Raw genomic sequence first — 1,071,908 nt, forward strand, 5'->3', positions numbered from 1 at the left:
CGCTCCAGCTTGAATTATCCTGCTAGTAGCTACGCTACTCTCGACCTCATCAAAGCACTCAAACTCTTCTGCCCGGCACTGAAGGTACCTACTATAAGGCAGTGTCCCCTGGGAGGGCCTGGAATGTTCATCCACTGTAAACCTGTACAATAAACTGCTGTAAACCTGTACAATAAACCACTACAAACTATGGGTTCTAATATGTTACTTGTGGAAAACTTAAATTGAATATCCAGATAAAATATACACACATCAAAAAAAGTTTTGCATCACCTTGGTTCCCAGAATTCCTGAAGATAGACATTGACTGTAGATATTGTATCACAGGCACAGTCCCTTTGACTGTTCAGAGATGTCACTAAACCCTCCAGAAGATGTAAACAGCCAAGTATAAACAGCACCTATTAGACAGAGAAGGTCCAACAGCCTATCAGTTCCAGTCATTCTACCAGGAAGGAGGTACACAGCTTGTGTTGTCTGTAGTTAAACCGTGCCTAGACAGTCAATACCACGGTTCGATCACTTCCACATTGTTACTTTGTGCCAGGAAGGGCTCTCAACAAGAGAAGTGTCCAGGCATCTTGGAGTGACCCAAAGCGATGTTGTTCAGACATGGAGGAGATACAGAGAGACAGGAACTGTTGATGACATGCCTCACTAAGGCCACTTAAGGGCTATTATTGCAGTGGATGACTGCTACCTACGGATTACAGAGAGACAGGAACTGTTGATGACATGCCTCACTAAGGCTGCTTAAGCGCTACTATTGCAGTGGATGACTGCTACCTACGGATTATGATTTGGAGGAACCCTGATAGTAACGCCACCATGTTGAATAATGCCTTTCGTGCCACCACAGGACATCATGTTACGACTCAATCTGTGCGCAATAGGCTGCATGATGCACAACTTCACTCCTGACCTGCATGGTGAGACCCATTGTTGAAACCAGAACACCATGCACCGAGGTGCAGATGGGCCCAACAACATGCCGAATGGACCACTCAGGATTGGCATCACATTCTCTTTACCGATGAGTGTCACATGTGCCTTCAACCAGACAATTGTCGGAGACGTGTTTGGAGGCAACCCAGTCAGGCTGAACGCCTTAGACACACTGTCCAGTGAATGCAGCAAGGTGGAGGTTCCCTGCTGATTTGGGGTGGCATTGTACAGGGCCGATGTATGCTGCTAGTGGTCATGGAAGGCTCGGTAATGGTTGTATGATACGTGGATGCGATCCTCTGACCGATAATGCAACCATATCAGTAGCATATTGGCGAGGCATTCATCTTCATGGATGACAATTCATGCCCCCATCATACACATTTTGTGAATGACTTCCGAATCGCTGTTGAGGAGTGTAACAATCTGGACCAACAGTGCCTAGATGAACTTGTGGATAGTATGCCACAACGAATACAGGCATGCATCAATGCAAGAGGATGTGCTACTGAGTATTAGAGGTACCAGTGTGTACAGCAATCTGGACCACCAGCTCTGAAGGTTTTGCTGTATGGTGGTACAACATGCTATGTGTGGTTTTCATGAGCAATAAAAAGGGAGGAAATGATGTTTATGTTGATCTCTATTCCAATTTTCTGTACAGGCTCCAGAACTCTCAGAACCGAGGTGATGCAAATCTTTTTTTGATGTGTGTAGAAGCATTAAATTAAGTATAATGTGGTACTGCATAAAAATGCTTGCTGGATATATAATAAAGTAAACTTTTTTAAAAATACCACACATGGACAGCACCTTAACCGTGATATGGTGTAACTCTTTGGGATAGCTCACAGAAAATAAAAGTTGTTTTGGAGCCCAAGTTGTGGAAAACTCATGCAAACCATTATTTGAAAAATTTTGTATTGTGTTATTACCATGTTTTTATATCCTCTAGTTAAAAAAAACAAAGAGAATCACAAAAATGTAAACCAGTGTAGTATCTCCAAACCAGTTTTCATTCATTCATATGATAGCAGACAAAATTGACAATCTACACACTGACTACACGCAAACAACATTCAAATGAAATAGACACCTACAAATATAGAAAAAACTAGTAAATTCCCCAGCCATATAGAAGCAATAATGGAAATAACACAACTTTATTCAAACTGTTTTTGAAACCAACTTTTTACATGTATTATAGTGTAACTGAACATTTTATAACATAAACATATGAAGTCTAATTCACTTGGACAGATAAAAAAGCCTACTCACCAAACAGCAGCAGGAAAACACATGCGTAATGGTATTGAAATTTGCAAGCCTTCAGAGCCAATGACTTCTTCTTCTGGCAGAAGGCTTAAAGGGAAAGGAAGAACGGTGAAGGAAAAGGATCGATGAGGTTTAGGAAATCGGAGAGTTCGGAAAAGTTGCCCAGAACCCCATGTTCAGGGGAGATTTATTGGACAGGATCAGAAGGAAAGACTGATTGCTGGGGACTGTGCTGGTTGAGATTTGAATACCAGAGAGCTTAAAGGTGGAAAATAGGGTGATACGTAAGACAGAGATTGCTGACAAAACATTGTGCACAAGTTAGGAAGAGTGGAAAACTAGGTATACTGTATATGGCAAAAGTGGAAGAGAGAAAAACAGACAGGACAGAAAATAAAAGATATCAAAAAGTAAAAGGGGGTGAAGGAAGGAATAATTATTGAAAATAAATGCTGAGATTGTAGAAAGTATTGTTAATTAAGGCCAATATGCTCTGCAACAGTATATTGTGTGTCCTTTGTCTATGCCCATGCATGCTAATTGATAACATAGTGGTAGTCATGCCAATATAAAATGCCAAACAGTGCTTACATGACATCTCGTTCATGATGTATCGTTTCACAGGTGGCTCTTCCTTTGATAGCGTAAGTTTTGCCAGTTTCCAGGCTGGTATAGGTGGTGGTACGAGGATGCATAGGGCAAGTCTTACTGCAGGGATGGTCACAGGGTTAGGAGCCAAAGGGAAGGGAGATGGTTGCAGAAGGAGCATAGAGTCTGACAAGGACATTGAGGAGATTAGGAGGGGAACGAAAAGTGTGGTGGGCAAAACTTTGGACAGAATAGACCTCATTTCTGGCCATGATTTTAAAACCCATAGCCTTTTTAAAGAAACTGATTAATACATTCAAGACCAGGATAATACTAAGTGGCAAGAGGTGTACTCCTAAGTTGTTTCCTGGAGGATTCAGCAGTTCCAGGACTGGATGTGATGGCGCTCTTGATCCCTCCAAAAAACATTGTTGGAGTACACCTCTTGTCAGTTAGTATTATCCTGGTCTTATGTGTATTAATCAGGTACTTAGACAAGGTTGTGGCCTCCTAAAATAATACACTGAAATGAGGTCCATTCTGTATGACATTTTGTCCACCACAGCTAGAATAGCTTTTGTTGCTCTCCTAATTTCCGCAATTTCCTTGTCAGACTCTATGGTCCTTGTGCACCCATTTACCTACCCTGTGGCTCGTGCTTCTGGGACTGCCCCTGCTGTAAGACTTGCCCTACACACCCTTCGACCACCACTTATACCAGCCCTGTAACTGGCAAAAGAAATACTATCAAAGGGAAAACATATTTTGTGAAACAACATATGCCATGTACCAGCTGTTATGTAAATGCTGTTTGGCTTTTTATATTGGCTTGACTATCACCAAGTTATCAGTTAGGGTGAATGGGTAAAGGTTGGCAACATACAATATCCTGTTTCAGAGTATGCTCTACAACATGATAGTCATGATCTCAGTACCTGTTTCATGGCACATGGCATCTGTATTCTTGCCACAGATACTGGTTTGTCATAACTGGTGTTACAACATGTTGTTTGTTCTTTCCACCCACCTGGTCTTAATTTACATTAATATCTTCAGTCTCAGCATTTCTTCTCAGTAACTATTCTTTCAATTGCTCATTTTTTATTTCTTGTATCTTTTATTTTCTGACCTGTCTATTTTTCTCTGCACCCCACCTCTACCATTTACAATGAATTTAGCTTTCTGCTATCATTAACTGAAGCAAAATGTTTTGTCAGTAATCTCTATCTTGCATATTACCCAATCTTCCACCTTTATGCTCTCAGGTGTCCACATCTTGTCTGATCCAGTCCATAGCAATCAATCTTTCCGTCATATCTTGTCAAGTAAGTCTCCTTTGACCTGATCTTCTGGGTGACTTTTCTGAACACCAGTCCTTTGCCTTCATCCCTCATCCTTTCCCTTCAACTCTTCTGCAATAAGAAGGGTCCACTGGCTCTGAAAGCTTGCAAATTTCAATACCTTTATATATGTTTTCTCTTGCCGCTGCTTGGTGAGTAAATTTTTTATTTATCGAATTACATTATATTTTCAAAAATTGATTATTTTCATTGATGTAAGGTCCAGTTTATGTAAGACAAAGGAATGGCAACCAACCACGTATAGGTGACTGACATGTGGTGCAGAGAAACATGCAACAGAAAATGGTATTCACTCTAGCTGCCGAGCTCTAGAAGTACAAGGGCCAGCCAGAAGTAGACTATGTTTTGGTATTAAGTAGCACTTGTTTACTACTTTTCAACATAGTCATCACACAAATTTAGGCACTTCTCATAGTGGCAACCAAGCTTTCAAATTCTGTTGTCACAAAATTCTGTCACCTAAGACTAATCAGTTAGTCACGTCCTCCCATAAATCTATGTTGTCATCAAAGCACTGCATTTTGAGACAGGTCTTCATCATTAGAAACAAATGGTAGTCACTGGGTGCATGATCAGGACTGTAAAGTGTATGCAGAAATGCCTCCCATTCGAAAGCATAGAGTACTGTTTGAATGCAATTTGCTGTGTGTGGTCTGGTGTTGTCATAAAACAAAAAAAAAAAAAAATTATCTCAACCTTCCTAAACACTTATTCTGAATTGTTCTTCTCAAGTTTTACAAAGCTTAATAATACCTCACAGAGTTTATTCTTGTGCCACAGACAAAAAAATTTACAAGAAGCACATCTTTCCTGCCCCAAAAAACAGTCAGAATGGTTGGTCATCCACCTTCCTCTTCACCGTGAACATTAGTTCAGCCACTTTTAAACATAATGCACCAATGGTGCGTTCCACCTTGAGTGATTATGTTGATTCCATAAACTTCACAAAGCTGTTGATAAATTTCAATCTGTCTATTTTTTTGCTGACAAAAACCTTGTTACTGACTGCACTTCACAACTCACAAAGATTTTCACTTTGAACACACATTTCAAAATTTTATTGTGAAATATTGGGAAATGATGCGACCCTTGCACTGGTATGGCTGGATGTCAACTGAACAGACAAACACTTGGACAGCGATATGGTCATGCTATACCTGCCTGTTGTTGCTGCAGGAAAAAAAATGTAATGTACATTCTGGATAGCCTTTGTACACACACACACACACACACCAAACTGTACACATGTGTGGTCATAACATGACTGACAGTTGACTGTCAACAGCAGTTGCCTGGGCAGATGGAGACTGGGACAGGCTCTCGAGTTGAGGAGGAGCTGGTGTGATAGTGTGAGGTTAGTCTCTCAAACAGATGACTCAGTCACTCCACAACAAGATGAATGGAGTCCAGAACATGAGCATATAAGAGGTGGAGAGAGGAGGGGGAGGGGGCAATGGAGAACTGGAGGGGAGAAAAGGGAGTAACAAGGTTGGAACAGGGGAGAGAGGGGAGTTTGTGAGAGTGCAAGATGTGCTGGAGAGACAATTCTCAACTGTGTAGTCCAGAGAGACTAGGGCTGTAAGCAATACAAATGGCTCCCATAGTGAAGCAGCTGTTGATGTCATTTGTGTTGTGTTGTGCAGCATGTTTGGAAACTGGATGGTCAAATTTGTAGTTTACCGCAGTTAAGTGTTGGCCACTCATGTCAGTAGGCAGTTGGTTACTTCTCATGCCCACATCAAGGAGTCCTAAAGGACTCTGTATCTCAGAATGAACAAAAATGGACTTGTACCACTATTGAAATAAGCCCTTCATATAAATCTTTGGTTTCATCTAAGAGGACTCCTGAAAGCATTGATCTATTCAGGTTAAATGAGTAAATAAAAAATTAAACATAATAAACATGTTGTCTCAGGATAAATGATCAATATTCAGGGATATGACAGGAATGATCATTCGAAGCAGGAAACTTTGTGTGGACATATGTACTGTTCTGAATGGTTTCCAAGATATAACATATTTAATGTACATTGTTTGTTACTTATTTCTTTATTGTTCAGTATATTCTCATTTTTTACAATGTACCATAGCAGTGTAGATGAAGTCATTTAATATTGGACACATGGTCTATCAAGTCAGGAAACTAGTTCAAATGGTTCAAATGGCTCTGAGCACTATGGGATTCAACTGCTGTGATCATTAGTCCCCTAGAACTTAGAACTACTTAAACCTAACTAACCTAAGCACATCACACACATCCATGCCCGAGGCAGGATTCGAACCTGCGACCGTAGCAGTCGCACGGTTCCGGACTGTGTGCCTAGAACTGCAAGACCACTGCGGCCGGCAGGAAACTAGTGTAAACTGGCTTACCCCCCCCACATCAACACATGCACGTTGCACAATATTTTCCATATTCTCTTGTTCTCATCATGCAAACTGTAGGCTTGTGAGAAAAAATGAATTAATTTCGTACTGTGACAAGTTTTCGCTAGAGGCCGTGGATTTCGTGTTATTCAAGAAAAATGTACAAAACTAACTTAAAATATTTTCCAGCTCAGAAACCATATGTAGTAGGGCATATGTCCATATTTAGTTCTTTGCTTCAAATGATCATTCCTGTCACATCTCTGAATATTGACCACTTCTCTTGAGACAACATTTATACATGGACTATCATGTATGTTAAAGTAATTATTTGTTATACATACCATTATATTTAGTATCCTGTCCACCCAAAGTAATTAAAACCTACATAAAGTCTACCAACAAACCAACAACCGCAACTATAAATGAAACAGGCATAGAAGAAGACATAATAGTACACTTAGCAAGAACACTCGCTCAACAAGGAAACAGAACAGCAACAACACAAGATGACGATGACTAGAACAAATCAAGTAAGGATATAAAGAATAGAGAGCTCAACTTGGATGGAGAGCAAGTTTCAAACTGTATCAGTGTGCCAAAAGTTCAGAAACAGAGTGACACATCAACTCGCTGGGTGGTCTGCTCCGTGTGATTTCGTCTGCGAGGGCAGCAGGGAGCAGTGCAATCCGATCCATAAGAGTGGTGGGGACTAGTGAGCTACTTTTCAATCTGATCCCTGAGGGTGGTGGGGAGCAGTGAGCTAGGGAGATGGCCTATGGTCCAATTGTTGAGAGTTGTGGGGAGCCTGAGTTGTTGGGAGAGGGGTGATGCTTGGATCGCTTGGTGATACACTACGACCACACAGTGGCTGCAGACCACACCTTTTATGATCAGAGGCAACACTTTCCGAGTGTGATACTAAGACAAAGGATAAGAAGTAAAAAAAATCACTCAAAAGTATGCAAACATTTATTGATTTTCTGAAATCAGAGTTAATCTTTTAAAATCCAGTGCAGAAACATGATGATGGAAGTGTTTTCTGCCTTGATGTATCGTACTGAAGCACTTGTGCCTCATTTGCCATGGTAGCTGCACAGTCAAAGCAGTGGATTGTGAAGCAGAGGTTCCCAGGTTTGATTCCCAGTTGGTCATATCATCATAATTAGTATTGCCCAACAGCCAATAAACTGAAAAATATATATGGAGCTACGTTTTGGGATGGACCTAAGGCCATGAGGAGCTGCTAGTCTTATGGGCTGGGATCATGCAAAGATGTTGGAAAGTTGGTGGAGAATCTCAGCCACATAGTTGCTACTGTTCATTATCATTGTTGTGGAGCCTTTATCTGTGGGAAGGATCATAAAATGTGGCTTGGATTTCAGATTACAAATAACTGTGTGTTACAAGGAGCCTTATCCCCTTCCACCAGCATCCACTGGCTTACGAAATGGAGTTCTTTATGGGATTTAATTGGCTGTTGTCTGAGGAGCATGTGGCAAGAAATGTTGCCACTGCAGACAATGAGTAAAGGAAAGATGGTTCTCTTATAAGTCCTGGATGGTTTAACTTAGGTTTAGGGCTGAAGGAGAAACCAGTAGAAACTATTGAGACTTCTGCAGAGTTCAGAGTTTTGGCACAAAGATTAGCAATAGTGTTACAGTACAGGCTTTCAGGAAGAGTGTGTTTCATGGAGAGTGGAATGAGTTTTCAGGGATATGGAAGGTATATAGAAGAAGTCAGCAAGGTATGGTTGGGAAGCTATGAGGGGTCAGTGCGGGAGGAGGGGTGGGGTGTGGGGGGAGGGCAGAATCAGAGTGGTAAGCTACAGGTAATCCCATGGAGGCAGAGGACAGGAGTAGCTGGGGAAACATCCCCAGATGATTCTGTGAATGCTGTTCCATTGTTGAAGGGCAAGAGTTTCTATTACAGAAAATGCATTATGGAAGTTGTGAATGTCCATGCACAGGGGGTGTGAGGCTCACATCATGGTGCAACACAACACACCTGTCATACTGGGCAGCCTACATATCGGGGCCTGGAAAACTCTTTCTTGCCACTGACATGCAGACTGCCTAAAAAATAGGTTGATTTGACACAACAGTTCTGTTTCCATACAATATGCTTGGTATGCAGGGTAGCCCACTATTGGAGTTAGATTTAGAAGGCTGTAAAGCCCACAGTTCTGATACCCGTGAAGCCTGCTACTTCTGTGTGAAGTCAATCTGATGAATCCCAGACACATGCATATACTCATTCTCTCTCCCCTTCTCTCTGTCTCCAGGTACACCTTTGATCTAGAATCTCATTGAACACAGTAGAATTGTCTTCACTAATGAGTGCTGCTTCAAATTAAGCCCTGATGACAAACAGAGTCATGTCTGGAGATGGCCCAGACAGCAGAGGGATAGCAGCCTGACTGTCACCTGCCATGAGACCTAACAGTGAGGTGTGACGGACTGGGGTGCCATCTCTTTTCTTAGAAGGACCTCTTTGGTCATCATCTGCAGCACCTTTACAGTGTATCAGTTAGCAGTATGTCAACAATATTCTACACCCCATTTTAATGCCCATCATGACAAGCCATCCTGAGCTTACACTCTCACTCTCTGTCTCTCTCTCTCTCATGGCTTGCCATGAAGAGCATTAAAATGGTGTTTCGAATATTGTCGACATACTGTTGACTGCTTTTCTGTAAGGGTGCTGTGGATGACAACCAAAGGGTTTTCTAAGAAGAGAAATCTCCCTCCTGTTCATCACTCCTTGTTGTTGGATCATATGGCAGACTACAGCCAGGTTTCTATCCCACTGCTATCCTGGGCATATCTTGACACACCTCTGTTGGTCATTGGAGCTTAGTTTGAAGTGGGAATCATCAGTGAAAACAATTCTACTCCAGTCAATGAAATTTCAGGTCAAAGATGTGTCTGGAGATGCCCGGAAAGCACTTGGATATCACCCTGACTGTACCTGCCATATGGCCCAACAACCAGGAATGATGGTTGGGAGATTTCTTTTCATAGCAGGGCCCCTATGGTTGTCAGCAGCACTCTTACAGCACAGCAGTATATCAATGATATTCTGTGCCTTATTTTGATGCCCTTCACGGCAAGCCATCCAGGGCTTACATCCCAGCACACAGAGTTTCTACTGCTTGTTTTTATACTTGCCAAACCTTACCTCAGACAGCAAGCTCGCCACATCTCTCCTGAATTAAAACTATTTGCATAATTATGGGCAGGACCCTTGAACCAGCTCAGGAATTTGAAAATAAAATGCACCAATTGGACATAATCTGACATGATCTCCCTCAGGAGAATCTCCAACAACTCCATCAATCAATGTCAAGCTGAATAACTGCTTGCATAAGGTCCGGAAATGGACCAATGCATTTCTGGCTTGTTCAATTTGTGAAGCTCTTTCTTTTGAGTAAATTATTGAGTTCTTCTAAAAAAGTAATCATTTGTTTGTCAGTACATGTACTTACATCTACTAAAAACAAAGATTCCAAGACTTACCAAGCGGGAAAGCGCCGGCAGACAGGCACATGAACAAAACACACAAACACACACACAGAATTACTAGCTTTCGCAACCGATGGTTGCTTCTTCAGGAAGGAGAGGGAAAGACGAAAGGATGTGGGTTTTAAGGGAGAGGGTAAGGAGTCATTCCAATCCCGGGAGCGGAAAGACTTCCCTTAGGGGAAAAAAAGGACAGGTGTACACTCGCACACACACACATATCCATCCGTATGTGTGTGCGAGTGTACACCTGTCCTTTTTTTCCCCTAAGGGAAGTCTTTCTGCTCCCGGGATTGGGATGACTCCTTACCCTCTCCCTTAAAACCCACATCCTTTCGTCTTTCCCTCTCCTTCCTGAAGAAGCAACCATCGGTTGCGAAAGCTAGTAATTCTGTGTGTGTGTTTGTGTGTTTTGTTCATGTGCCTGTCTGCCGGCGCTTTCCCGCTTGGTAAGTCTTGGAATCTTTGTTTTTAATATATTTTTCCCATGTGGAAGTTTCTTTCTATTTTATTTACTTACATCTACTGATTTACATCCCATTCAGATAATTACTTTGAGGTGTATTGCTCTTTTTGTGTGTTAGAATTTGTGTCTGTGTGCTGTATTCTATGCAACCATGATTACCTACATGTTCTCTGCCCACACGGAAAACCACCACCAAACTGTGGCCACCAGCCAACTATACCACCTACTCACTGAACTTGCCACTCAACATGATGTGCTTCACTTTAATGACTGTTTCACAGTTGTGCCATCTGGGTTATTCCCACCAATAACAACATAACTGAACTGTGCACGTGGGAACTCTCCCTGCAACACATCCTTAATTCCTGTAACCCTCCTGGCCTCAACCTTAGTCCATCATCCATTTCTCTATGATTCCCACTATGGTACACACATGCCTTCTGTACTAGAATAACTCCTCCCCCCACCCCTCCCCCATGCCCTGCTATCTGTCCCCCTCTCCTGTCCATTGCACATCATTGCCACCACCACCCATGCCAGCAGATTGCTGCTCAGGTCAGACAAAATCACACGTAGGTTCTGGCAGCTGGAGAAAATCACCATGTATATTTGAGAGTTGTATAAAATGAAAAGAAAAATGTATAGAAACCACTTACAGGTCTTTATTTCAATGAAAATCTGCACAAATATATTACAACATAAATTCAGAGCATAAATTCTTAAAAAGTAACAACTGCTATTATGATATAGCATTTAGCAATTCAACCAGTCACAATATATCAGCTTTATCAAATCCATTCAAATCAAATCAAAAGCACTGCCCATTTTACTCTCTACTTTCTGGAAGAATTATTTTCAGACAGATTACTGTGTTTCAAGTTGTTAAATGGGGAAATACCATAAACACAGTTTTAAAATTTACTGTCTCATACTCTCAACGAATAAGTATAAAACACACTACAACCTATTCTGAAACAAATATTATCTGCCTTAGACACCGACTTAATACCACAGGAATGATTATGGACTGAACAAATTTCAATGCATATTGTGTTCAATAAAATAACAATGCTCTTTTTTTTGTAAAAGCTGCTCTGGAACATTTGATCATTATAAAACTCTTCCTCTCAGTATCACAGAATACTGACTTTTTACAAAATGCACCTAGTGTTAAAAATAGCAACAATTTTATATTAATGGCACAATACAGGAATTATAGTGTCAATAGCACCAAGAACATCTCATTATTAATGTTACATTCACTTACATTCTGTCAAACAATTGTTGACAGCCCTTCCATATTTACAGAAAATTACAGTACATGTCACACCTAAACAGCAGTACTCAGATAGTCTGCATATGTGTTTTTATGGGGCAAAAATTTTCAGTGGAGTGTTTTTTTTTTTTTTCTTTTTGTGGAGAGAATAATTTGTACTGAATAAACAAACAGTTTCAAGAATCAGACCTGTCACACATATCTGCATCTACATCTGCTTGGAAGTTTCAAACTGTAGATGACATAATTTCAAAAAAAAAATTCAAAAGGTGTTTAATTTCTTTGTCACTCTACTGATATAAAATTTACTTAGTATGACTAACTGGCAAGGCAAAACAGACATTTGTTGATACAAAATGAGGCTTTCATATTGCTCTTTGAATATAATATGAGACATTTTGTGTGATCTCATTACAGCTGTCTGGTTCCTGTTGAAAAAAAATAATATGTATGTATGTGATGCTTGCAATGTGGAAAATATTCTCACAATTAGTTAATATTTCAGATATTCCTAGGGAATATAAGAAAACAGTATTAAAATATGAGCTACAAAGCACTGTTAAATGTTTAATATATACATTCTTTTAACATATTTCATTTCTACATTGATGAAGCTGCCATAGTTAAAGCAGCTGTATCTATAAAATTCTGAAGAAATAACACAACAATAAATTATTACATACAACACAATTGTATTAACAGTATGAATAATATTCATGCTAACAGTAACATTTCTCCTAAAAATATATATTTATCTATTTATTTATCAATAACAATTTTATGTGCAGTTGCCTTCCAGTTCAGTAAGTGCAAAACACTTGGTTCATAGTTCACTGTCACTACCATCTTTACTATGGTTAACAGCACTATCTGGAAGACATAGCTGGATTAATTCACCAAATAAATTTTACCATTCCTTCGTACAAAGTTACAGGATTTAGTAGTATGATACTCAGATACTGTAGTTAAAATAAACATACACTATGTTGATGCATACATCACATTGCACACATTCCCCTATGAAATGTAAGTTTCTTTCAATGTCCACATTTTACAGTGACAGTTAACTGTCCCTTATATTACATACAACACGTACAGTGCAACTTTAGCAAACCACTGAATCATCTGACATTGATACACATTCATGAAGCATTTTTTTCAACCTGCTGCTCGTTGAACTTTGTGAAGCAGCAGATGATACCTTATGTGATCATTTCCAGAGTCTTATTTTAGGAATCCCAATTTCACACTTTTGGCACAACGTACATTCTAATTAGTGTCACACTGCAGCTTTTGGCCTGATAGAAATAGTAACAGGACCACTTGGCAGCTTCTTCATGAGTGTCCAGGCTTCAATCCTTGTCATGTTGGTGACATCAGAGCCAGCCACTGCCAGAAGTTCATCTCCTGCCTTTAGCTGCCCCTGCTTTTCAGCTGCTCCACCTGTAGCATTACAGACAAAAATTTGAAGTCAAAACATCTACTTTTTTTAAAAAGCCTATCCAACACTGAAAGCACCTCTATGTGACTCTATATAGTTGTTGCAACATTCTCTGTGTTTCATCAATATACAAGACTTGAGAGAACAGACATTAATAGTTGGAGGACAAAAACCCTGAAAGACTATTGCAAATGGAGCTCAAGTTGACCTCACAAACAATTTGTTATCTGAACCTCTCCAATTATGCTATTGTGTTTCTACCTGAGCATAATATGTAAATCAAGAGCACATAATATATATTTATGTAATGGGAAGTCCTTGTTGAATATAAATAATGGAGGTACTTAAGGTAACAACTGACCATATAGTTGAGGCGTTTTGTCATCAACAGATACATAAACAAGACAAATATTGATAACTTCTGAATTATGTCCTCCTTTTGAGCTAACTAAAGAATACACATACACAACTACATCTGTATGGCTACAGTGTTGGGTCAGTACAATGAAAGGCATGAAGGACACTACTGCCAATGTACTGCTGACTGCTGTGCTGTAAGAGTGCTGCAGATGACAACCAAAGGGGTCATATGAAAAGAAATGGCACCTCACACCATCACTCCTCCTGTACAATTTCATTTTTGTTTAGTAACATATAGTTAATTTCATTTTTACTTATAATTCTTCTTTGTTAAGTCTGTTTACTATTATAATTAAAAGAATGAGTCAAAAGTAAACATGTCCTTCCTATTGATAAACTGAAATAATATTTGATGTCTGTTTTTTCTATTATCATACTGAGAGTTTCCAACTGAAGTTGGAATTACAAAAATGCACCACAATTCAGATGCGCATGAGGCAACAATAGCAAAACGAAGTTCAACATGTCCCCAAATGATTTGTTAGGGTCCATATTAGTGCAAAATACTATTCTGCCTTATATATACAGCATGTCCCACATAAACTTTTCACCACTGATATCTCTGCAACAGCAATATATACTGACAAACAGCTTTCATGGGTATGAGTGTATGGCAGGGGCTCACAAAAGTAAATACTATGAGACAATGTACAAACATACGCCTTCTCCGTAGTATACAAAATGTATAACGTAGTGCAATCACAAGTCTCACAGCCAAAATGCTACAACATATCAGAATGATATTTTCACTCTGCAGTGGAGTGTGGGCTGATGTGAAACATCCTAGCAGATTAAAACTGTGTGCCAGTCCGAGACTCGAACTTGGGACCTTTGCCTTTCGTGGGAAAGTGTTCTACCATCTGAGCTACCCAAGAATGACTCACGACCTGTCCTCGCAGGTTTACTTCCACCAGTACCTCGTCTCCTACCTTTGAAACTTCACAGAAGCTCTCCTCCGAACCTGGAGCCACTCGGTAGCAATTCTGGACATGTGGCATGTCACCTTGTCCCGCTGGAATTGCCCAAGTCCATCGGAATCACAATGGACATGAGTGGATGCAAGTAATCAGACAGGATGATTACGTACGTGTCATTTGTCAGAATCGTATCTAGACATATCATGGGTCCCCTATCACTTCAACTGCACAAGCCCACGTCATTACAAAGCCTCCACCAGCTTGAACAGTCCTCTGCTGACATCCAGGGTCCACAGATTCATGCGGCTGTCTCCATACCCTTAAACATCCATCCTCTTGATACAATCTGAAATTAGACTCATCCGAATAGGCAACATGTTTCCAGTCATCAACAGTCCAATGTCAGTGTTGACAGGCCCAGCCAAGGCGTAAAGTTTGTGTCATGCTGTCATCAAGGGTACATGAGTCGGCCTTCAGCTGAAAGCCCATATTGACCATGTTTTGTTGATGGCCCCGCATTGAAATCTGCAGCAATTTGCAGAAGGATTGCACTTCTGTCACACTGAAGAATTCTCTTCAGTCATCATTGGTCCTGTTCTTGCAGGATCTTTTTCTAGCCACAGCGATGTCTAATATTTGATGTTTTACTGTATTTCTGATATACACAGTATACTCACAAAATGATCATATAGGAAACTCCCCACTCCATCGCTACCTCGGAGATGCTGTGTCCCATCGCTCATATGCTGTCTATAACATCACATTCAGACTAACTTAAATCTTGATAACTTGCAATTGTAGCAGCAGTAACCAATCTAACAACTGCGCCAGACTCTTTTTGTCTTATGTCTGCAGCACCATACTGCAGCACAGACTGCAGCACCATATTCTGCCTGTTTACATATCTCTGTATTTGAATACACATGCCTATACCAGTTTCTTCAGCAATTCAGTGTATATGAGACACATACCAAATGGTACTAACAGATAATATTGAATGTATACACAGAAGAGCAGTGCAAATGGTCAAAGGTTTGTTTGACTGACTCATTGGAGACTGATATACATATTAACTGAACACTGCTTACACACACACACACACACACAACACACACACACACACACACACACACACACACACACTTACTTACTTTTTGGTGCTTAAAAGTATATAAAAAAGTTGAAAATATATATGGCAATATAATTTTAAAATATTATTTTTGAAGTTACTATAGTGGGACCACAGTTACTGTCCTATAAAATATCCGCCCATTAGAAGCCATATTGCCCATATGGCAATATAATTTTAAAATATTATTTTTGAAGTTACTATAGTGGGACCACAGTTACTGTCCTATAAAATATCCGCCCATTAGAAGCATCAAAAGACATCTATCATATCATTTCTCATAGACTTGTCCCATGTGGTGTACAAAAAAATAATGAAATAGGACCAATACAGTACTATAATTCTCATTAGGCCCATAGGAAGGATTTCTTCAGTCTAAAAACCTACAGGTTGATGCCACATGTACTCTGTAAAGCATGTTCAAACTGTTCAACAGGATGTCACAGTGCTCTGCCCAATACGAGCCTAGCAGAAAATCTCATTCGGACGTCACCACAAAAATGGTAAAGTCTCTGGTCCAAGTCCTTCACTGAACTTGAAACTGGAAGGTCATATCAGATTTTAGGATATATACAAAAAATGTAATTAATGATTCCACTCTGGAAATGATTTCAGTCAGCTGACATCTTTACAGCCACAAGCTGCAATCATCTGCACCCTTAACTCATGTAACACGTGGCATACTTACGGAGTGTGAACTTTCTAACCAGACTGCATATTCTTAGCCAGAGAAATCCATATCCCTTATCTACAAATATGACCTATAACAGTTGACTGGAACCAATTATTAAACAATATAAGGACTTATACCTGTCAGAAGTAGAAAATATAGAATGCATTAGATTTAGTCAGGCTGAAAGACAACAGTTTCCAAAATACAACATGTAAAGATACTACAAAAATTACTGTACCACTCAAGTATTTCTCTGGCTACAAAAATATATATAGCAAAGTGCCCACAAGGTGTAGTGCTGTCACCCATTAGCACTCTGACCAATGAGTGACAAACTCAAATGGAAATATCATACATGCATAGCAAATGTTATAATTAACTATAGCAAATCTGACTCAGTCATTTACAACTGATACCTTCATAGCCACATCTAATGTTATTGTCCTCTAAACTAACAAAACAGCATGGCCAATCAGATGAACATTTTTTGAACTAAATCTCACCTGAATAATACATGTTACTTCCTCCTTCTTTATTTCAACAACTGTGTACTTGTAAATATAGAAGTTAGGAGACAGATATGTATAGGAACAGTAGAAATGATTATCGTGCAAAATGAGCCATGGAACTAACTGATCTTCACAACCTACACTATTATTTCCAAACTGTCTTATCCATATTCCTCTGCTTCTTCTACTTCCACTACTACTACTACTACTACTACTAGTTTTCATCTTTCATTTCCTTTCAACTTCTTAAGACTTCACAATTGGATGCTCTTCATGCTGCTCTGCTGTACATCTGACCTGGGGTTCTGAACAACTTTTATTTAAACCCATTTCCACTTCAACTTTTTTTTTTTCATCCTGCTAGTTGAAGGAAACTTTGGTCTGAAAAACAGGTGTTCCTCTCATTTTTCATTTCTGAATACCTCTGCTGTTAGTTCCTAAAAATATATTTTTTATTCTCCTCAAATAATTGTGGCGGTCTTGTGTGTGTGTGTGTGTGTGTGTGTGTGTGTGTGTGTGTGTGTGTGTGTGGTTTGCTTTTTCCATCAAAGACTGTGCCTGAAAGCATATGTGTAAGTTTCTTTCAGTTGTGCCTGTCTGTAACTTAGCTTGTTATCTTTATGGTAAGTAGCAAACTATCTTTTCCTACTTACTGACATTTCTACCTGGAGTTTCCATTGTTTAATTTTATTCTGGGCAGGACAAGTCCATGTTACTTTACATGTGCTAGAAGCTGATAGAAACATGAATATCTTTCTTTTCCATTCATGACAAGCAAGATTATTATGCAGCTAGAGACTACTATAGTTCATGCCTGCAGCAATTACATTCACTCTCACTCAATTTATTTATCGAAGCATAATCTTAATTTGAGTACAGGCCATGATGATCATGTAATTCACACTGGACTGCGTCATTAATAGCCACAGTCTGTCTCCAGGAAATCATGTTAAGTTAGGGGATCCCATTTTTCTTTCAATGCATATTCTAGTAGCACTTTAAGTGGAAACAAGTTTATCTGGTTTTAAAACTGATTTTTCAGTGTGTTATATTAGCTCCACAGCTAATTTGGTTGAATTATGGGAAGACAAAATTATACAATCATTTTCATGTATAACCTTCTTAGAAATATTTTTTGACGACATCTGTAAGACACGTAAATTTTGCAATGAGTTCTACTATGTATTTCAAAATACTTTACAACTGAAGGAGCTTACATCTCAAAATCAGTATTTTTCAACCACACTTGATTATTCCTTATCCTCTAAAATCTTGGGACTTAGGGTATGATTTTGTGGAGACATGCGCAGAAAGAATGTTTACCTGTGAATATTTTCTTCACAGTTAATGGTCTGTCTCCAAGTGGTGAGTCTCTGCCACCATCCAAACTGAAGCCTAGTCCTGCTCCATCTTTGCACAGCACCAGATTCACAGGGGGACCACCTTCATTACCATCCAGCAATACTGCAATGGCAAATAAATTGTACTTCAACACAAATTTTTACATGTAATATTAACAATAGACAAATTATTACTCTGAAAAAGTTAAAAAAATAAAGCAAGGGAAAGAAAAAGTGAAAAATATAGGCAGGGATAAAGTTTTGTGTTTGAGGGCTGACTGCCACTCATTAAGCTCCTCACACCATTTCCATGGCCCCAGCAGCCCCTCCTCCCCCAGTATTCCTACTCACTTCAGTTAATAAAGCAATGAGAATTTACATACATTAGTATAATTAATACCAGCATCTACAGGAGAATGCATTTAATGCCCACTGTTTCACCAGCTCATCACAATATTTGAATAACTCAACAAATTCCAAGACCGAAAAACTTGAGTTGTGTGTTAACTGCAATGAGAGGTGGTTGAACTCAAATTTGTTTATGAAAATCAAATGCATGTACATTGGTTTCTTAGATTTTGCTTGTTCATTAAAGGGAATAGGATATATTGTGATGAAATAGTTGTGGCGGGTACACACACTTATAAGTGACACTTCCAATTTCCACATAATTAACCACAAAAAGTTTTGACACAGTAGCCGCAGTAGAGATGGAAAACTTTGAATGAGGAAACTCAAATATAAATTACATTGTTAATCATTAGCTGTGTTCAGATGGCTGATGGCTGATGTGAGCTGTTTGATGTCACAGGTATTATAAGCCTACATGATGTCAACACAACACAATGCTGCATGTCTGGCCCATAATGTTAAAATTATTTACAAAAGTACACCAAAGATCTACCTGCTAGTATACCAAAGGCTGTGTCAATTATATTTCCAACACAAGAAACGTCTATAAGTAAGTAAATAAAACTGAAATAATTACATTTTCATGTTTTGTTCAGTACATGATGCATTTTGGACCCTGTGGGTCCATCTTCAGGTGTAATTCGTCTTTAAACATGCTTTTTTTTTCTCTCTTGAATGAGATTAAAAGCATGTTCCTCTCACAAAAAGGTTTAATGTTAGGTTACAAATTTCGTTAGTCAAAGGCGGAAAACATGTGCAAAATAGTGGTAAAGATGAAAATTGCAAACAAACCAAGTAATCCAGGAACAGCATTTTTAATGATTTACTAACAGCATACATTTTTTTCTCCATATCACTTCATTCAAGAGGCACATTCATAACCACGTTTGTTAACACTTCACAAATGTTTTTGTACATGGTGTGACATATGCAGGAAACAACTGACATATACAATAAAGAGCATTGGCATAAGCAATGGCTACACAGCAAAAAAAAAAAAAAAATGACAATTTATACAGACAAATACACAAAAGCAAGACAACAAATGGAAACATTATGAAAGAAGAGAAAATATTCGCCAGTATCCCATACCTGGGCCCCATATCACAAAAAATAGCTAACCTTTAAAAAAAAAAAAAAAAATGTAACAGTTTCACTCTCAACTAATTATAAGTTAGGAAACTTACTCATCCATAACGTAAAATCAAATATGCAGACATACAACAGCAGTGGAGTGTACAGAGTATCATGCTCCAGTTGTCCTGCCTAAAATATACAGAAAACAGGCAGAAACTTCAAAACCCATTTTTTCAGGGTCAACCACTTTAAAAAATCAGTCATTGTACAACATATGTTGAAAATGAAACATGCCATCAACAATGTAGAAAACAATTTGGTAGTATTATATAATGAAGCCAATGGTAAGATCCTAAATATGTTAGAACAACTGAAGATATACCTCCACAAAACCAAAAAAACCAAAATTGATGGTAAATGAACAAACAGATTTTGCAAACCACAGCTATTTCAGTAATTTTAAAGACCTATGCTAAAGTTATTTCCACATATGTCAAGTGTTTCCTGTATATGTCAATTGTTTAATAATTATATCTTAAGCACTACAAAAAATTCTTCTTTGAACACACCGTGCACAAAAACATCTGTGAGTGTTAACAAACATGTGTTTGTGAATGTGCTTCTTGAAGAAATGATATGTTTGAAAACTATGGAGAAAAAAAAAACATTTGCTGTTAACTAAATCGTTAAAAATGCTTTTCTTGGATTACTTGGTTAGTTTACACTGTTCATCGTTTCCACTATTTTACACATATTGTCCTCATTTCACTTACAAAATTTGTAACCTAACATCAAACCTTTTCGTGACAGGAATTTGCATTTCGTCTCATTCCAGAGAAGAAATAAAGCATGTATTAAGACGAATTACACCTGAAGGTGGACCCACAGGGTCCGAAATGCATTGTGTACGGAATAAAACACGAAAAGTTGTGACTGAAGGCATTTTTTAATTTATACCTTGAGTGTATTGAGTACAGTTAGGTTTGAAGCTGCAAAATACGGATAAAATTAAATTACATTTTCAGCAACTGTGTACAGATAAGAGAACTGAGCTGAAGTATGAAAGACTGTGTACAACATTTTAAACAAGATGGTTAATTGACAGTGGAGGGAAGATAGCTTAATTAAAAAGAAACTGTAGTGTTCATCTCTCAAGTACAGAAAGGAAAATGGCATTTGTAAGCTTAGAATTGCTGGAAATGCGTGATGAATGCTTCAACTTTTCATTTACTGCATCATGTGTGCTAATACAAGTAACTTTTGTAGCCTTGTTTTCAAGCTGACATTCCAAATCATATATTCATAACTGTGCTAATATCATCAGTATGAAAGATCACTTACCACCACTTGTAACTACTGTTTCAACACTATTCTCTTTCAACTGTTCAAGTACTCTAAATGGAGCCATTTTACGGCCAAATGAGGGTTCCTCATATGATGGACTTGATACGCCCTCTGATCCCTTCTTCATCACAACTAGCACAACTTCTGCTGAGGGAGACTGCAAAACAGAAACAAGAAAATTGTTCATTACATAATAGCAGTTGTGGGACAACTGATGCATAACATGAATGCTTTAATATATAGTAATAATTTTAACAGATTCAAGTGAAGATTCTACACGAAAGACTGTGTATTGTATAAACTAAACACTTCTTTCCTTGTTTCACAGTGTACTGGAAAAGAGACGTACAGCCTGAAAACTTGGCCATACGAAAACAGAGGCTTACCAACAATCATTCTTTCCACGCACTATTCATGAGTGCAACAGGGTTGGAGGGATTAGATTGTGGTACCGAAAGTACCCTGCACCACACACCATTAGGGGGCTTGCAGAATGTGATGTAGATGTAGATGAAGATGAAGAAACTTCCTTTATTTTAAATCATAGTGTTCACATTTTGTCATCATAGAATATAACTAAGGAAACAAACTTAACCCTTTACTACTATCGACCGTCTCTCAGACAGCTACAAATTTTTGTGTAGAGATATTTCTCACACCCCTGCAAAACCAAATAGACTCTTCCAGGTACCTTCCTACTGGCTGTCACGCTACATGTCCCAGCATTCTTGCATTGTTGCTGCTCTTTGTTTCGTAATTATTAGCCTTGAGAGGTCTCACAGACGTATCATAGTGTTTCCGTGCCGTGTTTTTGTTGCATGCTACTGTTTCTCCATGGTGGGGAAAGCTGGGCCTTCTATGCAACGTGTGTTATGTGAGGCAGATGTGGTCGTTCAAGATCGTGTGGACGTTCAAGATCGCCCCGTTGAATCTTCGGATGAAGACTTCGATGACAGCGATAATGACCCAGATTTTCAGATATTTAGTGATCACGACACTAATTCAGAGCAGGAAACTGAAAGTGATGAAGATGTGACAACTGATGACGATAGAGTTTACTTCTTCGGTAAGAACAGATGTTTTCGATGGAGAAAAAAGCAGCCACCAGCAAACGTAAGAACAAGGCAACACAACATCGTCTTGCAGCATCCTGGACTGAGACCGATGGCGAAAAGTCTTGGAGAAAACCCTGCTGTTTTGGAGGTATGGAAACTGTTCTTTACACCAGGAATTCTAGACGAAATCATTTGATGGACGAATCTGAAAATATCTAAGCTTAAAGCACAGTACGCTAACGATTGCTTATCCTATCAAGAAGATGTTGATGTTATTGAATTGAAGGCTCTAATTGGTCTATTAGTGTATTCAGCCATTTTCAAGTTGGAGAATGAGTCTGTTTACAGCTTGTTTGCAACCGATGGAACCGGCAGAGATGTTTTCAGATGCACTGTTAGAAAAGCAATATTTCTGTTTTTATTGTCTGCATTACGATTTGACAATCCAGATGATTGGGTGGAAAGAAAGAAAATAGAAAAATCAGCACCAATTTCACAAATCTTTTTGCGTTTTATTGAAAACAGTCAACTTTGCTACTCTGTAGGTGCAACAGTGTGTGTCAATGGAATGCTTGTTTCTTTTCGTGGAAGGTGTGGGTTTAGAAGGTACATGCCAAACAAATCGGCAAAGTATGTTCAGTGTTTGACTGACGCTCATACAAATTACTTGTACAATGCATATATTTATTCTGGAAAAGGCAGCAGCAGTCACACCGTTCCCACACAGGCTGTCCTTCGATTGGTGAAACCCATTGAAAACACGAGGCGAAATGTTACAGGTGACAACTGGTACTCATCAGTAGAACTAGTCAATGAACTTTCAAAAACAAGGTCTCACATACGTTGGTACGCTGAAAAAGAACAAAAAGGAGATCCCACAGACCTTACCTAACAAGAAACGTGGAGTGAAGACATGTGTCTATGGTTTTACAGAAGAAATGACTCTAGTTTCCTTCATGCCCAAGAAGTCCAAAGCTGCAATACTGATCTCTTCTATGCACCATTCAGTAAACAATGATCCTGAATCAGGAAAACCTGAGATCATCCTGTTTTATAACACAACAAAAGGTGGTGTGGACTGTCTCGACCAAAGGTGTGCAGCTTATTCGTCAAGTCGCCGGACAAGAAGATGGCCTTTGGCCATTTTCTTCACATTAGTGGATGTTGCTTGTGGTGTAAATTGTTACGTAGTACATCAAGCTTTTCCAAAGGCAGAGGTAATGACGAGATTGAGCTTCATGAAAACTCTAGCAAGAGACCTAGTTGAACCTCATATGAAGCGTAGAATTTCTATTGGACACTTGCCGCGAGGGTTGAGTGGCACCATCAGAATAATACTTCACCTACAAGATGAACCTCAGACACCGAAAAAAGAATTCGAAAATCGAAAAACGTGTGCCTTTTGCCCTCCTCGTCTGAAGAGGAAAACAAGGCATCCTTGTCAACAGTGTGGTGTTCCGATTTGTTTCAGGTGGAAATTGACTAAAGTATGATTCAGTGATACATTAGAAAAAGCATTTAGTTTTTACTTGAAATTTTAGAAGTAAAATGTGACAAAGTTTCTCCATTCATAGACTTATGGACTGAAATATTCACTCTACATTGCAAAGATGAGTAGTAAACTGAAAGCAGAGTTTGCACACAATTTATCATATGTCAAGTTGGATTTTTCCACCTAGTTATATTGCCAGTTTGTAATATGATCCCTCTGATGGAAATCTGTGTGTGAGTGGAGAGCTAACTACTTGCTGTTATTTTCGTAACTCATAAAATAAAAATATACTCCAGATTTCACTTTGTTTTAATTGTTAAAGTGTCTAAAATACTGCACTGTTTAAAAAAAAATCCATTTTCTACAAATGCACCTCTAAGAAGTGTAATGAATGACAGGAAGTCAAACTGTATATATTTTGCAAAATTCTCGTTTAATATATAAAATATAAAAATGCGGTCTGTGAGACCTCTCCATAGTAATTGTGTTCCTGTGAATGACCATAGTAGTTAAGGGTTAACAGAGAAAGCCATCTGTTGGTATTTACTTACCAGTCCATGGGCAAGATTGTTTGGCAGAATCTATTGTCAAGAGATATAACACAAAGGTAAGCTTTAAAAACCAATGGCCAAGTGAAGTGATGCAGTGATTAGCACACTGGACTTGCATTTGAGAGAAGGACGGATCATATCCCCATCCGGCCATAAACAATAAGGTTTACTATGATTTTCATAAACAGCTTACAGTGAATGAAGGGTTGCTTTTTTTTTAAAAAAAAAAAATCTAGGGACCGATTTCCTTTCTCATCCTTCCATAATATGAGCTTGTGCTCCATCTCTAAGAAAAACCGCTGTCAACTGGATGTTAAAACAAACTCTAATCTTCGACCTTTCCTTTAGAAAACAATGATGATGTGATAGTTGTAAATACTGAACGAATGTGTAAAACTGTCTTGAGATTCAAGTCAGTTTGTCAGAAATCATTGTTTGACTAACCTTCTGATTTTTTAGCTCTACGTGTTGAATATCTCTGTTATAAACCAACTGTATTAGCTGCTGCTTTTCAGGAAGGGACCAGTTTAAGAGGAACGCAGTATCGATAATCTGTAGCAGATATTAGGTGCCAACCAGGAAAGATCAATATTTAATCAAACAGTGGAAAATCCAGAGTGGGATGTAGCAATATTCTGAGAAGGAAAGTTGCTACTCACCTTGTAGCGGAGATGCTGAGTCGCAGATACGCACAACAAAAAGATTTTCACACTTAAAGCACGCAAACTTAACTTACACACACGACTGCAGTCTCAGGCAACTGAAACCCCCACCGTAGTAGTGTGGTTTCAGTTGCCTGAGACTACAGTCATGTGTGTGAGTTGCATTTGCGTGAATATGTGTGTGTGTGTGTGTGTGTGTGTGTGTGTGTGTGGGTCTATTGTTGACAAAGGCCATTGGCTGTGAAAAATCTTTTTGTTGAGCCTATCTGCAACTCAGCACCTCTGCTATATGGTGTGTAGCAACTTTCCTTCTCAGAATAAAGATTAATATTTGTTTTAGCATTATACATAAAATATATTGCAAGAATGTTGTCAATGTTATAAATGCTGTCACAACAAAATAATGAAATCTAACTCTATAAACATAACAGAACTGAGGTGCACATCATAATCATGTCCAATAACCCTAAGATTTCTGTAATATTATATACATCTCACGAGACCTATCCATTTGAGACACTAACAGGAACATAGCTCAATGTGATCATCAAACACACTTCAAATAGGACGAGTCTGAATACATGGATGCTTTGGCTATGGACAAAGACCAAAAAATATACTGTGTGTGTGTGTGTGTGTGTGTGTGTGTGTGTGTGTAAGTCAATCATCCACACAGTTTGAAAACTAGCCAAGTATGAAGTGATGTAATATAAATGGGACTTAAGTTTTACTTGCCACTCTAATCTTTTTTTCCAATAAATGACTCAAAAACTATCTTCTAAACGAAGAATAAATAAGTAATAAACTGTCTCTTGTAGTAATTATCAAAAAGAAATATGTTGTGCACTTTCTGTTTCTTTTCTCATTAAATCCTACCCTTTGTTGTCTATAGCAGAGGAACAGCATTTTACACTGATTTTATTCAACAGAATTTTGCATCCATGAAAGAGTTTGAGTCAGCAATAAATTTTTAAGTTTCAATGCAAATGTATTTGTAGTATACTGTGTAGTGTTAACATTCTTTTGTTAGCACTACACAAGTTTCAAGGATAAACAGCGCATGTACATAATAGCAACAACCATAAACTGCTATTCCATAATAAAAGCAAAGACTGGCACATGATTGATCCTACATCATCCCACATAAATACTGGAAATATCCATATGTCAAGGTACCCGAGTGCCTGTCAAATGTCTGCTGCTTGACGTACACTTTGTACGTGCTTAATATGTAATTTAACTTCCAAAACTACTATTCATACAAAGCGGAAATAAATATTGATATGCTTTAAACGTTTCTGAAACTCACTATTCCCCATCAGCCAGATTATGCTTGCATTGTCCAGTCATAGAATGGATACAACTTTCGAAAGTGCAACTTGACTAATGAGATAAGCCAGCCATATAACTTCCTTTGCTACGCCACTGGCAGCTATGAACTCAGTTTCAGTTGTTGATACGGACACATGCACTTCATGAGAAGCGAAGTCCACTTATATTATAGCAAGTGATTGGCTCACTGGCATAATCACCAGCTCAACTGACATTTCAGCCTCTCTATACCCAAGTCCCAGTTCCCCTTTGACATATTTTAAAATATATAAACAATGTCACTACATTAGCATTTGATGTTTTAACAATGATCTCTTACACCAAGTTATTAGTTGTATCTTATGCTTTCAGTTTCGGGTTATAAGGTGCAGCTTGTTTGGCAGTTGTGGCATTTTGAAATAACTCCAGTTTTAGAATGTTATTTATGTAAACTTCTTAAACTACTTCAGAACCATGAGGTAAATTTTGAACCACGGACTTCAATGCATTTTAGTTCTGTCACCTCACAATTTCTCCATTGCAAAAATTCCAGCAAGTAATCAATTAAAAGAATGAACTTTTAAAATGCTTCAATTAGTATTAGACAAAGTTATAGGATACATGAAAGAAGATGTATATGCAACAGCAGCAACCAAAACCTTGTACTCAATGATAAAACAAAGAACTCACACAAATACACAGAGCAATGTTTATGGACTTAACATCTCTTGGCAACATATATGAATAGTTTTTTACTGGAAATATTGGAATTTTCTCCCAAGGGTAAATACCAGCCATTCTGTTTTCTTATATTTTTATATTAAAAAAATAAAATTGTTACCTTCAATATACGCAATGACTCTTGATGAGTGACACCTTTCATGCTGTGCCCATTAATTGAAAGAATGCGGTCTCCTTTCTGTAGACGCCCATCTCTATCTGCAGGACTGCCTGCCAAAACTTTATGTACCTGTAAAGCAAAGTTAAATTGCTTATAAATATTCCTGTAGTCTTTTTCTACACTTTTTACAATTTATAATACTTCTGTTCAAGCACACATATGTAAATACAAGAATCAGTCATCCTTCACATTATATGGTGACAAAACACACACACACACACACACACACACACACACACACACACACACACAATGTGTCACTTACAGTTATTTCCTTGGCTTCATAGTCTGCTCCACCAGCCAGTGTAATGCCGACACCCCCGCCAGCTGGATCCCTATGCAAAACTATTACTTCTAATGTGACTGGACTGCATAAGCCACTTTCATCAAGACTCTGATTTGCCTCATTCATCAGCTGCTGCAGTTCCTAGAAAATTGTACAAAAATATGATTAATTCCCTCTGAAATAAACTCAATTAACAAAAATGTATTTTTTCATAATGGTGAATAAAATTTGTTGCAGTTATAATTTACAAGTTGCTTTGTTTGGATAAAGGCATGTACACTAAATAGGCTTCAGGACACTACCCCTCTTCAGGTGCTTCTTAACTGCATATGACAAAACATACAAGTCACATAAACATTGGCAAATTTATCCAGTAGTATGAGAGAGCCTGTGCGGATAAGGCATGAAAAATATGGTTTCAGCCAGTTAGATTCAAAACAAACAGGGCCATATATGTGCTCCGGCAGCTGCATGTAGTATATCTGATATGCTTCATGTTCGGTGGTGGGCTTAAAAATGAAATATTGTTATGTACGTAGCACTGATAAAGAATGTAACCAACAAAATAAAACTCCAGTTAAATTCAGGCAGGAAACATTTCCCCTTATTTGCTAGCAACACAGAAAACATACATTTAGATAATCATAAAGAAATACTAAGCTTTGGACATGTCAAAGGAGAAGAAAAGTTTGGAAGGAATGTGATTAATCAGTGCTCAAATGTCATTAAGAAACATGGGTCAGTGAGACACATTAGGATAGTGTGAGTGGAAAATCAACTGATGAAATTATGACAACAAACAAATCATGGATCCCGAAAAGCATGGTCTGGTAGAAATGGTACTTGACAGGTCAGAGACAGGAGGAGGGTAGACTGAAAAAATAAACTTGGGATGAAAGCAATAATGGAGAAAATAAAAGGATGCAAACAGTGGAGCAGAAGCAGGCATTAGATGAGAGGCCACAAAACAGAGAGACAAAAATGGGAAAAATAATCAAATATCTAGATGTGGGGCTAACTCCACAGTAGCTCCTTGTGTTCCCCCTGTGCTTCAACTGCCATTTTATCTCTCACATTGTAAGTAGAAGTGGTTTCTATCTAAATTTGATTATCTAAACAACAGCTGCATTTGCAAAAGTTTTAAAACTTTAAAACACCTGCACAGATAAAGAAATCATTCTTATCTTCAAGTAAGCTAAGCAATGTGAAAACCTGATATAAAACTATACTTGGGCCACCTTAATAGAACGATACAGCAACACTACCGTATACAACGGAAAAGCCATAAGTTGGCTTATATATGTAAATAAACATGTGAAATGAACTGACTTCACATTTTGCTGGTTTAATGACACCTTCTACATTAGCAAGCCAAAGATGGACACTGCTGCATCAGTTTATTCAACTCAGAACACTGAAAGTTGTGGAAACTCAGAAATAACAAATTTTACTTAAGATGGCTAATAATGCTTTTATTTATTACAGAGCTGCTGTTATGACCCAAAATTTAGCTTCCATTAAAAAAAAAATTGGAGCCCAGATAGCTTCCTTTCATATGTGCACAGAAAAAATGTTACTAATTTGATGCACTTACTGTCCAAAAATGATCTGCATCTGAATATTTCTAGAAAATGACTACTTCACAGCTAGTTTCCAGAAGATGTAATGTAAAATATGTGCAGAAACACTTGTATTTGCACCATCTGTAACTATGTAAATTGTATGCTCTACTTTAAGCGTGTGCGTGTGCGCGTGCGTGTGTGTGTGTGTGTGAGTTTTGTAAATTTTCATCACATCATTACATGTCATCAAATGATCACACCTTAGTGTGAATTGTCCAATATCAAATGTATGTTTTGTGCATCACCATGTGCATGTCTTGCACAAGATTGATTCAGAGGACAAATAAATAAATAAAGAGATAAAAGAAATACCCAACATCTTCCCTTCAATGTACATTTTTTCCTTCTGTTTCTGATCTTTACACTATTTGTGAGAAAGGAATTCCTAATATTTTCAAAGTGAGATATTCAATTAACGTTTTTAATTTTTGAGTTAGTCAAACCACCTCCTCAGTTACTCCCGTTCAGGTAGCTGGTAATTACACATTTCTCTTCTGTTTCAAATATTGTTAAATTATTTAAATAAAGTAAACTAGGCAAATTGTAGTAGGAACAGTTGCTACACACAGCCAGAATACAAATTGTTGCCTTGAATATAAGTAAAAAATTATCCAGTGTCATACATTAAACAGGAACCGTTCTTACATCAACAGCTTTGCTCATCTGGTACATATCACACAACTCAATGTAAATGCCAATAGAGATCCTACAGTATACAGACCTTACAATGTCTCAAGAGATTAGCACAGATGTGAAAGAAGAGTGACATATAATTTAAAACCACAAAATTAACCCCCTTAATCAGATACAATATCACTTTTGTCTATTGTTACCTGTGGTGTTATGAGGCTCGAAGCTGAAGAAAGTGAGGAGACACTGCCGTAGAGCACACTATCTCGCAAAGTGTTGTCATCGCTGGCTGTAGAGTCCAGAGAGGAACCTCTGAAGTGCTTTACGAGTGTAGGACCTGAGTCTTGCCTCGTGATGCTTCCATTACTTCCATTTGACAATTTGGAGGTGGGTTTAGGAGGAACTGAAGGAGGTACAGGCGATAATGGGCTCTCTAATGGTGGCGTGTTGCTTGGGGAAGAAGCCTCCCACTGAGTCACGTAGCGGCGTGGAGCTGCCACGGGGGGAGACTTGCTGTCTCTGTAATAAAATACAGTCTTTATGATGCCACTGCAATATGGGTCACACAATTTTCGTGTTTGATATATTTTCCTATTGGATAATAATATTGTGTTTGTGTTGTATCAATATAAAAGTAATGATAATATCAACAGTGGTCATAGTAATATACCCAGCCCCAAGTATTTAAGGAAAATACTGTCAAACTGAAATACAGTACAAAATACATACAGCAGGTCCAAATCAACAGCCATTGGAAGAACTGTTAATAAATATTACAAACATAAATAGCTGTAATTTCTTTGTAAATCTAGCATTAAGAAATTGAAAAGAATATTTCTATAAAGTTCATTACAAGTAACTCCAGCAATCACAGTGAAAACTGTGGATGACAGCTAGGTTTTGAATACCACACTTTAGAAGAGAGAGAAAAAATTCCTATAAATCTGGGAACAATCTATATGACCCAACTGGAGGTATAATGCAAGTGGTACTACAAACACATACCTTGCATAATTGAAGGACTGAATGCAGCTTCTTGTTTTAATAAAATAAAATATACACACACTTTAATCTGGGTTCTGGGAGTGTAAATTCCTATTAGTACTGTAATAAATGATATTCACTCTAAAATAAATATGTGCTTTCACAATTTTGTGGATACTTATTCTTCTTTCATAAGTATTAGTATGGTAACATAAAACATTAATTGCAATTGACAAGTATGTAGCTGCTGAAAATTGTAACCTGAAAATAAGCAGTTTTCTTTCTCACATTAGAAGGTGTTCACAAGCACTATATTTGTGGTACAAATTTTATGCCCTTTATTAGAAGCATAAATAGGGTCACATTAATAAGCTTTTTGAGTTTCTTGTCAGTACTTTATGGTGTTTTAATGTATGTGCTACTAAATATATCATGCACATACAGACACTACCAGATGCAGATTTTTCTTTTGGAATTAAAAGTATCATAAATCAATGGCAATTCTATAAAATTTTGCAGTGAAGTAAACCACTCAACAAACAGCTCAAGCATTGAGCCACTGAGAGGCACACAGAAAAAAGAAAGAAAACATGACTAATTTCCAGCAGCATGCTCCCCCCCCCCTTCACCACACACACAGGCACCTATGCATGTGCACACACATACATTGTGTGTGTGTGTGTGTGTGTGTGTGTGTGTGTGTGTGTGTGTGTGTGTGTGTGTGTGTGTGTGTACTTCGTTAAAGGATTTCTGCCGAAAGCTAGCAAAGTTTTTATTCTCTTTTGTGTGTGTGCCTCTCAACAATTCAACTGTTCTGCTGTTCAGTGAGTGGTCTCCTTAACTCCTATATTATTTGCATTCTTCCAGAATTTTCCCCACTATATTTACAAGTGAAAAAATTGTGTGTTTTTGGGAAGAGCTATAAATTTATGTGAAGCAATTCACAAATAGGATTCCTTGGTTTAAGCATTTATAATACCTTGCCATCACCAATAACAGTTTTCTAATGTTCTTGATTTTGTCCTAACACAAAGGTTGGTTTGAACACCGCCATTATTTACTAGACATGGTCTTATTTGTAATTTATGTGCCTTCTTCTGATCTTTGAACTGACTCACTTAACCAGTTTTAGGGAAGCAAATAATTTCAAATGGAATGGTGAAACTTTTCATTTTTCACACACACAAATCATTGTCACGGGTGAAAGCAGTGATAAAAGGAAGAATAAATCTTGGTACCAGTTGAGAATTGAAGTCGATTTTGATTTGAAGTCTGTCATGCACTCAAATTTCATCTCCCCCCCTCCTTCCCCAGAGGCATATTTATGAGCCAGTACGACAAAGATATGAATACTTGGATACAAATACCAGTACATTCATTCAACAAAACACACAAACTGCATAAGCATTTCTTCTCATATTATAAATTAACTTACATGACGGGGTCATTTCCATTCAACTCCAGTATGTTGTCTTCAATGGCATTCTGACGCCGAAGGACTGCACTATTTTCATCACTTTTCCTTTGCCTTGGAAATACTTTGCTCTCCTCAGATTTCTGGTATGTTGGCCTTCCACCAGTTGAGCTGTCTTCAAACTTGCTTCGAGCAGTTGCAAATTGGTGTTTACTAGTTTCATCACCTTCAAACTTATTATTATTGATTGACAATCTATTATTTTTCTCCTTAGTATCAAATCTGTCAGTAGGAGCTTCCAGATTGCTTCTTACTTCATCATTTTTTCCCTCTTTTTGACCTGCAAAAGAGCTGTTATCATCCCCAACAGAACCAGTATGTCGCTCTCTGGAGGTGCTCCAGTGTGGAGCTTGTTTGTCACCAGTTGATTTACTTGGTCCGACTGAAGTGACGATCTCCATGCTTCTCCGAATGACGGTAGTAGAACTATTGTCTGTTCTGTGATGCACCATTGCAATCCTATCATCAATTTTTCCTTGCAATGTGCTGTTCATCTGGTCAAAATTGGAATATGGTGCTCTGAATAACCTTTCTTCAGTCTTATAATGGCTAACTGGTGTACTATTAATGTTTCTTCTGTTAGCTTCAACAACTTCCTGTTTTACAACATGTCGATGCTCAATGGTAGAATCATCATCTGGTCTGTCGTACAAATTGGCATTATTATTTTCACCCTGGAAACAAGAATATCAGAATGAAGCACAATAATTAAATTTTACAATTATCTTTAAAATGTCATATCTCGAGAGTAAATTTCACTTGAGAAAACCATAAAATTATAGAGACACAGCATATGTGGCCCAGTACTTTATTCTAGAAAGCAAAATTCCTGCACTATTGATAGATTTAAAGTGAAAATACTATTCCTAGTTTTCAGAACTACTAGTGCCTCGCTCAGGGAGGAAACAGAGGTACTTTGTGAATAGCTTGAAAGCAGGAGTTGGTCAAGCAGACCCCAATATGAGAGGACAACCCATCTGTGAGGACAAGAGAAAATAAAGATCAAATATCAAAGGAATTAATAGTCCCAAAAGCTAGGAATAGCTTTTCATTTCGAAATGTGTTTATAGGCAGTGCTGGAATTTTGTCTCCTACAGCTAAGAATTGCTCAGCCACTCTGCCTCTTTGTAATTTTATATTACACAACATATTAGTCATTTATGAGTGGAATGTATTACAGTAATAGAAATTTTACGGCAGAAACAATTTATGAAAATGAGAATAGGCCACTTCTCATCTACGAAGTGCATTCAAGTTCTAAGGCCTCCGATTTTTTTTGTAATTAACTACGCACCCAAAATCAATGAAACTGGCGTTACTTCTCGACGTAATCACCCTGCAGCCGTACACATTTTTCACAATGCTGTCACCATGATACCATGGAAGCGGCGAAGGCTTCTTTAGGAGTCAGTTTTGAGCACTGGAAAATAGCTGAGGCAATAGCAGTACGGCTGGTGACTGTGTGGCCACGGAGAGTCTCTTTCATTGTTGGAAAAAGCCAAAAGTCACTAGGAGTGAGGTCGGGTGAGTAGGGAGCATGAGGATTCACTTCAAAGTTGTTATCACGAAGAAACTGTTGTGTAACGTTAGCTCGATGTGTGGGTGCGTTGTCTTGGTGAAACAGCACACACACAGCCCTTCCCGGACGTTTTTGTTGCAGTGCAGGAAGGAATTTGTTCTTCAAAACATTTTCGCAGGATGCACCTGTTACCGTAGTGCCCTTTGGAACGCAATGGGTAAGGATTACGCCCTCACTGTCCCAGAACATGGACACCATCATTTTTTCAGCACTGGCGGTTGCCCGAAATTTTTTCGGTGGCGGTGAATCTGTGTGCTTCCATTGTTTCTGGATTGAAAAATGGCATCCATGTCTCATCCATTGTCACAACTGATGAAAAGAAAGTCCCATTCATTCTGTCGTTGCGCGTCAACATTGCTTGGTAACATGCCACACAGGCAGCCATGTGGTCGTCCGTCAGCATTCGTAGCACCCACCTGGATGACACTTTTTGCATTTTCAGGTCGTCATGCAGGATTGTGTGCACAGAACCCACAGAAATCCCAACTCTGGAGGCGATCTGTTCAACAGTCATTCAGCAATCCCCCAAAACAATTCTCTCCACTTTATCGATCATGTCTTCAGACTGGCTTGTGCAAGCCCGAGGTGGTTTCGGTTTGTTGTCACACGATGTTCTGACTTCATTAAACTGTCGCACCCACGAACGCACTTTCGACACATCCATAACTCCATCACCACATCTCCTTCAACTGTCGATGAATTTCAATTGGTTTCACACCACACAAATTCAGAAAACGAATGATTGTACGCTGTTCAAGTAAGGAAAACGTCGCCATTTTAAGTATTTGAAACAGTTCTCATTCTCGCCGCTGGTGGTAAAATTCCATCTGCCGTACGGTGCTGCCACCTCTGTACGGTGCTGCCACCTCTGGGACATATTGACAATGAACGCAGCCTCATTTTAAAACAATGCACATGTTTCTATCTTTTTCCAGTCCGGAGAAAAAAAATCGGAGGCCTTAGAACTTGATTTGTGTTGTGCATAAATACATGTAACAGTGCACAGCATTTCACCAACTTTTGAGCTACCACTCTTATTCCATTTTAAGAACACACACACACACACACACACACACACACACACACACACACACACACACACACACACACAGACAAGCATGGCCACCAGCAGACAGGAAAGCTCAAAAGCTAATGATACTCTCGGTTGCGTTACACGTCACTATGCACCATGCAATCAGTAGTTGCTAACCCTTGTTGTTGGACAGAATCTAGTTTGATTAGGTTTCCAACTAAAATTATGTCAGCAACAGTTAAGTGATATATTTTGTTTGCACAAATGTGGATCTGTTAACTTTGTTGATTGCCTATACGTAAACTAACTATTTAGATCTGAAAATAATATTTTGGTGTTCATGCACAGTTATATATCAAATATTAGATAGACACAATAAAAAACATACAAACACACACACAAATTTCAAGCTTTTGCAACCCACAGTTGCTTTATCAGGAAAGAGGGAAGGAGAGGGAAAGACAAAAGGTTGTGGGTTTTCAGGGAGAGGGTAAGGAGTCATTCCAATCCTGGGAGCGGAAAGGTGAAAAAGGGACAGGTATACACACACACACACACACACACACACACACACACACACACACACACACACACACATATTCCTCCGCACATATACAGACACAAGCAGACATATGTAAAGGCAAAGAGTTTGGGCAGAGATGTCAGTCGAGGCTGAAGTACAGAGGCAAAGATTTTATTGAGTGACAAGTGATGTACGAGGAGCGGCAACTTGAAATTAGCGGAGGTTGAGGCCTGGTGGGTAACGGGAAGTGAGGATATATTGAAGGGCAAGTTCCCAACCCTGGAGTTCTGATAGGTTGGTGTCTGTGGGAAGTATCCAGGTAACCCGGGCGGTGCAACATTGTGTCAAGATGTGCTAGCCGTGCACCAAAGCATGTTTAGCCACAGGGTGATCCTCATTACCAACAAACACTGTCTGCCTGTGTCCATTCATGGGAATGGACAGTTTGTTGCTGGTCATTCCCACATAGAAGGCTTGACAGTGTAGGTAGGTCGGTTGGTAAATCACGTGGGTGCTTTCACACGTGGCTCTCCCTTTGATCGTGTACACCTTCCGGGTTACAGGACTGGAGTAGGTGGTGGTGGGAGGGTGCATGGGACAGGTTTTACACTGGGGGCAGTTACAAGGGTAGGAGCCAGAGGGTAGGGAAGGTGGTTTGGGGATTTCATAGGGATGAACCAAGAGGTTACGAAGGTTAGGTGGACGGCAGAAAGACACTCTTGGTGGGGTGGGGAGGATTTCATGAAGGATGGATCTCATTTCAGGGCAGTGTCTGTACATGTGCAGATGGATGTGTGTGTGTGTGTGTGTGTGTGTGTGTGTGTGTGTGTGTGTGTGAGAGACTCCTTACCCTCTCCCCTAAAACCCACATCCTTTCGTCTTTCCCTCTCCTTCCCTCTTTCCTGATGAAGCAACCGTGGGTTGCAAAAGCTTGAAATTTGTGTGTGTGTTTTTTTATTGTGTCTATCTAACAGCACTATCTAGTATGGTAAGTCACAGCATTTTTCAAATATATTTTTTCCCATGTGGAATGTTTCTTTCTATTATATATATCAAATATGTTATACAAGTATTTTTCCAAACAGACAAAACTACTCTACATTTTATTTCTGTGGTATGCAACAGAAATGTGCCAAAATTAATTTAAAACTTAAAATCCAAATTGTGTAACAGCAAGGGAAAATATCCACACAGAAAATGAATCATTTGTGCATTCATGCTTAAAAACTACATGGTTTGAGAACAGTTTGGAGGACATCTAATCCAAAACACATCATCTTCCCTTAACTGCCTGTTGACATTCATGAACAGGCTGTGGCCTGTGGCTTGAAATGTTTTATGTCACAGGATGGTAGTCCTGAGAGAAGCAGGAGGCTAGCAGGTTGTGCAGCAGTTTCAGGTAGTGTGATGAGTGCAGTATCAGTTGATAGAGGGGAAAGGTTTCCTTCTGGGAAATGGTACGCAGATATTTGAGATTACAGTGTATAAAAATGCAGTGTACGGAATATAGGTGCTCTTGCTGGAATGATGTATTCCTGTGAAAGAACACTGTTGAGGATCAGGGAATGACAGAACTGCAATAACTTTTCTGAACCAGTAGTTGAAACTTGGTATGATATATTTTTACAGTCAAACAGGAGAGAAAATTTCACGAACAGTGTGTGAAACTGTGTTCTGGCTAGGAAGAGGATATTATTTTTTGGGGGGAAGATATAAGGAGGGCGTTTGGCTAATACCATTTCATTACCTGAGAGAATTAATACTGATAAGAGATGAGTATCTACATAAATAAAGAAGAAAGAGAGACGATGAAATAGCAAAAATAGTTCTCCGAAAACAGCTTTACTGAGACACTCAAAGTGAGGTATAACAAATTCTCTGGCATAATTACCTTATTTACTAGATTTTCTGCCCCAGCCTTCTCGCTTACATTTTCCGTGTTCTGACTATGCTGATGCATTTTCTCCTCTTGCGTGTGTATGGCACTATTATCTTCAATAGGTGTAACAATAGCACTGTTTACTTCTGTGGCAATGTCTTCAGGCATCTTTCGCTGTATCAGGGGTGAGCCTGCCTTGAGGTCTCTTCCACTGCTGTGCCTAGCTGACGACAAGACATTTTTTCGATTTATGGCTTCCACACTCTTCGGCTTCAGCACACGCCCAGTGTGGCTCAACTGGTCAGTGCCAGAAGCGAGTGTTCTACGTAGTGGCGATGACGGTGGGGAGTACTGGCTCGAGCGACTCGAACTGACTGCCGAGTCATCAGAATCATCTCCTCCACCACCTGTTACAAACAGACCATAAAAAACTCTTTATAGAACTGAAAAACGGACCATAAAACTTCTCTCAGAAACTGCATGTAGTACTGCTTACAGTGCCAAGAAAACCTATGATATACTAATTAAGTTCTCCAACTTGAAAAAGTAAATGTATTTTTTCATTTATGGTACTCTAGTCTGTTACAGAAATTTTTTCGTAGGATTCACAGCCACGAACAGTGATCTTGTGCTAACTATTTACTGAAATATATCACAAACATGTCATTCCTATTATAACATTCACATAACAACTCCTCTGGTGTTTTTTTCTGTTGACAGGATCGTTAGTTAAGGTATGTCTACATTCACACTTCTGCGTTGTTATTCACACTAATATCTTAGCATCTGATCTACTGTTCTGTGGTATTTAAATGCTCCTCCACCAATGTTAAACAGTGTAACCCCAAAGCAAACATTATTATTATATATGCAAACATTTACTTTCGGTCCTGGAAAAACAAATGTCAGCCCCAAACATCAGAACCAAAAACAAATTTTACTTCATATTAATGTGAATAAATTCAACTGTCGTCTGCATTGCAATAATAAAAATGCCACGAGGAATGCAGTTCTACAAAATGAGGAAAATGCTACCAATTTCCAGCCGAGTGCTTGGCTATCCTCATATTAATAAATTGTCATGTGCACTTAATCTGATAAAAACACATTATACCTCTAACAACACAAACCCTCTACCCATAAAACCATATTAAAGCCTACCTCTGCTGTGAGGGGTAAGCACATCTGTCTCTGGTGCAGCAGAAGGGCTCCGGACTGCGCCGACTTTAAAGTCGAAGCTGATGTCCGAGCGTGTGGGGGATGAAGCGATGCTTTCTAATGACTTGGGTTCCGCAGGTGGCTGAAGTGGTGGCGGCCTGGAGGACGGTAGCGGCGGTGGCCGGGTGTTAGGAGTCGCCTCAAACAGTGGCCGCAGCTCCTCGCGACTCGAGGACAGAGACGAGCTGAGTGAAGAGCTTACAGAGAGGCTCTTTCGCTTGAAGGCAGGTGAATACTTCGGAACAGATGCTGATGAAGACCAGGATGGACGAGAATTCTCTCTGTGGATGAAAACACTGGATGTGATATTACAGTGACAAACTTCCACCCTGTCATCAACCTTAAAATTAACTTATTTATTTATGTGTGTGTGTGTGTGTGTGTGTGTGTGTGTGTGTGTGTGTGTGTTTTATGTCCTAAATTAAGTAGATTTCTGCTGTATTTAAATTAACAGAGATAGAGAAAAACATGTTGTGGCTTCTTGTCAGTTACTTCATAAGATTTCCTCAATTTTCAGATTTGTGCCACTAGGGAAATGGACACTGCTTATTCCATCCTCAAAGGAATCACTTTCAGTACTAACTTTTTGGAAAAACTATACACCTTGGACAAATTATAGCACATTCATCACTCTGGAAATTCTGAAAGAGTCTCAGAACATTATTTGACTGGCCAAAAGGCAAGTGTTCTCATATATTGCCAGAGTGTGCCACACTAGAAAATCTACAACTTACCTGTTACATTCAATGTGAGCATGGCACTCTGTTAATAAATTAGTGTGCCCAAAGATTTAGCTCCTGCTTGTTCTCACTTTCCTCTACTGTTCTTTCTCTTTTGTCTTCATAATTCTTCCCTCATCCTGTTGTTTGAGTGACCTGACCTTGGGGAGCACACCACAGAACTGCACAAATGCCTTAACAAATCTGTATTTGCAATTCTAGTGTTAGCAGACATAGGCGACATAAAAATGAAAAAGCTTGCATACTTTGACTACTTTCATTCTATAATGTCATATGGTATATATTTTGGGGTAACTCTTCAAGTCAAACAAAAGTTTTCAGAGTCCAAAAGCGTGTAATATGTATTATTTGAAGAGTAAATTCAAGGACATCCTGGAGAAACCTCTTCAAAGAACTGGGTATACTAACTACTGCCTCTCAGTATATTTACTCCTTAATGAAATTTGTCCTAAATAATATATCTCTTTTTTCAACAAACAGCTCAGTTCATACATCCAATACCAGGAACAAAAATGATCTGCACAAGGACTTAAAAGCACTTACTTTAGTTCAAAAAGGGGTCCACTACTCAGGAATGCTCATCTTCAATCATTTGGCAGAAAACATAAAAAATTTAATTACAAATAAAGATCAGTTTAAAAGGAGCCTGAAAGACTTACTAGTGGCCAACTCCTCCTACTCCATTGATGAATTTCTTAATAGAAACAAATGATGTATTGTATATATAGTTATACTATTAGTATTATTATTTCAGCTTTTTTTTTTTAAAAAAAAAAAAAAAGAAAGAAAGAAAGAAGACACGTTCCACATCCAAGAGGATCTCCTCAGCACAGATCTATGGAACGAAAAACTAATCTAATCTAACCTTCCATTTTAACCTTCCCTAATCAAAGTTTCTCTCCTTCCTGAAGCAGAACTCTTTAGCTCTGAAAGCTAGGATAGTGCACATACTGTTATATGTATCTATCACCACTGAAATTTTGCCTCCTGAAGGTAATCCTGGGCAATCCAGTAATTAAATTTAAGAAACAACATAGGATAAGTGGCAACATTTGATGAACTGGAGAGACTTCTCTTCAGAAAGAGTTGCTCTCTTCTATCACCGAGGACATACACGACTGCCGACATTACAGATGTTTTTGTCATTGTTTTGAACACAATTTTCACTTTAGGCAGTGCTCTGTGCACGCAAATAATGCCATGCTGCACAGTGTTCAGATGACACTGAATACTGTAGATTCCCTATGGATTTGCTGGATCTCAGATCAAAGGAAAGCAAGAACATGTCACACCTCACAAGACTACACCTAGTAAAGCATCAAAATGTTCTGAACCATCCATCATGTTGGCAACTGTTCTATATCTTATTACTGAAACAAGTTAACTCCCCAACAATGAAAATTTGAGAAACAACTACACTGCTGAAAAACTACAACAGCACATAAACATGCATCACCAGAAAGTAGCATTCTAAACATACACCCACACTCTGCAACCCACCATATGGTGCATGGTGGAGGATACCTTTTGCCATTGCTAGTCATCCCTTTCCTGTTCCACTCACAAATTACGCAAGAAAAATATAACTGTCTTTATGGTTTTGTATGTACCCCGATTTCTATCACATCATTTTCATGGTCCCTATGTGACATGTATATTGGGGGAAGTAGGATCATTCTGCAGTCTGTTGCCAATGACAGCCCTCTAAACTTTCAAAGCAGTGTCTCACAAAAATAATATATTCTTCCCTCCAAGGAATCCTCTATTGACTTCACAGAACATTTCCATAATGCTTGTGTGATGATTGATCCTAATGTTAACAAATCTAATAGCACACATCTGAATTGTTTCGAAGATTTCCTTTAATCCGACCTGGCGGAGATCCCAAGCAGTCAAGTCGTACTCAAGGATGGGTCGTACCAGTGTTCTATGTGTGGTCTACTTTAAGGATAAACTACAGTCTCCTAGAATTATTCCAGTAAATGGAAGTCAACCATTTGTCTTACCTAAAACCAACCGTATGTGAGCGATCCATTTCATGTCACTTTGCAACATTATGCCAGGTACTTAATTAACTTCACTGTGTGAAGCAGTACACCACTAATACTGTATTCAAAAACTTCAGGATTGATTTCTCTACTTATCTGAATTAACTTACATTTTGCTGCATTTAGATTAAGCTGCCACACATCAAACCAAATGGAAATTCTATCCAAGCCATCCTGTATCCTCTTTCAGTTACTTCAAGAAGACATTTTCAGATACACTACAGTGTCATCAGCAAACAGTCAGATTGCTGCCCACCCTGTCCGTAAGATGATTTATGTAAATAGAGTACAAAAGCGATCCTCTCCCGGCAATACCTTTGTCTCCGAGAACCTGTAGATATGTACATGAAAAACATAACAGTTTTTGTGGAGATGTGTATGTAAGTTCCTCTGGTAGTTTCACTGCAGTGCTCTAGCTTCTCTCCAAAATGTACACAAGAGTCAACGCTGTCAGAAAATGCCAGAGACACTGCACTTTTCACTCACCGTGTGGCCGCAGTTGACGAGTTCCAGCTTGTTACTGGAGATGCAGCTGTAGCAATTAATGGTTTTGAAGCACTGAAATGGTTCTGTGATAAAGGTGCCACATTTTCTGACTGCCAGCTGGCTGGCCTGTTCAGAGGTGCCGTGGACAGACCTGACCGGGTCCAATTTGGTGCTGTTGTTCTCTTGGTTGGAGTTGAGGAAGAAGGAGTCCATGAGCTCCTTGTAGAGACAGGTGGTGGAGGTACAGACCTGCAGGGAAGAAGGAGAATAGAACAGTATTTACAATCTGCCACAGAAAAATTTAAGTATAAGAAACAATGTCGCTTTTTTTGCATGTTTTCACTCCGTGTTGTATTCTGGCACTATCTTCTGGAAATGAACCTACAGGAAAAAAAAGTATGTGTTCAGTAGAAACAAGTAGTAAGAATATTATGTTCAGCTTGTAACTGCATGTCCTGCAGTGCCTCTCAAACGCTCTTCAAATTCTGACACTTACTTCTTAGAACATTTACTCCCTAATGGTATTTTTTCTTTTACTGATGATAAAAAACAGTTTCAGCTCTTCAAATTCTGACACTTACTTCTTAGAACATTTACTCCCTAATGGTATTTTTTTACTGATGATAAAAAACAGCTTCAGCTGAACTTTGATTTGACAATCATAATGAAAGACACAAAAATAATTTTAATGTAGGCTCTTCCTGCTTGTTTAGAGTTGAGAATGGCGTAATGTACCATGATACAAAAATTGTCAGCAGTTTCCCATCTAACATAATATAAAAAAACTGGAAATTCCATCCAGATCAAAATAAAATTTTAAAAAATACCTCACTAACAAATTCTCCTACAATTTATTGGACTACCTCTAATTAAGAAGTGAAATCTCATGTAAGATACAGGAAAGAAGCAGCATTTATTATAAAGATATTCGACAAGAGTGACAGATAGTAGACAGACCTTCATTATTATGGATGAAGGTAATTACTTTCTAAGAAAAATATAAATGTAAATATCAAGCTACCAGTAGGAGATAAACAACAGTTATTTAATACAAATAAAAAATCAGCAACTGGTTTCAATGACCAGCTCTCCTGCTAATTTCTTTTCTGGAGGGTGAGGGGGTGTGTGTGTGTGCGTGGGTCAGCTTCATGACTCCCGTAACACCCCTCCATTTTTATCAACCCGCTGCGCCTCCACCCACAGAAACTAAAGGCAGCATGCTCTTGTTTGTTTTAAACTCGTGCTCTCCAACTTTTAACTCCAGCTCTTCTGTGAGACTCACTTGATCTCCGGCAGGTCTGGCAGCAGCACCGGCAGCTCAGGCACGCGCTCTGGGATGACGAGCCCCCGCAGCTTGGACAGGCCGCGCTGCCGCCGCTCCATCATCTGGCCGACGCGGGGATCCCCTGCGATGCTGTTGCGGTGCGCGCGCACGTCCAGCAGGCTCTGCGACCGAGAGTGCAGCAGGCCTGCCAACACACCGCACCAGCGCCACCTCTTACCAAACTATCTATATCCATCCGCTGTTGTTAAATACGTTAAAATAGTAGGTTTCATTGCACTGGCTCAAACAGGCTTCTGATTACACGTGGATAAATGTAAGATAATACCTACAACAAAGGAAAAAAGCGATAGTATCTGATTACAAAATGATGAACGTCTTGAGCACATCACAATGCATCAGTACTAAGTAATAATATTAACAACTGATATGAAATGGAACGTCAATGTGAAATCAGTATGAAGTATTAGAGAAGGTGAACTGAGGCATTAGATTTTTTGTAAGTGTTGTGAAAAAATGCTGTGCATCTGTAAATCCCATACAAAACGCTAGTGCGACCAATTCTAGAGTATTGTTCCAATGTTTGAAGTGCTTATCGAGCAGACAAGATGACAGGCATCGAATGAATTGCCAGGCACACTGCCAGGATGGTAACAAATCGGTATAGCCCACACCGTATTGTAACATAAATTATCACGGAGCTTAACTAGGAATCCTTTGGAAAACCTGTATGTATATTGAGAACCTGTATAGAGATGTCCTGGGTTCAATTCCCGGCGGGGTCAGGGATTTTCTCTGTCTCGTGATGACTGAGTGTTGTGTGATGTCCTTAGGTTAGTTAGGTTTAACTAGTTCTAAGTTCTAGGGGACTGATGACCGTAGATGTTAAGTCTCATAGTGCTCAGAGCCATTTGTATAGAGATGGTTCGATCATTTCTCATGCACAGCGCCTTCAGGCCACAAGTAGCCCAACGGGACCATCCGACCGCCGTGTCATCCTCAGTTGAGGATGCAGATAGGAGGGGCATGTGGTCAGCACACCGCTCTCCCGGTCGTTATGATGGTTTTCTTTGACCCAAACCGCTACTATTCAGTCGAGTAGCTCCTAAATTGGCATCACGAGGATGAGTGCACCCCTAAAAATGGCAACAGTGCATGGCGGCCCGGATGGTCACCCATCCAAGTGCCAACCACGCCCGACTGCGCTTAACTTTGGTGACCTGACGGGAACCAGTGTATCCACTGCGGCAAGGCCGTTGCCCGATCATTTCTCATCGTTTATGGTAATTCTGTTATGAGTAAAAACTCGGTATTCCAGATTTGGGGATATCGGCTGTGGATAGAACAGTTATCATTTACAGGTACCCATGGACGTCTGGAGATATTTATCGGGGCACGGGGCAAGACCAAAATTTTCGATTGTTATATACCTCACAGCACTAGTTGCTCTGTAGCGGCCAAACCTACAGTAACTTAGAACAGATTTTCCCCTTTACACTGTAACATCTGAATAGGTGCACCGCACAATAGTGCATCAATGCCCGAAGTGCTCCAAGGGAATCCGGACATCACGCATTCGTTCAGCATTTGTTTATGTATGAGCGTAAGAAAGGCAAGGTTTCTAAGAGTTTCAATTTATGGCGTGACGAATATTCCTCTCCGTCGTGAGAAAGGGTAAAACACTGAAGTCGATTGTGTAGCGCAGCTTTCGTTCCTTTGTGAATTTTTCTCTTTGATTTTTGAGTTTGCTGCTGTACGACGCAACAAAGAGAGGCGTGAAAAAGCCGCTCCTTTCTCGCGTGCCGACGTGCTGTTCTCAAGCTGACTACGAGGCTTAGATCGGCTGTCCTGGTAATCAAATTCCCCGTACCGTACATCGCTATATCATACTGCGGGATACAGTGTAGGCGAAGAAGATTCCCGGCGAGCCGCCTGAGGGGACTGTTGAATCGATAGCAACTGACGTCGACCGGTATTACAGCTGCTGACTTACAAGCCGGCCGCAGTGGCCGAGCGGTTCTGGGTGCTTCAGTATGGAACCGCGCGATTGCTACGGTCGCAGTTTCGAATCCTGCCTGATGACTTCAGATGTTAAGTCCCAAAGCGCTCAGAATCATTTGAACCATTTGAACTACTTCACACTTTCTAGGGGCAGTTTCCATCATTTCTGCTGAAAATTCGCAGTCCAGTGCAGCATAGTGAGTGCGACTAATCGAATTTTCGTTGAGTCATTCATATAACCGTGATTATATACCTATTTTGGTATTTGGTTGTCAATGTAGAAGAGTCAAATGTCTTTAGCAAATCCAGGAATACGGAATTTGCCTGTTCTCTACCACTTGTTCCCTCTCCCTTCTTTCGTCAACATACAATTCAAACTGTGACACCACACACCCATTAGTCACCTACACTCAAGAGATACACTTAGGAAACAATTCTCAGCACCTTGGATCTCCCAGCTGACAATACCACACCATTATTCTTTTCATTTCCACTTGGTGCATTGGGTGACAAATCTCTTTGAAAGTGGATGAAGGCAGGACGATGCCCGTAACAAAGAGGAAGAAACGTGTAGTACCCGTAGAACTAAAACCAGTCCAAGTTACAAATATTTTATTTTTCATTCGATGCCTAGTTTCGGGCCGAGAGCCATTTTCAAATCAACTTCGTTATGATGATTTGAAAACGGGTCTCGGCCCGAAATTAGTCATCAAATGAAAAAAAAAATTATAATTTGGACTGGTTTTCTGTTCTGTTGATTAAAGGAAGTTGCTGACCCAAGTTACTCCAGCATGCTAAAAGTTCGCAATAGTATTCAATTACAACATAAGTGATGAACTGGGGGACGTTCCAACGTTTAAAAAATCAAGTCTTCCGATTACCTGTTTGCGCCGTCAAACGTCAGATTTCCAACAGCGAGACTGTTGATTGTTCTTCGTATTATGTTCCGGAGCAGAAGCGCTCAGGTACGTGGATAGAAGTTTAAGGGCATGTTGTTATACGCGAGCGACTCAACGTTCAGGAGTGGTGCACGCATGAGTGTGCGCGTAAACGGTAAGTCGCACGAATATGTGGCGTGTGGGGTTCGGTCAGTTCTAAAATCTAGCGTGACGTGTGGAGCTCCGTCAGTTCTAAAATCACGCCTGGTGTGTGGGCAGTGCGTTACTTGCAACCATACTGTGCGCGAAACGCACCCGACACTTTGTTTTATCGTTACTACAGCAACAGATATTAAAGTTACCAACATTAACATAAATCCAACGAAAAGGAGTACAGGTACCGTCATAACCATTGTCCTTAGATCAAAGAGCAGAGAAATGCCTGTTGTTGTTGTGGTCTTCAGTCCTGAGACTGGTTTGATGCAGCTCTCCATGCTACTCTATCTTGTGCAAGCTTCTTCATCTCCCAGTACCTACTGCAACCTACATCCTTCTGAATCTGCTTAGTGCAGTCATCTCTTGGTCTCCCTCTACGATTTTTACCCTCCACGCTGCCCTCTAATACTAAATTGGTGATCCCTTGATGCCTCAGAACATATCCTACCAACAGATCCCTTCTTCTGGTCAAGTTGTGCCACAAACTTCTCTTCTCTCCAACCCTATTCAATACTTCCTCACTAGTTACGTGATCTACCCATCTAATCTTCAGCATTCTTCTGTAGCACCACATTTCGAAAGCTTCTATTCTCTTCTTGTCCAAACTATTTATCGTCCACGTTTCACTTCCATACATGGCTACGCTCCATACAAATACTTTCAGAAATGACTTCCTCACACTTAAATCTATACTCGATGTTAACAATTTTCTCTTCTTCAGAAACGCTTTCCTTGCCATTGCCAGTCTGCATTTTATATCCTCTCTACTTCGACCATCATCAGTTATTTTGCTCCCCAAATAGCAAAACTCCTTTACTACTTTAATTGTCTCATTTCCTAATCTAATTCCCTCAGCATCACCCGACTTTATTCGACTACATTCCATTATCCTCGTTTTCCTTTTGTTGATGTTCATCTTATATCCTCCTTTCAAGACACTATCCATTCCGTTCAACTGCTCTTCCAAGTCCTTTGCTGTCTCTGACAGAATTACGATGTCATCGGCAAACCTCAACAAATGCCTATTGAAACTATTCAAGAATGGAGAGTGAAACGTTTCACACATCATTAGTTACCGGCGCCCATTTAGACGGTGTGTTCCTTGCCTTTCGTGAGGAAGTTAATGCAGCTTCGCACTGCCGCCTAACGAACAAAATACGGACGCACAGAATATCAGACCAACTATGTGGCTCGATTGAGGAGTTTCTAGCAACTAGAACACGGCATGCCATTCTGAACGGAGATGTCTTCAATTGTATATGTAACTTCGGGTGTACTCCAAGGGAGCGTTAAAGGCCCATTACTTTTCACAGTGCATATAAACGACACAGCAAATAATGTCGGCTGTTCCATGAGGCACTTCGCGGATGACACTCTTGTGCACAGAGAAGTCACAACGCGTCAAAATTGTAGCGGAATGCAGGTGGATCGACGCTTTATGGAGGGAATGGTACCTGACTCTCAACATAAACAAAAGTAACGTTTGCTTATATATAAAGACACGTTACAGTATGATTACACGATTGCACAACAATCTCTGGAGCCAGCTACTTCCCAAAAATACCTGGAAGTATGTATACGGACGATTTGAAGTGGAAGGACCACCTAAAACTAATAGCAGGAATTCACCGGAAGAATCCTCAGAAAACGTAGTCCGTCAGCAAAGGAAGCAGCGTATTAAACCCTTTAATACTACTCGTCAGTATGGGATTCGTACCATACGGAATCGATATAGCAAACATAGAAGATTCAAAGAAGAGCAGGGCGTTTCGTTACATGTTCATTTAGTAAGCACGAAAACGCCACGAAAGTGATCAACCAACTCCCGTGGCAAATGCTTCACGGGATGCGTTCTTCATGCTACATCACGGGGTGGTTTACTGTTCAGTTTCCGAAAGCGTACCTTCCTACAAGGGTCAACAATGGTATTGCTTCCTCGTACGTAAATTTCGAGAAAACACCATGAACACAAAATTAGAGAGATCCATGTTCAGGGATCCTTACCAGCAAGCATTCTTCCCGCGAACCGTTCGCCACCGGTGCAGGAAAGGGGGTAAATGACAGCAGTACACACCAGACGTAGACTATTAGACAGCATCAAAAACTACCGCCATAACTTGTATCCTCGTTGTAGCGCTGTGATCATTCTCACGGCAAGCGACGGCTTTTTCCCCACCCACAGTAAAACCCATGATAGAAAAACTCGCAGTTGACAGGTGGTGATCGTGCAGAATAAAAGCAAACCGTTGTACCACCAAGTTGGTACACAAATATCCTGCCATTACGCGGTCACAAACTTTCTTGCGTTCCTTTCTAAATGGGCACCCTGCACGTTTCGAGCCGCCGTTCACCTCGATGACTGTCTTTGTGGACACGACCATCGACCTAGTGTGCTAAATATGTCGTTCACCCGAAGAGCCGACACGTTTCCATCGATCAACGGTCGAATCCCGATGGTGCCGTCCCCAATGCAATCGTCATTGACGATGTCGTTGGGTCAATATAAGAGTACGCGGGGTTGATGTGTTGCGGAGCTCCATGTTCAACAACGTACGATGAAAGGTGTCCTCCAAAACACTTGTGATTGCAGCAGCATTGCTGTCTTTCGGCAGAGATGCGACAGATCACCATCTATCCTGCTTTACGGAGCAGACAAGCCTCCATACCCCACGTTCTGTGAAGAGTTGTGGACGTCCGTGCATTTAGCGCCTACTGGTAGTTTCACTGTTCTTCTACCTCTTTCCATAGATACTCACGACAGTAGCAAGTGGACATTCCACCAGCTTCGCCGTTTCCGAGTTACTCGTTCACAGATCCTGCGTAATAATAGCCTGGCCTGTGTCAGTCTCTTATCTCAGAGGATTTCCCCATTTTCAGCTCACAACTTCGCTACGGTGATCTCTGTCCGTGTCTGCTCCACTTACGAGGATCGTCTGAAAAGTTCGTGCAAAAATAAAAACTACTTACATGTTTGGGGTAAACCTTTTTTATTTTTCGACATAGTCTCCTTTTAGACTTCGTCCAATGTTGTTCTAATTTGTTGATCCCTTGCGAATAATAGGAATTGTCCAAGTCTGCAAAATAGCTGTTAGTTGCTGCAATGACCTCCTCGTTTGAATAAAATCTTTGTCCCACCAGCCATATTTCTTCAAATTGGGGAACAAATTGTAGTCCGAGGGAGCCAAGTCTGGAGAACTGGGGGAATGTGAAACGAGTTGGAATCCTATTTCCATTAATTTTGCGCCCACAATTGCTGAGATGTGTGCTGGTGCATTTTCGTGATGGAAAAGGACTTTTTTTGTCTTCCAATAGCCGGCGTTTTTCTTGCAGCTCGGTTTTCAAATGGTCCAATAACTATGAATAATATGTACTTGCAATAGTTTTACCCTTTTCCATATAGTCGATGAGGACTACCCCTTGCGAATCCCAAAAGACAGTCGCTATAACCTTTCTGGCCAAATGACTGGTCTTCGCCTTTTTTGGTGCAGGTTCTCCCTTGGTAACCCACTGTTTAGATTGTTGTTTGGTCTCAGGAGTATAGTAATGTATCCACGTTTCATCCACAGTGACGAAACGGCGCTTGAAGTCCTGCGGATTCTTTCTGAACAGCTGCACACAATCCTTGCAACACTTCACACGATTCCATTTTTGGTCAAGTGTGAGCAATCGCGGAACCCATCTTACCGATAGCTTTCCATATCCAAATGTTTATGCAAACAGTAGAGATGCCCACAACACTAGCAATCACACGCACCTTAAATCTTCTGTCATTCATCACCATATCATGGATTTTATCAAGGATTTCTGGAGTCGTAACCTCCACAAGGCGTCCAGAACGTTCAGCATCAATTGTGCCCATATGGATGGCCACTCCGAAACTTTTGAAACCACTTGTAAACTGTTCTAATCGAAGGAGCAGAGTCACTATAATGTTTATCAAGCTTCTCTTTAGTCTCCTGAGGGGTTTTGCCTTCCATAAAGTAATGTTTAATCACCACACGAAATTCTTTTTCGTCCATTTTTTGACAATCACTCGACTTCCTCGATTCAGACGAATGCCAAACACAATGAAATAGACTAATATGGCTGAAACTTGGTGTGCGTTCATTCCAAAGAAGCTACTAACTAAAACATGACCTCGACACGCGCCGGTGGTGCCATCTCTCGGACTTCGCACGGAGTTTTCAAACGCCACTCGTACATGCTTTTGCTACCGCGTCACGTGCCCGCAACGCCACCACGCGTTTTCTTAGCATTCTATATCAACTTTCGTGCGAGAATATTAGAACGTCTGTACAGAATAAACAACACAGCGTTCGCATTGTGTTATTACGAATTAATACTGGACATTTTAAGAACAAAATGTCAGTCTGAAAATTACTGAATGAGGAAAATTTTATAACATTAACTGAATTTCCTGTCGGTGGTTAGCGTAACATGATAACAATATTAAATGGGAAACATTTTCTAAGGATCCGCAAAATTATATTTATTTGGTCACAAAACTGCTCTCAACTTCCTAGGGCATAGTCAGAAGACAACCGAATGTCACAAACATAGATAAAATGACGCGCGACTCACACAGATGTTATTTTTACAGGAGATACGAAGATGTTGACATGCAGAGTGTTTACAAAAGAAAGTATTACATTTTTGTGTCATGCAGAAGCAGTTACATGAATTTTTTGTGGACATTACACGATTCATAAAGGATGTACAAAATTAGGTGGAATGATAAGAAACATATCGTAAACAGCGACAAAAAGCAGGGTAGGAGATGTGTTAAGACGTTAAGGAAGAGATTCCACAGTAGTTAAGGGGTCTGTAGAGGGTAGAAACTGTAAGCCAAGACAGGTAGAGGAATATAGCCAACAAACAATAATTCAGGGCTTAGGATGCAAGTGATATTCTGCGATGATGTTGGCACAGGAGAGGAAATCATGGTGAGCAGTATCAGACCAGTCAAAAGACTGATGACAAAAAACATTGCAGTTAAGGACACATGAAAAATAAAGTTAAATTTACAACTGTAACCCAAACAGAAACTTTATTTAACAGATGGGGAAAAGGAAAGTGACTGCTCTTCTTAAAAGAACGTAAAACTTCACAATCTACATAACAAGGGTGGTTTTCCATTGAAAGATGATCGTCAAAGGTTGAGTCTGCTTTCTTAATCTCCAGCTTCTCTCACGTTGAGGTCCATTTTTAGTTCAATGTAAATATTTTTGAGTGACATAAAAATTAATACTTTCTTTTGGAAATACTCTACACGTAATCATTTTTGCATCTTTCGTATCTTCGTGTAAATAATATCTCTGCAAGTCAGACGTCATTTTATCTGTGTTTGTGTTCAGCTGGCAACGGATAATGGCCTAAGAAGCTGAAAGCCAGTATGAAAGCAAATAATTTTGCGGAAAGAGTTTCGCATTAATATTTTAAGCTCCTGGAAACCAGAGCGCAAGGCCGTTTTGTTGGACCACTCTTTGTCATTGTTACTTGCCTGTGCCGCTGAAGGACGTCCTCCGCGGAAGCGAGGCCGTGGCCTGCTGCGCGTCGGCAGAGCGCTCCCTCGCGGGCGCGGTGGCGGCGGCGGGAGCTGCGACGGCTGCGGGGGTGGCGGACAGGTCGAGGAAGCTCTGCGAGCGGTTCAGCGGCGACGCGCGCACATCCAGCTGGCTGCCGCCCACGCGCGAGTACAGGCCGGCCGGCGGGCTGGCGAGGGGGGCGGCGGGCGCCGACAGGTCCGCCGCGGAGCTGAAGCGCCGCCGCAGCGGCGACGCCGCAGCTGGCTGCTGCGCATGCGCGGGAGCCTGCCAACATGGCCGCCGCAAATCAGATAACGGCGACTCTCTCGTCACTGTCGTCAATTTAACACAAAGCGAACACGCGAGTAAGCGTTAAACAATCCGTAGCTGCAGATATTTAATTAGTTCCTGGTTTACTTTATACACCGCATGCTGGTGGAAACCTTAAGACTTCGAGAGCAATGTAATAATTTCAATTCCAAAGATGGCAGGGGCTGACAGGTGTATTACCGAGCTATCAGTTAAAAACGTAATGACTGCAAAATACTGACAGAAATCATTTACAGAAGAGTGGAAAGAAACAAAATTAGAAGCCAATACTGACCCTAGGATTTATCCTAGTAGATGGGCTGAAGAAAGGCAAACCTAAGTTCATAGCATTTGCAAATTAAGAGAAAGCTTTTATCACTGCTGGCTAAAAACCTGTTTTGAAAATCTGAATATAGTGGGGTTAAAATACAGGGAACAAAATTTTAGCGACAAGTTTTACAGAAACGAGACTGTATGTGTATGAGTAGGGTCATGAAAGGGAAGCAACGGATGAGGAGGCAGTGGCACAATGGCGGCAGCTCCCTTTCTTAAAAATGAGGATTTAATTTAATTCATTGTCGTTTGAAACTGGCCTCCAATCCCAAGCGCTACTGTTGCGCCTGAGTGGACGTTCGTTTCGTAATTTAGCTCGGGTTAACCATCGTAATAAGGGGTCAAAACAAAAATTCCCCGGAAAAATTACGTTACCCGTACAAGAATCATAACTAGGACCAAAGATTTAGCATCTGACTGCATTTAAAAAAAATTGTGTCACCACGGGTGTATCTCCTAAAACAACTGAACACAGAATGCAGCAACAAATGGTAATTGTTTGTCTCAGCTTCACGCAGCGATTTAAAAACTGAACGCTAAGCAAAAACAACCAAAAATAAATACGCACGTTTTTATACAAACTCGCTACATAAATTTAACCATTGTTCACTGAATTAAAAACGCAATATATTCTTCAAAAACTATTAGAGGTACTGCGTCTCGTGAAATAACTGACTAACAATTTTTAAAAACATTAACAGTAACTGCAATAGTCCTAACGAAATTATACATGGTGTCCCAGGAGGAATGACCAGAGGATGGCCGGACGATACGCGGCCGAAATATCAGTGGAAGACATGCCAGAAATTTAATGGACAGATAATAATATGTACCGAACTAGTGTCAAACTCTAAAACATTTGCCCTTATTTACACTGATACGTCAAAGAAACTGGTATAGGCATGCATATTCAAGTACTGAGGTACGTAAACAGGTAGAATACGGCGCTACTTAGAGATATGACAGAAACACTCATTTGAAGCAGCAAAACACTTCATATGTCCATATGCCCTGTTCCGAATGGTTCCCGGTATAGAACACGCTTAATGTAACTTTTGTACGTTTTTCTTGAATAAATCAAAAACTATTTCTCTAGAGAAAACGCACCGTCGTACAAAATTAAACTACACTGAATTTCTTTCAGCAAAAGTTCAAATCATTTTTTCTCTAGTTTGCACCAAGGGAACGAAACATTGTTGAAAATCTTGCGCGACGCACATTCGCTGTTTATTAAGTAGTTTTTGTAGGCATGTCCCGACTTAACATATCACAAATATCAAACTATTCGTCTCCATTTCCTCTACACTACTGTGGTACACTATAAACAATGACAAAGTATCGAATATTACAGAAAATGAAGAACAATATAGGGCCCTATACTAAAAGTGTTCTACAGCGGAAACCATTCGGAATAGGGCATCTGTCGATACGAAGTTTTTTGCTTCAAAAGACTGTCATATCCCTGAATAAACCATTCCCCTGGGGGAGCCAATATATCGGTCAGTCCACAATGCATACAATGCTTGACTTTTACAGTCATATTTTTCTTGAAAACCTACTTTTATAGCTTTTGAAGATGTAGAGAAAGTTACTGACAATGTTGACTGAAATGCACCCTTTGCAGTTCTGAAGGTAACAGGCTACAGGGAGCGAACGATAAATAATACAGAAATCAAAACTGGAGACATATAAGTCGAAAGACACAAAGAGAGGTAGTAGATAGGAACGGTTGGAGTATATCCACCTTGTTATTAAATTTGTACATTGAGCAAACACTAAAGTAAAACAAGGAGAAACAATTTTAAAACAAGGTTGATTGAGCGTATTACAATTAAATAGGGTGATGCTAAGGTAATTAGTTTAGGAATTGAGACACTAAAGCTTGTTAATGAGTTTTGGCATTACAGTAACTGGCAACGACAAAAGCAAAGAAAAATACAATGCACACTATAAATAGGACGAAAAGCTTTTTTATCAGAGATAAAACGTGTTGGCATCTAAAGTACATTTATATTTTAGGGAGCTTTTTTGGTAAGTATTTGTTTATGGTGTAGTTCAAATGGTTCAAATGGCTCTGAGCACTATGGGACTTAACATCTGAGGTCATCAGTCTCCTAGAACTTAGAACTACTTAAACCTGACTAACTTGAGGACATCACACACATCCATGCCCGAGGCAGGGTTCGCACCTGCGACCGTCGCGGTCGCGCGGTTCCGGACTGAAGGGCCTAGAACTGCTTGGCCACCGCGGCCGGCTTATGGTGTAGTCTTGAATGGAAGTGAAGAGTGAATGATAACGAGTACGGCCAAGACGAGATGGACGACTTTAAAACGTTGTGACATAGAAGAATGCTGAAGATTAGACGGGTAGGTTGATTGACTAATGAACAACCACTGAATCAGATCAGTTGGAAATAGCACGACTGTTTATCATTTTGCTGTTCATCCAATCGTCGCCTTGAGTTGCCCTAAATAGAAAAACGCATCTACTGCTCCTATGACATCATTGTTAATTAATTTTTTGGATGTGATAATTTTCATTATTTTAGTCTTCTTGCAATGAATTTTCAGGCATATTTGCATACTTCTGTATTGAGTTGAGTTTTATTTGACTAGGGGCATCAGTACCATGTCAAAGAGATTGAGTTACGTTTCATTAACACGTACTCTTTATTCCTTTTCCTTTCTCTTGGTACATATAAGTGTGGCTCCACTGTCATCGCTGGAGCTAGTAGTATAAATTTATAGCCGAAAATTCATATTTAATGTAGTTGATCTCCAAAAGTTATTCTGCAACTATGCTCTCTCTGTCTCATATATCTGACAATTACAAGAACGGAGAAAAACACCATTCTGCAAGTAGACGAGAATGGAAACGTCCACATAAATGATTTCTTTCGGTGCGTCAGGGCAGACGCTGACAACCAACGGCCAAATTAGAAAACGCCTCACTTGACGATAGAGAAAAGCATTCCGCTATCGTTCAATCCCGCATATCGAGACGACCTCGTCAAGTCAGATAAGCCTTACAGCGGTGACATGAGAATGCTGTTAGGTCACTCGTGCTACCTAGCTCGTATCTACACATTTAAAGTTAGTTTGCACACTGTCGAGATGACATGAAAAAGCAAGCAGGCCCCCAACCATACTACAACGATCAGTTTTGTCCATTGAGCAGCGAACTTCGGGCAGCCGAAGATTATCGAGCTAAGGACTGATCGCCGCGCGGGATTAGCCGAGCGGTGTAAGGCGCTGCAGTCATGGACTGTGCGGCTGATCCCGGCGTAGATTCGAGTCCTCCCTCGGACATGTGTGTGTGTGTGTGTGTGTGTGTGTGTGTGTGTGTGTGTGTGTGTGTGTGTGTGTCCTTAGGATAATTTAGGTCAAGTAGTTGGTAGGCTTAGGGACTGATGACCTTAGCAGTTAAGCCCCATAAGATTTCACAAACATGTGAACATTTTTAAGTCTGATCCTTCGTCTAAAAGTGTACGTTTGGAGATTCGGACACTGACTCGATACAGGGGAACTGAATAGCGTATGGTACGTGAATATTGCCTTAGAATAAATGAAATGAAATTTGAAGATGTTCCGCGCTTGGCGCAAAGTCTGACAGTTGGTACTAAAAGCAAACAGACGGACGAAAAAACTCCGTAGAATTTGATTACAGGATAGTCGACCAGCCAACGGGATCAGTCGGAACCGTTAAGTATCTGGTGGGAAAGCCAATAAGCCACTTGCTTACTGAACGCGAGGCGAAATTACAGAAATTAGGCCGTTTATAGAGGTACAAACAGTCTTGCTGTCGGCCAATGGAACAGAAACAGGAGAAGTGAGAGCAGGGTGGAGAGCTGTTTTGATGCACGGAGTACCCTTCGCTACACACCGTAGCTGGCTTACAGAGAGCAGATATTTATACAGAAACTCGCGTCGATAAGCGGAAAAGACTTTTGATAATTCAGAGGGAGAACTCGCGCCTCTCCGTTGTACGGAGAAACGCGAGGTGAGAAGTTCTGCCAGGTTAAATCGTTACAGAACAACCGGGCCCAAAAACGATGGTGCGACAGTTTGTCAAAGCGCGACTGCAGTCGCCGTCTCTCGCCAATTTAGACCGCCAGTAAGGCGGAGAAATATTACCACCAGTGAAGCGGAGAAGCATTAAATCGTGCAGCATGAGACAGTAGTGGATAGCGCGAGAAGAAATGGAGTTATAACGGAGCCGTTAGCTGACGCCGGAGAGGTTGCTCACAGAACACAGAGACAGAGATCCTACTTACCTGCCAGCGAACCTCCATGGATGTGCGCGCGGCCTACACCACGTCCAGGCCATCAGCCGCACAGGCGATTAGATTAGATAAGATTATGAGGCTTCACGTCAGCCCATGCTAAGCAGATGCAGCGCTCGCCCACTTCTGCTAATTCATTACCGAACTGTGCAACTTTTTTCGATGTTATATGGTGTTTACCTTTTCCTACCTGGACATAAAGGACACGGCACTCTAAATATACTAAACATTAAACGGAGAAAATTTAAGCCGAAGTCTTCATTTTGTTCGATATTGTTCCTCGCGTTTCGTCTGAGCGGACGTCACATGGCATTCATTCAAGTCGATCGTTGGTTCCTTTACTCATTATTTTATTACAGAAGGCAACCAGCCCTCTGACCGAACACGCTGAGCTACCGTGCCTGCGCCCCTAGAGCACGGTTGCAACTAATATGTTATGAGCCTTCAATTGATTAGCTATTCTATCGCTTGAGCCTTGTCTCGCAGTTACGCAGGGTCAGCCATCGTTAGTCGGATTTGGCATGTTAATGGTTAAGGGGTGCCACCACCCCGTACCCCGCCGCAACGGAATTTGTGTACCCCCAACTGTCTGCGTCGAGTGTAATCCATGGAAGATTGGAAATGTGTTCAGATGTCTGCGAGCTGTGTAACTGAAGCGGAACATGGGGACCAGCCCAGTATTCACCTAGCGGGATGTGGAAAACCGCCTAAAAACCACATCCAGGCTGGCCGGCACATCGGCCCTCGTCGTTAATCCGCCAGGCGGATTCGATCCGGTGCCGGCGCACCTACCCGAGACCAGAAGGCAGCGCGTTAGCGCTCTCGGCTACCCTGGCAGGTTTTCAATTGACTAGATATATAAGGTCGCAATAAGTTGCCCCCACCCCACGTAACGATAGAAGGAAATAGGCGTCATTCGGAACACTTCGTGTTGACTGTGATCTGTCTCTGACTGCTGCCAACCTCTGCTAACAGCTGTCACTATAGCTTCGTGGTGAAGTGTTGTTGGTCTTACTACAAGTGTGAATGACTTTAATTAACAATAGTATTCGTACTTATATTCAAGTGCACTACTCAAGTCTGACACAATCACAAAAGTTTGATAAACTACACTCCTGGAAATGGAAAAAAGAACACATTGACACCGGTGTGTCAGACCCACCATACTTGCTCCGGACACTGCGACAGGGCTGTACAAGCAATGATCACACGCACGGCACAGCGGACATACCAGGAACCGCGGTGTAGGCCGTCGAATGGCGCTAGCTGCGCAGCATTTGTGCACCGCCGCCGTCAGTGTCAGCCAGTTTGCCGTGGCATACGGAGCTCCATCGCAGTCTTTAACACTGGTAGAAATCCGCGACAGCGTGGACGTGAACCGTATGTGCAGTTGACGGACTTTGAGCGAGGGCGTATAGTGGGCATGCGGGAGGCCGGGTGGACGTACCGCCGAATTGCTCAACACGTGGGACGTGAGGTCTCCACAGTACATCGACGTTGTCGCCAGTGGTCGGCGGAAGGTGCACGTGCCCGTCGACCTGGGACCGGACCGCAGCGACGCACGGATGTACGCCAAGACCGTAGGATCCTACGCAGTGCCGTAGGGAACCGCACTGCCACTTCCCAGCAAATTAGGGACACTGTTGCTCCTGGGGTATCGGCGAGGACCATTCGCAGCCGTCTCCATGAAGCTGGGCTACGGTCCCGCACACCGTTAGCCCGTCTTCCGCTCACGCCCCAACATCGTGCAGCCCGCCTCCAGTGGTGTCGTGACAGGCGTGAATGGAGGGACGAATGGAGACGTGTCGTCTTCAGCGATGAGAGTCGCTTCTGCCTTGGTGCCAATGATGGTCGTATGCGTGTTTGGCGCCGTGCAGGTGAGCGCCACAACCAGGACTGCATACGACCGAGGCACACAGGGCCAACACCCGGCATCATGGTGTGGGGAGCGATCTCCTACACTGGCCGTACACCTCTGGTGATCGTCGAGGGGACACTGAATAGTGCACGGTACATCCAAACCGTCATCGAACCCATCGTTCTACCATTCCTAGACCGGCAAGGGAACTTGCTGTTCCAACAGGACAATGCACGTCCGCATGTATCCCGTGCCACCCAACGTGCTCTAGAAGGTGTAAGTCAACTACCCTGGCCAGCAAGATCTCCGGATCTGTCCCCCATTGAGCATGTTTGGGACTGGATGAAGCGTCGTCTCACGCGGTCTGCACGTCCAGCACGAACGCTGGTCCAACTGAGGCGCCAGGTGGAAATGGCATGGCAAGCCGTTCCACAGGACTACATCCAGCATCTCTACGATCGTCTCCATGGGAGAATAGCAGCGTGCATTGCTGCGAAAGGTGGATATACACTGTACTAGTGCCGACATTGTGCATGCTCTGTTGCCTGTGTCTATGTGCCTGTGGTTCTGTCAGTGTGATCACGTGATGTATCTGACCCCAGGAATGTGTCAATAAAGTTTCCCCTTCCTGGGACAATGAATTCACGGTGTTCTTATTTCAATTTCCAGGAGTGTATACAAATGCCTGTTTTGTTCTACTCACTGCATCCTACAGGGTGCCTATAATTAAAGTTTCGCTACTTGAGAGGACGCCCATGAAAAACAACGAGTCACCGTGGGACAATGGAAACATTTTTAAGAAACACGCGGAAGGGAAATAACGAATAAACCACTGAAAGAAATACATTTTAATTTCATTATGAGAGGGTGTGTGTTTGTGAACTGCATACCACGTTTACGTTTCAGGTTATAAATGATGTTCAGTGTGACGATCACCTGCTAACACGACAGCCTGGAACCGCGCTAGAGATTGCTGTTCTGTTGCCCGGACCATCTGAGGTGAGGTGTTGGCTACCTCCCTCGCTACGCTGATCTTCAGCCAGCAACTTGTATCAGTGTCCCGCGTCTCAATCATGCCAACAGTAATTTCTTCAACTATTTGTGTCGCAATTGGCCGTTGTTCTCTCCCTGGATCAATTCTCAAACAGCCAGTTCATCGAACTTCCAAATCACGTTCTTCAACAACAGTGCGGAAAGAGGACCTCTCCACATTCCTTTAATGCAATGATACTCGCCCAGCAGCACTATTGCTGTTGTTTCGATACAACAGTTTTATGAGGCAAAGCCCTGCTCACCTTGTCTAGACCGACGTTGACTGTCTGCAGCTGTAATGCACACTAATGCTTGTGTTTCAGCCTTACACCACTGTACCAGTAGCGCCTCTTAGCGGCGTGTCACGACACTAACTCTACTAACAACGGAAATCTTACATTGCATAGTCTGAACATCATTCCTATAAAGTTTCGTATCCATATGGGAAATAATTTTCCGTCTTCACTGGCTCAAGTAGCGAAAGTTCATTTATAGTCATCCTGTATGCCAACAGTCTTAATTAACTTAATGTCCTTGCAACACATCAGTACTGCATTTGAAGATGACCATCCTTATCAAAGTTTATACCACAACGGTAGATACGTACGAGTCGCGCACTCCGGTGAGTTGGCAATAATGGAAGCCGAACAATAGAACATTCTCTCATCTCACATCCTGTAACCCCGCAGTGGCCTCGCTACTTAACCCTCTGATCCTAAGTTAAGCGAACAGCTTTATTTATCCCACGGCCTCATTCTGCAACATCAATTAGAATTAAGTTCACCTTAAAAGGTTACTGTCTCTGTAAGGACTGAACAGAACTACTGCACTCGTAAGAAGTTTTTAACGTTAGTTGACGTTTTTGGATTCAGATGGCCGCAGTTTGACGACCATTGCATTAAAGAATAGAGAGCCCCCATGTTAAAAAAGATGTCAAGTGCATGATTACTTCACGAATGAGTCAATGTGTCAAATATTTTATGTCAAGCACGTAAAACCTTTATGGCTGAAGACTCAAAACTCTAATTATGTTGGTTTTATGGACCACATACACGGATTAACAGAACTGGAAATCGTAAGTAACACCGAACGATAACTTCACATCAAGAAATTTGTACTACAAAAGTTGAGTCTAAACTGACAAAAAAGAGAAAAACATCACAAAATGTAACATAATAATATATTGTAACTACTGCATAACACATTTATAAAAAGGAATATGTATTACCGGCCACTGGAGGTGCTTCACAAGCAAAAAAAGCAAAATGCGTATGGCAATAAACAAACTGGCCTCAATTAGTTGCACAGACAGAATATACTCCCATGAATTTTGAAGCAACTGAGGAACGACGGACAACAGAAAATAATGACGAATTCACTAGCAACTGCAGCAGTAGTGTGAATTAATCAAACATTTTCCTTCACATTAAAATTGCGTTTCTGTCGCACTTACAGGACATGACACATTCAAAATTTATTGTGAACACAGTATGGTAACTAATAAAATGGTCCGATGCAATTTGCTGAGCAAGTTATTTTCCATTCAGGCTTCGCTGTACCCAACACAACTAATGTGCAAAACAATGGAATGAAAAGAAGGAGAAATATAGGGACCGGGAAGATGAAGTAAAAACCACATGGCAACAGAAGTCTGTGCACATTATCGCAGTGGTAATGTGGGACACTGGCGATATACATAAGCTAACTCTGAAAGGCCTACACAACCTAAAACTGTGTTCTTCGTTCTGTTGACAACAGCAGAAGGCACATATGCTACACGCCCAAAGCGCTTTCAACTGGCAATGTCTTGTTGACGTGGAACGATGCAAAGGTAAACCCTAGCGTTCAAGTGGGGTGGGTTGGTTCTAAGTTGGAAGAAGGCAACACGACCATGCCTAGTAAAGCAACGTGATGTTCCAACCTCCTTCAGGACAAAGTAAGTTTAATTTCTGTAATTAAAAATGAGCATCGCATGGGTAGCAGTTGCTATAAAACGCGAATAACCAAAAATACCCTGTATGGAAATGATGAATATTAACACTGAAGAGACAAAGAAACTGGTACAGAGGCCCAATATCGTGTAATGTCCCCGAGAGCACGCAGAAGTGCCGCAACACGTTGTATAGACTCGACTAACGTCTGAAGTTGTGCTGGAGGGAATTATCACCATGAATCCTGCAGGGCTGTCCATAAATCCGTAAGAGTACGAGGGGGTGGAGATCTCTTCTGAATAGCACGTTGCAAGGCATCCCAGATATGCTCAATAATGTTCATGTCAGGGGGGTTTGGTGGCCAGCGGAGGTGTTTAAGCTCAGAAGAGTGTTGCTGAAGCCATTCTGTAGCAATTCTGGACGCGTAGGGTGTCGCATTGTCCTGCTGCAATTGCCCAAGTCCGTTGGAATGCAGAATGGACTTGAATGGATGCAGGTGACCAGACAGGATGGTTACGTACGTGTCACCTGTCAGAGTCGTATCTAGACGTATCAGTGGTCCCATATCACTCCAACTGCACACGCCCTATACCATTCCACAGCCTCCATCAGCTTGAACAGCCCCCTGCTGACTTGCAGGGTCACTGAATTCATCAGGTAGTCTCCATACCCGTACACGTCCATCCTCTTGATACAATTTGAAACGAGACTCATCCGACCAGGCAACATGTTTCTGCCGGCCGGAGTGGCCGTGCGGTTCTAGGCGCTACAGTCTGGCACCGAGTGACCGCTACGGTCTCAGGTTCGAATCCTGCCTCGGGCATGGATGTGTGTGATGTCCTTAGGTTAGTTAGGTTTAATTAGTTTTAAGTTCTAGGCGACTGATGACCTCAGAAGTTAAGTCGCATAGTGCCCAGAGCCATTTGAACCAACATGTTTCTAGTCATCAACAGCCCAATGTCGATGTTAACGGGCCTAGACAAGACGTAAAGCTCTGTGACGTGCAGTCATCAAGGGTACAGGACTGGGCCTTCGGCTCCGAAAGCCACACCGATGATGTTTCGTCAAATGGTTCGCTTGCTGACACCTGTTGATGGCCCTGCATTGAAATCTGCAGCAATTTGCGGAAGGGCTGCACATCAACCACGATGAATGATTCTTTTCAGTCGACGTTGGTCCCGTCCTTGCAGGATCTCTTTCCGGCCGCAGCGATGTCGAAGATTCGACGTTTTACCATATTCCTGATATTCACGGTACATTCGTGAAACGGTCGTACGGAAAATCCCCACTTCATCGCTACCTCGGAGATGCTGTGTCCCATCGCTCGTGCGCCGACTATAACACCACATTCAAACTCACTTAAATCTTGATAACCTGCCATTGTCTGCGCTAGACATTTGTTGTCTTATAATAGGCGTTGTCGATGGCAGCACCGTATTCTGCCTGTTTGGATATTTCTGTATTTGAATACGCATGCCTATATCACGTTCTACGGCGCTTCGGTGTATGAATACAACGAAAAACCCGTCCAAAGTTCCATATTTTACTTCCTTCTTTCATTCGATGATTAATTTTGGGCCGAGACCCATTTTCACATCATCGTAATGTACTCAAATATAGTATTTCCGAAGATGTGAAAACCATATCAAAAAGGTGCAACTGGATGTTAAAGCATACCTTAAATTCCGTAGCGAACTTCAGACCCGACCATTTCCTTACAACAGTTTCATCATAGAAAACAAAATCTAGCTATATTTTACTAGACATAAAGCCAGTTTTCACTAATATGAATTTGGGCGATTTCTTGCTATGATTTCTAAAGATAGCAATAGGTCATAACGCACACAAATACGGTAACAGCGGACAATTTTGGTATCCAAACGTACTGGAAATATCTGGCGAGGACAGAAGGCAGTCAGCTCGATGCGCCTGTTTGAGCTTCCCGCGCTTGCTGTCGAGTTATGTGAGCAGTGTTAATGTTGGCTCACCTGAATATAGGAACGTTAGGAACTTCACGCGACGGCGTTTCCTGTTGTGCTTATGACAACACAAAGAAGGCACAAGCATGTCTTACTGGGAACGGAAGCAGTGGTAGATGTCTATAAAACTTAAGACCCTCACAGCTTTAGAGCGATTCCCAGCAGCTAATACCGTAATTAGCATTGTCTTATTATGGAAACATTATCATCTCCGAACCCCTCCCCTCTTTTACACGGTAAGTACAAAATAACACTTTCGCAACATAAAAACGTAACAGAATAAAACTAACTTTCACATAATATATTTTATGCATGTTACTGCTTCTGGAACAACCACTCATTTCTTACACACTAGCAATAAATAGCTGAAACTCACGCATGACTAAGAGGTCGTTAGGTAAGCGTAACGTTGTTGGCATACTTATCGCTGCAGAAATTGCATGACTCATACCCGTATCGGAGATACACGTACCCACGTTTCTCAGCAGAAAAGCAAATCTTCCCAGTAATTGAGTAGACATTAGCAAACAAACCCCAGCATCACTTTCTATCGCGCAGCATCACACATTTAGGATTTTTCCTTCCGTACTTTTTATCTGGTAATCAACTAACTGTCTTTCCATGCTGCAAACAAGCGGATCCATAGAAACAGAAAAAAAAAAATCACAAACGAAAGCTCTCATTTCTAGAGCGCACCGGTTTCCGGTCAGTTTTTATATGGATGTGTGATGCCCTCTTGCACAGAACTGAAGCGTTACACTGTGTTTCGAACCTTAGCTGCACGTCGACCTTGTCAACGACATTTTTACAACTGGGTGCGGAAATAAAGAAAACTGCCATGTGGTACAAATATACTTCAGAACGCCGCGCGTAAAAACTGGATTCTTCTGGGGCTCACACCTCGGATTCTATTGGTGATAGGTAGGGTCAAGCGTTTCGCATAGCCTTTGCGCTGGGGACCATTTGTAAACGCGACAGAAGGATCATCTTAGTGTAACTATCCTACAGTAAGGCGTCAAAGTTATAATATTACATACTTCACCCAGCTCAGGCAAATGGACCGAATCGGTTGGTTCTTTCTGCATGAGAATTGGTCTATGATCCGCCTTAAGTGGCTTGTGGAGAGACTAATTAGTTCCTGAGACAACCCGAGAAAAGCGTTTCTTACAATTGTTTCTCTGTCAGCAGCGGGTATCTAAGTAACTAAAAGTAGAAAATTGGTCAAACTATAGCCGCACGATTCTAGAAGTGCCATCTTCCCGTTTTCAAAACTCTTGATTCGTTATGGTGAAACACGCCAAAAACATGATGTTCGGACACGAAAACCGAGTCGCAGATCCCAAGTCAGCTATGCAAGGCAAACGGTTGTAATTTTTATTATCTATTTCTAAGATCTCAATCTCGAACAACCTTGAAAATTACCTTGATATCTTTTCCTGTATTAGAGATACAGATGTTCAAGGTAACTATACTTGTACGCGTAAGATCCGATGGCAGGTGAAACGCAATTTATAAAGTGACGTAGCATGGAAGAATGTGCTGTAAATTGTCTCTGTTCTAATTAGAAGGGTTCCGGGAACCCCATGTTGCAGCACATGCAAACCAGTCATGCACGTAAAATCTGGTCTGAGGTGTAAAATTAGTTTTGAATTATTTCAATTCCCATAAGTAAACCATCAAAATTTTACTGACTCTTAAAATACTTTTCATATGAAAATGGTACAAATGGCTCTGAGCACAATGGGCCTTAACATCTGAGGTCATCAGTGCCCTAGAACTTAGAACTACTGAAACCTAACTAACCTAAGGAAATCACACACATCCATGCCCGAGGCAGGATTCGAACCTGCGACCGTAGCGATCGCGCGGCTCCCGACTCAAGTACCTAGAACCGCTTGGCCACGCCGACCGGCTTTTCATATGAGCCACATGCACTGCTGTAGCAGGGAAAAGAAGGGAAGCAGCGGAAAAGTGCTCGTATCGCAGCTTAAAAAATGGCGAATATTTCTCCTGTTTAAAAGGTCATGAGTGAAAAGTGGGGTACCGGCTCCTCTCTACCTTCGTCAGCACCTTTAAATTTTTTTCAAAAGTTTTGGCATGCGAACATATTCGCGCTTTTTTATTGTGAGAGAGAACATTGGTTGTGGCATAGTAATAGCGAAGGAGACAATTGTAGTGTGAGAGAAAGAGAGGGAGACAGTTGCAGTGGGATACAGTTGACAGTGACAGAACAGTGCTAGGAAAAAAGTGAAGGAGGCAGTACCGGTGAGGAGAAATAAAGAGAAGGTTGGTTGGTTGATTTGAGAGAGGGGACTGAATAGCAAGGTCATAGGTCGCATCAGATTAGGTACGAATAAGGAAGGAAGTCGGGCGTGCCCTTGTCAAAGGAACCATCCCGGTGAAGTGATGTAGGGAAATCACGGAAAACCTAACTCAGGGTGGCCAGACGCGGGTTTGAAGAGTCGTTCTTCCGAGTGCGAATCCTGTGTACTAACCACTGCGCCACCTCACTCGGTAAAGGGAAGGAGAAAATGGAACTTGGCGAGAGGCTGTGTCTGTGACAATAAGAGGAAGAGGGAGGTAGTAAGAAGAGACAGCAGCAGTGGGAAGGTATGAATGAGATAGTAGCAGTAAGAGCAAGAGCGAAACACATACAGTGGTAGGACACGGTAGTAGTAGGACAGAACGAAGGAGTCTGTTGCTGTAACACAGTAAACACTGACAAAGAGACACAGAAAGAAAATGGCAATGAGTTGAGCTGAACGTGTGGGTGAGAAAGAGCAACTGGGAAGGGACAGGTATGAGCGACTTAGAGCGACGGACTAGTGATTTGAGCGAGTTACAGGTAGGAGAGTTTGTGGTAGTGGCAGATGAGTTAACATGTTAAAGACAGTGCGAATATGTTCGCATGCCAAAATGTTTGCAAAAAATTCTAAAGTGCTTAGAAACGTAGAATGAGGCAGCTGAGCCAGTCTGGGTGGCCGAGCGGTTCTAGGCGCTACAGTCTGGAACCGCGCGACCGCTACGGTCGCAGGTTCGAATCCTGCCTCAGGCACGGATGTGTGCGACGTCCTTAGGTTAGTTAGGTTTAAATAGTTCTAAGTTCTAGGGGACTGATGACCTCAGCAGTCAAGTCCCATAGTGCTCAGAGGCATTTGAACCATTTTTGAGGCAGCTGATATCCACTTTACAGTCAGAGTTTTCTAAACAGTGACATTTTAACATTTTTTATGCTCCGATGGGAGCATTTCTCCGCTAGTGACGTGCTATACAGGGTGTTACAAAAAGGTACGGCCAAACTTTCAGGAAACATTCCTCACAAACAAAGAAATAAAATAAACGCTTACTTTCCATGTTAGAGCTCATTTTATTACTTCTCTTCAAATCACATTAATCATGGAATGGAAACACACAGCAACAGAACGTACCAGCGTGACTTCACACACTTTGTTACAGAAAATGTTCAAAATGTCCTCCGTTAGCGAGGATACACGCATCCACCCTCCGTCGCATGGAATACCTGATGCGCTGATGCAGCCCTGGAGAATGGCGTATTGTATCACAGATGTCCACAATGCGAGCACGAAGAGTCTATGCATTTGGTACCGGGGTTGCGTAGACAAGAGCTTTCAAATGCCCCATAAATGAAAGTCAAGAGGGTTGAGGTCAGGAGAGCGTGGAGGCCAGGGAATTGGTCCGCCTCTACCAATCCATCGGTCACCGAATCTGTTGTTGAAAAGCGTACGAACACTTCGACTGAAATGTGCAGGAGCTCCATCGTGCATAAACCACATGTTGTGTCGTACTTGTAAAGGCACATGTTCTAGCAGCACAGGTAGAGTATCCCTTATGAAATCATGGCGGTGAATCGAGGAAGTACAGTACATACTGACGAAACTAAAATGAGCTCTAACATGGAAATTAAGCGTTTCCGGACACATGTCCACATAACATCTTTTCTTTATTTGTGTGTGAGGAATGTTTCCTGAAAGTTTGGCAGTACCTTTTTGTAACAACCTGTATATGAACTGACGCACTTGTCTTGAGGTACGAGAGGTTCAAAAAAATGGTTCAAATAGCTCTGAGCACTATGGGACTTAACAAATGAAGTCATCAGTCCCCTTGAACTTAGAACTACTAAAACCCAAGTAACCTAAGGACATCACAGATATCCATGCCCGAGGCAGGATTCGAATCTGTGACCGAGGCAGTCGCGCGGTTCCAGACGTACGAGAGGTATATTTTTTAAAATAATACTTTTGTTTTCATAAAATATTTTGTGAATATAATATATTTTAATGTGGTCATTAAGCAATTTATGTTGTTACGTCTGTCACTTCAAAACGGCATCAATTTGTACAGGGTTTTCAAAATGTCGTGCACAGGCTGAAGAAGCTGATTGAGTAACAATACAAAAGCTTTGGATATCACGGTCTTGCATGTAATCCTGAGCCATGAATTCGCCAGAGATTATGTTCTGTTTGGGCATTACAGAAGGGGTTTAGAATGGCGACCATATCGCTGAATACTGGTAAAACATCTCCGTAAAAAATTCTGGCGCACTCAACCAAGAACACCGGGCATCGCACGGACCTTATCAGACGCTGCAAGACTGTTGGCGAAAAGTGTTTCTTCGCCGGCAGTTGACGTCACGTACAGAAGAGTTCTGATGTGGCCCCACATACACACAATATGTATACAATGAGGTGACGAAAGTCATGGGTTAGCGATATGCATATATACAGATAGCGGTAGTACCGCGCACACAGCGTACAAAAGGGCAGTTATTTGGCGGAGCTGCCATCTGTAATCCGGTGAGTCATCTGAAAAGGTTTCCTACGTGATTATACAGACACGACGAGAATTAACAGACTTTGAACGCGAAATGGTAGTTGTAGATAGACGCTTGGGACATTCCATTTCGTAAATCGTTAAGGAAGTTGAATTGCGAAATGCACAGTGGCAAGAGCATGTCGTGTAACGACATTTCGGATATTACCTCTTACAGTGGACAACGCAGTGCCCTTCACATAACGACCGAGCGCAGCTGCGTCTGCGTAGAGTTGTCAGTGTCAGACAAGCAATAGTGTGTGAGATAACAGCAAAAATCAAAACGTACCCATTAGGACAGTCGGCGGAATATGGCGTTAATGGGCTATGGCAGCAGACGACAGACGCGAGTGCCTTTGCTAACAGCACGACATGGCCTGCAGCGCCTCTCCTGGTCTCTTGACCGTATCTGTTGGACCCTAGAGGACTGCAAAAAAGTGGCCTGGTCAGATGATACAGGGGTGACAAAAGTCACTCCCCTGACCTGATTGCTCCATTGATCGTGACCATCTCGCGAAATCACCATCAAACGAAAAAACTACAAACTTGTCTAGCTTGAAGGGGGAAAACCAGATGGCGCTATGGTTGGCCCGCTAGATGGCGCTGCCATAGGTCAAACGGATATCAACTGCGTTTTTTTTTTTAAATAGAAACACCCATTTTTATTTCATATTCGTGTAATACGTAAAGAAATATGAATGTTTCAGTTGGACGACTTTTTTCGCTTTGTGATAGATGGCGCTGTAATAGTCACCAACGTCTACGTACGTGGTATAGCGTAACATTCCGCCAGTGCGGGCGGTATTTGCTTCGTGATACATTACCCGTGTTAAAATGGACGGTTTACCAATTGCGGCAAAGGTCGATGTCGTGTTGATGAATGGCTACTGTGATCAAAATGCCCAACGGGTGTGTGCTATGCATGCTGCTCGGTATCCTGGAAGACATCATCTAAGTGTCCGGACCGTTCGCAGGATAGTTACGTTATTTGAGGAAAAGGGAAGTGTTCAACCTCATGTGAAACGTCAACCACGACTTGCAAAAAATGATGATGCCCAAGTGGGTGTTTTAACTGCTGTCGCCCGAGAACTACTCACTGGTAGGAGGAAAGTCGTTACACGTACTGCCAAATGCATTGAGGTGACACACATTATTTTGAGCATTTATGGCATTAATGTGGTATTTACAGGTAAACACTCTGTAACAGCACTCTCAGAAATGATAAGTTCACAAAGCTACATGTATCACATTGGAACAACCGAAATAAAATGTTCAAAAGTACCTGCGTTCTGTATTTTAATTTTAAAAAACCTACATGTTACCAACTGTTCGTCTAAAATTGTGAGCCATACGTTTGTGACTATTGCAGCGCTATCTATCACAAAGCGAAAAAGTGGTCCAACTAAAACATTCATATTTATTTACGTACTGCACGAATATGTATTAAAAATGGGGGTTCCTATTTAAATAAACGCAGTTGATATCCGTTTGACCTATGGCAGTGCCATCGAGAGGGCCAACCATAGCGCCATCTGGTTTCCCCCTCAAAGCTAGACGAGTTTCGTTCTTTTTTTGTTTGATACTTGTTTCGTGAGATATTTGGCCCGGTCACGATGAAAGGACCACCCTATATATATATACCTCTTTAGATGCAATGCCTGAAATATGTGCCGTTGAGTACATCACGTACTTGCACAGAAAAGCGTGCACGTGCTCTATCTACTTGCATTTGTTGAGTAAATAAGTATGTTATCTTTGCTAAACTCAAGGCCCATGTGGACTGATTACCTTGTTGTTCCTGATATTCCAAAGCTTTCACTGGCTCAAGGTTTAAAGATCAGGAGTTCGTATTCCAATGTTGTGGTACTCGCGCTTGGACTCCTCTACCACCTCTTTCAGTTTGCCTGCAAGCTTATGAATCACCCTGTGTAGAACTTTATGAGTAATGTGTGACGGTCATCAGAGAGCTGTGTAAACACACGTCAGCCGCTGCTGTGTCTGCGAACCAGGCGAGACAGACAGAGGGGGCAGTGACCAAACTGCTGGCACTCACCGGTGCGGGGGCGGCGCCGGGCTGCGAGAACATGGCGATCTTGTCGCGCACGCTGCGCTCGCTGGCGTCGTCTCGCGGCCGCCGGCCGGCGGGGGCGGCGTCCCGTGCGGGGGTGGGGGCGGCGTCCCGCGCGGGGGCGGCAGGCGCGGCCCACGGCTTGCTGGGCACCGGCGGCGGCGGCTGCGGTTGTTTGCTGCAACAGACGTGAAACGGACGCGCTCAGTCCAGAGAGTTCTTCACGACAAAATGCCAATTTTTTGCTTTATTTCGCGTGAACTTTACAAAATTTCATTGAAGGCACTGCCTCCATGAGATGCCGTTCGACACGGAGTTAAGAGGCACGATCAGAAAGTAAGCGTATTGTGATCATAACGCGCTGTCATCTTTTTTTTTTAGAGTTGGCAACACTGTGTGGTGCAGGGGATCCCCTGGCCAAAAGGGGCACTGCAGATACTTGGTAGTACGTAAACTCGCGTTGTAGTGTCCACTTGCGTGAAAGATGTCGGTAAGTGGCAGCAATGTGCTGTGATCTGCTTCATACAACTACCGGAATTTGAAGCCATTTTGACTATTTTTCGACCGTGACTGTCTCAAGAAATATGTAAAGGTTTCATTTTTTACTTTACCGCAATCAGTCACAAACTTCGATAACTATTGTATGACTTATTTATTTAGTGACATGTTTCGAGGTAAATCTCATCTTCAGGCTAAATGGTACTGCAAAAACAAGTTTAAAATAAGGCCATACAGATGTTATATAGTCTTTTTGTGAATGCTAGGGTCATCCTGTGGAAGAAGAGAAAACTTGGTTAGGGCTGATGTCACTTTGGAAGCTAGACGGATGTCTTCTCTCCTTCCATAGGATGACCCCAGCAGTCACGAAAAGACTATGTAACATATGCATGGCCTTATTTTAAAGTTGTTTTTGTAGTGCCGTTTAGCCTGAAACTGAGGTTTACCTCGAAACATTTCGCTAAATAAATAAGTACTACAATAGTTGTCGAAGTTTGTGACTGGTAGCGGTAATTTAATAAAATCTTTGCATAAGACCTATCGGAACGCCGCGCGGGGTAGCCGATCGGTCTAAGGCGTCTTGTCACGGTCGGAGACGCTTAACCCGTCGCAGGTTCGAGTCCTCCCTCGGGCATGTGTGTGTGTGCGTGTGTGTGTGTGTGTGTGTGTGTGTGTGTCATCCTTAGCGTAAGTTAGATTAAGTAGTGTGTAAGCTTGGTTGGTCCCATAAGACCTTACCACAAATTTCCAATTTTGTGTGGAGCTATGAAAAAAATAAGCAAAATATACAAACTGAGTAGTCCATGCGCAAGATAGGCAACATCAAGGATACTCTGATCTCAGGAGCGCCGTGGTCCCGTGGTTAGCGTGAGCAGCTGCGGAACGAGAGGTTCTTGGTTCAAGTGTTCCCTCGACTGAAAAGTTTAATTTATTTTCAGGCAATTATGATCTGTCCGTCCGTCCGATGCGAGGTAACTGCGCCCGAGTATGTGGACGCTACACCTAAACAAACATCGAAACACACGACGTCAGTCGACTACAGCGCACGGAAGAGAGTATTCATGCTAACGAGGCTCCCTGGCTGGCAGTTGACTACTCGCTACTTTGGACGAGAGTGCATTAAGTACGTGAGATGTATTCCGTGGGAAATATGAATCCAGCAAAAATAGATCGCGACTTCAATAAGAAGGCACGTCCTTTCGTCTACTAAACGCACGGTTTTGCGGTGCGGTCGCAAAACACAGACACTAAACTTATTACAGTGAACAGAGACGTCAATGAACGAACGGACAGATCACAACTTTGCGAAAATAAAGAAAGTAAACTTTTCACTCGAGGGAAGACTTGAACCACGGACCTCTCTTTCCGCAGCTGCTCACGCTAACCACGGGACCACGGCGTTCCTGAGCTCGCACTATCCATGATGTTGCCTATATTGCGCATGGACTACTCAGTTTGTATAAAAAAATGGCTCCGAGCACTATGGGACTTGACTGCTAAGGTCATCAGTCCCCTAGAACTTAGAACTACTTAAACCTAACTAACCTAAGGACATTACACACATCCATGCCCGAGGCAGGATTCGAACCTGCGACCGTAGCGGTCGCGCGGTTCCAGACTGTAGCGCCTAGAACCGCTCGGCCACTCCGGCCGGCTCAGTTTGTATATTTTGCTAATTTTTTCATAGTTTCACACAACTTCTTCCTGTTTTCTCGATTGATCTGTGTTCATTTTTTCAAGGCCTATCCACTGTGCCAACTTATAACTAAATCTGAGGGGGATGCGATGGGGAGGTTCCCTTGCAAGAAACAAATCCATAAAGGACACTTCAGCTCTTATGAAGATGAGATTATTAAACGCGAATGAACAACCTCAGCTAAACTAAGATCAGACAGACCTCTTCTACTGAGTGGCAGGGACCGTCGAGCATTGCAGAGGGTGGTCGTAAGGGATCGCATGAAATCAGCGGATGGAGTCAATCGTGAGTTACAGAGTGCTATCAGCAGCCCAGGTGGTACAATTAATGTGCGTAGGGAGCTAGAGATAAAGTACAGTGGGCGGGGGCAGCTCCACATTGCTGTCAACAGCGGTACGCGGCGCTTGAGATGGTGTAAAGAGCGACACCACTGGAAAATGGGTAACTGGAAACGAATGATTTGGAGTGGTAAACCGTGCTATAGTTGAAACTTCCTGGACGATTAAAACTGTGTGCCGCACCGAGACTCGAACTCGGGACCTTTCCTTTCGCGGGCAAGTGCTCTACCATTTTTTTTAAAAATTCATTATTTTCTTATTTTTATTTATTTTTCTTTTCTTTTCTTTTTTTTTGCATTTTGTTCGTTATTGATCGTTGTGTTCGGTCGTTGCGGACGTCGCAAGACATCCTGTTCAAGCTCGATGGTTGATCCTTCGACTCAGTTATTTATTACAGAGGCCAACCTGCTCTCTGACCGAACACGCTGAGCTACCGTGCCGGCGAAAAAATTTTCCACGCGAGGGAAGACTGGATCCATCTGAACTACCCAAGCACGACTCTCGCCCCGTCCTCATAGCTTTACTTCCGCCAGTACCTCGTCTCCTACCTTCCAAACTTTACAGAAGCTCTCCTGCGAACCTTGCAGGACTAGCACTCCTAAAGAAAGGATATTGCGGAGACATGGTTTAGCCACAGCCTAGGGGATGTTTCCAGAATGAGTTTTTCACTTTGCAGCGGAGTGTGCGCTGGTATGAAACTTCCTGGCAGATTAAAACTGTGTGCTTCTGCGAAGTTTGGAAGGAAGGAGACGAGATACTGGCAGAATTAAAGCTGTGAAGACGGGGCATGATTCGTGCTTGGGTAGCTCAGACGGTAGAGCGCTTGCCCGCGAAATATAAAAGGTCCCGAGTTCGAGTCTCGGTCTGGCACACAGTTTTAATCTGCCAGGAAATTTCATATCAGTGCGCACTCACCTGCAGAATGAAAATCTCATTCACTGCATTGTTGTCACTGCTATGGTGTCGGATTCGTGTTTCGGCTTGCAAGGTGGCATACACTTTCAAGCATCAATACCAAACTTCTTGTGGTACCAACATAGGTTCTATGTAGAGGCGATCGATTACAATCTTGACTGTCGGCAGCGTGGCTGTAGACAGTTGTGTATTGTTTCTAATGCAGCTATCTGTGTGGTCAGTTCTGCCAACTGCAATTGCAAGGAGCGGCACGATAGCTCAGCGTGGCCAGAGGGTTAGCTGCCCTCTGTAATAAAAAAAAGAAAAACTGAGTTAATCGATCAACGAGGAACTTAAACGAGTGTCTTACGACGCCCGCCCCGACCAGATGCAACAAACGAAAGCGAACAAAATAAGATTTTTTTTTTTAAAGGATGGTGGAGCACTTGCCCCGAGTCTCGGTCCAGCACACAGTTTTAATCTGCCAGGAAGTTTCATACCAGCGCACACTCAGCTGCAGAGTGAAAATCTCATTCCATGCTATATTTGGTGGCAATCCGATGACACTATTTGAGTTCCTCGAATGGCTGGAGACCGTTACCTGCCCTCATATGTAGTGCCAGTTGTGAAGTACAATGAAGGTATTGTTGCGGTATGGGGGTGCTTTTCGTGGTTATGTTGTGATCCTCTTATTGCACTTGAGAAAACGCTAAACGCGGAAGGATATGAACACAATTTACAGCATTGTGTACTCCGTACAGTAGAGGAAGAGGCCGGAGACGATGTGTCTCAGTATCAGCACGGACAACGCACTTTGTCATAAAGGCAATGGTTCGTGAACAATAAAATTTATGACATGGACTGGCCTGCTGCCCTGAGTTCCTACTTGACGGAACATCCTAGGGATGAGTTAGAACGTCGACCTCATTCCAGCCCCCAGCGTCCAACATGAGAACCTTCTCTGGTTTCGACTCTTGACGAAGACACCTCACTGAAACTGGCACCAGCAGAATTCAAGCGGTCGTTTAGAAGATGGGTGGACGCTTCCGACATTAATGTCCACCAGTAGGTGTCTGGATGCTTCTGACCAGATCGTGTATACACATAACAAGCATGTATTACAAGTGAAGATGCTTCGTAGATAAAAGGAAGCCAAACGCGTATTGCATAAAAAACAGACTTCTATATAAATGCCTTGACGGACTACATCTCTAAGAACATAATAATAATAATAATAATAATAATAATAATAGACAAAGAAGCTAACCTAGTAAGGGCAAGGAAGATGGAGTTGGCTTTTCAACTAACAAAAAACCTGCATAACAAGAAATCTACTTCCATGTCATTGTTTAACTGTGTTTTGGAAACAATAATTACAGAATGGCGAGACCAATACAGTTCAATCAATCAACTTAGGTAGAAGTAATGCTAGAGTAGATTGCCTTTGCAGATGATCCGGCAATTTTGACTAGGGATATTACTACAGGTCAAAAACAAACTGAATTTGTGGAAAAAGTAGAACTACAAATATCTTTCGAAAAAACGGAATATATGACAAGTAACAAACAAGCACCAAAGTTTTTGGACGCGAAATATGGAAAAATAAAAGGGTTTCCCCAATTTAAATACTCGGGGGAAATCATACAAGAAAACCGTCTGGAAAAAGTTGCAAACGAAGTTCGCTGTCAAAAAATGGCACCTCCATTCAGATTAACACAAAATATTTATAATAAAAAATCACTTTCTAAATTCAGTAAACTTAGGCATCACAACACTGTAATCAAACCTGAATGTCTGTATGGAGCAGAAATTTTAATTTTAGCCGGCCGCGGTGGTCTAGCGGTTCTAGGCGCTCAGTCCGGAACCGCGCGACTGCTACGGTCGCAGGTTCGAATCCTGCCTCGAGCATGGGTGTGTGTGATGTCCTTAGGTTAGTTAGATTTAAGTAGTTCTAAGTTCTAGGGGACTGATGACCACAGATGTTAAGTCCCATAGTGCTCACAGCCAATTTTTTTAATTTTAAACAGAAACAGGGATATTGAACAAATTTCAAACAAAGAAAGAAAGATTGTTAGAAAAATATTAGGCCCCAAAATTACTGAAGGTGGAACTTATAGCCTGACAAGTAATAAGGAAGTAGAAGAACACACAGACATATGTGGTGACATGAGAAAACGAAGACGTATGGGCACATTAAATGAATGGCGCCCGCTAGGTTGGGAAAACAAACAGCAATATTCTACGAACACAGAAGTGAGGCCAATTAAATGGATCGCTGCGATTGAGGAAGATCTTAAAGTAGCCGGTATAGCTCAGGGGGACTTTACAGGTAGAGAAACATTGAGACAAAAGATATTTGATTGGAAAGTTGGTCAGAGGCAAATTAGAAAACGGACTGGAACACCGTGGTCTGATGAAAGAGAGGGCCTTCATTCTGATAGGATGAAACAAATTTGGATACAAAGGAAGGCCAACCATCAAATACGATAGTGATTGATTGTACGTCGCGTGGTCCTATCAGGACGAAACATTAATAATAATAATAATAATAATAATAATAATAATAATAATGACGTAATATACAAGGAGATAAGAAACGACAGAAAAGGTAAAAACGATGACATTACTAATGTCTTCAGAATGTTACTAATGTCTTCAGAATGTCAGAAGATAGGTGTGGTACGGTAATAAAATAGACGGTCGCCACTGATCCGCTACCTAAGCCCTTATCTCGTGAGCCAGCGTTGCCTGTGAGCAGCGTCAGACAAGAGGATTTCCCTTGTACAGTGATAAGGGCGACAGCCTCGCTGATAAGTCACTGTATCGCCATCATGTTTTCTCTCATCTCTGTCTCCATTATCAAGTATCGTTTGTTAACGAAATTTCATGTATGGCCTTCTTCGAGCGCCAACCATTAAACAGGACCGAGGTACTTTAACCCTACGAAGATAATCACCTTGGGTAGACCTCCCATACAACAATGTGCACGACATATTTTATCAGTTGCAAGTTCAATGCTATTTACCTTGTAGATAAGATAATTTCACTTGATTTTTGCTACTGGTCAATGTATAAATTATAGCTCATCATCGAAAGACGACTAAACATATTTTTATCTTCAGTGTAAGGCGCTAGTCACTCAGTCTTTCCTGCAAGTGCATAGTGACAGAAATGTGAAAAAAAATTAATGAACTTCAAAAAAAGGTAAGCATATTTTGAATGGAATTTAGTTTATGAAGAATAGGTTGCATCTTTTATATTTCATTGCTCTTGTTGTAAGGAATCAGTCTTGCGACAGGTTTCCTGTCTGTCTCTTTCCCTCTAGAGGTAATATAATCATTTCTATATCACTACATGTACACGGGTACTCCGCAAATCACACCTAAGTGTCTGGAAAAGGGTTCGTCGAACAATTATTAAATAAATCATCCATCATGTGTTTTGGGGATTCTACTCTTTGCCTGTCTCTACAATTTTCTACCCTCTGCTCTCTCCAACACCAAGTTACTTTGTCTTTTCTTCTCACGAAATTTATCGCAACCTTCTTTCCTTTCGTATTCCTTTTCCAATATCTTTATTCAATAGCTTATCTGTGCATTTTTCTGTAGCACCACACGTAAGAGCTTCGCAGGTTCTTTTTTTTCAGGTTTCCCGTTGTTCACGCCTCAATTCCAGACACATCTCTGCTCCACATGTGCACCTGGACTATCTTCCTCATCCCGCTAACAATATTCACCGGTGAGCCAACACATTGCGACCACTGCCACCGCACCTCAGTCACCTGAGTTCTTGACGATGACAATTTTCACTAAGAATTAACGCAAACAAGGAGAAAACGATATGTACCAAACAACTTTTCTGTCTTGGTTTTTATAAAATCTGAGAATGAAGCCGGCGTATTAACGAAACAAACAAAAGTTTTGTGTTTTTCAACATAGAATGAACAGTTCACTTTTGATTGGAAATACAGTCCTGGCCAAAAGTCTTGCACACCTTAGAAATTTTCCACGTTTGCGACATACTTAACAGTAAATAAACCCTTTGATTTAAAAATTAGTTCGTCGGCATCGAAAAAGTCCAAAAACATAGAGCCACCTCAAAGCTACCAATAAAACATCGGGCGTAGTAAAATTTGTCATTAAAATATTTTTCTGTGTAGCAATCGGTACGCTACATTCGCTCGTTGTGGACAGATATCGCTAATCTAGTGCTCTTTTTCTGTTTGGATTTATGAGATCGGTGCTACTGCTGCGTTTTGCCTAAAAGAAACGAACTTATTTTAGAAAAATGAGTGCAGATATAGCTTTTGCATGAGCAAGGGAAACTGCAGCTGGAGATTTCGAAAACTGTGAAATGTTCACGCCGATCTGTACAACGTGCTACTGAGTGATTTTCCATGACCGAGTCGCACTTAATAACCCCAGAACTGGGCGTAAGCAGATCACAACAGACTGTGAAGAGCGAATGGTAATAAGAGAGTCGTTAAAAAGAAGAAAGAAACCTCTTTAGACATCGCTGCTGAGTTGTCTGAAAGTTTTAACAAAACACCACTCGTAGACGACTCCAAGAAGGAGGTCTAAAAGGTTGTAAAGTCAGGAAGGAGCCACGGCTCTCTGACAAGAATAGAAAGGCACAGTATGAGTGGGTTCTAAAACACCAAACGTTCACCGAACAAGACTGGTCAAATATTGTGTGGTCTGACGAAGCAAATATTCAGGGTAGGTTTGTCAACTTGATGCTCTAACAACCAATACCTATTTGGGTAGGAAACAAAATGTATTAATTTAAAAGCCCATGAGCGAATTCTCTACAATATTTATTCAAATTTTAGATTTTTAAGTCACCAGGAGTGACGTACTTCGGTCGCCGAATGGGAGAGGAATGTAACCCAGAGTGTGTGGCATCTACCGTAAAACACGGCGGATCGTCATGACCTGGAACTGCACGAGCGCTGCAGGAATGGGACAAATTGCCGTATGTGAAGTCCACATGGATACCACAAAGTACATAGATGTCCTAGAATCTACTTTACTGTCCTCTTTTACAATCCTTTTGGCGATAGAAACATGGACGACGTTAAAATCCAGCACAATGCAGCCTGCCATAAATCTATCCACACAGTGATCTGGTATCGGGAAAATAATATTGACCTTCTGTACTGGTGTACTCAATCACCAAATCTGAAACCCATAGAGTGCTTACGGAGTTTATTGAAGCGTTAAGTTAGGCGGCACACAATCAAGTCAAAAAAAGAATTAAAAAACGGCATGCGCCTTGAGTAAAGCGCCATACGTGCCGAAGATTGTACAAAGCTAGTTTACTCTCTACCAAAAAGAATTTGGGCTGTAATAAGGGCAAAAGGTGGGCCCACGAAATATTGTCTTTGTGTTACTAATAAACATTATAAACTCAAACAAATTGTTTCTGTTTATTTATTTTTCTTTTTCTTCAAGGACACTCAAAGTTACCTAGGGTGCTCAACACTTTTGGCCAAGGGTCTAGGTTAGTGAGTTAAGAGGGGGTGATACAATTTCATAATCGATCATCCATTATCAAAGCAAAGTCGATTGCGACGTCTACCAACTAACTCTTTTAATCTAATAAAAATTTCTTTTACGTGAACTCAATTTTTTTATTACAGAGTGTATCATCTGATTTTGAAAAATCATAGGTATTATATTAGTTGAGATGTGTGCGTGAACAACTTACTGTTGCAAGGAGCAAACTCTCGCGTTTTACATGGTTCCACCAAGATGTGCGCCCACTTCAGTTATAGTAAAAATGGGGTTGGGCTAACAGAAAGCGTTTCGTGCTCTACGTCTTGCGCAGTGGGGGTGAGTAATAACTGTTCAGCGTGATTTTCGTATTAGGAATGGTGTGGATCTTCCTACAGCACAGACGACGGATTAAACAATTCCGAGGAACGGCTTGTCTGTGCAAAGGCAAATCGCTGGGTCGTCCCCGAGTGTCTGACACAGACGTCGAACGCAACCGCCATAGTTTCACTAGCAGTCCGCAGAAATCCCTTCGCCGTGCAGCTCGACAGCTTAACATGCCCCCGATGTCCGTCGGCGTGTATTGCGTCGACATTTACACATGAAACGATACAAAACTCAGCGACTGCACGCTCTTCGTGAAGGTGACAAACAACAGCGTGTGGAGTTCTGTGGAAGACGACAGTTTTCTTCCACGCTTAGTGGAAGGTAAGATGAACCGTGATAATGTGTGAATATGGGGTACGGAACAACCAATGAAGTTGTACAACATGAGAGAGACTCTCCAAAATTTAATGTTTTTTCTGCAGTATCCCGGGAACAGGTGTATGGTCAATTTTTCTTTCCCGAGAACTCTATTACAAGAAGCATATATCCCGATATGCTTGAGAACTTTCCCACAGTTGGAGACTGATTCGAACAACTTCATTTACCAACAGGATGGGGCACAGTCTCTCTGGCATCTAGAAATGCGGGAATTTTTAAATCAAAGGATTACTGAACGATGGATCGGTTGCACTGGACCAAATGATTTAGCCTTACATTACTGGCCTCCAAGGTTACAGGACCTGACTGTATGTGATTATTTGTTGTGGGGGTTTATAAAATACTTTGTTTATGTGCATCCGTTACCAACAACAATGAATGAACTGATACATCACATAAGAGCAGCTGCAGAGATGTGTACGGGCGATTAGACGTGCAAGAGTGCTGGAAGCTGTAACTCAAGACACGCTCGCTGCAGTGTGGGAATTCTGCACTGACATATGCCGTGCATCTCAAGGGGGGCATATTGAAGACCTATGAAAAGGTATGAAAAAACACGTTTTGAGTTTCCGTTAATCAAAAAACAAAATTCATTGTAAATGTTTATTAGTTTCAGAAATACAGACGTGCCAAATCGGATGATTCTCTTTGATATCCCCAGGTAGATATAAATAATTCTTTAAATGGTTCAAATGGCTCTGAGCACTATGCGACTTAACTTCTGAGGACATCAGTCGCCTAGAACTTAGAACTAATTAAACCTAACTAATCTAAGGACATCACACGCATCCATGCCCGAGGCAGGATTCGAACCTGCGACCGTAGCGGCCGCTCGGCTCCAGACTGTAGCGCCTAGAACCACACGGCCACTCTGGCCGGCAATAATTATAGCAAGTATACAGCGTTGTGTCGCTTACCATAGTTACGTGAATTTATTTCATAGTGTGATGGTAGAAATGTTAAGGACCATCGTTAACTAGGCCGCCATGACCGGCGGAAAGGGGGGGGGGGGGGGAGGCTCAGCCGCCGCCGTCCCCCCGCCCACCTCTAAGGGAAAGGAAAAAAGCGTAGTTAGGTGTTCTTTTTTCCGGAAAATGATTTACAAGTCGGCATTAGCGTATATTTTTAAAAAGGGTCGGAACAGGAAAATTTTTATGGCTACTTAGACGTCGCGATTCGTCTTCCAAAATATTGAAAATATAGCATAACCACCCCCCCCCCTCCCCCACCGGCAAAGTATCGTAAGGGCGCCCTTGTTTACGTGCTGTAGCAAGGTTTCCATAAAATTAATTTTATATTGCTGTGAGTCATTAATTTTTGAGGTTACTTAATTTATTATTGCAAAAGTTGGTAATGCAAAACCTAGCGTCATAGACTGAAACATTTCATACATTTTAAGTTCGTATTCTTGACAGGTTCCACTGTAGTGTTTCGTTAATTCACCCCCAGCAAGCAACTAACTGTGGTAAGTCGATGCTGACTGATGTTAAGTGCACTCAGTTTGCAAGTAAACAATTTTAAGAACACATTGAAATATTTTTAACACTTAAAATTTGGATAGAATTTAAGAATTTAAAAACATGTCGTCACTTAAGAAAATTTTGAAAAGAATGACGTATGCGAATAAACAACATCACAGTGTACGTACTTGACATGTTTTATTGAAATTTAACTGCGTAGTTTGTAACTACAACTAACTTGTCCCTTACAACTGTTTGGGTCAGAGGTCTTGAACTGATGCCGTGGCAGGTCGTACAGAGCAACTATATTTTTAACTTCAGTGAATATTCTTCACATCTTTATTGGCAACAGAGCAAAAACACGGCCGATGTCAGTTTCTACTGTGAAATTTTGTGAGTTGTTTTCGTAATAAATATTGTGCTATGAAAAAATGTTTGGACTTATCGGCATTTACGTAACATGCAGTTAGAAAAAAAAACTGACAGCAGAACACTGGGGTCATAAATCTGCAGCCATTAAAATTCGTCACAGAACATTGATGAAATCTATGAGTTTGATTTATGGCACGGCTGAATGGGCCTTGGTCGAGCACACGAAGGGTCGAGCACGCGAAGCGCGCCGAGAGCTGGCAAGTACTGACCTGTCCATCTTGTGGTCGAGCAGAGCCGGAGGCGTCGGCGGCGAGTGCTGGTGTGGGTGGGGGTCTGTGTAGGAGGCGGGGAACTCGTCGCCGTCCGGGGGCAGTCGCGACGCGCTGGGGGGCGGCACGGGAGACGCTGGGGGCGGCCGGGTCGCGTCCGGCGCCGCCTCCATCGCGTGCCCGCCTGCAACACACACCACGACGCCTTGTAGCGTTCCTCACTGCTGGAAGCGTTACTTTGTTCTTACAGATTACACAAGAGTTTAGCGAAGCTGTAGGCTGTCGTGGGATGTTCCACCAACAGCAACCACTTGCGCTGTGATTTGGTTGCTGTAGTCAAAGCTAGAAAGGTTATCATATTGGTTGGTTGGTTTGTGGGATGAAAGGGACCAGACTGCTACGGTCATCGGCCCCTCCAAAACTTAAAAACACCCACACAGAACAAAAGCGAACCAGGAAAAGATGACAGACGACACAGGACAAGAGAAACTTAGACAAAGATCAGACAAAACGAATTAAAATCACACAGAGTGTGACGGTGGTTGGCCGACCAGAGAGAAAAGAAAGGAAAAGCTAACCACCGAGAAACACATTAAAAATTCAGCCTAAAACCGTAGGCTAAATGCCAGACTCAACACAAAAAAGGACGAACACTTGGATTAAGTTATAAAAACCCCCTGCCCGAATAAAACGCTATACTAAGCCTATCATGGCAGTGTCATCTGTTAAAAGGGCAGAGAGCGTATCAGGCAGCGCAAATGTCTGCCTGACCACAGCTAAAAGGGGACAGGTCAACAAAATGTGGGCCACTGTCAACGCCGCCCCGCAGCGACATAGAGGAGGGTCCTCCCGACGCAGTAAATAGGGTGTGGCCAATGCAGAGCCGACAAAGGACAACTGAGTCTCTGCGATTGGCTCGCATCGATGACCGCCACACAGTAGTCGTCTCCTTGATATCATGGAGTTTATTGGGTGTGGTCAGATTGCGCCATTCAGCGTCCCATAGCGCAAAAACTTTGCGGCGTAAGGAAGCTCGCAAATCAGTCTCCGGGAGGCCAACGTCCAGAGATGGTTTACTGGTGGCCTCTTTCGCCAGGCGGTCAACATTTTCATCGCCGGGTATCCCAACATGGCCTGGGGTCCACACAAAGACCACAGAGCGGCCGCAGGGGGCAAGAGCATGGAGGGACTCCTGGACAGCCATCACCAGACGAGAGCGAGGGAAACACTGATCGAGAGCTCGCAAACAGCTCAAGGCGTCGGTACAGATAACGGAGGACTCACCTGAGCAGAAGCGGATATACTCTACGGGACGGAAGATGGCGAGCAGCTCAGCAGTGAAAACACTGCAGCCAGTCGGCAAGGATCGTTGTTCGTAATGGTCCCCTAGAGTTAGAGCGTAACCGAGACGACAAGCAACCGTCAGTGTAAAACACGCCGGAACCCTGATACATGGCTAGGATGGAATAAAAGCGGCGGCGGAAGGCCTCCGGAAAGACTGAGTCCTTCGGGCCCTGCGACAATTCGAGCCGAAGGCAAGGGCGACGCACACACCACGGGGGTGGGTTATCATATCAATTTATTGAGGTCCCATACTCCGAGGAGCGTACTAGGCCACTGCCTTCCTGCGACCGTAATGGGGATGAATGATAATGATGAAGACGACACAACAATACCCAGTCATCTCGAGGCAGGGAAAATCGATGACCCCGCCGGTAATCGAACCCGGGACCACGTGCGCGGGAAGCAAGAACGCTACCGCAAGAGGTGCGGATTATCATTTACGAAGAGTAACTAAATTAATAACCACATACATTCCATTATAGCATGGGAGGCCCTCTAAGTACTGTACTACACCGTTCTAGAATATAATTTTACACTTAATATTACATAGAGAACTGAGAAGCAGGCGGTGCTAAGTATGATGATACGCCGTTAAGACGTGTGAGTTTCAGCTCGCTCCTCAGCGAGCAAAGCAAGTTATACACGACTGACCATTAAATTTCTACACCAGGAAGAAATGCAGATGATAAACCGGTACTCGTTGGACAAATATATTATACTAGAACTGACATGTGATTACATTTTCACACAATTTGGGTGCATAGATCCTGAGAAATCAGTACCCAGAACAACCATCTCTGGCCGTAATAACGGCCTGGATACGCCTGGGCATTGAGTCAAACAGAGCTTGAATAGCGTGTACAGGTACAGCTGCCCATGCAGCTTCAACACGATACCACAATTAATCAAGGGTAGTGACTGGCGTATTGTGACGAGCCAGTTCCTCAGCCACCAATGACCAGAGGTTTTCAATTGGTGACAGATCTGGAGAATGTGCTGGCCAGGGCAGCAGTCGAAAATTTTCTGTACCCAGAAAGGACCGTACAGGATCTGCAACATGCGGTCGTGCCTTCTCCTGCTGAAATGTAGGGTTTTTTAGGGATCGAATGAAGGGTTGAGCCACGGGTCGTAACACATCTGACATGTAACGTCCACTCTTCAAAGTGCCGTCAATACGAACAAGAGGTGACCGAGACGTGTAACCAATGGCACCCCGTACCATCACGCCGGGTTATACGCCAGTATGGCGATGACGAATACACGCTTCCAATGTGCGTTCACCGCGATGTCACCAAACACGGATGCGACCATCATGATACAGTAAACAGAACCTTGGTTCAACCGAAAAAACGTTTTGCCATTCGAGGCACCCAGGTTCGTCGTTGACTAACACCATCGCAGGCGCTTCTGTCTGTGATGCTGCGTCAAGGGTAACCGCAGCCACGGTCTCCGAGCTGATAGTCCATGCTGCTGCAAACGTCGTCGAACTGTTCGTGCAGATGGTTGTTGTCTTGCAAACGTCCCCATCTGTTGACTCAGGTATCGAGACGTGGCTGCACGATCCGTTACAGCCACGCGAATAAGAAGCCTGTCATTTAGACTGCTAGTGATACGAGGCCGTTTGGATTCAGCACGGCGTTCCGTATTACCCTCCTGAACCCACCGATTCCATATTCTCCTAACAGTCATTGGATCTCGACCAACGCGAGCAGCAATGTCGCGATACGATAAACCGCAATCGCGATAGGCTACAATCCAACATTTATCAAAGTCGGAAACGTGATGGTACGCATTTCTCCTCCTCACACCAGGCATCACAACAACGTTTCACCAGGCAACGCCGGTCAACTGCTATTTGTGTATGAGTAATCGATTGGAAACTTTCCTCATGTCAGCACGTTGTAGGCTTCACCACCGGCGCCAACCTTGTGTGAATGTTCTGAAAAGCTAATCATTTTCATGTCACAGCATCTTCTCCCTCTCGGTTAAATTACGAGTCTGTAGCACGTCATCTTCGTGGTGTAGCAATTTTAATGGCGAGTAGTGTATTACGAATTTAGGAGTGTAATTTGCTTGTAATATGTTGACAACACGTTCTGTGCATTAGAAAATGGTAAAGGACTGAATTTGGACTAATGACATTGAGAGATGATTTCGTCTGTGAACTTGTCCGCGTACTGATCATCATGCAACACTGTAGAAACCAGTTCCAAAAAATGGTTTAAATGGCTCTTAGCACTATGGGAGTTAACTTCTGAGGTCATCAGTCCCCTAGACTTCGAACTACTTAAATCTAACTAACCTAAGGACATCACACACATCCATGCCCGAGACAGTATTCGAACCTGCGACCGTAGCAGCAGCGCGGTTTCGGACTGAGCCCCTAGAACCGCTCGTGTGTCTCTTGTGTTTACTGGTATTACATAAGAACGCTACGGACTTACGCACCTACCTTACACAACTAGCAGATTCAAATGGACGTATGTTTCAGTAGTTATGCACAGCTGAAGAGGCTTGCACAGGAAATATTAGCGTGGAGAGTTGCATCAAACCAGTTTCCGGACTGAAGAATAGAACAGGTGAGACGGTACGGAGCGGGTAGCCGAAGGGCAGCGTGCAGAGGGCGCTGCCCTCCCCTCCCCTCCCCACCTCCCCCACCCCCTGTCGGCAGGTGCTGAGCTGCAACCAGGAGTCGGCGTGCGACGGTCGTAACCCTCTGGCGATATATCAGCGGCATGCCTGCCGTGAGTGAGTTTTGTCTACGCAGCCTGGGGTAGTTATGTCTCCTGCGGAGATTAAAAAGCGCGGACACGCCGCTGCCAGCACCGCGCAGGTAACGAACGCAAGAGTCCTGTCTTCTTCGCAGTCGTTGTGCTACTGTGCGTCTAGACCGCTAGGCGTTTCCTACCAAATTCCTACATCTCTAATTGTTTTAAAATAGTCGGTATTGACCTTATTAGAGCCAAGACGTTCCTTTAGGCCGGCGACCTTACCGTTAACAAATGTTCCTTATCCGTACGTTGAAGTGGATAACAAAACACTTACGTACGGACGAGTGTCTACATCTCCATCTCCCCCTGCTCCACATTTTCATGAAATAAAAACACTTCTTACCGAAGTGCGCGGTAACCGACTGAAATTATTAAGTTTGTTTTCCACATTCATGCCCCTCGTGGGAAAAAATATGAAAAAATAAATTCCTTTTTACTTCACGTCTACGGTCACAAACTTGCAGGTCCTCAGATTACCGTTTTCGGTCAGCAATTTATACCAGAATTTTTTAAATCCTTTTTTATAAAACAGGTACTCCTTGTCATACTTAAAGCGCACAGTTTTCACTAATACTTTTCATTATGGTCTATTTGATTGTTTTAACCTGTGGACTATCTGCTAGTTGTATTTTGTTTTACCCATATTTTGCTGCAGATCTGAAGATGGTCATTGCTGAACGAAACAGGCAGTCTGAGGACCTACAAGTTTGTGACAATAGACGTGAAATAAAAGAAATGTATCCTATATTTTCGGGTCACTCTTCAAATGGTTCAAAAGGCTCTGAGTAGGAAGCGACTTACGTCCGCAGCTCGTGGTCGTGCGGTAGCGTTCTCGCTCCCCACGCCCGGGTTCCCGGGTTCGATTCCCGGCGGGGTCACGGATTTTCTCTGCCTCGTGATGACTGGGTGTTGTGTGATGTCCTTAGGTTAGTTAGGTTTAAGTAGTTCTAAGTTCTAGGGGACTGATGACCATGGATGTTAAGTCCCATAGTGCTCAGAGCCATTTTTACTATGTCACTTAACATCTGAGATCATCAGTCCCCTAGAACTTAGAATTACTCAAACCTAACTAACCTAAGGACATCACACACATCCATGCCCTAGGCAGGATTCGAACATGCGACCGAAGCGGCCGCGCGGTTCCAGACTGACTGAAGCGCCTAGAAACACTTTGGCCGGAGGTCACTCTTCCATTCACGATCATGTCTCTGCTTGTGAATATGAAAAAATATCAACAAACAGCGCCCGTCATCCTAGCACGTGCCCCGTACCCCTGTAACATCTGTTTAATATCAAATGTTACTATTCAGGTCGGCAGCTATGTTACTTCTTATAAATTGCTGCAGTTTGTGTTTACATGTCTTCGTAGTTACAGTCGAGTTTTAATTTGAGCCGTGGCAGATGTGAGCGGTCACACTTACACTGTTTAGGAGCGCTTAAAGTGAGTGGATGCTCGAATGATAGCATACAATGCAAGAGAAATATCATGGGAGCATTCCGGGAAAGATTTAACAAGGCTCCACGGCGAAAGGCAAAACTTCTGAATTGGGGAAGTCATACCGGGTCATCAAAAAGAAAGTATAAGTTTGAAAACTTAATAAACCACAGAATAATGTAGACAGATAGGTAAAAATTGACACACATGCTTGGAATTACATGGGGTTTTATTAAAACCACCCCATATTGTAGACGCGTGAAAGATCTCTTGAGCGCGTCGTTTGGTGATGATCGTGTGCTCAGCCGCCACTTTCGTCATGCTTGGCCTCCCAGGTCCCCAGACCTCAGTCCGTGCGATTATTGACTTTGGGGTTACCTGAAGTCACAAGTGTATCGTGATCGACCGACATCACTAGGTATGCTGAAAGACAACATCCGACGCCAATGCCTCACCATAACTCCGGACATGCTTTACAATACTGTTCACAACATTATTCCTCGACTACAGCTATTGTTGAGGAATGATGGTGGACATATTGAGTATTTCCTGTAAAGAACATCATCTTTGCTTTGTCTTACTTTGTTATGCTAATTATTGCTATTCTGATCAGATGAAGCGCCATCTGTCGGATATTTTATGAACTTTTCTATTTTTTCGGTTCTAATAAAACCCCATGTCATTTCAAGCATGTGTGTCTATTTGTACCTATCTATCTACATTATTCCGTGATTTATTCAGTTTTCAAATTTATACTGACTTTTTCACCACCCACTGCTTTTGCTTTTGACAGTGGTAAAGACAGGCCACGCAGTGGAAGGAAGAAGACACGAAAAGAAACGTGTGCCGGAGCCGACTGAACAATCTCCTTATGGAGTTGACACGTAAACGTGCTTCTAAACTCAGTATGCTGAGGACAACAACGCGACAGCACATGAGAAAAGACCTGAGCGTCAAACATTTTCGATCGCTGTTCGTAAACGGGTTTCCGGATACAGACCAAAATGAAAGCGTTTAAGCATCCCATGCTTTGTTAACTCAATTTCCAAATGCAGTGAGCCGTGCCTAGTTTATGTTTCCATATGAATTTACCATTTATTATTACAGGTCACGTGCTAGAGATATTATCGTTTAGGCCAAAGAGAATCATCATTACACAATCGAGTTAGAAGAGAACGCCATGGGCAGCGATGACATGACAACATCTTGGACCGTACTTTTTGGAACTCAGATTGAGGAGAGGAGCCTTCCAGAACGCAAACGGTTGCAGCTACGCTCTCGCAGTGCGCGAATTGCTAGATAGACACGAGCCAGTACGGTAGGTAGGTCGTCGTTGATTAGCAACAACAGCTCCCTTGAAACGACCACCGAGAAGTCTGACCTCACCACACCTGACAAGTCGTTACGGGGCTTCATTAAGGCTCATGTATCTGCACGTCGTTATGCTACAAACAAAGAGACGCACAAAGCTGCTAAGTGTGCATTCCGCACTATAAGACCAGACACACTCAAAAACATGTCAAGAAAAAATGGAAGCGTTTGGAAATACGTTTACAGCATGATGAGAAACATACCGATATACTGGACACTTAATACGTAAGAAAGTACCTGCGCCGAAATAAATCAAAATAGCTGTGGTGTCACCGCCAGACACCACACTTGCGAGGTGGTAGCCTTTAAATCGGCCGCGGTCCGGTAGTATACGTCGGGCCCGCGTGTCGCCACTATCAGTGATTGCAGACCGAGCGCCGCCACACGGCAGGTCTAGTCTAGAGAGACTCCCTAACACTCGCCCCAGTTGTACAACCGACTTTGCTAGTGATGGTTCACTGACTTCTACGCTCTCATTTGCCGAAACGATAGTTAGCATAGCCTTCAGCTACGTCATTTGCTACGACCTAGCAAGGCGCCAGTATCCGTACTTTTGATATTGTGAATCATGTACCATAAAGAGCGACGTTCGTCATTAATGGATTAAAGTTAAGTATTCCACCAGCTACGTCCCTTTTTCTCAATTCTAATTCCCTTGCCATGTTCCAGACCTCACGCCAGCCTGCGTGAGCTAAAACGCGTGCATTTCGGCCTCCTTTACTAACACGGTTGGCTCTCCTGCCAACCACAACAATAGCATTCGACAGGAAGTGCAAAATGGCTAAGCAGGGATGGCTAGAGGACAAATGTAAGGATGTAGAGGCTTATTTCACTAGGGGTAAGATAGATACTGCCTACAGGAAAATTAAGGAGACCTTTGGAGATAAGAGAACCACTTGTATGAACATCAAGAGCTCAGATGGAAACCCAGTTCTAAGCACAGAAGGGAAAGCAGAGAGGTGGAAGGAGTATATAGAGGGTCTATACAAGGGCGATGTACTTGAGGACAATATTATGGAAATGGGAGAGGATGTAGATGAAGATGAAATGGGAAATATGATACTGCGTGAAGAGTTTGACAGAGCACTGAAAGACCTGAGTCGAAACAAGGCCCCCGGAGTAGACAACATTCCATTGGAACTACTGACGGCCTTGGGAGAGCCAGTCATGACAAAACTCTACCATCTGATGAGCAAGATGTATAAAAGAGGCGAAATACCCTCAGACTTCAAGAAGAATATAATAATTCCAATCCCAAAGAAAGCAGGTGCTGACAGATGTGAAAATTACCGAACAATCAGTTTAATAAGGCACAGCTGCAAAATACTAATACGAATTCTTTACAGACGAATGGAAAAACTAGTAGAAGCTGACCTCAGGGAAGACCAGTTTGGATTCCGTAGAAATACTGGAACACGTGTGGCAATACTGACCTTAAGACTTATCTTAGAAGAAAGATTAAGGAAAGGCAAACCTACGTTTCTAGCATTTGTAGACTTAGAGAAAGCTTTTGACAATGTTGACTGGAATACTCTCTTTCACAGTCTAAAGGTGGCAGGGGTAAAATACAGGGAGCGAAAGGCTATTTACAATTTGTACAGGAACCAAATGGCAGTTATTAGAGTCGAGGGGCATGAAAGGGAAACAGTGGTTGGGAAAGGAGTGAGACAGGGTTGTAGCCTCTCCCCGAAGTGTATTCAATCTGTATATTGAGAAAGCAGTAAAGGAAACAAAAGAAAATTTTGGAGTAGGTATTAAAATTCATGGAGAAGAAGTAAAAACTTGAGAGACGGCAAAGGACTTGGAAGAGCAGTTGAACGGAATGGACAGTGTCTTGAAAGGAGGATATAAGATGAACATCAACAAAAGCAAAACGAGGATAATGGAATGTAGTCGAATAAAGTCGGGTGATGCTGAGGGAATTAGATTAGGAAATGAGACAATTAAAGCAGTAAAGGAGTTTTGCTATTTGGGGATCAAAATAACTGATGATGGTCGAAGTAGAGAGGTTATAAAATGTAGACTGCCAATGGCAAGGAAAGTGTTTCTGAAGAAGAGAAATTTGTTAACAGCGAGTATAGATTTAAGTGTCAGAAGTCGTTTCTGAAAGTATTTTTATGGAGTGTAGCCATGTATGGAAGTGAAACATGGACAATAAATAGTTTGGACAAGAAGAGAATAGAAGCTTTCTAAATGTGGTGCTACAGAAGAATGCTGAAGATTAGATGGGTAGATCACATAACTAATGAGGAAGTATTGAATAGGACTGGGGAGAAGAGACGTTTGTGGCACAACTTGACCAGAAGAAGGGATCGGTTGGTGGGACTTGTTCTGAGGCATCAAGGGATCACGAATTTAGTATTCGAGGGCAGCGTGGAAGGTAAAATTCATAGAGGGAGACCAAGAGATGAATACACTAAGCAGATTCAGAAGGATGTAGGTTGCAGTAGGTACTGGGAGATGAAGAGGCTTGCACAGGATAGAGTAGCATGGAGAGCTGCATCAAACCAGTCTCAGGACTGAAGACCACCTCAACAGTACGAGATACGCGGACTATATTCGCCAGGGAAGCCGAGAGCGATATCGCGCTGCTTCCTGGACTCAGGTAGGCGCGCCGGCCCCGTATCGAATCCGACGACGTCGACCGGTGTTCCGGATGTGGTTTTAGGCGGTTTTCCACATACTACTAGGTGAATACCGGGCTGGTCCCCACGTCCCGCCTCAGTTACGCGAGTCGCAGACATTTGAAACACATTCACACTATTTCACGATTTACACTTGACGCGGACAGCTGGGGTACAATAATTCCGACCCTGGGGGTATGGGGTGGCGACAGGAAAGGCATCCGGCCACCCCATCCTATTAACCATGCCAAGTCCGTACTTAACCCTGCCGACCCTGCACACAATGCGGGATAGAGACGGTAGCGAAAGAAAGAACAACGAGGTACGCGGACTTCTCGTCCAACCGGTCAATCTATACTCCGCAAGCCACCTTATATGCGTTGCGGAAGGTATTTCTAGTTGCCACCATCTTTCCCGCCCTTTTCTATCCAAGAAATGAAATGATGATATGGTATTATTGGCCGAGGGACCCCGTCTGGGGTTGTTCGAACGCCTGGTGGAACTCTTTCTGTGCCGTGCCACTTGTACGACTTGCGCGTCAAGTGACGAAAATGAGGACAACGCAAACACCAAGTTCTGGAGCAGAGAAAATCTCTGGCGCAGCCTGGAACTGAACGCGAGACCCCGCGGTCTGGAGGTAGCGACGCTAAGCACCAGACTACGAACTCGGGACTTTTCGTTGACGAAATGGGCGTGGAACGAATGACTGAGGCCTAGAAAAGCCTTCGCGCAGCAGGTGCGGCCAGATTGTGAATGAGCGCCTTTACCTGGCTGGAAAGCGCTCTGAAGTCGGTCGGGCCGCAAACCCATTAAATATCTTGTGAGTTGTCGGCTCCGACAAGTTCGTCTTCAGACTTCAATTCTCGATGTTCGGACTCCTCTGCGGAAACCTCCATTCGGCCATACCGGGAACCAGAGCAATTCTAAGGCTCTTCCCAGCGGATTGGTCGAAACGCCGAGAACTGAAGACTTTGACGGAGCCTAAGGGCGCAACCTAACCGTGCAGCCAAACAATTCATTTTACCATCAGTGACAATTTGCCACCAAAGCCTGAAAGCTTGCACTGAAACCTCCAGATGTCAGATCTGTACCGAAAGTTGTATGCCGGTAGAGTATCAACCGAAACTCCTATTTACTTCACACTATGTGGTGTCGTCCACCAGTACCGGAATAAACGGTAATTAACAATAACACCAAAACTACAGGTTACAGAAAAAGCATAACTTTGAGTGACTATTAACAATAGCTTCCGTGGGGAAGTTAGTAGAGCGTTAGATCGTCGTACCAGGAGTACTGGGTTCTAACACTTACACGTAGAAGTGTGATGTGGGACAACATGTTTATGACATCTAAAAGAGCTGTTCGGAATTTACAGCAATGTTCCACTGGCAGTCTGCTTTCACTTCGTTTCTTTGAAAGTAGTAAACATATAGAGTACTTTTCTAGTTTCACAGAATATACCATCAGAACAGAAAAATAAAGAAACAATTCCATCACGGGTACAGAAGTAATGGTGATGACGATGATGGTGATGATAATAATAATAATAATAATAATAATAATAATAATAATAATCGTAGTAGTAGTAGTAGTAGTAGTAGTCAAATACACGTAATAAAAGTAATAGTAGTAATAATAAACAAAATAATATGATCAACAATAAGTACATAACGTTCAAAAATCAATGTAAACACTACACCCCGCTCCCACACACACACAGTGTCATTCATTCGGGAACAAACGCTTCACAACAATGGTTGCATACGGAAAAGTATGAGGAGCGAATAAAATATAACAGTTTCACGCGTAAACAGTTTTAAAAAACTGCGATCAGTGGGATTTGGTACGACGACTTCACGCGAAATATGCGAACAGTCACTCAGAGATACGCTTTTCCTTTGCTTCGTAGTTATGGTGTTACTTTTAATGGCCTTTTATGAATGTTCTACTGGACGATACCACATAGCACGAACTAAATCTGTGTTTTTGTCGATGCCACATCGTCATACAACGTTTGGTAGTGATCCGAGTGTCTGACATCTGGAGGTTTTGGTGTAAGGATTACGTCTGTCCTTATAGGCTAATCGTTTACCGCTTACATCATCCACAATTCAACATCTGACCTGCTGCCCATGGGGAAGTAAGTGTCTGGCTTATTTTTGCCACTCAGGACTGATTTATAATTTCTACAATTATTAGTCTGTAAATGATGTGAACACAGATGTAATGTTATTCAGTACACCATCCTCAGTCACAAATTGAAATATCTGCACTTACACTCTTTACACCACCGAGAGATGTGGCGCAGTGGTTAGCACACTGGCCTTGCATTCGGGAGGACGACGGTTGAATCCCGCGTCCGGCCATCCTGATTTAGGTTTTCCGTGATTACCCAAAATCGCTCCAGGCAAATGCCGGGATGGTTCCTTTGACAGGGCACGGCCAACTTCCTTCCCCGTCCTTCCCTAATTCGATGAGACCGATGACCTCGCTGTCTGTTCTCCTCCCCCACAGCAACCCAACCCTTTACACCCTGTATATAAATGACCTAGAGGGTAACATCAGAAGTTTCGTGAGGGTTTTCGCAGATATTAACGTTGTAGTTAGACAACTAGCAATGCTACAAAACTGTAGCGAAATGTAGGAAGAGCCATAGAGGATTGGCAGTTGACATTCGTCATAAACAAGTATAACGTATAGCACACAAACAGGCAGATAATCCCTTTTTTCTACGGTTACACTATTTTAGAAACACCACTAGAAGCAGCCATATCCAGAAAATATGTAGGAGAAGGCGCACACGATTTAATGTGGAATGACAAAATTAAGTTAACCGCTGGTTCAAAAATGGTTGAAATGGCTCTGAGCACTATGCGACTTAACTTCTGAGGTCATCAGTCGCCTAGAACTTAGAACTAATCAAACCTAACCAACCTAAGGACATCACACACATCCATGCCCGAGGCAGGATTCAAACCTGCGACCGTAGCGGTCGCTCTGTTCCAGACTATAGCGCCTAGAACCGCATGGCCACTCCGGCCGGCCGATATTCACTGGAAGAATCGTCAGGAAGTGTAATTAATCCAGGAAAGGGATAGCTTACGAAACGCTCGTTCTACAAATACATTGTCGTAAATGGCTCTGAGCACTATGGGACTTAACATCTGAGGTCATCAGTCCCCTAGAACGAAGAACTACTTAAACCTAACTAACCTAAGGGCATCACACACATCCACGTCCGAGGCGGGATTCGAACCTGCGACTGTAGCGGTCAGGCGGTTCCAGACTGAAGCGCTTAGAACCGCTCGGCCACACCGGCCGGCTCAACAGTTCTTCAGTGTGGGATGTGTACCAGATAGAATTGACAGAGAAGATCCAAAGAGGAGCAGTGCATTTCGTCACATGCGGCTTTAGTCAACGCGCGAACGACATACCGAGTTGCTCACTCAAACTGCACTGACGGGCACTACAAGCAAGGTGTTCTGCATCACGATGTGGTTTTCTGTTAAAATTCGGAGAGCGTACTTTCCTAGAAGTGCCAAACAGTATATTTCTCCCCCCCCCCCCCCCCTCCCCCTCCCAAGCATACATCCCGCCGCGAGAAGGTCACGAATCGGGCAATCGTTCTTTCCGCGAACGTTTCGCGACTGGGAGAGGAAACGGAGCGAGCGACAGTGAAGCAAAAAGTACCCTCCGCCGCACACGGTAAGGTGTTCCGCGGAATACAGATGTAGGTGTGGAGGCGAGCGCCACGGCCGCGGCAGCTGGCAGCGTCCCGCGCGCTGGCCGAGGCGAGTGGCGCGGCTTTGGCTGTCCTTTTGGTGCGCGGTCAGCCGGCGCGGCGGGTTCGTTGCCTCCTGCACGCCGGCCCAGCTCACGCCCAGATCACCTCAGCGCTCCCGCTCGCCGCGTTTCTGCATCCACACCACTAGCCTAAGAATTTGGCAGGGGCTTCACGGGAGCCCCCCCCCCCCCCCCCCCCCTCACCTGTTGACATGCTACCTGTTGGCTACGTCTTGCGCTCTTCTGTTGACTTTCTTTAAAGGTATTTTTACACGGGCAACGGATATCACATGTTGCTGACAGTATGGAAATGAAGTCCCATGCTTCTTTACAGATCGTAGGGGAACGTTGCGGGGGACCCGCACCGCCCTACTACGCAAGGTCTGAATGGAGGTGGATTGTCGTTGCAGGTGAAAATCCCTGACCCCGTCGGGAATCGAACCCGGGACCCCGTGCTCGGGAAGTGACAACTCTACCACGAGCTGCGGTCGCTGACAGTATAGCCAGGCTATATTTCCCGGCAACATTAGCAGCAACAAGACTCGCAGCCACATATCGACAACATTGTCGGCCACTGTTTTATTATTATTACTATTATTATTATTATTATTATTATTATTACTGGCTTTCGAAACGTGCACATTCACCCATCTCACAAGGAAAACTTCCCATCCCATCGCACCTCCCCCCCCTTCCCTTGAGATTTAGTGGTAAGATGGCCCACTCGATAGCGTGTCGAAAACTGAACACAGATCAAGCAGAAAGACAGGAAGAAGGTATACAGAATTGTGAAAAAAGAATTAAAATAGAAACCGTCCAAGTTTAACAAGTGCAACATTGAGCGAAGTAGAGGAGCCTCAGCGTCGTGGTCAAGCAGTCACGCTGTTGAAATGCAAAGTGGGCGAGCCGTGTTCAAAACTCCCTCGTGCCATTTACCTTCCTTTTTGACAAAATTATGAACTGTCCATCCGTCCACTGGAATGTCTGTTCTCTTATTGTAGTCTTTGCAGTTGTCGCCGGCCGGAGTGGCCGTGCGGTTGTGGGCGCTACAGTCTGGAACCGAGCGACCGCTACGGTCGCAGGTTCGAATCCTGCCTCGGGCATGGATGTGTGTGATGTCCTTAGGTTAGTTAGGTTTAATTAGTTCTAAGTTCTAGGCGACTGATGACCTCAGAAGTTAAGTCGCATAGTACTCAGAGCCATTTGAACTTTTTTTTCAGTTGTCATATCATACAATGGTTATAGAATATCAGACGTGTGGTAGGAATACATAACCGGGACAAGTAAACGTGATAAATAGTGAGAGACGAGTAAACATGATAAACAGTGACAGATGCCGCATAGAGCTGCCACAGAAATGAAAAACAACAAATAAACGGGTGTGAACTAACTTACAACAAAGGAATTCAAAACTTCCAAAACGGAACACAGCTTCAAAAACGTTGTTCAAAAAAATGTTCAAATGTATGTGAAATCTTATGGGACTTAACTGCTAAGGTCATCAGTCCCTAAGCTTACACACTACTTAACCTAAATCATCTTAAGGACAAACACACACACACACACACACACACACACACACACACACACACACACACACACACACACACACACACGCCATAGACCGCTCGGCTAATCCCGCGCGGCCAAAAACGTTGCAAACATATGTTTTAACAGAGCACAGGGAAACTGTGTGATTGTGAAACTGTTGCATTCATTTGTTGCAGTTTATGTGACAAACTACCATGTTTTCATCATTTCCTTGGGAGTGATCACATTTGTAGTCATACGAGCACCCAAATCGGGCAAGGGGACATGTCTGTCTCACTCACCTGACGTACAAGTTAGGTGCGCCGATAAGACATTCCTATCATATGAAACACGTACTGTCAGTTATGCCGTGTGTGACACACCAGACGTCCTTTCCGGTGAAGGATTCACTTCACTTGCCACCCATTCAACAGTCACTTCTTTCCGGCTGCTAATAGACTAATTGTGCACAATCAACTATTATTATAGGTCCTTTCCTTACACCTCGCTGTTGCAAACGGATGTTCACCACGACAATGACCCAAATGTGAATACACTGAACAGCGAAGAATAATTCTGGCACGAGGCAGCTTTGAATACGGCCCGCTGGCTTTGCTCACCATCAGTGTGACCGGTTGACCACGACGCCGATGCTCTACCACATTCCTCTATGTTGCACTTCTAGCGCTTCCAACGTCCACTGTTTCTATTTTGCTGTTTCAAATGGAAATGGCTCTGATCACTATGGGACTTAACATCTGTGGTCATCAGTCCCCTAGAACTTAGAACTACTTAAACCTAACTAACCTAAGGACATCACACACATCCATGCCCGAGGCAGGATTCGAACCTGCGACCGTAGCAGTCGTGCGGTTCCGGAATGAGCGCCTAGAACCGCTAGACCACCGCGGCCGGCTTCATAGTCGAGTACACCTTCTTCCTGTTATCATGCTTGATCTGTGATCAATTTTTGAGGGGCTGTATACTGAGCTCTTTTACCACTAAATCTGAGGGGGGTGCGATGGGGAGTTTTCGCTGTTGTGATAGCATATTGGAGACGATTTTCTTGTCAGTTACGAACGTAAGGACGACAAACACATAGTCTCCGAGAGGAGAAAGTCTCCAATCAGGGCCGGAATAGAAACTAGACCCCTTCAGTGAGGATTCCGCGACGCTAACCGTTTAGCTATCCTGGCGGACATCCGGCAATCTACTTCGCAATACATTTCCGGGGGATAGCCGCGCGGTATAAGGGCGCCTTGCCACGGTTAGCGTGGCTGCCCCTGTCGGAGGTTCGAGTCCCCCCTCGGGCACGGGTGTGTGTGTGTTGCGCTTAGCGTAAGTTAGATTAAGTAGTGTGTAAGCCTAGGGACCGATGACCTCTGGAGTTTGGTCCCATAGGAACTTACCACCACTGCATTTCCGGGTCGGAAGTGTTTACACGGACCATAGTATTGCCGCGAAATAGGCGACAGCGAGCCCGACTCTCTTGTTTCTGCATTCGACAACGAAAAGAGGTAGCAACAAGTAGCTTTGAGGATGCGTTCTTTTTTTTTTTTTTAGTAAGCGAATTGCTTTCGAAACTCTCGACTTCTGCACTGATGTTGCGGCCGCGCGGGAGTAGCCGAGCGGTCTAGGGCGCTGCAGTCCTGGACTGAGCGGCTGGTCCCGGCGGAGGTTCGAGTCCTCCCTCGGGCGTGTGTGTGTGTGTGTGTGTGTGTGTGTGTGTGTGTGTGTGTGTGTGTGTGTGTGTGTGCGTGTGTGTGTGTCCTTAGCGTAATTTAGGTTAAGTAGTGTGTAAGCTTAGGGACTGATGACCTTAGCAGTAAAGTCCCATAAGATTTCACACACTTTTTGAACACTGATGTTGGGTAAACACCTCTTCCAGGATACTGAAACACGATTTGGTTCAAATGGCTCTGAGCACTGTGCAACTTAACGTCTGAGGTCATCAGTCCCATAGAACTCAGAACTACTTAAACCTAAATAACCTAAGGACATCACACCCATCCATGCCCGAGGCGGGATTCGAACCTGCGACCGTAGCGTTCACGCGGTTCCAAACTGAAGTGCCTAGAGCCGCACGGCCACACCGGCCGGCCACGATTCGGAATTTATCACAAAAGCACTTTTTCCGAGAACATGGAACACTGCATACAGGTTCACAAGTGGACTTGCGATCATCCCTCCAATTTTGGCTGCTACTGGTTCATACATAAGTTTGAAGTACTTCCTCAACGTGCACTTTTCATTGGGACGCCTCTTGGTACTAGAAGTTCGCTACGCTTTGGTGGAAAAATTCAATGACTTCATCGAATTTGAAACAAACCTAAACGTTGATGTTAATATTTTACCGTGGTTACCCTGCTGTACAATGACAGAAATATAGATCTCTCAAATCCGATACATCTGCGAACAAAGTTACCGGGCGTGAAAAGAAACGTACACGAAGACAGTAAAAAAGCTGGGAAGCTGTTGCCATGAACACCGCAGCAAACGTAATCCATCTTAAAAAAAGAAAGAAGTCTTAACCTGTGTAAAGTAGCACTGCCTCACTGCTGCGGATCTTCTATTAGGACGGTGGCTGCTGCAATGTCCTTTTTGAGACTGCTGACTTTTTACGAATTACTTTTTTTGTTCCATAGCTCTGCCCGTAATTGTACGTATCAAATTTACTTTCCCACTCCCGTATTCTTGCAGACAGCGATGAAATCGAGTGCCTGTACGTTCGCGCGTCAACTTCCGAACTGAAACTAGATAGTATTGTTTCAGCGCTCCGATTACGTGACTTGGCACTGCTGCGCTCTCTGTGTGAGAAAGAGGAAGCGAGGCTGAGACTGACAGGGAACTATCTACAGAAAAGGAGGCAAATATCGCCCAGCCACACGAAATACTCCTCACCTCTGGTGGACAAAACGTTTGCCTTACCTTGAATATACTGCTGTGTAAAGCACTCTCATTGCAGCAATGTTGAGGCGATACTCTAGCAGCCACCCATTGCCACAAAATATGGGCCAAGTAAATGTACCTTAATTATATTTGTGGCGTTTCGCCAGCACTAGTGGCTGGCATGGCCAAATATTGCCATTGCCTGTGGCGGACTGGAATCGGAGGTCGTGTCTACACGTACTTTCCGCGCTAACATTTGACGGTCTTTCTCCCGTCATTACCGCTGGAATGCTTTCTGAGGAACAATGGGTACTCCACCAGTCTTATAACAAGTGTCATGAAACCTAATACGCGACGAAGTAACATGTCAGAAGAAGAAGTGTTGCCTAAGGCCTTTCTGTCGTAGGACAGAACATAATCAGCCCTACGTGAAGGTTAGTTAGTATGCGACAGCGGATTCTGTCGGATAAGAGGTGTTTCTAGCGCTAGTGGCAGGAGCTATAGCGCCACTGTAGAATCAGCTAAGGAGGAACAAGGCCGCTCACGCGATTTTGAACCAAAACAGCAGTGCGTTTCGGAGAGCAACAAGTTCTCCGTTTCTAGCGACGCTTCGGTGCACCTGTTTCCCATTGGAGTGTACTGTCTTTAAGCTGTCAAGTAACTATACATTTTCATTGTCTGTTCAGATACAAATGATACCATTTTTTATACTGTAGGATGTGAAAATGTCTAACCCAAGTAATAACGGCGGGAATGTTAAAACTACTACGGCCGTGAGTTCAACTTGTACCGGATAAAGGAATTTGGGTTATTCCAGACCCAACATGTTTCATATAAAAATCTAATATTTTAACATTTTTTTCTATAACAGGCAAAATGGAGAGGTAACGTTATAAATTGGATGAAAATAACATGAAAGAAGAGAAAGTCACACTACTCGACATGACAATCAGCAAAGTGAATGAGAAATACTCACTTCCAATAAGTAAATTAAACGAAGACTTAAAGCTTTACAGAAAAACAATGAGGTGGCCATAAATCCTTTTTTCAAACAACATGCTGTTTCCAGAACACTCCGTAATGAACAGGACACAGTATTGTACGAGCGGTGAAACCTTCGAGGAAGACTGGATTCAGCGCCATACTTGTGAGAGGATTGAGCCCCTAAACATTGTGCCCGTATAGAGCTTAACAGTCGTTGCTAGACGTGTCACAAATATTTCACTGAAGGTTAAACTAATATTGTGATTTAGGCTCCTTGTGTCCAAATCCGTAAAATACTAACTTTATCAAGATTTCTTTCTTCTCTGAGTCATTTTTTCTCAACACAGAAACTAAGTACTGAGATGAATAGTTTGTACTTACTTTAGTTTAATGTTTGTAACCGTTTAACGCTCAATCAAAACTTTTATAACGAAAATGACTCTTTCACACGTACAGTTTTATGTTCGATACAACCTCCAAGAACTGAAACGACCAAAATGGAAACGGTGGAAAGATATAAAAAAAGCAACAAATCTAAATTTTTATGACATTAAACAACGTATCACAGTATTGTTTAGCGTGAATAACGTTCCGATACAACCGTCAGAACAAATTGTTGTTGTTGTGGTCTACAGTCCTGAGACTGGTTTGATGCAGCTCTCCATGCTACCCTATCCTGTGCAAGCTTCTTCACCTCCCAGTACCTACTGCAACCTACATCCTTCTCAATCTGCTTAGTGTATTCATCTCTTGTTCTCCCTCTACGATTTTTACCCTCCACGCTGCCCTCCAATACCAAATTGGTGATCCATTGATGCCTCAGAACATGTCCTACCAACCGATCCCTTCTTCTGGTCAAGTTGTGCCACAAACTTCTCTTCTCCCCAATCCTATTCAATACTTCCTTATTAGTTATGTGATCTACCCATCTGATCTTCAGCATTCTTCTGTAGCATCACATTTCGAAAACTTCTATTCTCTTCTTGTCCAAACTATTTATCGTCCATGTTTCACTTCCATACATGGCTACACTCCATACAAATACTTTCAGAAATGACTTCCTGACACTTAAATCTATACTCGATGTTAACAGATTTCTCTTCTTCAGAAACTCTTTCCTTGCCATTGCCAGTCTGCATTTTATATCCTCTTTACTTCGACCATCATCAGTTATTTTGCTCCCCAAATAGCAAAACTCCTTTACTACTTTAAGTTTCTCATTTCCTAATCTAATTCCCTCAGCATCACCCGACTTAATTCGACTACATTCCATTATCCTCGTTTTCCTTTTGTTGATGTTCATCTTATATCCTCCTCTCAAGACACTATCCATTCCGTTCAACTGCTGTTCCAAGTCCTTTGCTGTCTCTGACAGAATTACGATGTCGTCGGCGAACCTCCAAGTTTTTATTTCTTCTCCATGGATTTTAATACCTACTCCAAATTTTTCTTTTGTTTCCCTTACTGCTTGCTCAATATACAGATTGAATAACATCAGGGAGAGACTACAACCCTGTCTCATTCCCTTCCCAACCAGTGCTTCTTTTTCATGTCCCTCGACTCTTATAACTGCCATCTGGTTTCTGTGCGAATTGTAAATAGCCTTTCGCACCCTGTATTTTACTCCTGCCACCTTCAGAATTTGAAAGGGAGTATTCCAGTCAAGATTGTCAAACGCTTTCTCTAAGTCTACAAATGCTAGAAACGGAGGTTTGCCCTTCCTTAATCTAGCTTCTAAGGTAAGTCGTAGGGTCAGTATTGCCTCACGTGTCCCAACATTTCTACGAAATCCAAACTGATCTTCCCCGAGGTCGGCTTCTACTAGCTTTTCCATTCGTCTGTAAAGAATTCGCGTTAGTATTTTGCAACTGTGAGTTATTAAACTGATAGTTCGGTAATTTTCAATTATAATTTCTGAAAGGCTGACGTGTCCGACACTACCCGAAAAAGGAGATCAGGGAGTCTTAGATCCGCAAAGATTAAAAGGATCCCATTTACCATGACGTGAGTATACGGCATATGGTGTACGTGTGGAAAAGTCTAAGTTGGAATGACCAACGATCCATCAATATCAGGATCATCACAGTACAAACGGTACTGCAGCCTGCGGCAGGTGGAGAAATCGCCCGTGGCGAAATACACGCTGCGAGAGAACGACCACGGAATAAAATTCGCCGACACGGGGGATCCATTGTGCAGAGGAGCTAACAAACTCGTATGTTCAGGAAAGCCATTGACGTTCATAAGCATGACAGTAATTTTAACAAGAAAGAAGGATGCTTCAAGATAAACGGATCCTGCGGTCCCCTGCTGGAGCTAAAGACCGTTGGAAGGCAACAAAAAGAGAACCGTACCGGTGATCACCGGGCAAAAGTCATCTGAGGCCGGCGCAACAACCAGTGCACAGTTAATGGTGTGCTTCCATGTGGTTTACTGACTTTTTGCTTCCATTTTATGCACAAGTTTTATGCATGAAATCGAAATAACAACTCAGCAGAGCACCCTGAAACACACAATGAATTAATCAAGCCGAGAAATTATAACTTCTGGTCGCGGGTTCCGCCAGCGGTGAATCTTTGACGATGTCGGCCGCTCCTGCTGACGATATGTCAGAAAAAAAATTAAACAAACGTCAGTCGAAGATTCCGATACTGAGGCCAAACACGTTCAGATTAATTTCCCTACCGTTCCGCTAACGAATAGCATATGGAAAAAATAAACAACTACGTCTTTATGTGTGAGGTCCGATTGCTTTTAGTTTATTACGAGAAATCCCTATGTAATTGCGAGTCATCAAAATATTTTAGCTTTCGCAAGAGAAGGTCGGTGATTGAAATTTCTTGAAAGGATCTCGCCAGAACAAAAATGTGCTTTCTTTTACAGACTTCCGCCCCAATTCGACTATAATGTCCGTGACACTATCTCCTCTATTTCGTGATAATAAAAAACGAGTTTAAATTCATCAATGTCCTCCATCAACTCTATCTCGTAAGACTCCCATAAAGCGCAGTAGTACTCCAGAAGAGAACTGACAAGTGTAGACCACCTCTTCAGGACATTTGCTGCAACTTCTAAGTGTTCAACGAATGAGTTCGTCTTACCCACATTTCGTAAGTGATAGCTCTAATTTAAATCCTTCGAAATACCTATTTAGTGGACCTGACTACTTTTAAATTTATGTGGCGCATGCGCGTACACACACACACACACACACACACACACACACACACACACACACACACACACACACGCGCGCGGTGCTACATAAAGGTACGGCCAAACTTTCAGGAAACATTCCTCATACACAAAGAAAGAAAATATGTTATGTGGACACGTGTTCGGAATCGCGTACTTTCCATGTGAGAGCTCATTTTATTACTTCTCTTCAAATCACATTAATCATGGAATGGAAACACACAGCAACATAACGTACCAGCGTGACTTCAAACACTTTGTTACAGCAAATGTTCAAAATGTCCTCCGTTAGCGAGGATACATGCAACCACCCTCCGTCGCATGGAATCACTGATGCGCTGATGCAGCCCTGGAGAATGGCGTATTGTATCACAGCCGTCCACAATACGAGCACGAAGAGTCTCTACATTTGGTACCGGGGTTGCGTAGACAAGAGCTTTCAAATGCCCCATAAATGAAAGTCAAGAGGTTTGAGGTCAGGAGAGCGTGGAGGCCAGGGAATTGGTCCGCCTCTACCAATCCATCGGTCACCGAATCTGTTGTTGAGAAGCGTACGAACACTTCGACTGAAATGAGCAGGAGCTCCATCGTGTATGAACCACATGATATTTCGTACTTGTAAAGGCACATGTTCTAGCAGCACAGGTAGAGTATCCAGTATGAAATCATGATAAAGTGCTCCATTGAGCGTAGGTGGAAGAACATGGGGCCTTATCAAGACATCACCAACAATGCCTGCCCAAACGTTCACAGAAAATCTGTGTTGATGACGTGATTGCACAATTGCGTGCGGATTCTCGTCAACCCACACACGTTGATTGTGAAAATTTACAATTTGATCACGTTGGAATGAAGCCTCATCCGTAAAGAGAACATTTGCACTGAAATGAGGGTTGACAAATTGTTGGATGAACCATTCGCAGAAGTGTACCCGTGGAGGCCAATCAGCTGCTGATAGTGCCTTCACACGCTGTACATGGTACGGAAACAACTGGGTCTCCCGTAGCACTCTCCATACAATGACGTGGTCAACGTTACCTTGTACAGCATCAATTTCTCTGACGCTGACATTAGGGTTATCGTCAACTGCACGAAGAATTGCCTCGTCCGTTGCAGGTGTCCTCGTCGTTCTAGGTCTTCCCCAGTCGGGAATCATAGGCTGGAATTTTACCGTGCTCGCTAAGACGCCGATCAATTGCTTCGAACGTCTTCTTTCTGGAAATCTGTCTCGATACAAACGTACCTCGCCACGGCTATTGGCCCGTGCTAATCCATACATCAAATGGGCGTCTGCCAACTCCGCATTTGTAAACATTGCACTGACTGCAAAACCACGTTCGTGATGGACACTAACCTGTTGATGCTACGTACTGATGTGCTTGATGCTAGTACTGTAGAGCAATGAGTCGCATGTCAACACAAGCACTGAAGGCAACATTACCTTCCTTCAATTGGGCCAACTGGCGGTGAATCGAGGAAGTATAGTACATACTGCCGAAACTAAAATGAGCTCTAACATGGAAATTAAGCGTTTCCCGACACATGTCCACAGAACATCTTTTCTTTATTTGTGTGTGAGGAATGTTTCCTGAAAGTTTGGCCGTACCTTTTTGTAACACTCTGTATAGTTAAAATATGCTTCCCGGCCATTGACCATCTTGTGCGAACCCACACTCTATGCCCGAACTCGTACGGGACTTGGTAGATTAATTTGTAGTGGTGTGGACATGTTGGGAATGTGGGTCTCACGGGGAGCGTGCAAGAGATAAGCCCCAGCAGGCGCTCTGTCCTCTGTGCCCTCGGTGGCTCAGATGAATAGAGCATTTGCCATGTAAGCAGATGATCCCGGGTTCGAGTCCCGGTCGGGGCACACATTTTCAACATGTCCCCAATGAAGTATATCAACGCCTCTTTGCAGATAGGGTGTCCATTTAATTATCATTTCAGCCCAAAATAATATCTCCGAAGCATAATTATGCCTACACCTGCTTGCGTCCTAGTGCGGTGCACGTTTCGGGCAACCGTTCGCCTGGATGAGCCGTATCTGAACACGACCATAGAACTGGAGTAACACGAACTGTGATTCGTTCCACTTCTGGTTGACAGTCCGAACTCGACGATCGCCTGTCCACTGCAATCGTAATTTACGTAGTCGTCGGGTCGACATGGGGACATGTGGAGGCCGTCTACTGCGGAACTCCCATGTCGAACAGTGTGCGCTGGTCGGTGTGCTCCAGAACACTTGGGCCTGCACGAGTACTGTGCTTGTTGTCAGATCTGCCACAGATCACACCGGCTGTCTTGCAACGCTCCGACCTACGCGTTCTGTGGCGAGGCGCGGAAGGCCGACAACCCGGCACCTGCTCTTGCTTCAGACGCTTTCCACGCATGCCGCCGACAATGGCGCGCCTCGCCGTCTATGAGGTGCTAGTTCGCTAGACGCCGCAGCATACCTCGCTGACCCTTTGTCAGAGTTGCATGTGTCAGTGGAGTTCGCCATTTGTGACTCGTCTCGCCGACAAAATGATTAAACATTCGTCTCAGCTCCACTCCCCTTGCCGCGTCACGCGCTCGCAACGCCACCAGGTGGCATCTAACCTCACCGCGGGCTATGCTCTTAATGTTTTGGATCATCAGCATAGGTACCCAGGAGGGAAGCAGTCCCATCTGTGAGTCCGACCACGCAGTGTCAAGAAGCCCGCAGCACGCCCCAGTGATGACCAGAATTGAGTACTCGAGAAGTCGAAGACTGTTCTCGAGAACCATACGGAATCGATTATACACTCCTGGAAATGGAAAAAAGAACACATTGATACCGGTGTGTCAGACCCACCATACTTGCTCCGGACACTGCGAGAGGGCTGTACAAGCAATAATCACACGCACGGCACGGCGGACACACCAGGAAGCGCGGTGTTGGCCGTCGAATGGCGCTAGCTGCGCAGCATTTGTGCACCGCCGCCGTCAGTGTCAGCCAGTTTGCCGTGGCATACAGAGCTCCATCGCAGTCTTTAACACTGGTAGCATGCCGCGACAGCGTGGACGTGAACCGTATGTGCAGTTGACGGACTTTGAGCGAGGGCGTATAGTGGGCATGCGGGAGGCCGGGTGGACGTACCGCCGAATTGCTCAACACGTGGGGCGTGAGGTCTCCACAGTACATCGATGTTGTCGCCAGTGGTCGGCGGAAGGTGCACGTGCCCGTCGACCTGGGACCGGACCGCAGCGACGCACGGATGCACGCCAAGACCGTAGGATCCTACGCAGTGCCGTAGGGGACCGCACCGCTACTTCCCAGCAAATTAGGGACACTGTTGCTCCTGGGGTATCGGCGAGGACCATTCGCAACCGTCTCCATGAAGCTGGGCTACGGTCCCGCACACCGTTAGGCCGTCTTCCGCTCACGCCCCAACATCGTGCAGCCCGCCTCCAGTGGTGTCGCGACAGGCGTGAATGGAGGGACGAATGGAGACGTGTCGTCTTCAGCGATGAGAGTCGCTTCTGCCTTGGTGCCAATGATGGTCGTATGCGTGTTTGGCGCCGTGCAGGTGAGCGCCACAATCAGGACTGCATACGACCGAGGCACACAGGGCCAACACCCGGCATCATGGTGTGGGGAGCGATCTCCTACACTGGCCGTACACCTCTGGTGATCGTCGAGGGGACACTGAATAGTGCACGGTACATCCAAACCGTCATCGAACCCATCGTTCTACCATTCCTAGACCGGCAAGGGAACTTGCTGTTCCAACAGGACAATGCACGTCCGCATGTATCCCGTGCCACCCAACGTGCTCTAGAAGGTGTAAGTCAACTACCCTGGCCAGCAAGATCTCCGGATCTGTCCCCCATTGAGCATGTTTGGGACTGGATGAAGCGTCGTCTCACGCGGTCTGCACGTCCAGCACGAACGCTGGTCCAACTGAGGCGCCAGGTGGAAATGGCATGGCAAGCCGTTCCACAGGACTACATCCAGCATCTCTACGATCGTCTCCATGGGAGAATAGCAGCCTGCATTGCTGCGAAAGGTGGATATACACTGTGGTTCTGTCAGTGTGATCATGTGATGTATCTGACCCCAGGAATGTGTCAATAAAGTTTCCCCTTCCTGGGACAATGAATTCACGGTGTTCTTATTTCAATTTCCAGGAGTGTACATTCGAGAGCTGTGCTGATACGGCACTGATTCTTTCAAACAGCCAATTAAATCGGTAGCTTTGTCTTAACCAAACATTCATATGAGGTTCTTGACAACAATCTCCTATATCAGTACCTTGGAGAGACGAACTGAATTGTCCTGATGGGCGCATCACAATATTAAAAACCGAGGATTTGTTCCCATCTTCAAACTCATGATGAATTAGGCATGTTCTACGATGTGCGTTACGCGTACGTCGTCTCTGCGACGATACGGGGCAACAGCTTCAGATCAATTCTACTGGGTTCAGAAAGTAGTGGTCCGGTGGCAACTGTTGAAATGCAGCGGTTTACAGCGTGCTCGACGCCGCGAAAGTTGTTTTTTGTGCTTCAACGACGCTTATCGCTCTGGCTCGTGTGAGACCACATCTGTCCTATAAAACAGTGGGCATATTCAAATAAAGAGTAGTTGGTTTTTCATTTTTCTTCTAAAAATTTAATTGCTTAGTGTTTTCTTAATTTCGGCAATCTTTAACGGTCTGTTGTAAAATATCGATGTTTAAGAATTTATATTTACAATGAAAACCAGAATTCTGCGTGCGATATTAATTAGAAATTAGGAGACGTGGATTTTTCTTGAAATAAATGATGGTTAAGTGTGCGTTAATTCGATGAATTTCATATTTAAATGATTTACGTGTTGAAAACGAACAAAAAAATGGACGACAACGTCTTTTGAACAGCCACCCACCACCGTACACGACTGTCATTCTACGACGCTACCGCTGACGCCCCACATATATTTTAATGTTTTTCATTATATTTATTATGTACATTATCTTAAAAAACGTCAAAGCTGGTTTTTCTCTGTAATCTTGAGAAAAACATTAAGAACAACTTGTTTCTCACCATTAACGGTGTTCCGCAACGTGTTTCACTACGAAACAGGAAACAATGTTATTCATTTTCACGATACATATGAACAGCGATACACAATCAGAGCACAAGCACCGTTTACAGAGACTGTGTCTGTAACGATTTTTGAAATAGAAATTACGTAGCTAAAGTACGATTAACAAAAACTTTGATGGCTGTTAATACATCAGAAAGTCTTAAAGGTTCCTTTACAGTGTGTGGCGTCGCAACTAGTGCGAGCGCACAGTTTTCTATCAAATATTTACTGTGAAATGTAGACAGACTGTAAAGTAGCCATCAGATTAGCATATGTGCTGTAGCGGGCAGATTACCGGTGTCCGTTCGTCTGACGTCACGACCATATGGCATGTCTGTACCGTGAGAATGTAAGACCTGTGCGCTAACTAGCCGCGTGTATAACGTGGAACTTTCATCTTTAATAACTTCTAACTGAGGAACCTGAGGAAATTAAAAGTTAATATACTAGTTTCTGTTATGAATAAAAATAAGTCATCCAAATTTGAGCTTTGAAACCTGCATATTTTGGAAATTAGAAAAATCTTACAGAAAACGCAAATTTCTACAATTTTCGAGTCTAAATAAATACCATTATGTATAGATCACCTTCAGTGACCATCCAACTATGAAACAAAATCACCTTCCGTGCTTTTGTATTTATTTTGAGAATTTTACTTTTAGAAATTCACCTATAACTTTGTTAAAACCATAAATGTTTTGAATTTTTGTGAACAGTTATTTTATATGAGTAGGTGAGAGTGAATGAGTGTGCCTGAGTGAATGAAAGAGGGACATTCGCCATTCTTTGCAAGTGTATAAAATCTAGGTTGGAACTCGCAAGTGTTCAGACGATGTAACCGTGGGAACAGAGTCGCCAGTGGTTCCCCATCTTAGTGAATGTCGGATGTCCAAGAGTGTATGGTATTGTACAAGCAGCCAGAACGTTCGCGAGTATTTAAATAATTTCTGGAAATAAAGTAAAGTCTAGTTTTCCTTTCGGTTTGTTAAATTATACAGTAAATTTTGTGTAACAAGAAATCATGACGTAAATGATTCAGAAGTCATGACTGGTGCGTGCTAGATTTTGGCGCGAGGCGCACCCAAAGAGTTAATTCTGATTGGCTGTGTGATGTGTGAGCCAATGAGATGCGAGGACGGTTAGCGGACTAGGAGAGTGAGTCGCGAGTGGAGGAGGAGTCGCGAAGGAACTGTGATCGAGAAGAGACATGCTTGATGTGTCCTCGCGAATAATGTGTAAAATGAAGTCATAAAACGGCTTCATCGGTTCGGTACTGTGCGATTTGAGACTGGAAGAGTCCAGTAACGCGTAGTGTGAGTTTGAGCGAGTTGTGACTTTTCGTTCCGCGAAAGACGCGAGTAACTTTAATAATTAAAAGCGTGGCGGTACTTCGTAAACTTTTACTAAGTGCTTAAGGCGAGCATTAACGTTAAAAAACGAACTATTATTGAACATCGACTGCAAACGTGTATGTTAGAAAATCGTCTGTGTTGCAGTTAAGTAAATTCCGTAACTTTGAAAGCTAATTCTGGCGGGGTTTGAGTGTGGATAGAATTGTGAACTGAACTTTCTTCAAACGTAGATTAGCGGGCTGATGATCAGGCTTAAAGACAATAAAGAGCTTAAATAGAATTACCAACTTCGCGTTCTCGTTTGAGTAAACAATTACTACCATTCCAATAACTCAATTTATTTAGGAAGATTGCTCATAGATTGTATTTCAGCAAACATGTATCGCGGCCTCCGGTGAGCGGCTATTAAATTGCAGTTTCTTCAACACTGCTTTTCTGCAATTTTTCCAGTAGCTGCTATCAGGAGAGGCGAGTGCAGCAACTACCTAAGAAACGAGGTAGGTGGATTTTCTTTCAGGGAAAGGAAACTGCGCGGAAAGAGCCTGACCCGTCGCAAGTGACATAGTAGTAAGATATCTAATACGTAAGCTGGACCTACAATACTTCCAATAGCTACGGCTGCTGACCAATCATCAAGTTTGTTTTTGTTTACATCAGGTTTATTCTTAAGATGAACGAAGTGCAGTATACAGGAAAATGTCTTTTCATTGAGTGGCTGTAGATACAGGATGGCTTGGAATATCTGTGTGGTTTGATGAATGATCGCGATCAATGCGAAAAAATGTAAGTAAACACAGATCAGTAGGAATAAAATTTATTTAATGTTCGAATAAGAGTACGTTATAAGCTGCTTGAGACACGCACGTCGACTTAATATCCAGCCGTAACTCTGCAAAGCGACATAAATGGAATGGCCAACCTTTGTGGCCGAGCTGTTCTAGGCGCTATAGTCTGGAAACGCGCGACCGCTACGGTCGCAGGTTCGAATCCTGCCTCGGGCATGCATGTGTGTGATATCCTTAGGTAACTTTTAAGTAGTTCTAGGGGACTGATGACCTCAGATATTTAGTCCCATAGTGCTCAGAGCCATTTGAATAAATGAAATGAACACGAAACGTGGGTTGTAGGGAAGGCTATTGCTCAACTTCGATTTATTGAGAAAATTCCAGGAATGTGTAACCTTTTACGAAAGACATCGCATACAGAACACTTGTGCGACCTATTATTAAATACCGCTCGAATGTTTGGGATCTCCATGACATTGGATTAATTGAACAGATCGAAGCAGTTCAAAGGTGGGCTGCTAGTTTTGTTACCGGAAGGTTCGATCAAAGCGCAAAGATTGCGGAAAAACTCTAATTGGGAATCCGTGGAGGGAAGAAAACGTTCCTTTCGCGAAGCACTGTTGAGAAAGTTTTATAAAACCGGCATTGACGGCTGACTGCAGAAGGATTCTACAGGCAGCAACATTCATCTCGCACATGGGCCGCGAAGACAAGGTAGGTAAAACTTGGGCTCGTGCGAAAGCATATAGGGAAGCGTTTTGCCCTCCCTCCATTTGCGAGTGGAACAGGAAAGAGAGTGACTAGCTGTGGTACCCCCAGAGGTGCACCGTGTGGTGCCTTGCATAGTGAGTATGTAAATGTAGATTATTGCTCGAGAACAGACAGCTCGCGATTCTTGGGTTGCACAACACCAGTACAGCCGGTCCATACGTTTGGGCAGTGAACTGTCAGCGTCTCTCCTCCTTAAACTTGATACCACAGGAGCAGCTTCGACCACACAGGACGGCCTGTGTCCGGTGCTCTACTGGAACAGAGGGGGAGCTGCGAACCTCCCGGGCCTCCTTCACTGGATACCACAAATAGCTCGCGACCGTTAACCGGTCGGTGCCAGCCCCTTGCGACTACAAAGGACTTACTTTACATGCATGTGGGCCGCAAGTGTCGCCGTCAACAATGCTGCAATGTGGCTGCAGTGCACGGCAATATCGCGGTATGACCCGACAGCTCTGCTAATGGGGCAAACCGTTACAGACAGCTGGCGCGGTATCGCTGAGGTGTTGTCTACCGAGAGTAGAGCATATTTCTTATGGCCGGGTCGAATCCAGACCTGTCCTTGTCTGTCAATGCTTCGCTGCCACTCCCACAATTAGCCGTGCTCCCTCCTTCTCACGCCGACAGCGCTGCCGTGCCAAGTCCCGTACTTTTAGCGGCGAAACAATATCATTCCTCCTTAGTTCGAAAGATGGCGCACGTATGTGGGACCACTCGATTTGTTTGTTGTTTACAGTAGAGGTTCCCACACGTTTCCTCTAACGGAACACTGTGCGAATCCAGGTACTCTGATGGAACACCTTATTTATTTTGAAGGTTCATAAAATTTTAAAACATTCGAAAAACTTGTTTTGTTCACCGATTAATTTTAAACCATAACTAATACATAGAAATCGCAATTAAATTAAAAATTAATAGTATCGTCAAAATGTCGAAAAAACGCGTTGTTAGTAACAGTTTTTCGTAAAGCACTTATTCTCTTCCGCAGTACACTGTCTGGGAAATCACGGTCTTTGTATACATCGTTTTTCACGAACCACAACACAGGTCATGGACGTATCGCATTTATGAAATTCATAGTTCCCTCACTGTAGTGGTGATCAGCAGTACAATAAAGGGTGTATCACAATCAATCATCCGATTTGGCATGTGTATTTCTGAAACTAATGAACATATACAAAGTATTTCGTTTTTTTGATGAACAGGGAACTCAGAAAGCTCTTCTTCACACGTTTTCATAGGTGTTCAACGCGCCCCCCTTGAGAAGCACGGCATTCTAATTGTTTCCACACCGCAGCGAGCATGCCTTGAGTTACAGTTTTTTTTCTCTCTCTTTATTGTACTTCAATTCCCAATCCGGGGCGGGCTGGCAGCAGCATATGCGTTGCTCTTCAGCCGAAAGACAATAATTATACAATAGAAGACATTTAAAATTAAAAGGAAAAGGGGCAACATAATGGAAGAGAACAGACAAAAAGGGGGAGACTATGAAATGGAGATAAAAACCTTAAAAAAGTATTGCGCACAAAAAACCTCACATTGGGACAATTAAAAGAACACAAGGCGAAGTATGGCTGGAGCATAAAAGCAGCGACGTACGGCGTAGCACAAAATGATCACTGACAGTAACACAATGTACAAGTCCATCACTGGAGAACAGCACCAAACATCACTGACGTAGCACGCTGAAGACGATGAGCAAACATATGATCTGCCAGGGGCATGGAGATGATGGAGGAGGGAGGGAGGGAGGGAGGGGTGGAGATGGGGGGGAAGACGGATGGAGGGGTGGGGGTTATAGTTTCCGCAGCTGCTCATGTGATGTCTCAATTCATTCGCTGTTGTTGGTAACGGAGGCACATAAACAGAGTCTTTTATAAATCCGCACAAGAAATAATGACATGCTGTCAGGTCCGGTGACCTTGGAGGCCAGTAAAGTAAGGCTGAAATATTTGGTCCAAAGCAACCGATCCATCGTTCAGTAATCCTTCGATTTAAAATTACCGCACTTCCAACGCGCAGTGCTGCTACCTAGTGGGAACATTGTGAAACGCTAAGAGTTTGTTCTCTCCAACAGTACGTTGTTCACACACATATCTCAAATAACGTCATAGTTATGATATTTTCAAATCGGATGATTCTTTTTGATATACTCCGTTTAAAATACATATTTAATTTATTGAGTCCTTCCATCCAAAACCCTTGCAGTACCAAAAGGAACATCGATGAGAAGTGTACTCGAAAAGAGGTACATCAAACATCAGCAGAAAGCATTAGTAGCCTAAGGCGGAAGCCCCCCCCCCCCACTTCGTTTTTCTTCTCCCCCCCCCCTTTTTCCCCCTCACCTGTCCAGGTCTCCCCATCTGCCCTTGACTGTGGCGTGTCATTTTCGTGCCAACTTTTTAGTGCAGTATTTCGAGTGAATTTTAAGTGTTGTGCGTCTTAAGTGTTGCGAACGGAAATCATACTGTCGCTGGGTCTGATTTTTATATCTCTTGCGAACAGAAACCAGACTGTCGCCGTGTTTTTTTAATTGTCTGTCTGCTATTTTACCTGTGTGCTGCCTGTGTATTTTATTAGCATCGCCAACCCTTTGTTTTATGTTTTAACTTCCACAGTTTTCCGCCATTTTACATTTTAAGTCACCGTTTTTATCGCCTGCTTTTATTATCTTCTTCTTATGTTTTAAAAATTCTGTAGGCTGAAGAATGGTGTAATAAAGAAAAAAAGTGTTTTAAAAATTCTGTAGGCTGAAGAATGGTGTAATAAAGAAAAAAAGCTGAAGGGTAATAACCAATCTGGTTGTAACTAGAATACAATCTTCCATACTGCTGTTAGTCTTAACAATTGTCGGGCAAACTGCTTTTGAACAATATATTTCAAATCGTCTTTCAACATTCTGCAAAAGACCACGATTTAAAGTCTCGAGAGCCTTTTACTTAAAAAGGAACGCATCCACAAAGCCAGGTTTCCCTTTTTCTTGCCAACTTTTCATCCGTAGAAATCCAACTACTTCAGAGCGGCCTTCACTTTCGGTATCTCGCTTCCGTCCCTTTCGTGGCCAAGCTGTGGCCCGCGGCCCGTGTAAACACCACTGCCGCGGAAATATACTGCAGCTGACACTGCCGGACAACACTGTCTGGCAATGTTGCCGTATACGTTGCTACGATTCGTTGTGGCCGGCGGTGTTGGCGGACAACAATGCTGGCTATATTCTCACGAAGATTGCGTGTCTATAATAAACGTAAACGTATCGCACGAATGAAGAACATTGATTATAGGAATTTGTATTTACATGACACCGCATCCTGGTCGAGTCACCGCCGATGTTCAGGAAAACTGTGACAACGGTCCCATAGAATAGGCGATTCTCTAAATAATCACTAATTAAAAGTTCAATGTGACATGAAGCTGGTATGGAACTTCTTACTGATTTACGCGTCGGGCCTTAATACTGCAACGAATAACGGTAACACGCATTGCTCGGTTAACTGTTGCGAAGCTATTGTGCAAGACTATGACAAATAACAAGTGAGTATATTACGCATTATGATGTGCTAAATAAATCACATATCTTCGACAGTTGATGCGTAATACTTTCCGTATGACACACAGCTAGACCTGTCTTTCCCGCCCACATACACACACATACATGACTAACCGTGATCCCTTCTGGGCAATGACTCATAGTCCAGTTCGGTTCGCAGTTTTGCAGTTGACACGAGTGTTACAATTAATCTGTTTAAATAATAATAACGTTTTGCAAAGAATTAATAAATACTTCTCTGCATATGGACTCTACTGTTACTTTTGGAAAAATTAATGCAATCTATTCCGTGTTGTACAACAAACAGAATAACGAAAACAATTAATGTAGCTGATGGTTGTAGCATAGAATTTTTCACTGTACATACTAATGAAAATCTGAACGGGAAGAAACATGTTATTCAGCGTCTCAAACGGCTAAGGTCAGCATATATTGCTCGCTGCATAATTCTAGTTTTCGAGGAAAGCAAATCTATGTCCTAACATACTTTGCCCATTTTCGCATAATTTTTTGGGTCAAAGCGTCAATAACGAAGGAAGTATTTCTTTATGAAAATCGAATAGCAACAATAATACGTTGTGTTCATTCCTGCTGCCAGAGAATGTGATAGCAGACGAAAAGCACGAGTGCTCGATGCAAGAACACGTGGGAAATGTGTAAGCGGACGACACTTCCAGTTGTATACGCCAAATGAGAAAGAAATGCTGTGAATAAAAGTCACAGGTAATATATATTTTGCCGGCCAGTGCGGCCGAGCGGTTCTAGGCGCTTCAGTCTGGAATCGCGCGACCGCTGCGGTGTCAGCTTCGAATCCTGCCTCGGGCATGGATGTGTGTGATGTCCTTAGGTTACTTAGGTTTAAGTAGTTCTAAGTTCTAGGGGACTGATGACCTCAGATGTTAAGTTCCATAGTGCTCAGAGCCATTTGAACCATTTTTCTGTCCCGTCGACATCAAGGTCATTAGAGACGGAGCTTGGATTCTATCAAGGACTGGGAAGGAAGCCCGGCCGTGCCCTTTGAAAGGCACCATCCCATCAGTTGCCTGGAGTCATGTAGGGAAATAACAGAAAACATAAATCTGGATCTTATAAGTCTGTACCGCAATTAGACTGTTTCTTATTTGAAGTGTTACATTTACACGATCATGATTACGGTTTCAAAGTGCAATTATCAAGTGTTTTAAGCGTTATACAGTGCCTAAGATGGCATACTGTCGTATTAAAATACACTATTAGACACATTCTCTAAGGGTCGATATTTCTGGAAAAGCCTACTGCTTCGTTTTATCCTGTCATTCAGTCAAGATGGTATACTCAATGATAAAACAAAGCAGTAGGCTTTACCAGAAATATCGACCGTTAGACAATGTGTATAATAGTGTATTTTAAATACGACAATATGCCATCTCAGGCACTCTGTAACACTTAAAAGACTTGATAATAGCGCTATGAAGACGAAATCATGATCGTGTAAATGTAACACTGCAGGAGAGACGCTCAGTAGCTTGGTACGGGCTTTTGTTGAAGTTTCGAGAACATACCTTCACCGCGGAGTCAAGCAGTATATTGCTCCCTCCTACGTATATCTCGCGAAGAGACCATGAGTATAAAATCAGAGAGATTAGAGCCCACACAGCGGCATACCGACAATCTTTCTTTCCACGAACAGTACGAGACTGTAATAGAAGGGAGAACCGATAGAGGTATTCAAAGTACACTCCGCTACACACCATCAGGTGGCTTGCGGAGTATGGATGAGGAGAAGAGGAGTTTGTGGCACAACTTGACTAGAAGAAGGGATCGGTTGGTAGGACATGCTCTGAAGCATCAAGGGATCACCAATTTAGTACTGGAGGGCAGCGTGGGGGGGGGGGGGGGGGGGGGTAAAAATTGTAGAGGGCGACCAAGAGATGAATACACTAAGCAGATTCAGAGGGATGTAGGTTGCAGTAGATACTGGGAGATGAAGAATCTTGCACAGAATAGAGTAGCGTGGAGGGCTGCATCAGACCAGTCTCAGGACTGAAGACCACAACAACAACAACAACAACAACAACATAAAAGCACTCTAATGCCGATACTGACTGTAAAGATCCCGATTAATGTTTTCCGTGATTTCCCTTGAGGAGTCCAGGCAACTGATGGGATGGTGCCTTTGAAAGGGCACGGCCGGTTTCCTTCCCTGTCCTTGGCACAATCCAAGCTACGTCTCTAATGACCTTGATATCGACGGGACGTAAAGTCGAGTGTTCCTTCCTCCTTCCTTCCTTCCGTGTGTGTGTGTGTGTGTGTGTGTGTGTGTGTGTGTGTGTGTGTGTGTGTCGGACTGTGAAGGAACTCGATGATGAAAGATCATATTAATCATCTCAAAAATTCAAACTCGCGTGTCTCACCGAGCAGAACACGCTACGAAACAAGTGAACGCCACACAGCCACAACAACACGTAATGGCAGCGAAAACTCCGCCTATGTTTTGAGTAATCGGAAAAACTGCATTGCCACTCGTAAAAGTAAGCCTATTTACTTCGCCAACAACACAGAAACGTACCACAGCTTTCAAAACTGTAAGTTACAGAAAGAAAACGTAATACAGTCTTATTTTCGTTCGTAAATGCATAAGAAACGGAAAATAAATTACGTTTTGCAGCTTGCAGATGACAAGTTGTATATTGTGTAGCAGAACAGCTACCAAGACAAGTGGACAATAACATCATCTAAAGTATGTTACTTACGATTACACCCACTTTTCGCCGATTAAGTTATAAATGCAACTTTTACACAATGTTGTAAACGACACAAATGTTGATATGTTAACAACAAATTTACACTTAAAAATAAAATAGAACCCACTGTCGATAGCACAAAAGTGCTGAAACATGTATGGGTGAAACAAAAGAAAAAATGTGTCTTGCATAAGGCGGAACTTCTCATCCCAAAGATCATATTGTAGCACGTGAGAGATTGACGAAACGAATCTAAAGTGGAGCCAGTGAAGAGTGCGTCGCAAAAGCGGCGCAGAGAGAGACGGGCCAGCTAGATGTGGACCGCGCCCCGCCTCTCGCTGACCCCAGGCGGCTCCCGTTGGTGATAGCGGCACACAAGCTCGCTGGCAGCAAGCTGATAAAGCAGCGAAGGCGCAGCCGCCTCTTGCAGGGGGGCCGCGCGGGCACTGTCACCTTCCTTCTACGGAGCGAGCTGACGTCACCTCTGCCGAAGACGCAGGAGTCGGCGCGGAGGCAGTCTCTACAGCTGCCGGAGGTAACGCGAGAATCGGCGGCCGCGAGTACGATGGGGGCGCTCGCGGACAACACACGCAGCATTACGTCGGGAAACGCGCCTCACTTTTCTCGTCGAAGTCGACCAGACTGCAGCGTACATTCTCCGCGTGATTCGGCGCAAGAGCCGGGTAAAGAAAGATACGAAGCGTACCGACAGCGGGGGAGAGCACACACTGTACCTGGAAGCGGCCGGAGCGGGCGATTAGACGTCAGGCCGGCGTCGCGGCAGCAGGCAGACTTGCGGCGCGCGTGTGCGGCACTGTAGCAGAGTGGCGACCCGCTGGAGTCCGCGCTAGCACTGAGGCCGTGTCTGCGCTGTGCTGGGCTGCGCCGGCCGTGACTCACTGCGGCCGCGCGCTTCAGGGCCGACCGCCTGTCCGCGCTCGCCCAGAGCTGCACTACTTGCTCCCACCACCCGACCGCCTCACTGTACCTACTCCACAACCCACCGAACGGTGCACGGAGGCGGGTATCGCGCGCCACTGCCAAATGACGGGGGTGGCGGGACGAGAGGTGGCACTTGCCCCAAATACTCTGGAATCTCGACTCGTCACGTAACACATACAGTAAACTCCCGTCTATCCGAATCGCGTTTATACGAAATCCGCTTTATCCAAACAAATTTTTCCCATTTTCGGCGCCGGCGGCTGTGGTCGAGCGGTTCTAGGCGCTTCAGTCTGGAACCGCGCAGCCGCTACGGTCGCAGGTTCGAATCCTGCCTCTGGCATGGCTGTGTGTGATGTCCTTAGGTTAGTTAGGTTTCAAATGAAACTTCCTGGCAGATTAAGACTGTGTGCCGGACCGAGACTCGACCTCGGGACCTTTGCCTTTCGCGGGCATGTGCTCTACCATCAGAGCTACCCAAGCACCACTCACGGCCAGTCCTCACAGCTTTACATCTGCCAGTAGCTCGTCTCCTACCTTCCAAATTTTACAGAAGCTCTCGGTCCGGCACACAGTTTTTATCTGCCAGGAAGTTTCATATCAGTGCACACTCCGCTGCAGAGTGAAAATGTCATTCTGGAAAAACCCCCCAGGCTGTGGCTAAGCCATGTCTCCGCAATATTCTTTCTTTCGGGAGTGCTAGTTCTGCAAGTTTCGCAGGAGAGCTTCTGTAAAGTTTGAAAGGTAGGAGACAAGGTACTGGCAGAAGTAAAGCTGTGAGGAAGGGGCGTGAGTCGTGCATGGGTAGCTCATATGATAGAGCACGTGCCCGCGAAAGGCAAAGGTCCCGAGTTCGAGTCTCGGTTCGGCACACAGTTTTAATCTGCCAGGAAGTTTCTTATCAGCGCACACTCCGCTGCAGAGTGAAAATCTCATTCTAGGTTTCAAATGTTCAAATGTGTGAAGCTTTATGGGACTTAACTGCTAAGGTCATCAGTTTCTAAGCTTACACACTACTTAACCTAAATTATCCTAAGAACAAACCCCCCCCCCCCCTCTCCCCATGCCCGAGGGAGGACTCGAACCTCCGCCGGGACCAGCCGCACAGTCCATGACTGCAGCGCCTTAGACCGCTCGGGTAATACCGCGCGGCAGTTAGATTTAAGTAGTTCTAAGTTCTAGGGGACTGATGACCTAAGATGTTAAGTCCCATAGTGCTCAGAGCCATTTGAACCCATTTTCGGGGCTCACATTGGCGCTGTCTGACGCATCGCGCAGCTATGCTTTAGGCCAGCTAGTTGGCAACTATCAGCTTGTCTGCACCTGGAACCATTCATTCGCTGGTGTTTTTCAGCAGTATACCGCTAATCAATGCACTGGCGCGTGTCACAACTCCAGGGGTCGTCAACTCGTGCGTTGTTGGGTGAACTTTTAGCGCGTTTATTGTTCGTATTGCGTGGTTTCATGCCACTGCCATCTATTGAAACTCCTTGGAAGTACAGTACGTACAGTACTGCTCTATGCAGCCCGACGTAGCCCTATCGAAACCTACAATGAGAGTGCGGCGCCAAAAACTTTCCGCCTGTTGTCGGTCCATCACACGAAGCCGATGGTTCAACAATTTAACAGTGAACTTACAACGCACTCCAGAGTGCGATTTTCACTCTGCAGTGGAGTGTGCGCTGATATTGAACTTCCTGGCAGATTAAAACTGTGTGCCCGACCCGAGTTCGAGTCTCTGTCCGGCACACAGTTTTAATCTGCCAGGAAGTTTTGCAACGCACTGTTCTGCTGCCGCTTGGGCGTGGGTAGAACAGGGGAGAGCGGATAGATGTATCGAATCTTTTCATTCGATGGCTGCCACAGCCTGGTTTCAAAAGTCAAGAACTTCGTCTAGTGCGTCTCGAGTGTTGTAAAGTGGTGCGCCCGTGTGTTTTCGATTTAACATTTCGTGCTCGCGTCACATGCTTTAAAATGTCCAGAGATAAAAGTGGCCAAAAACCAAAAAAGAATCAGTCGAGTGTCGGTAGAAAAAAAAAAGTGATCTCGTTGAAACAAAAGCTTCGCCCTTTGCAGAGATTCGATGCTGGTGAGCCACCCGTGAAAGTTGCTGCGTATTTGAACGCCGGTAGGAGTACGACAACTGATTCGAACACAAATCGATCAGAAATTGAAAAATTTTGTTCCATCCAAGCGTCAGGCAGCGCAGTGAAATCTCGAAAAATTATGAGAAAAGGTGCACACCCTCAGTTTGAAGAGGCCTTATTTTTGTGTCACGAACAAATAACAGCCAAAGTTGTGCCAGTTTCAGGTCTATACTTCGTCAAAAAGCGATGGCTTTTTATGAGCTGACAGAAGGAAAGGATCAAAAATTTCTCGGAAGTGATGGCTGGCTGGATCGGTTCACGCAACAGCATGCCATTCGTGAAATTTCCATCAGCAGCGAATAATTATCCGGGTTGAAGCCGCTATCACTGATTTTAAGAAGAAACTGCACACAGTCATCCACAAAGGAGGTTATACTGACGATCAACTTTACAGCTCTGATGAAACCTGGTAGAATTACAAAATGTTGCCAACAAAAAATCTTTCCTCTAAACAAGAAAAAACGAAAATAAAAAGTTACTATCCTCGCTTGCAGTAATGCCACGGGCAATCATAAACTGCGCCATACTTTAATTGGCAAATCCAAAAAACCAAGAGCATTTAGACGACAACCAGCTGATAACAACCTTCGCCACTGTGGTACACGAATCAGTCGAAGGCATGGATGAACGGTGTCATCTTCAGTGGTTCCAGTCAGAGTTTGTTCCAGCTGCAGAAAAATACATGGAGGGAAATGGACTTCCCCGAAAAGCGCTGCTTCTTGTGGGCAACGCTCCTTCTCACCGAGATGATATACAAGATGGCGATATCAAAGATGTGTTTCTCCCACCAAACGTCGCGTCTCTATGTCAATCAATGGACCAAGGTGTTCTTGAAGCGATGAAAAAACGTTGCAGACGAAAGCTACTAGAATACTTAACCGGTGTGATTGATTCTCAAGAAGATTTGCGCAAGCTCTTTAAAAAAATCGATGTTTTAAGTGTTATTCACTGGATTGCTGAAGCTTGGAATCTAATTCCTCCAATTTCACTCGTTAGGTCTTGGAAAAATCTCTTAGATCATAATGCAGCTCATCAGTGGTGGGAAGAAGAAAGCAACACCGAAACTCAAGTTGGCGTGCCAGAAACAGATGGAAATGACGTAATTTTGGGGGATTTACTGGAGAAGCTATTGGGTTGTGAAGACGCGAAATTTCGAAGACCTTGAAGAATGGACGGAAAACGTTGTCCAAATTGCGACCAATCGGAAAGCGTCAGAAGAATATGTCTCTGATGACGAAGCAGAGAAAAAGATTCCGCACACAGTCGGCTAGGAAGCGATCCAAACCTCCGTGGAGTACATCAGCCAACAGGAGGAAGCGACTTATTGCGAAATCGTTTGTTTCCAATGTTGGAGATATTTTGCCGCAACAACAGTTTCTCAAGCCAAAAATCAAAAGACCGTTACAGACTTTTTTACCAAAAAATAAATTCTATGAAGCGTCCTAGAACTTCAACGTCCATAAGTTAAAAGTTTTTTTTTTCTTTTACTTTAAAGTTCATCTAGACAAACTGTTCGTTCCTTTGAAAAGTCTCTAGATTTGTTTCATAATTTTGTACAGTAATTTATTTTTTATTCAAAAGAGTAGATAATAAACGAAACTTGTTTTTTCCCTGCTGCCAGATAAGGTGGATTTTTACTGTAAGAACGCAAAATAAACGAGCTTTGTTATTCAGCATTTAAAAACTCTGAGTTTTCAATCATACTTTGGCGCCTTTTTAACACGTCAACACAATTTTTCAGTCAAAAACATGCAAGCTTATTCACAACCGTATAACATTCTACGTACCTCAGGCACGTTCTCCGATCATGTTTCTCAGTGTTGACGCAATTCGGGGTGTTTCACGCTTGAAAACAGGTGTTACTTCGGTTTATCTGAAATTTTCGTTATCCTAACCGGCCGCAATCCCCATAATTTCGGATAAACGGAAGTTTACTGTATACCTAATTTTTTATGTTTATTCGGGGCGATCCATTGCAGTCGTGGACCCGACCATCCTCGGGTCACTTTACACCGGTGGTTCCCAACCTCCCTTGGACCATTACCCTGAATGCAATCAGACATCAGCTGGCAGCTTGGTACCGCCCCCCTGGGCCCCCCTTCCATTTGCTCCCCCTCCTTTCCCCATATTATCACCAACTTTAGCACCTAACTGAACTGTAGAATAAAAGACTTTTCACGGAACACACTTATTTTTAGAACGATGAAAGATGAGTGATACTTAGTTTCTACTGCTTGTTTTCGTGTTTGTCAAACCCTGTCTTGGCTCTGTGGCTCTGATGTCGTCCCCATGAACTTAGAGCTACTTAAACCTAACTAACCTAAGGACATCACACACATCCTTGCCAGAGGCAGGATTCGAACCTGCGACCGTAGCAGCAGCGTGGTTCCGGACTGAAGCGCCTAGAACCGCTCGGCCACAGCGGCCGGCCCCTGTCTTGGCCAGCAGGATTGCCAGATCTCTCATCAATTGAGAACATTTGGAGCATAACCGGCAGGCCCTCCAACAAGCTCGGGATTCTGACCATCTAACGCACCACTTGGACAGAACTTGGGAACGATATCTCTAAGGATAGTCAACAATTCTATCAACCAAAGCCAAGTTGAATAATAACTGCTTATATATGGGCGAGAGGACGAACGCTTTACTGATTTGCTCAATTTGTGAAGCTTTGTCTCTTGAATAAATCATGCATCTTTTTCTGAAATTGTAATCATTCGTTTGTTCATACATGTACACATCTACTGATCTAAAGATCTACGTCCTATTCGGATAATTTTTTTGTGTTTCTTTTTTCACGTGAGCTGTGATTCCTCTCGTCTTCGCACGATCGTTACGTCGGTGGCAGTAGAATCATTCTGCAATCCAACCTAAGCACCGGTTCTCTAAACAATCGGAACACTGTTTCGAGAAACGAACGTTTTCTTCCCTCCAGGGATCCCCATTCTAGTTCGCTGAAAATATCCCAGGTGCGTAGCGATCGAACCTACCGTTAACGCATCTAGCGGACACACCACTGTATTGTTTCCATGTCTTCGATTAATACGAACTGATGCGAATCCCAAGTTCTCCAGCAGTGGTCGAGAATGGGTGACATGCCTTCTGCACGCGGTCTCCCAACAAAAGCAAGTGACCACTCGCCCCTCCTGATCGTTGCATTTTGTACCCCTTCGCAACTTCGATATGTAATACACAGACGTGATTGTCTGGAAAAGCAGACCACTAGTACTGTATTCAAACATTACAGGACTGTTTTGCTACACATCAGCGTTAACTTCCATTTTTCCACATTTAGAACAAGCTGTAATTCATTACAGACTACAGAAATCCTGTGCGAGTCATCCTGCATACTCCTTCGGTGACTCAACAACGAAACTTTGCACAGCTTGGCGGAAGTTGTCGACGATGATGGACTCTCGCTCGCCCAATGACACACCCGAGCGACTGCTGTCCACAGCCAAGTCAAAGTCACGCGCTCGCGCTCACTTGCACGGACTGCCAATTAGAAGTGCGCGCATGCGCGATGCTTTTCCCTTGCCACTTCCTTCCGTTTTACGATCAGTGCAGGTAACTTATCAACTGCAACACCCCCTGTTCGTTCATTTGTGCGATTTATACACGGAAGCATACCGCATAGCTGAACTGAATTTTTTTTTGTTAACTATAAGCAAAGTTGACAGTTAAAATCAGTTGTCACATTTCTCAACGTAAATCTTTTCCATGTGTTTTCTCTAAAATACGTCTCGCTGTCTGTACAATTTTAGCTGCAAACTGAATGTGAACATTATTTCGTCTGCTATTCATTCACCCCAATTTACAGCTCCACATCTAAACCAATGATCTTCAGAAACATTCAGTATTCCAGTATAACTTTACTTTTCGTTACACATTATCATACTCGGACGCTGTGTTAATACTTGGTGAATCTCAGATATACAGCATACACTTTCTCCGAAGACATCATGTAAAACCTACAGCTAAGAGAAGTTCTAATTCTAAACGTATTCCACCACTTGCCGGGTCCGTTAGTGTAGCCATGTAGTGATAAGGCTGTATGAAGTCGATGGCGGGCTACTCGCCTATCGCCCCGCCAGCGGCAAGTGAAAAAACTGCCGGCCGCGTGCAAAGCGAGTGCTGGGGTATGCGGATGCCCTGCTCTAAACTGCTACCGTCGAGTACAGAACAAGGTCGGATCCGATTCGCGCAGACGGTAATTTGGACAACAGGCGTTACATTTGTGTCGTGTTAAGCCTGGTAGCCGCGCCCTGTCTTCGACATCTCCGCGCTTTATCATTCAACGAGGCGACGCAAGACCGTATGTTGTCCGTGCTGTCCTTACCTACGTCGATGCACAGGGTGTTCGAAGACTGACGGGGCAGCACGTTCTCCAGATCGCTCACCATCTGTAAACAACTGCTCACTGGTTGCCAAGACACTGGCATGCCACCTCCCGATAACTTCGACTATTGATAAACTCCAGCACGGGATGACGTAGCCGTATCTACACACAAGCTCAGTTTGACCAAATGCCACACGTGCCCGCTCTGTGTAGTAAATTTTGTACCCTGTATACTCCCGAATCATGTACGGTACAAAATTAATAATGTATTGTACCTACCGATAGCGCCCAGGGTGATTTTTACCACGGTATACAAACTCTAGGGATTGATCGATGCGAGGATACGGAACAAAAATGATCTTATGGTCTTACGACCGGAAATGCACTGTTTCCATGCCGAAAACCATTTATTGAATCACACCCCGTCACTAGACTGCGGTCTGATACGCGCTGTACCATGCAGCCCCAGTTACAGTATGCATGGTTTCCTCCTAGACTAGAGGGTGGCAGTGTTCCTCATACGTCAATCCCTAGAGCCTTGTTCTACCATGTTGTTGTTATAGTCTTCAATCCAGAGACTGGTTTGATGCATCTCTCCATGCTGCCCTATCCTGTGCAAGCTGCTTCTTCTCTGACTAACTACTGCAACCTACATCCTTCTGAATCAGCTTAGTATATTCAAATATCTTCAAGATTTCGCGGCCCTGTTAGCAACTGTATAAATATTAGTTTTAATTTTAATAATGAACAGCCTCAGTTGCTAAAACTACAATCTGACGATAATTTATGGATTTGTAGATTTAGCTTGACGATGTCCACTATGGACAAACAGTGGATACTGTTATTCTGAAGAAGGCTGGGTTATCCCGACTGAAAACTAGGTAAATTCTAGGTAGATGGTGTATTCATTCCATAGTCTCCATTTATGATTTTCACCCTCCACGCTTCCCTCCAATACTAAACTGGTGATCCCATGATGCCTCAGAATGTGTCCTGCCAACCGATCCCTTCTTCTAGTCAAGTTGTGCCACAAATTCCTCTTCTTGCCAATTCTATTCAGTACCTCCTCATTAGTTACGTGTTTTGCCATAATGATTGGTTATATTATGTCCGTTTCACTTCTCTCAAGTTGTAGTGGAGGTGATACAGCGTAGTACCCAATGGTTACGTATTCGAATCGATAGCTTGCCAACATGGTGTTTACTTACGGAAAGCTAAATGGCAACGGGAGGCGGGCAGCAATATTATATCAGGAGATCTATCTCCGCCGACAACAACCACAACATTCAATGTTTGCAACAATGTTTCGCCGTTCGTCTGAGACTGGATCGTTTCAGGAAGCAGGAAATCATGAAGGACGTACCCGAAATGTTCGGACACCAGACTTGGAGAAAAATGTGATTAACACTGTGGAAGGCGACTGCCATGTCAGTACCAGCCAGTTGGCCCGCCAGTACAGGGTAAGCCAGACATCGGTGTGGAACATTCTCCATCACAACTGTTACTACCCTAATCACTTACAGCGTGTGCAGGACTTACTAGCGACTGACTTTCGACATTTGGAGCAGTTTTGTCACTGTTTCTTCGCCAGGTAGCCACGGTTCCGGGATCTGTGTCATCCGTCCTATTCACACATGAGGCTGCCTTTACGCGGAGTAGTATCTTCATGTTTGATATTAGTCACCTGTGCGATAATATGCAGAACCCGTATGGTTTAGTGACAGCTAATCATGAGCATCGGTGCAGCCGAAATGTGAGGGCCGGGATAATTCACGACCGTATTTTAAGATCATCCTTCCTTCCACGTCACGTAACAGGCTAGAAATATCGGCGTCTCTTGCGGGTGCCTTTGCGTGCTGGAAGAAGTGCCATTGACAGTTCGAAGGGTTATGTGGCTGCTACATGATGGTGCTCCAGCCCATTTCACCGTTAACGTGAAGACGCATCTCGGTCGTGTCTTCGCTGGTCGATGGATCGGACGAGGGGGTCCATTTGCACGGCCTGCCCGTTCACCGGATCTCAAACCGTGCGAAATCTGGTTATGAGACCATCTCAAAAGTATCGTGTATGCAGAGCCCATTCCAGATGTGGAGACACTGGAGCTGCGTAATCTGCTGCCTCTGTTCGGATGCAGCCTGGCCGATGTGAACACGTGAGACAGACTGTGCTACGACGCGTAAGCGCATGCGTAGAGGCACACGGAAACCGTTTCCAACCCGTACTGTAATGTGACTGCATGGTACAGGTCGTGTTAGACCGCAGTCTCTGTAACAATGTATGAGTGAACCAAGGTGTCAAGCGTGGAAACCAAGCATTTCCGGACGTAAGTCCATTACATGTTTTTTGTTCCGTATTCTCTCATCGATGCCTAGAGAGTTCCACACGGTGGAAAAAATCACTCTGTACAGGCGCGGTAAGTTACCAACCACATCAATGAAAATGTTTTAAAATCTTCAGAAATTGTAGAGAAGATGTATTATGCCGTCAGGGGATAGGCAACCTTATACATCGAAGAGCCAAAGAAACTAGTACCCCAGCCTAATATCGTGTACCCCCCCCCCCCCTCCCGAGCACGCAGAAGTGCCGGAACACGACGTGGCTCTTCTGCCAACACAACAAACTGCATCCTACCTTACGTTGAAGTTTTAGCGGATGGCTGTGATAGTATATCGAAAAGTTCGTCTTCATCGTGCCTACAGCAACGTAAACTAAACGTGCACCGCCCTGCCTAGTTATGTGGACGAGGTGCCGTGTAACCGGTCGTGTGCAGTCCTGTAGAGCTCACTGCCAGCAGCCGGTGCTCGCGACCTAAACACGCCCCACCCCGAGGCGGGCCGCACTTCCGGCCCGGCATTCCTCCGCAAAGATCAAGGCGCTGCGCTCAGCTGGGCCGGCGTGACGTCACCCGCGGCCTCACTTACGTGCAGCCACTCCCAGCACGTCCCCTGACGGAGCACTAAGGTATCCCAATTTAAACATCTATACAAGCTCTCAGTACTTACGTACATTCCTAAATCCACAACGCGCATGGATATACTTTTCTGGCAGTCGTCTTTTGTCCAGCGTTACAAGTAGGACTATTAACATTTTTGAAAACATCGTATATCCCATATATCGGTTTTAAAAAATATCAACATCGGCCCTCGATATATCGAAAATCGTCGATGTATCGGTATATCGACGCAAGAACATCGACGTTCCGGCCTATAAAAACATCGGCTGCACATTGCAAATACACTACCGGTTCCAGAGCTGTATATTTAATTTAATATTTAGATATTCGGTACATCAACAAGCTAGCGGCCTGTCTATCCTCCTTAGAGAAAGAATTGCAAGAAGACCGATGCAGCTTCGGGCTTGGCGATAAACATTTGCTAACAATGGTAACTGCACGTCATAATAAAAGGTGTCCGATAGGTCTGTCGTTCGGTTTCGTCACATATCGGATTTTCCGGAACACTTCAAGTCGACTTCTCAGTTTTTTTCCTCATTTTGCAACGCCAGCGACCAAGCAGCTATAGTGTCAAAATTACGCGGCGAAGCTAAACGTTGCAGTGCCTGTTGGTAGCGCGGAACGCAGATTACGTTCAGCGCTTCCCCTCACACGTCTCCGCCCACCGCAATGACCAACATTGTCATTTAGATTTTTGTTCATCATTTTCAGCAACTGTTTTTGAAGAATGCTGGACATCATGTTATTCCATTCACACCGCCACCCCCAGTGCAATCGCACTACTTCTGTGTGACACCTACACTTGCTTCACACAGTCAAAGAGAACGATTGGACCTCATAAAAGCTCAAAAAGTAGTATGACTCCTTCACACAGTGAAAGTAAAATTAAGTTCTACAACAATTTCAAAAGAAGAACTTCACATGTATAACGGAAACAACATAAAGTTATAATATAAAATGAGAATATCGGCTCTGGATATTGCCATTACGACATTTATATATCAGGGAAATGCAAGCAGCTGTTGTTTATCGATATTTTTTGGAAAGTATATAGATATATCAATATTTGTGAACAGCCCTAGTTGCAGGCTCAAAGCATCATACATCGATTGAGATGCTTTTCAGCTTTAGAAATAACGAACAAAAACTTCGGATAAGGTTTGTTTTTATTGTTCTGTACAAAAACGTAACACGAGATTGATGCACTGAAACATCTCGCTGCCTCACGGAATCATTTTTTTGCCATGTTCAACCTACGTATTAAGTCTACAGCTTTGCTTCTGCCGTTTTATCTCGAAGTTACAGGCTGTATTGTGAAAAACTTAAAAAAACATTTACGAATCGAACCATATGGCCATCGCTGTCCACTACTTTCTCACATCTGCCGGGCAGCATACGAATCCCGCGCCGGAATAACTGGGCGCCTTTTGAGGATAACCGTGAATCGATCCAATTTTGCACTTATTCATATGACCGGAAGTGCTGGCCATCCAGACACTCATCGATAAAGGTGGTGGTCAGGGGGAGTAATGTCTGGAGAAAACGGCGGGTGGGTAGTACTTCTCAGTTCAAGGTTTTGCGACTAGGAGTCGAGCACTGTCTAGCTGCAAAATCACCTCTTCCTATCTACACTCCTGGAAATTGAAATAAGAACACCGTGAATTCTTTGTCCCAGGAAGGGGAAACTTTATTGACACATTCCTGGGGTCAGATACATCACATGATCACACTGACAGAACCACAGGCACATAGACACAGGCAACAGAGCATGCACAATGTCGGCACTAGTACAGTGTATATCCACCTTTCGCAGCAATGCAGGCTGCTATTCTCCCATGGAGACGATCGTAGAGATGCTGGATGTAGTCCTGTGGAACGGCTTGCCATGCCATTTCCACCTGGCGCCTCAGATGGACCAGCGTTCGTGCTGGACGTGCAGACCGCGTGAGACGACGCTTCATCCAGTCCCAAACATGCTCAATGGGGGACAGATCCGGAGATCTTGCTGGCCAGGGTAGTTGACTTACACCTTCTAGAGCACGTTGGGTGGCACGGGATACATGCGGACGTGCATTGTCCTGTTGGAACAGCAAGTTCCCTTGCCGGTCTAGGAATGGTAGAACGATGGGTTCGATGACGGTTTGGATGTACCGTGCACTATTCAGTGTCCCCTCGACGATCACCAGAGGTGTACGGCCAGTGTAGGAGATCGCTCCCCACACCATGAAGCCGGGTGTTGGCCCTGTGTGCCTCGGTCGCATGCACTCCTGATTGTGGCGCTCACCTGCACGGCGCCAAACACGCATACGACCATCATTGGCACCAAGGCAGAAGCGACTCTCATCGCTGAAGACGACACGTCTCCATTCGTCCCTCCATTCACGCCTGTCGCGACACCACTGGAGGCGGGCTGCACGATGTTGGGGCGTGAGCGGAAGACGGCCTAACGGTGTGCGGGACCGCAGCCCAGCTTCATGGAGACGGTTGCGAATGGTCCTCGCCGTTACCCCAGGAGCAACAGTGTCCCTAATTTGCTGGGAAGTGGCGGTGCGGTCCCCTACGGCAGTGCGTAGGATCCTACGGTCTTGGCGTGCATCCGTGCGTCGCTGCGGTCCGGTCCCAGGTCGACGGGCACGTGCACCTTCCGCCGACCACTGGCGACAACATCGATGTACTGTGGAGACCTCACGCCCCACGTGTTGAGCAATTCGGCGGTACGTCCACCCGGCCTCCCGCATGCCCACTATACGCCCTCGCTCCAAGTCCGTCAACTGCACATACGGTTCACGTCCACGCTGTCGCGGCATGCTACCAGACTGCGATGGAGCTCCGTATGCCACGGCAAACTGGCTGACACTGACGGCGGCGGTGCACAAATGCTGCGCAGCTAGCGCCATTCGACGGCCAACACCGCGGTTCCTGGTGTGTCCGCTGTGCCGTGCGTGTGATCATTGCTTGTACAGCCCTCTCGCAGTGTCCGGAGCAAGTATGGTGGGTCTGACACACCGGTGTCAATGTGTTCTTTTTTCCATTTCCAGGAGTGTATTTCTGTACTGTGGCCGGCCGTTTGTCTTTCCGTGTTCGCCTCAACTGCTTTGAAAACCTACTCTCTACCACCGCCATGCCGGGCATCGATGTCAAAATCACTGGTCTTGAAGCACTGAAATCACTCACTGCACTAATAAGTGCCTCATCATACGGCTTACCCAGCATTTTATGAGCCTTAGCCGAAGATTTAGAAAATTAAAACTTCCCGCAAATAACGAGAGTTGGGCTAGTAAACTGACGTATTCACTCGAGAATGACTACAAATGCCTAAGCTTATTGTATGACGCTTACGATTTACCACGTGCACCATCACTTGCTATCTGTCACAAAACGGCGGAAGCAGCGTTGTAGGCCTAATAAAAACAGTACAGCGCCGTGTTGGAGACATGCGCACACCTGTAGCTGACTGCTAATCCCGTCGATATTACTTTGCAAAGACTGTCACCCACCGTAGCTGCCCATGTGCCTCCCCCGCTCCCATTTCAGGTGAGGCTATTGCTTTTGTTCTAGAGGCTTTCCATCTCGTGGTCCTGCGGTAGCGTTCTCGCTTCCCACGCCCGGGTTCCCGGGTTCGATTCCCGGCGGGGTCAGGGATTTTCTCTGCCTCGTGATGGCTGGGTGTTCTGTGATGTCCTTAGGTTAGTTAGGTTTAAGTAGTTCTAAGTTCTAGGGGACTGATGACCTAAGATGTTAAGTCCCATAGTGCTCAGAGCCACTAGAGGCTTTCGACGTTATTCCCGTGCTGTCAAACAAGCCCTGCCGCAGAATTACGTCGTGTCTCATGACTCAAATTAAGTTTTGTGCAATTCCAAGCTGTACTGAGGGTCAATCAGATAATTCGGTGAATCCATATGACATTGCGAGATTCTCACAAACTGCCAGTTCTGATCGAAAATTGCGTTTATAATATACCGAGAGACTGAAAAAGAAAGAACAAATTACAGACAAACTATAAAAGATAGAAACATGTTGTGCACGTAACGGGATAGAGGAGGGTTCAAAGATCTGTCACAGCTGCGCTGTTGCTTGTTTTTAGCAATTTTCGCGAAGTGAATCCATTGTTCAAGTGCTACGTGCATTGCGCCGTCGATTCAGCAAATGGCTCTGAGCACTACGGGACTTAACATCTGTGGTCATCAGTCCCCTAGAACTTAGGACTACTTAAACCTAACTCACCTAAGGACATCACACACATACATGCCCGAGGCAGGATTCGAACCTGCGACCGTAGCAGTCGCGCGGTTCCGGACTGAAGCACCTAGAACCGCCCGGCCACCACGCCCAGCGCGATTCAGCACAAGGAGATTTATGACTAGCATAGAAAATTCTAAAAGAAAGTTTTCGATGGTGATGAGGCACAGTCATACAGTACTTTTTGAATTATTACACCGCCATTTGACTGTATGTTTCTATATATTTCCTGTTTACAATCTAGATTTCAGACTTGCACACCAGTTTCGAGTGCAGTGTTCCTAGATCATTAACGACATTTTGATGTGTACTGCGCAGGATGGCATATACACGGATCAGCACATTTCTTTAACATGGCGTAAATGGCACGTAATTAACGCCTTGCAGGAATGCAGCTCATTACCGTACAAGCACGTCACAGGTGGGAGAACCAGTCCAAAACAGGTGCCGGCCGCGGTGGTCTCGCGGTTCTAGGCGCGCAGTCCGGAACCGTGCGACTGCTACGGTCGCAGGTTCGAATCCTGCCTCGGGCATGGATGTGTGTGATGTCCTTAGGTTAGTTAGGTTTAAGTAGTTCTAAGTTCTAGGGGACTGATGACCACAGTTGAGTCCCATAGTGCTCAGAGCCATTTGAACCAAAACCGGACACGAGACTGTCTAGTTGTACGATAATGTGCATTCCCACAAGACGTCAATTTTGTTCCATTTACATCGTGTTAAGCAAATGTGATTAACTGTTTATATGTCGTCCCGCACAATGCACAGCAAAATGATGCTAATAGTCTAAGAACAATCAATCAAAATGACAGTCACAATCGCCTTATTTATTTTGTCACCAACCGGTTTCAACCCGCTATGGGGTCATCTTCAGGGCAATTTACACCAACTGTGCACAGGCAGGGTGACAACTCCAGCGAGCGACCAAATGGTGTAAATTGCCCTGAAGATGACCCCATCGCGGGTTGAAACCAGTTGGCGACAAAACAAATAACGCGATTGTGACTGTCATTTTGATTGATCGATTATAAGTAAACCAATCGCTGCTATCTCCACTCAACTATGTTGTCTAAAATTTACTCTAAGAACATTCGACTCGATAATAGCGTGAAAGCCGAAATCTAGACTGTACTCAGCAAATATACAGTCAAATTGTGGCGTATTCCTTCAAAAAATTCCTGGAGTTTGGTTGCATACGCAGACGGAAAAGCACTTGTCAACGATGCATGTCTGATGCAAATGTCGAGGGTATCCGAGATGCGTAGGTCAGAAACCTGACCTTCCTCAAACAACGGTGCGGCGTATTCTGAAACGATGCCTGCATATGAAGGCTTACAAGTTGCAGTTACTACAGCAATTTAGATCCACCGAATGTAACAAAATGGTTCAAATGGCTGTAAGTAGTATGGGACTTAACATCTGAAGACATCAGTCCCGTAGACTTAGAACTACTTAAACCTAACTAACCTAAGGATATCACACACATCCATGCCCGAGGCAGGATTCGAACCTGCGACCGTAGCAGCAGCGCGGTTCCGGACTGAAGGGCATAGAACCGAACGTAACAGAAGGTACGAATTTTGTGTTTCAGTTCTCCACGATATGGCAGAGAACACTTTTTTCGAACGACGTTTCATCTATCGGGTTATGTACGCCGCGATAAAAAAATAAGAATTTGGGGATCGCGAAATCCTGGCCTCTTCGTCGACCGTGGAAGAGACTCACCGGAACGGAATGTGTTTTGTGCCGTCCCCGCTCACAAAGTTAATGGACCTGTCTTTTAGGTGGCGGAAACTGTGAGAGAAATGTCATACCTGGACATCCTGCAAAAATTATTCGTTTCCTCAGCTTCACGAAGATTCCAATGATTTCATTTTTATGCATGACGGCGCTGCGGCTCACTTTCACCTTGAGGTGCGGCGTTACCTTAACAACGCAATCCCACAACGTTGGATTGCTAGAGGGTGACACCGAGATCTTGTTTATGGCTTTTGGCCTCCAAGGTCACCAGACCTCGCGATTTTCTTCTGTGGAGGTACATAGAAGACAGTCTTTGTCCCGCCTATGCCAGCTACTCTTCAAGAACTGAGAAATCGAATTGTTGAAGCTGGCGATTCAGTAAACAGGGACCTCGTTGATTCGTGCCTGGAATGAAATACTGTTTCCATGTTTCTCGAGCAACCCATGGTGTTCATGTTGAGTGTACGGTATAGTGTATGTGCGTATATAAAACTTTGAACCTTCCTCTATCCAGTGACATTGGCAATGTGGTCCTATGTTTCATAGTTTGCCTGTAACAATCAACTGAAATCTGCTCTTTCTGTTTCTATCACCCTCTACTGCTCGAACCGGGCTAAAAGGTCTTGGAAGGGGTAAAAACACACAAAAAAAGTTAAAATAAACATCAAAAACAATGTGTTAACGCATATCAAACGATTGCGTTTGATGAGACGATTACTAAACTGCAATCAGTGTTTATTCAAAAATTTATTTACTCAAAATATAACTTAAGTTGTCATTGTATCAGCAGCTTTAATTAGTAGCATTTGAAACATCGTCGTTAAAGGAAAACTATTTGCCAAGATGGAGACATTTTGACCTCCTGCTTCACCTGAAATCCCTCAATTGCTCAAAAAGGCTTCTCTAAAGAGAAGAGTCAAAAGTAAGACGAGCAGTGCTGTCTTACCAATCATGATTTGTAGGATTAGTTGATAGATCTGCACAAAATTATACCACAGAGAGTAAGCAGTGGTTTTGTGGTATATGTTAGTAAAACTAGGATTAAATTCTGAAAGACAAACCAGATACGAAAACTTTAAACACACGAAGGGATCTGGTAAAGTAAATACAAGTAAAGAGATCGATATGGAAAGAGACGGATAATTTGAAGCAAATCTTGCTTGAAATACGTCGACTGCTCGCGATCGGCCTGGAATTTCTGGAAAGAGTGGCGAGTTGACTAGCATTGTATCATACCACCATTGCCTGTTTCCCACTGTTAGTTCCAGCTCCAAGCAATATTGCCATTTACATCGTCCGAACAGAGCAGCCACAGATGGCGCTGTATGCTCCCGTGCATTGTCGTGCAAAAAAATGGGAGGGTTGCGCAGAAAGTATCGCCGCTTCTTTGGCAAAGCTGATCGCAAATAGTAATACTGTGCACTGACGGTCTGCCGTGGTGGAACGTAATGCGTTAGGATAACAAGCTGGGGTTATTCTGTTCGGCCGATGAGACTGGGAGGTACTGTACCATCCACCATACTCCCCGGACGTAAGTCCTTGTGACTGATTTTATTTTGATGATGAAGGAACCACTTCGTGGCATTCGCTTCAGAACTGTTCCAGAGATTCGACAGGCAGTAGGCCGCTTCATTCTACATCTACATGATTACTGTGCAATTCACATTTAAGTGCTTGGCAGAGGGTTCATCGAACCACAATCATACTATCTCTCTTCCATTCCTCTCCCGAACAGCGCCCAGTAAAAACGAACACCTAAACCTTTCTGTTCGAGCTCTGATTTCTCTTATTTTATTTTGATGATCATTCCTACCTATGTAGGCTGGGCTCAACAAAATATTTTCGCAGTCGGAAGAGAAAGTTGCTGACTGAAATTTCGTTAATAGATCTCTTGCTTTTTAATGACTTCCATCCCAACTCGCGTATCATGTCTGCCACATTCTCTCCCCTATTACGTGATAATACAAAACGAGCTGCCCTTTTTTGCACCCTTTCGATGTCCTCCGTCAATCCCACCTGGTAAGGATCCCACACCGCCCAGCAATATTCTAACAGAGGACGAACGAGTGTAGTGTAAGCTGTCTCTTTAGTGGACTTGTTGCATCTTCTAAGTGTCCTGCCAATGAAACGCAACCTTTGGCTCGCCTTCCCCACAATATTATCTATGTGGTCTTTCCAACTGAATTTGTTCGTAATTTTAACACCCAGGTACTTAGTTGAATTGACAGCCTTGAGAACTGTACTATTTATCGAGTAATCGAGTTCCAACGGATTTCTTTTGGAACTCATGTGGATTCGCACCATCAACAGAACAGGCTCCGCTAACGGTATTCTAGGCCTTTCACACAACGCTGGTGACTACTTTGGAGGAGAATAACAGGTGCAACCACGTAACTCTTTTGTATAGGTTGTGAATAAATAGTTGCCACTATTTAAGTTCCAACCCTCGAAGTTCAATAATTGTCACTCTGTAAGTTGAGTGACCAGAAAATTTCTGCGCCTAAGTTTAAGAAAATAGCTTCTAAATGTGTGCAACATGTATTTTATTCGCCACCACATGTATTTCAGAGCAAGTTGTCCATCTTCAGGGGTTGCAGTTCCTTGGAGGTTCCTTGCTATGATCTGGAGAAGCAGTCTGAGGAAGGTCCTACCGATAAAAATGTGAGAAATATGTATACAACTTGCTATAAATAAACCTCAAGACAACACGATAAGCGTTGTGGAATAGAAAAGACTACATAGCCTGTTTGTTCACGGCGCGTTTTCATGGCATAGTCTCATCGCATGGACACGGCAAAACAAACTACTGTGTGAAAACACTTGAACATTAACTTTACCTCTTGTTTCACCTCACCTTTTGTTTCGATGTGTGACCGAGCGGTTCTAGGCGCTTCAGTCTGCAACCGCGGGACCGCTACGGTTGCAGGTTCGAATCCCAACTCGGGCATGGATGTGTATGATGTTCTTAGGTTAGTTAGGTTTAAGTAGTCCTAAGTTCTGGGGGACTGATGACCTCAGATGTTAAGTCCCATAGTGCTCGGAGCTATTTGAACCATTTTTGTGACCAAGAAGTGAACTCGTGTACAGAAAATACCTTCTGGAGAAACAGGGCAACAGTCTTACCTACATTACTTCTACATCTACATCTACATCCATACTCCGCAAGCCACCTGACGGTGTGTGGCGGAGGGTACCCTGAGTACCTCTATCGGTTCTCCCTTCTATTCCAGTCTCGTATTGTACGTGGAAAGAAGGATTGTCGGTATGCTTCTGGGTGGGCTCTAATCTCTCTGATTTTATCCTCATGGTCTCTTCGCGAGATATACGTAGCAGGGAGCAATATACTGCTTGACTCTTCGGTGAACGTATGTTCTCGGAGCTTTAACAAAAGCCCGTACCGAGCTACTGAGCGTCTCTCCTGCAGAGTCTTCCACTGGAGTTTATCTATCATCTCCGTAAGGCTTTCGCGATTACTAAATGATCCTGTAACGAAGCGCGCTGCTCTCCGTTGGATCTTCTCTATCTCTTCTATGAACCCTATCTGGTGTGGATCCCACACTGCTGAACAGTATTCAAGCAGTGGGCGAACAAGCGTACTGTAACCTACTTCCTTTGTTGTCGGATTGCATTTCCTTAGGATTCTTCCAATGAATCTCAATCTGGCATCTGCTTTACCGACGATCAACTTTATATGATCATTCCATTTTAAATCACTCCTAATGCGTACTCCCAGATAATTTATGGAATTAACTGCTTCCAGTTGCTGACCTGCTATATTGTACCTAAATGACAAGGAATCTTTCTTTCTATGTATTCACATCACATTACACTTGTCTTCATTGAAATACAATTGCCATTCCGTGCAACATGCGTCAATTCGCTGCAGATCCTCCTGCATTTCAGTACAATTTTCCATTGTTGAAACCTCTCGATACACCACAGCATCATCTGCAAAAAGCCTCAGTGAACTTCCGATGTCATCCACCAGGTCATTTATGTATATTGTGAATAGCAAAGGTCCTATGACACTCCTCTGCGGCACACCTCAAATAACTCTTACTTCGGAAGACTTCTCTCCATTGAGAATAACATGCTGCGTTCATTAGAGTTAGGCTGCAGAGGAACGTGGTTTGTAAAGCACAGGTCAAGAAGAAGACACGGGTAACAACTATAAACTCGAGCAAGAAGGAGCACAAAAGATGACTGACCGACCAATTGGCCTGTGGTAGTAGCTTATACAGGCTCAAAGGCACAAACGCCTTTGTGAGAAGAATCTGCACTTTTTTCAACAGGTGTACAATCCGCAAGCGGTATAGCCTTTTGCAGAATTGTTTGTTCGCCGGTTTAGAACTCGGTGGATATACCTAGCTTCAGCAACCTCAACTGTAGGAGCGTTCCTAGAGACTTTACAGCGGAAGCCATTTGATAAAATTATAAGCCGCCTGCAACTCGAGGACTACACGTGAGGTCCAGCGCCGCAACAAAGAGCAGAGAGGTAGCTGAGACATTAACGATCCTTCCCAGAAGATGGCAAAAGACAGTAACAGCGCCGTACCAGCAAGAGTCGTTGAGAGGGTTTATACTGGCATTCCCAGCGCGCTTTGGCGCATTCGCGTGTAATTAACACTACTGCTAGCTTCGTGTTCTCCTGAATGCGTCTTGAATGACAATGACAGAAAGGCACTAGAAGCTGCCACTTGCTCAAAGTTGGCGGCTTATTTAGAACTTCTACTAGGGAATAAAATTTACTTCACACTTTTTTTTTTTTTTTTTTTTTTTTTTTTTAGTGTTTGGCGTCATTGGCCGGGAGGCCTCTTGCGGGGCAGGTCCGGCCGTCTTGGTGCAGGTCTTATAACACTCGACGCCACATTGGGTGACCTACGCGCCGGATGGGGATGGAATCATGGTGAAGACAGCACAACACCGAGTCCCGGAGTGGAGAAAATCGCCGACCCAGCCGGCAATTGAACCCAGGCCCGTAGGACGGCAATCAGTCACGCTGACCAGTCAGCTATTGGGGCGGACACTTCAAATGCTACTCGGTGGCTCAGAGTGAGAGTTACAGAATAAATACAGAAACTGTAACTGTGATTTACACAGCTTATCTGTGATTTCCGTGCCACTGTCTAATGGTAAAAATTTTTCCAAATTGTGCGAATGAGTGTCGCTCTAACTGTATAGATGTGTTTCATATTGGATGATAAGCATCGGCAGGGACAGGAAAGAAGATTGCGAAATGAAAAGTAAACAATGCTTCTTACACCATGTTAAAAGTATCCGTCCTCTTGATGGGTTCGAGTTTACAAGCCTTCACATAGACAACACCCTTAGAGGAGCGCCACGATCACAGTACCCTGGGCTGTTTCTAATTTTGTCACGCAATGGCCGTAATCTGAGTCATTGCCATCCAGCCATTCCAGATCCCACACGTTACATACATGTTATGGATAATGTTATTAATATGAAAGCTGTTGCTCAAAAGAAAGATGGTGTCTCTCTCCCTCTTTCTCCCTCCCCCTCCATCCCCGCCCACTTTTCACTTTCTTGATACCATCGCCCACGACGCCACTTTTAGTCACATTGTCATGTGAAAGTAATGGGAAATTCCAGATAGCCTACCTTGTCCTATTCTCCTATGGATAATACCTTGAAGGATGTGCCTCCTCTCCCACCTGGATGAAAGATCCTGTCCTTGGATAGATGGGGGGAGGGGAGAGGGGGGGGGGGATGGACGTCAAGAAGAGACGTCGAACAGATGTACAGAACTATTAGACCTATATCTCTAAAACCGATCAGATGTAGAATTTTGTAACACGTATTACAGGTATGTTCGAGTATAATGACTTTTCCGGAGATTAGAAATCTACTCTGCAGGAATCAGCATGGGTTTCGAAAAAGACGATCGTGTGAAACCCAGCTCGCACTATTCGTCCGCGAGACTCACAGGGCCATAGACACGGGTTCGCAGGTAGATGCCGTGTTTCTTGACTTCCGCAAGGCGTTTGATACAGTTCGCCACGGACGTTTAATGAACAAAGTAAGAGCATATGGACTATCAGACCAATTGTGTGATTGGATTGAAGAGTTCCTAGATAACAGAACGCAGCATGTCATTATCAATGGAGAGAAGTCTTACGAAGTAAGAGTGATTTCAGGTGTGCCGCAGGGGAGTGTTGTAGGACCGTTGCTATTCACAATATACATAAATGACCTTGTGGATGACATAGGAAGTTCACTGAGGTTTTTTGCGGGATGATGCTGTAGTATATCGAGAGGTTGTAACAATGGAAAATTGTACTGAAATGCAGGTGGATCTGCAACGAATTGGCGCATGGTGCAGGGAATGGCAATTGAATCTCAATGTAGACAAGTGTAATGTGCTGCGAATACATAGAAAGAAAGATCCTTTATCATTTAGCTACAATATAGCAGGTCAGCAACTCGAAGCAGTTAATTCCGTAAATTATCTGGGAGTAGGCATTATGAGTGGTCTAAAATGGAATGACCATATAAAATTAATCGTCGGTAAAGCAGATGCCAGACTGAGATTCATTGGAAGAACCCTAAGCAAATGCAATCCGAAAACAAAGGAAGTAGGTTACAGTACACTTGTTCGCCCACTGCTTGAATACTGTTCAGCAGTGTGAGATCCGTACCAGACAGGGTTGATAGAAGGATAGAGAAGATCCAACATAGAGCAGCGCGCTTCGTTACAGGATCATTTAGTAATCGCGAAAGCGTTACGGAGATGATAGATAAACTCCAGTGGAAGACTCTGCAGGAGAGACGCTCAGTAGCTCGGTACGGGCTTTTATTGAAGTTTTCAGAACATACCTTCACCGAGGAGTCAAGCAATATATTGCTCCCTCGTACGTATATCTGGCGATGAGACAATGAGGATAAAATCAGAGAGATTGGAGCCCATACAGAGGCATACCGACAATCTTTCTTTCCACGAACAATACGAGACTGGAATAGAAGGGAGAACCGATAGAGGTACTCAAAGTACCCTCCGCTACACACCGTCAGGTGGCTTGCGGAGTATGGATGCAGATGTAGATGTAGATGTAGAATTCCAAGCTTCTGACTACTACTCCTCTGATCTGTCCGTTTTAGCGTTCTAGGAGTTAGCGACAGAAACTTCGAAAAATACTGCAAATCTCAACATTTACCACTTTGTAAGTAAGCATTACACAACTACGTATAGACATAACACATTTCGCTTTCACTTCCAACACTGACTTTTTCCAATACTTTTATTTATGTCTTACCACAAACTTTATACTTTTAAGCGAATATTGCATAAGTTTCTCATCACTTCGGCGGTCCCAATTTTCGAGTCGCGAAAGCCGCTGTTACACAGTAATGGTTCAACCACTCTCAACACCATCGCCGCCATCCTCGTTACTCTGCAGTTTCAGGAGTGTTTTGTCTTCAGTTGATATCATCTTTATTGCGCGCCAGGCGCAGAGAGGAATTTTTCTGCTTCGTCACGCGATAATTTAACGTGTTGCGACACATTTGCCTGGGATGCCTTATTCGGCCGACAGATCTTTACTGCCGCTGCCCGTTCGACTGTCCGCAGGAAGGAGACAAATAAAGAATAATCCATGACAGAGGACTCTGGGTCACAGCGTTCTACGCAACACACGAACTCATTTGCTCGCCGTATTTGCTGCTATTACGGTACATTACGTTGTTAAGATAAATGGTGAGTGACGTTAAATACTAAAATATCTGAAGAGTTAAAAGTCTTAAACCTAGAACACTACGCTGTTTTTCACAGCTAATACTTTGAGTAACTAGCAAAATAACTATATCAAGGAATACCATCAGGGAAACTACAATAATTTTGTGGCAGAAGACAGGTCGTGACCGGTAATCTAAGGATGAAGCCTGAAAAATGTATATATGTATATAGAACAATCACATGTCAATACAAGTTGGCCATTAAGTTCAAATGGCTCTGAGCACTATGGGACTTAACATCCGATGTCACCAGTCCCCTAGAACTACTTAAACCTAACTGACCTAAGGACATCACACACATCCATGCCCGAGGCAGGATTCGAACCTGCGACCGTAGAAGCCGCGTGGTTCCGGACTGAAGCGCCTAGAACCGCTCGTCCACAGCGGCCGGCGACCATTAAGTGCCATGTCGTTGATGGATCCCAATTATTGCGCTATTTTTACGCAGCTTTTTCTGCTATCTTTGAACAAAAGTAGAAGGAACGAATACCAAAATCATACCAAAATGTGAGCCATCAACCACAAAGCCATGACCAGAAAATTCATTACAAACTTCTAAAATAATCCACACTGAAGGTTGCGCACTCTTCCGGACTGCAGATGTATGAATCCAGTATTTTTTTCATTTTCTCAATGTTGGATAGAATAAACTCAGTGCATTTCAACGTATTTTGTATTGATGGCGTTTCACCAGAAGCAGTATGCATTGTTGTTGAACCGCTTTCTTAGTTCGTAGCCTTTTCCGCAAGTTTAATAAACAACTTTAATAAACATATCAGAGCCTACGCGCTTCAGTCCGGAACCAAGCGGCTCCAACGGTCACAGGTTCGAATCCTGCCTCGGTCATATATGTGTGATGTCCTTAGGCTAGTTAGGTGTAAGTAGTTGTAAGTTCTAGCGGGGTGATGACCTCAGAGCCAATTGAAACATATCAGAGATTTTAGTCATTAATAATATATTTTCCTTCGCTAATTACAACAGTCTGGGGTAGCTTTTCCATTCGGCGACTGCAGGAATCATGTGGTTTTGAGGCGAAGAAGTCGTCGAGGCATGTTCGGGGAGCATTTTCATCCACAAAGGAAAAATCCACAAAGGAAGTTCCTTGAAGGTTGTTCTGGCGGTTCAAATGGTTCAAATGACTCTGAGCACTATGCGACTTAACTTCTGAGGTCATCAGTCGCCTAGAACGTAGAACTAATTAAAAATAACTAACCTGAGGACATCACACACATCCATGCCCGAGGCAGGATTCGAAGCTGCGACCGTAGCGGGCGCTCGGCTCCAGACTGTAGCGCCTAGAACCGCACGGCCTGTTCGGGCGCAAAACGTGAAAACCTGAGGGCGCAAGATCAGGTGAATAGGGCACGTGCGGAATGAGATCCCAACGCAACTCCTGTACGCTGTTTTTTATCAGTCCAGCCGAATGCGGCCTGCTTTTATCGTGGAGTAGCAGACTTCTTCATCGTTATTCTCGGACTGCGTCTGCAAGACGTCTCAGTTGTTGGCAATAAATGTCAGTTCTGATGGTTACGCCTCGGGGAAGCAATTCGTAATACACCACATTGTCGCTGTTCCATTACATGCATAACATTACCTTTTGTGGATGAGCGCAGGCCTTTATACGGGGAGTTGTTGCTTTGTTCGGACTCAAGCACTCCTTTCTTTCTCTTATTTTAGCGTAAAGGCATCAGTTCTCGTCACCAGTAACGATAGAGGATATTGTTCACGAGCCTATTCAAATGATCAAATGTCTGTTAATTCCTAAGGGACCAAACTGCTGAGGGAATCGGTCCCTACACTGACACCCTACTTAAACTAACTTATGCTAAGAACGACACACACATTCATTCCCTGAGGGAGGACTCGAACCTCCGGCAGGAGGGAACGCGCAGTCCGTGACATGAAGGCTCAAACCACGCGGCCTCTCTGAGCAGCCACTCCGCGCTGCCTCACGAACCAATTGATGACAAGCAGGCAGAGATGAACCATATGACGACCCGTTGATTTATGTGATTTTGGCTTACAGCACGTGGTACCCTTATACCTGACTTTTGAACCTTTCCCATTGCCTGCAAATGTCGCACGATGGTGGGATGAACACAGTTCGTCACATTTGCCAGTTCTCGCGTACACTGACGTGGATCATTGTGGGTTAACGTTTACCAACAATCTTCATCAAACCCGAAAGGCCTTCCTGAACGTGGAGAGCGATTAATGTTAATACGATACTCTTTACGACGATAAAACCATTTTCTTGCCGTGCTCTGTTCAACGGCGTTATCCCCAAACAGGTCACAAATGTTTCTGACTGCCTCCGCTGCTATCAACCCTCTACCGAACTCAAACAGAAGAATACGTCGGAAGAATTCCGAATTCTCCACTTGGCACTCAATTTTTTAGCGTCCACTGCTGAACTCACCGTCTCCAAATGACAAAATGTCGAAATGTAAACTCAAATAGCAACAGTGAATTACAAATAAAATAAAACAATCTATAAATGAATCCACGGCATCCGGAATACCACGCTACGAACTTACGCACAAACCTAATAATAGTTTCTTTGTCTTCCGTGCGGTCCGCGTATTTTAGTATTACTGCGCGTAGTATTAGATTTTTTATGTATTTTTAGATTTTTGTGGTTTGCGCGTGTCATAGGTTTAAAAGCAGCGTCGGTTTGTTCAGTCAGCATATTGAAACTGTAAAGATACGTAGCAGCTCACTGCGATCAACTAAATATTATCGAATTTACGAGAGGCATTGGGCAAGTTACATTGCTCAGTGCATTTTCGAGATGATGGGCATTTTGCGGTTCACCACGTTTTTGGAACAGATTTCCTTGGCAACAAACTTGTTATAGTGGGCATATTTTCGAATTGCCAGTCCGTACCAGTGGTAATTTTAGACAGCCCACGACAGACTCAGCATGTAAATGACATCATTTCTGTGTACGTTGCATCTTGTGTAATGTTGGTGTTATGAGATATGATACGCAATGGGAAGATTCCTGAGACAGTGAAAATTTACAACACTACGGATATACCAGAAGCTAAGTGCAATTGGCAGCAACCTAAGTTTAAGAACTTTATGTACACAAACTCCGATATTTACTGTGTGCTGTGTGGGCGAAGCGAGTGCAGCGTCGCGTAACACTGCATTTTTTTTTTACACTCTACTGACTGGGATATTTGTTTTTTGCTCTTGTATCAAAAAATTTTCTTTGAATTTTTTTTGCGTTAGTTCTGCTTTGGAAATCGTTCTTCTCATATGACCTGTTGTATACTGCTCGCTGTGTTGAATTTATTTCCGTTATCTATTTTGTTTCTTTCTCTGAGTTGATTCTTGTGTTCTCTAACATATATTATGTAATTCTTTTGGTGTGTGCGTAGAAACACAGACTCGTTTGTTATTTTATGATTTTTTAAAATTTTCTCTGACAATTTTTTGTTTACTGAAAAATTAAATTCTCGTTCTTAATTATTTCCCTTTAAAATTATCTTTCTTTCACCAGTTCTCCAGTCACTGCTTCTCCACTGAGGTGCATACAACAGCATACGGGTTACTTGCTACTTTATCACGGCGAGTTTTGCAGTGACTCAGTACCATATCGTACCACAGAAGTTTCGGCACAACCGGGAGGCTACTCCATCTTTTTTTTTTTTTTTTACAGTATCCTCTATTTTGCTATCCCTGGTAACTCTGTTGGTACTATGCATTTCCGAAGGCGTCTAATTTTGATACTTGTTAATTATTCCATACTTGATTTCTAAGGTCTATGCCACCTTTTGTTTCGCGTAATCAGCAGTATCTTCTCTTACAACATTTAGAATCTCGTCTTTCCTGTGACCCCACGGTAGTTAATTCCACATCTCCCTAGCTTTATCATATTTCTCACTTGCATTTCTACCAATTTCTTTCACCAGTCTCGATATAGAACTAACACTCCCCCCCCCCCCCTCCCCCTTGGCATGGTTGCGCACTTCCGCCAGATCTCCTGCCCGCTGAGCCAGCAACAACACTGACGACCCGACAGCAGCAGCAGCGCAGGCAGATAAGCAACCTTATCTCGAGCGATAGCGGTGTGGGCACGCAAGGTCGTCCGCCTCGCTGCCAACACCTGCACTTCTCTGCGCTGCGCCGTTGGCTGCTCGGGACAAACACTGCGGACAATCTCTCTCAGGGAACGAGGAAAATGGTTGTAAGCTTTTCTCGTCAACTGGGTTCGCCTGAAGGGCGAAAACCGAAAGATAACAAACGGGAAAAATAGAGACAGACTTTACACCTCACGTGCCGGTGATCCAGTAGTCAAAAAGCAATAGTTCGAAAATGGTCGCCTGTATCGCGTAGCGTTTGACATAAAAAAATAATAAAACTACACGAAGTTTTCTATGATAATGAAAGAAATTCTCTAATAGTACCATTTTGCAGTTGACATTATTGTCTACTGTTTTTCGAAGAAAATTTTTTGGCTACCGTATTTGGTGCTTTAAAATAAGGGGTCGAACCCGTGAACCTTTAAATCGGTAGTGTGGCTCTCAGCCGGCCCGAGTGACCGAGCGGTTCTAGGCGCTACGGTCTGGAACCGCGAGACCGCCATGGTCGCAGGTTCGAATCCTGCCTCGGGCATGGATGTCTGATGTCTTTAGATTAGTTAGGTTTAAGTAGTTTTAAGTTCAAGGGGATTCATGATCTCAGAAGTTGAATCCCATAGTGCTCAGAGCCATGTGAATCATTAGTGCCTTTCAGTGCTGCAACACCGAGCTACACCATTGCCACTTTCTAAATCTTGTACAGTCTGTGGCTCCAGTAAACTAATGAACTAGCCAGCTGCGAGAAGCGCAAATTTCTGCTGTCATGAATATTTGACACTTTCAGGATTTGATGTATTTCCAGTCTATGACACATACAGTTGAGACATTGCAATTCGTTTTCGTTAAGCTCAGTGACAGTAGCGCGCCAAGCGGACAGTAAACCACGCTGTTGAATACGATAACTGATAATGCGACGACATACAGCTACACAATAACAAAGTTATGTTCACAACACTTCGGTTCATATGGTTCAAATGGCTCTGAGCACTATGGGACAACATCTATGGCATTCAGTCCCCTAGAACTTAGAACTACTTAAACCTAACTAACCTAAGGACATCACACAACACCCAGTAATCACGAGGCAGAGCAAATCCCTGACCCCGCCGGGAATCGAATCCGGGAACCCGGGCGCGGTACACGAGAACGCTACCGCACGACCACGAGCTGCGGACTCAACACTTCGGAACAAACCAGTTTATAAATGCGCAAAATATGAAGCTACTACGAAACGCAGTTCCTACATTATTTAACCTGCCAGTAAAGCAGGCATAGATGTAGCTGAAGAGAAATGTACCACACAGGTGTGATGACAAAACGACAAAAACAATAAACAGATGTATACGGAACAAACAATTCCGAAATTGTTGCTACACCAGAGCCACAAATATGAGAATTGTTCAACACAGTCTTCTTTTTAAGAAGAAGTAATGGTTCAAATGACTCTGAGCACTATGGGACATAACATGTGAGGTCATCAGTCCCCTAGACTTAGAACTACTTACACCTAACTAACCTAAAGACATCACACACATCCATGCCGAGGCAGGATTCGAACCTGCGACCGTAGAAGCAGCGCGGTTCCGGACTAAAGGGCCTAGAATCGCTCGGCCACAAAGGCTGGCTGAAGAAGTAATGACAAACAAATTTTAGGGTTAGATAGAGCAGCAATCAGCCGTAGAATTAAGTTGCCTTAATATGACATTTATAGTCACAACGCAAATCAGATTTCGACCTGTGTCAGGTCATTATCAATGCAGTGCGGAATTGTAGCAGTTGTTCTTGCTCAAGTGAATGCTTACACAGTTCAACCATTACTCATGGGATTCACTTGAGCAAGAACAACTGCTACAATTCCGCACTGCATTGATAATGACCTGACACAGGTCGAAATCTGATCTCCGTTGTGACTATAAATTTCATATTAAAGCAACTTAATTCTACGACTGATTGCTGCTCTATCTAACCCAGTATAACTACAGTCGTTACGTGCACCCACCCTATGGAGGGCAACCAAACAAATATTAGTTGGTGAGAAAGTTTGGTGATATGCAACAACGAGCAAATCTTCAGACTTTGAGCAAAATTAATGCGTGTCAAGAAAGTGCTCATACGAACAGCAAGAGAAAAATATGCTTCTTCTGGATATATTCTCAGTGTTTATATTCCCTAGTCTTCAGTGAGCTATGTTGCAGTTATATGGAATGTCGAGAGTATTTATCCGTGGAGTGATTGTAAGTTATAGTAGGTTACATCATTTCACGCATGAACTTTGGCTCTAGAACTAGACGAGTTCGGAGCGGCTTTGGAAAGAAGCCCAAGAGAAACTGTTGCGCCATTTAGCACTTCGCAGGCTGATGTGTTAGTAGTATCTGGTCGCGGAGCTGTCGACAAACTGAAATTGAAATGTCACAGAGTAGAGGTGGTGCATAGTCTGACCAAATTAGATGTTGTATCCCGACGCCAGTAATGGAACTTTGCTATTACAGTCTGTACTTTTTGAAGCGGTTGATCGTGGAAGTATACTAATATAACAACTCTTACTACTGTCATAGACGGATTGGTCTTCGGTGATGCGTTGTCGTGCATTAAATAAAAGTAGGTATTTTCGATAATTGATCGCTGTGTGCAAACAACGTTGCACTATACTGTTCACGTATCTATCAGGAGTGGGATTAAATTAACAGTGAAAGTACATCAATTGTTAGATTCGCTGACCTCAGTGAAATACTCAGTCAAAGCGAGAAAGAATTATGGGACGTACTAAATGACGTAAACAGTCTGTTGAGCACAGAATGTAGGCTTAGAGTAAACCGAAGAAAGGGGAAAGTAATCAGGTGTAGCAGAAATGAAAAAAATGGCTCTGAGCACTATTGGACTCAACTGCTGTGGTCATCAGTCCCCTAGAACTTAGAACTACTAAAACCTAACTAACCTAAGGACATCACACACATCCATGCCCGAGGCAGGATTCGAACCTGCGACCGTAGCAGTCAAACGGTTCCGGACTGCGCGCCTAGAACCGCGAGACCACCGCGGCCGGCAGCAGAAATGAGATTAGTGATAAACTTACCATCAAAACTGGAGATCTCGAAACAGACGAAATGGAGGAATTCTGCTACACCTCTGAGAAGCAACTCCCTGTTTTTTTCGGTGTCAAATATGACGCTTCTTTTCCAGAGTCAATTCATTTTTTACATGTGGACTTTTTTACGTAGGTCACTGATCATTATTCAAATGTAGACTAAATATCGAACTGATTTTGGTAACTTCAAAGTAATATCTCTAGTTCCCTGTAATGATCACATCTATAAAATCGAAATTTAGTTTTCCTGTCTGCAGTAGCCCAAGTACTTTGATGAGAGAAGTTCTGCTGATTCTCTTAACGAAAACATTGCAATTGAATGTTTTTTCTGACCATGACTTTTTAACTTTTAAATACTGTTTTAGTGTTATAAAATTCCAAAAGTAACGTAAGCAACAACATTTGCGTGAATTAAGGTGTTTCTAAAATTCGGTTTCAGACGCAATTTGCTTAACTTATTTAATACCTGAATTATAACAGGCTCATCGGCGTTGACTAAATTGAAACTCCACTGCGTGTACTGTTTCGAATAAGCTTTTCATTGAGGTATGAGTTATCGAAGGGTAACAACATTTTATAAATGTGTAAATCTCGAAGCTAAGCGTTTCACCAGCGTTTTTCTTATTAATTTCATTGACTTCTCGGTTTCATATACGAGACGTGGTGATTGTCGAAGAGCAAAGTAAATAAAGTATTAACCACAATTAAATTCCTTCCGAAGATATATTTACACAAGTAGGTCATCGCAAACATGGTTGAAATTATTAAGCCTGAGCAAAATTTCTTTCTTTTATCAATAAGCAGGAACATAAAGGGCGTATAATGTAATTCTATGAGCAAAACTACCACGTATAATGACCTGACGCGTTTCTACTTATTTACTGGTTTTCTTTAACGACATTTGAGAGTACAACTCTTTACTGAAGCATTCGATACACGGCCTATTTCGTTACAGACTGTTGTATCCATACAAAATTCAACACTTGTAGATGCTGCAACCAATTGCTTTAGTGAGACGTTCAGAATCAACCGAAACCAATCGATTTAGTGAGACATCGGGAATCGGCAAAGAGAACTTTCTAAGAAGGCATTCAGACTGCGCGTCAGAAGTGCTATGGACAGACGATACCAACTTTTCAGTTATTTGGTATGTAAATAACACCCACAATGCGACAGAGAGCGGTGGCGAATGTATACTCCTTTGCAGTAGAAAACGGTGACAGTGGAGCGAATCAGTCAGCGTCTTTGCAGCCTCGTTTGAGGAAGTTAATGGCGGTACATTGCGAACTTTTTGCGTCACAGACTGCCATTACAAAGAGACACGACACAGCGCGGCAATCGCGTGGGAAGGAACGGCAGGCATCACACGATAACCGAGAACACAACGGCGTTTCCCCGCGTGAATGGCTGCCGACGTCTCCACACAGCACGCGTGTCGCCTTTTCGTATTTATTTACTTTTTTACCGGTCTCTGCATCCACCTATAAAGCAAGTCTAAACTTGCACTGAAGCGCCAAAGAAACTGGTATAGGCATGCATATGCAAATACAGATATGCGGTCGGCAGCACCTATATAAGACAAGTGTCTGGCGCAGTTGTTACATCGTTTACTGCTACTACAATGGGAGGTTATCAAGATTTAACTGACTGAATGTGGTGTTATAGTCGGCGCACAAGCGATGGGACACAACCTCTCCGAGATAGTGATGAAGAGGAATTTCCCCTTATCCGACCATTTCACGAGTGTACCGTGAATATCAGGAATCCGGTAAACTATCAAATCTCCGACACCGCTGTGGCCGGAAAAAGATCCTGCAAGAACGGGACCAACGACGACTGAAGAGAATCATTCAGCGTGACAGAAGGGCAACCTTTCCCCAAATTGCTGCAGATTTCAAAGCTGGGCCATCAACAAGTATCAGCGTGTGAACCGTTCAACGAAACATCATCGATATTGGTCTTTCGGCGCCAAAGGACCACTCCAGTATCCTCGATGACTGCACGACACAAAGCTTTACGCATCGCCTGGGTCCGTCAACACCGACAATGGACTGTTGATGACTGGAAACATGTTGCCTGGTCGGATGTCTCGTTTCGAATTGTATCGAAATTAAATTTTAACTGTTCAGTCTGCGTGTGTGTGTGTTAATTTCGCGTAATTAGAAACCTGTCTGTTAACCAAAGAGGCCGCAGTACTTAATTATGTGTTACCAACCACATCAATGAAAATGTTTTAAAATCTTCAGAAATTGTAGAGAAGATGTATTATGCTGTCAGGGGATAGGCAACCTTATACATTGAAGAGCCAAAGAAACTAGTACGCCAGCCTAATATCGTGTAGCCCCCCCCCCCCCCCCCCCCCCCGAGCACGCAGAAGTGCCGGAACACGACGTGGCACGGACTCGACTAATGTCTGAAGCAGTGCTGGAGGTAATAACACCATGAAATCCTGCGTCTAAACAGAACGTTGCAGAGCATCCCAGATATGCTTCATAATGTTCACGTCTGGGCCGGTTGTTGGCCAGTGTTTTAACTCAGAAGAGCGATCCTGGAGCCACTCTGTAGCAATTCAGTACGTGTGGGGTGTCGCATTGTCCTGCTGGAGTTACCCAAGTCCGTCGGAAAGCGCAATGGGCACGAAGGGTTGAAGGTGACTAGACAGGATGCTTACATACGTTTCACCTGTCACTGACGTATCTAGACGTATCAGGGATGCCACATCATTCCAACTGCACACGCCCCATAGAATTACAGAGTCTCAACCAGATTGTACAGTCCCCTGCTGATATGCAGGGTCCATGGATTGACGAGGTTGTCTTCATATCCGTACACTTCCATCCCTTCGACACAATTTGAAACGAGACTCGTTCGACTGAGCAACATGTTTCCAGTCATCAACAGTCCAATGCTGAAGTGCCGGACGAGGCGCAAAGTTTTGTCTCGTGCAGTCATCAAGGGTACGAGAGATGGCCTTCGGCTGAGAAAGCCCATATCGGTGATGTTTCCTTGAATGATTCACATGTGGTGTCACCGCCAGACACCACACTTGCTAGGTGGTAGCCTTTAAATCGGCCGCGGTCCTGTAGTATACGTCGGACCGGCGTGTCGCCACTATCAGCAGGTCTAGAGAGACTTCCTAGCACTCGCCCCAGTTGTACAGCCGACTTTGCTAGCGATGGTTCACTGACTAAATACGCTCTCATTTGCCGAGACGATAGTTAGCATAGCCTTCAGCTACGTTATTTGCTACGACCTAGCAAGGCACCATTATCAGTTACTATTGATATTGTGAACTATGTACCGTCAAAACCTACGTTCGTCATTAATGGATTAAAGTTAAGTATTCCACCAGCCACGTCCGTTTTTCTAAATTCTAATTTCCTTGCCCTGTTCCAGACCTCACGCCAGCCTGCGTGAGCTAAATCGCGTGCCTTTCGGCCTCCTCTTGTAACACGGTATTGGCTCTCCTGCCAACCACAACATCGCACACTAACACTTGTTGATGGCCCAGCGTTGAAATCTGCAGCAATTTGCTGAGGTTTCACTTCTGTCACGTTGAACGAACCTCTTCAGTCGTCGTTGGTCCCGTTCTTGCAGCATCTTTTTCCTGCCGCAGCGATTTCGGTGATCTGATGTTTCACCGGATTCCTGATATTGTAGGTACACTCGTGAAATGGTCGTACGGGAAAATCCACATTTCATTGCTAACTCGGAGATACTGTGTCCATCGCTTTTACGCCGACTATAACACGATGTTCAAGCTGACTTAAACCTTGATATCTTGCCGTTCAAGCAGCAGTACCCGATCTAACAACAGTGCCAGACACTTGTCTTACGTAGTCAAAAGCGCTCTGAGCACTATGGGACTTAATATCTGAGGTCATCAGTCCCCTAGAACTTAGAACTACTTAAACCTAGCTAACGTGAGGACATCACACACATCCATGCCCGACGCAGGATTCGAAACTGCGAGCATAGCGGTCGCGCGGTTCCAGACTGAAGCGCCTACAACCGCTCTGTCTCACCGGCCGGCCTTACATAGTCGTTGGCTACCACAGCGCCGTATATCTCTGTTTTTTAATACGCATGTCTATTCCAGTTTGTTTGGCGCTTCAGTGAACAATCAGTGCTATTGAGTTAGGAAATTGGCTTTGTATTTTCTTTCTCAGGCAAAATGAAACGTTGTATTGACAGAATAAAGTATGTACATACTACATAATGATAGGACCTGATATTACTCTACATCCAGCCAATCAGTAAAAAGATTTGCATCCATTTTTTATAGAAAACCACATTACGTAGCCGCGCGGGATTAGCCGAGCGGCCTCGGGCGGTGCAGTCGTGGACTGTGCGGCTGGTCCCTGCGGAGGTTCGAGTCCTCCCTCGGGCATGGTTGTGTGTGTTTGTCCTTAGGATAATTTAGGTTAAGTAGTGTGTAAGATTAGGGACTGATGACCTTAGCAATTAAGTCCCATAAGATTTCACACACATTTGAACATTACGTAGTTCTAAATTTTCTTATCTTCCACAAGTAAATCACATGAATTTCAACTGCTGTATTGACCTCTGATATTTAATTTGCAGTCGTTTCTCACGATTTGTCTTTAGCGTTCCCGTTGCTGTATTCCGGATGCTATAATCTTAAATAAATATTTCTGCGTAAACCAAGGAAATGTACAATGAACTCAGATACAGTCTCTCATTTTTCTGGGCACAGAGACGATAGCATAACCAAAGCAGAACTTTTGTGTGAGGGCCGGACGGAATATGCGCGTTACAAAACAGAAGCGTTAGTCTGGCGGTGACATGGCCCGCCATATGACTCAGTCACGTATCTGCAGTCCGCTAGGCGCAGCTCCATTAGACTGTGTGTGTGTGTGTGTGTGTGTGTGTGTGAGCGCGCGCGCGCTCCACGCTAGTTGCATGCCTTGTGCCACGTCACTCTTGTGGGCGCTCTGCCTTTTAACGGAATCCCTCGAACGAGGGAGGCACGCAACCAACAGGAAGCAACAGGAATGGCGGCCAGCGACTCTGCTGAGCCATACAGTACGTTTACGTGTGACTCACAGACGAGCTTCCCAGTCAGCTGACTTTGTCATTTCCGCTTCTGTCTGGTCCAGGAGACACTGTAATATTAGTTCTATAACAGCGGCTCCGGCTGCCGGCTTTTCGCTCTTAGATATACATTCTGGGTGTTCACAATTTTTTTAATTCAGATAAACAGGAGAGTGCGAAATTATAGCATCTGCTGTGTGCCGTTTATACCTATCAAGGTATATATAAAACTTCAGCTGCTGTCAATAATAATATACTAGTGGCCATTAAAACTGCTACGCCAAGAAGAAACGCAGATGATAAAACGGTATTCATTGGACAAATATATTATACTAGAACTGACATGTGATTACATTTTCACGCTGTTTGGGTGTATAGATCCTGAGAAATCAGTGCCCAGAACAACCACCTCTGGCCGTAATAACGGCCTTGATACGCCTGGGCATTGAGTCAAACAGAGCTTGGATGGCGTGTACAGGTACAGCTGCCCACGCAGACTCAACACGATACCACAGTTCTTCAAGAGTAGTGGGTGGCGTATTGTGACGAGCCAGTTGCTAGACCACCATTGACCAGACGTTTTCAGTTGGTGAGAGATCTAGAGAATGTGCTGGTCAGGGCAGCAGTCGAACATTTTCTGTATCCAGAAAGGCACGTACAGGACTTGCAATATGCGGTCGTGCATTATCCTGCTGAAATGTAGGGTTTCGCAGGGATCGAATGAAGGGTCGTAAGACATCTGAAATGTAACGTCCATTGTTCAAAGTGCCGTCACTGCGAACAAGAGATGACGGAGACCTGTAACCGATGGCAACCCATACCACCACGCCGGGTTATACGCCACTATGGCGATGACGAATACACCTTCTAATGTGCGTTCACTGCGATGTCGCCAAACACGGATGCGAACATCATGATGGTGTAAGCAGAACCTGGGTTCATCCGAAAAAATTACGTTTTGCCATTCGTGCACCCATGTTCGTCGTTGAGTACACCATCGCAGGCGCTCCTGTCTGTGTTGCAGCGTCAAGGGTAACCGCAGCCATGGTCTCCGAGCTGATAATCCATGCTGCTGTAAACGTCGTCGAACCGTGCAGATGGTTGTTGTCTTGCAAACGTCCCCATCTGTTGACCCAGGAATCGAGACGTGGCTGCACGATGCGTTACAGCCATGGTGATAAGATACCTGTCATTTCGACTGCTAGTGATACGAGGCCGTTGGGATCCAGCACGGCGTTCCGTATTACCCTCCTGAACCCACCGATTCCACATTCTGCTAACAGTCATTGGATCTCGACCAACGCGAGCAGCAATGTCGCGATACGATAAACTGCAATCGCGATAGGCTACAATCCAACCTTTATCAAAGTCGGAAACATGATGCTACGCATTTCTCCTCCTTACACGAGGCATCACAACAACGTTGCACTAGGCAACGCTGGTCAACTGCTGTTTGTGTATGACAAAACGGTTGGAAACTTTTCTAATGTCTGCACGTGTTAGGTGTCGCCACCGGCGCCAACCTTGTGTGAATGCTCTGAAAATCTCATTTCGCGTCTGCAGCACGTCATCTTCGTGGTGTAGCAATTTTAATGGCCAGTAGTGTAATAATAATAATAATAATAATAATAATAGTTTTTAAAAAAGGCATTTGACTTGGTTGATAGGGAAACACTAGATAAAGTGATCAGAGAATTTGACATCAAATCTAAATTAGCAAACTTTATTCGTGAACGCTCACAGACACCAAATCAAAAGTAAAGTTTCGGTGTGAAATATCAAAGGCATTCAACATAAAAACAGGTGTAAGGCAAAGTGATGGCCTGTCTGAGCTACCTACACAAGCTCTACTCACGCCCCGTCCTCACAGCTTCTGCCAGTACTTCGTCTCCTACCTTCGAAACTTGACAGAAGCTCTTCTGCGAGCACTTGCTCGGGAAAGGCAAAGGTGCTGATTGCGAGTCTCGGTCCGGCACACAGTTTTAATCTGCCAGGAAGTTTCATATCAGCGCACACTCCTCTGCAGAGTGAAAATTTCGTTCTCGAAACATCCCCCAGGCTGTGGCTAAGCCATGTCTACGCAGTATCTTTTCTTTCAGGAGGGCTAGTTCTACAAGGTTCGCAAAAGAGCTTCTGTCATGTTTGGAATGTAGGAGACCAGGTACTGGCAGAAGTAGAGCTGTGAGGAAGGGGCGTGAGTCGTGCTTGGGTAGCTCAGTTGGGAGAGCACTTGCCCGCGAAAGGCAAAGGTCCCGAGTTCGAGTCTCGGTCCGGCACACAGTTTTAATCTGCCAGGGAATTTCATTTACTGAACTGGCAGAATTGATGCCCTTTGTGTTCTGAACAGGAGTTCTGCGCAGCAGTTGAGAACTCCTCTGTAATGCGTTGCTTATAACTAAATTCTTTCACAATTTGTCGTGCTTTATCAGTTCTTTACTTCTTTGTATTATGAATTTTCCAGTCAGTATTCCGTAAACCATGTACTGATTCGTCCCCTGGCACTAAGTAGTTTTGGCTCGCTGTTCCCATAGAACCTGATAAATAAACAATTAAAAACAACAAACGGCCGTAATTCCAAGTCGCTAAAACGCTGGAGTCTGATCTGGAGTCTGATCTGCTGTTTTTCCGACGCTCGTGATGTAAGTGTGCATAATAAAAATCTCACGCGCATCAGTTGGCGAGAAAAAGAATTTTTACCGTCTCTTCACGGAATGAAGATCCCAGAGGGGAGAACGAAACGAAATCAAACTTCATGGAGTGAGAGGGTATGTGGTGTTATTTCAGTGATTACAAAATCGAGTCAACTGTATAGAAACTAGGCAGTATTTGCTTCTGTATCAGTATGGCGTTGCAAATACCCTGATCTGTGCGCATCCCCTGATTCGGCTGGAAATGGAATCATAAAGCCGTCGCATCCTCCCCTGCGGCAAACTGGCCCACGACTGACCTCGGTAGTACCGGCACTGGGACAGAACTGAGGTCCTAACTGGTCTCCCACACATGTTCAATGGGGGTGGGGGATCATGCTGGCCATGGGAGCACATCAAATCCAACAGGTCACAGAGACATGTGCCACATGTTGGCGAGCGCTGTTCTATCACCATAGCCCGTGAGGTTACACACGAGGACACCATATTTGCGTAACGTACTGTTGTGTCCTCAATCAGTACCAGCTGTGACCTGAAGCCATACCCAGTGGCTCACCACAACATGATGCCAGGAATAACAGGGTACTCACCTGTACTTCAGAGACAGCTTGCTGTCCTATTATTATTTCCCAGATAGGGCTATTGGCTGGACTGGTTGCAGCAACTCTCCAGTGCTAGAATAACAGCGAAAATATCCAATCCACATCCAGCAGTTATTGACGAAACTGGATGGAGCTAGAGTCTAGTACTCAAACAATTGCAGCTCAGATTGTTTAAATAAACAAGATGTTGTATGTTGCATGTTGACCGGGGACCTAGAAACGACGGAGAGGCTTCATCCCCGCCGCAGCCGCAGTGGACCGCAACCCCACGACGACTACCGCAGTCCACTTCGCCACTCTGCCGCTCCACACCGAACCCAGAACCCACGGTTATTGCGCGGTTCGGCCCCCAGTGGAATCCCCCCCCCCAGGGAACGTCTCACACAAGACGAGTGTAACCCCTATATTTGCGTGGTAGAGTAATGGTTGTGTACGAAAACTTGGAGAACTAGTTTGCGCAGCTATCGCCGACATAGTGTAGCTGAGGCGGCATAGGGGAACCAGCCCGCATTCGCCAAGGCAGATGGAAAACCGCCTAAAAACTATCGTCAGGCTGGCTGGCTCACTGGACCTCGACACAAGTCCGCCGGGCGGATTCGTGCCGGGGACCAGGCGCTCCTTCCCACTCCGGAAAGCCGTGCGTTAGACCACTCGTCCAATAAACAAGATACTGCACTGCATACAAAATAATAAAGATTTATGTCAGCCCCATCCAGCAGCGCAACACAGACTGAGTCCCTTTTCCGCCCATTTCCAGATAGGGGAGGGAGGGGGAGAGGGGGTGAGATTAGTGGAGGTAGCCTGTTGACCTAGTTCCCTCCAAAATTTGAACTACCCTCCATGAAGTCAGTGCGAAGTTGCCACATCTATGGCCGACATCTTGGAGCAGCCGTCTTGAATAAAATTAGTAACAATGCAGAGTGGCGTGATGCCCCTGTCGACATACTACTATACATAACACTGAAAAACAGGACCTCTTCCCAGGTGGCCGCCACACTCGCCAACGACAGTCATCTGGGGATAGTGCGAAATGGCGATACATCGCTGAACACAATTCGACGCCTGTCACCAGCAGTCCATGCTTCCCACTCATGAAACCAAACGCAGAAGTCCGTGTTGTGGCGTTACCGGCAGCACACGCATGCGGCAATAATTGCCTAACCCGGCTCCTGCCAGTGACCGAATGGCGCGGGATGACAATGTTGTGGCGAGCCCATTACTTGTTCTCGCGTGTGAAGGGTTTACGATGTGCTCGGTGAACAATACGACGGTCCTGCCTTGCTGTGGTCCGAAGTCGTCCACCGGAACCTCAACGTCGAGAGCTTGTCTCCACATTCCCATACTGTCCAATACCAGGACACTATCACATCCGAATACCGCACAAATTTGTATACTGCACGATTCAATCAGCCGGAGAAATGGCGACCCACAACGAGGCCCTTTTCAAGTTCTGGCACTGATAACTAGGGCTGCTGATATTTTGAAAAGATCCTGAATCCGATACAACGAAATTTAAAAAATATCATTAGTGGCCCTAGATATATAGAAAAAATATGTCAATATAGCCAAGGAAAAAGTATTGACGTACCTGCCTATAAAAATTATCATTTGTACATTGTAAATATACTGCCAGTATATTCTATTACTGATCTGTTATTTGATACTCTGTTTATCAACAAGCTAGCAGTCTGCCTATCCGCTTCATTCCGGAACCGCGCGATCTCTACGGTCGCAGGTTCGAATCCTGCCTCGGGCATGGATGTGTGTGATGTCCTTAGGTTTAAGTAGTTGTAAGTTCTAGGGGACTGATGACCACAGATGTTAAGTCCCATAGTGCTCAGAGCCATTTTTAAAGTCTGCCTCTCCCCTTCAAGCAAGAATTGAAAGGAAAACGATGCACATTCACGCTTGGCAATAACCACTTTGCCAACAGTGGTTAACTCCAAGTAAGTAGTGTCCCATAGTTCCGTCGTTCACTTTGGTCACATATCAGATTTGTACAGAACACTGCATGTCGACTTCCCTGTCTTATTATTTCTGCACAGTTGTGGTGTCAAAATTGCGTTATGAAGTTAAACGTTGAAATTACTTCTGGTGTGCGCAGATTCATTTACTCTCGCACGTCTCCGCCCACCGCAAGGACCAATCTTCTAATTTACATTTCTGCTCATCAGTATCAGTAACTGTTTTTGAGGAACGCCGGATTGAAGAAATAGCACACCAGTTGCGTTTGAAAATTATTTCTTAACGGAACTACTGTGCTATTTCTTCACATCGGTAACCATGTCATTCTATTCACAACGTCAGTCCCCAGTGCAATCGAACTACTTCTTTGTGCCACTTATACTTGCTTCAAATAGTTAAAGAGAAGGACTGCACGTGATGAAAGCTCAAAAAGTAGTAAGATTCCTTCACACAGTGAAAGTAAAGTTGTGTTCAACTACAATTTCAAAATAACAACTTCAAATATTTACCGTAATTGTGGAAAATATAAAATAAAAATATCGGCACTCGATATGCCATTTTGATATCAACATGTTGAAGGAAAGAGGATCGCCCAAAATACAACGAACTTTTTGGTAAAGATATCGATATTTAGTCAACAGCCCTACTGATACCGCTGTCTCACATGAGTACGGGGCACCTCCGTGTTCTTCAAAGTGATTACTCAACGTCTTCACGTCCCTTATATGTACTCCCAGACCTGGTAATAACACTAAACACGAACAACACTAAACCGGTTTGGTGGCTGTCATAGAGAACCGCAGTTCTGATAATTCGCATAGCAACCGATGGTGTGCACGTGTACATCCGACCACGTCTTTTGGGTGCTTCTCTTTTCGCCGGTTAGCCGTGCGTCTTAAACCGCCGTTTCCGGGTCGCGGGAAATGTGCCAGCCCTACACCGAATCCACCCGACAGGTTAACGACGAGAGTAGGTGTGCCGACCAGTCTGGATGTGGACTTTTTGGCGGTTTTCCACATCCCGCTAGGTGGAGGAGGAGCAGGAGGAGATTAGTGTTTAACGTCCCGTCGACTGCGACATCATTAGAGAAGGAGCACAAACTCGGATTAGGCAAGGAGGGAAGAAGAAATCGGCCGTGCCCTTCCTTTGAAAGGAAGCATTTGCCTGTAGCGATTTAGGAAAATCACGGAAAAACTATATCAGGATGGCCGGACGCGAGTTTGATTAAAAATTGTTCAAATGGCTCTGAGCACTATGGGACTTAACATCTGAGGTCATCAGTCCCCTAGAACTTAGAACTAGTAAAACCTAACTAAGCTAAGGACATCACACACATCCATGCCCGAGGCAGAATTCGAACCTGCGACCGTAGTGGTCGCGCGGTTCCGGACTGAAGCGCCTAGAACCGCTCGGCCACATTGGCCGGCGCGAGTTTGAAAGGTCGTCCTCGAGAATGCGAGTCCAGTGTGCTAACCACTCGCCATCTCGCTCAGTCACGCCAATAGGTGCATACCGAGCTGATGATAGCCAGGTTCCGCCTCAGTTACACGTTTCGAAGGAAACTTTCACATACTTTGACTTGAATAATACTACAGGCAGAGAGTTGTGATACAAATACTCCGTCCCGGGGGGGGAACGGAGTGGTTGTAGGGATGGCACCCAGCCAACCATTAAACTAACCGTGGCAAACCCATTAATAAACAAACCGAATCTGCGGCGTTAAGCCGGCCTCTGTGACCGAGCGGTTCTAGGCGCTTCAGTCCGGAACCGCGCTTCTGCTACGGTCGCATGTTAGAATCCTGCCTCGGGCATGGATGTATGTTATGTCCTTATGTTAGTCAGGTTTAACTACTTCTAAGTTCTAGAGTTCTAGGGGACTGATGACCTCAGATGTTAAGTCCCGTAGTGCTCAGAGCCATTTGAACCATTTATGTGGCGTGGGGAGGAGGGGGGGGGGGGGCAATGGCACAAGGAAAAAAGTGTGTTACGTGGGTATCGATAAACTCACTTCATCCGGTTTTGTACTGCCACAAATATCCCACTTCCTATTAATCTGTCATACCAACAAGGAATAATGATCTAGTTAGTTGTGCATACTGACGAAAACTTAAACTGGGAAAAGAATGTAGTAGACAAACTAAAACGTCCACGTTAGAGCTTTTTTTTTTTTTTTTTTGCGTTAAGACGAACTGTCAACTCTGTGGTTATAGGAGTCAGTAGGTTAACATATTTCGCGTATTTTCATTCACTGATGTCTTATGGAATAATATTCAGGGCTATGTCCTTAGGCAAAAAGTATTCATAACAGAATAGAAAGTAATTAGACTTATGTGTGGGGTACACATGCGTATAAATTGCAGGCATCTTTTTAAGCAGCTGGGGATACCAACAAAATCTACAGCATATTTATACACTTATGAAATTTTTTATGGAGAATCCGCCTGAGTGTGAGAATAATAGAGATATTTACGACTCCGTCAGTATACGATAAAATGATCTGCATTACCCTATAATGAATCTAACTTTGGCAAAAAAGCGGTGAAATATGCAGCTATAAAACTCTTTGTCAATCCACGCATGGAAATAAATTGTCTGCAAGAGAGCAGAACTGTTTTCAAATTTAGATTAAATAAGTTTCTCTTTGAACAGAAATTCTTAGTCATAAATACAGAAGTGTAAAACGTCAGCATAAATATTTTTTATCTACTGAAGTATAGGTTCTTTGTTTGTACTTTTGCGATGTTCCATATCGTGGTGTTATCGTGAGTCTGATAAATAGAACACATAAATAACTAACTCTTCACACCCGATATTGATTGAGGCAGCAAAATCAATCAAGGCTTAAAATTTCTGTAAGGTGGAACACAGTTTTGGAAGTTTTGATGTCGTCTGCTCGAAGTAATACCCGTGCTCTGCTCATGGCGTGGCACGCTTTTAACCTGTCGGCTGCCGACACAAAGTTTCATTACAGGTGAAGACAGCCTCCTCCCTACAGCGAGCTGCTATCACACATCATGTCACGACTGTCAAAGACACGCATCTAATTGCTAAAAACGGACTCTGTTTTGAAACTTAATCTCCCCCAGAAATGCCTCGGATTCTCGAGAGCTTCTGCGTCCGTCAATCACTCTGATAAAAGAAATTCTTGTTTTGACAAGCCGCCTTAGCAAAAAAGGAGATATACTGATTTATAGTAGGCCGAAGGACACACTAATCTAACCTGCGGAGTCCAAATTCAACTTGTGAACTCGGTTCTCCGTCACCTCCACACGTATAACGTCCAATTACTTCACTTAGGAACGAGACTTTAATTACTTTTCTTTTCTTTTCGAGGCACTAGCGTTTGGCTAAGACCCCCCGGAGTCATTAGTCATTCACGCTGACGCATCACAAACATTAAAAGTGTATTGCTCGATTACTTGTTACAGTGGATTTGCTTATCGTTCATTATCGCAGATCCCACAACTACACAACAACTGCGCATTTGTAATCCACACCAGTGTTCGAAGCGGTACTTGAAGTCTCCACCACCAGTTAGTGCAAGATGAACCAGCGACATCACAGTTAACGCAAAAAATGATAACAAAAAATGTTACTGTAGCCGCCGATCAGGTACAAGGTATGGTACGTTCTGCGGTTGTTTTGCTGGAAGCGATCTGAGGCAACTTTTGTTAGAGGCAAGGTGTTCACTTTTGTTAGAGGCAACTTTTGTTAGAGCAATGTGTTCACTTTTGTTAGAGGCAACTTTTGTTAGAGCAATGTGTTCATTTTTGTTTGAGGCAACTTTTGTTAGAGGCAAGGTGTTCACTTTTTTTAGAGGCAAGGTGTTCACTTTTGTTAGAGGCAAGGTGTTCACTTTTGTTAGAGGAAAGGTGTTCACTTTTGTTAGAGGCACCTTTTGTTAGAGGCAAGGTGTTCACTTTTGTTAGAAGCAACTTTTGTTAGAGGCAAAATGATCACTGGCGCATCCAGTGATTCCAGGTGTATTTCAACAACTTTTGTTACGGTGACTGTATGTCACGTGATGTAGAGTTCCACAGTTCACCATCTCAGATGACGTTCAAATTTTTCGTGCAGATCTGCTGAACGAATAAATGAAGATGTTCACATATTTCCACCAATTTTAGAACTCAGTGAGTAGAGTCCTAAGGACGATAAAATGTCGCTATGAGGCGTCAGAAAACTGAAGTGTTGTATTTCAGTGAGCAGATGTGCTAAAGTTTCAAAACTTGGGAATATGGTTGAATGGTTTGCATCGAGCACGTTCTGTAAATTTCACATCATTGGAATGTCTATATTTGCCTCAAGTGGCACTCTTAAGTAGTCAAAAAATTTCGTAACTACAGAATTTCTCTCGAGTTCCACTGGATTGTCCTCTTCACGTAGATGGTTAATGGAGCTGTCATTTTGTTACACTGACAAGTTTTATCACTTTGGTGTTTACAGTTGAGGGGACTGCAGGAGGTGTGGCTGATCAAAATGATGTGCTGGAATCGTGGAAATTTGGTATTTTTCGGAGAAAAGAATACTCTAGCAAATGATGATTAGCGCAAGCATTGATAAGGAGTCCTTCTGAGAGACGAGGATGTAATAATCCCTTATATGTCTGTATTTTTGGTCAACATCACTTCCGGATACACTGACGACCCAAAACATTATGAGCACCTTCGGAATAGCGTCCTGATTCACGTTTGGAACGGAATGCAGCAGCAGTTTCGCGTGCCAGTAATTCGACAAGTCCTTTGTAGGTTTCGGGAGGTATGTGTCATCAGTCATGGACACTTTGATCATTACCACAGACCCCATGGGAGCCCAGGTGAATGTCCCCCAACTCTATATATAAAAGAAAGTCGTGTTAGTTATGCTATTTATAATTCAAGAACTGCTGAACCGATTTGGCTGAAAATTGGTGGAGAGGTAGCTGAGAAACAGGAGACGGACATAGGATACTTTTTATCCCGTTCGACCGCTATAAAATGCAGAACGCAGCATGTCATTCTCAATGGAGAGAAGTCTTCCGAAGTAAGAGTGATTCCAGGTGTGCCGCAGGGGAGAGCCATAGGACCGTTGCTATTCACAATATACATAAATGATCTTGTGGATGACATCGGAAGTACACTGAGGCTTTTTGCGGATGATGCTGTGGTAAATCGAGAGGTTGTAACAATGGAAAATTGTACTGAAACGCAGGAGGATCTGTAGCGAATTGACGCATGGTGCAGGGAATGGCAATTGAATCTCAATGTAGACAAGTTTAATGTGCTGCGAATACATAGAAAGAAAGATCTCTTACATTTAGAAACAATATAGCAGGTCAGCAACTGGAAGCAGTTAATGCCATAAATTATCTGGGAGTACGCATTAGGAGTGATTTAAAATGGAATGATCATATAAAGTTGATCGTCGGTAAAGTAGATGCCAGACTGAGATTCATTGGAAGAATTCGAAGGAAATGCAATCCGAAAACAAAGGAAGTAGGTTACAGTACGCTTGTTCGCCCACTGCTTGAATACTGCTCAGCAGTGTGGGATCCGTACCAGATAGCGTTGATAGAAGAGATAGAGAAGATCCAACGGAGAGCAGCGCGCTTCGTTACGGGATCATTTAGTAATCGCGAAAGCGTTACCGAGATGATAGATAAACTCCAGTGGAAGACTCTGCAGGAGAGACGCTCAGTAGCTCGGTACGAGTTTTTGTTAAAGTTTCAAGAACATACCTTCACCGAGGAGTGTAGCAGTATATTGCTCCCTCCTACGTATATCTCGCGAAGAGACCATGAGAATAAAATCAGAGAGATTAGAGCCCACACAGAGGCATACCGACTATCCTTCTTTCCACGAACAATACGAGACTGGAATAGAAGGGAGAACCGATAGAGGTACTCAAGGTACCCTCCGCCACATACCGTCAGGTGGCTTGCGGAGTATGGATGTAGATGTAGATAAAAACGCATCTGGCATGTAATAACAAAACGCAAATGACAGCTAAACGTCTATGGTTAAGTATCAGTATATACCATTAATTAAAAATTTAAAGAAATAATTTGTATTTTCTTTGAATCATCACTAACAATGCCGCGACCAAGACGATCGAATATTTATCGACAAAGCCGTAATGCAAGGAGGATACAAAGCATTGCGAATGAAAGGACTGAAGAAGAACAACAAATTGCCCGTGAAGAGCGCCGCGTTAGTATGGCTCGACTTCGTGCTTCTCAATCACAAGAGCAAAGTGAGGCAGCCCTTGGTCCGGCTCGGTTGGCAAAGCGAAATCGTCGAGCGAACAACAGAGATCAACATGTAGATAATTTTCGACGCACAAGAAGAGGTTTATCATGCGATGATTTGAATCGAGTAGCGTTTAGATACGACTGCATTACTGATTACTGCTTGCATCCTTGCGTTTGCATTGGGCCGACGGACTTTGTTGCGAGTATTGTGGCGCATTGAAGTTTTCCGGAGAAACGCACGGATTGTGTTGCCTTAGTGGGAAAGTGAAATCGCCATTATTGACTCCGCCACCTGAGCCATTGCATTCATTGCTTTGAGGCGTAATACCTGAATCACGTCAATACACGTCAAACAACAATAGTTGTTTCCAAATGATCTCATTTGGGGCAGACAGTACGGAGAACGAGGATTTAATCGGGCATTCAAAGTATTTATTTATTTATACTAAAAAGAAAATTCGAAGGTGAGGAAGTTCTCATTCCGACGATCCCGATGAGCCAACCCGATATGCCGTTTGAGTTTAAAAGACTTCCATTTCCGATCCGTTTTGCATTCGCCAAGACCATTAACGAATCACAAGGCCAATGCTTGAAAGTCTGTGGTTTAAATCTGGAATAACCAGGTTTTTCACTTGGTCAATTATATGTAGCATATTCACGGGTCGAAAGACCATCTGCGTTGTTTGTTCTTGCGCCTGATAAAACAAAAACTGACGTGTATCACAAGGTACTTAATTGAAGAGTGGAAGATATGCACCAAAAAACAAAGAATAAAGAATCATTAAAATACTTAATTTTCTATTTGTTGTTGTTGTTGTTGTTGTTGTCTTCAGTATGTGACGAAACCGAACGACAGACCTATCGGACACCTTTTATTATGACGTGCAGTTACCATTGTTAGCAAATGTTTATCACCAAGCCCGAAGCTGCATCGGTCTTCTTGCAATTCTTTCTCTAAGGAGGATAGACAGGCCGCTAGTTTGTTGATGTACCGGATATGTGTTGTTGTCTTCAGTCCTGAGACTGGTTTGATGCAGCTCTCCATGCTACTCTATCCTGTGCAAGCTTCTTCATCTCCCAGTACCTACTGCAACCTATATCCTTCTGAATCTGCTTAGTGTACTCATCTCTCGGTCTCCCTGTACGATTTTTACCCTCCACGCTGCCCTCCAATGCTAAATTTGTGATCCCTTGATGCCTCAAATCATGTCCTACCAACCGATCCCTTCTTCTAGTCAAGTTGTGCCACAAACTTCTCTTCTCCCCAATCCTATTCAATACTTCCTCATTAGTTATGTGATCTACCCATCTAATCTTCAGCATTCTTCTGGAGCACCACATTTCGAAAGCTTCTATTCTCTTCTTGTCCAAACTAGTTATCGTCCATGTTTCACTTCCATACATGGCTACACTCCAAACAAATACTTTCAGAAACGACTTCCTGATACATAAATCTATATTCGATGTTAAAAAATTTCTCTTCTTCAGAAACGCTTTCCTTGCCATTGCCAGTCTACATTTTATATCCTCTCTACTTCGACCATCATCAGTTATTTTACTTCCTAAATAGTAAAACTCCTTTACTACTTTAAGTGTCTCATTTCCTAATCTAATTCCCTCAGCATCATCCGATTTAATTTGACTACATTTCATTATCCTCGTTTTGCTTTTGTTGGTGTTCATCTTATATCCTCCTTTCAAGACACTGTCCATTCCGTTCAACTGCTCTTCCAAGTCCTTTGCCGTCTCTCAAGTTTTTACTTCTTCTCCACGAATTTTAATACCTACTCCAAATTTTTCTTTTGTTTCCTTTACTGCTTGCTCAATATACAGATGAATAACATCGGGGAGAGGCTACAACCCTGTCTCACTCCTTTCCCGACCACTGCTTCCCTTTCATGCCCCTCGACTCTTATGACCGCCATCTGGTTTCTGTACAAATTGTAAATAGCCTTTCGCTCCCTGTATTTTACTCCTGCCACCTTTAGAATTTGAAAAAGAGTATTCCAGTCAACATTGTCAAAAGCTTTCTCTAAGTCTACAAATGCTAGAAACGTAGGTTTGCCTTTCCTTAATCTTTCTTCTAAGATAAGTCGTAAGGTCAGTATTGCCTCACGTGTTCCAACATTTCTATGGAATCCAAACTGATCTTCCCCGAGGTGGGCTTCTAGTAGTTTTTCCATTCGTCTGTAAAGAATTCGCGTTAGTATTTTGCAGCTGCGGCTTATTAAACTGATAGTTCGGTAATTTTCACATCTGTCAGCACCTGCTTTCTTTGGGATTGGAATTATTATATTCTTCTTGAAGTCTGAGGGTATTTCGCCTGTCTCATACATCTTGCTCACCAGCTGGTAGAGTTTCTATTTGTATTTCCTAATAAAAAAAATGAGTTTAACATCCAAAATCTGATTATTTATTAGCTTTAAAGCGGAACAGGTCAGCTAGTAACATATACTCCCCCTATCGGCCTGCATCAAATGCGGCATGTTCAGGGCAGCCGTTCACCTGGATGACGACGTATCCGTACTAGGACTACTGATATTTTTAAAAATATCGGGAATACGATACATCGGTATTTAAAAAAATATCATTATCAACTCGCATAGAAAAATATTACAGATATATCGATATATAGACGAATAAAGTATCGACATATCAGCCTGTAAAAATAAGGGCTACACATTATAAATATTTAAAAAATCTAAGTTTTAGATCCGTAAATTGAAGTACTGATTTATTATTAGATATTCTGTACATCAACAAGCTAGCAGCCTGCTAGAGGAATAGGAAGAACTGAAACGAAAACGATGCACGTTCACGCTTGGCGATAACCACTTTATTGACAATGGTAACTACATGTAAGTGGCGGGATCTGCCTGGAACAGTTCATGTCTAGTTCCCTGTTTTTTTTTCATTTCTGCAAACGCCAGCGAAGCAGCAGTCGCAGTGTGAAAATTGCGGGGTGAAGTTAAACGTGGCAGTTTAAACGTAGCGCCTAGTGCCGATAACGTCAGCATTTCGCCACACACATCTCGGCCCGCCACAAAGACCAATCTTCTCATTTAGATTTTTGTTCATCTAGTTTTTTAACGCTACTGTTGTGCTATTTCTTAACTTAGGAAATTTTGTTACTCCATTCACACCGCCACAGGTCAGTGCCATCATACTTCTCCTTTGTGCCACCTATACTTGTTTCACACAGTCAAAGAGCAAGACTGGAGTGATGAAAGCTCAAAAAGGTAGTAAGGCTCCATCACACAGCAAAAGTAAATTTATGTTCTAGTAGAATTTCAAAAGAACAATTTCAAATATTTACCAAAAATAGCAAGAAAAATAACGTAAAATAAAAATATCTGCACTCGATATTGCCGTTTTGGCATCAATATATCGATGGTGCAAGTATCGCGTATATCAATAATACGTGGAATAGATATCGATATATCGATTTTTGTCCACAGATATAATCCGGACACGGCCATCGACCTGGTGTTACAGGTAAAGTGATTCATCCGACTGGGCGACCCTCTTTCACTGATCCAAGGTCCAACATCGATGACTGCCATCGTAACTGACAATCTCCTTGGTCAGGTCACCACAGATGATCTACTTTGAGGCACTCGGTCAACGAAGTGCGCCGAATAGTGTGCTCCGAAACACTTGTCGCTGTACATTGTACCGTGTGTTCAAAACTGCTCCAGATCGCCGCGTATCCTTCCTTTACACGGTGGGCAGCCTCCTATACGCGGCGTGGACGTCCACACCTATACGTGGTTTCATCGTCCTTCAACCAATTTGGATGCTGACGAATACAGTAAGCGACACAGCGGGCCAGCTTCCCCGTTTCCGCGACGATCGTTCCCATGTTCCGAGCCACAAGACTCCGTCTTTTATCAAAGTCGCTTACGTCAATGGACTTCCCCCATTTGCGGGTCCCCATCGCCGCTAGAACGAGTTCTCCCATCCCATCCTTATCCCGCCACGCGCTTGCAGCACCTCCGGGCAGCACTCTGTCTCAAGATGGACAATGGTCATAACGTTTTGTCTCTATAGCTTATGCTCGTTTCTCGGCTGAGGCATGACGCGCGGCCCGTGTAAGCCACCCACGCACGCACGCACGCACGCACGCACACAGGCAGGCAGCCGGGCGGTGCCGGCGAGATAGCGCTGAGCCGGACTCACCTGCGCGGCTGCGGGGGGCGTCGGTGGCGGCGGGGGCGGCGGTCACGTGGCCCTCCCACTGCTGGGCCAGCCGCCACTCGTCTGAAACACACAGAGAGAACACGTCAGCGAGCGGCTCCTCTGCTCCCGTCACTGCTTGAGCCCCACCACTGTGGGAGATGCGGCAGTGCCCAGGCAAAGTGTTGCAAGCCAGAAACACGTCACCAGGTATACAGCGTAAGCAAAATAAAAGTGGCCTGCAAAATACACTCCTGGAAATTGAAACAAGAACACCGTGAATTCATTGTCCCAGGAAGGGGAAACTTTATTGACACATTCCTGGGGTCAGATACATCACATGATCACACTGACAGAACCACAGGCACATAGACACAGGCAACAGAGCATGAACAATGTCGGCACTAGTACAGTGTATATCCACCTTTCGCAGCAATGCAGGCTGCTATTCTCCCATGGAGACGATCGTAGAGATGCTGGCTGTAGTCCTGTGGAACGGCTTGCCATGCCATTTCCACCTGGCGCCTCAGTTGGACCAGCGTTCGTGCTGGACGTGCAGACCGCGTGAGACGACGCTTCATCCAGTCCCAAACATGCTCAATGGGGGACAGATCCGGAGATCTTGCTGGCCAGGGTAGCTGACTTACACCTTCTAGAGCACGTTGGGTGGCACGGGATACATGCGGACGTGCATTGTCCTGTTCGAACAGCAAGTTCCCTTGCCGGTCTAGGAATGGTAGAACGATGGGTTCGATGACGGTTTGGATGTACCGTGCACTATTCAGTGTCCCCTCGACGATCACCAGAGGTGTACGGCCAGTGTAGGAGATCGCTCCCCACACCATGATGCCGGGTGTTGGCCCTGTGTGCCTCGGTCGTATGCAGTCCTGATTGTGGCGCTCACCTGCACGGCGCCAAACACGCATACGACCATCATTGGCACCAAGGCAGAAGCGACTCTCATCGCTGAAGACGACACGTCTGCATTCGTCCGTCCATTCAGGCCTGTCGCGACACCACTGGAGGCGGGCTGCACGATGTTGGGGCGTGAGCGGAAGACGGCCTAACGGTGTGCGGGACCGTAGCCCAGCTTCATGGAGACGGTTGCGAATGGTCGTCGCCGATACCCCAGGAGCAACAGTGTCCCTAATTTGCTGGGAAGTGGCGGTGCGGTCCCCTACAGCACTGCGTAGGATCCTACGGTCTTGGCGTGCATCCGTGCGTCGCTGCGGTCCGGTCCCAGGTCGACGGGCACGTGCACCTTCCGCCGACCACTGGCGACAACATCGATGTACTGTGGAGACCTCACGCCCCACGTGTTGAGCAATTTGGCGGTACGTCCACCTGGCCTCCCGCATGCCCACTATACGCCCTCGCTCAAAGTCCGTCAACTGCACATACGGTTCACGTTCACGCTGTCGTGGCATGCTACCAGTGTTAAAGACTGCGATGGAGCTCCGTATGCCATGGCAAACTGGCTGACACTGACGGCGGCGGTGCACAAATGCTGCGCAGCTAGCGCCATTCGACGGCCAACCCCGCGGTTCCTGGTGTCTCCACTGTGCCGTGCGTGTGATCATTGCTTGTACAGCCCTCTCGCAGTGTCCGGAGCAAGTATGGTGGGTCTAACACACCGGTGTCAATGTGTTCTTTTTTCCATTTCCAGGAGTGTATTTCACGCACCTTCAAGATAGGCAACCCATCTTACATATCCCAGCCCCCCAAGTTGCCTACCTTAAGGGGCGTAATTTTTTTTCCGAGCAAATTTTACACGTAGTTCACACTGAGACGATACAATATGCAATGCAGCACACTTTGATGAAGGTTCCGCGATGCGACGCTTAACAGTGCGACACTTGTGTTTCCACTAGAATGACACGATGCGACCCACCATACGAAAAGCAATGAGATGGCACGAACCATGTTTCTGTCTCGTTCCAAATGCAATCGTGAATTCTTCCGGAGAGGATTTTATTTTCGTTTGTCATTGCTTAAAGCTCAAAGAACTGAAAAAGAAAATATGGGTCCACCCAGATACCGCTATTAATATCAAACATAGTTTGGCTGTGGTATCTCGTCAGCTTCCCCAGCACGAACACAAATTCCGTGGATTCTACAGAATGAGTCCAGACAGGTTCACTTTTTGGAGCAAATAGTGTCGGCTACTCTGACAAAACAGGACACAAATTTTAGACCTGGTGCTGCTTCTGCTGAGAAGCTACTGCTTACAATAAGTTTAGTTGGTGCAAGTGTTTAGCGGCGTATTTTTTATTTCCTTCAATGTAGTACATATACATGTGAAACATGGTTACAAATTTAAAAAGCTAGGATAGTATTTCTACAACTGTTCAGTTTCGCAAAGTAGTCTATGATTCAGCTTGAGGAGCACTGAGAAGAAACGTTGCTAGATTTGAAGAGCAGTCACCATCGACGGTATAGCAGTGGGTGATGAACTCTGTGTAGGGGTCAACATTGTAACTGAAGAAATGGATGCAGCCCATGATGACCAGGAAAATCTTTTCATTTTTGTAAGTTTTTCATCTCCAGCTTCAGCTTACGAAAAAGAGAAACACAAAGGCGTTCCATGTACCGTACAACAGGTCGTAACAAGCAGCAAAAACTTTGCGCGTGGTGGGTAGTTGCCAACTTTGTCGCAGACAACCAACAATACATCTCGCGTATTTTCTCGAGAATGGAATCAAGTATCGCGATCCTTCAACCATTAAAAATTCTTTCATATGTTAGCCATATTTCGTGCACAGCATCTAACATAAACTGGCCAGCGAGTACATTCTTCACTGCAAACTTCATTTTTTTTATCCATAAATGAAATAGGATGCGAAACCAAGCTTCAAAACTGCGGTACTAGCCATTACAAATGGCCGGCAAAACTAAATAGTTTCGACTTGTTCCGATTGTAAAGTGGTCACGTCATTTGGTTTTTGTATGTCATCGATGTGCACAGCAAAGAGAGAGAGAGAGAGAGAGAGAGAGAGAGAGAGAGAGAGAGAGAGAGAGAGAGAGAGAGAGCATGTTACGTTACTGTTAAACAATTTTTCGTCTCGTCGTGGCACAGTCTTTGCCTCTGCGCAATCTAATACATTCTTTGTTGAAGTGTGGCAGGTGATGGCCGTATTCTGTAGTGCTGTCTGGACTTGTGATTGTATCTGTTAGATGAAGAAAGATTGATTGTAAAGGACAGCAAGCATGAATACAATATACATATATTAGAAAGCGAAGAAAATATATATTTTGACTAGCTGACGCGGCGAACTCTGTTCCGCCTTAAAGCCAATAAATAATCAGATTTTGGATGTTAAGTTCAATTTTTTTATTAGGAGATACAAATAAAAAATTAAGTATTTTAATGATTCTTTATTCTTTATGTTTTCTGGTGCACTCTTCAATTAAGTACCTTGGGATACACGACATTTTTTGTTTTATTATCAGGCTCAAGAACAAACAACGTAGATGGTCTTCCGACCTATGAACATGCCACATATAACTGACCATGTGAAAAACATGGATATTCGAGATTTAAACCACAAACTCTCAAGGATTGGCCATGTGATTTGTTAACGGTCATGGTGAATGCAAGACGGATCGGAAATTGAAGTCTTTTAAACTCAAACGGCATATCGGTAGGGATCACCGGGATCCTCGGAATGAGAACTTCCTCACCTTCGAATTTTCCTTTGAGTATCGTCGCTTAAATAACATTGTCCATCAATTTACTTACCACCAAACGCGTACCGTCGCAGAGTTTTGGTTGGTTTATGTTTCGAAGCATTACGGCTTTGTCGAGAAATATTCGATCGTCTTGGTCCCGGCATTGTTAATGATTATTCAAAGAAAATACAAATTATTTCTTTAAATTTTTAATTAATGATATATACTGACATTTAACCATAGACGTTTAGCTGTCATTTGCGTTTTGTTATTCCATGTTAGATAAGTTTTGTTATACTACGTTTTATAGTGACGTTTAGCTGACATTTCCGTTTTGTTATTCCATGCCAGTTGCGTTTTTGTTATACCACATTTTATAGCGGTATCCTATGCCCGTCTCCTGGTTCTAAGCTACCTCTCCACTAATTTTCAGCCAAATCGGTCTAGCTCTTTTCAGTCTTTTATATATATAGATTAATGTTAATACTTTTGAAGAGAAGTAGCTTGAGGTAAGACTGCAGCACTGCGCACCTAAGAATGATTATTGTCAGCTAGTTAACTTGCTCAGAGCTGAGAGAATGAACACCCCACTTTCCTCTGTGATGCATTAACATATTAACTGATTAAACTGTTTGGTTTTTACATAAATTCTCTGTTAACATTGTACTCTCTTTAAATCATTTTTCACTTTGTTAAGCATAGTATTGTTCAGACCTATGTTACGTGTAAAGATCAAGCGAAATATTACACTGTCTTTTTGAAAACACACTTCTTTCTAAAACCGTTGTCTTGTCATCTCTCCCCACCCCACTGTTTATCATTATGCGTTACCACAAGCAACAGCTTGAATATGTATTTAGAAACAGAAATCTAGCTTAGCCACTGCCTGCTTGCTGTTCGCTGTTGGGCTTTCGATAAATCTGTAACAGAGTTGTCAAGACGTGAGGTAAGTGGAGAATTTTGATTAGTACCAGATAACTGTTTTACTTCCGCAATGACCGAAGCACATAAAATGCTAACCGTTGCAGGAGGCTTGACCATTGTGCTGTGGTAGTGTATTGCTTAGCATTTCTGCCTAGCTAGCAAGAAGTCCAGGGTTCGAGTCCCGGCCGCAACAAAAATTTTAGTTGATTGCTTCGATGATTATCGTAGATAATAAAAAGAGACTTAAATGTCTCAGGGAAACATTTTATTATAAAATGTTTTACTTCCGTTGTGCATTTAATATAAAAACAAGCTGCATTTGAATGAGGCACAGTTCAGTTCAAATTAGGTTCTGTTTAGTTAAAGGTTAGCACACGAGTTTGAGGAGGATAACTGTTTGTGAGGACATAGTTTTGGTAATACGTAGACTTTTATAGAGTCGGAGGTAAAATCAGGGCTAAATTTGAGACAGAAACAAATATAATGGGGAGGTTACACAACTTTGAGGACACGAAACTAACACTACGAGTGGTTTGAGCTAGGGTTTCGTGTCGGTAGGATGTCGACAAAATTAAATACGACACGGAACATTTCGTTCCTTTGTTGGACATCTGTGCTATGCGTAGCTATTTGTGGGATTTCAGTCACGCTGGCTACAGAAAGAAGCAGAGCACTTGAGGTCGTCCGACACGAACTCGATACAAATGGTCTGACGACATCTGAGCCTAACCCAAACGTCATTCCATTAGGAACACATCGAGAAATCAATCACTAGAAACACATACGAAAATGAATTATGAAAACTGCTAGCAAATAAAAGACCTGGCAGACATCCACTGTAGACACAAATATGAATACCCCTAAAAAAAAAATTAGGTGATGTGATCCGCAGACATCTGGCGACTAGCATTCACGCACCGTAGTGTCTTTCTTTCATGAATTAACTTTATTAAAAAGAAACGTGAACGGTTCTGGTGACATCCTCAGGTGGTTGAAATAACTTCCCGGGTCGCCTGCAACAGTTTGTTGCAACGAGGTCGCTGAGCAACCCAGCAGCTGACGCCCTTTTTTATCCAGTCAGGAACCCAAACACGCTTCTAGTTTCTTATGCAGCGATTTCATGCCTAGAAATATTCACTCTACCAGTACTCGCGTTGCTGCCAAGACTTTCACGGGGCATACAAAACGACCAAGGTGAAGCGGAGACCTGTGTCGCTGTGTCTACAATCATAGAGGCTATCAGTTTCGTAAAAGCTGGCTTCAACCCAATGGCGCCGGCTACATTCGTCTTCAAGCATATATTTTTACAAATTATCCCATTTTAGGCAACAGTTTTTCTTCAGAGAAACGTTTATCGGGAGAAACGTTTATCTGGTGAGTACGGCGACTGTTCCAATAATTTTGTTTCAAATACTGCAATTTTCCCATTCCAGAATGAATTTCTTCGCTCTGCACAGGAATGTTCGTTCTTTTGTGACTTTCTGGCCGATTAAAACTGTGTATCTGACTGGGCGCGAACCCGGAACCTTGCCTATGGTTGGTAATGCTCTTACCGACTAAGCTATGCAGACTCGCCTTCGCAATTTCCCTTCTGCTAGTGACTCTCCCTCGTACTTCTCAAACTTGCTGGACTAGCCACTCCAACGAGAAAGGGTACTGAGGAGAAATGGCTAAGTCACAGCTTTCGGAATTGCTTCCAGGACGAGCCCTCGCACCCTGTAGCGAGGAGTGCGCTCTTTTGCAGCTGTCGGAAGCGAAGCTGTGAGACTGGATTAACAGTGGTGCCTGGACAGCTCTGACTCTGAGATCGCTTCCCACGTTGGGCAAGGTCCCGGATTCGAGTCCCTATCCAGCGTACATCTCTAGTCTGTCAAGAACTTCTGTTTTCCTGTAGCTAAAAGACCTAAGTGAAAAAAAAATGCAGTGATTTCGTAGAAAACCATTTTTCCATCTTCTGCAGTCCACAACACTTCTCACTTTCTTTTTCGTTCTGTCGGACCACAAAACTTTAATAGTCATAGACAGTTATTGTTTCACACCTTTGAAAGATAATAAGTATTAAACATAGGCACGTACAATCATTCGTATTCTTTTGAGAACGATGGAAACATTGGTCATAAAGTAATTTTAGCCTTTGAATTTGGTCAGCAATCAACAAAAAAAAAATGAGGTTAGAACAAAATTTCTCAATTAGTCACACAAAATGTACTGTACTTTTTCTGGAGGTGTGTCTGTGGCGTTAGCTATTTCATCTATGTAATCGACAATGTTTCGGAAGCTACAACGTGGACAATTAGCAGTCCAAAAAGAAGGGAACAGAAGCTTTTGAAACGTAGCACAAAATGTTGAAGATGACATGGAGATATTGTATTAACTAGTGAAGAGATGAAGAGCTACGGCATGTAATACCCGAGACAACAGAAATTCCGCTTACCGGAAAGATCCTGAGGCATGAAGGAATCATCAATGTGTTTATGGAGGGAAGTATATACCCGCGACATCAGCTAAAAGACCTACTTGGGCATCATAATTTGTTGCACGTCGTGGTTGACGTTTCACATGTGGCTGAACACTTCCTGTTTCCGGACACTTGGATGATGTAGTCCAGGATACCGAGAAGAGTTCAAAAAAAAAAAAAAATGGTTCAAATGGCTCTGAGCACTATGGGACTCAACGTCTTAGGTCATAAGTCCCCTAGAACTTAGAACTACTTAAACCTAACTAACCTAAGGACATCACACACACCTATGCCGAAGGCAGGATTCGAACCTGCGACCGTAGCAGTCCCGCGGTTCGGGACTGCAGCGCCACAACCGCACGGCCACCGCGGCCGGCACCGAGAAGAGTACATAGCACACATCCGTTGGGCATTTTGATCACAATAGCCATAGATCAACACGATATCGACCTTTTCCCCAACTGGTAAACAGTACATTTTAACATGGGTTATGCATCACGAAGCAAATATCGTCCGCACTGGCGGAATGTTACGTGATACCACGTACTTATACGTTTGTGACTATTATAGCGGCGTCTATCACGAAGCGAAAAAAGTGGTCCAACTAAAACATTCATATTTCTTTACGTACTACACGCATATGTAATAAAAATGGGGGTTACTATTTTAAAAAACGCAGTTGATATCCGTTTGACCTATGGCAGCGCCTTCTAGCGGGCTAACCATAGCGCCATCTGGTCTCCCCCTTCAAGCTAGACGAGTTTCTCTCTCTCTCTCTCTCTCCCCCCCCCTCTCTCTCTCTCTCTCCCTCTCTCTCTCTCTGTGTGTGTGTGTGTGTGTGTGTGTGTGTGTGTGTGTGTGTGTGTGTCAGGGACTGACTAGTGCAAGCAAGTACAAATGGACGTGGGTTGTGGCCTAGTTATGCAGAGATGAAGGGGCTTGCTCAGGAACAGCTACGTCGAACAAGTCTTGTTACTGAAGACCGCAGCAACAAGAAAGAAAAGTGAAATACCTAAACCACTGACTGGTTGTGTCACAAAAGCATCGAAATATGTTTGCGCAAGGAAATTAAAAAGAATCTGCAGTTTCGCCAAGGCAGGCGAGCACCTATTGTTAATCTAACACGGAACAGTTCAGGTGGAGTGACGTCAGCGGGGCTGGATAGCGCAATAGATTCGGCATGGATGTCGATAATCTAGAGTCAGCAATCAGCAGCCGCCGCGATGTTATCGCTGACGGCATTATCTGCGAACCGAGCCACGGCCGCCAACTGTTGGCAGATTTCGCTGGACAGTGGGGCTCCCATTATCCCCTCATTCACAAACAAAAGCTGCCGTTTTTGTCCCGTGCTCGCACCTTTCTTTGATCGGCCAAGTTTCCCTCTGCTATCCGAGGTGGATACCTACATAATTTCTCGGTTGAAGTAGATTAAATGTCCCAATTTAAGAAAAGTGCTGTGGCCCTTGTAACAGTCCAGTAATGTACGTTTTTTTAATTGGTTCAAACGGCTCTGAGCACTATGGGACTTACCAAAAAAAAATGGTTCAAATGGCTCTGAGCACTATGGGACTTAACATCTGTGGTCATCAGTCCCATAGAACTTAGAACTACTTAAACCTAACTAACCCACGGACATCACACACATCCATGCCTGAGGCAGGATTCGAACCTGTGACCGTAGCGGTTTTTTTATTTCTCAGTTAAGTATTAATTTCAAACATAAACGAGGAAATATATTGATTCCAAATTCTTGTTGAGTGATGGGAGGATGGCCGGCCGCTGTGACCGAGCGGTTCTAGGCGCTTCAGTCTGGAACCGCGCGACCGCTACGGTCGCAGGTTCGAATCCTGCGTCGGGCATGGATGTGTGTGATGTCCTTGGGTTAGTTAGGTTTAAGTAGTTCTAAGTTCTAGGGGACTGATGACCACAGACGTTAAGTCCCATAGTGCTCAGAGCCATTTGAACCGTTTTTGATACGTAATTCCACGTGTCACTTGTTCCTCACTTTCACAAACACAACTTTCATTGATGTAAGTTCACAAGGTTGATGACGGAACAACAAACGAAAGGTAACAATAACGATGCCAGTAAAAGTCTCTTAATTGAGGCAAACAAAAGTTCAGTTCTAATTTTCCACAAAGGTTTGTGGTAGCACACACACACACACACACACACACACACACACACACACACACACACAGTAGTAAGAGTCCAATTCAGAGATGAAATCGTAATTTTTCAGTCGTCGAAGAACACGAGGTACGCATCCAGAGTGAACCCAACTTTGGGGCGAGTTCTAGGGGGCGAGTTCTAGCCCCTAAATAGCTGTCAATCAGGTTTTGGCGTAGTGATACTTCCTGCAGGCCGTGGCTCGAGCTACCCCTGCAGGAAGTAGTGCTAGGAATGTCTGTTTCCATTATGTTGTATGTAAATAGCCAGTGTTTACCTTGGTGCTTTTGGTACGCCTTGGACATAGACAACCTCGTCCTCTGTGATGTAATATGGGTTGCCGGCCCTCAGGGGCTATCTTGGCTCCGGCATAACATCATGGGAAACCTCCTATTATTATTTTGGACCTCATTTTACCCGGCTTACTGTGGCTGGTCGAGGTCGCATAGACTCAACAAGTCGTTGGAGGTCTCCTGTACTAATAATCAGCCATGAATGCCTCCATAATTTCGATAGTGTTCATAGTGTAACATCTTTATCATGCACTGTCCTCTCGATTCTATCCCATAAATGTTTGATGGGATTCATATAGGGCGATCCGGGTGGCTCCGTCATTCGATCGAACTGTCCAGAATGTTCTTCAAACGAATCGGGAACAATTGTGACCCGTTGACTTGGCGCATTGTCATCCATAAAAATTCCATCGAAGTTTAATTCTTACAATTTTAAAAATGGGTGCTACTCAACGAGCGTATACCAGTTAAGATAAGATTACACAGGCAACTGATTGCAAATTACTGTTTGGTACATTGATCTAGGTTTCGACAACTACTAAGGGTCTAACATGAGAATGAACCGTAATTTACGGTTTATCAAAATTTAATTCTGATGAAGACACCCATAGTAGGTGTCTACACCTTGAGCAATGTAGAAAGCAGCAATTTGCAACCAGTTGGCTGTATAATGCTATGTTGAAACATTAAGTCAGTGAATAACTGCAAATGCTCTCCAGGTAGCCAGACATAACCATTTCTAGCCAGTGATCCATGCAAGCACAGCGTACACTATTAAGAAACTACCATCAGCTTGTACAGTGCCTTGTTGACAAGTTCGGTCCATGGTTTCGAGACGTCTGCGCCACACTCAAACTGTACCATCAGCTCTTACCAACTGAAATTGTGACTCATCTGACCAGGCCACGGTTTTCCACTCGTCTAGGATCCAACCGATATGGCTACGGGACCAGGAGATGCCCTTCGCGCAATGCTGGTTCTTGGATAGCACCGACAATTCTACGCAAATGACGCTGCTCTCGGACGTTAAGTGAAGGCCGACGGCCACTGCGTTGTCCGTGGCGAGAGGTAATGCCTGAAATGTGCTACTCTCCGTACACTCTTGGCAATGCGGAGCCCTGGATATTGAATTCCCTACCGATTTCCGAAGTGATATGTCCCATGCGTCTACCTCCAAGTATCATTCCGCGTTCAGTGTCTGTTAATTGCCCTCGTGCGGACATAATCACGTCAGACACCTTTTCAAACTAATCACCTGAGTACAAATGACAACTCCGCCAATGCACTGACTTTTTATACAGCACTGGCCATTAAGATTGCTACACCACGAAGCTGACGTGCTTCAGACGCGAAATTTAACCGATAGGAAGAAGATGCTTTGATATGCAAATGATTAGCTTTTCAGAGCGTTCACACAAGGTTGGCGACACCTACAACATGCTGACATGAGGAAAGTGTCCAACCTATTTCGCATACACAAACACCAATTAACCGGCGTTGCCTGGTGAAACATTGTTGTGATGCCTCGTGTAAGGAGAAGAAATGCGTTCCATCACTTTTCCGACTTTGATGAAGGTCGGTTTGTAGCCTATCGCGATTGCGGTTCATCAAAAATGGCTCTGAGCACTATGAGACTTAACTTCTGAAGTCATCAGTTCCCTAGAACTTAGAACTACTGAAACCTAACTAATCTAAGGACATCACACACATACATGCCCGAGGGAGGATTCGAACCTGCGACCGTAGCGGTCGCGCCGTTCCAGACTGAAGCGCCTAGAGCCGCTCAGCCAGTCCAGCCGGTTGCGGTTTATCGTATCGCTACATTGCTGCTCGCGTTGGTCGAGATCCAATAACTGTTAGCAGAATATGGAATGGTGGGTTCAGGAGGGTAATATGGAACGCCGTGCTGAATCCCAACGGCCTCGTATCACTAGCAGTCGAGATGACAGGCATCTTATCCGCATGGCTGTAACGGATCGGGCAGTCACGTCTCGATCCCTGAGTCAACAGATGGGGACGTTTGCAAGACAACAACCATCTGCACGAACAGTTCGACGACGTTTGCAGCAGCATGGACTATCAGCTCGGAGACCATGGCTGCGGTTATCCTTGACGCTGCATCATAGACAAGAGCGCCTGCGATGGTGTACTCAACGACGAACCTGGGTGCACGAATAGCAAAACGTCATTATTTCGCATGAATCCAGGTCCTGTTTACAACATCTTGATAGTCGCATCCGTGTTTGGCGACATCGCGGTGAACACACATTGGAAGCGTGTATTCGTCATCGCCATACTGGCGTATCACACGGCGTCATGGTACGGGGTGCTATTGGTGACACGTCTCGGTCACCTGTTGTACGCACTGGCGTCACTTTGAACACTGGACGTTACCTTTCAGATGTGTTATGTCCCGTGGCTTTACCCTTCATTCGATCCCTGCGAGACGCTACATTTCATCAGGATAATGCACGACCTCATGTTGCAGGTCCTGTACGGGCCTTTCTGCATACAGAAAATGTTCGGCTGCTGCCCTGGCCAGCACATTCTCCAGATCTCTCACCAACTGAAAACGTCTGGTCAATCGTGGCCGAGCAACTGGTTCGTCGCAATACGCCATTTACTACTCTAGATGAACTGTGGTATCGATGCTGCATGGGCAGCTGTACATGTACACGCCATGCAAGTTCTGTTTGAATCGATGCCCAGGCGATTCAAGAACAGTGGTGGTGGTTCTGGGTACTGATTTCTCAGGATCTATGCACCCAAATTGCGTGAAAATGTAATCACATCAATTTCAATGGTCAGTAGTGTACTGTGTGTACGCGATACTACCATAAATATGTACACGTACACACAGCTGTCCCATGACTTGTCACCTCAGTGTGATTTCTGCGCGTCAGGCGGACCCTAGTTACGATCGGAACGTCACATTAAGAAGCGCGGACTGCCTGCGTCTCTGCACGGGCTGTGTTGTGCCGCGCCGTTGTGGCCCCGCTCCGTGACCCGTGAGCAATGCGCCGCCGCCGCTGACATTTACGCCGCCGCCGCCGCCGCCGCCGCCGCTCTCCTGCCGGGATTCCCTGACACCCGTGCCGCCGCCGAGTTATCGTCGTTCCCTGGTCGACGCTGCCAGTTCTGCAGAAAACCGGCGGGCTCCTGCTCCTCCCCATTGTCTTTTATGTTGTCGCGTAACGGTACCTGCATCGCACCAGACACGGACGAACGTGCAGTTTTCACTGCAGCTGGATAGGGCACTCCACGTACGGTGGGCGTGGCCCACGTCACGAGGCCACTAAAAGCCGCTGTCGCCTCACGAGCTCCTCGTGAAGCTGGAAGCCTGAGCACTCCCGTTTACCCGCAGCTGCTTTATAGCATCCACCCTCCACCAGCGTCCAGGTCACCATCAACAGTGCCTCCTCCCACATCTTGTATTTCATCCTTCTGCTGACGTGTTTCTTTTCCTTCATCTTTCACTCTCACTCCTGAAGAGAGACACTGCGCTGACGAGGGAACTAGGTTTTTTTCAACATAAGTATTGATTTTTTCAAATGGTTCAAATGGCTTTGAGCACTATGGGACTTAACATCTGAGGTCATCAGTTCCCTAGAACTTAGAGCTACATAAACCTAACTAACCTAAGGACATCACACACATCTATGCCCGAGGCAGGATTCGAACCTGCGACCGTAGCGGTCGCGCGCTTCCAGACTGTAGCGCCTTTAACCGCTCGGCCACTCTGGCCGGCTATGGGTTTTTTCCTCCATTTATTTTCAAATACGAAAAAGAGTATCAAATCTAGTGTTTTATATCTCATTTCATCTGAACCGCTTATCGTTTTGCACAGTGCGAAACGTCCCCTTACGAAATTTGATGAATTACTGTACTGGTTAACCCCGTACATTATTTGATTTTCAAACAGCTGAGCAAAACTGAACGTACTCTGAAATTACTCTCTTTACTTATTCTGATCATCACTAAACTGTCACACAATATTTTTAGTGCAACGCAATCTGACAATCTCTACAAAAGAATGGCTTTGCTAACAATAACCTATACCTAACATGAATCAATTACCTCACAAAAATCTTCGTTACTCGAACTACTGCAATACAGCGAGCGCCAATACGGCAAGCTAAATAAAAGATTCTAACTACTGAAAGCACTAACTATTGATAGGTTTACTTAGCAAATGAAAGATTTTGATAGAGAACGAAGAATGTATTTACCTTAATAATGTTCAAAAGTCATCATGTTACAAATAGGCACGGCCAAACTTTCAGGAAATATTCTTGACACACAAATAAAGAAAAGATGTTATGTGGACATGTCTCCGGAAACGCTTAGTTTCCATGTTAGAGCTCATTCTAGTTTGGGCCCCATGTTCTTCCACCTACGCTCAATGGAGCACGTTATCATGATTTCATACGGGATACTCTAACTGTGCTGCTAGAACATGTGCCTTTACAAGTACGACACAACATGCGGTTCATGCACGATGTAGCTCCTTCCCATTTCAGTCGAAGTGTTCGTACGCTTCTCAACAACAGATTCGGTGACCGATGGATTGGTAGAGGCGGACCAATTCCCTGGCCTCCACGCTCTCCTGACCTCAACCCTCTTGACTTTCATTTATGGGGGCATTTGAAAGCTCTTGTCTACGCAACCCCGCTACCAAATGTCGAGACTCTTCGTGCTCGTATTCTGGTCATCTGTGATACAATACGCCATTCTCCAGGGCTGCATCAGCGATTTCATGCGACGGAGGGTGGATGCATGTATCCTTGCTAACGGAGGAAATTTTGAACATTTCCTGTAACAAAGTGTTTGAAGTCACGCTGGTACGTTCTGTTGCTGTGTGTTTCCATTCTATGATTAATGTGATTTGAAGAGAAGTAATAAAAGTAGCTCTAACATGGAAAGTAAGAGTTTCCGTGTTTCAGTGATTTTCATACAGTGCGTCATTTGGCGATGCCAACATAGAAACCTAAACAGCCTACTTACATAGTCACTGATTATCATACAGAGCGCTACTTGGCGTTACCAACATAAAAACCTAAACAGCCTACTTATAAGTGCAACACGCGCAATATGACTGCCAAGTTCTACGTGCAGAGGGACGTGGGCAGGAGCGCGTGTATACACTATGTGATAAAAAGTATCCGGACACCTGGCTGAAAATGACTTACAAGTTCGTGGCGCCCTCCGTTGGTAATGCTGGAATTCAATATGGTGTTGGCCCACCCTTAACCTCGATGACAGCTTCCACTCTCGCACGCATACGTTCAATCAGGTGCTGGAAGGTTTCTTGGGGAGTGGCAGGCCATTCTTCACTGAGTGCTGCACTGAGGAGAGGTATCGATGTCGGTCGGTGAGACCTGGCACGAAATCGGCTTTCCAAAACATCTCAGAGGTGTTCTGTAGGATTCAGGTTAGGACTCTGGGCAGGCCAGTGCATTACAGGGATGTTACAGTCGTGTAATCACTCCGCCACAGGCCGTGCTTTGCTCGACCATGTTACGCCTTAACACCACCGGCTCCGAATTTTACTGTTGGCACTACACACGCTGGCAGATGATTTTCACCGGATATTCGCCATACCCACATCCTGCCATCGGATCACTACATTGTGTACCGTGATTCATCACTCCACACAACGTTTTTCCACTGTTCAATCGTGCAATGTTAACGTTCCTTACACCAAGCGAGGCGTCGTTTGGCATTTACCGGCGTGATGTGTGGCTTATGAGCAGCCGCTAGACCATGATATCTAAGTTTTCTCACCTACCGCCTAACCGTCATAGAACTTGCAGTGGATCCTGATGCAGTTCGGGATTCCTGTGTGTTAGTCTGGATAAGTGTATCGCTATTACACATTACGACCCTCTTCAACTATCGGTGGTCTCTGTCAGTCAACAAACGAGGTCGGCCTGTACGCTTTTGTGTTGTACCTGTCCCTTCACGTTTCCACTTCACTATCACATCGGAAACAATGGACCTAGGGATGTTTAGGAGTGTGGAAATCTAGCGTACAGACATATGACACAAGTGACTCCCGATCACATTCGAAGTCCGTGAGTTCCACGGAGCGTCCCATTCTGCTCTCTCACGATGTCTAATGACTACTGAGGTCTCTGATATTCAGTACCGGGCAGCAGGAAGCAGCACAATGCACCTAATATGAAAAACGTATATTATTGGGGGTGTCTGGATACTTTTGATCACATAGTGTATAATGAGGTATCTTGAATAGAGTGCCCAACTAATCAAGGCATTTTCACAAATATGATGAAGTTCAAAAGTAAAAGACTTTAAAACAGTAAATACTTTCCCTAATTCGTGTTATATTCTTCACATTAATAAATATATTGTACTACAAAGTTTCTAAAGCACCCCAGTTTCTTCCTCGGCGTTCACGCTATCTCCATACCAAATTTCATCAAAATCGGTTCAGCAGTTTAGTAACAGACAAACACAATGTTCTATTTATGTTGTTGTTGATGTTTGATGTTTTTAGCTAATCCTGTTTGCGGTTCTATTTCGCTGTGTTCTTCGTCTGTTCTTTTAATGCATTGGGCTATTATATGCCCGAGTAATTGTACTGAAATCTCGGAAAACTGAAAATAATGATTTTGTCCTCAAGTAGATCCGTCGTCTGTATATTGCTACTTAGTCTATTCAGTCCGATTTTACTAGCACGTGCACTGAGTCGGCATTTTGAAGGTTTTGTATTCGCAATTACGTACATGGCATTGATTGGTGTATGTGTTATTAGGATTCTTCTTTCTCTGCTGAATAATCTTTTTGTTTGGTTTCTGTTGGCCGTCCAGACGGATCTGCGTATTCGAAAATTGGTCTGATAAAGGTTTCGTATGTACGAACTGATCTTTCGTTTGAAGCACCGTTTATGCGTTTTTCAATCATCTATAAATCGTCGCTATGCTTTTGATAATGTAGCATCTATAACAAGTCTGCGTCAAGTTTTTGCTGTCATTTATTGTCCGCATTATTTCAATTTCAAGTCTTCGGGTGTTTCCTTTAATCCTTGTATATTTTTTGTGCCAGGGGACTTGACTTTTATGGGCATCAGGTTTTCTGAGGCACGTTTCCTCTCCTGTACGAACCTGTACGCATTCCCAAACATCCACGCCTCCCCTCATTGCCTCATGCAATGTGCTGACGACAGCGACAACCTGACTACCCTCTATACCCTCTTTCCATGTCTTTTGAATCTTCTGGTCGAGTGTTGTAATACCTAGAAACTTCAGGTAAATTCATAGAAAACAGGAGGCACCGCCATTAACCGCACCAACTAGCAAATCCTCCATTCAGTTTTCACGTCACCATCTTCAGCCAATCGACATCTCACACCAGCAAAATATTTAGATCTAACTTCCGACAGACAAATAATAGCCGGCCGTCGTGGCCGAGCGGTTCTAGGCGCTTCAGTCCGGAACCGCGCTGCTGCTACTGTCGCAGGTTCGAATCCTGCCTCGGCCAAGGATGTGTGTGATGTCCTTAGGTTAGTTAGGTTTCAGTGGGTCTAAGTCTAGGGGACTGAAGGTCTCGCTGTATGGTGGTACAATGTGTTGTTTTAATGAGCAAAAAAAGTGCTGAAATGATGTTTATGTTGATCTCTATTCCAATTTGCTGTACAGGTTTCGGAAATCTCGGAACAGAGGTGATGCAAAACTTTTTTCGGTGTGTGTAATGTAAAATAAAACTATCGGCTTTCGATATTGCCATCCCTTATCGATATATAGCTACATCATTATATTATGTTCCGCCTATGGTTATCGATATCTGTTGAAAAGGATATCGATGTATTGTTACATTATCTACAGGCTATAACGTGTATATAATATACAGGATGTTTCACAATTACAGCCTGGTAGGGACAAAGTTTTGATAAAGAACGCATGTCTGGAAATGTAACGTCTGGATGTAAACCAACTTCGAAGATTCAATCAGTTTCAAATTTCTCGCTTCACGGTACGCACACAGAGAAGAGTGACTGTGTTGTTTACGATTTCATTTAACGATTTTCATCCGCTTACGGGAACGGCTGCGAGAAACTTACTTTCATAACCGCCATTCGTCATGTAGAAGAGAGGCCGACGACGAGTTCGGAAAGAATGCCCACGCTATAGTGTTCTGTAGGGAGCATAAGTCAGACTTCATTGTGTCCGCTTGAAGCGGGAGATTTGAAAGTGACCCGATATCCAAACTTATCTTACATCCAAACAGTATAGTTCACGATTACTCAGTCCCCTCCATGATTGCTAGAAGTCTGCAATAGGAATTGCGGAACGCCCTGTATATTTTAAGATATCTAGTTAAAAAATGTGCGGCTATAGGCTCCATTAAAACACAGTATTAAATTATTTGCTCATTTTTTTGAAAAATACGTACTCGCACTTAAACATATTTCCATTCTGAAAACACAAATTTATTATTTGTTCTGCTGTTTTATGGAAGCCTAGGGATCCTTCTGTATCGAATATGAGAAATGTTTGTGCAAGTTCTCCTAAAATAGTATCAATTGAACAGCGCAGATTAAACACAAACGACACAGTGTTAGCATAACAAAGTAACATTTGTGAGAATTCATACCACGTGCGAGTTTGTTTAGACGGCGTATAACAGGATACAGGTTTTCGCCTTTTTGCAAAAACATTGCTTTTCCTCTGTGCTGTGATATGTAGGTTTTTGTTTCTTGAAATTGATTTTTTATATATGTCTTTTTACTTCGCAAAACGTGGCGAACACTATGTTGTTAAGTTTCCTAATCCCGCCGGTTTTCATTTGTTACCGAGAGAGTTTGGTACCGAATTTGAATTTTGTTCACTTTTTCTCCCTCTTTCTATGTGTGTGTGTGTGTGTGTGTGTGTGGGTGTGTGTGTAAGCTCCTTTGGTTCAAATAGCTCTGAGCACAATGGGTCTTAAAATCTGAGGTCATGAGTCCCCTAGAACTTAGAACAACTTAAACGTAACTAACCTAAGGACATGACACACATCCATTGCCGAGGCAGGATTCGAACCTGCGACCGTAGCGATCACGCGGTTCCAGACTGAAGCGCCTAGAACCGCTCGGGACAATGGCCGGCGTAAGCTCCTTTAACCGCTTGTGTTTCCTTTGCTGTAAAGTTCCTTTAAAAAACAAAGCTAGACAAAATACGTTAATATGTGTGTGAAGTGTCCTGAGAACGAAAAAAGGATGAGTCACAACAAAACGCGAGAAGTAACACATATGTTCGCAAAACATTCTGACACGCTAAAATCACGTTTTGTAAAACTCAAGGGATGTGTTAACTGTCTGGAACCGCGTGACCGCTACGGTCGCAGGTTCGAATCCTGCCTCGGACATGGATATGTGTGATGTCCTTAGGTTAGTTAGGTTTAGGTAGTTCTAAGTTCTAGGGGACTGATGACCTCCGATGTTAAGTCCCATAGTGCTTAGAGCCATTTGAACCATTTGAGGTGTTAACTCGCTGATGAAATTCACATTTACTACATTTTGTTTGCAGATGACAAGCTATCAGTGCATGGCACCATACAGTTAGTCCTGCAAAACCATATAATGTAAAATCACGGTAAGAGGAAAACGTAACAAAAACTTTCTGTAGTCCTCACTTTGTAAGAACAGTAAGAACCTGAAGTATGTTCTCTTTTCACAGTTTTCAAGAAATAAAAACGCACTGATGATGGCTCAGAGGTGCTGAAAAACATTTGGGCAAAAACGAAAAACACTGTGTTTGAAAAAGGCGGGAACTTATACAGTATAATTTTACTACAAACACGAATAAAACACAGACAAGAGCTGCAGATCCGAAAGATGAAAAAGGCGTTTAAGAAGTTCGCAACACGTGACAGGCAAACTGTTGCTGGAGGCGCCTTGCATGTGGTGCCGCTTGAAGTCCGTTTTCTGCTGTACACTTCAGTGGCTGGGACTCAAGACAGCTGGTACTGTAGACACGCGCAGGCGATAGGTATCTGCCACGGCGCCTGTTCAGCCTGCAACCAGCCACACACACAGCGGCACAGACGCCATGACGCAAGCGCGTCCTATGACCTCCTGTGTCCGGCGGCCGGCCCCTATCAGAACACGTTCCTCGCTAACAACAAAATGAACATGGAGAGCGATGTGTTGGACGCTCTGTTTACGCTCTCATCTCCATTCTCGACGGGCGATTCGTCACTCTCCTGACGTTTCGTCATCGTAAGAGTCTCGAATCGCAAGAGAATATCTCTCCACTGCTAGCAGCAAGCCGACCTGCAAACTCCCGGCTAAATTTTATACGCCCTATATCTTGTAAGTAGGCTGTTTCGGTTTTTTTTACTGGTAACGCCACGTAGCGCTCTGAAAATCACTGGCTGTGCTGTGTGCAGTCTGTGGCTGGTTTGCATTGTTGTCTGCCATTGTAGTGTTGGGCAGCGGCAGTTGGCTGTTAGCGGCGGGTGGCGTTGCGCAGTTGGAGGTGAGCCGCCAGCAGTGGTGGATGTGGGGAGAGAGATGGCGGAGTTTTGAAATTTGTAAGAATGGATGTCATGAACTGATATATATATATATTATGACTATTAAGGTAAATACATTGTTTGTTCTCTATTAAAATCTTTCATTCGCTAAATATGCCTATCAGTAGTTAGTGCCTTCCGTAGTTTGAATGTTTTATTTAGCTGGCAGTAGTTGCGCTCGCTGTATTGCAGTAGTTCGAGTAACGAAGATTTTTGGTGAGGTAAGTGATTTGGGAAAGGTATAGGTTAATGTTAGTCAGGGCCATTCTTTTGTAGGGATTTTTGAAAGTCAGATTGCGCTGCACTAAAAATATTGTGAGTCAGTTTAAGCACAGTCTTGTACAATTGTTCGAAGGGGACCTTTCAATCTGATCTCAGTGCTGGGCAAGACGCATCAGGCAGAGAGACTGTAAATGTTTCTCTAGTGTAGAAGATGTTCCGAATGATTGCTGTTTACAGGATGAAGATCTCTTCTATGAACAGAAACACAGATTCGGCAAAGTGATATCGTCCGGAACTCCAATCGCTCTATTCGTAACGGCGTCCAGGCTATAGCCATTTCCGCCGACTTCCGGAAATCGTCGCGCTGTCGTTTAGAGAACAAAACGTGAACTTACCGAGTGTAGTGCCAGATCTGTGGACAGATTCACGAATTTGTAAGAGGTAGAATTCAATACATTATTCTTTTCTGGACGAAGTCGTCAGATGTAACGGTCATTTCTGGTGTACACGATGTGAGTGAGCTTCATCGAGACGTTACTGCTTATAACATACTTGATTTCTAGTGTGAGGTTGTTCATGGACGATGCAGCTGTGTATAGGAAGGTTACGACGACAGATGACTGTAACGAAATGCAGGAAGACCTGCACGGACGTGTGACTGAACGTAAATGAATGTAACATACTGCGCATAAATAGGAGAAGACATACATTACTGTCGAATTAAATTACCGCTGCACTGTGCAACAAAATTAAGGAACACTTTTACGAAACCACCTAATTTCCTCCCACTGCGACAGATAAGTTTGAAATTTGGCTTCAAGCTGTATACAAGCTTCCACTGTAACGGTGAAAAAAGCGTGGCGCCCTGTGACGTCATCCTCAGGCTCGATGTCGTTTCAAATAGCAAAGCATCGACATATGCGAAAAAAAAAGCCCACTGTTCGGGAGCTCATGTGAGTTGTAAGGTACGTTGATAATGTCACATTGGCACCGAAATTAAACACAACACGGCCCGACACCACCGTGGAAGCGACACACGATGGGAAGGTCGTCAAATCTCCTCTTTACGCACATTCCACCCCTTCTATTGATGCCTCTACGATGGAGGACAGAACCGCGACATCCATGGCTGAAATTACGCAGTTTTCTAATGGGTGGCCGAGGAAAACATTTCAGACACACCGCCGCTCAGAATCGACAAAAGATATTGGGAGGGGAGGGGGGGGGGGGGGATTGGCATCAAGGACGTCAATGAAACCATCCTTCCCTTTGCGTGTTCATGTCGAAGACGACAGTTCACAATGCGATGAGCAACACGACAACTTGCTTGACAAAACTAGCCACTGCTGCCAACCCCTGACCGTTTCAACCCTACTGTGGACGTTGCGGCGCTGCAACGTCACTAAACGTGATCTCACCCCTTTGCAGTGTAGCGCGACAGCAACTTCTGCTGCACCATATAGGGATCGTCCATAACCATTCCACGAAATTTGAACGTGATCCGAAACAGGAAAGCCTATTTATGCTCTTTCAACCCTCCTTTACGGCGCCCTCTTGCAGTGTGATGACGGGAGGGTTCGACACCGACGCAGGTGCGAGTAAAATGATTAGTGTCCCTCTGAGACCAACCAGTTCGGCAACACTCTCGGCATCATCCTTGCACCTTTGCAGAGCAGTTGAACATGACCTGTCAGAAGCTTCGACACCAATTCAGCCTCCCAACCAGTCTAGCGCCTGAAGGTAGGCAAACTCCACTCACAGGTGTCGAAGGGGTTACAGATTCGTCTCCCGCCTCGGGCATGTATGTTTGTGATGTCCTTAGGTTACTTAGGTTTAAGTAGTTCTAGGGGACTGATGACGTCATATGTTGAGTCCCATACTGTTCAGAACTATTTGATAAGAGGTCACAGATGTGGATATGACTGTCGTGACATGGCGTTAAAGCCTGGCCTAGTCTTGGGCTGTGTCGGGGGCCGCGATGAGGTGTAGCCCGGGTGCGTTGGTGGCAAAGTGAGCAGGCCTCAGGCTGGGCCCCTTCTGAAGACGTGGACGAGGCGCGCCAGTGCCAGTAGCAGCGCCAGCGTGAGTGGAGGCTGCTATCGGCGACTTGCGCCAGCGCCGTGGCTGCCGGCCACGGGGCCAGAGGCCGACACCGCCGACGCCGCTATCAAAAGAGTTGCGCAGCGGCCGCGATAAGCAAGGCCACATCGGACTCGCAGTCTCTCCTGCGCAGGAACAGTAAATAACACATTTCATACAACCTATGTCCGCTACTTGTGGGTTACAGAGAGAGATTTTCATTTCGGGAGTTGTTACTATCTGTTTATTCCTCAGCGGTGTATTACGCTACTGGCCATTAAAATTGCTACGCAAAGAAGAAATGCAGGTGATAAACGGGTGGGTCTTCATTGGACAAATATATTATACTAGAACTGACATGTGATTACATTTTCACGCTATTTGTGTGCATAGATCCTGAGAAATCAGTACCCAGAACAACCACCTCTGGCCGTGATTGTGCCTGGGCATTGAGTGAAACAGAGCTTGGATGGCGTGTATAGGTACAGCTGCTCATGCAGCTTCAACACAATACCACGCTTCATCAAGAGTAGTGACTGGCGTATTGTGACGAGCCAGTTGCTCGGCCACGATTGACCAGACGTTTTCAACTGGGGAGAGATCTGGAGAATGTGCTAGCCACGGCAGCAGTCGAACATTTCCTGTATCCGGTAAGGCCCGTACAGAATCAGCGACATGCGGTCGTGCATTATCCTGCTTAAATGTAGTGTTTCCCAGGGATCGAATGAAGGGTAGAGCCACGGGACGTAACACATCTGAAATGTAATGTCCAGTGTTCAAAGTGCAGCCAATGCGAACAAGAGGTGACCGAGACCTGTAACCAATGGCACCCCATACCATCACGCCGGGTGATACGCCAGTATGGCGGTGATGAATGTACGCTTCCAATGTGCGTTCACCGTGATGTCGCCAAACACGAATGCGACCATCACGATGCTGTAAACAGAGCCTGGATTCATCCGAAAAATGACGTTTTGCCATTCGTGCACCCAGGTTCGTCGTCGAGTACTCCATCGCAGGCGCACCTGTCTGTGATGCAGCGTCAAGGGTAACGGCAGCCGTGGTCTCCAAGCTGATAGTCCATGCTGCTGCAAACTGTTCGTACAGATGGTTGTTGTGTTGCAAACGTCGCCATCTGTTGACTCAGGAATCGAGGCGTGGCTGCACGATCTGTTACAGCCATGCGGATAAGATGCCTGTCATCTCGACTGCTAGTGATACGAGGCCGTTGGGATCCAGCACGGCGTTCCGTCTTACTCTCCTGAACCCACCGAATCCATACTCTGCTAACAGTCATTGGATCTCAACCAACGCGAGTAGCAATGTCGCGATACGATAAACCGCAATGGCGATAGGCTACAATCCGACCTTTATCAAAGTCGGAAACGTGATGGTACGCATTTCTTCTCCTTACACGAAACATCACAACAACGTTTCACCATGCAACGCCGGCCAACTGCTGTTTGTGTATGAGAAACCGCTTGGAAACTTTCCTCGTGTCAGCACGTTGTAGGTGTCGCCACCGGCGCCAATCTTGTGTAAATGCTCTGAAACGCTAGTCATTTGCATATCACAGCATCTTCTTCCTGTCGGTTAAATTTCGCGTGTGTAGCACGTCATCTTCGTGGTGTAGCAGTTTTAATGGCGAGTAGTGTATTACGAATTTAGGAGTGTAATGTATTATCATTATTATTATTAGTGAATGTCCCCATTGGAGAACGATAAGCAGGAAACTGGACCGGAAACTGGTGCAGGAAACGTGTGACTTTGAACGTAAATGAATGTAGTGTACTGCGTGTAAATAGGCGAAGACATACATTACTGTTGAATTAAATTGAACGCCGTGCAGGGTAGCCGAGTATTGAAATCGCGAAATAGGGGAGATTGTGTCAGAGACATGATACGTGAATTGTAGAGGCAATCATTAAAACAAAGGCGTTTTTCGTTGCGACGGAATCTTCTCATGAAATTTCAGTCACCAGTTTTCTCCTCAGATTGCGAAAACATTCTGTTGGCACCCACCTACATATGGATAAATGATCAGCACGATAAAATAAGAGAAATAAGGACTCGCACGGAAAAATTTAAGTGCTCTTTTTTCCCGCGGGATATTCGAGAGTGGAATGGTAGAGAGACAGCTTGAAAGTGGTTCATTGAACCCTCTGCGAGGCACTTTATTGTGAATAGCAGAGTAATCACGTTAGATGTAGATATGCTTTCGAGTCCACTCAGCTCCGCATCGATGCCCTCCTGCTGCAATTCGCCGAGCATCGACGTGTTCAGATTCAACATTCGGCTCGAATGTTTTCGCCTGAGGCTGTGACTGAGTTCCCCTTCTCATCCACAGTATATCTAAGGACACTACGGGCAAGCTTTCGGACTGCCAGGTAACGAGGCGCACTGCTTTGACTGGAGTCTAGTTGTGGCTAGCCACGCGACCGATACAATTCCCACTGCTGCCGGATACACGCTCCGCTCTACCGAGCAGTGCTAGGGACGGCTCAGAAAGAGGCGCCAGCAACTGTTCGTGGAGCCCACCAGGAAGCGGCGTGGGCCGGTCTGCGGGCATTGCGTATTCGGCACGGAACGGGCGCAGCTGGCGGCTGCCAAGAGCGGCCGACCGCGCGAGTTCCTCCGCCAGGCGCTCCTCCAACGCACGGCCGGGAAACACCCGGCATCCGGGACGAGGCGGCGCACGCTCTGCCAGCGGCGCTCACACGTTTACCGGGAACGCTGCGGTCCCACGCGGCCGTACGTCAGCGGGTACGGTGTGTGACATACCGTTCGTGGGCTCCCCGGATGAGAGCGACAAGCCATCTGGTAGTAGCGGGTGCTGTGTTCTCCACAAGATACGGGACACGGCCTACACACAAGATGTCAGAGCTGCCTACCTCTAAGGGGCAACTAGTTACAAGCTGTAACTACACTACTGGCCAGTAAAACTGCCACACCACGACGATGACGTGCTACAGACGCAAAATTTAGCCGACAGGAAGAAGATGCTGTGATGTATAAATGATTAGCTTTTCAGAGCATTCACACAAGGTTGGCGCCGGTGGTGACACCTACAACCTGCTGACATGAGGAAACTTTACAACCGATTTCTCGTACACAAACAACAGTTGACCGGCGTTGCATCTACATCTACATCTACATGACTACTCTGTAATTCACATTTAAGTGCTTGGCAGACGGTTCATCGAACCACAATCATACTATCTCTCTACTATTCCACTCCCGAACAGCGAGCGGGAAAAACGAACACCTAAACCTTTCTGTTCGAGCTCTGATTTCTCTTATTTTATTTTGATGATCATTCCTACCTATGTAGGTTGGGCTCAACAAAATATTTTCGCATTCGGAAGAGAAAGTTGGTGACTGAAATTTCGTAAAAAGGTCTCGCCGCGACGAAAAACGTCTATGCTGTAATGACTTCCATCGCAACTCGTGTATCATATCTGCCACACTCTCTCCCCTATAACGCGATAATACAAAACGAGCTGCCCTTTTTTGCACCCTTTCGATGTCCTCCGTCAATCCCACCTGGTAAGGATCCCACACCGCGCAGCAATATTCTAACAGAGGACGAACGAGTGTAGTATAAGCTGTCTCTTTAGTGGACTTGTTGCATCTGCTAAGTGTCCTGCCAATGAAACGCAACCTTTGGCTCGCCTTCCCGACAATATTATCTATGTGGTCCTTCCAACTGAAGTTGTTCGTAATTTTAACACCCAGGTACTTAGTTGAATTGACAGCCTTGAGAATTGTACTATTTATCAAGTAATCGAATTCCAACGGATTTCTTTTGGAACTCATGTGGATCATCTCACACTTTTCGTTATTTAGCGTCAACTGCCACCTGACACACCATACAGCAATCTTTTCTAAATCGCTTTGCAGCTGATACTGGTCTTCGGATGACCTTACTAGACGGTAAATTACAGCATCATCTGCGAACAGTCTAAGAGAACTGCTCAGATTGTCACCCAGGTCATTTATATAGATCAGGAACAGTAGAGGTCCCAGGACGCTTCCCTGGGGAACACCTGATATCACTTCAATTTTACTCGATGATTTGCCGTCTATTACTACGAACTGCGACCTTCCTGACAGGAAATCACGAATCCAGTCGCACAACTGAGACGATACCCCATAGCTCCGCAGCTTGATTAGAAGTCGCTTGTGAGGAACGGTGTCAAAAGCTTTCCGGAAATCTAGAAATACGGAATCAACTTGAGATCCCCTGTCGATAGCGGCCATTACTTCGTGCGAATAAAGAGCTAGCTGCGTTGCACAAGAGCGATGTTTTCTGAAGCCATGCTGATTACGTGTCAATAGATCGTTCCCTTCGAGGTGATTCATAATGTTTGAATACAGTATATGCTCCTAAACCCTACTGCAAACCGACGTCAATGATATAGGTCTGTAGTTAAATGGATTACTCCTACTACCCTTCTTGAACACTGGTGCGACCTGCGCAATTTTCCAATCTGTAGGTACAGATCTATCGGTGAGCGAGCCGTTGTATATGAGTGCTAAGTAGGGAGCTATAGTATCAGCGTAATCTGAAAGGAACCTAATCGGTATACAATCTGGACCTGAAGACTTGCCCGTATCAAGCGATTTGAGTTGCTTCGCAACCCCTAAGGTATCTACTTCTAAGAAACTCATGCTAGCAGATGTTCGTGTTTCAAATTCTGGAATATTCCATTCGTCTTCCCTGCGTTCAATAACTCCACTTTAGCAGCACAGTCGTCGATAACAGTGCCATCGGCACTGCGCAGCGAAGGTATTGACTGCGTCTTGCCGCTTGTGTACTTTACATACGACCAGAATTTCTTCGGATTTTCTACCAAATTTCGAGACAATGTTTCGTTGTGGAACCTATTAAAGCCATCTCGCATCGAAGTACGTGCCAAATTTCGCGCGTCTGTAAATTTTAGCCCATCTGCAGGATTTCGCGTTCTTTTGAACTTCGCATGCTTTTTCCGTTGCCTGGTGAAACGTTGTTGTGATGCCTCGTGTAAGGAGGAGAAATGCGTACCATCACGTTTCCGACTTTGATAAAGGTCGCATTGTAGCATATTGGCATTGCGGTTTATCGTATCGCGACATTGCTGATCGCGTTGGTCGATATCCAATGACTGTTAGCAAAATATGAAATCGGTGGATTCAGGACGGTAAAACGGAATGCCGTGCTGGATCCCAATGGCCTCGTATCACTATAAGTCGAGATGACAGCCATCGTATCTGCATGGCTGTGCCGGCCGCGGTGGTCTAGCGGTTCTAGGCGCGCAGTCCGGAACCGCGGGACTGCTGCGGTCGCAGGTTCGAATCCTGCCTCGGGCATGGATGTGTGTGATGTCCTTAGGTTAGTTAGGTTTAAGTAGTTCTAAGTTCTAGGGGACTGATGACCACAGTAGTTAAGTCCCATAGTGCTCAGAGCCATTTTTTTTTTTTGCATGGCTGTAACGGATCGTGCAGCCACGTCTCGATCCCTGAGTCAACAGATGGTGACGTTTGCAAGACGACAACCATCTGCACGAACAGTTCGACGACGTTTGCAGCAGCACGGACTATCAGCTCGGAGAGCGTGGCTGCGGCTACCCTTGACGCTGCATCACAGACAGGAGCGCCTGTGATGGTGTACTCGACGACGAACGTGCGTGCACGAATGGCAAAACGTCATTTATTTCGCATTAATCCAGGCTCTGTTTACAGCATCATGATGGTCACGTCCGTGTTTGGCGACATCACGGTGAACGCACATTGGAAGCCATAATGGCGTATCACCCGGCGTGATGGTATGGGGTGCCATTGGTTACACGTCTCGGTCACCTCTTGTTCGCATTGAGGGCACTTTGAACAGATGGCTCTACCATTCATTCGATCCCTGCGAAACACTACATTTCAGCTGGATAATGCACGACCGAATGTTGCAGGTCCTGTACGGGCCTTTCTGGATACAGAAAATGTTCGACTGCTGCCCTGGGCAGCATATTCTCCAGATCTCTCACCAATTGAAAACGTCTGGTCAATGGTGGCCGAGCATCTGGCTCCTCACAATACGCCAGTCACTACCCTTGATGAACTGTGGTATCGTGATGAAGCTGCATGGGCAGCTGTACCTGTACACGTCATCCAAGCTCTGTTTGACTCAATGCCTACGTGTATCAAGGACGTTATTCCTGATTTCTCAGGATCTATGAACCCAAATTGCGTGAAAATGTAATCACATATCAGTTCTAGTATAATATATTTGTCCAATGAATACCCGTTTATCATCTGCATTTATTCTTGGTGTAGCAATTTTAATGGCCAGTATTTTATGTTGCGTTGATACTTAACAGAGGCGCGCACAACAGAGACTGCGTTACGCCGCACAGGTAGTTGCCGAGTGGTCGTCCATTCGCCAGACATGAATATAAGGGGACACACGAATCTGTTCACCGGGTCGCCAGATAGTATGTCAACAAAATCGACAGACGGTATCAGGTCAGTGTCTCAGGGAATGTCTCAGCACTAGAGTTGTAAAACGGTAGAGCATCATAACTAAGCGTATGTTACGGTACTTTTCCTATTATCTTTCGCCAGTTAAGGTAGTTCACGTATTACGTGCGCCTTAGGTGTGTTGCATACCCATTGGGCGTTACCTGATAACGATTGTTTTCTTCATATGTGCGACCCCTGGCTTACTACATTTCCCTAAAAACTGGAAGCGGTGAACTGTGAAGAAACTGGTGTTACATAAAAACAAACAGTATTAAAATTGAAATTGTCAATGTTTAATTGAGGTTTTATTCCAAAATTGTTGCTTTGTGACTTAAAATAGAGGCACATTGAGGTAAAAACAAAAAAAGTACAATTTTATCACATAGCAGTAAAAAAGCTATTTCCTATAAGAAGGGAGAAATAAATAAAAACTGGAAAACAAAAATATATCAAAAATCGCTTCAGTACTTCGTCGAACTTATCTAAAACATATTTCTGTTATTGATAAACAACGCTTTCATGTTCAGTAATAACACGGGACACTTGGGTTTGATCACGATGAACGTTCTATGGAGTGCAATATAACAACAATAGTTTATATACATGCGAGCAACTAGTTTTTATTACTAACAAAACGCAATTTATATTCTTAAGGGTATACAATATACAATGGACCGAGACTGAATGATGCGCGATTCTAATTATGTGCAAAACAAGCAAACAAAGGAACAGAAAGGAAAAAGAAGTCATTGATTCGCAGTTACCCTCTTACACGTTCATTTCCTTCCCTAAAAATGCTACCAATACTACCCGTAATCCCACAATTTACCACGTCATTTATGTACTGCACCAAGAGCACCGAAGCATAGTTTCGAAGAGTGCAACTCTGCTCATCTACAGTTTCGAAGAACAGCCAAAGTGGTTATTACGTAAGTGGTGTTAGTCATCGTTCACTGCATCTACGCCAACGTTTAAAGACCGATCAGTGCAAGTGAAAACTGAGCTACTTTGTTATAAAACTTCTATCAATAAATCATTGTAAATTGTTGCTAATCTGTGTTGCCATCTATTTTTGCATAACTGTTGCCTAATTCTATCTCGTGCTGTGACGTATGACACGGGGTCTTGTCCCGCTTGGAGCGGATGGGTTGGTTCTCTGTAATGCGTAAAGTGGTTCATGCTAGAAGTCTACCTGGGTGTCTTTAAGGGCTAGCGAGTTTGCCACGGGAGCAAGCATTCTCCACACGTATCCGAAAACAAACCTCGGAGGAGATCTGCCAGGAAGCAAAGTTTTCTGCTGATGGCAGCAAGAATGAGCCAATGAAATGGTCTGAATCTGCTCCTAAGCTTGACTGGGTGAAAGGCCTGAATGATAATGAGAGTAATTTTTCGGGCGAGTCGTTTGCCACACAGCAGACACTCTTGGTGCTTTCTTATACCAAGATCGTAAACTAACTATTGTCTAAAGAACTACGCACATTATTCAAACCGAGCGAGGTGGCGCAGTGGTTAGCACACTGGACTCGCATTCGGGAGAGCGACGATTCAAATCCGCGCCCGGCCATACTGATCTAGGTTTTCCATGATTTCCTCAAATCGCTACATACAAATGCCGCGATGGTTCATGTGAATGGACACGGCCGACGTCTTTCCCCGTCCTTCCGTAATCCGATGGAACCGATGACCTCACCGTTTGGTCTCCTCCCCCAAATCAATCAAGCAACCAATATTATTCAACGACATTACAGAGCTACTGAAAAGAACCATATGGCGTCGTCGGCTCTGTTAACATTTGCAGCATTAGGCACCACACGAAGAGACCACGAACATAATCATAATTGGGGTCAGAAACGCACAGACTGTGCAGTTTCAAATCTACTGTCACATAAATGTCTCATCGCAAGGTGCCAGCTACAGCCGTCATTTAGTACATTTTCTTCTTCTATTGCGAAGCGTTTCACTACACAGGTATCAATAAGTCCTTTAGAATCGCGTTACCATTTAAAATAGAGGTGGGCAGCGGCCTTGTCGCAGCGGTTGGTTACACCGGTTCCCGTGAGATCACCGAAGTTAAGAGCTGTCGGGCGTGGTCGGCACTTGGCTGGGTGACCATCCAACCCGCCATGCGCTGTTGCCATTTTTCGGGGTGCACTCAGCCTCGTGATGCCAATTGAGGAGCTACTCGACCGAATAGTAGCGGCTTGGGTCAAGAATACCATCATAACGACCGGGAGAGCGGTGTGCTGACCACACGCTCCTTCTATCCGCATCCTCCACTAAGGATGACACGGCGATCGGATGGTCCCGATGGGTCACATGTTGCCTGAATACGGAGTGCTTTTTATATTTAAAATAGACGTAGATTTGAATACATCACACTAATCATGAAGCATAGTCACTTTCCAAACAATCAGTATTGAAATCCTTACTCCGCTTCTTGCCTGTTTATGAAATAGCAAAGGCTGGTCGCTTCGGTAAAGAGGCGCTTTCGTTAAAATTGTTACATGAAAATTAAAAGGCATTTATTTATTTTCTACAGATGCGTGGATGTCTCGTGATCATATCAGGCTGTTGACTGTCGACGCCAAGTACAGTGAAACGGTTAAGTTCACATATTATGGAACAGTGGCGAGCAGTGTTTCACGAAAGCATATCGGACAGTATGAGGTTTCGCTATGAAATTCTCGGTGAGGGAGGCACGAGACGCGAGCCGTGTACGCGCATAAGGGCTGTGGATGTCGCCCTCGCTGCAGTAAGAGCGTACCGGCAGCTACACGTGCCGGTACGAGCTCTGCTTATTTTTGCGCAGCGTTGTGTCACAGAGAAAATTGCTCGTCTCGTCATCCTCTATACAGAAAGTGAACGCCTACGTGAAGAAGAATGTCGGAAACGTTTATTTGGCCGTTATGTAGGCACTCGCGAATCTGGTTTATGGTTCTTCGTATAGACGTCACGCTACTCAACAAGTCGCAGAAGCGCGACTTCCCCGTTACGACCCTGCAGTGGTGCTACGTCTGTATACAGCAGTTACGGCCGATGTACTAAGTCACGACCCATAAACGCGCCTTTCCATCTTCTAATATAGAAGCAACTGGCTATCTAAAATTGCGGGTCGGGCACGTGCTGATATAAAATTCGGTAATTTAGCGGATACTAAAATGATCTTATGTAGGTGTGTGTGTGTGTGTGTGTGTGTATGTGTGTGTGTGTGTGTGTGGTTGGGTGGGTATGTGTGTGTGTGTGCGAGTGCGTTTGTCCGTTAGATCAAAAGTAAAAAGACGTTTGTTGAACACGACGAATATGAGTGCAGTAGTATTCAGCTCAAGTTCCAAAGAAGGCTGAAAGATGTGCAAACTAGTTCAGTAAGTAATAGATGCGAAATACTGACACGAATTACATAAGAATGGAAGAAACGGTGGAGGCTCCCCCTGAGGAAAATCAGTTTGGACTGTAATTGTCAAATACAGTCACGTAGCAAGATTGCAAGCATACTGCAGATTAATATGGGTGCTGCAAAATTGCTGAATTGGTCGCTAAATGAAATGTCACTAGTTAAAAAAAAAACAATGACTTCATTGGACGCGTATCGCTAGATATCGACCATCAGATAGTGATGATCATCTAGATTCAAATGGCTCTGAGCATTATGCGACTTGACTTCTGAGGTCATCAGTAGCGTAGAACTTAGAACTAATTAAAACTAACTAACCTAAGGACATCACACACATCCATGCCAGAGGCAGGATTCGAACCTGCGACTGTAGCGGTCGCTCGGTTCGAGAGTGTAGCGCCTAGAACCGCACAGCCACTCCGGCCGGCGGATCATCTAGGTATCCAGAGTAATAAAGACACGTTGTAACTAATACAGCGGTCGTGGCAGACTATCAGCTGTATCAGTTAGACCGTGTCTTTATTAATCTGAATATCTACATGATCATGACTATCTGATGATCGGTATCTAGCGAAACGTCACAGATAAAGCCATTGGTTTTTTTAACTAGTGGAATTTCATTTAGAAACCAATTCTGAAATTTTGCAGCACTCATGTTAAGATCATTTTCGGTTCCGGAGGAATGTGGGAACACGTGGGGCAATACTGACTTTATAATTTACCTTAGAAGATGGGTTTAGAAAGAAACCTACATTAACAGCACATCAAGCTTTTGATCATGTTGACTCGCAAACAGTGTATGAAATTCAGAAGGTAACAGAGATAAATACAGGGAGCCAATGTTCTCTAGAACACGTACAGAAGTTACGAAGCGAGGGACATGGAAGGGAAGCAGCGGCTGCCCTTTTCACATGAATCACTTAAGTACATAAGACAGCTCCGGCAATGCATTGCTCTTTTATACATTGTGTACGCGATACTAACGCCATCTGTATATGTGCATATTGCTATCCCATGACTTTTGTCACCTCAATATACATTGCAGTAGTTATGCAGAGATGAAAGGTAGACTAGCTTAGGGGCCTGCATGAAACCAGTAATCGGACCGGAAACCACAACGATGACAACAGTACAGGTAGCTTTAAATGCGAACATTTCTAGGAAAGTGAAACGTGGGACGTAGGGAAAGCAGGAGAAGGTGCGAACGGGGCCTTATCAGTTACCGTTGGTTGCATAGTATACACATACACTTTATTTAAGGAAATATTTTTATAAAAACAATCATTTTTTTTAAAAAAAATGGACGTAACACAAGCTACAATGAGGTCTGAAGGCCTTATTTAGAAAGAATTCAAAATTATTTGTCGGGTGAAGGCCACGAGCAATACTTCAGAACAATTAGCGGCTGAAGGCCTGAATTACAAGTGAGAAAGACGACTACACGCTGAAAATACCAAAATAATTGTTAAAACCACCATTTAAAAAAATTACTGTAAAACAAGCTTCACCGATGGCAGAAGGGCACATTAAGAAAAAATTCAAATTATTGCCGACTGAAGGCCACAAGCAATAGGAATGATTTAAACAAAATATTAATTTTACACAATTGACAGCTGGCCGCTGTGGATGAGCGGTTCTAGGCGCTTCAGTCCGGAACCACGCAGGTGCAGTTAGGCTTAAGTAGTTCTAAATCTAGGGGACTGATGACATCAGATGTTAAGTCCTATAGTGCTTAGAGCCACTTGAACCATTTTAAACAATTGACACAATCAGACCAAATTAAGAAGGGAGTGATCCACAGACAGTGCTCCAAGTATCGACCTGAGAAAGGTCCCTGTAGCTCCATAAGCACTGAGAGACACAGGCAAGAGTTATGCTCTCCTAACAGGATGGCAACTCAAACTAGGGACAGTTTAAACGCCGATCAATGCTCTTACCAAATCCACCTAACGTGTGATACCCAGTACAACAACGGAATAATTCAAGCGAGGATGAAGTGACAGACAGCAATGCGTCTTCAGAATTCGGTATTGAATACATCGAAAGGCAGAAGGAACCACTACAACCAAGGTAGACAAAAAAAAGACAAAAAACAGAATCCACACAGCAATCAAGGAGGCTGTCGAACTACACGTGCCGGCCTCTGGTGGCCGAGCGGTTCCAGACGCTTCATTCTGGAGCCACGCGACCGCTACGGTCGCAGGTTCGAATCCTGCCTCCGGCATGGATGCGTGTGATGTCCTTAGGTTAGTTAGGTTTAACTAGTTCTAAGTTCTAGGGGACTGATGACCTGAGATGTTGGGTCCCATAGCGCGCAGAGCCATTGGAACCATTTTTTTGAACTACACGTCATACCGGACAGCATCGGCGAAAGAACACTGCCGCAAAAATACGCTAACCTCCAGTGTCACTTTACGGTGACTTATTCATATCGTAGAAACATCAAGTTTACTATCAGCAGCCGCGATTCATTTATTTCCACGAAGCGTTCTGAAGATTAAAACCTCCATCAGGTGGATTTATGTGGATTAACACTACATGTATCTGTTGCGTTACAACTTGGCACTGTAACTTGGCACTGTCTAAATTGACAACACTAGAGACAGTACCACAGGTTACCTGAAAGTTGTAAGACAACAGATACATGTAGTTTTAATCCACTAAATTCACCTGGTGGAGGTTTAAACCTCCGAAATGCGTCGTGGAAATCAGTAAACAGTGATTGCGGACACTAAACTTGCAGCCGGCCGCTGTGGCAGAGCGGTTCTAGGCACTTCAGTCTGGAACCGCGCGGCTGCTACGGTCGCAGGTTCGAATACTGTCTCGGGCATGAATGTGTGTGATGTCCTTAGTTTAGTTAGGTTTAAGTAGTTCTAAGTTCCAGGGGACTGATGGCCTCAGATGTTAAGTCCCATAGTGCTCGGAGCGATTTGAACCATTGTGAACCATTAAACTTGCAGTTTTATTTGAGACTCAATTATAAATAACAGAGATGAAGTATGGACGTGAGGAATGTGTTGACACACAGCCACAGTGAGCGCACATACAGAACGGATGTCAGCAGAGCTGGCCGGCAGTGTACACGAGCAGTGAAGGAGGACGAAGTAGGGAGCGCGTCGCTAGGAACATACCGTACGAGTAGGTCGCCGGTAATAGAGCGAGCGCAGTCAAGTGCAGCGCGAGCCGTTGGAGAGCGCAGGTATAGCCGGGGCGCCGTAGCAGCCCGCCGCTCTGGTTCATGTCGATACCCACTGGTCTTACGGGTTTACTGGCTCGCTTAGCAGGGGAATAGAACGGAAACCGGGAGCGCTTCAGTAGAACGCAGGCGGGCATTCGCTCGCGACCTTCACATAAACTGACGGAAGAAATCGCATCAAAAAGAAGTTGTTGGCGTGTTTCTACATCTGGAAGATGATGTCTATTCAAATTTCGGGCCAGCCGCATGAGACAAATCAAGTTTGTTGTAGCGGTCGTGAGTGTTATAGTTCAATTCTTATATCTTGGCGGTTCGCGCATGCCCGCCCAGACGCGGGAGATTGCTGCGTTGCCAGATGCAAACGACGCACGCGCCAAGAGAAGCAGCGTCATAGTATAGTTCGCAAAATTTACGTTTAGGGGTGAGCGCGCAATTTATGAAGTAAAGCTCCCAAGGCTGCATTAACCATTTCGCTGTTACAGAGACGTGCTTCCCCCATTCCGCGCTGTGCGCCATTTTATCATCACTGCACTGCTCGCCTGTGCAGACACGTGGTGTTTCGACTGCTTTGACACACTTTATCATTCGATTTCACACTGCTTTGACAAACTTTATCATTCGATTTCACAAAAAACTATTTGGCCAAAAAATTTGATTTTTACTCATTTTCTTGACTGTTTGTTACCTTCCCCCCACAAATCACTTAATTTTGTTTCGATGTTCAACGCAGTTATTGTGCAGCATTAGACGCAGTAGACCATTGCACGAAATTTTGAAGAGTTTGCAGAGGTAAAAGTCCATAGCGTATACTTTCCGTGTGGTCGATTTTAGTTGCCACTATAAATTTTAAAAAAAATACATACAAACGAATAAAACTCATGAAGTAAGACACTTCGATATTGGTTTTAAATAAAGAAAATATTAAGCACCGATCAAGGTTTGAACTTAGAACCTTTCGCTCATACGCCAAACACTTTTTTTTATATTATATTTGCTTTGTATTTTTTTGTTTTTGATTTTTTTCCGATTATGAATAAAAGACGCTACCCCCTTTTTTTCTTTTTCTTTTTTTTTTTACATTAGTTAACCCTTTTATAAAATGGAACTAAAAAAAAAGAACATAGTGCCACCGCCACTTTTCATCCTCAAAAAAAAAATCTGTTCCTCTTCAGGCGTTGGCTCCTGACTAAACCTACCCCAGAGAGCTGCCTATCTACCAGGGTAAATATAGGAAATCAAGGTTAGGGCTATCCTTACAAACAAAACAAAATCTTCTTTTTTCTTAATTTTATTTTTATTTTTATTATTGTTATGTTATTATTTTTTGTTTTTGTTTAGTTTTGTTGTGTCATTGATCAGAGGCCTTCTGCGCCCCGCTGGTAATATGTTGAGTCACGTCTTCTCGAAATTGATGCGTTCTGTTCAATTGTGAGAAAAATTGTCTGTATTTTGGGTGACGGACAACGATATAATGACGGTCATTGAGGTATGTCCAAAAATCGAGTACAGAGTCTACAGTTTGTCCAAATAGGTAGTGAATGGCATGTCCGCGAATCCAATTCACAGCATTGGTCTTTGTCCGAGGAAAATATTCACGATCCGGAAATAATAATGAAAGGGGAGTAATCCGATCCGGAATGTCTCGCGTTAGAAAAGCGACAATAAGACGAATCAAGTGCCAAACCTCCTCCGCCGGTCCGCAAACAAACCGATGTTCATCATTGTCTGGGACTCCACACGTGGAACAGAGAGGTGATTGGGCGAGGTGGATACGATGAAGGCGAGATTGGTTGATTTGCTTACCATTGACAGTTAGGTACCAGACAGAGTGAACATTCGTGTCAAGGTAACGGGCGAAAACCGCGCGCCATACATGACGCCAGTCTACCTGGGGGAACTTTTGTTCAATCGGGTTAGGTGGACGACCTAATTGGAGGACATTGTATACTGCCTTTGTCTTGAGTAAAAGCTGTCTTGGTAAGGTGAGGCGTAGATAACTGAGTTCAAGAAAGAAGTATCGTATATAATGTAACTGGACCGGAACGTCCGAGATCATCACTGGGGCTGACAGTGAGACCGGCGTATATGCCGTCAGGAGGAGACCAGTGAGGCTCGTTGGGCATCGTGTCCATACCGTCATCTGGGAGCTGACAAATAGGGCGCGAGCTCTATCCGGCACGTGAAACAGACCTATCCCACCTCGTTCACGGGGAAGAGTAAGGGTTGCATATTTAACTTTGAATAACAGCCCAGAGCTGACGAAAGATGCCATCGCTGCCAACATGCGACGTGCCACAGTAAGCGGGAAAGGTAGAACTTGTGCTACATGGGGAACTCGGGATGCGATATATATATTGACATATCGAGCTCGTTGGAGAATATCTAGGGATCGAAGGCGATGGTCCATAAGACCCGCTCTGATCATTAAAAGGAGGCGTCTGCAGTTGATGGCGGCTGAACGCCGGAGATCAGATGAAAAGTCTATTCCTAAACAGCGAATGGTATCAACGGTGGTGAGAGGTGTAATACACTCCACAGGGAGTCCCGTGCCAATGAACATAACTTGTGACTTACGTACGTTTAAAGAGCTACCCGACGCCTCACCATAAGTCGCTACCCACGTCAAAACAGCTCGAACCTCGTCGGCATTACGTAAACAGATGACTACATCGTCAGCATAGGCCGTGCAACAGAATCGGTATCGATCTATGGACAACCCTACCAAACGTTGTCTGAGCCCACATAGCAAGGATTCCAAGGAAAAGGCGCACAAAATCGCTGATAGAGGGCAACCTTGACGTACGGATAACACTTTAACCATTACGCTAACGCAACTCGTCATCCAATACAACTCCTAGGGGTTTCATAATGTCACCCAAAATACCGACGAACACTGTTGGTGTGACTATGAATTACTCACGTTTCGTCGAAGTACAGTAGGGAATAAACAATTATCGCTGTTCTTTATTGCGAAACAACGGTTAGTGAGAATGATACAAACACCTTTCCTTGCTATCGCCTGAATTAGGAGTCTTATTGCTTGTTTGGTTTAATTAATTAATAGAATATGAAGCAATTGGTATAAAGAATGCTTTTCCAAACTTTCTATAAAAAAAGTCTGCTATCAAGACATAGCTTTTGTTCAATTACTTTATTTATGACTGAACGTTTCTAAAACTGAAGACACTCGTCCATGATCTGCACTGCAGTCGAGCTCTGGCAACATCGTCCTCTGTCCATTGGCTGACTGTGTTTTGTGACGTCAGATGAGCAGAACGAACCTAAATTCGGCCGCCGTCGTAAATGACGCGCACTTTAGTTACCTTTGAGATCTGACGTGATGAGAATGCCTTTAAGGTGAGAAAGACGCTAGTATCAACAACAACAAAAAATGGCTCTGAGCACTATGGGACTTAACATCGCCAGTAGCAACAGTTCACTGAGTTTGAACGAGGTCGTGTAACAGGGCTACGAGCACCTGGGTGTCCGCTCTGCTATACTGCAGGAAGACTTGTCAGGAATGTAGACACTGTACATGATTGCTGACGGCTGTGGTCACGAGACTGTACGTTCGGAAGAAGACCAGTCTCCGTGCGGTCACATGGCAGTACCGAGAGGGAAGACCATGGTGTCCGGCGTTTGGCTCTGGCGCATCGTACTGCATCTGCACCAGCAGTTTGAGCAGCAGTTCGCACCACAGTGAAACGACAAACTGTTACATATCGGATACTTCAAGGACAGCTCCGAGCCAGGTGCCCTGCAGCGTGCATTCCACTGGCCCCAAACCACCGTCATTTGCGGCTTCAGTTGTGTCAAACGAGAGCTCCTTGGAGTGCAGGATGGAGGTCTGTCGTGTTTCCTGATGGAACCTGGTTCTACCTCGGTGGCAGTGATGGGCGGATGTTGGTTATAAGAAGGCCAGTTGAGGACCTGTAACCAACCTGAGTGCATGCTACACACACTGGGCCTACACCTAGAATCATAGAATGGGCTGCAGTTTCATATAACAGGAAAAGCCCCCTGACTGCAAATCTGTACGACATTCTGGTGATTCGAACTGTTGTGCTGCCATTCATGGACAGCTGCCATTCATGGGTAGCATTCCGAGTACATTTTTCAACAGGATAACGCTAGTCCACATACCGCTGTTGTAACCCAGCATGCTCTGTAGCAGTGGTTCCCAACAGGTGGTCCGCGGTCCCCCAGGGGACCGCGAGCTGTGCTAGAGGGACACCACAAAATGCTATTAGAATAAAAATATATATATATTTCGTATGATAACAGATTTTTTTGTTTTGGCGGCTTCCTGCATGAGCAGAGCTTTAGCGAACGCTAACTTCTGCGTCTAGCGTCTTCCTAGAGCATCCTAACACTAGCACACACTAGCGCAAAACTAGAATTAGATAGGATTTCAGAGTGAAAGTTTCAAGTTTGGTACCTAATATTTCAGAAATAATGGACTCCAAGGTCAGATTGAACTCATCTCACTAAGAACTGAAAATTAAAACTAACTGTATACTGATGGAGTATTCTGTTGTAACTGTATTTTTTTCAAATAAATAATACCTTGCATGAAATTACTGTTTTCTTATTTTTCACACTTGTCTACTCAATGTAATCTCAAGTGTAGTACACTCGAAAGACCAATACACCCAGTTTCAATTTTGTCCTGCCATTTTCAGTTCATACTCAATTTTTATTTTTTAAGGAGTTTGTTATACTAAACACCCACATTTGAAGACAAACATTTTGAGGAATAATCAAAAATTTAGCAGTAACAATGATGGCTAAATTGAAAAAGTTTTAAGGTCAACATTTTTTCAATAATGACTATGTCAATGTTTTTTCTTAGTACCAAAAATAGAAACCGTATAAAAAGACTCTTCATTTGGCTCTTTTAGGTACTTGATACTGTGACATGACAAGGTACCAATCATGCTCGATGGGAGGGGGGCAGGCCCTCGAGAAAATTTTGTTGGGAACCCCTGCTCTATAGAGTTTCGACATGTTGTCTTGGCTTGCCCGGTCACGAGATCTGTCTCCAATCGACCACATATGGGACATTATCAGTCGACAACTGTAGCGTCATCCACAACCAGCATCAATCGTCCCTGTATTGACCCACCAAGTGCAACAGGCATGAAACTCCAGCCCACACTAGACATCTGGCACCTGTGCAACAAAGTGCATGCCGGGTTGGATGCCTGAATTCAACATTCTGGCGGTTACATCGGTTATTAATGCACCAGCATTTCACATCTGTAATGGCTATCTCGCGCTTACATTAAGCTGTGACCTTTCAGTCTTAATCACTTAAATATGTTGCCTACACAAATGTATTCCCAGAAAGTCATTACTCTACATTAATTATCGTTTGTTGTTGCAATTTTTTTCCGGCATTATACGACAAAACACGAGTCTATTTGAGGATCGGCAAGCTTTTCTGTTGCGTGCCAGGTGACCAATCTCCACCACCGACCCGTACTGACATAACGCTCCTCCCGCTGAGATCCGCACACGGGTAAGCACGCATTCTTTGTACTCGAGATTAGACTAATTTCAGCATGCGACTTTTCAAACGAAATTTTTCGAAGAAATAACATGGCGTTGTGTGCTCTTGCACTGTTCTGCGTAAAATAAAGTATTTCATTTCATTAGTTGCTAGTGCTTCGAAAAAAGTTACATTTATCTATAGCTTGAATGAAAGAAAAAATCCGTGCGTTTGGACAGAGCACAGTGGCGGGAGACAGTGGCATCAGTATCGAGTCAGCCATACGTGAAAATGTTGTGCACGCTTTTAGAAAACGAGCATCAGGTGGCGAAGTCGTGGCGCTCAATAACTACGATTGCCTTACAGCTAAGCCCCCTCACTCGACTCGCTGAAACGTCAATCACAACGTTATTTTAACCAAAGTACAACTGACATTATGATTTGGTCATTCCAGCCACAACTAAATGGACCCACATACGTATTTTCATATCATAAAGGACCTTTCAAGGTAAATATTGAGAATTTTCAGGAATCAACGTAGACTGTTCTGCAAATTCGCGTGCTGCGTTTCGGTATCAACTTTTCCACCATGCACAGCGGCTGCAATAGCTAACTCACGTCCGGCAACAAGCGTCTGAAGTGGTCAGGCGACGCACTCCCGATCCTTTGCACGGTTTCAATACGGGTCTGAGCACAGCTCTGTGGTCAGATGCTACATGCTACTGACGTACTAAATGCTGCCACTATTTTCTCGCACTGCATAGCAAGTGCCACCCGCCCAGAGCCCGAACAGCGTGCTGGAGCGTTTGCGGCGAATGCAGCCCTCCTCTTCCTACCTGTAGGCTATTGCGCAACGCCGTTTTGTTAAACAGTCCGCGCAAAAGTACTGCGGACACATCTGTTGGGGATTAGAGAGGCGGTGCAGCGAGTGCGAGAAGGCGACGCATCTGTGATGGAGTGTAAGCTAGCGGGCAGACAGACGCCTGGCCACGCCGGCAGAAACAAACAGCCTGTGAGGTCGGGTCAGGTCGGGTCAGCGGACGCAGACATCTGGTTCGCGTTAGCGCCGACTGATTCACTGCTCGCCCACTGTGGCGCCGTTCTCTCCCGCCATTTCCTTCTTCCGTGAACAAATCGACTGCCTCGTCTTCCTCGGCGCTCTTCCAAAAACCGTTCCTGTCAGTTCAGGCGTGGATACGGTTTTTCTGCATTATCTGTCTGTCTCCACGGAACTGACGGAAGCTGCCAGGTTTTCGGAATTTCTGGAGTAGTTCAAATGGCTCTGAGCACTATGGGACTCAACTGCTGTGGTCATCAGTCACCTAGAACTTAGAACTACTTAAACCTAACTAACCTAAGGACATCACACACATACATGCCCGAGGCAGGATTCGAACCTGCGACCGTAGAAGTCGCACGGTTTCTGACTGCGCGCCTAGAACCGCGAGATTACCGCGGCCAGCTTTCTGGAGTGTACATCGTCTCCATTCACCTCTATACCGTGGGTTCGGGTGATCTGGTGGACAGGTTCTTGCATAGTAATAAGAAGAACTTGTGTTCGGCTCTCACCTGAGTCTAACATCTTACAGAGAGTTACCACGGACTGATGTTAATACACCCTTGTATACAGGACTACCAGCGCCATTTGCTTCAGCAACACTGGATACTGAAACGTCTATTTCGTAACAAATGGAATGTCACCTTTCAAAACCATCTGCGAAAAACGTTGGTAAATAAATGATAAAGACGGCACATTAAATATTTACTATTAAAAACAATCAAGATCACGATTTAATTATCAAGGTGGCCGGTTTCGACCACTGCTGTGGTTATCTTCAGACCAACAAGTTATATACAAAGCTATAATATTAAATATTTCACTCAGATTCTTTAATGTGTTGGGAGGGGATAAGACTCTCAAATACCCTTATTTTTCCATACTTCTGCATTCAGATACGTTATACAGGGTGGTCGGAAATTCCCGTTACAGACTTCTATGGTTTTTAGAGGGGAGCGAGTACATCGTATTTTGAATGGGAACCCATCTCCGGAAACGTAATCAACGAGACTACAGAGCGTCAAAGTTATAGTCGCGGGCGTCTATAAATGTACCTATACATGGGGTGATTCCGTGATGATGTTACAGACTTTCTACGATAATGGAGAACGATAAATGTATTAATTTGAAGTAAGGATACCTGTACCGGAAACGAACGAGTCGAAAGTTATAAACGAAACCGTTCTGATACCTCTGACAGTTTAATACATGTACCGGTTCTTGTGTTACGAAGAGTGTAGGGCTGGTAACCTTCAGTGGTGGTAGTGTGGGCAGAAAGGAGAAAAAATGTCCAATAAACGTGGGTCCTAAAGGGCGTACCTTAACAGTTATGAACACTTGCTCAGTAGAGGAGACGTGTTTCACATTAGCGAAGATGAACGAATGGTCATAGCTGTTAAGGTACGCCCTTTAGAGCCCACGTTTATTGGACATTTTTACTCGTTTTTATCCACACTACCATCACTGAAAGTTACCAGCCCTACACTCTACGCAACACAAGAACCGGCACATGTATTCAACTGTCAGAGGTATCAGAACGGTTTTCGTTTATAGCTTTAGATTCGTTCGTTTCCGGTACAGGTATCCTTACTTCAAATTAATGCATTTATCGTTCTCCATCATCCTACAAAGTCTGTAACATCATCATCGAATCGCCCCGTAAAAATACGTACATTTACAGACTCTCACGCCTATAACTCCGACGCTCTGTAGTCTCGTTGAATGACGTTTCCGGACACGAGTTCCTATTTAAAATACGATGTACTCACTGCACTCTACAAGCCCTAAGAAGTCTGTAACGGGAATTTCCGACCAACCTGTATGTCCCAATATTCATCCATACAGGAAAGAAGAAGAAGTTGTCGAGGAAAACGCGTCAGTTCGAATCCCGGTGGCGAAAGGAATTTTCATCGCTAGTATTTGGCACGCAAGGGGGAGAAAGGTCGTAGCGGATAAGCGCTCACGCGTAGCTTTCGTCGTCGACTCAGAATCAGTCTTCTCTTGAAATTTATCTCTTTTTTTTAACTGAATGAAATCGTGGTGCTCTCTTTCTCTAAGGCAGTACACGCAATGCCTACATTGTCCATCGCCACTGCAATTTACCAATCATAAAGTCACTTTATTCGTGCTATAGGTGACAGAAGAATCAATTCTAACTTTGTTTTCGGGCTCTAACACCTAAGCAAATATGAATACAGTTGTCATAATGATTAATCGGATTTCCGCCGGTTATTCGCGTCTTTCCTGCGCGCAACACCGGTTTCCAGCTATGCTCGGCCTGGATCCCAGCACTCGATCTTCTGAAGACGCAACGTAGGCAACATCCAGACCCCAAAGGAAACAAGTATATGGATGGATTAGAGATGACAGCCCAGTACATGTAACTAAGGACGTACGTGAAATGGCACCTCAGACAACAGACAAAGTATCTGAGAACGCTCTCCCGAGTTTCGAGCGACGATTTGAACACAATCGGCCTGAAAATGACGCTGCAGCCGCTCCTGGGGGCAAGAACTTCGGACGGAACGCCTAACACAACACAGCACGGTAACAGAATGTCCTAATTCACAAGAGGACACAAATGACGACAATCGGAAGATAAGACGTCTAGCACAGTTTCAACGGCATTCAGAACTTAATTCAGCTATATTGACAACGAATAATAACCACAAAGTAAGCGCACAGCGTTCGGAACAGCCGCGGCTAGAAGAAAACGCCACAGCCGTTGCTACTGGTTGGCGCACACCACGGACAGAGCGCCAGACCCGGCGCCAACCGCAGGGGGAACACCTACCACAACGTAGGCACAAATACCGGACTCGATCCGCACTGGAATCACTATCGGTCAGCAAAATGGTTCAAATGGCTCTGAGAACTATGGGACTTAACTTCTGAGGTCATCAGTCCACTAGAACTTAGAACTAGTTAAACCTAACTAACCTAAGAACATCACACACACCCATGGCCGAGGCAGGATTCGAACCTGCGACCGAGCGGTCGCGCGCTTCCAGACTGTAGCGCCTAGAACCGCTCTGCTATATTAGACAGCACCTGCAGCAGACTGCGAGTCACGCAGTTGAAATATCGTGCAAGATAGACGCGAATAACCGGCAGAAAACCGATTAATCATCATGACAACGCCTCGCCGGGAAACCTCGAAGAAATAAATTAGAAATACAGTTTTCAGCCTGCACTGTATGATAGAAATACAGTTATTTCACGCAGGACGATGTGAGCGCACACAGTACCAATGCGTCTATGACACCAGTATTTTTTATAATATCCCTGCAACAATGACAGCATCATTTGCGAACAAAACATCAGAAGAGGTCAACACTTCCTTCGTCAATCGCTAATATCACTTCGGTTTCACCAAATGACTTGCCTTCACTTGCAACGAATTGTGATCTCTGGCAAGACATCACGAATCCGGTCGCACAAGTGAGACGATATTCCGCAGGCGCGCTACTTGATTAGAAGTAATCAGTGAGGAACGACGCCAAAAGCCTTCTGGCAGTCTACAAATATGCACTGGACATGAGGTCCCCTGTTAACTAGTAGTTTCTTCTCAAAGATTTTTAAACGCGCTGTGTGCAAGAAGTGTCTGCTGCCCCACGATGAACGCACTTGGGCAGAAAGCCTGGACCCCTAAGCGCATGCGCCCACCGTGTGACGTCATCGCGTCCGCCCTGTTGGCTGCAGACAGCGGCCGCCTTGTCCAGCGGCCGGCACGCCGTCGGTAGCACCCGCCGCCACATACTGCCCCAACTAGGCTGGGCCATCTGCAGCTCACAGAGCTCTGCTTCATCTCCCGTGCTCTCCGCCAACCCATGCGGTTACACAGATTCATGTTTTACTGTTGCCTTCGTGCGTTCGTTCTCGGAATATTCTCCTCGGGTACAATTCTGTCGTGCTGAGCAGTAACGGCTCTGTATCTACATACATACACTTTGTGATCAAAAGTATCCGGACACCCCCAAAAACGTACGTTTTTCATATTAGGTGAATTGTACTGCCACCTACTCGCAGGTATTCCATATCAGCGAACTCGGTAGTCATTAGACATCGTGAGAGAGCAGAATGGGACGTTCCGCGGACCTCACGAAATTCGAACGTGGTCAGCTGATTGAGTGTCACTCGTGTCATACGTCTGTACGCGAGATTTCTACACTCCTAAACATCCCTAAGCCCACTGTTTCCGATGTGAGAATCAAGTGAAGGGACACACATGTACAGTACAAAAGCGTACAGGCCGACCTCATCTTTTCACTGACAGAGGCAGCCGACAGTTGAAGTGCGTCGTTCTGTCGTACTGTGTAATAGCGAGACACTTATCCAGACCAACACACAAGACTCCCAAACTGCAACAGGATCCACTGCAAGTACTATGACAGTAGGGGGGAGGGGGGGAGTTGAGAACACTGATTTCGTGGTTGAGCGGCTACTCATAAGCCACACATCATGCCGGTAAACGCCAAACGACTCCTGGCTTCGTGTAAGGAACATAAACAATGGACGATTGAACAGTGCGAAAACGTTGTGTGGAGTGACGAATAGCCGTACACAATGTGGCGATCCGACGGCACGGTATGGGTGTGGCGAATGCCCGGTGAACGTCATCTGCTAGCGTCTGTAGTGCCAATAGTAAAATTCGGAGGCGGTGGTGTTATGGTGGTAGTGTTTTTCGCGGAGGGGGCTTGCACTCCTTGCTGTTTTACGTGGCACTGTCACAACACAGGACTACAATGATGTTTTAAGCATCTTCGCACTGTTGAAGAGCAATTCGGGGATGGCGATTGCATATTTCAACACGATGGAGCACCTGTTCATAATGTATGATCTGTGGCGAAGTGGTTACACGACAATAACATTCCTGTGATGGACTGGCCTGCCCAGAGTCCTGACCCTGATCCTACAGAACACCTTTAAGTTGTTTTGGAACGCCGACTTCGTGCCAGGCCTCACCGATCGGCATCGATACCTCTCCTCAGTGCAGCACTCCGTGAAGAATGGGGTGCCATTCCCCAAGAAACCTTCCAGCACCTGATTGAACGTATGCTTTCGAGAGTGGAACCTAGCATGAAGGTCAAGGGTGGACCAGCACCGTATTGAATGCCAGATGGATGGCCCCACGGACTTGTAAGTCATTTCCAGTCAGGTGTCCGGATATTTTTGATCACATAGTGTACTTCGCTAGCGACAATGTGGTACATGGTAGGGGGTACCTTGTCCCACAACTAAGTCATTTCCTTCCCTGTCCCACTCGCAAATGGAGCGAGGGGAAACGACTGTCTGTACGCTACCCTACGAGCCATAATTTCTCTCTCCTTGTCCTCGCACTCTTGGGGTGAAACGTACCTTGGTGGCAGTATAATCGTTCTGCAGGTAGCTGCAAATGCCACTATTCTAAACTTTCTCAGTAGGGTTCCCCAAAAGAAAGTCGTCTGCCCTCCAGTGGAAAGAAATCACATAGAAACACACACGTAGAAGATGTAAGAATCACAGCAGCTGAACATGGATACACAAAGTCTGAAACGTAATAGCGCTAAAACTGTTCCTTGTACTTCGCTATTTTTTTTGTTTCTCCTTTATGTTTCCTTTTTGTTTTTTATTTTTAAATTTTTTTAAACATATGATTAGATGTTGGCGACGAGGGCATTAGGGACGGCGTACGATCACGGACTGGGCATGAATGGAGCAGGCATTTTCGAAGGAACCATCAAAGCATTCAATTTTAGGAGATCATGGAAAATCTAAATCTGGATGGTCGGACGAGATTCTGCCTCTTGTGCCCTAACTGGCGCGTCACTTCCTCTGTGACGTGCTGGCATTACAGGAAGTAGCTACTGTTCGAAGAGAACCTTGGCCGACCAGTTACTTCGTGGTCTGTTCTCTCTCTGATGCGAGCTCATCATGTCAGCGAGTAAATGACAAGAAACCTTTTGACTACGAAGAAGTCTAGATTTCTGCAACAGAATAGGTATTCACAGTTTCTTCCTAGAAGAGAATTCCAGACTTCCGCTGTGGGGCAGGAACGCAGATACCCGCGGAATGGAGCGCGCCTGCCTTATTAGGCAGGGCGTCCACTGATTGGCGCCGACGCAGGCCGGCCTTATAAAGACGACAGACACCAAGGCTACCACAGCCAGACACCGCGGACGCATCTGGGTCAGCCCAGCTCTCCAGCTGAGCTGGACGGGAACGCGGAAGGGACCGGTGGGGGAGCGGCGGGGGCGGTGCTTGCCGCCGGGCCTTCGGCTGCTTTGCAGAAACCTAACTGCGGAAGTCTCTCCAGACAGAACGACTACCAATAGAGGCGATTTTCAGATACGGAGATGTCTGTACTACTGCCCGTATTTTAAGCTCTGCACTTTTCACTCTAAATACAGGTCTGAAGAACGTGGCTGTGTGAGCATGTCAAGGAAGATCGTGGTGTTTCTTTCAGTCGTTTCCGCCTTCATCCGGAAGGTCACCCTTTCCCTTACTGTTTTCCGCACCGAGGTCTTTCCCTTTCTGTATTCCATTATTCAGCGTTCTGTCGTTTGTAGTCCGATTTGTTGCCGAGAGCAGGTACAGTCCAGCAATGTTTTAAAAATATCGGGAATCCGATATATCGAGAACGGTATCGAGGTATCGACGGGGAAAATATCGACGTACCGGCCTATAAAAATATCGGCTGCACATTGTAAATAATACTGCTGGTTTTAAAGCTGTATATTTAAGTACTGATTTGCGGTAGCGTTCTCGCTCCTCGCGCACGGGGTCCCGGGCTCGATTCCCGGCGGGATCAGGGATTCTTCCCTGCCTCGTGATTACTGGGTGTTGTTGTGTCGTCTTCAGCATCATCATTCATCCCCATTACGCTCGGAGGAAGGCAATGGCAAAATGGTTCTAATGTCTCTGAGCACTATGGGACTTAGTAGCTGTGGTCATCAGTCCCCTAGAACTTAGAACTACTTAAACCTAGCTAACCTAAGGACATCACACACATCCATGCCCGAGGCAGGATTCGAACCTGCGACCGTAGCAGCAGCAGCGCGGTTCCAGACTGAAGCGCCTAGAACCGCACGGCCACACCGGCCGGCGAAGGCAATGGCAAACCACCTCCGCTAAGAAGTTGCCTAGTACGGCGTATCGTCCCCTACGCTCCTCGGAGTATAGGACATCATCATCACTCTATACATTACCAAGCTAGCAACCTGCATCTCCTTTCACGTTTGGCTATAACCACTTTTCTAACAACCATAACTGCAGGTGCCCGATGGGTCCGTCCTTCGGATTCGTCACACAGCGCATTTCTCTGGAATACTTCATGTCGACTTCCCTGTTTTTTTTTTTTTTTCATTTTTGCACACGCCAGCGACCCAGCAGTAATGGTGTCAAAATTGCGTGCTGAAGTAAAACGCTGCAGTTTCTGTTTGGTAGCGCCGAGCGCCGATTACGTCAGCATTTCCCCTCACACGTCTCCACCCACCGCAAAGACCAATCTCTTGTCATTCAAATTTTTGTTCCTCATTTTCAGCAACTGTTTTTGAAGAAAGCCGATGTGAAGAAGTGGCACACCAGTTGCGTTAACAATTATTGTTATCCTATTCCCCACCCCCTCCAGTACAATCGAACTACTTCTTTGTGCTACCTATACTTGCTTCACGCAGTCAATGAGAAAGACTGGACTTGATAAAAGCTCAGCCAGTGAAAGTAAAATTATGTCCTACTACAATTTCAAAATAATAATTTCAACTATTTACCGATAATTGGGAAAAATACAATATAAAATAAAACTATCGGCTTTCGATATTGCGATTAATATATCGATATATCGGTGAAATAAATCGATATAGCCGTAAAGAAAATATCACCGATATTTATCGCTATTTTTTTGGGAAAAATAAGGATACATCAATGTTTTATCAGCAGCCTTAGTACAGTCATCGAGGGAAAGTACGGTTTTACGTAGCTAGAATGTAACCGGCCAACTTGTTAGCTCATCCCTCGTAGCAGGCCCTTACACAACAAACTGGAGAGTATCATCTCTCAAATGCAGTATTTTATAAAATTCATTGCCTTTTTCGAGACTCTTACTTTCGTAAATTTTTTTATTTATAGACGCAAACACATGTTTATGACAAAGTCATAACCTGTTTCGGCCATACAATGACCATCTCTGATTCTAAAACAACAGGACAGAAAATTTATTTTGCAACCTAAAAATAAGTGCAATATTTAACCAGGCTTATCAGTAATCTAACTGCATTTATGCGAAATACATATAGTTCATACCTAAAGGCGGCATACACTGAACACTGGTTCATGCGTTGTTTGACAGCGCGGTTTGACAACGAGGCGAGAGACGCATGCGCAGTGAGAGTCCCGCTGGCGCCAGCGGCCACAGAGACAGCGGTGCGGGGTGCGGGGTGCCTGGCACAGCAGAGGCTCGAGCCGCGGCCCGCAAAGATCACGGCCGCGCCATGCCACGCCCCTTCCGGGAACCCCGTTACAAGTCCTCGCGCTGCCGCCGCTTTAAAGTTCAACGCGCGCATACGAGCGGGGCTACTTTCTAGCACACACGAACCTGACCTACTCCCGGCCGTAAAGACTTTCTCTGTCTATCGAAAACCGTGTTGTACCGCCGTCAGCTGCTATTAGCGATTCTATTATTGCTGTCAGTTGCGATTTTTACTGTCCTGACCAGACAAGACGTATTTCAATCACAGCATTGGTGTGGGTACATATGTTACATCATGCTCCATCCCACTGCCCATTAAGGGGGAGTGGTGGTGGTGGTTAGTGTTTAACGTCCAGTCGACACACAGGTCATTAGAGACGGAGCACAAGCTCGAATTAGGGAAGCATGTGGAAGGAAATTGACCGTGCCCTTGGAGAGGAACCATTCCGGCATTTGCCTGAAGCGATTTAGGGAAATTACGGTCAACTTAAACCAGGATTGCCGTATGCGGGTTTGAACTGTCGTCTTCCCGAATGCGAGTCCAATGTGCTAACCGCTGTGCAACCTCGTTCGGTCCACTCTACATAATATCATATGCACTGAAGAGCCAAGGAAACTGACACACCTGCGTGTATCGTGTTTGGCTCCCGCGACCACACAGAAGTTCCGCAACACAACGTGGCATGGACTCGACTAATGTCTGAAGTAGTGCTCGAGGGAACTGACACCATGAATCCTGCAGGGCTTTCCATAAATCCGTAAGAGTACGAGGAGATGGAGATGTCAACTGAACAGCACGTTGCAAGGCAACGCTGATACGCTCAATAATGTTTATATCTGGTGGCCAGTGAATGTGTTTAAACTCAGAAGAGTGTTTCTGAAGTCACTCTGTAGCAATTCTGGACGTGTGGGGTTGCCGCATTGTCCTGCTGGAATTGCCCACGTCCGTCGGAATGCACAATGGACGTGAATGGATGCAGGTGATAATAGCATGCAGGGTCCATGGATTCATGAAGTTGTCTCCACTCTCGTACACGTTCATCCACTCGATACAATTTCAAACGAGACTCGTCCGACCAGGCAACATGTTTCCAGTCATCGAGAGGTCAATTCGGTGTTGACGAGCCAAGGGAGGCATCGCTGATACGCTCAATAATGTTTATATGTGGTGGCCAGTGAATGTGTTTAAACTCAGAAGTGTTTCTGAAGTCACTCTGTAGCAATTCTGGACGTGTGGGGTTGCCGCATTGTCCTGCTGGAATTGCCCAAGACCGTCGGAATGCACAATGGACGTGAATGGATGCAGGTGATAATAGCATGCAGGGTCCATGGATTCATGAAGTTGTCTCCACTCTCGTACACGTTCATCCACTCGATACAATTTCAAACGAGACTCATCCGACCAGGCAACATGTTTCCAGTCATCGAGAGGTCAATTCGGTGTTGACGAGCCAAGGGAGCGTTAAGCTTTCTTGTTGTGCAGTCATCAAGTGTACAATGGGGGGCCTTCAGCTCCAGAAGCCCATATCGATGATGTTTCGTTGAATAGTTCGGACGCTGACACTTGTTGATGGCCCAGCACTGAAATCTGCAACAATATGCGGAAGAGTTGCACTTCTGTCAGGCTGAACGATTCTCTTCAGTCGTCGTCGTTGGCCTCTTCCTTGCAGGATATTTTTCCGGTGCAGTGATGTCGGAGATTTGATGTTTTACCGGATTCCCGATATTCACGATACACTCGTGAAATGGTCGAACGGGAAAATCCCTACTTCATCGCTACCTCGGAAATGTGTCCCATCGCCCGTGCTCCGACTATAACTCCACGTACAGACTCAGTTAAATCTTCATAGCCTGCCGTTGAAGCAGCAGTAACCGATCTAACAACTGCGCCAGATACTTGTCTCACATAGGCGTTAGCCATCCGCAGTGCTGTATTATTCCTTTTTACATATCTCTGTATTTGAATACGGATCTTTATACCAGTTTCTTTAGCACTTCAGTCTATATGTATTGAGCAACAGAATTTAAGCATTGTTCAGAAGAGCCATTGTGTCAAAAATGTAATAAACCAGCGAATGTGACTTTTGGAGATTACACATATTCGTTTATTTATCCATGCATTTATATTACCTGGAAAGATTAAGACCTTTACGTGCTCTTCTACATCTAACCAAGCATCCTCAGGGGGTAAACATTACAATTAGTACAGTAAACGTCAATCTGTGATAATAACAGGCGGAATAAAAATGACAGTAATGACAATATAGTAAGTTTGCATTAATCTATATCCTCATTGCTTCCTTGTCGAATGTAAGTAATGACATGTGACAGTAACATATGGCAACAGAACAGAAACAGTCAGTGTGGAGAAGAAATCGACCGCTCGGAGGAAGAACGAGAAGTAATGAGGTAAGATTAGCAGACGAGATGGAAGGGAGAAAACAGAAATAGCAATGCATGAGAAAATGATAAGTAGTGTGACACAGATACAGGAGAGAAAAAAATCCGAGCTGGGATACGTCGAGGGAAAAACGACGCCGATATTAAGAGACAGAGCTGAATCTCCTTTCGTGTTATCTATATTTTTCTTCTTTCGAGATAAAAATTAACCGTTTGATTACAACAGCAATGAGGAGTACAGGATTAGTACCTAACTGAGTCAGATACTTGGTGCACACACTTCTCGAGAAACCTGCTGTACGATATTAAATGCGCGGCCGGTAGTATGGTGAAATTTACAAGTATTGAAGAGTATCTGGTTATCGATTCTAAAAACCTGGATCATTTTCATTTTAATATTTCGTAACTTTAAGTCTTTGAAGCTTACCCATCTGCGAGACATGCCTCTATGACCCGTCGAACATGACAAACATAATTTCATACGGCACAGGACTCGCATTCGGAAGGAAGACGGTTCAATCCGCGTCCGGCCATCCACATTTAGGTGTTCCGTGATTTTCCTAAATCGCTCCAGACAAATGAAGGTATGGTTCCTCTGTACAAGGCACTGTCAATTTCCTTCCCTGTCCTTCCCTCACTCAGGCTTGTGCTTCATCTCTAGTGACCTGGCTGTAAATGGAGCGTTAAACCGTAATCTTCCTTCCTCAGCATGCTACAAAGAGTGTTAATCACATCTCGCGGAAATCGAGCAGTTTCAGGACGATGTTGGTGTGACCATCGGTAAGCTGTTACTAGGAATATAAAACGTTTCACCCGTTTTAGTTGGTTGTCGATGTTTACGTACCACTGAAGTGGGTCAGCATAGAACTGTTGATATTTTCAAAGATATCGGGAATCCGATATATCGATATTTGAAAAACACCGCTGTCGCACCTCGATACCAACAAAAACGTTCTGTATACTGAAGTAAAAAATATCGACATACCGGCCTACTAAAATCTGTTGCACATTGTAAATAGAATAGTATATTTAGGTACTGATTTATTATTATATATTCTATACATCAGCAAGCCACCAGGCTGTCTATCCACCTTAGTGCAAGAATTGGAAGGAAACCCATCTGAAGATTTGTAAGTAAATAATGGGACTTTGTGCAGATGAGAAGCTTGTATTACAATACATTTTTGGTCGACGGTTGCGTTGTTAATCAACAACTGTGTACATGGTGCGCTGTTACGAAGTATTTCGTTCCAGTGAACCTGCCATGCGTTATTTTCTCTTCACGCTGATATAGGAAAGTTGCGTGGCGAAGCCAAAAATTGCAGTCTCGGCTAGCAGTGCCGAGCTCTGATTAAGTCAGCATTTCCTCTCACACGTCTGCACCCGACGCAAAGACTAAACTTGTCACTTAAATTTTTATTTATAATTTTCCGCAACTGTTTCTGAAGAATGCGAGAAAGCAGTGCACGTGTCGTTTCGCGTAAGTGAATGCTCAAAAACTTCGACCGAGGAAATACGATGATGATGATGATGAGCTAGGTGTAATCCGTACACAACACCTTAACAGGAGGCCAAACTTGGATACATTTCAACGAGTCTGAAACAAAGAAGCAACCAACAAGTGGTTTGTTCCAAGATGAACCGGAATCAAGAAACGTGGTTCGTTCGCGAAGCGCTTCGAAGAAAATGCTCGCTCATTTCTGTGGTACACCGGAGATATCGCGCAGGTGGTCAACTGGCTCACCCCGCTGGCCGGATCCGCCCTGCGATTGTTTCCTATGCGCACCGCGGGAGAAATTCGTGGGTGGAGGTTGGGGGGGAAGTCGCGAGTGGAAGGTGGGAGGTGCTCGTACCGTACTCCGCCCAGAAGGCGTTTTCGGATGTTTCCGCCGCTGCTCGTGGCGCAAACCAGTGCTTTTTCTTCACACACAGCGCCATTTCGCCGCCGCTGGATTTGAACAACAGAGACAAAGACGTATTCGATGTCCCTTGTTTCGGGCATGTCCGAAAGAACAGACACCGCGCATTCACATAGCTAATTCGCCTCCATGGGAAACGGATCCACTACGTTCATTACGAGGGACGTTACGTTCGACCCCCAGCGGATATCGAAAATTATCGAGCAGGGAAGACACGGATAAGGACTGCGCATAAGCGGCGCTGGGTAGGAATGTGACTCGGCCGAGAGGCGTACGGAGATGGTCCGCGCATTCGCGATAAACACTGTGTCCAGTCGACGGGGCGGTTAACGCAACTGCCTGTTTCGAGTCCAGGTCCGGGACGCATTTTCACTCGTAGCCGCTATTTCCGCATAAACCCCAAATGCAGCTTATACCGTCAGTTCCTCCCCTTCCATCCCCTTTCTTCTCCTCCACCTTCAAATTACATCATGTCTGTCACAGTCCCGCATTTCGCGTGTCTGAAAGAACAGACGCACCAAAGGCTAATACACTAACAGAACGTGTTGCGTGAGCTATTGTCAGTGACACCGTTCTGCATATTTCTTTTAGAACCTGCATTGTATCTCGACTTCCTTGTTCTCGTTATTGGCTTTCATTCAGTGTCTGCTCTCGACGGACTTCGTCTTAGGCGTTTACATCGGCACTGGCAGAAAACACACGAGAACTCAATACCTGACGAAGGAAACCTTGCCGGTATTCAACTGATTTATGGCCCGATGACTTATTCCTTATGCCAAACAAAAAATAGACAGGCCCTCGAATCAGCTCAAGTAGGTGTTCAGTCCTTCCCAAACTATGACTTCGGGGTGACAACATCAGAACCGAAAAAAAGAATGTTTCCAGTTTTGGTTCGAAAGTATGTACAAGTGCATAAATGTTTCGAGAGATAATAACGTTATTTGTAAAAACAAAAGTATTTTCTTGCGCAGTTGCGCAACATCTGGATCGGTCTGTCTTCTACTGAGCGTGAATGGCGGACAGGGCTGCTTTCGCGTACCTCTGGACAGGGCGAAAGTGGAAAATGGCCGCATGGCTCTCCTATTTTTCCTTAGCAACAGGCACGAGGAGCTCCCTCGTGATCGCAACACGTGTAAGCCAGCGCCGGACGCCTCGCTTGTTGGGACAGTGGGGAACTTTCAAGCCATGCCTGGGGAGGGGTGGAGAAGCTTATCGAATATCATACATCTGTGACTGCATTCGGGACTTCCTTACAGACACAACTCTGCAAGTCGCTATTAGTGGAACAAAATTGATGGATAATAAGGTAATTTCAGGAGTGCCCCGAGAAACTGTTATAGGACCGTTACTGTTTGCAATATATATAAATGACGTAATGGATAATGCCGTACGGTCTACGAGGCTGTTTGCAGATGTTTCGGATGTCTGTAAAAGGCAACAACGTCAGACGATCGTAGCAGACTGGAAGAAGGACCAGAGAGAATCGATGACAAGTGCAGTCTGGCAGTTGACCTTAAACGTACATAAATTGCGCATATATAGCCGAAGAAACCCACCACTGTAACGTCTACCGTAAACTATCTACAAGTAACCAGCCGGAGCGACCTATAGTGGAATGAAGACATAAAACACCCTGTATGAACAACAGATGCCCGGCTCACATCCACTGGGAGCAGCTCAAGGAAATGTAACTCTTCCACGAAGTAAGTGCCTTACAAAACACTTGCTCTACCGGTTCTTGAGTACTGTTCATCAGTAAGGGAACAATACCAAGCTGGGTTAATACGAGACAGATGCAACGAAGAGCGTTGCATTTCGTCGTGGGATCGTTTAGTCGTCGTGAGGGCGTTACAGAGATCCTCAACTAAGTCCAGTGGCAGACGCTAAAAGTCATGCGATGTACGTCACGGAGAGGTTTACTATTTAAATTTCGAGAGAGCGCGTTCCGGGAAGAGTGAGGCAAGATACTATATTTCCTCCGACATGCACCTGGCGAAACGACCACGAACGAGAAAACAGGAGAAATTTGAGCTAATACGCAGCGCGGGGTAGCCGTGCGGTCTCGGGCGTCTTGTCACGGTTCACGCGGCTCCCCGCCGTCGGAGGTTCGAGTTCTCTCTCTGGCATAGGTGTATGTGTTGTCCTTAGCGTAAGTTAAAGTTAGATTAAGTAGTATAAGCCTAGGGACCTATGATCTCAGCAGTTTGGTCCCATAGAACTTAACACAATTTTCCACCAGCCTTTTCAAGGAACAGGGGAGGTGGGTGTGGGGGGAGGGCAGTAGTACGAGAATAACCCCGAGCCAGACACCTTAAACTGGCTTGCAGAGTGCATAGGCGTATATAGATGTTCTATCCTGAAAATGTATGAGGCGGCCCTCGTATAAGTGGAACATCTGGAGTTTTGAATCTCAAATCAAAAACCTTTCAGCCGTCTAATTTCCAAACTGTTGTTTTATTAGCCTACCAGTTTCGACGATACATCACGCCATCTTCAGGGTCCCTAACCGACGTGTAGCAAGGTTCCAAGCTCGGTTCGGCCTCAATAGGGGCCTCCATTCAATACTGTAAATTTCACTTCAAACATCAAATGGTTCAAATGGCTCTGAGCACTATGGGACTTAACTTCTGAGGTCATCAGTCCCCTAGAGCTTAGAACTACTTAAACCTAAGGACATCACACACATCCATGCCCGAGGCAGGATTCGAACCTGCGACCGTAGCTGTCGCGCAGTTCCAGATTGTAGCGCCTAGAACCGCTCGGACACCCCGGCCGGCACTTCAAACATCGTCTGAGTCGGCAGATGGTGTTTGAAGTGATCACCGTATCAAACAGAAATCTACAGACACCATTCTTTGAATGCTGGCCTTTTTTTGGCCAGAACCGAGACTGGTATCTTCCTACACGTCGATGAAGGGGCCTGAAGATGGCGTAATATATCGCCGAAACTGGTAGCCCAATATAATAACAGCTTGGAAATTAGATGGGTGAAAGGTGTTTGATTTGACATTCTGTACTGAATAGCCGAATCCCGCAACCATCTCCGGAAAGATGGACATACAGAGACTGTTTTTTTTTTGTGTTTCTCAACATAAAGTGAACATTTCACTATCGATTCGAAACACACTTGTGAGTTACAGTGACTGAGCACAAAACTCGCGTTCCCCGCCTCACAGTTTAGATACGCTGTCAGACCAAGCTGTCGGGAGGACGACGGTTTAAACCCGCGTCCGGCCATCCTGTTTAGCTTTTCCGTGATTTCCCTAAATAGCTTCAGGGAAATGCCAGGGTGTATTAAAAAACTAAAAACCCGCCTCGATTGCGATAAAAGCACCTAGTGTTAATCTAGGTTTCGGCGTAGATAACTACACCTTCTTCAGAACAACAATAAAACCCACAAGTGCCTAAGAAGACGTTTGTCAATGATTAAAAGAACACCATAGCTCCACATTTATAAACGAAAAGGAAAAGGAAAACACAAACAGTACATATGTACAAAGTCAAAACCACTACTTAACTGAATGGTGTACTCTCCACCTCACACCGGCCTATGTTCGATAGGTCATGACCCGCCATAAACTGCAGCTACAAACGGTCGCTCACTTACAAGCCTGACTCGCTATCCATGCACATGCGCAAGACAGGGGAAGCTACTTCAGTGCGCATGCGCAAACAAATACGAGAAAGTTTATACATTGGTCGGGGCTAAATAGCCCATATATTCCCAACCGTGGATCAACGTATATCAAAAAATGAAATGGATAGAACAAGAGACGAGCTAAATAGGATATGAAACCTAAAAATAAGCGCACACGGTTGCCTACTAAAAATAACCGCACACGGTTACCTATGCTAGTAAAGAAACGTACATATGAAGCTACCTATGACAATAGAAGGACCTCTTAAAAACTATACCTAAAGCCAGTAGTTAGCCTGGGGGGGGGGGGGGGGGGGGGTGAGGGGACGCAATCTAAAGACGTCGTGGTAATAAAGATATAGGGATCAAACGTGAGGTGTTCAATGGGCTAAAAATAACCTTCATCGTAAAAGTAAACTGAGGATGAAAAGAACTACTGGCTTTAGATATAGTTTTTAAGAGTTTCTCCTGTTGGCATAGGTAGCTTCATATATAAGTTTCTTTACTAGCATAAGCAACCGTGTGCGGTTATTTTTAGGTTTCATCTCTTATTCAGCTCGTCTCTTGTTCTATCCATTTCATTTGTTGATATACGTTGATCCACGACCCAAGTATAAACTTTCTCGTATTTGTTTGCGCATGCGCATTCAAGTAACTTCCCCTGTCTTGCGCATGTGCATGGATAGCGAGTCAGGCTTGTAAGTGAGCGACCGTTTGTAGCTGCAGTTTATGGCGGGTCATGGCCCATCGGACAAAAGTCGGTATGAGGTGGAGCGTACACCATTAAGTAGTGGGTTTTACTTTGTACATATATACTGTTTATGTTTTCCTTTTCTTTTTCGTTTATAAATGTATAGCTATGGAGTTCTTTTAATCATTGACAAAGGTCTTCTTAGGCACTTGTGGGTTTTGTTGTTGTTCTGAAGAAGGTGTAGTTATCTACGCCGAAACCTAGATTAACACTAGGTGCTTTTATCGCAATCGAGGCGGATTTTTAGTTTTTTAATACACCCTGGCATTTCCCTGAAGCTATTTAGGGAAATCACGGAAAAGCTAAACAGGATGGCCGGACGCATGTGCATGGATAGCGAGTCAGGCTTGTAAGTGAGCGACCGTTTGTAGCTGCAGTTTATGGCGGGTCATGACCTATCGAACATAGGCCGGTGTGAGGTGGAGAGTACACCATTCAGTTAAGTAGTGGTTTTGACTTTGTACATATGTACTGTTTGTGTTTTCCTTTTCCTTTTCGTTTATAAATGTGGAGCTATGGTGTTCTTTTAATCATTGACAAACGTCTTCTTAGGCACTTGTGGGTTTTATTGTTGTTCTGAAGAAGGTGTAGTTATCTACACCGAAACCTAGGTTAACACTAGGTGCTTTTATCGCAATCGAGTTTTGTTATATATTAACCAATGATTGCTGGCGCGCTGCGATGTTGTAGGTTCTTAAATGGCAGGGTGCTTGCTTTGAAAGGGTTCGTCCGACTTCTACTTCTACATCTACATCTACATAGATACTCTGCAAATCACATTTAAGTGAGTGGCAGACGGTTCATCGAACTACCTTCGCAATTCTCTATTGTTCCAATCTCGTATAGTGTGCGGAAAGAACCAACATATCTTACCGTGCGAGCTCTGATTTCCCTTATTTCATCTTTGTCATCGTTCCTCCCTATGTAAGTCTGTGTCAACAAAATACTTTCGCATTCGGAGGAGAAAGTTGGTGATTGGAATTTCGTGAGAAGATTCCCTCGCAAGAAGAAAAGCATTAGAAACTTTCTCCATGTGTGGCCGCGAATTATCTTATTGAAATGTAAGCCCAGGATGGCTTGCCACGAAGGGCAACAAAATGGGGCATACTACAATATCGATGTAGCAGTGTGCTGTAAGGGTGCCGCGGATGACAACAAGAGGTATCTTCGTTGTCGGATCGTATGGCAGTGGACAGTCATGTTGGTGACCCAATGCTATCCAGGGCATCTCTATACATGTATTCCGCCTGGCATCTCATTGACTTGAGCAGAATATCCCATTTCAAATTGAGCCCCGATGACCGAGAATGACGTGTCTGGAGAAATCTACATAATAGCTTCCTCACCAGTTCCTATTCCAGCCATGGCATCATGTAGTTCCTTAGCATAATACTGAGGAAGCGGTGTCATCAGCCCAATGATAACATCCTCAAATTTGCCACTCAGTTCACTCTTCAATTCCTTTATCAAATCCTTCCCATAGAGAGTTTTGAAGGTTTCAGCAATTTCAAGCCGCTGCACAATTCCCCATATGTGCGAGAACATCTATTATGGCTTGTTCATCCGTACCAAACCCTTTCATTGCTTTTCTTAACACTTCTGCATCAGCTTTTGCATCAAACGGCTGAGCAGGAAAAACTGTAGGTTTGCACTGTGCAGGGTAATACTGGCTGCTCATTTTGACAATTTGCACAGTTGCAACACTAAATCTCTCAAACTGTCAACTTCCTTCCCGACTCTTTCCTAATCCGACGGGACCGCTGACCTCGCCGTTCGGTCCCTTCCGTCAGATCGACCAACCAGCCACGCTGGCGCCAGACGGGACCAGCAAGACCTCAGCAGCAAGACTGCCACAAGTGGCACGTGCCAGTAATCCCCACAGTGCGAACGAGGCCCTGGTCGGATGGCAGTCCAGGCAAGGTCAGAGCGGCCGGCGCGGCGCGGCGCTCCGTATTAAGGAGTGGCCTCGACGTCGGGGCCAGGAGTGCCAACCTTGCGGCCACGTCGCCGGCGCCCGCTTCTTCTGCCGCTGCGGTCCGGAAGCGGCGCCGCGGAGGTCCCAGTGGCCCCCTTCCCGGCTGCCGACGTCACAGGTCGCTTCCTTCCACTCTCTCTGGCTTCGCCTCCTTAACGGACCCTCGCCTCTCTCACAGCTCTGCGGAGGACGCATCCCGCAAGCGGGCGAAGCGGTGCTCCCGTCTCTTCCCAAGAGTACGCCACGGCAGCGCCTTTCAGTGGCTCACTGAATAGCCTTGTGTAGTCAGTACAGGCTAAACCGGAACTCACCGACGAAATTTCGGAGGTTTTCAGTGATTTCCTTTCTGAGTTCAGTAAACATTGAGAATAAGATAAAAAAAAGCCACTGTCAATCTATTACAAGAAATGGAAACAAGCAGTAAAGCTGCTCCCCACACCATCTCCTTACTGAGCAGACAGTGTTGGCTAATACTGCTACTCTGAAAAACTTCATGAATTTTTTTCCTGTTGGAAAAAGTAAACGACACATGGTCGACAAATTACGATGACATTAAAACACCGTCTACAGGCCACAAGTGGCCCGTGGGACCATCTGACCGCCGTGTCATCCTCAGAGGAGGATGCTCATAGGAGGGGCATGGGGACAGCACACCGCTCTCCCGGTCGTCATGATGGTATTCTTCACCGAAGCCGCTACCATTCGGTCGAGTAGCTCCTCAATTGGCATCACGAGGCTGAGTGCGGCCCGAAAAATTGCAACAGCGCATGGCGGCCTGGATGGTCACCCATCCATTTGCCGACCACGCCCGACAGCGCTTAACTTCGGTGATCTCACGAGAACCGGTGTATCCACTGTGGTGAGGCTGTTACCATCGATGATATTACTTTCACGGTATACGTCTGCTGAGCATCATCATCTACGAAAGTCCTATCTACCTACACCACGTCCTTTACTTCAAAAAAAGGAAAGAAGGGCAGTCCCATCATCGGAATATTATCGGACACTCCGAAGAAGACATCGAATCAAATAAAACCACAACCATGAATCGAATATGGACTAGAAGTTGACCGCTGGAACGACGACTTCCCTCTGCTAGACACTCTGATATACAGTGGCCGCGCGGGAATAGCCGAGCGGTCTCAGGCGCTGCAGTCATGGACTGTGCGGCTGGTCCCGGCGGAGGTTCGAGTCCTCCCTCGGGCATGGGTGTGTGTCTTTGTCCTTAGGATAATTTAGGTTAAGTAGTGTGTAAGCTTAGGGACTGATCACCATAGCAGTTAAGTCCCATAAGATTTCACACACATTTGAACATTTTTTTGACATACAGTGGTGTCCAAAATTATAGCAATAATTGGCAACTAATGCTGTACAATCGCAATAAAGTTATGAGACGTTCAATTGACTCTTTTATTAGAACTTGTTACGCGTTTCGGGATTACACCCATCTTCAGACATCACAAACTTCAACTGCTTCCTAATCAACCAGGCACACAGCTTTGACAACTCAAAGAAAGTGTCGAATAACATTGTACAGCAATGGTTGCCAATTATTAACATAAAAATGACCGCAGGCCTCAGACGGGATTTTATGTCCTGTATAGCAAAGTTAGAGCAACAAACCGCTATTTCCCCGTTCTGTGTCTAATTCACGATATAATCATACAAACTGCCAACTGATGTGTGTACGGTCGTGTTCTGCACGGAAGATAGCATTCCAGTCAACGGGCAATCAAGCCAGCGATGACGTCAGGGCACCTACCAAACAGGCTAGTGTTCGCCGGATAGGCTCACATCCACAATCGATGCGTGCACAGTCACAGTTGCTGCAGTATGGCACAGAGAAGACGCTTACAAGACTCTCTGTAGTGAAGGCCCGCAGGAAAACTGGAAGCAAACTGATGTGGCCCGGTAGCTTGATGTGAATCGTCCTGTTGTTTCTCGGACGTGGCGACTGTTTGTAGAGACCAGAACTGCGTCTCGAAGACCAGGGCAGGGCCAACTACGTGTGACGTCAGAAGAGAGGACTGTTATTTGGCTGTAAGGGCACGACGGTACCGTCTTAAAACTGCACTGCAACTCGAATCTGACCTCGCAGCATGCCCTGGATGTGTTGTATAGAGGCAAACGGCGTGGAAAAGGCTCCGGCAGAGTGTCCTTCGTTGTCGGAGATGTGATGTATGTGTATCCCTGACGTGTCTTCACAGAAGGGAATGTCTACAGTGGAGCCCTCAAAATGTCACCTTGACGGTCTAACAGTGGGCCATTAGTCTCCCGATTTGCTCTGAAGAGCGATCCTCAACGGATTTGCATCTGGAGGGAACGAGGAACACGATTTCGGGACCTAAACACTTTGAAAAGAGAACGATATCGAGGATGATCCCTAACGGTGGAGCTGGGGATTATACTGACCATTCATGAAATTGTACTGGTGAACCGGCAAGATTTAACTGCCATCAGATATCGTGACGAGATGTTGGAACCTCATGTGCGGTTGTTGCGAGGCGCTATGGGCCTGGACTTCGTACTAATGGACGATAATGCTCAACGTCGTAGAGAACGGGTGGTTGATGTTTTCTTGGAAACGGTAAATTTTGCACGCATGGCGCGACTTGCTCGTTTTCTCGATTTAAATTGCATAGAGCATGTCAGGGGTGCCTTTGGGAGACGGGGTGCATCACCTCAGCATCCACAGGACGGGACATCTTTTAACAAATGAGGGGATGCCTTACATGGTAGTAGAGGGAGCTGTAGATGGCAAAAACTGTTAAGGAAGACAGAGATTGGAATACAACCAGCAAATAACTGAAATGGTTCAAATGGGTCTAAGCACTATGGGACTTAACATCTGAGGTCATTAGTTCAAATGATTCAAATGGCTCTATGCGACTTAACTGCTGAGTCATAAGTCGCATAGAACTTAGAACTAATTAAACCTAACTGACCTAAGGACATCACACACATCCATGCCCGAGGCAGGATTCGAACCTGCGGCTGTAGCAGCCGCGTGTGCAAATAATTGAGGACGAAGGCTGGAAGCGCTACTCTGAGATGAAGAGGCTGGCACAGGAAAGGAAATCGTGGCGGATCGCATCAAACCAGTCAGAAGAGTGGTGACTCAAAAAAAGTAGTAAAACGCTACGTGTAGCAGGGTAGGAGTACAGCGCACGGCAGAGCAGAAGACGTCGCGCAGAGCCAGAAGTGTAACACAGGAGCAGAAGGCGCTTCTCCAGGCGAGGCAGGCAGGGGGCTGTGGAGTGCAGCGGAGCGTCATTTGGCGTGCGGTGCGCCACAGTGCAGTACGGCACACGCGGCGGCCTGGTCCCGTTACAAGGACGCCCACGTGACGCAGAGGGCCGCTCTCCGGACTGCCGGCCGGCACCGCACACAGAGAGGGGCGGCGCAGAACGGGGTCGCGTTTTCTCTCATCTGGCAGTCTCCGCGGGAAGCGCGCTGACCTCAAACGCTGACCAGCTGCTCGCCCTCGCTCTGACCGGCACGGCACGGCCCAGCTACCGGCAGATACGTCCTCGCCCATCTACCGAGCTACCAGGGTGGCGCAGTGGTTAGAACACTGGACTAGCATTCTTGAGGACGACGGTTCAGACCCGCGTACGATCATCCTGATTTGGGCTTTCGTTGATTTCCCTAAATCACCTGCTCACCTCAAGTTTCACATCTGTATTTCCGAAGAGCAGTTCCGGGATGGCGATTGTATCTCTCAACACGATCGAGCACCTGTTCATAAGGCACGGCCTGTGGCGGAGTGGTTATACGACAGTACTATCCCTATAATGGACTCGCGTGCCCAGAGTCCTGACATGAATCCTGTAGAATGCCTTACAAAATGAAACATTTTCTCCTTAACTGTGCATATACACTACGTGATCAGAAGTATTCGGAGACCTGGCTGAAAATGACCACCGGCCGGTGTGGCCGTCCGGTTCGAGGCGCTTCGGTCTGGAACCGCGTGACCGTTACGGTTGCAGGTTCGAATCCTGCCTCGGGCATGGATGTGTGTGATGTATTTAGGTTAGTTAGCTTTAAGTAGTTCTAAGTTCTAGGGGACTGATGACCTAAGATGTTAAGTCCCGTAGTGCTCAGAGCCATTTTGAAAATGACTTACAAGTTCATGGCGCCCTCGGGGTAATCTGGAATTCAGTATGGTGTTGGCCCACCCTTATCCTTGACGACGGCTTCCACTCTCGCAGGCATACGTTCAGTCAGGTGCTGGAAGGTTTTTTGGGGAATGGCAGCCCATTCTTCACGGAGTGCTGCACTGAGGAGAGGTATCGGTGTCGGTCACTGAGGACTGGCACGAAGTCGGCGTTCCAAAACACCCCCGAGGTGTTCTGTAGGATTCAGGTCAGGACTCTGGGCAGGCCAGTCCATTACAGGGATATTACTGTCGCGTAACCATTCCGCCACAGGTCGTGCATTATGAGGTGCTCGATCGTGTTGAGAGAGACAATCGCCATCCCCAAATTGCTCTTCATCACTGGGACGCAAGAAGGTGCTTAAACCATCAATGTACGCCCGTGCTGCTATAGCGTCACGCAAAACAACAACGGGTGCAAGTCCCCCTCCTTGAAAAACTAGACCACACCATCGCCTCGGAATTTTGCTGTTGGCATTACACTGGCAGATGATGTTCACCCACACCCTGCCATCGGGTCGGCACACTGTGTACGGTGATTCGTCACTTCACACACAGTTTTTTCCACTGTTCAATCGTCCAGTGTTTACATTTCTTGTACCAAGCGAGGCGTCGTTTGGCATTTACCGGCGTGATGTGTGGCTTAAGAGCAGCCGCTCGACCATGAAATCCAAGTTTTCTCACCTCCCACCTAACTCTCATAGTACTTGCAGTGGATCCTGATGCAGTCTGGAATTCCTGTATGATGGTCTGGAAAGATGTCTGCCTATTACACATTACGACCCTCTTCAACTGTCGGCGGTCTCTCTCAATCAACAGACGAGGTCAGCCTGTACGCTTTTGTTCTGTACGTGTCCCTTCACGTTTCCACTTCACTGTCACATCGGAAACAGTGGGCCTAGGGATGCTTAGGAGTGTGGAAGTCTCGCGTACACACGTCTGACAAAAGTGACACCCAGTAACCTGACCACGTTCGAAGTCCGTGAGTTCCGCAGACCGCCCCACTCTGCTCTCTCACCATGTCTAATGATTACTGAGGTTGCTGATATGGAGTACGTGGCTGTAGGTGGCAAAACAATGCAGCTAATACGAACAACGTGTGTTTTTGGGGGTGTCCAGATATTTTTTTATCACTTAGTGTATATATGTCCTTACATATCTCGATTTTTAAAATTATCTTAAATTGTTTCACAGTTTGTTTTTAATCATTATTGCGCTTCTCTTTGGGCTGGTGTAAGCTGTCACCAGCACACCGATCAGCAAAGAGGTGACGCGAAGATCAATAATAGGCGCTCGATCAAGCGCTCCTATCCCGAGAGGGGCCAGAGACAGGCTCGTAAGCAACTCGCCGCCAACGCCCTCTCGACCGGAAGTATTTAGGCCGCCGCCACTGACCGATGGGGACTCAGTCACTGACTCACTGACTCGTTCCAGTTTGTCGCCTGTCATTCATTCACAGAGTGGGCCTAGGCTGCGACAGCACACAGTGGGACCAGATTACTGCAATAGCAAGAGTACCACTACTGTCTGCAAGAGGACAATGATTGAAGAGCTTGTACCACAACACAATGACCCTATTCCAGTTAAGTAAAAACTTACAGTTCATGTAAATACAGAACTGTGTTAATCCACGTGTGCATTTGTGTTGCAGAAAGAAGATACTGGCTACCCATATCAACATGCTCTCTCTTGCTTCCATGGAAAAGATTCTACACTCTTTCACCAAATACTCCGACTGAAGTACTACGATAAGAAGCAACAAACTTAATGATTCTCCAATACACTAAAAAATACAAGTTTTTTAATACAACTACATCAAGATTCCACTATCAATAAACGAAAATAACATTGCATAACGTGAAGACTCTATACAACACAGTTGGAAAATTAAGCAAATAGGTGTCCTTTGTTGATCTCTTATAACAAAAAGACGTTTTAAGGAAGATGTACACAAAAATGAAATGACTGTCCTCGCCGTTTCGAAAATAAATGAAAAATCCATGTATACGTGCATGTAATTGTCGAAATCGTGCATAAACAGAAACTGCAAATGTCGGCACGGCCGCTATCCTTCCCCATCCTTCTCCCAGCCTGTGCTCCGGCTCTAACAACCTCGTTGTCGATGGACCGTTGAACACCAGCCTCCTCCTCCCGCCGCCTCCTGGCCCATCCTGCCCAACGTCCCACCGGCCACAGCACAGGATTGCCACAGGGTTGATTCCTGGGCCCTCTACTATTTTCCTTGTACGTTTATGATATCTGTTCGGTTGTGTCCTCCAGCAAGTATCACTTCCAATGCCAATGACTTCCTGCTCTACAGGACAGCCGGATCTGCGATTTTTCAACACTGAGATCGCCAAGATAATTGGTTGATCAAGGTTACTCGCGGAAGAGATAGGGCCATCTAAAAGTGGACGGATCCCTTCACAGGGGTCAATCTGTAAAACACACACAGCAGAAGACATAAAAGGGTAGCCCAAATCTAAAAACTGGAAAAGCAGAGGGATAAAAGGGCAGTCTTTGCAGGGGGGAGTGATCATGGGATCCAGACCGAGAAAACAACGAGCGGCCCCAATCAGAACCATCCTGCCCCTGCTTCAGGAGTAAAGCACAACATTATAATGAAATAAAAAACACTTTAACGGAGGAAACTGAGGACTCGTTCAACCATCAGTGAATCGCCTGCTAATGTTAAAGTTATGGGATCTGGAAGACTATACTTAGTACGAAGGGTTAAAAGAAAGGGACATTCCACCAATATAGGGGACACCATCAGTCTGGCTCCACAGTCACATTGTGGGGGTGGCTCGTTACGCATGAGAAAACAATGAGTGAGCCTCTTATGACCGATGCGTAGACGTCATAAGACAGTGGACTCATTACGAGGGGAGTGGAAGGAAGAGCGCAAAAAAAGTTCAAATGGCTCTGAGCACTATGGGACTTAACATCTATGGTCATCAGTCCCCTAGACTTCGAACTACTTAAACCTAACTAACCTAAGGCCACCACACACATCCATGCCGGAGGCAGGATTCGAACCTGCGGCCGTAGCAACAGCGCGGTTCCGGACTGAAGCGCCTGGAACCGCTCGGTCACAGCAGCCGGCGAAGAGCGCCAAACCGCGGTAGTCTTCTTGATTGTGTGTAGATTATTACTAAGAGCAGTTGCGCTCCAGATATCATTACACTTTTGCGCAAAGGGAGATTTGATGTAGAACCGCATATTTGCAGGTGGAACCTTGAAAGGGAATGGGGGATAACTATCTGCTTCTCTAGCCAAACTGTCAACCAGTTCATTCCCTGGGATGCCCGGTCGTCTGGGACTCAAAACTACATGTGAAAAAAAACTCAAAACTACATGTGAAAAAGTCCCGACTAACTTTAGTATCTCATCAGAAAGTAGTAAGTTCTGAATTCCGGGAATAAGTTTATTTCTCTATTGTGTACCAATATCTTATCAAAACATAATGAAGAAACTGGGCGTATGGATGAGCATGCATGAACACTTCCGCTTGCCTCTATTCCTTCAAAGAGTTTCTAACGCATTTTCATTATTGCGATGTAATCCAACACGGCACGACTGGTGAGAGAACACTAGACGGTTAGAAGTAACCGTGAACGCTAGTGCGCGTTACGTCCGTAACACGCATCTATTTCATTGGCTTATGCTCCAGTTAGGCCGATGGCGGCCAGACGAGTTAGGTTGTGTCCACTTCAGCGGCTGCTGAGTGCGCATGCACCTCAGTACCCTGCGTCAGAGATTAAATGCCTGACATCTCGTCCCAGTCCAAACACAAAGTCTCTCTTATCTTGTTCCCTACGTGTCTCCACCCATAAAACAAACACATTAGCAAATTCTTCCTCCGTTGCTGTCGTGTCTGCCTACACGCAACAGAGCACCGAATTCTGCACTCTGCGCACAATTCTATGCCCTGCTGCCTTTAAGAAGAAGCTGTCACTCCCATAAATTTTCCCTCAAAATTAACGCGTCTTGTCACGTTTAAATATGTCGAGGAGCAAAGTAAATGCTCCCATCACCTCTCAGTTACGCATCTTTCTCCACTGTTCTTCCATCAATTACGCCACTTTCTTTGCCCCTACCTTCATTAACTGTGTTTACCACGTTTCTCTTTCTCTCCCTCTTGCTGCCCTTCTCTCACGTCTACTGCTACCAGTGAAATGACATCTACCTTCTCGTAAGTTTCCTCGCTATGAACGAATGTAAGCTGTATTTCTCTTTTCAAATGGTTCAAATGGCTCTGAGCACTATGGGACTCAACTGCTGAGGTTATTAGTCCCCTAGAACTTAGAACTACTTAAACCTAACTAACCTAAGGACATCACACACATCCATGCCCGAGGCAGGATTCGAACCTGCGACCGTAGCAGTCGCACGGTTCCGGACTGCGCACCTAGAACCGCGAGACCACCGCGCCGGCTTTCTCTTTTCTTTCTGCCCTACAGTTATTTCTAAATGTTGTACAATGTTGCATATTAGATCTACACTCATGTTCATAAATTAAGGATAATGCTGATACATGGTGGAACAACGCTCTGGTGGGTGCTTTGCGGGTTTAAATCACCTCGAGGTATGACCATGCTGTGCATTTGACCTGCGGTCGTCGCACGGTGGCGCTGGCAGCAGTCCACATACGCAGAGGTGTGTTGGTGCATGTCAGAGTACGTACACCCCTGCAAGTGTTTGACAGAGGAACATCAGATGTATCGGGACGTCATTTAGCACCATCATGTCCACATTCTCAGGGGTGCAGTGGGCTCCACCTTCCTCTTGATGAATGATAACGCACGGCCCCAAGGAGCTACCACAGACGATATCAGGCGAATGGAGTGGCCGGCATGTTCTACAGACCCAAACCCCATCGAACAAGTATGGGATGCTCTCGGTCGACGTATTTCTGCACGTCTTCAAACCCCTAGGACACTTCAGGAGCCGGCCGCGGTGGTCTAGCGGTTCTAGGCGCGCAGTCCGGAACCGCGCGACTACTACGGTCGCAGTTTCGAATCCTACCTCGGGCATGGATGTGTGTGATGTCCTTAGGTTAGTTAGGTTTAAGTAGTTCTAAGTTCTAGGGGACTGATGACCACAGATGTTAAGTCCCATAGAGCTCAGAGCCATTTGAACATTTCAGGAGCTCCGTCAGGCACTGGTGCAAGAATGGGAGGCTATTCCCCAGCAGCTGCTCGACCGCCTAATCCAGAGTATGGCAACCCGTTGTGCGGCCTGTGTACGTGTGCATGGTGATCATATCCCATATTGACGTAGGGATACATGCGCAGGAAACAGTGGTGTTTTGTAACACATCTGTTTCGGGACGGTTTTCTCAACTTATCACCAATACCGTGGACTTACAAATCTGTGTCGTGTGCCCTATGTGGCTATGCTATTACCGCCAACTTTGCTTAGTCCCACGTTGTGTGGGACCACATTCTACAATTATCCTTAATTTATGACCATGAGTGTAACTTTCTGTAATAAAAATAATGTGTAGAACTTGTAGAACGCCTCGTTAGATGTAAGAGAGGGACTGGCGGAGTTATTCCTTTAAGCGTTAAATAAAGACCAAAAATAAGACAAGGCTGAAAGCGGAAGCCAGAAGTAAAGTTATTAGGAAGATAGCAGGTTGTACGTGGAGCTCTATAAGTCACGATCTCCGAGAACGATGGCCTTATTAGTACGCTACTCAGCAACAGAATACACGTGCCCTCTCTGGTACAAGTCTGCCCACGTCACAGTGGTCGGTAGTTATTACTGGATGTCTAAGGGATTACCCATACACGCGCCGTTAGGTTGCTTCAGAACAGAGTTGGTCACCAATACTTGTCCTCCATTACAGCATTATACAGTAACCGTACATACACTGAAATACAGAAAAAACTTTGAGAAAAGAAGCAACACACTGCAAATTACTCCTTCCAAAGCGAGGATGAAAACGTTGGAAGTACAAGCCTCCACGATCTCAACATGGAGGGCAGGGGAAGTGAATTCTGTTGCGTGCCCAGAATCGCGTACGCCCTACAATCGGCAGCTCCAGATGGAATATCCCAACACGCGGACTTGCAGTCGCCACTGTCAACGAACACTGCGGAGAACTGCGAACCCTGGACCTCCCTATGTGCTGCCAGATCTGCGCCGAGAACGATATGCTTCCGGCGGTTCCCAACTGATCTTCGGTTTCCCCCTTCTCGTCATTGGCGGAGAAGTCTTCCTCGCACTTACATACAAACATGTCTACCTTAACAGTATCAATACTACGGGGACGTATATCTACCACGATATTTTATTAGAGAACTTGTGGGAACTTGACGTGCTACAGACACGAAATTTAACAGACAGGAGGAAGATGCTGTGATATGCAAATGATTAGCTTTTCAGAGCATTCATACAAGGTTGGCGCCGGTGGCGACCCCTACAACGTGATGACACGAAGAAATTTTCCAAACCATTTCTCATACACAAACAACAGTCGACAGGCCTTGCCTGGTGAAACGTTGTTGTGATGAATCGTGTAAGGAGGAGAAATGCGTACCATCACGTTTCCGACTTTGATAAACGTCTTATTGCATCCTATCGCGATTGCGGTTTATCGTATGGCGACATCCAACATCTGTTAGCAGAATATGGAATGGTGGATTCAGGAGGGTAATATGGAACGCCGTGCTGGATCTCAACGGCCTCGTATCACTAGCAGTCGAGATGACAGGCATCTTATCCGCATGGCTGTAACGGATCGTGCAGCCACGTCTCGATCCTTGAGTCAACAGATGGGGACGTTTGCAAGACGACAACCATCTGCACGAACCGCTCGATGACGTTTGCAGCAGCACGGACTATCAGCTCGGAGACCATGACTGCGGTTACCCCTGACGCTGGATCACGGACAGGAGCGCCTGCAATGGTGTACTCAACGACGAACCTGGGTGCACGAATGGCAAAAGGTCATTTTTTCGGATGAATCCAGATTCTGTTTACAGCATCACGATGGTCGCATCCGTGTTTGGCGACATCGCGGTGAACGCACATTGGAAGCGTGCACTCGTCATCGCCATACTGGGCTATCACCCGGCGCGATGGCATGAGGTGTTATTGGTTACACGTCTCGGTCACCTCTTGTTCGTATTGACGGCACTTTGAACAGTGGATGTTACATTTCTGATGTGTCACGAGCCGTGGCTCTACCCTTCATTCGATCCCTGCGAAACCTTACATTTCAGCAGGATAATGCACGACTGCATGTTGCAGGTCCTGTACGGGCGTTTCTGGATACAGAAAATGTTCGACTGCTGCCCTAGCCAGCACATTCTCCAGTTCTCGCACCAAATGAAAACGTCTGGACAATGGTGGCCGAGCAACTGGCTCTTCACAATACGCCAGTCCCTACTCTTGATGAACTACGGTATCGGGTTGAAGGTGCATGGGCAGCTGTACCTGCACACGCCATCCAAGCTCTGTTTGACTCAATGCCCATGCGCATCAAGGCCGTTATTGCGGCCAGAGGTGGTTGTTCTGGGTACTGATTTCTCAGGGTCTATGCACCCAAACTGCGTGAAAATGTAATCACATGGCAGTTGTAGTATAATATATTTGTCCAATGACTACCCGTTTATCATGTGCATTTCTTCTTGGTGTAGCAATTTTAATGGCCAGCAGTGTATATACCAATGTCCCACTTGTAAAGGGAAACCTGTTAATGGGTTGCAAAATTATCGTCATTGCAGCTTCCATCCGTCGGTTGTGCTGTCCAAGGCTCATCGCTAACCCTCTGCTTTGTTCCGCACCGTTGTGTACTGTGTCATCGAATTACTTGGCGCCTGCAGATACACAACCCGACCAACAGATTTGCAAAGCGGGCTGCCGTAGCGCCTTCTCGGCCAATTCGTGCCAGTGCGCTGCACGCACGCATTAACATTCGGCTTGCCACACTCGTCGCCCATACTGAGACTCTCTGCCCACTGATGTGTGTCTCTTTTCTGTACGTCTTGTAGTTTCTGCGCAGTAAATAATGCTGCGTGGCCCACCCCTCACCGAGTTGGAAAACGAAACGGCGAGAAATACCTTTTCATATTGTTGCTTCTGAGTGCGACATCTTTATACATAAAATTCTCGTGTCAGGGTGTTAGTTGCCATACTGCTCCGACACGGCTCCATCGATTCTGATGAAATTTTACATGTATATTCGGTAGGTTTGAGAATGGGGCGTAATCTATTTTTCATACCCCTAAGTGATAAGGGTGGTCCACCCCAAACAACTTCTTCTTACTTTTTGGACATAACTTTTTATTTCTATTTTTTAATGATATGGCATTACAAAATATTCGCAATCCTAAACTTTCACCCTTCTACCACTAACCCCTATTTCTTAATAGCGATTTTAGTAGTTTAATAATTTTCAATCCCGGTCGATAACTGTTCAATTATCACTTGATCAGTTATCCCCGCAAGGTGTCTACCGGTGATAGCCTTTCACTATTCGATAGATAGGTAATTGAAGAAAACGCACCACAAGCAACGAGTCGAATATCCCTCTTTGAATCGACGTAACTAGACCGAGAGGTTTAACTTGGTAGCACGCGTCATTCGCCAAACCGACATTTAGGCCTAGCGCACACGCATCGATTTTTATCGTACGGAAATATATCGTGCCATCAAAATCTTTTAGTGGAATAAAGAAGTTCCTATGCTCTCCCTTGATCCTCTAAAAGAATTTAATCGAACAAAATTTTTACGTCGGGTTAAAATCGATGCGTGTGCGGTTGGCCTTATTCATAATGCTGGCAAACACGATTGGACACGAAATTGCCGCTTTTATGCTCATAGACGAGCCGTGTGTCGGCTGCAGTTGTTAAATCCGCACGATCTGCCGTACAAACGCTAGACGTAATAGTGGCCGATACTGCCGCATTTGACCCTAAGCCTTTTCTCACTCCCTACACAGTCTTCGGCCATTGTTATTGTTTGTGTCACGAGCTCCCGCCAACAACAGCTATTGTGTTAGACGTACACATTATTCTTATAGATTAGAGATAATTTATATGGCAAAACGTTTGCCGGGTCATCTATAACAGATAAAGATTCCCAGAGGCGGCACGAAGTTCGCCAGGTATGCGTTGTGTTACAAGTATACATTATTCTCATAGACTACAGACAATTTATATGGCAAAACAACGTTTGCCGGGGCAGCTATGACATATAAAGATATTCAGAGGCATAACGAAGTTCACCGGGTATAGCTAGTTATTTTAACTAACTTGACATTAATGTCTTTCTCTCCGAAATAAAATTGGTGCTGGAAGGGTTAAGTAACTGGTTTTTATGCATTCTGTAATTTCTTTTTTGTTTACCTTTGCATTAATGGTCCTGACACGAATAATAAAAAGCCAAACGCTTCACTCGTCATTTAACAAAGCGTTTCTGTGCCTTCACACAACAGGGTTACCTAGAAACGGCTAAACAAACGGGTATTTCGATCCAGGGAGTGAAGAAAAGTCGGCCTGACAGATGGTACGGAACATCAGCCATGCACAGCTCGGCAGCTTTTTCCGTGAGTTAGCGATGCGTCTGGGAGGAGTTTCCGGTGGCAAGCATCTGCTTCGGCAGCGTGCTATGTTTAGTTTCCAGTGGACTCGGCAGAGAGTTTCCGGGCTGCCACGTGACCTCATTGCGTGTCCCTCGATAACAGTAGGAACATTTCTGAACATTACCACGTAAGGAAAGGGACTGTAGAAAGGCGCAAGGAATCCAGCATAGCGACTATCGACTTGCGGTTACAGCACTGGTTGCCAGAAAATTCATAGTATAAGCCCGAAGGCTTTCTCCTTGCACATATCTTATGAGCGATTAAGACGCCACAGACTCCTCATCAAACTTCTAGCATCGACGTTCGACCTGCCTGCTGGCATCTACTTAAAGACCTTTTGGTGGCCATCGAACACTGTTGGAAACCAGTGCATTGTAAAGTGATGTTCTCCTGCGCTTTTCAAATGGCCCTGAGCACTATGGGACTTAAACTCTGAGGTCATCAGTCCCCTAGAACTTGGAACTACTTAAACCTAACTAACCTGAGGACATCACACACATCCATGCCCGAGGCAGGATTCGAACCTGCGACCGTAGCAGCAGCGCGGTTCAGGACTGAAGCGCCTAGAACCGCTCCGCCACAGCAGCCGGCTCCTGCGCTTTTCGGAACGAGTTTTTGAGTAAAATTTTTCAGGTTACCACTGGGAAGCCGACAATCACTGCATAAATGGTGACAGCAGGTGGTGAAAGGAAAATGAATTGCTATCAAAATATTACTGCTGTCGTGAGGCCCGGTTGACTTCCTAATCGTTGATGTTTCTCGTGAGCCGTCCCTCGGTAGATATTTCCTTGACAGAGGGAAACCGCGAAGCCGGAAGACTGTAGCCGTTATCTCTACTGAAATTGCATTCTTAGAAATTCCAGCCCACACCTCGTGGTCGTGCGGTACCGTTCTCGCTTCCCACGCCCGGGTTCCCGGGTTCGATTCCCGGCGGGGTCAGGGATTTTCTCTGCCTCGTGATGGCTGGGTGTTGTGTGATGTCCTTAGGTTAGTTAGGTTTAAGTAGTTCTAAGTTCTAGGGGACTGATGACCATAGATGTTAAGTCCCATAGTGCTCAGAGCCATTAGAAATTCCAAACTTCTTCCTGGTCTCGCTTTCTATAAATATTACTTCCTTTGTCTAGCACTCGCGTGTTGTTATAATCCATATCCTGGTGTTCCTCTCCTGCAGATTTCATAACGTTTCAAATATGCGCGGCGCTAGTTCTTTTTAATTTAAATTGCAGTTGTTTCAAAGAAACTGTCTTCTTTGCGTGCTGCACATCGAAATTTTTATTTATGCACCCAGTCGCTTTTTGCCTTTTTTACGAGGCATCTTCAGTGCGTGTCTTGAAATATTACATGATTTGTCCATTTTTACACATAGGTTAAGATTTCGCATCTAAGTTATACATTTAAAAATAGTTCCTTAAATTTTTATGAAATGGAAAGGTGCTTACACGTAACTTCTAATTCATTGCATCCAAGCAAACTGATTTTTCTCATCTGGCAACCAGGTGGACATCTTACAGTTCACTTTCAGGTCACTGTTTACGTTACACAACTCTGTAACTGCCATCTTTTTAATACAGAGTTTCATTTGTTTTTCTAAGTGTTACCAACATTCTCAGTTTTCTGCATTCAACTGTTTTGTGAATGTGTGTGTGTGTGTGTCTTTAATTGTACTTTCACGAACGAACTACATGGAACTGTTCTGGTGACATCCTCAGATGGTTGAAATGACTTCGCGCGTCTTCCACAATGATTTATTTTAGCAAGACCGAGCCGGCCGGGGTGGCAGAGCGGTTCTAGGCGCTACAGTCTGAAACCGCGAGACCCTTACGGTCGCAGGTTCGAATCCAGCCTCGGCCATGGATGTGTGTGATGTCCTTACGTTATTTAGTTTTAAGCAGTTCTAAGTTCTAGGGGACTGATGACCTCAGAAGTAAAGTCCCATAGTGCTCAGAGCCATTTGAGCCATTTTGAGCAAGACCGATCAGGAACGTACCTGACCTACTTTTTATCCAATCACGAACACATTCTGGTCTCTTATTCCTTTTCTTATGCAGCGATTTCAGGCAGACAAGCATTTATTGCGTCACGAGTCGTGCAGCTGCCAAAACTTTCATTTCAGACACGAAACGGCACTCACATTGTCTCCAGCCATATCCTAAACCAGTTTCACTAAATGAATTTAACCTAATATCACCGTGTAAACTAAAGTCAGAGGAGGGTCCGCAACAAATTAAAAAAAAAAAGAAACAAAAAAAATTGCATGATGATTTCAGTAACGAAAGTGAATAGTAACGAATGCTTGTAACGGGTATACGTCTGGACAATACCGGATACATTTGGTGCAATGTCGTGTTACAGTCCTATTAGGGAGGCACGTGGTGCGAGACAGTTGCTATTCGCATCTTGTCCACAGGCCAAGTGCTCGTAGTTTCGCACTCCGACTCGCAGACAGCAGACACCGGCCATCGACAGCTGGCGGGGATCCGTGATGCAGGCGTCGCCCGCCATCGCCTTGTCCAGCCCTGGGACAGTTAATTAGCGAGACGCCGACTTCCGGAGCGGCCGAGTAGCTGTCTGCAACCGTGCCTTGTCCTGTTGAGGGCGTACACGCGGGACATTTGTCCGCATGATCGCAACACAACGGACACGGACGGCAACAACACTAGCCGCTTGTTGAAGGCCAAAACCGCAGTTCCATCTAAGCTGTAACCTTTCAGTCAGAACTAAAAATCTATTCACGTACGCTTACAGGCCGGTCCTGCTTTTAAAGCACTGTCAGGTGGTACTGGCATACAGACGTGTGGACATGTGCGTCAAGAACTAGCACCGAGAGTTTCGTATTTCGTTCATTTAAACTCTACTATCATTCACGCTGGAAGCTGTCACCATGCGCTTCAAGGTCGCTCATTCCTCCTAGTCGCTCGAGCACAAGTGTTCACGAGCAAGGCGGCTCGGTCGTACCCAACGCGGAAAAGAAATCGACGTAGCGCGATAATAAATTACCAGCAACGAAAACTACTTCTATCACGAGAACACGTTTAATGTATCCATTCTTTCAGCATCATAACATTTTCATCTTAGTGTTTCCTCGTCAATTTTTTTACGAACATAATATTATCAGAAAAAAGCCACAGTATTCGTTCGTGAGCTTGTCCCCGGAAGGGAAATTAGTCTCTCCTATAATCAAATTCAATTTACGAACTCATTTCATGATTTTCGTGAGCATTCCTTGAGATGTGACACTCGAATAAGAATCCCTTTCAGTAACAATCTGAAATTAAAATGGGCAACAGCAAACATTTGTTCTTTCAATGAAACTACAAGTTTACTGTTACCAGTACCCGATTTATTTATTTCCACGACACGTTTCAAAGGTTTAGATCTCCATCATCGGGTGGGTTTACAGTAGTTAGTAACACATTTGTGTGTGTTGTGTTCCGATTTTTTGGAGTAATTTGTGGCACTGCCTAGTGGAGAAACAGGACACTATTTCGGAACATAGTTTTGGATTTCTTCTGACTGTTGTTAACAAGTATGAAGTTTAAGCCATTTTAACATTTCACCTGATTATATAAACGAGTACGACGGTTACGCTGTTTTAACTTGTCAAAATCGGATTTATATGCCACCTGAAGTACACACACCTATATTCGACACCTCCAAATCCTTTAAATAATTATTCTGTAATAATGTTGTTACGATGTATATTCTTTTTACTTTGCGATTATGTCTTCTCTTCTGCTATACGAACCTTGCACCCAGCAGATTCCAGACGCCATATTTGTTTTCAAATGTGACAGTATATATGTGATGTGTTACGACAGCGTAAGGAATCTGTGACCACTGGAGGTACTCTATTTTACTTATTTTATGTTAACCATTAGATACCAGTTTAATTTTTTGTCAGAAGATATCCAAAACCATGTACCGAAATAGTGTCTTGTCTCTCCAGTACGCAGTACCACAAGTTCCTCCAAAAAATCGCAACACAACAAACACACACTAATTAATGTAAACCCACCCGATGATGGTGGTTTAAACCTTTGAAACGAGTCGTGGAAATAAGTAAAACAGTGAACGGTAACAGTAAACTTGTTGTTTCATTTAATGTCAATAACAGTCACGGTAAAGCCTAACCTAAAATGTTCGCATTTACAAACATTTGTTCTGTCGAGTAAATGTCTAACCCCCTTCTCTTACCTCTTCATAAGAATGAAGCAATTGTTTTTTCGAGACTAGAGGACAAAGAAAAAATGAAACAGGAAAACATTATGATGATTATTCCCATAACAGTAACAAGCTGACGCTTGGAGGACGGTTGCTTTGCTAAATAAGATACATTTTACAGTTTTTGATGAAATCCAATATGGCACTTTAGTCCACTGTGGATCAGAGTCTACATGGATCTAGTAATGCTGTGTGTATACGAAACAACAGAGTTGCGCCGTGGATTGGATTCAGTGTAAAACTGTGCACTTTGCTGCAACAGCATCGTAAAAAACTTGACTATGCTGACGGGTAGCAGAGGGCAGGGTGGGAGGGGGGGGGGGATAAATCTTAAGTGTTCTCCTGCTCGCACGCGTCGTGCTTGACTTACCGCAACAAACCATAAGATCACTTGCTGAGCAGAAATCAAAAAGCGCGTGTAGGTGTGACGTAACTTGGACCACGCACGTAGCTCAGAGTTTCTGTTGTTTTAGTGAGGTGCCCACGTCCGTGCGGGCTTAGCTGGGAGGCAGGCACCGCCAGTGCCCTACTTGACCGGTGGCTGCTCGCAGCTGCGGCGGGAGGAAGCGGCCATTACGTTGTATTTACGCTCCAGAGGGCGTGAGGCGGCGACCCCGGCTGAAGTCGAGCAGTGATCAGTGAACGCCCAGGGCCCCGCCACGTCACAGGTCTGACGTCACGGCAGCCCAACGGCTGCGCCACTCTGACTCTTCAACTGCAGTAGCCCCCACCCCTTGTCTATTTCTGCCTGGGACTGATTAATAACCCGGGCCTGTGCCTCATTGAGATAAATGGATCATAGGCGGTCAAAGATCCCTCAGCGGCAGTAACCGCTCACATTAATCAAAATATTACCTACAGACGTACCATGCAACATGCAGGCATCGCTTACAAAAACGAGTTATTTCAGTGTACGGATTCGGAATATTACAGTTACGTGGTTGCTTTGATCCCACTGATCAGCGATACTAGAAAAACAAATACTTTTCAGTGGTCACCGTCTTCTTTCTTCAGTCATGTCTATATTACACACACTTGCTACAAACTAAGATAGAGATGGAGTATGAAGCATCCCCAACTCCCTTGTGGTTCCCGTTTTAGGTACTCCACGTCGACGTCTGCTCGTAGATACGTATCGTCGGTAGGTTTTCCGGCTTTACTTCCCGACGTGACAGCGACGGCTCTCCGATGAGGTGTCTGCGAGTCTTGTAAATATTCCTTTTATTTAGTAATTTGCCCGGCTGAAACTCGCCCCTTTTTATGATTGAGATAGCCTCCGCCACCTTTCGGAGGGAGTGGGGACGTCAAAGAGTCACAAAGTTCAAATTAATCATTCCGTAAAACACGTAAACGGTCACTTCAGTTAGCGTGTTAGTTAATGCCTACGCTTTCCGCTAGATGGTGCTGACTTACTGCTGAATACCTTGGGTCCCGTAAAACTTTCCCTGATTAGTACTAGGTAAATGAAATACGTACAACACTCTTGTCTTTCACTTTCACTCTATATTCAAGGGTTAAGATGGTTATGGATGATGGTCTATTTAAAAGGTCCCTAGCCTGGAGGAATCTAAATAGTCCGCAAATGCCGATATGCACGCGCTCTACGTCCATATTCGTAACTACCGGCACACGACACTTTCAAAAGTCCACACGTTAATATCTGAATACCGGTACCTCTGAATTGACTCGTATCAGCCGATAATTTGAGTTTCTGTCATCTATATGTCTGTAAAGTTCCAATCTAGCACTAAAGTCCTCAAATCCCCTTAATACTCCGTTGCTAACAACAGTCAGAGATCTTACACTACATTCCTTTTAACTTCCGTAATATTCTAACAGTTTATTGTGAATCTTAACACAATAAGTCTAATCTAATTATTGTCTCGCTTACTGACACTGGTTCCCCCCCCCCCTTTAACGAAACAATCAAGGAAAAAAAGGGGGCAATAATGACCATGAGGCCTTTTTTATAAGTTTTTAATCACAAGAGTTTAACGTCACTGCTTTCTCCATGACGGAGCTTCCGTGGCTTTGCTGTTCTTAGACGTTAAACTGCTTGCTGATATACTATAATTTTGATCTGCAATTACCGAACTCTGATTCTACACTATTTTCCCCTCTAAAATGGTTCAAATGGCTCTGGGCACTATGGGACTTAACATCTTAGGTCATTAGTCCCCTAGAACGTAGAACTACTTAAACCTAACTAACCTAAGGACATCATACAACACCCAGCCATCACGAGGCAGAGAAAATCCCTGACCCCGCCGGGAATCGAACCCGGGAACCCTGGCGTGGGAAGCGAGAACGCTACCGCACGACCATCCCCTCTAAAAATTCTATTTTTTTTAATCTTATGGGATTTAACCGCTAAGGTCATCAGTCCCTAAGCTTACAGACTACTTAACCTAAATCATCCTAAGGACAAACACACGCACCCATACCCGAGGGCGGACTCGAACCTCCGCCAGGACCAGCCGCACACTTCTATTTTTAATTTTAAATTATTCTTTCCATATCTTTTATCACTGTAAACTGAACCGAGGTGTTACAAGTACTAGCAACTATGCGTAAGCCGTGATAAGATCATATAATGTTGTCAACAGCACAAAACATTCATTTTTTACTTATTTCTTAGACTAATACAATACTCTCCCTTTCTCTCAGTCTCTAAAATAAATATATATTTACTAATTTATTTATTTACGGAGGTGTGAAGCGCGCGACTTGACAAACTTCATAGACCGGTAGGTTTAAGCGAGGGCACGAAGCTGTTTCATCTCTGCGTCTCTCCGATTCGCAAAAATCCGACTTTTTTCGATCAATACTACATGCCTGGTCGATAATACACAACATCAACAGCAAGGTTCCCAACACGCTTCCCTGTGGCACGACATGAAGTCGTCAAACACATCCATCGCTGACTCTCTAACCTATATGTTCAGTCTACCTGCTCTTATTTTCTTCTCATTTTTCTTTTACCCTTCATGTTAAGTTCACTGCTGAAATCAGTACTACTATTCTGTCTGTACTGTTACATTTCTGGAACACTTTTTAAAAACCTTATCTCCGCATTTACATACACACATTTCTCGATATTTGCCAACGGCCTTGGCGCAGTCGTGACACTGGTTCCCGTCAGGTCACCGAAGTTAAGCGCTGTCGGGCTGGGCTGGCACTTGGATGGGTGACCATCCGGTCAGCCGAGCAAGAGGGGTGCACTCAGACCTTGTGAGGCAAACTCAGGAGCTACTTGATAGAGAAGTAGCGGCTCCGGTCTCGGAGACTGACATACGGCCGGGAGAGCGGTGTGCTGACCAATTTCCCCTCCATATCAGCAGCCAGTGACGCCTATGAAATGAGGATGACACGGCGGCCGGTCGGTATCGTTGGGCCTTCGAAGGCCTGTTCGGACGGAGTTTTAGTTTTTTATTGTTTTTTATTTCTCGCTATTTGCCTAGCTCGGATGAATTACTCCTCTCTAAGTGTTGGTACAGAAACTGTCTTCAGAAAGTTTAATTGCGTTTAGCTGAGAGCATTAATTTTTTTCAGTATCTCGTGTGTTCGGCAAATATTACGAATCTTATTTGCTTCATTTTGTACATCTTTAACACGATACGTTATATCACAGCCAGGGTGTATGAAGTGTCTTACTTGTTCTGTAACAATTGTTTCGTTATCTGAGCTTGGTGTTTATCTATAAAAGATATTGTTTTAGCTTATTGCTTCGAAATTTTCAGACTAGACTCGTAGCATAGTTTATTCAGGAGTAGCAATCTGCAGAAATCAGAGTAAGGTAAGTAGCATAAGGAAGCTCTTTTAATGCTGTCTAAAGACCAACTGTAGCTTCTTGTTTAAAACTCCATCTGCAAAGAGTTTTCAACGCACAGCATGCAGAACGCAGGTAACACTGACGTGCAGGCAGAAAACAAGTTTGTGCAGCTCAGTTCCAACGGTGCTGGGGGGACGGTTATATTCGCTTTGTTTCGCCTCACCGCCCCAACTTGCTTGATTCCCTCACCCTGTTTAACAGGGTGACATGCTCCGTTAGGACTCGCTCGCCCATCCTGCTTTAGGTTTTCCGTGATTTCGTGAAATGGCTGGCGGCGAAAGCAGAAAGAGTTTTCGCACTCTATCTGATTGGATTAAGTCCGAGTCAGGAAGATTTTCCACCATTCTCGTTCACACAGTGTTAGCGTTGAAAAGGGATACCCGAGCGGTTCTAGCAGCTTCAGTCCTGAACCGCGCTGCTGCTACGGTCGCAGGTTCGAATCCTGCCTCGGGCATGGATGTGTGTGATGTCCTTAGGTTAGTTCGGTTTCAGTAGTTCTAAGTCTAGGGGACTGATGACCTCAGTTGTTAAGTCCCATAGTAGTTAGAGCCATTTAAACCATTTGAAAAGGGAAAGCCTTTGACTTCAGGTAACATTTTTCAGGTATGAAAGCTGTTCTCCGGCGATATGTGTAGTCCTACGGGGATCGTTTTTTCGTCGGGAAGTGTGTGCACGCTCGCCTAGATCGCACGCTCCGGCAAGCTGCCAGCGATGGAGTGAGGAAGTGGGTTTCCGCACCACCGAGAAGGATGCTTAGTGATGTATCTAGTAGCAGCCCACGTGTGGTTTTCCTGCTCTTGTTTGTTTACCAGTGAAATAACAGAATGTGTTACACCGGATAGGCGAGGCTGGACGCGCGCTGGTTTGAGAGTCCCGACACAGGCGGCCATAGACGATAACCAGATTCCTAAGTTTGAGAATGGTGGCTTCCTCGGCGAATCTGTACGATAAAATGTGCTGTTGTTGACAGACCAGTCAGTGCGTTGTTCTCCAGCAACGTTTCAGCAAGTTTCTCACTTGCCTTCCTCAGGCGAGGTACCCGCCACTTCGCTTGAAGATTGCAAGTAAGAAACTTGCTGAAACGTTGCCGGAGAACAACGCACTGACTCGGCTGTGAACCCGAGAACATTTTATCGTAGATTCCTAATTTGTAGTACTTGTAGATTAGAAGATTATATGTAGTACGCTTTTTTTCAAAGAATTTTCATTCTTCAAATCAGATACCTAGAACAACATCCTACAGTCTAGGACGGCGTTGTTTAATGAATTTACTATTCAGAGCGTAGTAATTTAAAAGTCTGAAGACTGCTATAGTTTTGGCATCTCTTCTCTATTTGGCCTGCTGTAATAGTGTGTAACTTCCTTTTTGTAGCCCACTTGTATGTACGAAAGGGGTTTTTAAACTTTCTTTCTCGTCTCGTTTCTCTGTTTCTCGTGGTGTCATTGCCTATTCTGTGTCTTTATTATGTATGTATTGCTATGGGGGGGGGGGGGGGGGGGGGGGGGGGGGGGGGTCGCATGAAATAATTTGCGATCTCTTCTGGAAATCCACTCGCAGTAACCCTTCAGCTAACCTGCTGAGTTTACAACAGCTGCTTACTTCGCGCCCTCGTTTTCCGTCAGTAGCAGAGGTAGAGGGATGAATCGTCTGCTGAGAAGGGAACCTCCCCATCGCAACCCACTCAGATTTAGTTATAAGTTGGCACAGTGGATAGGCGTTGAAAAACTGAACACACATCAATCGAGAAAACAGGAAGAAGCTGTGTGGAGCTATGATAAAAATAAGCTGTTGTAAATTCAGCAGGTTAGCTGAAGGGTTACTGCGAGTGGATTTCCAGAAGAGATCGCAAATTATTTCATGCGACGCCCCCCCCCCCCCCCCCCCCCATAGCAATACATACATATTAATAAAGATACAGAATAGGCAATGACACCACGAGAAACAGAGAAACGAGACGAGAAAGAAAGTTTAAAAACCCCTTTCGTACATACAAGTGGGCTACAAAAAGGAAGTTACACACTATTACAGCAGGCCAAATAGAGAAGAGATGCCAAAACTATAGCAGTCTTCAGACTTTTAAATTACTAAGCTCTAAACAGCAAGCTACAAAATTCGTTAAACAACGCCGTCCTAGACTGTAGGATGTTGTTCTAGGTATCTGATTTGAAGAATGAAAATTCTTTGAAAAAAAGCGTATTACATATAATCTTCTAAACATCTGCAAGTACTACAAATTAGGAATCTACGATAAAATGTTCTCGGGTTCACAGCCGAGTCAATGCGTTGTTCTCCGGCAACGTTTCAGCAAGTTTCTTACTTGCATTCTTCAAGCGAAGTGGCGGGTACTTCGCCTGAGGAAGGCAAGTGAGAAACTTGAAGAAACGTTGCCGGAGAACAACGCACTGACTCGGCTGTCAACAACAGCACATTTTATCGTACAGATTCGCCGAGGAAGCCACCATTCTCAAACTTAGGAATCTGGTTTTCTAGTTCGTATCAATGGGCTCACAAATTGGACCATATTTACAAGTTATGTCTCTGAACTTCCAGGTGTTACTAGTCCGAGTTTAAGCTTATGTTCCGTATTTTAGTTCTTACAACACTATTTGCATTACAACTTTATCCCTCCCTTTCGCAGCAATGCACATTACGAACGAATCAGAAAAAAATTGGAAAAGTTGTGGCAAATTCCTATGGGACCAAACTGCTGAGATCATCGGTCCCAAGGCTTTCAAACTACTCAATCTAACTTGAACTAACACAAGGGAACAACACACACACCCATGCCCGAGGGAGGACTCGAAGCTCCGACAAGCGGGGCTGCGCGAACCGGTTCAAGACGCCCTAGACCGCACGGCTACTCCCCGCGCCAACGAATCTGAATTTTGAATTTTACGCAGCTGACCATTTCTTCAATTCGATGTTCCTCCACAGCGCATGGTGGACGTCATACAAAATACATGTAAGTCACAAGCTGCGTGGAGCCTATGTTCTTCAATGACGCGTTTCGATTTATACAAGATCAGATTAATCAAGGTTAAGGAGAACACGTGATACATACAGAGGTGTGGAATCAAATATCCTGGCTATAAGACACTCATACTGTCTTATGGTTAAGATATTTGACTCCATACCTATGTATGACGTGTTCTTCTTAACTTCGATTAATCTGATGATGTACACACATCAAAAAAAGTTTTGAATCAACCTGGTTCCTAGAACTCCTGAAGATAGACGTTGACTGTGGATATTGTATCACAGTCACACCCCCTCTGACTTTCGGAGATGTCACTAAACCCTCCCAAAGATGTAAACAACCATGGATGAACAGCGCCTATTAGACGGAGGGGGTCTGACAGCCGATCAGTTCCAGTCATTCCTCCTGGAAGGATGTACATGGGTCGTGTTGTCTGTAGTTCAACCATGCCTAGACCGTGAATACCGCGGTTCGATCGCGTCAGCATTGTTACTTGGTGCTAGGAAGGGCTTTCAACAAGAGAAGTGTTCACGCGTCTCGGAGTGAAAGAAAGCGATGAAACTTCCTGGCAGATTAAAACCGATACTGGCAGAAGTAAAGCTGTGAGGACGGGGCGTGAGTCGTGTTTGGGTAGCTCAGATGGTATAGCACTTGCCCGCGAAAGGCAAAGGTCCGGAGTTCGAGTCTCGGCCCCGCACACTGTTCTAATCTGCCAGGAAGTTTCATATCAGCGCACACTACGCTGCAGAGTGAAAATCTCATTCTGAAACCAATGCGATGTTGTTCGGACACGGAGGAGATACAGAGAGACAGGAACAGCCGATGGCATGCCTCGCTCGGGCCGCCCAAGGGCTACTACTGCAGTGGATGACCGCTACCTACGGATTATGGCTCGGAGGAACCCTGACAGCAACGCCACCATGTTAAATAATGCTTTTCTTGCAGCACAGGACGTCGTGTTAAGACTCAAGGTGTGCGCAATAGGCTGCATGACTCGCAATTTCACTCCCGACGTCAACGGCGAGGTCTATCTTTGCAACCACGACACCATGCAGCGCGGTAGAGATGGGCCCAAGAACATGCCGAATGGATCGCTCAAGATTGGCATCACGTTCTCTTCACCGATGAGTGTCGCACATGCCTTCAAGCAGAAAATCGTCGGAGACGTGTTTGGAGGCAGCCGGGTCAGGCTGAACGCCTTAGACACACTGCCCATCGTGTGTAGCAAGGTGGAGGTTCCCTGCTGTTTTGGGGTGGCATTATGTGGGGCCGATGGACGCCGCTGGTGGTCATGGAAGGCGCCGTAACGGCTGAACGATACGTGAATGCCATCCTCCGACCGACAGTGCAACCTTATCGGCAGCATATAGACGAGGTATTCGTCTTCGTGGACGACAATGCGGGCCCGCATCGTGCACTTCTTGTGAATGACTTACTTCAGGATAACGACATCGCTCTACTAGAGTGGCCAGCATGTTCTCCAGACATGAACCCTAACGAACTTGGCTGAGATAGAGTGAAAAGGGCTGTTTATGGACGACGTGACCTACGAACCACTCTGATGCATCTACGCCGAATCGCCGTTGAGGGCAATTCGGACGAACAGTGCCTCGATGAACTTTTGAATAGTATGCCACGACGTATACTGGTATGCATCAATGAGAGAAGACGTGCTACTGGGTATTAGAGGTACCAGTGTGTACACCAATCTGGACCACCAACTCTGGAGGTCTCGCTGAATGGTGGTACGATATCCAATGCGTGGTTTACATGAGCAATAAAAAGGGCGGAAATGATGTTTATGTTTATCTCTATACCAATTTTCTGTACAGTTTCTGGAATTGTTGGAAAACTTTTTTTGATGTGTGTATAAATCGAAACGCGTTGTTAGAGAACGTAGTCACTCCGCAACCTGTGACTTACACGTATTTTTATAGCGTCCATCATAGCACTGACACAACCTTTGAACGACGTAAAACTGGGCTCATACCTCTTAAGAGACTCGACGTGAGACTGTTAGAACTGTTTGTATAAGAAAAAGGTTCAACGCAAAAACGTAAAAGGCGGCTGTTGTAGATGGTTTCATTGGTAGGTCAGAAAGCAAGCGGTATGCGTTTCGGACCGCCTCCGGCGAGGAACAAAGCGAAGGCGTGGACGCCTTTCCCACGGCCCAAGGACGCGGGAACGCGAGTCTCTGGCCGCATTGCTGGCAGCCGGTGGAGGGCTCGGTAGCGACAAGCCGCTCTCCAAAGCTCTGCCTCGCTTGCTTATACTCAACACTGGGTGTAAAAGACACTGGCTGACAGAAACTGCGAAGCTTCCACAGGCGGTGGAGGAAACGAAGTGAAAGTTTGCGGGTAGAGAATACAGGTGGTGTTCTATCGGAAATTACGAAACGGAGTTTAATTTACACTGGACTTGGCAGTATAATCACACTTGTTAGTGTGACGTTGCACCCCGTCTGCCCTGGATGGCTGTACTGATTCGGTTTGTATCGTCTCCTCAGGCAAGGTAGCCTACGACTATTGTAACTAACTCTCTATACTCTGGATTAGGGCTGTTGAATAAATACGTGTATATTGACATACCGATATGTTTTCCAGAAAGTATCGATACATTTTGGTGATACCTTTTACCGATATATCGACATCTCAAAATCAAAATAGTATTGTCGAGTGACGTTATATATTTTATATTACATTTTTTGACAATTTCCTATAAATATTTGAAGCTGTTCTTGAAATTTTATACATTTAATTAGCTGTGATCCAGCAATCGTACGCTATTTAATTACGGGAAGTATTACAGCCACTTCGGTTGCTCAAAATTCAGTACATTGACCACGGTTTCTATTGCACTAGGGTAATCTTCATCGGAACAAGTTATATGGAATACATGTAATCAGACCATGGTTTAAAACGTCTGAGCAAAAGTTGTTCTTTTGAAATTGTAATGGAATATAGTTTTAATTTTACTGTGTAGGGAAGTCTTACTATTTTTTGAGCTTTCATCACATCCACTCTTTCTCTTTCAATGTGTGAAGTAAGTACAAGTGGGACAAAACAAGTAGTCCGATTGTACTGGGGGAGGGGGTGGTGGTGGTGGTGGTGGCGTGAATGGAACCGATGTGAAGAAACATAACACCAGTTGCGTTAAAAAACAATTTTAACACAACTAGTATGCTATTTCTCAGCTTCGGCATTCTTCAAAACAGCTGCTGAAAATTATGAACATATGAATGACAAAATTGGTCTTTGCGGTGGGAGGTGCTGTCTTAATCGGCCCTCGGCGCTTCCAACAGAAACAACGTTTAGCTTCGCTGGCGTGCAACTGCTAGTTCCCTGGCGCCTGCAGAAGTGAAAAAACAGGGAAGTCGAAATGAAGTGTTCCGGACAAACGTTAACCCCTCCAAAGAAAAATCGAACCCTAAATGTACGCCTACTCGGATAAGATTCAAAAAAGTATCGCACTGCTCATCACACAGCTTCGTCGACTCAGCAAGATCGAGTCATGCAAATTCTCAAACAACTGGACTGGGAAACACTGCAAGGAAAACAGCGTGCATTTTGTAGACCCTTGTAAATCTCAAATTTCTGAAACATACAAGACGACGTAGATAAAATTTCCAGTTGGTGTGATGAATGACGGCTAGCTCTAAACGTGGAAAAATTTAAGGTAATGCGGATGCGTAGGAAGAACAAACATGTTCGGGTGCAGCATTAATAGAGTCCAGCTTAACACAGTGAAGCCGCTGAAATATCTGTGCGTAACGTTACAAAGCGATATGAGGTGGAACGAGCATGTGAGAACTTTGGCAGGGAAGGCGAATGCTCGACTTCGGTTTATTGGCAGCATTATAGGAAAGGAGACCGCATACAGGACGCTGGTGCGACCTGTTCTTGACTACTTCTCGAGTCAGGTCCGATTGCAAGAAGACATCGAGGCACTTCAGAAGCGGGCTGCTAGATTTGTTACCGGTAGGCGCGAACAACACCTAAGTTTACGGAGATGCTTCGAGAACTGAAATGGGAATCCCTGCAGGCAAGCTGCGATTGTTTTCGAGAAACACTATTGAGAAAATTTAAAGAACCGTCAATTGAAGCTGAGTGGCGAACGATTCTACTGCCGCTAACATACAGTGCGCGTAAGAACAATGAAGGTAAGATACGAGAAATTAGGGCTCTTATAGAGGCCTCACTCTTCGTGCGAGTGGAGCAGGAGGGGAAATGACAAGTAGCTATCCAGGTACACTCTGCCACGCACCATACCGTTATTTCAGCAGTATCGATGTAGATGAACCCACATTCCAGAGCGAATCAGGGGCATAGTCATTTCTCACGAGATGAGCAAGACATTAAGCGTGGGGAAGAAGGTGTTCACAGCGGCATCGAAAATCGTTTTTATCACGTGACATTCGAAAGTGGGATTCGAATGGGGTGAAATGACCCGTCATCCGTACGTATGCGAGATGATAATGTGAACGTACCTCGACAGACAGCAGGCCTGCTTGCCTTCTCGTGTTTGTGAGCCTTGCTGACGACATTACTCCACGCGCAACACCCACTGGCATTAGTACTGCTTTACACGAGCGACTTTATTGTACAGATGGCGGGCGTGCTGCACATATATGCCGACAACAATGGCGCGAATAGGTCGCTCACGTCAGTGATCCATCGATTGTGCCGAGAGCAGAGTTCTAAAACCCAGAGTGAGCTGAAGAATGTGCATGCACAGGAACGGGGGCGATGGTGTCGTCTCTTCATATCGCAAACTAAGCAACTCCCTTTTTTTACGACCAAAACCGTCTAGATCGCTTAATGAAATTTCTTTATTTATTACACTGGCATCATCCGTCAAAAAACTTAGAACTAGCAAAACAAGGGTTCACTGTCAGTATTAAAAAACCGTGCCTAATCGTGGCGTCAAATAACACACTGATAGCTGACACCACCAACTCCTCACCCTCTCATCTTCTGTTCATGAATTCTGTCCTGTTACTTCTACGTTTTCGTAACACACAACGAACGCTGCACGAGGGCTTGCCTATTTTGAGGGCTTGACTATTTTGCCTACGAGTGTTCTGACGCAGGTGAGACCTTACATCTGATATCGATAAAGTAATGTAGCTTTTGCACTACCTACAGGAAGAAGAAGTCTACAACGTGCATACACAGACGAAAACAGTTTTTTTTAATGCACATAGGTTACACAGTCAAAAAGTCAGCTCTGTTGATGGGGAAAAATGGTTTTTGATTTTTTTCCTTCTTGACACTGAGAAAGAAAGCAAAACATAGAGGTAGTGCTTTGTAAGTATTGCTATGTTTGCATGTATGTATTTTCTCGGGCAAAGTTTCTGAAATGTTTGGACGAGACCTTTTGCGGTACCTTTTCTATTGTTTCAGTTTTCAACAGTGTTCAACATTTCTCGTAAAACGACATGGACTACGAATTACGCTTTGGTCATTAATAAAGCCTACTATCATTGCTAGTTTCTTCATAAAAGTTGCTTTGTTCCGACCTTTTATTAGGAGAGTCCCTCACTGACTCCACTGTCATGGTTCAGGAGCCAAACTGCACAGCAAATACCTCTCACAGCACGACACAATAGGAGAAAAAAAAAAAAAAAGACTGCTCCTGACAGGCAAAACTCGGTAAAGGAATAATACGTCACGGTCGCTGCCTTAGACTCACTTGCTGTGAGCAGTTGATTGAAAAGTAAAGTAGTCAGTGCAAAGCAAAAGAGTTTGTTTACTCAGGCGACTACTGGCAACAGCGCTCCTGGCGTACTGCTCCTGTACTAAGACTCCCTTGCGAAGAGTGGTCGTTTTTGTTTGGACGCCAAAATTGCGTCCTGTCTTCTGTCGAAGTGAGGCTGTGAGCAGCCGTCCTGGTTATAAAAAGTTGAAAAGTTATCGACAAAGTTCTGTCGTAAGTCCTCCACACTGTTCAAAACTCAAAGAACAGGAATAATGTTATCCAAACTTGACGAACATTTTAATAAATGAAAAGCAGCAGTTTGCTTTTTTTCTACAATGTTACTTTTATTCTTAACCGGTTTTCGGCTTACAAGGCCATCTTCAGACATTTACTCTTATTATAATGTTCTACCAAGAACTGACGGAAGATTCTGTTAACATGACGAACATTTATTTTCTCGAGAAAATACATACAAACACACAAAACAATGTTCGGAAGGCAGTGGATAGCGCCTTTTTACTTTATCCTTTGTGTCTTGTTTTCTTTTTATATGCCATATAACATCCGAAACTATTTTTCTCCTTCAAAATAGCTGAACTTCTTCACTACTGTCACAATTTTTCTTCAATATGTTTACCTACATATGTCCTTATATACCCTCAGAGCAAGCTTTTTCTTATCAGCGATGTTTGAAACCAATTTTTTCAGATTTTTGTTTGTTTTGTAGGAAAAATGTCAAACCCTCGTGCAGCCTTCGCAAATTGTCACGAAAACAAAGTAAACAATAAGGAAAGGAAGAGAGAAACTCCATCAGTATCACACGAGAGAACTCGGAGATAGATTGTTAACTTGAGATGGTACCAGAGGACACCACCAGAACCGTTTTCGCGCATCCGCAGTCTTGACCATACTCAGGATTTTAGAAATCAACACTCGGCACAAGCGACAGATTACTGACGACACCGACCCAAGAGCGGCGTAGCGATTAATTGACAGGCATGGGGAGTAGTGGATTGTGACTAGAAAAACTTTCGCGCAAAATTGACTTTTTGGGGTTTAATGACGAAAAACACGGCGGCGTTAGCACACTCGATGGGACCGCGTCGGTGAAACCAGGGAGGCCCGCGTCAGCAGCGCGAGCGCGTGGCTCCCGGTCCCCGGCTGCCCACGTGGGGTCTGCAACAGCTGAGGCTCACCTGGCGCCCTCTTGCGCTGCAGGGAAACGACGCGCGGCTGCGGCTGCTGCTGCGGGTGGTGGTGGCGCGCCAGTGATCGCGGCAGAGGCAGCGGCAGCATGCTGGCGCCAGCGCTCGCATCGCAGGCAGCACTGACTGGCGGGCCGGCCGCCCGCCGCGCAGAGCCGCAGACGCACCCGGCCGCGCCGCTGCCCTCTGGCGGCCGAGGGCGCAACCAGCGGCCAGCTTTCCCTGGCCAGAAGCGGGCAGCCGGGCCCGCTCCGTGTTCCGCTTCGCAAGTAGACCGCCCGCGGAATGCCGTGCCAGCCTCACATTCCTTCTGGCGGCAGCCTTTTGCTGGTGTAGCGACAAAACCGCGCTGTAACTGGTCCCCGGTATCCTGGATACTGGAGTGTGACGTCCGAACTACCTCCCCCCGTCTCCCCCCACAAGGGGCGTAATTAAAGTCATCGGGGCTCAGGCAACGGGCAGGTCATGGGCCCAACCCGCACCTGCCAAAGAGCATCTCCGTAAAATCGCTGAAACGCTCCTTCGAAAGTGCCTCGGAGCTGCCGTGGCGTCGTGTGACGTCACACAGGCTAGAATCCACGCACCCGTGCAGACGTGACGTGTGCTGACACGACGCCGCCGATTTAATCGGAAACGTTTACTGCCGGATCCGGATTAATTCTTCCCGCTGATACACTATCAAAAGTCCAAATTAGGTCGCCAACCTCACTTTCCCAACGGCCTTGCGCAGTCGCAACTCCCGTTCCCATCAGGACAAAGAAGTTAAGCGCTGTCGGGCTTGGCTAGCACTTGGATCGGTGACCGTTCGGGTATTCAGTCAGCCCTGATGCGACCAATTGAGGAGCTAATTGGCTGACAAGTAGCGGCTCCTGTCACCATAACTGACGTACGGCGATGTGCTGAGCATATGCCCCACCATATCTGCATCCAGTTGAAGCCTGTCGGCTCAGGAAGACAAGGCGGTCGGTCGGTACCATTGGACCATCCGATGCCTATTCGGACGGATAACCTCTCCTTGATATACAAGTCAGGGTTAAACCTCTCAGTTCTCCAACGTCAATATTCAACAGCAATTTAGGCCGCAGTCCAAGGCGCCATGTCACGGATTGAGCGGCCCCTCCCGCCGGAGGTTCGAGTCCTCCCTTGGGCATGGGTGTGTGTGTTGTTCTTACCACACATTTGAACACACACACACAACAGCAATTTAGCTATGCAGTTACTTTCAGAAAGATTTCAACATCCGACCACTCGGCTGGAACACGTATACCGCTTGCAATTCCTATACCCACAGCTCATACCAATTGCCACCGATTAACTCCAAGTAATAAAACGGGCATGCAGTTATATGTCAATTAAACTAAAAACCTCACAAGCTGAGACTACTCTAATTTCCAAGGAAGCCAAATGAATTTGTTTGTTTCAATTTAACCTGGCCAAGTTCGTTCCGTTAAGTGGAACGCCAGCGTCGAGTTATTCGCGATGTAATGCAAGGACTCTACCTACCGGGCATTTAAAAACAACGCTCGTCTAAAAAATCGATAAATGCCTACGCAAAATTCCCCGGATCACGAAAATTCATTTTCGGTTCCAGTAGACGTCAGGTATGAGCTACTGTCTTCAAAAACTCGGTTTAGAACACTACCGCTGCTCCAGAGAACACACGGCACAACCTGCACCCTCGAGGGTTGTTAGCAGTCTCCGCCATTTCGGAGATCCCAAACCACTCCAGTGTATTAATTAACATTTATGCCTTCCAGTCAATCACGAACAGGGCCTGCGGTAGGTTTCGAAAAAGACCGACCGTCGTGGGAAACCACAAACCTGCAGGCTTGCCATGTCGGCTCCGGTCACAACCCATTTAGGAGGATTAAGGACAGACCGGTTGGTGACGCCTACCCTGCAAACACCACCTGCCCTCGGGTACTGGTTCAGGCGGACACGGGTGAATCCACGAAGTTATTCGTTACAAGCTATCCTCCGTGTGGTGCGGCACAGGGTTTTAAAACGGCCTGGCGAAACGCGTCGTTGAAAAATAAAAAACTAAAATTGCTACTGTAAAAATCGTCACTATACTCTACCTATGTATTTTTTACAAACTCATTTCTTATTGTCACCATTTCTAAATACAGTTTTTGTAAACTTTGGCTCATTTCTAACCTTTGGCTGAAGAGCAGTTTTTGTCTGCTGCCATATCGCCCCCGTTGTGGAGAACTGAAATAACAATTAAAAAAAAAAACAGTTTAGACAGTCAGTTGTTCCTGACGAGGATAATGGAGGTAATCGTCGAAAGCTCGAGGTTTCACCCTGAAATGACGTGGCACCAAGTCCGAGAATGTTTTATAAAACAGTGCCGTCGCGAACGATTTCATTCATGTTAAGTAATGAGGTTAAGAAAGCAGTAAAGAACGATTTTTTACTTTATCTTTTTCATTCTTAAGTCCCAAAATAATATCGAAAACTACGTTTTCGTTCAATAAATCTGACTGTTTTCTCTCTTCTGAAAACATGTCATCACGGTAAATGATGACAGCCAAAACAGTTGTAGTATAAAGATTTATTAAAATTCTTGACCACGGTTTCGGTATATATAAATATACCTTCATCAGAAGTACAATACCTAAAATTACACCATGCAATGGAGATTAATAAAACAATTGTGCCAAAGGCGTCGTAATTTTAGATATTTTACTTCTGATGAAGGTATACATACCGAAAGCGGGGTGAAGAATTTTAATAAATCTTTATCCTGCAACTGTTTTGGCTGTCATCATTTACCGTGAAGAATTTCAACAGTTGCTGTTTCAGCCATGTTTAAAATCTTGAAAACATTTCAATTACAAAACGTTTACCTATGTACATTATTGTTTACGTACAGTGTAGGCCTTTTCTTCGCCAAGGAATTACGCGCAGTTTGCAGTATACTCAGGATTTTAGAACTGCACACTCACTGGCGTCGCTGACCCAGCGTTACGTGCGCTCGCCTCCTGCTCTACATGCAAGCGCGTTACGGCCGCCCTCCATGCGTAATCGTCCGTGTAAAACGCGGCCCGCAATCGTAAAGAGCATGTTCTCCGGTGTTCCGGCACACACTTTCAGTTTCGCTTTCCTGATTGTGTAAACGGAGTCAGCCCGAAAAAAATTTAATGCGACACTAGAGAGAAGAACGAAAACCTGCTCTATAGAAATCAGTTTGGTAAGCAGAGAGCGCGCGAAACGCGGCTACGTCTCTTCGTCCGTGACGTCCAGGGCGCTGCAGTCAACGGCGCCCATGTTGACGGCGCGTCCCTTCACTTCCGAAAGCGATTCGACACCGTTTCGCACAGACGCTTTATCAACGTTTTACTAGCTTAACGTGCATCGGACTGGATTTGCGACTGCATTTACCACGCCCATGCAGATACAACTCAACACGTCGGAGAGGAAGAGGAAGTCCTTTCTGCCAGCCAGCTGGTTCACATGATCTGTCAGCACTCGGTTTCTTCTGACAAGGGATCCTCCCCCTCGCACCCCCCTCAGATTTAGTTACAAGTTGGCACAGTGGATAGGCCTTGAAAAACTGAACACAGATCAATCGAGAAAACAGGAAGAAGTTGTGTGGAACTATGAAAAAAATAAGTAAAATATACAAACTGAGTAGTCCATGCGAAAGATAAGCAACAACAAAGATAATCTGAACTTGGAGCGCCGTGGTCCCGTGGTTAGCGAGAGCAGCTGCGGAACGAGAAGTTCTTGCTTCAAGTCTTCCCTCTAGTGAAAAGTTTAATGCCGTCACCTGTGTCGTATAGAATGTATCAGACGTGTTTTCCTGTGGAGGAATCGGTTGACCGATGACCTTGCGATCAAATGTTTTCGGTTTCCATTGGAGAGGCACGTCCTTTCGGCTACTAATCGCACGGTTTTGCGATACTGTCGCAAAACACAGACACTAAACTTATTACAGTGAACAGAGACGTCAATCAACGAACGGACAGATCATAACTTTGAGAAAATAAAAAAAGTAAAAATTTCACGCGAAGGAAGACTTGAACCAAGGACCTCTTGTTCCGCGGCTGCTCGCGCTAACCACGGGACCACGGCGCTCCTGAGCTCACATTATCCTTCATGTTGCCTATATTGCGCATTGACTGCTCAGTTTGTATATTTTTCTTATTTTTTTCATACTTTCACACAACATCTTCCTGTTTTCTCGATTGATCGTGTTCAGTTTTTCAAGGCCTATCCACTGTGACAACTTATAACTAAATCTGAGGCGGGTGCGGTGGAGAGGTTCCCTTGTGAGGTGAAACATCACGTCGAGAGATCCCGTTGCCTGAGACATCGTATGAATAGCTCTGAGGTCATAATTTTGTGTTACGGTGTCACTTTTAAAGGGAGGTTTACTATATTTTGGTCCAAAAAATCGATTTCTTTAAAACTGCATTTTTGGATCCATAAAAGTGTTTAGAATCCACCCCTGAAACGGTTTTTACGAATACGGAACGGAAATGTTTGTTATTCGCGGTTGAACAGAAAAATGCACCTGCCTGAAATCGGCCTTTTTCAAGCACCAGCGTTTTTCTTTCGGAGGACGAGTTGCTCTACCGGCCAAGCATTTGCATTCTGTTGCGAAGACTGTGGAGATTGCGACTTTCCTGGCAGTGAGCATCTTCAACGAAGGTTATTCAGTAATTCTGAAGACCATGAGAACGATGAACGTCACCCTGGGACATTATTCAACGCAGTTCGCCAAGCATTCGGACGACCACCGGATTCAAGCAACCGAAAACCGTGTCACCGGCCGTACGAGAGGCTCTGGAGCAGCGCAGGATGGCCCAGATCGAGCAGAACGCCCTGTATGAGGAAGAGGAAGGACTAGTTTATGGACCCGGAATAGCAGATTGAACGTACATTGTATAATATTGCATTTATATGTAGTCATAATTTCAAACGCGTTTTTCTCGAAATGACGTTTTTATATCGCACGGTATGGTAATTTCACATCTAGTGAACCGATTGGCATGATTCTTTGTTTCCGACGATTCTAACTAAATTGTCTAGGAGTTGTACCACTTTTATTCCGATCCATCAACTATAAATATTTTTACTTGGCCGACGAAGTCGAAAAATCGATGCAAAAACCCTATTTTTCTCAAATGGCAGCCATTTTGTTTCCTAGAGTCCAAATAACTTAAGCGAGGTACAACTGCTAAAGAATACTTCGGTAACGTCATCTCAATTTTGATTTCAGACCAGCCGGCTGACCTGTGACATACCACGCGTGGAGGTCTACATCGAAATTTTGTTTCGTTCCGACGGCACTGCCGGCCGATGTGGCCGAGCGGTTCTAAGCGCTTCAGTCTGGAACATCGCGACCGCTACGGTTCGAATCCTGCCTCGAACATCGATGTGTGTGATGTCCTTGGGATAGTTAGGTTTAAATAGTTAAAAGTTCTAGGGGGCTGATGACCACAGAAGTTAAGTCCCATAGTGCTCAGAGCCATTTGAACCATTTTCGTCCGCAGTTGAGACTTCATTTTGATGCACGATCGCATCGAAAAAAATGGCTCTGAGCACTATGGGACTTAACTTCTGAGGTCATCAGTCCCCTAGAACTTAGAACTACTTAAACCTAACTAACCTAAGGACATCGCACACATCCATGCCCGAGGCAGGATTCGAACCTGCGACCGTAGCGGTCGCGCGGTTCCAGACTGTAGCTGCTAGAACCGCTCGGTCACTCTGGCCGGCGATCGCATCGAACAGCGCTGGTGGAGGAGATCTTGGAACAAGAGGATATTCGGCGAATGAACTGGCCTGCCCATTCAGCACCCCCCCCCCCCCCCCCCTTGAGGGGTATATTGCGGTACCTCCGATGGATCAACCGTGTAGGTGGACAAATGGAACGCCGAACCATCTCAACTCTTTGCCAACCTGGTGGTCAGCTTAGGAGCACGTTGGAGAGCATGCTTTGCCCTCTGTGGTATTCACACACCCTATCGAAAACCATGTCACGGCTTTGTAATGTCCAGGAAACAATCAGTAATAGCGCTGACTTCAGTGTATTTACTGTCTTTGAACACTTTGAACATAAGTATCAGTACTATACTGTAGCAGTTCTGTCTACGGATGGTCCGAGGTTGATCGTGTTAAGTTACTCACTGCTGACACATCATGTGAAAGTGTCGTAAGTTTTTCGCAGCAGTGTAAGTACTGCAATTTCGTGGCGGGAGGCAACTCGCGCACTCGCTGGAGCGGAGAGGATCGATCTGTGCACGCTTTCGCAGCACCTGCAGCTGCAGCTGTGAGTGGCAGCGGGCGGCCAAGAAAGCGAAACCGCGGCCCTGGAGGCTGCGGCGCAGCCCGGCCGCTGGCTCCGCCAGTGAGTGCCTGGAGACTGCTGAGCGCCGGCCGGCGCGCCCTTCACCCCGGGGCCGCCTCTGCCCTGCTCTCTCTGCCTTCGCCGGGCACTCTGAATCTCTTCTGCAGCGCTCCCAGGGAAGGATGGAGGAATGGCGGAGACACGAGAGTAGAGGACCAAGAGAAGGTGTGCTGATGTACGAAGACGTACGGGGATGTGTGAAGTCTTGTGCGGGAATATGAAGACTCACGGAGATATACGGCGACATGTAAGGATGCGTATAGACATTTGGAGATGTGTGGAGACGTGTGGTATCGTGTCGAGATGTGTGACGGTCTGTGTAGATGTGCGATGATGTGTGGAGATGTGTAGTGAAGTGAGGAAATGTGCGCAGACTTGCCGAGGCGTGTGAAGAAGCACGGAGGTGTGTGAAGATCTTCGCACATGTATGGGTACCTGTGGGGATGTGTGGAGAGTTGTGGAGAGTCGTGGTGATGTAAGGAGATGTCTATAGACTTTTGTAGGTGAGTGAAGACATGGGCAGATGGTCTGTGTATACGTGCGATGATGTGTGGAGACATTTTGTGCAGTGCAGAGATGTGTGCAGACTTGTCGAGGCGTGTGAAGAAGCACGGAGGTGTGTGAAGATCTTCGCACATGTATGGGTACCTGTGGGGATGTGTGGAGAGTTGTGGGGATATGTCGAGTGTTGTGGAAATGTGTGGAGGTGTGTGAAGCTGTGTGGGGGCATGTGAAGATGCATGGTAAATAGAGATGTGACGTGACACATGGAGATCTGTAATGGTGTATGTGGGTGTGTGGAATTGTGCAGAGATGTGCGGACAGTTGTGGAGAGTCGTGGTGATGTAAGGAGATGTCTATAGACTTTTGTAGGTGAGTGAAGACATGGGCAGATGGTCTGTGTATACGTGCGATGATGTGTGGAGACATTTTGTGCAGTGCGGAGATGTGTGCAGACTTATCGAGGCGTGTGAAGAAGCACGGCGGTGTGTGAAGATCTTCGCACATGTATGGGTACCTGTAGGGATGTGTGGAAAGTTGTGGGGATATGTCGAGTGTTGTGGAAATGTGTGGAGGTGTGTGAAGCTGTGTGGAGGCATGTGAAGATGCATGGTAAATAAAGATGTGACGTGACACATGGAGATCTGTAATGGTGTATGGGGGTGTGTGGAAGTGTGCAGAGATGTGTGGACAGTGGTGGAGAGTCGTGGTGATGTAAGGAGATGTCTATAGACTTTTGTAGGTGAGTGAAGATATGGGCAGATGGTCTGTGTATACGTGCGATGATGTGTGGAGACATTTTGTGCAGTGCAGAGATGTGTGCAGACTTGTCGAGGCGCGTGAAGAATCACGGCGGTGTGTGAAGATCTTTGCACATGTATGGGTGCCTGTGGGGATGTGTGGAGAGTTGTGGGGATATGTCGAGTGTTGTGGAAATGTGTGGAGGTGTGTGAAGCTGTGTGGAGGCATGTGAAGATGCATGGTAAATAGAGATGTGACGTGACACTTGGAGATCTGTAATGGTGTATGGGGGTGTGTGGAATTGTCCAGAGATGTGTGGACAGTAGTGGAGAGTCGTGGTGATGTAAGGAGATGTCTATAGACTTTTGTAGGTGAGTGAAGACATGGGCAGATGGTCTGTGTATACGTGCGATGATGTGTGGAGACATTTTGTGCAGTGCGGAGATGTGTGCAGACTTATCGAGGCGTGTGAAGAAGCACGGCGGTGTGTGAAGATCTTTGCACATGTATGGGTACCTGTAGGGATTTGTGGATAGTTGTGGGGATATGTCGAGTGTTGTGGAAATGTGTGGAGGTGTGTGAAGCTGTGTGGAGGCATGAGAAGATGCGTGGTAAATAGAGATGTGTGGTGGCACATGGAGATCTGTAATGGTGTATGGGGCTGTGTGGAGTTGTGCAGAGATGTGTGGACAGTCGTCAAGATGTGTATAGATTTGTGTAGGTGTGTGAAGATGTGTTCAGATGTGCCAGTCAGCAGCTAGTATCCCATGTCAATTAGTTCATTCATTCAGTCAGTCATGGTTGTCCTGTCTAGATGTACAGTCACTATCTTATTCACTCCAGTATTAGTCAGTTATCTGTGTTAGTACAAATTACCACTAGTGGACTCTTGTTAGGATGCTTACAGACTAGCTTTACTGAACTGTGTTTTAATTCCAAATACAAATAATTCATTGCAAGCAAGCAGATAATCTGGTGTGTTTACTAACAATACATCCGAATGAAAATTAAACTCTTATCTGTCATATGCAGTCATTTAACAACTGCTTAAATCATTCAATAATCATCAGAAACAAATTATACCGAAGAAGAAAATTTACGAGATTTGTGCAACAAGAAACAGATTGCTAATGTACACAATGTTGTTGGCAAAACGATTGAGGCTTGGATATGTTCCACTAAACGTATTGCTCCATTTTTCACCAGTTTAAGAGCGTAGTAAGTTCCTCTACCACTGCACTTTCTGTGCTGTGACATCTCCACAGCTGACCCCTTTTTCAATTGTTTATGTACGGTGATATTTACAAAGAGGGTCTTGGTATCATTTAAGTAAAGTAACTTTAATTCAAAACGTTATATCCTCGTAGTAGATTCCTCTGCGCTGGCTTTTCTTCTCTTGAAAACACTTAAACTTCTTAATTTTTAGTTCTTATGGTTTCTCTATTTCAGATATGTTATTTACCAATATTCATTTTTATAGGTATGTTTGAGTTTGCTGATCCATTCTTCCTTTTTTTGTTGTAGAAATATCGGAATATTCGTTTAGTTACTGTGTTTTTCTCCATCCTTTTTATACGTACAAAGATAGTGACATTTTTTTCTCAAATTGCAACTGAAAGTTGTATTTATTTCCCATAGTAATCTGTTTTCGTTTACAGAATTTTTCAAAGAATTTTCCTTTCCTTCTTTAGTATTCTCTTCGTTTATTATTCTCTGGTTAAAACAGAACATTCTGTTGGATATAGCGCTTGCAGTCTTTTTACAGTGGTGTATTGATGATATTTGCACTTATGTAGGTTGATTTTTTATAGCGTATGTCCTCCACGAGCTGTTCAGCAACCTCAATCGTTTGAGATCCCGTACGATTTGCTTCTTTATGTAATCCATTGATCTGGATAATTTACAAAAAATGGCTCTGAGAACTATGGGACTTAACTTCTGAGGTCAACAGTCCCGTAGAGCTTAGAACTACTTAAACCTAACGAACCTAAGTACATGACACACACGCATGCCCGAGGCAGAATTCGAACCTGCGACCTTAGCGGTCGCACAATTCCAGACTGTAGCGCCTAGAACCGCTCGGCCACTCCGGCCGGCGATAATTTAGAGATCGTGGCTTACGGAACAATATACAGAGCTATTCGTCGTACGAGGCACATAGCCAGTGAGCAGACGGACCACACGTCTTCTTATAAGGAATGATAAAGCAGTTCTTAAATGTCTGATAAGATTTATTTTAGTTAGCGATTTTAAAATACGACCGCAGACATATGAAGAATGTAAAATCCCCATTTTAGTGGGTAATTATGAGTTTGATGGTATCTCAAAGAGTAGTGATTTTACAAACTTGTTTGTAAACGTTTTTTTGTAGAAAATAATTATCAGTTCTTGTTTAGAAATGTAGAAGCTTTTCCTTTCTTCCTAATAGTGGAGAAATATTGTTCATATGCTTTAAAGTAACTTGCTCAGTAATGTCTGAAAAAATGCTTTTGTAATTTTTGGTGGGTAAATAGCCTAAGTGTTGAAGGCTATACAGTATAACTGTTGAAGACGAAATATTTTATTCACGATGAGGATCAGAAGAAAGGAAGAAAAAACTTTGTTTGCGTCTAGCAGTGTCGGAACAGAGGTGGAGCGCCGTAGCACAGCAAACGGCTCGCGATGTACAGGTGTCAAATACGGCGAGTTTTGTCTGGATTTTAACCGCAACATATGAATGAAACTCCGCAGCGTTAAAATCTGCACAGGGCCTCAACCTTGAAACGTTCGCTCTGCAGCCGAATTACGTAATCACGGCTGAAATCGCCCGCGCCTTATGCTACCCGCTGCACCCTCCACGGCCACTCCGGACAACAGCTGAACCCAACTTGAACGGCTGCACGACTGTGGAAATGTTTCCGCAGCACCTTGACGTGGAAAGTTGTGGGTCGGCAATTTCATCTCTCTGACAGCCTGACGTCATCATAACGCAAGCCTACTAACGCAGAGCGAAGGCAGTGATAGGGAGGGGGGCGAGGGGGGGGGGGGGGGCGAAGGAGGAGGTGTTCCGTGCTGACTCGCGATACAAACGGACCAGACTCCGTGCTATGTCCCCGGACGCCGTTATATCCGGCGCATTTTCCCATCTAATCTTGTAGGCGTTCTGCAAAAACATCCAACCAAATGGGAAAAAATCCCGTTCATTTCAATGAAGAAAATTACACGAACAGAAAGCTACTGGGAATACAGATCCGAATTTGGGCACGAACTTTTGATGACTAAATTTGCTAGATCATTTAATAGCAAGAAGAAAAACGCAAAATATTTTAGAACACGTTCTACATAAAGGTATGTACTCTGCAAGCAACCATACGCAGTATGGCTGTGAGCATTGTATACCAGTGTTGGCCGCTTCCTGGCACATTCCATACGCGCTGGGGCCCAGGGATAAATAGCTGCCTGTCCCACCCAGTTGGGTATCTTTAAATGCGAACTTTTAGGGCCGGCCGCGGTGGCCGAACGGTTCTAGGCGCTCCAGTCCGGAATCGCGCTGCTGCTACGCTCGCAGGTTCGAATCCTGCCTCGGGCATGGATGTGTGTGATGTCCTTAGGTTAGTTAGGTTTAAGTAGTTCTAAGTCTAGGGGACTGATGACCTCCGATGTTAAGTCTCATAGCGCTTGGAGCTATTTTAACAACTTTTGGAACTTTTAGGTTAGGCCTCACCGCGACTGTTATGAATAACGACTGATATTCACGAGTAACTGCAACAATTCAAATTTATTATGTTATACTTTCTACTACGTGTTTCCACTACCTAGATTTCTTTCAATCAGTAAGGCACAGAAAATTCGTATGTACGACAAGGGAACATCTAGAACCGGCGGCTCAAGGATGCAACAGTTTTGTCTACATAAGTTATGATTTGCGTAACAAGGCATCAATCTTCGTGGATTCGTGCAGCCGCAGTTGTAAAAGGCCATCAACACAACAATCAAATGTGCTGCATACAATCATATGTCCAGTGGAAGAATGTTTTTAATAATTAACTAATATAAATAAATAATAAAATACAAGAAAATGTGCCATAACCATGTCAGAATACATAAGTTACATATGTGTAGTCTAGCTCGTATTATGTGTGGTACGACAAATAGCTGCAGCAATATTAACGATAAAAAGCAGAAAAGAGTTTGTCTTAAAACACAGTTACATTCACGAATTGAACCAATTGGGTTTTAAGACAAACTCTTTACTACTTTTTATCGTTAATATTGCGGCTGCTATTTGTCGTACCACACATGATACGACCTAGGCTACACATACATAACTTATGTATTCTGACATGGTTATGGCACATTTTCTTATATTTAAATTTATTTTATTATTATTTATATTAGTTAATTATTAAAAAAATATTCTTCCACTGGACATACGATTGTATGCAGTACATTTGATGTGTTGCATGGCCTATTACAACTGTGTTGTACGGATTTATGAATAATAGCGTGTACATATGTTCGTCTATTGTGCTATATTCGAGTAAAACAGTGAAAACTATTAACAACAGCATGACATAGGCAGAAGCATATTTGCCTTAATGTTACATATAGTTTTAATGATATACAATATGTCTTTTTGAGCCCCTTACATAGTTCACTTGATACCTGTCAATTGTTAACGTATGTTCTATATTTTTATGATAGTACATTTGTTCTACTCATTGAACAGGAGCCTGAAGATGGCATCAATGTAATGCCGAAACTGGTAGCACATAAGAAGTTCATAAAATAAATTTCTACAATAGATACGGCAGTTGGTAAATTATTGCATCAAGAAAAATGAAAACAGGGCACTAGGGAGATTCGAGCAAGGATCTGCCGCTTTGCAGTCCAACACTGTGACCACACGACTACCAAGCCATGGTTCTCGAATTCGCTTGACTTTTCACTTCCATTCGAACCGTTCACTGTTCGAATTTTGCTTCATTTTTTCACAATTCAGTACGCCTTCTTCCTGTGTTCAGTTTTTCACTCAGCCTTTTTACCAGTAAATCTGAGGGGGGGGACACACTTTCTCAGCTCTGCTGATTTTCTACATTGTTACTCCAATTACAATCCTAGGCCCCAGAGGCACGTTTGCTTGTGGTGGGGGAGGTAGTAAGAAACTGCCTCAGCCTCCCCCAGGGACAACGGCCTTGCCACAGTGGATACACCGGTTCCCGTCAGATCACCGAATTTAAGCGCTGTCGGGCGTGACCAGCACTTGGATGGGTGACCATCCAGGCCGCAATGTGCTGTTGCCATTTTTCGGGGTGCACTCAGCCTCGTGATGCCAACTGAGGAGCTACTCGACCGAATAGTAGCGGCTTCGGTCACAGAAAACCATCGAAACGACCGGGAGTGCGGTGTGCTGACCACACACCCCTCCTATCCGCACCCTCTACTGACAAGGGAATCTTCCCATCGGTCGCCCCTCAGATTTAGCTGTGAGTTGGCACAGTGGATAGGCCTTGAAAAACTGAACACAGATCAATCGAGAAAACAGGAAGAAGTTGTGTGCAACTATGAAAAAAATAAGCAAAATATACAAACTGAGTAGTCAATGCGCAATATAGGCAACATGAAGGATAATGTGAGCTCAGGAGCGCCGTGGTCTCGTGGTTAGCGCGAGCAGCTGCGGAACTACAGGTCCTTGGTTCAAGTCGTTCCTCGCCTGAAATTTTTACTTTCTTTATTTTCGCAAAGTAATGATCTGTCCGTTCGTTCATTGACGTCTCTGTTCACTGTAATAAGTTTAGTGTCTGTGTTTTGCGACCGCACCGCAAAACCGCGCGATTAGTAGACGAAAGGACGAGCCTCTCCAATGGAAACCGAAACCATTTGATCGCAAGGTCATAGGTCAACCGATTTCTCCACAGGAAAACACGTCTGATATATTCTATACGACACTGGTGACGGCAAGTGCGTCACATGACAGGAATATGTTGTCGACCCACCTAACTTGTACACTTGGCGAATGGGTAAAAAGATTCTTCTACCTTGCCCGATTAAGGTGGATGTGATAATCACTCCCAAAAAAGTCATGAAAACTTTGAAAAGATAAGAGTTTGTCACATAAACCGAAAATAAAAAAATTAAACTTTTCACTCGAGGGAAGACTTGAACCAAGGACTTCTCGTACCGCAGCTGCTCACGCTAACCACGCGACCACGGTGCTCCTGAGCTCAGATTATCCATGATGCTGCCTATCTTGCGCATGGACTACTCAGTTTGTATATTTTGCTTATTTTTTTCATTGTTCCACACAACTTCTTCCTGTTTTCTCGATTGATCTGTGTTCCGTTTTTCAAGGCCTATCCACTGTGCCAACTTATAGCTAAATCTGAGGAGGGACCGATGGGGAGGTTCTCTTGTGAGGATGACACGGCGGTCGGATGGTCCCGATGGGCTACTTGTGGCCGGATGACAGAGTGTTTTTTTTTTTTCAGCCTCCCCCACTGAAGCGAACCCAGGAGCCGTCAGCGCGATACGTGCTGGGCGTTCGGCCCGGGTTGGCTGGCCGCTGCTGGCGCATGCAAGCCAGAGCTAGCGGCTGCCACTGCGGAAGAGGCGGCGAGCGTTCGCGAGTCCGCGCACGCCGGAGGTGCTCTGCCAGCGGCCTGCGGGCGGCGCACGGAGAACGGCAGCTACAGGTGGCGGACAGCCACAAACTGCGCACCTCCTGCTGACAGCGTGGCCAGGGGAGACACTGCTGCGACAGCGAGCGCCAGCTCCGCTGCAGTAACAAGTACTTCGTATACGCGGGCATCGTAGCAGACTGCTAATGGAAATTGGAGGAAACAACGAGGCACAAATGCGACAAGTACGCCGGTCGCGCAGTGAGCCAACTCGCTTCAACACCTGGCCAGAGTAGGACAAAAAAAGTGGCCAGGCGATTACTTCCATTTGCTGCAGAATCCTTGAACATATTCTCAGTTTGAAGAGAATTTTTCTGGAGACTGAGAAGCTTACGTCAACGAATCAGCATGGTTATACACTACTAGCCATTAAAATTGCTACACCAAGAAGAAATGCAGATGATAAACGGGTATTCATTGGACAAATATATTACACTAGAACTAACATGTGATTACATGTTAACGAAATTTGAGTGCATAGATCCTGAGAAATCAGTACCCAGAACAACCAACTCTGGCCGTAATAACGGCCTCGATACGCCTGGGCATTGAGTCAAACACAGCTTGGATGGCGTGTACAGTTACAGCTGCCCATGCAGCTTCAACACGATACCACAGTTCATCAAGAGTAGTGACTGGCGTATTGTGACGTGCCAGTTGCTCGGCCACCATTGACCGGACGTTTTCAATTGGTGAGAGATCTGAAGGATGTGCTGGCCAGGGAAGCAGTCAAAGATTTTCTGTATCCAGAAAGTCCCGTACACGACCTGCAACATGCGGTCGTGCATTATCCTGCTGAAATATAGCGTTTCGCGGGGATCAAATGAAGGGTAGAGCCACGGGTCGTAACACATCTGAAATGTAACGTCCACTGTTCAAAGTGCCGTCAATGCGAACAAGAGATGACCGAGACGTGTAACCAATGGCACCCCTTACCATCACACCGGGTCATACGCCAGTATGGCGATAACGAATACACGCTTCCAATGTGCGTTCACCGCGATGTCGCCAAACATGGATGCGACCGTCATGATGCTGTAAACAGAACCGGGATTCGTCCGAAAAAATGACGTTTTGCCATTCGTGCACCCAGGTACGTCGTTCAGTATACCATCCCAGGCGCTCCTGTCTGTGATGCAGCGTCAAAGGTAACCGCATCCGTGTTCTCCGAGCTGGTAGTCCGTGCTGCTGCAAACGTCGTCGAACTGTTGGAGCAGATGGTTGTTGTCTTGCAAACGTCCCCATCTGTTGACTCAGGGATCGAGACGTGGCTGCACGATCCGTTACACCCATGCGGATAAGATGCCTGTCATCTCGACTGCTAGTGATACGAGGCCGTTGGGATCCAGCACGGCGTTCCGTATTACCCTCCTGAACCCACCGATTCCTTATTCTGCTAACAGTCACTGGATCTTGACGAACGAGAGCAGTAATGTCGCGATACGATAAACCGCAATCGAGATAGTCTAGAATCCGACCCTTATCAAAGACGGAAACGTGATGGTACGCATGTCTCCTCCATATACATGAATCAAACAGAGCTTGATGGCGTGTACAGGTACAGCTGCCCATGTAGCTTCAAAACGATACCACCGTTCATCAAGAGTAGTGACTGGAGTATTGTGACGAGCCAGTTGCTTATTGCTAATGGAAATTGGAGGAAACAGCGAGGCACAAATGCGGCAAGTACGCATTCTTTCGCCCGTCGCGCAGTGAGCCAACTCGCTTCAAAACCTGGACAAAAAAAAAAAATGGCCAGGTGATTACTTCGATTTGCTGCAGAATCCTTGAACAAAATCTCAATTTGAAGAGAATTTTTCTGGAGACTGAGCAGCTTACGTCCACGAATCAGCCTGGTTATACACTACGTCGTGTGCTCTTCATGGTAGTGCCGAAGTACTGTCAAAGCCGAACCCATTCTTTCAGTTTCGTGCGCATCGGTTACCTATTTTGGTACCCACCACGCACAAACCTTATGGTAAACTAACCTCTCTGTGAGAATGTAAAAGAAGGTTGTTCTAAAAAAATCGAAGTACCTTTCCAAAGTTCGGAAACTGTGAACCGATGTCTCACACGACGACTTCGCCATGTTGCACATTTTCATCTTTCACATCTAAATGTCCTCCTCGACCATTTTCATCACGCGCACCTGTGCGACCAGCCTTCTATTTTCTGTAGCACTCCATCACGACACCGTGACTCATAACCCCATCCTCCCACACACACACACATGACACAATCGACGATGAATCTCGTCAGCACTGACTGCTGCTTGCAGGAACTGAATGACAAAACCCGTACTGCAACTGGCAGAGTACGCAGTAATAGCGCCCATTTGAATCGCTTGCCGCATACGCGCTGACGAATGTAATAGGCAGCTGACGGATGCAACATGACCGTCTCCTTTTCCAATCACGTAAGTGCCACGAAGCTACATGCATTTGTTTACTTCTAGCCCGTACCTGCGCATTCCGCGCAGATGGCCCTGGAATATGGGGAGTCGGGAGGGTTCCTCTGATAGCGGCCGCAGAGCACTAGCGGAGGTGCACTTCGCTAGCTAGAGCCTAGACACCAACACGTGTCTCTATATTTAAGTATAGATTTGTTATTACATACTCTGTACATCAACAAGCTAGCAGCCTGCTTAACCGCCTTACAGCAAGAACTGAAAGGAAAACGATGCACTTTCACGCTTGGTCATAATAACAATGGTCACTGCATGCAAGTGGCACAGTAACAGGTGTCTGATGGGTGCGTCGTTCGGTTGCGTCACATATCGGCTTTTTCTGCAGCACTTCCTGTCGACTTCTCTGCGGTTTTTCTTTTTCTCATTTCTGCAAACGCCAGCGACCTAACAGTTACAGTGTCAAAATTGCATTGTGAAGTTAAACAAATGGTTGAAATCGCTTTGAGCACTATGGGACTTAACATATGAGGTCATCAGGCCCCTAGAACAACTTAAACCTAAGTAACCTAAGGATATCACACACATCCATGCCCAAGGCAGGATTCGAACCTACGACCGTAGCGGTAGCGCAGTTCCAAACTGAAGCTCGGCCACGCAGGCTGGCGAAATGAAACGTTGCAGTTTCCGTTGGCAGTGCCGAGCGCCCATTACGTCAGGATTTTCCCTCACGCGTTTCCGCCCACGGCGAAGACGAATGTCGTCATTTAGATTTTTGTGCAGCAGTTTCAGAAACTGTTTTTGAAGAGCGCCCATATGAAGAAATAGCGCACAAGTTGCCTTGAAATTGTTTTTTAACGCAACGAGTGTGCTTTTTCTTCACATCGGATAAAATGGTTGAAATGGTTCTGAGCACTATGGGACTTAACAGCTGCCGGCCGGTGTGGCCATGCTTTACTCTGGAACCGCGCGACCGCTGCGATCGCAGGTTCGAATCCTGCCTCGGGCATGGATGTGTGTGATGTCCTTAGATTAGTTAGGTTTAAGCGGTTCTAGGGGACTCATGACCTCAGATGTTAAGTCCCATAGTGCTCAGAGCCATTTGAACTTAACAGCTAAGGTCATCAGTCCCCTAGAACTTAAACTACTTAAACCTAACTAACTTAAGGATATTACACACATCCACGCCCGAGGCAGGATTCGAACCTACGACCGTAGCGGTCACGTGGTTCCAGATTGAAGCGCCTAGAACCGCTCGGCCACCTCGGCCGGCTCATATCGGATATTTGTTATTGCATTCACACCGCCAACTCGCAGTGCAAATCGACATCTCTGTGGTATCTATACTTGCTTCACAGTCAAAGAGAAAGACTGAACGTCATGAATGGTCAAAAAGTAGCGAGGCTCCTTCATACAGTGGAGGTAAAATTATGTTCTAGTATTATTTCAAAAAGACAATTTCAATCATTTACCGGAAATTGCGAAAAAATATAATACAACACGAAAATATCAGTATCGATATTTCGATATCGAAATATCTGTGAAAACGTGTCACCGATATGTGTATAAACTTTTTAAAGAAGTATCGACGCATCGATAGTTTGTCAACAGCCCTATTGTATAGTATATGGTATCGTCTTAGTGACAACCTCACCAAAGCCTGCCGTGGGGGCACTAGTCACAATCGAAGGACAAGGATCTGGTAAATAATGGACCATCAGCTTTAGGCCGGAGAAAAACCCTTCTTTCCCCTGTGGCCGGATACTGGCAGCGGCAACAACTATTGCGAGCAGACCGGTGTCAAGGAAATTATAAATTACAAGGAGAAAAAAAAGAGTGAAGGGTTACAGGTCATAGTTTAGAAGTGCGGTAGAGCGGAGAAGCGACGTAACCGCGCTATCTGGGGGAGGCTCCGCGGAAAGTCGATTGCTTCTGCGAACTGGAGTGGCGGGGCGCTACGTGACCGGGACTGCTAGGCAGGAGCCGAGAAAGTGGGAGAGGGGAGGGGTGGGGAGGGGAAGGGAAGGGAGGGGAGGCCGCCCGCCCGTCCGGATTCGAACCCGTGACCTCGCGGAAGAATGCAGCTGGCAGCGGCAGCGGCAGCCGCGGGACCTTGAGAAAGTGAGCAGCACCGGCGACTCGGCGCGACGCCTCGCCGCGCGGCGCTGCTCGGCTGTCTCCGGCGCTGCCAGGGCTGCCAACCGCGCGGCGAGGTGGCGAGCGCCCCGCCCGCCAGTGCCGTCCCGCTATCCGCGGCAGTTTGCATGCAAAGCGCGCCACGGCGGCGGCGGCGGCGGCGGCGGGGCACGCCCTGCAGATCGCAGCCGCCATTACCATAACCACACGGCTGGCTGTTCCGCAACCTCAGCCCCGCGCCGGCAGACACCGCCTCTCCGTGGGTACAGCGCGTCTCGCGCATGCTGTTCGCTACCGATCCTCAACTGATTACCTCGTCTATTAATAACCGCTTCACATGTGTTTAGTCCTTTATTATTGGATCACTACCGGTTTCGTTGCTCATCTTCAGGTGAAGGTATGACTAAAACCCTAGAGCGCAAAAGCTCGGAACTTGATTACCTAACAGTCGTTGTTCGTCATAACGAAACACCGCCAAATGACAGCATTCCGCTTCTCCAGTCTACACGGATTCGCGGCCAAAGAACGAAACACCGCCAAATGACAGCATTCCGCTTCTCCAGTCTACACGGATTCGCGGCCAAAGAACGTGGCCGCGTGCCCTGTCATACTGATCACGTAAATAAGAGATTGTATTTGCCCTACGTACAAAGGTTGTCCGCTGAACTGATTATATGGACGTTAATGATGATGATGATGATGATGATGACGATGTTACTGTCTGGACGCACGGTGTCGAAGTCTTTAGCACCCGTATTAAACTGTAATGACTGTCTTTGAAGTGGCTTAAAGGTAAAAAATGTGTACTGAAATAAAAAAAATAAAGGACTTTCGTACAAATTTAAACGCCCACGCACGTATTTCAATTCTTAAAACTTAAGCTTTAAACACGGATAGTGCGACTGCTGCGGTCACAGGTTCCAATCCTGCCTCGGGCATGGATGTGTGTGATGTCCTTCGGTTAGTTAGGTTTAAGTAGTTCTAAGTTCTAGGGGACTAATGACCACAGCAGTTGAGTCCCATAGTGCTCAGAGCCATTTGAACCATTTGAAACACGGATACAATGAGGTGACAAAAATCACGGGATACATACCAATAGCGTGTGGGACCTCCTTTTGACCGGCGGAGTGCAAAAACTCGACGTGGCATGGAGTCGTTGGAAGTCGCCTGCAGAATCAGCCATCCTGCATTTATAGCCATCCGTAATAGGGAAAATGATGCCGATTTAGGATGTTGTACACAAGGTGACCTCTTGTCACCTTATGTTCCATAAATGTTCGATCGGATTCACGTCGGCCGATCTAGGACGCCAAATGATTCGCTCGAACTGTCAAGAAAGTTCTTCAAAGCAGTTGCGACCAATTGTGGTTTGCTGACATAGCGTACTGTCACCCATAAAAATTCCACCTCTGTTTGGGAACTTGAAGTCCACGAATGGCTGCAAATCGTCTCCGAGTACCCAAAGATAACCATTCCAGTTAATGATCGGTTCAGATACATCAGAGGACTCAGTCCATTCCATGCAAACACTACCTGCACCACTATGGATGTATCACCAGCTTGCACAGCGTCTCGTTGACAACCTGGGTCCATGGCTTCGTGGGGTTGAGACACACTCGAATCCTACCACCAGCTCTTACCATCTGAAGTCAGGACTCATATGACCAGGCCACGTTTTCCATTCGTCTAGGGTCCAACTATTACGGTCACGAGGTGCTGCAGGCGATGTCTTGCTGTTAGCAACGGCACTCCCGTCGGTCGTCAAAGCCTGTTAACGCCACGTTTCGCCGCCCTTTATACCTTATGTACACGATCCTACTGCCATCTTTAGACGTGCATAACGCTATCCCATGTCTTCTGTCACTGCAGTGTAGGTACAACAATGTAGTGATTGAAAGACCGACCGCATCTCGTGGTCGTGCGGTAGCGTTCTCGCTTCCCACGCCCGGGTTCCCGCGTTCGATTCCCGGCAGGGTCAGGCATTTTCTCTGCCTCGTGATGGCTGGGTGTTGTGTGATGTCCTTAGGTTAGTTAGGTTTAAGTAGTTCTAAGTTCTAGGGGACTGATCACCATAGATGTTAAGTCCCATAGTCCAGAATGAGATTTTCACTCTGCAGCGGAGTGTGCGCTGATACGAAACTTCCTGGCAGATTAAAACTGTGTGCCCGACCGAGACTCGAACTCGGGACCTTTGCCTTTCGCGGGCAAGTGCTCTACCATCTGAGCTACCGAAGGACGACTCACGCCCGGTACTGCCAGGAAGTTTCATATCAGCGAACACTCCGCTGCAGAGTGAAAATCTCATTCTGGAAACATCCCCCAGGCTGTGGCTAAGCCATGTCTCCGCAATATCCTTTCTTTCAGGAGTGCTAGTTCTGCAAGGTTCGCAGGAGAGCTTCTGTAAAGTTTGGAAGGTAGGAGACGGATACTGGCAGAAGTAAAGCTGTGAGTACCGGGCGTGAGTCGTGCTTCGGTAGCTCAGATGGTAGAGCACTTGCCCATAGTGCTCAGAGCCATTTGAACCATTGAAATACCATGTCACGTATGTGGCTGGCCGATCGCTAGACAAACAACCACGAGCTAGTCACTCTGTAACACTCTATAACCTCCAGAATATGGCTAGTGGCATTAGAGAAAGTAATCGACGATGTTACATTGTGCAGCACGATTGGAATCCTTACAGAAACAAGTATAAGCTTAAACCAAAGACAAGTAATATACAGTACGTACAAGAGCCAAGACGAGATTATAAAAATGGAAGACCGAGAGACAAACATTAGGATTAAAAGGGTTGTAAGGTAAACACGCAGTCCTTCCACCCTACTGTTCAAGAAAATTTTAGGAATCGGATTAAAATTGAGACTGAAAGAATACCAATGGTAATATTCGCTGATGCTACCGATAACCGCACTGAATGGGAGAAAGAACTGCAGGTTCTATCGAATGGCACGAACGGTGTTCTGGCAACGGGCTATGGACTGAGACTAAATCAAAAGGCAGGAAAATCGTGAAAGTAGCAGCAACTGGGCAACACAACTGGTTATCAAAAAGTAGACGAAGTTAAGGAAGTTTTCTACCTCGGAAGCAAAATTCCCGTGGCTGATGAAACAAGGACGACATAAAAAGCAGGCTAGCACACACAAAGGGGGCATTCGTCCGCAAGAGAAGTCTACTGGTATCGGACATGGCCATAATGCGAGGGAGATATTTCTGAGAATGTACGTCTGAAGCACAACATTGCGAGGAAGTGAATATTGGAATGTGGGGAAACCCGAAGGGACTGGATGCGTTTCAGTGCCACACAAGAATGCTGAAAATTTGGTGGGATGGTACGATAAGGAATGAGGAGGTTCTCAGAAGAAATAACGAGGAGAGGATCGTGGAAAACACTGACAAGGAGAAGGAACAAGATGACAGGACATGTGCTAAGATATCAGGAAATAACTTACACGGTACTTGAAAGAGTTCTAGATTGTAGAGGTAGAAGGAGAATGGAATATATCCAACAAATAATTGACGGCACTGGATGCGAGGGCTATTGCGAGATGAAGAGGTGGTCACGGGGGAGGAAATTATTCAGGGAGCGGCGCGAGAAATCGATATGTGAGTGTGACGCCTCTAATCGTTACCGACGTCACACTGAACTGCGCGCAGTATGCGGACAGAATCCTCCAACCTGTCTTCCAGGCTTTTTTTTGTCATTAGCCTTGTTCTTTGGTGCAGTCCGCGACGAATTCCGCTCCTGCGCCAATCTCTTCATCTCAGAGCAGGACCTTCACCCTACGTCCTCAGTTACTTGCTGGATTTTTGCCAGTCTCACTCTTCGCCTAAAGTTTTAATATCCACAGTTTCCGCTCCTACCTGGCAAGTTATTCCCCAAATTTAATTTTTACCACATGCCTTATCATCCTACCCCCTTTTCTTGTCAGTGATTTCGATATGTTCTTTCTTGACTCTTTCTGCGGGGAACCTCATCATTTTTTTTATTTTATGAGGCCACCAAATCTTCAAAATCCTGCCGTAGCAAAGTATATCAAACGCTTCGTTTCTCTTCTTTTCCCATTTCCCACACACTTCACGATTTACAACCGTGCAATGCTGCCATGCAAACGTGCATCCTCAGAAATTTCTTGTTCAAGTTACGGTCTATATATGATAGTTGTTGTTGTTGTCTTCAGTCCTGAGACTGGTTTGATGCAGCTCTCCATGCTACTCTATCCTGTGCAAGCTTCTTCATCTCCCAGTACCTACTGCAACCTACATCCTTCTGAATCTGCTTAGTGTATTCATCTCTTGGTCTCTCTCTACGATTTTTACCCTCCCCGCTGCCCTCCAATGCTAAATTTGTGATCCTTTGATGCCTCAAAACATGTCCTACCAACCGATCCCTTCTTCTAGTCAAGTTGTGCCACAAACTTCTCTTCTTCCAAAGCGTATTCAATACCTCCTCATTAGTTACGTGATCTATCTACCTTATCTTCAGCATTCTTCTGTAGCACCACATTTCGAAAGCTTCTATTCTCTTCTTGTCCAAACTAGTTATTGTCCATGTTTCACTTCCATACATGGCTACACTCCAAACAAATACTTTCAGAAACGACTTCCTGACACTTAAATCTATACTCGATGTTAACAAATTTCTCTTCTTCAGAAACGCTTCCCTTGCCATTGCCAGTCTACATTTTATATCCGCTCTACTTCGACCATCATCAGTTATTTTGCTCCCCAAATAGCAAAACTCCTTTACTACTTTAAGTGTCTCATTTCCTAATCTAATTCCCTCAGCATCACCCGACTTAATTCGACTACATTCCATTATCCTCGTTTTGCTTTTGTTGATGTTCATCTTATACACTCCTTTCCAGACACTGTCCATTCCGTTCAACTGCTCTTCCAAGTCCTTTGCCGTCTCTGACAGAATTACAATGTCATCGGCGAACCTCAAAGTTTTTTTTCTTCTCCATGAATCTTAATACCTACTCCAAATTTTTCTTTTGTTTCCTTTACTGCTTGCTCAATACACAGATTGAATAACATCGGGGAGAGGCTACAACCATGTCTCACTCCTTTCCCAACCACTGCTTCCCTTTCATGCCCCTCGATTCTTATGACTGCCATCTGGTTTCTGTACAAATTGTAAATAGCCTTTCGCTCCCTGTATTTTACCCCTGCCACCTTCAGAATTTGAAAGAGAGTATTCCAGTCAACATTGTCAAAAGCTTTCTCTAAGTCTACAAATGCTAGAAACGTAGGTTTAGTAGCAGACTTTTTTCGCGAAAGCGCCTCTTCCTTATGCTAGTCAGTATCTTGTCTCCTCCTTCCTTCGTCCGTCATGTGTTGTTTCCGAGGTAGTATAATACCTTCACATCGTCTGCTCAAGTTTTAATGAGAAGTTCATCGCTAATCCCCAACTAAACGCCAGCCCTAGCAGTTAACATTTCGCAGACGGTTCGTGTTTGAGGACAACGTCCGAGAGTTCTCCACTCACCGCATCAACCAAATGGACTGTCCTGAGATACCTAACGAAACGACTATTCTTTAACATTATCTGTTACGACTCACCCGATGGCGCATGCACACGATATGGCCTAATGAGCATCGCCAACGACGAATGGACGGTCTTGTGCAGCAATGTGTCGACGGTCTTGTCGGTAGTAGGCCAAGGACGATCCAGCCATGGTAAAAGGCAGGCGGAGGGGCAACACGGTATTGAAATTTTGATTTTACCGGAGCAAAAATGAGTGCCATTTCCAATGGGCTACGCACATCTTGGACAGGTTTTGTCTGCTCTCCTTGAATCTAAAGCTGTCCTCAAAATTGGGTGGTAAATTCTAACGTCAACATGCTCTGTGAAGACTCTCTGCGTCATAGCGTGGAAAACGCATACTGCACAGTCTGTAATATCACCCTATTTCTGTCACTTTTTTCTCTATTACCGCAAATGTTTATGTGTAACTGTACAAGTGATCTACATGAACAAATGTAATGTCTTATTACGAGTGCGAGAGACAGATTATCTCCGACTCTTGATATAAAAACTCTGTGTACGTTATGTGGAACATTACGTGTACTACGGACTGACTTGCTTCTGATGCAACGATTATGGACGTAGGATCGAATCGAAACTGTAATTAGCTGCATTGCTGTAAGCTGTCATTTTGAATATGAAATGTAATTAGATTAATTATGATAACGTTTCATCTCATACAAGAGGATGATTTATCCTGAAATGTAGCTGTGAAGATCATTTACGAAAAAATATAATTTCATGAATGGAAAAGATACGTTTAATACTTTGGTTATTTTAACTTCTCCCTTGTCTGTGGCTCGGAACATTATTTGATGCATCGTAGCTCGTAGGGAACTTTGTATCCCGGGAAATCAGTAAAGCCTGCACCGCGGTCGTTTATGTTCTATTTTGAGAGATTGATTTATGGACTTTAGTCGAATTTAATTCACAACTTGGACACTGATCCCCATGTTCCAGAGTGAGTGCGTCATAGCACCCAAGACGGCTTCTCCACGCCGTATGGTTGTGCCTCTGCCTATTTAAAGAATCTTCCGAGTACACGATCGCCGGAATTCTGCAGAGCCACAGAGATTTTATTCCAAGTGTTAACTTCGACATTCAGAGACAGTATGATTACGAACTGTAACTGTCTAATCATTTTGTTTTATAGACTTGAGAATTCCATTTAGGAATTAAATATATCTGGGAGTGTGGGAGATATTTGTGTTAAAATTTTGAAGAAACGACTTCTCTCGCCCAAAAATTTCCATTCAAATAACTACATATTACCCAGTCATAATAATTTAACTTCGGTTTAACGGGGAGAGAAGTTAAAAGTTATTCCGAACCTGAGGGACAACCGCGCGACCGCTACGGTTGCAGGTTCGAATCCTGCCTCGGGCATGGATGTGTGTAATTTCTTAGGTTAGTTAGGTTTAAGTTGTTCTAAGTTCTAGGGGACTGCTGACCACAGCAGTTAAGTCCCATAGTGCTCATAGCCATTTGAACCTCACAATTCAGCGGAATGTGCGCTGATATGAGACGTCCTGGCAGATTAATACCAAGTACGTTAGATATACTGAACGCGCATTCGAATGTAGAGGAATGAAGCAGAAAAATGCGGTCTACGTTACATGCCGGTCGCTTCCCGTTTCAATGCAGAGAGTATTACGGCTGTTTGGGTACAGGATGAGTTGTGTGCATCGATAGATGCACTTAAGGAAGGAAACTGCGTGTAAACTACATCAAAAGTACGAGCCTCCGTCACAACCGTAACCGCGGAGAGGTTCTCGTCGTGTAGTTGACAAAGTGGACGCCTGATTTATGTTTGTTTATTTCGACAACCCTTGTGTATTTCGCCGACTGCCGTAGCAGCGCAGTGCAGTCGCATATGATCGCGTGACTACAAACGTACCGTGTGAACAAGTCGGATCGCGTGCGAGCGTTCAACAGCACGTCAGCGCATTGCACGTTGAGTACCGTGTTCGGTGAGAAGACGCCGGTAGGTCACACATCTCCGCAGAACTGTAAGTGATGTTTCTTTTTTTTCCCTTCTCTTTAGGCTAGTTTGCAACGCTGCCGCCTCTGCCATCTCTGCGTCCTTGTGCTGTTGTAAGAGCGAACGCATGATTCACATAGAAGCGAACACAAGCGAACGAGAATTGTCTTTGGTGTAAACGCAAGGCGAGTGCAAGCGGACTGCACTCGGTCGCGTTCCGTTCGCATTCGCTAATATCGGCTCGCCTTCCGCTGCTTGGTGATCTTTTACGAACCATCAAAGGAATTTCGCCTTCCCTCCGATTCGGAGATAGCAACACAGAAAGCTTTCGTCTGCTGTCTTGTCTGCTTCAGTTCTTGGCACGAGTTGCGTGAGTGACGGAGTGGTCTGAATACGACGAAATGTTGCTGACAGAAGAATATAGAGGGAGCATTCAAATGAAAACGAGACACATGGGAAAAAAGGAAGTAAACTGTTTATTATTTGAAAAATAATCGCCACAACTGTTAATACATTTATTCCACTGTGAGACAAGACGACCAATGCCTTCATCGAGAATTGTTTTCGATTGCTACGGAGCCGCGAGTCTACCCATGCGTGTAGCTCTTCGTCCGAAGCACACTCACAGCCACGAATGTCTTTCTTCAGGGCCTCCGAAATTATGGAAACCGGACAGGGAGAGATTGGAACTGCATGGAAGATGTGTAAGGGCTCCCCAGCGAAACTTCTGCAGCATAAAGTTTTGAACATGGCTGCTTGGTTCATTGACCGTTTATAAATTAAAATTTAAACAAATGATCCCTCGGTCACAATTTTTTAGCCTTATTAACCAGGTTTCAACACTTCTAAGAGTGCCTTTATCAGAATTTAGACCTGTGGTTGTACAGGTATGAGCAACCTTTAGACGCTCGCCTTCACACGTTCCTTTTAAATATTTTGTGACTAAAGCCCTTCTGGCCTGTTATTTATTTTTATACGTGACATGTAAGTACTGTCTCTGTCTTGTATTGTTAGTCAGTACTTACACTTTTTTATAGATTTTTTTTTGTTCCCATAAATTTGTAATTATGACATAGCTCACTTTATATGTCTAAATTCTGATGAAGGCACTCTTAGAAGTGTTGAAACCTGGTTAATGAGACTAAAAAATTGTGACCGAGGGCTCATTTGTTTCAATTTTAACTTTGCAACATAGTCAAAACAACCTCAGCGACACGTGGGTATTATACTGCGCCAGTTATGCTGACCGTCAACATACCTGGGTGTTTGGACTTGATGCGGCGTTTCAAGTTTTGCAAAGTATCCACGTGCCGCAGTGCATTAATTGTGGCGGCGAGTTCCCGAAACCCCACTGACAAAGCAGAAGTTCACCATGGCTTTCCCGGAGCTGGAGGGCACAGCTTTGGATTTTCTCGAGTGGGGGCGGTGGCGGTTGGTTGATTGATTGGTTGGTTGGTTTAAAGGCGGGAGAAGGGACCAAAGTACGAGGTCATCAGTCCCTTGATCCTAATAAAACAATGCCACAAGTGTGAGAATAAAACGGACGAAACATATAACACAAAACGGAAAGAAAACAAAAGGCACAAGAACGAAGGGGAAGCAACGAACACTAAAATGAACAAAAGAGGACAAGAAAACAACAGACAGACGCTAGAAACAGAAGAGAGAGTCCGTATCTCGTGGTCGTGCGGTAGCGTTCTCGCTTCCCGCGCCCGGGTTCCCGGGTTCGGTTCCCGGCGGGGTCAGGGATTTTCTCTACCTCGTGATGACAGGGTGTTGTGTGATGTCCTTAGGTTAGTTAGGTTTAAGTAGTTCTAAGCTCTAGGGGACTGATGACCATAGATGTTAAGTCCCATAGTGCTGAGAGCCATTTGAACCATTTGAACAGAAGAGAGAAAAACATGAAAGCAGATTGGTTGAAATGGTTCAAATGGCTCTGAGCACTATGGGACTTAACTTCTGAGGTCATCAGTCCCCTAGAACTTTGAACTACTTAAACCTAACTAACCTAAGGACATCACACACATCCATACCCGAGGCAGGATTCGAACCTGCGATCGTAGCGGTCGCGCGGCTGCAGACTGTAGCGTCTAGAACCGCTCGGCCACTCCGGCCGGACTGAAAGCAGATTACAGTGGCTGGGCAACCACGAGGATAAAAAAGGGAAAGCCAGCCACTCTGCAACACATTAAAACCTCCACCCTAAAAGTACTAGGGTGGAGGACACAGAGGGCCATATGACAAGCGCTAAAACCTACATGGAAGTATAAAACCCACTCTCACGGATAAAACGTAAAACTAAAGCTGCTGTGGAGGCACTGTCGCCCAACACCGAAGGCAGGGTGCTGGGAAAGTTAAAAGTCTACAGCAGAGTGGCTAAAAGTGGGCAGTCCAGCAAGAGGTGGACGACTTGGGAGCCACAGCGACACTGAGGTGGGTCTTCGTGACGGAATAGGTATCCATCCGTTAGCCACGTATGGCCAATGCGGAGCCGGCAGAGGACAACTGATTCCCTGCGAGAGGCCTTCTTGGAAGACTTCCACACATTCATAGTCTGCTTAATGACACTCAGTTTGTTGTGCGTGCTGTTATGCCATTCTGTCTCCCAAAGCCGGCAAACCCTGCAGTGTAAGACAGAACGCATGTCAGCTTCGGAGATGCCTGTCGGCAAATTCAGTGCCGGGGATTCCGACATGTCCTGGGGTCCACACAAACAGCACTGAACGACGGTGGCGGGGGAGGGGTAGGGATGTGGAGCCTTTTGCTTCCACTATTGTCTCTGACGCTTGCTTCCTGGCTCATAACGATGACGCCATGTTTCATCTCCCACGACATTACGGGATAGGAAACGATATTCTTCATTGCGATAACGTTCCAGGTGTTGCAGTGATGTCGACAATATGTTCAATTCTGCTCCTTCGTCAGGTTGTGGGGAACACACTGCGCACACATTTCCCGGGACTTCATCCGTTATGATGGCGTGAGCGGTACTGTGTGACTCATGGCAAAGATGAGCCGAATGTACTCCACCGTCTGCCGTCAGTCATTTCTGACGGCAGCGTCCACCGCAGCAATGACAGAAGAGGTACTGACACCACTACTCAACTGCTGTCTTTCATTAACATCGTACTTTCCCGGAATCGTTTATTCCACGCAAACACACACGCTGGTGACGTCCTGTGTTCGTCATACACAGCAAATTATCGGTACTGAATCTCACTTCCTTACACTACCTCCGCATCAAAAACAGCACTACATCTCGTTGTTTCTCATTCCAGACCTCCGCACACGCAAGTCGGTGACGTCACGTGAGCGCGTATAACAGACAAATGGCACAGTGGTGAATGTTCGGCCTGTTCCTTCCTGATTCTCAATAATCGGCACTTCTATACATAGACGTAGCTTCGTAGCCAATGCCCGCACCGTGGTCTTCACCCAGAGGTGGTCAGAAACAATGTAGGGGGTTCAAGGGTAGTTCGTGCTGGGAAATAATTGTTAAGATTGCAGGTCGCGTATCGTCTGGTAAACTCATGAGAAGATGAAAACAAATTGCAAATGGTTCAAATGGCTCTAAGCACTATGGAACTTAACATCTGAGGTCCTCAGTCCCCTAGACTTAGAACTACTTAAACCTAACTAAGGACATCACACACATCCATGCCCGAGGCAGGATTCGAACCTGTGACCGCAGCAGCCGCGTGGTTCCGGACTGAAGCGCCTAGAACCCCTCGGCCATCGAGGCAGGCACGAAAACCAATTGCAAAAAGATTTAGAAAAGATATATGAATAGTGCGAAAATTGGCAATTGGCCCTAAATAATGAAAAGTGTGAAGTAATCGGCATAACTGCTAAAAGTAATCTGTTGAACGTCGGTTACACGATAAAGCAATCTAAGCGAAAGGTCTAAAATTCAACTGTATAATCAGGAATTACCATTCCGAACAATATAAATTCGAAACAACACATACATAAGAAAATCTCTTCGGGTTTGCTGCCGGATCCTAAAATCAACTTGACTCGATATTTCGGCGATCCAACTGGTCGCCATCTTCAGCAGAATGCTGCTTGCTGATGAGTCAGTTCTCAGCGGGACTCATCAGCAAGCAGCATTCTCCTGAAGATGGCGACCAGTTGGATCGCCGAAATATCGAGTCAAGTTGATTTTAGGATCCGGCACCAAACCCGAAGAGATTTTCAAGACTTATTACGCCGGGAAAGCCTACGAAGTCACAACACATAGATAATGTTGTGTGGAAGGCAAATCAAAGACTGCACTTTATTGACATAGCACTTACAAAATGTAACTTAACTACTAAAGAGACTGTCTACAGTACGCTTGTCCATTCTCTTTTGGACTACCGCTAAGTAGTGTGGGATCCTTACCAGATATGATTAAAGGAGTACATCGAGAAAGTTCAAAGAAGAGTAGCATGTTTTGTATTATCGCGAAACAAGGGAGAGTGTGTCACGGAGATGCATGATACAGGATCTGGGACGGACAGCATTAAAACAAAGGCGTTTTTCGTTGCGGAGGAATCTTCACACGAAAGTTCAATCACAAACTTTCTCCTCCGAACGCGAAAATATGTACTTGACGTCGACCTAAATAAGGAAAAACGATCATCATAATAAAATATGGGAAATCGGAGCACGGAGAGATGTAGCTGTTCGAGATTGGACTAATAGAGGATTATTGTGAAGGTGATTTGATGAACCCTTTGCCAGGCTCTGTAATTTGTAGGGTCTCCATGTAGATGAAGCAAAAATTCGACACGCTGCGCCGTTTCCGAGTTAATTAGCATTGATCTTAGCCAATCAGGCCGTTGTGCGCGCAAATCCAAGCGAGCAAATTTATAATCAGTTGTTGTTGAGCTTTAAGACGGGTCTGCACAAACGACGCTCGCGTTAGAACGGCATCGATATTTGCCGACGTGACATCTGACTCGCGCCGCGCGAATGAAAGGGATACGCAAGAAACTACAAACTTGCCACAACAAAAAACTATTAATAATTTTTAAAATTTCCTGAAACAGTGGTGGAAACAGCATTAAATTCTACCACTGCGCAAACTCCTATTGTGTTTAAACAAATTTGCAATAAGATGTCTCAAAGCATTTACGTATGTATAAACATTTATGCCGATTTTTAAATAAAGTTAACAACGAAGCCTGAAAGAGTGATGGAAATAGCATTAAATTCTACCACTGCGCAAACTCCTATTGTGTTTAAACAAATTTGCAACTAATCAAGAATTAAATGCCGAACACACAAAATTTATCGTAATAAAGTAACAGTAATTTTATCGCGAGAATAAATTACAGCGGAATGAGTCGTCTTGGAAATAGTACCATCAGACGTCACTAGATCGCGGGACGAGCGGAAGCTCGAGAATTGCACAAAATTATGATTGAAATCTTTCATTTATTTATTAGTTGGCGTTGCTACGCATGACCTACATCCTAGAATATATTTCAGTCCGTGTTACAATTATTTTTATTGTTAAAATCCACAGTGCATTAAAAACGCTAGGACAATACCACTGAAATAGTACCGACAAAAGTCACTAGATGGCAGGCCGATTAAAGATCGAAAGGAACCCGAGATTTCCCGAACTGTGAAGTAAATTGTCCGAACAGCTCGAGTCGAGTTCACAGCCCTAGTTTATGAATCTATGCCGCCATGAAATACTCACAGAAACTTTCTCGTACTTGCTACGCCCGTTCTGCATGATTTCTGTTTGTGTTCTGCAAAGCAAGCAACTCAGTCGCCATAAAAGCGAGTCCCACATCGTGGAGCGCCGCCATGTTCGCTGTGGAGGCAGGCAATTATGACGCGTCCCTGTCATAAATATTACTCAAGCGTATTGCGGCTTTCTTGGCCTCCCACTTTCGCGCAATATATGGACACAGCACTAATGTTGAGAGTGCGAGGGCCAACTCTATAACAGCGATGACCTGTCGTCAGTGTGCTGCCCCCGTAGCTTCGCTTTCTGCAGCGACGGTCAGATGACGTCTGCTGCAATGGTTTCGCATCCTCAGTTCGTTCCTCGAGACAGCCGCCACAGCCTCAGCAAGTCTGTGGGTACGGTTCTGTTACGCACGGCGCGTACAGAAGTGAGCCTTGGGGCCCTGCTGTGTGCAGTCGCGGCCACGGTCTGCCGCACGCAGACAATGCGGGGGCGGTGGGGGCGGGGGTGGCGGGGGCGGAGGCGGTTCGCCACGACGCGACGCGACGCGGAGCCGCCGACGTTCAGCGGGCAGATGCTTCCCAGACGCCGCGGTAGTCTGGTACGTGTTCCACACGTCGTATTCGCCATAAATGTTACAATGTGGATCGTATCACCGGAATAAACATATGATGATGATGTTGTTGTTGTTGTTCTGCATCTACAGCTACATACAATCGCACCAAAAAGTATTGGCACATGTGCGTATTTATCGTTGCTGGTTACAAACGCCGCACCTTCCGGTACACAGCACGTGCTACCTCACATACCAGACATTACATTTCTGCCCACAGTGCCTACCATTAACAAAGAAATGCAGTGTTAAGGGCAAACATGTTATCTCCTCTCCACCCAGAAAGAATTGGCACAGAGCGTGGCTTCTCGGTATATTGCTGGGTTTTCAGGTACCAGAACGCCTTCTGCGTGTTGTTGACGGCTCAGTCGCCAGTATGTTGCTGTACTACGCGATAGTGGTCAGCATGGGGCCGAAGAAGAGGGAACATTCAGTGGCGTTGCGTGAGAGAGTGGTATTGCTCCATTCACAAGGGAGAAGCTATCGACAAATCGGAGCAGTGGTGTCTGTTAGCTACACCACGGTACGAGCCATCATTCCATAAATATAAAGAGACTGGAACAACACTGAATAAGTGTCGTCCTGGACGTCCAAAACTGCTTACAACCCGAGAGCGTCGCCGTATCATCGCACATGCTCGGAAGGAAATTGTTACAAGTGCCGCAACTATTGCTGAGGTTGTTCAGACAACGTCCGACAAGACGGTTAGTGTTCAAACTATACGAAATGTGTTGAATGAGGCTGACATGCATCGACGTTCTCCCAGGAAAAAGCCATGCATATCGGAAATTAACCGGCAGAAACGCCTGAAGTTTGCCAAGGACTACATAAACAAGCCGATGGAGGTTTGGATCAATGTGATATTTATTTATTTATTTATTTATTTATGCATTTATTTTACCTGGCAAGATTAGGGCCTTCAGGCCCTCTCTTACACCTAACCAGGCATACTCAGATTGAACGAGTTACAGTTACTAAATAACATTAAGAACATTTAACGTATTATGCAGTATTGATGTCAAACGAAAAAAATTTGAGATTATAACAGTAGTACAATGATAGTTATAACAATAAAAATAATTATAACAATCAACGATAATAATGATAATAATAATGATAATAGTAATAATAATAATAATAATAATAGTGACTAAGTATATGAAAGTAAACATACATTTCTTTTGTGAATGTCAGTTAGTTGGGAATTTTCTCGTTATATTCTTGCAGCTTGTGAGTTATTCTCATCGAGCAGAGACATAAGACGATAGAATGGGGTGAAAGAGATATATAAGAGGTAGATAGGTTTGAAGAAGAGAAAACGAATGGTAAAATTCGAAGCTGTGATGGAGAGAAGAAAGAAAGAGATGTTAGGGGCACAACAATGGTGGCTATACCGTCCCTAATATGTAAGTTTTGAGTTCCCTCTTGAATGTTGAGTAGTTCTGGATAAGACGCAGATCACAGGGGAGTGCGTTCCATAGTCGTATGGCTGAGATGGAGAATGACACGGAGAAAGATTTTGTGTTATGTAAAGGTACAGCCAAGAAGATAGACGTATCCGATCTGGTATTGCGATTGTGGAATGATGATAGATGTTTAATGTGAGAAGATAAGTATTGAGGGCACCAGTGGCTAAGAAATCGATGAAGTAAGCACATCGTGTGGAGATCGCGTGCCTTATGTGGGCGTATCCAACCTAGCTGGGAGTATGAAGGACTGATATGATCATACAACCGAATATTGCACACGTATCTGACGCAAGCATTCATCACTAGCTCGAGGCATCTAGAATTTTCACTATTCGTGCCGTGTTGAACTACATCGCAGTAGTAAAGATTAGGCAAGACTAGTGTTTGGACTAATTTTTGTTTAACATGGGTTGGAAATATTTTTCTAAATTTTTGAATTGCATGTAGGGAGGAGAGCGATTTCCGGCAAGCTGTGACTGTTTGTTCTTCCCAGTTTAGGTGTTCATCCAAGATTATTCCAAGGTCTTTTACTGTTTTTTGGTATGGTAGTTGGGTACCATTGAGGAGTATTTTAGGGACCGTTTCGCGAAAGTACCGGCTGATTAACTTTGGATGAGATATAAGTGTGACGTGGGATTTCTTGGGGTTTAGTTTCAGACCTAGGTTCTGTGCCCATCGAGAAACAGAGCAAAGATCTGCGTTCATACTCGCTACTGCGCCAGCAATGTTTTTGGGGCTTGCACTTATGTACAGTTGGATGTCGTCAGCATATAGATGGTAGCTGCAGGAGTGAATCACTGAAGAAATATCATTAATATACAGTGAGAAGAGTAGTGGACCAAGGACGGAGCCTTGGGGAACTCCAGAGTGCACGCTTTTCCATGATGACTTTTCCGACCCACAAACGACTTGTTGACTTCTGTTTTTGAGGTAGCTGTCGAACCAGTGTATTGCGCTGATTGAGAAATTCAGCTGTTTCATTTTAATTAGTAATATATCGAAGTCAACTGTGTCAAAAGCCTTGCTAAAGTCAAGCAGTGTTAGGATAGTAGCTTCACGTCTGTCCATAGCATGTTTAATGTCATCAGTTACTTTGATTAATGCAGTTGCTGTACTATGGTGCTTTCGAAAGCCTGACTGATATTCGTCATGGATGTTATGAGTTTTGAGGTAATCCGTCAGCTGTTCATGGACGATGTATTCTAGGGCTTTAGATATTGCAGGTAGTATGCTGATCGGCCTGTAGTCACCTGGCGACTTAGGGTTGTCAGTCTTGGGTATAGGCTGGATTAAACTTTGCTTCCACTCAGTAGGATATATACTACTGACAAGAGACAGGTTGAAGATGTCTGTGATAACTGGAATAATAGTGGCTACGACGTTTTTAATCATGCCAATGCTCACTCCATCATTTCCTACTGCCTCGGAAGAGATTCTCATAATTGCCTTGTGTACTGTGCCGGTAGTGACATGTTTTAGGAAAAACTTGTCTCTCAAGAGATTGATATCTTGGGGCTGGTAATTTGTCGCTGCGTGGCAGATTACAGCTGTTGAGAAGAAATCGTTTAATTCTTCTGCAGACGCTTGATAAACAGCGTCATATCTTCGCTTCCCTATACCGAAACTGCGCAGCTTTTTCCACAGTGCAGCAGGTTTTGATATGCCGCATACGACAGAGCGGGCATGTCTGATTTTGGCATTTCTCACGCTTTGCTTCGTTCTGTTTCGGAGTTTCCTATAAGCTTCGTACGAATCGAAGTTCAATGTGTTCGGATTTGATGCAAGAAAGAAAGTTTGGCGCAAGCCGGATATGCACCTCGACATCAGACACATGCGTCCCACAGTCAAACACGGTGGGGGCGGTATCATATTCTGGGGCTATATGGCGGCGTCCGGCGTTCGAAATCTAGCTGTAATCCACGGTACAATGGATCATATGAGATACATCGACCTGTTGCGAGGTAATTTACACGCTAGTGCACAGACATTGTATCTTACTGGGATGTTTCATTTCCAGCAAGACAACGACCCAAAACACACCGCCATGAAAACCCGGGAGTGGTTACTGTGCAATGCCCCCAGACGGGTTCTAACACCACCTCAGAGCCCTGATTTGAACCCCATTGAGAACCTGTGGACTCATCTTGACACACAAGTCAGAAAAAGGCGTCCGTCCGATAAAAACGAAGAAAGTGCTACTGAAGGAATGGTCGAAAATTACCCCTGACATTACCCGGAATTTAATACAAAGCATTCTTAGGCGTTTACATGTTGTTAAAGATGCTAAAGGAATGCACACTATCTATTACAAGTTGAACATCAATGAAGAAAACGAACACACTGTCCTATTCATACAGTGTTGCAATACTTTTTTGGATGTAGAAGAGCGATGTTTATTTTCATAACACTGTATGTTACTTTACGGAAAGGTGATTTGGACATATTTGTAAACTATGTAATATAAGGTGGCACGTGTGTGGATTCTGCTCTGAAATGTATGTTTCGTTTAACCTACAAACACTTAAATGTAACTGTTCCAATACTTTTTGGTGCGTTTGTATACAGAACTCAGTCAACCGCATTGTCATTTGTGTATCACTAGAGAATATAAGTAACTTAATCTCAGTCGTGACTGGGGTTAGAAGACCCTTTGAAAATGGTTCAAATGGCTATGAGCACTATGGGACTTAACATCTGAGGTCATCAGTCTCCTAGAACTTAGAACTACTTAAACCTAACTAACCTAAGGACATCACACACATCCATGCCCGAGGCAGGATTCGAACCTGCGACCTTAGCGGTAGCGCGAAACTGTTAGCACACTTGACCATGAGATCTACACTGGACGCAGACAGACGGGACTATACAGATTCCTTCCCGGGGTCGGTGGTAGTGTCAGAAAGAACATTCGGCAACCAGATGCCACCGACACTGCCAAATCCGATATAACAATGCCGACCCTGTAGAAGAAACGGGAAAATCCTCCGCCACACACCGTCAGGTGGCTTGCGGAGTATGGATGTAGATGTAGATGTAGTAAAGAAGGGAAGGCTGCCTTTTTCAATCTGTGACAGACTGGCGGTAAATGTGCTGTTATTCTGTTGGTAGTATGGCCAACATTCTCAAGAGCTATTTACAAAAGGTTTTAAACTGCGTCCCACATTGTCCGTGTTTCTGTCTCCTCTGCAACAAATCCTTTACTCACAATGAAGAATTACCCGAGATTTTTGATACCGTGAAGACATTGTTGAATGCAAATATGAAAAACGAATCAACTTTTTTACATTCGCCTCCTCAAAAATATATTATCCGTAACGCAAAAGATGCAGAGCTAAGATGCTTGAGAATATATGTGATATTTTACTTCCAGTTCAGGTCACCGTCAATATAAAGACATCGATTTACCTTCATGCATTATTTCTAATGCGGTGCCCGGACTTTCTGCAGCACTAAATTGCGTGTATTATGTTTAATCTATATTGAGTGACGGTCTATTTGCAGATAATCATTAACTTTCAAGAAAATATTTTTTACATTTTCAAATGTCAGAGTTACTTCACTAGGTTTGATGATAATATTTACATCATCAGCACATAGAACTCTTTCTGTTTCTTAGATGTGGGATGGAAGATAACTTATATGTGACAAGAAAAAGAGCGGTCACAATATTGATCCTGTGGTACAGCTCACGTGATAATTCGCCACTCTAAAGATGCCGTGTCGCTGTGTGCACTCCCTGTGTTTCTTAACACAATACTCTGCATCTCTTTAGTTACAGAGGTTAAAACACAGTTAACAACATAATCTCTGATAGAATACTTTAAGCTTCTCTAGGAGAACACTCTGAACAGTATCTGTCTTCTCTCGAGGAGAACTTATATCGCTGTATTATCCTGCTACATACCATATCTGTGGCGCGGTTCTAAAAGAATGTGGCGTCCGCTTTCCTAAGAACTCCGTGTCCTCGGTCGGTAAGCGGATAACGGCGACATTAAGCTGAGGAGGTGCAGTGTGGGCCTAAATGACGGGCGCCGAAGGAGGTGTTTGCCAATGAGCAGCCCACGCGCGTGTCGAAACAGCCAGCAAGTTCTGCGCTCCTCTGCGGTTAATGTAGCCTACAGCGCACTTACCAGCTTTCACCCCCTCCCTCCGTTTCTCAGTTTACTAATCTAAAATACAGGGAAGCCCAGGCGAATGCGTGCAGGAAAAACGCGAAGAAATCGAAAACGAAATGGCTGTCAGATGGACTGATACAGCACTTTTTTTTTTTTTTTTTTTATCCATGAGTGTTCTGACTCGTTTTACGTTCCCCGCCAGAAATTCCCCTCCTATGCCAACCTCTTCATCTCTGCTTAGCACTTACAACCTACGTGCTCAACTATTTGCTGGATGTATTCCAATCTCTGTCCTCCTCTACAGTTTTCTGGCCTCTACTGCTCCCTTCTAGTACCATGGAAGTCACTCCCTGACGTCTTAACAGATGTCCTATCATTCTGTCCTCCCTTCTCCTTGTGAGTGTTTCCCATGTATTCCTTTCGTTTTCGATTCTGCGCGGTACCTCCTCAATCCTTACCTTATCAGTCCACATAATTTTCGACATTCGTCTGTGCACCACCTCTCAAATGCTTCGATTCTCTTTTGTCCCGGCTTCCGAAAAATGGTTCAAATGGTTCTGAGCACTATGAGACTTAACTTCCGAGGTCATCAGTCCCCTTGAACTTAGAACTACTTAAACCTAACTAACCTAAGGACATGACACACATCCATGCCCGAGGCAGGATTCGAACCTGCGACGGTAGCGGTAGCGCGGCTCCAGACTGTAGCGCCTAGAACCGCTCGGCCACTCAGGCCGGCCCCGGCTCTCCCACTGTCCATGTTTCACTACCAATACAATGCTGTTCTCCAAACGTACATTCTCAAAAATTTCTTTCTCCAATTATAGCCTGTGGTTGATACTGATAAACTTCTCTTTTGCTAGTGCTTGTCTGCTTTTGATGTCCTCTTTGCTCCGTCCGTCGATGGTTATTTTACTACCTAGATTGTACAATTCCTTAGCTTTATCTACTTCATGACTATCGATCCTGATTTTAAGTTTCTCGCTGTTCTCATTTCTGCTACTTCTCATTAATTTCGTCTTTCTTCGATTTAGTCTCTATCCGTATTAGATTATTCATTCAGTTCAGACGATCATGTAATTCTCCTTCACTTTCACCCAGGATAGCAATGTCATCAGCGAATCGCATCATTGATATCCTGTCATCCTAAATTTTAATTCCGCTCCTGAACCTTTCTTTCATTTCCATCATTGCTTGTTCGATGTACAGACTGAACAGCAGGTAGGGAAGACTACACCCCTACATCTTGCACAATTGTACATTGTCGAATGCTCTTTCTAGGTCGACAAATCCTATGAACGTGTCTCGATATTTCTTTAGTCTTTCTTCTATTAACAACCGCAATGTCAGAATTGCCCCTCTGGTGCCTTTACCTTTCCTAAAGACCAAAATGATCAATGAACTTCTTGTATTAAATTTAAGCGACCTATTGGAAGAGCGATGTAAGGCTTCCTATTTTCTTTTCCATTCTTCTGCATAGTATTCTTGTAAGTAACTTGGATGCAGGAGCTGTTAAACTTATTGCGGATAATTCTCGCACTTGTCAGCTCTTGCAGTCTTCGGAATTGCGCGGATGACATTTTTTTCTAAAGTCAGATGGTATTTCGCCAGACTCATACATTCTGCGCACCAACATGAACAGTAGTTTTGTTGTCACTTCCGCCAACGATTTTAGAAATTGTGATGGAATGTTATCTATCCCTTCTGCCTTATTTGATCTTAAATCCTCCAAAGCTCTCTGAAATTCTGATTCGATTACTAGATCCTTTTCTAAATCGACTCCTGTTTCTTCTTCTATCACATCAGACAGTTCTTCCCCCTCACTGAGGCCTTCAATGTACTGTTCCCACCTATCCGCTCTCTTCTCTGCATTTAACGGTGGAATTCTATTTTCACTCCTAATGTTACCACCTTTTTAATTTCACCGAAGGTTATTTTGACTTTCCTACATGCTGATCATTCTCCTTCCGACAATCATTTCTTATTCGATTTCTTCACACTATTCATGCAGACATTTCGTCTACGCTTCCCTTCACTTTCCATTTATTTCATTCCTCAGAGACATGTATTTCTGTGTTACTGAATTTTCCTGAATATTTTTGGACTTCCTTCTTTCTTCAATCAACTGTCAAAACCATTTGTGAAATTAAAAGCAAAAGCGTTATCATTAACAGTGGAAGACGGATTCCAGTGTTAAAAGCGGAAGAGAGAGCGGACACACATGGAAAATGCATATCGAAGGAATCTACGAGGGACAGCAAGTGACTACTGACGAGATGGAAGAAGAAGTGGCTATGACATGAAAGACATAGGGGATCCAGTACTACAGTCAAACTTTAATAGAGCTCTGAAAGACGTGCGATCAAACAAGGTGTACGTAACAGTTTCTCTGAATTTGTAAAATAGTTGAGGCTAATGGCAACCACGCTACTCCAGATGGTTTGCAGAATCTGTCATATTAGAGATATACTATCAGACGCTAACAGAAACATCAGCCACACAGTCCCGAAGATAGAAAGGGCAGATAAATGTGACAGCTGTCGCACAGTCAGCATAAACAGCTCATACAACCAAGCTGCGGCATGATTAATACACAGAAGAATGGTATAGTTGAGGATGTGTTAGACGACGATCAGTTTGTCTTTAGGAAATGTGAAGGCATCAGGGAGGCAGTTCTGACTGATAATGGAAACAAGACTTAAGAAAGATTAAAACACGTTCATAGGATTTGTCGACCTAGAAAAAGCGTTGGACAATGTAAAAAGTAGAAAGCAATAGGAATTCTCAGGAAAATTGGTGTAAGCGCTAGGCAAATGTGGGTAACATGCTCTATGTACAAGAGCCGAGAGGGAACAATAAGAATGGAAGACCAAGAAGAAAGTACTCGGATTAGAAAGTGCATAACACAGAGAGTCAGTCAGTCGCCCGTACAGCTTAAGATATACATCGAAGAAACGATGACGGAAGTAAAAGGCAGGTTCAGGAGCTGAATTAAAATTGACGGTGAATGGATATCAATGATCAGGTCCACGGATAAGATTTCTATCCCTAGGGAAGTGAGAAAGAATTACAGGACCTGTTGAATGGCGAAAAACTGTCTAGTGGGCACACACTATGGATTTAGAGTAAAACGTATGAATACAAAAGTAACAAGAAGAAGCAAAAATGAGACAAGCGATAAACTTAACATCAAAAGGAATTCTGGTTCCTTGGGAGCAAAATAACGCACAACGGACGAGACAAGGCAGACTAGAACAGGAAAGGAGGGCATTCGTGACGAACAGACGTCTTCTACTTTCAAACATCGGCCTTAACTTGAAGAAGAAAATTTGAGAATGTAAGTTCAGAGCAGATAAATGTATGATAGTGAATCATGGCTGAGGTAAAAGAAGAGAACTGAAGTGTTTCAAATGTGGTGCTATAGAAGAATGTTGGAAATTAGGTGAACTGATAAGATAAGGAGTGAGGAAGTACTCCGCAGAATTGATGAGGTTAGGAATACGTGGAAAACATTAACAAGAAGGAGGGACAGGATGATGGGACATGTATTATGACATCATTAAATAAGTTACGCTTTACTAGAGGGAGCCGTAAGGATAAAAACTGTAGGGGAAGACAGAGATTGGAATACATCCAACAAATTACTGAGAATGTTGGGTGCAAGTGCTACACATTGTGGTCTAACCAATGCATTATGCGTGCTGTAAACGAATGTTAGGTGGAGTTGCAAAGGAGTGTACTTTACAAGGGCAAACGAAAAAGCTTATTTGGAATGTTACTCGTTAGACGGAGTGGAGTGGGCAATTTGTTGTAAAAAGACTACTCTGGAAACACGTGTTGCTGCTTGCGGCATGTCTTTGGTAAACTTATCGCTCCAGCCTCGTTCATACAAAGTTCACGGAGGCCCGTGTCATCGAAGATGGAACCACATTATGACGTTGCAATCGATGGGTTTACTGTTGCAACAGTGAAATTTGTTCGCATAAAACTATGGAATTAAGAATGAAGTGGATTCTGCAGCATATTTTGATAACAAACCCCTACTTTACGTGACGTAGATAAGATGTTGTTGTGGTCTTCTGGTGTGATGCAGGTCTGCACGCTACTCCACCCTCATCTGTAGAGAACTATTGCGTCTTCATTAACACGATCTTGCTTACTGTACTCAAACCTTGGTCTGCCTCTACAAACCGTGGCCCTCATATTTCCCTCTACTACCATATTAACTATTACTTGGTGCCTTTCTATCAACTTGTACCCCTTACTCGTATTTGTTTTCTCCCCGATACGATTTAGTAACTCTTCGTTAATTATCCAATCTCCCGAATTAATCTTCAGAATTCTCCTGTAGCACCTCATTTCAAAAGCTTCATCTTTATCTACCTCTCGCCTTCCCAAAGTATTTTGTACAAGTTTCATCCACTGTACAGCCCTCGCATATACGGTAAATAGGCTGCAACAGACCACCTAAAATGTAATCAGAACGAGTAAATATACCTCTGCTAAGATACAGTGAGAAAGTGGCGAGTTTTCTGGCGCACACAGGTAACGTTTATGACGCTCTGGTACCTGACCTGGCATATATCTCCGCCGTTTTCGAAACTCTCATTCTTACACGCCGGAACGTGACAGTCTGTCCTCTGTCAAAGTCGCTTTAGTCAGAGTCAGTGGGTTTTCCCCATTTGCGGCCTGCATCGCCGCTAGAATGACTCCCCCATTCGTCGCTGCTGACGTGTCCGCAGAGACAGCAGGCGGCACTGAGTCACGACGTGGGCAGTGGTCATAATATTTTGCCTTACCAGTGTACCAGCGGGAAAATGCTCCTATCGAAGCACCAAAAATGATGATATGTTCCTGTTTATTTAAAGACTCTCAGTGAAAAGTGAGGTACCAGCTGCCTCGTGCCACTTTCCTCAGCACTTTTAAAAATTTTCCCAATAATTTTGGCATTATAAGAAATGTACTGGCCACAAAAATTCAGATAGTTTACTGATATGAAACTGAAATAACTTAAAACTAATATTACACCTTACACTGGATTTTACGGGCAAAAAAGTTTTGCATATGCTTCAGAACTACAACATGAAGGTTCCAGATGATAACGGAGATATTTACAGCATATTTCTCCGTGCTATGGCACTTCATGAACTACGTTTTCGCCTCACACAGGATTTTATGTCCGTATCTTGTGTGTACAAGTAGGGTAACTTCGAACCTCTGGTCTCGGGAACGGCTACAAATATGAAGAAAATTTTCAACGTTATTCGAGATGTTGGAATACATCGTAAAAATTACAGCTATTTGCTGTAATAGCCGTCTCGGAACCCATGACTGGGTTTTCGTAACGAAAAAAAATTAAAATGGGGAGATGGCTCTTCTAGATAAATGCCTAGAGAATGTGTAAGGTGTCAGGCAAATTCAGCACCTTCCATGCAAACCCTGACATGATAGCAAATCCGGCAGTATGTGACACAGCTCCGAATAAATCCTGACATTAAATTAACCAAAGTAATACGATCAACGAGTGAGCAAATGGAATACCACAGACTCACACAAGAACGCCTAAATGCATGTCGTACCTTCCCACCATGAAACAGACGCAGTTCCGAGGGGAGAAACGAGAACAGAAGCCGAGAGCAGAGTCGTATAGGCTAGGAGGCCCTACCATAAGGAACGGACACCCACGTCGCCAGCTGACCGCCAAGACCACTCCCAGCCCATGTTAAAAGATAGAGCCCTCCAGAAGAACAGTACAGATCTTACGATAGCAATAAAAGGGCCACACCAGGTGCAAGTTTTAGCGTGAGACTTTTTCGAGTCTCTGTTACGTTGCAAACGTTAAAAATATTTCCCCACCACTAAGAGTATAATGTTTCTCATTGGACGGACAGAATTTTTGTAGGCGGAGCTTAAGGTTAACATTGAGATCCTGATTGGTCAGTTGAAACCACAGCCAGATAGCTTTTCTTAAACCAAGTTAGGTAAATTGTAGTAAGGAGAAGTTAGAGGAGTTGTTTCCGAGACAGCGAGGTGTGTGGAGCTGCGCCGCCCGCCGCCCTCTGACGCTGACTAACCACCGACAAGGCAATGAACGCACGCGATGCTTCACTCAGAACTGCAGAAGTCTCATCTGTTACATCCCCTTTTTGCGTAATACTAATGTCGATCGTCAATTAAACTTCGTGGTATTCACATTTGCTATTAGAAGTTAAAATCTGAAACGCGATGATTTTTCTGTTATATAAGTATTGAGAAGCCACATCAGCAACTGTAATTTACGACAAGTTAGATAAGTAAGTAAAGATAATTGAGAGTCACTGTAGACCATTTTGATAGTTTTCTCTCTTGTGAAAGTTAGTTTAAACCTAGATTATAGATGTGATACGGCATAGGGAAGCGTCCTGGGACCTCTACTGTTCCTGATCTATATAAATGACCTGGGTGACAATCTGAGCAGTTCTCTTAGACTGTTCGCAGATGATGCTGTAATTTACCGTCTAGTAAGGTCATCCGAAGACCAGTATCAGCTGCAAAGCGATTTAGAAAAGATTGCTGTATGGTGTGTCAGGTGGCAGTTGACGCTAAATAACGAAAAGTGTGAGATGATCCACATGAGTTCCAAAAGAAATCCGTTGGAATTCGATTACTCGATAAATAGTACAATTCTCAAGGCTGTCAATTCAACTAAGTACCTGGGTGTTAAAATTACGAACAACTCCAGTTGGAAGGACCACATAGATAATATTGTCGGGAAGGCGAGCCAAAGGTTGCGTTTCATTGGCAGGACACTTAGAAGATGCAACAAGTCCACTAAAGAGACAGCTTACACTACACTCGTTCGTCCTCTGTTAGAATATTGCTGCGCGGTGTGGGATCCTTACCAGGTGGGATTGACGGAAGACATCGAAAGGGTGCAAAAAAGGGCAGCTCGTTTTGTATTATCGCGTTATAGGGGAGAGAGTGTGGCAGATATGATACACGAGTTGCGATGGAAGTCATTACAGCATAGACGTTCTTCGTCGCGGCGAGACCTTTTTACGAAATTTCAGCCACCAACTTTCTCTTCCGAATGCGAAAATATTTTGTTGACCCCAACCTACATAGGTAGGAATGATCATCAAAATAAAATAAGAGAAATCAGAGCTCGAACAGAAAGGTTTAGGTGTTCGTTTTCCCCGCTCGCTGTTCGGGAGTGGAATAGTAGAGAGATAGTATGATTGTGGTTCGATGAACCCTCTGCCAAGCACTTAAATGTGAATTGCAGAGTAATCATGCAGATGTAGATATGGTCTGTTACTTTAAGTGATTAGTGGTTTTACTGATGTGACAAGCCCTTGTTCCAAGGGGTCTTAATTTTTACATATAAACATACAGACCGTTGGCGGTACATGTTCAGTGGAAACAGCTTTTACTAGATGAGTTGCTAATATGAAGTTTCTTCTGAAGAAGATTGGTTTAAATCCGTCGAAGCTGTGGTCAAGGTTATTTGAAAACCACTATTTATTGCAACTGATTGGCTGTTCCTTACTCCTGCTGTAGTGGGAAGATCTAATTCAAAATCTTAGAAATAGTACTGCAGATGATATGATAAATGGTTTCACTTGGCACGTAATGAACACCGGAGCAATGAATTTGTACCGTAATATTTTCCACATCTGCCACACTAATTTTAATTGTTCACGACTAGCTTCAGCTCCTAGTATATTCTCACTGCTGCTTCTTTGTAAGCTCAATACTCGCTGCATTTCCTGTGGATAGTTGCCAATTACATGACGCCCCAAGTTCGATTGTAAGTTGCGACTCTATTAACTGGCCTTTTCGCTTCCCTAAAGGGCAAAAAGCAGGTTGGAAGTTTGTCATCATAAGAAAGAGGATCCCTGGGTAACTTGCGTGAATGCAGCTCGCATGTTTGTTCCGCCGCTGATTGTCTTCCCTCGTAAAATTATGAAAGCAGAATTGTTGAACGGTTGTCCTCCAGGAACAATTGCAATTGCAAGCTGTCACCCCTCAGGATGGATTCAGCTCATTATTTTTACATAATGGTTCAAGCACTTCTTACAGCTTACAAAACCATCTACCGACAGCCCAGTTATAGCTATGGTATTGGAAGGGCATTTCTCCCACATGAGGAACATCGACTTGATTGAACTAGCTCGGAAACATGGTGTAATAATCGTGTGCCTACCACCACACGCAACACACAAACTCCGGCCATTAGATGTTAAATAAGTAAGTAAAGATAATTGAGAGTCACTGTAGACCATTTTGATAGTTTTCTCTCTTGTGAAAGTTAGTTTAAACCTAGATTATAGATGTGATACGGCATAGGTCATCCTTCGATCCAATGTCGCGGTGGGCGGTAGTCATAACGTTTTGGTTTATCAGTGTAATCTCCTCCTTCTGCGCTATGTATCGTCTATGTATCGTGTATGGAGGGCATAGCGTCGCTTTACTAGCGACCTCGGCTTGTTGAACATTTTCTTCTGACTTTATTACACGGCAGATCGCTCTCATTCTCACACATTGCCAGGAATGTATACCAAAATGAATGCCGCAAAAATACACAGTCCGCGAAAGGTGCGTGTTAAATGGGCAGGCGCCTGTCGCCAAAACAAAGTAATGGTGACAGTGTAGCGGCCACCAAGCTGAACCACTTTGGCAGTTACTGACTGTCCATCGCCCGGGCTCCCTGTAGTAGTTCCAGGATAAGGGCAGAGTGCGCCCAGCCGCGCGGAACAAACGCTTCCGCAGAAGGGAAGGCGGGACCCAAGTTCCTAACCAACACCACACACCGTGGGACCGCCTCACAACAAATCACTCGCCACTGTAGGAAAATAAAATTCCGTCTAGCACTGGGGAGATGGGGCTGCAGCCACTGTGTACACTGCGCAGGCCGTAAAGGAAACCAAAGAAATATTTGGAGAAGGAATTAAAGTTCTGGGAGAAGAAAGGAAGACTTCGAGGGTTACGGATGACATTGTAATTCTGTCACAGTCTGCAAAGGACTTGAAAGTGCGGTTAAACGGAATGGACAGTGTCTTGATAGGAGATTATATAAGATGTGCATCACCAAAGATAAAACAAGGGTAATGGAATGTAGTCGAATTAAATCAGGCGGTGCTGAGGGAATTAAATTACGAAATGATAAACTAAAAGCAGTAGACGAGTTTCGCTACTTTGGCAGCAAAATAACAGATGATGACCGAAATAAGAGATATAAAATTTAGACTGATAAGAGCAGGGTAAACAGTCCTGAAAAAAAAAAAAGGAATTGTTGACATCCAAATCTCCTCTGAAAGTATTTGTCTGGTGAGCACACTTCTACGGAACTGAAACATGAATGATACGTAGTTCAGACAAAAAGAGAACAGAAGCTATCAAATGGTTCAAATGGCTCTGAGCACTACGGGACTTAACATCGGTGGTCATCAGTCCCCTAGAACTTAGAACTACTTAAACCTAACGAACCTAAGGACATCACACACATCCATGCCCGAAGCAGGATTCGAACCTGCAACCGTAGCGGTCGCATGGTTACAGACTGAAGCGCCTAGAACTGATCGGCCACTCCGGCCGGTCAGAAGCTATCTCTATGTGGTGCTACAGAAAGCTAAAGATTAAATGAGTAGATAGCGTAACTCGTGAGGACGAACTGAATCGAACTGGGGAGAAAAGAAATTCATTGCACAACTTAAGTATAACGGGGGAATGATTGATAGCGCACATTCTGAGTCATCAACGAAATTGTTAGTTTGGTATCGGAGGGAAGTTTGAGGGGTAAAAATTGTAGAGGGAGACGAACATAGTAAGCTGGTTGATGTGAGATGTACGCTACCGTAATCTTCAGACTTTTTCTTTTCTTTTTTTTTCGCGTCGCTAGGGCCTCCCTTTGAGTAGACCGTTCGCCGGGTGCAAGTCTTAAAATTTGATGCCACTTCGGCGACCTGCGCGTCGATGGGGATGAAATGATGATGATTAGGACAGCACAACACCCAGTCCCTGGGCGGAGAAAATCTCCGACCCAGCCGGGACTCGAATCTTCAGACTAAGACGACAACAACAACTTTCAACTAATAAACGACACCATATCCTTTCCCCTTCACTTCCGAAATCCAGTGATATGACGAATTTTACCTACGCTCCTTTTAAAGAACTTCAAGGGAGATAGTCAAGAAAGTTACTTTCTTCATTAATCTTCTGACTGGTTCGATGCTGCCTGCCACGAAATCCTCTCCTGAGACTTTCTCTACATGGTGATTATAGACTGTTCACATTTCAGATTTCAGTCCGTATTTTCACGGGATTACCATTTACTCTTCTTCCGGTAGTAGGATATTCAAGGGGACGTTTCGGGCCGGCTGGTGTGGCCGAGCGGTTCTAGGAGCTTCAGTCTGGAACCGCGCGACATCGCAGGTTCGAATCCTGCCTCGGGCATGGGTGTGTGTGATGGCCTTAGGTTAGTTACGTTTAAGTAGTTCTAAGTTCTAGGGGAATGATGACCTCCGATTTAAGTCCCATAGTGCTCAGAGCCATTTGAACCAGTTTTTGCACGTTTCGGAGCTCTTTCAGTGTCCATCCTTCCCAATTTATTCTATTTCAAAAGAGTACCACCACAACTGACGTACTGGCGGGCGCTATTATTGGTGTTGTTTTTGGGATGTTGTGTACGCGGCACACGTTAGCAGTAGTGAGCGAGAGTTGGTGTAGTGCGATCTGACTGCAGTGTGTGTTGTACAGTTCCAATTTGCAACACTGATTGGAGTCGATCGCAGACTGGGAGGTGCTTTTGTCATTTAGGGAATGTGTTGCTCTTCAAGAAACTACTTGCACCGACAAAGTGTGTGTTTTTGTTATAAGATACTTCTGTACGCTTCCTAAAGTCCGCTGTATTCGTTTGCCACGCATCCTGCTTTACATAATGAGAACATTTTTACTCCCTGTACTGTCACAAAATCCAATAAGCATTGTCTTTGATAACTATCAAACGTTTATTGCGAATCACATCTGCACAGCCGGCCGCGGTGGCCGAGCGGTTCTAGGCGCGTCAGTCCGGAACCGCGCGACATCTACGGTCGCTGGTTCGAATCCTGCCTCGGGCATGGGTGTGTGTGATGTCCTTAGGTTAGTTACGTTTAAGTAGTTCTAAGTTCTAGGGGACTGATGACCGCCCGCATCTCGTGGTCGTGCGGTAGCGTTCTCGCTTCCCACGCCCGGGTTCCCGGGTTCGATTCCCGGCGGGGTCAGGGATTTTCTCTGCCTCGTGATGGCTGGGTGTTATGTGATGTCCTTAGGTTAGTTAGGTTTAAGTAGTTCTAAGTTCTAGGGGACTGATGACCATAGATGTTAAGTCCCATAGTGCTCAGAGCCATTTGAACCATTTTTGTTGGACTGGTGACCTCAGAAGTTAAGTCCCATAGTGCTCAGAGCCATTTGAACCACATCTGCACAGTTTTGTGGTGCCTATAAAATATCGGAGGAACGGCCTTACCGCAGTGGTAGCACCGGTTCCCGTCACATTACCGAAGTTAAGCGCTGTCGGGCTGGGCTAGCACTTGGGTGGGTGACCATCCAGTCTGCCGAGCGCTGTTGGCAAGCGGGCTGCACTCAGCCCTCGTGAGTGAGGTACCTAACTGAGAAGTAGCGGCTCCGGTCTCGTAAACTGATTTTAGGCTGGGAGAGCGGTGTGCTGAGCACATTCCACTACATATCCGCATCCAGTGACGCCTGTGGGCTGAGGATGATACGGCGACCGGTCGGTAGTGTTGGGCCTTCAAGGCCTGTTCGGACGGAGTTAAGTTTAGTTTATAAAACACCGGACGCGTACAAATAATCAATCTTGGCCACAAGTTTACTGATAAATGCTGCGGCAGTGAGCTCTTCATTAAAAAGTTTTATCTCGTAACACTGCACGAGATGCGATAATGCAGTGTGTAAATAAAGTCCCCGAACACTTCCAATTATTTATTGCACAAAAACTAAACATTGTACAAATGTCACACGTACTGATTTTCGAAGAGAAACTCTGAATTTTTTTTTTTTTTTTTTTTTTACAAATATTCTATATGCACACCATGAGTCACCCGGCACACGTCAATACGGTAATCGAGTTCTTGCCATACCCGTCCCAGCATTGCATCGTCGACTGTGGCAGTCGCTTCCCGTATTCTCTCCCGAAGCTTCTGTCGTAGGATATCTGAATGGTGCGTAAAGTGGCAGTTGACCCTAAATAACGAAAAGAGTGAGGTCATCCACATGAGTGCTAAAAGGACCTCGTTAAACTTCGGTTACACGATAAATCATTCTAATCTAAAAGCCGTAAATTCAACTAAATACCTATGTATTGCTATTACGAACAACTTAAATTGGAAGGAACACATAGAAAACGTTGTGGGGAAGGCTAACCAAAGACTGCGTTTTATTGGCAGGACACTTAGAAAATGTAACAGACGTACTAAGGAGACTGCCTACACTACGCTTGTCCGTTCTCTTTTGGAATACTGCAGTGTGGAGTGGGATCCTTACCAGATAGGACTGACGGAGTACATTGAAAAAGTTCAAAGGAAGGCAGCACATTTTGTATTATCGCGAAATATGGGAGAGAATGTCACATAAATGGTACAGGATTTGGGCTGGACGTCATTAACAGAAAGGCGTTTTTCGTTGCGACGGAAACTTCTCACGAAATTCCAATCACCAACTTTCTCCTCCGAATGCGAAAATATTTTGTTGACATCGACCTACATAGGTAGGAACGATAACCACGATAAAATAAGAGAAATCAGAGCTCGTACGGAAAGATATAGGTGTTCATTCTTTCCGAGCGCCATTCGAGATTGGAATAATAGACAATTGTGAAGGTGGTTCGATGAACCCTCTGCCACGCACCCGAATGTGATTTGCAGAGTATCCATGTAGATGTAGATGTAGATTTTCTACGCTGTCATTGGAGCCATTTCGAGTTGACGGGATGCGCGACGCACCGATTTCTTTGGACTCCTTATGAATGTCTCTCGTACGCCCTCTCCATTCACTTCACTCACACTGGGACGTCCGCTTCTCTTTGCCGGGAACAAGCAACCCGTCGTAAGGAATTTTTTGTGCCAGTGGTAAATGGCCTCCCTTGTTGATGCCTTCTTACCGAACTTGGTTATAACATCCGTCGAACAGCTGAAGCACACTTGTTTCTGTCGAACCCCATCTCACAGGCCGAGCGGTTCTAGCCGCAACAGTCAGGAACCGCGCGACCGCTACGGTCGTAGGTTCGAATCCTGCCTCGGATATGGATGTGTGTGATGTCCTTAGGTTAGTTAGGTTTAAGTAGTTCTAAGTTCTAGGGGACTGATGACCTAAGATGTTAAGTCCCATAGTGCTCAGAGCCATTTGAACCAACGTACCTGAGCTCGCTATGTTTGCGACTAGCGCTATCTATCGGAAAATTACCAAACTACGCTGTGGCGGTATACACGAAAAAAAAAAACTTTCAGCGATTCTCTTCAAAATGACATATGTATGACATCTGTACACTGCTTGGTTCTTGTGCAATAAATTATTGAAACTGTTCCTGGACTTTATGTACACCCAGTATATTGTCGGCCTGAGGTGGACTGGAAACATTACGAGATGAGTGGAAACCGTGAAAACTGTGGACTCGGTACACGTCGGACAGTGTTGGTGGAACGCACATTTAGTATAGCGCCAGCGGAGGATTAGCCACACGCTGGAAGACAACCTGGATACTACCTGGCGACCTCATTCTCGCCGCTTACGAGTTGCACAGAAAGTGTTTCTCACGTTTCTTTGTCTCCAGTGAAAGTGTTCCTTTCCGAATCGTTCGGAGGCGCGCAGGACGCGATCCTCGGCGCTTTCTGCCGCGGCGGCGGCTGCAGTCGGTGTTCGCATAGTTCCAAAAAAACTTTCATCATCGCCACATTGGAGCGCACTCCTGGAAGTATGTTAATACTGGAGGTCCAGCAATGTTCGCGGCTGTAGACAGCAAGAACGCCGCAAATTTACCGCGATGGATTGTCATCCAAAGACATGAAGTAATTTTGTACACCAGGTAATAGTTACGGAGACGTCACCGCTGACGTAACACGTTCGTATATTAATATCTTAGGGAGGAGAACTAAATCGAACGTCAGAATTTTCGCATACTACACGGGTATGTACCAGTGGGAGTTATCCGAAAGTAATCTGATTTATATTCGATTACAGTAGATCGTCGTAAAAAGATTGGTGTGATGGAAGTATTGGCGACGAGTCGATTCCGTGCCTTTGTGCATTTCACGGAACTTACAAACGGAATATCCTTTGATCACAATGAGTGCCAATCGGAGATAGTGACGTCATACAAATATATGTAGGTAAACAACATACAGAGAGAGCACAGGGAAATTATCTGAACGTGTGGTGTCTGTTCTTCCGGGCTTGTCCGACTGAACAGACGCCACGCATTCATATAATTGAGTCGTCTCGATGGGCTATGAAACCACCATCTTCAGTGCGGTTGCACAATTACGTTCGACCTCCTGCGGGGAATCTCAGAGCAACGAGCATCAAGGACATGGACGAGAGTCCGGGTTCGAATCCCGGTCTGGCACACATTTTCAGTCGGTGTCGCTGATTCCGCATAATGTCCCGTTGCAGCTGACACGATGAGTTTCTTTCCTTTTCTTTCTCCCCTCTCCACCATCACTTCACATAATATCGAGTTGAAAGCTCACATACGTGCAGATGTGGGTGAAGCAAATGGCGAATTTTGACTGATTTTCTGTTCACTCGTACTTCAGTCCACAGTTCTATAGTGGTTCAGAATTAAGAACGTATTACGTGCGACCGTTTTTTTTTTTTTTTAATTTACGATCGCAATTTCTTCGCTATGAAGTGTGTCAATGCATACTCGTACCACTTAAGAGGGTATCGCCCCCGACTTCGTTATGCCTAATAGAACAGGATTATTCATCTACTCGACGTGTATCAAGAGATGTAGTAAGTATTGTAGTTCTCGGTAGAAGAGACTAATTCGAATAAAACATTCCATATAACATCTGTCCAATTTTTCTCAGTTACAGGGATACAGCAGGTTATAGATATAAATTTTGATTTCATGTGTTGATACTCCAGTTGCTACGAGTTTATTTATCGGTTTTAATTTTGTAGCGCAAGTTTTGAAGTTGTGCTTAAGTTTACATAGCTGACTTTTTCAGCAGCGATTGCGACTGTGATTTGTTGGCCAATTTTCCCACTGAAGCCCAAATACCTTTGTGGTGACACGTTTTAAAGGACGTTTCTGTGTGAATATATGTTGTGATACGCGTTGACTGGGCCTGTTGCGTTACCGCATTATCTTACATCCTATTACCTAGAAATCCTTGGAAACGCGCTTCCAGCGTTATTGAAAGAGATTACTCTGCCTACAAAGATGGTTACGTTCTCCCAGCGTCACAGGTCAACTGCATGTTTCACCCGCCAAGTAACACGTCATGTAAACTAACGTGCCTGGAAGGCAGATCGCCAGAAACGCTCACGATTCTTGGTCACTAAGATCCGCAGACCTTACCGGCAATAGACCTTACCCTGTGGGGATGGTTCATTGTCGGGGTCCACAAACAAAAATTGAGAAGAGACGAATTCTACATCTACATCTACATGACTACTCTGCAATTCACATTTAAGTGCTTGGCAGAGGGTTCATCGAACCACAATCATACTATCTCTCTACTATTCCACTCCCGAACAGCGAGCGGGAAAAACGAACACCTAAACCTTTCTGTTCGAGCTCTGATTTCTCTTATTTTATTTTGATGATCATTCCTACCTATGTAGGTTGGGCTCAACAAAATATTTTCGCATTCGGAAGAGAAAGTTGGTGACTGAAATTTCGTAAAAAGGTCTCGCCGCGACGAAAAACGTCTATGCTGTAATGACTTCCATCGCAACTCGTGTATCATATCTGCCACACTCTCTCCCCTATAACGCGATAATACAAAACGAGCTGCCCTTTTTTGCACCCTTTCGATGTCCTCCGTCAATCCCACCTGGTAAGGATCCCACACCGCGCAGCAATATTCTAACAGAGGACGAACGTGTGTAGTATAAGCTGTCTCTTTAGTGGACTTGTTGCATCTGCTAAGTGTCCTGCCAATGAAACGCAACCTTTGGCTCGCCTTCCCGACAATATTATCTATGTGGTCCTTCCAACTGAAGTTGTTCGTAATTTTAACACCCAGGTACTTAGTTGAATTGACAGCCTTGAGAATTGTACTATTTATCGAGTAATTGAATTTCAACGGAGTTCTTTTGGAACTCATGTGGATCATCTCACACTTTTCGTTATTTAGAGTCAACTGCCACCTGACACACCATACAGCAATCTTTTCTAAATCGCTTTGCAGCTGATACTGGTCTTCGGATGACCTTACTAGACGGTAAATTACAGCATCATCTGCGAACAACCTAAGAGAACTGCTCAGATTGTCACCCAGGTCATGTAAATAGATCAGGAACAGCAGAGGTCCCAGGACGCTTCCCTGGGGAACACCTGATATCACTTCAGTTTTACTCGATGATTTGCCGTCTATTACTACGAACTGCGACCTTCCTGACAGGAAATCACGAATCCAGTCGCACAACTGAGACGATACCCCATAGCTCCGCAACTTGATTAGAAGTCGCTTGTGAGGAACGGTGTCAAAAGCTTTCCGGAAATCTAGAAATACGGAATCAACTTGAGATCCCCTGTCGATAGCGGCCATTACTTCGTGCGAATAAAGAGCTAGCTGCGTTGCACAAGAGCGATGTTTTCTGAAGCCATGCTGATTACGTGTCAATAGATCGTTCCCTTCGAGGTGGTTCATAATGTTTGAATACAGTATATGCTCCAAAACCCTACTGCAAACCGACGTCAATGATATAGGTCTGTAGTTAAATGGATTACTCCTACTACCCTTCTTGAACACTGGTGCGACCTGCGCAATTTTCCAATCTGTAGGTACAGATCTATCGGTGAGCAAGCGGTTGTATATGAGTGCTAAGTAGGGAGCTATAGTATCAGCGTAATCTGAAAGGAACCTAATCGGTATAAAATCTGGACCTGAAGACTTGCCCGTGTCAAGCAATTTGAGTTGCTTCGCAACCCCTAAGGTATCTACTTCTAAGAAACTCATGCTAGCAGATGTTCGTGTTTCAAATTCTGGAATATTCCATTCGTCTTCCCTGGTGAAGGAATTTCGGAAAACTGCGTTCAATAACTCCATTTTAGCGGCACAGTCGTCGATAACAGTACCATCGGCACTGCGCAGCGAAGGTATTGACTGCGTCTTGCCGCTTGTGTACTTTACATACGACCAGAATTTCTTCGGATTTTCTACCAAATTTCGTTTGATCGTTCGGATTATGAACAGCGCCGGCCGCTGTGGCCGAGCGGTTCTAGACGCTTCAGTGTAGATTTTATCCTGACATTTTCACGAAAAATCTAGTGTACAGACCCGAAATACGCACTCACAACCTTTTTTTGTTTTGTTTTTGTCCTCGTTGACTCACTGCAAGAACTTTCCGCTCCTTACTTGGTCAATCCATCTGGCCTTCCACACTCTTGTATGACCACTTTTATGGAGTTCCTAACCGTTTCATTTCTCCGTCCTCTTGTTTTCCCACATTTCGCTCCCCAGCGATCCATAAATCGGCCATGCGCGCGATCCGTTGCCGCCCGATTTACAAAAGTTCACTGCACGCCGACTTGCACTATCGGGCGAGTAAAGGTCAGGCGCTCGCAGCCTGCAGCCGACTACAAAGGCGCGGCTGAGAGCCAGAAGAGCAGCCTGCCGGCAGAGATAGCGGGCGAGCGGCTGCGATGTGCCGGGCTGCCGCCCCCGCGCCCGCCACAGCAGCACTTCGCTGTGCGCCGGGACACGCTGCTTCGTCTCGACCGGCTCGGTTACGACCGCGCCTTTATTCCTCCCGGGCCGCTTCCCGGCTTTTCTCAAGCACTTGCCTCGCCGTCTCCTTACACCTGCTGACGCGTGTTCTCCGAGGCCATACTCGCATCACTGCACGTGGACTTGTAAAACTACCGTAAGCTCCCGTAGGCTACCAAAAGTAAGCAGAGAGTACGACGGCTTTCCTAGTACATATGGTCAGTTTACCCTTGCAGACCCTCACGCTACAACTGTGTACATTACATTTTACCGACATACTTTTCCATAGTCGAAACCTCATGTAGACATTTGTGGATGTTCCACCTTTTTACCAAGTAAGGTGCTGCTGACTATTGCGTTTCACTATAAAAATATCAACAAGTTAAAAAAATGTTCAAATGTGTGTGAAATCTTATGCGACTTAACTGCTAAGGTCATCAGTCCCTAAGTTTACACACTACTTAACATACACACACACCCATGTCCGAGGGAGAACTCGAACGTCCGCCGGGATCAGCGGCACAGTCCATGACTGCAGCGGCTATCAACAAGTCAAGATAGCACTGCCCAGCACCTTATGACCGCCAGAATACATGGAAATGGTTGGTTAGTTACACTAAAACAAAGGTCGTGTGGCTAGGACCTCCCGTCGGGTAGACCTTTCGCCTGGTGCAGGTCTTTCGAGAAGTGGCGACCTGCGAGTCAATGGGGATGAAATGATGATGATTAGGACAGCACAACACCCAGTCCCTGAGCGGAGAAAATCTCCGACGCAGCCGGGAATCGAAGCCGAGCCCTAAGGTTGACAGTCTGTCACGCTGACCACTCAGCTACTGGGTGCGGAAAGTTACACATGCGTATTCAAAAACAGAGATGTGTAAACAGGCCGAATACGCCGTTACGGTTGGCAACGCCTGTGTAAGGCAAGTGTCTGGTGCAGTTGTTAGCTCGGTTGCTGCTGCTACAATGGCAGGTTATCAAGATTTAAGTGAGTTTGAAAGTGGTGCACGCACGAGCGATGGGGCACAGTATCTCCGAGGTAGCGATGAACCGAGGATTTTCCCGTACGACTATTTCACGATTGTACCGTCAATATCAGGAAACCGGTAAAACATCAAATCTCCGATATCGCTGGGGCCTGAAAGAGAACGGGACCATCGACCACTGAAGAGAATCGCTCAACGTGACAGAAGTGCAACCCTTCCGCAAATTGCTGAAGATTTCAAAGCTGGGCCATCACCAAGTGAGCCGGCCGGAGTGGCCGAGCGGTTCTAGGCGCTACAGTCTGTAACCGCGCGACTGCTACGGTCGCAGGTTCGAATTCTGCCTCGGGTATGGATGTGTGTGATGTCCTTAGGTTAGTTAGGTTTAAGAAGTTAAAAGTTCTAGAGGACTGACGACCTCAGAAATTAAGTCTAATAGTGCTCAGAGCCATTTGAACCATCAGCAAGCGACAGCGTGCGAATCATTCAACGAAATTTCATCGATGTGGGCTGTCGGGCCGAAGGCCCATCCATGTACCCTTGGTGACTGCAAGGCACAAAGCTTTACGCCTTTCCTGGGCCAGTTAACACCGACATTGGACTGTTGATGCCTGAAACATGTTGCTTGATCTGACGAGTCTCGTTTCAAATTGTATCGAGCGGATGGAGGTGTACGGATATGGAGACAACTTCATGAATCCATCATGGACCCTGCATGTCAGTATGGGACTGTTCAAGCTGGTGGAGGCTCTGTAATGGTGTGGGGCATGTGTAGTTAGAGTGACATTGGACCCATGTTACGCATAGATACGACTGTGTCAGGTGACACGTAGGTAAGCATCCTGTCTGATCACCTGCATCCATTCATGTCCATTGGGCATTCCAACGGATTTGGGCAATTCCAGAAGGACAATGCGACACCCCACTAGTCCAGAATTGCTACAGAGTGGCTCCAGGAACGCTCTTCTCAGTTTAAACACTTCCACTGGCCACAAACTCCATAGACATGAACGTCAGTTCCCTCCAGCACTACTTCAGACACTAGTTGAGTCCATATCACGTCGTGTTGCGGCACTTTTGCGTGCTCGCGGGGCCCTGTACGATATTAAGCAGGTGTATCAGTTTATTTGCCTCTCTAGTGTAAATTCCACTGTATAAATGAACATTATTATTTTTATTTTGCTTGATAATTATTGAGACTTTATTTACTACAACAGTGGATATTTCAAAATGAGCTATTTTGATCCATAAAAAGAAGCGAAATGTAGAAAGCATATTTTGAAAACGGATACATATTTTTATATAAATCTTGCATCTAAAATCATTAAGAAAATCTCCTAAGAGCATTATAGCACAAAGAAAAATTTCCCTTAAGGCGAAATTATGAAACTGAAGAAATGAAGAAACATTTTTCTTCCTCCAGAATAAAATTGGGGTCTGAAAGGGTTACGGTCGTACCTGCATCACCTAAACTTTGTGTGTGACGCATACCTATCGGTCGTTACCTACAACGATTACTTTCTTTATGTATGCGATTAGTATCTTACTGGATTACCCTAAACACCGGAATCTGTGAACTGTTTGCAAAGTGCATGGGGATACAGAAAGGGCCGGGTAACCTGCAGAACATTTTTATTTTGTTCTACACATTTATCGTTGTCTGCAAGTTAAGAACAAACAGTATTTATAGCAAAATTGAAATTGCCAATGTTTAATTTAGGCTTTATTCGAAAGTTGTTGATCTGTAACGTGAAACAAAAGAACGTCGAAGTAAAAATACAGACGACAATACAGGTTTGTCATATAGTGCTAGAAAACGCTATTTCCTCAACAAAAAGGTAAAAATTTAGAAAAAAGAGGACGCAAAATAAAAATATATCAAAAATCGCTTCAATACTTTGTCGAACCTATATAAAAAAAGTTTCTGTTATCCATAAATGGCTTTTGCGTTTGTCAGTAGTAACAGGAAACGCATGCCTTTGATCACGATGAAGAACGATTTTCTGAGTACAAAATAACAACAAGTTATATGTATTTTTCATTGTTTGCGCATGTAAACTGTACTTGCGTCAAAACTAATTGCTTTGATTGCATAAAAACGCAGCAGTTATGGGATCAACTAATTTTTATTACTTATAAAATGCAGTCTATATTCTGTAAAGACGTTAAATTCACAATGGACTAACACTGAATGATGTGTGGTTATACTTAAGCGCAAAATGAACAACCGAACAAACAAAAAAAGAAGGTCGCATTTTCCCTCTTACCAATCCTACCGGTAATGCTATAATTTACTACCTCATTTATGTAGTCTACCAAAACTGCCAAACCGTAGTTTTAGTATAGCGAAACTCTAACTGCAAAGCATTCGAGTTGTCTAATACTATCAATTGACGAGATGCTCATGAACGTGTCTTCCATAAGATACTTCAGCTATATTAGGAAGATCAAAATTTAACCGTTCGTTACGGATGCTGAAGTTGTCGTAAAGAAAAACTAACACGGTATTGACGCGATTTCAAACCCAATTGTAAACAGTTGTTCCAAGTCATTAAATAATGTACTCAGTGAAATGTCTAATGTTTGACACCAGGTTTTTTTCCTGACAAATTAAAACACATCATTGTTAAATCTCTTAATAAGAAAGACTTAAATAATTATCGTCCATTTCCTTAATGGCATCTTTTTCTATAACATTCCAAAATATAATTTACTCAATAGTACACCCACATTTAAGTAGAAACATTTTCAAGAACGACACTCGCCTGAGAATATTGTTTATATATTCAGTCAGCAAATATTAAAAGCCTGAAACTATAAACTACCGTCAGTTGGTATTTGTTTTGGTGGTCTTTCCAAGGCGTATGACTGTGTAGATCCTGCTACTCTCTTAGAGAAACTTAACTTTTGTCGAACTGTTGGCTTTACAAACAACTTTTAGCGATCATACTTAACAAACATAATGAAAAAAAAATTGCTGAATTATTCAAAAAATGTTGGAAGAAGAGAAAATTTTGGTGGCCACAGATAAAGCTTGACGGGTGTCCCACAGGGTTCAATTTTGTACTCGTATCCCTTCTACATCTTTATGACCGTCTGCTTTACATTCATCAAGCAGAATCTGTACTTTTTAAAACAATACTAGTGTTACAATAAATCTCATTATAGAAAAATTAAAAAAGAAAGAAATTGTTAATGATATTTTTCACAGAATTTTTAAGTGGTTCTGTGAAAATGAACTCTACATTAATTTTCAGAAAACACTTTATATTCAGTTCTGTGCAACAAATTAAGAGTCCTACCAACAATTTATGTGAGTAACAGAACATCAGTTAGTAAACAGGACAGAATGTTCCAAATTTCTATCTACAAAAAATAGAAGAAACATTAAGTTCAGTAACTTTTGCTGTTCATGTAATTGCTAATCCTGGAAACAAATAAGTTCAACATCTTTTGCTCTTGGTATAATTGCTAGTCTTGGAAACAAATGAATCAGCCTCCTAACTTATCTTGCATATAGCCACTCAATAATGTGTTACAGAGCAATTTCCTGGGGCAAGTGTTCGCTTAAAAGGAAAGTACCTATTATACAAAACATAGCAAAAAGAGTAATATATATGGCATTCACCTTGAGTCGTCTTTTAGATATCTTTCCAAGGAGTTAGGCATTTAAACTGCACCTTCGCAACACATACAGGGTGCACCAGAAACCCACTGACAAAATTTTAGGAGTGGTAAAATGGACGACGACGACAACAACAACAAAATTTCTAGTAAATTTTGGCTCTAAAATGCATATCTTCGACACTGTGAGACACGTATATTGTACTGAAAGCTTTTAGAAAAAAAGTCCACTAAATCTGTGCTGTAAAATGCATACATTAAGAGCTGTGAACACTTGTTCATCTCGCTACTGCAAAACACACCACCTCTGTTCAATGAGTGCTCATAGTTCTTAAGGTATGCATTTTTTAGAACCCATGTTTACTGCACATTTTTACTTGTTTTGGTCCTCACTACTGCGTCTGAGAATTTGGCGGTGGAATTCTGGTTCACCAAGCATATTTGCTAATAAATTTCATGATATTAGAATAGCGATGTCAAGGCCTATAACACCAGAAAAAAATGACCTTTATCGTTCGTTATTAAAGCTTACAGTGGCTCATAGAGGAAATCAGTTTGAATCAACAAGAATTTGTTGTTGTTTTCCGAATAACATAAAATACCTGACAGGTAGTAAAACAAGTTTTAAATGTATCTAGTATCATTTCTTCTGGACAACTCCGTTTATTCCATACAGGTACTTTATTTAAAAACTTGTAGGTTGTTAAGAAAACAGGTTTTAAATGTAGCTGAATGAGTAGGACTGAAAATTGGTATGTTCTTTAATGTTAAACTTAGGCCAGTGTGGCATTTAGGAACTTGTAAATTGCTAGCATGTATGCATCCATTGAAACTAATGATGTATACACATCCGGTAATTTGACTCGTTCCACATTATTTCGCTGAAAAAATTGTTCAACTCATCTATGGAACATGTAAATCACTAACTAACCGCCACAGGTCCTGTTGTCATTTGATTTATTTGCCTAGTTTTGCTCATCAGAGCGAACATACTCAGGTATTCATTACCTGATGGCAACAAGCAGGAGGTTTCCAGAGCCGCTCAGCACCATTATCTACACAATATCTGAGGACGCTCTCGTCAGTTGGGCGTAACTGGTTAAATAAATCAAAAAACATACAACCTGGGCGGTTCTGCCTGAACACTTATTATAGCAGTCGTTGTGTCTGCATCAACAGATGCCAGTGTTTTCGACACCCTGTTGTTGTTTTAAAACAGATCGGAGCGTGTCTGGCATAAATAAGACTTCTTACACTTGTCAAGGATATTCCAATCGAGACACAACAGTAAAAAATTTAGAACCACATCGTAACATTTACAAAGGAAGTTAATTAGTTAAATTATTTACGTCTTCCAGTGGTCACGACAGACGTTATGCTGTGAAGTGTGTCAACGGAGCAAACACAGGACGCATATTGTAAAAAAAAAGGGAAAATATTTGTATGGCAACAAATTGTCCATTTACAATTTCTCTTCTGTATAAAAAACTTATTATTTCTATTCTAGAACTCCTCTATGTTATAAGAGTTATTAAAGAGAGATATTTTTAAGCTACATTTGAAAACACTTCTGCTGTCTGCATAAATTATATTAGGCTGTCACGGAATTTTAAAGTTGCATATTTCATCCCTTTCCGTACCAAGGTTGGAATCATTAATTACTCTCCTTATGATATTATTTGTAAGTACATCTGTTACTCTCAGAGCAAATGGATGATTGATTACTAATTTAATAAGTGGATAAATATACTGTGAGGCTGTGGTTGTTCCCACTTGCTTAAATACTCCCTGTACGATGTATGTGTGTGAACCCCATACATAATTCTGATTACCTCCAATTGTGCAATAAATGCTTTTTGGCAAAGGGGGGACAGATTTCAAAACATTATCCCATGAAACATCAGTGAATTAAAATATGCAAAAGTAGTTAACTTACTAACTTCTACACACCCAAAGCTGGAAGTTATTCTTCAGACAAAAGTAGCCGGCTTCAGTTTTCATCTTTACTCACGCTTCACAACTTTCAGCACTATTTATTACTACTTGTTGATATACAAGCTTAATAGAAGGTGAGCTTGATCACATAGATTAAAGCTAGCCAGTTTCTACAGAACCAGTCAGTAGCTCAATCAAAACGTATTTCCTCTGTTGATGATTCTTTGTTCCTCTTCGCAACAGTGTTTGCACCATCTGCAAGCAAGGCTAATTCTGCCTCCTTGTCCACCTAAAACAGTAGATCACTGATATAACGCAAGAACAGTAACTGTCCAAAGATCGAACCCTGTGGGATTCCCATTGTAGTTTCTCCCAGGGCAGGTGACGTAGCGTCCCTCATTGCACTACTTCAGCAGAAGAGGAGTGAAAGCCACTTCGTGTGGAGTGGGATGGTAATAACAGCATTTCGGCATACCGTCAGTAATCACAGATGCCCATATCGGGGAAGAGGGATTGGAAAGGGCTTCGCCTCCTCCCCCCTCCCTAACCCCTCCATCCATCAGCATGGCCAAGTATTTTTGACAATGTAAGACAAAAATAAAGTCGACGCTGATAACACTGCACTTCGGCGAGATACACCGATCTGCTTCCTTGGCAAAGTACTTCGCCGTCTAGGGAGGCATAAACTTCCAGGTGGAGCACCATGAAACCCATCGTAAGAACAGAAAATCTCAATTCTTAATCCACATATAGTCCGTAATTACCTGGCATATTAACGAAACAGTTTCATCGTCGAATTTGTCTCTTCGATAACGACACTTTTCCCTGCATAGTTGAGTGAAATTAATTTTGCTGGCATATGATTAGTATCTGCGATGAGAAAGAATTTAAGAGATGAATTTGAAATATTTAGTGATTGATAAGTTTTCTAGACACGAGAGATGATTTGTTTGCGCTTTGTGAAACTAGCTGATATGTTGGTGAGAATGAACTGTTCCATCACAATGTGCCCCAACGTTGATTACATATTTAATTCAAATTGTTTTACTGAAGCATAAGCATCACCACAGAAATTTGGCACAAGATTTTAATTAGTTTCAAATTTAGGTTTTATATAGCCTCTAACATTTAATACTAAACTTCTACATCAGTTTTTATCCTCAAATACAGCAGTTGTTTTCTGTTACACTGAAAATAATTTGTCGGGTACAACAGAAATTTCAGTTTTGATGCAACTTGTAAATTAAATAAGTACTTTAATTTCATTCATCATAACCGATAATTTCCGAAGGTCTGCAACTACGTCAATAATGCTTTAATAATAAAAGACAGCGACAGTTACTTTTTTCATGCATAGTACGACGGTTTTCCAAGAGTGTATTCCCATTTCCAAGTACTATTATTAACGTTACCATTGTACGTGACGCCTGCATGTGTATTGTTCTCCTTCTCTTGTCCTGTAGTCGTCTCTTTATGGAAGGCGTAAATCCTGGAACTTTTAGACACTAATGTTGGAAAGAGTACTTCTTGTGTGTCTGCTTACACGTGTTGTGCCTCTATCATTCCGCAGAAAGCACACACAAAGCATCACTCACACTGCTTGCTTCACGTAAAATCATAATATGGTAGAAATATATTGCGGCGGTATTGGTTACCAAGAGAATGACGTCAGTCATAAAATACAAACTCTTATTTTGTGTGCAAACTGGACATTATGAATGCAAAACGATGTCATTTCTTGTAAAATCATAATAAAGCATTTGACACACACTGTTGAGGAATAGCCAGGAAACTGAATGCTTCCAGCGGAAGTGATATAAAGTCTTTTCCTCCCATGAAACAAATACAGGAAATCACTGAAGAACTGTAGCTCTGTGTTTGCAAAACCAAAATAGTGTCAAAGCAGTGTTTCAAACCGTTCGTTACCCTTTCACCTGACCAAAGTAAAAACGATAACCATTGCGTTAATATACAGAATTTCGGAGAAATTAAGTTAACTGTGTTCTTAAAGAAGTAATACTAATACAACAGGTTTCTCAGTTGTCGATATTAATGATTGACTTCCGTTGTAAACGAGAAAAACTGTAAATGTCAGCTCCATCTCGTATAGCACGTTAATGAGAGGAACGCGGACTTTTGTTCTTTATTCACGACTGTGATGGCTTCAAACATTAACACGACAAAGTGATGGAGAAATGCAGTACAACAGTCAGAGGTGTTCTGTTTTAGTGGATTACGTCTATATTTACATTAATTTGCCACGTATAACTGCTCTCAGTAACAAAAATTTCTATTCAGTTTCATAGTTATGCTTTATATTCTACTTCATACTATTTTGTTTCAAAGACGTGGAGAATTTATGAAGTAATGAACATATCTGCGGATTTACTATAGATATTGTACACAAGAGAAACATTTGAAGAAATTAATCGTTTCACTAACTTGACTGTCATTGAGAACTCAAAAATGGTTCAAATGGCTCTGAGCACTATGCGACTTAACTTCGGAGGTCATCAGTCGCCTAGAACTTAGAACTAATTAAACCTAACTAACCTAAGGACATCACACACATCCATGCCCGAGGCAGGATTCGAACCTGCGACCGTAGCGGTCGTACGGCTCCAGACTGTAGCGCCTAGAACCGCACGGCCACTAAGGCCGTCCATTGAGAATTATTTCTCCCGACTAATGTGGACGGTATCGCAGACAAATGTGAATAAATTTCTGAAACACGCCGTAATATGCGTGAAAAAAGGTAATGGTGCAGAGTTTTATTGTTTAAATCATTAACAGTTGTACTAGTTATTTAACTGGTAATTGTCAAGCAGTGATCATTTGTATTATGCAGAAGAGCGTGGAGATCATGACGTGTAGCTCGAAAATAACTGTAAGTTATTGCAAATTTAGTTGAGAAATATTTTCGCTTAACAAAATTACGTTTAAAGTGAAAGTAACTTGATTCAGTTGCAGATGAAAAGCTACCGGTATTATGTGGAGAATAAGGTAATAACCACAGAAGGCATTAATTGTTATGGACACAAATTTCGTTAGAATAATTAGTACTTGAAATAAGTTTTTATTTTACAGAACTGAACGAAAGTATCCCCCGAAGATGACACTAAGATGCTGAAACATGTTCGGGCATTTATAAGCAACAGTTGTTTGCATATAAATCGGCACTGAATCACTGTAATTTAGGCTGGAAAACACGGCTGTGGCTGGAGCTTCGATACCAAGATGGTTAGTATTATAAATTTTAGCACTCTACACACTGCAGCCTCGAGTGAGTTTTAAGTTTTTCTAAGCCGCCTTCACTCTAAAAGTAATCGTGTGGGGTCCGCGGTGGTGTCGTAACATGTTAACAGCTCTGAACGCTCCCAGCGAGGAAGACATCCAGACAAAGGGCAGCACACACGACTTACGTGAGCCGGGCTGAGGCGATGCGAGCAGTGCAGAGGAGAACTGAACCCAGGTGCGGTCGCTGGCGACGACCCCGCAACACTGACGGCCGCGGCGGCAGGCAAGCAGGCTGGCCAACCGCGGGACACGCGCGCGCTGCCAACCTCGCCGGCGCGCCGGTAGGCTCGCGTTACGCGAGAACGAAGGGCACGGCTTAGGTAGCGTCCCGCGGATCGCGAAAAGGCCACTGCAGATGGCGTTCGACGACTTCTCGGCCGAGTTTCGGAGACATTTTTTGGAATGCACGACGTCGAGACGTGCCATGTGTAAAAAAAAGGGGGATTTGTTAAAAGAATTTCATTCATTCGCGTACAGTAGACACCATAAATTATTATATATTTAGCCAGCCCGTTTTCGAATCCATGAAACACTTCTGGAACTCGAAGTTATGGGTAGCTTCCAGCTCTCAGTGATGATCTGATTGTGTCCATTATAATAAATGTTTTTCTTTTTTTTTTTTAATCCTGCGACTGTGAGAACATTGGCTTTGTTTATAAATCTGGAACCGCGCGACCGCTACGGTCGCAGGTTAGAATACTGCCTCGGGCATGGATGTGTGTGATGTCCTTAGGTTGGATAGGTTTAAGTAGTTCTAAGTTCTAGGGAACTGATGACCTGAGAAGTTAAGTCCCATAGTGCTCAGAGCCATTTGTTTATAAATAATTTTCTGCTATCAGTCACGATTTTCTTTTATTCATGTTTTACACGACACGTTTCGGGAAATGATTCCCATTTTCAAGTGTATATTTCTTTGTACTATGACACTTTTTTCATAATGATTTAAATGTGTGAGGTTCTGCTGCGTTTTTGTTGACTTTACCATGTTGTGGTCTTCAGTCCTGAGATTGGTTTGATGCAGCTCTCCATGCTACTCTATCCTGTGCAAGCTTCTTCATCTCCCAGTACTTACTGCAACCTACAGCCTTCTGAATTTGCTTAGTATATTCATCTCTTGGTCTCCCTCTACGATTTTTACCCTTCAATAAAGAGTGATCGTGACCCACACTCAGACTCTGGAAAATACGAAATTTCTAGGAATGCTCCATGATCTACCTACGACAAACAGGCCGAAATTTCAACACCAGGTACACAGAGCAGGTTAAAGCCTACACACGGAACAGACGCACAACATCAGCAATAGCTACACACATACACAATAGAGGAAAAGTAGAGCAAAATGTCGAAGAATTCCAACGACTAAGTAAAGGGCATGAAATGGGTTTGTTAGAGGAACTGCAGATATATACTCATTGCAGAAAATACGAAGACAAAAGGGTAAACGAAAAACTTGAAAATGAACCGGTGAATTTCTTCAGAGGCTTCGACAATATACTCGTACTTAAACAAAACTACACACACCAAAAAAAAATTTCCATCACCTCGGTTCCGAGAGTTGCGGAACCAGTACAGAAAATTGGAATAGGGATCAACATAAACATCATTTCCGGCCTTTGTATTGCTCATGAAAACCACACATTGCATGTTGTACCACCGTAGAACGAGACCTCCAGAGTTGGTGGCCCAGATTGGTGTACACACCGGAACCTCTAATACCCAATAGCACGTCCTCTTGCATGGATCTATGCCAGTATTCGTCGTGGCATATTATCCGCAAGTTCATCAAGACATGCCGGTCCAGATTGTCGACGGCAATTCGGCGTACATCCGTCAGAGTGGTTGGTGGTTCACATCGTCCATAAACAGCCCCTTTCAATCTATCCCAGGCATGTTCGATACGATTCATGTCTGGAGAATATGCTGGCCACTCTAGTGCCGGCCGTTGTGGCCGAGCGGTTCTAGAGGCTTAAGTCTGGAGCCGCGCGGCCGCTACGGTCGCAGGTGCGAATCCTGCCTCGGGTATGGATGAGTGTGATGTCCTTAGGTTAGTTAGGTTTAAGTAGTTCTAAGTTGTAGGGGACTGATGACCTCAGATGTTAAGTCCCACAGTGTTCAGAGCGATTTGAACCATTTTTGAGCCACTATAATCGAGCGATGTCGTTATCCTGAAGGAAATCATTAACAAGATGTGCACGATGGAGGCGCGAATTTTCGTCCATGAAGAGGAATGCCTCGCCAATATGCTGGCGACATGGTTGCACAATCGGTGGGAGGATGGCATCCACGTTCGCACAGCTCTTACGGCGCCTTCCATCACCACCAGCGGCGTACGTCGGCCTCACATAATGCCACCCCGACACAGCAGGGAACCTCCACCTTGCTGCACTCAACGGATAGTGTGTCTAAGGAGTTCACCCTAATCCAGTTGCTTCCATACAAGTCTCCAACGATTGTTTTGGTTGAAGGTATCTGCGACACTCATCTGTGAAGAGAACGTGATGCCAATCCTGAGCGGTCCATTCGGCATGTTGTTGGGTCCATTTGTACCGCGCGGCATGGTATCGTGGTTGCAAAGATGGCCCTCGCCATGGACGTCGGGACTGAAGTTCCGCATCATGCAACCTATTGCACACAGTTTGAGTCGTAATATGACGTTCTGTGGCTGGACGAAGAGCATTATTCAACATGGTGGCATTGCTGTCCGGTTTCCTCCGAGCCAGAATACATAGATAGCTATCACCCACTGCAGTAGCAACCATCTGGCGGCCTGAGCGAGGCATGTCATCGACAGTTCATGTCTCTCTGTATCTCCTCCATGTCCGAACAACATCGCTTTGGTTCATTCCGAGACGACTGAACACTTCCCTTGTTGAGAGCCCTTCCTGGCACAAAGCAACAATGCGGACGTGATCGAACTGCGGTATTGACCGTCTAGGCATGGTTTAACTACAGACAAAACGAACCGTGTACCTCCTTCCTAGTGGAATGACTGGAACTGAATGGCTGTCGGACCCCTCCGTGTAATAGGCGCTGCACATGCATTGTTGTTTACTTCTTTGGGCGGGTTTAGTGACGTCTCTGAACAGTCAAAGGATTTAAGCAAATTATAATCGATATTGTTAAGAGTAATATTTTTGGACAAGCTGCGTCATGGTCGTGCACTGAACTGTGGCCTCAATATAGAATAAATTTCCTTTGCTTCAAGTGTATGGTTACAAACTTTTTTGCCGTCAGACTACCAGTTTCGGTCTATAATGACTATTTTCAGACCTGTTTTATAATTAAAACAATTTAGGCCATATAATTATAAACTAGATCTGAAAATGGTCATTATAGATCGAAGCTGGTAGTCTGATAACAAAAAAAAAATTGACCATACACGTGAAGTAAGGAAAATTCATTAAATACCTTTTGTACAAAAGCATATATGTGGAGAACCTGTAACATTATCTCTGTCAACTACATCTAAAAACATCTTTGTAACTGTTTGTTTGCGTAAGATATTCCCGATGTGTACGGTGCACTGGAAGTTGTTAGTGACGTTTAACGTATGTGAGACTGCATAAATTGACCATAAAAAAACTGTAAACACAAGTTCATCCAATTTTCGCTACTAAATACATATAAAAATCTCAGTGATGAATTTTGAAACTGACGTATGATTTCGTAAACGATAGCCCTTTAATGTTTCCTAATTTTTGGGATCAAAAAATTGTATCATGGGGCTTTGTGTGGGAAGCATAGAGGCTGGGCCGTCATGGAAGTAGGCTACTAATTTTGGACAAGAATTCACGAACGAGAAACGAAGAGTGAGGTGGCACGTTAATGTAACGCGAAAACCACGAATATTATCGCCAAAAAGGAAGGCGTCTTTGTTTCTGATTGCTGCCTTTCTGATTGCTGCCCTCAAACGGCGTTGTACATTTAAGTGGTACTCCTAATCGAACGTTCGACCTCGTGGCAAGAACTCAAGGCACATGGGGCCGTTAAAATCGAAGAACGCAGCGAGCGTAACTTTCACGTCTGTCCCCACATCGTGAGCTTCATTCCTACTTGGCGATCCAGAATGCTTGGACAGTTGAGCCTTATTTCGACACTATATCTGCAGACTCATATTTCACCATCTTTTATGACACCTTTCAGTAGTTCTGAATCGTTGCTGACTTTGTCTAGCGACTCATGAACAACCTGCTTCGCCGTTGTTTTTGTTCTAAATTCGATGGTTGTGGAACAAATTTTGCTGTTATACGTTAGCTAGAGAGAATATACCAAAAAGCGGCTTCTGTTGTTATGGATAAGCGATAATTCATAACCATTTTCGCACTTTTTCCACTGTTTCATCGGCAGATCACGTGCTGTTGCGTCCAGAGCTTCTTCAATGTCTTCAGTGTCTACTTCGAAACGCCTATACCACTCGTAAAACCTTATTATACTCATAGCTGACTCTCCAAAAGCTGTACATAACAAATCTAAAAGTTTGCTGCGCTTTATTCCGTCTTTGTAGCAAAATTTAGTACAAACTCTCTGATTAATTTGCATACAAAGTATATAATCGGCAATGTTGTCAAGACACCTGTAACGTTTGCCTCCAAGAAGGTGTGTCATAAAAAAGAGTCTGAACAAGTCGACAAAATAAATAAAACAAATCACACTAGTAGAATGCTAATATTCGCGTTGCATGTAATCTCTACGCACAAAAACTGTCGGAAAACTGAAACTGCTGGAGGAAACATAGATGACATCCGCCACATGGCAAATTTTGTCTGTTATCGAGTGACGAAATACTAAACGTTCTGCGGGAGGCACGATCATTTGGAAAAGTTCCGCACCGTCCCTTAACAAAGAAACTACGAGCTTACTGAATATCGGACGGATCTGTGACTGCATTTGGGGCGTTCTTGTAGTTTTTCGAAACCCCGTAATTATCTCCCTTTACGACGCATAAATTTCAAATTTGGGTGATTGCGTCCCGGTGGGGAGGGAGGGGGGGGCGGATGATGGTGTCAGAAAGAGCGTCCATCGAGCAACTATATCTAACACTGGGCCTCAACCCCGCATAACAATGATGACTCTGTAGGAAAACGGTACAAGACAAAAGGAGAGGGACAAGGATGTACCCGACACCTTCTACACTTAAAATTGGTGTGGTGGAGCGCCGAAACTGGTTGCTCAAATACAATAACAATTGGAAATTTAGACGGCTGAATGGTGTTTTGAGTCAACATTCTATACTGTACAGTTGAGGTCCACAACCATCTGTACAAAGATGGACTTAGAGAGTGTTTTACACTTGTTGATTCAGGATCATTACATCGAGGTGACAAAAAGTCATAGGATACCTCCTATTATCGTGCCGGACCTCCTTTTTCCTGGGGCAGTACAGCAACTCGACATGTCATGGGCTCTACAAGTCGATGGAAGTCCTGCCGAGATATTTAGCCATGCTGCCTCTACAGGCGCCCATAACTGCGAAAGTGTTGCTGGTGCAGGATCTTATATGCGAACTGATCCCTCGTATAAATGTTGTATGTGATTTATGTCGGGCGATCTGGGTGGCCAAATCATTCGCTAGAATTCTCCAGAGTGCTCTTCAAAGCAATCGCGAACAATTGTGGCGTGGTGAAATGGCGCATTGTCACCAACAAAAATTGCGTTCTTTGAACGGCTGCCAACGGTCTCCAAGTAACCGAACATAACCATTCCGCATAAACACAGCCCAAGCCATTATGGAGCCGCCACCAGCTTGTACAGTGTCTTGTTGACAACTTGGGTCTATGGCGTCGTAGGGGTAATGGGGCCACACTCGAACGCTACCATCAACTCTTACCGACTGAAATCGGGACTCATTTGACCAGGTCACTGTTCTCCAATCGTCTAGGCTCCGACTGATAGGGTCACGAGCCCAGGAGATGTGCTGCGGACCGAGAGATGTGGCGCAGTGGTTAGCACACTGGTCTCGCATTCGGGAGGACGACGGTTCCTGATTTAGGTTTTCCGTGATTTCCCTAAATCATTTCAGGCAAATGCTGGGATGGTTCCTTTCAAAGGGCACGGCCGATTTCCTTCCCAATCCTTCCCTAACCCGAGCTTGCGCTCCGTCTCTAATGACCTCGTTGTCGATGGGACGTTAAACACTAACCACCAACCAACCAACCATGTGCTGCGGGCAATGTCGTGCTTTTAGCAAAGGCACTCGCGTCCGTCGTCTGCTGCCATTGCCCATTAACGAGGTATTTCGCCGCACTATCCTACCGGAAACGTTCGGCGTACGTCCCACATTCATTTCTTCAGCTATTTCATGCAGTGTTTGCTTCTCCGTTAGCGCTAACAACTCTACGCAAACGCCGCTGCTTTCAGTCCTTAAGGGGACCGCACCCTGCCTATTTAACCCATGTTAATTTAGTATTTGACCCATTTGTGAAAAAAAACTATTTGATGCAGGACCTTAATATTTGTACTGTATGTTACATGATGCCAATAGAGTCAACTGTACTAAAATATACTTTATACAATTAATAGTTTTTAAGAAATACTTTATTACATTTATTAACAAAAAATATTAAGTTTTTTCTGCAGAAAATATTTTTTGTGAACTTCCTAATGGGGGAATATTAATGAATGTAGTACCAGAGGTGGCATTATATGTTATGCAAAGTCTCTGAAAATTTCATTCATTTATCTACAATAGTTTCTGATATAATGGGGCATATGTACTGCAAATTTTAGTTTGCGAGAAATTGACTTTAAAAAAAAAACCTTTTGAAATTTTTTACTTACAGTTAAATGTCCTGCTGTATATGATGGCCCTTCTTTGGCCTCTAGCAGGTCTTCCGGCTTCTTTTTCACCTTCCTGGATGTTTGTTTTGCTTTCTTGGCCATGTTGGATGCAGACCTGTCTGCATCGGCTATCCTCATTTTATAGCAATGTTGCAGTCAGTGATCATATTTTCACCAAGATTAATTCCCAAGCTTTTTCAGTACCCAACACTTCCCAATATTACCACAGCTGAATGTAATAACAGCATCAGAACTCCTAGTTTCATTGTATGCAAGCCTACAAATACAGTTTTAGGTAGGAAGTTCGAAATTATGCTGTTGAAACATTCATCTGGGTTTTGTGTGCCGCGCGGGATTAGCCGAGCGGTCTCAGGCGCTGCAGTCGTGGACTGTGCGGCTGGTCCCGGCGAAGGTTCGAGTCCTCCCTCGGACATGGTTCAAATGGCTCTGAGCACTACGGGACTTAACTTCACCTAGAACTTAGAACTACTAAAACCTAACCAAGCTAAGGTCATCACACACATTCATGCCCGAGGCCCGAGGCGACATTAGCGGTCGCGCGGTTCCAAACTGTAGCGCCTAGAACCGCTCAGCCACTCCGGCCGGTCATATGGCATGGGTTTGTTTGTCCTTAGGATAATTTAGGTTAAGTAGTGTGTAAGCTTAGGGACTCATGACCTTGGCAACTAAGTCCCACAAGATTTCACACACATTTGAAATTTTTGAACATTTTTAGTTAAGCGAAAAAGTATTGTCAACAATTTTGCATCTTCTAATATTTTTCCTCTCATATTAACAGTTAGTTTTCTCAGCCTTGTTCCCAAACGTTTTTGAACATGGCCTACAATTCTATTTTGTTAATAATGGCCTCTCCATGTGGCTTAGAGTTGACAGTGGGTGACAGAAAAGTGGGCGTGGCACATAAACACAGGAGGTAGGAAAATGCTGCTTCAATGCTAAAAAAAATTTTTTTTAGAAATTCCTTTTCAGATTACTTAAATAAAAACTTAATCTATCGAAATAGGATGAAAACCGAAAATCGATTTTTTTTTTACCTGAACCACGGTGTGGTCACCGTAAGTCAACGCCATCGACCACCGCGTTTGTTCATGGCGAGAGAAGTAATTCCTAAAATTTGGTAATCTCGGCACACTCTCGAAACTGTGGATCTCGGAATGTTGAGTTTCCTCGCGATTTCCGAAATGGAATGTCCCACGCCTCTAGATACTACCAATCCGCGTTCAAAGTGTGTTAATTTCCGTCATGCAGCCAGAATCGTGTCGGAAACCTTGTCACATGAATCAGCTGACTACAGTCCGTCCCTGGCTGGCGGCATTGTAGCTCAGCGTGTTCGGCCATAGAGCTGGTTGGCCTCTGTAATAAAAAAAACTGAGTCGAAGGATCAACAAACGAACTTAAACGGATGTGAGTGGTCAGCGCTACAGAATGTCAATCCTAAGGGCCCTGGTTCGATTCGCGGCTGGGTCGGAGATTTTCGACGCCCAAGTACTGGGCGTTGTGTTGTCCTAATCATCATCATTTCAGCCCCATCGACGCGAAAATCTCCCAAGTGACGTCAAATCGAAAGACTTGCACCTGGCGAACGGTCTACCCGACGGGAGGCCCTAGTTACACGACATTCACATTTTACCTGACTGCAACTGACAGCTCCGCCAATGCGCTACCCTTTTATATATTGTTTAGGCGATACTATAGCGATCTGTATACGTGCATATCTTCTTTTACGTCAGTATAATTAAGTTGACTGAAGGAAAACACCATCATCGATTCAAGAAGACATCACACCAAGTCACTAACGACAAATTACATTACTGGCCATAAAATTGCTACATCACGAAGATGACGTGCTACAGACGTGAAATTTAACCGACAGGAAGAAGATGCTGTGATATGCAAATGATTAGCTTTCCAGAGCATTCACACAAGGTTGGTGCTGACACGATGAAAGTTTCCAACCGATTTCTCATACGCAAACAGCAGTTTGCCGGCGTTGCCTGGCGAAACGTTGTTGTGATGCCTCGTGTAAGGAGGAGAAATGCGTACCATCACATTTCCGACTTTGATAAAGGTCGTGCTGGATCCCAACGGCCTCGTATCACTAGCGGTCGAGAGGACAGGCATCTTATCCGCATGGCTGTAACAGACCGTGCAGCCACGTCTCGATATCTGAGTCAACAGATGGGGACGTTTGCAAGGCAACCACCATCTGCATGAACAGTTCGACGACGTTTGCAGCAGCACGGGCTATCAGCGCGGAGACCGTGGCTGCGGATACCTTTGACGCTACATCACAGACAGGAGCGCCTGGGATGGTGTACTCAACGACGAACCTGGGTGCACGAATGGCAAAACGTCATTTTTTCGGATGAATCCAGGTTCTCTTTACAGCATCATGATGGTCGCATCCGTGTTTCCCAACATCGCGGTGAACGCACATTGGAAGCGTGTATTCGTCATAGTAGCGTATCACCGCCGTGATGGAATAGGGTGCCACTTGTTATACGTCTCGGTCACCTCTTGTTCGCATTGACGGCACTTTGAACAGTGGACGTTACATTTCAGATGTGTTACGACCCGTGGCTCTACCCTTCATTCGATTCCTGCGAAACCCTACATTTCAGCAGGATAATGCACGACCGCATGTTGCAGGTCCTGTACTGGCGTTTCTGGATACAGAAAATGTTCGGCTGCTGCCCTGGCCAGCACATTCTCCAGATCTCTCACCAATTGAAAACGTCTGGTCAAGGGTGGCCGAGCAACTCGCTCGTCACAATACGCCAGTCACTAATCTTGATGAACTGTGGTATCTTATTGAAGCTGCATGGGCAGTTGTACCTGTACACGCTCTCCAAGCTACGTTTGACTCAATGCCCAGGCGTATCAAGGCCGTTATTACGGCCTGCGGAAGTTGTTCTGGGTACTGATTTCTCAGTATCTATGCACCGAAATTGGGTGAAAATGTAATCACATGTCAGTTCTAGTATAATATATATGTCCAACGAATACCCGTTTATCGTCTGCATTTCTTCCTGGTGTAGCATTTTTAATGGCCAGTAGTGTATTTGTATTGGCGCCGAGCGACACACACGTGCCACGCCACAGCCGTGTATCTGCCACGCCAGACGTCACCTCACTTGCGATGCCGAGCCGGTGGGCGGCACGAATGATAGCTGTCAGGCGAGATAGCGGCGCTCGCACGTTCCCTCGCGGCTGCAGAGAGCGGCCTTGGGTCGCTAGCGGAGCTGCAGGCGGAGAAAGGTCATCCGTCGGCCGAGCCAGCCCGCAGCTGCTCTCGCCGCACCCCGCAGCCAGCGACGGGCGTGGCTGGGGTCGCGGCCCAGGCGCTCACACTGTACATAGCTGCACCGGAACAACAGAGCCACTGGCAGCGAAGTACAGTTCAGATTGGAAGGGGGGCGATGTTGTTGGTCCGTACGTGCGCGCACTGTCGCCCTAGCAGCAACTGCTTTGCGGTTCCTAACAGACCATTTTTTCACTTTCCCTCTTTACACGCAGGATTGTGTTCGCTTTATACGATCGTGATGCCCTTGTAGCTTGAAGAACGCATTCGTGTCGACAAGAAGATACCGTTTCTCTATTACACTACCGGCGAAAAAATTACAGTAGTACACATGGAAACACGACGCCACATGCCACCTGGGAGACAGCAGATGTATTGATAATTGTCTGAACGTCGTCCACCAATATAAAGTGTAATAAAACTGGTTATACTGAGATAAATGTGCACTACTGGTCATTAAAATTGCTACACCAGGAAGAAATGCAGATGACAAACGGGTATTCATTGGACAAGTATATTATACTAGAACTGACATGTGATTACATTTTCACGCAATTGGGGTGCATACATCCTGAGAAATCAGTACCTAGACCAACCACCTCTGGCCGTAATAGCGACCTTCATACGCCTGGGCATTGAGTCAAACAGAGCTTGGATGGCGTGTACAGGTACAGCTGCCGAAGCAGCTTCAACACGATACCACAGTTCATCAAGATAGGATTGGATTGGTTTGGGGAGAGAGACCAAACAGCGTGGTCATCGGTCTCATCGGATTAGGGAAGGACGGGGGAGGAAGTCGGCCGTGCCCTTTCAAAGGAACCATCCCGGCATTTTCCAGGAGCGATTTAGGGAAATCACGGATAACCTAAATCAGGATGGCCGGACGCGGGACTGAGGTTCATCAAGAGTAGTGATTGGTGTATTGTGACGAGCCACTTGCTCGGCCACCATTGACCAGACGTTTTCAAATGGTGAGAGATCAGGAGAATGTGCTGGCCAGAGCAACAGTCGAACAGTTTTTGTGTCCAGAAAGGCCCGTACAGGACCTGCAATATGCGGTCGTGCATTACCCTGATGAAATGTAGGGTTTCGCAGGGAGCGAATGAAGGGTAGAGCCACTGATCGTAACACATCTGAAATGTAACGTCCACTGTTCAAAGTGCCGTCAATGCGAACAAGAGGTGACCGAGACGTGTAACCAATAGTACCCCATACCATCACGCCGGGTGATACGTCACTATGGCGATGACGAATATACGCTTCCAATGTGAGTTCAGCGCGATGTCGCCAAACGACCATCATGATGCTGTATACAGAACTTTGATTCATCCGAAAAAAGACGTTTTCCCATTCGTGCACCGAGGTTCGTCGTCGAGTACACCTTCGCAGGCGCTCCTGTCCGTGATGCATCGTCAAGGGTAACCGCAGTCATGGTCTCAGAGCTGATAGTCACTCCATGCTGCTGCAAACGTCGTCGAACTGTCCGTGCAGATGGTTATTGTCTTGCAAACGTCCCCATCTGTTGACTCAGGGATCGAGACGTGGCTGCACGATCCGTTACAGCCATGCGAATAAGATGCCTGTCATCTCGACTTTTAGTGATAGGATGCCTTTGGGATCCAGCACGGCGTTCCGTATTACCCTCCTGAACCCACCGATTCCATATTCCGCTAACAGTCATTGTATCTCGACTAACGCGAGCAGTAAAGTCGCGATACGATAAACCGCAATCGCGATAGGCTACAATCCGACCTTTATTAAAGCCGGAAACGTGATGGTACGCATTTCTCCTCCTTACACGAAGCATCACTACACCGTTTCACCGGTACTCCGTTTTATTCTGAACAGGGAGCGAGGGATTTCAAACACCGGGTACGCAGCTAGTGCCGCGGCCTCCAATTCCCCCATATAGGCCGAGGAATCTGCGTCAATTTACATTCTTTATCATAGGCTAGACATATTGATAATATATTTTCACTTTGATGGGCAGTAGCTACGCACACATAAAATAGCGAACAGCGGCTTATCGCACCGCTATTGACAACCGAGACGCAGGAATCGAAAGCATGGTGTTCTCCCCAAATGAAAATATTGCGTATGATTTTCAGAAAGTTTCATGTACGTTTTTTCCTTTTCGAAGGTCGAGTCTCGTAGCCGAGGGGTTCTAGGCGCTACAGTCTGGAACCGCGCGACCGCTACGTTCGCAGGTTCGATTCCTGCCTCGGGCATGGATGTGTGTGACGTCCTTAGGTTAGTTAGGTTTAAGTAGTTCTAAGTTCTAGGGTACTGATGACCTGAGCAGTTAAGTCCGTTAGTGCTCATAGCCATTTGAACCATTCTTTTGATGAAGACTCCCTTATGTTTACACCGTTCATCTTGACAACATTTATTGTGGCGTCGTTTTAAATAACTGTGGAGATTAAAAGTTACTCCACCTGTGCCACACGAGCACCCACACAAAGTACAAATAGCTTGTTTATGGCCTTCCACTCTTTCGAAAAGCTGCCATACATCCGATTTCCCTATTAATACACCTAAAAAATACTTATGTTTTGACAGCAGGTGTCATAATATTATGAGATAAAGAAGTTTTGTAAAACTAATCTGCAGTGATGCGAATATTTAATTCGACACTATTAAGCTGGAGAAGCAATTTTGATATTTTTGGATGCATTATTTTTTTAAATCTGTTAGTGGCGTGAGGAAGGGCGATGGCAGAAAAACAACGCGATACATACCCTGTCACTCTAAGAAGCATCGAGACAGATGTAAGAAAAAAAAGAGAGTACCACAAAGGCGGTGGTTTTAATGCACCACGTTTCTACATAGCCTCCCGCCCCCCTCCCCACCTTTAGCCGCTTGAGTAGACATAACGTGCATGAAAACCACGTGCAACTGTCGCGTGAAGTCCTTTTCTTGAATGTTGTTCTATTCGCGCATCACATCCGCTTCCATGTCCGTTACGTCGTCAAAGCTTCGGACGGTCATCTGCATTTCTGCACTTGGTTGTTTTGTAGTAGGTTCGTATTCATAACACGAACTCTCGTCACCAGTGACGAATTTTTCCTGAAAAGAATTGTCTGTGTATTGCATGTGAATCAGCTCGCGACAGGCGCCGACGCTTCGTCGTCCTTGTACGGGAGTCAAGGTGTGCTGGACGGCCTCTTCGCACATTTTTCTCTTCTTCAGATCATTCTCGAGAATGTCGTGAACATTTGACTTAGAGGTATTGCTCCACTGCGATTTGTGACGCAACAAGACAAACTACGGCCTGCTCAAAACTGAGTGGTTGAATGCACACCTATTGTTTACAATTGTCAAATGGTTCAAATGGCTCTGAGCACTATGCGACTTAACTTCTGAGGTCATCAGTCGCCTAGAACTTAGAACTAATTAAACCTAACAAACCTAAGGACATCACACACACCCATGCCCGAGGCAGGATTCGAACCTGCAACCGTAGCGTTCGCTCGGCTGCAGACTGTAGCGCCTAGAACCGCACGGACACTCCGGCCGGCTTACAGTTGTTAGATGAAGCCTGTAGTTTCTGTGCTGACGTCGCTTGCGCCAGGAATATAATTATTCTCGGAACTTTGGCACAAATAGTCTGTTAGCGGCACTTGGCTCATGGTCGCGTGTTGGGAGAACGTTGAACGATGTTAACTTCTTGGAACAGGAGGCGAGAGCGATGCAGTGAACCTGGAATTCGGCGAACAAGACAGAGCTATTGTCAGTCTCACAGGGAACCCTTGAATGCGAGGTCGCAAGGAGACAACAACGTTTACGGTATTCGAGGCCCCACGTACTGTCTAGTATAAAACCACATTATTGGCTGTTCATTGCAACAGCAGGCGGGACTGGATGTATCCAATGGCGAGGACATCGTGAGGAGAAAGAGGGAACACATGAAATATTAGCGTTTCTACAAAATGAGTCAGTGTGTGGTGTCCTACACGCTTGACTGTAAGGACGATGTAGATGATGATGGTACAAAAAATGGTTCAAATGGCTCTAAGCACTACGAGACTTAACATCTGAGGTCATCAGTCCCCTAGACTTAGAACTACTAACCTATCACTCGCATCCATGCCCGAGGCAGGATTCGAACCGCAGCAGCAGCACGGTTCCGGACTGAAGCGCCTAGAACCGCTCAGCCACAGCGGCCGTCTGATGATGGTACGTACTTATTAAGTGACAGTCATACCGAAACAGGTGTCGCGCCACGTATGTAGTCCATCACCCTTGTCGGACAGGGGGTCACAAATCCCGTCTCCAGTGAACCATTTGGAAAAGACAAGGAGCGGGTACTAAACATAATTTCGTACATGGAAGACCATCCGCAGCATAGTAAAACAACAATTACGAACTGATTTCGAATAAGTTCGCATCAATACGACCATGTTGCGCATAAGAAAAACTACGTATATTCATGCGAGCACAAGGCGCTCTTGTTACAAAAATTGGTGTTTGTGCGTTTCAAACACAGGACGTGTATGGTGGTGATGTACTATGTTATGCTCATCCAGTTGCTAGGGAAATAGATTACAGTGATTTCAAGGGAAGCAGTGGATGGTTGCACAACTTCTAAAAGTGCTACAGAACTGAAAGGCGTAAAACAACAAAATTTCAAACAAAGCGTCAACATGGCGATGCACAGCGAGCTGCAGAATCGGTCCGAAAATTTGTAGATGAGAAACAAATCTATCCCATCGTCCAGTAAGGAATTTGTTTTCAACTTCGACCAGTTGCGATTTCAAGAGAAAATTCATATGAAAGGAAACCTGCAAATTAAAGGTACCTAGAGCGTTGTATGAAGATCAAATAATACCAGTGCCTTAACGCATTCGTATACAATTATGCTGACTGTTAATCTGGATGGTAAATTAGCTGGAAAGTTATTCATTGTGCTGCGAGAATTGGAGGTGAGCTTTCTCGTGTTTGTGATCTATTTTCCTCACAGCTAGCACGAGTGGGAAATTGGGCGCAGGAGAACTACAACTATGGTTTGAGTACTGTTTTTGACCAATAGCTGGTCAAAATAACATGCATTTTAATTCCTGGTTTGCCAACAAAAATCATACCACCCTCCTGAAAACTGTGTGACGTTGCAGTTCATACCATCTGAACCATTCGGCAAATTCATCCTTTGGGTCTTTCTTTTTTCCGTCTTCGCCTACGATCTTGATGGAACGAAACTATTCGATTGCTGCGGCGCGCCATTTTTCATTCGCTGTTCATGGTGCAAGTGAACGGTTTGCTTTGAACATTTCTTGAATGTCGAAGATGTCTGATAAGTGGTTTTTGCACCTTCCGGACACTCATTTTCTGTCGCCTTCCTGATGCACATCGCTTTCAAATGGGCCTTACTAAACACTGAACTTGCGACCTCGCACTCAAGGAGTTTCTTGTCAGGCCTCGTCCAAGAACGACCTGACCAGTAAATTAAACAGAAAAAAAATTGTGTCGTTTCTAGGGGAGGAGCGTATCTATGGCAGCACTTGTGTTTGTGCCCTGGGAGGGGTCAGAGCAAGAGATTCTCTGAAGCAAATCGCAGAAGACAGGCCAACGGTTTTGGTGCTGGTACACCAGCCCACTTGTTCACAGTCAGTGTGAGAGTGCAGACGTTACGTGCCGCCGCCTCCGTGATGGATGAACCTCTTGACATTTACGCGCCTGGAACAACCTTAACGCCTAGTGTACTGCTACAGCTCCAGTATGTGAAAGTGCATGACTGTCGTAACACATGTTATGCACCTTAAGAACGACTAATTAACGCATTTGTGGAATGTACGGTTAAATACGTCTTCTATGGACCGAGAAGGGTCAATGTGACAACGAAATCGACTGTCAAGAAAGTTAGTTTCGTTACCCATGGATCATTTTTCGAATAATTGTAAGGATTTGGAGCGACAGGGAGTCATTTCGTAAGCGCGTTACACATTCGTATGGCTACCTGTCGATAATTTACAAGATTCATTTTCTTCCATTTATTATTTAAAAAAGTACACATTTAAAGTAGAAATTACGACCTACCAATTTTTACACATTACAAAAAATAGGATGGATTGTCAAGGAAAACTTTTTTTTCAGTTTATTTTCCAAAGTAGTTTTTATGTCTATCAGTCATTTTTTATCATTGGGTAATTGATCAAAAATTTTCGTGGCACCATTGTGCACCCCTTTTTGCGCTGAGGCAAACTTAATGTGGAATCATTAATATTATTTTTACTTCCGGTAGTGTGCTTGTGCCCTATACCATTGTCCGTTTAGAAGTGTAGTGGGTTATTTACAACAAACTTCAAGAAAGGCTAAATATACCGTAAATCACAAGTCAAATACCTAACTCCTTCAAAGATGTCTGCAAGATGATCGTGGGTGGGCACAACATATTATTTATTATTAATGAACGTTTTTGAGCAGTGACGATCTTCTTTCTTATAGATGAAGTACCCCAGAACATTATTCCGTATGACGCTTCTGAAAGAAACTACAAAAAGTATGTTAAATAGATTTAGAGAAAGCTTTTGACAGCGTTGACTGGAATACTCTCTTTCAGATACTAGAGGCAGGAGGGGTAAAATACAGGCAGCGAAAGGCTACTTACAATTTGTACGGAAATCAGGTGGCAGTTATAAAAGTCGAGGGGCACGAAAGGGAAGAAGTGGTTAAAAAGGGAATGAGACAGGGTTGTAGCCTATCCTCAGTGTTATTCAATCTGTATATAGAGCAAACAGCAAAGGAAACGAAAAATTTGGAGTAGGAATTAAAGTCTACGGAGAAGAAATAAAAACTTTGTGGTTTGCAGATGGCATTGTAATTCTCTCAGAGACAGTAAAAGGACTTGAAAGAGTAGTGAAACGAAATGGACAGTGTCTTGAAAGGAGGATATACGATGAATACCCAAAAAACCAAAACGATAATGGAATGTAATCGAATTAAATAAGGTGATGCTGAGGGAATTAGATTAGGAAATGAGACACTTAAGTAGCAGATGAGTTTTGCTATTTGAGTAGCAAGATAAGTGATGATGAAGTAGAGAGGATATAAAATGTAGATGGCAGTGACAAGAAAAGCATTTCTGAAAAAGAGAAATTTGTTAATATCGGGTATAGATTTAAGTGTCGGAAGCCTTTTATGAAAAAATTTGTGTGGAATGTAGCCATGTACGGAAATGAAACGCAGACAATAAACAGTGTAGGCAAGAATAGAAGAGAACCTTTTGAAATGTGGTGCTACAGAAGAATGCTGAAGATTAGATGGGTAGATCACATAACTAATGAGGAGGCACTGAACAGATTTGTGGAGAAGAGAAATTTGGGGCACATCTTGACTAGAAGAGGGGACCGGTTGGTAGGACACATTCTGAGGCACCAAGGGATGATCAGTTTAGTACTGGAGGGAAGCGTGGTGGGTAAAAATCGTAAAGGGAGACCAAGAGATGAATACAGTAAGTAGATTCAGAAGGATGTAGTTTGCAGTAGTTACTCGGAGATGAAGAGGGTTGCACAGGATAGGGTAGTATGGAGAGCTGCATCAAACCAAACTCTGGACTGAAGACCACAACAACATGGTAGTAAACTACTGATTTCACACTTCCCAAGATTTGCAGTGATTCTAAGTGCATATGGTGACTGAACCATGTAGTTGTATGATTTTCAGAATAAATTTTTGTTCCCGTTTACATTCTGATCAATGTGGACACCCCACAATTTTGAAGTTTCCATCTTAGTCATCAATTCCTCACCATTTGTTACACTCATCGTTGATGCAGCACCTGTGGCAGTGTCCAACTGAATTTGTTGTGCTTTTTTTGGCGCTCAGGATGAAACCATCTGCAGAAAACTAGTCAATCATTCCTTTAAGAACATTATTTACCATTTAGTCTGATGGTGTTTTGTATGTTTTGGTCGATTACTAGTGCCGTCTGCAGAATGATGTAATCCTGCTTCTGGTACGCTACTGGCCATTAAAATTGCTACACCACGAAGATGACGTACTACAGACGCGAAATTTAATCGACTGGAAGAAGATGCAGTGATATGCAAATGATTAGCTTTTCAGAGCATTCACACAAGGTTGGCGCCGGTGGCGACACCCACAACGTGCTGCATGAGGAAAGTTTCCAGCCGATTTCTCATACACAAACAGCAGTTGACCGGCGCTGCCTGGTGAAACTTCGTTGTGGATGCCTCGTGTACGGAGGAGAAATGCGTACCAACACGTTTCCGACTTTAATAAAGGCCGGATTGTAGCCTATCGTGATTGCGGTTTATCGTATCGCGACATTGCTGCTCGCGTTGGTCGAGATCCAAAGACTGTCAGCAGAATACGGAATCGGTGGGTTCAGGAGGGTAATACGGAACGCCGTGCTGGATCCCAACGGCCTCGTATCACTAGCAGTCGAGATGACAGGCATCTTATTCGCGTGGCTGTAACGGATCGTTCAGCCACGTCTCGACTCCTGAGGCAAACAGATGAGGACGTTTGCAAGACAACAACCATCTGCACGAACAGTTGGACGACGTTTGGAGCAGCATGGACTATCAGCTCGGAGACCACGACTGCGGTTACCCTTTAAGCTGCATCACAGACGGGAGCACCGGCGATGGTGTACTCAACGACGAACCTGGGTGCTCGAATGGCAAAACGTCATTTTTTCGGATGAATCCAGGTTCTGTTTACAGCATCATGATGGTCGCATCCGTGTTTGCCAACATCGCGGTGAATGCACATTGGAAGCGTGTATTCGTCATCGCCATACTAGCGTATCACCCGGCGTGATGTAATGGGGTGCCATTGGTTACACATCTCGGTCACCGCTTGTTAGCACTGACGGCTCTTTGAACATTGGACGCTCCATTTCAGATGTGTTACGACCCGTGGCTCTACCGTTCATTCGATCCGTGCGAAACCTTACATTTCATCAGGGTAATGCACGACCGCATATTGCAGGTCCTGTACGGGCTTTTCTGGATCCAGAAAATGCTCAACTGCTGCCCTGGCCAGCACATTCTCCAGACCTCTCACCAACTGAAAACGTCTGGTCAATGGTGGACGAGCAACTGGTTCGTCACAATACTCCAGTCACTACTCTTCATTAACTGTGGTATCGTGTTGAATGTGCATGGGCAGCTGTACCTATCACGCCATCCAAGTTCTGTTTGACTCAATGCCCAGGCACATGAAACCGTTATTACGGCCAGAGGCGGTTGTTGTGAGTACTGATCTCTCAGGATCTATGCACCCAAATTGCGTGAAAATGTAATCACATGTAAGTTCTAGTATAATACATTTGTCCAATGAATACTCGTCTATCATCTGCACGTTTTCTCGGTGTAGCAATTTTAATGGCTAGTAGTGTATATGAGATGGAGTGTCGTCTACATGTATCAGAAACAATATTGGACATAAGGCTGAGCCTTGTGGAACTCCATAAGTGATTTCTCCCCAGTCAGATGAACGCCTCCTGCTTACAAAGGTTGAGTTATTAATCACAGGCTTCTGTATCTTTGGTCTAGTTTTTATGAATCGTGCCATCCTTCGTGGCCGGTGTACAGTGTACGCCGCTGCGAACAACACGCCAGTATTGCAGGCGTGAGACACAGCTGCAGGATCTCCGCCCCGATGCCTCTCTTGTCGCCTGCCGGCATCCCACGCGGATGAGGCACTGCGCTACGCCAGCTCGCCGACGCTGGCCCTACTGTGCGGTCCGGTTTGGCTGCCGGGGCGGCGCGGGAGATGGCCGCCGTCTGCTGCTGACATCACAGGCATGTGCGGCACGCCGGGGTCAAGGGCCGGCTGGCCGAGCGGTGGCGTACCGCGCAGCACAGCCACCCGTAACTCCCCCCCATGTGGAGGCGGGCCTCCTGCCAAACACTGCCCACTGCACCCACTGGTACACCAGCCCGAGGAAGACCGCGGTTTCGACGGGTGCAACGCTCGGTCAAGGATGCGCCTACACCAGGTCATCTTAGCCTTCAGACACGCTCATCAGGCTGTCGCTGCCTTGTCGCAAACTAGCGGCCGTGAGATGCGGAGGGCCAAGAGGAGTTCCCACTGTGAAACTCATTGATAATCTCAAGTCGATTCCGTATTTCTAGATTTCCGGACAGCTTTTGAGATTGTTCCTCACAAGCGACTTCTAATCAAGCTGCGGGCCTATGGGGTATCGTCTCAGTTGTGCGACTGGATTCGTGATTTTCGGTCAGGAAGGTCGCAGTTCGTAGAAATAGACGGCAAATCATCGAGTAAAACTCAAGTGATATCAGGTGTTCCTCAGGGAAGCGTCCTGGGACCTCTGCTGTTCCCGATCTTTATAAATGACCTGGGTGACAATCTGAACAGTTCTCTTAGGTTGTTCGCAGATGATGCTGTAATTTACCGTCTAGTAAGGTCATCCGAAAACCAGTATCAGTTGCAAAGCGATTAAGAAAAGATTGCTGTATGGTGTGACAGGTGGCAGTTGGCGCTAAATAACAAAAAGTGTGAGTTGATCCACATGAGTTCCAAAAGAAATCCGTTGGAATTCGATTACTCGATAAATAGTACAATTCTCAAGGCTGTCAATTCAACTGAGTACCTGGGTGTTAAAATTACGAACAACTTCAGTTGGAAAGACCACATAGATAATATTGTGGGGAAGGAGAGCCAAAGGTTGCGTTTCATTGGCAAGACACTTAGAACATGCAACAAGTCCACTAAAGAGACAGCTTACACTACACTCGTTCGTCCTCTGTTAGAATATTGCTGCGCGGTGTGGGATCCTTACCAGGTGGGATTGACGGAGGACATCGAAAGGGTGCAAAAAAGGGCAGCTCGTTTTGTATTATCACGTAATAGGGGAGAGAGTGTGGCAGACATGATACGCGAGTTGGTATGGAAGTCATTAAAGCAAAGACGTTTTTCGTCGCGGCGAGATCTATTTACGAAATGTCAGGCACCAACTTTCTCTTCCGAATGCGGAAGTATTTTGTTGACCCAACCTACATAGGTAGGAATGATCACCAAAATAAAATAAGAGAAATCAGAGCTCGAACAGAAAGGTTTAGGTGTTCGTTTTACCCGCGCGCTGTTCGGGAGTGGAATGGTAGAGAGATGGCATGATTGTGGTTCGATGAACCCTCTGCCAAGCACTTAAATGTCAATTCCACAGTAATCATGTAGATGTAGATGTAATCGACTGTTGTGATGGCGAAGCAAGGCGCTCTACCAAAGTCATCGCAAGGGGCTATTTTCTGCTAAAAAGACTCGAAATAAGCCAAAGTAGATCGAACTGTGATAATTTCGAGCTATTTGTTATATAGGGTGATTGACCTGCCGCTACACGTGAGTTTTATGCACCTTGGAACGTCAACGCCTTCGAATACCACGAGCGAGGTTTTCATATTCTCTCCCTCACTTCAAAATGGTTCAAACGGCTCTCAGCACTGTGGAAGATCTGAGGTCATCAGTCCCCTAGAACTTAGAACTACGTAAACCTAACTAACCTAAGGACATCACCCACACCCATGCCCGAGGCAGGATTCGAACCTGCGACTGTAGCAGCCGTGTGGTTCCGGACTGAAGCGCCTAGAACCGCTGTGCCACAGCGGCCGGCTCTCCCTCACATCATGCAAACTATTACTCCTACAGAATAAAATTAACAGGACTTTTTTGTAGGAAATGTAAGGTAGTTAAATTTCCTTTACTTCCCGTCTATGGACACAAAGTTTTTGTCATCAGACTACCGGTTTCGATATATAATGACATCTTCAGATCTGTTTTATAAAAACATGTCCTAATACACTCCAGAACACATTAGCATTTGACGATGCCAATATGATTCACATATACTAGAACATGCTTTTTATAAAACAGATCTGAAGATGGTCATTATAGACCGGATCTGGTAGTCTGATGGCAAAAAATTTGTGACCACAGACGTGAAGTAAATTTATTCAGATCACTGTTCAGTTCTCAAACATGTCGCAACTTGTGAATGTTAATGTACGATGGTTCAAAATGGCTCTGAGCACTATGGGACTCAACTGCTGTGGTCATCAGTCCCCTAGATCTTAGAACTACTTAAACCTAACTAACCTAAGGACATCACACACATCCATGCCCGAGGCAGGATTCGAACCTGCGACCGTAGCAGTCGCACGGTTCCGGACTGCGCGCCTAGAACCGTGAGACCACCGCGGCCGGCGTTAATGTATGAGTTAAATTTTGTAACGGGATATATTTTCGATAGAGGCCGCAGTTTTCGAATTATTCATGAAAAATGCACAAAAAAGACTTTCAAAGACGTTCTCCTTGAATACGTCGAAAACTGTGGCTTCCAGCGAAAACGTATTACTGTACAAAATTTAAATACATTACATTTCCCATAAAAAGGTCCTGTACATTTTCTCTGTAGGAATAATAGAGAAGTTTGAGCGTAGTGAACTAGAGAATATCGAAATTTCGTATGTGATTTTTGAAGGCATTGCGGGTTGCATACAACACATAGGTAGGGTCAGCTGGATCACCGTGTATGTATGTAAGGTGACGACGACGAACAGCACACCAAAGATGTACACCAAGCTGGATCTCTTATGAGAATCAGGAACTGCAGGTAAGGGGTTCATTGTTAGGATCTCCTTGGTCAGTGGTGTGTAACAGAGTGAGAGAGTTGGTGGAATGGGAAGCGTGGCCGGCCGGAGTGGCCGCGCGGTTCGATGCTCCATGCCAAGGATTGCGAGGTCCCTCCCGCCGGAGGTTAGAGTCCTTCCTCGGGCATGGGTGTGTGTGTTGTTCTTAGCGTAAGTTAGTTTAAGTAGTGTGCAAGTCTAGGGAACGATGACGTCAGCAGAATTGGTCCCTTAGGAGTTCACACACACACACACACACACACACACACACGACAACTACACACCAGTTACACTGCTTCTTATAGGAGTATTACTGCGTAAATCACAATGAACTCATATCGGCATATTGCCATCGTCAGCTAGCTGTTCTAATGTCGATGCAGCAATATGCCTTCTTTGCTGGAATCTGTATTTAGACGTTACTTGGGCGTTCGTTATAGACGTACTACAACCTGTGAAAACTGATTTTTAGAATACAATATTCTTAGGTTTCCAGCCGCGTCACGTAGTTAACAGCCCACGAGCTTCCGGCAGAGACGTCCCCTGCCATTGTCAAGTTGTTGATTGTCGTGTGGATGCCACTGCCGTGCTTATACAGCCGCGCCGTCGCCAGTGACGTCACTGGTGCTCACTCCCACGCCATGTATGGTAATCTTTTAGAGGAGCAACCGCCGCACCCACTTCAATATCCCAATCACAGGACCCCAGGTCGTACTCAGCTGCAATCCACCGCTTTCGCCGAGGATGTTGTACGACAATTTAATCTCTGTCGCTTACTTTATTACGCTACCGCAGAAGCAGAACAATAGAAGTCTCTGCCGACAGTCCGGAGCCGAGCGACCGCTGCGGTCGCAGGTTCGAATCCTGCCTCGGGTATGGATGTGTGTGATGTCCTTAGGTTAGTTAGGTTTAATTAGTTCTAAGTTCTAGGCGACTAATGACCTCAGAAGTTAAGTTGCATAATGCTCAGAGCCATTTGTCTCTGCCGAAAGCAGAGAAGATCGAACTGGGAGCAGCGCGCTTCTTTACAGGATCATTTAGTAATCGCGAAAGCGTTACGGAGATGATAGATAAACTCAAGTGGAGGACTCTGCAGGAGAGACGCTCAGTAGCTCGGTACGGGCTTTTGTTAAAGTTTCGAGAACATACCTTCACCGAGGAGTCAAGCAGTATATTGCTCCCTCCTACGTATATCTCGCGAAGAGACCATGAGGATAAAATCAGGGAGATTAGAGCCCACACAGAAGCATACCGACAATCCTTCTTTCCACGAACTGTACGAGACTGGAATAGAAGGGAGAACCGATAGAGGCGCTCAAGGTATCCTCCGCCACACACCGTCAGGTGGCTTGCGGAGTATGTAGATGTAGAAAGCTTGTGGGCAGTTAACCACTTGACGCATCTTGAAACCCGAGGATTTTTTTTTTAATATCAAACAATATTTAGAAATCAATAAATAACGTCGTTTTACCTTATCCTTTATATATTTACTTTCTCAGTGCCACATAACATTTTTCTCTGATTTTTTCTCTACTGAAACAATTTTCGTTCACACGTGATTATCTACTAACTTTTTGAAATGTAATGAGGCCTTTTCTTTGTTAACGTAAAGACCTTTTTGCTTTCAGATATTTCCTTTTTCTTGTAGAAAACAAAGCAAAGAAAAAAATAAATTTTAAGAACAGCCAAAAATAGAAAATAGATTACTACAACGGCAACGACTTAGGTGGGAATAGATTCACTTCTGATGTTGGCACACGACACCACGGTCCTTTGCATCTGCTCCTGCGCCACCTGGAGCACATTCGAGAGTTCAGAGCGCCACACTCGGCATGGACAAGTGACCGCTGACGTCTCTTCTCCACTAGCAACTTGGCTGGCAGCTGATTCACGCGCAAGCACGTGACGCGCACGCGCAACAAGTGGTGGATTTTGACCAGTGCGTCTTGCTTGTAAAGCGTACCTCAGTCGCTCTGGCTCGCTGTTACACGAGTGAGAGCGGGGGGGGGGGGGGGGGGCGGGGAAGCAAGTGGTGCACCGGCTGGTCGGCCGCCTGCGCCGCGGGCCAAGGGGTCGACGCCCGCCGCCGCCGGGAGGACGCGGGCACCGGTCCACGAGCTCAGAGCTGGCAGCCGAAGGCGAACGCGACTACTCATGCGTTCGTTCGTCTCCTCCGCGGAGCTTCCGTGGCGCTGCGCCAACTCTGATTCGCGAACCGAGGCCTGCATCCGAAACGCTCTAGGCGTCCGAGACAGAGTGCGCGGTGTACTGCTACCACGAATAGCTGCGAAAGGTTTACTGGCCGACCCTGATCAATTTCGTTTGCTTCATTTTATTTGAAACGGAATTAAAAAGAGCACCCATCTGCATATTCTCAATTCCACAACTCCTGTGGATATACAGCGTGTTACAAAAAGGTACGGCCAAACTTTCAGGAAACATTCCTCACACACAAATAAAGAAAAGATGTTGTGTGGACATGTGTCCGGAAACGCTTAATTTTCACGTTATAGCTCATTTTAGTGTCGTCAGTATGTACTGTACTTCTTCGATTCACCGCCAGTTGGCCCAATTGAAGGAAGGTAATGTTGATTTCGGTGCTTGTGTTGACATGCGACTCATTGCTCTACAGTACTAGCATCAAGCACAACAGTACGTAGTATCAACAGGTTAGTGTTCATCACGAACGTGGTTTTGCAGTCAGTACAATGTTTACAAATTCGGAGTTGACAGATGCCCATTTCATGTATAGATTAGCACGGCGCAATAGCCGTGGCGCGGTACGTTTGTATCGTGACAGATTTCCAGAACGAAGGTGTCCTAACAGGAAGAAGTTCGAAGCAATTGATCGGCTAAGACGCCGAACATTCCAGCCTATGACTCGCGACTGGGGAAGACCTAGAACGACGAGGACACCTGCATTCGACGAGGCAATTCTTCGTGCAGTTGACGATAACCCTGTCAGCGTCAGAGAAGTTGCTGCTGTACAAGGTAACGTAGACCACGTCACTGTATGGAGAGGGCTACGAGAGAACCAGTTGTTTCCGTACCATGTACACCGTGTGCAGGCACTATCAGCAGCTGATTGGCCTCCACGGGTACACTTCTGCGAATGGTTCATCCAACAATGTATCAATCCTCATTTCAGTGCAAATGTTCTCTTTACGGATGAGGCTTCATTCCAACGTGATCAAATTGTAAATTTTCACAATCAGCATGTGTGGGCTGACGAGAATCCGCACGCAATTCTGCAATCACGTCATCAACACAGATTTTCTGTGAACGTTTGGCAGGCATTGTTGGTGATGTCTCGATTGGGCCCCATGTTCTTCCACCTACGCTCAATGGAGCACGTTATCATGATTTCATACGGGATACTCTACCTGTGCTCCTAGAACATGTGCCTTTACAAGTGCGACACAACATGTGGTTCATGCACGATGGAGCTCCTGCACATTTCAGTCGAATTGTTCGTATACTTCTCAACAACAGATTCGGTGACCGATGGATTAGTAGAGGCGGATCAATTCCATGGCCTCCACGCTCCCCAGACCTCAACCCTCTTGACTTTCATTTATGGGGGCGTTTGAAAGCTCTTGTCTACGCAACCCCGCTACCAAATGTCGAGACTCTTCGTGCTCGTATTGTGGGCGGCTGTGATACAATACGCCATTCTCCAGGGCTGCATCAGCGCATCAGGGACGGGGGTGGATGCATGTACCCTCGCTAACGGAGGACATTTTGAATATTTCCTGTAACAAAGTGTTTGAAGTCACACTACTACGTTCTTGGTGTTGTGTATTTCCATTCCATGATTAATATGATTTGAAGAGAAGTGCCGGCCGTGGTGGTCTCGCGGTTCTAGGCGCGCAGTCCGGAACCGTGCGACTGCTACGGTCGCAGGTTCGAATCCTGCCTCGGGCATGGATGTGTGTGATGTGCTTAGGTTAGTTAGGTTTAAGTAGTTCTAAGTTCTAGGGGACTGATAACCACAGCAGTTGAGACCCATAGTGCTCAGAGCCATTTGAACCATTTTGAAGAGAAGTAATAAAATGAGCTCTTACATGGAAAGTAAGCGTTTCCGGACACATGTCCATATAACGTATTTTCTTTCTTTGTGTGTGAGGAATGTTTCCTGAAAGTTTGGCCGTACCTTTTTGTAACACCCTGTATACTATCTGACCAAAGGGTCCAGGCATCATCATGTAAACGAAAGTGACCACCAGATATCACGGGAGGCCGACTCGCCAGTATAAACAGAGACGAAGGGTGTGTTGTCAGTAGAGAAGCAGAAATAGGAAGTCAGGAGATCTCAGTCACTTCGAACAGCGGCTAGTAGTTTGATGTCGTTTGAGTAACAAACCCATCACGGAAATTTCAACGCTTCTAATGTTCAGTCTATCGATGTCCATCCTATCAAATGGTCGAGGGACTTCAGCTGATAATATACAGTGTGTAAATTTTAAGTTGACAAACCAGAATAATTCGAAAAATAAGCTTCACGCGAAAACATGTGTAGAATCCAAAGTTGATTGTTTTCGAGGGGAACATCTGCTGCAGCTAAAATTAGCTCACCACCCCAGCCCCTCGCGGGTGGTTCGAGGCAACTTTAAAATTTCAAATGGGAACCCCCATTTTTTATTGTAGAATCAGATTCTACATAAAAAACTACGTACATTTTGTCTTAAACGTTTGTTTTAATTCTTGTTAGTTGGCGCTGTAATTCAGAAAAATTCATGTTCTCAGTATTGCGTGGAAAATGGTTACGGATAAATAAAAAACACGTATTTAATTCGTAAATTTTGATTCGCTAAAACGAAACCAATCGTTCCTCTTCATGACCACCAAATCTTAAACGGGAATACGTTGATCTTTAGTTAGCGAGGGGGTTAGACTTTTCCTCAGCTACTCTTTTACTTTGTTTACTCTCTTAGTTAATGATTTCACTCGTTAGTAAGTAGGATGTTTGTTTATTTAGTTAGCTAGTCAGATGATTTGTTTGATAATTAAAAGTTGTGTGGCCTCAAGACCACGAAACATAGAAAACTTATCCGAATCTGCGGAAAAAATTAGTATTTGGGTCAATCTTTGTAAAACTCTAATTCCTCTCTCTCAAACGTCACCCTCTGGGGAAAGAGGGAGATTTTTAGCTTTAGCGAATCAAAATTTACGAACTAAATAAGCATTTTTTATTTATCCGTAACCATATTCCACGCAAAAATGAGAAAATGAATTTTCTTGAATTACAGCGCCAACTACCAAGAATCAAAACAAATGTTTGAGACAAAATGTACGAAGTTTTTTTTAATGTAGAATATGATTCTGCAGAAAAAGTGGGTGTTCCCATTTTAAATTTTTAAAGTTGCCTCCCACCTAACCCCCAGGGGGTGGGGTGGCGGACTAATTTTAGCACTAGCAGATGTCTCCCTCGAAAATAATCAACTTTGGATTCTACACTTTTTTTGTGTGAACCTTATTTTTCGAGTTATTCTGGTTTGTTCAAATCGTTCAAATGGCTCTGAGCACTATGGGACTCAACTGCTGTGGTCATCAGTCCCCTAGAACTTAGAACTAGTTAAGCCTAACTAACCTAAGGACATCACAGACATCCATGCCCGAGGCAGGATTCGAACCTGCGGCCGCAGTGGTCGCACGGTTCCAGACTGTAGCGCCTAGTACCGCTCGGCCACTCCGGTCGGCTGAATCAAATCTTGTTTCAAGTAATTTTAAGCAATGTTAATTAAACAGATAGTTTAGTACAACCAAATGACACACAGATAATTTATTGAACCGAATGACATTCGGAGTCGCTTATGAACAGCGTTTTCTGTTCGCTTGCAAATCGCGTTTGCAGTATATTAACTCAACTAGGCTGAATGAGAGTGGAAGGGCTAAAGTACACAGAAATGAAAATAGCAGAAAAATGCCAAAATAAAAATCCGAAACAATTTTACCACGTATGTCAAATGATTTCGTTCGATCAGAGGATAACTACATTGATATTCGATTTTGCTTAGGCTAAGAATTACAAGAGTTATCGATGTTTCAGTTCATTCACTATAGTTAAAACATAGACTTTTAAGTCAATGTACTGTCAAGAATGGAGATATTTTGCCTTCGTGCTTCGATGAAATACAATAATCGTTTCGAAAGGCTTCTACACAAAAGTGTCAAAGTTCAGATGAGCAGCGTTCACCCATCAAGCTTTGCAGGGCTACCTCATGGATGCTACACCCCAGAAACCTATTACGTCAATGCAGATAAGAGGTGGTTCTGACTTCCAACACATATACTGAAGCTGGTGTTAATTTCTAAAAGAATACGAAAATTTGAACCACACGAAGAAAGCTATTAAATACACACCATACTTGCTCCGGACACTGCGAGAGGGCTGTACAAGCAATGATCACACGCAGGGCACAGCGGACACACCAGGAACCGCGGTGTTGGCCGTCGAATGGCGCTAGCTGCGCAGCATTTGTGCACCGCCGCCGTCAGTGTCAGCCAGTTTGCCGTGGCATACGGAGCTCCATCGCAGTCTTTAACACTGGTAGCATGCCGCGACAGCGTGGACGTGAACCGTATGTGCAGTTGACGGACTTTGAGCGAAGGCGTATAGTGGGCATGCGGGAGGCCGGGTGGACGTACCGCCGAATTGCTCAACACGTGGGGCGTGAGGTCTCCACAGTACATCGATGTTGTCGCCAGTGGTCGGCGGAAGGTGCACGTGCCCGTCGTCCTGGGACCGGACCGCAGCGACGCACGGATGCACGCCAAGACCGTAGGATCCTACGCACTGCCGTAGGGGACCGCACCGCCACTTCCCAGCAAATTAGGGACACTGTTGCTCCTGGGGTATCGGCGAGGACCATTCGCAACCGTCTCCATGAAGCTGGGCTACGGTCCCGCACACCGTTAGGCCGTCTTCCGCTCACGACCCAACATCGTGCAGCCCGCCTCCAGTGGTGTCGCGACAGGCGTGAATGGAGGGACGAATGGAGAGGTGTCGTCTTCAGCGATGAGAGTCGCTTCTGCCTTGGTGCCAATGATGGTCATATGCGTGTTTGGCGCCGTGCAGGTGAGCGCCACAATCAGGACTGCATACGACCGAGCCACACAGGGCCAACACCCGGCATCATGGTGTTGGGAGCGATCTCCTACACTGGCCGTACACCTCTGGTGATCGTCGAGGGGACACTGAATAGTGCACGGTACATCCAAACCGTCATCGAACCCATCGTTCTACCATTCCTAGACCGGCAAGGGAACTTGCTGTTCCAACAGGACAATGCACGTCCGCATGTATCCCGTGCCACCCAACGTGCTCTAGAAGGTGTAAGTCAACTACCCTGGCCAGCAAGATCTCCGGATCTGTCCCCCATTGAGCATGTTTGGGACTGGATGAAGCGTCGTCTCACGCGGTCTGCACGTCCAGCACGAACGCTGGTCCATCTGAGGCGCCAGGTGGAAATGGCATGGCAAGCCGTTCCACAGGACTACATCCAGCATGTCTACGATCGTCTCCATGGGAGAATAGCAGCCTGCATTGCTGCGAAAGATGGATATACACTGTACTAGTGCCGACATTGTGCATGCTCTGTTGCCTGTGTCTATGTGCCTGTGGTTCAGTCAGTGTGATCATGTGATGTATCTGACCCCAGGAATGTGTCAATAAAGTTTCCCCTTCCTGGGACAATGAATTCAAGGTGTTCTTATTTCAATTTCCAGGAGTGTATATTAGAAACATATTATATAAAGGTTGACTTCATTAATAGTAGTTACATTTCGTTCATTTTCATTAAGATGCAATTCACCTTGACATTAGTAATTTGGCCGGCCGGTGTGGCCGTGCGGTTCTAGGCGCTTCAGTCTGGAACCGCGTGACCGCTACGGTCGCAGGTTCGAATCCTGCCTCGGGCATGGATGTGTGTGATGTCCTTAGGCTAGTTAGGTTTAAGTAGTTCTAAGTTCTAGCGGACTGATGACCACAGATGTTAAGTCCCATAGTGTTCAGAGCCATTGGAACCATTTGCAATTTACACGGTATAAACAAGTACAAATGAGGTTATATACACGGTTATTTCCATTACAGATCAATACCTGACATTTGAATAATGTGGGGGTATATATAAGTCTACGTGACAAACAGGTACTCTTAGAGTTAATAACATAGCCATGAAACAGTACTAAAATTGTGTTACAAGCGAATAATTATACCCTACACACTTCTTTATGTGCACTATTTAACTAATAGGAAGGAAAAAATGCATTGCCAATCAGACACATGTAAGGCATGATTCCATTGTTTACAAATACACTCCTGGAAATGGAAAAAAGAACACATTGACACCGGTGTGTCAGACCCACCATACTTGCTCCGGGCACTGCGAGAGGGCTGTACAAGCAATGATCACACGCACGGCACAGCGGACACACCAGGAACCGCGGTGTTGGCCGTCGAATGGCGCAAGCTGCGCAGCGTTTGTGCACCGCCGCCGTCAGTATCAGCCAGTTTGCCGTGGCACACGGAGCTCCATCGCAGTCTTTAACACTGGTAGCATGCCGCGACAGCGTGGACGTGAACCGTATGTGCAGTTGACGGACTTTGAGCGAGGGCGTATAGTGGGCATGCGGAAGGCCGGGTGGACGTACCGACGAATTGCTCAACACGTGGGGCGTGAGGTCTCCACAGTACATCGATGTTGTCGCTAGTGGTCGGCGGAAGGTGCACGTGCCCGTCGACCTGAGACCGGACCGCAGCGACGCACGGATGCACGCCAAGACCGTAGGATCCTACGCAGTGCCGTAGGGGACCGCATCGCCACTTCCCAGCAAATTAGGGACACTGTTGCTCCTGGGGTATCGGCGAGGACCATTCGCAACCGTCTCCATGAAGCTGGGCTACGGTCCCGCACACCGTTAGGCCGTCTTCCGCTCACGCCCCAACATCGTGCAGCCCGCCTCCAGTGGTGTCGCGACAGGCGTGAATTGAGGGACGAATGGAAATGTGTCGTCTTCAGCGATGAGAGCCGCTTCTGCCTTGGTGCCAATGATGGTCGTATGCGTATCTGGGCCGTGCAGGTGAGCGCCACAATCAGGACTGCATACGACCGAGGCACACAGGGCCAACACCCGGCATCATGGTGTGGGGAGCGATCTCCTACACTGGCCGTACACCTCTGGTGATCGTCGAGGGGACACTGAATAGTGCACGGTACATCCAAACCGTCATCGAACCCATCGTTCTACCATTCCTATACCGGCAAGGGAACTTGTTGTTCCAACAGGACAATGCACGTCCGCATGTATCCCGTGCCACCCAACGTGCTCTAGAAGGTGTAAGTCAACTACCCTGGCCAGCAAGATCTCCGTATCTGTCCCCCATTGAGCATGTTTGGGACTGGATGAAGCGTCGTCTCACGCGGTCTGCACATCCAGCACGAACGCTGGTCCAACTGAGGCGCCAGGTGGAAATGGCATGGCAAGCCGTTCCACAGGTCTACATCCAGCATCTCTACGATCGTCTCCATGGGAGAATAGCAGCCTGCATTGCTGCGAAAGGTGGATATACACTGTACTAGTGCCGACATTGAGCATGCTCTGTTGCCTGTGTCTATGTGCCTGTGGTTCTGTCAGTGTGATCATGTGATGTATCTGACCCCAGGAATGTGTCAATAAAGTTTCCCCTTCCTGGGACAATGAATTCACGGTGTTCCTATTTCAATTTCCAGGAGTGTAGTAAAAAGTTGTTGGGAAAACCAGTGCTATTTACATAAAACACATGTAAACTGTATACTAGAAAGCTGGGGTTGCGTTGTGTGAGTAGACTTCTGTAAAGAATGGCTGCGATCGAGCAAACCAACAGGTAACATAATCTGGGGTAGGGGGTGAATTTAGACTAGTAAATAGTAACCGAGGGAGCAAAAGACAGGTCTAATAAAGTGGACGTATGTACGGGTACGTTTGTCGTAGTCATAGCGACATATTGAAAGAAGTACAGTAGCATGGCAATTCATGTGTATAATGTAGCAATGTGTTCTCAACATCGGCACCTCCCGTAGAAATGTGGGTAAGTACTTCTCACCTACAACGACAGACCAGTTATCTATGCATGTAAAGTAATCCGTACATGTCTCTCTCACCAATTGCAAATGTATAGTACTATACTTATTAAGTCAAACATTGGTCATTACCATCGTATCAAAATTTAAAAAGGGGAATAAAACAGTGAGGTGTGGAGTAATGCCAGAGGGGGCCGATGTTAGGCGGAATATACATGTATGGAGAACATATTCAAGATCTGCAATCCAGACCAGGTCTTCATTTCATGATTGACAAAACACAGGATAACTTACAAAGACTTTATATGTTTATAATATATTTAATTTGTACAATAGCACAGAGACTACTGATGTCTCACACTGTTTGTTTTATGTATGGTGTGTTATGGAGGGCCTGAAGACGACGTTGACGCAACGTCGAAACTAGTAGCCAAATAAATATGAAATCTTATGTACAGCTGGAGGAGTTTCATTTTCAATAAAAAAAAATTGTCAAGGTGTTCAAATGGCTCTGAGCACTATGAGACTTAACTGCTGAGGTCATCAGTCCCCTAGAACTTAGAACTACTCAAACCTAACTAGCCTAAGGACATCACAGACATCAATGCCCGAGGCAGGATTCGAACCTGCGACCGTAGCGGTCGCGCGGTTCCAGACTGAAGCGCCTAGAACCGCTCGGCCACTCCGGCCAACTGTCAAGTTGCTGCCAACATAATTTCACTTGCTTCCTTAACAGAGACATGGATTTTCCTAGCAGCACCCCTGAAACCATGTACTATCTCGCATAAATACACAACATTATTTGGTGCAGCCGGTCCGAGTGTTTGACGATAGTCTCCGAGCGCGATACGTCGCTGGCGCCGGTGTTCTACAAAGAGCTGCGCCACAAGCCCAACCTTGGGGGAAGAATCTATGGTGGGCGGCGCATGCGCCGTGTACGGTACGGGGGCCTACGCAAGACGGCAGCTTCCCGCCTTCTCTCCTGAAGATGGCGGGCAGGTGGACTGCCGGAATATCGAGTCACGTTGATTTTGGGATCCGGCACCAACCGGAGTACCGTCACACTTCAAGCTTCGACGATGTAACTTATTGGCTTCAATTACACCTCGCCAAGCGCGTATCTTCCAACCACCACCTGTAGCTAGCTAATGGCTCAATTGTTTGGTATTCCACCTGTTCTTACCAGCCAGGTGTACGCTCGCCGATCTTCAATACTCGCCCTTAAAACCAGAAAGGGCTAATCGCAATTCCACGCCCACACACGGAAACGCCCTTACGAACTCTTTTGAGCTACCCCTATTGAAAAAAATAGCTTTGTGGATCGCGTAGGTTTACTCTCTCCCGATTCGGTCAAGCGGCACTCCTGAAATATGAAATCAGTACATTATTATACAGTTTCAAAAATGAGTATTTGCGACTGTACTAGTTAATTTACTGCTGTTAACTGTGGCACTTTTTGTCACATCGTGGTCAGTACGTCTTTCAGATTTTAATTCTCTTCGTCAGCTTCCAACGTTATCGTAGATAAATTAGAGACTTAACTGTCTTAGGGAAAATTTAATGTAAGATCTATCCGATCACATGTAGTACAGCAGTTCGCCATTACGTCCATTGCTGGCGTGACTATTCCAATGTCCGAGAGTCCTGGTAGCAGAGACAATATGAGGGGAGAAGTGAATTGGAGTTTGTGTTGGGGAGGGTATTTGACTTGGACAGTTAGTGCAGCTATAAAAAAAAAGGTAAGCAAGAAGACCCGGGTTCGAATCCCGGCCTCAGCACAAGTTTTAATTCACTTCTTCAGCTTCCATCGTTATCGTAGATAATTTCTGCGATAGCTATAGGCCTACTGGTAGGCGTATTATTGTTTTCGTCGTTAATACTATTTTCTACAGCGTCGAGCACGGCTGCTGTGCAATCTTTCTTGCTTGTTAATTCAAATTTAGGACGTTGTCCACCTTCTTCAACCTAACTGCCACCCTACTTGATGGCAAATCACAGAATTCTATTATTATTTTTGTGGTGTCACCGCCAGACACCACACTTACTAGGTGGTAGCCTTTAAATCGGCCGCGGTCCGGTAGTATACGTCGGATCCGCGTGTCGCCACTATCAGTGATTGCAGACCGAGCGCCGCCACACGGCAGGTCTAGAGAGACTTCCTAGCACTCGCCCCACTTGTACAGCCGACTTTGCTAGCGATGGTTCACTGACTTCTACGTTCTCATTTGCCGAGACGATAGTTAGCATAGCCTTCAGCTACGTTATTTGCTACGACCTAGCAAGGCGCCATATTGTACCATTGATATTGTGAATCATGTAATGTCAAGAGCGACGTTCGTCATTAATGGATAAAAGTTAAGTATTCCAGCAGCTACGCCCGTTTTTCTCAATTCTAATTCCCTTGTTATGTTCCAGACCTCACGCCAGCCTGCGTGAGCTAAAACGCGTGCATTTCGGCGTCCTTCAGTAACCTTGTGTTGGCTCTCCTGCCAACCACAACAATTTTAATTCAATGTAACATGCACGATGAAACTATGCTTAAAAGGCACTTAAACTTTATTCGGTAATAGGAAAGTAAACGTGTTGAATAAATTACTGCTGCACATGAGCAGCACTCAGCGCCTGTACTCTGTCGAAGGCGCAAGTGATCTAGAATTGCACTTCGCAACACGACTGAAGTATATCAGTAAACTGCAGAAAATAATTTGATAAACTACCGAAATTAAACGAAATAGCGAAAGGTGCTACGCCCAGCTGTTTCCGTTTAAATTGCGAAGGCAACACCGTGTTACTGTCTGCTCAGTACACAAGAGCTCCACCGAACAACTTGGAATCAAGTGCTGGCCAAAGTGGCCGAGCGGTTCTAGGCGCTACAGTCTGGAACCGCGCGACCGCTACTGTCGCAGGTTCGAATCCTGCCTCGGTCATGGATGTGTGTAATGTCCTTAGGTTAGTTAGGCTTAAGTAGTTCTAAGTTCTAGGGGACTGATGAGCTCAGAAGTTAAGTCCCATAGTGCTCAGAGCCATTTGAACCATTTTGGAATCAAGTAATTTTCGATCCATGCGCGATACGAGAAATATGAAAAGATCACACTATAGCGCGCAACTAAGAAAAGTACTGAGACTCCAACCTGCGTCTCGAGCAAAAACCCGGATGGGAGAGGCGAGTGCACGGCGCTTGATAGATAAACTCCAGCGTAAGACTCTGCAGGAGAGACGCTCAGTAGCTCGGTACGGGCTTTTGTTAAAGCTCTGAGAACATACCTTCACCGAAGAGTCAAGCAGTATATTGCACCCTCCTACGTATATCTCGCGAAGAGACCATGAGGATAAAATCAGAGAGATTAGAGTCCACACGGAAGCATACCGACAATCCATCTTTCCACGTACAATACGAGACTGGAATAGAAGGGAGAACCGATAGAGGTACTCAGGGTACCCTCCGCCACACACCGTCAGGTGGCTTGCGGAGTATGGATGTAGATGTATTTTCCTGCCAAGGCCAAATGAACTCGGTTCTTGGGAAGTAGAACTTGAATGTCTCGGATCCGCAATCTCTCAAGTGGAGTGCGATTAGACCGGAGGATGGGAGAGGAAACCATATTTACTTAGAGTGACTGGCAAATGAGCGGCCTTTACCACCATGACCACTTTACACTCGTGGCGTTTCGTTAGGACGAGAATATTTCACCTTGCCTGTTCTGAGCTTTTGCTACTGTTCCTCGTTGATCTCCCTGCGAGTGTATGGCACGCTAGCGCCTGCAAAGACCGTTTAACAATGGCCGAGTGTAGGTTCGGCATGCAGCCATTTCAGTGTTTGCAGCACGCCGCACGTTTCCATCAGCGCCTACACGCGTCGCACTTGACTTTTCATGAGGCGCGGCTGTAGGCTCTAATGTACCTGTTGCAGGGACAACATTCCTGTCGCCCGGCATCACTGCCGCAGCGAACCTACGCCAACTCGATGCGTATTACACCACTCGCAAGTGCACGATGCGTTCGGCAGTCTACGCGCTTGTACCGTAATTTATTGAAATGATATGGTTATTCCTATCGAATTTTCTTCGTTTCACATATAAATGTGGTTGCGAGAAAAAAAAATAAACGGCACGAGACTTTTTGCACTTGCTTCGCTGTTTGGCTAAACTCGTACTTTGTTTTCACTTAAGGCTTCCGGGCTGATAGGCCGTGGTCGAAGTATAAAACTCTCTCCTGACGTTTCGTCTCCGACTGCGGGAGACATCGTCGGAAGTAAAGCGGCGAACTGCGAAGAGAACTCGAGGAAGCGCTGATTATATAGGCAGTACAGAGGGCGCCACTGACGATCACGTGGCGTCGGCTATGAGATTGTCTCCTGTAGTGCCAACATTCTCGATTGAAAGTAATCGATCGTCACGCTTGCAGTGCAACGCTGACATCCAAATTTTATCCAGTTTAACACCTTCGTCTATCCTGTTAAAATTATTACGGTGTACGACACCCTTTGGCTACACCGGGGGTATATAAAATTCCTTGTAGTTGTGGACAGGTTTACATCTGTACCACAAAAAGTGTGAACACTCGTCTTGTTGACCATAAGAGGAATTGCCGCCTGGGTCACACGGATAAACCGGCCGTAGCGATCATGTTTACCCAGAAAGTGATCATGAAATAAAACTGAGCGAGACGAGCGTCATATCAGAAATCTCGCATTATTATGCACGCTTGTATATAGAGGCTATCGAGATCGATAAACATTGTAATAATTTTAACAGGAAAGACGAAGGTGTTAAACTGGATAAAATTTGGATGTTAGCGTTGCACCGCAAGAATGACGATCGGTTACTTTCAATCGAGAATGTTGGCATTACCAGAGAAAATCTCATAGCCGACGCCATTGATGAACAGTGGCGCCCTCTGTACTGCCTATATAATCAGCGCTTCCTTGATTTCTCTTCGCACTTCGTCGCTTTACCTCCGAGGATGTCTCCCGCAGTCGGAGACGAAACGTCAGGAGAGTTTTATACTTCGACCACGGCCTATCAGCCCGGAAGTTTTAAGTGAAGACAATACCGGCCGAGAAAGCTTACATTGTATGATCGTACTTTGTTCCTTTGCTAATGCGATTTACAAAATTTCTGGCAGACGGTGCATGGGACACTAATTCACTTTCGGGTTTCCTTTCTGTGCGATCGTTGAAGTCGCCAGGATTCATGAAACGAGAATTCCGCAACCCGTAATGCATAACCACTTTATAGCAATAAGGTCACAACGAAGCTTTCCGATGTGCTGCCGGCACGTATTTGATAATTAATGCAATGCGCATAATTGAGAAAGAGGCTGTTCACACGGGCTATGTGCGTGCGAGACCAATCAAATCGTTGGTTAGACTTCGCTGCAAAGAGCAGAGTCGAAGACGTTTAACGGCGTGCTAGGAGTAAATACTGAAAACTTCAAAATATTGAAAAAACTGTTGCACAGGCAGCTTGCGCTGCACAACAGGTATGTTTCTAGAGGCAACTGCAACAATATTTTCATTGTAAGGAAATTCCTATAACATATGTTGGTGTGAGTGCTACGTCTGGGGCACAATTAACCATATTTAGTGTTACTATTAAATTCATTTCCGAAGAGCGACTCCTTGACAGTTAGAATATTATGTGGGGCCAAGAACTTGCAATGAAGTGATATTGCATTTCCTTTAACCTTGCAGAGAGATAGCGGGACCATTTTATACATTTTTAAGTTAGTGTAATCTCAACGCTGTTTTGACGGATAATTTACTTCCCCACAACGCGGTCTGACAGGCAAGTTACTTTGACCACAACAATTTTTTGATAAGCAAATTACTTTGCCCGCAAAGCTCTTTTGATTGACAAGCTACTTTGCCCACAACGATGTTTTGATTCATGACATGGTGCACAGTGTCAGTCTAAAAAAAAAAAAAGAAAAAATGGCTCTGAGCACTGTGGGACTCAACATCTTAGGTCATGAGTCCCCTAGAACTTAGAACTACTTAAACCTAACTAACCTAAGGACATCACACACACCCATGCCCGAGGCAGGATTCGAACTTGCGACCGTAGCAGCCCCGCGGTTCCGGCCTGCAGCGCCAGAACCGCACAGCCACCGCGCCCGGCAGTGTCAGTCACACACACACACACACACACACACACACACACACACACACCGCCTCTGAAAAGCAGGATCAAGAGAGCGATAATTGCCAATGGCTAACGCACACCAGACCGTCACGTAAGGAACCCACATCCTCTCATTAGGTATATAATACTTCGTCGCTTCAGCTAGAAGGCGCACCGTCTCACTCACTAGGCAATCTACGTTGTAATACTGTACATACAAAATGTAGACATTTATCTATGACACAGATTATTTTATAAAACTTCCTAGATGAAACCCATGGCGGTGTCATGAACACGCCCAAACGGTGCTTCTATAACGTAAGGTTACGCATTCGAAACGTCTGAATGTTAGAACTGTGACGTTCAGGTGTATGTGACAACTAAAGATTGGATCACAGTACAACTTCGCTATTGCAGGAAGCAAGATCCTTTGTAGCGAGTAAAACATCATGCACACGAACCATCGAAAAGCTGTAAACTGAGACCTAAAGGGTTGTCGGCATGAAAGATGCGCGGCCGCGAGTTCCAGACAACCAGAAACATTCTAAACAAAATATGGCGGAAACATTTAGCCAAGAAAACTTGTTTCTGCTCAATACTTTGTACGTTAAGCCACGATCCATTGATTGCTGCTCAAATATTTATCTATTATGCATCATATATATTAAATATACGGGGTGTTCTAAAAGTCTCTCCGTAGTGCCGTATCATTGTCACCCGCGCGTGCCGTATTCCTCAGTGAATACACCGAAATGAAACTCAGTGAAATACATGTTATTCAGTATTCATTTTTACTTACAATTTTCACATTAAATGTTGAAAGCGTCACGCCTGTTGTTGAACACATAATTCAATTCGTCTAATCATGTTTCCAAACACGAGCTGTAGCATTTCTTCTGTAACAGAACCAGTGAAAGTCGATATTGCAGTTGTCAATTCATCGATGGATTTTGGACGGTTTCTATAGACAGTTGCTTTCGCTGCAACCCAGAAGAAAAAGTCAGGTGGTGTTAGGTCATGCAATAGTGGAGGCCAAAGTCCCTGTGAAATTATGCAACCACCAAAAACATCGGCAAGCAGTGACGTTGAAACGCGAGCTGTATGCGCGGTTGCTCCTTTTGTTGAAAATAACCGTTCAGTATTTCACTTAAGTTCTCCTATGAATGGGTACAGAATATCACTGCAGGATCGTAGTGCGTTTATTGTTTGCCTGAAAAATATGGGACTCACAACTCGACGTGTAGAAATTGCAATCAAAACTCCTATTTTCACATAATGAAGTGGTTTCTCATGAATACACAATGGATTTGCAGTACTCCACATTCGGGAATTTTGTACCCGGTTAAATGAAACCACGCCTCATCAGTGAAAACGTTTCATTAAGAATATCGCTTCCATTTTGTTGAACGAATTTTTTTAACCATTGACAATAATGCAGTCTCTTGCCATGATCAGTATTTTTCAGTTCTTGCACGACTGTCACTTTGTATGGGAAAAGTTGTAATCTTTTCCTTACAGCTGTGTGGGCCTTTCTGACACCAACATCGATTTCCTGGGCGAGTTTTCTTACTGATTTTTTTCGACTCATGGATATTTTATCGGAAAGCCGCCTGGAGTGGCCGTGCTGTTCTAGGCGTTACAGTATGGAACCGAGCGACCGCTACGGTCGCAGGTTCGAATCCTGCCTCGGGCATGGACGTGTGTGATGTCCTTAGGTTAGGTTAGGTTTAATTTGATCTAAGTTCTAGGCGACTGATAACCTCAGAAATTAAGTCGCATAGAGCTCAGAGCCATTTGAACCATTTTTTTTATCGGAGATATCGAGTAGTTTATCCTCAGACAAAACGCTAGGACGACCACTTCTCGGTGCATCTGTCATTGAATCCGTACTTCGAAATTTGTTAATCAAATCTCGCACAGTATCGTGATGTGGGAGTGTTGTCTCCGGGAAAACTGAATTAAATGTTTGACGAACTGAAACTATGTATTTACCGCCAGCTTTGAACACACATTCTTCAATTAGCATTTTAACAGTGAAACAAACGAACAAAGGAACTAAAACGTTCACGTCAACACGTAAAGATACACACCAACGATACTATTGACGCTGTCTGAGATAAAAAAAAAAAAAAAAAAAAAACAGTGGGATGTTGGGAAAGTCCACTTGAAGGGAAGTAACCCAGGCAGGCGAACAGTCATACGGCACTGCGGAGAGACTTTATGAACACCCCGTATATTATATAATGACTTTTCAGCGGAATAAACACCCCGAAGAAGATAAATTTTGGTCAAATTAACAGTGAACTTTCTCAGCGAGTAACAGCTTCCAGCACTTGTTGACATTACACGCTGATCGCCATGATTTGCAATGCATGTTTAAGATTCGAGCGCGTGATGTATCGGACGGTGCCAGGCTACATGTAACCTTTAGAACGAGGGAGAGGGGCAAAGAGGAGAAAGTGTCTGCTCTGAATTGCTTGACGCGTGGTGTTATCTGGCACGATCAGACAATGGCCCCCGCCTGTCACCAGCCCTGCAGTCCTGACGCGTCACCGCCACTCAGCACGGACCTACGACTCCGGCTGTGGTTCCTCAAACATTCCCTGACCTGCCCGACTGCTCCTACAGCTGCGATAGCTGTGGACTTGTTCTTCAACCAGCAACGCGATAGCCGCTTTCTGGCTGTCGGTATTGCAGGTTATCAGATCTCGGCAGGTAATGCGACGGAGCTGACCTTTTTGATCTACAGTATAAGCAAACCATCTACGCTTTACTTACAACATTTGCCATTGGCATTGTGTCTGAACTGGAAGAACATAGCAATTACCATACCGAATAAGTAAACAGACTAGTCATTCGTTTTACAAATTAAAACGCCTTTTTCTTGCTGTCTATTAAACAGCTTAGTTTTCGATCACATCATCATTATTATTTGTAATGCCTAGATGAATGTAGCAAGAATTCAGGTTTGAATAACGTCCGCGATTGCAGTACGTGTCCCATTTATCTTGGCCATCCCAAGCAACACTTCTTGTCCTGGGGGAAAAAAAAACGTATCGAGCAAATGTTGTTTAGAACCAGGGGAACATTAACCAGCATGTCTGGCTTTCTTGTAACGTCGTTCATTACGAAGATATGAAGAGCAGGACACATTCGGTAATCCACTTCGTCTGCTCAAAACCTTTTCAGAAACGTATGACAGTGTACCGTTCACGTAAACATGACTCTTTTAAATTTAATTGGCTTCCGGTGCGTGACCAATCGGCCATCCCAACATGGAAAGACGATACGACAGTGAGTTTCGACAATTCAGACTATTTATTAGAGTCAAGGCGTACCCTGGTGCGAAGTTAGATACGCTCTGACTTGTCATGTAATGCCATGCAGGTGAGTTATGACAACACGAAGATAAGGTCATCACAACACGCAATCCCTGAGAGGAGGAAATCTCCATACTGGCCGAGAATCGAATCCGGGCCTCTTTAGTTAGCAGTCCGTCGCGCTGAGCCTGTAGTTACTGAGGCAGACGATAAACATAGTGTTATTGGGAACGTTAAAACAAAATTGACTTTGGCTGCCCTGTATAGCCGACAGGGCGTGTATTCGACGTTCTCTAACACGTATACTTGCTGGAGCTGACAGTAAACAAACATGAGAAATGCACGCCTCCTCACATTAAGTCAACCATCTTCAGTTGGTGGATTGTGTGAATACGATGTGCACCAACGAGGAGAAGGTAGAACTGCTACTCATGTATGGAGAATGTAAGTTAGTAGAACAGTAATTGCAATAATGTTTTCTTATTTATAATGCTGGTACATGCAGCACACAACTTTAGTACATAGTCCTTAGATGATCAGCATTTCTACCTTCTCTTTGTTGGTGTATATTGTACTCACACAAACCTTCACAAAATTTCCCCTGGGGTGCCCGCACCACAGGTTCAGCCTGGATTTAGAGATTCTAAATATGGTCTTGCTTACTGTGACGTCACTTGAAAGCCCATCTAATGTAATACGCGATTTATTCAACCGATATGAATGTAATGCGAAACAAGAACATACTTCTTGTAATATTATGAGTCCTTTCGCTGAGTCTGATAATATTTTGTGACAAATATTGAAAATATTTTCCATTAATCGCAAGGATAAAAAATACGACAGTTCAATACGTTCCACGAAAGCATGGAACTTCAAGTGTAATATGAGAGGGTTGGAACTTTAATATTGGCAACTATTTATTTACGGTTCGTACAAAATGGATACGTGTTTCAAAGTTTTATTAACCTTCAAAGTAGTCACCAGCATTGTGTATAACCTGTTGCCAGCGATGTGGAAGTCGTAGGATACTCTTAGCAGTGCCAGTTGTATTGACAGTTCGAGAAGCGCGCCCTATTGCCTGACGAATTTGTAGCAGTTCTGAAGCGAATGCCGTGAAGTTTTTCCTTCAGTTTAGAATTCGAGATGAACTCATGAGGGCTTATGTCAGTGGAGCGCAGTAGGTGGTATATCACTTAGCAGCCCCAGTAACAGCTTGCACTGTATGTCTTTGAGCATTTTCCTGCAAAATGATGTTCAGGTCCTGCAGAAAGTGTCGTCAATTCTGTCTCTAAGCTGGTCGTAGGTTGTGTTCCAAAAATGAACAGCATAGAGACAGAAGTGATGACACTTTCTGCTGGACCTGACCATCATTTTACAGGACAATGCTCAAGCACGTACAGTACAAGCTGTTATTGATTTATTTGACTAATGGGGCCGTTAAGTGCTATAACACCTAATGCACTCCCCTGACTTAAGCCCACGTGAGTTCAACTCGATTTCTAAACTGAAGGAAACAGTTCACCGCATTCACTTCAGACCTGCTACAAATTCGTCGGGCAATAGACCGCGCCACTCGAACTGTCAACACAGCTGGCACTGCTAAGAGTATCCTACAACTTCCACATCGCTGGCAACGGGTTATACACAATGCTGGTGACTACTCTGATAGTCATTAAAACTTTGAAACACGTATCAAAATTTAAACTGCTACATTACGGTATCATCGCAGTAGGCCTGCACGCCTATTTGAAACCACACATAGAAATCGGCACTGACTTATGCGAGATAACAAAATTAATTCTACACCACAAGTCCGCAGATAGTAGGTAATAGTACGTCACCAAAACAAAATCCCAAATAGAATTACGACTTCGCACGGGCTGTGACAGCAGTTATCTTTTCTTGGAAGCAGAGGGCCACACAACGTCTGATTTTCGAAACATGACTGAGCCGATGTAAAAAAAAAAAATTGCTGTTTTCAAGAGCGCGCCGCAGCGCGTTGTGTGAAGCAGTCGCCCTCCGTTTCTGGCGGTGGCGCCGCTGTGGCAATCGCAGCTTTGGTGTCTCCCTCCGGTGGGGAAGCGGAAAGGTTGCCTTTTCACGTGCATTTTAGGGGCAGTCGGAGTGAGGCTAGGTGAGCCTTGCGTTACGGGTTGCTGGTCTGTTTCTCGTTTGCATTTGTGAGGCAGTCTGTCTGTCGTCGGAGTGCGAGTGTGTCTGTCGTTTGGATCAACCTTTAAAGCCAGGAAATGCTACTCCGCCAGTAACAGACCTCAGCTAGTGGTCGCCCGGTTGGTCCTGATGTTCTGCATCTGAGTCTGCGCGTTGGGCCGCCATTCTGCTGCAGTTGCTCGGGCAACGGTCATTGGCGGTTGGATCGGTCGGTTGGTCGGTCGCGCACTGAGACACGAGGTGACTTGTCCGCCTTGAGCGTCGGCGCGTGTGAGGTCCCCACGTGAGTGCAGTGGGCATCGCCGTATAGAAAGAGGTAGTGGTTTCGCGGTTTACACGAGGGCAACAGGAGCGAAACCACGACATCGGGCTGGCCGGCGCGAGCTGCGACGCCTTGAGACGGGAGATCGGCGCGCCTTCCTGCGTCCGTTGAAGCGGCTGGCAGCGGACGGTTCGGGAGAGCGTTGGGGGTGCTGCGTCAGGTCTTCGCCAGAAATCGCGGTTTATTAGAAGTTAAGTGATTGGAGATACGTTTTTCCATTTACTTGTTAAATTCTACTTGTTTTCTTGGTGTGGTCACCAGCCGCTTTGTTTTGGGATCGTTCCACCATTCTTCTCCGTTTGCCCACCCTCGGGAAGGTGGTTATTTGTGAATTGGGTGGTCCGTTTGTCCCTTGTGGAATTGGGGAGGTTTAGAGGAATCTGCGGTTCGGGTTGTTTAGTAACCCCCCTCCCCCTGTCAATCTGCCATATGTTAATAGCTGCCTCTGTCATGTTTGTCGGATTCGGTGTTAACAAATTTATTGCTTCAAGGCCGAATTCTTGAAATATGTTTTTACCTTGCCTATCATCTTGCGAGGTGGTAAGTGTGTAATGTAGAGCATGTTGTACATTTTATATAAGTTTGCATTTTATGGGTTTTATTTAAATAGTCATTTTAGGTTATAAGGTTGCCGCGCTTCCACCGTAAGAGCCCTTAAAAAAAGTTTTGTACTTTCGGTGGCAAATAATTTGAGTGTTGTACCATTTCCATCCCTCTTACGGGGTGCATAGTTTACGTGTTTGTGTGAGTTGTTAAAAATTTTTTAGTTTAAAGTAATCTGCTGTGTTGCAGATTTGCACAAGTGTACTCTTTCAGAGGTCGTTGTGAGCGGTCATGACTACAGCCGTGTTGAAAGGGAGCCTGCAAGCTTCTCAGCCCGAAGGCTCATACTATTAATATTGTTCTTTCTGCCTCTAAATAAATATTTCGAGGATGTTTTTCTGCTTATAATTTTAAATCTGTTTTCGAATAGGCTTTTAAGAATAAAATGCACTTTTGCTAAAAGTAATTTCATTTTTCAACAGTTACTTCGTGGCAACTACTTCCACGCTCACCTAGTGTGATTAAATGTGTTAATGTTCTTGATGAATCGCTAGTAAATAAAGAAAATTCTTTAAGAAAAGATTCTGAAAGTAAATTTACGGTTCAATGACGATTCTGGTAGCGCAAGAAAACGAGAGCAGTAGGATGTACACCGATCCTCGTCCCCTCGGGCACAAGCTGAAAACAAGTATCGTGTTCTTGACAACATGACACCCGGTAAGCAGCCGGCAGCGGCGCGAGCAGCAGGCAGCAGTGCCGGGCCCTACCTGTGTGCATCGCGGCGGGCTCTGGCCCGCAGCCCTCCACCTGTCTCCGCTCCCCCACCCCGGCCTCCTCTGCTGGTGTTCCAGGGTCTTCCAGCTGCTGCTGGCTCGACGGCACCCCTAGCAACTCCAGCTGTCGCTGACCCGACAGTGTTTCCCGCTCCTCCAACTCATCCTCGTCTGAAAGTGTCCGCTCCTTTGACGGTCGCCGGTGCGGTAGTACTGCGAGATCCTCCGACTGCGGCGTCGCGCGCTCTTCCGACTGTTCTTTGTCGGGCGGTGTCCCGTGTTCCTCTTCACTGAGTTTGCCTCCCACTGTCCTTTGCTCCTCCAGGTGATCTGTTGGTTTCCCCAGATCCTCCAATTGGTGACGCGCTGATAATGTCTCAAGGTCGTCTGTTTGGCACTCGTTTGCTGGCACTGCATCTTCCTCCAACAGGCATGGATCTAAAGGTGTCAAATGGTTCTCCAACTGCCCGTGATCCAGTAATACCCCACGATCTTCCAACTGAGAATGGTCTTGCTCCTCCACCTGACACATATCTCCCTCCATCCCACGCTCTTTTGACAGCCTCTCATCTGACTGTGGCCCCATCTCCAGCTGCTGAAGATCAGACAGTCTACCAATCTTCTCCAACTCGTCTGATGGTGTCTTGTACTCCTCCGACTGCCTCTCATCTACTGATGTCCCTTGCACCTTCCCCTGGTCATTGTCTGCCGGTGACCTGTGTTCCTCTAGCTGATCTGGCTGTACCTCTCGATCATTTCCCACTGCTACCAGGTCCTGCACCTGTTCAGCCTCTTTTTGACTCTCTGTTGTGTTCATCTCAGCGTTACCCAACCCGCTGTCTACTCCTTCTCGCAGTTTCCTATCCTCTTGTTCGACCGACTCCTCTACTGCAGCATCTGCAGGCCGCAATACACTTCTTTCCCGTTCTATGAAAGCTGCCGTCTCGTTCTGCAGCTGCTTGTCTCCCATCATAGCCTTAGTTTCTACTGTCTGTTCAATATACTGCTCGAAAGTGTCAATTTGAGGTTCAGTCTCGTTATCATTCGGTAATAAACTGGTTCCTATAAAATTTTCTTCCTTTTCCTCTTCATCAGCCTGAAGGAGCTGACCTGAAGACTCTGTTCCCAGCAATTCTTCACTGACAGTGCCATGGCTGTCCCCGCTTTCTCGACTTTCTGCCAAAGCAGTGTCACCCTCTATGTGAGACCCCACCATTTCCTCAACTTGCAAAACTCGCTCGCTATGGTCTCTCAGTAACTGTCCTTCTTGGCCAGTTGCAGCTACTCCTTCTGCAGTGTCAAGTAATCCCTCTGGCTGCTTAGGATCCTCCGTCGATGCCACAGCGTCCGTCTCTACCTGCTGCACTCCACGCTCTCCTGGAATCGCGCCCTCTTGTGTCTCTATCTCGATCCATTGTCTGTCCGACAGTTGGCCTGTATTGAGTGCCGCTGAGTGTGCTGCCTCATTTGCCAGGAAGTCCAAAGTGGCCCTGACGTTGTCCACAACTGGGGGCTTCCGCCTGGCACGTGGCACGGGCTTCTGCACAACCGTGTCCGTCAGGTGGCTAGCCACTATCACGTCCTCGCTGAGTGTCGCTTCATCGCCTGCAGAATCCACAGTGTCCCGTCTGGTGTACTCTCCTGTCACAGGATCTCCATTGGTTAAAGCTGGTTCTAGATTCTGTTTTGCAGCCTCCGCTTCACCACCTTTCGACGATAGATCAAGCTGTATTTCACTGGTCATGTTCTCTTTTGCGGAGGATATCTGCAAATCCTTCGACTGTACATTGTCGACTATTGCCTCCTCGTATTCTGCAGTCGTGTCTTCGTGATTAACAACTACGTCCTCCACCCGTTGTTCACTAAATTCGCCCATTTCCTTTGCTACAAGAGTGTTGTCGGACAGTGGCTCTTCTTCCCTGCTGCCATATTTCTCACTAGAAGTCGCCACATGTAGATCCTCATCCTTAAGCACCTCACCCGCAACTAGCTGCAGTTCGTTGTCTGTAGTTTCAGGCTCTGAGCTTCCTCTCTCGGCCTTTACAGGCGGCTGAGTGTCATAGCTGATGACTTGGACGCAGTGGGTCGAGGTGGGGTGTTCTCGCCTTTCCATTTCCAGAAATAGCTGTGACGCGAGTGCCTCACGAGTTCCAGATGTCGCAAACCCGGTCGGCGTTTCCGCTCCGTGGCCATCTCTCACCTTTCCGGCCCAATCCGTACTATTCACGGGCAGCGCACTTTCTATCGCTACCGCGGTTTTGTCATCCGACGTCTCGGAGAAGATCAGCTCGACCGAGTCGTCAACATTGCCGTTGACGATGGTCAGCACTTGCACGCATTTTGTAGGACTGTCGCTTGGGCGCAGTCCGTCGTCCGCCTCCACGGACAGTTGCGCATCTCGCAACTCTGAAACCAAAGTCTGATCTGGGACTCGGGTGTTGGCGTCTTCGTCGATGCTGATGGTCGTCACGTTGAGTTCGGACGCGTCGTCCTCGACGTTGCCCGGTTTCCGTCGTAGAGTGACGTTCGGGTGGAGGACGTCGGGTGTGTCGTCCGAAGCCGTAGAGACGTCGAGGTGCGGGTCGGCGGCGCCCCCCTGTGGCGGGTGGGGGACAGACAGCAGCAGCACGTGCTCGGGCCCCCCGTCAGCCAGCACGAACTCCTCGCTGGCGTCTGTGGAGTCCTGGGAGGCGGAGGCGGCGGTCACCACGGCCGGCTGCGGCGGCGGCGGCGGCGGCGGCGGCGGCGGCTGGGCGGCGGCGTCCACCCGCTGCTCGGCTGGGGCGGCGTCCATGGGCGGCGGCGTGGGCGGCGGCTGGCTGTGCGCGGTCACGTGGCCGTGGCTGGCCGCTACTGGCCACTCCCCGTCCAGGGCCTCCTGCCACTCGTCCTCCTCATCCTCGTCTTCCACCTCTCGCAGGACTTCCGTCGAAAACCTGAAACACAAATGTCAACGTCACCTAACGCTAGTTCCCAGCTGTTTTACTAGCTGAACAGGGCCTGCTTCGCGTGATCTTTTTTTTAAAATCTGTTTTCTGAATTAGAAGAAGCTATGTGTTGTGTGCATAGTTCAGCGTAGTCAGTGCGTACACAACTTTCCCACTAGAGCGCGTCCCGCTAAGCTCAACAGCGCTGGCGCAGCGCTCGTCCATCTCCACACTACGAGATGGCGCTGCCTTAGAGACGGACCAAATTCTGCTTCCGCCGATCCGCGTATTAATATGTAATGCAGCCAATGAGATTGCTGCTAACTTAGAACCTTTTCTCCTCGCAGATCACACCCGCACACTGATACCTGAACGCGCGAGGTATTATAACGAGTGTACAGACCTCCGATTAGTCAGGATACAGATCCTGTACACCTCCCGCAAACTCGATCCTCCTCACCCGCTTGTCTCGCCCCTCCTCTCCCACCCCCGCCCGCTGCCGCGCCGATATTCCCATGTCCCACCTGGTCCCCATCTCTCCACCCTCCTTATCCTCTCCCAAGGTGGCTTCCGCCAGCTCCCGCCTCCTCCCCTCCATCTACCCCTCCTATCACCTTTGATCCTCCCCACCCCACTTCCTGTGTCCTTCCCTTTAGGCACCCTCACTCCCTTCTCTTTCTTTTTCCCCCGTCCTCTTCCTCCACCCCTCTTCCCCCGGGCTTCCCCCCTTCCTCACCTCCCCTTGTCTCCCCTGCCCCTGGCATCTGCTCTCCCCTCTCCCTCTTCCACCCCCCCCCCTCCTCCTTTCTTGGCAGGTCCCTGGACTCGTACACAGTTAGTGAACATATGCGCACCGGAGATCAACGCCTCGTGTTTCTGTGTGTGCCATCGTTTGTGCTTAAGTGGTTCAGTGTTATTCGTTTTTGTGCACCTACGTTCATGTGTAATAATTTTCGTCTATGTATGTGTCCAAGTGTCTGAACAACTTTTATCTTGGACTCTATGCCCGTGAACGGCTTCATGTATTTTAAAAAGTGTTTGTCTCTGTTTATATTTCCACTGTATTTTTGTCTTACATTGTCTTCATTTGTATCTTGCGTGTTTCTCTGAGGCCAAACAGCGGCGTAGTATGCTGCTGCAGGCCTGCCTGTAAACAGGTTTGAAAATAACAATAAAGAAAAACACAACTCCGATTAGTCAGTCTGCATTAGTCTGTACGAGTCTACATTTATCTGCATCTATCTGTACCAATCTACATTAGTCTCGACCAGTCTATAGTCAAGTTTCAGTCTGCGCCTAATAAGATTATCATATTCCTGCACATAGCCATGAAGATAAATGTATAGACACTCTGTCAAGTATCAGAGATATGTGAGAACAAGATTAACGTACCAAGACCAAAGGAACTTCAGATTGTCAATTGTAAATAGCATCCAGAATCAAGTTACCTAATGTCTATGCTTTCTATTATTTTAATAAATGTGTGTGAAAATTAATCAAGTTCTGTTTGAAGTTGGTCACCGTCAATCCGCTACTCTAAGTGTGCAAGTGGTTTTCTATCGTCTGACCTAACGGCAGAAGATAAACACTCCATGATAAGACCACGAGACATATTGCTGACACTCGCCTACTTCGTTAGAGCGACAAGTCAAATAATCTGATGGTGTGTGTACAGAATGTCTTACAGTACGCACACCACACTATGCAGTTACTCTAGCAGGACGGGCATTAGCGAATTACCTGGAAGCAACGCCTGATAATGTAAGAGCCTACGGAATATCAGACCAGCTGTGTGGTTGGATTGAAGAGTTTTTAGCAAACAGAACACAGCATGTTGTTCTCAATGGAGAGACGTCTACAGACGTCAGAGTAACCTCTGGCGTGCCACAGGGGAGTGCTATGGGACCATTGATTTTCACAATATATAAATGACCTAGTAGATAGTGTCGGAAGTTCCATGCGGCTTTTCACGGATGATGCTGTAGTATACAGACAAGTTGCAGCATTACAAAATTTCAGCGAAATGCGGCAATAGCTGCAGCGGATAGGCACTTGGTTCAGGGAGTAGCAACTGACCCTTAACATAGACAAATGTAATGTACTGCGAATACAAGGAAAGAAGGATCCTTTATTGTATGATTATGTGATAAGAGGAACAAACACTGGTAGCAGTTACTTCTGTAAAATATCTGGGAGTATGCGTACGGAACGATTTGAAATGGAATGATCATATAACATTAATTGTTAGTAAGGCGGGTGCCAGGTTGAGATTCACTGGGAGAGTTCTTAGAAAATGTAGTCCATCAACAAAGGGGGTGGCTTACAAAACACTCGTTCGACCTATACTTGAGTACTGCTCATCAGTGTGGGATCCGTACCAGGTCGGTTGGAAGGAAGAGAGAAGATCCTAAGAAGAGCGGCGCGTTTCGTCATAGGGTTATTTGGTAAGCGTGATAGCGTTACGGAGATGTTTAGCAAACACAAGTGGCAGACTCTGCAAGAGAGGCGCTCTGCATCGCGATGTAGCTTGCTGTCCAGGTTTCGAGAGGGTGCGTTTCTGGATGAGGTATCGAATATATTGCTTCCCCCTACTTATACCTCCCGAGGAGATCACGAAAGTAAAATTAGAGAGATTCGAGAGCGCACGGAGGCTTTCCGGCAGTCGTTCTCCCTGCGAACCATACGCGACTGGAACAGAAAAGGGAGGTAATGAGAGTGGCACGTAAAGTGCCCTCCACCACACACCGTTGGGTGGCTTGCGGAGTATAAATGTAGATGTACATGTACTGGTCGTTACTGGTAATGTTTTCCTTTGTGCTAAGCTTAAATTTTCAATACAAACTATATTTATTAAATAAAAAAGGAACACAGTAAAGAATGCGTCATAAGCACTATATTGACCGGAAACAGACTTACAAATGTAAATAAACGTATAATTATAAATAATATTTTTGTCTCTACGAGTTGTCCTCAGTCAGCGCCTGAAACAGGCGATAAACCTATATTTACTACGAAATAGAACGAAAAATGAGCATGAATTGCTGGGGCAATTACGATAAAATAACATGCACGTTTTCAATCAAAGGCGCCATCTTTATCAAAACAGTCTGCACACACGTACTGAACACTTCCAATACATTTTGGAGGACAGCCGAATTTGTTGTACCCCTGTCTGGCAAGTCTTCCGCACCTGTCCCTTACGTATTTCAATAGTTGCAATGTATGTACGAACAGTCCCTTTTCTTGATTGTACATCCACAGACGAGAGACCTTCTGCTGGTCTGAAAAGAAACTTTCGCCATATAACTTTTTCTCTTCGCCGGCCGCTTTGGCCGAGCGGTTCTAGGCGATTCAGTCCGGAACCGCGCTGCTCCTACGGTCGCAGGTTCGAATCCTGCCTCGGGCCCGGATGTGTGTGATGTCCTTGGGTTAGTTAGGTTTAAGTAGTGCTAAGCCTAGGGGACTGATGACCTCAGATGTTAAGTCCCATAGTGCTCAGAGCCATTTGAACCATATGAACCATTTCTCTTGTTATCTCTCTGTAAAGGATCAAGGCACCCATTCCAGCAAGGTCTAGCATGTTGAAGAAAACTTGCATAGGTCGTCTGTGACAGCCGACACATTGGAGCAGATCAACTCTAAATTTTGTGTAGTTTTAGAAGCTCCTCTGAACGGAAACACGTAATAAAAAGGAGCGCTAAACTTCTGCAGAGCACAACAATGCATTGAGAGTGAGTAGCGACTAAGGTATGTCTACTGTTCTACTAAACAAAGCAAAATTGAAATAAAAAGTGGGGACGAGATCACAACAATGAAACACAGTTAGAAAAACGGATGCAAAAATCTGTTTATTGCTCCTTTAGAGACATGAAACAGAAGAAATATCACACGGGTCAAAATGACCGGCTGCGGTCCTTTAACGTAAAAATCTTTATAATTCGTTTATGTAATAGAAGTTTGTCTTTCACAGGAATTATAAACCTATCAAGTACATTAAAAGTTGTGAAGTTTAAGCCCACTAAATTAAAACGTGCGCTATTTATTAAAGGTTAAACAACGTTTCCGGTGAGATACACCGCTATGGTCGTTCTCGTGTGACGTCTCATACGTACAGCGTCTAACTTATTGACTTTATACAAAGTATTCATAAACATGGATGTTTTTTTATCCTTGGAGTGGGGGAAGGGGTGCAAAGACAGTGACATGTTAGCATATATCTGGAACGCTTGAAGCAACTTGAACCAAACTTGGCACAGGTATCATTTCGGTGATGGACGCAACTAGACACAAATACATTTAAAAAGCTTTACGTTAATCCAGTAACTGATTTCGGCCTATCATGTCCATCTTCAGATAGCTAACTTTTCTAATTACAATGATGTTTTTGTTGGTAGCTGTCTGTCCCTCCTCTTGTTGTTGTGGTCTTCAGCCCAAAGACTGCTTTGCTGCTCTATCCTGTGAGAGCCTGTCCGTCTCCGAATAACTACTGCCACTTAATCCTTCTGAATCGGCTAACTGTAATCAACTCTTGGTCACTCTCTCCATTTTACTCCCACACTTGCCTTCAATATTAAACCGGTGACCCCTTGATGTCTTAGCATATGTCCTGTCAACCGATCCCTTCTTCTGATCAGGTTGTGCCACAACTTTCTTTTCTCCCCAATCCTATTCAGTATATCTTCATTAATTACGTGATCTAACCATCTAATCTTCAGCAGCCTTCTGCAGCAACACATTTCAAAAGCTTCTGTTCTCTCCTTGTCAAACCGTATTTCGACCATATTTCACGTCCGCACAAATACTTTCGGAAAAGACTTTCTAACACTTAAATCTATATTCGTTGTTAATAAATTTTTCTTACTCATAACGGTTTTCTTCCCAGTGCCGATCTACATTTTATATCCTCTCTACTTCGGCCATCATCAGTTATTTTGCTGTCCATGTAAAAAAACTCATCCACTGCTATAAATGTCGCGTTTTCTAATGTAGTTTCCTCAGAGTATCCTGTTTTAATTCGACTACATCCCATTATCCATGTTTCTGTTCATGTTCATCTTATATTCTTCTTTCATGACGTTCTCCATTCCGTTCAACTGCTCCTCCAAGTCCTTTACTGTCTCTGACAAAATTACAATGTCATCGGCGAACCTTAAAGTTTTTTATTTCTTCTCCCTCAATTTCAATGTCTACTCCAGGTGTTTCTTTGGTTTTGTTTACTATTTGCTCAATGTACAGGTTGAATAACATCGGCGGTAGGCTACAACCCTGTCTCACTCCCTTATCAACCACTTCTTGCCTTTAATGCCTCTCGACTCTTACACCTGTCGTCTCGTTACTGTACAAGTTGTAAATAGCGTTTCGCCTCCTGCGACCTTCATAATTTCAAAGAAGGTGTTCCAAGCAACATTGTCAAAAGCTTTCTCCGAGTATATGCTCGCTACTGGGTGTGTCTAACGTTGCTGTATCCTTACAGGTGGAGATCGCCACATAGCATGCCCACAGGACGAGCACATGCAGTTTAGCGGCATCTGCCTGACTTTGCGAAAGGTCAAATCATTGGCAGTGGGGACTCGGGACCATCTTACCGACAGCTTGGTCAGACAGCTGGCTGCGCTGTAGTCACTGCTAAATAACGGGGAGCAGGACTAAGCACGGCTCCTTCCAAGAGGACAACACCGCGAGAAGATCGTACGTTCGTTAGACTTGTTTCGACCGACACAGGATTGACAACAGCTGAAATCCAGGCATTTTTTACAGCTGAAGTGTAGCTGCAACCCGTCTAAAACAGATTACGGTACGTTGGGTGGAGATCTCGAGTTGCCGTAATTCATTTACCCTTAAATCATTCCACTGACAACAAATACTTGCCCAGTGTAGAGCCACACTCAAGTCTGACGTTGATTGGCCATCAGTAGTATTCAGCGTTAAATCTCTCTTCTGATTCAAGCAGTCAGATCTACTCCAATATGTCCGTGGATGACACGGTAAGAGGTCACGGGAGCAGCTATTCTGGAGACCCGTACCTTTCCAACTGCTGGAGTCGTGGAGTTGGATCTGCTACATATACAGTAGGGGTGATTCCGTAATTGTTAAAGTGAGGCTGAATGCTCACCAGCATGTGGACGGAAATGGTAAATCCCTCTGTCGTATTCTTCATGACCAGCGTAACAGCACGATAATGTGTGACCCACACCAAAGATGTGCGGATCCTTGACTGGCGTGCCCGATCTCTTCATCTGTCACCTTATACAGAGTATCTATACAAGAGTGTCTATACCCATGTGGGTCACACCTGATACGTATATGATCGACATCGGTTCCTAATAGACTGAAAGTTTAACACGCTCGAAACGACGTGTATCACCGATCGCTGACCCTGCAAATTATGCTACCAGCAAAACACTACCGTATGGCGTATTACGTATCATCCAGGCGCGACGGACATCTGTGAATAAATTTTTGCGTGACTCATCAACGACTGAGCTTTGTTAACAAATGAGGTATTACATTATTCGTGGTTAATGTAGTGTAAAATTATTTTATTGGTCTCTTGTTTTGTTTAAAAGATGGAACTTACGCCACTTTCAAAATGAAAAGCCAATATATTAAAATAGTAGCCTACGGTGTTTGAATACGATCGCCGCCGCACGGCGAGTAATAGGAAAAGCATAGCGGCTGGCTAAGGAAAGCGTGAATATGCCACACGTCCCACGGCGAGAAACACAACTCTCAGTGCCAGCGTGAACGTGTGAATCATTTAATGCTTGTTATGTGATGAACATCTCCACAAAGATGGATAAATATCTGACTGGTGCTTCCTGGTTCCGATTACCCACGATGTACAAATCGGACGACAGTATATGGCTGAGCGTCCACTGGAGCCGTATTCGTCCGACGCGCTGGACGGAGGCCATGTACCACCGCACGCCGCCGTCTAAGGCCGCGTTCACAGAGGCACCGACAACGGTCGTCAGATACTGTCGCCAGAGGTCATCCGATAACATCGGCCGATACCGAGTTCATAGTGCGTCCGATCTCCTTCGTCAGTCAGTAAGTGCAGGATCAGGGATTTTGCCGCCCCTTGCGAAATTTCATGCGCAGTGCTTGAAATAAACCTATGTCAGCTAGAAAGCCCATACAGAAACGATAAACTTTATAATAAATAAAAAAGATAAATTTAAGCCTATGGTAGGCTAAGCTGCCTCTGGGAAGCGTGAAGGTTTACTGCAGAGGTAGAGACCGGCTGTCGCCGTTCGAGTTAATGACCTATCGCAGGTGGTCTTAATAACATAGGTTTGACGGGGCATAACCCAGTGACGTCTGATTCTACCCACGTGCTGTTAAAGAAGAAATTGTCACGTTCCATCACTACTGGATTCGGCAACATACCCGTATTTCTCTATAACGTCCCTGCCATGAATTGTGGATATACATATAACATAAAAAGTATCCCTTAATACGATATTTTGTTTACATATTTGAATTTCCCATGGTAAACTGGTTTAGAAGCACACAATTTAACATCAAAACTAGAACCCTAGTCGAACAGTGTTCGTCGTGTGTCGCTTGTTTCTCCCGTGCAGTCGACAACCTTCATCGGTCGGTCGTAGTCGAACGACCATACAGACAACCAGTTAGTCGGACTAATACGGCCCCAGAGGACGTCCAGGATACCTGGAGCGACGACCACTACCACACACTTCCATTGGGCCCGGGTACTGGTGCCTGCTCTGCTGTGGCCACAGCCTGCGACGCCGTAACCCGCCAATAGCACGAGCATCGCGGGCTTGCCTGAATGTCAGGCGTTCACTAGCACGCTACCGAAGGTCGCTGCTGTTGAGAAGTTATATGGGTTGCTTTGATTTAACTTAAATCTGAAAAAAAAATGTTGTAGAGATTTAAAGCACCTGAAGATGAGCCCTCAGGGCTCGAATCGCACCGCACATTGAAATAAAATCACGATCGTAACTGTAGGCGATCGTTCTTTATTTAGTGATATCATTAATTTCAGAATAACTTGAATTTCTACTTAGGCACACAGAATGTTGGCTGTATATGAAATACACATTACTGCTCTCTAATACAGTCGGCTAGCGCCCATAAACACATCGAAAAAATATAAATATCTCCAAAGGTATATGTTTAATTTTGAAAACACTTGACAAAGCACTATTTCTTGGTTCGGTCTATGCATTGGCAACATTATATTTACTGCACAAGCTTTCTCTCGCGCCTCCGATCTGTCTATACAAGGGACTATAATGTCATCGCTACGTTTTTGACGCGGAAGACACACAAAGCGGTTGGTTTAAAAAACAGGCGGAAGCTTCGTCACGACAGCCACACCGTTCCTTAACACTTTGCCGTCCGTACGTCTCGTACAAATTGATTCGCTTGCCGCCGGCAGCGCTAACGCGGATTACTTGGCCTGTCGCCGGCCGTCCTTGACGTTACCGGGAGATTGTTAATTTTTACTCATCTCATCGTTAGCTCCCATAAGTTCCACAACCCTGTTCCGCTACTTCCATAAAATTGTGCAGGTGGTACCACTTGCCATAAGAAGGTGTCAATAGTTCCATCACTGTCTTTGCTAAACGCTGTCCAGCGCCGGAATATATTTTGATTCAGGAACTGTATCCTGTACTCGAATCACACCATCAACTGAGATGTTGTGACTTAGATTGAAAGTTTCTTCAAATTTTGTGGAAAAATAATCGATTACTAAATTCACTTTGAAAAGGCGGTCGGAATTATCTGGTTCATTGTTGTTGTCAGAAAAATGTAAAAATGGTAATATTTGTCTGAATCGGTTGCGGGATATCGTTTTGCGAAATATCGGTGTGACTGACAACGGGTTCGTTGACCAATAATCATCGATCCTTGCTTTTCTTTCAGTTCCCATTAGGATAACAAGCCCAAACCATTTTCTAAGTTCCGGTTCCGTAACGCCGACAAATTTGGCATATTTTTATCCAGTTTCCTTCTATTGCAAATTTTGACTGTAGTACCTGTTGGTTTCGTTGTTAATATATTCAAATAGATCGTTCCCAATATAAAATTCTACGATCTCCTCGACGCTCTGTGTATGTGAGAGAAATATTTTTGGACCCGATGATCCTTCAAATTTATAATTGGTCCTCGGTAAATCAAAGTATGACCAATGTGCAATGTCTTCTTCGTGTGATTCGTCCGAATCAGTTGGCAACCGTAGCGTTCGGCTAATTCTTCTTGGACATATTTCACTATCCTCCGACGATTCTGCTTCACTTCAATTTTTTTTACATCCAGTATCTTCTTCCCAATCGGCCATGTCGTCCGGAACATCAGACAAGACGTCCGCGCATTCATCGTAAATAATCTTTCGTCGGCCATGATGAAAGAGCACAAGTACTTATAAAAACAAAAAACTTGTTCATGTATGTAATTTATTGTTACCTAAACGAAACACCAATAGAATGTAAAAGACACTGCGCGGTGCTATACTCACGACACCACTGTTGTGTCGCCGGCCGTTGACCGCTTTTTCGCGCACGACACCACTTTGGTGTCGCCGGACGGCGGTGTTAAGAAGAGTGTATAAACGTCGCGTCCACGTCACAGGCTGGTTCCCTCGCATATCAGTACAGTTTACACTAGAGACAGGGCAATATGGCTGGAATGTGGTTGGTTGGTTGATTTGGGATAGGGGGCCCAGATAGCAAGGACATCGGTCCCATCGGGTTAGAGAAGGATGAGGAAGGAAGTCGGCCGTGCCCTTTCAAACGAACCATCACGGCATTTGCTTGAAGCGATTTAGGTAAGTCACGGGAAACCTAAATCAGGACGGTCGGACGCGGGTTTGAAAAATCAAATGGCTCTGAGCACTATGGAACTTAACATCTGAGGTCATCAGTCCCCTAGACTTAGAACTACTCAAACCTAACCTAAGGACATCGCACACATCCATGCCCGAGGAAGGATTCGAACCTGCAACCTCATCAGCAGCGCGGTTCTTGGTTAAACCGCCTACAGCCGCTCGGCCACAGCGGCCGGCCGCTGTTTAAACCGTCGTCGTCCTCGCATGTGCAGAAGGGAGCATTAGTGTGTGTTAATACACGCACGTTAATGCTAAGAAAAGCAACTAGCATAATAAAAATTGTCGAGCCGAGGCTCTCTCCTGCGCTACGCCGGAATTAATACTCCGGAGGAAGACCAGAGCAAAATTTTAACTACTGTACTGACAACAATTCGTTGTTCATACCGTCGATGCGCTCACAGTATTCTTAGCGATTTCCTCCGCTTATCTTCGACGATCACTAACACACCTATTTCGCGGGCATCATTTCCGTCAACAAAGTGTGTGGTTTGTGCACCATACATAGTCGATAACATATTAATAAAGGAAATGTATTTCCTCAAGGAGTCTGCTTTAAGGCCATATATTCTGTGAATAAAGCTGTTTATATCGAGAAATACATGGCTTCTTTCGTAACCTTGTTTCAGCTACTGCCATCATCACATCTGTAACTAAGATTAAAGGAACATAAGAAAGACACTTGTCCGTTAAACATAATTATGCTACAACATATGAAAAAATTTAAAAAGTTAGAGACCTTTACAAGCTTCACTCACCAAAACATAGAACTTGTAAAACAACGTTCAGTGTCAATACAAGTGAAATCTATGCTTAAGCAGACTGTCAACGTCAACTCGGCTCAAAAAATTGAGCAAGGTACAGGTATTAGCCAAGAGCTAGTGCTGGCGTGGGGTACGTGGCCCTCATTTTCCGTTTTTTACCCTAATGCCATACTTGTAAAATGAGAAACACTTTTAAAATCACAAACGTTCGAAGTTAGGTCATAAAACACAATTAAATAATTACAGAGATATTACAACAGTTAGAATATAAAACTTATCGAAAGTTATTCTCGACATGTTAAATCCTCAGTTAGATAAACAAATTGGAGAGTATCAAGCCGAATTTAGGAGGAACATATCCTACCCAGAGAAAATTCTAACCTTAAACAAATTATTAGGTATATGAAAAATATTAAATAAAAAAGCAATGCTCATATTTACCGATTTTAAAAGACCTTATCATTCAATAGACAGATGCCATCCCCAAACCTTGAATGAATTTGCAGAAGATAGGTAAATATAGAAGTAATTAAACAGATTCTTAGAAACGCAGTATCTAAGCTTACATATCTTGGAATATATTTTGTATGTATTTTTGCCCTTAGATTCTTCTGTTCATAAAAACATACACTTTCGTCTAAACATCCAACAATAAGAAAACCGAATGTTAAGAAAATAATGACAATGCAGTTTCACACACACACACACACACACACACACACACACACACACACACACACACACACAGAGAGAGAGAGAGAGAGAGAGAGAGAGAGAGAGAGAGAGAGAGAGAGAGAGAGAGATTGGTTCTATCTTTGCAGGCACTTCGTACATATTTTGTTCTAAAAATGCGCACTAAAGTGCATTGCTTTTTACAATCAGTTTCGCTTTACCATTGAAATTTTCACTCTCCAGCGGAGTGTGCGCTGATATGAAACTTCCTGGCAGATTACAACTGTGTGCCGGACTGAGACTCGAACTCGGGACCTTTGCCTTTCGCGGGCAAGTGCTCTACCAACTGAGCTACCCAAGCACGACTCACGCCCCGTCCTCACTGGCGGAATTAAAGCATCACGAGTTCCAACGTTGGCACCACCAGAGCAAGTACACTGTGCAACAGGATTAAAGAATCACTTTTTCGAAATGCCTTAATTATTTCCCATTACGACGTATAAGTTAGAAATTTGGCTTCCTTTGTATGCTGCGAAAGCGTAGCGCCCTGCTATGTCACTCGGACTCGTCACCGCATCAAGCAGCAACGTGTCGACGTATCCGGAAAGAAAGGCCACAGCTCAGAAATTCATATTAGGTGTAAGGTGGCTTTATTACGTCACATTGGCACCACATACCACCACAGTTCTTCCCAGCGCCACCCTCTTACCCACATTTCAGTGCTTCTCTTGACACCTTCGGGACGGAGGATAGAACGTATACGCCCAGCGATTTTCTTATGTGTGGCCGAGAAAAACATTTCAGGCACACCACCTCTCAGAATCTACACTGGAAGACCTCACGGGATGGCATAAAGCATGTCAACGAATCCACCCCTTCGCTAGAGGCGTTGATTCACACACATTTCGCGGGTGAAAACGACAGTTCAGAGTGTGATGAGCACCAGGAAGACGTTCTTAACAACCTTTGACGCCGCTGGTTCCCGGCAGACGATTCAATCCTTCTCTAAAGGCATCGAGGGCCAGAAACCCCACCGCTTTGTATTGCAATGCGAGAACGTCGTTTTTGGTCTGGTGTACAGCGTGGAGCCAAAAGGGACCACTCAAAACCATTCGACGAAATTTGAACGCGATCCGAAGCAACAAAGTATGCTCACGCTTTTTGAGCCCTCCTGTGACATGATCACTGAGGGGTGCAATATTGAAACATGCGTGAAAAAAAGGCCAAACGTTCCCTCTAACAACCCCCAGCTCGGCAACTCCCCATCCTACGTTTGTTGGGCAGTTTAAAAATGTACCTCTACAGAGCAAACCCGTGACGAGAGCCTTATGCGCCTGCAGGTAGGCAACCACTTAACAACTCTGAGTTCCTACATGCCTAGTAACAGGCAGCAACAACTCTCTCGCGGGTTTTCTCTGTGCAAGTACATTTTTAAACTGTTCAACAAACGTGAGCTGGCGGCATTGCCAGTATTGTCGAACTGGGGGCTTACAGGGACCCTTTGCTATTTTATTCACATATGTGTCAATGTTGCACCCCTCTGTGATCCCACCACAGGAGGGCACAAAACAGAAGTGCTGAAAAAATCATAAAAAGTCATAACCGGCCTTCGCTGCTTCAGGACTCCATGCTTTTCTACCATTACAGAGGAATGTTCTAGACACCTTTGAGCCAAATTTCGAACTAATATCTACATACTCTGCAAATCACATTTAAGTGCACGGCAGAGGGTTCATTCAACCACCTTCACAATAATTCTCTAGTATTCCAATCCTGTACAGAGCGCGGAAAAAATAAACACCTATGTATTTCCGTGAGAGTTCTGATTTCTCTTATTTTATTATGATGATCGTTTCTACCTATGTAGGTCGGTGTGAACAAAACATTTTCGTATTCGGAGGAAACAGTTGGTGATGGAAATTTCGCGAAAAGATTCCGCCACAGCGAAAAAAGCCTTTCTTAAAATAATGTCCACCCCAAATCCTGTATCATTTCATTGACAACCTGTCCCCTATTTCGCGATAATACAAAACGCGCTGCTCTTCTTAGAACTTTCCGAATGTGCTCCGTCAGTCCTATCTGGCAAGGATCGCACACCGCGCAGCAATACTCGTATTCTAAAAGAGGACGGGCGACCGTAGTGTAGGCAGTCTCTTTAGTAGATCTCTTACATTTTCTAAGTGTCCTGCTAATAAAACGTAGTCTTTGGTTAGCCTTCCCCACAACATTTTCTATGTTTTCCTTCCGATGTAAGTTGTTTGTAATTGTAATTCCTAGGTATTTTGTTGAATTTACGGACTTAAAATTTGACTGATTTGTCCTGTAATCGAAGCATAAGGGATTCCTTTTAGCACTCATGTGGATAACCTCACACGTTTCCTTATATAGGGTCAATTGGTAATTTTTGCCCCACACACATATAGCTTTTCTAAACCGCTTTGCAATTTGTTTTGATCTTCTGACGACTTTACTAGTCGATATACGACAGTTTCATCTACAAACAACCTAAGACGGCTGCTCAGATTGCCTCCTAAATCGTTTATATCGATAAGAAAGAGCAGATGGTCTATAACCCTACTAGGGGGTCTTCAAAAATCCCTGCTGTTTTACCGCATGACTTTCCGCCAATTACGACGAACTATGACCTCTCTGACAGTAAATCACGAATCCAGTCAGATAACTGAGACGATATTCCACAAGCACACAATTTCACTACAAGCCGCTTGTGTGGTACAATGTCAAAAGCCTTCTCGAAATATAGAAATACGGAATCAATTTGAAATTTCTTGTTAATAGCACTCACGTTGCAGTGGAAAGTAACTATGGGGTATCGAAAAAGTTATCCTTTAATTGCTTTGCACAGTGTATTAGGCTCGTCTGAGGCCAGCCACAGTGGTCAAACCACGGCGGGTTCCGCAGCTAACGCCCCCAGGAAGCTTCACAGCATCACCACTATCGACCGTTGTCTACATACGCTTTTCAGTTAGCAGAATTTTGTGGCAGACTGTGTTCAGTGGTGTTCAAAAAAATGTTCAAATGTGTGTGAAATGTTATGGGACTTAAGTGCTAAGGTCATCAGTGCCTAAGCTTACACACTACTTAACCTAAATTATCCTAAGGACAAACACACACACCCATGCCCGAGTGAGGACTCGAACCTCCGCCGGGACCAGACGCACAGTCCACGACTGCAGCGCCTAAGACCGCTCGGCTAATCACGCGCAGCCAGTGGTGTTCGTCATGACCCGTAGAGCCTACTGCAGAGTGGGTGTGCCAACGTGTACCGTGTGAGGTAACGGGCGAGTTGTGACGCCCTGGAAATATTATATGTTCGGAGTTGGGGCAGCCGAACGTTAGCCGGACGAGAGGGGCAGCCCCAGGGCATGGTCCAGCCGCGTGGCAGGGAAGTCCGCTGTGACGAGGACGGTGCTTTGTATCAATGAAAGAGACTTGTATGCCGAGAGCGCCAAAGATGGCGGATTTTGTGAAACCTTAATGGAAGACATTTCACAGTTCGTATAGAAATCAATACTAGCCAGATGAATCACGATACCTCAAAAGGAAACTCATACATTACCATTATTTGCACGACGATTCTGATGGTGTCATCAGATTTTCAATATATTTATTAATTTAAAGTTTAGTATCCGACGATAAATTACACAACTAATACCCAGCAAGAAATTTCCAAAATCTAAACGGTTCATCCGATTTCGTCGATCTATGTGTCTTTAGAAAGTTATTAGTTTAAACCTAAATAGATATGAATTACAGGCATGTAACTTGAATAGTACATGAGTTATTGGAGACCAAAGTGGCCGATTACTATCGATCGCATCAGGCCATAAGTACTCCACAGTTACACGAAAAAACGGTAGCAGCATGCTTATAAATATATTTATTCGTCTATGTCTTTGTTTATATATACTATTCATGAAGAAATTGGTCAAATATTTACTGTGTTTTAGAAAGCACAGAGACATTAGGCTAACGGCCTACTTTTGCTTGCTGTTTCTTTGATATAAGTATATTTAATTTATGTACCTAGTAATGTGTGTCAGAGAGTGTTTATGGTCCAGTCGTAGGAATATTTATTTCATTTCGAGTTATTTAAATGTAAATACAGTATTTCGAAAGTGTTTATATTTGTGAGTGTACGTTAGCTTAGAGACGTGGAGGGAGCGCTCTAGCCTATCCCAGCGCTCGTTACTGAGGGAGGCGATTACCGAAGTGAATGGAAGGGAGTTCGGGGCAGTAAGTGGCAGGACACGGTAGAGCTGAACGCGACAGGAGTCGCAGAAAAGACAGCGAGAGTGAAGCGGTTTGCGCGTGGTCGCAAGAGATAGAAATACTTCGGACTGCCGACTTGTGAACGTGTGAGATTTCCGTGGTTTCTACAGTGAAGACGTAGTACGCGTTTGAAAGTGAATATATCGTGAGCTAAGTTGCTGTCCGTAACTACAATACTCGCCATTAAAATTGCTACACCAAGAAGAAATGCAGATGATAAACGGGTATTCATTGGACAAATATATTGCACTAGAAGTGACATGTGATTACATTTTCACGCAATTTGGGTGCGTAGATCGTGAGCAATCAGTACCCAGAACAACCACCTCTGGCCGTAATAACGGCCTCGATACGCCTGCGCATTGAGTCAGACCTTGGATGGCGTGTACAGGTGCAGCTGCCCAAGCAGCTTCAACACGATACCACAGTTCAAGAGTAATGACTGGAGTATTGTGGCGAGCCAGTTGCTCGGCCATCATTGACCAGACGTTTTCAGCTGGTGAGAGATCTCGAGAATGTGCTGGCTAGGGCAGCAGTCGAACACTTTCTCTATCCAGAAAGGCCCTACAGGACCTGCAACATGCGGTCGTTCATTATCCTGCTGAAATGTAGGGTTTCGCAGGGATCGAATGAAGGGTAGAGCCACCGGTCGTAACACATCTGACATGTAACGTCCACTGTTTTCAAAGTGCCGTAAATGCGAACAAGAGGTGACCGAGACGTGTAACCAATGGCACCCCATACCATCACGCCGCCTGATACGCCAGTATGGCGATGACGAATAGACGCTTCCATGTGCGTTCACAGCGATGTCGCCAAACACGGATGTGACCAACATCATGCTGTAAACAGAACCTGGATTCAACCGACAAAATGACGTTTTGCCATTCGTGCAGCCAGGTTAGTCGTTGAGTACACCATCGCAGGCGCTCTTGTCTGTGATGCAGAGTAAAGGGTAACCGCAGCCATGGTCTCCGAGCTGATAGTCCATGCTGCTGCAAACGTCGTCGAACTGTTCGTGCAGATGGTTTATGCCTTGCAAACGTCCCCATCTGTTGACTCAAGGATCGAGACGTGGCTGCACGATCCGTTACAGCCATGCGGATAAGATGGCTGTCATCTCGACTGCTAGTGATACGAGGACGTTGGGATCCAGCACGGCGTTCCGTATTACCCTCCTGAACCCACCGACTCCATATTCTGCTAACAGTCATTGTATCTCGATCAACGCGAGCAGCAATATCACGATACGATAAACCGCAATCGCGATAGCCTACAATCCGACCTTTATCAAAGTCGGAAACGTGATGGTACGCATTTCTCCTCGTTATACGAGGCATCACAACAACGTTTCACCAGGCAACACCGGTCAACTGCTGTTTGTGTATGAGAAATCGGTTGGAAACTTTCCTCATGTCAGCACGTTATAGGTGTCGCCACCGGCGCCAACCTTGTGTGAATGCTCTGAAATGCTAATCATTTGCATATCACAGCATCTTCTTCCTGTCGGTTAAATTTCGCGTCTGTAGCACGTCGTCTTCGTGGTGTAGCAATTTTGATGACCAGTAGTGTAATTATATGAATTAGGAATCTATTGTTTCCCTGTTATTTAACTCAGATTTGATTTAATTGCTGGACCATCGACACCAATAAGTGTATTGGACAAATATACCGTATTCTCAAAAGTACTTCTACTATCGTACTCATCAATAAAAGTCGTTAAGATAGTACCTGCAGATTTTATTTAATTGCAATCTTTCGTTTGTAAATTAATATGTTACTGTCATAATTCGGAATTGCCGAGTGGTAGAAAGCTTCGACCAGTCGATTAATGTGTGTATTCTTATCGTATACTGCAGATTCAGCAGTATTTGGCCTGTAATGCGGCAACTACGAATCCCAGCCCCTAGATAACGAAACCAGCCAAACAACTTGATATTGCAACTCTGAGTCTGAGGATACTTAGTTATTTGAAAGCCCGCAACCGGCAAGGACTGTTAATACCTAGGACAGTACACTGTGTTTTGTGATCATACATCTTCGACCACTGTCCTGCGTACACTTGGGCTAGCTTCTACACTGCAAGTTGTTTCAAAACGAAGCGTTAACCACCAGTTGTGTCACGGCCGCTTCCTGTTTAACTGCAGAATTTCCCTCCTCCAGAAGACGCGACAGAGCTGTTGTTGTGATGTAAACTGAGACAGTATTTGAAATGTATGCAGCTAACGACCAGCCAAGCCATTCACGGGAAATGAATTGGTAGTTCGAATCAACGCAGTGTTTTCAGTTCTCATTTCAAGCCCGACACACCTCAAGACAAAGGCCACTTCTGTTCGGAGATCGCTGATAAAAGCTAAGCACTGAATTTATCTAAAGAGTTTATTAATTGAACCACTTCTCTCAACCACGAATATCAGATACACTCGATTAGCGTTGAGCTTGCAGGAAAAGATAATTGAAAGATAATTTGCAACATGCACATTTGAAGAAAGCATTAATTTCCATGTTTATGTTTAATTGGGGAGGGAATTATTTCACGCTTCACGGTACGCACACACACTGAGAAGTATAATTATGACATCACAATTTTCGTCCGGCTGCAACAACAGCTGCGTTCATAACTAGGATGGTTGAACGCTGTGCTCCACGGACGCGGCGCACTTTGGACAATCAGGGAGACGTTTGAAGAGAACCCGACGACGAGCATTCGAAATATGGACTGCTGTAGAGCACACAGGTCTCCGCTGTGTGTGCTGTTAATAGGGAGATTTGTAAGTGAACCGTTCTTCAGTTCCCGGACATTTGTTTCTCATCAAAGTTTTTCTAGATGTCCGTAATGGGACTGTGAAATACACTCCTGGAAATGGAGAAAAGAACACATTGACACCGGTGTGTCAGACCCACCATACTTGCTCCGGACACTGCGAGAGGGCTGTACAAGCAATGATCACACGCACGGCACAGCGGACACACCAGGAACCGCGGTGTTGGCCGTCGAATGGCGCTAGCTGCGCAGCATTTGTGCACCGCCGCCGTCAGTGGCAGCCAGTTTGCCGTGGCATACGGAGCACCATCGCATTCTTTAACACTGGTAGCATGCCGCGAAAGAGTGGACGTGAACCGTATGTGCAGTTGACGGACTTTGAGCGAGGGCGTATAGTGGGCATGCGGGAGGCCGGGTGGACGTACCGCCGAATTGCTCAACACGTGGGGCGTGAGGTCTCCACAGTACATCGATGTTGTCGCCAGTGGTCGGCGGAAGGTGCACGTGCCCGTCGACCTGGGACCGGACCGCAGCGACGCACGGATGCACGCCAAGACCGTAGGATCCTACGCAGTGCCGTAGGGGACCGCACCGCCACTTCCCAGCAAATTAGGGACACTGTTGCTCCTGGGGTATAGGCGAGGACCATTCGCAACCGTCTCCATGCAGCTGCGCTACGGTCCCGCACACCGTTAGACCGTCTTCCGCTCACGCCCCAACATCGTGCAGCCCGCCTCCAGTGGTGTCGCGACAGGCGTGAATGGAGGGACGAATGGAGACGTGTCGTCTTCAGCGATGAGATTCGCTTCTGCCTTGGTGCCAATGATGGTCGTATGCGTGTTTGGCGCCGTGCAGGTGAGCGCCACAATCAGGACTGCATACGACCGAGGCACACAGGGCCAACACCCGCATCATGGTGTGGGGAGCGATCTCCTACACTGGCCGTACACTTCTGGTGATCGTCGAGGGGACACTGAATAGTGCACGGTACATCCAAACCGTCATCGAACCCATCGTTCTACCATTCCTAGACCGGCAAGGGAACTTGCTGTTCCAACAGGACAATGCACGTCAGCATGTATCCCGTGCCACCCAACGTGCTCTAGAAGGTGTAAGTCAACTACCCTGGCCAGCAAGATCTCCGGATCTGTCCCCCATTGAGCATGTTTGGGACTGGATGAAGCGTCGTCTCACGCGGTCTGCACGTCCAGCACGAACGCTGGTCCAACTGAGGCGCCAGGTGGAAATGGCATGGCAAGCCGTTCCACAGGACTACATCCAGCATCACTACGATCGTCTCCATGGGAGAATAGCAGCCTGCATTGCTGCGAAAGGTGGATATACACTGTACTAGTGCCAACATTGTGCATGCTCTGTTGCCTGTGTCTATGTGCCTGTGGTTCTGTCAGTGTGATCATGTGATGTATCTGACCCCAGGAATGTGTCAATAAAGTTTCCCCTTCCTGGGACAATGAATTCACGGTGTTCTTATTTCAATTTCCAGGAGTGTATCATGTATATACAGGGTGGTCCATTGATAGTGACCGGGCCAAATATCTCACGAGATAAGCATCAAACGAAAAAACTACAAAGAACGAAACTCACAAACTTGAAGGGGGAAACCAGATGGCGCTATGGTTGGCCCGCTAGATGGCGCTGCCATAGGTCAAACAGGATATCAACTTCATTTATTTAAATAGGAACCCCCATTTTTATGAATGTTTTAGTTGGAACACTTTTTTCGCTTTGTGATAGATGGCGCTGTAATACTCACAAACGTATAAATACGTGGTATCACGTAACATTCCGCCAGTGCGGACGGTATTTACTTCGTGCTATATTACTCGTGTTAAAGTGGACCGTTTACCAATTGCGGAAAAGGTCGATATCGTGTTGATGTATGGCTATTGTGATCAAAATGTCCTACGGGCGTGTGCACATATGCAGCCCGGTATCCTGGATGACTTCATCCAAGTGTCCGGACCGTTCACCGGATAGTTACGTTATTTAAGGAAACAGGAAGTGTTCAGCCACATGTGAAACGTCAACCACGACCTGCAACAAATGGTGATGCCCAAGGCGGTGTTTTAGCTGCTGTCGCGTCTAATCCGCACAGCAGTAGCAGACAAATTGCACGAGAATCGGGAATCTCAAAAACGTCGGTGTTGGGAATGCTACATCAACATCGATTGCACCCGTACCATATTTCTAAGCACCAGGAATTGCATGGCGACGACTTTGAACGTCATTTACAGTTCTGCCACTGGGCGCAAGAGAAATTACGGGACGATGACAGATTTTTTGCACGCGTTCTATTTAGCGACGAAGCGTCATTCACCAACAGCGGTAACGTAAACTGGCATAATATGCACTATTGGGCAACGGAAAATCCACGATGGCTGCGACAAGTGGAACATCAGCGACCTTGGCGGGTTAATGTATGGTGCGGCATTATGAGAGGAAGGATAGTTGGCCCGCATTTTATGGATGGCAATCTAAATGGTGCACTGTATGCTGATTTCCTACGTATTGTTCTACCGATGTTACTGTGAGATGTTTCAGTGCATGATAGAATGGCGATGTACTTCCAACATGATGGATGTCCGGCACATAGCTCGCGTGCAGTTGAAGCGGTATTGAATAGCATATTTCATAAGAAGTGGATTGGTGGTCGAAGCACCATACCATGGCTCACACATTCACCTGATCTGACGTCCCCGGATTTCTTTCTGTGGGGAAAGTTGAAGGATATTTGCTATCGTGATCCACCGACAACGCCTGAGAACATGCGTCAGCGCATTGTCAATGCATGTGCGCACATTACGTAGGCGAACTACTCGCTATTGACAGGAATATCGTTACACGGTTTGCCAAATGCATTGACGGACATCATTTTGAGCACTTATTGCATTGATGTGGTATTTACAGGTAATCTTGCTGTAATAGCATGCGTTCTCAGAAATGATAAGTTCACAAAGGTACATCTATCACATTGGTACAACCGAAATGAAATGATCAAACGTACCTACCTGTTACCAACTGTTTGTTTAAAATTGTGAGCCATATGTTTGTGACTATTACACAGCCATGTGTATTTTGCCTTAACATGCTGTTGTGGTTATAAAAGTTGTATTCTCTCTTACAATTAGGTGTGTCTGGTACATAAGAATTATGCCCCAATGAACTAAAGTTCTCCCCACAATGTACTGTTTTACCACTCTACACGTTTTTGTTCTGGCGAGTGAACTTAGTAACAGTTTTTTTCCTTCTTTTGTATTCTGGTGAAGTATAAAAAACAACTCTTACGTCAGAGTGCACTAACTTCGATTAAACGTCAACTGCGATAAAACTGTCATTTAAAGCCGTTCAATGCAAAATTCTGGTGCACCGACATCGATCAGAGATAAGCGAAGGAGTTGACCGCTGTTAAATTCGACCGAGGCTCACGCACGGTCTTCTAGGTTGACAACGGTTTCATATGTGTACAATGTTAAGAAGGCGGCGCGTTTCCATGTGCTGAGACAGACCCAAGACATCGTACACTGTATCCTGTACATTCATTTTTGAATCAATGTTATCAGGAGTCGAATTAAATTGTGCCTCCACAGGTAACAACATTGATTGTTTTACCTCTAGCAAGAGGGGACACAACACGGCAAATGGAATTTTGTGAGTCTCATATTTAAGGTACGTGAAGTTCAAAACTCAAATATACCTCTGCCAAAGCAGTTCGATGGAACTGTCAAAAATTCTCAAGAAAATCAACTTCTAAGTTTTCCGTCCACATTTAATACGCTACAATGAAATAATTTGTTTTCGATACGCGCTCTGGCTCCATGGTAGAGTGCTTTCTCTCTCTGCGGGGGAGTCTGCGTTCGTTTCCACGTGGATTTAAAATTTTAAATAAAGGTGCATATTCTATGAGTACTGACGTGAAGTGTAAAACACAAAAAGAAAGAAAAAACTAATTTTTAGTTGTTTTAATGATACAGTCTTGATTAGCAATCTTTTATAAGACTTAGATAGTTAAGTTTTTTTATTTTGTTTTTGTGTTTTGTTTTTAACTAAAACTGGATTCTTGTATGCAGTACATAGTTAGAAATAAGAAGAGGATTTTTCATGCAAAAGACTTTTAAATGTGTTAATTAGCATGATGAATTTTACATGGAAATGACGTAGGCGTTCGAACTGAACGGGAAAAATGAAAAATAAATAACGGCCGAAACGAAAGTCTGTTCATTTCTTCTTTTAAACTGCAGCCAATAGTTTTTTATTTCGGAGTCTGATGCATTCGCACCGACCAAATCCAGATTAGGTTTCGTACTTCGAAACATTTTATGTTGTTCTTTTGTTTCCCATTTCGCCGAACATAAACCAACGGATTAGTAGCGAGGTACAGCCACGTTTCTGCTTGTTGACGACGGTGAGAGAATGTGACAATGATGTCACTCACCAGCGATTGTCTAGAAAACTTAAGTACAGGCCTATATGAAGGGCTTATTTCAATAGTGGTACAAGTCAATTTTTGTTCATTTTGAGATACAGAGTTCTAAAGTTCAATGAGCGCTGGAAAATCTGCAGTTGAGATACCAGAAATGTTCAAGCACATAGCTTCTTGCTAGAGGTGAACCTTTCTTTCTGTTTGTTTGGATCACTAATTTCAGAAGTATTATAGGCAGGAAAGTGAAGGTAATGGACTGGTACCACTATTGAAATAAGCCCTCCATATGCTGCCGTGTGCAAATTCACGTCTGTATTAACATCTTTCCGCATCTCCAGGCCGCCTTCCATTGCAACACACGGTCAAACGCACAGGCAGCTGACGACGGTCTGCTGCCCGGCGATTAACGTTGGTGCACCACAGCTGCATTTTAAATGCGGTTTACTCTCCACCGTGATCGCGGGACTTTGGTCATACTGCTTTTCGACCGAGGTTGGCGCATCCGGCCATTATTCTTACGTTCTTTTGACATTAATTACATGTCTGACCAAAGCAATAGACGAAATCACGTTGTAAATGTAGAAATATATCTAGCAGGTCTAGACGGGTTTGTTGCAGAGTTGGGCAAAGTCGTTCATCCTTGGGAAAAACGTTCACTGGTGATCGCTCCTCTTTGGGAACCGTTCATTTGTACTCGTTCGCCGTTCACTGTGCTTGGTATATGATCTTATGGAAAATTGAAAAGTAGTAGCGTAGATGACTGAAGATGGAAGGCGCCAAGAACAGGCACTTGCCTTTATTCATAACAGAATCCTCACACACTTGTAATTTCCATGATTCTGCAAACCATCTGGTTTAGCCAACTATGAAAAAATCGCTCAAATGGTTCTTAGCACTATGGGAGTTAACTTCTGCGGTCACCAGTCCCCTAGAACTTAGAACAACTTAAACCTAACTAACCTGAGGAATTGAGCCTGCAACCGTAGCGCGGCTGTAGAACCTAGATCGCAGTGAAATAATATAAGGTGGCGCACGAAAAAGCGGCCGCGAGTACAGATTGCTCGCCAATTACGCACGATTTGTTGACCGCCACGAGTAGAATAGACAAACGTGTAATAATTAGGCAGTGAAGAAGTAACAAATAAGCCAATGCAAACAACTTCGAATCAATAGATGACGATTGGTAAGCGACAATGGGCAGTCCAGTACTCGGGGCCGATTTTTCGTGCGGTAGCTTGTACCACTGAAATAATATTGCAGGAGTTATCATATTCTCTTTACAAAATGTGACACCATACACTCGATTACGAAGTGCGGGCTTGATTCGGTTGTAAGTTGGTCAGCCTTCCATAAGAATGAACATGTTCTTTTACCTCGGATCAAAAAAAGACGGAATATGTCCACTACTGTGTGCCATGCCGACGTCCTTTGCATGTATAATAACAAAAAAAAGTCTTGCTGTTTTACAAGAATTTCTTCTGCTGTTTATCGAAATAGTGAAGTAAGCTGGTACGTCATTTTCTTACCTGAAAAGATGTGTGTATTACATACAACGTAATTTTTATGTAATTTACGTAATTAGAAAATACGTTTTAATTACCCGTCGTGGACGCTGAAGAGAATATGAAAAGAAGCAGAAGTTCAGAGTTCAAAAAAGGTTTGAAACAAATCTAGAATGGGCGTGCGAAGCGAACGAAACGAACAACAACAACTCGATACTGAACTATGAGCAGTCTGCAGTGGAACTGCGACGAGTCCGGCCGAGCTAGACAGAGGGGAACGAGACCGAGGCTGGGACGAGACCGACCGACGTGCCGTTGCGGGAACGAGACCGGGAACTAGAAGTAGAAAGCTGCGAACGAAGTAACTATGAAAGACCGTTTCTTATAATTCGTTCCTAGCTCGTTCCGTTCATCTTGGTGAACCGTTCCTTTGGACCCGTTAGTTCGCGAACGACCCATCTCTGGTTTGTTGACAAAATACAGGGTGTATATCAAGTCTCTTATCATTTCTGACTTGCAGGTAATTTTTTTTATTTTTTTCAAGTAATATAATGTACACAAGATATGAAAGAGCTGTTTTTGCTGACCGATCGCGTCTGGAATTAAGTGAATGCCACTTTTCCTGGGAAATGGATTGACCGAGCATCGTACACACTCTGGACTGCCCGCTCGCCCTATTTACCCATAGGGGGCTTTTTCATCTGGGAATTTATCACATCCAAGGGATTTCAAGTGAAAAACAGTAAACTCGAGCAACTGCAAAACCGCTGTTTCGCAGGTGTAGAACAAATAACGCCAGCAATGTTAGCAATAGTGTGTCATTGAAATGATTTAAGTTTGTGTCAAGAAATGTGTAAATGGCTCTAAGCAGTATGGGACTTAACATCTGAGGTCATCAGGCACCTAAGACTTAGAACTACTTAAACCTAACTAACCTAAGGACATCACACACATCCATGCCCAAGGCAAGATTCGAACCTGCGACCGTAGCAGCAGCGCGGCCACCGCGACCGGCTATCAAGAAATGTCTCACCATATGTTCATGTTGTTTATTGTCCGTAAAAAAGTGTTCAAGTGGAAAGTGGTAAGTGAGTTTAGAAACACCATGTGCAACCGACAACTCCCGACAGACTGCACTGCGGTCGTAAAATCACGGTGAGCAACACGTTACGTTCCGTGTGATGGAACAGTTCGTTTCTGAGAGTGCACCAACCCCGTTGCAAACCACAATTGGCATTCTTCACGATGAGAAACACGTCCGTGTGAGGGTGGCTGTCTCTCCAGGTACACGATGGGGGGATTTGGCAATACGCCTCGTTGTCAACTCTTCTCTCATGCTTTCACCCACACACGTCACATGCTGCTTGTACTGACTGCACAAAATACTCCCCTAAAAGGATCTGTTAAGCAGGGTGGTCCATTGATCGTGACCGGGAAAAATATCTCACGAAATAAGCATCAAACGGAAAAACTACAAAGAACGAAACTCGCATATCTTGAAGGGGGAAACCAGATGGCGCTATGGTTGGCCCGCTAGATGGCGCTGCCATAGGTCAAACGGATATCAACTGCGTTTTTTTTTTTTTAATAGGAACCCCCATTTTTATTACATATTCGTGAGATATTTGGCCCGGTCACGATCAATGGACCACCCTGTTTACCTGTTCCCGGGTTACGTTTGTTTGAAATACAGGTTCCTTCAGTACTTAGACTGCCCCGTGGTGGGCTGTAACATCTCGCTTTGTGCTGAAAGCACCGAGGAAGTCGTTGTTTGGTGTTGTCGGCACGCTGCCTTTTTATCGCTGCTCCGTGTTCCCAAGTCAAGGTTCAGCGCTCGAGAGATAGGCTGTAATCGCGAAGATTCATCTGCGTGACTCGCGAGTAATTTTATCTAGAGGACGCACTGCGAAGACGCAGACGCCCCAACTATTTGTTCTAATGAATAAGAATAGGTCGCTGTTATTGTGGGAACCTCTGAAGGCGCCCAGAGGTGGTTCGGCAGAGTATGGTCCAAATGGCTCTGAGCACTATTGGACTTAACATCTGAGGTCATCAGTCCCCTAGACTTAGAACTACCTAAACCTAACCTAAGGACATCACACACATCTATGCCCGAGACAGGATACGAACCTGCGACCGAAGCAGCAGCGCGGTTCCGGGCTGAAGTGCCTAGAACCGCTCGGCTACAGCGGCCCGCTTTTATTTACAAAACAAGTTTTTATATGCTTGCTGCGGAGGACGGCCACACAAACAAACTTGTTAACCGAAGAATTATTTCTATCTGTCTGAGGCAGACACCTATACGCACATGTGGCGAAGAAGGTTCCCAAGTACACACTGTCTTTTTCTGCGGGCGCCGACCGGAGTGGCCTTGCGGTTCTAGGCGCTACAGTCTGGAACCGAGCGACCGCCACGGTCGCAGGTTCGAATCCTTTTTCGGGCATGGATGTGTGTGATGTGCTTAGGTTAGTTAGGTTTAATTAGTTCTAAGTTCTAGGCGACTGATGACCTCAGAAGTTAAGTCGCATAGTGCTCAGAGCCATTTTTTTCTGTGGGCAGTACGCGAACAATAGACATACACTACACTTAGACTACAAAGATACAGATATTGATATATACACAGCAATAAGTGACGAAAAACAATGGGCACAATTCAACGCAGTGACAAACAGTATTTCAAAAACAACACATGAAGAGTACAGGCGGACACGACATAACAGACATGCCTATGTGGACCGTAACAACAAACTCCAGAGGGTGGACAGCCATACCCACAGCGACAGCGAAATGAGTGACAATGAGCAGGAACAGGAGGAGCAAGCTGAGGTGTGACAGTAAATAAGTATAAGGTGCTGGCGATCTAGCGAAGAAATCACCAAATGCTATACATGGATGGGCACCCAAAGTAGTTAATACATAGGATTAGTAATAAATAGGATAAGCAATATTATTTCTCTACTAATAACCATTTGTGTGTGTGTTCAAATGGTTCAAATGGCTCTAAGCACAGACTGTAGGCCCTAGAACCGCTCGGCCACTCTTGCCGGCTGTGTGTGTGTGTGTGTGTGTGTGTGTGTGCACGCGCGAGACTGTCGGTCAACGGCTCGAAAAAACCATTCCGAGGTATTCACCGTCAGTCACATTCGGTGATGCTACTAACAAATCTCTCTTCTATCCTGTCATCTTTCTATATTCTCCCTTAAAAAAATATTTATATTTCAACCTTAAATTATTGTTATTTTGAATTCTGTAGATAAAATAAAAGAAAAGAAAACTGTAAAAAGATGAAAAAAGGAAAATTGTAAGATGTACGACCTGTTTTAAACATCAGGTAACAGTTCTATAATTTAGCAGTAAATAAATAAATAAAAAATATAGATCGATGAATGAAAGAAGTACAAAAATGTCAGGAAAAAACGGAAAACAGCAATGTGAGACAGTGACAAATGAAATAAATATGAAGTTGACGGAAGCCAAGGCGAAATGGTTGCAGGAAAAAATCAAGAAAACGAAGAAAAATGGTCGTCGGAAGGTCAGATCGAGCACATACTGGGTGGTTATAATTAAAGTACAGCTACTCACAGAGTTGCAATGTGGGCTGTAATTATCGTATGACAGTGAAACTCGGTAGATATGCTAGTGCGTTAATGCAGAACCGATTTAAGCTGTAAAAGATATTAGTTACAATTTTGGTCACGCATATCTGGCGCTGTACACTGTTTATATGACGGTGTGATATCACCGCTGTTATTTGAGGGAACGTGGGGGAACAGTATGGCTGTTGAGAAGAAAGACAGGCCACTGTTAGTGGAACTGGTGTTTGTGACCGAAACGAATTACAGTGCTGCGTTGAGAGAGTATTGCAGACTGAAAGGTCTGAAGAGAGGCGCGGTGTCAGCAAATAGTTTAAGATGATGATAATGAAATTCGGAAACACGGGTGAGCGTGGTACGGTACCTGAAAGAGGAAGGAGTCCTATCCGGTGAAAGTAATTTACGAGATTGCTACTGCTATAACTGATCGCGCAGCACATTTCTCGGTTATTGCTAGCGCTCGTGCAGTGTCACGAGAATTGCCCATCCCAAGGTCAACTGTACAGAAAGTTTCGCGATCGTTATGTTGACACCCGTACAAGATCCAGACGGTGCAGCAACTGAAACCTCACGAGCCGCAGCAACATTATATATTTGCCCGTCAGTTTCTGGCACGGATCGAAGTTGCTGACATCTGCTCTGGCAACATTCTATGGAATGGCGAGACACATTTTACACTATGGGGTGCAGTGAATATACAGAACTGTCGAATTTGGAATACTGTTAAACCAGGTGTTCTGCTCGAAGAGCCATTGGACTCGCCGTTATGTGTGGCTGCGTGGGGCGGATTCACAAGAACCTTTATCTCCGGTCCGTTCTTCGTTGAAGAGAATACACCCAAAAGGCCTGTGAGGTGTACCGCGACGTCTGCACATTATGGAGATCACCTTGTGCAGTGCTCGTAAGGTCAAAACACACAAACATACATTCCTTGCACAGTGTGTGATTGCTGCTTTGGAAGAGCGCAACTGTGTGCAAACCACTGGTTTCACGCACTATGAGGTAACACCTAACCCGGTGAATGATCTGCTCAATGTAACCTTCCGCGAAAGCGTTATCTCCAGAGGATTTCCAGATGCGTGGCCTGCGATATCACCTGATCCGAAACCATGTGACTTTGGCAAACGCTGTCTTTCAGATAGCCCCAGAGCCAAGAGACACATTCGGTCCTTATCTGATCTGAAGACCACCATTTGGGAACACGCTACTCAGATTCCACCGGAACTCCTGCGAGCAACAGTTGAGCACGTCGTTTTGCGGATGCAGCATCTTATCGACGTCTCCGGTGCTCATATTGAACAAATTGTCTAAACTACCGTTAATAATATAATCAACATTACGACTTTCTCGTCTGCCCACGTCCCGTTCGAAATCCATTACATATGGAAACATTTCTGTACGTTTTTCTTGTATTCAAAGCACCAAACTTGCACCTGGTGGCCAAAACTTTTTTTTCCGGTGTGAATCGGTTCCGCATTAACGTATTAGCGTATCTACCACATTTCATTACCATGTGAAAAATACAGCCCACACTGTACCTATGTAATGGTTGCTCTTTAATTATAACCACCTGGTAGAAAAATCTGCGGTTAAATGAAAAGCAATGGGATCAATATTAAGGGTGCAATGGAAATTCTGCTGTTATTTATTTATTTATCGTTTGGTGACAGAAAAGTATAGAAACTATTTAGGACAACTACATGCATTTCTGTACAAATACACACACATATGCCGGCCGGAGTGGCCAGGCGGTTCTTTGCACTACAGTCTGGAACCGCATGGCCGTTACGGTCGCAGGATCGAATCCTGCCTGGGGCATGGATGTGTGTGATGTCTTTAGGTTAGTTAGGTTTAAATAGTTCTAAGTTGTAGGGGACTGATGATCTCAGCAGTTAAGTCCCATAGTGCTCAGAGCCATTTGAACCAATTTTACACACACATACTTAAGTTCGTAATGGAGTCACAGCTCGCAGACCAGGTTGAAAATCCAGTTAGAAACTTTTGCAGACAAATTGTAAAGGTCTTCCACTGTTCCTCTGATTATTCTGAGGGAACATTCAAACGTTATGCGATTTACTATCTGCTGCTCTTCGCGGCAGTCACATTCAGGGGGGGGGGGGGGGGGGGGGGACTTCCATTCCCATTGGTGTAGCAATCCTTAAAATCTGCCCCAGTCAGCTCTGACTGGATTCGGTATGCAGCAGTGTCGTCGCTGTGGATGAAAATTTGTTGGTCGCTCCTAGGGAGTTTTGATTAATTGGTGATGCTTCATGGAAGATTGCTCCTGCCATTGAATGTTCCAGGTTTCTTGCATGTTGAAGTTGGTGTCCTGGGAGTCGATTATTGTGCGCCGCAGGGTTTCTGATGACGAAATTTCCCAATTTATTGGTAATTCTGCTTTGTTTTCTATCCCTGTTACACGTTAAGCAATGACTTCGATCTGCTTAGGGACGGTTATGGAATATTACTAGGTACCGGTATCCCGGGCGTGTTTCTGGGACGGATACACCATATCATTAGGCGGATTGATTGATTGCGCTGTTTGTCAATTATTTTAGTGCGAGCACTGTTTACCAGAAGCAACAGCAGTTTTCTCGGACTAAGTATGAAAGACCTACAGTTGATAATCAGAGGACAGCTACAGTGGCACTTCAGGTGGGTCTTGTTAACTTCGCCGGCCGTTGTGGCCGAGCGGTTCCAGGTGCTTCTGTCTGAAACCGCGCTGCTGCTACGGTCGCAGGTTCGAATCCTGTCTCGGGCATGGATGTGTGTGATGTCCTTAGGTTAGTTAGGTTCATGTAGTTCTAAGTTCTAGGGGACTGATGTCCTCAGATGTTAGGTCCCACAGTGTTCAGAGCCACTTGAACCATTTCAACCATCTTGTTAACTTCGACAGTATTTGGTTCCTAATTTTAGTTGACACCTTCCGTTGATGGATCTTGTATGTCCAGGGTCACACCTAGGTATTTTTAGTGTTGCAATACTGGAGACGCTGATGTCTAAATTTAATGGTAGGCTTGTAGTTTGCTTCTTTATTTGGCAAGTGATGATTTGGTTGGAGAGAATTATGTTTGAAATATTCATCCAGAGGAGAAAGCGGATACTTGGAAAGAGTATACTGAAGGCCTGTACGAATGGGAAGACTTATCAGATGTGATAGAAGGAGTAGATTTAGAAGACATAAGGGATACAGTATTACACTCCCATTAATGCGCTTTGAAAAAGGTCTGAGACAAGTGTGCACTCTTTCGCCCTAACTGCTCACTCTACACAAGGACGAAGCAATAACAGAAATGAAAGACGGTATTAAAATTCAGGCTTAAAAGAAGACAATGATAAATTTTGCTGATTGCAGAGCTAACGTCAGTGAAACTGAAGAATTACGGTATCTGTTGATAGAATGAACAGTCTACCGAGGACAGAACATGAAGTGAGAGTAAACCGAACAAAGACAAAGACAAAAACAAATGAGGAGCAGCAGAAATAAGGTCACAATGAGTAACTTAATCGGGATAACGAAGAGTATAAACAGTTAAGGAGTACTGGAAACTCGGAAGAAAAGTAACACAAGATACAAAAACAGGGCGTTCTTGTTCAAAAGCCGTTTGCTGGTATCGAAAATCGGCCTTAATCTGAGAAAGGAATTTCTGAGACTGTACGTTTGGAGCACAGCATCGTATGGTAGTAATTCATGGACTGCAGGAAAACCGGAAAGAATGGAAGCGAAGCATTCAAGATGTGGAGCTACAGAAAGGGGTTGAAAATTTGATGACTGATGAGGAATGATGAGGTTCTCTGGAGAATAGGCGATGAAATGAACATACGGAAAACACTGACAGGAAGAAGGGGCAAGTAGGGAATAACTTCCATGGTAGAAGAGGAAGTTGCAGAGGGTAAAAACTGTATGGCAGTTGGAGATTTGAATACGCATGGGTTTACCAGTTTTTTTTTTATTTGTGGTAAGGTCTTATGGGACCAAACTGCTGAGGTCATCGGGCCCTAAGCTTACGCACTACTTAATCTAACTTAAACTAACTTACGCATAGGACAACACACCCACCCATGCCCGAGGGAGGAATCGAGCCTCCGACTGGGGGGAGCCGCCCGGACCGTGACAAGACGCCTCAGACCGACCGGCTACCCCGCCCGGCTTATACCAGTTTCTTTGGTGCTTCAGTGTAGATCGAATAGAATTCGTTGCGCAAAAAGGAAAACCTATACTGTGTTGGATACCGTGGGAGGTAATTACGACAAGAAATGGCGGTGTCAGTAATTAAATTTAAGGTCAGTCCTGCCACGGTTTCAATTAAGAATCTTATACTGAGCTGTACAGTATTGTATTGCCCCCGTTTGTCATGAATGTAAAACGACCTCATAGAGAAAGAAGGCAGCAGCGTCCATGAACATAAATTAGGTTTTCTGCGCTCAGTGTTTCCACCTTAAGGAAAGAAACTGTTGACAATGACGATCCTTCAGAGTTCGCTGAAACATTTGTAAACATTTCTGCATGCTGAGGCTGATTTGTTAATGATGTAAATGGCGACATCGACATGATTTCAGTCAACGAAATTATCGTCGGTCGTTCGTCTGGAGCAATGACGGCAGTGATGACTCATAAACTGACGAAGTTGATGCTTAGTCTGAAAACATTATGAAACATACAGAGGAAATAAAAGAATAGCTTATTTGGAGCGCCAAGAGGATATTACTTCGGTCGAAATAAATCCGCAGTAACGCCAATGTGACAGTGCTGCACATAAACAACGTACAAACGTGTATCATAGACTGCTTGCTAATTTTTCATTTTATGGAGCTTACATTTTGGTTATGTGAAAATGATGTACAGTTGGTTTGTTTATGGTTGTTAACCAACGTCACTATAATTGTTTACGGAATTTCAAGATTATCCTTATTTTTCATAATATAGATGCCTTACGTCCCCATCTACTCCAGGTAAATGAGATTCCGCTGCGCTGACGTAACAGAGAGAGAGAGAGAGAGAGAGAGAGAGAGAGAGAGAGAGAGAGAGAGAGAGAGAGAGAGAGAGAGAGAGGTAGGGACAGAAAACGAAACTTTGAAAAAGTGCGTTGGTGGGCGAGGTATTTTGTTGATGAATGAAAAAATGTATCACAATGAATTCGGTAGTTTCCAAGAAGTGCTGGCCGCGGTGGTCTCGCGGTTCTAAGCGCTCAGTTCGGAACCGCGCGACTGCTACTGTCGCAGGTTCGAATCCTGCCTCGGGCATGGATGTGTGTGATGTCCTTAGGTTAGTTAGGTTTAATTAGTTCTAAGTTCTAGGCGACTGATGACCACAGATGTTTAGTCGCATAGTGCTCAGAGGCATTTGATCCATTTTTCCAAGAAGTGAGTTGTTAAGTCAGTAGCAGGCGCCCCTGAGAGAACATTTCAACTATCTAAACAAAAACTTTAAAAAAACCTGGCCTATTTAAATAATAACAAATTTTGACATGCTTAGAGGCACTGCAGATGTCCATACCAGATGTAAATTTCAGGTTTTTAAAACGTTTCTCGCAGGAGACGAGAGTTCAAAGTAGAGGTCTGTTGTTTGACTGTGGGCAGTGCGGTGTAACACAACGTCGCAGCTTTCGGCCTCAAACGTCCAAGTGTCGTACTTAGAAAACGAGCCGTGTTTGTGCACAAGAGTACACGGCCGCCAACAACCGCCTCCTCCGGCATTAAGGCTTCCAGAATCGAATTATTTTCTTAGGTGTCCCACTTTGTTGTAATAATTGTTGAATTATTTCTTGAAAACATAGTGAATAAGTCCATGTTTATAGTCCGCAGCTCGTGGTCGTGCGGTAGCGTTCTCGCTTCCCGCGCCCGGGTACCCGGGTTCGATTCCCGGCGGGGTTAGGGATTTTCTCTGCCTCGTGATGACTGGGTGTTGTGTGATGTCCTTAGGTTAGTTAGTTTTAAGTAGTTCTAAGTTCAAGGGGACTGATGACCACAGATGTTAAGTCCCATAGTGCTCAGAGCCATTTTTTTTCCATATTTATAAACGGGTGAAACCATCTTCGACGAAGAGCAATTTGGTGTCCTGATAAATGTACGAAGGTCGTTCAATAAACAACGCCATATTTTTTTTGTTTTATAGACACGAGGAGTCCAACGAGGAATGGACAGGACCGAATCATTCGAAGCAAAGAATTCCAGTAACCACGAGCTCTAAAACGCATATGTTAAGAGCCATGAGCACTTCTTCACTTCGCCACTGTGCAACACATCTCTACTGAACACGTGCTCATAGCTCTTATAGTATGTGCTGTACAGTCCGCGTATACTTGACGTATTTTTCTTGTTTCGGTTTACATTATCCACTCCCAAAATATGAAAATTTGATTGATTTGATTTATTGCTCATTAGAGACCTGTTGAGATTGCAAAACATATTCCATATTACAAACAGCAATTATTGCTTTCAGGAATTAGAAAGGGAAGTAATAATAAATTAAAAACACGTTAGAAATTGAAAGAAAAAACAACATAAAAATATTCAGATTTTAAGAAGGTATGATGATAGACAATAGGAAGTCTGAATTGGATAGTGAGAGAGAGAGAGAGAGAGAGAGAGAGAGAGAGAGAGAGAGAGAGAGAGAGAAATGTTACTCTGAGCTAACCTGGTCTGAAAGACCCGGGACTACTTCGAGCCCTGCAGTCCCGGTTCGCTAAGTTTAATTTACAGATTAATGTTTCTAAACACTATTAACAAAAACACTCTAACTATTATGAACATTGTGGAAAGCGCAGAGGTGTGTGAGTAAAGTATATTATTTCTTGGCATTATTCATTAACCCTCAGTTCCTATGTTAGAAGTCTTGAATTTTGCCTATTAGGTTGCTTAGATACCAAGTGTTCCGATACAAGTGTTACATCCCAGCAGCAGTATAACGACTGGGGGATGGCTATGGCTGCTGTTTATACTTAAACTAGAACAGGTTTACGCGGCTGACTTCATTAGACTGTTTACTATACGGAAAGCAAAGAGCTTGCAGTGAGAAACAATTGTTTCACAGATCGAAGAAGTGCCCATGGCTCTTAATATAAGACATTTCATAACCCCTGTTTACTAGATTTTTTTGCTTCTAAGGATCGTTCCTGTTATATACCTCAATACCCACCATTCCTCCAGTATAGCAAAGCGTTCTTTCAGGTACTTCAAATCTGATGTCTCTTCTTCACGTGTGCGGAGTTCCAAACAATTTCAACAGATGGCACAACCGTAGTGAACCGTCAAACTGTCTCTACGCAAGACACCCGCTAAAAAGAACAAGGAACCGCGGTGACCATCCAGTGCAGTGTGAGGTAATGACGCAAGCGATAGAAGTAGTGTTGGGCGCTGGGTGAAGAGAATTGCAGCGTCAGGAAGAACAGAAACTCGGTTGCACGGCCGTCCGCGTTCCGGACGTACTGTCAACGCCACTGCTGGCGCCGTCGGACTTACGGGCCACTTAAGCATTCTCTACGTGTGACACACTTTGAAGATGATGAGAGCGTAACTCATGCAGTGAAAATATGGCTACGAGCACAGCACAAGAGCATTTACCAAGAGAGAGTACACGGTATACATGCTCTTACACAACTCTGACGCAAGGCCACAGAACGTAATGGAGCCTATATAGAAAAACAGTACACGAAAAAGAAATGTTATATTGTCACCACATTCTAAAACACGAGAGGCAATGCTGACCCGTACGACTTAACTTAGAATACAGGTAAAATAACGGAAAACCTATGTTCAAATGGCTCTGAGCACTATGGGACTTAACATCTGTGGTCATCAGTCCCCTAGAACTTAGAACTACTTAAACCTAACTAACCTAAGGACACCACACACATCCATGCCCGAGGCAGGATTCGAACCTGCGATCGTAGCAGTTGCGCGGTTCCGGACTGAGCGCCTTAACCGCGAGACCACCGCGGCCGGCAAAACCTATGTTTATACCATATATAGATTTAGACAATGCTTTTCAAAATGTTGACCGGGGTACACTCTTGGAAATTCTTAAGGGAGAGGGGTAATATACACGGAAGCGAAAGATTGTCTCCAACAGCTACAGAAAGTGGAATGCAGTTATGAGAGTCGAAGGACTTGAAATGGAACCAGTAGTTCGGAAGGGAGTGAAACATGACTGTAGCCTACCCCCTTTTTCGATATGTACATTGAGAAAGCAATAAATCTGTCAGAGGCCGAAAAACACTTCGTAATTCAGTCGAAAGAATTGGATAATATTTTGAAAGGAGGTAATAATATGAACATCAATATTAGGTAGCAAATGTAGTCGAATTAAACCAGCCAATGCTCTAGGAATTACATTAGGAAGTGAGGCACTAAAACTAGTCGACGAGTTTTATTTTTAGGGTAGCAAAAAATTGAAAATGCCGAAGTGTAAATACAATGCTTCAAACACATCGTAATTCACCGGCAAAAGATGATAAAAAAGTTTCTTTATAGTACAACAAGTTTCAGCCCACAGACCATCATCAGGTATCATAAAATATATAGAACGGCTTACAGGGCGATATAAAACAATGGCGTCAGGTAATAAAAAATCTACGGTAGCAAGTACCTCCTCTCGTAACGTTGTTGGCTGTTATATTACACAAGAGAGCTGTATCTAGAGCATTTTTACTATTAATGATGTCATTTGTATTACTATTTGATAACAGTGACGAGTCGTGCAGTTTATATTATTTGACGGAACTGATTTTATAGCGCCTCGTATGGTTTTGTAAATACAAATATAAAAAAAAGTTTTGCATCACCTCGGTTCCGAGGGTTCCGCAACCTGTACAGAAAATTGGAATAGAGATCAACATAAACATCATTTTCGCCCTTTTTATTGCCCATGGAAACCGCACATTGCGTGTTGTACCAGCTTCAGACGTGGTGGTCCAGATTGCTGTACACACCGGTACCTCTAATATCCAATAACACGTTCTCTTGCATTGATGAAAGCCTGTATTCGTCGTGGCATACTATCTACAAGTTCATCAAGGCACTGTTGGTCCAAATTGTCCCACTCCTCAACGGCGATTCGGCACAGATCCCTCAGAGTGGTTGGTGGGTCACGCCGACCATAAACAGCCCTTTTCAATCCATCCGAGGCATGTTCAGTAGGGTTCATGTCTGGAGCACATGCTGGCCACTCTATTCGAGCGATATTATCCTGAAGGAAGTCATTCAAGTGATTTGCGCAATGAGGGAGCGAATTGTCATCCATGAAGACTAATGCATCGCCAATATACTACCGATATGGATGCACTATCGGTCGGAGGATGGCATTCACGACTCGCACAGCTGTTACGGCGCCTTCCATGACCACCAGCGGTGCACGTCGGCGTCACATAATGCCACCCCAAAGCAGCAGGGAACCTCCATCTTGTTGCACTCGCTGGACAGTGTGTCTTAGGCGTTCAGCCTGACCGGGTTGCCTCCAAACACGTCTCCACCGATTGTCTGGTTGAAGGCATATGCGACACTCATCGGTGAAGAGAACGTGATGCCAATCCTGAGCGGTCCATTTGCCATGCTTCTGGACCCATATCTATCGCGCTGCATGGTGTCGTAGTTGCAAAGAAGGACCTCGCCATGGACGTCTGGAGTGAAGTTGCGCATCATGCAGCCTATTGCGCACAGTCTGAGTCGTAACACGACGTCCTGTAGCTGCACGAAAAGCATTATTCAACATGGTGGCGTTGCTGTCAGTGTTCCTCCGAGCCATAATCTGTAGGTAGCGGTTGTCCACTGCAGTAGTAGCCCTTGTGCGGCGTAAGTGAGGGATGTCATCGACAGTTCCTATCTTTCTGTATCTCCTCCAACACCGCTTTGGTTCACTTCGAGACTCCTGGACACTTCCCTTGTTGAGAGACCTTCCTGGCACAAAGCAACAGTGCGTGCGTGATCGAACCGCGGTATTGACCGTCTAGGCATGGTTGATTTACAGACAACACGAGCTGTGTACTTCCTTCCTGGTCAAATGACTGAATGTGATCGGCTGACGGTCCCCCTCAGTCTAATAGGCGCTACTAATGCACGGTTGCTTACACCTCGTGTGGGTTTAGTGATATCTCTGAACAGTCAAAGTCTATCCACAGTCAACGTCTATCTTCAGGAGATCTCGGAACCGGGGAGATGCAAAAATTTTTTTGATGTGTGTAATTTACAGCCGGCCGGAGTGGCCGTGCGGTTGTAGGCGCTTCAGTCTGGAACAGTGCGACCGCTACGGTCGCAGGTTCGAATCCTGCCTCGACCATGGATGTGTGTGATGTCCTTAGGTTAGTTAGGTTTAAGTAGTTCTAAGTTCTAGGGGACTGATGACCTCTGATGTTAAGTCCCATAGCGCTCAGAGCCATTTGAACCATTTTGTAATTTACAGTACCTGATGGCAGTCTGTGTACCAAAACTGGTTCCGTAACAGGGAAATTTTTATCAACATCTCTTGGTATTGAATCATAACTCTTACGAGCTGTGGGGAACCAACTTCTTAAAATGCATTGATACAAAATGCAATTGAGTGGAAAGTGTTTTCTATAACATCGAATATAAATTTAAGTAGTAGGCGGGCAATCTTTACTGAAAATATTTATCTTGAATGTATTATTGTACAGAAGTGAAACTTGGACGATAAACAGTAGTGCAAGAAGAGAGCGGAACCTTTAGAAAAGTGGCGTTGCAGACAAAATCTGACAATTACGAGGTGCATTCAAGTTCTAAGGCCTCCGATTTTTTTTTCTAATTAACTACTCACCCGAAATCGATGACACTGGCGTTACTTCTCGACGTAATCGCCCTGCAGTCGTACACATTTTTCACGACGCTGACGCCATGATTCCATGGCAGCGACGAAGGCTTCTTTAGGAGTCTTTTTTGATCACTGGAAAATCGCTGAGGTAATAGCAGCACGGCTGGTGAATGTGCGGCCACGGAGAGTGTCTTTCATTGTTGGAAAAAGCCAAAAGTCACTAGGAGCCAGGTCAGGTGAGTAGGGAGCATGAGGAATCACTCTAAAGTTGTTATCACGAAGAAACTGTTGCGTAACGTTAGCTCGATGTGCGGGTGCGTTGTCTTGATGAAACAGCACACGCGCAGCCCTTCCCGGGCGTTTCTGTTGCAGTGCAGGAAGGAATTTGTTCTTCAAAACATTTTCTTAGGATGCACCTGTTACCGTAGTGCCCTTTGGAAAGCAATGGGTAAGGATTACGCCCTCGCTGTCCCAGAACATGGACACCATCATTTTTTCAGCACTGGCGGTTACCCGAAATTTTTTTGGTGGCGGTGAATCTGTGTGCTTCCATTGAGCTGACTGGCGCTTTGTTTCTGGATTGAAAAATGGCATCCATGTCTCATCCATTGTCACAACCGACGAAAAGAAAGTCCCATTCATGCTGTCGTTGCGCGTCATCATAGCTTGGCAACATGCCACACTGGCGGCCATGTGGTCGTCCGTCAGCATTCGTGCATTTTCAGGATTGTGTGCACAGAACCCACAGAAATGCCAACTCTGGAGGCGATCTGTTCAACAGTCATTCGGCGATCCCCCAAAACAGTTGTGCGAGCCCGAGGTTGTTTCGGTTTGTTGTCACACGATGTTCTGCCTTCATTAAACTGTCGCACCCACGAACGCACTTTCGACACATCCATAACTCCATCACCACATGTCTCCTTCAACTGTCGATGAATTTCAATTGGTTTCACACTGCGCAAATTCAGAAAACGAATGATTGCACGCTGTTCAAGCAAGGAAAACGTCGCCATTTTAAGTATGTAAAATAGTTCTCATTCTCGCCGCTGGCGGTAAAATTCCATCTGCCGTACGGTGCTGCCATCTCTGGGGCGTATTGACAATGAACGCGGCCTCATTTTAAAACAATGCGCATATTTCTATCTCTTTCCAGTCCGGAGAAAAAAATCGGAGGCCTTAGAACTTGAATGCACCTCGTAGGTAGGCAGAACAGATAACTAATGTGTGTGGACTGAATTGGAGTGTACAGAAATTCATGGCATAACCTGATTAAAAGAAGGGACTAGATTATATGACACATCCTCTGGCATCAAAGAACCTTCTGTTAAGTAACGGACGGAACTGTTGGTGGTGAGCGGACGCTAAAAACTGTAGAGGGAGACGAAGTCTTGGTTGCAGCAAGCAGGTTCAAATGGATGCAGAGTGCAAGACACTTTGGAAGGGTAAGATACTGCCGTATCAGTTTTTATCTTTTGCTTTCCTGCGTTGTTTCCAGGAAGATGCTTGCCTGCCGCTTGGCGTTCCACTAACTCATAGTTTGATTTTTTTTCTTTATTTGCACGCGTTCTGTTTAGCGACGAAGCGCCATTCACCAACAGCGGTAAAGTAAACCGGTATAATATGCACTATTGGGCAACGGAAAATCCACGATGGCTGCGACAAGTGAAAATCAGCGACCTTGGCGTGTTAATGTATGGTGCGGCGTTATGAGAGGAAGGTTAATTGGCCCCCATTTGATCGATGGCAATCTAAATGGTGCAATGTATGCTGATTTCCTACGTAATGTTCTACCGATGTTACTACAAGATGTTTCATTGCATGACAGAATGGCGATGTACTTCCAACATAATGGAATTGCTCGCGTGCGGTTGAATAGCATATTTCATGACAGGTGGATTGGTCGTCGAAGAACCATACCATGGCGCGCACGTTCACCGGATCTGACGTCCCCGGATTTCTTTCTGTGGGGAAAGTTGAAGGATATTTGCTATCGTGATCCACCGACAACGCCTGACAACATGCATCAGAGCATTGTCAATGCATGTGCGAACATTACGAAAGGCGAGCTACTCGCTGTTGAGAGGAATGTTGTTACACGTATTGCCAAATGCATTGAGGTTGACGGATATCATTTTGAGCATTTATTGCATTAATGTGGTATTGACAGTTAATCACGCTGTTCAAAATGGTTCAAATGGCTCTGAGCACTATGGGACTTAACTTCTAAGGTCATCAGTCCCCTAGAACTTAGAACTACTTCAACCTAACCAACCTAAGGACATCACACACATCCATGCCCGAGGCAGGATTCGAACCTGCGACAGTAGCGGTCGCGCCGTTCCAGACTGTAACGCCTAGAACCGCTCGGCCGCCCCGGCCGGCAATCACGCTGTAACAGCATACGTTCTCAGAAATTATAAGTTCATAAAGGTACATGTATCACGTTGGAACAATCGATATAAAATGTTCAAACGTACCTACATTCTGTATTTTAATTTAAAAAACCTACCTGTTACCAACTGTTCGTCTAAAATTGTGAGCCATAAGTTTGTGACTATTACAGCGCCATCTATCACAAAGCGAGAAAAGTGGTCCAACTAAAACATTCATTTTTCTTTACGTACTACACGAATATGTAATAAACAATGGGGTTTCCTATTTAAAGAAAAACGCAGTTAATATCCGTTTGACCTATGGCAGCGCCATCTAGCGGGCCAACCATAGCGCCATCTGGTTTCCTCCTCCAAGTAAGACAAGTTTTGTTCTTAATAGTTTTTTTTGTTTGACGCTTATTTCGTGAGATATTTGGCCCGGTCACGATCAATGGACCACCCTGTATATTCATTTCGTTTTCTGTCCCTCTTCGTCGTCCCGCAGCTGACTGTATGTCGGAGACTCTTACTTTGGTGTTTGGTGGTGTGGACCCATATTGTAACCTGGTATCGCCTAGTTAGTAACTTAGTACAACATTTGTTCCTTCCTCACAATGGTTCTTAGCGTCCGAGTTCCACTGAAGTGTCGCATGCACAGATATAAAGGGGCAGTCCACTGGGGAGCTGTCATTTTTACACAGGTGTTGAAGGTGAAAATCTGTCCGGCGTGACTATGGCAGCCCGACGAGGAATTAACAGATTTTGAACGATGAATGGTAGTTGGAGCTAGGCGCATAGGAAACTGCATTTTGCAAATCTTTAGGCAATTCAATATTCCGAGATCCAGGGTGTCAAGAGTGTGCCGAGAATATCAAATTTCAGGTAATACCTCTTACCATGGACAATGCAGTGGCCGATGGCCTTCATTTGGCGAACGAGGTAGAGTTGTCAGTGCTAACGGGCAAGCAGTACTGCGTGAAATAACCGCATAAATCAATATGAAACGTACAATGAACGTGTTCATTAGGACAGTGAGGCGAAATTTGGCGTTAATGGGCTATGGCAGCAGGCGACCGACTGGACTGCCCCTTCTGAGCTCCTCACCATATCGGTCGGACGCCAGGCGACTGGAAAACCACGGCCTGGTCAGAGGAGTCCCGATTTCAGTTGGTAAGAGCTGATGGTAGGGTTCGAGTGTGGCGCAAACCCCACGAACCCATGGAGCTAAGTTCCGAACGAGGTATTGTGGAAGTTGGTGGGGGCTCCATGATTGTTTGGGCTATGTTTACATGGAGTTGACTGGGTCCTCTGGCCCAAGTGAAACGATCTTTGAGTGGAAATGGTTATGCTCGGCTACTTGGAGACAATATGCAGCTATTCTTGGACTTCATGTTCCCAAACAACGATGGAATTTTTATGGGTGACAATGCGCCATGCCATCGTGCCACAACTGCTCCCAATCGGTTCGAAGAACATTCCGAACATTTTCAGCGAACAGTTTGGCCACCCAAATCACCAAGCATAAATCTCATGGAACATTTATGGGGCATAATGGAGAGGTCAGTGCAGTTATGGGCGGCTCTAGTGACAATATGGCACAAGAGTTTGACAGAGCACTGAAAGACCTGAGTCGAAACAAGGCCCCCGGAGTAGACAATATTCCATTAGAACTACTGACGGCCTTGGGAGAGCCAGTCATGACAAAACTCTACCAGCTGGTGAGCAAGATGTATGAGACAGGCGAAATACCCCCAGACTTCAAGAAGAATATAATAATTCCAATCCCAAAGAAAGCAGGTGCTGACAGATGTGAAAATTACCGAACTATCAGTTTAATAAGTCACAGTTGCAAAATACTAACGCGAATTCTTTACAGACGAATGGAAAAACTGGTAGATGCACACCTCGGGGAGGATCAGTTTGGATTCCGTCGAAATGTTGGAACACGTGAGGCAATACTGACCTTACGACTTATCTTAGAAGAAAGATTAAGAAAAGGCAAACCTACGTTTCTAGCATTTGTAGACTTAGAGAAAGCTTTTGACAATGTTGACTGGAATACTCTCTTTCAAATTCTAAAGGTGGCAGGGGTAAAATACAGGGAGCGAAAGGCTATTTACAATTTGTACAGAAACCAGATGGCAGTCATAAAAGTCGAGGGGCATGAAAGGGAAGCAGTGGTTGGGAAAGGAGTGAGACAGGGTTGTAGCCTCTCCCCGATGTTATTCAATCTGTATATTGAGCAAGCAGTAAAGGAAACAAAAGAAAAATTTGGACTAGGTATTAAAATTCATGGAGACGAAGTAAAAACTTTGAGGTTCGCCGATGACATTGTAATTCTGTCAGAGACGGCAAATGACTTGGAAGAGCAGTTGAACGGAATAGACAGTGTCTTGAAAGGAGGATATAAGATGAACATCAACAAAAGCAAAACGAGGATAATGGAATGTAGTCAAATTAAATCGGTTGATGCTGAGGGAATTAGATTAGGAAATGAGACACTTAAAGTAGTAAAGGAGTTTTGCTATTTAGGAAGTAAAATAACTGATGATGGTCGAACTAGAGAGGATATAAAATGTAGACTGGCAATGGCAAGGAAAGCGTTTCTGAAGAAGAGAAATTTGTTAACATCGAGTATAGATTTATGTATCAGGAAGTCGTTTCTGAAAGTATTTGTTTGGAGTGTAGCCATGTATGGAAGTGAAACATGGACGATAACTAGTTTGGACAAGAAGAGAATAGAAGCTTTCGAAATGTGGTGCTACAGAAGAATACTGAAGATAAGGTGGATAGATCACGTAACTAATGAGGAGGTATTGAATAGGATTGGGGAGAAGAGAAGTTTGTGGCACAACTTTACTAGAAGAAGGGATCGGTTGGTAGGACATGTTTTGAGGCATCAAGGGATCACAAATTTAGCGTTGGAGGGCAGCGTGGAGGGTAAAAATCGTAGAGGGAGACCGAGAGATGAGTACACTAAGCAGATTCAGAAGGATGTAGGTTGCAGTAGGTACTGGGAGATGAAGCAGCTTGCACAGGATAGAGTAGCATGGAGAGCTGCATCAAGGCAGTCTTAGGACTGAAGACCACAACAACAACAACTGTAGGGGACTTCCAAAGGGGTGTTGAGCCCATGCTACGCCGAGTTCCTGCACCAAGCCGGGTAAAAGGAGGCCCGGCACGATATTGGGAGGTGTGCCATGACTTACGTCGCCTCAGTCTATTGTTCTACACATTTTGTTATAATTTCGGAATTTCATTTTCCATTATGAAATCAGACTTGATAGTGTGCAGCGCAGGAAGGTAATTCGGCTGGCGCGTTTAATGGATATGTTATTAATAAACGACCTGCAACGGGCTTCCGATGGACCAAATAATGCTATGTATTGTCTTTAGTGTCGTAAAATTTAAAAATTCTCCTGTTCCATTATTTTAGTCTGTCGAAACAGAGTTTACTGCAGTATATTTTTCAAAATTTGAAACTATTACCCGATTGTCGAACAGACAATTACGGCAATGCAAAGCTACAACTGTTTATGCCACTGTACAAACCTAAATGTTGAAATGTGCTTTTCCATTCTTGAATGGTACTGTCAGTGGCGAAATTAAGTACAGTCGGCGACGAGGGTTAACAGAAATCAGAGATGTCTTCACTGACTCTGTCTCTCACACAAACCAAAGCACAGCAGAAGAAACTGGATTTACGCGAGAAAGTGGATAAGCAACTGTAACAACAATGACAGAGACACGCGTCTTACTCGTCGCACATTATGGTTGTTGACCTGAGACTGTTGGTAACAACTAACCGCCAAATCTTGGATGTCGTTTCGGGATGTATTCGTAGCACATGGGTGGGGGGGGGGGGGGGGGGGGGGGGGAATCAATTGGCTTTGTGTGCCTTCCGACGCAGGTATCCTATATAATGAGGAAGTTGACGCATTAGTCAAGCAAGCGACTACTTTAGGCGCTGCCCTGGATTTCAAATTACCATACACAGAGGACTTCCGTAATGACAAGGATCACGCAAACAAACAATGGCAAGAGATGTGGAACGTTTCCCAGCAAACAAACGGCGGTTATTACGCAGTGCTCTAACCTCGCATTCCTTGGTAGCATTGGTTCATTAGGACACATTTGGAGCGGACCGCCATTTCTACTGTCATACAACTTCAATAACGCCTCTTTAATTCAAAATCTAAACGGAATCAACGTTTACGCTTCGCCGGTAAGTGAGTGTCGAAAGCTGATGTCAACCACAACTTGTTTAAGTGTCCCAAATTGAACTGCGAACCGCTGAGTATGGGGTACCACCTTCCTCAATGAGCTACTTCTCTTTTATTTGCTAAGACATTCGAAGTGATCGTTTAAGTTCCCTAAGAGTAATGGGCACAATGTGTACCTATCTGAGGCGCCTTGGCACGGGCCGTGCGGCTCCCCCCATCGGGGGACGAATACACGCTTCCAATGTGCGTTCACCGCGATGTCGCCAAACACGGATGCGACCATCATGATGCTGTGAACAGAACCTGGATTCATCAGAAAAAATGACGTTTTGCCATTCGTGCACCCAGGTTCGTCTACATCTACATCTACATCCATACTCCGCAAGCCACCTGACGGTGTGTGGCGGAGGGTACCCTGAGTACCTCTATCGGTTCTCCTTTCTATTCCAGTCCCGTATTGTTCGTGGAAAGAAGGATTGTCGGTATGCTTCTGTGTGGGCTCTAATCTCTCTGATTTCATCCTCATGGTCTCTTCGCGAGATACACGTAGGAGGGAGCAATATACTGCTTGACTCTTCGGTGAAGGTATGTTCTCCAAACTTTAACAAAATCCCGTACCGAGCTGCTGAGCGTCTCTCCTGCAGAGTCTTCCACTGGAGTTTATCTTTCGTGATTACTAAATGATCCTGTAACGAAGCGCGCTGCTCTCCGTTGGATCTTCTCTATCTCATCTATCAACTCTATCTGGTACGGATCCCACACTGTTGAGCAGTATTCAAGCAATGGGCGAACAAGCGTACTGTAACCTACTTCGTTTGTTTTCGGATTGCATTTCCTTAGGATTCTTCCAATGAATCTCAGTCTGGAATGTGCTTTACCGACGATCAACTTTATATGGTCATTTCATTTTAAATCACTTCTAATGCGTACTCCCAGATAATTTATGGAATTAACTGCTTCAAATTGCTGACCTGCTATTTTGTAGCTAAATGATAAGAGATCTACCTTTCTATGTATTCGCAGCACATTACACTTGTCTACATAGAGATTCAATTGCCATTCCCTGCACCACGCGTCAATTCGCTGCAGATCCTCGTGCATTTCAGTCCAATTTTTCATTGTTGCAACCTCCTGATACACCACAGCAGCATCTGCAAAAAGCCTCAGTGAACTTCCGATGTCATCCACCAGGTCATTTATGTATATTGTGAATAGCAACGGTCCTATGACACTCCCCTGCGGCACACCTGAAATCACTCTTACTTCGGAAGACTTCTCTCCATTGAGAATGACATGCTGCGTTCTGTTATCTAGGAACTCCTCAATCCAATAACACAATTGGTCTGATAGTCCGTATGCTCTTACTTTGTCCATTAAACGACTGTGGGGAACTGTGTCAAACGCCTTGCGGAAGTCAAGAAACACGGCATCTACCTGTGAACCCGTGTCTATGGCCCCTGAGTCTCGTGGACGAATAGCGCGAGCTGGGTTTCACACGACCGTCTTTTTCGAAACCCATGCTGATTCCTACAGAGTAGATTTCTAGTCTCCAGCCCGCATCTCGTGGTCGTGCGGTAGCGTTCTCGCTTCCCGCGCCCGGGTTCCCGGGTTCGATTCCCGGCTGGGTCAGGCATTTTCCCTGCCTCGTGATGGCTGGGTGTTGTGTGTTGTCCTTAGGTTAGTTAGGTTTAAGTAGTTCTAAGTTCTAGGGGACTGATGACCATAGCTGTTAAGTCCCATAGTGCTCAGAGCCATTTGAACCATCTAGTCTCCAGAAAAGTCATTATACTCGAACATAATACGTGTTCCAAAATTCTGCAACTGAGAGACGTTAGAGATATAGGTCTATAGTTCTGCACATCTGTTCGACGTCCCGTCTTGAAAACGGGGATGACCTGTGCCCTTTTCCAATCCGTTGGAACGCCACGCTCTTCTAGAGACCTACGGTACACCGCTGCAAGAAGGGGAGCAAGTTCCTTCGCGTACTCTGTGTAAAATCGAACTGGTATCCCATCAGGTCCAGCGGCCTTTCCTCTTTTGAGCGATTTTAATTGTTTCTCTATCCCTCTGTCGTCTATTTCGATATCTACCATTTTGTCATCTGTGCGACAATCTAGAGAAGGAACTACAGTGTAGTCTTCCTCTGTGAAACAGCTTTGGAAAAAGACATTTAGTATTTCGGCCTTTAGTTTGTCATCCTCTGTTTCAGTACCATTTTAGTCACAGAGAGTCTGGTCATTTTGTTTTGATCCACCTACCGCTTTGACATAGGACCAAAATTTCTTAGGATTTTCTGCCAAGTCAGTACATAGAACTTTACTTTCGAATTCATTGAACGCCTCTCGCATAGCCCTCCTCACACTACATTTCGCTTCGCGTAATTTTTGTTTGTCTGCAACGCTTTGGCTATGTTTATGTTTGCTGTGAAGTTCCCTTTGCTTCCGCAGCAGCTTTCTAACTCGGTTGTTGTACCACGGTGGCTCTTTTCCATCTCTTAAGATCTTGCTTGGCACATACTCATCTAACGCATATTGTACGATGGTTTTGAACTTTGTCCACTGATCCTCAACACTATCTGTACTTGAGACAAAACTTTTGTGTTGAGCCATCAAGTACTCTGAAATCTGCTTTTTGTCACTTTTGCTAAACAGAAAAATCTTCCTACCTTTTTAAATATTTCTATTTACGGCTGAAATCATCGATGAAGTAACCGCCTTATGATCGCTGATTCCCTGTTCTGCATTAACTGATTCAAATAGTTCGTCGTTGAGTACCACATCGCAGGCGCTCCTGTCTGTGATGCAGGGTCAAGGGTAAGCGCAGCCGTGGTCACCAAGCTGATCGTCCATGCTGCTGCAAACGTCGTCGAACTGTTCGTGCAGATAGTTGTTGTCTTGCAAACGTCCCCATCTGTTGACTCAGGGATCGAGACGTGGCTGCACGATCCGTTACAGCCATGCGGATAAGATGCCTGTCATCTCGACTGCTAGTGATAGAGGCCGTTTGGATCCAGCACGGCGTTCCGTATTATCCTCCTGAACCAACCGATTTTATATTCTGCTAAAAGTCATTGGATCTCGACCAACGCGAGCAGTAATGCCGTGATACGATAAACCGGAATTCCGATAGGCTACAATCCGACCTTTATCAAAGTCGGAAACGTGAAGGTACGCATTTCTCCTCGTTATACGAGGCATCACAACAACTTTTCACCAGGCAACGCCGGTCAACTGCTATTTGTGTACGAGAAATCAGTTGGAAACTTCCCTGATGTCAGCACCTTGTAGTTGTCGCCACCGGTGCCAACCTTGTGTGAATGCTCTGAAAAGCTAATCATTTGCATATAACAGAATCTTCTTCCTGTCTGTTAAATTTCGCATCTGTAGCACGTCATCTTCATGGTGTAACAATTTTAATGGCCAATGGTGTATCATTATCGTCTCCCTATATACCGATGATAATTCGATATTTCGACGCAAGAAATATCGACGTAGCGCCAAAAAAAGAAATATCGACTGCACACTGTAAATATACCGGTACTGCCGGTTTTATGCTGTATATTTTCGTACTGATTTATTATTAGATATTCTGTACATCAACAAGCTACCAGGCTGCTTATTGCCCTTAGAGCAAGAACTGAAAAGAAAACGTTGCACGTTCACGCTTTGCCATAGCCACTTCGCTAAGAATGGTAACAGCAGGTAAGAGAGAGAACAAATGGTGTTTATGAGTCAATCATTCGGCTTCATCACATATCGGATTTATCTGGAACATTTCATGCCGACTTCCCTGTTTTTTTTTTTTTTTTTTTTTTTTTTTTTTTTTTTTTTTTTTTTTCCTGCAATCGCCAGCGTCCTTGCTGTTCTAGTGTGAAGTTATGTCGTAAAGTTAAACGTTGCACATTCTGTTGATAGCACCTAGCGCCGATTACGTCAGCACTTCCCCTCACACGTCTCCGCCCACCACAAAGACCAGATTTACGTTCATCAGTTTCAGCAACTATTCTTGAAGACTCCGACGTGAACAAATAGCACACTAGTTGCGCTAAGAATTGTTTTCTAACGCAACTGGTGTGCTATTTGTTCACGTCGTGAATCTTGTTATTCCATTCACATCGCCAACCTCGGCTGCAATCGGTCTTTTTCTGTTGTGCCACATATACTTGCTTCACACAATCAAAGAGATGCATTGGACATGATGAAAGCCCAAAAAGTAGTAAGACTCCTTCACACAGTCAAAGTAAAATTGTGCTCTACTACAATTTCAAAAGAACATTTTCTACTATTGACGGAAAAATGCGAAAATAATACAATATAAAATTAAAATATCGGCACTCGATAATGTCGTAGCGATATCGATTTATCGATATATGGGTAACAAATTACCGCCGATGGAAGTGTTAAAGGTACTCTATTGTTCCTGATCTATATTAACGACATAGGAGACAATCTGAGTAGCCGTCTTAGACTGTTTGCAGATGATGCAGTCATTTACCGTCTTGTAAAGCCATCAGATGACCAAAACGAATTGCAAAATGAATTAGATAGGATATGTGTATGGTGCGAAAAGTGGCAATTGGCACTGAATAAAGAAAAGTGTGAAGTTATTCACATGAGTACTAAAACAATCCGTTACATTTCGAATACGTGATAAGTCACACAAATCTGAGGGCTGAAAATTCATATAAATACTTAGGGATTACAATTACAGCCGGCCGGTGTGGCCGAGTGGTTCTAGGCGCTTCAGTGCGGAACCGCGCTGCTGCTAAGGTAGCAGGTTCGAATCCTGCCTCGGGCATGGATGTGTGTGATGTCCTTAGGTTAGTTAGGTTTAAATAGTTCTAAGTTATAGGGGACTGATGACCTCAGATGTTAAGTCCCATAGTGCCTAGAGCCATTTGAACCATTACAATTACAAATAATCTAAATTAGAACGATCACACAGATATGACATGGGTAGAGCATACCAAAGGCTGCGATTCATTGGCATAACAGGTGCAACAGATCTACTGAAGACACTGCCTACACCACGTTTGTCCGCCCTATTCTGAAGTATTGCTGTGCGGTGTGGGATCCGCATCAGGTGGGACTGACGGAGGATATCGAAAAACTACAAAAAAGGGCAGCTTGTTTTGTATTATCGCGAAATAGGGGACATAGTGTCATAGACATGATACGGAAATTGGAGTGGCAACCATCAAAACAAAGGCGTTTTTCGTTGCGACAGGATCTTCTCATCAAATTTCCATCATCAGTTTTCTCCTCCGATTGCGAAAATATTCTGTTGGCACCCACCTACATAGGCAGACATGATCATCACGATAAAAGAAGACAAATCAGGGTTCGCATAGAAAAATTTAAGTGCTCTTTTCCCAGCGCGCCGTTCGAGGGTGGAACGGTAGAGGGACAGCTTAGAGATGGTTCATTGAACCCTCTGCCAGGCATATTATTATGAATAACAGAGCAATCACGTAGATGTAGATGTATCTCTACATACAGGGAGTTACAAAAAGGCACGGAAAACTTTCAGGAAACATTCCTCACACACAAAGAAAGAAAAGATGTTATGTGGACATGTGTCCGGAAACGCTTAATTTCCATGTTAGAGTTCATTTTAGTTTCGTCCACCTACGCCCAATGGAGCACATTATCATGATTTCATACGGGATACTCTACCTGTGCTGCTAGAACATGTGCCTTTACAAGTACGACAGAACATGTGGTTCATGCACGATGGAGCTCCTGCACATTTCAGTCGAAGTGTTCGTACGTTTCTCAACAACAGATTCGGTGCCCGATGGATTGGTAGAGGCGGACCAATTCCATGGCCTCCACGCTCTCCTGACCTCAACCCTCTTGACTTTCATTTATGGGGACATTTGAAAGCTCTCGTCTACGCAACCCCGGTACCAAATGTAGAGACTCTTCGTGCTCGTATTGTGGACAACTGTGATACAATACGCCATTCTCCAGGGCTGCATCAGCGCATCAGGAATTCCATGCGACGAAGGGTGGATGCATGTATTCTCGGTAACGGATGACGTTTTGAACATTTCCTGTTGGAAGTCACGCTGGTACGTTCTGTTGCTGTGTGTTTCCATTGCATGATTAATGTGATTTGAAGAGAAGTAATAAAATGAGCTCCGTCATGGAAAGTAAGCGTTTCCGGACACGTTGTCACGTAACATATTTTCTTTGTTTGTGTGTGAGGAATGTTTCCTGAAAGTTTGGCCGTACCTTTCTGTAACACCCTGTGTATTCGATAAAGTATCGACATATTTATCAACATGTGTAGTACATACGCAGAACCTCCAGTACACGTGCTGCCACGTGCCGATTGTGCGTGGGTATTACACATGAAGGGGAGGTTTACTATCTTTTTGTTCAAAAAATCAATTTTTTAAATTGCATTTTTGGATCCATAAAAGTGTTTAGAATCCACCCCTGAAACGGTTTTCCCGCATACGGAACGAATATGTTTGTTACTCGCGGTTAAACGAGAAAATGCACCTGCCTGAAGTTGGACTTTCTCACGCAATAGTTATAGCACCGGTGCTTGGGAGGAAACACACAAAATTTAAATGGAAGTTTGAACGCGTGTGTTTGGAAGTTAGCCCCCAAGAATTTGCATTCTGGTGCGAAGACTGTCGAGATTGTGACTTTCCTGGCAGTGAGCAGCTTCAACGAAGGGTATTCAGCAATTCTGAAGACGATGATAACGATGGACGTCACCCTGGGACTCTATTCGACGCAGTTCGCCAAGCATTCGGGCGACCACCGGATTGAAGCGGCCGAAAACCGCTTCTCACCGGCCGTACGAGCGGCTCTGGAGCAGCGCAGGATGGCCCAGATCAAGCAGAACGCCCTCTATGAGGAAGAGGAAGGACTAGTTTATGGATCGGGAATAGCAGATTGAACGTAAATTGCTTAATATTGCATTTACTTGTAGTCAAAACTTCAAACTCGTTTTTCTCGAAATAACTTTTTTTTTAATCTCGCGGTACGGTAACTTCAAATCTACTGCACCCATAGGCATGACTCTTTTTTTCCGACGAAGCTAACTAAATTATCTAGGAGTTGTTACACTTCTATTCCGATCCATCAACTATAAATATTTTTACTTGACTTTTTTAAGCGCGCGGTATGGTAACTTCAAATCTACTGAACTGATTGGCATGCCGCGCGGGTTTAGCCGAGCGGGCTCTGGCGCTGTAGTCATGGACTGTCCGGCTGGTCCCGGCGGAGGTTCGAGTACTCCCTCGGGCATAGGTGTGTGTGTTTGTCCTTAGGGTAATTTAGGTTAAGTAGTGTGTAAGCTTAGGGACTGCTGACCTTGGCAGTTAAGCCCCTTAGTATTTCACACACATTTGAAATTTTTATTTTATTGGCATGATTCTTTGTTTCCAACGAAGCTAACTACATTATCTAGGAGTTGTACGACTTCTATTCCGATCCATCAACTATAAATATTTTTACTTGGCCGACGAAGTCGAAAAATCGATGAAAAAGCCCTATTGTTTTCAAACGGCCGCCATTTTGTTTCCTATGGTCCAAATAAATTAAGCGAGGTACAACTCCTAAAGAATCTTATATACTTCGCTAACGTTAACTCAGTTTTGATTTCAGACGAGCCGGCTGACCTGTGACATACCGCGCGTGGAGGTCTATATCGAAATTTTGTTTCGTTCCGACGGCACTTCCGCCTCTGCCCTTCAACATTTCCGGTCGAAAACATTCCAGTTTGTAGAGGAAATATCGATAAACATTTTGACCAATTTTGAATTGGGTATCCATAACACATCCCGAGAAAAAAATTATTATAGAACATGCTTTTTTCGGGGCAAAGATAGTAAACCTCCCTTTAACGTCGAACGCAGACGCTGGTCTGTATTTGGTGCGCGTCTCCCGCGCACCTGAGCAATATTCCAAAATGGGAATATGGGGACTTTATAAGCTGATACACGATACGAATGAGGGAGGGTAAACTGGCATGCAAAGTGAGGAGGTGGAGAACGCATGGCGGTCATCGATTCAGAGAACAATCGTAGCCTTATACGGCATTTTTCTAGCCGTATACGGAATTTTTTTTCTTAACACGGCAGTTCTGAAATGCTGAAAGCGTGTGCGGCAGTAAGAGGCACAGCAGGCGGTGGAGGACCTTGGCGAGGTCTTCGCAGTGATAAGATGGTGGCACGGCGCGCGTTATCAGCCAGAACACGACAGCAACGTAAACCCGTGCCACAGCCACTCGTTCGAGTCAGAGGCAGGCGGTGACACTTTCACTAACACTCTTCCGAGAGTACTGCTTATTCGTCGACCAGAATACTAAAACAGTCCTAGTTTCGGTCTCCGTCAGTGTTGACACCGTTTCTGATTGTGGAGAGTGCTTTAGTATATCACTTTTCTACCGCACTCATAAGGCTATTGATGTCAGCTGTATTCAAAGTTTGCATTGCCCCTAAAATACCACTTGCCGGTCGTAGAACAGAGCTAAGTCATTTATTGCAGACTGTTCATGGATTACTACAGGAGGAGTGGGAAAATATGTTTCCGCTCTCGACTGTGGTCTGAGTTTTGTGTGAAAGGAAAAAAAAGAGAATGAGACATTAAAGATAAGGCATATCTTTATTTTTCTACATAATTTCCAAGTACATTGAGACATTTGTCATACCACTTTATAAGCTTCAAAAAGCCTTCAAGGAAAAAATCAGGGCGTTGCATACAGAAGAAGCGTTGAAGTCCTCAGCTCGTGGTCGTGCGGTAGCGTTCTCGCTTCCCGCGCCCGGGTTCCCGGGTTCGATTCCCGGCGGGGTCAGGGATTTTCTCTGCCTCGGGATGACTGGGTGTTGTGTGCTGCCCTTAGGTTAGTTAGGTTTAAGTAGTTCTAAGTTCTAGGGGTCTGATGACCATAGATGTCAAGTCCCATAGTGCTCAGAGCCATTTGAACCATTTGAAGCGTTGAACGGCTTGTCTGAAGTCAGCATTGCTGCTAAGCACCTTCCGCCGAGAGTCTTCTTCAAAGCAGGAAAGAGATGGAAGCCACTTGGTGCGAGATCCGGACTATAAGGCGGATGGTGTAGGCGCTCCCAACCAGGAGTTGCAATATGGTTTTGCGTTGCCGTCGCCGTGTGTGGTCTCGCATTGTAATCCAACAGCAGAACGCCAGATCCGGGAAGGCCAGGCCGCTTTTACCGAATCACCTCTTTCAGTTTCGATAGAGTGGCACACTACCGCGCAACACTGATGGTCGCAACCTCCAGAAAGTCCAGCGGCAAAACTCCTTTGGCGTTGCAGAAAACGGTGAGTAGCTACCTGCAGACGGAGTGCTTTTGAACATCTTTGGGACAGGTGATGACGGATGTTCCCCCTCCATGGATGCGGCCTTCGAATCGGGCGTGTAATGGTGGACCCACGTTTCATCCCCCGTCACAATCCAAAACAGAAGGTCATTGACAGATTCATGGTAACGCATACGCTGTTCCAGGCTGAACGCCACGCGTTGTCCCGTGTGTGTCGGGGCACCCACGGTGCTGACACCTCTCTGTATCGAAAAATGTCGTGGATGATCTTGTGAGCTCGCTCATGTCCAAATTCTGCCGCTACTCCATCGACGGTGATAGGCCGGTTCGCTTTAATGATGTCATCCACCTTCCTGACGTTTGTATCTGTAGTGGCCGTGCGCGTCCATCCAGGTCTCGGTATGTCCTGCACTTGCTGACGTCCATCACTGAATTGCTGGCACCATCTCCGCACCATTTGCCTCGACACCACACCTGACCCATACACCTCAACAAGGCGGTTATGAAATTCTGTGCCTGATACTCCACGTGCCCATTCGTAGCGGATAACAGCTCTCACTTCCGCCTTTGACCACGACTCCAAAACGCACCTTCTCTCCATAGCTCCGGGGAAAGACTGAGCGGCTGGCCTCCGCTTTACGCAGGCACTGCGACAGCGCCATCTGCTTGATTGCGGTCGACCTCTACCCACTGGTATATCGGTGTCTTGCACGTGCGCGCTCACCTGCCGTGTCGTCTTTCGCCCATATCACACAACTCTGCCCACAGTCAACAGGGGAAAGTTATTTTCAACTCCCCCTCGTAAGAGGAAAACAAGAAAATATTAAATTAAAAAAATTGAAAGTGGAAAAATGCAACTCTTTAGAGAATGAGTGGCTTTCAAGTAGACAGTAATAGGACCATAATACGAGGGGAGGGAAAACAGGAGAAGGAAAACCCGCGATAAGGCCCTGAACACGAAGCGATAGTCGATCTGCCGCCTGAGGTGAAAACCTTAAAAATGTAATAAACATTCGATTTCCGGCATCATTGCTCTTCAGGTTATCAGCACAGTTACCATTGCCTTAAACAACATCTCACGGGTGGCAACGGACTGCAGACAAGTTGTAAGTAGGCTGTTTAGGTTTTCTTATTGGTAACGCCGCTTAGCGCTCGGTATGAAAAATCACTGGCTGTGCTGTGCGCAGTCTGTGTCTAGATTGCATTGTTGTCTGCCATTGTAGTGTTGAGCAGCGGCAGCTGGATGCTAACAGCGCGTAGCGTTGCGCAGTTGGAGGTGAGCCGCCAGCAGTGGTGGACGTGGGGAGAGAGATGGCGGAGTTTTGAAATTTGTAAGAATTGGTGTCATGAACTGCTATATATATTATGACTAGTGAGGTAAATACATTGTTTGTTCTCTATTAAAATCTTTCATTTGCTAACTATGCCTATCAGTAGTTAGTGCCTTCAGTAGTTTGAATCTTTTATTTAACTGGCAGTAGTGGCGCTCGCTGTATTGCAGTAGCTTGAGTAACGAAGATTTTTGTGAGGTAAGTGATTTGTGAAACGTATAGGTTATTGTTAGTCAGGGCCATTCTTTCGTAGGAATTTTTGAAAGTCAGATTGCGTTGCGCTAAAAATATTGTGTGTCAGTTTAAGCACAGTCTTGTATAAATTGTTCAAAGGGGACGTTTCATAAAGTGAAACGGTGCCAACAGCTCGGTTTACAATGGCTGAATCGCTTGTAGCATGCACCAGCGGAGAACAGAATCACGTCGTACGTTTTCTGACCAGTGAAGGCACGAAGCCTACTGAAATGCATCCATGAATGAACTTTCGGAATGCTGAGGCTTGTCTATCACTACAACAGGTATACGAGTGGAGTGACAAGATTTGATGCTAGAAGAAGGCAAGCGAACGATTACAAAGGACATCACAAAGGACGACAATTTGCAACGACACACGAGATAGAAGGAAATTTCCAGACGGCGCTTCGCCTGACCGCACAAGAGGCGTACCAAGAATGCTTCCAGAAGTAAAGACGAATTTGGAAGGGTGTATCAATTGCGGCGGGGAATATTTAGAAGAAGACCAAGCACAACAAGTAAAAGATAAGCGTATAAATATTTTGAGAGCGAAGTCACGGAATTTTTTGAACAGACCTCGTATATCCAACGAATGAATGAGGACTTCAGGTGTAAGTTCCACCTTGAGGTGAAGAGATTGACACACGACACGAAGTCGTGGCGGGCTGCATCAAACCACTCAGATGATTTACGACCCAAAAGAAAATGATGATAAATCCTCTTTTACTGAAAGTTTGGATTCATTACACCAGCGGAAATTTTGTTGAAGTGTATTTCTCATTCCCAACGACGGTACTTTTCTGTGGACCACAGCATCGTCAACAAATCTCCTTTTACTGCTCCTGACCCCGTCTGATAAACCTGTCATGTACAGGAAGGAGAGTAGAGGTCTTTTTACTCTTCCTTTCCGGTCCTGGTGGCCGAGCGGTTCTAGGCGCTACAGTCTGGAACGGCGCGACCGCTACTGTCGCAGGTTCGAATCCTGCCTCGGGAATGGATGTGTGTAATGTCCTTAGGTTAGTTAGGTTAAAGTAGTTCTAAGTTCTATGGGACTGATGACCTCAGAAGTGAAGTCCCATAGTACTCAGAGCCATTTGAACCATTTACTCTTCCTTAGGACGGAAAACGGATAATACTTCTACGACGTACCCCCGGCTCCGATCTGTGTAAAGTGGCTTGCCTAGTACATACAAGGTGCGAGGAAAGAGTAAAGGGAATTTTTGATTTGTTAAATTGTCTTTATTTATTCATTAACATCAACTATGTCCCCTTCCAAGTAATCCCTCTGAGATATAGTACACTTGACCAGAGCTTTTTCCGATCTTGGAAGCACTTCTGCAAGTAAATTTTCGTTATGGTGTTCAGCTCCTTTAGCGATTCAGTTTTTATCTCACCAACTTTGGCAAAACGACGTCTTTTTATGGTTCTCTTCAGTCTCGAGGATAGAGAGAAGTGGCAGGAAGCCATGTCTGGCGAATAAGGTGGGTGAGGCAAGATAACGGTTATTTTTTTGCCAAAAAGTCACGTATAAGCATTGAGATGTGAGCGGGAGCATTATGCTATGCAATTTCCACAGGCGATTTTGCCACCTTTCCGGTCGTTTACCCCTGATTGCTTCACGCAAACGATTCATAACGTGGTCCCGGCGGAGGTTCGAGTCCTCCCTCGGGCATGGGTGTGTGTGTGTTAGGTTGACCTTAGCAGTTAAGCGGATGACCTTAGCAGTTAAGCCCCTTAAGATTTCACACACATCTGAACTTTTTTTTTTATTCATAACTTCTAGGTAGTAATCCTTATTGACAGTGCGGCCATAAGACAGGAACTCACGATGCACTGTAATATTGTAATCAAAGAAAATAGTGAGAACATTCACACGTGATCGAACTTTTCGTATTTTTGGCGATTTTCGCTCTTCGCACAATGTACACTGGCATGATTTGGCGTTGGTTTCGACGTCATACCCGAATACCCGTGTTTCGTCATCTGCTAGACCTTCTTTAGAAGTTCTGGGTCGTTCTCGAATTCATTCAGCAATTTCTGAGCCGTGTACAAGTGACTTTTTTTTGATCGAAATTCAACAATTTTGGAATAAACTTTGCAGCTACAAGTTTCATCCCGAAAATATCTGAAACACTGCTCAGTATGAATCAAAGGATATGCCGACATCATCAACAACCTCTTTCATGGTGATGCGGCATTTTCCAGAACCACTTTCTTTACTTCTTTCACACTGTCCTCAGTAGCTGATGTGCTATGACGCCCAGGTAGCTCGTCGTCTACAACGTCCTCTCGACCGTCTTTGAAAGGTCTATACCGCTCGTAAACTCTCGTCTTACTCATATCAGTCAACATTTCAGATGCGGTACTGCATTTCATTCCATTGTTGAAGCAAAATTTAGTGCACATTCTTTGATCCATCTATTTTCAAAAGTAAAAATTCTCCGACCTTTCTAAAACACTTATATCTTGTTTGACTGTCAACAATAAATATTCAAAACAGCTGAAAGTCGAAACATATATCAGGACACATGTGTATCAATAAGATAAAAAAATCGAAAATCGAATGTATAGAACCCGCGAAATTAGAAAATTCCCTTTCCTTTCTGATCACACGTACGTGAACCGTCAAAGGGCAAGAACATGGCATCTCCCTACTTGCGATATTTCGCTGGTTGTTGTATTGAAGCTGACCCTATCGGCTAGCCCAAGCATGTGCTAACTAACGACATTTTACCGGTTGTTGTATTATAGCTGACCCGATATTTATTTGTTTTATTAACTCTAATCCAATCAGCTAACGGTACCATGTTGTATGAATGCTGACAGAATCATCCGACACTGCTGGATTCCGTGCTACTGTTCTTAGAGGCCTCGATGAAACCACGTGGGTAGCCGCGCGGAGTGGCCCCGCGGTTTGAGGCACCTTAGTCACGGATTGCGCGGTCCCTCTCACCGGATGTTCGAGCCCTCCCTCGGGCATTGGTGTGTGTATGTGTGTGTTGTTATTAGCATAAGTTAGTTTAAGTAGTGTGTAAGTCTAGGGATCGATTACCTCAGCAGTTTGGTCCCTTAGGAATCCACTCACATTTGAACCATTTTGAAACCACGTGGGGGCTTTAGACGGCTGTAAATTCTCACAGTCGGAGGTCATGTCGTGTTCTATTCTTTGAACCACCAAGTATCTAACCTGTGGCAGCACGCCCAATTCAGCCATCCGTTTCCTTCTTGGAGTTGCAGGCTTCTCACAAGTTGCTTTACAGATTCAGTCGCATCAGGATACACAGGACGAATGAGCTCCACTTACTTCCATGGGGATTAGTGTGCAGTAACAAAGCTCTCCCCGACGTCTTCTTCTGTCTCTGCGAAAGACATCACCAGGTCCGCGGAGAACTTGTCACTACGAACATCACTTCAGCATGCTTTCTCATTAGCAAAAACTGTCGGAAGTAACTCGTAGCCAAGTCAAAATAGGAAAAAATCGCAACTGTTCCCTGCCATTAGAGTGAATGTCGGGATGACGTGATACGGCAGCCATCGATCGACCCATTTATGGACTGCAAACGGTAAAAATCTACAATGATTATGACTCAATTTACGGAGACGCACCGGTTTTTCCAAAACAAATTTGTAGATATTAAAACTATCATCTCTCGTACGTAAAAGTAACAGCTGTACAATTGTAAGCTTTGTGGGAGATCGAGATAATGGTTTAAATGAATTGCGCAGTAAACTGATTTATGTTCAAATATACATATCCGCATATGGGATCTATATATAGACCCACAGACGGAACCTGTGACGACGGCATTTCTTTAAAAACTAATCCACAAAAGTACAACTTTAGAGCAAATTTTGAAATTTTGGCAGCAATTTAGGTTTAACATTTAGTTCTTAAAATTTTGCTTTACTATGTATCACTCCACGCAATGATGACGTTAATAAAATGAAAAAAAAATTTCATCTGCCTCTTCCACTTTTAAATTTCTTTTTCTTTTTGTGGCAACTAGTGTTAATTTTATAGTAGTCCGTAATTACAGATTATGCGGTCAAATGTAAAAAAAGTTTTGTTGCAGCAATAGCGTTACTCTCTTTCACATTGTCATTCGCTTACAATGAAGGTGTAGTCACAACGGCAGTTCTGGGTATTGCACTGCAACCGTTAAATTTCGTAGTACGCATGTTTACAAACTTTTTGACTTGCTTGCACTTGGTAGTAGCATTACTAGTACCACCAAAACAATATTTTTCTGAAAATACGCTCGTTTCTTAATTTCATCTTTGAATTTCCCGCTAAAATTTCACAGCGGCCGCGTGACCTTGCAGTGATGTCACGAGTCAGTCAGCCATTTGTCAGACGCTCTGGATCTTAAGGCATTAGGAAGTGTCCCGCGATATCTCGTTAACTAATAAAGTTATCTGAAAATGGTTTTCTCCAGTTTCAACAGCTCACGAAACCATGTCTGGCGATAAAAAATAAATAAAAAATAAAAAAAGAGTTACGGCTGTTTTCGGGGCGCCAAGCAATGAAATCTGCCCTTCGTCAACGTCGTTTACGCCAATGGATTACTTAATTTTCGGCTCTTGTCGACGCTAGAGTGTTCCCCAGTTCTCTGCTTTGCTTACATACTTTCCTTACCGCGTACCGGGCCCACGACGCGGCATTCAAACTTGCGGTGAGCAGTCGCTAAAATGTTTTGTCTCATGACTTTAGTTACGCAACGGAATGTGAAGGCTATCAACGAAAAGAGAAATTATATAAAAAGAGGGCCTAGTCTTATGCACTGATTGTGTTCCTTTATGCACAGCGTCTTGAATTTTGTAACGGTAGAAAAGATTTTCAATCCTCCAGACAGCTGTCGACCAAATAGTAACATTTTTCCGTTCAACCATCCTCTAAGGTCTAATGCAACTGCAGCGGGCTTTGTTTATGTGTAGCATCTAGCAGTAACACCATCAGTTGTATGCATTAGTTTTATGTAATTACAACAGGTTTCGGTGATAGAGGCCATCATTTTCAAGTCCTTCAGCAACACAGGGTGATCAAGGCTTGAACAGGCATCGTCACGATCATCATATATACATAAAGAAGAGTGTCCGTTTGTAATTCATACAAATCTACAGTTCTACTCTGATCTTGATGAAATTATGCGTACATTACCTTTGAGAGCAGAGGAAGATCACTGTATACATAAGATGTCGTCAATCGACTTGAAACATACATATATGTAATACATAAATGGAAAAGGTTGTTACCAAAAATCTCCAAAAATCTTGGCCAGTCGTGCGGTTCCAGGCTGTAGCGCCTAGAACCGCTCGGGCACCCCGGCCGGCTATATATATTTTTAATATACACAGTATACAATATGCATATAAAATATATATAAAGGAGAAACGTTGTTACCAAACATCTCGAAAACTACTTGACCGATTTACTTCAACGTTCTTGGCAGATTTTCTTCAAATTTCTACATTCAAATTAAACAATGACAGAAATTAATGAAAAATTAAATGTCTAATAAACGAAATAAATCGTGGTAAACCGACCGTAATTGCTATCGCGTTGATAAATTAGAGCGGCAATACCCGTGTTGGAGATAGTACCATCAGGCGTGACTAGATCGCAGGCCGATCAACGGATCGTACAGGACCCGATATTTCCCAAACTGTGACGTAAACTGATCGAACAGTTCGAGTCGTGCTCAGACACATTATGCATTACACAAACATTATTTTAATTTTTAATTTAAACAGGATCTAAGCATAATCTATGATATAATTGTTATTACTAAACTTTTGGTATGAAACTGGTGTACGAGGTGCGACAATAAAGGAAAGAGACTGATTTTCTTTGCAAGATGTGGCAACCCTGCACGCTTGCATAGGCACAATATCTTTGACCTTGGTCTATAAGCTGCTTCTAATCCAAGCTGCACATCTATGCAAATGCTCAGCCGTGAGTTGTGCTGTAATAAGTTAATAACTGTTTGTGTCTCTCGTCACGGAATGGAACCGCATAATATTGCGCAACGGTATGAAATTTGTTTTTGAGTTTAATTGGGTGAAAGCGCGACGACAACTTACGGTAAGCTTCAGGAGGCTTTTGGAGAGGAGGTTATGTCAAGAGCTCAAGTTTATCGTTGGCGGCATAAAATGTTTAGTGAAGACAGAACAAAAGTTGAAGATGAAACCGCAGTGGACGACCATCAAGCTGAAGGACGTATGTCAACTTGGCCAGGGTGCGTGAACTCGTACGATCTGATCGAAGATTATCTGTGAAAATGATGGCAGAAGAACTGAACATCAACCGAGAAACGGTTCGTCTAATAATAACATTGCTGATAATTGGATTCTGCATCACGATAATGCCATCCCATTCTGCTATGTCAGTACAGCAATTTTTAACCTAAAAACAATTTTCAGTACTACCACAGCCACCTTATTCACTTGATATCGCTCTGTGCGACTTTTTTTCTATTTCCAAGAGTCAAAAAGGCGCTCAAGGGACACCATTTCCAAACAAGATGTCCAAAAAGCTGTGATGAGTTCCAGAAATGTTACCATCAATTGCAAAAGCGCTGGAAAAAGTGTGTGCAATCAGAAGGGAACTACTTTGAAGGAGACAACAGTAAACTTGACTAAACGGTAGGCAACTTTTTTTTCCACACCAGTATTATTACTTTATTGTCGCATCTCGTATGAATGCCGCAGGTGAACGCGTATTCAATAGTCTCTTTCTTCGATTTAAGGCAAATGCAGTTTCCCATGCTGCTTGCATTCGCACAGGGCCAATCACTTCGTGTGGCAAGACGAACAGAAGCCACCGCCGTCCCCGAACTTTTATCTAGTATGTGTGCTGTGTATCCAACTCTAACGTTCGTAGCCTCACGCGCCAAAGGATTGGGCAACCGGTGTACACGTAGCACGTTCAGGCACGCCGATGCATCTTCCCACTTTTCCGTGACGTAACGTACCGAAAACACAGCCGCCATTGCGCAAGACTTCAAGTCCACGAGCTGGGAGAGTACTCTTCCCATTAGCGCGAGAACAGGCTGCGGCCTGTTAGTACACTACCTCGCGACTGCCTCCCGCACTCCAAGATATTGCCGGTTTCCTTCAACCGCCGCAAGGGGTCAGGCCGATAAAATAGAAGCCAGCAACGCTGCAGACGTCACACATTGCCGCGTAATAGCGTTTATTCGATATGCAGTTTCAGAATGAGTCGCTAGGGTTGAATCGAAACCCATTTTCTTTCGCTAGAAGTGTCCACGTTCAATAAGGTCGCAACAGATTTACCATCAAGAAATACCACACAAAGTTCCGTCAACGTATTCCCTGTTCCGGCGCATTATAAAAACAATGGAAGAAGATTTGATTTGTTATGGTGTATTTTTTTAAGATTTGGCAATAAACTGATCCTTCTTTCGTAATTTCGCTCCAATGTATGTATATACAGACACAAGTAAATTTGCTACGACGTAGCAGATGAAATTATGGTTTAAGATTCGTAGAGATGGCAATGGGATTGTGCAACACGGCGTAGTTTTAGAATAATTTATTCTATGCGGTATAAATAAAGCGCCGACAGATGTGGACAAGCTACTATGTCTAGTTACAGCGTCACAAAAAGTTGCCAGATTAATTAAAGATCCGTACATAAGAATATCCCTCCCTGCAAACAACAAACTTCTCTTCACTTGCTTCAACAGGTCCCCACGCCCCACCCCCTCCCCATGCAGAACACAAAACAGTGGTACAGCATAAAAATTTCAATGCCGTTGTTGCCCTGCCTCCTACGCAGAATACTCTACAGAGGATATACTGATGCCTTGGTCTCAATTCCTATGAGAAACATACAACAGCTAATTAGCTAGTCACATGCACTACAAAAGATGCACCGTAAATGTCATGCAGGACCGCCCCAATGTGGTTCATACAGGAACTGAAGGGAGGAAACACCTGTCAGGGACACTTGAAATACTTTTGCAGAAATTAAAATTTTTCGAAGCTACTTCTCCCCAAACTTTAATTCCTTTTCCAAATCTGTCCTAGGTTTACGTCTCTGTTTACAGAGTGTACAAACTGTAACACTGTTTAACTCCCTTTGCATGTCCACCGACTCTTATACATGCAGTTTAGTCCCTATAACCCATACGTACAGATAACCTTTCGGTCTCTGTATGTTATACGTACCACCTTCACAAAAGGAGAAGAAAAGCTAAAAGGCTAGCTGGAACCACGGCAAATTTCAGCTGGATAACGTCGAACTTATTAAACTTATACATTGTGGATACTCTACAACATAGTGGCCTGTATATTAAAAAGCGCAGCTGCGTACCGTCACTTACGAAATATAACAGCTAGTCATAAATTAACCTCCTACTGACTATTCAAAAACGAAAATGTAAGTAACTGTTTTTAATGCACAATCTCTACTTGCAAGGTGACCACACGTTTCCTCATAGTCACCACATAAATTTTGCGTGGTGGAATCCTAAAAACGACGCCTCGATCTGTAGCGAAACAATTCATGCCTATTGCACCACGCTAATGCACCTGCTCACATCACCCTATGCTACTTTTTTCCTGATGCCAAAGATAAAGAAAACATTAAAGTGTGCCGTCATTTGGAAAGCACAGATGAGATTAAAAACACATCGCTGAGACAGCTAAAAGCTACCTATTTCCCACATACAACTCCCCCCACCCCCCTCCGACCACCACGCAGACATAAAAGTCACAACTTTTAATTTTACGAAAATTGTGATAAAATGTACCATGGCACATCACTTAAGAAAGGCAGTCTTCCGGTCCAGATGGTATACCAGTCAGGTTCCTTTCAGAGTACGCATACACAATAGCGCCTTTCTTAGCAATCCTATAGAACCACTTACTTGACGAAAGGTCTGTTCGTAAAGACTGGAAAGTAGCACAGGTCACACCAATATTCAAGAAAGGTTATAGGTGTAACCCATTGAATTAAAAACTCATATCACTGACATCAATTTGCAGTAAGATTTTGGAGCGTGTACTGTACTCGAAAATCATGATTCACCTTGAAGAAAATGACATTGATACATAACCAACACGGATTCAGAAAATATCGTTCTTGTGGAACACAGCTAGCTCTTTATTCCCATGAAGTAATGAGTGCTGTCGACAAGGGATCTCAGATCGATTCCATATTCCTAGATTTCCAAAAGGCTTTTGATACCGTTCCTCACAAGCAACTATTAATAAAATTGGGTGCATATGGAGTATCCTCTCCGTTGTGTGAATGGATTCGTGATTTTCTCTCAGAGAGGTCACAGTTCGTAGTGATGGACGGTAAATCATCGAGTGGAACAGAAGTGATACCTGGCCTTCTGCAAGGTAGTGTCATAGGCCCTCTGCTGTTCCTGATTTACATAAATGTTCTAGGTGATAATCTGAGCAGCCCCCTTACATTGTTTGCAGATGACGCTGTAATTTACCGTCTAATAAAATCATCAGACGATCAATTCCAATTACAAAATGATCTAGAGAGAATTTCTGTACGGTGTGAAAAGTTGCAATTGGCACATAAAAAAGAAAAGTGCGAGGTCATCCACATGGGTACTAAAAGAAATCCGATAAATTTTGGGTACACGATAGATCGCACAAATCTAAGGGCTGTCAATTCGAAAAAATACCTAGGACTTACAATTACGAGCAACTTAAATTGGAAAGACCACATAGATAATACTGCGCGGAAGGCGAAACAAAGACTGCGCTTTGTTGACAGAACACTTAGAAGATGCGACAAACCCACTAAAGAAACAGCCTACTCTACCCTTGTCTGTCCTCTGCTGGAATATTGCTGCCCGGCGTGGGATACTTACCAGGTAGGATTGACGGAGGACATCGAAAAAGTGCAAAGAAAGGCAGCTCGTTTCGTCTTATCGCGCAACAGGGATGAAAGTGTTACTGATATGATACGCTTGTTGGCAGTCACTAAAACATACGCGGTTTTCTTTGCGGCGAGATCTATTTACGAAATTTCAATCACCAACTATATCCTCTGAATGCGAAAATATTTTGTTGACACCCACCTACGTAGGGAGAAATGATCATCATAATAAAATAAGAGAAATCAGAGATCGAACGGGAAGATTTAGGTGTTCCTTTTTCCGATGCGCCATTCGAGAGTGGAATGGTAGAGAAGTAGTGTGAAAATGGTTCGATAAACCCTCTGCCAGTCACTTAAGTGTGAATTGCCGAGTAACCACGTACATTTAGATGTAGATGTAGATGTTTGGCCATAATATGATGCTGATTTTTTTTGCTAGGTGGGGTCGCTTCAGAGACATGAAGGTCAACTTTGTTTTTTAAAATTGGATTCTATAGCATGGTATTTTTTTCTCATAGCGGCTGTCGAGACGAATCCAATGATGTGTAAGAGTAAGGTCTTTGAAGGTCAACGAAGGTCAAAAAGGTGGCATGACCGTCCATTTACAGAAGGTGTTCGAAGTCATGACTGTTGGTATCAATGCAGTGCTGCAATCTTCTTATCATGGATTGAGTGGTGTTCCTTATCACCTCGGTATTAATCGAAGCACATCCTCTGATAATTCTCTCTCGTATGTCGTGCAAATATTAAATATTCGCCGAATACGACGTATCCATCTAAAGTGCCATTGACATGTAAACACCATTCGACGGTTTCGCAGTACAACACTAATAGGAACGATAAGACTAGTATTGTCGAATCAAGCGAATGTGAATGATGTATTCCTTCGAAGAAGAAGTCGATATGCTTCTCATTTACGGAGAATGCCAACGAAATTCAGTGAGAGCTAGAGACTTATAAGCTGAAAGACATCCGCAACGTACTCACCCTACACGTCGTACATTTAAATATGTGTACGACAAATTGAGAACAACTGGATCTTTAACGCATCGGGAACATATCCGGCAAAAGAAAGTTACTAACGATAAAACCGAAATTGGTACTCTTGCCACTGTGGTTCGAGATCCTTGTGTTAGTTCGCGTCAAAGCGGAAGGGAATCTGGCATGAGCCATATCAGTCTCCACCAAGAATTATCTGGTAAGGATTGTATGCGTCGCACTGAATTCTGCCCATGGGCTCAACTTCAGACTCAGAGGGATGACACATTTATTAATTTGATTTTATTTACTGACGTGGCTACCTTCACGAACCATGAAAATGTTGATTTAATGCTTTATTGGGCAACTGAAAATCCATATTGGCTGCGGAAAGTTGCACATCAAAAACCTTGGTGGGATTCTGGAGGACGGAATTATAGGCCCGTATTTCATGGAAGGAAATCTTAATAGTAGGATGTACACCACATTCCTGCAAGAAACATTAGGTCGGTTATTGGAACAAATACCTTTAGAAGTAAGGAACAGAATGTGGTATCAACACGATGGGTGACCGGCACATTTTTCGCTGATGTTTAGAAATGAGATGCAGAGACAATTCCCAAATCGTTGGACTGGACGCGGAGATGTGTCGTGGCCGGCTCGTTCACCAGACTTGACGCCTCTGGATTTTTTCCGGCGATTTTAAAAGACATTGTTTATAAACACGAGAGAATTGTCAGACATGTGCTTCGATATGTGCTGATGGTTAAAAATATCGGGTATCCGATATATCGATAGTTAAAAATATTATATCGTCGACGCCCAGCATATATAACAAGTATCGATATACTGAAGGGGAAGATCGACGTACCAGTCTATATATGAATTTCAGTTGCACATTGTAGCCGCGCGGTTTGAGGCGCCATGTCACGAATTGCGCGGCGCCTCCCGCCGGAGATTCGAGTGCTCCCTTAGGCATGGGTGTGTTTGTTGTTCTTAGCGTAAGTTGGATTAAGTAGTGTGTAAGTCTAGGGACCGATGACCTCAGCAGTTTGGTCGCTTAGGGATTCACACACATTTGAACTTTTTTGCACATTGTAAATATACTGACCGTTTTAGAGCTGTATGTAATTAAAGAAGTGTCATTATGGTCTCTCCTTTCGCAAAAGATTCCACAATAGTTCCCCATTCTGATCTCCGGGAGGGGACTGCCAAGGGGGAGGTTACCACGAGAAAAAGATTCGATAATATACGAAATAATATCATTATACGATTCGGATGTGGAATATCAGAAGCTTGAACTTGGTAGGGAAATTAGAAAATCTGAAAAGCGAACTGCAAAAGCTCAATCTAGATATAGTATGGGTCAGTGAAGTGAAGTGGAAAGAAGACATATATATATATATATATATATATATATATATATATATATATATATATATATATATATATATATATCGGCACTAGATATTGTCATTTCGGTACCCGCCAGGGTAGGCGAGAGCGCTAACGCGCTGCTTCCTGGGCTCGGGTAGGCTCGCCCGCCCCGGATCGAATCCGCTCGGCGGATTAACGACGAGGGCCGATGTGCCGGCCAGCCTGGATGTGGTTTTTAGGCGGTTTTCCACATCCCGCTAGGTGAATAACGGGCTGATCCCCATGTTCCGCCTCAGTTACACGGCTCGCAGACATCTGAACACTTTCGCACTATTCCATGGATTGCACTCGACGCAGACAATTGGGGGTACACTAATTCCGTCCCGGGGGGTACGGGGTGGCGTCAGGTAGGGCATCCGGCTACCCCTTAAACATTAACATGCCAAATCCGATTAACGATGGCTGACCCTGCGTAACTGCGGGACAAGGCCCAAGCGATATATGGCGATAGATAGATACTGTCATTTCGGTATCGATATATCGCAGGCTATCCGTCACCGGTATATAACGACATTTCTTGGGAAATTATCGATATATCGATAATACGTGACTGTGCGAGCACGTGGTCTGGGAGAGACGCTCCTCGCCCTTACCGGTGACAGCAGGTGGTCAGAGACGTCGGCGTGAAGCAGAAGGGCGCACACAGTCTGGGCACTCACCTGGTGGTGACGATCTGGAGGCGGCTGCTGGCGGCGTCGAAGTCCGCGTCTGGTGGGCCCGCGTCTGCGTGTACGGTGGGCGCGCGACCGCCGGCTGCGGTGTCCTCTTCGCACCTGCAACGAGTCGGCGAGGCGTGAGGAGACAGACCTGCACGGCGGCGCTCGCTTATCTGGCTGGCGGCGCTTATCTGGCAGCGCGGGGCGGGCGCTGGCTGTGCTGTACTGCGCTGTGCCTGCCGCCGCCGCCACCTATCTGCTCGCCAAAGTGTCGCCGCGCCCCGAGAAGACACCTTGGCGGGCAGAAGTACACTGCCGTGCAAAATTTTTCGGACGAAAGTAACTTTAATATCGTGTGCCACTGCCAAGTAACTTGGTGCATACAGAGAGGGTGACTTTCTCCACAATGTACAACCTCTAGGGGTTGACCGATGAGAGGATAGGGAACAAATGGTCTAATGAACTATTCATGCTAGAGACCACTTATTCAGTCATACGGCGTTATAGAGATTGCGGTCTAATACGCGCTGTACCATGCAGCCACAGTTACAGTATGTGTTGAAAATGGAATGCATGTGCTTCGACGCATGCGTGTACGCTCCGTAGTATGTTCTGTTCACAAGTTCAGATCGACCAGGCTGCATCCGAACAGTGTCAAAGGCAGCATGAATACCCTGCGCCAGTGTCTCGATATCTGGAATGGGCTCTGCATACACGATACTTTTTGAGATGGTCTCATAACCAGGAATCGCACGTGGGATCCGGTGAACGGGCAAGCCATGCAACTGGACCCCGTCGCCTGTTCCATCGGCCCGGGGAAGGCAACATTCAGATGCGTCCGGACGTTAACAGCGAAGTGGGCTGGAGCGCCATCATGTAGCAGCCACGTAACCCTTCGATTTATCAATGGAACTTTTTCGAGCAGTGGAGGCAAAGGCGCCTACAATAAACGCCGATGGCTCAAATGGCTCTGTGCACTATGGGACCTCACATCAGAGGTCATCAGCCCCCTAGAACTTAGAACTACTTAAACCTAACTAACCTAAGGATATCACATACACCCTTGCCCGAGGCAGGATTCGAACCTACGACCGTAGTGGTCGCGCGGCTCCAGACTGTAGCCTAGAACCGCCCGAACGCCGATGGTTCCGGCTTGTTCGACGACGTGGAAGGAAGACTGGCCCCAAAATACGGTCGCCAATTTTCCCAGTCCACAGATTCCAGCTGCACCGATGCTGATAATTTCCTGTCGCCTTAGCAGGGGGGTGCTGCATACTACTCCACAGAAACTGTTATGAAAGTTGAAGAAAGCTCTCGCCGTAAAGGTGGCCTCACCTGTGAATAGGATGGATAACACAAATCCCGGAATCGTGGTTGCCTGGTGAAGAAACCAGTGACAAAACTGCTCGCGCTGTGGAAAATCTGCCGTTAGTACGCCGTGCAGACGCTGTAAGTGATAAAGGTCATGAAGAATGCTCCACAAGGTCGTCTGGCTTACTCTGTACTGGCGGGCCAACTGCCTGGTGCTGACTCGCCTGTTAATCACATTTTCCTCCAAGTATGGTGTCCGAACATTCCGAGTAAATCATCTTTTCCTGCTTCCTGAAACGACCCTGTCTCAGACAAACGGCGAAATACTATTGCGAACAATGAATGCTGTGTTTCTTCTCGAAGGGGACAGGTCTCCTGATACAACCTTGTTGCTCGCCGCCCGTTGCTATTTGCCTTTCCGTAAGTAAACACCATGTCGGCCAGCTCTACATTCGAATAAGTAACTATTGTGAACAACTCTGCATAACATCCACTATAAGGTGAGTCAGTAAGAGAAGTAAAACGGACACAACATTAGCAATGACTGCGGAAGGAAGGGCTCTAGGGCATGACGTATCAGGAACAGTACCATCCTCTAGGAGGAAACCATGCATACTTTAACTGTGGCTGCATGGTACAACGCGTATTAGACAGCAATCTTTGTAAAAAGTATGATTGAATAAATGGTCTCTAGCAGAAATCATGCAATTCCGGACATCAGTTAATTATCTCCTTTTTCATTACCTATCCTCTCATCGATCAGCGCCGGCCGCTGTGGACGAGCGGTTCTAGGCGCTTCAGTCCGGAACCGTGCTGCTGCTACGGTCGCAGGTTCGAATCCTGCCTCGGGCATTGATGTGTGTGATGTCCTTAGGTTAGTTAGGTTTGAGTAGTTCTAAGTCTAGGGGACTGATGACCTCAGATGTTAAGTCACGTAGTCCTTAGAGCCACTTGATCCATGTTTTTTTTTTTTCATCGATCAGCCCCTAGAGTTTGTACACGGTGGAAAGAATCACACTGTATAATGAACAGTATACAGAGTGTTCGAAAATTCCCGTTACAAACTTCTATGACTTGTAGAGGGGAGTGAGTAGATAATATTTTGAATAGGATTCAAATGGTTCAAATGGCGCTGAGCACTATGGGACTCAACTGCTGTGGTCATCAGTCCCCTAGAACTTAGAACTACTTAAACCTAACTAACCTAAGGACATCACACACATCCATGCACGAGGCAGGATTCGAACCTGCAGCCGTAGCAGTCGTACGGTTCCGGACTGCGCGCCTAGAACCGCGAAACCACCGCGGCCGGCTTTTGAATAGGAACGGACGTCCAGAAACGTATCGTTTCCGTGCTGCAGCAGTTTGAAAACGTTTTTGCTATGCATCCAATTGTCATTGTGGGAAGTGCTTACGTCGGACCAGCTGATGTCATTTCACGCCCATCCTATCTCTCTGACTTGGATCGAGCCTCATCCATGTGTATGAGAGTGTTAGAGCAACGTGGCTGAGTACAAGTTTGCAGAATAAACCGACATTATCCTTCTGAAAGCTGAAGCGCACGGGAATGGAAGAGATGATCGTCGCCTTTATCAACATCGTTCGAGGCAATGTCCGACCCCATCTCATACTCTTTTCGCCACGATTACGCAACGGCCTCTAAAAACGGTACCTACACAGTCCAAGGAGACGCCGGATACCCGAACTGTCTTCAACTACATCTTGTTGAAGACAACCTGTCAGTGTTCGATGTTCAAAGCTTTGTAGGTTCATTACCCTCATGGAAAATTATGTCTTCGCACACCACAATCCCTGGGTCACAGCAACGATCGTGTTCAACAATGCTGGACATACCCTCATAAGCCGAGGGAACACCCAATTCCCCCAGGAACACTGACGAACATGATTATTTATAGTATGGGGAGGCATGCTGTTGGATGGCCGTACTGACCTCCAGATCTTTGAACACGGTACAGTCACCGATGATCAAGGTCCCTGTGACACAGTATTCCAAAAAATGGTTCATATGGCTCTGAGCACTATGGGACTTAACATGTGAGGTCATCAGTCCCCTAGACTTAGAACTACTTAAACCTAACAGGACATCACACACATGCATGCCCGAGGCTGGATTCGAACCTGCGACCGTAGCAGCCGCGTGGCATAGTATTCCTTCGCCACTTGCGTCTTTGTGGGGCGCATTCGGGCCTGGCTTCATTTTTGTGGATAACAATGCGCCACCGCATCAAACCGCTTCGGTGGAGGAGCTTTTGGAACGAGAGGATATTTGGCGAATGTACCTGCCTACCTGTTTCCCCGACTTGTCCAATGCGTTAGGGGGTATGTGTGTGGGATGCGTTAGGGGGACGTATTTCAGTACGCCCACATACACCAACGACCGTCCAACAACCGTGCTGGTGATGGAATGGGACGCCCTAGCACAATAAAACTTCACCAACCAATTTGCCAGCATGGAAGCATGTTGCAGAGCACGCATTGCCGTCCATGGTGGTCACACGCCCTATTAAGAACCACTCCCCGCCTTCTGTAATGTCCAGGGGACCATCATGAATCGCGGTGACTTCAGTGTAATTGTTGTCTTTGAATACGGGCCGGGGTTCGATTCCCGGCTGGGTCGGGGATTTTCTCCGCTCAGAGACTGGTGTTGTCTTGATCAGCGTTTCATCCCCATCCGGCGCGCAGGTCGCCCAATGTGGCGTCGAATGCTAATCAGACCTGCACCAAGGCGGACGGACCTGCCCCGTAAGGGGCCTTCCGGCCAATGACGCCAAACGCTCACTTCCATTTCCATTGTCTTTGAATAAGAGTGTATTTATTTGACTTACTTTCTATACTATACTCTAGCATTTCTGTATGTGTATGGTTCAGGTTTCCTCGAACTATGTTACTTGACAGCGGAACATCATGCGAAAGTTGCTTTCGTCCTTAAGTTCTGCACACCGGCTGTCTACAGCAGATTTTACAATTCACATTCTCCTTTCATTCATCATATTTCATTAACATTATCTTGAGTGTACACACTCTAATAAGATGAATGAAGCACTGGGTATGTCATTACACATAGAGCAGTTATTCAAATGCGAAAATCACCAACGTGAACGTCTCAAGTTGCTAATAACTACAATGCAAATGCTAGCTTTTTTTTAAATTTATATTGGCTGTCGGTAAATAGTGCTCTGCTGTTAAAGTTTGCCTTCAACAGTAATGAGAAGCAAGCGAAAAGCGTCAACCGACATATCGTCAGAGTTTTGAAATACTGGTAAGGAAACCTGGTGCTGCAATTCAATGTTAAGTGCACTACCTCCATGTATTTCATGCTTACGTACAAAAATTCGTGTCCTACGTCATATTGCTTACTGCCAGCCTCGTCAAAAACGGAGCGCTCGTCACGAAAAACAATTATCCCTGAATATCATTGTTTTGGATCGTGACTGTATATTGTGTCTTGTGGTCCGATGGTTTGGCCCCAAAAAACAGAAAATGTAGCGTTCATAGCCTACGCTCCTTATTCCCTCGTCTCTTCGGTTCCCTCTTGTGTAAATGCTTGTTCACACTACGCAAGCGAATGGCAGTGAACAACGGCAAATTCTATGTGAGTGGTCGTCGCTTACGCTCAATTCCATTCGCTCGAGTGTAAACCGAGCCCAAATGTGACGACTAAATTTTGTACCGAATGAACTTGTTGTGGTCGAGAAACATGCCCTTTGCAAAGCAGGCGCTACTGAACGTATAGTAGCCATTACAGATACATACTTCCCCCTCACTTATCATGTTGTGGCTGTAACTGTGCTGATGAATATGAGAAGGTTCTCTTTCGTGAACAGATTTTTCTTTTTACATACTGGTAAATAATCAGGATGCCTGTACTGGTTTTAATGCGTGACTGCTGAAATTGCAAGAACTGAACTCGCTATCGCATCAAAGTAATTCTACATTCAATCGCCACACCACTCCCGTATGGCGGCCCAGCCTCTGCAGTGGCAAGACAAAGACACGGCGGCACAGCTTACGGCCACCGTCGGCACATTCTGTGCCGTCGTCCTGTTAAAAACCCCTTTTAAAGCTGTGGACCTAAGAAAAGCATGGGATCTCCCGTATGGCGGAATCCATAGCGTGTGGAAAGAAGAAATTGAAGTATTGTCAAGGCTCCTGATTCCGTCACAGAAACGCTTGCATGTTGCGTGTTGCATGGCGAGTGACAAAATTTTCTCGGTTCTCCATCCCATTAACGACTTGCTTCACTGAGAATAACGAATATCAGGAGTGCGAAACCAGCGAGTCGACAAGAACCTGCAGAGAAGAAGATTGGTGAGCGACGAAATACTTCCGTTACTTCGAGTCTACTGAGGATAATGAATTGGAGGAACAAGAAAATTTCGGCTGGGTTGGACACTAACTTAGTGTGGGAGGAAGAAAACAAGTGAGTACTGAAACGTTTCAGATAGTAGCAAAACAGTACCTCGAGTCCCATGCAATATTCGTTACTCAGTAATGAATACATACACTAATGGTGGTGGTGGTGGTTAGTGTTTAACGTCCCGTCGACAACGAGGTCATTAGAGACGGAGCGCAAGCTCGGGTTAGGGAAGGATTGGGGAGGAAATCGGCCGTGCCCTTTCAAAGGAACCATCCCGGCATTTTCCTGAAGCGATTTAGGGAAATCACGGAAAACCTAAATCAGGATGGCCGAAGACGGGATTGAACCGTCGTCCTCCCCAATGCGAGTCCAGTGTGCTAACCACTGCGCCACCTCGCTCGGTACATACACTACTGGCCATTAAAATTGCTACACGACCGAAGATGACGTGCTACAGACGCGAAGTTTAACCGAAAGGAAGAAGATGATGTGATATGCAAATGATTAGCTTTTCAGAGCATCCACACAAGGTTGGCGCCGGTGGCGACACCTACAACGTCCTGACATGAGGAAAGTTTTCAACCGATTTCTCATACACAAACAGCAGTTGACCGGCAACGCCTGGTGAAACGTTGTTGTGCTTCGTCGTGTAAGGAGGAGAAATGCGTACCATCACGTTTCCGACTTTGATAAAGGTCGGATTGTAGGCTATCGGAATCGGTGGGTTCAGGAGGGTAATACGGAACGCCGTGCTGGATCCCAACGGCTTCGTATCACTAGCAGTCGAGATGACAGGCATCTTACCCGCATGGCTGTAACGGATCGTGCAGCCACGTCTCTATCCCTGAGTCAACAGATGGGGACGTTTGCAGGACAACAACCATCTGCACGGACTATCAGCTCGGAGACCATGGCTGTGGTTACTCTTGACGCTGCATCACAGACAGGAGCGGCTCCAATGGTGTACTCAATGACGAACCTGAGTGCGCGTATGGCGAAAAGTTATTTTTTGGATAAATCCTGGTTCTGTTTACAGCATCATGATGGTCGCATCCGTGTTTGGCGACATCGCGGTGAACGCACATTGGAAGCGTGTACTGGTCAGCGCCATACTGGCGTATCACCCGGCGTGATGGTATGGTGTGCCATTGGTTACACGTCTCGGTCAACTCTTGTTCACATTGACGGCACTTTGAACACTGGACGTTACACTTCAGATGTGGTACGACCCGTGGCTCTACCCTTCATTCGATCCCTGCGAAACCCTACATTTTAGCAGGATAATGCACGACCGCATGTTGCAGGTCATGTACGGGCCTTTCTGGACACAGAAAATGTTCGACTGCTGCCCTGGCCAGCACATTCTCCAGATCTCTCACCAACTGAAAACGTCTGGTCAATGATGGCCGAGCAACTGGCTCGTCAGAATACGCCAGTCACTGCTCTTGATGAACTGTGGTATCGTGCTGAAGCTGCATGGGCAGCTGTACCTGTACACGCCATCCAAGCTGTGTTTGACTCAATGCCCAGGCGTATCAAGGCCGTTATTACAGCCAGAGGTGGTTATTCTGGGTACTGATTTCTCAGGATCTATGCACCCAAATTGCGTGAAAATGTAATCACATGTCAGTTCTAGTATAATATATTTGCCCAATGAATACCCGTTTATCATCTGCATTTCTTCTTTGTGTAGCAATTTTAATGGCCAGTAGTGTACTATGGATAGTGACCTACGTACTCGTCATCAGTATTATACCAAACAGCAGTTGAAACCAAATCTTTTCAAATCTGTAAGAGTCACTACGTGAGCTGGCGCGCTGCTGGCGCCAGTCTCCATCGATTGTCATCCCGATCGTTGAGAGTCGATTTTCGGTGCCTGCATGCCTTCTTCGCATCTTTGGTGGATGGCTATTTAACTGCGGCGCGCGCGCTCTGCTGGTGTTTGAGTTCGGGTATCAGCTGTGTGAGCGACAGCGACGTGTGGCGCTGTGGATGTATGCAGCGTGGCCAGTGGCAGAGACGACGGAGGAGCGTGGCGTGGTTAGCCGTTTGAATGCAGATCCGCCACAGACGGTGATTGGGATTTCCTTGACGTTTGAAGGACAGATTTCCTTCGCGTCTGTTACATGTTACTCAAAGTGAATGAACTGGAGTCGTCGAATTGTTCCTTGGTGGGTTCTGTTCATGTTAATTGAATACCCGAATATCTTGATTGTTTCAGTTACTTATCACTGTATTTGGTCTGGCCGCCTCATATGTTGACCGCATTTAAGGGAGTGCTAGCTACGCACAACAAATATACACTCCTGGAAATGGAAAAAAGAACACACTGACACCGGTGTGTCAGACCCACCATACTTGCTCCGGACACTGCGAGAGGGCTGTACAAGCAATGATCACACGCACGGCACAGCGGACACACCAGGGACCGCGGTGTTGGCCGTCGAATGGCGCTCCGCGCAGCATTTGTGCACCGCCGCCGTCAGTGTCAGCCAGTTTGCCGTGGCATACGGAGCTCCATCGCAGTCTTTAACACTGGTAGCATGCCGCGACAGCGTGGACGTGAACCTTATGTGCAGTTGACGGACTTTGAGCGGGGGCGTATAGAGGGCATGCGGGAGGCCGGGTGGACGTACCGCCGAATTGCTCAACACGTGGGGCGTGAGGTCTCCACAGTACATCGATGTTGCCAGTGGTCGGCGGAAGGTGCACGTGCCCGTCGACCTGGGACCGGACCGCAGCGACGCACGGATGCACGCCAAGACCGTAGGATCCTACGCAGTGCCGTAGGGGACCGCACCGCCACTTCCCAGCAAATTAGGGACACTGTTGCTCCTGGGGTATCGGCGAGGACCATTCGCAACCGTCTCCATGAAGCTGGGCTACGGTCCCGCACACCGTTAGGCCGTCTTCCGCTCACGCCCCAACATCGTGCAGCCCGCCTCCAGTGGTGTCGCGACAGGCGTGAATGGAGGGACGAATGGAGACGTGTCGTCTTCAGCGATGAGAGTCGCTTCTTCCTTGGTGCCAATGATGGTCGTATGCGTGTTTAGCGCCGTACACGTGAGCGCCACAATCAGGACTGCATACGACCGCGGCACACAGGCAAACACCCGGCATCATGGTGTGGGGAGCGATCTCCTACACTGGCCGTACACCTCTGGTGATCGTCGAGGGGACACTGAATAGTGCACGGTACATCCAAACCGTCATCGAACCCATCGTTCTACCATTCCTAGACCGCCAACGGAACTTGCTGTTCCAACAGGACAATGCACGTCCGCATGTATCCCGTGCCACCCAACGTGCTCTAGAAGGTATAAGTCAACTACCCTGGCCAGCAAGATCTCCGGATCTGTCCGCCATTGAGAATGTTTTGGACTGAGTGAAGCGTCGTCTCACGCGGTCTGCACGTCCAGCACGAACGCTGGTCCAACTGAATCGCCAGGTGGAAATGGCATGGCAAGCCGTTCCACAAGACTACATCCAGCATCTCTACGATCGTCTCCATGGGAGAATAGCAGCCTGCATTGCTGCGAAAGGTGGATATACACTGTACTAGTGCCGACATTGTGCATGCTCTGTTGCCTGTGTCTATGTGCCTGTGGTTCTGTCAGTGTGATCATGTGATGTATCTGACCCCAGGAATGTGTCAATAAAGTTTCCCCTTCCTGGGACAATGAATTCACGGTGTTCTTATTTCAATTTCCAGGAGTGTACATGAAGCCGTGCTTAATGCGTAGCTAGAGGTCAGACCAAGTATTGCGTAAGTCTGTGCCTGGCGTTCGAGAGCGGGCCGACATAATTTTCCCTATTTCTTTTTTCTATGTTATTATTTTATTTGTTTGTTCTATAGAATTGGCTAATAAAATTTTAAGAGCCGTTACTAGGCAAGTGGTCTCGTAGGTTAGTTCTGCTTGGGTTCATTTTGTGCCGTGCATAATTAAAGGTTGATTTATAACCAGTTGGGCAGATATGTTTTGTATATGTGATGCACCAGAATGTTGTCTGCCGCTGATGTGTTTATGTTTCAGATAATTAGCAGTGGTCGACGCGAGAAAACTCCAATCGTCGTATCACGGCAGAAGAGGGAAATTTAAGGACCTGGATCGGTGTCTATGGTTACGTTGTTAGTGTCCTGCAATTCCATCTTTCCCGTGGAGCGTTGTGGTTTTCCAGAAGCTTAATTGTAGCTCAAAGTTGAGTATAGTTCTACTTCACCTCCTGGTACATGAATATCCTGTATCTGTGAGAACCTTTCGGTCTCCACACGTCCATCACTAATTTTCAACGTAAAACTGAAACGGCCCCATTTTATGACTATTTAATATGCTACTATTATATTCTGGGGATGAAATGTACGTGAACCTCGTACCTGTAAGTAATACTAAAGAGAAGCCTAACTGAGTGTATTAATCTGATAATACTTTTAATTTGTTAGAATTGCGTAAATCAGTCAATGGAATATGTCTTAGCAGTTGGAAGCAGTTTTAGAATTTGATATGAGTTATGTGAAAACCAGTTTCTATGTAAGTCATGAAGCATGTTTAAAAGGTTTGTGTGATTCAGTTATGTCAGTTAAATTTGACTAATGGTGGTTTTATGAACATTGTTTTAATTAGTGAAAATTGGTTGAGTAAATTTTGAAAGATCTGCGTCTATCGGACTTGAATGGATTAATGTTTTAATCTGAGTCCTGCTGGTGGTTCGGTAGGGCAGTGCCTTTTATTATAATCGTTGTTACTGTTAATTTCATCAAGAGAATGTGTTTGTAATACAGAAGTGTATGAAAACTACAAACTGGTTATGTGTTTAATTTCGATGTGTCGGAAGGAATAACCCATCACTATGCATAGAAATAATTAAGAAGCTAACAGGACGCTGAGTTTATACTCAGACAATAAAACACCACTAATATTTAGGACTTAACTTGACTGTATAAATTCCTGCAAACACCACCTAGAAGAACTGAAGCAAAAACTGAAATCGAGAAACTGTATACTAGCTCGCAGATCGTGAGAAAGCAACGCAAACACACTGCGCATATCAGCATTGCCACTGGCATATAGTACTGCAGAACATTGCGCCCCAGTATATCACCCACAGGAAAAAGTTGATGTGGAGCTCAGTGAATAGTTGACGGTCGTAAGTGGTCCACCGAAACCGACCCTTACAGCCTGACTGGCAGTGCTAGCCAATATCCAGCCACTAAACTTCAAATACAAATCTGCAAATATAAAAAGAAGATAACCGAACCATTGGGATGCCCCGTTATTTACAAAATGGCTCAAATGGCTCTGAACACTATGGGACTTAACATCTATGGTCATCAGTCCCCTAGAACTTAGAACTACTTAAACCTTACTAACCGAAGGACACCACACAACACCCAGTGATCACGAGGCAGAGAAAATCCCTAACCCCGACGGGAATCGAACCCGGGAAACCGGGCGTGGGAACCGAGAGCGCTACCGCACAACCACGAGCTGTGGACATCATTTACACAAAAGGATCGACTGAACTCGGACACTCTGGAAAAACATCCAGTGATTAGAAGTTGGTGACGAAGAAAAGGATTCGCAAGAACACTGGCAAAGCAACATCCCGCAGAATGGATCCCTTATTGCTGACATGACCAAACAAGTTCCTCGGTTTGGCCGTCCAATAAGTGGACAAGATTAAACACACCGAGCGAGGTGGCGCAGTGGTTAGCACACTGGACTCGTATTCGGCAGTAGGACGGTTCAGTGCTGCATCCGGCCATCCTGATTTAGGTTTTCCGTGATTTCCCTACATGGCTTCAGGAAAACGCTGAGATGGTTCCTCTGAAAGAGCACGGCTGACTTCCTTCCCCATCCTTCCCTAATCCAAAGAAACAGATGACCTCGCTAAATGATAATTAACTGAAAGCCTCACCTGCCGACAGGTGTTGTTGATATACGTCGATGGGGACAGCTGAAAATGTGTGCCCCTACCGGGACTCGAGCCCGGGATCTCCTGCTTACATGGCAGACGCTCTATCTATCTGAGCCACCGAGGATACAGATGGACTTATCCCTTGCACGCTTCCCGTGAGACCCAAATTCGCAAACGTCCACAATCTACATACGTAATGTACCTAATAGGTATTTACCCATCCACTCATTACTCGCCCCAACTAAGGTGACATTTTCAGGTGTCCCCATCGACGTATATCAACAACACCTGTCGGCAGCTGAGGGTTTCAGTTAATTATAATTTATTATAGAGAAGCTGTGCGGTCATCAATGGTATCTGTTCTTTCGAGAACAGTTAGTATCTCCATGTATGTAGTTAAAGGCTACCCAGCCATTGACCTTCACCTGTGCGAATGCGCACAGATTGCACGAACTCTTACGGGAATCGTCACATTAGTGTGCGCGAGTAATGAGTGGATGGGCAAATATGTTACGTACATTACGTATGTACAAGGTGTTTCAAAAATGACCGGTATATTTGAAACGGCAATACAAACTAAACGATCAGCGATAGAAATACACCGTTTGTTGCAATATGCTTCGGACAACAGTACATTTTCAGGCAGACAAACTTTCGAAATTACAATAGTTACAATTGTCAACAACAGATAGCGCTGCGGGTTGGGAAACTCTATAGTACGATATTTTCCACATATCCACCATGCGTAGCAATAATATGGAGTAGTCTCTGAATGAAATTACCCGAAACCTTTGACAACGTGTCTGGCGGAATGGCTTCACATGCAGATGAGATGTACTGCTTCAGCTGTTCAATTGTTTCTGGATTCTGGCGGTGCACCTGGTCTTTCAAGTGTCCCCACAGAAAAAAAGTCACAGGGGTTCATGTCTGGCGAATAGGGAGGCCAATCCACGCCGCCTCCTGTATGTTTCGGATAGCCCAAAGCAATCACACGATCATCGAAATATTCATTCAGGAAATTAAAGACGTCGGTCGTGCGATGTGGCCGGGCACCATCTTGCATAAACCACGATGTGTTCGCAGTGTCGTCTAAGGCAGTTTGTACCGCCACAAATTCACGAAGAATGTCCAGATAGCGTGATGCAGTAATCGTTTCGGATCTGAAAAATGGGCCAGTGATTCCTTTGGAAGAAATGGCTGCCCAGACCAGTACTTTTTGAGGATGCAGAGACTGCAACATGGGGCTTTTCGGTTCCCCATATGCGCCAGTTCTGTTTATTGAAGAAGCCGTCCAGGTAAAAATAAGCTTCGTCAGTAAACTAAATGCTGCCCACATGCATATCGCCGTCATCAATCCTGTGCACTATATCGTTAGCGAATGTCTCTCGTGCAGCAATGGTAGCGGCGCTGAGGGGTTGCCGCGATTGAATTTTGTATGGATAGAGGTGTAAACTCTGGCGCATAAGACGATACGTGGACGTTGGCGTCATTTGGACCGCAGCTGCAACACGGAGAACGGAAACCCGAGGCCGCAGTTGGATCACCTGCTGCACTAGATGCGCGTTGCCTCTGTGGTTGCCGTACGCGGTCGCCCTACATTTCCAGCACGTTCATCCGTCACGTTCCCAGTCCATAGAATTTTTTCAAACAGATCCTTTATTTTATCGCTTTTCGGTCCTTTGGTTACATTAAACCTCCGTTGAAAACTTCGTCTTGTTGCAACAACACTGTGTTCTAGGCGGTGGAATTCCAACACCAGAAAAATCCTCTGTTCTAAGGAATAAACCATGTTGTCCACAGCACACTTGCACGTTGTGAACAGCACACGCTTACAGCAGAAAGACGACGTACAGAGTGGCGCACCCACAGACTGCGTTGTCTTCTATATCTTTCACATCACTTGCAGCGCCATCTGTTGTTGAAAATTGTAACTACTGTAATTTCGAAAGTTTGTCCGCCTGAAAATGTACTGTTATCCCAAGAATATTGCAACAAACGGTGTATTTCTATCGCTGCTCGATTAGTTTTTATTGCCGTTTCAAATATACCCGTCATTTTTTAAACACCCTGTAGATTGTGGACAGTTGGGAATGTGGGTCTCACGGGAAGCGTGCAAGGTGTAAGTTCCTGCAGTCGCGCTATTCATCTGTGTTCCTGGTGGCTGAGATGGATAGAGCGTCTGCCATTTATGCAGGAGTTCCCGGGTTCGAGTCCCGGTCGGGGCACACATTTTCAGCTGTCCCCATCGACGTATATCAACAACACCTGTCGGAAGCTGGGGATTTCGGTTAATCATCATTTATTCTAGAGAAGCTACACGGTCATGATAGGTATCTGTTCTTTCGAGAACAGTTACTATCTTCATGTTTCTAGATGACCTCGGTGTCAGGTCACCTCCCCCTAACAACCCAAAGCAACCCAATATTAAAAAGAACAGGCACTGGAAATGGTCGCTGTAAAAACTTAATGACAAAGTGCGATCCTTTCTGTGAGTGCGGTAAACTGGAAAATATCGACCATATTTTGAATAGTATAAATTATGGTTTCAGAGGAGGACGAATTAAGAGATATTCAGAATGTCTCCAGGAAAGCCCTCTAATGGCTGATTAATAAAAAAAAATGGCTCTGAGCACTATGGGACTTAACATCTGTGGTCATCAGACCCCTAGAACTTAGAACTACTTAAACCTAACTAACCTAAGGACATCACACACATCCATGCCCGAGGCAGGATTCGAACCTGCTACCGTAGCAGTCACGCGGTTCCGGACTGAGCGCCTTAACCGCGGCTGATTAATCTTCAGTGCGCTATTTTACTGTAGTGTGTAGTGCATAGCTTACCTCATAATAGACTTCTGCTTTTTTAAAAATAATTCCTTTAGAGTCATGATGTTTTGTGCTCTTCAGTTCGAATGTGCTCTCTGTTTGCAGAGTGTATAATGTATTTTCATATCTGCTTAGTATTTTTTTCTCTTATGCCGTTTCAACATTATGATTCGTGGTTTTTTACTTCGTGATGAGTTACTTCTCATTGCGCAAAACTGTATTCTTTTTTAAATTGTCTTCGCAATGTCGAACGAATACATATACTGTTTTTGGCTGCTGCCGACGTTAGCTAGCTGACAGCGGTGTGTGAGGTAGGCGCAGTCGCCTGCTGTGTTACTGCATTTGTACCACTAATTTTCTAAAACGGGTGCAACGGAACAGCCACCCACGTCACTCAGAAAAGTTATTGCTTCAGTATCGAAAGTAATCGGCCGATTAAAGACATTAATTGTTAATCGCCAGAGCACCTAGTAACCCCACTAAACTCTTCCCCATTTCTACTGTGGTCACATGTGGTGCGACATTAATAGCGGCAAAGCTGCCTCAGAAGCTGCAGTGACTTCGGCACTTCTTGGCCAAGGTCTGCCAACTGCAGAGGATGACTGCCACTGCCTTATGCTGGAGTAGGCTGACTAGACGCCCCCGTTTTGCCAGGACAGACATGATTTTCACATAAATGTACTGGCGTCCCGAAAAAATCATTCGGGATACATAATTGCCCTGATTTTTAATCGAGAAACAATTTGCGTGCAATAATACTTCTCGCGTACTTATGTATTTGTGGAAAAAGAGCTTCCTAGAAGTAGAACGTTGTAGAAACATAAGGCTGTATTTTCTTTTACAATATATAGGCGTACCGCATCTGGTTTGACTAGTCTTATGCTTAAAGAATTAGTAAGAGACATGTTGCAAAGGAAAGCAGCTACCCCCGCCTCTGGCTTGCTGAACAATTTATTGCCCTCCGGACAAGTAAGATAAAAACCAAAGGAGTATAAAGGAGCATCACTTAAACCATTTGTCCCAAAGGGGCTGCAGCCATATGTAAGATAATTTTGTGAAGAATGTGAGCGATGCGGCGTGTGTTACCAGAGCTTACTGAACAGGCCTACTGTTTGACATTTATGCACGCTTGCCCTAACAGTCTGCAGTCAAACGATATCTTAAATTTGGGTATGAAATGTATAATTTTTATCTTAGTACTGATCACCAACATTACGTACTTTTTAGGATTAATAAATTGTATCTACTTTCCCAGTAAGTGACTACACATTGCAGAAAATATATCCAAGCTATTACAATGAAGAGGTATATATCTGTCATTTTTATTTCTGAAGAAAAAATGTTATTTATGTGTAATATACCTACATTTTCGTTTCCAATTCACAAAATGAAAATACTTTTTTGTTGTGGGTTTTTCAGTTGCTGCATCATCATAGGCTTAAAATGGTTCAAACGGCTCTGAGCACTATGGCACTTAACATCTGAGGTCATCAGCCGCCTAGACTTAGAACTACTTAAACCTAACTAACCTAAGGACATCACACACATCCATGCCCGAGGCAGGATTCGAACCTGCGACCATAGTAGTCGTGCGGTTCCAGACTGAAGCGCCTAGAACCACTCGGTCACAGCGGCCGGTTCGTCATAGGCCCATCATCGTTTTCGAACTACCACAATAACTGATACGAAAGGTAAATGCAGTTACGTATAAATACAAGTGCCCCGGTTTCTTCTTTTTGATATCTGGTCAGCTTTCTTCTTTTTGAAATCTGGTCAGCCTAACCTAGAGAAGTGTGAGGGCGGTTCTTTCAGGTCGCTCTCGCACGTATTGCCACTTCAGCGAGCTGCTAGGTGCCTGGCCCTGCGTAAAATTCGAACGGCTAGTCTATGAAACCACCAGCACCGCGTTGTTTCGCCCTCATTCCGTCGCAGATTTCGCAGTCGATAGACAAGTTTAGTGACCATCCGCGCACCGCCTCCGCCACCGGCGTCGGCGTGAGGTGAACCTTCCAGTCACGACTCCCGTGCGACATCTATACCCAACATAGCTCACTTCAATGACTTCGCAGTCAGCGAATAAATTTCAGGTTCCATATTTGTTTTTCTTGCATATAAAACAGAACGTGGTTTCGTCGCAAGGCGGTCTTAGAGTCACATACATTATTCTCCATTACTAGTGCGTGTGCGAAATGCTCGATTTTACTGCGCTCTAAGTATATTGCGCGTATTTAACTTATTTTCGTTCGCATCCATTTTTCGTACTTCCTCGCGTATAATGGAGAACTCCATGTTAGCAGCTATTGACAGAATTGGTTTTCAATTTCATTACATCTTGACACAGAATGAGTATGAACTTCTGCTTTAATGGTGTTGCTTCTTGCAACGAAACCAGCTTTTTGTCAACCACGAGACGAGAAAAAATATGTAAGACTTCAAATCACCGAATAAGAAAACGAGGTGATGAATGACTGCTACAGTTGCAGCGCTGCAAGTGAGCTGATAGCGAACCGAGGCCGTGTTACCGAAGTCCTGCTAGAGTTTCACCGCCCTGGCGCGGAGAATGGGGTCCTCAGTTCGTAGCCGTGCGTTGCAGTGATGTCACACTTGGACGCACATAACGCGACCACACATTTCCTCGCACTTTCGGCAGCTCCAATCAGTTTACAGATAACACTCTATAGCAACTGCAAACCTTGTCAGACCATTTTTCGTAACACGCTCTGTATAAAGCCCTACGTTCGTGCCTTTTACCAACAGATCGCTTTCAAAGACCAGGCAACCTCTACAATGTGTAGTCTTATAACGAGTGCGTAAAAGGCAGCCTTTTTCACGAAGCCGTGAACCTAGTTTCCACTCTAGATATTAGCGTCGCATAAAAATTACTCATTTCAGTTTGTATCTACATCGTGGCAGAACAAAAACATTTATTACAGGTTGGCAACACAAAACAGACAGCTGCATTAAGTCTGCTGCACCACTGACTGCAGGAGTCATAAAGACCAGCTGCTGAGAGAGGAGCAACATGTTTTCGCGTACAAACGACAAAGTGGCTCGTTGAGTCACTTGCGCCGGTATCGTGTGTCATTCTTGGAGTCGGCGAGGGAAGCGCGCACATTTCGTACATTGCCTCAACGGCAGTGCGCGCCCCGGCTGTTTAGCTCTCTCTGAGCGCCTCGGTCTCAGGTTTCTCCGCTAGGTGGCAGCTCTAGCGAGGGAGCGTGGCAGTTCCAAGAAAACCCGCCAGGCGTCAGGAGACGTCTTAACGCAGAGGGTCTGTATACAGCGCATATAGGGGTTCTCTGTATGACACACTGGTAATACTTAGCTCAACGTCGAGAGGCCGTCCTGTTGCTAACGATTAGCAAATAGCACTTCCTATGAAATCAGCTGTATTGCACACGCTGGGAAGTATTTGCATATGTCTGCTGTCATTATGCTACAAGTTAACTGGGAGATACGCTGACAAATCTCTTCACATTTGCATAATACAACACATAAATTACAGCACGGTTGCACAACCAGATCCCCCCCCTTTCGTTTTTTCCTCTCCTTCCTCCTTGTTTTCCTCCTCCTCCAGGTCTCCTCCCCCCCCCCCCCCCCCATATACCCTTGGCTATGGAGTGTCATCTTATTGCCGACATTTTAGTGCAGTGTTTTATAGTGAGTGTTTTACAGTAAGTGTTCCGTGTTGTGTGTCTTTTGGGAATTACGTGCGTGTTTCATAGTGAGTGTTTTACAGTAAGTGTTCCATATTGTGTGTCTTTTGGGAATTGCGAACGGCCATCATACTGTCGCTGGGTGTGATTTTTTATCTCTTGCGAACAGAAACCAGACTGTCGCCATGTTTTTTAATTGTGTGTCTACTATGTTACTTGTCTGATCCCTGTGTATTTTATTAACATTGCCAACCCCTTTGCTTTCTGATTTAACTTTCCGCAATTTTCCGCCATTTTACACTTTAAGTCACCGTTTTATCGCCTGTTTTTCTTGTTTATTTTTTTCTTCCGTTTTTAAAAACGTCTGTAGGCTGTATAGCAACGTACTAAGCTGCTGCCAGCCCGCGCCCTGCGGGGGGAATTGAAATTCAATAAAGGAAAAAAAGAAACACAACCAGATGGTCTGTATGCTTCGGGTATCCTGTGCATGAATAGAAAAGGATAAGTCTACAATCCGCTTACAAGAGAATGCAGGATACTACGAAAGATGTTAGTAAACGGATGTGTTGACGTAAAGTTCGATTGGGAAACGAGATGGAACCAATACAACAACGACTTAAAAATAAATTTATTCATTCATTTATTCGTGTCAAAAACGTTGCGTACAAAACAGACAAAGGGGGAAAAGAGACTAAATACATAACTTTGATACATACGAAGGAAATACAGATACAATGCGAGGCAATTAGAACGATACAATAATGGTTATATATACACAAATTACAAACAATAAATATAACCAGATCAAAAATTAGATACCTCGATGGCATTGTCCCTGGGCCGAAATAGGTCCAGGAAATTGGAAACGGGTGCTTCGTGCTTTATTCGGATCCACATTCGCATAAAGTTCCATTTGACCATATTATACTTTATTCCCACGATTCTTAGTCTGTTGAGGGATTTCCACGTTTTCCATTGCAGATTTTGGCATGGCGGGGCCGGGGGAGGCGGAGGGGGGGGGGGAGTGAGGAGGGAGGGAGGACGGACTCCGAAGGTGGGATCCATGATGCAATATCTTCGTTTCTGGTTGTCCACAGGTTGTATCGTGCCATTGACGGCGATGCACTGTCATTGACGGAAGTGTTTAGAAAGCTCTTCCAAGATTTCAGTCTGCGTGGGGGAGGGTGGTGTTCGTGCAACAGGTGTCCGCAGCTCGTGGTCTATTGGCTAGCGGCCTCTGGGTACGAGGTCCCAGGTTCGATTCCCGGCTAAGTTGGGCATTTTCTCTGCCCAGAGACTGGGTGTTTGTGTTCTCCTCATCATTTCATCATCATCGTTCATGACAGTGGCTAGATTGGATAGTGTAAAAATTGGACTGTGTAAAGAATTGGGACTTTGTACAGGCACTGATGACGGCGCAGTTGAGCGCCCCGCAAACCAAACAAACTTGCAACGGGTGAGCAGCGTTTAGTTACACTTTGCATCTCTGTGTGTTCGCGGGAACTTCTCGTCTTATATCTGGATGGACTAACCCCGCCAGGCTGTAGAATTTGTAGGTAGGCGTTGCCCACAAGTATCCTGTTGTTATTCTACACGGAGAAATTCTTCCAATCCATATGTGGCATACAGCAAACCAGTGCTTAACAGTATTGGTTAAAAGCAGTCTTGGTTGCAATTTCAACGCGTAGTTGAAAAATAAAAAAACTAAAATTGCAACCAAGACTGCTTTTAACCATTATTATTCTACATGTCTCGTTGACAGCAACATATACATGCAGGCGTTATATCGATAATTCTTAGCGGTATATCGATAGAGGCTTGTGACATCTTTTTAAATATCTATAGATAGCCTTCCGCATGTTTTTAGAAATATCAACAGTCGTCCTGTGGGCCTTTCTTGTCTGCTTTGTTGAAGAACTCTGCTTCGGAGCCTCAGACATTCACTGTTCACCAGAGACATTACAAGTATTTCGCGCGCAAACCATCAAACCTTTATCAGTCATAAAGTCCCCCGTCGCGTTTTTGTGTTTGTATGCGAACGCTAATCGGAACTGCTGTAGCGATTCTGATATGGTTTTCGTTAAAGAAAGACAGACTTCGTCCTGTTCCGGCACTACTCGGTTCGTGTCGGTTTCGTTCGGCCCGTCTCGGAAGTATTCGGTGCAGCGCAACATTTCATTTAGCACCGCGATGGGGCAGTATTCGGTCGTCACGACGTTCTTCAGTTCAGCAAAATCGTGTTGCCAGAGCTGTTTATCCTTCGCTGTTGGTAGCATAAGGACAGTTCACAGGTCCAGTGGCTGTTTGCACAAACAGAGTGGTTGCGAAATAATGATATTGACAACTCTCATGCTTCTCGTCTATTTTGCAGTCGCATAATCCATGGGTACCGCAGATTCGCCATGGAATGATATTGCAGCACTATGCACTAGTTGGCAACGAAGGAACAAAGAATTACTACGATCGACAGACGATGTGGTCTTATTGTGGACTTCAGTCCAGAGACTGGTTTGATCCTACTGTCCATGCTACTCTATGCTGTGCAAGCTTCTTCATCTCCGAATAACTACTGCAACCTACATCCTTCTGAATATGCTTAGCGCATTCATCTCTTGGTCTCCCTCTACGATTTTTACACTCCACACTGCCCTCCAATACTAAATTGGTGATCCCTTATTTCTCGAATGTGTCCTGCCAACCTGTCCCTTCTTATAGTCAGGTTATTCCACAAATTCCTCTTCTCCCGAATTCAGTTCAGTACCTCTACATTACTTGAGTGATCTGCCCATATAATCTCCAAAATTCTTCTGAGCAGCACATTTCGAAAGCTTCTGTTCTGTACTTGTCTAAACCATCGTCCATGTTTCACTTCCATACATGGCTACCCTCTATAGAAATACTTTTGGAATAGACTTCCTGACACTTATCTATACTCGATGTTAATAAATTTCTCTTCTTCACAAACGCTCTTCTTGCCATATCCAGGCTACATTTTCTACCCTCTACTTCGAGCATCATCAGTTATTTTCCTTCCCAGATAGCAAAACTCATCTACTACTTTACGTGTCTCGTTTCCTAATCTAATTCCCACAGCATCACCCGATTTAATTCGACTACATTCCATTATCCTCATTTTGCTTTTCTTGATGTTCATCTTATGTACTCCTTGCAAGACACTGTCCATTGCGTTCAACTGCTCTTCCGGGTCCTTTGCTGTCTCTGACAGAATTACAATGTCATCGGCGAATCTCAAAGTTTTAATTTCTTCTCCATGGATTTTAATTTCAGCACCAAATTTTCCTTTTGTTTCCTTTACTGTTAGCTCAATATACAGACTGAATAGTATCGGAAATAGGCTACAGCCCTGTCTCATTCCATTCTGAATCACTGCTTCCCTTTCGCGCCCCTCGACTCTTATAACTGCCATCTGGTTTCTGTACAAATTGTAAATAGCCTTTCGCTCCCTGTATTTTACACCTGCCACCTTCAGAATTTGAAAGAGACTATTCCAGTCATCATTGTCAAAAGCTTTCTATAAGTCTACAAAGGCTAGAAAAGTAGGTTGGCCTTTCGTTAACTTATCTCCTAAGGTCCACTACTGGCCATTATAATTGCTACACCACGTAGATGACGTGCTACGGACCCGAAATTTAACCGACAGGAAGAAGATGCTCTGATATGCAAATGATTAGCTTTTCAGAGCATTCACACAAGTTGGCGACGATGGCGACAGCTACAACGTGCTGACATGAGGAAAGTTTCCAACCGATTTCACGTACACAAACAGCAGTTGACCGGAGATGCCTGGTGAAACGTTGTTGTGATGCCTCGTGTAAGGAGCAGGATCGCTTACCATCACGTTTCGGACTTTCATAAAGGTCAGATTGTAGAATATGGCGATTGTGGTTTATCGTATCGCGACATTGCTGCTCGCGTTGGTCGAGATCCAATGACTGTTAGCAGAATATGGAATCGGTGGGTTCAGGAGGGGAATACGGAACGCAGCGTTGGATCCCAACGGCCTCGTATCACTATCAGTCGAGATGACAGGCATCTTATCCGCATGGCTGTAACGGATCGTGCAGCCACTTCTCGATCCCTGAGTCAACAGATGGGGACGTTTGCAAGACAACAACCATCTGCACGAACAGTTCGACGACGTTTGCACCAGCATGGACTGTCAGCTCGGAGACCGTGGCTTCGGTTACCCTTGACGCTGCATCACAGACAGCAGCGCCTGCGATGGTGTGGTCAACGTTTAACCTGGGTGCACGAATGGCAGAACGTCATTTTTTCGGATGAATCCAGGTTCTGTTTACAGCATCATGATGGTCGCATCCGTGTTCGGCGACATCGCGGTGAACACACATTGGCGGCGTGTATTCTTCATCGCCATACCGGCATATCACCCGGCGTGATAGCATGGGTGCCATTAGTTACAAGTCTCGGTCAGCTCTTGTTCGCATTGACGGCACTTTGAACAGTGGACGTTACATTTCAGACGTGTTACGACCCGTGGCTCTACCCTTCATTCGATCGCTACGAAATCCTACATTTCATCAGGATAATGCACGACCGCATGTTGCAGGTCATGTAGGGGCCTTTCTGGATACAGAAAATGTTCGTCTGCTCCCCTGACCAGCACATTCTCCAGATCTCTCACCAACTGAAAACATCTGGTCAGTGGTGGCCGAGCAACTGGGTCGTCACAATACGCTAGTCACTGCTCTTGATGAACTGTGGTATCGTGTTGAAGCTATATGGGCAGCTGTACCTGTGCACGCCATCCAAGTTCTGTTTGACTCAATGCCCAGGCGTATCAAGACCGTTATTACGGCTAGAGGTGGTTGTTATGGGTACTGATTTCTCAGGATCTATGCACCCAAGTTGTGTGAAAATGTAATCACATGACAGTTCTGGTATAATATATTTGTCCAATGAATACCCGTTTGTCATCTGTATTTCTTTTTGGTGTAGCAATTTTAATGGCCAGTAGTGTTAATCGTACGGTCAGTATTGCTTCGCGTGTACCAACATTTCTACGGAATCCCGAAGTCGGCTTCTATCAGTTTTTACATTTGTCTGTAAAAAATTCGTGTTAGTATTTTGCACCCGTAGCGATGTGTACGGGAGTCATTGCTGTGTTAGAACAAGACGTGCTTTGTGCTAAATTCTCAGGCATCGATCACTTGATGAAAAACTGTTGTTGATGTTGTGGCCTTCAGTCCTGAGACTGGTTTGATGCAGCTCTCCATGCTACTCTATCCTGTGCAACCTTCTTCATCTCCCAGTACCTACTGCAACCTACATCCTTCAGAAGATGACTGGTGGTGCGAATAGTAAATTTCCTGAAGGTGAACGCATTAGCCGGCCGGGGTGGTCGACTGGTTCTAGTCGCTACAGTCTGGAACCGCGCGATCGATAAGGCCGCAGGTTCGAGTCCTGCGTCGGGCATGGATATGTGTGATGTCCTTAGGTTAGTTAGGTTTAAGTAGATCTAAGTTCTAAGCGACTGATGACCTAAGAAGTCAAGTCCCATAGTGCTCAGAGCCATTTTAACCATTTTTGAACGCATTATTCTTCTGTCAGTTTTGAAAGGAATTGAACGAAGAGTATGGAAAGTTTGTATACTACTGAAAGGTAGTTATGAAGTCGAGGGGCACGTCTGGAACGACTTCCGATTTAAAACACGAATTGTTGAATTTCTGAAGGACAAAGAAAGGCAGGAACGAAAATTGGAACGTCCGGAATGTGCTGCATCCTCGAATTTTGAGCGAATTTGAGTCCACAGTGACCACAGTAGGAAACTGCAAGGTAAGAAAAGTTCTGATTTAATGAGGATGGATTCAAAAAGAAAACCGTGTTGTGGAAGCTACTAGCACTAAAGAAAAAGCCAGTTCATTGTGACGTTCGAGAACTACAAGGATACTTTTCTAAATAATTTGAGGACACTAGTCTTGCATCTGTTTAGAGCAGCTTCCGACATCGTTTGCTCTCTGATTTGAAAGCGCCCCTATGCATGTGTGAATGGAACTGATCGACCTGCAACGTAATGTCTGTTTAAAGAACAAAGTCCTTTACGTTAAAACTGTCCATTAGTTATATATTGTTTTCTTCGGAAATAGAGACACATCTCCATATTGAGGTTGCAAGCGTGATACAATACTTCGACAAACATTTGTGCGTAAAAGGCTTTTTTCTATTATGAAACTAATTAAGACATGACTACCTGGCAACCTGATTGACGAAATATTGTCTGCGTCTGTCGGTATGCCTACAGTTTGCACCAGACGAAAATTTTATTATGTCTACACCGCTTTAAAAATAATTAAATAATACTAAAAATTTCTTTTATTTGTGATCTATGTTTGTTGAGATATATGAAATATGAAAGTTAGCCGGATGGAAAGCTTCACTTTTGCCACTATTCTGATTATGTAAAAAGAAGTTACAAAGATTCCACTGAGAAGAGGGAAACAGAAAAATCATTCAATTAATATCAGGCAAATTCTCCAAGATATTCTTTCGAGAGACATATACCTTTAATGACTCTGACTCATCGAAAATTTGGTAAGACATTCTTGTCTGGTTAGGTCATCAGACCCTAAGCTTACACACTACTTAACCTAAATTATCTTAAGGACGAACACACACACCCGAGGCAGGACTCGAAACCCCGCTGGGACCAGCCGCACAGTCCATGACTGCAGCGCCCAAGACCACTCGGCTAATCCCGCGCGGCCAGAAATTGTGATTATGTCGAAAAATAGGTACATGTTCAACCTGTAAACTGCTGTGAACCATTGCAGAAATAAACAGGTCTGTTGTTGTTGTCTTCAGTCCTGAGACTGGTTTGATGCAGCTCTCCATGCTACCCTATCCTGTGCAAGCTTCTTCATCTCCCAGTACCTACTGCAACCTACATCCTTCTGAATCTGCTTAGTGTCCTCATCTCTCGGTCTCCGTCTACGATTTTTACCCCCCCACGCTGCCCTCCAATGCTAAATTTGTGATCCCTTGATGCCTCAAAACATGTCCTACCAACCGATCCCTTCTTCTAGTAAAGTTGCGCCACAAACTTCTCTTCTCCCCAATCCAATACCTCCTCATTAGTTACGTGATCTATCCACCTTATCTTCAGTATTCTTCTGTAGCACCACATTTCGAAAGCTTCTATTCTCTTCTTGTCCAAACTAGTTATCGTCCATGTTTCACTTCCATACATGGCTACACTCCAAACAAATACTTTCAGAAACGACTTCCTGATACATAAATCTATACTCGATGTTAACAAATTTCTCTTCTTCAGAAACGCTTTCCTTGCCATTGCCAGTCTACATTTTATATCCTCTCTACTTCGACCATCATCAGTTATTTTACTTCCTAAATAGCAAAACTCCTTTACTACTTTAAGTGTCTCATTTCCTAATCTAATTCCCTCAGCATCACCCGATTTAATTTGACTGCATTCCATTATCCTCGTTTTGCTTTTGTTGATGTTCATCTTATAACCTCCTTTTAAGACACTGTCCATTCCGTTCAACTGCTCTTCCAAGTCCTTTGCCGTCTCTGACAGAATTACAATGTCATCGGCGAACCTCAACGTTTTTACTTCTTCTCCATGAATTTTAATACCTACTCCAAATTTTTCTTTTGTTTCCTTTACAGCTTGCTCAATATACAGATTGAATAACATCGGGGAGAGGCTACAACCCTGTCTCACTCCTTTCCCAACCACTGCTTCCCTTTCATGCCCCTCGACTCTTATGACTGCCATCTGGTTTCTGTACAAATGGTAAATAGCCTTTCGCTCCCGGTATTTTACCCCTGCCACCTTCAGAATTTAAAAGTGAGAATTCCACTCAGCACTGTCAAAAGGTTTCTCTAAGTCTACAAATGCTAGAAACGTAGCTTTGCCTTTACTTAATCTTTCTTCTAAGATAAGTCGCAGGGTCAGTATTGCCTCACGTGTTCCAACATTTCTACGAAATCCAAACTGATCCTCCCCAAGGTCCGCATCTACCAGTTTTTCCATTCGTCTGTAAAGAATTCGCGTTAGTATTTTGCAGCTGTGACTTATTAAACTGATAGTTCGGTAATTTTCACATCTGTCAGCACCTGCTTTCTTTGGGATTGGAATTATTATATTCTTCTTGAAGTCTGAGGGTATTTCGCCTGTCTCATAATTCTTGCTCACCAGCTGGTAGAGTTTTGTCATGACTGGCTCTCCCAAGGCCGTCAGTAGTTCTAATGGAATGTTGTCTACTCCGGGGGCCTTGTTTCGACTCAGGTCTTTCTATGTACTTGTAAAAAAAATAGGAGACCTTACTTTTGGGATTACCCTCGTAGCTTGATCTCACACTACGAGTGCCTGCCGTAGAGCGAACAAGAGCTGCGGTCGGGGATATTTTCTGCTGAGGGAGATGCAGGAAGAGAGCTAGTAGCTAGCAGCTGTAGCGAACCAGCTTTCTGTTGCGAGTTGGCGACAGGCGTTGGAAAGGCGCTGCGCCGGCGTTTGGCCTTCGGCCACAAAAAGCGGCCGTCTAAAGTGGCGTGACGTCACGCGTCGCAAAGCAGCCAAATGCGGGAAGCGGGAAGCAGGGAGGGACCCAGCTGGCAGCTGGCAGCTGCAGCCAGCGGCCGGGGGCCGGGGACAGGCGCCGCAGCTTCCGGGCCGGCGGCGCCAACAGCTGGCCAGACACCCCGGGCCCTGGGCTGTAGTCACGGCAGGCCCTCACGTGAGTCTAGCTGCATGTCTGCCGCAGCGCAGGTTTCGACGCACCCGTTGGGCCGCGCGCCGAGTTCGTAAAAGCGCACATATCGGCACAGGTCCTACGTACGGAATCTTAGCGTCGTTTCGTACTTATCTGGCTGCCGGGCAGGCACTTCCCATATCAACACGGCTGCCATGTAAGCGGCGCGATAACATTGCCTCGAGAGCTCCTGGCAGAGTTACAGCGACTGCAGCGCGACACACACAAATGGTTCAAATGGGCTCTGAGCACTATGCGACTTACTTCTGAGGTCATCAGTGGCCTAGAACTTAGGACTGCTTAAACCTAACTAACCTAAGGCAACACAAACATACATTCCCGAGGCAGGATTCGAACCTGTGACCGTAGCGGTCGCGCGGTTCCAGAATGAAGCGCCTAGAACAGCACGGCCACTCCGGCCGGCGCGATACACACACACACACACACACAAACACATACAGACACACACACACACACACACACACATTCCAAAATTCTGACACAGAATCAAGCAAATGGATCGCAACAAATCATTGTCGTAGATCGTCTTTCTCAGGCGGCTGAAGTGGAAGAAAGAGACGATGTTGGGACACTCCATATGCTTTTAAGAACTTGAGAAACGATGGTAACCCTTTTTCAGATATTTTACTATAATTATACAAATTTTTCTCAGTCTACGTGTAATCATTCAGATTAACGTCAGAACACATCTCAAAGTGAAGCTTTTCAGTTATTTTGTAACTTTTCATTCCTATTTCAAAGACTTTAATAATACACTACAGGCCATTAAAATTGCTACGCCACGAAGATGTCCTAAAGACGCGAAATTTAACCGATAGGAAGAAGATGCTGTGATATGCAAATGATTAGCTTTTCAGGGCATTCACACAAGGTTAGCGCCGGTGGCGACACCTACAACGTGCTGACATGAGGAAAGTTTCCAACTGATTTCTGATACACAAACAGCAGTTGACCGACGTTGCCTGGTGAAACGTCGTTGTGATGCCTCGTGTAAGGAGGAGAAATGCGTACCATCACGTTTCCGACTTTGATAAACATCGGATTGTAGCCTATTGCGATTGCGGTTTATCGTATCGCGACATTGCTGCTCACGTTGGTCGAAATGCAATGAATGTTAGCAGAATATGGACTCGTTGGGTTCAGGAGGGTAATACGGAACGCCGTGCTGGATCCCAACGGCCTCGTATCACTAGCAGTCGAGATGACAGGTATCTTATCCGCATGACTGTAACGGATCGTGCAGCCACGTCTCGATCACTGAGTCAACAGATGGGGACGTTTCCAAGACAACAACCATCTGCACGAATTGTTCGACGACGTTTGCAGCAGCACAGACTATCAGCTCGGAGACCGTGGCTGCGGTTACACTTGACGCTGCATCACAGACAAGAGCGTCTGCGATGGTGTACTCAACGACGAACCTGGATGCAAGAATGGCAAAACGTCATTTTTTCGGATGATTCCAGGTTCTGTTTACAAGCATCATGATGGTCACATCGCGGTGAACGCACATTGGAAGCGTGTATTCGTCATCGCCATACTGGCGTATCACGCGGCGTGATTGTATGGGGTGCCATTGGTTACACGTCTCGCTCACCTCGTGTTCGCATTGACGGCACTTTGAACAGTGGACGTTACATTTCAGATGTGTTACGACCCGTGGCTCTACCCTTCATTCGATCCCTGCGAAACCCTACATTTCAGCAGGGTAATGCACGACCGCATGTTACAGGTGCAGTACGGGCCTTTCTGGATACAGAGAATGTTCGACTGCTGCCCTGGCCAGCACATTCTCCAGATCTTTCACCAATTGAAAACGTCTGGTGAATGGTGGCCGAGCAACTGGCTCGTCACAATACGCCAGTCACTACTCTTGATGAACTGTGGTATCGTGTTGAATCTGCATGGGCAGCTGTACATGTACACGCCATCCAAGCTCTGTTTGACTCAATGCCCAGGCATATCAAGGCCGTTATTACGGCCAGAGTTGGTTGTTCTGGGTACTGATTTCTCAGGATCTATGCACTCAAATTGCGTGGAAATGTAATCACATGCCAGTTCTAGAATAATATATTTGTCCAATGAACACCCGTTTATCATCGGCATTTCTTCTTGGTGTAGCAATTTTAATTGCCAGTAGTGTATTGCGTACTATAAACAGGTTTAAGAAGCAAATATGTATGGACTAATACAGAAAAACGTCAAATTCATAACGACTTTTACGAAGAAAAAGTAAAAATTTAATATTTAATTTAGAAACAGGGTGAATCATTTGGTGAGGTTTCGGAGTGGTCTGAAACAGTAGAGGACGTGCAAATAGCCCCTGTGACGTCGAGCTAAGGTGGCTTTAGGGCTCGGTGCCGGCTGCGCTGAGCTGCGTGGTATTCACGGCATCTGCTACGGCACGCAGCCACACTTGTATTTTGTGAATCTTTCTAGTGACTTTTTACTTAATTGCAGAAAAGATTTGTAGCACTGTAAAATTCATCGTAGTTGACGGAAATATTGCATAAAAAACGACTTCAACCTGTAGGTTTACTTCCAGCGTAATAAAACACGTAAGAATTTTCAAACAAGTATAATTTCACGTGAAAGAAGACACAAGCAGTGGAGCCTACAACCACAAACGTCAAATGCCGCCAGATGTGAACCTCAACAACGCCCCACAGGCGCCACTCCAGTAGCCGGTTTGGTTTGCCGTCACATGCAGCCAGCTGCGGCAGCAGACCTCCAGCGGTGTGCCGTTGAGCCGGTGGCGGGCAGGTGTGAAATGTCTCATACAGCAGCACCACCGACTATCACGTACTGGTGCTGTTTACACGTCAGCCGGACACGTGTGAAACGACCCTAATCGCCACAGGCGGCAGGGGAATGCCGCATCTAGGTAAATAATGAGTTGCTATCTTGTCTAAAACCGACATAGTGAGACCGTGGCTGTGTACTATTAATGCAGATTGATTCTTACAAAGAAGAATACAGCAACCAGCCACTATTAACTTTTTTGTTGTTGTAAACCTGCAGTCTTTGTGATAACTTCACATGTAGCAAATACTTTTCGGTACGTGTGTGTGTGTGTGTGTGTGTGTGTGTGTGTGTGTGTGTGTGTGTGTGTGTGTCTGTGTGCTGCTTTGCACAATATGGTGATGCACAAATTATATAAGAGCTGCATATATTTTGGAATATTTGAACCCGCAACTTCGCAACAAAATCGCGCGTAATTTTCGATTGCACCAACACACCAAGAATATTTCGCCACAGTGGAAGAACAAAAATCGAAAAACGACGATTATGTGAAGTGTATCTTGCAAATCATTCGAACGGTCTTCTGATGATGAAATTGCCACTTCGAAACCGGTTACGGCGCTATTTACTTAAATAAATAGCAGTATTAATAGTGGCTGGTTGCTATCTCCTTTTTTGTAAGAATCAACCTACATTAAATAATGAGTTCTTTGTTGGTTACCTTCTTGTTGAGGTGAAATGTAGAGACTTCTGTTTTGTGGTAATGGCTTTCAATCTCCAATGGCGAAACTATTTCCCAATAACTTTCAGGTCCTTCACCAACATGTCCTCAGTGGCCTCTACGTCTTTACAACTTATTGCCAGGCCCCAATCGTCGGTATATCCAAGCTCCCGCGAGGTAGTTTAGAGCATATAAGCTGTATACAGACTGAATAACAGGGGAGCCGGAACAGATCCCTGCGGGACGCCGTTGTTCAGTTTCATTTGAGACAAACTATCGTCCCAGAATCGACATCCAAGCCCGCATCTCGTGGTCGTGCGGTAGCGTTCTCGCTTCCCACACCCGGGTTCCCGGGTTCGATTCCCGGCGGGGTCAAGGATTTTCTCTGCCTCGTGATGGCTGGGTGTTGTGTGCTGTCCTTAGGTTAGTTAGGTTTAAGTAGTTCTAAGTTCTAGGGGACTGATGACCTAAGATGTTAAGTCCCATAGTGCTCAGAGCCAATCGAAATCCAAAATATTTAGTTATCACCCTGGATATATCACTGTGCTTCAAGAACGATCTGTCAGACACAGCTGTCAAACTCAGAGCTCGCAGTATCGTGCAGCAACTCGCCAGTACTTCAGGGAGAGCTTCAGGCACCACAGTACGAACTTCAGCTTTAGGTCTAGTCCATTCGATAGCGGATACTGTGCACCTGTCTGGCCCGATAGGACTCACTTTAGTCGCATCGATGTCCATAACAAGCGCAATAAAGGCGACAACAACCTACAGGCTAACTGCACCCTCAAAAAGGTGGAAAACTATGAAGACATGCCCGGCAGTGGGGGAACCAGACTGCGATCTAGACATCCACTCGTAAAGAGTGAAGCAATTTGGATAGAAACGGATTGCGAACACTCGAAAAAGGAGTGGGTCGAACAGACACCCCCCCCCCCCCCCCCCCGCCTCCCCAAGATGTCTCCCCTCTCAACCACACAATCTGAATTTGACAAGCCTCGCGAAATTTGGATTACCCTAAATACTTGCAAAATACGAACAAACTGTGGCAGATGTGCTGACTCGCTGTGTAGATGACAAAATAGGTTGTCAGAATTGTGATTGTGGCGCTGATAGCCAAAGCTTAAAGTTTTACCTAGTAATTTTGTGAATTTTAACAGAAAAAATAAACAATTACACCGTTATATTCGTCCGGCACTCTGACTACGAGGGTGCTGTGCTTGTAAGGGTTAAGTCTGGACAGGCTGCCAACGTAATTTGTTTTAGTGTGACGTTTACGAAAGTCGTTTTTCTTTTAATACCCTATTACCCCCAAAGACACTTTTAAATTAATAACGTTAACGAAACAGCCGATTATGCTGGTGGCGTAATAGCCCAATCAATAGAGATGAAAAAAAGGGCGAATATCCGGAATAGTTCGTGTAGTCGGATATTTTTGAACAGTGGTTGGATCGAGAGCTAAGAGAAACATACTAAATATGCTAACTGGTAATGGATGGGTGTGGTGATTGAGGTGCGTTTGAAGGTCACTTCTGTATGTTTTTCTTGAATAACTCGAAAACTGTGGTCTCCAGAGAAAACGTATTCCAGTATAAAATTTAACTATATTAAATTTTCTAGAAGAAGGTACAGTTCATTCTTTTTCTATAGGAATAATAGTTTGCTCGCAGTGAAGAAAATATGAAAACCCACGCGCGTTTTTTGAAGGCCAGCTATAACATTGCGGATTGCATAAAACGACAGCGTTAGGGTTAGTGGCAACTGAGCAATCCTGTATAGTAGAAGGCCTTCCAGAAAGAAAACAAAAGAATACACATACGAATAAAGACATACTATCACAAAATGGGACACAACTCCTTTTTCGGTAGCTTGCAAGAATTCGGAGCAGTTGCCAGTGAAGTCTGTCAGTGGGGTGTCTTCAAACAACCCTACCACAACAAAGGTCAAAATTTAATAATGATTATAGTGTTGCTCACGCTGCTAAATACTGCATTCTCGGGCAACAACAAAGTTATTGCGTGGCAGGTGTCATTAGAGCACAATTAATAGTCATTTCATGTGATAATGAATAAACTAGGCACTCATCTTTTCGTGTTTCCCACGCTGGTCTCGTTGTAAAATCATGGCTGAATCGTCGAAAATCTAGGTGGTGGTGATTCCAAGCACGGATGCAAAGAGGCCTAGGTTTTATTCTGCTATATTCGAAAGTTTTATAGATGTGTTTCACAAACCATTCTTGAAGATTATACCTTTGAAAGTTAGCACAATGGTGAAGTAAAAAATAGTCAGCACTCCGAATTCAAGTTACACTTCCTTTTTACTGCTTTTGTTGCAATATAGCGTAACACACAAAACATCACTTCACAATACAAAAAATACTTGAAAACATCTTCCTCACTGTTAAAAGTTCACATTTTATAAGCTGACTACGTTATGCGCCTTTCCAACATGACGTTCAAGACTTGACTTTTTCAAGGTCCGATTCTCTAACAACTAACTTATAAACGCTTACGCTATCAAAAATCAGAGTTACAAGTACGTCAAAGATCATTGTGACCAAAGAAAACCCGGCCGGAGTGGACGTGCGGTTCTGGGCGCTGCAGCCTGGAACCGAGCAACCGCTGCGGTCGCAGGTTCGAATCCTGCCTCGGGCATGGATGTGTGTGATGTCCTTAGGTTTGTTAGGTGTAATTATTCCTAAGTTCTAGGCGATTGATGACCTCCGAAGCTAAGTCGCATAGTGCTCAGAGCCATTTGAATCATTTTTGAACAAATGAAAGAATACACATAAGAATAGTATCTTTGCAATATAAACATGTCGATGTATCAAAATACCTCTACATTCATGAAATCATACCTGAATGTTGCATCAGAAATATGTTAACTACTTTACGGATACACATTAGAATATTGCTGGTATCGAGAGGTTGAGTTGAGGTGCCGTAATGGTTACGTTATTCAAGTACCATTACAGCCTGCATGACTCATATCCATCCCGTATTGCAGACGTTTTGTGTGTAATTAATTCATGTCATGTACGATACCTTACGCTAAATAAAATAAATAAATAGGCAAAGTTTTGGCTCCTATCGACTCGTCGCAACAGCAGCCGGTCTGAGAGAGCCAGCAGAGCGGGTCGCAGGCGGTCGCGGCGTGCACAGCAACGCAACGGAACGCGGAAAGTAGGCGCCGACACTAATAATTACTGATTCACGGCAGTCACGTATGAAACGAGAGACGAAACAGTATTTTACGCCGACCGGACCGAATCAGAAAAGTAACGGATAAATCGACTGGCGTTGTGAAATCGCGCCACCGTTAAACTGCTCTGAATGAACTTTGGATATGTCAGACACGTTTTCTACCGACTTAAAGTACAGGGTGTATAAAAGAATCATCCGATTTTCTACGTCTATATTGTATTGTATTGTACTGTTAACCGGGGACCCAGAAACGACGGAGAGGCTCCGTCCCCGCCGCAGCCGCTGTGGTACGCAACCCCACGACGACTACCGCGGTCCGCTTCACCCCTCCGCCGCCCCACACCGCACCCTGGGTTATGGGTTATCGTGCGGTTCGCCCCCCCCCCCCCCCCCCCCAGGGAACGTCTCACAGCAGACAAGTGTAACCCCTATGTTTGCGTGGTAGAGTAATGGTGGTGTACGCGTACGTGGAGAACTTGTTTGTGCAGCAATCGCCGACATAGTGTAACTGAGGCGGAATAAGGGGAACCAGCCCGCATTCGCCGAGGCAGATGGAAAACCGCCTAAAAACCATCCAGACTGGCCGGTTCACCGCTCCTCGACACAAATTCGCCAGGCGGATTCGTGCCGGGGACCAGGCCCTCCTTCCCGCCAGGCAAGCCGTGCGTTAGACCGCACGGCCAACCGGGCGGTCCAGGTCTATATTTCTGAAACTAATAAACATATACAATGAATTTTGTTTTTTGATGAAGGGGAAACTGGAAAAGGTTTCTTTCATATTTACTCATAGGTGTTCAATAAGACTTCCTTGAGATGCACAGCATATGTCAATGCTGTATTCAAATTGTTCCCATAATATAGCGAGCATGTCTTGAGTTACAGCTTCCACAGCTGCTGTTGTGCAGTGTCTCAGTTCATTCATTGCTGTTGGAAACGGAGACACATAATCGAGTCTCTTACAAACCCCCACAAGAAATAATCACATACAGTCATGTTTGGTGACCTTAGAGGCCTGTAATGTAAAGCTGAATCTTTCGGTACAGTGCGACCGACCCATCGTTCAGTAATCCTTTGATTTAAAAATTCCCGCGCATCCAGATGCCAGTGTGGTGATGCCCCATCCTGTTGGTAAATGAAGTCCTTCGAATCAGTCTCCTATTATGGGAAAATAAAGTTCTCAAGCATATCGAGAAGTGAGCTTTCTGTAACAAACAGTGTTCTCAGCATAGAAAAATGGATCACACACCTTTTAACGTGAAACTGCAGAAAACAGCCGGCCGTCGTGGCCGAGCGGTTCTAGGCGCTTCAGTCCGGAACCGCGCTGCTGCTATGGTCGCAGGTTCGAATCCTGCCTCGGGCATGGATGTGTGTGATGTCCTTGGGTTAGTTAAGTTTAAGTAGTTCTAAGTTCTAGGGGACTGATGACCTAAGATGTTAAGTCCCATAGTGCTGAGAGCCAATTTTTTTTTTTTTTCGGAGAACACATTAATTTTTGGAGAGTCCCTCTCATGTTCCGTACTCCATATTCTCACATTATGACGATTCACCTTTCCATTTAAATGGAATGTTACTTCGTCACTAAACACTAAGCGTGGAAGAAAACAGTCATCCTCCATCTTGCCTAGAACGAAATTACAGAACTCCACACGTTGATGTTTGTCACTTTCATGAAGAGCTTGCAGTAGCTGAATTTTGTATAGTTTCATTCGTAAGCGTACGCAACAGACGCCAGACAGACATCGGGGGCATGTTGAGCTGTCGAGCTGCATGGCGAACAAATTTCAGCGAACTCCATGTGAAACTATGGCGGATGAGTTCGGAATCTGTGTCAGACAGCCGGGGCCGGCGATTTGCCTTTACACAATCTGTTTCATCTACATCCATACTCCGCAAGCCACCTGACGGTGTGTGGCGTAGGATATCTTGAGTACCTCTATCGTTTCTGCCTTCTATTCCAGTCTCGTATTGTTCGTGGAAAGAAAGATTGTCGGTATGCCTCTGTGTGGGCTCTAATCTCACTGATTTTATCCTCATGATCTCTTCGCGAGTTATACGTAGGAGGGAGCAAAAACTGCTTGACTCCTCGGTGAAGGTATGTTCTCGAAACTTCAACAAAAGCCCGTACCGAGCTACTGAGCGTCTCTCCTACAGAGTCCTCCACTGGAATTTATCTATCATCTCCGTAACGCTTTTGCGATTGCTAAATGATCCTGTAACGAAGCGCGCTACTCTCCCTTGAAACTTCTCTATCTCTTCTATCAACCCTATCTGGTACGGACCCCACACCGGTGAGCAGTATTCAAGCAGTGGGCGAACAAGTGTACTGCAACCTACTTCCTTGTTTTCGGACTGCATTTCCTTAGGACTCTTCCAAGAAATCTCAGTCTGGCATCTGCTTTACCGACGATTAATTTTATATGGTCATTCCATTTTAAATTACTCCTAATGTCTACTCCCAGATAATATATGGAACCAACTGCTTCCAGTTGCTGGCCTGCTATATTGTAGCTAAATGATAAAGGATCTTTCTTTCTATATACTCGCAGCACATTACACTTTACATTGAGATTCAATTACTATTCCCTGCACCATGCGTCAGTTCTCGGAACTGCTCATGACATAGTAGAATGCTATGTGCTGTACGAGGATCCACACCATTCCTAGAGCGAAAGTCACCCTGAAAAGTTATTACTGACACGCACTGCGCAAAACGTAGAACACAAAAAGTTTTCTGTTGTCCCGACACCATTTATACTAATACTGAAGTGGGCGGACACCGCTGCTACCTAGCGGGAACCACGAAAAACTCGAGACCAAGCTGATATGACGGCACAGTAAAGAAGCTGGCATTCAAGAACAAACATTGATCGAGAACTGGCGAGCTGCTTTACATCTCCATCTGTATCGACAGATACATTTATGCTGTTCAAAGCATCGAGATGAGCGTGGCTGAGACCACTGTCCATTGCACTGGGAATCAGAGCTATTTCCCATTCCATTCTAGACCACAGGAGGAACGTTTGTTTAGAAGCAACTGTGCACGCTGCCATTAGTCTAATCATATGTCCGGCCCGGGAGCTGAATGGTCTGCGTGACGGATTGTCAATCGTCTGCGCCCGGGTTCGATTCCCGGCTGGGTCGGGGAGTTTTCTCCGCCCAGGGACTGGGTGCTGTGCTGTCCTCATCAACATCCTATCATCCTCATCGACTGCAGGTCGCCGAAGTGGCGTCAAATTGAAAGGCCGGCACCCGGCGAACGGTCTGCCCGACGGGAGGCGCTAGCCATACGATTAAATAAAATAAATAAGTCTAACCATAAGCCAGCAATAGGAGAGACGTCCAATAAGCAATGCAAAATTATTTTTTTTTTCTGAAAGCAGGTTGGTTTTAAGCAGGATTCCAGTATGCCATATTATACCCCACTCTCCTGGCTACAAACCACTATTTTGCAGCCGGCCGCGGTGGTCTCGCGGTTCTAGGCGCGCAGTCCGGAACCGTGCGACTGCTACGGTCGCAGGTTCGAATCCTGCCTCGGGCATGGATGTGTGTGATGTCCTTAGGTTAGTTAGGTTTAAGTAGTTCTAAGTTCTAGGGGACTAATGACCACAGCAGTTGAGTCCCATAGTGCTCAGAGCCATTTGAACCAACTATTTTGCAACACAATCTCCGTTCAACACGGCAGTTTCACTCCACATTACTCGGAGGGCTGCATGCTTGCAAGGTACCACTCTAATGGTGGACGTCAGAGCGTACGCCTTGCTGCGTGAATAACCTCCTCACCATCCACGTACTGCTTCCCACAGAATATGTCCCTCACTGGGCCAATAGGTGGAAGTGAGATCCAGACATTTTGGTGGATGAGGAAGAAAAGCCCAATGACGTTCTGTGAGCTCCTCTCGGGTGCGTAGACTTGCTTGACGCGTGCCGTCGTCATGGAGAAGCTCGTTTGCATCTATGTGGCGACGAGCACTCTGAAGTCGCTTCTTCAGTTTCCCGAGGGTAGCACAGGACACTTCAGGGTTGATCGTTGCACCATGGCAACAAACAGAATAATCGTTTCAGAGTCCCGGGAGCCCGCCACCATGACGTCACCGTCTGGGGGTGATGCGGCTGCGAAATTTTCCTTCGGAGGAGAGGTTCTGTGGCGCCACTCCGTGGATTGCCGTTATGTTTGCGATTAGAAGTGGTGAACCCACGTTTCAGCGCCTGTGACGCTGTTCGGCAAAAAATCGTCCTCGCCGAGTCTTCCACCTCTGCGTCACGTCACGCCGCAAGGAATGAAGTTACGTAACTCTGTCACGGGCTTCTGCCGCAGTAATTGCAATAGCTTTGTTTTATTCTCAGTTTTTAAAAGAGACATCATTATATCTCGTATTTTAAGTTTCACTCTGTTGCGTTAAGGTTTTGCAGTGCCGTTAAAGGTCCAGGTTGTTAAATTTCCTTAAATTTTATCACCTGGCGCTGGCCAGGTATAGACTTTTTGAGTGCTGTGATTGGCCGTTTCCTAATTTGTTAAATTTTTCCTTAAAGTTTGTTATCTGGCACTGGTCGACTTTTTAATTAAAGGAGCTTGTAGACATAGAAGCAGTATGTTAATGGGGGTGCATTTATAAGTAATTGTTTCGATTACCCAGTCATCTTCCTGCTTTTATGTTACTTGGGAACCTCTTTGTAGATTTGAACAGTGGTATAAGATTCTAAAATGCCAGTTGGTTTCCTTTCTAAGAATAATTACACCGCATGATAGCACTGATAGTTCTTTTTTCTTTTCCAAATGTGTGAAATTCACAATCAGCAGTTCACTCTATTTTAAATTCATTGACGTATGCTGAAAGTTTGCTTAATGTCGAACTGGAAATTTGTACTTACGATCTTTTGTAATAAATGTTTTACGAATGGTGCATGATATTTACCCGAATCCCCGTCCAAACCTTCCACATATTCTAGTCTGATCACCTACGCCACTGGTAGTAACCGAGTCTGTCCCGACAGCTACGGACAGCTACACCAGATGTATCCCGTGGCCTCTTCCAGCAGGAAATCTGTCAGTGTCACAAGGATAGACTCACTACTGTAGGGTGATGGGCAAGATAAGAACACATGTCGATGATTCGGCCACCAAATTCGCTGGGATGCTACGGGACACCAGCACCGAGCCCACAAATCACCGGCCTGTAATATATTGGTAACTGTGTAACGTGTAGTGGCGCATATCTCCGCACTCCTGTCAGGGATTTTCGAATAAATGCATCGTAGCATCGCTGCTGTATTACGTTCCGAAGGTGTGTGCCAACACGCTGTTTATCAGGGGTACCTTTGTTCATCGGTGTTATCCTCGACAGTGTATCGTTTTGATTGACTGCATTTCGAATGCTGCAGCTGCTCCATGTAAAATGACATGCAGTCGATAAAAACGTTACAGAAAGATAAACACCGAAAAAGTGGACCTCCCTATACGGGAGGAGGAAACGAAAAGTTTAGTTATTAACAGGGTGTGTGATGTTTCAGTTGTTTCCAGTACTGAGTCAAATACAAAGAGAATTGGTCGGTGTGAGTCGGCTTATCTGTATGACGTAGCAGCATCTGCGCGCTGGATACGTGCATTGTTTTAGTTGGGTCAGGTGTCATAAGGCCGTTAAATCCTCTCTTGAGACAAGCTGGCCCAAACCTATTGTAACTGTTTATTTTACACCCTGGGTTGGAGCTGACACTAGGGCTGTCGACAAAATGTCTACATATCTATAAATGGACATTTCTTGCCAAAATTGTCGATACATCGATATCAGTTCAAAAGAACGTCGATAAATATCAGCGATGCTCTTCCCCGACATATTGACGTCAAAACGGTAATATCGAATGCTAATAACTTTATTTTATATTATATTTTTCCCCAATTTTCGGTAAATACTTAAAGTTGTTCTTTTGAAATTGTAGTGGAACGTAATTTTACTTTTACTGTCTGAAGGAGTCTTACGAGTTTTTGAGCTGTCATCACTTCCAATCTTGCTCTTTGACTTTCTGAAGTATATGTGGGGTGAGGGGGAGCGATGTGAATGGAACAACAATATATCAGATATGAAGAAATAGCACACCGGTTCCGTTCAAACACAATTTTCTACAGAGCTAGTGTGCTATTTCTTCACATCAGCGTTCTTCAAAAACAGTTGCTGACACTGACGATCAAAAGTCAAAGTGACAAGATTGGCCTTTGCGGCGGGCGGAGGCGTGTGAGGGGAAACGCTGACGTAAATCGGCGCTAGGCGCTTCCAACAGAAACTGCAAACCACATCTTGGGTCGTCGGATGTTCTGCCGGGAATCAGCGTCGTACTTGCACGATATTTCGGTAGCGTAACTCGTTACGTTCACCAGGTGCGACCTGAAGGTAACGTTTTACGCTACTGAAATGTCGTGCAAGTACGAAGCTGATATCTGGCAGAACACCTGACAACCCAAGATGTCATTAGATCGCCGGGAAAGCCTGAAGAATTGGAGAAACTGCAAACGTTTAACTTCAGCTTGCAATTTTGGCACTACAACTACTAGGTCGCTGTCATTTTCAGAAATGAAAAAAAAAAAAAATTGGTATGAAGTGTTCTCGACATATCCGATGTGTGACTAAAACGAACGGCGGATCCATAGGACACGTTTTATTGTGGCGCTTACGTGTAGTTACCACTGTTACCAGAGTGGTTATCGCCAAGCGTGAACGTGCATCGTTTTCCTTTCAATTCTTTTTCTAAGGGGGATCCGCAGGCTCCTAGTTTGTTGATGTACAGAATATCTAATAATAAATCAGTACTTAAATATACAACTCTAAAAGTAGCAGTATATTTACAATGTTAAAATACAGTATATTTACAATGTCAAAATGATATTTTTATTGGCACGAACGTAGATATATCGATGTATTTCTTCGATATATCGAGGGCAGTCCTAGCTGACACCCCAGCACATCCCCTGCATACTTTGTCGGGGACAGATATGTAGGCTTGGGGACCGATGACCTAAGTAATTTGGTCCCATAAGACCTTACCACAAATATCCAAAATTTCCGTTCCTCGCCTATTCATCACAGTTACTTGTTACTGTAACATATTCTTACCATATGACTCATATTCTATAACCAATATACAGTACCACAGCTGCCAAGACTACAGTAAAGAACAAATATTTCAATGACCGGACGGCCAAATCATAATATTATGAAAAAATAAAAAATAAATCGCACGAAAGAGTTTCAAACACGGCTCACCTACTTCGCAGTCCGACACTATGACCACTTGCCCGCGACGCCATCGCTGTTTCAGCCTGCTCTTTATTGCTCTTCTTGTTTGTGGACAGTTCTCTGTTTCGCAGTTTCTATTTTGCACTTTTTTTTCCAGTTCAGCATACCTCTTCCTATTTTTCAAGCTTTGCATTCGCCCTTACGGAAAAACGCAGTACCAATTGTTGTAGCGTTACATTAGTTTTCTTTAGTTTGACGCTTGTGCCTATTCACGGCTGCGTTGTTTGCAGCTTAATGTTCGGGGTAAGCAAAATAAACCTGGCCCTGAATGTGTTTCGTGCACCTTGCGGATAGGCAACCCACCTTACATCAACCGCGACTGGGGTGGGAGGTGGAAGTTTGGTTGGCGATGGGGAGTTTCCCTTGTGAGCAGTGTTGCGATGCACACTGAGGAGCCAAAGAAACTGGTACACTTGCCCAATATAGTGTAGGGGCCACGGCAAGCATGCAGAAGTGCCACAACACGACGTGCCGTGGACTCGACTAATGTCTGAAGTAATGCTGTAGGGAACTGACACCATGAATCCTGCAGGGCTGGCCATAAATCCGTAAGAGTACGAGGGGCTGGAGATCTCTTCTGAACAGCACGTTGCAAGGTATACCAGGTATGCACAATAATGTACATGCCTGGAGCGTTTGGTGGCCAGCGGAAGTGTTCCCAGAGCCGCTCTGTAGCAATTCTGGACGTGTGCGGTGTCGCATTGTACTGCTGGAATCGCCCAAGTCTGTAGAAATGCACAATGGCCATGAATGGCAGCGGGGTGACCAGACCGGATGCATTTATACGTGTCAGATGTCAGACTCGTATCTAGACGTATCACGGGTCTCATATCACTCCAACTGCACTCTCCCCACACCATTACAGAGCCTCCACCAGCTTGAACAGTCCCCTGCTGACATGCAGGCTCCATGGATTCACGAGGTTGTCTCCACACCCGTACACGTCCATCCGCGCGACACAATTTGAAACGAGAGTCGTCCGATCAGGAACATGTTTCCAATCGTCGGTAGTCCAACGTCAGTATAGACGGGCCCAGACGAACCGTAAAGCTTCGTGTCGTGCAGTCATCAATGGTACACGCATGGGTATTCGCCTCCGAAAGCCCATATCGATGATGTTTCTGTTGAACGGTTCGCACCCTGACATTTGTTGATGGCCCCCGGCACTGAAAACTCCAGCAATTTGCGGAAGGGTTGCTCTTCTGTCGCGTCGAACGATTCTCTTCAGTCGTCGTTGGTCCCGTTCTTGCAGGATCTTTTTCCGGTAGCATTACCGGATTCCTGATATTCACGGTACATTCGTGAAATGGTCGTACGGGAAAATGCACACTTCATCGATACCTTGGAGATGCTGTGTGCCATTGCTCGAGCGTCGACTATAGCACTTATATCTTGATAACCTGCCATTGCAGCGGCAGTTACGGATCTAACAACTGCGCCAGACACTTGTTGCTGACGGCAGCGCCGTATTCTGCCTGTTTACGTATCTCTGTATATGATTACGCATGCCTACACCAGTTTCTTTGCGCTTCAGTGTACATCGCTGCGTCTAGCCAATATACTGTTCGCCACACTCGCAGCTGGCGCTATAGACTACAGGTGTCTCTATTCCTAGTTCTTCACTGAGCTCAGCATATTCTTGTTTTTCGCTAAAGAGCTAAAGATGGTTTTAATGTTGCTCTTTTCTAATATCCTGGAAATCATTGCCGCGCGCGTCCCACCATAAGGAAGGAACGCCAAGCGATTAGTGTCTACTTCACGTACGTCTTATTCTTCTTCTTGCTCGGCTGGAATGCGCGTCTTATCCGCGTCTCAGAATAGCCGTCCTCGCGAAAGGTTTTCCTGAAGTGCTTTAGTTAGGAAGGTACAGTCTACCTATCGCATATGTCTCGTGCTCTGGTGAGGACGGGTTTGCATTGTGCAGCTATTGGCGTTAAAGTACGAGTCGGTGTCTGTCTTCTTCCTGTAAACAGAATGACCTAACGTGCCGCCAGTCTTCTTCTTTATCATGGTGTCGAGGAAGGGCAGACTCCCGTTTTCTTCCACCTCCATGGTGAATTTAATGTTTTCATGTATGCAGTTATTGTTCAGAATTTCTTGAAGAGAAGACGTCATCATCGAGAGATTTGCCCAAGTCTAAATCCGCAAGAATAGTCATTGTTTCTATAACTGCTTTATTGTCACTGATACCAGTTTCAAAACGCACAATCCATAGACAAAAAATGGCTCTGAGCACTATGGGACTTAACATCTATGGTCATCAGTCCCCTAGAACTTAGAACTACTTAAACCTAACTAACCTAAAGACAGCACACAACACCCAGCCATCACGAGACAGAGAAAATCCCTGACCCCGCCGGGAATGGAACCCGGGAATCCGGGCGTGGGAAGCGAGAACGCTACCGCACGACCACGAGATGCGGGCCCATAGACATTAGGTCTATTTGTTGCTATTATATCTAATACACAGGGTGAAGAAAAATTCGCGCTCACCGTCTTCTCAGTGCGATTCCTCACATACTGGTAATACAAAACTGTCTCTCTCACAAAATTTCGTCCTGCGCATATTTTGGACACTAAATGAACGTTAAAGGTTGGCAATCTGGCAACACTGTAATCACATGGACGGTAACTATCAGTATCAGCAGATGCAGTAATCCTAAGCAGTAAATAGCGTTTTGGGGTAACAAAAAATTTTTCAAATGGGTTGGTTCAAATGGATCAAATGCCTCTGAGCACTATGGGACTTAACTTCGGAGGTCATCAGTCCCCTAGAACTTAGAACTACTTAAACCCAACCAACCCAAGGACACCACACACACCCATGCCCCAGGCAGGATTCGAACCTGCAACCGTAGCGGTCGCACGGTTCCAGACTGTAGCGCCTAGAACCGCTCGACCACCCCGGCCGGCTTTGGGTTAACATTCAGGTGGTCTAGGGTTCGATTCTGGCTTATTTATTCGAGGCTTATTTATTTTTATTTTCTAAAAGTAGTCTACATAGTATGGTATCTGGCACCTTAATCGTCATTCAGCGATAACAGTAGGTCTTCTACACAGAGGCTGCAGTTATATACTACGAACACAAAAGTGGAAGTACAATCGTTTGCATTGGGCAGCTTTTAAAGAAACCTTTTGAACGTCATGGAAGCGAATTGTTTCGTGCCGCTGCATCTTATCTAGCCCTACTGGTGATGTACGACCCTGACGAAATGTAATGGAGCTGAGCGTCGCAAGAATTATAGCTGGTATTGATCTACGGGACCACTGGGAAAGGGTACACACAAAACAAGTTTGAAATCTAGCAGATGCAGTGGCGCGAAACAATTCGCTTCCACGACATGTAAATGGTCTCTCTAAATGCTGGCCAATGAAAACGATTTTACTTCCACTTCTGTGTGAATACTATTAAGGTGCCAGATACCGTACCATGCAGACTACTTTTAGAAAATAAATAAGCCTCGACCCAGAATAGAACCATCGACCCCTTACGTGCTACATCAAAACGCTACCCATTGCACCAACTGCGCTGCAGTACTGCTACATCCTGACAGTGGTAGTTCCCGTACACATGATTAGAAATGTTACCATAGTACCAATCTTTAACATCTATTTACTGACCGAAAGATTCACAGGGCGAAAATTTGTGACAGACATTTTTGTATTGCCAGTATGTGAGAAATCGCGATGCAAAGTGCGAGCCCGCAATTTTTTCTTCAGCCCGCGCATCCATCGACTTTCAGAGAAAGCATTTACTATTATTTCTCAAGATTGCTTGTCATGCACACCACTTAGAAAACCGTTACTGTCCCAATCTATTGTTGGATGTTTAATGCCTCCTGCAATGTTGACAGTATGATTGTGGAACATTTGTACTAGGAAACTGAGAGTTTCTCTAAAGTTTTCAGTTACATATGGGGAAACTCTGATGGGCGACAGAAAAACTCAGTTATAAGTTTATGGTCATGGTCATACTGACAAGGGGAACATCCATAGGTCGCACTCCGACACAATCGGAAATTCGGAGGATGAAATAAGAGTAAAAATAAAAGGATACGTGTAGTATTTTGGCTTAGCTGCCAACACTTCACTCAGCAGTTTCCGAGAAAATGAAAGGTGCGACATAACCAGGACACAGCTGCAACATGGCGTTATAGGACGTGCGCTGTACTTTCAGACCTGATATCATGTTTTTGTGTGTGTGTGTGTGTGTGTGTGTGTGTGTCGCGGAAGAGTGTGACATTAATACTGACAAAAGAAATGAGCATTTGATTTTTTTTTTCTATTTGTGTCGCGGAAGAGCGTGGCATTAATACTGACAAAAGAAATGAGCATTTGAAAATATATTGAAAGTGGATTTAATGAATGTGTCGCACGTAGCTTTCGTTTCTATCTCGGTTGACCTTGGAGTATATCTTAATGGAGTATGTAGGTATCTGCATTGATCATTACTTTTGGAAGAAAAGTCAAATTTAACCCTAAAAATACTTATTGGAACTGGCTCAGTTGGGGATTGTAACAAATGGTATCTAGAATGAGAATTTCACTGTGCAGCGGAGGGTGCGCTGATATGAAACTTCCTGGCGCACACTCCGCTGCAGAGTGAAAATCTCATTCTGGAAACATCGCCCAGGCTGTGGCTAAGCCATGTCTCCGCAATATCGTTTCTTCCAGGAGTGCTAATTCTTCTAGGTTCGCAGAAGAGCTTCTGTGAAGTTTGGAAAGTAGGAGACGAGGTACTGGCAGAATTGAAGCTGTAGGGACGAGTCGTGCTTGGGTAGCTCAGTTGGTAGAGCACTTGCCCGCGAAAGGCAAAGGTCCCGAGTTCGAGTCTCGGTCCGGCACACAGTTTTAATCTGCCAGGAGGTTTCAAATGGTATCTAGTTTGTGTCACTTAATGATCACCTTCAGATGTAGAAAAAAGAAATTAATAAATATCTATTTAAGAAGATAATATGGACCGAAAGTATTTAATATTATGCCACACTGATCACACGTAAAAGAAGACAGTCATAAGCTGTAAAACATTAATCCGTAAAATAGGAGCAACAGTTCCATAGCAGACTTGTAACCACATTTACTGGTGTCTAAGAGTGGTACAGCTAACAAACATTCGCCCTCCTCCCAGCATTCATGGTGCATGTGTCTGTACGACCCAGAGTGGGATTATTAAAATTTTCGATATCACTGAACGTTGTTACATGTTTTTCAGAGAGATGATCCTCTTATTTCACAGGTTATGACAGCTCTTTCACAACATTTTTCTAAACATTTAACAAATAATATTGAATCAGGTTAATTTTGAAAATTTAAAAATTTCTAGTCTACGTTATCTACATAAATAGATACTTTAGATACTTATTCCAACGACCAACCACTTCCGACGAACACAAGGGGTTTCCCTTACGCCGTCGACTTGGCACTAGTCAAGAAAAACGCTTTGAGGATGTTGAAGCCCATCTGACAGGTGAATTGAGAAATTTGAGTGTCTATTACTCTAACAACAAACTTCAACCAAACCCAGCTAAAGTCTAATTGCGTGCGTTTCATCTTAAACAAAACCAGGGACGTTGCAAACTTAACATCACATGGTATGAAATACAATTAGTAAATACGCCAAATCCAAAATACCTGAGAATCACTCTGTGTCGTACACACTCACAAACAGCATTGGAAGAATACGAAAATGAAAGTGGAAATCAGAAACGATATTCTTCGTAAGATCGCTGGCTGCACGTGAGGATCTCAACTACAAACCATGAGAACACTAGCGACATATTCTCAGTTCGAAACTTTCTTGAAACTGAGAAGCTTATGTCCACGAACCAGCATGGTTTTAGAGATCATCGCTCGTTCAAAACTCAATTTGCCTTTTTCTCACATAATATACTGCGAACTATAGATGGACGACACAGGCAGATATATTTCTAGGTTCCCGGAAAGCATTTGACATGGTTCCCCATTGCATGCTGTTAGGTGTGAGCATATGGAGTAAGTTCACAGATATGTGAATGGCTCTAAGAGCTCTTAAATAATAGAGCCCAGTAAGTTGTTCTCGATGGCGAGTGTTCATCGGAGACAAAGGTATCGCCAGGAAAGCCCGAGGAAAGTGTGAAAAGACCTCTGTTGTTCTCTATATACATAAATGATATGGCGGACAGGGTGGGCAGCAATCTGCGTTTCTTTGCTGATGATGCCGTGGTGTACGGTAGGGCGTCGAAGTTGAGTGACTGTAGGAAGATACAAGTCCACGTAAACAAAACTTCCAGTTGGTTTGATGAACGACAGCCATCTCTGTATGAGACGGCATATATGACGCTGGTGCGACCTATTCTGGAGTACTGAACGAGTGTTTGGGACCCGTACCAGGCCGCATTGACGGAAGACACCGAAGCAATTCCTAGGGGGGTGCTAGATTTGTTCAATGACTGGCTCTGAGCACTATGGGACTTAACTGCTGAGGTCATCAGTCCCCTAGAACTTCGAACTACTTAAACCTAACCAACCTAAGGACGTCACACACATCCATGCCCGAGGCAGGATTCGAACCTGCGACCGTAGCGGTCGCGTGGTTCCAGACTGTAGCTCCTAGAACCGCTCGGCCACCCCGGCGCTAGATTTGTTACCGTTAGGTTTCAACAACACGTAAATGTTACAGAGATGCTTCGGGAACTCAAATGGGAACGTCTGGAGGGAAGTCGACGTTCATTTCGAGAAACACTATTGAGAAAATTTAGAGAACCGCCATTTGCAGCTGACTGCCGAACGATTCTACTGCCGCCAACATACCTTGCACATAAGGACCACGAAGATACGAGAAACAGGGCTCATACGGAGCATTGTAGATACTTGTTTTCCCCACGTTCTATTTATACGAGGGTGAGTCAAATGAAAGCCTTAAATTTGTAATAACTAATGGAAATTTCGGGCCGTTGTCCTGTAAGTTGGTAAGCGTGCTACAAACAGCGTTCAGAATGGCCTGTATGTGGCAGCATAGTGCAGATGCACATATACCGTCGCAGTATCAGTATAAAGATGGCCGCCCCACTTGAGACTTGCACCAGGGAAGAACAGCGTTCTGTTATTCGGTTTTTGCGTAGTGAAGGTGTGAAACCTATTAAAATTCATCGACGAGTGAAGTTTCAGTACGGTGATGCAAGTCTACGAATCGAGAAGGAAGTTCGCAAATGGTGTGACTTCAGTGGAAGATGCTCCTCGTCCAGGTCAGGCACAACGAGTTGTGACTCCACAGAACATTGCAGCAGCTGAAGCCATAGTGAAGGAAAACCGCCGAGTGACACTGAATGACACTGCAGCATGTTTACAGATTAGTCATGGGTCAGCACACCACACTGTGCACGATGTGCTCCGGTTTCACAAAGTGTCTGCAAGATAGGTGCCACGGCAGCTGACTCCTGAAATGAGAGAATGACGTGTTGATGCTTGTGAAGAACTTCTTCGGCGCTTTGAACGAGAAGGTGATGACTTCCTTGCAAGAATCGTTACTGGGGACGAAACCTGAGTTTACTTACACCAACCGGAAACGAAGAGAGCGAGCAAGGAATGGCGCCATTCCTTATCACCAAAGAAGTTTCGAACAGAACCATCAGCAGGGAAGGTTATGCTGACTCTCTTTTTGGACAAAAAAGGCGTCATTTTGGAGCATTACGTGCTTAGAGGGACCACTGTCACCAGTGCCTCATACACATATCTCCTAAAATCAAAGCGACTTGGATTGCTGTCAGCAGGTGTCTTTGCAAAATGACAATGCAAAACCCCACTGCCCGTACAACGATTGCAACAATCACAGACCAGCATTTTGAGTGTCTTCCTCATCCACCATACTCACTGTACCTTGCTTCAAGTGATTTCCTTATGTTTGAACCACTCAAAGACGCAATAGGAGGAGAGAAGTTCCGTTCTGACGAAGAGGTACGCCACGTATTAGTGGTTGCGAGGACTACCAAACGAATTTTTTCTCTAAAGGAATTTATGCACTTTGTAAGCGCTGGAGGGGAGATTGTGTTGAAACGTGATACAGCTTTGTACCACATCAGCACAATAAATAATTCTTAAAAAAATATTTAAGGTTTTCATTTGACCCATCCTCGTAAGTGGAACAGGAAAGGAAACAACAAGTAGTGGTACAGGGTACCCTCCGCCACGCACCGTACGGTGGCTTGCGGAGTATCTCTGTGGACGTAGATGTAACGACACGTTACACTGCTGCAAGGTATTCGTACTCAATCTGACAGAAACCCACCCACGCAAAAATAGCTGACAAGACGCTAAATGAAACATGTACGCTTATTACAAGTTGTTTGAAACCTACGCTACTTGTAAAACTCTTCTATCTTGCAGGCATTGCGTAACCAGGAATTTGTCGTGAAGTAGCTTCCAACGCGGAAAGAACACCTCCGGCTCATTACGAAAACCATCCACTACCTGGGCACGTTCCAGTAGCCTCAAGGTTGAGGTCCAGGAAAAGTTTCCTCGAGACCACTTCAGTTTTGCAGACAAAAGCAACTACGGCAAGTTACTTGAGAATAGCTCTAACTGGCCTCTCTCTTCGGTACCGCTGCCACCCTGACAAGAACAGAACTGGATCGCGTAGAGGTCACTCAGCCGCCTTCTGTCTGGAGTTGGAGGATCCAGGAGAATATCTAGAAATGGCACTTCTCTGTTGGACTGTGTCTATGTGTCTGTGGAGAACCAAAGACCACCGAGTACCAACTGGTTAGTCAACTGTGGCCTGTATCTTACACAGTTAAATACCTGCTTGCGACTCTGAGCGCAATTGAAGTTGCAAGATTTTAGGCAAAAAATTATACTAATCAGCTGACAACCGTACAACTTTAATATTCTTTCTTTCTTTCATTTGCTGGGTATTTGTTTCTGACTCGAATAAATGAAATAAATAAAAATTGTTTTTATAGACCTGAAAATGAGCATTAAACGTTTGAAACTAGTTACCATTTCTATATATAAATCTATAATCTGCAAATCACCGTGAGGAGCGTTGCAGATGGAACGTCCCCTTGTACCAATTATTAGGGTTTTTTGCTGTTCCATTCACGTATGGAGCGTGGGAAGAATGATTGTTTGAATGCCTCTGTGCGTACAGTAATTATTCTAATCTTATCCTCACGATCCCCGTGTGAGCGATACGTAGGGTGTTGTACATCGCTAGAGTATTCATTTAAAGCCGGTTCTTGAAACTTCGATAATGGACTGTCTCGGGATAGTCTAAGTCTGTATTCACGAGTCTGCCATCTTAGTTCCTTCAGTATCTCTCCACGGATTAAGCAAATCTGTTACCATTCGTGCTGCCCTTCTCTGTACACGTTCAATATCTCCTGTTCTACCTGGTGCGGGTCCCACACAGTTGAGCAATATTCTGAGATGGGTCGCAGGAGTGATTTGTAAGAAATTTCTTTTGCAGACTGATTGAACTTACCCAGTACTGTAACAATAAACGGCAGTCTACCACATGCTTTACGAAGGACTGAACCTATATGGTCATTCCATTTCACGTCAGGTATTTGTACGAGTTGGTCGATTACAGCTGTATTATAGTCATAGGATACTACTTTTTTTCATTTTTTGAAGTGCAAAATTTTACATTTCTGAACATTTAGTTGCCAATCTCTGCACCATGTTGAAATCTTGTAAGATATGACTGAATATTTATGCAGCATCTTTCAAGCTGAACTTCATTATAGGTAAGTGTGTCATCTGCAAAAAGCCTGATTTTAGTATTAATATTGTCTGCAAGATCATTAATATACAACACAAACAGCAAGGGTCCCAACACACTTCTCTGGGCCACACCCGAAGTTACTTCTACATCTGACGACGTAGCCGTTAGACGCTGGTGGGCCTTCTTTAGAGTGTTTTCATAAAGCAGGCAGTAGCGGTAAGCTTTCGCGGTTCAATCATACGCTTCTGCTGGTTAATCTTGAAAGCAGTGCGCCTCGTGTAATTTGCTGGTGTATCATGTCATTTCTGTAAACCCAGAATCTGCTCTGTAGGAATCAACATGGATTCCGGAAACAGCGATCGTGAGAGACCGAACGCGCTTTTTTGTTCATGAGACCGAGAAAATATTAGATATAGGCTCTCAGGTAGATGCCATTTTCCTTGACTTCCGGAAGGCATTCGATACAGCTCCGCACTGTCGCCTGATAAACAAAGGAAGAGCCTACGCAATATCAGACCAGCTGTGTGGCTGGATTGAAAAGTTTTTACCAAACAGAACACAGCATGTTGTTCTCAATGGAGAGACGTCTGCAGACGTTAAAGTAACCTCTGCCGTGCCACAGGGGAGTGTTATGGGACCATTGCTTCTCACAATATACATAAATGACCTAGTAGATAGTGTCGGAAGTTCCATGCGGCTTTTCGCGGATAATGCTGTAGTATACAGAGAAGTTGCAGCATTAGAAATTTGCAGCGAAATGCAGGAAGATCTGCAGCGGATAGGCACTTGGTGCAGGGAGTGGCAACTGACCCTTAACATAGACAAATGTAATGTATTGCGAATACATAGAAAGAAGGATCCTTTATTGTATGATTATATGATAGCGGAACAAACACTGGTAGCAGTTACTTCTGTAAAATATCTGGGAGTATGCGTACGGAACGATTTGAAGTGGAATGATCATATAAAATTAATTGCTGGCGAGGCGGTTGCCAGGTTGAGATTCATTGGGATAGTCCTTAGAAAATGTAGTCCATTAACAAAGGAGGTGGCTTACCAAACACTCGTTCGACCTACACATGAGTATTGTTCATCAGTGTGGGATCCGTACGAGGTCGGGTTGACAGAGGAGATAGAGAAAAATCCGAAGAAGTGCGGCGCGTTTCGTCACAGGGTTATTTGGTAAGCATTATAGCGTTACGGAGAAGTTTAGCAAACTCAAGTGGCAGACTCTGCAAGAGAGGCGCTCTGCATCGCGGTGTAGTTTGCTGTCCAGGTATCGAGAGGGTGCGTTTCTGGATGAGGTATCTAATATATTGCTTCCCCCGAGCGCGAACGGAGGCTTTCCGGCAGTCGTTCTTCCCGTGAACCATACGCGACTGGAACAGGAAAGGGAGGCAATGACAGTGGCACGTAAAGTGCACTCCGCCACACACCATTGGGTGGCTTGCGGAGTAAAAATGCAGATGTAGAGATCGCGTTGGAATCGTGCCGGCGCAAAGGAGGGTCCGAGGACGACACGACACGGAGGGGCGTTCCAGTAACCGTGTGGCCGCTCTTGCCTGTCACCTGTAGTGAGGGACCACTCCAGCGATCACCACGCACCATTTCTAATTCCACGAGATTCGAACCCCGCTGCTGTGGAACGCCTGCACAGTGGCTCAGGCGGTGAGGCACAGAAGACACCTGCCTGCGCTGACGTCAGCGTCAGCTGCAGCCGGCAGTTCCTTCTCTGCCTCGCCGTGCCGTGTTGTGTTGCACAACGCAGCTGACCTCACTGCAGTGCCGTGCTCGGGAGGCGCCTCCTTCAAGTCCGCCCACATCTGTAGCACTCCTGTGCACTAAGACTATACAACCACCTTCAGTCACAGATCGCCCAGTACCGTACTGAGCTTCTCCATCAAATTTTCATCGGTAGTTACCGGTTAGTGTCTTGTTATAAGGCACAACACAATTTCAGTAATCTGACTTTGGAACAATCATGCCCAACAGCTGAAGGGAGCGATAGATCTTGAATCACTTAGTGTCAAAAATGGTTCAAATGGCTCTGAGCACTATGGGACTTAACATCTGAGGTCATCAGTCCCCTAGAACTTAGAACTACTTATACCTAACGAACCTAAGGACATCACACACATCCACGCTCGAGGCAGGATTCCAAACTGCGACCGTAGCGGTTGCGCTGTTTCAAGCTCATGCCCCTAGAACTCCTCGGCCACACCGGCCGCCCACTTACTGCCATTTGAATAAGCATTACCGTACATTCAATAAAAATTTTCTGGATTTGAGACCGCATGGTCAATATATGAAACTACCGACGTTTCGGTCCCTGTTGCAAGGTCATATGGTTTTTTAAATAGCCGATAAAACGTGCTCGTCTACGTACGATCTCATGTTCGTTTGGTATGAACACGATTTACGAACTGTAACAAGAGTTATAAAAGTGTTACGACCCTTCGTGTCGCACTCGGACATTCCTTTGCGTTGGCACGAATCATCCAACGCGATCTCGGCGCGAGACAAATTACACGAGGCTCATTGCTTCCAAGATTCACCAGGCAATGTGCACCGCTGAACAGCGGAAAACTAATCGTTACTGCCTGCTTTATGAAGTCACTCTAAATAAGGCTCGCCAGCGTCTTTTTTAGCTTTGAAATAGGATTAAATTTGAAACTTCCTGGCAGATTGTGTGCCGGACTGAGACTCTTACTCGTGACCTTCGCTTTCGCGGGCAAGTGCTCTACCAACTGAGCTACCCAAGTACGACTCACGCCCCATCTTTACAGCTTTACTTCTGCCAGTACCTCGTCTCCTACCTACCAAACTTCACAGAAGCCCTTCTACAGAAGTTCCGCTGGAGAGTGAAAATCTCAGTCTGGAAACATCCCCCAGGCTGTGGCTAAGCCATGTCTTCGCAATATCCTTTCTTCCAGTAGTGCTAGTTTTGCAAGGTTCGCACAAGAACTTCTGTGAAGTTTGGAAGGTAGGAGACGGGGTACTGGCAGAATTGAAGATGTGGGGACGGGTCGTTAGTCGTGCTTGGGTAGCTCAGTTGGTTGTAATAAGAAAACTGAGTGAATGTATCAACAATGAACTTCAGCGGGTGTCAGGGGACGTCCACCCCGAACAAATGCAACGAACAATCACGAGCAAAATGAGATAAGAAAAATTGGTAGAGCACTTGCCCGCGTGAAAGGCAAGGGTCCCGAGGTCGAGTCTCGGTCCGGCACACAGTTTTAATCTGCCACGAAGTTTCATATCAGCGCACACTCCGCTGCAGAGTGAAAATCTCGTTCTGAGGATTACATTTTGAAAACTGTCACAAATAGTACATAGATTCAATCACTTAATGCTCATTTTCAGATCTATAAAAAATATTTCTTATTTATTTTATTTATTCGAGTCAGTAACGAATACATATACTGGTGTCCAAAATTATACCGACAAACGGAAATTTTCCAAGCTTGCGTTTATTTTGCCACTAAATAGTATAAACAGGTGATAGTAAAGTAGAAACAGTGTAAATAATATAGAACGTAATCAGCTGCAATATGCATAACGGTAGATAAGAATGTTCTTCGTTCTTTTCCAACTTAACGGAACTGCACACACATTCACACATTATTACTACTGGTTAATGTGCTCAGCATGGGGTGCGTCCACCTCTGACACCAGGCCTGGCAACGACGAGGCATGCCGTGAATGACGTCACCAACCTCATGTTGAGGCAATAACGCCCATTCTGCCTGCAGAGATGCTCTCACGTCTTGGAGAGTGGTTGGTGGATGCTGACGTGATGCAACCCATCTCCCTAATGCGGCCCAGAAGTGCTCTGTGGGATTCAAATCGGGAGAGCGAGAAGGTCGCGCCATGCGTGCAAATCTTCCGTTTCCAAAAAAACTTAAGCCACCTGTGCTGTAATAGGTCGAACATGGTCGTCCATCAATAAGAAGTCTGGGCCCACAGCAACACGTAACACATGAGGTCGTAAGACTTCCCCCCATATCTCACAGCAGTTAAAATTTTCCGATTTACCCGTACAATTTCATGAAGGGGTGTTCGAGTCGTCAACATAACGCCTGCCCACGCCATTAGGGATCCTCCTCGATATTGGTCTCTTTCCACAATGTTTGGGTCCCGAAATCGTGTTCCAAGTGCTCTCCAGATGCGAATACGTCGAGAATCACTCTCCAGACCAAACCGGGACTCATCTGTGAAAACAGCATTGGCTCACCGTTCAATCGTCCAGGTGACACGTTGACGGCTCCACTCTAGACGTCCCATTCTGTGAAGCCACCCTAGAGGTACACATACAGCAGGTCTCCAACAATAAAGGTCACTCTGTTGAAGTCTTTTCTACACAGTTTGCCTCTATACAACACGTCCAGTGGATGCTGCGAGGCCATATGCCAGTTGCAGTTCAGTACTAAGACGGTACCGTCGTGCCCTTACAGCCAAATAACGGCCCACCCTTTCTGATGCCGCACGTAGGACCTGTCCTGGTCTTCGGGATGCAATTACGGTCTCTACAGACTGTGACCTCGTCCGAGGAACACCACCACGATTCACATTAAACCATCGGGCGACATCAGTTTCCTATTCTCCTGTTGCCATTCTTCCTGTAGCCCTCCACATCAGACAGTCTCGTAGGCGTCTTCTCTGTGCCATACTGCACCGTCTCTGACTGTGTACACAGTGATTGTGGTTTTGGGACTACCCTGCCAATGTTACCCAGCTTCGCAGGTGCCCTGACGTCATTGCTGGAAGTGTTGTCCATTGATCGGAATGCCATCTTCCGTGCTAAACATGAACGTACGGGCCTTTGTTGGCATTTGCGTGGTTATATCGTGACTTAGAGACAGGACGGGGAAATAGTAGTTTGTTGCTTTAATTTTGGACACCAGTGTAGTAACTACCACTAAAAGCAAATGAAAGAAAGAATACTTAAGTTATACTGTTGTCGGCTGATTAGAATAATCAAGTTACACTATTTTTGCCCCAATCCTGCAATTTCAATTGCGCTCAGAGTCGCAAGCAGATCTTCACCCGTGTAAGATGCAGGCACAACTGACTAACCGGAATAACTCTTGTACAATCAATCTATGAGATACCACGTATTCTGCTATTATCGTCATTAGTGTGATGTCAAGTTCTCCACCACCAAGACTATAACCGTGTCCGCCAAGAAACACACGGAAAACACCGCAGCAAATCTGAGATCGAGCAATAACATCATACAGAAGCTAAATGGTATCTTGTGCGGCGCAAGAGCTACAACATTACAATGTTCTTCTCTAGGACTCGTCCTCTCTGATGCCGAATATTGTTCTCCATAAAGGCCTAGAAGATAACCGTCCAGATGTGCCGGCACATAAAATGAGCCGAACGACATCCAGGCAGTCACCCGTTCAGTCAATACTGGCAGAATCGCTGCAAGCAGTGGATTTCAACATTAAGGGAAGTGGTAAGGAAGATGGAAATGCATTCCTCGTGAGGAATATCAGGCTAGCCGGCATGGAATTGCCGCGACTTCGTCTTCTCAATGTGACTGTGGTAATAAACATCAGACCATCAAACACATCGTAACAAGCTGTCGCAGACAAGCTTACACGAGGTGTCTATAAAATTTCTTTGAAGTGACAGAGGAAAATTTTGAATGGATATAAAATTTAGGTACTAATTTCTAGATTTGATGTTACTTCTATTTATTTTGTAAAATTATGTAAATGCACTTAAGTTTGTATTGTCATACGCTAAATAAACAAATAAATTGGCCTTATAAATTTTATTGTTTATTGTGTCATTCGAATTTATATGACACAGATAATGATAACAGTTTGAGCAACGAGTTATCAGATTGTTAATTATGCCTAACGAGGTAGATAGTGTCTTGAAAAGAGGTGAACATCAAGAGAAGTACAACACCGGCATTGGAGTACAACTGAAATCAGGTGATGCTGAGGGGATTACAACAGGAAATGGGCCAGTCTTAACGACAGTGTAGAGACCTATATCGCACGTGAATTTAAGATATGTTATGTCATTTTTGTGTTCGATAGAGGTGGTAAACCCATTTTCTGTGCTAGGCCAACCAGTTTAATGCAGGTTACCGCATGTGTTTAGCTTATCTTGATCCCCTGAGATTTTTCTCTCTCTACGAAAGATTTTCTTTTGTTGGCAGAACAATATAAACTGCACAGAAAAACTTCAGAGAGTTTGCTTGCTGTATCGGTAGTTGATTTGTGCAACAGGCGCAGATCAAGCACGCCAACAACCATGACGTAAGGCATACGTGGTTGGCCTGATGGACGAGCCTTGTAAATTCTTTTAGTAGGACTAAATTTTGTACCGTACGCACGAGAGGGTACAAAAAAATGAATTATTTTTTAAAAGCTATACATTTTCAAATTGTTTACAAAACAACCATATCCCCTTCAAAGTTCGCTCCATTACAACTAATACATTTATCTCACCAGTGCTTTCACTGTTCGAAACATTTTTTTGTAGTCATCTTTAAAAATGTCTGTCAACTCCTCCCTCGCTTTTTTCTTGACTTCTTCAATGTTCTCAAATCGGTGTCCTTTCATGGCCCTTTTCATGCGTGGAAATGAGGACAGATCGTACGGAGCCAGGTCAGGCGAGTAAGATGCGTGGGGCAGCGGAACCATGGCATACTTAGCCAAAAACTGTCTAACAGAGAGCCGCGCGGGATTAGCCGAGCGGTCTTAGGCGCTGCAGTCATGGACTGTGCGGCTCGTCCCGGCGGAGGTTCGAGTCCTCCCTCGGGCATGGGTGTGTGTGTTTGTCCTTAGGATAATTTAGGTTAAGTAGTGTGTAAGCTTAGGGACTGATGACCTTAGCAGTTAAGTCCCATAATATTTCACACACATTTGAACAATTTTTCTAACAGAGATGGCTGTATATCCAGGTGCGTTGTCTGCCTCAATTTGGCTGAACGGAGATCCAAAATCAGTTGATCAACTCTCTGTCGACCGTCTGTGAGCAAAATTTTTTCAACATTTTCGTTGACTCTGGAAGTTGAAGGACGCCCAGAACGAGATTTGTCAACAATCGACATGTCAGCATTTTTTAATCGAGCAAATCACTCATACACTTGAGTTTTTCCGATAGCGACATCTTGGACAACTTTTTTCAACATTAAAACAGTTTGAGCAGCTTTTCACCGTACAGCTGCACGTTCTTCACTTAAACTTGCCGTCATAAAAAAGGAAACAAGAACAAATGAACGCTAGCAAAAACAATCGTTGCAAATGAACAGAACAAGCCAGCTGCAGATAAACAGAACAAGCCAGGGTGACAACTCAGGTGGCACTGAACTGGCAATCAGTTGCGCTATACACACCTAGCTGCGAAATATGCACTACACTAGCTGCGCCCACGGGCAATGTTATTCCTGTTCTCTTTTTGGGTCCCCTCGTATTCCTTACTGTCGAAGACACATACGGTACAAATGTACAATACTCACAGTCGCTTCCAAATGCCATTACCGATATATCAATTACACACAAATTAATTTCTGATAAGGAATTCGTGTGTATAGGTCTATTCGTGCTCGTGAATGAGACCGTTTGCGTGGCTTCTCTTCCCTGAACAGATTTGTCTCTTCTACTTACTGATGAATAGTCGCTGGTGTTAATTGTAACTGCTAACGTTACAAGAATTTGAATTCGTTGCCACATCAAAATACAGGGCGTACATAAAGTTCGGGAACACTTTCAATTATTTACTGCACAAGAACCAAACATTGTACAGATATCGTACATATATAATTTTGAAGCGAAACCCTGCAAGTTTTTATTTTCATGTATACCGCCACAGCGTAGTTTGGTAATTTGCCGATAGTCTCCGCCAGTCGCAAACATGGGGTTTTAAAGAAAATGGCTCTGAGCACTATGGGACTTAACTTCTTAGGTCATCGGTCCCTTAGACTTAGAACTACTTAAACCTAACTAACCTAAGGACATCACACACATCCATGCCCGAGGCAAGATTCGAACCTGCGACCGTAGCGGTCGCGCGGTACCAGACTGAAGCGCCTAGAACCACTCGGCCACACCGGCTGGCTATGGCGATTTCAGATGCGGAGCGAGCTTTCTGTGTGTTGGGAGTTCGAAATGGCCTCCCCGATCTCCAGATCTCACTCCGTATAATATTTTTCTGTGGGGACACATTAAAGATCTAGTGTATGTACCGCCACTACCACGTTATGTAGCAGAGCTCCAGTAGAGAATACGGGAAGCGGCTGCTACAGTCGACGATGCCATGCTGGGGCGAGTTTCGCAAGAATTCGATTACTGTACTGACGTCTGCCAAGACACTCATGGTTCGCATATCGAATGTTTTCTTTACAAACCTTCAGAGTTTACATTCAAAATGCAAAGTGTATTTCATCTGCACAATGTTTAATTCTTGTGCAATAAATAATTGAAGTTCTTACGGGACTTTATGCACACCCTGTAATTGCAAATATACACTCCTGGAAATGGAAAAAAAAACACATTGACACCGGTGTGTCAGACCCACCATACTTGCTCCGGACACTGCGAGAGGCCTGTACAAGCAATGATCACACGCACGGCACAGCGGACACACCAGGAACCGCGGTGTTGGCCGTCGAATGGCGCTAGCTACGCAGCATTTGTGCACCGCTGCCGTCAGTGTCAGCCAGTTTGCCGTGGCATACGGAGCTCCATCGCAGTCTTTAACACTGGTAGCATGCTGCGACAGCGTGGACGTGAACCGTATGTGCAGATGACGGACTTTGAGCAAGGGCGTATAATGGGCATGCGGGAGGCCGGGTGGACGTACCGCCGAAATGCTCAACACGTGGGGCGTGAGGTCTCCACAGTACACCGATGTTGTCGCCAGTGGTCGGCGGAAGGTGCACGTGCCCGTCGACCTGGGACCGGACCGCAGCGACGCACGGATGCACGCCAAGACCGTAGGATCCTACGCAGTGCCGTAGGGGACCGCACCGCCACTTCCCAGCAAATTAGGGACACTGTTGCTCCTGGGGTATCGGCGAGGACCATTCGCAACCGTCTCCATGAAGCTGGGCTACGGTACCGCACACCGTTAGGCCGTCTTCCACTCACGCCCCAACATCGTGCACCCCGCCTCCAGTGGTGTCGCGACAGGCGTGAATGCAGGGACGAATGGAGACGTGTAGTCTTCAGCGATGAGAGTCGCTTCTGCCTTGGTGCCAATGATGGTCGTATGCGTGTTTGGTGCCGTGCAGGTGAGCGCCACAATCAGGACTGCATACGACCGAGGCACACAGGGCCAACACCCGGCATCATGGTGTGGGGAGCGATCTCCTACACTGGCCGTACACCTCTGGTGATCGTCGAGGGGACACTGAATAGTGCACGGCACATCCAAACCGTCATCGGACCCATCGTTCTACCATTCCTAGACCGGCATGGGAACTTGCTGTTCCAACAGGACAATGCACGTCCTCATGTATCCCGTGCCACCCATCGTGCTCTAGAAGGTGTGATTCAACTACCCTGGCCAGCAAGATCTCCGGATCTGTCCCCCATTGAGCATGTTTGGGACTGGATGAAGCGTCGTCTCACGCGGTCTGCACGTCCAGCACGAACGCTGGTCCAACTGAGGCGCCAGGTGGAAATGGTATGGCAAGCCGTTCCACAGGACTACATCCAGCATCTCTACGATCGTCTCCAGGGGAGAATAGCAGCCTGCATTGCTGCGAAAGGTGGATATACACTGTACTAGTGCCGACATTGTGCATGCTCTGTTGCCTGTGTCTATGTGCCTGTGGTTCTGTCAGTGTGATCATGTGATGTATCTGACCCCAGGAATGTGTCAATAAAGTTTCCTCTTCCTGGGACAATGAATTCACGGTGTTCTTATTTCAATTTCCAGGAGTGTAGTTGCCGCTGCCAGTGGCTCTCGTGGTCCACTATAGGCAGACACGGCGGTCGGTCGTATTCTGCAGAGCCAAAGCCGTACGGTGCGAAGGGAAGGAAACGGACGATTACGAATACCGCCGACTCTGTCTGAGTCGGAGACTAATTGCATGTGGAACGAAAACACAGCGAAGGGTAAAATGTGTCCGGTACTCCGCGCCGTTTGTAGAACTTGCATCATTGAGAGTAACCAACTGGAGGGAAACTTCCTGGCAGATTAAAACTGTGTGCCGGACCGAGACTCGAACTCGGGACCTTCGCCTTTCGCGGGCAAGTGCTCATTCTAGAAACACCTGTCAGGCTGTGGCTAAGTCATGTCTCCGCAATATCCTTTCTTGTGCTAGTTCTCCAGGTTTCGCAGGAGAACTTCTGTGAAGTTTGGAAGGTAGGAGACGAGGTACGGAATTAAAGCTGTGAGGACGGGTCGAGAGTCGTGCTAGGGTAACTCAGTCGGTAGAGCACTTGCCCGCGAAAGGCAGAGGTCCCGAGTTCGAGTCTCGGTCCGGCACACAGTTTTAACCTGCCAGGAAGTTTCATATCAGCGCACACTCCGCTGTAGAGTGAAAATTTCATTCTATAGACAACTGGAGGAACTCGACAACTGCCAACTCGACCCGAGTCCTGCACGAACTGCGTGCGGAGAGGGACGTAGCTAAGTATGGAAACAGGCCGGTAACAAAACGGTACTCCGAGTCTCTGGCAGTGTTCGTTACTCAGTAACGAATACGTGCGATATGCAACAGCTGTACAGTCGGATGCAAAGTGGCCGGCACTTGGCGAGAGCGGTGAGCTGCTCCCGCCAGCATTGCACCATTGCGAGCCGTGCCGGCTTTGTCTGCTCCCACCGTGTCGTCACTTCCGCTGCGAAAAGCACTGAGCCTGCCAGTCGGCGCCGAGCTGCTGCAGCAGGAAACCCGTGCAACGCTCAGTCTCACGATGTGCCACGAAAGTACTCCAAAGAGGAGCACAGAGCAGACACTATATGGTTGCATACCGCATTTGAATTTTGGAAGCGTTTCTTGTAGGAGATGTAGACCTTGAACCATTTACTTGATACGTGATAAACAGGGACAACCAAAAAGCTTCGTGCACTCGAACGCCATAACGCGCTTCTTTGTACAGCAAACACTACAAAAATGTCTCGTATCAAAATTTCGTCCCTTGTACATTTTCGGTAGAAAACTGACGTGAAGAAAGGCTACTAGGCGGAAACATAATGCCGTGTCCGGTAAGTATATTCATTAAGTAATGTATGACTGTAGTGCCTAGTTAGTGCAGCGGGGGTGGGGGGAGGAAGAGTTCTGCGTTAAATAACCGACTTCGAGATTTCGATTCCAGAGCTAGATGTAATTTCATTTATTGCTTTATTTTCTCTTGCGTGATATAGTGATTCTTATTTGTTACACGACATTTATAACAATTCCTGTACAAATGTGTGCAATTATTTAATACTATCATAGAAATGACACTGCAGTTTAAGAATTACAGCCACAGACAGTGCATTTAAAATACATCTGACCCCTCTTACTGAATATGATATACAGGGTGGCGCACGAAATGTGTTACCATTTTGTTTTTGAATATAAACTTTATTGTCAATACAATCGGAAAGGAACATATACTACAATGAAGAACCGTCCATGGAAATTCGTTCCAACTCAGCACATGCTTAATATGTCCACCATTTCGTTTCCTAGCTTCCTTCAAACGAACACTGAAGTTAGTGATTACCCTACGGCACAAGTCTTCCGTAATTTCACTGCAAGCTTGAAGAATAAGTCTTCTGAGCTCCATTAAATCACGTGGACGTTTCGGATAAATTTTTTCCTTTAGGTACCCCCAAAGAAAAAAGTCACATGGATTGAGGTCTGGACTATTGGGGGGCCAATTTTGTCCGTCATTGAAGCGACATGGAAACCTGAGTGAAATGATCCGGATGTCGAAATGCTCGTGTAAATCTCCAACACAGTGTTTGCAGTATGTGGCCTTGCTCCATCTTGCACGAACCACTGCGTGTTGAAGGGCAAGGCAGTAGCAAGGTCCTCTGGAATGAAGCTATTAAGCAACATGCTCAAATAACGCTCGCTGTTCACAGTTTCTTCAAAGAAAAAGGGTCCAACAAGTCCGCGACTGGAAATTGCTGTCCATACTATAACCCTCGGAGCATAATGTTGTTGTTCATGAACCACTTGTGGGTTTTCAGTGGCCCAAAAGCGTACGTTTTATTTGTTAACCATATCGTCTAAATGAAAATGCGCCTTGTCTGAAAACCAAACGTTGTTAACAGTTTCTTCCCTATCCTCCGCCCACTGAGCAAACAATAGTCTCTGCTGCTTGTGTTCTTCAGTGGGTACATATGGAGGTCAGTTTTAAGAATGCTTTGAACGGGGCGTCTGGATATTCCCAGTTGCACTGCTGCCTTTCTACACGGATTCCCGGGACTTCTCTGTACAGCAACTCGTACCGCTTCATTTCTTCCTGTACAAATTTATCGTACAACCTGTGGATGGTCTTCTTGCAAGGGACTCATCGTGTGTTAAACTGTTGTCGAAAACGCCTCTGCGTCACAACAAGGTTTTTCGTTTCACGAAAAAGTAACACAATTGCCTATCGTTGCTGTGTCGTCAGTGTTCCATTGTCAGCCATTGCTGCTTAGTAGTCTCCTAGCGGCAGTATCGTGAATTACACGTCATTTCGTAACTCATTTATTTTTCCAAGCTCTGCTGGTACTGCTGTAGAGACCCCTGCGGGATATCTAATGTGCGTCGTAACTTGTGAAAGAAACAAATGGTAACACATTAATAAGTTTAGTACCTGTTTCTGTCCTATGACACATAATTTATTTGTACCTGGTTATTGCTCTTCGTGAATATTTCTGACATGTCCATCAAATAATAGTAATTTTCAACGTTGAAAAACTGGTGTAGAATATGTATCGTCTAAGAAACGGTATATGCTACAGCATTATTTGGGAGACCCCAGTTATAAAATAAACAAAAATACATCTAGTTCTAAAGCTGAACTCTCGAACGTGAATATTCTACCATAAAACTCACCACACTGCGTTAACTGCACTACACTACTGAATGAAAATATTTGTCGGAAGCATGATGACAGTGTTGCCTTTGTTTGGAGTTCATATTCTACCGAAAATATGAACGGGACGAAGTTTTGTTCGTGACATTTTTCTACTGTTACTGTGCAAGGAATCGCGATGTGGAGTCCAAGGCGAAAATTATTATACACCCCGTATACTGACCAAATTACATAAAAAAACGCAATCTTCCACAGTTCATACGTAGCAAACGAAATACTACTTTGGAGACATCCGCTACCGAAAGAGTTAAGTATTTTAGTGTGATCTGACTTGATACGACTGAAGCTATCTCCCGGACAGGATAATTTCATCCGTAGCAAAAAACATTAAGTACTGTCTCTACTCAAAGTTAACAGCAGTTGCTTAGGAACACTACAGATGTTTCTATACCAAATGTCAATCCCAGAACTTTTACGTGCTTTCTGTAGGAGGCGGGGACTATAAAGCGATTTTCTATGGCCGTCCAGCGCGGTACCAGTCGCGATGACGTCGCAGCTTCGGACATTAAACGGCATTCTTTTCCCAGTGTTATTGCTTTTATCCGTGGCCGGATTGCTTTCCTGACGTCACAGTTATCAAGGTAACCGCCGGGGGACTCGTCTGCGCCACCTGTCTCTGAATCGCGTAGACTTGGTTGAAGTGTGTTCTGGTATATTTATAGTTTGTGTGTATCGTTATCTCTGACACGCAATTTGGCGATCAGCCGAGCATTGACCTAAAAAGCGTGGGAAATCGCCTACAAACCACACTAAGGCTGGCAGTTTGTCAGGTGATACTGTGCTCTGACACATTATGCGGTTCTTTCATTCGCATTCTTCTTTTTGGACTTCTTAGAAACGCAGTGGGAATAAGAGCAACTGTACGTGACGGTTAATTAAGTGCTAAAGTTCCTTTTCTTTAAACCTGTAACGGAATGAGAATGGACTACCGTGAGATGTTTTTACCAGGCGAAGAAGATGCGCTCTCCAAACGATACTACGTGGTGTTCAAAAAGTCTCTCCGCAGTGTCGTATGATTGTTAGCACGAGTGCCGTTTGATTGTTCGTCTGCCTGGGTTACTTCCCGTCAAGTGGACTCTTCCAAACATCCCACTGTTTCTTTTATCTAAGCCAACGTCAGTTGTATCGTCGGTGTGTGTCGTTACGTGTTGACGTGAACGCTTAAGTGTAGTTCCTTTGTTCGTTTGTTTCGTTTTTGTCACTGTTAAAATGCTAACCATTGAAGAACGTGTGTTTTTCGTTCAAAGCTGGCGGTAAATACACAGTTTCAGTTCGTCAAACATTTAATTCAGTTTTCCCGGAGACAACATACCCACATCACGATGCTGTGCGACATTTTATTAACAAATTTCGAAGTACGGTGTCAGTGACAGATGCACCGAGAAATGGTCGTCCTAGAGTTTTCTCTGAGGATAAACTACTCGATATTTCCGATAAAATAGCCAAGAGTCCGAACAAGTCAGTAAGAAAACTCGCCCAGTAAATCGATATTAGTGTCGGAACGGCCCACACAGCTGCAAGGAAAAAATTAGTTTTCCCATACAAAGTGACAGTCGTGCAAGAACTGAAAAATACTAATTATACCAAGAGTCAGCATTATTGTCAATGGTTCAAAAATTTCGTTGAACAAAATGGGATATTCTTAATGAAACGTTTTTCACTGATGAGGCGTGGTTTCATTTATCCGGGTACATGAAATCGCAAAATTCTTGTATATGGGGTACTGCAAATCCATTGTGTATTCATAAGGAACCATTTCATTCTGTGAAAACAAAAGTTTGGATTGCAATTTCTAGACGTCGGATTGTGGGTCCCTCATTTTTCAACGAAACAATAAACTCACAACGATACTGCAGAGATATTCTGTACACATACACAGGAGAACTTGTCCTAAGTCAAATACTGAACGGTTATTTTCAACAAGATGGTGCAACTGCGCATATAGCTCGCGTTTCAATGTCACTACTTGCTGATGTTTTTGGTGATCGCATAATTTCACAGGGACTATGGCCTCCACAATCGCATGACCTAAAGTGCGCGTCATTTATGACGACGGCCGAGTTTAGGTTCGTTCTGCGCATCTGACGTCACAAAACACAGTCAGCCAATGAACAGAGAACAACGTTTCCATAGCTCGACTGCAGTGCAGAGCACGGACCAGTGTCTTCAGTTTCAGAAACGTTCAGTCATAAATAAAGTAACTGAACGAAAGCAATGTCCTGATAGCAGAATTTCTTTTCTAGAAATTTTGGAAAAAACATTCTTTATACCAATTGCTTCATATTATATTAATTAAACCAAACAAGCAATGTTGTTGTTGTTGTCTTCAGTCCTGAGACTGGTTTGATGCAGCTCTCCATGCTACTCTATCCTGTGCAAGCTGCTTCATCTCCCAGTACCTACTGCAACCTACATCCTTCTGAATCTGCTTAGTGTACTCATCTCTCGGTCTCCCTCTACGATTTTTACCCTCCACGCTGCCCTCCAATGCTAAATTTGTGATCCCTTGATGCCTCAAAACATGTCCTACCAACCTATCCCTTCTTCTAGTCAAGTTGTGCCACAAACTTCTCTTCTCCCCAATCCTATTCAATACCTCCTCATTAGTTACGTGATCTATCCACCTTATCTTCAGTATTCTTCTGTAGCACCACATTTCGAAAGCTTTCTCTTCTTGTCCAAACTAGTTATCGTCCATGTTTCACTTCCATACATGGCTACACTCCAAACAAATACTTTCAGAAACGACTTCCTGATACATAAATCTATATTCGATGTTAACAAATTTCTCTTCTTCAGAAACGCTTTCCTTGCCATTGCCAGTCTACATTTTATATCCTCTCTACTTCGACCATCATCAGTTATTTTACTTCCTAAATAGCAAAACTCCTTTACTACTTAAAGTGTCTCATTTCCTAATCTAATTCCCTCACCATCACCCGATTTAATTTGACTACATTCCATTATCCTCGTTTTGCTTTTGTTGATGTTCATCTTATATCCTCCTTTCAAGACACTGTCCATTCCGTTCAACTGCTCTTCCAAGTCCTTTGCCGTCTCTGACAGAATTACAATGTCATCGGCGAACCTCAAAGTTTTTACTTCGTCTCCATGAATTTTAATACCTACTCCAAATTTTTCTTTTGTTTCCTTTACTGCTTGCTCAATATACAGATTGAATAACATCGGGGAGAGGCTACAACCCTGTCTCACTCCTTTCCCAACCACTGCTTCCCTTTCATGCCCCTCGACTCTTATGACTGCCATCTGGTTTCTGTACAAATTGTAAATAACCTTTCGCTCCCTGTATTTTACCCCTGCCACCTTCAGAATTTGAAAGAGAGTATTCCAGTCAACATTGTCAAAAGCTTTCTCTAAGTCTACAAATGCTAGAAACGGAGGTTTGCCTTTTCTTAATCTTTCTTCTAAGATAAGTCGTAGGGTCAGTATTGCCTCACGTGTTCCAACATTTCGACGGAATCCAAACTCATCCTCCCCGAGGTCCGCATCTACCAGTTTTTCCATTCGTCTGTAAAGAATTCGCGTTAGTATTTTGCAGCTGTGACTTATTAAACTGATAGTTCGGTAATTTTCACATCTGTCAGCACCTGCTTTCTTTGGGATTGGAATTATTATATTCTTCTTGAAGTCTGAGGGTATTTCGCCTGTCTCATACATCTTGCTCACCAGCTGGAAGAGTTTTGTCATGACTGGCTCTCCCAAGGCCGTCAGTAGTTCTAATGGAATGTTGTCTACTCCGGGGGCCTTGTTTCGACTCAGGTCTTTCAGTGCTCTGTCAAACTCTTCACGTAGTATCGTATCTCCCATTTCGTCTTCATCTACATCCTCTTCCATTTCCATAATATTGTCCTCAAGTACATCACCCTTGTATAAACCTTCTATATACTCCTTCCACCTTTCTGCCTTCCCTTCTTTGCTTAGAACTGGGTTGCCATCTGAGCTCTTGATATTCATACACGTGGTTCTCTTCTCTCCAAAGGTCTCTTTAATTTTCCTGTAGGCAGTATCTATCTTACCCCTAGTGAGATAAGCTTCTACATCCTTACATTTGTCCTCTAGCCATCCCTGTTTAGCCATTTTGCACTTCCTGTCGATCTCATTTTTGAGACGTCTGTATTCCTTTTTGCCTGCTTCATTTACTGCATTTTTATATTTTCTCCTTTCATCAATTAAATTCAATATTTCTTCTGTTACTCAAGGATTTCTAGCAGCCCTCGTCTTTTTACCTACTTTATCCTCTGCTGCCTTTATTACTTCATCCCTCAGAGCTACCCATTCTTCTTCTACTGTATTTCTTTCCCCTATTCCTGTCAATTGTCCCCTTATGCTTTCCCTGAAACTCTGTACAACCTCTGGTTCTTTCAGTTTATCCAGGTCCCATCTCCTTAATTTCCCACATTTTTGCAGTTTCTTCAATAAGCCCCCTAATTCTGGCGATAGCAAAGAAAGGTGTTTGTATCATTCTCACTAACCGCTTTTTCGCAATAAAGAACAGCGATAATTGTTTATTTCCTATTGTACTTCGACGAAACGTAATTCATAGTCATATTAAAAGTGTTTGTCGGTATTTTGCGTTCTAGTTTGAAGTCCTCCAGGAATCATATTGAATGAGCTGCGTTAGCAGCCAAACACTTTAACCATTACACTAAGTGGAAGGTTCCGAGTTCAAACTTTGTTCTGTGCTTAACATTTTATTTATTTAAAAACAATATCGAAGTGTCTTACTTCATGAATTTTATTCATTTAATGTAATTTTTTGAAATTTCTAGATGCAACCGAAATCAACCATACGGAAAGTATACGCTGTGGACTTTTACCTCTGTAAACCCTTCAAAATTTCGTGCAGTGGTTTACTACAATTAATGCTGCACAATAACTGCGTTGAACATCGAAACAAAATTAAGTCATTTATGAGGGGAAGGTATCAGTCAAGAAGATGTGTAAAAATCTAATTTTTCGGCCAAATATTTTTTGTGAAATCGAATGAGAAGTGTGTCAAAGCAGTCGGAACACCATGTGTCTGCACAGGCGAGCAGTGCATTGATGACAAAATCGCGCACAGCGCGGAATGCGGGGAGCACGTCTCTGTAGCAGCGAAAGGGTTAATGCGGCCATGGTGGCTTTACTTCATAAACTGCGCGCTCCCCCCTAAACGTGCAAGTTTGCTTGGCGCGTGCAATTGGCAACGCAGCAATCTCCCGCGTCTGGGCGGGCATGCGCGAACAGCCAAGATAAAAGAATTGAGCTATAACACCACCAGACTTTTTCTTTTGGGGTGCAGCGAAAGCAACTGTCTATAAAAATCGTCCAAAATCTATCGATGAATTGGAAACTGCAATATCCACTATTACTGCTTCTGTTACAGAAGAAATGTTACAGCTTGTGTTTGGAAATATGATTAGACGAATTGAATTGTGTATTCAACAACAGGGATGACACTTTCAACATGTAATGTGAAAATTTGTAAGTAAAAATGAATATTCAATAAATTAATAACTTGTATTTCAATTACTTTCATTTCGGTATATTCACTGCGGCATATGGCACGCGCAGCTAACAAACATACGGCACTGCGGAGAGGCTTTTTGAACACCCCGTATAAAACGGTGCGCAGGAGGCGATTCTTAAAAATCGCCAACGGACAACAGCAGAGGATACAGAGAGATTTTTGTGTAAAGCGTACCTTTTCAAAACAAAGAATAGCGAACTGAAATGGTTTTCGGAGTGTAATGTCAGACGCAAAGTTTTATATAATAGAAAGCTACTATAAATGATTCATTCTTTTTCAAAACTCTATATATTCCAAGGCATTACGTGCGCAAGTACGACTGTTGCATGAACTGAATCGTAAATGTAATAAGTTTGCATTTCACAGTATAAAACTATTTTATTAATGCTCCTTTCGTCGCACGACACAAGTCTAAGCGGCAGTCACGTACGTTCCGTATCTTATGTAGAAAAAACCTGTCAACGATCATCAAAACAACACTGTTGCGTTCTCCCAGCTGTTCCATTGTTCTTCGCAGTGAGGATACGTAAGCACGATCCCTAATGTACTTCCGAAGGGAAAAGTCTCAAGGAAGCGTTAGGTCAGGGAACCTGGGAAGTCCAAGGACACAGCGCCACATCATCTTCATCACTACACCCAACCCGGCGATGCGGAAGTTCTTCGTTTAGGCAGGTAGCGACAAACATCGATGCTTCAAAGAGGGAGTGCCCTGCCCTGTTGGAAGAAAGCTCTGTTTAAATGGCGGTTCTCTTCCGTTATTACTTCAGAATGCGCGCTGCCCTGTTGTAACATCTTGCATATTTCAACACGCGAAAAATCTTTTCTTGCTTTGTCGTCATTCTGTCAGGGCACTGCACTTGTAACGCCAACTAGTGGTCAGAACACAAACTCGGTGAGTTTATGGTTCTATCCGGGAACGGCCAGCTTCCTTGCCTTGCTTATCTTTCACACAATCCGAGCTTGTGCTCCGTCTCTAATGACTTCGATGTCGACGCAACGTTAAACCCAATCTTCCTTCCTTCCTTATTCGTGCATCAGCCATATTTGTACAGATAATACTTTCGAAAATACATAACTTTGAAAACGAAAAGAAAAGCGGCTGATCCTCGAAAGTTCAAGAATAACTGGTAATATTACGTAAGAAAGAATGTATATCCTAGGTTTATTTATTTAGTGACCAGTCTAATATTTAATATTCATGTCCCTAGTGGATAATAAGAGTTGAATTTTTATTTTCAATACAAGCCTCTGTGGCCTTCAACATGCTAAGCAAACAGAAATCTTCGTCACACTTTTGCTCTGTCAAATTCTAACTCTTCTTACATACCCGTTGCAATCAAGGAGAGTGTTGGCTGGGATTTACATGTAACTGCGCGAGAACGTTTCAGAAATACACTGATTAGTGTCTTCTGACGATTCGGACACTGTTTGCCCTAGTGACGATAGGTTAGTCCACTAAGTAACGACGAGAAGTCACGTCAATAGGAAGAGACGTAGTACGGTGTACAAACTCATGTGGTTCATAAGCCTCGTCCATTTGATCCAGGTCGCGCTCTCGCAAGTTAGCGCGGTGCGCGTTACGCTCTACGTGGTGGTATCAAAAATAAAAAAGGAATTATTTTTAAAAAGCTATACTCTCCATTACAACTAATACATTTGTCCCAGTCGTCCTTCCACTGATCGAAACATTTTTTGTAGTCGTGTTTGGAAATGACTGGCAGTTACCCATCGTTTTTTTCTTGACTTCTTCAGTGTTGTCAAATCTGTGTCGTTTCCTGCCTCTTTTGATGTGTGCAGATAAAGAGAGTAGCGCGGAGCCAAGTCAGGCGAGTAAAGTGCTTAGGGCAGCGGAACCACGCCATTTTAGCCAAAAACTATGTAACAGATACCGCTGTATGCAGGTGCGTTGTCGTGATGGAAGAACGAGTCTCCTGTTTGTTTCAAATCGGGCCTTTTTTGACGGACACTGTTGCACAATCTTCTTAAAACTTGCAAATAAAAGGGTTCGATTGACGATCTGACCTACGGGAACAAACTCTGAATGAACTACGTCCTTGACATCAAAAAAGCATGTTTGATTTACCTTGACTTTTTTTTTTTTTTTTTTTTTTTTTTTTTGCGGGATAACGAGGACAGTTTCCATTGGCTTGACTGTTGCTTGGTTTCTGCGTCGTAACCATAGCACCATGACTCATCACCAGAAATCTGGATCACTTCCTTGCTGCTGTGTCAAAGCACAGCATGTTTCAACTCGACATTCATTTTGATTGTCAGTCAGAAGCTGAGGAACAAACTTGCCAGCGACACTTTTCCTTCCCAAATCTAACGTCAAAATTCGCTGAACGAGCTCCAAGATAACCCACAGACCTCTGACAGTTTATCAATTATCTGTCGACGGTCTGTGAGCAAAACCTCCCGAAATTTTTCCAATAGTTTCGTCCATTCGGGCAGTTGATGGACGTCCATAACAAGGTTTGTCATCAATCGACATGTCGCCGTGTTTAAATCGAGCAAACCACTCGTACACTTGAGTTTTTCCCATAGCGTCATCTTGGTAAGCTGTTTTCAACATTAAAATAGTTTCAGCAGCATTATTACCTAATAGAAAACAAAATTTCACAGCTGCACGTTGTTCACTTTGAAACGTCCCCTTAGAAAAATTTGTGGATTACTGTACTGATAAACTTCTTACGTTATTTGATTTTCAAAAAGCTGAGCAGAACTAAACGTACTCAGACATTTCGCTCTTTACTTATTCTGATCAACACTAAACTGACACACAATATTTTTAGCGCAACGCAATCTGACTTCAATAATACCTACAAAAGAATGGCCCTGAGTAGCGTTAACCTATTCCTTTCACGAATCACTTACCTCACAAAAATCTTAGTTACTCGAACTACTGCAATAGAGCGAGCCCCAATAGTGCCAGCTAAATAAAAGATTCTAACTACGGAAGGCACTAAGAACTGATAGGCATAGTTAGCAAATGAAAGATTTTGATAGTGAACAAACAATGTATTTGCCTTAATAGTGTTCAAAAGCCATAACATAAATATCAGTTCATGACATCCAGTCTTACAAATTTACTGTCTCTGATGGACACACGTCCAGATCATCCGCTCTCAAAACTCCGCCATCTCTCTCCCCACATCCACCAGTGCTGGCGGCTCACCTCCAACTGCGCAACGCTACGCGCTGTTCACATCCAACTGCCCAACACTACAATAGCGAATGTTCCAACAATGCCAACCGGCCACAGACTGCACACAGCACAGCCAGTGATTTTCATATAGAGCACTACGTGGCGTTACCAGGATAAAAAACTAAACAGCGTACTTACAACTTAAAACTTGTCATCATAAAGAAAACGAAACAAGAACAAAACGGCGCTAGGAAAAAAAAAACACTACTGATGAACGAACAAGGCAGGTCATACCCAGGCGGCACTGAATTGACAATTAGTTGCGCTATACACACCTAGCGGCAGAAATGCGTACTACGCAAGCTCCACCCACGGTAATGTTTTCCCGTATCTTTTTTCTGGGGGGAGGGGGGGGGGGTAGATCGTAAACGTCGGATGAAGACAGAGTTAAATAAGCCGACGGCAGTGGACGCTCCGTGTCCGCGCGTTGCATCCGCGAATGCGGAAGACGAACTTGGTGCAGTACGTACCCTCCGCCACAGGCCTCACGGTGACGATGCAGCCGCAGATGCGCCCACCGCGGGACGGCACACGGCAGAGCAGGCGGGCACGGCGCGCGAGACAGACAGCTGCCTGCTAACCGGCCGTCTCCACACCACGGCGGCGACTGTTTGCGTAAGCGCAGCCCGGCACAGCACGGCAAGAGCAGGGCTTGCTTAGCGCTCATTAGCGCGCGGCCTTGCGGGCCAGCCGCCGTCTGTGCCGCCCGCTGGCTGCTCTGGCTTTGCCTCTGCCTGCAGCCGCGTCTCCGCTGACCAGGCGCCACTTCCTGGCCGCGAATACCGAATCGCGTGCGAGTCGCTAGCTTCCCACTAGACTCTCGATATTTATAACAATATCGGGAATCCAATATTTCGATGTTTAGAAAATTTCATTATCGATCTCCTATATATAGAAAAGGAGTATCGATATACAGCCGTATCGACGAAAGAAATATCGACGCACCGGTCTATAAAAATATCGGCTCCACACCATGTACTCTGAAACGTCTCTGTGACTTCGTTTCATAAGACGATTGTCGTATTCGGTAGCTGGAAGCAGACGATGTTGCTTCTCGTTCGAAGGAGAACACAGGATGACGAACTTTGGTTCCCAATATCTGAAGGCTGTTTTTGTGTGTGAGGTTGGTGGTGGTGGTGGTGGATAGTGTTTAACGTCCCGTCGACAACGAGGTCATTAGAGACGGAGCGCAAGCTCGGGTTAGGGAAGGATTGGGAAGGAAATCGGCCGTGCCCTTTCAAAGGGACCATCCCGGCATTTGCCTGAAACGATTTAGGGAAATCACGGAAAACCTAAATCAGGATGGCCGGAGACGGTATTGAACCGTCGTCCTCCCGAATGCGAGTCCAGTGTGCTAACCACTGCGCCAACTCGCTCGGTGTGAGGTTGGTGACGGAGGGCTACCCCTCTGGTAGCTTCCGCTGCACGGGGGGCTACGTAATCGCGGAAGAGAAAGCGCCACTATTCGGTGACCGCTTGGTGAGTACGGATCGTAGCTCTTCAGGTGATAGGAATCAGGTTGACCTAGGACTTCGTTATGTTTAGCTGTTGAAATGCTTAAGAACTTCAGCTTAACTGAAGCGTGTGAAGCGAGTTATTTTTCCAAATGTTCCATAATTACATTGCTTTAAACAGGCGATTTTTGGGTGTTTGAGTTAAAAGTGTGGAAGTTACTTATTTCATTTTGAACAACTATGAAGTAAAATTTCAAACGGTAAATCTGATTAGGAAAAGTTGGTTAGGATCACTTCAACCGTACGTGAGTGTAATACTGTGGCAAAGCGAGTATGATTTTTAATGATTTTATTCTTATATTTTGTGGAAGTTGCTTTTGTCTTTGTGTGTCGATTTTGTGCCACGTGTTTGGTAATCATTGACCCTTCTGGTCCACCACGGCACCGCAATAGGCTTTATTTTAACAGTTTGCTTGCTTAATGAGCTATAATTTCGGCAAGAATATTTGCTCTTTCGTGCGCTTTCTACACAGCAGCACAACAGTTTGATTCGGAATGCATCGCGTGCTCTAGTTCAGCCGTTGCAAGCAGCACACGAAGTTAGTATGTTGAATAATTATCGCACAGCCTCGTGCATTGGTTAAACCTCCGTCCAGAGTAGTGCATGCGTAGAATCGTAGTGCGAATCTCACTGAGATATTTTTATGGTGTGAATGCAAAGTAGATGATACTATCATTGTCTCCTACCCCCGTTTCCTATGTTTCTTCTTGCTGTACTTAAATTGTGCTCTGTTACATTCTCACGTAATTCTTACTTAAATATTTCTAGTCAGGCACCAGTTACGTGTAGTTAGGACGTGCAACCAAATACAATAAATAATGTACGTGAAAGATAAATTCTGTGGTGTTGATCTTACCCACTTATTCCTATTTCCAATCCTGAATTAATCAAGTTGCTTCATGCAAGATGTGGAGTGTTATTTATCAGGCTACTTAAAGAAATTTGCATACTTGTAATTAAATTATTAAAGTAATTAAACTAATAATTTTCCAGCTACGTTTTTTTTTTTCTAAATGGTTAGGAAGAGCTTGGGCTGGTGGCGACACTGAATTTCTGAATTTTTATCATTAATTGTGTGAGAGAAGCAGCTAGAAATGCGAGATAACGTGTATGGCTCTATGAGAAACGTCGTTACAACTCCTGGTGTTGGAGCTGTATATTTAAGTACTGATTTATTATTAGATACTCTGGACATCAACAACCTAGGAGCCTGCCTATCCCCCTTAGAGCAAGAATTGAAACGAAAACGATGCAAGCTAACGCTTGGCGATAACTACTTTGGTTGGTTGCTTTCGGCGGAGGTGACCAAACAGCGAGGTCATCGATCCCGATAATCACGTTGCTACCAATGGTAACTGCATGTAAGTGGCACTATGAAAGGTGTCCCATGGATCAGACGTTCGGTTTCGTGACATATCGGATTCAAATTGTTCAAATGGCTCTGAGCACTATGGGACTTAACATCTGTGGTCATCAGTCCTCTAGAACTTAGAACTACTTAAACCTAACTAACCTAAGGACATCACACACATCCAAGCCCGAGGCAGGATTCAAACTTGCGACCGTAGCAGTCGCGCGGTTCCGGACTGCGCGCCTAGAACCGCTAGACCACCGCGGCAGGCTCACATATCGGATTTCTCTGGAACACTTGATGTCGACTTCCTTGCCTTTTTTTTCATTTCTGCAAACGCCAGCATCTGTAGTGTCAAAAGTGTGTGGTTAATTTAAACGTGCGTCAATTACGCCAGCATTTCCCCTTCACACGTCTCCGTTCACGACCAAGACAAATCTTGTCATTTACATTTTTGTTCATCAATCCCAGCAACTCTTTTTGAAATGCTTCAAATGGCTCTAAGGACTATGCAACTTAACATCTGAGGTCATCAGTCCCCTAGACCTAACTGATCTAAGGACACCACATACATCCATGCCCGAGGCAGGAATCGAAACTGCGGCCGTAACAGCAGCGCGGTTCCATACTGAAGCGCCTAGAACCGTTCGGCCACAGCGGCTGGCACTGTTTTTGATGAATGCCGATGTGGAGAAATGCCACACACTAGTTGCTTTAAAATTTGCTTTTAACAAGGTTGGTGTGCCACTTCTTCACATCGGAAATCTTGTTATTCTATTCACATCGCCACCCCCAAGTTCAAACGGACTTCCTTGTGCCATCTATATTTGCTTTACACAGTCAAAGAGAAAGACTGGACGTTACGCAAACCAAACGAGTAGTAAAACTCCTTCACACAGTGAAACTGAAATTATGTTCTACTACAATTTCAAAGGAATGATTTCAAATACTTACCAAAAACTGGCAAAAAATATAATATAAAAGAAAAATGGCGGTTGCCGATATCGCCATAATTGATACCGATAATCGATGTACATAGAACGAAAATAAAGCCGGTATCTATCTTTTTTTTTTTTTTTTTTTTTTTTTTTTTTGCAAGATATGCCGATATATCGATTTTTTATCGACAGTCCTAATTCCCACCCAGACCACCGGTCACCGGTTTATAACATGTTGTTCGCCTTTGAAGCTCAATACAGCGGCGATTCTGCTTCGCACGTATTCGGAATATCCTTGTTATGTTCCGGAATATAGTGGCACCAGACGCCTACGAACAGGTCACCCAGCTCCCGTGAATAACGGGCCGGTGGTTTGTGCGCGCGGGGCTGGCAACCCGTAGCGTCTCATACGCGTTCCGTCAGGTTCACATCAGGCGAATTTGGTGTCCATCACATCACCGTGAATTCACCACCATGCTCCTCAAGCGACTGTCGCTCAATTGTAGCCTTGTGTCTCGGTCAGTTATTCTCCTGGCAGATAGTATCGCAGTCGGGGATTATCTGGTGTCGAATCCTGAGGTTTGTTTGCAGCAGTACGCCGTTCCGCTCTTCTGCCTGACTTCTTCTTCATTTGCGCGTAATTACCGCACCCCAGTCCACACATAATCTGCTGCATGTAAGACATCCCTGGTCGTCGCCTGCGATTCCTCCTCTCCATATCTCCTTCTACACTGACGGAAAAGAAATGAGGACACCAAGAAGAAGAAGTATTGCAACATAAACAGAAGCTGGAAAGTTGTTTCTACCCCTGAAAGGTGATTTCTATTCAGATTTGGCGCAAGTCGCGTAAGAGAGACCTATATCTCTAACGTCGATCAGTTGTAGAATTTTGGAACACGTATTATGTTCAAGTATAATGACTTTTCTGGAGACTAGAAATCTACTCTGTAGGAATCAGCATGGCTTTCGAAAGAGACGGTCGTGTGAAACCCAGCTCGCGCTATTCGTCCACGAGACTCAGAGGGCCATAGACACGGGTTCACAGGTAGATGCCGTGTTTCTTGACTTCCGCAGGCCGTTCGATACAGTCCCCCACAGTCGTTTAATGAACAAAGTAAGAGCATATGGACTATCAGACCAATTGTGTGATTGGATTGAGGAGTTCCTAGATAACAGAACGCAGCATGTCATTCTCAATGGAGAGAAGTCTTCCGAAGTAAGAGTGATTTCAGGTGTGCCGCAGGGGAGTGTCATAGGACCGTTGCTATTGACAATATACATAAATGACCTGGCGGATGACATCGGAAGTTCACTGAGGCTTTTTGCGGATCATGCTGTGGTATATCGAGAGGTTGTAACAATGGAAAATTGTACTGAAATGCAGGAGGATCTGCAGATGTTAATTGAATCTCAATGTATACAAGTGTAATGTGCTGCGAATACATAGAAATATAGATCCTTTATCATTTAGCTACAATATAGCAGGTCAGCAAATGGAAGCAGTTAATGCCATAAATTGTCTGCTAGTATGCATTAGGAGTGATTTAAAATGGAATGACCATATAAAGTTGATCGTCGGTAAAGCAGATGCCAGACTGAAATTCATTGGAAGAATCATAAGGAAATTCAATCCGAAAACAAAGGAAGTAGGTTACAGTACGCTTGTTCGTACGCTGCTTGAGTACTGCTCGGCAGTATGGGATCCGTACCAGATAGGGTTGATAGAAGAGATAGAGACTATCCGACGGAGAACAGCGCACTTCGTTACAGGATCATTTTGTAATCGCGAATGCGTTATGGAGATGATAGATAAACTCCAGTGGAAGACTCTGCAGGAGAGACGCTCAGTAGCTCGGTACGGGCTTTTGTTGAAGTTTCGAGAACATACCTTCACCGAAGAGTCAAGCAGTATATTGCTCCCTCCTACGTATATCTCACGAAGAGACCATGAGGATATAATCAGAGAGATTAGAGCCCACACAGAGGCATAACGACAATCTTTCTTTCCATGAATAATACGAGACTGGAATGGAAGGGAGAACCGATAGAGATACTCAAGGTACCCTCCGCCACACGCCGTCAGGTGGCTTGCGGAGTATGGATGTAGATGCAGATGTAGCGCCACTGTGAGGATGAAAATGAGGTTTCCTCTAAATACACACTGTAATGGTTGTGAGAGTTTGTTACCTTTGAAATCGGACTTGGTGAGTTGATGTTAGTCAAGAATTCCTTTATGCGACGAAGAGGCCAATATCAACACCTCACTGAGTTTCAACGAGTTCGTGTAATAGGGCTACGAGGAGCTGGACATTCCTTCTGCGATACTGTAGAAAGTCTTGGCAGGGACGTCCACGAGAATGTACGTTTGCAAGGAAACCGGGCTCCGGACGGCCACGTAACAACTTCCGTGAGGGAAGACCATTGTGTTCGACGTATAGCTCTGGCGCAACGTGCTGCGTCTGCAGCAGCAGCAATTTGAGAAGCAGTTGGAACCACACTGACGCAACGAACCATTACGAATCGGTAACGTCAAGGACAGCTCCTAGAAAGAAGCGATGTAGCGTACATTCCACTGGCCAAAACCACTGCCATTTGCCACTTCAGTGTTGTCACGTAAGATCTAACAGAAGCGAAAGGACGTCTGTCGTGTTTCCTGATGGAAGCTGGTTCTGCGTCGATGCCCGTGATGGCCGTCTATATTGGTTAGAAGCAGGCCGGTTGAGGGCTTGCAACCAACATGTCTGCGTACTAGACGCCCTGGACCTACACTTGTAGTTACGGTCTTGGGTGCGATTTCGTATGACAGTCATCCCAAGCACCCTAACTGCAAATCTGTACGTCACTATGGTGAATCGAACTGTTGTGCCGCCATTCATGAACAGCATTCCAAGGCGTGTTTTCTAACACAATAATCGTCGCCCACATACCTTTGTTGTAGCTCAGAGTGTTGTCATGTTGCGCCGGCCTGCTCGATCACCAGATCCGTCTCCGATCGAGCACATGTGGCACATGATCGGACGACAACTCCCCAGCGTCATCCACATAACACTAACCGTCCCTCTATTGACCTATCAAGTACAACATGCATGGAACTCCATCCCACAAGCTGACATCTGGCAAGTACACGCATGCATGCTGTGGTATCGATAGCAATGATGCCACGGAATAGTTTCTCAAGTTGGCACTTTGAGAGACGCAGAAGACAGCGCCCTCTAGCCGGTGCTGTCGATGTCTACGAACTCGGCGACTGCTTCAGCCCATTTGATCAGGTGCAGCCAGCCTGGACACTTCGCTTGAGCATCGCACCTACGTACAAAGTTATGTAATGGTTTATCACCTTGTTTTTGCACCAGTAAACCACGATCTTGCAGTACCGACTTGTATTACCTTTTCCCGTTCCTGCCCAAGCCCCGCCTCCCAGGCAAAACATGCACTTTTGAATGCTTGCATTCAACATTCTGGCGGTTACATCGGTTATAAATGCACCAACATTGCACATTTGCAATGGCTTATCACTCACTTACATTAACCTCTGATCTTGTAATCTAATCATTTACATACGTTACCTAGACACATATATTCCAAAAATTTCTTTACTATACAGTAATTATAGTTTGGTGTTGCGATTTTTTTGATGACGATTACAAATAGTTAGTCACAACTCCCGGCACGAGACCCGCAAGATCGATTTACGTTCGCACGTTCGATATGTATCGTTTGCACCCCACGACTTCGATAGGCAATCACTCTTGGAAATTACCCACGGTCCGATCTCGATGATCATGTGTCATCCGCAATCGTAATTGACGATGTTGCTGCGTCAACATGGGAACACGCTGGGATTTTTTCCTCAGGAACCCCACGTTCAACAACGTGCACTGAACGATGCGCTCCAAAACACTTGTGTCTCCACCAGCATCGTACTCTTCCGTCAAACTTGCCGCAAATCGCCACCTATCCTGCTTCGTTTCGAAGACTCCCGTTGCTAGGCGCGAAGCACAACAGTCTGCCCCTTTGTTGAATTTCCCCATTTACGTATAGTCGATGGAATAATGACTCCCCATTCGTCTCTGTTCCCCTTACATAATTTCCTCATCGTGTCACGAGGTGGCACACGCAGTCAGGCCGTATTCAAACTCGCGCTGGACTGTCGTCGTAACGTCTCGGCTCATTACTATATGTCGGCTGAATAACTAACTGCAGGTTGACTTTCCGGTGTGCTCATAAAATCAAATGACCTACAGATAACGCTGAAAATATTCGTATGGCTATGTACCACGTTCCAAGCACACCAACAGTTACGGAGCTGACGCTTCTTTTCTGTAGGTCATAAACGACACGCCCAAAGATAACGAAACTAACTCTGTTTGGCCTGTCTGCTGGATGCCATCTTCTTTATAAGCAGATGCGTTGCCCTCGCACCTGCCAGTTCGTTTGTCTACGTGTTTCAGAACTTGGTCTTTGGTTTTATTTAAGAATTTTTAACAGCGTGAAGCCCTGTCAGCAACTGTGATAATTAAACATATAACACGTCAGCGTCAGCTGCAAATAGAAACCAATCTTTACCTAGGTTCCAGCAAAAATAATGTGGCCTTCTTCAGAAGCTATTGGCACTAAACTATTGCATGCCAAAGTTTGGCCATGTCAAGTATAAAACTATAGCATCGTAGTGCCCAGTCATTAACCTACATTACTTAGTTGAAGAGAAACAGCAGGCCCCACTGCGTGGACGATGTCGGTAGGCTGCGAGACCTGCGCCGGAACTAATTGCAGGAGCAGCTGTGTACCGAGCATCGCTGATGGTCATGCGATTGCGCTTGTGGAAATATAGATGCATAACACCAGCTACCTTTACGTTAGGAATTGGATTAATGTAAGCATTAAAATTGTTAATGGCGTAGTCTGCAACGGAAGTTACTTCTGAGGAGAACGAGAACCCTATAAACGGATTCGGAGCTCGTAAGAAAGATTAGCTACAACTCGGCAAAATTATTCCTCAATTTTTAATACATTGGTATTCGACAAGAAAGTGGAGTCAGGCGTCGGCGACTGCAAAGGCAACGTAACATCAGGGCCGGTGAAGCAAAGGTTGAAAACTTTCGAAAAAGTTCTTATTTCTCAATTGTAGCTGGTCATTAAGTAGGTTTTCTTTATCAAGCAACAGGTATTTAAAGATTTGCAACTCCTCAAGGATGTCAAGCCTAGCGCCTTTAACCTCGCAATTTAATAGCTTTGTGTTATTTGGTGGATTGGGAGCATGGGCCAACTGAACAAAGGTGCTCGGCAAAAGTCGGGCCACGCATGACATCACCACTTTTCGTGGCTATCTGTTCTTTAGCTGAGAGGGCTCCGTGTCTGGCCGATGTAATAACTCGGGCAATGATTACAGGTGATTTTATATGCCCCACAACGAGATAATTTGTCATTAGTATTCTTTAAGGAGTAGACCAAGTTCTTTTTGAGGCGGTTATTCGTAGAATATGCAAAGGCCGTGGCTCTTTAAGAGTCGCCCTATTTTATAAGATGCTTTGCCTATGAACGGAATAGAAATGATGCTAGTGGAGGTATCCTCTGGTGCGAAACCTAGTGTAGATGAGGTCGCAGTTTTTTTACTTGTTTTCTTGTTAAAAAGCTACCTCACAATTTCTGGTTTATATCCATTATTATAGACGATAACTTCTAGGGTTTGTAATTCGTTCTCCATTGCGTCTGCTGAAAGAGGAATGGCGAGTGCTCGGTGTATGCAAGAATGGAAGAAGGCCATTTTGTGGGCTTAGAGGTGTGTTATTACTCATTCCAGTCATGAAAGTTATAAACTTCTACTTGTATTAAATTGAGGATTTCTTAAAGATTAATATAAGGAGCTATTGCAATTGCTTAACGATTAAGTAGTATCTGCAAGGCTCTCACACATTTTGTTTGATCTCGTAAGTCAATGAATAAACTAACTGAATGGAGGGTGGTTATAATTAAAATTTTGCTACTTGAAATGGCCCCCATGAAACACGAGTGGTCGTAGGACAATGATTTTTGTGGAAACATTCCTAAGGTCACGCGGAAAAAAGTAACAAGTAAACCATGAAAAGAAACACGTTGTCATTTCCATATGAGAGGATAATAGTTGTTACCTGCGCATCGTGTTTACGTTCCTGGTTACAAACATTGCTCAATGTGACGACCACCTGCGTCCATCACAGCCTGGAATCGTAATCTATTACAGATACCATTTCGCAATTTTTCGCAGCACTTTTCGAACGCTGGAACGTGGCATGTTCATCTGTCATGACACAGCACGTGCTTCCAGCATTCTTAGCCATGGAAACAATAACATCTTTAACAATTTTTGGTGGAATTGTCCGTCGCGCTATCCCAGGAGCAGTTCCAAAATCGCTAGTTAATTCCGAATCATCTTCTTCAGTCCCGATGCCGAAACAGGACCTTTTAGTATTCCTTTAATGCGTCGGCACTAGCGAAGAGCAGCAACGTTGCATTTGTTGTTTTGATAAAACCACCTTACGAGTAAATCCCTGCTCATCTTGTCCAGACCCTTGTTGATTCTCTGTAACTATAATGCACACTGCACACTGAAGCTTGTGTTTCAACCCTATGTAGCCGTACATGTACCGGCGAGTAAATCATGACACTAACACCACTAATTTAACACTCCACCCCACTATAAGTTTCTGTGTGAAATTTAGCCCTGAACTACTTCTCATTCTATAAAAAAATCTACGTATTACCAAAAGTATGTACCCACAAACTGTTATCCAACTTAAACTCGTAAGCTAATCTTTGATTAACCAGAACCTAATTTGAACTGAACTGTAACTGATCTGATAGCAACTAGCGTTATATTAAATTCATAACTGCTGTAAAACAATTATCTTGCCCCAATCAAAATTTCCACCTACCTCGCGTATTAAAAACATCGTTGCAGATTTCTCAAAAACGCAACAGCGAACAGCAAGCAACCAGCGGCCAAGTTAGATTTCAATTTCTAGCTAATTATTCAAACTGTTGTGTAGCACACTAACAATGCAAATCCTGCAACGCGCAATCTGAATATTATTCCCATGAAGTTGGGTACTCATGCGGAAAACAGTTTTCCGTCCTACAGTTTTCCGTCCTAACTGATTCAAGTTAATTATAACCATTTTACGTATACAAATTCTTTTGGAAATATGTGTATATTTAAACTGCAATAGCTATCTTTAACTAATACTAATCATTAACGATTAATAAGAACAATCACAGCTGTACTGATATACATGTATTGTGTCATAACAAGTTTCGTGCATTACACTGAACAGCCAAAGAAACTGGTACACCTACCTAATATCGTACAGAGTCTCCATGAGCAATCAGAAGTGCCACAACACGACGTGGCATGAAGTAGACTAATGTCTGAAGTAGTGCTGGAGGGAACTGACACCATGAATCCTACAGGGCTGTCCATAAATCCGTAAGAGTACGAGGGGGTGGAGATCTCTTCTGAACAGCACGTTGCAAGGCATCCCAGATATGCTCAATAATGTTCATGTCTGGAGGATTTGGTGGCCAGCCGAATAGTGTTCCTGGAGCCACTCTGCAGCTATTCTGGGCGTGTGGGGTGTCGCATTGTCCTGCTGAATTAATTCCCCAGGTCCGTCGGAATGCATAGTGGACATGAATGAATGCAGGAGATCAGACAGGATGCTTACATACGTGATACCTGTCAGAGTCGTATCTAGACGTATCAGGGGTCTCATATCACACCAACTGCACACGCCCCACACCATTACAGAGCCTCCACCAGCCTGAACAGTCCCCTGCTGACCCGCAGGATCCATGGATTCATGAGGTTGTCTCCGTACCCGTACACGTCCATCCGCACGATACAATTTGAAACGAAACTCGTCCGAACAGGCAACATGTTTCCGGTCATCAACAGTCCAATGTACGTGCTGACGGGCCCGGGCGATGACCCAGCATTGAAATCTGCAGCAGTTTGGGGAAGGTTTACACTTTTGTCACGCTGAACGATTCTCTTCAGTCGTCGTTGGTCCCGTTCTTGCAGGATCTTTTTCCGGCTGCAGCGATGTCGGAGACTTGATGTTCTACCGGATTCCTGATATTCACGGTCCACTCCCGAAATGGTCGTACGGGAAAATCCCCACTTCATCGCTACCTCGAAGATTCTGTGTCCCATCGCTCTTGCGGCGACTGTAACACCACGTTCAAACTCACTTAAATCTTGAGAATCTGCCAATGTGACAGCAGCAACCGATCTAACAGCTGCGCCAGACACTTCCTGTCTTATACAGGCGTTGCCGACTGTAGCGCCGTATTCTGCCTGTTTACATGTCTCTGTATTTCAATATGCATGCCTATACCAGTTTGTCTGGTGCTTCAGTGTAGAACTCATCAGGTTGCCGAGTTATGCGATCATCATGACTTTAAAGGTCTAATTGTTTTATACAACGTTAGAGGTAAAATTTGCATGTGACGATCACATAAATATTGTGCCCATCGTCTGATCGTCATTTACAGATTTTGCCTCTAACGATACGTAAGACAACTAGACCTCTTAAATCATGGCAATGACACTGCTCGACAATCTGATGATGTTCTAATGAACGAAACCGGCCGTAATGGTTCAAATGGCTCTGAGCCCTATGGGTCTTAACTTCTGAGGTCATTAGTCCCCTAGAACTTAGAACTACTTAAACGTAACTAACCTAAAGACAACACACACATCCATACCCGAGGCAGGACTCGAACCTGCGACCGTAGCGAAACCGGCCGTAACACAATACATCTGCATCAGCACAACTTCGGTGGTTCTCATATTACAATAATATTGGTATCACTCAGCAGAGAATCTGAAAATGATAATGATTCATTTTCCAGATACTAAAAATCCGGAAGTGCCGTTCTGAGGCTGTTTGTTGTTGTGGTCTTCAGTCCTGAGACTGGTTTGATGCAGGTCTCCATGCTACTCTATCCTGTGCAAGCTTCTTCGTCTCCCAGTACCTATTGCAACCTACATCCTTCTGAATCTGCTTAGTGTATTCATCTCTTGGTCTCCCTCTACGATTGTTTACCCTCCACGCTGCCCTCCAACACTAAATTGGTGATCCCTTGATGCCTCATGTCCTACCAACCGATTCCTTCTTCTAGTCAAGTTGTGCCACACACTTCTCTTCTCCCCAATCCTATTCAATACCTCCTCATTAGTTATGTGATCTACCCATCTAATCTTTAGCATTCTTCTGTAGCGCCACATTTCGAAAGCAATTGTACTTAATAAGTAAAGATTTTTTGCTTTAAAGTGAACTCACTAGCCGAGGAAATTAATATGAAAAGTTTACTCCATTGTTCAACTTGTATGCACATGTTCTAAGATTCAGCGAGTCTGACATTCATTAACGTAACAAATAATTTAAGATTAATATTGTTAAAAAGGAGAACTTCACAAAAGCATTTAACCGTAAATAAAAACTGAATGAAATATCATTTTTATTAAGTCCCACCACCTAAGTCGGCAACAATCAAAATAATAATCATAATAATAATAATATATTAAATTACAGATTACACAGCGATACAGAAGTGAATGGAAGTTAAAAAAGTTAACTGTCGAAGCAGGCCTGTACGCAGCATTGCTAGTCTCTAACCACTTGCTGCGCCAGCGTAACAAGTGTTACCAACCCCCGGTGACGTTCGCGCTGCCCTCGGTTCGCCGTCCAGACGAGGCCGCCGTGTTTTTGCGACTGGCGACCACGCGTTCCGGCCGACTCCCACGCCGTACGCCGTGTCGTCAGCGCGTGAGCTCACGTGAGGACGCGTCACCCAGTCACACGGGGAACGCGAGAAAAACCCCAGGAGCGGCGACCGCGGCTCTCCGCCCACGCACGGACTTCGGCAGAAGAATCACTTTCCCCACCTCCACCATACGTCCCTTGTCGTGAATAGCAAAGTACGCGGCCCGCTTTGGCTGAGTCAGCGGCTCGACTTCACACTCAGTTTTCCCTGTCTCGATGGGCATTCTATTTGACCTCACAAAAAATTTCTCATCTAGTTAGTTTGTTACGTTTACATACAACAGCTGTTCCTTTATGGAACTGGTGTGGAACGAGTCAGTTATCGGAATATGTATACATGTTTAGTATTAAGACGAATGAACACATTTTCTAGTCCTACTCCTGCAACTACATCTACATCTACATGATTACTCTGCTACTCACAATAAAGTGCCTGGCAGAGGGTTCAATGTGGATGTGGTGTCACCGCCAGACACCACACTTTAAATGGGCCGCGGTCCGTTAGTATACGTCGGACCCGCGTGTCGCCACTATCAGTGACTGCACACCGAGCGCCGCCACACGGCAGGTCTAGTCTAGAGAGACTCCCGGGCACTCGCCCCCAATTGTACAGCCGACTTTGCTCGCGATGGTTCACTGCCTACATACGCTCTCATTTGCCGAGACGACAGTTTAGCATAGCCTTCAGCTACGTCATTTGCTACGACCTAGCAAGGCGCCATATTCAGTTACTATGAATGTATTCTGAAACAGATAATATTGTGAATCATGTAGCGTCAAGAGTGATGTTCATCTTTAATGGATCAAAGTTAAGTATCAAACTAATTACCTCCGCTTTCTGAATTCTAATTCCTTGTCATGTTCCAGACCTCACGTCAGTATAGTCCTTCCCTCCTCACGCCAGCCTACGTGAGCTAAAACGCGAGCATTTCGGCCTCCTCTCTTAACACGGGGTTAGCTCTTCAACCAACACAACACACGGGGGAAAAACGAGCACTTCAATTTTTCTGTGCGATCCTTGATTTATCCTATTTTATCGTGATGATCATTTCTCGCTATGTAGGTGGGTGCCAAAAGAATGTTTTCGCAATCGGAGGAGAAAACTGGTGACTGAAATTTCATGAGAAGTTCCCGTCGCAACGAAAAACGCCTTTGTTTTAATGATTGCCACTCCACGTATCATGTCTGTGGCACTATCTCTCCTGTTTCGCGATAGTACAAAACGAGCTGCCCTTCTTTGTACTTTTTCGATGTCATCCGTCAGTCCGACCTGATGCGGATCCAAAATCGCACAGCAATACTCCAGAATAGGGCGGATACGCGTGGAGTAAGCAGTCTCTTTAGTAGACCTGTTGCACCTTCTAAGTGTTCTGTCAATGAATCGCAGTTTTTGGTTTGCTCTACCGACAATATTATCTATGTGATCGTTCCAATTTAGGTTATTTGTAATTGTAATCCCTAAGTATTTAGTTGAATTTACACCCTTCAGATTTGTGTGACTTACCGCGTGATCGAAATCTAGCTGATTTCTTTTAGTACTCATGTGAATAACTTCACACTTTTCCTTATTCAGTGTCAATTGCCACTTTTCGCACAATACAGATGTCTTATCTAAATCATTTTGCAAGTCGTTGACTGATGACTTTACAAGACGGTAAATGACAGCATCATCCGCAAGCAATCTATGTCGTTAATATAGATGAGGAGCAATAGAGGGCCTATAACACTTCCTTGGGGAACGCCGGATATTAGTTCTGGTTTACTCGATGACTTTCCGTCTATTACCACGAACTGTGACCTTTATGACAGGAAATCATAAATCCAGTCGCACAATTGAGGCAATAATCCGTAGGCACGCAGTTTGGTTAGAAGACGCTTTTGAGCAACGGTGTGGAAAGCCTTTTGGAAATCTAAAAATATGGAATCAATTTGACATCCCCTGTCGACAGCACTTGTTACTCAATGAGTATAAAGAGCTAGTTGTGTTTCACAAGAATGATATTTTCTGCAACCGTGCTGAATATGTGCCAATAAATCGTTTTCTTTGAGGTACTTCATGATGTTCGAATACGGTATATGTTCCAAAACCCTACTGCAAATCGACATTAGTGATATGGACATGTAATTCAGCGGATTACTACACTTCAAAACGAGTTCTCTTTTTCAGGTTGCCAGTTTTTAAACAGAAATTTTCCTATGAAATGTAAGAAGTTGTCCAGGACAAATGATTTTAGCTTATATGTAGAAGTTGCTTTGCCACCTGTCAGACATATTGTGTTATTGGGAAAATGATCAAAAAATTTTGTTGCTGTGTATTGAACTCCACCGACAGCTTTAATGATTGATAACAGAGATCGTTTTTTCCTCTAGTGTTTTCTTCTCAAACTGTAATGTACTGTTTATGAAGACTTTTGTATGTCCATACTTGTGATCGGAGATGTAGGGGACTATCAAGTTTATAGTTAATGGTTAGAGAGACAACATCACAGTTGCAGGTAGTCGACGTAAACAAGGATTATTGGCGACTGATACATCATGTATACATATGGTGTTAATGCCTTCAGCATCAGCTAAGGCCTGAGACAAAGAGGTTGGCACAGGAGAGGAATTCGTGGCGGGCCGCATCAAACCAATCAGAAGATCGATGACTGAAAAAGAAAAAAAAAATGCCTGAAGATAGTGCACTGAAGCACCAAACTGGTAGTCATACAATAAGTGACATCATAAGAACGGCTGTAGGGGTTTCATTTACTTACATGTTGATGAAGTTTCGTTAGCGAATATGCTCCTACTATTGCGACGGTGCAGTTAAAATGCTTAACTCTTGGATGAGGTACCAACAAGACAACTGCTGGTGAACACCACCCGATGAATACTATTTTTTGTAGGTGATGATTTACCCCAAAATTTATCCTACAAGATATTATTGAGGGAAGATTTGGAAATATGTGGTAAGTTCCTAAGGAACCAAACTGCTGAGGTCATCAGCCCCTAACTTTACACACTACTTAATCGAACTTAAATTAACTTACGTTAAGAACAATACACACAGCCATTCCCGAGTGAAGACTCGAACCTCCGAAGGGGTCAGCCGCGCGAACCGTGGCAAGACGCCCTAGTGTACGCGGCTATTATTGAGGGGAAAAATGAAAAATATGTTAGGAGGTTAGGCTGTTTCCACGGCTAGCTACTATATCTAGAGCAAAACTAGATGATGTTGATTGTTTGAGCTGCTTAGTAATGTGTTACTTCCAGTTAAACGTAAATGACGCTCATGGAGTAGTTTTGGGGTGGTCGATGGACAAGCAAACGCTAGCAGCACACTGTCTACATCTACATCTACATCCATACTCCGCTAGCCACCTGACGGTGTGTGGCGGAGGGTACCCTGAGTACCTCTATCGGTTCTCCCTTCTATTCCAGTCTCGTATTGTACGTGGAAAGAAGGATTGTCGGTATGCTTCTGTGTGGGCTCTAATCTCTCTGATTTTATCCTCATGGTCTCTTCGCGAGATATACGTAGGAGGGAGCAATATAATGCTTGACTCTTCGGTGAAGGTATGTTCTCGAAACTTTAACAAAAGCCCGTACCGAGCTACTGAGCGTCTCTCCTGCAGAGTCTTCCACTGGAGTTTATCTATCATCTCCGTAACGCTTTCGCAATTACTAAATGATCCTGTAACGAAGCGCGCTGCTCTCCGTTGGATCTTCTCTATCTCTTCTATCAACCCTACCTGGTCCGGATCCCACACTGCTGAGCAGTATTCAAGCATTGGGCGAACAAACGTACTGTAACCTACTTCCTTTGCTGTCGGATTGCATTTCGTTAGGATTCTTCCAATGAATCTCAGTCTGGCATCTGCTTTACCGACGATCAACTTTATATGATCATTCCATTTTAAATCACTCTTAATGCGTACTCCCAGATAATTTATGGAATTAACTGCTTCCAGTTGCTCACCTGCTATTTTATAGCTAAATGATGAGGGACCTATCTTTCTATGTATTCGCATCACATTACACGTGTCTACATTGAGATTCAATTGCCATTCCCTGCACCATGCGTCAATTCGCTGCAGATCCTCCTGCATTTCAGTCCAATTTTTCATTGTTGCAACCTCTCGATACACCACGGCATCATCTGCAAAAAGCCTCAGTGAACTTCGAATGTCATCCACCAGGTCATTCATGTATATTGTGAATAGCAACGGTCCTATGACACTCCCCTGCGGCACACCTGAATTCACTCTTACTTCGGAAGACTTCTCTCCATTGAGAATGACATGCTGCGTTCTGTTATCTAGGAACTCCTCAATCCAATCACACGACTGGTCTGATAGTCCGTATGCTCTTACTTTGTTCATTAAACGACTGTGGGGAACTGTGTCAAAGGCCTTGCGGAAGTCAAGAAACACGGCATCTACCTGTGAACCCGTGTCTAAGGCCCTCTGAGTCTCGTGGACGAATAGCGCGAGCTGGGTTTCACACGACCGTCTTTTTCGAAACCCATGCTGATTCCTACAGAGTAGATTTCTAGTCTCCAGAAAAGACATGTCGTTAGTTTCTGAGGAAGGCAGCCTCCAGGTTCCTATGGCAGAGATCTACTGACACATTTAAACCGTGCACCGGAGCGGGACTCAAAGACACATCGCTGCGTTTCGCAAGTAGTGATCGTACGGCCCGATCTTCCTGGGCACAACTGACGAGCCACGTCGCAGTTTGTATTTTCTGACATCTGTCTAGTGCCCTCCACCAAAAATAGTCCGAAATTTAGTGCAGATCACGTGCACAGTTTCCATATGCATCGAATTCTGACATCACGCCGTCCGCCTCCTGTAGCTGATTGGTGCCGGCCTCTGTGGCCGAGCGGTTCTAGGCGCGCAGTCCGGAACCGTGAGTCTGCTACGGTCGCAGGTTCGAATCCTGCGTCGGGCATGGATGTGTGTGAGGGCCTTAGGTTAGTTAGGTTTAAGTAGTTCTAAGTTCTAGGGGACTGATGACCACAGCAGTTGAGTCCCATAGTGCTCAGAGCCATTTGAACCATTTTTTGAACTGATTGGTGCCGTCACGGTGGCTCAGCGTGGGTTAATCGATCAACGACTAACTTAAAAGGGTGTCTTTCGACGTCCGCCCTGAGCAGATATAACGAACGGAAACGAACAAAATGAGGTTAAGAAAAAAAAGAAAAACAAAGGGTCACCGGCAGAATGTCAATACTTAGAGCCCGGGTTCGATTCCCCGCTGGGTCGGAGATTTTTCTCCGCTAACGGACTACGTGTTGTAGTGTCCAGATGATCATCATTACATCCCCATCGATGAGCAAGTCGCTGAAGTGGCGTCAAATCGAAAGACTTGCACCCTGCGAACGGTGTACCCGACGGGAGGCCATAGTCACATTTATTTACCACTGCACACCTTGTACATTTATCTTCAAAGATCAAGACTCTCCATGGATGATCACAGGCTGACTACACTCGTGTCGGCGGGTCACCGGCGGACAGAGTGCGAAACTTGGCAGAAGAGCGTCGTCTGTGGAGCCGCGCGGTGTGGCTGCACGGAGTAGCCGTGCAGTCGGAGGCGCCTTGCCACGGTTCGCGCGGCTCCCCCAGTCGGAAGTTCGAGTCCTCCCTCGGGCATGGCGGTGTGTGTTACCCGTAGCTTAGCTTAGTTTATGTTACCTTAAGTAGTGTGTAAGTCTAGGAACCGATGACCTCAGCAGTTTGGTTCCATAGGAACTTACCACAAATTTCCAAAATTTCCGTGTGAGGAGGAGGCAGGCAGCAAAATGAGCACGAGTAATTAGGAACTGAAAATCTGCCAGTTCCTCCACAACAATGGTCGCCTCTCGAAAGCAGGTGAACATTTCTCTTAGTTTTGGCTCCACCATCACGTTTAATTTTTCGAGATAAGGATACCGGAATAAAATTCTGTAATGTATCTTCAGCACTTGGAAACGAGTGTATGGTCTAAGCCACTTTTCAAGAATTTCATTCACCGGCGACACACTTCTCCAATCTAGGAACGGACTTTTCGTTTCGGTTTCGTATTGATTCCGATGTTACGCATTAAACTGAAGGTAGTCGTCACACACGTGCCATATTCGCGAAAACTCCCCATCCCAAGCCCCTCACACTTAGGGGTATTCCGGCCGGGGTGGCCGAGCGGTTCTAGGCGATACAGTCTGGAACCGCGCGACCGCTGCGGTCGTAGGTTCGAATCCTGCCTCGAGCATGGATGTGTGAGATGTCCTTAGGTTAGTTAGGTTTAAGTAGTTCTAAGTTATAGGGGACCGATGACCACAGATGTTAAGTCCCATAGTGCTCAGAGCCATTTGAACCATTTTTTTGAACTTAGGGGTATGGTGGCCCAGTTGACAGCCAGTCAAAAACTGAAGACCGATGAAGCGTCAAAACAGGAAGAAGGTATACCGAACTGTGTAAAAAGAAGCAAAATAGAAACAGGGAATGGTGCAAGCTCACGATGTCCAACATGGAGAGGATAAGAGGAGCAACGGCGTCGCATTTATGTGGTCACTTTGTTCCATTGCGAAGCGGGAGTTCCGAGTTCTAATCTCGTTCGAACCCTCCCTTTTTTTCTAAAAATTATTAATTGTCCGTCCGGTTATTAACATGTCTGTTCACTGTATTCAAATTTATATCTGTGTCGTGGTGTAACGACCGTTTGCAACAGCGATTGTAAGGAAGGGACCTCCAGATAAACGTGCCTCCTAGCTGTTGTACACCAATACGACGTATTATGACTCTTGCGTTCCGTTTAGGAAGATTTGACTCTTGAATTCCCTTCTTGCAACATATTTCACACCCGTTTATCTGTTGTTTTTATCACAAGCTGCGACATCGTCGCGAAAAAACAGTGATCCGTATATGTAATAAGTTTCCTTTAATTTACGTCTATGGTCACAAACTTTTTGTTAACAGATTACCGCTTTCGGACTCTAGTGACCATCATCAGATCTGCAGCAAATATGGGAAAAACATAAATACACTCGCAAACTGTATACAGCTTAAGAACAATACATACCCCATAATGAAAAGTGGTACTGACAACATTAACATTTGTGCGTTTTAAATATGAAGAGGCATACTGTTTCTTAAAAGCATCACATATTTACTTCGTTTTCATACGTTTTACGCATGACTATAGTATGTTCTTGTCCCGTCTCTATTCATTTCATAGACTGCATTAATCAGATAATGTGGATCTTCCACTGTTACGGAATTTTATAATTGTTTTCTTGCAACGGAATGCCGCAGGGTACGAGGGGCCCTCTGCCGGTCACGTTCTACATCTACATCTACATTTATACTCCGCAAGCCACCCAACGGTGTGTGGCGGAGGGCACTTTACGTGCCACTGTCATTACCTCCCTTTCCTGTTCCAGTCGCGGGAAGAACGACTGTATGAAAGCCTCCGTGCGCGCTCGAATCTCTCTGATTTTACATTCGTGATTTCATCGGAAGGTATAAGTAGCGGGAAGCAATATACACGGTGTTACAAAAAGGAACGGCCAAACTTTCAGGAAACATTCCTCACACACAAAGAAAGAAAATATGTTATGTGGACATGTGTCCGGAAACGCTTACTTTCCATGTTAGAGCTCATTTTATTACTTCTCTTCAAATCACATTAATCATGGAATGGAAACACACAGCAACAGAACGTACCAGCGTGACTTCCAACAGGAAATGTTCAAAATGTCCTCCGTTAGCGAGAATACATGCATCCACCCTTCGTCGCATGGAATCCCTGATGCGCTGATGCAGCCCTGGAGAATGGCGTATTGTATCACAGCCGTTCACAATGCGAGCACGAAGAGTCTCTACATTTGGTACCGGGGTTGCGTAGACAAGAGCTTTCAAATGTCCCCGTAAATGAAAGAGGGTTGAGGTCAGGAGAGCGTGGAGGCCATGGAATTGGTCAGCCTCTATCAATGCATCGGTCACCGAATCTGTTGTTGAGAAGCGTACGAACACTTCGACTGAAATGTGCAGGAGCTCCATCATGCATGAACCACATGTGTCGTACTTGTAAAGGCACATTTTCTAGCAGCACAGGTAGAGTATCCCGTATGAAATCATGATAACGTGCTCCATTGCGTGTAGGTGGTAGAAACTAAAATGAGCTCTAACATGGAAATTAAGCATTTCCGGACACATGTCCACATAACATCTTTTCTTTATTTGTGTGTGTGAGTGGAATGTTTCCTGAAAGTTTGGCCGTAGCTTTTTGTAACACCCTGTATTCGATACCTCATCCAGAAACGCACCCTCTCGAAAGGTGGCGAGCAAGCTACACTACGATGCAGAGCGCCTCTCTTGCAGAGGCTGCACTTAAGTTTGCTAAACATCTCCCTAACGCTATCACTGTTACCAAATAACCCTGTGACGAAACGCGCCGCTCTTCTTTGGATCTTCTCTATCTCCTCCGTCAACCCGATCTGGTACGGATCCCACACTGATGAACTATACTCAAGTATAGGTCGAACGAGTGTTTTGTAAGCCACCTCTTTTGTTGATGCACTACATTTTCTAAGGACTCTGCCATTGAATTTCAACCTGGCACCCACCTTACCAACAATTAATTTTATATGATCATTCCACTTCAAATCGTTCCGTACGCATACTCCCAGATATTTTACGGAAGTAACTGCTACCAGTGTTTGTTCCGCTATCATATAATCATACAATAAAGGATCCTTCTTTCTATGTATTCGCAATACATTACATTTGTCTGTGTTAAGGGTCAGTTGCCACTCCCTGCACCAAGTGCCTATTCGCTGCAGATCTTCCAGCATTTCGCTACAATGTTCTAATGCTGCAACTTCTCTGTATACTACAGCATTATCCGCGAAAAGCCGCATGGAACTTCCGACACTATCTACTAGGTCATTTATTGTGAAAAGCTATGGTCCCATAAGACTCCCCTGTGGCACGCCAGAGGTTACTTTAAGGTCTGTAGACGTCTCTTCAGCCACTTCCAGCCCGTGCGAAATTCTGGCGTTAGCGCTAACAGAGGGCGCTGATTATATGCAGCACCATGTTTTCTTTCATTTGTGGCTCCACTAGCGATTTGTTTTGTTGTTGTTTAATATTACCTGGTGCACTATCAACGTTGTTTAACATTTATGTCATTATCTAGAATATTGGCACTAGAGCACATGTCAACCACTGTTTCTTAACTCTTCCTCTTTTTAACAATATTACTTTTATCGTGTTCTTCTTTGTATTGCTTTTTATTTCTGTAATGCCTTTTATACGTTATAAGCTCATTACAGACTTCAACAATTGTATCGCCCTTTATTTCCGCTGTTTCAATTAATTATTGAAAACTAGTGTATGCCGACATTAGCGACATCTGGTGAGCTTACAACACAAACATCTTGTGGCTACTGTACGGCAGCTTGTCTTAAACAGTAGTATTACTGACAATATGACTCGTGCAAATGATATCATTTATATTTAACGATGCTGGTGCTGATTCCGCATTTAACGTCTGACGATGCCACTATGGCTGCAGTACATTAGCACTTTCTTTTTATGAAACAGGTATGCCTCTTCACATTTAAAGCGCACAAATGTAAATTTTGTCAGTACCACTTTTCATTATGGTCTATGTACTGTTCTTAAGCTGCATACAGTTTGCGAGTGTATTTATGTTTTTCCCATTTTTGCTGCAGATCTGATGATGGTCATTAAAGACCGAAAGCGGTGATCTGTTAACAAAAGGTTTGTGGCCATAGACGTAAATTAAAGGAAACTTATTACATATACAGATCACTGTTTTTTCGCGACGATGTCGCAGCTTGTGATAAAAACAACAGATAAACGGGTGTGAAATATGTTGCAAGAAGGGAATTCAAGAGTCAAATCTTCCTAAACGGAACGCAAGAGTCATAATACGTCGTATTGGTGTACAACAGTTAGGAGGCACGTTTATCTGGAGGTCCCTTCCTTACAATCGCTGTTGCAAACGGTCGTTACACCACGACACAGATATAAATTTGAATACAGTGAACAGACATGTTAATAACCGGACGGACAATTAATAATTTTTAGAAAAAAAGGGAGGGTACGAACCAGATTAGAACTCATTAAAGACCGAAAGCGGTGATCTGTTAACAAAAAGTTTGTGGCCATAGACGTAAATTACAGGAAATTTGTTGGTTTTATTTCTGTAAGAGGCCTACGCGAGATCTCGCCTGTACTCATTATGCAACACATTTACTTCCGACTGTAACATATTCTAACCAACGTATAATATGACAACTGGCAAGACTACAGCAGGAGAACAGACACATCAGTAACCGGACGGACAGTTCATAATTTTGCGAAGAAGAAGTAGTCACGAGTTAGATTTGAACACGGACCTTCTCCAGCGCAGTAAGCGCATAACCACGATGCTGAGGCTGTTTAAAGTGACTCGATGTTGCACATCTTGTAATTCGAACGTGCACTCTTTCGATTTTGCTTCTTTTTAACAGTTCAGTACATCTTCTTCCTAGCTTTATGCTCGATACGTATTCAGTTTTTGACGGACTGTCCCTGGAGCCATTTTACCACTAAATGTGTGGGTGATTCGTTCGGAAGTTTCCCTTGCAAGCACATAGCTGACAGCAGTGGACAGCGAAGGGTTTGCGACGAAAACAAGTGTTAAACGCGCCCAGTGGGTTCCACAGCTGCAGGCAGAGCCACGTCACTGAAGGGCGGCGTAAACACGGCTGATGACTTGTTTTCGAACTTCCCGTTTCTTCCAGTTTGGTCCACATTATTTGGCCGATTGACCTCGTCATCGTCCTTACGTACTCCAAGCAGTTGTGTGAGTCTGTGTGTGCTTCATACCTACAACTGACAGTCGCTTGTCGTGCTTTATGAAGAGTGGAAAATGCTACCAACATTTGGCTACTGAATGAATTACCCGGCGACTACTACAACACAAAGTAGTGAAAGAAAATAATAAGCAAATGTTTGTTATATGTAAGTCCGCAGCTCGTGCCCGCATTTCGTGGTCGTGCGGTAGCGTTCTCGCTTCCCGCGCCCGGGTTCCCGGGTTCGATTCCCGGCGGGATCAGGGATTTTCTCTGCCTCGTGATTGCTGGGTGTTGTGTGTTGCCCTTAGGTTAGTTCTAAGTTCTAGGGGACTGATGACCATGGATGTTGAGTCCCATAGTGCTCAGAGCCATTTTTTTCCGCAGCTCGTGGTCTTGCAATAGTGTCTTCGCTTCCCGCGCACGGGGTCCCAGCTTCGATTCACGGCGGGGTCAGGGATTTTTCTAGCCTGGAGATGACTGGGTGTTGTTGTGTCGTCTTCATTCTCATCATTAATCCCCATTGCGGTCGGAGGCAGGGAATGGCAAACCACCTCCGCTAGGACGTTCCCTAGTACGGCGGTGCCGGTCTCCAGCATCGCCCCCTACGCTCTTCGGAGTATGGGACCTCATAATCATCAATATTGATAGTGACCGGGCAAAAAACTTCACGAAATAAGCGGCAAACGAAAAAACTACAAAGAACGAAACTTGTCCACCTTCAAGGGGGAAACCAGATGGCGCTATGGTTGGCCCGTTAGATGGCGCTGGCATAGGTCAAACGGATTTCAACTGCGTTTTTTTAAATTAGGAACCCTCATTTTTATTTCATATTCCTGTAATACATAAAGAAATATGAATGTTTCAGTTGGACCACTTTTTTCGCATTGTGATACATGGCGCTGTAATAGTCTCAAAAATATGGCTCACAATTTTAGACGAACAGTTGGTAAAAGGTAGGTTTTTAAATTAAAATACAGAACGTTTGAACATTTTACTTCGGTTGTTCCAATGTGATACATGTACCTTTGTGAACTTATCATTTCTGAGAACCCATTCTGTTACAGCGTGATTACCAGTAAATACCACATTAATGCAATTAATGCTCAAAATGATGTCCGTCAACCTCAATCCATTTGGCAATACGTGTAACGACATTCCTCTCAACAGCGAGTAGTTCGCCTTCCGTAATGTTCGGCCATGCATTGACAATGCGCTGACGCATATCGTCAGCGTTGTCAGAGAATCACGATAGCAAATATCCTTCAACTTTCCCCACAGAAAGAAATCCAGGGACGTCAGATCCGGTGAGCGTGCGGGCCATGCTATGGTGCTTCGACGCCCAATCCACCTGTCATGAAATATGCTATTCAATACCGCTTCAACCGCACACGAGCTATGTGCCGGACATCCATCATGTTGGAAGTACATCGCCATTCTATCATGCACTGAAACATCTCACAGTAACACCGGTAGAACATTACGTAGGAAATCAGCATACATTGCACCATTTAGATAGCCATCGATAAAATGCGGGCCAATTATACTTCCTCTCATAATGCCGCACGATACATTAACCAGCCAAGGTCGTTGATGTCCCACTTGTCGCAGCCATCGTGGATTTTCCGTTGCACAATAGTGCATATTATGCCGGTTTACGTTACCGCTGTTGGTAAATGACGCTACGTCGCTAAATAGAACGCTTGGAAAAAATTGGCACCGTCCCGTAATTTCTCTTGTGCCTAGGGGCAGAACTGTACACGCCGTTCAAAGTCGTTGCCATGCAATTCCTGGTGCATACAAATATGGTACGGGTGCAATCGATGTTGATGTAGCATTCTTATCACCGACGTTTTTGAGATTCCCGATTCTCACGCGTTTTCTACTGATGTGGGGATTAGCCGCGACAGCAGCTAAAAGAGCTACTTTGGCATCATCGTTTGTTGCAGGTCGTGATTGACGTTTCACATTTGGCTGAACACTTCCTGTTTCCTTAAATAACGTAACTATCCGGCGAACGGTCCGGGCACTTGGATGATGTCGTCCAGGATACCGAGCAGCATACATAGCACACGCCCTTTGGGCATTTTGATCACAATAGCCATACATCAACACGATATCGACCTTTTCTGCAATTGGTAAGCGGTCCATTTTAACACGGGTAATGTATCAAGAAGCAAACACGTCCGCACTGGCGGAATGTGACGTGGTACCACGTACTTATACGTTTGTGACTATTACAACGCCATCTATCACAAAGCGAAAAAAGTGGTCCAACTCTAGCATTCACATTTCTTTACGTACTACACGAATAAGTAATAAAAAATGAGGGGTTCCTGTTTTAAAAAAACGCAGTTGATATCCCTTTGACCTATGGACAGCACCGTCTAGCTGGTCAACCATAGCGCCGTCTGGTTTCCCCCTTCAAGCTACACGAGTTTCGTTCTTTGTAGTTTTTTCGTTTGACGCTTATTTCGTCAGATATCTTGCCTGGTCATAATCAATGGACCACCCTGTATATAATTATAGTTTTTCTTCGTTAATCTCAAAAAACAGTTTAGTCAAAATCCTGACTATCTCCACCGCGGTGACAAAAGTCACCGTATACATACTAATATCGTCTCCGACCTTGATCTGCCTAGCGCAGTGCAGCAGCTGGACACGGCATGGATTCAACAAGTCTTTGGGAGTCCCCTGCAGAAATATTGAGCTACACCTGCCTCTACAGCCGTCCATAATTACGGAAGTGTTGGAGCTGCAAGATCTTGTGCACGAACTGACGTCTCGATTAGGTCCCATAAATATTCGATGGGATTCATATCGGGTGATATGGCTGGTGCCCGCATCTCGTGGTCGTGCGGTAGCATTATCGCTTCCCACGCCCGGGTTCGATTCCCGGCGGGGTCAAGGATTTTCTGTGCCTCGTGATGGATGGGTGTTGTGTGATGTCCTTAGGTTAGTTAGGTTTAAGTAGTTCTAAGTTCTAGGGCACTGATGACCAGTGATGTTAAGTCCCATAGTGCTCAGAGCCATTTGAACCATTTTTGATATGGTTGGTCAAATTCGCTAGAATTGCCTAGAAAGTTTTTCAGACGAATCGCGAACAATTGTGCAGCAATGGCATGGCGCACTGTCATCTGTAACCACAAGAAGTCCATGAATGGCTGAATATGGTCTCGGAGTACCGGAAACATAACCATTTCCAGTCAATGACAGGGTCAGTTCGAGCAGAGCATCAGGTCCATTCCATGTAAACACAGGCCACACCATTATGGAGGCACAACCATCTTGCACAGTGCTTTGTTGACAATCGCCCTGTGATAGGGCGCCCGCCTTGCCCTTCCTACACCCGGACAGCACTGTCACTAATATTACAAGTACCGTGCGTGTGAATGGCTAGGAGTCGTCCGCCGCTACAGCCTGGATGGGTTTGTATCGATAGTAGGTCGGTAGTCATAATGCTCCGGCTGATCAGTGTATGCAGCCAATGCGTAAGCAGGTGGAGCCGCGGCCGCAGAGCTGGCGCAGAAATGTGAATGTACGCACCTGTTTTCGTCCTCCTCCCCGATGGGGTCAAGGTGTGAGGCCAGCCCCCAGTGGTATGGGAAGAAAGCCTCGCAGCCCACGACGGCCGTCACGCCGAACTCGGGGATGAGGTCCTCCTCCTCCTCCTCCTCCTCTTCTTCGTCTCCCTCCTCCTCTTCGTCTTCCTCTTCCTCCTCCTCGTCCCCCTCCTGTCGCACGCCTCGGTCTCGTTCCTCCGCGTCCAGCCCTGCACTTACTTCTCCGTTGACCTGCGGCCCTCTGCTCTCAACAACCTCGTCCTCTGCGACGCCGCCGCCATTGCCGAACAGGAGGCTGTCCAGCCGGTTGACGGGCCCGGCTGCCGCCTCCGAGGGCTGCGGCGGGGGCGGCGGAGGCGGCGGGGGCGGAGGCCGCTTCTTGCGGGAGCGCGGCTTGGGCGGCAGCGCCGGCGCCACTGACTCCGAGGTCGCCTCGCACGCCTCCTGCACAGGGGGCGGGGTCAGCCTGCTTCAGTGCTCACAACGCCACCTCACTCAGTGACCCTCTCCCAGTTCCTTTGTGCTTATAGGATACGTGGTCAGTTTCCAGCCATCTGTTTTCTAAACCAGTACGACGCAAAACTTCGAAGACCTAAATATTACCGAATACCATTAAGTACAAAACTTTTCAGGCTTTTGAGCACAGCTTCCGGACAGAATTATTTTTCCACCCAAAGCGAAGAAAATGATGTATTTCATGTCTACACTACTGGCCATTAAAATTGCTACACCACAAAGATGACGTGATACAGACGCGAAATTTAACCCACAGGAAGAGGATGATGAGATATGCAAATGATTAGCTTTTCAGGGCATTCACACTAGGTTGAGGACGGTGGCGACACCTAAAACGTGCTGACATTAGGAAAGTTTCCAACCGATTTCTCATACACAAACGGCAGTTGACCGGCGTTGCCTGGTGTAACGTTGTTGTGATGCCTCGTGTAAGGAGGAGAAATGCGTACCATCACGTTTCCGACTAGGATGAAGGTCGGATTGTAGCCTATCGCGATTGCCGTTTATCGTATCGCGACATTGCTGCTCGCGTTGGTCTAGATCCAATGACTGTTAGCAGAATATGGAATCGGTGGGTTCAGGATGGTAATACGAAAGGCCGTGTTGGATCCCAACGGCCTCGTATCACTAGCAGTCGAGATGACAGGAAGCTTATCCGCATGGCTGTAACGATTCGTGCAGCCACGTCTCGATCCCTGAGTCACAGATGGGCATGTTTCCAAGACAACAACCATCTGCACGAACAGTTCGACGAAGTTTCCAGCAGCATGGACTATCAGCTCGGAGACCATGGCTGAGGTTACCCTTGACGCTGCATCACAGACAGGAGCGCCTGCGATAGTGTACTCAAGACGAACCTGGGTGCACGAATGGTAAAACGTCATTTTTTTTTTTTTTTTTTTTTTTTTTTTTTTATGTATCCAGGTTCTGTTTACAGATTCATGATCGTCGCATCCGTGTTTGGTGACATCGCGGTGACCGCACATTGGAAGTGTGTAATCGTCATCGCCATACTGGCGTATCATCCGGCGTGATGGTATGGGGTGCCATTGGTTACACGTCTCGGTCACCTCTTGCTCGCACTGACGGCACTTTGAACAGTGGACGTTACGTTTCAGATGTGTTACGACCCGTGGCTCTACTCTTCATTCGATCCCTGCGAAACGTCTGGTCAGTGGTGGCCGAGCAACTGGCTCGTCACAGTACGCCAGTCACTGCTCTTGATGAACTGTGGTATCGTGTTGAAGCTGCATGGGCAGTTGTACCTGTACAAGCCATCCTAGCTCTGTTTGACTCAATGCCCAGGCGTATCAAAGCCTTTATTGCGGCCAGAGGTGGTTGTTTTGGGTACTGATTTCTCTGGATGTATGCACCCAAACTGCGTGAAAATGTAACCACATGTCAGTTCTAGTATAATATATTTGTCCAATGAATACCTGTTTGTCATCTGCGTTTCTTCTTGGTGTAGCAATTTTAATGGCCAGTAGGGTAATTATTAACGAAAATTGAGACAATAATATACATTTCCAACTAATTTGAACATATATTGTACATCATTAACACAAGTATCAGATGTTCAACTTCTTGTAACAGAAATGAAATTCCTACTTTGAGAAGAAACATATACTCTGTGGTAGTTCTTGCAATATTCACTATTCTACGACGAAAAGCCATTCAAATAATATACTAACATTCAAGAGAGAAAATGTTCACAAAGAACTTAAAATTAATTACACTGTTTAAAAAGCACTCTATCGTGTTGATACAAAATGTAGACTGCTATTTTTTCTTTTGTAGCATATTTATCAGTTTTTAAATTAAATACATTTTTTCTTAACATAAATAATTTCAAAGATGTGTTGGTGAAGATTAAAATTTGCGTGAACATTAGTAAAATGTTTTACTTCATTGTGTTTCAGCACAATAAATGATTTTTGATAAAGAAACAACTAAAAAATGAAGTAGCTGAGTGTTTAGAGTACAAGCATTGTAATTTTGAAGTCACTGGTTTCTAAGACATTAGCATAAAATTTTATTTTTTACTTTTATGTGATTTCCATATTTTTTTATCAAAGGGGGATATTAACTAACAAATACTGAATCATAATATCTAATATAATACCATACCATTTTTAGTTATTACTCACTTGAAACTTCGAGAATTCATAGAAAGTTAAAATTTAGCATAAATTGTGAAATACCATACATAAAATAAAATTGCTTTTTTCTTCCTAGAGACTGGACTGTACTATCTCTCATTTAATAATCAGGAATCTGCATTTCTGTATCAAATTTAATTACTTTCATGTGATTAGTATTTATCAAAAATGTGATTTAGTATTTGTTAATTGGCACTTCCATTCCATGATAAATATAGAATTCAAAAAAAGGATAGAAATAAAAAAGTTGTTACCAACAAGACATAATTGAGCTACTTCGCAATCACAAGGTATTTTTTCTTTTTGATATTTGCGTCCTACTGTTTCAGGAAACTGACGTTAGGGCACTGATCTTCACATACTGTAAATACACTCCTGGAAATGGAAAAAAGAACACGTTGACACCGGTGTGTCAGACCCACCATACTTGCTCCGGACACTGCGAGAGGACTGTACAAGCAATGATCACACGCACGGCACAGCGGACACACCAGGAACCGCGCTGTTGGCCGTCGAATGGCGCTAGCTGCGCAGCATTTGTGCACCGCCGCCGTCAGTGTCAGCCAGTTTGCCGTGGCATACGGAGCTCCATCGCAGTCTTTAACACTGGTAGCATGCTGCGACAGCGTGGACGTGAACCGTATGTGCCATTGACGGACTTTGAGCGAGGGCGTATAGTGGGCATGCGGGAGGCCGGGTGGACGTACCGCCGAATTGCTCAACACGTGGGGCGTGAGGTCTCCACAGTACATCGATGTTGTCGCCAGTGGTCGGCGGAAGGTGCACGTGCCCGTCGACCTGCGACCGGACCGCAGCGACGCACGGATGCACGCCAAGACCGTAGGATCCTACGCAGTGCCGTAGGGGACCGCACCGCCACTTCCCAGCAAATTAGGGACACTGTTGCTCCTGGGGTATCGGCGAGGACCATTCGCAACCGTCTCCATGAAGCTGGGCTACGGTCCCGCACACCGTTAGGCCGTCTTCCGCTCACGCCCCAACATCGTGCAGCCCGCCTCCAGTGGTGTCGCGACAGGCGTGAATGGAGGGACGAATGGAGACGTGTCGTCTTCAGCGACGAGAGTCGCTTCTGCCTTGGTGCCAATTATGGTCGTATGCGTGTTTGGCGCCGTGCAGGTGAGCGCCACAATGAGGACTGCATACGACCGAGGCACACAGGGCCAACACCCGGCATCATGGTGTGGGGAGCGATCTCTTACACTGGCCGTACACCTCTGGTGATCGTCGAGGGGACACTGTATAGTGCACGGTACATCCAAACCGTCATTGAACCCATCACTCTACCATTCCTAGACCGGCAAGGGAACTTGCTGTTCCAACAGGACAATGCACGTCCGCATGTATCCCGTGCCACCCAACGTGCTCTAGAAGGTCTAAGTCAACTACCCTGGCCAGCAAGATCTCCGGATCTGTCCCCCATTGAGCATGTTTGGGACTGGATGAAGCGTCGTCTCACGCGGTCTGCACATCAAGCACGAACGCTGGTCCAACTGAGGCGCCAGGTGGAAATGGCATGGCAAGCCGTTCCACAGGACTACATGCAGCATCTCTACGATCGTCTCCATGGGAGAATAGCAGCCTGCATTGCTGCGAAAGGTGGATATACACTGTACTAGTGCCGACATTGTGCATGCTCTGTTGCCTGTGTCTATGTGCCTGTGGTTCTGTCAGTGTGATCATGTGAAGTATCTGAGCCCAGGAATGTGTCAATAAAGTGACCCCTTCCTGGACAATGAATTCACGGTGTTATTATTTCAATTTCCAGGAGTGTATGAAAAAAATCTAAGAGCCACTCTGTTAGGTCGTGTTGTTCGTTGCTGATGGGGGTGCTAAGTGCTATACCACCTACTGCACTCCCCTGACTGCAGCCTTCGTAAGTTCATCTCGATTTCCAAACTAAGAAAACACTTCACGGCATTCGCTTCAGAATTGCCACAAATTCGTCGGGCAATAGACCGCTCCGCTCGAACTGTCAACACAACTGGCACTGCCAAGAGCACCCTACGATTTCCACATCGCTGGCAATGGGTTATATACAATGCTGGTGACTAATTTGAAGGTCAGTAAAACTTTGAAACACGTATCTATTTCGTACGAGCTGTAAATAAATTCAACCAGTGAGGGGACAACCGTGTTTGCACAGCCCTTCAGTGTTTTGTGGAGACGAGTTTAATGTTACTTTGGATAACCTTGAAGCAAACCATCACGGAAACGGTTGGGGGACCGTAGCTATTGTACGGCAACCAGGAGACAAAGTTTCCAGTGTTGGAGGATTGGAGAGCTTTAATGAAAGAGACATAATTGCTTATCGCACCTTTCAAGTAACTGAAATTTTCGACAGAACAAGGGCAAAGTCTTGTTTCATGTCTTCGATGCCGGAGGTTCTTCGCACAAGGAACCATCGCGAAATAAGGTGGAGCTAGTTGTGCAAAAGTTAAAGTAGTGGATGATCTCACTCGTTACAACAGAAATTGAATAAATTTTTCTTTCCCTTTCATTATCTCTCCCGGCATTAAAAAAAACGTAAACATTGATTCACTTATGTACTCTGTCGCGCGCTTTGCCATGCGTGAGGTACAGCGTGACCTTGAGCGGGACTTGGCCGCTGGCGCGCTCGCTGCCGGCTCTGGCTGCGATTACGGGTTGCCTACATGGGCATTGCCACTATTAAAGTTCCAATCCTCGTAAAATAAAATAAACCGAAACATACGACTGTTGGTAAAATTTTTGAATCAAGAAACAGATGTTCAGTCGGCTGTGGTGTGCGAGAGTGAATAAACGACACATAGCTTGGTAGAAGTTGTTGAAGACAGCCGGCGGTACCTCACCTGCTGACACAGCCGTCTGTGCGGGTCGCACATCCACGCGGACCGCACGCAGACGCGCTTAGCCTGCGAAGTTGCACAGTGGGCGTGCTCGTGTTCTTCCCCTATGGTCGGCGCTGATCTGTGACATGGATAACCCGCCCGCTTCGTTAGCCGCGTGGGAGGGGTCATGGTCCCGTTCATTCGCAGTCGTCTAGTGCTGCCTGACGTGAAAACGAGAGAAGCCGACCGGCAAGTGACGGGGAATCAGTTCTACTCTACAGAGGGGCCCAAAAAAATGTATCCACTGTTTAAAAGTCTATAACTGGAAAACTAACTGACGGGGTTGTCGCCGGCCGGAGTGGCCGAGCGGTTCCGTGCGCTACAGTCTGGAACCACGCGACCGCTACGGTCGCAGGTTCGAATCCTGCCTCGGGCATGGATGTGTGTGATGTCCTTAGGTTAGTTAGGTTTAAGTAGTTCCAAGTCTAGGGGACTGATGACCTCAGCAGTTAAGTCCCATAGTGTTCAGAGCCATTTGAACCATTTTGAACGGAGTTGTTTCATCTTTGGTAGTGTAACAGTTCGTACTTCCGGCAATCGCCACACAAGCGTTGTATTGCGTTGTTTTGTTTTGTTAGGTGACAGTCGCCAGATAGTGTTTTGTTCGTAGTTGCACCAAGTTACTCGAGTAAACATGGCTGGCGCTAGGCTTACATTAGATGAAAGGAAGTCAGTTTTGAAGTGGTTACGAACGAAAACATTAATGAGGTTCAACGGCAATAGCGAAATGAGTATCAAGCAGAGCCACCGACACGTTTAACGATTCGTCGCATTAGAGACAAATTTGAAGCCAAAGGCTGTGTCAAAGATGTACACAAACAACGATCTGGACGACCTGTAACAGTAACAAGTCCAGCTAACTCCCGTCGTGTGTTACAACAATTCACTCGCTCACTACAGGTCTGTGAGACAATGTGCCCGTGAAACTGGAGTGAGTCGCTCAAAGTGTTCGGCGAATTTTGAAGACAGCAAAGTGGAAGTGCTCTATCGCACGATTGCTACTCTCAATGAACGAGGACGACCCAGATCGAAGAATGGAGTACTGCGAGTGGTTTACTAACATGGTGCGCAACGATGAAGAGTTTGAAGACATGACTGTGTGGTCTGATGAGGCACAGTTGAAACTCAAATGGTTCAGTAAATCGCCACAATTGCATCAACTGGGCCGCCGAAAATCCATGTAGACTAAGCCGTGAATTTGCCAGGAGTAAATGTGTGGTGTGGGTTGTGTTACCGGGGTCTGATTGGGCCATTCTTCTTTGACGGCACAGTTAGGTGAGGTGTACCTTCAGAAGCTTCAGACATCCATTTTACCTGCCATCCGAGACTTGTATGCAGACGGAAGAGTTTTCTTTCAACAAGATGGTGCCCCAGCCCACTAGCAAAGTCGTGTTAGGGCGTATCTCGAAGAAAATCTACCAGGAAGATGGGTAGGCCGTAGAGGTGCTGTGGAGTATCCACCACGTTCCCCAGAACTAACTCCTCTGGACTTTGTGGCGTCATAAGGCTTAGGCCTGTCCCACCCCTCATTAAGTCGACCAAGACTTATTCGAATAATTGTAAGAACAGTTATTATTATTATGTTCTTTAAGTTTGTTTTTGGGCTTTCAGAAATACTGTGAGAAGGAAGTTTATTTATGTTGCAGATAACGTGGAAGACGTTGCCCAACGATCAGCACCAAAGTTCGACGTAGCGGCAAGTGGGCAAGGAATAAAACGAATGCTGCAGACTACCACGAGCCACGGAAGAGCCTGCGCCGCGAGGCGTCGAGCTTCCTAGGTCGTTGTTGGACAACGTCAAAGGAAGAGATATTCTGCTTTCTCTTCGTAAACAGATCGATCGAGTCTTGAAAGGTTCATGTAAAACGCATAGGCGGGTGACGCATTAGGTGGGACCCGATGCCTGTAATACTTCCACAGTTATTAAAAAGTTGTTAAACGGCAGAACCATAGTTCATCATTTATATAGATAAAAAGTAGTAAAGATATAGGAAAGGAAGAGTTGCGGCGTCAGAACGAAAAGTGATACATCGCTCAGCAACGAAGAAGGACGTAAAGAGCGGGCGTTATGTGGTGAAAACAAATCAACTGATAAAATAGTAAGTCTGTAATTAACCATAAAGCCACGTAACACTGCAACTTTTACCTGTGGGGGGCACTAAAGGACTCCGTTTATCGACAAAAGCCACGCACATTGGATGAACCTCGAGAATCCATCGTACATTCATGTCCAAATATCCAACTGAAATCGTTGCAGTTCCAGTTCGGCGGCAACGTTTGTGTGTGGATGTTAATGGTGACCATTTCGAACACCTACAATGATCTCTCTAAGTTGGACTTTAAGCTACACTTTCACCAAAAATGAGACAACTCCGTCAGTTAGTTTGCAAGTTGTGGACTTTAAAACAGTGGATAAATTTTTTTGGACCCCTCTGTATGAGCTCCGCCACACACGTAGGGTGGTCTAGTATGCGGGTATACAGACAAGGAGCAGGTCAGATATGGGTAGGCAGGTAGGTAGACAGGGAAACCCGCCAGGATACCGAGAGAGCTAACGCGGTGCTTCCTAGACTCGGGTAGGCGCGTCGGCCCCGGATCGAGTCCGCCCAGCGGATTAACGACGACGGCCGGTGTGCTGGCCAGCCTGGATGTGGTTTTTAGGCGGTTTTCCACATCCTACTAGGTGAATACCGGGCTGGTCCCCTCGTCCCGTGTCAGTTACACGACTCGCAGACATTCGAAACACGTTCACAGTATTTCACGATTTACAATGGACGCAGACAGCTGGGGTACACTAATACCGTCCCAGGGGTTATAGGGCTACGGCAGGAAGGGCATCCGGCCACCGCTTACAATTAACCATGCCAAATCCGTCCTTAACCCTGCCGACCCTGCGCTCAATGCGGGATAAAGGCAGTAGCAAGAGAAGAAAAGAAGGTAGGTAGACACTTTTTTTCCACTAGCTGCTTATTTTTTATGACCCACCGTCTAATTTCTTATGGTGGGTCATATGTTGCCACTTAGCCGCTGTGACTGGGTCCGGGGTCCGGTGTGACTGAAAGTAACACCACACCGGCTCCCGTCCCCACTCACACCGTTGCCGTGTCCCGCCACTTGGAGGCCGGCTCTATTTGTTTATATCCATTTGATATCATTTCTTGTGCAGCATTACAAAAACTTATAACTAATACAAAATCAAGTGAGATATTAATAAACAAAACGGAATTAAAGATTTAGAAAGAAGGAAGGAACAGAATTGAATAGACAAGAGAGAGGTACAATATTGCCTGTCACCTGGTGTGGGCGGCCGCCCGGGTCTTGGAATGACCCTCAAGACACTGGCCATCACTCACCATGCCATTAACATCTACCATCCTAAAAACTAACTTAACTAGAAGAGATTGGGGTACTAAGACTAAGACCTGCATGCCCAGCCAGCTAAACTATTTACAATAGAGAGGTGACTGATTTTGTGCTTGGCTCAAATTTGCTAATGAAAGGGTTCTTGTGGTAATAGTAATGAAGGTAATGACGCTAACGGTTTGCGTTGAACCTACAAGGCTCCTACTAGAGTAAATCAGGCGCAAGCACCTCCCGGTCTCGCCGACAACACGACCTGAACGGTGGTTTCTCCCGATCTACCATACGTATTCGTCGGGTTGGGCTCAAAAGAGAGGGACCCCAATTAAGATCCTTCCATCCAGGCCTTGCGCCGCCTCTTACCAGGAGGCGTAGGTCCCTTGAAGAGGTGCCTAACTTTAAGCTTCAGATCAGAAGTTACTAATGTAGTGGAGGTTGAGTTATAGGCTGTCTAGGTTGGTTGTACAAACAATACATGCTCAGCCAATGAGACTTATAATAATACGTGGTGTGGCAGTTAGCACCTTCCGGCCCCGCCAGCAACACAGCATGAACGGTGGTTTCTCCCGATCTACCATAGGTATCCGTCGGGTTGGGCTCAAAAGAGAGGGACCCCAATTAAGATCCTTCCATCCAGGCCGTGCGCCGCCTCTTACCAGTAGGCGTAAGTCCCTTGAAGAGGTGCCTAACTTTAAGCTTCAGATCAGTAGTGTAGTGGAGGTTGAGGTATAGGCTGTGTAGGTTGGTTGTACAAACAATTCATGCTGAGCCAATGAGACTTATAATAATACGTGTTGTGGCAGTTAGCACCTTCCGGCCCCGCCAGCAACACAGCCTAAATGGTGATTTTTCCCGATCTACCATAGGTATCCGTCGGGTTGGGCTCAAAAGAGAGGGACCCCAATTGAGATCCTTCCATCCAGGACGTGCGCCGCCTCTTACCAGGAGGCGTAGGTCCCTTGAAGAGGTGCCTAACTTTAAGCTTCAGATCAGAAGTTACTAGTGAAGTGGAGGTTGAGGTATAGGCTGTGTAGGTTGGTTGTACAAACAATCATGCTGAGCCAATGAGACTTATAATAATATGTGGTGTGGCAGTTAGCACCTTCCAGCCCCGCCAGCAACACAGCCTGAACGGTGGTTTTTCCCGATCTACCACAGATATCCGTCGGGTTGGGCACAAAAGAGAGGGACCCCAATTAAGATCCTTCCATCCAGGCCGTGCGCGGCGTAGGTCCCTGAAGAGGTAGCTGGCTTTAAGCTGTTATTAGACAGGGAGGTTGACCCCTAGACAGCCAGGTATGTAGTACCTGCAGCGTGGCGTGCAGGCGGCGCACGTGGCAGAGCGGGTGCGCCTCGTCGCCGTAGCTGAGCGGCGCGTCGCGGCAGCGGCAGGCGGCCGCCACGGCGCTCGCCGCCCCCGCGTCGGCCTGCTCGTCCAGCAGCTGGCGCTCCAGCCGCTCGAACGGCCGCAGCACCAGCGACACGTCCAGCTGCGGCTGCAGCAGCGGCTGCTCCACCACCGTCGACACGCTGCTGCCCGTGTCGTCCGACTCGCTGGGGCACTCCTCCTCCTCCTCCACCTGCCGGCACGCCCACACCACCCTCACATCCTCCAGCCAGGGCCAGCAAGTAAGGCGAACTCTAGACTGCGGTTTACTGGTAGAATCCTGAAGAGATGCAGTCCTTCAACAAAGGAAATAGCTTACAATACTCTAGTTCGTCCGGTCTTAGAGTATTGTTCTTCTGTATGGGACCCTTACCATTTGGTCTGATTCAAGAAATTGTGAAGGTCCAAAGAAGAGTGGCAACATTTGTGACTGGTGCATTTAGCCATCGCGAGAGCGTTACAAATCTCATACAAAGTTTGAAGTGGGACACACTTCCAGATAGACGACGCGCTAAACGGGCTACTCAACAAATTCCAAAATCATATCGTCCGCGAGGACATGGAGCATATATAATTACCAACAGAACATTTTCTCGTAATCACATAACTATACTTCAAGTTGAAACGTGACCTATAATTCAGCTTGCAATAAATGTACTACCCGACCTTGGATCAAATGAAGTGAACGATACCGCGGTGAAGACGTAAAAACCAAAGACCACTCCTACAAAGCTATGCGAAAATACGTTCATGTGAGCCTCTGCAAATACTTAACATGAAGCTTCCTGGAAGATTAAAACTGTGTGCCGTGCGGAGTGGCCGCGAGGTTTGAGGCGTCATGTCACGGACTGTGCGCCCCTACCGCCGGAGGTTCGAGTTCTCCCTCGGTCATGGGTGTGTGTGTGTTCTTCTTAGCATAGGTTTGAGTAGTGTCTAAGTCTAGGGACCAATGACCTTAGCAGTTTGGTCTCTTAGGAATTCACACACACAATCCATTAAAACTGTGTGCCTGACCGAGACTCGAACTCGCGACCTTTGCGAAGTCGAGTCTCGGTGAGGTACACAGTTTTAATCCGCCAGGAAGTTTCACATCAGCGCACAGTCCGCTGCGGAGTGTAAATTTCATTCTGGAAATAATATGATTACAGCGATGCTTATGAACGTCACAAAATAAATAAACCATTAATTGTATTTTATTTATGAAATGTATTTCCGAACGATTATTTTGTATAAATATATCTATACATGACAGTAACTCCTTTGCTACATCTTGTTAGAGGAAAATCTGTCTTCTTTTGGGCAGTTGGTTGTACGAATTGGAAGTGCGAGTTACGTTTGTTTTATAGATTTGTATTGTGTAGTGAAATGAATGAAAATATAAGTGTAATTCTGCTAAAAGTCCACCAGATTTCACATGGTTACTGAAGTAGTAACCCGTCAATCCTCTAGGCAATTCTAGAAAGATGAATCACACAAAGGAAGAGAATAACGAGCCACCAACGTACAGCAAAGAAGAGCAACAAAAAGATAAGCATATTATTAACAAATGATTCAAATGGCTGTAAGCATTGTGGGACTTAACATCTGAGGTCATCAGTCCCCTAGACTTAGAACTACTTACATCTAACTAACCTAAGGACACCGCACACATCCATGCGCGAGACAGGATTCGAATCTGCGACCGTAACAGCAGCGCGGTTCTGGACTGAAGCGCCTACAACCGATCGGTCACAGCGGCCGGCTATATTATTAACAGAACTAGTTATTAAAAATTGACTGTCCGTGCCACTCGCTGCAGTGTGCCACTATCTCAGAGTGGCAAGTGCTGTGAAAATGTGACCAGGCGCCGAAATTACCCCGAAACATCACTAACTTCAACACTGAGCAGCACGAGCGTGGCGATGGTCAGAAGCTACTGAGGTGTCTGTACACACTATTCCCGCTAACTTGTTTTTACCGAAGGGCGCGGCCCCTTGCATCCTGCCCCCCCCCCCCCCCCCCATCCTCCTCCGTCTGTCAGTGTTGTCCTGACGCTGCGCTCACCTCGGCTTCCACGTCCACGATGTTGGTCCTGGTCTGCGGTTCCGGGGGCTCGGGCGCGCAGTCGCTGTCGGCGAAGGCGCGTGGCGGGCCCACCAGCACCAGCTGCTGCTGCTGGGGTGGCTGCGGGGGCGGAGGGGGCGGCGGCTGGGGGCGGCTCCTGCGCGGCGGCACCGGCGGGGGCGGCACCGCAGGCGGCCCGCCTGTGGCGCCCTTGGGCGGCGTCGTGGGCGGAGCCTTCGCACACCAAACTCTTACTCCACGTGAAACGTCCCCTTAGAAAAATTTATAAACTACTCTGCTGGTAAACCCCTTACGTTATCTGATTTTCAAACAGCTGAGCAGAACTGAACGTACTCAGACATTTCTCTCTTTACTTATTCTGATCATCACTAAACTGACACACAATATTTTTAGCGCAACACTTAGACTAACCCCTACAAAAGAATGGCCGTGACTAACAATAACCTATACCTTTCAAGAATCACTTATCTCACAAAAATCTTCGTTACTCAAACTACTGCAATACAGAGAGCGCCAATACTGCCAGCTAAATAAAAGATTCAAACTACTGAAGGCACTAACTACTGATAGACATAGTTGGCAAATGAAAGATTTTGATAGAGAACAAACAACGTGGTTACCTTAATAATATCCAAATATCAGTTCATGATATACAGTATCACAGATTTACTCTTTCTGATGGAAACACGTCCAGATCGTCCGTTCTCAAAATTCTGCCATCTCTCTCCCCACATCCACCTCTGCTGCCGGCTCACATCCAACTGCCCAACACTACAATGGCGAATATGCCAACAATACAAACCAGCCACAGACTGCACACAGCGCAGCCAGTGATTTTCATACAGAGCGCTACGTGGCGTTACCAACATAAAAACCTAAACAGCCTACTTACACGCGTCAACATCTGAACGTCACTTCATGGTGTGAGGTGGGGAGTACTTTTGCTTATGGCCTATCATAACGACGACTTCAGTGCTGTAGTTGGATTCGCAGCAGGGTACGAACACGTCAGAGAAGTGCAGATCCATCCTGACATGAGCACACACAACCGTACCCCTCACGTTTACTGAAGCCTTTGCGAAACCTGTCAAGGCTACACGGTGGCACTGGCTATCTGCATCGTCGACTACGGTATACAGCAGCGGACTCCACCGCTTGCAAGTAGGTACAGGAGTAAATACAACAACTAAATCCAACTCCAGGCCTGGAGAACAGATAAACAGCGTCCCGGTGGGATGATATATAGCCACCTGTAAGCGTCTGTGTCACCTTTTCCCAAATATCAGGTACTCTGTACCCAACTAAGGCAATGGTGCACTTCATAACTGGGCATGGGCCTTAACTGGTCTATTTACGCAGAATACGGCCGTGGTTCAAATGGCTCTGAGCACTGTGGGAGATAACATCTAAGGTCATCAGTGCCCTAGAACTTAGATCTACTTAAACCTAACTAACCTAAGGACATCACACATATCCATGAACGAGGCAGGATTCGAGCCTGCGACCGTAGCGGTCGCGCAATTCCGGACTGAAGCGCCTAGAACCGCTCGGCCACACCGGCCGGCTACGGACGTGGAAAACAGCTCTGTGTCATAGCGCAGAAATAGGGACGTCTGGACAAGTAGTGCTTCATTATATACTCATGCTCATAAATTAAGGATAATACTGATACATGGCGGAAACAATGCTCTAGTTGGCGGTTTGGGGATTTAAATCACCTCGGGGTATGACCATGCAGTACATTTGACCTGCGGTCGTCGCACGGTGGCGCTGGCAGCAGTCCACATACGAAGATATGTGTCGGTGAATGTCAGAGTACTGTGCAGCGAGTAAGTATGCAAACGTTTTCAGACGTCGTAATGGTGACTGTGTCTTGAAAATGGCTCAAAGAATACATATTGATGACGTTATGAGGGGCAGAATACTAGGGCGTCTGGAGGCTGGTCAAACACAGGTCGTAGCACGAGCCCTCCGTATGCCACAAAGTGTGATCTCGAGATTGTGGCAAGACTCCAGCAAACAGGAAACGTGTCCAGGCGTACAGTACGGGACGTCCACAGTGTACAACACCACAAGGGGACCGATATCTCACCATCAGCGCCCGCAGACGGCCACGGAGTATTGCAGGTAGCCTCCCTCGGGACCTTACCGCAGCCACTGGAACAGTTGTCTCCAGACACACAGACGACTGAACAGACATGGTTTATTCGCCTTGAGACCTGCAAGGTGCATTCCACTGACCACTGGTCACAGTAGAGTCCGTAAAGCCTGGTGTCAAGAACACAGTACACGGGCATTGGAACAGTGGTCCCAGGATATGTTCACAGACGAGTCCAGGTTTAGTCTGAACAGTGGTTCTCGCCGGCTTTTCATCTGGCGTCAACCAGCAACCAGATACCAACCCCTTAATGTCCCTGAAAGAGACCTGTATGGAGGTCGTGGTTTCTGGTGCACGTACATCCCTGCATGTCTTTGAGAGAGGAACTGTAACAAACCAGGTGTATCGGGACTAGTATGTCCGCCTTTTCAGGGGTGCCGTGAGTCCACCTTCCTCCTGATGGATGACAATGCACGGCCCCACCGAGCTGCCATCGTGGAGGAGTACCTTGAAACAGAAGATATCAGGCGAATGGAGTGGCCTGGCTGTTCTCCAGACCTAAACCCCATCGAGCACGTCTGGGATGCTCTCGGTCGTCGTACCGCTGCACGTCTTCAAACCCCTACCACACTTCAGAAGCTCCGACAGGCACTGGTGCAAGAATGGGAGGCTATACCCCAGCAGCTGTCGACCAGCTGATCCAGAGTATGCCAACCCGTTGTGCGGCCTGTGTACGTAAGCATGGTAAGCATATCACATAATGATATTGGGGTACATGTACAGGAAACAGTGGCGATTTGTAACACATGTGTTTCGGCACGGTTTTTTCAACTTATCACCAATACCGTGGACTTGCAGATCTGTGCGTGTGTTTTCCCTATGTGCCTATGCTATTAGCGCCAGTTATGTGTAGTGCCACGTTATGTGCAATTATCCTTAATTTATGAGCATGAGTGTAGTTTGCACCACGTAGAATGGACGACTCATCCAAACACCAAAGGCTGGAAGTTATTTAAGTCTGATGCCAATAAAATGTAAAGAACACTGCAGTACAGTTTTGCAATAGGGAAAATAAAAATTTCGATTGCAAAGTACAGGGCAATGAACGTGGTAACCAAATTAAAGAAAACTGAAGAGACTTGGAGCATATGTGTACAACAAGAACAGCAGCTACATGAGCGCCTCGACAGAGAGTTCGACATGGAAACAATGAGCAGGAAAACTCATCGGGTATTCTAAGTTCAGAGAATATCATGATAAATTGGAAATACCGTGTGACTAGGGCCTCCCGTCGGGTAGACCGCTCGCCTGGTGCAAGTCTTCCGAGTTGACGCCACTTCGGCGACTTCCCGTCGATGGGGATGAAATGATGATGATAAGGATAAGACAACATCCTGTCCCTGAGCGGAGAAAATCTAAGCGCCAGCCGGGCCGTTACGTATGACATGCCGTCGCGCTGACCACTCAGTTACCAGGGGCGGATATGAGCATGATGTTGAGGATTCGTCCACATGGCATACTACTGAACATGCTACTTACTGACGTGATGTGTTCATTTCTAGTGCACAATTATTTAAATTTCACTTTAAATAAGTTTGGACACAGGTACCGAAATGGTAATCCGAATGCTACCAAACCACGTACGACGATCTGGCTGTAGTTTAATATTAGCAGAAACGTAGGTCTAGAGAACTGCACGGTTAGAAATATTGAGGTGTTCCAAAATTTCTGCTTACCATGGTAACAGAATAACGAGAGATTGACCTCTGGTGGTGGTGGGTTGGTTCTCGGTCATCTTGCTTTCATTTATTTCTACATTTTTTCCGTCGATAATAATGTAGAGCTCAAGTGCAGACATTTAACATAACATATTCGGCGTCATAATGAAAGAGGAAGAATTACATGATCTGCTGAATGGAATGAACAGTCTAATGAGTACAGAATATGGAATGACACTAAATCGAAGAAAGACGAAAGTAATGAGAAGAAGCAGAAGTGAGAACAGCAAGATACTTAATATCAGGTCACGAAGTAAATAAAGTTAAGGAATTCTACTGCCTAGACAGCAAAAGAATTAGTGACGGACGGAGCAAGGAGGACATCAAAAGCAGATTAGCAATGGCAAAAAGGGCGTTCCTGGCCAACAGGAGTAGAAAGAAATTTCTGAGAATGTACGTTTGGGGCACAGCATTGTATGGTCGTGAAACATGGACTGTGGGATAACGGAAATAGAAGCGAATCGAAGCATTTGAGATATGATGATACAGACGAATGTTGAGAATTAGGCTGGCTGGTAACGCAAAGTTCTCCGCAGAATCGGAGAGGAAAGGATTATGTGGAAAACACTGACATGGAGGGACATCTGTTAAGACATCAGGCAATGGCTTCCACGTTACTAGAGGTAGCTGTAGAGGGGAAAAACTGTAGAGGATGATTGGAATACATCCAGCAAAAAGTTGAGGACGTAGGTTGCAAGTGCTAGTCTGAGATGAAGAGGTTCGAACAGGAGAGGAGTTCCTGGCGGGGCGGATCAAACCAGTCAGAAGACTGCTGACTCAAAAACAAAAGAAGGAAAACAAAAAAAAATGAAAGTGTCTCCAGCAGAGTTCAAGCTGACATAAAGCCGAAGGATGGAAACACCCCATATTAATGTGCACTACTAGGTATCCATATATTTTTAATCAGGTAGCGTAAATGTCGTCAATGTTTTTTTAAGATCTTTCTGAATTTCGTTACAGTCTCCTGGTCAGTTTGCCTAGAGGATTCCTAGCCAGGAGCGTCTCCCGCTAATAGTCTCACGGAACCTCCAACGCTATCCAATAAATCATTTACACTCCTGGAAATGGAAAAAAGAACACATTGACACCGGTGTGTCAGACCCACCATACTTGCTCCGGACACTGCGAGAGGGCTGTACAAGCAATGATCACACGCACGGCACAGCCGACACACCAGGAACCGCGGTGTTGGCCGTCGAATGGCGCTTGCTGCGCAGCATTTGTGCACCGCCGCCGTCAGTGTCAGCCAGTTTGCCGTGGCATACGGAGCTCCATCGCAGTCTTTAACACTGGTAGCATGACGCGGCAGCGTGGACGTGAACCGTATGTGCAGTTGACGGACTTTGAGCGAGGGCGTATAGTGGGCATGCGGGAGGCCAGGTGGACGTACCGCCGAATTGCTCAACACGTGGGGCGTGAGGTCTCCACAGTACATCGATGTTGTCGCCAGTGGTCGGCGGAAGGTGCACGTGCCCGTCGTCCTGGGACCGGACCGCAGCGACGCACGGATGCACGCCAAGACCGTAGGATCCTACGCAGTGCCGTAGGGGACCGCACCGCCACTTCCCAGCAAATTAGGGACACTGTTGCTCCTGGGGTGTCGGCGAGGACCATTCGCAACCGTCTCCATGAAGCTGGGCTACGGTCCCGCACACCGTTAGGCCGTCTTCCGCTCACGCCCCAACATCGTGCAGCCCGCCTCCAGTGGTGTCGCGACAGGCGTGAATTGGGGGACGAATGGAGACGTGTCATCTTCAGCGATGAGAGTCGCTTCTGCCTTGGTGCCAATGATGGTCGTATGCGTATTTGGCGCCGTGCAGGTGAGCGCCACAATCAGGACTGCATACGACCGAGGCACACAGGGCCAACACCCGGCATCATGGTGTGGCGAGCGATCTCCTACACTGGCCGTACACCTCTGGTGATCGTCGAGGGGACACTGAATAGTGCACGGTACATCCAAACCGTCATCGAACCCATTTTTCTACCATTCCTAGACCGGCAAGGGAACTTGCTGTTCCAACAGGACTATGCACGTTCGCATGTATCCCGTGCCACCCAACGTGCTCTAGAAGGTGTAAGTCAACTACCCTGGCCAGCAAGGTCTCCGGATCTGTCCCCCATTGAGCATGTTTGGGACTGTATGAAGCGTCGTCTCACGCGGTCTGCACGTCCAGCACGAACGCTGGTCCAACTGAGGCGCCAGGTGGAAATGGCATGGCAAGCCGTTCCACAGGACTACATCCAGCATCTCTATGATCGTCTCCATGGGAGAATAGCAGCCTGCATTGCTGCGAAAGGTGGATATACACTGTACTAGTGCCGATATTGTGCATGCTCTGTTGCCTGTGTCTATGTGCCTGCGGTTCTGTCAGTGTGATCATGTGATGTATCTGACCCCAGGAATGTGTCAATAAAGTTTCCCCTTCCTGGGACAATGAATTCACGGTGTTCTTATTTCAATTTCCAGGAGTGTATATGTTCTGGAAAGAGTAACGACTCTGTAGCACTCCACTGGAGTACGTCTGACTTGATGTATTACATGTTGGCTCTATCCAGTTGAAAACATGTTCTGTCCGCTAGAAAGTCCTGAATCCGGTAAGCAATTCTGGTCACATACTCGGCAAGCCCCGTGTTTTCTTCACCAAATGAAAGTCCAGAACTGTTCAGAATGCCTTCCTGTAGCCAAACAACAGATTTCCCCATCCAAGTATAACACTACCACAGGAACGCATATCAAAGAGTATGGTTGCTTACCTACCACGGGGCTAGGCATCGACTGAATTAAAATTGCTGAAATGAAATAGAAATGAAGCTAATGCAATCAATAACGAGAATTATCTCAAAGAAATTCATCTCTGAAAGAAGGATCTCTGATAACTTATGTGGTGTCACCGCCAGACACCACACTTGCTAGGTGGTAGCCTTTAAATCGGCCGCGGTCCTGTAGTATACGTCGGACCCGCGTGTCGCCACTATCAATGATTGCAGACCGAGCGCCGCCACACGGCAGGTCTAGAGAGACTTCCTAGCACTGGCCCCAGTGCTTTGCTAGCGATGGTTCACTGACTTCTACGTTCTCATTTGCCGAGACGATAGTTTGCATAGCCTTCAGCTACGTTATTTGCTACGACCTAGCAAGGCGCCATTACCAGTACTATTGATATTGTAAACCATGTAGCGTCAAGAGCGACGTTCATCTTCAATGGATTAAAGTTAAGTATTCCACCAGCTACGTCCGTTTTTCTCAATTCTAATTCCCTTGTCATGTTCCAGACCTCACGCCAGCCTGCGAGAGCTAAAACGCGTGCATTTCGGCCTCCTGTAGTAACCCTGTGTTGGCTCTCCTGCCAACCACAACAGCTTATTCGGAAAAATAGGAGGGAAACACAAGAGACACCAGTATGAGAGATGGTTCTATGCTCTGATCGCGTAGTTGGTTAATGCTATTACTCGCGAAACGCTTGAGATCCGATATCGAATCCCATCCTTTTTTTTTTAAGAAAATGAACACACCGCCGTTTGACTCTATTGTTGTTTGCTTAATTACGAGCCACGTTTCGGTTCCTAATAGCCATTTTCAAGTGATTGAGTTTATGTCATTAACGTATACTGGAGGACGTCAAGCTAAAATTGGGCATAAATTAAGAAAAATGTTGGCTCTCCACCAAAATGCCATTTGTAAAATCACCATCTTGTAAAAAGATCAGTACGTAATAGTGGGAGCACGTCATATTTAGTAAAAACAGATTTACTTTGGTATATAATATTAAATTAGTAATTAGTAAAAACACGTTCATTTTGGTATATTTATACTAAATATGACATGCTGCCACTTTTATTTACTGATCTATTTTCAAGATGGTGATATTACACGTGGCATTTCGTGGGGGCCAATATTTTTCTTACTTTATGGCCAATTTCGAGCTTGATGTCCTGCCATATATGTCAATAACATAAACTCAATCACTTTAACATGACATGAAAAGCCGAAACCTGGGTCGTAATTAAATAAATCAGTCTAAATGGCGGTGTGCTCATTTAGAAATTATTGTATGATTGTTGCTCAGCAACATCAAAAACTGTTTCCCATTCTGGTACAAGTTCTCAAATGTGACGAATTAATTAGATTCCATATTCATGTAGGCCTACTTCAGTACAGGATTTCACTGATATCATTATATACGTCTTTAATTTTGCCTTCATTGATACAAGAGATTACAATTCAGTAAATTTAAGTCAAGTTTTCTGTAACTTGGATGTAGAAAAATGTAAATAAAATACTGTGAACTCTCGGCAATGTGACGCAAGAATTTCAGCTATTCACAGCCCCGAAGTCAAGAAAGGCGTGCCAGTTATGACCAATGTGAACAGCAAAATGCTAATACCATTTTTTCGGTGGGTCTACTGATGCTTCGGGATTCGTAGTTCTATTGTAATTGACTGATACAAACAATAACTTTACTATCAGCCCTAGTCATCAGTGTAAAAAATGTGGTCAGCTTCGAAGCTACAACGCTCCTTCATCAGACAATTTTGCTTGATGAACTCAGCATTTGCATCTGTCTGTGGAACGATTCTATTGCCGCCAACAACAATTTCGCGTAAGGACCACGAAGAGGTGGAACAATAAGGAAATGACTAGTAGTCGTACGAAGTACCCTTCGCCATGCGCCATACGGCGGCTTCCTGATTATGTATGTAGATGCTTGTTGAGTGATTGAAGTGATTCTAGATGCATTTCATGACGGTACGTTCAGGGTTGTCCCTTAGCATTTTTAAATTTCCCGGACTAGAGCCGAGATACAACGGCGTTGCGGGCTGCCTACTTGCCAGATTGTAGGCGCACTGGTTCAGAGGTACGGTATAACTTGCATGTTGCTAATATGAGGATCACGTGCGGTTTCTGTTATTTCTGACATAACAATTATTTTGGAGAATGATGCTCGAACATCTTTGTATAACGAATTACGTGCCCACAATTATTGTTGGGCTCTTTTTCTGCTTCTCAGCATTATCCTGGAATGGTCTTGAACGACGTAAATAATCGTGATTATCATGTTAATATTTGTTGCTTTTCCCAAAATTCCGCAGGGTTTACAAACTATCGCCTCAAAAACGTGTCAGTGCAGGTGCAAAAGTGACAGAACCTGAAACAGAGTATTATTAAACGAGGAATTGTGGACAAATCACATCACTAGCTGATGAAAAAGCTCAGTCTCGGTATAAAAATAAACGTGTAATTTCTTTACTCATATTGCTGTAAACCACACTAGTTGTCATTCTACCAGCTATCGAAAGCCATTAAAAATTACGTTATCTGTAGTAACTTGTGTATAGCAGTAGAGAAGGCAGTTGCGTTTGTTAAATTCTAGGGCAATTATGTATATTTTCTGGGTTAACGGTGGTTTGCTGTTGTCATGCAACTGATAAGTAATATCTGTTTGAAACTACAAGCCAGAGTTTGTGTTTGATTGGTAATTATTGAACTATCCTTGAGCGCGTGTCCCGCGGCTCAATGACAAATGATAGATATTATGAATAATTCACTCTAGGTGTAGTGGTTGCCTGTGCAGACATAAGTGCGTGCGCCTCACAAAATCCGTATCCTTCACACTGCAGAGAGAGATACAGATCTTCTCCTAAGTTTAAAGATATGTTCGATTTGTTATTTACGTTTCAAACGCAGTAATTTACGCCTAACATCCACGAAACGCAAACTCTCACCAATTATTATTTTCCATTGCAGGTAATTATTATTTTGCGTTATAATTTTGAAACACTGCAATCACTGTGGAATCTAAAGAAAAGGTAAGAGCTCATCTTGAAACTAACAAATAAGGCAATAAGATGTGAAAAAATTATTCATTATTACGGAATACTTTCTTTAAAATGAGTTTGAAAAAGATTTCAGTGGTACCATCACTGTTGCATCTGTAGATGATTATACATTGCGTTTGGCTACATGGGGAGTCTGCACGCTGACTAATGACTTTCTTTGTGTTACAACGCCCACACGTTTTTTATGTTTAAGCACGCCATGTGTGGGCAGAACTAAACGATAGGCCAAGCCTGTAGACTTGGTGCTGATAGCAGAGTGGAATTTCAATTTGCAAAAATACTGTCGATATTTATTCATGATATAGATTGTCAGTATATTGCATCTGCTCAGTCTTCCGTAATTTTAGATGCCTTTTTATTGGGTACTGGATTCAAGTAATCAGTGTTTTCAACACAACCTATGAAATATACTTTATGAACATGTAACGTATTTCTACTCCAGTGACGTATGATTGCTAAACGTGACGTGTGGAAACTCTTAAATAAAAAGTAAACCTATTGCTACGTCTAAAATTAGGAAAAAACTCTAAAAACTTGTTGGAGCTGAGCCTTCACATACAAAGTGACACCACAGTTCGCTCGCACTAAACGCGAACAGTAGGAGAGAAGTTCTTCTGTCCAGAGTTGGGAACCTGCCCTCTGCAGAAACATCCATCAAATCGACAACATCTGTGGCTGTCTGTCCATAGGACTGTGAGGAAGTTCCGAACATTAGTCTTTGATTCGTTGACTTTTAGTAAGAAGTTATTTGAATATTACACTAACTTCAGTGTCGGGTGTTTCCAAAAGAAACAATCACTGCAGCAAGCTAAGAAGTTCATAATACCGAGCTTTATGTAGGATGACTGTTTTCTCAATTTTAAAAGTGATCTTTACATGACTTTCAATATACCTTGTAATTCTTTAAAAATTATCCCATTCATGAATTAATAATATTTTGTAAATATTGATATTGACATTACTTTTGAAAATCATTACTTTCAACCTACATTCCACTAAGATACAACGTAAAATTTCATAAAAATATTACTCTCGCTGTTTTGCAGATAGCAATTTCAGTTTATGGGAACTGTTTTCTCCCTGATATTTACATTAATAAAGATTCAGTGTAATTAACTATGTTCATAAATTTTCTTTAATTTAAACACGATAGAAGTGTTAAAATGTTTGCCAGTAAACTTGCGTGTAAATCGACAGTGATCAAACTCTTCACAAAAAATTTATATACACTACTGGCCATTAAAATTGCTACACCAAGAAGAAATACCGATGATAAACTGGTATTCATTGGACAAATATGCTAGAACTGACATGTAATTACATTTTCACATAATTTGGGTGCATAGATCCTGAGCAATCAGTACCCAGAACAACCACCTCTTGATACGCCTGGGCATTGAGTCAAACAGAGCTTGGATGGCGTGTACAGGTACAGCTGCCCATGCAGCTTCAACACGATACCACAGTTCATCAAAAGTAGTGACTGGCGTATTGTGACGAGCCAGTTGCTCGGCCACCATTGACCAGACGTTTTCAATTGGTGAGAGATCTGGAGAATGTGCTGGCCAGGGCAGCTGTCGAACATTTTCTGTGTCCGGAAAGGCCTGAACAGGACCTGCAACATGCGGTAATGCATTATCCTGCTGAAATATAGGGTATCGGAGGGATCGAATGAAGGGTAGAGCCACGGGTCGTTACACATCTGAAATGTAACGTCCACTGTTCAAAGTCCCATCAATGCGAACACGAGGTGGCCGAGGCGTGTAACCAATGGCATCCCATACCGTCAGGCCGGGTGATGCGCAAGTATGGCGATGACGAACACACGCTTCCAATGTGCGTTCACCGCGATGTAGCCAAACACGGAAGCGACCATCATGATGCTGTAAATAGAATCTGGAGTCATCCGAAAAAATGACGTTTTGCCATTCGTGCACCCAGGTTCGTCGTTCAGTACACCATCGCAGGCGCTCCTGCCTGTGATGCAGCGTCAAGGGTAACCGCAGCCATGGTCTCCGAGCTGATGGTCCATGCTGCTGCAAACGCCGTCGAGCTGTTCGTGCAGATGGTTGTTGTCTTGCAAAACGTTCCCATCTGTCGACTCAGGGATCGAGACGTGGCTGCACGATTCGTTACAGCCATGCGGATAAAATGCCTGTCATCTTGACTGCTACTGATACGAGGCCGTTAGGATCCAGCACGGCGTTCCGTATTACCCTCCTGAACCCACCGAGTCCATATTCTGCTAACAGTCACTGGAACTCGACCAAAGCGAGCAGCAATGTCGCGATACGATAAACCGCAATAGCGATAGGCTACAATCCGACCATTATCAAAATCGGAAACATGATGGTACGCATTTCTCCTCCTTACACAACAACGTTTCATCAGGCAACGCCGGTCCACTGCTGTTTGTGTATGAGAAATCGGTTTGGAAACTTTCCTCATGTCAGCACGTTGTAGGTGTCGCCACCGGCGCCAACCTTGTGTGAGTTCTCTGAAAAGCTAATGTTTTGCATATCACAACGTCTTCTTCCTGTCGGTTAAATTTCGCGTCTGTAGCACGTCATTTTCGTGGTGTAGCAATTTTAATGGCCAGCAGTGTAAGAATCAGTATTGATATATCGGAAATATCGATATTGCACAATCGATATATGGTGACCATTGACCCTACACACGCAACTGAATGATTGCAGTACACAGATGTCAAGAATGTTGCTCTAGAACGATGCGCTCCTCGAACGTTTTCGAGAAATCGAAGTTCAAAGCTTTACGAGCAGGAATGAAAAACATACGGGAGCGGCAGCTGTCGAGCAGTCGCATTAGCGCTACCGGCTCCCATCATGGGTCAAGTGATCGCTATAGCAAGCAGAAATCTACAGATGCCAGTATTCGAATGCTGGCCCCTGTTTGACCAGAAGGGGGATGGAATCTTCCTACACGTCTGTGAGTGGCCTGACGATGGCGTAGGAAACCGCCGAATCTGGTAGCCAAATAAAATACGTTTGGAAGATAGACGGCTGAAACGTGTTTACTTTGGCATGTTGATCATTTCATTACCGCAGACGGGGGCAAAACGTTGGGTTTTGACAGCGAACTCTTCCGACCACGGCATAATAGCCCGGAATATTTTCACAGGCGTTTACTTACCACTAGAGCTAGGATTTATGCATATTTGCGTGATAGTGCATATAAATGCATATTCAAGGAGTTATGGCATATGTAAATAATTTTTGCATATTTATGCATATATTTTACTTATGCAGCAATGGTTCTTCAAATACAATTATTTCACCACAATAGTTCAAGAAGAAGAGTAAGACCACAGCAAATTTCTCTTTTATTGCTCTGTTTGTGTAGAATGACTTCTTTCATCTTTACATATCCATAAAAGGACGCCTAAAAGTGAGGCGAACATAGCAATCAGCAATGAGCGGTTCCTGTACTATAAAAATATGTCTCTCAACAGCTTAACAAAAACTAAACAGTGATCAACAATCATGCGGCAAAGCTTTAAAGTTCGGTCGGCCATCGCGTCATAAAATTCAGTACGGTTTGTATTGTGTCACAAACGAAGCGGCAACAATGACATTTCCAAGAATGAATAAGTTCCATTGTCAGCTACCTATAAATCAGTAACTAGTGTGCTGTTCTTCACCATTTCCGAAGTGTGCAGGAGGCGACAATATTACCACAATGCCGAAGGAGAACAACAGTAAAGTTTATTTACTTCGACAGTGGATTGATGGAAATCCCATTCTAATGAAGTATTGTGCCAAGTGTGTGAGAAGGACGTAAGTTCTATTTTTGCTTTCTCAAAGTTAAAAATCAATGTGATTTTCGAGTTCATTTTTTATTTAATGAAAATAAACTCACTTTATTTTTATATTATTGTTACAGGTGCCCCGTGATTAAAAATTCCAGATTACACAACATTTACAAACAGCTGCTCACAGGAATGCTGCTAATAAAAATATGTTCCAGAAGTAAATGCCTTAATTTTCCCTGTGAAAAAAGTGTTTGTGAAGGCGCCATCAAGAGTAAAATTATTTACTGAAATGATGCCAGGTATTCGTTTACCCCCACAGCCGATCATCACGAGGTGAGAAACATGGATAGAAGCAGCTCTGCATTTCAGTGAGCATTTAGAAGACGTGACAAGGGTGATGGACAGAAACGAAGCAGCAAGTATCCCAGCTGCAATTAGTGCTTACAACGAAGAAAGTCTCCAGAGTAAATTAGTGTCTATTAGGACCTATTTCAGTAAACTCCCAGCCACAATCACACGTTTTGAAGAAAAATGAATGCCTATATTTTCTGCCCTTGAGGTCTACGAAACAGCTGTCGTCGGAGACATACCAGGAGAAATACAAAAGTGCCTTCGCAACAGAATTGAGAAAACTGAAGCAAGAAATCCGGGTGTAATATTTCTTCGGGATGTGAGCAAAGTGTTACAAGGAGACTGAAAAACAGCTTAATGGTTATTCTGTAAGTGACATAGCCTGTTTTCGGTACTGTCCTGCGACTTCGTGTGATGTCGACAGATCTTTCTCTTCGTATAAAAACATTTTAAAACTGTAAAAAATATTTGTTTATTGCAATAAAAGCAACTGACGCTAAAATAGACCAAGAGAAAGACACAGACAGACAGTGATAAATATTAACTTTGTTAATTCATGTTTTAAGAATAATTGTACGAGGGTCACTCCAAAAGAAATGCGCACTATTTTTGTAAAAAATACAATTTTCATTCTGCATGTGTGAAAGTTTTACAGTGTGTAGACACATCCTTCCCGCTTGTTTTCGAACTTGGTTCAACCTGTTCCCATGAGTAGCGCCGTCACAGCATGTCTTCAAGATGGCTGCTACACTTGACGTCCGTCAGAAGCAACGTGCTGTCATAGAATTCCGGTGCCGTGAAAACGAGACAGTGGGAAACATTCACAAGAGTTTGAAAAAGGCGTACGGAGATGCTGCTGTCTATCGCAGTACAGTTAGTTGGTGGACAAGCAGGTTACGTGATGGAAGCGGGCGCGGTAATATTGAGGATTGTCCTCGCAGCGGCAGGCTTCGTACTGTACACACTCCAGACAATGTGCAGAGAGGTAACGAACTGGTGACTGCTGACAGACGCATCACAGTGAACGAATTGTCACACAACATTGGGATAGGGGCAGGAAGTGTTTGCAGAATACGGAAAGTGTTGGCGTTAAAAAAGGTTTGTGCCAGGTTGGATCCCAGGATGTTGACAGTGGCTGACAAAGAATCAAGAAAAACGGTATGCACCGAACTTTAGGAGCGGTACGAGAATGGTGGAGATGAATTTCTTGGAAGAATTGTGACAGGTGATGAAACATGGCTCCATCATTTTTCACCAGTTATAAAGAGGCAATCAATGGAGTGGCATCATGCAAATTCACCCAAGAAAAGAAAAAAATTGAAAACTACACCTTGTGCTGGAAAAGTTATGGCTGCGATGTTTCTCGATTCCGAAGGACTCTTGCTTGTGGACATCATGCCAAGTGGTTCAAATGGCTCTAACCACTATGGGACTTAACATCTGAGGTCATCAGTCCCCTAAACTTAGAAACTACTTAAACCTAACTAACCTAAGGACATCATACACATCGATGCCCGAGCCAGTGTTCGAACCTGCGACCGTAGCAGCAGCGCGCTTCCGGACTGAAGCGCCTAGAAGCGCTCGGCCACCGTGCCAAGTGGAACCACTATACATTTTGAGGCATATGTGACGACGCTGAAGAAACTTCAAGCTCGACTGAGTCGTGTTCGAGCACATCGGCAAAAGCAGGATGTTTTGCTCTTGCACTACAATGCACGGCCACATGTCAGTCAAAAAGCCATGGAAGCGATCACAAAACTCGGACGGACAACACTGAAACACCCGAATTACAGTCCTGACCTGGCTCAATGTGACTATCATCTCTTTGGGAAACTGAAAGAAATTAAATGGTATATGGATGCCGATGTTAAAGAAGATGTGTACCACCCGTCCACTACTGGGTGATGGCAACGGCGATCGACGGAGGCGGACAGCGGCCAATTGCACTGACGTTTTCAAAACACGTGACGTTACGCCGCAGCTCGGGAGCGCGCGGACACGGAATTTAGCGGCAGTCAGTAGCGAGCTAGCGGGTGTGTTGGGCCTTCCATCGAGCTACAGACCCGCTTGAAGATGTCTCCCACAGACGGTGACGAAGCGTTGGGAATTGAGACAAAATTCATCAACCGACCACTGCATAAGAGCCCGGATAATGAAACTTCCTGGCAGATTAAAACTGTGTGCCCGACCGAGACTCGAACTCGGGACCTTTGCCTTTCGCGGGCAAGTGATCTACCATCTGAGCTACCGAAGCACGACTCACGCCCGGTACTCACAGCTTTACTTCTGCCAGTATCCGTCTCCTACCTTCCAAACTTTACAGAAGCTCTCCTGCGAACCTTGCAGAACTAGCACTCCTGAAAGGAAGGATATTGCGGAGACATGGCTTAGCCACAGCCTGGGGGATGTTTCCAGAACGAGATTTTCACTCTGCAGCGCACACTCCGCTGCAGAGTGAAAATCTCATTCTGGAGCCCGGATAATCATAATGGACATGACATTTCCGGCCTGAAAGTCTACATTTTAGTAACTGAAAGACTCTTCGTGGAAGAAGGTTTGAAGATGATGACTCCCTTGTGGACGCTGCCAAAAAGTGGCTCCAACTGGTTGGTCCAGAATTTTACCGTGTTGGCATACAGGCGCTGGTTGCACGATGGTGTAAGGCAGTTGAGAGGGATGGAAGTTATGTGGAGAAATGAAAATATTGTTGCTAAAGCATATATCCACACACTGTACACCATTCAAACATGTGGAATAAAAAATGGATTTTTTACAAAAATATTGTGCGTTTCTTTTGGAGTGACCCTCGCATAATCAGATTTCTTTAGGAGGATTAAAAGATGTGAGGAAGTTCAAATTATGAATTTTTTTATTATGCGTATTTTAAACTTTTTAGAGCATAATTACCAGATTTTTAAGCATAGATGCATGCACACGAGGGGGTACCCAAAAGAAACCGTATTGTTGTCATAAAAAGTTACTGATGAACCTTTTTACAAAATTACTTCAGTCACCTCCAAACATGCGATGCACTTGTCAAGTCTCTTTTTCCCACTGTTGCAAGCATGTTTGGAACTCTTCAAGTTTGATATCGTCCAGTGCCCTTGGCGAAGTTGTTTTATACCGCTTCCACATCGTCATAACGCTCTCCTTTTAGCGTTTTTTTCATTCACGGAAATAAGAAAACGTCGCACGGGACTAGGTCCGGCGAATACGGAGCGTGGGGAACGACAGACCTCCTCTGAGATGCCAAATAGTGGGTCACTAGTAAGGCCGTGAGTGCTGGAGCGTTGTCGTGATGCAGAAACCGGTCACCTGACCGCCAAGGTTCCGGACGTTTCCTCCTCACATCCTCTCGCAGACTCCTTAAAACATGTAAGTAAAAGTGCTGGTTAACAGTCTGTCCACGGGGTACGAATTCCCGATGCACAATTCCACGAACATAAAAAAAGACAATGATCAGTGTCTTCACATTTGACCTCACTTGCCTTGCTTTTTTTTGGTGTGGGAGAGTTGGGAGTCCTCCACTGGCTTCACGCTTGCTTGGTTTCTGCGTCACACCCGTAACACCAACTCTCATCCCCTGTAATGAGTTTGTTCAAAAAGTTTGGATCACGTGCAATCTCTGTTTTCAAGTCCTGACACACGTTCATGCGGATGGTTTTTTGCTCCTGTGTGAGAAGGCGCGGGACAAATTCAGCAGCAGCACGTCTCCTGTGCAAATCGTCACTAAAAATCCGCTGGCACGAGCTCCAACTGATTCCTGTCTCTGCTGAAATTTGGTCGGTCGTTTGGCGACGATCCTCGTTGATCTTTTGGTGGACCTTTTCAATGTTGAAAGACGTCCAGAACGAGCTCGGACTTCAACACACATATGACCACGTTTAAAGCGCCCAAACCACTCGAAAACCTGTGTGCGGCTCATAGCGTCCTCCTGGAAAGCTTCCTGAAGCATTTGGGGTGTCTCCGTTGCAGTTCTTTTAAGCAGGGAACAAAATTTCACACACACTCTATGTTCTTCCCATAACGACTTCGCAGAGGTAACCCGTCAACAGTCAGAAAAAACACAATACCACACTTGCACCTTCAGCTGTACACTGACGCCGTCTGCACAGCTGTTTCATGAAGGTCTCTACTAACACCATCCAGCGTGAGAACCCTGCACTACGAGTACGAGCGGCAGCGCCCTCTGAGTCCGGTTTCTTTTGGTTCCCCCCTCGTATATTCGTACTTTTGAGTGCATATACACTCCTGGAAATTGAAATAAGAACACCGTGAATTCATTGTCCCAGGAAGGGGAAACTTTACTGACACATTCCTGGGGTCAGATACATCACATGATCACACTGACAGAACCACAGGCACATAGACACAGGCAACAGAGCATGCACAATGTCGGCACTAGTACAGTGTATATCCACCTTTCGCAGCAATGCAGGCTGCTATTCTCCCATGGAGACGATCGTAGAGATGCTGGATGTAGTCCTGTGGAACGGCTTGCCATGCCATTTCCACCTGGCGCCTCAGTTGGACCAGCGTTCGTGCTGGACGTGCAGACCGCGTGAGACGACGCTTCATCCAGTCCCAAACATGCTGAATGGGGGACAGATCCGGAGATCTTGCTGGCCATGGTAGTTGACTTACACCTTCTAGAGCACGTTGGGTGGCACGGGATACATGCGGACGTGCATTGTCCTGTTGGAACAGCAAGTTCCCTTGCCGGTCTAGGAATGGTAGAACGATGGGTTCGATGACGGTTTGGATGTACCGTGCACTATTCAATGTCCCCTCGACGATCACCACAGGTGTACGGCCAGTGTAGGAGATCGCTCCCCACACCATGATGCCGGGTGTTGGCCCTGTGTGCCTCGGTCGTATGCAGTCCTGATTGTGGCGCTCACCTGCACGGCACCAAACACGCACACGACCATCATTGGCACCAAGGCAGAAGCGACTCTCATCGCTGAAGACGACACGTCTCCATTCGTCCCTCCATTCACGCCTGTCGCGACACCACTGGAGGCGGGCTGCACGATGTTGGGGCGTGAGCGGAAGACGGCCTAACGGTGTGCGGGACCGTAGCCCAGCTTCATGGAGACGGTTGCGAATGGTCCTCGCCGATACCCCAGGAGCAACAGTGTCCCTAATTTGCTGGGAAGTGGCACAGCTGCACATACGGTTCACGTCCACGCTGTCGCGGCATGCTACCAGTGTTAAAGACTGCGATGAAGCTCCGTATGCCACGGCAAACTGCCTGACACTGACGGCGGCGGTGCACAAATTCTGCGCAGCTAGCGCCATTCGACGGCCAACACCGCGGTTCCTGGTGTGTCCGCCGTGCCGTGCGTGTGATCATTGCTTGTACAGCCCTCTCGCAGTGTCCGGAGCAAGTATGGTGGGTCCGACACACCGGTGTCAATGTGTTCTTTTTTCCATTTCCAGGAGTGTATATCGGAGCACTGCTTAAGGCTACTGGAGGGAGAGAGTAGAGAGAAAAGTGTGACCTGCGGGCGGCGGACGAGCAGGCGCAGCGCGACGTTGGAGTCCTTGAGGGCGCGCACGCAGTCTGCGCGGCTCATGGCGGCGACGCGCGCGCCGTCGATGCGCAGGATCTGGTCCCCGGCCGCCAGGCGGCCCCACGGCGCGAGCGCGCGCGCCGCCGGAGACTCGGGCGCACACGACTGCACGAACAGCCGGCGCACCGCCTGCTGCTGCTGCGGCTGCTGGCCCGTGCCACTGCTGGTGGCGCCGCCCTCGAAGCGCAGCCCGAAGCCCAGCCGCTCGCCCGGCAGCCGGTACACCAGCACCTGCGACCGCCACCGGCATACCACGGCGACCCTTATACGTATACACGATCTACACACATCAAAAAAGTTTTGCGATACCCCGGGATCCCAAAACTCTCGATGATAGACCTTGACTGTGGTTATTGTATCACAGTCTCTCTGCCTGTTCAGAGATGTCACCAAACCCGCCCAAAGATGTTAACAACCATGCATGAGCAGCGCCTATTACACGGAGTGGGTCCGACAGCCAATTAGTTCCAGTCATTCCACCGATGGAGGTACACGACTCGTGTGGTCTGCAGTTCAACCTTACCTAGCGGTCAATACCGCGGTTCGATCTCCTTCGCATTGTTACTTTGTGCCAGGAAGGGCTCTCAACAAGGGAAGTGTCCATGTGAACCAAAGCGATGTTGTTCTGATATGGAGGAGATAGAGAGACACAGGAACTGTCGATGACATGTTTCCCTCAGGCCGCCCAAGGACTACTACTGCAGTCGATGGCCGCTAGCTACGGATTATGGCTCGGAGGAACCCTGACGCCAATGCCACCATATTCAATAATGTTTTCGTGCAGCCACAGAACGTCGTCTTACAACTCAAGCGTGTGCAATAGACTGCATGATGCGCAACTTCACTCCCGATGTCTATGGCCAGGACCATCTTTGCAACCACGACACCGTGCAGCGCTTTACAGATGGGCCCAACAACATGCCGAATGGACCGCTCGGGATTGGCATCACGTTCTCTTTACCCACGAGTGTCGAATATGCCTTCAACCAGACAACCGTCGGAGACGTGTTTGGAAGCAACCCACTCAGGCTGAACACCTTAGACACCCCGTTCAGCGAGTGCAGCAAGGTGGAAGTTCCGTTCTGTTTTGGGGTGGCATTATGTGGGGCCGACGTACGCCGCTGGTGGTCATGAAAGGCGCTGTAACGGCTGTACGATACGTGAATGCCATCCTCCGACCGACAGTCAACCACATCGGCAGAATACTGTTGCGGCATTCGTCTTCGCGCTCCCCATCGTGCACATCTTGTGAATGACTTCCTTCAGGATAACATCACTCGACTAGAGAAGCCAGCATGTTCTCCAGACATGAACCCTATCGAACGTGCCTGGGATAGATTGAAAAAGGCTGTTTATGGACGACGTGACCCACCAACCACTCTGAGGGATCTACGCCGAATCGCCGTTGAGGATTGCGACAACCTCGAGCAACAGTTCCTTGATGAACTTCTGGATTGTATGGCACGACGAATACAGGCGTTCATCAATGCAAGAGGACGTGCTACTGGGTATTAGGTATCGGTGCGTACAGCAGTCAGGCCCACACCTCTCAAGGTCTCGCTGTATTGTGGCACAACATGCAATTTTTGGTTTTTATTAGCAATAAAAAACGGCGGAAATGATGTTTATGTTAATCTCTATTCCACTTTTCTGTACCAGTTCCGGAACTCTCGGAACAGTGGTGACGCAAAATTTTTTTGATGTGTGTACATTGTAGCAAATGTTAAAATATAACTTTTGGTGTGTATTGTATCAAGCAGTATTCTACACGACACATGTAACGCACCCATTTAGTCAACTACAGCTCATTCAAGTACAATTAACAGTAACCTTTAATTAATGCAAAAGTATCTTATTGTAATCGTCAATTATCTAAATTTACAGAAATACTATTTATTTCATTTGTATAACTATCAGCTAACAAGTGCGAGAATTATCGCACAATCAGCTTAACAGTCCATGCAGCCAAGTTGATGACAAGAATAATATAAAGAAGAAAGGAAAAGAAAATTGAGGATGTATTAGGTGACGATCAGTTTGACTTTAGGAAAGGTAAGCGTAGCAGGCAATTCTGACCTTGCGCTTGGTAATAGAAGCAAGAGTAAAGAAAAATCAAGAAACGTTCATAGGATTTGTCGATCTCCAAAACCGTTTCACGATGTAAAATGATGCAAGATGTTCGAAATTCTGTGAAAAATAGGGGGTAAGCTATAGGGAGACACGGATAACATACGGTACCGGTATGTACAAGACCCAAGAGGGAGTAATAAGAGTGGATGACCAAGAACGAAGTGCTCGGATTAGAAACGGTGTAAGACAGTGATGTTGTCCTTACCCCCCACTGTTCAACCTGTACATCGAAGAAGCAATGATGGAAATGAAAGAAAGGTTCAGGAATGGAACAAAACTTCAAGGAGTAGGGATATCAATGATACGATTCGCTGAAGATATTGCTATCCTGAGTGAAAGCGAAGGAGAATTACATGATCTGCTGAATGAAATGACCAGTCTAATGAGTACAGAATATGGATTCAGAGTGAATTGAATAGATACAAAAGTAATGAGAAGTAATGGAAATGAGAACAGCGAGAAACTTGACATCAGAATTGAAGGTCATAAAGTAGATGAAGTTCAAGGAATTCTACTACCTGGACAGAAAAACAATCAATGACTGACGGAGCAAAGAGGATATCAAAAGCAGATTAGCAATGGCAAAAAGAGCATTCCTGGCCAAGAGAAGTCTACTAGTATCTAACAAAGACCTTAATTTGAGGAAGAAATTTCTGAGAACGTTCGTTTGGATCACAGTATTGTTTGATAGTGAAACAAGGACTGTGGGAAAATCGGAACCGAAGAGAATCGAAACATTTGAGACGTGGTACTAGATACGAATGTTGAAAATTAGGTGGTCTGATAAGGTAAGGAAAGAGGAGGTTCTGCTCAGAATTGGTAAGGAATATTCGCGAAACACTGACATGCAGAAGGGATAGGATGATAGGACGTCTGTTAAGACATGGGGGAATGACTTCCATGGTACTAGAGGGAGCTGTAGAGGGCGAAAACTGGAGGGGAAGACAGAGATCGGAATACATTCAGAAATAATTGAGGAAAAAAATCAGACAATAACTCTGTTGGAAACTTTAGCGTTAAAATTAGTATATTCAGTTATTAAATGGAAAATTAATTGTCAACATTCGATTATTTCGCTAAACGTGAGAATTAACGTTTTGGGTACAGCTTTGGCTAACTTATGCACTGACAGTTACGTTCGCTCTCAAGAGGTTATGTTTCTATAAAAATTCAAATCACATTCATTGTAATTAATTCTCTAACTACAAGTTCTAGAGCTGCCTGTCATGAACACGCTATTATTTCGACCATTTGATCAAAAAGAGATTATTATGTAAAATTTCTACCTCAAAATCTATTTTCACATTATGTAAAGTACTCCAAAATATGTTAGCATCATAATTTCTGTTGTAATTAAAGAAACATTAATTTTGTGTGTGAAGTATTGTTAGTTACATTTATCAAGCAGAATGTCGGTACTATGGTTCAAAAGAAATTTTAGAAATTTTAGAAATCACATTTATTATAATCAGTCATTTATTACCTTCAAAGATGTAGCTGTAACTTCTTATTAAACACCCGATTTTGATTGTAAGTCAATTAATGTGACTTTCTTGAACAATACGTTCAAAGAACTTGTGTTGTTAACAAACTATACAAGCAGTGAGCCTAAGAGTGCGTGTCGCGTAGGATGGCAGTAGAATAACAGGTGTTTTCAGTGGTATCGAATAGATGATCTTTATAGGCACATTATACGAATGTTCTGATATAAATATTAACAGACAATGCAAACTATGTTTTGGTGTAAATCTATAATATCATCGGCTTTTCACATTCACTGCTTTAATTTCTGCAGTGACGCAGTTAATAGTGGTGGTTAGTGTTTAACGTCCCGTCGATAACGCGGTCATGAGAGACGGAGCGCAAGCTCGGGTTAGGGAAGGATTGGGAAGGAAATCGGCCGTGCCCTTTCAAAGGAACCATCCCGGCATTTGCCTGAAACGATTTAGGGAAATCACGGAAAACCTAAATCAGGATGGCCGGAGACGGGATTGAACCGTCGTCCTCCCGAATGCGAGTCCAGTGTGCTAACGCAATTAATATTCTGCATCGGAATCAACATTGAGTTGAGGGAGAAAAGTCGCCAAAACCAGCAAGATAAGTCCACGCTACAAGCATTTCACTGAAATTAACACAGATTCATAATCTACAATATGTAATTCGAACATTTTTCGCTAGAACCTGATGAGCACGGTGCGTAAAATCCTACGAAACACCCTTCTTTGCTCTGCATTCAAAATTACTCTAGTGCAAGAAGTGCTTCCTGTTGACCTGCCAGCAAGAGAGATCTTTGCTTCAGAATTTCTTGCTCGCAAGGAAGCGGAAGATTTTGTGGATAGACGAAGCCCACTTCCATCAGACAGGATATGTTAATACACAGAATTGTCGAATATGGGCAACGGAAAGCCCACACGCAAATCATACAGTACCACTTCATCCTGAAAAGATCACTGTGTGGTGCGGGTCTACGGCAACATTTATCATAGGGCCACATTTTTTTGGAAGAGACTGGTGCTTCAGGTCCTGTCACCTGTCCCGTCACTGGTAAGCGCTATGAGTGTCTTTTGCGCAACCACGTTATTCCAGCTGTCCAACACCGTGTATGTGTGGATGGAGTCATTTTTATGCAAGATGGCGCATTTCCGCATATTGCAAATCCAGTTAAGCAGCTGCTGAAGCGCCCTTTCCCTGCAGCCTGGCCGTTCCGATCACCTGGTCTTATTCCGTGTGACTCCTGGCTGTGGGGCGATCTGAACGCTGTTGTGTTCAGTGTTCCGATTGCAAACTTAGCTGCAATGACGGCAAGCATTGCGCAACACGTTCTGAACGTGACCCCGGGAACGCTTCGATCAGTTGTGGAACGTGCTGTTTTCCGGTTTCAACTTGTTGCAGAAAACGGTGGACAGCATAATGAACATGTTCGGCGCCATAATAGTCAGACTTGATTTTGATTGATGCTTTTGATGCGGTTTTTGGCCTCAAGACAAAAACCGAAGTGAGTGACCCTTTTCATGCGATTTTTGGCCTCGAGGACACTTAAAAACCGATTTTTCCCATCCGATGTGATATGACCTTGCCGTGGCGGACGGGCTTACGTGACTAACAGCCACATCTGTCCACCCATGCACACTGAGTAGTACAATTTGTTTTACGCCAAACGTACACCTTAGGCATTGTTGTATAATTCATTTGTCACTTGTAATCGACCACTATTAAATTATGATGCTCACAGCGCCATCCATTGCTACATTTTGTAACTACTTATTTTTCTTTTGCAATACGTTTTCTCGCTTCTCCGATAATATTTCGTTACAATTTGACGTCATTCTGACCAGTGGTGTTATTTCTACAGCTGTTTGAAAGATTAATTATAATCACCCTGTATTTATAATAGTGTATTTTATTTCATACAGATAAAGGCGTAAACTTTCTTGTGGAACTGACTGTACATCGCGAAATGTGTCTCACCCCGCCGAGATCAGGGATTCCAGCCGCGATTGTAAAAGAAGTGAGTCCTGACAGGAAGCCACGGAAGCTTCACGGAAGAGACGAAGAGGTGTTGCAGTGGACACAGTAATAGCAGTAGGACTGAGCACTTTGTATAAGCAGTGATATGGTCCTATACGAATTCGGTATCCAAAAGGCTATAAATAAGAAGTAATACATAATAAACGTGCTGTAAAGAAATGAACTGTTACGCTTATTACAGCAGGGCGACCGTTACCTCTTCTGCGTCATCCTCTTCAGGGTCAAGGTAGTCTTCTGACCCGACGGAGACGACCGTGACGAAACTCGTGGGGTCGGGGGCGGCGGAGGCGGCGGTCGGGGGCGGCGCGGGGGGCGGTGAGCTGGGGGCGGCGCCGTCGCCGTCCACAGACACCACCGTCACAAAGGGCTCTTCGGCCAGCATGGCGGCGCGCCCTCACTCCATCACAGCCCTGCAAACACACACCAGCACGTCAGACGGGGAGCGAAACGTGAAATGGCTCACTAGGTGAGGCACAAACGCTCACGCTCTTAAATTAATGATAATGCTGATACATGGTGAAACAACGCTCTGGTGGGCTGTCTGCGGGTTTAAATCACCACGGGGTAAAACCATCCGGTGCATTTGACGTGCGGTCGTCCCACGGTGGCGATGGCAGCAGTCCACATACGCAGAGCCGTGTTGGTGCATGTCAGAGTACGGTGCAACGAGTAAGTGTGCAGACGTTTTCAGACGTGCTAATGGTGACTGTGTGTTCAAAATAGCTCAAAGAACACATATTGATGAAGATATGGGGGGTAGAATACTAGGGCGACTGGAGGCTGGTTGAACACAGCAGTTCGTAGCACGGGCCCTCTGTGTGCCACAAAGTGTGATCTCAAGACTGCGGCAGCAGACACGAAACGTGTCTAGGCGCTACAGTACGGGACGTCCACAGTGTACAACACCAGAAGAAGACCGATAGCTCACCATCAGTGCCCGCAGACGGCCACGGAGTACTGAAGGTAGCCTTGCTCCGACCCCTACCGCAGCCACTGGAGCAGTCTAAAGACGACTGAAAAGACATGGTTTATTCGCCTGGAGACCTGCAAGGTGCATCCCACTGACCCCTGGTCTCAGGAGAGCCCGTAAAGCCTGGTGTCAAGAACACAGTACATGGACATTGGAACAGTGGTCCGAGGTTATGTTCACGGACGAGTCCAGGTATAGTCTGAACAGTGATTCTCGCCGGGTTTTCATCTGGCATCAATCAGGAACCAGATACCAACCCCTTAATGTCATTGAAATGGACCTGTATGGAGGTCGTGGTTTGATGATGTGGGGTGGGATTATGATTGGTGCACGTAAACCCCTGCATGTCTTTGACAGATGAACTGTAACAGGCCAGGTGTATCGGGACGTCATTTCGGACGAGTATGTCCGACTTTTCAGGTGTGCAGTGGGTCCCACCTTCCTCCTGATGGAAGATAACGCACGGCCATACGGAGCTAACATCGTGCAGGAGTACCTTTAAACAGAAGATATCAGGCTTGCCTGTTCTCGAGACCAAAACCCCATTGAGCACGTCTGGGATGCTGTCGGTCGATGTATCGCTGCACGTCTTCAAACCCCTAGGACACTCCAACAGGCACTGGTGCAAGAATGGGAGCTGCTCGACCACCTGATCCAGAGTATGCCAAAACGTTGTGCGGCCTGCTTACGTGTGCATGGTGATCGTATCCCATATTGATATTGGTCGCAGGAAACAGTGGCGTTTTGTAGCTCATGTTTTTCGGGACGGTTTCCTCAACTTATCACCAATACCGTGGACTTACATGCCGTGTTTGTTCCCTATGTGCCTATGCTATTAGCGCCTATTAGCCTTAGTTTATGAGCATGAGTGTATCTGTGACAATCTGGTCACCACTTGTGCCAAAATGGTAATAATGAATGGTAAAACAACAGTTTTTAGAATAGCCAACTGAACTGAGAGAACGAAATCATTCACGCTGGCCAATCAGAATGACACAGACCCGGGCTACAGATCTGGTGGTCACTGATGGTCACGACGGACCATCAGACTAGGAATGGTGAACGAAATGGACATCCTCCCAACAACGGCGAAATACGATTTGTATGGTCACCACAGCGAGCACCAGGGGTAGACGCGCACTGATAAATCGCTACACTTCCGGCCAGCAAGTGTCATCCTGAGATGCTGAAACACTGTACGGCTGGCCTTCAGATGCTGCTGAGCCGTTACACTACCGGCCACCACGCCCAGTAAAGCACTGGAGTGCTCAGTACATAACAGCTTTACCCTTTTTCTACGCAACTGTCGTTTAAGACCTCCTTAGAAGTTGATGGATTTCAGTTGTTTTTCGGTGTCATCCACGCAAATACCGCCGGTCATTAAAAATGTAGTGTAAACATGGCATACACACAGTGTAAGCAGGTGCAACGCCATCTACATTCTGTGTGTAAGGGAAGATTAGTAGAGGATAAATAATGCCGTGTGGCTAGGGATTCACGTCGGGTAAACCGTTCATCTGGTGCAAGTATTTCGAGTTGACGCCACTTCGGCGACTTGCGTGTCGATGGAGATGAAGTGAAGATGATTAGGACAACACAACACCCAGTCCCGGAGCGGAGAAAATCTCCTACCCAGCCGGCAATCGAACCCGTGCCGTAAGGTGTGACATCCCGTCACGCTGACCACTCTGCTACCAGGGACGGACAGTAGAGGATTACTGATGCATTTATGGATTTCAATGTTGGTTATTCTGTGAGAATACCGCGTTATGCTTTGTGGAAAGAGGAACATGTGACAGCCTGTGTCGGAATTCAACCGCTGAAGGATCGTGACCTATTAAGAGTGCGGTTTGTCATTCCGTGATATTGCTGCTGCGCGACTAGTCTTCATGTCACGACTGTCATGTGGCTATGTAATCCTTAGTTTCAGAACGACCATTGTATTGTACTGTATGTTAACCGAGGACCTAGAAACGACGGAGAGGCTCTGTCCCCGCCGCAGCCGCAGTGGTCCACAACCCCACGACGACTACCGCAGTCCACTTCACCCCACCGCCGCCCCACACCGAACCCAGGGTTATTGTGCGGTTCGGCCCCCGGTGGAACCCCAGGGAACGTCTCGCATCAGACGAATGTAACCCCTATGTTTGCGTGGTAGAGTAATAGTGGTGTACGCGTACGTGGAGAACTTGTTTGCGCAACAATCGCCGACATAGTGTAGCTGAGGCGGAATAAGGGGAACAAGCCCGCATTCGCCGAGACAAATGGATAACCGCCTAAAAACCATCCACAGACTGGCTGGCTCACCGGACCTCGACACAAGTCCACCGGACGGATTCGTGCCGGGGACCAGGCGCTCATTCCCAATTCCCATCCGGAAAACCGTGATTCAGACCGCTCACAGTCAATCTTGAGCGTTAGTAACATACAAGATGAGTTCGAAAAAATTCCTCTTAGTGAATGGTTGATTGATCTAAGTGTAGATTAATATAGACTACCTTAATGAAGATGAGTGGAGAAAAGAATCATGTACTGAATTCAGTGTTTGTGGTGTGCTGTTTGACAAAGTCACACCTAGGCGTAACGTTGCGAAACGATACTGGAATGGAACGAACACATGTCTACGATCGTAGGGATAGCGAATGGTCGACCTCGGTTTATTGGGAGGATTTTCGGAGACCGCGTATAGAAGACTAGTGCGACCCATTCTTGAGTACTGCTCGAGTGTTTGGGATCCCCACCAGTTCGGATTGAAGGTAGACATTGAAGCAATTCAGAAGTGTGCTGCTAGGTTTGTTACTGATAGGTCTGTTACTGACAGAATTACGGGTATGCTTCGTGAACTGAAATGGAAATCCCTGAAGGGAAGACGTTGTCCTTTTCTCCATAGACTGTTGAGAAAATTTAGAGAACCGGTATTTCTAGCTGACTGCAGAACAATTTCATTGCCTCCAAGATACATTTTACGCAAGGACCGCAGAGACAAGAAAAAAGAAATTAGGTCTTTTACGGGCGCATGCCTCAAAAAAAAAAAAAAAAAATTGGTTCAAATGGCTCTGAGCACTATGGGACTTAACATCTGAGGTCATCAGTCCCCTAGAACATAGAACTACTTAAACCTAACTAACCCAAGGACAAAATACACATCCATGCACGAGGCAGGATTCGAACCTGCGACCGTATCAGTCGCGTGGTTCCGGACTGAAATTTGTCCATCATTCCATTTGCGAGTGGAACAGGAGAGGAAATGACTAGTAGCAGTAGATAGCACCCTCCGCCTTGCACCGTAAGGTGGTTTGTGCCATAAGTGCGTGTGCGGATGTAGATGAATAATCTCAAGGGCCCCGCGTGGCTAAACGCCCAATGGGACAGACATAAGCTTCCCTCGGCCGTGCAGGGCGATAAAGACTTCGAAAGGCGCACATATTAAGAGAAATGATTATGAAAAATATATATCACTAAAAACGTCAGTCTTCTTGATACATTTGAGTGTTTCTTTGGAATATTTACCAGTTTGAGCATTTTTCCATACCGGACACATGACAGATACATATTCGGTACCAGAGACTGTAGTATTACTGAGTATATGCAGCACGATTTTGGAACATGTATTGTGTTCGAACATTGTGAATTACACCAAAGACAGCGGTCTACTGACACACTCACCGCGGATTTAGAAAACATCAGTCTTGTGGAACACAACTAGCTCTTAACTCACAAGAAGTGTTGACTGCTGTTGACGAGTGATTTCAAATTGATTCCGTATTTTTAGACTTGCATAAGGCTTTTGACATTGTACCTCACAAGCGGGGATGTAATCAGATTGCCTCATTAGGGAATATAGCCTCAGGTTATGTGACTGGATTCGTGATTTCCTGTTGGAGAGGTCACAGTTCATAGTAATCAACGGAAAGTCATCGAGTAAAACAAGTCATTTTTGTCGTTCCCCCAGGTAGTGTTATGCCCTCTGCTGTTCCTTATCTGTACAGACCAATCTGAGCAGTGGTCTTAGGTTGTTTGCAGTTGATGCTGTCGTTTATTGTCTAGTAAAACCACCAGAAGATCAAAACAAATTGAAAAAAGATTTAGAAAAGATGTGTGTGGTGGAAAATTGACACTGAATATTGAAAATTGTAAAGTCATCTACGTGAGTGTTAAAAGGTATCCGTTAAGCTTCGGTTACACGATAAAACAATCAAATCTAAAGACCGTAAATTTAACTAAATACCTAGGAATTACAATGAACAAGTTAAACTGGAAAAAGACACAAAAATGTTGTGGGGAAGGCCAACCAAAGACCGCGTTTTCTTGGCAGAAAACCCGCGTTTTCTTGGCAGAAAACCCGCGTTTTCTTGGCAGAACACTTATAAGATGCAACAGATCAACTAAAGAGACTGCCTACATTATGCTTGTCCGTTCTCTTTTAGAGTTCTGCTGCGCGCCGTGGAATCCTTACCAGATAGGATTAACGGAGTACATCGAGAAATTTCTTAAAAAGAGCAGCAGGTTTTGTATGATCGCGAAATAGGGGAGAGAGTGTCACTGAAGTGATACAGGGTTTGGGGTGGACACAATGAAAACAAAGGAGGGATCCTGACATGAAATTTCAGTTACCAGCTTTCTCCTCCAAATGTGAAAATACTTTTTGACGTCGACCTACAAAGGGAGAAACGATTAGCACAATAACATAAGAGAAATTAGGGCTCGCACCGGAGAATATATGATTTCGTCTTTTCCGTGCGCTGTTCGAGAGTAGAATAATATAGAATTATTGTAATTATTGTAAAGGTGGTTCGCTGAACCCTTTGCCAGGCACTTAAGTGTGATTTGCAGAGTATCCATGAAGATGTAGATGTATATAGATGTATATGAGCAGAGGTAGGGCGATCGAGGGAGGCTGTAGCAGTTGTCGGTCATAAGGATTCAGAGCGGCCGGCCGCTGTGGCGCTTCAGTCCGGAACCGCGCTGCTGCTACGGTCGCAGGTTCGAATCCTGCCTCGGGCACGGATGTGTGTGATGTCCTTAGGTTAGTTAGGTTTAAGTAGTTCTAAGCCTAGGGGACTGATGACCTCAGATGTTAAGTCCCATAGTGCTTACAGCCATTTGAAGGCAGCTAGTGTGCTATTTCTGCACATCGGCATTCTTTCAAAAACAGTTGCTGAAAATGATGAACAAAAATCTAAATGGCAAGTCGGTCTTTGCGGTGGGAGGAGACATGTGAGGGAAAATGCTCACACAACCTGCGCTAGGCGCTACGAACAGAAACTGCAACGTTTAACTTCACGCAATTTCAACACTAGGACTGCTAGTTCGTTGGCATTTATAGAAATGAAAAAACAGGGAAGACGACACGAAGTGATCCACAGAAATCTGATATTTGATGGAACCGTTACAAGCGACACCTTTTATTGTGCAATTACTAGCATTTATCTTTGTTAGCAAAGTGGTTATCGCCAACCGTAAACGTGCATCGTTTTCCTTTCAGTTCTTGCTCTAAGGGGGATAAGCAAGCTGCTAGCTTGTACAGAATATCTAATAATCAATACTTAAATACACTACTGGAAATGGAAAAAAGAACACATTGACACCGGTGTGTCAGACCCACCATACTTGCTCCGGACACTGCGAGAGGGCTGTACAAGCAATGATCACACGCACGGCACAGCGGACACACCAGGAACCGCGGTGTTGGCCGTCGAATGGCGCTAGCTGCGCACCATTTGTGCACCCCCGCCGTCAGTGTCAGCCAGTTTGTGTTGGCATACGGAGCTCCATCGCAGTCTTTAACACTGGTAGCATGCCGCGACAGCGTGGACGTGAACCGTATGTGCAGCTGACGAACTTTGAGCGAGGGCGTATAGTGGGCATGCGGGAGGCCGGGTGGACGTACCGCCGAATTGCTCAACACGTGGGGCATGAGGTCTGCACAGTACATCGATGTTGTCGCCAGTGGTCGGCGGAAGGTGCACGTGCCCGTCGACCTGGGACCGGACCGAAGCGACGCACGGATGCACGCCAAGACCGTAGGATCCTACGCAGTGCCGTAGGGGACCGCACCGCCACTTCCCAGCAAATTAGGGACACTGTTGCTCCTGGGGTATCGGCGAGGACCATTCGCAACCGTCTCCATGAAGCTGGGCTACGGTTCCGCACACCGTTAGGCCGTCTTCCGCTAACGCAACATCGTGCAGCCCGCCTCCAGTGGTGTCGCGACAGGCGTGAATGGAGGGACGAGTGGAGACGTGTCGTCTTCAGCGATGAGAGTCGCTTCTGCCTAGGTGACAATGATGGTCGTATGCGTGTTAGGCGCCGTGCAGGTGAGCGCCACAATCAGGACTGCATACGACCGAGGCACACAGGGCCAACACCCGGCATCATGGTGTGGGGAGCGATCTCCTACACTGGCCGTACACCTCTGGTGATCGTCGAGGGGACACTGAATAGTGCACGGTACATCCAAACCGTCATCGAACCCATCGTTCTACCATTCCTAGACCGGCAAGGGAACTTGCTGTTCCAACAGGACAATGCACGTCCGCATGTATCCCGTGCCACCCAACGTGCTCTAGAAGGTGTAAGTCAACTACCCTGGCCAGCAAGATCTCCGGATCTGTCCCCCTTTGAGCATGTTTGGGTCTGGATGAAGCATCGTCTCACGCGGTCTGCACGTCCAGCACGAACGCTGGTCCAACTGAGGCGCCAGGTGGAAATGGCATGGCAAGCCGTTCCACAGGACTACATCCAGCATCTCTACGATCGTCTCCATGGGAGAATAGCAGCCTGCATTGCTGCGAAAGGTGGATATACACTGTACTAGTGCCGACATTGTGCATGCTCTGTTGCCTGTGTCTATGTGCCTGTGGTTCTGTCAGTGTGATCATGTGATGTATCTGACCCCAGGAATGTGTCAATAAAGTTTCCCCTTCCTGGGACAATGAATTCAAGGTGTTCTTATTTCAATTTCCAGGAGTGTATACACCTCTAAAACTGGCACTACATTTACAATGTACAGCCGAATTTCTTCAAGGCCGGTACATCTCTATTTTATCCGTCGATATATCAATATATTTCTACTTTTTCGAGATATTGACTTCCGACAATGATATTTTTTAAATATACATATATCAAATCCCGATTTTTTTAAAAAAATAACACCCGCGTTTGCGTTCTCGCTTCCTGAGCACGGGGTCCCTGGTTCGAATGCCGGCGTTCATGAAAATGACAAGATTGGGCTGAGCAAAGGTTGGGAATTTATACGGGCGCTGATAACCGCGCAGTTGAGCGTTCCGCAAACCAAACATCATCCCACAGTGTGCGAAAGCAGTACACAGAGCTGCCACGTCTGGGCACCGACAGAAACTGAGCTTGGATGACACAGAAGGGTGCGTCATTTTCTAGTGCATTTAATCTTTGAAATAACAGAGATGCATATATGCGTTCTCCATGGTTGTGAGAGTGGTAACTAGGACACTTTCTGGAGTATCTGTTAGGGATTGACGTGTTTCTGAGAGATACATATTCTGTTTTTCTTCTCGCTAAAGCGAGCCAATTAACATTTGTGCCACTAGCGGTTTGTTTTGAAGAGAAAGAGGAAAATAATTAAGGCGTGGAATCATCTGAGATGTGGACATGTAATGGAGATGGATTTACTACACGATTTCCTCCATAAATAAAGTTTGTGACTTTTTTGTTCTGGAGTGAATGAACGAATGAGTTTTTTCTGAATCATTTGTTGATCACGTTGGCCCTATGGGGAAGTTTCTGCTGTGTCAAAGAGAGCCGCCTGCAGTCACTGAGTCTGTGTTAAATCGTCCAGAAAGGCTTCGTACACATCTGGAATTCGCAATCTTTCGTAAAAGGAACAAACTGTCCAAACGATAGATTCTCCCAACTGACTGCAGTGTTTAACAGTAATAATAAATGTAAAGATCTCTTACAGCAAGCCAGCCGCTGATTACCAAGACGAAGGACTCCACCAAAGATTCTACTTGGCTGATTCTTTTTATCACTATATCACGCAATGAAATCTTATATTAAAAACTATTCATAGATAAAGGAGAGAAAGAGAGAGAGCGAATGAAAATAGAGATAATACACTCCTGGAAATGGAAAAAAGAACACATTGACACCGGTGCGTCAGACCCACCATACTGGACACTGCGAGAGGGCTGTACAAGCAATGATCACACGCACGGCACAGCGGACACACCAGGAACCGCGGTGTTGGCCGTCGAATGGCGCTAGCTGCGCACCATTTGTGCACCGCCGCCGTCAGTGTCAGCCAGTTTGCCGTGGCATACGGAGCTCCATCGCAGTCTTTAACACTGGTAACATGCCGCGACAGCGTGGACGTGAACCGTTTGTGCAGTTGACGGACTTTGAGCGAGAGCGTGAAGTGGGCATGCGGGAGGCCGGGTGGAGGTACCGCCGAATTGCTCAACACGTGGGGCGTGAGGTCTGCACAGTACATCGATGTTGTCGCCAGTGGTCGGCGGAAAGTGCACGTGCCCGTCGACCTGGGACCGGACCGCAGCGACGCACGGATGCACGCCAAGACCGTAGAATCCTACGCAGTGCCGTAGGGGACCGCACCGCCACTTCCCTGCAAATTAGGGACACTGTTGCTCCTGGGGTATAGGCGAGGACCATTCGCAACCGTCTCCATGAAGCTGGGCTACGGTCCCGCACACCGTTAGGCCGTCTTCCGCTCACGCCCCAACATCGTGCAGCCCGCCTCCAGTGGTGTCGCGACAGGCGTGAATGGAGGGACGAATGGAGACGTGTCGTCTTCAGCGATGAGAGTCGCTTCTGCCTTGCTGCCAAAGATGGTCGTATGCGTGTTTGGCGCAATGCAGGTGAGCGCCACAATCAGGACTGCATATGACCGAGGCACACAGGGCCAACACCCGGCATCATGGTGTGGGGAGCGATCTCCTACTCTATCCGTACACCTCTGGTGATCGTCGAGGGGACACTGAATAGTGCACGGTACATCCAAACCGTCATCGAACCCATTTTTCTACCATTCCTAGACCGGCAAGGGAACTTGCTGTTCCAACAGGACAATGCACGTCCGCATGTATCCCGTGCCACCCAACGTGCTCTAGAAGATGTAAGTCAACTACCCTGGCCAGCAAGATCTCCGGATCTGTCCCCCATTGAGCATGTTTGGGACTGGATGAAGCGTCGTCTCACGCGGTCTGCACGTCCAGCACGAACGCTGGTCCAACTGAGGGGCCAGGTGGAAATGGCATGGCAAGCTGTTCCACAGGACTACATCCAGCATCTCTACTTTCGTCTCCATGGGAGAATAGCAGCCTGCATTGTTGCGAAAGGTGGATATACACTGTACTAGTGCCGACATTGTGCATGCTCTATTGCCTGTGTCTATGTGCCTGTGGTTCTGTCAGTGTGATCATGTGATGTATCTGACCCCAGGAATGTGTCAATAAAGTTTCCCCTTCCTGGGACAATGAATTCACGGTGTTCTTATTTCAATTTCCAGGAGTGTACTAATAATCCTCCATTAGGCTTATTTTTCGCCTGTCTTATGACGGATCACCCAAGAACTGGGAGGGCCTTACTTTACTGTATAGACTTATGTGCGAAGGTGAAGGGATCTTAAAGACAACAGATACACGTCTATACAGACAAGACATTACACAGAGATAGCGGCTAGCTGCATTGATCATCTATTCTTAGATTAAAGAGACGGCAACTTATTATCCGAACATTAAAAAGTTAAACACTGTGTATCACTGTTTGGAGCTACGTCCTGTTTCGGCATTGCCGGTGGCTTGTAGGCGGGCTACGTGAGGAGCTCCGCGGCTGAGACAACAGGCGGTAGGGAAGAGCGTGGCTGGTTGGGGCGGGGGGGAGGGGGGGGGGGGGGGGGGAGAGACAGAGGCCGCACAGTCTCTGAGCCGACGGGCGCCTCCGGTTGCAGTAACTCACACCGCGGCCCGTCTCACATGACGTCACGGTCGCTGGCCTCCAGTACCGCGCTGGGAACGCGGTCGCCAGTCTCGGAGCGACAAACTCCACGACAACGGCGAGCTACGAGGCACACGTCGGGTGGATTTCCTCCTGACCGCGGGGACCTCGACACCCGACATCCCTGTCGGCCGGAGCGATTCTTCTTCAGACTTCTAAAAGACAGAAGATTTGGCTCTAACGTTCAATCGGCTACAGGGTAATTAGAATCGCAGCGCAGCGCAAGGATGGGGTAGGGTGCAGCGGGAAACACCCACTGTTAAACGCAGAAGAAAAAGAAAATACACTACTAGCCATTAAAATTCCTACACCACGAACATGACGAGTTACAGACACGAAATTTAACCGACAGGAAGAAGATGCTGTCATATGCAAATGATTAGCTTTTCAGAGTATTTACACAAAGTTGACGCCGGTGGCGACACCTACAACGTGCCGACATGAGGAAAGTTTCCAACCGATTTCTCATACAGAAACAGCAGTTGACCGGCGTTGCCTGAGTGAAACGTTGTTGTGATGCCTCGTGTAAGGAGGAGAAGTGCGTACCATCATGTTTCCGACTTTGATAAAGGTCAGATTGTAGCCTATCGCTATTGCGGTTTATCGGATCGCGACATTGCTGCTCGCATTGATCGAGATCCAATGACTGTTTGCAGAATATGGAATCGGTGGGTTCAGGAGGGTAATACGGAACGCCGTGCTGGATCCCAACGGCCTCGTATCACCAGCAGTCGAGATGATAGGCATCTTATCCGCATGGCTGTAATGGATCGTGCAGCCACGTCTCGATCCCTGAGTCAACAGATGGGGACGTTTGCAAGACAACAACCATCTGCACGAACAGTTCGACGACGTTTGCAGCAGCTTGGACTATCAGCTCGGAGACCATGGCTGCAGCTACTCTTGACGCTGCATCACAGACAGGAGCGCCTGCGATGGTGTACTGAACGACGACCCTGGGTGCACGAATGGCAAAACGTCATTTTTTCGGATGAATCCAGGTTCTGTTCACAGCATCGTGATGGTTGCATCCGTGTTTCGCGACATCGCGGTGAACATTGGAAGCGTGTATTCGTCGTCGCCATACTGGCGTATGACCAGGCGTGATGGTATGGGGTGCCATTGGTTACACGTCTCGGTCACCTCTTGTTCGCACTGACGGTACTTTGAACAGTGGGCGTTACATTTCAGATGTGTTACGACTCGTCGCTCTACCCTTCATTCGATCCCTGCGAAACCCTACATTTCAGCAGCATAATGGGTAGGGTTGGGTTGTTTGGGGGAAGAGACCACACTGCGAGGTCATCGGTCTCACCGGATTAGGGAAGGAAGTCGGACGTGCCCTTTCAAAGGAACCATCCCGCCATTTTCCTGGAGCGATTTAGGGAAATCACGGAAAACCCAAATCAGTATGGCCGGACGCGGAATCGAACCGTCGTCGACCCGAATGCGAGTCCAGTATGCTAACCACTAGGCCACCTCGTTCGGTGCAGGATAATGGACGACCGTATGTTGCAGGTCCTGTACGGGCCTTTCTGGATACAGAAAATGTTCGACTGCTGCCCTGGCCAGCACATTCTCCAGATCTCTCACCAACTGAAAACGTGTGGTCAATGGTGGCCGAGCAAGTGGTTCATCACAATACGCCAGTCACTACTCTTGATGAACTGTGGCATCGTGTTGAATCTGAATGGGCAGCTTTACCTGTACACGCCATCCAAGCCGTGTTTCGCTCAATGCCCAGTCGTGTCAAGGCCGTTATTACGGCCAGAGGTGGTTGTTTCGGGTACTGATTTATCAGGATCTATGCATCCAAACTGCGTGAAAATGTATTCACATAGTTCTAGTATAATATATTTGTCCAATGAATACCCGTTTGTCATCTACATTTCTTCTTGGTGTAGCAATTTTAATGGCCAGTAATGTAGATATCTACTAATACCACTATTGCTGGCCGCTGTTTCGATCACAGGCGAGGTAGATTATTCCTACACGGCAATGGCCTGAAGGTGGCGTAGTAAAACGCTGAAACTGGTTACCCTATAAAATAAGGTTGAATGTGTCCTCGGACTCTTTCGCGACGGCATACATGAATAAAACATGCCGAGTTTGCATTCCTGGTCTCTGTTGATACTACCAACCGACCTAATGGTTAGCCTGGACGTTGTGGCACTTTTTACGAGAGTGCCAGTACAAGATACGTTGGATCTTTTGGCCCAACATTTTTCATCTGGAATCATTAAGTTCCGCCACGTTCTAACGGCAACGTGCTTAATGTACTGCGATAAATATTATGAGGTGACGGACGGCAAAGCCATGGGATCACCACTGTCTTCAACAGTCGCACATTTCTTCATGCACTTTGAGGAGCAGGCTCTGCAAACTGCGACATTACGGCCGTTTTGCTGTCTACGATACGTGGATGACACCTTCCTGATATGGCCTCATGGTGAAGATACACTACTGCAGTTCTTCGATCATACGAATGGTGTCCATACCAACATTAAATTTACGATCGAGATGGAGAAGCACGGCAGCCTACCATTCTTGGATGTTTTGGTTGAGCGGAAGGCAGGAGGTCAGCTTGGTCATTCAGTGTACCGGAAACCAACACACACTGATCGGTACTTGCACGCCAGTAGTTTCCACCACCCTGCACACACGAAAGGTGTCCTTAATACGTCGGTTCATAGAGCGAAGATTATCTCTGACGACGACTACCTACACTCTGTATTGCAGAACTTAAACCGTGTTTTCGGGGAGAATGGATACACCAAAAGAGACATCGCAAACGCTTTCAAGGGCCGCCGACGAAAGACACCTGGGAATCAGAACAAGAGCCCAAACGGACTGTATTCCTGCCATACTGTGGATCAACTAGCAGTAAGTTAGGACGTCTGCTGTAGAAACATGGGCTAAGACCAGTGTTCCGGCCCGTCCCCAAGGTACAAGATATGTTGCGCCCTGTTAAGGACGACATTGCTCTTCGAGTGTCCGGTGTCTATGGTGTACCGTGTGAGTGTGGCAGCACGTATATCGAACAAACTTCGCACGGTTGCGGAGCGTTTTACTGAGCACAAGAGCCATATAAAACAAAGGGAGCTTGACAAGTCGGTCATAGCGGAGAATTGGCTAGAAAACGGACATAAAATAGAGTTCGAAAATACAAAAGTGTTGCTCATGCGTCTACATATTGTGACTGCATTATAAAGTAAGCCGTCGAGAGCCGTTTAAACAACAACAATTTCAACAGAGACCGGGGATATACACTCAGCTCCGCTAGCTGCCCGGGTCAACTTACGCGCGCCACATTAGGTCGATCTGATCGGCTGCTGATAATATCATCATGCCTATATAAGCGAGAAACCGTAGCAGCCCCGGGAATCAGTGAACCCCTGACGACGATGGCGGAGACGGCCATCGAAACCTCGAAAATTCTATTCGAACTGACGCTGCTGAAAACCCGAGAACGTTTTATTCAAACAAGTTTGAAAATAAACGGCTGAAAGACGTTTAAGTTGACATCCTCTATCCAAGTACTGGCCACGCCCAACGTTGCTTAACTCCGCTGATGTGAGAACCGGTGTACTCAACGAAGCAAGGCCGCTGGCGGCTGATAGGTGGAAAAAGTACGGTGAAGGTCACTAAGTGGGCGAGGGACAGTCTGATGACGTGACAGATGGAGGAATCCAGTATTACAGCTTAACAATACTTTGAAAAACTTGAGATCGAATAAGGCACAAGGGACAGATGCCATTTCTTCGAAACTTTTAAAACCATTGGGGGAAATGGCAACCAAGAGACTACTGGTGTGTCGAACTTATGAACTCAGAGCATCAGACTTTCGGAACAACATGATACACACAATCACGGAAACAGCAACGGCAGATAAGTGTAAGAACTATCGCATAATCAGCTTAACAACTCATACATCCAAGCTGCTGATAACAACGGTACACGCAAGAATTAAGAACAAAATCGAGGGCTTGTTAGAAGACCTTCAGTTTGGCTTTAGGAAAGCTGAAGGCACCAGACAGGCAGTCCTGACATTGCGACCGACAAGGGAAATCAGACTTAACAAAAATCAACTCACGTTCACAGGACTCTTTGACCTATAAAAAGCGATCGACAGGGTAAAATGTCGCAGAAAGTTCGAAATTCTTCAGAAAATACGTCTAAGTTATGGGAGAAAATAAATAGGGAAGGTTACGAATTCAAGACCAAGAAAGAAGTGCACGTAGTAGAAAGAATATAAGACAACGTTGCAGCGAAACTGCCTGGGAGATTAAAACTGTGTGGTGGACCGAGACTCGAACTCGGGACCTTTGCCTTTCGCGGGCAAGTGCTCTATATCAGCGCACACTCCGCTGCAGAGTCAAAATCTCATTCTGGAAACATCCCCGAGGCTGTGGCTAAGCCACGCCTCCGCAATATCCTTTCTTTCAGGAGTGCTAGTTATGCATGTTTCGCAGGAGAGCTTCTGTTAAGTTTGGAAGGTAGGGGACGAGATACTGGCAGAAGTACAGCTGTGAGAACCGGGCGTGAGTCGTGCTTCGGTAGCTCAGATGGTAGAGCACTTGCCGGCGAAAGGCAAAGGTCCCGAGTTCGAGTCTCGGTCCGGCACACAGTTTTAATCTGTCGGTAAGTTTGATATCTGCGCGCACTCCGCTGCAGGGTGAAAATCTCATTCTGGAAACGTTGCAGTATTTCGCGACTATTGTTCAATTTATACATCGAAGAAACAATGACGGAAATAAAGGAAAGGTTCAAAGCCTGGGTTCAAGATCGCAGAGAGGAAGACAGAGAAATAACGCGATACTATCCAGGTATAAGGGGCAACACTAAAAAGTGATACGAAATGGCGCGTTAGCGTAAAATCAGTGGTAGGGAATGCGAATGTAAGACTTGCATTTAATGGCAAGGTTCTGAGAGGGCGATGTGCATGTACAGGGTGTTTCAAAAATGACCGGTATATTTGAAACGGCAATAAAAACTAAACGAGCAGCGATAGAAATACACCGTTTCTTGCAATATGCTTGGGACAACAGTACATTTTCAGGCGGACAAACTTTCGAAATTACAGTAGTTACAATTTTCAACAACAGATGGCGCTGCAAGTGATGTGAAAGATATAGAAGACAACGCAGTCTGTGGGTGCACCATTCTGTACGTCGTCTTTCTGCTGTAAGCGTGTGCTGTTCACAACGTGCAAGTGTGCTGTGGACAACATGGTTTATTCCTTAGAACAGAGGATTTTTCTGGTGTTGGAATTCCACCGCCTAGAACACAGTGTTGTTGCAACATGACGAAGTTTTCAAAGGAGGTTCAATGTAACCAAAGGACCGAAAAGCTATACAATAAAGGATCTGTTTGAAAAATTTCAACGGACTGGGAACGTGACGGATGAACGTGCTGGAAAGATAGGGCGACCGCGTACGGCAACCACAGAGGGCAACGCGCAGCTAGTGCAGCAGGTGATCCAACAGCGGCCTCGGGTTTCCGTTCGCCGTGTTGCAGCTGCGGTCCAAATGACGCCAACGTCCACGTATCGTCTCATGCCCCAGAGTTTACACCTCTATCCATACAAAATTCAAACGTTGCAACCTTTCAGCGCCGCTACCATTGCTGCACGAAAGACATTCGCTAACGATATAGTGCACAGGATTGATGACGGCGATATGCATGTGGGCAGCATTTGGTTCACTGACGAAGCTTATTTTTACCTGGACGGCTTCGTCAATAAACAGAACTGGCGCATATGGGGAACCGAAAAGCCCCATGTTGCAGTCCAATCGTCCCTGCATCCTCAAAAAGTACTGGTCTGGGCCGCCATTTCTTCCAAAGGAATCATTGGCCCATTTTTCAGACCCGAAACGATTACTGCATCACGCTATCTGGACATTCTTCGTGAATTTATGGCGGTACAAACTGCCTTAGACGAAACTGCGAACACCTCGTCGTTTATGCAAGATGGTGCCCGGCCACATCGTACGGCCGACGTCTTTAATTTCCTGAATGAATATTTCGATGATCGTTTGATTGCTTTGGGCTATCCGAAACATACAGGAGGCGGCGTGGATTGGCCTCCCTATTCGCCAGACATGAACCCCTGTGACTTCTTTCTGTGGGGACACTTGAAAGACCAGGTGTGCCGCCAGAATCCAGAAACAATTGAACAGCTGAAGCAGTACATCTCATCTGCATGTGAAGCCATTCCGCCAGACACGTTGTCAAAGGTTTCGGGTAATTTCATTCAGAGACTACGCCATATTATTGCTAAGCATGGTGAATATGTGGATAATATCGTACTATAGAGTTTCCCAGACCGCTGCGCCATCTGTTGTTGACAATTGTAACTACTGTAACTTCGAAAGTTTGTCTGCCTGAAAATGTACTGTTGTCCCAAGCATATTGCAACAAACGGTGTATTTCTATCGCTGCTCGTTTAGTTTGTATTGCCGTTTCAAATATACCGGTCATTTTTGAAACACCCTGTACAAAGGATATGCGCATACAAGACGAATACAAACCACTATTGCGGCCAGTAACACAGTATTGTTCCAGCATTTGGACTACTTATTAAGCAGTCATGCCAATGCCCATCGAATGAACTCAGCCATGCGTTGCTAGGTAAAAGATAACTATGGCCAAACCGAAAGTGTTGCAGAAAAGCTCGGGGAAGTCGTGTTGAGAAACTATATTAGACTTCTGTTCGAGGAACACAGTGCGACATCTATACTAACACCGTATTGTTCAAAAGGCTCTGAGGACTATGGGACTTAACATCTTACCATCTGAGGCCATCAGTCCCCTTGAACGTAGAACTACTTAAACCTAACTAACCTAAGGACATCACACAATCTATGCCCGAGGCAGGATTCGAACCTGCGACCGTAGCAGCAGTGCGGTTCCGGACTGAAGCCCTAGAACCGCTCGGCCACAACGGCTGGTTGAGGAAAAAAACTCACATCAAATCTCATATCGAGATCTGCTAGTTTATATTATAATATCGCAGTTTGCGGGTGAAAACCGGCACCAAAACTCGCCACGCTCTAAATGAAGTGCCGGCCGCGGTGGTCTCGCGGATCTAGGCGCGCAGTCTGGAACCGTGCGACTGCTACGGTCGCAGGTTCGAATCCTGCCTCGGGCATGGATGTGTGTGATGTCCTTAGGTTAGTTAGGTTTAAGTAGTTCTAAGTTCTAGGGCACTAATAACCACAGCAGTTGAGTCCCATACTGCTCAGAGCCATTTGAACCATCTAAATGAAGTGTGTGGGGGAAGTTTAACTGGATTGAAGCACAGTCTCATGACAAGCTTCGCTCTTCCGTGAAGGCCGGTCAAGTACAGAAAGAAACGCAAGGACTGGGCAGCCGTACGCTACCGACTATATTCTCGCTGTTTTTACAGACAACATTTTGCCTGGAAATCGACAAGCGAAGAAATGCCAAATGAAGCAAACATGTGTGTCTCTTCAATCTTCAGAATCGTAACGGGTTTCTCATGATCAAAGTGGAGAGCAAAAACCAGCTCGCATGAGAATCGCATAACAATTGCTTCAATACTATGACACAGAAGTAGATCAGTTTTTCAGTGGGATGGTGGCGACTGATGAACAGGGATTCGTGTTTCTGAAATGTCAGCCCTCCCAGAGAAAACACGTTGACTCTCCTCGGCCACAATAATACAATCGCCATCAGTCCGGCGTCTGGTTGATGATGATAACGGCTGATTCCGTCGGAGGTTCGAGTCCTCCCTCGGGCATGGGCGTGTGTGTTTGTCCTTACGATAATTTAGTTTCAGTAGTGTGTAAGCTTAGGGACTGATGACCTTAGCAGTTAAGTCCCATAAGATTTCACACATATTTGAACTTTTTTTATGATGATAATGGCTTATGCCTAGAACGAAGTTATAGCAACAGAGAGAGAGAGAGAGTAGGCCACAGAACCACTGTAACCGGGGAATACTACAAGAACTTTGTGCGAGACGTTTTGCGGCCAAATTTTCGCCAAAGAAGGTTGGACACTTCCGCAGCTGCCGTGCTGATTCCGCACTATTACGCAAGACCGCATATTGCCGAGCGAGTTTTGGAAATTATGGGTGGGAAGTCCTTCAAATGTTTCAAATGGCTCTAAGCACTAAGGCAGGATTAGAACCTGCGACCGCAGAAGCAATGCGGTTCCAGACTGAAGCGCTTAGAACCGATCGGCCATGGGAAGTCCTTCCCCATCTATCTTACAGTCAGGGCATGAGAACACTAGATTTTGATTTTTTCCCGTGTGATGTTCGAGAGAAAACGGAAGAGGAATGGCTTTAAGGCGATTCGATGACCCCTCTGCCAGACACTTAATTGTGAATTGAAGAGTAGGCACTTACATGTAGATGTACATGAATAGGTTACAGCTATAACAGATTTTGATACGTAACAGTTACACGTTCTAGTATATGACATATTTTGTTACATAACAGCAAGAGATAATGCTGTATGATAGGTTTCGTTACTTAATAGTAACAGGTTGGTGTGTATGGCAGATTTTGTGATGTAACAGTAATAGGTTACGGTTATGGCAGATTTTGTTACATAATTGTAACAGGTTCTGCTGTATAATACATCTTGTTACATAACAGTAATAGACTACAGTGTAAGATAGGCTGTGTAACATAACAATAACAGGCAACCGTGTATTACAGATTTCGTCATGTAACAACAATAGCTTTCTGTGTAAGATAGATTTAGTTACATATCAGTAATAAAACGAGGATAGTGGAATGTAGTCGAATTAATTCGGGTGATGCTGAAGGAATTGGATTAGGAAATGAGATACTTAAAGTAGTAGATGAGTTTTGCTATTTGGGGAGCAAAATAAGTGATGGTGGTCGACGTAGAGAGGATATTGAATGTAGACTGGCAATGGCAAGGAAAGAGTTTTTGAAGAAGAGAAATTTGTCAACATCAAGTATATATTTAAGTGTCAGGAAGTCGTTTCTGAAGGTATTTGTATGGGGTGTAGCCATGTATGAAAGTGAAACATGGACGATAAATAGTTAGGACAAGAAGAGAATAGAAGCTTTCGAAATGTGGCGCTACAGACGAATGCTGAAGATGAAATGGGTAGATCATATAACTAATGAGCAGGCACTGAATAGAATTGGGGATAAGAAGAGTTTGTGGCACAATTTGAGTAGAAGAAAGGATCGGTTGGTAGGACATGTTCTGAGGCATCAAGGGATCACCAGTTTAGTGTTGGAGGGCAGCGTGGAGGGTAAAAAATCGTGTAGGGAGACCAAGAGATGAATACACTAAGCAGATTCAGAAGGATGTAGGTTGCATTAGGTGCTAGGATATGAAGAACCTTGCACAGGATAGAGTAGCATGGAGAGCTGCATCAAACCAGTCTGTGGACTGAAGACCACAACAACAACAACAATAATAATAATAATAATAGGCTACAGTGTACAATAGGCTGTGTCTGCCATTGCAGTCTACAGGAATAGGTTTACATGTATCACAGATTTTGTCACATGACAATAATAGATTACGGTTGACAGTAATAGGTCAAGTGAACGATAGATTTTGTTGAATGATTCTAATGGGTTTATGTATAGGATAGGTTTAGGTATGTACAGTAATGGATTATGGGATACGCTAGATTTTGTTATATATATGCGTAGGACAGATTTAGTTATGAAACAGTAATAGGTTTACGTGTAAGGCAGCTATACTTTTCTAAGTGCTTGCTTCAGTATCTTGGTTGAGGATATTACTCGTACAAGAAACTTACCTGTTACACTACTAGAAGCCGAAAGCCTTGTTTCGATATAGTGAACGGTTCACGAAATTAAAAGGGCAAAGTTCTAGGTGGTCCTCTATTTCTGAGCCGAGTTGCAGCGTTTGCAGCCTCGGTCGCTGGCTCACACGCTGCAGAGTCCTCCACCCCGACCATTCCTCGCCCCCTTTCCGTCATAAACTTTTAAACTGCTTTTTAACTGCTCGCTAAGTGACCGGAGATATTTGCGAGAGCACAAACTGCTTGTGCTTGCGTTCTTACAGACCGCAGACCACACAGCTCCGTCTTTCTGAGGCAGTTTCACTTTCTCTTTCACAAAGCTGCCACTTGCCTCTGATAAGCTGCAAGGTGTGTTCGCAGGCCTTGGTGTGCGAGCGCAGTAAATCCTTTCGCCGGCCTTCATACACAACACAGAAGGTGCGCCGCATTAGCTTAAGACAATTCCACTTCCTCATTTATACAAGACTGCTGCTTAGCACTGGTAAGCCCCGAGGCATCCGTGCAGCCCTTCAAGTCCGACACGATGAGATTGTACACCTCTCACTGAAATTAAGGGAATTATAAATATACTAAAACACAAGAGCTCATGTGGTGTTGATGGAGTCTCTAACAGAATTTTGAAGTGTTGTTCTAATTTAATAAGTGGGGTCCTTAGCGATATATGTAATGCTTCGCTAGCATATGGAATTTTTCCAGCAGATTGAAATAAGCAATTGTCAAACCTCTTCATAAGAAAGAGGACAAGAGTGACATAAATAATTATAGACCAGTCTCATTGCTGACTTCATTTTCTAAAATGTTCGAAAAAGTTCTGTATTCAAGGGTAGTGAAAATAATTTACTCGGCATGTCACAATTTGGATTCCGGAAGTGTTACTCGACTGAGAATGCTATCTACACATTTACCAATCAAACAGAACAAGCCCTAAATAACAAATTATCGCCAGTTGGTATTTTTTGTGATCTCTCCGAGGCATTGGACTGTGTGGACCGTGTCACACTCTTAGAAAAATTCAGGTTTTATGGAACTGGAGGCTATGCTCACAGCTGGTTTCAATCATACTTAATGAACAGAAATCAGAAAGTTGTGCTGAATAGCACAAATAACGATGGGCGGGTGGTAACTTCTAGTGAATCGGGAGTTATCAAAAAGGGAATCCTCCAGGGTTCAATTTTAGGTCCTCTGCTGTTCCTTAGTCATGTGAATGACGTCCCACTTAACGTTCAGCAAGCGGAACTAGTACTTTTTGCAGATTACACGAGTGTTATATTAAATCACATTCCAAAAAAGCAGATGAAGGCATTATAATGGATGTGTTTCAAAGAATTATTACGTAAGTGGACTCTCCCTTAATTTTGAAAAAAACTCACTATATGCAGTTATCAAAAAGGGAATCCTACAGGTTTCAATTTTAGGTCCTCTGCTGTTCCTTAGTCATGTGAATGACCTCCCACTTAACATTCAGCAAGCGGAACTAGTACTTTTTGCAGATTACACGAGTGTTATATTAAATCCCATTCCAAAAAAGCAGATGAAGGCATTATAATGGATGTGTTTCAAAGAATTATTAAGTGGACTCTCCCTTAATTTTGAAAAAAACTCACTATATCCAGTTCTGTACACCGAATAGAGTCATACCGACAATTGATGTAGCATACGAACAGGGCTCAGTTAACATGATAAGTTTCTCCAAATTTGTGGGTGTTCACATTGATGACAACTTGAACTGGAAGAAGCATCTTACTGAGCTTCTCAAACAAATAATTTCAGTTTCTTTCGCCCTTCGTATAATCGCTAGTCTTGGTAATAAACAGATCAGCCTCCTAAAGTACTTTCCATATTTCCACTCAATAATGTCTTATGGAATAGTTTTCTGAGGTAACTCACCACTTAGACATAAAGTATTGATTGCACAATAGAGAGCAGTGAGAATAATTAGTGGTGTTCACCCAAGGACGTCATGTAGGCACCTATTCAAGGAGTTAGGTATTTTAACTGCACCATCAGAGTACATATATTCGCTAATGAAATTAGTTACAAATAATCCATCTCAGTTCCCGAAGAACAATATATTCATACGTACAACATTGGAGGGGAAAAACGACCTTTCCTATCCGCTAGTGAAGCTGTCAGTTGCTCAAAAAGTAGTATATTATTCAGCAACAAAAATCTTTGATCATTTGCCCAACAACATAAACTGTCTGGCAGGTAGCAGATAAAGTTTTAAATCTAGCAGAAAATCGACGAGTTTCTGTTTTAGAAATTGTAAAAAAAAAATTGTACCTCTAAATGTAGTTGCAGGTGTACAACTAAACATTTCAGTAATATTAATATTAGCATTATTCGTGTATGTATACATATCTTGTAATCTGACTTGTTCCACATCATATCGATAAAATAATCGGGAAAATGATCTACGGAATATGACATAACTGAAAATAAAATTAAATTATCTTCCTCTCAGGACTAGAGAGTACTTCATTTCTTCCAAGTTCAGAATAAAACGTAGCTTTACGCATGTGTAGACTTACTGCGCTAACACGACTTGTCTGGCACTGTCGAATCCCCTGGTGTGAAAAATAGTGTGCCAAATAAGCCTTCTGGGAAGCACTTTCCCAGAGAAATCGCACAGTCCTCATAAATCTGAAACCAGGCCTCGTCCGGATCGATTACTTTTCCTTTAGGTGCTTTAGCCACGTAACTGGAGAAAACCTTTTGTCAGCGCTACAGAAGCACATGCTGGAATAAGTTATGAGACACCTGTATCAAAAGAAGTCTGTAACTGCCGCCCAGAGCTCTGTATTTCGCGAATACTGAGGTAGTGATTCATTTTAAGGCAGTGCTCATGCTTTGCCTTTTTTGAGTACTCTTGCCACTGTGGTTTTTTCTTCTTCCATGTGAATGGATCCGTTAGAACCAGAGATATTACAGTAATAACTAATATTACAATTTAGTTATATAAAATTACTTACCCATCTTTCAAACACCATTACAATTGATTAATTTTAATGTATCATTTAGTTCCTATACAAACTCTATCATACAGACCACACTTTTATTTTATAGTAAGTGAGTAATTTAAATCTGAATGTTATTAAACATACGATACCTCGTCTTTCATTGCATACGCATAGGAAGATGTATACTAACTCTGTTTCGTAATGAAGTACAGTAACTTACTAACTGAAGTTTCATTTGTGCAAAACTATTCTAAAGTGTGTTCTAGCGTACTGGTGTCTGTATCCACTGTAGTATTAAATTACTACATGAGCGAATTAGTATACACTATGATTTATATTTTAGTTTCATTCTCATTTAATGTTGACTCTCTGTATGTGATACTTATGTCTACATTGCGTGTCTGGCATTGCACTGTAACTGATGCCCTGGGTATTATTCGGAAGACTTGACGTTGCAGTCTAATCTTCAAGGTTCCTGCTGCAAATATGTTTTCCACTGAATGTACAGTTTGTTTCACATAACTTGGTTATGTGCTTGGTAAATGCAATATCATTATGTTTATAATACATGCTTTAAAAAAGCTTACGGCTTTCCAACCATCAAAATCATGCTAGTGTAGCATCTCTGTTAACAAAGTTCTCAGGATCTTACTACACGAAATAATTATCGAATGATCACATGCAGAGACAAACACATGATTACAATTTCAGAAAAATTGGATGATTTATTCACGAGAAACAGCTTCACAAATGGAACAACGCAATAATACATTGGTCCACCTCTAGCCTTTCCGCAAGCAGTTATTCGCCTCGGCATTGACTGATAAAGAGTTGTTGAAGCCGTCCTAAGAGATATACATCTACATGGATACTCTGCAAATCACATGTAAGTGCCTGGCAGACGGTTCATCGAACCACCTTCACAATTCTTTATTATTCCAATCTAGTATAGCGCGCGAAAAAGAATGAACACCTATATCTTTCCGTACGAGCTCTGATTTCCCTTATTTTATCGTGGTGATGGTTCCTCCCTATGTAGGTCGGTGTCAACAAAATATTTTCGCATTCGGAGGAGAAAATTGGTGACTGGAATTTCGTGAGACGATTCCGTCGCAAAGAAAACCGCCTTTTTTTAATAATTTCCAGCCCAAATCCTGCATCATTTCAGTGACAATCTCTCCCATATTTCGCGATAATACGAAACGTGCTGCCTTTCTTTGAACTTTTTCGATGTACTCCATCAGTCCTATCTGGTAAGAATCCCACACCGCACAGCAGTATTCTAAAAGAGCACGGACAAGCGTAGTGTAGGCAGTTTCCTTAGTAGGTCTGTTACATTTTCTAAGTGTCCTGCCAATGAAACCCAGTTTTTGGTTAGCCTTCCCCACATTTTCTGTGTGTTCTTTCCAATTTAAGTTGTTCGTAATTGTAATACCTAGGTATGTAGTTGAATTTGCGGCTTTTAGATTAGACTGTTTTATCGTGTAACCGAAGTTTAACGAATTCCCTTTAGCACCCATGTGGATGAACTCACACTTTTCGTTATTGAGGGTCAATTGCCGCTTTTCGCACCATTCAGATATTCTTTTCTAAATCGTTTTGCAGATTGTTTTGATCTTCTGGTGACTTTATTAGTCGATAAACGACAGGGTAATCTGCAGAGAACCGAAGACAGCTGCTCAGATTGTCTCCCAAATCGTCTATATAGATAAGGAGCAGCAAAGGGCCTATAACACTACTTTAGGGAACGCCTGAAATCACTTCTGCTCTACTCGATGACTTTCCGTGAATTACTACGAACTGTGACCTCTCTGACAGGAAATGCCGGCCGGGTTGCCCGAGCGGTTCTAGGCGCTTGTCTGGAACCGCGTGACCGCTTCGGTCGCAGCTTCGAATCCTGCCTCGGGCATGGATGTGTGTGACGTTCTTAGATTAGTTACGTTTAAGTAGTTCTAAGTCTATGGGACTGATGACCTCAGACGTTAAGTCCCATAGTGCTCAGAGGCATTTGAACCATTTGACAGGAAATCGCAAATCCAGCCACATAACTGAGACGATATTCCATAAGCACGCAATTTCACTACGAGCCGCTTGTGTGGTACGATGCCCATTTCTGTCCAAATGACGAGTTAGATCGTCAAAATCCCGAACTGGTTGGAGGGCCTTGCCCATGATGCTCCAAACGTTCTGAAGTGGAAAGAGATCTGGCTACCTTGAAGCGGAAGCAGGATGTCATAAGCACGAAGACAAGCAACACAAACTTTCCACGTGTGCGGTCGGGCATTATCTTGCTGAAATGTAAGACCAGGATGGGTTGCCTTGAAAGGTAACAAAACAGGGCGTATAAGACCATCGGCATACGGCTCTGCCGTAAAGGTGTCGCGGATGCTATGAAAGCAAATGGCACCCCAGACTCTGGCTGGTATCCCACCGTTGCTCCGGACCTCTCCAGCCACGTCTTCCGCCTAGAAACTCACTGACTGGATTAGAACTGTCTCCAGTGATAAGTCTCGCTTCGAACTTCTATTACCAGCGAAGACGTATGTGGGGGCGTCCCGCACAGAGGTGGTATACCAACCTGACTGTCGTTCGCCATACAACGCGCCAACCAGGATTGATGAACTGGGGTGTCATTTCATTTCATAGCAGAACCTCTTTGCTTGTCATCCGCGGCACTCTTACGGCAGAGCCGTATGTCGACGATATTCTACGCCTTGTTTTGTTGCTCTTCATGGCCAGCCATTCCGAGCTTACGTTTCAGCATGGTGATAAAGCTCGCACGCACATGGCGACAGTTTCCACTACTTCGTGCTTGTCAAACCCCACCTAGGCCGAAGGTCGACGAATGTCTCCCCCCCCCCCCCCCTCCCCCAATTGAGAACGTCTGGAGCACTACGGGCAGAGACCTTCAACCAGCTCGGGTTTTTGGGAATCCAATTGGAAAGTTCGACAGAATTTGGCACGATATTCCTCAGGAGGACTTCGAACAAATTGACAAAAAGTAGGTGCTCTTATGTTACTTACAATGGGACGGAGAGGCACCCTATTCTTATGGATCTTAGGCAGGCCACAGAGTCTAGGAAGAACAACGCTAAATTTTCACCCTTCTCTCACCAATCCCTATTTTTAATAGCGATCAATTATCACTTGATCAGTTATCCCCGCCAGGTGTCTACCGGTGATAGTCTTTTACTATTCGATAGATAAGTAATTGAAGAAAACGTACCAAAAGCAACGACTCGAACATCCCTCTTTGAATCGACGTAACTAGACCGAGAGGTTTAACTAGGTAGCACGCGTCATTCACCAAACCGACATTTAGGCCTAGCGCACACGCATCGATTTTTATCGTACGGAAATATATCGTACGATCAAATTCTTTTAGTGGAACAAAGAAGTCCCTATGCTTCCCTTGTCCCTCTAAAAGAATTTAATCGTACAATATTTTTACGCACGATAAAAATCGACGCGTGTGCGCTTGGCCTTATTCATAATGCTGGCGAACACGTTTCGACACGGAATTGCCGCTATGTTTGTATGCTCATGTACGAGCCGTGTATCGACTGCAACTTTTAAATACGCGCGATCTACCGTAGAAACGATATAACTAATAGTGGCAGATACTGCCGGAACTTTCCGCTAAGCCTTTTCTTACTCCCTACACAGTTTGCGGCCATTATTATTGTTCATGTCACGAGCTCCCGCCAAATGCTATTGTGTTACACGTATACATTATTCTTATAGACTACAGAGAATTTATATGGCAAAACAACGTTTGCCGGGTCAGCTATAACATAGAAAGATTTTCAGAGACGGAACGAAGTTCGCCGGGTATAGCTAGTTCTCTATAAGAATGGGGTGCCTCTCTATTCCATTGTAAGTAACATAGGAGCACCTGTTGCCAAATACCTGCATCACTATTGGGATCTCTCGTAGGCAAGTGCGTCCGTCACATTCGAAACTCTGATGATTTCACAGGTCGCCTGAAAACTCTTTGATTGCAATCGTCGGATCCCTTTTTAAGATTTTATGTTGTGTCTTTACTTACAAAGATCCCTTTGCGGGGCTCTTTAGATCTTATTAGTACGAAGTTTGAAGAGGCCATAGAGCATTATTTAAACACATGCTTATTTCAACATACTTCTTATTTCATGATCAGTATTTTGAACAATCGGACGGTGTCGCCATGGGAGGCCCTCTATCTCCTGTGGTGCCCGATTATTTTATGGAGGACTTTGAAGCCCCGCGGGATTAGCCGAGCGGTCTTGGCCGCTGCAGTCATGGACTGTGCGGCTGGTCCCGGCGGGGGTTCGAGTCCTCCCTCGGGCATGGGTGTGTGTATTTGTGCTTAGGATAATTTAGGTTAAGTAGTGTGTAAGCTTAGGGACTGACGACCTTAGCAGTTATGTCCCATAATATATATAAAGGACTTTGAAGAAAATGTTCTTCAGTCAGCAAATCTCAAAGTCTCTTGTTATTTGCGGAATGTGGACGATACATTTGTGGTGTGGCCACATGGACTTGATACTCTTCCTCCGTAGTCTTCCACATTCGCTCCATTTGAATACAAACGTCACAATGGAAGAGGCAGAAGATGGTACTTCACATTTTCACTAAATTGTTCATAAGTAGCCACAGATTTGTGAAGGAAGCCCATACACGTTCAAACAACGTTTGTCAGTTTAACCTCGCTCTGAATCAGACACTGTTCGTCTTCGTAAGCATTTTGGCAGTAGTGAGAACGGCCACAAGTGCAGACAAACCAGTCCCGGCATTGACTTTGGTACGGTGTTTAAAGAAGAAGAAAACAGGACTCCAGGGAACGGCTTAAAATGAGAGACTTGCCCATGAAAGCCTGCCAAAGGAAATACTACTCATAGAACTCGATGACTACATCAACTTTCTTCGAAAGGACGATGAAATTTTTTAAAACCTGTAAAGACGCTCCTAAAAGAGCAGACTTGTCTGTCGAGTTCGTTTTTATCTAGTCCCGTCCAGTGTTCTTTGTTTGTGGATGATTTCTCTTTGTTTTGCTCTTCTTCAAGCCTTGCAACGACAACTCGTCAGTTGCAACTTACGATTAGACGTTTGGATGACTGGGCGCGGAAGAGTGGTTTTAAGTTATCCACCGAGAAGTCTGTGTGTGTTCTTTTTAACCAGTCTCGTTCGATTTTAACCTTTCCTGAGTTGCGGATGAGGGACACTATTCTTACTTTTGAAGACACGGTGAGATTCCTGGGGCTCATTTTTGACTCGAAGCTCACGTGGTTACCTCATCTTAAAGACCTAAAACGGCCGTCGCTTAAGGCTTTAAGTATTTTAAAATGTCTTAGCCATAGTACATGGGGAGCTGACGGGACTTGTCTGCTCCAGTTTTACAGGGCGTTTGTGCGATCTCGGCTCGATTATGGGTGCATTATGTATGGGTCTGCGAGGCCTCCTTACTTAAAGATGTTGGACGTTGTGCACCATGAAGGGCTTCGGTTGGCCACTGGGGCATTCCGAACTGGCCCCAAACCGAGCCTTTGTGCAGAGGCTGGTGAACCGCCACTTCATATGCGACGACGGCTACTTACAGTGCGCCAGGCGTATAAAACTTTGTCCACACCATACACCCCTGCATACCATGCCGTTGCTCAGCCTCCTCTGGCACAGTTATTTCATAACCGGCAACGTGCGACGCAGCCCTATGGGATTCGCGCACAGGATTGCCTCGCTGCGATGTCTAAGGCTGGTCTTCGTGTTTTGCGTCGCGGTTGGAGCAGATCTCCACCTTGGCTCCTCCTGAGACCCAAACTTATTTTAGATTTGACTAATTTTAAGAAAGATCGCACACCAGATTTTACATTTCAATGTCTGTTTTTTAACATTTTAGATGTGCATCACGGTTTCACTGTCGTGTACACTGATGGCTCCAAACAGGAGAATTTCCTTGGATGTTCTGTAGTGTTCCCTGATCAAGTTACCCGGATTCGCCTCCCTGCTGAATATACCGTTTTCGCAGCGGAGCTCCATGCGATCCTGAAGGCACTGGAGCAGATGAATCGTGTTCGGGGCGATCGATTTCTTCTCTGCTCCGATTCTCTTAGTGCCTTACAATCACTGCAGAACCTGTACCCGACTGAGGCGATGGTCCAGCTGATACATAACCAACTGTACTTGCTCCAACGGCGGGGTATAGAAGTATCCTACTGCTGGGTGCCTGGTCATGTCGGCAACTGGGGCAATGAACAGGCCGATCGGGCTGCCAAGGGGGCGTGCAGAGAGCAGGATGTGGTCCAGTGTCCTATTCCCTTGCAGTCAGTCATCGCTGCACTCCACAGGAAGTGCATGGAGTTGTGGGAGGACGAATGTCTGGCGGTGACGGCCAATAAACTGCGGTTGATAAAGTCAACCACTCGGCCGTGGCGTTCCTCGTGCCGGTTGCTCAGGCGGGAGGAGGTGGCCCTCACACGTCTTCGGATCGGGCACTGTCCTCTCACACATAGCTTTTTATTACGGCACGAGGATCCACCGTTTTGTGATGCTTGTAGTGTGCACATCTCTGTCCGGCACATTTTAATAGACTGCATTTTATACCGTGATGCACGGACAGAAGCACAAGTTGATGGGGATCTGCCTTCTGTTTTAGCTAATGATGAGACGTGTGTGTCTAGGGTTTTTAAGTTTTGTGATGTGTCTGGACTCTGGCCTAAAATTTTAGGCTGGAGGTTTTAGTGTATTGCAGAGTGGCTGACTCCTCCCCTTTTTTCCTTGCGGTCAGCCAGCCACTTCCATCTGCTACATTGTTTTAGCTTCCTCTATCATTTTCTTCCTGTGTTGTCCATGTTTTACTGCTGACGCTCTCCTTCATCCCACGCTTTGGTGTGGGTGAGCACATGTTTTTCAACGATTGTTAGCCATGTTTTCTGTTTCGTTTTATATTCCTGTTCTGGGATTTTTCTTGACACCCGTCTCACTATGTTACTGAACGGGCGCTGAAGACCTTGCTGTCGTGCGCCCAAAACCTCTCTACTACTACTACTACTATCTAGCCACTGATGTGACACACCGGTCCTTACACGTACCAAGAAAGCTTAACCTTACTTTGGAAGCAAAAGCTTTTTGTGTATGCTCTATTTTGTCACTAGTGGGAATGGTTGCAAATGCAGATAAAGCATTTTTAGTAGCACGGAGGACTGCATCAAATCACTCTTCGGTCCGAAAACCACGAAGAAAATAACACTGACTCTGGCAATGTGTTTAAATGAAGAGAAAAGAAGATGCCGGCGCAGGAAATGGTTTACAATGAGGGTGAAATATGCAACTGAAAACCTGTTAATGGAAATGTTACATTCAGAACATAGTGATTACATCAACTTCATGCGGGTCGACATTGAAACGAATAATAACTTGTTTAGCGTTGCTTCACTCTCACACTGAGAAAGAAGACACAAGTACGAGAAAATTTATTCTCTTTTGCTTGGTCCTTGAATGACAGTACATTAAAATACCAAAGCGTAGGAACATACAGCTCGCACCGTCCGTGGAACAACCAGATAATTTCCGATTTCTTTTATTTCATTCCACTTCCGCTTGTATGTGTATGCGTAAAATACAGATTTTGTTCATAACCTCCTCATGCGTAATATATGGCTGGAAAAGACGCTATACCTCTACTATGGTACCACTTGTCAGTGCTATTTTGTTTTCATGCTTGATCGTGGTAGGAGAAACTCAAGATGCAGTGAGCTAAATAGTAATAAAACAATTTTTGCCTAGCCATATGCGGCTTGGCTCACAAATGATGTTCACCATTCTTGTCACACTTTCCGTCAGTGAACGTTTCTGGCAAACACGTAAAACACGATCCACACTCATGCTCATAAATTAAGGATAATTGCAGAATGTGGTGCCACGCAACGTGGCACAACACAAAACTGGCGCTAATAACATACGCACATTGGGAATACACACGACGCAGATCTGCAAGTTCACGTTACTGGTGATAAGTTGAGAAAACCGTCCCGAAACACATGTGTACAAAACGCCACTGTTTCCTGCGCATGTATCCCGACATCAATATGGGATATGATCACCACGCACACGTACACAGGCCGCACAACGGTTTGGCATACTCTGGATCAGGTGGTCGAACAGCTGCTAGAGTATATCCTCCCATTATTGCACCTGTGCCTGTCGGAGCTCCTGAAGTGTCCTAGGGGTTTGAAGACGTGCAGCGATACATCGACCGAGAGCATCCCAGACGTGCTCCATGGGGCTTAGGTCTGGAGAACAGGAAGGTCACTCCTTTCTCCTGATATCTTCTGTATCAAGGTACTCCTGCACGATGGCAGCTGGGTGGGGCCGTGCGTTGTCATCCATCAGGAGGAAGGCGGGACCCACTGCACCCCTGAAAAGGCGGACAAACTGGTGCAAAATGACATCCCGATACACCTGACCTGTTACAGTTCCTCTGTCAAAGACATGCAGGGATGTACGTGCACCAATCATAATCCCACCCCACACCAACAAACCACGACCTCCGTAGAGGTCCCTTTCAAGACCATTAATGGGTTGGTATCTGGTTTCTGATTCACGCCAGATGAAAACTCGGCGAGAATGACTGTTCAGGCTATACCTGGACTCGTCCGTGAATATAACCTGGGACTACTGTTCCATTGAAACCAGGCTTTACGGGCTCACCTGTGAAAAGGCCAGTGGAATGCATCTTGCAAATAAATCATGTCTGTTCAGTCGTCTGCAGTCTGTGTGTCTGGAGACAACTGTTCTAGTGGCTGCGGTAAGATCCCGAGAAAGGCAACCTGCAGTAATCTGTGGCCACCTGCGGGCACTGGTGGTGAGATAACGGTGTTTTGTGGTGTTGTACACTATGGACGTCCCGTACTGTAGCGTCTGGACACGTTTCCTGTCTGCTAGAATCGTTGCTATAATCTTGAGATCACACTTTGTGGCACACGGAGGGCCCGTGCTACGACCTGCTGTGTTTGATCAGCCTCCAGTCGCCCTACTATTCTACCTTTCATAACGTCATCAATATTTCTTTGAGCCGTTTTCAACACACAGTCACCATTAGCACGTCTGAAAACGTCTGGTCACTTACTCGCTACACCGTACTCTGACATGCACCAACACACCTCTGCATATGTGGACTGCTGCCAGCGTCAAATGCACAGCATGGTCATACCCAAAGGTGATTTAAACTCGCAAACGGCCCACCAGAGCGTTGTTTCACCATGTATCAGCATTACCCTTAATTTATTAGCAAGAGTGTATGCTTGACAAACACGGTCACGGACCGCACACGGTCAAATGTTTGGCAAGTTTGACAAAATGTTTGATCGTTTACTAGGGGCTTTAGAGCTGGCTCACGTCAGACGGGAGAGACGGAACAGGACAGGGCAGGACAGAACAGGAGACGGCGATCTCCCCGGGTGCAGCAGCGGATGTGAACACCCTGCAACGTATCCCAGACGACGCGGCTGCCTGTCCGCTGTGCCGAGTCATTGCGCGTTGACTGGCCGTCCCCGGAATGCGGCTAGCCGCGCCGGACGGCCTCGCGTTTTGTCCCGCTGTTCGACTGGTCCGCTGCTCCGCTACTACTCGGGAGAGTCTCCCACTCCGCCCTCAACCAACTCCCGCTTCTACACCATACCGCTGCTAACGCGGCAGAAGCAAGCATCCTCCATCCCCACTCCGTACACCGCAATGCACTCCCAGTCAGTGCTGACATGCCACGAGCAATGCTGCCTACTGCTAAAGTCGGGCCCGCATCTCATGGTCGCTTCCCACGCCCGGCCCATAGTGCTCAGAGCCATTTGAACCATTTTTGAACTAAAGTCGGTAAAATATCGATAAATAGATATATTCCCCAAGAAGCATCGATACCAATCGTCAAGGCTCATCTCAATGATACATCTGTGACACCATAGCTCTAATCCTGTAGTGATTTATTTTGCCTGCTGTTTTCTTTCATGTTATATTATTGAGTATCAGTAAATGTTGTTGGATTGAATCCATACCATGGGAGTGTTTATTCTTTTCTCTGGTAAAAGCTTTGATGTCAAGAAATATGAGCAAATTATATGTTTTGTCTTTGTCATATAATCTCTTTGGTTATCTTTAAAATTAAATAATTTTATTTAAATAAATTTTGTAGAAATACTAACATGTGCAAATGTTCTGTTTTATTTTTTTAAAAAATTTTTGCTGTTATGTAAACTGCTGACCTTCACTTAGGGTTCGTAGTTAGTTTGTATGTTAAAGGTGTAGTGGTTCCCCTCGGGAACGGAACTTAGTAGCGCGCGCAAGTTGTTGTTGGCTTAGATAGAAAAGGTGGAATTGAGAGTCAGTCGCGGACGACCTACCAAACTGTGCACTGCCATGTAAAAGTTGTATATTGTGCTGGTTCAGAGAGAGGCTTTTTCTGCTACTGTCCAATGCCTCGGATGGATGGATAAATAACTGGAACGATTCTGGAATTGGTATCCATCATCGCCACCAAGAAGGGACAGAGTCCAGCAATTCTGTCTGCAAATCCACCTACCAACATGCAGTTGCCACCACATTCGCAATCACTGTAAAGGAGTACTATAATAAAGTACAGTGAAGGATCAGCTTATTGGGTGTTTTAGTGTGCACAAACATAAGGTAACTTATAACTGAATTTATGTTCCTACCTTGATTTTTTTCCCTATCACAACTCATCTCAGGTTCCTCTCCATTTGAACTATGATTACCGATTGTCCTATTTTGTGGAAAAAATGAAAGCCTCCAAGTTAGACAGTTAATTACATAATGTTGTTTAATCTTTAATGAGAATGGAATACTCAGGTTTACTGTGGATTTGGTGAAATTGTGGGAAGCAGTAAATGTAGTTTTGTACAGTTTTAAAGTCACCTATGTAATCATTTATCTGAAAGTAGAAGACTGTGGTAATAAAGACAATTTGCTGTTTCTTTTAAAGATTAAAAGTTCATAAAACTGAGGCTTATAAAGTTTTGCTTAGCAAATGATTACATTGCTGCCTGTAGTAAATTTAAAAAGGTGAGTCAGTTTCTTGCAATTTTGTCAACATTGTGTTTCACTGTAGTAAAAGTGGAAAACTGCAATAGTAGAAAGTTATATGTTCATGATTGTTAAGTGTTTGTTTCTCTTGTGTATTGGAAGTGCATATTAATAGTATAACAGGATCCACAGTCTGTCTATTGTGCGAATGCTAGGTAACACATAACGCGAAGACCACTATTTATGAAAACCATAAACTCTTTATGCAAAAGACAGTGAGATGTAACCTGTTAGTGAATTCAATTTAACTTTCATTCTAAATAGAATAGTATTTAGTCGAGAGATATTTAACCTGTGACTAGTTCATAAAAATGCATTGAACTGCATTTATAATTTTATGTCAGCTAGGAAAATATTTGAACAATAATACTGAACCTATGTACAATTAATGATTCTGCAGTGAATAGTAATAGTAACGTTATAAAGATCATTCAGTTTGAATAAGCACTGAAAGTAATAGTGGATTTCGTTATTTGTTATATTGATGCAAATAGTTTGTGCTGCTCTAACTGTTAGTTCCAACATTAACGTTAACATATGCAGGTGTCAGAGATCACTGCACTCGCGTGTGGTCAAATATAGGTTGTGTTATCCGTTAAAGTTACTCATACCTACTTTCTTTAACAAGAACGTTAATATTTCTCTTGCGTGATTAGGCTGGCGACCGTTTTCCTTATTCTTTAAACAGTGTAACTAGGTAAAACATTATTAATTACTGTTTGGGTAATCACGTATTTCTGACTTTCGCTTCCGATACGCCCCCTCCGTTAGGTATATCACGGTCAACGTAACAAAATTCCTCTCAGAGGGTAACACTGCTCCGTTGCGTTATACCGTAATTCCTTTAATAAGATAGTTTTATTTCACAACCTGCCTCCAACTTTAAGGTTATGGTATAGCAGTTGCAGACAGGAGTGTTATACATCGATATACCTATATACAAGTGACCAATAACGAGTGTCGATATTTTTCTTTTACACACATCAAAAAATGTTTTCCATCACCTCGGTTACGAGACTTCCGGAACCTCTACAGAAAATTGGAATATGGATCAACATAAACATCATTTTCGGCTCTTTTTTGCTCATGAAAACCACACATTGCGTGATGTAACACAATACAGCGAGACCTTCACAGGCGGTGGTCCAGATAGCTGTACACACCGGTACCTCTAATATCCAGTAGCACGTCCCCTTGCATTGATGCATGCCTGTATTCGTAGTAACATACTATCCACAAATTCATCAAGGCACTGTTGGACCAGACTGTCCCACTCCTCAATGGCGATTCGGCGTAGATCCCTCAGAGTGGTTGATGGGTCACGGCATCCATAAATAGCCCTTTTCAATCTCTCCCAGGCATGTTCGATAACGTTCATGTATGGACAATATGCTGGCCACTCCAGTCGAGCGATGTCGCTATCGCCGGCCGGTGTGGCAGTGCGGTTCTAGGCGCATCAGTTTGAAAGCGCGTGACCGCTACGGTCGCAGGTTCGAATCCTGTCTCAGGCATGGATGTGTGTGATGTCCTTAGGTTACTTAGGTTTAAGTAGTTCTAAGTGCAAGGGACTGATGACCACAGATGTTAAGTCCCATAGTGCTCAGAGCCCTTTTTTTTTTTAATGTCGTTATCCTGAAGGAAGTCATTCGCAAGATGTGGAGAATGGGGGGCGCGAATTGTTGTCCATGAAGACGACTGCCTCGCCAATATGCTGCCGATATGGTTGCACTATCGGTTGAAGGATGGTATTCACGTATCTTACAGCCGTTGCGGCGCCTTCTATGACCACAGCGGCGTACGTCGGCCCAACATAATGCCACCCCAAACGAATAGGGAATCTAGACGTTGGTGCACTCGCTGGACAGTGTGTCTAAGGCGTACAGCCTGACCCGGTTGCCTCGGAACACGTCTCCGACGATTGTCTGGTTGAAGGCGTATGCAATACTCATCGGTGAAGAGAAAATGACGCCAATCCTGAGCGGTCCATTCGGCATGTTGTTGAGCCCGTCTGTACTGCGCTCCATGGTGTCATGGTTGCAAAGATGGACCTTGCCATGGACGTCGAGAGTGAAGTTGCGCATCATGCAGCCTATTGTTCACAGTTTGAGTAGCAACACGACGTCTTGTGGCGGCACGAAAAGCATTACACACCATGGCGGCGTTGTTGTCAGGGTTCGTCTGAGCCACACCATGGTGGCGTTGTTGTCAGGGTTCGTCTGAGCCAAAATCTGCAGGTAGCGGTCATCCACTGCGGAAGTAGCTTTTGGACGGCCTGAGCGAGGCACATCACTGACAGTTCCTGTCTCTCTGTATCTCCTCCATGTCCGAACAACATCGCTTTGGTTCACTCTGAGATGCCTGGACACTTCCTTTGATGAGAGTCCTCGCTGGAACAAAGTAACAATATGGACGCGATCGAACCGCGGTATTGGCCGTCTAGGCATGGTTGAACTACAGACAAGACGAGCCTTGTACCTCCTTCCTGGTGGAATGACTGGAACTGATCGGCTGTCGGACCCCCTCCAATTAATAGGCGCTGCTCATGCATAGCTGTTATCTCTTTGGGCGTGTTTAGCGACGTCTCTGAAAGGCGAAAGGGACTGTTTCTGAGATACAGTATCTCCTATCTTCAGGAGTTCTGGGGACCAGGATGATGGATAACGTTTTTTGGTGTGATAATACAGAGTGTATCAAAAAGCTCCAACCGATTGAAAAAAAGATAACTATTATGTTACTTGACATATGTGCGTAAACAACGTATTGTTGGAAAGAGCAAACTCTCGGGTTTTACATGGTTTTCTCTAGAGAGCAGCAGTGTGCGCCCACTTTGGTAAAAATGATGTCGGGGCAACAAAAATCGTTTTGTGTTCTACGTTTTGTGCAGTGCCGGTCAATAATTACTGTTCAGCGTGACTTTTAATGTTGTTGATCCTCCTACAGCACAGAGCATTATACTATAGCATGAACAATTCCGAAAAACAATTTGTTTCTGTAAAGGCAAATCGCCGGGCCATCCCAGAATGCCTGACACAGAGGTCGCACACATCCGCCATGGAGTCCGGAGAAGTCCGTTTGTCGTGCAGCTCGACAGCTCAACGTGCCACCGATGTCCGCCTGCTGGATGCTGCGTCGAATTTATACATGTGACCACAAAAAATTCAGCTACTGCAAGCTCTTCGCGAAGGTGACAAACAACAAGTGTGGAGCTCTGTAATTCCGTTCTTGGCAAGATCGAGAACGATAGTTTTCTTCCACAGTTTAGTGACGAGGCAACATTCCATTTAAATGGAAAGGTGAGCAGTCTTATTGTCAGAATATGGGGTACGGAACAAGCACATGAAGTTGTACAGCATGAGAGGGACTCTCCAAAATTTAATGTGCTTTGTTAATTTCTCGTGTAGGGTCCATTTTTCTTCGCCGACAACTCTGTTACAGGAAGCACATATCCCGATATGCTTGAGAACTTTCTTTTCCCACAATTCGAGACTGATTCGAACGACTTCATTTACCAACAGTATGGGGCACAGCCAAACTAGCAACTTGGAAGTGCGGGAATTTTTAAATCAAAGGATCACTGAACGATGGATCGGTCTCACTGGACCAGATGATTGAACCTTACATTACTGGCCTCCAACGTCACCGGACCTGACTGTATGTGATTATTTCTGATAAAAGACTCTGTTTATGTGCCTCCGTTTCCAACAACACTGAATAAACTGAAATATCACGTAGCAGCAGCTGTGGAAACTGCAGTGTGGGAACAATCTGAATATTGTATTGACATATGCCGCACATCTCAAGGGAGCATGTTGAACAATTGTGAAAATATAGGAAAAAAACGTTTAGAGTTTCCCGTTCACCAAAAAATAAAATTCATTGTATATCTTTATTAATTTCAGAAATATAAAAGTGCCAAATCGGATGATTCCTTTTGATGCACCCTGCATTTTTTTCGCAGTGTTAACCAAATATTTTGAAATTGTGTTTTTGAAACTGTAGGTAAAACATAATTTTACTTTCACTGTGTAAAGGAGACTTACTACATTTTGAGCTCCCATCACGTCCAGTCTTTCTCTCTGACTCTGTGAGGCAAGAATATGCGGCACCAAGTAGTTGTGCGATTGCACGGGGGGCAAAGTGGGGAGGGGGGGGGGGGGAACTAGTGTGCTATTTTTTCACATCGGCATTCTTCAAAAACAGTTGCTGAAAATAATGAACAAATACGTAAATGACAAGATTGGTCTTTGCGGTGGGCAGAGATGGGCGAGGTGAAATGCTGTCGCAATCGGCGCTCGGTGCTACCAGCAGCAACTGCAAAGTTTAACTTTACCTCACAATTGTGACAGTGCAACTGTCAGGTCGGTGGCGTTTGCAGGCATGAAGAAACAGGGAAGCCGACATGAAACGTACCGGACAAATACGATGTGTGACGAAACCGAACGACGGACCCATCGGACATCTTTCATTGTGCCACTTACCTGCAGTTACCACTGTTAGCAAAGTCGTTATCGCCAAGCGTGAACGTTCATAGTTTTCCTTTCAGTTCTTGTTCTAAGGGAGATAGGCTCTGAGCACTATGGGACTTAACTACTGAGGTCATCAGTCCCCTAGAACTTGTTGTTGTTGTTGTTGTCTTCAGTCCTGAGACTGGTTTGATGCAGCTCTCCATGCTACTCTATCCTGTGCAAGCTGCTTCATCTCCCAGTACCTACTGCAACCTACATCCTTCTGAATCTGATTAGTGTACTCATCTCTCGGTCTCCCTCTACGATTTTTACCCTCCACGCTGCCCTCCAATGCTAAATTTGTGATCCCTTGATGCCTCAAAACATGTCCTACCAACCTATCCCTTCTTCTAGTCAAGTTGTGCCACAAACTTCTCTTCTCCCCAATCCTATTCAATACCTCCTCATTAGTTACGTGATCTATCCACCTTATCTTCAGTATTCTTCTGTAGCACCACATTTCGAAAGCTTCTATTCTCTTCTTGTCCAAACTAGTTATCGTCCATGTTTCACTTCCATACATGGCTACACTCCAAACAAATACTTTCAGAAACGACTTCCTGATACATAAATCTATATTCGATGTTAACAAATTTCTCTTCTTCAGAAACGCTTTCCTTGCCATTGCCAGTCTACATTTTATATCCTCTCTACTTCGACCATCATCAGTTATTTTACTTCCTAAATAGCAAAACTCCTTTACTACTTTAAGTGTCTCATTTCCTAATCTAATTCCCTCACCATCACCCGATTTAATTTGACTACATTCCATTATCCTCGTTTTGCTTTTGTTGAACTTAGAACTACTTAAACCTAACTAACCTAAGGACATCACACACATCCTTGCCCGAGGCAGGATTCGAACCTGCGACCGTACCGGTCGCGCGGTTTCTAAGGGACATAGGCAGGCTGCAAGCCTAGTAATAAATCAGTACTTAAATATCACCTCTAAAACTGGCAGTATATTTACAGTGTGAGCCAATATTTTTGTAGGTCGGTATATCGATATTCCGATATGTCTGTAACATTTAGCGGTGTGTCGCCTGACGATAATGACATTTTTCAAATGCCGATATATCGAATTACCGATGTTTTTACATACATCAACAATTGCAGTACTTACAAGGGGGGGACAGCCCGCTCGTCATCATCCATTCGGCCCAAATTTATGATACATGCAGAGCCCGACCAGAAACGAAAGTGACAGAAGCGGGAGCTCGAGATGGCCCAGAACTCTGAAAAAAATAGCATTTCAGCGCAGATCGGGCGAGGTATGAACCTTTTATGCTAACGTAGTTTCCAGGCAGCGGATGGCGCTGTGGAAAGAGTATAGGAACGTTAAACAGAAGGTGCTGCAGTCCAGTCCCTAAGTGGCAACATTTCTAGTTTGAGTGTTTACGTTAGATGCATTGCATACAAACCAAAATAGCCCTCTATATATTTAATCGCATTTTTATAAAAAGAGTGAAAAGAAAAAGAAAGGAAAGTTTGCAATTAGAAATAACGTTACATGAAGCAATTCAAATTCAAGCGTAGTCCTGCTTCGTTACGCGTGGTTTGCTCCCAAACTGATCAACGAGAACCAACTATTTATAAATGTATATCACGTTCGTTTTTCTATAGAAACTTTCAAACAACCACGTAATTGTAAAAATGCGGCGCTTATGCCGAGAAAATTACTGCTACACCTGTTTTTACAATAAATAGCACAACAGCACGTGCAAATCAGCAACTCTAAAATAATAGTAGTATCACATTTTATACAGCGTGTTCGGTTGGGGCTTGCAAAAAAGTAACAGGGCACGGATAATGCTCCATTGATCAATTTGATGTAGGGAACCTGGGCTTAGAGAAGCCAGCTTGTCTGAGTCCGCCCGGTTAGCCGCGCGGTCTAACGCACGGCTTTCCGGACTGGGAAGGACGCCTGTCCCCCGGCACGAATCCGCCCGGCGGACTTACACTCCTGGAAATTGAAATAAGAACACCGTGAATTCATTGTCCCAGGAAGGGGAAACTTTATTGACACATTCCTGGGGTCAGATACATCACATGATCACACTGACAGAACCACACGCACATAGACACAGGCAACAGAGCATGCACAATGTCGGCACTAGTACAGTGTATATCCACCTTTCGCAGCAATGCAGGCTGCTATTCTCCCATGGAGACGGTCGTAAAGATGCTGGATGTAGTCCTGTGGAACGGCTTGCCATGCCATTTCCACCTGGCGCCTCAGTTCGACCAGCGTTCGTGCTGGACGTGCAGACCGCGTGAGACGACGCTTCATCCAGTCCCAAACATGCTCAATGGGGGACAGATCCGGAGATCTTGCTGGCCAGGGTAGTTGACTTACACCTTCTAGAGCACGTTGGGTGGCACGGGATACATGCGGACGTGCATTGTCCTGTTGGAACAGCAAGTTCCCTTGCCGGTCTAGGAATGGTAGAACGATGGGTTCGATGACGGTTTGGATGTACCGTGCACTATTCAGTGTCCCCTCGACGATCACCAGAGGTGTACGGCCAGTGTAGGAGATCGCTCCCCACACCATGATGGCGGGTGTTGGCCCTGTGTGCCTCGGTCGTATGCAGTCCTGATTGTGGCGCTCACCTGCACGGCGCCAAACACGCATACGACCATCGTTGGCACCAAGGCAGAAGCGACTCTCATCGCTGAAGACGACACGTCTCCATTCGTCCCTCCATTCACGCCTGTCGCGACACCACTGGAGGCGGGCTACACGATGTTGGGGCGTGAGCGGAAGACGGCCTAACGGTGTGCGGGACCGTAGCCCAGCTTCATGGAGACGGTTGCGAATGGTCCTCGCCGATACCCCAGGAGCAACAGTGTCCCTAATTTGCTCGGAAGTGGCGGTGCGGTCCCCTACGGCACTGCGTAGGATCCTACGGTCTTGGCGTGCATCCGTGCGTCGCTGCGGTCCGGTCCCAGGTCGACGGGCACGTGCACCTTCCGCCGACCACTGGCGACAACATCGATGTACTGTGGAGACCTCACGCCCCACGTGTTGAGCAATTCGGCGGTACGTCCACCCGGCCTCCCGCATGCCCACTATACGCCCTCGCTCAAAGTCCGTCAACTGCACATACGGTTCACATCCACGCTGTCGCGGCATGCTACCAGTGTTAAAGACTGCGATGGAGCTCCGTATGCCACGGCAAACTGGCTGACACTGACGGCGGCGGTGCACAAATGCTGCGCAGCTAGCGCCATTCGACGGCCAACACCGCGGTTCCTGGTGTGTCCGCTGTGCCGTGCGTGTGATCATTGCTTGTACAGCCCTCTCGCAGTGTCCGGAGCAAGTATGGTGGGTCTGACACACCGGTGTCAATGTGTTCTTTTTTCCATCTCCAGGAGTGTATGTCGAGGTCCGGTGGCCAGGCCAGTCTGTGGATGGTTTTTAGGCGGTTTTCCTTCTGCTTCGGCAACGGCGGGCCTGTTCTCCTTATTCTGTGTCAGCTATACTATGTCGGCGATTGCTGCGCAAACAAGTTCTCCACGTTCGCGTACACCACCATTACTCTACCACGCAAACGTCTGGTGTGAGACGTTCCCTGGGGGGGGGGGGGGGGGGTCCACCGGGGGCCTAACCGCACATTAACCTTGAAAGCGTGGTTCGGTGTGGGGCAGTGGAGAGATGAAGTGGACTGCGGTAGTCGTCGTGAGGACTGATGACCTCAGATGTTAAGTCCCATAGTGCTCAGAGCCTTCTGAACCACTGCCTGTCTGTCGTTTCTAGGCCCCCAGTTAACACACAATACGCAATATTACGCCGAGTTTCATTGTCTGCGGCTTCCCTACTGTCCCTTTTGTAAACCAATTTCTTACTGGGCTACGAAACACCTCTAGAAGACGCGAAGTCCGACGCGTGGGACGGAAGAGCCTCATGTGAATGATCTGCTAGGCTAATCTGCTACAGTTACTTCCACCACAAACCTAAACGCTACATCTTACTTACTGAACAACCCTCGTAGAGTAATTTTTATTTGGTTTGCAGCCTTGGAGCTGGTTCCCCTGTTGGCAGCGCGCAGACCCTAATGTGGCAGACGCAGAGAGATGACGCCAGTGTCTAATGGGCCGTGTAGCAAGCACGAGGCAGCTGCGGGGCTGCAGGTGCCCGCAAATAGCAGTGTGTGTGTGTGTGTGTGTGTGTGTGTGTGTGTGTGTGTGCTCGGCTGCCCTCCGTGGCTTCACTGCCCGCCCCCGCCGCACCGCCTAATCACCTGAAGCCAGCGCTAGACCTGTAGACAGCTGACGCCGCTGCGGCCGCTGCTTCCTCAGTACGACAACACGGCGGGTTGCACTCTGACGTCACGTCTGCTGAGCGCTTCTATAAGTAGCGACGGTAACAAGTGAGCCATACCATCGACACCCGCCCCGCCAGGGGGCAAAGTTGCAAAGCCGTTAGGGCACTGGCCGCGCATTCACAAGCAGTTTCCTATAGAAACCTCTTTGTGTCACAATTCCGCTCTCCACTTAAATGCCGTTCGGTGAGACCGAGCGGTTCTAGGTGCTTCAGTCCGGAACCGCGCTGCTGCTAATGTTGCAGGTTCGAATCCTGTCTCAGGCACGGATGTGTGTGATGTCCTTAGGTTAGTTAAGTTTAAGTAGTTCTAGGTTCTAGTTGGTTGATGACCTCAGATGTTCAGTTCCATGGTGCTCAGAGCCATTTGAACCATTTTCAAGTGCCACGCAAAACAACAAGAGGTTCAAGCCCCCTCAATCAAAAATACGACCACACCATAACACCACCGCCACTACAGACGCTGGCAGATGACGTTCACCGGGCATTCGTCATACCCACACCTTGCCATCGGATCGCCACACTGTGTACCGTGATTCGTCACCCCACGCAACGTTTTACCACTGTTCAATCCAATGTTTACGCTCCTTACACCAAGCGAGGCAACGTTTGGCATTTGCCGGCGTAATGTGTGGATTATGAGCAGCCACTCGACCGTAAAATCCAAATTTTCTCACCTCCTACCAAACTGTCACACTACTTGCAGTTGATCCTGATGCAGTTTGGAATTCCCGTGTGATGGTCTGGATAGATGTCTGCCTACTACACATTCCGACCCTTTTCAACTGTCAGCGGTCTCTGTCAGTCAACAGACGAGATAAGCCTGTACGTTTTTGTGCTGTACGTGTCCCTTCACGTTTCCACTTCACTATGACATTGGAAACAGTCGACCTAGGGATGTTTAGGAGTGTGCAAATCTCGCGTACAGACATATGACACAAGTAACACCCAATCACCTGACCACGTTCAAAGTCCGCGGAGCGACCCCAATTCTGCTCTTTCACGATGTCTAATGTCTACTGAGGTCGCTTATATGGAGTACCTGGCAGTAGGTAGCAACACAGTACACCTAATACGAAAAACGTATTTTTCTGGGGGAGTCCGGATACTTTTGATCATATAATGTACCTGTTCCACAGGTAAACTAAGTGTTCCTAAGTTTTTAGTTACTGGTTAAATAAGTTTAATGGATCTCCTCCTATTGCATCATCATCAACAAATCTCTTGGTAACAGAAGTACGCAATGGTTTGGTGTAAGGACTGAAGGTTCCTCTAAGGGAAGCTTTAAATAAGAATATCACTTTTACTTTATTTTTCTTCACCATCACACACCATTGTTTACTCTTATCAGTTCGTGTTTCAGGTACGTCTCGAAATAACTCATGACATCAAATGCAAACCACGTGGACGCGCTTCCATTCTTCCTATGCATCTCTGGCGCCTCGTCTTTGGCACAGGTTCGAAGACTTCGCAATTTTTTACGTACTTCATCAAGCGTGATTCATAGCTCATCGGTACGAGCTTGCAGACTTCTTCCAGATTGCGATGTTCGTATACATTACTTTCGACGTCCCACAGCCCTGGTCCTAGATGAATCGCATTTATAAAATTCATACTTCCCCGATTGTTCACTTCTCCATTGCCATATACTACAAACTCGCGCAACAAACAACTACAAAACATATGGCTATAAGTATGCGCGTAGACTTTCGAAAAAAAGCGAAACGATATACACTACTGGCCATTAAAATTGCTACACCAAGACGAAATGCAGATACGGGTATTCATTGGACAAATATATTGCAATAGAATTGACATGTGATTACATTTTCACGCAATTTGGGTGCATAGATCCTAAGAAATAATACCCAGAACAACTACCTCTGGCCGTAATAACGGCCTTGATACTCCTGGCAATTGAGTCAAACAGAGCTTCGATGACATGTACGGGTACAGCTGCCCATGCAGCTTCAACACGATACCACAGTTCATCAAGAGTAGTGACTGGGGTATTGTGACGAGCCAGTTGCTCGGCCACCGTTGACCAGACGTTTTAAATTGGTGAGAGATCTTGAGAATGTGCTGGCCAGGGCAGCAGTCGAACATATTCTGTATCCAGAAAGGCCTGTACAGGACCTGCAACATGCGGTCGTGCATTATCCTGCTGAAATGTAGGGCTTCGCAGGGATCGAGTTAAGGGTAGAGCCACGGGTCGTAACACATCTGAAATGTAACGTCCACTGTTCAAAGTGCCGTCAATGCGAATAAGAGGTGACCGAGACGTGTATTCAATGGCACCCCATACCATCAAGCCGGGTGGTACGCCAGTATGGCGATGACGAGTACACGCTTCTATCGTGCATTCACCGCGATGTCGCCAAACACGGATGCGACCATCAGATGCTGTAAACAGAACCTGGATTCATCTGAAAAAATGACGTTTTGCCATTCGTGTACCCAGGTTCCTCGTCGAGTACACCACCGCAGGCGCTCCTGTCTGTGATGCAGCGTCAAGGGTAACCGAAGCCACGGTCTCCGAGCTGATAGTCCATGCTGCTGCAAACGTCGTCGAACTGTTCGTGCAGATGGTTGTTGTCTTGCAAACGTCCCCATCTGTTGACTCAGGGATAGAGACGTGGCTGCACGATCCGTTACAGCCATGCGGATAAGATGCCTGTCATCTCGACTGCTAGTGATACCGAGGCCGTTGGGATCCAGCACGGCGTTCCGTATTACCCTCCTGAACCCATCGATTCCATTATTCTGCTGATAGTCATTGGATCTCGACCAACGCGAGCAGCAATGTCGCATTACGGTAAACCGCAATAGCGATAGGCCACAATCCGACCTTTATCAAAGTCGGAAACATGATGGTACGCACTTCTCCTTCTTACACGAGGCATCACAACAACGTTTCACTCAGGCAACGCCGGTCAACTGCTGTTTGTGTATGAGAAATCGGTTGTAAAGTTTCTTCATGTCAGCACGTTGTAGGTGTCGCCACCGGCGCCAACCTTGTGTGAATGCTCTGAAAAGCTAATCATTTACATATCATAGCATCTTCTTCCTGTCGGTTAAATTTCGCGTCTTTAGGACGTCATCTTCGTGGTGTAGCAATTTTAATGGCCAATAGTGTAGTTCTCGGTTAGTGACGTGACTATAGCGCGTGACTGCAGCGTTGTTGGTGGGACAAGTATAGGAAATAAAGATAAAAGTGAGAGAGAACCATTTGCGGACGACAGAGATAGATGTTGCCTTGCAATCCGAAATATTCTTACTTGGTGGACAATACCCGGCAACCTCTCGGCAGTAAATCGACAGGTACCTCTAAGAGACTGCAACATGAACAGTATTGCCCAGCCATACCGCAAAACTGCCGTCTACTGTAGCCACAGTGCAGCAGTGTTGATGGCAAGGCTCTTGCGGCCAAACATTACCGCAACGTGAGACCGATCGAATGTAAAATTTGAAGCCACTTCAAACGTTGCAGCTGTCGCCTGAGACTGCTGCTGGAGAACCTGGAATTTGGAGCTGGAATCCCCCACATGGCCGCTATTTTTACACGGGCGTCTCCAGGTTGCCTGTGTGACTCACCGCAGGATACACAGCCCGTATCGCCGGTGCTGGCTTCCAGAAAAACACTGCTTCGACGTCTTTCCTCTGCTACATTTTCAGTTTTTCATCGCATTTCGCTACTGAGACGTTCACAGGACTGAATCAGGAAACTGGATGCACCAGTGGAATTTGATACGCCTACTGCCATCTCTTTCACCTGTCCTCAGTCTGAAAAGGTTTTATTTGCACATATCATTGCTCTAGTAGTCATGGTCCTTTTTGAGGTGGTATGTATATGCGCTTGTCTCCTTCCAACCTTTGAACTGACACGTTATGAGTAAGTACTTGAAAATGGCATATCACCTAAGTCAGGTGATCGTGTGACGTAGAGGGACGGCGTCGTAACAAAGCCAGTGTGAAAATGGAATCGACATTTTATAAGTGTTTGGCTGTTGCACACAATATGAAAAAAACTCTCTCTCTCTGCACAATTGCTGCAGGGTACATCCACAAGCCGATGTCACCCTCTACGATTCATCGATACCGCAGGATTGTCCTACGAAAAAAGCCTTTCATTTAGTCAGATTGTCCCGTAATTGTCTCTACTCCCAGCCCCGATTCGATGGAGGACCTCTCCATTAGTTATCCTATCCACCCATCTAATCTTCAGCATTGTCCTGTAGCAACACATTTCATAAGCTTCTACTATCTTCTTGCCTGTACTGCTTACTGTTGACGTTTATCTACCATACACGACTGCACTCTAGACAAACCTTTCAAAAAACATTTTCTAATATTTTATATACTGTATTAAAGAGTAAGGAAAGGCAAATCTACGTTTATACCATTTGTAGAGGTAGAGGAAGCTTTTGACAATGTTGTCTGGAATACTTTCTTTCCAATCCTAAAGGTAACAGGGGTAAAATTCAGGGATCGAAAGGCTTTTTACAATTTGTACGGAAAGCAGATGTCAGTTATACGAATCGAGGGGCAGGAAAGGAAAGCAGTGATTGAGAAGGGGGTGAGACAGGTTTGTAAACTTTCCCCCGACGTTATTCAATCTGTATACCGAGCAAGCAGTAAAGGAAACAAAAGAAAAAATTGGAGTAGGAATAAAAGTTCAGGGAGAAGAAATAAAACTTTGAGGTTTGTCCGAGACAAGAAAGGACTTGGAACAGCAGTTGAACGGAGTGGACAGTGTCTTGAAAGGAGGATATAAGATGAACATCAACAGAAGCAAAACGAGGATAATTGAATGTAGTCGAACTAAATCGGGTGATGCTGCGTGAATTAGATTAGGAAATAACACACTTAAAGTAGTAGATCAGTTTTGGTATTTGGCCAGCAAAATAACTGATGATGGTCGAAGTAGAGAGGATATAAAATATAGACTGGCAATGGCAAGGAAAGCATTTCTGAAGAAGAGAAATTTGTTAACATCGAGTATAGATTTCAGTGTGAGGAAGTCGTTTCTGAAAGTGTTTGTATGGAGTGTAGCCATGTATGGAAGTGAAACATGGATGATTAACTGTTTAGACAAGAAGGTACGAGAAGATTCTGAAAGGCGGTGCTAACAAGAATGATCAAGATTAGATGGGTAGATCACGTAACTGATGAGGAGGTACTGAATAGAATTGGGGAGCAGAGGAATTTGTGGTACAACCTGACTAGAAGAAGTGATCGGTTGGTAGGGCTTGTTCTGAGGCACCAAGAGATCGCCAATTTAGTACTGGATGTAAGTGTGTGGGGTAAAAATCGTAGAGGGAGACTAAGAGATGAATACACTGACCAGATTCAGAGAGATGTAGGTTCCACTAGCTACTCGGAGGTTAGGATGCTTGCACAGGATAGAATAGCATGAAGAGTTTCACCAAACCAGTCTTTGGACTGAAGACCACAACAACAACAATATTAGGCATTAATAAATTTCTCTCCATCGCATTTCTTGCTGTTACAAATCTGTGATTTCTAACGTGCTTCATTTCGTCAGTTATTTTACTGTCCGAATAGCAAAACTCAATGTGACTCGAAATTTATTCACTGGCTGCGAATTGTGTGAGATCAACTGTACGCGTGTGGCATACGAAAATTTGCGCCTCACTGGGATTCGAACCCGCATCTCCCGCTAATCGTCGGCGGTCGCTTTAAGCACCTGCCCGCTCCCCGTACCGACCCAGACCTCCATACGTCACATTGTCTACGTTTTTCACGCCGCAGTCCACTGTATTCATCGTCTAAGCTTCGCCAACACTGTTGTTATAGTCACAAAGTCACTATTAGGTCGCACATCTGTACCCAAAACGGCTGAAGTCAAATAATTCGCAGTCAGCGAATAAATTCCGGATTATTTCCTTACAGCTGTGGATCGTCACCAAGGTCTCTTCTTTTAGACATGCAAGCAAGTATTTCATTAGAGATGGGCAAGGTCGTTCGTCCTTGGGAACTAGTTCACTGGCGATCGCTCTTTCTTGGTAACCTTCAATTTTACTCGTTCACCGGTCATTTGTGCTTGTTAATGATACTCATGAAAAATTAGTGGCATATGTGACTCAAGATGGAAGGCTCGAAGAGGGGGCATTTGCCTGCCCCCTGAAGTACAGAGATTTTATTCATAACAGAATTCTCACACACTTGTCATTTTCGTGATTCTGCGAAACCTCTCTTTTAGACAACTGGATCTTTATGTGACTGATCGCACTGAAATAATAGAAAGTGGCGCACGATAAACCGGACTGCTCACCAATTACGCACGATTTGTTGACCGCTCCGAGCAGAATGGTTGAAATCGTTCAAATGGCTCTGAGCACTATGGGACTTAACATCTGAGGTCATCAGTCCCGTAGAACTTAGACCAACTTAAACCTAACAAACCTAAGGACATCACACACATCCATGCCCGAGGCAGGATTAAAACCTGCGACCGTAGCGGTAGCGCGGTTTCAGACGGAAGCGCCTAGAACCGCTCGGCCACTCCGGCCGGCTCCGAGCAGAATAGATAACATGTAATAATTATGCAGTGAATAAATAACAAAAAAGCTAATGCAAACAACAACTTCGAAACGATAGATGACGATTGGTGGGCGACAATGAGCAGTCTAGTACTCGTGGCCGGTTTTTCCTACCACCGAAATAATATTGTAGGAGTTATCATATTCTCTTTACAAAATGTGACACCAGACATTCGATTATGGAGCGCGGGCTTCATTGGGTCGTAAGTCGGTCTTCCATAACAATAAACATGACCTTTTACCTTGGATCAAATAAAGACAGAAAATGGCCACTCGTTACGCACATGTGTGATAACAAAACAGTCTTGCCTTTTCACAAGTATTTCTTCTGCTATTTATCGAAATAGCGAAGTAAGCTGATATGCCGTTTTGTTACCTGAAAAAAATGTATGTATTACATACCACGTAATTTTTATGTAATTTGCGTAACTATAAAATACATTTTAATTACCGGTCATGGACGTTGAATAGAATACGAAAACAACAAGAAGTTGAGAGTTCATAAAAGGTTTTGAAACAAACAGATCTAGAATGGGCGGGCGCAGCTAACGCAACGAACAATAACTTTATACTGAAGTAACTATGAGCAGTCGGCAGTGGAAATGCGACGAGTGGCGAGTCCGGACGCGACCGAGACCGACACAGAGGGGAACGGGACCGAGGCTGGAACGAGACCGGCCGACGTGCCGTTGCGGGAGCTACACGTACAAAGCCGCAACCGAAGTGGGCTATGACAGGACGTTCCTTAGAATTCGTTCCTCGCTCGTTCTGTTCATCTTCGTGAACAGTTCCTTTCGACCCGTTAATTCGCGAACGACCCATCTCTATATCACAAGCCTAGACGGGCATGTGGAGATAATAACAGTGGTGCCGATCTTTCGCAGTCTCATTCTCCATGCCGCGAGAATCCAATTAATAATCTCAGCGAGCATAAGGTGATGAAAGCAGAGGGGCTGTGGCATAAGGCTGTAGACAATGTGAGGTGTGGCGGTTTGGGTGAGAGCAGGGAGCGTACACGGATGGCCATGTTGGTTAAGGGCCGGCCGCTCGCGATAAGCGACGAATACGTATTCGAGTCCCAGTCCATCGCAATGTTTCATAAGTCACTAAAGGGTAATACACCTACAGGCTGTACGGAAACGTTACAAACTGCAAGGACTTGTAGAGGGGAGTGAATTCATAACATTTCTAACAGGAACCCATGTCCAGAAACACACCGTTTCCGTGTGCAGCCATCTGAAAACATGTTTGCTAGGTAGCTTTGCTACAGGATAGTCGTGGAAGGGGGTGCTAACTTTGGATTGGCTAATGTCACTTGACGTCTGTTCTACCTCTCTCGCCTAGTTCGAGCCCCACTCACGTGCCTGTGGGTGTTAGACGTGGTATGGAGTGTCCAGAATGAGATTTTCACTGGGCAGCGGGGTGTGCGCTGATGCCAAACTTTCTGGCAGATTAAAACTGTGTGTCTGACCGAGACTCGAACTCGGGACTTTTGCCTTCCGCGGGCAAGTGCTCTACCATCTGAGCTACCCAAGCACGACTCACAACCCGCCCTCACAGCTTCTGCACAGTTCGCGGAAGAGCTTCTGTGAAGGTAGGAGACGAGGTACTGGCAGAATTGAAGCTGTGAGGACGGGTCGTGAGTCGTGCTTGGGTAGCTCAGATGGTAGACCACCCGCGAAAGGCAAAAGTCCCGAGTTCGAGTCTCGGTCCGGCATACAAATCTGTCAGGAAGTCTCGTTAGTTACTGGTCATCCACAACATACCAGATGGTGCTGGGAGCAACATCCATTGCATTCACAATCGCTCGTGTACGCGTTGACGGGTTCTCTTCAACGTGATGCAGTACGGCCTCTTCCAGTTCGGGTGTGCGGCGTCTCCATGCGTCACAGCCACGCCTACTGACGGTGGAGGTATCCCATATTTGAAGCAGTAATTGTGGCGAAAAGGGTATGAGTTCGAGTAGGACGTTGTGCATAACGATCCAGAATAAAGGCGACGAGCAGCTGTTCTATAACCGTGAGCTTCGCCATACAGATGGATCACGTCGGTGTATTCTGCAAACGTCTATTCAACCTTGTTGCTCTGATATTCACAGACGTGAATGAGTCTCGAACAAGGCGGAGGTATCCCATATTTGAAGCAGTAATTGTGGCGAAAAGGGTATGAGATCGAGTAGGACGTTGTGCATAACGATCCAGAATAAAGGCGACGAGCAGCTGTTCCATAACCGTGAGCTTCGCCATACAGATGGATTACGTCGGTGTATTCTGCAAACGTCTATTCAACCTTGTTGCTCTGATACTCACAGACGTGAATGAGTCTCGAACAAGGTCAGAGAGGTAGGATGGCCGCGAAATGATATCAGCCGATCGGAGCTAAGCATCCCCCTTCACGATTAACCTGCTGCAAAACTACCCATCAAACACGTTTTCAAACGGCTGTAGCACGGAAACGGTACGTTTCCGGATATGGGTACCCGTTTGAGATACTATCTGCTCACTCCCCTCTACAAGTCTTAGAAGTTTGCAACGGGAATTTCCGAACACCCGATATACCTAATACATCCGATGTCTAAGAATATTTTTCTTGTTATTTTATCCATGTTCGATGTTGTGAACTAAGCACCCATTCATGATAATTATTGAATGACGCATCCAGTCATAAACACTTGTTAAATGTTGTACTTTAGCGCCGCAAAAGTTGTCGTGCTAGCATGCTCACCTTCAGATGGCTAATGCTTTCAGCTATACAGATGTTTTGACCAGCAGCATGTCGTCTCCTACATCTGCATTTACATCTACATCCATATTCCGCAAGCCACCTGACGGTGTGTGGCGGAGGGTACCTCGAGTACTTCTATTGGTTCTCCCTTCTATTCCAGTCTCGTATTGTTCGTGGAAAGAAAGATTATCGGTATGCCTCTGTGTGGGCTCTAATCTCTCTGATTTTAATCTCATGGTCTCCTCGCGATATATACATAGGAGGGAGCAACAAACTGCTTGACTCTTCGGTGAACGTATGTTCTCGAAACTTCAACAAAAGCCCGCACCGAGCTACTGAGCGTCTCTCTTGCAGAGTCTTCCACTGGAGTTTATCTATCATCTCTGTAACCCTTTCGCGATTACTAAATGATCCTGTAACGAAGCGCGCTGCTCTCGTTGGATCTTCTCTATCTCTTCCATCAACCCTCTCTGGTACAGATCCCACACCGGTGAGCAGTATTCAAGCAGTGGGCGAACAAGAGTACGATAACCTAGTTCCTTTGTTTTCGGACTGCATTTCGTTAGGATTCTTCCAATGAACCTCAATCTGGCTTTACCGACGATTAATTTTATATGGTCATTTCATTTTAAATCATTCCTACTGTCTATGCCCAGCTAATTTATGGCATTAACTGCTTCGAGTTGCTGACCTGCTATATTGTAGCTAAATGATAAAGGATCTTTTTTTGTATGTATTCGCAACACATTACACTTGTCTACATTGAGATTCAATTGCAATTCCCTGCACCATGCTTCAATTCGTTGCAGATCCTCCTGCATTTCAGTACAATTTTCCATTGTTACAACCTCTCGATATACTACAGCATAATCCGCAAAAAGCCTCAGTGAACTTCCCATGTATCCACAAGATCATTTATATATATTGTGAATAAAAACGGTCCTACGACACTCCCCTACGGCACACCTGAAATCACTCTTACTTCGAAAGGCTTCTCTCCATTGCGAATGACATGCTGCGTTCTGTTGTCTAGGAACTCTTCAATCCAATCACACAACTGGTCAGACAGTTCATAAGCTCTTACTTTGTCTATTAAACGACTGTGGGGGAACTGTATCAAACGCCTTGCCCAAGTCAAGAAATACGGCATCTACCTGGGAACCCGTGTCTATGGCCCTCTAAGTCTCGTGGACGAATAGCGCGAGCTGGGTTTCACACGATCATCTTTTTCAAAACCCATGCTGATTCCTACAGAGTAGATTTCTAGTCTCTAGAAAAGTCATTATACTCGAACATAATACGTGTTCCAAAATTCTACAACTGATCGACGTTAGAGATATAGGTCTACAGTTCTGCACATCGGTTCGACATCCCTTCTTGAAAACGGGGATGACCTGTGCCCTTTTCCAACCCTTTGGAACGTTTCGCTCTTCTAGAGACCTACGGTACACTGCTGCAAGAAGGGGGGGGGCAAGTTCCTTCGCGTACTCTGTGTAAAATCGAACTGGTATTCCATCAGGACCAGCGGCCTTTCCTCTATTGAGCGATTTTAATTGTTTCTCTATCCCTCTGTCGTCTACTTCGATATCTACCATTTTGTCAACTGTGCGATAATCTAGAGAAGGAACTACAGTGCAGTGTTCCTCTGTGAAACAGCTTTGGAAAAGACATTTAGTATTTCGGCCTTTAGTCTGTCATCCTCTGTTTCAGTACCATTTTGGTCACAGAGTGTCTGGACATTTTGTTTTGATCCATCTACCGTTTTGACATAATGGCAAAATTTCTTAGGATTTTCTGCCAAGTCAGTACATGGCACTTTACTTTCGAATTCATTGAACGCCTCTCGCATAGCCCTCCTCACACTACATTTCGCTTCGCGTAATTTTCGTTTGTCTGCAACGCTTTGGCTATGTTTATATTTGCTGTGAAGTTCCCTTTGCTTCCTCAGCAGTTTTCTAACTCGGTTGTTGTACCACGGTGGCTCTTTTCCATCTCTTACGATCTTGCTTGGCACATACTCATCTAACGCATATTGTACGATGGTTTTGAACCTTGTCCACTGATCCTCAACACTATCTGTACTTGAGACAAAAGTTTTGTGTTGAGCCGTGAAGTACTCCTACAATAAGTTCGAGTAGATGGTGATTTGTTTTGTTGTGGTCCATCTGGTTTTCTAGATACACACTACACATTTGTTTATAGTACGTATGCTGTGTGGAATTCAATAAAATACACATCGACGAACCAAACCACATGGACTACAACAAAGTAAATCGCCATACACTCGAATTCGCCGGCCGGAGTGGCCGTGCGGTTCTAGGCGCTGCAGTCTGGAACCGAGCGACCGCTACGGTCGCAGGTTCGAATCCTGCCTCGGGCATGGATGTGTGTGATGTCCTTAGGTTAGTAAGGTTTAATTAGTTCTGAGTTCTAGGCGACTGATGACCTCAGAAGTTAAGTCCCATAGTGCTCAGAGCAATCTGAACCAGCTCGAATTTACTATGGACGCAGATGACAAGCTGTTGGTCAAAACACCTGTACAACTAGCCATCTGACAGTGAGAATCGTATTCCGAAATTGGTTATGACACATTGAAAAACTGTTTGTGGCTGGTTGCGTCGTCCACTGAATACGTTATCTTTCATTGGCGTATTCGTTATTTCTCCTCGGCATATGCTTACAAATGTTTGGAAAAAGAGTGATTGTCCCACGATCACTCGTTTTTCGTGGAGGCCCTCTCAAGTAGCGGAAGTTTAATTGCGAGCAGGCTGAATCTTGCACTATTTGGGGCCAGCAGGAGCCGGTGTGTGTGTGTGTGGGGCGCTCGCTACGCCTGTTGCCGGTGGCTTGTCTGCGGCGGCCGAGGCAAGGGGAGCGGCTCTCGCCCTCGCCCTCGCCGGCAGGTGTCCGCTTCCGGCCAGATTAGATACCAGCCGTGCGCCGCCCACGCGACACGCACTGTGCTGGCCCGAGACTTGCCACGCGACTTCTGACAGACCAGCGTTCTGCGTATAGTGCTCGTAAAATACCAAATGCCGTGGCCGCTAAAATGCGAAGTCGGCTGGGGAAGCGATGGCAGAGTGGCTTGGGTGGGCGTGGGTGGGGGAATGGGGTGGAGGGGGAGGGGGGGGGGGGTCGCTCAGAGCGCTAAAGGAGAAGCGCCCTAAATATTTGTTTTATTTAATCGTGTGGCTAGGGCCCCCAGTCGGGCAGACCGCCGGGTGCCGGTCATTCAATTTTACGACCTGCAGTCAAAAAAATGGTTGAAATGACTGAGCACTATAGCACTATGGGACTTAACTTCTGACGTCATGAGTCAAAAAAATGGTTCAAATGGCTCTGAGCACTATGGGGCTTAACTTCTATGGTCATCAGTCCCCTAGAACGTAGAACTACTGAAACCTAACTGACCTAAGGACATCATACACATCCATGCCCGAGGCAAGATTCGAACCAGCGACCGTAACGGTTGATCGGTTCCATGCTGTAGCGCCTAGAACCGCTCGGCCACCACGGCCGGCGTACCTACCAATATTCTTCAAAACTTCGACTGACTCTGCTGTGGCTTTGCTCCGTTGTGGCCCATGTCAAGAGTCAGCGCTGTCTTTCCGTTGGAAGGACAACACTACTTCTTTAAGACTGCATGGAAATCCACTATTGCCGGCCGCGATGGTCTCGCGGTTCTAGGCGCTCAGTCCGGAACAGCGCGACTGCTACGGTCGCAGGATCGAATCCTGCCTCGGGCATGGATGTGTGTGATGTCCTTAGGTTAGTTAGGTTTAATTAGTTCTAAGTTCTAGGCGACTTATAACCACAGATGTTAAGTCGCATAGTGCTCAGAGCCATTTGAACCATTTTGAAATCCACTACTGCATTTTCTTTTACTGCTCAGACTTTGAGAAAAAAAATACCACTGCAATTTTACTGTGATGAATGATCAGGACGGCCTTTATGGACTCTGAGAAAATATTAGCTTTTGACCAACATTGTATCAATAAGTGTGTTCATTTGATTCCTTTGTTATTGTAATTATGAAATTTTTTTTTCAAATCTGTATTGCCACTGCCCAAAACAATTTGTAATTTTTTTTGTGGGGAGCATGGGAGCTATGTAAGTAGGCTGTTTAGGTTTTTATATTTGTAACGCCACGTAGCGCTCTGTATGAAAATCACTGGCTGTGTTGTGTGCAGTCTGTGGCTAGTTTGCATTGTTTGCCATTGTAGTGTTGGGCAACTGGATGTTAACAGCACGTAGCGATGCGCAGTTGGAGATGAGCCGCCAGCGGTGGTGGATGTGGGGAGACGGATGGCGGAGTTTTGAAATTTGTAAGACTGGATGTCATAAACTACTATATACATTATGACTTTTGAACACTAGTGAGGTAAATACATTGTTTGCTCTCTATCAAAATCTTTCATTTGCTAACTATGCCTATCAGTAGTTAGTGCCTTCCGTAGTTTGAATCTTTTATTTAGCTGGCAGTAGTGGCGCTCGCTGTATTGCAGTAGTTTGAGTAACGAAGATTTTTGTGAGGTAAGTGATTGGTGAACGGTATAGGTTAATTTAGTTAGGGCCATTCTCTTGTAGGGATTACTGAAAGTCAGATTGCGTTGCGCTAAAAAAAGTGTGTCAGTTTAAGCACAGTCCTGTATAATTTTTCTAAGGGGACGTTTCACTATCACCTATGCTTTCGACAGTATCTGAAAAGAATTCAGTCGAAATTGCAGCGATTAATTTTCGCCTGCCTTCTTAACAATTTATAGCTTTAAGACAAGCGCCATGACTGGTTAATTTTGAATAAAACCTACGCATTCCACGGGTTGCCATGTCATTATTTGCTTATTTTGCCAAAACACAACGTGAGAAACAGTATTATCAGAAAATTGAGTCCTCCTTTATGCAAAACACCTTGTTAATCGTTTATTTCTTTATTCTCCCAAACTAGTTTCGGCGACAAATATCACCATCATCAGTGTTGCTTTTTTAATCTTATTTATTATATGTTACAGCATGTTTTAGCAATTATTGTCGCTGTATGCGACATATTTTCGGTGCGCTTTTTTTCTGTTGCTGTTTTTTACTTAGCGAACATTATGTCATGTTCGTTGGATGGTATTTGGCTGTGTTTATACACAGAAAATCAAAACCTTCGCAATGTGTTTATGATCCAGAACATTACTCCATCTCGCTGTTACAAAATAAAATCATTGACACAGCGTGAGTTTACAGTGTCTCACCTTGCTTAACATGTTGTGCACACACAATTACGAGAGAACTGTGAAACACTGGTGTAATAAATTCATTAAGTGAATAAATCTAAAGTCAGTAGCTTATGAAAAGACACATCCTCGGTACAACAAAACGTCTAATTTGTTCACATATATTGCTCAAACACCCATAGCATTTCTCGTTTCGCCAGCAATCGGTGGCCCTAAAAATTTACATTTTTTCACCAAAAAATCTGTAGTTGTTGGAGTAACACGGCAGATAGTGAAGTTTTACATAATAACGATAAGGTAAAATACTGTGCTCTTTGCGTGCTACCATTTGCCAAATTCTTATTTCGATATCCGAAGCCGTTTATGAAATATGAGGAGCGTTGCGGATATTTCAGTCTGGCTTTGACGCTGGCGCGGCGCGATCGCAAATGAGTCTCCTACCTCAGATCAGTTTTGTGGTGATTAGTGATAGATAATTACCTCTACCCAAGTCTAAAGACAAATTCAATATGTTAGCCGAATTTCATACGCAACAATACATTGTATAATGACCACTAAACGCACAGTCACAGCGACGTCTATTCTTTCATTGTACACTTTTCCGAATGTCGGGCAGTGATTTACTTTCACGTAAATATCGCAACAACTACGGCCATTAACGAAATGTTGGACACATCTTCATGAACATGACATATAGAGCTACAAGTGAAGCAAAAGTTGTTTTTTTTACCTAATAGTTTCTGTAAAACCGTTTGAGAAAGACTGCAGCGTGCACGTCCGTATTCCGTCATCTCTGGCCTGCCGAAAGGTGGAAAACCCTTATCCGCCTGCCATTGCGAACAAACGAATCAACTCTACCACCACTTTGGGCGAAAACTGGTCGGTACGCATCGGCCATCGGATCTGCATGGACTCTACAGTAGGGCTACGCTGCTGTCACACGCTGTCGTCTATTTGCTCGTCTGGCGAGCGACCTGAGTACCATCCGAAGGCGGCACTGCAAGGCCGAGAAACTACCGTACGAAAACATCGTGATCGTTGCCCACCACGATACTGAATGAAGGCAGGTGCTCTGCGGGCACGTCACGCAGTAAGGAAAGTAAACTGGGAAATACCGTGATGATGTTACAAATTTTCAGTGACTGTAGAGAAGGGTACCTATACCAGTCTGAGGTAAGGGACCCTGTCCAAAAGACAGAGTCGAAAGTTATAAACCAAAGTCGTTCTGATACCTTGTAAGGGCTTCACCATCCTGCTGAAGCAAATGTAATCTCTATGTATTGCTCACTTGCTAGAACGACAATTCACAGGCGCTGACTGAGACATAAAATATCTTTGCCCCTGTCAAAAGATAGCTGCAATAGAGTCGCACGTCAGAGCAGTCTCTGCGCAGTTGCAGTCGCTCACTGCTACAGTGTAGTTGTAGTCTGTCGCCGGTACAGGACAGTTTACAGTTAGTAGTTATTAAAGTCACAGTGCAGTACAAATTGTAAAATTGTATTATATGGAACTGATTAATAATGGTGATCAGCAGCAGAGCTAAATGATACCATGGAATGAGATGATGATGAACAAATGAATAATTATTTATATAATGAAAAATCAAGAGTGTAATTAAGTAAACCATCTATTGTAAGGTAAATTTTATTATTTTTATTGGCACGCGCGTAGTTAAGTCACTTGTCTGAGATGTTAATATTAATTTGTTTCAAAATTTTCTTTTGTGATTCGTCAGCACCAGTTGACCCAGATTTGTAATATATTCAGTTTTCCCGTGTAATGGATTGTAGATCTTTATCAATAACGTAAAAGATTTTCAGAATATAATTGTTTTTACCAGTCAAATAGAAAACGATGGCCGGCCGGTTCTAGGCGCTACAGTCTGGAACCGCGTGACCGCTACGGTCGCAGGTTCGAATCGTGCCTTGGGCATGGATGTGTGTGATGTCCTTAGGTTAGTTAGGTTTAAGTAGTTCTAAGTTCTAGGGGACTGATGACCTCAGAAGTTAAGTCCCATAGTGCTCAGAGCCATTTGAACCATCTGACATTGTAGACCAATCTTACATGAGCCGGAGCCAACGGAAAGGAAATTTTCACACCAATTCGCATACTTTGCAAAGATTCTCGTACAAAGTCCATTTTAGGTTTTCATCAGATACGTCTTCCGAGTGTGATACTATCAGTAGGTTCTGGAGCCCCATATGATTGTCCAGTCTGAGAGCCTGTTGAATCGGTACCGCTTCTGCGGTTATTTGCTGAACAACGTGGCAGACGAAATTGCTTGGAATATTTCTGCTTGGGGGTGTGGGCGAGGGGGGGGGGGGGGGGGGGGGGCGAGAAATGCACATACTGCTGCTGAAGTGTCATGATACGGAGATTCCTTCTGCTCATCTTTGACGATAAGTGACAAAACCAACGTAGCTGTTTTACGCCAGCCTGTGTGGCCGAGCGGTTCTAGACGCTTCAGTCTGGAACTGCGCGACCGCTACGAATCATGCCTCGGGCATGTTAGGTTTAAATAATTATACGTTCTAGGGAACTGATGACCTCAGATGTTAAATCGGATAGTGCTCAGAGCCACAGAACCATTTGAGCTGTTTTACTCGTCTATTTTCGTAAACAAACAGTGCGATCTGCGCCCTGGATACAGCCGAGAAGTGTCGCCGGAGAGCGCTGCGTTGCGTTGAGGAGCGAGTTATGTTCGGCGTGATGAACCAGCGAGTTTCTAGCCGGACGCAGAGAATGTGGGACATGCTTCACGATGAGAAACAAGCCCCATGTAAGGACGGCGGCAAACCAGGCCTCACATGGGGCGAGTTACGTGTTTTGTAACGTCACTTCCTGCTATTCCATGGCGAGCAGCCATTGCCTCACGTGAAACACAAAATAGTGCTGCGGAAGGTTGAACCAATAGGATGCAGGAACGCTCTCTACACCACAGCCAGAATTTGCAAGATGCCATACTGTATTTCTTGTTTTCAGCTTAAGCCCATATTTGGTGGGTTTTACATTATAACTTTCTTCACCCCCCCCCCCTCCTCCCTTTTCGTTCTGGTGATCATTTGTGGGTGTCTTTTAAATTTGCGAATTTTTACTTGACGTCTGGGACGCCATACTTTCCCTTAGCGTGCCCACACCTGCGAAAGATGTGGTAGGCTGTGAAACGCGCCAGGTTAGTCAAATGGCTCTAAGCACTATGGGACTTAACATCTGAGGTCATCAGTCCCCGAGACTGAGAACTACTTAAACCTAACCTAAAGACTCACATCCATGCCCGAGGCAAGATTCTAACCTGCGACCGTAACAGCAGTGCGGTTCCGGATTGAAGCGCCTAGAACCGCTCGGTCACAGCGGCCGGCACGCACCAAAGTCCTTGAGCGCTATTTAATCTTTTATTGATTTCGCTTGATTCCTCCTTGCGTAATGCGCCTTAAATTGCGTCTTTTAAATGTTATTAATGGACAGGTGCTTGCCGCGATACTAACATCTAATTCGGCATTTAATTCATTTTAATTTGGTACTGGATTCTTCCTGCAAGTTTACTGTTATATTTCTGGCTTTGTAGCCGTCACATACAGCTGCTAGAAGCTCTTCTTAGAGCTGTTGAGAAGACAACAGTGACAAGATAACGTAATGTGGGGTAAAGTACCGGTGACAGACGGTTTATACGGGACGGTTATCGTCGGAAAGACAGCCTAAATTGTCCTCCTCCGCGATTTGCTGCTGCCTTCGGATGTAGCGCGCCAAAATGATAAATTTCTGTTATTAATATTAGAAAAAGTAAACAGCGTATATACTTGCATTTCACATTAAAGCATCACTAAGTAGCGTGTTATAATTTCATTATTTCAAAAGTGTTAATAACCAGAAGAATAATAAACAATTGCTGGCCGCTGTGGTGGAGCGGTTCCATTCGCTTCAGTCCGGAACCGCGCTGCTGCTACGGTCACAGGTTCTAGTCCTGCCGCGGGCTTGGATGTGTGTGATGTCCTTAGTTAGGCTTAAGTAGTTCTAAGTCTAGGGGACTGATGACCTCAGATGTAAAGTCCCATAGTGCTTAGAGCCATTTGAACCATCTGAATAATAAACAATTGCTAAATGAAACGGAAGACGAAGCACTTCGGAGATCTTGAGATGACGCCTAACTTAAATGGTTCGGCTGTAAGATCGGAGCTGGTTTGGCAGCTGTCGGTGTCAGTTAAGACTTTATTAACAAAACGTTCAAATGTGTGTGAATTCTTAAAGGACCAAATTGCTGAGGTTATCGGTCCCTAGTCTTAGATACTAGTGAAACTAACTTATGCTAAGAACAACACACACACGCACCCATGCCCGGGGAAGGACTCGAACCTCCGGCGGGAGGGGCTGCGCAGTCCGTGGCATTGCGCCTCAAACCGTGCGGCCACTCCGCGCAGCACTTTATCAGTTATTTCTTGTTATGTATACATGTAACTGACAACAATTTCGTTGTTATATCGCAAATATGAGGTTCATTGTTTTGTTTTTATAAAATATCAATTTCTCGCTAAACGTTTACTACAGCTTCAAGACAACGGATTCACGACCTACGTGCTGTTGTCTGCGCAGGTGACAACATCTATAGAACACTGCTGGTTAGCGAACATTAGAGGGAGGTTTACTATCTTTGTCCTGAAAAAAGGATGTTCTTTGAGAATTTTTTTCTCGGAATGTGTTATAGATATCAATGTCAAATTTGGTCAAAATTTTTATTGATATTTCCTCTACAAACTGGGGCCGGCCGTTGTGGCCGAGGGCTTCTGGGCGCTTCAGTGTGGAACCGCGCGACCGCTACGGTCGCAGGTTCGATTTCAGCCTAGGGCATGGATATGTGTCATGTTCTTAGATTAGTTAGGTTTAATTAGTTCTAATCCTAGGGGACTGATGACCTCAGATGTTAAGTCCCATAGTGCTCAGAGCCCTTTGAATTTTCTACAAATTGGAATTTTTTCGACCGGAAATGGTGAAGAGCAAAGGCGGAAGTGCCGTCGACACGAAACAAAATTTCGATGTAGACCTCCACGCGCGGTATGCCACAGGTCAGCCGGTTCGTCTGACATCAAAATTGAGTTGACGTTAGCGAAGTATATAAGATTCTTTAGGAGTTGTACCTCCCTTAAGTTATTTGGACCATAGGAAACAAAATGGCGGCCATTTGAAAAAATAGGTTTTTTTCATCGATTTTTCGACTTTGTCAGCCAAGTAAAAATATTTATAGTTGATGGATAGGAATAAAAGTGGTACAGCTCCTAGACAATTTAGTTAGCTTCGTCGGAAACAAAGAATCATGCCAATCGGTTCAGTAGGTTTGAAGTTACCATACCGCACGATTAAAAAACGTCATTTCGAGAAAATCGCGTTTGAACTTTTGACTTCATATAAATGCAATATTATGCAACGTACGTTCTATCTGCTATTCCGGGTCCATTAACTAGTCCTTCCTCTTCCTCGTAGAGAGCGTTCTGCTCGATCTGGAGTATCCTGCGCTGCTCCGGAGCATCTCGTACCGCCCGTGACAGGCGGTTTTCGGCCGCTTAAATTCGGTGGTCGTCTGAATGCTTGGCGAACTGCGTCGAATAGAGTCCCAGGGTGACGTCCATCGTTGTCATGGTCTTCAGAATTGCTGAATACCCTTAGTTGAAGCTGCTCACTGCCAGGAAAGTCGCAATCTCCACAGTTTTCAGATTCCCAGGTAGATGCTATTTTTCTTGACTTCCGGAAGGCGTTCGATACAGTTCCGCACTGTCGCCTGATAAACAAAGTAAGAGCCTACGGAATATCAGACCAGCTGTGTGGCTGGATTTAAGAGTTTTTAGCAAACAGAACACAGCATGTTGTTCTCAATGGAGAGACGTCTACAGACATTAAAGTAACCTCTGGCGTGCCACAGGGGAGTGTTATGGGACCATTGCTTTTCACAATATGTATAAATGACCTAGTAGATAGTGTCGGAAGTTCCATGCGGCTTTTCGCTGATGATGCTGTAGTACACAGAGAAGTTGCAGCATTAGAAAATTGTAGCGAAATGCAGGAAGATCTGCAGCGGATAGGCACTTGGTGCAGGGAGCAGCAACTGACCCTTAACATAGGCAAATGTAATGTATTGTGAATACATAGAAAGAAGGATCCTCTATTGTATGATTATATGATAGCGGAACAAACACTGGTAGCAGTTACTTCTGTAAAATATCTGGGAGTATGCGTGCGGAACGATTTGAAGTGGAATGATCATATAAAATTAATTGTTGGTAAGGCGGGTACCAGGTTGATATTCATTGGGAGAGTCCTTAGAAAATGTAGTCCATCAACAAAGGAGGTGGCTTACAAAACACTCGTTCGACCTGTACTTGAGTATTGCTCATCAGTGTGGGATCCGTACCAGATCAGGTTGACGGAGGAGATAGAGAAGATCCAAAGAAGAGCGGCGCGTTTCGTCACAGGGTTATTTGGTAACCGTGATAGCGTTACGGAGATGTTTAACAAACTCAAGTGGCAGACTCTGCAAAAGAGTCGCTGTGCATCGCGGTGTAGCTTGCTCGCCATGTTTCGAGAGGGTGCGTTTCTGGATGAGGTATCGAATATATTGTTTCCCCCTACTTATACCTCCCGAGGAGATCATGAATGTAAAATTAGAGAGATTAGATCGCTTACGGAGGCTTTCAGACAGTTGTTCTTCCCGCGAACCATACGCGACTGGAACAGGAAGGGAGGTAATGACAGTGGCACGTAAAGTGCCCTCCGCCACACACCGTTGGGTGGCTTGCGGAGTATAAATGTAGATGTAGATGTAGTCTTTGCACCTTGGGCGCTAACTTCCAAACGCTCGTGTGCAAATTTTCATTTGAATTTTGTGTATTTCCTCCCAAACACCGGTACAACAACTCGTCCTCTGAAAGAAAAAAACTGGTGCGTGAAAATGGCCGATTTCAGGCAGGTGCATTTTTTTGTTCAACCGCGAATAACAAATATTTCCGTTCCGTATTCGGAAAAACCGTTTCAGGGTTGGATAGCAAACACTTTTATCGATCCAAAAATTCAATTTAAAAACAATCGATTTTTTTAACCAAAAGATAGTAAACCTCCCCTTAATTAGAAATTATAACTTAATGCATTGCACTCAGGGCGGTGGAAGCAAACAGGCACCTCTCATGAACTGCAATCTTAGTACAAATGAGGTCAGTGACAGGTCACCTGTGGTAACGCAAAACAGGTATGAAGGAGAGACATTTTAGAGGGAAGATGTTTATAGTGCGCACGTATATCTCACCCTCTCTCTATCACTCTCTTTTTCAACTTGCCGTGTTACCCCGGGTGTACTGGTCAGACCTGGGCTAAGGCCACTGGAATTTGCGCGGGGCGAGACAGACTGTGGTCCCATCGGCGGCGCAGCTTGCATTGTGGTGGCAGCTTAGCTGACCGGAGACACAGACAAAGATATGTTACTCTGTGGCAGAGGACAACGGCGGATTGTCTAATGCACCTGCCCAACTCCTGCTTCGCTTTTGTTAAAGTATCCCGGGACTGTCTGTCTGTTCACGGTGTCAGCCTCTTGGAATGTGGAGTGGATTCGCTGAGGCGGCAGCACGATACCGTATTCTGGCTACTAGAGTATGCTCGTTCATGACACAGCATGACCCCTGACCGTTTCTTTTAGGAGCGCAGCCTGCAGTTTCGACGACCGCCCCGTGAGGTCTGGAAAGCAACCGGATAAAGCACACAGCAGACACAGCAATGCTGCACACCCTGCCTGTAAACACTGTAGCCAGTTCGTGGGAATGCATCCACGCCTGGGAAGTTTACTTCAGACCGTGGGGAACAGTGAGCTCACAAACGACTGGCTAGAAACATTAAAACGTTGTCTGATGCGAGATCACGCCAGCGCGTTTTCGTACACTGGTCCGTCTTGTAGAGGAGTGGGAGTTTAGCAAGAACTTGTTCATACGCTGTAACTCAAAGAAATGCCCCGATGGGAGGAAGAGCAACTTGACATTTAGGAAGGGAGAGGGTAGCGAGCCTTCGAGGTGAGCTGAAGAGAAGTGAGTTGGCATTGTGACCAGGAGTCTGAGAGGCATTCTTCTAGGGCGAGAATTAGGACTTTTGATATTTTTTAAAAATTTTGGTAATCCAATCTTTCGATATTTTAAAAATTGTCATATTTGGTTTACGATATATCGAAGAAAAGTATCGATATACCAATATATCTAAGAACAACATATAGACGCGAGGCTTCACACTGTAAATATACTGCCCGTTTTGGAGCTGTATATTTAAGTACATATTATTAGATATTCTGTACATGAACAAGCTAGATCTTGCCTGCTTATCCCCCTTGGGGCAAGAATTAAAAGGAAAGCGATGCGCGTTCATGCTTGGCGATAACCACTTTTGCTAACATTGGTAACTGCATGTAAGTGGCACAATAAAAGGTGTTCGATGGGACCGTCGTTCGGTTTCGTCACGTACGGGATTTGTTTGGAACTCTTCATGCCGACTTCCCTATTTTCTTCATTTCTGAAAACGCCAGCAACCAATCAGTCGTAGAGTCAAAATTGCATGGTGAAGTTAAACGTTGCAGTTTCTGTTGGTAGCACTGAGCGCCGATTGCGTCAGCATTTCCCCTCACACGTCTCCGCCCACTGCAAAAACCAACCTGGTCATTTAGATGATGGTTTTTTCAGCGACTGTTGGTGAAGGATGCCGATGTGAAGAAATAGCACACTAGTTGCGTTAAAATGGTATTTGTATTGTATTTTAACGCGACTGGGTTGCAATTTCTCCACATCGGAAATCCCCCCGCCCAGTGCAATCGGACCACTTCTTTGTGACACCTATACTTACTTCACACAGTCAGAGAGAAAGACTCGACATGGTGGCAGATCAAGAAGTGGTAAGATTCATTCATACAGTGAAAGCCAAATAATGTTCTACAACAACTTCAAAACAACAGTTTCACATATTTACCGAAAATTGGGGAAAAACATAATATAAGATAAAAATATCGGCACTCTATTTTGCCATTTTTATGTCGATATACAGATATATCAGTGAAAATAGGTCGCCTATATATATTGATACTTCCTGGAAAAGAAATCGATATTTTGTCAACAGCCCTAGCGAGAAACCGGAAGCGAGGTATTGGGTGTCTGGCTTCGGTGCTGTTATATTCGCCTGATAGTCGATTCCTACGCTTACCAGGCCTGCCGTGCGGGCAGCCGCCCACCCAGGAGGACTTGCGTAAACAGCTCGCGGTTAGCCCGGCGGATTGCTAATCGAAGTGGACCGGATTCGATTCCCGTCCGGGTCGGAGATTATCTCGGCTCAAGGACTGGGTGTTGTCGCCACGTTCATACCGTCATAAGTGACTTTTGAGAAGGCTCTATGCCCACGTCCTGCATGCCAATAAAAAAATATAAAAAACAAGGTTATTTCCTTCTCTCTCGTGGGCTGTTGGAGTTACACGTCGGCTACAGTGTGCTGGGGCGCCAACCTTGCCGAAGCGCTGTTTGCCAGGCACTGTTTCGCTACGCCGTATCACACGCTCTCGCCGTGCCACTCGGTTATCCACCCGCGCCCCGACTATTTAGGCCACCGCCGCACTGCGGGAAGTCATTTGCGTCCTACGCCCGAAGTCGGTAGCACCAGCATTTCCGTCCGGCTGTATCAGCAGTTCAGTACCAGCGCTACGAGTTCGCCGTACCAGCAGTTTCGTCTGAGCGTTCCACGCCGGCAGAAACGGTCAACTGGAAGCAGTTAATTCCATAAATTATCTGGGAGTACGCATTAGGAGTGATTTAAAATGGAATGATCATATAAAGTTGATCGTCGGTAAAGCAGATGCCAGACTGAGATTCATTGGAAGAATTCGAAGGAAATGCAATCCGAAAACAAAGGAAGTAGGTTACAGTACGCCTTTTAGCCCACTGCTTGAATACTGCTCACCGGTGTGGGATCCGTACCAGATAGGGTTGATAGAAGAGATAGAGAAGATACAACGGCGAGCTGCGCGCTTCGTTACAGGATCATTCAGTAATCGCGAAAGCGTTACGGAGATGGTACACAAACTCCAGTGGAAGACTCTGCAACAGAGACGCTCAGTAGCTCGGTACGGGCTTTTGTTGAATTATTAATAACATACCTACACCGAGGAGTCAGCAGTATATTGCTCCCTCCTACGCATATCTCGCGAAGAGACCGTAAGGATAAAATCAGAGAGATTTGAGCCCACACAGAGGCATTCCGACAATCCTTCTTTCCACGAACAATACGAGACTGGAATGGAAGGGAGAACCCATAGAGGTACTCAGGGTACCCTCCGCCACACACCGTCAGGTGGCTTGCGGAGTATGGATGTAGATGAACCGGTCCAGTTCGTCCTGGCCTTCACCAGCAGCACGTCAGCCGTCAGATGCGGACATCACTAGGCCAGTCACGTCCCAGGTCTTCACGCTGCCATCTACTACGGTACTAGCGTTTGTCCTTTAAGCACATCACAGACATCATAGAGGATACATTTCTGTTCTATGTAGTTGTATGGATATTTATACAAGGACATTATAACTGAGTTTTGTTTTGCTAGTAAGGTTAATGTTTTAAATCGTCTTTCATCACTCCTGAGTACGACAGGTCCTAAATTTCGCGGACTTCGTATTGGTAATAGTACGCTGTCTCTTCCACAAGGCTTAGAGTGGTTGCTTCATTCATCAGGCACGTTTAACTTCTGATTTCTACTCAAATGAATTTCCAATGGCTTTCACTCGGCACAGTTGTCAACTTCATTTGCACAGGAGCCGGCCTGTGTGACCGATTGGTTCTAGGTACTTCAGTCCGGAACCGCGCTGCTGCTACGATCGCAGGTTCGAATCCTGCCTCGGGCATGGTTGTGTGTGATGTTCTTACTATAGTTAGGTTTACGTAGTTCTAAGTCTAGAGGACTAATGACCTCAGATGTCACGTCCCATAGTGCTTAGAGCCATTTGAACTTTTTTTCACAGGAGGAGCGTTACAGTTAAACTTGCGGCAACTATCACTCCTTTTAAGAGAGCACAGATTCAGTGTGCTTGATATTTTTTTGTGAAGTGGTCACCAGTCCACAATCCCATCCAAACCGCAGATGTTCATTTGTCCAGTTTTGTTATTGGTTGCATAACTGCGTGTTTCTTATGCGCAAGGCTTATAATCTCCGAGAGACGATAGTGGCAATCTGCCTGCCTATTATTTATTCATCTGTCTTTCTGTAATGAATTCCTATTCAGAATTCCATCTTTTATTTGGCACCAGTTCTATGATGATCGTTCACTTTCGTTGAAAAATAACGTGCATAGGGGGCATAACACGATTGATTTGTTAGTGCCACTTAATGAATTATTTCAGTTTCCGTTGCTTACAGTCATTAGAATCACATTCCAGTCAGTGGGAGCAGAAGTCACTTAAACAGATGTTCCGCTTCTGGATTTTCAACGATCAGGCCCGCATTTCATTTAGGGCACCTCGCAGAAATAACGGACCCTCCCTTAAGAGTTTAGTCCCGCTTGCAATTGATACGATTCGTTGTAATAAATTACGGGAAAAGTCATAACGGCGGGTAAAGAAATTTCACCTTTACTTATTTTCGTGTTATAACTAGCGTGCTACGAAAGCACATCGTTTTAAATGAACGCCACGGCGAAGATTCATCAAAAGCGCGTTGTTCTTGGTACAATTTCTCACAATTAAATGTTAATTAACACTATACCGTCCGGCGACACCACAGTGGTGTAGTGCACGAAATAGCGGTCAACGGCTGGCGACACCACAGTGGTGTCGTCTACATAGCATCGCTCAGTGGCCGGCGACACTACAGTGGTGTCGTCTACATAGTATCGCTCAGTGGCCGGCGACACTACAGTGGTGTCGTCTACATAGTATCGCTCAGTGGCCGGCGACACTACAGTGGTGTCGTCTACATAGTATCGCTCAGTGGGCGGCGACACTACAGTGGTGTTGTCTACATAGTATCGCTCAGTGGCCGGCGACACTACAGTGGTGTCGCCTACATAGCATCGCTCAGTGGCCAGCGACACTACAGTGGTGTCGTCTACATAGTATCGCTCAGTGGCCGGCGACACTACAGTGGTGTCGTCTACATAGTATCGCTCAGTGGCCGGCGACACTACAGTGGTGACGTCTACATAGCATCGCTCAGTGGCCGGCGACACTACAGTGGTGTCGTCTACATAGTATCGCTCAGTGGCCGGCGACACTACAGTGGTGTCGTCTACATAGTATCGCTCAGTGGCCGGCGACACTACAGTGGTGACGTCTACATAGCATCGCTCAGTGGCCGGCGACACTACAGTGGTGTCGTCTACATAGTATCGCTCAGTGGCCGGCGACACTACAGTGGTGTCGTCTACATAGCATCGCTCAGTGGCCGGCGACACTACAGTGGTGCCGTGTACATAGTATCGCTCAGTGGCCGGCGACACTACAGTGGTGTCGTCTACATAGTATCGCTCAGTGGCCGGCGACACTACAGTGGTGTCGTCTACATAGTATCGCTCAGTGGCCGGCGACACTACAGTGGTGTCGTCTACATAGTATCGCTCAGTGGCCGGCGACACTACAGTGGTGTCGTCTACATAGTATCGCTCAGTGGCCGGCGACACTACAGTGGTGTCGTCTACATAGCATCGCTCAGTGGCCGGCGACACTACAGTGGTGTCGTCTACATAGTATCGCTCAGTGGCCGGCGACACTACAGTGGTGTCGTCTACAGAGCATCGCTCAGTGGCCGGCGACACTACAGTGGTGTCGTGTACATAGTATCGCTCAGTGGCCGGCGACACTACAGTGGTGTCGTGTACATAGTATCGCTCAGTGGCCGGCGACACTACAGTGGTGTCGTCTACATAGTATCGCTCAGTGGCCGGCGACACTACAGTGGTGTCGTCTACATAGTATCGCTCAGTGGCCGGCGACACTACAGTGGTGTCGTCTACATAGTATCGCTCAGTGGCCGGCGACACTACAGTGGTGTCGTCTACATAGTATCGCTCAGTGGCCGGCGACACTACAGTGGTGTCGTCTACATAGCATCGCTCAGTGGCCGGCGACACTACAGTGGTGTCGTCTACATAGTATCGCTCAGTGGCCGGCGACACTACAGTGGTGTCGTCTACATAGTATCGCTCAGTGGCCGGCGACACTATAGTGGTGTCGTCTATATAGTATCGCTCAGTGGCCGGCGACACTATAGTGGTGTCATGGGCACAGTATCACGCAGCTGCTGGCGACAGCACGTTCGTATCTTTTTCATTCTGCTGTTGTTTTGTTTAGGAAACAATAAGTTACACACGTCAACAATTTTGTTTGTTTTTATAAGTACTTGTGCACTTTATCATGGCAGACGAAGGAGACGTTACGATTATTTACGATGATCGCAGACGTCTTGTCTGACGTTCCGGACGACTTGGCCGATTGGGAAGAAGACATTGGGTATCAAAAAACTGAAAGTGAATCAGAATCGTCGGAAGACAGTGAAATACGTGCAAGAAGAAATCGGTGAACGCTGAGGCTGCCAATTGATTAGGACGAATCAGACGAAAAAGACGGACTTTTATTTATAGAGGACCAATAGTAAATTTGAAGGATCTCCGGGTCGACACACATTTCCCAAAGGTACACAGAGCGTAATGGATATCACAGAACTATATATTGGGAACGATCTATTTCAAGATATTAGTAACGAAATCAACAAGTATTACAGTCAAAATTGCAATAGAAGGAAACTGGACAAAAAAAAAATGCCAAATTTGTCGACGTTATGGGACCCGAACTTAGAAAATGGTTTGGGCTTGCTATCCCTATGGGAAGTGTAAAAAAAAAACAAGGATCGATTATCACTGGTGAACGAATCCGTTGATAGACACACCGATAGTTCGCAAAACGATGTCCCGCAACCGATTCAGACAAATATTGACATTTTTACATTCTTCCGACAGCAACCAGATAATGCCAATCGGCTTTTCAAAGTGCAATTCGTAACTGATTATTTTTTCCAAAAAGTTTAAAGAAACTATTCATCTAACTCAAAACAACTCAGTTGATGAAGGAATGATACCGTGGCGAGGACAGTTCAATTTTAAAGTTTACAGTCCGTCGAAAATTACGAAATATGCCATACTCTAATCAAATGGTTCTGAGATCAAACCAGTAATTCTCGGACACAGTATTACCAAGTGTCCTACTTGAGACAAAGACAACTAGTTTAAGTATGTGGGCGTTACGTTGCAAAGCGATACGAGATCGAAGGAGCACGTGAGAACTGGTTGTAGGGAAGAGGAGTTAAAAGTCACTCCAAGCACTATGGAACGTAAAATCTGAGGTCATCAGTCCCCTAGAACTTAGAACTACTTAAACCTAACTAAGCTAAGGACATCACACACATCCATGCCCAAGGCAGGATTCGAACCTGCGACCATAGCGGTCACGCAGTTCTAGACTGAAGCGCCTACAATCGCTCGGCCACTGCGGCCGGCATGCCATACTCCTTCGGATGCTATGTGATTCGAGTACGGGATACATTTCCCCATTCAAGATATATTCTGGCCTTTAGCAAAAACAGTGATGGAACTATTGACACCTTACGGAAAGTGGCATCTCCTCTACATGGATAATTATTATAACAGTGTAGAACTTGCAGAGAAGTTACTTGAAAAGAAAATTCGAGTTTGTGGAACGATACGGCAAAATAGAGGAAAAATTAAAGCGCGCAAAAGTCAATGTGTTTGAAGCTTGTCATCAACGGAAACGTGACAAGCGGCCGGCGACAAGCCAAGCAATCCGAATTAGTGCTGCCGGCACCAGGCGAATAAATTTGTACGAGACGTGCGGACGGCAAAGTGTTACTACCATGTCGACAGTTACGTTCAGAACATCGTAACTAAAATACTACGTCGGTTCTTGTAGAAGAGCAGTGTAGTTTAATTTGCAGAGGCGCTGTGTTATGAAACAAAGTGGGTATCAGTCCCCCCCCTCCCCCTTTTTCCAACACTCAGAACTGAGAAGCTCCGATACTTGAAAGTTTTACAGTGAGGTGACAAAAGTCGTCGGATACCTCCTAACACAGCGTCGGGTCGCGTCTTGCCCTGCGTAGTGCAGTCATCGTCTTAGCAGGGACTCAACAAGTTGTTGGAAGTCCCCTGCAGAAATATTGATCCCTGCTGCCTCTACAGCCGTCCGTAACTGCAAAAGTGTTGCCCGTGCAGGACTCTGTGGACGAACTGACCTCTCCATTATGTCCCGTAAATATTCGATGGGAATCATGTCGGGCGACCTGGGTGGCCAAACATTTCCGCTTAAACTTTCCAGAAAGTTCTTCGAACCAGTTGCGAAGAATTGTAGGTCCGTGACATGACGCATATGTGACGTCTCCTGGCAAGACATTTGTAAAATCGGTGTAATGTATGTGGAAAAAAAAACATTTATGTGTGTTATTACATTTCATTTCTGTATGAACAGTTAGCACTGGAAGACCTGAGTCGAAACAAGGCAGTACTCCGCGGGAGTAGACAACATTCCATTAGAACTACTTACGGTCTTGGGAGAGCAAGTCCTGACAAAACTCTACCATCTGGTGAGCAAGATGTACGAGACAGACTTCAAGAACAATATAATAATTCCAATCCCAAAGAAAGCAGGTGTTGACAGATGTGAAAATTACTGAACTATAAGTTTAATAAGCCACGGCTGCAAAACACTAACACGAATTCTTTACAGACGAATGGAAAAACTGGTAGAAGCGGATCTCGGGGAATATTAGTTTGGATTCCGTAGAAATGTTGGAACACGTGAGGCAATACTGACCCTGCGACTTATCTTAGAAAATAGACTAAGTAAAGGCAAAGCTACGTTTCTAGCATTTGTAGACTTAGAGAAACCTTTTGACAGTGCTGAGTGGAATTCTCACTTTCAAATTCTGAAGGTGGCAGGGGTAAAATACCGGGAGCGAAAGGCTATTTACAAATTGTACAGAAACCAGATGGCAGTTATAAGAGTCGAGGGGCAGGAAAGGGAAGAAGTGGTTGTAGACTCTCCCCGATGTTATTCAGTCTGTATATTGAGCAAGCAGAAAAGGAAACAAAAGAAAAATTTGGAGTAGGTATTAAAATCCGGGGAGAAAATATAAAAATTTTGAGGTTCGCCGATGACATTGTAATTCTGTCAGAGACAGCAAAGGACTTGGAAGAGCAGTTGAACGGAATGGACAGTGTCTTGAAAGGAGGATATAAGATGAACATCAACAAAAGCAAAACGAGGATAATGGAATGTAGTCGAATAAAGTCGGGTGATGCTGAGGGAATTAGATTAGGGAATGAGACACTTAAAGTAGTAAAAGAGTTTTGTTTTTGGGGAGCAAAAATGGTCGAAGCAGAGAGGATATAAAATGTAGACTGGCAATGGCAAGGAAAGTGTTTCTGAAGAAGAGAAATTTGTTAACATCGAGTATAGATTTAAGTGTCAGGAAGTCGTTTCTGAACATATTTGTATCGAATGTAGCCATGTATGGAAGTGAAACATGGACGATAAATAGTTTGGACAAGAAGAGAATAGAAGCCTTTGAAATGTGGTGCTACAGAAGAATGCTGAAGATTAGATGGGTAGATCACGTAACTAATGAGGAAGTATTGAAGAAGATTGGGAAGAAGAGGAGTTTGTGGCACAACTTGACAAGAAGAAGGGATCGGTTGGTAGGACATGTTCTGAGGCATCAAGGGATCACAAATTTAGCATTGGAGGGCAGCGTGGAGGGTAAAAATCGTAGGTGGAGACTAAGAGATGAAGACACTAAGCAGATTCAGAAGCATGCAGGTTGCATAGGTTGCATTTGGTACTGGGAGATGAAGGAGCTTGCACAGGATAGAGTAGCATGGAGAGCTGCATCAAACTAGTCTCAGGACTGAAGACCACAACAACAACAACAACAACAACAAGATGAACAGTTATCGATTATGTGGACTCTGTAAAAAAGGAAATAATTATTTTTCATTTTTATATTAGTGTAATATCATGAATGACCATTTTCCAAACAACGCCTGTGGTCGGTGAGTGTGGAAACCGAAGCAGACGATGATAATTAAAAATATAACAAAGATATATATTAGCATATTAAACTGCTTATAAATAGTGGAGGTTTAGACATAACTCTCTCTGTCTTCTTGTTCTTTTATCGAGAAACACGCCATTGGATACATGTAGAAAAAAGATGTCCACTTTGAATTTTATGTTGATTTTGAGTATAGAAATGGTTAAAAATGATTATAATAATTTGTAGCTAGCTTGCCCAGTACTTCATCCCACATTTTTAGCCGTTTTCAGCGAATTTAGAATTTTCCGTAACGCAGTGCTGCGCCACGATCGCGGAAGCCGCTGCCGCGGCAAATTCAAACTATAATTGAATGAAAGCAATTTTTCCGCAACTGAGCGGGTAGGTAATGGTACATTAAAATTATTTTTCTCGGCTTCCCGGAGACCCCAGAGGAGAACTGCACATTTTATTATGTTATTTTAAGATGGACACGGGCAACTGCTGGTACAATATCAGTGACGTAAATAATTTACAGCGTGTTAAAACTTTACTGCTGTGTTGAAATGTGGTCTCGCTAATAATATTAAAATCAATTTTCATTTTTAGTTTCATACTCAGGTGTTAACCGTGGCATTCAATAGTGTTCAAATATTAAAAAATCCACTGCAATGTTTATGTTTGGCAAACACTGCATACTGTAACTTCTATGTGTAAAATAAAAGTAATTTTCAGTGCATTTCAGAGACGAAAGTAGAGAAAGACCTGTTTAATTTCGTAATCAGTTACAGCAATGATACAGTGTTCAATTTGTAACAAGCCAGATTAGAATTATGAGGACATAGTCTTGCAAATTAAAGATCATACATTCACAGCAGGAAATATTTTAGTGTTGTATGTATCCCCACACGATAGATCAGAGGGCACAAAGTTAAAATTTTCAACTACAGAAACCAGTAGCGAGAACCGCATTTAATCTTTTGTGTTCGCAATAATAATAAACATATAGTTTACTTAAAGTGCTATGCAACATAAATTGTACATAAAGTGCACGGGGAGACGCGAGACATCCATAAAAATTCCATCGTTATTTAGGAACATGAAGTCTGTGTACCGCTGCAAATGGTCTCCATTTCCAGTTAATGATCAGTTCAGTTGGACCAGAGGACCTACTCCATTCCGTGTAAACACAGCCCACGCCATTATGAAGCCACCAAAAGCCATGCCGGCCGCGGTGGTCTCATGGTTCTAGGCGCGCAGTCCGGAACCGTGCTACTGCTACGGTCGCAGGTTCGAATCCTGCCTCGGGCATGGATGCGTGTGATGTCCTTAGGTTAGTTAGGTTTAAGTAGTTCTAAGTTCTAGGGGACTAATGACCACAGCAGTTGAGTCCCATAGTGCTCAGAGCCATTTGAACCATTTGAACCAAAAGCCATGCTCACAATTTGTCCGTGTCTGTGTGAGGTCTGCGCCACACTCGAATCCTACTATCAGCTCTCACAAACTGGAATTGGAACTCATCTGTCTAGGTCACGGCTTTCCAGTAATCTAGGGACCAACCGATGTGGCCACGAGACCACGAGAGGCGCTGCAGGCGAAATCGCGGTTGGCAAAGGCATTCGCGTCGGCCGCCTGCTGCCACAGCCCATTACGGACAAATTTCGCCGCACTCTCCTAACGGATGCGTTCGCCGTACATCCGACACTGATATCTTGCAGTTATTTTACGCCCTCCCGCCGGAGGTTCGGGTACACCCTCGGCCATGGTTGTGTGTATTGTTCTTAGCATAAGTTATTTTAAGTAGCGTGTAAGTCTAGGGACCGATGACCTCAGCAGTCTAGTCATTTAGGAATTCACACACATTTGAACACGCGGTGTTGCTTGTCTGTCAGCACTCACAGCTCTGCGCAAACGGTGCTTGTGTCGCTCGTCCAGTGAAGCCCGCTGGCCACTGCGTTGTCCATGACTGAAATGTGGTATTTTCGGTACACCCTTGGCACTGTGGATCTCGAAATATTGAATTCTCTAACGATTTCCGAAATCGAATATCCCATTCGTGTAGCTGCAACTACCATTCCGCGCTAAACGTATGTTAATTCCCGTCGTTCGGCCATAATCACGTCGGAAACCTTTTCACATCGATCGCATGAGTAGAAGTGACAGCTCACCCAACACACCGCCCGTTTATACTTTCTGTACGCGGTATTACAGCCATATATATATATGCATATCACTATCACCTCAGTGTATAAACTAGTGTCCTTACTAGAGGACATGGAACGTTCATTTTTCTCTTATAACATCTTCATGGACGTTACAGATTTTATTTATGTGTAAACAAAGTGTGGCGTTTAGGATCCAGATACGCCAGATAACTGCCGCTGGTCGCAAATCACGATAATCGGCACGTCTCGTGTAATGCTGTGTCTCATGAGGCTCGATTTCCCGTCCGCGTCCACGTCAACATTAGCCAGGAACTTTCATATCAACGGACACTCCGCTGCAGAGTGAAAATCTCTTTCTGGAAACATTCCCCAGGCTGTGGCTATGGCATGTCTCTGCAATATCCTCTCTTTCAGGAGTGCTAGTTCTGCAAGGTTCGCAGGAGAGCTTCTGTAAAGTTTGGAAGGTAGGAGACGAGGTACTGGCAGAAGTAAAGCTCAGTTGGTAGAGCACTTGCCCGTGAAAGGCAAAGGTCCCGAGTTCGACTCTCGGTCCGGCACACAGTTTTAAAGTGCCAGGAAGTTTCATATCAGCGCACACTCCGCTGCAGAGTCAAAATCTGATGCTGGTAATAAGAACGTATCAGACCCTATTAGAAAACCAGAAGCCTAGTAACAAAAACATTTAGATCTAGTGGGGGAGGGGGGGGGGGGGCGAACTAGCAACTCATCAGCCATTAATTTACCATTATCTGACGGCACTCACTGCACCAAGCCGACCATGATTGTTGAGTGACCGTAATTTGCTTCTTACCATGTACTGAAAACTTTAATCGTAGCTACGTTCTGACATTTAATTACGAGAAAGTGTATCAAAAACATTGCAAATGGTTCAAATGGCTCTGAGCACTATGAGACTTACTTCTGAGGTCATCAGTCCCCTAGAACATAGAACTACTTAAACGTAACTAACCTAAGGACATCACACACATCCATGCCCGAGGCACGATTCGAACCTGCGACAGTAGAAAAACATTGCATCTTATGAATCCTAAGTATGCTGTTGCCTTCAAATAGCTTGTTTTCATAATAAAAGTTGCAATAATTCTTTAACAGTAATATGAAATTTCCCGTGCAGTGTAAGGGCGGCGGGCGTTAAAGCCGTCGGCACACGGACTGCACTGTCGAAAGTCAACGTTGAGCCTGACATGTTCAAGGTGCTGCCGAATGCCCAGAAACGATGCCACTTTGGCATATGGTTATAAGGTAACGGGCGAGTTGTGGCGCCCTGAAAATATTCTAAGTTCGGAGTCAGCGTAACCACACTGGCCGCTCGGCAAGCCGGGGCTCGTCAGAAACGGCGTGGTGACGTCCCTTAGCTGGAGGAAGAGCGGTAGCCCCAGAGCGTGGTCCAGGCCAACCACGTGGCTGCGAATTCCGTGTTACCGCTGTGTCGCGGAATGGGCTTTGTGTCAATGAAGGAGATTTGTATGCCGGGAGAGCCAAAGATGGCGGTCTTTGTGAAACCATAATGGCAGACGGTTCACATTTCAAGTAGAAATTAATAATAGCCATAGGGAAACATGATACGTTAAAAAGAAACATGGACATTACCATTATTTGCAAGATGATTCTGATGGTGTAATCAGATTTTCAATATCTTTATTAGTTTAAAGTTTAGTATCCGACTGTAAATTATACAAGTGACACCCAGCAACGAATTTCCAAAATCTAAACGGTTCATCCGATTTTGTCGATCGACGTGTCTTTAGAAAGCTATTAGTGTAAACCTAAGTTGGTATGAATTACAGGCATGTAACTTGAATAGTACATGAGCTATTGGAGGTCGAAGTGGCCGATTACTATTGATAGCGTCAGGCCACAAGTACTCCACAGCTACACGAAAAAACGGTAGCAGCATGCTTATAAATATATTTATTCGTCTCTGTCTTTGTTTATGTCCGATATATACTATTCATGAAAAAATTGGTCAAATATTTACTGTGTTTCAGAAAGCACAGAGACATTCGGCTGCTGGCCTACTTTCGCTTCTATTCCTTCGACATAAGTTTATTATTTGCCGGCAGCGGTGGTCTCGCGGTTCTAGGCGCGCAGTCCGGAACCGTGCGACTGCTACGGTCGCAGGTCCGAATCCTGCCTCGGGCATGGATGTGTGTGATGTCCTTAGGTTAGTTAGGTTTAAGTAGTTCTAAGTTCTAGGGGACTGATAACCACGGCAGTTGAGTCCCATAGTGCTCAGAGCCATTTGAACCGTTTTGAACATAAGTTTATTTAATTTGTTTATGTATTTAATAATATGTTTTAGAGCGTGTTAATGCTCCAGCCGTAGCAATATTTATTTAATTTCAAGTTATTTAAATGTAAATCCAGTATTTTGTATGTGTTTCAATATGTTTGTGATGTGCGTTCGCTTGGAGATTTGGCGGGAGCGCTCTAGCCAATCACAGCGCTAGTTACTACAGTAGGCGACTGCCGAAGAATGGAGAGGCTGTATGGAAGTGTGGGAGGAGCAGCGGGTCGCACGGGACAGGGGAGAGGGCTGGACGGAAAGCAGCGAAGAACGGTCGCGGAAAATACTTGGAAAGTGGAGCAGTTTGCACGTGGTCGTGGGAGGTGAAAATATTTCGTAATGCGCTTGTAAGATTTCCTTGGCGTCTGCAATAAAGGCGTAGTATGCGTTTAGAAATGAACATCTCGCGAGCTATGTTGTTGTTCACAACTAATCACGGGAAGTAGGAATCTATTGTTTCCCTGTTATTCAACATATATTTTATTTAATTGCTAGACCATCGACACCAGTAAGAGTTTTGCAGTAATAAACGGCATAGAGCACTAAACCGTGAAAGGCAAAAGTCCCGAGTTCGAGTCTCGGTCCGGCACACAGTCTTAATCTGCCAGGAACTTTCAGAAATGGTTCAAATGGCTCTGAGCACTATGGGACTTAACATCTATGGTCATCAGTCCCCTAGAACTTAGAACTACTTAAACCTAACTAACCTAAGGACATCACACAACACCCAGCCATCACGAGGCAGAGAAAATCCCTGACCCCGCCGGGAATCGAACCCGGAAACCCAGGCGTAGGAAGCGAGAACGCTACCGCACGACCACGAGATGAGGGCGCCAGGAACTTTCATATCAACGGACACTCCGCTGCAGAGTGAAAATCTCTTTCTGGAAACATTCCCCAGGCTGTGGCTATGGCATGTCTCCGCAATATCCTCTCTTTCAGGAGTGCTAGTTCTGCAAGGTTCGCAGGAGAGCTTCTGTAAAGTTTGGAAGGTAGGAGACGAGGTACTGGCAGAAGTAAACCTCAGTTGGTAGAGCACTTGCCCGTGAAAGGCAAAGGTCCCGAGTTCGACTCTCGGTCCGGCACACAGTTTTAATGTGCCAGGAAGTTTCATATCAGCGCACACTCCGCTGCAGAGTGAAAATCTGATGCTGGTAATAAGAACGTATTAGACCCTATTAGAAAACCAGAAGCCTAGTAACAAAAACATTTAGATCTAGTGGGGGAGGGGGGGGGGGGGCGAACTAGCAACTCATCAGCCATTAATTTACCATTATCTGACGGCACTCACTGCACCAAGCCGACCATGATTGTTGAGTGACCGTAATTTGCTTCTTACCATGTGCTGAAAACTTTAATCGTAGCTATGTTATTAACTGACATTTAATTACGACAAACAGTATCAAAAACATTGCAAATGGTTCAAATGGCTCTGAGTACTATGAGACTTAACTTCTGAGGTCATCAGTCCCCTAGAACATAGAACTACTTAAACGTAACTAACCCAAGGACATCACACACATCCATGCCCGAGGCAGGATTCGAACCTGCGACAGTAGAAAAACATTGCATCTTATGAATCCTAAGTATGTTGTTGCCTTCAAATAGCTTGTTTTCATAATAAAAGTTGCAATAATTCTTTAACTGTAATATGAAATTTCCCGTCAGTTTATTATAACAAATCATATGATTAACGACAGGTTTCGGAGAGATCCTAAAGTTTCTGTTGCTTAGGGACACAGCATGTACATATGGGACCGAGTGAGGTGGCGCAGTGGTTAGCACACTGGACTCGCATTCGAGAAAACGAGGGTTAAAACCCGCGTCCGACCATCCTGCTTTAGAATGAAATTTTCACTCTACAGCAGAATGTGCGCTGATATGAAAACCAGAGCTAAACAATATAGAACAACAACGTACGGTACAAGCATAGCATTCTGTATTACTTCATTTCCTTATTTCTAATATTTTAAAATTGTACGTCGACATTAGATGACATGTCAATCATAGATCTCTGTTTATTAACGTACTTTCAGCCATGTTTTGAATATTGTCGTGCTACGCATTATTAATTAACGTTTCGCCGTAAGGGATATCGGCTTTTAGAGAGTGAATTAGTATGCAGTATGTCGTTCTTCTTTTCAAACTTTCACATACCCATTTCTTATTTCCTTACTGCCTTTTGGGCATGCAGTTGTAGTAATTAAAGTGGGCACAAATGCAGCGATCAAGAAGAAATCATTAGCGTACATTCGCATTCTCTTTGCGTCGTTCCTTTCTTGTTGCTCCCATGTCGATGGACTGTTTCTATCGCAATCAGTAAGCGTGAAAGGAAGCTACCGTACAGACAGAGGGATCTATATTTATACCTGGCAGGACTAATTACATACTGACATAATCGTCGGTATTGCTTTAGTTTTCCAAAAGCTATAAATATTTCGACTTCGGAAAAGAAGCTCTGTATTCGCCATGATGTCGAAGGAGGAGGTCCGTACATACTGGTTGTATCGAGTAAGATGTGGAGACGGCGGTTTGAAAGCGGACAGAAGTAGTACGAGGAAGGGCGTCCCTTACCTGAGGGATCGCTACCTGGCGAAGGGGCAAGTGTGGCAAATGCCCGGCGTGACAAATGTGCGGCATTCCGTGTGCCGACAGCTTCAGAGCCGCCACAACGTGGTCCGCTACGGGCGCAGCGGCAGCCGCTAGACAAGCAGGCAGAGCTGACTCTGGTTCGCCAACTGCCGCACGCAAACAGGCTGGCATTCCGCCGCTGGCCGCGGTGTGTGGACCGGTTCTGCGGCCAGAGAGAGGCAAGGGCGGGCACGCACACACACACACACACACACGCGGCTGCCTGCTGGACTGCGGCCGCCGTTCACGCCGGTCTCCCAGCTGACGTTTACCTTTCTTAACGTGACAGCGCCAAACGGTGAAAGGCCCGCGCCGGCTGCCGGGTTTCGTACGGGTGGTAATTACACTCACTGGCAAAAAAAGGCAGGCGCTGCGCAGAGGAGCAAGTGGGACGAAACCTCACAAGCTGAGAGGTCTTACGCTTTTAGTTGAACGAGAAATAAAATCAACATAAACGAACAGCGAAATGCGCTCTACCACACCGTTGTCGGGAGTATGCTGCATACACAGGCACGAATACAGGGCTAGGGAGGGGGACAGAGCGGGGGAGGGGTGTCACAGCTATGTATTCCCCCCTTCCCCCCCCCCCCCCCCCACCACCATCGAAATATACAGTGACGGGAAAAAAAAACGCAACGCCGAGAAGGCGACGACATAAATGATAGTGTGTATGTTTTAATCGCTATACACTGTGTTAATATCGCTGACAACGCTCTGCGCCCTCGGCAACAGATTCTATGGTTGGACGTCTCTAGGTTGGTTGTTTGGGAGAAGAGACCAAACGGCGAGGTTATCGATCTCATAAGATTAGGGAAGGATGGGGAAGGAAGTCGAACGTTCCCTTTCAAAGGAACCATCCCGGCATTTGCCTGGAGCGATTTAGGGAAATCACGGAAAACCTAAATCAGGATGGCCGGACGCGGGATTGAACAGTCGGCCTTCCGATGTGGTTGGACGGACTAGCAGTGAGATAGTGGATAGGGAAGTGCATGGACATGATTTTCTTAGTGAAGACTATGAATTTTTGAGAAAGTATCTTAAAAAGTTAAAAATTTATGAAGAATATAAGCGGTTTAGGTAAAACGTTCTTTGCTGGTAGCTGGGAGGGGCGGGGGGCGCTCGTGACTTTGGTGACCACTCCCTTCGATACACACCTGCCGTGACTCGTCTGAGCCAGCTAGGACGTCAATTGCAGCTCAGTTACTAACGAGGATGAGCTACAGTAGTCGTGGGCCAAAGTACGTCCAAAGAGGATATAACGGCCATATGACGCTATTCCTAACACAGATAGTGGAGGTGCGGATCCAGGGAGCGGGAAGGTGTTTGGACACCCGCCCTCTCCCCCACCCTCTGCACAGGCCCCTTGGAACATTTCAGTAAAAAGTTTATATTTTTACGTATATCAGTTTCCAGGTTTCTTGGAAATTTTCAGAAAATAAAGTAGTGCGAAAACTGTGGTGTCACCGCCAGACACCACACTTGCTAGGTGGTAGCCTTTAAATCGGCCGCGGTCCGTTTGTATACGTCGGACCCGCGTGTCGCCACTATCAGTGATTGCAGACCGAGAGTCGCCACACGGCAGGTCTAGAGAGACTTCCTAGCACTCGCCCCAGTTGTACAGCCGACTTTGCAAGTGATGGTTCATTTGCCGAGACGATAGTTAGCATAGCCTTCGGTTATTTGCTACGACCTAGCAAGGCGCCATATTCAGTTACTATTGATATTGTGAATCATGTACCGTCAAGAGAGACGTTCTCCATTAATGGATTAAACTTAAGTATTACACCACCTACGTCCGTTGTTTCTAAATTCTAATTTCCTTGTCCTGTTCCAGGCCTCACGCCAGCCTGCGTGAGCTAAATCGCGTGCCTTTCGGCCTCCTCTAGAAACACGGTGTTGGCTCTCCTGCCAACCACAACAAAAACAATATAGAAATGGCAAGGAATATTACAAAATTACAAACAGCGGTTTTCAAAAATGGCTAGAGCACTATGGGAAGTAACTTCTGAGGTCATCAGTCCCCTAGAACTTAGAACTAATTAAACCTAACTAACCTAAGGACATCACATACACCAATGCCCGAGGCAGGCTTCGAACCTGCGACCGTAGCGGTCGCGCGGTTGCAGACTGTAGCGCCTAGAACCGCTCGGCCACCCTGGCCGGCAAACATCGGTTTAACAGAGGATAAGACTTCTGGTCAGGTGACTACAGGGTTATAAACACAAAATCAAATAGCGGTAATGCAGGAGTAGGTTTAATAATGAATAGGAAAATAGGAATGCGGGTAAGCTACTACAAACAGCATAGCGAACGCATTATTGTGGCCAAGATAGATACGAAGCCCACACCTACTACAGTAGTACAAGTTTATATGCCAACTAGCTCTGCAGATGATGAAGAAATTGAAGAAATGTGCGATGAAATAAAAGAAATTATTCAGATAGTGAAGGGAGACGAAAATTTAATAGTAATGGGTGACTGGAATTCGAGTGTAGGAAAAGGGAGAGAAGGAAACATAGTAGGTGAATATGGATTGGGGCTAAGAAATGAAAGAGGAAGCCGCCTAATAGAATTTTGCACAGAGCACAACTTAGTCATAGCTAACACTTGGTTTAAGAATTATGAAAGAAGGTTGTATACGTGGAAGAACCCTGGAGATACTAAAAGGTATCAGATAGATTATATAATGGTAAGACAGAGATTTAGGAACCAGGTTTTAAGTTGTAAGACATTTCCAGGGGCAGATGTGGACTCTGACCACAATCTATTGGTTATGACCTGTAGATTAAAACTGAAGAAACTGCAAAAATGTGGGAAATTAAGGAGATGGGACCTGGATAAACTGAAAGAACCAGAGGTTGTACAGAGTTTCAGAGAGAGCATAAGGGAACAATTGACAGGAATAGGGGAAAGAAATACAGTAGAAGAAGAATGGGTAGCTCTGAGGGATGTAGTAGTGAAGGCAGCAGAGGATAAAGTAGGTACAAAGACGAGGGCTGCTAGAAATCCTTGGGTAACAGAAGAAATATTGAATTTAATTGATGAAAGGAGAAAATATAAAAATGCAGTAAATGAAGCAGGCAAAAAGGAATACAAACGTCTCAAAAATGAGATCGACAGGAAGTGCAAAATGGCTAAACAGGGATGGCTAGAGGACAAATGTAAGGATGTAGAAGCTTATCTCACTAGGGGTAAGATAGATACTGCCTACAGGAAAATTAAAGAGACCTTTGGAGAGAAGAGAACCACGTGTATGAATATCAAGAGCTCAGATGGCAGCCCAGTTCTAAGCAAAGAAGGGAAGGCAGAAAGGTGGAAGGAGTATATAGAAGGTTTATACAAGGGCGATGTACTTGAGGACAATATTATGGAAATAGAAGAGGATGTAGATGAAGACGAAATGGGAGATACGATACTGCGTGAAGAGTTTGACAGAGCACTGAAAGACCTGAGTCGAAACAAGCCCCCCGGAGTAGACAACATTCCATTAGAACTACTAACGGCCTTGGGAGAGCCAGTCATGACAAAACTCTACCAGCTGGTGAGCAAGATGTATGAGACAGGCGAAATACCCTCAGACTTCAAGAAGAATATAATAATTCCAATCCCAAACAAAGCAGGTGCTGACAGATGTGAAAATTACCGAACTATCAGTTTAATAAGCCACGGCTGCAAAATACTAACGCGAATTCTTTACAGACGAATGGAAAAACTGGTAGATGCAGACCTCGGGGAAGATCAGTTTGGATTCCGTCGAAATGTTGGAACACGTGAGGCAATACTGACCTTACGACTTATCTTAGAAGAAAGATTAAGAAAAGGCAAACCTACGTTTCTAGCATTTGTAGACTTAGAGAAAGCTTTTGACAATGTTGACTGGAATACTCTTTTTCAAATTCTAAAGGTGGCAGGGGTAAAATACAGGGAGCGAAAGGCTATTTATAATTTGTACAGAAACCAGATGGCAGTAATAAGAGTCGAGGGGCATGAAAGGGAAGCAGTGGTTGGGAAAGGAGTGAGACAGGATTGTAGCCTCTCCCCGATGTTATTCAATCTGTATATTGAGCAAGCAGTAAAGGAAACAAAAGAAAAATTTGGAGTAGGTATTAAAATTCATGGAGACGAAGTAAAACCTTGAGGTTCGCCGATGACATTGTAATTCTGTCAGAGACGGCAAAGGTCTTGGAAGAGCAGTTGAACGGAATGGACAGTGTCTTGAAAGGAGGATATAAGATGAACATTAACAAAAGCAAAACGAGGATAATGGAATGTAGTCAAATTAAATCGGGTGATGCTGAGGGAATTAGATTAGGAAATGAGACACTTAAAGTAGTAAAGGAGTTTTGCTATTTAGGAAGTAAAATAACTGATGATGGTCGAAGTAGAGAGGATATAAAATGTAGACTGGCAATGGCAAGGAAAGCGTTTCTGAAGAAGAGAAATTTGTTAACATCGAATATAGATTTATGTATCAGAAAGTCGTTTCTGAAAGTATTTGTTTGGAGTGTAGCCATGTATGGAAGTGAAACATGGACGATTACTAGTCTGGACAAGAAGAGAATAGAAGCTTTCGAAATGTGGTGCTACAGAAGAATACTGAAGATAAGGTGGATAGATCACGTAACTAATGAGGAGGTATTGAATAGGATTGGGGAGAAGTTTGTGGCACAACTTGACTAGAAGAAGGGATCGGTTGGTAGGACATGTTTTGAGGCATCAAGGGATCACAAATTTAGCATTGGAGGGCAGCGTGGAGGGTAAAAATCGTAGAGGGAGACGGAGAGATGAGTACACTAAGCAGATTCAGAAGGATGTAGGTTGCAGTAGGTACTGGGAGATGAAGCAGCTTGCACAGGGTAGAGTAGCATGGAGAGCTGCATCAAACCAGTCTCAGGACTGAAGACAACAACAACAACAACAACTTGTTGGTTGCTCACGTGGGGGCCAGCAGTCCACACGGGAGGTCTTGCTGCCTGCTGAGCTGCAGAGAACGTTCCAGCCAGGTGGAGGCGCACATTCATAGGCTAGAGGTATCTGCTGTCAACAACAGGTCCGACACCGTTTCTGAGTCAGGTAAGTGACCAAAAAGTTTAGTAGCGGCATTGTTCACCCCTTTTTAGCTGAAGACAACCGTCGTGTAGAGTAATAAGTGTCATCCTTTCTTATGGTACTGAATTATGTACATCATTGTTCCTTTTCAAATGTTGTGGATTATTCACTACCTACTTCGTGAAAAAACAAATAAACGGTGAACCAGAATGAGATTTTCACTCTGCAGTGCAGTGCGCGCTAATATGAAACTTCCTGGTAGATCAAAACTGTGTGCCGGATTGAGGCTCGAACTCGGGACCTTTGCGCTTCGCGGGCAAGTGCTCTAACATCTGAGCTACCCAAGCACGACTCACGCCCCGTCCTCACAGCTTTACTTCTGTCAGTACCTCGTCTCCTACCTTCCAAACTTTACAGAAGCTCTCCTCCGAACCTTGCAGAACTAGCACTTCTGAAAGAAAGGATTTGCGGAGACATGACTTAGCCACAGCCTTGGGGATGTTTCCAGAATGAGATTTTCACTCCGCAGCGGAGAGCAGCAGGAGAGCTTCTGTAAAGTTTGGAAGGTAGGAGACGAGGTACTGGCAGAATTGAAGCTGTGAGGACGGGGCGTGAGTCGTGCTTGGGTAGCTCAGTTGGTAGAGCCCGGGAAAGGCAAAGGTCCCTAGTTCGAGTCTCGCTACGGCGCACAGTTTTGATCTGCCAAGAAGTTTCAAACTGTGAACCATTTGTCAAAATGCTTAACATGTATACGAGACAGTCATAGGTGAGCACCGCATTATTCTTACGGCACGTTTCTGAACAATGAAGAGTTCCTTGTTAAGATGCGTTATCCCAAACATATGACGTTACTGAATGAAGATATGCAAAATATGTCAACGTACTAAGCCGTCTGTCCCCAAGGTCTGCAACGGTTAGAGGTGAAAATGAGGCTGAGTTTTGAGAATTTCAAAATGTGTTTTTTCCAGTTTAAATTGTCATAAGTATGAACACATAATGGTTTTTTTTTTTTTTAGTTTCCGATCTATTTATTACTTCCTCATCATGCGTCACACACGATATTGGTGTAAAGGAAGGAAGTTTAGAATTTAACGTCCCGTTCACAGTGCTGTTATTAGCGAGGGAGAACAAGCTCAGAGGTTGGGGCAGGACATCCACCGTGCCGTTTTCAAAGGAGCAATCCCGGCATTTTCCTGGCGCGATTTAGGAATTTCACGGAAAACCTAAATCTGAATGCCCGACGGAGATATGACCCCCCCGAATGGGAGGCTAACATGCTATCCACTGCGCCACCTCGCTTGGTATTCCTGGATCTCTAGACGTGCAGAACTGAATATGTTGCGTCTTTTTGGAACTGAGCGTCAGACTATTTGGAGAATAACTCTGAATTATACTTTTAAGAACATCATACACCATTTCTTGTGTTGCTGTGTCTGTGTTAGGGTTGCTTACATTACTAGTGTCATTGATAAGGGAACCCCGTCAGTGTGAGGTCGCTAGTTCATCCCTCAGTAAAGCACATTTGAAAGTGTTGTGTTAACGATTCCGACAGGAAATATATTAGCTGCTAATGACTATGTACATCAGAGGGCGACAGAAAATGAGCGTCCAGAATGTAATGAGATCAACCTTATAAGGGATGTATGTATTACACTTCACAAAACAGATATCGTTGACGTTGAAGAAAAGTTCATCACAAATCATCAACTTTCACCACGAACACTGAATCACAAGTGGCGCACCAAGGTTCGCACCATCGAGATCGAAGGCGAACACTTTGCGAGTTTTAAACGTTGCAGGGCGTTCAGCTAGATATCCACTCTTAAGGAATGAATATAGAATCATATTGGTCTACGGTGGTGATGAGAACTGATGGAATGTGATGGTATGCAACCGAATGCGAAAGAGTCTGTCGAGGAGCTTGTGGTGAAACTGGCTATTCTTTAAGGTGAAGCTGCAGATAGTGCATAATATGTTTTATAGGCACGGAAAAAACAAACATCCAGAGGCTGAATTTGTCCAGAGGTTCCACACTGTATCAATTGCAATGTCCACACTTCTCAGGAGGGACAGTCTGCTCCAAAAGGGTATGATTTTTATACGCAGGCCAGGAATCAAGCAAAAGCAAAACATTTTGGCCAGCTATTGGCCAAGAGCAGTGCTCATTCCATAGCTGTAGTTATCTTACGACAATTTTCCCACTCCTTGTCGTGATGTAAATATTCTGTGCTGCCTTTGCAAGATCACGCACACGGGAAAGAATCGTGGGGGACAGCACTTTCCAGCCAGTTTACCATACAGATTAACACTCGGCATAATTGCATACGAAAGCGTTAAGGAATTGATGTCAGTTGACATTGATACAACTCTTTTGGTACCTCTGATCTATAAGGTTCCTTTCATGTGCATTTCCTCTTCAAATTCCAACTGGTCGGAGCTGAAAGAAAATTCCTTACTGAAATATTGAATTAGTTTGTTTATGTCGTGTGAAAATTTTCGGGCCGATTCCGCAGATAGCTGTGCATCGTCGAGTTGGTGCTTAGTTTGAAATTTCTTTATCTTACAGTTCTGTAGCACTGTTTGAAGTTATGTAGCCTTCCATTGCTTCCCTTGAAATCACTGTAATCCACTCTTCACTTAAAACTTCCGGGCTGGTAGGCGGTATCGAGGAATAAGACTCTCCCCTGATGACGTTGCGTCTCCGACTGCGGGAGACATCCTTGGAGGTACAGCGGCGAACTGCGAAGAGAACTCGAGGAAGCACCGATTATATAGGCAGTACAGAGGGCGCCACCGTCAATCACGTCTCTGGTAATGCCAACATTCTCGATTGAAAGTAGTCGATCGTCATGCTTGCGGTACAACGCTGACATACAAATTTTATCCAATTTAACACCTTCGTCTTTCCTGTTAAAATTATTACGGTGTTTATCAATCTCGATAGCCTCTCTATACATGCGTGCATAATAATGCGAGTTTTTACGACGCTCGTCTCGCTGAATTTTATTTCATGATCACCTTCCTGGTAAACATGTTCCGCTACGGCCGATTTATCCGTGTGACCAGGCGGCAATTCCTCTTATGTTCAGCAAGACGGGTGTTCACACTTCTCTTTGTGGTACCGATATAAACCTGTCCACAACTACAAGGAATTTTATATACCCCCGGTGTAGCCAAAGAGTGTCGTGCATCTTTTGCCGATCTTAAATATTCTTTTATTTTATTGGTGTGTCTGAAAATAGTTACCACCCCATACTTGCTTAAAACTTTCCCAATGCGATCTGTGACCTTAGTAATGAACGGAAGAAAAACTTTGCCCTTGAGCGACTGTTGTTCGTCGTTGCTCCTGAATCTCTGCCTAAAGCGAAGTGCTCGATCTATATCCTTGCTAGAATACTCATTCTTCACGAAAGTTGACCGTAGATGTTCAATATCATCTTTTAAGTAAACAGGTTCACAAATTTTGTACGCCCTCTCTACCAAGGTTTTCATTACACCTCTTTTTTGTGTAGGGTGGTGGTTTGAATCTTTATGCAGATAACGATTAGTATGTGTGGGCTTTCTATACACCTTATGGCCCAACGTTCCGTCCCGTCGAAAGCCTACATTGTATGATCACTGTAATCCATTTCGCAAGCAATTGGATGTGCATAATGTAGCGGGTCACTATTACGCACATCCAGTAAATTGTATCGTGCTTCTTTCGAACGCGCAAACACCATTTTTTGTAACAAGAGCGGCTTGTCCTCCCTTGAATATCGACAGTTTTTCGTAATGCTGCGGATGGTGTTCGTTGCACGAGATTATGTTTAGTAGCCGCTCTTTGGGCAGCAATCATCCTTCACAATATTTCGCTCGGGGCGGGATTTGTGGCTCCTTGTCCAATAATGATGAGAACTACACTCCTGGAAATTGAAATAAGAACACCGTGAATTCATTGTCCCAGGAAGGGGAAACTTTATTGACACATTCCTGGGGTCAGATACATCACATGATCACACTGACAGAACCACAGGCACATAGACACAGGCAACAGAGCATGCACAATGTCGGCACTAGTACAGTGTATATCCACCTTTCGCAGCAATGCAGGCTGCTATTCTCCCATGGAGACGATCGTAGAGATGCTGGATGTAGTCCTGTGGAACGGCTTGCCATGCTATTTCCACCTGGTAGAACGATGGGTTCGATGACGGTTTGGATGTACCGTGCACTATTCAGTGTCCCCTCGACGATCACCACAGGTGTACGGCCAGTGTAGGAGATCGCTCCCCACACCATGATGCCGGGTGTTGGCCCTGTGTGCCTCGGTGGTATGCAGTCCTGATTGTGGCGCTCACCTGCACGGCGCCAAACACGCATACGACCATCAATGGCACCAAGGCAGAAGCGACTCTCATCGCTGAAGACGACACGTCTCCATTCGTCCCTCCATTCACGCCTGTCGCGACACCACAGGAGGCGGGCTGCACGATGTTGGGGCGTGAGCGGAAGACGGCCTAACGGTGTGCGGGACCGTAGCCCAGCTTCATGGAGATTGTTGCGAATGGTCCTCGCCGATACCCCAGGAGCAACAGTGTCCCTAATTTGCTGGGAAGTGGCGGTGCGGTCCCCTACGGCACTGCGTAGGATCCTACGGTCTTGGCGTGCATCCGTGCGTCGCTGCGGTCCGGTCCCAGGTCGACGGACACGTGCACCTTCCGCCGACCACTGCCGACAACATCGATGTACTGTGGAGACCTCACGCCCCACGTGTTGAGCAATTCGGCGGTACGTCCACCCGGCCTCCCGCATGCCCACTATACGCCCTCGCTCAAAGTCCGTCAACTGCACATACGGTTCACGTCCACGCTGTCGCGGCATGCTACCAGTGTTAAAGACTGCGATGGAGCTCCGTATGCCACGGCAAACTGGCTGACACTGACGGCGGCGGTGCACAAATGCTGCGCAGCTAGCCGCCAACACCGCGGTTCCTGGTGTGTCCGCTGTGCCGTGCGTGTGATCATTGCTTGTACAGCCCTCTCGCACTGTCCGGAGCAAGTATGGTGGGTCTGACACACCGGTGTCAATGTGTTCTTTTTTCCATTTCCAGGAGTGTATATGGCTCGACACCTACTTCAGTATCACTTTCACCTGTGAAACAACGTATCGTCATCATTATACTCCTGATGTACAACGTCATCATAGCAGAACGTACAAGATACTACACATTCCACTGACTCATCGCCGCGCGGAGTGGCCGCGCGGTTGAAGGCGCCATGCCACGGATTGCGCGGCCCCTCCCTCGGACATGGGTGTGTGTGTGTGTGCTGTTCTCAGTATCGTTTCAGTAGTGTGTACGTCTAGGGACCGATGACCTCAGCAGTATGGGCCCTTAGGAATTCACACACATTTGAACTGACTCATCTTGTAGGAAGCCGGCCGGTGTGGCCGAGCGGTTCTAGGCGCTTCAGTCTGGAACTGCGCGACCGCTATGGTCGCAGGTTCGAATCCTGCCTCGGCCATGGATGTGTGTGCTGTCCTTAGGTTAGTTAGGTTTAACTAGTTCTGTTCTAGGGGACTGATGACCTCTGTTAAATCCCACAGTGCTTAGGCCCATTTGAACCATTTTTTTGTGCTGCCTATGAGCGGAGAACAGGGCACCATACGCGCCTGGTACACGTGGCGTCCGGGGACCACAGCACAGCTACGGCACCCGAAGATGGGCTTACAACAGTCCGAAACCGGTCGTGTGAAAATAAAGAGATTTACAATTGAAGCGGTATTTTGAACCCCTGCCTGTAATGCTAGTGTAGTGCTTGACACGGTCAAGTCGTTTAAATACCTGGGCGTAACGTTGCAAAACGGTATGAGATGGAACGAGCCCTTTTTTTTTTTAAAGAAAGGTAATACTTCATCTGCCACGTCGTTCTCACTCCGTGAAATTCGTTGGTTTGCTTTATGTCGAAAAATCAACTTCGGCAACTGTTGCTGTAGATATAATGCAATATTCGCTTTGTTTATCGATACCATTGTTCTGTTTCGCATCAACAGCAGTAGCACTCAAGTGCCTCTACGAAGCAGTTCAACTGAGCTCCGCACCCTCAAGCTGTGCTCACCATCGGATACCTCCAGTCGCGCCACCTGTTGTCATTAGCAGCCAATATTGTGGTTGTATGATAGACAATATGTGGGGCGTCCAATGTCGTAAACATCATTGACATTTTGCGACCTCGCACTCAAGGCGTTTGTAGTGAGCGTGAGAGTATTTGAAGAAAAAAAAACTGTATAAAACTTTTAGATCTTCGTTCACCATTTCTTTTGCTGCTCTTGTATGTTTTGGAACGATTACAATGCTGGTGCCACTGAGTGACACGATTCTAGAACCTTCTGCATTAACGTCATCCGTGGTCTTGGCTTTAGTGAATGCCGCACATTTGCCACGCCGGGCATTTGCCACACTTGCCCCTTCGCCGGGCAGCGATCCCTCAGGTAAGGGACGCCCTTCCTCGTACTACTTCTGTCCGCTTTCAAACTGCCGTCTCCACATCTTACTCGATACAACCAGTACGTAAGGGACCTTCTTCTTCGACATCTTGGCCAAATACAGAGCTTCTTTTCCCGAATCGAAATATTTGTATCTTTTGGGAAACGACAGCAATTCCGACGATTATGTGAGTATGTAATTAGTTCTGCCAAGTATAAATATAGATCCCTCTGTCTGTACGGTAGCTTTCTTTCACGATTCCTGATTGCGATAGAAACAGTCCGTCGACATGGGACCAAAAAGAAAGGAAAACTGTAAACAGAATGCGAATGTACGCTAATCATTTCTTTTTGATCGCTGCATTTGTGCCTAGTTTAATTACTACAACTGCATGACTAAAAGACAGTAAGGAAAGAAGAAATCGGTATGTGAAAGTTTGAAACGAAGAACGACATACTCCATATTAATTTACTCTCTAAAATCCAATTACCTTGCGGCGAAACGTTTGTTAATAAAGTGTAGCGGGACAATATTCAAAACATGACTGAAAGTACGCTCATAAACAGAGATAAGGACATCTATGATTGACATGTCATCTAAAGTCGACGTACAATTTTAAAATGTTAGGAATAAGGAAATGAAGTAATACAGAATGTTATGCTTGTACCGTACGTTGTTGTTCTACATTGTTTAGCTCTGGTATTTACGGGGTCACAGACTAAGCATCCTAGGTTTTGGAGGGAAAAGCCGTAATTGTAATGATCTCCACTACAACAGAAACAAGAAGCACAACTTAGGGAAAAATAATGTAATGTAGGTTCCATCTCACAAGCGACATTGAAGCAGGTAGTTCCCGTGACTTAGTATAGACAGAGGTTATATTCGACAACCGGAATAAATTAATAACTGGCTCCTTTTACCAAGCCCCGGTCTCAGATGAAACAGTTGCTGAACATTTCAAAGAAACACCGAGTCTCGTCGCAAATAGGTACCCTACTCATACAATTATAGTTGGCATTGACTTCAATCTACCTTCCGTATGTTGACAAAAATACATTTTCAGGCCCTACTGTAGATAGAAAACAACTTCCATAATTGTTCTAAATGCTTTTTATAAAATTATTTTTAACAATTAGTTGACGAGGCCATTCAAATTGTAAATGTTACGAAAACACACTTGACCTCTTAGCCACAAATAATTCTGAGCATCACGACGGGTACGGGAATTAGTGAACACACAGTCGTAGCGAGGCTCAATTCCGTAACAAAGAAATTCACCAAAACTAAACGCCAAATATATTTATTTATAAAAGCAACTAAAAATTCGGTTGGCGTCTTTGTAAGAGACAATCTCGAATCCCTCCAAACTATGTAAGTGAAGACCATATATGACTTAAGTTCAAAGAAATAGTATCAACACCACTCGAGAGATTCATACCAAATAAATTAATATCAGACGGAACTAATCCCCTATGGTACACAAAACACGACAGAAAGCTGCTGTATTAGCTCCGAAAAAGGCACGTATAATTTAGACGAGCGCAAAATCTCTAAGATTGGCGAAGTTTTACTGTGGCTCGAAATTTGGTGCGGATTTCAATGCGAGATGCATTTAATAGTTTCCACAACGAAACTCTCCTTAGAAATGTGGCGAAAAATCCATAGAGATTATGGTCCTATATTGAGAAATCAGCGGAAAGGCTCAGTAAATACCTTTACTGCTGGTCGGGCGGCGAGCGAGGAGGAGGAGGAGGAGGAGGAGGAGGAGGAGGTGGTGGTGGTGGGGGGGGGGGGGGGGACCCAACCCTTCGGAGCAGGTAACATCGTGGCAAATGTCCGCACACCGGCTTTAGTAGCATTGGGACCTTCGCGTTCCTGCGATCGTTCCGTGCGTTATGCAGTAACGTGATGACGTTATGGGTAGGGCAGCGGTAGCGACCAGTCTGACGAGGTGGGAGTGGCGCCGGCCCTGACCTCTGGCGCCTGCCCCCGCAACTACGGCCGGCGCCGCGCCGGTACCGCACACACACACACACACACACACATCCTGCGCCTACGTAACAGCCTCCTTGTTTCGCTGTGCAAATGCCGCGTGCAGCGATCGGCGAACCGTTGCAACAGCACTAACCACATGCAGGTACCCGATCCCCTCACTGCTTAGGATTTTAAACATCTCCATTTGTACATGGTAACACAGAAATATGGGAACTTTAGAATGCACAGTAAAAACAAAAAAATAATCCAACAAATAAATTTTTTGACAGTAACTAAACCAATGCAATCTGCCTGACAGTACTCTTACACTACTGGCCATTAAAATTGCTACACCACCAAGATGATGTACTACAGACGCGAAATTTAACCGACAGGAAGAATATGCTGTGATATGCAAACGATTAGCTTCTCAGAGCATTCACACAAGGCTGGCACTGGTGGCGACACCTACAACGTGCTGACATGAGGGAAGTCTCCAACCGATTCCTCAACACAAACAGTAGTTGACCGGCGTTGCCTGGTGAAACGTTGTGATGCATCGTGTAAGGAGGAGAAATGCGTACCATCACGTTTCCGACTTTTATAAGGTCGGATTGTAGCCTATCGGGATTGCGGTTTAGCGTATCGCGATATTGCTGCTCGCGTTGGTCGAGAGCCAATGACTGTTGCAGAAGATGGAATCACTGGGTTCAGGAGGGTAATACGGAACGCCGTGCTGGATCCCAACTGCCTCGTATCACTAGCAGTCGGGATGACAGGCATCTTATCCGCATGGCTCTAACGGATCGTGCAGTCACGTCTCCATCCATGAATCAACAGATGGGGACGTTTGCAAGACAACAACCATCTGCACGAATAGTTCGACGACGTTTGCAGCAGCAGCAGTGGACTATCAGCTTGGAGACTTTGGCTGTGGTTACCCTTGACGCTGCACCACAGACAGGAGCGCTTGCGAAGGTGTACTCAACGACGAACCTGGGTCCACGAATGGCAAAACGTCATTTTTTCGGATGAATCCAGTTTCTGTTTACAGCATCACGATGGTCGCATCCGTGCTTGGGGACATCGCGGTGAACGCACATTGGAAGCGTGTATTCATCATCGCTATTTAGGCGTAACAAAAAAAATGGTTCAAATGGCTCTGAGCACTATGGGACTTAACATCTGAGGTCATCAGTCACCTAGAACTTAGAACTACTTAAACCTAACTAACCTAAGGACATCACACACATCCATGCCCGAGGCAGGATTCGAACCTGCGACCGTAGCAGACACGCGGTTCCGGACTGAGCGCCTTAACCGCGAGACCACCGCGGCCGGCTTTAGGCGTAACCCCCCGGCGTGATGGTAAGGGGTGCCATTGGTTACACGTCTCGGTCACCTCTTGTTCGCTTTGACGGCACTTTGAACAGTGGATGTTACTTTTCGGATGGGTTACGACCCGTGGCTCTACCCTTCATTCGATCCCTGCGAAACCCTACATTTCAGCAGGATAATGCACGACCCCATGTTGCAGGTCATGTACGGGCATTTCAGGATACAGAAGATGTTCGACTGCTGCCCTAGACAGCATATTCTCCAGATCTCTCACCACCTGAAAACATCTGGTCAATGGTGGCCGAGCAACTGGCTCGTCACAATACGCCAGTCACTATCCCTGTCGAACTGTGGTATCGTGCTGAAGCTGCATGGGCAGCTGTACCTGTGCACGCCATCCAAGCTCTGTTTGACTCAGTGCTCAGGCGTATCAAGGCCGTTATTACGGCCAGAGTTGGTTGTTCTGCGTACTGATTTTTCAGGATCTGTGCATCCAAATTGCGTGAAAATGTAATCACATGTCAGTTCTAGTATAAAATATTTGTCCAACGAATACCCGTTTACAATCTGCATTTCTTCTTGGTGTAGCAATTTTAATGGCCAGTAGTGTATCACTATTCGAAAATTACGTCCTGTAGATTGCGTCCTTCCATACGTGTGCATTATTGCTATCTGCTCTGGGAGTTCCTCATTCAGTGCTGTAACGTCTCAGTTCGGATACCATGAATTTCATCCTGAATTCTTTGTGTCGATACAGCCAGTGTTCTTAGCCGAGTCCTGTAGACCAGACTCCTAAGATAGCGGCCAGCCCCTGTGGCCGAGTGGTTCTAGGCGCTTCAGCCCGGAACCGCGCTGCTGCTACTGTCGCAGGTTCGAATCCTACCTCTGGCATGGATGTATGTGATGTCCTTAAGTTTTAAGGTTTAAGTAGTTCTAAGTTCTAGGGGACTGATGACCTCAGATGTTAAGTCCCATAGTGCATAGAGCCATATGAACCTAATGGAGCCCCACAGAAGACCACAAATGGACAAATCTGGTGATCTTGGGGGGTATAGTGTCCCTTTTGAAATATTCAAGCCGATATATTTGAAGAAAGTAATAAAAGGACTCTCAATAATATTAGATGAATTTAAACGACAAATTAATTATGAAAATTTATTAAATTTGCTTCAAAGAAATACTATATCGATTGCAATGTAATAAAAAGACATTTATATTAGAAGAGATCGTAGTGCATAACGTTATCGAAACAATCATTATTATCTTTGTCATTATATATATATGAGAAAAAATATATTTAAAATCACTTCGAGTCAGATAATTTCTTCTGCTGCATGTAAGGTACGTTTGCTATTGTAAAGCGGTAGCTTATGTTCTATTTGTTCTCGTACGTAGCGAATAATTCAAGTGTGTATTCTGTGCTTAGTGCAAACATATTTACAAAAAGTGGGTGCATTGTGTTACTTAAAGAACCCATGCAAACAATTCTTCTTGAATTAATAATTGCAAGAAGTTATTTAGCATTTTTTTCAGTCTCTACGAAGCGAGCAGCGGTGATGTTTGACTGGCAACAATTGGCCGCCATTACGCAGCGTATTTAAATTTATTTTTTATGTAACGTATCACCCACAGCGGGAGCAGATTGAATCATTTCAAGTTATTCAATTAACTACAGTGCAAACCTTCACTAATTTTATTTCGTCACAAAATGCATACCTTCAAAGATGCGATTTATTCTAGGTCAGTGAACTTAGCCTGCATTACATTTCGCCGAAAGCATTTGAAATAATTTGTAGGGAGCTGCCGCTACAAATCAATATATGTATATTCCTTATATTATTCCTTTTCTTGTGTTTCACTTAATAATAATAATAATAATAATAATAATAATAATAATAATAAATAACCACAGAAAGGAAAGGATAATATAGAGGCCCAGAAGACGTCACCAAAACTTGACACGACACGGTTACCGAACAGTTCCCACACAGCTGCCCCTGATTGTCTTTCAGTGCTCTACGTCACACCATCCTACTGAAACCAGGTTTCGTGGCTTGGAATATTTTTCAATGCAGGACCAAACAAAAAATTTGCGGTATCTGAACATACCGATCGGAAGTGACAAGCCAGTACGTTCCGCTCTTTACTTTCGAAAAACTGAAGTCCGATGACGCCGCGTGGCTAACTGCACTCCGCGTTCTTCCCTTGTTTGGTTGGTTGATTTGGCGGGGAAGGGACCAAACAGCGAGGTCATCGGTCCCGTCGGATTAAGGAAGGATGGGGAAATTAACCGGCCGTGCCGTTTCAAAGGAACCATCCCGGCATTTGACTGTAGCGACTTAGGGAAATAGCGGAAAACCTAAATCAAGATGGTCGGGCGCTGGTCTGAACCGTCGTCCTCGCGAATGCGAGTCCAGCGTGCTAAACACTGCACCACATCGCTCGGTGTCAGATTGCGGACGTGCAAACAGAGAAACTTTATCCAAGTTTCTATCGCGTTCTTTGAGGGAACCGGACCGTGACGCTCCAAGTCGAAAGAAACGCCGGAACTCCCTCTGTACACTTTCCCATCTATCACTGTTTTTGTACAACATTTTCATGGCAGACGTACGCTGTTGACCGTTTCACTGATCCATAATTGCTAAATGGCGTGATTGTTTACGGATAGAGGATCGTGTGCCGCAGGGTTGCCAACTGCGTATGACAGCCATTACGCATTTCAGACGTTCTCGTTTTTCTGTGGCATGCAGGGCTGCAGACTGGGTCGTCCGCACCGGGACAGACGAGAATAACACGAAAGACACTGTAAGACATTTTTCAAATCATATGCACTACCTATCGTAACTTGTATTAAATATCATAACACTGTTTTTTTGTTGTTGTTTTTTTCTTCACTGCTGTAGAGTTTCGGTGGTAAAACCCGCCATTCGGACGCGTGTGTGTTACAGTCAGTACTTATGCTGGCCGCGCTCCGCTAAAATGCAGTTGAGTGGCCGGAGAACGTGACTCCGTTTCTAGAACACCTGTGGCGTAACACTCTACTTGTAAGTATAACAGCGTAGCGGGTTAAGTACAGCGACACTTCGCGGCCATCTGTTCAGCTGTTCTCTTAAGGAATTGCTCGCATCCTCTGCAGCAGTGCACCTAAAGTAAATGAGTTGCCTTTTCAACAGAAGCAAGAAGTAAGCATACTGCACATCTTGCAGAAACCTTTTTAAAGGTCTTACACTCACTTCCCGACGCCTTTACTGCTTTATAAACTAAACTAGGCTCCATTCGCACAGGCCTACGATTCCGACCGACCGCCGTGTCATCCACAAACCAAAAGCGTCATCGGACGTGCGTCGGGTCAGCACACCGTTCTCCCGACCATCGTCAGTTTTGGTGACCTGCCGCCACTACTATTTGGTCACGTAGCTCCTCAGATGGCCTTACAAGGACAGAGTGCACCCCGCTTGCCAACCGCGCACAGCAGACCTAGAGGGTCAACCCTCCAAGTGTTAGTCACGTTCCAGGATGCTTGACTTCGGTGATCCGACGTAAACCGATGTATCCTCCGCCGCAAGGCGTTAGTTTCGCTCCTGTTGGATTGAAAACAAAACTATGTTTCAACTGAACTGTGATATGTAATATATCAATCGAATCAAATAAAAATGCATGATAAATAGCATGCATAAAAAGTTCTCTGTTTACTTGCCTCGTCAAATTTGGATATAATCTGCAGTATTCAATGACTACCTCCGTCATCTTCGTCACGGGTAAAACTGACTGTCGTGGGTCACGTCGCACATATATTGAGGGTTGAACCCTCTGCTGTTAACGAAGTCTTAGCGCAACTAAGGCGCTTCTCCTTCTGACAGGAAGATTGGTGGGTGATGTGGGATGTCGTGACAGTTTGGTGGTTGCTTGACTTTTGTGCTGTTTTTTTTTTTGTTTTGTTTTTTTTTTTTGGGGGGGGGGGGGAGACAAGAGAGAGGAAGGGGCAGTAGAAGAGTGGCGGAAAAAGAACGGCCCATTGACTAGCCGGGGATATAACATTACAGTATAGAATAAAGGAGAGAAGGAGGAATAGTTAGAGTGAGTGAAATCGAAAGGCCATTATCCTGGCCTCTTCTTCTTCATAGCGGCGTCTTGATGGTGGTGGTGGCAGACAATCTTGAAGTGATGAGTTTGGGGGGGGGGGGGGGGAAGAGAAAGAAGTCAGAGGGTGACAGCTGAAGAAGTGGAAAGAGGAAGGGCCTGTCGTGATTAGGCCAACATTGTGGGCAGAGTGGGTGGAAGGGGGGGGGGGTGGCGTGCTTGGAAGGGTGAATGACATGACATGTTGGTGGATGATCCATGATGTGGGGAAGAGTAGTTGGCATGAGATGAGGTGGCTTGTGCATGCGGAGTCATGGGGGGCGGAATAGAAGGTCAGGCCATCGAGTGGTGGCTAGACGGTGAACACGGGTACCCAGGGAGAGGATTAAGGGATTAGGAGAGTGACGTGTTTGTTGGTAGAAGGAATTGGCTGCGCAGAGGATGCGGGTGCGAAGGAGCGGCACGTCGGCCAGGTTGTGGAGCTCTTGGGTTGGGAAGTCGAAACGGAGGTGGAGGGCACGCCGGAGAGCCCGATTCTGGACGGTTTGGAGTCGGCGGAGGTGGGTGGGGGCAGCATTGCCCCACACCACCGCCGCGTATTCAAGGATGGGACGAACAAGGGAGGTGTACAATCTAACAGCAAGGTGTGTGGGGAGTGAAGAGGTTGGATTGATGAGAGGGTAGAGCAGGCGTAGCCGCCCCGTTGCCTTACGACGCACGTCATCGATGTGGGGGGTGCCAGGTGAGGCGTTGGTTCAGGGTAACACCCAAGTGCTTCGCAGTACGGGTCCAGGAGACTGGGGTACCAAGGACCGTCACTTGAGGGAGCCGAATGGGAATATGGCGTCGGCAGATGATAAGGGCTTGGGTCTTGGAGGGATTAAATGCCAGACGCCAGGTCCTAGCCCAATCGGTTAGGTAATCTGTAGCCCCCTGGAGACTGTCGTGGGCCGGTGAGGGTTCCGCTTTTATAAGCAGTGGACGGCTTCTCATTGGCTGCATGATGTCGCGGTGAAAACGGCGCGTACCGAGGTGGCGGCCTCTATGTCCATAGATTTTGTTCGCGCGCTTTGTCCAGGGCTGCTTGCAGCGCCATCCATCGCAACAGGCGGAGAACTGCGAGGAATGTAAGAAGTCTCCCTCTGCGCTCTTTCTTTATCAACTGCGCGCTTCCGTGCATTGCTGAGTACATATCTTGAGTCATTGTTGAAATTATTTTCACATAGTCTAATTTCAACTGCTTCCCTGATGACAGAATCCTAATTGTTTGAAGCGTGAGCAAGTATTCTTGTTTAATCGAATAAAATCTTATGTTTACTTCACAAACTGTGCTCAGTCACTGCTGATTTTTCTAGAGACCTGTATTTCAGGTGACGCTGATGTTCCACACAGCTATCGGCAACAGTTCCCATAGACTGGCCCACATAATTTTTGCCACACTCGCAAGGAATGCTGTAAATGTCCGGTACTCTCAGGCCGAGGTTATCTTTCACGGGTCGCACCATTTTCTTAATCTTTCTGGGTGGCCGGAAGACTGGTCTGATTCCATGCCGGCTCAGGACTCTACCGATCTTGCTGGTCGTTGCACCGCAGAATGGTAGCCAAGCGATGTGTTGGTCCTCTTTATCTGTTCGAACAGCGTCCTTCCTAGGTTACTTCGCCAGAGTAGATATGATATCACGATCAGAATTTCCAATTTTTCTGAATACCGTCGTCAGATGGTTAACCTCTGAGCCGAGTTGATCCTTGTCCGACTTAGTCCTTGCTCTGTTTACCAAGATATTCAGCATAACTCTCTTCTGAGCTGGGTGGTGAAAACTACTTGCGTTTAGATATAAATCTGTATGCGTCGGTTTTCTGTACACAGAATGTCCGAGACGTCCATCTGATTTTCGCTCCACCAGCACATCTAAGAAGGGTAACTTCCCATCCTTCTACACCTTCACTGTAAATCTTATGTTCTGGTGTATACGATTCAAATGATCAACAAACTGCTGCAGTGCCTCATTGCCATGTGGCCACATTAAAAATGTATCGTCGACATTCCTGAAGAAGCAGGATGGAAGTAAGGGAGCACTGTTCAACGCTCGTTCTTCGAAATCCTCCATGAAAAAGTTAGCTATGGCTGCTGGCAGTGGCGAAACCATGGCTGTTCCGTCAGTCATTTTCCCACCATACACCACCATACAAAAAATAGGTGGTCGTCAAAATGTGTCGAAATAACTTTAGTATTTCAGGAGAGAAATATGCAGCCTTTGTAAACAGAGAGACCACATCTACGTTGATAATGTCATTCGGACCTGTCCTCGTCTATGGACATAGAGGTCGCCACCTCTGCACGCGCCGTTTTCACCGTGACGTCATCCAGCCAATGAGAAGCCGTCCACTGCTTATGGAAGCGGAAGCCTCACCGGTCCACGACAGCCAGTTTTACCCCTGACGAAGATGACGGAGGTAATCATCAAAAGCTCGAGATTTTATCCAAATTTGAGGAGGCAAGTAAACCTAAAAGTGACTCCGTCACGAAAGTCTTCGTAATCGTGATAAATGAATTCTTTGTACCTTCTAATGAAGCTAATGAGGCCTTCGAAAATATTTTTGAGGGAACTGCATAAAGTGGGAAAACTGTTTCCATAACTAGTTCGAACGCACGAAAAAGGCCTTACATTTTAAAAGCGAAGTTTTTTAATAGTAATACAATGATTTGCACGGAAAAATGATTCGTTGCATTGATTTTGTAGACACTTTAAGGCGCTGGTCGCCAGTGGTGTTATACAAGTGTTCCAAGACGTTGCCGACTGTTAAAGGCATTCGCTGCTTCTGGCGCTTCACAGCGTCACCAGCGTCGTTCTCAGAGTTGCCCCATTGTGCGGCCATGTGCGACGTTCCAGCCGAAGTTTCACTGTCTGCAGTCCTCTTGCGTGAAATTAAATCTCTCGATTCCGGCGCTTCTACAGAGCCAAGGAGAAGAGTATTCCACGACCCTCGAAATTGCAGTTTCATTATTGCCAGAAACGTTTCGTTACACGTCTTCTTCCCCGCGCCAGTTCGTGCCCGACTCGGACTGATTCCCCAGTTTTCGGTTTCATCCGATTCATGATCGTCAGCGGACCAGAGTAACGGAGGCATTCGATTACTGTCCTGTCTTCTTTACCGCACGTTTGTGCCTACTTTTATTTTGGTCGCCAGTCTTCTGACTGGCTTGATGCGGCCAGCCACGAATTCCTCTCCTGTGCCAATCTCTTCATCTCAGAGTAGCACTTGCAACCTACTTCCTCAATTATTTGCTTGACGTATTCCAATCTCTGTCTTCCTCTACAGCTTTTGCCCTCTACAGCTCCCTCTAGTACCATGGGAGTCATTCCCTCGTGTCTCAACAGATGTCCTATCATCCTGTCCCTTCTCCTTTTCAGTGTGATAATCTCCGATTCTGTGCAGAACCTCCTCATTCCTTACCCTATCAGTCCACCTAATTTTCAACATTCGTCTGCAGCACCACATCTCAAATGCTTCGATTCTCTTCTGTTCCGGTTTTCCCACAGTCCATGTTTCACTACCATACAATGCTGTACTGCAGAGATACATTCTCAGAAATTTCTTCCTCAAATTAACGCTTCCGACTCCTTAGGTTTACACTCTAGCATTGCCGTTGTGCGGCAGAATAGTGCTAAACGGGGATTTCCACACCTTGCGGCCATTGGCCGGAGCGTAGCTACTGCCGTCCAGCGATTCCATTTGCAATTGTTTTGATATGACGAGTTAAACTCTTGCTACTTGTGTTGTTAAGCCACCAATCGCAGTACAGCCATTGGATGCAGCAGAGAAAAATCTGTCCACAGAAAGGAATCCCACTCAGATGACACATTCACGACTACAGTTGTATTTGACTTGTTGACAAACTGCCTGTTGTCTTCTTTTGCGGGTTCTTCTGCCGACGTGTGTGTGATGATTTTTCTGACGTTTCGCCAGCACGAGTGGCTGGCACTGAAGAAGCATCACCCTCCGTTGCTTGTAATGGACTGGACCCAACAGCAGTGGAGGGTGAAGCTTTGACAGTGCCAACCATTCATCCTGGCGAAACGTTAGAAAAATCATAAAATTACCACACACGCGTCGGCAGAAGAACCCGCAACGGAAGACAGCAGGCAGTTTGTCGCAATTATATTTACTTTTTGGCAGGTGAGCAAAACAGTAATCACTGTGGAATAGCTACGTCAGTAATTACGTTTAATAATGAAAGTAAGGAGTTAGGTATACTTAGTAACGGGAATGTGTAGCGACAACATCGAACGCATACTGTACAAAACTTAATCCTTACTTTTTCAACCCTAATCAGGACAGCTGTATTCCACCAACGAGTTCAGGGCCGTAGTACAAGAAACTAATTTCGAATCTGAACTCATTTCTGGTTTTGCCGACAGTGGATGGAAGTGTCGAGGACCCCGTATATACATATGAACTCGTGTTGGAATATTTCGCTTAGTGTCTCGATCTAAAGAGAGAAAACATTGAATGACTGTTTTTGCCATCGACAGGAACTTCGAGCTTTTTGTCATTCTCTCTGGCGACAGTAAGTGGCTTACATTATTCTTCAGTCAGAGAAAGAATTTCTATGACAGTTTGCACAGTGTAGGCAAAATAATCCTGTCCCAGGAAGTGTTTGGTTGCTTATCTTAAGGTGCACGAAACACAAACTTCCACCGTCCACCCCAATCGCGGGTGAAGTAAGTTGGGTTGTCTATCTCAAGGTGCACGTATACTTCCTGGACCAGATTTATTTTGTCGCCACCGAACATAAGGCTGCTAACAACGCCTATGTAAACAAGTATACGCGTCATACTACAGAAAACTGATGCAGGATTACAACAACTGTGACTGCGTTTTTCCATATGGGCGCATTCAAAGCGAGGCGACTGCAAGACCAATGGAATAGGCTGCCTCGTTCCATAGTGAAGGCTGTGGGGCTATCTGCGCACAGACCGACTCTCCTGGTGCAGCAGTTCCCAACGACGTTCCGCTTCCGGTACCATTGCGGCGTTAAAGCGTCAACACATAAAATTTGATAAACTCCGTCTCATACATTCTGATTTTTGATAATGAAACGGTTCCTGGGTGAGCTTGTTTGTGTCTAGACGTTGCCAGAGCAGTTACTAATTTAGAAAAAAAAACACTGTGCAATGTCTACGTCCTCATCTTAATCTCTACTCCTCAAGTTATATACAAACTGCGCTACAGCTTATGGAGGAGGGTGTGGTACAGTGTGCTGTCGACACCTCGCCGTGCTGAAGTTGGCAGTGACCCATTTGACTGCACCTGCCAACTGCGAGACACGCCCTCCGCTGTTCGCGCTGCCAGCACTATACCGCTAAAGGCGATATTGGCTGGGTTCTGCCTGTGTACTCGAAGCGTTATCAGTTACGCTGTTGTTATTGTGTGTGACGAACCGGCCTACCTCAAGGACACGCAACACGGATTGTGTTCTCGGATAGCTGTCACTCAATGACATTACCTAAGCACTACGAGTGCATCTCTCATATTTCTGCTCTCTGTCTTGGAAGCTACCCAATCGTTAGCATCCACCATCGGGCCGCCCAAACGAAGGGTATCTCTGTCACCACAACGATTCATTCCCTTTCCTGTTTGAACCGCGAACTGTGCGCTTGAAGAGTGACCACAGCTTATATTCCGTATGTACTACGTTTTCTCTGTTTGTCTCTTACGGAGATTCGATAAGAGGTTCAGTTTGAAATCCGTTGCCAACGGAGAGAAGAACATAGCACATGCACACACACAATATGTCAGACACTCAGATTGGTACCAAACGTTGTTATGTCGACAGAGTATGAACCAAAACACCGATTTAGTTTGGAAATTTGTAGTAAGTTCCTATGGGACCAAACTGCTGAGGTCATCGGTCCCTAGGCTTATACAGTACTTAATCTAACTATAACTTACGCTAAGGGCAACACGCACAAAAAATGTTCAAATGTGTGTGAAATCGTATGGGACGTAACTGCTAAGGTTATCAGTCCCTAAGTTTACACACTACTTAAACTTAATTATCCTAAGGGCAAACGCACACACCCATGCCGGAGGGAGGACTCGAACCTCCGACTGGGGAAGCTGCGCGAATCAACTGATGACAATCTTTTTTAATTGCTTACGCGTGAAACTGTTATATGGGAGAACATTTTTCTGACATATAAAAGGACTTTTCGGAGTTTGTTACAATGTTCTTTCGTCAGTCTGTTTTCGCTTCGTTAGTTAAACTTTATGTACTTATTAAACATGTTATTATTTTGTTTATTATTAATTATTATTACTGCTACTATTACTTCCGCACGTGTGATGCAACTGTTTGTTTATTTTTCTGTTCTGACTGTATATTCTGTGAAATTACAAGTCCAATGTGCTCAACAGGTTAGTACTTTCAAAACCCGCGTCCGGTCATCCTGATTTAAGTTTTCCGTGAATTCCCTAAATCGCTTCAGGCAAATGTTGGGATTGTTCCTTCATTCCCCATCTTTCCCTGATCCGACGGGACCGATGACCTCCCTGTTTGGTCCCCTTTCCCCAAATCAACCAAACCACCAACCACTTTTACGTGTCATAAACACGTTGTCCCATATAACACTTTCACGCATAAAAGAATAAAAAAAATTGACGTCGTTAGGGATGGAACCTTTCGTTCTAGGGACGAGGACGTAACGATCTACTAACTTCCCCACAGAAGCAGCGTGTGTTACGTCTTCACAGTTACTCTTGCCTCTGTAGCTCCGTTGTTAGTTTTAAATAACTTGTACGTCCGTTCTACTGGACAGCACCACACAGTACGAACTAAATCGGAGTTTTGGTTTATACTCTGCCTACATACAACGTTTTGTACCGATTTGTCTGACATCTGGAGCTATGGGTGTGAGTTACAAGTCATATTTCCTCGCGGACACTGTGTGCCCGCAATGCAGCGTATTCCATTTGCTACTGCATACTCACGCTTTTTCTCACTACTAATCCTTCCGCCCACAGGAGCAGTTTCCCACCCAAAGGAGGGTGTCCTGAACCTTTCACCGGCTACTTCCGATTGGGAGGCAGAGACTTGCCGTTAATCAAACTGTTTGTAAACATGTAGGACGGATAGAACGCTCATTCCCAAAGTGTATAGCCATCGGTGCAAGCAAATAACTGTAAATAAGAGGGGACGAAAAAATCGTTCAAATTGCTCTGAGCACATAGGACTTAACATCTGAGGTCTTCAGTCTCCTAGACTTAGAACTACTTAAAGATAACTAACCTAAGGACATCACACACATCCATGCCCGTGGCAGGATTCGAACTTGAGACCGGTTCCGGACTGAAGCGCCTAGAACGGCTCGGCCACAGCGGCCGGATAAGAGGGGACGAGCGGAAAGATCTGACGTGGCGATCACTGCCGACCACGAGGCAGGAACCCGACTGGTGGGCTTCTGGGCACGTGTCAGAGTAAGGAAAGGATGTAAGCGGAACAGGAACGCGTGGGGAATCATTCTAGCACGATTCACCCTGCAAACAGGTAAGTGACTTTGAGAAAAGGTAGGCTCAGCAACCTGGAACGACCATGTCTCTCGTGAACACAGTGGTAGGACGGTGGAACAACGTGTAGGCGGCAAGGTTTTGGACGTCCACTCGTCATTACGGATCGTGCATGTCGAAGGCTGACCCGCTTTGTACAGCAGGACAGCCGACTATCCACAGAGTACAGGGCTGGTGCGGAGACAACAATCAGAGCAGACTGTTGAACATGGGCATCCGTACCAGACGCCGCCTACATGGTACAATGTTGATCCAACAACATTGTCAATTGAGATTGCAGTGGGCGTGGAAACATCGAGAATGGACCTGGGATCACCTGAAACGTATCGCCCGATCGGATGAATCACTTCTCTTGTTAGCGCATGTCGATGATGCGTACCAGCATATAAGCGAACGGCTGCTCGAAATATGGACACCATACCATAGACTCAGGCCGGTGGAGGCAATACTGTACGGAGTACATTCATCTGGCCTTCCGTGTGACATGCGGTAGCAATCCAAGGCACAATCACAGATGGAGAATACACGAACGTTATTGCGGACCACGTCCATCGCTTCACGCGTAACGTTTTCTCCGATCGCGATGCTATCTTCCACCAGGATAACTGCGCTTGTCACAAGGCCAGTATCGTGCCATAGTGTGACGAGGAGCATGATAGTGAACTTACGCGAATGACGCGGCCGCCAGATTCGCCTGCTCTGAACCCAGTGAAAAACATCTGTGACTGTACCGGGCTAGCTGTGCGCTCACAATCCACCCTTCAGACGACACGCCCTCGCCAGTGAGATCAAGTCACGATATTCACTGTTTGAATATTATTGTCGCCCCATAATGACGTTTGATCGGGTGAGATGACGTGTCGTAAGGACTGGTGTATCCGCGCCGCCAACAGTCGAGAAAAGATCTTGAAATCGCTGTTCAATAGCGTCAACGGGCGGTAGTTCAAATGGTTCAAATGGCTCTGAGCACTATGGGACTTAACTTCTAAGGGCATCAGTCCTCTAGAACTTAGAACTACTTAAACCTAACTAACCTAAAGACATCACACACATCCATGCCCGAGGCAGTATTTGAACCTGCGACCGTAGCGGTCGCGCGGTTCCAGATTGTAGCGCCTAGAACCGCTCGGCTACCTCGGCCGGCGAGCGGTAGTCCTGCAGCCGTGAGCCACAGGACGGTTTGTGAATAGTAGTAACAACCCCTTCCACAAGGACCGCAGGGAGTGGCTCTTCCGGGGATAGTAGTTGGCGACAGATGTCTGTCCATCGGGTGGCCAACCAATATTGAAAAGTCCGGTAAAATTCCAAGGGGAGGCCGTAATTTCTTCCATCAAGGCCGCTTCCATTGCCGGGGTGACGGTGCAGTAAACTGTCTGAGAGACGTCTTCCAGTGCTGTCGGATCAGGAGTCTGAGCTGAATAGAGCTGGGAATAATGATCGTAGAACGCTGTGTTTATGTCTTGTCGCGTGGTGAGGCGACGACCGTCCTCTATCTTGATGAAGCGTATCAGCGCTCTTTGGCGTCGTTTACGTTCACGAAGTACGTGGAACATTGACGGGCGTTCGCTTGGTATCCGATTCTGTGCCCTCGATCAGATGACCACCCCATCTAGGTGTGTGTGTGTGTGTGTGTGTGTGTGTGTGTGTGTGTGTGTGTGTGTGTGTGTGTGTGTTGGGGCTTATGGGTGCTCAACATCGTGGTCATCAGCGCCCTGACACACATTAAAAGGAACGAATGAGGACAGACCCAATAAAACTGAAGCACACACTCAAAGAAATCAGGAAAAGAAGGATAATGCTACATTCATCTCCCTAAAATCTTCGTAAAAACATTTGACATGGCACAGAACTTTAAAACTGGGGTGGCGTCGCATATTAGCGATGATCTGAGCCTTAGCACGGTGGACCGCCGTTTGTCGTGGCGGAGACGGCGCCATAGCATCACAGTCAAGCAGTATCCTGAAGGAAAAATAGGGTGTGTGTCTACGCCAAACAGTGTGGTCGCGACCGTAGGTTATCAACGTTCGCCTCAGTGCCGGTTTGGCGCAGTTCAACCACCAGCGGATCGTTGTGGGATATGCACGGAGGCGATTTTCACACAAATGCCACGTATCCTCAACAGCTTGGCGGCAATCCGGGTACGACAGGTGACCGATGTTTAATTTCCACGGGCTGCGGCTTCTCCACACTTGTCGCCGCAGGATGACGGCACAAATGTAAGCTGAGTGTTCCTAGAAAGTTGCAGGACACAGTTCCGTATCCTCTGTCCCACCGGCAAGAGAGCGTGAGATAAATCAGGTCGATGCGACTGGAAGAGTCACTCGTGAAGTGTGTGAATCCAGGTCAGTGGCCGTCAAGATGTTCCCAAGTGTCCACCATCTGCATGTCTGCCGGCCGCGGTGGTCTCGTGGTTCTAGGCGCACAGTCCGGAACCGTGCGACTGCTACGGTCGCAGGTTCGAATCCTGCCTCGGGCATGGATGTGTGTGATGTCCTTAGGTTAGTTAGGTTTAAGTAGTTCTAAGTTCTAGGGTACTGATGGCCACAACAGTTGAGTCCCATAGTGCTCAGAGCCATTTGAGCCAATCTGCATGTCTCGGATTAGCGTCTCGAGTTCCGGGCACGGATTATATCGGGGGAGTTGGTCTCTGGGCGCCAGTACGCAATTGTAGTCACCTCCAAACACCAGATGGTCGTGGCGGCCCTGGAAGAGCGGGGCGACGTCTTCCGCAAAGAATCGTGAACGTTCGCTACGTTTGTCAGTCCCGGAAGGTGCGTAGATATTGATAAGGCGGACACCCAGTACTGTGAGTGCCATTCCTCTTGCCCCAGGCAGAAACAGGATACCGCGCGCCACTATCCCTTCCCGAAGACGTTCAGCGACACCGCTGCCTGTGGGGGAAGCTGGAGAGACGTATGCATCGTAACCGCACATGCCTGGGAAGTCATCGACGTACACTTCCTGGAGAAGGGCTATATCGATGGAAGCAGAATTCAACATATCCTGAAGCAAGGATAACTTAGAGCGCGTCCGTGCAGTGTTTAAAGTCGCACGATGAGTTTGATGTCTATCCATAGAACCCGGGTTGGCCATCAGCATCCTTGTAAGGCTGTCTCGTCGCTGTATCTGATGATGGAAAAGGATTAACACTGGTGCGGTGAAGTCCGCCGCGTGTCGTCCGACACGATGGGTAAGGAGTTTTCCTCACAGTCGTTAGACCAGTGGCCATTATATACACTCCTGGAAATTGAAATAAGAACACCGTGAATTCATTGTCCCAGGAAGGGGAAACTTTATTGACACATTCCTGGGGTCAGATACATCACATGATCACACTGACAGAACCACAGGCACATAGACACAGGCAACAGAGCATGCACAATGTCGGCACTAGTACAGTGTATATCCACCTTTCGCAGCAATGCAGGCTGCTATTCTCCCATGGAGACGATCGTAGAGATGCTGGATGTAGTCCTGTGGAACGGCTTGCCATGCCATTTCCACCTGGCGCCTCAGTTGGACCAGCGTTCGTGCTGGACGTGCAGACCGCGTGAGACGACGCTTCATCCAGTCCCAAACATGCTCAATGGGGGACAGATCCGGAGATCTTGCTGGCCAGGGTAGTTGACTTACACCTTCTAGAGCACGTTGGGTGGCACGGGATACATGCGGACGTGCATTGTCCTGTTGGAACAGCAAGTTCCCTTGCCGGTCTAGGAATGCTAGAACGATGGGTTCGATGACGGGTTGGATGTACCATGCACTATTCAGTGTCCCCTCGACGATCACCAGAGGTGTACGGCCAGTGTAGGAGATCGCTCCCCACACCATGATGCCGGGTGTTGGCCCTGTGTGCTTCGGTCGTATGCAGTCCTGATTGTGGCGCTCACCTGCACGGCGCCAAACACGCATACGACCATCATTGGCACCAAGGCAGAAGCGACTCTCATCGCTGAAGACGACACGTCTCCATTCGTCCCTCCATTCACGCCTGTCGCGACACCACTGGAGGCGGGCTGCACGATTTTGGGGCGTGAGCGGAAGACGGCCTAACGGTGTGAGGGACCGTAGCCTAGCTTCATGGAGACGGTTGCGAATGGTCCTCGCCGATACCCCAGGAGCAACAGTGTCCCTAATTTGCTGGGAAGTGGCGGTGCGGTCCCCTACGGCACTGCGTAGGATCCTACGGTCTTGGCGTGCATCCGTGCGTCGCTGCGGTCCGGTCCCAGGTCGACGGGCACGTGCACCTTCCGCCGACCACTGGCGACAACATCGATGTACTGTGGAGACCTCACGCCCCACGTGTTGAGCAATTCGGCGGTACGTCCACCCGGCCTCCCGCATGCCCACTATACGCCCTCGCTCAAAGTCCGTCAACTGCACATACGGTTCACGTCCACGCTGTCGCGGCATGCTACCATTGTTAAAGACTGCGATGGAGCTCCGTATGCCACGGCAAACTGGCTGACACTGACGGCGGCGGTGCACAAATGCTGCGCAGCTAGCGCCATTCGACGGCCAACAACGCGGTTCCTGCTGTGTCCGCTGTGCCGTGCGTGTGATCATTGCTTGTACAGCCCTCTCGCAGTGTCCGGAGCAAGTATGGTGGGTCTGACACACCGCTTTTGATGTGTTCTTTTTTCCATTTCCAGAAGTGTACCATCGGCTGTTGGTGGCTGTTTGTGGCTGCTGCGTCGCTCGGCGCAGACTGCTTCGGCGCTACCGTTTGGGAATCGGCAGCGGCTGTCTGCTTGTGATCCTGCTGTTCTGTGGGGTCGGAGGGGCTCAAACCGTCACCAAGGCGATCTGTTGGGTGGGATGTTACTTCTGCCTCTGTACCGCCCATGAGTGTCCACCGTCCATGTCAAACGATCGGTGCAAGCACTCGTCCGATGGAGCATGCCGCCGTCTCTTGTGCTTCCGCGGGGAACGCTGTTTACGGACGTGTGTTTCAGTATCCGAATGTGGGTGGATTTCTTCAGCTGCTCCGGTATCTCGAAGAAAAGCCGCTGTCGCCACAACCCGAGGGTCAATGTCCATCCTGACATCCGTGCTTCCTTGCAAGGTCGGTCGTTGATTATCCTCAGGAGAGGGCGCCGTTGTAGAGGCCGGATCCGGTACTGCAGAATCCATCGTAGCCTCGCTATTGGGGGCGGCTATCGGACGAATGTGGTCAGCATCGGAAAGGGTTGCCGCCCGTGCAAGCTCGGCATAATTGATAGGAAGGATCGTCACTGTAGGTGGAGGCATAGATTCACCAGTCGCGAGCCGGCAAGGTGACCGAGCGGTTCTAGGCGCTTCATTCTGGAACCGCGTGACCGCTACGCAGGTTCGAATCCTGGCTCGGGGATGGACGTGTGTGATGTCCTTAGGTTAGTTAGGTTTAAGAAGTTCCAAGTTCTGGGGGACTAATGACCTCAGAAATTGAGTCACATAGTGCTCAGAGCCATTTGAACCATTTTGTATGTATGAATGTGCCGTATTACGTCGGTAGTGATGGACTCTAAACTAGCGACGACGAAGTAGTAAACAACTGCGGGCACTCGCGACCGCGCGGACGGAACGTAAACATGACGTCCTCGCCGCAGCGCTGCGGAAAGCAGACTGTGGCCATTCGGCTAGCAGTTCCCGTTTAAGTTGTCCTTCGTCTTTTGCAGAATTGAGAGCCTTTATATTTACCTTGTAATCGGTGGTGTGCGTACTGTAAGACCTTCGGTACACACACCATTAGATTATTTGACTTGCCGCTCTAACGAAATAGGCGAGTGTCAGCAATATGTCTCGTGGTCTTATCGTGACGTGTTTATCTTCTGCCGTTAGGTCGGACGATAGAAATGCCACTTGCACGCATACAGTAGCAGATTGACGGTGACCAACTTTAAACAGAACTTGATTAATTTTCACATACATTTATGAAAATAATAAAAACATATATATTACGTAAATTGATTCTGGATGCTGTTTACAATTGACAATCTGAAGTTCCTTTGGTCTTGGTACGTTAATCTTATTCTCACATATCTCTGATACTTGACAATGTGTCTATACATTTGTCTTCATGGCTGTGTACAGAAATATGGTAATCTTGTTAGGTGCAGACTGAAACTTGACTATAGGCTAATGAAGACTGACTAATCGGAGGTCTGTACACTTGTTATAATACCTCGTGCGTTCATGTATCACTGCGCGAGTGTGATCCGCGAGGAGAAAAGGTTCTACGTTTGCAGCAATCTCATTGGCTGCGTTACATATTAATACGCGGATAGGCGGAAGCAGAATTCGGTCCGTCTCTAAGACAGCGCCATCTCGTAGTGCGGAGACAGACGAGCGCTGCGCCTGCACTGTTGGGCTTGGCGGGGCGCGCTCTAGTGGGAAAGTTGTGTACGCGCTGACTACGGGGAACTATCTACACAACAAAATCGAAATTTAACTGATTCGTTCCGGTACCCATGTGAATGACAAGTTTTATTATTTATAGTCAATTGCCTCTTTTCGCACCACACGGGTATCTGGCCTAAATCAATTTGCAATCGGTTGACTTTACTGACGGTAAATGACAGTATCATCTGCAAACAATCTAACATGGCTTTGGGGAACCCCAGACATCGCTTCTGTTTTACTCCACTAGTTTCCGTCAATTACCACAAACTGTGTCCTTCCTAACGTGAAATCACGAATCCAGTCGCACGACTGAGACGATACCGCGCAGGCACGCAATTTGCCTGGAAGCCTTATCGTTTTGTGGTCCTGCTCTCCGGACAGCGGAGAGGTGCAGCACGTAGCGCTGTTGCGCACTCGGGAAGAGGAAGAGCCCTGTGGGCGGGACAGTAGGCAGCGACGAGGAACGGCGGAGCAGCGGGGCAGAAAAGGTAGGCCCGCAACGCCAGCCAAAGGCGCCGCCGGCGATGACGTCATCAGGCGTGCCGGCGCCGGCGCCGGGACACGCCCACGAGCCGCGCCGCTGGCTGCCGGCGCGGCAGGGGGAGCCAGCCCAGCATTCGTCTGCAGTGTCCTCACTGGAGGCACGATTAGTATCTTTCAGACGAGGAAGTAGAAGTGCATGTGGTATCGATAGCAACTGTAATGTTACGTGAGCCTCACTGCTCCTTTTTTTTAAAAAAATAACCCAGTAATGTGTGTAAATACCGTAAATGTAACTTTGATTCAAAAAGTACTTGAAGTGAAGTGAAGCGTAGCTGGACAGCAAGAAACTCGTTGGTGCGCAATCCCCGTACCGATGTAGTTGTTGTTGTCCTCTCCAGTTCTGAGACTGGTTTGATGCAGCTCCCCATGCTAATCTATCCTGTGCAAGCATCTTCATCTCCCAGTACCTACTGCAACCTACATCCTTCTGAATCTGCTTAGTGTATTCATCTCTTGGTCTCCCTCTACGATTTTTTCCCTCCACGCTGCCCTCCAATGCTAAATTTGTAATCCCTTGATGCCTCAGTCCATGTCCTACCAGCCGATCCCTTCTTCTAGTCAAGTTGTGCCACAAACTTCCCTTCTCCCCAATCCTATTCAATACTTCCTCATTAGTTATGTGATCTACCCATCTAATCTTCAATATTCTTCTGTAGTACCACATTTCAAAAGCTTCTATTCTCTTCTTGTCCAAACTATTTATTGTCCATGTTTCACTTCCATACATGGCTACACTCCATACAAATATTTTCAGAAACGACTTCCTGACACTTAAATCTATACTCGATGTTAACAAATTTCTCTTCTTCAGAAACGCTTTCCTTGCCATTGCCAGTCTACATTTTATATCCTCCCTACTTCGACCATCATCAGTTATTTTGCTAGCCAAATAGCAAAACTCCTTTACTACTTTAAGTGTCTCATTTCCTAATCTAATTCCCTCAGCATCACCCGACTTAATTCGACTGCATTCCATTATCATTGTTTTGCTTTTGTTGATGTTCATCTTATATCCTCCTTTCAAGACACTGTCCATTCCGTTCAACTGCTCTTCCAAGTCCTTTGCTGTCTCTGACAGAATTACAATGTCATCGGCGAACCTCACAGTTTTTATTTCTTCTCCATGGATCTTAAACACTAGATCGCGTTTTTCTTTTGTTTCCTTTACTGCTTGCTCAATATACAGATTGAATAACATCAGGGAGAGGCTACAACCCTGTCTCACTCCCTTCCCAACCACTGCTTCCCTTTCATGCCCCTCGACTCTTATAACTGCCATCTGGTTTCTGTACAAATTGTAAATAGCCTTTCGCTCCCTGTATTTTACACCTGCCACCTTTAGAATTTGAAAGAGAGTATTCCAGTCAACATTGTCAAAAGCTTTCTCTAAGTCTACAAATGCTAGAAACGTAGGTTCGCATTTCCTTAATCTTTCTTCTAAGATAATTCGTAGGGTCAGTATTGCCTCACGTGTTCCAGTGTTTCTACGGAATCCAAATTGATCTTCCCCGAGGTCGGCTTCTGCTAGTTTTTCTATTCGTCTGTAAAGAATTCGTGTTAGTATTTTGCAGCTGTATCTTATTAAACTGATTGTTCGGTTATTTTCACATCTGTCACCACCTGCTTTCTTTGGGATTGGAATTATTATATTCTTCTTGTAGTCTGAGGGTATTTCGCCTGTCTCAGACATCTTGCTCACCAGCTGGTAGAGTTTTGTCAGGACTGGTTCTCCCATGGCCGTAAGTAGTTCTAATGGAATGTTGTCTACTCCCGGGGCCTTGTTTCGACTCAGGTCTTTTAGTGCTCTGTCAAACTCTTCACGCAGTATCGTGTCTCCCATTTCATCTTCATCTACATCCTCTTCCATTTCCATAATATTGTCCTCAAGTACGTCGCCGTTGTATAGACCCTCTGTATACTCCTTCCACCTTTCTGCTTTCCCTTCTTCGCTTAGAACTGGGTTTCCATCTGAGCTCTTGATGTTCATACAAGTGGTTCTCTTATCTCCAAAGGTCTCTTTAATTTTCCTGTAGGCTGTATCTATCTTACCCCTAGTGAGATAAGCCTCCAAATTCTTACATTTGTCCTCTAGCCATGCCTGCTTAGCCATTTTGCACTTCCTGTCGATCTCATTTTTGAGACGTTTATATTCCTTTTTGTCTGCTTCATTTACTGTATTTTTATATTTTCTCCTTTCATCAATTAAATTCAATATTTCTTCTGTTACCCAAGAATTTCTACTAGCCCTCGTCTTTTTACGTACTTGATCCTCTGCTGCCTTCACTACTTCATCCCTCAGAGCTACCCATTCGTCTTCTACTGTATTTCTTTCTCCCATTCCTGTCAATTGTTCCCTTATGCTCTCCCTGAAACTCTGTACAACCTCTGGTTTAGTCAGTATATCCAGGTCCCATCTCCTTAATTTCCCACCTTTTTGCAGTTTCTTCAGTTTTAATCTACAGTTCATAACCAATAGATTGTGGTCAGAGTCCACATCTGCCTCTGGAAATGTCTTACAATTTAAAACCTGGTACCTAAATCTATGTCTTACCATTATATAATCTATCTGATACCTTTTAGTATATCCGGGATTCTTCCATGTATACAACCTAGTTTTATGATTGTTGAACCAAGTGTTAGCTACGATTAAGTTATTCTCTGTGCAAAATTCTAACAGACGGCTTCCTCTTTCATTTCTTAGCCCCAATCCATATTCACCTACTATGTTTCCTTCTCTCCCTTTTCCTACACTCGAATTCCAGTCACCCATGACTATTAAATTTTCGTCTCCCTTCACTACCTGAATAATTTCTTTTATTTTATCATACATTTCTTCAATTTCTTCGTCATCTGCAGAGCTAGTTGACATATGAACTTGTACTACTGTAGTAGGTGTGGGCTTCGTGTCTATCTTGGCCACTATAATACGTTCACAATGCTGTTTGTAGTTGCTTACCCGTACTCCTATTTTTTTTATTCATTATTAAACCTGTTTGATTTTGTATTTATAACCCTGTATTCACCTGACCAGAAGTCTTGTTCCTCCTGCCACCGAACTTCACTAATTCCCACTATATTTATCTTTAACCTATCCATTTCCCTTTTCAATTTTTTTAACCTACCTGCCCGATTAAGGGATCTGACATTCCACGCTCAGATCCGTAGAATGCCAGTTTTCTTTCTCTTGATAACGACATCCTCTTGAGTAGTCCCCGCCCGGAGATCCGAATGGGGGACTGGTTTACCTCCGGAATATTTTACCCAAGAAGACGCCATCATCATTTAACCATACAGTAAAGCTGCATGCCCTCGAGAGAAATTACCGCTGTAGTTTCCTCTTGCTTTCAGCCGTTCGCAGTACCAGCACAGCAAGGCCGTTTTGGTTAGTGTTACAAGGCCAGATCAGTCATCCAGGCTGTTGCCCCTGCAACTACTGAAAAGGCTGCTGCCCCTCTTCAGGAACCACACGTTTGTCTGGCCTCTCTCAACAGATACCCCTCCGTTGTGGTTGCACCTACGGTACGGCTATCTGTATCGTTGAGGCACGCAAGCCTCCCCACCAACGATAGTAGTTGTGAATCTTTGAGTACGTACTTTAAAAAGAGAGAGAGAGAGAGAGAAAACTGTTAATCTGTATCTTGTGGAAAGAGGATGTGTTGCTAGGCAGTCGCTCAGAAGGTGTTACATTTAATGAAAATTGATATTTTTAGTGATAAAACCGAGTGAAGTGTGCGTCAGAGTTGCCAAACATTTATGTATACAAATTTTCTGAAAAGTGAAGAATAGAAATATCTTATTTTTGGAAAAGGAGCTGAACTTCATTGTCATCGCCATCTATCAATCGACAGAATTGTAAGTGTACAAAGCTCACTAAAATACAGGGAAAGTGCATTCTCTATAGTTTTCATTCAATAAGTAACAACCTCTCATAATTTCTTAATTACAGTAAGTGGATTATGTTCTTGTACAATAATATGGTGCTGAACTCCACTGACCAATTTTGATGTAGCAGGACGTGTAGTTTGAAGGAAGTCTGTGTGCCAAGCAATCTCCTTTTCTCACGAAAAGCAGATTGCTGTTTGATCTTATTTACTTACAACAGTGGTCCCTTAGGTACGAAAAGCTACGAAAACATGGGCTCAAAGCTATCCACAGTCTGGCCAAGTAACTAACGAGTCGTATTTTAAACCTTTAAGAACAATAACCTCCTCCAAATTGTAATACGTCACCACCTCGTGCAGAAGCTGATCATTCAAGGAGGCAGCAACCAAAATTCAGGTACCAGTTACGACTTAAAGTAAAAATCTCAATCAAAAATCAATCTCTCTCTCTCTCTCTCTCTCTCGCTATCTCTCTCCAAACACGTATATAAATATTCATATTATCAAAAAAAGTTATTTTATACAACGATGCCACGGCGTATTAAAGTTATTAGGCTGGCATTACGACAGACACCGACAACAGCGCCCTCTTGTCGGTGCTGTGCAGATCTACGAGCTCCGCTCCAGATACTGCCATTTTCATCGAGAGCAGACGGCCTGGAACATCGCTTAAACTGCAGTGTATGTTAACTTGCTATTCAGACCTGGTACTACTCAGGACGGGATGTACGCAAAGTTATGTAACCATTTATTAATTTGTTTTTGCCTGTAGTAAACATCTAATATTTTAATCGCAGTACCGAAGTGCTCGTGCACTTCTGCTCCCACTCGCTTTCTTCATTCGGCCTACCATTCAGTTTTCATTAGCAGATCCACGCGCCCCCTTCCAGGTGGCATACAAAAGTGCAGATTCTAGCGACCGAGCATATGCATTTCGTCTATTCCACCTCAGCATATTCCTACCACAATGCGGTGTCGCATACGACACATCTTGTTTGTTTTCGTTTGCACAGCAACCAGTGCCATTGTTGGAGGGCTGCGACCTTCAGTTATCAGGCGCTAGTTCGAAAGACAGCGACTTGAGAAGGTAACTAGTTACCTTAAAGAGGAACGACAGGGTGGCGGTCCAAAAACTCGAAATTTTTTGATCAAGGAATTCGAATGTACATACATTAAAGAATTATTCCCCAAAATACAGAGCCCGCCAGAAAAATGTATACACACTTTAAGGAACGAAAAGTATTATTCACGAAGCCTGCCGTCAGTTCCCAGCGGGACTCATCAGCAGAAGCAGCATTCTCCTGAAGATGGCGAACAGTTGGATTGCCGAAATATCGAGTCAAGTTGTTTTTAGGATCCGGCAGCAAACCCAAAGAGACTTTAAAGACTTATTACGCCGGGAAAGCCTACGTAATCACAAATAAAAATTTTGTTCCTAATTAAAGATAATTTTGTATTTTTGTAAATATACACATTTCGAACTTGTATTTACGTATTTAATCCAAATGGCACCTGATTTATACGAGGAAAAACAGCTTTTCAACTAAGTGTCGTATACGGAAGGGTTTGTAACATGCGACCTGATATTACACCATGCGGCAGGAAGGTTAATAACTGTTCAAGCTGGTTGATGGTTCATTGTTCACGGCCTACCTAATGGCTTCAATCTCCAATAAAAATTTTATTTTGAATATTTCACATTAGTACTGAAGGAATTTAAAAATTTAAAATGCTGTCATAATCTTCCCATCAAGAAGCTTAATTTCATGTTGAAGGTTTAATACACAGTAAGACGAATGTCACAGTTAGAAAATATGTACGTGTCTTCAGGCGCCGTAACTCACTGCGCGTAAGTCAACCGGAATGCAGGCTGATTTTTTTCCACCGTGTTACAAACTCTACGGATTGATCGATGAGAGGATACGGAACAAAAAATATCTAATGCATACTTTCCTTGATGCAGACCATTTATTCAATATTTTGTTACAGAGACTGCTGTCTAATACGCGCTGTACCAAGCAGCCACAGAATGTATGGTTTCATCGTAGACAGTGGTACAGTTCCTCATGCGTCATTCTCTAGCGCCCTCTCCTGCCATAGTAATTGGTAATGTTGCGTCCGATTCATTCTCTTGCTGACTCACCTTGTAGTGGATGTGATACAGGATTGTACCCAACGGTTACGCATTCGAATCGAGAGGTTGCCGACTTAGTGGTGTTTACTTATGGAAAGGCAACGAGCGGCGTACAGCAAGGTTGTATCAGGAGAGCTATCCCTGCCGACAACAACCACAGCAGTCATTGTTTCGAACAGTGCTTCGCCGTTCGAGAAAAGTCGTTTCAGGAAGCAGGAAATCATGAAGGACGGACCCGCAATGTTCGGACAACAGACTAGGAGGAAAATGTGGAAGGCGAGCGCAGTTTCAGCACCAGGCAGTTGGCCAGCCAGTACAGGGTAAGCCAAACGACCGTGTAGAACATTCTCCACGACAATTGTTTCTAGTCGGCCGGCGTGGCCGAGCGGTTCTAGGCGCTACAGTCTGGGACCACACGATCGCTACGGTCGCAGGTTCGAATCCTGCCTCGGGCATGGGTGTGAGTGATGTCCTTAGGTTAGTTAGGTTTAAGTAGTTCTAAGTTCTAGGAGACTGATGACCTCAGAAGTTAAGTCCCATAGCGCTCAGAGCCATTTTTTTGAACAACTCTTTCTACCCTTATCACTTAGAGCGTATGTGAGGCTTACTGCCGACAAACTCTCCACCACGGGAGCTGTTTTGTCACTGGTTTCTTCACCAGGCAACCACGATTCTGGGACTTTTGTCATCCATCCTTTTCACAGATGAGACCACCTTCACGAAGAGTGGTATCTTCAACTTTTCATAATGTTGTTGTTGTTGTTGTCTTCAGTCCTGAGACTGGTTTGATGCAGCTCTCCATGCTACTCTATCCTGTGCAAGCTGCTTCATCTCCCAGTACCTACTGCAACCCACATCCTTCTGAATCTGCTTAGTGTATTCATCTCTTGGTCTCCCTCTACGATTTTTACCCTCCACGCTGCCCTCTAATGCTAAATTTGTGATCCCTTGATGCCTCAAAACATGTCCTACCAACCGATCCCTTCTTCTAGTCAAGTTGTGCCACAAACTTCTCTTCTCCCCAATCCTATTCAATACCTCCTCATTAGTTACGTGATCTACCCATCTAATATTCAGCATTCTTCTGTAGCACCACATTTCGAAAGCTTCTATTCTCTTCTTGTCCAAACTAGTTATCGTCCATGTTTCACTTCCATACACGGCTACACTCCAAACAAATACTTTCATAAACGACTTCCTGACACTTAAATCTATATTCGATGTTAACAAATTTCTCTTCTTGAGAAACGCTTTCCTTGCCATTGCCAGTCTACATTTTATATCCTCTCTACTTCGACCATCATCAGTTATTTTACTTCCTAAATAGCAAAACTCCTTTACTACTTTAAGTGTCTCATTTCCTAATCTAATTCCCTCAGCATCACCCGATTTAATTTGACTACATTCCATTATCCTCATTTTGCTTTTGTTGATGTTCATCTTATATCCTCTTTTCAAGACACTGTCCATTCCGTTCAACTTCTCACCTGTTATATGCAGATCCCCCATGGTGTCAGTGAATCATCAGCAAGGGTGCAGACGGAATGTGTGGTCCGAGTTGACCGGCGACCGTATCTTGGGACCAGTCTTCCCTCCACGTCGCTTAACAGGCCGGAACTTGCGGAGTTTCTTGTCGGAGTCACTTTGCCTTTCGTGCTGGGAGAAGTGTCACTGATGATTCGACGGGTGATGTGGCTGCTACATGATAGCGCCGTTAACGTTCGGACGGATCTCAATTGTGTCATCCCTGGTCGATGGATCGGACGAGGGGGTCCAGTTGCATGGCCTTCTCGTTCACTGCATCTCAATCCGTGCGGTTTCTAGTTATGGGGCCATCTCAACAGAATCGAGTATGCAGAGCCCATTCCAGACGTTGAGACACTGCAGCGGCGTATTGATGCTGCCTTTGGCACTGTCCTGATGCAGCGTGGTCGATGTGAACGTGTACGCGCGTACACACATACATTAAGGCACATGGAAACAGTTTTCAACACGTACAGTGACTATGGCTGTGTGGTACAGCGCTTATTTGGTGGTGGTTAGTGTTTAACGTCCCGTCGACAACGAAGTCATTAGAGACGGAGCGCAAGCTCGGGTTAGGGAAGGATTGGGAAGGAAATCGGCCGTGCCCTTTCAAAGGAACCATCCCGGCATTTGCCTGAAACGATTTAGGGAAATCACGGAAAACCTAAATCATGATGGCCGGGACGGGATTGAACCGACGTCCTGCCGAATGCGAGTCCAGTGTGCTAACCACTGCGCCACCTCGCTCGGTACGCGCTTATTAGACCGCAGTCTCTGTAACAATGTATGACTAATGAACTGCGGAAATGCATGGTTTCCATGCTTGAGACCATTTATTCAGACATTTTTTGTACTGTATCTTTCCATCCATCAATTCCCAGAGCTTGTACACGGTGAAAAAAAAAATCGGACATGTGGACATGCAGAAGAGCTACTATACTTACGGCTGCGTGAACTGCGCCAGTGGCGGCGGGTTAGGCTTTCCCCAGCGTCTGAAACAAACCATCAAACTTGTTAACAACCCAGTCCCAAGCAGCACTGAACAATCAATTATACTACGGTGTGAGTCTGCTTTTTATTTCCGTGCAAAATGATGATACCAATAAGTGAATTCTTCTAGAACCGTACACATATGGGAGAGACGGGATCACACTTAGCGACGAACAGCCAACCCAAGAAACAGTACAAGAGTCGCCACACACCGTATGGTGGCTTGCAGAGTACAGATTTAGATGCGAATTTGGCGTAGGTTTGTTCTAAAGTTACCACCTACGTTAGAACCGGCTGTGCAGACCAAGACAACAGCTTCCTCGCATGCTTACGGGCGTAATTAACCTTGACCTCTCGCTTAATCATTGCCATTGTGATAGTGCTGCTAACAGGAAATAAGGACACAAAGACGGGAGACTACAAAGAGATGTAAATCAGAGTATTAGTCAGACACAAAGGAACAGATATGCTTATTACGACATGTACAGATACGAGAACCTCAATCTAACGATATGATAGCACTGCAATGGCAAATGATGTTATGACGGTAATAAAACTTCTAGCGTTATCTGAATGGCAGCATGGGTGACTCAAATGTTCGTTTCTGTTTGTACTTTCAAGTTATCATGGCAATATTTATTGCCGGCCGCAGTGGTCTCGCGGTTCTAGGCGCGCAGTCCGGAACCGTGCGACTGCTACAGTCGCAGGTTCGAATCCTGCTTCGGGCATGGATGTGTGTGATGTCCTTAGGTTAGTTAGGTTTAAGTAGTTCTAAGTTCTAGGGGACTGATGACCACAGCAGTTGAGTCCCATAGTCCTCAGAGCCATTTGAACCAATATTTATTCATCAACTTGTCATGGAAAACGAGGAACAAGATGTTTAATCGGATTGCTCGTCGAAAACCGGTAGTCTTCCCTAAGCTTTTGACTGCTGCAACATGGAGCCTACACTGTTCATTCTTGTGGTCTAGAGGCTGACAATATCTATCAGGGAAACACGTGCTGAATTCTTCACAGCGGTCCAAAACGTGAGCAAGTAAGCGCCACAACCCGCTTCGAGTGCTACTTAAAATCTCGACTCGCACAGAAAATAGTGGGCAGACGAACGTGGCAGTATACTGTACTGCCAACCTAACCGTGTCTTTAGCAGCAGTTTCGGAAGAACCAGTCAAGTTGAGCTGCTGGCCAACATCGATCTGCAAGTGTGTATTCCTGCGCACGAAGCCGTTCAAATCCCTACACAGTCCTGGTAATCTGGGTAATAATAACTTTTTAATACATCAAGATATCGACTAGGAAAAATCTGCGCACCTGAGTTTCCTTACTATAGCATGGAGGTAGAGAAAGAGAGAGAGAAGAAAAAAAAAAGAGGGGGGCGGATGACTACATTGCCGCTAGGCGTCTATAGAGCATCTCACTGCCAGTTCAGGCTTGTTCTGTTCATCTGCACTGATTGATTCTGTTAGCGCTGTTTTGTTCTTTTCTAGTTTTTATGATAGCAAGTTTAAGTGAAGAACGTGCACCTGTCAAATTTTATTTTCTACTCGGTAAAAATGCTGCTACTGTTTTAATGTTGAAAACAGCTTACCAAGATGACGCTGTGGGAAAAACTGAAGTGTACGAGCGGTTTGCTCGATTTAAAAATGGCGACATGTCGATTGATGAATAACCTCGTTCTGGACGTCCATAAGCTGCCCGAGTCGACGAAAATATTGGAAAAATTCGAGAGCTTGGGCTCACAGACCGTCGACACAGAACTCATAAACTGTCAGAGAAGGTTTACGAAGATTGCGCAACAGTGTTCGTCAGAAAAGACCACAATCTGTGGCAGATAGGAGAGTGGTTCTTCCACCACGACAGCACACGTGCACACACAGTCATCCCTGTTAGACAGTTTTTGGCTATAAATGGCGTGGTTCCGCTGCCCCACGCACCTTACTCACCTTACCTGACTCCATGCATGAAAAGTGGTATGAAAGGAGACCGATTTGACAACATTGAAGAAATCAAGAAAAAATCGAGAGAGGAGCTGTCACCCATTTCTAAAGACAATTTTTAAAAAAAATGTTTCGAACAGTGGGAGCACCTTTCGGGCGGATGTATTAGTCTTCATGAAGAGTATTTTGAAAGGGATAGCCCGCATCTCGTGGTCGTGCGGTAGCGTTCTCGCTTCCCACGCCCGGGTTCCCGAGTTCGATTCCCGGCGGAGTCAGGGATTTTCTCTGGCTCGTGATGGCTGGGTGTTGTGTGCTGTCCTTAGGTTAGTTAGGTTTAAGTAGTTCTAAGTTCTAGGGGACTGATGACCATAGATGTTAAATCCCATAGTGCTCAGAGCCATTTGAACCATTTTGAAGGGGATAATGTTTTGTAAACAATTTGAAAATATATAGCTTTTAAAGAATAAATCCGGTTTTTTGCGTACCTCCTCGTATTTTTTTATCACCAGCCACGCTCAGACCACACAAAAGATATGCATATAAATTTTGTCACTAAAGTAATTCCGGCAGCTTCTGAATCAATTTTTAGCCTCAAGTGCTTCATTTTGTTTAGTGTAATTAACTGTAAAGTTTTATCAGCATCCTTGAAAGTCCGGCTTCAATGAAGAAGAGCCGCTAATCTCCTGAATGGCAGTCTCCTCCCTAAGCGTTTGCAACGTTAGGAATAACAGCTTAAAAGCAAACCAAAGAGAAATTAAGTCATATATTTCAATGAAATGAATACCCCTAGCTGCATACAGGCTTTGATATAAGTCAACGGAGACAGCTGAAAATATGTGCCCCCAACTGGGATTCGAACCCAGGATCGCCTGCTTACATGGCAGACGCTCTATCCATCTGAGCCACCGAGGACACATAGGCTAGTGCCACAGCAGGAGTGAACCCATATTCTCAACTTACTGTCCCGCACTATATTCATACTGTCCCTGCCCATTATACTCATTACTCGCGGCTTTTTGCCTTTCCCGGCACTGTTTGTCCATCCGCACAGAAGATGGTCAAATGGCCAGTAAGTCTTAACTTTTTTCGCTTTGTGATAGATGGCGCTGTAATAGTCACAAACGTAGAAGTACGTGGTATTACGTAATATTCCGCCAGTGCGGATGATATTTGCTCCGTGATACATTACCCGTGTTAAAATGGACCGTTTACCAATTCCGGATAAGGTCGATATCGTGCTGATGTGTGACTATTGTGATCAAAATTCCCAACGGGCGTGTGCTATGTATGCTGCTCGGTATCCTGGACGACACCATCCAAGTGACCGGACCGTTCGCCGGATAGTTACGTTATTTAAGGAAGCAGGAAGTGTTCAGCCACATGTGAAACGTCAGCCACGACCTGCAACAAATGATGATGCTCAAGTAGGTGTTTAAGCTGCTGTCGCAGCTAAAACGTCAGTAGCAGACAAACTGCGCGAGAATCGGGAATCTCAAAAACGTCGGTGTTGAGAATGCTACATCAACATCGACTGTACATGTACCATATTTGTATGCACCAGGAATTGCACGGCGACGACTTTAAACGTCGTGTACATTCCTGCCACTATTTAGCGACGAAGCGTCATTTTCCAACAGCGGCAACGTGCGTCATTCACCAACAGCGGTAACGTAAACCGGCATAATATGCATTATTGGGCAACAGAAAATCCACGATGGTTGCGACAAGTGGAACATCAGCGACCTTGGCGGGTTAATGTATGGTGCGGCATTATAGGAGGAAGGATAATTGGCTCCCATTTTATCGATGTCAATCTAAATGGTGCAATGTATGCTGATTTCCTACCGATGTTACTACAAGATATTTCACTGCATGAAAGAATGGCGATGTACTTCCAACATGATGGACGTCCGGCACGTAGCTCGCGAGCGGTTGAAGCAGTATTGAAGAGCATATGTCATGACAGGTGGATTGGTCGTCTAAGCACGTTCCCTGGACCTGAAGTCCCCGGATTTCTTTTTGTGGGGAAAGTTGAAAGATATTTGCTATCGTGATCCACCGACAACGCCTGACAACATGCGTCAGCGCACTGTCAATGCATGTGCGAACATTACGGAAGGCGAACTACTCGCTGTTGAGAGGAATGTCGTTACACGTATTGCCAAATGCAATGAGGTTTGCGGACATCATTTTGAGCATTTATTGCATTAATGTGGTATTTACACGTAATCATGATGTAACAGCGTGCGTTTTCAGAAATGATAAATTCACAGAGGTACGTGTATCACATTGGAACAACCTAAATAAAATGTTCAAATGTACTGTACCTACGTTCTGTATTTTAATTTAAAAACCTACCTGTTACCAACTGTTCGTCTAAAATTGTGAACCATATGTTTGTGGCTATTACAGCGCCATCTATCACAAAGCGAAAAAAGTGGTCCAACTAAAACATTCATATTTCTATACGTACTACACGAATATGTAATAAAAAGTGGGGGTTCCTATTTAGAAGAACGCAGTTGATATCCGTTTGACCTATGGCAGCGCCATCTAGCGGGCCAACCATAGCGCCATCTGTTTTTCTCCTTCAAGTTTCGTCCTTTGTAGTTTTTACGTTTGACGCTTATTTCGTGAGATATTTGGCCCGGTCACGAACAATGGATCCCCCATTCGAGGAACTATACACTGATAAGCCGAAACAATATGGTCACCTGCTTAAAAGAGAGTTGGTAAATCTTTCGTACGCAATACAACAGCGGTTGTGGCATGCTAAGGAGAAGTTGGAATCTGACAGGGTCGCAGATATGTCCTCTCGGCTTCAGATCAGGTGAATTTGGTGGTTGAGACATCCACGCGGGTGCCCTATCGTGTTCCTGAGACCACCGTAGCACGATTCTCGCCTTGTGGCACGGACGGTTACTCCGCTGGAACACGTCGTCGCTGTCGGTGAAGACATCGAGCATGACGGGATGCCAGTGGTGGGCAACAACGCCCGCCTGTGTCACAGTGACGTAGCGGCTCGGATTACCACTACAGGTTCCCCGGGTGAACGTCCCCACAGTTTAACACTGTCCCCCAACGACCTGCGTCCGTCGCGTGGGACATGTTCGAGCAACCGTTCGTCTGGATGAAACGTACAGGCAGACAACAGTTAACCTGGTGTAACAAGAAACTCGATTCATCCAACCCGAAGACACCTTTATGTTAACTTACGGTTCAATCTCGGTGACCCGCGTAGCCACTACAATCGTAAATGACGATGTTGTTCGGTCAGCATGGGACCACAGAAGTCTGCTGTGAAGCTTTAACTTTAACAGTGTGCGCTGGACGGTGCGTTCCTAAACGCTTCCTCTGCACCAGCACTGAACTCTGTCGTCAGATGGGCCAAAAATGGTTGCCTGTCCTGCTGTACACAGCGGCAAAGCCGCCGACGGACGTCTGTGATGGAGCTTGGACGTCCAACACTTTCGTCACCTGCTCGTCGTTTCATAGTCGTTCAACCACTTCCCTCAGATGCTCATGACAGTAGCACGCCAGCAACCTTGTCGTTTCCAAAATGTTAGTTCTCAGCAGGGATGTTGATAAAGCATTGACATATATTGTTACAAAAGCACGATATGTATCGACATTTTTATCCCGACATATCGCTATCAAAAAGGCAATAGCGAGTGACGATATTTTTACATTAGGTTAGATGTTTTTACAATTTTCGCTAAATATTTGACGTTTTACTTTAGAAACTGTAGAAGAAGATAATTTGACTTTCACTGTGGGAAGGCGTCTTATTGCTTTTTGAGTTTTCCTCACGTCGAATCTTTCACTTTGAAAGTGGCAGAAAAGAAGAAAGATTGCACTGAGGAATGGTGGTTTGAATCGAAACAACAATATTTCAAAAAAAAAGTGCAAATGTGTGTGAAATCTTATTGGACTTAACTGCTAAGGCATCAGTCCCTAAGCTTACACACTACTTAACCTAAATTATCCTAAGGACAAACACACACACCCATAGCCCGAGGGAGGACTCGAACCTCCGCCGGGACCAGCCACTCAGTCCATGACTGCCCCAACAATATTTCGGATGTGAAGAAACAGGAAACGAGTGGCGTTAAAATACAAAATTGTAACGCAACTAATGTGCTATTTCTTCACATCGGCATCCTTCAAGAACAGTTGCTGAAACTCATGAACAAAAATCTAAGCGACAAGACTGGTCTTTGCGATAGGCGAAGACGTATGGGGGCAAATGATGACGTAATCGGCGCTGGGCCCCTCCAACAGCTCGACATGAAGTATTCTGCAGTTCTCGTGTTGACTGGCGCCACTCGTTTCGCATGCGTTTGCCTGTCCACTAGTGGGAGCAGCGGCGGTTATCGATATGTAGTACTATTGCCCTACATTTGGGGCAACGTGGTTGTTTTTCCGTGTCGTATGAGTGTGGCAGTTCGGTTGGGGGACTCAGGAGCCAGGTCCGCGCAGTGCGCGAACGCGCTGGGACCGCTGGCGGCGCGCGTGGAATTCCGGATGGAAGGGCTGTGGTCACCAGGGTGCACGACCTCGTGGTAAACCACATCCAGCAAGCTTTCAGGTGGCTGCATTTCAATCCAAGTACAGGAACCTCCACCAATGTGACATCACGTGATTCTCCAGTGACTTGGGTTCGTCTTGCTGCTCGTAGTGTCGCCAAGGCGAAGAGCAGCGAGTGGAGTGCTTTTGGCGTGTTGTTCCATCGTTGCATTTGGATTATCGGACGTCAGGTAGCCTCAGTAAGATTATCATTAGTCAAACGTAGACTGCCACTAGTCTGAGTGAAGTCAATGCAACTCTTGGCCGCCTATCTCATCGCTCACGAAAAAGATTGTTGCCGGATCCTCTCAGAGGTCGATTCCTGGAGCACCGTCTGTGGTCCCTTGGTTCTTGTGTTTTACTATCTTAATATCTTATTCCACCAGTGGTGATCAGCTGATTGTTTTTCTTAATTAAGCTTTGCTATTGCATTTCCTGTTTTACAGCAGATTTCTAATTTTTTAAAATATTATTGCCATTCCTTGCGTGTTCTGATCAGTTGCTTGTCTTTTTAAATTAACCTTTACTATTGTACTGGCTGGTTTACAGCAGGGTTTAAATTTTTAAGCCGCGCGGGATTAGCCGAACGTTGTAAGCTCATAGACTGTGCAGCTGGTCCTGACGGAGTTTCGCGTCCTCCCTCGGGCATGTGTGTGTGTGTGTGTGTGTGTGTGTTTAGTATAATTTAGGTTAAGTAGTGTGTAAGCTTAGGTACTGATAACCTTAGCAGTTAAGTCCCGTAGGATTTCACACATACACAAATTTTTAATATAATTGTCATTCTGGGCGTTACAGCAGGTTCTTGAAAAGGTTGTGTTACCAAGTTTACCATCATTTTATCTCACTCATTTGGTGATCTGTTGCTTGTCCTTTTAAATAAACCTTGGCTATTGTATTGGCTGTTTAACAGCAGGTTTTTAAAATTTTTTGTGTAATTGCCGTTGCTGGCGTGTAGGTGCTTCAACCGTGATTGTGGTCATTTGCTTAAAAACATAATTTGGTATTTGTATTTTAGCAGTAAGACTTAAAACCTTATTTACTGCCATTCCTCTCCTCTGATACCTTTTGCTGTGTTTGTGGCCACTTACCATTTAATATTTCAATACGTGTAAGATGTAAATTGCAGCGAGTTCTTAAATAATTCTTAATTTATTGCCCTTCTTGGCGTGTAAGGCCTTCAGCCGTTGTCGCAGTGGCTTGTTTTAAAAAACATTTATATCTGTATATGACATTAGTATCTGTTCCCTGAAAAGTTACCGTAGATGACCATGTACCTTTGCTAGAAATGAAATGATAATTAAGTGGACACCCTAGCTGCAAACAGGCGTTGATATACTTAATTGGGGACAGTTGAAAATGTGTGCCCCGACCGGGACTCGTACCCGGGATCTCCTGCTTACATGGCAGACGCTGTATCCATCTGAGCCACCGAGGGCACAGAGGATAGGGCAACTTCAGGGACTTATCCCTTGCACGCTCCCCGTGAGATCCACATTCCCAACATGTCCACACCACTACATTCGTAGTGCGCCTAAGAGATGTTTGCCCATCATACTCATTACTCGTGGCAGATTAATCTACCAAGTCCCGTACGAGTTCGGGCACAGCGTGTGCGTTCGCACAAGAAGGTCAGTGGCCAGGAAGCCATATTTTAACTAAACAGGGTGTTACAAAAAGGTACGGCCAAACTTTCTGGAAACATTTCTCACACACAAATAAAGAAAATATGTTATGTGGACATGTGTCCGGAAACGCTTACTTTTCATGTTAGAGCTCATTTTATTACTTCTCTTCAAATCACATTCATCATGGAATGGAAACACACAGCAACAGAACGTACCAGCATGACTTAAAACACTTTTTTTTACAGGAAATGTTCAAAATGTCCTCCGTGAGCGAGGATACATGCATCCACCCTCCGTCGCATGGAATCGCTGATGCGCTGATGCAGCCCTGGAGAATGGCGTATTGTATCACAGCCGTCCACAATAGGAGCACGGAGAGTCTCTACATTTGGTACCGGGGTTGCGTGGACAAGAGCTTTCAGATGCCCCCATAAATGAAAGTCGAGAGGGTTGAGGTCAGGAGAGCGTGGAGGCCATGGAATTGGTCCGCCTCTACCAATCCATCGCTCAACGAATCTGTTGTGGAGAAGCGTACGAACACTTCTACTGAAATGTGCAGGAGCTCCATCGTGCATGAACCACATGTTGTGTCGTACCTGCAAGGCACATGTTCTAGCAGCACAGGTAGAGCGTAGGTGGAAGAACATGCGGCCCAATCAAGACATCAACAACAATGCCTGTCCAAACGTTTACAGAAAATCTGTGTTGATGACGTGATTGCACAATTGCGTGCGGATTCTCCCCAGCCCACACATGTTGATTGTGAAAATTTACAATTTGATCACGTTGGAATGAAGCCTCATCCGTGAAGAGGACATTTGCTCTGAAATGAGGATTGAATCATTGTGGGATGAACCATTCGCAGAAGTGTACCCGTGGAGGCCAATCATCTGCTGATAGTGCCTGCACATGCTGTACATGGTATGGAAAAATCTGGTTCTCCCCTAGCACTCTCCATACAGTGACGTGGTCAACGTTACCTTGTACAGCAGCAACGTCTCTGACGCTGACATTAGGGTTATCGTCAACTGCACGAAGAATTGCCTCGTCCATTGCAGGTGTCCTCGTCGTTCTAGGTCTTCCCCAGTCGCGAGTCATAGGCTGGAATGTTCCGTGTTCCCTAAGACGTCGATCAATTGCTTCGAACGTCTTCCTGTCGGGAAACCTTCGTTCGATACAAACGTACCGCGCTACGGCTATTGTCCCGTGCTAATCCATACATCAAATGTGCATCTGCCAACTCCGCATTTGTAAACATCGCACTGACTGCAAAACCACGTTCGTGATGAACACTAACCTGCTGATGCTACGTACTGATGTGCTTGATGCTAGTACTGTAGAGCAATGAGTCGCATGTCAACACAAGCACCGAAATCAACATTACCTACCTTCAACTGGGCCAACTGGCGGTGAATCGAGGAAGAACAGTAGATACTGACGAAACTAAAATGAGCTCTAACATGGAAATTAAGCGTTTCCGGACACATGTCCACATAACATCTTTTCTTTATTTGTGTGTGAGAAATGTTTCCAGAAAGTTTGGTCGTACCTTTTTGTAACACCCTGTATATGACGGTAGTATCTGTTCCCGAAAGAACAGTTTCCGTAGATGACCATGCAGCTTTGCTAGAAATGAAATGATAATTAAATAGACACCCTAGCTGCAAACAGTTGGTTCGAGTCCCGGTCAGGGCACACATTTTCAACATGTCCCCAATGAAGTACATCAATGCCTGTTTGCTGCTAGGGTGTCCATTTAATTATCATTTATATCTGTATTTTTTGGTGATTCGCTAAATTGTAACACACTGGAAACACAATTCTTTACACAGTAGTTGTAACAACGTGTGCTATTTTTTATTTATTACTGCGAACGTAGGAGAGCTTCTGTAAAGTTTGGAAGGTAAGAGACGAGGTACTGGCGGAAGTAAAGCTGTGAGGACGGGGCGTGAGTCGTGCTTGGGAAGCTCAGTTAAATACACAGCGCTTACGCTACCACCTGGAGAGGGTGGACTTGGTCTGGTGAACGTATATGAAAAGGCCCGGGCGTTATTCGTCAGTACCATTTTCCGACAGTGGCGCGGTCAATTTCGCAATATCTCGGGTGCGTTGGCCGATTTACTAGCGCCCACTTAAATGCTGCCCCCAGTCACGTGGGCCATATCTCACCGAAGCTGTCACATTTAAAGTCTTTTTTTTATGAGCTTAGCTATGTCAGAGATTCCTTCCCAACAACACTACTACCGACGACGCGAGATGTATACCAACTCTTACTGGGCCGGTGTCCCAGGAATACCCTGGAAAAGAAGTACCCAGACAAGAACTGGCGACAGATACGTCGCGTTATACGGAACGTTTACCTCCCAACGTCGGTGCGCTCAACATGGTATGTGGTGGTAAATAGGAAGTTCGCAACGAATCAACGGCGGCACGCGATTCATTTGGTAGACACTCCACTACGTTTAGGCTACGCAGCAGTGGACACTGATGAACATCGTTTAGCATGTAGTGGGACGTCTCCAGTGTGGCACTTGGCACAACAGATATTGGCGTTTCCGCCCCTCACACTATTTCATCAGACACACTTTTTTTCCCCCAAGAATCTTGTTTTCCGGTCCAAAAAACCAATGCAGTGACATGGGTACGGGTAATGGTGGTGGACTACGTCTATAACGAATCGGAAAAGGACAAAATTGATTTTTGGCGTTTTCTCCTGGATGGACACACGAAACTGCAACAACATAATATTTATGGGCAAGACTTCGCTAATTACTTGCGACTTACATTTACCGACCCGCCGGCCAGACGGGGTGTGACGGGTGAGATAGACGAAGAAGCCGAGATAGACATCGATCACACGTTAATTTCGAGAAGACGACCCAGTCTTACACCAACGTCTGGAGAACGAGTCGATAGATGGCTCTCTTGCTCTATCGAACGTCGGGTCGTGAGCAGGTGTCGCCCCGACACGAATTTCATTTCATTGCTACAGGAGCAAGTTTTTTTTTATTTGTGCTATCCGCAAATGTCTTCATGTCTTTCATTTGGACATTATCAGTTTTATTGATTTCCTTAATTAATTAATTTTCTAATTAGCCACTATTTGTCAACATTTGGACATTGTAGACACTATTTATGCGGCAGTACAACAAAATGTATATCAGCAAAGGTTATAAGTCTGACATTGGGAAAAAAAGTTTGTAAAGCACTTGCCCGTGAAAGCAAAGGTCCCGATTTCGAGTCTCGGTCCAGCCTACAGTTTTAATCTGCTAGGAAGTTTCAACTTTTACTACCTCTCCGGAATTTTTGCTTTTAGTGAGAAGAGGACCAATTGGATGAAAATCAGTGTGGGTTTAGGCCTCTTATACGTTGTCAGGACCAGATCTTTAGCTTACGGCAAATAATGGAGAAATGTTATGAGTGGGACAGGGAATTGTATCTATGCTTTATAGATCCAGAAAAGGCATATGACCGGGATCCCAGGAGGAAGTTATTGTCTGTTCTACGAATAGGGGGCAAACTTTTGCAAGAAATTAAAGGTCTTTACTGGATAGTCAGGCAGCAGTTAGAGTTGACGGTAAATTGGGTTCATAGTTGAGAGTAGTTTCAGGGGTAAGACAAGGCTGCAACCTGTCTCCAATGTTGTTGATATTAATTATGGATCATATGAGATATGTGAACACAAAATAAGCAGTCCTGCATATGCAGGCAGATTCGATTGAAAGTTTGCAAAGTAATATTTCAGAGCTAGATCAGAAATGTAAGGACTGTGGTATGAAGATTAGCATCTCCAAAACGAAAGTAATGTTAGCGGGAAAGAAATATAAACGGATTGAGTGCCAAATAGGAGGAACAAAGTTACAACAGGTGGACGGTTTCAAGTACTTAGGACGCATATTATCACAGGATGGCAACATAGTGAAAGAACTGGAAGCGAGGTCTAGCAAAGCTAATGCAGTGAGCGCTCAGCTACGATCTAGTCTCTTCTGCAAGAAGGAAGTCAGTACCAAGACTAAGTTATCTGTGCACCGTTCAATCTTTCGACCAACTTTGTTGTATGGGAGCGAAAGCTTGGTGGATTCAGGTTACCTTATCAATAAGGTTGAGGTTACGGATATGAAAGTAGCTAGGATGATTGCAGGTACTAGTAGATGGAAACAATGGCAGGAGGGTGTGCACAATGAGGAAATCAAAGAAAAACTGGGAATGAACTCTATAGAAGTAGCAGTCAGGGCGAACAGGCTTAGATGGTGGGGTCATGTTACGCGCATGGGAGAAGCAAGGTTACCCAAGAGACTCATGGGTTCAGCAGTAGAGCGTAGGAGGAGTCGGGGCAGACCAAGGAGAAGGTACCTGGATTCAGTTAAGAATGATTTTGAAGTAATAGGCTTAACATCAGAAGAGGCATCAATGTTAGCACTGAATAGGGCATCTAGGAGGAATTTTATAAGGGGGCTATGCTCCAGACTGAACACTGAAAGGCATAATCAGTCTTAAATGATGATGATGATGATGGTGAGAAGTGCCTGGCGAGATGTCGATCGAGCACCTGCTATCGAGCTTTTGAACGCTGAGAGCTGCGGCCGGCCTGTGAAAACCGTGTTAACGGCGTGCAGACGGCGGCTTCAGCCCCTCAAGAAGCCCCACGAGTGAGCGAGCAGCCCGCATTCTTGCGGCGGTCGGCGCTCTGCCGGTCCCCGCAGACTGCCGCTAACACACTTCTGGATGCTTCTCCTCGCAGACCCGCAGGCTGCCCGGTCTCCCCCATCCCAGCGCACTCCATAGCCTCCCTATTCAATGCCCAAGTTTAGCCGTCAGAGGACTTACAAATGCAATCTTACAGTTGCAGCAGAATCTGTAGCACCGTATAATACCCAGCAAACCAATTGGCAGAAGCTTAATTTGCTATGTGTCGCCAATAGCCTTGCTGCAGTGGTAACAGCAGTTTTCCTCAGATCACCAAAGCGCCGTCGGGCTTGGCTAGCACTTGGATGGGTGACCATCCGGGTCTGCCGAGCGCTGTTGGCAAGCGGGGTGCACTCAGCCCTAGTTTCAAATGGCTCTGAGCACTTTGGGGCTCAACATCTGAGGTCATCAGAACGTAACTAACCTAAGGACATCACACACATTCTTGCCCGAGGCAGGATTCGAACCTGCGACCGCGCACTCAACCCTTGAGAGGCCAATTGAGGAGCTGCTAGACGGAGAAGTAGCGGCTGCGGTCACGAAAGCTGACGCCGGCCCAGAGAGCGGTGTGTTAGAGACGTGCGTTGACGACATCCTCCTCCGTGACGGCATCCGCTGACGCCGTTGGACCTTCAAAGCTTTGGAGGACGGGCTTTGCCTTTTGGAATGTGCTATGTGGAGTATTGTTTCTTAACATATGCCGTCACCATTCGCCCTCGTCCTTCCGGCAACAGTTGGCGCCCCTGCTAAATCAAGTTCTTCCATTTTATTATTGTGGAGCTATGTACAATTTCAGCACACGGCAGTAATAACAGAAATAGCGAAAGGGAAGGCAGGGCCAATAAATACCAATATGAGACTGCCACAAGGGTGTACAGTCGTGGACAAAACCCCTCGCCTTTTCGTTATGCTGACCCGCACAACTTTAAAGTCTGCTACACAACATAACACGCAAGGCGACGAAGTGCTACCAACATATTAGGCACAGGCGTGAAATTGAAAAACTATCCGAACTTTGTCAGACTGTTTTCAGTCACGTGTAAGGCTATAGTAATGCTGATTAGTGTGTTAACCACAACACCTAAATGTAAGATATAAATGAAAGAAGAAACGCTGACTAGTATGAACTGTACTAATAAAAATGAATTTCAGTTGATCGATATAACATAAATGTTTTAGTAAGACAAAGTAACCCAGATCGTTACGAATTAGCAAAGTATTATGCGCATTCGGCCGCGAAACGGTCTGTGTCAACGTTCAGACCAGTTATACTGGATTACCGTTGCTAACCTATCGTGAAACTGTGCAAACTTCGCAATGCGAGAAGATTCAAAACGAAATTCAGTTAAAAATCATTCAATGCCACACTTAATTCAATTATTGACAGAAGCGGAAAAAGTAGGCAGTAACAAGCACGAAATTCTACAAGAGTTTCATATTGACATCCACAGGGCCCCAGTATAGAATAAAGGTAGCAATAAAACATATTGGTGGCGCGAGAATTTCTTAAAATTGTTTACAGGTAGTCTATCTGCCACAATCGAAATTAGAACCGAAAACAAACCAGACCTCCATTGCAGTAGCAAACACTTTTCACTACGCTAGCACACAAACCAGGCAAAAAGTAGGCAGTAACAAGTACGAAATTCCACAAGAGTTTCGTATTGACATCCACAGCGCCCCAGTATAGAATAAAGGTAGCAATAAAACGTCATGAATAAGTCGGCAATTTCGCAATGAAAATGGCAAAATGATCTGCAGTTTCTGTTGCATAGAGCTTCCTAGACTCAAAAACATTAATTTTCTATCTTTATGCCACCGCTTATGTGACAATCATCAGGAATCTTTATCGAAATAACAAAATACTGTTATTAGCGAGTAAATTTAGTAGGATAATTCGGCACCACCCCAGGAAATAAACGGCTACATAGCTGTCAAACGTAGTCTAAAATGTTTCAAATTTTCCATTAGAGTCGTCACAGCCAGAAAATGTTCATTAGCCGAAGTGTTCCTTAAGGTAGCTAGCAATGGGAATGCTCGCACTTCTTAAACACGGTGGCGTTAACACTGGGATCTGAATTACCACATGTATAGGCAAATGATTTTATTTCCATTCCTGTAATCGTGATTTGGATCTAAAGAGTAGCTACGATTAATATGCTGATGTATCGACAGCAACTAAAACATTTCGAATAAAGAGTAGGGGGAATTATTTACGCGGCCCTCATCTTCAGTAACTGTCGTAGTTATTTTCGTTGTTAGGATCTCGTCTCCTAAATCGGTAAAAATGGAACCCTACTAGTATCACTTTCTTGACCGTCTATCTGTCTACCCAACCCTTAAAACCCGTTTACCTCGAGTACAGGTAGACATGATACGCGGAAATGTATCGTACTTCCTGCGGTATACGGTCTCTTGATTGTGTAAAAAAGTGAGCTATGTCAACGCTACATAAAGATACGGCCGTTTATAAAAAGAAAATTTACGCGGAAGATCAAAATATGGCTTTAAGAACTATGCGACCAAACTGCTTAGGTCATCAGTCCCCTAGACCTAGAACTACTTAAACGTACCTAAGAACATCACACACATCCATGCCAGAGGCAGGACCACAGCGGTCGCGCGTTTCCAGACTGAAGCGCCGAGAACCGCTCGGCCACACCAGCCGACATCTAATGGATAATTCGAAACATTGTAGACTACGTTTGGCAGCTATGTAGCCGTTTATTTCCTGGGGTGGTACAGAATTATCCTACTAAATTTACTCGCTAATAACAATATTTCTTTATTTCGATAAAGATTCCTAATGATTGTCACATAAGCGGTGACATAACGGTAGAAAATTAATGTTTTTGAGTCCAGGAAGCTGTATGCAACAGAAACTGCAGACCATTTTGCTATTTTCATTGCGAAATTGCCGGCTTATTCATGTCTGGGGTAATAATAGAGGGCTGTTTACCTGGGTTGTCAGCTAGTGCAGTGAAAGGTGTTTGCTACTGCAAAGGAGGTCTGGTTTGTTTCCGGTTCTAATCTCGATTGAGGCAGATAGACTATCAGCAAACAATTTTAAGAAATTCTCGCGCCACCATACGTTTATTGCTCGATAAGCTGAAATTCATTTTTATTAGTACAGTTCATACTAATTAGCGTTTCGTCTTTCATTTATATCTTATATTTACATATTGTGTTTATCGCACTAATTAGCATTACTATAGCCTTACACATGATTGAAAACAGTCTGACAAATTTCCGGAAGTTTTTCAGTTTCACGCCTGTGCACAGTATGTTGGTAGCACTTCGTCGCCTTGCCTGTTATGCTGTGTAGCAGACTTCAAAGCTTTGCGGGTCAGCATAACGAAAAGGCGAGGGGTCTCGCCAGTTTTGTCCACGACTGTACCTCTACCTTACGTGTACATGTTATAAATCAGAGTCCCGCCATCTCGATGTTAAGACTAGTCTATCCTGCAGGGATTTTTATGCGGTTTCCGCCAGCAGTCAAACTGATTGGTGAGGAAGATTTATGTGTGTAATTGGTAATAAGTAATGTTTTACATCTATTCATCTTCACGACTACTCTGCAATTCACACTTAATTGTCCGGCAGAGGGATCATCGAACGACTTTCACTCTATTTCTCTACCGTTCCCCTCTCTAACAGTGCAGGGCAAAAACGAGAACTTAAATCTTTCCGTGCGAGCTTTTATTTCTCTTATTTCATTACAATGATCGTGGGTTTCAACATAATATTTACGCATTCGCAGGAGAAAAATGGTTCAAATGGCTCTGAGCACTATGGCACTTGACTTTTAAGGTCATCAGTCCCCTAGGACTTAGAACTACTTAAACCTAACTATCCTAAGGCCATCACACACAGCCATGTCCGAGGGAGGATTCGAACTTGCGACCATATCGGTCGCGCGGTTACAGACTGTAGCGCCTAGAACCGCTCGGCCAAGACCATTTTCTGTAGGCCTTCCAATTTATTATTGTGGAGCTATATACAATTTCAGCACACGGAAGTAATAACGAAAACAGAGAAAGGGAAGGCAGGGCCAATAAATATCAACTCTCACCGTACGGTGAGTTGTTGAGGGTACTTTATACCACTATTTGCCATTTCTATACCTGTTCCACTCACAAACAGAGCGTTTCTGGATAAGGTATCGAATATATTGCTTCCCCCTACTTATACCTCCAGAGGAGGTCACGAATGTAAAATTTGAGAGATTCGAGCGCGCACGGAAGCTTTCCGGTAGTCTTTTTTCCCCCGAACCATACCCAAGGGAGGTAATGACAGTGACACGTAAAGTGCTCTCCGCCACACACCGTTGGGTGGCTTGGGGAGTATAAATGTAAAAGTAGAAGACTGCCACAAGGATATACCCTTTCCTCTGCCTTACCTATGGATGTTATGAATGAAAGAGTCCCGCCGCTGTTTCGTCTCTATGTGAAAGCTAATCTCTACTTTAGGGATTTTTATACGCTCTCCGCTAGTAGTCTATATCTGCACAGATAATGGGCAAACCATCGTACGGTGAGTGGCGGAGGGTACTTTATACCACTATTTGTCATTTCTATTCCTGTTCCACTCACAAACAGGGCGAGGGAAAAGCGACTGTCTATATGCCTCCGTATGAGCCCTAATTTCTGTATTTATACTGATGGTCCTTACGCGCAATGCATGTTGGCGCCATCAGAATCGTTCGGCAGTCAGCTTCAGATGCCGGTTCTCTAAATTTTCTCAACAGTGTTTCTCGAGAAGAACGTCGCCTTTCCTATTTATGCACAGAGTAGGCTTTACCTCTGTCCCAGCATGACCAAACGTAAATAATTATTAGTTTTTCTGTATCTGGCATATTCTGTGTGAGGTCGCTCAGTAAACACACTCAAGTCCTCGCAACCCTTCACAGTGAGTCAAGAAAATGAAGCAAGTAATAAATATTCAGAAGGCACGGAATCCAGTGTTGTAACATAAGTGAGTAGGTTTCCTTCCGACATTAGCAGACGATGTCTCCGTCCCACCGCCAACCTCAACGCCAGAACTTTCTTCTGGGAGACCTTGATGGCGACCTTCCGTTCCATCCGGTTTCGTTCTATTGCCGGTGTGTGTGAGTGGTGTGTGTGAATGCCGCCGTACGGAATGCGTTGTGCAATGTTTTGACGTCCCGTTCCGTAGCGGCCATTGTGAATCGAACTTAATGTGACATTCTAGTGAGTCACACGAATAATATATCTCTTGCATTGTGACACATTGCACAGGAAGTTGCATCAACTGCATCTGACTTTCTCGAGTACTACTGAACCATCGTGAATTACAAAAGGAATGACATGTGAAAGATTAAGCGCTTCATTAAAAGAACAAGAGAGCAAACTTACTTACATTTCCGACCAGAAAACGATTTTTTTTATTTCTTTTTTTCGGGTTAGTCGAATTCTGTTTATTTCACGGAGAGTGGTCTCTAGGATGTGGAAAGGGGAACAATATTATGGGTGATTAGAAACAACCGAAGCACAAATTCTCGCAGCACCACGCGCATTTTATGAAAGCAACCGTCCTGCAGGCGCACGGTTTCTTCATGAGCGATACCAGGAAACACAATTCATTTGCATTCAAAAAGCTCTTTCATCTGCCAATTTCGATGCGAACCATGCGTATCTCATCATGCTTTCAAAATTAGATGCGCTGAATTGATGTAGGATTAGCGAATGCAATTTTATCGTATCTTCCCTAGAAGCGATCTCTCTATTGTCTTTCATCAAGCCGGCCGGTGTGGCCGAGCTGTTCTAGGCGCCTCAGTCTGGAACCGCGCGACAGCTACGGTCGCAGGTCCGAATCCTGCCTCGGGCATGGTTGTGTGTGATGTCCTTAGATTAGTTAGGTTTAAGTAGTTCTAAGTTCTAGGGGACTGATAACCTCAAAAGTTAAGTTCCATAGCGCTCAGAGCCATTTGAACGATTTTTTTCTTTCATCAAGTCGGAAGCATTCAGAATAATTTTCGTGAAGATTTTCACCTGTCGGTAAAAATAAACATCGCACGGCTGGCAATAAGGAGTGTACTTTTAGGATGCAGGTGCTCGATTTCCTTTCATCAGTGAATAGATGATCGTATAAAGATGAATCGGTTTGCCCTCCCCACGAATCGATAATGTACAAAAAAATTTCTATCCCACGTACGGAAGAATTAAAGAACACAAAAATTCATCAAACACCAGTTTCGTGAAGTTCCCAGATATCGTGCAGAACACGACTACATTTCTGTATTTCCGAGTTAATTCGTCTACTCGATTTTGAACGTTAGGAAGCAATTTTCCGTACGGTTCTTGCAAAAAAATAAATAAATATGGGAGCAGGATTCGAATATGTACCAGCGCGGTAGCCGTGAACCTTTACCACTACGTTACGCTGACTTATTCGGAACAGAAGTAATGTTACCAGTATACAAAGCGCGCTATGAACTTCAGAAGTGATCTTCTCAAAAACCAAGGACCGTCGCTAAGAAACCGGCTAGGTAGGTACTCAAGGTAAGTGCCTCTACAACATATGTGAAGCACATCAAAATTCGTGATTTACAGTATGGTCCCCTCGTAAGTTTTGCGCAACACTCAATAACGAGCACACGCTGTTTCATCGTGAGAACCACTTTCTATTGCACTCGGCTGGTCATTAAACACGTCTGCTCCTCTCGCCGAATCAAGCGAAATGACACCGCCGAGTACTCGGGACAGAGCATGCTGGGGGATGCAGGTAGGTGGTTAGTGTTGTTTAACGTCCCGTCGACAACGAGGTCATTAGAGACGGAGCGCAAGCTCGGGTTAGGGGAGGATTGGGAAGGAAATCGGCCGTGCCCTTTCAAAGGAACCATACCGGCATTTGCCTGAAACGATTTAGGGAAATCACGGAAAACCTATACAAGGATGGCTGGAGACGGGATTGAAAGGGGGGGAGGGGGGGATGCACATGCGCATACCTGTCACAAATGGTGACTCGAAATCACGGTTCCCAGCATTTTCTGTGGTGGGCAGTTCCCCTGCTCATTAAGAGGGATCGATTCCGAGTAAGTCTTATAAATACACTACTGGCCATTAAAAATGCTACACCACGAAGATGGCGTGCGACAGACGCGAAATTTAAGCAACAGGAAGAACATGCTGTGACATGAAAAAGAAAAGCTTTTCAGAGCATTCACCCAGGGCTGGCGCCGGTGGTGACATCTACAACGTGCTGACATGAGGAAAGTTTCCAAACGATTTCTCATACACAAACAGCAATTGACCGGTGTTGCCTGAGTGAAACGTTGTTATGATGTCGCGTGTAAGGAGGAGAAATGCGTACCATAAAGTTTCCGACTTTTATAAGGTCAGATTGTAGCCTATCGGGATTGCGGTTTCTCGTATCGCGACATTGCTGCTCGCGTTGCTCGAGGTCCAATGACTATTAGCAGAATAAGGAATCGGTGAATTCAGGATGGTAATACGGAACGAAGTGCTGGATCCCAACGGCCTCGTATCACTAGCAGTCGAGATGACAGGCATCTTATCCGCATGGCTGTAACGGATCGTGCAGCCACGTCTCGATCCCTGAGTCGTCAGATGGGGACGTTTGGAAGACAACAACCATAAGCACCAACAGATCGACGACGTTTGCAGCAGCGTGGACTATCAGCTCGCAGACCGTGGCTGCGGTTACCCTTGACGCTGCATCACAGACAGGAGCGCCTGCGATGGTGTACTCAACGACGAACCTGGGTGCACGAATGGCAAAACGTCATTTTTTCGGATGAATCCAGGTTCTGTTTACATCATGATGGTCGCATCCGTGTTTGGCGACATCGCGGTGAACGCACATTGGAAGCGTGTATTCGTCATCGCCATACTGGCGTATGACCCGGCGTGATGGTAAGGGGTGTCATTGGTTACACGTCTCGGTCACCTCGTTGACGGCACTTTGAACAGTGGACGTTACATTTCAGATGTGTTACGACCCGTGGCTCTACCCTTCATTCGATTCTTGTGAAACCGTACATTTCAGCAGGATAATGCACGACCTCATGTTACAGGTCCTGTACGGGCCTTTCTGGATACAGAAAATGTTCGACTGCTGCCCTGGCCGGCACATTCTCCATATCTCTCACCAACTGAAAACGTGTGGTCAATGGTGGCCGAGCAACTGGCACGTCACAATACGTCAGTCACTACTCTTGATGAACTGTGGTATCGTGTTGAAGCTGCATGGGCAGCTGTACCTGTACACTCCATCCAAGCTCTGTTTGACTCAATGCCCAGGCGTATCAAGGCCGTTATTACGGCCAGAGGTGGTTGTTCTGGGTACTGATTTCTCAGGGTCTGTGCACCCAACTGCGTGAAAATGTAATCACATGTCAGTTCTAGTATAAAATATTTGTCCAATGAATACCCGTTTATCATCTGCATTGTTTCTTGGTGTAGCAATTTTAAGGGCCAGTAGTGTATTTTCCGGGTCAGTTATATCTTGCCTACGCTGCTGTAATTGCATAACTGGAAACAATGGAGGCCCGTAGGTCCTGGTTGCAAAAGCCGGATGCTGGAGGTGGCAGTGGAACAGGAAAGCGGACGGGGGAGGGGGGGGGGGGCGGATGTGAGAAGAAGTAGCAGGGAGGCGCTGGAAGGATGCTGGAGTGAGTCCGGAGCCAGCGGCTGCCGCGGCGGTCGGCCGCGTCCCGTTAGGGGCCAGTGACCCCGCGCCAGCGTGCTGCCACCGACGAGCGACGCGTCACTCGGCTGCGGTCACAGTGCCTCCGACATCGGTGGATTCCTCCGGCGACCGACACCGGCCGGAGACGGCCTATCTTTCCAAATCGGTACACCGGCTACGTGTGCTGTCATACTACAGCCGATCTTAACTCCCGAACGTACAAAATTCGGACGACATTCGGTGATATTCAAATCAGTTTGTTTCTTTCGGTCAAATCTACCGATTGAAACATCCCCTTAGAAAAATTTATGAATTACTGTGCTGATAAACCCCTTACATTATTTGATTTTCAAACAGCTGAGCAGAACTGAACGTACTCAGACATTTCACTCTTTACCTATTCTGATCAACACTAAACTGACACACAATATTTTTAGCGCAACGAAATCTTACTTTCAACAATCTCTAAAAAAGAATGGCCCTGACTAACAATAACCTATACCTTTCATGAACCACTCACCTCACAAAAATCTTCGTTACTCGAATTACTGCAATATAGCGAGCGCCAATACTGCCAGCTAAATAAAAGATTCTAACTACTGAAGTCAGTAACTACTGATAGGCATAGTTAGCAAATGAAAGACTTTGACAGAACACAAACAATGTATTTACCTTCATATTGTTCAAAAGTCATTATATATATAAGTTCATGACATCCAGTCTTACAAATTTACTGTCTCTGATGGACACACGTCCACATCATCCGCTCTCTCCCCACATCCACCACTGCTGACCGCTCACCTCCAACTGCGCAACGCTACGCGGTGTTCACATCCAACTGCCCAACACTACAATAGCAAATATTGCAACAATGCCCACCGGTCACAGAGTGCACACAGCACAGTCAATGATTTTCATACAGAGCGCTACGTGGCGTTCCCAACGTAAAAACCTAAACGTTCTCGCACACGAAATATGTAGCGTGAGAAAATGATAATATATAAGAAACTATCAGCCTCGATTGCGGTAATGAAACCAACCTTTACCTAGGTTTCTGCCCAAATAATTGAGCCTTGTTGAGATACATCTGAATCTATAATTTGTCTAAGAGGGCATGATCTAGAAAGGCCATGCCCTCTTAGACATAGCTTCAGGTATATCTTCTGATGAAGGCTGAAGTATTTGGGCTGAAACCTAGGTAAAGGTTGGTTTCATTACCGCAATCGAGGCTAGTAGTTTATTACATATTAGATTATCACGATTTATGACTGTGCTGCAATGTTGAAAGTGTAGAAATTGATAAGTTTAGTCCAAGAAAGACTGAGTTTGTAGCATACTAAGGATGAAAATATCACAATTGGGATATAGTTCGGAATCTATGGAGGGAGTGAAATCGTACTTTTTCCGAGACCTCAAATATGCAAAAGCTTTATTGGAAACTTTAGGCATAGACTATAACCTCTAAAAATAACTTGTTCAAGTGAGAAAGTTGGAGTATCCTATTTGCTTATAGCTACTGTTTGGGTCTTTTTTGTGGTAGGCTGTCATTACACGGCTACAAAAAAAAAAAAAAAAAAAAAAAAAAAAAAGAAGTTCAAATTGCTCTGAGCACTATGGGACTTAACATCTGTGGTCATCAGTCCCCTAGAACTTAGGACTACTTAAACCTAACTAACCTAAGGACACCACACACATCCATGCCCGAGGCAGGATTCGAACCTGCGACCGTAGCGGTCACGCGGTTCCAAACTGAAGCGCCTAGAACCGCACGGCCACACCGGCCAGCACTTGTCTACAAATTATTATTGCTGCTTACTGGCGTTTTATGCCAGTAGAGTAGTGATTCTGTTAATATGAAGTGGTTTGGAAATGTGGTGTACGGTATGTACTTCCACTTTTAAGCGATATAGTTTCTCGTGGTATCTTATCCTACACTTTATGCTTGTCTGTCACTCGTGTGGTAAGTGACAGTCACTGAAGGTTAGTTGGCGTACGTCTGCACAACTTTAAACAAATACAGGTCTGCACAACTTTAAACAAATACAGCGAAACAGAGTGTTTATAACTTGCTTTTCAAGGCGACCACGAATTATCTCGAGTATGTAACAGAACGTTTCTCCCGTCACCTCATATATTCATAAAACTTGCCTTGTTATTCCGATAGCCACGCGGGATTAGCCGAGCGGTCTAGGGCGCTGGTCCCGGCGGAGGTTCGAGTCCTCCTTCGGGCATGGGTGTGTGTGTGTATGTGCTTAGGATACTTTAGGTTAAGTAGTGTGTAAGCTTAGGGACTGATGACCTTAGCAGTTAAGTCCCATAAGATTCCACAGACATTTGAACATTTCTGTCATTCCGATAACCGAGGACAGAGTGTACAGTACTCGCCGCGTTCTTTACGAGACACGGAAGCTCATTCACATGCGTTCGGCGTCTCGTTAACAGCAGAAGCCGCTATGCAGCACTCGTATCCAAGCACAGACTCTTCATTGTATCTATCTCACATTAAGAGGCTGGAACCTAACCTACTTCATACATAGAATAGATTTTAACTTAAGCTAACCTAACCTCCTTTGACCCTGCCAAAAACTGACGAAGCAGATCGGACGCACGATGAGCAAGCTGTCGGCCGACGCCGACGGCGACGTCTGGCGACCGTTGTCGGTGCCTCTTTGAACGCAGCGTTGGAACGCGGGTCTGCCACATGCGTCGCGATCCGTCAGGGTCATCTCTTTACGTTTTTACAATCGATCAGTAGATGGAGTTACCGAGATATCGTACTGTGAAAATCCTTGTGTTCTGCATGTTGTAAGTTTGTGTTACAACACATCTTGCTATACACCTGAGCTGTATGTCAAAATATTGGACTGCCAAACCGGTATTCGGGCACACAGCCTATCATCAGGTGGCCGTTATCGAGATCGTGTTTTCACATTAAAACAGACGACTGCGAAAACTGACTACGTTCCGCACTTTCTGAGTTGTCTGTGTATTTTGATGTGATAGTTGCTCGATTTTTTTGAAGTCACCATTGTCTGTTTAAGAACGGGGAAGTTACGCAGTGTGGCAATAACGTTCTAGCATCAGCAAAGTAGCGAATTGCATTTCATTAAGTATAAAGGCGTCAACATATATGTGTGGCTCACATGCTATTGTGCAATTGGCGAGGCTGATGCAGTGTCTAAAAGCAGCGCTGAACGATTACCAGCCATTTTTTTTTCTACGGATCCTATCTTCCCGTAGACCGCCCCCGGTAGCTGCGTGGTCAGTGCGACAGAATGTCAATCCTAAGGCCCCGGGTTCGATTCCCGGATGGGTCGAAGATTTCCTCCGCTCAGGGACTGGGTGTCGTGTTGTCCTAATCATCGTTTCATCCCCCATCGACGCGCAAGTCGCCGAAGTGGCGTCAAATCACAAGACTTGCACCCGGCGAACGGTCTACCCGACGGGAGGCCCTAGTCACACGACATTTACATTTGTCTTCCTGTACATCAGACCGTGTATGAGAACCTGCGGTCACTCGGGCCCACGGTAAACTGAAGAGCGAGCGAGTACCCCACTCTCACAACCCTGCTACGTCACAGGGCGCTTCTACAGGCTGGCTGTTGATATACTTTCCGGGATGTGAGGTCGTGGTCCAAGAACTTTTTCTGCTCCTTACGTTTCGTCCAGGACTGCGCTGCACTTCCTCAGAGGCGCTGCTCAGTCGGCAAGACTCAGCGGAGCAGCGCCTCTGAGGAAGTGCAGCGCAGTCCTGGACGAAACGTAAGGAGCAGAAAAAGTTCTTGGACCACGACCTCACATCCCGGAAAGTATATCAACAGCCATGTCACCCGGTCGTGAAATCCTTCATTCTACGCTTCTACAGGCTGTTTCACAACGCAGTACCGGCCCTGCCACGGCGCGCGCTTTAAATCTGTGGCGACGCCGTACACAGATACGTCTCGACTGCGTTCATTTTTAGACAACTGTATTAAGATCATAAGGAATACACAAAATGGTAGCTTCTTGCGAAACAAAACATTATAGATAAATAATATTAAGATAAGAATATTCACGTGAATGTATTGATGTTCCTCTATTGCTATTCGTAAAACGAACCCCATATAATGCAATCAGTCTGTGGAATTTGAGGCTTATTCTTACTTTGTGTTTCTACTAGAAGGTAGAAGTTTTTTTTGAAGGACTGCATGGAAACTTAACAATTTTTGCAACACCTTACGTGTTTAAAAAGTAAGCATAAATTTATAATTTTGCGTGTTGTATTAGTCCGATTTGCGCTACTTTTTTTTCACTGTCTTCGTAAACATGTCTCAAAACTATGTGTACAATGTTATGCATATTGGGTATTTACTCTATTCTCAGCTGGCAAAAAGGTTACATGTGTTTTGGTAGCAGCAAAGATTATTTGTTTTGTATAAAAATAGATTAGAGAAGCTGTATTAAAGTTTGTTATAGAAATGGAATGAAGTTTACGAAATTTTTAGAAATGTTAAATATTGCTTATGGTGAGCCTGTTATAAGTGATCCAAGGGCATTGAAGTGGTATAAACATTTCAAAGCAGGCCTTAAAGGACAGCGGTTTTACGAGCACGGATGAGATTAAAAATGCACAGTTAAGAGACCTATAAACTACCCCGAAGAAACAGTTACTAAAGAATTTCGGGATTGGAAAAAAACACTGGTACAAGAATACAGTATGTAATGGGGAATATTTTGAAGAGGATGACATTGCTGTAGATTAACGAACAAAGTTCATACCAAAAATTAATACGTGAACGCACCTCGTATGTCAAGCTTTTTACTTACAAGTCCAGAATCGATGAACATGTTTCCAAGAAAATTTCAGCAATGTTTAGAATAGCTATTGCACACAAATTTCAAGCAATATGTCTCAGAATCAGGTGAATATCGACCGACATAGAGATTTAGTGCTCCATATTTACGTTATTTTGAAACTGTCTATAATGATTGGTTTTCTCCCAAGATTATTAGTTTTCCTTCGTGGCGATTCCACTAAACCATGCGGCTTATTTTCGCGTTCCTTCCTTATGCGTCCTACTGGACGAGGCTGACGTTTGCATAAATGGCAGCCCTTTGATTGGGACTGGTAATATTAGCCAACAGTTCTTTTTGGGTCGCCTCTTTAATACACGCTGTAATAACATTAGAGACGAAAGAACGCTCGTTACTCCGCAAATACCTCCTCTTCCTCGTAATCTGCACATTTTCTTGCAATACTAAACGATTATCCATCAGTCAGTATACAAGGTTAACTGACTGACAATGGGAACTAAGATCATACGAACAGAAACGACGTATATCACTGCACGCCGATCTACACCGCTAGACAGGTAATGGGCAACAGATTTTGGGTGCCCCTGCAGTCCGGTGGCAGCGTTCTTCCGGGAAAGGCCACTTCCCCCACCAAAAGCGCTGCTCGCTCTAGAGTTAACAGACTGACTGTAACGTCAGATACCAGCAAACAAGCTGGTAGAGAGATTCCGTAGTGACGGGCGGATGTCCCGTCCGAACTCCAGCGCCGCGCCTCGCCTCGCCGCGGTCAGCCACTGGCGGAGGGCCGCGGAGTGTAGTGGAGTGTAGTGGAGTGTAGTGGTGGGGGCCAGACGTGGCGTCGCCCTCCGTGGCTGCGGGCGGCATTCCGACGGCGGGCACTGAACCGCGCGCCGCCGCATCTGGGTCACTCAGCCAACTCTCTCCCCACCCTACCCCCCTAACCACCATCTCCCTCTCTGACTACTCAGCACATTCTGCCGTTCCGAAGATTTACACCTGACACCATGTGCCTTTCTCAGCACACGATACTAAAACACTAAAACCTCAAGATCGCTCTTTTTCGGTCTTCTGTCTGATTTAATTCTGCCCGTCACGAGTTGTTCTCACGCGCCTACCTCATCTTCGCAGAGCAGCCCTAAAGTACAGTGGTGTGCAGAACATACGGACGAAATTAACTTCTGCATGATATCATTACTGCCCACTGCCAAATAACACAGATCGATGGAACTTGTGGGATACATACACTACTGGCCATAAAAATTGCTACACCATGAGACGCTATGATACGCAAATGATTAGCTTTTCAGAGCATTCACAAAAGGTTGGCGCCGGTGGGGAGGAAAGTTTCTAACCGATTTCTCATGCACGTTACCTGGTGATACCTTGTTGTGATGCCTTGTGTAAGCAACAGAAATGCGTACCATCACGTTTCCGATTTTGAAAAAGGTCGGATTTTAGCCTATCGCGATTGCGGTTTATCGTATCGTGACATTGATGCTCGCATTGGTAAAGATCTAATGACTGTTAGCAGAAAATAGAATCGGTGGGTTCAGGAGGGTAATACGGAACGCCATGCTGGATCCCAACGGCCTCGTATCACTAGCAGTCGAGATGACATGCATCTTATCCACGTGGCTGTAACGGATCGTGACGCTCCATCACAGACAGGAGCGCCTATGATGGTGTACTCAACGACGAACCTAGGTGCACGAATGGCAAAACGTCATTTTTTCGGATGAAACCAGTTTCTGTTTACAGCATCATGATGGTCGCATCCGTGTTTGGCGGCATCGCGGTGACCTCACACTGGAAGAGTGTATTCGTCATGGCCATACTGGCGTATCACCCGGCGTGATGGTATGAGGTGCTATTGGTTACACGTCTCGGTCACCTCGTGTTCGCATTGACGGCACTATGAACAGTGGACGTTACATTTCAGATGTGTTACGACCCGTGGCTCTACCCTTCATTCGATCCCTTCGAAACCCTACATTTGAGCAGGATAATGCACGACCGCATGTTACAGGTCCTGTACGGGCCTTTCTGGATACAGAAAATGTTCGACTGCTGCCCTGGCCAGCACATTCTCCAGATCTCTCACCAATTGAAAACGTCTGGTCCATGGTGGCCGAGCAACTGGCTCGTCACAATACGCCAGTCACTACTCTTGATGAACTGTGGTGTCGTGTTGAAGCTGCATGGGCAGCTGTACCTGTACACGCCATCCAAGCTCTCACTCAATGCCCATGCGTATCAAGGCCGTTATTACGGCCAGAGGTGGTTGTTCTGGGTACTGATTTCTCAGAGTCTATGCACCCAAATTGTGTGAAAATGTCAGTTCTAGAAAAATACATTTGTCCAATGAATACCCGTTTACCATCTGCATTTCTTCTTGGTGTAATGGCTAGTAGTGTAGTAAGAAGTGCTAGACTATAGCAGCGAAGACAAGTTGGAGAAATACGCAGTGAGCCTAACAGGAATGACACTTTATCCAATGCTACGGTCGCAGGTTCGAATCCTGCCTCGGGCATGGATATGTGTGATGTCCTTAGGTTAGTTAGGTTTAAGTAGTTCTAAGTTCTAGGGGACTAATGACCACAGCAGTTGAGTCCCATAGTGCTCAGAGCCATTTGAACCATTTGAACACTTTATCCAAAGATAATAACTACACTGAAGTCACAGTGATCTATGGAGGTCCAGTGTACATTTCGCATGGCAGGTCGTGGTTCTTAGTAGGGTGTGTGATCACCACGGACGGCAATGCGCTCTCTGGAACGTGCCGCGCACGGTTGCTATAAGTTCTTGTGGTTGAGCGTTCCATTGCTCCACCAGCGTGGTTGACAGCTACTGGCGTGCTGAGTGCGATTTTATTCACGGGAAGGGCGGGCCAATCCATTTAGCGAATATCGCCTCGTTCCAAGTGCTCATCCACTGTTCGCTGCGCTGTTCGGTGCGGTCGCGCATTGCCGTCCATAAAAATGGTGTCAGGACGAAGCCGGCCGGAGTGGCCGTGCGGCTCTAGGCACTACAGTCTGGAGCCGAGCGGCGCTACGCTCGCAGGTTCGAATCCTGCCTCGGGCATGGATGTGTGATGTCCATAGGTTAGTTAGGTTTCAGTAGTTCTAAGTTCTAGGCGACTGATGACCTCAGAAGTTAAGTCGCATAGTGCTCAGAGCCATTTGAACCATTTTTTTGTCAGGACGAAAAGTACCCCTTGAAAATACACACATGCAGCAGAAATAATATGGCACAATAACTTTCACTGGTAACTGCATCAGGGTCTGAGGTTAGTAGGGCAGCACGTCGATACAACGTAATGCCTCCTCACACCTTAACAACTGGTCCACCAAAACAACCATAGTCGCCAATGTTGGTGACTGCACTACGTGTTCTGCCTACACGTCCAGCACTGTAAAACGAGATCATTTCTGTAGTATTCTCGTCACCACTCTTGAGTCCTCTACTGCAAGGAAGCAAGGGAGAGGATGTTGTTATGTGTGGCCAGTATCCTCTGCCTACCACACAAATGCCCATATGGATCAATACAGTTCTTTATTTACATGAATTTTTACTTAACTGGAATACAGTCCATGTGTTGTGGTACAAGCTCCTCAATAATAGCCCTCCTGCAGGCAACATCGGTAGTGCTCCTATTACAAACTTTAGCCTCGCTATAGACACTTAGTCTGGACACTATGTACCGCTGGAGCCTGCGAAGTGGGCTGAGCCCGTTCTGTGTGTGTACTGACAGACGCCAAACCAGAGGAGTCAATCAGTGCGGCGACGGCCTGAATACTTGCTGCCGAGAGGGCGTTGGCGGCATATTGCTTGTTGGTGTATCTCTGGCCTCTGTCATGATAGGCGTACTTCATCCTGCATGTACTCATCGAACTTCGCACTTCACCTTTTGCCGACCGGCGTGATGGCAACAGCTTACGCCAGCACGATTTTGGTAGTCCCAGTGTTATGATGCGGGTAATCATGATGTTGCAGGGGCCTAACGACGTCCAAATTTTTGAACACGGTACACTCACCGGTCAGCATTATTGTGATACTTATTCCTTCCCCATTGAGACAGTTAGTCCTTCCCCCAGGCCTAAATACGGTCCTGGATTAATTTTTCTGGATGATAATTCACAATCGCATCGACAGGGCAGGTGGACAAGGTCTTCGAACGAGGGGATATCTGGCGAATGGACTGGCAAATCCGTTCATACCACTTACAACCAATCGAACACATCTGGGATGCGTTCTGGGAGACACTGTGGCGCACCCCCACATGTGACAAAGGCTTTAAAGAAGACACACTGTTAAGAGGAAATTTCCATCAAAAACCAAAAAGCTTAATTAATTAATGCGTTAATACACGGCTCAGGGATTTGTTCCATCACCTACCACACTTCAACTATGAATGTTTCAGACCGCGGAGACAAATACCGTGCCAAGACAAGACCAAAGATTGTTTAACAGTAACGTATCTCTCTCTCTCTCTCTCTCTCTCTCTCTCTCTCTCTCTCTCTCTCTCTCTCTCTCTCTGAAGCACTCATCGATAACTTACAAACTCCAACATGACATGATCACCTTACAAAGTCTGCCTCAAATTAAGATCGACGTTTGAAGCTACTATAGTTCTTTCGGTCAGGAATCCCGTTGCTTCGCCCATCATGTGCTATTTTTTCTTCAGAGGCGGCAGAATTCCTTCACTTCGTCGTCCCTCATTTCCGTAAGTTTATCGCTAATCCCATTTCCGCTCATCTTCACTTCCGTCCTTCTTCGCCACGTTCCGTGTTCATTAGACTGCTCATTCCGCTCCATCTTCCCTGTAATTCTTCCTTACTTTCACTTATGATAGCAGTAACAGCAGCGAATCTTTCCATTGACATCCATTCGCCCTGAATTTTAAACACACTCATGAAACTTACTTTCATTTCTGACGTTCCTTCTTCGATTTATACGTTGAACGGATTATACCCCACATGATCGCAGCACTGCGTTCTTGGTCATTCGCCCTTCTTTCTTGTACATATTGTATATTACACGTCTTTTCCTGTGTCTTGCACAAATTTTCTTCAGAATTTCGAACATATTGCACCGTTTTACAATTTCGAACACTTATTGTAAACCGACAAATCCCATGAAAGTTTCTTGATTGTTCTTAACTCTTGCCTCCACTATCAGTCGCAATGTCTGAACTATCTCTCCGATGCTTTTACCCTTGCCAAAATCAATAGTCCGTCATCCAACAGATCAATTTTCGGTTCCAGTCTTTTCTGTATTAGTCTTGTCAGTAACCTGGATGCGTAGGACGTTAACTTGATCTGCAAGTGCTGTCTCCGCAATTGTAGACGATCTTTTTCCGAAAGTTTGATGGTATGATTCAAGATCCATAGATTCTGCGATCAATGATGATCACAGGTTAAAAGTTGTTTTTAGAATACAAATAATATATTGTGGGAATAAAAATCCATCCAGAGAGTCTACTGTCTCACTTGTCAATTCCTAGAGCTCCCGCTGATAGATTGACTACAATTACGTAAGCCACAACAATGACCACCACTACCATTACGAGGGGTGCTGGACAACAATGCCTTCTAATTTTTTAAATGAAAACTCTTAAAAGTCTTAATAAACATTATTAACGTTCTACTGCTTTTTCCTCCGTATCCTTTTCTCAACGTAGTACCCTGTTGATGAAAACATTTCTCACAACACCAGTTTGTTGACACCTTCACAGCCCCCCCTCTACTTGCACCGCTTCATCAGTATCAAAATGAAGTCCTCGAATGTGTTCTTTAAGTTCTGGAAACAGATGAAATCGGTAGGGGCCAAGTCGGGACTGTATGGAGAATGATCCATGACAGTGAATCCAAGGCGTCGGATTGTTGGAGATGTCGGAGCTCTCGTGTGTGGTGTTGCATTGTCATGCTGAAGGAGACCATACTCCATGCGTGGACGAACTCTTCGAATTCAAAACTCTATTACAGCACGCTGTTCCTCACGCACTGACGCAGGAGCACATCTACATGTCACGTGCTACACTTCGGAGCCTTCTGGCAGTTGAGGGCAGTAAATATGAAGACATGAAGAATAAAGATATAGAATCTTCAAAACGTTTGTTTTATTTAAAAAGCTTTACTAGTTTTCACATTTTCCAGATAAAAATTCGCTTGACGCCTTCCTAACAGACAGTCTCCACTCCTTCGAATTTACGTAAGTGTAGACCCGACGTTGCTTGAATTCGAAGAAATACACTCCTGGAAATGGAAAAAAGAACACATTGACACCCGTGTGTCAGACCCACCACACTTGCTCCGGACACTGCGAGAGGGCTGTACAAGCAATGATCACACGCACGGCACAGCGGACACACCAGGAACCGCGGTGTTGGCCGTCGAATGGCGCTAGCTGCGCAGCATTTGTGCACCGCCGCCGTCAGTGTCAGCCAGTTTGCCGTGGCATACGGAGCTCCATCGCAGTCTTTAACACTGGTAGCATGCCGCGACAGCGTGGACGTGAACCGTATGTGCAGCTGACGGACTTTGAGCGAGGGCGTATAGTGGGCATGCGGGAGGCCGGGTGGACGTACCGCCGAATTGCTCAACACGTGGGGCGTGAGGTCTCCACAGTACATCGATGTTGTCGCCAGTGGTCGGCGGAAGGTGCACGTGCCCGTCGACCTGGGACCGGACCGCAGCGACGCACGGATGCACGCCAAGACCGTAGGATCCTACGCAGTGCCGTAGGGGACCGCACCGCCACTTCCCAGCAAAGTAGGGACATTGTTGCTCCTGGGGTATCGGCGAGGACCATTCGCAACCGTCTCCATGAAGCTGGGCTCCGGTCCCGCACACCGTTAGGCTGCCTTCCGCTCAAGCCACAACATCGTGCAGCCCGCCTCCAGTGGTGTCGCGACAGGCGTGAATGGAGGAACGAATAGAGACGTGTCGTCTTCAGCGATGAGAGTCGCTTCTGCCTTGGTGCTAATGATGGTCGTATGCGTGTTTGGTGCCGTGCAGGTGAGCGCCACAATCAGGACTGCATACGACCGAGGCACACCGGGCCAACACCCGGCATCATGGTGTGGGGAGCGATCTCCTACACTGGCCGTACACCTCTGGTGATCGTCGAGGGGACACTGAATAGTGCACGGTACATCCAAACCGTCATCGAACCCATCGTTCTACCATTCCTAGACCGGCAAGGGAACTTGCTGTTCCAACGGGACAATGCACGTCCTCATGTATCCCGTGCCACCCAACGTGCTCTAGAAGGTGTAAGTCCACTACCCTGGCCAGCAAGATCTCCGGATCTGTCCCCCATTGAGCATGTTTGGGACTGGATGAAGCGTCGTCTCACGCGGTCTGCACGTCCAGCACGAACGCTGGTCCAACTGAGGCGCCAGGTGGAAATGGCATGGCAAGCCGTTCCACAGGACTACTTCCAGCATCTCTACGATCGTCTCCATGGGAGAATAGCAGCCTGCATTGCTGCGAAAGGTGGATATACACTGTACTAGTGCCGACATTGTGCATGCTGTGTTGCCTGTGTCTATGTGCCTGTGGTTCTGTCAGTGTGATCATGTGATGTATCTGACCCCAGGAATGTGTCAATAAAGTTTCCCCTTCCTGGGACAATGAATTCACGGTGTTCTTATTTCAATTTCCAGGAGTGTAGTAGCTACGGCAATTGAAAGATGTATACCAAATAAACTAAAAAGAGATGGTGCTGAACGCAAATGGTACACAAAACAGGTCAGAACACTTCCAAAATCAACGAAAGAACCAAGCCACATTTCAAACAACGCAAAGTTCGGCAAAGTTTTACAGAAGCTTGAAAGTAAGGGTGAACTTCAATGCGAGGTGCTTTTGATAGTTACCACAACGAAACTCTGCCTCAAAATCAGGCAGACAATTCAAAGAGATTTTGTAAGTACACCAGCGGAAAGACTAAACCAATACCCTCACTACGTGATAACAATAGTGATGTAACTCATGACAGTGCCACTAAAGTAGAGTTACTGAACGCAGTTTTCCGAAATTCCTTCACCAAAGAATACGACGTAAATATTCCTGAATTCTAATCAAGAACGCTTCCAACAAGAACTCAGAAGTAGATATCCTCGGTGTAGCGAAACAGTTAATAAAAGGCAAGGCCCCCAGGTCAAATTTTATACCAGTCACCTTCCTTTCAGAGTATAATGATACGATAGCTCCATCCAAAGCAGTCATGAATGACCGCTGGCTAGTCGAAAGCTCTGTACCGACTGGAGGGTTACTCAAGTCACAGTAATGCCCAAGAAAGGTAACAAGAGTAATCTGTTGAATTACAGGCCCATATGACAAACAACAATTTGCTGTAAGATTTGGGAACATATACTGTATTCGAACATCACGGTTACCTCGAAGAAAACGGTTAATTGACAAACAGCAAATAAGGTTCAGAAAACATCGTTGTTCTGAAACTCAACTACCTATTTATTCTCACGAAGTAATGGCTGCTATCGACAGGGGATGTCAAATTGATTCGATACTTTTAGATTTCCAGAATGCTTTTGACACCGTTCCTCACAAGGAACTTCTAATAAAATTGCGTGCCTACGGAGTATAGTCTCAGTTGTGCGAGTAGATTCCTGGCAGAAAGATCACAGTTCATAGTAACTGACGGAAAGTCATCGAGTACAATAAAAGTATTATCTGGCGTTCACCAAAGAAGTGTTATAGACCATCTGCTGTTTCGATGCAGACGATACTGTCATCTACCGTCTTGCAGAGTTATAAGTAGATCAATACAAATTGCAAAATGATTTACACAGGTTATCAATATGGTGCGAAAAGTGACAATTGACTCTCAATAACGAAAAGTATGAAGTTATCCACATGAGAGTATTAAAAGAATTTGCTAAATTTCGTGTTACACGATAAAACACACAAATCTAAAGGCTGTGAATTCAACTAAATACTAGGGATTAAAATTACGAATGTAACCTAAATTGGAACGATCACGTGAGTAATGTTATAAGTAAGGCAAAGCAAGGACTGTGATTTATTGGCAAAACACTTAGAAAATGCAACAGGTCTGCTAAAGAGACTGCTTACATTAGGCCTGCCTGCCCTCTTCTGGAGTCCTGGTCTACGGTGTGGGATCCGTATCAGATAGGATTGAGAGAGGACATCGAAAAAGTTCAAAGAAGGGCAGCTTGTTTTGTACTGTCACGAAATAGGGGACAGAGTGCCAAGGATATGACACACGAATTGGGGTGGCTGTCATTAAAACAAAGGCGTTTATCGTCGCGGTAGGTTCTCTTCACGAAATATCAATCATCAACTTTGTCCTCAGAGTGTGAAAATATTTTGTTGGTTCAAATGGCTCTGAGCACTATGGGACTTAACATCTGTGGTCATCAGTCCCCTAGAACTTAGAACTACTTAAACCTAACTAACCTAAGGACATCACACTCATCCATGCCCGAGGCAGGATTCGAACCTGCGACCGTAGTAGTGGCGCGGTTCCGGACTGAGCGCCTGAACCGCTAGACCACCGCGGCCGGCTAATATTTGGTTGGCGCCCACCTCCAAAAGCTAGAATGATCATCATAATAAGGAATACCACTCAGTCCATGATAAAAAAGATTGCAGCACTCCATTGATACCAATGGCCATCACTTCGAGCACCTTCCGTAAATGGAAGTTCATGCCACCCTTGAGTTTCAAAGACCTTCCTGTTACACATCATTCTATTCGTCTCGATAGCCGCTATCAGTAAATAAGTACCAAACTATAGCATCCCATTTAAAAAAACGAAGTTGACATTCATATCTCTGAAGCGACCCCACCTAGCAACAAAAAACTAACGTCATATTACGGCCCCCGTTGTCCCATGCAACATTTTTCCCACAAACTTTTCAGCTGCTATCATACTTTCGGAGTTATTCTAGGTGCAAATATTTAGTGACTCGCCCTGTATAGAGAACAAAAGCCGTCCTATCACACTTCCCTGGGGCATTCCTGACGATACCCGTGTCTCTGTTGAACACTCGCCGTGGAAGACAACATACTGGGTTCTATTCCTTATGATGTCTTCGAGCCACTCACGTATCTATGAACTTACCCCCATATGCTAGCACCTTCGTTAACAACCTACAGTGTGGCACTGTGTCAAACGCTTTCCGGAAATCTAGGAATATGGAATCTTCCTGTTGCCTTTCATCCACAGTTCTCAGTGTATCGTGTGAGAAAACGGCAAGCTGAGTTTCGCACGAGCGATGCTTTCTAAAACTAGTCAGATTCGTTGACAAACTTCTCAGTCTCAAGAAAGATTATATTCTACTGAGAATATGTCCAAAGATTCTGCAGCAAACTGAAATTAGGGATATTGGTCTGTAATTTTGCGGGTCCGTTCTTTTACCCTTCTAATGTACTGGAAGCACTTGCGCTTTTTTCCAGTTGTTTTTTCGCAGTTCGAGCACGGGCCCCTTATTGCACTTAGAAAACGCTAAATGCGTAAATGGACGAACACATTTTACAGCCCTCAGCTGCCGACAGGTGTTGTTGATATACATCGATGTGGACAGCTGAAAATGTGTACCCCGACCGGGACTCGAACCTGGGATCTCCTGCTTACATGGTAGGCGCTCTGTCAATCTGAGCCACCGAGGACACAGATGGATAGCACGCCTCCCATGAGACCCACATTCCCAACTGTCCACGATATACATACGGAATGTTCCTACTAGATATTTGCCCATCTACTCATTATTCGCGCCAACTAAGGTGACGATTCCCGTAAGAGTTCTGGCAATCTGTGCGCATTCGCACAGACGAAGGTCAACTATAAATGAAGATAGTAACTGTTCCCGACAGAACAGATACCGATGACGGGGCACACATTTTCAGCTGTCCCCATCGAGGGATATCAACAACACCTGTCGGCAGCTGAGGATTTCATTTAATTAATATTCATTCTAGAGAAGCTGCACGGTCATCAATGGTGTCTGTTCTTTCGCGAACAGTTACTAAGTTCATACGTTTTACATCTTTGTGCACCGCTTACAGTAAAGAAACATTATTCAGACGATGACTGACTGTGCCAACATGACAGTACATCTTAGTCATAAAGCAGCATACACTACGTGATCAAAAGTATCCGTTCACCCCCAAAAACATACTTTTGATCACATAGTGTACGTAACGCAGTGGCTTGTGGAGAATGACATTCCTAAAATGAACTGGCCTGCCCAAAGTTTCGACTTTAACCCAATGAAACCACCTTTGGGATAAGTTAGAACGTCAACTTCACTTCCACCCCCAGCGTCCGACATCATTGGCTTCTCTGGCTTCGGCTCTTGAGAAAGAACGGGCTGCCATAGCTCCACAGACGTTCAGACACGTCACTGAAAGTGTACCGAGGAGTTCAAGCCGCCACAAACGCGAAGCGTGGACACACACCATATTAATGTCCAACACTAGGTGTCGGGACACTTTTGATCAGGTACTCAACTACCTTCATAGTTTCAGAAGACGACTGCTGAAAACTACGAGACTTACAGTACACGGGCACACATCCCAGCCATTTTTAAAAATATCGGTAATCCGATACATCGATATTTAAAAGTGGTTACCTGCACTCGATATATCGAGAAAAGGTATCGACACATCGACATTGACGAACCGTAATAGAAAAATGTTGGCTACATATTGTAAATATACTGCCAGTTTTACAGCTCTATATTTAAGTATTGATTTATTGTTAGATAGTCTGTACATCAACAAGCTAGCAGTCTGCCCATCCCCCGTAGAGCAAGAATAGAAAGGAAAACTGTGCACTTTCCGCTTGGCGATAACGACGTTGCTATGGTAACTGCAGCTAAGTGGCAAAACAAAAGGTGTCCGATGGGTCTTTCGTTCGGTTTCATCACATATCGGATCTGTGCGGAACACTTCATGTCGACTTTCCTGATGTTTCATTTCTAGAAACGCCAGCGACCTATCAGTTGTAGTCTCAAAACTGCGTGGTGAAGTTAAACGTTGTAGCTTCTGTTGGTAGCGCCGAGTGCCGATGAGGTCAGCATTTCCCCTCGGACGTCTCCACCCACTGAAAAGGCCAATCTTGTCATTTAGATTTTTGTTCATAATCGTCAGCAACTGTTTTTGAAGAATGTCAATAGGAAAAATACTACAGTTGTTCGTCAACCCCCCTCCCAGTGCATTAGGATTCCTTCTGTGCACCACCTATATTTGCTTCACACAGTCATAGAGAAAGACTGGACGTGATGAAAGTTCAAAATGTAGTAAGACTCGTTCACACAGTGACAGTAAAATTATGTTCTACTACGATTTCAAAAGACCAGCTTCAAATACTTATTGAAAATTGCGAAAAAAATATACAGTAAAAATATCGGCACTCGATATTGCCATTTCGATGTTGTTAAATGCATATATCGGCTAAGAAAATAATGTCTCATGCGTCTATATATCTTTGGTAAATTATAGATGCATTATATCGATATTGTGGAGTGTCTTTCCCCGCCACACAAAATCTGCATCCGCATCCGTATTCCGCAAACCGCAGTAAAGTGCACGGCAGAGGATACTTCCCCCTCCTCGTTTTTTGCTCTCCTTATCCCGTACCTTCACATGATCGGCATGTTAACCTGTATTAGGCAATGTTAGTAGCAGAGAATGGCCGGATATCCTCCTTGCCGTCATCCTTCCTTCCTGCGATGCCTGTGTCTATTGTTATCCCGTGTGAAAGTGTGAGAGCGCTTGCAAAGTGCTTCCGAATCGTGTAACTGAGACGGAATGCGATTTCATGCCCGGTATTCGCCGATCTGGTTATGGAAAACACCTAAAAACTACATCCAGACTAAGGGGCGCATCGGCCCTTGTTAATCCGCAGGGTGGGTTAATTGCAGCGCTGGCGTGCCTGTCGAATCTCGGAAGCGGCGGGCGCTTATGCAGTCGGATAGGACACTCCCCATTTCCCATTCCAATCTCATATGGAGCGGGTAAGGAGGAGTCTAATGTTGTGCTGGTGGTCCCTACAGCAATGATAGATGGGGGGCTGCTGGATATTCTCCAGATACCTCACTTAATGCTGGTTCTGGAAACTTCGTGAGCCGGCTTTCGCGGGATACTTCGCATCTACCTTCAGGCGTTCGCCAGTTCAGGTTTTGTCAGCATTTACGTGATGCTTTCGTTAACAATTCGTGCTGCACTTCTCTGTGCTGTGTATCGATATTTCCCGTTCGTCCTGTTTTGCACCGCTCCGTACGCTCGTGCAGAATTTTAAAGTGGATCGCAGCAGTATTTTGTAACCACTCTTCTTTGTAGACTGGCGGGATTCTCAGAGCATCCTGTGAAAGAAGTCAAGCAGCCGTGAGAAGGGAAACGAGACCACAGCGCTATGTATCCTCCGCCAAACGCTACCGGGTGGCTCCAGAGAAGTGCTGCACTGGTGTAGCTGAAAGTAACCGGGCAACCGCGCTGCACCAGTTTGTAGACTCACAGTGGCTTGACCGGTCGTGTCTGCAGCATGCGGCGCTCCGCCTCCAGCCATCCTCACACGGAACGCGAAAGTGTCCACGGACGTAGAATTATGTGATGCCACGGCGTGCAGCTACCCGTCGCACAGCGTTCCCAAGCGTGAAAGACACAATGAGACAGTCAAACTTTTAATACGTGGACAGTAATGTGGCCAGTCTACGTCACTAGCGCAGCATTGGACAAGCCGCTTGGCATTACATCATTTGCAGTTAAAGCCTATATTTTGTGGTTTTTATATTAAAACTTATGTCCTATGACTCAATCTCTTTCCGAGGGAACAGCCCACTTAAAATCGTCAAAATGTGTCTTACGGTATCATTTGTTAATACAATGGCGTTTAAAGGCTTTTCGTATTATAACGTATTTGTCCCGAAATAAGTCGCGCGGGGTACCCGTGCGGTCTTGGGCGCCTTGTAACGGTTCGCGCGGCTCTTCCCCCTCGGAGGTTCGGTTCCTCCCTCGGGCATGGGTGTGTGTATTGTCCTTAGCCTAAGATAGTTTAAGACAGTATTACTACTCAGGGCACATATTGGTTGAAAGCGCCGATGATGACTGTTAATCAGTTAAAATCGATTTGCAAAAGTGAATAAATAAAACATGATTTTGTGACTGGTTGCCGGCCGCGGTGGTCTCGCGGTTCTAGGCGTGCTGTCCGGAACCGTGCGACTGCTACGGTCGCAGGTTCGAATCCTGCCTCGGGCATGGATGTGTGTGATGTTCTTAGGTTAGTTAGGTTTAATTAGTTCTAAGTTCTAGGCGACTGATGAAGACAGATGTTAAGTCGCATAGTGCTCAGAGCCATTTGAACCATTTTTGAACTGGTTGATGCACAATGGTAATTTTATGGTTTACGGTCGCTGCACATCTTGAGAACCACATGGAGCCCACCATTCATAGATTTAAGCGTCAGGAAGTCGGTTCTGAAAATATTTGTATGGAAGTGAAACATGGACTATAAATGGTTTAGTCCAGAAGAGAATAGAAGCTTTCAAAATGTGGTGCTACAGAAGAACGCTGAAGATTAGATGGGTAGATCACGTAACTGAAGATGTGTTGAATATATTTAGGGAGAAGAGAAATTTGTGGCACAATTTGACTAGAAGAAGGGATCGGTTGGTAGGGCATATTATGAGGCATCAAAGGATCACCAATTTGGAGGGCAGCGTGGAGGGAGACCAAGAGATGAATACACTTAACAGATTCAGAAGGATGTAGGTTGCAGTAGGTACTGGAAGATGAAGAAACTTGGACAGGATAGAGTAGCATGGAGAGCTCCTTCAAACCAGTCTCTGGACTGAAGACCACAACAACAGCAATCTATGCAGGTCAACTTAATCAAAGTAATGTGCTTAGGAGAAAAGTAGCTTTATCTCGATATGTCAACGGAAAAAATATCGACGTTGCTGTCTACAAAAAACAAGTAGATATGCTACCGGTTTTAGAGCTATGTAAGTATTGATTTATTATAGATATTCTGTAAATCAACAAGCTACAAGCCTGCCTGTCGGCCTTAGAGCAAGGCCTGAAAGGAAAACGATGCACGTTCACGTTTGGCGATAACGACTTTGCTAACTATTGTAACTGCATGTATGTGGCACAATAGAGGATACCTGATGGATCCATCGTTCCGTCCGGTCACATATCGGATTTGTCCGAAACACATCACGTCGATTTCGGTGCTTTTTTCATTTCTACAAACCACAACGACTTAACAGTTGTAATATCAAAATTACGTGGTGAAGCTAACGTTGCAGTTTAATGTTGGTAGTGCTGAGCTCCGGTTGCAGTTTCTGTTCGTAGCGCCGAGCGCCGATTACGTCAACATTTCCACCGCAACGGACAACCTTGTCAATCAGATTTTTGTTCATCATTTACAGAAACTTGTTTTTGAAGAATGTCGATGTGAATAAATAGGACACTAGTTGCGTTAAAAACTATTTTTTAACGGAACTGGTGTGCTGTTTCTTCACATCGGAAATCGTCCGCAGCTCGTTGCCAAGGATCTAGCGTTGCTGCCTCTGACTCACGGGGTCCGGGTTCGATACCCGGCCGGATTGGGGATTTTCTCCGCCCGGGGAGTGGGTGTTTGTATTGTCCTCATCATTTTATCATCATCATTTGTGATAGTGACTAGATTGGACTGTATAAAGAAAATGGACTGTGTAAAAATTGAAACTTCGTAAGGGCGCTGATGACTAGGCAGTTGAGCGCCCCGCAAACCAAGCATCATCACATCAAAAATTGTGTTATTCCATTCTCACAGCCACCCCCCTCCCCCTCTCCCAGTGCAATCGGAGTTGTTCTGTTATACCACATATACCTGGTTCGCACAGTCAACAGAAAGATGGACTTGATAAAAACTCAAAAAGTAGTAAGTGTCCTTCACACAGTGAAAGTAAAATTATGTCCTACTACAATTTTAAAAGGACAGTTTCAAATATTTACCGAAAACTGTGAAAAAATATAATATAAAATAAAAATTTCGGCACTCGACATGTTCCGTCTTGATATCGATATACTGTGTGAACATGTATCGCAGCGACATATCTCTCTGTTTTAGGGAGTTTCAATATTTTATCAGCGGCCTTTCTGAATGTGAAGAACACCTAACGAACAGCCTTACTAAACTTCATGAATATTTTGAGACATGGCAACTGAGACCAAATGTTTCTAAAACCGAGGTAAGCCTGTTCCACCTCTCTAATCGCCTTTCATCAGCAAATATCAGTCCACAGTTCGGCCCTCTTGGCACAGTCAGATACAACGAAAGCCCAAAATAAGTGGGAGTCACTCGGGACAGAACTTTAACATACCAAAAACACCTTTCCAACTTGGCCAAGAAGATACAAACACGATTGAACCTTGTGAGTAATCTGGCAGGCAATACACGAGGAGCAACCACATCAGTCCTCCGAGGAGCATCCCTTGCACTGGTATACTCTGCAGCAGAATACTGTGCACCAATTTGGCCCAGAAGCGCCCACGTAGCGAAAGAAGACGTCCAACTGAACTCAGTTATGAGAGTAAGCAGTGGTACAGTCCGGTCTACACCTACTTCCTGGCTACCAGTGTTTTCAAACATCTGTCCACCAGACCTCCGTCGAAACGCTGCTCTTTAGAACCCCTGACAGCAAGTTCCTGAAACAACTGGATCCCTCTTCATGACGATTTGCTAGCACTGTCCAGGAAACGCCTCAAATTTAGAATACCAGCACATGACATGGGAGTCCAAATGCTATCCACAGGATTCGACCAGGACGCAGAGTAGAAACGTGAGTGGCAAGCTACAAGAACCCGAAACCACGAACTTGTAGACAATCCAACAGTTCCAGGCTTCCACAAACCAAGGAAGGTGAGGGTGCAGTTAAACAGATTTCGGACTGAAGAGGGTAGGTGCAGACACAACATGCATAAGTGGAGCTTTTCAAGAGACACGTCTGTGTGACTGTCGTGACACCCAAACAATGAACCACATTGTGAATGACTGTCCAATCAGACGCGTCCCTGGTGGCATTGGGAAGCTCCATCAAGCATCCCACGAGGCACTCCGCTGGATCGAATCCATCAACATCCGACTGTAGTCTGAACCGTTTTGAAACTTCTGTACTATATATAGACTACTGGCCATTAAAACTGCTACACCACGAAGATGACGTGCTACAGACGCGAAATTTAACCGACAGGATGAAGACGCTGTGATATGCAAATGATTAGCTTTTCAGAGCATTCACACAAGGTTGGCGCCGGTGGCGACACCTACAACGTGCTGACATGAGGAAAGTTTCCAACCGATTTCTCATACACAAACAACACTTGACCGGCGTTGGCAGGTGAAACGTTGTTGTTTCGTCTAAGGAGGAGAAATGTGTACCATCACGTTTCCGACTTAGATAAAGTCGGATTGTAGCCTATCGCGATTGCGGTTCATCGTATCGCGACATTGCTGCTCGCGTTGGTAGAGATCCAATGACTGTTAGCAGAATATGGAATCGGTGGCTTAAGGAAGGTAAATACGGAACGCCCTGCTGGATCCCAACGGTCTCGTATCACTAGCAGTCGAGATGACCGGCATCTTATCCGCATGGCTGAAAAGGATCGTGCAGCCATGTCTCGACCACTGAGTCAACACAAGGGGACGTTTGGAAGACGACAACCATCTGCACGGACAGATCGACGACGTTTGCAGCAGTATGGACAATCAGCTCGGAGACCGCGGCTGCGGTTACCCTAAACGCTGCATCAGACGGGAGCGCCTGCCATGATTTACTCAACGACGAACCTGGGTGCACGAATGGCAAATTGTCATTTTATCGGATGAATCCAGGTTCTGTTGACAGAATCATGATGGTTGAATCCGTGTTTGGCGACAACGCTGTGAACGCACATTGGAAGCGTGTATTCGTCATAGCCATACTGGCGTATCACCAGGCGTGATGGTATGGGATGCCACTGGTTACACGTCTCGGGCTCCTCTTGTTCACATTGACGGCACTTTGAGCACTGGACGTTACATTTCAGATGTGTTACGACCCATGGCTCTACCCTTCATTCGATCCCTGCGAAACCCTACATTTCAGCAGAATAATGCACGACCGCACGTTGCAGGTCCTGTACGGGCCTTTCTGGATACAGAGAATGTTCGACTGCTGTCCTGGCGAGCACTTTCTTCATATCTCTCGCCAAGTGAAAACCTCTGGTCAGTGGTGGCCGAGCAACTGGCTCGTCACAATACGCCAGTCACTACTCTTGATGAACTGTGGTGTCGTGTTGAAGCTGCATGGGCAGCTGTACCTGTACACGCAAAGTTCTGTTTGACTCAATGCCCAGGCGTATCAAGGCCGGTTGGTCTGGGTACTGATTTCTCATGATCTATGCACCCAAATTGCGTGAAAATATAGTCACATGTCAGTTCTAGTATAATATACACTCCTGGAAATGGAAAAAAGAACACATTGACACCGGTGTGTCAGACCCACCATACTTGCTCCGGACACTGTGAGAGGGCTGTACAAGCAATGATCACATGCACGGCACAGCGGACACACCAGGAAGCGCGGTGTTGGCCGTCGAATGGCCCTACCTGAGCAGCATTTGTGCACCGCCGCCGTCAGTGTCAGCCAGTTTGCCGTGGCATACGGAGCTCCATCGCAGTCTTTAACACTGGTAGCATGCCGCGACAGCGTGGACGTGAACCGTATATGCAGTTGACGGACTTTGAGCGAGGGCGTATAGTGGGCATGCGGGAGGCCGCGTGGACGTACCGCCGAATTGCTCAACACGTGGGGCGTGAGGTCTCCGCAGTACATCGATGTTGTCGCCAGTGGTCGGCGGAAGGTGCACGTGCCCGTCGACCTGGGACCGGACCGCAGCGACGCACGGATGCACGCCAAGACCGTAGGATCCTACGCAGTGCCGTAGGGGACCGCACCGCCACTTCCCACCAAATTAGGGACACTGTTGCTCCTGGGGTATCGGCGAGGACCATTCGCAACCGTCTCCATGAAGCTGGGCTACGGTCCCGCACACCGTTAGGCCGTCTTCCCCCCCACGCCCCAACATCGTGCAGCCCGCCTCCAGTGGTGTCGCGACAGGCGTGAATGGAGGGACGAATGGAGACGGGTCGTCTTCAGCGATGAGAGTCGCTTCTGCCCTGGTGCCAATGATGGTCGTATACGTGTTTGGCGCCGTGCAGGTGAGCGCCACAATCAGGACTGCATACGACCGAGGCACACAGTGCCAACATCCGGCATCATGGTGTGGGGAGCGATCTCCTACACTGGCCGTACACCTCTGGTGGTCGTCGAGGGGACACTGAATAGTGCACGGTACATCCAAACCGTCATCGAACCCATCGTTCTACCATTCCTAGACCGGCAAGGGAACTTGCTGTTCCAACAGGATAATGCACGTCCGCATGTATCCCGTGCCACCCAACGTGCTCTAGAAGGTGTAAGTCAACTACCCTGGCCAGGAAGATCTCCGGATCTGTCCCCCATTGAGCATGTTTGGGACTGGCTGAAGCGTCGTCTCACGCGGTCTGCACGTCCAGCACGAACGCTGGTCCAACTGAGGCGCCAGGTGGAAATGGCACGGCAAGCCGTTCCACAGGACTACATCTAGCCTCTCTACGATCGTCTCCATGGGAGAATAGCAGCCTGCATTGCTGCGAAAGGTGGATATACACTGTACTAGTGCCGACATTGTGCATGCTCTGTTGCCTGTGTCTATGTGCCTGTGGTTCTGCCAGTGTGATCATGTGATGTATCTTACCCCAGGAATGGGTCAATAAAGTTTCCCCTTCCTGGGACAATGAATTCACGGTGTTCTTATTTCAATTTCCAGGAGTGTATTTGTCCAATGAATACCCGATTATCGTCTGCATTTCTTCTTGGTGTAGCAATATTAATGGCTAGTAGTGTATCTCTCTGTTTTAGGAAGTTCCAATATTTTATCAGCGGCCCTAATTGCAGTGCATGGACCCGTTAAACACAACAATGAGCTGCAGCACGAATTATTCCGCAAGAAAAGCTACCGCGGCTTGGCGTCTCAGACAATCACAGGAGTCGATACACGACCTATGTCGTCTTCGAAACAGCGTGTACACGTCATAATGACGTCAGACGGGACGTTTATCGGGGTGCACACAGCCCCCGTGGCGCACGCAGGCTGCCGACCCCAACACAGACCGGACCGTGGCGCTGTGGTTCGCCCTCTGAGATGCTGGCGCTGCGCGGTCCGGTACAGAGCAGGCAGCAGTGATCTGGCAACGCCGCCGCCAAATGTGAGGCCGCGCAGGCCTGGTGTGGCGTGGCGTGGCCCGGCTGCCCCGCTAACCAACCGCTGCCAGCGGCCTAGTAGCCGCTCACCACTACCTGTGTGCCGCCAGGCGGCGGGGCTCCCTGACACTCGTCATCCCTCACTACTGCACCCGCTGGCTGTCCCTTTTACACGATCGACTTTCTCGTCTCAGTGGATTACAGTGTAGTACCCCGACCATCCGACTCCGATTCTACATCTACATACATAATCCACCATACGGCGCGTGGCCTAGGGTACCACAACTAGCACCTTCTCTCCCTGTTCCACTCGGAAACAGAACGAGGGAAAAATGACTGCCTATATGCCTCTGTACGAGCCCTAATCTCTCTTATCTGATCTTTGTGGTCTTGGTTCCGCGAAATGTAAGTTGGCGGCAGTAAAATTGTACTGGAGGAAGAGGAGGAAATTAGTGTTTAACGTCCCGTCGACAACTAGGTCATTAGAGACGGAGCACAAGCTCGGGTGAGGGAAGGATGGGGAAGGAAATCGGCCGTGCCCTTTCAAAGGAACCATCCCGGCATTTGCCTGAAGCGATTTCGGGAAATCACGGAAAACCTAAATCAGGATGGCAAGAGACGGGATTGAACCGTCGTCCTCCCGAATGAAAATTGTACTGCAGTCAGCCTCAAATGCCGGTTCTCTAAATTTTCTCACTAGCGTTTCACGAAGAGAACGCCTCTTTTCCTCTAGACTGCCACGCGAGTTCCTGAAGCATCACTCGCGTGATGATCAAACCTACCACTAACAAATCTAGCAGCCCGCCTCCGAATTGCTTCTGTGTCCTCCCTCAATCCGAGCTGATAGGGATCCCAAACGCTCGAGCAGTACTCAAGAATAGGTCGTCTTAGTGTCTTATAAGCGGTATTTTACAGATGAACCCCATCTTCCCAAAATTCTACCAATGAACCGAAGACGACTATCCGCCTTCCCCACAACTGCCATTACATGCTTGTCCCACTTCACATCGCTCTGCAATGTTACCCCCAAATATTTAATCGAGGTGTGTCAAGCGCTACACTACTAATGGAGTATTCAAACATTACAGCATTCTTTTTCCTATTCATCTGCATTAATTTACATTTATCTATATTTAGAGTTAGCTGCCATTCTTTGCACCATTCACAAATCCTGTCCAAGTCATCTTGTATCCTCTTACAGTCACTCAACGACGACACCTTCCCGTACACCACAGCATCATCAGCAAACAGCCGCACATTGCTATCCACCCTATCCAAAAGATTATTTATGTAGATAGAAAACAACAGCGGACCTACCACACTTCCCTGGGGCACTCCCGATGATACCCTCACCTCTGATGAACACTCACCATCGAGGACAACGTACTGGATTCTATTGCTTAAGAAGTCTTCTAGCCACTCACATACATGGGAACCAGCCCCATATGCTCGTACCTTAGTTAGGAGTCTGCAGTGAGGCACCGAGTCAAACGCTTTTCGGAAGTCAAGGAATATGGCATCCGTCTGATACCCTTCATCCATGGTTCGCAAAATATCATGTGAAAAAAGGGCGAGTTGCGTTTCGCAGGAGCGATGCTTTCTAAAGTCTTGCTGATGCATGGACAGCAACTTCTCTCTCTCTCAAGGAAATTCATTATATTTGGGCTGAGAATATGTTCGAGAATCCTGCAACAAACCGATGTTAAGGATATTGGTCTGTAATTTTGATGATCGTCCTTCTACCTCTTCCAGTCATCCGAGCGTGTGTCCGATCATTCCTGCGCTCTGCGCCGAACAACGTGTCAGCGCTATCGACCGATTTTAAGGCCCCCGTAAACGATGAAACATATCTGACAAAATAGCTCTTACACTGAAGTGTCAAGGAAACTGGTATAGAGTATACGTATTCAAATACAGAGATATGTGAACAGGCAGAATACGGCGCTGCGGTCTTCGACGCCTATGTAGAACAAGTGTCTATCGGAACGAAGTTTTTCGCGACGGCACTTACATGTAAAACATTCTCGGTATTCTTGCCGCGTCAGTTCTGGATAAAATCGCGAGCTTTGGCCACTCTGTATTCCGTAAACCGACGCATACCGATTTATACCTGAATGCACAGTTTCCATCATCCTGCTCAGAAGAGAGCCGTTTTGAACACGTTGGTATATAGAGCAAAAACTGTTTCTGACGAGGACCACTTAAGGTCCGAGATTAACCATCTGAAGTGCGTGCTCCGAAAGAATGGCTATGGTGCACGCAATATAAAGGCAGCGTTCTCCAAAATAAGAAAACGTGAAAATGCTGCACACACGCGGGATGTAACACCGATTGCGGTTCTTCGTTTTTGTAACGCGATTTTCAGCAAAATAGGAAGAGTCCTCAGTAGACGAGGTATAAGACCGATTTTTCGTCCTCCTAAGAAAATTAAGGAGATGATGCGCCCTGGTAAGGACAATCTCGGCCTCAGGGTGCCTAGAGTTTATAACATACCTTGTGAGTGTGGAAGTAATTATATAGGTCAGACGATTCGTACCGTTTCCGACCGCTGAGCAGAACACCAACGCCATATTAAAAGTAGAGAACTGGAGAAATCGGCAATTACAGAGCACAGCCTCACGAACAAACATAAAATTTTGTTCGATGAAACAAAAATTCTCTCCCATGCCGCCACGTACTGGGATTCCGTTATTAAGGAGGCTGTTGAAATAAGAATGAGCCAAAATAATTGAAACCGCGATAGCGGGTACCATCTGAGCTGTGCGTGGAAACGAGCGCTTGATGCAGAGAAGCAGCAGAGACGTTCCTTCCAAGGTTCCAACGGAAGCGGTGGCGCCACCGGCGCACACAGTGACATCGTCTGCGACAGCAGTACGTAATCGCCGACCAATCATAAGCTGACCAATCAGAAGCCGTCCACGGGGTATAAATAAAGCTACCACAGCAGCATTGAAGACAGTCACCTCCTGACGATGACGATGGAGGTAATCGTCGAAAGCTCGAGGTTTTTTCCAGAAGTGACGCGGCAAGAATACCGAGAATGTTTTACATACAACAAATGTCTGGCACAGTTGTCTGATCGGTTACCACTGATACAATGAACAGGTTATGAAGAGTTAAGTGAGTCTGAACGTGGTATTATAGTCGGCGCACGAGCGACGGGACAGAGCCTCTCCGAGGTAGCGATGAAGTGGGGATTTAGCTAGTGTGCCGTCAACATCAGGAATCCAGTAAAACATCAAATCTCCGACATCGCTGCAGCCGGAAATAGAGCCTGCAAGAACGGTACCAAAGGCGACTGAAGAGAATCGTTCAACATGACGGAAGTTCAACCCTTTCGCAAACTGCTCCAGTTTTCAATGCTGGGCCATCAACAAGTCTCAGCGACTGAACCATTCAACGAAATATCATCTGCCCACTCTTGTACCCTTGAGATGACTGCACGACACAAAGCTTTACGCCTCGCCTGCGGCCGTCAGCACCGATATTGGACTGTTGATGACTGGAAAGATGCTGCATGGTAGGACAAATCTCGTTTCAGATTGTGTCGAGCACACAGACACTAGCCGGCCGCTGTGGCCGAGCGGTTCTAGGCGCTTCTGTCTGGAACCGCACCGCTGCTACGGTCGCAGGTTCGAATCCTGCCTCGGGTATGGATGTGTGTGATGTCCTTAGGTTAGTTAGGTTAAAGTAGTCCTGAGTCTAGAGAACTAATGACCTCAGATGTTAAGCCCCATAGTGCTCAGAGTCATATGAACCATTTTTGACAGAACTAACCAATTCACATAACATTTCAAGCCCTTTTTGGGCCTTTGTGTGATCACGGATCCTTTCAGACACATGAACGTGCAGGGAGGCGGTGGACTGTGTGTGGATTCACTGGTTTTGGAGGACCGTGTGCTACAGGATTTTGGAGACGGACCCTAGGACAAGCTCCCGGCAAATAGCCCGCCAACATGGTTTAAGCCGAAGTACTATTCTGTGTATCCTGCCTGACAATCGCTGCTGTCCCATCACCTGCGATCCCATGGAGGCCACTCTGAACATCTGTCCTGACGCGGATGCGATGCAGTTATGTACTGTGTTCCGAGGTGATTTGTTGCCCTTGTACGGACACCGTCCATTTCCGGGCACATGTAGGGCTACTTTTCCTCCATTTTCTGTCAGGAATAGGTCCCTGCAGTTTGTCGGTTTATATTAATGCTCACCCTGTATAGTTATGTACGCAGCAACATGATCTGAACAATTCTATATATTTTTAAAAGAAACCGTTGTTGATCTTCCCGTAAAATTTAACAAAATGGAGTTACGAGGTTTTCATGGGCTTACAATCCGTTTGTTATAGTGCTTTCCCACTAATATCGTCCGAACGAATACGGGAATCAGAAATTACGAGTACTCGTAAAGAGTTTAATGGACGCTGCACAGAAGAGTGGATAAAATAGGAATCTGAGTCAGTCAGAGACCTTCTACGGATGGCCGAAGCGGTTACAGCAAATGTAAATCCGGATTCGAGTTCCAGTCGGACACAAATTTTCAACTTTCACCGCTGCATTACCACAATGCCCTGTGCGGCTGGAAGTCACGAGTTCCCACGCGCCGCTTCCGTTTCCTTCCCTACCTACATTTCGTGTTTAGAAGTATCAGTAACACTTGTGTATAGTCCATATCAGTGAATGGAGGAAAATGTGGGGAGGAAGTCATTTCCAAGAACGCTTCTCTTTAAATGTACCGTGCGGTGACGTAGTCAGAGCGTCAGTTGGTTGGGCCTGTTGCTTTTTCGGATCTTCTTACACAGTCCCTTTACCTAATGCTTCTTGAAAATGGGACACCAGAATTATGGGAAGAGGCTCCTTTGGTTATGAGGATGGGTGTTTTTTTCCGGCACATTCTGGTCGTCAGGTGACACATCACCATCTCCAGAAGATGGATCGGCAGAAATGCTCTTTGGAGTTTTGTCCGTGGGGACGGTTGAAAGACAAACAAAAAGCAAACACAAGAGACTAATTGCTATCTGATTCTGAACAGCAGTGCCCAAACAAAAGAACCCCAAGAGCACCTCAGCAGAACTGCAAGTTTTGCTGTCAAGGGAATTCGAAAGTGCGTTGAAATCGGAGGTGGACCAGTGCTTGCTGGCCAGAAGCCAACTTATTGTGCCCTTGCTGCAGGATAATCTATTTGGGATCATAACATACTAATTTATGTGGATTACCAATCAGTAATAAGATCAGCACATTTGTGGTCTGAGGTGCCAGACCCCAATGTCAGTAGTGGCTCTTCATACTAATTTACGTAGGTTACCAATTAATAATAAGATCATGACATATGTGGACAGAGGTGTCACCCCACGTAGTCAGTATTGGCTCTTCATACTAATTTATGTAGGTTACGAACTAATAATAAGGTGAGCACATATGTGATCTGAGGTGTCACTCCACAACGTCAGTATTGGCTCCTGAGCGAAAACGTTTGACGACCATTGCTCTAAAGGCTGTAATTTTCCCTGATTTTTCTTTTCAAAGACAAAGTGTCTTCCAAAATTTCGGGACTTTCATTAAAGTGGCGTTGAGATTTTCCTTCCTACCATTCCATTTTTCACAGTTCTTTCACTGCTCGGAGAGCAACTGAAACATCGAGACAACCGTAAAAGACACGAGGTAAGAAAACCTCTAGATGGTGAATTAGGGTATTGTATTGTATTTTATTGTATTATATGTTAACCACGAGCCTAGAAACGACGGAGAGGCTCCACCCCCACCACAGCCGCAGTGGTCCACAACCCCACGACGACTACCGCAGTCCACTTCACCCTTCCGCCGCCCCACAGCGAACCATTCTTTCAGGGTTATTGTGCGGTTCGGCCCCCAGTGGACTCCCCTCCCCCCGCGCCCCCCTCAAAGGGAACGTCTCACACCAGATGAGTGTAGCCTGTATGCTTGCATGGTAGAGTAATGGTGGTGTACACATACGTGGAGAATTTTTTTGCACAGCAATCACTGACATAGTGTAGCTGAGGCGGAACAAGGGGAACCAGCCCGCATTCCCCGAGGAAGAGGGAAAACCGCCTAAAAACCATCCACAGACTGGCCAGCTCACCGGACCACGACACAAGTGGACCGAGAGGATTCGTGCCGGGCGCCAGGCGCTCCATCCCAGTCCGGAAAGCCGCGCGTCAGACCGAACGGCTAACCGGGCGGGCTTTGAATTAGGCCTTCAAAGTAGCTCTCCACAGGCGACAACTTGCGAGGATCAACTGGGCTGTTAGTATCAATGTGTCACGGTAGGATCATTCCTTATCTCACCTTAATTAAATGATTAGTAAGGCACTGGGGTAATAAATAAAGAGGAGTGGCTACAGCCTCAAACTACGTACATCCTGTGCAGCCTTCTGACCCAGTCCAGTAGAACGATAGTTAAGGTTTCTACCGCTCTGTAAAGAAGTGCAACTAGATTGTGCTTCCTCTCGCTGAGAGTGTTAGCGGTGGGTCGGCATTTGGCCGCACGCTTCGGCATCCTTGTGCCGATCTCTAGTGAGAGCAGAACAATGGGAAAGCCTTGGTGCACAAAAGCTGGCAGCGGGCCGGACACGGGCGTGCCGCACGCGGACAAGAGGAAAGCCCGAGGCTCAAACCAGCCAGAGGCGCACGCGGCAGCCGGACACATCACGAGGCGAGCAGTGCTGTTCCAAAAACTAACGCACACTGACTTAGCGTGTGAGTGACGTCGGTAGCTCTGTGAGGTGGTCGTCTGTATGGAGGATTCAACGCGAGAAGGCTGTAGCGAAATGCTGGAACACCTGTGATGAAACTTGGGTGCAGGGGCTGGCGGCTGCAGTCTGGAACACTTGTGTACGGAGCGACATTTGCACGCAGTGACACCTGCACGGAGCCGGGCTAACCGACCACGCTGAGACGCCCAGCAGTTCAGCACAGCTGCTCCAGCTAATTGGCACGCGCTCATACGTGTGACGCCTGATTCAAAAACTAACATGTTTACGGAGGTGACAGTAGAAATTTTGGTTTGGTCACCACGTTGCTGTGGGCGTGGAGGGGCCCCATCCTTTATGTCATACCGCAGCAGTGAGCAACCGTTTATCACTTCAGGGTGGCGCACTAAGGCGTTTCGTGGCACATCTATTTTTAAGACTGTTGCATTAACGATAACTGGCAATGAAATTCAACATATTGAGAATTTCTTTTAATATTTTGATGATGCAAAGAACGGGGGGGGGGGGGGGGGGGCGCTAAATAAGAAACAACTTATTTATGATGACTGCCGCTTTAGGACGAAGTTTAAACAGAAAAATTTATACTTAGTTACCATTTTATTTAAAAGTTAAACATAAAAACACAGAATTTCAATGAATATTACTACTTTCCCTTTTCACTAACGGATCAATGTCTGCTACCACTTTTGGAGTAATGCTAATTCGAAGACAAGCTCTTAAGATAAAGTCTGCCAGTAGGCTTCTGTAGGTGGATTTGATTCTCTTCATTGCGTAAAAAAGCACCGTGTACTTGTAATTTTAAACGTCGACATAATCGTAGCTGCACACTTGCAAGGTCACGAAAATTTACACTGACGAAACATAAGTGTACGAGGCTAATTTTGCTATGAAACTAATCACGCTAAGGTCACACGGTAAGTGTGTGAGTTCTACCTGGAGCCGAGATTCCACACTGACAACGTAATCCAAAAGTCGATGAAACTACACAACCTTTTATATGCTGAAAAGCCGTATGGTAACTTGATCTGAGATTCATTAACTGAGTGTTTCTCCTGAAAACAAAAATGTATTTTCATAGTGAAAATATTGGAAATATTATGAGATTTTATTTCCCTGCTCCCATTTGTTGAACATTTTCTTCTGTCATATTGTTTGAAACCGGGCATAAAAAAAATGTAGATCGGCTTTTGGCTGTTCGCCTTCCGAGAGTCCATAATATTTGCATGATCTCTATTGTAATGTTGTAAAATGAATTGTTTCGTTGTGTTCACAGTTTTAAAGTATATTAATACAATACTAGGCTTATCAAGACACCACCGCATACATCAAACATTTAGACTTTGTATTCTGCACTGAAATGTTCATGTTGATGTGTCTGAACCTTTTGATCTCGTAACCCGATCATCATGCTACTTTTCACTCCTTTGAAAACGGCTCCTCTCGATTTCAAGGGTAGACTCCACCCTAAAGCTTCATTCTTCAAAGAAAAAAAATTAATGGCCGTTTCACATCCTTGAAGTGTTTACTCTCAGATCCCAAAACGATTAGAATATATTCCAATTACAAGAATGTCCAAGAAACGTTTGAACTACGGACTGTGTAAGGGGCTCTGGTACACCGGAAGATGCCACAGACAATTTTTGGTTTCTGTCACCATCAAACACCGAGCGTTGTGGCCCAACGGTTCTAGGCACTTCAGTCACGAACCACGCAACTGCTACGGTCGCTGGTTCGAATCCTGCCTTGGGCATGGATGTGTGTGATGTCCTTAGGTTTAAGCAGTTCTAAGTTCTAGGGGACTGATGACCACAGATGTTAAGTCCCATAGTGCTCAGAGCCATGTGAAAGCAACACCATCAAAGAGAACCATCCTTACCTTCACTTTAGCATAAACTCTTAGTGGAAAAAACAATTTCCAAGATTTTCAGGAAAACTGAAGCTAAACAACTGCCAGCCAGTCCTTGGAAATCAATTACTTTGCCTGTTAACTGTGTAAATGTAAATTTAGGAAATACACTGAAGTCCTGTCCACTACAATGAACACGCCCCAAGGAAATAGGCACTAGGTTACAATCAGATATCGCTACACCTGCACCTCCTCAAGAAGACGGTGAGTATATTTTTATTCAGAAAATTCAAGATTGGCGTGGTCACAAGAAACTTTGTGCACTAAATGGACTTTGACCTACCCCAGAATACGTCGCAGATAACGGCGGACAGGTCGGGGTACCCTGCTGCTGAAACACCCTGCCCATTACCTATAGTGTCCTGGGCTATGTGAACATGTCGACACAATGCCTCTCCGTACCAATGCCACTAACTGCAAGCGCCACAAACTGTCGTCTGACCCCGAAAAATAAGTATACACGAGGGACATGAGGTAATTAGAGAGACGAAACAGTTTGCAGGAGTAGTTTTGTACTTCCATGACTTTAGGTTAGCGCCGGCCGGAGTGGCCAAGCGGTTCTAGGCGCTTCAGTCTGGAACCGAGCAACCGCTACGATCGCAGGTTCGAATCCTGCTTCGGGCATGGATGTGTGTGATGTCCTTAGGTTAGTTAGGTTTAAGTAGTTCTAAGTTCTAGGGGACTGATGACCTCAGATGTTAAGTCCCATAGTGCCCAGAACCATTTGGACCATTTTTTTTTAGGTTGGCGTCACTGGGATAAGCTGAGAACAGTTGACGGATAAAAACTGTTTTGTTTTTAAATGATAAGTAATTGAAACCCTCAGCTGTCTACAGATGTTGTTGACATACCTTGATGGGGACAGCTGAGAATGTGTGCCCCGACCCGGACTCGAAACGCAGGATCTCCTGCGTACATGACAGACACTCCATCCATCAGAGCCACCGAGGACACAGATGAAGAGCACGACGGCAGAGACTTATCCCTTGCACGTCTCCCGTGAGACCCACATGCCCAACTGTCCACAATCTACATACGTAATGTTCCTAATACACTCCTGGAAATGGAAAAAAGAACACATTGACACCGGTGTGTCAGACCCACCATACTTGCTCCGGACACTGCGAGAGGGCTGTACAAGCAATGATCACACGCACGGCACAGCGGACACACCAGGAACCGTGGTGTTGGCCGTCGAATGGCGCTAGCTGCGCAGCATTTGTGCACCGCCGCCGTCAGTGTCAGCCAGTTTGCCGTGGCATACGGAGCTCCATCGCAGTCTTTAACACTGGTAGCATGTCGCGACAGCACGGACGTGAACCGTATGTGCAGTTGACGGACTTTGAGCGAGGGCGTATAGTGGGCATGCGGGAGGCCGGGTGGACGTACCGCCGAATTGCTCAACACGTGGGGCGTGAGGTCTCCACAGTACATCGATGTTGTCGCCAGTGGTCGGCGGAAGGTGCACTTGCCCGTCGACCTGGGACCGGACCGCAGCGACGCACGGATGCACGCCAAGACCGTAGGATCCTACGCAGTGCCGTAGGGGACCGCACCGCCACTTCCCAGCAAATTAGGGACACTGTTGCTCCTGGGGTATCGGTGAAGACCATTCGCAACCGGCTCCATGAAGCTGGACTACGGTCCCGCAAAGCCGTCTTCCGCTTACGCCCCAACATCGTGCAGCCCGCCTCCAGTGGTGTCGCGACAGGCGTGAATGGAGGGACGAATGGAGACGTGTCGTCTTCAGCGATGGAAGTCGCTTCTGCCTTGGTGCCAATGATGGTCGTATGTGTGTTTGGCGCCGTGCAGGTGAGCGCCACAATCAGGACTGCATATGACCGAAGCACACAGGGCCAACACCCGGCATCATGGTGTGCGGAGCGATCTCCTACACTGGCCGTACACCTCTGGTGATCGTCGAGGGGACACTGAATAGTGCACGGTACATCCAAACCGTCATCGAACCCATCGTTCTACCATTCCTAGACCGGCAAGGGAACTTGCTGTTCCAACAGGACAATGCACGTCCGCATGTATCCCGTGCCACCCAACGTGCTCTTGAAGATGTAAGTCAACTACCCTGGCCAGCAAGATCTCCGGATCTGTCCCCCATTGAGCATGTTTGTGACTGGATGAAGCGTCGTCTCACGCGGTCTGCACGTCCAGCACGAACGCTGGTCCAACTGGGGCGCCAGGTGGAAATGGCATGGCAAGCCGTTCCACAGGACTACATCCAGCATCTCTACGATCGTCTCCATGGGAGAATAGCAGCGTGCATTGCTGCGAAAGGTGGATATACACTGTACTAGTGCCGACATTGTGCATGCTCTGTTGCCTGTGTCTAGTGCCTGTGGTTCTGTCAGTGTGATCATGTGATGTATCTGACCCCAGGAATGTGTCAATAAAGTTTCCCCTTCCTGGGACAATGAATTCACGGTGTTCTTATTTCAATTTCCAGGAGTGTAATTACTATCTTCATATACAGTTTTGTTTTCAAACTCAGTATTGCAGTTAAGGATTGAGTGCCCGCATTAAGTTTCCACAACAGTAGAACAACGCTCAATGATCAGTTTCTCGCTTTGTGGAGGTAAAAAATATACTAAAATATTTCGTGGAATAATTTTACACTATGATGAAACACTTACGAACTGCGGAAATTCTTGTAAGTGGATGGAATATTTCAAAAACTGTCGAAACCCAGTGACTGACGGGCAGCATTTTGTCCGACCTGTTGAACGGTCAACTCGTTCCTGACACCCGCACTGACGACGTTATTCGTCAAGAGCGGCGTGTTGCAGCTGAACATACAGCCACAGTAGCTGCCACAAAGAAGGTCAAATGGCTCTGAGCACTACGGGACTTAACTTCTGAGGTCATCAGTCGCCTGGAACTTAGAACTACTTAAACCTAACCAACCTAAGGACATCACACACATCCATGCCCGAGGCAGGATTCGAACCTGCGGCCGTAGCAGTCGCACTAAGATTTACAGTGGAGGTGTAGAAGGATGGGAAGTTACCCTTCTTAGATGTGCTGGTGGAGTGAAAATCAGATGGACGTCTCGGACATTCTGTGAACAGAAAACCGACGCATACAGATTTATATCTAAACGCAAGTAGTTTTCACCACCCAGCTCAGAAGAGAGTTATGCTGAATACCTTGGTACACAGAGCAAAGACTAAGTCGGACAAGAATCAACTCGGCTCAGAGGTTAACCATCTGACGACGGTATTCAGAAAAAATGGAAATTCTGATCTTGATATCATATCTACTCTGGCGAGGAAACCTAGGAAGGGCAGTTGCTGTTACAGTTGTTGTTACAGATCATAACGTTATCAATAATAACACCAAATACAGAAAACAAGTGCAAGGTGGACACCGAAAGTGTTAATGCAACAACGCAAGGAAACAAGGCTCGAAATGTGTACAGATTTTAACGAACGCTATGGAATGGAAGGTGACGCCTTTCTGAACAACATTTTAAAGTGTGATAAAAGTTGGGTTCACAATTTTTGAACTAGAGTCCTAAATACGAAGCATGGAATGGAGGTGCATCAGCTCACCTGTCCGAAAGAAATTCAGAACGCATCATCGTAAAGAGTTATGTTGACCGTCTTTTTGGACGACCAGGGCGTCGTCTTTTGTGGGTATTTCGAAGATGAGCGTACAATAAACTGTGCGCAGTACTCAGACATGCTTATGAACAAAGTAAAGCTACCAATACGTGAAAAACGTCGCGGATGTCAAGGATTGCTGCATGACAGTTCTCGCTCTCAGACCGCCCAGCTGACCCAAGAAACCACTGACAAATGGGGGTGGGAGATATTACCTCAGTCTCATTACAGTTTACATCTGGCACCGTCGGGGAGGCGTTACGTGGAAAAGACGCTTTTTTTTAGTTTATAGGCTTTCGGTTTGTGCGCACGCAGCCATCTCAGTAGTGAAAAGACGATACGCCGGTATGTTTGAGGCAACTTCCGTGTCAATAATGACAATAGGAATATAGGGCCAACGCGACACCCAGTCCTCGACCGAAGAAAATCTCCGACCGGGTCGGAAATCGAACCCTGGCCCCTTTGATCAGCAGTCCGTTGCGCAGATCCCGCAGCTAGAAGACGGACTGGAAAAAAGGAAAAGGAATTTGTGGGAAAGCTTTCAAACAGTAACGCAAAAGCTTATTTACCTTAGGTATTACAAAAAATAATTCATCGATGGTATATTAATATTGGTAGGGACTATGCTTCAATAGTTGTACGGACAATGTTGACAAGTAGTGCAAGTCTCATTTCGTAAAACGATACAGTTTTTTCCCCACATCAGTTTATCTCTTTAATTACTGAATACACCTCTATATAAAATATCCCGTATAAATGGGCGAAGATATGAATTACTTTTCAATTTCAGTATTAATGGTAAATCAGGCGATACGGTAAGAACGATAAAATACCTAGAAGTAATCTTCGAGAGAGGCTTAACGTGGTGTACGATCACATAAAACCGATAGTAGGAAAAGCGGACGTCAGGCTGATATATACTGGAAGGATCAAGGATATGTAAACCATGCGGAAAAATGTGGCTTACAAGACTTAAAAAAGACTACAACGAAATTTTCACTCTACAGCGGAGTGTACGCTGATATGAAACTTCGTGGCAGATTAGAACTGTGTGTCGGACCGAGACTCGAAATCGGGACCTTTGCCTTCCGCGGGCTAGTGCTCTACCAACTGAGCTACCCAAGCACGACTCACGCACCGTCCTCACAGGTACTGGCGGAATAAAGCTGTGAGGATGGGGCGAGAGTCGTGCTTGGGTAGCTCAGTTGGTAGAGCACTTGCCCGCAAATGGCAAAGCTCCCGAGTTCGAGTTTCGGTCCGGCACAGTTTTAATCTGCCACGAAGTTACAAAAGACTAGTTCCACTGACTCCTGAGTGCTGTTCACCAGCCTTGGTACCTTAGCTTCGCTCTTGCGAAACTCAATATGCGCTATTTTCCACATGTCCTGCGAAGCACGGATGAAGGGAAGGGCAACAGGCACATTCCACATTCCTTGAGTTCCGAAAAAGCGTTCGACACTGTTTCACACAGCAGACTGTTAGGGAAGCTCCGAAATGTTACCGTGTCGTCACCAGCCGGCCGTCCTTGACCGCCTAGCTGAGGCCGATGACGCTACGTGGCCGCCGAGGGATGAATGGGGCTTCAGCTGGTGCCTGCGTGGCACCTTTCTCTCTCCCTCCCCTCCCGCTCCCTGCACAGCCCCCCCCCCCCCCCCCCCCCCAACCACCGGACTCCAGGAAGACTGCTGGAGTGGCGGTGACGTTTGCGACCCCGCTGGTTCACACGCGCGGCTCCACGCCTATTTCTGCCTGCCTGTGTGTGTGTGTGTGTGTGTGTGTGTGTGTGTGTGTGTGCAAAATTCAAATGGCTCCAAGCACTATGGGACTTAACAACTGCATCAGTCCCCTGGACTTATAACTACTTAAACCTAACTACCCTAAGGGCATTACAGACAGCCATGCCCGAGGCAGGACTCGAACCTGCGACCGTAGCAGCAGCGCGGTTCCGGACTGAAGCACCCAGAACCGTTCGGCCACTATGGCCGGCGTGTATAGTGCACAGCCAGGGGCAACAATAGGCTACAAAACGCAATCTACATGGACACTGAATGCAGTGCTGTTCCCCCGTCCTATTATGTACGTGAAACCCCCAAGTAACATATGTGTTTGGAATGCCATTTTTCTTTCCCTTATTTAACCAAACCGGTTCTTTTATTTTCTCTTCGTCTCCTCAAGAATCTCATTCCCTCACTACTCAGTTTAAATGCAGGAGCGAGGAACCTGCCTCGTTAAGCTTTGTATTAAATTGTGTTGTATATTTTGTAAAAACAAGGAAACCTTTATTGTTCTTAGACTGAGGCCGCACTGAAGAATATATACTGTACAGTTTGATTCTTGCAGAGAGCGAAACAGCAACCAGCCATTGCTAATAACGCCAACTATTCACACGGATAGCGCCAATACAGGTTTTGAACCTCGAGATTCATCTCCAGAAGGGTGTTCACATTTTGATGCACATTTGCTGATGTACAACGTACCGTTTACGACGTGAATAGCAGTCTAAAACTGAACCTGTCGTCCAGAAACCTGTAACGGCTCTGTTTGTGTGAATAAATAGCATTATCAACAATGGTTGGTTGCTTTTTTCTTCTTCGCAAGAAACAATCTGTATTTTGGACAAGGCCACGATCTCACGGTTTCAGCTTTCGGAAAAACGTAAGTAATAATTATTTTTGCGTATTCTGTGCTCTAGCTGGCAAGTCCAAATGGAAAAGACACTAATTACTACCGGACGCCGACCGTGGTGGCCGAGCGGTTCTAGGCGCTTCAGTCGGGAACCACTCGACCGCTACAGCCGCAGGTTCGAATACCGGAGCGGGCATGGATGTGTGTGAAGTCCTTAGGTTAGTTAGGTTTAATTAGTTCTAAGTTCTAGGGGACTGATGACCTCAGAAGTTAAGTCCCATAGTGCTCAGAGCCATTTTTTTTCTTGCTATTGTGGACGGAATGACTGAAATAAGACTGTCTCAGAGTTCTTCAGGGCGGTAGTTTGTAGAGGTTCCCCTATCCTACAAGCTCTTGCGTTCCTCGGCTGCATGTATTCTATCAATCAACTGGTCTTATGAAACCTGACTGTTTCGAGATGTTCTCACCAACCCACAAAGAAGGGACACAAAACGGGACTTCAGTGGAAGTCATATAACGGTTACAACCTTACTAATCGTTACTAAACCCTGCCTTGTCTCACTGAAATCTAACAAGAAGAAGTTGAGAAGAAAAAATTCGTATCTATAACAGTATGCTAAAAATTCACCATTGTCACTGAGTAATATCACTGCCACTGAGAACGTAAACTGTCACTCGCGTAAACTCCTCTCAGTTCTATATAAAAAATGTTTCTCATTAACCTTGAATTCGAATCACGATGGCGCATTTCACAATCATTAAACAGAAGTAGGCCGGCCGGTGTAGCCAAGCGGTTCTAGGCGCTTCAGTCTGGAACCGCTCGACCGCTACGGTCGCAGGTTCGAATCCTGCCTGGGGCATGGATGTGTGTGATGTCCTTAGGTTAGTTAGGTTTAAGTAGTTCTAAGTTCTAGGGGACTTAGGACCACAGATGTTAAGTGCCATAGTGCTCAGAGCCATTTGAACCATTTTTTGACTGCACACAGCACAACCAGAGATTTTCATACAGAGTGCTACGTGGCGTTACCACCATAAAAACCAACAAGCCTACTTACACAAATGGCTCTGAGCACTATGGGACTCAACTGCTGTGATCATCAGTGCCCTAGAACTTAGAACTACTTAAACCTAACTAACCTAAGGACATCACACACAGCCATGCCCGAGGCAGGATTCGAACCTGCGACCGTAGCAGTCTCACGGTTCCGCGAGACCACCGCGGCCGGCCTACGTACACACGTAATACTTCAGAAACCATAGAACTTTTCAAAAGAATGAATCATTTACACTAGGCCTGTATTGTGTTATGCTCAATTCTGACCTCAGAATACGTCAAAAATGGTTCAAATGGCTCTGAGCACTACGGGACTTAACATGTGAGGTCATCAGTCCTCTATAACTTAGAACTACTTAAACCTAACTAAGTACATCACACACATCCATGCGCGAGGCAGGATTCGAACCTGCGATCATAGCGGTCACGCGGTTCCAGACGGAACCTCCTAGAACCGCTCGGCCACACCAGCCGGCTAAGAATACGTCCCTGTTTTTAAGTACCTAATTTCTTTCTTACCACGACTGTGGCATCCTCACACCTTCTCAGTACGCAACGAAGTCAGGGACCGCCTGTAAGTAGGAACGTTGTGGACAGGCGATTTCGATGCGCTTACTGCCTTTACATATGGCCAAAACTCGTTAGTGTTTTAGTCAGATCGGGCTCGAGTAAGTTTCGAAATGCGGTAGAATAATACGTCACGTTATGCAAATCTGTTCCGCCAGCGTGACGTCATTTCCGGTGAGACAGGAAGCAGCGGTGGGCCCGTTTGTCTCCCGCCCAGAAGCGGCGCTGCGTCCGCCCTGCCATCTGCAACTGCATGTGTGGAGCCCCTCAGTCCTGTTCTCGCGTCTGGCCCCGACCCTACGCAACCACTTCAGCTGAACCACTTCAGGCCACTCCGCCGAAACTACCGTCGCTTACCTAGCCCCGTCGTAGTGGACACGGGAGAGATTTTGCAAAATTACTGAAGTGCTGGCGGCTGGATGCGTGGTAGAGAGACTGGCGTCTGTGGGTAACTGACGCGGGATGAATGAACCTTGGGCAGCCAGCCTAACGAACGGCTACAACTTTAGCAAATAATCCTTAACATAACGACTGCACATCTGGCTGGACACGGTCCCGACGGAGGTCCGAGTCATCCATCGGGCATGGGTGTGTGTGTGTTTGTCCTTAGGATGATTTAGGTTAAGTAGTGTGTAAGCTTAGGGACTGATGACATTAGCAGTTAAGTCCCATAAGATTTCACACACATTTGAACATTTAACACGATCCAGAGTCTGCCATTGAAACATGCGCTGATGAGCCGAAATATGACCAATGGCCACCGCAACAGTGAATGCCACCTCGTGGAAAGTGTTTAAGAGGGGTAGGACGTCAAACGGGCCGACTTGCAGCAGGAAAGGCACCACAGGACATTTTAATTTCCACTGTCTATACTTTTACAAATAAATTCATAAAAATTTGTCAGCATGACCAGGAAGGATTCAGAATTTACACTCATAGCAGTGGAAGCACGAAAACATCACGAAATGATTTTTTTACATGTGAAATTTTATCATTTTTTTCCACTTACTAATGGCAGTGTTTGTTGCTATAGGTACACTTTTCTTCCTAAGTGAGATTCTTCGATGATTTTTGCACAGCATACAAATCATACTTAAAGGTGTATGAAACTCTAGAATTTTCCAAATACCGACCGAGGTGGCGCAGTGGTTAGCACACTGGACTCGCATTCGGGAGGAAGACGGTTCAATCCCGTCTCCGGCCATCCTGATTTAGGTTTTCCGTGATTTCCCTTTGAAAGGGCACGGCCGATTTCCTCGGCCATCCTTCCCTCACCCGAGCTTGCACTCCGTCTCTAATGACCTCGTTGTCGACGGGACGTTAAACACTAGTCTCCTCCTTTTCCAAATCTATTAAAAACTGTAGTAAAAATTGAGGTAATTAACTATAAAATGTGTTTTTTCTAAACATGAAGTTTAAAATATAACAGTTCATTCATTTTTTCATAAATTAAATAAATTCTTGAGTTTCATACACCTGTGAGTATGGTATGTATGCTGTGCAAAATTCATCGAAGAATCTCTCTAACCTATGAACCTATAGCAACAAATGCAGCCATCAGTAAGTGAAAAAATGATGAAATTTCGCACGTAAAAAATTTACTTTGTTATGTTTTCGAACTTCCACTGCAATGATTGTGAATCCTGAATCCTTCCTGGTCTTGCTCACAAAGTTTTATGAATTTATTTGTAAAATTATAGACACTGGAAATTAAAATGCTCTGTGATGCCTCTCCCGCTCCAGGTCTGCCCGTTTGACGTCCCACCCCCCTTAAGCGAAGCTGAGACGGATTCGGAATTCTAGTTACGATATGCGATGCAAATGAATTGCACTGACGTAAGTGACTTTGACAAAGGGCAGAGTGTTGTGGCCCGCCGTCTAGGAACCAGGGTCTGGGAAAAGGCGAAGTTGGTCGGCTGCCCGCTTGTTACTGTCATGCGCATATTGGGAAATGTTAGAAGGCTTGAGAAAACACAAGAGGACAAACAGAACGTAGAGGTCGAAGCCTGCCCGCTCTGTAAAGCGCGGTAGGTGGCGATCTGTGGCGGATCAGAGTGCAATGCTGATAAAGGTATATGCGTTTCGGAGCACACAGTTCAGTCCATATTGCTGAAAATGGGACTCCGCAGTGGATGATTGCACCGTGTTACCACGTTGTTACAACGACACCGTCTGTTACGATTGCAGTGGACGCAGAATAATAGAGACTGGACCGTGGATCAGTGGAAACGTGTCGCCTGGTCGGATGAATCGCGTTTCATGTTCTTAGTTTTACTTATGTCATGTTCCGTAGATCATTTTCCCGATTATTTTATCGATATGATGTGGAACAAGTCAGATTACAAGATATATATATATATATATATATATATATATATATATATATATATATATATATATATATGAATAGTGATAATATTAATATTACTGAAATGTTTAGTTCTACACATGCAATTAGATTTAGAGGTACTTTTTTTTACCATTTCTGAAACAGAAATTCGTCCATGGAGTAGGAGGAGTTGTCGAAAAAAAAAAATTATTTTAAGATGCATTAGAACTTGATCTGCTACCTGCAGGACACTTTATGTTGTTGAGCAAATGATCACAGATTTTTGTTGCTGAACAATTTACTCCTTTTTGAGCAACAGACAGCTTCAATAACAGATAGAGATGGATTATTTGTAACGTATTTCATTAGCGAATATATGTACTCTGATGGTGCAGTTAAAATACCTAACTCCTTGAAAAGGTGCCTACATGACGTTCTTGGGTGAACACCACTAATTAATGTCACTGCTTTCTTTTGTGCAATCAATACGTTATGTCTAAGTGGCGAGTTACCGCACAAAACTATTCCATAAGACATTATTGAGTGGAAATATACAAAGTACGTTAGGAGCCTGATCTGTTTATTACCAAGACTAGCGAATATACGAAGAGCGAAAGTAGCTGAACTTAGTTGTTTGAGAAACTCGGTAACCTGCTTCTTCCAGTTCAAGTTGTCATCAATGTGAACACCCAAAAATTTGGAGAAATCTACCCTGTTAAATGAGCCCTGTTCATATGTTACACCAATTAATGGTATGACTCTGTTCGGTGTACACAACTGGATATAGTGAGGTTTTTCAAAATTAAGGGAGAGTCCATTTTCTGAGAACCACTTAATAATTTTAATAAAAATTTTTGGAACAGTGATTAAAATTTTTAAAATTTAGTCTTAATCACACCACGTATGTTACAAGAACACTGTGATGTCACAGCAGCTGAGAAGAGTGCTCCACCAGCCATCTTCGAAGGACGCCATGGGTCTGATGATGGTCATGTGATATGACCGAAACCGATCACTTATGTTCTTGTAACATACGTGGTGTGATTAAGACTGAATTTTAAAAACAAAAAAATGACTTAATAATTCTTTGAAAGACATCGTTAACAATATGTTCAGCTGCTTTTTCTGGAATGGGGTTTATTATAACACTCGCATCATCTGCGAAACGTACTAGTTCCGCTTGCTGAACTTTAAGTGGGAGGTCATTCACATGAATAAGGAACAGAAGAGGACCTAAAATTAAACCCTGCGGGACTCCCTTTTTGATAACTGCCCATTCACTAGAATTTACCACCCTACCGACATTATTTGTGTTATTCAGGAAACGTTTTGCTTTCTGTTCATTAAGTATGATTCATACCAGCTGTTTGTTACACCATATCGATGGTCATGTCCAGATACACTGTCATTCAGGCGAATGGGTGCACGAAACATTCAGCTCGCCACGGACACAGACCGGTGGGAGCATTATTATGCTATGAGGGACATTTGTGGTGTCGTCCGGAGATCGCGGTGTCACACCAAAGTCGGCACCGCCAATCTTTACCACGGACATTAGCGAGAGCTCGCTGCGATCCGCGATAACGTATGGGAGGCGCCCCTGAATTCCATGCCTCTCTTCTCAGCATAGCAGTGCCGCCCTCACACTGAGGTCAACATAGAGTCGAGCACACTAGAGCTCGGCAACTTGAAATACCACCGCCACATCTTCAACGTGCACTCCAGTGATGTCATCGCAATGAAGTCACAGTAAGACTGAGATCCACCGGTGACACACTGCACCTTAAACTACCACAAAAAAAGAAAAAAGAGCTTGGCCTAGTTGGAGACCTCACCTACAGTAGTCAGTACCACAGTGCAGGACCAATGAGTAGTTTCAGTTTCAGATGAACTTGCACTATTGTCAACACTGTACCTCAAGAGAAAAGATTGTTAGTTAATGCATCAGGTGATGCTTTGCTAGTCCATAACAGTTATAAACTATCCAGTGCACCTGTGGCGAAGAAGAGTGTCACAGTTACGCAAATATTTTATTCATTAATGTTATAAAGTGAAGTAATATTTCATCTGCTGTACTTAAAAATGAACCACCTCCCAGAGCACTCGAAGAACCCACACTTGTGGCTGGACGATTATAGTTTCGTCTGGCGACAACAACATTCACATGGGCTTCCATCGTATCTGTGCTTGTCATCGAAGGCACCGTGACAGCTGTAGACTATGTGACAATACCATGGGCCACTTGCATTTCTCCATGTCCGGTATCTTCCCCGACGGTAATGGTACCTTCCCGCAGAATTAATTCCAGGTCAAAAGGTCAGAATCGTGCTCCCGTGGTTTGACGAGTATGAATCACGTTGTAGAGCTGACCCTACAAATTCGCCTGGTCTGAGCCCGAAGGAATTACAGAAATTGTGTGGCCTGACATCTGGCACCACATACATCTGGAAGCCTTCCAAGGACTTGTCGAAGCCATACCAAGCAGATTCGCTGATGTACAACGTTCCAAAGGTGGACCGACACGCCATTAAACAGGCACACGTAATGTTTCGGCTCTTTAGTGTATGCGATAGTGATTATCTAAATACAAAACCAACACGCCACGCAATATCAAAATATTTCAGATCAATTCTTACGAAAGTCACGAGAAACGATAAGAAGTCCGGTCACGGCTTAGAAAGGCATTATAATTCCCGGCGAGTTTTGGCAACTGCATGTTGGAACCCGTGGGAGGACGCCGAAGAAGTGCTTTCGGCGTGAGTCAGCCAATAGAGATGCAAGGCGTCTGCCGGCCAGCTTGTCGCCACGCACGCACTTGCGTGAGCGCGGTACACAATAACTTTCGCTCTCTCACCTTTCTCGTCGTGGCGCAGGTTAAGGCTCGTCGCCCAACGACTCATTCAAATCTCCTCCATATGCAACACTCGCGCAGTCTATTTGTGTGCTCCACTGCTACATATTCAGGCTACATTTGCTAGTGTAAATGGACAGTAATTAATTTGCATATGCTGTAATAAGCTGGAAGTGATTCGCAAGTACACACGTGGGCAAAAGAAAACAGGTACCTTCAAAATAAGATTTCGTGAATATGAAAATTCGTCGAAAATCATGTACATACAACCGTCAGACACTATGAACACATTAATTACTGTAACTAATTATCATCAGATACAAGGCGAATTTTTCAGTCACAGTATCTGCGTGGCTACATGCGCTTACAAGTCGTTCCACCCTGCTCAACATAACGTCAAAAACTCGATCTGGATTTCAGAACTCAATAGAGAGAATTAAAACACGGCTCAATATATTAACACAACGGGATACCTCATCCAATCAATGGAAACTTTCAGGCTTGTGCCCAACGGTGATTAGTGACAACCAAAACTGGTAGTAGTAATAATAAAGATATTCATAGCAGCTGACGGTGTCGAAGATCTGCGACACATAGAGTATCTGTAAGGTATTGGGCCACCCACAATCATTGAGAATATGTCGAAAAATATATGGTGGGATACGGAATAAAAGAGATGAAGTAAGGACGGCAGCCTCGGACAACGATATGCAGGGATAAAGAAGGAAGATTGATTGGAAATTTTACTAAAATCATACAAAGATGGGAAGAACATTTTAAAAAAACTATTGAAATATGAAGAAATCCAGGAATCTGAAGAGGAACAGGTGAAACAACAACATGCTGACAACAATAATGATGAAGAGGAACAACCATTGGAAGAAGTGATTGTAGCTGTTGAGATGAGGGATGACAAAACAATGGAAGAAGATACGACACTAAGTGAAATTTTCAAATACGGAGTATAGGAATATTACAGAAAACACGAACACTTTTGAAAAATATGGAGAAGTTAAACAATGCCACACAACTGGAACACATCCATTGCGATACTCATATAGGAATAGAACTAGTAGTAGCGGCCTACAAAATACTTACTAGGGTACTGAACAACACATTGCGATTAAATGCAGATTGGGGAATACCAGTGCGGGTTCAGGAAGGAGAGAGCAACAACAGTTCAGATCTTCGCCCTTAGATAATAATGGAAAAGTGTGAAGAGTTCAACGTAACGATGCATCAACTGTATGTGGATTTTAAAGCAGCTAACGACAATGTCAACAGAAACGTTCTTTTTAAGGCGTTGTGAGAGCTGGGGTATCACCAAAGCAAATACGACTCGCGAAAATGACCCTAAGCAACACCTGCTGCAAAACAGAAACTAATGGAAAATATTCCAATAAGCTTCCAATCTTCCAAGGAGATTCTGTATCTCTGACGTTATTTAACTTATCTCCTGAGTTTGTCATGCGAAAACTGCCAAGCAAAACTGATGATATTATTTTCAACAGAACGGTTCAGAAAACAGGATTTGCAGACGATATAGCCGTGCTTGGGAAAGTATGTAGTTTCGGAACGCGAAGCGGCTGCACTTGGCTAGGTCATAAGTAAGGAAAAAACAAAATATATGATCAACACTAGAAACAAAACAAGATAGAAAGGTGTTGTCCTGTCTTAAGAGTTTGAATAATTGAATCAGTTGAAGTATTTGAGAGGTATGGTCACGGAAGATAACTGACAGAGATAAAGACAAGAAGAGTTGTAGGTAATAGATGTTATTACATGTCGTGATCCTACAACATTTCGAGACAGTTGAAGATGACTGTTTGCAAGAGCTAATGAAAGCAGTTACTCAGTGTGGGTGCGAAATGTGGCAAATAACACAACAGGTCAGGAATGCCTTGGAAACAAAAAGTTATGCGCAAGATATAAGGGGCAGTATGTAAAAATGTTGCTTGGAGTACTGGAACCAATTTAGAATTATATGAACTCTGTACAAGTACACCGATTGCAGTGGATGTAAAGGTACGAAGTAGTTGTCGCATGTGCAGAGAATGGAAGGGCAGCGACTGCCAAAGACGGATTTGCAAAGCCAGAGGGTAGCCGCTCAATGTGGACATTAGGATTATGATGGCTGGGTGATGCAGAGACCGAACTGAGAAGGTAAGGGGTACGGAACTGGAGAAGGATGGCAAAATGGAGAGGTGATCGGAGGAGACAGATGGTCGACAAGGCTCGACTCATCATAGGTTGTAGCGCCAGAAAAGAACAAGAAGGGGATAACGTGCCCAATGAGGAGGTTGTCCTTAGAATCTGAGAAGAAAGGAACATAGGGTAAACACTCACAAGACAGGATGATAGGACACGTATTAAAGACATTGGGGAATAAATTCCATGGTGCTTGAGAGAGTTTAGAGGGTAAAAGCTGTAGGAGAAGGCAGAGCTTGGAACACATCCAAAAAAAGTAGTAACTAACTGCGACAACTCTGGTGACATCATACGAGGGTCACTCCGAAAGAAATCCATCTTTTTTTTAAATTCTTATTTTATTCTACATGTTTAAAAGTTTTACAGTGTGTAGATACATCCTTTAGGAACAATATTTTCATTTCTCCGCATAATTTCCATCCCTCTCAACTGCGTTACGCCATCTTGGAGCCAGCGCCTGTATACCCGCACGGTAAAATTCTGGACCAACCTGTTGGAGCCACTGTTTGGCAGTGTGCACAAGGGAGTCAGCATCTTCAAACTTTGTTTCACGAAGAGAGTCTTTCAGTTTCCCAAAGAGATGATAGTCACATGGAGCGAGGTCAGGACTGTAAGGCGGGTGTTTCAGTGTTGTCCATCCGAGTTTTGTGATCGCTTCCGTGGTTTTTTGACTGACATGTGGCCGTGCATTGTCGTGCAACAGCAAAACATCCTGCTTTTGCCGATGTGGTCGGACATGACTCATTCGAGCTGAAGTTTCATCAGTGCCGTCACATATGCGTCAGAATTTCTGGTGGTTCGACTTGGCATGTTGTCCACAAGCAAGAGTCCTTCGGAATCGAAAAACACCGTAGCCATAACTTTTCCAGCAGAAGGTGTGGTTTTGAACATTTTTTTGTGTGAATTTGCATGATGCCACTCCACTGATTGCCTTTTCGTCTCTGGTGAAAAATGATGGAGCCATGTTTCATCACCGGTCACAATTCTTCCAAGAAATTCATCTCCACCATTCTCGTACTGTTCCCAAAGTCCGCTGAATACCGTTTTTCTTGTTTCATTGTGAGCCACTTTCAACATCCTGGGAACCCACCTGGCACAAACCTTTTTTAACGCCAACTCTCTCAGTATTCTGTAAACACTTCCTTGCCCTATCCCAACGTAGCGTGACAATTCGTTCACTGTGATGCGTCTGTCATCAGTCACCAATTCGTTAACTCTCTGCACATTGTCTGGAGTGTGTGCAGTACGAGGCCTGCCGTTGCCAGGACAATCCTCAATATTCCCGTGCCTGCTTTCATCACGTAACCTGCTTACCCACCGACTAACTGTACTGCAATCGACAACAGCATCTCCATACACCTTTTTCAACCTCTTGTGGATGTTTCCCACTGTCTCGTTTTCCCAGCACAGGAATTCTATGACAGCACGTTGCTTCTGACGAACGGCAAGTGTCATGCTGTGACGGTGCCACTCAAGGGAACAGGTTGAACTCAGTTCGTAAACAAGCAGGAAGGATGTATCTACACACTGTAAAACTTTCACACATGCAGAATGAAAACTGTATTTATACAAAAATAGCGTGCATGTATTTTGGAGTGGCCCTTGTAATTTATGGAATATAAAATCGAAGTGTGCTCTCACAATTGCCAGTATTTCACCAAGACGTATGATCGTGGATACTATCTGCAAATACGACCGTGTAAATAAAGGAAATGCTGTTTCTTTCAGCTCTTTCGGCCTTCGTTCGAGAAGTCGGTTTTCCGTGAACTTTTTTCTTTGTGTATAGTTTCCCTTTCTGTCTTCTGCTTCTCAGCTTGCTGTGGTTCGCTGGTTCTATCTGCTGCTCACTAACCGTGTCAGAGTAGCTGTTGGCTGCGCGTACGTCGGCCTTGATATGGCGGGAAAGTTAACGATCCGGCCTCATCACCCTCGTGGACAGTGTATCACGCTTTGCTTTCCTTTCAGTAAATTAAGCAGTTTTTGAATTTTTTTTCAGTAAGTTCGCGTGACCCTCATTCAATGCTGACTTAACCGATACATGGCTCCTCTTCTCCTGATTTCCAAGTCCAATGGGCACATTCGTAGAACAGCCAACAATGCATTCAGTGTCGTACGGTAGGTGCCCGTTAATCTCAGTAGCGTATCTCACTGCACTCTTGTAATGTCCCGGCCCAAACTCTGCAGCACATCCTACATCTGACATTCGAGGTAGGTCACGCTATTTTCAAGGGCACTCGGAATTACCTTTTTGCACTGGTGCATCACGTTTATACCTTTTCTGCCTGCCTCCTCTAATGTTCAAATGGCTCTAGGCACTATGGGACTTAACATCTAAAGGTTATTAGTCCTTTACACTTAGAACTATCTAAGGACATCACACACATCCATGCCCGAGGCAGGATTCGAACCTGCGACCGTACCTGCAGCGCGGTTCCGGACTGAAGCGCCTAGAACCGCTCGGCTACAGCGACGACCTAAGGTCGGTCACAGCGGCCGGCCTAAATTATCTATAAGATTACGACGTTCATCCAGGAATAATGCTAGATGTCACTACGCTTCTTCTGATCGTTACATCGTTTAATATTATTTTGGGATTTCTTGCTGGGCTTCGACGCCATTCTTCAAGTTCGCAGAGTGTAGCATTACATTTGTCTTCTATGATTCTTTTCGAGTTGCCGCTTGGATATACCACTAGAAAAAGAATTCTTGGAGTTCTGCGAGCACAGCACTTTTATGTGAGACAACAGCCGTGTTTCTTGAGCGTCGCATCATTTTAGATCAACAACATGTAGCTTATGTTGTTTATCATATGTGGACTGTGAGCATTTGTGATAGTTATTATACAAACTTAAGGATTTTAGTAACTGGAAGCGTACCGTAAATATCGATGTATGGTGACTCAATCCTCCTCCTAATGCGCATTGAGGAAGTTTGCTGCTCCGTGACAGCGGTAACTTTACGTATCGCCCGCACGTTGCTTGGAAGACGCACTGAATTATGCATTGAGGAAAATGGGCTCTCATTTGAACACCTCACTCTTATAAACATACAGACATAACAACGTCCAAATGAAAGGAGCCAGTTATGTATAGCATGTTGCATTCACTGCTGAACATTTACACACTCATGCTCATAAATTGCAGAATATTGTGCCACACAACGTGGCACTACACAAAACTGGTGCTAATAACATAGGCACACAGGGAACACACACGACACTGATCTGTGAGTCCACGGTACTGGTGATAAGTTGAAAAAAACCGTCCCGAAACACATGTGCTACATAACGCCACTGTTTCCTGCGCATGTCCCCCGACATCAATATGGGATATGATCACCATGCACACGTACACAGGCCGCACAACGGGTTGGCATACTCTGGATCAGCTGGTCGAGCAGCTACTGGGGCATAGTCTCCCATTCTTGCACCAGTGCCTGTTGGAGCTCCTGAAGTGTTGTAGGGGTTTGAAGACGTGCAGCGGTACATCGACCGAGAGCATCCCAGACGTGCTCGATGGAGTTTAGGTCTGGTGAACAGGCAGGCCACTCCATTCGCCTGTAATTTTCTGTTTCAAGGTACGACGTCCCGATACACGTGACCTGTTGCAGTTCCTCTGTCAAAGACATGCTGGGGTGGACGTGCACCAATCATAGCCCCACCCCACACCATCAAACCACGACCCCCATACAGGTCCCTTTCAAAGACATTAAGGGATTGGTGCCTGGTTCCTGGTTCACACCAGATGAAAACTCGGCGAGAATCACTGTTCAGACTGTACCTCAACTTGTCCGTGAACATAACTTGGAACCTCTGTTGCAATGACCATGTAATGTGTTCCTGACACCAAGGTTTACGGGCTCTCCTGTGACCAGGGGTCAGTGGAATGCACCTTGCAGGTCTTCGGGCGAATAAATCATGTCTATTCAGTCGTCTGTAGACTGTGTGTCTTGAGACAACTGTCCCAGTGGCAGCGCTAAGGTCCAGAGCAAGGCTACCTGCAGCACTCCGTGGCCGTCTGTGGGCACTGATGGTGAGATATCGGTCTTCTTGTGGTGTTGTACACTGTGGACGTCCCGTACTGTAGTGCCTGGACACGTTTCCTGTCTGCTGGAATCGTTGCCACATTCTTGAGATCACAGTTTGTGGCACAGTGAGGGCCCGTACTACGACCTGCTGTGTTTGGGCAGCCTCTAATCGCCCTAGTATTCTACCCCTCATAACGTCATCAATGTGTGTTCTCTTAGCCATTTTCAACAGACAGTCACCATTAGCACGTCTGAAAACGTCTGCACACTTACTCGCTACACCATACTCTGACATGCACCAACACACCTCTGCGTATGTGGACTGCTGCCAGCGCCACCGTGCGACGACCGCAGGTCTAATGCACCGCATGGTCATACCCCGAGGTGAATTAAACCTGCAAACCGTCCACCAGAGCCTTGTTTCACCATGTATCAGCTTTATCCTTAATTTATGAGCATGAGTGTAGTTCTGTAATTAAAAATGACAAAAATTTGATTTAAAATGATTTTTATATACTAGATTTAAACACATCAGCTACATGATATAAAAAAATAACGGCTCATTTGAAAAATTATAGCTTGTTGCCGTAACCCACAGCAAAATAACTACAGCAACTATGTCCACAAAACCGCAGAAAGAGTAACGTTTCTTACGTTTACCTATCAAACTATCAAGCTTCATTTACATTTGATAAGTTACAGAGAAAGAGACTGTATCTCATACACACTACATGTATGACAGTGCAATAGGGATCTTTGCCAAATCTTGCCTTTCGACAAAGAAATATGATCAAGTGTGTAGCCTCACCCTAGATTTTATCATAAAAGTCGTTCGTCTTCTCTTTACTGCAATGTGAAATGCAACCGCTTGGAGCGCTGACATCGCTACAGCTATATAGCGTCTCTGTAGTGGTTTTGTAAACATGGCAAGTTTGTGTGTTCCTGCAAGTCTTTTTAATGGCCTTGCTTCGATTGGGGAGAGCAAGGGGGCACAACGACCGCAATTAATCATGTGCTGATGGACAGGTGTAATATGCTGCAGGCGACTTCATATCCACAATCACAGCTACAGCCATCCACTTCTACCTCTGGAAACATCCAGGCAGCTTTTCAGCGGGCCGGGATAGAGGAGGAGGTGGTCACTGTGGTGTCACCGCCAAACACCACACTTGCTAGGTGGTAGCCTTTAAATCGGCCGCGGTCTGGTAGTATACGTCGGACCCGCGTGTCGCCACTATCAGTGATTGCAGACCGAGCGCCGCCACACGGCAGGTCTAGAGAGACTTCTAGCACTCGCCCAGTTGTACAGCCGACTTTGCTAGCGATGGTTCACTGACTTCTACGCTCTCATTTGCCGAGACGATAGTTAGCATAGCCTTCAGCTACGTTATTTGCTACGACCTAGCAAGGCGCCAGTATCCGTGCTATTGATATTGTGAATCATGTACCATAAAGAGCGACGTTCGTCATTAATGGATTAAAGTTAACTATTCCACCAGCTACGTCCGTTTTTCTCAATTCTAATTCCCTTGTCACGTTCCAGACCTCACGCCAGCCTGCGTGAGCTAAAACGCGTGCATTTCGGCCTGCTTTAGGTATACGGGTTGGCTCTCCTGCCAAGCACAACAGTCACACTCTAAAATAAAAATAAAAATTACTTACTAAGTAACTGTCGAGAGTTCCTCACAAGTAAGGACAATCTAGAAACAACAAATGGAAACCTCAACAAAATAAAAAACCTTTTTTCGTATGTTGAAGAAGATACGCGCTTCTGGGACCCTTGATGTGCCGAATCTGTGCTTTTTTTTAACGAGTAGCTCTGATAAAAAAAAAAGAACCCTTAAGGGAGAACGACAGGGTGACAAACGAAACTATTGCTCAAATTTTTCCTCCGTACTGGAATGTAGTAAACAAATGGTCTTTTTGCAGTAAACCCAGGAAACATTAAAGTTTTTATTTGTATTTTTTAGTGAAAAATAATATCATCACTGTGTGATCAGGGTTCCCCCCCCCCCCCCCCCCCCCCCCCCGAGGTAGCTCTGAAAGGACATAGATGGACGGTTGTCGGTGTAATTCAGATTGTGGTTATCTAAAACATGAAATTAACATATCTCTCTGATCCTTACAGATGTAATTTTAGTTCAACATAGGGATCCGCAAAAAAAAAAAGACAAAATAATGGCCGAAAAAATACTATATATAAACATAAAAAATCGGCTAATGTGAACTGAAGAGAATTCAATGTACTTCACGGATAACCAAAATAATTAAAATCGGATGAAAACTGTAGCGTAGGCGACGATAAACACGACGAAAAACATGGTTTTAAGAAAACCGCGTTTAAAGTTTGACATGTATTTATCGTATAAAAAAGGGACAAGGCTTGAAACGGGATATTATCGATACCAGTTCCATAATAACTATCTCCCCGGCTTGTGGATGGCCGCTTTCTGTTACTTTGACCTGATAAGTCCTAATTTTCGTCCTTTAAGCCCTTTTCGTCGCTGAGTGCGTCGCCGCTGGCGTCGCAATCTTCACACAATCGGCGCATTTCGTCGCCGATTTTTATTTAAAGGGCATTTGCCACGTGCATGAATGCAGTATGGCTTACATTGAGTAGGCATGCGCCCAAATTTGAAGCAATGTTGACAATTTCGTTTCGGCTGGATGTTATTTTTGGCGCGTTATCTCCAAATGAGACTACTGAAACTTTCGTTCACATTTTGAGTAAAAGCGCTCCAACGACGCTCCAGCAAATCAGGTTTTCTCAGATCGGTATAAATAGGGAGCGTGAGCGCATAATCGGTTCTCTAACGTAGAGACGTGCCGTGCTCGCTCGGATTCAAACGCTCACAGATTCGTTACTTTTTTGAGTTCGCGCATAATATTTTGGGGAATAATTCTTCAATATATACATAGTCAAATGCCGCAATAAAAAATGTTCGAGTTTTTCGACCGTCACCCTGTCGACCCCCTTAACGAGCACGAATAAAAGAACACTGAAATCTCTAAGAGAAACGTGCAACCACTAAGAAATTTTTGAAACTTCGTGGCAGATTGTGGTAAGAAGTTTTTGATTTGAAGCTACTCCATTTTATGCTTCACAAATTTGAACTCCCAACGCATTCGGCTTAGCCAACGAATCGAATTCGTCTGAGCAACAACCTTATGTCCAGACGTTTTAGATTTTTTCTAATGCTTCAGTCTTCGAACTCTCAAAGTGAAAGAAAAACATACATTCATAACATAAACTGAAGGATTTCACGAGCATGTTGATTTGATGTTGCTACTTTGTTTCCCATGTTCCACAGATCATTTGTACGATGAATCGTAATGATGTGGAATGAATCATTTTACATTCACATCACAAATTATTTTGTAGATATGGCTTCGTGCTGATCATTTACATATGCCTTTTTAAAAATAAAGAACGCACTTGCAAATGATAAGAACTCATCCATATTTACAAAATAATTTGTGACGTGGGTGTAAAATGACGTCAGTAATTCCTGCACACCACGTTTTACACGTTAGAATAACACAGACATGAAGTTTCTCATGTTTAGAATACGTCATCATGATTACACGGTCTGTGAGATGAAATACGGTCACTTGCATATGCGTGACCTGTTTGTTGCAAATGAATCTCGCAGGTGTTTTGTTCCAGCAGTAGAACTTATAGGTAATGCTATGTACCTCTATCATTTCCAGGACAAAACCCCTATGTTTTAATGATCTATTGACATTCGGCATCTGCTTGATTTCAATAGTAATAACAATATGTCGAAAACATACTTATCGCCCAGTGGACAGTCGCTTCATAGTTGGCACGCAATTCCATCCCTATTATCAAATTGAAATTGAGCCATTTTGGTATCTTCAATCGTTTGTTATAATCAGTTACAGTCTCTTTTTAAAAGTATTTATAGTAAACAATAATCATTAAATACCCTTATAATTTGGCAAGAGCTAACAGCTCTCTCTTCTTATTTGCTCAGTATTCTTAAGAAGCCGGCCGAGCGGTTCTAAGCGCTTCAGTCTGGAAACGCGCGACCGCTACGGTCGCAGGTTCGAATCGTGCCTCGGGCATGGATGTATGTGTTGTCCTCAGCTGTTAAGTCACCTAATCCTCAGAGCCATATACTTAAGATAATCTTACCTCAACATACACTAAGAGTTCTTCACTATACAAAATATACAATTATCTATTGTTTCGGGACAGAAAACGAAAAGATATTCCATAACTTTGTGTTGGGTCCCGCCCATTAGTCTGGTACAGGGAGCCTATGGGATGCTGCGTTCTTGGAATGCTATACAACAAGTCAAACGAATACCATTAATAGTTTTATTTCAATAAAGCAGATTTGACGATACTGAACTTTGGATTTAGAACAAGTGTCGCAAGCGATGGGCGAAAGGCAATGTAAATCAGAGTTCTGTGATAGACGAAATGTTGAGGCAAGTCTGTCACACAGTTTGTGTATCACTACTAACTGTTGTCGTAGCGCTCTCTGCTAGGCCGTGCTAATACTCCGCGAAAACTTTCCACTAATGTCCGGCCGGGGTTGGCAGGAGCGGCTGTTATATTACCCTACTGTAGAGGCCGATCCTGTCCTGGTGCGGTCCTAACCAGCGCACCATTGGCCGACGTCGTTTCACCGCCTTCTCTGGTATTCTGTTCTTCATCTTCTCTGTGGTTATGCCATAACACTTTGGTCATTCCACTTTGACTTATAAAGAAATAAAACTAATGTGTAGTTGAGTTGTACTGTTTGTCATTTGAACCCCCTATATAAAGAAGTTTATTTTTCCTGGAACTGATTTCGTGGAAGTATTTGCAGGATAATTTTACACTTAGGTAATAAGTCATGGGATAGCGATATGCACATATACAGCTGGCGGTATTATCGCGTACACAAGGTGTAACAGCCGATGATCACCATCGGTGCAGCCGGAATGTGTGGGCCGGGATAATTGGCGACCGTATTTTGGGACGAGTCTTCCACGTCGTCCAACAGGCCGGCACCATCGGCGTTTCTTGCTCTTGACTTTGCCTCTCCCCCTGGGAGAATTGCCTTTTGATGATTCGAAGGGTTATGTGGCTGCTACATACGTCCGGACGTATCTCAGTCGTGTCTTCCCTGATCGACGGATCGGACGAGGGGCCTGGCCGTTCTCCGGCTGTGGACCAGTGCGATTTCTGGTTATACGGCCATCTCAAAACACTTAGAAGATGCAACAAGTCCACTAAAGAGACAGCTTACACTACACTCGTTCGTCCTCTGTTAGAATATTGCTGCGCGGTGTGGGATCCTTACCAGGTGGGATTGACGGAGGACGTCGAGAGGGTGCAAAGAAGGGCAGCTCGTTTTGTATTATCGCGTTATAGAGGAGAGAGTGTGGCAGATATGATACACGAGTTGGGATGGAAGTCATTACAGCGTAGACGTTTTTCGTCGCGGCGAGAGCTTTTTACGAAATTTCAGTCACCAACTTTCTCTTCCGAATGCGAAAATATTTTGTTGAGCCCAACCTACATAGGTAGGAATGATCATCAAAATAAAATAAGAGAAATCAGAGCTCGAACAGAAAGGTTTAGGTGTTAGTTTTTCCCGCTCGCTGTTCGGGAGTGGAATGGTAGAGAGATAGTATGATTGTGGTTCGATGAACCCTCTGCCAAGCACTTAAATGTGAATTGCAGAGTAGTCATGTAGATGTAGATGTAGATGTACCAACCGATCCCTTCTTCTAGTCAAATTGTGCCACAAATTTCTCTTCTCCCTAAATATATTCAACACATCCTCAGTTACGCGATCTACCCATCTAATCTTCAGCATTCTTCGGTAGCACCACATTTTGAAAGCTTCTATTCTCTTCTGGACTAAACCATTTATAGTCCATGTTTCACTTCCATACAAATATTTTCAGAACCGACTTCCTGACGCTTAAATCTATGAATGGTGGGCTCCATGTGGTTCTCAAGATGTGCAGCGACCGTAAACCATAAAATTACCATTGTGCATCAACCAGTTCAAAATGGCTCTGATCACTATGCGACTTAACATCTGTCTTCATCAGTCGCCTAGAACTTAGAACTAATTAAACCTAAGTAACCTAAGAACATCACACACATCCATGCCCGAGGCAGGATTCGAACCTGCGACCGTAGCAGTCGCACGGTTCCGGACAGCACGCCTAGAACCGCGAGACCACCGCGGCCGGCAACCAGTCACAAAATCATGTTTTATTTATTCACTTTTGCAAATCGATTTCAACTGATTAACAGTAATCATCGGTGCTTTCAACCAATATGTGCCCTGAGTAGTAATACTGTCTTAAACTGTCTTAGGCTAAGGACAACACACACACCCATGCCCGAGGGGGGAATCGAACCTCCGAGGGGGAAGAGCCGCGCGAACCGTTACAAGGCGCCTCAGACCGCACGGGTACCCCGCGCGGCTTATTTCGGGACAAATACGTTATAATACGAAAAGCCTTTAAACGCCATTGTTTTAACAAATGATACCGTAAGACACATTTTGACGATTTTAAGTGGGCTGTTCCCTCGGAAAGAGATTGAGTCATAGGACATAAGTTTTAATATAAAAACCACAAAATATAGGCTTTAACTGCAAATGATGTAATGCCAAGCGGCTTCTCCAATGCTGCGCTAGTGACGTAGACTGGCGACATTACTGTCCACGTATTAAAAGTTTGACTGTCCCATTGTGTCTTTCACGCTTGGGAACGCTGTGCGACGGGAAGCTGCACACCGTGGCATCACAAAATTCTACGTCCGTGGACACTTTCGCGTTCCGTGTGAGGATGGCTGGAGGCGGAGCGCCGCATGCTGCAGACACGACCGGTCAAGCCACTGTGAGTCTACAAACTGGTGCAGCGCGGTTGCCCGGTTACTTTCAGCGACACCAGTGCAGCACTTCTCTGGAGCTACCCGGTAGCGTTTGGCGGAGGATACATAGCGCTGTGGTCTCGTTTCCCTTCTCACGGCTGCTTGACTTCTTGTTTATATGCCAACTAGCTCTGCATTTGATGAAGAAATTGATGAAATGTATGATGAGATAAAAGAAATTATTCAAGTAGTGAAGGGAGACGAAAATTTAATAGTAATGGGTGACTGGAATTCGAGTGTAGGAAAAGGGAGAGAAGGAAACATAGTAGGTGAATATGGATTGGGGCTAAGAAATGAAAGAGGAAGCCGCCTAGTAGAATTTTGCACAGAGCACAACTTAATCATAGCTAACACTTGGTTTAAGAATCATGAAAGAAGGTTGTATACGTGGAAGAACCCAGGAGATACTAAAAGGTATCAGATAGATTATATAATGGTAAGACAGAGATTTAGAAACCAGGTTTTAAGTTGTAAGACATTTCCAGGGGCAGATGTGAACTCTGACCACAATCTATTGGTTATGACCTGTAGATTAAAACTGAAGAAACTGCAAAAATGTGGGAAATTAAGGACATGGGACCTGGATAAACTGAAAGAACCAGAGGTTGTACAGAGTTTCAGAGAGAGCATAAGGGAACAATTGACAGGAATAGGGGAAAGAAATAAAGTAGAAGAAGAATGGGTAGCTCTGAGGGATGTAGTAGTGAAGGCAGCAGAGGATAAAGTAGGTACAAAGACGAGGGCTGCTAGAAATCCTTGGGTAACAGAAGAAATATTGAATTTCATTGATGAAAGGAGAAAATATAAAAATGCAGTAAATGAAGCAGGCAAAAAGGAATACAAACGTCTCAAAAATGAGATCGACAGGAAGTGCAAAATGGCTAAACAGGGATGGCTAGAGGACAAATGTAAGGATGTAGAAGCTTATCTCACTAGGGGTAAGATAGATACTGCCTACAGGAAAATTAAAGAGACCTTTGGAGAGAAGAGAGCCACGTGTATGAATATCAAGAGCTCAGATGGCAGCCCAGTTCTAAGCAAAGAAGGGAAGGCAGAAAGGTGGAAGGAGTATATAGAAGGTTTATACAAGGGCGATGTACTTGAGGACAATATTATGGAAATAGAAGAGGATGTAGATGAAGATGAAATGGGAGATACGATACTGCGTGAAGAGTTTGACAGAGCACTGAAAGACCTGAGTCGAAACAAGGCCCCCGGAGTAGACAACATTCCATTAGAACTACTGACGGCCTTGGGAGAGCCAGTCATGACAAAACTCTACCAGCTCGTGAGCAAGATGTATGAGACAGGCGAAATACCCTCAGACTTCAAGAAGAATATAATAATTCCAATCCCAAAGAAAGCAGGTGCTGACAGATGTGAAAATTACCGAACTATCAGTTTAATAAGCCACGGCTGCAAAATACTAATGCGAGTTCTTTACAGACGAATGGAAAAACTGGTAGATGCAGACCTCGGGGAGGATCAGTTCGGATTCCGTCGAAATGTTGGAACACGTGAGGCAATACTGACCTTCGACTTATCTTAGAAGAAAGATTAAGAAAAGGCAAACCTACGTTTCTAGCATTTGTAGACTTAGAGAAAGCTTTTCACAATGTTGACTGGAATACTCTTTTTCAAATTCTAAAGGTGGCAGGGGTAAAATACAGGGAGCGAAAGGCTATTTATAATTTGTACAGAAACCAGATGGCAGTAATAAGAGTCGAGGGGCATGAAAGGGAAGCAGTGGTTGGGAAAGGAGTGAGACAGGGTTGTAGCCTCTCCCCGATGTTATTCAATCTGTATATTGAGCAAGCAGTAAAGGAAACAAAAGAAAAATTCGGAGTAGGTATTAAAATTCATGGAGAAGAAGTAAAAACTTTGAGGTTCGCCGATGACATTTTAATTCTGTCAGAGACAGCAAAGGACCTGGAAGAGCAGTTGAACGGAATGGCCAGTGTCTTGAAAGAAGGATATAAGATGAACATTAACAAAAGCAAAACGAGGATAATGGAATGTAGTCAAATTAAATCGGGTGATGCTGAGGGAATTAGATTAGGAAATGAGACGATTAAAGTAGTAAAGGAGTTTTGCTATTTATGAAGTAAAATAACTGATGATGGTCGAAGTAGAGAGGATATAAAATGTAGACTGGTAATGGCAAGGAAAGCGTTTCTGAAGAAGAGAAGTTTGTTAACATCGAATATAGATTTATGTATCAGGAAGTCGTTTCTGAAAGTATTTGTTTGGAGTGTAGCCATGTATGGAAGTGAAACATGGACGATAACTAGTTTGGACAAGAAGAGAATAGAAGCTTTCGAAATGTGGTGCTACAGAAGAATACTGAAGATAAGGTGGATAGATCACGTAACTAATGAGGAGGTATTGAATAGGATTGGGGAGAAGAGAAGTTTGTGGCACAACTTGACTAGAAGAAGGGATCGGTTGGTAGGACATGTTTTGAGGCATCAAGGGATCACAAATTTAGCATTGGAGGGCAGCGTGGAGGGTAAAGATCGTAGAGGGAGACCGAGAGATGAGTACACTAAGCAGATTCAGAAGGATGTAGGTTGCAGTAGGTACTGGGAGATGAAGCAGCTTGCACAGGATAGAGTAGCATGGAGAGCTGCATCAAACCAGTCTCAGGACTGAAGACAACAACAACAACAACAACAACAACAACAGTACATTTTCAGGCAGACAAACTTTCGAATTTACAGTAGTTACAATTGTCAACAACAGATGGCGCTGCGGTCTGGGAAGCTCTATAGTACGATATTTTCCACATATCCACCATGCGTAGCAATAATATGGCGTAGTCTCTGAATGAAATTACCCCAAAACCTTTGACAACGTGTCTGGCGGAATGGCTTCACATGCAGATGAGATGTACTGCTTCAGCTGTTCAATTGTTTCTGGATTCTGGCGGTACACCTGGTCTTTCAAGTGTCCCCACAGAAAGAAGTCACAGGGGTTCATGTCTGGCGAATAGGGAGACCAATCCACGCCGCCTCCTGTATGTTTCGGACAGCCCAAAGCAATCACACGATCATCGAATTATTCATTCAGGAAATTAAAGACGTCGGCCGTGCGATGTGGCCGGGCACCATCTTGCATAAACCACGAGGTGTTCGCAGTGTCGTCTAAGGCAGTTTGTACCGCCACAAATTCACGAAGAATGTCCAGATAGCGTGATGCAGTAATCGTTTCGGATCTGAAAAATGGGCCAATGATTCCTTTGGAAGAAATGGCGGCCCAGACCAGTACTTTTTGAGGATGCAGGGACGATGGGACTGAAACATGGGGCTTTTCGGTTCCCCGTATGCGCCAGTTCTGTTTATTGACGAAGCCGTCCAGGTAAAAATAAGCTTCGTCAGTAAACCAAATGCTGCCCACATGCATATCGCCGTCATCAATCGTGTGCACTATATCGTTAGCGAATGTCTCTCGTGCAGCAATGGTAGCGGCGCTGAGGGGTTGCCGCGTTTGATTTTTGTATGGATAGAGGTGTAAACTCTGGCGCATAAGATGATACGTGGACGCTGGCGTCATTTGGACCGCAGCTGCAACACGGCGAACGGAAACCCGAGGCCGCTGTTGGATCACCTGCTGCACTAGCTGTGCGTTGCCCTCTGTGGTTGCCGTACGCGGTCGCCCTACCTTTCCAGCACGTTCATCCGTCACGTTCCCAGTCCGTTGAAATTTTTCAAACAGATCCTTTATTGTATCGCTTTTCGGTCCTTTGGTTACATTAAACCTCCATTGAAAACTTGGTCTTGTTGCAACAACACTGTGTTCTAGGCGGTGGAATTCCAACACCAGAAAAATCCTCTGTTCTAAGGAATAAACCATGTTGTCCACAGCACACTTGCACATTGTGAACAGCACACGCTTACAGCAGAAAGACGATGTACAGAATGGCGCACCCACAGACTGCCTTGTCTTCTGTATCTTTCACATCACTTGCAGCGCCATCTGTTGTTGAAAATTGTAACTACTGTAATTTCGAAAGTTTGTCCGCCTGAAAATGTACTGTTGTCCCAAGCATATTGCAACAAACGGTGTATTTCTATCGCTGCTCGTTTAGTTTTTATTGCCGTTTCAAATATACCGCACATTTTTGAAACACCCTGTATTAAACTAATAATAAAGTATCAGAAGCTAAAAAAAAAAAACGAGAATGTTAAGGAAAAAAATTTGAAGTGTCAAAACGCAAACCATCACACGAACTGACAATTCAATACAGGACAGCGACGCTACTCGTTATTTTGTATCTAATGATATTGTGTTACGCTATGCTGAAAATCTTAATCGTAGATATGTTACGGTACTGATTGAAATTTAATTATAGCAAATTGTGCCAATAACAATGCGTTTTGGATGGATCTTCAGTGTATCGTTGCCTTCAAATAGACTACTCTCATAATACACAAATTACAATAATTCTTTTGCTACGAATATGATGTTTCTCATTATTTTATTGGAACGAATCACACACGTAACAACGGGTTTTGCAGTGATTCTCAATTTGCTGGTTCTCAGAAACGGCATATATACATATAGGCTTGAAGTGAATGCCAATATGGCGCCTCACAACTCCGTACCGAAGGGAGACAGCGTGCGTGTGACGTAGGTGGCGTTGTGCCATCTCATTGGTCAACGCTCAGACGCACGCTCAGAATATCTGACATGCCAGATATTGCTCTGCACGTTCGGAAAGACTCCCGAGCGTACTATTCCACGCTATGACATCAAAAACTCGGCACGCTCAACGTTCGGATGCACGGTCCGTGTGCCGGCGGCCTTAGACCGCACGGCCAACCGGGCGGGACCCTCGTGTTAGTATGTTTGAATAAATGGCCTCCGGCACGGAAACCGTTTCCGGACGTAAGTTCATTAGACTTTTTTGTTCCGTATCCTCTCATCGGTCAATCACCGGAGTTTGTACACGGTGGAAAAAATCGCCCTGCATATTTAGCCGGAGACGACCGTGAGTAAAGTCTGGAAAGCCAAGTCACACAGGCGCATATAACCTGCAGCTGCAACTCGGTCACTTGAGTAGCGTGGGTGCGTCCTTGTAAGTGAGAATGGAATCAGTCATCCGCAGATGTTGAGAAACAGGAATGCACCTACAGGTGGCGGCATGAACAGGTGCACGGTGGCTGTGGACGCAGGCGTAAATACGGCTTCGCTCAGAGTTGCGGGCACCGGCGACGAGAGAGCGACTCGGCGTCCCCCGGAGAGGCGGAATGGCGGCGCGGGTCCCGTTACGACCCACTTGGCGGTGGACCACAGCCGCCAGCCCCAGCAGCCAGCAGCCAGCAGCGGCGCTCTCCACCGGCCGGGAAAGTGGCCGCCTGCTGCAGTTTTCCGCTCACTTCGCCTCGCAACGCCTGCCCTGCTACCACTCTCGCTCGCTCGCTCCACGGCCCGTGCTATCCTAGACTGGCCCGTCAACACGCTAGCTGGCAGTCCCAGAGGGAATCAGATCAACACCGACTCAAAGGAAGGCCTCGGCGCTTGCTCGTGACGTCACGTCAGCTAGGCACGGCGAACGCCAGGTCTGTTGCAGGCATACTCATAATGGTGGTGTCTCCCTCCCCGACACAGGAAAATGTGGAACTATTGGCGGTAGTTGACCAACACACGTTGTTCTGAGAGATTTCTGCAACCAATTAATTGTGCAATTCATTACACTTCTTAACAAATAGTGTACTCCTGAACTTAAATTTCCGCCTGTTTTAAGTATTGACATACAAATACAACTTCATGGTCCAGCAGCAACAGAATTCGTGCTTCTTTACCTTATTTGTAAATTTGAGGAAGTTACGTTTGTACTGGGTTGCTTTGACAAGAAACTGTGAACATATTGGTGCTCTTGCGATTTTACACGTTGGGGGAGGGGGGTGGGGGACAAAAAATGGTTCAAATGGCTCTGAGCACTATGCCACTTAATTTCTGAGGTCATCAGTCGCCTAGAACTTAGGACTAAATAAACCTAACTAACCTAAGGACAACACACACATCCATGCCCGAGGCAGGATTCGAACCTGCGACCGTAGCGGTCGCTCGGCTCCAGACTGTAGCGCATAGAACCGCACGGCCACTCTGGCCGGCGGTGGGGGACCGCTGAAGAGGCAAAACAGAGATACTTGTTTTAGAAAATATTTTTTTTCTTTTTTTATCTTAAAATGTTTCTCCTTTCAGTTGCAAGAGGGGAATATTTATCTTTTCTAATGTGCATGTTTAAAAAAGTTTAAGCTCAGCAGTATTTTCGATGTATGAAGCTATTTTGTTTCCTGTTTAGAATTCCTTTCGTTGACAACGACTGTAATCTAATGACTGGCAACAGTTGGAGATTTACACATGTAAAGTAGTTCACATTTCCAGTGACGATGTCGAACGAAAATAAATAAATAAATAAATAAAACGAGTTTGTACGGGGGTTGGGGTAAGTTTCGATAGCAAAATGGATCAAGTAAATATAGTTACTTGAATGTAAAATTTCCGTAGCTTGCAATGGGGCAAAGCATCTTCTCATACTGACCTACGTTTGTTTCGACAGTGTTCAGTAATACAGAACCATGATCTTCATTTGTAGCTTTACGATAGTAAGATAATGTTTTATCTAAATAAAACTGCAGAATCCAAAACAATTCAAAACACTTTTTCCAGAAATAAATGATTTATAGTGATAAGCACGCCCAGGGGTTTCTACCTGCAACAGACGTGATGTCACCAACAAGCTCCGAGGCCTTCCTTTGAGTCGGTGTTGCTTAGATGTAGTGCCCATAGAGTATAAACGTCTGTGCAGTTAGCATTCGCAAGCGCGGAACGAGAGTTCTCTCCGCGACATATCCTGCAGCTCAAGTCACGTGATTTCGGGGCAGCGCCTTATAGCCCGTACAGCGGTTAGAGTATTTTTAGTGTCGCCAAAAATGGCTCTGAGCACTAAGGGACTTAACATTTGAGGTCATCAGTCCCCTAGAACTTGGAACTACTTAAACCTATATAACCTAAGGACACCACACACATCCACGCCCGAGGCAGTATTCAAACCTGCGACAGTAGCGCTCGCGCGGTTCCAGACTGCAGCGCCTAGAACTGTTCGGCCACCCCGGTCGGCGAGTGTCGCCATGTCACACTTTAGTTTAGAGCACAATTGACCTATGTCAGTCAAGAGTTTTTAAGTGTGTTGACTGGAGCGATGTTCGCCACTTTAGCTTTAAGCATATTTCCGCTGTCATTCCCTAAGTTCAATGGCAGTGGTCTCCAGGCCCGAATTATGATGGCAGTGGCCCATACACAGTTTTTACAGTATGTGTTTGTATCACCTCCATGAAGGCAAATCGAGTACCCCATTGCCGCCACATTATCCCCTACTACAGTGTTTTCTGCAACTCATAACCATAACTTCGCGAAGAAGCTCAACCAGGCACGTGCATTAGTTGATTCTAGACCATTTCAGGTCAAACATACTAATCTTGAATAATGACCATCTAATTTATATGGCCCGTATTGCCGGATGCTACAGATTAGATATAGACTTGTTCGTAAGTCCAATCATGACCATTTGTGTGCTAAGTCAATAGGATGTTCATGCGTTGTAACCACAGCTAAGCAAGTGCTTAACAAATACGTCTTTAAAAAATTCTAGACCTAGTCGTAAAAATAACGATGTTGGTTTTATATTATCCTTCCCACTCCCAAGTTCTTTTTAGGTGATTAAACTTCATGCTTAAGCACAAAAATTTTCGTAGATAGGCTATACCGCTGGCCGGAGTGACCGAGCGGTTCTAGGCGCTACAGTCTGGAACTGCGCGACCGCTGCGGTCGCAGGTTCGTATGTTACCTCGGGCATGGATGTGTATGAGGTTCTTAGGTTAGTTAAGTTTAAGTAGTTCTAAGTTCTAGGGGACTGATGACCTCAGATGTTAAGTCCCATAGTGCTCTGAGCCATTTGAACCATTTGATGACGCTGGGCCAACACTGGCAATCATGTGCGGCACCGATTCCCATACCCCAAGGAACATGTTCCTACAGATTGTCCACTGGGAGACGTGTCCAGTGCGTGCTCTATTGAACTGACTTGTTCCACTGTTGCCTTTCTGCCACTACTGACGATCCGTCTAAGGTGTCACCCGTCACGGTCATCAAGGATGGCTGGACGGCGGGTAGTTGATCTATTGTGTACTGTGACACCCTTCGTTGAACCGTTCACGATACGCCATGGACACGGTTGAACGTGTGAAGTCGAATTCCTGCACCACTGCCGAAATGGAAATTCCATCCGTTGGGCGCCGACCACCATACCCCGTTCGAACAGCGTGAACTCATGACGACATTGCATGTTGCACAAATCACTTGCACGACTTCTCTGAAGGTCTCGTATAACTGCAGCAGGAACAGGGGAAGTGTGGTTCCCATGCAACACACCTGCGCCATCTGTACCCCACTATCCCAAGGCATTCCCAAGTCAGTGTAGATCACCTTCACAACAACGATACCTAAAAGTTTGTATACGTATTTTACAAAAATCTTAGCAGTCTGGTAGCAGGAAGTGAAGCTGGCCTAAAGATATGACGAGCGATCGTATTGTGCTTTTTCGCCAGAGTATCATAGCTCAGATTCCATTTTATTTCCGTTTTTTCGGTAACGGGATAAGAAGCAACAGCCAACGGCATTTTTTTTACATTTTCTATTGCACGTATTCGTTATCGTCGAATTACGCTACAATGACACTGCAGAAGGCGTCGAAGTGTCACGAAAAAACAACGCATTAGTAACTATGAAATAGTTGCAGTAAATGCAGTGAGTGATTTGCACCACCTGTCTCCATCATTATTCTCTGTTTTCCTTTATTTAACCTTCTCAGTTTTATAGACAAGTAAAATATCTGTAACATTTTTCGCCAGCTCATCAGAAAAGTAAAACCATACACTACGCACAAAGAAATTAAAAAAAATACCAGATTTGAAACTGTCTCATCCATAAATACGTAAACACACACAAGGCTTGAGAACCTTCACGAACCAGAGGACTGCCATGTATAAATTTTAGCTGCGCATGAACATAGCACCAGTACGTACGCACTGACTAGCAGTTTATTCAACCATACTTCCAAATTTATCCAGCACTTGCCTCGTAAACACTTGGCTATGAAGTCGCAGAAATACTCTCCACAATCTTCTGTTCCTGGTGCCTTTGTCCGACAGTTTCGTAGGGTCGACATGGCTATGGTCAGATTTGGCAGGGTTACTGTAACGGGTGGCTGGATGCCCTTCCTGTCGCCACCCCGTTACGAGAATGATGGAACGATGTGGACAACACACACCCAGTCCCAAGACAGAGAAAATCCCCAACCCGGCCGTGAATCGAACCCAGGACCGTAGGAATCAAGAGGCATCAAGGCTAGCCACTCGACCACGAGCTGCGGACGGAAATTCTCTCTACAATACAAGGCTTTATAATATCGTGTCTCGATATTTTTTCAACATATGAATGTTCCTCATATTAATAAGACATTTGCAATTATACATTTGTTGTACGCACCTATAAGAAGTATCTGGTCCATCTTTCGCATACTTCTCTTCAGATCAGTAGCAACGACAATACTTCACCACAGCTGTTACTAAGACACGAACGTGCACAAAACGTAAACAAAAGAAGGCGAATACGTGTAACATTCAAGTTTCGCTATTACTGCAGATTGTCAACAAGCAGCGTCGTCCCAAAATCGCATGACTAGTCCAGTTTGATGTTGAGAACACGCACAGCAGGCTATGCTCACTAGAAAGACACACCCACCCTATGGGTGTGCTTTGTTATTCAGCGCTCCCTGCGGCGCCACGCTCAACTATTAGCCGCCATATTTGATGTGGTCAATCTACACTTCTGAAGCAAGAATGTTGCTGTATGGTTTTGTAAAGTACACTCTTGAAGCGACGACTTCCATCCAGAACAGCTCCAAAGCACGCCAACATTACTCCTGAGAAAATAAATCATTTTTGCATATGTCTGAAACTATTTAGTTTATTATACTGATAATTTTGTGTGCAGCTAACTATACTGCTAACTATACTGCTGGCCATTAAAATTGCTACACCACGAAGATGAGGTGCTGAAGACCCGAAATTTAACCGACAGGAAGAACATGCTGTGATATGCAAATGATTAGAGCATTGACACAAGGTTGGCGCCGGTGGCGACACCTACAACGTGCTGACATGACGAAAGTTTCCAAACGATTTCTCATATACAAACAGCAGTTGATCGGCGTTGCCTGGTGAAACGTTGTGATGCAACGTGTAAGGAGGAGAAATGGGTACCATCACGTTTCCGACTTTGATAAAGGTCGGATTGTAGCCTATCGTGATTGCGGCTTATCGTATCGTGACATTGCTGCTCGCGTTGGTCGAGATCCAATGACTGTTAGCAGAATATGGAATCGGTGGGTTCAGGAGGGTAATACGGAACGCCGAGCTGGATCCCAACGGCCTCGTATCACTAGCAGTCCAGAGCACAGGCATCCTATCCGCATGGCTGTAACGGATCGTGCAGCCAGGTCTCGATCCCTGAGAAAACAGATGGGGACGTTTGCAAGACAACAACCTTCTGCACGAACAGTTCGACGACGTTCGCAGCAGCATGGACTATAAGCTCGGAGACCATGGCTGCGGTTACCCTTGACGCTGCATCACAGACAGGAGCGCCTGGGATGGTGTACTCAACGACGAACCTGGGTGCACGAATGGCAAAACGTAATTTTTTGCGACGAATCCAGGTTCTGTTTACAGCATCATGACGTTCGCATCCGTGTTTGGCGACATTGGCCACATTGGAAGCGTGTATTCGTCATCGCCACAGTGGCGTATCACTCGGAGTGATGGTATAGGGTGCCATTGGTTACACGTCCCGCTCACCTCTTGTTCGCATTGACGGCACTTTGAACAGCGGACATTTCAGATGTATTACGACCCGTGGCTCTACCCTTCATTCAATCTCTGCGAAACCCTAGATTAAGCATGATAATCCACGACCGGATGCTGCAGGTCCTGTACGGGCGTTTCAGGTCCTGTACGGGCGTTTCTGGATACAGAAAATGTTCGATTGCTGCCCAGGCCAGCACATTCTCCAGATCTCTCACCAGTTGAAAACGTCTGGTCAATGGTGGCCGAGCAACTGGCTCGTCACAAATAGGCCAGTCACTACTCTTGATGAACTGTGGTATCGTGTTGAAGCTGCATGGGCTTCTGTACCTGTACACGCCATCCAAGCTCTGTTTCACTCAATGCCCTGGCGTATCAAGGCCGTTATTAAGGACAGAGGTGGTCGTTCTGGGTACTGTTTTCTCAGGATCTATGCACCCATTTTTTTTGTCATCAGTCTACTGACTGGTTTGATGCGGCGCGCCACGAATTCCTTTCCTGTGCTAAACTCTTCATCTCAGAGTAGCACTTGCAACCTACGTCCTCAATTATTTGCTTGACGTATTCCAATCTCTGTCTTCCTCTACAGTTTTTGCCTTCTACAGCTCCCTCTAATACCATGGAAGTCATTCCCTCATGTCTTAGCAGATGTCCTATATTCCTGTCCCTTCTCCTTATCAGTGTTTTCCACATATTCCTTTTCTCTCCGATTCTGCGTAGAACCTCCTCATTCCTTACCTTATCAGTCCACCTAATTTTCAACATTCGTCTATAGCACCACATCTCAAATGCTTCGATTCTCTTCTGTTCCGGTTTTCCCACAGTCCATGTTTCACTACCATACAATGATGTACTCCAGACGTACATCCTCAGAAATTTCTTCCTCAAATTAAGGCCGGTATTTGATATTAGTAGACTTCTCTTGGCCAGAAATGCCTTTTTTGCCATAGCGAGTCTGCTTTTGATGTCCTCCTTGCTCCGTCCGTCATTGGTTATTTTACTGCCTAGGTAGCAGAATTCCTTAACTTCATTGACTTCGTGACCATCAATCCTGATGTTAAGTTTCTCGTTGTTCTCATTTCTACTACTTCTCATTACCTTCGTCTTTTTTCCGATTTACTCTCAAACCATACTGTGTACTCATTAGACTGTTCATTCCGTTCAGCAGATTATTTAATTCTTCTTCACTTTCACTCAGGATACCAATGTCATCAGCGAATCGTATCATTGATATCCTTTCACCTTGTATTTTAATTCCACCCCTGAACCTTTCTTTTATATCCATCATTGCTTCCTCGATGTACAGATTGAAGAGTAGGGGTGAAAGGTTACAGCCTTGTCTTACTCCCTTCTTAATATGAGCACTTCGTTCTTGATCGTCCACTGTTATTATTCCCTCTTGGTTGTTGTACATATTGTATATGACCCGTGTCTCTCTGCAGCTTAGCCCTACTTTTTTTCAGAATCTTGAACAGCTTGCACCATTTTATATTGTCGAACGCTTTTTCCAGGTCGACAAATCCTTTGAACGTGTCTTGATTTTTCTTTAGCCTTGCTTCCATTATTAGCCTTAACGTCAGAATTGCCTCTCTCGTGCCTTTACTTTTCCTAAAGCCAAACTGATCGTCACCTAGCGCATTCTCAATTTTCTTTTCCATTCTTCTGTATATTGTTCTTGTAAGCAGCTTCGGTGCATGAGCTGTTAAGCTGATTGTGCGATAATTCTCGCGCTTGTTAGCTCTTGTCGTCTTCGGAATTGTGTGGATGATGCTTTTCCGAAAGTCAGATGGTATGTCGTCAGACTCATATACTCTACACACCAACGTGAATAGTCGTTTTGTTGCCACTTCCCCTAATGATTTTAGAAATTCTGATGGAATGTTATCTATCCCTTTTGCCATATTAGACCGTAAGTCCTCCAAAGCTCTCTTAAATTTCGATTCTAATACTTGATCCCCTATCTCTTCTAAATCGACTCCTGTTTCTTCTCCTATCACATCAGACAAATCTTCACCCTCATAGAGGCTTTCAATGTATTCTTTCCACCTATCTGCTTTCTCCTCTGCATTTAACAGTGGAATTCCCGTTGCACTCTTAATGTTACCACCGTTGCTTTTAATGTCACCAAAGGTTGTTTTGACTTTCCTGTATGCTGAGTCTGTGCTTCCGACAATCATATCTTTTTCGATGTCTTCACATTTTCCCTGCAGCCATTTCGTCTTAGCCTCCCTGCACTTCCTATTTATTTCATTCCTCAGGGACTTGTATTTCTGTATTCCTGATTTTCCCGGATCATGTTTGTACTTCCTTCTTTCGTCAATCAACTGAAGTATTTCTTCTGTTACCCATGGTTTCTTCGCAGCTACCTTCTTTGTACCTATGTTTTCCTTCCCAACTTCTGTGATGGCCCTTTTTAGAGACGTCCATTCCTCTTCAACTGTGTTGCCTACTGCACTATTCCTTATTGCTGTATCTATAGCGTTAGAGCACTTCAAATGTATATCGTCATTCCTTAGAACTTCCGTATCCCACTTCTTTGCGTATTGATTCTTCCTGACTAATGTTTTGAACTTCAGCCTACTCTTCATCACTACTATATTGTGATCTGAGTCTATATCTGCTCCTGGGTACGCCTTACAATCCAGTATCTGATTTCGGAATCTCTGTCTGACCATGATGTAATCTAATTGAAATCTTCCCGTATCTCCCGGCCTTTTCCAAGTATACCTCCTCCTTTTGTGATTCTTGAACAGAGTATTCGCTATTACTAGCTGAAACTTGTTACAGAACTCAATTAGTCTTTCTCCTCTTTCATTCCTTGTCCCAAGCCCATATTCTCCTGTAACCTTTTCTTCTACTCCTTCCCCTACAACTGCATTCCAGCCGCCCATGACTATTAGATTTTCGTCCCCCTTTACATACTGCATTACCCTTTCAATATCCTCATACACTTTCTCTATCTGTTCATCTTCAGCTTGCGACGTCGGCATGTATACCTGAACTATCGTTGTCGGTGTTGGTCTGCTGTCGATTCTGATTAGAACAACCCGGTCACTGAACTGTTCACAGTAACACACCCTCTGCCCTACCTTCCTATTCATAACGAATCCTACACCTGTTATACCATTTTCTGCTGCTGTTGATATTACCCGATACTCATCTGACCAGAAATACTTGTCTTCCTTCCACTTCACTTCACTGAACCCTACTATATCTAGATTGATCCTTTGCATTTCCCTTTTCAGATTTTCTAGTTTCCCTACCACGTTCAAGCTTCTGAAATTCCACGCCCCGACACGTAGAACATTATCCTTTCGTTGATTATTCAATCTTTTTCTCATGGTAACCTCCCCCTTGGCAGTCCCCTCCCGGAGATCCGAATGGAGGACTATTCCGGAGTCTTTTGCCAATGGAAAGATCATCATGACACTTCTTCACTACAGGCTACATGTCCTGTGGATACAAGTTACGTGTCTTTAATGCAGTGGTTTCCATTGCCTTCTGCATCCTCATGTCGTTGGTCATTGCTGATTCTTCCACCTTTAGGGACAATTTCCCACCCCTAGGACAAGAGAGTGCCCTGAACCTCTATCCGCTCCTTGACAAGGCCGTTGGAAGAATGAGGCTGACTTATTATCCCGGAAGTCTTCGGCCGCCAATGCTGATTATTTATCAAAATTTAGGCAGTGGCGGAGATCGAACCCGGGACCGAAGACGTTTTTGATTATGAATCAAAGACGCTACCGCTTTTTTTTTTTTTTAATCGTTGTGTTTGGTCGTTGCGGACGTCGCAAGACATCCTGTTCAAGTTCGGTGGTTGACCCTTCCACTCAGTTTTTTTATTACAGAAGCCAACCGGCTCTCTGACCGAACACGCTGAGCTACCGTGCTGGCGCCCGCTAGACCATGAGTCTATGCACCCAAATTGCGTGAAAATGTAATCACATGTCAGTTCTAGTATAATATATTTGACCAATGAATACCCGTTTGTCATCTGCATTTCTGCTTGGTGTAGCAATTTTGATGGCCAGTAGTGTAATATACCGGATGCCCTTCCTAAGAGGCATCAGGCTTACTTTCTCTGGTGCTTCGGCAGATATCTGCAATTTCGGTTTCGCCATGTGTAGCTGGAATCGTGTCAAACAGATACTGCTCATTGCGTCTTTCATGTGACGGCCAGTGACAATAGAGAGCGTTGGTTTGTTTTCCGCAACGAACAAACTTACCTTTAAAGAGAAATTTTACGTACGCAGTCGACAGAGCGATCCCATATTAGTGTAGCTCGATATTCCTTTTGTTGATACATATTAAGAGAGGCAGTAGAACACGAAGAACAGCGAGTACTGCAGCAGCGACAGCATTGCTGTGGCTCTTACCGCCATGCAGCAGCGCTGCTCAGTAGCCGCTGTAGTACTGATTGTTCTCCTTGTTAGACAGTACCTGTCAACACATATCGATAAAAGGAATATCGAACACATGTGTAACGCTCGATCAGATGGGCGCATAAAATTTGGCTTTAAAAATAATTTTATTTACACAGTCCAGTCGCATTAATGTGTCCACTAGAGAAAAGCCAGAATATCCACCTTTTGCACTGCGGACAAAATAAATGTAGTGATTTTTTACGTGCTATTGTTAGAAAATAGTATTTTTATCTGTCTGCTTGAAGGTACTGCACCTCGAAAAAAAACCACACGCAACCAAAACATCGCTTACTGTGCCTGTCAATGTGAAACCATGTTATGGTACAAAGAGATTACGACGGTATAGTTTCCCAAAGAGTTTGGATACAGTCAGGGGTGTCACTTTTTTGGTGGATTACATTCAAAATGTCAAATGTGTGTGAAACCTTATGAGACTTAACTGCTAAGGTCATCAATCCCTAAGCTTACACACTACTTAACGTAAATTATCCTAAGGACAAACACACACACCCATGTCCGAGGGAGGACTCGAACCTCCGCCGGGAGCAGCCGCACAGCCCGTGACTGCAGCGCCTGAGACCGCTCGGCTAATCCCGCGCGGAGGTGGATTACATTATTTACAAGAAACTACCACTTATAACTTCTGTATTACCATCACTGACTGTCAGATTATCAATTATGCTTTATATTCTATTTTATATTATTTTGTTGCAAATACTGGGTAGAGTGTATGAAGGAATGAACATATTTATAGTTTTTCTATAGTTACTATATACAGGAGAAACATTTCAAGTTATCCAATTCACCATCTAGTTAGTCACTGAGAATTTTTCCCCTTGCTTTTTGTGGTTCATAAAAATTTCCAGCCTCTCCATCAAATCCATGTATGTGATTTGTGGAAGTGCTGGACATTTTACGAACTCCTTCTGTGTTTGTGGATGTGTGTCCAGTGCTTTTTATGTGTGTTGCTGTGGCTAGCTTTGTGAACTGGTCATGAGTGTAACAGTTGATGTGTTCAGTGTACCTAGTATGAAAGTTCCTTTCCTACGCAATAGCTAGAGCAAGTTTTAGATGTAATTTTGTACATTCCTGAGTGGGCATTTTTATTTTTTAATGTATGCCCCAATTTCAGTTGTAGTTTGTTGTTTTTAGAGAAAGCTACGTTTACTTTATGCGACCTAAGTATGGTTCAGATGACTTTAAGCACTATGGGACTTAACATCTGCGGTCATCAGTCCCCTAAAAACTACTTAAAGCTAACTAACGTAATGACGTCACACACATCCATACCCGACTTAACATCTGCGGTCATCAGTCCCCTAAAAACTACTTAAAGCTAACTAACGTAATGACGTCACACACATCCATACCCGACTTAACATCTGCGGTCATCAGTCCCCTAAAAACTACTTAAAGCTAACTAACGTAATGACGTCACACACATCCATGCCGGTGGCAGGATTCGAACCTGCGACCGTAGCAGCAGTGCGGTGACTGACTGAAGCGCCTAGAACCGCTCGGCTACACCGGCCGGCCCAAGGTTTTTTTTACCTACATAAGGTATAACGACCACATATTTGATTGTATTACTAATTCCTTCCACAGTTCCACAGAGTCAGGAGTTCCTCTCCTTTTGCTATTTGTTTCTGCATTTTCTTTTATCACTGAGACGTGGTTGTCACTAGCCACAGCACTTTGCATAATGATTTAATAATAACTAATTCCTTCCCCCTATTCCCTTTGTTCAATGGTATTTTGTTTGCTGTGTGTATTATTTTACAGGTTGCCATTTGTGTATATTTGGATGACTTGATGTGGCATGGCTTATGGTACTGGATGTTTCCTTTTTCTGTATACCTTGACACTGTGCTTGTTGTTGTGATTTTCTACGCCCAAATCTAGGAAATTAATGTTATTATTACATCCCTATAGCAATTTCTTTCGGTAACGCTAAGTTTCAGAGACGGTGGACGTGAATTGATTGATTAACTGAGAGGCGTTATGGGACCAAACGGCGAGGTCATCAGCCCCGCTATTCCGAAGTGAGTCACAGAGAAAAGAGGGTGTGCTAAAAATTGGACAGATCCATAGTCAAATTATAAAATAATGGAGTTAAAACACGCACAGGAAGAAAAGGTGAGACGAAATCGAAAAATTGAAAAAAAGTGGGCGGTCATGGAGTCACAGACCGAGACGACTGGAAAAAGAGGTTCCAAGCACAACCAACCTGCTTCTTTTCCATGACTAAAGTAGATCCTTCTATCTGGAAATAAAAACCGCTTTCACGGAGGAAACTGAGGACCCGTTCAACCATCCGTGAACCGTCTGCCAATATTAAATTTATGGAATCGTGAAGACTAAACACGAAGGGCCGGAAGAAGGAGACATTCCGCCAATATGTGAGATATCCAACACATTGTGGGGGTGGGTCGTTACGTAGGAAGAAACAATTGGTGAGCCGGGTATGACCAATGCGTAAACGGCGGAAGGAAGAGCGCCAAACTACAACAGACTCCTCGATTGTGCGAAGTTTATTACTATGACCAGTAGCGCACCAGATGTATGTGTGTGTGTGTGTGTGTGTGTGTGTGTGTGTGTGTGTGTGTGTGTGTGTGTGTGAATTTCTAGGGGTCCTAACTGCTAAGGTCATCGGTCCCCAGACCTACACACTACTAAAACTAACTTACGCTAAAGACAGCACACACACCCAAGCCCGAGGGAGGACTCGAACCTCCGACGGGAGGGGCCACGCAATCACCAGATGTCATTCCATTTTTGGGGAAAGAGGGATTTGAAGTAGATCCGGATATCCGCAGCTGGAATCATGAAAGGAAATGGTGGTAATTATCCGCTTCTCTAGCCAAACGGTGAGCCAGTTCATTCTTTGGGATGGCCACATGACTTGGGACCCAGAGAAAGACAACTGAGCAGGTGGCACGGCCAAGGGAAGAGAGAAGGTTGTGGATAGGAGAGACCAAAAGTTGACGAGAGTAGCATCGATCGATAGCCTGCAGGCTGCTCATTGAGTCTGAACAAATTAAAACACTGTCGAAGGAGGCCTGACAAACAAAAAGGAGGACTCTGTGAATGGCTAGAAGCTCTGCTGTGTTCACATTACGTGACGCCGGCAATAGATGGGCGAGGAGAAATGTGTAACTGACAAACACTTCCTCAGGGGTTGTCCGGGTCTCTAACTTGTACGCCTGGAACATTTTGTTAATGATGCGCTGCATTTTCGCAAAATTGTATTCTCCCTGTGACGTCACAACTCAAGCCCGGCTCGCCAAGTTACGAGACAGGTTCAAGTGGCTCTGAGCACTATGCGACTTAACTTCTGAGGTCATCAGTCGCCTAGAGCTTAGAACTACTTAAACCTAACTAACCTAAGGTTATCACACACATCCATTCCCGAGGCAGGATTCGAACCTGCGACCGTGGCGGTCGCTCGGCTCCAAACTGTAGCGACTAGACCCGCACGGCCACTCCGGCCGGCGGGACTTAACATCTGAGGTCATCAGTCCCCTAGAACTTAGAACTACTTAAACCTAACTAAACTAAGGACATCACACACACCCATTCCCGAGGCAGGATTCGAACCTGCGACCGCAGCAGCAGCGCGGTTCCGGACTGAAGAGGCTACAACTGCTCGGCCACAGCGGCCGGCTCAAGACAGGGCCATGAGTACTCACTCACAGATAATGAAGAAAGAGGCCACCATTAATTCCAGCCATGTTTATATTCCTTTGAAAAATTGATTCCCTCGTTACGACTAATACTCTGATATATTTCATTTTAACTATAATTTTAACTCGATGTTTGCATAATTTTACTTGTAGATTATCCCTCTCGAAGAAAAATTGGATAGTACTGAGACAATCATAGTCAGATTCGTCATATAGTGCAGAGTGGGCTTTTTGATCTAGCGGTAAAATGCGAGACTGTAGACTGAAGGGATGCAGGATCGAGCCCCGGTCGAACACCGATTTATCGGTCTAGCTTTACGCTATGCTGCCTAGAATATATGCCAGAAACGAAACGTCGTTCGGATTCCACGTTAAGCTGTAGGTCCCCTTTCCCAGCAGGGCTGCTGGGATATGTTACGTTCGCACAAGACGCTCAACTAGTGTCTGACGGAAAGAATTTGCAAACTCGTTGCTAAACATACGTCTTGGGGGAGCCCCAGCCTAGCATGCCATACGAATTTACTTTACTTACATACTACAGAACAGTATCCCGTTATTTGATCTGTGATACAAGCGTGAGAGAACTTGACCGTTTCTCAAAAATGATACGAAATTTAGAACCCGCTGAAAATTTGAAAGGCTCGCTCTTCTTCTTCTTCTTCAAAGAGGCATCTTCATACAGAAAACGTCCTCCTTTGCGTCGGTTGGCGTCTAAGCAGGGTGGGAAACTTCTGAGGAACGAACGCGTAATCTGCTTTCTATGTCCCAGGAGGTAGAACTTGGCCGCTGACTTTCTCATCAGTTGGCACTAGACCTGTTTGTGGACGTCGGAAGCATACCAACGACCGGGCACTTCGAGGTCATAAAACTCTGGAGACCGCCGTCTCGCCCCCAATTTTCTGAGTGCTCGGTCAAGGTCAGGCTATACGTTCCAATGAGGCCAATGGTTCCAGAATGAGATTTTCACTCTGCAGCGGAGTGTGCGCTAATATGAAACTTCCTGGCAGATTAAAACTGTGTTCCGGACCGAGACTCGAACTCGGGACCTTTGCCTTTCGCGGGCAAGTGCTTTACCGACTGAGCTACCCAAGCACGACTCACGTCCGGTCCTCACAGCTTTACTTCTGCCAGTACTTCGTCTCCTACCTTCCAAACCAATCTGCCAGGAAGTTTCATATCAGCGCACACTCCGCTGCAGAGTGAAAATCTCATTCTGGAAACATCCCCCAGGCTGTGGCTAAGCCATGTCTCCGCAATATCCTTTCTTTCAGGAGTGCTAGTTCTGCAGGGTTCGCAGGAGAACTGTTAAGTTTGGAAGGTAAGAGACGAGATAATGGCAGAAGTAAAGCTGTGAGGACGTGCTTGGGTGGCTCAGTCGGTAGAGCACCTGCCCGCGAAAGGCAAAGGTCCCGAGTTCGAGTCTCGGTCCGGCACACAGTTTTAATCTGCCAGGAAGTTTCAGGCCAATGCTTATCGGATTCATGTCCAAACACTTGCTGTCTGTAGTGTTGTTACAGTTTTGCTGTTCGCTGCCTTGCGCAGAGACGCATAATGACGTCCGTGACTGACTGCTGTGCGAACAGCTGTTTTCGACAAGAGCGACGAAGTCGATGTAGAGACAGCAGCGGACGAGCCTACACTTCAGTAGAAGCAGCAGGCTGTACACAAGATTTAGTTTAACTTTTGTCTCTTGCGCTTCTGCGAGCAAGTGAATTATATCTATTTACTTTACAATGCTTGCTAGTGTATATCAACTTACTACACCACAAATTGTGGCGTTTTTCCCAGCCAGTGTCTTTCGGAAGCAGGTGTTTAGTCAACCGCCTGACATCTGGAAAAAAAGAGTGCTTCAATATGCCGTTACAAATTCATCGGGAAACCATGTAAGAACGGAGCTTTAACTGAAATCTCCGTCATTATTCCGAATCTAACAATCGTTAGAAGCCATGACTTATCTCTCTACAATCTGACGAATCAATAGAGTCCAGGGAAAATCGTCGTAACTGACCGAATGCAAAAAAAATTGCTAAAATCAAAGAGTAACCACGAGATCGGTGAATAAATAAATAAAAAAATGCTACTCGATGTGAGCTTCCACAACGGTTATCCGATATTAAAGTCACTACAACAAAAGCCCATAAACTTATCACAAGTCACAAATTGTAATCACACTATTGGGCATTAAAATTGCTACACCAAGAAGAAAAGCAGATGATAAACGGGTATTCATTGGACAAATATATAAATATTTTATACTAGAACTGTCATGCGATTACATTTTCACGCAATTTGGGTGCATAGATCCTGAGAAATCAGTACCCAGAACAACCACCTCTGGCCGTAATAACGACCATGATACGCCTGGGCATTGGGTCAAACAGAGCTTGGATGGCGTGTACAGGTACAGCTGCCCATGCAGAATTCAAAACGATACCACAGTTCAAGAGTAGTGACTGGCGTATTGTGATGAGCCAGTTGCTCGGCAACCATTGACCAAACATTTTCGATCGGTGAGAGATCTGGAGAATGTGCTGGCCAGAGCAGCAGTCTAACATTTTCTGTATCCAGAAAGGCATGTACAGGACCTGCAACATGCGGTCGTGCATTATCCTGCTGAAATGTACGGTTTCGCAAGGATCGAGTGAAGGCTAGAGCCATGGGTCGTAACACATCTGAAATGTAGCGCCCACTGTTCAAAGTGCCGTCAATGCAAACAAGAGGTGACCGAGACGTGTAACCAATGGCACCCCATACCATCACGCCGGGTGATACGCCAGTATGGCGATGACGAATACATGCTTCCAATGTACCTTCACCGCGATGTCGCCAAATACGGATGCGACCATCATGATGCACTAAACCGAACCTGGATTCATCCGAAAAAATGACGTTTTACCATTCGTGCACCCAGGTTCGTCGTTGAGTACATCATCGCAGGCGCTCCTGTCTGTGATACAGCGTCAAGGGTAACCGCTGCCGTGGTCTCCGAGCTGATAGTCCATGCTGCTCCAAACGAAGTCGAACTGTTCGTGCAGACGGTTGTTGTCTTGCAAACGTCCCCATCTGTTAAGTCAGGGATCGAGACGTGGCTGCACGATCCGTTACAGCCATGCAGATAAGATGCCTGTCATCTCGACTGCTAGTGATACGAAGCCGTTGGGATACAGCACGGCGTTCCGTATTACCCTCCTGAACCCACCGATTCAATATTCTGCTAACAGTCATTCAGCCTCGACCAGTGCGAGGAGCAATGTCGCGATACGATGAACCACAATCGCAAAAATGGTTCAAATGGCCTCTGGGCACTATGGCACTTAACATCTGAGGTCATCAGTCCTCTAGAACTTAGAACTACTTAAACCTAACTAACCTAAGGACATCACATACGTCCATGCGCCTGGCAGGATTCGAAACTGCGACCGTAGCGGTCGCGCGGTTCCAGAATGAAGCGCGTAGAGCCGCTCGGCCACAGAGGCCGGCAAACCGCAATCGCGATAGGCTACAACCCAACCTTTATCAAAGTCGGAAACGTGATGGTGCGCATTTCTCCACCTTACACGAGGCATCACAACGTTTCACCAGGCAACGCCGTTCAAATGCTGTTTGTGTATGTGAAATCGGTTGGAAACTTTCCTCATGTCAGCTCGTTGTAGGCGCCAACCTTGGTTCAAATGGCTCTGAGCACTATGGGGCTCAACTGTTGTGGTCATCAGTCCCCTAGAACTTAGAACTACTTAGACCTAACTAACCTAAGGACACCACACACATCCATGCCCGAGGCAGGATTCGAACCTGCGACCGCAGCAGTCGCACGGTTCCGGACTGCGCGCCTAGAACCGCGAGACCTCCGCGGCCGGCGCGCCAACCTTGTGTGAATGCTCTGAAAAGCTAATCATTTGCATGTCACAGCATCTTCTTCCTGTCGGTTAAGTTTCGCGTTTGTAGCACGCCATCTTCGTGGTGTAGCAATTTTAATGGCCAGTAGTGTAAGTTATTTAGAGACAAATCAATCAAATATGGCTAGGCTCTGAATAGTTGCCGTCCATCAGATCATACGAAACAGAACATAAAAAAACTGACGATACCGTTTAGTTCTTCCTTACCTGCAACCGGTCGCGACAGGGCATCTTTGTCACAGGGCATCTTTGTCACTCCCCGCATTAGGTGACCATGTACTGGTTGCACGACTGATAATGTTGCCGACTGGTACTTCATCGTAATTTCTGTAATCGATTTCCCATACTATTAACCACAGAATTAGGCCATTTGTCGACCCTGAGAGTACCCTCAGCTGCTTGTTCATCCAACAACGCCAAGTAACGTGTTGGCTTACAAAATAAATTATCACTGTTGCAATAACTGGTCCATTAAAATAGATTAATGCGTTGGCGTTGTGTGAGTTGCTTTTGGAGTGTAGTAGCAGCACTTAGGTTGCACCCGGAGACTCCTTTGTGTAGTGTTGCATTACTTGCGGTATAGACAAAGATTCGTTAGAAATGGAGTGCTCCTGTTATGGACGGATGAAACGGTGCTGGACCACTGCCCGTAAACAGCTGGAAATCGTGTTGGTAACAGTCGATACGCTTCATGCTGCTGCCCTTACCTGCGATGGCGCCGGGGCGTATGAGGTGAATGCTTCGGCACCCCTAGAGCAGTGGTTCCCAACAGGTGGTCCGCGAGCTATGCCAGAGGGGTCCGCAAGAAGGTATTAGAATAAAAAATATATAACAGATTTTTTGTTTTGGCCGCTTCCTGCATGAGCAGAGCTTTAGCGAACGCTAACTTCTGCGTCTAGCCTCTTCGTAGAGCCAACTGACACTAGCACACTTGAAACGTCCCCTTAGAAAAATTCTACATGACTGTGCTTAAACTGACACACAATATTTTTGAAGCAACGCAATCTGACTTTCAAAAATCCCTACAAGATAATGGCCCTGACTAACATTAACATATACGTTTCACAAATCACTTACCTCACAAAAATCTTCGTTACTCAAGCTACTGCAATACAGCGAGCGCCGCTACTGCCAGCTAAATAAAAGATTCAAACTACAGAAGGCACTAACTACTGATAGGTATAGTTAGCAAATGAAAGACTTTAATACATAACAAACAATGTATTTACCTCACTAGTCATAATATATATAGCAGATCATGACACCAATTCTTACAAATTTCAAAACTCCGCCATCTCTCTCCCCACGTCCACCACTGCTGGCGGCTCACCTCCAACTGCGCAACGCTACGCGCTGTTAGCATCCAGCTGCCGCTGCCCAACGCTGCAATGGCGAGTATTACAACAATGCCACCCAGCCACAGACTGCAGACAGCACAGACAGTGATTTTCATACAGAGCGCTACGTGGCGTTACCAATAAGAAAACCTAAACAGCCTACTTACAGACTCTAGCGCAAAACTAGAATTCGATAGAGGCAAATAGTTCTGCTGTATGCCGTTAAACTACGCGCGCTGCCTCTTTGCAGCTGGCAACTGACAGTCAATTTACACAGACACTCGCATTTCAGACGACAATCGGCCATTGTTAATTTATTGCCAGTGCTTTCACAGACCGTGTTGTTTACATATTCAATATTCTGTATTAAAAAGTAGTGTTTGTAAAGCGTTCATGAAAGAGAAATACAGGAAACGGCTCTACATGCGGTCGGATTTCAGAGTGAAAGTTTCAAGTTTGGAACCTAATATTTCAGAAATAATGGACTCAAAGGTCAGACTGAACTCATCTCATTAAGAACAGAAAATTAAAATTAACTGTATACTGATGGATTACTCTGTTGTAACTGTATTTTTTCAAATAATAATACCTTGTATGAAATTAGTGTTTTCTTACTTTTCACACGTGTCTACTCAATGCGGCTCACACAAGACCAATACAATCAGTTTTAATTTTTTCCTGAGTTCATACTCAATTTTCATTTTTTTAAGGAGTTTGTTATACTAAACACCCAGGAAGATTTTGAGCAATAATCAAAAATTTTAATAATAACAATGATGGCTAAACTGAAAAAGTTTCAAGCTCAATATTTTTTCAATAATGAATATGTCAGCGTTTTTTCTAAGTACCAAAAATAGAAAACGTATAAAAGGACTCTTAATTTGGCTTTTCTATGTACTTGATACTGTGATATGACAGGGTACCAATCATGCTCGATGAGGGGGTCCTCGAGAAAATTTTGTTGGGAACATCTCCCCTAGAGTGTTAAGAGCAGCCTGAGAACCCTGACGCCGAAGCGTCTTCCGATCCATACGTCCCTTTCAGTTAACACCTAACAAACGGCGGCTGGCGAACAGTAGTGTCGCGATCTTTGGGGGGATCGCAAAAGTGGGTTCTGGCTGCACTGCTGACCTCTCACGTATTAAAAACAGTTTTAAGGTACTGAGTACCCCTGAAAGTACATATGAGCCAGCACGGGATGCCTCATCTGTTGGGTTTGGAGCTGATCTTCCTGAAAGGTCCGAACAAACTCTTGGGTGGATGGCTTGTAATTGGGAGCTCCAACGGAAGGCGGGAGATGGAGTCCCTTAGGGAGATAGCGGAAGGTCGGGAAGGGAGGCCAGTGTTCACTCGGTTTGCTTTCAGGTGGGAGATCACGTCCGAAATGTGGAGAAGACACTGCCGGCAGCAATTAGAGGTCATTCTCGGTCCCTAAAGGCGGCTGGCTGTTTTGGTGAAGACAGCTAACCTCACTCACGGGATGGAAGCAATGCATCGTTACCACAACCAATGGTGGTACGTGAAAATTTTACCAGTGTGCTACAATGTGATGGCCTATACCCTTTTGACTTACAAGGAAAGTAATTGAAATTAAACTGGATATATTGAAACTTCCTGGCAGATTAAAACTGTGTGCCCGACCGAGACTCGAACTCGGGACCTTTGCCTTTCGCGGGCAAGTGCTCCACCAACTGAGCTACCGAAGCACGACTCACGTCCGGTACTCACAGCTTTACTTCTGCCAGTATCCGTCTCCTACCTTCCAAACCTTACAGTAGCTCTTCTGCGAAACATGCAGAACTAGCACTCCTGAAAGAAAGGGTACTGTGGAGACATGGCTTAGCCACAGCCTGGGGGATGTTTCCAGAATGAGATTTTCACTCTGCAGCGGAGTGTGCGCTGATATGCTAGTTCTGCAAGGTTCGCAGAAGAGCTTCTGTAAAGTTTGGAAGGTAGGAGACGGATACTGGCAGAAGTAAAGCTGTGAGTACCGGACGTGAGTCGTGCTTCGGTAGCTCAGTTGGTGGAGCACTTGCCCGCGAAAGGCAAAGGTCCCGAGTTCGAGTCTCGGTCGGGCACACAGTTTTAATCTGCCAGGAAGTTTCATATCAGCGCACACTCCGCTGCAGAGTGAAAATCTCATTCTGGATATATTGAGTTTACATGTAAGGGAACCACACCTAAGGGTGCGCAGTTAAGGAATAACCTTATATATCTGCTCTATTATCAACAGGAAAACAAAATCATTTTAGGTTTGTATTTATCAACACAAAATCTACATGTTCAAAAAACTGTAGCAGCAGAAAGGTAATACTTTTATTGGGCGTTTCAAAATTACAAAAAACATGAAATGCGCACTCTTTCGTTTACCTGCGCTTACGACTGCGCAAAACATTCCGGAAGAGTACGCATTTAGCAAATGTCACAAACGAACGCAATATTACCCTCAAATGAATCTCCCACACTTACTACACTTAATCCAGTCCTCTGGAAACGCTAAAATCTACGTTCTCTACTCTTTTCCTTAAAGCAGACTCCTCCGTACCAACCTAATTTGAAGTCGCAAACAAAACCTTTCCTTCGACCACCACAACACACTCAAAAGGTACAAATTTGCAGTTGTGCCCAGAGGAGAACGCACGCACTCTTTGGGGACGTTACATGCGCGCTCTTTCGTACAGGAACAGTGATTCCAAGCGAAGTCAACAGATGGCAGCACACGTCACATCTGCAAAACGTGGATGCAGTATGGTAGACTGCAAGCCAGCCTTTCAAAATGCAGCCAATAATTAAAGGCTATTGGTCGCGTATTCTGTGTATAACTTATGCAACAGAGTACCAGAGCTACTTCAAGAAAGTTGAAAAGTGATACTTACCTGTTTCACTTCGGAAACAGTATTTCTTTAGACGACTCCTACGACGTGTTTCCGATAGCGCTTTGAACAGAACTACATCAGTGGCGAGCAGATCAGTTTAGTCAACTGTCAGGAGTAGAAACTGCACTCTCTTTGGGACTGCGCACTCTTTGGTATATTTCCCCTGTAAACTGTACTGCTTAAATGTATTTAAATTTTATAATTAATCGGTTAACAACGTGAGGAATAAGATAAAATGAAAAAAATGGCAGCAGTGGTACTCAAACTTAGCTAATTTCCACTCCATGCGCTTAACCAGTGGGCTACAGGACTGATGAGCGTAATGCTGCTCGAAAATCCACCATACTCTACACTTACCGAATTCAAGCGCTATTGGTGTGTTTATGCGTCCTGTTCCGCCAATCGTCTCACTGCTGCGGACAATTTGCGTCAGTATCTCTGCGAATAAAAAAGTTTGGAGTATTTACCATAAAATGCATGTGCCTCTTTGTGTGCTACCATTTGCGGAATAACTCGTTTCGATATCTGGAAGCGTTTATGAAAAATAAAGACTTTTATGACCTCATGATTCCCGATGTGGAGGGAATCCTGCCTGCCAAGTGTTTCAAGCCACCTTTGACACTGCTATGTGGCAAGACATGCGCACGAATGCAGTGAGCTCTGTAATTTACATCAAATGCTTTCGCCTAATAGCATCTGCAGCGCAAAAATGTTGAGATTCGATAGTAACAGCAGGTTGTTCGCCACTTTGTAACCACAACTTTTTTACCCATTCACCAATGGTGAAGTGTCAGATTTCGTTATCGTTCAGCCGTCGGTACAAAGGACGAGGCAGCTAATGTTGGCGTGCACGCCGCTGGGATATCCAACGTCACGAGAAACAGCGCCAAAGACACACGGGACGAGCTGGTTAACGTGATTTTGCTCTCTCAGCGCCCTCCAGCGACAGATATCGGCTTTTTATGTCCGGCAAACCATATAGTCTATCAAAACGCTCATTTCATGATCGGACCGTATGCTAGTTAATGTTGTTCCACCTGTGGTGTACAGGAATGAAAACTTCAATATCCGAAAATGAAACATACATGTTCACTCCACAAGAACATCAGCTTCTAAAATTTTACCAAATCGAACAACCTCACTCCTGATAGAGAGTGCAAAACATATTATCAAATACCACAGAAAATATTTCTATTAATTTCATAGCTAACGTCAGCAAATGCGAAGGTATAAATGGAAATGCCGTGTGGCTAGTGCCTCTCGTCGGGTAGACCGTTCGCCTGGTGCAAGTCTTTCGAGTTGACGCCACTTCGGCGACTTGCGTGTCGATGAGGATGAAATGATGATGAAAGACACACAACACCCAGTCATCACGAGGCAGAGATAATTTCTGGTCCCGCCGCGAATCAAACCCGGGACCCCGAGCGCAGGAAGCGAGAACGCTACCGCAAGATCACGAGCTGCGAACATGCGAAGGTGAAAAAAAAAAAAGGTTCCATCGAGCAGGACACGTACCTTCTACTACTCCACCCCGCTACGCTAAACCTCAGCTTCTGTTGGCCACATATTTTATATTAGTCTTCTAAAGGCTCTAATGGCGGAAATGTTACTGACATTTAATTATAACAAATCCTATGATGAACGACACGTTTTCATGAATCTTCAGTGGGTTGTTGCCTTAAAATGGCTTACTCTAATAACACGCGACTTACGACGGCAAAATAACTAAATATGAATATTCTTTAACTACCAATACGTTTCCTGTCGTTTTGCTGCAATAAATCGTACCAAATAACGATTCGTTCTCGAGACTTACAATGTGCTCGTGTTTGGAAACAGCATAGAGCGCAACGTATTACTTAAGAGTCGCGGAACATGGGCCTCTACTGAACACAATAAATACATTACGGTCTCTTGCTATCTGCTTCCTGTTGGTTCCACTTTTACGTGGCACGATGCCGAAATACCGCGAACTCATTTCGTGTTTCGAACTCATTTCGGGAAATAGCAGCTAGCGACGTCACAGAACTTGTAGAGCGATAGCTAACTCGGCCTGTTGGCCAATAGCTTTTGGGACAGAGCGGTCCAAAACAAGAACAGCCAATAGCATTTCACGGCATTCGGGTTGGGTCATGTGACGTCGCTCTCGTACTAGTTCGGAGACACCATACTCTATATCATCGTATTCTGTTATTTCTTTACTGCAACTTGCGTGTTATGACGATGGCGCATAGAAAATTTATCAGAAACGTTAGTATTGGTACGATTCGCTACCATTAAATGTCAGTTAACGGCACATTAGCAGTAAAGGACTTTAGGAGATTTTAAGAAAATTCGTATGTGAACGGTACGGCCTCGTGGCTAGACACACATGGTAATCGTGATGGAGGAAATAGGTTCGTGTCCTCCTAATGTATTTTTCCTTTTTCATTAGCGCATTCGTAACATATTCTGGTTATTTCGTACTCTTATTCTCTGCAATATTCGTTTCTACTTACATGGAGGTATGATACGGGAAGTTCTATGACGTCACAAACACGAAGCCAACGTGCGCCGCGTTAGTGTGGCAAAACATTAGCTTCTGGTGGAAGTGTCTTGACAAAAAACGCTAGCTTTCGTCATTTACAGGTGCACTAGTCATTCTGATTATAGCCTTCAGTGTAAAGGAATCACATTTCATTTGTAGTTCAAGCGCTATTTTCATTTATATACCTGAGTGTCAGTTGCGCTGGTCTCTTTTTGCACTACTGGTTTTATTCCTGTCATTTAACTTGAAATTTCTTATGAATCCAATTTGCAAATCTACCTTGCGAACACTGTGTGAAGGAAAGGTTAGAAACCAATCGAACATGGCAAAATATGTTCTCAGCATTTTCGAGAAGAGGTCATAGACCGAAAATCAGTTTCCCCATCCCTTATTAAGAAAAATGCTGGATCATGAAAGCCGAATTTTCATATCATGTACTTCTCGTTTTGGTTATTCGAAATTTACAACAAAAAGAAAGTGCAACGAAAAATCAGTCCAAAGCTGCAAATTTCACATTTTTATTCACTCGATAGTTAGTTTCGGGCTGGGACCCATTTTCAAATAATTGTAACATAGTCAAAAATGGTACTTGCGAAAATGTGAGAACCATATCAAAAGTGTGCAAACTGGGTCCATGAAAATAGGTCCTGGTACGTTAACTAGTCGTCGAGTGAGTAAAAAAAGTGAAATTTGCAAGTCTGGACTGGTTTTTCGCTGTATTGATTAACAGAAGCTGCTGATCCACAGCTAATGCAACATAATGGAAGTTCGTGAAAAGAAAGTTACATTAACGAGGCCAAAGGAGTCATATTACTGGATCAGATCACCAGAAAATCGTCTTAAAGCGCCTTCCTGATCCGTATTACTCACAAAAACTTTGTATAATCAACTATTTAAAACAAATCTTGCGCACCTGCGACAGAAATTAAGAACAATAAATAATCGTCTGCTAATTTTGGACAAACTAACATGGCGGCGCTAGCGTTAAGGATGCAGCGCCGTCTGCCCGTAATATACCCACATGATTATTTAAATACAATACCGCGGGCTCACAGGAACCAGTTTATCCGATTTTGTGACGTAAATGTGGTTAAAAAATGAAACTCATTGAAGTGAAACTACCAGCAATGATATTTTTGTTACAGTTTGTTATGAATACTTGACTATTTATTCCAAATATGTGGCAATTTTCGTGGATGTTGAAGCGCAACAACCTAAGAGGACAGCTTAAATTGCTGTGAGTGAAACAAGTAGCAATCACATTAAGTCTTGCTTGTCAGAAGTACGTAACTGTTTGTTACGAATATGTTGAGATTTCCAAGGACGAGATTAGGCTGGAACCTAATTGTTTAACTTAAATTGCTGCGACTGAAACGAGCAGCAAGGACGTTTATATTGTTGCTTATCACAAATATTTAACTGCGATCGAATCGTCAACAATCGTAAGTTCAGCGGTCAAGACAAAGACGGCACCACACAGTGAACGCTAATGAACTTCGTGCAATATGGAAAACAGACTTTGATGTTACGGTGACCGACTGTGTTTTCTAGCACAATTTCCATACTCCACGTTTTACTTCGCGCTAAATTATCATTAAAAGACGAAATATACACTTAATTGTTGCAAGAATCAATATTCGCCAAGATAATTAAAAAACTAAAAAAAAAGTTATTGGTGGGTCTTTACAATACGTCAGTGTTCCAGAAGCACAAGCCAGCAACACAATCACTCATGTATTGAAAATATGGACGAAATTTACGTTTCCTTTATCACAAAAATAACTGCAGTGAAAAAAACACTACTCCATGAATCATTTGTCAGTAAATTGTTCCCGCGTTGTTCTATATGTAAACATTCAGCTTTCGTTAAGTCTCCAAAGCGCCCACAGAACACTACAGATAAAAATGTCCCAGCCGCATCACACACAAGGTCATCCCAAACGAAGCAATCCTATTGGCCCTCGCTACCCCGAAATACTATTGGTTATTCACGTTTCGGGCCGAGCCGTCCCTAATGACAAGTGTTAAAGGAGTTTTGCCTATGATTGTCTGTAGTGGATTCTTGGCTGCAACTGTAGTTTTATGAATGGCTCTCGCTAATGTGGATGTTCCTGGTTGCAAGACACGAACTTTTTTTCTTTATTGTTGTTTCATCCCATCGCACCCTTATGGACAACGAGTAAGCTGTCGGCGGTTCGGGTAATCCACTCTTCTGCCTGTTGACACTAAAATATTAAATGAGACCAAAAACAAGAAACATGTGAATATTTAATTAGTTTAGAATCCCCTGCATACGATAGTTTCACACAGTCAAGACAGATTGGAAATCATAATTAACTAGCCTTTACAGAAAACACAGAGTCGCGGCCAATTCTACCCGTCCAGGTAACCGCATCAGAATGAGGAATGCGTAGCTCCCCTTAGCACCGCTGAGCGGCGCCACCGACGGTGCTACCTCATCATACGCGTTACGAAGATGAACAAGGATTGATGAATTCAGATTAACAGACAATTCACCATCATATTTTACACTGCAAAATATCGTTTGCATACTTAATGCTTATATCAGTCATTGTTACTGTAACATGTAACATGATTGTGGACCAGGAGAGATATCTACTCGTTTGAATTACATAACCCTGCTTCCTTATCAGTCCGCTAAATTGGCACCAATGTTGATTGTCTGGCGTTACTAGACGATCTGTCCTGTCACGGTCGCCAGTGTAATTTATTTTTTGGAGGGCATAAGTCCCGTAATTGTGCAAACCAAAGCAAAATATTAATCTAAATATTATACAAATAAGTAATGTACAGTTGGGTAACACGATTCTTTTTCCCGATTCGATTCCTACGATTCAATCTCACACTGCGAATCGATTCCTACGATTGTTTCACGTTTCATTCCAGTCTGCGACGGCACGATTCTTACGGAATGCAAAATGTTCTACATCTTACTCACAGATGGCAGGACAGGTCTAAAATTGTCAATGGGGTTAGAATCAAACTGTGTCAAGCTAAGATATGCCAGATATAGTTTATTTATTAGTAAGCATGCATATGACTTTATAAGTGTGATTCTCAATTTATACTTGTAATGCCTTAATTGATGAAAGGTTACGTTTGATTTGATTGCATCTATTGTTTTATTTCAGTATGCCAGGAAAGACGAGTCGATTTGTACGAAAGGAAGTGCAAAATTACGTGGTATGCCAGTTTGGTTGTGTGGCTTGAACGTATCTAACTACAGACGTCTGTTTTATAGTAACAAAATCTAGCAGTGAGGCAGAGGTGGTTTGGCTCATATCCCATGTTTTTCTGTGCTGTCTTTCTAAGTCCACATCAGCCTTGTAATTAATAACGCAGCTGACAGCCCTCCCACACGCCACAAAAAGGGAGGAGCGGCGAGTCCGCATTATTTAATATCTTTAAATGAATTTCTTTTGTAGTGCTCTTGAAAACCATGCCAAATGTTTAGTATGTCATCAGAGTGTCATGTATTTAAAAAAAAAGTACTCGATTGAAGGGCACTTCACTACCTGTCACAAAAATCAGTTCAAAAATTTGACGCTAGAGGAACACCTGTCAAAACTTGAACTGAAACAAAATTTCAAGCATCATACCGTGTGACTATTATTTATAAAGAGGATAAATAAAACTATATTTTATAATCTGATATGTCACTTAGCAATGTACCAGTTATCGAATATCAGATTGTCAGCAACAAGGAGCATTTCTTTTCTGTTAATTTTTTGGGTTGCATTAAATCGCGTCGCACAGACATAACAAAAAGTTTCAGGTGAGTTATTTATTGCCACTTTCTGAAGAGCCGTCACACACGCTTTTCGAACAGCTAAGTTGTCATTAAGAGTCATTCTTTGTTTTGTGTATTTGTGTTTTAAACCCATCGACTCTAACACGCTCTCCACGGCTAGAAAAGCATCAAAGCCCGAGTTTGTGTCTTTTAATGCTACAAGGTCGAGAAACTGGTGACACGCAGATTGTCGTCGACACCCCGAATAAATACGACGAGTTACGTCCGTGGACTCAGGAGCGAAAGAAAAGGAAACGAAGTTTGCCGCTCTCTCCATTAATTGCTGTTCCATATCTGACGTCATACCTTCGACTCTATGAGCAACAGTTTGAGGCGAAAGAGCTATTTTTTCAAATTTTTCCGTGAGGTCTGCTGGACAAATACAAGCCGCCGAGTAGACCAGGCCACGAAGGGTTTTCCTGCTTTCGCACATCTCAGGTAGCATTTGTAACTTGTGCGCAAATTTTGCCCACTTGTTTCCTGCTCCTACGATAAAAAAATCGTACAATCAATTTTGTACAATCCTGTTTTTAAAACACTTGTCATTTTAACAATTAATTTTTTCATTCATTGAAATCCAAATAAAAAAATAACAAAAAAGGTTTACATCTATACTCCGCAAACCACCTGACGGTGTTTGGCGGAGAGTATCTTGAGTACATCTATCGGTTCTTCCTTCTATTCCAGTCTCGTATTGTTCGTGGAAAGAAAGATTGTCGTTATACCTCTGTGTGGGCTCTGATCTCTCTGGTCTCTTCGCGAGATATACGTAGGAGGAAGCAATATACTGCTTGACTCCACGGTGAAGGTATGTTCTAGAAACTTCAATAAAAGCCCGTACGGAGTTACTGAACGTCTCTCTTGCAGTCTTCCACTGGAGTGTATCTATCATCTCCGTAACGCTTTCGCGATTACTAAATGATCCTGTAACGAAGCGCGCTGCTCTCCGTTGGATCTTCTTTATCTGGTACGGATCCCACACTGGTGAGTAGTATTCAAGCAGTGGGCTAACAAGTGTACTGTAACCTACTTGTTTTGTTTTCCGACTGCATTTCCTTAGGATATTTCCAATGAATCTCAGTCTGGCATCTGCTTCACCGACGATTAATTTCATATGGTCACTCGATTTTAAATCACTCCTAATGTCTACTCCCAGATAATTTATGGAATTAACTGCTTCCACTTGCGTTTTCCCCCAGTTCCTCTGAAAAGCGGTCGTAGACGCTAGCAAGGACAGCGAAATGCGGTCGTAAAATAAATTCTTATCTATTGGAATATTTGCGTTTTAATTAATTGAAAACATAGATCAAACATACAAAATATGTTTTCCCATCCATTTGTAAATTAGTGGTAAGCTCGTAAGGAACCAAACTGTTGAAACCACCGGTCCCTAGGCTTACATACTACACACACACACACACACACACACACACACACACACACACACATGAAAGCGCGCGCGCTTGCGAGGCAGAACTCAAACCGACTGGAAGAGCTGTGCGAACCCTGGCAAGGTGCCACAGACCACGCGGCTACCCCGAGCGATTTTCCCATCCATCAAAATACAAATACACAAAAAAACAAAGACTGACTCTTAATGACACTTTTCTGTCCGAGAGAGTGTTTGTGAGTTTTTGTTGTGGTTGGCAGGAGAGCCAACACAGGGTGACTAAAGGAGGAACTCTCGACAGTTACTTAGTAAGCAATTTTTATTTTAATTTTAGAGTGTGACTGTTGTGGTTGGCAGGAGAGCCAACCCGTGTAACTAAAGGAGGCCGAAATGCACGCGTTTTAGCTCACGCAGGCTGGCGTGAGGTCTGGAACACGACAAGGGAATTAGAATTGAGAGAAACGGACGTAGCTGGTGGAATACTTAACTTTAATCCATTGATGACGAACGTCGCTCTTTATGGTACATGACTCACAATATCAATAGTACGGATACTGGCGCCTTGCTAGGTCGTAGCAAATAACGTAGCTGAAGGCTATGCTAACTATCGTCTCCGCAAATGAGAGCGTAGAAGTCAGTGAACCATCGCTAGCAAAGTCGGCTGTACAACTGGGGCGAGTGCTAGGGAGTCTCTCTAGACCTGCCGTGTGGCGGCGCTCGGTCTGCAATCACTGATAGTGGCGACACGCGGGTCCGACGTATACTACCGGACCGCGGCCGATATAAAGGCTACCACCTAGCAAGTGTGGTGTCTGGCGGTGACACCACAAGTTTCTAAACAGATTTTTGGAGGTAAGTGAGCTTCAGCCGGCTTTAGCTATACTTGTTCGCCCGTTTTCCCTTCGGGCGTGGGGCGTCTCGCAATTGTTTCAATTACAGCTGATCGACCTGCGATGTGAAATCCCCCTGAAGGACTGCTTTCTTATGTATAAAACTTAGAATGACTTTTACAGATGTTTTCCACGAGAGAAGCAGCCTCTTTTGCGCAAGCACGCGGCCAAAGATCTCTCAATCTTTGGTTCCACGTATATTTGTGAGTGCTTTTTCTCCCTTTTGAAGCTTGCTAAAACTTGAACCGTTCACTAGTTGGCGATGAAAATCTGACTAATTCTTTGTGGCTAGCAGTCTCGCGGAATGTTGTACCAAACCCAGACAAAATCATTTCCTCGAAAAAGAAAAATGTGTAAAATGTTAATTGTGTTGTTTAACAATGTTGACTGTAATGATTAAAGGTCTTTATAACTTTAATTACATTTTTAACAAGTTTTCAAACTTGGCCAATTAAAATTATTGCGTAGAAAGCAGCAAACTAAGAATCCGATGTCTAAACTTTGAAAAGGGATACAAAAAGCTGTAGCACGAAGCACAACAAAAAATATTTACTTGCGGCTACGAACAGTGAGACACTCTATCCCTTGCGTAAAATTATTTATAAAGTAGAAGATTTTTGACACTAGTTACTTTAAGAAATTGATATATCTTTCAGAAGACGGCTCTGCACGTATGACGATTGTGCATATGCAGTACTAATAGAACCAACCTGTGGCTCAGAAAACTACTGGTTGTTCTTCGATTCTTGTTTTGGTTATTGTTTTTAAAGGTTTGCGTAGTAACTCTGCCACAGGAACCCTAATTGTTACCTAAACAGTAAATTGTTTGCTTGTTTCATCGCTCATCGACCACTTTTACAGAGGTGCGCTTCCTCTTGTTATTTTGTTTACGTTGGATCTGACCGCGGGACAGTCCAGCGCATAGCAGGGCTGTGCGGTCTTGCTCGCTCCATAGCTCTCTCTCTCTCTCTCTCTCTCTCTCTCTCTCTCTCTCTCTCTGCTATACCAACACCACTACTGACACACGGTCGCGTACGGGGCACTGAATTATAAGCCTGCCTTAGAAAAATAGAAAGGCCGAACTTTAGTAAAGGATTCCCCTTATGTGAGAGTTAAAGGTGCCGTTTTGCAACCGTAGAACGAATCAATCGCTGAGGCAGCCGCTACAATTTTCGCCTATCAACAAACATGAGATTTCTTTCTGTACATGGTAATGGGTTGTAAGGATGGGTTAAATAGGTAGTTATCGATGACAGCTACTGCAATTAATTTGTTTTTCGGCTATTATTATAAATAAAATAAATGCAAAAACAGTATCCTGGTACAAGTTGTTGCGGATGCGGTTGTTTACTAGTGCAGGAGTCACAAAACAGCAGTTACTGCGGTTATTAGTAGCTGGCAGAAATGTCTGCTGAAATGTGCTATACTGTCAAGCTGAGCTGAAACACATATGAAGTAATATTGAACTGACTAGGTTTCCAGAACTTTTCAGTTAATGATGTTTCAGGTGTTATCGGTGTTTCATATAAGATGGGGATTACGTGACCTAATGCGACAAGTAGTTCTCTAAGTGAAGGTTAGGTTCAAAGGCAGAGGCCACGAAAATTATCCTTACGTTATTAAAAGTTAAATCTTTAATTAGCGGTTTTTCAAGTATGATTAAGTTACGCATGCAAATTTCGAAACTTCATTGCTGCAGTGCTGCTGTTTGTCATAGTGATACACTACACACAAGTAACTTTACTGAGAGTAACACTGGGTCCCAAAAGAGGCGGAGAGAGATGGATGCGAAGACCTAGGGAAGAACTGTACCGATTGGCTGGTTGAAATGGCTCTGAGCACTATGAGACTTAACTTCAGAGGTCATCAGTCCCCTAGAACTTAGAACTACTTAAACTAAGGACACCACACACATCCGTGCCCGAGGCTGGATTCGAAACTGCGACCGTAGCGGTCACGCTGTTCCAGACTGAAGCGCCTAGAACCGCTCGGCCGCTCCGGCCGGCAAACTGTACATGAGAACAATAACCAGGGAAGTCAGACTCAAAAGGGCAAGGTTTGCTGGACATGTAATTAGGATGGGTATGGACAGTATGTGGGAAACAATAGGGAGAACAAGGGGCTCTTTAGCTTCAGAAGCATGGGTTGGAATTGGGAATGAAGGTAGAAGGAAAGGAAAATTGGAGGAACAAACATACACCGACCAATGTGCCGGAGATCAGCGACAGAGAAGAATACAGGAAAAGATTAGAGTGTCACCAGTGGAGCCGACAGCAGAAAAGGACACTGGAGATCCCGGAAGAAGAGCGGGAGAGAAGAAGAGAAAGAATGAAGAGGTTCCGGGAGAAAAAGAGGAAAATGCAGTCCACGAAGGGGCTACCCGTGGTCTTAAAGAAGACCGTAACGCAAGAAGAAGAAGTAACTTTATTCCTGTGCAACGTTTACTTTCGAGAAAAAGTAAAAAGGAGAACCATCCGTAAATAGCTCTCTGACTGACACGAAATTCCGGAGTGTGAAAGAAAGAATAAAATAAATGGAGACCTATTTTGGCTTGGGTGCCACCACTGGGTAGTTTCCGAGAAAAATGGCGGTTAAAATTTGGAGGCGGCGTTATCAGTCTCCGTGTGGATGCTGTAAGTAAAATTTAGAAAATTGTAGTAAGGTCTTATGGGACCAAATTGGTGAGGTCATCGGTCCCTAAGCTTACACACAACTTAATCCAGCTTAAGCTAACTTACGCTAAGGACGTTACACACACACACACACACACACACACACACACACACACACACACAAGCCCGAGGGAGGACTCTAACCTCCGACGGGGGAAGCCCACTGACAAAACTGAACCCTATTATCGACGTCATTTCCATGAAGTTCTTTGTGTAAATGAACGCGATAAGGATGGAACTTATGACGTTGCAGATCGCGGTGTGCATTTGTTTTCGAGACACCAACCTCATGCTGAATTCGTCGTGTGTTGACTTGAGAATTCGCGGCTACGGCAGCGAGCACAGAGACCTCAACAGCTTCGTCTGTTGGCGCTCTACAACAATTTCGAGGTCTTTTAAACTTAGCATTTCACGAAGATGAGAAATAAGCAAACAGCCAGCGAGTACGAGATGGCTTCTCAGACAATCGTCTGTTGTGAAGTAGTTGTGCCTGAAAAGAACTTCGCCCGCCTACAGCAAATTACGGTACAAGTATGTACAGTAGAACACAACCCAGACATATTAACATAACAGTACTGAACATAAAGTACGTTACATAACAAAAATTGTATTTACAATGTGTACTACATCCATGCAGTTACCAAGTTACTCTGATGCAGGACTACGCTGGTATCCAGTGTACTGTACGTTACAGCAACCACAAATGACGTGCTCCGGGGGGAGTGGTGGAGGGAGGGGGGGGAGGGGGGGGAAGGGGGAGGGGGGAGAATGAGGGCATAGGAGTACCTGTGTTTACATGAGTAGGAAATTATAAACAAAACTCACACATCTAATACGGCACTACTCTGGTTACGTAATGTATATAATCAAGGCAGTCAATAGCTTGGTTTGTTGCCAACCTGTGTGTACTATTTATCGTTTGCACATCTACGTTTTATTGACAAAAATGTAACAGTGCGATACATTTTTGAACAGCTCTTGGAGAGCTTAAGAGTATTTTTGAATAAAATGTACATGGTTCAGTATAAAAAAATTAACCTTTAACCCTTATCTCCAACATCTGTGGGAATACATAAAAAGTATACTCTCAGCAAGAACTACCCAATGATGTCGAAAAAGACTGGATGAGAGAATTTTTAATTTAACGCATCAGAAAAAAAGTTAGTTTGGGTGAGCAAGATAAAACGGACTCCACAGTAAATGGACGATTCAAAAGTAAATGAACACACTTCGTGGGTGTAATGCATGGATCGAAATAAGAGTAAAATGTTAAATAAAGTTCTGTCAGTTAATGATGCAAAATCTTATTTGTGGTAGGCATTACACCGGGGACCAGGTACAGGCTTTTGGCGTGTAGTGTTCGCCTGCATATCGACTTTTTCGACGGTACCCCTGCACGTTTCTGGCGGGAGGCAAGAAAGTATCTCAAAGTTGCTTTCCCGATAAGTGGACAAATCATGCTAGACCAGATGCTTGGAAAGTCAGTTCTCCGGATCTTAACCTCTGGACTTCAACCTTTGGGGCCGTCTCTATCCGCTCGTGTATGGTGTTGCAGTTGAGAATACAACGCAACTACAGTAGCGAACTGAGAAAAGCTGTGCATCTGTGCAGCAAGAGATGAACGGAGTCTGCAAATTTCCGAGACTGGTAAGACGTTGAGCACGTCACTGTCTTTATCTACAAGGTTATCACTTTGAACGTGTGGGGTAAAAGAACAGTACGTAGTTGAGTAGAATTTCGGATCCCTTCGTTTCGTTACTTTCTGGGAAGAATTAATTTTATGTTGCTTGTGCTGTAATTTTGATCTCTACTCTGCTGCGTAACATTGAAATAAAGCATTTTCAGACAAAACTTTATTTCACGTTTTATTCTCATTTCATGCATATATTACACCCACGGAGTTACTTTTGAAGCACCCTACAATTGCTTCCCCCCCCCCCCCCCCCCCCCCCTTTCTTTTTTTAAAAAAAATTCGTTTGGTCTATCAAGGAACACATGAAATAACTTTTGTATTCTATCGTTTCTCCTTTATTTATTTCTAGTAATTTTTCATTCTTTCCCTGCGTTTTTCTCTTCTTCTATCTGTCCACATTGCACCTATCTTCTTCATTGTTTTCTCCTGGAAGCTCAAAAATGACTCTGGGCATTATGCGACATAACTTCTGAGGTCATCAGTCGCCTAGAACTTAGAACTAATTAAACCTAACCAACCTAAGGACATCACACACATCCATGCCCGAGGCAGGATTCGAACCTGCGACCGCAGCGGTCGCTCGGCTCCAGACTGTAGCGCCTAGAGCCGCACGGCCACTACGGCCGGCTCTCCTGGAAGCTCATGAAACTTTTTACTTTTCCTCTGAATCTCTCTCTTTCTCCTATTTCTTCCTCCATTATTTCCAGTTCCTCAGGTCTACTATATCTTCTTTTATCAACGTTACTTATGTTTTAAAGTTTGTGTCAAAGAAGTTCTTTTTGTTAGCCTGTTTCCTTCTAGCCTTTTAGGTGACCATAGAATGCAACTATTCTCTTCCTAATCGCGTCTGATATTCGCTCTATTTTTTTCTTAATGTTTTTTATTGCTTCTTAATTTCCATTTCTCATTCTCATATTTTGGGCCCAAGATTTTTCTAGTGATTTTACTTTCCTTATTTTCTACTTAACCTGACTGCCTGGCTGTATTTAACGAAAGGCGGCATTCTGATGCATAAAGACGTTCTTGCTTAATGATAGTATTGTAGAGCCGAAGTTTTGCACCTACGGAAATAGATTTCTTGTTGTACAGGTTTTTTGTTAGTTGATAAGCCACCTCCATTTCGCTTGCCCTTGCTACGTTAGCTTCTTTGTCTAAAGCATTTAGCTGTATTATTTCATCTAGATATTTATATTTTGTAACCTTTTTTTATTCTACCAAAATCAGTTTCCATTTATTTCGGTGCCTCCTTCACGTCTGTCACGTACTCCGCTTTTTTCTAACGATACATGTACGCCTGATTTTGAAGCTCTCTCTTGTAGGAGATGCATTGTTGCATCTACTATAGATTCAGCAAAGATGACAAGATCACCTGTAAAAGCCAGACAATCAAAACTGAGATTACCCCTTTTCTCCCAGTTGCGATTCTTCTAATTCTTTCTTCTTCTGTTAGTTTCCTCCATTCCCCGAATAGCTGTTCTAGCACATAATTGAACAGCAGTGGGGACAGCCCATCTCCCTCCCTTACCCCAGTTATGATCTCAAAAGCCTTGGAGGTTTAACCTAAACATTTAATTTCGCGTTTTGTATTTGTTAGTGCGTCTTTTATGATTGCCACTGATCTGTGGTCATCTCCAAACTCTTTTAAGGTGTTCAATAATGTTTTCCAGTCAGTCGAATCATATGCTTTTTTTGAAGCCAGCAAATGTTGTACAAATGCTTTTAGATCTCATTCTTCTATACCTGATAATGAATTAAAGGCCGGCCAGTATGGCCGAGCGGTTCTAGGCGCTTCAGTCTGGAAACGCGCGACCCCTGCGGTCGCAGGTTCGAATCCTGCCTCGGGATGGATGTGTGTAATGTCCTTAGGCTAGTTAGATTTAAGTAGCTCTAAATTCTAGGGGACTGATGACCTCAGATGTTGAGTCCCATAGTGCTCCGAGCCATTTCAACCATTTTTTTTTATGAATTTCAGATTTAAAAATGGCTCTGAGCACTATGCGACTTAACATATGTGGTCATCAGTCGCCTAGAACTCAGAACTACTTAAACCTAACTAACCTAAGGACATCACACACATCCATGCCCGAAGCAAGATTCGATAACTGAGACCGTAGGGGTCGCGCGGTTCCAGACTGTAGCGTCTAGAACCGCTCGGCCACTCCGTCCGGCAATTTCAGATTTAAAATTTGTTCCACACGGATCGTACTGTTCGAAACCCTCCTTGGTACTACACCAATTGCTGATCCAATTGGCTTTCCAGCCTGTTTTGTAATGCTTTAGAAAGAATTTTGTAATGTCACTGGAAAGAGGGATATTCCTGTGTAGTAGTTGGAGTGGTTTCATCTCCTTTTTTGTGGGTTGGATAAATTAATGCTGTTAGATTACAAAATGTTATGTAGACAGTGATCTTCCTCTTGTCTTGAAGGTAAAGTGTGCAAAATTTCAGCAAGATTGGAATAAAAGAATAGATTTGTATGAATTACAAACTAACGGACGTTCTTCTTTATATTTATATATTCTGTGCTTCGGCTGTCTGAATGGTCACCGCATGACACTGTTAAAATCCACGGTATACTAAAAAAAAAAAAACGCTAAGACTTGTCGTGGAGATAGTATAAACAGGAGCCGCTAGATCGCGGAGCGATCGTGTATAACCCGAGGTTTCTCGCCGTTCGAATCGTGCCCAACAGCAACATTAGAAACTACCTCCGAGCCGCGCGCCTCTGCTCATGCTTTCTTTAGGGACGTCGGCTGCGGAGGTAGGTACAGTCTCTTTCTAATAGTTCTCTAATTCTGCCCATCAGTGACTGGCAAGATCTATATCTCCATGGTTGTGATTGTTCTCATTTGCTTCCCTGATTACCTCCTGCAAAATATGTGGCGACCCATTACTATACTGCGTTCATCATAAGAATAAACCTTACGTAAACATTACACCACGTATTCTTTCGTGGATTTTGTTTCACGTGGAGTGGAAACCAAGCTCTCTCGGATACAGCCAACTACGAAAATATGGATACGTTCTATGCTGTGCGTTACGAGCACATCGACTAAGCAATAATGCAGGACAACAGCTTAACCGGCACATTTAACTTGGACAGCACTGGCCAGCCAGCTCGTCCAATTAATCTGCAGTGATGTAACCATGTGTAGCTACGACGCACAATAAGACGAAGTTATGAAAGGCCTACTGCAAAAAGCATGCTGCAAGGATATGACCGTTCAGTTAAATATTGAAGCCACGGAAGATATTAGTTACTGTCAGCCGTCAGCTAATCTCTGAACTGCTTCCATATCGAAATCCGAGAAATACATTTCAGTACTGCAAATCTCATCTGCTCCATAGATTACGAACGGCCAACGCAACCCACCAAGGCATCCATGTGTAATATTTTCCACTTCTTTTATGACGTGCCGTTCCGTATCTAGCCAGCGTTCGGCGCAGTTACGTGTGACTAAACTTAGTGCAGTACGTCTGGCAGCTTAAATGCCTTGCAAATGTAATGTAATTGAATAGACACTAGTGTTGCAACTTTAATAATGGTAACTACACTCCTGGAAATGGACTGCTAAATTATGTACATTGGTCCTCAAAAATGAGGTTAAAAGCTAACATGCATTTATATAAATCCATGGTGGAACCAGTGAATTGCCGTGGAAGTGAGTGCTAGGAAATCACAGGAAGAACTAAAAGGAGACTTGGAGCTTTACAAATGGACCATCTGATAAGACCATGTGGAATATGCCGTCTTCACCAAGTGAGAAATCAGGAAAGAGAAAGGTCGCAGACTCGTGATACACACTCCTGAAATGGAAAAAAGAACACACTGACACCGGTGTGTCAGACCCACCATACTTGCTCCGGACACTGCGAGAGGGCTGTACAAGCAATGATCACACGCACGGCACAGCGGACACACCAGGAACCGCGGTGTTGGCCGTCGAATGGCGCTAGCTGCGCAGCATTTGTGCACCGCCGCCGTCAGTGTCAGCCAGTTTGCCGTGGCATACGGAGCTCCATCGCAGTCTTTAACACTGGTAGCATGCCGCGACAGCGTGGGTGTGAACCGTATGTGCAGTTGACGGACTTTGAGCGAGGGCGTATAGTGGGCATGCGGGAGTCCGGCTGGACGTACCGCCGAATTGCTCAACACGTGGGGCGTGAGGTCTCCACAGTACATCGATGTTGTCGCCAGTGGTCGGCGGAAGGTGCACGTGCCCGTCGACCTGGGACCTGACAGCAGCGACGCACGGATGCACGCCAAGACCGTAGGATCCTACGCAGTGCCGTAGGGGACCGCACCGCCACTTCCCAGCAAATTAGGGACACTGTTGCTCCTGGGGTATCGGCGAGGACCATTCGCAACCGTCTCCATGAAGCTGGGCTACGGTCCCGCACACCGTTAGGCCGTCTTCCGCTCACGCCCCAACATCGTGCGGCCCGCCTCCAGTGGCGTCGCGACAGGCGTGAATGGAGGGACGAATGGAGACGTGTCGTCTTCAGCGATGAGAGTCGCTCCTGCCTTGGTGCCAATGATGGTCGTATGCGTTTTTGGCGTCGTGCAGGTGAGCGCCACAATCAGGACTGCATACGACCGAGGCACACAGGGCCAACACCCGGCATCATTGTGTGGGGAGCGATCTCCTACACTGGTCGTACACCTCTGGTGATCGTCGAGGGGACACTGAATAGTGCACGGTACATCCAAACCGTCATCGAACCCATCGTTCTACCATTCCTAGACCGGCGAGGGAACTTGCTGTTCCAACAGGGCAATGCACGTCCGCATGTATCCCGTGCCACCCAACGTGCTCTAGAAGGTGTAAGTCAACTACCCTGGCCAGCAAGATCTCCGGATCTGTCCCCCATTGATCATGTTTGGGACTGGATGAAGCGTCGTCTCACGCGGTCTGCACGTCCAGCACGAACGCTGGTCCAACTGAGGCGCCAGGTGGAAATGGCATGGCAAGCCGTTCCACAGGATTACATCCTGTGGCATGGCAAGCCGTTCCACAGGATTACATCCAGCATCTCTACGATCGTCTCCATGGGAGAATAGCAGCCTGCATTGCTGCGAAAGGTAGATATACAGTGCACTAGTGCCGACATTGTGCATGCTCTTTTGCCTGTGTCTATGTGCCTGTGGTTCTGTCAGTGTGATCATGTGATGTATCTGACCCCAGGAATGTGTCAATAAAGTTTCCCCTTGCTGGGACAATGAATTCACGGTGTTCTTATTTCAATTTCCAGGAGTGTAACATAATACTGTTGTTGCGTATGTAATTTAGCTAACATTTTGAAGTTTTCCTTCGATTTAGGTGATGGTCTCTATCTTACACTAATCTCGAGAAAACTGATCTGAAGTAGCATTTGCAAACGCGCGCGGCAGCGATAAAGCAAAAACTAGACATCCACAACATTCCGCATTTCGACATCTCAAATCATAGAAATATATTTTGGCAAATGGTGGCATGCAAAGAGGAGAGTATTTTACCATATGGTTATTATGCGAAACTTTATTATCTACCGTGTTATTCCGCTAACTAGAGAATTTTTCAATAGGAAAGTGTAATTTTTAAGAGCCATCAAAAGCTGGTGAACAGAGATAGAGAGCCGGCAAACCGGCCCGCGTTAGCTGGCCGGACATCCCCTGTATCCGGCCCGCCAAATATTTGAGGTGGCACCTATACTGCCAGAGGTGGCACCTATACTGCCAACAATTGAGTTTCGAGGCCTATCGTGACCAATACACCGCGACATTGGCTCTGCTACTCGCTACAAGACTGCATAACTGAACTTTTTGTCGCGCCGCTTGAAATAACAATGCGTTGACGTACTCTACCTCTGTTACGTCTTGCAGTAATATTACTGCTAACAATGATTTTGAGATTTCGTTAACTTTGCAGGACGCTTTCGTGAAGAATGTGCAGTGACATACTTTTCTGTCGGTGAAATTCGCCAGAGTAAAATACGCCAGAATTTCGGTCAGGTACGTCCACCAATCAAAATTATGTAACTAAATAAAAATCTTAGTTCATTTCAGTGCTAGCTATTCCCACAACCTTAGATTTTTGCGATTCCATCTTTCCTTTAGCCTTACATTACGGTGGTCATGGAGTGCTAGGGTGCTTTAATCCCACTAGGTAGATCTTGGCCCTTATGGCTTCGTGGAGGAGTCAATGTGGCCCACAGACTAAAAAGTTTGGAGACCCCTGTTATAAACTATTGATCTTACTTTCCCTCAGTTCCTCACTTAACAAATTTCATAAACCATTGTTTCAGAATACTGTCGCAATTGCGTCTGCACAAAATATTAGCGAGGTGACATTGCGTAAACTCCACAGTTTTTGGCAAGAAATTTTAACATGGCAACAAGATAAATTTAGGTTTTACTCAAAATTCGCTCTCATGACGCATCTTTGAAGTTACAAATGGTTAACAAGCCAGGCAAAAATGAATTACTGATTAAGTCGAATTTTTAGCGTTCTTATTAGATATTAGCAAAGCAGATGTGACAGTGGACGTTTTTGAATAGTCCCCAATGCAAGTGTGGGCTGGCGAGGTCCACTTAATGTTTACAAAGATTGAGTGTAGGCTTCAGTTCAGAATGGCACTTCCCCTACAGCGCTTGGTATTCCCCCTACAGCGCCTGCCCACAACCCCCACCACTACCGCTCTCCCCACGCGTGCCTTGCCGGTTGCGTATCTACCAGCCACGTTATTCTGTGTGCCCTCTAATACAGTGACTTTGGCAAATACTGCAGTGTTTGGTTGTCAGGTCATTCACAGAAAATTATGCCTTTTTGTTGTCATGTCATGGAGGCCGTTTCGACATTGTTTTGCATACTTGGGGGGATGTGAATCTTTAGAGAACATTGCCGAAATAGAGTACTCTATTCCTCTGTCGCTTCCACAGACCTTAATATGCTACAGAAAGGGGTAGTTCCAGTACATAGCATTGCATGCACACAACTGCAGTGTACCTGCCCAGCAACAGTCCTCAATTCCAACAAGAAGAGCCCCTTTACTTGTGAACATCTTAATCTCAGTAGTAAATTTGCGTTTGACTCATCAAGGCTTGCCGAGACTTCATTCAGTTTTATAAGGTAGGGCAACTGTAGTCGAGTATTAAGAACAAAGTCGCGCAGGTGTATTGAGCTACACATCTGTTGGTCCAAATACAGAAAATATATAACTTTCTTGCCTGGATGAGAATAAAAAAAAATTTGAAATACCAAGATGGAAAAGGTGTTTAGACCTTCTTAAGCTGTACACTTCTGAAACTATATGGGATCGATACTATGTGACATTCAACTACGGAGTTATGAGTTCTGCAGCTCAGTTAGCATGTCTACAGAATAATGTGGAGATGGCGATTTTGGTGGAGTAAAAAAAAAGCTGTTCGTTCAAATGGCTCTGAGCACTATGGGACTTAACATCTATGGTCATCGGTCCCCTATAACTTAGAACTACTTAAACCTAACTAACCTAGGGACATCACACAACACCCAGCCATCACGAGGCAGAGAAAATCCCTGACCCCGCCGGGAATCGAACCCGGGAACCCGGGCGTGGGAAGCGAGTACGCTACCGCACGAGAACGAGATGCGGGCCTGGTGGAGTCCTTGGCTGTTACAGAGTTGCTTATATCGACAGATTTGACTGTCGTTTTCGAAGGTTTCCAATGAGCCAATGATTAATATAAAATGATATAATTTGGATACACCTTTAAAGTGTAGCAGTATTCCATCTTTAAATGAGTACTAACTGTGTTAGTATGAAACATTTAAAATACAATATGCTTTGTGCGTTGCTATCAAATTTATATATTGGGGCTCGACACGTTCTCAGACTCAGCTAATCGGTTATGTAAAAAATACGAGTATATGAAAGCTGGCAATTTTTAACACTTGCCTCCTCTTTGAAAAATTTTTGAGGACGCCCATGGTCTCATGGTGTATCCTTGTACCTTAACTTATCTTTTATTGCGTTGCGAAAGTATGCCCATCCAACTACGTATGACTTTTGGACTCACAATGTTGCTATCGGTACTGCTGTTACTGAAACAGGCACGGACATTGTTAAAATGCTTGCAATGCAGTCGTTGATACAATAAAACTTTTGTTAAAAGACGACGATTCTCACGTACGTTTCCGCCATTACCAGTGACAGATTTTCTGAGATTTGTACACATATTATCTGTCTTAATCAGTAATACAACTGTAACCATTTAAGTTTTTTACATTATTATACGATGATTGTGGTACTCAGATGCGGCAGTAATAGCTGTTGTTTCAAAGTTTGTCGTTTGGTTATGTTAAAAATGGCCGAGCTGCGATGTGAAAAAACTGAAAATTACGCTAAGGTTTTCGTAGGATGATTTCGTGAACGTCTAACCCCGCAAGCAACGCCTCATACCGCGTGTTTCAACTACTGTTAATCAAGAATGTCTACAATGGCAGTGTCAGAATTCAGAAATGAAGGTCGATCACAATCCGCTGTTGTGCCAAAAAAGTATCGTTTATGGGATGAACACGATAGAAGAGGGCCGGCGTGTGACTTCACATCGGACAGAGGCATCCTGCATACTCCCGGATGTAGCACACTCAATTATGCATGAACGTTTGTGAAAAAGGGCGGATACACGCTCACGTCAATTAGTGCAAGGAAACGGTCTGGAAATTCGATCGAGGCCACGCAATCCGTCCACGACATCGTGACAGGGACATAACGTACTGTGCATGAAACCAGAAACTAGGCCGCAGGTCAACTGCTCGCCTGTTCTGAGAAGAACCTAAACCACCAAAGCTGATTCATGCATGAAGCAGTCCGAAGAAAATGATCACCTATGTCGTTTGTTACAGTGGACACGTTGCAACCAATGCTTTAGGTAGTCGGTTAATCCCGAATGCCATACAATAATTTGTATGCAGCAAGTCATCGATGAAATCACGATAAACAATTGAAAACCCCGCATCGTTCTTCATCTTGATAATACCAGGTGTCGCACATCAAACAACTGATTATTTGATGGAGAAAAACATCGAATTAATGTTTCACCGCCCGCATTCACCCGATTTATCTCCGAACTCTATTTTTTTACCCTTATGTCAAAGAAGAAACTTCCAGAACTGGTTCGAATGCATGCAGAAGTATATACATTTTGAAGGGGGATATTTCAAGAAACAGTAAAACGATTTGTACCAAAAACTTTTGTTCGTCAATTGTTTTTTTAAACGCCAGTGGCGGCTCTAGTTTTTGTCAAAACACATCTCTTCTACTGAACACGTGCTCACAGCTCTTACGATATGCATTTTAGGGCCCGTCTTTACTAGACGTTTTTGCTTCGAGTGATTGTTCCTGTCATATCCCTCAGTACTCATCATTTCTCCTGGGACATAAAATCCTGAATAATCAAATAACATATGAATTTACTAAACTTCTATGTGGTGCACACAATTTTTTTATCAACTTCATTTAGCAACATACACTAATTTTAAACTATTTAAAAACTATTTTTAGTAGTATGGAATTTTTCCATCCCCTGCAAAACGGAAAGTATCAGTCCTGCAGAAAAAACGGTCTTGTTTGTAGAAAATTCAATGTAGTTTAATTTTGTACTAAGCAACATTTTAATTAGACGTCGCAGTTTTCGAGGTATTAAATGAAAACATACAGAAAGTGTTCTTTATACGTTCCTCCCTCTTCTCTACTCACACGCTAACACGCCATTGGTCAGGAGTTTGGTACGTTGTTGATGGCACTCCCTCAAACCACTCTACGAAAATTTGCGACCTCACCAGTCTTTTCCCCTAATTTTTCTTCGTTGACTGGACTATTAACATCAGGAGATAACGAGCGTTACCCAGTGTGTGCGTGCAACCCTCTACTATGGACGCGATGTTGCTTCTACCTACCGTATATGATAAACTCACCACAAAAATTCAGCATCCTGTTAGCAAACTCCACAGTTATAATAAAATAATAAAGTTATTTTAAAGGTCGGGTAACCGCAGCCAAAATTCCACAAGCTGAATAAAATCTTTCGCACTAGTCGTTAAAATACGAGGGTTGGAACTTTAATAGTGGCAACTATTTATTTTCAGCTAGTACAAAATAGATACGTGTTTCAAAGTTTTACTGACCTTCAAAGTAGTCACCAGCATTGCGTATAACCCGTTGCCAGCGATGTGGAGGTCCTAGGACACTCTTAGCAGTGCAAGCTGAGTTGACTGTTTGAGCGGTGTGTCTGTTGCCCGACGAATTTGTAGCAGTTCTAAAATGAATGCCGTAAAGCGTTATCTTCAGCTTAGAAATCGGGTTGAACTCACGAGGGCTTATGTCAGGGGAGCGCAGTAGGTGGTATAGCACTTAGCCGCCCGATCAGTCAAACAAATCAGTAACAGCTTGCACTGTACGTGCTTGAGCAGAACCTGACAATGATTTTGCAGGACAATGCTCAAGCACGTACAGTGCAAGCTGTTACTGATTGACTGATGGGGCAGCTAAGTGCTATACCTCCTACTGCACTCCCCTGACTTAAGCCCTCGTAAGTTCAGTTCGATTTCTAAACTGGAGGAAACACTTCACGACATTCGTTTCAAAACTGCTACAAATTTGTCGGACAATAGACTGCGCCGCTCGAACTGTCAACACAAATGGCATTGCTAAGAGTATCCTACGACTTCCACATCGCTGGCAACGGGTTATATACAATGCTGGTGACTACTTTGAAGGTCAGTAAAACTTTGACACACGTATCTATTTTGTACGAGCTGTAAATAAGTAGTTGCCACTATTAAAGTTCCAACCCTCGTACCTTATCTTATGAACTCACTATCGGTTTCGCATCAATAGAGATGTTGAAAAGAATCTGTGAATCTCTTTTGGCGAGAAAGTGGCAGTTACATTTTAATAAAATTATTTTAGCAGCCACTGCGGAAGGTTTTATTCACAAAATAGCAACGTACATGTGTCTATCACTAATAGAACTCACCTAACAAAAATAAACTTCTCAACCGCTGAGTAATATATCCGTTTGATTAAACAGCCTGTGATATTCTTGGCTGTGGCCGCCAATATTTTATTTTGCTGGAAGTTCGCCTTGATGCAGTTTAATGCCCGTGAAGTACCATATGGTACAAAAGTGGAGTGAGATACGAGCGACAGATGGTAAGGTATGTACCAGTCCCGTAGGAGAGTCCGCCATTTGTTCTGAACTTGCTTTTGATTGGTCGACAAATTCGGGTGCTAGGCGCCACAACGCCTAAATTCTCTTATTAATTATTTATATACTTTTCATTGTATTTAACCCAGTTTTCAGTATGACTGTCTCTCATGGTTACGCTACGGGTCTATTATTTTTGTTTATTAAATTTCACTAATTTTGAGAAACATAAGAGTGACGATATTACAACCGAAGTTCTTTGGACATCTTCGGGTTGCTTTGGCGTGCCTGGAAGACGAAGTACTTCGGCTGTACTAGTCACTATTTCGGACGTTCTGGAGTGGCGGACATGTCGTATTCTACATCGGAAGTTGGATGGAAAACTTACCTTAAAATTAAGGAAGTTATGTCGAGTGTTGTAAAAAGACACTGTAAAATGTGTGAATATTTAAGTAATAACAGGATACATTAATGAGAAGCGTCGCCTATCATCAGTCAGGACTACAGTTCTTGCCCTCTGCAGATACAATGACTAACCCGGGCAAGTGGCATCCCATAAAAAAGCACAATCACAGGTTCAAGTTAACAGCGTAGCAGCCTCTGCCGAAGAAGATCTCACGACTGACGAGCTGTCTTCTGCGCTGAGGACACAACTTTAGAAGACGACAGGCTGGTGGAAAAAACGGTCAGAGACTCTTATTCAATCTCTCCAGCTTCCAGATCTGACTTCCAAAGGACGCATAATTTATAAGCCCACACGCAAAAAAGTACAGATATAACAACACCGTAAGAATGATTGCTAGCGTTACCAGGTCAACCCCTACGCAATGGCTACCAGCACTACGTCATATTCGCCTCCTCAACGACGACGCATAAATCTTCTCACAAACAAGGACAAAAAAAATCATGGATGATACAAATCTACCAATCCATCAATATATCGACGATGCCAACAATATATGACAACACTCTATGCGATCTGCAACATACGAAGCAAGGGGCGCTTAGGAAGTTCAACTTAGCCAACACTTGGAACTCAGGAACGGACGGAGGAACAAAATCATAATATGCCGAGTATCACCCAAAAGCAACCGGAATTTTTCCCACCATACAAAACACGGGCAATGCAGACAGTTAGAACTCTGCGTGGTGGGCATAATTTTTATACAAATCGGGTAAACTACCATCTCCATTCCGTAACTGCAGAGAACCAGAGACCATCAGGTACTTCACAAGAAGAATGCACCGCAAGATCATACAATAGTAGACTAGGCAACTTCATGCTGGTGGCCCCAATCTCGGAAGATTACTTATATACTCTAGGAGCTAGGTGTTCATTTGCGTACGGACAGAGTGGGGATGCACAGTACTTTGGAGTATACGTGTCTGTCAAATCTCCAGGGCATCTGGTAGGCGTCTGGATGTGGCGGGAGTCCTGGGAACAATGATAGTGACTTGCACTGCACTCCTCGGACCGAACGGCCTTAGAATGGCATTCTGAGGTATGACACACACGTACCGAATCCAGCACGATACAGCTACGCACTCGCCAGTTGTACACCAGGTGGCTTGCAGGCTGTCTGGTGGCTGCTTACCGTTCCAGCTTCACTTCCGCAATCTGCAACAGAAGGGGTTTTACTGCGACAAATATTCGCGTGGCCATATCTACGTATGGCATGTTGGCATGCACAACACAGTAGCAAAAAAAGGCAGAGTACACACATTTCATATGAGGCTGGGTGTTTCGACTTCAAGAAAAAAGAATGGCATGCACAACAGGGTAGCAAAAAAAGACAGTGTGCACACGTTTTTTATGAGGCTCGGTGTTTAGACTTCAGGAAAATAGAATCAACAGAAAATACAGTTTATTCGTTTGAGTGTAAGATATATTAAAATCTATTCAACCAGCACCAACAGCTGATCTTCCGAAATTAACTATTTGATTACAATCCAAAAACTTGTTGATACAAAATGAAGGATGAGAAATTTTACACAGCAGTGAAATATATATCAACTGACCAGTTACGAGGATCATCCATTAGTTATACAGATAAACATATGGAGCGAAGGCAACGGCTCTTGTGTTAGTTGCCAATATTACGAAGCGTGTCTGTCATTCGTTCGATTGATATTTACGTAAATGTAACGTGTGTCTGGAATAACGGAAATAGGAAACGTGTGCTGCTTCTTCAAGACAACACTTTACATCAAATGGGTCAACTGATGCTGGAAAATACCGGCAAAGTGGGTTGCGAGCTCCTACATCATCCTCCTTGCAGGCCTCACCTTGCCTCTTCCGATTTATATCTGTTTGGTACGTTGAAAGAGGCTTTGCGTGGCATCAAGTTCAGTAACAACGAAGAGATAAAGAAAGAGTAGAAAACTGGCCTCGAGATGAAGCTAAAGAATTCTTCCCCCTGAGGCGATAAGGAAATTGGTAAGAGGATGGGGCAACTGCATAAATGTTGGTGCGGTTAACGAGGCATGTCCAGATATTAATACCCAGTTGTTTTACTACGAAAAAGACGATGTTGTTGTTGTTGTTGTGGTCTTCGGTCCTGAGACTGGTTTGATTCAGCTCTCCATGCAACTCTATCCTGTGCAAGCTTCTTCATCTCCCAGTAACTACTGCAGCCTACATCCTTCTGAATCTGCTTAGTGTATTCATCTCTTGGTCTCCCTCTATGATTTTTACCCTCCACGCTGCCCTCCAATACTAAATTGGTGATCCCTCGATGCCTCAGAACATGTCCTACCAACCGATCCCTTCTTCTGGTCAAATTGTGCCACAAACTTCTCCCCAGTTCTATTCAATACCTCCTCATTAGTTATGTGATCTACCCATCTAATCTTCAGCATTCTTCTGTAGCACCACATTTCGAAAGCTTCTAATCTCTTCTTGTCTAAACTATTTATCGTCCACGTTTCACTTCCATACATGGCTACACTCCATAAAAATACTTTCAGAAACGACTTCCTGACACTTAAATCTATACTCGGTGTTAACAAATTTCTCTTCTTCACAAACGCTTTCCTTGCCATTGCCAGTCTACATTGTATATCCTCTCTACTTCGACCATCATCAGTTATTTTGCTCCCCAAATAGCAAAACACCTTTACTACTTTAATTGTCTCATTTCCTAATCTAATTCCCTCAGTATCACCCGACTTAATTCGACTACATTCCATTATCCTTGTTTTGCTATTGTTGATGTTCATCTTATATACTCCTCTCAAGACACTGTCCATTCCATTCAACTGCTCTTCCAAGTCCTTTGCTATCTCTGACAGAATTACGATGTCATCGGCGAACCTCAAAGTTTTTATTTCTTTTACATGGATTTCAATACCTACTCAGAACTTTTCTTTCGTTTCCTTTACTGCTTACTCAATACACAGATTGAATAACATCGGGGAGAGGCTACAACCCTGTCTCACTCCCTTCCCAACCACTGCTTCCCTTTCATGCCCCTCGACTCTTATAACTGCTATCTGGTTTCTGTACAAATTGTAAATAGCCTTTCGCTCCCTGTATTTTATCCCTGCCACCTTCAGAATCTTAAACAGAGTATTCCAGTCAACATTGTCAAAAGCTTTCTCTATGTCTACAAATGCTAGAAATGTAGGTTTGCATTTCCTTAATCTTCCTTCTAAGATAAGTCGTAACGTCAGTATTGCCTCACGTGTTCCAGTGTTTGTACGGAATCCAAATTGATCTTCCCCGAGGTCGGCTTCTACTAGTTTTTCCATTCGTCTGTAAAGAATTCGTGTTAGTATTTTGCAGCTATGGCTTATTAAACTGATTGTTCGGTAATTTTCACATCTGTCAACAACTGCTTTCTTTGGGATTGGAATTATTATATTCTTCTTGAAGTCTGAGGGTATTTCGCCTGTCTCATACATCTTGCTCAATGGAATGTTGTCTACCCCGGGGGCCTTGTTTCAACTCAGGTCTTTCAGTGGTCTGTCAAACTCTTCACGCAGTATCGTATCTCCCATTTCATCTTCATCTATATCCTCTTCCATTTCCATAATATTGTCCTCAAGTACATCGCCCTTTTATAGACCCTTATGACTATTAAATTTTCATTTCCCTTCACAATCTGAATAATTTCTTTTATTTCATCATAAATTTCTTCAATTTCTTCGTCATCTGCAGAGCTAGTTGGCATATAAACTTGTACTACTATAGTAGGTGTGGGCTTCGTATCTATCTTGGCCACAATAATGCGTTCACTATGCTGTAGTAGCTTACCCGCATTCCTATTTTCCTATTCATTATTAAACCTACTCCTGCATTACCCCTATTTGATTTTGTATTTATAACCCTGTAGTCACCTGACCAGAAGTCTTGTTCCTCCTGCCAGCGAACTTGACTAATTCCTACTATCTATATCTAACGTTAACCTATCCATTTCCCTTTTTAAATTTTCTAACCTACCTGCCCGATTAAGGGATCTGACATTCCACGCTCCGATCCGTAGATCGCCAGTTTTCTTTCTCTTGATAACGACATCCTCTTGAGTAGTCCCCGCCAGGAGATCCGAATGGGGGACTATTTTACCTGACGATATATCTACGAAAAATTTATAAAATCACGTAGGCGCCTTCGTTCCAAATGCGGTCCGTAACCCGAGGGATGAGCTTCCAGATACGTTCGTCAGAAAAGCCTCCCGTCCCTTGTTTGACGCCCCTCTGGACCTCATGGTCCGTAGGAAATCTGTTTTCATCAACGAAGAGCTTCACAGAGGTGAAAAGATGAAAATCTGAAGGCGCCAGATCAAGGCTGTGAGTGGCTAATGATGTCCCAACAAAATGAATCGAAGAGTTGCCTGTAGATATGTTTATTGTCATGCGACAAGCACGTCCCCTTCGTTAACAATGTCCCCTATTTTTTGTTCTGTATCTCTCTTCGTAGTTCTTTTAAGCTTTCACAGTACCGTGCAGTTTTAATTGTTAACCCCTTATGCAAAAATTCAGTGTGGATAATCCCTTTACAGTCGCAAAAGGCAGAGCCACCATTTTTCGGGCCGAAACAAAGGTTTTAAATCTTTTAGCTGATGATGACAAGGAATATATTGCGCCATCTAGGTTTAGTCGTCAGTTGCAACAGAGCCAAATAACTGTTCATCTTCCATTTCGAAGCACTGAAAACGTCCCATGAAGATGCAATTCTGCTGCGTTGAGCTGTGGGCTGTTTTGGTATCCACCTCGCAAATAGTTTTCGAAATCTGTTTCTGTAATGATTTCACACAGAGAAGATCTGGAAATTTCTGGAAACACTGCGTTCATGTCGTTCGAAGTCACTCGGCGGTGACCGCGAATCGTTTATTAGATCCTGCTCACCATCCCACCAGTCACGACTGAGGGACGCCCACATCCTTATTCATGATGAACATTTGTTCTGCCACCTTTAAACTCACGACCCCAGTTGTACACAATTATCACCCCACTTTCTTAAAAATCTAGAGAAGAAACCAGATTAAGCTCCTCACTACGCAGATGGTCGAATCTAAAATGCTATTTATACATTCATTCATCAAATACTACAAGCGTTAAATAATAAAATATCGCAGTTGAATTTTTCTAAGAGTGTAACACGATGAGTTGTGTTGGAAAGATCACAAAAAATCCAATTTCTATGGAACTGATGCCTTTAGACAGAGTGGCCGCGCGGTCTAGGGTACCGCGTCACGGATTGCGCGCCTCCTCTTGCCGGAGGTTCGAGTCCTCCCTTGAGCATAAGTTAGGGACCGATGAACTCAGCAGTTTGGTCCCTTAGCAATTCACACACACTTAACTCAGAATTACTTTGATTCATATCCAAACAGAATGCAAAGACTTGTGCAGAGTAATTCAAAGAACGTTGGAAGGGTAATGAATTTTAGGAACTGGGAATACATCGCAAAAGGAGTCCCACAAGACTCAATTTCAGGTCCATTCCCATTCGTTTCATATGTGAATGGCTTCCCACTTGACATTCAACACGCAGAACAGGTACTTTTGCAGATGATACTAGAGTAATCAATTCCATTACAGAGAAAGCACAGAAGAAGTTGTTAGTTACATTTTTGAAAGAATTATGAAGTGGTTCGCTGAAAATAAAGTTTCCCTAAATTCTGGAAAAACGTGCTTTGGGGATAAGTCAAATATTATCCGCAAAGAAGGTATAAAATTTTATCGTAATCAAATAGGAAACTTACGAGAACATCATTTTTCGTCAGTCTCCTTGCGTTTCAACGCATTTGGTCCAACGTTGTACAAGCTTCCTGATGCCCTCACAAAAGAAGGTTATCGGTTGAGCTGCAAGCCAGGAATGCACCGCTTCTTTCACTCCTTCGTCTGAGGCAAACCGAGGACTCCTTGATGCCTGTCTAACTGGGCCAAACATGTGATAGAAGGGGGAAGATCGGGACTATATGGAAGATGATCCAGTAATTCGAAATTGAGTTTCTGGAGCGTTTCAGCAGTGTGGGCAGCAGTATGCGGTCAGACATTGTCGTGCAACTCTAACACAACACCTTTTGACAGCAATCCTCGGTGTTTTGCTTCGAACTGCAGGCTTTAGCCTGGCAGTAAGCATCTCACTGTAACGTACACTGTTTGTTGTTGTGGCCCTTTCCCCACATTGTTCCAGAACTGGACCTTGTGCGTCCCAAAAAACCGTAAGCATCACTTTTCCTGCGGACGGTTGGGTCTTGAACTTTTTCTTGCACGGCGAATTTGGATGTTTCCATTCCATACTGTGCCGTTTACTCTCCGACTCGTAATGATGGATCCATGTTTCGTCACCAGTAACGACCCTGTCTAAGAAGTTGTCCTCTTCGTTACCATTGCAATCCAAAGGCTTTTTGCACACGTCCAAGAGCGTTTGTTTATGCAACTGTGTGAGCTGTGTAAGAGAATCATTTCACGTGAACGCTCAATTGTTTCTTCATTTGTGGCGGTAAACGGTCGTCCGGCTCCTTCATCGTTGTTGTTGTTGTTGTCTTCAGTCCTGAGACTGGTTTGATGCCGCTCTCCATGCTACTCTATTCTGTACAAGCTTCTTCATCTTCCAGTACGTACTGCAGCCTACATCCTTCTGAATCTTCTTAGTGTATTCATCTCTTTGTCTACGATTTTTACCCTCCACTCTGCCCTCCAATATTAAATTGGTGATCCCTTGATGTCTCAGAACATGTCCTACCAACCGATCCCTTCTTCTAGTCAAGTTGTGCCACAAACTCCTCTTCTCCCCAATCCTATTCAGTACCTCCTCATTTAGGTATGTGATCTACCCATCTAATCTTCGTGCGTAACACTTTTGCGACTATTTCGGAATTTTTCAATCCCTTCTAGACACTCCGTTGTGGCAAAACACTGTTCCCGTACTATACCGAAAGTCTTCGATGAATTACGACCCTGAAACGCCTTCCGAAAGGATCACTGAACGTTGCTCTTCTTTTGTGCAAATAGACGGCGGAGCAGCCACGATTAACAGTACGACAGCGATAACGAAACTAGCCTAGCAGCTTGAAAATTGCAAAGATATAACAACAAATAAACAAAGCATGCGTCATCAACGTAAAACGACAGTAGTACCAAAATAATTTTGGGGTAGCTCTTCCCATTCCAAAAGGATATTTTTGGCTCAGAAACGTGTGGTTCGGGCAATAAGTGGTGTAAGATCACGAACCTCTTGTCGACCCCTGTTCACGAGTCTGGGTATTTTGACATTGGCCTCTCAATATATTTCTGTCGTTTCTTGTTAACAATATTAGCTTATTCCTAAGAATAAGCAGCTTTCACTCGATTAATACTGGTTAGAAATCAGACCTGCATTTGTATCAGACTTCCTTAACTCTTGTGCAAAAAGGTGTGCAATATACAGCTACATATATTTTCAATAAGCTACCACTCGAATTCAAAAATCTTAGCAGTAATCCACGCGCTTTCAAATCGAAACTGAAGAGTTTCCTCATGGGTAACTTCTTCTGTTCTGTCAAGGAGTTCCTTGAAAAATTAAGCTGATTCTTATTGCACTGTTGATTGCGTTTACTTAAACTTATGGAGTGACTTTTTTCGGGTTCATAAACATTTATTTACATCTGTTATTACTTTTATGTTGTAATTTCATGTACTGACAAGTTCCATCGCCTCGGAGATTTGCTCCTCAGTTTGGTCATAAATAATTCATCACCATTTGAGAAGAACATCGACGCCCATGTGTACAAAAATAAGAGAGAAATGACCTTTATTACACATTCTCAGAGCTGCCAGTGGCTCGGGAAGGTGTTCAATACGAAGCAACAAAAATTTTTGATCATCTGCCCAATAAACATAAAATAGTAGCAAAGCAGTTTTAAATCTAACATAAAACCATTTCTCTCTTAAAACTATTTCTCTTCTGTGGATGAATTTCTATTTAAAAACTGGTAGCCTGAAAAAATGTTTGTTTTTAAGTGTAGTTACATGAGTAGGACTAAAAAATGATGTATTCATTAATCTTAACGCTGATCATGTATACATAGCCTGTAAACTGGCTCGTTCCACATCATTTCGATGAAAAAACTGTTCAAATGATTTACGGAACATGTAATTACCTAATTAACTGCAATAGAGACACTCATTCCAATACATTACCACAAGAGTTTTCAGCGAACAGAAAAAAAAAAAACGTGAGTGCGTGTTACTCCGACACCTTATGCTTGAATGCAGTGCTGCCAATTTTGTCTAAAAACAAAAATTCCTTTGAGCGTTGGAGGCACAGTACTCTTACTTTCCAGACATGCTTCGATACGGGCAAGAGTAGACAAAAAATGTATTGATTTAATGAATCTTTTTTTTTTTTGTACAGTTGTGTGTTTAAAAACTGAATCCGTCCACACAATATGAACCAGAAAACAAATTTCAAATTACGCCTGTAGGGTTTGTTTTACGGACTCCAGCGGGACCAATTTTAGAGGGCAGCTCCAGCGTATGAGATCCTCTTCATGTGAGCGTGGCTGTAGAAGGAGTTCTGTCATGGGCCGGTAGAGCTGTAACAGATTGGTGCAGTTAATACGAAAGTGTAACGAGGCATGAGGAGGCAATCGTTGGGATGAAGGCGACGTGCTTCCGGTGATGGGCGAATTTAGACAGCCGGTATTTACGTCGGAACCAACTTCTACCCTGCTGCACCCACCGTTTGTCTCGCGTAAGCATAGTGAGAATCGAATGGTAGCTGCCAGGCCGCGTACAGGAAGTCGTGAGCAGTACCGACCTGAAGTGACGGCATGTGGCAGTGAGAGGGAAGCGACATTCAGACACACACAAACAGCTCAGCCGTCCGCTTTCCCGCATTCCCCGCTATGTGGCCACAGCCGGAGGTGACGGGCAAACGGCGGAGGTGAAATGCAGAGCATGTTGAAATCTCGTAACTAGTACGTCTAATGATTTCAGCGCTTCAGACACTTTGATATAAGCACCCCTGCTACTAAAAACGATTACTCGAATCCAACAAGACATTAGGCACTGACGGAATTCCAGTGAGATTCTACACCGATTTTTACTTCACTATTAATATTATCATCATCATCATCATCATCATCATCATCATCATCATCATGTCCACCCCGGTAGCTGAGTGGTGGAGCCGGCACGGTAGCTCAGCATGTTCGGTTAAGAGTTAGCTGCCTTCTGCAATAAAAAACTGAGTTAGAGGATCAATGCTGGACTTGAACAAGTGTCATAGGACATCCGCTCCGAGCAAATACGACGATCAATTACGAACAAAATGAGATTAAAAAAAAAAAAAAAGTTGTCAGCGGGACAGAATGTCAATCCTAATGGCCCGGGTTCGATTCCCGGCTACGTAAGAGATTTTCTCCGCTCAGGGACTGGGTGTTGTGTTATCATCATCATCATCATTTCATCCCCATCGACCCGCAAGTCGCCGAAGTGGCGTCAAAATGAAAGACTTGCACCCGACGAACGGTCTACTCGACGGGAGGCCCTAGTCACACGACATTTACATTTATTATTATTATTATTTGAGTCCTTGGTCTTTTGACTCGTTCTATGCAACCCGCCACGACTTCCTTTCCGGTGTCAATCTCTACATCTTAAAATAGCACTTCCACCAAACGCCCTCAATTATTTGGAGTGTCTGTCTTCCCCTGCAGATGTTGTCCTCTACAGCTCGCTCTAGTACCATGGAAGTTGTTCCTTGGCGTACTAACACATGCCCTATCATCTTGCCCTTCTTCTCGTCAATGTTTGCCACACGATTCTCTTCTCCCCAATTCTGTGAGGGACCTCTTCATTTCTTATCAGTCCACCTAATTTTCTTCAACCTTCTGTAGCACATAAAACGCTTCAGATTTTCTTCTTTCCGGTTTTCCCATAGCCCGTGATTCGATGCAGTGCTATGTTCCAAAAGTACATACTGAGCATTTGCAGAAATTTCTTCCTCAAATTAAGGCCATGTTTGATACCAGTACACTTCTTTTGGTCAGGAATGCCCTCTGCTTGTACTAGTATCTTGTTTATACTCTTCCTGCTTCGTCCGCCATGTGTCACTCGTATTTTGCTTCCAAGGTAGTATAACAACTTCGTGATCACTGACTTTGATGTTAAATATCTCTCTAATCTCATTGCTGTTACTCCACATTACTTTCGTCTTTCGTCGGTTTAATCTGTCCATAGTATGTACTCAACAGATTCCATTCCATTCCATTCCATTCCATTCTTCCGCGCCTTCACTGGAGACAGCAATGTCATCAGCAAATCTTATCATTGATATCCTTTCACCCTTAATTATAATCCCTCTCTTGAACCCATCATTTATTTTCATAATTGCTTCTTTGATGTATAAATTGAACAGTAGCGACGAAAGATTACACCCCTGTCTGATACCCTTTCTAATCTGAGAACTTCGTTCTTGGTCGCCCATTCTAATTTTTCCCACTAGGTTCATATTGGTTATTAGGTGACTTTTCCAATTGCGGATGCTTATTTTCCTGATAATTTCGAACACCTTACATCATTTTCCAGGGTCGAACAGCTTTTCGAGGTCTGCGAATCCTATGAACATGTCTTGACTTTTCGAGTCTTCCCTCCCTCTGAAGGACAACACCAGAACTGCTTCCCTGGTGCCTTTAGCACTTCTAGAGTCAACCTAACACATCCTCAATCGTCCCTTCCATTTTTATGAACATTAACTTTGCCAGACTCTTGAATGCATTCGCTGTTAAGCGGTTAGTGCGGTAGTTCTCACTTGTATCTACCCTTGCTACCTTCGGAATTGTGTGCACAACATTTTTCGGGAAGTTTGATGGGTACTGTCTTCCTCCGCAGATGTTACCCTCTACAGCTCGCTGTAGTACCATGGAAGTTACGCATTCCAAAGGCATGTTATCAATTCTTTGTGCCTTATTTGATCGCTTATCTTCCAAATCTCTGTGAAATTCTGATTTCAGTACTGCCCCCCCTCCCCCCCCCCCCCCCCCCCCACGTGTCCCATATCGACTCCAAATCATCATCTGTCACCCGGCCTGTACCTACGGACTAACATCGGCCGTGCCACTTCAGTTCGGATCGTCTAGCAGCTTGTGACATCACCTGACTCATCGAGGACACCTGCTGAGGCTATTGGATTCTACATTTTCGCTACTTTAGAAAGCGTCCTTTCACTTTATTATTTGTGTACCATGACTTGAGTGCTGATCTCTTTTGGACTCTGGTGAAGTTTGACTCGGGACGGACAGGTCACGAATTATTTCACTATTTCTGTGGAATCAGATACCTTCAGGACTTTCAGCTGTTATGTCTTTGTTCCAATGAAATTCTGTTTCTTTACAGCTGCATTTTTTATTCTGCCGATTATCTCACTTTTCTTTAGATCCAGACAGTAGTTGATATTAGCCACGAATTATGATACTTATTTGTTCCAATGTAAGTCAATTTCCTTACAGCTGTATTTTTGAATTCTGATGTTTATTCCAGTTTCCTTCAGACGCGGGCAGTAGAGGACATTTGACATTATGAAACTGTGTGGCAAAGGTATTATAGACGCTTCCTTGATGAATCGAATGCCAGAAGTACTGCAAGTGTCGTTCCATGTAGCTCTCTAACTACAATCTGTAGATGGGGCGAAATTGTCTTGAAATCAATTACACATGCCTAAGATAAGTATCAACATAAGAAATGATACACCGGCAAGGAATCTGACTTTGACTGCACAAATACACTATTGCTCATTACAATTGCTACTCCACGAAGATGACGTGCTACAGATGCGACCTTTAACCGACAGGAAGATGCTGTCATATGCAAATGTTAGCTTTTCAGAGCATTCACACAATGCTAGCGCCCGTGGCGACACCTACAACGTGCTGACACGAGGAAAGTTTCCAACCGATTTCTCATACACAAACGGCAGTTGACCGGCGTTGCCTGGTGAAAGGTTGTTGTGATGCCTCGTGTAAGGAGGAGAAATGCGTACCATCACGTTTCCGATTCTGATAAGGGTCAGATTATACCCTATCGCGATTGCGGTTTATCGTATCGTGACATTGCTGCTCGCGTTGGTAGAGATCCAATGACTGTTATCGGAGTATAGAGTCGTTGGGTTCAGGAGGGTAATACGGAACGCCGTGCTGGATCCCAACGACCTCGTATCACTAGCAGTCCAGAGCACAGGCATCCTATCCGCTTGGCTGTAACGGATAGTGCAGCCACGTCTCGATCCCTGATTCAACAGATGGGGATGTTTGTAAGACAACAACCATCTGCACGAACAGTTCGACGACGTTTGCAGCTACATGGAGCGTCAGCTCGGAGACCGTGACTGCGGTTACCCTTGACGCTGCATCACAGACAGGAGCGCCTGCGATGGTGAGCTCAACGACGAACCTGGGTGCACGAATGGCAAAACGTCATTTTTTCGAATGAATCCAAATTCTGTTTACAGCATCGTGATGGTCGCATCCGTGTTCGGAGACATCCGCTGTGAACGCACATTGGAAGCGTCTATTCGTCATCGCCATACTGGCGTATCACCCGAGTCGTTATGGTATGGGGTGCGATTGGTTACACGTCTCAGTCACCTCTTGTTCGCATTGACTGCACTTTGAACAGTGGATGTTAAATTTCAGATGTATTACGACCCGTGGCTCTACCCGTTATTCGATCCCTGCGAAACCCTACATTTCAGCAGGATAATGTACGACCGCATGTTGCTGGTCCTGTACGGGCCTTTCAGGATACAGAAAATGTTCGACTTCTGCCCCGGCGAGCACATTCTTCAGATCTCTCACCAATTGAAAACCTCTGGTCAATGGTGGCCGAGCAACTGGCTCGTCACAATACGCCAGTCACTACTCTTGATGAACTGTGGTATCGTGTTGAAGCTGCATGGGCATCTGTACCTGTACACGCCATCCAAGCTCTGTTTGATTAAATACCCAGGCGTATTAAGGCCGTTATTACGGCCAGAGGTGGTTGTTCTGGGTAGTGATTTCTCAGGATCTATGCACCCAAATTGCGTGAAAATTTAATCACATCTCAGTTCTAGTATAATTGTCTAATGAATACCCGTTTATAATCTGAATTTCTTATTAGTGTAGCAATTTTAATGGCCAGTAGTGTATTTCACTATTGTATTACAGAAGAGTTTCAATTTGTGCATAAAGCAGAGTATTCGCCAAACCCGTGTCCAATACTTCAGTTACTGATTGCGAATATGGGGACTTCGCAAGTACTGTTTGTCTACAAAAAAAGTTGCCATTGCCACACCGTCTGCAGTTCTCCCTCTTGCGTCAAACACGTACCTGCATTACTTGGATGACGCTGAATGTGGAGGCTTGTTTTGTGTGTAATCCCAGATTCTTAAAAGAATCAAATTCTTGAAAGTGTAGAAAAAAGTTTGAAATTACGTCTAAAGTTTGTTGGACGTCGCTAATTGCTTTCCTTTATCAAAAACTAGTTTACTATGGCCCGAGTAATTTGCGATCCATTTTAGCAAACGAAAGTTTTTCCACGTACCTCAGTGATTAAGACGGCATATCTCCTTAACTTTGGGTCATATAATGACATAATACTACGGGTACTTTCAGTAGTATACATGGATGATATCTGAAAAATATTTTCTGAGTTAGTAGCAAAAACGTAATAAACTAAAATGTCATGCCTGATGATGCGACCGAGCGAGGTGGCGCAATGGTTAGCACTCTGGACTCGCATTCGGGAGGACGACGGTTCAAACCAGCAGCGCCCGGCCATCCTGATTTAGGTTTTTCGTGATTTCCCTAAATCGCTTCAGGCAAATGCCGAAATGGTTCCTTTGAAAGGGCAACTCCCACTTCCTTCCCTATCCTTCCGTAATCCGATAGGACTGATGACCACGCTGTCTGGTCCCTTCCTCCAAATCAACCACCAACCACACAGTTAATCTCACAGAAATGTAAGGGAAACAACGACGCCAATAGACAATGTTATTTACAGACTTCGTTACAACGATATTTTGATTTTTCACTGCTGATCTTATCGACCTAGCAGTTGTCGCATTGTAGCTCCCCAGTATGCCTTCAAATGAACCATGCACACACGAAAACTCCTAGAATGCAATTTCACAAAATGTTATTACTTTCGCGTGTCATTTCTACTATAGCGCCTGATCGTTGCGCAGGGCAGGGGTTGGTTAACTCTTCAATTTTCGACGTTCAGGTATTGGAGATTTTAATGCGTGATAGAGAGTGTAACATTAGTCCTATAAATGTGAAAGCTATTTTCTTTTACCACTTCTAATGGCTACATACACACGTTATTTTTGCTTTGTGCACATCTGTGGCAAAGTACCTTTCGAATAGTGTAAGGATCACTGGCCTCCTTAAACAATTAATATTAATGCCAGGATGTACCTGTAAATGCGTGCATTACAACAGCGCATTAAATTCGCTGAAAAGTTATATGGAATACTGTAAATATAAAAATTTTGTTCTTTCTAGAATCCGGTAGATATGCAACCAGGAACTGCTCACTCTTTTAGCCGTTTAATTATAACAAGTACCGCCTGTGGGCGAAACTCACCCAGTTGCGTCAGTGGACCTGATCTGTGATAGCATATACCATGTATCTTAAAAGTGTACGAAATTTTAGCCGCAGAACTGGTCCGTGGCAAATGCTGCATTGTAGTTACGTGTATTCTTGAAATAATTCTTTGATTTTTCTTTAATTGTTCGATTATTTGAAGGGATTCGTTTCATACACTGCGTTAAAAAATAAAGTTTGTGTTAATGGCGGCAACAAAACAATGTCACTGTCACTGTAAGACAAAATGTCACCTCAGACACGAAATGATTTGCATTACAAAATCTGCACTTTAAATTCATCAAACAGCACTTACATATCTCACAAATATTTGGAATTATGTTCAGTGCACAGTTAAATGTGTTTCCCAAAACGACAACAGAATTATCGTCATCAACATCTGCATTATTCCTATTACACTCTCTACACAAAATTTGTCCCTCTAGCTCATCGTCTTTCAGTCTGACCCGTTAATGTTCTTCTTTGAGAGATAGCCTAAAACAAATACATTTTCCTCGTAATAGGAGACTTTGTAGCTACTCAAAACGAAGATACTGAAAATTAAGAACACACTAAATATTGTTGTGACGGCGGCAAACGAAAACAGAGTTAGTCCCGTTTACTCTCAGACCAAAGTAAGTGAAAAAACGATGATAATAAACAACGTTTGTTGTCCCCGATGGCTTCGTTACTACGTTTCGTTATCCACTGTTGACAATATCAATGACGTAGCAGTTGCGGCATTGTACCAGTCTGGTATGTGTGTGTTGCTGCAAATAAACTATATGCAACATTTAAACATAAAGGTCCCTAGAATGAAACTTCACGAAACATTGTTACTTTTGTATGCCGTTTCTATCTTAGCACCCAATCGTTACTCGTGGTACAACTTGATAGAAATGTCAGGGACGAATGAAAACTTTCTGTGCGCGTCTACTTTTTTCACCTCTTCTAAATGCTATGTATACACGAGATTTTTTTCTTTAGTGCATATCTACGGCAAAGTTCCTTTCGAATTACATTAACTCTTCAGTCGCGAGGTGTGGTCTCTCAGGTCGAGCGAAAATTTTCGAACTCGCTCTCGAAGGCAGGTTGTGGTGGAATGCAGGTCAGGTGCAGCAGTAAGTGTCCATCATTCTGTCTCTAAGCTGTTCATTTGTGGAATAGAACCTGCGACCAGCTTAGAGACAGAAGTGATGACACTTTCTGTACGACCTGACCATCGTTTTGCAAGACAATGCTCAAGCATGTACAGTGCAAGCTGTTACTGTTTTGTCTGATCGATTGGGCTGCTAAGTGCTATACCACCTACTGCACTCCCCTGACTTAACCCCTCGAGAATTCAACTCTATTTCTAAACTGACGGAAACATTTCACGGTATTCGCTTCAGAACTGCTACAAATTCGTCGGGCAATAGACCGCGCCGCTAGAACTGTCAACACAACTGGCAATGCTGAGAGTATCCTACGACTTCCACATTACTGGCAACGGGATATACAAAATGCTGGTGACTACTTTGAAGGCAGTAAAATTTTGAAATACGTATGTATTTTGTACGAGCTGTAAATAAATAGATGCCACTATTAAAGTTCCAACCCTCGTAAAGCCGTGCTGGATCCCAACGGCCTCGTATCACCAGCAGTCGAGATGACGGGCATCTTATCCGCACGGCTGTAACGGATCGTGCAGCCACGTCTCGATCCCTGAGACAACAGATGGGGACGTTTGCAAGACAACAACCATCTGCACGAACAGTTCGACGACGTTTGCAGCAGCATGGACTATCAGCTCCGAGACCACGGCTGCGGTTACCCTTGACGCTGCATCACAAACAGGAGCGCCTGCGATTGTGTACTCGACGACGTGCCTGGGTGCACGAATGGTAAAACGTCATTTGTACGGATGAATCCAGGTTATGTTTACAGCTTCGTGATGGTCGCATTCGTGTTTGGCGACATTGTGGTGAACGCACATTGGAAGCGTGTATTCGTCATCGCCTTACTGACGTATCAGCCGGCGTGATGGTATGGGGTGCCATCGGTTACACGTCTCGGTCACCTCTTGTTCGCATTGACTTCACTTTGAACAGTGGACGTTACATTTCAGATGCGTTACGATCAGTGGCTCTATCCTTCATTCGATCCCTGATAAACCCTACATTTCAGCAGGATAATGCACGGCCGCATGTTGCAGGTCCTGTACGGGCCTTTCGGGATACAGAAAATGTTCGTCTGCTGCCCTGGCCAGCACATTCTCAAGATCTCTCACCAATTGAAAACGTCTGGTCAATGGTAGCCGAGCAACTGGCCTGTTACAATACGCTATCACTACTCTTGATGAAGTGTGGTATCGTGTTGAAGGTGTATGGGCATCTGTACCTGTACACGCCATCCAAGCTCTGTTTGACTCAATGCCCAGGCGTATGAAGGCCGTTATTACGGCCATAAGTGGTTGTTCTGGGCACTGACTTCTAAGTATCTATGCACACAAATTGCGTGAAAATGTAATCACATGTAAGTTCTAGTATAATATATTTGTCCAATGAATACCCGTTTATCATCCGCATTTCTTCTTGGTGTAGCAATTTTAATGGCCAACAGTGTAGCTTCAAACACAAGTTGCTGCCTCAGTCAACTCCTTTCCCAGCGCATTACAATGACAAAAAGATTCAATGATACCAACGTAACTCTGACGTGATATACAAACTTTGTTTTTTTCGCTCGGTGAAACAAACTGATAAAAGCAGTTAAGACGAAAGACCACGCAAGCTGCCGAAGACACGAGTGCAAAAAGGATCGTAATGGCACCTGCGATGGTTTCACACTGAAAATATACGGAGTACGGCCATCTTCTTTGTATGAGGGATCAGTAAGCGGAACTGTAACGATTTTAGTTCACAGACAAAACATTAGTTCGCATAACATAGTGGCATTGTAACTTCATTTTCTCCTATGTGTAGTTACGATAGAACTGCTCTGAGCCTTCGACAGTGACCGAAAAAGAACTGAACCGAACGGAATGGAAGCACATACATCTGAAACAGGCCTAAGGAATGCACCTTCGCGTGCTTGTCCAACTCCGCATTAAATCTTCCGTTCTGGATGTTTACAGTTCATAAGGTCGATGAACTGTAGCAGCGCCTCGCGGCAACGCGACCAGATTGAAAATGTCTCGTTAAAATATCTGAAGAAGCAGGATGCAAGCGGAAGGGAAGGAGGGAGGGGGGGGGGGGGGGGCTTCCGCGTTTACATGATCAACGAGAAGCGTAAGTGGAAACTTCGGTTCTGGGTAAACAGGGTCTGAGAGCCCGTACAAACGTACTCGTGGTGTGGTGTGTGTGTGTGTGTGTGTGTGTGTGTGTGTGTGTGTGTGTGTCCGCGCCAGCCTTTCCCGTTAGCCGTGGCGACTCCAAGGTCACGACCGATGGCTGCCGCTGCCTGCCCTTCCTTCGGACGTCGCAGAGGTGTGCCAGGCGAAGCTAAGTTTCTCTCGTCGTGCGCGGCAGTGTACAAAAGCACACGCACCGAGTCATGACGATCGTGGGTGGACGATGCTGTTCATCACGTTTCCAACCTCCTCCTCGCAAATCCAGGTCAATCCGCTTGTTTACAGATCAGTGTGTGCTGCGTTGACTGTCGTAAATTGCATACACAAGAAGAAAATTAAAATGTCAGTTTAAAGGTGGGAGGCGTAAATTTTCGTAGGAATTTTTCTTGTTTCGGCTGTCTGGAATAGTGCCCGTAAGGTTATAGCATCGCTTATTGAAAAAAGTGATGTAAATTATTTTATTGATATATGACTACAATGGAGCCGCTATACGTGGTCCAAATGGTTGAAATGGCTCTGAACACTATGGGACTTAACATCTGAGGTCATCAGTCCCCTAGACTTAGAACTACTTAAAACTAAATAACCTACGGACACCACACACATCCATGCACGAGGCAGGATTCGAACCTGAGACCGTAGCGAGCGCGGTTACGGACTGAAGCGCCTAGAACCGCTCGGCCACACTGGCAGGCCCGATATACGTGCTCAGAGAATTGTAACTAAAATTATCTGTGTATTGTAGTATACAAGAAACGATTTCATTATCTTCTCTTGTCTTCTTCCGTGCATGGTTGGTTCTGATGTTGCATTTACATTATGATCTGTAAAGAATTATTTCTACTATATGTAGTGTATTTACAATTTCTGCTAAATACACTACTGGTCATTAAAATTGCTACACCAAAGAGAAATACAGATGATAACCGGGTATTCATTGGACACATGTATTATACTAGAACTGACATGTGATTACATTTTCACGCAATTTGGGTGCATAGACTGAGAAATCAGTACCCAGAACAACCACGCCTGGCCGTAATAACGGCCTTAATACGCCTGGGTACTGAGTCAAACAGAGCTTGGATGGCGTGTACAGGTACAGCTGCCCATGCAGCTTCAACACGATACCACAGTTCATCAAGAGTAGTGACTGGCGTATTGTGACTAGCCAGTTGCTCGGCCACCATTGACCAGAGGTTTTCAATTGGTGAGAGATCTGAAGAATGTGCTCGCCGGGGCAGAAGTCGAACATTTTCTGTATCCTGAAAGGCCCGTACAGGACCTGCAACATGCGGTCGTGTATTATCCTGCTGAAATGTAGGGTTTCGCAGGGATCGAATAACGGGTAGATCGACGGGTCATAACACATCTGAAATGTAACGTCCACTGTTCAAAGTGTAGTCAATGCGAACAAGAGGTGACCGAGACGTGTAACCAATGGCACCCCATACCATCACGCCGGGTGATACGCCAATATGGCGATGACGAATACACGCTTGTAATATACGTTCACCGCGATAACGCCAAACACGAATGCGACCATCACGATGCTGTAAACAGAACCTGGATATATCCCAAAAAAATCACATTTTGCCATTCGTGCACCCAGGTTCGTCGTTGACTACACCATCGCAGGCGCTCCTGTCTGTGATGCAGCGTCAAGGGTAGCCGCAGCCATGGTCTCCGAGCTGATAGTCCATGCTGCTGCATACATCGTCGAACTGTTCGTGCAGATGGTTGTTGTCTTGCAAACGTCACCATCTGTTTACTAAGGGATCGAGACGTGGCTGCACGATCCGTTACAGTCATGCAGACACGATGCCTGCCATCTCGACTGCTACTCATAAGAGGTAGTTGGGATCCAACACGGTGTTACGTATTACCCTCCTGAAGCCACCGATTCCATATTCTGCTAACAGTCATTGGTTATCGACCAACGCAAGCAGTAATGTCGCGATACGATAAACCGCAATCGCGATAGGCTACAACCCGACCTTTATCAAAGTCGGAAACGTGATGGTACGCATTTCCCCTCCTTACACTATGCATCACAACAACGTTTCACCAGGCAACGCCTGTCAACTACTGTTTGTGTATGCGAAATCGGTTGGAAACTTTCCTTATGTCAGCACGTTGTAGGTGTCGCCACCTGCGCCAACCTTGTGTGAATGCTCTGAAAAGCTAATCATTTGCATATCACAGCATCTTCTTCCTGTCGGTTAAATTTTGCGTCTGTTGCACGTCATCTTCTTGGTGTAGCAATTTTAATGACCAGTAGTGTACATGCCAGTATTTAATGCAGTATGTGGTTTTGTTAGTAGCAAGAAAATACCTTCTCTGTCCCATTTATTTAATTAATGACGTAACAATTAAATGTGGCCCTAGCCATTTAAATTTCATTGTTGAAGCGACGCCATTTCTGTTAAAATCGATAAAAATTTCTTCATAGCTATTTAATTCTGAAAATATTTAAAGGATTTAATCTCAGTAAATGTAAAACGGCGTTAATTTCCGTTGCTTTTTAGGCCAAAGGTACAACTTTATTTATTCTAATTGTGTATGCTGCCATTTCAAGTCGGCATCTATACTGGAGCATCAAGCCCTCACAGAGAAAATTAATTATTTGAATATTATATTTAAATTGCTTATCGCGTAACAGTAAAGAAAGATAGTATTTTTTACGCATCGTGAGTTAGACGGATGTCTTCACGTTGGAATACGCATGATATTTCTGGCCATAGCGCCCTGAGAAAATTTAGCTGTGGATTTTAATGAACGTAAAAGAGATTTTCTTTAATCAAACTTTTTCTCTCTTTTCAAGTAAAGTAAGTTACGCGATAAGGTCTGAATTGCGTAGATACGCGCGCGCAGCCTCGGCAGAGAAGCTGCGCTGCACCACAGTCTAACATAACCCCGACTGTTTTCTTACCCAAAGCGACGGAGCGGCCCAAAGCGCCCAGCAGGCGACACTTCTAAATACGATATCGAACGAGTACGAATACTAGCGTCTATATTGATTAGTAAGATAGTTTTTTTCGATAGGGGGCGTATGATACCACGTTTGAAATTTTTTAGTTTCCTGAGGATCTTGTGAGGTGCAAAACGATACATTACACGTCTGTTTATATACGATTCTCTTGTTATGTACAGACAGCTACTGAATAATATCATTCTCTAATAACAAAAAGTTTGAAATAAACACCAGAAGACGTGACCCTAGCAGAAAGACGACGTATATCTACCCAGCGAAGCAGAGGTTTGTTCGCTACACTTTCAGCCAAATCAGTGAAAGTGGAACGTAGGAAACCTACAGAGTGTTTCAAAAATGACCGGTATATTTGAAACGGCAATAAAAACTAAACGAGCAGCGATAGAAATACACCGTTTCTTGCAATATGCTTGGGACAACAGAACATTTTCAGGGGGACAAACTTTCGAAATTACAGTAGTTACAATTTTCAACAACAGACGGCGCTGCAAGTGATGTGAAAGATATAGAAGACAACGCAGTCTGTGGGTGCGCCATTCTGTACGTCGTCTTTCTGCTGTAAGCGTGGGCTGTTCACAATGTGCAAGTGTGCTGTGGACAACATGGTTTATTCCTTAGAACAGAGGATTTTTCTGGTGTTGGAATTCCACCGAATAGAACACAGTGTTGTTGCAACAAGACGAAGTTTTCAACGGAGGTTTAATGTAACCAAAGGACCGAAAAGCGATACAATAAAGGATCTGGCTGTGTGTGTGCAATTGCGTTGTCGTGGTGGATGAACCATCTCTTGTCTGCCACAAATCGGGTCTTTTTTGACGAGCACTGTTGTGCAACTGACGGTCTGACTTGGGGGAAATCGCACGATTACCCTGAAAGAGTGGTTGGGTGTGGAGCAGCGGAGGGGTGAAGTAGACTCCGATAGTCATCGTGGGGCCGAGCCTCTCCGTCGTCTCCAGGCCCCCAGCTAACATACAATACAATACGGTTTACTTATCTTCGAATACGATACATACAGTATTTAGAACAAGGAATGTAATATTAAATCAAGGCCGTTATAATGCAACCCAATGAGTGGAAGAAAAATGATATTCAAGTCATTCTGTAAAAAATAACGCATTTAAATAAAAATGTAATTACTAATATTCACACTTTGACTGCCAATCCCGTCAGTTGAGGGGACGCAACATATGGCATTGTACAATTCCTCCCGCTTTTAAACTTCCGGGAGGGGGTGGTACGCCACCCCCACATCGAACCCGCTCAGCGGATCAACGTTGAGTGCCGATGGATGCGGTTTTTTGCCATGGCTGTGGTTTATATGCGCTTTAACTCATGTGACTGTACTGCTTTCATAATAAGAGTAAATCTAATGTAAATATTACGCCATGTATTATTCACCTTGTGTTTGAATCTCATTGGATTTCATTTACACGTGGAGCGAAAGCCAAGCGGTGTCCAGTACAGTCAAGTACGATCATAAGGATACGTTTTATGCTGTGTTACACACACACAAAGACTGAGCGATAATGCGGGACAACAGCTTCACCGCCGGCAGCAGTACCCGAGCGGTTCTAGGCGCTACAGTGCGGAACCGCGAGACCGCTGCGGTCGCAGGTTCGAAACCTGCTTCGGGCATGGATGTGTGTGACGTCCTTAGGCTGCCTCTGACCACTATGGAACTTAACTTCTGAGGTCATCAGTCCCCTAGAACTTAGAACTACTTAAACCAAACTAACCTAAGGACATCACACACATTCATGCCCGAGGCAGGATTCGAACCTGCGACCGTAGCGGTCGCGCGGTTCCAGACTGTAGCGTCTAGAACCTCTCGGACACTCTGGCCGGCTGTCCTTAGGTTAGGTTTAAGTAGTTTCTAGGTTCTAGGGTACTGATGACCTCAAAAGTTAAGTCCCATAGTGCTCAGAGCCATTTGAACCAACAGCTTTACCGGCGCATTTAACTTGGACAACACTGGCCACCCAGCTGGTCCAACTTACCTACAATGATGTGAGAAGTCGCAGTTCAGACGTAAAAAGAGACGCGCAGAGAAACAGTTTAGTTTCGAACGTCATTTAATTTTTAAAGAGAATGAAATAATGCTAGGCAAAACTCCAGCACTATCGCACGCTTCTTAGGTGACCAGACGGAAAGCGTAAAATGCTCTCGTTCTCACCTAACATAGTATTCTAACTGCAAACAACAGTGATCAAAATTTCTAACTTAAGCACAGGATAATTTTTCTGGGCGAACTATGTGTGATGAAAAAGCACACTGCAAGCATTTCACCGTACTGTTCAATACTGTAAGCCACTGAAGGTATTGATTACAGTCAATTGTCTGGTAATCTCTTAGCTCCTTCCTTATCCGAATTCGAGAAATACGTTTCAGTTGGGGGAGCAGTGATTTGCGACGTTGATGACGAGTCGATCAACAACAGAAGGCACCCAGTCACCGCATTTTCTTCTTTTATGATGTGCCGTTCGACAATGACGTGTGAAAAAGCTGCATGCGTTAGTTCCAGTAAGTCTGATCGCCTTAACTTGGCTCCAAATCAGTTCTGTTACGTTCGTATTGTAATGGCACAGTGGGAAATGCAGAAATTCAGCATTTGTTTGGTGTGCTCGAGGCTGTGAAAATGATTGCTTTTTATGTTTCTAAGACACTTACCGCTCTGGTTCGCGTGTGACTACATCTGTGGTATAAAAAAAATGGAAATAGTCCAAACAAAAAGTGCATGACTTTCAGTTTTTGCCCTAAAAACTATTTTTTTTTCTTAATCTGAGGAACCTTTATTAACAATATGAGGGGTATTTGAAAAGTCCGTGCAAAGTCCGAGAGACGGCACCAACGGCGCGTATCGACGTCATGTTTAGTTAGTAGCATCTTTGGAAAGAACGCACCTTAAATTTAAGCCATATTGGCCTATTTCTTTGTGCTTGACATTCGTGTGAACCATGGAAGTCGAGTGACTGTCAAATAATGGTCGAAAAAGAATTTCGTGTGGTGATTAAACATTACTTTGTTGTTGTTGCGGTCTTCAGTCCTGAGACTGATTTGATGCAGCTCTCCATGTCACTCTATCCTGTGCAAGCCTCCTCATCTCCCAGTACCTACTGCAAGCTACATCCTTTTGAATCTGCTTAATGTATTCATCTCTTGGTCTCCCTCTACGGTTTTTACCCTCCACGCTGCCCTCCAATACTAAACTGGTGATTCCTTGATGCCTCAGAACATGTCCTACCAACCGATCCCTTCTTTTGGTCACAAACTTCTCTTCTCCCCAATCCTATTCAGTACCTCCTCATTAGTTATGTGATCTACCCATCTAATCTTCAGCATTCTTCTGTAGCACCACATTTCGAAAGCTTCTATTCTCTTTTTGTCCGAACTATTTATCGTCATGTTTCACTTCCATACATGGCTATACTCCATACAAATACTTTCAGAAATGCCTTCCTGACACTTAAATCTATACTCGATGTTAACAAATTTCTCTTCTTCAGAAACGCTTTCCTTTCCATTGCAGTCTACATTTTATATCCTCTCTACTTCGACCACCATCAGTTATTTTGCTCCCCAAATAGCAAAACTCCTTTACCACTTTAAGTGTCTCATTCGCTAATCTTATTCCCTCAGCATCACCCGACTTAATTCGACTACATTCCATTATCCTCATTTTGCTTTTGTTGATGTTCATCTTATATACTCCTCTCAAGACACTGTCCATTCCATTCAACTGCTCTTCCAAGTCCTTTGCTGTCTCTGACAGAATTACAATGTCATCGGCGAACCTCAAAGTTTTTATTTCTTCTCCATGGATTTTAATACCTACTCCGAATTTTTCTTTCGTTTCCTTTACTGCTTGCTCAATATACAGATTGAATAACATCGGGGAGAGGCTACAACCCTGTCTTACTCCCTTCCCAACAACTGCTTCCCTTTCATGTCCCTCGACTCTTATAACTGCCATCTGGTTTCTGTACAAATTGTAAATAGCCTTTCGCTCCCTGTATTTTACCCCTGCCACCTTCAGAATTTGAAAGAGGGTATTCCAATCAACATTGTCAAAAGCTTTCTCTAAGTCTACAAATGCTAGAAACGTAGGTTTGCCTTTCGTTAATCTTTCCTCTAAGATAATTCGTAGGGTCAGTATTGCCTCACGTGTTCCAACATTTCTACGGAATCCAAACTGATCTTCTCCGAGGTCGGCTTCTACTAGGTTTTCCATTCGTCTGTAAAGAATTCGCGTTAGTATTTTGCAGCTGTGGCTTATTAAACTGATTGTTCGGTAATTTTCACATCTGTCAACACCTGCTTTCTTTGGGATTGGAATAATTATATTCTTCTTGAAGTCTGAGGGTATTTCGCCTGTTTCATACATCTTGCTCACCAGATGGTAAGTTTTGTCATGACTGGCTCTCCCAAGGCCGTTAGTAGTTCTAATGGAATGTTGTGTACTCCCGGAGCCTTGTTTCGTCTCAGGTCTTTCAGTGCCCGGTCAAAGTCTTCACGCAGTATCGTATCTCCCATTTCATCTTCATCTACATCCTCTTCCATTTCCATAATATTGTCCTCAAGTACATCGCCCTTGTGTAGACCCTCTATATACTCCTTCCACCTTTCTGCTTTCCCTTCTTTGCTTAGAACTGGGTTCCCATCTGAGCTCTTGATATTCATACAAGTAGCTCTCTTTTCTCCAAAGGTCTTTTTAATTTTCCTGTAGGCAGTATCTATCTTACCCCTAGTGAGATAAGCCTCTACATCCTTACATTTGTCCTCTAGCCATCCCTGCTTAGCCATTCTGCACTTCCTGTCGATCTCATTTTTGAGACGTTTGTATTCCTTTTTGCGTGCTTCGTTTACTTCATTTTTATGAAAGGCAAAACGCCTCAGGAGACTAAAGAGAAGCTTGATAAACATTACGGTGACTCTGCACCTTCAATTAGAACAGTTTATAAGAGGTTTCAAAATTTTCGGAGTGGCCATATGGGCACAAGTGATGCTGAACGTTCTGGACGCCCTGTGGAGGTTAAGACTCCAGAAATCATTGATAAAATCCATGATATGGTGGTGGATGACAGTAGATTTAAGCTGCGTCATATTGCTAGTGCTGCGGGCATCTCGGAACGGGTACATAAAATTTTGCATAAACATTTGGACATGAAAAAGCTATCCGCAAGATGGGTTCCGCGTTTTCTCACGCTTGACCAAAAACGGAATCGTGTTAAGTGTTTCAAGGATGGTTTGCAGCTGTTCAGGAAGAATCTGCAGGGCTTTAAGCGTCGTTTCGTCAGTGTGGATGAAACATGGATACATTACTAGACTCCTGATACCGAACAACAATCTAAACAATGGGTTACCAAGGGCGAATCTGCATCCAAAAAGGCGGAGACCATTCCTTCGGCCGGAAAGGTTATGGCGACTGTCTTTTGGGTTTCGCAAGGGATAATCCTCGTCGACTATCTGGAAAAGGGTAAAACTATTACAGGTGAATTTTATTCATCGTTGTTGGACCGTTTGAAAACCGAGCTGCAAGAAAAACGCCGGCGATTGGACCTTAAAAAAGTCCTTTTCCATCGCGACATTGCAGCAGCACACACCTCATCTGCATCTGCATCTACATCTACATACATACTCCGCAATCCACCATACGGTGCGTGGCGGAGGGTACCTCGTACCACAACTAGCATCTTCCCTTCCTGCTCCACTCCCAAACAGAACGAGGGAAAAATGACCGCCTATATGTCTTTGTACAGGCCCTAAACTCTCTTATTTTATCTTTGTGGTCTTTTCGCGGATTGTAAGTTGGCGGCAGTAAAATTGTACTGCAGTCAGCCTCAAATGCTGGTTCTCTGAATTTCCTCAGTAGCGATTCACGAAAAGAACGCCCCCCTTCCTCTAGAGACTCCCACCCGAGTTCCTGAAGCATTTCCGTAAGACTCTCGTGATGATCAAACCTACCAGTAACAAATCTAGCAGCCCGCCTCCGAATTGCTTCTATGTCCTCCCTCAATCCGACCTGATAGGGATCCCAGACTCTCGAGCAGTACTCAAGAATAGGTCGTATTAGTGTTTTATAAGCTGTCTCCTTTACAGATGAACCACATCTTCCTAAAATTCTACCAATGAACCGAAGACGACTATCCGCCTTCCCCACAGCTGCCATTACATGCTTGTCCCACTTCATATCGCTCTGCAATGTTACGCCCAAATATTTAATCGACGTGACTGTGTCAAGCGCTACACTACTAATGGAGTATTCAAACATTACAGGATTCGGTTTCCTATTCATCTGCATTAATTTACATTTATCTATATTTAGAGTTAGCTGCCATTCTTTACACCAATCACAAATCTTGTCCAATTCATCTTGTATCCTCCTACAGTCACTCAACGACGACACCTTCCCGTACACCACAGCATCATCGGCAGTTTTGGTCGCAAAAGTAATGGAAATAGGATTCCAACTCGTTTCACGTCCCCCCTATTCTCCAGACTTGGCTCCCTTGGACTTCTATTGTTCTCCAATTTCAAGAAATGGCTGGCGGGACAAAGATTTTATTCAAACGAGGAGGTGATTGCAGCAACTAATAGCTATTTTGCAGACTTGCACAATTCTGAAGGGATCAACAAATTAGAACAGCGTTGGACGAAGTGTATAAGTCTAAAAGTCTAAATGTCGAAAAATAAGAAAAGGTTTACCACAAAGACGTAAGTAGTTTTTATATTTGCACAGACTTTTCAAACGCCCCTCGCATTTCATAAAATATCGACGATTAAGAATTTATGACTGAAATGAAAACAGGAATTGCGTGTGAGATATGTAATTAGAAACAAGAAGATGCGAATTTATCATAGAAAATGATGATGAATTTTACAATTACGAGGTGTAGGTCTTTCAAATTTAACGAGAAAAAGATGAGTTATCTGAAACTTGAACCAGCGATCCATGAACTGCACTTGATCTCAGTCTGCTACACTACCGATTACACTATACATAGTATTTGTATTTCAACTGTATCAAATGGAGTCCGACAGAAAAATTCAAAGCCGATTTTTTTCCGAAACTTTATGGAAAATAATAAGAATCCATTTCTCAGCACCTTTTAACCATGATCCACAGCCGTGTTTCACTACGGAACCATAAGCAACCTCAGCCATTTTCGTACTGCGTATTAACAGCGCGACGATCTGAGCACACCACTACAAAGGCACTGACTGTACAAGATTTTTGAAATAAAAACTACACATCTAATTTGTGATTAAGAAAAACGTTGACATTAGAATATCTTAATCTCATTTAAGGTTACTTAGTAATAAGATATCTAATACATATGTAGGACCTGCTTCCAAAGAGCGTAGGAGCACGAATTGTACGTGTGCTACACCTTCTGACCAATCATAGCGTTTGTGTCTGCTTACATCAGGTTTAGTCTTCACAGTGTAGGTGAATACCGGGCTCGTACTCACGTCCCATCTCAGTTACACGATTCGCTAAAATTTTACGTAGCTTCGACCGCTTTCACATCTGGAGTGCCCCACGGAAGTGTGAAGAGGCCGCTGTTTTCTATCTACATAAATGATCTTTTGGATAGGGTGGATAGCAATGTGTGGCTGTTTGCTGATGATGCTGTGGTGTACGGGAAGATGTCGTCGTTGAGTGACTGTAGGAGTATACAAGGTGACTTGGACAGTATTTGTGATTGGTGTAAAGAATGGCAGCTAACGCTAAATATAGATAAATGTAAATTAATGCAGATGAATAGGAAAACGAATCCTGTAATGTTTGAATACTCCATTAGTAGTGTAGCGCTTGACACAGTCACGTCGATTAAATATTTGGGCGTAACATTGCAGAGCGATATGAAGTGTGACAGGCATGTAATGGCAGTTGTGGGGAAGGCGGATAGTTGTCTACGGTTCATTGGTAGAATTTTAGGAAGACGTGGTGCATCTGTAAAGGAGACCACTCATAAAACACTAATACGACCTATTCTTGAGTACTGCTCGAGAGTTTGGGATCCCTATCAGGTCGGATTGAGGGAGGACATAGAAGCAATTCGGAGGCGGCCTGCTAGAGTTGTTACTGGTAGGTTTGATCATCACGCGAGTGTTACGGAAATGCTTCAGGAACTCGGGTGGGAGTCTCTAGAGGAAAGCAGGCGTTCTTTTCGTGAATCGCTAGTTAGGAAATTTAGAGAACCAGCATTTGAGGCTGACTGCAGTACAAGTTTACTGCCGCCAACTTACATTTTGCGGAAAGACCACAAAGATAAGAGAGATTAAAGCTCGTACAGAGGCATATAGGCGGTCGTTTTTCCCTCGTTCTGTTTGGGAATGGAACAGGGAGAGAAGATGCCAGTTGCGGTACGAGGTGCCCTCCGCCACGCACCGTATGGTGGATTGCGGAGTATGTATGTAGATGTAGAATAACACTGGGTACACACAAGCGGGTGGTGACGGGTTGACGACAGGTAAGCCATCCATTCAACCCTAAATTAACCGTACCAAATCCGCTCATAACCATGTGGGACGAAGGCGCAAGAAAAAAAAAAGAAGTAAGGCCCTGTACTTTACATATTTACAAATATTTTATTCTATAGCTCGGTCTGTGATTACTCATTGATAGGTGTGATTAATGTCATTTGGTTATTGAAAGTAATCTAGTACAATGACCAGCCAGAACATTACGTGTATCTACCGAATAGCCGGTATGTCCACAATTGACACAAATAGCAGCAGCAACACGTCGTGGCATGAAAGCAGTGAGGACTTGGTAGGTGGCTGGAGGGAGTTTGCGCCACATCTGCACACACAAGTCACCTAATCCTGTAAATACCGTGGACGTGGACCTTGAACGCTGTCGCCACGTTAAATCACATCCCAGTTGTATTCGATCGGATTCAGAGTTTGGCGAGTTGTGGGGCCAGCACATCAGCTGGAGCCCGTCACTGTGTTCCTCGAAACACACTGTCACACTTCTGGTCTTGTGACATGGCGCAGTATCTTGTTGAAAATTACCACTGCCTTTGGGGAAACATGATCGTAATAAAGGGATGTGTGTGGTCTGCAACCAGTGCATGATTCTTCTTCGCCGTCATGGTGGCTTGCAAGAGTTCCACTGGACCCATTGATGCCAACTTGAATGTTACCCAGAGCGTAATGGAGCCGCCACCAGCTTGTCTCTGTCCCGCAGTACAGGTGTCAGGGAGCTGTTCTCCTGGAAGACGGCGGATTCGCGCCCTCATATAGGTAAGATGGTGAATATACAGAGGTTCATCAGAGCATGCAACTGCGCCAACGTCCAGTGACAATGCTCATGTGGCTATTTCAATCGTAGTTCTGATGTTGTTAACATTGGCACATATATGGATCATCAGCTGCAAGGGCCCACTGTTGTGTGCGTACGGCGCACTGTGTGTTCAGAGACAACATAAAAGTCTGATGTCAGTTTCGCCACAGTTCGTCGCCTGTCCTGTTTTACCGGTCTGCCCAGCCAACGACGTTCGACGTTTGTAATGAGGGATGGCCGCCTGACACCAAGACGTCTGGACTCCGTTTCACGTTGGTTTCGCCACGTGTTGAAGATACTCACCACAAGCGCTCTTCGAATACCCGACAAATCATGCAGGTTCCGAATTGCGCATACCGAACCTTCGGGCCACTGCAGTCTGCCCTCTGTCGAATTCACTTAGATCGTGCGCCTTCCTCATTCTACACACGGACAGCACGTTCACTGATAAATGGTTCAAATGGCTCTGAGCACTATGGGACTCAACTTCTGAGGTCGTAAGTCCCCTAGAACTTTGAACAACTTAAACCTAACTAACCTAAGGACATCACACACATCCATGCCCGAGGCAGGACTCGAACCTGCGACCGTAGCGGTCTCGCGGTTCCAGACTGTAGCGCCTAGAACCGCACGGCCAGGTTACTGACACTACATGCACTGTGCGTGTATCTGACCAGCACTCATTTCTCGCCAGGTGGCGCTGTTATAGCCTGGACGGGTTCCTACCGATAGTAAGTCAATTGTCAATGTTCTGGCTGATTAGGGTATAAAAGCTCAGTTAAACAAATTCTTAATTTTTTTTTTTCTTTTAGAGTTTATGAACGGCTAAGGATGGAGACGGTTTACCAAACTAATAACATAACGTGATTAATGCATCACCTATTGATCCGAGAGATTTGTCATAAGGAGACTATTTGTGCGACGTTACTATGTCGACATGGGGGAGGTACGAATACGTTCCTAGTGTGTTCCTTCTGAGCGCCGTACTTTGTTTGGCGAGTGGTACCGTCGTGACTATACGGGCCACACCCACGCTCCTCCTAATACCGCATGAAAAGCACCGCGGCCGAAATGAATTGTGCGGCGGTGTACTGAGACACGACCACAACGCAAGAGAGTGATGACGCATTTGCGGCTGCCACCCGGAACCGTCACCGCTATCTCTGCCTCGTTACTCACAGGAGGAGACCTGACAATAAAGTTACGTCCGTACGCCGTCTTTTGTTCCTTTTTCACCGTCACCACGCGCTCTGTGCTTCCGACACAGTAAGACAGACGTACTACGGCGCGTGCGCGGTTTCCACCGGGAAGAGACTGTATCGCAATAGTGGCGCGCGGCGTTGCTCAATGTGTAGCTATACAATCTACATCTACAGTCTACACTAGGCTGGCCAAGCGGAACAGGTGCCGGCAGTGTTGGAATTAGTGAGATCCCATCTGCCCGAGACGCTGCCGCTATTTCCTGTCTTTGTCCCGGAGGAGGGCGAGACACAGTGTAAAACAGGAGAGCTCATTTTTCCGCACACTGCTGAGCCAAATCGTTATCGCTACCTGCTTAATACGTTGTCTGCAACGCAATACAACAGCTAAGCTGCATGGGTTCGACGAGTCCCTCGTAGGTTTCCGGACGTACGTGACACCAGATGCCTAGGGACAGGTCACACAATTCCCATAATTTGTGGACAGTACTTTGTAGCTGCATGGCTGGCGCCCATTATGTGAGCGTGTGGGAGCTATTCTGTCATTCTGTGCAACGGATTAATCTGAGATGTACCCTTCACCCTGTGGCTTCTGCAAGATGCAATTTCCACCCCCACACTACTACAGAAGTCAGACAGACGCTCCTAACGTTCTAAACAGAAATGCCTGAAAACCTTTCAGCAATAAATATCTTCTGGAGTCGTCCGCTGTGAGAAAATGACACAAAAATTCACAAAATGTCTTACGTAACTAGTGGGATACTTGGGTACTGGAGTAGTGCTAGTTAGTGTAAGAAAAACATGAAACTAACGAAAATTATTATTTATTTTGCAAAAATTCTGAGAAATCACAATGGGGCTTTTAGTTATGAACTGAACAAGTTAATTCTGGGTTCTCCTCGGAATGTGAAGTTACCTCTTAAGGATAGGATTCGATAATGAAATTTCTATACAAAGTTTAAGATTGTTATTGACTTGGCACAATGGCTGAGAGCTGTGCCTAGTCTACTTGAATAATTATCCGTTAGAATGTTGCTAGGTACGGTCGAGGCTGTCATTTGTGAAATGCAATGAAGTGCACTGTTGTGGAGGAAGTATGGGGCTCGCAATAGCTGTAGCGCACAGTAGCGTAAGCTGCGATGACTGCTGTCTGCGCCGCTCGCTGCTGACAAATAAGATGACTCTCGTTCTATCTGGATTAACCTTCGCCAATGAAACTTTTCCTACGCCTTGATGAAGTCAAGGACTCCTATCCGCCCCTAGTCTATTGGCGTGGTACGCCGATCAGGTAACCAGTCCACCGCGATGCCGCTCAAAAATTCGCTCGCAGGTGTTTAGCTATAATTCTGTCCGTTCACATCGCACAATAAGAGTGGCCAACACAGAGAACAACGCTTAATCACAAGAACTCAATACAGAATCGCACTCCGATTCGCTCTCGACAGAGGTGCTCTCCCAGTGAAGTACTGAGGAGAGACTTGTTCCTCGCTCTTTGAGTACACGTACGAGCGCACACACTCTCGTTACGTGTTCTCGTTCCGAGAGCAACAACGGAATGGCCCCTCTCCACCCCAGATGTGAAGGGGTATATCTTTCAGTCTCTTCCATTACTCCTTCAGCTCAAGGTGTCGGGAATATCGTCAGCCAATCAGCATTGTTCTTCTGAAATGGGAGAATGACGTTTTGTTTAAGGTGACCTGAAATCTGTAGCATCGGCGTTTGGCGTTTCCTGTCTCCCTGTGAAAACCTCTGAAACTGCGTGCTATGTTTGTAAAGAATGCGTAGGCTGGGCGCTCCCACACAATGTAGCAGAATTTGCTTTTAAGCCGAACACGGGGTCGTTCTCCCTTTCACTTGGGCAAACGCTGGTGGTCGCCAGCCAATGTAGATAGGTTGACTCGTCCTCTGTAGGGACCGCCCCCCTTCTTGCACGACAATAATCGGGCGCATACAACGCAAGTTGTGGCTGCTCTGTTCGGTCGATGGGACTGAGAAGCACTGTACCATCCACCATACCCCTGGACTTAAGTCCTCGTGACTCTGACTTGATTCCGAAGATGAAGGAACCATTTCGCGGCATACGCTTCAGAACTGTTCCAGAGATTCGACAGGCAGCAGACCGCTCCATTCGCACCATCAACAGAACTGGCTCTGCTAACCGTATCTACGCCTTCCACAACGCTGGTGACTACTTTGAAGGACAGTAACAGGTGCAAACATGTAACTCTTTTGTATCGGTTGTGAATAAATAGTTGCCAGTATTTAAGTTCCAATTCTCGTAGGAATAGTGTTGCATGAAAGTAAGTTATATCGCTATACACTTAGTAGGGTCAGATAATTAACCGCTTCAGTTGTAAATAGTTTTATTGGTTCAAAATCACGTCCGGTTTTAGGCAGTTATACGAGGTGGTACCCGAAAAAAAAAATAATAACATTGCCCTGGGCGGAGATTCTTTAGTACGCATTGCTGCCGCTAGGTGTGTGTAGCGAAACTCATTGCCAGTTCAGTGCCGCCTGTGTTGTCGACCTGGCTTCTTCTATTCATCTGCAGTGGTGTTTTTTGCTAGCGCTGTTTTGTTCTTGTTTCTTTCTTTATGACAGCAAGTTTAAGTGGGGAAGGTGCAGCTGTGTAATTTTGTTTCCTGTCCGGTAAAAATTCTGCTGGAACTGTTTTAACGTTGAAAACAGCTTACCAAGATGACACTAGGTTTTGTAATCAGTCGTCATTTCGCCATTTTTAGACCGAGTAAATAGGACCTGGATTCATCCGAAAAAATGACGTTTGGCATTCGTGCACCCAGGTTCGTCGTTGAGTACACCATCGCAGGCGCTCCTGCCTGTGATGCAGCGTCAAGGGTAACCGCAGCCATCGTCTCCGAGCTGATAGTCCATGCTGCTGCAAACGTCGTCGAACTGTTCGTGCAGATGGTTGTTGTCTTGCAAACGTCCCCATCTGTTCACTCAGGGATCGAGACGCGGCTGTAGGATCCGTTACAGCCATGCAGATAAGATGCCTGTCATCTCGACTGCTAGTGATACGAGGCCGTTGGGATCCAGCACGGTGTTCCGTATTACCCTCCTGAACCCACCGATTCCATATTCTGCTAACAGTCACTGGATCTCGACCAACGCGAGCAGCAGTGCCACGATACGATAAACCGCAATCGCGATAGGGTACAATCTGACCCTTACCTAATCGGAAACGTGATGGTACGCATTTCTCCTCCTTACACGAGGCATCACAACAACGTTTCACCAGGCAACGCCTGTCAACTGCTGTAAAGTGTATGAGAAATCGGTTGGAAACTTTCCTCATGTCAACATGCTGTAGGTGTCGCCACCGGCGCCAACCTAGTGTGAATGCTCTGGAAAGCTAATCATTTGCATATCACAGCATCATCTTCCCGTCGGTTAAAATTGGCGTCTGTAGCACATCATCTTCGTGGTGTCGCAATTTTAATGGCCAGTAGTGTACATCCTTAAGAAGGTCTTAATGTCAGTTGATGTTTTTGGATTCGGCTGTTTCCTGCTAATGCACATGACCATAAAATACGCCAGACAACAGCAGGACGCACCGATACTTGATTGGGGGCCGTAGTTTGACGGCCACTGCTTTTAGATGCAGCCTGTAATTGAGGCTTTAAACAGTTGTTCGTAACGTTTTCGCTCGTCGTTGTACGTGCCGACGCCGTACGATGTCCGCGCCTCGCAGCGCGATGTCGGCTTTGTTTAAGCCTGTCGTAAGACGAACCGCTGTGCAGGCACCCGATAGCCACAAGTGAGCCGCCGGGCCCGTAACTCAATGCGACCGGGTCGGCCACGTAGCAGCCTGCTCTAAACACCTTCCTTTTCTTTTTCCTCAGGCGAACGACACTGTTAAGGTTTCTTTCGGTCTCGCGAGCAAATCCACAGCCTGACTGCACTGCAGTGTGCGAAAGCATCCCGTGCGCGCCGACCTCCTACGACGGCGGCGCGGTTCGTGGCGCAGACGAGACCAGAGGCCTCTGGGAATGGGGGCAGACACCGGTGCATCCCGAGGAAAGGCGAATGCACTTTCCCACGTCACGGCGCCGTCCACAGTCGGAGAGCGGCACCTGTAGTAGCTCGCGCGACATAAAAATTACAACCACAAATTTGTTCCGAAACAGACTCTTGGATTTCCAGTGACGCCTGTGGGCTGAGGATGACACGGCGGCCGGTCGGTACCGTTGGGCCTTCATGGTGTGTTCGGGAGGGGTTTCTTCCTTTTTAGATTCTTGGATCTGAAGTGGGTAGAGCAGAGATATAGACTCTCAGACAAAACAAAATAACAATAATAATAATAATAATAATACGAGGGTCAGTCAAAAAGTAATGCCTCCTATTTTTTTTTCTACGTTTAATTGTCAGGAAATTTAAATGCAATCACATAGGTTGAAAACCACAACATTGAGGATCATTTTGTCATTTTTCAATGTAATCTCCGCCCATCTCTACAGTTTTGGTCCATCTTTGAACAAGGGCATGTATCCCAGCACGGTAAAAATCACAGCTCTGCTTCCTAAGCCATTGACGCACGGATGTTTTGACGGCCTCCTCATCTTCAAAATGAATCCCACGATGAGCTTCTTTTAGTGGCCCGAACAGATGGAAGTCTGATGGTGCCAGGTCAGGGCTGTATGGGGGATGAGGCAAAACTTCCCATCCAATTTTGACAATCTCGTCAGAGGTGTGACGACTGGTGTGTGGTCTTGCATTGTCATGCAAAAGAAGAACATCTACCATTGATTTTGTTGGGCGAACTCGCTGAAGACGTGCTTTAAGTTTTTTGAGGGTTGTGACGTATTGAACAGAATTTATTGTGCATCCCTGCTCCAAAAAATCAACCAGAATCACACCCTCTGTATCCCAGAAAACTGTTGCCATAACTTTCCCTTCCTCGGCGAGCTTGTGTGACGCCACTCCATTGACTGCCTCTTTGATTCGGGTTCAAAAAAATGCACCCATGTTTCGTCCCCGGTCACAATTTTTTTCAGAAACTCATCTCCCTCCAAACGGAAGCGCTGCAAGTGTTGGGAGGCTATTGTTTTCCTTGCCTCTTTATTCTGATCGGTTAACATTCTTGGAACCAACTGTACACAAACTTTTGAGTACCCCAATTGTTTAATAATCGTGATCACACTGCCTTTACTACTCGTAAGAGAAATAATGCGACACACTTCATCTGCAGTCACCCGACGGTCACCACGAATGATGTCATCAACTTGCTGAATGTTGTGTGGAGTCACTGCACTCACCGGCCTGCCGCTCCGCTTTTCGTCAGTCAACGGTGTTTGCCCTTCAGCTTCCTTACAACGACGAACCCATCGTCTAACAGTGCTGACATCCACTGTCACAACACCATACACCTTCTTCAGTCTTTCATGAATGCGTATGGGCGTTTCACCTTCTGCATTCAAGAATTCAATCACACAACGCTGTCTCAAACGAACATCGATGTCGGCCATCTTACAAACTTCTGCTGTGCTGCCACCTGTTGACACAGAAAGTTACTACTGCAGTGGATTGCAGAAGGTTTGAGGAATGGCGCCAAATTCAAATTTTTCACTTAACTTAATTTTTTTAAGTAGAAAAAAATGGGAGGCATTACTTTTTGACCGACCCTCGTAATAATAATAATAATAATAATAATAATAATAATAATAATGGAAGACAAGATCGGCGAGTTTCCACTTCGTAAAATTTTTCTTCAGACTTTTATCTTCAGTACCCAGAAAGTGAGAAAAATCTTGTAAACATAAGCCTTAGCCGATGAGACGAAGAATTACGTACACAGGAGTGCGCTTCAGCCCTGTGAGAAGAATCGGAATTTTTGTTCCGACCTAACGCCATTTACATCTAACGCAACCCTCATTGTTTTACGCTTTCATGGATGATCTACACGCACAAAGAAAGGTGACCACGTATCATCTTCTTTTGTCTGCATGTATTAGGCATTTGGCTGTTACACAATGTTGGTTGAATCTATTAATCTTTTCCATCCTCTCCTCGGTCTTCCTAAAGATCTTCCGCCTACTGGATAATAATTCATGACTAATTTTGGCATTCTGTCTTCTTCCACTCTCGTGATATGGTACTTCCTGTTGTTCCTGTACTACCTAACCTGTTCATTTAAGCTTTCCATTCCCAGCCCTTGTCTGACTTCAGCAACCCCTCTGTACCCGGCTACTCTTCTAACTAATCACATCTCCAGTGATTGTATTCTTTGTTCATTTCTTATTGTTACAGTCCACGAGTCATTTTCACATGTCGTGGTTGGTACTAACATCGTTTTATACATCTTAAGAGAGTTTTCTCCCTTACTATAGTTCGCAGTGTGCTATAGATTGTTGCGTCAATGCAATTCGCTTGTTAAGTCCGTTTCTTTCCTAAGAAATTGAACGAGTTTACTCTTTCTGTTTTCTAATCATTTACCACTATTTTGGTGGGAATTGGCTCCTGGCTTTTGAAAGCCATTACTGTCGTTTTCCTTGGAGATACTAATGGACTGCATAGCTTGCTGTGGATATAATATGAGCAACTGTTTGGTGTGTGTCGTCGGTATCAGCACTCACGATGTGATCATGGAAAACAATGGTTTGAGAATACAGTACGTATTTTTTTGGCTTAGAATCCGAACGTGGAATGAAAAGGGTAGGTTCCCATTTGAAAATACAAAGTTGATCCCTCCCGCGCAGGAAGGGTGGTTAGAAGGTGGCCCGTCGTAGCACAGACAGATGTCGCTTTTATTAATGTTAACTTTTCAGCTAGAAAAATTTCGTGCGATGCGTCGTTTTCAAGACATTTACTTTTCTCAAATTAAAACATATACACTGTATATAAATGACCTAGCAGATAATGCCCGAAGCCCGATGACCTGTTTCGCAGATGATGCCGTTGAATACAGAAAACTGTAGTGGAATGCAGAAAGATCTGCAGAGGATCAGCAGTTGGTACAGAAATTAGCAGCTGGCTCTCAGCATAAACAAAAGAAAAGAACACAGAAAGACCCACTATTATGTGATCGCAGAACAGTCACTGGAAGCATCACATCCTTTAAAAATCTAGGAGTATGCGAATGGAGAGATTGAAAGTGGAACAACAGCATAAAACTAATCGCAAGCAAGGCAGATGCCAGACAGATTCACTGGATGGAGCTTCTGGAAGTGTAATCAAATGGTTCAAATGGCTCTGACCACTATGGGAATTAACTTCTATGGTCATCAGTCCCCTAGACTTAGAACTACTTAAACGTAACTAACCTAAGGACATCACATACATCCAAGCCCGAGGCAGGATTCGAACCTGCAACCGTAGCGGCCGCGCGGTTCCAGACTGTAGCGCCTTTAACCGTTTGGCCACCCCGGCCGGCGAAGTGTAGGCGATAACTAACAAAATCCTCGTTCGATGTGTACCTGAGCACTCTGGTCCGTAAACGGCTGCGCGTTTATCACATTTTTCTTTGTCATCTTCTATTACCGTACTACCGCCTCGTTTTATTATTAAATTTACTGGCGTCACACTAACTTCCTGCCTTACTTTCCTGTGAGGGGCAGCAGCAGCGCGTATCGGTAAGTGCAGTGTCGTACCATCTCTGGAGCGACCGATAGTATTTCGAGGTCGTCGTGTGTCTGGCAGGCAGTTCGGGACGGACCAGCAGTGCAGTCGGGACGCAGCAGCTGTGAAGTTGGTGAGGCGCGGACAGCCAGTGCTCGCCGACTGCCGGGGACACACATGAACTGTCCGACGGAGGGAGGTTGGAGCAAGACGATCGTTGCTCGGTCGTTCGGTTCCTCGTCTCACCGGCCCACTTATATTTGGTCCTTTCGCCATCTACGGGCCTGGGCAGTTGGTCGGTTGGCGTGGAGCAGCAAGGAAATCTCCACGGCACGAAGTTTGGCCGGACCCGCTGGCGGCCTCTATGCGGTGTGAGTGTGGGGTGCTGTTACCTTTGCTAGGAGGTTCGTGGCTCACCGATCCTGGACACGGAAGTTGAGTTTTCGACTTAACCTACCAGCAAGTCACGATTGCTCACATTGTGTCGTTTGGAGATCGTTGTCAGCTGTTGGGATATTCCCGCGAGCAAATAAGTATGTTTTCAAGTTGGCAAATTTTAGACACGGCGGAGTTTAACTGTACTTGGTTATTTGAAGTGAAGTGCACCAGTGGAATCTTCTGCCTTGAGGCCGTTAACGTTCTGGTTACCTGCCCTGGCCATTGACGTAAAGTCAGGCAGTGTATTTTCCTCAATGTGTTGTCACTGTCCAGCATGGTGTGTAGTTTGACAGTTCAATGTATAACTGGTTGTGGGTGCCAATACCTTCTACGTTGTTCCATTGAACTTCCTGTTGTGTGCTGGAGGTTAGCTTGTCAATGGGTCCGCTGACTGTCTATCGGCTGGGCTGTCATCAGATTAACAATGGTTGGGCCGACAGCCTGTCTCACCTAAGTGAGTGTTATTGTTTGAATTCCAGGCCGAGCCTCAGAGCTCCTGAGCGCCCTTGGGTATACTGCCTTTTCTTGTTTGTTCTTGTTGTTTGTACTTGTATGGCTTCTAGCCGATTTTTTAGATTAAGGTTGTTTTGCCCTTAGGGCATCAGATGGTTTGTGGGCCTTCAGCCTCATTGAAGATATGTTTTACGTAAAGCCTTTGGCATTTTTAAAATTAATGTTATTGAGTCTTAAACGTTGGTCTTTCAGCCGATATTGAATTTAAGTTGTTTTGCTCTTAAAGTGTCAGATTATTTGGGCCTTCAGCCTAATTAAGGAACTGTTTTAAGATAAGGCTTTGCCTTTTTAATTTCTGATTTTGGTTGAGCTTTAATTTATTGGCTTTCATTCGTTTTTAAATTAACGTGGTCTTGCCCTTAAGACATGAGACTGTACAGCGCATTCAGCCATTAAGTAAGTTCCAAAACTAAAACTGTCATTTTTTTAAAAAAATCCTAGCTCTTGTAATGTTTGATTAAATAAAAGGTTGTATGTCCGAGTGTAACTGACAGCCGCCTATTTTGGCCCCTATCCACAACTTAAACTACCTGTCCTGTCCTGCGGGTTTGGCACCGCGTCCCACACTCTTCGTCAGACTGGGCTCTGTAGCAGTAATTTGTAGAGGAAATAGAGAAGATCCAAAGAAGAGCAGCGCGTTTCGTTACAGATTCATTTGCTAAAAACAAAAGCGTCACGGAGATGCTCAACTAGTTCTATTTGCAGATGCTACGAGAGGAGCATTCTGCATCACGGTGTGGTTTTCTGTTAAAATTGTGAAGTTGTGCTTCGTTAGAAGAGTCTGCCGATATATTTCTTCCTTCTGTAGATATATCGCGAAAAGACCAGGAAGGTACAATTATGGAGATTCGAGTTCTGACGAAGGCTTACGAACGATCGTTTTACCCGTGGACCATTCGCGACTGCAACAGCAAAAGGGGGGAGTGACAGGTTGCGAGTATAGATGTAGATGTACGTAGACTGCTAGCTGACAAAACAGTGGGAACAAGGTGAAGAGAGGAAAACTAGAACTGACATTGCACGTTGAACATTTAAAGAAACTAAACATTCGGTATGCTTTCGTGATCTTCAATTGAAGATCAGCTGGCGAACCTTATTTCTTATTGGGTTCTCACGCGCTCAATATTTATTGCCCAATATTGTGTAGTATTGCGCAATAATATTGACCGCCTGAGAGTGGTATTGACAGTTTACGCAATATATTGAAGGAGAGTGCACAGCTTTAAAAATATTGACGCTCGCTCAATATAAGGTACAGTGTAAGAGTGATATTTTACAATACACAGCAGTCCTTGGCAAGGCTTCGTCATTTTCGGACGTGTAAACAACTTAATACAGCGACGCCATATGAATATGAAAACATCAGGAAAGACAGACGAAAAGAATTATTTCTTGACGTGCATTCAGGGGAGCAGTTTCACTATACATTTAACGCTTATTCAGTAATTAGTCTTACCAGCATTTGACAGAAGTGTTTAACTAGCAAGGAAATAACACTACAACTGCTTATTTGTTCGATTCAGAAGCCTGAATTATTTATTGCAGAAATATATCGCTAGTAGGCAATGAAAATCTCGCACTCCATCCGTCCATGAAAACCTAGTAATTCCAATAATTAGTAACTCAATAAACAAAGTGAGATTTTAAAGTGCATCGATTTCTTTCATCTGTCAATAACGAGGCACCTATTATATAGTTACATATGTGGCAACCATTTTAATTCTTCTGTAAAATTTAATAAAATGCAATTACAACGTTTTCATTGCCTACCATCGGTATACGATCCTCAACTTTATGTATCTTATTCTTTTTTCAAGTTCATACATCGCTTCCAGTGTTGTCGACAGTGAAAACTGACAAGTATACTAACAGTATCATTTTGGTGTACATAACGAGTAACGAAGTTCCCCAGTTCGTTGAAAGATCCGTCGTTCATATCTAAAAAAAATCCTATAGTCATCTGACATCGCTGCAAGGTAGTATGACCGTGTGTAGAACACATTTCAAGTCTTTTTATCGCCCATCGCCGCTACCTTCTACTTTTCGTTTCGCAACACAAAGCGACTGCAATAGCAATAAATGCATGTTCGCTACGAATACAAGGGTTATAACTGACGTATACCTCGCATAAATGCTGCGCAGTAACATTACACCGTTCTTGTCTCGCACTTCAGCGCAGTACATTGACGCAGTATTATTGCGCAATAAATACGGAGCCTGGGCAATCAAAAACTCATCCACGGCAGGCTATAGGTATTTGAATGTGGATGTACCGCCGTATATTAGGAACCTCATTCGTTCATGTGGCCAACGACGACGCACTTCACTGTACAGACAGAAAACCTTCAAGTTGTAACTACCATCAAACACACAAAAGCCGCGTATTTTGACACATTTCAAGAAGCGAGAAGTACAATTTCATGCGACTTGTCGTTGAAGGAAATGCAGAAGGGAAACTTGGAAGTGGGCAGAGAAGAGTTCCCTGGTCACAATGTGGCCATCCTTAGACTGGCTGAGAAGACAGAATACTTCACAATGCTCAATACGGAGACGGCGCGCACTCAAAAAAGAGAAGGGTTGCCTTTCGACTTTCTCCTCTCCTGAGGTTTCGAGGACGGAGTCGCTTAGGTCAGACGGTGACAAACATAAACAGCTGCTCGTATCGTCCGGAGTTATTTTACTACATTTCGATTAACTTTCTAACGGCGGCAATGGACTCCGAGTTAACACCAAGCGTCGTATTCAACCGCATAATTACATAGGCCAGTTTCCATGTTGGGAAGATTCGGTCGCCGCTATTATAGCTTTAACTCTTAATGGCTTCGACATGACTGACTCAAGTTTCGTTACTCTCTACTGGCAACACTTTGCCCGGTGGTTCTCGATATCAAAACATTGCAGCAACAGAATGTGCAATTTTCGCCAGCACAAGCACTAACATTTAGACCGGTTTCCAGTGTTCTATTTATGCCCCTGACAAAACTCTACCACCTGGTGAGGAAGATGTATGAGACAGGCGAAATACCCCCACACTTCAAGAAGAATATAATAATTCCAATCCCAAACACAGCAGGTGTTGACAAATGTGAAAATTACCGAACTGTTTAATAAGTGACGGCTACAAAATACTAAAGCAAATTCTTTACAGACGAATGGAAAAACTGGTAGAAGCCGACCTCGGGGAAGATCAATTTGGATTCCGTAGAGACACTGGAACACGTGAGGCAATACTGACCCTACGACTTATCTTGGAAGATAGATTAAGCAAAGGTAAACATACGTTTCTAGCATTTGTAGACTTAGAGGAAGCTTTTGACAATGTTGACTGGAATACTCTCTTTCAAATTCTGAAGGTGGCAGGGGTAAAATACAGGGAGCGAAAGGCTATTTACAATTTGTACAGAAACTAGATGGCAGTTATTAGAGTCGAGGGACATAAAAGGGAAGCAGTGGTTGGGAAGGGAGTGAGACAGGGTTGTAGACTCTCCCCAATGTTATTCAATCTGTATATTGAGCAAGCAGTAAAGGAAACAAAAGCAAAATTTGGAGTAGATATTAAAATCCACGGAGAAGAAATAAAAACTTTGAGGTTCGCCAATGACATTGTAATTCTGTCAGAGACAGCAAAGGACTTGGAAGAGCAGTTGAACGGAATGGGGTGCGTCTTGAAAGGAGGGTATAAGATGAACATCAACAAAAGCAAAACAAGGATAATGGAATGTAGTCGAATTAAATCGGGTGATGCTGATGGAATTAGATTAGGAAATTAGACACTTAAAGTAGTAAAGGAGTTTTGCTATTTGAGGAGCAAAATAACTGACGGTGGTCGAAGTAGAGAGGATATAAAATGTAGACTGGCAATGACAAGGAAAGGGTTTCTGAAAAAGAGAAATTTGTTAACATCGAGTATAGATTTAAGTGTCAGGAAGTCGTTTCTGAAAGTATTTCTATGCAGTGTAGCCATGTGTGGAAGTGGAAAATGGACGATGAATAGTTTAGACAAGAAGAGAACAGAAGCTTTCGAAATGTGGTGCTACAGAAGAATGCTGAAGATTAGATGTGTACATCACATAACCAATGAGGAGGTATTGAATAGAATTGGGGATAAGAGGAGTTTGTGGCACAACTTGACTAGAAGAAGGGATCGGTTGGTAGGGCATGTTCTGAGGCATCAAAGGATCAACAATGTAGTATTGGAGGGCAGCGTGGAGAGTAAAAATCGTAGAGGAGACCAAGAGATGAATACACTAAGCAGTTCAGAAGGATGTAGGTTGCAGTAGGAAATGGGAGATGAAGCTTGCGCAGGATAGAGTAGCATGGAGAGCTGCATCAAACCAGTCTCTGGAGTGAAGTCCACAACAATAACATGAGGAAATGGAAGTTTATTGCTTTAATTTTGGACATCAGTGTATAACGGATTTAGAAAAAGTCAGACGTGAGAAACAACTGGCTCTTTATTCACGCAAAGTAATGAGTGCTTTTGTCAGAGAATCTCAAGTTAATTCCGTATTTCTGGATTCCTAAAAGGTTTTTGAAAAAAAAAATTGTGCCTATGATGTGAAGTTTCAATTGTGCGACTAATTACGTTTTTCCTGTCAGACAGGTCACAGTTCGTAGTAACTGACGAGAAATCACCTAGTGGAACAGAGTGATATCTGGCCTTCCCCACGGAAGTGTTAAACGCCTTCTGCTGTTCTCTCAATACATACAAACCATTTCGGGGACAATCGAAGTAGCCTTCTTTGTCTCTTTGCAGATGTGCTGTCATTGAGCGCTTCAGAATGATATCACAAGACCAAAACGAATTGTAGAATGATTCAGACATCTGCTTAGTGCGAAAGTCGCAGCTCGTGGTCTTGAGGTAGCGTTCTCGCTTCCCCCCCGCACCGGGTCCCGGGTTCGATTCGCGGCGAGGTCAGGGATTTTCGCTGCCTCGAGATGACTGCGTGGTGTTGTGCTGTCTTCATCATCATCATCATCATTCATCCCCATTACGGTCGGAGAAAGGCAATGTCAAACCACCTCCGCTGCGACCTTGCCTAGTCGACGGTGAGGGTCTCCCGCATCGTTCTCTACGCTCCTCGGAGTATGGAACCTAATCTTCATTAGTGCGAAAAACGGCAGTGACCTTAAACAACAAAAATATGCCAGGTGCGGGTTATGTACAAACTTAATTATGTACATGTTTCCAGGAATCGATGATATTGACGACATTTGCCTCTTATTGACATTGATACTGGCAAGATATCAGCCCCACGGATTCCAAGACTTTAGAGAATGTTTTAATTTCAAGTTTGAAGTCGGATAACAAATGGCAGAATACATATTTTTTTCGTGTGTTATAAATACAAATTAACACTTTCGGATCTTTCCCCTTACTCGTATTCTGAAACCTTACTTCTTGCCAAATTTCCTGATTCAAGATCAACGGAAAGTACCCTACAGGTCTTGTTTTTTGAACTTTCGAGTGTCAAAATATGCGACCTAAATGGCCGTATCGTTTGACTGAGGAGACTTACAAGCTTAAAATTTTCACATCGACAAGGAACTATAGACCTTAATGTATGACATAAATTTGAACTTGATCCTTCTAATCGTTCCTGAGAAACAGGGTTCTTACCACTCGGACGGACGAACGGTACCCTAAAAAGTGTACGAAGTGTGACGTACTACACACGAGTACTGAAAAGCATCCGTTAAATTTCGCTTACACGATAAAACAACAAAGTCGAAAGTAATCGTTTCGACGTAATACGTTTACAGCTATGAACGACTTCAACAATCGCATGGAAAATTATGTCCGGAAGACAAACCAAAGACAGGGTTTCTTTGGCGCAACACTTGGAAGGCTGCAAGAAACCTCCTGAAGAGACTGCCTACCGAACGCTTGTCCTTCCTCTTGCAGAGGATTGATGCGCACTATGGGATCCTCACTACAGAGGAATGACGGACGACACCGAGAAAGTTCAGAGAAGGCCAACTCGTTTTGTATTATCGTGAAACAGAGGAGAGATAATCACGGATATACTAGGCGAGTTTGGGGTAGCGGTCATTAAAGCAGATGCGTTTTTCGTAGCGGCGAGATCTTTTCACGAAGTTTCCATGTTCTCCTCCGAGTGCCTAAATATTTTGTTGATTCATATGGAAAAATGACCGTCGTAATAAAATAAATGGTATAGTTCGTACCGAAGGATTGCTGAACGTGGCTCCAAAAAACTTCTGCCTAAAACGTTAGTATAAACTGCAGAGCAATCTTGTAGATAGAAATGTACTTACAGCGTCGAGCTCAAAGTGTGCACTGCAATCCGTCGAAAACCCGACAACCAACCGTAAAATGAACTTCCATAATCTGGAAATTACAGGAGAACCGCAGATGGTGCGGGAGTCTTTGTACGGGCCACAGCGCACGTAGAACTGATTTACGATGACAAGGCGGACCAGTATCTCTGGCCTTGTAGAAACGGCCACGTCTCTCGCGCCTGCACTTCAATACCGGAATAGGCAAACGAGGAATGGACAGCGAATTGGTGCCTGTCAGTCTGGCATTGAGGATAATACCATGTTGCGATCCAACCTGTAATTGGAAATTCTCAGTAATTCGGGCGAACACGAAGTTGATGCCTACCCAGGTAAGAATGTGTGCCAATCACTCTTCAGATCCTTCCCACTTACGCGAGAGATATATCTCCGCTTATGTCAGGAGAAACGAGAACGATATTCAAACCAATTGCCGTTTTGCTGCACGTTTTTCGAGGACAGCAAAAATACTTACTCGTAATAATCTCGTGAAAATGAAATAGCACCTACAAACAAGTGCAATGGAAAGGCGTTTCATGTCCAGGTGTACAAAACCGTTGTGCCTCGTCGGTATAAATTCTGTCGTGTTACCAGTGTATATTGTTCCAGTGTATGTTCTCTACACCCGTATTTTGTTGGTATTCGTTTCTGGCCTTCTGGACTGCACCTTGCGAACGCACATTGGAAGCGTGTATTCGTCATCGCCATACTGGCGTATCACCCGGCGTGATGGTATGTGGTGTCATTGCTTACACGTCTCGGTCACCTCTTGTTCGCATTGACGGCACTTTGAACAGTGGACGTTACATTTCAGATGTGTTACGACCCGTGGCCCTACCCTTCATTCGATCCCTGCGAAACCCTACGTTTCAGCAGGACAATGCACGACAGCATGTTGCAGGTCCTGTACGGACCTCCCGGATAGAGAAAAAGTTCGACTGCTGCCCTGGCCAGCCCATTCTCCATATCTCTCACCAATTGAAAACTTCTGGTCAATGGTGACCGAGCAACTGGCTCGTCACAATACGCCAGTCGCTACTCTTGATGAACTGTGGTATCGTGCTGCATCTGTACCTGTACACGCCATCTAACCTGTGACTCAATGCCCAGGCTTATCAAGGCCGTTATTACGGCCAGAGGTGGTTGTTCTGAATACTGATTTCTCAGGGTCTATGCACCGAAATTGCGTGAAAATGTAATCACATGTGAGTTCTAGTGTAATATATTTGTCCAATGAATACCCGTGTATCATCTGTATTTCTTCTTGGTGTAGCAATTTTAATAGCCAGTAGTGTACTTATTAATATCTTTCCTTTTTTCGAAAGTTCAGTTTTATTTTGCAAAGAACTTACTTATGTTCTTTTGCTTCAGAAATCTCTAGCTTGGTGAAGCACATTTTCTACATACTGTGATCACAGCCAAAAATACTACCTGATGGACAACACCGACAAGAAGTCGGAAACACGTAGGCAACTACCGCGAACAGCCTGGGACATCAGCAATATTGGCCGGCCATACTATGATATTGCCACATATTGCAGCAATATTGATAGCAATACCGCTGCAGCCGCACATTGCCATAAAATATACCCTGCGTGAACGCAGTATTTCAATAGCAAACCTCTCGGTGATGCACAACGCGCCTCTTGTAGTGTCTGGCTCTGGACTTCGTTGAGAATCCCGTAAGGGTTTTGTACAGACTTGCACGATACCGTGACGAAGACGCTGAGTCAGTTGTATTGCAAGCCCAGGGCAACACTGGCTCATTCAGCTGTGCGGCGTGGCCGGCAGCTGTCAGTACATCCCTCCCCCCCTCCATGCCCCGCTTCCCCCACCACCGAACAACTAGACTCATCTTTAGGACAACTCACGCTCCGTGCTCGCAGAATGAGGTTCACGTGGCTGAATTGAGGACACCGCGGGAGAAAACACGAACCTGCACTGCCGAGCTGCCGGCAATTTGAACCCCGCCCATCCGGATTGTGGATTCTCCTCTGGCAGCGGATCTCACGTTAATCGAGTCTTTCATGTCCTGCCTTCTAACGAGCCGTGACATGGAATTTAGTTACTTACACGTTGCACACACATTTTAGACTTATAGAAGCGAGTTTGAAAAACACAAAAGGTAGATTACGCGTGGCGAAATTGGAGTCAGAAGAAATCGTAATAAAGAACGGACTTAAGCAGGGAGATGTCCTGTCTCCGCTACTTTATAATTTAGTCCTATAATATATTGTACGAATGGCAGCAGATAATTCAGAGGGTGTGGAGTTAAATGGAAATATTAAGATATTAGGGAATGCAGATGATCTAAACATCATTAGCGATAGGAAAGAATCTGTGACAGCAAATACGAATGCGTTAATCAGGGCTAGTAAAGATGTAGGTCTAAAGATACGTGAAGAGAAAACTAAATACCTGGTTACTACTAGAATGCCAACAGCAGTAGATCAGGAAATGTTAAGAGCTGGAGGCATGCAGTTTGAAAGAGTGAACACATTTAAGTATCTTGGCTTGGACATCACTTCGAGAAATGAGATTGAATCCGAACTGAAGAAGAGATTACGGGCGGGTATTGCGTGCTACTTCTCACTGAACAGATTACTTTCATCACGGATATTGTCTAGGAATTTAAAGATTAGAATATACGAAACTATTATTCTACCAGTTATGCTGTGTGGGTGAGAGACTTGGTCTTTCACTGTGCAAAATGAAAAGCCGTTTAGAGTATTTGAAAACAAAATTTTGAGGAAAATTTTCGGAGCAAAAAGGGATGACATTAGCGGAGAGTGGTGAAAACAGCATATCGAAGAGGTTCACGAACTCTATTCAAGCCCTGACATAATCAGTATTATTAAATCACGTAGGCTGCAATGGGCGGGTCACGTAGCTCGAATGGATGAGGGCAGGGCGAAGTACTAGTAGGGCACTTAGAGAGGAAACGTCCTGTGGGGAGACCGAGGCGTAGGTGGGAGGACAATGTGAAGGCTGATTTGAGGAGCCTAGGTATTGAAGGGGAATGGAAGGAAATAGCCCAAGACAGGGACAGATGGCGAAAATACGTTGCTGCGGTAATGGACTCTAGAGTCCGGTATGACCTGTGAGTGACGTTTCACGAAACAGCTCAACGGTTTTCTTCTTTTTTATTACGAAATGATGGGGGTCTCCGTTTACAAGATATGTATACATGATTTATTGATGTGGGTGGCTACATGCTGCCCATTTACGTTCATTATGGGCACACTCTTCTAACTTTTCTGAACATATACTTCTATGTCCTACTCAAGAAACTACCCTTACAATTATTTTGTTTTCTTATTTAAAGGCGACCGGGATACCAATTCGGTTCTACACAGAGTACGCGAAAGAACTTGCCCCCTTTCTAACAGCCGTGTACCGCAAGTCTCTGGAGGAACGGAAGGTTCCAAATGATTGGAAAAGGGCACAGGTAGTCCCAATCTTCAAGAAGGGTCGTCGAGCAGATGCGCAAAACTATAGGCCTATATCTCTGACGTCGATCTGTTGTAGAATTATAGAACTTGTTTTTTGCTCGCGTATCCTATCATTTCTGGAAACCCAGAATCTACTCTGCAGGAATCAACATGGAATCCGGAAACAGCGATCGTGTGAGACCCAACTCGCTTTATTTGTTCATGAGACCCAGAAAATATTAGACACACACTCCCAGGTAGATGCAATTTTCCTTGACTTCCGGAAGGCGTTCGATACAGTTCCGCACTGTCGCCTGATAAAGTAAGAGCCTACGGAATATCAGACCAGCTGTGTGGCTGGATTGAAGAGTTCTTAGCAAACAGAACACAGCATGTTGTTCTCAATGGAGAGACGTCTACAGACGTTAAAGTAACCTCTGGCGTGCCACTGGGGAGTGGTATGGGACCATTGCTTTTCACAATATATATAAATGACCTAGTAGATAGTGTCGGAAGTTCCATGCGGCTTTTCGCGGATGATGCTGTAGTATACAGAGAAGTTGCAGCATTAGAAAATTGCAGCGAAATGCAGGAAGATCTGCAGCGAATAGGCACTTGGTGCAGGGAGTGGCAACTGACCCTTAACATAGACAAATCTAATGTATTGCGAATACATATAAAGAAGGATCCTTATTGTATGATTATATGATAGCGGAACAAACACTGGTAGTAGTTTCTTCTGTAAAGTATCTGGGAGTATGCGTACGGAACGATTTGAAATGGAATGATCGTATAAAATTAATTGTTGGTAAGGCAGGTACCAGATTGAGATTCATTGGGAGAGTCCTTAGAAAATGTAGTCCATCAACAAAGGAGGCGGCTTACAAAACACTCGTTCGACCTACACTTGAGTATTGCTCATCAGTGTGGGATCCGTACCAGGTCGGGTTGACAGACGAGGTAGAGACGATCCAAAGAAGATCGGCGCGTTTCGTCACAGGTTTATTTGGTAAGCGTGATAGCGTTACGGAGATGTTTAGGAAACTCAAGTGGCAGACTCTGCAAGAGAGGCGCTCTGCATCGCGGTGTAGCTCGCTATCCAGGTTTCGAGAGGGTGCGTTTCTGGATGAGGTATCGAATATACTGCTTCCTCCTACTTATACCTCCTGAGGAGATCACGAATGTAAAATTAGAGAGACTCGAACGCGCACGGAGGCTTCAGACATTCGTTCTTCCCGCGAAACATACGCGACTGGAACAGGAAAGGGAGGTAATGACAGTGGCAAGTAAAGTGCCCTCCGCCACACACCGTTGGGTGGCTTGCGGAGAATAAATGTAGATGTAGACCGGCTTTTAAATAAAAATTTGTCTATGAAATACAAGAAGCTGTCCAGAAGATATGATTTAAAGAAAAGGTTTAAAAAATTGTTTTACTACCTGTCACACGTTTTGTCTGAATGACCAAATGATCGAAAGTTTTTGTTGATGCATACTGAACTACTTTCGAGCCACTGAGAGCTCACATAATTAGTAAAAACGTTTTCTTTCCTGCTAGTGTTCCAGGTATGAACGTCGGTATTCTTCTCAAATTCTACTGAATTATTTACGACGAATGTCATCTGCGAATACATATCCTCTACACATATTGGGAATTACAGTCTCCTGCCGCGTTTTTCTATTCAGGGATTTGATACGTTTTTTACTAACGGGAAGGATTGTGTATATCGCTACGTCTTGTAGAAAAATGAACACACTTGTGAAGTTCGACTAAAATCTACATCTACATCCATACTCCGCAAGCCACCTGACGGTGTGTGGCGGAAGGTACCCTGAGTACCTCTATCGGTTCTCCCTTCTATTCCAGTCTCGTATTGAACGTGGAAAGAAGGATTGTCGGTATGCTTCTGTGTGGGCTCTAATCTCTCTGATTTTATCCTCATGGTCTCTTCGCGAGATATACGTAGGAGGGAGCAATATACTGCTTGGCTCTTCGGTGAAGGTATGTTCTCGAAACTTTAACAAAAGCCCGTACCGAGCTACTGAGCATCTCTCCTGCAGAGTCTTCCACTGGAGTTTATCTATCATCTCCGTAACGCTTTCGCAATTATTAAATGATCCTGTAACGAAGCGCGCTGCTCTCCGTTGGATCTTCTCTATCTCTTCTATCAACCCTACCTGGTGCGGATCCCACACTGCTGAGCAGTATTCAAGCATTGGGCGAACAAGCGTACTGTAACCTACTTCCTTTGTTGTCGGATTGCATTTCCTTAGGATTCTTCCAATGAATCTCAGTCTGGCATCTGCTTTACCGACGATCAACTTTATATGATCATTCCATTTTAAATCACTCCTAATTCGTACTCCCAGATAATTTATGGAATTAACTGCTTCCAGTTGCTGACCTGCTATTTTGTAGCTAAATGATAAGGGACCTATCTTTCTATGTATTCGCATCACATTACACTTGTCTACATTGAGATTCAATTGCCATTCCGTGCAACATGCGTCAATTCGCTGCAGATCCTCCTGCATTTCAGTACAATTTTCCATTGTTGCAACCTCTCGATACACAACAGCATCATCTGCAAAAAGCCTCAGTGAACTTCCGATGTCATCCACAAGGTCATTTATGTATATTGTGAACAGCAACGGTCCTATGACACTCCCCTGCGGCACACCTGAAATCACTCTTACTTCGGAAGACTTCTCTCCATTGAGAATGACATGCTGCGTTCTGTTATCTAGGAACTCCTCAATCCAATCACACAATTGATCTGATAGTCCGTATGCTCTTACTTTGTTCATTAAACGTCTGTGGGGAACTGTGTCAAACGCCTTGCGGAAGTCAAGAAACACGGCATCTACCTGTGAACCCGTGTCTAAGGCCCTCTGAGTCTCGTCGACGAATAGCGCGAGCTGGGTTTCACACGACCGTCTTTTTCGAAACCCATGCTGATTCCTACAGAGTACATTTCTAGTCTCCAGAAAAGTCATTATACTCGAACATAATACGTGTTCTAATATTCTACAACTGATCGACGTTAGACATATAGGTCTATAGTTCTGCACATCTGTTCGACGTCCATTCTTGAAAACGGGGATGACCTGTGCCGTTTTCCAATCCTTTGGAACGCTTCGCTCTTCTAGAGACCTACGGTACACCGCTGCAAGAAGGGGGGCAAGTTCCTTCGCGTACTCTGTGTTAAATCGAACTGGTATACCATCAGGTCCAGCGGCCTTTCTTCTTTTGAGTGATTTTAATTGTTTCTCTATCCCTCTGTCGCCTATTTCGATATCTACAATTTTGTCATCTGTGCGACAATCTAGAGAAGGGACTACAGTGCAGTCTTCCTCTGTGAAACAGCTTTGGAAGAAGACATTTAGTACTTAGGCCTTTAGTCTGTCATCGTCTGTTTCAGTACCATTTTGGTCACAGTGTCTGGACATTTTGTTTTGATCCACCTACCGCTTTGACACAAGACCAAAATTTCTTAGGATTTTCTGCCAAGTCAATACACAGAACTTTACTTTCGAATTCATTGAACGCCTCTCGCATAGCCCTCCTCACACTAAATTTCGCTTCGCGTAATTTTTGTTTGTCTGCAAGGCTTTGGCTATGTTTATGTTTGCTGTGAGGTTCCCTTTGCTTCCGCAGCAGTTTTCTAACTCGGTTGTTGTACCACGGTGACTCTTTCCCATCTCTTACGATATTGCTTGGCACATACTCATCTAACGCATATTGTTCGATGGTTTTGAACTTTGTCCACTGATCCTCAACACTATCTGTACTTGAGACAAAACTTTTGTGTTGAGCCGTCAGGTAAACTGAAATCTCCTTTTTGTCACTTTTTCTAAACAGAAAAATCTTCCTACCCTTTTTAATATTTCTATTTACGGCTGAAATCATCGATGCAGTAACCGCATTATGATCGCTGATTCCCTGTTCTGCATTAACTGATTCAAATAGTTCGGGTCTGTTTGTCACCAGAAGGTCTAATATGTTATCGCCACGAGTCGGTTTTCTGTTTAACTGCTCAAGGTAGTTTTCAGATAAAGCACTTAAAAATATTTCACTGGATTCTTTGTCCCTGCCACCCGTTATGAACGTTTGAGTCTCCCAGTCTATATCCGGCAAATTAAAATCTCCACCCAGAACTGTAACATGGTGGGGAAATCTGTTGCTATTCCAACATATACCCACGTTCAGGAGGGAGGGAGGGAGGGAGAGAGGGAGAGAAAAGGACGAAGAGAGAGAGAGAGAGAGAGAGAGAGAGAGAGAGAGAGAGAGAGAGAGAAAAGGACGAAGATCTTGAAGGAATAGAGAGAGAGAGACTTTCCTATACATAGGACATGTACATTAGTAAGTTCTGCAGAAAAAGGTAATAAATTAGTGAGATTTGAGCAGACGTGCAAGCGCGCCTCGCAGACATACGCGCGAACCGTACCGTCAAATCAGTGAGGTTGGGAGAAAGTGCATTATTGGCATGAGAGAATGTGATGCATCTATCCGGGAAATTGCTGCTCGTGTGGGATGCAGTGACTGCACTCGCACTTTCCTGTGAATATGAACGTCCTATCAATAGTCCTTCAAGGTGTCTTTTTTTTCTGAACACGTGTGTGCATCGATGATGTCGGCAACATCACTGAAGACGATCCAGTTTGGCTTATCAGTAGTTAGAGGCACCGTTGGACATAACGCAGACTGCAGTACACAGCACGAACATTTTAGCTGTGAACAGGACCTGTTCTCCCACGGATTTCCCGTAGTTTTACGGAATCTCAAAAATGGGCTCGTCTCAGCTGACGGAAGGTATTGCTTAAAATATCGACCTAGGAACTGCAAAATCCGTATACAACATGTAACGGCATACCAAACTTTGATATGTTCCCACTAACTGAAAATTGAGCACGGGTCAATTGTTTGTAACCTCAAAGATAAATCAAAACCAACAAAGGTGGTTCGTTCGCGAAGTTCTTCCAACAAAATGATCGCTGGTTTCTTTCGACACAGGTACCATAATTACGGCCACTGCTGTGTGTAAGCAATCCAAGTACGGTTAAAGCTGAATGGTACAGAACAGTTTTTTTGCAACAAGTCATCAATGCAGGAAAAACAACCGATATGTCGCATCATTCTTCCTAATGATAATGCCAGCCGTCACACGGTGAAAGCAATTGATTATTCGCTATACAAAGTGGTCAGTTTAATGTCTCGTTGTCCGTGTTCACCTGATTTACCTCCTAACGACCTGTTCTGTTACCTTATCAAAACAAAAAATCCGTAGACTGTAATTTTCATCTACTGAAGAAGCTGTTGCTTGCTTCCAAAACCATGTTTTCGAGGTACTGTACCAACATCAGATTGGAAAAGAAGTGTTTCTGGAAGTGGTTCGAACGTATTCAAAAGAGTATTAATTTCAAAGACGGAAAGTTTGCACAACAATGTAATGATTTTTACGTAAGAAATATAGCTCTCTCATTGCTTCTGAAATATGGTAAATGACTGTACGCGTAGTAATTGGGAAGGTGGGAAAAATGGCCATTGCATATTTTTTAGCCTGTAAAATGCTGATACGTGGCGAGTAATCATCAGACTAGTTCTGATACACGCCATCACTGTTGTCAGTGAGTCTGACAGAGAAAAGCTTATTCCATTACGTCTTAGAATTCAATTTGGTGATTTTCAATTGTTGGATACGACGTAATTCATTTACGTTATTCTTGTTAACTAACTTACACACAGAGCAATACTTTTTTTTACAATATCAATGTTTGAACAACATCCTTTTACCTACAAATGCAGTTGCTTGTTGTTTCTTTTGGTCTGATAGTTTCATCTATGAACCACTAATGCCTTTATGGAGTCCGATCGACAAAAATTGCCATACTGGCCGGCCGTTGTTGCAGAGCGGTTCTATTCGCTTCAGTCTGGAACCACGCTGCTGCTACGATCGCAGGTTCGAATCCTGCCTCGTGCATAGATGTGTGTGATGTCCTTAGGTTGGTTAGGTTTAAGTAGTTCTAAGTCTAGGGGACTGATGACCTCAGATGTTAAGTCCCATAGTGCTGAGAACCTTTTTTTTGCCACACTAATCGTCGGATAAGGTGACAAAAGTCTTCACGCTAATAAGAATTAGTTACTTCCATTGTTATTGTTGTTGTTCTCTTCTGTCCAGAGACTGGTTTGATGCAGCTCTCCATGCCACTCTATCCTGTGCAAGCTTATACCACCTATAAAACTGATTTCTGAACATTTTCAAATGCAAAGCTATTATTCCATCGTTCTAACCCTTTGTGAGGATATGACTTAATTTAAATTATTTAAAACCGTCTCTGTTCTGTTATACTTAGCCTAATACAAAAATCCGATTGAAAACGGTCAACTGCAGCCTGTTGGTATTGTTTCGGATACTAAGGAGTCAAGACACCTAGAAAATATGTCTGAAAATCAGAAAACCTGTTACCATGCCTGTGGCCACACTGCTCTCTTAGGGAAACGTGGACATTTATGTACGCTTTCGGAAAAATGCATTTTGTTCGAATGTATTTTCTTTTTCACTTAAAATTATTTGATGTGATATATTACAATGTAATGATTTTTAGCTAAAAATGAGCCAGCTGTAAGCTTCGATCTATAATCGCGGTTGAGTGAAAATTCAGTTTCCCTTAGAGTGACTATTTTAACCGACCTGCCACGCGGGGTAGCGGAGCGGTCTCAGGCGTCTTGTCACGGTCCACGCGGCTCCCTGTGTGTGTGTGTGTGTGTGTGTGTGTGTGTGTGTGTCGTCCTTAGTTAAAGTTAGATTCAACAGCGTGTAAGTTTAGGGACCGATGACCTCAGCAGTCTGATCCTATAAGACCTTCCCACAAATTTGAAAATTTTGGAAAATCACCCGACCTTCCACTACACTTGTCATAAGCGTGTTCGTGTCATACTCAACTCGCGAGGTGACTTTCTATAACGTATACCACGAGGTGGGGTGTCTCGGGACCCCTATGTTTCAAGGCAAAAATCATCTGAAATTTTTAATTTATGCTGTATAACATTTATTTTTACAATTATCTAAGTGTTGTTTAAATGTTTTTAGTTTATTTTCTTGCACTAAACAAAATCTGCAGTATTTTGCTATTTACCACACAAAAGCACATAATTTTGTGTGGTTCTTATAAATAGTACACACAAATAGACTGTTCGAGTACTGAATTCTACATTCTGAATAATTTTAGAATCTTTGTAGCAAATAAATTTCCAAATACAAGTAAATTCCAGGGTTTAATGTGCGCATAAAAGTTCCACCCGATAGATACAAAAAGAAAGTGTACAAATCGATATTCATTGCTGGGAGCTACATTTTTATCGCCACTCAGAACACATTGGATTTTATGAGGACTGTGCGACTGGTCCCGTCGGAGGTGTGTGTGTTTGTCCTTAGGATAATTTAGGTTAAGTAGTGTGTAAGCTTAAGGACTGATGACCTTAGCAGTTAAGTCCCGTAAGAATTCACACACAATTGAACAAACTGATTTTATGAGGCACTTTAAGCATTTCATTGAAAAACAGACAGATCCCCAACTGTACTGAAGGTCTTCCTCTGAATGATACTCTTGTTAGATAGCAGAATTGTGACCACTGGCTAATGTAAAATCGTCGTCTGTTTCCTTTCTTGATCTATACCACTGTCACCTTCCTCGATAGACTGACTAACATTTTCATAAAACTCGGCAAAGCTGAAAAATGACACATTCGTGCCAACACATTTTGATCTATACGGTACCGTATTGAAGAAAACAGGTACGTAGTTCACGAGGCGCGGTCTAGGACACTCCAACACCTATCAACAATACGTGCCAACAATAAAGACAGAAGACGATGACCGCCCCTTGTAGCTCAATGGTCAGTGCGACGGAATGTCATACCTAACGGCCCGGGTTCGATTCCCGGCTGGGTCGGAGATTTTCTCCGCTCAGGGACTGGGTGTTGTGTTGCACTTATCAACATCATCATTTCATTCACATCGAGACGCAAGTCGCCGAAGTGGCGTCAGATCGAAAGACTTGCACCAGGCGAACGGTCTACCCGACGGGATGTCCTATCCATACTGCATTTCCACAGAAGATGATAATGCAACCGACAACAAAACGTGGTACGCTTGGCAATTTAAGGAGGGTAGCGGGAATATAGAAGCATTCCACCACACTTGGCCTTGGAGAGCGGCCTCGAAAATTTTCGCGCGGTCTGAGAGACCACACCTAGTGAGATGGGGATAGGACTCACAAATTGATATTTTTTTAACTGCACAACTTGTGGATGGCTTTTTCGCGTTGAAACTCAAAGCTAGTAAAACAGTGAAAGCTTTCTCAGACATAATGATAGAATGCGACGTTAGGTTGGCATCGAGGTTGCTGTTCCCGCGGAGAGAGTTTAAACGGAAAGCTTGCTCACCGCACACCGCAGCAGTCTTTTGTTCTCTTTAAATGACGTTTTGTTCCTTAAGAAAGGAACATTAATTGACGTGACGGTACCACTATATCCATGGCTGAATCCCCGCGTCCGTGGTTTCTTCAAAAGGAATGACTATCGTTTTCTTTTCCCTCGAACTTTTCTTTCCCCTTGTCTTCCACTGTAATCTATCGCAATAAGTTTTCTTCGTTTGCGCGCCAAGGCCGTTTGCACGACTGCGCATTGATGCTCGACCCTCAGATAGCCGGTTTGAATCCTGGTGGTGGAAGAAATTTTCATCACTAGTATTTTGCCAGTTACGGGAGGAGATTTAGTGACGTAATATTCCTCATCACCAGATATTGAGATAATAGGGTAGGTTAAATTCCTATCCTCTGCCCAGTGTTTCATGGAATGAAGGCATGTAACATTGTTTATGGAGATACGTTGAAAGTACGGGGACGCTAAAGCTCGGCGGTCCCTTGGTGCCATTCGAGAGGTGTCATCGTACACCACAGTCGTGTCACAAATTATACAGGGTGGGGCACGAGAAACGACCCCTAGCACTAGAATGTTCACTGTCGCCCGTCAATTGTCATCTGTTGTATCGAAGCTGTTGCGACTACGTTTTGTATTGTCAGTACGGAAGTAGTTGTACCTTGCGTACGACCCTGAAGTTATTATCTCAGCAAGAGGTATGGTTTTCAAGAACGAATCGCAACTGTGAAGTCGTACGTGTATATCAACTCATTTATGTACACACTGGAAATTTTTGCGAAGACGTTCCCTGGCGTTTCCATACCAGAAAGAGCAGTTTACAGGATTTTGTGACGAAGAGGCGTACTATAGCGTCAGATACAAACGGAGAAAAGAATCGAGTCCGTTCGTTACTAAATCTCCTGTGATCGCCAGTATTCGAGCACGAAACAATGGTCCAGGCTCCACAGAAATTGGCTTAGGCCTTGACAACGTGTTCTACACCGTACTTGGATGATGCCCAACAAAATCACATGGGTCCAAGAACTGAAGGAGGAAGATAAGACAAAACGTGTGAATTACTGTATATGGCTGTTTCAAACCGCTGGATTAGCTGCTGTATATCGTGAATGATGAAGTCTGGCTCCACCTGTCAGGACACGTGAACCCCCAGAACACCAGATACTGGTCAATAAACAATACCTCTAAGATTAATGAGCAACCTCGTCACTGAGGAAAAAGTCGGAGTGTGGTGTGCCGTGTCAGGGAGTCGGGCGGTGGGTCCCACATTTCTTGAACCAACAGTAAACGATGTTGTGTATATGCGAATCTTCGGCGAATTTCAGGCACAGTTGATCCCCCTTGAACGAACTTAAGCAGTCTTTCAACAGGATGGGTCGACCTGTCACACTACACGCGAGTCAGTCACACGAATTCATAAAAGAATCACAGAAGGAAGGACCGTCAGCACATTATAGTTCCCGCCGCATTCTCCGGACCTAAGCACTTGTCACTTTCATCTGTGGGGCAGCCTAAAAGTGTACGCACATAACGCAGTAATGTTCGAATACTTGAAGGACAATGTTCGTAATGAGATTTTGAGCACTGATGAGGCACAGTTGGCCATAATATATATCAACATGTCAGGGCGCTCGCCAAAGTGCACCTTAGTTACAAGGAGGTTATCATCAGCACCTACTGTAATGTAAAAGATCTGACCAGGTTAGTAAACATAGATCTCTACATCAGCTTATCTGTATTTCTTAATTATTTAATTATTACATGTTTTGTCTATTCCTTGTTGTGCCTGCTCGTTCCGATCAACAATTCATGTGTAACTGGCGAGCAGTCTGTACTCAGGACCAATTTGTCATGCGCCACCTTGTACAGACTCAGTAAATGATGATGATGATTGGATTGTGGGGCGCTCAACTGCGCGGTTATCAGCGCCCGTACAAATTCCCAATCTTTACTCAGTCCAATCTTGCCACTTGCATGAATGATGATGAAATGATGAGGACAACACAAACACCCAGTCATCTCGAGGCAGGTGAAAATCCTTGACCCCGCCGGGAATCGAACCCGGGACCCCGTGCTCGGGAAGCGATCACTGCGGACAGATTCAGTAAAGTCACTTACAATCGACAGATGCACTTCCGATTCACTTCTCACGAACTCACTTGAGCAAAGGGGCCATTGTCAGAGGAGGAAGGAAAGACTCTTCCGATTAGGCGGCTGAACGAAACTTTCGTGGTTTCTTAGCCATATTTTTCCATGTAAAGGAAGATTCTTTTCGTCAGTAACAAGGCAAACGTTATACTACACTGTACAAGTACTTCTCGCATTTATACACTTGACACCGACACACACCTGACACTTATATAGCAGATCGGAGGACAACAATGTGGTACTCCCATCAGCCCTCTGCGCTAATTTCCTAAACATGGATTTCACTAACACTGTGTATGTCCTTCTTGCCTTCGGGAAATATAACTGGCGACAATTTGTGGCAGCGTCTCATATTCCAAGTGTTACTAATTTCCGGGCACGCACCTCAAAAGTGCTGCATTTCATTACGGTGCGCCATTGGTAGCTTGTATTTGTATGGTTGTTAGGCCGTGTCATTTTCAGTGACAATATAACCTACTAGCTTATTTAAGCTGAAGGCTTCACCCAATTGCATGCCTATTCTGATGGACAACACTGACGTTTCGAGAGTTACATCTCCTTCAGCTTTTCACATGCTTCCAGCCGCACAGAATAGTTGTCGTCTAAATCGGTGAAAAGACTGTCGTTTCACTTTACATTTCACGGAAATCATCTCAGTTGTTTGACAGACATATGTTATAAACGGTTACCACAGCTTTCTGTTACATTCTGGAATTGTGTCTTGAGAAATGGAGGGAATCGTCACTTTTCTAACAGACGCCTCCTTGCGCAGCAAACATTACTGCGGAGAAGAGCGCGCGAACAGCAGCATTCCGAGAGGACAGTTTCTCTAGCACTCGTGGCATAGGGCGTCGAGCAAACTTCTCGCATTCTCCGACGTGGGCGCATTCGAACTGTACTTACAGCAGTGCCTCCACCCACGAGTTCAGTTGGGCCGCTGCTGCTCCTCCAGGAATTCCTGAGCGCCGGCGACGCCGATGTAAACAACACAAATACGACGCGGCACTCGCGTGAGCAGTTCGACTGGCGACCGCAGCGTGGCGCGCACGGTAAGAAACTGGCGGAATTCGCTCCCGCGACGCGGGCGTGGAGCCACAGCGCGCATGCGCGGCCGCCCTCCCTTCCCCCCACCTCCTCCCACCCAACCCCACTCCAGCAGCCAAACACTACAACCGGACTGGGTTCCGGCTCTGTTGCCGCGTCCTCTACTCCAGGGAGCGATGCTGAGGCGGGACCAATTGTAACGGGAAGACCAGTTTCAGCCGGTCTCGAACGGTTGTGCAATCAGCCGAGGTTCAGGAAGTTCAGTAGGCACTATTCTTACTGTAGTCTTACATCGTACCAGATACAGCTGCTTACCGTAACATGTAGTCGCAACATCCCATAAAAAAGGTCTCGAACTTCAAACAACGGAATGTCAAAAAGTTCACACAGCCCGTGAATGGAGAGGAGCGAAATAGAACGGAGCAGCACCGAAGGCAAGGGTCCCAGGGGCAATGTTTTGATGTTGGCACCGTTGCGTCGTCTTATTAACAAAATGGATCTGAGCACTATGGGACTTAACATCTGAGGTCGTAGTGCCCTAGAACGTAGAACTACTTAAACCTAACTACCCTAAGGATATCACAGACATCCAAGCCCGGGGCAGCATTCGAACCTGCGACTGTAGCGGTCGCGCGGTTCCGGACTGAAGCTCCTAGAACCGCTCGGTCACACCGGCCGGCGTCTATTAACATTGGAAGCCAGCCTATTATCGTCGCTGTGATTCATAGTAATGGATTGTCTCTTCTTCAGATTTATTGCTTTGTTTCCGTGATATATTGTGGAGGATGCATGAGTACTTGGATAGTTTACTTGTTAGTGTTCTAGAAGAAGACCAAATATATGAAAGCAGTAAATAATTTGGCTTTTTGGGTCAAACATGCAGTAGACAAACAACTATCATTAAGAAATGCCTTTTCTCGGACGTGAAAATGTCAGCTTTATTTAAGAAGAAAAATGATTTTTCGCGTCAATTTGGTGCTTAGTTCTGCATAATTCTGCAGCAGTTTCTGTGAAATATCTTTCACGAAGCCGCGCGGGACTAGCCGAACGGTTTCAGGCGCTGCAGTCATGGACTGGGCGGCTAATCCCGGCAGAAGTTCGAGTCCTCCCTCGGGCATGGGTGTGTGTGTGTTTGTCCTTAGGATAATTTAGGTTAAATAGTGTGTAAGCTTAGGGACTGATGACCTTAGCAGTTATGTCCCATAAGATTTCACACACATTTGAACCTTTTTCTTTCACGAGAGACGTTTTATAAAATCTTTGATGGTGTACTGGGGTAGGTTATCACATTTTTATACGACTTAGACTGTGGTCCTTGCTTTCATGAAATTTGTCAAAAATCGATAGAGTAACACTGAACTCACAATTAGGAAGAAACGATACAAAGAAAATACAGTAAAAACGCACAATGTATTTGAGAAATGAAATCGTTTCCAGGAACCTGTTGTTTTAAAATCGAACATTAGTAAACACTTATGCTTAATGAGAGTAAGGTAGAGCTTACAGTACTCTGTTCCTTTGACGACGAATAAGAAAGAAATAAAATAAATATTTTTGTAGTCAATACAACAGTTTCATTGTAAGTGCTAGGTAGTTTCGACGTTTCCTCATTATTAAGTGCGTAACATGTGGACACAACGTCCTCGTAATCGACAGAAGACAAAAGTCACATATCACGCACTACTCGTACTATTCTCAAACAACAGCCTGGTGGAAACCGCGTAATTCTTGGAATTTATGCAGGCTGTGGCACCCATGAACAAGAAGTCAAGCTTATGTATTGCCTTCTAAATATTGCTTCAAGTGTCTGCAGATGCATATTAACATACATATTTCCTTAGCCAAAGATATGCTAATGTTTTGAAATTTTTCGTGAAGACTTTTCGTACTTTCTGACATCCAAGCCATGTGTAAAATGTACCAAACGACTATTTTCTACTTACTTGCGTGTTTTAGAAAGAACACGATTTTGCGCCTGGGCGTTGATGAACGTTTCTCTTCACCACAATCGGGATTTGTGGCTTGATAAACAATTCTCAAGTGACGGTGCACTATGAAGTACGTCAGTGGAGAGGGCCTGATAGTTCTTTTTAAGAGGGCACCCTCCTCGTACCAACCATATTTACATGTTGCATACGTATAACAACGCAGGACTCTTCGTCTTTTACGAGGGTAATCCCATAAACAAGGTCTCCTGTCTTTTTATAAGTACATAGACCTGTTCATTTCTACAGTGGTTTACAACAGTTTACAGCTTGAACATTTAGCTATTTTTCGACATAATCACCACTTATGTCGATGCATTTTTGTAGACGCTGTGGCAGTTTTTGTATGCCCGTGTCATACCAGCTCGCCGCCATGCTGTTCAGAAAGTTGTGAACCTCTTCTTTCACCTCGTCGTCGGTGCTGAATCGCTTTCCGGCCAAATATTCATTTAACCCAGGGAACAGGTGATAGTCACTGGGCGCCAAGTCACGACTATAGGGTGGGTGGTGATTATGTTCCACTGAAACTGTTGCAGGAGAGCAACGGTTTGCCGAGCGATGTGTGGGCGAGCGTTATCAAGGAGAATGTGTACACCCTTGCTCAAAATTCCTCTTCACCGGTTCTGAATTGACCGTTTGAGGTTTTTCAGAGCCTCACAGTACCTGTCAGCGTTAATTGTGGTCCCAGCGATTCAGCTCCGACGACGAGGTGAAAGAAGAGGATCATAACTTTCTGAACAGCATGGCGGCGAGCTGGTATGACATGGACATACAAAAACTGCCACAGCGTCTACAAAAATGCTAAAAATAGCTAAATCTTCAAGCTGTAAACTGATGTAAACCACTGTAGAAATATACAGGTCTGTTGTTGTTGTTGTTGTGGTCTTCAGTCCTGAGACTGGTTTGATGCAGCTCTCCATGCTACTCTGTCCTGTGCAAGCTTCTTCATCTCCCAGTACCTACTGCAACCTACATCCTTCTGAATCTACTTAGTGTATTCATCTCTTGGTCTCCCTCTACGATTTTTACCCTCCACGCTGCCCTCCAATGCTAAATTTGTGATCCCTTGATGCCTCAAAACATGTCCTACAAATACAGGTCTACGTGCTTATAAAAAAATAGGAGACCTTACTTTTGGGATTACCCTCGTATATACACCACCTGCTCAAAAGTATCCGGACACTTGTTAGTAGATATCAATATGAGGCATGTCCACTCTTCGCCTTTATGACTTATTGAATAATTCTGGTGCGAACACTTTCAATGAGGTGACTGAACATACGTAGAAGAATGGCTGCCCATTCTTACTCAAGAGCTAAAACCAGACGGGGTAGTGGTGTAGGACACTGGGTGTGGAGCGAAATGGACATTCTTACCCATCCGACAGGCTGTGGCTCTGGGCAGGCCAGTTCACAGTTACCTCACAGATGGCACTTTTACGGCGGGGTGCAGTGTCATGCTGATGCAACCACCGTCTCCCTACTGTTCCTGTACAGTACTGTATGCAGTAAAGAATGCAGTGAACTTTGTTCACAGCCTTCCCCATTTAGAGTTTTCTTAAGCGCAACAATGATACCACACCCTGATCACAATAAACATGGGCAATTCTCTAACAGTTCACTGTTCTCGACGTCGACAGAACACGAAGCCCTAACGTTCCTTTCTTGTATTTCACTGTCGGTAGTACTCACTATGGCAGGTAACGTTCTGGAACCCAACGGCTTCCATCGGATTGCCACGGGGTTTACCGTCATCCGTCACCCCAAATCAGTGGTTCCCAGTCGTCTAGCGTCCAGTGGCGTCGCTATTTACACCACCTCAAGCGTCGCTTAGCGTTGACTACACAAGTGTCTTTTTTATATTATTAAAAATGAAATTCCTCCAGCTGTGCTTAAGTTTTATATTTACTCGGCTACTAGTTTCGACGCCGGCCGGAGTGGCCTTGCGGTTCTAGGCGCTACAGTCTGGAACCGAGCAACCGCTACGATCGCAGGTTCGAATGTTGCCTCGGTCATGGATGTGTGTGATGTCCTTAGGTTAGTTAGGTTTAATTAGTTCTAAGTTCTAAGCGACTGATGACCTCAGAAGTCAAGTCTCATAGTGCTCAGAGCCATTTGAACCATTAGTTTCGACGTTGCGTCAGCGGCATCTTCAGGACCGTACACGTGCTCCACATGGGTGGCGGGCAGTTACTGCCACAAACAACTGATTTCATCAAAGTGTACGGGCCTGAAAATGACGCTGACGCAATGTCGAAACTAGTAGAGAAGTAAATATAAAATATTAAGTACAGCTGGAGGAATTTCATTTTCAATAATAATCATACCAGCTGTGTCCCACTTTCATCCAGTTTAAATATGGATGAACGAAGACAGAAGTGTGTTGCTTACGAGGAGCTGCTCGACAAATGTATCCCATTCTTTTTGGCCCTCTACTCACAGCCACTGCGCTAGCTGGATTGTTGGCAGCATTTTGAAACACTCAAGTGATTCCTTCCGTCAGTTTCGTGCAAGTTTTGTGAGCCATCCTCCGCAGTACTCGGCGGTCCCTGTCCATCAGTACACCAGGTTTGTCTGGTCATTGTTTAGCAGGGCTTGCTCCTTCGCATCTCCAGCAGTCATCTCAGGCAGCTTTAGGAGGCCTGAATTGTCGCTATGGGACTTGGTACTCGGGTGACATCCAATGACTAGAGCAAGTTCAATGACACTGAGCTCTCCTAACCGACCCATTCTGTAGTTACTGTGCGGAAAACACAGTACTTCCTGCACCTTTCATACTCATGGGTCCATCTCTCGTGACATCTGGTGGGCATGGATGTGTGTGACGTCCTTAGGTTAGCTAGGTTTAAGTAGTTTTAAGTCTAGGGAACTGATGACCTCAGATGTTAAGTCCCATACTGCATAGAGCCATTTCAAGAGTTTTGTCTTATTATACACATGCCATATGTAGACAAGCTGACCCGAGAGAGCGTCCTCTTAAAAGGGACGATGTGTATTGACGCTGTTCATAGAGAGTTGTTAGTTGAGAATTGCTTAATACGCAGTAATCGCGATATTGGTGAAATAAATTTATTTAATATCAGACCAATGGGAAAATGTTGCCCTTTTTACAATTGCCATACGATCGTCGTCAAGATCATCCCTTACGGATTTTACGTCGGTCACTAATTAAATGTACTATTATTTTGTAGTTCCTTAGCTGTCATACTACTTTCCGTATCACCATTATTACAACCTTTGTGTTGGATCTTTTGTTTTAAAATAAATCCTGCTACCTAGTTGTTCTACAACATAAATTTCTGCAGTGACGAAGTGGGTCTTATTTTCTGAAGGATATACAGCCTATCTCAGTGTTTTAGATTGTTTCTAGGATTTTACAATGCGACATTACACATATTTAAATGCTAGCCTATTCCCCACAGCTTCACACACGTCAATGTTTGTCACATATATTGCACATATCTCCCCCTCCCCATCTCCGTGTCCATATCTTCCTCAACTCATCTCTGTCTGCCACTATCTGTCCATCTACTGTGGCCCCTCTCTCTGCCCACTCCTTCCTCTCCCATGCTTCTGTCCATATCCTCTACCCCCTCTGCCTTTCCATCTTCTTCTCCCCCTTCTTCCTGTATCTGCCCCTCCCCCCTCTCTCTCTCTCTCCATTTTCTCTTGCCCTCTCTATGAGTATCCCCTCCTCCTCTCAGTCTGTCCATCTCCTGCTCCCCTTCTCTCCTATCCATCTCCTCCTGCCTCCTCTTTCTACCGATTCCCTCCTGTCCCCTCTGCTGATCTCCTCCACTCCCTTCTCCCTATCTTCTACATCATCTCCCTATACCTCATCCTGTCCACTTTCAAGTGTAATCCCTGCAAAATAGGTCGATAAAGCAGGGCTGTACTACTCTCACAACATGGCTGTCACACAGAGCACCCCACACATTGCAGGGTAGAAAATCTTTCCATGCCCCTGTGTTGTAGGTTGTCTGACATAGCAGGTTACTAAGGCAAGCCAATACCATTCCAACATAATACATCTGTGCTGACCTGTTCTGACTTTATGCCCTCACAAATGATGCATGAATGTTCTGTGTAGTATCAGTTCCAAACTGTATTGATGCAATTGTTCTTTGATGCTTACTGTAGTGCAGACTTAATTTAACACTTGTTGTGCAGAACACGTTTTTTTCCGAATTTCTCTTCATACTGGAGCTACAAGGCTATAAATCACACAGTGAAGACACCTTTTAAGATTTCTATTTGTGTGCCAAATTTGGTTGTAATCAATAAATGGATTTCAGAGGAGATCCTGGATGCACACATACACATACACACACACACAAACACACACACACACACACACACACACACACACACACACACAAATAAATATATACTAGCCTAATCCTCACAACTTCTCTTGTACATGTGTCCTACACATATATTACAAACATCTCCTGCTCCCTCTCTTAGTTCATCTCCTCCACACACCCTCTCTGCTCGTCTTTGCCCATCTCCATCCCCCCAATCTCTTCCCATCTCCTCCTGACCCCCTCACTTCCTGCCTCCCTCTCCCCACCCCTCCTCCTCTCCCCTATCTCACACTACTCGACTCTACCTGCCCCTCCCCCTCACCTGTGCCCATGTAGCCCCTACACAACAGGTCGATGATGGATCAGGCTGATACTACTCCCACAACACACCTATAGTACAGGGAAGCCTACATGTCAATGGCTTGAAACTGTTTCTCACCCCTGATGTTTAGGCTGCTCTGCTAAGCATGTCAATAAGGTATTGTGATACCACTCCCACACAAAATGCCTTTTGTGCAGGGCAGCCTATATGGGAGGAGCTGAAAGAAGAATGTTTTCGCCTGTATCTCAGCTCCTATTGGATGTAGTAGGTAGAAAACTGACAGTGGTGATACTCTGTATACCAGGAGGAGCTCCTGGACATATTTACATACATACACTAGGCTTTATATTTTATATACTAGCCTTTTTGCTGTGGCTTTGCATACATATGTTGAACACACATACTCCACACATATCCTACTCCCCTATCCATGTCCACCTATTCCTCCTCCAGCCTTGTTGTTCACCTCATCCTCCCATCTCTGCATGTCCTACTCTCCACCCTGTCTTTCTCTTCATCTCTTCCTTCACGCTATCTCAGGCCACCTCCTCTGCCTCCTCATTCTGACCATATCTTCCTGCCCTTCCCCCTGTCCATATCCTCCTCTCCTTTCCTTGTCCATCTCTTCCCCCCCTCTTCCTTTTCCACCTGCCCACTATGGATTCCACCCTCCTCCTACATCTCTACCTTCCTCCTCCCTCACTGCCTATCTCTGCTTCCCATCTCTGCCAACCTCCTCCTCTCCATTTGTCCATCTCTGCCTCCCCTCTCTGTCCGTCTACACTCCGTCCCCTCTCTAGGTTCCTCTTATCCTCCCCTCTCCCTTCTCCTTGCCTGTTGCCTGCTCCTCCCTCTGTCTGCATCATCCTCTCCCCTCTCTCTGTCCATGTCCTCCTGCGCCTCGTCTGTCTGTCCCACCTATATCTGTCTCCAAGGCTTCCTGAAGGTGGAGCACTTGTGAAAGCAGGTCAACACTACTTCCACAAAACATCTGTCATGCAGGACAGCCTATATGTCGGGCTTGATAATTTTTTGCCCCTGATGTGTGAGCTGCCCTGCAAATACCACTTGTTAAGATGGCTGATATTAATAAAGCACACCACCCTTTCATTCAGGAAGCCATGTTGGGGGCTGGAAAACAGTTTGTTGTTCCTGCCATATAGGCTGCCCTGCAAAGCAGGTATATAATGCAAACCCACACAACATGTCTGTCATGTAGGGCTGCCTATACGGCAGGGGCTGAAAAAACGCTATTTTGCCAATATCTCTGATCCTATTGCCGATAGGAAGTTATAAACAGTACAGTGAGGCCTGGTGTTCATGAGCCAAATTTGGCTGAAATCGTTCCACAGGATTGAGAGGAGATGCTGGAAATACACAAATATATATATATATATATATATATATATATATATATATATATATATATATATATATATATTAGTGTATCATAGTCAAAGGCTTTAACACATGCAGCTGAAAGTACACGATACTAGAAGCAAGAAAGTCACAGTAAACATAGGGTCGAAAATGCATAGCATAATAACTATGAGCAATTTTTCATCTTCGATTGAAACAAAGCTCTCCTCCTGCACGTTCTTTGCCTTTCATATTTTGGAAAGTGGTAGTATAGGCCAAAAAAAGAAAAAAAAATGTCAATCAAACATGTGCTCTAAAAGGAATACCTTAAAAGTTACAAACACTTGATCATTAGAAGAGTTGTGTTTCAAAGTAGCAAAGATGAAGTACTCATAGCTCTTAAGAAATGAATTTTAGAGCACATGTTTACTGTTTTTTTTCTTGTTTTGGTCCATACTACCATTTCCCAAAATATGGAAAGCAGAGAAGTTGCGGTAGAAGAGATTTGTTTCACAGTATCGAAGATGAAAAACTGCTCGTAGCTCTTAACGTATGCATTTTCGACCCTGTGTTTACTGAGACTTTTTTGCTTCTAGTATCGTGCACTTTCAACTGTATGCATTTACGCCATTAATTATGATACACCCTGTGTGAAAGATACATAACCTACCCAGTTGATGGTGTCTTGTCAACGGCAGGAACTCTTGTCAGCTCTACTGATAGTCACCGGGTCAAATATATCACGAAATAAGCATCAAAAGAAAAAACTACAAAGAACGAAACTCGTCTAGCTTGAAGGGGGAAACCAGATAACGCTATGGTTGGCCCGCTAAATGGCGCTGCCATAGGTCAGACGGATGTCAACTGCGTTTTTTAAAAATATGAACCCCCATTTTTTATTACATATTCGTGTAGTAGGTAAAGAAATATGAATGTTTTTCTTGGACCACTTTTTTCGCTTTGTGATAGATGGCGCTGTAAGAGTCATAAACGTATAAGTACGCGGTATCACGTAACATTCCGCCAGTGAAGACGGTATTTGCTTCGTGATACATTACCCGTGTTAAAACGGACCGTTTACCAGTTGCGGAAAAGGTCGATATCGTGTTGATGTATTGGTATTGTGATCAAAATACCCAACGGCCCTGTTCTATGTACGCTGCTCGGTATCCTGGACGACATCATCCAAGTGTCCGAACTGTTCGCCTGGTAGTTACGTCATTTAAGGAAACAGGAAGTGTTCAGCCACACGCGAAACGGCAACTACGACCTGCAACAAATGATGATGTCCAAGTAGGTGTTTTAGGTGCTGTCGCGGCTAATCCTCACATCAGTAGCAGACAAATTGTGCGAGAATCGGGAATCTCAAAAACGTCGGTGTTGAGAATGCTACATCAACAGCGACTGCACCCGTTCCATATTTCTGTGCACCAGAAATTGCATGGGGGCGACTTTGAACGTCGTGTACAGTTCTGCCATTGGGCACAAGAGAAATTACGGGACGATAATAGATTCTTTGGACGCATTCTATTTTGCGACTAAGCGTTATTTACCAACAGCGGTAATGTACACCGGCATAATATGCGCTGTTGGGCAACGGAAAATCCACGATGGCTGCGACAAGTGGAACATCAGCTACCTTGGCGCGTTAATATATGGTGCGGCATTATGGGAGGAGGGATAATTGGCCCCATTTTATCGATGGCAATCTAAATGGTGCAATGTACGCTGATTTCCTACGTAAAGTTCTACCGATGTTACTACAAGATGTTTCACTGCATGACACAATGGCGATGTATTTCCAACATGATGGATGTTCGGCACATAGCTCGCTTGCGGTTGAAGCGGTATTGAATAGCATATTTCATAACAGGTGGATTGGTCGTCGAAGCACCATACCATGGCCCGCACGTTCACCGGATCTGACTACGTCCTCGGATTTCTTTCTGTGGGGAAAGTTGAAGGATATTTGCTATCGTGATCCACTGACAACGCCTGACAACATGCGTCAGCGCACTGTCAATGCATGTGCGAGCATTACGGAAGGCGAACTACTCGCTATTGAGAGGAATGTCGTTACACGTATTGCCAAATGCATTGAGGTTGACGAACATCATTTTGAACATTTATTGGCTTTGTGTGGTATTTACAGGTAATCACGCTGTAACAGAAAGCGTTCTGTATATTAATTTAAAAAACCTACCTGTTACCAACTGTTCGTCTAAAATTGTGAGCCATATGTTTGTGACTATTACAACGCCATCTACCACAAAGCGAAAAAAATGGTACAACTAAATCATTCATATTTCTTTACGGACTACATGAATATGTAATAAAATGGGGGTTCCTATTTAAAAAAAACGCAGTTAATAGCGGTTTGAGCTATTGAAGCGCCATCTAGAGGGCCAACCATAGCGCCATTACGGTGGCAGATTCGAATGCTGCCTCGGGCACTGATGTTCGTGATGTCCTTAGGTTAGTTAGGTTTAAGTAGTTCTAAGTTCTAGGGGACTGATGACCTCAGAAGTTAAGTCTCATAGTGCTAAGAGCCATTTGAACCATAGCGCCATCTGGTTCCCCCCTTCAAGCTAGACAAATTTCGTTCTTTGTAGTTTTTTCGTTTGACGCTTATTTCGTGAGATATTTGGACCGGTTACAATCAATGGACCGACCTGTATAGTAGCTTAGAGCTATGCTGGTGGTATCATAGTTACTGGCAAGCTCACCCAAGGCAGACTTGGCCCTACAGAGCAGCCAGATGCAGCATGTCCCACACCATAGGGTAAGGAGCTCTCTAGGTCGTCAGACCCTGTATGAGTGATAACCTCGATATGAAAGCCTGCTCTTTCAGATTGGGGGTTGGGACTATCTCGATACCCCGACCTTGTAAAGCGCTTATAACCACGAATAATTTAATAAGCAATCCCGCACTGTCTTCTACAAAGACGAACTGCGCCAAGGAATTTTGATTTACTGGTGCTTAAATTTGGTACGAGGAACATACAGGATGTTTCTACCGCCACAAATTCACGAAGAATGTCCAGATAGCGTGATGCAGTAATCGTTTCGGATCTGAAAAATGGGCCAATGATTCCTTTGGAAGAAATGGCGGCCCAGACCAGTACTTTTTGAGGATGCAGGGACGATGGGACTGCAACATGGGGCTTTTCGGTTCCCCATATGCGCCAGTTCTATTTATTGACGAAGCCGTCCAGGTAAAAATAAGCTTCGTCAGTGAACCAAATGCTGCCCACATGCATATCGCCGTCATCAATCCTGTGCACTATATCGTTAGCGAATGTCTTTCGTGCAGCAATGGTAGCGGCGCTGAAAGTTTGCAACGTTTGAATTTTGTATGGATAGAGGTGTAAACTCTGGGGCATGAGACGATACGTGGACGTTGGCGTCATTTGGACCGCAGCTGCAACACGGCGAACGGAAACCCGAGGCCGCTGTTGGATCACCTGCTGCACTAGCTGCGCGTAGCCCTCTGTGGTTGCCGTACGCGGTCGCCCTATCTTTCCAGCACGTTCATCCGTCACGTTCCCAGTCCGTTGAAATTTTTCAAACAGATCCTTTATTGTATAGCTTTTCGGTCCTTTGGTTACATTAAACCTCCGTTGAAAACTTCGTCATGTTGCAACAACACTGTGTTCTAGGCGGTGGAATTCCAACACCAGAAAAATCCTCTGTTCTAAGGAATAAACCATGTTGTCCACAGCACACTTGCACGTTGTGAACAGCACACGCTTACAGCGATGTACAGAATGGCGCACCCACAGACTGCGTTGTCTTCTCTATTTTTCACATCACTTGCAGCGCCATCTGTTGTTGAAAATTGTAACTACTGTAATTTCGAAAGTTTGTCCGCCTGAAAATGTACTGTTGTCCCAAGCATATTGCAACAAACGGTGTATTTTTTTCGCTGCTCGTTTAGTTTTTATTGCCGTTTCAAATATACCGGTCATTTTTTAAACACCCTGTATGTACATACGCTACCGCCGATACGAGCTATGAATGGTATTGCGGTAGAAATCTTAAGATATGGAATGGAAGTCGTTGCACTTCGGAAATCAGGTGGAAGATAAGGGGTAAGATTCATGAACATAAATTATCCGTATATTATTCAGGAAAATATGAAAGACACTGGGAGCATGGAGTTGGGTCTATGGTCTCGAAGGGTATGCATAGAACTGTTATTGCTTTCACTTAACATAATGAAAGAATATGTGCTCTTCGTGCCAAAGGCAAGTTTCACAATGTGACCTTCGTGAACGTATATAAACCAACAGAAGAATCTGATGATGATATATATGGTTTCTATGATCAGCTACAGGAGGGACTCCTAAATAGTCCTTGGTAACTACAATACCAAACTCGGCAGAGAAGAGTCTTTCGAAAATGTATTTGGTAAGAAATGCCTGCACGATGAAGCTAGTAACAAGAGTATGACGGTTGCTCAGACGGCCCGATTGGCCGTGCGGTCTAACGCACGGCTTTCCGGGCGGGAAGGAGCGCATGGTCCCCGGCACGAATCCGCCCGGCGGACTTGTGTCGATGTCCGGTGAACCGGCCAGTCTGTGGATGGTTTTTAGGCGGTTTTCCATTTGTCTCGGCGAATGCGGGTTGGTTCCCCTTATTCCGCCTCAGCTTCACTATGTCGAGGATTGCTGCGCAAACAAGTTCTCCACGTACGCGTACACCAACATTACTCTACCACGTAAACATAGGGGTTACACTCGTCTGGTGTGAGACGTTCTCTGGGGGGGTCCACCGGGAGCCAAACCGCACAATAACCATGGGTTCGGTGTGGGGCGGCGAAGTGGACCACTGCGGCTGCGGCGGGGACGGAGCCTCTCCGCCGTTTCTTTATCTCCGGTTAACAAAAATGGTTCAAATGGCTCTGAGCACTATGGGACTCAACTGCTGTGGTCATCAGTCCCCTAGAACTTAGAACTACTTAAACCTAACTAACCTAAGGCCATCACACACATCCATGCCCGAGGCAGGATTCGAACCTGCGACCGTAGCAGTCGCACGGTTCCGGACTGCGCGCCTAGAACCGCGAGACCACCGCGGCCGGCTTTCAGGGGTGAGCAGCCACTCTATTGCACTGCAGATTCAGACAGAAGAACCTACTTTACAGGAAGTACAGAAGGTAATCCACTGTCTACAAAAAGCATGAAACACCAAATGAGGGAACTGGTCTCAATAAGCGAATCAACAAACCAGGACCGGTCTAAGGAATTTCGTGACCCCTGTGAGATCTGATGTTCGGGTCTATACTTTTCTAGAATGGAATTTAGTTTACAAATGGTATTATTTTTATAATTATGTATGACTAGCGAACGAGGCAATTCTTCGCCATTGTAAAATATCCTTCTCTCTGTTCGTCTCCTTCACCTGCCCTCATCTCACTGTGCATCACCTTCTTCCCCCTCTGTGTCCATTTCCTCCCCCCCCCCCCCCCCCCCGTCTCTTACATATTTATCTGACCTGGAGCCTTATTTATTGTTAATGCAAACAAAAACGTTGATTGGGGTGAAGTTGCTTAAAGTGGATTGATAAATTAGTTAGGATTATTGGTATACTGGGTAAGAGAGACTCCTCTCCATCTGCTGGACCTCTTAACTTCAATGACAGTATTTTGCATAGTTTTAATTTGTGAATGGGTAGGATTACAAAGTTTCAGACGATTCACATCCCGTAATCGTATTCTAATTGTTGTCCAAAACCAGTAAAAATAGCTTTTCTGTTTTCTGTAATACCAAGAACGAGGACGAAAACGAAACAGCAGATTATTGTATATACTATTTTTGTTTAAAATTTGAAACGGCCCACCAGAGACGGTGTCGCCAAACGTGTCCTTCGTTTGATTTCCTAAAACTATAAAGAGTGCGATTCAAAAATTGGACATGGGGCGGTAGTAAGGGTAGAACCTGACCCAAAGGCTCAGTATTCTCGTGTGCTATTACCTACGCTGTTAGAACAACAGGTACTAATTGGTCGCTTGAATTTGCGCGCGCAACGGCATGATTGGCTGACTTCAGTGCTAATTAACACGGAAACGTCGCAACGTATCGCATTTTTTTCGTGACAGTTACTTCACAGCACAACTTGCCCTGCAACACCCTCACAAGCTTTTCACATTGCTACTGACCGTCCTGTATACGAAGAAAGGGTGTCTATGGAATAAAAAATTTGATGGTTTACAGACCCACATGTAGTAGTGCAACTGACTACGTGGAAGAAATTGAAGCCGCACGTTTTCACAGCACAGCATTTTATTTTTCAGTGTCTGTTTTACCAAAACTCCTACACTGTCGTTTAAAAAAATATGTAGCCTATCTCCGTCTGAATATTTATTAGAGTATCGTGTAAAAACCTGAAGTAAATCAGTCAAGAGCATTTAGAGATTGTTGGCAACTAGAGTTTAACACGTTAATCTCTATATAAAAAAACTCTGAAGTAAAACGTATTTTTATCGAAAAGTCGTAAGACATATTAGGTATGTACTTCTATATCATATATATTAAAATATGTAGCCTAAGTACGTCCGAATGTCCCTTAGAGTGTAGTGTAAAAATTTTAAGTAAATGCGTCAAGAACTTTTTGAGACTTTTGGTAACAATGTTTCCCCTAGTATATTACATAGATATTTATAAATTATAGGATATTGAAAAAATATAGCCTATATCCATCCGAATGTTCATTAGAGTATCGTGTGCAAATTTGCAGTGAAACGTTCAAGAACTTTTTTGAGACTTTAGAAACATTCGTCCAAATGGTCGTCAAGATCCGTGTAAACATTTGAAGTAAAGCCGACAAGAAGCTTTCGAAACTTTTAGTAATAACGTTTCCTTTTTGTGTGTTACGTATAGAGTTATCTGTTACATGTATTAAAAATATATATAAACATTGGTGGTCCGAATGGTCACTAGAATATCGAGTACGTCCAAATGGGCAGCAGTTTATTAAAATCTAAGAAGTTTATTACCCTCTCTTTCTTCTTACGACTTTTCGATAAGAACACGTTTTACTTCAGTGCTTTTTTTATGTGGAGATTAACGTGTTAAGCTCTAGTTGCAAGAATACCGAATAGTGTACAATTCTTAATATCTCCGTTTATCTCTTTTCTTTAATGTAAACATGACTGTGCTGCCGCCCCAGCTAGACTCCAGTTGGCTTTGCTACGTTAAACGTGTCCGTTTATGGATTAAAACATGCACGAAAATATCGGTAGTATACACGAAAACAAGGAAAACAGGTAGCAAAAATATACTACTATCCACTGAAAATGGACGAACTTTTACTTAAAACCAAAACAAAATAATACTGTAAATACTGGAATCTAACAATGTATTAGGCATTTGTGACATGACAGTAATACTAAATCAATTCTGAATTGATTTTAGCTGTGTCTGTTATAGTTTAGTTACAATATATTTTTCCACATCTTTCAGAAAGGCCTACCTTACATTTGTCCAAATAGTTTTCACTTTTGGAGAAGTCCCTGTGCGTCACATTATATTAGGAAGTACAACCTCATTATTCCACCGGAATATTTTTAAGTCGCAAATTTTAACAGCAAGCACACAGATGCCGACTTTTTTTATTTATTAAAAAGATTGCTTATTACATTTCATATAAATTGAAGGAGCCACAAATTACTGCAGATATTGCCACAGCTGTAGCGACTGATCATTTCTTCGTAATTTTTAATTTTTAAGAGGCAAAAAGTGGCAGCGCTGTATTTCCTGCTCGCAACACATCCAACAGCATGCGCCACCTAATATGTTCCAAAACACCGCGCATAAAAACGGGATTCTTCCTGCTCTCCTACCTCCGGTTCTGTTGCTGATGGAAAGATAGGGTCAATTGTTTTGTTTATCGAACAGCAGCGTAACCATCCTGTATTAATATTACACACTTCCTCCTGCTTACCATACAGAGCAAGTCGGTTGGTTGTTTTTCCATTTGTTGTAGCCTACGGTGGTTCTTATAGTGATTATGGAGACACCATTAGATCATGGGCGATTGCATAAAAATGTCAAAAAAAACTTATTTTACCATTTTTTCGTACTAAAACCGAGCTGCGGATTCCAAGACAGCTATGTGCAGCAAATGGCTGAAATTTTTACTATCTTTAAAATTTTCTTGCTACCTTTATCCGTTTCCGAGAAACAGAGATTCACAGTTACCCTACTTGGACACGCACAATCTTGTGCGAGACCAAAACGCAGTTTATAAAGTTAGCAAGGAGACACAAGCTGTTAACTGTTCCCGTTGTAATAGATTGATTATTCCTTGCTACTGTAGTGTTATCTTGAAGCTGTGAGAAAGGAGGACAGGCGTTCCAAGGTGCGGAAGCAGAGACGATGCTGAGGGCAGACTCAGCTAGGAGAGATATTGTTACATGAAGTAAATCGTAAGGGGAGAGCGTTGCAAAAATGCAGACACCCCCAGACCCGGTCCCAGGGCGTTAGTTACTCTTCAAGGAATTGACATGTAACGTCATATGTCGTCTAGACGCTGCGGTACGTTGCCACGGTAGAACTTCGTAACCAACAGGCACGTACTGGCGTATAAAGCCAGCTTGATACCAGCCCTGAGGACAGCAACGTCAGTAGGCTACAAGGGTTAGAAAGAGAGCGGAAAGGCGAAAAACTGTTGACCTAGCAGTCTCTACTCCGGGGAGCCCGTATAACAATAATGTTGCAAGCCTTATTTGGCAGAGCCGTTACGTTTAGCTTTCAGCTGAACAGTGTTGATATCAAATACGGACTTAGTTTGTGCAACTGCATTAACATCTCCGCCTTAGGAGCAGTAGAGTGTGCTCCCTGCCGCCGTTGGATAAACAGCTGCCAGCAGCAAGTCGTATACTCCTAGCTCACTTATTTGTTACATAGTTTCGTATAGGAGGTATAATTTCGAGTTTTAGTTACTGTAATCGTAAATTCAGGCAGATTGTAGCGCAGTCGTTAGGCATTTGTACAGGTTAGTTAATACATTCTTTGCGTGTTTCGCTTGCGTTATCTAGGCACGGACTCGTGTTTCAGTAACTGTTGTTCAACATCGATCAGAATGGACAGCGACTGTGATTGCTGTATTCGGATGAGGGATGAGTTGGCATCCCTTTGCTCGCAGCTGCAGGCGGCGCTGACTTCGGTCGCGCAGCTTGTGGCTGTTGCCAATAGGCACCACTGTGGGGAGCCGGACTTGGGTATCACGGGGATGTCAACCTCGTCCCGTCTGTCCCCAGACCCGTCTGCCGCTGTGGTTGCCCCGGTTGCTGCCCGCAGTGGGGCTGAGCCCTCGCCTGTGGTTGATTGGGAGGTCACTCCAAGGCGTGGCAGGCAGCGAAAGAGGCTTATCAGAAAGCCTCCCCGGTGTGTCTGACAAACAGGTTTCAGGTACTGTCTTTGGCTGAGCCAGATGCAGCTGCCTGCCCCGTTTCAGAGGATGATTCTCAGCCTTCAAGGTCTGGGCAATCACAGAGGGTGGACTTATTGGTAGTTGGGAGCTCCAATGTTAGGCGCGTAATGGGGTGCCTTAGGGATATGGTGGCTAAGGAGGGGAAGAAATCCAGTGTGCATTCCGGGTGGAGTCATTCCTGATGTGGAAAGGGTCCTTCCGAATGCCATGAAGAGCACAGGGTGCAGCCATCTGCAAGTGGTGGCACATGTCGGCACTAATGACGTGTGTCGCTTTGCATCTGAGGAAATTCTCTCTGGATTCCAGCGGCTGTCTCATTTGGTGAAGGCTGCCGGTCTTGCTTACGAGATGAAGCATCGTTGACAGAACCGACTGCGGACCTTTGGTGCAGAGCCGTGTGGAGGGTCTGAATCAGAGGCTCACACGGCTTTGCGACCGTGTTGGCTGCAGATTCCTTGACTTGCGCCATAGGGTGGTGGGGTTTCGGGTTCCGCTGAATAGGTCAGGAGTTCACTACACTCAGCTGGTGGCTACACGGGTAGCAGTGGCTGTGTGGCGTGGAGTGGGCGGTTTTTTAGGTTAGAAGGCCTCGTGAATGTACGGGGTGGGCTGCAATCTCAAAGGGTGCATGGCAAAAACAGGACGTGCTTGGATCAAGGAACAGTCGGAATTGTAGTTGTAAATTGTTGTAGTTGTGCGGAGAAAGTCCCTGAGCTTCAAGCGCTAATAGAAAGCACAGAAGCTGAAGTCGTTATAGGTACAGAAAGCTGGCCAAAGCCTGAAATAAGTTCTGCGGAATTTTTTAAGAAGTCTCAGACGGTGTTCAGGAAAGATAGATTAGGCAGTATTGGTGGTGGAGTGTTTGTGTCTGTCAGTAGTGGTTTATGTTGTAGTGAAGTCGAAGTAGACACTCCGTGCGAATTGGTATGGGTGGAGGTTATACTTAACAGCCGAACTAAGTTAATATTTGGCTCCTTCTACCGAACCCCAGACTCCGATGATATAGTTGCTGAACAGTTCAGAGAAAATTTGAGTCTCGTAACAAATAAATACCCCACTCATATGGTTATAGTTGGTGGGGACTTCAACCTGGATATGTTGGCAAAAATACTTGTTCAAAACCGGTGGCAGGCAGAAAACATCTTCCGAGATTATACTAAATGATTTCTCCGAAAATTATTTCGAGCATTTAGCCCACAAATCCTCGCGAATTGTAAATGGTTGCAAAAACACACTTGACCTCTTAGCCACAAACAATCCAGAGCTGATAGAGAGCATCATGACTGATACAGGGATTAGTGATCACAAGGTCGTTGTAGCTAGGCTCAATACAGTTTCTTCCAAATTCACCAGAAACAAACGCAAAATAATATTATTTAAAAAAGCGGATAAAGTTTCACTAGAAGCCTTCCTGAGAGAATCTCCATTCCTTCCGAACTGACTATGCAAATGTAGACGAGATGTAGCTCAAATTCAAAGATATAGTAGCAACAGCAATTAAGAGATTCATACCTCATAAATTGGTAAGAGATGGAACTGATCTCTCATGGTACACAAAACAGGTCCGAACGCTGTTGCAGTGGCAACGGAAAAATCATGCGAAGTTCAGAAGAACGCGAAATCCCGAAGATTGGCTAAAATTTATAGACGCGCGAAATTTGACAAGGACTTCAATGCGAGATGCCTTTAATAGGTTCCACAATGAAACATTGTCTCGAAATTTGGTAGAAAATCCGAAGAAATTCTGGTCGTATGTAAAGTACACAAGCGGCAAGACGCAGTCAGAACCTTCGCTGCGCAGTGCCGATGGTACTGTTACCGACGACTGTGCCGCTAAAGCAGAGTTATTGAACGCAGTTTTTCGAAATTCCTTCACCAGGGAAGACGAATGGAATATTACAGAATTTGAAACACGAACAGCTGCTAGCATGAGTTTCTTAGAAGTAGATACCTTAGGGGCTGCGAAGCAACTCAAATCGCTTGATACGGGCAAGTCTTCAGGTCCATATTGTATACCGATTAGGTTCCTTTCAGATTACGCTGATACGATAGCTCCCTACTTAGCAATAATATGCAACCGCTCGCTCACCGATAGATCTGTACCTACAGACTGAAAAATTACGCAGGTCGCACCAGCGTTTAAGAAGGGTAGTAGGAGTAATCCATCGAACTACAGACCTATACCATTGACGTCGGTTTGCAATAGGGTTTTGGAGCATATACTGTATTCAAAATTTATGAAATATCTCTAAGGGAACGATCTATTGATACGTAATCAGCATGGTTTCAGAAAACATCGTTCTTGTGCAACGGAGCTAGCTCTTTATTCGCACGAAGTAATGGCCGCTATCGACAGGGGATCTCAAGTTGACTCAGTATTTCTAGATTTCCGGAAAGCTTTTGACACCATTCCTCACAAGCGACTTCTAATCAAGCTGCGGGCCTATGGCGTATCGTCTCAGTTGTGCGACTGGATTCGTGATTTCCTGTCAGGAAGGTCGCAGTTCGTAGTAATAGACGGCAAATCATGGAGAAAAACTGAAGTGATATCAGGTGTTCCCCAGGGAAACTTCCTGGGACCTCTGCTGTTCCTGATCTATATAAATGACCTGGGTGACAAACTGAGCAGTTCTCTTATGTTGTTTGCAGATGATGCTGTAATTTACCGTCTAGTAAGGTCATCCGAAGACCATTGTTAGTTGCAAAGTGATTTAGAAAAGATTGCTGTATGGTGTGGCAGGTGGCAGTTGACGCTAAATAACGAAAAGTGTGAGGTGATCCACATGAGTTCCCAAAGAAATTCGTTGGAATTCGATTACTCGATGAATAGTACAATTCTCAAGGCTGTCAATTCAACTTAGTATCTGGGTGTTACAATTACGAACAACTTCAGTTGGAAAGCCCACATAGATAATATTGTGGGGAAGGCTAGCCAAAGGTTGCGTTTCATTGACAGGATACTTAGAAGATGCAACAAGTCCACTAAAGAGACAGCTTACAGTACACTCGTTCGTCCTCTGTTAGAATATTGCTGCGCGGTGTGGGATCCTTACCAGATGGGATTTTCGGAGGACATCGAAAGGGTGCGAAAAGGGCAGCGCGTTTTGTATTATCACGTAATAGGGGAGAGTGTGTGGCAGATATGTTACGCGAGTTGGGATGGAAGTCATTAAAGCAAAGACGTTTTTCGTCGCGACGAGATCTATTTACGAAATTTCAGTCACCAACTTTCTCTTCTGAATGCGAAAATATTTTGTTGAGCCCAACCTACATAGGTAGGAATGATCATCAACATAAAATAAGAGAAGTCAGAGCTCGAGCAGAAAGGTTTAGGTGTTCGTTTTTCCCGCGCCCTGTTCGGGAGTGGAATGGTAGGGAGAGAGTATGATTGTGGTTCGATGAACCCTCTGCCAAGCACTTAAATGAGAATTGCAGAGTAGTTATGTAGATGTAGATGGGACCTAACTAAACCGTTATTGGCAGGCACCTGCAAGAGACCTACGGGATTGGCTGGGTGGCTTTAAGTGGGAAAAACAGTGCCCCCACGTGACTCTTTAAAACCCCTGATTCCACACTTTGGCCGAGTCCGCGTCCGTCGACTCCAGCCTTGGTCCAGCTCCGCTCTGCTCTCTCTCTCTCTCTCTCTCTCTCTCTCTCTCTTGGAGTGCCTCAGTCAACAGTGTCACATTCAGTATGTTTTGTTTTCCAACTAAGTTGTTGCTTTAAGATGCTGCTTTTGTTTGCTACTGCGGCTAGCATCCACTCCTGGGACTTCTGCACTGGCTTCTGTTGTAACAGTGTTATTCAAGCTTCTTTTAACCCTAGAACTAGCCTCCAGTGTATTAGTTAGTCCTGTCTGGAATAAACAACTATTTCAAAACGCTGTTTGTCCAATAGTCTCCACAACGAGTTCCCTACCAAGTCTGACCACCTGCACGTCTAGTAAATGCCTGTACCAGTGTTGGCTCAGATAGAAGAAAACAGTCAAATGCCTTCACTGTGAATTGTCCTCCTGTCTTCTGCCCTGTACTGCTCGGGAGCACAGACTGACCAGTAACCCCTTTTTTTCCCTCTCCCACCTAAGTCAGGACATGACACCGTTGTCATCGGAGGCGTTCTGGGAACCCAATGTTATAGCAGTGAAGCACATGCAGAATAGTACTGCACATAAAATCCCGTCTGAAGTGTAAAATTAGTTTTTCGTTATTGGAGTTCCACGTAAGTAAACTATCGAAATAGTAATGACCCATGAATTTGTTTGCATGTGGACTACTTGCCTTCCTGTGGCAGGAGAAAGAAAGGAACCAGCAGAAAAATGCTGCTGTCATAGTGCAAAAAAGCCGAATATGCTGCTGTTTAAAATACTCTGACTGAAAAGTGGGATACCAGCTGCCTCATTCTGCCTTCGTCAGCAATTTTTCCCGAATGTTTTGGTATGCGTGCGTATTCGCACTTTTTTATGCTGAGGGAGAAGGAGACGTCTGCAGAGCGAAAGAGACGGAAAGTAATAACCCTGGATGGGAGACAGTGACTGTGGTATAAAAAGAGCAAAGGAGACAATGGCACTCTGGGGGACATAGAGGGACATAGTGGCAGGGAACATAGTCCGAAGGGACAGAACGATGCTAGGAAAAGACTGAACGAGACAGTGTCAGAGGGAGAGAAATAAAGAGAAGGAGAAAGTAGAAGTTAGTGAGAGGCAATGATAATGGGAGACCAAATCTATGACCATGCCGACGAGGAAAAGAGAGATAGCGACATTAAGAAGAGACAGCAGCAGTGGAAATGAATTAATCAGATGGTGTCAGTAAGACAGGGCAAGAGCCATACAGTCGCAGGAGACTGTTGTAGTAGAACATAACGAAGGAGACCGTGACAGTCACAGAGGGACAAAAAGATAATGACAATGAGTTGAGGAATGAGTAAGTGAGAAAGGGCAACTGGGGGTGGATTGATACGAACAGCTTACAGCGATGGACAAGTGTATGTGAGCAAGTTGCATTTTAAAAAAAAAAGAGCGTGAATATATTTTCCCAGTTTTTTGGGGAAAATTTCAAAGGAGCGGAGGGAGGTAGAATGTGGCAGATGGCACCCCACTTTTCAGAGTCTCAAACGGAAGCATATCCGCTGTTTTTTGTGCTACGATAGCATTTGTCGCCTGGTTATGTGATACGCTGACCTGTTTTTACAACCACTACAAGTAGCCGTTGAGAGCTCTCGCAGAAATAACTCACTTTTTGTGCATTCTTAAATTTTGTTTTCGTGAACCTTTATTACCATAGCCCACGCGTTAGCAAAAGCGCTTAATGCTTTCCAGCAGTTCTCGGCTGACCAGGTAGTAATAACTTTCACGTGTACAGCTATAACCGTGAAAAATTAGACGTGTAGTTTAATGCTTCTTTCTAGCGATAAATCAAACGGGGAAAAGCCAATTACTCTGTAATAACATAATTTTAAAAATTTCTATCCAAAATCTTCGTTTTTCTTGCTTTTAGAGCAGCGAAGACCTCCACCATCCTCTCCACGTTGAGCGAATGCCCCATCTGTCTTTCCCTTGCTATTACGGCAAGACCTCTTAGAAGCCAACAATTAGCCGCTCGTTGCTCATTGGTGGTCTCAGTGTTTAATTATGCTTAACTGGGGAAAGCTATGTTCTGAAGAGACTACCAACACTGGTAGGTATAAAAATATTATTAACGCAATTGTTATATTTGGGGAAACGTGTTGCAAGCTCATTTCGAAGATGCGTTGAAGTACTACTAAATACGTGTCTGGCAACTTGTGGAAGCATTGGGTCAACAGCTCCGCTTCATTTATAAGATGCTGCGAAATTATGTCCCTTGACTTCATTTTAGGATACCTCAAAGTATCTGCAAGATTTCTGCTCAGATCGTATTTCTTTTTTGCCAAATTCTTAATGTCACAAATAACGTTAAACGTATCAGAGCAGTTACTGAATTGCTGAAACCTTGCCTTCAAAGACATAACAGCAGTGCCTACCATAACAGAGAAGAACGAAATTTAGCCTTAAACGATCCACTTCTGTGTGTGTGTGTATTTGGATCTGATGGGCACCCAACGGCAAGGTTATGAGCGTCCTTACACTTATAAAAACAAACGAATGTGGAGATGAACTAAAGGCCTTTAAATGACCACACAGTCACCCCGTATCACTAGCACTCACACATGCGAAGAGCTAAAGAAGAAATAAAAACACAGAGAACACAAAACAGAGAAGAACTAAAAGAAAAGCACAGGGACATGTGACTGGCTGACCACTTACAAAAAACTAGGGTGAGGCAGCCACCCTTCGACACATTAAGAACATCTCTCTAAAATCTTGTTAAAAACGCTGGACAGTTCACAAAACTTTAAATCCCTAAGCACATTCGTTCGATCATTACATAAAATAGACTCCAGATCCGCCGGCAAATCTGCCACAGTCCGCCGGCTGGCAAATAAAGTGCAGTCCAATAAAATATGGCGCATCGTGATCTGCATGCCACAAGCACCACACATCGGACGGTTCTCTCGCCGGAGTAAGAATCCATGTGTCATAGGACGAGTAAGAAGAACCTCTTCTCGCCGACGTGGCTGGAAGAAAGTACTCCACGACCGAGGCACAATATAATACCAGAGGATCCGACACGTCTCCTTGGCTGCTCAATCCACCCTTTCATTCCCCTCAATTTCAATGTGACCAGGTACCCAGCAGAAAGATTGGGAGACTTCAATGCCCATCATGTTCTCTGGGGCTCGACCAATACTTGCCCGTGGAGTCGGAAAGCTGTGACTCCTCAACGCAGGTAGTCACACACATTTCTCTACTGCTACAGGGTCATTGTCAGTCATTGACCCCTCTTTCTGTTGACCCACCCTCGCTGACTCTGTTCCGGGAGGTCATTGATGACCTTCATTCCAGTGACCACTTCCCAATCCGCCACCTACGAAATAGCGCACCACCTGAAGTTAAGCCCCCAAAATAGATAGATAGCAGGGCTAACTGGACGCGCTTCAGCCATCTGTCTATGAACACTGCGAAAGCATCCAGGGATGAGTGAACCACATCACAGGAGTGATCAATCGTGCCGCTGACCTCTCCATCTTCGGAGGCAACCAGTACCTTGGTGGACTGATGAATGCCGTTCCGCGATCTGGGAAAGGCGTACGCCTCTTCGACATTTTAAATCCCGACCGACAGCAGACATCGTTAGGGCCTTTTCCAGTCGTTGTAGCCGTAGGAGGGCATTCTTATGTCCTGGGTTACTGTACCTGCTAAGTACAAACGTTGGAGAGAGCAAAGGCATCCAGGAAAACGACAGAGCAACCAACAGAGTCCCCCTACTGAGGCCCCTCCGTAAAAACAGCTACGTGGTCGTGGTACTCAGATAAAATATCAGAATACCGCATTAAAAACGGAAGCAGGAGTACTATCTCTCCTGTACCGTACCAAATCTAATATCACTCTAGGCTTCTCCAGTAACCACGGCGGCAGGCGGTTAAAACCCCGGATTTAGGGTCGTACTGGCTCCCACACCGAGTGACTCCAGTAAACGCTGCACGCAGGTCCCAAATGGCATCGTGGCTCGTGGACTGTTGGAAAAAAGGCGTTCCAGAGGTGGACGAGCAACAGTATGGTGTGCGGGTGAAGTTGGATCTGCAAGGAACGCCCGACTCACCACGAGGAACAGGCGCCGGATGGTAAGTGGCAGTTCCTCCGCCTCAGCACCGATGCTACGTATGGGACTGGTCTGATAAGTACTCGTGGCCAATCGAATCCCGTCATCATAGACAGTCAGTGATCCGCAAGTAAGAGGGCCTCGCTGACCATACATCGTGCAACCGTAGTCCAGCCGCCAATGCACAAAACCCCGATAAAACTGAAAGAGACGCGCCCTGTCTGCTCCCCAAGAGCTGTGGCTAAGGCACTTGATTATGTTCAGTGCCTTCAGCGTCTGGCTTTCTGGTCTCACAGGTGTGGTAACCACGACAGAGTCGAAAATGAGGTCAAGAAACTGCATTGTGCCTCTAAAATTTAGGATGGTGTCCCCCATATTCAAGGCAGACAAATTAAAAAGACGAAGAGAACGATTAAAATGAACACACACACTTATGTGCAGAAAACGGGAAATCCATCTTCGCAGCCGACCTCTAAACTCCGCACTGTAAGTTGCAACTGACGGCTCGCCATAGCAACACTGGAGGAGGAACAGGAAATAGAAAAATCGTCTACAATAAGCAGCATTGTTCAAGGCTCCTTACCGTATGTGATACTGTTGATGGCTATGGCAAAGGGGGTAACACTTAAAACACTGCCCTGAGCAACACCATTCTCCTGTTCAAATCTATCAGACAGTGTGTCACCAACTCTTGTCCTAAAGAACTGCTGAGATGATGATGATGTTTGGTTTGTGGGGCGCTCAACTGCGTGGTTATCAGCGTCCGTGCAAATGGCCAATCTTTGCTCAGTCCAATCTCGCCACTTTCATGAATCATGATGAAAGGATGAGGACAAGACAAACACCCAGTCATCTTGAGGCAGGTGAAAATCCCTGACCCCGACGGGAATTGAACCCGGGACCCCGTGCGCGACCGCGAGAGCACGAGCTGCGGACAGAACTACTGGGACAGGAAAGACTGTATGAAGATGGGGAGGTTGCCCCATTGATGAGCTGTGCAAGACTACAGTGTCTCCAAGTAGTACCGTATACCCTACTGATATCGAAGAATATGCAGATACAGTATTGATTACGGAGGAAAGCCTGCTGAACAGCCGCCTCTAGGAGGGTCAGATTGTCGACAGTGGACCGAAATCTTCGGAATCCACACTGGGAGCGCTTAAGGAGATGGCTCGTCTCTAACAACTAGACGAGACGATGGTTAACTATTCGTTCCAGTGTCGTTCCTACACAGATCGTTAAGGCAATACTCCGATAACTACTGGGACATTTGCAGTCTTTTCCTGGACTGAGGAGAGGGATCACAATTGCCTCCCTCCACGTGTTGGGGAAGTTGCCGGTCTGCCATATTAGATTAAAACACTCGAGGAGGATTTCCTGCCGGTCGGAGTGTCCGCGCGGCTCTAGGCGCTACAGTCTGGAACTGCGCGACCGCTACGGTCGCAGGTTCGAATCCTGCGGCGGGCACGGATGTGTGTGATGTCCTTAGGTTAGTTAGGTTTAAGTAGTTCTAAGTTCTAGGGGACTGATGACCTCAGAAGTTAAGTCCCATAGTGCTGAGAGTCATTATTTTGAGGATTTCCTCTGATGCCGCTGGCAAAGGTCGAAGCATGCACTACCGGATTTGGTCGTGACCGGGTGCAGTATCACGAATCTCAATCAGCACCGATTCGAGCTCCCACATGGAGAAAGAGCAGCTGTAGGCCTCAGAACTGTTGGACCTCAAGTCTAATTTTTCCCTATCTGCAGTTGCACGATAGCGACGAAACGCTGGACCCTGGCTTGCATTGGCAGTAGTTGGTGCAAAATGTTCGGCCAGCGTCTGAGCAACGTCTCTGGGTGATGTTTGCACGCACTCCTGTTGCAGCACTGCTGCTATAGGTCAACGGGTGTGTTTACCGGAAATTCTCTGGATGGCTTCCCAGTCTTTTATACCGTGGCAAACATCCATAGTCCAGCACCTTGCGCTTATCTACAGAGGTAACTGTGGCAACTTCATTCGGATGTGTGTGCCTTCTCTTCTACCCGAGACCGTCAAATGCAGCAACAATATCAGCGGAGTGACACATTATCTACTATTTCTTTCGCTCTCCCTCTGCTTAGATGCTTCACTGTCTTCTGTTGGGGCATTAAGCAAACGTTTAAAATACCTCTCAGATTTGACAGCTGGCGGCGGGAGATCCATCATAGCACAAACAATTTCTTCATTTTTACGCTTTTCAACAACACGCTTGAGTTGATTGCCGCAAAATTTACGAGTGAAATTGAACTTCTTTGTTTTTGGCATTTTACGATGTAAAATGATTGAAATCTGCAGTCACAACAAGTTTACAACACAAACACATGCGAAAAACGTAACTCAATTCAAATGATCTTATATCGAAAGAAACAGGGACTGCAACAAAATCCTGCTCATAGTACAGTTGATATGTTCTTCAAGGATATTACACAAACTAGTTGCAATGGAAATTTTGACAGTAGTGTCGCACCTAGGCATTCACGTGCCGCATCTGCATTCGAAAGGCATGGGTCCTCAAGACGTCCAGATCCCTTTAAATCTGGCGTACAATCCAATATTATGTGAATAATATTTATTTTGTGTACGGTATTTTTCATGGTAGATACAATCTCATCAGAAATCCTCTTAATGGAAGATTTCTTTCGGTAAGGAATCATATTATGGAAAATAACCTTAGTAAGACAGATCTGCAAGCATTTTCTTCCTCAACGGTATGATCTCGAGTTGTGTGATCCATTAATTTTTAGTTTCTTAATTCTCTGAGAAAGCTTTTTGCACTTGCACATTTCAGTAATATGGCTGGGGGACAGTTCATAGTTAAAGGGTATTTTTATGAGGGAGGCAGCACTCGAACTGAATAGCAACAAAAGCAATACGCCGGCCGTTGTGGCCGAGCGGTTCTAGGTGCCTCAGTTCGGCACCGCGCTGCTGCTACGGTTGCAGGTTCGAATCCTGCCTCGGGCGTGGATGTGTGTGAAGTCCTTAGGTTCGTTAGGTTTAAGTAGTTCCAAATCTAGGTGACTGATGACCTCAGATGTTAAGTCCCATAGTGCTTAGGGCCATTTAAACCATTTGGAAAGCAGTACACAGCATCTTTTTTATTCGAGAATATAAAAGCTACGTTCGCTCAACTTTTTCATCATTTGAAAGATGACGAAAACACGAAATTTTAGAGTTTGTTCACTAATGTCTTCCTGACCTTCCTTAATTACTACTATATCAAAATTATCATTTGTAACATCTGTTTAGGTTCCCAGACTCCTCAGATCACTGACAACGTGATGGTGGTAATTACCTTCCTTAGACGATTTTCTTCCTTCTTAGTGATGTTGGCCTGCTCTGGTTTTTTCTACAGTAATACTATCATCTATTTCCGCTAGTGGAACAGTTTCATCAGTCACTAGTAGGAGACATGTGATTCTTCAGCGTTATTCACTGACGAAGCTTTAGTGGAACCTTAAGTGGAAAACAGATTGTGGGAAAAGCTGACACGAGACTCTGATTCATCGGAAGAATCTTAAGGAAATGTAACTCATCCACGAAAAGTGGCTTGTAAGGCTCTTGTTCGCCCGATTCTTGAGTGTTGTTCATCTATCTGGGATCCCTATCAGGTAGGACTGATAGAGGAAAAAGAGAAGATCCTACCAATAGCGGCGCGTTTGGTCACGGATCATTTAGCTGGCGAGAGAGCGTTACGGAGATGCTAAACAAACTCCGCTGGTTGAGGTTACAAGAGAGGCGTTATGCATCACGGAGAGATTTACTATTAAAATTTCGGGACGACACTTTTCAGAAGGAGTCAGACAACATAATACTCCCCCCCCCTCCCCACATACATCTCGCGTATTGACCACGTGGAGAAATTTCGAGAAATTAGAGCCAATACAGAGGCTTACTGACTTCATTCTTTGGGTGTGGAACAGGGTTCGAGGGATCAGATAATGGTACCGAAAGTACCCTCCACCACACATCATTAGGTGGCTTGTGGAGTATGATGTAAATGTGGTAACACTACATTCATTCGCACATTGTCAGTTCTGTTTAAAATTCATTACATTAACCTTTTTGCCGCAACTGATATTTTATGATGTCACACTTAGGTTTTCTTTTCTGGCACCCGACAGGTGGTTATGGTCCATTCTATTCTCCTGCATGAAATAAATCACAGGCAATGTTAGTGTAAGGTGTCAGGCAAATCCAACACCTTCCATGAAAACCCTGACATGATAAGCAAATCCAGTAGTATGTCACATAGCTCGGAATAAATCGTGACATTAAATTAACCAAAGTAATACGAGTAACGAGTGAGAAAATGGAATACCACAGACTAACACAAGAATGCCTAAATGCATGTCGTACCTTCCCACCGTGAGGCAGACGCAGTTCCGAGGGGAGAAACGAGGACAGAAGCCGAGAGCAGAACCGTGTTAAGCTAGATAAGGGAGGGGCTGGGCACCCACGCTGCGAGCCTACCTGTACGACTATACAACCCGCACGTTTTAGCGTGAGGCTTTTTCGCGTCTCAGGTACGTCAAGGATCACCCCCAGCCCATGTTAAAAGCTAGAGCCCTCCAGAAAAGCAGTATAGACCTTACGATAACACAAAAAGGGCCACTACCACCCGCAAGTTTTAGCGTGAGACTTTTTCGCGTGTCTGTTACATTAGGATCACTCCCCAGCCCATGTTAAAAGATAGAGCCCTCCAGAAGAGCAGTATAGATCTTACGATAACGCTAAAAGGACCACACTAGCTGCAGGTTTTTAGCGTGAGACTTTTTAGCGTCTCTGATACGTTGCAAACTTTAAAAACATTGCCCCACCACGAAAAGTATAACGTTTCTCATTGGATAGACAGAATTTTTGTAGGCGGAGCTTAAGGTTAACATTGAGACCCTGACTGGTCAGATGAAAACACAGCCAGATAGTTTTTTTAAACCAACTTCGGTAAATTGTAGTAAGGAGAAGTTAGGAGAGAGTTACTTCCGATATGGCGAGGTGAGCGGATCTGTGCTGCCCGCCGTTGCCCTGACGCTGCCTAAACACCCACAAGGTAATGAACGCACGCGATGCCGCATTTTTGAGCGCATAAGGCTTCACTCAGAACTGCAGAAGTCTCATCTGTTACACCCCCTTTTTGCGTAATACTAGTGTCGATCGTTAATTAAAACTCATGGTGTTCACATTTGCCACTTGAAGTAAACATATGAAACGCGATGATTTTTCTGTTATATAGTTATTGAGAAGCCACATCAGCCACTGTAATTTACGACAAGTTAGATAAGTAATTCAAGATAATTGAGGGCCACTGTAGACCATTTTGATAGTTTTCTCTTTTGTGAAACTTAATTTAAACCTAGATTATAGATGTGATATTGCATAGGTCATCCTTCGATCGATTGTAGAACTTGGAAACCCATTTAGGGAATATTCGTTTACATTTTTGTTGAACGCAGTTGGTTTTTACCATCCTGTATTAAAACATTTCCTTTTATCTATATTGCAATTTATAAACGCCAGTGGTAAACTTAACTGCTTTTTCGACGTTATTTTACCAGCTAACTAAAATTAGGAAAGCCTTGAACCCTTTCCACTAAATTTAGTTAGTATTAAGATTCTTTTACAGGGACTGTAGTGGAGCTGACGCTGAGATCATTTAGTATTTGGTTATATCATCGCTAGTCTCACTGAACTCTTCTGAATTCTACATGTCATGTGTGGTCTGGCGTCTCCTTACCAGCAGCAGGTCCCAGGTTCAAACTAGTTAATTCCCTAAAAAACACGCTCAGAGCGTCGTTGCGCGAAAGTGGTAGGGAGACACGATATAGTACAATCAGACACCACCATGAATGTTTAGAATAGCACCAGATATAGACACACAGGCTGCGTTCGCACTTTGCACTTGACTGGGTTGCTGAAGCAAGGCACTGCTAACGCAAGGCCTTTTACTTGAACATGCGGGCTACCTGTCAGCAAGGTACGTTTTACGTAAAGAGGCGTATCGCACCAGTCGACGACATCAAACAGTTCTGAACTTGCCGCACGAGTCGCCGGTCGACTTGGACAGAAACAGAAGTCTGTATTTTCGTCGGTTCACGTGGACAACGGCTGTGCAGTATTCATCAAAGCACTCTACTATAGGGACAATTAGAATCAACAATGAAGGTGCTCTCGGCATTGCGGGTAGTGTAAACGCAGCCTGTCACGAGTATCATTCCACGAGTAATATTGTAATTTGAATTTTTTTATTTAGCGTGAAACTAGACCATTCTGAGCCGTGCTAACTCCCAACTATGCGTTTTCGTGAACTTCGCTGTATATCTGTGTTTGTATCCGACAACAAAGGAAGTAGGTTACAGTACGCTTGTTCGCCCAATGCTTGAATACTGCTCAGCAGTGTGGGATCCGCACCAGGTAGGGTTGATAGAAGAGATAGAGAAGATCCAACGGAGAACAGCGCGCTTCGTTACAGGATCATTTAGTAATCGCGAAAGCGTTACGGAGATGATAGATAAACTCCAGTGGAAGACTCTGCAGGAGAGACGCTCAGTAGCTCGGTACGGGCTTTTGTTAAAGTTTCGAGAACATACCTTCACCGAAGAGTCAAGCAGTATTTTGCTCCCTCCTACGTGTATCTCGCGAAGAGACCATTAGGATAAAATCAGAGAGATTAGAGCCCACACAGAAGCATACCGACAATCCTTCTTTCCACGTACAATACGAGACTGGAATAGAAGGGAGAACCGATAGAGGTACTCAGGGTACCCTCCGCCACACACCGTCAGGTGGCTTGCGGAGTATGGATGTAGATGTAGATGTAGATGTTTCCCGCCCTTGTAGCGGTTACACTGTGGTTCTTCTTCCTTCTACATGTGGCAGCAGTGATCGACATCTGCGCCGTGTACTATCTTTGGTTTTGTGCATATTGTTTCCGGCTAGGGGGGGTCTGCAGTGAGTCGGTCGGTTGTTACGGACGAGGGAAGTTATCACCGAGCGGTGCAGTCAGCTGGGTCTGCTGGCGGTCCCTGCGTAGTGTTGGAGCCTGTGTGGAGCTGTCCAGTCACTACGAGCATCGTGTTTCAGCGACCCACGACGTCAAAGTTGAATAGTGGTCTCAACTACCCAAGCCACGTCCATTCATGTTGTGGTGGTTCGTTTCGGCGGTTCACTGTTGGGGAGATTTTCCTGTGAGCAACACCGAGTGTTTCTACTGCTGAAATTTAGCCGCCATGCCGTGCAGTTAACTACACTCCTGGAAATGGAAAAAAGAACACATTGACACCGGTGTGTCAGACCCACCATACTTGCTCCGGACACTGCGAGAGGGCTGTACAAGCAATGAACAAACGCACGGCACAGCGGACACACCAGGAACCGCGGTGCTGGCCGTCGAATGGCGCTAGCTGCGCAGCATTTGTGCACCGCCGCCGTCAGTTTCAGCCAGTTTGCCGCGGCATACGGAGCTCCATCGCAGTCTTTAACACTGGTAGCATGCCGCGACAGCGTGGACGTCAACCGTATGTGCAGTTGACGGACTTTGAGCGAGGGCGTATAGTGGGCATGCGGGAGGCCGGGTGGACGTACCGCCGAATTGCTCAACACGTGGGGCGTGAGGTCTCCACAGTACATCGATGTTGTCGCCAGTGGTCGGCGGAAGGTGCACGTGCCCGTCGACCTGGGACCGGACCGCAGCGACGCCCGGATACACACCAAGACCGTAGGATCCTACACAGTGCCGTAGGCGACCGCACCGCCACTTCCCAGCAAATTAGAGACACTGTTGCTCCTGGGGTATCGGCGAGGACCATTCGCAACCGTCTCCATGAAGCTGGGCTACGGTCCCGCACACCGTTAGGCCGTCTTCCGCTCACGCCCCAACATCGTGCAGCCCGCCTCCAGTGGTGTCGCGACAGGCGTGAATGGAGGGACGAATGGAGACGTATCATCTTCAGCGATGAGAGTCGCTTCTGCCTTGGTGCCAATGATGGTCGTATGCGTGTTTGGCGCCGTGCCGGTGAGCGCCACAATCAGGACTGCATACGACTGAGGCACACAGGGCCAACACCCGGCATCATGGTGTGGGGAGCGATCTCCTACACTGGCCGTACACCTCTGGTGAACGTCGAGGAGACACTGAATAGTGCACGGTACATCCAAACCGTCATCGAACCCATCGTTCTACCATTCCTAGACCGGCAAGGGAACTTGCTGTTCCAACGGGACAATGCACGTCCGCATGTATCCCGTGCCACCCAACGTGCTCTAGAAGGTGTAAGTCAACTACCCTGGCCAGCAAGATCTCCGGATCTGTCCCCCATTGAGCATGTTTGGGACTGGATGAAGCGTCGTCTCACGCGGTCTGCACGTCCAGCACGAACGCTGGTCCAACTGAGGCGCCAGGTGGAAATGGCATGGCAAGCCGTTCCACAGGACTACATCCAGCATCTCTACGATCGTCCCGATGAGAGAATAGCAGCCTGCATTGTTGCCAAAAGTGGATATACGCTGTACAAGTGCCGACATTGTGCATGCTCTGTTGCCTGTGGCTATGTGCCTGCGGTTCTGTCAGTGTGATCATGTGATGTATCTGACCCCAGGAATGTGTCAATAAAGTTTCCCCTTCCTGGGACAATGAATTCACGGTGTTCGTATTTCAATTTCCAGGAGTGTATATTGGTCGACTACACTTTGAGTGCACCAGTGGAAATTTCTGTCTTGTGGCTGTTAGTGTTCTCGTTACCTGCCCTGGGCACTGACGTAAATTCAGACAGTGTTATTTTGCGTGAAGTTAACTGTATTGCCGTGTTTCAAATCCAAGTGTACTAGCGGAATTTTCTGCATAGTGGCCGTTAGAGTTCCAGTTACCTGCCCTGGTCACTAACGTAATTTCAGGCAGCGTCCTTTCCTCACCTGTTGTCGCTGTCCAACATGGTGTGAAATTTTGACGGCTAATACATACTCCATTGCGGGTAATCATGTTTGTAACCTTTGCAGTTTGAGTTCTCATGTACTGATTGATGGGAAGCAAGTCATTGTGTCGGTTGGTCCATGGCTGTACCCTGGTTGGGTTCCGACGGATCAAGTATAGTTGGGCTCACCACCTGTCTCACCTAAGTGAAGGAGGGCAGACCGACCTCCCAGGAGGCTTCTGAGTGCCACCGGTGTTTAATTATCTGTTGTCAGCTACTTTAAATTCAAGGCTTATGGTTATTTTTTTCTTTTATTTAAATTTTGCAAAATTTTTAAATTTATCTTTCAAGCTTGAACATTGCGGCCATCTTCCTTTAAAAGATTATGGTAATATATTTTAAAATTTTGGAACTTAATTGTGGCCTTAAGCCATTGGTATTGCACTTTGCATATGTATGTTCTATCTGCTTAGCCTTAAGGTTTTCCACGTAGCCATGACATGTTTTTTTATTTATTTGATTTGCCTCTTTAATCGCCCTTTAATCTTGTTGATTTTTAAGATTTCTTGTTAAACATTCTGGCCTTCTGCCTTTAAAAGGCTATGGTAATATATTCTAAAATTTTGAAATTTAATTGTGGCCCTCAGCCATTTGTATTGCACTTTAAATTTGTTTGCTGGTTTATTTTTTAAAATTATTTTATTGGTATCTTAATTAGATTTTTATCTTGTTGTTTTATTAAGATTTCTTGTTTGGAGGCCTTCAGCTGTGAAAGAGTTGTATTCAGTAAATATCAAGGTCCGGCTATGTGCCACTTTGATTGGAAAGGTTATTAAATTACAATAAACGACAATTATGAAAACTGGCCTCAATATTTGGCCCTTTCCACAATCCTATTACCTATTCTGCCCAGCGGGTTTACCAGGCATATCACATTCCTTAGCTATGGACAAATTCTGACAGTGATGATGGCAGGCCCCCTCAAGTTATGGGTCCCTGTGACTGTGGTATCTTTAACCAACCCTGCACAAATTTAATAAGTTGACATAGAATCAGGAAATAATACCAGAAGAGTGGACTGTAGGTGTAATCCAACCAACACATAAGAAACGAGGCAAGACTTCTTGTTGGAATTACGCTGGTGAATGTAACCTGTAGATTCTCTCGATTATCTCTAGTATTATCTAAACAGGCTACTTCCATGTGCAGAAGAAATTCTGGGAGAATATCTGTTTGGATTTCGACCTAATATACCAACAACAGATCAGATATTTGTACTGAGACGAATGGATGAAAAAGCATATGACTAAAATATTGAGCTCACTAACCTCTGTGTAGACTTCAAGCAGGCTGTCGATGTTCTTGATAGGGGAGAAATGCCAAATGATTTGCTACTGGTGTGTGTACCATCTAAATACGTCTCACTCAAGCAGTCTAGGAATACAGGGTGTTACAAAAAGGTACGGCCAAACTTTCAGGAAACATTCCTCATACACAAATAAAGAAAAGATGTTGTATGTACATGTGTCCGGAAACGCTTGATTTCCATGTTAGAGCTCATTTTAGTTTCGTCAGTATGGAGCACGTTATCATTATTTCACACGGGATACTCTACCTGTGCTGCTAGAACTTGTGCCTTTACAAGTACGACACAACATGTGGTTCATGGACGATGGAGCTCCTCCACGTTTCAGTCTAAGTGTTCGTGTGCTTCTCAACAACAGATTCGGTGACAGATGGATTGGTAGAGGCGGACCAATTCCATGGCCTCCGTGCTCTCCTGACCTGAACCCTCTTGACTTTCATTTATGGGGGCATTTAAAAGCTCTTGTCTACGCAACCCCGGTACCAAATGCAGAGACTCTTCGTGCTCGTATTGTGGACGGCTGTGATACAATACGCCATTCTCCGGGGATGCATCAGAGCATCAGGGATTCCATGCGACGGAGGATGGATGCATGTATCCGCGCTAACGGAGGACATTTTGAACATTTCCTGTAACAAAGTGTTTGAAATCACGCTGGTATGTTCTGTTGCTCTGTGTTTCCATTCCATGATTAATGTGATCTAAAGAGAAGAAATAAAATGAGCTCCAACATGGAAAGTAAGCGTTTCCGGACACATGTCCGCATAACATATTTTCTTTCTTTGTGTGTGAGGAATGTTTCCTGAAAGTTTGGCCATACCTTTTTGTAACACCCTGTATACTACAGCCCCCTTTGTACTGCTTCTGTAGGGATATCAAGTACAACATAGACGTCTTCAAGCAATCACTCTCCCTGCACTACATAAGTGAATGGAACAGGAAGAAGCGCTTAATGAAGTGTACAGTGGAAATACCCTCTGCCGTGCACTTCACGGTGGTTGCAGAGAAACCTGATGCTCAGACTGAAAGACTGAGTGTTATAATCAGCAAATACACTTACTATGGCGTACCCAGATCTTTTGAAGATGTTGCCGAAAAAATCTCTCTGAAAAGGACACATCTTATTCCCACAACGAATGTCGTTCAGCCAAACACTGACAGGAGTTTAAATCCTGATATTCCTCTCTTCTACCTTCATCAGGATTCGAAAGACACAAGTTGAAACGAGAACCAAATGTCACCATTACTGGCATCTGATGGAATGACCCTGCTTTGATAAACAGTGTGAAACAAAATCATATTACAGGATTCAATACCGAGTGAGACAGCTAAGAAAGGTCGCTAATAAAATATCCAAAATAAGGAGATATATCGACGTTCTATTTTCACTAAATTCTTATAAAAAGTGCATAATTTTTTAGTGTTTATAGCTACCTATTTATGACCACAGATTTTTAAAAATATAGTTATACGCTTTTTCTATAGCATTTGAAAGAGCTCGCAAAAGGGCTTAAGCAACAGAACACTTGTGAAACTTTATCGAATAGTAACAAGGTAACTACACTGAATATTCACTGTTCTGCCATCAAGCAAAGTGGTTGCACAAATGTCTGCCTCTGTCAAATATAAGCAAACATGTAATTCTAGTACAGTTCATGTTAGCTCTTCACTTGAAACCCATTAGTCTGTGACTCCTTTCACAGCAATTGGCATTCTTATTCTTGACTTTATTCAGAATTTCGTACACTTGAAAAAGTGGATATAATTTTCGTTTGTGGTGAATGCTGCCAAACTGTTACAGCAGCAGTGCGATTTTATGATAAAGATAGTATGTCTGTGGCAATTCTAGGCCAGTCTGCACTTAAATGACCTTGAAAAGTGCAAATGGGCTAGAAACTCCATAGCTTGGTTACCCATGACATCACAAGCCACGTCTTCATTATCAGTGATTTCATCATCATCATCATCATCATCTGACCTGCCACATCCTTCCAATCACTATCCCTGACCCCCTGTTCTCTTCAACAAATCACAGTGTAGTATCAAAATACACACACACACACACACACACACACACACACACAAACAAACAAACTTGGCTCTTAAATTATAGTTATGATGCCTGAACAGGCAGTTAAACTTTGTGCTTGGGCATGATTGAGGCAATACAGTAGAACTAATCTGACCAACCTCATAACTGCAGAAAAACACCTGTTAAGTAAAACACTATGGTGAGTAGACAAGTGCATGGATACAATAGGCACTCTGAATTACTGCCAGCTGTTGGAACAATATAATTAATTAAATTTTTGAGTGAGGCACAAAAAAAGCTTCGAATAAAATATTTTCACTTCTAAATTGTTCTTCCTTCTTTCCTAAAATAGTGTTTTGTCTGTTAGTTTTTTAGGTCTGTTTTGCATGCGAATTTACTTCGACTATTTTATTATGTTTCGGTACAGTTTAGCGGTTGATTATGGAAATTCTTTTCGCAAGCGTTTTAAAGATCCTTGGGAGCAAAGTTCCGGTTGGTAAATACTGCAGCATTCCTTAAGAGTTCGATGTGTACATAAGTTCTTGTACATATAGTTCAGAAAGCAATGTCAGGCTGTTAATAATATCTTTTATTTTTTCTAGTGTAGGACATGATCCATTATCTTTGTCTCTCTAAAATGGTGTTTGCTAATGTGAAAAAATACTAAAACGTTGGTAAAAACATTAGGTGATGACAGTTAGTTCTACGAAGATCAATAACATCAATACCAATACCCTTTACGTATTTTAGACATGGAGATGCCATAATAACTTAAACAGCAGAAAGCGAGATGGGGGAGTGGTAAGCTGGGCCTGAGACTATGAAGAATTCCAGACAACTTTATTTTATAACGATCCAGTGAGCAATACAATAATGAGTAACACCTTGAAGGATAGCTCAGTAGTGCAAATAATTACTTAAAGTTAAATACACAGAAGAAAACAAGTTAGCATAACCCTGAAATATCTACTGGAGTGGCAATGCAGAAAATCACAATACGGTTCAACAAACTTATTAACGTTCACATGAATAACTTAACACAAATGACGTGGGGCAGCTGACATTTGAGATCTACTTACGTCAAATGACAAAAGTGATTACAATTTTTCTGATTTGCAATTTTGACTTTTACTGTTAGGTACAAGGCATCATAAATAATGTGCAAGACAAAATTAAAATGAGTACCTACCAACATAGATTACTTAGACGTACAGTCGTGGACAAAACGAGCGAGACTCCTCGCCTTTTCGTTATGCTGACCCGCACAGCTTTAAAGTTTGCTACACAGCATAACAGGCAAGGCGAAGAAGTGCTACCAACATACTACGCAAGTTCGCTCGGGTGATGTGCTGTGATAGCTAGCACTGGAGAAACTCGGGCTTCGAAGACGCCACAGCATCATCTGCCACCACTTCGTGGGAAACGAAATACCTCAAGTACAAGCCAATGTGGTGTATTCGCATATCTGTGACTATGACGTGGATCTAAAGTGTGGTTATGGATAGTACTTATGCTCAGATTGCGAATCTAACATCATGAATAACGACAAGTGGAAATGAATTAGGCGACCTTCCTCTTCCGTAACATCAAATATATTTTAGTTATTCTTTATTAAATGGACTGCGCAGGAAATCATTCACCAGAAGTGAATAACTTTTTAGTAACACCAGATGATATCAATAGCTTGCCGGGGCGGTTTAGCCGTGCGCTCAACGGTGTCATATCGCGGACCGCGCGGCTCCTTGCGCCGTCATTTCGTATCCTTCCCAGGGCATGGATGTGTGTGTCTTAGGTTAGGTAGGTTTAAGTAGTTCTAGGTCTAGGGAACTGATGACTTCAGCAGTTTGGCGGCATAGTTATTAGAGCCATTTTTTGACCTTTCGCGTAAATTTTCTTTACATAAACGGCCGTATCTTTAGATTGCGTTGACATAGCTCACTTTTTTACTCCACCAAGGGACCGTATACCGCAGGAAGTGCGATACATTTCCGCGTATCATGTCTACCTGTACTCGAGGTAAACGGGTTTTAAGGGTTGGGTAGACAGATAGACGGTCAAGAAAGTGATACTAGTAGGGTTCCATTTTTACCGATTTAGGAGACGAGATCCTAACAACGAAAATAACTACGACAGTTACTGAAGATGAGGGCCGCGTAAATAATTCCCCCTACTCTTTATTCGAAATGTTTTAGTTGCTGTCCATACATCAACATATTAATCGTAGCTACGCTTTAGATCCAAATCACGATTACAGGAATGCAAATAAAATCCATTTGCCTATACAAGTGGTAATTCAGATCCTACTATTAATGCTACCAAGTTTTAGATGTACGAACATTCCCATTGCTAGCTACCTTAAGGAACACTTCGGCTAGTGAACGTTTTCTGGCTGTGGCGAGTCTAATGGAAAATTCTAAACATTGTAGAGTACGTTTGGCAGCTATGTAGCCGTTTATTTCCTGGGGTGGTGCAGAATTATCCTACTAAATTTACCCGCTAATAACAGTTTTTTGTTATTTCGATAAACATCCCGAATGACTGTCACATAAGCGGTGACATAAAGGTAGACAATACATGTTTTTCAGTCCAGAAAGAACTATGCAAGAGAAACTGCAAATCATTTTGCCATTTTCATTGCTAAATTGCCGGCTTATTCATATCTGGAGTAATAATGGAGGGCTGTTTGCCTGGGTTGTCTGCTAGGGTACTGAAAGGTGTTTGTTACTGCAAGGGAGGTCTGGTTTGTTTTCGGTTCTAATCTCGATGGAGGCAGACAGACTGTCAGTAAAGGAATTTTATGAAATTGTCGCGTCCCCAATACGTTTTCTTGCTACCTTTATTCTGTACCGGCGCCCTGTGGATGTCGATATGAAACTCTTATAGACTTTCATACTTGTTACTGCCTACGTTTTTCCGCTTCTGCCAGAAATTGAATTGACTTAAGTGTGGCACTGAATGATTTTTAACTGAATTTCGTTATGAATCTTCACGCACTGCTAAATTTGCGCACATTCATGGAAGGTCAGCAACAGTAATCTTGAATGACTGGTCTGAACGTTGACACAGACCATTCGCGGCCGAATGCGTTACTAATTCGTAACGAACTGGCTTACTTTGTCTTACTAAAACAGTCAAGTTATCTCGATAAGCTGAAATTCATTTTTCTTGGTACAGTTCGTACTAATTAGCGTTTCTTCTTTCATTTATATCTTATATTTAGGTGTTGTGGTTAACACACTAATCAGCATTAATATAGTCTTAGACATGATTGAAAACAGTCTGACAAAGTTCGGATAGTTTTTCATTTTCACGCCTGTGCGTAGTATGTTGGTAGCACTTCTTCGCCTTGCCTGTTATGCTGTGTAGCAGACTTCAAAGATGTGCGGATCAGCATAACGAAAAGGCGAGGGGTCTCACTAGTTTTGTCCACGACTGTACATGTTACCAACAGTTTATCAGATTACTAATTTGCATAAATTACACTTCAGTCACCATTAGAAGTATCAGTGAAAGGTATCACAATTCACCATGACATTATGTCAATTTTTTTTGTCAACAGACTGTAAGGCTTTAGTGGTAAAATGCAATGCTGTAGATTTACAGGAAAAAAGGTCTACAAACAATAAAATTCAAGAAACAATGATAGAGTCAGACATGGTGGAGGAGAAACATTTCCTAATAATTTAATAAAAGAATTACAAGGAACCTTCCCACCAGAACTTCTATTTAGTCAACAAGTAAAACTTTAAAACTTCACGTTTTAGCGGCGAGCTAGTTTTGAATATTACACATGGGAATGCCTAAAACCTTACTCCAAAGGCACACTGAACAGATAAACATGGCCAGTCAGCAGCACAAGTACCAACTTAATCAAAACGGATAAAGTAAAAGAAGCGCTCCCCAAATTGCGATACGGTATATTATACTCAGCTGGCCAGCCACACAAATCGATGAACAAATGTAATTTATTATTCACTGCCTTCAGGCGCACAAAAATGACTCATGAACATGAATAGGACTAACTGGGCACAGGTAGGATACCATATCATGAACTCATGATAATGATTCAAGTAATGCCTGCAACATAATAAACTTCATTAATACACTTGCCACTCACACAAGCTTGCATATCGCACAACTCAAAGAACCCATAAAAATTTGAAAACCAGTTGAAGCAGCTTTTAAGGTCGTAACAACTGCTCTGTAGTAGCATTAAACGGAATAGGGGCGTACAAACAGAAAGCAGGAAGGGGAAATCTGCAATCTATGTGCAAACGTGCGAGTACCAACTTGGCGATACGCCTACTGGGAAGTAACTTCCGCAGGCCAGGTCTTGCCAGTGGACATCACAACGTACACACACCCGACACACAAGCAGCGCAAGTGCTAAGGTGACGGCCCCTAGAATAGGAATTGACAACCACGAGGCAGTGTACTACCAATTCACATTAAAACATAAACATGTCCTACACACAAATAGCGCAAGTTCCAGATTGGCAGCGCCCTTGAAATAGGAAATGGCAGCGACCCACCTAGGTATTACTAACAGATATTATTCAACAGAACAATAACGTAACAAAAAATAAAGACTCATGCCACACATCAAACAACAGACCTACTACAGGGTATAACAATCATGGCCGTGGTACACTTTACATGATAATTAAACACAGGAATAGAATACAACTTGGTGGACACATCACACAAATAAGCATCAAAAAACTTAGGACGTCACATACATAATGATAGCTGACCATTCAGGTAGGAGACGAGGTACTGGCAGAAGTAAAGCTGTGAGTATCGGCCGTGAGTCGTGCTTCGGTAGCTCAGTTGGTAGAGCACTTGCCCGCGAAAGGCAAAGGTCCCGAGTTCGAGTCTCGGTCGGGCACACAGTTTTAATTTGCCAGGAAGTTTCATATTCAGTGTATTTAATTTGACATTTAAATTCTTGCGTAGCAACACAACGACCCATAGTGTATGCTCCCAAGAAGTACAAGAGAAAAACAAAAGGATGGTGAGACTATGATTAGGTACCAAAGTGTTAGACGTCCAACCCTCATGAAAGAACTCTCTGTACAGCAATACAGGTGTCTGTATGTGGCCGAACTGATGGTAGAATACAATGCTGGTACACACACAACTATTTCTGAGCACACTCTTCAGTGCACATTTATGAACATGGGACTCAGAGCAGGTGACTCCTATGTGGTCATCCAACACCATCGTCAACTACAGTTACAGCTGATTAGTTGGATGGTTTAAAAAGGATGGGGGGGAAGGGACCAAACTGCGAAATCACGCCCCCTTGTTCCCAGAAGAAAAATTACCCAAGGGAAAGAAGAAAACAAAGAAGACGTATGCCACAATAACAGGAGAAAGGAAGAACCAGAAGAATGACAGAAGGACAACAATCATTACAATGGACAAAATAGGACAAGGAAACCACAGAGACGCAAGAAACAGGAAGAGGAGATTGAAAACAAGAAAGCAGAATTCCATGGCTGGCTGACCATGAGAATAAAAAGGAGAAGCCAGCCACTCTGCAACACATTAAAACCTCCACCCTAAAAGCCCTAGGTTGGAGGACACAGAGGGACAAAGGACATGCAATAAACCTCAGATCAAATGATAAAACCTATCCTCACGAATAAAACGTAAAATTAAAGCTGCTGATAAGGCATTGGTGCCCAACACCGAAGGTAGGGTGCTGGGAAAGTTAAAAGTCTCCCGAAGAGCGGCTAAAAGTGGGCAGTCTAGCAAGAGGTGAACAACTGTCATTTGGGAACCCCAGCGATACTGAGGTGGGTCCTCGCGACGGAGGAGGTGACCATGTGAGAGCCATGTATGGCTAATGCAAAGTCGACAAAGGACAACTGATTCCCTGCGAGAAGCTCGCAGGTAAAACTTCCACACATTCACAGTCTCCTTAATGACATGCAGTTTGTTGTGCATACTGTTATGCCACTCTGTATACCAAAGCCTAAAAACCTTGCGGCGTAAGACAGAAGGCAGGTCAGTTTCACAGAGACCCATCTCCAGGAGCGGCTCCCACGTAGCCTGTTTGGCCAGCCTGTCAGCAAGTTCGTTGCCTGGGATTCCGACGTGTCCTGGGGACCATACGAACACCACTGAACCATGGGACCGTTTCAGGGAAGAGATGGACTCCTGGATGTTCACTACCAAAGGATAGCGACGGTAGCACTGATCGACAACTTGTAAGCTGCTCAGGGAGTCAGAACAGAGAAGAAGCGACTCACCAAAACAGGAATGGGTGTACTGAAGTGCACGAGATATGGCCACAAGCTCTGCAGTGAATACACTGCAAGCAATGCTGATCAAAATGGCCTCTGTGGAAAGGAAGTGATAGCGGAGAGCGGCGGGGTTAATGGAGTCCTTGGGGCCATGCAACAGGTCTAGAAGAAATTTTGGCCGAGGAGTACACCATGGAGCTGTACGTGAATGGACCGCAAGTAGAGGTGGTAAAGGAAAGAGCTCCAGTTTGGAGAGAAGGGATCGCACGCGAACCGCAATCGTGAGCCCTGATCTGGGCCACCGATGCAGGAGATGAACTGCGGGCGTGGGAAAAGGAGACGGTAATTCAGATGCTCTGAAGAACTACAAATGTGTGCAACGTAACTGGCGAGCAGTTGTGCACGTCGGATCTGCAATGGAAGGACTCCGGCCTCCACCAGGACACTGGTCACCGGACTCGTTCTAAGAGCTCCCATCGCTACGTGAATGACACAGTGGTGCACTGGGCCAAGGAAACGCAACGCTGAGTGCGCCGCCGAGCCATAAACCAGACCCCCATAGTCAAGGTGGGATTGAACAAGGGCTCTGTAGAGGTGCAGTAGCGTAAAGCGATTTGCACCCAGTTGGTGTTGCTCAGGCAGCAGAGATCATTGAGATACAGCCAGCACTCCCGCTTAAGCTGACAAAGGTGAGGTAGCCAAGTCAATCGGGCGTCGAAAACCAGTACTAAGAAGCGATACGTCTCCACTACAGTGAGTGTATCGTCATTAAGATAAAGTTCAGGTTCCAGATGAATGGTACGACGCCAACAGAAGTGCATGATACATAACTAGGTGGCTGAAAGCTGGAAGGCGTGGGCGAGAGCCCGTTACTGCTCCTTGTGGATGGCTCCCTGTAGGCGTCGCGCAGCAACACCAGCACTGGAGGAGCAATACGAAATGCAGAATTCATCCACTTACAGAGAAGGGGAGATCGACGGCCCAACAGCTGCTACTAGGCCGTTGATGACCACTAAAAATAGAGATACACTCAATACAGAGCCCTGCGGTACGCCATTCTCCTGAATACAGGGGGAACTATGGAAGGCACTGACAAGGATATGGTGTCGCCAGATCGTGTCTTATGTTTTACATAAGTCAAAAACGACGGCAACCAGATGTTGGCGTCTGGAGAAGGCTGTTTGGATGGTAGAGTCGAGGGATCATCAATGGTAGAGCGACACTGGCGGAAGCCACCCTGACATTGAGCCAGTAGGCCGCGTTACCCCAGGACCCAGCCCAACTGCCGACACACCATACGTTCCAGCAGCTTACACAGAACGTTGGTGAGGCTGATCGGCCGATAGATATCCACATCAAGCGGTTATTTACTGGGATTTAGTGCCGGAAAGATGGTGCTCTCCCACCATTGCGATGGAAAGACGCCATCCCACCAGATCCGGTTGAAGTTGACATCACTTTTAGTAAGACGAGAGATCTTTAATCAATCTGACTGTGGATCCGATCCGGAACAGGAGCTGTGTCTGGGCAATGTACAAGAGAGCTGAGGAGCTCCCACTCTGTAAATGGGGCGTTATAGGGTTCACTATGGCATGTAGCGAACTGACTATTTTTGTTTCCATCCGCAGTTTGGGAGTGCGAAAGGCTGTAGCGGGTAGTTCTCCTCCGATGCATAGTGCTCAGCAAAGTGCTCCACAATCGCATTTGCGTCGTTAGAGCGCACGCCATTGATGTTAACTCCAGGGACACCTGTTGGGGTCTGATACACAAAAAGACGTCTGATCTTCGTGAAGTCTTGGGAAGGTTATTTATGGCACCCAATGGTCGACACATACCTCTTCCAACACTCTCCTTAGTTTTAGAAGCAGGCGAACGCGGGAATGGAGCCGCTTAAAGGCTATTAGGTGCTCTAGGGAAGGGTTCCGCTAATGTCACTGTAAAGCTCGCCGACGCTCTTTAATTGCCTCAGCGACTTTCGGCGACTACCAAGGGACTGTCTTTCCCTGGGGGCACCCTAAAGAACGAGGGATCGCGTTACCCGCCGCAGAAATTATCGTTGTAGAGACCTGCTCAATCACAATGTCGATAGCATCACGTGGGGGAGATTCAACGGTGACAGCAGAGGTGAAGGATACCCAGTCTACCATGTTTAGAGCCCATCTGGGTAGGCATCCGTGGGCTTGACACCAGGGGAGTGACAGGAAGATGGGGTCACTACCACACAGGTTATCTTGTGCTCTCCAGTGGATAGATGGGAGGACTCCTGGGCTGCAAATTGATTAATCAATGGCCGAGTAACTACCATGAGCTGCATTGAAATGTGTGGGGGCCCCAGTGTATAAGAGGAAGAGGTCGAGTTGGGACAGTAAATTTTCGACATCGCTGCCACGGCCAGGTAGCATGGTGCTACCCCACAAGGGGATATGGGCGGTAAAATCTCCCAAAAGTAGTAAAGGTTTAGGGTGGTGATCAATCAGTGCAGCCGATACATTCAGGGGTACCACACCATCTGGAGGGAGACATACGTACAGGCAATTATTTCCTGTGTCGTCCATATCCCGACAGTCACAGTTCAAGAGAGTTTGATGGAGCACAGGTTCACTACATACCGAGTTCAGGACATACACGCAAACTCTGCCTGACACTATTATATTGCTACAGTTCTTGAAATATCTCCTGTAGCCGCAAAGGGCAGGGGTCTGCACTTCCGAGAACCAGATTTCGTGGAGGGCAATGCAGTAAGCAGGTATAAATCTTAACAGCTGCCGTAACTCAGCAGGTGGTGGAAAAACCGCCGCAATTCCACTGGAGGATGACGTGATCGTGAGATTGGGAAGGCATGAAACAATGAGGTAGTCTACGCTCAGGGCGACCTGCTGCCACCGACTTATTTCCTGAACAGGCTATACCCATTGTGTCTGAGGATCTGGCGAGGTCTAGTTCCTCAACAGATGCTAGAATCTTCACCTCATCCTCAGATAAAGAGCTTCTACATAGCTGTGGTGTGGGTGCCATCACAATTCCCTTGTTCTTGGGGGTCTTCTTTCTGGATTTATCTCGCTGATATTTGGGTTCTTCTGGCTGGGAGGGTTTCACTGATTCAGTCTCTGGGACTGAGGATGATCGTGATGCCCTATGACCAGCTGCTTTTGGCACTTCAGCCACTGGCGGGTGTCATCTTTCCTACTAGCAGAAACCTTGGAAGGGTGACAGCAGAGGTGAAGGATACCCAGTCTGTCATGCTTAGAGCCCATCTTGGTAGGCGTCCGTGGGCATGACGCCGGGGGAGTGACAGCTGAGAAGTGCAGACTGGCGTACCTGATGGTTGGGGGGACAGTGCTCCTGAGGTAGGTAGTGCAGGAGCAACAAGGAGGGAAGTGCCCTCCACCATCATGGGGGCAACTGTAGTCTTCCAGCTCTGAGAGCCGACTGGAACTCACGGTACTGATGGGGCTATCTCTGTTATCTTAGCAGTGTCATAAGATGAGGTCATAGCCGAAGTATGTAGGCACTCAAATTTCCTCTTGGCCTCAGTGTAGGTCAGTCAGTCCAGGTTCTTGTATTCATGATTTTCCTTTCTCGCTGTAAAATCCTACACTCTGGTGAGCAAGGGGAATGATACTCCCTGCAGTTGACACAGATGGGAGGCGGAGCACATGGAGTATTGGGATAGGATGGATGTCCACAATCTCAACACGTGATGTTGGAAGTACAGTGGGAAGATATATGGCCGAACTTCCAGCACTTAAAGCACCACATTATGGGAGGGATGTATGGCTTGAAATCACAGCAGTAGACCATCACCTTGACCTTCTCGGGTAATGTGTCACCCCCCGATGGTCAAGATGAAGGCACCGGTGGCAAACTTATATTATCCCTTCGACCCCGATTGACGTGCTGGACGAAATGAACTCGTTGCTCTAAGTTGGTGTGCAGCTCGTCAGTCTGCAAAAGAAGGTCCCTGGGGAATATAATACCCTGGACCATATTGAATCTCTTATGAGGCGTGTTGGTAACTGAAACATCCCACAGCTTGTCACAAGCGAGTAATGCCTATGACTGGTCAGAGGATGCCGTTTTTATCAAGACTGATCCTGACCGCATTTTGGACAAGTCCCCCACCTCCCCAAACTTGTCCTCTAAATGCACTACAAAAAACTGAGGCTTCATTGAGACAAAGGAGTCCCCATCAGCTCTCGTACATAAGAGATACCGGGCTCAATAAAGTTAGTTGGCAAACTTAGCCTGACGTTCTTCTCATGGTGTGGCCAGGGAGGGGAACGATTTAGGATCATACTTCCTGAGACTTGGAATTCTTAGAAACTGCTGGCAGTTGATCACCAGCAAGTGATGACGTGGTACGCTTCATCTTGCGTCATCTGCCCTGATGCCAACCACTCCAACCAGGGGCCCTCCCTATGGGCGCCATCCAGCCGCTGCAAAGGCCACCTGGCAGAAGGGCCATTGCCGGTACTCTCGATGCCCCAGGGTGATGGTCATCTACTTGGCATATGATGGAGGTTAACGGCGCAGGTATCAGCAGAGCAATCCCTGTGTAGTCAGTGGGCTACAACCAACAGTGTACATGGCGGCCCCATCACAACGGACTGGCTACCGTGCTGGATATGAGGTGCAAAGACTTCCATGGTCCTCGTCAGTGCAGAAAACGGCACTGCATAGTGGGTTGAAGAAAACGCGCCTAGTAAGGTGTCCTCACTCAAGAGATGCAGGATGAGCGAAACTGCAATGCCACGACGAGAAACTGGGCTAAAGATCTCAATGTACGATCGACACGATGCACCATGTAAGGCGCCCTTCCCCAATTGGGTAGCTCTTCGGGAAAGTTTTGAAAAATGGAGGTCAAACCCTACACATCACAAAGGCTGAAAGGTGCGAGGCTCCTTTTGGTCTCCTCTTGCGACAGGCAGGAATACCTCGAGGTTATTCTAACCCATGGCCCTGCAGGGGTGTTGCAGTTGATACAGGATCATCGAGACTTGTGTATAAGTGGAAACATGTTGCGTGATTTGGTGAATCACGTTTTTTGTAACACTAGGTCGATGGTCGTGTCTGCATATGGCATCATTGAGACGAACTGCTCCTCGAACATGCAACACACTACATAGGCTTGTACGATCGTATGATGAGGGAACATTCACTTGTGCTTCCATAGCATCGGTAGTAGTAACTGAAAGCAACATGACGGCTGCAGACTACGTGAACGTTTTGGGTACTATGTGCATCCATTGATGCATGGAGGCCTTAAGGCTTCCCCGTTTGCGATGGAATCTTGCAGCAGGACAAGTGACCATATCACAACGCCAGATCGGTTCTACAGCTGTCTGAGGAGCATGATAATTAACACTTGACCACTAAATTCGACTGATCTGAACCTGATGGAACACCCTGGGGACGCTATCTAAAACCACCTTCGCGCACATAAATTGCTGGTCCATAATTTGCGGGAATTGCATGACCTGTGCGTAGACCTCTGGAGAAACATACCTCTGGAAAGGTACCAAGGAACTTTCGAACACATGCAACGCAAACACGCCGCTATATTACCTTTCAAAAATGGACCAACACACTATTAAGCACATGGCAATAACACCCTAGCTGATCAGTACGTATCAAGTGAATGGGCGTAGCAGAGAACGCCGGTGGAGCAATAACGACTCTACTCGTTGAAGAGCAGAGTGATATACAGCCTATCTGTAATCAAAGTTCCAATTTGAAACCATTTTGAACAGCATATTATTGATCCAGGAGGAAGCGCCATGGAACAAACAAATTTAATGAAAATTTTAGCAATAGATGGTGCTGTAAACATCTTAACGTAAATGGTGTCGGGTACGAATAACTGATGAATCGCAACACGACAGCCATGGTTCGAATTGCACATTACCCAACCCGTACTTTTCAATGTACATGATTGCACAAGTTCGGCAGTCATCAATTGTGACGCTGTTAGCTAGGGAAGCCCATCCACCACGGCAAGTTCGTACCACACTGGAGGAGAAAATCGGTTTTTAATAGTCTTTAGCCCAAAACTCGCATAAAAAGCAAAATGACGTCCTGGGACCAAAAACCGGGAAAATGCAAAATTGCATGCGTTTTTAATAGTCCTCAGCCGGAAAACCCCATAAAGTGCAAAATACGTGGGTTTCTAAGTGAGCCTGGCGCAAGTCATGCTCAGAATGCTGTACACCGTTTTCTGCCGCAAGTTGAAATCGAGAAACAGCAACTTCCACAACAGATCGGAGTGACTCGGGGGTCACAGTATGTGTCTTCAGTTCAGCTACGTTCGCAACTGGAGCACAGAAACGAAACAGCTTTCAAATGACTCCACAGCCACAAGTAACACGGCGTAAGATCAGCTGATCTGGACGGCCAGGCTGTAGGGAAATGGCGGCTGATAATTCTAGCATTTCCGAAATGCCTCTGCACCAGCCGCATCATTGGCTGTACGATATGCGGAAGAGCGCCATCTTGCGTAATAATGATCCTAACCACACATCCACGCTGCTGAAGGGTTGAAATGAAGTTGGCGCGCAACAGACTTTCAGAGTGTGTTTACCTGCGACGGTACAGGTATCAGGACCTACAGGATTCATCTACCCCCGAAAAAAATACCGCCCTATGATAAACGATCCCGTGAGCCCGTACCACAGTCACCTCTTCCGAATGTGCGTGCGAATTTTCCTTTGCACATATTCTGCAGCTCTGTGTGTTGAAGTTTCCTTCTGGATGCAAATGGGCTTGATGTGTCCACAGAATATTCCATGACCATTCATTGTCTACTTCCATGCGAGCTAGAAATTCCAGAGCGAACGTTTGTCTTGCCTGCAGGTCAGAGAGCAACTCCTGAACATAGGTTATTTTGTATGGGTAACAATGTAGGATGTTTCTTAGAATTTTGTGTGTTATGCTAGCATCACTTTCCCCGTACCTTTAAGAGACATCGAAGCAGTGCCGTTTCCTATGTCCCCGTGTGTCCGGAATTCTCCAGCGCTGCTGGCGCATAGTCAACGTTCTTGTTAACTAGCCCATCAGCTAGAGATGGGCAACCTCGTTCATCCTTGGGAACTAGTTCACTGGTGATCGCTCTTTTATGGGAACCGTTCGTTTTTACTCGTTCACCGCTCATTTTTGCATGGCATATGGTTCTTATGAAAGACTCAAAATAAGGAGCATAAGTGACTAAAGATGGAAAGGTGCCCAGAAGGGACACTTAACTCCCCTCTGGAGTTCAGAGTTTTTATTTACTACAGAATTCACACACACATGAAAAGTAATTTTCGTGATTCTCGAAAACATCCCGCCGCGCGGGGCTAGCCGAGTAGTCTTGTGCGCTGCAGTCTTGGACTGTGCGGCTGGTCTCGGCGGAGGTTCGAGTCCTCCCTCGGACATGGGTGTGTGTGTTTGTCCTTAGGATAATTTATTTTAAGTAGTGTGTAAGCTTAGGGACTGATGACCTTATCAGTTAAGTCCCATAAGATTTCACACACATTTGATTTTTTTAGAAACATATCGTTTAGGCAACTGTAGGGTTATGTAGCTGATCGTAGTGAAATAATACAAGGTGGCGCACAAAAGCTGGCCCCGAGTACAGACTGCTCGCTAATACGCACGATTTGTTGACCGCTACGAGCAGAATAGATAAACGTCTAATAATTGTCGGCCGGAGTGGCCGAGCGGTTCTAGGCGCTTCAGTCTGGAATCGCGCGACCGCAACGGTCGCAGGTTCGAATCCTGCCTCGAGCATGTGTGTGTCGTCCTTAGGTAAGTTAGATTTAAGTAGTTCTAAGTTCTAGAGGACTGATGACCTCAGATGTTAAGTCCCATAGTGTTCAGAGCCATTTGAAACATGTAATAATTAGGCAGTAAGGAAATAACAAATAAGCTAATGCAAACAACAACTTCGAAACAATAGACGATTGATGGGCGCCAATGAGCAGTATAGCACTCGGGACAGATTTTTTGTTCGCCACCCTGTACCTCTGATATATTGTAGAAGTTATCGTAGTCTCTTTACAGTATGTGACACCAGACTTTCGATTATGGACCGCGGGCTTCATTCGGTTGTAAGTCTGTCTGCCTTCCATAACAATGAACATGTTGTTTTACCTTAGATAAAAAAAAGACGGAAAATGGCCACTCGTGTATGTCTTGTCGGCCTCCTTTGCATGTGTAATACCAAAAAGCTACTTTTTATAAGTCTTCTGCTATTTATCGAAATACTGAAGTAAGCTGATATGCCATTTTGTTACCTGAAAAGATTACATAGCACGTAATTCTTATGTAATTTGCTTAACTATAAAGTAAATTTTAATTACCGGTCGTGAACGCTACTAAAAGAACCAGAAGTTCAGAAAAAAAGGTTTGAAACAGATGAATGGGCGTGCGCAGCGAACGAAATGTACAACAGCTCGATACTGAACTAACTAGGAGCAGTCGGTAGTGGAATGGCGACGACACGCCACGCGAAGAAGGACGAGTCCGTAAGAGGGAGACCGAGACCGAGGCAGACGGGAACAAGACGGAGGCTGGGGAACGAGACCGACCGTTTTCCGTTCCGGGGAACTATAAGTACACTACTAGCCATTAAAATCGCCACACCACGAAGATGACGTGCTACAGACGCGACAGGAAGAAGATGCTGCGATATGCAAATGATTAGCTTCTCAGAGCATTCACACAAGACTGGCGCCGGTGGCCACACCTACAGCGTGCTGACATGAGGAAAGTTTCCAACCGATTTCCCATACCCAAACAGCGTTGCCTGGTGAAACGTTGTTGTGATGCCTTGTATAAGGAGGAGAAATGCGTACCATCACGTTTCCGATTAGGTAAGGGTCAGATTGTACCCTATCGCGATTGCGGTTTATCGTATCGTGGCATTGCTGCTCGCGTTGGTCGAGATCCAATGAGTGTTAGCCGAGTATAGAATCGGTGGGTTCTAAGGTAATACGGAACGCCGTGCTGGATCCCAACGGCCTCGTATCACTAGCAGTCGAGATGATAGGCTGTAACGGATCGTGCAGCCACGTCTCAATCCCTGGGTCAACAAATGGGGACGTTTGCAAGACAACAACCATCTGCACAAACAGTTCGACGACATTTGCAGCAGCATGGACTATCAGTTCGGAGACCGTGGCTGCGGTTACCCTCGACGCTGCATCACAGTCAGGAGCGCCTGCAATAGTGTACTCAACGACGAATGTGGATGCACGAATGGCAAAACGTGGGGTGCCATTCGCTCACCTCTTGTTCGCACTGACGGCACTTTCAACAGTGGACGTTACATTTCACATGTGTTACGACCCGTGGCTCTACCCTTCATTCGATCGCTGCGAAACCCTACATTTCAGCAGGATAATGCACGACCGCGTGTTGCAGGTCCTATACGGGCTTTTCTGGACACACAAAATATTCGACTGGTGCCCTGGCCAGCACATTCTCCAGATCTCTCACCAGTTGAAAACGTCTGGTCAATGGTGGCCGAGCAACTGGCTCATCACAATACTCCAGTCACTACTCTTGATGAACTATGGTATCGTGTTAAAGCTGCATGGGTAGCTGTACCTGTAGACGCCATCCAAGCTCTGTTTGACTCAATGCCCAAGCGTATCAAGGTCGTTATTACGGCCAGAGGTAGTGATTTCTGAGGATCTATGCACTCAAATTGTGTGAAAATGTAATCACATCTCAGTTCTAGTATAATACATTTGTCCAATGAATACGCGTTTATCTTCTTGGTGTAGCAACTTTAATGGCCAGTAGTGTAGAAAGCCGCGACTGAAGTGAACTACTGAAGAATGTTCCTTACAATTCGTTCCTCTGTCCTTCCGTTCATCTTGGTGAATCGTTCCTTTGGACACGTTAGTTGCGAACGACCCATCTCTACCATCAGCAGCGCGCGATCCTTCACGGAGTCAGTGGTGTAGGGCGCCTGGAACGCGAACTGAGAACATCGATATGCCGCGCATCTGTTGGCGTGCATGTTCTTACGCTTCCAGAGCCACCTGTTGGTCAAATTTTCATTAAATATTTTTTGTTCCAGAGCGTTTCCCCCTCTGTCAATAACATTCTGTTTAAATTGGACTTCATTCTGAGCAGAGGTTCTCCTACGGCGTTTGGATACTGGAGCTTCAGTTGTGGACATCCTGTATCTGAATTTCAGACTACGACTTGACGCCGCCCCACACAGATAGCACTATCTACTGCTGGACGACCTGTCTGACGCGGCGGGGAGGGGGGGGGGGGGGGGTTACCTGTAGCATTATTTTACGATCATTTGTGAACTAAAGGGACTTATAATTTTGCGCGGATCATATCAAACAATGGAAGAGATTTCACCTAGACAACAGGTGACAAAATTACAGGTAGAAATCTCGTAACGAGCTCTCACGTAGATGTCGAGCGACAAGCTAGTACAAACAGCATGTTTGTTAACAGAAATGCTAGATATTAATTGTAGCTCCATCGGTAAATAGGTACAGTGTATATTTTCCAAATGAAAAATATAATGTGTTAACTGAACCTTTGATGTCCAATAACTATGTATGTAATAAAACTAGTTCATATATAGCATTATAAGACATACTGTACATCAGAATTTTTTTAAAGATTTATTTTAAAACTGTGTAATTTGATGTTTTTTTATATAATGATTGGGCTATAATTTAATTCCGCATGTAAAAATACCTTAAGGATTTATTTTATAAATTTTTTTAAGGTATGATATTGTCGCCACTGGCTGTATACTGTTACATGACGGCATTCTGATATTAATCATCCAAAATCAATATCATATGAACACACTGTTCTAGCACAGGCGTATCTAACACTGAGCTGGTAATGCTACGTGAAGGGCTCAGCTTAAGACCGATTGCAATCCCATATGGTGTAATAATTACACATTGGTTATACTAACCATTGGAAGAGTGTTCAGCTAGATATCAGATGACGCACATCGGCGTCAGGTGATGAGATTCCACTGAGGCCTCCAGTGACGCGTCGTCCTGAACAAGTTCATGTACACACCGTAACTCACAATAAAACCATAAACGTTAAACTGATTCATTATTGTACACATACATAGAACGTGTTCTTGATGAAATATATTTGTGACTGTAGATATCGAATTATTCCTGGACATACAGGGTAAGGCAAATGAAAGTGGCTCATAGAACAGAGTTCCAAGGTACAGAAAAATACAGCAGAGCAAAAGAAATACAGTATTAAACCGACTGGAGCAGATATTTACAATGGCCACCATTCATCTCTTGGCGCTTTTGGTCCCTGGTTGGGGAAGTTGCTGGCTGGCCGAGAGGTTCTAGGCGCGTCAGTTTGGAACCGCGCTGCTGCTACGGTCGCAGGTTCGAATCCTGCCTCGGGAATGGAAGTGTGTGGTGTCCTTAGGTTGGTCAGGTTTCAGTAGTTCTAAGTTTTAGGGGGCTGGTGACCTCAGAAGTTAAGTCTCATAGTGCTCAGAGCCATTTAAACCATGTTTTTGGCAAGTTGCTGAAGGCCGATCGAAGCTGAACTGCTGGAATTTCTGCCATCTCATCCGAAATGTTCTGATGCTTTCTTGAAGACTATGGGGTGTTTTGCGATACACCATAGACTTGAGGGCTCCACATACATAGTAATCGCACACTAACAGATCAGGTGACTTGGGTGGCCAGCTAGGACTGCTACCAGACTGATCTCTGCTAGCAACTGTGTCGGGTGTGAAGGCTGTGTAAATGTACACCAAGGTTCGGCCAGGTGCATGGGCAGTTGCTCCATACTGTTGGAATTAACTGTAGCTCTTCTCCTCCTCCGTGAAGACTGCCACAAATGGTTTTAAAATGTTGGTAATGTAGCCGCCGAAGTCAGCGAATGATGAAAGAAGATGGGACCTGTAATGCGGCATGCGGACACTCCACACCAAATTCCAACCTTCTGAAGATTAATTGGTGTTTCGCGGAGTTATGCTCAGAGCCTCAGATTCTGTGAGTTGACATAACCACTCAGGCTTCATCAGACTAGGAACAGACCCATCCGGAAGGCATTCATAGTTATCTCTGTGAACATCAAAAAATGGCTCTGAGCACTAAGGGACTTAACATCTGTGGGCATCAGTCCCCTAGAACTTAGAACTACTTAAACCTAACTAACCTAAGGACATCACACACATCCATGACCGAGTCCGAATTCGAACCTGCAACCATAGCGGTCACGCGGTTCCAGACTGAGGCGCCTAGAACCGCACGGCCGCAACAGTCGGCCTCTGTGAACATCCACTCACAAAACTGCAGGCACTGAGGAGCTTCCGCTGGTTTTAATGCTTGAACAACAGACACTGATCCAGAGTTGTGACCGAGCGGTTCTAGGCGGGTCAGTCCGGAACCGCGCTCCTGCTGCGGTCGCAGGTTCGAATCTTGCCTCAGGCATGGATGTGTGTGATGTCCTTAGGTTAGTTAGGTGTAAGTAGTTCTAAGTTCTAGGGGGCTGATGACCTCAGATGTTAAGTCCCACAGTGCTCAGAGCCATTTGGAATGCATGTGCATATTCAGATCCAGCTGGACTATTCGTCTGCACGATCGACGTGATATGCCGATCTCTTGCAACAGGTGTTGGGTTCATTTGGTGAGACTCTCAAGCGGTTTCCAGTGAGCTGCAGCGACATTTTCTGGTTTGCGGACACGTATCGGAATGTTTCTTGGCTCGTTCGAATGTTTCTTGGCTTGTTGGAATGGTTTAAATGTCTCTGAGCACTATGGGACTCAACTTCTGAGGTCATCGGTCCCCTAGACTTACAACTTCTTAAACCTAAGGACATCACTAACATTCGTGCCCGAGGCAGGATTCGAACCTGCGACCGTAGCAGCAGCGCGGTTCCGGACTGGAGCTCCTAGAACCGCTCGGCCACCACGGCCGGCTCTTGGCTTGCTCAAAACAGATTCTGTCTGATGCCATTTTCGGACTAAGCGTTGCATAGCACTGTTTGCTAGCACTTTGACATAATTCAGCTTTTCAGAAAACAGCTGACTGCACCGTTTCCACGCCTTTATTATCACGTAATTTTTCACACCTAATAACCGCTCCTCCGTTTTGAGTACTATCGTCCCCTTTTCACTGCCCCACTCACGCTGACACAGTCCGCACTGCGCTCTGAAACGATGTAGAACACGTGGCGGGCGTACACGTGGTGTGCACGTCACAGGGTGTGCTTGTATGCATTTATTCACGACCAATCATATCCATTCGTCTGGACCACCTTTATTCGCCGTGCCCTGTATTAAAATCAACGTACATATGATACCATTAGTTGTACACAGTGCGGTTTTAAGTGTTTATAGGTCGTCGTGTTGGTTGTGATTTTGTGTAGAGGAAAATTTGACAAAGAATTATTAAGAATGTTCATAAAATGTTTTAAAAAATTCTAAAATAATTTAAAACAGTTTATGTACAGAGTGACAATTAGTGAACTGTATGAAATAAGATCGTCATAACTTCTGAACGATTTGCGTTAGGCCGTTCAAACTGCGCATTTGGAACGGGGTACGATGGGAATTAACATGCGCGTGCATTGCTCGGTTTAGTGACGAAGCCCACTTTCATTTCTATGGATTCGTCAGTAGGCAAAATTGACACATTTTGCTAACTGGGAATCCGCATTTCCCCATCGAGAAGTCTCCTCACGCTCAACGGGTGACTGTGTAGTGTACCATACAATATCCAGTCGCGGAATAAACGATGCGAAATTCCTTGATGCCACGGTGCCTACCGACCGGCTGGAAGATGAATTGATCCCCATTATCCAAAGTGAGCTTGATTTCAACAAAACGTGGTTCATGCAAGACGGGGCTTGACTGTATCGAAGCAGGAGAGCGTTTGATGTCCTGGAGCAGCACTTTGGGGACCGCATTCTGGCTCTGGGGTACCCAGAGGACTCTTTTGGCCGCCATATTCTCCGCATCTGAACACTTACGACTTTTTTTGTGGGGCTGTAATAAAGACAATGTGTTACAGCAACGACCCTATAACCACTGCTGAGCTGAAAAGAACTGTTCAGGAGGTCATCAACAACATCGGTGTTCCGACACTTCCGCGGGTCATGCTGAATTTCGCTATTCGTCTGCTCCACATCATCACCAATGATGGCAAGCACGTTAATCATGACATAGCCAAAATCCGAATATCTATAGTGACATTTGGATGTTGAATAAAGTATGCGCACGCTATACTTTGTAACTAATTAAGTTTTTTTCAATATAGTTCAATAATTGTCAGCCTGTGTGTTACAGACTCATCATCATTTAGTGATAATATACTATACACACAAATCTTCCTTTCGAATTAGTCTATTGGTGAGAATCGTGTCAAAATCCCTAAAGTACACTCCTGGAAATTGAAATAAGAACACCGTGAATTCATTGTCCCAGGAAGGGGAAACTTTATTGACACATTCCTGGGGTCAGATACATCACATGATCACACTGACAGAACCACAGGCACATAGACGCAGGCAACAGAGCATGCACAATGTCGGCTCTAGTACAGTGTATATCCACCTTTCGCAGCAATGCAGGCTGCTACTCTCCCCTGGAGACGATCGTAGAGATGCTGGATGTAGTCCTGTGGAACGGCTTGCCATGCCATTTCCACCTGGCGCCTCAGTTGGACCAGCGTTCGTGCTGGACGTGCAGACCGCGTGAGACGACGCTTCATCCAGTCACAAACATGCTCAATGGGCGACAGATCCGGAGATCTTGCTGGCCAGGGTAGTTGACTTACACCTTCTAGAGCACGTTGGGTGGCACGGGATACATGCGGACGTACATTGTCATGTTGGAACAGCAAGTTCCCTTTCCAGTCTAGGAATGGTAGAACGATGGGTTCGATGACGGTTTGGATGTACCGTGCACTATTCAGTGTCCCCTCGACGATCACCAGATGTGTACGGCCAATGTAGGAGATCGCTCCCCACACCATGATGCCGGGTGTTGGCCCTGTGTGCCTCGGTCGTATGCAGTCCTGATTGTGGCGCTCACCTGCACGGCGCCAAACACGCATACGACCATCATTGGCACCAAGGCAGAAGCGACTCTCATCGCTGAAGACGACACGTCTCCATTCGTCCCTCCATTCACACCTGTCGCGACACCACTGGAGGCGGGCTGCACGATGTTGGGGCGTAAGCGGAAGAAGGCCTAACGGTGTGCGGGCCCGTAGCCCAGCTTCATGGAGACGGTTGCGAATGGTCCTCGCCGATACCCCAGGAGCAACAGTGTCTCTAATTTGCTGGGAAGTGGCGGTGCGGTCCCCTACGGCACTGCGTAGGATCCTACGGTCTTGGCGTGCATCCGTGCGTCGTTGCGGTCCGGTCCCAGGTCGACGGGCACGTGCACCTTCCGCCGACCACTGGCGACAACATCGATGTACTGTGGAGACCTCACGCCCCTCGTGTTGAGCAATTCGACGGTACGTCCACCCGGCCTCCCGCATGCCCACTATACGCCCTCGCTCAAAGTCCGTCAACTGCACATACGGTTCACGTCCACGCTGTCGCGGCATGCTACCAGTGTTAAAGACTGCGATGGAGCTTCGTATGCCACGGCAAACTGGCTGACACTGACGGCGGCGGTGCACAAATGCTGCGCAGCTAGCGCCATTCGACGGCCGACACCGCGGTTCCTGGTGTGTCCGCTGTGCCGTGCGTGTGATCATTGCTTGTACAGCTCGCAGTGTCCGGAGCAAGTATGGTGTGTCTGACACACCGGTGTCAATGTGTTCTTTTTTCCATTTCCAGGAGCGTAGTTCCTGAGACTAGCTTGAACTTACACACAGAAACTGCTGTAAGGACTTTAATTTATATAATGTATAGAAGAATAAGTTTCCTTTAATTTACGTCTATGGTCACAAACGTTTTGTTAACGGATTACCGGTTGCGGTCTATAATGACCATCATCAGATCTGCAACAAAAAATGGGAAAAAATAAATACACTCGTAGATTTTCTACAGCTCAAAAACAAAAAGTAGACCATAATGAAAATATTTAATATTATTCCGTACACAATCAAAGGTGTTTATTACTTATGTCATTATCTAGAATACTGGCACTTGAGCATATGGCAACTACTATCTCTTAACTCTTCCTCTTTTGAGGTGGTGGTTGTTGGGATGTTTAACGGGGACTAAACAGCTAAGGTCATCAGTCATCGCCTCTTTTAAGAATCTGACTTTTGTCGTGTTCTACTTCAACGCTTTTTGTTACTGTATTGCCTCTTATACGTTATAAGCTCATTACAGGCTTCAGCTATTGTATCCCCCTTCATTTTACGCTGTTCGATCAACCATTGAAAATTAGTGTATGCCTATATTAGCGACATCTGGTGAATTTACAACACAAACATCTTGTGGCTGCTGTACGGCAGCTTGTTTTGGACAGTAGTATTACTGACAATATGACTCGTGCGTGTGATGTTATTTTCATACACTACTGGCCATTATAATTGTTGCACCACGAAGACGACGTGCTACAGACGCGAAATTTAACCGACAGGAAGAAGATGCTGTGATATGCAAATGATTAGCTTTACAGAGCAATCACACAAGGTTGGCACCGGTAGCGGCACCTACAACATGCTGACACGAGGAAAGTTTCCAACAGATTTCTCATACACAAACAACAGTTGGACGGCGTTGCCTGGTGCAACGTTGTTGTGATGCCTCGTGTAAGGAGGAGAAATGCGTACCATCACGTTTTCGACTTTGATAAAGGTCGGATTGTAGCCTATCGCGATTGCGGTTTATCGTATCGCGACATTGCTGCTCGCGTTGGTCGAGATCAAATGACTGTTAGCAAATATGGAATCGGTGGGTTCAGGAGGGTAATACGGAACGCCGTGCTGGATCCCAACGGCCACGTATCACTAGCAGTCCAGAAGACAGGCATCTTATCCGCGTGGCTGTAACGGATCGTGCAGCCACGTCTCGATCCCTGAGTCAACAGATGGGGACGTTCGCCATCAGCACGAACATTCCGACGACGTTTGCAGCAGCACGAACTATCAGCTCGGAGACCGTGGCTGCGGTTACACTTGACGCTGCATTACAGACAGGAGCACCTGCGATGTACTCAACGACGAACCTGGGTGCACGAATGGCAAAACGTCATTTTTTTCGGATGAATCCGTTTACAGCATCGTGATGGTCGCATCCGTGTTTAGCGACATTGCGGTGAACTCACAATGGAAGCGTGTATTCGTTATCGCCATACTGGCGTATCAGCCGGCGTGATGGTATGGGGAGCCACTGGTTACACGTCTCGATCACCTCTTGTTCGCATTGACGGCACTTTGAACAGTGGACGTTACATTTCAGATGTGCTACGACCCGTAGCTCTACCCTTCATTCGATCCCTGCGTGACCCTACATTTCAGCAGGATAATGCGCGACCACATGTTGCAGCTCCTGTACGGGCCTTTCTGGATACAGAAAATGCTCGACTGCTGCCCTGGCCAGCACATTCTCCGGATCTCTCACCAATTGAAAAAAAATTGTTCAATGGTGGCCGGGCAACTGGCTCGTCACAATATGCCAGTAACTACTCTTGATGAACTGTGGTATCGTGTTGAAGCTGCATAGGCAGCTGTACATGTACACGCCATCCAAGCTCTGTTTGACTCAATGCCCAGGCGTATCAAGGCCGTTATTACGGCCAGAGGTGGTTGTTCTGGGTACTGATTTCTCAGGATGTATGCACCCAAATTGCGTGAAAGTGTGATCACATGTCAGTTGTAGTATAATATATGTGTCCAATGAATACCCGTTTATCAGCTGCATTTCTACTTGGTGTAGCAATTTTAATGGCCAGTTGTGTTCATTTGACGATGTTGATTTTTCATTTAATATTTGACGATGTCACTATGGCTGCAGTGTATTAGGACTCTGGTTTTTTAAAACAGGCAAGGCTCTTCATACTTAAAGCGCACAAACGCATGTGTATGTCAGTAGTACTTTTCATTATGGTCTATTTCTTGTTTGTAAGCTGTAGTTCCCATTTTTTGCTGCAGATCTGATGATGCTAATTATAGACCGAAACCGGTAAACTGTTAACAAAAAGTTTGTGACCATAGCCGTAAATTAAATGAAACTTACTGTATATACGGGTCACTATTTTATTCGCGACAGTGTCGCAGTTAGTGAAATGTGTATAAGAAGATGTTAACGAATTTCTCTTTTCAGAGATGCTTTTACTGGCATAGACAGTCTGCATGTTGTATCCTCTACTCCGGCATCATCCGTTATTTTGCTGCCCAAATACCAAAACTCATCTACTACTTTTAAAGTCTCATTTCCTAACCTAATTCCCTCAGCATTTATCACTGCTGTTGGCGTAGTGTCTGCATTAGCCTTGTCTCGCGGGTCAAGGCGAGGCTGGCGACCGTAATTAGGACTGTTTTACAGTTGTAGCAGTTCCAAGAATGGAGCCGGACCGGGCAGTAAACATTTCCCTGCTAACCAGTAATTTAGTACGTACGTCTCATAATTCGTCTCTCGCGCCGCACAAACTTCGCGCGGTGCCACAGCACCACGAAAAACTAAGGAAAGGACTCTCTAAACGGCTGCTCGCTGATTTTATACTTTGGTTTCTCAAGCAGAGACAGATTATTTATCGCAGTATTAGTCCAATCTATGTAACATGACATGAAGTTCCTTCGAACAGAGCGAGAAAGACGGCACAATGATATGACGTTGGAGTCGTATTCCGGAGGGCAGTGTTTGAAATCTCCGTTATCCTATCTATATTGACGTACGTCTGCATCTTCATCTACATACATATTGCGCGAGCCAGCGTACAGTGCATGGCGGAGGGTACCTCGTGCCACTGCTACTCATTTCCTCTCCCATTCCATTCACAAATGGAGCGAAGGACAAACGCCTGTCTCTGTACTTCCGTACAGGCCCTGATTTCTCTTGTGTTCGTGTTCCTTACGCGATATGTACGGTAGTGGCAGTAGAATCGGTCCGCAGTCGGTGGCAAATACCTGCTCTCTAAATTTTCTCAATAGTGTTTCACGAAAACGTCTTCTTCCCTCCAGGGATACCCGTTTGCGTCCAGGGATCATTTCGATTACGATCGCACAGGCAACAAATCAAGTAGCACACCTCTTCCTTTAATCTGGCATGCTGGGATTCCAAACCGTCGAGCAGTACTCAGGAATGGCTCGCGTCCTCTTTTATTCAAGAGCTACACTTTTCTAGAATCCTCCAAATAAACAGAACTCGACCATTCGCTTCCCCTACAACTGATCTTGGGTGCTCGTTCCATTTCACGTCAGTTTTTAACGTTATGCATAAATACACTCTAAAGAAAAAAAAAAAAAAAACCGTGTCGCACCACCAAAGAATTATCCGAAAGGGACGGAAATCGGTAGATGCAATGTACGTGTATACAGGGTAAGTCACTTAAATTCGGACGAATTTCAATTTGAACTTCTCGCCGGAGGTTGCTGTTGGCTTTCTTGAAAGCCATAGGCATCTAATGAACACTCAGAATCTCAAAATGGCTGTGATGTTACGGACAAGTGCTGAGTACAATCTAAGAGGCGCGATTATCGAAAGTCTTCGAGCTGGGCGTCTACCATAAACAGTTCGATTCTTCGGGTACCCAAGATCAACTGTTTATGATATTGCTAGCAGTATTGTGCTTCGGAGAAGTCTGGGAAAGTTTCCGCCAACCAGGTGAAGAAACCTCATTCGAGAAAACGCGTGTCAGGAGCTGCGGCATTCATCGAAGAGGCTGAGGCTCTGATTTCGGAGGCCCCCGCGCTAATCGCTGAGGAAATTGGCGTCAGTATTGAATGTCAGCGAGCGAAACAATGCGTCGGATGGCAGAGGAGGACCTCATACGAGCCATTTAGTCGAGAAACTGGCTCTCGGATAACGTTGACATGTTCTGGACAAAGGTGTTCTGGCCCCCAATTAGCCCGGATTTGAAACCCCACGACTACTATGGCTGGAACTACCAATAAGACGAAGCACCGTAATGCCCCATCTCGACGCACCCCCACCCGCGAATATGAACAGCATTGTTTTAAAGAGTGCGAGCGATCGCTTCAGCACAAGAGCGGAGTCGGTCATTGTGGATGAAGGCGCTCACATCAAATAATGTTACTCTTAAAATATACTACTATTTACACAGGGTGAAAAGTATTTAAACCGACAAACTCTGGGAGATTGTAGGGCACATCAAAAACAATATTTTTCCTTATACACTCCTGGAAATTGAAATAAGAACACCGTGAATTCATTGTCCCAGGAAGGGGAAACTTTATTGACACATTCCTGGGGTCAGATACATCACATGATCACACTGACAGAACCACAGGCACATAGACACAGGCAACAGAGCATGCACAATGTCGGCACTAGTACAGTGTATATCCACCTTTCGCAGCAATGCAGGCTGCTATTCGCCCATGGAGACGATCGTAGAGATGCTGGATGTAGTCCTGTGGAACGGCTTGCCATGCCATTTCCACCTGGCGCCTCAGTTGGACCAGCGTTCGTGCTGGACGTGCAGACCGCGTGAGACGACGCTTCATCCAGTCCCAAACATGCTCAATGGGGGACAGATCAGGAGATCTTGCTGGCCAGGGTAGCTGACTTACACCTTCTAGAGCACGTTGGGTGGCACGGGATTCATGCGGACGTGCATTGTCCTGTTGGAACAGCAAGTTCCCTTGCCGGTCTAGGAATGGTAGAACGATGGGTTCGATGACGGTTTGGATGTACCGTGCACTATTCAGTGTCCCCTCGACGATCACCAGAGTTGTACGGCCAGTGTAGGAGATCGCTCCCCACACCATGATGCCGGGTGTTGGCCCTGTGTGCCTCGGTCGTATGCAGTCCTGATTGTGGCGCTCACCTGCACGGCGCCAAACACGCATACGACCATCATTGGCACCAAGGCAGAAGCGACTCTCATCGCTGAAGACGACACGTCTCCATTCGTCCCTCCATTCACGCCTGTCGCGACACCACTGGAGGCGGGCTGCACGATGTTGGGGCGTGAGCGGAAGAAGGCCTAACGGTGTGCGGGACCGTAGCCCAGCTTCATGGAGACGGTTGCGAATGGTCCTCGCCGATACCCCAGGAGCAACAGTGTCCCTAATCTGCTAGGAAGTGGCGGTGCGGTCCCCTACGGCACTGCGTAGGATCCTACGGTCTTGGCGTGCATCCGTGCGTCGCTGCGGTCCGGTCCCAGGTCGACGGGCACGTGCACCTTCCGCCGACCACTGGCGACAACATCGATGTACTGTGGAGACCTCACGCCCCACGTGTTGAGCAATTCGGCGGTACGTCCACCCGGCCTCCCGCATGCCCACTATACGCCCTCGCTCAAAGTCCGTCAGCTGCACATACGGTTCACGCCCACGCTGTCGCGGCATGCTAGCAGTGTTAAAGACTGCGATGGAGCTCCGTATGCCACGGTAAACTGGCTGACACTGACGGCGGCGGTGCACAAATGCTGCGCAGCTAGCGCCATTCGACGGCCAACACTGCGGTTCCTGGTGTGTCCGCTGTGCTGTGCGTGTGATCATTGCTTGTACAGCCCTCTCGCAGTGTCCGGAGCAAGTATGGTGGGTCTGACACACCGGTGTCAATGTGTTCTTTTTTCCATTTCCAGGAGTGTATTTAAACCGGTAGAGGAAGATTTCTCTGGCGCCAAATGAATTAAACCAACAAACAAAAATGCCTCCATTGACACGTAAACAAAGGTTACACCGTCGGATCATGTTCTGTCTGACACGGCAAAAACCCCAGGAGTATCCTGAATTGTTCCTGCTACTGCTACTGTTCGGGCAACCAGGTCCTCTTCTGATGCAACACGAATTTCGTAAACAAGATTGCGCATCCCTCCCCACACAAAAAAGTCCAGAGGGGACACATTTGAGGACCGAGCGGGCCATGGTACAGGACTACCACTGCCAATCCACGTTTCTGGGAACCGTCGGTCCAGGAATCGACGCACACGACGACTGAAATATGCCGGCGCCCCGTCATGTTGGAACCACATGCGTTGTCTTGTAGGGAGCGGGACGTCTTCCAGAAATTCTGTCAATGCTCTGGCGAGAAAATTGTAATAGTGCCTGCCATTTAATGGCCTAGGTAGCAGATACGGCCCAATTAAACAGTCCCCAACAGTACCGACCCACACATTAACGAAGAACCGCACTTGATGAGCGCTAGTAACTGTGGCATGTGGGTTATCCTCACTCCAAATATGCGAATTGTGCATGTTGAAGACTCCATCACGCCCGAACGTTGCTTCAACGTTGCAACAACACAGTGGATGGAAAATGTAGGATGCATTTCACACTGTTCCAGGTACCACTGTGAAAACTGTGCTCTGGGTGGATAATCAACTGTTTCCAGGTTGTGGACACGCTGTATGTGAAATGGAGGTAACAATTGCTCTCGAAGGACTGTTCTTACATTCGTCTGATTCGTCCCCATGTTACGTGCCATTGCACGAGTACTAATTGAAGGATCTCACTCCACATGCTGCAAGACAGCCTCCTCAAATCACAGCGTACTTACCGTGCGACGGTGTCCCTGTCCAGGTAATTTGCTAAATGACCCGGTCTCACGCAGACGTTGGTACACAGCAGCAAAGGTCGTATGATGCGGGATACGGCGATTAGGATATTGTTGTTGATAAACCATCTGTGCAGCTCGTCCGTTGTGGTGCGCTACGTAGTACGCTCCAACCGCATCAGTGTACTCACTCCAGGTCGATCGCTCCATTACTAAACAGAGACAATTTACTGCACTGGTGGACAGCAGTTGCCTACAACTGAAGAGCATAACACGTCCTCTAACAGCTGAAGATCATAACACGGCGTCTAACAACTGAAGAGCGTAATACGGCCTCCACCGGTTTAAATAATCCTCATAGGAAAAAATGAAATTAGGGAAAAATATTTGTTTTTATGTCCCCTGCAACCTCCCAGAGTTTGTCGGTTTAAATAGAGGATGGCGCACGAAATGTGTTACCAATTGTTTCTTTCACAATTTACAACGCACATCAGATAGCCCGCTGGGATCTCTACAGCAGTACTAGCAGAGCTTGGAAAAACAAATGAGTTACGAAATGACGTGTAATTCACGATACTGCCGCTAGGAGACTAGTAAGCAGCAATGGCTGACAATGGAAGACTGACGACACAGCAACGATCGGCAATTGAGTTACTTTTTCATGAAACGAAAAGCCTTGTTGTGACTCAGAGGCGTTTTCGACAACAGTTTAACACACGATGGGTCCCTTGCAAGAAGACTATCCACAGGTTGTACTATAAATTTGTACAGGAAGGAACAGTATTGGAAGCGAAGTGACCTTGGCATAAGCCGGAGAATATTGAAGCGGTACGAGTTGCTGTGTAGAGAAGTCCCGGGAAATCGTGTAGAAAGGCAGCAGTGCAACTGGGAGTATCAAGACGCTCCGTTCAACGGATTCTTAAAAGTAACCTCCATATGTACCCACATAAGATGGCCTGTGCACAGAAGCTCACTGAAGAACACAAGCAGCAGAGACTACTGTTTGCTCAGTGGGCGGAGTATAGGGAAGAAACTCTCAACAAGGTTTGGTTTTCAGACGAGGCGCATTTTCATTTAGGCGGTGTGCTTAACAAACAAAATGTACGCTTTTAGGCCACTGAAAACCCACAAGTGCTTCATGAACGATAACATTATGCTCCGAGGATTACAGCGTGGGCAGCAATTTCCAATCACGGACTTATTGGTCCCTTTTTCTTTGAAGAAACTGAAGAGCTAGGGTTATTTGAGCATGTTTCGCAATAGCTTCATTCCACAGGTTCTTGCTACTGCCTTGCCCTTCAACACGCTGTGGTTCATGCAAGATGGAGCAATGCCACATACTGCAAACACTGTTGGAGTTTTTACACGAGCATTTCGACATGCGGATCATTTCACTCAGGTTTCCAGGTCGGTTCAATGACAGACAAAATTTGCCCCCCAATAGTCCAGACCTCAATCCATGTGACTTTTTTCTTTAGTGGTACCTAAAGGAAAAAGTTTTCCCGAAACGTCCAGGTGATTTAATGAAGCTCAGAAGACTTATTCTTCAAGCTTGCAATGAAATTACGGAATACATGTGGCATAGGATAATCACTAACTTCAGTGCACGTTTAAAGGAAGTTAGGAAACGAAATGGTGGACATATTGAGCATGTGCTGAGAACAAATCTCCATGGACGGCTCTTCAATGTAGTATACGTTCCTTTCAGATTGTATTGACAAAGTTTTTGAATACAAACAAAATGGTAACACATTTCGTGCGTCAGCCTGTACTTTTCACCCTGCATGTAAAATAATTTTCATTTGTATTTTGTTTTAATAAATTTGCCCTTAAAAGTTTCATATATCCGGATTTAAGTGTCGACCCTGTATATAAAGAAATGATTAGTATTTCAGAAAAACTGGATTATTTATTCAAGCAAAAAGCTCAACTAATTAAGCAAGTCAATAATACACTCCCGGAAATTGAAATAAGAACACCGTGAATTCATTGTCCCAGGAAGGGGAAACTTTATTGACACATTCCTGGGGTCAGATACATCACATGATCACACTGACAGAACCACAGGCACATAGACACAGGCAACAGAGCATGCACAATGTCGGCACTAGTACAGTGTATATCCACCTTTCGCAGCAATGCAGGCTGCTATTCTCCCATGGAGACGATCGTAGAGATGCTGGATGTAGTCCTTGGAACGGCTTGCCATGCCATTTCCACCTGGCGCCTCAGTTGGACCAGCGTTCGTGCTGGACGTGCAGACCGCGTGAGACGACGCTTCATCCAGTCCCAAACATGCTCAATGGGGGACAGATCCGGAGATCTTGCTGGCCAGGGTAGTTGACTTACACCTTCTAGAGCACGTTGGGTGGCACGGGATACATGCTGACGTGCATTGTCCTGTTGGAACAGTAAGTTCCCTTGCCGGTCTAGGAATGGTAGAACGATGGGTTCGATGACGGTTTGGATGTACCGTGCACTATTCAGTGTCCCCTCGACGATCACCAGAGGTGTACGGCCAGTGTAGGAGATCGCTCCCCACACCATGATGCCGGGTGTTGGCCCTGTGTGCCTCGGTCGTATGCAGTCCTGATTGTGGCGCTCACCTGCACGGCGCCAAACACGCATACGACCATCATTGGCACCAAGGCAGAAGCGACTCTCATCGCTGAAGACGACACGTCTCCATTCGTCCCTCCATTCACGCCTGTCGCGACACCACTGGAGGCGGGCTGCACGATGTTGGAGCGTGAGCGGACGACGGCCTAACGGTGTGTGGGACCGGAGCCCAGCTTCATGGAGATGGATTACCACAACTTATGGAAAATGCTTCATCGCTGTCGGAAAAAAATTCGTATAATCCGGCAATTAAACATCACTCGAAACTTAACATTCTTCAAATACAATCACACACACACACACACACACACACACACACACACACACACACACACACACACACACACACACACGAGCACATACACAAAAATGTTCAAATGTGTGTGAATTTCAAAGGGACCAAATTGCTGGGGTCATCGGTCGCTAATCTTACACACTACTTAAACTAACTTGAGGTAAGAACAACACACACACACCCATGCCCGAGGGAGGACTCGGCTCTCTGGCGGGAGGGGCCATGCAATCCGTAACATTGTGCCTCAAACTACGCGGCCACTCCACGCGGAGCACATACCGGGTGATCAAAAAGTCAGTATAAATTTGAAAACTGAATAAATCACGGAATAATGTAGATAGAGAGGTACAAATAGACACATATGCTTGGAGTGACGTGGGGTTTTATTAGAACCAAAAAAAAAAAAAAAAAAAAAATACAAAAGTTCAAAGAAGGTCCGACCGATGCCGCTTCATCTGATCAGAATAGCAATAATTAGCATAACAAAATAAGACAAAGCAAAGATGATGTTCTTTTCAGGAAATGCACAATATGTCCACCATCATTCCTCAAAAATAGCTGTAGTCGAGGAATAATGTTGTGAACAGCAATGTAAATCATGTCCGGAGTTACGGTGAGGCATTGGCGTCGGATGTTGTCTTTCAACATCCGTAGAGATGTCGGTCGATCACGATACACTTGCGACTTCAGGTAACCCCAAAGCGAATCATCGCACGGACTGAGGTCTGGGGACCTGGGAGGCCAAACATGACGGAAGTGGCGGCTGAGCACACGATCACCACCAAACGACGCGCGCAAGAGATCTTTCACGCGTCTAGCAATATGGGGTGGAGCGCCATCCTACAATATCGTTCTAATAAAACCCCATGCCATTAGAAGCATGTGTGTCAATTTTTACCTCTTTATCTACATTATTCAGTAGTTTATTAAGTTTTCTAATTTGTACTGACTTTTTGATCATCCGGTACTCAGATGGCTCTAAGCGCTATGGGACTTAACATCTGAGGTCTTCAGTCCCCTAGACTTAGAAGTACTTAAACCTAACTAACCTAAGGACATCATACACATCCATGCCCGAGGCAGGATTCGAAACTGCGACCGTAGCAGCAGCGCGGTTCCGGAATGAAGCGCCTAGAACCTCTCGACCACAGCGGCCGGCATATCCGGTACTCAGATCATGGTAAATGCTTCACTGCTCTCATAAGATCACCCTCCCTCGCCTACCTGTAAACAGTGAAGCATAATGCAGAGTACATGGGAAATTAAAGGTAAAGCAATGTAATATACACCGCTACCGAAAAAGTTCCCTCCCCACGACCACATCACCATGCGTTCTCTTCAGCGTATATTAGCACATTAAGACCGCCAGAACCACCCCTACCTCCCTCTGCCTACCCCCAATCCATCTCGCCCCTACCCTGCAACCCTCTCAGAAATAGAAGCGTTTCCGATCTGCTCTTAGAATATGTCGCCGATGATGCACAAAGAATTCCATCAGCGTCAAATAGAATGCTTCGTTCGGTGAATGTATTATTCAGCCCTTGGGACAACAACGAAGTCCAGGAGAGCTCTTCAGAACGCTTTTTCTGACGTCCCCTGTTCGTGGCCTGCAGCCGCCGTCGCCAAATCCGCCCCAGCAAGCAGAGTCTTCGGCCAGACACAACGGTAGGCTGCGTCCCTGGCGGAGCACATATCTGGGCGACCAGCATTATCTATGACAACAAAATGTACACTTACGCAGCAGGCCGCGACTCAAGGCAGCATCTGCTAAAAAACAAAAAGCTTCGTGTCCACGAAAATAGGCGCAGTCTATTTTCTTTTAGTTTCATGAGCAAAATCGGTATCGTTTTTATACATTCGACTGCAGGATACAGTTCACATCTCCCTGCCTCCCAATATTTTGTGGCCTCCAATTATATGAAAAAAAGCTACAGCACTGGTGCCGACTACAGGTGAGCAAATTGCAGAGGTCGGTGTTCTATAGCGATACATCTGACATATATAGTAACTTATCTCACTTCACCTTGTAAGAGGTCCGTAATTAAAGAATTTGTTGCTAGCGCACTCGAGCTGATGTAATTTCGATGTATTGCTCACGCGCTGCCTGCGATATGTAAGCTAGAAGAGAATCTGAGACCAAAGAGCAGTATTGACTGCAGTAAGAACTGTGTGTTAGTAGGAGTAAGTTGTTGCTAGCGAGCAGTCGTGTCTGGTGTATCGTGTTGGCTGGGCCGGTCGTGTGCAGCGATGGCAGGGCCTGAGCGTTGTAGGATAAGGTAAAAGCAGCCTCGCGCATATGTTGTTTTGTTACATCAAGTCCCATGTAAATGTTTTAAAAAAAATCTGTTAATAATAATCTTTCTCATTAAAAGTAACTTTTGACATTTATCTCAATTTAAAGAATTCACTAATTTCTCCAATCCTTGGCAATCCCGATTATTGAAAAGAAAAGTCAGTTCTTTCCTTTTTTATAAGACAAATCTATCGGCCAGCATTGCACTTAGCTGCGCCAGGAAAATTTCTTATAGGAGCAGATATATACGCGTTATCCGGCGATCTAATTAAGGTAAGATTTTTCAGTTTATTCAGAATGATGTATCAGGGCCATGACGCAGCATTGCTGACGTCCAAAATTTACCAGGTTAAACTGACTGTCAATTATTGAAAGGTTATAGGTTTGTCACATTGTATTATATTTTCACTGTTGGGTGGTTACACTAAATGAGAATATTATTCATATTATTTTATTTTGTGGGGAGGTTACAACCCATACATGTCCACCCTACATAAAATCGAAAAAACTTCCGCTATTTTTCTGCGAAAACAGATCACTGTAGAATGTCCTCGTTATTTAGAAACTTTCATCAGAGTAAAGAAAAAGCGAGAATTTAAACTCCAAGGATAAGAAAAAAACAGACACTCTAACGAAACATATGTGTTAAGCGATTTCAATCTGTTCGACGGACAAAATTACATGGTTTGAGAGCGTCCCTGGCGTTCCAATCAGTGTCCATGAATAATCTGTCATGCGCGTGTAGCCAGCCGTTGTGGCCGAGCGGTTCTAGGCGCTTCAGTCTGGAACCGCGCGACCGCTACGGTCGCATGCTGGAATCCTGCCTCGGGCATGGATGTGTGTGATGTCCTTAGGTTAGTTAGGTTTAAGTAGTTCTAGGGGACTGATAACCTCATATGTTAAGTCCCATAGCGCTCAGAGCCATACGCGTGTGTATTACAAACATTTCAGACATGTGAAACAACATTACAGAATACAGCCTTTCACACTATGTATTCACACACCAGAAGAAACACAAGCCAAAGCCTTGCAGACAAACAAAAATTACGCGAAGCGAAATGTAGTGTGAGGAGGGCTATGCGAGAGGCTTTCAATGAATTCGAAAGTAAAGTTCTATGTACTGACTTGGCAGAAAATCCTAAGGAATTTTGGTCCTATGTCAAAGCGGTAGGTGGATCAAAACAAAATGTCCAGACACTCTGTGACCAAAATCGTACTGAAACAGAGGATGACAGACTAAAGGCCGAAATACTAAATGTCTTCTTCCAAAGCTGTTTCACAGAGGAAGACTGCACTGTGCTTCCTTCTTTAGATTGTCGCACAGTTGACAAAATGGTAGATATCGAAATAGACGACAGAGGGATAGAGAAACATTTAAAATCGCTCAAAAGAGGAAAGGCCGCTGGTCCTGATGGGATACCAGTTCGATTTTACACAGAGTACGCGAAGGAACTTGCCCCCCTTCTTGCAGCGGTGTACCGTAGGTCTCTTGAAGAGCGAAGCGTTCCAAAGGATTGGAAAAGGGCACAGGTCATCCCCGTTTTCAAGAAGGGACGTCGAACAGATGTACAGAACTATAGACCTATATCTCTAACGTCGATCAGTTGTAGAATTTTGGAACACGTATTATGTTCGAGTATAATGTCTTTTCTGGAGACTAGAAATCTACTCTGTAGGAATCAGCATGGGTTTCGAAAAAGACGGTCGTGTGAAACCCAGCACGCGCTATTCGTCAACGAGACTCAGAGAGCCATAGACACGGGTTCACAGGAAGATGCCGTGTTTCTTGACTTCCGCAAGGCGTTTGACACAGTTCCCCACAGTCGTTTAATGAACAAAGTAAGAGCATACGGACTATCAGACCAATCGTGTGATTGGATTGAGGAGTTCCTAGATAACAGAACGCAGCATGTCATTCTCAATGGAGAGAAGTCTTCCGAAGTAAGAGTGATTTCAGGTGTGCCGCAGGGGAGTGTCATAGGACCGTTGCTATTCACAATATACATAAATGACCTGGTGGATGACATCGGAAGTTCACTGAGGCTTTTTGCAGATGATGCTGTGGTGTATCGAGAGGTTGCAACAATGGAAAATTGTACTGAAATGCAGAAGGATCTGCAGCGAATTGACGCCTGGTGCACGGAATGGCAATTGAATCTCAATGTAGACAAGTGTAATGTGATGCGAATACACAGAAAGATAGGTCCCTTATCATTTAGCTACAAAATAGCAAGTCAGCAACTGGAAGCAGTTAATTCCATAAATTATCTGGGAGTACGCATTAGGAGTGATTTAAAATGGAATGATCATATAAAGTTGATCGTTGGTAAAGCAGATGCCAGATTGAGATTCATTGGAAGAATCCTAAGGAAATGCAAACCGACAACAGAGGAAGTAGGTTACAGTACGCTTGTTCGGCTACTGCTTGAATACTGCTCAGCAGTGTGGGATCCGCACCAGATAGGATTGATAAAAGAGATAGAGAAGATCCAACGGAGAGCAGCGCGCTTCGTTACATGATCATTTAGTAATCGCGAAAGCGTTACGGAGATGATAGATAAACTCCAGTGGAAGACTCTGCTGGAGAGACGCTCAGTAGCTCGGTACGGGCTTTTGTTAAAGTTTCGAGAACATACCTTCACCGAAGATTCAGGCAGTATATTGGTCCCTCCTACGTATATCTCGCGGAGAGACCATGAGGATAAAATCAGAGAGATTAGAGCCCGTACAGAAGCACACCGACAATCCTTCTTTCCACGTACAATACGAGACTGGAATAGAAGGGAGAACCGATAGAGGTGCTCAGGGTACCCTCCGCCACACACCGTCAGGTGGCTTGCGGAGTATGGATGTAGATGTAGATGTAGATTTTGCGGTCAGCAACAACAAGATACAATTCTTATATAGTTCACTCAACGAAACTTTGTCTCGAAACCTGTCAGAAAATCTAAAGAGATTCTGGTCGTAAGTGAAGTATGCTAGCAGCAATGCACAATCAATGCCTTCTTTGCGCGATAGCAATGGAGATACTATCGAAAACAGTGCTGCCAAAGCAGAATTACTGAACAAAGCCTTCCGAAATGCCTTCACAAAAGAAGACGAAGTCAATATTCCAGAATACGAATCGAGAACAGCTGCCAAAATGAACAACGTAGAAGTAAATATCCTCGGAGTATTGTAGCAACTTAAATCACTTAATAAAAGCAAGTCTTCTGGTCCAGACTGTATACCAATTAGGTTCCATTCGGAGTATGCTGATGCATTAGCTCCATACTTAACAATCCTTGTACAACCGTTGGCTCCACGATCGGTCCGTACCCAAAGACTGGAAAGTGGCAAAGATCACACCAGTATTCAAGATAGATAGTAGGAGTAATCCACTAAATTACAGGAATATATCATTACCTGGAAGAAAATAGGTCTATAGACACGCAGTCAACACAGATTTAGAAAACATCGCCCTTGTGGAACACAACTAGCTCTTTACTCGCACGAAGTGTTGAGCGCTATCGACAAGGGATTTCAAATTGATTCCGTATTTTTGGATTTCCGGAAGGCTTTTGACACTCTACCACACAAGCGGCTTGTAGTGAAATTGCGTGCTTATGATATATCGTCTCAGTCATGTGCCTGAATTCGTGATTTCCTGTCAAAGAGCTCACAGTTCGTAGTAATTGACGGAGAGTCATCGAGTTAAGCAAAAGTGATTTCTTGCGTTCCCCAAGGTAGTGTTATAGGTCCTTTACTGTTCCTTATCTATACAAATGATTTGGGAGACAATCCGAGCAGCCGTCTTGGGTTATTTGCAGATGACGGTGTTGTTTATCGACTAACAAAGTCATCAGAAATAAATTACAGAACGATTTAGAAAAGATATGTCTAGTACGAAAATTGGCAATTGACCCACAATGACGAAAAGTCTGGATCATACACATAAGAGCTAAAAGGAATCCGTTAAACTTCGGTTACGCGATAAATCAGTAAAAACTAAAGGCATTAAATTCAACTAAATACCTAGAAATTACAATTATGAACAACTTAAATCGGAAAGAAAACAGAAAATGTTCTGGGGAAAGCTAACCAAAGACTGCGTTTTACTGGCAGGACACTTGGAAAATGTAGCAGCTCTACTAAGGAGACTGCCTCCACTACGCTTGTCCGTCGTCTTTTAGAATACTGGTGTTCGGTATGGGATCCTTGCCAGATACGATTGACGGACTACATCGAAAAGATTCAAAGAAGGGCAGCACGTTTTATATTATGGCGAAATACGGGAGGGGGAGTCACTGAAATGATACAGGATGTGGGGTGGAAATCATTAAAACAAAGGCGTTTTTCGTTGCGGAGGAATCTTATCTCGAAATTCCAATCACCAGCTTTCTCCTCCAAATGCGAAAATATTTTGTTTATACCGACCTACATAGGGAGAAACGATTACCATGATAAAATAAGGGAAATCAGAGCTCGTACGGAAATATATAAATGTTCGTTTTTTCCGCGCACCATACGAGGTTGGAATAACCGTGAAGATGGTTCGATGAACCCCCTGCCAGGCACTTAAATGTGATTTGCTGAGTATCCATGTAAATGTAGTAGATCATTTTACGAATGCAACGGTATATACCGCTCGCGTTTACGAAACGTAAAAATGTCGTGAGAGCATGCCTTGTAGTAGAACCTCCGAACATCGCCTAGTACAGAACCCTGTAAGATTTCACCCGTACATCGAAAACAAATACCGTCTGCGTGCTGACATCTGAGATATTTGTTCCATAACTTTCCACTGCCAACCTGTGTGCAATGTTTAGGTCATCCATACTTGAAGAAGCCAACACCTTGTAGACGATAATTCACAATAGCAGCAGATTCTTGTGTTTTAGTGTCATAAATAATTTAGTCACACAACAGCCTGTTTCACGCAATCCAGTCATATGTCGAGAAAATCACTATCATTTCTATGTTTCACGACAAGCTATTTACACACACACACACACACACACACACACACACACACACACACACGCACGCACACACACACACACACACGCACAAACGCGCGCGTAAATAGAAATGGTTCAAATGGCTCTGAGCACTATGGGACTTTACATCTGAGGTCATCAGTCCCCTAGAACTTAGAACTACTTAAACCTAACTAACGTAAGTACATCACACACATCCATGCGCGAGGCAGGATTCGAACCTGCGACCTTAGCAGTCGCGTGGTTCCGCACTGAAGCGCCTAGAACCGCTCGGTTACCGAGACCGGCACGTAGAGAGAGTTATGGAGCAATTATGGTTTATGTCAGCACGCTGACGGCATTTCCTACCTTATAATTAGAGATTATCAAGTATGAAATAACACAGGACTTGCAGTAATATACATTTTTAAACACGCAATTGTGACAATAATAGAAATAGTCATGATTCCACGATAATAGATACAGCCGATTTCTGTTAGCTTTATGAGAAAAGCCAGTATAGTTTGAGAGCATACTTCGTGTTCAAATAAATTGTCATGAACGAGAGCATTACATTTATTTCAGAGATTCGAAATACCGATACAGATCAACATCAATACAATCATTTATTGCGTTCGAGAGGATTCCTCTGTTATTTTGTAAAATGCGCAGTAGGTAAAAAAAGGAATACGAACTATCTGTATTTGAACTTCAATCGGCCACACCTCTCCTTGTAATAGAATCCCATAACGCCACCCTGCAACATTTTACTGCGTTTCTCTTCAGATATATCGAAAAACCAAATAGCGTCAGCGTGGTGACAAACCATAATTGCTCCACAACTCTCTTTACGTGCGCGCCATATCCTGACCATATCCATCGGCTACCACACGCAATACATGATGATTGTGTTACAGCGACAGGTAACAAATATCCTGGTGTACCATCTCAAAGAGGTCAAGAGTACTACCTCCTCATATTAGACATGTACAAGATCTGTTCAAAATATTCCGGATCTTTCTCAAAAAAAAAAAAAAGTTCTATGCTTACCTTTTACTTTCTGTACATGGTCTCCTTGGAAATACTCCTCTCCACAATTGGAACACCGCTCCCAACGCCGTTTGAACTTCTGGGAGCAATCTCGGTATGCCTACTGCTGGATTGCAAGAAGCGAATTTTCTTTTACCTCGTCTATCGTTGCAAATCTCCGTCCTCTCAAAGAGTTTTTCAACTTTGAAAACAAAATAACGCCGCAGAGGCCGAGTCTGTAGAGTACGGAGGGCGAGGCAACACGGTAATTTCGTTTTCTGTGCAAATGACACGCACCAACAGGAATGAAAGTGCGTGGGAGTTATCGTGATGCAAGAGCCCCATTTCAGGCCCTTTCCTTCTCAAACTTTCTCGCAGGCGTTGTAACACGTTCCGATAGCAACGTCTATTAACAGTCTGTCTCTGTGGCAAGAATTCATGATGAAGTAATCCTTCAAAGTGAAAGAAAACATCTGACCTGACGAAGAACGTTTCCCGAACTTTTGTGAAGATTGAATCTCGGTCTCAACATCATAACCGTAGACCCACGTCTCATCACCAGTTATGGTTCTCTTAAAGAACATCTCGGTCTCATTTGCGCGATCCAAAAGCTCTTCACGGAATGCGACGCGAAGGTCTTTCTGGTCTCGACTCTTGAGCCGTGGGACGAACTTGGTGGCAACACGATACATTCCAAGAGGCTTGGTCAGGATTTCATCATATGATCCAACTGAAATGTTACGTTCTTCTGCAATCTTCGACTGGCAAGCACAGTTTCGATGACGTTCCTGGCACGAGTGTCGTCGGTAGTCGCCGAAAGGCATCCTGAGCGAGGGTCTTCTGAACTTCTCTCCGGCCATTTTTAAACTGCGTGAGCCATTCGTAACACCGAGTACGGCTTAAGCACTCATCACCGTAGGCTTCCTGCATCATTTGGTGTGTCCCTGAAAAGGTTTTCTTGAGTTAAACTGTGCGACAAAACTTTCTGCTCAATACGACACTGAACAACAACTAACAGACGTACAACAATGTAACTTTCGGCAGTTACACATTGAACACCGCCATGTGCAGGGATACCAACCGCATTTTGCTCCAAGACACCGTTAACGCAAAATTACATTTATTCCGGATTTTTTTTTTAAGAGACCTCGTACATGATCGCAGTTCCAGTGTTGACCATCCCCAGAGGGTGCTGTGTACAATACGCACGGGACAGTAGAAATAAAAAGAGGTACTATTATCTTACTGGTAAAAAAAATGTTGCAGGCATTGCAGCATATGGAAACAGCACGAGTCTGCAGCATTGAGGAACGTCTCCAAGGAGCTGTCTGAAGGCGAAGACCTTTACATTTAATCCCATGTTCCACAGTGACTAGTAGCAGATATCCAGCGTCTTGCCACCGCCAGACACCACACTTGCTAGGTGGTAGCCTTTAAATCGGCCGCGGTCCGGCAGTATACGTCGGACCCGCGTGTCGCCACTATCAGTGATTGCAGACCGAGCGCCGCCACACGACAGGTCTAGAGAGACTCCCTAGCACTCGCCCCAGTTGTACAGCCGACTTTGCTAGCGATGGTTCACTGACTTCTACGCTCTCATTTGCCGAGACGATAGTTAGCATAGCCTTCAGCTACGTTATTTTCTACGACCTAGCAAGGCGTCAGTATCCGTACTATTGATACTGTGAATCATGTACCATAAAGAGCGACGTTCGTCATTAATGGATTAAAGTTAAGTATCAAACTGATGACGTCCGCTTTCTGAATTCTAATTACTTGTCATGTTTCAAACCTCACGTCAGTAGAGTCCTTCTGCCAACACAACACAAGGCACTCTCCTTCACAAACAAGGGTGTCAGTCAATCACTATGCGGTAATTAACAGCATACCAGTGGACGGATGGAGTAGAAAAGGCACCTTCGATATGTGACGATGTACTGCAATAAGCACCACAGTTGATAGCGTGATCAATTTTAGCAATTTTACCAAATTTTCCGGACTCTCAACGCCACCCAGTTACAAGACGGAATGCTTTCCAATTTCTGTAACACTGGTGAATCACCGCTCCACTACTTTGCAGGTACCATACTAAACTGCGATTGTAGATAGATGACTGAGCAGTGTCCATTTGGTCATATACACCAAAATATACAAGACAGTGTCCTATAACGATGCAGTTCGGCTATCTACACATTTCTAGCACATCAATCCTAGTGCGGAATTTGTGATTACGAGTGTCCATCTTTCCCTACGTGGATGGGAGGCACAGAGCATTCTCGCACTCATGGGATAATATCGAAGACAAGAACTTCCTGCATTGTCACTGACCAACCCTTCCTGCAACACAGTCGTCAATTTAATTTGCAACCAACCGGAAATAGGAGGGTACTATACCCGCTACATTCCACGTCTCCTTAAGGGAAAGAGCGAGTTGGGTCAGTAACTGCCGTTCAGCGAAGACTGTTCTGCACCAATCTTTCTTACGGTACCCATCCAAGTGCACAATATACCTCCAGATACGTCAGTGTTGAGGTTAGCATCCCTTATCGGTATACAGTAGACTTGAGAATGTTGTGAGGATGTATCATATGGTTAAGAAGAAAAGTACGTTTTATTTATTTTACACGTCTAGTTCCGTAGGACCAAATTGAGGAGCAACTCTCCAAGGTCATGGGACGTGTCAGTACATTAAATTACAATATGAAAGTAATAACAGACAAAATAAATTGTTTATGAACCCAATAAAAGACAAGCCATAAGTTTAAGTAAACGTAATCAATGATACAACATAGGAATCAGCAAACTTTTTCAAGGAACTCCTCGACAGAAAGGAAGGAGTGAGCCATCAGAAAACTCTTCGGTTTTGATTTGAAAGCGCGTGGATTACTGCTAAGATTTTTGAATTCTTGTGGTAGCTCACTGAAAATGGATGCAGCAGTATACCGCACACCTTTCTGCACAAGGGTCAAGGAAGTACGATCTAAATGCAGTTTGGATTTCTGCCTAGTATCATCTGGGTGAAAGCTGCTAATTCTTGTGAATAAGCCGATATTGTTAAAAGCGACAGTAAATAATATACAGCATATATTGAGAGGCCAATGTCACAATACCCAGACCAGTGAACAAACGTCGACAAGAGGTTCCCGAACTTACACCACTTATTACCCGAACTGCCCGTTTCTGAGCCAAAAATATCCGTCGAGAAAGGGAAGAGTTACACCAAAATATAATACCACACGACATAAACGAATGAAAATAAGCAGAGTAGTATAATTTTCGTATCGTAGGATCACTTATTTCAGATGCCATCGGAATAGTAAAAATGGCAGCATTAAGTCTTCAAACGTGAGCTTTCCATGACAGTTTACTATCTGAACATCTAGAAATTTGAACTGTTCAGTTTCACTAATCGTATGCTCTGTGAAATTAAAATGTTGGGTTTTGTTGACTTGTGTGTTAGAAACTGTAAAAACTGAGTCTTACTGTGATTTAGTGTTAGTTTATTTTCTATAAGCCATGAAATTATTAACTGCACTATTTGAAACTGTGCCAATGTTGCACACAACTTCCTTTACCACCAAGCTAGTATCATCAGCAAATAAAAATGTTGAATTACCTATAATACTACAGGGGATATCATTTATATAAATAAGGAACAGGGGCACCCCCCCCCCCCCCCCATTTGACTGTACCCCACATCACAGCCACTCTCAACATTGAATAATGACCTTCAGCTGTCTTGTTAAAGTAGGACGTGAACCAGTTGTGAGATACTCCCCGTATTCCGTAATGGTCCAACTTCTGGAGCAATATTTTGTGACCAACACAATCAAACGCCTTAATTAAATAAAAAAATATGCCTAGCGTTCGAAACCCTTTGTTTAACCCATCCAGTACCTCACAGAGTAAGGAGAATATGGCATTTTCAGTCGTTTAACGAATTCCCAAGCCGAACTGTACATCTGATAGCAAATTATGTGATGTAAAAATTAAAATGATCAATTAGCCTTACATACACAGCATTTTCAATAACTTTAGCAAACACTGATGGCACAGAGATAAACCTAAAATTGTCTACATTCTCCATTTCTCCCTTTTTATAAAGCGGCTTTTCTACTGAGTACTTTAATCGTTCAGGAAACTGACCATCCCTAAAGGAAAAATTACTAACATGGCTAAATACATGTGCAGCACAGTACTTTAATTTTCTGCTAGTCACTCCATCAAATCTATGAGAGTCCTTAGTCTTCAGTGATTTAATTATTGACTGCATCTCACCCTTGTCTGTATCATAGGAGTATTTTAGGCATCAATCTCGGAAAGGCATTTTCCGAGGGAGTTTGATGATTCCCTGTACAAGCTATGCTCAGAAAATAATTGTTAAATACTGTATGTATACCTGATTTATCAGTAACAGTAATATTTTTACTATGAATTGACTTTAAATCGTCGACCTCGTGCTGTTGACCAGATACTTCCTTCACAAGTGACCATATGGTTTATAATTTTGTCCTGTGACCTAGCTATTCTCTTCTCTTTGTCATCCTAATAACGTTTTCAAGCACCTTAGAATACTGTTTGTAATGGGCTACTGTAGCTTCATTGTGACTTATTATAACATTTTGATACAATACCCACTTTGTTTCACATAGTATCCTTATCCCACTAGTCAGCCACCCAGGCTGCCTTTTACTTCTAGTACCCTGTTTAGAACGTTCTAATGGAAAGCAACTCCCAAAGAGCATGAGAAATGCGTTAAGAAAAGCATTATATTTGTCGTCTACGTTAGCAGAACTATAAACGTCCTGCCACACTTGTTCCTTGACAAAAAAACTATTGCTGTTGGATTTACTTTCCTACATAGTTTGTAATTACATGTGACATTTGTTTGAGTACAAAAGCTTTTTACTGTTAAAATGTGTGCATCATGGTCTGAAAGACCATTCACCGTTTTACTAACAGAGTGTCCATCTAGTAATGAAGAATGACTAAAAATATTGTCCATGGCTGTGCTACTGTTCCCCTGGACCCTGGTCGGTAAAAACAGTCTGCATCAGATATGGGTTTAGGATATATACCAACAGCCTTTTTCTTGCACAATTTTGGTATTTCCTGTAAAGTGAACCAAGAACTGTCTTTAGCTTGAGCAGAAATGCTCTGAAGTCAGAATTAGCGAACCGTGCTAATTCCTTCACTACTTGGATATCTGCCCTCTTTCGAAGGTGATTCCATTGTTAGAGAGACTTCCTTTAAGCAGGAATACCTATCAGCTGACTTCGATCTAAAAAAGGTGCAGCTTTAACACCAACTACTATAGGAATTTTTCCATGAGTGATCCACCACCAGCCTCTCCTACTGTCACCTACAAGCTTTGACAGCCTCCCCTTCCCATACCTATTGTGGTACAGGCCACGCCTAGTGAAACCTTATCTACTGATAGACTCAAACTGGCACCACTGCAATGTGACCCATGCCCTCCACCGTCAGTGCCTTCTCCAGCCCCATGTTAACACGCCTAACAGCAGCATTAAGATGCGGCCGATCATGACGCTGAAACAGTTGCACGAAGTGCACATTAGTGCCACCAGTTTGAGTAGCTATCTTTACCTGGTCACCAACTACATCGTACTCCCTGTCCCGATCAAGACTATTCCCTGCTCCTTCTACAATCACTACCTGATCCTCTTCCGTAAAATTCCTACATAACTCCCTTATGCTGTCAGTCACTTGAGCCAACCCTGCATTGAGCTTCACAATGCTGGTGACCTGGTACTCACTCCCCAACACTTCCTTTAACTGCTGGTTCGCACGTCTACCATGCGAACTACCTAGCAGCAGAACCTTCTTTCTGTTAGACTTTGCATCTGACCTAGGCCCCCTAACTGCTGAGGACTGCTGCATGTTTCCTACTTCTACAGCTACAAGAGGCTCCACTCCACTCAACTCTGACAGTTGGTCAAACCAATTGCATATTCACAAAGTACAACTGTCTGAATGCCTCCTCCTCGTAGCTGCCCTCTTGCCAACTGCCACTTCCCAACCTCCAGCACCTTTCTCCCTCCTCCACTTCTCTAGTTCCTCCTTTTCGTCTTGTAACTGCATCTGAAGGGCACAGATCTTAGGCTCCTGCTCTTCTATCAATTTATATCCTCTATCGATTTACTTCCACTACAGATTCTGCATTCCCAGCAGTGCATCTCGGTAGAATGCCCACTGGCTTCCCCACTGCATTCTCCCCAATGAAAATACTTTCAACAAATCCCACACACTAACCCATTACACACGACCCTACGACAAAGCCCACACTTCTCACTCACGGTAGAATTTTAACGGTTACTGAAAAAACTAAACGCCTACGTTACCTAAGTTCAGTTACAATAGTAGAACTATTTAAAGAACTAACAAGAGCTGTCCCGAAATTGTCGCTCTGTTAAGAAAGCAACAACTTCTACTAATACTACTAAACCGCAACTAATACCAGTATCACCAAAAACCTCAGGACTCCCCCCAGTAGCTGAGTAGACAAAACTGAGTTAACAGATCAACAACGAACTTAAATGGATGTCTTACGACGTCCGCCCCGAGCAGATACGACGGACGAAAACGAACAAAATTAGATATAAAAAAAAGTAGTCAGCGCAACAGAATGTCAATTCTAAGGGCCCGGGTTCGATTCCCGGATGAGTCAGATTTTCTCCGCTCAGGGACTGGGTGTTGTGTTGTCCTGACCATCATCATTTCATCCCCATCGAAGCGCAAGTCGCTGAAGTGTCGTCAAATAAAAAACTTGCACCCGGCGAACGGTCTACCCGACAGGAGGCTCTCGTCATACGACGTTTATTTTACCAAAACTTCACACAATTTCTTAGCTAAAACCAAAAATTCAAGAGGCCACTTGAACACCCAACGAAATTAAAACAATGAATGAAATACTGAAATATTTCAGTAGAAACAATAAAAAACGTCAGCTTATAACTGCCGCACGAAATTTACTGAACGACTGCCAACGCACAGACAGCTCTAAAAAACACATTGGACAAACGTTTAGGAAAGTTTATTAAACCATTATTTCGCCACAAACAGCACGAGACACCGCAGAAAATGACTAAATTTAATAATTGTATAACAGTGCACAAACAACTTTGTCAGAATTTAAGAACCGCAACAGTTGCAAATGCACGCCGGGAAATGTAAACACACTGCTACTATTTGGATGAACGGTTAAAAACTACAAATTTTAGTATTCGAATACACTGGAGAGACAATTTTGTCACACTGGAAAGACAATTTTGTCAGTACTTAGCTTTATAACCGCTACAGCTACTACCGCACGCCGCGAAATGTAAACACTGCCGAGGCGTAAGGCTTGGACGATCGACGCAGGCACACTCACGAACAACAGACCACTCGAGTCAATAACACAGGAAGAAAGACTGAGATTATGAAAATCCACTAATAAGTTACTTTTTCAGAAAATATTAACACAAATAAACCTAAAAATAAGTAATTGAGGACTAAAACTTTATAAAATATTGGAGAGGAATTTGAACAGCAGTTCAGGACATATGACGTCCCACCAAAGACATCATGACGGAGCTCAGAATGGGCAAAGTTTGAAACATTTTACGTAAATCACCTGTGCTATCAATAATTATGGAATATTATTCCAGTGTCTGGAGTCAGTACCGAGAAGGTATCGGCAAGGGAGATATGATCGTAGAGCATAAACAAATGCACTCCTAAGGCTCCACGGTTCTACAGTTAAAAACGCCATAATGTTAAACCCAAGCGGGTTTCTGAAGTATTAATCGTGCATAATGCAAAGCTCTTAATATTCGAATACAGCACATATACGCCGACATCTGACGCACAACCACCCTGCAAGCTTTCTACCTCAATTACTACAGCATAACTTGCTAACTGTTTGTCTACAAATCATGCTACCGGGGATATGCACTCTCTAGCTAGAGAGAAGGGAAAATCTTACAGTCCAGGTAGCTAAGCGCAGCCAACACACTGTCAACTAACGAATAACGTATTACAACGGTAAAAAAATACACGAAATTTACAGTTTGTAGATGTCCTGACAAGGTCGTGCGAACATATTAGAATTTGAAGTTACGAACACAAGTAGCGAAGTTCATCTGGTAACCAATTAAGGGAAATACTACGATATAAGTAAAATCGGGAAACACTACCAAAATTACATAAATTTAGTGAGAATACCCAAGATTAGAGAAAAATACCATGAAATGCTGGGGGTAGGTTGGCGGTAACTGACCACTCAAGAACTAGAAGAGCTTAAGGATTATGCTCTGTCTGCATTCAGTTTTAATCTTCCCCTTCGTCCTGTAAATTACGTTGGCTTTCGTAACATATGCTTAAACAAAGGTGATACAAGTATTACACAAAAGTGCTATATTAAAGCAGGCGAAACATATGAATCCCAATTCAATACAGTGTTCTCACACATGCACTCGAATTTAGATATTACTGAATTAGGATATGTTCTAACAAGCAGTCTTATTTCATAGATCTTAAGGACATGAAACTGTGTTTTAACAAACTTAAACCATTCCCTAGCGCTTTCTGTAGGCGAGTGACTGATGGTACATACACAGGGTGTTTCAAAAATGACCTGTATATTTGAAACGGCAATACAAACTAAACGAGCAGCGATAGAAATACACCGTTTGTTTCAATATGCTTGGGACAACAGTACATTTTCAGGCAGACAAACTTTCGAAATTACAGTAGTTACAATTGTCAACAACAGATGGCGCTGCGGTCTGGGAAACTCTATAGTACGATATTTTCCACATATCCACCATGCGTAGTAATAATATGGCGTAGTCTCTGAATGAAATTACCCGAAACCTTTGACAACGTGTCTGGCGGAATGGCTTCACATGCAGATGAGATGTACTGCTTCAGCTTTTCAATTGTTTCTGGATTCTGGCGGTACACCTGGTCTTTCAAGTGTCCCCACAGAAAGAAGTCACAGGGGTTCATGTCTGCCGAATAGGGAGGCCAATCCACGCCGCCTCCTTTATGTTTCGGATAGCCCAAAGCAATCACACGATCATCGAAATATTCATTCAGAAAATTAAAGACTTCGGCCGTGCGATGTGGCCGGGCACCATCTTGCATAAACCACGAGGTGTTCGCAGTGTCGTCTAAGGCAGTTTGTACCGCCACAAATTCACGAAGATTGTCCAGATAGCGTGATGCAGTAATCGTTTCGGATCTGAAAAATGGGTCAATGATTCCTTTGGAAGAAATGGCGGCGCAGACCAGTACTGTTTGAGGATGCAGGGACGATGGGACTGCAACATAGGGCTTTTCGGTTCCCCATATGCACCAATTCTGTTTATTGACGAAGCCGTCCAGGTAAAAATAAGCTTCGTCAGTGAACCAAATGCTGCCCACATGCATATCGCCGTCATCAATCCTGTGCACTATATCGTTATCGAATGTCTCTCGTGCAGCAATGGTAGCGGCGCTGAAAGGTTGCAACGTTTGAATTTTGTATGGATAGAGGTGTAAACTCTGGTGCATGAGACGATACGTGGACGTTGGCGTCATTTGGACCGCAGCTGCAACACGGCGAAAGGAAACCAGAGTCCGCTGTTGGATCACCTGCTGCACTAGCTGCACGTTGCCCTCTGTGGTTCTCTGTGGTTGCCGTACGCGGTCGCCCTACCTTTCCTGCACGTTCATCCGTCACGTTCCCAGTCCGTTGAAATTTTTCAAACAAATTCTTTATTGTATCGCTTTTCGGTCCTTTGGTTACATTAAACCTCCGTTGAAAACTTTGTCTGGTTGCAACAACACTGTGTTCTAGGCGGTAGAATTCCAACACCAGAAAAATCCTCTGTTCTAAGGAATAAACCATGTTGTCCACAGCACACTTGCACGTTGTGAACAGCACACGCTTACAGTAGAAAGACGACGTACAGAATGGCGCACCCACAGACTGCGTTGTCTTCTATATCTTTCACATCACTTGAAGCGCCATCTGTTGTTGAAAATTGTAACTACTGTAATTTCGAAAGTTTGTCCGCCTGAAAATGTACTGTTGTCCCAAGCATATTGCAACAAACGGTGTATTTCTATCGCTGCTCGTTTAGTTTTTATTGCCGTTTCAAATATACCGGTCATTTTTGAAACACCCTGTATGTGCCTTAACAGTATGAGACCGAGCCAGGTGGTGCAGTAGTTAGCACACTGGACTCGCATTCGGGAGGACGACGGTTGAAACCCCCTCATCCGGCCATCCTGATTTAGGTTTTTCGTGATTTCCCTAAATCGCTTCAGCTGAATGCCTGGATAGTATCTGTGAAAGGGCACGGCCGACTTCCTTCCCCATCCTTCCCCAAACCGATCGGACCGATAACCTCGCTGTTTGGTCCCTTCTCCCGAGTCAGCCAACCAATAGCGAGAGGAAGACGAAATTGCTGTATCAGCCTGTACATGACCAAAACCATCTAACATGAGATCATGACTTCCGTATGCAAGAGGAAAGCTACCAGGGCCGTGCTACTGTAAACAACAATAAGACTGTTACATCTCATTTGGCTACTGATGGTGATGTTTACTCCCTCGTAAGAAGTCGCTGTTTCTTCGTGTGCATTTCCATGCAACAGGATAAGGGTGGTAACTCAATGTATCAACTAACGGAAATATTCATGTCGTTCTTCCTCGCTCTATTTTCTAGTGAAGCATGACCACATCCAACAAATCCACTTCTACTACTAAGAAGCACGATAGGCATGGGGAAATTGATTCAGAGTATGTACGTTTCTCACTACAAAAAAAAGTTTTCTGAGAGAGAGCAGTCTCCCAACTAGTTCCTAGATGGTTTATCCGAGTGGCAACTATTTATTTACAGCTCGTACAAAATAGATACGTGTTTCAAAGTTTTACTGACCTTCCAAGTAGTCACCAGTATTGTGTAAAACCCGTTGCCAGCGATGTGGAAGTCGTAGAATACTTTTAGCAGTATCAGTTGCGTTTACAGTTCGAGCGGCGCGGTCTATTGCCCGACGAATTTGTAGCAGTTCCGAAGCGAATGCTGTGAAGTGTTTCCTTCAGTTTACAAATCGAGTTGAACTTACGAGGGCGTAAGCCAGGGGAGTGCAGTAGGTGGTATAGCGCTTAGCAGCCCCATCAGTCAAACAAATCAGTAACAGCTTGCACTGTGTTTTCTTGAGCAATGTCCTGTGAAATGATGGTCAGATCCTACAGAAAGTGTGATCACTTCTGTCTCTAAGCTGGTCGTAGGTTGTGTTCCAAAAATGAACAGCATAGAGACAGAAGTGATGACACTTTCTGCAGGACCAGACCGTCATTTTGCAGGACAATGCTCAAGCACGTACAGCGCAAGCTGTTACTGATTTGTTTGATTGATGGGGCTGCTAAGTGCTATACCACTTACTGCACTACCCTGACTTAAGTAAGCCCTCGTGAGTTCAACTCGATTTCTAAACTGAAGAAACCCCTTTACGGCACTCGCTTCAGAACTGCTACAAATTCGTCGCGCAATAGACCGCGCCGCTCGAACTGTCAACACAACTGGCACTGCTAAGAGTATCCTACGACTTCCACATCGCTGGCAACGGGTTATACACAATGCTGGTGACTACCTTGAAGGTCAGTAAAACTTTGAGTCGCCTACCTGTTTTGTACGAGCTGCAAATAAATAGTTGCCACTATTAAAGTTCCAACCCTCGTATGCAGATCGAGCGACGGATATACAGCGACGATACCTTTGTAGTGAGGAACAGCTCGGTCACTTCCTAGAACAACAGAACAGCATAGAAGGAAGTAGTTTTATCATCTTAAAGTATGTCACCGTAGAGGCTGGCATAGAAAACTTACAGGGTAGTTGTATGTCAGATGTTGGACATATGTCCTGCATTAGAGCATGAAGAACGCTGCGTTCCGCGCGACAAATACTTCGGAAACCACATGGCTCTAACTTTCTAGCTTTTTTTAAATGCAACACCGTTTACTCGTAGGAATGCCTGTGTTTATGTTGTATGGTCATTTCTCTCTTGCCACTATCTTCTTGCCGGCCGCTGTGGCCGAGCGGTTCTAGGCGCTTCAGTCCCGAACCGCGCTGCTGCTACGGTCGCAGATTAGAATCCTGCCTCGGGCATGGAAGTCTGTGATATCCTTAGGTTGGTTAGGTTTAAGTAGTTGTAAGCCTAAGGGACTGATGACGTCAGATGTTAAGTCCCATAGTGCTTAGAGCCATTGGAACCATTTTGGTATCTTCTTGGCACTGACTCCAGACACTGGAATAATACTCCAGAATTGATAGTGCAGTTGATTTACGTACGATGTTTCAATCTCCATCTCTGTGGTGCTCCATGATGCATAAAACGCACGTTTCTTCTCAACCATCTGCTACATCACCACAACTTTCTAAAGTCTACTATTAAGAGATGCTAATCTCAACATGGACGTATCTGTAGAAATCTTGTGCACTTGGGGGGGTACAATGAGTAAGTCTGGAGCAGAACAGTCTTTGCTGAATAACAGTTCGTCCTGTTCCTTTGTGCGACGTGGAATGTAGCGGGTATAGTACCCTTGTACTTCTGGTTAGTTGCAAATTAAATCGGCGACCATATTGCAGGGAGAGTTGGTCAAGGACAATGTGGGGGGATCTTTCAGTCTCCGACTTTATCCTATGAATGCGAGAATACTCTGCGACTCCCATCCACGGAGGGAAAGATGGACAGCCGTAATCGTAAATTTCGCACTATGATCGATGTGCTAGAAATATGTAGATAACCTACCTGCGTCGGTATAATACGCTGCCTCGTATACTTTGGTGTATATGACTGGATGGACGTACTGCAGAGTCATCTATCTACATTCGCAGTTTAATGTATTGTACATACAAAGTAGTGGAGCGGAGGTTTAACGATGATACAGGAACTGGGAAGCATTCCGCTGTGTAATTGAATGGCGTTGAAATTACGGAAAAATTGGTAAAATTGCTAAATTTGATCACGCTATCAACTGTGGTACTTATTAAAGTACATCGTCCCATACTGAAAGTGTCTTTTCCATCCCATCCGTCCACTAATACACTCTTCATTACCAAAAAATGATAGACTGGCACCACTTGTTTGAGATAGATAGAGCCTTGGCAGAACACTGATCATCTATTACCTTTCACTGTGGAACGTGGGATTAAATATAGAGGTTTACACCTTTAGACAGTTGTTTGACGATGTTCGTGAATGCTGCGGACTCATCCTGTTTCCATATGCAGCGACGCCCGCCAAATTTATGTTTTTTACCAATAAGATAACAGAACTTTTTTTTATTTCTACTACTCTGTGCGCATTGTGAACAGTTCTTTCATGGGACCGTCAAACCGGAACAGTGATAATGTACCGGTACATGTCTAATATGATGAGGTAGTTATTTGTTGCTCTCTTTGAGATGGAACACCTGGATATCTATTTCCTGTCTCTGTAACATAAGAATCATCTGTTGAGAGTGATAGCCTGCTATATATGGTCTTCTTTCCAGCACAAGTCACAAAACTTCACACTTTCGTAGGTTCGTGAAAGTTGATGTCAGCATGCTGATGGCATTTGTTTTCCGATATATCTGAAGAGAGGCGTGATAAAATGTTATAGGGTGGTGTTAGCAGAGTCTATTGCAAGGAGAGGTATGGCTGGATGCTGATAGTAGTTTCTTTTTTACCTACTCGCGATGTTACAATGCTCTCGAACGTAATAAATGACTGTATTGATGCTTATCTGTTTCGGTATTTCGAATGTCTGAAATGAAAGTAATACCCTCGAGCATGACAAGTTGTTATTTGAATACAGGGAATGCTCTCAAACTATACCGATTTTTGTCATAAAAGTAGAAGAAATCGACTGTATCTACTCATCATGAATCTTTTTATTATTATCATCACTACTGTGTGTTTAAAAATTTATATTATTGCAAGTCCTGTGTTGTTTCGCACTTCATAACCTCTAACCATAAGGTAGCAACCATTTCAACTATAGCTTGTTGTGGAACCTAGAAACCACAGTGTTTCTTTCGCGAGATGTTACTACATTGTATGAAACAGGCTGTTCTGAGATGACAGAATTGCTTATGAAACTACAACACAAGCATCTGCAATACGGTGTCTTCTTCTTCAAGTACAGGTGACAAAAATATTACCACACAGGTCGGCAGACGCAAGTTATGGAACAAGTGCGTCAGATGTCAGTAGGCATATGGTATTTATTCTCGATTGATTGTGTTTTTTCTGACCTGTGAACAGATAGCGTGAAAGTTTCTATGTCATATTATTATTTCACGTATCTGGTATGTTTGTAATACATACGTGCGTGACAGTTTATTTACGGGCACTGATTTGAATGTCAGGGATGCTGTCAAACTACGCAAGTTTCTCCATCAAAGTGAAGGAAGTCGCTTGACATACATGTTTCATTAGGCTTTTTCTTTGTAGTTAAAGGTCCTAAATAAAGAGGACATTCTGCAATTATCGGTACTTTTTACAGCAAAATAGTGGAAGTTTTTCGATTTTATGCAGCGTGGACATGTACAGGAGATATAAGTTCACACATCTGTCAGATGTATCGCTATAGAATTCCGAGCTCTGCAGTTTGCTCATCTGTAACCGGTGTCAGTGCTGTAGATTTTTTTTCACGTCGCTGGATGTCACAAAATAACAGGAGTTAGGGAGGGAGAGAGAGAGAGATAGAGAGACAGAGAGAAAGAGAGAGAGTGTGTGTTGCAAACTGTATTTGCAGTTGAGTGTAAAAAACTATACCGATTTTTTAGCTTCTCTTTTCCGCCGATATATAGATATCGAATAGCACTATTTCCGAAATTTTTTTTTATTATTTATTTATTTATTTATTTATTTTTAACTACGAGTAGGTCATCTGAGGGAGACCCGAGGTCTAGGGGTAGCGTCTTTGATTCATAATCAAAACGTCTTCGGTCACGGGTTCGATCCCCACCACTGCTTAAATTTTGATAAATAATCAGCATTGGCGGCCGAAGACTTCCGGCATAAGGAGTCAGCCTCATTCTGCCAACGGCCTTGTCAAAGAGGGCGGAGGAGCGGATAGAGGTTCAGGGCACTCTCTTGTCCTAGGGGTGGGAAATTGCCCCTAAAGGCGGAAGAATCAGCAATGATCAACGATGCAGAAGGTCAGTCGGCCTTTGGCTGTGGAGCGGTGCGGTACGTCCCGGCCGCTCCGTGTCGCGTTTCCGGGTGTGTTGTTGTTTACCGCGCCGGAGCGCTAGTGTTACGTATTGCCGTCACGTTCCTGACACACGATGGCTCTTTCGTATCGGAAAGCCACGATCAAGCTGCAGTTCGACACTACGTACTCTAGACCCAAGGCCCACGAAGTAGAGCGTTTTTTACGCGATGTGGTACATGTTGATCCTAACGAGCTGATCGGTATCCACTTATCTATTGTCTCCAGCGTCGTATATCTTAAGTTCACTGACGACGAAGCATGTGACAAACTTCTCAGACGCTCGACGGCAGGTTATCGGTTCTGCCACTCAGACGGAAACGTGGGTGTGGTGACGCTTGAACGTGCTGGATTGGGAATCCAAAATGTGCGCGTGTTTGAGCTCCCTTTTGAAGTTCCAGCGGATTTGGTCACCCTTGCTCTTCGACCCTATGGAACAGTTCTCGGCCACACGGCCGAAAAATGGAAGACCTTCGACACCTACCCTGTCCTTAACGGGGTGCGACAAGTCCGTATTGACCTGCATCGCCATATTCCTTCGTATCTCACGATCGCTGGTTGCAGGGCAATAATTATTTACGACGGTCAGCCGAGAACCTGCTCCGGTTGTGGCCAGACGGGACACATGCGTACCGAATGCCTGCAACGCCGTCTCGCGCAGACACCCTCGACCGACCAGATTCGTCCGTCGACACCGACCTCTCTGCCGATTACGTATGTTGCGGCGGCGAGACGGGAGACGCCAGCTGTATATGACGACCCCACTGTATTGGTGCGAGCTTTGGAGGACCCTGCAGTAGCTTCCACGGAGCCCCAAGCGTCTTTCAGTGCTGATGCTACTGATGTCCTTTCGTCGGACCCCGGCGCACCGTCACAACGGCTCGCCGACGGTGCGATGGAAGTTGAAGCACAGGATGCAGCGTCCTCCCCTTGCCCTACGTCGGAAACAGAGGCGCGGCAGCGTAAGCAGAAATCACCCAAGCGTCATAAGAAGCGGCGCAAGACAACCGACGACGTAGAACAGCCCGAGGCGACACCGCTGGATGACGAGGTGCCTCAACCGCTCCACCGCGCCGACACAGGCGACCCTACCGTCTCACACGGTTCGACGTCTTCTCCCACTACCGCTGGGTCTGGACCACATGGGGATGCGGAAGATCACCGCAGCTCCGACACCGGGGATGCACCCTTGCCTCCGTCTGCCTCTCGAGATCCAGTGGTGTCAACGTCCCTGGGCGACTGGGCGCAGGAGATGGAGTTGCAGGATGCGTTTCAGAACCAAGACGATGCACCGATGCCGATGGCAGCGTCTACGCGGCCGGCGACAGACGCCTAGGACGGCATGAGCACCTCTCGTCGCTGTCTAGCACTTCGCAAGACCGGCGCTCCACGTCACGACTACTGCCCTCCTGTCATACCATGGTCACCTCCCGAGACTTGATGGACCAGGCATACCGCCTCGCCACGATCAACGTCAATGGCATTACATCTGATGTCAAGACCCGTATGCTGAAGGATACGTTACGCGCTGCGGATCTGGACGTTGTTTTCCTTCAAGAAGTCCGATTAGGACTCTGTCTCGATGCCTACGGATATGACGCCTTCACTATGCCTGCAGATGTGGGCGGCGGAGGTACGGCGATTCTACTGCGGGAAGGGATAATGGCCACTGATGTCTCCTATTTACCGTCGGCCCGGGGGGTCGCACTCACGATTGGTACAGTACGTCTGGTGAACTTATATGCTCCTTCAGGCACCGGCAAAAGGAGAGAACGGCGCACCTTTTTTGCCGAAGATATAGCCCCGCTCTTCCAGGGCAATACCGACCACTTGGTAGTAGGCGGCGATTTTAATTGTGTGCTCCGCCCATCCGACCAGGAGCCACACTATACCACCTGCCCGGCACTCCAGGCACTTGTACAGGACTTGGCCTTGTTGGACACCTGGATCATCCAACACGGCGACCGTCGAGCACACACCTACTTTACTAGTCACTCCGCGAGCCGTTTGGATCGAGTCTACGTCACCCGCGGCCTACGATCGGCCGTTGTCGACGCTGAGATGTGGCCGGCAGCGTTCACGGATCACCTCGCATATGTGTGTACTCTCACCCTTCCCCGCCAGCGCGTCCGCCGAAGTAGGGGTCCGTGGCGCCTCAATGTGGCCCTTCTTGATGAGATAAATTGCAGACGCGCAGTCGAGTCCACATGGAGCAATTGCCACCGGCGTTTACCCGCCTACCGTTCTGTACTTCAATGGTGGTTACGGTGTGCAAAACCCGCACTGTGCCGAACATTAGTCAGCTATGGACGCGACCGAGCGCGCTGGTATACTGCGACTACTGATTTTTACTATACTGCGCTCCGCGAACTGGCTGTACAACCGCCGTCGCCAGAGCGACAATCAGCAGTACAACGCGTCAAGGCACAATTGCTTCGTATCAACGCCGTACGTCTTGCGGGTGTGCGGGTGCGAGCGAGGACGACTGATGATGTTCGTGGTGAACGACCTTCCCTCCACCATATCATTCAAGAACGCCGAAGACGCAAGAGGCAGCTCATTACCGAGGTCGAGACGGAGGACGGGCGACGCGTTGACGCACAAATGGATATCGTCCGAGCGTTCACACAGTCATATAAACTTCTTTACGAGATGGAGTCCCACATGAATGTAGGGGTCAGGGAAGTCCTATCTGACCTACCAGTCTCTCGGAACCTACAAGATGATGCTACGCTCTTGTCGGCGGTGACTTTGGAAGAACTGCGAGAGGCTCTGTTGCGTGGCTCTCCCAACAAAACGCCCTCTTGAATTTTACAAGCGGTTCTTTGATCTCATGGGCCCAATGTGGGTCAGGATGTACAGTGAACTCCTGGACGCCGATTTTCAGGTACCATCTGACTTTACTGAGGGTCTCTTGATCCCTGTGCCCAAACCCGGCGGAGGCCGTCGCCCTCTTGATTTTCGCCCGTTGACAATGCTAAACACTGACTATAAGCTGTTGACACGCATGCTCCGTGAGAGGCTCAAACCTACGGTAATGGCGGCCATTCACACTGATCAAACCTGCCTCGGGGGCGACACTAATGTGTTTACGACTTTAAGCACCTATAGAGACGTGGTGGCGCTCATGCAAACTTGCCGCCTCCAAGGCGCTCTTGTTGCGCTGGACTTCGACCATGCTTTCGACCGCGTTAACCATGGTTTCCTGCGTACTGTTATGGAACACATCGGTGTCCCGCGTCTGACGACGTCTGTTGTGCTTCGATTGATCCATGGGGCTGTCACGAGGATTATGATCAACGGCTGTCGGTCCGCCCCCGTCCGTGTCAACAGGTCCGTCCGGCAGGGTTGTCCTCTTTCTGCCATGCTCTTCGCCGTTGCCCTCGAACCAGCTCTTCACGGACTACGGCGACGCTTAGAAGGACTTACCCTCCGTTCCGTAACCTTTCGATGTGGTGCATACGCCGACGATGTGATGTTCTTAGCACGGTCTGGTGACGAAATACACACGGCGTTTTCCTGGCTCCACCAGTATGGGGCGGTGGCAGGCAGTGTGCTCAACCTTCGGAAATCACGCTACATGGAGGTAGGACGAGGAATGCCTACAGGTCTGGCCGTACCTCTGACAAAGGTCCCGATGCTCAAGTGTTTAGGGATATCACTCCATCGACAAATACAACGCACGGCGGCCTTTACGTATCGTATGGTCTTACGACGACTCCGTTTAGAGGCTCGTCTCAATAAATTCAGATCATTGAACATTTTGCAACGCGCCCAATACGTTAATGTGTACATGGCTTCTCACCTTAACCATTACGCCCATGTACTGCCGATAACGGACACGATGGCTTCCAGGATACAGGCAGTGTTTGGACACGTGGTGAACGATGGTGCTGTTTTCAAGATCCGTTTTATTACGCTTACTTTACCCTTCGACAAAGGCGGTGTTGGACTCACTCACGTCAAGCACAGAGCGCTGGCACTGTATCTCCGTTCCATGAGGCGACTCTGGCTTTCACCAACAGCCAGTCTCCCCGGCCTACTGATTGAAGAAGTGGCCCCAAGTACGCTGTACCCACCGGTACCAGTTGGACATTTATCGCCCTCGCTGTCACACATTAGAACGTTTTTCGTAGAGCATAGCTATGTGTTGCGGGTTATATCGGAGACACGGAATCCGACAGCGAAGAATTATTATAGTGCTCTCCAGCACTGGACTCCGGATAACGACATTGTACGGCGCCACCCTACCTACGGTCGACTGGCCACGAGTATGGCGAGCCATCCACGCGCCGTTCCTGTCTACTTTCGTGCGATCGACGTGGTATGTGGTCGTTAACGAGAAACTTCCAACCCGACAACGGCTGCTTGCCATTCACCTAATTGACGACCCTGTGTGCCCCCGTTGCACGACGTTAGACACGGACGAACATAGACTGAACTGTGGCCCCGCGCGTGAGTGCTGGAAACTGATCCGCCAGATCCTGGCTTTCGTGCTCCGCCGCCCCTACGTTTCGATTTTACCCCAAGAACTCTTTCATCCCGACGCTGTCTATTTCCCTATGACCCGGATGAATGCGGTTAATTGGGTACGAGGAATGGCGATACACTACATATACCGCGATGGAGACAAAGACGTCCTCGATTTATGGTACTATATGATCGACGAGTTTCTGGTCTTAACGAACAGACAGGATTACCGGAACCTTTTTGCGAACTATTTGGGTTCGTCATTCATGGACCCACCACCCAGCTGGGGTGTGCCGGGTGTGAGAAGACATTAACTTGTAGATGTGATCTTTCCACGATTCCCCTATGGCAACAGAAACAGTCTCTGACTGTGTGCAGCGGCCCCGGGCGCTCCAACGATTGGTGGCTGGTGATGTCCAATGCAATGACGACCGCCCGTTCCTGGCCGCCCGCCTAGCAATGTGACCGCGGCGAGCAAGATGGCCCTTTTTAGTTCACTTTATTGGCAACTTTTTGCCCATGGCTGCCTTGTTTTTTTTAATGCATTCTCAAAAAAAAAATAATGTAGGTAGTAGTTTGTGAAATAAGCATTGTAGGCTGTGATTATATTTTTGTTGAGCTTAATAATTAGTGTGTGTAGAAACACCATTTTCATTAAGTATTCATTGACATATTTCTGTACATGTTATTTGCATAAGTGCCTTAGTACAACTTCAGTTTTGTGGCTTTGTCATCGCATTTCCATGAAAGTAACCAAAAAGATGGGAGGTTATTTTATGCACAGACTGATTTTTTCTTTTCTTTTTTTTTGTAATATTTTTATTTTCCATTTGAAGTGTAAAATTTGAGCTTAATTGTTATGTTCTGCACCACAAAGGTGAAGCTTTGTAAGACTTTTCCCAATAAGTTCTTTTCTTGTGTACTATTTTGTAATTGAATCTCATTTGTATTAAAAAATAAATTTTGTAGTATGGAAAAAAAACATTGGTATAGCACTTGCCTGCAAAAGGCAAAGGTCCCGAGTTCGAGTCTCGGTCCGTTAAATTAATAAAAAAAAAATTAAAAAAAATTGATAAGGCATCGGTCTCCTAAACCGGAAAAAAAATGCTTATGGCGCTGGACTGGAAACTGGACGAGCGATGTTCAAAACTCCATCGCGCCTGCTTTTTTTTTTTCTTTTTTTCTTTCCCACAACATTGTCAACTGTCCGTCCGATCATTGAAATATTTATTCTCTTTCTGTAGTCTTGGCAGTTTTCATACTATACATTGGTCATTTGGTAAGAATACGTTTCCGTCGCAAGTAAATGTGATGAACAGTGAGAGCAGCCGAGGTACCACATAGACCTCTCACGGAAATGAAAACAACAAATAAACGGGTGTGAACTAAAAAAAAAACAAAAAAAAGGGTAGCGTCTTTGATTCATAATCAAAACGTCTTCGGTCACGGGTTCGATCCCCACCACTGCTTAAATTTTGATAAATAATCAGCATTGGCGGCCGAAGACTTCCGGCATAAGGAGTCAGCCTCATTCTGCCAACGGCCTTGTCAAAGAGGGCGGAGGAGCGGATAGAGGTTCAGGGCACTCTCTTGTCCTAGGGGTGGGAAATTGCCCCTAAAGGCGGAAGAATCAGCAATGATCAACGATGCAGAAGGCAATGGAAACCACTGCATTAAAGACACGGAACGTGTATCCACAGGACATGTGGCCTGTAGTTGAAGAAGTGTCATGATGATCTCTCCATTGGCAAAAGATTCCGGAATAGTCCCCCATTCGGATCTCCGGGAGGGGACTGCCAAGGGGGAGGTTACCATGAGGAAAAGATTGAATAATCAACGAAAGGATAACGTTCTACGAGTCGGGGCGTGGAACGTCAGAAGCTTGAACGTGGTAGGAAAACTAGAAAATCTGAAAAGAGAAATGCAAAGGCTCAACAGCAGCAGAAAATGGTATAACAGGTGTAGGATTCGTTATGAATAGGAAGGTGGGGCAGAGGGTGTGTTACTGTGAACAGTTCAGTGACCGGGTTGTTCTAATCAGAATCGACAGCAGACCAACACCGACAACGATAGTTCAGGTATACATGCCGACGTCGCAAGCTGAAGATGAACAGATAGAGAAAGTGTATGAGGATATTGAAAGGGTAATGCAGTATGTAAAGGGGGACGAAAATCTAATAGTCATGGGCGACTGGAAAGCAGTTGTAGGGGAAGGAGTAGAAGAAAAGGTTACAGGAGAATATGGGCTTGGGACAAGGAATGAAAGAGGAGAAAGACTAATTGAGTTATGTAACAAGTTTCAGCTAGTAATAGCGAATACCCTGTTCAAGAATCACAAGAGGAGGAGGTATACTTGGAAGAGGCCGGGAGATATGGGAAGATTTCAATTAGATTACATCATAGTCAGACAGAGATTCCGAAATCAGATACTGGATTGTAAGGCGTACCCAGGAGCAGATATAGACTCAGATCACAATATAATAGTGATGAAGAGTAGGCTGAAGTTCAAGACATTAGTCAGGAAGAATCAATACGCAAAGAAGTGGGATACGGAAGTTCTGAGGAATGACAAGATACGTTTGAAGTTCTCTAACGCTATAGATACAGTAATAAGGAATAGCGCAGTAGGCAGCACAGTTGAAGAGGAATGGACATCTCTAAAAAGGGCCATCACAGAAGTTGGGAAGGAAAACATAGGTACAAAGAAGGTAGCTGAGAAGAAACCATGGGTAACAGAAGAAATACTTCAGTTGATTGATGAAAGGAGGAAGTACAAACATGTTCCGGGAAAATCAGGAATACAGAAATACAAGTCGCTGAGGAATGAAATAAATAGGAAGTGCAGGGAAGCTAAGACGAAATGGCTGCAGGGAAAATGTGAAGACATCGAAAAAGATATGATTGTCGGAAGGACAGACTCAGCATACAGGAAAGTCAAAACAACCTTTGGTGACATTAAAAGCAACGGTGGTAATATTAAGAGTGCAACGGGAATTCCACTGTTAAATGCAGAGGAGAGAGCAGATAGGTGGAAAGAATACATTGAAAGCCTCTATGAGGGTGAAGATTTGTCTGATGTGATAGAAGAAGAAACAGGAGTCGATTTAGAAAAGATAGGGGATCCAGTATTAGAATCGGAATTTCAAAGAGCTTTGGAGGACTTACGGTCAAATAAGGCAGAAGGGATAGATAACGTTCCATCAGAATTTCTAAAATCATTAGGGGAAGTGGCAACAAAACGACTATTCACATTGGTGTGTAGAATATATGAGTCTGGCGACATACCATCTGACTTTCGGAAAAACATCATCCACACAATTCCGAAGACAGCAAGAGCTGACAAGTGCGAGAATTATCGCACAATCAGCTTAACAGCTAATGCATCGAAGCTGCTTACAAGATTAATATACAGAAGAATGGAAAAGAAAATTGAGAATGCACTAGGTGACAATCAGTTTGGCTTTAGGAAATGTAAAGGCACGAGAGAGGCAATTCTGACGTTACGGCTAATAATGGGAGCAAGGCTAAAGAAAAGACACGTTCATAGGATCTGTCGACCTGGAAAAAGCCTTCGACAATATAAAATGGTGCAAAGCTGTTCGAGATTCTGAAAAAAGTAGGGGTAAGCTATAGGGAGAGGCGGGTCATATACAATATGTACAACAACCAAGAGGGAATAGTAAGAATGGACGATCAAGAACGAAGTGCTAGTATTAAGAAGGGTGTAAGACAAGGCTGTAGCCTTTCGCCCCTATTCTTCAATCTGTACATCGAGGAAGCAATGATGGAAATAAAAGAAAGGTTCAGGAGTGGAATTAAAATACAAGGTGAAAGGATATCAATGATACGATTCGCTGATGACATTGCTATCCTGAGTGAAAGTGAAGAAGAATTCAATGATCTGCTGAACGGAATGAACAGTTTAATGAGTACACAGTATGTTTTGAGAGTAAATCGGAGAAAGACGAAGGTAATGAGAAGTAGTAGAAATGAGAACAACGAGAAACTTAACATCAGGGTTGATGGTCACGAAGTCAATGAAGTTAAGGAATTCTGCTACCTAGGCAGTAAAATAACCAATGACGGACGGAGCAAGGAGAACATCAAAAGCAGACTCGCTATGGCAAAAAAGGCATTTTTGGCCAAGAGAAGTCTACTAATATCAAATACCGGCCTTACTTTGAGGAAGAAATTTCTGAGGATGGACGTCTGGAGTACAGCATTCTATGGTAGTGAAACATGGACTGTGGGAAAACCGGAACAGAAGAGAATCGAAGCATATGAGATGTGGTGCTATAGACGAATGTTGAAAATTAGGTGGACTGATAAGGTAAGGAATGAGGAGGTTCTACGCAGAATCGGAGAGGAAAGGAATATGTGGAAAACACTGATAAGGAGAAGGGACAGGATGATAGGACATCTGCTAAGACATGAGGGAATGACTTCCATGGTACTAGAGGGAGCTGTAGACGGCAAAAACTGTAGAGGAAGACAGAGATTGGAATACGTCAAGCAAATAATTGAGGACGTAGGTTACAAGTGCTACTCTGAGATGAAGAGGTGAGCACAGGAAAGGAATTCGTGGCGGGCCGCATCAAACCAGTCAGTAGAATGATGACCAAAAAAAAAAAGTCATCTGAGGACCGTGTTCCAATTTCAATTCTTCGTTCTTTTCTTATAGTATGCTTTCATCTGTTCGCTATGTTTCTTTTTCCTGTGTTCAGACTGTTTTCAACTACTCTTTTTAGCTACCCTGCCTTGGAATCCTTCCATTTTCAATACTTTTCCCCGAAAGGCTTCTCTGTTATTGATAAGACTGTTTTTTTATTATTTCTTTCTAAATCCTTTTTGTGGACTTCTTACCCCACAAATATCCGAAAACCTTAGCAGTTAATCCACTGTCTTGCATTCAGAATAAATGTCGAAAAACCATGAGTCTTCTTTTTCTCATTACGTTTGAAATAGTTTCTATATTTTTGTATATTTCTGCATTACTTCGTATTTTCCAACCTTCTACTGTATCTTTTGGTCCTAATATTTTCCCTAAAATCGCCTTTCTAGTACTTACAATTTATCTAAATTAAAATTGTTTTGATGGGATCGAAGGCTTAAGAATTCTTTCAGCTGCGGGCATCTATGACGGTCATCTTGTTTTTGAGTGATACATAAGAGTCTGATGACTGGCGTCAACGTATAAGCAGAATTCTTTCAGCTTCGCTGTTCTCATCGTGTGTATTGAAGAATAATTAAATATTTTCATGACGATAGGTCGCGACAGCGGTAAGTAGCGGTCGAAAGAAACAGATCGCAGACGTTAGGCAGCTAGCTTGAACCTCGGTCAACATAACCTCATTCAAACATTAGTCGATTTGTTTCTGCATCAAAAGTTGTTCTCGATGGAAAATGTCAGTTTACGAGCCTAATCCTCGTTATTTGCTGGAGGTGTTACTGTTTTGTTTCAATATTAAGAAAACAGCGGCTGAGTCTTATCGAATACTCTCAAGTAAGTATGGGAAGGACGCTATTAGTGGGAGAACGTGTCGTGAGTGGTTTCAACGCTTCAAGAACGGTGATTTTAACGTCGTAGACCGGCATAGTGGTGGAAGAGAGAATGTTTTCGAATATGCAGAATTGGAGACATTGCTGAGTGAAGACACGCGTCAAACTCAAGAAGAATTGACACGATTAATGGTAGTGACACAGCAAGCCATTTCAAAACGTCTCAAGGCTATGGGCGCGATTCAGAAAGAAGAAACTTGGGCTGAAATCAAGAGACGTTGAACGGCGTTTGTGTGTTTCTGAACAGTAGCTTCAGAGACAAAAACGGAAGGGATTTCTGCATCGCATTGTGACCGGGGACGAAAAATGGGTTCATTACGATAACCCTAAACGCAAAAACTCATAGGGATATCCCGGCCATGCTTCCACGTCGACGGCCAAACCGAATATTCACGGCTCCAAGATCATGCTCTGCATTTGGTGAGACCAGCATTGCGTCGTGTACAATGAGGTGTTAAAACCAGTGAAACAATCATAGGTGCTGGGTATCAAACGCAATTAATGCGCTTGAGCAGAGCATTAAAAGACAAACGGCCGCAGTACAGCGAGAGGCACGATGAAGTGATTTTGCAGTACGACAACGCTCAAGCCCACGTTGCAAAAGAGGTCAAAACGTACTGGGAAACGTTAAAATGGGGAGTCCTACGCCATCCACCGTATACTCCAGACATTGCTCCCTCTGACTGCCACCTGTTTAGATCATTGGCGCATGTCCTGGCTGACCAACACTTCCGATCTCATGAAGAAGTCACAGATCGATTCGTGGATCGTTTCAAAAGATGAACAATTTTTTCGACGCGGGATTCGTACACTGTTCGAAGTTGGAGAAAGTAGTGGCCAGCAATGAAAAATACTTTGAATTATATATGTGTAACCAATTTGTTTCATTAGAGCCTCAAATGTTGGAGAAAAACGGCGGAAGCAAAGTTGTACACCTTGTATGTCGACACTTAAGACTCCAGCAGCGCTTGTTGTAGCATTGTGGAGAATATGGGCAGGGCACCCGATTCCTGTGACATTTTTTCCTAGTTCTTCTTTAATTTGGTGAAACACATTCCTTGGGCCGTGTCAGTGAAGCCCTCCGAATTTAGTATTGTCTCCACAAAAAGCGATTAATTTATCTTGTGAAATTTGTAGTTGTCTTCAAGTTTCTAGACGAAACTTTGCAATTGTCTCCGATGTTTCGTTATTCACGAATCAAACCTCATCAGCTTCTGTCCTATTGCGTCAGTCCCAGGGAAACGTCTTTCCAGACTTGCGGTTCGATGCGTCGGTGCCTATGCCGTAAAAATGAAACTTTTTGCAATTTTTTCGTGCATTCGGACGCGGAGCTTGACGCGAGAATATTTTTTAACAGTCACTGTAGCTTTGGTCCTGGCTGTAGACTGCTTTGTGGCGACTTTGGAGTCAGGATACACTGCGGCGTTCAGTTTTACGGTAACAGTCAAGAGAATTAAAGGATTGATTATGCTTGACAACTTTAGAAGCTGTTGTTAGACCTGCAGCAGCAACGAGCAATTCTTCCTGGGTATCTTCTCTGACCATGAATGTAGAAATAGACTTTGATGTCGACTCTATCGGGAATTTATTTGTACTATTATTTGTAGAAATGTGATGCCCCGTAACTGCCTAACCTCTATGAGTTACTGAAATGAAACAGCTACAAATCTCACACATCGCTTTCTGATCCGCGTACGCCCTTTATTGAGAAGAGACCACTGTTTTGTGTTATCATCCGAAAAATGACACTTTCTCTTTCCACTCTTAGGCATTTTCGTAAGCTATGATAAATTTGTTAGGCGGTAAACAGTCGATAAAAACACTTAATCATCGAAGTACACGTCACTATCGAAGTACACTTCACTATACACTTCACGCCTCTGTACCAGCAGTAAACACTTCGGACATTGCTAACTTACACTCGTTGTTCGTAATACGTTTAGAAAGAATCGCTATATCACATCGCTGCTCAAATGGAAACTGCCCGACTGCTTCCGCGTGGCGCTGCTTAAATAGTTCGAGCTCCGTACCACTGGAGAGGTCTGGTAATTTCTCGAATGATGGCGTTAGGTCTAGAAGGCGCTTGCATCATCGATACAGGATACGCAACATTCAACGCCATCTGTGATACGTCCTCGTCAACATAAACTTGGTGGCGTAAATAAGAATGAGTCTGCGTTTACATGTTGCGATAAGAGATGGCGTTACTCCGGTACTTGGGCCAAGGTCGTGACAGTATTGCAAAATCGGGACAAAATTTGATCTTGTCGGGAAAAGAATGTCCATAACGGTGACGGCCCCGATATATCGGCGCGGATGGCAACCGTATTCCAGACGCCTGAGAGAGAATCCTAACTGGTTACTCAACAGGAACAGGCAAGCAGAGTAGTCGATGTGCCTGCCGCCCGCGCCACCGTTTAATCCCGTCCCCTGTCATTCCGCACGCATCGGCAACAATTCAGTTAAATCACGAAAGTTAGTAGCGCGTCCATTGTTTCAGTTTTGTTTTCTTGCTACGTGTACAAAGTTTAACGTCTTTACATGTGATGTGTAAGATGTTGTGCACCATGTCGCACGAAAAAGTAAATTCCGTTTCGTCTATAGCTGAACGTCCACGTGACGGAAATGTTTCCTATTGCTGAGTTTGCGAGAAAAACGTTTCGTGCAAAAAAAAAAGTTTCAAATAAACCAGCATGTCAAGACATGAAAAAAAGCTTTTATCTATTATGGATGAGGAATACTGCGACTGTGGTGAATAAAGGTTTCTTGAAGTTACAGAACCAATCGCCTTATGTTTTGTTCTTCAATTTTTTATTATTCCATTACCGGTTTCGAACCGCCCAGTGGTTCATCATCAGATGGTACATATATTAATTGTCTGCAGCAGTGTGGGAGTCATGTAACTGTGGCAAGAACATAAACGAAACATGTCAGCACAGAGATCAGTAAAGCAACAAAATATATCTCGTAATGTGAATAATTCTGGCCACATTCAATGTCTACGTGTTTCGTTTATACGTCTTGCCACAGCTACATGGCCCGCCGCGGTGGTCTCGCGGTTCTAGGCGCACAGTCCGGAACCGTGCGACTGCTACGGTCGCAGGTTCGAATCCTGCCTCGGGCATGGATGTGTGTGATGTCCTTAGGTTAGTTAGGTTTAAGTGGTTCTAAGTTCTAGGGGACTGATGACCACAGCAGTTGAGTCCCAAAGTGCTCAGAGCCATTTGAACCACAGCTACATGACTCAAACACAGCTGGAGACAATTAATGTATCTGATGATGAATCGCTAGGCGGCTTAACACTGGTAATGGAATAATAAAAATTGAAGGAGAAAACAAAAGACGACTGGTTGCAGAAATTTCAAGAAACCTTTGTCAAGAAAAGTTTTCATATCAAGGAATGCAAAAAAGAAAGGTCCGCGACAACAACTTTTGACACAGACAAGTAGCAGTAACAGGAATTCAACCCTCGAGCGGGTGCGCCAGCCACAAATATTGTTTTGCGCCGTCCCATTGTTGTTTTACATTTGCGAGCCCGCTTTATTTCCTTCATTATTGCTTCACCTAACAGACCGGTAAGCTGTTTTGTTATACGTCCAAGTCAGCAGCAGTAATATAAAGTGAACAGCGAGCCATGTGAGAAAAAATTTACGATCTGCACAAGAAAATGACTCAAATTACGAGGTAGCAGCAGAAGCCCCTAATGAGGAAGTTGCCTAAGAGGCAATTAATAATCGAATAAGTGTTTGACGGGGATATGATGCCGCTGCGCTGTTTAATGCTCCAAGTGCGTCATTATTTCAAATGGCTCTGAGCACTATCGGACTTACCATCTGAGGTCATCAGTCCCCTAGAACATAGAACTACTTAAACCTAACTAACCTAAGGACATCACACACATCCATGCCCGAGGCAGGATTCGAACCTACGACCGTAGCAGAAGCGCGGTTCCGGACTGAAGTGCCTAGAACCGCTCGGCCACAGCGGCCGGCCGGTCATTACTGTGCAGTAAAACATGTACGCGCAACAAAATTTATTTTATTATTTCTTAATTAAAATCCCGTGATTTAGCTTATATAATGTAAGTTTCCTTAATTATATTAATATTAAACAGTAATGTTGCTCATAGGTGCTGACTCTGGTAGCATAAAGACAGCTGTTCTTCACATACGTATAAAGTACGCCGTGCGCCAGCTCGTGCTATGAAAACCGTGCACCTGCTCGAGGGTTAACCTCAAAAGGTAAACAAAAACACCGGCTTGACATGGATCTATGTGAAGCATTCATTGCAAGCAATATTTTTCTTCACAAACTTGTAAACCCTATCCTCAAAGTTTTTCTGCGCAAATATTGATTGAATCAAAATGTACCTGATGAATTAACATTGGTAAACATTACATTCCGACAATTTAACTGTATGTCCTGGAAGAAATGCGCAATGAACTCAAACTCAACATTATCTGATTTCAGTTGACGAAACGACCGACACCTGTGGCCGTTACATTGCAAAATTTAATTTCTGGTACGTTAAAACAAGAGCCTTCTTCTTCCTATTTAGAGCTCTGCAAAGAGCTTCAAACAAAAAATCACTCTGCGACCGCCGGATTTGTGAACGATGGTAGTGGAAAAACATTTGCAGAATCTTCTGCAGATGAAAGGGTGTTTGTGTTCCTCTCAGATGCTGCTCTCTATATGATCAAAGCAGGAAAATCCCTACAAATATTTTATCCCAATTTGATTCATGTGACGTGCTTCGATCACTGAGTACATAGCCTTGCTCAAGAAGTACGATCCAAGTTTGAGAACGTAATAAAACTGATTTCATCTACAAAGAAAATTTTTCTTAAGGCACATGCTCGCATAGAACCAGTTGTAACTCGTTAGGGTACGTGCGTCGAAGCTGTGTGGTTTTACAGTGAACATTTCGGGGTCATCGGAGGCGTATTAATCGACTTGGTATCATAAAGATATTTATCCTTTACATGCCTATAAAGTACGCCGTGCTCCCTATTGTGCCATTTGCCAGGGCAAGGAGGCATTTAATGATTCCACTATTAAAAAAACAATTCTGTGATTAGTACTCATCCCATAACTTCCGAGTATTAAAAAGCTTGAAACTCAAGTATGAAACTTCCTGGCAGATTAAAATTGTGTGCCGGACCGAGACTCCAACTGAGGACCTTTGCCCTGAGGAGGGGCGTGTGTCATGTGTGGGTAACTCTGTTGGCAGCACACTTGCCAGCGAAAGGCAAAGGTTCCGAGTACGAGTCTCGCTCCGGCACACAGTTTTAATCTGCCAGGAAGTTTCATATCAGCGCACCTTCCTCTGCCGAGTGCAAATCTCATTCTTGAAACTCAATGTTTCTCATTAAATGAATCTTTTCAGTTAATGAATAAAATTAGCCTTGTGAACACCTCATTGCCGTAGGTATTCTTGGCAAAAATTAAAGAAAAATTTGAAAACATTTTGAACAATAACCCAGGCTTTGTACTGTTGTCCCAAATTGATAGTTTTGTTAATGGGACATATGAACTTTTCTCAGAAACAATTCAAACAATGCCCATTTACCTCAGTTGATGTAGAACGGTGCTATCCTGCTTATAAAAATTGAGTATTCGGAAACGCAATCTTACTACCGAGCATTTAAGGCAGAACTTCATCATTTATGTTTACAATAGTAGGAAAATGTAAAATAATTTGTAAAGGATACTTTAGCCTGATAACATTAATTAAATGTTAATGTTGTTAAAAAATTTCCTGATTGTATGTTGTTTTTTACATAAAATAGTATGGAGTTATTGTGCGGGCCCCTCTGCGTGCGATACATCTCGAAGTTGGACCTGTGCATATCGATTGTTTCGCGGCGACTAACTCGCATCGCATTCGCTTATTACCGACAACAATAGCAAGGAACACGGTGTGAGTCTTCTTTGAGCAATTTTTTATAAACTAATCTCAAAAAGGATCCTAAAAAAGCTCTACGGCAAAGTATAAATATCATAAGATCAGCATTCTATATGTCCCGAATTTTCGTGTGGCTAGCGTTCCATCTCACAATCGATATGCTTCAAGAGATTTCGCACGCACTAGTTACTGGCGTTTTTTTTATTTGATCATGCATGTTTCGACATTTTTCATACATAATTTAAGCATTTTTCGTCCATTCACTACTGGCCATTACAGTTGCTACACCAAGAAGAAATGCAGATGATAAACGGGTATTCATTGGACAAATATATTATACTAGAACTGACATGTTATTGCATATTCACGCAGTTTGGGTGCATAGATCCTCAGAAATCAGTACCCGGAACAACCACCTCTGGCTGTAATAACGGCCTTCATACGCCTGGGCATTGAGTCAGAGTTTGGATGGCGTGTACAGGTACAGCTGCCGATGCAGCTTCAACACGATACCACAGTTCATCAAAAGTAGTGACTGGCGTCCTGTGACGAGCCAGTTGCTCGGCCACCATTCACCAGATGGTTTCAATTTGTGAGAGATCTGCAGAATGTGCTGGCCAGGGCAGCAGTCGAACATTTCCTGTGTCCAGAAACGCCCGTACAGGAGCTGCAACATGCGGTCGTGCATCATCCTCCTTAAAAATAGGGTTTCGCAGGGAGCGAATGAAGGGTAGAGCCACGGGTTGTAACACATCTGAAATGTAACATCCGCTGTTCAAAGTGTCGTCAATGCGAACAAGAGGTGACCGAGACGTGTAACCAATGGCATCCCACACCATCACGCCTGGTGATACGCCAGTATGGCGATGACGAATACACGCTTCCAATGTGCGTTCACCGCGATGTCGCCAAACACGGAGGCGACCATCATGATGCTGCAAACAGAACCTGGATTCATCCGAAAAAAAATGACGTTTTGCCTTTCGTGCACCCAGGTTCGTCGTCGAGTACACCATCGCAGGCGCTCCTGTCTGTAAAGCAGCGTCAAGGGTAACCGCAGCCGCGGTCTCCGAGCTGATAGTCCATGCTGCTACAAACGTCGTCGAACTGTTCGTGCAGATGGTTGTTGTCTTGCAAACGTCCCCATTTGTTGACTCAGCGATCGAGACGTGGCTGCCCTGCGGATAAAATGCCGGTCATGTCGACTGCTAGTGATACGAGGCCGTTGGTATCCGTTCCGTATTACCCTCCTGAACCCACCGATTCGATATTCTGCTAACAGTTATTGGATCTCGACCAACGCGAGCAGCAATGTCTCGATACAATAAACCGCATCTTCTTCCTGTCGGTTAAATTTCGTGTCTGTAGCACTTCATCTTCGTGGTGTAGCAATTTTAATGGGCAGTAGTGTATTTTGAGCTAGAACAGGTGGGAAACGTCAAAGTATGTCTTCGTCACTCGTGGTATGCTCCAAATATGTTACAATCGTAGTGTTAAATTTTAAATTTTGAACTCCGCGCGCAGACGGCTGATTTTGCAGGCCCGTCTACTTCGGAGTTCCCTGTAGAGCCGCCTCGTCTGGCGAGACTGCCTGCGCATGCGCAGTGCTTTTCAGACGGGGCAGCAGCGCAGGCATCTGGTAATGAGCGCAGCCATTACTGCAGAATCTGGCCGCGCTGGTTTTTTGTCAGCCAGATCGCTGAAGCCCTCCCTAATCTGGGCGCGCGCTTTACATAGAATTCCGGGCCAGTGCCCTCGTGTTTGCGCATAGGCCTCATTCCGTCAAGGAGTGGCGGGGCTGCACGCGCAGTGAGTGAAAGCTGTCCCCGCACAGAACTTCACAGTGAACGTGCATGCGCAGATGGTCCGAATTCTGTGACGTTCCACGCTGCGTAACATTCACAAGTGTGAACGGCAGAATGCGATAGATATTTGTTTCGTGGACAGCATCGTGGCCAATGAAATGCTTACTACTGCAGAAGCAGAGCTTGCATATTAAATTGCATAGTTTGCAGTTAAGGCCCATATTTGGTGGTGACTGTATTATATACACTGCTGGCCATTAAAATTGGTGCACGACGAACATGACGTGTCACAGACGCGAAATTTAACCGGCAGGAAGATGATGCTCTGATATTCAAATGATTAGCTTTTCAGAGCATTCACATAAGGTTGGCGCCGGTGGCGACACCTACAATGTGCTCACAGGTAGAAAGTTTCCAACCGATTTCTCATACACAAACACCAGTTGAGCGGCGTTGCCTGGTAAAACGTTGTTGTGATGCCTCGTGTAACGAGGAGAAATGCCTAACATCACGATTCCGACTTTTATAAAGGTCTGATTGTAGCCTATCGCGATTGCGGTTTATCGTATCGCGACATTGCTGCTCGCGTCGGTCGAGATCCAGTAACTATTAGCAGAGTATGGAATCGGTGGGTTCAGGAGGGTAATACGGAACGCCATGCTTGATCCCAACGGCCTCGTGCCACTAGCACTCGAGATGACAGGCATCTTATCCGCATGGCTGTTTTTTTGGATCGTGCAGCCACGTTTCGATCCCTGAGTCAACAGATGGGGACGTTTGACAGACAGGAACCATCTGCACGAACAGTTCAGCGACGTTTGCAGCAGCATGGACTATCAGCTCGGAGACCATGGATGCGGTTACCCTTGACGCTGCATCACAGACAGGAGCGCCTACTATGGTGTACTCAACGACGAACCTGGGTGCACGAATGGCAAAACATCATTTTTTCGGATGAATCCAGGTTCTGTTTGCAGCATCGTGATGGTCGCATCCGTGTTTGGCGACATCGCGGTTAACGCACATTTGAAGCGTGTATTCGTCATCGCCATACTGGCGTATCACCCGGCGTGATGGTATGGGGTGCCATTTGTTACACGTCTCGGTCACCTCTTGTTCGCATTGACGGCATTTTGAACAGTGGACGTTATATTTCAGATCCCTGCGAAACCCTAATTTCAGCAGGATAATGGACGACCGCATGTTGCAGGTCCTGGTTCAAATGGCTCTGAGGACTATGGGACTTAACATCTACGGTCATCAGTCCCCTAGAACTTAGAACTATTTAAACCTAACTAACCTAAGTACAGCACACAACACCCAGTCATCACGAGGCTAGAAAATCCCTGACCCCGCCGGGAAGCGAACCCGGAAACCCGGGCGTGGGAAGCGAGAACGCTACCGCACGACCACGAGCCGCGGACTGCAGGTCCTGTACGTGCGTTTCTGGATACAGAAAACGTAAGACTGCTGCCCTGGCCAGCACATTCTCCAGATCTCTCACCAACTGAAAACGTCTGGTTAATGATGGCCGAGCAATTGGCTCGTCACAATACGCCAGTCACTACTCTTGATGAACTGTGGTATCGTGTTGAAGCTGCATGGGCAGCTGCACCTGTACACGCCATCCAAGGTCTGTTTGACTCAATGCCCAGGCGTATCCAGGCCGTCATTATGGCCAGTGTCCGCCTCCGGTAGCTGAGTGGTCAGCGCGACAGTCAGTCAGTCCTAAGGGCCCGGGTTCGATTTCCGAATGGGTCGGATTTTTTCTCCGCTAAGGGAGTGGGTTTGTCTTGTCCTAAGCATCATCATTTCATCCCCATCGACGCGCAAGTCGCCGAAGTGGCGTCATATCGAAAGACTTGCACCAGGCGAGCGGTCTTCCTGACGGGAGGCCCTTGTTATTATTATTATTATTATTACGGTCAGAGGTTGTTGTTCTGGGTACTGATTTCTCAGGATCTATGCACCCAAATTGCGTGAAAATGTAATCACATGTCAGTTCTAGTATAATATATTTGTCCAACGAATACCCGTTTATCATCTGCATTTCTTCTTGGTGTAGCAATTAATGGCCAGTAGTGTAATATCTTGAATGAGGCAAACATGACAAGTGCTCTTGTTGTTAGTATGAAGTTAAAGTGTCTTATTTGCTTAAAAAAGTTGGAAATATGAACATATCACGACTGATGACTCACTGCGGAGGCGAGTGGCGCGAGGCGGCGTGGTGTCGTGTTGTCCTCAGGGGCCACGCGCAAGCGCCGAGTGATAAGGGTTCGTGGCCGTGGCCCAACCCGTTCACACGTACACGCACGCAGTGTCCGCTCTCTGTTTTCATTATACTTTCATTGCCATCAGTGTTTCACGTATCAGCAGTTCGTCTTCAAGATGAAAATAAAATGAAACACTCACAAAACTCACCGCTCTCTCTGGTATCCTGGTCCGACTGTTCCGACAGCCCACAAGATCTACATCTACCTTTACACTCCGCAAGCCACCCAATGGTGTGTGGCGGAGGGCACTTTATGTGCCACTGTCATTACCTCCCTTTCCTGTTCCAGTCGCGTATGGTTCGCGGGAAGAACGACTGCCGGAAAGCCTCTGTGCGCGCTCGAATCTCTCCAATTTTACATTCGTGATCTCCTCAGGAGGCGTAAGTAGGGGGAAGCAATATATTCGATAACTCATCCAGAAACGCACCCTCTCGAAACCTGGACAGCAAGCTACACCGCGATGCAGAGCGCCTCTCTTGCAGAGTCTGCCACTTGAGTTTGCTAACCATCTCCGTAACGCCATCACGCTTACCAAATAACACTGTGACGAAACGCGCCGCTCTTCTTTGGATCTTCTCTATCTCCTCTGTCAACCCGACCTGGTACGGATCCCACACTGATGAGCAATACTCAAGTATAGGTCGAACGAGTGTTTTGTAAGCCACCTCCTTTGTTGATGCCGTGGACACAGACGACAGCCTCTAGGCGGCACCCCTATGACCTGCGAATGCTGCTGTCACTGCCACAGTGCTACGTGTGAGCCACGCCTGCCGCGTCGGCCTACGGGCCCTCACGGTGGTCCTACAATCTACTCACCGTTGCTCTGGTCGCTGATAGTTACTACGTCTTGGTATACGACTTGGTTTTGCTCTCTGGTGTTTCGCCGCGTGGCACAGTCCAACACAACAGTCGTGACACTCCATCTTGTTTTTGTTGCCCCCGGCTATAGCAGCGCCCCAAGCGGCCAGCAAGCGACATTTCCGAATACGATATCGGATGAGCGCGAATACAAACTTTGAAATTGACTTTTAGTATAGTTTTCACAATAGGTTGCGTATGTAGTGCCATAAAAATCTACAATAACTAAAAATTTACACCACATTTGTGGTTATTAGTTTCCAAAGGACCCTGGAAGATACGAAACAGTGCATTACAGGGCAATATATTTACAATTTCTTGTAACATACCGTACAGGATGGGTGGATGGGACGGCGTTGGACGTTTTGGAAAGAGCGGTATAAATGCATTAGACCACAGTTCAAGACTACTGTTTGCAAGCTACTCAGACAGTAATCTCCAGCTGTGGTCTAATACATTTGTGACTAGTGATGGTTTAGCGAACATGAGCACTTACAGATTATGTTGTTTTACGATGTTTGAATAGGTGCGCTCACACTGTGTAACAACGTCATGATTGTATTTAACAGTACTGACAACGACATACAAATACCACAGCAGATATGCCCAACCCCCCCCCCCCCCCCTCCAGTACACCTCTTGCAATCTTGCAATATGGGGATGACACCGCATTCCTCGCCCTCGCTCCTACCCTCCAACCCTCCCAACGCCTTCTCCAGAATCACCTTGACCTTTCTGCCGCTTGTTGTAACCAGTGGCTCCTGAAAATCAACCCTTACAAGACCCAGGCAATCATCGTAGGTCGTACCACTAGCTCCTTCCGGCTCCTGCATTTCTCCCTTACCGTCTGCACCTATCCTGTCTGTCCCTCCCCCACCCTCACCTACCTTGGCCTCAACATTGTCCGTCAGCTCACCTGGATCCCTCATCTCTGCTTCATCCACTCCAAAGCCCACAACCACCTCCGACTCCTCAAACTCCTCTCTGACCGGACATGTGGGTTGCACCCCTCTAACATCCTCCACACCTACAAATCTTTAATCCGTCCCATCCTCTGTTATTCCAGTCCCTCCTGGATATCTGCCCCCCCCCCCAAATTCTACAAGTCCCTCCAGATCCTTGAGTGTCATGCATTCCGCCTCGCCTTCCGTATACGCCTCACGTCTCCCACGCGGGTCCTCTGACCTCATTCCTTTCCCCCATCTGCTCCTATTCCTCGAACATATCCGCATACCCTGCACGTCCCACTGCCTTGATCCCGCCCCCACCCTGGTTGCTCCTCTCCTCTCCTGTCCCCGCGCCCTGCCCCGCCTTCACTGTTGTGTCCACCCTACCCTCTATCTCTACACCCTTCATCTCCTTTCCCAAGGTGGCTTCTATCAACTCCCCCTCCATCTATTCCTCCCATCAACTGTGATCCTCACCCCCCCTCCTTTCCTCTGTCCTTTCCCTGGGCTCCCTCTTCCCCCCTTCCATCCTGTTTTCTCCCCACCAAACCTCTCCCTACCTCCCTTCTCCCCCCTCCTCCTCTGCCTTCCCCACTCCCTGCCGTGTCTGCCCAGCACCTCTCACCCCTCTTATGGGTCCTCATCCTCCATCAGCTCCTTTCCCGCCTCCTCCCCATCGCTTTTCCTCTCCCTCCCCCCTTTTTTATTTTCTCATCGTCTGTCCAGTTTCCCCCCACCTGCTCTCGGCTGTGGTATGCCACACTTGCCAACTTTTTAGTGCAGTGTTCCAGTGACTGTTCAGTGTTGTTCGTCTTTCTCGTGTTGCGAACAGAAACCATGCTGTCACTAGGTGTGAATTTCATGTCTTTTGCGAACAGAAACCAGATTGTCGCCGTGCTTTTTAATTGTCTGTCTATTGTTTTGCCTGGCTGCTTCGTATGTATTTTATTAGCATCATCATCCCTCTGTTCTATGTTTTAAGTTCCACGATTTTTTTTCGCCATGTTGCTCTTTAAGTCTCCGATTTTATCGCCTGTTTTATTATTTATTCTCTTCATCTTTTTAACAAAGTCTGTAGGCAGAAGAGCGGCATAGTAACAAGGGAACCTCCCCATTGCACCCCCCTCAGATTTAGTTATAAGTTGGCACAGTGGATAGGCCTTGAAAAACTGAGCACAAATCAATCGAGAAAACAGGAAGAAGTTGTGTGGAACTATGAAAAAAATAAGCAAAATATACAAACTGAGTTGTCCATGCGTAAGACAGGCAACATCAAGGAGAGTGAGAGCTCAGGAGCGCCGTTGTCCCGTGCTTAGAGTGAGCTGATATGGAACGAGGGGACCTTGGTTCAAGTCTTCCCTTGAGTGAAAAGTTTAATTTTTTATTTTCAGACAATTATTATCTGTCCGTCCGTCCGTCCGTCCGATGCGAGGTAACTGCGCCTTAGTATGGGGACGTTACACCTAAACAAAGATCGAAACACACAACACACGACACACGACTTCACTACCCTTGATGTAGCCTATCTTGCGCATGGACTACTCAGTTTGTATATTTTGCTTATTTCTTTCATAGTTCCACACTACTTCTTCCTGTTTTCTAGATTGATCTACGTTCAGTTTTTCAAGGCCTATCCACTGTACCAACTTAAAACTAAGTCTGAGGGGGATGCGATGGGGAGTTTCCCTTGTAAGCTGCTGCCAGCCCGCCCCCTTCGGGGGGGAATCGAAATTCAATAATAATAAAAAAAAACAGACATACAAATGTGTCAGCTTACATTACGCTGACATGGCTTAAAGCCATAATACCAGCACTTGATAATGGCCTAAGGCCGAAATTGCAATAGTATAATAAAAACTTATAACAGTCACTGGCGTAAAGATGATGTCCTTTATGACTGTGAATCCCATCTACGACAAGTTTATTCCCTACATATTCGACGGTCCCTCGAGTTCTGGCTGCAGCTCGCCACTTTACCCCTGAAGAAGTCTCCCGCAGTTGGAGACAAAACGTTAAGAGAAAGTGCTATGCATTGACCATGGCCTAACAGCCTAGACATTTTAAGTGGAGGATTTTCACACTTGTTCCACTAATACAAAATTAAAGCCAAAGGAAAAACAAATGTAATGCATTGTATGTTAACTGGGGGCCTAGAAACGACGGAGAGGCTCTGTCCCCGCCGCAGCCGCAGTGGTCCACAACCCCACGACGACTACCGCAGTCCACTTCACCCCTCCGCCGCCCCACACCGAACCGAGGGTTATTGTGCGGTTCGGTCGCCGGTGGAACACCCCCCCCCCCCCTCCCCCCAGGGAACGTGTCACACCAGACGAGTGTAACCTCTATGTTTGTATGGTAGAGTATTGGTGGTGTATGTGTGCGTAGAGAACTTGTTTGCGCAGCAATCGCCGACATAGTGTAGCTGAGGCGGAATAAGGGGAACCAGCCCGCATTCGCCGAAGCAGATGGAAAACCGCCTAAAAACCATCCGCAGACTGGCCGTTTCACCGGACCTCGACACAAATCCGCCGGGCGGATTCGTGCCGGGGACCAGGCCCTCCTTCCCGCCTCGAAAGCCGTGCGTTAGACCGCACATACTACTGACTGTTTCGTAACTTTCGTATGTCATGTAACAACAGCAAATATTAAGATTACCATTTCAGTTAACTTTTTGTGAGTTGGGTTACTGAAATATTAACCATAGGTCCTGATAAGTAATCACCTTTACAGACGAGAACATATTTCTTGGTTGAATTTACGCAGTTCATTTGTTACTTGCGACTAATAACAATATAACGTCTATGGTGATAATTTTCAGAAATAGCAGAAGTCGCGTAACTCTCAGAAATAGCATTGATGGAGTGTGGAGGAATACAAGTTACAAATTCGTTAGTTGTGATAAATCACAACTAAGAATTGCAGTTACTGAAAAGTAGCAGTGACAGAAATCACTGACGTCAGAAAGTCGCACTTTTGCCCATTCCTTGCTTCACGGTCCATTGTGTTTCTAAGAACACTGATGTACGAGAGACAAGGTCACAATGTGAAGGTGTCTATATCTGGAATGTTTGGCGGGCTGCTTGTAGTCCGCCTTCTGTGGCCTTTAGAGTATCTTCTAACGCGCTGTTTTCCACACGTAACCTGGTAGTTTCACGCTTGACTGTTGCGTAATCATCTTCAATGTTATGGAACTCCGATACCCAATTGTGATGGTAGGACTTCCGCTGGTTCCTTTCGTTGTCTGACACGGAAATATTAAATTATCTGCTCTGTATCGAATGACCCTTTACACCGGAAGTACCCCAGGCTAGCATTCTGTAAACTTACAGTCAAAGCGGCTTGAACGAGGGAATCTGAGCCCAAAATTGGTTGAACAGTTTGAGTTAATATCAATGTCCACATGCAGTGATCAGCGATTTGGGTGTAGTGATACCGATGTCAAACACCAAAGTCTTGTGACTATACGTCCATGTGATGTAATCATTGACTGTCATGCAAGGCACCAGGATAATATGTGGTCGACGGTGTACTAACGTCCTATCCAATGTTGATTAAAAACAGTAAGCCTGGAGGATAGCTCCTTTGACTTGGTAGAGCGGTGTCGTGTTGGAAGCGACAGTGTCAGTGTCGTACTGCAGCTGGCAGCGCACTGAGAAGTCCTAGGTAGCTGCGTATCATAAATCATTGACGGGTCCCCTGCGGTAGGCGCTGTAAAGGGATATTGCAATCTGTTGAGTCTAAACAAGATCACGTTTGGTGTTTGGGTGCGAATGTGGTTTTGTGCACTTCATAGCCATATAATCAAAACCAGCAAATGTCTCCAGAATGAAATTTTCACTGTGCAGTGGAGTGTATGCTGATATGAAACTTCCTGGCAAATCAAAACAAAACACGAACGACCCGTCCTCACAGACTTAATTCCGCCAGTACCTCGTCTCCTACCTTCCTGCTTGGGTGGCTCAGTTGGTAGAGCACTTGCCCGCATAAGGCAAAGCTCCAAAGTTCGAGACTCGGTCCGGAAAACAGTTTTGATTTGCCAGGAAGTTTCAGCAAATGTCTGCCCAAGAAAACTCAGGACTACGAGAATGGGGTGCAATGACGTGATGTGTATGCGCGCTATCTGCAGTTCTGTATCTAACTGCTTAGCTAAGCTCTCGACTGTAGCATGCAGAGTTCGGTGGTCCTGGGGTACACTCAACAGTCATCTGGTAGAGGCATTGACTCATTGGACTGGTCCAGAATGGACAAGCTACCTTTGTTCTCGTAACAAATAAATACCCCACTCATACGGTTATAGTTGGTGGGGACTTCAACCTACCCTCGGTATGTTGGCAAAAATACTTGTTCAAAACCGGTGGTAGGCAGAAAACGTCTTCCGAGATTGTCCTAAATGCATTCTCCGAAAATTATTTAGAGCAGTTAGTCCACGAACCCACGCGAATTGTAAATGGTTGCGAAAACACACTTGACCTCTTGGCCACAAACAATCCAGAGCTGATAGAGAGCATCATGACTGATACAGGGATTAGTGATCACAAGGTCATTGTAGCTAGGCTCAATACCATTTCTTCCAAATCCATCAGAAACAAACGCAAAATAATTTTATTTAAAAAAGCGGATAAAGTGCCACTAGAAGCCTTCCTAAAAGACAATTTCCATTCCTTCCGAACTGACTATGCGAATGTAGACGAGATGTGGCTCAAATTCAAAGATATAGTAGCAACAGCAATTGAGATATTCATACCTCATAAATTGGTAAGAGATGGAACGGATCCCCCGTGGTACACAAAAAAGGTCCGAACGCTGTTGCAGAGGCAACGGAAAAAGCATGCGAAGTTCAGAAGAACGCGAAATCCTGAAGATGGGCTAAAATTTACAGACGCGCGAAATTTGGCACGTACTTCGATGCGAGATGCCTTTAATAGGTTCCACAACGAAACATTGTCTCGAAATTTGGTAGAAAATCCGAAGAAATTCTGGTCGTATGTAAAGTACACAAGCGGCAAGACGCAGTCAATACCTTCGCTGCGCAGTGCCGATGTACTGTTATCGACGACTGTGCCGCTAAAGCGGAGTTATTGAACGCAGTTTTCCGAAATTCCTTCACCAGGGAAGACGAATGGAATATTCCAGAATTTGAAACACGAACATCTGCTAGCATGAGTTTCTTAGAAGTAGATACCTTAGGGGTTGCGAAGCAACTCAAATCGCTTGATACGGGCAAGTCTTCAGGTCCAGATTGTATACCGATTAGGTTCCTTTCAGATTACGCTGATACTATAGCTCCCTACTTAGCACTCATATACAACCGCTCGCTCACCGATAGATCTGTACCTACAGATTGGAAAATTGCGCAGGTCGCACCAGTGTTCAAGAAGGGTAGTAGGAGTAATCCATTTAACTACAGACCTATATCATTGACGTCGGTTTGCAGTAGGGTTTTGGAGCATATACTGTATTCAAACATTATGAATCACCTCGAAGGGAACGATCTATTGACACGTAATCAGCATGGCTTCAGAAAACATCGCTCTTGTGCAACGCAGCTAGCTCTTTATTCGCACGAAGTAATGGCCGCTAACGACAGGGGATCTCAAGTTGATTCCGTATTTCTAGATTTCCGGAAAGCTTTTGACACCGTTCCTCACAAGCGACTTCTAATCAAGCTGCGGAGCTATGGGGTATCGTCTCAGTTGTGCGACTGGATTCGTGATTTCCTGTCAGGAAGGTCGCAGTTCGTAGTAATAGACGGCAAATCATCGAGTAAAACTGAAGTGATATCAGGTGTTCCCCAGGGAAGCGTCCTGGGACCTCTACTGTTCCTGATCTATATAAATGACCTGGGTGACAATCTGAGCAGTTCTCTTAGACTGTTCGCAGATGATGCTGTAATTTACCGTCTAGTAAGGTCATCCGAAGACCAGTATCAGCTGCAAAGCGATTTAGAAAAGATTGCTGTATGGTGTGTCAGGTGGCAGTTGACGCTAAATAACGAAAAGTGTGAGATGATCCACATGAGTTCGAAAAGAAATCCGTTGGAATTCGATTACTCGATAAATAGTACAATTCTCAAGGCTGTCAATTCAACTAATTACCTGGGTGTTAAAATTACGAACAACTTCAGTTGGAAGGACCACATAGATAATATTGTCGGGAAGGCGAGCCAAAGGTTGCGTTTCATTGGCAGGACAGTTAGAAGATGCAACAAGTCCACTAAAGAGACAGCTTACACTACACTCGTTCGTCCTCTGTTAGAATATTGCTGCGCGGTGTGGGATCCTTACCAGGTGGGATTGACGGAGGACATCGAGAGGGTGCAAAGAAGGGCAGCTCGTTTTGTATTATCGCGTTATAGGGGAGAGAGTGTGGCAGATATGATACACGAGTTGGGATGGAAGTCATTACAGCATAGACGTTTTTCGTCGCGGCGAGAGCTTTTTACGAAATTTCAGTCACCAACTTTCTCTTCCGAATGCGAAAATATTTTGTTGAGCCCAACCTACATAGGTAGGAATGATCATCAAAATAAAATAAGAGAAATCAGAGCTCGAACAGAAAGGTTTAGGTGTTCGTTTTTCCCGCTCGCTGTTCGGGAGTGGAATAGTAGAGAGATAGTATGATTGTGGTTCGATGAACCCTCTGCCAAGCACTTAAATGTGAATTGCAGAGTAGTCATGTAGATGTAGATGTAGATGTTAGGAACGATGGTTGTTGCATAGGCTATCGTGGCACACAAGTCGAGCAAGTGTGCGCTCTATCAGCTAATTGGAGCAACTTGCATAATGGCTATCCGTTGTGAGCAATTAAGCTTAGCCGAACACATGGTAGCAACTGTTGTTGCCAGATGTGAAATATTTGCAAATTGTCCAAAATGACACTGACATCAATCATTATATGCAAATGTCTCCAGAGTTCAAATGGTGTCTAGTCACTAAACCTCTTGTGATAAAGGATCTGCGTGAGAATTTGATCCACTGGTTTTGTGCAACATATCAGCGCCATTTTGAGAGCCTTGTTGGCATGATGGAGAGGAGAGCGTAAAATAATATCTGACGCCAAAGAAGTCGCTAACTGATCGAAGTTACTGATCACTAAAGTGAACTGTTCCAGGCTGTCGGAGATTTGTTGTTGGGTGAAAATGTTGCGGACCATATATCTGGCAGGGTCTGTAATTGTAAATGCGATATGGAAGGAACACGGGATCTGACATGCTCAAAATCTGTTGCTCTTGTATGTGGTACCAATGCGGGTGGAGGGACCAGTCCTGCAGCACGTTTGCGTTGGGGTTATTGTTACTTAACACTGCAGTGGCGCTTGTGTGGAGCATTGGTCTGTGTTTACATCCCAGTAGCTGCCGATGGCACGGCCAGCGTAGATGTTAGCAGTTTGTTTCAAGTCAATACGACATGTGGTGCAGAATACAGTGGTCGAAATACAGCAGATGGGCGTTGCAGAATCTCGATCTTGTGTTTAATATCCTGGGTGGTGCCGTCGATGGTGTGCAGTAGCTTATTTATGTCGACCATAACTGGAATGTATCCATGCGAATCGCAGCAAATAACCTATCCACAAGAACACAATTTCTTCTCCTGAGTCCCCAATTATCTATGAGCACTACCGACTGGATATAAAACACATACAAGAATTATCAGTATGATAATATACACTTTCATTACACACAGTCAAAAATCGCAATGTGAACACGTTAGCAAGATAACAACAAGAGAAAGAGCAAAGATCATAAAATGTTATAGAAACACTGCAGTTGCTGCAACTCGATTAGTTGATTCTTTCACTCCCACACTGTGACTACAAAATCAATGAGTCACAACTGGAATCAGTCAACTAATACAAATCTCTGGGTGTAACAATTTATAGGGATATGAAGTGGAGGCATCACATAAGCTCAGTCATAGGTAAGGCTGTTGGCACGCTTATTCATTTATTTCATTCACGGATCAACTCAAAATGAGTTGTCAGAATAACACAATAAAAATCAATAGCTCCAAATACAGATGTACACGGAATACTTAAGTACGCTCTGTATGATATAGGACAGTTGGTCAGCCATGGTCATGATTGAGGAACCATCCCAGCATTTGCCTAAAGCCTGAAGTGAGCCAGGAAAACTCAAATCAGGATGACCAGACAGAGCAAACTTCATCCTCCCACATACGAGCTCAGTGCCTTAGCCAGCTCCACTGCCTCATTCACCTGGCCTCTATTATAGAAAGTTCCTTGATTGACACACAATTTGCTTCTGATAAACTACAATATAAAAGCACAGTCTTGCATTGCTGAAAAATTGAGGGCACCCACTGATGAATTCTGGGCCCCTTACGATAATTCCAGCCTGTTCTGACAACCAATTCCTGCGCCACTAACACTCAAGCGTATGCCAGTTTCCTCCTGCCTTCCCTCTGTCCACCTGACAAATACTGCATCATTTAGACATTACTACCATGCACTATATATAGATAATGACACATCTCTTTCTTGCAAAAGCGGTAAACTCTGATCATGTATCGAAATGTGACAGGGTGCTGTAGTCAACCCCTTTCATTGTTACACACTACTCTCAGTGCCCCACATAATGTTTAATCGCGTCATATGCATTAGTCATGAAAAATGTTTTAGCTGTCTTTTTAAACAGATTTATTTTAATTATGCCATTTGTTTCTTCGGATAAGATACTATACAGTTAGATGAATTGATGAATTCTTCTCGAGTTATCGGCCGTGTGGTGGCGTCGTCTTGTCGCAACGTTTCAATGAGTTTAGTACCCATCATCTTCTGTTGTGGCGAAGTGTCGGGATGCTGTCTCTTTCCACCTTTTAACTTTCCCCTCCTTGGGGAAGTGTTTTGGGAGTTTGTAGTCTATTTGGCTTTTACTCTGGTGGTGTCTAGTTCTTACCTGAGGTTGGCTAGATGTTGGGTGTTTTAAGGATTAAGGATTGGTGTTAGGGTTTGGGGATTTTTGGGATTTTCGACTTAGTCGTCGAAGATCGTCATGGGGCGTTTGTGCTTGTCACGGGAAAAATCATACCGACCTAGGGATTGGATAAGGTGATTTCCAGGTCTGGAAGAGCTCTCATAGAAAGCCCTTGCCATATCCTGGAATCTTTCTTTGAGGAGTAGGATTTCGGCAACGGCATGCAGATCATCGGTGAGGAATCCCAGGGGTAGATGCAGTGCTCTCCTGAGGGCACGGTTCTGCAGCCTCTGGAGCTTGTCCAGGTGCTGCTTTGCCACGTATCCCCAGACAGGGCACGCATACTCCATTACTGGCCGTATGAGGGCCTGATAGACGATCACACCCACAGAGTAGGGAAGGGAGCTGGTTGAGTTGAGAATTGGACATTCTGGCACAGACCTTCCTCTGGACCTCGTCTATGTGCGGTTTTCACGTAGGACGAGAGTCCAAGGTTACACCAAGATACTTGGCCGTTCTGCACCAGGGGAGTTGGGTTCCGTTTAGGTGAAGGTGGTGGTGGTGGGGGGGGGGGGGGGGTGTTGAGGAGGTCCGCGCCTACCGAGCCTCCGGGTTATCAGCGCTGCCTGCGTCTTTTCAGGATTGATGGTAATGCGCCAGCGACGGGCCCAGGTTTCTGTGTTATCTGAAACCCTTTGTAGCCTACTAATGACCAGGTTCCTATTCGCATTACGAGTGTAAAAGGCGGTGTCGTCAGCGAACTGTGCGGTTTGCACCAGTGGGGCCGTTGGAGTGACTGCAGTGTACAGACTGTACAAAGCAGGCCCTAGGACCGATCCCTGTGTTCTACATATCTATATAGCTGCTCGGCCGTCGTCCGCTACTGTAGGCCGGCCAATCACGTTCCTCAGGAAGGGAGTACCATGTCGGGGGGACAGGGGGGGAGGGGGGGTGGTGGCCTGGCGGTGTCGAGACCCGGTGGCTATCCAATCTGTCTGCTGACGCCGCTGCCTTCAGATCGGAACGTTCCTGACGTATTTTGTCAATTGTGGGATTCCACGCTGCACTGAGCTGAAAACCGCTATCCCTGTTTGCTAAATTGTTTGTGCAGACGTATCTCCACTGCCTCTTCGAAGATCGAGTCCCAGAAACCGTTGGCGCTGCACAGCTTCTTCGTTTTTTTTCGAATTCGAAGGTGTGTCCCTTGATAATACTGTGTTCTGCTACCGCGGACTTGTTTGTCTGTCCTAGTCGTACGTTCCTAATGTGTTCAGTAGAGCGCTGGGATATACATCGTTGTGTCTGCCCGATATATTCCATCCCACATTGAAAGGAGGGTTTAAGATGAACATCAACAAAAGCAAATCGAGGATAATGGAATGTAGTCGAATTAAGTCGGGTGATGCTGAGGGAATTGTATTAGGAAATGAGACACTTAACGTAGTAAAGGAGTTTTGCTATTTGGGGAGCAAAATAACTGATGATTGTCGAAGTAGAGAGGATGTAAAATGTAGACTGGCAATGGCAAGGAAAGCGTTTCTGAAGAAGAGAAATCTGTTAACATCGAGTATAGATTTAAGTGTCAGGAAGTCGTTTCTGAAACTATTTGTATGGAGTGTGGCCATGTATGGAAGTGAAACGTGGACGATAAATAGTTTAGACAAGAAAAGAATATAAGCTTTGTAAATGTGGTGCTACAGAAGAATGCTGAAGATTAGATGGGTAGATCACATAACTAATGAGGAGGTATTGAATAGAATTGGGGAGGATTTTGTGGCACAACTTGACTAGAAGAAGGGATCGGTTCGTAGGACATGTTCTGAGGCATCAAGGGATCAACAATTTAGTACTGGAGAGCAGCGTGGAGGGTAAAAATCGTAGAGGGAGACCAAGGCATGAATACACAAAGCAGATTCAGAAGGATGTAGGTTGCAGTAGGTACTGGGATATGAAGAAGCTTGAACAGGATAGAGTAGCATGGAGAGCTGCATCAATCCAGTCTCAGGACTGAAGACCACAACAACAACAACAACATTCGCACTCAATACTGTAAATGCCCGGTGTCTGCAACCCCAGCTGGTCTTTGGTTGAGCTAAGTATATCTTTGACTTTTTTCGGTGCGCGAAAGATGGTCGTAATTTCGTGCTTCTTTAATATTCTAGCGATCTTGGCTGTTGGAGGTCCAGCAAACGGCAGAAACGCCACACGTTTTGCTTCGTCTTGTTCTGGTTTCTCTTCCCGCCTCTTGTCCGCACGCAATGCGGTGTAGCCATTCTTACGAAGGGTTTCCCACAGATGTGCTAACTCACGCGGCAAACTCTCGCTGTCACAGATCGACCTGGCTCTTTGTACTAAGGTGTTCAGTACTGAGTTACCTTGTGCTGGATGGTGGCAGCTCCGAGCATTGAGATATAAGTCCGTGTTCATCTACTTCCTGTACACCAAGTGTCCCGATGCACCGTCCAGATTTTTCTTCATCAAAATATCCAAGAAGTGATAGCACGCTAAGAGGAGTGCATTTTTCCATGTCGTTATTATGTAAAACATCATTATCTACCGTGTTATTCCAATAACTACAGACTTTCAGTGACAGAACGTCATTTTTAAGCGCCATCAATAACTGGTGAAACGAGAAATGCTATGGTTTTTGGAACAATATATGTGAACACTGTACACGTTTTCTTGTACCGAGAATGTGCTTTTTCATAAGCTACTGACTTTACTTTTCCTTAGTTAATAAACTTAATAAACCATTGTTTCAGGATTCTCTCGCAATTGTGCCTAAACAACATGTTATTGAGGTGACACAGTGTAAACCCCGTTCTGGCGCAAAAAAAGCATATTTTGATTTGGCAACCAGAGAAATATGTAGGTTTTACTCCAAATTCGTCACCTATGAGGCTTCCCTGAAAGTTACAAATGGTTAACAAGCCAGTCGAAAATAAATTGCTGTGTTTTTGGCGGAATTCTTTTTAGGTACTAACCAAAGCAGAGGTAACAATAGATATTTTTGAATGGTCACAATGCAAGTGTGGGTGTGGAGGAGCCCCATTTAATATTTACAAAAAATGTCAGCATAGGCTTCATTTTAGAACGACATTTCCCCTACAGCACTCGGCATTTCCCCTACAGCACTCCGAGTGAACCCTCTCCACTGCTGCTCTCGCCCCGCCTTCCCAGCCGACTGCGCATCTAGCGGTCACAGAATTTTGCGCGCACTTTACTACTTGTAGTTATTATTCTTACAGTCCTCTTCTGCAGTTTAAAATGGTGTCCATGTTTCATACCTTCAATTCCCAGAAAAGAATGGCATTGTTAAGAATTGAGTGTACGCAGGAGTAGTATGTCACCACAACACAACTGCTGTTACAAACTTGTGGTAGAACCCCAAGTACATAGCACGTTGATGGCACTGTTTTTCCCAGTGTCTTGTGTGCTCATTCCATGTTAACTGAGAATCAATATTCATCCCTAAACAGTTTGTGCTTGTTGCCGAGTTAATATCATCTACGCATAATATGATAGAGCTGTTCTCCCTCTTTATGCTGAAGTGCACACTTTTGGTTTACTTTAAGCTCCACATCCACAGTTGAGTGACCAGTATGACTGACTACCATGTAAGGCACCTAGGTTCATTTCCTAGCTGAGTTGGAGATTTTATCCACTCATGGACTGAGTGTTGTATTATTTATTATTTAGCGTATGACACATAACAATCACAATAACACATAAAATACTGTACCACAGACACATTAAAATACAGTTTGTATGTTTATATCTAAGCCATTGATCCAATCCACAACTTAGGTTGTTGTTGTTGTTTTTGGGGAAGGAGACCAGACACCGAGGTCATCGGTCTCATCAGACTAGGGAAGGACAGGGAAGGAAGTCGTCCGTGCCCTTTCAAAGGAACCATCCCGGCATTTGCCTGGAGCGATTTAGGGAAATCACGGAAACCCTAAATCAGGATGGCCAGACGCGGGATTGAGCCGTCGTCCTCCCGAATGCGAGTCCAGTGTCTAACCACTGCGCCACCTCGCTCGGTCCCCACAACTTAGGGAGTAATCAGGTTCGAACCCACTAGATTTCCAGGGAAGGCAAAGAGGGGGCAGTCCACTGCTATAAGCTTCATTGCTGGTGGAACATCAGCACAGTCACAGCATGGGGTGTCCACCCAACCCCATTTATGAAGCATCGAAGCACTTCTTCCCACGCCACATCTGAAACAGTTAAGCCCGCTCCAAGTGTATCTTCGCAAGCTGAAACCATTGAGACTTACTGTTGGATCTTGAACTTTCAAGATGACCTGTGGAGTAGAAGATGTACATTAATTCTACCAGCTGTCTTTGGGGGTCGAAATGATTACATAACAATTCCATGGCCATTATACATGCCGGTTTACGGGACTTCAACCTCGATGATTCTAGCTGTCGCACATCTTGTGCATTGGAAGTGAAGAGTTATTCAGTATTCTTGACCACAGATGCCCAAGATCTTTTTGTCTTCTGATAAGAAGAGGTGGTATGTTATCTAACACTGGTAGCCATTGAACTGGAGTAGCAAGTAATGTTCCAGATATGATACGCATAGTGTGACGAAGCTGAGTGTCCACAAGTTGAGCATGGCAGCTATTAAGCCATACTGCAGAGCAGAACTCTGTTGAGGAAGAGACGAGTGCTAGAGCAGATGTACTCAACATCTTGACATCAGGTCCCTATGATGTACCAGCTAGACGCTGAAGACGGTTATTACAGCTCTTCAGTTTTGCAGCAGATTTACATAATTGGGCTTTTGTTTGGGTCCTTTCCAAAGTCATACCCAGATATGTAGGCATGTCATTGAACTGTAATGCTTCCCCTCTAAAATTAACTCGTGGTTGGTAATTTGAGAGCCTATTGTCCAGGTAAAAAGTAGATATGGTTTAAAACGCCATTTCTTAAAGTATTCATCCAGGAGAACAAGGTCTTGGTGGAGGACTTTCTCTGTTTCTGCAAAATTAGTGCATTGAACAGTGATGTTGATATCATCTGCATATATGAATTTGCGGTAGAGTGTGTTAGGTAGATCATGAGTGTATAAATTGAAAAGTGCTGGAGAGAGGGCCGAACCTTGTGGTAGACGATTACTGAATTTTCAAAATCGGCTTCTGCTGTTTTCTGAGTAAACTTGGATTAGTCTGTTACTTAGCATGTTTTCGATTAAAGTTGATATCTTCACACAGTGGACCACCTTGATCAGTTTTAATAAAAGACCTTCCTTCCAAATGGTGTCCTAAGCTGCCGTGAGATCAAGGAAGACAGAGACACTCTTCAACTTCTTCTCAAAACCAACTTCCATAAAAGTGGTCAGTGAAAGGACTTGACCACAGCAATCATGACTGGGGCAGAATCCGACTTCTTCAACTGGAATTAACTCTTTGATTGCTGGTGCTATTCTATTCAATATTAGCCTTTCCAAAAGCTTGTATGTGACAGAAATCAAGGCTACTGGTTGATAACTTTGAGGTAACTTTGGATCTGTTCCTGGCTTGAAGATAGCAATGATTTTGGTCTTCTTGAATATTGCGGGTAACTTCCCTGATTTGTTGTGTCATCATCGATGTGCAAGTCACCAATGTGGCATCGAATAAAACGACTTGTACTAGGCACCCAAACAACTCCTTATGGCACCTCTCGGCCAGAAATGTCATGCGATCATTTCATTTCATGCTCAGTTTCAAATTGTTATGTATTGCCCAACCATAAACATTTTTGAGAATTTCATTTTCTTTCTGTAATACGAGCTCTGGTGGTTTATCAGTGCCTATGATGTTGCTGTTATCAATGAAGAGAACTTTTTATCCATGTCTTATATTATCTAGAAAGTCATTGATAGACTGTATATTGAGAACAGAACTGGACCTAATACATTACCATGAGGGACACCTATATTTATGTGTTTCTTGTCTGACAGTTGTTTTACTAAAAACTTATCAGTAGATGTTGGACTATCTCCATCTTTTCGAGGTATGACTCGGACCACTTGTTCACTATTCCTCTTATACCTAGCGCTTGTAGTTACTTTAGCAGTCTTTTATGTTCAACAGTACCAAAAGCCTTGGACAAGTCTTAGAAAATGCTCGAAACACAGTTATCCTTGTCAAGAGCTTCAAGTATCACTTTTGTGAACTCAACAATGGCCAGTATTGCACATCTCCCACTATGGAAACAAATCTGCGCTTCAACAAGCAGGTTGTATTTATTCATGTAACTCATTTCTATCCTTCATAACAGGTTCAGATGTTTTTCAGAAATAAGAGAGTAGTGAGACTGCTCTGTAGTTTTCGGTACTTTCGGCATTAATTTTCCCTGGCAAGGATACAATGCGAATTTGCTTTAGGAACTCTGGAAAAATGTTTGTTAATGGGGCTTGTATGCTATTATGCACCCTTTCAGAACAGAGACTGGAACCTCATCTAAATTTGCAGGTCTGTTATTTTCTAATTTCTGTTTCATTTTCCTAACTTCAGGTTCTGTTGTGAGGAAACAATATAATTGCATATAATTGCAATATAATTGTATAGATCACTGTAGGTACTACGTGTGTTTTAGGAAGATTCTGGTGCAACTTCTCTGCAGTACAAGAGAAATATTAAAAAGATGCCATTACCTGAGGGTTCTGTAGTATCCTACCCCTATCTTTGATCTGTGTGTTATTAAACTTGTGATGGTCTTTTCCAGTTTCTTGTCTTTATGACATCCCACATCACTCTGCTTTCATTTTCTGCCTTAAATATTATTTTGTTGCAAGCAGTAGCGTCATGTATATTTTTTATACCTGTGGTGGTAATCTAGGAATCATGAATTAGTACAGTGCTTTTTATAAAGAACTGAGAAATTTAAGTGTCTCTGAAGACCTTATAATACTGGCAGTTATCCATTTGTTTTCCATAGCTGCTGCTGCAGAAGTGGCTACTTTTGTAAATGCTCACTCAAAAATTAAACAATGTGCTGAATCTAGAGAGCATCTACATTGTTTTCCATATGTGCTTCATCACAGGTTTGATTTACCAATATCCTAGAAAAAAAGGACGTATCTTATTTCCTTAGGAGATCTTCTTGTAGATCTGCAGTTTTGTGGGCTTTGCATTATATTTTGACAGTAATGATCAGAAAGGCCAAGATAACTTATACTTCACAGTTTTCTCTGTCTCCATCTGTAAGTACATTGTCTACAACTGATGCTGAAATTTTTGGTATCCTAATAGCAATGCTTACCATTTGTGTAGTGCTAAGAGTGCTCAAAGTGTTTAGGAAATAATTACTAATTCCACCCTCAACACCTGTGTTAATATTCATATATCATTATGTTAATTTTGGGTGATGAGACTCTCTTCAGAACTTTGGTTAATTTGTTAAAGAAACCATACACATTACCACTAGGTGAGCAATATGCAGACAGAATAATTAATTTCTTATAGGTGTCTAGCTTTGTTAGCTCAACAGCTACCAATTCGGAATATTTATCCACACTAATTGTTATTAGATCATCTCTAGCTTTAAAACATGTGTCACTTCTGATATAAAGATATAGCCCCCTTCCCTTTAACGTAGTTCTGCAGTGCAACTAGCACATTCAAATGAGGTAACACTATATACTGCAGTTCATTATCTCCATACCAGTGCTCTGTAAAGCATACCAATACATTGTTCAAACAGTGTAATTTATCTTGAAGTTGGCATACTTTATTTTTAATGGACTGCACACTTTGATGAATAACTGATAATTCCAAGCAAATTTCCATGGTTTTTGTGTACTCCTCTATCTTCTGGGAACAAAATGAGGAAATCTCTAAACTGTTCGAGATACGTATTAGGGAGGAGAGCCTGTTGTCATGATTCATTCTAAAAAGGGCCTAGTCCTCCTATACATGGCAACAGGTATTTGAACATGTGTGGCACCACACCCACCCACCTGCTATACTCTAATTAACTCCACCAACCTCCCTTTCCCAAGCCTGTTTAGGTGCAGGCCATACTTAGCTTGGCTTCACCTACCGAGTGTGTCAATGCAACGTGTGCCTGGTCAGCAGTCATCAGTGCCATCTCTGGCTCTGCAACAGTTAATCAAACAGCACTGCTCAGAAGAGGCCAATCGTGCCGGTGGAACAGCCCGACTCTGCTCTGCTCGTCTTTGTGCCACCAGTTAGGGAACCTATCTTACTCAGGTCTGTGTTGTATGCCCCATCCCTATCCACGATTCTCCTTTCTGAAATCTCTGCACAAAAACACTAAGCCCTCAATCATCCACTCTAGCCCAGCAATCAGTTTAAAAATGCTGGTGACCTGATACTTCTCCCAAAAATTCTCTTGTAATTGAGGGCCTACACATCAACCATGACTGCTACCAACTAACAGTACTCCCTTCGTCCTAACATTTGTGCTCTTCTTATCCTTCCTACTCATGCACAAAGTCTGCTGCACATTATGTATTCCTACACCATCTAGAGGTTCTTCTCCCCTCAACTCTGCCAGCTGTAGTAGATGTGTCTTGCCTTTCTACCAACTGCCAGATCCCAAACACATCATTCACCACTACCTTCCTTCATCCTCACTAGCTCTCTTCTATCTTGGTCCTTTCCTGCTCCCCTGTCAGTCCAATTCTGCTGCATATTCTGCATTTCCAAGAGAGGATCTTAATGACCTCCACAGAGTTCTACCCTCTACACAGACCCAATGAAACCACTTACTGTTTCCTGTGACAGCACCCACACTTTCCACTTGTGATCATAAAAATATCTAAAAAATATTTAAATATACAAAACAAAAGGAGTGTTATGTATTATGTTTAATTTAATATACGTAAAAACAATGTAACCTCTGATAATGTCTTGGGTTTGCTACCAGCACAAGCTGTGTTACATCAGACATATGCAAACAAAAACATTAGACAGAAATCACTCCTAACAGAAACTCAAAACATGAGATATTTGTTAAACATAATGCAGAGATGACATTTACTTCAGTAAATAAATAAAAGTCAAGTTTAAATAAAAAATATCGGAATATTACTGTACAGGCAACGCTTCATCAGTTCATTGGTAGGATAATGGAAAAATGGGTTAGTCTGCAAAGGAGACAGCTTAAAAAACACTTAAGCTTCCCATCTTGAATATTGGTGAAGTGTAAGTGGCCCATACTATGTGGGGCTAACAGGGGACGTAGAATGTAGGCTATTCAGAGAAGGGCACCACAGGTGGTCACAGGTTTGTTTAACTTGTGGGATAGTGTCACAGAAATGCTGAAAATTCTGAAATGGATGACACTTAAACAGATGACAGTTATCATGTTGAAGCCTGCTCATACTGTTCAAGTGCCAGTATTAGGTGAAGAATCGGATATACACTACTGGGCATTAAAATTGCTACACCACGAAGATGACGTGATACAGACATGAAATTTAACTGACAGGAAGAAGAGGCTGTGATATGCAAATGATTAGCTTTACAGAGCATTCACACAAGGTTGGCACTGGTGGCGACACCTACAACGTGCTGACATGAGGAAAGTTTCCAATTGATTTCTCATACACAAACAACAGTAGACTGGTGTTGCCTGGTGAAGCGTTGTTGTGATGCCTCATGTAAGGAGGAGAAATGCGTACCATCACGTTTTCGACTTTGATAAAGGTCGGATTGCAGCCTACTGTGATTGCGGTTTATTGTGTCGCGACATAGCTGCTCGCGTTGGTCAAGATCCAATGACTGTTCGCAGAATAAGGAATCAGTGTGTTCAGGAGGGTAATACGGAATGCCGTACTGGATCCCAACGGCCTCGTATCACTAACAGTCAAGATGACAGGCATGTTATCTGCATGGCTATAACGGCTCGTGCAGCCACGTCTCAATCCCTGAGTCAACAGACAGAGACGTTTGCAAGACAACAACCATCTCCACGAACAGTTCGATGACGTTTGCAGCAGCATGGACTATCAGCTCGGAGACCATGGCTGAGGTTACCCTTGATGCTGCATCACAGACAGGAGTGCCTGCGATGGTGTACTCAATGACAAACCTGGGTGCACGAATGGCAAAACGTCATTTTTTTGGATGAATCCAGGTTCTGTTTACTGCATCGTGATGGTCGCATCCATGTTTTTGCAACATCGCGGAGAACGCACATTGGAAGTGTGTATTCGTCATCGCCATACTGGTGTATCACCCGGCGCGATGATATGAGGTGCCATTGGTTACACGTGTCGGTCACCTCTTGTTCGAATTGACGGCGCTTTGAACAGTGGACATTACGTTTCAGATGTGTTACGACCCGTGGCTCTACCCTTCATTCGATCCCTGCAAAACCCTACATTTCAGCAGTATAATGCACGACCGCATGTTGCAGGTCCTGTACTGGCCTTTCTGGATATAGAAAATGTTCAACTGCTACCCTGGCCAGCACATTCTCCAGATCTCTCACCAATTGAAAACGTCTGGTCAATGGTGGCCATGCATCTGGCTCATCACAATACGCCAGTCACTACTCTGGAAGAGTTGTGGTATCGTGTTGAGGCTGCATGGGCAGCTGTATCTGTACGCGCCATCCAAGCTCTGGTCGACTCAATGCCCAGGTGTATCAAGGCCGTTATTACGGCCAGAGGTGGTTGTTCTGGGTACTGATTTCTCAGGATCTATGGACCCAAATTGCGTGAAAATGTAATCACATGTCAGTTCTAGTATAATATATTTGTCCAATAAATACCCGTTTATCATCTGCATTTCTTCTTAGTGTAGCAATTTTAATGGCCAGTAATGCATCTTTCAACCCCCTGAGCATCACATTGGAAGAGACTGTGATGACAAGAGTAGACCAATTCCAGTGCACTCAGGAGCATTCTTCTGTGGTTTCCATATTTAATTGGAATGGCAAGAATGCCTAACATGAGCTAGAATCCTAAGTACCATCTGCAATGCACTTCTCAGTGATTTGCAGAGTATGTATGTGTATAGGGGGGTGGGAGGGGGTGTCTCAGTACTTCTAGAGGAGGTGGGACACGTCATGAGGGTTGAGAACTGAAGAGAAACCCACAGCACCAACAAATGTCGTCATGTGCTGCTACAAGGTGCTGTACCTGAGAGCACTTGGAGTGGGGGGGGGGGGGGGGGGAGGGACATGAGGATTTCCTCATTCAAGTACTAGCCAGTATATGAGGAGCATCAAACATTTTACAGCTGGTAAACTTGCAGACATGTACATGGAATGGTTAAGTACAATGGATGAGCTCCCGGATGCATTTATAGAGAACACTTCCCAGATGGACATTAACTGCACCACAGGTTTTTTGCACATATGCTTTGATATTCCTGTAGGTACAGATCATCAAGAAGTGGCAGGGGTAGTGAGGGCAGGCTACGGTTGGTGTATTTGGCCATTAGGGAATAAAGTGTCTCGGATGCCACGGAGACTACTCCGAGCACCAACAGACCTCAGACCTCAGACCTCAGACCTCAGACCTAAGATTGTCTCATAACAGTGTACAGGCTGTTATGGATGCTGAGTCCTTACACACCTGTCATCTCTGAAGGATGCTGTTACTGCATCCTGATGAGCAACCTGCAAGTGTGCATTTCACTAGGTGGTTTCTGCAACAAAGTGGCCACATTGTGCCTTCCCAAGCTTATGTGTTGTTCACTTATGAAGTCACATTCACTGGGGATGGCATTATTCAGTCATCACAATGAGCAGCTATGGGCACCAGGAAACTCCCACAGTGTGCGGCACCACACAGCACAGCATCCCATTGCAACTAATGTGTGGGCAGGTTTTCGTTGCAACTGCTTAGTTGGGTTGTGCCTTTACCATCACATTTGATTTCAATGAATTGTCAGACCTTTGTTGAACATTTCTTCCCAGCATACTTGAACATGTTGCAGCAACTTTGATGTATGGCTGGGGCACCTGCTTATTTTGGACTGGCTCTTTGCAAGCATTTGAACAGGTCATTCCCTCATCAATGGATTGCATGTGGTGGACCTGTTCCCCAGCCCCCTCGCTCACCAGGTTTATCAAGACTTGATTTATTCTGTTGGGTTTGTTGGTTGGTTGTTGTGGGGGAGGAGACCAAACTTCAAGGTCATTGGTCTCATCGGATTAGGGAAGGATTGGCATTTGCCTGAAGCGATTTAGGGAAATCACCGAAAACCTAAATCAGGAATCCCGGACGTGGGATTGAACCGTCGTCGTCCTGAATGCGAGTCCAGTGTGCTAACCACTGCGCCACCTCGCTCAGTCTATTCTGTTGGGTGCCATGAAATCTCTCATGTATCCTGTGAAATCTGAAGAGGATATTGTTCCAAGAACTGTCTGCATAGCTGCTGCAATCAAAGTAGTATGTCAGCAAGTCAATGATCTGTCGGTCTCAAGTATGCATGGCATCCGAGCATCTGTTGTAACATTACAGCTGTACTCATGTCATACACCATGTGTAATCTTTCCAATCTTTGACATCTTTTAACACTATCCTATAATGTTTGTTGCCATTGGTTGCTATGCAATTCTCAATCCATTTGATGTGCCCCAGCTCCCCTAGAAATTTGTTGCAACATTTTTGAACCACCCTGTAGATGTAGAGCACTTTAGTGCACCCTACTATGTATAGACCTCTAAGGCAAAATGGCAATCTTTGCACATTTGCTGACTGAAGTATCTGCTTTGAAAGATTCCGTTTATATTGTAGCATCTGAAGCAGATGTCTTTGAATTTGGTAGACTTACATTCAACAGACCATTTAAGGGACCACAGTTATGTATTTGAAATGGAATGCAGGTAACTGAATTCCAGTGACTTTTCAGAAGTTACTGTTGCCTTCCAGCAGCCATTCCTGCTGCAACATCAATTACTATTGATATGCGGGATACAATTAAAGTTTTGATGCCAAACATACCGTAACCTTTGTATAATATCTGTATCCCTCACTCCACTGGATATGGTACCAAAAGACATAGCAGCCTTTCTATTTAACGTCTGTACACTGACTGCTGCTCTATACTTTCAAACCCATGATCGGTGATGTTCAGTATTTGAATAATTCTGTCTCTGCTAACACACTGAAGAAGGAAGGAAGCTTAGAGTTTGGGTAAGTACATCAGCTTCATCTCTTAGAAAAGGCCTTCAGAGATAAGAGAAACTCTGAAAAAATTAAATAGAATGGCCAGATGCAGATCCAAAGTGGAAAACTTGAGCCATTATCCTTCCAAATGCAAGACCAGTGTCTAATCACATAGCTACTTGGCTCAGTAAACATAAGGAGTATCTTCACGAGTATGCTCTTGGCTCAAGTTGTGTTTCACTGACAGAACTCAGTTCAATATTCTGAATGGTGTATGTCCAAAACAAATGAAATTATCATAAGACGTGCCCCAAGGAAGTGAAATAGTATTCCTAGTGTTCTCAATATACATCAATGGTTTGTCAGATACATTCATCAACATCCTCAGACTGTTTATTGGTGATGCTGTCATCTACAGTGTATTCATTGCCAGAGGGAAGTTATAAAGAAATACGAAAAGACTTGGACAAAATTTTCATTTTGTGTAGTGGTGGTAAGTTCTCTTTGAATTTGAATAAGTACAAGATAATGCCCATAACAAAGTGGAAGAACTTGATTAAATATTTACGGATAATATTAAGTTGTGGTATGAACATGTAGCAATAAGGAAGATGAACAAAAGGCTTAGATTTGTAGGAAGTGTTTGTGAAAGGTTGTTACCCCTATATAGGAAATTGGGTGTGAGATGCTAGTGCAACCAATTCTAAGAGTTCTGTTGCTTGCAAAATAATGACATTTGTTTTGAATGGAAAACTTGTAGAAGCAAACTCTGACAAAGATCAGTTTGGGTTCTGGAGAAATGTAGAACATGTGAGGCAACACTGAACCTACAACTTATCTAGAAGATAGGGTAAAAAAAGGCAAATCTACATTTGTAGATTCAGAGAAAGTTTTCGGATATGTTGACTGGAATCCACTCTTTGAAATTCTGAAGGCAATGCTTTGAAATTCTAAAGGTAACAGATATAAGGGACAATGAAGGACAGGTACTTGTAACTTATATAAAAACTAGGCTTAAGTTACATGAGTCAAAGAACATGAAAGGGAAGCAGTAGTGGAGAAGAGAGTTAAATAGTCACAGACTATCCCCAATGTCGTTTAGTCTGTAAATTGAGCAAGCATAAAGGAAAGGAAGTAGAAATTTGGAAGGGATTTCAAATTCAGGGAAATGATATACAAACTTTGAGGTTTCCTGATGACAGTGCAATCCTATAAGAAACAGAAAAGGGCTCGGGAGAGCAGTAGCATGTACTCGATAGTGCCTTGAAAGGACGTTATAAAATGAACATCAATGAAAACAGAAACGAGGTTAATGGAGTGTAGTCAAATTACATCAGGCTATGCTGAGAGAATTAGAGTTGAAAGTGAGACACAGAAAGTAGGAGATTAGTCTTGCTATCTATGCAGCAAAAAGCTAATGAGGGCCAAAATAGAGAGGATATAAAATACGGACTGACTATAGTGCAAAAAGCATTTCTGATAAAGAAGAATTTGTTAATGTATAATATACATTTAAATGTTAGGAAGTCTTTTTTGAAGGTATGTGTCTGGAGTGTATCCTTTCACAGAAGTGAAACATGGACAATAAGTTGAGACCTTTTGAAATATGGTGCTGCAGAAGAATGCTGCAGATTAGATGGATTTATTTAGTAATTAATGAGAAGATACTGAATCCATATAGTGAAAACTGAAATTTATGGTACAACTTGCCTAAAAGGAGGATCGCTTGATGAGACACATACTGAGGCACCAAAGTGTGGGAGATAGAAATTGTAGAGGGAGACCAAAGAATGAATACAGTAAAAAGGTTCAAACTTGAACTAGGTGCAGAGATGCAGAGGCTTGGACATGAAAGACTATTAATGGAGAGCTGCATCAAACCAGTCTTCTGACTGAAGACCACAACAACAGTAATAACAATTACTACTATAACTATTCCAGCGTATGTAGGCCTCATCTGAACGCATGACAGCAGACACTGAATGAATTCATAGTATAAAATCAGAGTAAAAGTGTTTTCAAATGTATGTTAGAAATGTGTTCTTCTTAACAGCTCAACTATACTGTAGTGGAGTACTTGTATGATTAAATGATGATGGCGTCCTCTTGGGTAAAATATTCCAGAGGTAAAACAGTCCCCCATTCGGATCTCCGTGCGGGGACTACTCAAGAGGACGTCGTTATCAGGAGAAAGAAAACTGGCGTTCTACCCATCGGAGCATGGAATGTCAGATCCTTTAATCGGGCAGGTAGGTTAGAAAATTTAAAAAGGGAAATGGATAGGTTAAAGTTAGATATAGTGGGAATTAATGAAGTTCGGTGGCAGGAGGAACAAGACTTCTGGTCAGGTGACTACAGGGTTATAAACACAAAATCAAATAGCGGTAATGCAGGAGTAGGTTTAATAATGAATAGGAAAATAGGAATGTGGGTAAGCTACTACAAACAGTATGGTGAACACATTATTGTGGCCAAGATAGATAAGAAGCCCACACCTACTATAGTAGTACAAGTTTATATGCCAACTAGCTCTGCAGATGACGAAGAAATTGAAGAAATGTATGATGAAATAAAAGAAATTATTCAGATAGTGAAGGGAGATGAAAATTTAATAGTCATGGGTGACTGGAATTCGAGTGTAGGAAAAGGGAGAGAAGGAAACGTAGTAGGTGGATATGGATTGGGGCTAAGAAATTAAAGAGGAAGCCGCCTTGTACAATTTTGCACAGAGCACAGCTTAATCATAGCTAACACTTGGTTTAAGAATCATGAAAGAAGGTTGTATACATGGAAGAACCCTGGAGATACTAAAAGGTATCAGATAGATTATATAATGGTAAGACAGAGATTTAGGAACCAGGTTTTAAATTGTAAGACATTTCCAGGGGCAGATGTGGACTCTGACCACAATCTATTGGTCATGACCTGTAGATTAAAACTGAAGAAACTGCAAAAAGGTGGTAATTTAAGGAGATGGGACATGGATAAACTAAAAGAACCAGAGGTTGTACAGAGTTTCAGGAAGAGCTTAAGGGTGCAATTGACAGGAATTAGGGAAAGAAATACAGTAGAAGAAGAATGGGTAGCTTTGAGGGATGAAGTAGTGAAGGCAGCAGAGGATCAAGTAGGTAAAAAGACGAGGGCTAGTAGAAATCCTTGGGTAACAGAAGAAATATTGAATTTAATTGATGAAAGGAGAAACTATAAAAATACAGTAAATGAAGCAGGCAAAAAGGAATACAAATGTCTCAAAAATGAGATCGACAGGAAGTGCAAAATGGCTAAGCAGGGATGGCTAGAGGACAAATGTAAGGATGTAGAGGCTTATCTCACTAGGGGTAAGATAGATACTGCCTACAGGAAAATTAAAGAGACCTTTGTATGAACATCAAGAGCTCAGATGGAAACCCAGTTCTAAGCAAAGGAAAGCAGAAAGGTGGAAGGAGTATATAGAGGGTCTGTACAAGGGCGATGTACTGGAGGACAATATTATGGAAATGGAAGAGGATGTAGATGAAGATGAAATGGGAGATACGATACTGCATGAAGAGTTTGACAGACCACTGAAAGACCTGAGTTGAAACAAGGCCCCCGGGGTAGACAACATTCCATTGGAACTACTGATGGCCTTGGGAGAGCCAGTCCTGACAAAACTCTACCATCTGGTGAGCAAGATGTATGAGACAGGCGAAATACCCTCAGACTTCAAGAAGAATATAATAATTCCCATCCCAAAGAAAGCAGGTGTTGACAGATGTGAAAATTACCGAACTATCAGTTTAATAAGTCACATCTGCAAAATACTAATGCAAATTCTTTACAGACGAATGGAAAAACTAGTAGAAGCCGATCTCGGGGAAGATCAGTTTGGATTCCGCAGAAATGTTGGAACATGTGAGGCAATACTGACCCTACGACTTATCTTAGAAGCTAGATTAAGGAAGGGCAAACCTATGTTTCTAGCATTTGCAGACTTAGAGAAAGCTTTTGACATTGTTGACTGGAATACTCTCTTTTAAATTCTGAAGGTGGCAGGGGTAAAATACAGGGAGCGAAAGGCTATTTACAATTTGTACAGAAACCAGATGGCAGTTATAAGAGTCGAGGGACATGAAAGGGAAGCAGTGGTTGGGAAGAGAGTGAGACAGGGTTGTAGTCTCTCCCCGTTGTTATTCAATCTGTATATTGAGCAAGCAGTAAAGGAAACAAAAGAAAAATTAGGAGTAGGTATTAAAATCCATGGAGAAGATATAAAAACTTTGAGGCTCGCCGATGACATCGTAATTCTGTCAGAGACAGCAAAGGACTTGGAAGAGCAGTTGAACGGAATGGATAGTGTCTTGAAAGGAGGATATAAGATGAACATCAACAAAAGCAAAACGAGGATAATGGAGTGTAGTTGAGTTAAGTCAGGTGATGCTGAGGGAATTAGATTAGGAAATTAGACACTTAAAGTAGTAAAGGAGTTTTGCTATTTGGGGAGCAAAGTAACTGATGATGGTTGAAGTAGAGAGGATATAAAATGTAGACTGGCAATGGCAAGGAAAGCATTTCTGAAGAAGAGAAATTTGTTAACATCGAGTATAGATTTAAGTGTCAGGAAGTCATTTCTGTAAGTATTTGTATGGAGTGTAGCCATGTATGGAAGTGAAACATGGACGATAAATAGTTTGGACAAGTAGAGAATAGAAGCTTTCAAAATGTGGTGCTACAGAAGAATGCTGAAGATTAGATGGGTAGATCACATAACTAATGAGGAAGTATTGAATAGGATTGGGGAGAAGAGAAGTTTGTGGCACAACTTGACCAGAAGGAGGGATCGTTTGGTAGGACATGTTCTGAGACATTAAGGGATCACCAATTTAGTGTTGGAGGGCAGCGTAGAGGGTAAAAATCGTAGAGGGAGACCAAGAGATGACTACACTACGCAGATTCAGAAGGATGTGGGTTGCAGTGGGTACTGGGAGATGAAGAAGCTTGCACAGGAGAGAGTAGCATGGAGAGCTGCATCAATCCAGTCTCAGGACTGAAGACCACAACAACAACAACAATGGAAAGTCCAGAATGGAATAACAATATATACCAGAATGAAAACTGCTTCTATCACAGCACAAAAAGGTGAATATGTCCTGGGCAGAATTAGAAATGTAGCAGAAGGGAACTACTTTTATCTGGCAGCTTCCAAGACATTAAACCAAAACATTTGCACTTTTAATCCACCTCCACCAGAAAAACTTTTTTAACTGTTACAAGTTATTTAGGAATAAAGGAGATGCCTCATCAAAAGGCAGAAGCACTGTATCATCGATACATACACAAACAAAAGGTACAGAGCTTGGCTAGCTTTTGGAATGCACCTCCTTTTTCTAGCTGTACACACACACACACATGCTCATGTCTGTCTCTTTAGATTGTGCTCAGTCAACCGTCATCTCTTTTGTGGCCCATGGTGAGTGACTGGGGTGAGCTGGGAGTGTGGAGTGGGGTGGAGTGAGGGATGGAGAGAGGCAGGAGTCAGGAAGGAGTGGCTTAGGGGGAAGCATCTAGTGACTGGTGGGAGAGCGGGGTGCCATCTGTGGGCTAGCTAGGGATGCAGGTGGCAGATGAATGGGCACGCGATTTCATAGAATAGGGCATGAGATAACACCATGCAGCTAGCCGATGTAGGGACACAAATTGTGCAGGGATATTGGGACAGGGGCCACACACGTATACTACTGGGTGTGGGGTGAGAGGCAGCAAGTTATGTTAGATTTAGGCCAGCAAGGTTATGGGAACAAATGATGTGTTGTAAGGATAGCTCCCTTCTGTGCGGCTCAGAAAAGGTGGTGGCGGTGGGAAGGATCCACAGGTTGTGAAGTGGCAATTGAAATCTCGTATGTAGTGTCACTGGGTGGTCCACCTTGTTTTTGGCAACTGTTTGGTAGTGGCTGTTCATTCTAGTTGACCACTGGTTGGTTGTCCTGTCAACTGGTTGGTTGTCCTGCCAATGTGAAATGCTGTGCAATGGTCACAGCAGAGCTGGTCTATAACATGGCTGCTTTCACATGTGCCCCAGTCTCTGATAGGGTAGGATAAGCCTGTGATGGGACTGGAGTAGATGGTGCTGGGTGGGTGGATTTTGAAGGTCTTGCATCTGGCTCTTCCACAGGGGATGGACTCGGATATTGTGGAGGGTAGGATGTTCCTCATTTCAAGGCTTGTTGATAGATAATCAAGGCCCTGACAAAGGACGTGATTCAGTCATTTCAATCTGGGGTGACCAAGGGATCACTTCTTTGTGGTTGGTTCTTGGAGTGGATGTGAGGATCTGGTGTGTACGTGTGTGAGAGAGGATATGGCACCAGAGGTCTGTTTGTGAATTAGATCTGGAGAGTATTGCCTGTCTGTGAAGGCCTTTGTGAAGCCTTCAGCAGACTGGGTGAGGAAGTTCTCACCACAACAGTTGTGTCTACCACAGGTGGCCAGACTGTATGGGAGGGGTCTTTTGCTGTGGAAACAGTGGCAACTGTCAAAGTACAGGTACGTTGGTGATTGCTGAATTTGATAGGGACTCAGGTGTAGATGGGGCCATCTGAAAGGAGGATATCAACATCTAGGAAGATGGTACAATGGGTGGAGGATGACCTGGTAAAGTGGATGGAAAGAAGGTGTATAGGTTGTGGAGGAATGAGGATAAGATATCTTGGCTTTGGGTCCAGATTATAAAGATGTCATCAGTAAACCTGAGCCAAACAAGGGGTTTGGATTTTTCGAAGCAAGTAATGTTTCGTCTAGGTGGCCCATGAAGAAGTTGGCATAGGAGAGTGCCATGCGGGTGCCCACAGCTGTGCTATGAATTTTTGTTTGTTCACCTTCCCTTCAAAGGTGAAGTAGTTGTGCATTAGGATGTAATTGTTTAGGTGCACAAGGAATGGAGTGGTGGGTTTGGAACATGTAGTGCGTTGGAAGAGAGAGTGTTCAAGCACGTCAAGGCCTTGGGTATGAGCATTGTTGGTGCGTAGGGAGGTTGCATCAAGAGTGATGAGTAGAGACCTGGGAGATAAGGGTGCGGGGATGGTGGAGAGCTGGTGCATGACGTGGTTGGTATCTTTAATGTTGGAGGCTAGGTTTCAGACAGTTGGTTGGAGATGTTGATCAACAAGGGCCGAGATTCTTTGGTGGGGGCACTGTCACCAGCCACAATGGAGCACCCAGGATTTCTGTTATTCAAGGTGAAGTGAAATTCTCACGCTCGGGTTTCACAGCACAGCTTCTCACGTTCCAGCTATAAAAAATGTCTCCCACAAAATTTCATCTTCCAGTGCATCAGGCAGATAGTTTGAGAGGAATGGATGGTACACTGATCCAGTCAACTGGTCAGCCAACATGTAGGGGCCCAAACACCTGTCACCCAATATTCCGGTCCTGGCTCTGTCAAGCGATGATGGAAGGAGAGAAACTGACTCCCGAAGGCGCAGCTCCAGATGGTGAAACACATTTTTATATGGATAGTGTTGACAAGGATATCTAGCAGCATACTCACGAGTGGCAACACCAGCCCAGTTATCAAATGCACCAAGGGCCAGAAGCATATCCACATATTCATCATTTGTGTATGCCATATATCTGCCACATTGGTGTAGAGGTTTACAATGTGAAAATTCGATGCATGTACGCATGTACATTGGAGTCTGTGATGAGAGCGTTACTCTGCTCACAACTAGTCCATGTCTGGTAGACAGCGCATACAGTATAAACATCCAGTCAGCCCTTCACACTGTTACCCCTCTGACAGATATTGTTCTGCACAATTCATCCTGATACTGCTAACTGTGAAATGTTTAGTTTCAAATTATACTGTTTCCCTAATGGTAATAGATATGATGTTTCCACAATCCCATCAATAGAATAATAATAATTCATTGAGATATGTACTAAATAGCATGCAGTTATCAGGCTCAATGTTGAAAGGCATAATTAGTGGGACCATGGTGACAACACATACAAATAGTAACAGAGTTTGGACATTGTTCGCAAAGCATGTTGCTAATCCTACTGGTAACTAATATCTAGTAGAGAAAGTGGCACAAATAAATTAATGCCCGCAATGTGCAAAGGTCTTCTTTCAAAGCTGACCAATCTTCCATTTCAATGACTGTAGTATGTAAATATAAATGTTTTCTAGAGGACCCACTGCAATCACTGTTGATGATTAAGATGTCAGATACTGTACTACCTGGACTACATTTACCAAATGAAAAACATATCCCTCAACCCAGGATCAAACCACTCACCTTCTGTATTCTAACCCAAAACTCTTTCCCCTGCACCAGCTGTACAGCATGACTAATATCTGCTGACAAATGTGGTTACCATACATATGGTTACGGTATTGTCAGATTGCCACTCTTTATCATTGTTTGCAGCCCGTAGTCTAGTGGCTAGCATTGCTGCCTCTGAATCATAGAGTCTCAGGTTCGATTCCCGGCCAGGGACAGGGTGTTTGTGTTGTCCTAATCATTTCATCATCATCATCATTCATCACAGTGACTAAATTAGACTGTCTGAAAATTGGACTGTGAAGAAATTGGGACTTGATGACTGTGCAGCTGAGCGCCCTACATGCCAAATATCATCATTTGCCAGATGTACTTGCTGGACGATATTTTGAGGGAGACATTTTTTTATCGCTGGCATGTGAGGAGTCGCGCTGTGATGCCCAAGTGCACGGATTTCACTTTGCCCTGTATTTTGTTTGCTATGGCTACCAAATTCTGGATTTTGTGCACAGGATGAGGGCTTCAGCCTGTTAATTCAAAGATGCCAAGCAAGGGTGCCAACATCTTGCATCTAAGAGAGCCAACTATGCTAGGGAAGTAGGGTTAACCCACAAAAAGGCACAAATATGCCAAGATGTTTTGATTTAAATGTCACTGAAGCTGTCACAAAAAAATGAGTTACTGGCATGTAAAATCCAAATGAAGCTAGGTTTTTGAAAGCAAGCTTTCAATTTTGTTCTAAGAATGCATTTTTTATTTATTTGATTCATTTTAAACTGTTTCTGCACACTTAATTCATGTGAGAAGGAATTTTATGTGCTACATTTAGCTCAACTTTAAAAAGTCACATCTCAAGAACAGATAAAGATTATTGGATAAAAAAAATCATGTTGACTTTACCCATTCACCTATCTTCATGAAAAGTTACAAGTTTAAAATATCAAAGTGGTATGCTTCAAAAACACGCCAGAAAAATGTGTGTTTTGCACACAAGCTCCAAACAAACTAAGATTTGAAGATCTGATATACCAATGAACCAAATTTTAACCATCAGTCTTGCTCCAGTCTGGAATTATTTAAGGGTAACTGTTTTTGGACGTAAAATCTGAATGAGGATGAGTGTTTTTACATGTGCAATGTGAATGGTGCGCATACAAATTATGCCACCAGCTGATCTTTAATTTCAGCCCAATTAAAATCATTTGTAAAAGGAATTAATCCGTCTGCACAATTTGCCCGGTTCGTCATTCAAATCTTACTTAATATATCATAATACAGCTACAGTAAAAAGATGTTTGGATGGCTATACAAATGGCCCCTGACCCAGGCTAAACCAAAAGCTATGTTCTTGTTCCATGTTTGTCCTCATGATGTATTTTCCATAATTTTTATTGTGGATATGGTTTCAAGAACTAACTACAGTTTATCTGAAACTCTGATGGATAAATTTAGACATGTGGTGTCTGTAGAAGACTGTGAGACAATTTTGCTGCCTCTATCTCATATCTCATGACATGATCATGAGAATAAGACAAGGCTAATGCACATCTATGCAACCCCATGAATTTACAAATGGAATAGAAGAAAATCACTATTGTTGGTACGAGGTATCCTCTAGTAGTGGATGCAGAGTATATATCTGGATATAGGGTTATCAGAGGATAATTTTTTAGGCACTGTAACTCGAACCACTCACACATTAAAAATCAGAAATATGATTCCATTTGAGTAAAGTCAACTGAATGAAAAAGTTACTTGATGAAAAGTTGGATTAAACCACTCAGTGAAAGCACAACAGAATTACTTAACTTATGTAATGTCTGAGCAAAGCATGAAGAACACATCTGTCTACATCATTACTTTGCAGTTAACATAAAATTGTTTGGCAGTGGGTTTACACAACCAATTTCAGACTATTTCTTGATCGTTCCTCTCTCAAACAGCAGATGGGAAAAACGGACACCTAAATCTTTTTGTGCGAGCTCTGATTTCTCTTTATTATGTTGGTCATTTTTCACTATGTAGATGAATAAAATACTTTTGCTGTCGGCAGAGAAAGATAGTGATCAAAAATTTGTGAAAAGCTCTGCAATGAGAAATATCTTTTTTCAATGACTGTAAGCCTAGCTTGTGTGTCACATGAGTGAACTCTCTCCCCTAATTTGCAATAATACAGAATAAGCTGCCCTTCCTTGAACATTTTTGGTCTCCTCTGTCAGTTCCATATGGAAGTATATAATACGGCACAATAATACCTTACAGAGGACAGGAAAGTGTAGTGTAAGCAGCCTCTTTAGTGGAGTTGTTACATCTTCCAAGTGTTCTGCCAATAAAACCCTATATTTGGTGTGCTTTCCCCACAACATTTTATATGTGTCGGTTCCAATCTAATTTTTCATAATTGTAATCCCTAGGTAGTTTTATGAATCTATAACTTTTAAATATATACTATTCTTCATGTAATTGAAATTTAAACAATTCTTTATACTACTCATGTCGACCATCTCACACTTTTTATTGTCCAGGGTCAACTGTCAGTTTTCATACCATACAGATGTTTTGTCTATATCATTTTGAAATTTGTGTTGATCTTCTTATGACTTTAATAGATGGTAAACAACAGCGTCATCTGCAAATAATCTAAGAGGGCTGTTCACATTGTTTCCCTAATCATGTGCATACCCGTAGATTATAAACAGCAGAGGTGCTTGGGGATCATCACAGATCAGTTCTGATTCACTCAATGACTTCCTGCCAATTACTACAAACAGTGGCCTTTATGATAGGAAAGCATGAATCAAGTTGCACAATTGAGACGATACTCCCTAGACACACAGTTTAACTACAAGCAGCTTTTGAGGCAGTGTAAAAAGCCATATAGAAACATGGAGTCAGCTTGAGATGTCTTGTCATTAGCTCACATTACTTTGTGTGAATAACAGGTCTAATGCATTTCATAAGAATGATATTTGCTGAATCCTTACTTCAAATGTTTATGTCAATGATATGAGTCTATAATTAAGTGGATTGTTTCTATTTCCATTTTCTTTATATTGGTGTGACCTGTGAAACTTTCCAATCATTCATAGAGGAAGCGGTTGTAGAAGATTGTGAAATATGAAGCTATTACATCAGCATACTCCAAAAGGTACCTAATTTTATACAATTGTACCTTTGTTAAATGGTTGAAGTTGCTTTGCTCCACTGAGGGTGTCTTCTTTTAAGTTACTTGTGTTGGCAGCTGTTCTTGATATGAATTCTGGGAATATTTAATGCATCATCTTTCATGAAGAAATTTCAGAAAATTGTGTTTAGTAATGCTGCTTTAATGGTGCTGTCATCAGTAACTATACGGCACAGTGGAGGTACTGGTTGTTTGTTGCACTACTCTGGTTTACATACGATTAGAATCTCTCTGGATTTTATGCCAGATTTTTAGACAAAGTTTCATTATGGAAACTGTTAAAAGCAAATACATGATGGTGTTACAGATATATCTTAGGCACAGGTCCAGTTCTCTGTTCTGGGGCAGGAAGGTGGGATGTCACAGTCTTTTACTTTGTTTCCCTCCTCCACATCCCCCATATGTAACTCACAACCACACCTACATTTAATGTAGCACTGATGCCTAGGAGTTTAAAATAATACTAAATGGTTTTAACATAACATAAGAATTTCTTTACATCAGTGGTTAGTACAGAGCTTTCACTTTTTTTTTGGCTGGGGTGGGGGTGGGGGGTCATGAATCCCCATGTTTCTGAATGAAAGTTCTTCCTGCCACAAATATTCTCTGAAAGCCGTCTACTTTGCTTTTGTTCACTTTATGTTAAAAAATAATCTAATGCTTTGCACGCTACATCATTCAGTAAGAAGGCTCTTCTGATGCACAAAATACTTTTAAGGTTAAAGGGAGCAGCAACAAGATAAAATCTTGCAAACTGATTTTCTGCACAGTATTAATTAATAATTTACAGTTATGATGCAGATGTACTTTTTTTTTAGGAATAGGCATACTAAAACCCAATATGTTTTTCTCTTATCCTGCCCAGAAACAAGGGACATCTCACCCACAGGGATCATATCCCAGCTGAGTAAACATCTTCAGTTTCTGTGGTTGCTTCGCAACCTGAACTATTTTGATGCTTCGGTCTGACACCAGCTTCTCCTAACTATACAGTTAGGAGTTATCCTTACAACACATCCTCCTCTCGCGTGCTCATCCTGGCCTCAAGTTTCAATTAATTCACTGTCCTCACACCATTCACCCAATAGTTTCACCTTCCTCCATACTGTCACTGCCTCCAAATTCATGCCACCCCCCCCCTCCCCCTCCTATCGCCACAGTGCACAAAGCTCCCCACCGGGCCCTACAATCATATGTTGCATTCCTACCCCATATACCTGCCCCTCATCCCTCCGGCACTCCTAGCCAGCAAACTGACTGCCTCCTATGAGTTGTTAGCCATTCACCCCCAGCCCCTCTCCCTCTATCCACTCCTCACACACTACCCCCACTAGAAACAGTCCACCTGCAGAATTGGTGCCAGATGTAAGACATAGGCATTTGTATACATAGCTAAGAGAGAGAGAGAGAGAGAGAGAGAGAGAGAGAGAGAGTGCATTTCATACTAGGTCACCAAAGGATAACTCCAAAAGCTAGCAAATTTTCTCTTGTGTGTACCTATTGACAACTCAATGCTTCTGCTTTTCAGTGAGTGGTCTCCTTTAATCAAGACAAGAAACTCATATCCAACTATAGAAATTGAAACTGCGTGTGAGATTATATGAGCAAAACTGGGTATCAAGGATGGACAAAAAATTAAAATAGTGTCCGTCCATCAACCACCAGACTCACCTGCCAATGTAACTGAAAACTTTTAGAGAAAACCTCACATCACTTGTGCAGAAGTTCCCTAATCACACAATAATCACTGGAGGAGACTTTAACCACCTGACAGTCAGTTGGGATGATTATGGTTTTGTTAGTGGTGGGTGAGACAAGACATCCTGTGAAATGTTACTAAATGTCTCCTCTGAAAACTTACCCAGAACAGATAGTTCGAACCCAATTCACAATTAAAATATTTTAGATCTAATGGCAACAAACAGACCTGATCTCTTTGAGGAAGTTCCCATTGAAACTGGTATCAGTGACCATGAGGTAGTTTCAGAAATGTTCAACAAACTAGATAAGAGAAGCATTAGAATCACATCTCAATGAGGAACTTGAAACCTTTAGCTCAGGACAAGATCATTTAGTCAATCTCTTTTACCTACCACACACTTTTCTATCTATGTTAACTGTAAAATTTTCTAACTGCCCATCAGTTTCACAGTAAAGATGATTTATAAAGTAGGGAGTTAACTTCACTTTATGAAATTTATAAAGCAAAGTTACAGCAACCTCGAGCATTTAACAATTATTACTTACCAAAACATTATGTTAAAATTGCATGAAAAGCTATTGAAAATCAGTACTGCAGACAATCCATCATGAAAGCAGTAAGGACCATGTTGACTACCACTGATGTAGAGGGACTATTATGGCTCAGGTTGAAAAGAATTATTAACCATGCACTGGATAGATGATATATTCCAAGTAGAATAGTTCATGATGAGACAAATCCTCCATGGTATACAGTCACTGGAAGTAAACTTCTAAAGAAACAGAGACAACTTTACCATGATAGGTACAATACACAGTATAAACCTATAGATAGAGAGATGCTGAATGAAACGTATTTGGCAGTCAAGAAAGCAGTGCATGAAGCCTTCATTGATTACCATACCAGAATATTGTTGAAAGATCTTTCATAAAACCCAAATAAATTCTGTTTGTATGTAAAAACTGTTACTGGCACCACAGTTAGTGTCCAGTCACTCACAGACAAAGTAGGACCTGAAACCGAGAGTAGCAAAGCAAAAGTTGAAATGATTTGTTTTCAAATGTTCCTCTATCAAAGAAAAACCCAAAAGAATTTCTCCAATTTAATCCTTATACCACTGAAATAATGAATGAAAGAAGTATTAGTGTCAGTGGTGTTCAGAAACAGCTGAAGTCATTAAAATCTAACAAAGCTCCATGGCTCGATGGAATCCCTATCAGATTCTATACTGAATTTATAGCTGAGCTAACCTCTCTTCTAACTATAATTTATTGTAGATCCCTCAAACACAAAACTGTGCTCAGTAGCTGGATGAAAACATAGGTCACATCCGTCTACAAGGAGGATCAGTGATCCACAAAACTATCATCCAATATCCTTGACGTTCATTTGTCGTAGAATCATAGAACATATTTTTATCTCAAACAAAATGAGGTATCTCGAACAGAGCAACCTCATCCATGCCAGACAGCACATATTTCAAAAACATCACTCATATGAAACCCGACTCCCACTTTTCTCATGTAACTTTCTGAAAGTCGTGGATCAAGGCAGTCACAAAGATTCAGTATTTCTCAATTTCTGAAAAGCATTTGACTCGTACCACACCTATGCCTACTATCAAAAGTACAATGGTATGGAGTATCAGACAAAATTTGTGACTGGACTGAGGATTTCTTGGTAGAGAGGATGATGCATGTTTTCTTGGATGGAGAGTCATCAACAGGTGTAGAAGTAACTTCAGGTGTACCACAGGGAAGTATGTTGGGTCCCTTGCTGTTCATGTTGTTTATTACTTATATTGTGGACAGTATTAATAGTACCTCAGACTTTTTGCAGATCACAAAGTTGTCTACAAACAAGTACAGTCTGAATGAAGCTTCATGAATATTCAGTTGGATCTTAATAATATTTCTAAGTGGTGCAAAGACTGGCAACTTCCTTTAAACGTCCAGTAATGTAAAACTGTAGACTTCACAAAATTAAAAAGCATAGTAGCTTATGAATATAATATCAGTGAATCGCAGATGGAATCTATAAAGTCATCCAAATACTTGAGTGTAACACTTACAACGCTCTGGTATGTGGGTCATTGATTTTGATCAAATTTTGCAAGGACATTCTACACTGAAAATATATATGTGTTTTGGCTTTTTCCTAGACATACCCCAGTTTTTGAAAAGAATTGAGGTCAAAGTTGCTGCTGGAAAGTCGTATTTTTAATGCTGTACATCGAAAGATCGTCTACAAACAAACATTTTTTATTACTATAACATTGCACCCAAAGTAAATAATGTTCAAGTTATTAAAATGTTTGTGTTTTCATGCTGTAACTTTGGCACCCAGAAGTCTACATGTCTAGCAAAGTGAGGTCTTCCACTTGATTTACCCATAACTGAGTCTGTGCGATCATACTATTTCATATCCCGACAAAGTGTTACCTCCAGGTATTTGTAAGAGTTGAAGATTCCAACAGTGAGTCATTGATATTACATTCAATGATACTACATTTTTTTCATTTTGTGAAATGCACAATTCTGCATTTCTGAATATTTAAAACAAGTTGCCAATCTCTGCACAACTTTGAAATCTTATCAAGAGCTGACTAATATTTATACAGGTTCTTTCAGACAGTACTTCATTATAGATAACTGCCTCATCTGCAAAAAGTCTGATGTTACTATTAACATTGTTTGCAAGGTCATTCATATACAACATGAACAGCAAAAGGTCCCAATACCCTTCCCTGCTGCACACCTGAAGTTACTTCTACATCGGATGATGACTCTCCATCCAAGATAAAATGCTGTGTCCTCCCTACCAAAAAGTCCTCAGTTCAGTCACAAATTTCACGATACCCCATATGATTATACTTCTGACAATAAACATAGGTGTGGCAATGAATCAAATGCTTTTCAGGAATCAAGAAATACTGCATCTACCTGACTGCTTTCATCCAAAGCTTTCAGTATTTCATGTGAGGAAAGTGCAAGTTGGGTTTCACGTGATTGATGTTTTTGGAAATCATGCTGCTTGACATTGAGGAGGTCATTCTGTTGAAGATATCCCATTATATTTAAGCTCAGAATATATTTTAAGATTCTATAACAAATCATTGTTAAGGATGTAGGAAGGTAGTTTAGTGGATCACTTCTATTATCCTTGTTGTAGACAGGAGCGATGGTGCTTTTTTCGAAGAACTGAGCGCGGTTTTTCGTTTGAGGGATCTACAATAGATTATAGTCAGAAGAGGGCACAGCTCAGCCACAAATTCAGATAGATTCCCTCATGCCTTGGAGCTTTGTTCAATTTTAAGGATTTCAGCTGCTTCTCAGCACCACTGACACTAATGTCTATTTCATTTGTCTTTTCAGTGGTACACGGATTAAATTGAGGCAATTGTCCTGGGTTTTCCATTGTGGAGCAACATTCATAAAGTGACACTAACTTTTGTGCTACTAAAGGGCTTTACATATGACCAAAATTTCTTTTCATTTTGTGAAGTATCTGTTGTAACCAGTTGTGATCGCGACCGTTCCGGTTGTGGGATAGCCAAAAAAGCGCGGTGAAGCCAAACGGAGAGCGGTCCACCCACAAACAAATGAATGGAAAGGACAGACATGAAACAACAATTGAGAGAGACCTTACGACAACAACACGCAAGAAGCAACTGAGTGACAGACACAACCAAACGAATCCAAGACGTCCACTATTAACGAAAACAAAGAACGATAAACATGCTTTCTGTTGTCGAGGCGATGTGTAGAGACTCACGCAATGATTAGACTCACTGGCTGAGCAAGAGGCCAGCTCTTAAATACTCTATCGGGGGCACCACTATTGGCCTCTAGAACCACGTGTACCACTGTGGCACCCTTACACTACACACAGTCCAGGACACGTGCGCCGCCACAGCTTACGGCATGCTGAAGCAGACACCTCTAGGGGTCTTCGACATCCATGATGTCTGGCAGGGATTCAAATTATGCGGTGTGCGGTACCAGATCCCTACCCCCTGAAACCTGCTTGTAGGGGCAGAAACGCCCCGGACGGTGCCGAGGTGGGTAGCAGTGGGGAGAGGAGCTGGGCTCATCAGGCACTATTGGTGGGGAGGAAGGGACGCCCAAGGTATCCATGACAGCCGATCCAGAGTCCAGGGCAGGGGAGGGAGCCGCTGATCCACCCAGGGGCGGAGAGGGCCGGCGACAGTCCCACAGGGAGATGGAAAGTGGGGGCAGGGACGGTGACTCGAGGACCACGTCCGCACCCGAAGGAGGCAGGGGAAGGGGCGGTGACGTGAGTCCCGCTGGGGCACACAGGCGGAGCTGATTACGACAGCAGCACTCCTACCCTTTCGAGGTCTGCACCGAAGTCACACGCCGCCCATGGGCCAAGACGACTGTGGCAGGTGTCCAACCCGCCTTACGCCCGTTCTCACAGGCCCACACGGCCATGCCAGGGGCATACTGATGCAAGGGCCGAGAGTGGGGGCAGGAGGGGGATTGTGTCAGTAAATGGAGCAGGGTCCGTGGCTGTCGCCCATGAATGAGCTCTGCCGAACTGCGTCCATCAATTGGCATAGTGCGATAGCTGCTCAAAAACAGGATGAGGGCCGACGTGGTTGGAGATTAGTTGATCGCCTTTGTCAACTGCTGTTTAAAAGTGCAGACTAACCTCTCTGCCACACAATATGACGAAGGGTGGAAAGGGGGCCAGGGATATGTTTGATATCGTTAACCTGACAGAAGTCATGGAAAGAGGACGCCTTGAATCGGGGACCATTATCAGAGACCAAAGTGTGTAGCAGGCCCTCAATGGCGAGAACCTGGGTCAGGCCTGTGAGTGTAGCCCCTGTGATGGTGGATGCCATGTAGACAACATATTGGTATTTGGAGTAGGCATCAATGATGAGTAACCACATGGACTCCAAAACTGGGCCCGTAAAATCAATATGGATGCGATCCCAGAGCCAGCAAGGCACAGGCCAGGGTGCAAACGACTGAGGGGGGGCTTGCCTGGTGATGCGCACATACAGTGCACCCACGGACCAGGCTCTCAATATCGCCATTGATGCCGGGCCAATACACATGCCGGCGAGCCAAAACTTTCATATGGGACACACCCCAGTGCCTGTGGTGTAACAAACCGAGCACCAGAAGTCGCAATTCCGGAGGGATGACCACCCGATGGGCATCCGACTCTGTGGTCAACAGAATGACATCATGGAGAGCTTGTGGGACAGATGGCACCAGAGGCTGAAATCTGACTGCATCCGACGAGTAACATAGGAGGTCCACCCGTGGACCACGTAGTTGAGAACCTGCTGCAAGACAGGGTAGCTACAGCAATGTGAGCAGCCATAAGAGGCACACTGTCCAGTGCATCCTGGCGGGCAGAATCAATGTGAAAGCAGAGGACCTCCTGTTGGCCAAAGGCAGGATCAAGGCCTGCTGGGAGACGTGACAAAGCGTCCGTGTTAGCATGGTGGGCGGTGGGCTTTTACTGAAGTGTAAGAGTAATTACGTACAAAGACAATGCTCAGCACTGGAAACGTTGAGCTGTCCACTCTGGAAGGTGAGAGTGGCATCCGAAAAGTGTAACCAAGAGTTTATAGTCCGTCAGGAGGGTGAATTTTGCCCCAAAGAGATAGGTGTGAAATTTTTGAACAGCAAGCAAGATCTCCAGGGCCTCCTTTTCAGTCTGGGAATAGTTCTGTTTTGCTGGGGTCAACGTCTTAGAGCTATAAGTGATGGGCTGTTCGGAGCCATCGGCATCCCGTGCGCAAGGGTGGCCCCAATGCCGTATGCCGACGCATCAGCCGCCACTACCAAGGGGCAGTCCAGAGAGAAGGGATTAAGACAAAGGGCGGACTTCAGCACCGCCTTTAAATGGAGAAAAGGCAGGAGTCCAATCAAAAGGTACCCCTTTGCAATGCAAGTGATTGAGGGCTGAGCAACAGAGGCAGCTAGGGGGCAAGAACTTTAAGTAATAAGTAACCTTGACCAAAACCATCTGGAGTTCAGATAAGTCCTTGGAACGAGGAACGGCCTCAATGGCCACGACATTACGACCCGAAGGGCAAATGCCATCTTTGCTAAGCCAGTGGCCTAAGTATTCCACTTCCGGTTGAAAAAAACAACACTTGTCCACCCAACAGTGTAAACCAGCAGACTGCAGAATGTGAAATAAGGCGCTGAGGTTTTGCAAATGTTCAGGTGGGAACGCCAGGTGACCAAGATGTCATCCAGATAATTCACACAGGTGGGGATAGGCTGTAAGCTGCTCCAGGAATTGTTGAAAAATTGGTCGGCACTGAAGAGACATCAAAGGGAAGGCTCTTGTACTTTTACAATCTGAAAGACATGTTGATAACCATGATGTTCTGAGATTCAGCATCCAAGGCAACTGGTGGTATGTCTCAGCCAGGTCGATCTTTGAAAAATACTCTTCCCCAGCAAGCTTGGCGAGAAGGTCTTTCTGTCAAGTAATGGGGTAAGTGTCAATGAGGGACAAGTCAATGGGTCCCCACACAGCTGAAGGGACCCACTGGGTTTCCGTATGACCACCAGTGGCATCGCCCAGGCATTGTAAGTTACAGGCTCTGACTGCCGGCCATATCTGAGATCTGAGATCTGAGATCCGTTGCAAACAATGACGCAAAAGCAGAACACAGATCGTCCAAGTCCTGAAAAGGAACACCCGTGGAAACGATCTTAACTTCATTGGAAATTGAAAAGCCAAACAGTTGATATGCATCTGAGCCAAAAATATTCGAAGCCAACGGATGGTCGATGACAAAGAGGTTAAGGAGCCAGTGAGCACGCTCGTACGTCACCAGGACAAAGGGGAATGGAACCATCTCCATAGGCGACCAAACAGCGAGAGAGAAGTGACAACTCAGGAGAGCCCAGCCGGGTATACGTCGCCATATTAATCAGGGAGATGGTGGCCCAGTGTCGACCTGAAAACTGAAATCCTCAGTGAAAATGCGGTGCGTGAGAAAAAGCTTCCGCACTGACAGGTCATCCTATGGGACGATGGATTGCAGAGTATGGACTGTATCTTCAGGCCCAGGAGGGGCAGGACTGGAGCGAGTCGAGCGACTACAACAAACCGATCGGATGTGGCCCTTCTTGTTACACAGCGTGCATGTTTTCCAGCAGTGGGGACAACCAGCTCGAGAATGTGCAGTAAAGCAGTGTGGGCAAGATGGAAGTGAGCCGTGTGACCGGCAATGAGGGGCGACCGAGGGCGCCGATGCCATAGAGACATCGGACAACGAGGAGTCCTTACGGCGCTGGCCCCTGTCGGCCGGGCCACGTCGACATCTCAATGGTGAAATGTGCCATGACGCTGTGATCAGCGCTATCTGCAGTCGTGCCATAAGACGCTAGTTAGCCCCTTGAGCAATTTCAAAGGAGTGGGCAATGCAGAGAATCTCTTCCAAGGAGGGGTTGTCGAGTTTCAACGCCACAGTACGGACTTCAGGATCGGGAGCCAGCTGAATCACCAAATCCCAGATCAGGGAGTCTGCATGCGAAGCCTTGCACTGCTGATTGTTACACATAAAATCGCATTGACGGCTGAGACCCTGCAAGTCCGTGACCCGGGAACAATACGATTGACCAGGCTGTTTATGGTACTGGTGGAACTCCAGCTGAGAGGTGACCATATGGTAGCATTGGGAATAATAGTTTGTCAGCAAAAGGCATATCTCCTGGAAAGAGAGAGCCACAGGATCGGACAACAGTGCCAACTTGCGGAGAAGAAAGAACGTGTCTGGGGAGGCCCAAGACAAAAACAACGACTGCTGCAAGGAGTCGTCTGTGACTTGAAAAGCAGTGAAATGTTGTTTCAGCCGATTTAAGTATGTTTCCCAGTCCTCTTTAGCATCATTAAAGGGTGGAAAAGACGGCAGACGTGGGAAAGCATCAGACACCTGAGAACTCGGAAGCTTTTGTGCAAACACGTCCTGAGCATCAACTCTGTCCGTTAGCAACTGTAGCGACTTTTGTAAGATGTCTAACTGGAGCTGCTGCTGCTGCATGAGCTGCTGTTGTTGCTCCAGAAGACAGACCAACTTTGCCTCCATGCTAGCAACTACCACCGTTTACCTCGTCACCATTGATGATGTAATCTGTTGCAACAGCGACCGGAACGGTCGCTGGGTGGCCGAGAAAGCGTGGCTGGACCAAATGGAGAGAGTGACAGATACAACCAAACAAATCCAAGACGTCCACTATTAACGAAAACAAAGAACAATAAACACACTGTCTGTTGCCGAGGCGATGTGTCGAGACTCACGCAACGATTAGACTCTCTGGCTGAGCGAGAGGCCAGTTTTTAAATACTCTATCGGGGGTGCTGCTATTGGCCACTGGAACCACGTGGTCCACTGTGCTGCCCTCACACTACATGCGCGCCAGGACGCAAGCGCCACCACAGCTTACGGCTCGATGATGCAGAGACTTCTAGGGGTCTTTGACGTCCATGACGTCTGGCGGGGATTCAAATTCCGCTGCACAGGGTACCAGAGTATCATTTGACAATATTCTGCTATGGTAGTCACTGAAGACTGAGCAGCCTGGTGTTAAGCACACACAGAACAGCTGCACACCATGGTCTCCATGTCTTTGCGCCAAACAAGGGGACATGATTGAAAAAAAGGGTGAAAGGCAGAGCATCAAGCATAACCCTGATAAAACTGGTATTTTTGTAGGTGGCACTTGAGCCCTGCATCATGCAGTGTAGTACAGAGGGTGCAGAGGTTGGCTGGATGATTTGGAGGAGGGGACCAAACAACAAGCTCATCGGTCCCATCAGATTAGGGATGGGTGGAGAAGGATTTCGGTTACGCTCTTTCAAAGGAATCATACCGGCATTTGCCTGAAGCAGTTTAGGGACATCACAGAAAACCTAAGTCAGGATGGCTGGATACAGATCTGAACCGTTGGCCTTCCGAATGCAAGTCCAGTGTGCTAACCATGTGCCACCTTGCTCAATGCAGAGGTTGCATAGATGGTCTTTGCACATAGCACCTGTAACTATTATACCATCTATGTAATTGGTGCAACCAACAGCCTTGCCCCAGTAGTAACAAAGTTCCCATCAGATACCTGAAGTTAAATGCTGTAGAGTTGGGCTAGCACTTCAATCTGCCGAATGCTGTTGGCAAGCATGGTGTGCTCAGCCTTTGTGAGGCAAACTGAAGAGCTATTTGGTTGAGAAGTAGTGGCTCTGGTCTCACAAACTGACATACAGCTGGGAGAGTGATGTGCTGACCACATGCCCCTCTTCACCTGCATCCTGTGAGCGCTGTGGACTGAAGATTCAGTTACACCAGTTTCGTGAAGGCAATCGAGCTCAAGCTTAATTGCCATCTGTATGGAGACTGGAAGGCAGACATGCCCAACAGGAAAGGGGCACTGCACCTGGACGTAGATAAATATGTGTCATGAAATTGGTAGCGCACCTCAGGCCAGGTTCAAACAATGATGTGAAAGAGGCACAAAGGTTTTCAAACTCCCTGGAAGGGAACCGTGTCTGAGATGACCTGAACTTTGTCCATGATCATAAACCCAAACAGCGAGAAGGCATCCAGGCCAACAATGATGCTTTCTGAGAGACTACTGACAGCAAACAGCATTATCAGCTGTGTAACCTTCTTGTACGCAGCCATAGTTGTGAGATGATCCTGAGGGGATCTGAGTTGTCTACTTCTACATCTACATTTATACTCCGCAAGCCACCCAATGGTGTGTGGCGGAGGGCACTTTGCGTGCCACTGTCATTACCTCCCTTTCCTGTACCAGTCGCCTATGGTTCGCGGGAAGAACGACTGTCTGAAAGCCTCCGTGCGTGCTCGAATCTCTCTAATTTTACATTCGTGATCTCCTCGGGACGTATAAGTGGGGGGAAGCAGTATATTCGATATCTCATCCAGAAACGCACCCTCTCGAAACCTGGCAACCACATGATACCAGCTTGCAGGAGGGCAGGACCAACCCTGGGCAACCCTGATGAGCATATGTTGGGACGTTCACCAGGGAAACCATCGCTCCTGTGCCGACTTGGAAACAAACATTCCGATGCGCAATTTTGAGATCAGGAATCAACTTGATGGTGGGAGAATTGCCCTGGGGGACAATGGCCGGGAGTTCATGCACCATCACTTGACGCATGTGTGGAGTGGTGTTTCACTGTACTGATGCTTGACGGCAGACAATGTGGGGATGCCCATCCTTTCCACAATCAGTGTAGTGCCCCCAGTGATCTGGACAGTCTGCAAACTGCTGCATCATGAAACAGTCAGGGTAAGTTAGGAGACACCACTCCTTACGCTAACGTAATGTTACTGGCAGTTCAGAGGCCACTTACATGTCCAAAAGTGACGAATCATAACACTGCCATTGGGAAAAGGACTTATGAGAACTTCAACGCTTTGGTGGCAGATCAACCTCTGCCACCTGAGGACAAGCCATAAGGTGTTCATTTGCTCCCTGCACGATCTCAAAACAGTGCGTGATTTTCAAAATATCATGCAAGAAAGGATTGTCCAGCTTGAGGGCTGCAGTGTGGACTTCTGGACTGGGAGATAATCGAACCACTATGTCTCAAATCAAGGAATTCACATATGAGGTTTTGCAAGATAGCTTTGTGCAAGTGAAATCACAACATGGACTCAGTCCCTGCAAATCCACCACTCATGAGCACGAGCAACTGCATGAAAGCATTGCAAATAATAGATTGAGACCAATGAACACATCTCCTCGAATGTGAGTGCAACCAGATTTGAGAGAGGGGCTAACTTCTTTAGTAAGAAAAATGTCTCTCGGAAAGCCAAAGAAAGGAAGAATGACCCGGAGAGCATTATCAGAATTGGAAAAGCACCGAAGGTGCTGTTTCAGTCACTGCAATACATGTCTCAATCTTCTTTGGCGCCATGAAATGGCAGAAACATGGGCAAGTGGGAATCTGCCTGGGAAGCAACCACAACCTGAATAGGTTGTGGACCCTGAACATGCAAGATTTCCAACATAAACTGGATGTAGTAAGGCGGTTTGTTGCTGCAATTGCTGTTGGAATGGCTGTTGCAGTTGCTGCTCCACAAGCTGCATGGGTTTTGCATCCATAATACTCTGCTACCTTTTCCCTCATCACGAATTATAGTAACTGAAATCGGATACAACCACAAGACACTGGCTGACCAGCTGAGGGCATCAATGGTGAGTCACTAAAAAACCATAAAAAGGCAACAGTGGTGGACGAGCAATGAAGACAACACGGCAGAATGACAAGCATGGAGAATGAACCAAATAAAGAGTCTAGACATAGCAATATCAAGAACCAAGCAATGCAGAGTACAATAAACAGTATGTAACTGCAGTCAGAACATCACTGAGGTCTGGGCCCCTGCACTGCTAGCTTTATAATGCAGTCGCTGATAAAGATTGTCTGGCGCGTGGGATGTGGCCCACACAGCACTCAGGCAGTGAAAGCAGCACTCACAAATGTTACGAGTGGCACAAAGCACCTATCATCTACGTCCATGCATTCTAGCGGGCTTTCAAACTCATCATGCTGGGATACCACAGTATCATGATGAAACTAACTGTCGATACATTATGATTATAAATCACACCTCACGACAATTTCCTTCCAAAAAGGGAAAGAAATGTATTCCAATTACCATAATATTGTCAGATATATAAAAAATTACTGAATTGAAAAAAAAAAGCCAGGACCAAGAATTGAACACCGACCAGCAGACTGGTATGCGAATATCTTCACTGCTTGACTGTTGACCTCACTCTGCTGGACACAGAATGACATGTGCCCAAGCAACAGCATGATAGAACAAATATGTTAATAACCACAACATTATTAATTTTGGATGCCATGTTATATTAATAACATATTTTATTTTTAGATGATATTTCAGTGAAAATAGTACTTCCCATCATCAATTTTGACCTCGGTTTTTCCAAAAACTAGGGAGGCGAAATATGTGTCTCTTCATTTTCAATGTAGGACTTGGCTGCAAAACTGGATCAAAATCAGTGATCCACATGTCAGACCCTCCCATTGTTAGTAAAGGCATGAAATGGAATGATCACATAATGCAGGTAGCATACTTTGGTTTGTTGGTGGGACATTAGGGAAATACAATCAGTCCACAACAGAGATTGCTTATAAGTCACTCATGTGACCCATCCTAGAATACTGTTCAGGTGTTTGGAACGTATAACAAATAGAACTAGCATGGGATATTGAATACATATAGAGAAGGGCAGCATGATTGGTCACAGGTCTACAACTAAGCTCCAATAACTGGCTTTAAATGATGACTCTTTGAATATACTGCAACCCACTACATATTGCTCGAATGAGTTCATGAGGACAAGATTAGATTATATTAATTACAGCACGCACAGAGGCATTTAAACAATCTTTTTCCCATGCTTCATAAGTGAATGGACTGGGGGAAAAGCCCTAATAAAATGACTGTTTTGAAGAGAAACTCTGAAAGTTTTTTTTTGTTCATGTACTGCCACAGCGGAGTTTGGTAATTTGCCGATGGTCAGCGCTAGTCGCAAACATGGCGAGTTCAGGTGCGGAGCGAGCTTTCTGTGTGTTGGAGTTCGATAAAAACAAGTGTGCTTCAGCTGTTCAACATATGTTTAGAACTTAGTACAGTAAGAAGCCACCAACAAGGAAGGCCATTTACCACTGGCACAACAAATTCATTATGATGGGTTACTTGTGCCCATCAAAGAGAAGTGGACATCCCAGTGTGAAGTAAATGTGGAGCGTGTACGGAAATATTCATAAGGAGTCCAAAGAAATCGGTGCGTCATGCATCCCGTGAACTCGAAACAGCTCCAATGACAGTGTGGAAAGTCCTACGACAGAAGCTGTCTATGAAACCATTCATATTGGAGCTAGTGGAGAAGCTCAATGGCAACGACAAGACAAGCATTTTGAGTTTTGTTCACAGTTGCAACAAATGAATGAGGATGGAGATGGCATTGCTGATCGCTTAATTTTTAGCAACAAAGCCACTTTTTACACTAATGGGAAAGTGAACAGGCATAATTGTCAAATCTGAGGTACAAAACATCCACACGAATGCAATGAATTCGAGCGTGATTCCCCACGGATAAATGTTTTTTGTGCCTTGTCACGAAAACTGTATGGGCCATTCTTATTCGCTGAGAGCACTGTCACTGGATACTCCTACTTGGACACGTCGCAGCAATGGCTGATGGCTGATGCCTCAAATGCATCGGACTCTCCGTTCGTCTTTCATCAGGGTGGGGATCTACCCCATTTTCATTGTGAAGTTCGTGGGTACATGAACATGGAGCTGGCACATAAATGGGTTGACCATGCTACAGAAGGGGACACCTGTTTCATGAAACGGCCTCCCCCATCACCATATCTCACTTTGCGTGACTTTTTTCTATGGGGACACATTAAAGATGTGGTATATATACCGCCCCTACCACATGATGTAGCAGAGCTCCGGGAGAGAATACAGAAAGCAACTGCCACAGTCGACGATGCCATGCTGGGAAAGGTATATCAAGAATTCGATTACCATACTGACATCTGCCAGGTCACTCATGGTTTGCATATTGAATGTTTGAAAAAAAAAAAACTTTCCGAGTTTCTCTTCAAAATGCAATACGATAACATCTGTACAAGGTTTAGTTCTTGTGCAATAAATAATTGAAAGTGTTCCTGGACTTGATGTACACCCTGTATTTACACTCTACAAGAACTTCCTTACAACAGAAATAAACGTTTCCTTGATACAACACGTGTAAAAAATACTTTCTGCATCCAGCAGGGTAAAAATTATCCTTCACCCAAGAGGAGCAGTATATTGTGGTAAAAAGGTATTGTAAAGGGTTGCTCTTAGAAATTAAATTCTGATTTCCTTTAACAATTTGATAAGTGGCACAGGCATTGCTGCTTATATAGTACTAATAAATTCACTGAGCTATCACATTTACGAATTAATATTAAAAGGTTTAAGAAATTTCAGATAATCTTTTGTACAGGCATTCTAGCAATGTATGGAGAATATCCACTACCTGAATTTCAGGAAGAAACTGATGTTTTGCTAAGGTAAAGAAAATAATTATCTTTGCTTGTGTTTTGTCATATAATATTTTACTCCAGTATCTATCTGGCTGACATGATGTACTTTTAAAATAATGTAAAACTATTTCATGTTACTTTCTTGTAAAGTATATACTCATAATTTAATATGAAAATGCGCACTGATCATGACATTTATCAACATACAAACTGACATGCCCTATGTACAGTGCTGTACCTGTATAAAAATTAATAAAAGAGAACCAGCAAAGTACATACATACATAAATAAAGGTTTGAGAACAGACCACCTGCCATATGAATTGGTAAAAAAGGCGCATTAAAAGTTTTTTTTTTTTTTTTTTTTTTGTCAATCTCTCACTCCTCTTTTGTGGAATATGATGTGTAAATGAGTGACTCCCCCTGACCTCGTTTTATTGCTGTAATCTTATTTGTTTTGCCTTCTCTCTTATCATTTGAAAACTCTCTTATAGTGTAAAAGGTTGATTAAGTCTTGCAATAAAAAAAAGTGTTTTATCAGTTCTAAAATTCAGGGAAAAATAAAGTCAACATCAGTGTCACTGTACCAAGGCTTTTTTTTCCTTATAAATATTTGTACATCATGTGAGTACAAAAGTAAAAAAGAAAAAGAAAAGGAAAAAGAAACAGGAATAAAAGTCTCATTATTAAGTACACACATACATTTTTAATCAAATGCAATTTGCATCAAACATTGAAACACTTTTTAATGTGGCAGTTTATCTGACAGGCTTAACTGACAGAGAAATCAGTTCTGTACCAGATCTGGGAGAGTAATGGAGCATTCAGAGATAATGTTCTTAAAATTATTTTATTACAACAACTACACATGGAACTTCTGAGTCTTTTTCAATACTGATACACTAAAAATATCTTAAGTGTCAAGCCTTCTGGAAAAACAAGATGATTACTTCCATTGCAAGTTACATAAAAATACGGCACAAATAATTTCAAACAAAGAGAAATTTTGGTTATAAATGCAAACTAACTGGCACATTCTTATCTCTCTAACACAATCACTGTCATATGATACAGTTCTCATAATTACTGTTTCTGCTGCCAGTTTTATTGATATAATATTTGGCATACAACGAGGGATAAAATTATTGTTACTAGCGAAATCAGAAGGTCATGAATTGCGTTTTCTGAATTATTAGCACCTGTCCTTTCCACCATATGATTAAGCTGAATGACAGCACTGTCCGCCAATGTGTGGCGTATTATTGTGCTGTACCCAGCAAGCTGTAATACTGAGGTATGATGGATAGTTAAAAATCTCTAACCTTTTACCATTTTTTTTTTGTAACAAATTCTGTATGCATATGGAAAATGAAGTAGAAATAATATCTGTCCCCTTACTGACAGAAAGGCAAGATCATGGCCTATGAGGAAAACTAAAAAGAGGCTGGAATACAATGGCATGGTACGCCTCTTTGAATCCAAGTCTGCAAATTCTAAGCAAACAGTGATTCAGATCAATTTAGTACAGTGATTTAAAGACATTACTTTAAATGAACCTATTCACTATTACAAGATATTATCATGAACTCCATTCAACACAGTCATATTTCATCGTCTCCTAGATTTCACTTTTGGTGAAGTGTAATAAAAATAATAATGGCAATATAAATTGTCATACACTTCATTAACATCCAAAATTGACTATATATTCTATGCAAAGCTGTTGAAACCAAACAGATAAGTAGCAAAGAAACCAACATAATATATAACATAATATACAATCAAATACTCCAGTGAGCTAAGTAATGGGGATCCCAAACCTCAAGGAGACATTCTACTTTGCACTGATGTATTCTAGAATAAAGAAGAGTGTATTATGTCAGGGAGTTTTAATACAATGCGTGGAGATACCTGATCATAAAATCAGCAAATTCTGATTACAGTTGTGTATAAGACTGAGAACTTAGAATTGTAGATGAAACCTGATTTTACAGATTGTAAAACGGTTATGGAATATTTATAGCAAGTGTCACTGTAGGTTTGCCTTTTACTGTACCTATGATCCTTTGATATCATTTGGCCTAAATAACTTGCAACGGACTTCAAACCAGAATTGTGTAATTATCGTGCTTTTGCAGGTTTGATTTTGTCAACCAAAACAATGGTGTTTTTGTCTTCCTATGGTTTTTTCAAAAATAGGATCTCACTATTTGATTAGGTTGGTTTATTAGCTGGTTGGGAATTGGAACTCACTCCACCTTATATGAGAGGCCACAGCATCTTCAATGGTGGTATCTCATTCAGTTTTTACTGTCACCTATATCCTGGACTTAAGATGTGAATGGCAATATTTTGTAATAAGTCTACAAAGATGATAACTGTGTGGGAAAAAAAAAAAAAAAAAAAAAAAAAACCATTCCTCTTCCACATTAAGGGGAAACTGTTTTTCAGAATTCAGCCTGAGTTAAAACTTTGAGTACTATGATACATAAAGGTTGGCCGATACTTACCTTCAGGAAGTGAAACTCCAAGTATTTTTGATAGAAACAAAACTAGAAAAGATCTGCACTTAGCTTTTGGTACCTTTATACTCGGGAAACAAGCATATTTTTCCTAAGTTGTTTCTGTTAGCAAGTACTTGAAATTTCAATTCATAAATGTAAGTACTGGCCAGACAATGTGTCACTGCCACTTTACAGTTTTCACATTTTAATTATCCTTTTGATACACTTTATGGCATTGTTTCGGTCACCCAAAATTGTTTTAAACGCAATAAGGATGTCAAACCGGTGTGCATAATTACTGAACCCTTGGAAAAAGTTTTTGCAAAAGTGTGCTGCATACAGCCTTTGTAGAGTCTACACATATTCGTCACACACATTAAAAAAACTGTTGTGAGACAATATGCTTCTCGAACAAGAAATAAAAGTTCAAATTTTGAAAGAAATAGCAGATGGAGTTAGTAAATGACACCGGTGTATTAAGCAGAAAGATTGTCCAAAATTTATTTTTAAGACGAGATATAAAACTTATCTGAAGAAAAAAACAATAAGTGCTGTAAAGATGAGGTGTACTTGATTTACATATGATGCAGCATTATTAGCTGTAGCTGAGACGATAATGAATAGGTTCCCAAAATGAGGTTTTCACTCTGCAGCAGAGTGTGCACTGTCATGAAACTCCCTGGAAGATAAAAACTGTATGCCCAACTGAGTCTCGAACTCGGGACTTTTGCCTCTCGCGGGCAAGTGCTCAAGTTTCATGAATAGGTTGTTGAAAAAGTATGGTAAGCATCTAATCATAACAATGATAAGATCAAAATGACAACCTTTAACAGGTTTTGACAGTGACAGAAAATATATGGATTTAACAGTTTACTCTTGTGTCAAAGAAGCTGAAAAAAATTAACAAATAAATAGTCTCTTGGCAAAAATAAGGAATGACAGAAAGCTCGAGAATGTGATGACACATCTGGCTACTGGCTGGCTGGCAGTGCCCTGATTTGGGAATTTCCAGAAACAGATATTACTGACCCAGGGTCAGATATTACTGATTGTGAGAGGGGAAAAGCTTGTAATTTGAAATACTATATTGGTTTGCTGCAAAGCCTAAATATCAATACTCTTAAAAAGTATTTCACTCCCCAGCAACAATGTTCTTCAGTATGTCCCATTCTTTCTTCACAATCATGCATGCTATTTCACTGGGGATCTGCCAGATATCTTCTAGTCAGGCATCATCGAAGCTGCGTACGAGATGTTAGTGACGTGGGTAGTTGATGTCAGTCTACAATGCTTCACCTGATGATGTCTGGCCGTTACTCAGATGAAATATCACGTGTGACGGCAAATAATAACCGGCTGTAATCCCAGAGTATTAGCGAGTATTCAGTGCATCAGAAAAAAGTTCACGATTCGTGAATGTTCCTCTCTGCAAGAACAATCATGCCCTACACAAAGGAACTGAACAGCTATTCTGCTAAAATTTATTTCCTACACAGCTCATTTCTGTTTGAGTTGTTCTCCAAAAGCAAACAGAAAAGTCATGTGTGTATGTGTGTAGACAAATTTTAATTTTTTCTGAAGACATGAGTGAGCGAACATATATATGAAAATTAATAACACCCCTGACTGTCAATTTCATTCTATCTACACGAAAAAACCTTCCCTCCACCTGCCCATCCCCTTTCCCTGCTCCCACTTCAGTACTACACTTCTATGCTGTCAGCACACCTACACAGTGCTTTCCTCTTCTCTACTTCCCTATTCTCCTCTCTGCCCTGCCTTTCCCTCTCCCTCCCCACAGCACAGCCTCATGATGTTGCACTCAGCAGTCAATCTTGTCCCCACCATCTCCCAGCACGCTCTCACCCCTATCCTGCTTTCCCTCCCTCTCCCAACACCACATCTCTTCCTTACCCCCACTACGCACCCCAGTTAGATTGCTGCTCCCTTCAGGTGCAGTTGTAACCTGGCATTAACACCCAGAGGCAGTGGTCGTGTGTGAGTTGTTGTGTGAATATGTGAGAGTTTTCTGTTTCTGAAAAAGTACCTTGCACAGGAGCTGAAATATTTGTAGCATTGCTTTCATTCAGCACCTCCCCATGTGGTGAAAAGCAACCTATTTTCCTCATATTATTGTTACCACATCCTGGATTTTCCATTGTTTAAAGCAAAATGAATATGTTTCCACAAAGTCCTAGACAAACTTGATTCTTCAACTCTCATGTGAACAGCTTTGGAGGTAATGGACCATTTATCATACTGGTACCTCTTAGTCATAATCTACACACTTTAGTTACCTGAAAAAACATCTCACGGGTATTGAAAGCTTTAGTTATCACCAAGAATCATTGTGCAGCTTCTTCTGACAGTATAATTACAATTTTACATACATCCTGCAAGTTCTTTTGCCTGTTTCTCTCAATGGAAACAGAAGTAAACAACTAAACTCATTGTGCCAAATGAAATCTTTCCCATTGTCACAATATGCTCCACTAATACCATTAATGCAAGTAAT

At 44.7% G+C, this 1,071,908-nt stretch overlaps 1 protein-coding gene and 2 pseudogenes across 2 annotated transcripts; 1 reads left to right on the forward strand and 2 right to left on the reverse strand.

Annotated features, from left to right (window-relative positions):
• Nucleotides 1–11,163: 11,163 nt before the first annotated feature.
• Nucleotides 11,164–903,091, reverse strand: LOC126271939 (uncharacterized). 2 transcript variants are annotated; one of them, XM_049974360.1, is made up of 25 exons: nt 902,957–903,091; nt 842,948–842,970; nt 708,597–708,644; nt 584,615–584,828; nt 578,689–578,991; nt 559,327–559,560; nt 557,204–557,476; nt 546,957–547,417; nt 446,688–446,801; nt 374,717–377,658; nt 169,994–170,074; nt 81,847–82,030; nt 70,045–70,237; nt 51,412–51,721; nt 42,817–43,003; nt 41,535–41,783; nt 38,204–38,541; nt 37,094–37,449; nt 31,990–32,702; nt 29,774–30,089; nt 27,298–27,459; nt 26,973–27,101; nt 21,058–21,217; nt 18,212–18,352; nt 11,164–13,242 (listed from the first exon to the last, which is right to left on the reverse strand). In XM_049974360.1, the coding sequence occupies exons 4-25, from the start codon at nt 584,798–584,800 to the stop codon at nt 13,079–13,081; spliced, it is 8,196 nt and encodes a 2,731-aa protein (XP_049830317.1). In that variant the 5' UTR covers nt 584,801–584,828; nt 708,597–708,644; nt 842,948–842,970; nt 902,957–903,091; the 3' UTR covers nt 11,164–13,078. The 2 variants fall into 2 exon arrangements, with proteins under 2 accessions (XP_049830317.1, XP_049830316.1); XM_049974359.1 differs by having other exon boundaries at nt 37,055–37,449.
• Nucleotides 43,960–44,077, reverse strand: LOC126274429 (5S ribosomal RNA; annotated as a pseudogene).
• Nucleotides 275,523–275,640, forward strand: LOC126274587 (5S ribosomal RNA; annotated as a pseudogene).
• Nucleotides 903,092–1,071,908: the final 168,817 nt, after the last annotated feature.

This window comes from Schistocerca gregaria, chromosome 5, assembly GCF_023897955.1.
Source record: "Schistocerca gregaria isolate iqSchGreg1 chromosome 5, iqSchGreg1.2, whole genome shotgun sequence".
Classification (NCBI taxonomy): Eukaryota; Metazoa; Arthropoda; class Insecta; order Orthoptera; family Acrididae; genus Schistocerca; species Schistocerca gregaria.

Bases quoted from the DNA above. Each gene is read 5' to 3' on its own strand.
- LOC126271939 (XM_049974359.1), bottom strand. From the start codon at position 584,800: ATGCTGGCCGAAGAGCCCTTTGTGACGGTGGTGTCTGTGGACGGCGAC. The intron at 30,090-31,989 runs GTAAGTTAATTT...ATTTTATTACAG, and splicing joins AATGGAAATGACCCCGTCAT to AGACAGCAAGTCTCCCCCCG. The intron at 13,243-18,211 runs GTAAACATTCTT...GTAATGCTACAG, and splicing joins TGTGAAGAAAATATTCACAG to GTGGAGCAGCTGAAAAGCAG.